General features: G+C 44.2%; 7 protein-coding genes, 2 long non-coding RNA genes and 2 pseudogenes across 47 annotated transcripts in view; 5 read left to right on the top strand and 6 right to left on the bottom strand.

Annotated features, from left to right (window-relative positions):
- The window catches only part of MYLK (myosin light chain kinase), a 260,972-nt gene extending 136,995 nt beyond the window's left edge, over positions 1-123,977 (bottom strand). For 2 of the 5 annotated variants that reach the window (XM_078066767.1, XM_078066762.1), the window contains exons 1-2: positions 37,594-37,714; positions 31,660-31,827 (exon numbers count right to left, since the gene is read on the bottom strand). In XM_078066767.1, coding sequence (XP_077922893.1) covers positions 31,660-31,827; positions 37,594-37,623 — 198 coding nt within the window. In that variant the 5' untranslated portion in view covers positions 37,624-37,714. Of the gene's footprint in view, positions 1-31,659; positions 31,828-37,593; positions 37,715-60,086; positions 60,252-123,732 lie in introns of those variants that run through there. The other 3 variants (XM_078066774.1, XM_078066769.1, XM_078066775.1) reach the window with 3 other exon arrangements.
- Positions 123,978-133,101: 9,124 nt separating this feature from the next.
- Positions 133,102-139,622, top strand: LOC144379842 (uncharacterized). The gene is made up of 2 exons (XR_013443310.1): positions 133,102-133,184; positions 139,194-139,622. It is a non-coding gene; the product is annotated as an uncharacterized LOC144379842 (long non-coding RNA).
- A 7,789-nt stretch (positions 139,623-147,411) lies between these two features.
- Positions 147,412-190,206, bottom strand: CCDC14 (coiled-coil domain containing 14). The gene is made up of 13 exons (XM_036120198.2): positions 189,991-190,206; positions 183,183-183,238; positions 182,787-182,859; positions 182,478-182,547; positions 182,267-182,386; positions 180,984-181,220; positions 180,779-180,873; positions 179,198-179,696; positions 177,093-177,234; positions 166,185-166,267; positions 155,488-155,706; positions 155,281-155,413; positions 147,412-148,497 (listed from the first exon to the last, which is right to left on the bottom strand). Exons 1-13 carry the CDS (start codon positions 190,162-190,164, stop codon positions 147,561-147,563), a joined length of 2,838 nt encoding a protein of 945 aa, XP_035976091.2. The 5' UTR covers positions 190,165-190,206; the 3' UTR covers positions 147,412-147,560.
- Positions 190,207-197,415: 7,209 nt separating this feature from the next.
- ROPN1 (rhophilin associated tail protein 1) lies at positions 197,416-227,581 on the bottom strand. The gene is made up of 6 exons (XM_036120175.2): positions 227,462-227,581; positions 212,288-212,415; positions 208,314-208,431; positions 206,862-207,023; positions 201,175-201,350; positions 197,416-200,697 (listed from the first exon to the last, which is right to left on the bottom strand). The coding sequence occupies exons 2-6, from the start codon at positions 212,401-212,403 to the stop codon at positions 200,631-200,633; spliced, it is 639 nt and encodes a 212-aa protein (XP_035976068.1). The 5' UTR covers positions 212,404-212,415; positions 227,462-227,581; the 3' UTR covers positions 197,416-200,630.
- A 36,639-nt stretch (positions 227,582-264,220) lies between these two features.
- On the top strand, positions 264,221-906,808 carry KALRN (kalirin RhoGEF kinase). Of its 29 annotated transcripts, none has more exons than XM_078066810.1 (60): positions 264,221-264,690; positions 450,191-450,265; positions 457,019-457,133; positions 483,499-483,691; positions 484,098-484,610; positions 510,448-510,570; positions 534,532-534,723; positions 538,330-538,461; positions 541,599-541,829; positions 556,307-556,429; positions 591,708-591,899; positions 601,256-601,464; positions 604,738-604,912; positions 616,295-616,490; positions 624,792-624,958; positions 632,158-632,277; positions 637,831-638,049; positions 641,767-641,916; positions 644,848-644,962; positions 648,810-648,925; positions 649,387-649,509; positions 657,545-657,727; positions 658,972-659,090; positions 661,648-661,714; positions 662,290-662,399; positions 677,155-677,224; positions 679,613-679,702; positions 684,418-684,510; positions 688,934-689,045; positions 690,484-690,674; positions 691,111-691,212; positions 693,000-693,142; positions 696,179-696,281; positions 770,021-770,267; positions 829,502-829,785; positions 831,311-831,415; positions 834,743-834,838; positions 844,325-844,455; positions 848,493-848,559; positions 849,367-849,470; positions 849,654-849,723; positions 850,016-850,102; positions 850,835-850,927; positions 851,692-851,742; positions 852,609-852,686; positions 856,242-856,427; positions 856,799-856,970; positions 860,844-861,082; positions 862,755-863,008; positions 866,583-866,706; positions 867,865-867,924; positions 881,966-881,993; positions 882,467-882,638; positions 885,116-885,237; positions 885,896-886,027; positions 887,558-887,722; positions 889,648-889,726; positions 896,045-896,245; positions 899,149-899,287; positions 899,878-906,808. In XM_078066810.1, exons 1-60 carry the CDS (start codon positions 264,618-264,620, stop codon positions 900,421-900,423), a joined length of 8,967 nt encoding a protein of 2,988 aa, XP_077922936.1. In that variant the 5' UTR covers positions 264,221-264,617; the 3' UTR covers positions 900,424-906,808. The 29 variants fall into 29 exon arrangements, with proteins under 29 accessions (XP_077922936.1, XP_077922964.1, XP_077922968.1 ...); XM_078066838.1 differs by having other exon boundaries at positions 601,256-601,425; positions 862,752-863,008; XM_078066842.1 differs by having other exon boundaries at positions 601,256-601,425; positions 637,858-638,049; positions 862,752-863,008.
- On the bottom strand, positions 270,240-270,346 carry LOC118553232 (U4 spliceosomal RNA; annotated as a pseudogene).
- Positions 365,302-366,306, top strand: LOC118522561 (drebrin-like protein; annotated as a pseudogene).
- Positions 906,809-908,697: 1,889 nt separating the features above from the next.
- On the top strand, positions 908,698-938,165 carry UMPS (uridine monophosphate synthetase). Its single transcript, XM_036071676.2, has 6 exons — positions 908,698-908,919; positions 917,376-917,529; positions 919,349-920,020; positions 921,663-921,838; positions 923,499-923,613; positions 937,790-938,165. The coding sequence occupies exons 1-6, from the start codon at positions 908,764-908,766 to the stop codon at positions 937,957-937,959; spliced, it is 1,443 nt and encodes a 480-aa protein (XP_035927569.2). The 5' UTR covers positions 908,698-908,763; the 3' UTR covers positions 937,960-938,165.
- An 11,194-nt stretch (positions 938,166-949,359) lies between these two features.
- Positions 949,360-1,062,916, bottom strand: ITGB5 (integrin subunit beta 5). Of its 3 annotated transcripts, none has more exons than XM_036071649.2 (15): positions 1,062,457-1,062,915; positions 1,050,985-1,051,070; positions 1,040,881-1,041,085; positions 1,030,612-1,030,861; positions 1,021,030-1,021,198; positions 999,885-1,000,046; positions 998,323-998,418; positions 996,428-996,517; positions 987,811-987,945; positions 979,729-980,158; positions 959,996-960,218; positions 955,817-955,920; positions 952,217-952,336; positions 950,743-950,909; positions 949,360-950,102 (listed from the first exon to the last, which is right to left on the bottom strand). In XM_036071649.2, exons 1-15 carry the CDS (start codon positions 1,062,524-1,062,526, stop codon positions 950,007-950,009), a joined length of 2,403 nt encoding a protein of 800 aa, XP_035927542.1. In that variant the 5' UTR covers positions 1,062,527-1,062,915; the 3' UTR covers positions 949,360-950,006. The 3 variants fall into 3 exon arrangements, with proteins under 3 accessions (XP_035927542.1, XP_035927543.1, XP_077923044.1); XM_036071650.2 differs by lacking the exon at positions 1,062,457-1,062,915 and adding an exon at positions 1,061,734-1,061,764; XM_078066918.1 differs by lacking the exon at positions 952,217-952,336 and having other exon boundaries at positions 1,062,457-1,062,916.
- Positions 1,062,917-1,063,089: 173 nt separating this feature from the next.
- LOC144381101 (uncharacterized) lies at positions 1,063,090-1,091,208 on the top strand. 2 transcript variants are annotated; one of them, XR_013445648.1, is made up of 2 exons: positions 1,063,090-1,063,618; positions 1,085,394-1,091,208. It is a non-coding gene; the product is annotated as an uncharacterized LOC144381101 (long non-coding RNA). The 2 variants fall into 2 exon arrangements; XR_013445646.1 differs by lacking the exon at positions 1,085,394-1,091,208 and adding an exon at positions 1,080,608-1,082,675.
- On the bottom strand, positions 1,076,842-1,105,822 carry MUC13 (mucin 13, cell surface associated). Of its 4 annotated transcripts, XM_078066932.1 has the most exons (14): positions 1,105,689-1,105,822; positions 1,099,500-1,099,714; positions 1,097,441-1,097,627; positions 1,096,683-1,097,341; positions 1,093,257-1,093,379; positions 1,092,274-1,092,380; positions 1,088,469-1,088,524; positions 1,085,310-1,085,473; positions 1,084,670-1,084,795; positions 1,084,223-1,084,355; positions 1,083,523-1,083,560; positions 1,081,945-1,082,029; positions 1,079,721-1,079,919; positions 1,076,842-1,078,102 (listed from the first exon to the last, which is right to left on the bottom strand). In XM_078066932.1, the coding sequence occupies exons 2-13, from the start codon at positions 1,099,549-1,099,551 to the stop codon at positions 1,079,721-1,079,723; spliced, it is 1,929 nt and encodes a 642-aa protein (XP_077923058.1). In that variant the 5' UTR covers positions 1,099,552-1,099,714; positions 1,105,689-1,105,822; the 3' UTR covers positions 1,076,842-1,078,102. The 4 variants fall into 4 exon arrangements, with proteins under 4 accessions (XP_077923058.1, XP_077923056.1, XP_077923051.1 ...); XM_078066930.1 differs by having other exon boundaries at positions 1,096,683-1,097,624; XM_078066925.1 differs by having other exon boundaries at positions 1,096,683-1,097,627.
- Positions 1,105,823-1,105,851: the final 29 nt, after the last annotated feature.

The following is a 1,105,851-nucleotide window of genomic DNA, read 5'->3' on the forward strand; positions in this document are numbered from 1 at the left end:
TAACTGAGAACACCTCTGCTTTAGCTGAATTGGCTCATTATTTTTACTGAAGAGGTGAACCCCGCTTGAAAAGGGATCACTGTGGGGCACCTGGGTGGCTCAGTTGGTTAAGCGACTGCCTTCGGCTCAGGTTATGATCCTGGAGTCCCAGATCGAGTCCCGCATCGGGCTCCCTCCTCGTGGGGAGGCCTGCTTCTCCCTCTCCCACTCCCCCTCTCATGCTCTCTCTCATTCTCTCTCTCAATTAAATAAAAATCTATTAAAAAAAAAGGGATCACTGTTTTAATGTAACATCACAAAGCACATTTTTAAAACAAATATGCAGTGTGTAGTTTTGACTGCACCATTCATCCCCTCCTGAAATACCATGTGCACCTTTGAGGCAGAGACGATCCCCTGATTTCTGCCTCACTGACTAATGCAGCCCTGGAATTTCAAGGGCACGGGTGAGTGTCAGAAAGGAAATAAATCTGGGGTAATACATCTGGAGTCTCTAGCCAGTCATGGTTGGACCTGGAGAGAGAGAGAGACAGACATCCTTCACCGGCAGAACGGACACAGCAGAGGACTGCTCTCCAAAGAACACGCAGACCGTCTGGCCGTGCCTCCTCACCCCTCAAACAGCAAAGCCCAGATCCCGTAAGGCTCTGAAACTGGCCACAGGTCATACCGGAAAGGTCCTGTATGACGAGGACTGAGAATCTGAGGTAGTTCTGTTTAAAAGCAGAGGTAGGCAACAACGAGCCAAGGTCCTGACAACCCAAAAACCACTCGACTTGGCCCTTTGGCTTGATTTCTGATTTTCAGTCTCTCCAAGCTGCTCCTCTGACCCAACACATGCTCCCCAAGCCCGTTACTACACAAAGCACGCATTCTGCCTGGATTCTCCCAGGTGGCAGGCTGTGGCGGGCGGGGGGGGGACACAGCAGGTGGGGTTTTGAAAGCGGGACCTTTCCTGCCGCCTGCATCAGTAGGGCCAGCAGAGTGGCTCTGGGATGCTGTCAGAACATGCCTAGCACAAAGGGCATAGAGCAGCCATATGAGTTTGCTACTTTATGGCACAATGTTGTCTCCAGGCTCCAACTGTCCCCAAGCATCCTGATCTGCAGAGAGAATCATGCCAGATAAGGAGTCAAAAAGCTGCTTCTCGTGCAATGTCTGTCTGACTGCCCGCCAGGCTGAAAAACACAATCAAACATGCTTTTTTTAAAGCTGTTTTTATTCTCACCAAGACAATACATGCACATGGTCAAAATGTCCACTGGTACTGTAAGTCATAACAAAAAAAAAAAAAAAGCAGGCCACCGCTGCTCCCCTCCCACCCCCAATTTCCAACTTCCTTGAGAGTGTCATCTTCAACTCTTGCAGCCATTTCTTCTGGTGTTTGTTTTCTCCCATGTTTCTAAACAACAGCCTTACATAACAACCACTTTATTCTTTTAAATTGTAGGCATCATTTCCTAACTTCTCTGTATGAACCTGAGCTTTTAGCTCTCAAATCCCCCTCCCTCCATAAGCCCTTCTCCAACCCCTAATCATTACACCACAATTTTTTATGTCCAGTGTATAGTGTTTTTTCATTTTAACTTTGCTCGCTGCCAAGCTGCATAGTATGTTACAATTCAATTTCTTGAACTTTTCTTTTTTTTTCTGGAATTAATAACTGCCATACTTTGGTTTTTCTTAGTTTTTTAAGAACCTCAACATCTTAGGAGAACTATAAACTTCTTCTCAGCAATGGTCAAACACATCAGATAACTAGTTTACCACTTGCTTTTATTTTTCCTCCTTTGGAGATATCCTTCCTGGAATACTCTGTTCTCCTCCTCCAGCCTATACTGGATGCTTTCTAAGCTTGATGCACGGTGGTCCTTCACCATCTCTGGGGCACTTCCTGCTCTCTATCACCATTTGGGCTGCACACAGCCTCCTCCGGTGGTTTCTTAAGAATGAATGCATAGAAGTTTACGATTTTTAAACCTGGCATTTCTGAGTGTCAATGTTCTAACTTTATACTCAACGTACAGTTCATCTAGAATGGAATTCTAAATGGAAATCCTTTTTTCCTTCAGCATTTTGGCATTTCCTTCAGCATTTCATGGCATTTGAAGACAATGCTGCTGGGATCCGGTGTTGCTCGAGAGAGATATAATGCCGTGCTGCTCGCTCATCTCTCACGTGCTGCGTGTGTGTGTGTGTGTGTGTGTGTGTGTGTGTGTGTTTTACTTTTTAAACTTTTAGAATCTTCCCTTTTTCTCTGACAGTCTAAAATGTCATGATGATTTACCTTCGTGTGGGTGCCTTCTTTGTTCACTTATCATACTGGATCTTTGGTTATAGGTCTTCTCATTATTGGTAACACGTCTTTCAATTCTTAGGGATTTGTGTGTTTTGACAATTCTCTCTCCACTGTGTGTGTTTTTTTTTTTTTTAATGTTCTTTTAATATGACTCTTGTGAGTTGGATATTAGCCCAACTAGATGACCTTTTGCATTTCTTTTCTCACTTATTTTTCTCTTCCTTATTTTTGTTCTCTCCAGGAGCTTTTCTCATTTTATCTTCCAGTTTATTGAAGCTATTACTTTGGCTATCATTAACTTCAAAGACCTCTTTCTTTTTCAGCCTTTCAAAGCTGTTTTGAATAATATCCTCTTCTTGTTTAATGGAAGCAACATCTTATCTCTAAGGTGAGATAAAATTTCTTCAAAGTTTACTGTTTACTGTGGTCTCTATTTCTTCTTGGTTCCTTTTTTGATCCTTCTTGTCTCTTATTTCATAACAGAGGCTTCTCTTGAGCATCTGATGATCCTTCACTGATTTTTCATATGTGAAGCAATAAAAAGCTCCATGCACACCGGCGGGGCCTTGTCAACTTGTGGGACCTCCCAGTAGAGTGACTGGGTAAAAAACCCTCCACTGTCAGTATCGGTGGATCTTCTCTCTTGAGATGACCCATTTCCACAAAGAAGATGCTTGCTGCTTTGGTGGTGGTGATGGGGACACAGTAATTACATCTGTCTACCAGCATTTAGGGCTCAGAGTGAGGGGAGGCCATGAGGCTCTTATTAAGGATGCCCACCCGCCCCTTAGCCCTCTCCCTCTTGATTACAGCCCCTCACCTCTGCCTTCAGTTGTGCGTTGCGTCCGAGAGTTGAGAGTCAGTGGGGTTCAGTTTCTCCACAGAGAACCCACGGTCTTTCAGGGTGTGGGGGAGGAACAGCAGCCTGGTACATGGGACATAGGAGGGGCCTGGGGCCTAACTGCTCCTTATTAGACTTTCAATCGACCTCCAGTTTTCAGCTCCACTCTACAACCCGGCCTTGAAAGTACCTGATGCCTCCCGTTCCTCTTCCTCAGCCATTTAGGAACTCTCTGGCACCAGCTGGCCTCTTTTTCTTGCTGTCCATTCCCCAGACCACAGGCACAGCACAACACAAGATGCTGAAACCCAAGCCAACCAATCACCTATTCATTTTCCATTGTCACCAACCTGTGGACATCTCTCATCTGCTGGTGTTTATGTTGTCATAATTTTATAATTTTCATTTTATTTTTATAAAAACACATTTTAAGGATGGTCATTATTAAAAAAAAAAAAAAAAAAAAAAAAAAAACAGAAAATAACAAGTGTTGGCAAGGAGAAACTGGAATTCCTGTGCACTGTTTGTGGGAATGCAAACCAGGGCAGCTACTGTGTAAAACAGTATGGAGGGTCCTCAAAAAAATTAAAAATAGAACTGCCCTATAATCCAGCAATTCCACTTCTGGATATGAACCCCAAAGAACTGAAAACAAGGACTTGAACAGGTATTTGGACACCCATGTTCATAGCAGCATTATTCACAACAGACAAAAGGGCAAGCCAAGTGTCCATTAACAGATGAACGCATAAAACAAAATGTGGTACATACATAGAATGGAACAGTATTCACCCTTAAAAAGGAAGGAAATTCTGACACATGACACAGTGAATGAGCCCTGAAGACATCATGCTGAATGAAGTAAGCCAGGCACAAAAGAACAAATACTGTTTGATTCCACTTTTTAGGAGATACCGAGAGTAGTCAAATTCATGGAGATGGAAGATAGAATGGTGGTCACTGGGGGTAGGAGGAGGGGGGGTGCAGAATTATTGTTAATGGGTAGAGTTCCAGTTTTGTAAGGTGAGAAAAGTTTGGGAAAACAGGTGGTGGTGATGGTTGCACAACGGTGTGAATGCACTTAATGCCCTTGAACTGGACACTGAAGCATGGCCAACTTTATGCTACGTATACTTTACACAACTAAAAAAAAAAAAAACAAAACGTGTTTTTTCCTGATTTATTTCTGAATTCTGTTTTGTTTCAAATATCTGTAAGTTTTTCCCTTTGCCAAACACTACATTGCCTATCACACGATGGCTTTATGTTAAGTATTAAAATCAAGAAATAAAAGTTTGAAAAAATATAATTCAGACCAAAGTCACTTCTCTATTTAAAAAATTTCCAATGGCTTTTCATTGCACTAAGAATAAAATCCAATAGCCATGGCTCACAAGGCCCTGCGAGACCTGGTCCCTGCCTGTGTCTGCCCACTGCTCTCCTGCCACATCAGCTTTCTCTCTGGGCCAGGAAATAAGATGAACACAGCAGGTTCTCCACCCAGGAGTGGCTCCCAGTCGGCTGGATGACAGGGGTATGCAACCCGCCAGAGCATGCAGTCAGTGCCCCAAAAGAGGCTTGCGTGGAGGACTGCAGGAGTGTGGTGGAGAGGGAGGAGCTGTGGCTGTGTTCCTGCCAGCTGAGCAGGAATCCCCGGCCACCTCCCAGGACAGCACTCTGCCCCAAAGGAGCTGGGCCCAGGGCTTGAGAGGGCTGGGCTCCTACGAAGCAGCCATTCAAGCTTAGAAACAAGATGGCGCCAACCTTCTGGCAGCCCCGCAGGGACCCCTACGCTGGGATGGGCTGGGAGACTCCCTAGCGGAGTAGGATCTCAGGCCAGGGCGGTGCAAAGGCAGGCTGGCAGAACCCTGGGGCCCCCTCTATTCTCTGAATCTCTCTACACAGACAGTTCCAGTTTAACCAGAGCAGCTCTCCTTAGCCACTTCTGCTTGATCTGTTCTGCAGTGACGTTCTTTCACAAGCCATTGTTCAGGGATTTTACGCAGGGCCCCAGGGGACACAGGAAAGAGAGAAGACACAATTGCCAAGACCCTCAAATGAGGGCCTCTTGTGAGCAAGCCCATGCATGTGGTGCTTCTCTGGATGTTTGTTGGTGATGTGTTGGGGGCAGGGGAATACCAAAGGGGTCTGAGTCCTGGTTCAAAATACACATTTAAAGCACATTTAGACTTTCCAGTCCAAGCCACTGAAATTTCTTTTCTGAAGAAGCATCTGGAAAAAATGGAGGGAAAAGCTGCCCAGTTATTTAGTAAAAACAAAACTCAAGCTTTCCTACCCACCCCCCCGCCCCGCCAATGTCCCTTTCAACTATGTGATCCCCAGGGATCCATGGTGACTGGGGCCCAGCTGAGCTGGCACCAAGTATATTCATTCTCAGAGAAGGCCAGCCCCACAAATGGCAGCTATAGTCAACGACTAGAAGGCTAGGGTACCTCTTACTCCCCAGAGCCTGTGAACAGGGTCAGCGGAACCTGCTTTGGCCTGACCAATCCCTGGCTGGTGGAAGGGGATTCAAAGCCAGTCTATTTGCCAGACTACTATAAGAGAAGCTCAAGGGCTTCCTGTGCTGGGAGCTCTGCAGCCCAAATAGGCCTTCTCCCCCCACCCCTGGAATGTCCCTAATTGAAGGAGGATGGTGAACAGGCCATCTACAGAAATAGCTGGGCATCTACTCTCCTTTTCTTGTCATAGAGAACTGGAAGAAATGAAAAAGGGGCCACCATTAGATAAAAGTTCTTGTTACTAAGCTGGGTCAAGGAGTCTGTAGGCAGCGCTTGCCCCCACCTCAGTGTAGGTAACTGCTCAGAGAATCCGGGTGCAGCCCGAGCAGCTGTTAAAAATGGGTGGCCGTGCGGGCAGGCACCAGCATCACCCTACATGAGGCCTTGACTGAATGAAGCATGGCAGCTATAGTCACCTCCAGGCCTGAGGGGAAGGGGTAAGAATGGGTGGTGCAGTCCTGTGGGGAGTGGTGGGAAGTGGCAAGGAGAAGCAATTTCTAGGGAAGAATGTACCGATGGGATGCTTTGGGGGGAAGCAGACTATTGAGAGCGGTCCTGGAGGCTCCTGAGAAATGGTCTGGTTCATACCTTCCGTTGTTTGTTTAAAAAGGTCATTTTCAGGTTGGGTCTGGGAAGGATCCATAAACTTGTCATGTCCCTAGAAAGTCCACTTTAGCCTAGAAAAGCTTAGCTCCTTCTACTGCCACCACTCACCTTCTCAGGGAGCCCCCCGACTCTGGGAATTCCTGCCACACGCCTAGCCCCTCCGCCGACACTGGGGCCCACCGCAGCCTGAACGAATCAGGGGTTCTTGTCCCAGAGGTGGAGGGGAGCCAGGCCAGTCTGCAGCCCAGAGGGAACGGGCATGCCTGGGGCCCAAGAGCTCCGAGCCCTCAGCAAGCTGCTGGACGCAAGCGAGAGAGCAGTGTTTATTCCAAAGCTGTTTTCTGTTTTAAGAGCCTCACAGCTGGGTCCAGGGCCAGGGTCCCATTTCCAAGGTGAGTAGTTTTTCCTTCCTCTTGCTGGACCAGGAGAAGTGGAAAAAACCAATGCTGCTTTGGCCCTCAGCTTCTTTTGAACTGATTCTGCTGCCCCTGGCAGGGTCTGCCACCAGGGCGCAAACCACAAACCAGGCCATGGCAGAGAGAATTCTCGGCTCTGACCGCCCAGCTGGGTCATCTGAGGGGAAGACCCATGGAACAAAGGGAACCCTGCCCCGCATGACTCACCAAGGCCTGCTCTAAGGCAAAGACCCCTAACAGCACTCGGGACTCAGGGCTCAGGCCACTGCTGCTCCTGACCCCTGGCCACAAGGGGGCCTACATCTCTAAACATAGCTGCAGATTGGATACCAGGGACAGAGCTCCAGGTCTAAGTAGGTAGTACTTATTTATAAAGCCCAGAAAATATCCCAAAGTCAGAGCTAAATGCCAATACTACCAATTCTCAGTTATCTCCCTGTTGCAAAAGGAGATAATTGTAGTTTTACTTCTGTTCGTCTATAGGATGTGTCATACATCAGCCTTATCCTCCTAGTTTTGTCCTTTCAAAAACGCTCACCATACACTGTTAGGTGAACAGGATAGATACCCTAGAAATGTGCACGGCTAGCGGAACCAAGCGAGGAGCAAATCCAAGATGCTCCATCCTCGCCCTCTCTGCCACTCCCCCAGGACCACTCACTCCCTATGGATAAAGCCTCTCCAACTACCCAGCCCCCTCTGAGCTCCCCCACCTCCCAATATCCTGCACTTACACTATTATCTAAAGTGACTACTTTTTTAAAACCAGCAGACACTTATCCGATCGCAATACAGACCGTTTAAAATCAGGCCTGTCTCAGAAAATCTGGGGCAACTCATCACCATTACATCACCTTTCATATTTCTTTCTGCCCTACAGCAAGCACGGTGACACTATTTTCCATAAAACCAGGACACATTATCTGACAGGAGATTTATGGGCAGCCTCCAGGTGCAAGAAGGAGCTGGTGTTCTAAAAGTTTCAACATCAAAATACTGGAACTCCAAGGATATTTGGATGACGCTACTGGAAAAAATGAGACTATTTTCAGTCAGAATGGCTCACAACAATCTGGGACGACAGCGCCTATACCACTAACACGGGTTACGCTTCTGGTCATTCCGGGCACGTTTGGCACAACTCCCTGTGACACTCGGAGTTACTCAAGAGGGGGGACTAGACATTACTCCTCTTTTGATGTTTTCTCCATGCCCAGCATGGCCACTAAATCCACTACTGCGTGGATGGTTGACCAGTATCTCTTCTCTCCCAGCCCAAGGGTCATTTCGGAGACACCTTTCTTGGTTTCCCAAATAAGGTCATGCAGTTATGCTCTCATGGCACTCTGTCTTCTTCCTCCGTGGTCTCATCAGTTTGGGATTCATCCTATGCCTGGTTGCTCTCGTCTGCCTCAGCAGCAGCCCGTATCTGCCTATGGAAAGAACTATAATGGTTTGGCTCACGAGTGAATCACCAGCTTGGCACCCTGCTTGGTACACAGTAGGTGATCAATAGGTATTTTTAAATTAATGACACAGTCTCTCTGGGAGGTCCCAGGACCCCATATATCTCCTTTGCATTGACATTCTTACTAATGACTTGAATGAAGACGACAAGTCTGCTCAAGAGAAGTGAAGTTGGCATCAATGCCGCGGCCATAACGTGTTAGCTCGCAGAATCAACATTCTAAAGGAACAAAGGCCCAAATAAAAAGACATGAAAAGAAAACAAGTCATGTGAAAGTTCTAAATCCTCAACTGGACAAAATCAGAGGTAGGGGCACCTCACGTGGAAAGGGAGCTGGGCAAGAGTCTCCTATCGAAACATTATTCCCTCTCAAGCCGAATTACCACAGCAGTGTCCAAATGAGGAGAAGGCCACCCCGTTCGGCCTGACCACCACTACACATGCTTCCAGGTACAGGTGCCACACGTTAACAGGATGTTGGCGAAGGGGCTCACGGATCTGCGAGGTGATCACTGCCCAGCCCGCCCCCTGCAGATGCTCAACAGATATTTACTGAAGGAACATAAAGATCAATTGATGGAAGTAGGTATACTTAGCCTGAAATAAAACACACCAGAAGAAGGGCATATCTGTCGTTAATACAACGAGAGCTCTTGTATAAAAGACTCTGTGCTGTGCAGCTTCAGATGTCAGAACAGAGATGTACGGGTCCAACAACCAGGGAGGCAGATTTAGGCTCATACAAGGAGAGATAACAATGCCTGCGTAAGGAAAGGGACCAAGTGTAACATGGCAGAGCCCCATCCACAGAAGCGTCCATAAGGAGCCCAGAGAACATTCTGGCTGGGATGTTTTCAAGGGGTACCTTCCAACCCAAATCCTAGTTTTCTAAGAATTTAATAGAACTGAATGCATTAAGGTGAGAGAAAACATGAAAAAATATTCCATTTACACTATAAATAACCTTTGTGCTACAAATACAGAGCTTGGAATGATGTGTTTTTTGAAGGGTTTCATAAATTTACTCACAAAACTGTCTGGATCTAGTGTGTTTTCGGGAAGTATTTTCTTCAACCTTTCTAGTTTCTTCACTAAATTTTTCACATTTTCAATTTCTTCTTTAGTCGATTTTGGCAGCTCCTATTTTCTTAGAAAAAAATCCGTTTCTTTCAAGATTTTCGAACGTATTATCAAAGTTAAACATGAAAATCTCATTTTGTCTACTCCAGATCAGTGGTTAGAGTCTCATTTCTAAATTTTATATTTTTCTTTGGTTGGCCTGGTTGAGTTTGCCTATTTCCAAGAGTAGTCCTTAAATGTATTAATTAAGATCATTTTCCTATTTCATAACGAACTTATTTCTGCTCATATAAATATCTTGCTTCTGCTTTCCTTTGGTTTGTTCTATCCTTTGATTTTGTGAACTGAAAACTTGGTTCACTAATTTCTAGTATTTTTTGTTCAATAATAAAAGCATTAAAGGCTACACATGTATCTCTGATATTGGCTTTAGCCTGTTATAAACTAACCACTCAAAAAGTAAGATTGTTTTCATATCCAGTAGCTATTACCAGTTAGAAAAAGTATATACACATACACACTTCATCCAGGAACAAACTTACAAAGTGCAAAGTTCCCATGTAATGAAAGTTTCAAAACTTTCTAAACAACATATCAAAAGTTTTGAATAAATAATGAAAACTACTCTGCCCTTGGATTAAAAGTAATCAGTGGTATTATACTATTAGATATGGAGATGTTAAAAAGCCTCAATAATTAAAACCTTTTGGTTCTGATACAAGAATATATATATTGGTTAATAAAACAGTCCAAAAAATCCTAAAATAAATTATATACATGAGATTTTAGTATATGATAAAAGTGACTGCAGATGAAAGGGGAAAATGTATTATTAAGTATGGATCATTTGGGGAAAAAATGTATTACTAAGTATGGATCATTTGGGAAAAAAAAAATCATAGTTAGGATCCCTACCTCACACTATACACAGAAACATCCATTTTGATTGAAATATTACAAGCAAAAAAAAGCTAAAAGAAAAATAGATATAATCTTAGAGATTCCAAGCTTGACACCAATGGCAGAAACTATAAATATATGTAAACTCATAAATGTAGAACTTTGTACAAAAGTAAAATTATGACCAAAATTAAAAGGTAATCAAACTAAAAATATCTAAATTATATACAGAATCTAAAGGTGGAGATTCTTAATATGTAAAATGTCTACACGACTAAATAAAAAGAACACATAAAGGAATAAGCAAAGGATATAAACAAGAAGTTCATGAGGCAGCCAAATATACAAAAAATGTTTAAAAGTGACAACCAAATGTAAAATAAAATGTGGTATCTTTCATTAAAGTATGTTAATAGTTAAAGTGATTACTAGCATTTATGAGAGTAGGGGAAAATAAAATTTTTTTTAGATTTTATTTATTTGAGAGAGAAAAACAAAAACAAAAACACAAGCAGGGAGGAGGGGCACAGGGAGGGAGAAGCAGACCTCTGCTGAACAGGGAGACTGACCACGGGGCTCAATCCCAGGACCCTGGGATCATGACCTGAGCCGAAGGCAGACACTTAACCGACTGAGCCACCCAGGCACCCAGAAAAATTAAATTCTTAAATGTTGATGTGAGGGTAACAATCTGAGCTTCATTTTTCTTACCTATAAAATTAGCATAGTAATGCTGATCTTATATGGCTATCTTAACAATTTGGAAATAGCTATCAAAAGACTTAAAAAGATTCACTAAGTCTAATATCTGCCTTAGGAATTATCAAAGATGCCCATGATGATGGATGTAAGTTTAAGTTTTTTAAAAGATTAAATATTAGAAATCCAAAGCCGAATACAGTCTCTTTAAAATACTTACAGCAATAAGATACAATACTAAACACTATTAAAAATTATAATCTTGAGGCATGTAAGAAAATGTTCATTAAATAATAAGTAAAAAGGGAGCTTATAAACCATGGTTTATAACCATATGCTTTCTTCCTGTTTTAAAAGAAAAAATTAGAAGGAAATCTACAAAAATGTAAAATCTGTTATCTCTAGTGGTGGGATTGTTTGCATTTCTGTGTTTTCTGTATTTCCAATTTTTATTTTTACAATGAATATATTTTACTTTCTTAAAAAGCACCAAGACAGTCGAAAAACTTAGCGAGGTTCAAATTATGCAAATTTGCTAGGAGCACATTTTCATGAAAGTAAATAAATAGAAGGACTCGCTGTGCCTAGAAGTCCCCTCAGAAAGGAAGACTGACAGAATGGCACGCCATACTTGGAGAAAATTTGGCTGAAATCGGCATGGCTGGTGACCAACTGGAATAAGACCAAATGGGCTGTGGCTGTAGGAGAGCAGGCGGCGTGCTCCATGGAAGGCCCTTCACAGCAGAGGGGGTGAGGCTTCCACATGGGTGCTTCATACAGTGTCCTCATTCCCTAGCTGGAGCCCAGTGGGACGGCTGAGAGGACTTCAAAGGACAACGGAGTCCATCTGCCACCCGCCCAATCGGCAGCCCACGCCTCTGCCCAGAGAACCTCGCAAGAGTTAACTCATCCTGCAAGGACTCGAGTCAGTGGTTAACTCCAAGCCCTGAAAGAAATACTGACGGGCAGTCCTGGCCAAATCCCCTCTGGTTTAACTGGTTTCAACCTTTGAGCTGGAGTCTGCAGCTGGGCAGAGCCACCGCCCATCCCCAGCTGAGGCTGCCAGGGTCCTTGGCAGAGTCCTGGGGCTGAGCTCTGTCCACAGAGCGAGACAGCTCTGGGGCATGGAAAAGCAAGGGGAGGCTGGGCGCCAACCTCCTCCCAGCTGTTTTCAATAAGGCTCCACTTCTGAGGTTGCTGGCAGACCTCTGGAAAGATCTGAACCAACCTCACATAATGTTTTCCATCAAGCCCACAATGAAGTGATACTCTCTTAACTCATGAACTGCACACGAAACCTTTTTCCTGTCACTTCTCAGCTCCTCTCCTAAGCGACCTACGAGCAGGTCAGGCTGGGGTTACAACACTTCTGCGGGGTCACCGGAGACCACAGCAGAGGCCTTCCAAGGCAGTTACCACTCTTGCTCCTGCTGCAGAGGATAAAGGGGATGGACACTTGGCCTCACTTGTGCATATCACTACTTTCACTACATTCGGTTCCCCCGTCAGCATTACTCTGCTAAGTTTACAGGTAAGAAAAGTGAAAGTCAAAGCAGGCTAATAATTTATTAGTACAAGCTCCCCAAATTCATGTTTTTTCCACTATAGCCTTTCAGGGAGTAACAGGATCACAGGCAAGAAAGTTCCAGATCTCAAAAAGCTACTCCAATACCACCTACTCTTTTGACAAGGTTTTTCACCAGTACCCCTCCCCGCCCCCACAGGGAATATTCTTAAGAGCATAATTAGGCACAACATCTTATTTCATGGTTGAATAAATTAATGACTTCTAGAACACCTTAAGATGGATACCACCTTCTCCAGGAGGTCTGGAGAATGCTTCTTGCCTATAGCTTTTGTCACATATTTTATAGTATATTATACTCTGACCCAAGAGCATAGGGTTTTGTTCACTAACTGGTGTTTGCTCATTCACTCGCTTGACAAAGGCTTATGGAGCAACCTTCCCAGGCAGTGTGCCAGACACTTGTAGGAGATACAGAGACAATGAAGGACTAGTCTCCACTCAGGGAGTACCTCCTTTTACAGGGGGAATAGAGAAGACAAAGTCAACACAGCAAGTCTTACACAGCAAATGAAAATTACGTGAAAGTTACATGTGTGCACACAGCACCACCTCAGTCAGGCTACCTCAAAGCGAAGAACAAGGACTCAGTCTTCAGTGTTTCATATCCCACAGGCCCTAGTCCATATCTGCCGCACGCCTACGTCAGAGCCAGCACAGAAGACACGGCCCCTACCTGAGGAAGCACCCTGTCTGATGTGCGGGGGGCAGTGTTCACCCCTCAGGGCTCCTTGTCTGGGACCCAGTGAAGACATAGTGACAAACATACTCTGAATAAGGAGATGATTCAAACGGAAAGATTAAAATTAATGAATATGTAGGTCGAGATGTGATGTGTGGAGAAGAAAAGAGAGAAAGAAGAACAAATTGTAATTCAAGATTTGACCCTGTGTGGTTGGAGGGAACTCTGAGCTTGAAACTACAACAGATCTATCCCATCCCTCTCTAGTCAGTGTCTGACCCCAGCACCAGGAGGTTAAGCCAGAGGACAGAGGAACACTGGGGCCCAGTGAAGGAGTCTGGCTCGGAGAGCAGTTGGGCAGATATAGGAAGAACCAGACTGTGAGCTGAGGCGGGAAGATGCTGGTGGGAGGGCATGCCATGTGGACAAATGGGGCATGCGTGTCACAGCTCAAGGAGCAGGTGGGCCATGAAAATGGGTGCTCTGACTCATCCCTCGCTGACTGCAGTGTAAGCCAAAGACTAGCCTTTTGAAAGTACTTGAACTTAAAAATGCCCAAAGCCTTTATTCCACTATTTCCCCTACTATAAACTAAGTAAACCCAAGAAAATAATATTAAATATGGAACTGAAGTCTTCATATATAAAGATGTTCATCAGAATTTAATTTATAAAAGGAAATATTAAAAATCATCTAAATCACCATCAGTGGAGGAATGACTCAGTACATGGTAGTATATCAAATTTAATGGAATATTAACCATCAAAATTATGTTAACAGTGATTTGAAAGATGATATATTGGGTTTTGAAAAAAGCAAGATACAAAACAGTATGAATGATTTTAATTATGACTACAAGTTATTAAGCACTCATTTATATGACATATGAAGCAAATATACTTTATTTAAACAATGCCACAATATGGATGGTAGTACCCCTATTTTATAGCTAGGACAGTGACTTTGAAAGTAACTAGGCAAATTACCCAAGGTCACAGCTAGTAAAGGACGGGCCTGAATTCAAGTCTGACTGCTGCCCCTATAAATCCTACAGTTATTCCCACATTGACAACAAAAGAAATCCCCAGCTTAGCAAAGAGCACAAGAACTATCAAACAAAATCATAATAGTGACTGTAGAGCAAGGTAGAACCATGTGTAGTCTTAACCTTTTTTCTACTTTTGCTTTTCTAAGTTTTCCTTAATAGCATATTGTATTTTTACTTAAAAACATTCTTAGAGCAAGACTTTCAGAGTGGTGTTATGGCAGACCAGTGATCCTGATCATACTACTAGTAGAATTCCTATCATTTTACTAGGCAACTACTATGTGCTGGCACACTTCTGCTATGGGGCTGACCCTCCCTCCCAGTCATGCTGTAAAGTAGGACTTACTTTTCCCAGCTCATCTATGAAGCTTAGAGAACTTAGTAGAAGCAATTCAGAGCCAGATCTCCTGGCTGCAAAGCCTGTGTTCTTTCTCCTCCTCCCACAGCTCCATGACACAGAGGCCTGTGCAGAGGTTCTTGGTGCTGGGCCTTGACGTCTTATGACCATTGGAGCCCTGGCAAGCTCATGTTTACAAGCACAGGGCTGACCACTGCCCCCTGAAGAAGTCAAGGTGAACGAGACCTCCCAGAGGCACCGATGCATCTTTGGCCACAGCTGGAGTCCTGTCTACTTTTCCCCGCTTCTACCCCTGAAACCTGGGACAGGTCATGCTTCTCACCTGGCTGGGGGCTCTGAGAGGTCCAGGGAACGCGAGCGAATGTAGAACAGAGAGATCTCAGGGCCACAAAGGAGATGAGGTGAAGAAAAACAGGTGAAGGCCTGAGCCAGTTTGGGAAAAGCCAGTTTGAGTTCTGGGGAGGAGAGGATCACAGGGCAGAGGACCATGACAGAGCCAAGGCCCTCTACTCTTCTGTCCCAGTAGCATCTTTCGCCACCTTCAAAATCTAGATCGCTCCCCTTATTTACACACAAATAAATGTGTACATATCCATAGGTACACACCCTCTGGAGAGTTCCTACTACTTACGTCCTGTGATGGCGTCTCCGGAGCAACTGGTTTACTTTTTAAGGACAAAATGGTCCTTGCACCTGATCACGATTTTTAGGAGGGTTGTAGTCAAATTGGTAGCCCATCTTTAGCAACTATACAAACTGTACAGCACTCATTTCTGTGTGTAATTCTTACCCCATATTTTCCCTTTGCTCTTTTCTGATCCCTCACCCGTATCCCAGTAGAGGATTTTAACCATTACAAAACTTAATCTTGTGTGGGGGTACTATCACACCAGGTGGGTGAATTTGGGGTTGGGGAGGAGGGGCAAAAATCTTTTTATGTATGAAGCATATGCTTATATGCTCTCTATCTGCTTATGTACTAAATGTGTATATATATATGTACATAAGCAAATACAGAGTAGATCTCTGAGAACCACTGATGTATATGAGTCAACCATGTGCTTGAGCAGCCCATCAATGAAGAGAACACCTTCTTGATCATCAGATACATCTTCCCAGAAGATTCTACCTCCTCTTGCACTGCTCTGGCCATTCCCACGTGCTCCCCAACGTGCAGCGAAACCTGCAGCCGTGACCTTTGCTTCCAATAGTCTCCCTTTGGTGGCTTAAAGAATAACCTGTAGAGGATGTGGATGTATTCAGATGCAGATTTCTTGGTCTTACCCCAGTGGGTTCAGAAGGACCCCTTGTAAGCAACAACCCTACACAGCATCTCCTCAAATGACTCCGGCACCTAGGTGTCCAGATTTCACCCCACACTTGAAATAGCCACACCCTGGCTGCTGAAACTGAGGGGTGGAGGTGGGCAGTGGCTCATTTGATTTTATTATAAAAGAGCTTTGCCCCAGGTGAGTCATCAGTCATGTGCCAGAGCTCCTTACACCTGTGTGGGGCTGACCGGCACGAGGTCGTTATGCTCACTACTCCCAGAAACCAGTGTCTCCGCTCTCCTTCCTGGACTTAACCTTGGCAGGTCACCCCGCCCTCTGGTATTCTGTGTGGTGGCATCTGTCCCCGAGCAGCCTGGCTGTGGGGGCTGCAGCCCAGGGAGCCAGTCCCCACGGCCTCAACTTCCCCTCGCTGCTCACAGATGAGGCAAGCCCTGCATGACAGGCTGTGGAAAGTATGTTCAGGTGCTTGGCTCCTCTCAGCCTAATGCCTTTTAAATCAGCATTCAGATTTGATTTGCTTTTCCTTGCCTTCCTGGCTCCAACCCCTCCAGCCTCATTTTTTACTCCCCTGTCAGGCATCCCAGGGTTTGGGGCTGCGTGAGCCAAGTCCTTCACACTTTGCAGGCAACCCTGCCTCCCAAGCCTGTGCCTGCCATCTCAAACACAGCATTCGATAGCCACCCCACCCTCCCCACCGCCCCATCCCCCGCTCCCACTGTCTCTGGCCTGCCCTACACCCTGCTAGAATCTTCTGAGAGGGAGGGACCTGCATCTCTCAGGAGTTGCTCAGGGACTCACTATGCCAGCAGATGAGAGAACACGAGGGGCCGGTTTCCTCCTCACCACCACTCAGACAGCTCTGTTGGGACACAGGTGTCCATTCCTTGTCACTGTGCCCCCCCCCTTTCCGTTAACAGTGCTCTTGAGCAGCAGCGGGAGACAGAGATCCAATGTGAAGGAGCCCTCAGGTGTGACATGCAACATGAGAACTCACTTCCCACCTTCCCAGACAGCAGGCCAGTGTTCAAGGGCTCGTGGGGTGGGTGTGGAGGGGTGTATTTGCAGCCTCGGCTATGTGAGAATGTGAATCCCTTGAATATAGGGATAATCTCTTGGTCCTCTCTGTCATATTTTCATCTCAGGTGTACCAGACGTCCTACCTGTAACTCACATTTGCTCAACTGAATTAACCAGCCACTGGAGTTGGCCTTCCTGAGTGTCACAGCTTCATGTAGCACCGGGCACACTCATGAAAACCCTAGGTCCCTACCTTAAAACCTCATTTAAATTTTATTTTTACAACAGGAAGAGGCATGAGAGTCATCTGGTCTAACCTGATCATTCATAGATGAGAAAACGAAAGCCCAGGGGCCAGAGAGAGTTAGAAGCAAGACCCAGCGCCTGACTGCCAGCCCCAGCCCTCCTACTGTCACACTGGTCCTAAGAGAAGTCAGCTCCCTACGACAACCAGCAAATTGCCAAATGAAGATGTTTGCAAAGGATGGCATCTGAGCATCACCAGGCTGACTGCAGTGGCCCAGTGTATTTAAATCTATCCTACAATCTATCCAGGCCTTCCTGAAAACCTACCATGGGCAGGGCACCATCCTAGGTGCTGTGGAGAATGCAAAAATGAGTAAGAAATCACCCTCAAGGGCCTCTCTCATTCTAGTGACAAGCACATAAATAACCAGCACATAAAGCCAAAGATACACAGTGTAAGAAAGCCTCAGGTGACTCAGAAGGAAGGAGACCATAAGTGGCATGGAGAAGCAGGATGGGCTCCCTGGAAGAAGTGGAGTAGAGTCGAGGCACCTGGGTGGCTCAGTCCGTTAAGTGTCTGCCTTCAGCTCAGGTCATGATCTCAGGGTCCTGGGATCAAGCCCCGAGCTGGAGTCTCTGCTCAGCGGGGAGTCTGCCTCTCCCTCTCCCACTGTTCTCTCTCTCTCTCTCTCATTCTCTCTCAAATAAATAAAATCTTTTTAAAAAATTTAAAAAAAAAAGAAATGGAGTAGAGTCTGGATAGCGCTCTTATAGATTTGGGGTCCAGACTCTAGCAGAAAGATGACAAGTCAGAGAGGCAACGCCCAGGACCTGCTCAGGAATGGTGGGGCCCAGCTCCTAGGGCAGTCAGGAAGAGCACTGGACTGATCTTGCACTGTGGAGAACAATGAATGTCAGGAAAGGAGTCCAGACTCAAAACCACAGAAGGCTTCTGGGTCAAGAAATGCTCAGAGAAGAACCTCTTAGTAGATGAAGCCTGAAAGGCACTGAGTGGGGAGCACCTGGGAGCCCTGGCGGGTTAGCCCAGCTCTGTGGGGAGGAGCTGTTCTTCAGCTCTACCACCCACTAGTGCATGGGCTGATTTAACTCAGGGGAAGTGATCAGAGACGGCCAATTCGCCAGTGTAGGTCTCCCTGAGAGCGCTATGCTCTGGGATTCTCTGGGCCTCCATTCATACATTTCATTCCATTTAATTCTGCCTACCTTCTCCCAGCTGCTTAGAAATGGGAGCTGAAGTAACTAGCACTTTCTACCCTCTAACAACCCCAGGAGGGCTTTGTGCACTATAACATGCTATACAAATGCATAGCGTATGATGAAAAATAAGAAGTCTTACTGATGGATGAATGGATAAGGAAAATGTGGTATACATATATCAGAAAATATTATTCAGCTATAAAAAAGAAGGAAATCCTGTCATTTGTGAAAACATGGATGGACCGTGAGGGCATTATGCTAAGTGGGAACAACTGTCAAGATTATTTCGTCCAGGGGCGCCTGGGTGGCTCAGTTGGTTAAGTGTCTGCCTTCGGCTCAGGTCGTGATCTCAGGGTCCTGGGATACAGCCCCACATCAGGCTCTCTGCTCAGCAGGGAGTCTGTTTCTCCCTTTCTCTCTCTGCCTGTCTCCCCAGTTAGTGCTCTCTCTCTCTCTCTCTGAATTAAATAAAAATCTATTAAAAAAAAAAAAAAAAGATTATTTGGTCCAACCCCCAACCTGATTTGTAGATCCGAAATACTACAGTCCTCACAAATAAGAATCCAGCCTCCTTGAACACTTCCTGTTCTAAACTAATACAGTCCCTGGCTCAGAGTAAAAGGCTCCATAAACATTAGTTAAATGAATCAAATTCACACACTTCAGAACATTAATGATGTAAGAGATTAAAATTGAGAAAATCTATAATCTTTCTTTCCTAGGCACCTACCAGGAGCTAGGACTTAGGTGTGTTTTTAAAAAATTGACATATGAAGTAGGGAACACACACGACAGTATATAAATCATAGAACTTCAGATTGCAAAGGGCCTTAATGGACATGTAACTTGTGATCTGATACAAAGGAATCTGAGACTCAGGGAGGTTGAGTGGTTTGTTCAAAGTTTTAAGGCAACTTCAGAGAAATGAGAACCCAAGTCCAGTGTTCTTTCCAAACATGTTATGTTAATCATCTAATTAAATTCTAAATTGTAGAGTGCAGAATATAACCCTTCTAGAACGTGGCAATGGAAAAGAACATAGTGAGTTGGAAGAGGCTTCAGAGAGGAGAAAAAGTCTAATTTTCTCTAACCAAAATTGATAATCCATTAGTTGCAAGACTGCTGATGTGGGGATCACATTTTATTTTTCTGTGTAGTCCCAGTGTCTGGGGCACAGAGAAAGTTCAACTCATTTTAGCCAATTTTTAAGAAAGCAGCATCTTACTTATTAAAGTTAGAAGGAAGCTGCATATTATAAAGAATGTGAACATCTCAGGTCCTGCAGAAACAGTGTCTCTGCCAGGCCATACTGATGTCTCCCATGACTCGGCCCTGATGAATGCCAAGTCTGGCACTTCATACCTCCTCCCTTGGGCCACCATGAACATACAGTTAGGGTAAGAAGAGCTAATTTGGTCTCTCCATCTCTCATTGCTCATTTTGCCACAGAATTTATTTCCATTTCAAGGCAGACAGTCAAGATAATCGGGAACATGTTAAAATAATAGGTGCTTAAAAGCCTCCTTAGTAAGGAGACAGATGCATCCAGATAGCACCAGCCTCTTTTTTTGCTCCCTGACAGGTAAACTGTCACTGTAAAATTTAACAAATACAGATACTTAGGGGCGCCTGGGTGGCACAGTCCATTGAGTGTCTGACTCTTGGTTGCAGCTCAGGTTGTGATCTCAGGGTTGTGAGGTCGAGCCCCCTGTTGGGTTCCGCGCTCTGCACAGAGCCTGTTTAAGATTGTGTCTCCTTCTCCCTCTGCCCCTCCTGCTCATGCTTGCTCACGTGCATGCTCTCTCTCCCTCTCTCTCAAATAAATAAATCTTTAAAAATAAGTAAATAAATACATTCTTAAAATAAAAATACACTGTATTTTTATTTTAAAATAAAAGAACTTAGAACAAAAAAAATGCCTATTTATATGGTTCCAAATACTCTTCCAGTTTTAGGTAGTGATCATGTAGATGCTTCTATGTGGTGGCATCAGACTGTGCATGGCGTCTTTGCTCTATTTCTCTTTCCACTTTGCATCATTCACACACATGCCCATTGATGGATGTAGCTCCCCAAAATGACAAATATATGATTATCAGTATCTGCCATATTGACATGTTTATTTAATCATCTCCTTTTGAGCACAAACTCGTTCTTTTTTTTGTTTAAATAGTGCTCGGAACATCTTTGAACCAATACCAACTAATTTTTCCTTCTCCATTACAGGTTAGAATACGGTGTCAAAAGCAGAATTCTTGGCAAAACGTATCAATGGTTTCATTGTCCCTGTTACATTCTGCCAGTCTGAGCCCCAGAAAGGCTGAGCCAAACGGTGCTCCCAGCAAAGGAAACCTTCATTTGTTTCCTTGTAGGCCAACAGTGAGCTCTTGGCGTCTTTTACATTGCTGGTTTTCAGGTACACATACACTTTAACTTTCATTTGTTTAATTGTTCACATTGCCATGTAATGTATTTTGACGCAGAGCTGTATCTTTTTCCACACCCAGACTTCACCTATGTTTCTTTTGAGGTGAACTGTGTATTCATCTTTGACCACTTGTTAAATGGAATCTGAACATGAACTCAGATAGATATACAAAGCCAGGGACGCCTGGGTGGTTCAGTTGGTTAAACGTCTGCCTTCGGCTTAAGTCACGATCCTGGGGTCCTGGGATGGAGTCCTGCGTTGGGCTCCCTGCTCAGCGGGGAGCCTGCTTCTCCCTCCCTCTCCCCCTTACGCCCTCCCCTACTTGTGCTCACTCTCTCTCCCTCTCTGACAAACAAATAAAATCTTAAAAAAAAAAAAAAGATAACCAAGCCAATTTTATTATGCTTTTTACAAATTGCAGAAGTAATTTCCATCTATTGTTTAAAAATTCAAGCAATAAGAATGTGTATAAAATAAAAGGTGAAAGTTGAGGGCAAAAAGTTTCTTTCCCCTTGCTCTTTCCCCTCCCTGCAACAGTATCACTCTCCAGATAGAACTGCTGAAGTCATCTTTCTAGTCTTATCATTCTTATCTGTAATTCTAGATAGAACACTGTGTCTATTTCTTGATTTAGGAATTTAGATAGCATTTAGCAGTTCCCACTATGAAGGATGAGGAATTTTGCTGACTTACACCACCTCCCCCTCGCCAGTCCTATGTGGATTGTTAAATCTTCCACTGGACATTGATGGCCAGATCACAAATTCAAATGCCTATGGAGTCTGGGCAGGACACACAAGTCCAGGAAATGGGTGGGGGCAAGAAGTGTCACCAGGCCCTCCCCGCTCAGCTTTTGCTCTCCCACTATTAATATGAACATAGCTAGGGAAAAGGCAAGGTCACAACTGGCAACAGACTCTTGGTGGTGTGTTGGGATAGGACTAGACATGGGGAGGACCATAGGAAGCTGGCAAAGGCACCCTTAGATGCAGACGGTGGCTCTCACTGCCCAAGTGCTGCCATGTGGAAGCATGGCCAAGTCTTACCTTGTGTGCAAAGCCATTCAGAAATGAATTGTGTGTGTGTAGGCTTTCCATCTGCAAATCTTTGCTCAAATTTTTTGAGAACACCGCTGGCCAAACACAAAAGGTCCGTGTGCCGAAAATGGCCGATCAGCTGACCATGTGTGACCCCTGTCATTATAGTTTTAAGTCATGTACTCAAACTTGTTATTTGACCCATCTGTTTTAGATGGTATCTCCTCACCTTGCACTCTGTAAGATGAGGACATCAGTGTCCTTAGAGTTTTCTCTTCCTCTCTTTCCCTGCCTCTACCTCACCATTCACCATTCCTTTACTTTGGGCTTCCCAGAGCTTACAGAGTTTGCTTTCTGTTCTGTGACAATAACTAACACTTTTGAGCTTTGTCTATGGATTGATTTTAAAAACAGGACAATTTTCTTGATAGCAATATTATATTGTATAGGTATTTTCTTCAAACATCTGCTGGCCATGAATTAACTGTTCACAATCTATAACTGAAGAACTCGTTTCCAAATGTAGGTAGCTGGTGTGGGTTGTCCACCCCTTGGGTGTAGTCCTGTCTCCCCGAATGAGGGACCCGACTGCAAGCTCGGCGCACCCGAGCAAGACACACCTACTGGCAGGCTTCACTTAGAACGTCTGGGCATGGAACAGCTGGACGGACAGCACAGCCAGCCTTTCAACTGCTGGCAAAGTAAAAGGACATTCTTCTGAAATACAAATATCCACACCAGGAGCTTTAGCTTTCTTCATATGGATAGTAAGTAAACATCCTTTAACCACCATGACCTCTGTCCTGCAGCCCGCTCCTCATCTCCCCATGCTTTCACCTCACGTATGAGCCTCTCACTTCTGCTGAAGCCTCACCCCTTGTATGCGACGGCAGGCAGGGTTGACACAGCCTTGCACGCAATCCTGAGAAAATCGCTCACCCATTCGCATCCCCTCCCCTGTTCTCAGTACAGCTCTGAATTAATTCTCTTTGTAACCCTATATATGCATATCAGTGGCATATTTGGAGGGAGGAGAAGTCAGCAAGTCTGTCGAGTCTGACATTCTGAGCCAGAAGTGACCACCTGCTAACAACGGTAGTAGCTTCAGCAATACTTGTCCTACCATTTCCTGTTCTGCTGCTTTTCTGGTGAGTACTACAGGAACTCTGTAACACCCACCGGGGTGTAGCCCACCACCGGCCTCCTTGCCATGAGAATTTCTGAGCCACCTGGAACAGACAGCTAGGGAAACTTTGGGAGTACATTCAAGTTGGCCTAGATACCAAGATTACCATTCTTCAATGAAAACGGAAGACAAAGATTCTTTCATCAAGAGATTACATTTTTCTTTGAATGAATCTTATGCCCTAAGTAAATGCTCAAGAATTTAATGTCTTGATGAATGGATAAAGAAGATGTGATATACATAGATACACACACACACCCACACACACACACCCACACACACACACAATGGAATACTACTCAGCCATCAAAAAAAGAAATCTTGCCATTTGCAATGACATGTATGAAACTAGAGTGTATTATGCTAAACAAAATAAGTCAGTCAGAGAAAGACAAATACCGTATGATTTCACTTGTATGTGGAATTTAAGAAACATAACAGAGGATCATAGGGGAAGGGAGGGAAAAATAAAACAAGATGAAATCAGAGAGGGAGACAAACCATAAGAGACTCTTAATCATAGGAAACAAACAGGGTTGCTGGAGGGGAGAGGGTGGAGGATGAGGTAACTGGGTGATGGACATTAAGGAGGGCACATGATGTAATGAGCATTGGGTATTATGTAAGATTGATGAATCACCGACCTCTACCTCTGAAACTAATAATACACTATATGTTAACTAATTAAATTTAAATTCAAAAAAGGAAAAGAAAAATCAGTTGGCTGGAAAAAAAGAAAAAGGGACATTGAATATATGTCTTTGTAGATAATGCAACAAAAATATCTCTGAAAAATTACATAGTAAGATGGGGTTAAATAAATTTGTAAAACTTCATTTTAATTAAAATTATTTTTATATTTAAAAAAGAATTTAATGTCTTATTTCTATTGTAAATGGAACAGTTACTTTTAATGTATCTTCTGGCTGTGGGTCTCTGGTTTATGGGAACTGAGTTAAATGGAAGAATGGTCTCGACCAGCCCTATCCAACAGCACTTTCTGCAATGACAGCAATGTTCAATAATCTGTGTGGCCCAACCTGGTAGCTATTAGCTCCATGTGGATACGGAGCACTTAAAATGGGACTGGTGAGGCTGAGGAACTGAATCTTACATTTTATTTCATTTTAATTAATCTTAACCTAAATTGAAATAGCCACATGTGGCTACTGGCCATCATACTGGATGATACAGCTCTAGAACTCGGGCAGCTCATTCTCACTGAGGAAGCAAAAGACAATCAATAACAACTGATAAAACTGTAAACTGATCAAAGTAAAACTAAGTCATACATGTAAGTATTATAGGAATCCAGAGAAGGGAGCAATGGAGGGTTAGAAAGTTCATGTTTAGATCTGTGAGGGAGATCTATGTGCCAATGTGAAAAATAAATGCCAAAAGATGTGAAGCAAAAAGACCAAGTTGCAGATCAGTATACGTACATGGGCCCATTTGTGTATATGTATACATGTATATGTGTGTGTGTGTGTGTGTGTATGCAAATGCAGATACATGTTTCTATTTGCATAGAATATTTCTGGAAGAATCCCCCAATTGTTGACAATGGTTACCTCTGGAAAGCAGAAGTACGGGTCAAGGCAAGGAACTTGTTTATGTTGTTTGAATTTTTGTTTTACAAATAGTTTAACATTTAAATCATTTTTTTCTCTATAACAAAATTATTTTAGATAATTAACAAATAATACATTTTTAAAAGGCCAAAGTAGATGACTCTTTCCTGTGGTTATTACTCCCAAGTGATCTTATGTGATTATTGGGAATACTCCACATCCTATGACCATGGCTCTTCTGTACTCTAATAAAATGCTTTAAAAAGAAAGCATCCTTGATGAGTAGCCTGAAGGAGGCAGAATTGAATTTGGACCCTATGCTGGATGAGATGGAGAGGAGAAATTCTTGATAAAGGCACAGCCTGAGGAAGGAAAGGGAGCAGGGATGCAGGGGTGTAGGTAAGCAGTGAGGGCGCTGGAAGGGCTAGACAGAGACTGGATGGGATAAGGGGCGATAAGAGCCAATAAGAAGCCAAAGATCAAGTCCGTATGAATTGACTGGCAGGAGGTCTGGAGTCTTAGACCCTACCAACTTGGTTCTTGGGAGCACCCAACATGTACTGAGCACCCATCAGGTGGCCAGCATCACGCTACTCCTGGGGCACAATGATGAATAAGAAACAGTCACTGAGTTCCAGAAACCAGATGAGACCTGTGACAGGGAAGGCATCATACAGTGTGAGAAATACAAGATTTGGACCCAAAAGTACTGCCTCCATCACTTACTGACATAACCTTAACAAGTTCTGTAATCATTCTGAGCCCCCAGTTCTTCCTCTATAAAAAAAATGGGGAGAAGTCTACCTTACCACAAAGATGAAATGACTACGATTACATGCCTGACCCCATAGGGCACCAACAAATGCTACTTCCTATCCCACTCTGCCCCCATTCCTAACACCAGATAGGAAAGATAAAATAGCTTTCTTATTTACCCTTTCTTCTCAAAAGTGAAACCAGAACAAAATTCCTGTTTTATGGACTGCGGGCTGGGTGAGCGGGGGCTAGGGCTGGCTACGTTAGGAGGAGGAAGGCAGGAGAGTGGGACAGGGCTGGACAGCTAGGAGCTGATGGCAAAGGCCTCAGAGGCAGTGCTGAAGAACTCCGTGCAAGGCTCGGGGACATTAAGAAGGGGGAGGCCCAGTCAGACCTGCAGTGCAGGAAGGACAAACTGCAAGGACAGAAGTCAGGAAGCAGGAAACAGGTTTCCAAGCCACCACAAACCCTGTCTTAATCTCCTCTAAATTCCTATAGTACAAGCAATTTGTTGAACTATTTCAAGCCTCTAATTATACACTGTCATATCCTACTGTTTTACATACACGCATTTTTCTCCAGAACTACATCAAGACTCCTGAAGACAGAAAGCACAGAAGGAAGCAGACACTTCCTCTGAATTTCTCAAAGTGGCGGAGCACTTCTGAGTTATAAGTGAACTGGGAAGAAGTCGGTGTGGGAGGGATACTACTGTTGGCTGAAGTGGAAATTGAGGAATTACTCATGCTCTCATGGGTCAGGTCTTCTCCATTCCCTTCCTCCACCCTCCACGACTTCAACAGAAACATGCCTTGAGGAGGTAGGGCTGGCCCTTCGCTGTGAAGCCCACTTCAGTGATCACTGAGCCCCTTGGGCTGGAGGGAAGCCTCATTTGGGCTGGACTTCTCAAAAGACACTAAAGCATCAGCTCATTTGATTCACAGCACAGCCAGGGCCTATCACCATGTTTGCTTTTTCTGATAAGAATGAATTCCAGGGCAGAGGGGAAGAAATCTCCAGTCATTTCAATATATTTCCCCACCATCTTGCTCCTTTCACAATTGACTCTGTGTCAGGGGAAGCAGCCTATCGGCGCTTTAGCCATCTTTATGGGCAAAAGAACAGCGGAGGAGTTTCTGTCCGCCCCAGGCACTGCTGTGGCCCCGGCTACCTACCAAAGGGGCCCCAGCACCTGGGCCCAGTGATGCTGACCCGCGGTGGCACAGTCCGGCGTACTACTCTTCTCACCCTCAAGGCATCCTGCACTGTGGGGGTCCCCCATGCCTGCGGGCAGACAACAGAGCCCTACATCTGAGTTACGTCCACTGTCTTGTTCCCCCAAGCCAACAGCTGCCCCCTGACCACCCCGTTCAGGCCTAGCAGGCTTTCTCATGGGAAGAGGCCCACACAGGCGTTAGAGTGGGTTCAGGGCCATTTGGCAGACAACTCTGGGATCCCAGGTGCTCAGAACATGGGGGATGGTGTGGCTCCAGCCGCCACAACCCTTAGGCAGACAGAGCCCCTGCTGTGAGGTGAGGGTCTAGCCAGATGAAGGAACAGAGGTTTCCAGAATGTGGGCGCAGGTTGCCTGGGTCTAGAGGTAGTACTGATGAGATACAGATCCAAAGTTTTATGAGTTCTTAAACATATAATCTCCAGTTGACAGAGCCAAGAAAATTTTTCAAAGGTAGGCAGCTTTGGCTTAATCAATAGACGCTGATTGAATAGTGGTTTTCTATAATGACTTTATAGAAAATGTCATTAACAGTTACATGATATTAACTCACCTCCTAACCCCACATGGTTGACTTCCTCTCATAGATCCTAGACCCTGTCCGTTCAGGCCAGATGGCCAGAGCTAGGGAGGAATGAATTCTAGAACGCTTTAACTGCCGGGCCACCTTCAACTCAGAGTAAGGTACTCCCATCACTATTGGTCGATTTGGTAAGGGTCTCAAAGAGGGTTTTTTCTTTTTTTTTTATTGCAATATAACTGACCTATGACATTATGTTAGGTTCAGGTATATAACAAAATGATTCTATATATGTATATATTGTGAGATGATCACCACATTAAATCTAACATCCATCACAACACAGTTATAAATTTTTTTCTTGTGATAGAACTCTTAAGATCAACTCTCTTAGCAACTTTTAAATATACAACACAGTATTAACTATAGTCCCCATGCTGTACATGACATCTCCGTGACTTATTTATTTTATAACTGGAAGTTTGTACCTTTCTGCCTTTATCCATTTTGCCCACACCCCACCCCCACCTCTGGCAATCACCAATCTGATTCTCTGTATCTATGAGTTTGGTTGTCTCTTTTTCTTTTTCTTTTTCTTTTATTAAGATTCCACATATAAGAGAGATCATATAGTATTTATCTTTCTCTGTCTGATCTGAAAGTTTTTCATTCTTCTCTGTGCTGTGTCTTCTTCCCTATTTATTCCTATCAGTCAAAGAGATAATAACTCCACAAGCATCTCATTGGGAGTTTACCAGTTAGGAATACGTTTTTGTAAAATTTCCTGTGTGAATAACCACAACCAAAGATCCTATCTAGAGAAGCGTTTACGCCCTAGGCTTTTTTGTCTCTTGGCTGCTGGTCATTATGCCCCCTCCGCTGCTGTACCCCCAGCCCACGCCCACCCAGCCAATCCTCAATGTTCTGGTCTGTTGCCTCATGGTTTTAATATGGCTACTGAGCACCAGACATCATTACCTGCATTCGAGGCAGGAAGCAGGGGAGGGGTGGAACATGAGAGCACCAGTGATTTTTTTTTTTTTTAATCAGAAAAGCAGGAGCTGTCCCAGAAATTCCATAGCCAACTTCAGCCAAAATGTGTCACTGAGCCACCTCTAGCTGGAAAGAAAGACTCTACAATGGCTTCTAGAGTAGAAAAGGTCAAGGGCAAAGGGAATTGGTAATGGGTTATGTGTTGGCTGTCCAAAGGGTCTGCCTTAAAGTGGAAAAGCCCTAATGGATGTGAGGTACTGAGATGTACAGAGCTGAACAACTCGTCGTTTGGAGCTTCTCAGAATAAGACATGAGCCACAAGGGTTATCTGTGGTCCCACCTTAATGTCACCCAATGTCATCTTTCTTCATAGAAAGAGGGGCTTTATTGGAGGAAAGGGCTCATTAAATCCTTAGCCTATAAATATAGGTATAATAGGGAAATGAGGGCAGGGCAGCAACAATTTTATCCCTTGAAGGAATAAAAACAAAAAGTCAAATTTGAACCAACTTCTAATTACCGGCTTCAGAAGGCAGCAGGAAGCAAACCTTTATAACTTTCTCACATCCTGGTAGCCACTGTTTTTCTCTGCAGTGATGGGAGGGTCCTTGTGCCCTATTCAGAAGAAGCTGGCACATCCCAGGACCCTCCACACCAGGCGTTAGGACTTGAGCTGGTGGTGGCAACTTTACAGAGGGGAGTAGATGGAGCTCCTGGGGGCTGCCACAAAGAAGAGAAGGGTTCATGCCTACTGCAATGGCCACCAGCCTGGGCCTAAGCAGTAGCTTGAAGGCTTAATTTTAAAAAGTCACTCATTCAAAAGAGATTCTGCAAGAGCCCAGTTAATGAAGAGCTGAGATCCTGATGTCACTGTGACAGACACAAGGACTGGTTTGGTGCAGAATAAGCATCTGGAACAGGATGGACCCCAGCACCTGGAGGGAGAGGTCTGCAGGGTCAAGTGGCTGCAGCAGTGAAGGGTAACATGCACTGGAGGCAGAGAACCACTGGCTACACTCAGTGGGTAACCCTGTTTGGAGCTCAGTCTTTTATAACTAGCAACTCCTGCTCAAAGCCCACATCCCTCCAGGTTGACACCACCTTACTTCTCCCTTCTCTGAGGGCATCAGGTCAGGAACACTCCCTGTTCGACTGCATCTCTGGTAGCAAAAACAACCAGCATCCTCATTCTGGAATCTTCTGAAGTGGCTCTTCCCTAATGCAAAACAGCCCTCTGTGCCCTTTGGTATGGTGACCATACACACTTGCAGCATGCTAGTTTAAGAGCATTTTTGAGGACAGCCTCTCCCTCTGCATTTCCATTTGCAAGCTCTCGGATGGAGCCAGACGCTCCATCTAAGATCTCTCTGGAACTATCTTCCACCAGCATGCTGCCAGGGTGTTGTTCTGCATTAATTCCAGGCAGGTTGGAAGGGGTAAAGTAGCTCTGCAGGCTGACTTCTAAGGAATGCATTCATTTTGACATATAAACCACATGCAATATAGAAAGTCAACTTTCATCAATATAAGCAAAATAAAATTCTCAGCGAATGCTGTACTTTAAGAACGCTGCAGTCCACATTGTGAATGCTTTCAATCCATTGAATTGTTTACTTTATGATGGTTCAATTTATGTTGTGTGAATTTTACCTCATTAAAAAACTACCGTATTTCTATACTTTTTAACTTTAGGAAGTGGTTTTACCATTTTCTTCCTCAATTCATTTTCTTTTCACATTCCTGGAGGCCAGAAATACAGAAACCGTGAGTTGTTTCTTCTCAGATAAGGAAACCCAGGTCCATAGAAGGTGTGAAGCCAACAGGACGGCCGAGCTACAAAGAGCTCAGTGTGCTGATGCCTGGGCCAGGGCTCATTCTACAAGGTTCCAAAGCAAATAACTCAAGGGCATGGTCCCTTGGTGACCTCCAAAGGCAGCAAAGGAAGCAGAAGCACCACCATGCTACAGAGGAGTCTAAGTCCTCTCTTCCTCTCCATGTCTGCCAGAATTTGAGAAGGAGTTCATCTCTCTGAAGCAGTAGGGCAGGAGTGAAGGTACTGGAGATGAGATCAGTTTTGCTAGGCCATTTTCTCAAGTTCATTTTTTATATTTTATCTTTTAAGTATAAAGTCAGTGTTTTATGACACCTTCACAGAGTGGTCCAGCCACCATCGCCATCTCATTCCAGAACATCTCCATCGTCCCCAGGAGGAACCCTCCCCCCATTAGCAGTCAGTCCATACTCTTCCTCCCCGGCCCCCGCAATCACCAATCTACGATAGCTTTGCCTACTCTGGACATCTCATACCCACGGAGGCATTCAGAGTGTGGCCTTTTGTGCCTGGCTTCTCTCCCTTAGCAGAGCCTTCTCAGTGTGCATCCACACTGCAGCATGTAACAGTAGGTCACTCCTTTCCACAGCGTAAATCCCCAGGGATTCTTCCACTGCTTCTTTCCCGCCAGCTGTGGGGATGTGGGGACCATATTCAGGGCAACAGAAAAGAGCCCTCATTCTGGCAGGGCCCAGAAAGAAGAAAACAGACCCCTCGGCAGCATCGCAACATTCCCCACGACCTTCCTCCTTACAACAAGGGCTGTTAGGTCAGATCCACCAGCCAACGGCCTTAACTACAGGACCGCGTGGAGCACGCATCACAGTGCAGCCCGCGCACTCTCCAGATGGCGAGGGCCATCCTGCACAAGGCCAAACCGGGCGCTTAAACAAAGGCAAGGCCTGGTGTCATCTGGGATGAGGGATGCGCTTGACCCCTTCCTCCTACAAGCGTGCAGGGGCCTGCTCTTAAATTGTAGATTCGTAACGCCACCTATGAATTTCTCATCTCCTCAGCTGTCTTCTGCTCAGATCAAAGCCTTCTAGCCTCTAAAGTGTTTCCTGGGGTAGATCCCCCATGATTAACCCGGGACAAATAATACTCGCAAATGTCCCTGACGTCCACGTGCATCTCCATGTCAAGCTGATGATGGGACTTCCTGATGGCCTGAACCAGCAGCTCGCTACAAGTCTCCACTTGGGCATAACCTCGGTGTTCTTACGGCTGTTCTTCAATGTCCTCGTCGTCTTCTTCTCCTTTCTAGGACAAGGTGGACAAGGGGTTACCATGCCCAATTTGCAGAAGAAGAAATGGAGGCCCAGTAAGAGCAAGAGACCAGTATTCATTAGCAAAAGGTAACTGAACTGATAAGGGGTCCCATCTCCCACTGCAGTGCTCTGGATGCACCAAGTGGATACATGAGAGGGCTGGTTAATGAAACGCTCCTTTGAGGGAGAAGGTGAAAGAAAAATTACAGTCTGTTCTCAACTGTCCAGATTTGAGGGCACATATTTCGACCCAAGCTGTATGGTTCCTGCCACCAGCCCGGGTCATCTTCCACAATTAGGTAGCACGTACCCAGAACATGGCCTATGTTAACAGCAAAATGTCTCCGTGCCCCTTCCCACCCCCGAGTTCTCCAACCCACAGACCAAAGTCAACCATAAACCAAACAACTCGGGTAAACTGATAGATATTCACTTCATGTGTGGGTCCAAAGAAAACCAGGCTTCCACGCGATCCAGCCTGCTGGGGAAAGGGCTGCCGAAGCAGTGACGACCCTGCCCCATCTCCTCTCCGGCCTCCCCTCCAGCCACGCTTCTTACCCTCCCTTCAAACTTGGCGGTGGCTCCTTCTCTGATGCAGAGGTTCCGAGGGGGCACAATGAAAGCAGGGGCCTCGGTCAGGGACATGGAACCGACTCTCGGGTGATCCACACTGACGGAGGTTTTAGAAACCTGGGTTGAGGCGGCCAGCTTCACATCCCCCATGGTCTGCAAACAGGAAGGAAGACCAGGTCAGATGAGAGAAGTGCAGCCCCTCATCCCTGTGCATGGCCAGCATTCCCCGTGTGCGGGTGGGGCCCCTGTGCTGTGGGTTCTGTCGGGAGTGGGTGCCCCGTTAGGTCAGGTCGGCCTGGAGCTCCTCTCTGAGAATGAGGGGCCCTGTGTCCTCCACAGGCAAGGCTGCCGGGGTGGGGCCCATCCCGCCCCAGACACCAGCACCAGGGCCACAGGCCCACCTCCCCCAAACCCTATGGAGAACTTCTAGGAAAGGCGCAGCTGGGGCAAGAACAGAGGGACCCGCTGATCTCAGCATTTTTACAGCTGACATCTAAAACCAGTATTTAATAGTCATTGGCTTTTCAGGATCAAAAAGTAAGTCAGGCACTCATGGTAGAAAGTAAAAGCTGCTTTTGCGTGAACCATGAGAGCTCGCGCGCTAAAGAAAAACAGGATTCATCTGCCCAGGAAGGAAAGAGTTTGGGGTTAAAACAGCAAGGATCCTGGCTGAGGTGAGGAGAGGTGAGGGTGGGCGAGTGAATGGAGGAAAGGAAGCGCGTCTAGGGAGGACATCTCATTTCTAGGGACTAGATGGTGGAAAGCCTTGCAGGTCACAGAATGTCAGAGAAGGGAGCGTTCTAAGATTATTCAGGCTATTTCCTCCATTTGCAATGGGAGCCTCGAGAGGGTAAGTCACTAGCCCAAAGAGACAAAGCAAAATGATGGCATCACTGGCAAGAATACCTCAAGCTCCTTGCTCCTGGCACAGGGCCCAGTTGGGACTAGACAGGATGTCGATGGGGGCTGGCAGGTTAGCTGGGACACAGGGACTTCCTTAGGATTGATTCCAGAAGTGGAATTAGTAACAGGGGCATATCTGAGTTCTTGGTGGTAAGCAGCAGAATAGACTCTGGCTCTCATAAACAGAGAAGGGATTTGTTGGAAAGATGGGGAAGGAGGAGCTCCTCAAATCCATAGGAAAGACTGGAGGACAAGGCTGGGAAAACAGGCAGCAGCTGAGAGAAGCCTGGTGGTCAGACCTCAAGCAGTCAGTGGACACCCACACACCAGCTGGAGTGCATCCTAAGTCTCCCTGCTGCAAGTTCCAAGTCCAGGTGGGAGCCTCAACAGGCTGGACCAGCTCAAGATCGGGGACCATGTCTTACTTGCCATGGAAGAGTGGTGTCAGCGGCATGTAATTAGTTTATTTAAATTTATAACATCTAATAAAAATAAAATAGGGATATGCCTTTTGAAGCTCACGTTAAAGTAACAAAGACCTGGGTTCCTTTATAACAGGGCACATCCCCTGCCTGACAAACCCAGCTTTCTCTTTTGCTGATAAGGTATTAGCTATGCAAACAAAATCTTTTCCAAATGATATGACTCACAGGTTCACAGCAGTAGATAACAATATAAGCAAAACTTCTGTAGCACTTACTATCCCCCAGGAACTATTCTAAGCACTTTTAAATAACAGCTCATTTGCTCCTCATGTAAACACTAGGAGACAGTTACTATCATCATCCCCATTTTATGGATTAGAAACGGAGGCACAGCAAGATTAAGAAATTTGCCCAAGGTCATGGCATTTAGTAGGGGCCAGAACTGGCACTTGGACCCAGGCGTCTGGCACCAGAGCTCCTATTCCTAACCAGTGGCCTTCTTGCCCCCTGTAAGCAGTCAGAGCTGGCTGGTGGCAAGGGGCTCTGAGGTTGGGGTAGATAGCGACAGAGCCACTAGCATATACATGTGAAATTCAGGTTTTCTGCATGTCAAAACATACCATCCATAACATAGAAAGATGGATGGGATAAAGGGTTTGCAGCAAAAACAAAGGGCTGGAATACTTTACAACTAAGAAGGAAACAGCCTCACAGATCAATGGAAAGAGGCTATGACTTGTGCAGTTCACTGAAGACAAACAAATGGCCACTAAACAAAGGGACACTGCCTGGCCTCGGTGAGAATCCAAGAGTACAAAGTAAGAACTTATCTTTTTAAAAAAACTGACCACACTGACATTTAAAAAGATAACATAAAATGCCAGTAAGACTGTGGGATGGTGGCCCACTCACCTCAGGGGGAGGGGCACATCAATTGGTGCGATCTCTCCAGAAAGCAATTTGGCAAAGAGATTCTGGAAAAAAAAAAAAGTCCATCTCTCCTCCCAGAAATCCTACATTCAGCAATGTATTTTTTTTTTTAATTTATTTGAGAGAGAGAGTGAGAATGAGCAGGGGAGGCAGCAGAAGCAGAGGGAGAAGCAGGCTCCCTGCTGAGCAAGGAGCCCTATGTGGGACTCGATCCCAGGACGCCGGGACCACGACCTGAGCCCAAGGCAGACGCTCAACTGACTGAGCCACCCAGGTGCCCCTAGCAATGTATTATTGGGAAAGAATAAGAGATGCAGCACAAAATTTATATCTAAGGATGCTAATCACATTATTTATAGCAGAAGAAATAGAAAAATAATCCTGTGAAGTAGAAACAGAAAGAAAGACCCAGTTAAGTGTCTACCCAGAGAACTGGTAGAACACAGTGGAGTATCAGGTGGCTATGCGGTGTATGTTTACAAAGAAAATCATGATAGGAATTGAATGATACAGAAATTTTAAACTCAAAGTAAGTTTTATTATGGGAAATTTCAAACATACAGAAAAGTAGAAAGAATGATAAAATGAGCACCTCAAACACCCATCGCCTAACTCCAACAATTAACATCTTGCCATATTTCGATCATTGTGTCTGCACAACCATTTTAAAGTCATCGTGATATTTTAATGGCAAAAATCAGGATATATTCATTCACTTAATTAAAATAGATTTCTTGAACATCGACCATGTGCCAAGTTAGGTGTTTGAGACAGAGCAGTGAACAATTACGTGTGTGTGGCAAGTGTGGTAACGTGGTGGTGGGGGAGGAATGGGGTTCTCAAATCCTGCAGAAGCCCCCCGGACCACACCCTAGAGGGAACACTGCTCCCTCTGCCCTCCTCCAATGGCACAGATACCCTCAGCCGGGGGGGGCTCAGGGTGGGGGCAGGAAGCATGAGGCTCAGACCCTGCCACAAACCCAGGGGCACTGCTACTTTCCAGCCATGAGCTACAAGGTACTTCAAGTCTCTTGGCCTCAGTTTCCTTTTCTGTAAAATGGGCGTGATAACATCAGCCTCAGAAGGCTGCAGGAAGGATACGAGTGAGAGCACACACAAAACACACAGCGCAGCGCGAAAGGGGTTCAATCAGTAGTAGCCGATCAATACTGTCATCATCCAGTTCCCAAAGAGAAGCCGGTCTCCCCCCGCTGCAGGACACAGGCCCTCTTCATCGAGGACAGCAAGGAGCCCAGTCCGGCCCGGTCACCTTCAGGGCAAGGGCATCTGAGCGGGATTACTGTGACCAGCGGTAGGAAGCAGATGGCAGAACTCCGTGAGGCAGGGAAGGCAGGCCTGAGGCCCACAGCAGCCTCCCTCAGCACTGTCGTGTCTGTTCCAGCAGCACGGCTGAATGGGGCAGTCCCCACAGTCCTGCCAGGCGGCTCTGACTATGCCCCTCTCACAAATGATGACACCGAAGCTCAGAAATAACCTTTGTCCAAGGTCACAGAGCTAAGAAGTAGAAACCAAAACCAAGTCTGACCTCAGTCCTACCCTGCAGGCCTCCTAGAGCACCCCATGACCCAGACAAGGCATTTCCTACTGTCCCCAGGCAAGGGAGATAAACTAGACAGAAGCCTGGGAGCTCCACAGAGGACGGGGGACAGCGAATGTGCCTCCCCTTCTGCTCTCAGGCCTGGCTTTGAAAGACACGAGACTCTTCCCCCTCTGCTTTCTGGGGAGCTGAAAACTAGGAGTGGTGACATCAGGCTCAGGACCCTCCTGCATATCGCCCTGATCCAAGATCTTCTGAGGTCTGTCTAAATCTCCGGTTTAGAAGGTCCCGGATGCTATCATCAAAGGGAAAGTGCTTGGCTTCAAGAACACAGAAAACAGAAGTCATCTATCCCTAGGGGAGGTCTGGCTTCATGGTTAGAAAAGGAACAGGCAAGTCAGTATCGCCAGGAGACATCCAGTCCCCCACAAGGTGGTTGTGGGGGGTAGTTACTTAACTATCAGGTGAGCAGGACCAGAGCCCAGTCCCAGGCTGGCCAGACACACAAATAGCTTCGCTCAGCCCACCGCCCCGCCCACTGCCATCAGCAGCATAAACAGAATCCATCCACATTGACAAGTAATGGTTACTGACATAATTGGGATGTTCTATCAAAAAATAATAATAAATCAGGGGTGCCCGGCTGGCTCAGTAAGTGCAGTGTGCGACTCTTGATCTCAGGGGGGTGAGTTCAAACCCCCACATTGGGCGTAGAGATTAAAAATAAAATCTTTCAAATAATAATAATAACAATAAAGCAAACCAAACCGTCCTTATTCCCTTCTAATCTCTAGTCCAGCCTGATGACCACATTCCAGTGGAGAACACCAGAGGGGCGGGCTAACTTCTGCCATAATCTCTCTACTGGCAAAGCAGTGCTTGCTGGCTTGAAACACACCCAGCTCGGGGTTCGTTCAATACCAGTTAAATGCAGATCAAAGGACAGAGAAGTAAGAGGAGGAAAAAAAAATGAAGGAGGGGGTCAAAGAGAGAGGGAGACAGCCCCTCACACACACAATGCTCCGGCCAAAGCTCACCTCCAAATAAGGTTTTCACAAGTAACATAATTAGTTAATCATCCAAAGCAGCTCTAAGTTAACTTGACTTTAATTTGATCAAAAACACTTGAAATTGTTTCTTGAACCCAGAAAGGAACATTTTCAACTATGGCCAAAAGAGAGTGAACTCTGAGGCAAAAAGACTCAGAAGAAATGTTAAAAATTAGGGATGAAGTTATATGGCAGAAGAAGTTTAGGGAAACCAGCTGTCCTCTTCCCTACCCAAAGTGCATACATTTATTTTTTTTTTTTTTAAGATTTTATTTATTTATTTGACAGAGACAGCGAGAGCAGGAACACAAGCAGGGGGAGTGGGAGAGGGAGAAGCAGGCTTCCCGCTGAGCAGGGAGCCCGATGTGGGGCTCGATCCCAGGACTCTGGGATTATGACCCGAGCCGAAGGCAGCGGCTTAATGACTGAGCCACCCAGGCGCCCCAAGCGCATACATTTAAAATGATCATGGTGGGATGCCTGGGTGGCTTAGTTGGTTAAGCATCTGCCTTTGGCTCACGTCATCATCCCAGGGTCCCTGCTCAGCGGGGAGCCTGCTTCTCCCTCTCCCACTTTCCCTGCTTATGTTCCCTCTCTCGCTGTGTCTCTGTCAAATAAATAAATAAAATCTTTAAAAAAAAATAAAAAATAAAAAAACAAAAACAAAATGATCGTGGTCTTTAAGCACCTAACCCGGCAGCAAGGCATCCTGGAAATACCACATCTTCCCTCTAGGGCCGGGCTCCCAGCGGGCTCTACGCTGGCAGCCTGGCAGCCAGCCATGAACCCACCCCCACCTCCCCACCCCCCCTTCCTGGCCCGCAGGGGAGACAGCAAACCACCCAGGTGCGAGGGCCCCAGGCAATGACAGCTCCACTCTCCGCGCGTTAATCTTCTCTCTGACGCGCACTCAGATCCTGACCAATTCCCTAATCGCTCCTAATACCAGAGTGAGCTGCTCCTTGGCTGCGGGCTGTGCCAGGTGGACTTTGCTGTGACCCACAAGAGCAAACCGTGGGGCAGAGCCACATACCCGAGAACCGACATGCCTTACCGTGGCCTCTTCCCCCGGCAGCTCTCCCATGAGTCGGGACGCGTGGGCAGCCACGCTTTACCACTGGACGGCAGAGAATTCTGTCCAACGTCCGTCTGAGGAAGAAGACAGTGAAGGAGAGCCAGGGACGCTGTGGAGCCCAGGGCTAGACTGAAAAGTTAAGGGGCGTCTGCCTGACTCTGCTCGCAGATGTTGCAACTTGCCTTCTGCCAGGCAGCCAACTTCACTCAGTCAGGGAGATCTGTTGTTCTAATCCGCCCAGCTGGGGTGACCTTTGAAACCCCGGGCTGCCAGCTGTAGAAGCTCTCAATGGAGTCCCGGGGAGACCAGGAGTGGAAGCTCACAGGTTTTTACTTGTTCAGAGCTGCCGATTCCAATCTCAGTGTGGAGCAAAGGGAGGACGTTGTCAAGCAGAGAGCTGAACCCTTGGAGGGACTGGGCACACCCCCAGCTCCACATCTGGCCTGGAACGTCACTTACCCCTTGGCACATCTGGCATGGGATTACCACACAGGGCTCATGGGATATGTGCCTCCTGAGACCCAGCTCTTTCCTCCTTAAGCTAAAGAAGCCCTGCTTATGATCCCTGGAGTGAGGGGAAACCCAGAGAACAGACAGATGGGGAACTCCTGTGCTGCAATTGTCTTAAGGAATCTAGGCTGAGATCTGAACCAGGCTCCAAGCGTTCATGTCGCACACAGGACCCAGCAGGGCTCCTTCTGACCCCTGGGGAGCTTCAGGAAGGGTCCTTGGTGCATACCTCTAAAACATGGTAGCAAGGTGATGCCCAGCCCAGTCCTTCCCCGGGAGAGAGAAGGATTTCCATAGTTCCAAAGGGATCTCTCATGCTATGCAACTCATGCCATGGGACAAACTGCAGATGTCTGAATCAGGAATGACATGGCTTTAAGCTTTTCCATTGGGCCCTGTCTGATCCTTGAGTAACTGGTATTCTTCTAACCCCTTCTAACACCTGGGGGACCCCTTACCCTCTAGCTCAGCAGTTCTCAAATTTTTGGTCGCAGAGCCCCTTTATGCTCCTAGAAATTAGTGAGGATTCCAAAGAGCTTTTGTTTGTGAGTTATTGCTAACAATATTTACTGTATTCAAAATTAAAACCAATAATTCATTCAAAAACATCAATAATAAGCCCATTATATGTTAACATAAATAACACTTCTAAAAGAAAAAATATATTTTCCAAAACAAAGTTTAATGAGAAGAATTGTTCATTTTTGCAAATTTCTCTAATGTCTGGCTAATAGAAGACAGCTAGATTTTCAAATCTGCTTCCACATTCAGTCTACTATGATATCACTGTATTTGCAGCTGCTGGAAAACTCCACTTGAGAGAGAAGGAGGGTGAAAAAGGCAAATGCCATCTGATTACAAAGATGATTTGGACCTCTGGGCCCCTGAAAGAGTCTCGGGGTTCCCAAGGATCCCCTGGGGGCACACTTTGAGAACTGTTGCTTTAACCCATCCCCCGTTCTCCCCAATACCATCTGCTCTCATGTCTGTCCTCCTAAAAATGCACAACTAGAAAGGGAAAAGTGGTTTTATAGGAGTAGTGGAGTGTGGCTTTGAGGAATGGGTGAGGAGGAGGGTGAATCAATATCTAATTTGGTCCCATCTTTTCTTCCAAAGAGAATGGTTGGACAAACATGCACCTGAGAGATTTGAAGCTAAAACAGACACTGATGAAGAGAACACCTTTAAGTCACTTAAGTCCTTGGCCAAGACTGAATATAAACTCCAGACCTCTGGAAGACATGGTAGATATTTGAATATTTTATGGCTAATAAAGGAAGAAAGAAATCCGAAAAACAATGCTGTTCACCACTGAGGAATGGAGGTAAATTCAGATCTAAGTCTTCTTAGATGGAGGTCTCTGGTGGTGGCAACAGGACTGGAGAGTCATTTTGAGTTGGACAGAGCTAAGGACAATGACGTGGACAAAAACATGGGAGGCATGTCTATCAAACCTGTGGGTTAGACTAAGCAAGTAGGAACAGCTAACATGCTAAACCCAGCTAGCATGTTAAATACAGCCCTGAAAGATCAGCAAAATGGACCAGAGCTTGAGAGGAAACTTAAAAGAACAATTTTTAAATTGAATACTTAGGCTCGGGAGCAAAAACAGGAGTGCCTGGGTGGCATGGCTGGTTGAGCATCTGACTCTTGGTTTTGGCTCAGGTCATGATCTGAGGAGCCCCACGTCAGGCTCTGCGCTCAGCTCGGAGTCTGCTTGAGACTCTCTCTCCCTCTGCCCCTTCCTCCCTGCACTTTCTCTCTCTCTCAAGTAAGTAAATAAATCTAAAACAACACAACACAACACAACTACCCAAGTACAAACACAACTACCGAAGTACAAAATGGCTGATTGGAAACATTGCACACAGACCTCTGGTCCCACAGAGATTAGGCTAGTCCCATGTTAGCAGCACGCATCAAATCCCTTATGTCCTCTTTGTCCCAAGGCTCAGAGTTGACAGCCACATAGTTGTGTGGTTCTATGATTAACACCTGTCTCCCCCCCACTGGAACACAAACTCCACCAGGTCACAGATCCCACGTGTTCCACTAACTACTATATCCCCAATGCCTACAATACTAATGAGCACATGACAAGTTCTCAACAAATACTTGTGGGATACATGAATGAATAGAAAGTTGGGCTAAAAAAGTATTAAAAAACAAAATCTCTTCCAAACTAGGACACCACTTAACTTTATTGTATAGGGAATCCTGAGAACATTAGAGAGAGGATGTAGGGAAAGAAGCGGGAGAACAGGTCACTCCAATAAAAAATCTACCCCTCTGGAGCCTATAGGTGTTTGGCCCAGACACACTGGTGCCAGTCTGGCTTTAAACCAGGCATGTGACCCTTTCTACTCTGCTTCTCAGTCTTCCAGTGTGTGAAATGGGCGCTATGAGCCTTGGATAGACTCTGAGTTTCCTGCTGGCATTTCCAAGCGACTTGGATCCAGGTCCCTGGTTTCCCAAGTGAAAGCACTCAAAGGCAGCCCACTCTGTCCCCCACAGCTGAGTTCTTCCCTGAGCCACCAGGCAGGTGGCTGTCCCCTGGCCTTCCTGGGCCTTTCCTCTAGAAAAGCACATTAATGGAGGGTCTGAATTTCTGCAGGCAGATGAGCTGCCCACATCAGCCCGGCCACATCAGCAGAGCAGCAAACCACGGGCAGGAGGAGGATGCGAGCTCAGCAACACTACTCCGAGTGCCCACATCTTTGGCAGAAAGTTATTTTTAAATTTTCTTAAAAGAGGACACACACACACACACAGATCAAATCAAATAAACACACCCAACCGCACACACAGTGTGAACGAGCGAGGCCTGGTCTCCTGGAGCTGCTCTCTTCCTGTTGGGATTCTTGCTTAATTTGGGATTTAATGAGAACAGGCTGAGAGAAGCTTTTTGCAATAGAAGTCACATGCAAAAAAAAAAAAAAAAAATCAAAGCCAGAACCAGAAACCCTGATTATAACTAAATTCGCAAAAGGCACACTTCTATCACAATTAGCCAACAGTCCTAATGTTCATTCATTTTGTTATCAGGTATTATTGCTACAGAAGTAAATCCGGGGTCACCAGTGTGTTGATCCAACCATCGCCTTCTCAAACACCATGCCTCCTCCCTCCATTCTGTTAAGTCATATGAACTGAGCTGAGTTTTTTAAACCCCACAAGATGAGCACTGGGATACTCATGTAGGGGTAGCCCCCACCACCCTCGGTCCATGGGGGCCCAGAAAATCACCTGGGGGAACAGGAACCGTGCTCACGGTTCCCAACCCCAGGATGCCCCATGGAGGGGAACAGACTGCTCGACAGTCAGATGTTGCATTCTCCACCGCTAAACCGGGTGGCCTGAGGCAAGTGAAAACCTCTGAAAGTCTTAGTTTACTTATCTGTCAAACGGGGCTCCTGCTACTACCCCGCTGCCTACGAGGTTGCCACGAGGGTCGGCAATGTGTATGAAAAGCAGCCCAGCCCAGTCTCTGGCAGAGAGTAAGAGCTCAATCCGAGGCAGCTGCTGTGGTTAACATCGTTGTTTTAAGCTCTCTTTCAGAAGCTCAGAGGATAGAAGCAGCCTTGGCCACGGAGGGGGCCACAGGAGAAACTGGGAGGCATCACGGCGGGTAAAATGGCATCAGAGAGACAGTCAGCAACTGGGACTCACTGTGGCTGCACCCTGACCGGCCGTGCGATCTTAAGAAAGTCACTGCCCTTCTCTCCCTATGGTCCTCTCTCTGTGTGGCCTGACGGGCCTCTCTGGACACTTCCTGCCCTAGCGCACCTGTGTCTCTAGGACTGCCGCCAGCCCTCCATGGGACACCTGGGCAGGCGGGAAAGGTTCAGCAGAGGGAGCCAAGCCCAGAGCAGGAACATGATGCAGGACACCAAGAGAGGAGGAAAGAAACTTCTGTTCCCAGCCCACCACGCAGGGCTTCACAGGCTGGGCGGCCAAATCAGGTAGACACACCTGTCACCAAGGCACACCTGCAAGACACCAGCACCTGCCATGAGGACAGAGACGGGGCCAGTGCTGAGCACGGGCACTACGCGATTATTCCAGCTTTGCAGCCTCTGGCCAGCTCCCAAGTTGAGCCTCTGATTCGATGAAGTCCGTCCAGAGAGAAACTGGGGCTGAAAACACTGAGGGGAAACCCCAGGAAAAAGAAGGAGAAAAAGAGAGAACTGGTAATAGCGGCTATTTAGTGAGCACGTGACTTACCTCACTGAATCCCTTAGAGTGGCAAATATTAACAGCAAAATTAATGGGCAGAGTGTTGGGGGAGTATCATTCACTCATAAAGTAAATGGAACATATTCCTTTTCTTTCCACTACTTTATTCTTCCCCCGCCCCCCACCCCAGCCCAGTCAACCTTTAGTTACTTAGTGACACAGGGATGAAGGAAGCTCCAGAAAGGAGAGGGAGAAGGAGTAAAGGAAAGGCCACCACTCTGTGCCATGAGTCCGCCTGCCCCTCCTCTCCTGCTCTTCAAAGAAACCCAGGAAACCTCTGGAAAAGAAGGCCCAGAAAAGAAGTGAGCCTCATGATGCTGCTGACCACCCCCTGCCCCAGAGGGGCTCTGAACAGCTTCTCTAGCTCCAGACTGGCATGTCCCATCCCTTCTTTCTGAGTCTGTCTAAAGCACACGCTATCCCCTCTGCTTTCTGCAGGGAGCTGGAGTGTGGCAATGATCTGAAGGGACAGGCCTAAGGACTAAGTTTCTAAGAACACAGATGTACACGAAGGATGAGCAGAGCTCACAGTTTCGGGGAGATGCCAGCATCCCCTGGCCCATTTCTCCTGGGAAAATAACTCTGTGGTTGGGCCGACATCAGGCTGACTGGAGGAGAGACTGATGTGAGGGGACAGAATGAGGAGGACCCCTTTGTGGGAGTCCTGCCTTTCCATGCGAGAGCCTCAGGCATTGGGCTGGAGCAGTGTCTTCCAAGGAGCCGGGCAGCAGGAAGGCCTGCCGACAGGAGGGGCTGAGGAGATAAGGAGCGCTGACAAGAACCAAGGCAGAGTGTGAAGACTCTCCAGCCACAAGCCGTCCACAGCCCCTGCTGGACCTCCCGGGGCCCGGGGCAGGGCCGTCGCCCATCTGGCTCTAGCATGTGCGTGCTTCGCTCAAGCTTCCCTTACTGAGAGGCCTGGGGACGCTTCTCTTGCAAATCCTCTCCCTTGTGACACAGCACAGGAAAATGAGGCACAGGCCAACCTGATGTGTCAGCTCCCATGGGCCCTGATTTGAAATTCAAGTTTGCAGCTGGTTTCTAATTATTTCCACCAACACAATCTGTCTCCTCTGGCTGAAGCCAAAGGCCTGGCAAACGGTTATAGATTTCTAGTGTTCCTTCCACCCTTGACTAGCACTGAGGCGAGAGGTCAGAGAGAAGCAGAATGAGGAGGGAGCGAAGGCTGGGTGTCTCCAACATGCCAGAGGAGGGAGGGTGCTAAAGCCAGCTGGGGTTTCCCCATGCAGTTCTCAGGCTGGCTGCCTCAGCTAGAGAGAAAGGACCAATTCCTCCTCTGGGGTCAAGCCCAGAGCTGTATCAAAAGCACAGCTGGAGTAACCGCCAGTCCCAGGACAAGAGATGGGCAATTTAAGAGCAAGCTAGGGGGTGACGGCCAGCCAGTGGACTTCGGTGAGGGGTCCCATCACAGTCTTTGTAGTCAGACAAAAATGGCTGGACTTGAATCTGCCTCTGCCACTTAGTAGCTGAATGACCTTGGGTGATTTACTTAATCTCTCCAAATCTCGATTTCCCTGTCTGTAAATCTGTTTTGTGGGGCTCTGTGGAGATTAGAAGCCACTTCAAGTATCTAACACAGAGTAAATACTTGGAATGCTGAACACATTGTAACTGTAACATGCAAAGTAACTTCTAACAATGCCTGGCACACAATCCCTCCCTCAAATATAAATATTTGATGATTATCAAGTAATTGATCATTATTTATCAATTGATAAAATAGTCAATTATTATGACGAAGAGGTATCACATTTCACTTAGATGTTCTAATTTATTTAAATATTGCTGCAAATATTGCCCTATTGCAAAGAGCAGATTACTAATTCACGTTCGAATGTTGACTTGTGTTTATCAGTTACTTGTCATTGGCTAGACAATATGCATTGCTCTTATCCTCCTAAATTCTGGATCGTAGAACATGAGGGCTGGAAGGGGACCTCAATCATCTAGTCCAACCCCCTTTCCTCTTATTTTACAGATGAAGAAACTGGAGACCAGAGTGAACCAATGTATCCGCACAGACGGGTGTAAGGATCTCTGAGGTTTGCATGGCACGGCCCAGGGCAGCTAAGCCCTGCAGTAAAGAGCTGAACTAGAAGTAGAGAGATGATAATGCATGTCTAAGAGCAACGAAACTCATCTGAAAAAGGGATGATTTTGAGTTTCAAAGGATGGTTTGAGTTAAGAGAAGTTTAGAGAGTTACAGTCTTTAAACTGATTGAGACTAGGTTGTGGAGGGCGTAGAGGATAGTAATGCTCTTCGCTAATGCCGCCAGAAGGGTTTTTGTTTAAAATTAACATTAAGCTACTGACAACTTACAAAATGCTTTCCCAATCCAGATCTCACATCAACTTCACCATATACTGAGGTATGTTATAACCCCATTTATTGATGGGAAATCTGAGACTCTAAGACCAAGTGATATGTCTGAGGTCATATAACTAATAAAGCAGAAGTGGAATCCAATCCTTCTTAACTCCAAATCCTAGCTCTATTTGGTAACATGCCTGGGAAGAATTCATCAATATATGTTAAATCTTATTATCATAATAAATATCATGCCCAACAGGAAATTTCCAGGGTAACAACTTTGGTGATAATCTCTTAGATTTACTGGAATGCTATCTCATGGGTACAAATTTGACTAATGTAGTCAATCCCTTGCCCAGGGAAAGCCCCTTATATTTGTCCTAAACAAATGGGTGACTTCATTTTAATCCCTCATGTCTGAGAGAGAGTCCATGTGTACGGCTAATCTCTAGCGAATCTATGTAGGGCCCAGACAAGCAACGGTAGATCTACCTCCCCGTCCCCCTGAACCCCGCCACATACACGGAGCCTCTCTCTTCCCATTCACAGGCCAGAAATCTGTGTTCTCCCCCAAAGCCTATTGCTCTTTTCCAGGCGCCCCTCCACTTTCTTCCCATTGGCTGGGCACAACCCCAGACCTTGGCCTTGGGTGCTGCATCAGAACTGCCAGGAGGATGCCTTGGCAGTGTGACAAGTCCTATGTTGCCACATGCAGTTCACCCCTTGCCCTCCCCCCGCCCTCCCATGATAGGAGGGCCCATTCCCAGGACAGCTTCCAGCTGTAGAGGAGAAACAATGGCTTAGTGTTTCCTGGAATTTACCTGGGGTGATGGAGTGCTGCCAACCCAACCCAGCCAGGTTTATCAGCCCACAGGCCAAAAGTCAGGCTCAGACACAGCCCTGCTCCTCCAGCCTTCTTTGTCCTTCATTTGCAGGGGCTGCATCTTCTCCCTCCCTTCTGCTGCTTCCACCCCTACTTAACATGACCCAGTCCCACTAGGGGCAGGGGCACAGGGGAGCCTGCCCTCTGAGGGTCCTTCAGGGTCCTTGGGTACCACTTACCCTAGGAACCTGGGATGCTGGGTCTGGGAGGGATCTTAGAAACAATGCAGTCCCACCTCCATCCCCACAGGGGCGCCTCTGTGTGCCCTTTGGGGACACTTGAGGCCATCTCATCCCAGAACATCAACTATACTCAAAGACTGGGGAGAGGGTTTTATATTAAAACCAGTGCATTCTGGGGCACCTGGGTGGCTCAGTCGGTTAAACATCTGACTCTTGGTTTTGGCTCAGGTCATGATCTCAGCATCGTGGGATCGAGCCCCACAGTCGCTCATTGGGGAGTCTGCTTGGGATTCTCTGCCCCCCCGGCCCTGTCTGCCCCTCTCTCCTCACTGCTCATGCTCTTGCTCACGTGCATGTATGCACACTCTTTCTCAAATAAACAAACAAACAAATAAATAAAATCTTAAAAAAAACTCAGTGTATTCACATTATTGTATAAAATGACAACTATAAGTAGACTTATAAATAGATGTAGGACTTCAAAGAAATGTGATGCTTTCCACAAGCTGCTTCAGGCTATGTCCCAAGCCCCTATCCCTGAGCACATGTTCTTTCTCCACTTCCCGTGGGGATAGCAAAGTAGGAGAAGCACCGGTCCAATCCAACCCTCCTGTTTTACAGAAAGGGAGCCTCAGGTCCAGACACATGAGGTGACTGTGATGCACAATATCGACTGTTATAAACAGAAATAACCCATCGATCAAATGCTTGCTGGGGGCTAGCTACTGTAGTGAGGGTTTTACCTACTTAACTTCCATTTTCAAGGCAACTCTAAAGATAGGTATTATTTTCATTTTGAAGAGAAGACTCAGAAGTTGAGCAATGCATCCAAGGTCACAGAACTAACAATAACAGCTACTTCTTATCAGCTGGCTTTAAACCCGGGTCTCTGGCTCCAAGGTTCAGACCCTTGGGAACAGTGTCATGCTGTTAGAGATGCCATAGGGAGGATCTGGGAGGAGGTTGGAGTCCAAGGTTCTGGTGTCTTGTCCTGGCTCTGCCACTAGATTACTCACAGCCACAGACACAAGGGGACATTTGCTGACCTTCTCAGTCTCTAGATAAGAAAACCAAGGCCCAGAGAGAAAGGCTGGCTTCAGGCTAGAGCCCCCAGATGTCAGGGACAGGATCTGCTAACAGTGGCCCCTGGGAAAGCGTCCTAACCTCTCAGGGGTTAGAAGACCTCTAGCATCTCTCCTAGATGTAGGTTATCTCTATATACAGATGTATGTAATTTCTAATCTGATGTGCACATCCTGTGTGCCTCTGTGAGTCCATGCACTGCAGGGCCCTCACACACTTTGGTCTGCAGACAGCAGCTCAGACAAGCCACCCTTAACCTCTCCCCTGGGGGACCTGGATGAGCGTGCTGAGGGAACTTGTGTGACAATCGCCAGTCACTTCTGGTTCTGAAGTGATCAGCCAGTCTGCTAGTAATTAGGTAAGTCTCATACACCAGGAAGCAGAACGTATACACAGTAGCCAAAAGCCATAGCCACAAGTACGCACACCCCTCTCAGCAAGGAAATTCCAGAAGTTCATTCATTCCTGTGGTTCACATCTATAAGAATCTTCTTCCAGATCCCAACCTCTCAGGCCCGGGATGTTTGCCTACAAAGCCTATTCCACGGCTGGACAAAAAGCATGCGGATGCGATGCAACTCCCTCTTGACTACTTAGAACATTTACGTTATCAGGGGCCACCTGCTGATCATCTGACCCGATCAAGCCAGGTTCATCAAGTTTGTGCTCCCAGCAGAGAAGAACCCCGGCTTAGAGTCAAAACACACAGTCTGTCCCTACCCACCACTGTGTGTTTCTGAGCACCTACGATGACCACTATGGGCATAAATAAGTGAGAGGTTAAACAGAGCGTGCCACACACTACATCCTCCCCCATCGGATGATATATAAGTGCTGCAGGAAGAGTGAGGACACACGCCTTCCTTCTGACCTCACTCTGCCAGTGGCCTCCATTTGCTCCCATGATCTCCCTCCCTCACCCCTGACTGCCTCCCCACCCCTGCCCTGCCTTTCCTTCCCCATTGAAGTGGCCACTCTCTGGGTGAAGGGTTCAATCCGCAGTCCCTGAGCACCACAGGTGGATGTGACGCCCCATCAATGGGCCACCACCAAGGATCAGCTGGGGGAGCACTGAGCTTGAGGACCAGGGACTTGGGATCCTATTGAAGAGGTCAGATTAGTGAAAAACAATAGAATCACAGGAGCCAGGAACATGGGGCTGGAAACAAAACAGCTAGTGGAGCACTGGAGCACTGGCCTGTTCACAGGCCCCAAAACCCTTCATGTTTTCCACTCCTGAACCCAACAATTCTCCACCCTGTGTGGGACACTCAGCCAACACAAAAGCAGCACTTGGTTTCCCAGCATCAGCCGAGAGGGGAACACGGCCCCAGCATCTGCTGGGTGTTAAATGTTCTCTCCCCCACAGGACTCTGATGAGAAGTATGCTGTCTGCCATCACTGCAAATGGCCATTCTAGTTGTGAGAACATTTTCTTCTAGGCAATTTAGGTCAGCTTCTATCCAGTGGGCACAGCAGCCAACCAGCTAGATATCGTTGGTTAGGCCCAAAACAGGACTCCCCAAGTGCTTATCCATACCAAATATATCTATTAACTTAACAATGCACTTCTAATTACTAGCCTCCATTTCTAACAGTTTTATAACATTTAATGAAATGCTGTCATCTGGAGATTTTATCATTAATGCAGAGAATCAGTTTTGGCTCTTAGTTTGGTGTTTTAGCATTACCCAAGATAACACTTTTCTTGGAGAAAGCAGTCCCTGGGACTTCCCAGAGCCCAGGGTCTGATTCGGGGAGATTTGGAACATTTTACTGAAGAACACTTGTAACAACTCTGCTCTGCCTCACGCCTATCAGCCAGGGCTGGGTTCCATTTCTCTAGTAGCCTTGTCCCTCTTGGTTTCTGGGCTCAAGTGAAAAACAGAACTTCACTATTCATGTCACCTGCTCCTTGTGGCATAGATAAAATGCAATGAGGGAAAGATCGGAACTGTCTTGTTTACACTGGTTTCAATTTAAGCCTTCACAATGGTACTTTCTCCCCCGGGAAAAGGCCAGATTCTCCCACCAGACCACTCTGGGAAGCTGGGATCTGCAGTGAGCACCTGCTTGCTCAGGTGTCCTCTCTCGGCTGACCTCTGAAGGTTCCTGTCAAGTACGTACAGCCTGGCCTCCAAAGCAGAGCTCTCTCTCTTAAGTGAGACCATGCTTTTCTTTTCCCTTATGTCTTACCTGAAGAGTTAAAATAGTATCCAGGTGCTAAAAGGTAACTTCTTGCTTAAGTCCAAGAAAAGTCAAAGAGAGCTTGTCCCCACATTCACCACCTGTATCCCTCCACCAAACAGCAGGACCAAAGGTTCACAGAAGGTCTAGAGACCTCTTCTAGATACCTTCATAAGGCATTTATCTGTTTGTTCATGTACAAAATGAGCTGCATCCGTCTGGCTCCTCCGTTGTCAAGAACGCCTCTGGGCTGAGACTGTCTTTAAGGAGCTGCCGCCAAAAGAAGGTCCTGGGCCTCTTCTGTCCCAGTCCCATGATGTCCATCAGGCTGGGCCTGCCTCGGCCTCAGGGAATCCTAATTCACTCACTCTTCAGTGCTCGAGGGGACCAGCTGAGCAATTATCATCAACCTAGAACGGCCTTCTCCTTCTGTTTCAACACCTAGGGTGACCCCATGACACATTATCCAAATCAGGACTCTTTTGACAACGACAAGGGATGTTATTAACACGTTGGACTGTCTAGGAGAACCAGGATGGATGGATGGCTCTCATATTTCCATGGCCTCCCTAGTCTACACATGAGACGTAACTTCACAGATGTCTTCCCTGGCCACGTTCACCCTATCTGTGCTTCATGTGCCCTCAGTCCAGGAAACGGTTATGTTATTCACACGCTGGGTCATGTTTGGACATGTTCTCGTCGGTGTCCTTCCTCCTTTCCAGACAGGGTCTTTTTTTTTTTTAAGATTTTATTTATTTATTTGACAGAGAGAGACACAGCAAGAGAGGGAACACAAGCAGGGGGAAGTGGGAGAGGGAGAAGCAGGCTTCCCGCTGAGCAGGGAGCCTGATGCGGGGCTCGATCCCAGGACCCTGGGATCATGACCTGAGCTGAAGGCAGACGCTTAACGACTGAGCCACCCAGGCGCCCCTCCAGACAGAGTCTTGATTGCTGACTCTCTGCATGAACTTTGAACTCACTCCGGGCCCCGTATTCCAGCCTCTTCTGTCATTGTTCATAAACAGAATCTGCTGAAAGTCTGGTTGTGGACAGGGTAACAGATGACTGTTTTCCTGACACAAATACCATTATTTTCTATATACATTTTTCCAATCTGTTTCTATGTAGGTACCTTCATTTTTTTTTTTAAGATTTTATTTATTTATTTGAGAGAGAGTGTGTGCGTGTGAGTGAGAGAGTGAGAGAGTGAGAGAGAGCATGAGCGGTGGGGAGGAGCAGAGTGAGAAACAGACCCCCGGCTGAGCAGGGAGCCTGACATGGGGCTCGATCCCAGGACCCTGGGATCACAACCTGAGCCGAAGGCAGACGTTTAACCAACCGAGCCACCCAGGCACCCCCTATGTAGGTGCCTGTCAAAACAAAATTGTATTTATGTGTTATCACCGCCTTCATTTTCATGCTTTTCTTCAGGCCAAGCCACAGACTTTCTCCTGGTTATGGAACACTCTTTATGAGTCTCATTTTTAATGACTGTGCAATATTCTGCCAAGTGGATGAACCGTAATTTAACTCAATCATGCCCCTGTTGTTTACCATTTAGGTTGCTTCCAATTTCACTAAAACAGATGACATCACAAGTCACAGTTTCATGAACATAACTTTTCCTTCATTCTAGATCATTTCTGCAAGATATATTTCAAGAATTTCAATTACTGAGTCAAAGTGCATGAAATTTTTATGGCTCTTGAATCTGGGTCCTCTTGATTCATGTCAGCCTGCTTCCTGGGCTGACTCACAGCCCCCCAAATATTCTTCTCTCCTTCCTCACCTCTGGTTTGAGCTTGAGTTCCTTGATCTGGTGCCAGAGCTCAGGCAGGGGCCAGGCCCAGGGATCCCTGCACAGTCTGGAGGGATGTGCACTTAGATACCCAACCAAGTTAGGCAAGGCTTGGGAAGTGAAGCAAGTGTTGAGCAAGGCAGGAGAGGATCCAACTCTAAGGAGTCACAAAGTTCAAAACTGTTGTTATCGAGCAAACCATCAAGGCCTTCTGGCCTCTCTCATATAATGTTGCCAGTGGGCCAGTCCTGGAATGCCATGGTAGTCTTTTCTATGCAACTGAGTCCTGCTCTAACCTCAGAGTCCCCACTGTGTGGAGGCCTTGCCAGCAGGGTCTAGGACACGGACTCATGAGCACCCATCCAGGACCAAGTTCTGTGACAGAATACAAAACTGAGAAGGGCGTGTGGTTTTTCATACACTCAGCGTGCGTAGTTTAACGGACCGTCCTTCAATCTCAGCTCATGCCCTTCATGCTTTGTGGTCATGAACATATTCTCTCATTTATTTGTAAAAATGTCCACGGCTTTGTTTCATTGGTAGTTTGTTCGTTCACCACATACTTTTTGAGAGCTCACTACCTGCCAGGTGTGACTACTGACCCTGGCGACAGCAGTGAACTCAATGAAGACACCCTTCATGAAAGCACTTGGACAGTCAGCTTTTCTGACTGTAATGTAGGTGCCCGACATTAAGCTTCTGATTGCTCAGGCATCCGCCTCAAAAACATCCATCTCAGACAGTCGCATGGCCGGCTACAGGACTAGATGAAGAGCCAAGCCGCCCCACCCATAAGGTTCCCTTTTTAGACAGCTGTGGTTGACTTACACGACTGGCCCTTTGACCACTTGCTTTTTCCTTCCTGCACTTTAATTCCTGCTCTTGTGTTTTAAATTCACCAATAAAGAGTGAACCTGAGAAGCCCTAAGCCCCCACCTTTGGCCCCAAGAAAAGCAGAAGCCCAGGCCAGCTCTCTCTCTCTCTCTTTCCCCATGACCTTGCTATGTGGCCCCAGAATGCTGTGTACCTTCTAGGATGTAAGTAGTAAACCTTGTTTTTTCTAAGTTCTCTGATGGTTGTTGCTGAGGTGCGTCTTGCAACCATAATAAGACCACAAGGGCTGGTCTAGACACAACATTGGCTCTGGTCAGGGAGACTCTGTGGGCGCTCACCACAAGCAAAATGGGCCCCGGTGAGTGCCCCCGGGCACCGTGGGTAAGCTGACAGAGCTCAGGCTCCGACTGTCAGGCTTTGTCTCCGCAGCCACAGTGGGGGGGGGGGGGGGCGGGGATCACAGGTTTGTATATCTCTTTATCTCCGTGGCAGAGTGTCCTTCCTGCACAGTCGGTTCTCATGAAGCATTTGCTGAGGACAGGGCTTTAGAAAGACAGGAACACTTCCTGGAGGGTTAGTGGGGATGCTGGTTGCGTGCACAGCAGAGGGCCGGCTGCCTGCCTTCCAATCCTGGCTCTGCTGCAGGACCTTCAGCAGATTCTTTCATCTCTGGGTCCTCACTTGTGAAATATAAAGGATGGTAATGGTACTTGCCTCAAGAGGCTGTGAGGACTCAAGGCCTCAGCAAGTGCTGGGCACACCAGAAGCCCTCCAGAAATGCAACCTAGTTGTAAGCGGTAGCAGTAGCATCCTTTGGGGGCTAAGTAAACCAGCTGACCGCGTTTACGTTAAGTCAGGTGCAAAGGTCACAGCCCAGAGAACCAAACTGAAATCCAAGATGCAATCTGACTGGCCAGAAAAGTTAAGGACATAACAGGGAAAGCTAAATTTGTATATGAAGGATGGGAGAAGAAAAAAAAAAACAACTAGCCAGACTTTCTCTTCCTTCTCCATGGATGTCAGTGATAGGAACTGATAAAATTTCATTTATGTCAATAATAAAAATGTGAGAAAATGCTCCTGCCAAATGCAGGTCTCTCCAATGGTGGGCGCATGCCAAAACCTAACCACAAATGGCCGAGATGAGTTGAGGGAAGCAGAACTCGGATACACTGTTCAGGGACTTTCCTAAAGTATGGACATTCCACAGACAGATAATTTCCGGTGCCACAGAAAGCTGTGGAATTTAAGAAGTCTGAGGGAGTGCGGGGATGGGTAGAAAACAGAACATTGGCCACAACCAGCAGCAAGACAAAGGCCCACGTTTGCAGAGGTTACTCTTCGTTCTGGGACTGAAATGGAATGCCGTCGAGATTTAATATCAGTGGTGCAGATAAAATAATGTCAGCAGACTGGATAATTAAAGATTTTTGGCTCACTTCTTCACCCTCTCACTTTCTGGAGGGAGGTTAAGAGAGACAGGACATGGGTCCAATAAACCAAGAATTCCTCCAATTTATGAGTATATTTTTAGTTACTCTTGACATCTGGGGTACCAGAGACATTATTTCAGGATCAGATCTGATCATGCCCTTTACACTGGGATAAACATCACTCTCTAAAATGCTTTGATGAAAATGTAATTATTTTAAAGGTACACACAAGCTAATTGAGACCATATTGAGGAAGTCTTCAGCTTCCAAAAGAAGACATTTCTGGCTGAGTGGAAGAGATGCCATTAAACCAGTTGCCACCACTCACTCCTCCCCATCTCCCCAAATTCCCCCCTGGACATGCATCTGGACTAGACCTGTTCCACTCAGGACTGGAGCTGCCCAAGATGAGGGAGTGACCACGGGGTCACTGCCAGCTCCTTACAGAGCAGCACCGGATCCAAACACTTGTTCCCACTTGCTTTTAAAGCATGGGCTATTGACAAGGAATTGGTGAATCACGGAACCACAGATGCAGTTAAGAGACCACAGAGATCTTCTAATGCAACCTCCCACCCAGTATAGGAGTCCTGTTCTGTCCCAAACTGGGCCACAGTGGGCTAGGAGGCTGGTGATTACAGGCTGGGAGAGGGATGGAACCAAACCCATCAGAGTTAGAGGCAGGACTGAGCCAAGATCCTGGTGGGTCCCTCCATGAGACAGAGTAGGCTTGCAGCTGAGCCAGACTCCTCCAGCCCCTGAGGGTGGACCAGATTCCCCAGTTAGGACACAGCCTCATCCATGCATGGATCCCCTCTGGACATGTCTGACAGTAGAGAATTCTCAGAAAGGGGACAGGAAGGGATGGCAAGGGAGGGAGTTCAGGTCACTGTGTTCAGCAGGGTCTGCTCTCTTAGGAAAGGTCTAGTGTACCTCATTAGAAACCTCCTCCTCTACCACCTAGCTCCTGTCAAGAATAGAAACAGAGGTGCCTACAAGGGGCCAGTGACAGATCCTAGCCAGGGCATCCCAAAAGGCAATCTCCCAGAAAACCCTGCGAGAAGAAATTCTCACACTCACAAGCAGCCCATTCCATCATGGGCTGAGCTGTGATATGCCTCCCCCTAACTGGACTCCATTCTGCCCTCTGAGGTCACACAGAGTAAACTCTGGTCTGCTATAAGACATGCCTACAAGTATCTGAAGACAGTCACCATTTATCCTTTATCCTTCTGCAGAAGAACACACTTGGTCCTTCCACTATTCCGACTAGGCATGGTTTCCAAACCCTTCCGCATCCTCAGGGCACACACTACTTTCACCAGGACTCCCCTGGCGTGGCCCAAGGACTGAAGAAAGCATCCCAGGATGCTTGTCACTCTCTCCTCACCCTCCACTGAGAACACTCGGTGGGCTTCTCATAGTAACCACCTCACCCCCAAAAAGGTGGGGATGCTTGGCCTGAGGGACATGGCACGGTTGAAGGTCAGCGGGATGCCAGCTGGCGTAGTTCGGAAGAGGTAAGAACCCCACTGACATCCTCCTGGGAAATCTGGCCTAGAGCTGCCATAGCTGCCACCAGACCAAACCAAGGTCTGAGCAGGCAGCTGTATGGATGGGGCAAGGAGGTGGAGATTCTGCCGTGAAGGTGCTCCAGACTCACCTCAGGCACCAAGAACAGAACGCAGTCGGGGATAATGTCATGAAATACAATTTCAACTCACCCCAGGCAGCTTAGTGGGAGGCTGGTAGGTATGGAAGCTGTCAGTGGTTCCAAAGCGTCCTCAGACACCATGAATTAATGTGATCTCTACCCCCTGCTCCCCACACCACTTGGTCAGATCAAAGATTCATGCACTTTCCAGCTTGTAGATACCCATTGGCTATTCAGCTAAGCTACCAGTGGTTTTTTTTAAAGATTTATTTATTTGAGAGTGGGGGGAGGGGGAGAGGGAGAGAGAATCTCAAGCAGACTCCGTACTGAGCATGGAGCCCAAGGTGGGGCTCAATCCCACAATCCTGAGATCATGACCTGAGCCAAAACCAGGACTTTGGTGCTTAACTTTCTGCACTGCCTAGGTGCCCAATAAGATACCGGTGATTTTTATAGGTTTCTCCCTTGGGTACTTTCTTGCATTTTGTAATTATCCTCCCTCTCCACTACAAAACTGGGTATACCTAGGTCTCAGAATCTGGTATTAAGTTACAACTTAGTATTCTTTTCAAAAATAAACCAATAAATCTCTTGAACTACAATGCTTTTTCCTTTCTTCTTCTTAATTTGGGGGGTTTTATTTTTAGATTTTACTGTCTAAAGATTTCTTACAATATTTTTAAGCATGACAGGGTGTCCCAAGATGTCAACATCTGGTGGTAAGTTAGTTGCAGAATTGTGGCATAGTTTTCTTTCTTTTGAAAAATAATTAATCTGTGATGGTTTTAATGGATATCGAATGAATAAAAAGAGCTTTTATCTTAACATAATTTTAGCAGCATGCTTGGGCTTTATCAGGCCCCATGATTAGGATCTCCTGGAAAAATTGAGTAATTAGGTTCCCAGGATAACGCCAGGGGATGGACCCTTGGCTTGCAGGCTTATTACCAGCTTAAACTCTGCAGGGCCAAGGATCTCCCCTCAACCCACAAGCAGGGTCTCCTTTATATTGTTGAGGGCTCTCAACTTCTGGTCCTGTCTCCTCAAGATGGTCTCCCATCTCTTCAAAGCTCTCACAGCGCCCCAACTACAAACTATTCCTATGCTTTCCTATGATCCTATGGGTCCTCTGGTTTTGCTATGTCCCAGGCTCCTGATGGCCAGAAAGCCCATGTGCCCAGCCCTTAGGGATCTTTGAAGCTGCTCCACCACACACTCTACCCCCAGTCAGAGATGGCCAGGCTTTCAGGCCCAGTTACCCCTCACAGATACAGACCAATGGAACCCAGTCAAGAGAAGAGGCCATGACTGCCCCAGAGTATCACCACAGAATCCCTTCCCAGACAGAGGTCCCATTGGAAGTTGTGAGGGGCTCCTTCATCCTTCTTAAGCCACAGCAAGGGTCATATATACTTTGCAGAGACAGAAGGTAAAGAATCCAACTCCTGCATCAATCCATGGCCATTCAAAGACCTCCAGACTCTTCAATACCCCCTTCCTCAGAATGGAGCTACATGCCTACATTTAAGGAGCTGATAGTTCCTGAAATCAGGAATCTAACGCTCCTGTTTCCTTCCTGCTCTTCCCATCTGTCTTCTCCTTTGTTACCCAACTGCTTCTACTCAGAGTTGGAACACCACTAGCCTCTTTGCCCAGAGTAGGACTGGTCCTGCCCCTTCCTCATCAACACTGTCCCCATGGCCCCAGTGATGGACAACTCCACAAGCACCTTCTGCAAGGAAGTGTCCCTCAGTAGATGGTTCAGCCACAGCTTTAAGTGGCTCCAAGTGTAAGCAGGAGAACATTGAAATAATCCGTGGCTTTGGTGAGTTCCCAGTCTAATGGGGGGAGGACAAGGCCTACAGTCACATAAGAACCCAGGCAGTCATCCAGAGGACACTATTCCCAGCCTGATAATGTATTTAATGCTCTCAGCTGTACTGGCAAGTCAGTCACCCCTCCATCTGGAAAGACTCTCTTCTCTCTGGATGGGGAGGCTGTACTCTCCTCTCTTTCCTCCTACCCCCTCTTCTTGGTCTCTAAGTGATGAGCCTACTTATTCCTCAGGAATCAATTCCAAGCCCATGGTTTTACAAGCACTGAGAGGCCAGAGATTCCCAAACATATCTGTCCTAATCTCTCTGCCAACCTCCAGAATTTTATATCCAAATGCCTACTCCACATCCCACTGGTTTATGAGATGTAACAAGATCTCTCAACTTTCTCCAGCCAAATGTACTAGTCCTGCAGCATGTCCCACCCAAGCAAAGGCTTCATCATCTACCTGAACACTCAGGCCCAGGAGCCATCCCCCACTCTCCCTCTCTCTCCATCCAATCCATCAGTAACTCTCACTGGTTCTACCTTCATTCTGATCACGCCGTGCCACCCCTGTGCCACCAGCCATCCAAGCCACCAGCATCACGTCCTTGGACCCCTGCAGCAGTCTAATTATGTCCCTGTTTCCACAGTTTCCCTAAAGTTGGTTCTCCATTCAGCAGCTAGATCATGACACTCCCCGACTCAGCATGCTCCAATGACCACCCATCAGCCATGGACTAAAATCCAAACTCCCTACCTCCTGCTCCAAGTCACCTGCTGTCATGCTGTGCCTCACCCCCTCCTCTCCAGAGCTGGCTGGCCTGCCTGCTGTTCCTCCAACTACAGCCAGTTCATTCCTGCCTGGAGGCCTTAACAATGGCCAGTTTCTCTGCCTGGAATAGACTTCTTCCTCCAGACCTGGAAATACACTCGCTCACTTCATTCTGTCCTCTGCTCACACCTCACTCTCACAAAGAGGCCCTCCTGACTACTTGGTGATCCTATGTGAAATAACCCTCTGCCCTAATCCCTCCATCCCCTTACCTTGCATTTCTTCTCTTCATTGCACTTTAAAATCAACACCAGACAGAGACGCCTGGGGGGATCAGTCAGTTAGGCGTCTGCCTTTGGCTCAGGTCATGGTCCCAGGGTCCTGCATCGGACTCCCAGCTCAGCGGGGAACCTGCTTCTCCCTCTCTTTCTGCACCCCCCCACCTCGTGCTCACTCGTTCTCTCAAATAAATAAATAAAATCTTAAAAAAAAAAAAGATAAAATCAATGGCAGACATTGTCTTCCTCTCTCACCAGAAGGAAAACTACCCCAGAGCAGGACTCTGCCTCCCTTATCACTCAAAGACTATATGATAAATGAACAAATGTCACGTCTGATACATTAATCACATGGATTATGTCCTTTTCTTGGGAAGGGGACCGAATTTCTCATAGAAACAATGGTTACAATATTAATCAAGTCCCTAATGCCCAACTTTTAAAGAAATATGATCAAACCCAATACTTAATTACAAGTTATCTATCAAGCAACATAAAGCTTTCTAAAATACACGTGCTTTCATTAGAAAAGAAGAGTCACAATGAAGCCTCTGTAAATGTAATTTGATGTGATATAGCATCACAGTTCATTGTTCAAAGTAATTTTCTCAAAAGCAGAAAGAGCATCTTCATCAAGGGCATAGAATTCAGAAAAGAGATTTTCCACAGGCCTCTCTGAAAAAAACGTATGGATGAAACTAACGATTAGTTGCCCTTTTGAGAATCCATCAAGCAACGTTTGTATCTTGCTAAAGGTGTCTGCATGATCTGTGAGTGGCCCAAGAGCTCAGACTTTCGGGGACTCCAGACAAGGGCACGGAGCTCCAACCTGACTCTGCACTGACCAGGTGTGTCGCTGCAGCTCTGCTCTCCAGGCCCCCTTTCCACATCAGTGCAGGGAAAGGAGTGCTGGATGGTTTCTGCAGTCCTGTGCGCTCTAGGTTTTACAATGAAACTTGGACTGTCCTCTTTCTCTCCTTGCAAATTTCTTTGTCATGAGCATAAAATTAGAAACTCCACAGAAAGGGCTCCTTGCATAGCCCACTCCTCAGCACCAGCGGCTCTGCCTTCATCCTGATTTTAGCCAAGGCAACCCTGCCTTTAAAATAAAAGGACTTGCATTAATTTTTCCATCCTTTGATCTCCCGCTTCTGCTGCTTCGCAGTGTCAGAGTGCCTTAAGGCTTTGCCTCTCAAGGGAGCCATGCTCATACATACACAGTGTTCACTTTGATCCAGCCTAATATAATGCCCCCCATCCCAGCCACACGTTCTGTATTTTCTTTCAGCAGTAGTAGGACACTGCTTTCTCCTTTTATCTGCCACTTTAGAGTCCAACCTCATAGTCACTTTTTACAAATTCCTTTAAAATTACAGGATCTATTTTTTTTTTAACAGAAGGACAGAACCCATGTACTTAGTTTTGTCTGCCAAAGTAGTCTAAGAAGGTATTCTCCCACTTCAGTGATGGTACCACACTTCAAAGCAGCCTTAAAACCATGGGGGAAATAATCCCTGTTGTAAGATCATAGGCTATGCTTCTTTTCACTAATTCCTCTTTCCCCTTCCTCCTTCTCACTTTCTTGGTTTCACTGGATTGGTTGGGGCCCCGTCAGCCTCCTTCACAGTGAGAGTGAACAGACTGCTCCCAAGCTGATGCGGGCCGAGGACCCCTGCAGGGCCGTAATCATGAGACCCTAAGGAGACGGTGGAGGGTGGCAGAAGGAAACCCATCCCGCTCACTAGCTAAAGCTACAGAAAGCAATGGACCCCCACCCCCAAATTTCACATAGGAAATCCCAAAAGATCACCCAGACTTTTGAAATATTATTGAGAAAACGGATCACTGTATAGGTGCCTTGCACCATCTTTGTGAAGCAGACTCTCTCTACGCCTCCTCTCAATGGGATTTCTCCCTGAACAGAGTGATGATGACCACGTCTGTGGGGCGCCAGTGGGGGCTCTCGGTCAGGACGTGGAATAGCTCGGTCCCACAATTAACACAGAATTCGACCCGTGCTCCCACCCCAGTGATGGCTGCTTGCAAGGAACCAGAGACTCAAAGGGAAAATCAAAACCAAATGCAGTTAACTAGAGCAGCCTCCTGGAGCAGCAGGAGGAAGAAGTTTTGGGACAGTCTGGAAGGATGGAGGACCAGTTTGGCAGTGGGAACAGTCTCTAGCAGAGGCCAGGGCACCCAGCAGATACTTCATCTTGTTTCCTGGCTGGCTCAGTGACAGTTCCCACCGACGTTACCGGTTCTAGAATTCTGACCAGCTAAGCCAAGGTCAGCAGACAATGCTAAAGCATATGACCTCACTCCCACCTGTCGGGGCACCTGGACCAGGTGTCATCTCACCTTGTGGGCACTGGTCTCTCCCGGCCGCCGGGCTCTCCTCCCTGCCATCTCCTCAGGATGGGCCGAGGAGGAACGGTCAACAGCACAGTTTTAACCCCGCCCACTCACCAACGTCTCCCTGGCTGTTTGTTGTGGCAACGGCGCTGCAAGCGCAAGGCAGGATGTCCTGGGGGTCTGCCTCCCTGTGGGCTCGGGGAGGCCCTGACCAGGGAGCTCCCGAAGTTGTTCCAGACTGCAGCAGGGACGGCCGCCCGGGAGCCACCCGGCCGGTGCCTGGTGGGAAGGAGGAAAGGAAAGCCAAGTCAGGGGCAGACACGCACAAGGGAGCGGGAGCGGCTGCGAGGAGCACATCCTCAGAGAGGCTGTGTGGAAACGTGGAAACGTCCCAAGGACAATGGGTGACTTGATTACCGCATGTGGGGGTTTCTGGGTTTAGAGTTCAGGAATAATAGTTACCAGGAGAACAAGACCTAGCTGCTTCCTTCCTCCACACAGGGCAGATGCCGAAGAACTGAGGGTGGAACTGTGGTGCGGTCACAGGGTCAGGGGAGAGGCCCTGGCAGGGGTGAGGGAGGAAGGCCACAGAGCAGGTAGTGGCTGCTGGGCCCTCTGGAGGGAGATGGCACCTGGGTCATCAGGGGCCGGCCTGCGGGGACACAGCCAGGGTAAGGAGGAGCTGACAGGACAGGGAGACAGTACCCATACCTGGGAAAGGACTGTTCTCAGAAATGAGTGACTCCCCCACACTGTCCAGGGCTCAGCCTTCTCCCTTGCTCCCCCAGAACCCACACCCAGGCGGCCCACAGGGCCCACCCGTCAGCCTGCAAAGGTTCCTAAATTTCAGCCCGTCTCCTCTTCGGAAGCTTCCCTCCAGCAGCGCATCTCAAATATTTAAAGTGGTAAATCCATTCCCTCAAACGTGCAAATTACTTGCTACCTTCCCAGGAGGCCTACTGATTTGTAAAGGATACTTTGTAAACCCAAAGGGAATCAAGCTCTCACCATGGAATGTCAACAGAGAGACTTGTAGACTGAAAAGTCCTGATACATCCCTTACTCCCACAGGAGACCTAGAGGATGGGCACCCTCGGTCCAGCGTGGTGGTCCCCAGACACTTTGAGGCATACTTTGAAGGGGAAATGGAAGTAACTGGGCCCTCAGAGGAGTGGTGGGATGGGGTGGAATCCCCGCCCTGCTACAGTCCCACACACAGATGTTCTTTTCCACCTAGACAGGGAGCTTTGGCAGAAAGCTGATCCCAGAGTGGCAGCCCCATCTGCACCCAGTTGCTCTTGGAGATGTCTGGCCACAGAACCAAGTGGGAGCCAAATCAGGATGGTGTTCTTATAAGTAATAGTTTCTGCGCCTCTCGTGAGCTAAGCCAGTCAGTCCAGGCAGAACTTCTCTTGACCTAGCAAGCTCAGTCCTGCTGCCCCTCACCTCAACGACTCTCCTATCTTGGTGAGGGCTCAGGGATACCTGTGGCTCTTTGTTCCTTGACACTTACGCCACTTCTAGCTTGAGCACACCTGGCACGTGGCACCAGTGACCTTTTCACTTGCTGCCAGCAAGAGAGGCCCCCTCTCCTGGCAGAGCTGATTGGGCCACTCTTGTCTATAATCCTTCACAACTCAACCTGTACCAAGGAAGGCTTCTAAAAGGAACTGAAGTCACTCACAAGAAAATGCAAAATTAAGCTACTGATTATTTAAAAGTTAGAACTGTATAAAAGCTGATAATATATCTGAAATGGTTTTCTACACTAATTTTGCAACCCTATCAAGCATTACATCTATCCCTGAGTTCCCTGACACTCATGACAAAAAAAAAAAAAAAAGGAAACAGAATGGGTCATATAATTCTCCTTGGCAGACGAGGATGCAAAGCCCTCCGGTGAGGGAAACAAGGGCCCACTGGTGCATTTCTCTACAGAGAGGGGACTGAACATCATGATGGGCAATTCCACCCATAGGGTTTACAGAAAGAAATATTCATAATTCAGTCACTTTTTAATAGCAACATTTAATGAAAGCAAGGAAAATATTAAACCATGACTTAGGATTTTTGCAGGGAGCTAAGGCAATGTGGCTTGGTAAGGGGTCTGATAACTTAATACAAGACACAGTGTTTTTCAGGGGAAAGCTGTGCTGCTCTCATCCCATTCTGTGGAGAAAGTGGAGAGGGGAAGGCTGCAAGAGGGGGCCCTGGGGTATGGGGTGGGACTATGGATTGCCATAACGACCCAGGATGGGGAAAGGGGGAAAGGATGCTGAATATCCCACATGAAACACAATTCTCATTATAGAGAATTGTCTCATTTAGAATACTAATAATGCCTCTGTTGAGAAGCACTGGAAGGTGAATCAGAAATTAGCATGACTCTTGTAAGACCTGTTCTTAAACACCAATTAAGTCTTCACAGGAAGCTGGCAGCAATGTCTGCAGGAATGTCTGCTCTGGCGAGTCCAGATGAAGAGGGGGTGCAGGCTTCTGATAGGTCAGTCCTGCTGGTTGTGACATGCATATTATCTTGTGAAGGGGCTACAGCCTGACAGGCACTGTTGGCTAGACAGACAGCTGGACACTGGCGAGCTAGAGGCATGCCTATGGAAAGGGACAAACCTCTCCTGTTTTTTATTTCTTCATATGTCTAAATGAGGACACAGGTGGGACACCAAAACTGGATAACACATCACAGGAGAAACTATTTTAGTCCAGAGCACTGGTTCTCAAAGTGTGGTCTCCAACTAACATCACCTGGAAACTTGCTAGAAACAGCCCAGACTTGCTGAATTGGAAACTCTGAGGGTGGGACCCAGCAAGCAGTGTTTTAATAAGCCCTCCAGGTGAATGTGATGCAGGCTCAAGTTTGAGAACCTCTGCTCTAGAAAGTTCGGGACTAAAGTGGCAATCAGTCACGAGAGAGAGTTTAGAAATGTTACCTCATCCCTGTGTAGCATTTCTATTACACTCTGAGAAGGAGGGGCATGCTGCAACATGCTTGTTGCAGGCAAATGATCAGACATGGAGGGCATGAAGAGGGAAGACCTAAGTGAGGAGAAATGAGGGAAAAGAGTAAATTATCCAAGGCCAGTCTAAGTGTCAAGTTTGATTAACCACCCTAGAAGGATTCTGTTTTTATTTTAACTTGTAGTCCTCCTTGAATAGCCAATGTAATTATATGGTTCAAAACTCAAAAGATAACAAAAAACTATGGAGTGAAAGGTCTTGTACCTGCCCCTTCTCCTAGGTACCAAGCTCAGAGTCAGCCATGCCATCGATGTCTTCTAGGAATATGTTATGAAAATACATATATTTTTTTGAGAGGGAGGGAGGGAGAAAGAGAGAGAGATAGAGAGAGAGGCAGGGGAAGGGGCAGAGGGAGGAGAGAGAGAATTTTAAGCAGGCTCCGGCGAAGGGCTGGATCTCACAACCCTGACATCATGACCTGAGCCAAAATCAAGAGTCAGATGCTCAACTACCTGAGTCACCCACGTGCCCCAATACACATACATTTTTATCCCCACTTTCTCTTAATATAAATAATAGCATATTATACACACTATTCTATACTTTACTTTTTTTACTTAGTATTTTTTGGATAAATAAGAACAACTGAGAAGACTTCTGAGCTCCTGGAAACATACAACACCCCTGGGGGCACATGTGTTCACTGCAGAGAAGGAGCATCTGCTAGGCCATTATGTGATTCTTGTAAATTTCTTGGTGAACCCCCTGTAGGGAAACTGCCCTGAAATTCTCATCTTGGAGAACTCTCCACAAGTTTTATAACAGAAGGAGGTGACGTGTAAACTCTTAGGTCACTAAAGTCCAAGAGTGACACCACCAGCTAACAGCAAACCTAGTGGGTTAGGCATCTTAGAATACATAGTGGAGGGCAGGTTGAACCCTAGAGAGAACTCAAAGTGATGAGAGGACTTGGAACATTTTTATTTGTAAGACTAATAACCATAAATCACATTTTATCTATAGGAATTAACAAAATGTATAAAAGGATAAAAACAGGAACCAGAAAGAACATTTAAAGGAGTCAGTTTTTAACACTTAGAATCAGATACAGAACACAGAATAAAATAATATAACCTCTATCCTTCTACCAGTTTGAGTTATAGTAACATTTCCTTCAGAATTACTTTTTGTTCTTTCACCATCAGTGAGATGTCTTGTCCCTCCCTGATTCCTATCAGATTTTTATCAATATAGCCTTTAAACCTAAAGCATGAAGGTTTCTTTTTAATAACAGCTTTATTGAGATATAATTCACATACCATATAATTCACCCAGTTAAAGTGTATGATTCAGGGCGCCTGGGTGGCTCTGTTAGTTAAGCATCTGCCTTCGGCTCAGGTCATGATCCCAGGGTCCTGGGATCGAGCCCAACATTAGGCTCCCTGCTCAGTGGGGAGCCTGCTTCTCCCTCTCCCTCTGCCTCTGCCTCTCCCCCTGCCCGTGCTGTCTTGCTCTCTCTTCATCAAATAAATATGTAAAATGTTTTAAAAAAAAAGTGTACGATTCAATGGCTTTTTAGTATGGTCACAGAGTTGTGCAGCCACCACCTCAATGCACTTTAGAACATTTTCATCACCCCAAAAAGAAACCCTGTACCCACTCATAGTCACTGTCCATAATCCCCCAAGCCCTAGGCAGTGACCAATCTACTTTCTGTTCCTGTGCATGGAGAACAACTCAATAGGCTCATTGGCAGACTTGACACAACTGCAGAAACAAAATCAGTGATCTTGAAGATAGGTCAACAGAAATGATCCAAAATGGAACACAAAGAACAAAAGAGTGTGTTTTGTTGGGGAGGAGGGCAGGGAAGGGAGGAGACAAAGCATCTAAGAGCTACAGAATACTATGAAATGGTCTAACATATGTGTAATTGGAATCCTAGAAAGAGAAGAAATAGACAATGGCACAGAAGAAATATTTGAAGAAATAATGATCAAGAATTGCCCAAAAATAATAAAATATACCATACCACAGATCCAATAAGCTCAGAGATTCCAAGCAGTATAAATACAAAACAACAACAACAAAAAAATCAAATACACCTAGAAACATCATGTTCAAATTGCTGAAAATCAAAGACAAAAAGAAAATCTCAAAGGCAGTCAGAGGGAGAGGGGAAACACTACATGCAGGGTAATAAAGACTAGTATTAAAGCACATTTCTCATCTGAAATGATGCAACCAGAAAATAATAAAATAGCATCTTAAAAGTACTGAAAGAAAAAAACCTGCCCACCCAGAATGTTATACCCGTGAAAATATCTCTCACGGATGAAGGAGAAATAGCAATGTTTAAAAATAAATGAGCTTGAGAGAATTCATTACCAGCAGACTTGTACTACAAAAAACGATTAAAACAAGCTCTTAAAGCAGAATGAATATACTGAACAGAATTAGGATCTAGATAAACTAAGATCTCTAGAAATGATTAAAATAAAGGTAAATATAAAAGACATTTCAAGAAACAGACTCTTAACTATAGAGAACAAACTAATGGTTACCAGAGGTGAGGTGGGGGGATGGGTGATATAGGTGATGGGGATTAAGGAGTGCGCTTGTTTGATGAGCCCTGGGTGTTGTATGAAAGTGTTGAATCACTATATTGTACATGTGAAACTAATATTACACCGTATGTTAACTAACTGGAATTTAAATAAAAACTTTTTTAAAAGTTTACCTACAAACCTATTTTATTTACATCTAATTTAATTTACTTGTTCTTAACAATTATGCTTAGACCACCCCCCCAAACTTCATGAGTTATTAGACAAAGTCAACCATTATTCTACCTTTTTTTCTGGCAAATTTTGAAACAAAAATATCATGAACTTATTTGACTTTTAGTAAGCATAAACAAAATAAATTTTTATATTAAAAAAATAAAAAATAAGGGTAAAAATAAAAGACATTTAAAATGTTTTTGAATTGCTCAAAAAGATAATATACTGTTTAAAGTAAAAATAGTGGTAAAACACTGTGGGTTTATAGTATACATAAAAGCAAAATATATAACAGTACAAAAGTTGGGAGAGATGAACTTGGAATATAATGTTCTAAGGTTTTTATAACATACATGAAGTGGTATAATATTATTTGAAGGTAGGCTGTGATTAAAAGATGTATGCTGTAAACACTAGACACAACATTAAATTTTTAAAAATAAGTATAAGTAGTAAGCAAGCCAATGACGGAGATAAAAAGAAATAAGAAAAACTCTCAATTAATACAGAGGCAGGCAGAAAAAGAGGATGAAAGGAACAAAGAAGAGATGAGACAAAATATCTATAGATGATAGATTTTAGTCCAACCACATTGATTATTACACTCTATGTAAATAATCTAAACATACCAATTAAAGATTCTGAGATTGGATAAAAAAGCAAAACCCAATTATATGTAGTCTACAAAAAGTACACTTTAAATATAGAGATTGGGGGTTGCCTGGGTGGCTCAGTCAGTTAAGCATCCGACCCTTGATCTCAGCTCAGGTCTTGATCTCAGAGTGGTAAGTTCAAATGCTGCGCTGGGCTCCATGCTGGGTGTGGAGCCTACTTAAAAAAAATAATAATAAATATAGAGATTGGTTAAAAATAAAAGAGTTTTTAAAAAGTCATAAATGTAAGTAGTAATCAAAAGAAAGCTAAAATGGTTATACTAATATCAGACAAAGTAGATTTCAGAACAGGGAATACTAGCAGGGATAGAGAGAATAATTTCATAATGATGAAAAAAATCAATTCGCTAAATATAACATTTCTAAATATGTATGCACCTAACAATAGGACTCCAAAATACTTTTTCAAAACTCTTAGAACTGAAAGAAGAACTAGGTAAAAATCCATAATTGTGGCTGAAGACTTCCTCTCTCAGTAATTGATAAAACGAGTATACAGTAATAAGTAAGGATGTAGAGGAGCTGAACACCACCATCAACTAACTTGACTGAATTGACACTATAGCCAATAAGGCTATACATTTTTTTCAAGTGCACATGAAACATTCACCAAGATAAACTATATTCTGGGCCACCACACAAACCTGTATCAATTTTTAAAAAGTGAAATCATGGAGAGATGTTCTACAATCATAATGAAACTAAACTAGAAGTTAATAACAGAAAGACATCTGAAAAATTCCTTAAATATGGGGTGCCCAGGTGGCTCAATCGGTTAAGCGTCTGCCTTTGGCTCAGGTCATGATCCCACAGTCCCAGGATGGAGCCCTGCATCCAGCTCTCTGCTCAGCAGGGAGTCTGCTTCTCCCTCTGTCCCTCCCCCTGCTTGTACTCTCTCTCTCAAATAAATAAACAAAATCTAAAAAAAAAAAAAAAAAATTCTTTAAATATTTGGAGACCAAACAACACACTTTGAAATAACCCATAGATCAAGGAGGAAGTCACAGGATATTAGAAAATATTTCACATTGAATGATATGAAAACACAATGTCCCAAATTTTGGGGATGCAGCTAAAACAGCTAAAGTGTAGAAGGAAATTTATAGCATTAAACACTTCTTTTTTTTTGAGAGAGAGAGAGCATGAGTAGGGGAGGGGGCAGATGGAGAGGAAGAAAGAGAATCTTAAGTAGGCCCCATGCTCAGCATGGAGCCTGATGTGGGGCTTGATCTCACAACGCTAAGATCATGACCTGAGCTGAAATCAAGAGTTGGATGCTCAACCAACTGAGCCACCAGGTGCTCCAGCATTAAACACTTACAGAAAAAAAGAAAAATCTCAAATCAGTGATCTAAGTTTCCCCTTTAGAAAACTAGTAAAAGAAGAGCAAATTAAATTCATATTGATCAGAAGGAAGGAAATAATAAGTATAATGGCACAAATCACTGAAATTAAAAAGAGAAAAAAGTAATAAAACTAGAAGTTTGTTTCTGGAAATATCAATAAAATTTATGAGCCTATACTGAGGATGATCAGGAAAAAAAAAGAAAGAAAATACAAATTATAATAGTCAGAAATGAAAGCAGGGATATTACTACAGATCCTACAGACATTTAAAAAATAAGTAAATATTATGAATGATTCTATGCCCATAAATTCAACAACTTAAATTAAATAGACAAATTCCTTGAAAGGCAAGATACTAAAACTCAACCAAGAAGAAATAAATAACATGAATTAATTTTATAAGGCCAACATTACTTGATATGAAAATCAGACAAAGACATAACAAGAAAAGAAAACTATAGGCCAATATTCCTCAACAAAATACTAGCAAATCAAATTCAGTAGTATGAAATAATACATCATTATAGTATGGGATTTATCCTGGAAATGTACAGCTGGTTAAACGTTTGAAGATCAATAAATGTAATTCATCACATCAACTGACTGAAGAAGAAAAACTATATAATCATTTCATTAAATGATAAAAACAAAAGCACCTGACAAAATTCAGGTTCCACTACTAGATCTGAGCAACTGCTTTATTTTTTTTAAGATTTTATTTATTTATTTGAGAGAGACAGAGAGAGATTGAGAGAACAAGTGGGAGGAGGGGCAGAGGGAGAAGCAGACTTCCTGCAAAACAAGGAGCCTGATGCAGGACTCGATCCCAGGACCCTAGGATCATGACCTGAGCTGAAGGCTGATGCTTAATGACTGAGCCACCCAGGCGCCCTGAGCAACTGCTTTACTAAGAATGCAAAAAACTGGGATGCCCTGCTTAAAAAGGTACAAGCTTCTTGAGGGATCCAGAAGTCCTCTCATGAGAAAGGTCTCAGGTGCTGTTAGAAGGTGAATGTGAGGGGACAGATATATGATAGAGTCTTCAACATGTAATGGAATTACATTCAGCTTATAGTGGTTCCAGAGAGAGCTGGTTACATTTAGGGAGATATCTACTGAATAAAGGAAGAGCTTCATTATCATCAGACTCTGGGCAAAGGCAGATGCTTCCCATCTGAGGTGGTGAAATTCTAAAACCACAATTGTTGGGGCTCCCTGCTCGGCGGGAAGCCTGCTTCTCTCTCTCCCACTCCCCCTGCTTGTGTTCCCTCTTTCGCTGTGTCTCTCTCTGTCAAATAAATAAAATCTTAAAAAATAATAATAATAAAAAAAATAAAACCACAATTGTTCCAAATGTCCTGGACAGCTATCTGTCAGGAATGTTGTAAAGTCTACCTTAGATGGTAAAATGGACTCAATGACATTGAAAGTTCTTTCTAGTACTAAGACAGAGTAGGAAAAAAAAATCCAGTTGTCTTAACTAATGTTTGTTAAGAGTCAGGTAAAGAAGTATGAGACTCATCTACATTTTAAAAATCATATTGCTTATCGGGCACCTGGGTGGCTCAGTCGTTAAGCGTCTGCCTTCCGCTCAGGTCATGATCCCAAGGTCCTGGGATGGAGCCCCGCATCGGGCTCCCTGCTCCGCGGGAAGCCTGCTTCTCCCTCTCCCATTCCCCCTGCTTGTGTTCCCTCTCTCGCTGTGTCTCTCTCTGTCAAATAAATAAATAAAATCTTTAAAAAAAAAAATCATATTGCTTATCTTTATGTATTATACACTAGTAATTTAGTAGAGATATATATTTCTAGAGTAACGATGTAAAAACATTTTTTTTCATACATTTCTCTCTGCCTGCTACTTGCTCTAAAGAAGCTAAGTGATAGATTAGCCTTGAGGCCATGACTATCTTCAACCATTCATATTCTGTCAGTTCCCTTCTCTCTGCCTCCAGACATCATTTCTTGAAAAACACCCACAATTAGACCTACTGCTTTTTCCAGCCACCACCCTATTTCTAGACTTCCTTTCCTCTTAAATGTTTTCAGTGAGTCATCAACACCTCCTGCCACAATTTCCTTTCCACCCACTCCCTCTTTAGCCCCCTGCAATCAGCCAAGTTCTTATATGTACCACATGCATGGTCAAAATGCTGGATATTAGGGGGGCTAAGAGTACCATCAGAAAGACAGCATTTTCACTCAAAGAGCTATCCAGAAAAAAATCAAAATAATTCTCCGAATATCCATTAGGCAGAGAATGGAGGAAGGAGTTGGAAAAGACAGCTGACATTTATTAGGTATCTTCAGTACACTGTGGTGTTAGATTGTGTCACATAATGGCCATCAACAATTTCTCCATTCCTGTGCACTCATTTCACTCCAACTCCAACTGTATCAGAAATAACAACAAATGTAACTGGGCCAAATTCACCAGTTAAAAGATACACCCCTGACTCACATAATAATATGCTTTTCACAAGATGAATCTAACACACAAAGAAGTTGAAAGAAATGAATGGAAAAAATAAGAAAATATGTAAGGCAAAAAGTAACCATAAGAGCTAGAAGAGCAAACCAATAGCACTGGTTTCAGGAAAAGGGTCAAGTAAATGAAATGTAAATACAACAGTCCAGAATCAGAATTCTACACAATTTAATTCAATCCCACAATTATTTGCATAAAAGCTCTCAAGTTTGTTACCACGAGGAACAAAGCTTGATCTAACAGACATATGTAGAACTTTATACCCAATAATTATAAAATATGCATTGCAAACATACCTCATTTTACTGTGCTTTGCTTTATTGCACTTCACACATACTGCATTTTTTATAATTGAAAGTTTGTAGTCATCGTGAATTGAGCAAATCTGAGGATACTGCTTTTCCAACAGCATTTTCTCACTTATATCTCTGTGTCACGTTTGGTAATTCTCACAACACTTCAAACTTATTATTATATTTGTTACAGTGATCTGTAGTCAGTGATCTTTGATGTTACTATTGTAATTGTTTAAGAGGTGGCACAAACCATACCCATATAAGATAGCAAAGTTAATTGATAAATGTTGTGCATATTCTGACTGCTCCACTGACCAGCGATTCACCTGTTTCTTTCCTATTCTTCAGGTCTCCCTATTCCCTGAGTCACAACAGTATTGAAGTGAGGTCAGTTAATAACCCTACTATGGCCTCTAAGTGTCCAAGTGGAAGGAACAGTCACAAGTCTCTCACTTTGAACCAAAAGCTAGAAATCATTAAGCTTCATGAGGAAGGCATGTCAAAAGCTAAGACAGGCCAAAACCTAGGCCTCTTGTACCAAGCAGTTAGCCAAATTATGAATGTAAAGGAAAAGTTCTTGAAGGAAATTTAAAGTGCATCTCCAGTAAACACACGAATGATCAGAAAGTAAAACAGCCTCATTGCTGATGAGAAGAAAGTCTGAGTGGTCTGGATAGAAGATCAAAACAACCACAAGATTCCCTTAAGCCAAAGCCTAATCCAGAGCAAGACCTTAACTCTCTTCAATTCTAGGAAGGCTGAGAGAGGTGAGGAAGCTGCACAAGAAAAGTTGGAAGCCAGCAGAGGTTGGTTCATGAGGTTTAAGGAAAGAAGCCGTCTCTGTAACATGAAAGTGCAAAGGGAAGCAGCAGGTGCTGATGGAGAAGCTGCAGCAAGTTCTCCAGAAGATCTAGCTCACGTAATTCATGAAGGTGGCTACACTAAACAACAGATTTTCAATATAGACAAAACAACCTTCTAGTGGAAGAAGATGCCATCTATGACTGTCATAGCTAGAAAGGAAAAGTCAATGCCTGGCTTCAAAGCCTCAAAGGACAGGCTCTCGTGTTAGAGGCTAATGCAGCTGGTGACTTGAAGTTGAAGCCAATGCTCATTGACCCTTCTAAAAATCCTAGGACCCTCAAAAATTATGCTAAATCTACTCTGCCTGTGCTCTATTAATGGAACAACAAAGCCTGGATGACAGCACATCTGCTTACTACATGGTTTACTGAATATTTTAAGCCCACTGTTGAGACCTACTGCTCGGTCTGATGGAGAGGTACAATAAGGTTAATGTTGTTTTCACGGCTGCTAACACAACATCCATTCTGAAGCCCATGGATCAAGAAGTATTTTCCAACAACCAATACCACAGAAATACAAACAATTTTAACAGAATGTTATAAAAACGTATATGCCAACAAACCACAACTTAGAAGAAATGGATAAATTTCTAGAAACATATAACCTACCAAAACTAAAGCAGGAGAAATAGAAAATTAGAACAAACCAATTACAGGCAATGAAATTGAAATCAGTAGTCAAAAAACTCCCAACAAACAAAATTCCAGGACCAGATCGTTTCACAGGCGAATTCTACCAAACATTTAAAGAAGAGTTAATACTGGGGCACCTGGGTGGCTCAGTCGTTAAGCATCTGCCTTCGGCTCAGGTCATGATCCCAGGGTCCTGGGATCGAGCCCCGCATTGGGCTCCCTGCCCCGCAGGAAGCCTGCTTCTCCCTCTCCCACTCCCCCTGCTTGGGTTCCCTCTCTCATTGTGTCTCTCTCTGTCAAATAAATAAAATCTTTTTAAAAAATAAAGAAGAGTTAATACCTATTCTTCTCAAACTATTCCAAAAAACAGAAGAGGAAGGAAAACTTCCAAATTCATTCTGTGAAGTCAGTATCACACTGATACCAAAACCAGATAAAGACAGCACAAAAAAAGAGTACTACAGGCCAATATCTTTCATGAACACAGATGCTAAAATCCTCAACAAAATACTAGCAAACAGAATTCAACAATATATTAAAAAAAAAAAATCATACCCCATGATCAAGTGGGATTTATTCCTGGGATGCAAGGGTGGTTCAATATTTACAAATCAACCAATGTGATATGTCACATCAATAAGAAAAAGGATAAAAACCATATGATCATTTCAAAAGATGCAGAAAAATCACATCCATTCATGATAAAACCCCTCAACAAAGTAGATTTAAAGGGACTATACCTCAACATAAAAAAGGCCTTTATGAGAAACCCACGGCCAACATCATACTCAATGGTAAAAAACTGAAAGCTTTTCCCCTAAGGTCAGGAACAAGACAAGGATGTCCACTCTGAACACTTTTATTCAACATAGTAGTGGAAGTCCTAGCCATAGCAATTAGACAACATGGAGAAATAAAGAGCATCCAAATTGGTAAGGAAGAAGTAAAACTCCTAGTATTTGCAGATAACATGATACTCTGTATAGAAACCCTAAAAACTCCACCAAAAAACTAATAAAAAATTGATAAGTGAATTTAGTAAAGGCACAGGATACAAAATCAATGTACAGAAATTTGTTGCACTCCTATACAAGAATAATGAAGCAGTAGAAAGTGAAATTAAGAAAACAACCCCATTTACAATTGCACCAAAACAATATCTAGGAATAAACTTAGCCAAAAAGGTGAAAGACCTGTACTCCAAAAATTATAAAACACCTGTACTCCAAAAATTATAAAACTCCAAAAATTATAAAACACTGATGAAAAAAATGCAAGATGACACAAAGAAGTGGAAAGACATTCCATGCTCATGGGTTGGAAGAACAAATATTGTTAAAATGTCTATACTAACCAAAGCAATCTATGCCTTTAATGCAATCCCTATCAAAATCTCAACAGCATTTTTCACAGAACTAGAAAAAACAATCCTAAAATTTGTATGGAACCATAAAAGACCACAAATAGCCAAAGCAATCTTGAAAAAGAAAAACAAAACTGGGGGTATCTCAATTCCAGACTTAAAGTTATATTACAAAGTGAGAGTAATTAAAACTGGTATTGGCATAAAAATACACACAGATCAATAGAATAGAATAGAAAACCCAGAAATAAACTCCCAATTATATGGTCAATTAATCTTTGACAAAGAAGGAATGAATGAATATACAGTGGGGAAAAGACAGTCTGTTCAACAAATGGTGATGGAACAACTGGACAGCTACATGCAAAAGAATGAAACTGGACCTCTTTCTTTCACCATACACAAAAATAAACTCAAAATCGATTAAAGACCTAAATGTGAGACTGAAACCATAAAAATCCTTGAAGAGAGCTCAGGCAGTAATTTCTCTGATGTTGACTATAGCAAAATTTTTCTAGATATGTCTCCTGAGGCAAGGGATATAAAAGCAAAAACAAACTATTGGGACTATATCAAAACAGTTTCTCTACAGCAAAGAAAACAAACAACAAAACTAAAAGGCAACCTATGGAATGGGAGAAGATATTTACAAATGACATATCTGATAAAGTGTTAGTATCCAAAATACATAAAGAACTTACAAATCTCAACACCTAAAAACAACCCAATTAAAAAATGGGAGAAGACATGAACAGACATTTCTCCAAAGGAGACATCTAAATGGACAACAGCCACATGAAAAGATGCTCATCATCACTTATAATCAGGGAAATGTAAATCAACACTACAATGAGATATCACCTCACACCTGTCAGAATGGCTAAAATCAAAAACATAAGAAACAACGGGTGTTGGCAAGGATGTGGAGAATAAGGAAAACTTTTGCACTGTTGGTGAGAATGCAAACTGGTATAGCCACTGTGGAAAACACTATGGAGGTTCCTCAAAAAATTAAAAATAGAACTACCCTACAATCCAGTAATGACACTACTGGGTATTTGCCACAAAAATACAAAAACACTAAACCAAATGGATAAATGCACCCCTATGTTTATTGTAGCATTATTTACAACAGACAATCTATGGAAGCAACCCAAGTGCCAATCGATAGATAAGTGGATAAAGAAGATGTGGTGTATATATATATATATATATATATATATATATACACACACAATGGAATATTATTCAGTCAAAAAAATTATTGAAATCTTGCCATTTGCAACAACATAAATAGAGCCAGAGAGTATAATGCTAAGTGAAATAAATCAGTCAGAGAAAGATAAATATCATATGATCTCACTCATATGTGGAATTTAAGAAACAAAACAAAGGAGCAAAAGGAAAAAAAAAGAGAGATAAACCAAGAAACAGACTCTTAACTACAGAAAACAAACTGATGGCTGCTAGAGGGAGGTGAGGGGAGGATGGGTGAAATAGGTGATGGGGATTAAAGAGTACACTTATCATGATGAAAAAAAAATCCACCCCCAAACTTTAGATCAAGCTATCAGGGTGTGAGTAAAAAGTATATGGAAAAAAATCAAAAATTTAAAAAATAAAAGACTGGTTGACAATCTTCAAATTTTTTAAAAAAGAAGTAATTTCAACTTTTAAGTCTTATTATTCAAGAAATACATTTCATAAGGCTATTGCTGCCATAGACAATGATTCCTCTGATGGATCTGGGCAAAGTAAATTAAAAACTTTCTGGGAAGGATTCACCATTCTAAGTGCCATTAAGAACATTTGTGATTCATAAGAAGTCAAAATAGCAACATTAACAGGAGATTGATTCCAATCCTCAGTGATGACTTTGAGGGGTTCAGGACTGCAGTGGAGGAAGTAACTGCAGATGGGGCAGGAAACAGCAAGAGAACTAGAATTAGAAGTGGAGCCTGAAGATGTGGCTGAATTGCTGCTATCTCATGATAAGACTTTAATGGATGAGGAATTGCTTCTCATGGTTGAGCAAAGAAAGTGGTTTCTTGAGATGGAATCTACTCTTGTTGAAATGACAACAAAGGATTTAGAATATTCAGTTGAAAAGCAGCAGCAGGGTTGAGAAGACCGACACCGATTTTTAAAAGAAGTTCTATAGTGGGTAAAATGCTATCAAACAGCATCAATGCTACAGGGAAATCATTTGTGAGAGGAAGAGTCAATCAAAGCAGCAAACTTCACTGTTGTCTTATTTTAAGAAATTGCCGCAGCCACCCCAATTGCAGCAACCACTACCCTGATTGCTCAGCAGCCATCACCAAGGCAAGACCCTCCACCAGCAAAAAAATTACAACTCACTGAAAGCTCAGATGATGGTTAGCATTTTTAGCAATAAAGTATTTTTTAGTTAAGGTATGTACGTTGTTTTTTTTTTTAGACATAATGCTATTGCACACTTAATAGATTATAGTATAGTGTAAACACAGCGTTTATATGCACTGGGAAAACAAAAAATTCATTTGACTTGTTTCATTGCAATGGTCTGGAACCAAACCTGAAATATCTTGGAGGTATGCCTGTATTCTTTGCAAACATATAGGAAATATTTTCACAAATTAACCTGCAAGAGACCATAAGACATGTCTCACTGAATTCCAAAGAATTATATAGTCAATATTTACAGAAAAGATCAACTTGTCTGTTGGCTTTCTCTATCAATATCTCATTCTTCTGAAATGCCCCTATTCATTGTTGTACTTCTCTCTTTTGACATTGCATGTGGAAGTTCTATGTACTCATTCATTTATTTGACACATTTTTATTAAACACTTACATACCAGTCACTGTTCTTAGCATAGGGAATACACTAATGGACAAAGCAAAACAGCCAAATATCCCTTTGAGGAGCTTATAGTCTAGAGTCACATCAATCACCAGACCACAAGTGCCTTAAGGTAGGACCATGTCTAGTACAGATTTGGCTGGCTCCCAGTGTGCTGCCAGGCCAGACACTATGTTGGTCCTGTCAGTGCAGGACGTACAGACTCTGATAACTGAAGACAAAGAGCTTGGGGTGGGGGGGCTTCACTATGGTCTTGGGCTACTGCAGTGGGAGTGGAACATGGCTCATGAGGGGGAGAGCTGGGACCAGGATGAGTGGCAGAATCTGGACACCCCTCACCACCCTTCTACTGGCAATTCTATAGCTTAAGTCTCAGTGTTCCAAGGGTCAAAGCAGGCCCAAGTCTAGGAACCAGATCATCAAAGCAGAGCTGCAGAAGGCCAGATGAATGTCAAAGTTGAGGGAAGCCATGAAGTTCAGAAGGAATATTCAGCCAGACAGATGAAACAAGAGATCAGAAAAAAAACAATCATGTCTTTTAATAAATCCTTGCAAATTGGGGTGTAGTTTAAAGAGGCCAGACAAGCCCAGTGACCAGTGGCAAGTGACCATGGCCTACAGGTTAGCCTGGCTGCAAGGTTCTGTTACCCTTCCCCTGTGAGGTAGCAAAAGCTGGACTTTCTGAGCTAGCAGGACAAAAAGGAGAGTATGTGTGGCTTACTGCAGATTGATCCATGTTCTAAGAGGCAAAGGGCAAGGTGACTGACTTTACAGAGAACTCTGTTCAGTTCCAGAATGGTAAGTTCACAGTACTCCCAAGAAGGAAAAGGGCCTGAAAGAGAGACGCCTCTAGCTGCTGCAACACCTTCTCTTCCTCCTCCTCCTTCTTAGAGTGTACAATGTGATGGTTTGATATAGGTATACACTGTGAAAGGATTGACATAATCAACACAGCTATTACTTCACAGTTCGCATACGTGTGTGTGTGTGAGAGTGTGCGTGTGTGGTGAGAACACTTCAGATGTACCCTCTTAGCAAATTTCAAGTATACAATATGGTATCTATTAGGTGGCATATTAGGTCTCCAGAACTTGTTCATCTCAAAACTCAAAGTTTGTATGCTTTGACCAACATCTCCCATTTTCCCACCTAGGACGGACCTCTAGCTGCTGGCAACCACCATTCTACTCTCTGGCTCTACGAGTTTCGTTTTTTAAGATTCCACATATAAGTGAGATCATACAGTACATGTCTTTTTCTGTCTGGCTTATTTTACCTAGAATAATAACCTCCAGTTTCACCCATGTTGTCAAATGGCAGGATTTCCTTATTTTTAATGGCTGAGTAATATTCACGGGTGTATGTATGTGTATGTGCGTCACATTTGCTTTAGCCATTCAGCCATCAGCCAACACTAGGTTGTTCCTGTATCTTAGCTGTTGTAAATGCTGTTGCAATAAACATAGAAATGTGGGTATCTCTTTCAGATACTGATTCTAGTTTCTTTGGATATATATACAGAAGTGGGATTGCTGGATCCTATGGTAGTTCTATTTTTAACTTTTTGAGGAACTGCCATACTGTTTTCCATAATGGCTGTACCAAATTACATTCCCTCCAACAGTGAAAACAGGTTCCTTTTCCTCCATATCCTCACCAGCATTTGTTACTTGTCTTTTTAATAACAGCTATCCTGATGGGTATGAGGTGATATCTCACTGCAGTTTTGACTTGCATTTCTCTGATGATTAGTGATGTCGAGCACCTTTTCATATCCCTGTTGGCCATGTGGATGTCTTCTTTGGAAAAATATCTACTCAGGTTCTTTGCTTATTTTTTAATTGGATAATTTAGAGGGGTTTTGCTAATGAGTTGTATGAGTTCCCTAATATATTTTAGATTATTAATCCCAAATTAGATATATGGTTTGCAAATATTTTCTCCCATTCCATAGGTTGCCTTTGTTGATGGCTTCCTTTACAGCACAAAACTCTTTAGTTTGATGTGGTCCCACGTATTTATTTTTACTTTTTTTCCCTGAGTTTTGGGTGTCATATCCAAAAACCATAGCCAAGACCAATGTCAAGGAGCTTTTCCCCTACGTTTTCTTCTAGGAATTTTATAGTTTCAGTATTTAATCCATTTTGATTTGATTTTTGTGGATGGTGTAAGATAAGGTCCAATTTCATTCTTTTGCATGTGGCTATCCAGTTTTCCCAACACCATTTATTGAAAAGACTCTCTTTTTCTCATTGTGTATTCTTGGACACCTTGTCAAAGATTAGTTGTCCATATATGCATGGGTTTATTTCTGGGCCCTCTATTCTATTGAACTATGTGTCTGTTTTTATGCCAGAACAACACTGTTAAGATTGTTATATCTTTGTAACATAGTTTGAGATCAGGAAATGTGATGCTTCCAGCTCTGTTTTCCTTTCTCAAGATTGCTTTGGCTAGTTGGGGTCTTTTGTGGTTTCGTACAAATTTTAGAATTGTTTTTTTCTATTTCTGTAAAAAAAAAATGTCATTGGAATTTTGATAGGGATTGCACTGAATCCCTAGGTTGCTTTGGGTAGTACTGACATTTTAACAACAGTAATTCTTCCAATCCATGAACCCAGGCTATCTCTCCATATATTTGTGTCCTCTTCCATTTCTTTCATCAATATCTTAGAGTTTTCAGTGTACAAGTCTTACCTCGTTGGTTAAATGTATTCCTAAGTATTTTATTCTTTTTGATGCTATTGTAAATGGGATTTTCTTAATTTCCTTTTTGGATAGTTCATTGTTAGTGCCTCCAGCTTCTGACATACGTTTTAATGAAGACCAGTTCCATCTGCAGGGATGCACCTCTTTCCAAAGGCCACATCAATCCAGAGAGAAAGACCAAAACAAAAGCCCCACAGCAAGAAACAGGAAGGAAGGGAAGCTATTCAAACTCCCTGCCCCTCGCCTCCATAGTACACAATAGCTGAGTCCTCTACTGGAGAATCATGGCTCCAAAGGAATCCTTATGACCTGGTGTTTTCTGGGATTTAAGCCTCTGTTTGAGCATTGTCACTATGGCGACAAGTCTGGGATGCTCTGCTCTAAGTGAGGGAGCTTATCCCTTCAAATATGCTTCTTGAGTTAGCAACAAAGGAATTCACTGAACCTCAACTAATCTCATATTCTTCTGGGAGACCTCTCTCAAGAGGCACTTTTCCTCCCTTGCCCACACAAACCTCCCAGGTTTACACTCTGTTCAGCCAACAACCACATTTATATAGTGATTTACAGTTTACTTTCACTCACATCACCTCAGTCAAGCCCTGAGGAGTCCTCTTCAGTCACACAAGCCTCTTTACATCAACCAAACTGAGACAAAGTGAGGCCTTTGGTTTTAGAGAGGCCTCCCCAGGCAGGCCAGCAGACATGGCCCCTGCAGCTGGAATGGGATGGAGGAATTAGGGGTGGGAGGAGTGAACCGACCATTGTGACTTCTTCTTTTCCAGGGGGAAGAGTTCACAGTGGCCTGCAGGTCCAGCAGGCCTGATGCTCTCCCCCTTCCCCTCCCCCCCCCCACCAACCACCCCCAAGCTCTTCTCAGCCTGTTCCAGGCTGTTGTAATGCCTTGGCTCATGTTCTACATCATTCCTAGCCCCAGCTGTTCCAAGAGCAGCAGTCAGCTCGGGGGAATTTATCCTGCCTTCAGAGGGGTCTTCCTTAATTATGAGTTCTTAGAGCCAGCCATGGCTTCCTCTAAGTATGAAGGGAGAATGCTCCTTTGTTTTTCTCTACTCTATGACAACACTGTCTCACTGCTAGTCACCAAATGTGTATAGGTTTTTCCCCCACCAAGCAATTCTCAGGTAGGTACTAGCTGGGTGTCCCACAATTTAACTCAATTCTGACACTATCTGCCTGGAGATAGCATCAGATCCCACCGACTGCCACCATCCCAGATGCCAACTGCAAGTCCAGGTTGTTGTTACCCGTACTTCTGACTGACTGGCTATAAATCAGAAGTCCCACAACTCCCTCCTTGGGTTTGATAATCTGCTAGGAAAGCTCACAGAACTCAAGAAAACAGTTTACTTACTGGATTGATGGTTTATTACAAGGGATACTAAAGACAGGAATGAACAGCCAGATGAAGAGATAAGTAGGGTGAGGTCTGGAAGGGTTCCAAGCACAGGAGCTTCTGTACCCATGAAGTTTGGGATGCATCACTCTCCTGGCATGTGGATGTTCACCATCCTGGAAGCTCCCCAAACCCCATCCTTTTGGTTTTTATGGATTTTCATAAAACCTCTTATGGGTTTTCATTACATAAGTATGATTGATTACATCATTGGCTGTTGGTGATTTAAGTCTATCTCCAGCCCTTTTCCCCTCCCCAGAGGTCAGGAGGTTGAACTGAAAGTTCTAACCCTCTAATCACCTGGTGGTTCCTCTGGCAACTAGCCCCCTTCCTATGGTTATCTAGGGGCTTTCCAAAAATCACTTCATTAACAACCTCAGGTGTGATTAAAAGGGGCTTGTTGTGAATAACAAAAACAACACCCATTTCATCTTTATGGCCTAGAGCTATTTCAGGAGCTGAGAACAAAAGACGCCCTTATAGCTCTTATCACTTAAGAAATTACAAAGATTTTAGAAGTTACTTCCAGGAACCATGGACAAATTTATTACAAAACAATATCTCAATAGGCCTACCTCTTATTAGTTTGGTGACCTTAGGAGAGTCATTTAAGTGTTCCAATCCTATACCCTTTCTAAGCCTTACCTCATCTGTAAAACGGGTTGTGATAAGGATGGAGGGACACAGGGGCACCTGGGTGGCTCAGTCAGTTAAGCGTCTGCCTTCGGCTCAGATCATGATCCCAGCCGATCCCAGGTCAAGCCCTGCATCACATCGGGCTCCCTGCTCAGGGGGAGCCCGCTTCTCCCACTCCCCCAGCTTGTGCTATCGCTCTGTCAAATAAATAAATAAAATCTTAAAAAAAAAAAAAGTATGGAGGGACACAGAGGCATTCTATAACTCTTAGTTTCCTTACCACCCCAGCCCACTCTGCTGTCAGGGACAGGCAGTCTCCAATCCAAAGAAGGTTTATAGCAAAGAGATAAAAAGATGTACCAGCCTGGCCTTGACCTCTCTGGCTTCAGTGTTTTCAGTCACTGAAACCATTTCTGGGTGATATATAACTCTTTTCCTCTGGTTTTCAAAACAAACAAATAAGGAGACTGTTCAACCTCCTTTGTCTTTATTATGAGAGGCAATGAGGTTGAAAACAAAGATCATCTTAGGAGGGAAAATCTGGGTTCCAGTCATCCCTGCTCACGGATTTCCTCAGCCTTGCTGGCCTCCAGATGTTCCTTTTGAAATAACTCCCCTGCCTTACCTCCACTCAGAAAGAAGCTGGACAGGGTGCTCTTTTAGGGCCCCTTCTGGCTATAAGATCTTTGAACCTTGGGTGACTACCAAACAACCCATTAAATGGAAATAAAGCCAACTTCACAAAGAGACTGGTCTTGCCCTCTAAGAGTATTTTTTAAAAGATTTTTATTTATATATTTGAGAGAGAGTGTGTGCACATCCACACATGCAGGCTGCGGGGCGGGGCGGGGGGGGGGGGGCTTGGGCAGAAGGAGAGAGACAAGCCGTCTCCATGCTGAGTGTGAGCCTCACATGGGGCTGGATCTCACGACCCTGAGATCATGACCCGAGCCCAAGTCAAGAGCCGGACACTCAACCAACTGAGCCACCCAGGCACCCCTAAGAGTGTTCTAAAGTAGGGCATATGGATGTGCAGAACACAAGAAGGCCAGAAGCATTAAACCCAGGCAGGAATGTCCTCAGGGACTTATCAAGAGTGAATCCACATAGAAACAGAGGTCAGGATAGACAGTGGGGAGGGCAGGAATCAGGGGAAATAGCTGTGAGGATCATTTAAAAAAAAATAAAATCCACCCCCCACTTTTAAAAACCTATTTGGTGGGGCACCTGGGTGGCTCAGTCATTAAGCTTCTGCCTTCGGCTCAGGTCATGATCCCAGGGTCCTGGGATCGAGCCCCGCATCGGGCTCCTTGCTCAGCAGGAAGCCCTCTCTCACTCCCCTTGTTTGTGTTCTTTCTCTCGCTGTGTCTCTGTCAAATAAATAAATAAAATCTTAAAAAAAAAAAACCTATTTGGAAACTAGATTTTTAGAAAAGTTGCTAAGATGATACAGAGGTTCCTTTAACTAATTTCCCCTAATGTTAACATCTTACATTACCACGGTAAATCTGTCAAAACTACAAAACCAACATTGGTACATACTATTTACTAAACTCCAGACTTTATTTGGATATCACCAGTTTTTCCACTAATGTCCTTCTTCTGTTTCAGGATCCAATCCAGGATAGCTCATTTCATTCAGGATAAAACATTGTTTAATGATGAAAGATTTCTAACATAGAAACAAACAGATCTTAAAAAAAAAAAGTGGTTTTGTTTTTTTTTTGCAAACCCTCTCTTCCCATTTTCATGCCCTTTCCTTTCTCCCCAGAGATAATCACCAATATAAACTCCCCATTTATCATTCTTAGGCATGTTTCTATAGATTCATAAAAAGACAATATAAGCATAAACACTATATATTATTGTTTTCCAGGCTTTAAAACTTACATAAATACTATTCATATCCTTCCAGTAACTTGCTTCTTTCATTCAACATTGTTTTTGAGATTAATCTGTTAAGAAATACAGCTATAGTTCTTTGTACTGCTGTACATAATATGTACGGTATTTCATTCTATGAGTACACCACTATTATCATTCTCCTACTGATGGACATTTAGTCTGTTTCCTACTTTTCTTTTGCAACAAACATTTTAATGCATATCTCCTGATGCACACAAGAAAGATTCTCCATCTAGGGTTGGAATTTTTGCGTTAAAAGGTGTAACCAAATTGTTTCCTAAAGCTGTTGTACTGATTTACACTCCTTTCGGCAGTGAATGAGTCTGCTGCTCCGTATCTTCATCCACACTTGGAAATGCATTTATGTTATAAATTAATTTGGGAAGTATTGGCATCTTTGTAACAAGTCTTTCAGGTTATGTACACAGCCATTTTCTCCATTTATTAAGGCTCTTTTTTCCTCTCAGTAATTATAATTTTCTACAAAAAAATTCTCAGACTTTTTTTTAGTTAGGAGTACTTCTAAGTATCTTGAGGCTTTCATTACTATTGAAAATGGGATCCTTTATTGATTTTTCTAACTGGTTATTACTGATGGATAAATTTTTGATATGTTGATTTTGTGTCTAGGGAAACTGGCAAGCTCTTATTGTATATTTTCTACTTAAAAACCCCAGGAAAATCATATTGTATGCAAAAAGAATATTTTGTCTTTCTTTGCAACAGTAACATAATTTTTCTTATCTCACTGCATTGGCTAGAACTTCCTGTACAATGTTGAAAATAAATGGTAAGAAAGGGCATCTTTATCTTTTTCATGACTTTACTGAAAGGGAGCCGGTAGTCTTATTATTAAGGATAGTTTTTGCTATAATATTTTGATAGTTGCTTTTTATCAAGTTAAGGAAATGCTCTTCTATTCTTAGTTTCCTGAAAAGTCTGTTTTCATCATGAATAAGCACTAAATTCTGACAACTGCTATTCTTATATTTTATAAATTATAGGTATTACTGACCTGTTAATATGTTTTATTACATTAATATATTTTCACATACTGGATCACCTTAACTCCTTGCATAAACTCTTAGTCAGAATGTAAATATTTGAAATAGATTTGCAAATATTTCTTAAGTATCTATGTTTATAAGTGAGATTGATCTACAATTTTCTTTTCTTGTATTCTTCTTGTCTGGTTTAGGTATTTAGGTTATATTATCTTTGTAAAAGTAAATAGCTTGTCTTAATTTTCTATTGTCTTAAATAGTTTGTCAATATTAGGATTATCTACTTTTATAAGTTGAATAAAGTAGAGAGATAAAACATCTAAGCCTGATATTTTGTGGAGAAGTTTTTTCATTTTCAGTTTATGTTCTTTAATGATTTTTGCTTTACTGGAGTTTTCCATATCTTTTGAAGTAGTTATGGCAAATTATATTTACCTAGAAAACTATGTCTTTTCCCATTCCAAATTTTGGCATAAAATTCTTCAGAGTATTGTCTTCTGATTTTTATGATCTATTTCTTATCTGCAGTTATATTTCCCTTTCATTCAAAATATTATTTGTGGCTTTTTGGGGGGAGGGAGTCTTACTAGGGATTTATCGATTTTATAATTTTTTTGATCCTCAAAATTGTTTTCTATTTCATTTCATTTGTCTTCCTTTGTTTCCTTCCTTATTTTGTTCCTTGTCTATCTTCTTGAGAGGGACATGTATAGACAATAATAGCTGCCTCCACATTATTTATTCTCCATTTGTTCTAACTAACGTAACTCCTATTTAGTTTAGGAAGGCAACATGCCAAGCTAAAAAACAGACAAGGTATGCTTCCCAGACTCCCCTGCAGCTAGGAACTGGTGTATGTCACAGTTCTCACCGCTGATAATCTAAGTGGAAGTCACAGGGTAGGGCTTCCAGGAAAGCTCTTTAATTAAAGACAGCAGACCCAGAGGATGTATGCCTCTCTTACAACCTGTCCTTTTTCCCATCATGCTTGGAATGTGGACACAAAGCTGGAAGTAAAGCAGCCATCTTTCAACTATGAGGCAGCAGCATGAGTATAAAAGCTAAGTTGAGGTGAATGGGAAGTTAGAAGATCTGGAGGCCCTGAAGGCATCATGGAACCCCCACATCTGCTTGGACTGTCTAACACCAAACTTCTTGTTACTTCTTGTTCTCTTTGATACACAGCCCAATACAACCTTAAATGATACAATACCTGACTGATTTGCCCTATTTCAAATTTTGAATAAATTCATTTAAGGCCATAAATTTTCATTAAAGAATAGCTTTATAGACTAAACTAAGAGATCAACTGTGCTGGCCCAGACCAGAAAGACCACCTAGCCAACCTAGTGAAGAGTGATATAAATAAAAATGGCCATGGTTTAAATCTCTAAGTTTTGGAGTAGTTTGTTATGGTTTAAGTCTCTAAGTTTTGGAGTGGCTTGTTATGCAGCAAAAGCTAACTAATACAGAAGTGAAGAGTGGGGTGCTACCATAACAAAACCTAAAAGATGTGGTGTTGGCTTTGAAACAGGGCAGTAGCTAGAAAAGCAGTAAGGAAATAGTGTGCAAAAGCTGAAAAAAAAATGGCAAGAAAAGAGAGCAGGCTTGGAAATGATGACTCATGTTATATAGGGACAGAACAACTGGTGAAACTGAAGCCTACAGTAACTTGAGAGGGGAAAAAAAAATGAACCTACTGGACTTTCAATTACAGCTAAGTATATCTCCAGATAGAATTTGGGAAGTGTTAGGTGCTCTTAACTGCATATGATAAATTATAGCAAGACAGAGATGAGCTAAAGAAGGAAATGTTCAGTTTGCAGCCAGAATTTATATGGAATACAGAAGGCCCAGGACCTGCTGTGTTGGAAAATAAAATTCTCTCCTGTCTCCAGTCTTCTCATATTTAAATAGTCTTCAAGTAAAAGGTTCTCAAAGTAAAAGGAGACCTTAGGACAAAGAGCAAATCGAGGGCATGGTCATTTGTTAAGACCTCTGATGGATTTGAGGAAATGCCTAGTATACTTTCTTAGCTAGACAAAAAAGTAATCTTTTTTTTTTTTTTTTAATTTTTTTATTGTTATGTTAATCCCCATACATTACATCATTAGTTTTAGATATAGTGTTCCATGATTCATTGTTTGTGCATAACACCCAGTGCTCCATGCAGAACGTGCCCTCCTCAATACCCATCACCAGGCTAACCCATCCTCCCAACCCCCTCCCCTCTAGAACCCTCAGTTTGGTTTTCAGAGTCCATTGTCTCTCATGGTTCTTCTCCCCCTCCGATTTCCCCCCCTTCATTCTTCCCCTCCTGCTACATTCTTCTTCTTCTTTTTTTCTTTCTTAACATATATTGCATTATTTGTTTCAGAGGTACAGATCTGAGATTCAACAGTCCTGCACAATTCACAGCGCTTACCAGAACACATACCCTCCCCAGTGTCCATCACCCAGTCACCCCATCCCTCCCACCCCACCCCCCACTCCAGCAACCCTCAGTTTGTTTCCTGAGATTAAGAATTCCTCATATCAGTGAGGTCATATGATACATGTCTTTCTCTGTTTGACTTATTTCGCTCAGCATAATACCCTCCAGTTGCATCCACGTCGTTGCAAATGGCAAGATCTTATTCCTTTTGATGGCTGCATAATATTCCATTGTATATATATACCACATCTTCTTTATCCATTCATCTGTTGATGGACATCTTGGCTCTTTCCACAGTTTGGCTATTGTGGACATTGCTGCTATAAACATCGGGGTGCACGTAGCCTTTCGGGTCCCTACTGACAAAAAAGTAATCTTAAGGGCATGACAGAAGCCTAATGCCAAATTGCAATGAATAAATCTAGAGAGAAAAACAACTGTGTGTGTGGCTTTTGTTGAAAGAGGTGGACTATAGTCTGTTACATAGAAAGCCCAAAATGTTTGAAAGAAAACTATACAAGTGAAAGAACCATCAGCTTGGACTAGAGGGACTCAGGTTGACTGAACTTCAAAGAGTTCTTGGGCTCTAAACTATCTATGGGCAAGAAGCCAAGTAAGAAAGACACTGAACTGTTAATAAGGCCATTTCTTATGGAAATAAAGGAAAGACTTCTGGGAGTGGTGGGAAAACCAAGGGGCTAGAGAATGGAGTCAAGAGCTTTGGGGAACAATGGACTGGGAGGATACTCCCAGGAAGCAGAATGGAGCCCTAAGCAAGAGTTATTCTTTGCCCTAGAGTAGGGTGACCTGGCAACATTCACCCTGGGGAATTCTAGAATAGTGATTGCTATGTGTCTTCTGTTATTCCATTTTTTGAAGGGAAGTATCTATTCAGTTAACCTGTCCCTGTCTCACCATTGCATGTTGGGTGTGTAGGGAGCAGGTGACTTATCATTTTATATTCACAGATCTCTGGATCAAGAGGAGCCTTACCCAAAGAACTATTTGTGAGGAGCCTCATTCACATCCTGATATGATAAAATCTTGAGGTCAAAGGCTTCCAGGCTGATGATATAAGTAGGGTGAGACAGAAAGCCTGGGATGAAGATTAGCAAATTTTGCATGTGAGAGAAATGTGAATAATCTGTGGCCAAGAAGCAGGCTGTGGCAGATTCAAAAAGCAGCCACAAATTCTTTCTCTTACCGAAGGGTGGAGTCTATTTCTCCACCCCTTGAATCTGGGCTTGGCCAGGTGACTCCTGTTGGTTAACAGAACATTAGCAAATTTATCACAAGCAGAAGCTTGAAAAGTGTTTGCACAGTGAGGCTTGCTTTCTGGCTACATTTGGAAATAAGACTACCGTGTGAACAGACCCAGAAGACAATAGGGAAGATGAAAGGCAATTTGAAAGAGAACTAAGACATCCAGGAGACAGCTGACTTCCAGACATAGGAGTGAAACTACCCTAGATAATCTAGCCAGCCACCTGCTGATCACAGATGTACCACAGCGTCAAGATCAGCTAGCTGAGCTGGTACAGATTTTAAAAACTATCAAGCCAACCCAAATAATCAGGAACCAAATAAGATGGTGTTTGTTTTAAGTTTTGTAGTGGCTTCTTATGTAGCAACAGTCAACTGATACAACTATATATTTTTCCTTACAAAATCCATAAATTATCATCTTCCCAACTCTGAATTTGGCTTTGATGTCCTCCTCCCCGCTTCCCGCCCACTGAATAGCCTACCCTGTATTGCTATTATTGACTAGTTTTCATTTTGTGATTTTTAAACCACACATACACACACTTAGAAATTTTTTTCATAGTTAATAGTTAAATAAATACATTTTATCAATTTCTGTGTTCACCATTGTTTCTTATATTGTGTATCTTTTCCATTGTTTAATTTTTTTCTTTCTAAAGTATATCTTTTATAAACTATTGGAACTACATCAAAATAAAAAGCTTCTGCAAAGCAAAGGAAACAATCAACAAAACTAAAAGGCAACCTACTGAATGGGAGAAGATATTTGCTAATGACATATCTGATAAAGGGTTAGTATCCAAAATATATAAGAATTTCTAAAACTCAATACCCAAAAAGTAAATAATCCAATTAAAAAATGGGCAGAAGACATGAACAGACATTTCTCCAAAGAAGACATCCAGATGGCCAACAGACACATGAAAAGATGCTCAACATCACTTGGCATCAGGGAAATGCAAATCAAAACTACAATGAGATATCACCTCACACCTTTCAGAATGGCTAAAATCAACAACACAAGAAACAAAAGGTGTTGGTGAGGATGTGGAGAGAAAGGAACACTCGTGCACAGTGGTGGGAATGCAAACTGGTGTAGCCACTGTGAAAAACAGTGGAGGTTCCTCAAAAAGCTAAAAATAGAACTACCTTACGATCCAGCAATCACACTACTGGGTATTTACCCAAAGAATACAAAAACACTAATTTAGAATAAGTGCACCCCCATGTTTATAACAGCATTATTTACAATAGCCAAGATATGGAAGCAGCCCAAGTGTCTGTTGATAGATGAATGGAAAAGAAGATAATGGAATATTATTCAGCCATTAAAAAAAAAAAAGGAATCTTGCCATTTGCAATGAGATGGATGGAGCTAGAGAGTATAATGCTAAGGGAAATAGAGAAAGACAAATACCATATGATTTCACTTATATGTGGAATTTAAGAAAAAGCAAACAAGCAAAAGGAAAAAAATAAGACAGAGAGAGAGCAAGAAACAGATTTTTAATTATAGAGAACAAACTGCTGGTTACCAGAGGGGGGCAGTGAGGGGATGGGTGAAATAGGTGATGGGAATTAAGGAGTGCACTTGTGATGAGCATCAGGTGTTGTATGGAATTGCTGAATTACTTTATTATACACCTGAAACTAATTAACAGTGTATGGTAACTGGAATTAAAAGAGAAACTTAAATTTAAAAAAATTTTTTAAATAATAAAAATAAAAATTTTTAAATAATAATTTTTAAAATAATTTTTAAAACTTTTAAAAATAATTTTTAAATAATAATAATAGTTCTTTTAGTGAGAGTCTTTGTGTTTCTACTCATGGTCTTTGATTTGCTCTCATTCTCCTAGGATAGTTTATCTAGGTATAGTATTCTAGGTTCAACATGTAAAAGTTGTTTCTACTGTCTTACCTTTCTTGCTGCTACTGAAACATGTAGCAGTGTGTCATCTATTTATACATAAGTTATATCTTTAACTCTGATTTATCATTGTTGTTATGGACTGCATGTTTGTGTCCCTCTGAAACTCATATGTTGAAGCCCAAACCGTCAAAGTGACTCTGTTTGGAGACAAGGATCTTATGGAGGTATTAAGGTAAATGAGGTCATGAGAGTAGGGCCCTGATCAGATAGGATTAGTGTCCTTAAAAGAAGAGAAGGAGAGAGTTCATTCTAGTATGAGGACACAGTGAGAAGACCACCTGGAGGAGAGCTCTCACCAGAAACCAAATCAGTTTTGAGCAAGGGCTTTCCAGCCTCCAGAAGCGTGAGAAATAAAGTGCTGTTGTTTGGGCCACCCAGTCTATGGTGTTGTGTTATGGCAGCCTGAGCACACTCATACACTCATCTTTCTCCTCCTTGATATTCTACAGTCTCACTATAATATGTCTAGTTGTGGATTCGCTTATATTTAACCTTCAGAGTTTTAGGAGGCCTCTTTGATCTAAGAACTCATTTGTTACTCAACTCTGGAAAATTATTAGCCATTTATTTAAATGTTGCTTCTCTTTCACTCCCTCTGTTCTCTATGTAACTTTTATTAAAGAATGGTAAAGCCTGTCAGTTCACCTTCCATATCTGTAAACTGCTCTTTCATATTTTTTTACATATTTGTATTTCCGTGCTGTGGCCAGGGTAAGTTTCTCTGTACCGTTTGCCAATTTGCTAATCATGCTTCGGTGGTATCTAGGTATCAGCATTGCCTATTACATCTTTATTTCAATAACTACATTTTTTTATTTTACATTTTTTTTTAAAGATTTTATTTATTTATTTGAGAGAGAGAATGAGATAGAGAGAGCATGAGAGGGGGGAAGGTCAGAGGGAGAAGCAGACTCCCTGCTGAGCAGGGAGCCCGATGAGGGACTCAATCCCGGGACTCCAGGATCATGACCTGAGCCGAAGGCAGTCGCTTAACCAACTGAGCCACCCAGGCGCCCTATTTTACATTTTAATTTTTCTTTATGTATACCCAATCTTGTGTTAATTATACTTTTTTCCATAATTTCTTATTTTTTTAATGAAAGTAATGCCCTTTTTTTTGAAGGGGTACATCCTCTACCTACTTACTATAAAGTCTTTTTCAGACTATTCTATAAAATGAATTTCATTTGGGACAATTTCCTAGTCTTACAGTTGATTCTCTTACCTGTACTGCTTGATGTCATTTGCAATTTTGGAGTTGCAAGCTCCTTTTGAGTTTGTTCTTGTCCTTTTGTTATTTTGTCCCCCTCTCTCCTCACCCATTTCTCCTTGACCCTTCAGGGGCTCCAGTGCAGCAGCAGGTTGGAGATTACATGGGAACATGGCAGCCACAGTCACAGAACCAACAAGCAGCTGGGCTCAGTTCCTAGTAACAAGGCCATGTACTTGTTCCTTGCGTTCCTCAGCCCAAAACTTCTTCTTCTTTTTCTTTCAACCAGCCCCAAACTTCTGTTGTAGTCTCAACCAGCAGGCTGACAGTCCTCCTTCCCTCCCACCCCCAGGCTTCTTTCATGACTCGGTGAGCTTTCCTTCAGCCCTTGGCTTCAAGCTTGACTCTGGTTTCTCAATGCCTGCAGAGCACTTTTGGTCCCTCTATTTCATAGTTGCCAAACTCTTAGTCACTGCCTCTCTCCAACCCAGAGCACAGCAAGCATCAGTCCCTGATCACCTTTTTTGCAATTCTCATTTTTATGATCCACAGAGATGATTAGTTCTTATCTGAGGCTGGTTAGGTCCACTTTTTTTTCCTCTTTCCTTTTGTCCATAAGGGATATGAATTTAGAGCAGAAATGGTTTTCAAAATGTAAACAAATGTAAATTACCAATCTGGTCCTCCTTCCCAAAGCTGCATGTGCCCCCAAAATGAAACTTTAAAAAGGGAGGAGGGGATCATTTGTGCATGCCAATCATTTCTCTCTGGACCTACAGAAGCATCGTTACCTCACTAAAGGCTCTTGTTCAAAAGATAAGCATGGTGCTGAAGGCAAACAGACCCAACCCTGCTCCCTGCCACCACCCACCTGGGAGATTTGGAAACTCCTCCTTTGACATCAAGCTTTTCACAGATCAAACCAACTAAAACAGAGGACTTTGGCAAGAACTTAAAAGACTAATATGATCTTTCCCATTCATTCAAGGGTAAAAATCAAATGGAAAGAGGAAACAGTAAATACCGTGATGTATCCTATCTCAAAACTACAAGTCCATCTTTTTAGGACAGAACTCGGTACATTGGGGCATGGACACCTGAGCCTCCAGTGTCTTGTGATGTTGTCCTTATACAGTTATTAGACAAATAAAGAAAGATAATTTAGTCTGGAACTCATAAATGAGGAGCCCACAACACTGAAGGAGCTTTCCTTCCCTTTGACCTAAAAAGGAACTCTTCTTTGCCTGTGAGCATGTAAGGAGAAATTTAGCTTTCATTTGGAATGTTTTCCTCTGTCATCTACGACTTCGACTCTCTCATCTGTGTATCCACTGGGATCTTCCCAGTATTGGTCTTACCAGAACATCAGGTAGGATGAGATGAGGCACTTCAATCTCAGTGCTAACCACCAGGAGTTTACTTTGTATGAGTGCTTATTTTTGTTTTTGCTTTTGTTAGTCTACCCTAACACAGTCAGTTTTCCTGGCTACATTTAGCTACACTACCCATTCAAATAGCACCTACTGATAATGATAATAACAGTTCCTATTTAATGGGGACCTTCTATATGCATGACAATACATTTTACATGGCCCATTTAATCTTCACAAAGGCTAATCATGCAAAGTAGGCAATGTTATTCTCATTTTTCAGTAACAGAAACAGGCTTAGAGAAGGTAAATGATTTCTCAAATCACACAGGCTGGAGCTTGAATTTGGATATGACTCCAAAACTCATACTGTTTTTGTTATTGCAATCTGATACCTGTTCTTTGGTATATAGAAATTATGTGTTATGGGCTATGGCCCCAAGTTTTCAATGCTGAGGCAAGGCCAGCCTAAAACAGCCTGTGCTGGGTCTGTCACTCTGGCCTGTATATATTCATGTCCCCCTCCCACCTCAATTCTGTCATTTGTCCCTCAGGGGCGTTAGCATGACAACTCTAAGCTATAGGCAGAATGCAGACAGAGGAACCAAGAACTTTTGGGTCCCTACTGGTATTGGATTCTGGGCCCCTCTCAGTCAGTGCCCTGATGCTTGGTAGTTTTATTGCTGCAGCTGGAGCTCTGGGGTTCTGTCTGCTTGTGAAGCTTATTTTTATCACTTGCAATGTTGCCCAGATCCTGTGGTATTGACCTTGGCCCTGAAGATGGCATAATAGCAAAATGCAGAGTGGAACTTGGAAGAACTAAGAGGTCTCTGGAGTAGGAGAGGCCTCAGAGTACTAAGGAAAAGAAAATTGGAGCTGGTTCCCCAGAAATGTGGATGGGCTCTAACTTTTCACTCACTCCTTCAGCCTCTTATGTAATTCCCCAGACAGCCTGAGATAGCCCTAGCCCTCATTCACCAAAATGCTTCTCCCCAGCCCATACTGAAATCTCTTTTCCAGCCAAGCTGGCTTCCAAAAGCTTCCTTTAAATCTTCTCTCAATGGCCTTATTGGATCCTAGGAGGCGGGCTGGGCAGGGGATATCAGTCCCATCCAAATAATAAGACTCAGAAAGGCTGAGATATTGGCTCATTAGCAGCAAAGTCAGAACTAAAACCCTGTCCTCTTGACCTAAATCCAGTCCTTTTGTTGCTCAAACCAGGACGTTATTTATTGTCCTTCCTCTGATCTGATCTTAGCCTCCGTAACACCTACCTCTACAACTGCTTTTGACTGGGACCTCATTTTTCAAGTGGATTACCCCAACAACCTACTTAGTCGCTCTACCTTAAACCTAGCCACCAGCATCCATCCCCAAGTCATTTTCCACTTCAACCAAGGGATCTTTGTAAAAAGCAAATCTGGTTATGGCACTTCCCCAGGTAAGATCTTTCCATGGTTCTCTACAGTTTTTCAGGATGAAGTCCAAATTCTCTAGAATGGTGTAATGTGACCTTAGCCCAACTTGGTTTCACCAAGTACCACCAACATCCTCACACATTCCCTCCCCTCTGTACCTGCTGCTCCATCAACTTGGACCAGCTTCTTCCCACTTGACCTCCAGAAACATCCTTACCTCTTGTCTGTGTAACCTGTGTTATGGTAGGTTCTCCCAGAGGGCCCTCCACCTGTCTTGTTTAGGAAACTCTCATAGAACCTTTCTTATACATCTCATCCACCTCCAGGAGTTCCTTGACGGTTGTATATTGTCTTTATCTGGGTCCCCAGAATGCAAAAGAAACTCCAGACTATACACTAGTGAGTTAATAAATGATCTCTGGCTGAGGCCTTGGCTCCTCAGCCTTTGGGTATCCTTCCTTCATATGAAGCTTTGGATTTGCCTTGCCCCAAACCTTCAGGTGTCCGATGCAGGCCTTCAGACAAACCAACACAACCTCTAATCCACCTCTTTCTGACAGGCTTGCCAACATAATTAGTAGAAACTCTGGTTGGAGAGTCCAGAATCAGATTAAATCAATATGTGATGCTCACCCACTGTGTGCCATGAACTCTTCGGTCCCCTCCAATTAAAAAGGTATCCCTTAGAAGACAATGTGTGGAAAGGTCAAAGAGCATAGCCCTTTTACCAGTCAAAACATGGGATAGGCCTGTCACAGCCCAATCCCCCGAAATCTCTATAACTAATTATTTGTGTGCCCATACAGATTTTATATCCGTCTTTCCCAGTTTTTACTATGAGGCTATTTCTATAATAGTTTAGAGGACGCCCTCTGCTTGGCTTCAAATCCTAGCTCTGCCATTTGCTAGCTATGTAACTATGTGTACATTATAAAACTTCTCTCTCCCTTGGTGGTTTTTTTTTTTTCCATCTATAAAATGGAGATAATAGTACTTGTACCTTATAGGATGCTGTAAGGATTAAATGAAATAATGCATTCAGAGCACTTAGCAAACTGGGCATAGTAGTCACTCAATAAATGTTAGCTAGAGTAGAAGCCCTTTTAAATAACTTCTGCTTACCAGAATCACCCTTATCGCCAATACTTTTCATTCCTCTCTATACGATACTGACTAATGCCACATCATGCTGCATGCTCAGGGCTAGTAGATTACTCCCTAATTCTCTAGTCTACCTGCACACTTCTGCCCTCTCCAGGTAAGCTGTTTGCAAGAGTGAGCTGGCTTGTCCCCAAAACCCTTTGTGGTGATTGTATTTATAACTAAAATGATATAACCAAATTTATATATAAAATTTACATATCATATAAAGTAATTAAAATATGAATATAAAAGATAAGTTTCTGTGAAAATTAAATGATAGAGATGAATTGCTTAAAAAACTACTATTGAGGGGTACCTGGGTGGTTCAGTTAGTTAAATGTTCGATTCTTGATTTGGGCTCAGGTCATGATCTCAGGGTCATGAGATGAGCCCCGCCTCGGGCTCCACACTGGGTGTGAAGCCTGCTTGAGATTCTCTCTCTCCCTCTTCCCCTCCCCTGTTTGCATGTGCGCTCACGCTCTCTCTCTCTCTCTCTCAAACAAAACCAAACAGAACAAAACTACTATTGAATTAGGTGTGGATGAAACAACTGTAAAAATTTGAGAGAAAAATTATAAAAAATCTAAAAAGTTCTGCATTCCGATTGCTTCAAAAGTGTCTAGGTTCCAAAAAAAAAGGGGGGGAGGGGATCTAAGTTCCATTCCACACTGAAAAAATTCCAACTGGAAAGTACAGAAAATGTGTCATAGACATGGTGTATCCAAGAAAGATAACACAGACTCCCACTGGGGGGTGCACGGCAAAGAGAAGGTACCGGGGGAAGTTTGGCAACTACATGTTTAATACCATGTTTGAAGTTAAAATGTTTAAAGCATGTATGCTCCAAGTTTTTACCAGCTGTTTCAAACAGTCCATCAATTACTCATCCTCATCATACCTCCAACACAGTCTATTCCTGATTATTTCAGACTCCAAATCCATGACAGGCTTAAATTCTTCCAAACATATGGTTACTAAAATAACATCGCTGAAGTCAATTCAGCCTGAATCAATCATGTCACGTGTCAGCCATTTCCAAAAATCTAATCCATGTTCAGAAGATCTTCATCTGTGCCCTCACACAAGACATTAAAAGGACTGTCCAAATACCACTATCATATAAAGAGCTTCTATAACTTGAGAAGAAAAAGGCAAATAGTTTGAGAGAAAAATGAGCTAAGGAAAAGAACAGACAATTCACAAGTAGCCAAAAAACACAGAAGCATGCCCAATTTCACTAGAGGTAAGTAAAAATTAAATTAACAATGAGATAGCATTTACTACTCATTAGATTGACAGAAGTTTAAATGAGGGGTACCATCGGGCTTTGCTAAGTGTAGGCATCATAATTGTTACCAGTCATTTCCTGTAGGTAAGAGAAGCAGTAAGTTCATATCCGTATATAAATTAAGTGATGGGATTTTCAATATTTTCAGATGCAGCTCAATAAAAAGCAAAACTCCCCCTCAGAAGGAAGAAGGAACTATACTAGGCCATAAATGCAATTCTAAAGCTAAATTTCCAAAGACATTTTGAACAATGGCAGCGTCCCTGGAGTAAGAGGTGGTAATACATGCTCTCCAAAGAGGACTGCTTTGAAGGACATCAGCGATTTGGACTCTGACTTCCGGCATACTGGTAAAATACCCTCTGCAGTCCCTTCTTGGAGGGCATGGCAGCACTCCTCCCCTGTGGGGCCCAGCACAGGGCTCCTGACCAGAGGCTTGCCGGAAGCCATTACCCTGAGCAACAGCACCGTTCTCTTCTCAACCTGTGGCCTTTCCCCACACCCTTGTGCACAAGGCTTGGACTACACTGGGGTGGACAGTGTGCCTCTCACATTCTTTGATCAGAGCACTGCTATGTCTCTGACTTCTCATGCTTGAAACAGACTTGCTGGTATTTGAGCCCTTAGGACACCCAGCGCCTGCAATAAAACAGAGACTTAGCTTCTCTTGGAGACCCACTGAGCCAAGGACATAGTGTTCTATCTATACAATGAAATGCAGATTTCCCAATAAAAGGCAAAATTCTTGACTTCAGGAGGTTGAATAGGATGGAAAAGAATTCCAGCTGGTTAAATTTATGGCACTGAAAAAAAGCCCTGTCTGAGAATAATTCTTGTGTCTGAGCCCAAGATGCTGTAATCTTGCCACGGATCGTTAAAATATTCACTCACAGCATGCTCTGATCCTCAAAGCTGTGCCCTGAGACAGTCTAAATCGGTCAATAAACATAGTGGTCCAGTCTTGCTGCCTCCGCTTCTGAAATTAAGAATATTTTAGCTGAACCAGTGCCAGGGCAAGATGTACAGGTGGCCATATTTAGTTAAAAACTGGTTGGACGCAATGTGATTACATGTTAAGATCGTGAAAGAAATGTCCTCCTTCTTGCTCTATGTTTGCAAGAGGAAAGCTGTAAAATACTAGCCAGCTGGGCCCTGCAGGCCTAACACGGTAGGCTCTGGAGCAAGGCGGCTGGTCCACACCCTGGCGCCATCACTTCCAGCTATGCGACCATGTGTGAGTATCCTGCTGTCTCTGTCCCTCGGTTGCCTCGTCTGATATAGGGTTACCAACAGAGCTCACCCCACAGGGTCATCATACGGGGCAAATGAGGTCATCCATTTAAAGTGCTGCCCTCCCAGCAGGCCCTCAAATTTTAGTTAGCACTACTGGAAGGAAGGAGGTGGTGGGGTTAGAAATGTGCAAAGGCCCGAGTGTCTATCGCTGTTTGACAGCCCAGGTAGGAGGCATTTATTCATTCATATACTCTGCTCAAGCTGTCTTCTGGCCATTCCAAGTGTTTGGCCATTTCCAGCTGGCATTCACCACATACCTCTTTGTGAGCCTGTCTTCTCCCTAAGCAGATCATGAGCTCCTGGAGACAGGGGCCATGTTATAACCTATACAATGAACACTTGGTGGACCCTGCTTCCTGTTCCTATGCAGAGTAGACTGGACTCAAAATATTAATCATACAAACTCCATCTAAATGGGCTTCTCTAGAAGCGCATCTAGATCTTGCAGGACATGTTCATCAAAACCAGAGAAGGATACAGGTTTCTGTGATTCACTGGGCAACAACACCATGGAAGGTTCCATCTCTCCTGCAGGCAGGGGAGCCCTCTGCTTGCCCTGAGTCAGGGCATCCCCTCTGCCTGCTCCAGAGCTCCAGGCCGGGGGGACCCCATGCAGAATCTGGGGCACCCATTGGTGTCCTTCCCAGGAAAGTCTTTAAGGTTGTGTTGGCTCAGTGTCAGCTACGTGGACACCCTCCAGTGCCACCTGGAAGATTTAGAGATCAGCTCCAGGTCACAATTCTTCCCTCTCGCTCTGACTTTCAGGCCATGTGTTCTAAAACTACCAAATTGTGCAATTTAAGTTCGAGAATTCTGTGTCTTTGGAGGTCCTCTGTTCAGTCAGCAGGCTTCCCTGAGGGCCTACTGCATTCCTGGTACTGACAGTGAGGTACAGAAATGCAGCAACTGCCTTGAGCTCACACAGTTAGGGAGCTGCAGGGCTGGCATCAGACCTGCGACCAGCTTCATCTGGCACAGCACAGACACCATAATCAAGATGCTTGCTGAGCCCTTGCCTCACTTACTCGCTTCTCCAGCTTTATGGCTCTTACACGTGTCACACTTACCACCTAGATTCAAAAGATCTAGACTAACTGGATCTTGCCTGTTTCAAACAGTCTTCTGGACCAGTGTGGATATGACAGGTAGGTACCAACCCCTGATGCCTAATAAAAACGGTGAAGTTCAGGCTGGGCTTAACCGTGTCCCTTTCAGCACAACCTGCCTCCTCCTCCCTGGCCTGGTTGCTGCCTCCCTTCTTTTCCTACCTTCTCCCCCCGTGTGCCTGGTCAGGTATTCCACGGACTCCCTAACTCAGCCCCAAACTGAGCCTCCCCTCTTCAGTTCTCTGCCTATGCTTTACAGTGAGCTGCATGAGATCAAAAGCCTCAGAGTCTTCAGCGGGGGAAGGACATAGAGTACTGTGATGAAAAATACAGGCTCTGGGTTCGAATCCTGAATCTGTCTCTACCAGCTGTAGGACCTATGAACACGTTACTTAATCTACCTTTATCTCGGTTTCTCCATGTGCAAAATGAGGATAAAAACAATACCTAACAGGGGTGCCTGGGTGGCTCAGTCAGTTAAGGGTCTGCCTTAGGCTCAGGTCATGATCCTAGGGTCCTGGGATCGAGTCCCGCATCGGGCTCCTTGCTTGGCGGGGAGTCTGCTTCTCCCTCTGTCTGCCGCTCCCCCTGCTTGTGCACGCGCATGCTCTCTCTGACAAATAAATAAAACCTTAAAAAAAAAGAAAACATAATACCTAACAAAAAGGAAAGTATTTTTCCAACAAATGGGGCAGGAAAAACTGAATATCCATAAGAGGAAAAGAATCTTGACCCCCACTCACCACCACTTCACATCTTACACAAAGATTAACTGGAGATGGATGACAGACTAAGCATTAAAAACTATAAACCATAAAGCTTGTAAAAGATGACCTTTATAATGAGGGGTTTCCACAGTTTCTGAGGACACAGAGAAAAACAGCTTTATCAAAAATAATGATAAATTAGACCTCATCAAAATTTAAACCTTCTGTTCATCAAAAGACACCATTAAAAAAATGAATAGGTGAGCCACAAGTAGGAAAAAGATTGGTTTATCATGTATCTGACAAAGAGCTGGTATTCAGAATAAATTAAGAATTCCTACAATTCAATAATAAAAAGGCAACGTGATTTTTAAGTGGGCAAAATATTTGAATAATACTCCAGAAAGAAAGATATACAGACTGTCAACGAGCACATGAAAAAGTGATTAATATGATTACTCATTAGGGAAATGTAAATTACAGCCATTTTGGGACACTGCATTCCAATAAATGGCTAAAATTAAAAAGACTGACAACACCAAATATTGATGAGGATATGGAGCAACCAGACTCTCATACGTTGTTTTTGGAAGTGTAAAAATGGTACAACCAATTTGGCAGTTTCTTACAAGACTAAACCTAGACCTATTGTATGGCCCAGGGATATTTTCCTCCTAGGTATTTACCCAAGAGAAATGAAAACATATAACCTCTAAATCCTCAGCCTGCAATAAGGCCCTGGCATTCTAGCCTCATTCTATTATGGCCCTATAGAAATACAGAAATGCTTTGCTACCATCAAACCAGACTATTGCTTAACCCCTGACACAACAGACACCTCTCATCTCCACACCCTTTCGTCCTCTCCAGGAATCTATTCCTGGGTGGCTAGAGCCCAAGCCACAGGTCTGAGCAGTTCTGCATACGACCAGAAACTGGTCAGAAAACTTTTGGCCTTAACAGACATGCTCAACGTCACTCATCATCAGGGAAATACAAATCAAAACCACAAGGAGATATTACCTCACACCTGTCAGAATGGCTAAAATTAACAATACAAGAAACAACAGGAGTTGGTGAGGATGCAGAGAAGGGGGAACCCTCTTATGCCGTTGGTGGGAATGCAAGCTGGTGCAGCCACTCTGGAAAACAGTATGGAGGTTCCTCTAAAAGTTAAAAATAGAACTACCCTACGACCCAGCAATTGTGCTACTAGGTATTTACTCAAAGAATACAAAAATACTAATTTGAAGAGATACATGCACCCTGATGTTCATAGCAGCCTTATCAACAACAGCCAAACTATGGAAAGAGCCCAAATGTCCATCGACTGATGAATGGAAAAGGAGAAGTAGTATATATATACGCAATGGAATATTACTCAACCATCAAAAAAAAAATCTTGCCATTTGCATTGAGATGGATGGAGCAAGAGAGCATTATGCTAAGCGAAATAAGTCAGAGAAAGACAAATACCATATTATTTCACTCATATGTGGAATTTAAGAAACAAAACAAATGATCATAGGGGAAAGAAAAGAGAGAGGAAAACCAAGAAACAGACTCCTAACTATAGAGAACAAACTGATGGTTACCAGAGGGGAGGCTGGGGCAGGGGAGGAGGCGGGGGAGGGGTGCTAGACAGGTGATGGGGATTAAGGAGGGCACTTGTTATGATGAGCATCAGGTGTTGTATGTGAGGGTTGAGTCATTAAATTGTACACCTGAAACTAATATTACACTGTAGGTTACCTGGAATTTAACTAAAAACTTAAAAAAAAAAACAAAAACAAGAAACTTTTGGCCTTGAAAGATCCAAGATCCCAGGCTCCTGTAGACACTCACTGGGGCTACACAGCACAAGCACCTACCCCTTCCTTCATTCATTCATTCACTCTCTAACTCACTTACTAAGTACTTATGATGTGTCAGATAATCTCCTACAGGCTGCAAGAGGTAAAATGACAGCAGCCCACCCTGAAGAAACTCAATCAGTCCAAGAGTGAGATGGCAGAAGAGTCCTAACTCACGGTAGGTCCTGGCCTGCGGGTGGCAGCACCAGAAATCTCACTGAAGGTTCCCTCCAGACTGGGGCTGGAGAGACTGTAGTACAATCCCCGTAGCAGTTCTAGAACATGGCCTCAAAATCTCTGACACTACCCCATCCAGGTGGGGAGAGCCGATGTTCCCTTCCCCTTGAATGTGGGCAGGCTCAGGACTGCTTTCACCAAGAGAGTATGGTGAAAGGGACACTCTGTGACTTCTGAGGTCAGGTAATAAAAGACCAGACAGCTTCCACCTGGCGCTCATGGAATGCTCACTTCTCCAAATCTCCTGGGAAGCCTCCCTCCGCAAACCCAGTCACTGGGCTGCGAGGAAGCCCAAGCCACAAGGAGAGGCCACATGTGGGCGCTCTGGCTACATGCATCCCCGCTGAGCACAGGCACAAGATTGTAAGTGAAGACGCCCCCAGAGGATTCCAGCTCCCACCCATTTGAGGCATGTGACCCATTCACAACTTCCCAAGCCATCCCCACCGTGTCCTGTTCAAATTCCTGACCCACAGAGCTCCGGAGCGTAATAAAACAAATGCTCTTCTATGCTGCTAAGACTGGGGGTGTTTCGTTACCGGCAATGGATAACTGGAACAACACTTTCAAAAGCAGGAGCTACTCATGGCAGGGCCCTGGGCAGTCCAGGCTGGGGGTTTAAAGTCAACAAAGAGTGACACCCCTCCAAGATTATATCCCTTTTAAAATGTTATCCCACTTACCAAGTTTACAATATCTTCACTTAGTCAACATTCAACAAATATGTACTGAATGCCCGGTATGTGACAGTCACTGTTCTAGCATTACATAAAAATCCCTGCTCTCTAGGAGCTTACCGTCTAGTAGAGAAAAGAGACAATGAGTAGGACAAATAGGTAAAATAGAAATCATGCTGGACAGGGGTTAAGTACAAGGAGAAAAATGAAAACCAGGAGAGGGGACATGAAATGTTGGGGGTGGGGTGAAATTGTAGAAAGAGTGTCCAGGAAAGGCCTCATGAAGAAGGGGACTTGAATAAAGTCCTGTTGGAGGCCTGGGCTGGGAATTACAAGGCCCCCTCCGGTTGTCCCCTTGCTGTATCAGCTGCTTACACCACGTTGCCTAGACAGACCTCACAATAATCCTTAGGGCCAAGGAGCTGGGGCTTCTCTAAAACGTCAACTCTTAAGTAAGAATGATGTGATGCCAAAGGAGAAGGGCCCTCAGAGCCACCTCATCCTTCAGTGGGAATGCTGAAGCCATGGTGTTCCAGCTGGTCTAAGACTTAACATGAGATCTGCATATCTGCCCAGTCCCACGCTCTTCTTCCTTCTCTCTACTGGCTCTTTGAATACCACTTTCTCTTGGTAACTAAGTTCTTTGTCCCTCGGCTGCATCACCCCGGCTAGATGCACCTGATCCTCCACAGCAGTCTGGAACCAATCACCAGCATCCCCACCAGTGGCACTCCCACCGCCCTAACGTGTCCAGCAGCAGCCCCTCCACAGTGCAGTCTACGATGTAGGAAATGGATATTTTCCATTTTCTCTTAACCCCTCTGGTGTGGGTTGAATTGTATCCTCCAAAAAGTCATACTGAACTCTCAACTCCACCACCAACCTGTGAAAGACCTTATTTGGAATTAGGATCTTTGCAGATGTAATCAAGTTAAGATGAGGTCATACTGGATTACAGTGGGTCCTAATCCAATGCCTGGTATCTTTCAAGGAGAGTGAAATTTGGACACAGACACAGAGAGAAGGCCATATGAAGATGATGGCAGAGATTAGATGATGCATGTAGAAGCCAAAGCATGCTTGGAAATGCCAAGGATTGCTAGCACACCATCAGAAGCCAAGAGTCAAGGAAGTGCTCTTCCCTAGAGTTTTAAGAGGGAACATGGTCCTGCTGACACATTTATTTCAGACTTCTAGCCTCCATAGCTGTAACTGAATAATTTCCTGTTGTTTTAAGCCTCCCAGTTCGTGGTGCTTTTGTTATGGCAGCACTAAGAAACTAGTACACCCTCCTATGTAAAAAGTCTGGAGCCATCCACGGACACGGTCTTTCTCCCTTCATTTCCAGGTCCACAGCTCAGAAGCAGCTCCTGCCTCCCCCACTCCTTCAGACCTACCTGCATTGCATATGCAAAGACCTCCCACAGAGCCCGGAAGAAAGCCAGTGAGAGGCCAGCCAGCCCCAGTGCTTTCAGTACAATTTGCTGACCAGCTGGTCTGTGTCTTGCAGTAGGTGCAACCTATTTTATAAGGTTTGGCTCCAACCAGTCTAGAATCTGTTTTTAATCCTCATGAAGACTGACTGATGGGCCCTCTGAAAGGTCTCAGGGAAGAACCACCTGTGGGAGATAGACCACTCTCGTGGGTCTAGGAGTGGCCTGTTAAATGGGAATCATCCCACTAAAGGGCTATTGGGCAATATGGACCAAAGGAAAAAAAAAAGAGTATGATCATACCTTTCGACCTGGTAAGGCTGTTCTTGGAATATAGTCCAAGGAAATGACACAACAGAAAAAAATAAACCATTTGCACAAAGATAATTATAGCTATGTTACTCACAATAGTGGGATAAAACTGGAAACAACTGCAGAACAGTTAAAAGAGAGTACCATAATAAGACCTAACATTTCCTAAACCCTTAGTATATGGCAGGCACTATGCCAAGCACTTCCCTTGGGTCATCTGGTATAACCCTCACAAAACCATTATGACATATCTGTATTATCCCCATTTTACAGATAAAGAAACGTGTTCAAAGGTCACACAGCTAGAAAGTGGCAAGTGACTGCTATTTTACGTCCTCTGCTTACAGTCATGACTATTGCTGGCCATGTGAAATTGGGCAAGTTCTTTTTAATTTTCCTAAATTTCAGGCCATCAGCTATAAAGTGGGAACAGGAATAACACCAAATGATTGACAAAGATTGAGTACAAAATGTGCAAAAACACTAAATAAACTTGAAAGCATTATCCAAACGAAAAGGACTTACAGCCACTCAAGGATAACTCCAAATATCTTATGTGGCAGGAGTCTACACTGTAGCCTATTTTGCATGCCAGGTTGAACAGTTTGAAATTTTATCTTTTATGTAGAAGAGAATCAACATTTTTTAAGCCAGGGGTGTTGTAAGCAGGTCTGTGTTTTAATGCTGTTTTAAGGTGCAATAATATAAAGTTATCACAGAGTGACAAAATTGGAACCTTATCTATTTCTGACCCTAAACAAGTATTATGAGTTCCCTCTAGTAAAAGCCCTGGTCTGATTCCTCCAGAGGGTGTGCAGACTGGGCCTCGAAGCAGCATTCTCCTTAATTCACTGACTTTCTGCAAGAAAGGAAGAATACAAAGATGCCAGAGCACCCAAAGAGGTGGGGGTAGGGGGAAGGTTCTGATGGCATTTAGAGAGGACTCTCCTGGCCCTTCCCTCACTGGGTGGTCGTAAGGATGGTATGAACATGTTCTGCCAGCAGTAAGGGCCTATACGTGTATACCAGAGGGTTGTCTTTGTCGCCAGGTCCCAGGGGCCCGGCAGCATCAGATCCCAGGCAATTACGCCATCGGTTCCACTGACCAGGGTCTGGCACAGTCCCACAACCCCACGGCCATCCCAGTGAGTCAGGCTGAATAAAGAAAGACAGGAGGGCCAAACAATCCAAAGCATCGCCCAGACCCGGCAGTTAGCTCCTCCTTGCTCCAGAGCAAAATCAAGAGCCTGGCTTCCTGAGTCACCCCTACTCATCCTCCAGTCCAGAAATAACTGTGGAGGGAGAAAGTGACGGACACTCCCTCTCCACACCCTAGTCTTCTAGCGGATTTTCTCATCGTGTTTGCAATTTGTTTGGCATTTCTCCATAGACTTGTCCACATTCCCTGCTTTGTATCCTTCAAAGTACCCCCTCATCTACCCCAGCCCAGGGGAGAGAGTGAGGGGCTTCATGTAAACCTCACACTGTTGGGAGGTTGTGAGCATCTCCATGTTAGAAATGAGGAGATGAAAACTTAGAGTAGCTAAATAATTTCCCAGGGTCACCTATCTAATAAGTTGTTGGGCTGGGATTCAAAACTGCATCTCTTAGTGGCAGAGCCCAGTCCCTTCCCATCCAGCATACATCCAGCTTCCCTAATCAATGAGGAAAAGCAGCCAAGATGGACTCTGCAATCCGCCTGCACGAAATCCATCCCCTGCACCCCACCACCATGGCGCTACATGGTCAACACATATCTGACCACACCCGTGAAGGTCTGAAGTGTTCATATTCAGGAGCCAGATGGGCCAGGCCCTCCTGCTCCACCTCTCACACACACAGAGACGCCCCCTCTGTAGGAGACCACGGCCCAGGAAAGGGGTCAGTCAAGCCCTTTTGGAACACCAGCACGGGGCCAGCATCTGGATGCCTAAGTTTCTGGGCCTGGCAGCCACTGTACCAACCATAACCCTCAGGAAAAGAACAGTAATTAGGAAGCAGCACCCCACACACCAAACTTAAGTCATGTTTCCAAAGTGGCCTCCAAAATGAAAGATGAGCCTGCGCCTGCGTGACAGCACTTGGGCCCAACTCCTCCATACCACCTCCATTTCCTCTGGGCCCCTGACAAAACTATAAAGGGAGTTTGGTAGAGGCACCATGAACATGCATAGCTGTTTCCATCCAGCCATAAATGTTTAGAGCCATCCATTACATGCCTGACGGGAGATGGGAGGTGGTGCTATTGAGGCCCTCTTCCTGAGAAGCTCCCAGCTCAGTGACAACACAAGCTAAGAAACAAAGACTAGACCAGGTACAGTCCAGATGCTCTAAACTAGTGGAGTTTATCTAGAGATCACAAGGCTGGTTCAACATCTGAAAAGCAATCCATGTAATTCACCATTAACTAAAGCAGGGGTAGGCAAACTATGGCCAAATCTGTCTATTGTCTATTTTTATAAACAGTTTTATTGAAACACAGCCATGCCCGTTCATTTACATATTATCTATGGCTGCTTTCCTGCTAAAATGGCATAATTGAATACTTGTGACAGAGGAGGTAGAGCCTGAAGGGTTGAAAATATTTACCATCAGTTTTTTACAGAGAGAGTTTGCCACCCTCACTCTAAGCCATTGGGAGAAAGCCCTCTCACCCATAAAACTGCAACAACTCCAACTCCCTCTACCCCTTGCTCCACAGATCAGGTTGGGAGGCAGATGAGCATTAGGATCCCAGACTATCAGAGCTGGAAGACCAGACCACTGCCTTCATGAGGGAAGTAGTCCAAGGTATGACTTCTGCTCCTCCTTCCCACTGGTCCCACCCACAAGCAGAAGCCTCAGGGCACTCTGCAAGAATCTGGCACATGCTTTTACTAAAGATCTCATAATAAATGCTTAGAGGTGGAAAAACTTGTTCTACACCTCCATGTTCACCTTCCCAACCCAATCACCCCAGAAAAGAAGAACCCTGGAGTCTTATTAGAAAGAAAGGTCTCAAATCAATGATCTAAGCGTCCACCTTAGCAAACTAGTAAATGAAGAGCAACTAAATCAAAGCAAGGAGAAAAGAAATAATAAAGATAAGGTAAGGAATCAATGAAATGGAAAACAAAATAATAGAGAAAAAAAATCAGTGAAGGGGCACCTGGGTGGCTCAGTCGTTAAGCGTCTGCCTTCAGCTCAGGTCATGATCCCGGGGTCCTGGGATCGAGCCCCACATCGGGCTCCCTGCTCAGCAGGAAGCCTGCTTCTCCCTCTCCCACTCCCCCTGCTTGTGTTCCCTCTCTCGCTGTGTCTCTCTCTGTCAAATAAATAAAATCTTTAAAAAAAAAAAAAAAATCAGTGAAACCAAAACCTGGTTCTTTGAAAAGATCAATAAAGTTGGACAAACCTCTAGACAGACTGACAGAGAGCAAAAAGATACAGACTATAAATATCCAGAATGAAAAAGGAGACATCACTACAATCTGTAAAGACATTAAAAGGATAATAATTAAATACTATGAACAATATTTGCCCATAAATTCTACATTTTAGATAAAACAAATTACCCCCAAACCAGAAACTATCAAAAATCACTCAAGAAGAAACAGATAACTTGGATAGCCCCATATTTGTTAAAGAATTTAATTTGTAGTTAAAACTCTCCCACAGGGGCACCTGGGTGGCTCAGTCGGTTTAGTGTCTGCCTTCGGCTCAGGTCATGATCCCAGGGTCCTAGGATCGAGACCCGCATCAGTCTCCCTGCTCAGCGGGGGGGCGGGGGGTGTCTGCTTCTCCCTCTCCCTCTGCCCCTCCTCCCTGCTGTGTTCCCTCTCTCTCTCCCCCGCCGTCTCTCAAATAAATAAATAAAATCTTTTAAAAAATTAAAAAAGAAACTCTCCCACAAATAAATTCCAAATTCAACTACCTTCGCTGGCAAATTCTACCAAAAGTTTAAGGAATAAGTAATAACAGTCTCATATAAACTCTTTTAGAAAATAGAAGAGGAGGGAACACCAAAAATATGAAATACAGCTATAGGGCTAGAAAAATATGTTCAATATTTGTATGTGTGAAACTATAAAACATTGATGAAGAAATTAAAGGAGACCTACGTAAAGGGAGAGATATAGCTTATTTATGTATTGAAAGACCTAATATTGTTAAGCTGTCAATTCTCCCCAAACTGATCTGTAGATTCAATACAATACCAATCAAACTGCCAGCAGGATTTTCTAAAGATGTCAGTAAGATGATTCTGAAATATATTTGAAAGACAAAGATCTAGAATAGCCAAAACAATTTTGAAAAAGAAGAACTAAGTTGAAGGACCCATACTACCTGATTTCAAATTTACAATAAAGCTACAGCAATCAAGACAGTGTGGTATTACTGAAAGGATAAACACATGAACCAATGTAACAGAATAGTCAGAAATAGACCCATATACATACATGCTCAACTGATTTTCAACAACAATACAAAGGCAATTCAAGAGGGGACAGATAGTCTTTTCACTATGGTACTAGAATAATTGGACATTTGTATGCAAAAAAGAACCTCTATCTATACCTATCCACCATGCACAAAAAATAACTCAAAATGGACCAGACCTAAATATAAAAACTAAAACTATAAAACATTGCAAAGAGAGTATTAGAAGGAGAGGTTGGAAGATGGTGACTGAGTAGGAGGACCCTAGGCTCACCTCATCCCACGAATACAACTAGGTAACTATCAAATCATCCTAAATACCCCGAGAAATTGACCTGAAGACTAGCAGAACAAACTCCACAACCAAAGGCAGAGAAGAGGCCACATCGAAAAAGGTGGGCAGTGTGGAGACATGGTGTGGGAGAGAAATGGATCATCTGCTGCAGTGAGGAGGAAGCTGTGCTCACAGAGAAGAGTGATAGGCCAGCACTCAGGGGAGTACACAGGGAAAATGAATCCCCATAGCAGTTGGCTTGGAAAGTGAGAAGGGCCAAATTTTGTGAGTTCTTGCAACCAGCAGGGCTTAAAGCTGGGAATTTAAAAGTCAGCAGGTGTGGCTGGGATAGAGCCCAGAGGGCATTGTGCTGCTTTTGGAGAAAAGGCAGGCAAACAACCTGAGGACATACAACATGGAAACAGGGATATGAAGAAGCCTTGGGCACAAAGTGGGGAAGTTATTTGCTCATCTCAGAGCACAGTCCCAAAGAGGCAGCATTCACAGAGAGACCCCTCTGGGAACAAAGGAACTAACTGGCACCATTTCCCTGCCCTGCCCCTCAGCAAACACACAGAGCCACCTGCAGGAACCAGCACAGCACTGACACTTGCTACCTAACTTGCTTACACCTAGCCCTATCTCTTTCCACTGCACTCCAAAAGAACTACCCTTTCCAGTCACTCTTGCCTTAGTACCAGCTCAGTGGGCCTTTTCCCACAAAAGACCTGCCCAAACACCTGCCACACCATGTCTTCTGACGCAGGAGTTTTATAGAGCCTTGGTTCCAGTGGCAGGGGAGACAGGTCTCCTTTCAAACACAGACAAGAGCACACCTAGTTAAAATGTGCCACATTCAGGCCAGGGACCAAAACACTGCCCACAACAGGCAAATATGGCCTCTGCAGATGACTGGCCTAAAGGATGAAGCAGCCAGGACAAAAGGGCACAGCTTATGCCACACACATTGGAGACACTCCTGAAAGTGCCAGGCCCTGGGGAACAGGGGACACCACACACAGGACATTACATGACCTCTTCTTCGTAAGGCCTTACCCTCAGGAACCGGAGACATAGCTGATTTTCCTAATTTACAGAATCAGGCACAGAGACTTCGACAAAATGAGAAGACAGAGAAATCGATCCCAAATGAAAGACTAGGACAAGGCCATAGGCAAGATCTAAGGGAAACAGATATAAATAATATGCCTAATAGAGAATTTAAAGTAATGATCGTAAAGATACTCACTGGACTTGAGAAAAGAGTAGAAGACAGGAATGAGACTCTTAACACAGAGATAAGGAATAACACAGCAGAGATAAAGGGCTTGACAAATGAAATGAGAAACACACTAGATGGAATGAACAGTGGGATGGAAAAAAGCAGAGGAACAAATTAGTGACCTAGAAGACAGAGTAATGGAAAGTAATCAAGTCAAACAAAAGCGAGAGGAAAGAATTGTGCAAAACAAGAGTAGACTTAGGGAACTCAGTTACTCCATCAAACATAGTAACATTCGTATTATAGGAGTCCCAGAAGAAGAGAGAGGAAAGGGGGCAGAAAATTTATTTGAAAAAATAATAGCTGGAAATTTCCTTAATTTCAGGAAGGAAACAGATATCCAGATCCAAGAGGCAGAGAGAACTCCCATCAAAATCAACAAACAACAAAAAGCAGGTCCACACCAAGACATATTGTAATTAAACTGATAAAATACAGTGATAAAGAAAAAGTTTTTAAGCAACAACACAAAAGACATTAACTTACAAGGGAAAACCCATAAGGCTAGCAGGAGATTTTTCAGCAGAAACTGAAGCCAGAGGGGAGTGGCATGATATATTCAATGTGATGAGTAAGAAAAATCTGCAGCCAAAAATATTCCACCCAGAAAGGCTATCATTCAGAACAGAAGGAGAGATAAAGCGTTTCCCAGACAAACAAAAACTAAAGGAGTTTATGACCACTAAACCAGGCCTGCAAGAAATATTAAAGGGGACTCCTTGAGTGGAAAGGAGAAACCAAAAGTGACAGTGTAAATGTAGGAAGCAGAAGACCAGTAAAAAATGGTTATATCTGTAAAAGTCAGTCAAGGAACTCACAAAATAAAAAGGATATAAAATATAACAACATATACCTAAAACGTGGGAAGGAAAGGAGTTAAGGATGGGTTCAAACTTAAACAACCATCAACTTAATATAGACTGCTATATGCAGAAAATGTTATATACAAACCTAATGGTAACCATATATCAAGAACCACTAATAAATATGCAAAGAATAAAGAGAAAGCAATCCAAATATATCAGTAAAGAAAATCAGCAAAACACGAAAGACAGAAAGACAAGAAAGGATCAGAGAAAATCTTCAGAAACAATCACAAAATAAATAATAACATGACTATATATATATATATATACACATATATACACATATATACATACATATACATACACATATATATATTATTATATATATATATATATATATACACACATATATACTTTGAATGTAAATGAACTAAATGCTTCAATCAAAAGACATAGGGTGACAGAATGGATTAAAAAACAAGACCCATTTATATGCTACCTACAAAAGACTCATTTCAGACCTAAAGACATCTGCAGATTGAAAGTGAGGGGATGGAGAAACATCTATCATGCAAATGGATATCAAAAGAAAGCTGAGTAGCAGGACAAAACAGACTTTAAAACAAGGACACTGTATAATCATAAAGTGAACAATCCAACAAGAAGATATACAATTGTAAATATTTATGCCCCCAACTTGGGAGCACCCAAACATATAAAACAATAACAAACATAAGGAACTCATTGATAATAACACAGTAATAGTCGGGGACTTTAACACCCCAATACATCAAAGGACAGATCACTTAAAGGGAAAATTAACAAGGAAACAATGGCATTGAATGACACACTGAAACACAAGGATTTAACAGATATATTCAGAACATTCCATCCTAAAACAGCAGAATATACGTTCTTTTCAGGTGCACAGGGGACATTCTCTAGGAGAGATCACATATTAGCCTACAAAACAAACCTCAACAAATTCAAGAAGATCGAAGTCATACCATGTATCTTTTCTGACCACAAGGCTGTGAAACTTTAAGTCAATCACAAGAAAAAATTTGGAAAGACCACAAATACATGGAAGTTAAATAACAAGCTACTAAACAATGAATGAGACAACCAGGAAATAAAAGAAGAAATTAAAAAGTACATAGAAACCATGAAAATGAAATGGTCCAAAACAATGGTCCAAAACCTTTAGGATGTAGCAAAAGCGGTTCTAAGAGAGAAGTATATAGCAATACAGGCCTTCCTCAAGAAGCAAGAAAAATCTCAAATAAACAATGTAATCTTACACCTAAAGGAGCCAGAAAAAGAATAACAAACAAAACCTAAAACCAGCAGAAGGAAATAATAAAGACTAGAGCAGAAATCAATGATATAGAAACTTCAAAAACAAGAAAACAGATCAGTGAAACCAGGAGCTGGTTCTTTGGAAAAAAACAATAAAATTGATAAACCTCTAGCCAGACTTAAGAAGAAAAAAAGAGAAAGGACTCAAATAAATAAAATAACAAATGAAAGAGGAAAAATAATAGCCAATATCACAGAAATACAAACAATTATAAGAGAATATTATGAAAAACTATATGCCAACAAATTGGACAAGCTATAAGAATTGGAAAAATTCCTAGAAACATATAAACTACCAAAACTGAAACAGGAAGAAATAGAAAATTTGAACAGACTGATAACGAGCAAAGAAATTGAATCAGTAATCAAAAAACTCCCAACAAACAAAAGTCTAGGACCAGATGGATTCATGGAGGAATTCTATCAGACATTTAAAGAAGAATAAATACTTATTCTTCTCAAACTATTACAAAAAATAGAAAAGGAAGGAAAACTTTCAAATTCATTCTATGAGGCCTGCATTAGTCTGATAACAAAACCAGATAAAGACACCACAAAAAAAGGGAACTATAGGCCAATATCGCTCATGAACATAGATGCAAAAATCCTCAACAAAATACTAGCAAATTGAATTCAACAGTACATTAAAAAAATCATTCACCCAATCAAGTGGGATTTATTCCTGGGATGCAAAGGTGATTCAATATTCAAAAATCAATCAATATGATACATCACTTCAATAAGAGAAAGATAAGAAACATACGATAATTTTAATAGACACAGAAAAAGGATTTGACAAAGTATGACATCCATTCACAGTAAAAGCCCTCAACAAGTAGACTTAGAGGGAACATACCTCAACATAATAAAGGCCATATATGAAAAATCCACAGCAAACATCATTCTTAATGGGGAAAAACTGAGAGCTTTTCCCCAAAGGTCAAGAACAGGACAAGGATGTCCACTCTCACCACTTTTATTCAACATAGTCCTGGAAGTCCTAGCCACAGCAATCAGACAACACAAAGAAATAAAAGACATCCAAATCAATAAGGAAGTAAAACTTTCACTATTTGTAGATGACATGATACTATATAAAGGAAACCCTAAAAACTCCAACAAAAAAATGTTAGAACTAATAAATGAATTCAGTAAAGTCGCAGGACACAAAATCAACGTACAGAAATCTGCTACATTTCTATACACCAATATTGAAGCAGCAGAGAGAAATTAAAAAAACAGCCCTATTTACAATTGTACCAAAAACAATAAAATATCTAAGAATAAACTTAAGCAAAGAGATGAATGACTTTTACTCTGAAAACTATAAAACACTGATAAAAAAAATTTAAGAGGACACAAAGAAATGGAAACACATTCCATGCTCATGGATTGGAAAAGCAAATATTGTTAAAATGTCTATATTACCCAAAGCAATCCACACATTTAATGCAATCCCTATACAAAATACAAATTTTAGGATTGTTTTTTCTAGTTCGGTGAAAAATGCTGTTAAACAACAGCACTGAACTAGGAAAAATAATCCTAAAATTTGTATGGAACCACAAAAGACCCTGAATAGCAAAAGCAATCTTGAAAAAGAAAAACAAAGCTGGAGGCATCACAGTTCTGGACTTCAAGTTACATTACAAAGCTGTAGTAATCAAAACAGTATGTTACTGGCACCAAAATAGACACATATATCAATGGAAGAGAACAGAAAACCCAGAAATAAACCCACAATTATATGGTCAATTAATCTTCAACAAAGCAGGAAAGAATAGCCAAAGGGAAAAAGACAGTCTCTTCAACAAATGGTATTAGGGAAACTGGACAGCAACAAGCAAAAGAGAGAAACAGCCATTTTCTTTCACCATACACAAAAATAAATTCAAAATGGATTAAAGACCTAAATGGTAGACCTGAAACCATAAAATCCTAGAACAAAACACAGGCAGTAAGTAACCTCTTTGACATCAGCCATAACAACTTCTTACTAGACATGTCTCCTGAGGCAAGGGAAACAAAGCAAAAATAAACTATTGGAACTATATTAAAATAAAAAGCTTCCACACAGCAAAGGAAACAATCAACAAAACTAAAAGGCAACCTACTGAATGGGAGAAGATATTTCCAAATGACATATCCAATAAAGGGTTAGTATGCAAAATATATAAAGAATTTATGAAACTCAACACCCAGAAAACAAATAATCTGATTAAAAATGGGCAGAAGACATGATCAGACATTTCTCCAAAGAAGACATCCAGATGGCCAACAGACACATGAAAAGATGCTCAACATCACTCCGCATCAGGGAAATGCAAATCAAAACTACAGTGAGATATCACCTCACACCTGTCAGAATGGCTAAAATCAACACAAGAAACAACAGGTGTTGGTGAGGTTGTGGAGAAAAAGGAACTCTTGTGCACAGTTGGTGGGAACACAAACTGGTGCAGTCACTGTGGAAAACAGTATGGAGGTTCCTCAAAAAGCTAAAAATAGAACTACCTTACGATCCAGCAACTGCACTACTAGGTATCTACCCAAAAAATACAAAAACACTAAGTCAAAGGGATACATGCATCCCTACGTTTATAGCAGCATTGTTTACAATAGCCAAGATATGGAAGCAGCCTAAGTGTCAATAGATTGATGAATGGATAAAGAAGATGTGGTATATAAATATAATGGAGTATTATTCGGCCAGAAAAAGGAATGAAATCTTGCCATTTGCAACAACAGATGGAGCTAGAGAGTATAATGCTAAGGGAAGTAAGTCAGAGAAAGACAAATACCGTATGATTTCACTCATATGTGGAATTTAAGAAACAAAACAAGCAAAGGGAAAGAGAGAGAGAGAGAAACCAAGAAATAGGCTCTTAAGTATAGAGAACAAACCGATGGTTACCAGAGGGGAGGTGGGGGGGAGGGATGGGTGAAATAGGTGATGGGGATGAAGGAGTGCACTTGTCATGATGAGCACCCGGTGATGCATAGCATTGTCGAATCACTATATTGTACACCTGAAACTAATATAACACTGCATGTTAACTAACTGGAATTAAAATAAAAACTTAAAATCCAATAAAGTATTGGAGAAAATCTTTTTTTTTTAAAGATTTTATTTATTTATTTGACAGAGAGAGACACAGAGAGAGAGGGAACACAAGCGGGGGAGTGGGAGAGGGAGAAGCAGGCTTTCAGCTGAGCAGGGAGCCCGATGCGGGGCTCGATCCCAGGACCCCGGGACCATGACCTGAGCCAAAGGCAGACGCTTAATGACTGAGCCACCCAGGCACCCCAGAGTATTGGAGAAAATCTTAATGACCTTGTATTAGGCAAATAGTTCTCAGATACAACACCAAAAGAATACATTTTTAAAAATTGATAAATTAGACTTCATTAAAATTAAAATCTTCTGCTCTGCAATAATAGACATTGTTGAGAGAATGAAAAGACGAGCCATAGACAGTCAGAAAATATTTGCCAGACAGGTACCTGATAAAGGACTCATGTTCAGAATATAAAAGAATTATATATATCTCAAATCTCAGCCATAAGGAAACAATCCAATAAAACCCAGGCAAAAGATTTAAACAGATACTTCACCAAAGAAGATACAGAGATAGCAAACAAGCCAAATAACAAAGATGCTCGCCATCATTAGTCATTAAGGAAATGCAAATTAAAACCCCAATGATAAAGCTATACGTATCAGAATACCTAAAAATTTTTAAATCTTACAAATACTAAGTGCTGACAAGGATGTGGAAACTATACCCTTGTATGTCACTAATGGGAATGCATAATGGTACAGCCACTTGGAATAAACGTAATCAGTTTGAAATGTTATTGTAATACACTTACCATACTACCAGTAATCTTACTCCTAGGTATTCACCCAAGGGAAAAGAAAATCTATGTTCACATAAAAACCTGTACACTAATATTTACAGTGAATTATTCATTATCACCCCAAACTGGAAACAACCCAAATGTCCTTCAGTTGTGTATAAATACCTTGTGGTAGATCCACACAATGAAATAAAACTCAGCAACAAAAAGGGGCAACCTAATGAACACCCAACCACATGGATGAATCTCAAACACCTCGTGCTAAGTAAAAGAAGACAAACTAAAAAGGCTGCATATCATAGGACTCCGTTTATATGACATCCCAAAAAAGGCAAAACCATAGGGACAGAAAACAGGTCAGCGGCTCCTAGGGTCCTCCAGGAGGGGAAGGGCTGTCTACAAAAGCACAGAAGACAATCTTCTGGGAAATGGAATCCTGCATCTTGATTGTGGTGGTGCTTACATGGCTATATATGCTGTCAAAACTCAGAACTGTACCCTAAAATGGGCGGATTTTATTGCATGTAAATTATACCTCAATTTTTTTAAAATGAGAAAGAAAAAAAATGTCTCTAGAAAGATTCCATCATGAGGCAGCACTGAAAAGTTATTGTGTATCTAAAACAACAACTGCCACTTGTCAAGCAAGGGAATCAAACAGCAGCAAGAACTGCCAAATTTACCAGAATAAAGTATAGACTTTTCAAAGCTAGGAAAATTTGGTATTACTGACTCATGTGCAACCTATGATCAGTTGGGTACTGTACAATAATTTTTTCAAAGCTCCCGGTTAACTTTCAGAAGATATTTGACTTTTAGCAACATGATTTACTTCTAGAAAAACCTGAACTATAAGTTTGACCTAAAGGAAATGTAGATAAAGCTCTGGTATAATTTAACTTTCCTCAGAATTATTCTGTTAACCCTAAAGAGGCTAAAGATGTCAAAATCATGGTCACATACAAAACTGGCCAAGGACAGCAAAGACAATAGTTAGGGTTCTCACTTATGACCATAAATGCAATAAACCCAATAAAATATTAGAAAATCAAAGCCAACAGGGTTTTTTTTTTTTAAACTACACATGTATGTCATGACCAAGCATTTAACCAAGAACTCATCCCAGGAATTCAAGGAGGAGTGAACATTCAAAACTCATGAACACAGATTATGAAAAACAGCATTTCATCTTGAAATCGTGTAACTATAGGAGACAAACACAACGCAGAAGGATCTCAGTATTTTGACTGTGATAATGATGAGGAAAGTGGCAATTTTATGAATAAAGGCATACTGTAATTCAGAAAATTTTCTAAAATTGTGTATATTAAAGGAAGTGCTTTATTCCTGAGAAACTATACAGTGATAGGAATCTCACAGCCTAAGGTAACTTGGAATCAAGAAAATATGCAGTGTCATCTCCTTTGACCACACAACAATTACCTTTCTTTTCCTCATTAGCTAGCCTGAGTTGGTTTCTGTTAATTTTAACAATCCTTCCTAATATACAAATCCTAATATACAAATCACAGAAATAATTACATAATGAAAAATCCACCAAAATTGATACCCAAATCTGGCTGACACAAGAAACACCTGGGGAGCTCTGGAAAAACAGATTCCCTGACCCCACCCAGGTAATCTGGGCTGGCTACAGGGAGGGCATGCATTATTTTGCAAACAAGGCTCCCAAGGGGACTTTGTTATCAGCTAGTTCTGGAACCAACACCATGAGAAAATAGAGGCATTAGGCACGTCCTTCCTTTGAAGTTTTTTCAATGTAGTTGTAGATCTAAAATTTTACCATTAAAAAAATGAAACAAAAGATAAAAACATTCCTGGGGCGCCTGTGTGGCTCAGTCGTTAAGTGTCTGCCTTCAGCTCAGGTCATGATCCCAGGGTCCTGGGATCGAGCCCCACATCGGGCTCCCCGCGCCTGCTTCTCCCACTCCCCCTGCTTGTGTTCCCTCTCTTGCTGTGTCTCTGTCAAATAAATAAATAAAATCTTTAAAAAAAAAAAGATAAAAACATTCCATAAGAATAAATAAATGATTTGTCCCCACCATAAGAACTGTGCAGGGACTAATTGCTACAGAAGTCTGAACAAGGACAAGAATTTGAAGCTGAAGAGGTCAGAGGCAGCCTCCGTGTTGGGGCAGCACCTGACAGGTATTGGGAGCTTAATGAATTCCCTGGACAAATATTTAAGGATAGAAGGACTTGTTAGTCAAAGAGGCAAGTGAAGAATATTCCAGGAGAGGATACAGAGAGGAAATGTGTTCATTAGGTTCAAGGACAATAAGTGAACCAATCTCTCTGGTTTGGAGGTCAGATTATGGAGGCCCTTGAGCTTCAGGTTAAGGTTGTCCTGTGAGAAGCAGGGGGTCACTGAAGGTTTCTGAAGGTGGAGTGAGGCAGTCAGGATGGGCTTTAAGATTAACAATGCTGGAGTGCCTGGATGGCTCAGTCAGTTAAGCCTCTGGTCATGATCCTGGGGTCTTCGGATTGAGCCCTGCATCAGCCTCCCTGCTCAGCAGGGAGTCTGCTTCTCCCTCTGCTTCTCCCCCTGCCCCTTCCCCTGCCCATGCTCGTGCACTCTCTCAAATAAATAAATAAAATCTTTTTTAAAAAGAGAGACATTAACAAAGCTATCAAGTGTAAAATGTATTTGTGCCACAGAGTATTGTGCCAAATACTCCAAGCCTGCGCTAGCAAAGGTCTGGTTAGGAGCAATAGCAAAACCAAAGTAAAACCAAGGGCTTCTCTAAGCTGGGATAACCAGAGGGCCCACAGGAGGAGGGGCTGAGGGCCTGTGGTCATCTACGACCAGCAGGAGGCCTAGGTGGTCGTCCAATCACAACTAAGAGCTCCCTAAAACAGTACTGGTTGAAAGGCCATGGGGTCAAGTCAGTAGCAATTGCATGAACTGCATCACGCCCCTCAGGAGGCCCTGCTGTGAAGACAAGCTTCTGGGAGCAATAAGGGGCAAGTCACAGGGTAAGGGCTGTGTTCCTCCAGGCACTCTGAAACAACCTGTTGCCTCCTCATTTACATATTCATTTCCACAAGTTCAGCAACCAAGTGGCTAAGCAAACGGTCACTCTGCTGACACTAATATGAAAGTATCAGATGGGAACTTCACATGGATAATGGGGAAGGGTAGGAATAGGTCCACTGTGGGCACGGTCTAGGACTAGGCTTAGCACTCAGCTGGAAAAATGCATAACGTTCAGGAGAGAAATTAGAATGGTTATACCTAACCACTAAGAAGACGTAACTGCAGAAGGTAGGCAGATGAGTAGAAAGTGCCTTCTTATAGAGCGGCAGATGGGAAATCCCTTAGAATCTCTTGTTGAGCATTTCAATTCACCCCATTAGCAAGTCCTAGACTAAAGGATGTAGCCTCCCAGACTCTGGGGAACCAGGTGGAGAGATGGAACCAAATTGCCTCTGACCTCTGGCCTAGGTCAGGCCCTCTCACGCCATCACCCTCCTCCATCAGAGGGGGGTGATAAAAACTCTGGCTGCTTCCGGTTCTGCCACCCAGTGGCTTGGCCTCTGAGACCAGGGTTCCCACCTGGGTATGATGCAGGTGTCAGTTGGACTGGTCTCCTGCAGCCCTAATGCCTGCCATTCCAGAACCAGGAAATAAGCTACTGTAAATGAAGCACGAGAAAAGAACACAGAGCCCTGGGAACCCAAAAGTCTTCCATGGGTCTGGGCTTTCACGCTGGCTGTAGATTCGCTTCTCATTATTTTTGATCCAGTATAAAATTAAAACAAAATTTTTTCCAAGAATATTCTGGGCAGCAGAGGGAAAAACAAGCCTGGAATGAAAACCATCCCCCAAATAAATCTCAGAACAAGCAGGCCTGCATGGTTGAGAGCTCACTGCAGGGTCAAAGGTATTGCTCCAGGTTCCAACAGAAGGGGAGCTGGAGCTTTTGGGCACTAGAGCCAAACAGTCCCACCTTCCTCTCTGCTGGTCAGTACCCAGCCTCCCTTCAGGGTCCTGCTCATGCCCACCCTCCTTCCCCCTCATCTTTGAGGCTTTTCCTGACCACCCTGGCCCTGAATGTTCGGCCACCCTTAAATTCCCCTAGCTGAGTCTATACACAGAACTTGTCTCTGTTTTCTAATTTCTTCATAAATGTTAGCTTTCCCCCCACATAGACCCAAAGTCTCTCGGGCATACCACCTTTGTTTCATAAACCTCCACAGGGCCAGAGGGAGGGCAGGTCTGTAATTAATGTTTGTTGGCTGAGGTACAGGTCATTCCATAGACAAAGAGAACACTACTTAATATGTATGGTAATAGTTATTCCTTCTTTTGTGCCTCTTATGTTTATATATTCATTTAATTTTCATAACCACCCTTGTCATCAGATGAGGAAACTGAAGTCACTCACAGAGGCTAAATACCATGCCCATTAACCAGGGCCAGTGAGTGAACAGGATGGCTCTGAACCTAAGTTTAACACCAAAGATCACATAATACCCTCATGCTGCTTCCTCCTGCCAGGAATCTGAAGGAGAGCTACTCTGTACTAGAAATCTCAGTCTCTGAAAACAAACAGCAAAAATTATAAAAAGCATCCCCAACTATGAAAACCCATAACTGTAGATGTTTAGTTCCCAAAAGATTATGAGAAATAACTCATAAGATCCTAGATTAACAAATTAGCATCAGATCTGGGGGCCCAGAGTGGAGGAGGGGGTAAAGAGGCAGATCTAAAAGAAAGGGAAATCTCTCCTCATTCCTTTTGTCTCCAGAGGGCTCTGCACTAAGGACCCAAGAGAAGAAGAAGAGAGGGGAGAAAGGGGACAGAAGTACCAACACTGGGGGAATGGGGACAATGGTGGGAAAAACCAAGAAGCTGGATCTATACAAAAATCTCCACAGCTCCCTAGTGGGGTGCCCATTGAGCATTCACCCTCAGACACCAAGGGACAGTGAGCAGGAGGACAATGAAGATACGGTAGTGTGAGCATCTGGAAATGCAGCCTTATCCCCATGAGCTGCAAAGAGGGAGCAATGCTGTGGCCCTCCTGCTGCCCCAGCCCCACTGGGCTGGCTGTTACTGCCCACTTCACAGGGGCCACAGCCCTGGCATACCAGGTACATACACAGCAGGAAGGATGCACCTGCTGGCGTGTAGTGACAAACACTGAGGTCTGCTCACCTTGAAATTCTAAGAATTGCATTTGCTCAACATTTTGGCTTAAAATGCATGGAAAAACAGGAAGCCAAAGCTCAATAAAGAGGTAGGCATTCATCTGCAGAATGGCACGGGTGGGAGAGGTGAGTGGCTGGCTCAGCAGACCCCAGCCCAGCACATTCACCTTCTGTGCCTGTGGGGCAAGAGGATGGGGAGTGAAGGGATAGGGGCAGAAGTCACATGGCAGGGGAACCATCCCAGTGACATGTGTGATGGCCTCATTCTGGATTAGTGCGGGATGGTTCCTTGATTCCGAGCCCACATGTCACCCAAGTGTCCCCTTGTACATCTCCCATGCCATTGGTCCTATCTAAGGTTCTCTGGGGGCACCTTCTGCCGGTCACAGGAAAATGACACAATAGTCAAGATAGGCAAAGACAATGTTTTCCGGGGGAGGGGGGTACTTTCTAAGGCTTGTTCTCTAAATTTTACTACATTTACAGAAAGGATAGGTGGGAAACATTTAAGAATGAACAATTTTCCAACCTGCATGTGTTGGTTTGAATTGGGGTAAGGGCAGTTAGGCTTCCAAGTGGGCTTGGTGTACATTTCTAGAATACCAGTAAGTGTTGTTCCCAGAAAGATACTAAATAAAACTCCACATGTTCATGGGTTATCTGGACCCCTATCTGCATTCTGAGCCTTTTAAAAGTCAAAGAGCCAAAAAACCAACTAGTTTTACTCCAGACTCATATTTTGGGGGGAAACAGCAGGGGTCATTCTTGTAGACACTGAGTACATGATGACCCCAGAGTGTTCACGATCTATTCCTCTGAGGCTGGTAAAGACCCCCGGGGAAGGATCAAGACTCCTCCCCCATCTTGGCACTGCAAGAGCCCCTGTCCCCTCAGCACCATCTGCCACCAGCCTTATTTTCTGACAAGCCTTCCCAGCAGACTCCCCTGCAACTGCCAGCTGGGGGCCCCTGCCTTGCAGTGAATGTACCTGTGTGTCTACTAAGCTCCAGGTAGCAGATGGACCCACTTGACCCTGACCTTACCAGTTAGACCAGGAACTTCCCAAGGGTCTAGTCTGCTCTGCACATATCCCCTGAGATCTGGCCGCTGGAAAAATAGTCTCTTGCTGAGGGGGTCAGCAAACCTCACACAAAGAAAAACTGCCACAAGGCCCCAGCCAGCCCCCTCCTCAGTTAGCCGTTATTGCACGAAACAAACAACCCCCACCACCACCACCACACACACAAAACAAACGACCAGCACAAACCCTTCACCACTGTGGGGTGGTTCTCCAGGCTCATGCCTAGTGGTGTGTGAGGACCAGCATCGTTTTGTCTCATCAGTAAATGAGGGAAAAGACATGTACACCCTAGTGAAAAGGCTCTTGTGCAAGTCCCCCAGAGTACCCAGCACCCAGTGTCCAGTCACTCCCCACCCAGAGCCAACTCCCCAGGCCCCTACCTACTCTGCCTCAAGACCCTTGGCCCACTGAGGGTGGGAGACAGAGGGGGAACTTCACTCTGGACACCAGGACGGAACATTCCATGCTGGCCTAGGGCCCTGTGGTGCCACAGCTTCACCCTCCACAGTCCCTGCAGTGTGGGGAGGGGACAAAGACAGGCTGACAGAGAAGGGAAGGAGCTCAAGAATTTAAGGGAAAAGAAAAGAGAGGGAAAGGAAGTGATAAAACAAAAATTTTATTTTACTAGAACTCAAAATGCCCTTTAGGAACCCAATAAGGTTACCAGAAGCACCTACAGTTCCCCCAGAGACTTCCATTGCGGATACCTGAGCTTTGAAGTGTCAGGGGTTCCTCTAATGGTCCTCTCAAGCCCCCCATTTGGAGATAATTTATTGACAACTTATTCACTTTGACATAAAGGATTCCACTAAGTCAGGGAAGAGCCCATAGTCCCCCTTGGAAAGGGGATTTAGCTCTAGGGCAGGCACCTAAAGGCTGGGGGGGGGGGGGCGGGCAGTGAGATGGGGACATTGCACATACTCTGCTCTTTGCACCTGGAGTGAGGAGGGATGGTGAAAAACAGTGGCCTGGGGTCTGGCACCATGCCCACTGCCCAAGTGTACCCCCCACCCCAACCCAGCTTCCTGAATTGCAATGGCTACTTTTACCCTCTCTGGGCCCCAAAGGCCTGGGTCTTTCTCCTTCAGGTAATGATATACAGGGTGCTCCCCCTAACCAAAGAAGTCCTAGAAAACCTCTACCCAACAGTCCACCTTCCCATCTGCAGTACCAGCCCTAAAAATTCAGTCCTTTGGGTCTCGAAGGGTGTTAGTAGCCACAAGTTCCAAGGAAGGGTTCTACCTCAACCACTGACAGCTAACGAGTCCTGGGAATTCGTTATCCAACTCTCTTAACTGCAATGATCTGTGAACAAGGGTCCCTCAACCACCGAACTCCAGTAGAAGCTAAGGAAGCAGAGCGATGGGAGGGGCTTGACTAAGGAGCTGGGAGTGAGAGCAAGACTGCAACGCCCGACGCCCCAGTTTTGCCTGGGACCCCACGGCCGCCTCCACTGCCTTACCTTCCCAGACTCACGTTTGGCCTGGGAGGACCTTCACGTGGCACCCTGATTCCTCCTGCAAAGGGCTAAGGAACTGGAAGATAAGCCCACCTTTCTTCCTTGAGGGCTTCCGCGATAAGCACCCCTCAAATCAAACGCACCCCCTTTCGAATAACGCCTGTCGAGACAACCGCATCACCGTTTCCCAGCACCTCACCTCCCCCCAAAAGAAAACTCCTGGCTGTCTGGAGTCGTTGGGCTCCTTCCCTTACGCTCCACACCCACCCCCCCGAAAAAAATCCTCCTTGCCGCAAGTCGGAGCCCCTCTCCAACTGGGGAGCCGGTGGCAGGCTTCCGAGCAAGGGTCCCAATCCCCGACCCCCACCCTCGGAGAATGACTCCCAGGGGCCGCGCCGGGACAAAAGCGCGCGGCGGGCTCACTCACCCGCGCGGCGAAGGCGGCCGGGTAGCCAAGGCACCGCGCTCGGCGGGGGCGTCCCTGCCGCAGGAGCGCAGCGCGGGCCCCGAGCTCGCTCCGCAGCCGGCTGCAGAGCGGGCGGCGCGGGGAGCCGGCGAGGCGCGTCCGGGGCGGGCCGGATGGGACAGGAGTGAGCGGCCGGCGACAGAGCAAGTGGGACAGCCAGGAGCGAACGCGCGCGTGTGCCAGCACTGAGAGCGCGGCGCTCAGGGTCGGACTCGGACTGCGGGCTGCGGCTCACACGCGCTGATTTGCATGTCGTTTGCATAGCGCTCCGGGAATGGACCTAAGGTCCTTCCCGCCACGCCCACCGTCGCGGCCCCTCCGAGCCGGGAGTCCCGAATTCCGAGCCAACCGAGCTCCCCACGCCGCGCCGCCCCCGCTCCTTAGGCTGCGGTCAACGCGTTTTCTCGATTTGTTTTGTATTTTCGCCTGGAAGACCACCCGATACAGGACAAAAGAGGACCACTCACTGGAAAAACGCAGCGTAGACTTCAAAATTAATTTCCTTTCTGTCTGATGTGCCGATCAAAAACAACGAATCGAGTAGATCCCTCAAAAGGATACAGTTTTGTTTTTTGGATAAAGTATGGTGAAAAAAATTCGCTCACTTTTAAAATTGAACAAGTTACGTGCAATTTTGTTCAGTAGTTGAAGAAATACAAAATTGTAGGGGCGCCTGGGTGGCTCAGTTGGTTAAGTGTCTGCCTTCCGCTGAGGTCATGATCCTAGGGTCCTGGGATCCAGCCCCGTATTGGGCTCCCTGCTCAGTGGAGAGCCTGCTTCTCCCTCTCCCTCTGCTGCTCCCCCTGTTTGTGTGCTCTCTCTCTCTCTGTCGAATAAATAGATAAAATCTTAAAAAAAAAAAAAGAAAAGAAAAGAAATACAAAATTGTATTGGATAGGCTAAACCAGTTCTTAAAAATGTAGATTCTGGAGTTGTGAACCCTACCCTTTCTAGTTGCAAAACTTTGGGCCAGGGGCGCCTGGGTGGCTCAGTTGGTTAAGCGACTGCCTTCGGCTCAGGTCATGATCCTGGAGTCCCGGGATCGAGTCCCGCATCGGGCTCCCTGTTCAGCAGGGAGTCTGCTTCTCCCTCTGACCCTCCCCCCTCTCATTCTCTCTCTCAAATAAATAAATAAAATCTTTAAAAAAAAAAAAAAAAACTTTGGGCCAGTGGGGGTTTATGATCTCTATTACTTGGTTTCCTTCTCAAATGGGGTTAATCTAAGTGCCTCATAGGAATGTGAGGCTTCAATGAGATACAGCAGGTAAAGCTCTTAGGAAAATACCTAACATACAGTTACTGTTAACTTCTTTTTTTAAGATTTTATTCATTTATTTATTTGAGAGAGTGAGAACACATGCGCAAGAAGGGGGAGAGGGAGAGAGAGATCATCTCAAGCAGGCTCCACACTCAGCAAGAAGCCCAACTTGGGGCTTGATCCCAAGACCCTGAGATCATGACTTGAGCTGAAATCAAGAGCTGAAGCCTAGGGCGCCTGGGTGGCTCAGTTGGTTAAGAGCTGAAGCCTAACCATCTGAGCCACCCAGGTGCCCCCAGTTACTGTAAACTCTTAATCATGCAAGTATGATCAGTGTCTCCTAAACCCAGAGTCAATCAGATCAAGAGGCAAGAAGGAGGGAGAAGGGGGAAGAAGCTATAGAAGGCAAAGAGAAAATGCCCTAAGATTAGAGATAGTCTCTGGAAGGTTCAGACTGGGGTTTCCCACCCAGCTCTGCTGTCAGGCTAACTAGCCCCAGCTCTGAGAAAGCGGTTCTGCATCTTCTTTCTCCCCAGAAGATCCAACTTTGAATGCATTCTTTGAAACATCCTCTTGGGAATGTTCTGGAGAAACATAAAAAGTTCAACTAACCACTTCTTTAAAAAATAGAAAAAGGGAAAGAAAATAATTAAAGTGTAAAGGAAGCAAAGTCTGTGTTGTGGTGGGAAAAGTCCCAGATGGGCAGACCTGGGTGTTAGACCTTCTTCTGGTACTATCTCTGTGGAGCTTGCAAGAGACACTCACTGTCTCTGGGCTTCAGTTTTAAAATGAGGAGGTTCCATGGGATTTTTTTTTTTTTTCTGGGCATCTTCTCTGAAACTTTAGCTCCAGGGTTCCTCTGACATCTTCCCTTTGTAGTGTTTTAATCTCTTATTAGTTTGTAGGATACCGACAGTCTTTTTTAAATTATTATTATTATTTTTTTGGCTCACCTAATACTTAGTTTGCACCTGAAATGAATTATATTGTAGAATTTCCTGATCTGTCCACTTGGATTGTGAGGTAAATATCTTTGCAGTCACCACCCAAGTCAACAGAGAGAACTCTGCCAGCCATCCTGGAAGTCTCTCCATTGCCCCAGCCCAATAAGGACCCCCAATCTCCTTCCTCCCAAAAGCAACCACTAACCTGGCTTTTATAGAATCACTTTTGCTAGTTTCTTTACACTATTATCTCCCAAGTGCATCTTGCTGCTTGTTTGTTTTTGCTTTTGCTTTTAGCTTGATGTGCCTTTTAAGTCTTTGTTACAATTATCAGTCGAAGAATTTAGGCCTTTTGACCTGTGGAGTTTCCCACTCTGGAAACTGTACTTTTATGGGGCAGTTCAGCATATTCCTGTCCTTTGCATTTCCTGGAAATTGGGAGCTGATCCAGAGGCTTCATCAGACAGGTTTGATCCCTTTTGCAAGACTATAGGTAGTGGGGTGTTCTTTGATCAAGACGCACATGATACTTGGTTTTGCTCTTTTCTAAGGTTAGCAGCTGTTAATGCTCAATTTTAACACCCATGAAATCTATGAGGGTTACAAAATGATATTTTAATTGTCATTTGGTTTTTATTAGCTGAATACATTTATAAGGAGATGTGTCCTCTTTTCTAGTATTTGGTTACCAGGAGATAAGTTCATATAGGAAAGTCTGGATACATATTTGCTTCTTTCTTTTAATTTACCTATTTTCAAGATAATCTGTCAAGATATTTTGTCATCCTCAGAAGGTAACCTTTAAGTTTCTTTCTTAATATTATTAAAAATTCATGGATTTAAAGATATTTGATAGATTTCAATCTATTGCAATTTTAATCCTTATTAAAACTCAAACTGTCCCATCTTTGGCCAGTAGATAGCTTCCTTGCTACCTGATATGACAGGATGTTCCAGGCTCATCAGATGTATTTGTTGCACCAAACATGGAATTATCCTGGGCGCCTGGGTGGCTCAGTCGTTAAGCGTCTGCCTTCGGCTCAGGTCATGATCCCAGGGTCCTGGGATCGAGCCCCGCATCGGGCTCCCTGCTCCGCGGGAAGCCTGCTTCTCCCTCTCTCACTCCTCCGCTTGTGTTCCCTCTCTTGCTGTGTCTCTTTCTGTCAAATAAATAAATAAAATCTTTAAAAAAAAACAAACACATGGAATTATCCATTTCTCTAAGAAGCTCTATTTTCTTTTCTTGACATTTTAAGATGACAGTGTGGGAACTAGGGGTGTTCATTACTACTAGATTGGTAACTCTTTCTAGGCCTCTTCAAAAGATAGAACTAGGATAGAATACTTCATGAGTTCATATTAATATTTCGAATTTCAAGACGAACTATAGGGCTTGTACTTAACCTCTTCTATATTACATTGCCCTTTCTTTCCTTTCTTTCACATGGAGAACTCTGGTTCTCAAGGATAATGGAATTAGAATATTTACTAATTTGAAATTTATTTCACATTAAACGTACAATAATCTCAAAGTAACAATACTACCACCACTGATCATGATTCTTAAAAACAGTTAATTTTTGCATATAGTATCCATTTTATTATAGTCGTACTCTTTCTAAATTACTAGCTTCTATAGCCATTGCATTCTATAGTATTTTTCATTTAACCCTCATTTGGTCTTAGTTTTATGGGTAAATATACATTTAATGCTCACCATTAGTTCCTTATTTCTCTCTAATCTAGTCATTTTGATTGCGTGAAAGCCTGTCCTCTAGTAGATTCCTTAGGAAAGAAAAGGCTTATGGAAATAGTATTCTCTGAGTTTTTGCATGTTGATACAGTTTGTCTATGCCACTTATAATTGCAGGTCAGTTTTGCTGGATAGAAATGCTTGGCTTGCATTTTCTTTCCTTGAAAATCTTATATTTTGCAACTTATTTATGGCATAAAGCATTGCTGTCAAAAAGTCTGATATAGTGTACTTTTCTTTCCCTTGTAAGTTAGATTCGTTTTGCATAGATACCCAAAGAACTTTATCTTTTTTTTAAGCCCAGTAATTTTACTAGACTATGTCTGTTGGTCATTCTTGTTTGATATTTCTCAGGTAGTCAGTGTGTTCTTTCAAAATGTAGCCTCAAATATATACATTTAATTTCAGGGAAGTTTTCTTTAATTATAGTTTTTTTTTTTTTTTTTTTTAAAGATTTTATTTATTTGGGGGCGCCTGGGTGGCTCAGTTGGTTAAGCGACTGCCTTCGGCTCAGGTCGTGATCCTGGAGTCCCGGGATCGAGTCCCACATCAGGCTCCCTGCTCAGCAGGGAGTCTGCTTCTCCCTCTGACCCTCCTCCCTCTCATGCTCTCTGTCTCTCATTCTCTCTCTTGCAAATAAATAAAATCTTAAAAAAAAAAAAAAAAAAAAAAAAAAAAAAAGATTTTATTTATTTGACAGAGAGAGACACAGCGAGAGAGGGAACACAAGCAGGGGGAGTGGGAGAGGGAGAAGTAGGCCTCCCGCTGAGCAGGGAGCCCAATGCGGGGCTCGATCCCAGGACACCAGGACCATGACCCGAGCTGAAGGCAGACGCCCAATGACTGAGCTACCCAGGCACCCCTTTAATTATAGTTTTCAATATTTGTTCTGTTCCCTTGGTTCCCTTGCTTTGGATTGCTTCCCTGGGGGCTTCTATTATCTGTATGTTGGGCCTTTTTTGCCTGTCTTCTATATTTGCACTTTCCCTCAAGTCCTTTTAATTTCTTTCTTCATTTCTTTCTTATTTTGAAAATCTCCCTCCTTTTTACTTTCTCTTTCTGTTAAGGCTTTGTGTTTAGTTGCTCTTTTGTTCCTTATAGTTTAATCTTTATTTCTCAAAAAATTTTTTTAATTCAATTCTTCTTTGAGTTCTGATCCAATTTTTAGTTTCTCTAATTCTGGTGTATGTTATTCTTATATCACTTTCTCGATGTCTTTTAGCTCTTTTAGAACATTACAGCTTTGATCTGTTTTTGAGCATATCTTTCTGGCAAGTTTTCACTGTAGGGATATTATTCTGTTTCTTACTCCCTTTTTAAAGTGACTTTTCATTAGAGTTGACCCTGATAATTTTCTGTTGCTCATTTTGACATGAATTTTTTTCCTGAACTTTTAGAAGGGGTTTGGTCCAGATACCTTTTCTAACTTCACAGAGCTCCCCATTTTGTTGTTTCTGTGTAGTGTTAAAAAAAAAAAATTTGGTGGGCACCTGGGTGGCTCAGTCAGTTAAGCAGCTGACTCTTGATTTTGGCTCGGGTCATGATCTCAGAGTTGTGGGATCCAGCCCCACATCAGACTCCACACTGGGCGTGGAGCCTGCTTAAGAGTCTCTCTCTCCTTCTCCCTCTGCCCCACCTCATGGCCACACTGGCGCACTCTCTCTCTCAAAACAAAACAAAACAAAACAAAACAATAACAAAAAACAATGGTGGCTGAATTTCTATGATGTCCTGGCTTTGTTTCTCTCACATTTATCTGGCTCTTCCTTTTCCTTCCACTTTAATTTTCTCTATTATATCAATTTTTTTCCACTTTTCTATTGTGGCAAAACATACATAACATAAAATGTACCATTTTAACCATTTTTCAGTGTACAATTTAGTAGTATTTAGTACATTCATAGTGTTGTATAACCATTGCCACTATTTCCAGACCTTTTTCATCATCCCAGATAGAAACTCTATATATGTTAAGAGGCAGCCCCCCCCATACCCCATCCCCCTCTGTCCCTGATAACCTCCATTCTACTTTCTGGTTCTATCAATTTGCATATTCTAGGTACTTCATATAGTTGGAATCATACAATATTTGTCTTTCTGTGTGTGTGTTTCATTTAACATAATATTTTCAAGGGCCATCCATGTTGTACCATGCAGTAAAACTTCATTGCTTTTAATGGCTGAATAATACTCCATTGTATGTATATACCACATACCACATTTTACCTATTCATTCATCTATTGGTGGACACTTGGGTTGATTCTACCTTTTGGCTATTGTGAACAATGCCATTATGTATATTGGCATACAAGTATCTGTTTGAGTCCCTTTTTCAACTCTATTGGGTTTATATCTAGCAATGGAATTGCTGGGTCATTTGGTAAAGTCTATTATTACCATACCATAAACTTTTGGAGGAAACACCAAACTGCTTCCATAATGTTTGCACCATTTACATTCTCACCAGCAATGCACAAGGGTTTCAACTTCTCCACATCTTCACGAATATTTTTAAGATTTCTTCTTTGACCCATGTGTTATATAGAATATGTTGTTTAATCTCCAAGTATTTTAGGATTTTCCAGTTATCTTTCTGTTATTGGTTTCTAGTTTAACTCCACTGTGGTGTGAGATCAGATGTGTGATTTCTATTCTTTTAAATTTGTTAAGGTGTGTATTATGGTCCAGAATATGGTCTTTCGGTGAATGTTCCATGTGAGCTTGAGAAGGATGTATATTCTGCTGTTGTTAAAGTAGTCTATAGATGTCAAATTAATGTCCAGTTGATTGATGGTGTTGTTGAATTCAACTGTGTCCTTGCTGAATTTCTGCCTGTTGATTTGTCCATTTCTGATAGAGCAGTGATGAAGGCTCCTACTGTAGTAGTGGATTCATCTATTTCTCCCTACAGTTCTATCAGTTTTTGCCTCATGTATTTTGTTGCTCTGTTGTTAGGAGCATACATGTTAAGGATTATTATGTCTTCTTAGAGAATTGACTCCTTCATCATTATGTAATGCTCCTTTATCCCTGATGACGTTCTTTGCTCTGAAGTCTGTTCTTTCTGAAATTAACATAACTACTGCTGCTCTTTAAATTAGTGTTAGCATAGTATACCTTTCTCCCACCATTTATTTTGAATTTCTATGTATCTTTATACTTAAAGTATGCTTGTTGTAGGCAACATAGAGTTGGGTCTTGTTTTTTTATCTACTGTGAAAATCTCTGTGTTTTAATTTGGCACATTTAGACCACTGATATTCAAAATAATTGTTGATATAGTTGAATTAATAGCTACTATATTTGCTACTGTTTTCTACTTGTTCCCCTTGTCCTTTGATCTTCACTGTGAGGATGAAGTTGAGCTACTGGAGCTCAAAAGTGTGGGCCCCTCTCTTCTCTGTGTCTGGGTTCCTCTGAAGGTTTTAACTCTCAGATTCGTCCATACTGAGCTTCCATCAATTTGTCAATTACAGTTTGGTTTGTCATATGCTGTCACTGTTAGTGCTTTTGCTTCTGGGTTTCTGCTCTGGTAAATTGTGATTCTCTGTATCCATTCGTCTATCTCCAATACTGGAAACAGCAGTTTGCCCTGTGAAATCACTTCTCTCACAGACCTAAGAAGAATTGTTGATTTTTGTTTGTTCAGCTCTTTATTTGTTATGATTTCCAAACTGCTTACATGACAGACCAGAAGCAAAAAGTTTCTCATCAGGATTATTAACTTTCTGGGTTTTTTTAATTTTATAATGACCATCTTAGTGGGTATGAAGTATATTCCATTATGGTTTTGATTTGCATTTCCCTGATGACTACTGATGTTGAGCATCTTTTCAGGTGCTTATTGATCATTTGCATATCTTCTTTGGAGAAATGTCTTTGAATTCTTTTGCCCATTTTTCATTCAGATTGTTGGGGGGGTTGTCTTTGAATTGTGGGGGTTCTTTATATATTCTGGATATTAATCCTCCATCAAATATATGATTTGCAAATATTTTCTCCCATTCTATGGGTTGCCTTTTCATTCTGATTGTATCCTTTGATCACAAGTTTTAAATTTTGATGAGGTCCACTCTGTTTTTCTTTTGTTGCCTGTGCTATTTATGTCATTGTTAAACTACTGCAAAATCCAAGGTCATAAAGATTTTCTCTTATATATTCTTCTAAAAAATTTATAGTTTTATCTCTGATATTTAGATCTTTAATCCATGCTGAGTTAATTTTTTATATTGTGTAAGGTAAGAGTCCAACTTCATTCTTTCACATAGGGATATCTAGTTTTTCCAGCACCAATTGTTGAAAGACTGTTTTTCTCATCAAATGGTCTTGGCACCCTTGTCAAAAATCAATTGACCAAATATGCAAGGGTTTATTTCTACTATCTATTCTATTCCATTGGTTTATATGTCTGTTCTTATGCCAGTATCATGCTGTTTTGATTACTGTAGCTTTGTATTAAGTTTTAAAATCATGATGTGTGAGACTTCCAAATTTGTTCATCTTTTTTTTTTTTTTTTGAGATTGTTTTGACTATTAAGGGGTTCATTGAGATTTCATGTAAATTTTAGGATTTTTTCTTTTTCTTTTCTACAAAAACCAACATTAGGATTTTGATAGGGATTACATAGATTGCTTTGGTAGTAATGTTATCTTAACAATACTGTCTTGCAACCCATGAACATGGGATGTCTTCCTATTTATTTAGGTCTTCTTTAATTTCTTTCAGCAATGTTTTGTAGTTTACAGTGTACCAGTCTCACCTTCTTGGTTAAATTTATTCCTAAGTATTTTATTCTTTTTGGTGCTATCAAAACTGGAAGTGTTTTCTTAATTTCCTTTTCAGATTATTCATTGCTAACGTATAGAAATACAGATGATTTTTGTTTGTTGATTTTGTATCCTGCCCTGTTATGTCAATTTTATTCCACTTCTAAAAAGTTCTTCTTAGAAAGAGTCCTGTCCTGAAAGGGAAACCTGGCTGGTCATTTTCAAGAGTTAATGAGAACTAAACTGCACCAGTCCTAAACTCTGGTTAGTGACAAGATAAAAAGGGTTTACTCAAAGTTCTAGGAAATATATCACTTAGTCTGAAAAATGCTGTGGCCCAAACATACAAACCTAGCATATATACCTGGTTTGTCAAGATGAAATAAATCTGCTCCAGAGAGAAACATGTTTTTAGTTCCCTTAAATGTCCTGAAATAATGCAAGTTAGTTCCATTGTCCCAAAGCAAGAAACTAGTTGTAGAATATATTCTTTTCCTTGGTGGAGCAGGGGTGTCTGTTTATCTATACTGCCTTCCCAGGAAGTTTAATCTGCAAGCCCTGGCCTCCATCTGTCTGTGCACATCCTCTGCACTTCCTTCCTATCTCTGGATCCCTTCCCTGGCCTGGCCCCCTTCTCTGCTGGGCCCTTGTTAGGAAAACCAAAGGAGAACGAAAGAGAAAGAAGAGAAGGTAAAATGTCACAATTTATTAATCTCTCACAAGTATAGAATAATAAATAACTCACTTTAGTTTCTGAATTTATTAAATTTCTGAATTTATTAAATCCACAGCATTAGTGGATTCAGGCTAAAGACTTGCTGGTTTTCAAGTTTTCAAGTCTGGCTGCATGCTGGATTCACCTGTGGAGCTTTTTAAAAGCTTTTTATGTTTAAAAAACATAAATATTAAAATATTAAAAATATTTATGTCTGGATATCCTCCTTCAGAAATTGATTCAGTTGATCTAGGGTGCAGCCTGGGGAATTTTTTTTTTCATTTCCCATAATTCTGATGTGAGACCAGAGTTGAGAACTATGTAAAGCTTAGGTAAAATCCATAACAGAAAGAACAATTTAGAAATCAACCAGCTGTGCTTCTATTTGCTTTTCAGTCCTTAAGACTAATTATTTGTTTAAAGACCAGTGCCTTCACCAGAGGAATTAACAAATGAAAATACAGAATACTGAACTCCAGAAAGTGTTTGTGGACTTGTTCCTGTAGTAAATATCTATAAATTGATTTTCTATACAGTTGACCCTTGAACAACAAGGGTTTCAACTGTGTGGGTCCACTTATATGTGGATTTTTTTACAGTGCAATATTGTAAATGCATTTTCTCTTCTTCCTTAATAACATTTTCTTTCCCCTAGCTTACTTTATTGTAATAATACAGTATATAATATATCTAACATACAAAATATGTGTTGATCAACTGTTTATGTTATTGGTAAGGCTTCCAGTCAACAGTAGGCTATTAGCAGTTAAGTTTTGGGGGAATCAAAAGTTCTATGTGGATTTTCAACTGTGTAGGGGGCTGGTGCCCCTAACAGCCCCCCACCCCCGCATTGTTCAAGGGTCAACTACACTTTATTTTTATTTGTTTTTTAAAAGTTTTTATTTATTTGTTTGTTTGTTTATTTTAGAGAGAGAGCAGGCATGCATGCAAGATGGGGGAGGGTCATGTGGGGAGGAGGAAGGAAAGGATCCCAAGCAGACTCTGCACTGAGCACATGCTCCATGCAGTGCTCAATCTCAGGACCCTGAGATCATGACCCTGAAATCATGACCTGAGCTGAAACCAAGAGTCGGAGGCTCAACTGACTTGAGCCACCCAGGTGCCTCAATGGTCAACTGTACTTTAAATCCTATTATTTCATGCATTATCATTATGTAATTTAAAAAGTCTTTGGGGGGGGATACTTGAATACAAAGCCAATAATTAAAATATAACTCCTAATTCCAGAAAAATGTTTAAACTAATTTTTTAACCATAAAAGTCACAATTCTAATTGCTAGGAAAATAAAGGAAAGAACAGTACAGTAGGTAGAAAGCAAAGGGTAGCCATCATCTTGCTCACAGCCACGCACTGCAATCCCCTGAGTATCCTCTACAGAGAATTTCTTGGGTATCTTTCAGGAAAGGGCTGTTTCATTAGATCACTTCTTATAATAATAACAACTCTAAAATTTAGTCCAAGATGTTATGGTTAGTATGTCAGAAACAAATTTAATCCAAATCAATGATTTCAAGCTGCGGAACCCCCAGAATTCCAAAAGGTGATCGGAGTGGATGGAATGGGGACTTGGGCCAGGCCCCCAAGCACCCACCCACTCCTTGTCCAGAGCAGCTCTGCTTTTCTTGATTTTATGTGCTAAGCTTTCATGTATGACTTTGTAGAACACTTAAATCCTCTGTTTTATATAGTCAGAAAGAGTAACAACAGTTTAAATAAAGACAAATATGGACTTGAGTGATCACATTCTATTATTTCACATTCTATCATTCTCCCTCATATTCTACAGCTAAACCTACAGGTTCTCTATTTTCTCCCCTTCCCCACCAAACACAATGTAAAGGTTTATCTTAGAAACCACAGAGGGAAGTGCTATAAAAACCCAGCACAGCAAAGACCACATTTAAGGACAAAATGAGCACATGAAAATCATGGCTGAGAAATCCATCTATTGTTTAAAGCTAATTTGGGGGCATTTTATATGTAAGTCCCTTGATTTATAAATTCTGTAAACTCAATTTTCTGCATTATGAGAATCTACCAGATGATATCATCTATTAAAATTTCTTTAAGGGAAATGGAGGTGAGAGGGTAAGTTGTACATTTCTACCTCAAATTCTTTGTGTGGAGGGAATATGGTATAGTAGTTAGATCTGAGTTAGCCCCTTGGTTTGCATTGAAGCTTGTCATTAACTAGTTGTGTGACCTTGGACAAGTAACTTAAATTCTTCTGGGCCTTAATTTCCTAACTGTTAAAAAAGGTAAAATAAATCCTGTCTGCTCTATAGGGTTGAATGAGAAGATACACTGCAAAGCAATACTAGCAGAGTGCTTGATACATAATAATTGTTCCACAGATGGTAACTATTGCTCTAAGGAGTATCAATTAGTTATTCAGTCCTGCCATGCCAAATTCAATACTCTGGCCTCTGGGGGGCTGGAATTTTTTCCATTATTTTTGAATATACAAAGTGAGTGAATGGGTACATTTACTGTATTACTTACCTGTGGAAAAATTTTTAAAGGTTTTCATTGCAAAAACAAATCAACCAAACTCTATCATAACAACAAAATGGTATTTCTAAGAGGGGGAAAAAAACAACAGAAGAAATCTTTTTTGGGGAAATTTTTGCTCTGGATTACCCCAGCATGTTTTATAATGGTCTCCAACAGGTCCATGTACCCACTGGAAAAACTGGTTAATTAAGTCAAGAGCCCTCACATAAATAGAAACCTGACAGTAGGTTAAGTAAAACAGCAACGTTCCAGATTCCTCTTCTTTGTTGGTCTTCCAAGGCTCATCTGGTCCCTCTCCCTACCACCAGCAAGACCATACCTAAACAGTCTTAAGGGTATATCCACTTTTCTTTCCTGATAATCTCAGAAGCAGATTTCAATTCAGTTTGGAGTTCCAGTGACTGGACATTCTGCCTGGAAAGTATTTTCTTTCTTTTTTTTTTTTTTAAGATTTTATTTATTTATTTGATAGAGACAGATAGCAAGAGCAGGAACACAAGCAGTGGGAGTGGGAGAGGGAGAGCAGGCTTCCCGCTGAGGAGGGAGCCCGATGAGGGTCCCGATCCCAGGACTCTGGGATCATGATCTGAGCCGAGGGCAGACGCTTAATGGCTGAGCCACCCAGGAGCCCGGGAAGTATTTTCTTATGTCTCTGTAATCATTAATGCTGCTAATAAAATCCACTCAAATTTTGACAGTGACAACAATTCTAAATACTTAAAAGATTTAACAAGATAGACTCAGGATCTATAATGAAGAAAATTGTGTGTGGGGGGGAACTATTAAAACACACAAAACAGGATTTGAATAAAATTAAAGTTACAGGTGTATAGTTAGGGAATAGGAAAATCATTGATATGGGAAGAGGAGGTGGAGAGGGAGGATGTTGATGAAAAAAATAGCAAGCATGATATGATCCTATATATATAAATTTACTTGTGTATGTATATTGCATGCATAAAGAATACTTGAAAGGATAAGATGTCAGTCTCAAGATGATGGGATTTTCAGTGGGATTTACTTTCTTTTTAAATTTATATAAAGATCGAATTTTTACAATAAGCATTTTTTTAAAGATTTTATTTATTTATTTGAGAGAAAGAGAGAGAGAGCATGAGTGCAGGGAGGGGCAGAGGGAGAGGGAGAAGCCGACTCCCCGTTGATTGGGGAGCACTGACATAGGGCTCAATCCCAGGACTGTGAGATCATGACCTGAGCTGAAGTCAGCTGCTTAACTGACTGAGCCATCCAGGTGCCCTTCATTTGATTTTTTGTATGATCAGAAAAAATAAAGGTATTTTCACTGTTGAAAAAAAAAGTGATTTACCATAGTAGCAAAAGCTATAAGATACCTGCGAATAAATCCCACAAAATTTTAACAAGCTCTTTATGGGACAAGTAAATGGAGCATAATACAATATTAATGGATTGAAGGTCTCGATATAATAAAGATGGCAATTCTTCAAATTAACCTATAAATTCAAAGCAATTCCCATAAAATCTCAAGAGGATTTTTCACAGAACTTGACAAACTGATCTCTGAATTGACACAGAAGAGTAAATGGCCCAGAATAGCCAAGACAATTTAGAAGATGAAAAAGGAGAAAGGATCACCCTATCAGATATCAAGATGTTGTAAATCTGCAATAATTAGAAGTGTCGTATTGCACAGAGGCAGATAATGCATAAGTGAAACAGACTTGAGAGAATAGGAAAAGACGCACAAATATTGCAGAACTTGGTGAGAGACAGGTGACATTACACATCAGTGCGAAGGACAAGAGGGCAAACAAACATAGGTTGCTGGCCTCCTTCCAGAATTCACCTTAGAAATGCTACAGAAGTGATGGTGGGTTAATGAACAAGAGAATTCAGGAAAATAGGAAGTGGTTTTGTTCCCGTATGTATTTGGGAAATGGTAGCTTAGAATAAAAGAAGGCCAGGCAGAGGACAGGTTGTGGAAGAACAATTTTATTGTATTTTCTTCCGTCCTCCACACTGTTCTGGGTGAGTCACCACTCACCTCAACACCTCTGTGTTGGGCAGAAGTAATGCCAGCACAGTGCTACTGGATATAAGAATAATATTACAGCAGAGCTGGAACCTGGCTGGTGGAGAGTGGCTAACAACAGGCGCAGGTCAATGTTTTGACTCCTGAGCCGTTCTTACTCCTATCCCAATCCTAAGGGAGGAAACTCGTGAAAAAGGGCAGAGCTGAGGGAGGAGATACAGGAAAAGCTAATTCATGTGGGTAGCTAAATAGGGAGTGATCAAATTTAGACTGAAATAACAGAAGTCATCAGTCTAAGGAATATTTCCTGTCCCTATGACCACCACACCACGACATCATACACGTTGTATAAACTCATCAAGAGAGGTCTTAGGTTAGAGTATGGATTTCAGTCTCTTTTCCCAGGTATGCATTACTAGGTAGCTAGGTCTAGGTAGCTAGGTTTCCCAGGGTAATATGAAATTATAAGGGGAAAGAATGATACAAACAAGGTACACATGCTTAATGGTCCATGCTAAAGGGAACAGAATCAATAGATCAAACAAAGATTTAAAATATACATAATATATTGAACAAGACAAGGGAGAGTATTAGAAATATGAAGCAGGAGCAAAGCAATTATAAAGAACAAACTGTTCCTCTAATATAACAACTGAAATTCAGTAAATGAATTTATCAGCAAAAAAGATATAGGTGAAAATCAAATTAGCGAGATGAAAGACCAGATCAGGAAACTGCTCATAAAAGTTAAGAATAGACAAAGAGATGGCAAAAATAAAAGTTAAGAGACGTGAAGGTTTGAAGTAAAAACTTAGTAGAGATCACAGAAAGAGAGAGGAAAACAAATTACAAGGAAATACTGGAAGAAATATTAACTGAGAATTTTCCAGGATTAGAAAAAGGTGTAAGATTATTGATTTAAAGAGCTCATAGAGGGGCGCCTGGGTGGCTCAGTCAAGCGTCTGCCTTCGGCTCAGGTCATGATCCCAGGAATGGAGCCCCACATTGGGCTCCCTGCTCAGCGGAAAGCCTGCTTCTCTCCCACTCCCCCTACTTGTGTTCCCTTTCTTGCTGTCTCTCTGTCAAATAAATAAAATCTTAAAAAAAAAAAAAAGAGCTCATAGAGCACTAACTGGAGACATTAAAAAACATACAGACATAAATACAACACTGTCATATTCATTACAGTGAAACTGAAGATCAAATTCAGAGAAAATTCTAAAGGCCTCCAGAGAGAAAAAATTATATCAACTTCAATGCAGTAAGGATCTGCTCTATGATAGGCTTCTTGATAGCCACACTGGGAGCCAGAAGACAACAGTGTAGTGTAATATGCAAAGTGCTGAAGGAAAATAAATTTGAACCTAGGATTTTATACCAAAACTATGTTTTAAATTTGTTGATTTTTCCCTTCATTTCTTTTTTTTTTTTCCCCAGGGCCCTGGGACCATGACCCGAGCTGAAGGCTGATGCTCAATGACTGAGCTACCCAGGCACCCCTTTCCCTTCATTTCTGAGATGGCTTAATTTTTGCCTTTCATTTCTTTCCTAAGCTCTACTAGCTCCTGCTTCATATCCTGTTGACTCATGTTGTCCCTGAGCTCTTGCTTCTCTGCTCAATGCTCTTGATTTGAGTAAACAGCTGTTTATAATTCAGTTTTAAAAATTCACAGCCAAGGGAGCCTGGGTGGCTCAGTCAGTTAAGTGTCTGCCTTTAGGTAAGGTCATGATTGAGCCCCATATCAGGTTTCCTGCTCAGGGGGGAGTCTGCTTCTCTGCCCCTCCCCTGGCTTGTGTGCATTCTCTTTCTCTCCCACTCACTCTCTTTCTCTCTCAAATAAACAAATAAAATCTTTTTAAAAAATTCTCATTTAGTCACAACTTTTATTTACTCTCTGGCAACATTTTTCTGATAAGTGTTTTTAATTTACTAATTAAAGTAAACTAAATTAATTTAGTTTCATTTTCCTATTTTTCATATTTTCCCCCTCAAAATATTTTAGTATAGATCCTCTGCTGGTCCTTCTTGATGACTTAGGTTTTGAAGCACATAAGGAAGTTTCCCTGGATTGGCTATCTGCAGAATGCTTGTGTGTAAGAAGGGTTGGAATTGTCCTTAATACTCAGAGTTCTGGGCAGTGATTTGTTTAGTGTTTCTTCTCCACATGGTAATAGGCATCTGTGTGTTTTCCCCCAATGTAAAGCCTATGGATCGTCTTCCCATGTCATAAACTAAGGATTTAAAACTTCTCTCATTGGGTGAGCTGTTCATCATTGAGAAGTGTGCTTTGCTAGCTCCTTCTGCATCTGGAGTCATAGCATCTACCCTGTATTCCCTCTCACCTGCACCCTGCTTGACCACTACCGCTTTGGGCAGTCCTAATCTGTGGCTTGTTTTAGAGCTGTCTCCTACTTTCCCCCACAAATGGAGTTCGTACTCCTCTTGTTCATTTTGATTTCTGCAAAAGAAGGGAAAAGGGCAACTTTACACTACTATCTTCACATTGAAATCCAATGGAAACTATTGTTGAAATGGTGAAATATTGTTTAAAAGGGTGAAATTAAAATATTCAAGGCCTCGGAAAGGCACCACACAAAGATACTCTTTGAAAGTGACATCATCCAGGAGAAAAATAAATAGGGAGGACACCTAAGATATGAGTATTAAAGGAAGAAAGAAATAACAGCAATGCAAAGCTAACATTCTGTATGACGCCAACATGGTTTGAGTGTCTATGAGCTACATGCCTAGTTCCTTTGGTATTGGAAGCCCTCTCCTTGGAAAAGAGCATTTTGAGCTGGAGAGAATTTGAGATCATATCTCCTCATTTGGCAGTTTCTGGGGCCTTAGGTCCCTCAGAGGCACACTTTGTCTTATTTACCTTTAAATGCTCAGTGTGTAGCACACAGTAGAGATATGGTAAATTATAAATGAATGAAGGTCACATAGAATATGAAGACAGTCACTTGATCATCTGTCTCATGATCCAGAGCTCTTGCTCTTCTAATGCACTGATATTAAAATAAACCTATCCACAGACTTAAATATCACTGCCTAAGTGTCTTATATTCATCAATGATCTATCATGACTTTTCTCAAACTTTGGCCAAATATATACAACTACAATTTAAATTCTCATACTCTTTCTGGGTAACTTGGGGGTTGAAGGAGTTGCTTTATGTGTTAGTCATCCATTATTACAGAAATCTGATCAGATGGATTTTTAATCCAATTGGGATGGGGGGAGGGGAGAGGTGATGACAGAGGGCTCAGTTCTCTGGTGAAAAAAATGATCATTAGCTTTGTGATGGGGGGAGAATGGAGGGGTACATATAGGTCACTGCTCTAAATAGTGAAGACCTACTTATTCAAATATTTCTTTATTGACTTGCTCTAGTTTGTGTCTCATCTTCTACCAATCTCCCTGTCCTAAGACAGCAAGTCTGATGGTATTGACCTAAAAAAAAAAAAAAAAGATTAATTTTCTCGCCATCCATTGAGGCTCTGGATTTGAAAACTTATTTTTCCTTTACTCCTTTCTTCTCGCCAAACCACAAACAAACTACTACCCTCCAAGAGGGTCTATTCTGCTTGTTTTGGAGCTGCTGACTTTGAAAATATTTGATTCTGGTATCCTACCCCATTCTGGGCCTAGAGCTCACAGCCAAGTGCAGAATAATCTGGAAATGATGGTGGGGTAAAAATATGTACCTTGGCTGTGTGCTTCCTACTGAGCAGTGGACATTTCTTGTTACAGATTTCCCTCCTGGATAGTTTGTGATACCTCCACATGTCTCCTTGAAGTGCCCATGGAGAAACGAACACTTTTACCCTCTAGGCTGAGCAGATGGTAGTGCTGGGGTCCTGGAAATGTCAGAACTCACTGTGAATGCCAGTGTCGATAGGAGAAAAACTCACGTAACTTTCTCCATCTACTTTAAACACAGCTTTTTTTTTTTTCCTAAAGATTTTATTTGAGTGACAGAAAGCATGCATGAGAGAGCAAGCGAGCTTGAGGGGGGTAAGGGAGAGCAGAGGGAGAGGGAGAAGCAAGGTCCCTGCTAAGCAGGACTTTGGGATCATGTCCTGAGCTGAAGGCAGACGCTTAACTGACTGAGCCACCCAGGCGTCCCTAAACATAAGTTTAAATAATGACTTCTGATGGAATTGGCCAAGTGACAGGTAGGAGGATTGTTTTACTAATATTATGCCACATGCTACACAGAGATTTTAAAAACACTGTGTGCCTTTCATAAAGCAAAAGTAAAACCTTAAGTATCTAGTACAGTATATATACATGTGCATGGATCAATTATATATAGTGATCATTATCATCTATTTAGTGTTATAATTCACAAGGCAGTTTTTACTTATCTTATTTAATCCTCTTAATAAATTCCAGGCGGAAATTCCTTATTAGACCATGTTAGTAGAGAAACAAAGGCATACAGCTAGATCCTGGTGGCAGATTAGGGGCCTCAGGGGCTCAAGTGGTCATGAGTTAGCGGCTATCAGGGAGACAAAATAGTGAAGAAAGTAGACTGAAAAATCAGAGTATCTTGTTCAAAGAGTTAGTTGTGTGGCTTTGAGCAAATGTCTTTAATATTTTTTTGGTTTCAATTTTCATATTTCTAGAAATGAGACTGGACTAGAGAATCATAAGATCTCTTTTACCTATAAAAGGCCTGTAAAAAATAAAGCAAAAATTATCCACAATCTTTTTTATACCAGGAGTATTTCAAACTTCTAAGTTGATGTTCAAAAATTAGTCCTGAAAAAAACACCCCCCCAAAAAAACAAAAATTAGTCCTGAGATAGAATTAATAGAGACACCAGTAATATCAGAGCTTTTTTTTGAATCATAGGTGGCAAACAATGACCTCTCTTCTATAAATCTTCTCTAGAGTTGGCAAGGCCATTCCCTTGATAGGGAAAACGACCTGTCTACTTCATATAAAGCTCTAAATACCCTGAGTAGAACCTTCACAGTTGACTAATTGAAAGATGTCTAGTCAAAATGCTAGAATACAATATTAAATAGGATGTCAAATCATGGGGTGACCAAAGAACTTTTAGTCAAATCCTCACCTTTTGTAACTGTAAAACAAGGTTCATACAGAAAAACAGTAGCAAAACCTGAACCTAGGTCTCCTGGTTTCCAGTCTGCCTCTTTTCACCATTCTTCACGGCCTCTAGCCGACCTGGCTTCACTGGTGAGTTTGTGGTAAGTGTGAACTCTCCCTCTGGGGCAGCTGAGACCACTTGTTTGGTCAGAACCTGAGCTTTGAAGAACGGCTCACTTCTGGCTGGACAGGAAGGACCTGGGCCCCCCTGAGCTGTCCTAACATGATGCCACTCAACACCAAGAATGACAATGTGAATACTATCTAGAAAGGAACTATAGCCCTAATATGATCTGTAATAGAATTCAATGGCTAAAACTTTAACAAGATCATAGTAAGTGGTGATCTAACTGCATTCTTCTTGATAACATCACATCTGGAGTTCCTCTACTCATTGCTGGATTTAAGTTTTAAGACACTGACAAACTGGAGGACATCAAGCGAGGGAAAGCAGGATGGTGAGGGCTCTTTCAGCGTTGTAAGTCACCGATTATACAGTGCCCTCGTTTTCAAAGTGCTTTGCCTACAACAATCCCTCCCACAAATTGGTAAGGTAGGCTGGTAGGATAAATTTTCCCTGCAGTGGTGACAGAGTTTAATAAATGCTTCACCCTATCTCCCCCCCTAAATATTAAAAAATCTATGACTTCTCCACAGCACAAGTAGTGTGTGGATATTTGCTAAACAAGCGGATTTTGCTTCAGAAGTTAACAATGGGAATAAAGAAGAAAAAATACAGGGAAGCTAATGCCAGCTTAGATGTGTGTAATAAAGCTACAAACTGTTGCATGAACTTACCAACACCAAGAGAAAATCAAGTGAAGCCGAGATGACCATTTGCCAGGGACTTAGCACAGTCCAACAATTGTTACTAACTGCCTACTATATGACAGGCACCAAGTGCCATGAGAGGTGTCAAGGATGAACAAATGCTGGTCCCTGCCCTTAAGAAGGATACAGGGTAGGAGAGGTTGCCATGCAAACAGACACATGCGTCAACAGAGGCATATACACGGTACAGTAGTAGTATCATGGGTCTGAAAAATGAGGAAGAATTGGTCAGGAGGAGCAAAAGGGTGGTCCAGGCAAAAGGAATACATATGGTGCACTTGGGATCCTACCAGTAGCAGGTACCACTGTAGAATGGATTCCTTCTTTGGGTATAAATGTGAGATAGATAACTTTTATTAAAGTCCCTTCAAAAACTCAACTTAAGCCCTTCGGAAGTCCCTAACATCTTACCATCTCTGGTAATTCTCAGGGAGGTCCTATTCAGGCCAACTGCTTTAAAAAAAAGTGTCCAGTTCTCTACAAGCGGTATACTAAAACTAAAATATAAGGTGAATTTAAGCAATTCTGAGCAGAAGGAAACCGAGAGTTAACAGATCTAAAACATGATTAAGGGAGAGTTAGCTCACAAATCAAATCTAGCTTTATCTGGTAGCATGCTTAAATTCTTGATTCCTAAACATAATTTTTGAGAAGGGGCTTCTTAATCTAATAATGGAAACTTAAGCCAATTCTGTCATCTTTGTCCCCTTCCCGTTTTTTCTTCACAGTACTTACCGCTCATGTTCCTTTGTTTCCCCCTTTAATGTAAGCTCGAGGGCAGAGAAGATCGTATTTATTGTTGTATTTTCAGAGCCCAGAATAGTACCTGGTAAATATTAGAGCTTTCATTTATTCATTGAACGAAGGAATCTTTAGCTGAAGAGATTGCCCCACAATGTGAGGAGTAAATACTTGGTAAGTTGTGACTAGGCCGCATGTCCTTTTATCTAACTGGGCATTGCAGTTCTGTCCTTTCCATGTGGTTGAGGCAGCCTTTATAAATTTTAAGGCACTTGACATAAATGCCATTAGTAAAAAGAAAAGATTTTCACAAGATTTACTCAGCTCCAAGGGGGAATAAAGGAAGAATGTGTACAAAGTACTTCTTGGGCTTCTTTAGCCCTTAGGATCTCCACACTTGGTCATAGAACCAGATTCTTTCATCTTCAGTGGTATTCACAAATACCAAATCCATTGTGACGTCTGCACATTACCTCCACAAATCCAAGACAGGACAGAACAGTGACAAAATGCTTGAGGACAATTCTCTCCCATTCTACACCCAGTATCTATCAAGGAGACACTGAGTTCCGCCTGTCAGAGGCTGGGGGATACTCTGCTAATCAGCTTTTCACACTCTGGGACATCTGAAAAGGCTTTGTGCGGGGGCTGGGATTTGGAGGCAGACCGACCCTTCTGAGACTATGAAGAGGCAGTTACACTGACTTCTTGTGTGAAGATCTAAAGAGGACTACTGAGAATGGGCATGCTTTCTCTCCTTTTTATCCCACTCTCCATTATCAGTACTGTTATCAAGACTTAACTTGGAACTTGACCAAGAACTTTTTCATTTGAGACACTGCTCAGTGTGACTCAAACTGACCAAATTGGAGACTTTGGAGTCATCTTTGATTTTTCTCTTTCATTTTCTATTGTCACCAAGCCTACTGAAAGTTTTTCAATTCGTCTCTCCTTTTTCACCTTTATTGCCAAAGGCTTGTCAATTTGTCTGGACTACTGCCACAGCTTTCTAGGTGGCTTCCAGCCTCCCCCCACCTCTACTTTTTTTTTTTTTTTCTAAGGTTTTATTTATTTATTTGACAGAGAGATAGAGCCAGAGAGCACGGCAGAGGGAGAGGGAGAAGCAGGCTCCCCACTTGAGCAGGGAGCCCGATGCGGGGCTCGATCCCAGGACTCTGGGATCATGACCCGAGCCGAAGGCAGACGCCCAACCATCTGAGCCACCCAGGCGCCCCTCCCCCCACCTCTACTTTTTATGTACGATCATTCTATGCAATTCTGAGAGCAGCCAGTTTTATCTGGTGGTCCTCAGTTAAAAACAAACAAACAAAAAACCCACCACCACCAAATATACCCAAACACCCAAGACTTCATGGTTAATGGTTATTCCTCAGCCTGGAGCTCAAGACATTCTGATCTGACTCTAACTCTTCTAATTGTGCTATCATCATTTGCTGTTACCTTTATCATCTACAGTTGACCCTTGAACACAGGTTTGAACTGTACAGGTCACTTTATACATGGATTTTTTTTCCCGATAAATACAGCACTGTGAATGTATTTTTCTCTTCCTTGTGATTTTCTTTGCATTTTTTCCCAGCTTATTCTAAGAATACAGTATATTAATACATATAACATACAAAATATGTTAATCAACTGTTTATGTTATCGGTAAGGCTTCTGGCTAACAGTAGGCTATTAGTAGTTAAGTTTTTGAGGAGTCAAAAGTTATATGCCGATTTTTGATTGCATAGGGGGTGTTGGTGTCCCTAAGCCTTGTGTTGTTCAAGAGTCAATGGTAGTAATCTTGATCCCTCTATGTTAGTCAGGTTGGTGTACCTATCATCCTCTTAATATACTATTCAACCCCCATGTTTTGATGATACTTTCTTTATGGGGCAAACATTATGAGGATATTCACAGGATTATTCAAATCCTACACATTGTTAAACATCAATATGAAGTTCCTTCTCTTCTAGGTCTTCCTGTACCATTTGCTGCTTCCTTTTAGTTTAAACTTCTATGAAGCTGTCTATCCTATCTTTTTTGCTAGAATCATATTCCATCTTGAAATTTAATCAAATAATTTCATGTTTCTATGCCATGTTTGTCTTATATTAAATAAATAGTAAGCTCCTGGTAAGGTTTCTCAAGGATTTTCCAGTCTCATTTGTTTTTCAATCACATTGTTAACCCTTAATTAAGTGAATCAACCCATAAGCATTTAATAATTTTCTTTGCATGAGAGAATGCTTATCCTATTTTAAGGGCAAAATACAATGCTCTTCTTGTATTATCATATAATAATCTTAAGAATTTCTGCATATGAATAACAACTGAATATTTGGGAGTAGACAGATGACACAGTTTTCATCCTTGCTGTATTTTATATTTCTGAACTGTACTTTGTAACTTATGTTATTGAAGAGTTGTGGCCTGTTACCTCCAAATACACCAATGAATTAATTTATGAATACTGGAAGAAACATTAAAAATATTAATGGACAGTTCTATGAAAAAAACCTACTAAAAATTCATTTAGTATTTTTAGACTTAAGAAATCCCTATCTATAAAATCTGGACATGTCAAAGAGATTATATCTGGGTCCTTCAGAAGTTGTAGCACCAATACTTAAAAACCAGTAGGAGGAGGTCCTGGTGCCGGCAGAACATTTTAATGCTAAGGCCTGCCCAAGCACTGTGCATAAAGACAGCGGCCGGTGACCAGGAGGTACTGTGACAGCACAACACTCAGGCTTCTAATAGCTCGAATGTGCTTACACGGACAGAGGTGATACTGAGTAGTTAAGAAGTGCTAGTACAGAGAAGCAGAGATTAACTTTGTTCACATTACTTATAAAATAGAGAACGTCCTCAGCTAAAGGGCCGAAAAGGAATTAGTGCAGAAAGGCAGAATTATAACCAGTGCAAGATTTACAAACTCCTTTATGTTCAAATATAATAAGGACAATAATAAATTTATTATTCATACACTTATCATACATAATTGGTATAAAACATCATTTCTCTAAAGAAATTTAAAATATACATTCAGTGTAGCCAAGGTCTATTCTTAAAAGAAGCACTCAGTCCCTTATTCTTCTGAGTTCATTTCTCCAGAAGACCCATCTTTAAGGACTTCTGGAGCCTGGCAATATTAGCGTCCAGTGCTGCAAGGCCGTTCCGGAAGTCCTGCTCGTCACGAGAAGTGAACGTTGAAAAAGAAGAGATGCTCCAGTCCGACGTCAAGTCAGAAGTTAAAAAGCTACCGTCGGAGACCGCGCTACTCCTCCCTCGAATGCCGCTGCCCTGGCGGGTGGCGGGGCCAGGGCCCGCAGCCGGCTCCGGCGGCTCCTCGGCCGCAGCAGGGATCTTACTGATGGCTTCCTTTATCTTCCTGAGGAGCTGCTTGTCTTCCCTATCAGCTGGTCTGGGAAGTTTCTCAGGTGCATCTTCGGCTTCCTTTTTGGAAGAGGAACAAACTCCAGGTTCACACGATTTATTTGCCTTTTCAGAGACCAGTCCGCTGTTGCCGGCCAGCTGTGGCGAAGCCGCAGTGATCTGTGGCTGGGGGGATACTCTCTTAGATAGTGGTGACTTCTTTTTAGAAGTGCTTCTAGCAAATGGAATGTAAACTGTGTTATCCAAATTACACTCATTGTCTATTAGAGTTGTAATTTCGCTCTCCTCAACAGAAACCTGTTTTGAAAGCGTAGAAATCATCCCAGGGCCTGATGCTTCCTCTGTGCTCCTTGTGTGACTATGTTGAGGGCCTCTGGAGGGCAGGACATCTTCATAAGGTCTATCTGGCTCCATGCGCTCCTCATTGTTAACTGCAGCAAGTGTCTCAGAATGTGTAAAAGTGTGATCTGTTTCTAACTTATTTAGATAGCTCATTATGGAAGTATGAGCAGGGATTGGGTCATGTTGAGGTTGTTTCTCATAAATGTTCAGAAGTGATTTGGTAAGATTATTCCCAGACTTGCAGCGAGCACTGTCCATACTAAGATCTGAGAGAAGCCTTGCCATACTGCTCTGTAAAGTTCTGTTAAGAAAGAATTTAGTACACTAATTATTCTTTTTTACCTGTTTCTTTCATTTATTTACTTATACCTCATCTTCAAAAGAAAGGATCTGAGGCAAGCACCTGGTTCATAACATGGAAAAAAGCAACTAAAAGCACAAAATCACAGAATGCGTCTGGAACGAGTAAATTACAATAACAAATGATTAAAAGATCTTGGTCTATATCAAATCTAATATAATGATATTTAAAAATACAGGCTTAGGAATTTTTTTCACTTAAGGTATGAAATGCTTTATTCTTGAGCAACATTGCAAAATGGTGTGGATGAATGAAGTTATTTCTCTCCATTCAAAATATATATGCAAAGGGCACTGGAACAATACTGGGAAAAAAGGATAGTTGGAGATAATTATCTGGGATAATTAGGTATAAGCAACAGCTAGGTACCAGAAATGTGTTATAAGAAAAACCACTTGGGGTTTAAAGTCAGACAGAAATGGAATCAAATCCTATCACTAGCTGTGATCTTGGGCAAGTCATTCAACCTTTCTGAATCTCAAGTTCCTTCATTGCAAAATGAAGACATCTACTGTGGAATTACAATGAACATTAAATAAGATAAAACAATAAAATATGAGGGTAAAGTGCTTAGCACTGCTTCAGGCTATATGGGTGTTCATTTGATGGCAGCTTTTATTAGTAGTCCTATTAAAGCCATTTTATACCAAGCTTTTGGTCTTTTTGAATTGAATCATATATAGGTAATTACATATAAATAAGAAAAGAAATACATCAATTTTTAAAAAGATGCAGAGGACATCAACAGGTAATTTTAAAAGATTACAACTAGCCTACTTTTTAAAAGTTCAACTTCTAAATGGAGAAGTTCAAATTTTTTAAATGTGATTTTTTTTTTTTTTTTTTTGCCTATCAAATTAACATGGTAAAATAAGACTGATACCCACTGTTAGAGAAGCTTGAAGAGGCAGGTACTACTAGTGGGAGTGTGCACTGGTATAACTGTTCCAGAGAGCAAACTGGCAATACGTCAGAAGTCTTAAATATTTGTATATCCCACATTTTTGGACCCACTAATTTGCACTCTAGGAATTTATCCTACATATATACATCAAGAGGCTGTATCCAAAGATATACTTACAAAGATATAATTTATAATAGAAAATAGATGGATTGAGTATCTTTATCTTCAAATACAGTAGAATGATTGAATTATGCTATAATTGCACCATAGCCATTTATAGTTGTGTTGTAAGGAATATTTATTGATGGAGAAATGTTCATTATATAAGGTTAAACTTAAAAGAGCAGTCCATAAGTAACATGGATACAATACTATTTTTGTAAAAATAGTCACACACATCCAAACAAAATACTAAAAGGAAATCTCTATACTAAACAGCAGTGATTAGATCTCTGATATAGAATGAGTGTTTTTTTTCCTACAAAAGGAAAAACAAATTTTTTTCCAACCTGGCTTACCCTGTCATCTTTTTTTTTTATTTTTTAAGATTTTATTTATTGCGAGGGAGAGAATGGAGAGAAAGAGAGAGAGAGCACATGAGAGGGGGGAGGGTCAGAGGGAGAAGCAGACTCCCCACTAAGCAGGGAGCCCGATGCGGGACTCGATCCCGGGACTCCAGGATCATGACCTGAGCTGAAGGCAGTTGCTTAACCAACTGAGCCACCCAGGCGCCCTTACCCTGTCATTTTAAACACATTCTGAGTTCTGATTGCTCTTCAAATGGCAATGGCTCCTACCACTTTTTCTCATACCTCTCTCAAGAAGCTAATGAACTATTACTAAAAGACAAAAAATATGTTATATGAACATATCTTTTAAAAATGCTGTAATGAATAATCACCCACTAATTAATTCGATCAGACTACATACTAGAATTTTAATTTTGTTTTTAGAAAAGGAATACTTATGTTGAGGTTTCTTTCCAGACTTAAATAAAAATGTTATCTTTGCTGTGAACAAAATCAGTGACAAAGAAAGAAGGGACATGACATTAATAAGTTTAATCTCTGGAAATTAATGGTAATCACTAAGCTTCTGATTTAAACAAGAAACGTGACTGACCATTGTCTCTGAAACTAAAAGAAAAATCTCTGTAAGTAAAGAAATGACAGTATGTCAAAATTTTAAAGGAAGCAATACAAACACCTGAATAGCTACAAAGTAGATATATTTCTGTTTCTATATGTGGGATACACCTAAACACACTGATTTTTAATGCTTAGAAAACTGACACATCTTTATAATAGACATTCAAGGTTCTTTCTCAGCTACTTATAAAAATATACTAATTTAAATAAGTATCAGCACTCTTAAGAGTGTTCTTAGAAGCTATGAGACTATTTACCACTTGTTCACTGAAAATATATTAATTTTCCCTCACATTTTAATGGTTTTATAACATGTGTTGTAGTAAAATTTTGAAAAAGTGATAGGATGTATTTCAAAATTATTGAAGGCTGGAGAATGGAAAGATGGTTTAGGGTATTTGTTTAGAACTGGTTTAGGGTATTTGTTTAGAACTCATACGTGTACCTTCTAGTCCCATTATCCCTCTCCAACAATCTGAGAAAGGCACTCAGAAATTTTGTGAAATCTTTAAGAGATTATTTACAACACATACAAAAACCATACATCTATCTTACCGAGGTGTATGACTATAGGGAAGAAGGATGGGCTAGTTGAACATGAAGCTTTAGCTGTACTGTCAGATATTGCTGCTTTACTCTCTGTCGAAAGTAAAATTAAAGTGGCCACAGTAGCCCAGCTATCGTATTGGAGATGTTCCTAATTAACTAAATCGCACAGGGTATCACCAAACATACTATCAATCACCAATGTGGGTGAATTTAGCTCAAATACGAACTTTTTATTTTGTTTTGACAAAAAAAAAACTGCCATCCGTGGGAATACTTAGATTTTGAAGTTGTTACTGAATCTTCAGAAAACGCAGGGGTAGCACTGAGCCCTGTAAGTCAATGCTAAGCTTGCCCACTGTGTTTCTATAATCATTTAAAGAGGCCAGTTAATCTAATGAGTGAGTTAGCAGTCATGATGCAGGATTTATCCCCAGCATAAAAAGCAAAGGTCCTTGACAACAATGGAAAACACATGATAGGAAAATCTCGAGAGTCTTAAGAAAAGGAGAGCAAAACATTTTCACCTAATATTTTAGACACAGTCTTTTCTAAAAGCAGATAATATACAAGAAGTAATGACCTTTTTCATTTCCTATGCTTCTATGTTAGGGTGAATGTTAAGAAAAGGCTCTAGTTGCAAGTGAATCCTTTTCATTCCTTTAAAAAAAACACTAGATGGATAAAGAAGATGTGGTGTATATAGATATACACACACACACACACACACACACACACACACACACACAATGGAATACTACTCAGCCATCAAAAAAATGAAATCTTGCCATTCACAACAATGTGGATAGAACTAGAGGGTATTATGCTAAGCGAAATAGGTCAATCAGAGAAAGACAATTATCATATGATCTCACTCATATGTGGAATTTAAGAAACAAAACAGAGGATCATAGGGAGTAGAAGAAAAAGTGAAACAAGACAAAATCAGAGAGGGAGACAAACCAAAAGAGACCCTTAATCATAGGAAACAAATTGAGGGTTGCTGGAGGGGAGGGGGGTGGAGGGATGGGGTAACTGGGTGATGGACATTAAGGAGGGCATGTGATATAATGAGTGCTGGGTGTTATATAAAACTGATGAATCACTGACCTCTACCTCGGAAACTAATAATACATTATATGTTAATTAATGAATTTAAATAAAAAATTTTTTAAAAAGAAACAAAAAAGCCATTAAAAAAAAACACGAGAAAAGTCAGACTGTGTTATTTTGAAAGAATGAGCAGGTACAAAGGTATCTCCTACAAAGGTAGAAGAATCTCTCCAAAAACATGTCTTCTTCTGTCAGAGAGCAGCTGTGCTTTCCAAACCAGAAAGGAAGGCTCAAGAGGAAGTCTAAAATCTTGGCTCAGGTACCAGCCTGGGCACAACGAGCTATGAAAGTCAGGCAAGTCCCTTCATTTCCGTGTGCTTCCATTTATGCTAATTTCTATAATAATTATACTATTACTTACTATGAAAATTGCCCTTACATTTTTATTAATTTTCTTCACAAATGCACCACACATGTTAAAAGAGTATTTAGTCGAGTTCATTCTTAAAAAAGGATGTATCTTCCTATATCCATCATCAAAGTGCCAGAATAAGCTTTTAACTCGATGACATGGATATTCAGCAACTAATATGATTATATATTTTTGTATTTCACACGTGTATATTTGGGACATGATATACAATAAATGTTTGTTGAATACATGAATAAGCAAATGAATCCATCCATTCATCCCTCCGTCTCTCAGATTAAAAAAAAAAAATACTAAGGTTCACTTAGACTAAATTAGACATGGAGTTGTTACCAGGAATAAACTATTTTAGCTAAGGATATGTCATGTGCAAGAGTGAGAGAAAACCTGCCTAGGGATTAAGAGACATGAGTTCCAGTCCCAGCTCTGTTATTAACTTTCTCTTAATATTTAACTTACATGGTCCTAGTCTCCCCATCTATGAAAATGCAGATATTAAAATCTTTCCATCATAGATGGGGACAAACAAAATAATAGATATGGGATGGAGAAGAGTTTGAGAAAAAAATCAAAGTACATTATAAATAAAAGATAACATTAGCTTCTGATTTCATGCTCATAAAGGAGCTAGATTTAGTAGTATGAAGTAAAGCCTGTGAAATGAAAAGCAAATTCTCAGGCAACTAGATCCTCTGCTGCATTTTCTCCCAGAGGCAGAGCACCATGCCCCTTATACACTTCCTCAAATGACACTCATCTTTAATTTCTCTCCAAGTCACCAGTGAACATGACTCTCCTTTTACTTCTGCTATATTCTCCTCAGGGCCTATACTGAGGAGATGCTCAGGGACACCTACGCAACTGCTCGTGGAATCTGACCATGCTGACTTGCTGTCCTAGTTTTCTTTTCCAAATGGACTATACACCATATGTACTTTTTAAAAAAAAGTTTATTGAGATGTAATTTATATACTATAAAATTCACCCTTTTAAAGTGTATAACTGAGTTGTTTTTAGTATATTCATAGAGTTATATAATTGTTACCTCCATCCAATTTCAGAACATTTTCATCACCCCAAAAGGAAACTCTGTACCCACTAGAACTCACTCCCCGCTTCTTCCCCTCTTTTCCCAGCCCTTGGCAACCACTAATCTATTTTTTGTTTCCATGAGTTTGCCTATTCTGAACATTTCATATTAAGTGGAATCATAGAATGTGATCTTTTGTGACTGGCTTCTTTTATCATAAATACTTGATAATAACAGAGTTTTCATCCCAAAATTACTCCTCCAAAAAGAGGAGATGTTTTTCTTTGGCAATTTTATAAAGGCTTTCATAAGGAGGGACATTCTCTCACTTTACTTTGAACAAGAGTGGTATAAGCCAACATTTTAGAAACTCTGACTAGAGCCTAATTAATTATAACACTACATAGATACACAAGTGTCTTTTGCTTGTCCCCACTGTTCAATAAAAGTTTGAATGAAATGTGAATGTGAAAAAAGCAATATTTCTATATTAACATAGCTATAATCATTTCAAATATGTTTACAAAACTAAATAAATTATCCTGTATATACATATATATATATATCACTATTTCATCTATTTCCCTAGAAGTTCATAATTCAAAACAGATCTTCTCATTTGAAATATAAAGGAGATTATTTTATATTCAAAATTGTTTTATATTTGGAACTGTGAACTTCCAGGATCATTCAAATGCATGGTCAGATCTGCTGATATTCATCAAAATCACTGACTTCTCTAGGATTTAAATAAGTAGTTGGAAATCCAATTCTTAACAAATGTCTCAAGAGAAAACTGTGGCGCAGTCCGTTAAGCGGCTGCCTTCGGCTCGGGTCATGATCCTGGGGTCTTGGGATCGAGCCCCACATCCGGCTCCCTGCTCAGCGGAGAGCCTGTTTCTCCCTCTCCATCTACCTGCCACTCTGCCTACTTGTGCTCTCTCTCTCTGTCAAATAAATAAAATCTTTAAAAAAAAAAAAAAAAGAGAAAACTGAACTTCGAAAGTACGTATCATATAAAAATTGAGTGGGGTGATTGTATTTATTTGAGAAAAGACATGTTAGGGAAGCAAGGGCTTTTAGGGGTTGCTGCCAATTCCTTCACTTTTGTGATGAAATGATTGAGGCTCAAAGAGGCTAAATGACTTTCCTGAGATCATCTGGCATGAGGGCTTCTGTGCTCAGTGCTTCATGTGAATGATTTCTTAGTGTTCCCATCAACCCTAATCATGCCCCACTTTACAGCTGAGGTTTAGAGAGGGTAAATAACTTGCTTAAAGTCACACAGCTAGTACAATGGTAGAGCTGGGATTCCACTCAGGTCTCTCTGGCTTCAGAGCCAGAGGGCTCTCCACCATTTGCTAAGTTACTCTTCAGCTTACTTATAAAAAGCTGAAGCTCCTTACAAGAGCCCTTTTCCTGGAATCACATGGTTTAAAAAAGCACTGAGCCAGGTTTGGCATTCCTAAACCCAGCTGGAGCAGAAGAAAACATCATTAGAAATTATTGACAAAATAAGAGAAAAGGGGGAAAGAGAGCAGGCCTACAACGATTTTTGAAGTCTATAAATAATCTGACAAGAGGCAAGTTAGTCAAATGAAGTCAACATTACCTGGTTAATTCTCTCAGTCGAGTCACCTCAGCATCACGCTGACGTAATGTTATTCCCAATATTTGATTTTCCTTTTCAGCAGCTTCTAACTTAAACCGGGAGCTTTTCACATTGACCAAGGCTTCCTCCAATTCTGAAACCACAAAAAAGTTTCAGTTACCTCAATCTTTGAAAAAATGTAACCATAACTACAATTCAAATACATACCAATTTTTATTCTTGTTGTCTCAATGTCAAATTGTTGTTTATTTTCAAGTAAAGTTTGATCTTTCTCTTTAAATATACCAGCAAATTTTTTGTTTTCATCTTTCTGATTTTCAATCACTTTTAAAAGTTCTTCATTTTTACTCTGCAGTAATTCCTGGCTCTTCAGTGACTCTTGTAATTGGTTTTGCAGGGACTTGTTCAATGACTGAAGGGAAAACACTGCAAGACAAAACAGATCAAATAATTGTTGCCCGAATTTAAAAAGCACAAACCTGGAAAAGATCTGTTTTTAAAAAAGAAAAGATCTGGAATTTATTGCTTTTGCTCAACAATTATATGCTTGAGTAGTTCTATATAAATACTAAATATATTTTTAAAATTTGATGCAGAAGTCATACCTTTCTTCTCCAATTGATATCTGGGGCATTAAAAAATTTTTTTTTACCTTCATTAATGAAATAATAATACATGCACAAAGTAAAAAAAATTCAAACACGATGAAATACCAATGATACCAAATGATTCTCAATGAAGAATCTTCCTCCCCACCCTACCTCTGCTCTCCTCCTAAAGGCAATCACTATTAACTTTGGTATCTTTCTGGAAAAATACCTGTGCATATAACATATATATTTAAAAAGAGATGACTCATACTGTACGCATAGTTTCTAACCATGCCTTTTTGCCCCCATAAGATCGGTATGTATCGGCACAGAGATTTATCATTCTCTTTAATGGCTATAAAAGTCTACGGCACCATCCACTTAACAAATGCAGTCTTGAGTGAAGACTTACTATGTGTGAGGCATGGTGTTAGAATCTGGACATACAGTGATGATTAGCAGACATGGTCCCTGCTCTCAAAGAGCTGATAACAAACAAGTAATTACAGATAGTGATAAATGCTCTCAAGGGAACATTAAGGTAAATGAGCAGAGACTAAAAAGAGATTAGCTATTTAGAATGGCAACCACCAATCTCCCCATTTCCCATCTTGGCCTCCTTTCCCACCCATCCCCACCCCCACTGTTTATTCATAGGGGAATCAGAGTGACTTTTTCCAGAAGTACTCTGGTGAAGATGAGCATTTTTATGAAGTGTGTGTTCTGTTGGGTGGTCATATTTTTCTTATTGCTTTGTAAGAGCTATTTATATATTAAAAAAATTAAGCCTTTGTCATATCATGTATTATGAAAACATTTTCCCCATTTTGTTGATGTGTTTTAAATGTGTTTATAATTTTGCTGCACAGAAAGTGAAAAAAAATTCTGAGGACAAATTTTATCATCTTTTCCTTTGTGGCATCGGAGTTTTGTCAGGCTTAGGAAAAGATCCCAAGAATACAAAAACAAACAAAGAAACAAACAGTTCTCATCTTTTCCTCTGGTATAGGTTTTTTTCCTTTTTTCTATTATTTTAAATGCCACGATCCATAAGCACAATTTGGCAATATCTGTCAAAATTACAACCGTATATCTCCTTTAACTCAATAATTCTATAGCTATAATCTACAAAATGCTCACACATGTGCACAAAGACATACGTATAAGACTTTTACTGCAGCACTGTTTGCACTAGGAAGATACCTAGATAACGATCATCAGAGAACTTCAAATACATTATGATGGAACCACATAAGCAGAATATCTGTACAGTTCTTAAACAGAAAGAAAAATACCCCCTAGATTTTATTGGGGGGGGAGCTAAGAGGGTGGCGTAGTAGGAGGACCCTAGGCTTGCCTCGTCCCTTGAACACAGTTAGATAACTATCAAATCATTCTGAACAGCCAAGAAATTGATCTGAGGACTGATAGAACAAACTGCACACCTAGAGGGAGAGAAGAGGCCACATGGAGGAAGAGAGGAAGTGCAGGGCTGTGGTTTGGGGGAGAAGAGGGTTGCAGGTACTGCAGAGGGGAGGGAGCCCTGGTCACAGAGAAAGCGAAGGGAGACTGGGGCACACAGGGATACCTAAAAGGAGAACACTTCCCCAAAGCCATTGGCTGGGAAAATGAGAGGGGCTGATTTTCCTGAGTGTTTGCAACCAGCAGGGCTCAAAGACTAGAGTTTTAAAGGTCCCTGGGCTTGGCTGGGATAGAGCTCTGAGGGCACTGCCCTGCTCCTGGAGAGAAGGCAGGCAAGCAACCCCAGGGCAGACAGCATGATGTGAGGATCACTTAAGGGGCCCAGGGGAAGACTGTTCCGACTTCCAGGAGCACATCTGTGAGAGGTGGTATTGCCTCTCCACAGACAAAAGAGCTAGCAGGTGCCATTTCCCTCTCCCAGCCCTCACCAAAGGTGCAGTGACACCTGCTGAGGGCAGCTAACCAGGACACTGGCTGTTTAACCAGCTTGCTCCAAATCCCACGCCCCCGTCCTCTGGCATAACTGCCCTTCTGTCCCAGTGCAGCAAGACCCTCCCCTGGAAGACCAGCGCAAGTCTCTACCACACCAGGTCCACAGAGTCTGGAGTTTTAAAAGTCAGCAGGCTTGGCTGGGATGGAGCCCAAAGTGCACTGTGCTGCTCCAGGCAGGCAAGCAACCCAGAGACGGACAGTGTAAAAACAGCAATCTGAAAAATGCACAGGACACGCAAGGGGAAATTATTCACTCTTCTGAGAGGGCCTCCCTGAGAGCAGCAAGCATTGACTCCCCTCTCTGGGAACAAAGGGGCTGGCTGGCACCATTTCCCTCCCCCACCCTCACCATAAACCAATTTGGTAAGCAGCACAGCACCAACACTGGCTGCCTACCTGCTCACACCAAGTCCCGCCCTGCGATCTACTGGTACTGCTTTTCTTGGACAAGTCTGTTTAAGGACCAGCGCAGCAGGCCCCTTCCCAGAAGACCAGCACAAACCCCTGCACGCACCACGTCTACTGACCATAGAGTTCTGCAAGGCTTCAGTTCTAGTGGAAATAGCATCAAGTCTCATTTAACAAGCAGGCCAGAGATACCTAATTAAAACTCGCCACACTCTGGCCAAGGTTCAAACACTGCCCATGGCAGGTAAGGAGAACCTCTGCAGACGAATGACCTGAGGGACAGAGCAGCCAAACACAGCAGCTGAGTGCACGCAGCACACATCAGAGATGCTCCCTGAAGCACCAGGCCCTGGACTGGACACTGTATGACCTCTTCTTCATGAAGTCATTATTCTCAGGAGCAGGAAACATCACAGGCTTTCCTAACACACAGTAGAAGACAGAGACCTAGACAAAATGCCAAGACGGAGGAATTCATCCCAAAAGAGCAAGAAAAGGTCATGGCCAGAGATCTAATCAAAACAAATAAAAAGAAAAAAAGGAACACATATAAGTAATATGCCTGAATGAAAATTTAAAACAACAATCATAAGGATACTTGCTGGACTTGAGAAAAGCATGTAAGACTTCAGAGAGGCCCTTACCACAGAGATAAAAGAGCGAAAAAACAATCAGGCAGAAATGAAAAATGTAGTATCTGAGATTTGAAACCATCTGGATGTAATGACCACAAGGATGGAAGAAGCAGAGGAACAAATAAGTGATACAGAAGATAGAGTTATGGAAAATAACAAAGCTGAACAAAACAGAGAAAGAAGAATGATGGATCACAAGAGTAGACTTAGGGAACTCAGTGACTCCATTAAATGTAATAACATCTGTATCATAGCAGTCCCAGAAGAGAGAGAAAAGGGGGCAGATGGTTTATTTGAGGAAATAAAAGCTGAAAACTTCCCTAATCTGGGGAAGGAAACAGACATCCAGGAGGCAGAGGGAGTTAAATCAACAAAAGCAGGCCAACACCACGACATATTATAGTTAAATCTGCAAAATATAGTGATGAAAAAAATTCTAAAAGCAGCAAGACAAAACAAGTCCCTAACTTACAAGGGCAGACCCATAAGGCTAGCTACAGATCTCTCCACAGAAACTTAGCAGGCCAAAAGGGAGTGGCATGATATATTTAATGTGCTGAATGGGAAAAGTCTGCAGCCAACGATACTCTGTCCAGCAAGGCTATCATTCAGAATAGAAGGAGAGATAAAGAGTTTCCCAAACAAAAACTAAAGGAGTTCATGAACGCTAAACCAGCCCTGCAAGAAATATTAATGGGGACTCTTTGAGTGGGAAGGAAAGACCAAAAGTGACAAAGACTAGCAAGGAACAGAGAAAATCTCTCGAAACAATGACAAAACAAGTAATAAAATGGCACTAAGCACATATCTATCAATAACTACTCTGAATGTAAATGGACTAAATGCTCTAATCAAAAGACATAGGGCATCAGAATGGATAAAAAAAATAAGAGACTCATTTTAGACCTAAAGACACCTGCAGATCGAAAGTGAGGGGATGGAGGGGCGCCTATGTGGCTCAGAGGGTTGAGCGTCCAACTCTTGGTCTCGACTCAGGTCATGATCTCATGGGTCATGGGGTCAGGCCCTGTGTCCAGCTCTGCACTCAGTGGGGAGTCCGCTTAAAGATTTTCTCCCTCTGCCCCTCCCCCGACCTGTATGTGCTCTCTAAGTAAATAAATAAATCTTAAAAAAAAAGAAAGAAAGAAAGAAAGTGAGGGGATGGAAAAACATCATGCAAATGGATGTCAAAAAAAAGCCAGAGTAGCAATACTTATACTGGACAAACTAGACTTTTTTTTTTTGGTTTTACTTTTTTAAAAGATCTTCTTTATTTGAGAGAGAGAGAGAGAGAGAGAGCGCAAACACACGAGTAGGGGGAGGGGCAGAGGGAGCAGACTCCCTGCTGAGCACAGAGCCCCATATGGGGCTCAATCCCAGGACCCTGAGATCGTGCCCTGAGCTGAAGTCAGACGCTTAACCAACTGAGCCACCAGGTGCCCCCAAACTAGACTTTAAACCAAAGACTATAACAAGAGATGAAGAAGGGTACTGTATCATAATAAAGGGGACTATCCAACAAGAAGGTACAACAATTGTAAATATTTATGCCCCAACTTGGGAGCATCCAAACATAGAAAATAATTAATAACAAACATAAAGGAACTCATTGATAATAATACAGTAATAGTAGGGGACTTTAACACCCTACTTATATCAATGGACAGATCATCTAAGCAGAAAACCAACAAGGAAACAATAGCTTTCAATGATACACTGGACCAGATGGACTTAACAGATATATTCAGAATATTTCATCCCAAAGCAGCAGAATACATTCTTTTCAAGTGCACATGGGACATTCTCCAGAATAGATCACATACAAGGTCACAAATCAGGCCTCAACAAGTAGAAAAAGATTGAGATCATACCATGCATATTTTCTGACCACAACAGCTATGAAATTTAAAGTCAACCACAAGAAAAATTTTGGAAAGACCACAAACACATGGAGGTTAAACAACATTATTACTAAAGAATGAATGGGTCAACTAGGAAATTAAAGAAGAAATAAAAAAATATATGGAAACAAATGAAAATGAAAACACAAGGGTCCAAAACCTTAGGGATGCAGCAAAAGCAGTCCTAAGAGGGAAGTAGATAGCAATACAGGCCTTCCTCAAGAAGCAAGAAAAATCTCAAACAACTCAATCTTACATCTAAAGGAGCTAGGAAAAGAACAACAAACAAAGCCTAAAGCCAGCAGAAGAATGGAAATAAAAACGATTAGAGTAAAAATAAATGATAGAGAAGCTAAAAACCAGTAGACTAGATCAAGGGAATCAGGAGCTGGTTCTTTGGAAAAAAATTAATAAAATTGATAAAACCCTAGCCAGACTCATCAAAAAGTAAAGAGAAGGGACCAAAATAAATAAAATCACAAAAGGGGAGAAATAACAACCAACACCAGAGAAATATAAACAATTATAAGAGAATTCTATGAAAAATTATATGCCAACAAATTAGACAATCTGAAAGAAATGGGTAAATTCCTAGAAACACATAAACTACCAAAATTGAAACAGGAAGAAATAGAAAACCTGAACAGACCAATAACCAGCAAAGAAACTGAAGCAGTAATCAAAAATCTCCCAACAAACAAAAGTCCAGAGCCAGATGGCTTCACAGGGGAATTCTACCAAACATTTAAAGAAGAGTTAATACCTATTTTTCTTAAACTATTCCAAAAAATAGAAATGGAAGGAAAACTTCCAAACTCATCCTATGGGGCCAGCATTACTCTGATTCCAAAACCACTAAAAAAGAGAACTTCAGGTCAATATCCCTGATGAACATGAATGTAAAAATTCTCAACAAAATACTAGCAAATTGTCTCCAACAGTACATTAAAAGAATTATTCACCACAATCAAGTGGGATTTATTCCTGGGCTGCAAGGGTGGTCAATATTCAGAAATCAAATCAACATGATACACCACATTAACAAAAGAAAGGCTAAGAACCATATGATCCTGTCAATAGATGCAGAAAAAGCATTTGACAAACTAAAACATCCTTTCATGATAAAAACCTTCAATAAAGTAGGTTTAGATGGAACATACCTCCATATAATAAAGGCCACATATGAAAAACCCACAGCTAATATAATCCTCAGTAGGGAAAAACTGAGACCTTTTCCTCTACGGTCAGGAACAAGGCAGGGACGTCTACTCTCACCACTGTTATTTACCATTGCATTGTCAGTCCTAACCTCAGGAATCAGACAACACAAAGAAATAAAATTCATCCAAATCGGCAAGGAAAAAGTCAAGCTCACTGTTTGCAGATGACATGATACTGTATATAGAAAACCCAAGACTTCACCAAAAAATTGCTAGAACTGATACACAAATTCAGTAAAGTCACAGGATACAAAATCAACATACAGAAATCTGTTCCATTTCTATACACCAACAATGAAGCAGCAGAAAGAGAAATCAAGGAATCAATCCCATTTACAATTGCAACAAAAACCATAAGATATCTAAGAACAAACCTAACCAAAGAGGTGAAAGATTTGTATTCTGAAAACTATACAATACTAATGAAAAAAATTCAAGATGACACAAAGAAAGAGAAAAACATTCTACGCTCATGGACTGGAAAAAGAAATATATATATATTTTTTTTAAAGATTTATTTATTTATTTATTTATTTATTTATTTGAGAGAGAGAGAGAGAGCACGAGAGGGGGCAGGGGTAGAGGGAGAAGCAGACTCCCCGCTGAGCAGGGAGCCCGATGTGGGGCTCGATCCTGGGACTCCAGGAACATGACCTGAGCCAAAGGCAGTCGCTTATCCAACTGAGCCACCCAGGCGCCCCTGGAAGAAGAAATATTGTTAAAATGTCTATACTCCAGGGTGCCTGGGTGGCTCAGTTGGTTGAGCATCTGACTTTGGCTCAGGTCGTGATCTCAGGGTCCTGGGATCGAGTCCCATGTCAGGCTCCATACTCTGTGGGGAGTCTGCTTATCTCTCTCCCTCTCCCTCTGCCCCTCGCCCTGCTCATGCTCTCTCTGTCTCTGTCTCTGTCTCTCAAATAAATAAATAAAATCTTCAAAAAAAAAAAAATGTCTATACTTCCCAAAGCAATCTACATATTTAATGCAATCCCTATCAAAATACCACCAGCATTTTTCAGAGCTTGAAAAAATCCCGAATTTTGTATGGAACCACAAAAGATCCTGAATAGCCAAAGCAATCTTGAAAAAGAAAAGCAACACTGGAAGCATCACAATTCCAGACTTCAAGTTATACTACAAAGTTGTAGTAATCAAGACAGTACGGTACTGGCACAAAAACAGACACATAGATCAATGGAACAGAACAGAACGCAGAAATGAACCTACAACTATATGGTCAACTAGTCTTCAACAAAGCAAGAAAGAATATGCAATGGAGAAAAGACAGTCTCTTCAACAAACGTGTTGGGAAAACTGGACAGCCACATGCAGAAGAATGAAACTGGACCGCCGTCTTACACCATACACAAAAATAAGCTCAAAATGCATGAAAGACCTAAATGTGAGACAGAAAACCATCAAAATCCTAGAGGAGAACACAGGCAGCAACCTCTTTGACATTGGCTGTAACAACTTTTTACTGGATAGGTCTTCTAAGGCAAGGGAAACAAAAGCAAAATAAACTATTGGGACCTCATCAAGATAAAAAGCTTCTGCACAGCAAAGGAAATCAACAAAACTAAAAGGCAACCTTCAGAATGGGAGACGATATTTGCAAATGACATATCTGATAAAGGGTTAGTATCCAAAACACATAAAAAACTTACCAAACTGAACACTCCAAAAACAAATAATCCAGTTTAAAAATGGGGAGAAGACATGAATAGACATTTTTCCAATGAAGATATACAGATGCTAACAACACATGAAAAGATGCTCATCAGTCAACATCAGGGAAATCCAAATCAAAACTACAAGATATTTCCTCATACCAGTCAGAATGGCTAAAATTAACAACACAGGAAACAACAGGTGCTAGTGAGGATGTGAAGAAGGGGGAACCCTCTCACACTGTTGGTGGGAATGCAAACTGGTGCAGCCATTCTGGAGAACAGTATGGAGGTTCCTCAAAAAGTTAAAAATAGGGGCACCTGGGTGGCTCAGTCATTAAGCGTCCGCCCTCGGCTCAGGTCATGATCCCAGAGTCCTGGGATCAAGCCCCACATCAGGCTCCCCGCTCAGCAGGAAGCCTGCTTCTCCCTCTCCCACTCCTCCTGCTTGTGCTCCTGCTCTTGCTATCTCTCTCTCTTTCAAATAAATAAATAAAATCTAAAAAAAAAAAAAAAGTTAAAAATAGAACTACCCTATTACCCAGCAATTGCACTACTGGGTATTTACCCAAAGGATACAAAAATACAGACTCGAAGGGATACATGCACCCCGATATTTATAGCAGCATTATCAATAGCCAAATTATGGAAAGAGTCAAATGTCCATCGACTGATGAATGGATAAAGAAAATGTGGTGTGTATATATATATATATATATATATATATATATATATATATATATACAATGTATATATATACATCAAAAAGAATGAAATCTTGCCATTTGCAACAACATGGATGGAGCAAGAGAGTATTATGCAAAGCAAAATAAGTCAGTCAGAGAAAGACAAATACCATATGATTTCACCCATATGTGGAATTTAAGAAACAAAACAGATGAACATGGGGAGGAAAAGAGAGGCAAACCATAAAACAGACTCTTGGGGCGCCTGGGTGGCAGCTGGTTAAGCGTCAGCCTTTGGCTCAGGTCATGGTCCCTGGGGTCCATGGTCCCCACATCAGGCTCCCTGCTCAGCAGGGAGTTTGCTTCTCCCTCTGCCTCTCCCCCTGGCTTGTGCTCTCTCTCACTCACTTTCTTTCTCTCAAATAAATAAAATTTTAAAACAAACAAATAAATAAATAAAACAGACTCTTAACTATAGAGAACAAACTGAGCATTGCTGGAGGGGAGGTGGACAGGGGGATGGGTTAAATGGGTGATAAGAATAAAGGAGGACACTTGTGATGAGCACTGGGTGTGGTATGTAATTGATGAATCACTAAATTCTATACCTGAAACTACTATTACACTGTATGTTAATTAACTAGAATTTAAATAAAAACTTGAAAAAGAAAGGAAAAAAAAGATTGTCTACTACATATTAAGTGAATAAATGCAAGCTTCAGAAGAGCATATGCAGTGTAATCTCATTGAAAAAAAACACATATAGTTCTTTTAGTGCTGGGCACATGGTAGGAACTCAGTATATGTGAAACAGATCAATTCTATATGAACAGTAGACATGTGAAAGGAAATACAGCCTTTTAAAAAAAATAGGGGTATATTGTTGGGATATAATAGCACAGATCTTTTTTTTTAGTTTTTTATTTAAATTCAGTTTAGTTAACATATAGTGTAGTATTAGTTTCAGGGGTAGAATTTAGTGATTCTTCCGTTGCATATAACACCCCATGCTCATTACATCAAGTGCCCTCCTTAATGCCCATCACCCAGTTACCCCATCCCCGCCCCAACCTCCACTCCAGCAACCCTCAGTTTGTTTCCTAGAGTTAAGAATCTCTTATGGTTTGCCTCCCTCTCTGTTTTTTTGTTTTGTTTTAAAGATTTTATTTATTTGACAGAGAGAGAGAGCACAAGAAGGGGAGCGGCAGGCAGAGGGAGAGGGAGAAGCAGGCTCCCTGCTGAGCAAGGAGCCTGATTGGGCACTCGATCCCAGGACCCTGGGATCATGACCTGAGCCGAAGGCAGATACTTAACCAACTGAGCTACCCAGGCACCCTCCCTCTCTATTTTTATCTTAATTTTTCCTTCCGTTCCCCTATGTTCATCTGTTTTGTTTCTTAAATTCCACATATGAGTGAAATCATATGGTATTTGTCTTTCTCTGACTTATTTCACTTAGCACAATACCCTCTAGGTCCATCCATGTCATTGCAAATGGCAAGATTTATTCTTTTTGATGACTGAGTAATATTCCATTATCTATCTATCTATCTATCTATCTCACATCTTCTTTATCCATTCATCAGTCGATGGACATCTGGGCTCTTTCCATATTTTGGCTATTGTGGACATTGCTAATAGCACAGATCTTTTATTTTTGTTTCTGTGCTATTTTAATTTTTAATAAGAAGTATTATTCCTATTTTTTCCAATATAAATTAAAAGTCTTCTTAAGACAAAGTAATTAGGAAAGTTCAATTCTTTATCAGTATTTCCAGAACAAAGAATTTACTATCAGTTCTTAAAGTTCTTTTACCTACATTCAAGGTTGCATTCCAGAGCACCAGATGCATTTTGAGATTTTTCTTGTTCTCTAAGTTGCCGGTTCAAAATTCTCAGTTGCCTAAAGGAAATAATAAAGAAACATGATTCCAAGAATCCCAAACTCATTTAACTGTGTACATCTAACAGCCTATTAAAAAAGACAACACCTTCTCTCTGGTAACCATCAGTTTGTTCTCTATAATTAATAGTCTTTTTCTTGGCTTGTCTTTCTTTTTTCCCTTTGCTCATCTGTTTTGTTTCTTAAATTCCACATATGAATGAGATCATATGGTATTTGACCTATTTCGCTCAGGTGAGTAGGGGGATGGGGAAAAGGGGGGATGGGCATTAAAGAGTACATGTATCATGAAGAAAAAGATTAAAAAATTAAAAATGAAAAAGACAAGATAAAAGATGGTACCAACTAGGATTGCAGAAGTCCATCTCATCCCCCAAACAAAAGATAAAAACCAAATAAATAAAACAACAAAGCCACATTGCTGCTATTATTCATAGGGCCTGAGATAATTTTTAAAAGATTGCCTGGAACAGCATAAACTCTCCCTTCACAAGAAAAAAGATGACCTCTCTTATTTTCCCTTTCCTTTTTTGTTCTCTCAATGATTTCCTTGTCTTTTTTTTTTTCAATTTCTTTCACTTCCTATCTCTTCTTGCTATTTTCTTCTTCTGTCTTCCTTCTCTGTATTTTCATTACTGTACAAACAACCTACTTTTTTAAAAGATCTGTCATAACTATGAACTAGAATACTTACAGGGACTGACTGCTATCAGACATGCATCTGCTTGGTTTGTCACATATTGAAAAAATGGGAAATGCAAACCTATGCTTCTAATAATTTCTTTATTAGATGGAAAAGTTAATGGCCCTATTTTAAAAAAGTGAATGCTAATGAGCAGCAACTTTGCCCTACAATGAACTTCACAATTTGTGGCCACTTCACAAACTGCAACATACAAAAGGAACCACAAAAATGTTTACTTCTAAGAAGTTAACGCTGAAAAAAAGTTGTCTCTATTATCTTTCCTGAATTAATTACCTGAAAATATTCTGTATTATTTATTTTTGTTACTGAATCTAAAATGATAGTGCCTTACCCCATATCATTTACATGTATTAATTCCAGATGGATTAAGGAGGTAAACATAAAATGGACAAACAAGACCAACCATAAAAGTTTTAGGTGGAAATCTTCGTAATCTTGAAGTGGGGAAGGCATTCCTAAGCAAGACTCAAAATCCACCAACCATCAAGGAAAAGAATGAAAGATTTAATGATATCAAAATTTAAAACTTGTTCTAGAATTAGCAGTCTGGAAGCAAATACATGCCACATATATGAGACAAAAAAATCATAATACTTAAAGAGCTCCTGCAAATCAGTAAGAAAGACAAAAAAATGGGCAATTCACATAAGAAATAGAAATGACCTAGGGGCGCCTGGGTGGCTCAGTCAGTTGAGCGTCTGCCTTTGGCTTAGGTCATGATCCCGGAGTCCTGGGATCAAGCCCCATGTCTGGCTCCCCCCTCCCCGCTCCGTAGAGAGCCTGCTTCTCTCTCTCCCTCTGCCCCTCCCCCTGCTCACTGCTCTCTCTCGCTCTCTCTCTCAAATAAATAAAATCTTAAAAAAAAAAATGGCCGATAAGCATACAAAAAATGCTCAGCGTTACTGATACGAAGAAATACAAAGTTAAAACAGAAGATATTTTATGGCCACAAGATTGACAAAAATAAAAGGAAATAATTTTTGGTGAGGCAAATGAATTATTTCAATTGGTGGGAGTCTACTGATATAACCATTTGAATGGCAATTTGACAGTACCCAACAAAATGTAAAATGTTCATTATCTCTGACAAAATAATTCTAAGTTATCTAGCCTCAGAAATATAATTGAGCCTCGAACAACACGGGTTTGAACTGTGAGGGTCCACTTATACAGAGATATTTTATAAATATAGTACAATACTATAAATGTATTTTTCTCTTACTTATGATTTTCTTAATGTTGTCTTTTCTCTAGCTTACTTTATTGCAAGAATACGGTACATAATACATATAACCTACAAAATATATGTTAATCAAAACATTCAATGTTATTGATAAGGATTCCAGTCAACAGTAGGTTATCAGTAGTTAAGTTGTGGGGGAGTCAAAAGTTATATACAGATTTTTGACTTCGTAGGGTGTAAGGGCCCCTAACTCTTGCATTGCTCAAGAGTCAACTATAGTTGTACATGTGCAAAAGCATCTACAACCTTTAGATATATTCAAAGATGTTCACAATAGCAATATTTAGTAGTAAGAAGTTAGAAACAACTTAAAATGGTACATAAATTATGGTATATCCATAATAAGAAATACATAAGTACTTTTTAAAAAAGAGACATCTACATGTACTGACAAGGAAATATCTTCAAGACTCATTGTGAAGTGAAAAAGAGCAAGCTACAGAAGAACAACAGTGTAATACAATCTCATGTTTGTTTCAAAACAATTCTGCTTTTCTGAAAAGTTTCCCCTTTATAACAAAGAGTGCAGATCTAGGAAAGGCAGCATAGACTGGTAATCTATAACTCTACCTAGAATGCTTCTTTTGGTATTTTCTAGGAAAACTGAGGTCCTCTTACACACCAAGTGTGTGACAGAAGCTTTGCTTGACAATTTTCTTGTACGCATGTCCCTAGTCAGATTCTTCTCTTCTCTTCCCCTATATGGCCAGCCTAAACTTTCATCCCTCACTGTAAGCCTCTCATTCCTACCCTCTCCTCTTCTCAGTAGGATACTTTCCTATTTTCACTAAAAATAACATGGCTTGGGGACAAACTGTTACCCTTCTGCCCCAGGGTGTACAAATTTATCCATATATATATATATATATATATATATATATATATATATATATATATACACACACACACACTAATCCTCACTTCTTTCTTCTAGTCTTAGAGAAAGGGAGCCTCATCAGCTTCCTGGATCCCAGCTTCTCCTCTACCCTAAAGGACTCTGCTCCAATTCCACCTCTTTTATCTTCTCCACCTGCAGCTTCTCCTTCTTTAGATGTTCATGTGCATAAGCCAAGAAGCATATTAAAAGCACTTCCATATTTAGGAAAATATTCCCTCCAACCCAACTGCACCATTAGCTACTCTCCTTCCTTCTCATTCCCAGCTTTCAGGGCCAGGCTTTTAAAACATGATTGTCCTATTAAAAATGATACATGATAAAAAAATAACAAAAGATAATCTTTTAAAAATGGATAGTTACACACGGTTTTAACAAATATTATGTATTATATTTTCACGTACTTGATTTAAACAAAGGAAAAGAACTGATGACATTTAGGCAAATATTTTTTTTCAGTTTACTCACTTTTTAAAAATATGGCTCTACTGAAATGAAACATATATAATAAACTGCACATATATATAATCAAAGTATATAATTTGGTAAGTTTTAATATATGATGTGATGAAACCATCACCACAATTAAGACATTCATCACGTCTCCAAATTTCCACATGCTCCATTTTCATAGCATCCCCTTCCCAGACAACCACTGATTTATAGATTAGTTTGCATTTTCTGGAATTTTATACTATATATTTATACATATACAATTATCTTGTAAATGGAATCATACAATATATTCTTTAGCCTGCCTGCCTTCATTCAGCATAATGATTTTGAGATTCATCCATCCATCGCATCAATAGTTCTTCCTTCCCACTGTTGAGCGGTATTCCATTGTACGGATATACCATTTGTTTATCCATTCACCTGTTAACAGACATTGGGGCTGTTTCCTATGAACATTCACAAGTAAGTTTTTGCGTGGTCATATGCTTTTACTTCTCTGAGTACATACCTAGGAGTGAAATGACTGGGTCATATGGTTTATGTTTAATTTCTAAGAAACTACCAAAGCGGTTGTACCATTTTATATTCCCACCAGTAAATTATGCAAGTACCAGTTCCTCCACATCCTCACTAACATCTGGTATAGTCTTTTGAATTTTAGTCATTCTAGTGGGTATGTAGTGTTATATCATCATGGTTTTAGTCTATGTTTTCCTAATGATTAACAATGATGAGATTTTCATATGCTTATTTAATAGCCATCTATCTTCTTTGATGTGTTGTCTATTAAAATATTTTGCCTGTTTTTTGAGTTGTAACAGTTCCTTATACATTCTATATGTACAAGTCCATCAAATATATTTATTGCAAATATTTTCTCTGTTGTTTGCCTCTTTTAGTAATAGTGTCTTTTGAGGAGCAAATTTTAAATTTTGATGAAGTCCAACTTACAAATTTTTTCTACTTAGATTTTTTGTTATATTTAAGAAATCTTTCCCAACCCAGGATCCCTAAGATTTTTTTCTTATGTTTTCTATAAGTTCTATTTAACTTATTAAGTTTAATAAATATTTAAGTTATATATTAACTTATTTAACCTATATATTAAGATTTGTGATTCATTTCAAGTTAATTTTTATATATGGTGTGAGGTAAAGGCTGAAGTGGTCCTGTCCCTCTCTCCCTCCCTTCCTTCTTTCCTTTTTCTTTTTTCCTTTTTTTGTATATGGCTCTCCAATTGTTCCAGCACTATTTATTGAAAAGACTATTCTTTCCCAATTGAATTTCCTTAGCATCTTAGTCAAAAATTGGGTTACCTTTATTTATTATTATTATTTTTTAAAGATTTTATTTGAGGGCAAGGGAGAGGGAGAAGCAGGCTCCCTGCTGAGCCGGGAGCCAGACCCAGGACCCCTGAGATTATGACCCAAGCTGAAGGCAGATGCTTAACCGATTGAGCCACCCAGGTGCCCCTAAAAAATCAGTTACCTTTATATGTGAGTTTATTTCTGGACTCTATTCTGTTTCAATTATATATCTGTCTATCTTTACACCAATGCCACACTGTCTTGATTACTGTAACTTTATGTCTTGAAATAGGATAGTACCAATTTTGTTCTCCTTTCCCAAAGTTGTTTTGGTTTGGTTATTTTAGATTCTTTGAATTTCCATACAAATTTTAGAATAATCTTTCTAAAAAAAAGATGCTGGGTTTTCCCCAGAGTTACATAGCATCTATAGATCAATTTGGGGAGAACTAATATCTTAACAACAATAAGTCTTATAATCTATGCATCCAGTTTATCTCTCACTTATACAGGTCTTCTTTAATTTCTCTCAGCAATGTTTTATAGTTTTCAGTATATAGGTCTTACACATTTTTAATCAAGTTTATCCCTAAATTGATCATATTTTTTGATGCTATTAATAGTATTGTTTTTAAATTTCACTTCAAATTGTTCATTGCCAATGTATAGAAATATAATTGCCTTTTGTAAATTGATCTCATATCCTGCAACCCTGCTAAGCTCATTTATTAATTCTAGTTGCTTTTTTGTAGATTCTGTAGGATTTTCTACAAAGACTATCATGTCATTTGTGAGTAAGACAGCCTGTACTTTAAAAGGCTTTTATTCCCTTTCCTTGCTTTATTGCACTGGTAGAACCTCTAGCACAATACTAAATAGAAATAATAATCACTACTTGCTGGATATCATTCAGACATTTTTTAAGCCTATACAGAGAGAAAAAATTAGCCAAACAGATAATATTACAAATACTATTACAAATATTACAAATACTATTTTATAATATTATAATTTTTATAAATACTATTTTTATAACATTACAAATACCATTTTAAAATATTATGTATTGAATTTAGGATTAGATGATTTTATCTGAAGGAAAAGTAACAACTGAAATCAGAACTAATGAACTTTAGGCAAATATTTCTCTACTTCATAAAATAGTATTCCTAAATAACCTTAAATAAAGGAAATAGGATATAAAAACACTGGTTTTGGAATTTTTATTGTCAAGATAACAAATTCTATTCTGTACCTTAATTTCCACAGTTGTCTTAGTTCTATGTATAGATTCGATGTTTATCTCTAATCCACCCCTTTATTTGAATTGAACTCTCGGTTAGTTAGAATTTGCCATTCAACAATTATTTTTTGTTGTTTTTAAAGGAATCCAAGGGTGCTGTATTTTCTAAGTTCTTGCACACTTGAGAGTATGCCTTTACACTAAAAGGATTGCTGGGCCACATATGAGATTCTTGGGACATACTTTCTTTCCCTTAGATCTTTGTAAATAATGTTCTATGATCTTTGGGTAATGAATATTCCTGTGAAAAGGCTGAGGTCAGCCTGATATTTTTCTCTTTACACATTATTTGCTTTTATTTTGAATGTCTAGAAAAGTTAATTTTATTTTGTCCTTAAGGTGTGGTGACTTTATTAGCTTATGTCTTGGTGTGGATCATTTTAATTTTCCTGGGATCCTGAATGCCCTACTGATCTGTTGACACAGATTTTTAGTAAATTTCCCTTTATTTACGTTATCTTTTAACATTGTCTTTAATCCACTTGTTCTGCTCTCTTTATCAGGAACAGTCATTATGCCAAATTCTGCATTCTTTGTTTGTCTTCCATATGTATCTTCTTTGCAATAATTTTTAATTATTCTCTATTTTGTTTTGTTTTATTTCTTCCACCTTATCCACCATGCCTTCAGTCATTTAACAAACATTTATCAGAGTGAGTGTTAGGCACAATTCTCAGCACTGGAAATAACAGCAACAAACAAAAGAGACAAAAATTCAGCTTTCTCAAATTCACATAGACAGAAAAGAGGACAGACGTTATCAGAAGCTAAGGGGAAGGAAGAGAGGGAATTACTGTTTAATGGGTACAGAGTTTATGCTGGGGATGAAAAAGTTTTGGGGAATAGACAGTGGTTATGGGAACACAGCATTGTAAAAGTATTTAATGCCCCTCAAATGTATACTTACAAAATGGTTAAAAAGATAAATATTATGTCATATTTATTTTATCACAAAATAAATAAATTTTTTTAAAAAAGGGTTTGGGAAGAGGAATAAGCTAAAGTTGGTAGGAGACACTGAACTATGAATTTAGTAGCAAATGAAACAGAAAGATTTGGGGGGATAAAGCAAAACCCCCCAAACAACAAAATCAGCATTTATATTGCTTAGGTTCTAATGGAATATAGTAAGTATCCTAATGGAATATAAAAAAGCTGACCTCATGTTTGTTTTCATTTTTGTAAGATGTTTTGCTTTTACTTTCCTGAGCTCATCTAATTCACTTTTCTTCTCCTTTGCTGTCTTTTCTCCTTTAAACAGCATTCTCTCTTTTCCTGCCTCTAAGAAGGATTCTATTATCTTTAATCTCCTTGGAACTATGGAATATTTTTTCAAGTTTTCTTGGGTTTTCTTTGAGCAAGTCATCTGGTGATGTTTATTCTTGACCCCCTTTTATCTCTTTTGTCAGTTTGTTTATTCTGAATGCTATGCAAAGATCTCTCCTATATATTCTTTCTTCCCATGGCTTTTGTGACATCTCTCTCTCCTGGTTTTCCTCCCACTTCCCTACGTGCTCCTTCTTGGGTTTCTCTCACAGCTTCCTGCCCCCGTGTTCTTCCCTTAAAAAGCTGCTATTCCCCAGCACTTCACCCTTGGCTGGGTTCACACTCTATACCTTCCTGGTGAATCTACCACGTACACGCTGATAGCAAATCACTTGTTTTTAATCACCATTGTCTCCAGTGCCTACAACAGTGCCAAATCTATAGTAATAGCTCAATAAAAATGTGTTCAGTGAATAACTCCCCAGTCTGCATTTCTATCCTGGATCTTGTTCTGTGCTCCACTTACACCATATATATCTCCAGATGGTCTAAATGACAAATTTGGCAGGTCTAAATCTTAACTCACTGGCTCTCCTATATCTTCTATCTCAAAAATAACATGCAATAAACAAATAAACAATATATCCTTCCTTTAGTAGCTTCCATCTGGGAGAATTATGTTACCATCTGTCAAATGATCAAGCCAAAAGACTGAATGCCACCCTGGCTCCTCCCTCTCATTCCTATTTCATTTTTTTGTTCTGTGTGAGGACATAATGGTCTCATATTTGAGTCTATAGTCAGGAAGTGGTCATGAATTCTAACTTGCCCTGTACATATTAAGGAACTCTCTAGCTCAATGGTTCTTAACTGGAAGTAGTCCCCTCTCAATGCTCATGCAGGAAATTTGGGAATGTGCCGGGGCTTTTGGTTGGTCACAATGAATGGGGCACTAGAGACATTTCATGAGTAGGGACCAGGAAGGCTAAATGTTAAGAATGTTATCAGAAGTCCCAAATAAAACCTGTGCAGCCCCAAATGCCAAAAACGCCCAAATGCCACAAAAACATTGCACCTGGCTATTTTTTTTAAGCCACAAGATGGCAATAAACTCCAAGAAAGTCCTGAAAGATCACTTTTCTGGCTAAATAGAAACACATAGTTTCTGAATGTCCAAACAGGAAAAAAAATTTTTTTGATTGAAAACGCTGAAAAAGGGGCACCTGGGTGGCTCAGTCATTTCGGCTCAGGTCACGATCCCAGGGTCCTGGAATCGAGCCCTGCATCAGCTCCCTGCTTGGCGGGAAGCCTGCTTCTCCCTCTCCCACTGCCCCTGCTTGTGTTCCCTCTCTCTCTGTCTCTCTCTCTGTCAAAAAATAAATAAAATCTTAAAAAAAAAAAAAAACCACGCTGAAAAACACTATTGAATGAACCTATGTATTCCAACTTACATTTGTAATGGAAATTCTGGATGATTCTTTCTAAATTAAGTTACCAAAGAGGCACAAAAATTCCTACCCCTCTGCTGGAAACCTCATTCTACTAAAAAGACAAATTCTTTGTTTTTCAGATATTTCATTTTTAGAAGGTCAAGTAAACAGTGGGAATAGCATGCTATATAACCTTTGTCCTCTAAGGACATAGAGCCAGAAAGATCTGGTGCCAAGTCTGAAGAATAAGGCTAAACATCAAACTAATACCTTTTTAAAAAAATAAAAACAAGCAGTGGACCAATAAAGTAAGTCTCATTTTCCTGAGTGGCTTATAAAGGCTCCCAAAACAATTCTAAAATGTTCTAAAGAAGGGAAATAAACAAGAGCCACTGATACTTCCCATGGGCACATGTTTAAAGAGATAATATTGTGAGACTAAGTTCTGGTATGTTTATTTAAAGACACCAATTAGTTGACAGTCATACCTTTAAAAAAACGCTTCTTTCAAATCGCTTACAGTATACAGTCTGCTATTCCACAAAATACACTTAAATACTGAAGTCCTGAAGTAAAAATAAGTTAGATTCTATTTCCTAGCAGAAGCAATGCAGAATGTAGAAATTAAGATAATTTGTTCTCTAAAATCAAACTACCCAGTTTGAATCTTTTTATATATGTGACTTTGGACAAGTTACATAACCTCTCTGTGCCTTGGTTTCCTCATCTGTAAATGAGAATAACATAATATCTACCTCATGGAGCCATTCTGAGAATTTAACGAGATGACATATATAAAGGCATAGGACATTAGAAACATTCAATGTTAGTAGTAGTATTAGCTATTACCATTACTATTATATATTTATACATGTTTTTTTTTTTTTTTTTTTTTAAAGATTTTTATTTATTTATTTGAGACAGAATGAGAGAGAGAGAGTACATGAGAGGGGGGAGGGTCAGAGGGAGAAGCAGGCTCCCCGCCGAGCAGGGAGCCCGATGCGGGACTCGATCCAGGGACTCCAGGATCATGACCTGAGCCGAAGGCAGTCGCCTAACCAACTGAGCCACCCAGGCGCCCCATGTTTTTTATTTTGAAAAACTAATGCTATTATAGGTCAGAACTGAAGACAGTATTATTAGAATTTAAGCCCAGCAATCCCATCCTATATCATAGTATCTTAGAGACTAATGACCTTCAGAGAAATAATCCTAAGCAAGTAAATCTCACTAGGTGTCATGCCTTTGCAGTCTCCCGATCCATAAATCTGAGCTCCTCTCCAACTAGGAATCCTATTTTACTGCTTTCTAATTTCTTGAAAATGTTTGTGACAACGTCTACAGCTCATGCAACCATAATCCCCGCTCAGGGCCCACGCACACTACAGGGCCGCAGAAGCACCGACAATGTATTCTAATTCTCTGCAAAGTACAGACCCTGCAGTAGCGGCCTTGGTGGCCATCACGGAAACATTCAAAGTTAGGATATTGCTAATAATACGTGATTTCCTACATAAGTTAAAATAGCCAAAAGAAAAAATATCTAGGAATTTAAATGAGTTTTTTCTATGTCTGAGCATGATGGGGCTACTGGTGTTCACCCCTATCAGGTTCTCCTTTCCTCCCAGAGTGTATGGGCAGTATGGGAAAATTTTATGTCCCAAATCTTTACATTAGGCAGGGCCATATGCCTCATTTTAGCCTACAAAACAGAAGCAGAAGCAAGACTGTCACTTCTGGGCTGGGGTGTGTAGAGTTGGTGCGCCAGATCCGTCCATGTTCTCTTTTCCCTGAAAAACATGTCTTATGAGACAGTGGCCTCATAAGATGGAGGGAACCTAAACCCTGAGTGATAGAATGAAAGAGGGTCTTGGCATGAAGGAGAAAGAAACTTTGGCCGTGCTATGCCACTGAGATTCTAGAGTTTGTTACTGCAGCACAGCCCAGACTAGTCTGACAAATGTCCTGAGGAACTTCATTTTTCTCTCTATACCCTACCAACCAAGTGACAGTGGAGGCAAAGGAGGTGGGAGAAAATATGTCCTAGCAAGCAGAAGTAAGAACGCTGGCAATGTTTAGAAATGGAGAAGTAAAAGTAGAAACGCAATAAACAGTAAATCTATTTTTCTTACAGAGTCCTAGATAGCTCATTTGGCACCTTTGTTCTGGCCATAGGACATCTTTGCATATGACAAAAATATTCAAAGAACGATTCGTACCTGCGTAACTGAGCATTTTCACTTCTTAGTGGTTGCATGGCCAGTGCTATTTCAACTTGAATATTTGTGTTTCCACTTACTGCTGGAAGTAGAGATATACACGCCTCCAATTCTGTAATCAACCTCTGAATTTCCGAATCCTCTATAAAAGAGAGAAGAAATAAGTAATAACAATACCATAAATTATTTTTGGATGATTATTCATGTGTATTACTAAAAAGAAAATTCTTCAGATATGTACATATTTGCTATAAACAGTTTGATTACTTATAATTGTGATGTATATAAATCCTATTTTCCTCTTTCCTGCTCCCTGTATTTGCTTATTCAAAAGAATTCTAAAAAAATTAAATTCAGTGAACTAAAGATTAATCTTCTATCATAGGATTATTAGTCATTTTTTTCAGTTAAAGAGTCCAGTAGGAAGATAGCGGACATGTCTCCTAGCTCACAATCCCAAAGGACTATTGGACTCCTATCACTGCTGAAGGGTTTCCTACAATTGATTACAGTAATAACATTTACAACACAACCTTTGATCGTGGCATAAGCAAATAATTCACTTTAGGTTATTCAGTTTGGCAACATATTGAGGGAGGATCTACTCTGATAAGGTTTTATTATTTAATTTTATAAAGTAGATTTAAAACCAGCCACACCTCATTTGGTGTCCACATCAAAAGCAGTACCATTTTTGCTATATTAATTTCAGGAAGTGGATGGTTTGAGAGATGGCAAACAGACACAGGGAGAAGGTGGATTTTAGATCTTTTGTCCTTTTATAATTGCCCCTTCATTTCCATTCAAATTTTCTGTGGACTGAAAACATTTAATAATTATAATATTTACTCTCTTATACCCAAAAGAGGTAGAAAGTATACTCTAAATTACAAAACTTTACTCAATCCCATGGGTATTTTAACACCCTGATGTAAATAAAGTACATGTACACAGTAAACATCTGTGACCAACTACTGAGAAGTTCCCTACCAATCCTTTGTAGAGTGGTTTTGCTCATAAGCATTCGAGGCAGAGACCTGGGCTCTACCATTTTCTAGCAATGGAACTTTAGTCAAATTACTTAACCTCCTGAAGCCTAGATTTCTTGATAGTTAAATAGAGATACCAATACTTCATGGGATTGTTGTGAGGATTAAATGAGATAATGCATATAAAACACTCAGCACAGTGCCAGGCACATGGTAAATACTCAATAAATGACAATACTGTTACTCTTATTATTATTCTTACTATGACTAAGTATTTGGTTAAGAGAATAGTAATAAATTGAAGGTCTGAAAACATGGAGATTTTAATATATTAAGCCTTCAGATTAATAGTGCCATGTTCTTATAACACATTTTAAGATTTGGAATCTCTTTTTGTCAATCTGCAAATATTAGGTATTCAGTCAGTGCTGCCATAATCAATTACTGTGGTTTCTATGGTTTCTAAGATGACAAATCTGTAACTCACTCCAAGTGAAAGCTATTATTTAGCATATACACATAATGAAAACAAATGAATATGACTTGGCTCAAATATCTCATAACTCCACCTAAGACATTTTTCTTGATTTAATTTATTAAAAAAACCCAAAAGTAAACTGAAAACGGCATTAAAAGGTTTGGATTACTTCTCAAAGTCAGATTTGTTAAACCTTATAACAGCTGGTTATTAAAGAAATGATGGGAAGAAAATCTCTGCATCTTTTTAAAATAGGAAAAGTTACCAGTCTATTCTAGGGAGTTAATCATCTTTAGGGCTCTTGTAACCCCTAAAAGTTTATGGCTATAAATTCTCTTCAGTTGAATCTTTTCAAGGTCTTTTTTAATCAAGTAGAATGAATACACACTTGCAAGTAAAAGACTGTTTGACACTCTCTTGTACATTTCAAATCCACAGGAAACAAGAGATCAAAACCTAAAAAGTAACAATAAAATAGGCAGAACTCACTTCCTTATTAGCTCAAGACATATTTCTGTGGAAAATACCACAAACTCCATGTCGACTATTCTAAATATAAATGATGACTAAATAATATGACACTTCTGTTTAGCATTAACACCCCACTACAGAAAATTATTTTAAAAGTGCTCATATACCTTGCTCTGCTAGCAGGGCCTTGAGCTCTCCCAACAAATACTTTATAGTTCTGGCTTTTTCGGCACTCTGGTTCACATTTTTTGCCTTCTGCACATCCTTTATTCTTGAATCTCGCATGTGTATGTTTAAATCCTTTCCTTCACTTGTGACTTCTCCAATTTGTTCTTTGGCACATTTGTCTTCATTACTGGACAGGAAAGCTGGCGGCAACAGAGTGGGGCTTCGGCGAATCTGACTGTCCGGATGAGAATGCAAGAGATTCACGTATGTTTGAATACACTTTAGTAGGTCTGGTTCCTTAGGAACTCCTTGCTGTGGCAGAATTCCATTAACAAGACCCAGCTGCTGAAATGGTGGAACAGTTGGTTTGTCCGTTTTAGGCAGGCTACATGGAACGCCAAGACCAGTACTGAAGGTATTCTGTAGAACATCAGCACAGTTCACAGAAACTGTTTTACTTTGTGATGCAAACTGGTTGTCACCATCAGTCTGAACCTCCTACAGACAGAAAAAAACAAGTTAAGCCTTCAAAAATATGAGCATTGACTTGTAGGCATTAACTATAATAAACTCAAACCAGAAATATTAGAAAATGACTTTTGCGGGATGGAGTTATAGCTTACCAGTGAGTAAGCTGGATTTCCCTTGAGCACAATATTCTAGTTTTTTAAAGCTTATTAATTAGTTCACTCTGCAATATGGGAACATTATAAAGCCATGACTAAAATAAACTGTTTGCAAATATCACACACGGTTTAAAGGCATCAAAAATCAGTCCACCTTGGGACTAAAACAAACTTCCACTTTGAGAAATTGCATTGCAAGAAAATAAGCTCAAACATACAAAAAGCTTTTGCACAAATATGTTTACAGAAATGTTATGGTAGTAAAAAACTGTTACTTAAATGTCCTATCATAGGGGAGTAGTTATGTGGACTATAGTATATCCAGTAAATAGAGTATTAACATATTAAAAATTTACAAAAGGTATACGTTGAGAAACATGTTTACAATAAAATGCTAAGTAAAAAAGGTAGCATATAAAACTGTGTAATTTAATTATGACTATATATATATATTTAAAGATTTTATTTATTTGACAGAGAGAGAGCGCATAAGCAGGGGGAGCTGCAGAGGGAGAGGGAGAAGCAGGTTCCCTACTGAGGAGGAAGCCCGACATGGGGCAAGATCCCAGGACCGTGGGATCATAACCTGAGCTGAAGGCAGGTGCTTAACCAACTGAGCCACCCCGGTGCCCTTATGACTATATTTTTAAAAGAAAGCAAACTTAAATAAAAACCAGAAAACAAAACCAGAGAATTAAATGATTGGCAAGCGCTCTATCAATATGTTAACAGCAAATGTGCTTAAGTAGTAGGTATGGGTGATTTCTTTTTTCTGATAATCTCTTTCCTCCTCCCCCCCCCTTATCATCATCCTTAATGAATGGGTAAAACTATTCTAGTAAAAAATAATTTGAAAAAATAATGCATTATCAATCAGTAAACTCAATTTTTTCTCTTAAGGTGACGATTTCTCAAAGCAAATAATTACTTGTATAATGTATAAACTGTACCCACAGAATGAACCATTGGAGGGCAGGATGGATGCTGAAGTAACTGGACTGGGGTGGAGGTAGATACGCCATAACTAGAATGTACAGTTGCCTGAGATTCTAAAAGGTAAGAGGAGAAAAAGTTATCACATCTCATACTGCTTTTACAATAAGTAGGTAACTTAATTAGAGTTTATATTCATGCTTTTTAAAATATCATTCATACTAACCAGAATCAGACATGGTCTGGCAAGGTACAGTAGGAATTCCATTAGGGTTGTTCTTTGAAGCCAAATTATTCATCAGTGACACCTGAGTCTGCACATGCTCACAGAGGGCTTGGTATATTATGGGTGAATACATTCTATAATGATCTTGCAATGACCAATTCTGTGGTATATCTGATGAGTCTCTCTCACTTCCAGCAGAAGCTTCATTAGGTATATGCTTCTTATTATCTGAAGACACTAATATGGAAGAAGGGAAAACAAATTCTTGAAATATGATTCTTCAAAAACTTTTACCATAAAATATTAGGGAAGAAAAGACTCTCAGAAATAGCTCAATTTATCATCTACTTTATAGAAGGGCTTTACCACTATCACCCCCTAAAGAAAATCACCTCAAATTCTCTTTTAAAAGTAGTTAATGAATTGTGTACATTCTCCAGTCAAAAATTATTTTTACCACATCTTTAAAATCTCTATTAAATGGTATCTGTAAACTCTCTCCTACAATTACAAGACCCCTCTTTACGGGTGTTATTTCTAAAATCTAATAAAACTCTTTCACCTTGCTCCTTGTCCAGTTCATGCTCTCAGGGGAAAATAAAATAAGAGAGACAGGAAACTCTGTAACAATTCTGATACTTGGACCATTAAAAAAAAAATCAGAGCTTTGAGAGCAAGAATAAAAGTGTACTTAATCTACACGCTGGGCCCTCAGACAAAATCCTAAACCTGGCATTTAAAGTTGAGTAATAAACCTACTTACAATGTATACACATAAAATGACTTTAAAACAATTAGTATGTATAAGTATGCACATGAAACACAACCAATTTGTGGTTATTTATGGAATTAAGTGGCAAGGAGAACAAAGATAACTCTATATATACCTCATAAATGTCATTCTGAGTTTGAACTTTTCTTCTACAAAACCCAGTCTGTCACTTTTTCTACTTTTCTTCTTGGGAAAGTTATGGTAAACAAAGTAACTACCCAGTAGTTAGAAGCAGAATAGAGAAAGAGAAGCATAAGCACACACATACACACCTGAATAACCCACATATTAAAATGAAAGACCAACTGCATACTCCCAATAATTTATCAAAACCCTCAGAATTAAAGATTATATATATATTTTAAGATTTTATTTATTTTTAAAGTAATCTCTATACCCAACATGGGCTCGAACTCACAATCCCAAGATCAAGAGTCACACACTGCACTGACTGTGTCAGCCAGAAGCCCCAAAGATCATATTTAAATAAAAAAGAGAAAAAAATACTTACAAATTTCCTTCCGGACTCCTGAAGGAACATGTTTTTCATGTCCTTTCTTTTTAGCTCCAAATCTTTTGCCTTCTAAGGATCTGGGATTATATCTATTTTCTGAATATGCTATTTCTGAACCTATTAATAATTGAAACAAAAATTCATTTGCATTAAGACAATTATTTGAGAAAAGGTGATTAGCAAAGAGGTATTTAAAAAATTAAAAAACCTGAATCTTCATTTCTCAAAATGTCCTGCAGCAAAGAAGCACAACCATCAAGCCCTTGTACAGTTTCAGTCTGTAAGGAGAAAGCCATTTAGAAATGCATAGACAAAATTTTAGTGCAGAGGAAAAAAAAAATAACAAATTACGTAGTTTTAAAATTTCTTTTTTCAGAAGCAATTTATTATTGGCAGAAATATTTTAAAGCGAAAAGCCTTCAATACTTTACCTCTGAATTTTTATTCCCAATTCTTAGTTTTTAACCTGAAAATTAATTATAATAGTGTATATTGTATCTATTCAGTTTAATCTTACCTGACTTTCTGAATCAGAATGGATAGCATAGCCAGAATCTGCATTAAAACGTGGTATCTTTCTTAAATGGGTCCTAGAAAACAAGTTCATTCATATTTTCACAAATACTACAAAATTTTTTTTCCAAAATATATTAATAAGTAGTCATTTTCTTCCCAGCAAAGGTTGGATAAGAAAGCTTGTCCATAAAATGGACTTAAATAGGATTTTATAATGATTATAAGGGCTGTTAAACACTAAAATGATCAACATGAGTAGATATGGAAGGTTCCTCCCCAGAGTCTGTGAAGGTAGAGACCCACCTAGTTTTCTGGGGTAGGCAAAATTTAGTGCAGCCCGAAGACCTGAAATGTTTCTTGAGATTTTCTGAAGTTGTAAACTTCTTTAAGTACTTACCCTTTCTTTCCATTTGTTAATTTAGCAGGTCCGGTGTGTTTTCCTGAAGATAACACCTATGATACAATGCATTATGTTATAGTAAATATAAAAATATTGTTCTATTATATTCTCAGTAGGCTGTCTTGACAAAACCTGAAATGTTGTTTCCTTTCTTTTTGTGGTAAAAACATGACATAAAATTTACCATTGTAGCCATTTTTTAGTGTACAGTTCTGTGACATTAAATAAATCCACACTGTGTAACCAACACTACCATCCATCTCCAGAATCTTCTCATCTTGCCAAACTGAAATTCCGTACCCATTAAACATTAACTTCCCACCCACTCTTGCCCCCAGCCCTGGGCAACCACCCTTCTAATTTCTGTCTCTATGAATTTCACTACTCTAGGAAGCTCATATAAGTGGAATCATACAGTATTTTTCCTTTTGTGACTAGCTTATTTCACTTCACCTAATGTCTTGTAGCAAGTGTCAAAATTTCCTTCCTTTTTAAGGCTGAATAATATTCCATTTGATGTATATAGCATGTTATTAATTTTTTATAAATGTGATATATCCTATAAATCCATAATTACAATTGAACTCTTATTAATAGTTTGTTCTACATAAAATGTCAAGCAAACAGCACATATATTTGTTCCTTCTATCTGTGTAAGCTGAAAATGAAACTGAGGTATTATTTTAACCAGAAGTATCTACTAGAGTTAAGTTTGGACTATATTCAATCTGAGCATGTCCTACATTCCCCAAGTCTTCAAAACATAAAGTTAATTCAACATACAGCATAGAGTTCATAACTCTGATTCTATTTATCCACATTATTTAGAATGCCTGACAAGACCAGCCCATGAAAACTCATTATCTACATTTCATTCTCTTACTTTCTTCTCAAACTCATATAACAATATTTTTAAAACAATTTTATTTTATTATTATTTTTAAATATTAATAACAATTTGAATTACTATTATTAAAAGTAAAATAAGTGGGCTACCTTTTGTGTACAAGAAAAAAATGCACTTGCTTTAACGTGCATCCACTATCTTGAAAGTTAGGCAAGTAAAAGTTCATTGTGTTTGCCTCTGGGGAGAGAAAATGAGAATCTGGGGGACAGAGCAAGAAGGGAGACTTTCCATGGTATACCTTCTTATATCTTAATAACAGATAACTATAATCTCTATTTAAAATATAATTTAAAAAGGATTTTATTTATTTGCCAGAGAGAGAGAGCGAGTACAAGTAGGGGGAGTGACAGGCAGAGGGAGAGCAGGTTCCCCGCTGAGCAAGAAGCCCAATGCAGGGCTCGATCCCAGGACCCTGGGATCATGACCTGAGCTGAAGGCAGACGCTTAACTGACTGAGCCACCCAGGTGTCCCTAAAATAGAATTTTTAAAGGACAAGCTAAATTCCCTACTCACTCCCTCATTTCACCCTTCAGAAGTAGTCACCACTGTTGGCAGTTACATTTATGGTTTCTCTTGACATGTTACATATTTCATCCCAAGATAGCTTTCAGCAGTAACTATTAAACTATCTGGAGTTATATGCAACTGAGAGCACATTTTAAAAACTGGGTTAATAGAGTTACACTTCTCCTTGAGATAACCCGGGATATGATGGAGTCATAAGGCCAGCAATGAGAACCAACACCGTAGGAAATAAGACCCTATGTAGTGTTGCTCTGCTGGTCCCTGCATGACATCCTTAGGGTCTTTCCCGTTGGTACATACACATATGTTGGTGTTCTGGCCAGAATCATAATAAAATTCCAAACCATGGTGCTGCTATGTTCTAGACCAAGTCTAAAAACAACTACCACAATTATTTTATTTCAAAATTTTAAAAAAAGTATACAGAGGTAAACACATGGCATAATTGTAGGATAACATGATATTTCTCTAAAAAATATACATGAGGTTATATTACAGAAAACAAGGTAATGAAAATTACCCAGGATAAAAGCAACAGTAACTATAATAATGGCACATTTCCATCAAAACTTTTTTTTGTAATTTTTATTTTGAAATAACAGTACAAAGAATTTCTGTATACCTTTACCCAGATTCCCCAACTGTTGATATTTCACTATATCTTCCATGTTCTCTCAAAATATATATATTAACACAATATATACAATACAAAAAAATATATACAAATAGTATTATTGTTTTTCTGAACCATTTCAGGGTAAGTTGCAGGTATGATATTAAATATTTATTCCTAAATATTTCCCAAGAACACGGTCACTTACATAATCACAGTATAATTATCAAAACCAGGAAATTAACACTGATACTGTATTATAAATTACATACCTTACTCACATTTTGCTGATTATTCCAATACTGTCCTTTATAAAAAATAATGCTAGTACATGTGCAATGCAGGATCATATGTTGCATTGAATTGTCACACCTCACTAGTCTCCTTTCATCTGGAATAGTTCCTCGGGTTATCACTCACTGGCTTTTATAAGCTTCACATCTTAAAAATACAAGCCAGTTATGTTGTGGAATGTCCCTCCGGACATTTAGACTTGTCTGATTTTCCCTCATGATTAGATTGAGGTTGTACATTTTTGGCAGAAATACCACAAAAGGGAAGTTTTGTCTGTCTTAATATGAGTAAGCACACGGTATCAATTTTCCCATTATAGGTGATGTAAACTTTGATTATTTAAGATGGTTTTTGCCAGGTTTCTCACTGTAAGGTTACTATTTTTACCTTTGTATTAAGCATTTAATGGGCAGATACTTTGAGATTATGCAGACTTCCTATTCATTAGACTTGCACCCAGTAGTTTTAGCACCCATTGATGATTCTTGCCTTAATCCACTTGTTTGTGGAAATGGTGACTTGTCTAACTTACATCATTCCTTCTACATTTATTAGTTGGCATTCAACTCTAGGTAAGCACTTTTCCTTGTTTGTAAGTATGGACTCATTCTTATTTTATTCAATGGGTTATGATCCATTATCATCATTATTTAAAATATTTTGATGCTCCATTGTCCCAGATTCTGTCAGTGGTAGTCTTTTCAAACTGGCTCTTGTATCATTTTAATATGTCCCCACTATTTTTTGCGTAATTCCTTACTTTCTGCAACAAGGTGCTCTGGGCTCATCCTTTGGTTTTGTTTTTTCATCGTAGTAAGAACACTTAACAGGAGTTCCACTTTCTTCACAAATTTTTAAGTGCACAATACCATATAGTTAACTACATGCATGATGTTGTACAGCAGATCTCTAGAACTTATTTATCTTGCATAACTGAAACTTTATATCCATTGAACAGCAACTCCCCAAATCCCCCCACCTCCAGCCTCTGGCATCTGCCATTCTGCTCTCTGCTTCTATGGATTATGACTATCTTAGATCCCTTATATAAATGGAATAATGCAGTATCTGTCCTTTTGACTGGCTTATTTCACTTAGTATAATATCCTTAAGGTTCATCCCTGTTGCATATGGCAGGATTTTTCTTTTTTTAAGGCTGAATAATATTCCACTGTGTGCATTCATCCATCAGTAGACATTTAGGTTCCTTCCACATCTTGGCTACCATGAATAATGCTGCAATGAACACAGAAGTGCAAATATCTCCTTAAAATTGTATTCTTTTGTATAAAAACCCCGGAGTAGAATTTCTAGATCGTATAAGAGGTCTATTTTTAACTTTTTGAGGAAACGTTATGCTATTTGTTATAGCAGCTGCACCATTTTACATTTTCACCAACAGTTTATAAGTGTTCCAATTTCTCCATATCCTTGCCAATGAGAATTGCCATCCTAAAAGGTGTGAGGTGTTATCTCATTGTGGCTTTGATTTGCATTTCCCTAATGACTAGTAATGTTGAACATCTTTTCATGTGCTTACTGGCCTTTTATACATCTTCTTTGGAGAAATGTCTATTCAAGTCCTTTGCTCATTTTTTAATCAGGTTATTTGGTTTTTTGCTATTGAGTTGTAGGAGTTCCTGATATATTTTGAATATTAACCCTTTAGTAGACAGACGGTTTACAAATCTTTTTTTCCACTCCGTAAGTTGCCTTTTCACTCTGTTGTTTCCTTTCCTCTGCAGATGCTTTTTATTTTGATGTATCCAGGCTCATCTTATAATTTCCTGCTTCAGCTGTGGAGTTGACCATTCCTCCATGAAGTCATGGTTCCTTTTAGTGGACGATGGTATTTAGAAACCAAGATCTAGGCACTAGATATTGCTACTGGGTGTTCTAATCTTTTTTCATATCAATTATTTACTTAGTCATAATGACTAGCTAGTTACAAAAAAGTAAATCTTATGGTTTTATTTTTAAATCTGTTTCCATATTAGCATACCTTCAAATTTTCTTTTAATGGTTGTACAGTATTTGAGTGGAAGTAATATAACATGTCCTAGGTTTGCTTCATATTTTTCACAATTGAAAAACAAGCCTGAAATAAACCTCCCAATATACAGAAAAAAGCCTTTTCATAGTCAGGATTAAAAGCTTATTTATTTGGTGAAAGGCCATTATTCATTTAATAGCCCTTGACACAAATTACAAAAATACTCTCCAAAAGGAGTGCCTCAAATCACAATGCAGGAGACAATCATTTTGTTTTATCTCACATTTACTTCCACTGGGTATTATCATTACACTATTTTTCTTTGCTATTTGAGAAAAATATAAGCTTTTCTTACAAGTTGTATCTCCTACCAACAAGTACAAGATAAAATTACATTTGTAGAATAGAGTATCCCAAAGTCTTTCATTTCCATTTAATCCACACCCCATGATTTATTATTTCTGTGAAGTAGAACCTAAATTTCAGAAAGGAGGCTTGTTCAACGTCATACATCTGATTAAATATAGTGTAATGTTTAAAAGAATGGACTCTGGCACCAGCTTTGTAGGTCTGAATCCTGCTGCACTGCTAATGAGTTTTGTAACGACAGGAAAATTATTTGAACTCTTCGTTCCTCACTTTCCTCATCTATAAAATGGAAATGATAATAGTATCTACCTCATAAGGCTATTATGAATATTAAATGAATTATGTGTACTATGTAAAAATACTTAAGAGTAGCATCTGTCACACAAGTGCTACCTAAATGTTAGCTATTCTTATCGTTAAGATGGTTGTAAACTGTTTTTAAGGGGACCAAATTTTGTTGCATATTTATGCCAAGAGTGAAACAGATGTTTTACCAGGTTCTCTCATTTAATCTCCCCAATTCTTTGAGGCAGAATGATACCTACTTACACCTATTTTATAGCTAAGGGAAAGGAGGCTTAGAGAAGTAAAAAGTACTTTGCTTAATATCACTACCACAGTAGTGGCAGACTGGGAATCTGAATCTGTAGGTGACCATGATTACAAAAACCATGTTTTCCCCCCCTTTCTGACTGCACATACTCTTGCGTTTACTCAATGTAAGAGAAAGATCTAAAAGGGTGAGGATGGTCAGGAAGTACTCATGAAGAAAGTCTTTTGAGGGGCACCCGGGGTGGCTCAGTCGTTAAGCGTCTGCCTTCCGCTCAGGTCATGATCCCAGGACCCTGGGATTGAGCCCCATATCGGGCTCCCCGCTGGGCGGGAGGCCTTCTTCTCCCTCTCCTACTTCCCCTGCTTGTGTTCCTGCTCTCGCTATCTCTGTCAAATAAATAAATAAAATCTTTAAAAAAAAAAGACTTGAGCCAGGTCTTGAAAAAAAGCGTAAGATTGACATTAATGCGGAAGACAGCATTATAGGTGAATTGATAAATGAAGGGAGATTAAAAAAAAAGAAAGAGAGGTGGATATATTTAAAGAGGAGTAAGCACTCTAGGAAGCGAGTCTCTGAGAAATAGTTGATTCATTACCTGAAAATCTACTATATGCCAGGTGCTGTCCAAAGCCTTGAGGATATAAAGATAAATTGTGTAATAAGGGAGGTAAACATATTGGCAACGTCTCTCGCCCGAAAAGCAGTTTGATTCTGGTTAGCCCAGAGCACAAAAGGGGCGGCAAGGAGCACCCAAACAATGGGGATGTACGAGTGCTAGGCAAGCCTTCTATACGTGGCCCTCGAGCTGAGGAGGAGATGGAGAGTGGAGGTACCAGGAATAGAAGAGCATTCTAAGCCGGACAGAAAAGAAAGTGCAAAGGCATGGAAGCATGAGGGGGCATGGGGCATCCAGGACATGCAGAACAGGTGAACAGTGCTGGATACTTCAGGAATGGAGGCGGGGTCTGGTAAGGAATGCACTTGGTGGGATCAAAAAACGGCTGTATTGACAGGCCAAAGAACTGAGACTTTTACCTTGAAACCAAAGTGTTCGTGTCAATTTTTAAGCAGAAAAGTGAACCACTTAGTTACGAGGGGCACGCATTTGAGAAAGGTAAGGCTGAAGGCGTGGGCACTAATTGGGAGACGTTTGTTTTTACTAGTGGTAAAATAACCAGCAATTGTGACGGAGGACCAGCTAATAGCGGCACTAGGTGGAAAAGCCGAGAACCTGGATTTGATGCGACAATGTACTGAGCCTTGGAGAGGTTCCTCCACCCAGGGCGGAGGCTGGACTCGAACCCGCGCCCCACACCGAAGCCAGAACTCCGGCGGACTACTACGATTAAAACAGAATATACGTCTAGGGACCGAGCGGCTGTTAGGATGTTAAGATTGGGTGTCCCCCCAACTCCCCTTTCTCAGCATTTTTAATGCCGCCGCATTGTCTTTGTTTTTACTTTTTCAGAGTTTTGCACTTCTCCCGGCACTAGAACCCCCTCAATCCCTCTCTACCCCCATGGTGGACGCCTCAGGTCCGCAGCCCTCACCTGGCCCGATCGAGATCCGGACCTGACCATCTCTCGCAGCCTCAAGGAAGCCCACACGGAGGGAAGTAAAGCCGCCCGATAAAAAGAATTAACCGCCGCTGACTCCCGGCCCCCCTTGGCCCGCCCCCCAAGCTTCCGCTTCCGGGAAGGAGCCCGCCGAATGCCGCGCCTCATAGTTTCGGGAGTACAGCCAAGGTCTCTCCAGTACTCTCAGCGCAGCGCTCTGGGCGTGCGCAGTTGACCCCTCCCAGCCGCCGGCTCGTCACACACACAGCCAGGGAGCGTGGGAGAAGCCCACAGAATGCGAGCGGGGCAGGGCGGGACGGGGCCGGGGGGAGGGGGGCGGGGCCGGCCGGGAGGGGCGGGGTCGGCCGGGAGGGGCTCGGAGTGCGCGCGGGGCTGAGAAGTCCCGCCCCTGAACGCCTGAAAGAAATGAGTTCACTGCCCTGTTGCGAGGGCTTCTGGTGCAGGACATGTGCCCTGCACGAGCCGGGGGAAGTGGCGACAGGCATTCTCCAGGGTCAGAGGAAGGGACTGAGGAAGAGGGCGGTTAGGTTTCAGAAGGAATTGGTTCGCTCTGTGTTTTGTGTGCTATTTTGAATGGCTTTGTTTTTGATAGTCAATAAAAATCAATCCTCGGTCTGGTTATCTTTGCGTAATTCTGATGGCAATTTCAAAATTATTCGCTGTCGCCCTTGATCTCAGAATGATGCTCATTAGTTGGGATTTTTGTTTTACTTCAATGCATACTTGTTTACTCTTCAATCGAGGTAATTACTGTTAATGAAGAATGACTCAGTGTTCCTATATTAGCATGCTTCACGGTTTTTAATGGGAATTAGTCTTTAGTGTTTAAGACATTGAGTTTTGGGTTAATGTTTTAAATCGAATTGGGGAGAAATTAACCCAACTGATTACATTTTTTAATAGGAAGAAGAGCTACGTTTTGAAAGTCTTAGTTAAAATTAAAATAAAAATCCAAAACCTAAAATCATACTGATTTGGGGAAACCAGGTATTTAATAAATTTAGCTTTGTATTGAATTAGACTTGAAAACCTCTCCCTTTCTTCATCCCTCTCCTATAAGTGTTTAACATAGTTACTTGAGATTACAAAGTTTTTTCTTTAAGTTGACTTGGTTTTTAGAAACTTACACTGATTTTTCTTAATACATGCTTATTTTAGAAAATAGAGATAAGAAATGAAAAATCATCCATAATCCCAGAGAGTACCACTCTTAGCAGTTTGGTGCATTCCCTTCTAGATTTCTCCCAACTGTATATATATGTATAAATATATTAAAACAATAATATGATATGATGCATATTATTGTAACATGAGAGTTTTAGTATCAACATCGATTCTCAGTAATTTACAATTACAAAATGGCTGCCTGGTGTGCCATTTTCCTACTGTTTGGAATTTTATGCTCCTCCCCTTCCTTTTTGTTTGTCTGCTTTTTCGTTTTCCCTTTTTCCCCCGTCTTTTTTAGCTTTTAAGGTAATAGCTTCCAGTGTTTTTGTCTTTATTTTCTCACCTTTTTTTTTATTGTGGTAAAATACACAAAACATAAAATACACATCCTAGCCATTTTTAAGTGCACAATTCAGTGGTACTAAATACATTCATAATGCTGTGCAACATCACCACCATCATCTCCAGAACTGTTTTCATCTTATGAAAGTCAAACTGCATACCCATTAAACAACTCCCCATTCCACCCCCCTACGCCCGGGAAGCCCCCAGCAACCACCATTCTACTTTCTGTCTCTATGATTTTGATTAAGTACCTCGTATAAACAAGATCATACAGGGGCGCCTGGGTGGCTCAGTAGGTTAAGCATCTACCTCCGGCTCAGGCCATGATCCTGGGGTCCTGGGGTGGAGTCCTAGGATGGAGCCCCAAGCCCTAGGTTTGGCTCCCTGCTCTGTGAGGAGCCCGCTTCTCCCTCTCCCTCTGCCTGCCACTCCCCCGCTTGTGCTCTCTCTCTCTGTCAAATAAATAAATAAAAATCTTTAAAAACAAAACAAAACAAGATTATAGAATATTTATCCTTTGTGACTGGCTTATTTTACTTGTCTTCAAAAGTTCATCCATCTTACACCATATGTCAAAATTCCCTTCCTTTTTAAGGCAAAATAATATTTCATTGTACGTATATACCACATTTTATTTATTTGTTTATCTGTTGATGGACATTTAAGTTGCTTCCACATTTTAGCTATCGTAAACATTGTTGCTGTGAACATGGGTATACCAATATTTCTGCCAGACGCTGCTTTCAATTTTGGGGGGTATATACCATCATATGGTAATTCTATTTTTAATTTTTTGAGGAACTACCATACTCTTTTCCACATGGCTGTACTGTTTTATATTCCCACCAACAGTGATACCATTCCATGTTCTCCACATTCTCCCCAACACTTATTTTCCATTTGTGTTGTTGTTGTTGTTTGTTTTTTATAGTAGCCATCCTAGTGGGTGTGAGGTGGTATCTCATTGTAATTTTTATTTTCATTTCCCTAATGATTAGTAATGTTGAATATCTTTTCATGAGCTTATTGGTCATTTATGTATCTTCTTTGGAGAAATGTCTATTCAAGACCTTTGCCCATTTTTAAATTTAAATTTTAGTTAACATACAGTGCAATATTGGTTTCTAGAGAATTCAGTGATTCATCATTTATATACAACACCCAGTGCTCATCACAACAAGTGCCCTCTTTAATACCCATCACCCATCTAGCCCATCCCCCACGCACTGCTCTCCATCAATCTCAGTTTGTTGTCTGTTGTTAAAAGGCTCTTATAGTTTGTTTCCTTCTCTCCTTTTTCCCCCCTTCCCATATGTTCATCTGTTTTATTTCTTAAATTCCACATATGAATGAGGTCATACGGTGTTTGTCTTTCTCTGACTGACTTATTTCACTGAGCATAAATACACTCGAGTTCCATCCACATCATTATAAATGGCAAGATTTCATTCTTTTCATGGCTGAGTCATATTCCATTGTGTATATATACCACATCTTCTTTATCCATTCATCAGTCGGTGGACATTGGGCTCTTTCCATAGTTTGGCTATTGCTGATAATACTGCTATAAACATCAGGGTGCAGGGGCACCTGGGTGGCTCAGTCAGTTAAGCGTCTGCCTTCCGCTCAGGTCATGATCCCGGGGTCCTGGGATCAAGCCCCACATCAGGCTCCCTGCTCAGTGGGGAGTCTGCTTCTCTGTCTCCCTCTGCCCCTCCCCATGCTTGTTCTATCTCTCTCTCTCAAATACATAAATAATCTTTAAAAAAAGAAACAAAAAAACCCCACATCGGGGTGCAGGTGCCCCTTCAGATCACTATGTTTATATCCTTTGGGTAAATACCTAGTAGTACAATTGCTGGGTTGTAGGGTAGTTCTATTTTTAACTTTTTGAGAACCTCCATATTATTCTCCAGAGTGGCTGCACCAGTTTGCATTCCCATCAACAGTCCTTTGCCCATTTTTTAACTGGGTTGTTTGTATTTATGTTGATGAGTTTTGGAGTTCTCTACATATTCTGGATATGAATATCTTATCAGATATGTGATTTGTAAATATTTTCTTCTATTCTGTGGGTTGCCTTTTTACTCTCTTGATATTGTATTTTGATGTACAAAACCTTATTTTCATGAAGTTTTCAGTTTGTCCATTTTCTCTTACTGCCTGTGTCTTTAGTGTCATATCTAAGAAATCAATGACAAAGCCAATGTCATGAAACTTTTGCCTTAGGCTTTCTTCCAAGATTTCTATAGTTTTAAGTCTTATATTTAGATCTTTGATCTATTTTTTAGTTAATTTTTGTGTATGGTGTCAGGTAAATATTCAACTTCATTCTTTTGCATGTAGCTATCCAATTTTCCCAGCATTATTTGTTCGGAAAACTGTCCTTTCTCCATTGAATGGTCCCTTGTCAAAAATCATTTGACAATATATATGAGGGTTTATTTCTGGACTATCAATTCCATTGGTCTGTATATTTGCCATTATCCCAGTACCACACTATTTTTATTACAGTAGCTTTGTAATAAGTTTGAAATCAGGAAGTGTGAACCATCCAGCTTTTTTGTTCTCTTTCAAGATTATATTGGTTATTCAGGGTCCCTTGAGATTCCATATGAATTTTAGGAAGAGTTTTTCTATTTCTGCAAAAACTGTCACTGGGATTATGATAGGGATTAAGCTGTAAATCTCTTTGGATAATATTGACATCTTAACAATATTAAGTATTTCAATCCATGAACATGGGGTGTGTTTGCATTTATTTATGTCTTTAATTTCTTTTATCATTGTTTTGAAGTTTTCACTGTACATCTTTCACCTCCTTGATTAAGTTAATCCTGAGTGTTTTTTTCTTTTTGAAGCCTATTGTAAATGTAATTGTTTTCTTAATTTCATTTTCAGATTGTTCCTTATTAGTTGTATAGAAATGCAACTAATTTTTCTGTGTTGACTTTGTATCCTGCTACTTTGTTGAATTCATTTATTAGTTCTAACAGTTTTTTTGGTGCAATCTTTAGGGTTTTCTACATATAAGGGCATACACTCTGTGAACAAAGATTATTTTACATCTTCCTTTCCAATTTGAATGTGTTTTATTTCTTTTTCTTGTTTTATTGCTCTGGCTTGAACTTCCAGTACTATGTTGAAGTGGTGAACATGGGCATTCTTGCATGTTCCTGATCTTAAAGGAAAAGCTTTCAGTCTTTCACCATTGAGTATGATGTTCTCTATGGGTTTTTATATATGGCTTTCATTATGTTGAAGTAGTTTCCTTCTTTTTTTTTTTTTAAGATTTTATTTATTTATTTGAGAGAGAGTGTGTGAGTGGGAAGGAGAGGGAGAGAGAATCTGAAGCAGACTCCACACCAATTGCAGAGCCCAACACAGGACTTGATGCCACGACTGCGAGATCATGACCTGAGCTGAAACCAAGAGTTGGACGCTCAACCAACTGAGCCACTCAAATGCCTCGAAGTAGTTTCCTTCTATTTCTGTTTTGTTGAGTGTATTTATCATAAAAGGATGTTGAATTTTGTCAAAAGCTTTTTCAGCATCAGTTGAGATGATCATGTGGGTTTTTTCCCTTCATTCTGTTAATGTGGTATATTATATTGACCATTTTTCATGTGTTAAGCCGTCCTTGCATCCAAGGAATAAATCCCACTTGGTCATGGTGTATAATCCTTTTAATGTGCTACTGAAATCATTTTGCTTGTATTTTGTTGAGGATTTTTGCATCAATATTCACAAGGGGTATTGATCTATAGTTTTCTTTTCTTGTAGTGTCTTTCTTTGATATCAGAATAATGCTGGTCTTATAAAATGTATTATGAAGGGTCCTCTCCTCTTCAATTTTTTGGAAAAGTTTAAGAAGAATTAATATTAGTTCTTCTTTAAATGTTTGGTAGTATTCACTAGTGAAGCCCTCAGGTCTAGTACTTATCTTTGTAAGGAGATTTTTGATTGCTGACTCAATCTCTTTATTAGATATAGGTCTATTAAGATTTTCAATTTCTTCATGATTTAATCTTGGTCTTGATTTCTGGGAATTTGTCCCATTTCATGTAGGTTATCCAATATGTTCATAATACTATCTTATATTTTATTTCTGTAGAATCAGTAGTAATGTCTCCCCTTTCATTTCTGATTTTAGTAATTTCAGTCTTTTCTTTTTTTCTTAGTTCATCTAGCTAAAGGTTTATCAATTTTGTTGATCTTTTGAAGAACCATAGATTTCCCTACTGTTTTTCTATTCTTTATTTCATTTATCTCTGCTTTAATTATTATTCTTTCCTTCTGCTAGCTTCAGCTTCAGTTTTTTCTTCTTTCTTAGTTCCTTAAATTATAAAGTTAGGTGGTTAATTTGTGATCTTTTTTTTTTTTAATTTTATTTATTTTAGAGAAAGAGAGAAAGAAGGCACACTTGAGCAGGGGGAGGGGTAGAGGGAGGAGAGAGAGAATCTCAAGCAGACTCTGCGCTGAGCATAGAGCCCATCGCGGGGCTCGATCTCACGACACTGAGATCATGACCTGAGCCAAAATCAAGAGTCGCATGCTTAACTGACTGAGCCATCGAAGCGCCCCAGAGCTTTCTTGTTTTTTTAATGTAAGCATTTGTAGCTATAAATTTTTCCCTGAGCACTACTTTCACTGTATCCCTTAAGTTTTGGTATGTTCTGTTTGTGTTTTCTAATTTCTCTTGTGATTTCTTTTTTGATCAATTGGTTAAGAGTATGTTGTACTTCCGCTCAGGAAGTACAACAAATTTTTCTACAAATTTGTGACCTTTCCAGTTTTATTTTTGATTCTGTATATGTGTTAGATTTACTTGGTTTATTGTGTTACTTAAGTCCTATATTTATCTTCTAGTTGTTGTATCCATTATTGAAAGTGGGGTATTCATGTCTCCAACTATTATTATATGGCTGTTTATTTCTCCCTTCAGTTCTGTCAGTTTTGCTTTATATATTTTGATGGTCTGTTATTAGGATTATTCAGGACTCACCCCTCTGAGCCTAATATGGAACTTTAGGTCTCTCTAGTGTCATGGTTAGTGACTCTGCCTGGTCTAGGCTATGTTTTATAATTTAGAGCATTGGGCCAATGGCTTTTCCCATTGCCTCACTTCTGAAGTGTGGAAGTCTCTGGTCATGTTAACCAAGCTCCAGTTTATAGAACCACCAAAGTTGCAAAGTATATGAAAATCTAAAAACACAGTTAAGATTTATAGCCAGGATAAAAGATGCAAAAATAAAGAAGCTGTAGACTAGATTATAAAATAAATGTTGGAAGAATGAGCTCAGTTCTGCTTAGGAAGATCCAAGGCTGCCCTGTTGCTTTTCCTCAAGCCATTCAGTGTCTTCTGGAATTATTAATAACCCAAGGGTTCCTAACCTTTTTTGATCATATATAATTTGGGAATTTGCTAAAAGCTTTCTATTTTTTCCCCAGAAAAATGCTAATGTGCACATTTCATATATATATATACACACATATATATATACACACATATATATATGTATATCTATACATATATATATATGTATATATATGTATATATAATTATCAGAAACATTCAGGAACCTCTCCAAGGATTTCAGGTTAAGAATCCTATTCATATACCTAATTCAAAACCAACTTTTCACATGTGATTGTCCAGCTCCTTCTGTTGCAGGGCCCTGTCGATCTTGGATGTTGGTTAACTAAGGATAGTTAGAGAAACTACCTGATTGAACAGTATCACGGAGAGAGAGGGCATGAAGCACAGAGAACATGGAATTGAGCCATAATCTTTGCATTTCCCACTGAAGCTTTAAATGTATATGCAGTCTTCACTTTAATCAAAATAGCCTAATTTAGGAAAGAAAGAACCCATTTCTTTTTCTTTATAAAAATCTTGATTTTATTGCTCCCTGAATGTTTTTCTTTTTAGAGGAGAAATATAAACCATATCTTACAGGGGTCTCAGGTTAACAGCTTAACTGAGATCATCCTAGGATTCAAATATTTCTGGTCATGAGAGGAAGGCCAATGGGATGGATCTGACAAGGGTCTATTAGCAGCAAGGACCAAGAAAGCCCCTTTGGAATGATCTCATCATAAGGAAGAAACTGTTGGTTTGGGACAATGTGCCAGGTTTGAGGGTCAAGTGTGATTTGAACTCACATGGTGTCGGTCACTTATTGCCCTGCAGCCCCTACTGACTTGTGCCTGACCCAAGGAAAGAAACAACTGTGATGAAAATGCTAAACTTTTGTTTTATTAAACTCTCTGTAAGGCATTGTAGCAGATGTTGGTGGTACCCCATGCAAATGCCTTCAAAGGCTGCTTCTTGTAAACACCCATGACTTTCTACCTGAGAGCATTTTTTCTGCAGCAAAAGGAGAAATCTCAGGCCTTAAGCCAGGCAAGCTGGAAATGCCAGTAAGTCAATGCCTCTGGAAACAATCCTTAGTCAATGACAGGAAATTGGTGAGGAAGGACCCATAGCTGCTGATGAAGAGCTTCCTCATCCCTCAGGTTGGGACAATTCTTAGATGTGTTCTACCCTGTCTCCTGGAGTCCTCCAGCATGACTGCGCTTTAGGGATTAGTGGCTTGATAACACATGGTCTATTGGCTTTCTTTCCATCACTATATTACTTTTTCCTACTCCCTTTCCACTCTTCCTGGGATTGCCTCCTAAATAAACTACTTGCACTTAAATCCTTATCTCAGAGGCTGTTTCTGGGAAGAAACTACTAAAAAAGGCATTGAGCAAACAAGGCAGCCCAAGCTTGGAGTCAGACAGACCTGGATTCAAACGCCTTCTCACCAGCAGCAGTGAACAACTTAATTTCTCTAAGGCTGTTTCTTCATCTATAAAATGGGTAGAATAATATTGAGTTTACAAGGTCAGGTTGTAAAGAAAATTTAGACAATGTATGTAAAACCGTGTGCATAGGGACTGCACAAAGTAAGTGCTTAATACATGTTGGTGATGATCATTTATACCGTCTTTATAAAACTGTGAATACAGCACGGTGCAGGTTGAGGCCAAAGCTGATCTTCACCTTCGGGATGACCTCTGAGGTAGGCTAATTTGGCAGATGTGCTATAGGGGCTGTCCATGAGCATCTGGGGCTAATCAGTCTCAGTGGCTTAGAGGAAGCCTTGCCACCGTGAGCCAGGGCAGGAGAGGAAAATGGTGGACATCACGTGGTGCATTAGAAGACGAACAGGTGGCACTCTTGGTTATGCTGAGTTTCATCCGGTGGCCACAGCGCCATCAGTGACTTCGTATCTGGGTCCACTATTCACTTTGATGACTGTGGTTTCATTAGCCTCACTCTTGAGGGATTACGCTCAGGGCTACTGAGGTTTGGTTTCTAGTTTCAATCTGTTTTCTCAAACATACAAAGGCCCCTTCTGCTTCTATTACATTTATGACCTTAACTTGTTGTTTTAGGACCTTTCAAATGGGGGCTGTTCCCTCTGTGCCATGGCCCTTCACTCCCCACTCCCAGGCAAGATCATATTGGAATTCTTTGATCACAGTGAGAGAGAAACCAAGAGACTGGGGCAGGTTGAAGGATTTCTCTCATTCTCTAGCCCCAGTTAATTCCAGTGCCAGGATTCGCCTGCAGGGCTGCAGCCTTTTCCAACAGCCAAAGGTGCCCGAGTGGATATAAATGATAGGCCGCATTGGCTAAGATGGCAGACAGCAGGGGGAATTGGTTGTTGCCCAACCCCTGCAGGTATAACCGGATGACTGGGGCGGGTAGAATGTGTTTCAGCTCTTTTTAGTACTTCACTCTAGGCCAAATTAAAGGACCTTTGGTGGCGTCCCTTCACAATATTCTTTTACTGAGTTAGACGCTAACAGATTAATTTCTCCCCAATTCAGAAGGAAGATATGTATAAAGGAAAAGGCACCCTAACATGATTCTTATACAAAAACAGCTTTCAAGAAAAAAGAGCATAATAGAGAGAAGGAATCCGGCAACCTTGGCACGCTTGGCCTGAAGAACAATAACGCCACAGCCTGTTCATCTCATCTGCTTCCTGGATGAAAGAAAAATCTTTCAGTGACCTTGTCAGAGGTCTTAAGCTCATGCAGGGCAATTCCCAAGAGGGTCCCATTACATCTGTATATGGTGTCAGAAAAATCTGCTGACATTGCCACTTCAATACTGATCTCTGTAACACGTTATGGGTACCTCTCAGAGAGATTCGCATTAAAATGATTTGAGTTCAGGGGCGCCTTGGTGGCTAAGTCAGTTAGGGGCAAGCTCAGGTCATGATCTCAGGGTTGAGAAGTTGAGCCCCAGGTCAGGCTCTATGCTAGACATGGAGCCTGCTTAAGATTCTCTCTCTCCCTCTCCCTCGGCCCCCGCCCCCCTGTGTGTGCTCTCTCTCAAAAAAAAGAAAAAGTGATTTGAGTTCATGTCTTGTCTTCATGTGAGACAGTGAGCTATCTCAGAGGGCAGAATTCCGATATGATTTATTAGTATATGCCCAGAAGCCGGCATAGTTCCTAGCTGGGGTTGCCAGGTTTAGCATGAAAACAAAAACAATACTGAAAAGCTATTGCTTATCCAAAATTCAAACTTAACTGGGTGTCCTGTGTTTTATCTGGCATCCCATTCCTCGTATATAGCTAAACTCAACAAATATTGAGTGAGTGCGTGAGTGAGTGACTAGCATCATACCAACAAATGGAGAACTAAACTGGTAAAAATATGGATTGACTATGTAGAAGATACTTCTCTGTGCTTCATAATCACAAAACATCAAAACTATGTCTGGTTAACATGCTACCTGTAAAAATCTGACAGCCTGGCTTTGACTTGAGACACATTTTCTATCCATGCTTGGTTAGAAGCACTGGTTTCACTCAGTGTCCATGTGGGAAGGATATGCATCTTCTGTTAATGTACTCGTTTTGTTCCAACAATTTTACACCTTAATTCCACACATTTCTGAGTTCATATGTTTGCCTAATTGTTTATTTGTGTGGACCAGTTGTATAAGAAAACTGACATTAGATGGTAAGTGGGGTTCAGTCATTCTGAAGCACAATCATCTCTGTTATCTTCCTTTAAAATGGCCAAAACTGTGTTTTTACTCCAGCCGAACCCTGGGGTTTTGGGTAAAGTCACTGACTTTGATTAAACCATCAGGACCAATTCTGTTTGGGAGAAACATATATCCGGGGTTAGTTCATTGAACAATCAATCTTTAAAAAGACAGTATATTAACTCTCTCACTCCGGATGAATTCTGTGTGGCTCCTGCCCTCATCGCCTTCTTTTTCTCTGACCTCTTGGCAGCCTGCTTCTCCTCCTCCAATCCTCCCCTACTAGGTGAACCTGAGCATGAGTCAGTCACCTGAAGAGCCTGCTAAGACGCAGATGCCTGGGTCCGGCCCCTGAGTTTGTGACTGGGTATTTTCAGGCGGCAGCCTGAGAAGTAGGGTTTCCAACTCATCACTGTCCTACACCGTTCTTCCCTGCCCTTTCCCCTTCTCTTTTGGGTCCTTAGTTCTTGTTCTTCACAACACTTTTCTGTCCCCAGAGCAGTATAATGTAGTAACCTCACTGTATCATGGCCTGCTAGGTTTGTTTTCCCCATATTTTTTCCCCTCTGATGGGTAACATTTTACTTACACTTCCTGTTCAATGTAGTTCAGCATTCGGCTGACATGAGAGGCAGAGATTTCCCCGTCCACCTCGGCAATATATGTGTAGAGAAACTGGAAGGTGCTAAATGGGATCCGGGGAGGTCCACTGTCATGGTCAGATGATAACACTTCGCACACTATCTTGAGAGTTTTGGCAATGGTCTATAAAGTCATAAGATAAAATGAGAAGGTCACTATTCCAAACTGAATTCCTAAGATCCGTTTAAAGATTTTATTTATCTATCTGAGAGAAGGAGAGAGAGCGTGTGTGCCCACACACAGGAGCAGGGGTTGGGGGGGCAGAGGGAGAGGGAGAAGCAGACTCCCTTCTGAGCAGGAAGCACAGGTGGGGCTCGATCCCAGGACCCCGAGATCATGACCTGAGCGGAAGGCAGAGGCTTAACAGACTGAGCCACCCAGGCACCCCCACTAAGATCAGTTTAGATACAAGAAAGAAAACAAAAATATTGCTCTCATAAAATGAAGTGGGAATGATGTAATATTCTGGAAAGCTTGAATTTTTTACACCCAAACGTCATTTAATTCCATCTAAAAAATATTGATGTACTGGGTGTCTTTCTTTTTTTCCTTTCCTCTCTTTGTTGGAGTGATACTCTCAAGGAATTAAGTTTATGAATTGCTGAATACTTTAAGATATTTATTACTTTCATCAGAATGACCTCGCTAAAGGAGAATTTGATTTTACATTCTAAAAAATTAAAATTATTTCTTCTTCTTATTGCTCTCCAATCTTACCTCTGAAGAGTTGAGGTAATTAGTCTAGCTCATACGCTCCGGCGGTGCTTGGAGCAATGCCACAGTAGGGGGAAGGAGGGAGGCGAAGGGTCAGGCCCTGGGAAGACAGGAATCCCAGCTACAGGAAAAGTGATGCTGAACATTAAAACCAGTTCTTCTGAAACATGTAGCTCCATCTAATCCGAACACCTAGTATTTTATATGACATAACATTCACCTGGTTGTTGCTGGGGAAGAACTAGGAGATGATGGATGCCAGAGGTTTATGGTACAGGAGCAAGTCCTCCTTACAACGAAACTTCAACATTAAAAGATCATGTTCAGAATTAGGTGTTACTCACTTGTGCCTTTCACGTAAACCTATTCTTTATATACATTTCACAAGTGAAATGACGGGGGTAAAGGAAAGAAGTGATTTGAAGACAGGATTGTTTAGTTCTGAATTAGCAAACATAGGTCAGCACGTCTACCAGGGTAGCTGACCAAAACAGATGATGTGCAGGTTATCCTTAAACACCTTCCAGGGATCAGTGAAAAATGAGTCCTGAGGACTGAGCTGGGTGTGCCTGGATGAGGGAAAAGGCAGCTGCTCTATCTGCCCGGAAGGCCGGCCAGCATTGTTCTTCCTCTGCAGTTGCTGTGGGCTCTTCTGTTCCCTTCCTCCCCCTGAACAGAGTGGGTGTCTGCAGGATGCTCCTTTAACCGGTGTGTGTTACCCAGGGCTGTAAGTGGGGATGTATCAGCAGGTATAGGAGGAGGTTGAATCAACTTGGCCATCTTCCTAGAGAGACGGTTTTACCCGATGACAAATGATTTAAACATTGTTTGCATTATTAACTTCACTTGATTTAGTATTCAAATTTTGTTTCTTTACATTGATAAACATTGCTACTTTATGAGATGGAATCCTCAGTGTACGTGAATTTTAAAATGGTGAACCACAGTATGTCAAAGAGATTTGGGGCTTGCAGCGGGCCCCTTTCATTGACCCTCGCCTGCCCTTGGGAGTCCTCATGTGTAAACTGCTGTGTAGCACTGTGCCCGTGTGCCGGGCGCTTCCAGGGAGGAGGGTGATGGAGGGGCACGAGCGTGACGTGAGGTCAGCGTGACAGGGGGTTTGGGGAGATCTGCACGCATGTGTGCAATGAACTCTGTCATCTCCACTCACAGCTCATCCTCTCCGCTCCCTTTCTTAACAAAATCCCCTACTGCCTTTGCTCTGCTGTTCTCTTCCTGCAGGCTCATCCAGATTGGGGTGCTGTTCAGGGCTGAACTGTGTTCACCCAAAATTCATATGCCGAAGCCCTAGCCCCAGTACCTCAGAATGTGATTATATTTGAAGATAGGGCCATTGAAGAGATAATTAAGTTTAAGTCATTGGAGTGGGCCCTAAACCAATAGGACTGCTGTCCTTGTAAGAAGAGGAGATTAGGATGTAGAGACACCAGATACATACATCCCCAGAGGGACAGCCATGTGAAGAAATGGGGAGGGGCGCCTGGGTGGCTCAGTCCGTTAAGTGTCTGACTCCTGGTTTCTGCTCAGGTCATGATCTCAGGGTCTTGTGCTCAAGCCTCCTGTTGAGCTCAGAGCTCAGCAAAGAGTCTGCTAAAGTTTCTCTCTCTCTCTCTCCCTCTACCCCTCCCCACACTCACTCACACTCTTTCTCAAATAAATAAATAATTCTTAAAAAAAAAAAAGACAGAAACAAGGAGACAATGGCCATTTACAAGCCAAGGGCAATGGCCTCAGACACCTTAATCTCAGACTTCCAGCCTCCAGGACTGTGAGAAAATAAATTTCTGTTGTTTAAGCCAGCCAGTCTGGGGTACTTTGTTCCGGCAGCCCTACAAGGTAATACAGGTGCTTTCTACTCTAAACAGTATCTTTTGTTAATCATTCAAACACAAACCTTTAAGTTCTATCGTCCTCATAAAATTTTAAAATATTTTAAAATATTTTATACATGGATGAATGGATAAAGAATTCTCTGGACTAGAGCTTTTTGGAAAACTTAAATAAATCTAAAGTAAACAAGGATCTGCATTTTGTTGCACAAGATTTTTTGGTCAGATGGGGATCCACTTGATAAAGAGAGCCTGTAAGCATCTTCTGAGACTCACAGACCCAGAGGTGAAAGGCTCAGAAAGTGAATTATTTGCTAAAAAACATGTCCTTCCTTCCAGTGAACACAATCTTCCTTTTCTATAATCAGTCCCAGTGGAGCAGGAGGGAATATAAGCTAGTCTAGAGGAAGGAGTGCTGAGAGGGAAGAGGAATCCAGGTCTGCATGCCACAGTCTTTTGAATCCTGGGTGTAGACTGGGAGAGCTCAAGAAAGTCCCTGCCATTTGACGAAAGGAGGGAACCGGTTTTTCTAAATGGCACGGAGATCATGGCTGGCTGGTGAATTGGCAAAGGAAGGAGAAATTCCTGGGCTTGCCTCTAAGGATATATGGGGTTTTTAAAAAGATTTTATTCATTTATTTGAGAGAGAGAGCACGAGCAAGGGGAGCAGCAGAGGGAGAGGGAGAAGCAGGCTCCCTGCTGAGCAGGGAGCCCAATGTGGGGCTCAATCCCAGGACCCTGGGACCACGACCCGAGCCAAAGACAGATGCTTAACCGACTGAGCCACCCAGGCGCTCTAAGGATATATGGTTTAACTAGACTGCAAAGCCTCCACCAGATGTTGACACCCTCATACCCCCACATTGAAGTTCCCAGCAATAGTCAACATGAAACAGATGGGTATAATGGGCGTGGTTCCTGGATTCACAGGGCATCCTTTATTTACAGACTAGCCCTTCAGGCTGACTTCACCTCTGGGTGTTCTATGGATGTTGGGATGATGAGGGGCACAGTCAGATACCTCAGGACCTCACTGTTATCCAAAGCAGACCTGAGGGTGTCTCAGTGGAAGTAGCAAAGGCAGAATAGAATCACAGAATGTTAGAGATGAAAGAACTTTATGAAACATCTAATCCAACCTCCTCGTTTTGGAAGGGAGGTAGAAAGATTCAATTCACCTCATGGTTTCCCCTCCCCAGTGGGGGAGGCAGACATACCAAAGTAAACCTAGCAGCTGCCCTGTGAGCTCAGCAGAGGGAGGAGTGGAATTTAGTATTCCGTAGTCACTTTTTGTTACTGTGAGGTATGTGGACAAGGAGAGGACTCACACATCTCACAAGGTGGTGAGGGTCTGTGCAGGAGACCACTGGAGCAAGGGAGCAGATGAGGGCAACCTGAAAGGGTTCAGGGAGGCCCTCAGAACCTGCCAGAACGGCGATGAGCTGGCAGCTGGAGGGCGGGGGGTGGGCATGGACACCGTGCTGTGAGGGAGAAGAGACCCAGGACTTAGGCTGCAAGCAGCTGGGACCACACAGACAATATTTATTCCCATGAATTTCCAAGGACCAAGAGATGTGGGAAACCCATTGCTTGATGGCTCTGCGGTCCTGGAGTCACCATTTCCCTCTTACACACTCCGCGGCCATCTTGAAGAGTAGAGTCGTGTGGAAAACTCTGAGAGACTGGGCATTTACCTCAAAGCTGTTTCTGGTACTGCATCAGACTAAAATTCCTAGATTGAATTGAATCTACTTATTTTCCTACTCAACCCTCTGTGGGTAGGGTAGATCAATCAGGAAGATCAGAATTAACTACAGATAAAGTACGTTCCCACCTCCCCACCCCAGCCATCTCTGCGTGTAGTGTGAGTAAATTTGTGACTCTAGGAGAATTTAAGAAAATGTGTCCATTTTTAATTTTTCCTCCTGGACTTCCCTCAATCTTTGGGGCTATTTCCACAGAAGTGTGGTAGTGCTGGTAGACAAAACATCTGCCCAGGGTGCATTTTCCTCTCCTCTTTGGAGGAGAGCAATTTATTCATTACATCATATTACTATACAGGACAATGAAGACAAAAAGCCATGAATGGCCTCTCCTCTCCTTGTCTCTAAAGAAATGATTATAATGAAAGTTGCAGGGGAAGCCCATAGGAAAAGTTGAACTAGGTAATATTTCTCATAACTTTTGTCAGAAACAAAAATGTCAGATATGCATCCACACGTATTCAAGAAGAAAGAATAAGATGGTGTTTAGATTTGTTGACTGATTCAAACTATCTTCGTGTACCATTTGCTTTTGGCAGAGGCAATAATTTTCTCATTAACTTTCAAACTTGCGCATATTCCGGGATTTTTAAAAAACCATGTTTCTGATTCATTTTCATTTAATCTATTATAACGGTGCTCAGTAAGAGTGAGTCCATATGTAAGATGATACCTAAAGCTTTTATATGAACTGGGTGCAGTATCTTTTTCTTTAAAACAGAAACATTCCTTTTCCAGTTGTAAATCAAGTCAAATTTAGAAAAGGCATGAATTTGTATGAGCATCCTACAGCCATGATGATGTCGTAACTGTAAGTCTGGAAATAGCCTCATTTCTCCTTTCCTGCTCTCTCATCTCTGATTTTTGTATCCAATTATGCTTATCAAATAGTAGTTTTCTGTAAGGCTGCACCTCTTTTAAAGGCTCCGTTGGTCTACCTTCTAGGTGTCTGGAACCCAAGTATAAGCAAATCTCCTGCAGCTGGCTCTTGGGTATCTTTAGGAATATGAGTGGAGTGGTGATGGAAATAAATCTGAGGGCAATGATTGAAATTCATAAATAATCCAGAAGCCACATTCTAGTAAATTCTCCCCAGGGTCTGATGACAGTTTCCCCCTCTTTCCTCCTCCCCCCTGCTTCTGGCTGAGGAGCAGAGGAATGACCTAATTCAGAGAGGAAGGGAAGTAGACAAGACGGGCATGCTCGTCCTCAGCCCAGGAGATGGACTGTGTGTACAAAGGTACTACTCTTCCAGGCCCATACAGAGCTTTTCCCGTAAGGAACAAAAAGCAGTAAACTTCACTTACAACTCCAAGAGAACTGCAAGCAAGAGCTAAAAACTTCAGCCACTCAATCTCCTCCGTGAAGCGGCCCACATTCATCACACTGTTAAACAGATCTGTTGGGAGACTCAGCACCTTCCACATCTGGGCCAGCTCATCTGCATGGATAATCAGTCTGCCAGCAACCTGCAGGCCAGGGGACAGACGACAGACAGAGAGGGAGGGACAGAATGAGAGAATGCCCCGAGAGACACTGCCCAGCAAGGCTGCGTTCACCCAGCACACAGCAAGGGGTCTGATGGAGGAGGGGGATCAGGGGAGGACTCTGGCGGTTCTCTCTGCAAGGGTAGAGAAATATTCAGTGTAGTGTTAAGCACGCTGAGGTATAATTCAATCATTTTAACTCTAGATGTCAAAATTATAGGGAAATAATATCTTTATATTACATTTTAATTTTTTTTTCTGCTGCTTTTATTGTCGCTGTTTTATCCCTAGGTTGCCCTATAAGGCAGATAGGGCAACCTGAAAATGTAACCAAGGGGCAGAGGACTTGTCTGAGACCCCTAATTAGTGGTGAAATTAGAACTAGATGTTAAGTCTCTTGCTTCTAGGTTCTATGGAGTTCTTTGCACTAAACTTCACATACACTCCTCATGCTTTTCCAAGAATAATATAGGATCTGTGGTCTGGATGCCTAATATTGCTTGGTCCCAGGTATGTCAGATCTCTGCCATGTCTGTTGCATAAGGTGCTTGGTGGTTAAGAGGAGAAAGGGAACAAATGGGCAGTTGTTGGCCAACAATGTGGTAAGGCCACAGATGGCCCCGTGAAGCATGCACCATCCCTGGCCCTCTGATTCTAGTGAAATGCCAAGCCTCTGGGAGCAAGGTAGTTGGCTATCAGTCCTCAAACACCCCAAAGGCCTCTGTCCTGGTTTTTAAAGCAGAGTATGGTGGTGCTAAACCATACTTCCTGGGAACTGGCCAAACTACAGCTTTCTCAAGTCAGACCTTCCTCATCCATTCACTGGAAAGCTCCCAGAGTGATGTGGCAGGGAAGAGAGCCAAGAGTTTCCCTAAAAGCTAGGCTATGTTTGCACCTGGTTTAACTGGGGAACTAAATTGGCAAACTGTGATTGGCATCATATTATGGTCTTGATCAACAAGGGAGACACGGTCAAGGGACTGTAGATCTGTGCTTTTCTGGGGAGAAGGGATTAGTATTGACTTGATCCCCTGGACATTCTGCCAGCTTCAGGGAAATCTGGGATGACCCCACTAATAACTCAGCTTATAGCCTATTTCAGTATCATTCCTATTGCTCCAAGAGAAGATTTGCTTTCAATGCATGGTTTAGTGGATTTTATGATACCGAGTGGCCAGCTAGCTGGCCGGGGGCTGTGGTGGGCTTTGGCTGTAGCCACCTGGCCTCGGCATTGCCCCAGCCTCCCCCTTATGCTGTGGTACAGCCCCTTACCCGAGAATGCAGGATCTTCAACAGCTCAGGTGTAAGCTCTGCCCAGTTAGACAAAGCCACTCGCTCAGACCGCTCTCTCACTGGAGGAATCTCTCCACGGGACATAGCCCCGAAATAACTACAAGAAAAAAAGTTAGGGGGTGGGGAGAACATCCTACACTCCAGTGGCCTCTGGCTGCTTTGAGGACCCCTGCCCCTTTTTCTTGAGGGAAGGGGATGGAGGAAAGAACATTTGTTAGGGGCTTCTATATGCCAGACACTTTGTTTAGTTCATTTATGTACAGGAAAAGTCTGAATGTGTTACCTGCCATTCAAAGTATAAAGAACACTTAGGGAGTAAAAAGATTTGTTTGTCTCTAAGGATGAGGAATAATCAATAAAAATTTTGGTATGGAATTCCCTGGGATTTTTTTCCCAGTCACCCCTCCCCTAAGTGTTTTATATACACACGTGTGTGTACACACACACATATACATACACATATACATATATATAATAGGATATAGAATATGTATGTATTATACATTATATAGAAGATAATATATATGACATATAATATATATGCACATAATACATATGTAATCCATAATATAGCAGTAATTTGTGTTTCTCCTATCATATCTATTATATAAAATACATATTATTATATAATATATAATGTGTACATACATATATGTAAATATACATATACATAGATTATATATTATATGTATTATATATATATATATATATATATATATATATAAAATAGGAGTTAGAAAAATATCATTGTTATTTTAAATCCCCCACTTTCCTTTATGGAAGAAGAATCCTGGTACCTAGAGGAACTATTTTTCAATCATAAAATCTTTATTTTCAGTAACATGGCTATTGACATGCTTAAAGTTGATTATTAGGTAGTGAGTAATATGTAATATGTAATCTTGGTAGTGGGTAATCTAGAAAGTGGGTAATATGTAATCTTGGTAATATGTAATATGCAATCTTGGAAAAAATTTGGAAGAGCACTAAAGTGACGTGTACAAGAAAGGGGAGGAGGGGGTTGCTCTTGGGGTGAGCTAGGAAAGGTTTCCAGCTGGAGGTCATGAGGCTTGGGCTTCAAGGGGGAAGAGAGAGAAGGTTGGCAGGGCACTGAGGGAGGCTCAGGTGAGAAGACAAGCCACGGAAGGGTTGAGACGATCTTATGTGGGGTGTATGAAGTAAAACTCTTCTCAATCTTTCCTCAAAAATTTTAATAAAATCTGCCTGCTCACTGACGCTTCGTGGAGTGGACTCTGAGTACAACGTGGAAAAAATACCGAGTCTTGTTTCAGGATTGGTATTAGATAAAAAGGGCTGGGGCACCTGGGGCTCTGCTGGTTAAGCATCCGACTCTTGGATTCGGCTCAAGTCCTGATCTCATGGCTCTTGGTATTGAGCCCTGTGTTGGGCTCCTCGGTCGGCAGGAGTCTGCTTGGATATCCTCTCCCTCTCCCTCTGCCCTTCCCCCCACCCCCTCTCAAATAAATAAATCTTTTTTAAAAAAGATAAAAAGGGCTGCCTGTAGCAGGGAATGGACATAGGAGTTGACCCATGGGTCACCAATGCTATCCGGAAGGGTCTGTCTCCATCAAAAGCCTTGTTATTAACAGTCCCTGGATCACATGCTCTGCCCCTCTCTGCTTTAGTTTTCATGAATGCGTTTTTTTCATTATTTTTCTCCAGATCCAGGTAGTATAAAAAGAATAACAGAGGGAATTTTGTAGAAGCCCATATTAGGGTCAAGCCATACAATAATGGGGATAAACCACTGCCTGTCTCTGGGCCACAGAGCAATGCAGAGCTAAAGCTACAAGGACAAAACAACGCTTTCCAGGTACCCCTTGGAGGCCAGCAGCAGGGAGGGCAGAAGAAATACAGTCTGGATACCTTTTATCATGCGCGTGAGCAATTTCCACAGATCAGGGTTGGGGTTGTGGGTGCAGGGTGACAACAGGAGTGGGCTATAGAGACTTGAGTGGCATAAATAGGAGAGACAGAAACACAGCACATCATTTGACAGAAGTGACTGCCCCAGTAGAGAGTGATACTCAGCAGCAATGTCTGTGGATTTTTCAGCCAAGTTGGTGAGAGAATGTGGAAATGAGGTCGAAGTCATGGATTTAGTCCTCTGTGCGTTATTTAGCTTCATTTGCAATGAACAATTCCACGGTTATTCACGGATGTTACAAATCCGTGTGGTCACACATACCGCAGGACAAGTTTATGTCCTGCTGATGTCTGGGAGGTGATCTCTTCCCGGACAGCACATATGCAGGGAAATTCTTGCTTGTGATGAATTAAGCACATATTTTGTCTTGGAAATACTTTGTGGAGTTTCTAAAGTGCTAATGGCTTGTGAGTCTCATAAAACTATCTGATAAATGCTTTACATGTCTGAATAGATGGAGAGTGCTCTCGGGTCATGCTCTCCTTTTACATTGTAGTTAAACTACAAACTGATTCTTCGCGGATATCTAAAAAATTTATAGCACATGATACAAAATGGGAGCAAGCAGGCTACAACAGTGGAATGTTTTCTCCCATAAATGTCAGGGACAATTGCAAGAAATGTCATTTTCCTTGTTATAAAACAGCAGCATAATAAAATGGGGGTTAAACTATTGTGTAAGTGTAAAACAAAGTCTGTCTGAGTATGCCAAAAGAAATTAGTCTTACGATGCCAAAGTGCAGTCTTGGAGAGAATATATAAAATTTAGAATGGAAAACTAAACAGTGTTCATTACTAGCAAAGCAACCCCATTATGTCCCTTTTTACGAGCACTACTGGCTTATTTTCCTTCCATCTGTAAAAGCTTCATCCTCAATACACCTCCTGCTGAAGACATTCTCCCTTCCTCCAGCCCACCAGCTAGGCTCAACTGCATTTCTGACTCCCCTTCTCCCGCTGAAAGCTACTAAGGAGGTCATCATTAAGCAGTAAAACTAGCCTGAAAATGATCCGGGAGGTATGGTTAGTTCCCAGCTGCTGCCTCAAGCCCCAGATCCCCAGTTTCAAGCGGGCATGTGTGCCTAAGAAACAATTTTCATAGCTGCGAGGCTTTCCGTGCAAAGCTGTTTCATGCCGGGCCAGCAGCGAGCCCTCGCTGGGTAAGCTCGTTCACTGAACAGCCTCTGGAGGTCGCTCCTGAAAGGGGGCACCTGAGTTTGAGCCACAGTGTTTGCAGCCCGGCCCGCGCTCCTCCTGCCCTCAGCACTCAGTGTTGCCTCCTCTCTCTGCAGAGTGCAATGTGCACTGCGTGGACGTCTACATGTTGAGGGAGCAAATGAGTTCAAAAAACACTAAATAACAATTTGCCCAAAGACAAGCTACAGTACGTCTCTGGTTGGGGCAAGAATGAGCTTGATCGGCAGTGGAGGAAGGTGTCCCAAAAAGGAGGAAGGTGTCCCAACCGCAGAGGTGAGCCCCTGGGACTGAGCGCGCACCGGCCAACCTGCGGCCTCGGCGCCTCCTCCCCGAGGCGCGCTGCTGCCCTCTAGTGGTGAGACCGGAGACCAGGCCCGGGTTCGGACCAGGGAAGGCAGGCGGGGCTGCCGAGGGGCTCCCAGCGCTTCTTTCCGCGGGGACCCGGGAGGGCGTGCAGGGACCGCACCAGGTGCGTGTGCCGCCGGGTTGTGGGACTCTAACTCCTGCTGAGCGCCCCAGGACACTCGGCCGATTGCTCTGGCGTCCTATCGCTCAGTCTGGGTCGCTTCGGGGAGGGCGACCCACCCTCACCCACTCTCACCCACCCTCACCCAGTGGGATGTATTTATGTATGGATTTTAAAGCACCAAAGCAATTCGAGAGCTGAATACAGCAAAGCTGATGCTAATCAGTCCCGACTCCCAGGCTGCAGCCATGACAACCTCCTCGGTTTTCGCGAGGACCTCCCCTCCTCCACGCCCCGCCTCCACCTCCAACGGGAACCTGGGGCTGAGGTGAGGGTACTTACTCCGCCGCCCACTGGATGAGATCCTGCGGCTGGGTCCGAATGGCGGCTTTGGTGAATTGCTTCAGCAATTCCGGCAGCTCCGGGGGGATGCATATTTGCTTATCTGTCTGAGGCATTGATTGGTCGACCTAATGGCAGGGGAAAGATGAATAAATAAATACATTGGGAATCTTTGAATCATAAAACGACAGGAATCCTCGACCCGAGGCCACCCAGCCTCTGTTTGACACTCTCCATACCGGGCAGTTCACTACCTCGCAAGGTGTACGCATTCTATTGTTAACACAATTGCAAAGTTAGAGAATGGGTTACTAATCGTTGCTTTTTGTTCTTGTAAATAATTACGCCCTTTATATAAAAACCACACAATACTTCTTCATTTAAAAAGTAGAGATCAGCAAGAAGTAAGCAAAAATATTCCCTAATGATGTCACCCCCCAAATATTGGATGTCTCCTTCCAGAATTTTTTCAATGTAAATATATATGTGCTTGTATAAATAGAAACGGGGTCATAAATATCTTCCATGTTACACACACACACACACACACACTTCTTACGGCAGAGTAAATTGTAGCAAAATTTACTCTGTGAATCCTCTATTATTTGATATTAGGTTATTTCCAAATAAAAATGATCATTAAACAGCCATTTGGTGAATATCTCTCCTTACATCTGCATGTTTTTATCTTTTTTAATTGTAAAAGAGAAAACTTGTATATTTCATTCAAAAAGTTCCAGGACAAATTGAAAGAAAACATAAAAATCCATAGATGGTATACAAACAGCAGATTAAAAGATTTTGTCTGCTGTTAGTAGAAAAAAAGAGACTAGATAATCCAAAAATCCCCCCATCTTCAAAACACCTACATGTTAGACAAATCCCAGCAAACACATCTTTTAGATTAGAATGCCTTGCCGAACTTGGAAGAAAGTGAGGGAAATCCTTAAAAATGCCAAATAAATCGAGTAAAGCAGAAACCAGACTGGTAAGCAAATGAAGAAAGTAAAGGGCAAATGTAGATGCCAGGAACTTGACCCTTTCAGACAAATGAGCAGGCAAATTGCAAACAGACCAGGTCAAAGGCCCACAAAAGGTGAACAACTAAACTGCAGGACTCTCTTACTCCCACCCCCAAATCTGAGACCCTCCAAGGTTCACACATCCTCAATATAAACAGTAAAAATATCTGCCTGTGGGCAGGGGGAAATGTGTCTACATTGTTGCTTCTTCTTGGGGGGCTAGATGGTCTCCCACGAGTCTTGCCACGACCTAGGTCTAAGTTTTAGATTTATACCACTGACCTTGTTGGGAAATCCCAAGACAAGAAACTATAGTGGCCTGAGATTGGTGGTAAAGTGGCCTCAGGCTGGTAGTACTCCATTCTCATTTACTGAATGTTCTTTTATTTGAAGGAAGAAGAGTACAAAGATGTTGGTTGATTTTAGACTTTGTAAAAATTCAAGTATGCGTAGTAAAATTTCAAAAGTAATTACTATAAAAATAATATAACCAGCAAACCAGCAGAAAGGAGAAAAGGAATTAAAAACAACAACAACAACAAAACAACCCACAAGAAGACAAGAAAGGAGTGGGGAGAGCATAGGAAAAGTGGATGAACAACATGATAGAAAGGAATCCATGTATATTAGTAATCACAATAAAAATAAATGGTCTTAACGTGGCCATTAAAATGTAGAAATTGTCAGACCAGATTTTTTAAAAATCCAACTATGGGCACATCTGAAAAGACCTAAGGACACAGAAAGACTGAAAGTGAAAGGATATATGGATAAATAGGCAAATAAAACCAAAAGAAAGTTGATGTAGACATGTTGATACCAGACAGGAGATTTCAAGCAAAATGCATTATTAGGAATAAGGAGGGTCATAACGATAAAAGCTTCAATTCATTGAGAACACAACGCAGTTCTCAGTGAGTATGCTGCAGACATCACTATGGGTGAATCTAGCAATGCTGGATGGAAAGGAAATATACTGTGTAGGGTTACATATACATGTTATTTATTTATTTAGAGAGCAAGTGTGGGGAGGGGCAGAGGGAGAGGAAGAGAGAGAATCTCAAGCAGACTCCCCTAAGGACAGAGCTTGATGCAGGGCTCAATCCCATGACCCTGAGATCGTGACCTGGGCCAAAATCAAGAGTCAGACACGTAACTGACTGAGCCACCCAGGTTCCCCTATGCATTTTATTTTCTAGGTATGAAATATTTCACAATTTAAAAGTTACCATTACAAATTGATTGTTTCTGGGAACTTTTCAATCCATTTTATCTAGCAAAGGGCTCATATTTTTGCTCATACTGTCTGGAAATATATATATATGTGTATATATATATATATATATATATAATTGTGGTTAAATACACATGACAAAATTTACCATTGTAACCACCTCTAAGTGGTATGGTTCAGAAGCATTAAATGCATTCTCATTGCTGGGCACCCATCACCACCAACCATCTCTAGGACTTTTTCATCTTCTCAAACTGAAACTCTGTACCAATTTAACAATAATTCTCCATTTCCCCCCTCCCCTGAGCTCCTGGCAACCACCATTCTGCTTTCTGTATTTATGAACTTGACTACTCTAGGTACTTCATATAAGTAGAATTACATAGTATTTGCTCTTTTGTATCTGGCTTATTTCACTTAATATAATGTCCTTAAGATTCACCCACGTTGTAGAGTGTCTGATTTTCTTCCCCTTTTAAAGCTAAATAATATTCCACTGTATATATATATACCACATTCATCTGTTGTTGAGCATTTGGGTGTTTTTTTTGTTTGTTTTGGTCTTTTGGCTATTGTGAATAATGCTGCTATGAACTGGGTATACGAATATCTTTTCAAGTCCCTGCTTTCAATTCTTTGGGGCATATACCCAGAAGTGGGATTGCTGGATCAGATGGTAATTCTATTTTTGACTTTTTGAGGCAGTGCCAGACTGTTCTTTCAAAGAAGCTGCACCTTAGACTATTTGTATATATTTTGACAGGATCTTTTAGTTGTGCAATTGTTTTATTTCTATTCTAAAGGTTAAAATGGCCTTACATAAATGAAAAGATGGCCCAACCCTAATTAACTAGGCTTCCGGGATAACAATAACAATGATAACCCTTGGTCAGTACAGAGCAGATTTAAGCAAAGCCTTTACCCCGTGCCTCTTCTAAGAACATTCTGTGATCTCTCTCCATTTTTGGCCAATCTCTTTTTCTCCATGATCAGTCCTTCTTTAACCTCTTGCAATTCTTTCTTCTCACCACCCCATTTTTCCGTTAAAAGTCATCAATTACATCTATTAACTTCTGGCCTGTGCCAGATACTATGTTAAGTATGCTGGATACATTTTCTCACTTAATTCTCAAAATATCCCTATGAGGTAGACTTTATTATCACCATTTTAGAGATGATGAAACTGAGAGAGAGAATAAAACTTTTGAAATGACACATAGCCCATAAGTGACAGAGGCAGGATTTGAACACACACACAGTCTGATGCGGAAGGTGCCCCGTTAAACATGAGTGTCCTTTCCTTCTTGAGGCTTTCTCTTCCTTTGATGGCAGATACCATTCTTCTTTTTCTATTTTCCTTCGCACTCCTCCCGTCACTGTAACTTTTTTCCTCTTTCCTCGTGTTAAACATGAGTTTGCAATCTTCCCAAAGCTCAGTCTTCAGCATTCTGAGCTTATGTCTTTCTGTCACTCTTTTTGGAGAGCTCACATCCTCTCCTAGCTTCATCCAATCCGGTGTTGATTATACTTGTTCTTCCATCCCCTGACCTCTCACCTGTGCTTTTGTTGTTCACTTCCTACTGCCTCCAAGACACATCTCCACCAAAATTTATTCTCCATCTCCCAACTAAGTCCCCTTCCCAAATTTGTCTCTGAACATCATGGCACTATTTTCTCAGTCGTTTGGCCTCAAAGCCTGGGGCCATCCATTCTCTTCAATCTCTTGAATCTCACGAAATCCCATGGATATTTCCTTTGAAATGTGTCTCCAATTCATCCCTTCCTCTCTATTTCTACTCCTTTTATTCTGGTTCAGCCCCTCATCACCTACTGTGCAGCCTCCTAACCGGTATCCCTGTCTCAGGTCATTCCCTGGTCTATTCTGAGTGTGTCCAGATCTATCTTCTATGCTGCTGTTAATAGGTCAGAGAGCCCTGCTCAAAAATGGCAATCATATCCATCCTGACTTTCAAGGTTCTCTACGATTTACACACAATTTTAAATTAGAAATTTTCTGCTAGTACTTACCAACACAAATTTCCAACACGTAGTCTACTCTGGCATCCTTCCAATCCTTCCAGATTATATATCTGAAGGTTGGCACTTGCTCATCCATTGTTAACAGAACTCTATCTTGCTTTTCTATTTCCCTCAGGATGTTGCTAATTCTGGCTGGTTTACTCGAAGTGCTCTCTTTTTTTCCATCTGTTCAAACTCTACACACCCTTAAGGTTCATCCTGAGTCCTACTATGCCATAGGCCTTCCTAGAAAACTTGAGAATCATCAGGTATTATTTGTAATACACATTTTACCATTTCATCCCATTCTGCCTTTTTTTTTTTAAAGATTTTATTTATTTATTTGACAGAGAGAGACACAGCGAGAGAGGGAACACAAGCAAGGGGAGTGGCAGAGGGAGGGGGAGAAGGAGGCTTCCCGAGGAGCAGGGAGCCCGATGCGGGGCTCGATCCCAGGACCCTGGGATCATGACCCGAGCTGAAGGCAGACGCTCAACCATCTGAGCCACCAAGGCACCCCCCCATTCTGCCTTTTACAGATCTCTACAGCTGAGCTTTCCACAAGTGGCCATGGCAGAATGGGTTACAGGTGTCTCCAGGAGAGACTGATGGCTGTAAACTTTTTATAGTGATACAAAATTTACAACCATTTTACAACCATTCGCTGATTTAGAACACCTGAAATTATATTCGGAAACAGTTGGGCTCAGTCAGTAAACTTCCAGATTTCAGTAATTATTGTTTTTGTGCTTAAGGTTTTATGCATAACACCTGCCAGAGGAGATGCTTGTATATAGGGTTTTCCCCTTTATCCATCATGTTAGAACCATCGAGAATCATCAGGTATTATTTGTAATACACATTTTACCGTGAGTCTGCTTAATTTCGCTTAATTGTAATGTGTTTATTACCAGTGATAATCATTTGTGCATATGTTTCAAATACGTAGTTCTTCATTTAATTTGCTTATTTTTTGTATTTTCTCCCAACAAAGAGGCATATGTGCTTCATCATTATCATCACCATTTGCTCTTTGTTTGAAATTGTGACTTGATTTATATAGTTAGTTATTCTTGGCTTTTGATGTAAAATATTCAAAATCTGATTCTTAATGAAATTTTGTAATGACATTACTTGTTTATAGAAATAAAAAACGTTTCTAAAAACAAATAATAATGGAAAATAATTTAATTGGTTTAGTAAAGGGGTTTGAAGCTCTTTAATATCCCATGAAAAATATTTTTCAAAATATTTTAACTCCACTTGATTATGAGTAGTTGTTTATATTCTTAGAAATCTAGCACTTTGGGGCGCCTGGGTGGCTCAGTTGGTTAAGCGTCTGCCTTCAGCTCAGGTTCTGATCTCGGGGTCCTGGGATTGAGCCCCATGTTGCCACATGTGGGGCTCCCTGCTTGGCAGGGAGCCTGCTTCTCCCTCTCCCTCTGCCCTTCCCCCTCCTTGTGCTCACGCTCTGGTTCGCGTGCGCGTGCTCTCCCTCTACCTCTCAAATAAATAAATAAAATCTTTTTTAAAAAAGAAATCTAGCACTTTGATTATAAAATAATATTTTCAGAATTCCCACCTTACTTATCAAATGCTTAATTTTTCAAAATTTTATGTGATTTATTTTAAAATATTCATAAGAAAATGGACCCCTTATTTTCTTTGCAAATTGATTTGTTATGGTCAAAAAGGCCCATAGTCTCCTTAACATTTTCAATATATTATTTACTTTCCTACCATAAAGTATAACTTAAAATTAAGTAGTAATCATTTTTATTAATATCTATTATTTTTAGGATAATTTCAAATTTAGAGTTGTTTGCTCTGATAATTTTTTCTTTGTCTGCCTCAGTATCTTATTTTCATGGAAAAGTTATCAAATGAAGAAAATGGTGCCAGGAAAAATATGCCAGGGCCTTAACAGAAAATGTCTATATTACACAGATAGTTTCTTTAGAGGATAATTCTTAAAGTTTCTGGTCTCAGGACCCCTTAAAAGTTATTGAGGATCCCAAAGAGCTTTTGTTAATATGGGTTATATCTATCAATATTTATCATTTTAGAAATTAAAGCAAAAATTTTTAAATATTAATTTTAAAATAATAAATCCTTTACATATCAACATAAGTAACATTTCAATGAAAAATAACTATAGTTTCCAGAAACAAAAAAACCCTTAATGAGAAGAGTGGCATTGTTTTACATTTTTTGCAAATCTCTTAATGTCTGGCTTAATAGAAGACGGTCAGATTCTCATATGGTTTTGCATTCAATCTGTTATAATATCACACATCATGTAGCTTCCGGAAAACTCCACTGTATACTCTTAAGGAAAAGAGCGAAGAAGGCATACCATGTCTTAATATTATTACAAAAATAGTTTTAACTTCAATGGACTCCTACTCACTAAAGTCTCAAGGCTCCTCTGAAGTCCCTTAAACCACACTTTGAAAACCACTGTTTTAGGAAACTGTTTACAACGGTATTTACAACAGTAGTTTACATCAAATCAGATTCAAGAAGCTAATTAAAAGGTCCCATAATTAGGAACTAAAGCCAAAATATCTCCCACAATTATAGGATAACTCATTTTACCAACCTGCCTGGGAAATGACCACACATTTGGGACCAAATGAAGCCAAGGAAATATATAAATGCTACTCTGGAATAATACTCTTAGAAGATGCATTGATGACATTCTGTACAAGACTAATTAATCCAAGCATTTCCTTGCGGAGTGGTGAACCTGCGGATGTTAAGTCACTGTGTTCAGTTAATAGCACTAGTTAGAATCCCTGGAGAGGAATGCTTGGAAGAATGTGGATTGTTTTGCCAAAAAGTACCCAAACAAACTACTCAGGATGATGTATGTGGAGTAGTAACTAAGTACTTTAAAACAAATCAGATGTTCTAGATTATGCAAGCACAGCAGTTCCTGCACTGGTGGGAAATCTGTGATGACAGGAAGGTGGGAAGGCTTTCCATCTTATCTGCTCTCCATCTTCTCAATGCCTGGGATGCAAGGAAGACACTGTTTTGTCCACAATGAGCTCTTGTCTGTAGTTCCCCTGTAAATGTGAATTCCACCTTAAAGGATGTTACTAATAAAATCCAAGCCGTTCTGGTTCCGTCTGTTTTCAGCTTTATGTGAAGAAACTGCTGTTTCCTACCAACGTACTTATGAAAGGAAAAGCTTTTTCTCTAGAGATTAGGAGCTAAAAGAAAAATTAAAAAAAAAAGTCAATGATCTTTATTGCAGAGTTGTTGAGGAGAGTATTGTCTTCAGAAAATTGCTTGACATTTTTGAGCACCAGAATGAATTTAATCAAAATCTCAAGGAGTGTGTGAAAATAAGTATACCAACAATGCTCATGGGTTGAAAGGAAATGTAAGGTCACATGCAGTTCAGTGGGGAGTTTAACTGATATTCTAGCTTCAGTCCTAAAGAAGACTAGCAGCAAAACATCTGTTAAGTGTCACATTATTTGGAAATACATGATATGAAAAAGTTCAAGCACATTAGAAATCTTTTCATGTAATCACGAGAATTTCAATGAAAGAAGGAAGGAACTAAATGATCCAGATTCTGGTTAATAGTGAGAAAGGAGTTTCTGTCAATTGGAGAAAAATCAGTAAATACCCTTCTACTATTTGCCAAGACCCATCTGTGAGGCAAACTTTTCCACTGATGGTAGCTGTAAGAATTTGAAGAGAACATCATTGAAAGATTTTTGTCGGGAACCTCATGTATTCATTTCAACACAAAACTTGATATAAAGCAAGCTCCTGATAGGAAAGCAAGCTTGACTTCTCTTTAAAAAGCTTTAAAATGTTTATTTGGGAGTTTCATTCAAATTAAACAGTTATATCTTTACTGTTACTCTGTATTTTACTTTTTATTACAATTATGTAATAAAAATATATTGAATTTTTGTATAAGCGCCATAAAAACCTCCCAATACCCTGCAGTTTACCCCAGTGTGTGCATTACATATATTTCTTTGTGTGCTATGACATGAAAAAGGTTGAGGAAGCTCAAGTACTTCTGTTGAAAAGCTTTTAAGTTTTCTTTCAGTGTTTAAGTTGCAGTGTTTTAAGATTCTGTGTTACAGAAGAAATTCTGGTGATTATTGAGATCAATTTCTAGTAAAAGCTGAGATTTATATAATTTAAAAAGAATGTTCATTAGAAAGTAAACTGTAAAAATACTGGTTGTTAAAGGAAAAATTAGCTTCTAGTTTATATTGCTCACCTAGAGTATTAGAAGCCAGCAAGAAAGTTTGAGACAAATTAGCAAAGTGAATAAATGTCTTGTTTTTTGCAGGGAAATAGAATTCACAGAATATCCCACAGGCCAAAGACACCTGGTACTTTCTAAAGAAAACAGGAGCCCAGGGAAAGAAGTAGGAACATCTGACTAATCACTAGCAGAAACTCCCTTACTGAGGAAGCATTCGAAGGCAGCGTAACTTTGTACTAATTTATTAATAGGAGCTGGGATTCCGTCATGAGAATTGAAATTGCTTGCTGGGTTGTTAAGGGGGGGGGTTGTCTTTAAGATTTCTGACACCTATAAAACACCAAAGCATGAGCAAATTTTAAGATCGTCATGTGATTCTAAGATTGAGATCTGCTGAGTGAATTTGAAAGAACAGAAAAATTGTAATCTATTACTAATCTATTTTTATTTTATAAAACAGTAACAGTATAATAATCTTTACAATATCATCCAGGGCAGCACAATCCAACCACGCCTCTCCCCTACTCTCAAACTCCTTCACTCCTGCTTCTCCAACGATTCTATTTCTTATTTAATTTCCACTGAATGACTTTCCGCCCAAGGCTGCATCCCTCCCAACTATTGTCCTCACTTTTAGAACACGAAGCCATTTCCTACCTGAGTGAGTCCAAGAATGTCAGAATGAATCCACACTGCAATCCTTTGCCTACCTTCATCTATCTAAACACATTTTCATGCTCCATTTGCATGCCCAGTATTAAATTTATATGTCAGACGTGTAAAAACTAAAGTGTGTTTGGGGTACCGAAAATTTCTAATCTGTCACGCCACTGCTCTTTGACTACCAAAGGCCTTGCCGGCTTCTCTTGCCCCCAGTATAGTTGCTCTGTGAGGGTCAAGCACGATCCTCAGTCCACAGCCAGAGTTGCCAAATGGCCCCAGGGGAAAAAAACGGCTTGTGATCGTCAGCTCACCTTGGAGGGGCTCCACGCCCTCCTGGAATTTTAATCCATCTAGTCCTCATTGCTTCTAAAGCTCTCCACTCTCTCTACAATGTTTTTAAAGATGTATTTTCTAGGGGTGCCTGGGTGGCTCAGTCGTGAAATGTCTGCCTTTGGCTCAGGTCATGATCCTAGGGTCCTGGGTGGGGAGCCTGTGAGCGGGGAGTGTATATATATATATATATATATATATATATATATATATATATATATTTTTTTTTTTTTTTTCCCTAGAGTTTTAAAAGTTGTTGCAGTTGGACTCCTGAGCTACTGTACGCTACTATATTCTAGCTGGAGATAAGGCCCATTTTCTTGGCTTCAACCAGAGCTCTACTCTGATGCCTCCCAAATTTCCCATGGTAGACTCTCAACGACGCTGCAGTTGTATGCACCAGCTACCTACTATAGAGTTCTCCTCTCCCATAAAAGCGCCCCAGACAGACTTTTACTCTCTCAATTGCCTTATCTGATGTATCATGGCCATTTTTGATCCATCTTTCTCTTTCATTGCCCACTTCAGTCCCTGATGAGCTTTTTTAAGAAAACTGTCAGGAAAACAAAAAAGAACACCTTTAAAAAAAAAAAAGGAGTTTGGGGGGTCTGGGTGGCTCAGACAATTAAGCATCTGCCTTTGGCTCAGGTCATGATCCCAGAGTCCTGGGATCCAGCCCTGCCTTGGGCTCCCTGCTCTGCAGGGAGCCTGCTTCTCCCTCTTCCCCTGTTCCTGCTCTCTCTTGATACCTCTCTCTCTCTCAAATAAATAAATTAAAAATATTTAAAAAAAAAAATTAAAAAAAGGAAGGAGCTTAATTCGACTTACAATGTAGTTCAAGATCTTCAGTTTACCAACAAGAGAACTGATGTACAGAGAGATGAAGTGATTGGCACAGGGTAACAGTTTATGTTGGAGCAGATGCAAGAATCTGGGTCTACACTATTGCTCTCTTCACACTATATCGTACTGCCTCCTTCTCTCTAAATAATGCACTGACACATTATGGATTTTCTCTAGGACAACCTTGTCTCAAATATTACATCCTGCTGTCCCCCTAAATCACTGAACTATCCTGGATATTCCCATTTGCATCATGAAAAGTACATTTTTAGCACGTTGAAGTGGAACAAAAATTATTTGTCAGAGTATGTCCTAATTTTTTGTCCTGGAAATATGGTAATTGTCTAACTATATTCCATACAGTTGCAGAGAATGGAAGGATGGCCAGCATAAGAAATGCCTACAAGCAGTTATTGCTCATTCATTATCTCATTTAATCTTCACAACACCCTATGGGTGGGAAGGTTCTAATATTATAATCATTTTCCCAATGCCAGGAAATTGAGGCTTAGTTTTCCCAGGTAACATGTCTTAGCCACTCACATTAACACATCACTCTCAAAAATTTTTAGTGGATCTTCATTTCTTTTCTCATCAAAATGATGTACTGCCTGACTTCCAAGTTCTCCACAATTCATCTTATTCATATTAGCTTTGCCTCTCCAACTTTATTTCACAGAAATCTGGATCATTTTCTATCCGGGGCTTAATCCACGGTCAAGCCAACCTAGCACCGGATGCCAACAGCAATATTGCTAAGAGCTGTCCTACCTGACCTTGTCCTTTTTTTTGAGCAGGAGTTTTTGGCTTTGTTATCAGCACATTTATCAAAATTGCTTATATATCATGCTAATACCACCTCTTGGAAGTTATGAGTTCCACATACTTATCATTTCACAAGTGAACGGTATCCCTTTTGATTTATCTTAACTTAGCCATGCTCATATTTTAAATCCCCCATGTTCATATCATGGTCCACAAGGCCAGTGACACCATTTACGGACTGCCATATAAACCGTGCTCTCTAAAGTTGTGCAATACGTCCCCCAATTTGGGGATCTGGTGTACAAACCTGGGGCCACCTTAACACAATCTTTCATTAGTTGATTAGTCTTCATTTCTTCAGAGTGAAATGTCAGAATACTCCCACATCATTTTCCTCCTTTTACTTGGCCTCCCTACTTCTGATTTCATTATAGCATTCCTATGATTCAGAAACTCCAATATGTGAGGGCTTGGAGGGAACGCACCATAGTTTTCAATATAAGAGAGAGCTATCAGGGCAGCTGCGTGGCTCAGTCTGTTAAGTGTCTGCCTTTGGCCCAGGTCATGATCCTGGGGTCCTGGGATCGAGCCCTGAGTCAGGCTCCCTGCTCAGTGGAGGGCTTGCTTCTCCCTCTCCCTCTGCTGCTCCCTCTATTTGTGCTCTCTCTCTCACTCTATCTCAAATAAATAAATAAAATCTTAAAAAAAAAAGGAGAGGGCTATGTTTTTTTCCTGTTTCCTTTACCATTTCTGATGATGTTCAACATTACACTTGTCTCTTCCAACAAACTGTCCTTCATAGCTAGATGAGCTATAACACCCATACTAGTGAAGAAGCACTCTTGGCTATTAGACAGGAGACCAGGATTCTGGCCCTAGGCCTATCTTTGACTAATTATGTGATCCTGAGCAAGTAATTACTCCAATAAAACCTTATGTATCAGGACTAGTGCTGAATACTGGGATACAGAAATAAATGAGCCATACACCCTGCCCTCAGAGAGCTCCTAGGCTAGAAGAAGAGACTGATAGAAAAACAAGTGATTAAAATAGGATAAGTGTTGGGCACCTGGGTGGCTCAGTTGGTTAAGTGACTGCCTTTGGTTCAGGTCATGATCCTGGAGTCCCAGGATCGAGTACCACATCAGGCTCCCCGCTCAGCGGGGAGTCTGCTTCTCCTTCTGACCCTCCCCCATCTCGTGCTCTCTCTCTCTCTCTCTCTCAAATAAATAAATAAAAATCTTTAAAAAAATGAAATAAAATAGGATAAGTGTTAAAAAGTCTGCATAGATAGAGGGAAACGGAATCTCCCAGATAAGACATCTAACACTGGCAGGTAGGAGAAAGTCATCAGAAAATACTTCCCGAAGAGTGATGATATTTGAAAAGAGACTTGGGGAAGCCTGGCTTGTTCACTGCTGTATTCTCAGGCCCCACAATAGTGTCAGGTATAGAGCAGGCACTCAGTAAGCATCTGTTTACTGATGAGAACAAGGAGGGAATTTTTTTGTGGCCACGACTCCTTAGACGAAAGTGTGGAGGCATCAGAGAATGTGGCGAATTCAGGGAACTGTGAGTAATTATGGAGGGTTAGGGTGGGCGGAGCTGGAGTAGTTGTGCCTCGGCCTGGGACTATAGCCCAAGTCCAGAATATCGAAGGCCTGGGATGCTGTGCTAGGGCTTGAGAACTTTATCTTGAAGGCAATAGGGAGTCACTGAGGATTTAAGCACAAGAGTCACAAATCAGATTTGGTGTTAGCTTGATATGCCAGTTGTCAATTTACCGCCTCTCAGCTCCAAATATACCCTGCATTGCCTCCGCGGCAAAAAAATGGAATTAGGTCCTTTAAATATTTCTCCTTTGTCAGCTGGCACGTCCAACTCTGTCGGTAGGGATACTGGAGGAGGAAAGGGTTTCTCTTGTGGGATCCACATGCTCCCCTTTTTGGGCATCAGGAGCATGTGCAGTTTCTGCAGTGCGGCAGTCCTGCAGCGCGCAGCTCCTCCAGCCTCTGGTTCCTGCAGTGTGTGAGCTCTTGCATGTCTCGCTGCTGTGGTACATGGCAGCTAGCGGTACTCAGGGGCCACCAGCTTCCGCTGGCCCCTCTCTGGGGAAGCTGTGGAGCAGAGTGCTGCCACTAAGTTTGGGCAGAGAGCAATAATCACCCATGGTCATATTCTTTTCATAAATGGCTTCTTTGGCATTCTAGACTGTGGATTTTTGCCTGCCTGACACCTCACGAACTCTGGCCACGCCCTCTTTGACAAGCTCTTGGGAAGTCAGCTCCTTCTTGGGTGATCTGTCTCCAGGGTAGTGGTTGCTCCTTATATGAGTGATTCCTGTATCCTTTAGATCTCTCTTTACATCTTACTAGCTAATCTTCCATTACTCCAATCCCATTGTAGTTAAAAATTCTTTATGTTGAACTTTCTTTGTTAAGCTTGTATCTGATTTCTCTCTCTTGGACCCTGAAACACACACTGATCCATCAACAGCTGTATAGATGGGCTGAAGGGAGTGGAGTGAAGCTTCAGGCAGGGAGCCTGGTTAAAAGAATATGGCGGCACTTTTGGCAACAACTCTTGAGAGCATCATTGCCTTTTAGGAGTTGCAATGGGGAGGGATAAGAGAGGCAGGAGCTATAGGACTTGGTAACCACTGTGGGAGAAGGAGTGTAGGGTGACTCCCCACTGTTCAAGCTTGGATGACTGGGTCGATGTGGCACTGTGGTAAATGGAAAACACCGAAGGAGGGGCAGGTCAGATTCTCCTCCCATGTTCCCTTTTACTCTCAGGAGTTCCATGTACTTTTGAGCCACAGACTTAGAATCATAGACTCGTTAGGTTGAAGAGGCACCAGAGCCCAACTTTTCTGCCTTTGAGCAATATAGATCATTTGTTCACATCAGATAAAAGAAGTGAAGAGAGGTCCATTTTATCTTAATAGTCCATGATTCTAATGTTTTATAAAGTGCTTTTCTACTCTTAAAGCTCTCAGTAGGGTAGGCCTTCCCCATTTATTTGTTCCAGGCCCCCACAACTCTTTAAAATTCAATAGATTTCCTTTTTTTTTGTGAAGCCTACATGCCTCCCAATGTGGAATGGCAGGTCAACGCATATGTGTTGGATGCTGAAGAATATAGGTCTTATCAAGTATGTGATATAGATTTGTTTCTGGAATTGCTTTTTTGGTTTTATTGGTGTAGGCTAGACAGAGCTTCAGTTATAATAACGAAAGACTGCAGTTACATGAATTAAAGGCTCCAACACCAGAATCTCAGAGGCAGTTTCTATGAACAGCTCTGGGAACCAAGGACCAGGGAATTGAATATACTTGTTTGGGCTTGGAATAGGAGATGGTGGGTTTTAGACACATGGTTACTCTTGCTTGGAATGAACCCCCCACTTTTTCGCATGTTCTTATCTCAGCTCAACTTTCCCTGACCTGTCAGTTCCATTACACTTTCCCAGAGCACCACTTACGTACCTCTCCTTGGCAGCATGTAGCTCTGCTCTAATTTCATAGTATTTGTGTAGTTCTTCGATTAACATCTGCCACCCCCAATAGACTAAACTTGAGGGTAGGGACAGTCAGTTTCTGTTCACTATGGAATCTGTAATGCCTAGCCTGGAACACAGTCAGTGATCAATAGATATTAGGAAAATGTAAGATTGATAGCAGTTTTAAAGTGTTACTCACACCCATTAATCTTCATGACAATCCCCCCATAGATATGGGGAAAAAAAAGTGGTTTGGCTAGTCTGGAGAGGGCTCTGATCCCAGATTCTGTTCTGGTTTCAAATCACTGTCCTCTGTGTAAGAAATCATAAAATAGTAGCTCTGGGAACAAAACATACATACAGTTTGGGCAGAGAGCAATAATCACCCATGATCACATTCTCTTAAAGATCACAGCCCTCTCCTCTTGCTCTGTGAACAAGGAAGGATTCAGAATCCAGATGGGCCCATGGGCAGGACTCTTCCCTCAGCCCCGCGCAGCCCTAGAGGCGCTCAGGGCACTTCCCTCCATCCACTTCCCCTCTAGGGTTGCTACCTGAGGCTCGCTCCCAAACGGGCTGTCTGATACGAGGCGACACCTCGCGTCTGGCCTCAGGCGGGAGGCGTGGGGACAGATCCAGTCCCACGCACCCTTGGCGGAGGAGAAAGCCGCAGAACCTGGGCGGGGAAAGACGGTACCGGCTTCGGCCTCGAGGGACTGGGGAGGTGGGGCGGGACCAACCAGGCTTTGTTAGCGCTTGGCCGTCGCCTGGCAACCGCGGCGGCGGGGCCCGGGCGCGACGTCACAGAGCCACCGCCCCGCCCCGCCCCGTCGCGCCCCGCCCCGCCCCGCCCCGTCGCGCCCCGCCCCGTCGCGCCCCGTCCCACCCCAGCCCTCTAGGCCTTCCGCGGAGTCTGGGTTGCGGAAGTTCGGATCCGCAGGGTTGGGAGAGCGGAGAATTGCGGGGGCTTTGCTTGTGGTGGGAGGACCGGATGGCCTGGCTGTTTAAGGTTAGGGCTGGGGGCGTTAGGAAACCTGGGGGATTTACAATGGGCTTTGGCAAAGTGGCAATTTACCGTGGGCTTTGTATATTAGAGAGCAGAAGTGGAGGAGCTTAAAATGATCTTTTGGCTTGTGGAAAGTGGGCAGGTGAGGAGGAGCCTTTGCGAATAATAGTAGCAAGCACTTGCAGTGCTTGTGTGTGTGTGTGCCAAAATGATCCCTAAGTGCATGACACATATTAATCTTTACAATCTCCCCGTGAGGGAAGTACTATTATCATCTCCGTTTTTACAGGTGAGGAAACGGCACAGAGCGGTCAAGTAACTTGCCCAAGATCACAGCAAGTGATAGAGTTAGGATTTGAACCTATGTTGCGTGGTTCCAGATTCCTCACCCTTAATCTCTATAATGCTAAGACAGGGGGACAGAGTTAGCGTGGATATGCACAGAGCTCGAGATGCCTGAGGCAACAGGGAAAGAAGGAAGATATTCACCAAGCAGACAAGAAAAGCCCCATCTTTCTCTGCTACACCTCTTGTCACTTAACACTTTTTTTTTTTTTACTTAACACTCATTTTTAAAAGTGCCCCTTGCATCATCAAGTCTTTCAGTACTTTTACACACTCGTGTGTTGCTAGTCTAAATCATTGAGTTAGTTCATCCAGGGCCTTCAAAGATTTCTCTAGTTGTGAGATGAAAGCCGTTCTCTCCTTAAAGCAATTTCAAGCATCAGTGAGTAAGCATGGGGGCTGGGTGTTTGGTTTGTGTATGCACAAGTCTTTTCAGAACCTGCTGTCATCCATTTGTAAAGGGCTCGGTCTGTTGGCATTTGTCAAAGTTTTGCAGGTCTTTGTTGTATTCCTGGACAGTCCTGGATGATCTGGGGGTGGCCGCTTGCCCATAGGTGATTTGGGGATAAAAGGAACCTAACCACTGGCCGTCAGCTGCCTTCCTGAGCCCCCTGTGGAGGGGCCACCAGGCATTGGCCCCTGCCTTAGGACCAGAGGGGGAGGCTGGACTTTGAGTGCTGCAGGTGCATCTTCCAGGTTTGAATGTTGCAGGTGTGTCTTCCAGGAGAAAAAGACCCCAGTGGGGTCTGTTCTGTGTGCTTAGGAGGGAAGAAGGTGTGCTTGTCTATTCCTGCTTTCATGTGGAGGACGTTATACAGAGAGGAATGAATAATAATGATCTTCATGTCAAAGAAGGGGTGTTTCTGGTAAAGCAGTGGCCAGCTGGAGATGGAAGATGAAAAATGGACTTTTAGTGTGGCAGGTTAAATGTAAGAGAGGAATTTTGTGATACTGACCAAAGTGGTCTGATGTCTGTCTGCAGAAGGTAGGTTGAAGGACAGAGGTAAGGTCTTCCTTGATCTATCAGTAATAAATACAACAGAATATAGTGAAGAGAATATGACTTTACAGGAAATGATAACCACAGAATTCAGGGAAGTTGCTTTCTTCTGAGAGGCAGAGGGTGGGAGAGTGAGGAGCACATAAATAGAAATGATTGGTGGTGGTCCAGCTCTTGGTGTGGTTGGTGGTTTTGTGGGTATTCATTGTGCTTCAGAATTTATATGTTCTTTCTTATATGTTTCAGCTATTATGTAAAATTTAAGTAAACTCATCAAATGGGTCACACTATTTCTATTTTCTTGTGCAATTGAAAATTGACTGTACATTTTCCCATCAATGTCCAGATACGCTCTAATTTCTTCCATCCATATTCCCCTGCAGCTTTGCCCCGCTGCTCTACTCCCCTTTACTGCAGAGCTCATTAAAAGCGTTGTCTGTACTTGCTGCTTCTAATTTCTCTTTCCAGTCTCTCTTGAATCTACCTGATTCATCACTCCACTGAGACTATTCTTGTCAAGATCCCAAAATGACATGATGTTAAATCGAAGGTTATCTCTTAGCCTCAACTCAACCTGTCAACAACATTTGACCCTGATGATCGGTCTCTGATCCTTGAAACTCTTTGCAGGACATCACACTCTCTTGGTTTTTCTCCTTCCTCACTGCTTCTTCCTTCTCATCTCTTTTGCTAGTTGCTGAGGACTCAATGTTTGTGCCCCCTCTCCCAATTGCATATGTTGAAGCCCTAAATCCCAATGTGTTGGGATCTGGCAGTAGGACTTTTGGGAGGTAATTACGTTTAGATGAGGTCATGAGAGTGGGTCCCTATGATGGGCTTAGTGTCCTTTTAAGAAGAGAGGGAGATGAGCTTGCTTTCTCTGACATGTGAGGATACAGCAAGAAGGTGGCTCTCTGCAAACCTTGATAAGGGCCCTTCCAGGAACCACTCTGCCAGCACTTTGATCTTGAACTTCCAGGCTCTAGAACTGTGAGAAATTAATGTCTGTTGTTTAAGCCCCCTAATCTGTGGTATTTTGTTACAGAAGCCTGAACTCTGACTCTGGTTCTTTCTTCTCTCTGTGATACCTTAATGTCAGAGGGCCCCAGGATTTACCCTTGGACTTCTTCTTTATCCACATGTACTCCTTTTTTATCTCATCTGGTCTTATGTTTTAGATACTAAATTGATATCTCCAGCCCCAATTCTTCCCCACACTCCACACTAGAATATCCCACTGTCTACTTGATAGCACACTGAGTGTCCAATAGGTTTCTCAAACTTAACATGTCCCAAACTATACCCTTTTTAAAAAAAGATTTTATTTATTTATTTGAGGGAGAGAGCGAGCACAGAGGGTGAGGCGAAGCAGACTCCCCACTGAGCAGGGAGCTGGATGCAGGGCTCGATCCCGAGACCCAGAGATCATGACCTGAGCCAAAGGCAGATGTTTAACCAACTGAGCCACCCAGGAGCCCCTCCAAACTATACTCCTGATATCCCTTTCCAAACCCTTCCCCTTCCAACTCCTCCTCTGCTTTATTATCACTCCATACTATATTTTTAAAATTTTGTTTTATTAATTGGTCTATATTCTCTCACTGGAGTGCATGGGTTTTTGTTTTATTCACTGTATGCTGCTGGGGCCTAGGATAAGGCTACACATGTGATGAGCACTATAAATATTTGTTTGCTGAATAAAATTCTTTTCTTCTTCTCTTTCTACCTTTCTTCCTTCTCCTTCCTGCTTCTAAGAGGCCCTCCTGAGAAGTGATACATCAGTGTCCATTCAGCTTTGCTAGCTCAGTCTCTGAGGGGCTAAAGTTATATTTGGCCAAGAAAGGGACAGATCTGGCTCCATGAGTAGGAATCCTTACCAGCCTTAGGGCCACAGCTATCTCAGCTCAGAAAGTAAGTTCTACCTATCCTGTGTGGCTTATATTGTGGTTCGCTTTTTCAGATCTTAAGTTGGCCATTTCACAGGAGGAAATGAGTTATGGCCTGCTAGGATCATGAGGAAGCTTGGTCTAGGGAACAGCAAGGGTCACACCACAGTCGGCCTGCCCAGGCCCCACATACTTGTGGGGCTCAGCTGTGTGGTGTGCTTGTCAGTCTCCTCATGGAGCCAGTCCACCCTGTGGACATAGTCTCTTGTCATACATGCATTCATTTTCTTTTGCTACATAACAAATTACCACAAACGTAGTAGCTAAAAACAACACAAATTTATGGTCTCAGTGTCCCCAGGGCAGGACCCTCTGCTAAGGGTCTCACCAGGCTAAAATACAAGGGTTGGCTGGGGCTATGAGCTTGTATGAGGCTCGGGGGTCCTTTTTCACGCTCACTGATTATAGGCAGAATTCTGTTTCGTGTTGTTATAGGACTGAAGTCCTGTTTTCTTTTTTGCTGTTGGCCAGGAATCACTTTCAGCTCCTACAACCCTCGCTCTGGTCCCAGCAATGCGGTCTTTCATGGCAGTTCACAACATGGCGGTTTGCTTTCTTTCCATCTGTTTTAAAGGCTCAGCGGATCAGGTCAGGCTCGCCCAGGACAATATCCTTTTTGAGAAACCCAAAGTCAACTAATTAGGGACCTTAATTACATCTGAAAATTTGCTTTTGCCACATAATCTTAATCATGGGAATGATAATCCCATCACATCCACAGGTCCCACCCACACTCAAAGGGATGGGATTATACAAGGCATGTACACCAGGGGGCTGGAATCTTAGGGGCCATCTCAGAATTCTGCCTACCACAAAATGCATCTTTGGGAGAAGGAAAAAACAAGAAGGTGCACCATCTTCAGAGAGAAGGACAGAGACAGATAAGCATGGCTACCCTTTGTTGATCTGGATCCTCAGGTCTTCCTGCTACCTCTGTGTGTAACCTTTCCTTCAGGACTCTAGGGGAACAACACTTCCTATAACTGCTCACTTAGGAAGAACAAACTGTTTATTCCACGTAAGTGAAAATGTCCACCTAATCAAAGTCTACTTCTTTCAGGATTTGAGTGATTTAAGAAGATAGAGGACTGTTAACTATGTCTGTGTCGGGGGGGGCTAGACAAGGCTCCTCTTTTGTCTTGAGACTTGTGGCTTCTGTGGCAGCTTTGATTCTCCTCAGGACTGTTCCCACATTAGTGGAGGGTGATCTCTTGTGGTAGACATAGCCCTGGGGTGGATGGGCTGGTGAGAGGGACCGGCACTGGGCTGCACTGCCTTCCGCCACAGAAAGCTGCCTAGTTTTCCTGTCTCTGGCGCCTGCTATTTCCATCTCACATTATTCTAAATATGCACATCACCCTGTGCCCCGCCAAAAAAAAAAAAGAGAAAACTTCAGTGGTTGGCTTCTCTACCTTCCTCCCGGAGAACTTCTATCCATAGGAGGAGAGAAGCCTGTCTCTCTGTAGATGACTCAAATTCGCACCTCTAGTCCCAGCCTCCCTCCTCAACTCAGTCCCCTGTCTAAACGCCCCAGGCTTCCTTCAAACAAGTTCCCAGAAGACATCATCCTTCCCCAAGGCCAGCCTCACACATTCCTCGCTCTGCCACAGAGGCATCATCCTCCTCGTTATCCAATCTACAAACGGAAGTCACCCGCCACCACCCCCTCTGCCCCTCCTCATGCAGCCTGCCTGCTCCCCCTACACAGCGTCTGCGGCATTGGTCCTTTCCTTGTCAGTGTCACTGAGCCACACTGAGTCTAAGCCCTTAGCGTCTCCTGTCTGCACTGTGCTTCAACAGCTGTCTCCCTTCTTGGGTCTCTTTCCTTTCCTCTCCCAGTGTCTCAACTGGGGGCAATTTTGTGCCTCCCAGAAGAATTTGTCAATGTCTGAAGATAGCTTCGGTTACCACACCTGCGAGTGGGTGCCAGCATCTAGTGGGTAGAGGCCAGAGATGCTGCTAAACATCCTACAGTGCTCACAGTGGTCCCCAAACAAAGACTCATCCAGCCCAAAATGTCAATAGTGCTGAGATTGAGAAACCCTGCTTTGTGTCTCTTCCTCCAAGTTTCCTGAATGTTATAGCCTAACTCTTCTTAAGAAAATGCACTTTGTATACATTACTTCCTGGCAGAAAAAAAGTATTTCCCATTACCTATATATATGCCTGTCTTCCTCTGCCTCAGATGCCCTCCCCCTTCGTTTCTATGCCAAGAGCTGACCCTTTCTCTTAAAGCTTGTAGCACGGTGCCCAGCCTATAGGCTGGGTTAGTCCATTTGTCCCTCTGGGTCCGCTCTCTGCTCTAATCTGTGCCCCAGGACTGTGTCTCCTAGCTCCCTTGCCCTCTAGTTCCTGGGTAGATTTGGCCTGTGGGAGGTATCAACAGGTGACCACAGGTTGGGTCTTTACGTCCCAATCTCAGCCTGAGCTTCCTGTCCCTCGATGGCCTCAGTTTGTGTAGAGCATCCCCTCTTCTACTGCACCAGGGACCCTTCAGGCCAACGGTGGCAATGACTTCCCACTGTTGCTAGTCCCTGCGTTCACCACTGTGATGAGCTGGCTTATGTGTGCCCACACCTCAGTCAGTATTTCCTTAGTTAAAGTCTCTCTAGTTAAATCCTTTGAGTGTGCCATCTGCTTCCTGCTGGATCCTCAGTGCCTCGGCAGTCACTTGAGGATTCGCCTTTCCCCCGGTGCCCACACAGAACTTACAGTCGGGACTGCTCCCATGCCACCCAGGGTGGACGCCCAATACTGCTATGATCCATTTACATCTAGAATTTCCCGCGTTTCCCAAACACATCGCAAATTCCTGTGGGTGGAGGCTATTTTAACTTATCACGCACACCCTCTTGGCATAGAGCCGTGCTTGATGAACATTTGCCAAAGAAAATCATGATAAAATGTATTGAAAGATCACCTGATTTCATAGACAAAGTGTTCTTAATTTAAATTCCTTTCTTTCATACCATAGGTATTTGGGGTGATTTGAATCAACTTTTGCACAACGTTTTTAAACCAGCGGAGGCCTGGGCTTTGAGACGCGAGATTGGCTGCCTGGCTGCATTGTGTGCTCACTTCCTGGTTCCTGGTGGCATTCTGTGTATTTGTGGCTGCTGAATAAGGGACTCGGAGTAAAACTGGGGGTTTCTGTACTGGCTTCCTCCCTTGAAACCAAGATTCTCTCCCTTCAGAACTCAGCTGTTCTATTGCTGGCCTGCAGGGACCCAATGTTCTACTTGCTGCCGGAGTCTAAGACCGGGTGCTGCGTTGTGCCCAAACCTGTGCTTCATAAATGCATTTTGTCCCATAATTCACCTCGAGTTTTTATTTAAATATTTAATGATGCACAAATTGGTGTAAGTGCCTCCTCAGGGAATCTTGGGAAAGTACAGGGATGTAATCAAATGGTTTGCAAATTGTACTTCTTTATTTATAGCTCTAATTTGAAAAGAAGGACCAGAGTTATTAAAGAGGATATTCGCATTTCACAGACACCTTATCCTAAGGAATGAGAGGTAATCATTCTCAAGAAGAGGGGGAAATGCCAGCTCATTTCTTAGAGTTATTGCTTCTTATCCTTCCTGTGTTGTAATGGTTGTTTGTGTGGGCAATTAAAAAAGCTATTTCTTCTGCTGTCTGCTAAATATGTCTTCATCTGCCTAATTCTGCTGTGGGGTCTCAGTCTGACCTAATGGTTAGTTATATTCATGCCAAAAATCCACACCCAAGTTCTTCTTCTTCTTCTTCTTTTTTTTTTTTTTTTGTACCAAAAAGATGAAGAAGATGAATAGACAGGAGTGGTAGGCATTCTGGTCCACAATCCACCTTGATTTCATGGAAGGGCTTGGGAAATATAAGGCTGATATGGGCTGCACAGGGCTACATTATGATTTTCATGGGCCTTAGGCAATTTTGCCTTCATAGGCAAAACATATGAAAGCTTATGTTTTACAACTGTGTTGATGGAATAACAAATACGTTATCTATTAAAACACTTTTGTGGACCTCTAAAAGTATTGTGGTCCCTAGGCACCATGTCTCTTAACACCTAATGAATGTTAGCTCTGTAAATGGACAATGGGAAAAGAAGGTAGCTTGACTCCCTTTTTTCAAGATCTAAAGATACCTGGATTCCGGGCACCTGGGTGGCTCAGTTGGTTAAGTGACTGCCTTCGGCTCAGGTCATGATCCTGGAGTCCCTGGATCGAGTCCCACATCGGGCTCCCTGCTCGGCAGGGAGTCTGCTTCTCCCTCTGACCCTCCCCCCTCTCATGTGCTCTCTCTCATTCTCTCTCTCTCAAATAAATAAATAAAATCTTTAAAAAAAAAAAAAAAGATACCTGGATTCCAATCTGTTCTCAACAGTGCCTAAATTGGGAGCTTTTGACCACAAATAAGGTGAATGAATGATCTTCTTTTGACAGGCGTGGAGTCTTTGGAGCAGTGCGGGGCAGTGGATCATGAAGCTCGGCCACCTCCCAGAAATGGGCTGCTTCTCTCTTCGTCTTGTCTAAGGGTGATGTCACCTTCTATATAGGTTACAGATGGTGTTATAGTCTCTACTGTGGGAGGGTCCAGAGTGGCTGTTCCATTTCACAGATGGGGAGCCTAAGGCATGATAAGATGAGCCTGGGTGTCTTCTTCACTGCAGCTGATTCAGATTCTAATGCCTTACTGCTTTCTTGGCAGCAGAAAGAGGAAACACTTAAAATAATTTTTTCTGACTATAAAAGTCATGCTGGTTTATTATGAAATTCGGAAAATAAAAGAAATTGAGAGAAGTTTAAAAAAAAAAACTCTTTTAATCCTACCTCCTAGAACCAACCACTGCCCACTGCCCCAAGAAGTTGTATAAATGGGTGAACCAAACCCCAGTGGGACAGGACTACTCAAGTTCCCAGGAGCCAACCCAGCAGTGCTGGTCACTGCTGCCAATTCTGCCTGATGTCACCCTCCACTGTAAAATGCCTAGATTTTACTGCACCCTCCACCCCCCCAAGGCTTATAAATCACAGTGTTAACTAAAGGAGGTAGATTACAAAACTTAAATACAATATGACCTCAGTGATAGAGAACCATGCATAAAAAATTGAGGCAGTCAATAGATAATTATGTCCACAGTGGTACTAGCCTACAGAAGCTCCTATATGGGTGAGGGACAGCTTTCTGGGGGGATGGTAGCTTTTCAGCACCACACAAACCCTCCCTCACAGGCAATTTCCCGTGCATGGGAAATTTCCTATGCAATTTCCAGGCAGCTGCCTACGAATAACCTGGGTGCTGTTTCTACCCCTAGAAGAGCTCACTAGGGGCGGCAAAGCCTCCATGCATAAACCCACGACCTTTGGAGGTAGCTGTCCTCCCTCATCTCCCTTTCCCTGTGCCCACCCATGAAGCAGCATTTTCGGCAGGCTCCTATTTGTATTCCAAGGCTGGCAATGGGTTTTCCTAGCTATCCTCTGGGGAACATGATTCTATTCTCTACATAAAAGCAAGGATACAATTAAAGCTACGCATCAGAGAGCAATCAAAGGAAGTAACAACTCCACATTACTATGAAGAGGACGCCACTGAATGAGGACAGTTTCTGCAGCAGCAAATGCAGGAGATGCAGCTCCTGGTGCCTCTGCAGACCCTCAGAACCAAAGCCTTCCCGGCAGGCAGGAATCCGACTCATCCCGGAGAGATGGCATCTGCAGACAAAATATTTTGTCTTCCTCAGTGGCCTGGTCCGATGTCTTATAAGGTTTCCCTTAGTTCTAACCTAAACCCTACCTGCTGAGCTTTCATCCCGTATCTGTTTTCCTTGATGAAGACAGGCAGCATGGGCCCGTGTATCCCCATCTGATAACCTTCTAAAGCTTGATGGTGGATTTCCTCTGAAGTGTCTCCATCAAGCCCAGAATATTAGAATACCATGTTAAGAAACTAAGTTGAAATGGCGTATCCAATAATTTAATTAAAATTTTTTGTTTGAGCACCTACTATGTGTCAAGCAGGAAAGAACTAAGCAGGGAGACACAGACTGAACCAGAGATCATCAGCCTGGGCTGCCTCACGTGCTGTGTTCAGAGCATCCCCTTTAGGTTCTTTTTTTTTTTAAAGATTTTTTATTTATTTATTTGACAGAGAGAGACACAGCAAGAGAGGGAACACAAGCAGGGGGAGCGGGAGAGGGAGAAGCAGGCTTCCCGCTGAGCAGAGAGCCCGATGCGGGGCTCGATCCCTGGACCCTGGGATCATGACCTGAGCCGAAGGCAGACGCTTAACGACTGAGCCACCCAGGCGCCCCCCCTTTAGGTTCTTAAAGTGAGCTTTGAAGGCAGATAGACTTGGGTAGAATCCATTTACTCTTTCTAGGGCAAGCGTGCTCACCTACCTGAGTCTCAGTTTTGTTACCTACGCATGGGGATGAAAATCCTATTTCAGAGGTTGTAGAATAAATGAAATAATCTAAGCAAAGCACAGTTCCTAATAGTGGAATGTAAATGTAAATGTTGCTCCTTCCTTCAGGTTTTATAACGATTTGGTGATGGGGACACCAGAGACATTGGGTGTAATAAGAAATTGGTTTTTGTTTTAAAAATGTGAATTTTTACATGTATTGTTGACTTTGTGGATCAGCTATAATTCTCTATTGGCTTCCCACAAATTCAGTTATGACCTGTTCTCAGTATGCCAACATTCATTCACCTAACGAATATTTTTAAGGATCTTTTATGGCATAAACAATGTATGTTAGGGGAATAACACCCACCTTTAATAGAAGCTTGGTCTAGACATAATCAGGAAGGGAAATCTGCCAGGAAGAAAATCCTATATGGAAGGAATTTCCAGGACAGCGGAAGATGGACTCAGAGAAGCATAGCTGCCCTCAGAGACATTTCTCAAGTGCTGGCAGAAAAACTCCTAATCAGTGCCTGACTGCAGAAGAATCCCGGGAGCCTGGACTTGTCTCTTATTCTTGAATTGCATTTATTCTGGGAACCAAGCAGAGTGCTGTGTCAATCTGCTACGAGGGAGGCAGAGTTATAAATAGGATATGTGCTGGAAATAGGAAATAAGAAGAAAGATGGCATTTGGGGCTTTCACGGCTCGTCCCCCCACCTTAAGCGGAGGGAGAAAAGCCATCCAGTTTGGGTGGGGGCAAGAAATTCAGGAGCCATCGTTCCAAGAAAAGGGGAAGGGAGAGAGGAAGTGGGAAGTATGACGGTGGTGAAAAACGGAGCTGTGGGAGGAACTGAGTGAGATGCCAATGGACGGGTAGGAAGGTAAGCCAGCCCCCCAGGCAGATGAGATGACATCAAAGAGGAAAAACTCAGTGTCAGGACAAAGAGTGAAGATTTTACCCAGCCAGGCAGAAACCTGAAATAGCAAGATAGTAATCATGCATGGGAGAGGGATTCGGCAGGAGAAATACTAAAAGGCTTAAGCCATGAAACTGGAATCAGGTGGCAAGGCAAATAGGACTGTAGCAAAGAAGACCAGGCCTGGTCAGTAGCATTCCCAGGTAGCTCCATTTACCCTCTTCCCCAGCACTCAAGCTAGATATCTGCAAAGGCATTAGTGAATCCATAATCAGGGTGGGGAAATCTACTAAGGGTAGCTATGGTTGAGGGAGGCTGTAGTGGAAAAAAGTCTTGAAATTGCAGATAATTCTAGTCCCAGCGTTGCTATCAACTAGACATATGACCTCAAACTATTTACCTGACCTCTGTGGGCTGGGTTTGAATATAGACTCTGTTATGAACTGTCCGTTTGAGATTGAAAGATTTTCTTCCCTTATCTAGACTTCCTTTTCTTTCTCCATACAGTGATATATGTAGACTGGGTCTAAAAAGCTGCTGCTAGGTGTAAAATTCGACACCTTAATACTTGGATGAATGCTTAGGGTGAGAGAGAATAGTAACCCCTAATTTAATCTGTTCTACAATAGGGAACAGCTCTCCTAGAGAACGTCCAGCTTAGATGCTAGATGATTGGGATTGCCTTAAGTCCTGTTCTAGCCAGAGTATGCTCCCTTTCAGTATTGCAGAGTCATGCCTTTTACCAGCTTTCTATCGCACAGGTGCCAAGTTTGGATCTGTGCTGTTTGCATCAGGGAGCTCCAGCAGTGTTAGCCCATACTGGAGAGTTTTTAGGAACTACCCAACCAAGATAAGGTAGGAAGGAGGCCTATAGATAACATGAAATGGAGGGTCCTCAAAGAGGCATTGAGGGAAACAGTATAAAATCGCTCTGCCAAAAGGATGAGATATACCTAGTTATCTTGCAAATAGAAGGTAGGAAACCATAGGTATGGTTCTGCTTCATTTCCCCAAATGATCTCTTTCTGAGACTGAAACAAGGACTGGGGAAGTCGTAAGTCAGAGTACACTCAAATACATTAATGATCAGAGGTGTACTATGAAGGAATTTTGCCTAAACTCATTAATCAAGGACAGCCATATGGTATATATAGGAACTTACCTCCTTTTACTTTACAATTACATGATCAATTCACTTCAGGCCATGATGTGTCCTCCCATTGGTCCATGCATTTTACTAAGGTTTCACCAGCCCTGTAAGATTCTCTAATTTACCTGTAGAGATTCTGTTGCTTCTACTCTGCCCTCCTGCCCATGTCACCCCTTCACTCCCCAAAGGAGCTAGTATATAAAACTGAATCCCCATTAGAGAGATAAGGTGGAATCTTATCATCAGCCTTTTTTTACCTTGTCTGGTAGGAGAATCCTCAACGAATTCAAACCTTACAAATTTTCAACAATAGGTATGAATCTGGGTACTGGGTCACTCAGTCACTGCCTGAGGGTGGGGCGTGTAAGCCTTGGATGTTGGCCCAGGAGTCCTGGCGCCTCATTATTATATTAAGGATTGTAACATGTGCCCCCCTCCCCCATCGGGATGAATGTGAGTCTTGGTCAGAAACCATCCTTGTGGGAAACTATTACCAGAAGGCAGAGTGTCCCCTCTGCTACAGGTGTTCGGTCATAGTGACAAAGTGTGGTGCTGTGGTTGACTTATTGATTACCATCACCTCTTAGGAGGCAAGCCTTCATGAGGATGCATTGGTGGCAGGGTCAGACTGAATATCACTTAAGAGTAGAGCTTTATTCGAGGTAAGGACTGTTCCTCCCCCTGCACTATCACCTGGGAGCTTGTCTGAAAAGCAGAGGCTCAGGCCCCACGCCAGGCCTACTGGATCGAAATTGCATGTGACAAGATTCCCACGTGATTTGTAGACCCATGAAAGTTTAAGAAGCCCTGGGTTAGGGTGCTCCTTTACAGAGAATATAAATGTCTCTTCTAGAGGGTTACTATAGGCCAGTTATTTAATGTAATGAGGACAGCTTAATCAGATTACTTCTCATTTATTCCTTAGCTAAAATAAGCCAGGGTGAGAATTTTGTTGGAAAGAGAAGGAAAAATTACCAAACTCCCAATCTCTGACCCATACTGTAACCTCAGCTCTCACCACAGAGATCTGGCACATAGTAGGACTCAAGAGATTCTTTGTTATTTGGCTGAATAACCAAGTCACAATAAGAAAGAATATGTGGTTTTGTGGTTTCGCTCTTTGCCCTATGTAAAGGTGTGGTAGGCAGAATAATGGATCTCAAAATGTCCATGTCCTAATCCCTGGAACCTATGAATCTATTACCTTATGTGGCAAAGGGAAATTAATCAGCTGATTTTCAGATAGGAAGATTATCCTGGATTATCCAGGTAAGCCCGATGTAATTACAGCGGTTCTGAAAAGTGGAAGAGGGAGGCAGAAGAGGAGGTCAGAATCAGGGAAGGAATGTGAGAAGAACCAGACTTGCCTTTGCTGGCTTTGAAGCCAGAGAAAGGGAGCCCTGAGTCAAGGAATGTGGGGCATCTCTAGAAGCAGGAAAAGGCAAGGAAGCAGATTCTCCCCTAGAGCCTCCAGAAAGCCCTTCCTACACTTTGCTTCTGTGCCCAGTGACATCTGTGTTGGACATCCTACCAACACAGAACTATCTGACACTGAAGTTATACTGTTTTAAGCCACTAAATTTGTGGCACTTTGTTGCAACATCAATAGGAAAGTAATATACTGCACCAGTAGTATAGTTAGTTTGTTCATTTTGAATATGGAAACAAACACAGAAACAGCATGTGTGTTTGTGTGTGCATGTATGTGTGTGTATGTACATGTGTATGTGTGTGTGCGTGTGTGTATCTGTGTGGGTGTGTGTGTACGTGTGTATGTGGGTACTGATCATCTGTTATATCTATCTTTTTTCTTTTTTATATCTTCTGGAATTCAGGTGCACATGCTTGCATTAATCCCATTCTCAGTTCACAGAATATCATCATCTATCCATGGAAGGACTCTCGTTTTTTGTTTTTTTTTTAAGGAAAATATGTTTATTTTCTTGTTTTTTCCCTTCGTCCACCATTCCCAATCCCACTGCCCTCCTCCTACAGGCATCCATTCAAATTTATTTAATATAGTCTTTCCAATCCATTTGACAGATGTTTATTTAGCTATATGAGCACCCTTACAAAAATACACAAGGCTGTTTTATGTGGGTGTGTAATATATAAATGGAATCATGTTATAAATCTCAATCTGTTTTTACTTTTTCCTCTCAACTCTGTTCTTGAGATCAATCCAGTTTGCTGTGTGGAAATCTAGTTCATTATCCTGGTGTATTCATATACCACGTTTTACTTGTACGTTCCTTAGAGATGGACACCTAGGTTACCCCCAACGGTGTGGCAGTGAACTTCCTTAAATACATCTCTTTGTGTTCCCATGAAGAACTTCCCCAAGGGTATCCCCAGGGGTCAGCTTGCTGGATTTTAAGGTCTTCGATTGCCCTTCAGAATGGCTATGCCAGAGTGAATGAGGGGCTTGTTTGCCCACCTCCTTGCCGACGGTTGGCAATATCTAACCCCCAGAGCAAATATAGCTGGGGCAACCAGCAGATGTGAAAGGAAGGATGGATGACTTAGTGGAGATCATGCTGTGGATGCACAATGGGCAGGGATAAATTAGAAAATGATTTTTTGAAGAAGAGAGTATTATAAGAAGTGACAGTTGCAGTGGGGAAAGGCAAAGCCTTTCAGGCAGGGAGGATGTGTTCAGGGCTCACAGGGGCTCCAACTGACCACCAGTGAGTGGTCCTTAAGGGCAGAGGAGAGCTCCCTTCTTCTGACTGCAGCTAGCTGACACTCAGTCCACTCTGCAGCCTCCTACCCAACCTCCCACCCAACAAAGAGGTCTTCTCTGAACATCCCTGAGGACATGAGAGCTCCCGGCTCCTAACTCCTTCTCTTCTTTAACTTTCTTTGCCACGTTGTAAATTTATACAGTTTGACAAAATGTATACAGTTGATGAGTTTTGGCAGATGCATACCCCTGGGAAATCACCAGCACAGTCAACACATAGAACATTTCCATCATCCCCCAAATCCCCATTTCCTTGTCCATGTTTGCAGTCCACCTTTCTTTCTGCCCCTAGCCCCATGGATCCACGGATCTGCTTTTGGTTACTATAGGAAAGTTGGCATTTTCCAGAATTCTGTATAAATAGGATTTTTCAAAAGATTTTATTTATTTATTTGAGAGAGAAGGAGAGGGAGAGAGAGAGCGAGAGCAAGCACGTGGGCAGGGGGAGAGGCAGGGGGAGAAGGAGAGAGGGAATCTCAAGCAGACTCCACGCTGAGCACAGATCCTTTTGCAGGGCTTGATCTCACAACCCTGAGTTCATGACCCTGAGATCATGACCTGAGCCTAAATCAGGAGTCTGACACTTATCCAACTGGGCCACCCAGATGCCCCATTTATAAATAGGATTTTACAGTATGTATTCTTCTGTGTCTGGATTTTTTTTTCACTCAATATAATTATTTTGAGATTCATTCATCTTATTGACATATCAATAATTTATTCCTTTTTATTGCTGAATAGTATTTCACTGTATGACTACATGACATTTCCGTTATTCAATTGTTGAGAAACATTTAACTTATTTTCTGTTTGGGTCTATTATGATTAAAGCTGCTGTGAAAATTCACATACAAACTTTTATGTTTGCTTTAGTTCTTTTGGATAAATAGGAGTTCAATGACCGCATCAAATGACAGGCTTACCATTTTAAAAAACTGATACACTCTTTTTCAAAGTGGTTGTACAATTTTACACTTTTTTTAAAAAAGATTTTTATTTATTCATTTGTGAGAGAGAGAGAGAGAGCAAGAGAGCACAAGCAGGGGGAGCGGGAGAGGGAGAAGCAGGCTCCCTGCTGAGCAAGGAGCCTTATGTGGGACTCCATCCCAGGAGCCTGGGATCATGACCTGAGCCGAAGGTAGACGTTTAACTGACTGAACCACCCAGGCCAATCCACATTCTTGCCCACAGTTGGTATTGTCAGATTTTTTTAAATATTTTGCCATGTGAATGGGTGTGTAATTGTATTTCATCTTGGTTTTAATTATTATAATGACTAATACGCAATACCAACTAATGATGTTGAGCTTTTCTTATTGCTTATTGGCCATTCATATATCTTCCTTGGTGAACTATTGCTTCAAATTTTTTGCCCATATTAAAATTGTTTTGTTTGTATTTATATCATTGAGTTATAAGAGTTCTTTATTTATTCTGGATATAAGTCCCTTGCCAGATTTGTGCATTGCAAATAATTTCTCCCATTCTGTGGCATAACTTTTCATTTTTTAAACAGCGTCTTTCAAAGAGCAATGTTTAAAAATTTGGGTTTATGGGGTGCCTGGGTGGCTCAGTCATTAAGCATCTGCCCCACATTGGGCTCCCTGCTCCACAGGAAGCCTGCTTCTCCCTCTCCCACTCGCCCTGCTTGTGTTCCCTCTCTTGCTGTCTCTCTCTGTGTCAAATAAATAAATAAAATCTTTTTTAAAAATAAAAATTTTGGTTTATGTCCCATTTATCAACTCTTTCTTTAAAAAAAATTGTTCATGTTTTCTGTATACTAAGAAATCTTTGTCTACCCCAACGTTGCAAAGGCCTTTTTTCCTGTTTTGTTCTAGAAATTGTATAGCTTTAGATTTTATACCACTTGCACATAATCTTAACTTCCTCCTTTGATCTTTGAGATTCTTGGATCCATGGGTTTTTCTTAGAAGGGTCAGTATCTCTTTTTACCCATAATGGGAACAAACTTTAAGACCTAGCTGGAGTCCCATGAATACATCATCAGCCATTTGGCCTCACAGGTGCACCAACATAGAGAAAAAAAATTTTTTAATCTCTCTGAGTGGTTCTCCCCTAGTAGAAGATATAGAAGATGACTAGCTGTCTGATCTGGAACCTAAAGGAGATTCGTATCTCTCCAAAGAAAAGTGGGCAGGTGTGCCAGGGGCTGATTTGCCTAAAGGAAGAGGGAACGTGTTTTGTTCAAGTTCCTGGGGAAAAAAAGGGAATCAGGAGGGGACATGGTATCTCTCCTGGGTATTTATGATGAGCCAAGTTCTAGCAACTCAACAGGATCTGAAGAATATGATCTCACAACTGATGTGAGCAGAGGAACATAAACAGAGGTGCTACTTTGGTAGCAGTGGGGGAAAGTGTTCTACACGAGTAAAGTGTCCCCACTTCACAGAGACTCAGTAAGACTTTAACCAGGGAGGACTCTGGGGAGTATAGAACCACTGATTCCTTGAGGTTTGTAGCTCTAGGAGCTCCTACAGCCACCAGCCTTGGCACAGACATCAGTGTGGTCACAGAAAAAATAAGTGGGGACAGAGATGAAAAACAAAAGAAAAGCTCTTGAGTGCATAAGAGACTTCCCTTGGGAACTTGAAAAACTGTAGGAGTAGAGGGCTATGGCCAGTAACAAGACAGATTCTCATGTACCACCTCTGGGGGAATGTGGCTTCCTCCTACCTTCGGCTTTTGAGAATCACTGCTTGTAATGAGAAATACTAGTGAGCCAGAAAAAGTCCGAGAGATGCTGCATCAAGGGAAAGAAGAGGCAGTGGTCACCTGTGTCCTTGGCTCAGTCATCTTCTTGGTCTGGGACTATGGACTCAAGTTCACATTTAGCATGGCACTGTACCTCCAAATTACCTGGAACAGTTGCTCGGGGGGTAAAGGTACACTGAACTTCCAACTTGATTTTCTGGAAATATGGAGCAAGTATAAGAGACACAGAAGCAGACCCATATCCCTCAGGCCTTAACCATTTCAGTGTGCTCCAGACATCTTCCCACTGCCAGTATCTGCATCTTGGGGCTTGAGGACTTCATCTGGAAACCTGGAAGGTCACTAGGCCTGAGGTCCATGGCAGTTCTGACGTTCTGGAAGATTAAATGTCCCCCATCCCCCAGAGCATCTTTCAACCAATAAGTGATGGGAGATGATGTATAAATATCCCAGCAACCTCATCCTTTGGGTGGGATAATTCTGAGGTGTGTGTTTTATACTGTTCCCCAGCAAGATTAAGCAATAGTTGATCACTGTGTGGTTGGCTTCATAATTCACTTTTTATTGGCTGTCTTCCCCTCCCTGACTCATTTCCTCACTCTCTTGCTGGTATTTCCTTGGATTAAATCCCAAATAAACTACTTGCTCTCAAATCCTGGTTTCAAGATCAGCTTCTAGAGGACCCCAAACTAAGACAATTCTCCAGGATAAGTTAGCATCACTACGCACACATTGCCGGAGAGCTGCTAAAGAGAACCACCCTTCCTCTTATTCCTCTGTCTTCTCATCTAAGGCAGTGGGGCCTGCACCCAGAGATCTGGGGACATGCTGTGTATACTGTCCTCTGGGCAGGCCTGGTATTGTGCAAGCATGTTCACAGGTATTGGGTAATCTCCTCATTGTGATATGATGTGAAATTTAAATGAAAGAAGGAAAGAGTTGACTGAGATGCTGTACTGATGGGGGCAGGGTGAGCCATCTTTATGGAGAGTGGCATCTCCTAAACTATATTCCATGATGTTCTGGGAGATGCTTGAGATGGAAACCCAAAACTCAAGTTCCTATGGTCGCGTTTAGGAATTGCTGGGTAAAGCAGAGACTATTTTATGGTAGGACTTCTCAGGACCTTTAATACAACAAGGTGCATTGTGATCTCTGAGAGATGGTGTTTTCCAAATCTCTTTGACCATAGACCTTTTGAGAAAACATCTATTAATACCCCACTGAAAACATTTTGGGAAATGATGGTAGAGAGACATATATTTTCCCTCTTTCAAATGCATGTCTTTCGATCATGAGTGTTTCGAAATGAGTTCTGGCTTTCATCCCAGTGGTTCAAACGTCTTCTCTCTTCTATCTTCCCTGTGAAGCTAGACTTCAGTGGGGCTGTTACTCCTTCTTGTATTTAAAGTACCATGATCATTATAAGACCCAGCAATTGCCTGGCCTTTGCAGTCTCCGGACCGTGTTCCCATACATTAATCCTCCCAACAACCCAGAAGGTAGGTCTTCTAGGTCCTTATTTAATAGGTGAGGAGACTAGAGTTCAGAGCTTTTCCCAGGATCACTGGGTAGTACATCAGTGCAGGAAAATTGGGATTTGAAGAAAGCAACACAAGTGGGGGAACTCTGATTTTCTCTACATGGTCTGAACTTTGAGTAAAGATTCAGTTAGCAGAGCAGACTTTTCTAAGACTTTGGGGTTTGAAAAGGTCACTGGACCAGGTCCAGAAAGAGATGAAAACACATCCGTTCTCAGAGTATGATATTTGGGATTCACCCAGGTGGTCTGTGGGCTGCATCCTTTACACCACAGAAGGGAGGTGGCACCGTAGATAAGATCAGGGCTTCCAAAGCAAAACCTGGGTTTGAATTTTTGCTACATCATTTACCAGCAGTGTGGCTTTGGGCAAGGTACTTAAACAATCTGAACCTCAGTCTCCTCATCTAAAGTGGAGAGAATAATATTTCTCATGGGGCTGCCGTGAGGATGAAATTAGAGAGTATACCCAGCTCTCTTCACCCAGGAGGTGCCTGGCATATAGTAGGAATGAAAAAGAAAAACTAGCAATTACTAGTAGAATCATAGCCACAATTTTTACTTTCTGGCATGAATTAATCATTTAACAAAACCCAGACATCATTTTTGTTGCTGCCTTACTAGAAATAGTGCTGTTTGCTAATGACTTCTGGCAGTAAAAATTGTTGTTGTTTGTTTTGGGTTTTATTTTGTGTAAAAATAGGACTAAGTGAGATAGGTCTTTACAACTTTTTTTTTTTCTCCAGCTACACAGCTCGTCAACACTCCCTCACACTCCACCCCACCCCCTGAAAAGAAGGAAAAAGAACAAATTGAGAACGTATGGAACCACAGCTCAGAAACCTGAGCGTTTTCCATTTCAGCTTTTCTTGGAATAATTTGATGAAAAGCCTGTGCTGTGGTTTTAAATGGCATTAGAGTGCCCATCTTCTGTCCCTACCCCTAAGCTCCTGAACATGATTTATATTTCCCTATTTTAAGCTAGTGCAGATTTATGAGACTTTAAACACCATAGTTGAAGTTACTGGAGGTTTAAAGGGATTAAGCCGGTCCAGCAATACCTGGGGCGGGGGGGGGGGGGGGAGTGGGGGGTGGGGGTGGGGTAGGGGTGGGGGGTGGTGTATAGGTTGTTTAAAAGATTTATCAGCATTTCCATGTTAAAATCCACTTTTCAAGGATTCTCATAGCCTGGGTCTGAATCTATTTTGGGCAGAGGAGTGAATTTTTAGGATTTCTCTTAGATGGAAAAAAAAATCCATCCCTCTATTGCTTCCCGCTTTGTTTTTCCAGGTTGTGCCTCCACCCTTCACCTCTTCATCTTCCATGTCTAGCTTGCTCTGTCTTCTCTGGGGTTTCCTTTCTTCTGTTCTGTCTTCTCTCAAGCGGTTAATGTCTTGGTATTCCTCTATGTTCCCGTATTCACAAGCTCAGCCTCCGACCCAGGAACCTAACAGCAGCTGGAGGGAGTCTGACACTTCCCTGGTCTTGGATTCTTGCTTCAGGGGGCCAGGGGAACCTAAGGCCTGGGGCGGTGGGCGCTGCAGTGGGCAATAGATGGTGCGCACGGAGGTGGGAATGCCTCAGGCCACAGGGGTGAGAGATCCCCGGGTTTACACCAGAGGGTGCAATGACTCCGTGGCTGAGAGGGTCTGGCTGGAGTCTGGAGTTCCCAAATAAAGTGCCCATTCAAGGCAAAGAGCACAAAATTCCTAGGCAGTTAGGTGTAGGAGAAGCTGTATTGAGTGACATTGAAAATAGGTTCAGGGCACAAAGTGGGCACACACTCTTTGTCATATTCTACCAATGCTGTGAAGAGCCAACGTTCTTCTCATTGCCAATTATATTCTCATCAGCCTCCGCTTCTTACCTCTCAGATTTCTTCCAAGTCCTAGCTCTGCCCACCTTGTCAAATCACTGTGGGTGTAGGGAACATGAACTCATTTTAATATCAGCCTGAACCAGACATCACTGGGAAGGAAATCGGAGAAGCTATTCCAAAGTCAAGTAAAAATAACTTTGGTGGGTGCATACTCTATGATTCCATTTATATGAAAACCCTAGAAGAGACAAATCTAATCTATAGTGACAGAAAGCAGATTGTTGGTTGCCTGGGGCCAAGGTAGGGCAAGATTAGCTGAGATGGGGCACAAGAGAATGTTTTGGGATGCTGGAAATGTGCTTTGTCTCAATTATGGTGATGGTTGCACAGGTATATAATACCTTACAACTCGTTAAAATGTACAGTTAGAACAGGTGTAAATTATACCTTGATTTTTAAAAACGTATCTTCTGTGCATCCACACTCCTCACCCCTCTATTATCACTGACAATGGAGAGCTGAGTACCAATCTTAGAAGGTTCCCTAATCTGTGGATGGTTGTTCAACCAGCCTATACTGTGTATCTATATAGGGCATGGAGATAATCCAGAGCAGTAGATAAACACCCAATCAGTTATAATTGACTTTGAAATGCTTTCTATGCCTTTACATTCCCTGAGTACAACCTGACTGACGGGGCAGGAGGGAGCAGGCAGCCAAGAAATGTGGTGGGGAAGCCAGATTAAACAATTACCAGGGAGAGACAACAGGGTGAATGACCACACAGATGATAACGAACTGTTGACTTTGTAATGTGAACTGTGCATTGTATAAAAGTGGAAAGGGACTGGTGAGGGGAAGCAGATGCTCATTAGAAATCAAACCAACCATACCGAATGGTCCTGGCACCTGGATAACAGGAGGTCTTCACCACTCCCATCTTTTCCTCATCTCTAATTAAATTTTTGATATTGCTTAAGTCAGGCACAGTGCCCTATTCATTTCGACATCCAAATATCCACTTTAAAGTTGGCCAGACTCACCTAGAGGATGATGTAAATAGATCAAGGATGGAGTTAAGATTTAGGACATTGGAGTTTTGTCCCTGCTGTGTGACCTTCTGAAAAATTACTTAGTTTATTTATTTGTTCATTTATTCAATAAAATTATAGAACACCTACTGTGAATCAGGTGGTTTGCAAGACACTAGGGATACATGACTCTAGGCATCACTTTCCTCATTTGTAAATGCTCTTTCTGGGATCCCTGCCCCATCCCACCACTGCATCGATGGATAGTATGGGCAGTGATGTAGTCAGGCTCTGAGCCCCTCAGGGTTGTGCCTCAATGATAAAGCTGACTGGGAGGACTCCCTCCCTTCTCTGATCTGTATCTTTCGAAAGGGTAATTCTAGGCTACTTAGAGCATCTTTGCCATAAAAAGTTCCATGGAAATGAAATTAAGCATTTTAGTTTTGTTTGTTGGGAAAAAATGTCCTTAAAAAAACCTTCTTAGGCAGTCTTTAAATTAATTCCTTATTGCTTCAAAGCACAAACTCATATATAGTTATAAACTAAGTTTACATTTGATCTAATGCAAAGCAGTAGACCAGGGCTTTTGTCCAGCCTTCCTCCCTGATTTGCAGCGTTCCCTGTCCTACTCGCCCCCTCCCCAAGCAAGATTTAGAAATCAGCAGACACAAAATTGCTTTTCTTCCTGAGGCCCTTCTCACACTTATCTTCAAGCATACAAGATCTGTTCCTTTTCAGGTCATCAAACCAACTCTCAGAAGAGCCTGACAGAGTAGGATTCAAATTCTACTCTGTCCATTTATAATATGTGACCCAGGGAAAGTTGCCTAACCTTTCTGGGCCTCATCTGGAAGTGGGAATAACAATGTCTACTTTGAGTTGCTGTGCAGTTTAAATAAGATAATGGATATAAAAGTACCTAGCATGGTGTCTAGCCAATTGTAGAAAACTAATTGGTGGTTGTTATTAAAGCCAAGCAGAAATGAAGTCTGGGGATTGAAGGGGAAAAGTCCCCCATAGAGTCAGAACTATTCCACTGATTTTTGGAATGAGGAACCAGGACTTTCAGCCTTGTTGAGTGGGTGGTGACTATGGGGGATAGGACCATCGGATTGTTAAACTCATACTCCCAATCTAGAAGAAGGGTTGACATTCTACAAGGTAAACTAAGTCATCCATAGGCCCTTGACCCAAGAGTGGAAGAGCTTTTTCTTTTTAATCCAGCATCCAGTTGTAGGAGGAATGCATATGGAACGATGATGGAAAAAAAGTCATGCCCCAGCTAGCTGTGATGGCCACATCAGCAGAAGCCATAGTCAGATTACTTCCACATTCCCCCAGAAAGGTTCAGACCTCCTGGCCCTTTTCAAAGAAGGCACTGTTCCACCCAACAGGTCAAAATTAGTGTCACAAAGAGGGTTGAGAACCCGAAGACAGAGTATGCCTGCTGATCCAAGAACAACAGACAACTGGCTCAGATTGTGATTAAAGTTGGTTGGAATTCACAGCCGGCAGAACAATGACCACATTCATGAACTGAATTTCTGCTTACTCTCCTATTCCAAAGTCCTTCATCTTCCTTCCACATGGACAGCCAGCTGTGCTGAGAGATTTGTGTGTTAGCACCTGGAAGTGTCGGATGGACTTGATTACTGTGTAATAGAATCTAACATGAATGGCTTGGAAGTATAGTTAAAGGGTGCAAATCTATTTGTAATTACTGGGACCCCTTCAACCCCCAAAGAAAAGCCCACTAGATTGTAGAGATCCCTATGGGCAGGGACCATATCTGTCTTTTTTACTGCTTTATATTCAACATCAAACACAGAGCTTTTTGGGAAACCAACCACTTTGGTTTGCCTGGGACTCTCTGGTTTTAGCACTAAAAAGTCCTGCATCTCAGGAAGCCCCTCTGTCATCGGCAAACTGGGATGATTGGTCACTCTAAGCTTTGCACATAGTAGATGCTCAAGAAATTCTTGTCAAACAACATAAATTAAATAAATTAAATAAATGGTAGTGGTAGAAGTGTATTGGAATCATAATGCAATACATTAGATTAACTTCTGTGGATAGGAATCTACCTTCAGGAGATACAGATTTGAAGTTGAGTTTGGTGAAACCAGCGTGCTATTTTGGTGGTATATATACGTCCAGTCTTGCTTTAAATATTGTCTCATTTCTGTCCCTTCTTTTGAACTTAGTTTATACGTCTGGGCTGTCAGTCAGCAATAAGCTGCACAGTTTCAAAACTGTCAAAGCATGGTGAGAATACGATGAGGATTTCTAAAGTCTTTTCCCATTTGGTAACTTTCTCACCCTATCTACATAGAAGCCAGGTGTTTTAAATTGACCCCTAATATACACTTGGGAAGGAAGGAGCATTTCTTCAATCAAAGTAAACAATCCTTTACTGAGTGACTGCTCTGGGCAATGTGCTGGGTGCTGCAGGGCATTCAAAATGAGTGAAAGAAGATCCTTGCCTTTAGCAGCTCTCAACCTAGCAGGGGTGTTTGTGAATAAGCATACATAAGTATTTATGACATGAAGCAGGCTTGATACATTCATGCTATTTTAATGATTTCAGTTGTGCCCTATGTGACTATGAGAGAGATGTCATAGAATGCCTTCCAAAAGGAGGTGGGATTTAAGGTGGGCTTTGAAGAACACATAGGACATCAAAAACTGCCTATGGGGTGAGGAGAAAGCAACTTTCCAGGTAGAAGGAAGAGCATGGGTATGACAAATAGTTACATTAAGCTACTCATCACATAAACCTGACTACAGGACTTCAACTAAATGGAGGCATATTATTCTCACAAAGCAAGAAGTCCAAGACTACACAATAACTCCAAGGTGGCATCAGTGTCCCAGGTTCCTTTTCTCCTTTCATCCTTAGCTTATGGCTTTGTTGCCTCCTGGCCTCAAGATGGCTGCTTTACCTCCTGCCTCCTGTTTGTGGACCAGGCAGGTGAAAGAAGGAAGGAGGGAAGGAAGGAAGGAAGGTGGGAAGGAAGGAAGGGAGGGAGGGAGGAAAGGAGAATAGAAAAAGGAGAAAGGCATGTGGGAGAGAAAGGGAGGGTCGTATAAGAGGGCAAACACTTTTCCCAACTCCCAAGCTGACTCTCTCTGAGTCGTGTCTCATGACAAGAATGGGTTACATGGCAACCCCTTCTACAAAGGAACTGGGGCAGGTGAACATTTTAGCTGGGCACATTGCTCTTCTGAATAATATGGCCGTTCTCTTAGTGAGGAGGCGTGGATTTGGGGTAGGTAACCAGCAGTGTCTATGCCTTTGAGCAGAAAGTTAGGGATGGGGACAGGGCAGGGATTGCTGGATAAATGAGAATGAAAAGTATAATCTTGTGTATGAGATGAAGCGTGAGTGTGTGTGTAGGCTGGACAAGATAGACTGGGATGGCTTTGGAGGGTATGGAAAGGAGTAATCTGAAGAAGATAAGATTGGAAAAATATGAGCCAAATGCAGGAGACATGGGGCTTTTATCTGGCTCTTTAATGTCTCTGCAGAAGGTCCAGAACAGCCTAGATGACCCTGTTTCACATTCCGTGAGGTGGCATTCATCCTTTACTCCCTGCCTTTGTCCTCCTCAGTCTCATGTTATCAAGCACGTTGGATAGAGATATAAAAAAACACCACTTTCAAACTTGTACCCTCATGTCATATAAGAAGATGATAATGGAAACGCTTAAACTATTTTCTTTCCCTAAATTCACCTGTTATTCGTATTTTAATTTTATATTATTATTCACATATTCTATTGATCAACTTCTTTCATTCTCTTGGGCACCATACTAATCAACCTTTCCACCACAAAACAGTTGGAAATTGTGTACTGCTAAATACTAGTCAGAAAAAAATGTCTATCAGAAATGTAAAACTTAGAAACACACACACATATTTCTGTATATAGATTTATGATTAGTATTTAGCAATGCTAAAATTGTATTTTACACATACATATTTGCCATCCATAACAGCCTTTTGAGAGTCAGATTTGTTCTTCGGCTTTGCGATTTCTTTTGTATCTTGGTGCAATTTGCTTTGGTCATTCTCTAAGATACAGCTCTGAATAATTTTCCCATCACTTGGCTCCAGCCTTCATTTTTTTCAGCATAATAGTTTTTGAAGGTAACTTTAAGCATTAAGAACAGTTGAAGAACCATGAAGAGTTTACCAGTATTAGAGGAAATCATGACATTATTTATTACTCTAAGTCAGGAGTCAGCAAAACTTTTTTTGTAAAGGACCAGATAGTAAATGTTTCCAACTTTGCAGGCCATATGGTCTCTGTCACAACTCCTCAACTCTGCTGTTATAGCACAAAAGCAGCCATAGACACTAATTAAATGAATGGGCGTGGCTGTGTTTGAATAAAACTTTATTTATGAGATCCTGCTCTAAGTGAACAGCGGGAAGAGATTCTCTCCCTTGCTCTACATCTCTCTCCACCGCTCTCGCTCTCCTATCTTGTTTTCTTCTTATCAACATCTCTCTTCCACTTTTGTTTTTATTCCTTTTTCACCCTAACCTGTTTCTCTTTCTTTTCCACATCTTGATTTCTTTCTTGTAAAAATACTTGCTATAAGACATATCCCCAAGGGATGCTTAGCAGATCCTCCTAGCCTCTGGAGATGGCATCAGAGAGGAAATTTTACTCTTCACTGAGTCTACTTAGTGACACAGAGAGGCTCCTGGGGCTGACTGGATTATGTGTCTGGTGACTACTTAAGTGCATATAACTTTTCTTGGGTAGCTTGAGATATGCTTCAGTTTATTAGGGGCAGAATTCCTTCTGGCTTCCTCAGACCTGGATCTTTGAGATGACTAAAGAGGTCTTTCTCTTACAATATCAGTGGAAATCCGGGTGCGTTTGCATGTTCTTTAATCTTTTTGAGTGCCCCCACCTTTTCAGTCTAGGCAAGGGTGGCAGGGAACGTGGGTGTGCAATCTATGAGGACAACTTCCTTAGGATCTGGAAGAAATCCATATTACTTTACCTGCTGCAGATTTCCTCATCCAGGCAGGGTTTTTTGGCCACCACAGGCTTCCCCTCGAAGACAGGATGAGAGGGAATTTGCTTCAGTTGCAGCAGGAAAGATTAAGAGTAGAGGTCAGGAAGAACTTTGGTTCTGTCACAACTGTGTATCAAGCAAGGCCAAGACCAGGGGATGTTTTGGCGTTCCCTTGGAATTGTTAAAAGAAAAGGACAGATTACTTCCTATGCTTACTCCAAACAGAAAATAGTGTGACAAAGGAAGCAGCTTTGTGTTAGAAATTTCCTGTGCCGTATGGGCTGAGGGCTGGGAATCAAGATTTGAGGCCCAAATATCTTCCACCAGCTTCCTCCATGCAGGCCAGCCCTCAGGATGCTGGCTGATCACTGCAACAGGGAAAGCCACCCGCCCTTCCAGTTTCAGAGGGACTCTGGTCGTTTTCCAGCTTCAGAATTTTCTATCTCCCTCTTTTTCTCTCAGCTGTCTTTCAAGTCTGCATAGCTAGCTTCATTCTGAAAACCGAAATGAACATTTGGAAACTTGATCATCCTGTTGAACTATACTGTCCGTCTGTCTTTCTTCACTGCCCGAACTTCACGGACAGATGATTCAGCTCTGCTGCTTCCATGGCCTCCCGTCCTGTCTGCAGCCAGGTTCCGCCCTGCACTTTGTCTTTCCAGGCTGCTTGCAGCCTGCACTGACCAAATCCTGTCTCCGTGCCCCAGTCCTCGCTGCCCCTCCCGTCTCTGTGGCATCTGACATTTTGGACCCATCTGCCTCCCAACAGTCTTGTCTCCTGTCCCCATGGCCAACGTGCTCCTGTGACTTTGTCTCTGTTTCTTTCAGGTATTGGTTTTACTTCCACACCTTGCCTGGGGAAGCCAGTTGGCAAGGTGTTGTAGAAATTCAAGATTACAAAGCCAAGGGCTGGGCTGGGATGCCATTTCAAAGGAAAACTTTGGCTTAATGACAGTGCGGATGCAGGACGTAGATGAGGCAGGGGAGCCAAGCAAGTCTCCCAGGGTTAGAGTCTGTGACACTGGGATAATGAAGTCAGGAAAGTCGGGAAGAGGTGCTGGTTCCAAGGCAAATTTGATTTGAGTAGAAAGCAGGACATACAAGTGGATAATATATCTAAAGAGGGAAAGTTAATGGAAATGGATAGAAAACCTTTTATCTCATTTGCTGTTGCTGCTTCAGCCAACTCCTGGCTCCTTAATCAATATTTCCAGCTCCCAAGCCATCTCAGGCTCTCCACTGACTGTTCTAAATGCTGGTGGGACATGACCACCTGGATGCCCATCACCCCTCAGACTCCTCAGGTAGGAGGACATGTGTTCCAGGGAAGCAGCCTGGAGAACAGGAAAACAGCCTAGCAGTCATGAGTCCTGGGGTCTGCCGTGTGACTTTGGGCAAGTCACTTTACTCTCCAGTTAAGAGTTTTCTCATCAGTGAACTGAGGGGTTAGACTAAGTAATATCTTATTTAATAACTTTCCTGTTTTTCCCCAGTTTTTTTCTCTTAGTTGTGTCACCATTCTTCCAGTGGCCTCGTGCCCAGACGTGTCCTGAACTCCTGTTTCCCACCACTCCCTCTTTCCTGCCCATATCTTCTCTAGTCCACATATAAGCCTTCAACACATGCTATTGCTCCGTCCTTCTTGTTGACTTCCACACTCTCCTGCTTCAGTGCCATAGCCAAGCCCTCCTTGATGTGCTTACCACCTGCTCCTAGACTGTTGCTATGGAGGCCACACTCCTCCCTCCAGTCTTCTGGGCACATCTCCCTTCCTAAACATTTCTTCCATCTTGTCCCATTCTGTTCCCTTCCCCCTTAAATCTTCAAAGAGGAGTGGACAGAAGGGAGGGTCTGTCAAGATAGAGTTTTTTTTTTCTAAATGCTTGCACCTGACTATGTCTCCTCCTCCCTCCACCCTGACGTTCTTGTGCTCCATGTAAGAAAGACCCCCCAGGTGACAAGTCTCTTTCTCCTCACTGTAAAGAATCATGTTTTGAAATTTTAAATATTTAAATATAATGTCTATATTTTGAGGCCATGAAAATCCCATATAATCCCCACAAGATAACTGCTATTTCCTTGTAAGCACACAGAGTTTTACCACATTCTTTTTAACAAAAATTAATATATGTATATTTTTAAAGATTTTATTTATTTATTCATGAGAGACAGACAGAGAGAGAGAAAGAGAGAGGGAGGCAGAGGGAGAAGCAGGCTCCCCCAGGGGCAGGGAGCCCGATGCGGGATTCGATCCCAGGACCCTGGGATCATGACCTGAGCCGAAGGCAGATGCTTAACCATCTGAGCCACCCAGGCGCCCCCCAAAATTAATATTTTAAAAAATAGCTTTATTGTCAAATGTTTGACATTTGATAAATTGTATGTATGTATGTATGTATGTATGTATGTATTTATTTATTTGACAGAGAGAGAGAGAGCACAAGCAGGGGGAACGACAGAGGGAGAGGGAGAAGCAGGCTCCCCACTGAGCTGGGAGCCTGACACGGGACTCGATTCCATGACCGTGGGATCATGACCTGAGCCAAAGGCAGATGCTTAACTGGCTGAACCACCCAGGCGCCCTGAAATTTGATGTATTTTAAGTGCACAATTTGATCAGTTTTGACATAAGCATACACCTATGCAACCATCTCCACAATTAAGAACATATCCATCACCTCCAAAAGTTTCATCATTCCCCTTTGTCATCCTACCCTCCTGCTCCTCCTCTCCCAGTCTGCCCCTCTGGTCATCTCCAGATAATCAATGATTTGTGTTCTGCAAGCATAGATCACTTCGCCTTTCCTAGAACTTTATATAAATGGAATAATTTAGTATGTACTTTTTTTGGTCTGATTTTTTCAGTCAGCATAATTAGTTTGAGTTTCATCCGTGTATCGTAGGTATAGAAATAATTCATTCCTTTTTATTACTGAGTAGTAGTCCCTCATGTGTATATACGGTAATTTGTTTATCCTCTCACCTGTTGATGGATTTTTGGATTGCTTCCAGTTTTTGGCTATTATAAATAAAGCTGTTATGAGCATTTGTGTACAAGTCTTTGCATGGATATATGCTTTTATTTCTCTTGGGTAAATATCAAGAATGACTGAGCCATATGGCAGGTGCATGTTTAACTAATAAACTGTCAAACTCTTTTCTGAACTGGTTGCACCATTTTATATTCCCACCAGAAGTGCAGGAGAGTTCCAGTTGTTTCACATTTTCACCAACATTTGAGATGAGCAAGTCTTTTTAATTTTAGACATTTTAATAGATTGTGACATTTATTGTGGTTTTAATTTGCATTTCCCTAATGACAAATGATGTTGAGTATTTTCTCAAGTATTTATTTGCTGTCCATAGATCTGCTAAGGTGGGTTTCTATTCAAATCTTTTGTCCAATTTTTAAAAATTGGGTTGTTTTCTTATTTTGGGAGTTTGAGAGTTCTTTATATATTTTGGATATAGTCCTTCATCAGGTGATTTTCTTTCTTTTTCTTTTTTAGATAGGTGATTTTCAAATATTTTCTCTCAGTGGCTTGTCTTTTCATTATCTTAATAATATCTTTTAAGGAGCAGAACTTCTTAATTTTGATGAAGTGAAGTTCATCATTTTTTTTCTTTTACAGATTATGTCTTAGGTGTCATATCTAAGAAATCTTTGTCTACCCAAAGGTCACCAAGATTTTCTTCAATGTCTTCCAGAAATTTTATAGTTTTGGGTTTTACATTTAGGTTTATGATGCATTTTGTGTTAATTTTTTGTATATTGTATGGGATACTGATCTAAGTTCATTTACCTTTTGCATACGGATATTATGTTGGCAGAATAATACCCTTCCCCAAAGATGTCTATGTTCTGGTCCCCAGAACCTGTAGATATGCTATGTTACATGGCAAATGGGAATTAAGGTTTCAGATAGAATTAAGGTTGCTAATCAGATGACCTTAAAATAGGGACATTATTCTAGATTTATCTGGGTGGCCCAATGTAATCTCAGGGGTCCTTAAAAGTAGGAGGGGGGACTGAAAGAGAACCAGAGAGATGGCAGTGTAGAATGGACTTGGCCTGTATTGCTGGTTTTGAAGATAATAGGAGGGAAACACAAGCCAGGAAAAGGTTCTAGAAGATGGGAAAAGCAAGGAAACAGATTCTCCCATAGAACCTCTAGGAGAATGGGAATCCCTGTTAATTACCTCGATTTTAGCCCAGTGAGACCTGTTTCAGACCTTTGACTTCCACAATTGTAAGATAATAAAATTTGTATTGTTTTAAGTCACTATGTTTGTGGTAATTTGTTATAGCAGTCACAGAAACTAATACAGGTTTTCAGTTGTCTAGGTACCGTTGTAAAGACTATCCTTATTACACCAAATTCCCTTTGATCTTTGTTGAAAATCAGTTGAACAAAAGTGTGTGGGTTTGTTTCTGGGCTCCATTCTATTCCATTCATCTATTTTTCTATCTTTATGTCAAATCACATTGTCTTGGTTACTGCAATTTTATAGTGAGTATAGAAGTTGAGTAGTGTAAGTCCTCCAACTTTCTTGTCAGTTGTTCTAGCTTTTCTAGTTTCTTTGTTTTGAATCAGCTTGTCAATATATATCAAAAACAAAAACAAAAACAAAACAAAACAAAACCAAAAAAACCACACCCCTCGCAAAACCCTTCTGGGATCTTAATTGGGATTGCAATAAATCTACAGATCAATATGGAGAAAATTGATGTCTTAGGCATTTTGAGTCTTCTGACTCATGACGCAGTATACCTCTGCATTTATTGAAATCTTCTTTAATTTCTTTCAGCAGTGTATTGTTGTTTACAATGTGTGGGTCTTGCAAATCTTCAGTCAGACTTAGCCTTCATATTTAATATTTTTCCAAGCTAATGTAAATAGTGATTTTTAAAATTTCAATTTCTAAACTTTCAATGCTAGTGTAGAGAAATACAATTTATTTTTTTAATTGGTTTTATATCCTGAAATCTTGCTAAATACATTATTAGTTCTAGAGGCATTTTGATAGATTTCATGGAATTTTCTAAATAGACAATCATGTTGTCTAGAATAAAGACAGTTCTACCTCTTACTCTCTAATTTGGGTGCCTTTAATTTCTTTTCTTGCCTTATTGTACTTGTTAGAACATCCAGTACAATGTTGAATAAGAGTCAGTGTGGACATCCTTGCTTTGTTCTGATCTTAGGGGAAAAGGAATCTTTCACCATTAGGTACAGTATTAGCTATAGGGGTTTTGTTTTGTTTTGTTTTTTTGGTAGATGCCCTTTATTAAGTTGAGGAAGTTCCTTCTTTTCCTAGTTTGCGAAGAGCTTTGATCAGATATGAATATTGTATTTTGTCAAATGCTTTTCTTGCATCTATTAAGATGATCATATGGTTTTTCTTTTTTAATATGGTATATTAATTTTCTAGAGCTGCTGTAACAAATACCACAAACTGGGTGGCTTAAAAGAATAGAATTTATTTTGTCACAGTTCTGGAGGCTAGAGGTCCAAAATCAAGGCGTCAGCAGGGGCCATCCTCCCTCTGAAATTGTGTAGAATCCTTCCTTGTTTCTTCCTAGCTTCTGGTGGTGACCATCAGTTCTTGGCGTTCCTCGGCATACACCTGTATCATTCTAACCTCTGCCTCTGTTGTCACATGGTGTTTTCCCTGTATGTCTCTGTCTTCACAAGTTTTTCTCTTATAAGGACCCTAGTCATATTGGATTAGGACCTACTGTAATGACCTCATCCATAATTGATTACATCTGTAAAGACCTTATTTCCAAAGTCGGTCATATTCACAGGTCCTGGGGATTAGGATTTCAATTTATCTTTTGGGGGGATGCAATTCAACCTACATATGGTACATTACATTGGTAAATTTTCAAATGTCTAACCAACCTTGCATCCTTGAGAAAAACCTACTTGGTTATGATGTATTATCTTTTTTATTATTTATTTATTTTTTGAGTGGGGGAGAAAGGGACAGAGGGAGAGGGAGAGAGAGAATATTAAGCAGGCTCCATGCCCAGTGTGAAACCTGATGTGGGGCTTGATCTCACAACCCTGGGATCATGAACTGAACAAAAATCAGAGTCAGATGCTTAACCAACTGAGCCTCCCAGGTGCCCCTGTATTATCATTTTTATATATTATTGGATTTAATTTGCTAAAGTTTCTTTAGGAATTTTGCATCTATATTCATGAAGGATAGTGGTCTACAGTTTTCTTTTTTTCTTTTCTCCTCTTAATTGAACTTTGTTTAGTTTTGGCATAAGAGTAATGTTGGCCTTGTAGAAATAGTTGGGAAATATTTCCTCTTCTTCACTTTTCTGGAAAAGTGAGTGTGGGATTGGTATTATTTCTTCATTAAATGTTTCATAGAATTCACCGGTGAAGCCACATGGGTCTTGAATTTTCTTTATGGGAAACTTTTAAGCTATAAATTTAATTTCTTTAATAGATATATGGCTATCTAAGTTATCTGTTTCTTCTTGAGTAAGCTTTAGTAGTTTGTGTCTTTCAAGGAATGTGTCCATTTTATGTAAGTTGTTGAATTTATTGGCATAAATTGTTCATAATAGTCCCTTTTATTCTTTTTACATCTCCATTATCTGTAGTGATGTCACCTCTCTCATTCCTGCTAATAGAAATTTGATTCTTCTCTCTTGTTTCCTTATTTCAGTCAGACTAGAGGTTTATCAATTTTATTGATCTTTTCAAAGAACCTACTTTTTGGTTTCATTGATTTTTCTCTTTTGTTTTTCAGTTATCTATTTCATTGCTTTCTGCTCTTAAAATTCTGTTCTTATGGTTTGGGTTTCATTTGCTCTTAAGGTAGAACAGGAGATCACTGGTTTGAGATCTTTCTTTTCAAAGTAGATATTTTAGTACTCTAAATTTCCCTCTAAATACTGCTTTAGCTGTTTCTCACAGGTTCTTATATGATGTGTTCATTTTTATTCACTTTAAAATTCTTTCTAATATTCCTTTGAAGTTCTTAAGTTGAACATGGGTTATTTAGAAGTATGTTAGTTTCCAAATATTTGGGGAGTATTTCCCATATATTTGTCATTGATTTCTAATTTAATTCTATTGTGCTCAGAAAACACACGTTGTGTGATTTAAAAAACCCCAAAATTGAGGTATAATTTGCATACAGCTTTGCATGGTTTTAATTCTTTTAAATTTGAGACTTGTTTTAGGGCTTAGCATATGGCTTATCTTGTTACATATTACCTGTGCACTTGAAAAAAATGTGCATATGCTGTTATTGAGTGGAGTATTCTGTAACGTCAGTTAGGTTAAATTGGTTGATTGCACCAATCACTGATGATCTGTCTCCTTATTCTATCAATTATTGAGACAGATATTAAAATGTCTGACTGTAGTTATGAATTTGTCTACTGCTCCTTATAGTCCTATCCATTTTGCTTCATATATTTTGAAACTCCCTTATTAAATGCAAAAACTCTTTGAATTGTTACATCCATCTGATGAATTGAAATGTCCCTCTTGATCTCTGGTAATACTCTTTGCTCTGAAATCTTCTTTGATAATAATATAGCTACAAACATTTAAAATTTTAATAAAAATAGCCAAATTTCCTCTCAAAAATTGGTATCACATAAGGTTTCCCCCCATTCTAGTCCACATTTATTGAGACTTTGATATGACCTTTCCTCTAAACATGTAATGTTTCTTCTGAATTTGGGATCAGCTAATATTCTTGCCAGGCTTCTGGTTCTCAATATCACAATGGTGGCTGTTGATAACAGTTCTGTCATCATGTATTTATGTGGGAGTATAGGCCAGGGTTTAGGCATGTGGTTAAGGGGAGGCAAAACTTAGAAAAGACAAATGAGAAGTACTTTCACCGTCAGAGAAGGTGGTAGACAAGGAGGTGTCAGGATGCTTTAAGGCAATTCGAGATACCAGGGCCAGATGAATTAGATCTCAGGGCAGTGATCTCAGAGTCACTATTAATAATTTTTAAGAAATGGAACCTGATAGATGTACCTAGGACTGGAGACAGGCAACTGTACTTATATTTTCAGTGGGTTTTAAAAAAAAATGTGTGACATTCAGTAAAGAAAGTGATGAGTACAGGGAGCTAGAAAGGGTTCACTAAAGACTTATGTAATTCATTCTATTTGCTGTTAGAAGTACCCTATTAGTAGATCTGGAAAGGTCCCAGGTGCTTTGATCATCCAGAGAGAGGTGGAACCAAGTAGGTTGTTAGAGATAAATAGATCCAGGAGATTCTGGCTGGTGGGTAGCAGGCCATCAACTTTAGACTAGGACCTGGTTTTCCTATTAGATGTGTTTTAACACATTAGGTCAGGCCACAGCCTCTCCATCTGCCTGGATGAGGCAGGAGCAACACCTCCCAACACACCACATTAAGCACTTAGGTCTAAAGAGCCTCTGTTTTGTAGGCTCTGCAGTCACTAGAACTATAAACAGAATACTGGCTAATTATTGTTTAATTATTGCTTAAAAACCAATTGGCACAATACAATCACTGCATTAATTACCCCATACAGCATCTGCTTTCTTTTCTGCTGTCATCCCCATTCCTCCCTAGCCCCTCTCCCCACTTTAATTGAAATTCAGCTTGCTGTAACACCTCCTTTCTCCCGGCCAACTGGATCTCTCCATTCACACGAGGGAGAGGAACAAAACAGAGAAGGCCCCTGGGGATTAGGGAGTTTTGACAGCTGTCCAAGAGGAGCTCAGAGATACGGGCCAAGTACTGAGGCAGGACAGAGACAAATGAGACACAGAAGAGGGTGACAGGGGGAGGGAGAGATGGGCAGGGAGACATCGCAAGAGGAATGAGCGGGACAAAGAGTCACAGAGACAGGCAGAGATGTTTAAAGGGGCGCTGAAAAAGGGGAAAAGGAAACGAAAGGCTAAAAAAGAGAAGAACTAAGGCGAGATGGTGAGGAAAATGCGAGAGGCTCAGGAGGGGAGGGAGACAGGCGAGAGCTTTGTCAGGAAGGAGGGGGAAAAGTCCAGCCTCTAGGGACAGGTCAGTGCAGCTCCGGGACCGGTCTGAAGAGGCGCCGGGCGGGCAGCGTGGGGTTCCCCTCACACACCTGGGTGCCGGGTGGGGCGGAGGACGGCCGCGGGGGCCGCAACACCAAGGCGCCAGCGGAGAGCCGAGTGCGCGGGGCCGTGGCGGCGGAGCCCCTGGGCGAGCCCGGCGGCCCCGCACTCGCCCGGCGGCCCCGCCCCCTCCTCGGCCGCCTCCTTCGCCGGGGCTTTTCCTGCGGGGCTCAGGAAGCTGGCCTAGCGCAGCCACGAACAATAGCTCACGGCTCAGGCTCGGCTCCGGGAGAGGCCGGCGCGCGGCCGCCGGAGAGGGAGGCGTCCGCGCCACGGGTGGCCCGGGGCGAGCGGCCGGCCCGGGCGGGAGCTTCAGTTCAGCTCCGCGCTGCCCGGGTCATTGTTGGCCGGGACTAGGGAGCGGGAGCCGGGGGAGGAACCGGGGAGGCGGAGGCGGCGGCGGCGGCGGCGGCGGCGGGAGCCAGAGGGGGAGCCAGAGAGCGTGCGAGGGAGGGAGTCAGCGAGCGAGCGAGAGAGCGAGGGAGGGAGGAGGTAGAGAGACAGGGAGGGTGGGAGGGAGGAGGAAAAATAAAGAGGAGAGCGGAGCAGGGCTGAACAATAGAGACAGGCAGACGGGCGAGGAGGAGAGCCAGCTGCCGCTGCTGGGGGACAGCGGGCGCCCAGGCAGCCCGGACCCCGGCCCCGGCCCGGCCCCGGCCAGACAGCAGGCGGCCAGCGCCCGCGGGGAAGGGGTACCATGGGGGAGCCGGCGGCAGGCGCCCCCAGCCCGCCGCGCGCCTCCGCCTGAGGGAGGCTGGGCGTCCTCTGTCCCAGCCCCGCCGCCCCAGCCGCCCGAGCCGCCCGCCCTCGAAGCCGCGAGTCCGCTCGGTCTGCGGCCGCGGCCGCTGCGCCCCGCGCCCTCCGCCCAGCGGGCGCCCAGCAGCCCTCGGCCCCGGGCTCGGCCGGCCCCGGCTGCCCGCGGACGCCTCCCTCAGTCATGAACCCCCCGGAGGGGGCAGCGGAGGAAGGAGGAGCCGCCGACTCGGACGTGGACGCCTTTTTCCGGACAGGTAAGCTGGGCAGGGCGCTGGGGGCCCGCGGGAGGGCTGCTGCCTGGGACGCGGCGTGTCGGACAAGTTTGGGGAAGGAGGGCTGTTGCTGGGGTGTGCGTGTCGGGGGGTCAGTCCCCGTCGTCGGGCTGGAGTTGCGGAGATTCTTGTTGTTATGGCAATGCTGCTTGCGTTTTGGGGAGGGGTGGGGGCTGGGAGTCAGGCACCCCTCGGCGTTCACCCCACTTGCGGGAGTCGGTGTTGGGGAGGCGGGAGGCGGTCCCCTCGGCCGCCTTCTCCCGGAGCGCGGGGATGGGGCGATGTTGGATCACTTTGCAGCGCGCGGCTCTGCTACCGGCGTCCCCGGCCCCTCCCTCGGCTCCCCCCTCCCCCAGCGCCTGTCAGCCAGCCTCCGGCCGCCCTGGGCTGGCACCCCTTCTCGGGCCAGGGGCCCGGGGCCCTGACGCGTAGAGTGGGGCAGCGGGGACCGGGAGTCGCGCACGCTGCTGACTGACAGTCCGGAGCCGGGCGGACCAAGGACGGTCATGCCTGGTGCGTGTGGGGAGCCGGCGTCTCCGACTCGAGAGGCAGACGGGGCTGGGAGGGCAGTGGGCGCCTCGGACCTCCTCCGTGTCCTCCTCTTCTCCAGTTCTGGGAACGGATGAGCTTTTCCTAAGAATCACTCATTCCTGGAAGTGTGAGTTAGCGTCCTCCTCATCACACCCACTGAATCTTTGCTTGCCTGTGGTGTATAGAGCCCCCAGATCTGTCTTTACAGCTGTTTGCGGCGCCTGCCCCCTCCCATCCCCCCAGGTCTATAGCTCTCCTTGTTCCCTGGCTTCACAGCCCCTTCCCCAGAACAGACCCCCTCATCTCCCACCACCTGTGGCCCTGTTTCTCTGCCGGCCAGGGATTCCCCAATCTCCCGTTTACCTGTGGCTTCCACCAGTTCCCCATCTCCCACGTCTGGAACCATTTTGTCTGGAATCTTTGTCCCAAGGAGTGTGATAAGTTATGGGGACGCTGCACATCTGCCCTCTCTTTCCATAAGTTGGATTAGAGGACATGAACTGGTGGGGTCAAGGATCAGGTTAGCTCTGAAGACTCTCTGCACATCCATCTGTTTCCTAATCTCATTGCCTTGCCCTAGAGGTCATCTCTAGGGAAGAGGGTGGGGTACTTTGTTGGGGAGACTTGTGGCTTTAGAAGTCAAGACTTGGTTGGCCCATATGTTCATTTTCTGGTTGGTCTGAAGAGGAAAGAACTGGAGGACAGGAGCTGATGCCAGGGCCTGGAAAAAAGCAGAGGAAGCCCCTGTTATCCTCTCCTGCTTCCCAGGGCTCAGCCTTGCTTCTCTCCTTCCTTCCTCTTCCCCAGACCTGCATTCTATATATACATTCTTATCCCCTCTCCCCCCACCCCCGTCAGTCTCTGTCTCTTGCACTCACACACTGCCCAGGACCCAAAGCATGGATTCTAAAGAGGCTCCTGACCTAAGTTTATAACCTGGCATCTAGGGGAGAGGTTCCCTGGCGTAAGTGATAACCGGAAACTCTCATCAGGAGGTCTCTCCTGACATCCTCCACCCCCCTTGCCTCCCATCTCTGGCCAAAGTCTGTCTTTTCTTAGCTCTAGGGGAAAAAAACTCTTGGAGTGTGAACCTTCCCACCTTCCCTTTCTGGACCCCACTTTCATCTTTTGGCAACCACTCCTCCTTCCCATCTAAATACTAGTTCCTGTCCATTCTCTGTCCCAGGCCCTTGGAGCTGAGTTCAGTTTCTGGAGGCTTGATAATTTCACACAGTGTTAATGGTGTTAATGGCCTATAATGGTCCAATGTGTTACTTTTCCCAGGGCCTTTCAAAACACAATGTGTGACTTACATTGTCTAGCCCTGGCTCAGATCGCAGAGTAAATAGCAGACTGGGGTCTGTCTCCTGTGGGACTCCTGTTGAGGATGTTCTCCTTCCTCCTTGGGCAGCCTTTGTGTGTGTGTGTGTGTGCACGGGGGGGGGGGGGGGGTCTGATGTGTACTTAGAATCAGAGAAAGGTTAAATTCTCAATGAATAAGGCTGGAAATAACTGATGACCTGTAACAAGTTGCAAGTCGGGGTGTATACTGCCAATGGCTGGGTCTAGGACTGCCTCCCTCCCATCCCCAAAGGGGTCCTCTGTGCTCTGCTTCCTGATCTTTCCTCCTCTAGTTTCTAGCCTGGGCTCTTGCTGAGGATTCTTAAGCCTGGAATAAGGCCATATTTTGTAACCTTCTCCCTTCTGATTCTCCGTCTTTATGGAACATAGCACTGTACTGGTAGGCCAGACAGATTATACATTTATTCAGTTGAACAACCGAGAAAACTTCAAACACATTTTCAAAGTCCCTAGCACTAAAGTTACACCTTACTTCCTGGAGGAAAATTTTACATGCATAAGGACCAGACTGGCAATTGCTTTGCCAAAGCCCTGGCATACTATGCTTCTACTAAGGCATGTTTCGAATAATTCTGTCATTTTGATCCCTTACTTGTCCTCTTCTGATTATTTTGGTATTTCAGTTCTCTTGACCAACTGAGTAAGCTGGATTCCCTAAATCTCAAGTCCCTGTACACACACACACATGCACAAACATGCACCCTAGCCCACTATTCTTATATATTGGTGGATTCCATCACAATAGTTTTATTGATCCTTTTTATGATGTAGAGGAGGCCAACTATAGGAACTGGGAATAGAAACCAGTTGGAATAGAAAACCATCAAGGACCTTTCAACTCCTACTAGGAGCCTTCTGCTGTCCAGGGTGCTGTGGAATACAAAAGAAATATTCAAAGTGGTCTTTAATCTAGAAGAACTTTTAAAAAGGAGTTTGACAATTATTGCTCACTTGGAGATTAATTAGTAAACATTATGGTTCTATAAGATAAAAAGTTGACAGAACTATAGACGAGGTAGAATCAAAGGTAGTCCTTGAAGGGGGCTAGAGAGTGGGAGGAACAGCATGGGTAAAAGGCACAGAGGAGAGGAATTTGGGACATTGACATTGAGGTTCCTGGGCACCAAATAGAGGGGGTAGGTTAGGGAGTAATAGGACATAGGGATAGGTAGGTGGGGCAGGACCAGATAGGAAGAGGCTGGGAAGCCCAAGAGAGGATTTGGGTTTGATTCAGTCAGTAGGGAGTCATTTTAGGTTCTTGAGCAAGGTACTTCTTGAACAAAGTGGCATTTGGAAAGGTTAATCTGGGGGTAATATGAGAGATGAAGCGGAGAAAAGAGAGAAAGAATCCAGAGAGATAGGACAGTGATTCAGAGCTGAGTGGGAGGGAGCTTGGTCTGGGTTGGTGGCAAAAAGGATGGGGAGTCAGGGACAGCTCTGAGAGACATTTTTCAGAGGTAGAAATGTGGAGATTTGTTGACAAACTAGCTATCAGGGGTGGGGGTGGGGGGAGAAGAAAACTAAGCCTCTGAGGAAATGGAAGTAGCTGGGTTGAGAGTGTAGAGGACTAGCAGTGTGCCAACCGACATGGTCTGACTGAGGATAGGAACCGGTTTGCGGGGCAGATGATGATGTTGGCCTTGGAGGTCGTGAACTAGAGATGACCGATGGAGCCAGGTGGAGCTTTTTTGTGGAAAAAATGGGACTCAAGACAAGAGCATAGGCAGGAGATTCTGGCTGGTGATGTGGACTTGGAAGTCTTCTGGGTCAAGGCTGGATGCAGCTGAAGCTTTGGCTGTCAGACGGAGGGAGTGGAGGGAAGAGGGGAAGGACTAAAGTTAGAATTTGGGGGAAAACCCCTTCTTTGTAACATGGCAACAAAGGAGACTTGATCCTGGAGACCCCAGGGAGTCCACGTGGGATCTGAAGTGAAGACAGGCTGCAGACAGGTTGAGTAAGAAGAGCGCTGGGTAAGTGTCACTGGGTGTGATGAACACAGGGCCACTGCGAGCTCTTGGGAGCACAGTATTAGAAGAGACAGTCAAATTAGGGATGTGGGGTGGTGGGTAGGAACCCATGACTTGCACAGTTTATCAGTGAAAGGAAAAAGAGGTTGGGCGCCAGTCAGAAGAAATGTTAGTATCAAGAAAAGGAGTTTTCCCTTTTTTGCCAGGGAGTCAGAAGAGGTTTGTAGGTGGAAGGGAGAAAGCTTATAGACAGGGAACACTGAAGATGCTAGATTAATTGTTGCGTTAGATATCTGGAGAGGTGAGACAAAAGTAGGTTCCCTAACAAATACAAGAGCTTAGTTTTGGTGAGCAGAGGAGAAAACTCTTTTTTTTTTGAGACTAAAAGGAAAAAAGAGTTAAGAGGATAAGTGAAAAGAGATTGATGTGGAAATATATTCTACCTCTACCTTTCTGTTGGGCTTCGGTCCTGTGAGTCCAGACAGTTTCAACTGGAGTCTTTGCTGCCACTTGGACTTCAGCCAGCCTCAGACTCAACTCGGTGTGCCTTTCCAACTCCCCACACTAGCTCCTTCTCTTGTGTTCCTTAATTCTGTAAGTGGCATCTCCCCTCTCCCAGTCATGATAATTAAAACCTTGGTATTGTCTGTGAGGAGTTTCTCTCCTCTAATAAACCCTATTGAATTATCTTTCATCATCAGCCCTTGTTGTTCATCTTCAGCCTCGGCCCTAGTTATGTTGCCCATGGCCTCCTTTCTTGTCCCATGGAATTTGCTCTCTCACCCCCACTCCAGGTTAGCACCTGCAGGCAGATGGCACTACTTTTATCACATTGCTGCCTGGTTTATGAACCTACAGTGACTCCCCAGTGTCTTCAGGGTCAAGTCCGTACTTCATAGCTCACCTCCAGCCAGGCTGCTCTTCTCACTTCCCAAGGGCATCATCTACCCCTGCACCCCCACTCTCCAAATCCAACTCATTCTTCAAAGACTTGAGCCACCCCTCCTTCTTCTGGGAGCCTTCACAGCTCACAGGACCAACTGTATCCTCTGAATTCCTAAAACGCTCACTTGTTTATACTCATTTTCTCACTTCATCAGTGGTATTGTATTGTTTTTAGGCCTTTCATACACATAAGGCTTATCTCCCCCACTGAAGTTACTTGTTATTTGCAGGTGAGGAAAAAGATCTTTTAAAAAAGCTTGTGATTCATCAAAAACAAAAACAAAAACAAATCACCTCCTCCTAATATAGGTAAAACAAACATGGTAAAATATAAGCAGTTGTTTGTATTCACTATATGATTCTTCAAATTTCTCTCTCAGACGATAACCTCATCCCACTTGGACAGAGGAACTGGACATCATTATGTCCAGGTCATCAAGACGATGTTATTTTGGAATAATACCCATTGTGTGCAATTCTTAGAGTAAATATCACCACTCCGCCTGTGCAATGCCAGGCACTGAAGGGGAGTGGTTTCTTTTGCAGCAAAGGAAAACGTCTCTTTTTGACACATTCTTGATGCCCCAGAATGATGCTTAATTCAATGTTTATTGTTCCTTTTTGATTCTCCTTCACTTCCATCCATCATGAGTTGAGCTTTAGGTCACATCATTTTCCAGGAGCTTCTTGGGGAGTATTGAGAGGACTTTGTTGTCCTAGAGATGGAATGTTGTTAATATTTCTAATATTGTATTTGTACAGGCTATTTCTATTAGCAATAATCGCGCCTCGGATAAACCTCATTGGCTACGATACTGCCACTGCGCAAAGCTTTGTACAGGCTCTTTCTACAGTAATATATTTTAGAACATATCAATGGCATCCATGCTTCATCCTGTGCCACCAGTCATCAATAACTTGATTATTGGCACCTTCTGTCCAATTGTGTTTGATAATCCTTTGGGGAATAGAAGAGGTGTTAGAATAAACTGAAGCTATAGAAAGTGATAAAGGTGAGAAGGTGATAAAAATCTCCCTGACTATAAATATCAGTAAAACACTAGAACAGATGACCAAGGGGTCCTTCTCAGATGGTGGAGAATTAACACTTTTACTTGACAAACTTCTTTCTGCTTCTGGAGGTAGGCAGTATGGTATGGTATGGTGGTTCTCAACTAGGGGCAATTTTGTCCCCTAGGGAACATTTGGCGATATCTGGAGACAGTTTTTTAATTGTCACAACTTGGCATCTAGTGGGTAGAGGTCTAGCGTGCTGCTCAGCATCTTATAATGCACAGGACAATAAAGAATTTTCCAGCCCCCAAATGTCAATAGTGCTGAGGTTGAGAAAGCCTGGTATAGCCAGAAGATCATGGGCTTTGGATCAGATGGGCCTGGCACTAACCAGGGGTAGAATCTTGGGTAAATTGTTTAATCTCTCTCATTTTCAGTCTTCTGCAAAATCGGACTAAGAATGCTTATTTCACAGGTTGGGAGGATTAAATACAAAAAGTGTATAAAAAGCATCTGGCCATTTCTGACACACAGTGGTAGCGCAAGACATTCTAGCTAGTTGCCCTTGTTGTTCCTGCTTTTTTAAGTGAACATGGTTATGCAGAGGCTGGGGGATCTCCAGAAGAGGTGTTGTGTGGGGCTTTTGCTAGGGGGTGGGAGAGGGTGCCAGAGAGGTGCATGATGGAGTTCAGGAATCAGGAGGCTAGGGTTTGGGCTTCCGCTGTCTTTTATTCCTTCATTCAATCATTTGTTTGACAGATATTTATGGGGTGCCTGCTGCGGCTGTGTACTGTGCTATGGGAGTGTATAAAATCATTACAAGAAAGAATATAGAGCAGGAAGGGAAGGATATAAATATGCCCCTTCAGGGAGCACCTGGATAGAAGGGGTGGGAAAGGAAGACAAGTCTGTGAAGGAGGCTGAGAAGGTCAGGCAAGAGAGCAGGAGGTGAACTCTCCCCTTTGCACTACTCTACTTCTCTGAATGACTTGGGCAAGTGACTTTAACATCTGTGTAAGATGAGGATAATAGCCCCCTCTCCGCTTTCCTGCATAGGGCTGCTGAGAGACTCAAATAAGATACTATATGTGAAGGGTCTTTATAAATTGTACGTTCTATCCAAATACATGTAGATAGTTCCTTCTAAATCGAGCATTCTAGTACTGCACATGCCCCTTCTGACAAGCATGATTTTATTTAATCCGACCTCTATGGGACCTTGCCAGTCCAGGAAGAAAGCAGTCCTTCTCAATTTGGTTTCCCAAAGAGACTGGATGGGGCACCCTTCTTACAACAGGTCAGGACACTCCTGTTCTCTCCCCCTCCGCGAAAGTATAAAAATGCCAACCCCCCGCCCTCGAGGCCCTGGCACACGGCCCTGTGCCTTCTGGAGGAGCCCAGCGAGAATGGAGTTCTTGCTTCCGCCAAGCCTCAGGTGGGTGCAGTGAATCAGTCCTTTCCTGCTCCTTCTCTGTCTGCATGCAGTTCAGACTCCTCCTGCCACTCCTTTGTGTGTGAATGACTGGCAGCAAAATAACTAGGAAATGATTGACGGCCACAGGGCTGTTGGATCAATAGACCTGCTTGAAATCGTGTCTACTGAGGAGTGAAGGAACAGAAAGAATCAGCTGGGAGGACAGAGGAATTAATTCAAGGAAGTAGAGAAGAAATTGTTGGAGAATTAGCTTTGTCTCCTCCCCTTCTGCCCAAGGCCTAATTATTAGAAGGGAACTGGACACTAGCTAGAAAACATGGATACAAGGGATAAACAGGTGGGAGAGTGAAAAGTGGCAGATGAACTGTGCTCTCAAGGAAGTGGTTACTTCTCGAGCTGAGGCTTGAGGAGGGGTAGGATTTAGATGGGGAGGACAGCAAGTGTGTTCCCAGGCTGGAATGATGTTAGAAGGAGGTATGAAGACCCATGGCGTATTTGGGCCAGTAAATGGTCTCAGAGGATGCAGGTGGAGGTTCAGTGGGAGATAAAACTTAGAAGGGGGTTTGGACCAGGTTGATTAATTACGACATTTACAAACATATACTGGGCTCCCAGATCTTAAAAGGCTTTGAATGGCAGGCCAAGGAGTTTGGTCTTTATTTGCAGTTTCCTTTCGGGAGCCACTAAAAATTTCTGGATGGGATGGAGGCATGATCAGGAAGATAAATCTGGCAGCCCTATGGAGGGTCCATTGGAATGGGAGAGGAACTGCTGGCCAGCACTGGATTAGGAGACCACTGTGATAGGGGGGGTCTGAACTTGAGATGCCACAGTGGGAATGGAGAGGAGGGGGGTGGATGTGAGGGACCTCTTGGACATAGAGTCTATGGGACTTGGCAACTTGGATGTAGAGGCATCAAAAAAGAGGCAGTAATCAAGGATTACTCCAAAGCTTAGAGCCTGGGTGACTGGGAGGATGGAGGTACCCTAAATGTAAATCAGGAGTTAGGAAGAGGAGGAGCAGCTATAGGGACGCAGGAGGAGAGGGAGGGTTTGGGAGTTTACTTTGGGACATGTTGCATTTCAGGTGTCAGTGAATAAGCTAAGGGAGGTGTTGGTTCTGTAGGCGGGTAAGGAAGGAATCTGGAGCTTTGGAGGGAGGCCAGAGCTGGAAATATAGATTTGGGAGATATCCGTAAGAAGTTGTGGCTGGAGCTATCAGAATAGATGAGATAATAAATGAAAAGCATATACAGACTTAAGGGCAGAGGGCCAAGGACAGGGCTGTAGGCGCAAGCGTAGGGCTGGAGGAGAACCAGGGGAGAATAGTGCTTGGAGAAGAATGCTGCAGAGAGGTTGAGGGAGATGGGGACTGAGCACACAGCCTTGGTTCTGGAAATTGAGGGATCATTGGTAACCTTTGAAATAACAGTTTCAATCATGTAGGAGAGGTGGAATTCAAATTGCAAGGGGAATGGGGAGTGAGTGGATGGGAGGAAGTTGTGGGAGTGCATATAGATGACTCTTTGGAAAGGTTTGGCTGTGAAGGGAAGGTTAAAAATAGTGAGGTAGTTGGAGATGGGTAACAGTTGAGGGGAGGCTTTTTTTAGGTAGGGAAGATATGTGAATACCTAGGGGTGGGGAGGAGGGAGAAGGCAGGGATGAGGAAGAGAATGAATATTTAGGAAAGAGAGAAGCAATAGTTGGAGGAAGCTCCTGGATGGGCCTGGAGGTGTGGATCTCAAGGTCAGCAGAGGGGTGAGCCTTGAGCCAGAGGAGGAGGTGGTATAGGCAGACCTGAGTGAAGTAGCTGGCTGGAAAGGCCTTTGGCTGAGGGCACAATGTGCCTGATCAACAGCCCCCGTAGAGAGAGCACCCGCTGGTTGGAGGGCCAGGGGCTGCTGGTGGTGTGCTTGGGGAGGGTTGCCGACGCTGAGGGCAACTGTGAAATGGACGAGCTGGGTTGGCATGGCCCTAGGAGGCCCTTGGGCAGAGAAGCTGGGGAGCCGGCTGGGAGATCCCAAATTAGCAATCCTTTTAGAAGTGCTGGTGGCTTTCTTTTGCAGGCGGAGGTGGGATTTGCTTCAGCCTATGGTGGGGTCTGCAGAATTATCTCCTACAGGGTCTGAGGCAGAGAGGCAAGTCTCTGCAGGGGAGGGTGAGGGAGGAGAGGAGAGAGGGAGGTAGACCCACGCAAGAAGGTGTCAGGCAGCTTTAGGCAGTATGTCTGTTGGGGATGGGACCTAATCTTGAATTTCCAGAGTTTCCTTAATGTCTCTAGAAGTCCTAGAAGAAAGAGGAAGCAGAGTAGGGCTTATGGGAGAGCCTCTTGTACATTCTTCTCCATGAGGAGGGACCCTTCACACAAGAGGGAAGATGCCAGTGAGCATGGCCCCAAAGCATTTCCTCTGACTCATTTTAGGGCAAACCCAAGAACTGTCATCAAGTGAGGGGTCTTATGTGGCCATCCAGAGGGGGGAGGAGTAGGAAACAAGGGACTGGCATTAGCATAAGGTGGGCTATGTGGAACTGGGTTTAGAGTCCCTAGACTAGGAGGAGGTGGGATTTCCTTAGGTGTGGCTCAGTCCCTGAATCTTAGTCTTAGATCAGGAATTTACCAGTGGTGTGGCCTTGTGTAAGTTACAGCCTCTCCAGGCTTCAGTGTCTTCATCTATAAAATGGGTAAAAAAAATCCTTACCTCTCAGAATTGCTTGATGTGTATAGATATAGTATATATTGTGATATTTATGTGCATATTATAAATAGTAATAGAAATGGGATTACATTATAATAATAGAATATAATTGTGTATGTATGACTATATTACACATATATTACAATCATATTACTAGTTAGATGAATGTTTTTATTTTCCAAATGATGAGATTATGATGCTTCAATAGCTTCCTTCTCCCCTCACCTCCCTTCCTCTCTTCTCTCCTTCCCCTCTTTCCCCCTTCCCTCCCTCCCTCCCTCCCTCCCTCCCTTCCTCCCTTTCCTAACAGTGTAGAGATAGATAAGGATGGAATTTTTAAGCTTGCATTTACAGTTATTCCAGGGCATGGCAGGCAGGGACTGGGAATGTAGCTAAAATCCCCGCCTTTTACACTCTTACCCCGCAGCGAAGGACAATGGGCATCTCTGGGGGGTGGGGAAAGAGTATTGAATTGGCAGCTGGACAGTGGGCCTAGGAGGAGGCCCGGGAGACTGGCAGATGGCTAATTGGATGTGACAAAAGGGGGCTGGGAGGAGGAGTCTGGGGTCTCCTGGGGGATTTGTGTCTCTGACTTCTTACTGTCCTGGAAAGGAGGTTGTGAGGAGAGGGAGGAGTGGCTCCAGAAGCAGTTGGGGAAAAAGATTGGCAGGACTCCATGTTGGGTGTATGGCCATGGAAAGACAGAGTGCCATTGGGAGTAATGTCACAGCTTTAATTTGGTGGGTGGGTGCAAGATGTTAAGTCTCTTCTCTGTACCCCAGTGCATTGACACATAACGTGCTCAGATACTCGGTTATAAAGAGAATGCTTAACCAAATATTGGAACAGTATAATTTTCTAGCCATTCTTTTTGATCCCAACCACTGAGTTTTGACAGCTAAATATCATTATGACTTTTGATGAGAACTGGACAAAGAACTGATCAATTTTAGCAGAGTATCAGATTTCAGTGAATGGATCTCTTCATTCATTCTTACACTCATTCATTTAAGTGTCAAACACTTGCTGGGCACCTACTAAGTGCCAGGCGCTGGGAGTACACAAACAAGTGAGAAATAATCTTTCCCACAGCAGGCTAACAGTCTAGTGGGATTGGCTGACACATGAACAAACGATCTCAGTGTAGCATAGTAAGCGCCCTAAAGAGGATTGCCTGTTGTATGTTGAAAGTAGAGAGGAAGGACCAACAGCCTCACCTGGATGGGTGTGGGACTCACTGAAGACGGGGGTGCTGAGGATGGAACAGATGAGGAGGTGGTGAAAATGAAGACAGACCACTTCTCCAGAAGTCTGGTAGTAAAAGTAAGGAGAAAAAGGAACTGTTAATTGAAGGGACATTTTGCAAGTACGGGTAGTGTTCGGTTTCTTGATCACAGTGTGATCTGTTTGTAAAGTTTCAGAGACCTGTAAACTTATGTGTGCAATTTTATGCATACAAATTGTACTTGAATAAGGACTTTTAAAAGGTGATCAGGTCCAGTGATTTTTTTTTTTTTTATTGTCAGAGAAAAATCTTTGAATGTTGAAAAAGTCATGGGAGGAGACAATGGTAGAGAATAAAAGGTAGTTTGTGGGTGGGTGAGATACCAGGGTGGGTACTAGCTTCCTCAAACGTCGGAAAAGCATAAGATTCCCGGTTAAGAGGTTATCTCTAGAATGGAGGGATAGTTCTTCCTCTGTGGCTATGAGGAAAGACCAGGTTGTTTATAGGTCAGATGCTAGAGCTCTTATTAAACTGACCTCCATCTTCTTCGCAAATGGGAGCCAAGGTTATCTGACCGACTGAGGGTTGCTGAGAGCCTGAGAAAAGAGGAGGTGAACTGGATCCATTCGCTGGAGAATGAGTGAGAATTGCATGAAAGAATGATCTGTCCATTTGAGTTTGGAGTGGGCTGGGTGTGCAGGCTTCTGCATCTTGCTCAGCCCTGGAGGCTCTGGAGTGGATTCAACAACAGTGGACTTTTGAGTTCTTGGGTGGTGACTTGGACAAGATGTGGTGTGCACCAGACTTGTTTGGAAACTAGCCTCTTCCCCAGACCTTACTAAACATTGACGACTCTAGGCCTTTTGGAGGCCTCACCCTAGAAAATGGTCATATCTGGTTTCCCCATATAGGCTGTGCATACCTTTTGCTTTGGACTTGTTTGTATTCTTCTCAATACCCAGATCAGTGCCTTGTGGATAATATTTGCTTGTTTAGTATTTGGTGGCTTGATTTTTTTAAAGAGCTATTTATTGGTGTGTAGGTCATTTGGGAGTTTTATAATGAAACACTATACTAAGGAAATGAATCATTTTTTTGTGGACAGGCAATTCTACTTTAAACAAAAAGACTTATGAAATCAATATTGACTGTGAAATATAGCCCATAACTCTTGTTGCTTCTGGATTAATTAGAGGGGGCCCCTTTTATTGCTTGTGATATTCATGTATTTCAGAGGCACTGGAAAACTAAAGATGCACTCTTCTTTCAGAAAAACCCAGGTAGCAAGTTCAAACGCGCAAATGGATTAATCAATATTGAGTGAGTGTCTGCCATGTGCCAAGTATCATGCTAGATTTTAAGGGTACTCCTAAAGATGGGCAGCAAATAGTCCCTCTTTTTGAAGAATTTATGGTCTTGTTGAGTTATGGGGACTGATATAGGAAAAAATGGCTAATTGGAGATCAATCAGAAAGGGAGTTTCACTCATTCATTGATTCATTTAATATGTATTTATTGTCTATAAACTAAAAGATAATTAACTTAAAAAGTGGTAAACAAGGTTTCATTTAGGGAGATTTGATTTTTGGTATAGTTTCACAGAACATTTATTTTTTATCCTGGAGTTATTTTTCTATTGTAAAAGTAATGCTGGCTCACTGTAGAGTATTTGGAAAATATGATGATGTGTAAAGGATAGAAAGGTCACTGTAAGCCCATCACCCAGAGACAACCTCTGTTTGTTAATTTGAGATATTTCCTTGTGGTCTTGTTTCCTATGTGACTTTCTCCCTTGATCTGTGGTTTGTTTTTTGATCATTAAATTAAGGTGAAAAACAAATTAGGGGGGGCGGTGGTAGACTATTTCCTAAATGCAGCCATTTTTCCCAATTAATGTAAATGTATGATATACCAGACATTCATAAGCCAATTACCCTTTATATGAGGATAACGTAGGAAGACAGAGGATCTGCTGGTTGTTTGGAGGGGTAAAGGCATTGACACTTATTGTTGTAAAAAATAGTGATGCAAAACAAAAGTACAGTATCTGTGGTCAAAAGTGAATGCTCTTTCTCCCTCTTCCTCCCTGATGTTAAGATAAATTCAACAGACATATGTGCCTGTTGCATATAAAAATACATGTTTATACAAATGCATAGCTAGCTTTCTTATTGTATTTAACAAAAAGAGAATCGTGCTATGCCTGTTATTCTCCAACTTGCTTTTATCACTTTATACTCATGGACATTTTTCCATGTCAGTACATATAACTCTACCTCGTTTGTTTTGAGAGTTGTGCTACATTCTGTTGTATGGATGTGCCATGTTTTATTTAACCATTCTCCTAATGATGGACATTTATAACCCAGCTTTTCTGTGGGCCAGTGTTTGATCTGGGACATTATTTTGTCCAAGAGTAGCAAGAAGGGTCACCCATTATTTGATCCTTTTCAAAGGTGACTGTAGGATAACTATAGGTTCAACATGTTTTTCTGCTTTTATCCTCAGAAGAGAGGGAGGACAGCCAGTCCCTGTTCTCTGAAGGATAACTTTCTATGTAATGTTTAAGGACACTTTTGTTAGTGACATTTAAATAAATGGTCCAGGGTATTAGCCTCTTTTGCTGTGTGCCTTTAAGTGACTTAGGAACCAGATTTGCAGTCACCAGTAGCCAAAAAAAAAAAAAAAAAAAAAAAAAAAAGCCACATGTATTCTGTGGGCTTGAGTGAAAGTTAATTCCAATACCACAGGTATGGAAGTGCTTTAGGTTGTGTGTGCAAAAGCCATAGTCTGTGTTTGCCTAGAAGAATCTAAGGATGTGATTTGAGAGACCTTGGTTTCCAATTCTACCCACCATTAATTAGCTCTGTGACTGGGCCAAGCCAGCTAACGTGTCCGTTTTTACAGATGGGGCCTCTCTTTCCTCATCTGAAGAAAGAGGTAAGCATACTTGTACTGCCATACCTCATAAGAATAGTATGAGGTCAAGTGGGATAATAGAAGGAGAATGCTTTGGGCAGACAAAATTGCTGACTAAATGTCAGCATTTTTGTCAATTTTGTCAGCTGCCTTTCTCTGGGCTCTCCCTTGGTTTTGAGTGTGGTTGAAAGCTGAGCCAGGGGACTTGGATGGGAGTGACAGCCCGTACTGCATTTGAGGACTGTACATTTTTTCATGTCTGGTAGGAAATTGGCAGCACCAGGGATGGAGTGAAACGTTTCATGATATGTTCCATTTGCTTTTGGAGGAGACACATGTGTATAAGAATGGAAGAGTGGCTCACCTAACTGCCCAGAATGGCTGAGGTTTTCTTTCTGATGGGTGACAGTGTGGCTCAGTTGCACACTTACTCCTTATTACCCAAATGTGTGAAGGAAATGTAGATGTTAAATTTTCTAATGTACAGCTCATCTTTCTCATGAGACCCTACCCCAACTTGACTAGTTTATAGTATATCAAGTTTTTTTTTTTCTTTCTCTTCCTGGATTAGGTTTTTTTTGATGATTGTTCTTTCAGGTAAATTGCTCAGTCACCCAGATTTCCTCCCACTCTCCCACTTCTCTTTAGAATGGGGTCTGGGTGTGTAGAGGTGTACACATGAACTTGTGGTGGTAGTGGTGGGGGCAGGGAGAGAAGGGTGCTTGGAGCCTCTGAATCATGACTGGTCTGGTCTGGTCTGATCCTTGTACTGGTACTTGCAAAGGTGTGTGGCTAGACCTGTCTTGCTTTTTGGGGTATTGTGTTGATACTCAGCACTAACATTCATATTCTGACTATCTGCCGGTGGAATCAAAGTTCTGACCCCAGGCCTTTGTCTGGTCACTGACTCTCTGAGCACCTCGGAGTACCATCATCAGAGAACAAAGTAATATGTGGTTCCCCAGCTCACTCAGTGCCAACTGTGAGAAGTCAGAAGCTCTGAACCTGGCTCACCTAAGTAGGTACCCACCTTGGCCAGTGTTGTGCCTTCGTCCCCTCACCTCCACACCATGTGGATCATGGTGTGTGACTCATTGGTAGGCATTCTCCTAGAGGCCCACATCTTCCTCAGAAGTGGTCTTAGGATGCTCCGGTGCCTTCACACTTACTGAGATATTATCTTCTAAAGCTGCCTCCCTACAATCTGATTGGGTGTTGAGGTGGGCTTATAGGAGGAGGCCAAGACCCTGGAGTCTGATTTCCTAGACTGAAATTTCCCCATGTTCCCCTGATGCTTGATCCTTCCCTCATGGCAAGAATCTCTCTTATGTCACATCCTGAGTACTCTTTACCTCTTGTTTAAAGTGACCTCAATGGTTAAGTCCACCCAGTCTGGATCTTGATATGTTAATGGGAGTCTGAGAATTCAAGCAATATACTAAAAAAATCCTATCCTGGATGTCAAGAGCTGAACATTGATGCTTTCTCTTTGTCTGCTACTATAACTAACCTAAACTTCCATGAGGTAAATAGATGCTTCTGGCAAGAGTAAAGGGAGGTTAAATATATGTTAGGACATGTGAAAGAAAAACATACATTTTAAAAAGTATTACCCAACAACTTTGGGGAGAAAAGTTTAGAAATGGGGCTTCATGAGGATTCCATCTATACACATGGGTGTGTTTGTGTGCACATAAACATTCAAGGGTGTGACGATGTTGATTCTTCCTGCAAGCATGTAGGGAGCACTTCTGACGTCCCTTGCACTGTGGTACAGAGGGGAGTATGGTACAGCCTCTGTCTTCAAGGAGCTCCCAGTCTTCGGAGGGCGAGAGGGTGGCAGTGGATCATATACAGAGCCGCACTGCCGGATCCTGCTTTCCCAGAGGGTGGTGTGTCAGTCTGGTAAACACAACTGATGTTTCAGTTAGAGGCCTTAATGGGCCTGGTGTCCCCTTACCTTGCTTGGTTCTGCTTTCTGAGTCTCTTCAGTCCCCTAAAATGGCCAGACCTAGTCAGTTTTGCTTTTTCCAAATAAAGCTAACTCCTTTAACATCAGCCTAAGTTTCCACGAACATACTCTATAGAAAGGCCATGGTAAACAAGATCAATTTAAATTGATAATAAATAAAAAGAAAATAAAGTCCAATTCAGGGCTTGTTGCTCTGCTTCTTCCATGATGGAGTTGTTTGTTGTTTTTAACTAAAATTCTTTCATCTCTTTTAGCAAGGAAAACTTCCATATTTTATATAGTGCTTCCGTTCCAAGGCTCCGGGGCTCAAATAGCCCTAGCGGCTATGAGCAGTTTCTATTTTGACCAGGGAAAATGGGAACTCTGGTCTCTGTGAAGGTGGCCGAAATTGGGAGACTGACAAGTCAGATGGGCCAGGAAAGTACAGAGCAAAAATAAAAAAGCAGGTAAATGATGACGCCAGATGATTGGGTCCAAGTAGAAAGAGTAGTAGGCTGGCTGCCAGGAGAACAGTATTATTATTGATAAGCTTGGTAAATCCCTTTCCCTTTCTGAGACTGATAAGAGTGTTGAGCTAATTGGGCTTGAGTGCATTCTGAGCCAACTGGACAACAGAAAAGCCAGCAGGGATAGAAACTAGGTGGTAAGTAGTCTCAGGACATTTATGCCCTGGTTCTGTTTCCATCCTTCTGAGGCTTTTTGTCTCTGCAGCTAGAGACTGTATTGTCAGTCCACCTGGTGTCAGAGCTCGTAAGTGACCCAGCATCCTTGCTCGGTAAGGATGAGCTCTAATTTCCTTGGGAGAGTCATCCTGGTGGTCAGTAGTGGCCTCAAACTATTTTGGCCCTTAGAATATTTTGGAAGACAGACCACGTTTCTGGGACTTCTGGGCTTGTGTTGAAAAACCTACACTTTCTCAGCCTGTTCCTTTGGATCCCAAGCCTGTAAGTAGAGATGTACCTTAACACCCTAGATAATGCCTTTCCTCAAGGTTCCATCAGAGCTGCTCTGCCAAGGCACAAGGAGGACTAACTTACTGATCTTCCTGCCAGGTCATGTCCTTGAACTTGTCTTCTTTTGAGTCAGGTAGAGAAGATGGTGAAAGCAATCCAAAAACCTACATTTCCCAGGGCATGTGCAAACCCAGCCCAGCCACATCATCTCAAAAGGAGGCACTAGGCAATTAAGCAGCTATTTTGGCTTTCTTCTACGTTTCCTTCCACCCAGAACCCCTTCTCCTTTCCTGCACATTCTTTAGACCGTCAGAGAACTCACATTTTGATAGAGGGAAACATTCCATTTTTAAGTAGTACACTAAAGCATTCCAGGTACATGATATGACTACACTAGTGGAATGCGGGGGCACAAATCGGGGAGTGGGGAAGCCTATTTAGGCAGATGTGGTGGTGATCATAGAGGAAGTTGTACTTAAATGGCAATTGGAAGATGAGCTCATTATCCAGAGTGACAGGGTGGGGAGGGGCATTCCTGGCACAGGGAGAAGGGCGGGCAAAGGCAGAGTTGTGCAAGGTCATGGAGAGTTAGACATTAGGAGATGCATGTGAGATCTTGGATTTTCATATTCCAGGATTTGGACTCTATCCTGTAAGCAGTGGGGAAGCATAAAGGATTGAAGTGATGGAATAAAAATTATGACTTAGGCCAGGACCGTATTGGAAAAAGGGGCAAAATTGGAGATAAAAATTCTAGTTAGGAAACTACTGAAAGATAATTGATGACACAGGGGATGTAATGGTGGTGGGTTGTAAGGTCGAAGGGGAGGTAGAGTCTCAGACAATCAACGGGGTTTTGGCTTGGGTTGTGGGTAAAGGGTGATAGTGCTTTCACCAAGCCTGGCACCATGGGAATCACACTGGCATCCGAGGAACATTTCACAAGCTACTAGAGCTTTCTACTGCGAGGGGGTTTAGCACTGCTTCATTCTTCTACTTCTTTAAACATTTTGAATATAAAACATAAACAAAATGACTGAAGGCTGGACAATTATATACCCAGACATCTTCTCCCATGAGGATGGTTAGTCTGCATGCCCATGTATGTGCATATATGTGCTTGTGAGCACATGTGTGTTGTTGCTTATGGTTTGGATGCAAATGTGTGTGCTGCTTCCATCATACTGGGTTCTCAACACAGTATCATTTTTCAGCATTAAAATTCCCATCACCTCCCAGAAGTGCTCCCTTTAGGATCCATTTCTGCTTGGCTCAGTGTGCACAAACATTCCAGTGGGATTGATTGCTTGTGTCAAATTAATTTTTTCCCTTCCCAGGGAGTGTCTGCCATGTGCAAAGTGGGGAAACCCCTAGGCCTCTAGCCGTGTCCAAGTTCAGATAGACATGTAAAGTCAGGCTTGGGTCAAGAATTGGCCTAGATGGCCACAGAGGCTGCACCTGGATGCTTAAGCCACTTTCCCCAGCATGCTTTGTGACTGTTCCTAGGCAACAGGAAAACTTGAAGCTGGGTAGAGATGGCTGCAGATGAGAAGCTTGCATCTTTGCAGTATTAGCTGTGGTACAGCGTCCTCCTCTATGTCCCATTTTCCTGTTACTAATTTCTATAAAGCTTGCAGAAGTCTCTGGAAGCAAATGGAGAAAATGTCCCATTTTCCCGTGACTAATTTCTATAAAGCTTGCAGAAGCCTCTGGAAGCAAATGGAGAAAATGCTGACTATCCTTCACCTGACTGCTGGGCAAACCTCAGAGAGGAGCTCTGGGGTGGTTTTCTTTTTGGCCCCAGTGCTGGTGCTTTCCTGTAGTTTTGGTGGACCCTCAGAATGGACTTTCCAGGCCTTTTCCTAGCAGGTAGCCCTGAGTTGCATGGTGTTTAGCCAGCCAGTCTTACCACATTGTGCCTGAATCCAGACACCAGATCAGCGGCCTTTCCCATAGTTGGAACCATTGGTTAACTGACCTGTGTACACCAGGGTGGTCTAGGCTATACTGTCTACTGATGAACTAATTAGTATCTCGGCAGTTGAAGCTTTGTGAGATGTGTAATAAAGTTTCCCTGAGAATGGTTATGTATTCTTTTCCTATAACCTGAAATTCTGGAAGTCATGATTAGCATTCATTAACTCTTAAGTTCAGCTTTGTAGGTTATGGTTATCAGTAGGTCCAACCAAAGTTTTCTTATGAGTTTATTGTTTCTACTCTAGTTGAATATAGCTCTTTAATGAGTGCGGTTATGGCAAATATCTTAGCTCATTCCATTAACCACTAGCCTTCATAACCTTTGGAACTTTAGGAAGTCTGGTGAATTCCTCATCCCAAAGGGTAAAATGTGAAAATATCCACATTATCTGGTATGGCAGTTACTTCTTTTGGTGCATGTATGTGGGATTTGGATTCCATTTGCCAAGAACTTTTACATAAATCAATAACAAATGATTTTTAGCATTCTCCAACAGATTCTGTAATGTATCACTTCTAGTGGAGGGTACACGTCAGACTTGGTTATACAATTTGATTCTCTATAATTCTCATAGAATCTGATTGTAATGTCTGGTTTTTGAGCCAGGACAGTTGGACTGCTGGAAGGGTACCGGGTTCACAGAAGTCTGCTAAGCTGTGGTCAGAGTGGTTCATCCTCACCGCCTCTCATGCTATCCGACGTGTCTCTTGAATCCAAAAGGAGGTCATCTAATTTCTTCTCTCTACCCAGTTCCTAAACTCTTACAGCCTTTCAATATGTTCTGTCTAGTTTGTTTTGATTTATTTATTTGATTTGTTATTCACAGAGGTGATACTCTGAGATGTTTTTCAGACCATCCTAATTATTTTATGTAGCGTTATGCTAGACATTAAATAAGCATATCTGTGACTTTCCCCTTAGCTTTTAGTTTTCCCCATGAGAAAGACAAGGCAGCTGCTCAGACAGACCCATAGCCAGTATGCGATCCTGTGCTCCCTTAGGTTTCCCAGAGGCTCTAGGACCATAGAACTCTAGATCTGGCAGGACCTGCTGCCAGAAGTGGCACCATGAACTCCAACCCTAAGTCTCTTTAATGCAGAGCAGAAGGGCAATTCCTTTAGGACTCTGTCAAGCACTCTGGTGGGTGCCATTTTTTTTTCCATGCCAAAACTTTTAAGTTCTTATGCATTTAAATAGTTCTGTATCCAGGTACACGCTTTATTCCTTCCTTCCAGGACTCTTGATATGTGCGCTCCTGAGGCTTTGTACTCTGGGACTTTTCCATTTCTGGGCTGTGGAATTCAATTTTATCTCCCCATACATCAGCTTAGATGGTGATAACCTTGCAAATTCCTGGAGAGCCTTTGTGGAGGTTAAGAACAAAGGAGGTAATTTATCTCTTCAAGTGTCAGGGCTTTTAACCCTATGTTTTTCATCCTGTCCTTTAGGGTTGTGTTAACTTTTTGCTGTCCCTCCGCTGCATGTCATGTGCATGTTGTAGTTGGGGCTGTGCTTTCCAGATACTGCTCAGGCCTTGAAAGGAAATTCATCTATGATTATTTTATTTCGGGGGAGACTCACTCCAAAACATGAACAGTGGAAGGCTGCTCTGCTTTGGATGTCAGTAGAGACCTTCTCAAGTCTGCTGGCTGGCTTGTGGCATAGACTGTGGCTGCAGTGTGGTGTGGTACAAAGGCGCATGTCTCCAGTCTGGAGTTGAGGGCCTGGTGTGCTTCTCTCAGCTCTGTGCTGGCCTTCTGTGTGCTCTCTATAAAGTGAAGGTGCTGAAATGGATGATTACTGAGGTACCTTTCTTCTCTAAGTCATTTTGAGGTCTTTTTGAGAATCTACTTAGGAGAAGGTCCTCCTTTGCTTATCTCAACTCCGAGAAAATGCTGGTCCTATAAAGATTGACGGGGGTGGGGGGTGGAGGTGGGGGTGGGTCCCTGTCTTTGCACATGACATACAACATTCAGAATAAATTGCCACCAGCTGATCTGTTCCTAGTCATTAGAAATCCACCAATAACTGAACTCCTAGCCTTGCCCATCTCTGGGTGAGCTGTACAGAATAAATTCTGAGCCAGTTATAGTATCCTTAGTTCATACTTTTATAGGATCTGCCAAGTATTTATGGGCTTCCTAAGAAAGTGCAGTCAACAATTTGGGGGTAGCTATAATCTATTTATAACAACTACTCTTAAACATGGTTTGTTTCCTCTCCTGGTCTGTAAAGAAGATTTTTAAAAGGAGAAAAATTTTGTTTGAATTTTCTCAGAGCCTCCAACTTCTTTAAATTGGATATTTGGCAAATCTTTTTCCCCAGAGATATTTGTCTTGCCTGGCCCTGCCAGATCTTTTCCCTCCCTATTAGAGGGAGTTTTACTTCCATTGATTTATACTTTACCACATTTGGCTTGATCAAGAGCTGGTGGGGAGGGCAGTTGTCAGAGGGCTCCTTCCTCTGGACATTAAGCCTCCAGGACCATATCCTGTTCTTTTTTTTTTTTAGAGCCCCCCCGCCACCCCATCTTCTGCCACTCTATCTTGAGATACAAGTATTATTCTGGAAGCTGGGCAGAGGGTGAGAAACTGGGACTGAGGAAGCAGAAGGTCAAGAAATTCTCCAAGTTCGTAGAATGATCAACAGTCAGACCAGAGAGGGTAGCCAGGTCAGCGTGCACCCCAAACTCAGATTCGGGACAGCAAGGGGCCAGGGAAGAGGAAGATAGATAAAAGCCAAGAAGGTGAAATGGTAGAAGGTCAGTCAAGGAAAGCAGTAAAAGATCCACTCAGCACCCAAGAGGTCCGCAGAAGCTGAAGGGGCAGCAGGAGAAGGAGAGATGGTTGCGAGTTCCAGCTGCAAAAGACTTACTGATTGAGGAATCTCCTCCCTGTGTCCCTGTGCCCTACATGTACAGATGCCAACTCCCAAGCAGGAGGAGCCCAGTGAGCACACCTGGCTGTCGTCAGCTGCTGTCCCCATACCTCCCTCTGGATCAAGTCATTCCATGAGGCTCTGCCATTTCTGCTTCTGGGCCTTCTGTTTTCTCCATTTAGTGAGCCTGCCTGTGTCCAGGCTATTCCCAAAGCCTGAAGTTACAATTTGCAGGTTCAAACTATCTGACTATGTTAAGAAAGTGAGACACGGGGCATCCCATTTCCCCACAGAACATTATCCTTTAGCCCTAGAGAGTCTTCATATATGTAACTTTCCCCTTCAGTTCATGATAAGAGCTACTACCTGTCTTTCTCTGTTTCTTTCGCTGATGCCACGTCTTTGTGTTGAGTCCTTGGGTGCAGTTAACTGATTGTGATGGGTGGGCCAGGTGCTCTTTCTGGCCACAGATAAAACAGAGTGTACCTTGAAGAGGCCCATTTATCTTTGTACTTTTACTCTGTAAACATGGTGGGGCCTTATTGTTTTTTGACCCAAACTCTCGTCTGGGTTATTGTTTTCTTCCCCCTTGAGCTTGCAAGTTTGGACGTTACACCGCTCAGGCTTTGTAGTCTTGACTTGCAATTGGATTTTTCTGGGATTTCCTACTAGAATTGATCCAGCCCAATGAAATCAATGAGCTCCCCTTTATTTTTTTTAAAATTTTTTATTGTTATGTTAATCACCATACATTACATCATTAGTTTTTGATGTAATGTTCCATGATTCATTGTTTGTGTATAACACCCAGTGCTCCATGCAGAACGTGCCCTCTTTAATACCCATCACCAGGCTAACCCATCCTCCCACCCCCTCCCCTCTAGAACCCTCAGTTTGTTTTTCAGAGTCCATCGTCTCTCATGGTTCGTCTCCCCCTCCGATTCCCCCCCTTCATTCTTCCTCCCCTGCTATCTTCTTCTTCTTCTTCTTCTTCTTCTTTTTTTTTTTTTTTTTTAACATATATTGTGTTATTTGTTTCAGAGGTATAGATCTGTGATTCAACAGTCTTGCACAATTCACAGCGCTCACCATAGCACATACCCTCCTCAATGTCTATCACTCAGCCACCCCATCCCTCCCACCCCCCACCACTCCAGCAACCCTCAGTTTGTTTCCTGAGATTAAGAATTCCTCGTATCAGTGAGGTCATATGATACATGTCTTTCTCTGATTGACTTATTTCACAATAAGCTTCCCTTTAATATTTGTTTTTGCATCCTTTACTTATGGATTTAACATCTCCTTCAGCCTTTTCTATTGGATCATCATCCTCCAGGTGTAGAGTTACAATGTTTTTTATTTTGTTTTTTTAAGCATCTAGGTCAAAGTTTGAATTTTGGAAGTAGCTTTTTAAAATGTAATGTGAGAAACGTCACTTTGTGTCAGTTGTGTTTTTGTTTTGTTTTTGAGAGAGAGCGTGGGAACCAGGCACAGAGGGAGAGAGAGAAAGAATCTTAACTTAAGCAGGCTCCATGCCCAGCGTGGAGCCTGACATGGGGCTCGATCTCACCACCCTGAGATCATGACCTGAACCGAAATCAAGAGTTGGACACTTAACTAACTGAGCTACCCAGGTACATCCCCTGCCCTCTTTTTTCTTTTTTTGAGAGAGAGAGTGTGTGTGTCAATTGTTGGTGAATACCTGGTTGACTCCAGCTCTGGTTCCATTGGGTATATGCTCCTCATAATCCTCCCCTTGCAGGGACTTCCATTATATAAAAAGCAGAGATTGTGTAGGGCAGAGGTTCCCAAACTTTCTCAGCACATGGTACCTTTATGTCTCACTGATTTTCCCATGGCACCCTTAGGCCAAACAAGACACGTAACAGATCTGTTCATGAAGTAGTTAGGTCCAAAAACCTTAATAAGCACTTAACAATGTAGTAGCCATTTGAAAAAGTAATACATATAAATTCAGAGAAAAGTATTTTTATTTCATTCTTTAATAACCACAGTTACTTACTGCTGAGAAATATGTGCTGGTTGGGCACTGCACAACTTCTCAGGTCTTAGAATCAGATTAGATATTACTCCCGTCATTTCCTGCTCTGTATCGATTGTTGTGTGTTTGCTTTTTATCATAGCAACTGCCCCAAATCCAGTTTTGCAGAGATCTGATGTCATTTAAAGGAATGAAGTATAATTTAATGTCAAACTGAGAACGATCTTTTGCTAGTAGCTAGCCATGTGGTGTCTGACAGATGTCAGACACGGATATATTTCCCTCAAAAATTTAAACATCTCATGGGAGCCAGTATGAATTTGCTGTGGTGCCTGGGTGCCTTGGTGCATAGTTTGGGAACCACGGGGATAGTGGCCCAAGTGCCGGGGAGTCTTTTCTGGAGGTGATTTTAGTTACTTTTTTTTTTTTTTTAAGATTTTATTTATTTGACAGAGAGAGACACAGCGAGAGAGGGAACACAAGCAGGGGGAGTGGGAGAGGGAGAAGCAGGCTTCCCGCTGGGCAGGGAGCCTGATGCGGGGCTCCATCCCAGGACCCTGGGATCATGACCTGAGCCGAAGGCAGACACTTAATGACTGAGCCACCCAGGCGCCCCGATCTTAGTTACTTTTTATCGCCTCAGCCTAGTTGCCATTCTCTAGGTTGCCAGACATCTCTTGAGTATCCCTTCGCTTGCAGGTGGCCGTGATTCTCCAGGAACGCTTTCTCTCCACTCTCCGTCTGCTTTACTGACTGTTCTTGAGGCCGATTTCCACTTATGAGAGCCTGTGTCAGAGAGCCCTTTCATGAGAAAGGGCTATATCTTGCCCCCGCAAAAGAGAGGAGGGGAGGGGAGTTGGGGTGGGGCTGGAGGCTCATAGTCAAGACCAGCAATGGAATTTACAGGGCCTGGTACAAAATGAAAATGTGAAGCCTCTTGTTCAAAAACAGGAAAAAATGCCATTAAAGGTGTTAAAATATAAAGCCTTTCCTTTCTCCCATGGTCTCTCTCTTGACCTGTCATGGTGTTTTTTAATGTTGTGCTCCTTTAGCCACGTGCAGACTCTCACAGGTGCCCGGCCCCTCCCACTTGTCATTTGGGCCGCTGGGTCCTGCCAGCTTTGGGACTGATCCCCTGGCCAGGGCCAGAGCGGTTGATTCAAGCCTTTCCCTTTTCCCGTGGGCCCATGCTTCAACCTAGAGTGGATGGACTACCCCCAAGGATATTGCCAGCCCAGGGACATGCTAGCCACCTGGATTGCGGGTGAGTGTTGCCCACTGAGCATGCTGTGGTATGGCTAGCCTGGAGGAGCGATGGCTGCCACCATGCCCTGTTTTGTCATTGTGGGTGTGGGTGTGTGATGTTGATTCCCTCTCCCCCATGTTTGTGCTCAGGCCCCTGCTAGGGCCTGGGGATGGAGAGGCCAGGCAAGGCCCAGGGCCCCTCGGCATGTAGGGAAATGGGTAGCTGAGAACCTGTCCCTGGAAGGTAGCCTGTGTATAAGCCTAGGCCCCAGTCCTCTAGCACAGGCTCCATTTCCCATCAGATTTCACTTACAAACACAGATTCAAAGATTAAATTTTTAAGAATTTTGAGAGTTCACCACAGAGTATTAAATCCCAAGCATGGGGCTTTCCGAGTGCAGGGTCCTATATGACTACACACCCATGAAGCCAATAATGAGGGTTGCTAAGGAGGGTAGCAAGTACCCAGACATGGCCAACTGAGCACCCATGTCCCTGTCATAGGCCACACTGCCTATAGTTGCCCCAAGATAAATAGAAAAGACTGAGTCAGTAACCTTTCTGTGTGTCTCTTCTTCCAACAGAAGCCTGTAATTCTTGGAGAGGCTTATGCTGCCTTGTGACTGAGCAAGTTGAGCTCCCAGTGGTTGAGGAATTCACTAAACTGTGGTTCATTAGCTGCGTTCACATCTCTGGAAATATAGCCAGTTTGTATTGAATGTCACCATGTGTCAGGCATCACATAAGTGCTTTACCTACAGCAACTCATTTAATTCTTGTAATAAACCCATTTTACAGATGAGAACACTGAGGTTAAATGACTCGCTCCAAATCCCACAGTACATAAGTGACAGAGCCAAGTTTTGAAGTCAGATAGCATGGTAGCAGAGCCCACCTCGGAGCCAGCACGCCCTTCTCTTCTGGGGGTAATCCAAGTGTCGTTCACAATAATGGTGCTACATTCATCTCTATTTCCTAATCCCCAACAAAATACATAAGTGCTGTATTTCCAAAGACATTATTTTTAATTTGAAAGTTTTTTCAAAATGAAATAATCTTTTAATTTACTAAATGTGGTTTTAAGGAAAGTATGTGTCTGCATCTTTTTAAATCCCCAGTTTCCATCATCCCATCACACTCCCAGCCAGGGCCTAGGCTTGAGATGTGTTAGCCCCGTTTTGTTCTGGGCTCCAGCCCTGCAGACCGTCAGTAGGCGTGTGGTGGCCTGCATCTGGAGGCAGCGACGCAGCCAGTCCGCTCACTTCATACTGCGCGGCCCGGGAAACCAGGCTATGCTGCTTTCTGCGGCACAAGTGCTCATCGTAAAGAAATAGACTGTTGATTTAGAACAGCACAAGAGCGGTTACTGTACTTTCTAAGATCTTGCTACTCGAAGGTGGATCGCAAATCAGCAGCCTCAGCATCACCTGGGAGCTTGTTAGAAATGCAGGATCTCAGGCCCTCCCAGGCTTGCTGAATCAGATTCTGCATACTAAAAAGAGCTTCATGTGATTCATTTGCACATTAAAATTTGAGAAGTACTGTTTAAGCCTCTGTGTGTGTGTGTGTGTGTGTGTGTCTATTTTTTTTACTTCTATGGAGAAAAAGACATTCTTCGTCATTTATGTTAAACGCTATGCCAGACTCGTGTGGCTTTGGGTAGGTAGCTAGCCTCCTCTGAGACTCAGTTTTTCTTTGTGAAATGAGGAAGTGAGACCAGATAATTTCTGTGGTCTTATCCTCATTCTATGGTTTTACTAGAAATCCCTATGCAACAGAATTTTGTAACAGTTTATTGCTTCTATTTAAAGCCACCTTTGGGCATTTATGCATTTTTAGCCTTGTCTGTTTTATCTTGTACACAACTGCTAAAACCCAATCTTTCCAGAATATGACTATTTGTATCAGAATCACTTGGGGGACATTGTTAAAATGCAGATTTCTGGGCCCTAGCCAAGACTTCCTGAATTGGAATCTCTGGGGGTGGGACCTAGAAATCCACATCTTTAAACTTTGTGTTCCAGTGTGAGTGTTAACACTTTCCTGTTACTTTCCAAGTACAAAAATCTCTACTGGTTGTCTTCTATGATTATTTTCTCTTGCCTTTTAACATCTCACACTTCCTTGGTGCCTTAGAAAAATGGGGCACCATGGAAGAAAGGAGGACATTGGGAAAGGGAGCTAATTTGGAGAGAGTTGACGTTGAGTGTGTGGTGATAGCAGGTGACTCAAATACAGTTGTCTAGAAAACACTTGAGGCTGTGGGACTTAAGAATGCAGAAAAGAAGAGGGTTGAACTCTGGGTTTGGCAGTGTGTGAGCTAGGCTTGGGAAGCAGTCAGGGCATCGAGGGACATAAAGGAAGAAGAGTGTAGTTGGCGTAGATGTAAGAGGATGTTTCTGCACAAGGTAGCAGAGCCTTCCCTGGAGGGGGGGGTGCATGGGCAGTGTGAGGAGAGAGGTTGCAGATGGCTCCCTGGTTCAACTTTGAGGATGGCTCAGAGTTAGAGATTGGGGGTAGAGAGGAGTCCCATGAACATCCAACCAGCACTGGAGAGGCCAAAGGAGAGCCAGGACAGCTCAAGGTGAGGACACCAGGAGAGAAGAGTGTGGAGTGGTCAACAGTCAAACAATGGAGGCCATTCTATCTCATGCATTTGGAACTGAGGATTTAATAGTGTCACGGTGGTGATTTAAGAGGGCCGTGAGAAGTGAAGCTGAGGAGGGAAAGGCCACAGGGCCTGAGACTGGGGTGATGGCACCGCTGTCACTTTTGCAGGGTAGGGGAGCCCCTGGGACACTCTGATGGTAGGCTCGTCCAGGGTGCAGAGGCATTGGCCTGGCCTCCTCAGTGGGGTTGGGTATTTGCCCTCGGTGCCCACTTAGTGCTTACCCGGTAATGCCTGAGAAGTTGCCAGCTTGGGAAGGAAGTGATGTGGGTGTGATGGGGGAAGATGGCTGGGAAAGACACAAATATTCTTGGCCAGTTGGCAAACATTGGGAGCGGCAAGCTGGAGGCAAACAGATGTCAGTATTTAGAACAAGATGTTTGGACATTTTGGAAGCAAGAGAACCCTACTCTTCACCCACTTCCAGGAGGGATTAGTAATTTTCTTCCTCCCTTGAACTTTGTCGGCTACTTAACATAATTCAAACACACTGTAGCTTTATTTGGCAGGTAGTCAACTTCTCTGGGGCTCGGATCACGGACACCATCAGGTCAATTCTACAAGGGTTTCTTGAGGGTGTGCCAAACGTAAAGCACTGACTTTGGTGTAGTGAGGATCCAAAAAGTCTGGGCCAACTCTTGAGGAGTCTTGATAAAAAGGGATTGACATCCAAAACTCTGATAAGAGGCAGACTTACATTCTCTGTATTACAGATACAAGTTTTGTAGATGTGTGCTGTTTTCCAGTTACTTTGATTATTCAGTAAGCTACTGAGGAGCAATTTGGGACTTTTTTTTTTTTAAGTAGAGAGAAAGAAAAAGAAAGAAACACTCTGGTGTCGTTAGCGAGACACAGAAGCTGGTTTTGGGAGAAGTGCTGGAATCCAGTTCATTTTACCAACCAAACGACTGACAGGCCCCGTGTTAAGGATTGAGGGTACAGAGATAAATAAGACACAGTTTTGGCTGGAGGAGCTCAGAGTCTAGCAGGGAGACAACCAAGGAAACAGATAATTACAGCTCATCCTGACACATCCTGCAGCGGGGTCATCACTGGATGCTAAGCAAGCAGAGATGAGGGCACCGAACTCAGGAGGTGATTTTGATTAAGCCTTAAAGAACAAGGAGGGGTATAAAGGGTTGAGAGATGGTAAGAAACTTTTTTTTTTTAAATCAGTGAATTAAATGATGTGATTCCTCTGGCAGTCCTCTAGAGGCAGGACATACGTTTAGGTATTTGGAGCTTTGTTAGGGACTTCTAGCTCCTGATTGTAGGGCAAGGGGGACTCAGATGATGCTCTCACCTCTGTACTCTTCTCCCTCCATTTCTCCCTTCATCGTCTTCCTCCTTCCTCAGAGAGGTCTGAAGCAGCAGTAATGATGACCCCTTTTCCTTGTCAGTATGCACAGAGTCCATCTGGGCATGGGGAGCAAGTCTAAAGGTTTTTGAGAGGGTGCCCAAAGATGACATCTGATCAGTGTATGAGCTGCTTAGCTGGGCACTAAGGAAAAGAACTTGGCGTGTACATTAGGGCTGCTTTGGGCTTGGGTCTAGAATCTCAAAGGCACATCTCTGTACCTGTGAAGGATCCAGTGTCTCCTTTCTACCCGACACACACGTTGTTTTCAGAACAGGGGTGCCCACGGCAAAGACATGAAGCAAATTTTGACAATTTCCCCCCCTCTAGGTGAGACTACTTACCGCAGAGAGACCCCCATCCTTCTCTTCAGGAGCCTCCCCACCTTTCCTGCCTTTCTTGAGTCACTCCCCGTGGACATAAGCAGTGCCGGGTCTGGTGCATGTTGTTTCCGTGTGTCTCTTCTGTGGTTTTGTCTGCAGCTGGGCAGGAGCTACATTGGGGAGGTTGGTCTTTTCCACTCGGGAAAGACTGCTTTGCATTAGATTTATGCAAGAACTATATGGAAGGAGAACTGGAGTAAAAGAGAAGGTTTTTCATTTTAAAAGACTATTGAAGAAGAAGAAAGCACAGCAAGGAGCAGATAGCACAGTGGTGATGAGGGTAGGTGCAGCATGTGAACTAAAATTGGAACAATTCAGACAAGGTCAGCCCGGTCCATGCAAACTCATAAAGAGTCCCATGTGTTGTGGGGACATTTGGGGAAATATAGTAGACTTTAGATTGGTCATTAGATGATATGAAGGGATTATTATTATTGTTTGGTAGGTGTGACAATGGTATTGTGGGTAAGAAAATGCCCTCATGTTTAAGAGATGCATATTGTACTATTTATTGGTAAAATGTCATGCTGTCTGTAATTTACTTCAAAATACTATAAAAATGATGAGGCAAATATGACAATGAGTTAATAATTGTTAAATTTAGGTTATGAGTATATGGGAACTAGTTATACTATTCTTTCTACTTTTCTATATGATTAAAACATTTCATAATAAAACACTAAAAAAAAAAAAAAAAAAAAGAATAAAGCCTCTGGAGCCAGACTTCATGGCCTGAATCCTGGCCTGTGGTTTGACCTCTTTGTGCCATTTGCTCTTCTTTAAGATGGGGTGGGATGATAAAGGGTTGTGTGCAGATTGAATTATATAGTACATCAAATGCTTAGATCAGTGCCTGGTAAATAACTAATACCTTTTATTATTATTACTACTATTATTGAAAGGAAGCGATCTCAAGAAGTTGAGAAGTGAAGCTTAGACTGAGACTGGGAGAGAAGGTCATTTATCCAGAGGCTGCAGGGAATCCTGCCATTTGCGACATGGATGGACCTAGAGGGCATTACACTAAGTGAAATAAGCCAGACGGAGAAAGAACAAATCCTGCATGGTATCACTTATCTGTGGAATCTAAAAAAAAAAAAAAAGTGTCAAACTCATAGAAACAGAGAGTGGAAAAGTGGTTGCCAGGGGCTGGGGAAATAGGGAGCGGCTGGTAAAAGGGTGCAGAATTTCAGCTGGAAGATGAATGAGGTCTGAGGAGCTAAGGTACAGCATGGTGACAGCAGGTGACAACACTGTATCATATAATTGAAATTTGCTAAGGGAGTAGAACTTAGGTGTTCTCACCAAAAAAAAGATAACTATGTGAGATGATAGGTGTGTTAACTAACTAGATGGGGTGAATCATTTCACAACATATATGTGTATCAAATCACATTGAAGTACACTTTAAATATCTTACAGTTTTATATGTCAATTATACCTCAGGAAAGCTGAAATTAAAACAAATTTTTTTCTCTAGAGGCCAGACAAAAGCATCCAACATGGGTTCCCTTTAAGTTTGTGTTGAGTCTAGTGGGGCAGAGGTGAATCTCTGCTTGATGGGGTCCAGGATCCCTGCTGACACCCTTTCCACTGGAAGGTGTGCTGGGTGTTGTCAGGGTAAGGCTTGTGAGAAGGAAGACGTTGCTGGGAGGGGTGACAAGGCCACCTCCAAGGAGAGCTGTTGAGTCACCAGGTGGGTGGGAGAGCATAGTAGGCAATGACGTGAATGCCGTGCTGCTCATCCATGCACAGAACTGAGGTTTTTAAGTCATTGTGATGCTTTTTCTTTTCTAGCGGAACAGGAAATTTTTCAGGTGGGCATGAAGAGGGCTACAGAGAAAAGGGACAATTCAGCTTCTGTCTGGGAATTCAGCTGCACCAGAGAAAGTCTGGAATGTGAGTTGCATAGTGCATAGATTTTCAGAGTAAATCAATCATTCAAAGATGGGACGAGAGAGGAAATGGGCTCATTAGGTGTGCCAGTCAGGACCCTAGCAGGAAACAGGTGCTCCAGCCATGTTGGGCAATCTGGGGAAGATTATAAAGGGGCTCTTTGCATAGGTGTGGGCAGGGACTAGTAATAGGGGCAGGGGTTAGTTCCCCTAGACCTAAGGGAATGAGGGAAGGAGTGGTTACTAGAACCTGGGGACAGGGAGTCTGTGTGAGAGGACTACCTCAAAGGAGCTGTGACTTTAGGTGTAGGGACACAATCAGAGCCTCAGGACCCCATAGGGAGCTTGTGGAGAGGTAAGGATTATCCCAGCCTCATTCTCCTTACTTCTCTCCTGATCTCTCGCTAAGGGCTTTCCAATGGTTGAACTCAGCAGAGTACCAGAGGGCAAGGAAGCCTTGATGCACTCCAGACAGGTCAGCCCCCAGGGTACAGAGCACGCTGGAGAAGGGTGGAGGATGTACCTAGCACTTGGTGGAAAGTGATGGAGGCTGGATGTGGAGGGGCAAACAGGAGACATCTAGTCTACTAGGAAAATATGAAAAAAAAAACATTTTTTTTCCTAACCTCACTCTTAGTTACTTCCCCATTGCTAATATGGGAGCCAGGAGGTCTCTGTATCTACATAAGCACCAGCAACTTTATGCAAACACCATTTCTAAGGATACAGTGTTATCCATGGAGTGCAAGCTGGAAGCAGAGTTTATATGCCCAAATGGGAGATCCAGAAGGGATGTTAGAGATAATTTGGCCTGTCTCATTTCTACAGATAAGAAAACTGAGTTCCCGAGAGGTAAAGTGATTTGTCCACAGCTTCTTAGTGGCAGAGCTGGAAAGAGGACACTCATATCCTGGCTCTCAGTGAAATGATCTTTCCTTGAGGCTCTAATTCTACTCTGACTTCACACGTGAAATTGACACCTTTTCTCCCTTTCTATGTTGCCTGACCTTGACTCTTCAAGGTCATTCTAACCACTTCTGTTATGATAGGAAATTGCTTTGATTCAATAGTGGCCTCTAAGTGGGTTTTACACAGAGTAGGCATCCTCTCCACGGGTCATGGAACAGAAAGCTCACAGCCAAAGTCATGGAATAGGTTTATGCACTTAGGATAGGTTACAAGTGGGTGGAAGGACCACATCCCCGACTTCTGTATTCTACTGGGTCATAGGTCCTGTTTGTCTCTCTGCCATATCAGCCTTCCTGCTAATGATGTGGTTATGGAAACCAGAATTGAGAGATGAACAAGAGGGCACAGAAGGCAAAAGGTGCCTGTGGCCAGTACATACTTGCTTTTTTAGAGACACACTGGGGAAGTAAGCCTGGCCAGAGCAGTCCTGATGAATAGCTGTGTCATGGCTTGGGCAGAGGACCCATGAGGCCTGAATGAGTGTCACCAATGAGTGGTTGATGTCTGGTATGAATGTTAGGTGTCTACTTGGTCCTTCCTTCCCTTTCTAGCTTCTCTTCAACACATGCATGCTCTGCTTCTTTTTTTCTGTGTCTAACATGCTTTGTGAGCTACTAGCCTACTTATTGCCTGTGCTTAGTTTTATCTATCTTCGTTTTGTTTGTTTTTCTTGTTTTCTATAGAGATGAGTTGAACATTCTTACATAACAGAGCAAATACACATTACACTCTCTGACTATTTAGGCTGAATGTTTACATTTTGTACCTTTGTTTCGAGGCTTTGGAGATTAAAGAAAAAATCTGAGGTCGTTGTTTTAACTTCCAAAGATAAAAAGAGCTAAAGGGCCCTCAAATGACTTTTCTTCACTAAAATTACCCTGATCTGTCCGTCTTCATAGGTCTCGGAATTGGATCATTAGATTCTCTCCAACTATGAGAGGTGAACACACAGTCAAGAGGCTCTTCACATAGTCTGCTGACTGCCCACCTGCCCCTTGATGTCTTGTATGTATCTGTGTTCTTGGCTCAGTTGCTTGGCAGTGGCGACCAGGAGGCCAGACGCCAGGTCTGATCCCTGTAGGGCCCAACTAGTGTTACACGGAGGAACACATGACTTCGCCTCCACAGGTGGTGCCTCCTTTAACTCGGGGCAGCTATTCTGACAGTCCCTTCATGAAGGGGGCAGGATGACAAAGTCTGGATAACTTTATTCAACCAGATCTCAGTTCTAGGATCAACTGGAAGTTGAGGAAGGGGCATGGTCTTCCTTCATCTCCATCCATGGAACTCAAGGCCCTTGTCAGCCTCCACTCAGTGTAACACATTGCTTTTCCATACGTGGCCCCTCAGGGCCGTCCTGCCGGGTTGTGACACTGAAGAGTCCAGATTACCTTGTGAAATTGGGACTAAAACCAAAAAGGTTAGTTGGCCCAGTGACACTGATGATAGCCCCAAACTACACTTACATTCTGAGTCCCTGGGAGGTTCTTTTGCTGAGTGTGCTATGGAGTGAGATTTAGCCTTTAGAGTTCATCTAGTACTAACCATCCCCCCACGTTTTCCACTCAACACACTCAATACTTTTGTTTAGCCCAGAGACACAAATATGAGGCAGTTGGAACAGAACCCCCTTTCCCTGCCTGCCTGCATCACAAAAGAACAGTTCATTTTTCATTTGGACATCAAGACCTCCTGCCCCCTTCCACATGTGGAAATGATAGAGAAGATGGTGGAGTTTAGGTATTTATTGATTTAGATCCTTTCCCCCAACAGTTGAATAATGCTTATTGACAGAAGCATTTGGAACGTATCATTTTTACAAAAGGAAAAAAAATCACAGAGCTTGGAGGATTGGGAGGAGTGAAGAGGAGCCCCCACGGACTGATGGTCTGAGGAAGGACTAGTGTGGCATTTTCCACTTGATGTATGAGGAAGCAATGTGACAGTGATTTGGAAAGGCCCTCCAGGCCCTGAGCAGTGCCTGTGTTGAGACTAGAGACCAAGGCCGTGATGTGGGAATCTGACTTTCTGCTTTTGTCTTTTAGGACCTGGAAGCGTGAATAATAACAAGGTCACTAGTCATCAGTCATCATACCTAGTATTTATTGGGCACCTACAGTATTTGGGATAAGGCTGGGCATTTTCACCAGTATCTCATTTAATCTTTAAAATAACATTAGTGGTCTCTATTTTAAAAAAGTAAAGAAACAGAGAGGCCAGGAACTTGCCTAAAATCACCCATCTATTAAATGGCAGAGCTAGGATTTGAACCAAGAAATGTCTACATGTCTACTTCCATGGTCCATGTTCTTTCTGTTGCACTGCCCTAGGGGGAAATAAATTCATGGAGAAGGAAGAAATACTGAGGGAACAATTAAAATGTCTGAGAGACAGGGGGTCTCCCAGAGCTGTGTCTACGTGTGTGTCCCTCTAGCTAGTGCATAGCTCAGGGACAGTGCTGGAGAGAAGCACAACAATCTGCTGCTCCCCTTTTACTTGTAGCAGAGAACAGGGCATGCTTGAGGAAAAGCAGGCAGTTTGGATGAGCAGGTGTGTAGGATGAAAATAGGAAATCAAACTAGAGGTAAACTGATGGTAAAGTGAGAGATTCCTTCACGGTGCAGTGGGAGAGCCACTGAGTGTTTTTGAGTGAGGGAATGACATGATAGAGCTACTTTGCTGTAACAAAATTATTAGCGGATTGCAGTGCAGAATAGGGTAAATGCTATAAGGGGGTAGATACCACATGCAGTTGAAGCTCATGGCGGGTAGAGGGGAGCTTTACCTGGGGAAGTTAGGGAATAGTCTGTAGGAAAGGTGACATTTGACTTAGGCCTGACGTGATGGGTGTGTGTGTGTGTGTGTGTGTGTATGTGTGTGTGTGTGTGCGTGTGTGTACTATCCCTGGAGGAGACACTAGAGAAACTCTCTTGCCTGGCTGCTGTGCAAATGGGCTAGACTAGCAGGCCTGCATTTAGAGACCACCTTGCTTGAGAAAGGAGTTGCAGCAGCTTCTATAAAATAGGCACTACAACAAGATAAAGTGAGGTGGTGAAACTGGGGCAGGGGCAAAGGAAGGTAGGAAAAGTGAAAGGAAGGTAGCAGAGGAGGTTAGCGAAGTTAGCCGGATTTGATCCCTATTTTCTGGGGATGTTCTCTCCAAGGCTTATGGACAGACTGCTATAAAAGTGTGTGTGTGCAGCAAAGATGGAAACAGTAGCACCAAGAACAGCTGGACAGGTCTTTGTGGAGAGCAGGGATGAAGGCTGATTCAGCGATGGAGTGGTCAGAGCCTGGTGGAGCCCAGATGAGAATTCCCCGGGGGTCAGGGAGCATGTAGGAGGAGAGGAATCTGAGCAGCCGTGCTGTGTGTGTGTGTGCATCAGTGCCACTCTGATTGCTGAGAAAGTTGGAATCTTCAAAGTCTCTTTTCGGAACACCAAGCTCCATGCTCTATGGTAAGCGGGCCAGGAAACAGCCAAGTGTGTAGTTTCCTTAGAGAACCTGCCAGAGGTCTCTCTTTACTGGCTTGAAAACATACCACACTGAGGCTAGACTCTAAGACTTTGCTCCTGCTGGAAACTTTGCTTGAATATCCCTTCCATCCTAGCCATGCCGTGGTCTAGTCACAGTCTCTATTTTGTGAGGTGGCAGCATTGTCCCACTCCAGGTGGGAAAAAAGTCTTCTGTGATGCCCCTCAGTTCCCATCTCTGACCTCCTTGAATGCACCCCAGGACTTGTCATCACAAACCTTCTTTCATTATTGTTATTTCCTATGCCAGGTGTTATCTTCCCAGCTAGACAGATGTTAAACTCCTGGAGGACAGCTGGGAATGTTTTTTTAAGTCTTAGTGCTCTTATGCTGCTGTTGTTTATACAGTAGAAGCTAAATAAAGCTTGCCAGTCCCTTTCTCTACTGTCTTGCCTCATGTGTCAGCTTCAGCTGTTCTTTGCAGTGCAGGATTATGAAGAAAGTTCTCTGCCCAGTCAGGAGTTCTTGGTTTTAGGATCAGTCTATCATTGACTTGGATCTGTCCCTTCTCCTTTCTAGGTCTCAGTTTTCCCACCTGGAAAATGAGAGGGTTGCACTGAATGATTGCTAGAGTCCCTTCTACAATATAACTGTATGATTGAAATTGCCTTATTTAAGTAGTGTTAGTTTCTACATTGTCTTTCTCCCCCTTCCTCCCTACTACCCCCTCCCCCAAGTGCTAATGTCTGTCCTTGAAGGGTTTCTATTTGCATTTAAAACTCTGGACTCAGGAATTATCATTTCCGTGTGAAGGATGACCAGGAAGGGGAGGGAAGCAGCCTGGTGTCTGGTTGAACAGCATGGTGGCATGGTATTCCTGTCTGTTTAGGTGTGCTGGGATGCTTGGTGTTCTGAGCCCCGTCAGGTCAGGTGTTACCTGGTGGTGACTTCTCTAATGGTAGTGTCCTTTATAAGTGTCAAGTTAGCTGAAAGTCCCTGGTAATAAGAGCAGCCATTGATTAAGCCCTTTCCAGATGTCATTACAAGTCCTCTCCAAATGCTGAAAGGTAGTGGTTATTCCCACTTGTAGCTAAGAGAATGGGTTCAGAGAGGTTAAGTGATTTGCCAGAAATTGTCAAAACCAGAATCTTACCTAAGGCTGTCTGGCTCTAAGCATGAGCTCTTTTCATCAATATTGCCTTGCAGCTCAATTAAACCCAGATGAAGGGAGCAGAAGACATTCATGCCACAACCACATAGGAAGGTGAGAATCCCCCAACTGGCAGGGCGTCTCCTCTGTTAGAATTTCCTCCAGACGCATTAGTCCTTGAGCCAGAGGGATTCCTGAAAGACCTCTTGAAGATCTTCTCTAGCCTAAGGAGTCTGTGATCTGTGGAATAAGACGTATTTCTACTGCAGGCTCCAAATTTCTAAGAACTAAAGCTGAATGTTCTTCTATGGGCTCTTAAGACACCAGGGAAGGAAAAGAAGATACTGACCAGGATAAATGTATTGGAGGAGGAGCTGTTTCTTTTCAAGTAGTGGATATCAATTTTCTAAATACAACCCAGGGACATGGCACATTTCCTTCTTCAATCCTTCAAGTCTTTGTAAAGGAAGCAAAGACAGCCACTCAGTGCACCCTTCTTCCCGCTCTCATTCTCTTCTGATCTGTTCCTTGAGTCCCCGCCCCCCGACCATGCTTGAAAGTAGTCTTTTCCTGTTAATGAAAGCGAATGTCTGCATCTTCACTAACCAAGTCAATCAATGGCATTGATGAGGTGTCTGCTGCTAATGAATTCCTCTTCTTCTCACTGAAGAACCATGAAATAAAATAGAAGATGAGGATCCTGGCCTGGGGGAGTTTTGTCCATAGAGGTTTCATGGAGGTAATAGTGAAATCTCCTAGGAATATGGAAATAACAGAAACAAAGCTGCTTCTGAGGCTTAAATTAGGTCCATCCGTGCATCCTGCTTAGGTGGATGTGATGTACCATCTACAGCTTTGGTCTGGGAGATGTGCAAATGAGTAAAGGAAGAGAAAAGACACCATCATTGTGACCTGGGAATAACCAAAGGGTTGCTGGGCTGAAATGTAACTGTGAGAAACGTGACTGTATTTTAGTAACCCCAAACCTAATTAATTGCACTGAGTGCAGTCTGGGGAAAGACTGTTTGTAGAAGGTGCTGGTCAGCTGAAGTGCTTCTGAAAGGCATGTTAAAGAGGCAGAAGCTGGTAGTACCCATTCAGACTCTGACCACAGACAGGGGAACTTTGGTTCTCTGGCAGGTCTGTTTCTAATCTTGGGGTAGATACATCAGCCCATTGTGGTCTGCTGCCACTGGGCCATGAATTATTCTGTAGACTCCTGTAGCCTTGCTTACATGCTCATTAAGCAACTTTTGGATGATGGTTTGCTTTTCCTAGTCCATCAGCTTACACTGACCATGCTGACTTGAGCACTCCAGGTCCTGTGACAGTTGTATTTTGTTGTTTTTGGGCATCCAATAAATGGAGCTTCTGGCTTATATATCAGCTTTGTGAGCTTGGTTGATGAGTGTTCACCAACAAGGGATCTGCTCTCAAAGTGCTGACAAAAAGTCTAGTTTCAGAGTGCACCCCCTTTACCTCAAAAACTTCATCAAGTACAATGTCATATGTGGACTCTTAGAAGCAGTTAGTGGCCCACTACTGGTAGAAAATGGGCTTGCTGCCTGTTTCCATGCAAAGTTTACCCAAGAACAGACAGCAATGACATTGGCCCATGGAAGGGACTTCCCAGTTTACAAAGCAACATACAAACAGGTCTATGCAGATATTGAACAATAAGATAATAAAGAGACAACTGGGAACTGAGGGGTTGTAGAACAGAGGCAGCTAGGATTAGTTGCCTTTTGAAAAGGAGCCTTTTGAAAGTTACATTTAGATTGAGGAGAAAACTGAGAAAATCAAGAAAGGAATAAATAGATCTCCTTGGGAAGACATTGTTAGTCCTAACTAATATTTATTGAGTACTTACTTTGTACCAGCTACTGTGTCAAGTTCTTTATAATCATGACCTCAATTGATCCCCAGAATTGCCCCTTGAAGTCGGTAAACATTATTATACCCATTTGACAAATCAGGACATTGAGTGCTGAGTTCACTCAACCAGTAATTAGTAGGACCAAGATTTGAACATATGCATATAGCCCCTATGTTATATTAGAACAAACTTTTGCAGGTGCCACATAGAACTCTTTTGTTTCCGCCTTCTCCAACAAGGCACTGACCTCAAGCACAAAATGATAGAGGAAGTTTCCAGGTCCGTGATGTTAGGGATGCCTGTGCAGAGAAGTTATTTGGGCCCTAGTTCTGACAGGATGAGTGGACCTGGATAAGTGGAGATGGATGCTGAGAAGGTGTCACACGGCCTCTTACCATGTGGCAGTTACTTATGGTAGAGGCAGTAGGAAAGGCATTAATAGGCAGGTGGGATGGGTCACGGGGAACAGTGGACCCAGAAAGGGATGCTGAGCTTTCTTAGGTTGGCATTTCTGTGGTCATCTCCCTGCTACATGCCCAAGACGGAAATGCAAGAACAAAAATCAATTCAAAGAAATAGGTAAATCTAACCATACTCTCTTGTTTTAGAATTCTTGGTTCAGAGCATCTGATTGGCTTGTCTATGGATGTCTGCCTTGGGTTTATAAACCTGAAGTTCTTTCTTTTTTCTTCTTTTTTAAAGGATCTTATTTATTTATTTTAGAGAGAGAGAGAGAGCGAGAGCATGAGAGAGCGGGGAGGGGCAGAGGGAGAAGGAGAGAGAGAATCTGGAGCAGACTCCACACTGAGTGTGGAGCCTGATGCAGGGCTCGACCCACAAACCTGAGATCGTGACCTGAGCCAGAATCAAGAGTGCTCAACAACTGAGCCACCTGGGCACTCCTGAATTTCTTTCTTTCAGTGTATGGCAGGTGAGGGAAGGAATGCTGATCCATGGTTGGCCTGACTGGTCAGGGTTTAACCAAATTCAGCAGACAATCGCTCTCTTAGTCTACCCAGAAGCATCTTCTTTGAATGAAATCTGAATTTGTTCCTATTTTCCAGGCATATGTAGGTTCTGGAGCTCACAATCATAAGGTCTGGGGAATGGAGCCCAGAATTCATCTTATCTGGAGAAAGGAGAAAGGAGACTAAGGAAATGTCATGACATCAGCTCTGAGAACCTGAAAAGACCTTGCTATCATTCCTCTGGATCAGCAGTTCTTTTTCTTTCGTGGAAGAGTGTAGACCTGTAGAGTAGCTCACCACCAACGCCCTCTAACGGATTATTTATGAGAATGTTATATAAGACTAGTTCTAGTGTTGATACCATAAAAACCTCAGTTTTTTAATTTCTTAATTTGAAGAAGTGTCAGTTTATTCTTATGTTTCTGGTCTCCAAGTCACTTCCCTGAAAAAGTGTTTTTCTTATTGTATCCTTATTCAATCAAAAAAAGTTTTTCCTTTTGAAAAGGTACAGCATAGGGAGTATAGTCAATGGTGTTGTAACATTGTATGGTGATGGTAGCTACACTTGTGAGCACAGCATAAGTATAGACTTGTGGGATAACTATGTTGTACACCTGAAACTAATATAAAATTGTGTGTCAACTATACTTCAATTAAAAATTCTTTTTACTATAATACCTTGCTAATAGTTTCTTGGAAATTTATGTAAATTATACCCATAGCGTCTCTCTTTTTCTCTTTTTTTAAAATTTAAATTCAAGTTAGTTAACATATAGTATAGTATTGGTTTCAGTAGAATTTAGTGATTCATCACTTACATGTAGCACCTAGTGCTCATCCCAGCAAGTGACCTCCTTAATACCCATCACCCATTTAGCCCATCCCCCCACCCACCTCCCCTCCAGCAACCCTCAGTTTGTTCTCTATAGTTAAGAGTCTCTTAAGGTTTGCCTCCCTCTCTGTTTTTATCTTATTTTATTTTTCCTTCCCTTCCTCTATGTTCATCTGTTTTGTTTCTTAAATCCCACATATGAGTGAAATAATATGGTATTTGTCTTTTTCTGCTGACTTATTTCATTTAGCATAATACCCTGTAGTTCCATTCATGTCATTGCAAATGGCAAGATTTCATTCTTTCTGATTGCTAAGTAATATTCCATTGTGTATATGTACCACACCTTCTTTATTCATCAGTTGATGGACATTTGGGCTCTTCCCGTAATTTGGCTGTTGTTGATAATGCTGCTATAAACATTGGGGTGCATATGCCCCTTGGAATCAGCATTTTTGTATCCTTTGGATAAATACCTAGTAGTGCAATTACTGTGTGATATGGTAGTGCTATTTTTAACTTTTTGAGGGACCTCCATACTGTTCTCCAGAGTGGCTGCACCAGTTTGCATTCCCACTGATAGTGCAAAAGGGCTCCCCTTTCTCTGCATCTTTGTCAATAACTGTTGTTTTTTGACTTGTTAATTTTAGCTATTTTGACAGGTGTGAGGTGGTATCTCATTGTGGTTTTGATTTGTATTTCTCTGATAATGAGTGATGTTGAGTATCTTTTCATGTGTCTGTTAGCCATCTGGATGTCTTTTTTGGAAAAGTGTCTATTCATGTCCTCTGCCCATTTCTTGACTGGATTATTTATTTTTTGGGTGCTGAGTTTAATAAGTTCTGTTAAAGCAGCCTACATATTCAAGGCAACCCCTATCAAAAAAACACCAGCACTTTTCACGGAGCTAGAACAAACAATTCTAAAATTTGTATGGAATCAGAAAAGACCTCAAATAGCCAAAGTAAAGTTGAAAAAGCAAAGCAAAGTGGGAGGCATCGCAATTCCAGACTTTAAGCTGTATTACAAAGCTATAATCATCAAGACAGTATGGTACTGGTACAAAAACAGACACATAGATCAATGGAACAGAATAGAGAACCCAGAAATGGACCCACAACTGTATGCTCAACTAATCTTTGATAAAACAGGAAGGAATATCCGATGGAAAAAAGATCTCTTCAACAAATGGTGTTGGGAAACCTGGATAGCGACATGCAGAAAATGAAACTGGACTTTCTTATAACAAACACAAAAATAAATTCAAAATGGATGAAAAACCTAAATATGAGACAGGAATCCATCAAAATCCTAGAGGAGAACATAGGCAGCAACCTCTTTGACCTCTGTTGCAGCAACATCTCCCTAGACAAGTCTCCAGAGGCAAGGGAAACAAAAGCGAAAATGAACTATTGGGACTTCATCAATATAAAAAGCTTCTGCACAGCAAGGGAAACAATCAACAAAACTAAAAGGCAGCCTACAGAATGGGAGAAGATACTTGCAAGTGACATATGGGATAAAGGGTTAGTATCCAAAATTTATAAAGAACTTATCAAATATACCCATAGATTCTCTTTAATTCACATTCATATCTACTCTTTCAAAAATTCTTATATACATGCTCTGCTCTTTTAAGAGCCATCCTGTCTTTTCCTCTGACAGGTCGTGTTTACATGCTCAGTCGTCCTGTTCTTCATATATATTCTGCTGACTTCCCTGGTGTGAAAATGAGAATGCTTCCTGGATCCTTTCTTGTGAATGGAGGCTACATGAGTAATCTGGCAGTTCTAGGGCACAAGTGGCTTTGTAATAAGAGGTTACACATTTTGGCTAGCAGCTCCACACTTTCACCCTTGAATTCCTTTAGGACTCCCAGGTGGTTACCATATGGTCCTGGTGATTTATTTACACCTCATTTGTCAGTCAGGTTCCTGAACATTTACTGCAGTGTCAACCCTGACCTCACTCCTGTCCACTGAGGAGGGCAAGCTGGGAAGGACTTCCATTTTTGAGGATACGTCCTATATCAGGAGTGTTATCAGCTGGTTCCCCTAATTCTCCACTTCACTGTCTCCCTTTGGTGGAACAAAATAGCCTCCGTGATTGACCTTGGCACTGGCATCCTTCAGTTTTATTTTTGGCTTAAGTTCCTGGGATATTGTTCCATGTTTATGTGCCATTTCTTTCTCCCCAGCCTCTTTGAAATTTCTACCTAGTCATGCAGGGATGCTTTCTTCTTTGAGGGTCTGCTATTTTTGGCTCTGGCCTCCCTGCATCTATCCTGGAATTCTAATACTGTTTTTTATTTTATTTATTTATTTTCCCTGCTGTATAGTTTATTTTTTTTAATTTTAATTTTTTAAATTTAAATTCAATTAACCAACATAGAGTACATCATTAGTTTCTGATGTAGTGTTCAATGATTTATCAGTTGCATATAACACCCAGTGCTCATCACATCACATGCCCTCCTTAATGCCCGTTACCCCTTCCCCCCACCCAGCTCCCCTTCAGCAACCCTCAGTTTGTTTCCCAGAGTCAAGAGTCTCTCATGGTTTGTCTCCCTTTCTGATTTCTTCCCATTCAGTTTTCCCTTCCTTCCCCTATGATCCTCTGCACTATTTCTTATATTCCACATATGAGTGAAACCATATGATAATTGTCTGTCTTTGATTGACTTATTTCACTTAGCATAATACCCTCCAGTTCCATCCATGTCAATGTAAAAGGTAGGTATTCATCTTTTCTGGTGGCTGAGTAATATTCCATTGTATATATGGACATCTCAGCTCCTTCCACAGTTTGGCTATTGTGGACATTGCTGCTATGAACATTGGGGTGCAGTTGCCCCTTCTTTTCACTACATCTGTATCTTTGGGGTAAATACCCAGTAGTGCAATTGCTGGGTCATAGGGTAGCTCTATTTTTAACTTCTTGAGGAAACTCCATACTGGCTGTTCCAGCTTGCATTGCCACCAACAGTGTGAGAGGGTTCCCTTTTCTCTACATCCTCGCTAACATTTGTTGTTTCCTATCTTGTTAATTTTAGCCATTTTAATTGGTGTAAGGTGCTATCTCATGTGATTTTGATTTGTCTAATACTATATTTCAAAATAACCTAGAAGTTGGGGCACCTGGGTGGCTCAGTCAGTTAAGCATCTGCCTTTGACTCAGCTCATGATCCTGGGGTCCTGGGATTGAGCCCCACATTGGGCTCCTTGCTCAGTGGGGAGCCTGCTTCTCCCTCTCCCTCTGCCGCTCTGTCTGCTTGTTCTCTCTCTCTCTCTGGCAAATAAATAAATAAATAAATAAATTCTTTAAAATAAATAAACAAAAAATTACCTCCAAGTTTCTGTGGACTTGTGGCTTTATGGACTCTTCTTTTTAGTCTTCCCATACCAGCATGTGTGTCTCTCTCTAAAATTTGGCATTTGGAGTTTAGGGTGCAGCTTGAGAAAGGACTTGGAGGTAGGAGCAGGGCAAGCTGGGTGAGGGAAGTATTGTGCATTCTACTGAGAGGCCCTCTGACAAGGCAGATGGGAAGCTGAGCACGCTGTCCAGGTCAGGGCAAGCCAGCTCCCTAGACTTGTTCTCGGAGTCCGGATCTGTGCCCAGAATGTCCCAAACCTGCCAGCTTTGTGAATTTACCCTCCTCCCAGCAGTGCGGCCTCTGTGCAGGCTTCCTTTCCATGCCCCAACTCCCAAGGGGCCAGAGAAGTGATTGACTTGAGCACACTGGCCTGGTTTGTTTCCTGTGATGGGACCAGAATTTCTGCAGGACAGACTGAGAGAACGGGATGAAGTTGTAGCAGGAGAAACTGATGTTTGGACACAGGGGGAGTTTCCAAGGAGTCCAACTGGGACGCTCAAAGAGAAGGTGGAAGCTCTTTGGAGATATTTAGAATATCTGTGTGTTGAGTGGCAGATGCAGACCCAGCTGAAGCGAGGGCAGTGGGGGAGCGGGCTTCCTGAAGCTTCTAGGCTGAAACTGCTGCTGATCCGGATCACTTCTCTGCTCCAGCAGCAAGTGCCTGCCCAGGGTTGTTAAGCTAATTGTTAAATTAGAGTGGCTGGGGAAGCAAATTGCTTCATGATGGGGTTTCTCTGACTGTGTCCAAGGCTGATGTCATCCGCCTTGTTCCTCCTTGGTGGGGTGGGGCTGGGGGGATGGTGGGCAGGCCTGACACACGTGTTAATGAACCTTCATCAGCTTTAGCAAGGCCCTGCTCCTCTGAGAAGCCTGCACCTGCCATTGTGAGGAGTTGACTGCCAACTTCTCCGTGCTCCTGTTTACTGCCCCCAGTTCCTGAGCTCCTAGAGGAGCCAGACCATTAGTATGAAGGATCGAAGTGGGCCAAGCATAAATGATGAGTGGAGGCTAGCAGGGAGCAGTAGGGGGTGGTGGGGACTGCGGCAAACTAGAGAGTGGTGCCTCATCTGAGGGTGGCAACAGCTACTCAGCTCCAGCTGATGGGTGCCATGCGGCAATGTCAGCTCCTTGTTGCCAGATCTTATTTCAGAGAGGATTCAAATATGCATTTTCTTTGTGAAATAGCTTGATTTTTAAACATTGAAATTCCATTAAAAGACATTGTATTGGTCAAAGTCCATTTGCAGAATGAGTTTGGCCTGCTGGCCTTCAGTTTGCAACTTCTGATTCTGGTCCAAACGGCTTGTCTTCCAGTTGAGGAAACTGAGATCCAGAGAAGTTAAGCTTCTGGCTCAAGGTTATGGGGAATCAGAATTCCTGCCTGGGGCCCATAGCTCCTATCTGGCACTCTTCTTTTCCTTGGTGCTGGCTTGAGCCCAGGCATTCTCTGTTCTAGGGCAGGCTGGCTAGAGGAGAGTATGCCTGGGTGGACATGGCTGTGTGAGGTTCCAGGTCCTGTTAGTACTCCTGTGCTTTTGTCAGCTGCTGGGGGCTCAGAGGCAGCAGGGGGTGGGGGGGAGGTAAGGTGGCTAAGGGAATTCCAGGAGTTTTTGCTAGTAGCAGCAATGCCTAGGGAGGGTGGGGAGTGGGGAGGTTTTGGGCCACTTCCTTCTGGAATTTCTGAGGACTTAAAGCTGCCGTATTCCCACCCCTCAGCCTGTAGTCCTTCCACGGACTGTGCACACACATGCACACACGCAGAGGCCCTGGAGCAGCATGCACATGACACTTCCAGATCCCTATCCTCTTGGTTACTCAGGTGTGTACCTTGGGATCACCCTTGACTGTGTCTGCTCTTCCTCTGGAATTCCTCGGCTCTGAATCTCCTCTCCAGTCTTGCTGCTGTTCTCCCAGGTCAGGAATTTCATGATACAACATTGGCCCGTTGGCGGCTGGCTTCAAACCTAACTGCCCAGTCCATTCTCTCCATTATTTTCTGATAAAGCTTCCCAAGCACAAGCTTTGACCTTAGCATGTTCCTGCTCAGAGTGGCTCCCCATTGTCCACTGGATAAAGTCACAACTCCTTAACTTGGCAACTCAGGTTCCAAAGCCACCATAGTCATCCGGCTGGCTTGGGCTGGCTTACATATTCCAGCTCTGCTGCTTACTGGCTCTTCCACCTTGGGCAATTTTCTTGACTTCTCGGAGCTTATTTCCTTCTCTGTGATAGGAGTGCCTTATGTAGCATCGTTTAAAAGAAATAAATGAAATCATGAATCTAAAGCCCTTAGCCAGGCACATACTATTTATAAAGGTATTATTGAAGAACCTTCAGCCTCTGGCTCCAGTATTACCTCTCCCTTAGCTTTAGTTCCAGCTACTTGGAACTTCTTGGTGATCCCCGTGCTTTGGCCACTGTTTCCCCAGTCCCTTAATATCCATCCTTTCTGGTGTTGCTGTGCCCACTTTGCACAGTAGGTATTTATGTATTTGTCTTGGCTTCCTTTCTCCACTGCATGTTCTCTAAGGGCTGGGCCTGGGTTTGACTCATCCTGTACCATACCGGCACAAGGGACACTCAGGAAATGTTTGTAGAATGGATGAATATTATCCTCAGTGCAACAGCTGCCTGGACTTGGGCTTCACATTAATTAGTTAATTGATAACGTGTATGTTTATAATAGTCTCATGAATATTTATTGAGTCCTACTGTGGGGGATTCAGTTGTAAAAGAAACAGATATAGTCTAGGTCTTCATGGATCCTCAGTGTAACGAGGAAATGGGCTGGTACAGAGGCCACTGAAGTGCATGTGGTAAGGGTTGGGCAGGTGGAAGGCTGTGATGGGGTAGGTTCAGGGCTGTGGTAGGTTAGGAACAGGGAGGGCTATGATGGGGGCAGGTATAGGGCTGTGACAGGGCAGATGCCAGGTGCTATTAGGGCATATATCAGGAGCAACAACATAGTCTTAGGCTCCTGAAGGCTTCCTGGAAGAAGAGGGGTTTCACCTGAGACTAGAAAGATGAGTAGGACCTTGACTCAAGCATATGGTTTATTGTGATGAACCTGCTTTAAATCTAAGTTTTAAAAAATCTTGTATCATTTGCATTCAGCCACAAGCTCTTACCAAAATACTCTCTGAAAACCAGGGTTTCTGAAGGGTTCTGTAACCAAGGCAGTGTTAACAGAGTTTTGAGTTGCTAGGGCTTAGGACAAGGGTTGTTAATTGTATTCAGATTTTAAGCAACACCCCAAGTCTACAGCTGTGGCTACAGAAGGAGAGTTTCTCTTTTCTTTAAGAGCTGGGTGGGAGATTATGCTCTTCTAATTGGGAAAAGATAATCATATACTTTCATGCTGTCAGGGTGGAGATTCAGCTACTCGGCCTAGAATGTTTTTGTTTGTTGCTTGCTTGTTTTGTGGCTTCAGCTGTGTGGATACAGGGGCAGAAAAGCTAGAAGCAGGAAATGGCTGGGGTGTTTCTCTGATCCTCCTGTCGGTCCTTCTCCTAGGTCGGGAAGATAGACGGTAGTAGCAGACATGGTCTGCAGCTGCAGAGGAAGCAGAGGGGATTTTTGCATTAAGAGGAGACACAGGGATCTGGAACTGTGTACAAGTCAGGAAACTTGACACCAGAGAGAGGAGGCCCGGAAGATAAGGGTCTCTTTGTAGACCCCGTACAAAAGAAGTGCACAAGAGGAAAGCAAGTGATTAAGAATCGTTGTGATGGAATCATCAGAAAAATTATGAATTATACTTACATGTTGCTTTGCGAGGGGCTACTTATGGGCTGAATGCTTGCATCTGTTCTTTTATTATTTTTTTTTTAATTTAAAAAATACTGGAAAACTGAACTTTTTTTCCACCACATCTAATGTGTAGGACCCAGAGTCCAAGGCATCTACTGCCACCTGGTGGCGGAGTACACCACCTGTGGGATTCGGAGTTGATGGGGGTACATATTGATTGAAAATTGATTCTGCAGCCAAAATATGGAATCATAGAATATTGGAGTTGCTAGAGATCTTAAAGTTTACATAGTTTTGCTTCTAATGTAATCCAATATCTTTTTCTATAGAATCTCTTGCTTGAATCCTTCCAGTGACAGGGAGCTCATGATCATGCCTGATAGACTATTCTGTTGTCATTCATTCTTATCAGGTAGAATGTTTCTTTTTAAAATTTATTTTTTAATAGGAAGAATCACTTGCATTTATTTGTCCTAGTATTTACCCGTGGAAAATACCCAAATAAGTGTTTACTGCATCACCTGCATAATAACTCTCCATGTATTTGAAGGACACTGTCTATCTCCCCATCATCTTGTCTTGAGGTTGAACAGTTATGGTTTCTTCAATCATTATTCTTAAGTCCTGCCTTTTTAGACTGCATAGGCATTTTTTTTCCTCTGGTTGCATTTGACTTTGCCAGTGTCATTGCCTAATTGTGTTGTCAGGATTGAATCCAACCCAGTGCTGCAGACATGGCCAGCTTAGTGATCCCTGGTACTTGCAGGCTGTCTGCACACCAAACTTTAAATGCACTGCTAACCCCTTTTAGGTTATAATAGAAAGCCCAAGAATTTGTGCTCTTCCTCATATTTTTGAACTTTTTTAAAAAAAAGCTAAAAGCAAGACTTTACCTTAAAAAGAAAGCTAAATTACACAGTTTAATGCAATACATTCTGAATTTCAGATGTTGCAGGTAACCTTTTTGACTCCATAACAACTTAGTTTCTCCCTGCAGGTAGATCCTGGTATCAGTTTTTAGGGACCCTTCTAGACCTTTCTATGCATTTGCATATATATGCAAATATATGTGTAAATTTATAAATTGTGTGTGTGTGTTTATGTCTGGGGTTAGCATATTATTCTTTTCATATCATTCTGCAACTTTTTCTTGCAATGGCATGTCTTGAACGTCTTCTGCATAGTATTTCTCATGTGAATATTCCATAATTGACTTAGCAATTCTTCTATTGTTTCTGTTTTTTACTTTTATGTATTTTTTTGCATTATAAACAGTGCAGCAGTGAACTTCATGAGCAAGCACGCACATATACGTGTGTTTCTCTAGGGTAGATACAAAGGACTGGAATTGTTAGATGAGGGGTATGTACATTTCTATTTTGAAATGTTTGAAATGTTGTTCTCAGAGGTAAAATTTGCCTTTGTTAATATTGACCTAGTATTCAAATCTGCTGAAATAAATTTACACTTTGATTTTGGTCATCTATTATAGTATTAAGCCCGCCATACCAGTTTTGTATCATCTGCCCATACTGTATCTTTTGTCTTTTCATCTTGGGAAATAATTTTTTTTTTTAAAGTTAAATACAGTAGTCAAAGGAAGAGCTTTTTGGCCATCACCAGAGACCAGCATCCTGCCTAAAGCTCACTGTATTCTAATAAACACTCTTGGGCCTTGTAGTATATCTGCAGCAATCCCCCTAACAATACTCTTATCCTGTTCATTTTTCATTATCTTATCTACAAGAATATTGTGGAGGACATTTGTCAAAGGCTTAGCAGATATCCAGACATACACTCTGCGACATTCTCTTGACCACTCATTCTTGTGGGCTTGTCATGGAGGAAAGAGAAGATGGCACACAGGGCTCCAAGGCAAGTGTCACTTAGAATAGGTCTCAGTAACACTTTAATGAGCAGTGTTTTTATGCATTTCCATGCAGAGGTGCACTCAATCTCAGATTGCCCTTCTTACCTATATGTTTCCAAACCAGGTGGTCTCCTAGGGAGACTGTATCTGATGGCAGAGACACAGCTGCCTTCGTGACAAGCTCAGTGCCTAGGGTTGTATTCCCAATGTTATTCAGGCTAATTTGTCTGCCCTGACACAGTATATGGAAGTATATTCACTTGGGTGCACCCACAGGCCAGTGTGAATGTGTATGTGCATAGATTGACACAAAGCCAACCGTGCATGTTTTCTCTCTCTGGTACTCATGGTCAAAGGACATTCTCTGAGTCACAGGCCTTACCAGCTTACTCTGCATTATCCATAAGGAGGATGGAAACGATGGGGCAGACAATTTCCAGTTCACTTTCACCTGGCTTTGAAATTCATGATATGACATGCCACAGATAACCCTCAAAATGGTAGTGATGGTGGGACCAGAGTCCTGGCATGGATGATGGATGACGGAGGTAGCGCGGGTCTCCAGAAGCCATCCAGAAGAGGGGTGCAGTCACACTACTGTGGCTGCAGTGGGTGGCCAGTGCTCTGCAGTCCCCTGCTCCTGGGGCTGGGGTTTGGGAGCACCAGTGTCCTTCCAGAGGTAGGCAGCCTTGGACTTTTCACTGACGGAAAGATCACATGTTGCCTCATTTTTAGGGCAACCAGGATGGAAACATAGCCTCAGGTATCTATGATATAATTTCAAAGGGAAAAGTTGCTTCAGCTTTTTCTTACTATAAGTAGAAATTCCATTTCCTTTTTTCCTTTAGTGAGCTTGAGCTATCAAAGGCTTCTGGCAAAGTCATAGCCAAGTAGATCTCCAGCATCCCAGAGCAGCCTTTATTTTGTGGGTAGGGTGGTGGTGGTGCCCATTCTGCTTCACTAGAGAAAAGTAGAAGGAACAACAAATACTCCTTTAACTCCTGATGTTTTTTCTTTTCCCTTGAGCTGATAAACAAAACAAAACAAAACTCTAAAAAAAAAAAATACTGAGAAATGCACAATGATAGAAATGATACCAAATGAGTGACTTGTTCCCCTTGTATCCTGCAATGTTCCTTTACCCTGGGCAAGGCACCATGCTTGGTGCTTGGTGCCCAGGGCAGACAGGAGTGGGATGGGATATAAAAATACACTATGATAAAATAAACTATGATCTCTGTTTGTAGGAGTTTACAGCCTAGTGAAGATAGTCTGCAGGCAGCATGGGTGTAATGACTGACCAGTGTTTCTCTTGAAAGAGGCAGATGGATACTTGGATAAATAAACCATCCTTACAAAGAAGGGTCCGCCTTTTGTTTTTCTTAGATCATGCAAAGCTACATTTATTCTTCACATGCAGGGATGATAAACAGAATCTTAGGTTCAGGGCTTTTGTTGCTTGGTTCAAGTTAAACACACCTACTCTAGGCAAACCTGTGTTCCCCTCCAAGAGCCACCCTTTCCTTCTTGGGCTGGGCTACACCCACCTCATTTTTTTTTTCTTGAGTTACTGGTAAAAGGCAGAAACTGCACCTCTGACCACGAGTTTCTAGAGAGCAGCCTGGGAGTTCTGTCCTTCATGTATTTGCAAGCATGGTCCAGGCTATGACACAGAGTAGGCACGTAGTAAATACTTGAATGCATGACAGTTGCTCTTCACCTATGCCTCATTCATTCATCCTTTCATTGAACACATAGTTTACTGAGTGTCTTCTCTGTGCCAGGCACTAGGAATGAAGGACCTGGTCGAGGAGATAGACGTGGAGTTGACTGGAATAGAATATGATACCAGGGATGTACAGGGTGTGATGGGTGCATATGCAGGGACATGCAGCCCATCTAAAGGAAGACTTCCTAGAGACTTGGAGAATTAGCACAGAGAGCTACATGAAGATAGGGTGGGAAACAATGTTCCAAAGCATGAAAGAGCATATGCAGTGGTCCAAAGGGAAGAGATAGGTTAGCGTGGAGAGTGAAGGATCATCATAATAATGCATATATAGTACTTACTGTGTGCCAGGTACTTTCCTAAGCCCTTTACATTTCTTAACTTACTTAAAAACTTTCTTCTTCAGATAGCAGAAGGGGAAGAATGAAGGGGGGGAAATCGGAGGGGGAGACGAACCATGAGAGACGATGGACTCTGAAAAACAAACTGAGGGTTTTAGAGGGAGGGGGGTGAGAGGTTGGGTTACCCTGGTGATGGGTATTAAAAAGGGCATGTTCTGCATGGAGCACTGGGTGTTGTGCACAAACAATGAATCATGGAACACTACATCAAAAACTAATGATGTAATGTATGGTGATTAACATAACAATAAAAATTTAAAAAACTTTCTTCTTCCTCCTCCTCCTTCTCCTCCTCTTTTCCTTCTTCTTCTTCTTCTTCTTCTTCTTCTTCTTCTTCTTCTTTTTGAGAGAGGGGAAGAGTGGTGGGGAGGGGCAGAGGGGGAGGGAGAGAGAAAATCTTAAGCAGGCTCCACACCCAGTGCAGAGCCCAAGGCGGGGCTCAATCTCACAACCCTGACATCATGACCTGAGCCAAAATCAAGAGTTGGATACTTAACTGACTGAGCCACCCAGGTGCCCCTAAAAACTCTTATTTTCATCCTCATTTAGATTAAGTAACTTGATCAGTTTTATACAACTAGTAAGTGGTAGAGTTGGTGTATGATGTCTTGGTGGTGATAAACCATTTAAGTCTGGGGGTGGGCATTGATTTCCAGTGGGAATCCTGGCATGCTGTTGTGTACGCATAGGTCCTGGTGGCAGTAATCTGCTTGGAGAATGTCTGGTTAAGACTGACAGGGCTTCTGGTGTGTCCTAATTGTTGAGTCTGCTCTCATCAGGCAGATGATGAGGCTTTCCTGTGCTTCGGTGGATGGTTTTATTGTGTCCTGTCCTTTGTGCACAGACTGCAGAGGAGAACATCGTCAACTTCCTAGAGAGGATGGGCTTGGGGCAACAAAGAACAGTTTAAGCATGGATGAGCAAATTGCATTCTCCACTTTCATCCATAAATGGGCAGGAGAAGAAGGGGAAGTGGTTTAAAGACCTCTACCTGGAAAGTAGACAACCTGTCCTAAGGCTAGGCCAGCGTGTGATTGGCAGGGTTATAAGTTGTGAGGGATGGGCGAGGAAGAAGGCTATTTTGGTTAATTACCAGCTCAGCCTCTAGAGAATGGTCCTGAAAGGGGGTGGAGGTATTGGTTCTGCTTCTTCTCTTCCCTTGGGGTGGGGGTAATCTACCCCAAGTCATCAGCACCACAGGCCTTGTGCAGCCCCTCCCTGGGGCAGGTCATGGTGCCTGGGCCCCTGCTTCTCGAACTCACATCCTTCCCCCAAGGCTTCACCATGACCACTTCCTCTGAACCCCCACAGGTAGACCCTGCATGGAGGGGTGTCCTTAGCAGCCTCCTCATTGCCTGCTGCCACTCATGCAGGAAAAGCACACGGACTGCACATTGGTGTTTGGAAAAATTAATGCTTTCAAGATGAGCTCCACACAGTCTTAGCACGTCTGTCTGTCTGTCTGTCTGTCTGTCTGTCTCTTACCAGCTGAAAGAAAAGAAGCATTCTTAGACGATTACTCCCTAAGGGAGCCCAAGGACTGGCTTCATTTATTGAGTGTTTTTAGTTACAACACGTGAAGTTCTGAGATTTTTTTGGTTTGAGTTTCCCGCCCCCCGCCCCCCGTTTTTGTTTGCAGGGATAGGAAAGATGAGTGAATTCCCAATTAATAGGGCACTTGGACATTTCAAATTTGTGAGAGGCCAGTTCTTAGGTTTGAGTCCTTAGGTTTGCTGAGTCCTCAGGATAAGGAACTCCGTAAGACCTGACAGATGGAACCCAGCCTCTGGGCTTACTTCAGGCCTGCATTGTACCCAGATGTTCAGAGCCTTCCATCTGCAGCTGTTTGAGGCCACATCTCCACCTGTGGTGGGAGTCTCCTTCTCCCTCCTCAGACTCACCACGCCTTCACCTGGTCTTCTGATAGACACGGCACTTAATGACACCGTCACTCTCTGCTGTCCCCCTCCTTTACCCCCAGCCACCCCACCACCATCAGCTCCCCACAACCCAAGTCTAACATCTGCACAGAGGGGACAGTTCTGCCAGTGTCTGAGCTAGTGAGTCACAGCCCAGTGTACAAGGGCAGGGGTGGCAGGCGGGAGAGCTCGCGTGCTCATGACTCTTCCTGCCTCATCCTGGCAGTCATCACTAATTGACGGCACCACTCTTTCCACATCCGTCCTGTGCATGGTCCCAGAATTTTTCTTTTCTTCTTTGTCTCAAAGATATTTATTAATACAAAGGGAAAAATAGTAACTTTATTTACCAGGAAGCTCTGGACAATCCCTGCCCCTTGGTTCCAGCGGGAACTTGACACAAAACATAGTTGCCGTCTCTGACCAAAGTCCCACAAGGTGTCTAAGTGGCCATGAGGGGAATAGGCTGAGGAGAGTTGGGGTCTTACTGCATGCTGGGTAAAGTCACGGAGCGGCCATCCAGACTCTGGGGGTAAGCCCCGGGTGTGGAGTGAAGTGGGGGACACACTGCATCTGCCAGCCAGTGGACAGGTACATGAGTCCTGGGAGCTGGTTATGATGGCCTGTGGGTTCTCTGGAGACCATCTCACGTTCTGGATCCTCTGAATGGGAAGTGAAGAAGGAGCTTGCTGTCCTGGCCCTGAGGAACACCCATTTTTCAGAAAACGTCTGAGCTGCTACTTCAGTCAGCCTGCATAATTCAATGCCTTGAAAATTACCAAAGGTACAAATAAATGCTTACGGTAAAAAATTATAGCAACATAAAATTTTATAAAATACAATTCTCTAACCACCTCTCCCATTCCCCGGGATAACCACTGTTAACAGTTTGGTTATATCCTACCAGAACTCCTCTGCGTGTTGAAATACATACTCATAGTGTGTCTATGTGTATTTATATACCCATAATCTATGTTCACACAAGAATAGGATAATACGAATTATTTAAAATTATTTTATAAATTGTATTCTCCTACCCATTGATATATCATGGACATTCTTTCATGTCACTACAAATAAAACTGCCTGTCCTTTTTAATGGTTTCAAAGTATAGCCTAGATTATATTGTAACTGTATTACAATTTATCTTACTAGTCCCTATTGTTGGACATTTAGATTACCTTTTTAAAATTTTTAAAAAAGATTTTTATTTATTTGAGAGAGAGAGAGAGAGCAGGAACAGGAGGAGGGGCAGAGGGAGAGGGACAAGCACACTCCCCGCCAAGCAAGGAGCCTGACAAGGGGGTCAGTTTCAGGACCCCAAGATCATGACCTGAGCCAAAGTCAGGCGCTTTACTGACTGAGCCACCCAGGTGCCCTACCTCCTTTTTTTGGCTACTACAGAACACACTGCATTGTGTAAGTGCAGTAGGTGAGAGTCTTAGAAATAGGATTGCTGGCTTGGAGGCTGTATACTTTAGAAACGTTGATGGGTACTGTCAGACTGAGTTCTGAAACATTGTATCAATTTGTCCTTTTATCATGTTTTACATAGATAGGTCCAGTGGGATAGATCAAATGTGGCATGCTGTTATTGCTTTAACTTGCATTTCCCCAATCATTAGTAAAGGTTAGCATCTTTTTACTTTTTATCAGTCATTTGTTTTTCCTCCTCTGTGAATTACCTGTTTATATTCTTGACCCATTTTTATACTGAGTTGTTTAACTTTTTCTTAATTTTTTTAGGAGCTCTTTATATGTTAGAGATACTAATCCTTTGTATGATGTATTGTTGTAGTGTAGTGAATATTTGTCTCCTAGATTATCTGTTAACATTATTCCTGTGTTTGCAATTTTACCTCTTCCTTTTTTGTCCTGTGAAGACTTAAAAAAAATCCCACAATTTACACTATTCAAAAATTAATACAATTTGAAAAGATTTTTATATGACCATTATACTTGTCTACCCAGCCCCCTCCCACCATGGGTAACTGTCAGCGTTAGTTTCTTGCTAAACCTTCCAATGTTTCTTTTTGCGAATCTGAATCCATACTTATTTTATCCTTTATCAAAAGGAAGTGAATACTAATTATATTGTTCAAATGCTTTGCATTTTGAACCCCAAAATATGTCTGGAAGATCTTTTCATATCAATTTCCAGAAAGCCTCATCATTCTTTTTTTTTTTTTTTAAAGATTTTATTTATTTATTTGAGAGAGAAAGAATGAGACAGAGAGAGAGCATGAGAGGGGGAGGGTCAGAGGGAGAAGCAGACTCCCTGCTGAGCAGGGAGCCTGATGTGGGACTCGATCCCGGGACTCCAGGATCATGACCTAAGCTGAAGACAGTCACTTAACCAACTGAGCCACCCAGGCACCCTCATCATTCTTTTTTTTAACAGCTGCATAGTATTCCCTTGTGGGGGTATACCACACATAATTCAGTGGGATTTTTAGACTTTTTTGCTTATGTCTGCCCTAGAAGAATATTGAAAACTATATACCACCCCACACACATTTAAGATGACAGTAAACATTTTTTAACCACGTTTAAATGCTTGCAAATCATATATTTTCTAGCATATTGTATACTTTATATAGCCTTTAAATATATTTTTTTCAAGCTTTTGGAGCTGCAAATTTAATAATCGGAAAAGGCAGCTCTTCTTGTCAAAGCAAGCAACCAAATCAGACATATTTACTTCCTGTCAGAGAGAATCTGACTTCTTTTTAAAATGCAAGCAAGCATGTTAATTAGACACCCCCTGTGACAATCCTGTCTTCAGAATTCCAATTTCAAGATAGGTAGATAGGTAGATAAAACGATATAGTCCTGAGACTAGTCATGCTTTTGTCTTCTAGATGAAATAAGGCACAATCCTTTTTAATACTTCATTGGTGATCTCCTCCAGTCCTGTGGCTTTAACTGTTCTCCATTCACCAATGACTCCATGTTTCAATTATCTGTTATACTGTGACAGGCCACCCCAATCTTAGTGGCTTAGAACAGCAATTTGTTGTTTCTCATGATGGTGAGGGTTGACCAGGCAGTTCTGTTTTATGTAGTGTCAGCCTGGGTGCTGGGATGGCTGGAAGCTCCAAAGTGGCCTTACTCACATGGCAGACAGTTGGTGTGGATTGGGACTCACTGGGCTTCTCATCCTGGTCTTTGGTTCTCCTTTGTGTGGCCTTTACATGGGGCTTGGGCTTCTCACCATGTGGCAGCTAGACTCCAAGAACAGTTTTATTTATTCTTAACTCCATCATCTTAAGCGGTCTTTTAAAAAGTTAGGTAATACAGTCCAAAGGTCAAAATTCAAACGGTGTAAAAAGATATACAGTGAAAAGTATTCCTTTCACTGCTGTCATCCAGCCCTTATTCTCCTTAAGTGGTTGGTATATACTTACAGAGATTAAAAAAATGCCTATACAAGTCAATATATTGTGCTTTGTGTCTGTCTTAATGCTTAGGAGAAACTTCCCACCCTAAAACTATAAAAACTTTTCTTCTTGAAGTTGTATAGTTTGTTCTTCTTCCATGGCTATCTTTAAGTAGGCTTTCCTGTGTAAGTGCTACAAGGCCAGCCTGATGGGTTTTTAGGGAAGCCCTATCATTGGAGGACACAGAAACTCCAGCAGGGAGCTCCAGAGAGTTTCCCACCTCCGTGCTAAGGGTCATCCACATGGGTTCGTATGGGCAGAGTCAAAGGATTTCCCACAACTGAATCTTTCTTAGAAATTTCCAACCTTAGAGCAGAGGGAAGAAGCCAGATAGATTGGGGCAGCTGGACAAGTAAGATCGAGGAATCTGCCCCTGCCTGAAGGACGGGTAGGGAAGCTGGGGGATTTGGCGTGGTGACTTGTCCCTGACTCAGGACTTAGGGAAGGGCCATTTGGCTTAGAGTTGTCCTCAGTGGCAAAACTGACACTTTTTTTTTTTTTTAACTGGTTTATCTGTCTACTTAGGCTGTATGCATTGAGAATTTCAACGTGATATGAGCTTGTTTTCTATTGTAGGAAAATGCACTAACTTTATTAAGCACCTAGTATATATTAGGTATAGTGCTTCATATCTTATATATGTTAATTTGTTTTTTTCCTCCTGAAGGTCATTCAGATTTTATAAAATCAATCTTATCTTTATCCAAAAGATGAAGAAAGTTAGATGTACAGAAGTTAAGTGATTTGTCTCGAATTACTCAGCTAGGAAAAGGGATTTGAAATTTGGGATTTGAACCCAGTTGGTCTGATTCCAAAGCTCAGGCCCTTTCCAAACACCTAGAAGGCTTCAAATTAGCAGTATAAACAGATTAGAAAGATTATTTATAGATTTATGGGATTTAGTTATTTTTAAGAACCATAAGCAGAATTCATTTGCTGAAAAGTAAAGTGAGCATGGCAACTGATTCTTTCCTTTTTGAAAAATAGGAGCCAAGGAAGAGAGAATTCAAATTGGCTAGTGTGCAGGTACTCTGGTTATCCATCTCTGGGGTGGGGGAGCAGGACTGAGGGCATTCAGGTGAGTCAAATATTCTGATGTGATAGTGGGTTGCCCTTTGACACTCACAGATTATACATCTTCCACAAAAGGGGGAAAAAAACCCATTAGAATATAGAAAAAAGTGTTTAGTTCTAGATATATGCTAACCAAAATTTAGTATTTCTTTGATGGGACAATGGGCTCTTTTTGATCCTGTTTAACTTCACATTCATTATTATCAACCTCAGTCATTATAGTCTGTTGCCTGATTTTATTGGGGGGACTGTGGGAAGGGGGGCTACTTGGAAAAGTTCTTGGAGGAGATGGAGAAGGCATGGGATGAAGAGAGGAGAAGGAGCGAGTTCTCCACAGGAAGGCCCCTGAGGGCTGCGTGAGGTGTGAGGTTGAAGGAGCGAGTTCTCCACAAGAAGGCCCCTGAGGGCTGGGTGAGGTGTGAGGTTGAAGGAGCGAGTTCTCCACAGGAAGGCCCCCTGAGGGCTGGGTGAGGTGTGAGGTTGAAGGAGCGAGTTCTCCACAGGAAGGCCCCCTGAGGGCTGCGTGAGGTGTGAGGTTCCAGTTGTAGTGACTGACAACATAGGTTTTCCTGATTCCGTGTTAGTGAACTGTGAGAATTAAGAGATGAGGGGAACAGTTCAGGGAAACCTCTCCAGGGTGAACGGACCCCAATGCTGAGGTGCCCTTCGGTCTTTTGAGTCATACCACCTCTTTCGATGGGTGAAGAAACTGTTCTTAGTGGAGGTAAGATGGAGGCAGCGCCCTTACTGGCTGTGAGAGAAACACAGGAGATGATAAAGAACCCTCGGGGTTGATTACCTAGGTCTCTTGGGTCAGCGTCTGAGGTGTCCTTTCCAACTATATAGTAGCTTTTTTTTTTTTTTTCCAAGAAGAACTACTTTATAATTTAGGTGCTTTAGAGAAGGTACCTATCAGCTAATCATGTTCTGAGTAGGAAATGGGAGGTCAGGGGAATGAGTTAGGGAGAACAGTGGAGGAACCAGCTCCTGTTGCCTTCATCAGGGTAGCCTAAAAGGCAAGTGCCTATGACACTTAAGGAAGAGAGTCATGGATCCTCCTCCTTGGCCCCAGTACCCACAACCACCACACTGCTTATCTAAGGCCCAGACTTCTGCACCATGCCTTTTTTTTAAACAATTGAATAAATTTACTTGTCATTCCGAATCATAATTTGCACAAATTAAGCTCTCTAACATCAGAACATGTACATATACAAAAATCCTCAAAATAAAATGTTAATTTACTAACAAAATAAGATGTTACTTTAGCATCACTGGTGATGGTAGAAATACACTGTATTATTTTTTTCCATTTCCTTTTTTTTTTTTTTTAAGATTTTATTTATTTATCTGACACAGAGAGAGAGTGAGAGCACAAGCCAGGAGACAGAGGGAGAGGGAAAAGCAGGCTCCCTGCTGAGCAGGGATCCTGATGCGGGGCTTGATCCCAGGACCCCAGGATCATGACCTGAGCTGAAGGCCGCCAATTAACTGACTGAGCCACCCAGGTGCCCCCATTTCCTTTTTTTTTTTTTATTGAGGTATAATTGACATATTAGTTTTAAGTATACAACATAGTGATTTGATATTTGTATATATTGCAAAATGAACACCACAATAAGTCTAGTTAATGTCCACCACCATAACATAGTTAGTTATTTTTTCTTGTTATGAGAACTTTTAAGATCCACTCTTACACAATTCACAGTGCTCACCATAGCACATACCCTCCCCAATGTCTAGCACCCAGCCACCCCATCCCTCCCACCCCCCACCACTCCAGCAACCCTCAGTTTGTTTCCTGAGATTAAGAATTCCTAATATCAGTGAGATCATATGATACATGTCTTTCTCTGACTGACTGATTTGGCTTAACAGTAAGACTGATGAATCACAGACCTGTACCTCTGAAACAAATAATACATTATATGTTAAAAAAAAAAAAAAAAGATAGTAGGAAGGGAAAAATGAAGGGGGGGAATCGGAGGGGGAGACGAACCACGAGAGACTATGGACTCTGAAAAACAAACTGAGGGTTCTAGAGGGGAGGGGGGTGGGAGGATGGGTTAGCCTGGTGATGGGTATTAAAGAGGGCACGTTCTGCATGGAGCACTGGGTGTTATACGCAAACAGTGAATCATGGAAAACTACATCAAAAAAAAAAATAAGTTAATTAAAAAAAAAAGATCCACTTTTGGCAACTTACAAATATGCAATATGGTATTATTAACTATAGTCAGTGCTGTACATTACATCTCCATGACTTACTTATTTATTTATTTATTAAAGATTTTATTTATTTATTTGACAGAGCACAAGCAGGGGAGTGGCAGGCAGAGGGAGAGGGAGAAGCAGACTCCCCACTGCAGGGAGCCCAATGTGGGGCTCGATCCCAGGACTCTGAGATCATGACCTGAGCTGTAGGCAAATGCTTAACCGACTGAGCCACCCAGGTGCCCTGACTTACTTATTTTATAACTGGAAATTTGTAGCTTTTTACCACTTTTACCCATTTGCCCTCCCCCTGCCCTCTGGTAAACACCAGTCTGTCCTCTGTATTTATGAGCTTGTTTTTTTTTTTTTTTTTTATTCCTTCCTTAGAAGCAATATCTTTTGCCAAAATGTAAATACTCCCCAAGGGCCTAAATGTAAGGATCTCATCACGAAAACTATAGAGGGGATGAGATTATCATGATACTTTTCACAGACCCAGGAGGGAAGAGGCAGAGAAAGAGGGGATGTGTCTGGCTCTTGGGGCGTGGGTGGGAGTTTTGGGGTGGCGTGCTTGGTTGGGTATTCAGGGCAACATGGGGTTCTATTGACTGGCAGGGGTGGGGGGAACTGTAAATACTCAGAGCAGAGGTAAGGGAGGGATTGCGTTTACTCCATTAAACAGTTTGCTTTAGGGCCCCGGCGCCATGAAAGGTTGTGTGCAGTCTTCATGAGCTGGGACTCCCAGCCAAAGGGGAGTTAAAGATCTCAGCGGAGGCTGGAGGTGAGCAAGGATGAAAGTGGCACAAAAGCCAGGGCAAGGCAGGCTAATTGGCTTCGGCCCTCCCCTCCTGCCGCCTGGCCTGATATTTGAGGTGACGTCTAAAGTTACTGTACAGATGTGCAGTAGAGCCACGGCAGAATGAATGCTCTCTGGAGCCTGTTAGGTGAGGCTGATTTCTCCGTCTCCTGGCTGGCACCTCCTCAAGACCCCCACTTAGGGCCCGCTAGTGGGCCTTGGGAGGTGGGACCTCCCCTTACCTTCCAGGGGACTCGAGTTGACTTCAAGACTCAGAACCTCCCTCCCTACTGGACTCTTGGGGCGTGGGGGGAGATGGGTACACACTAGAATTCAGCCAGAAGAGTTAAATGAAGTCAGTGCCACGTGTAAGAGAGGAGAGCTGGGGACAGAATTGTCTGGGGATCTCATTAAATATGCAGGCCTCTGGGAGTGAGGCCTAGTCATCTGCATGGATAACAAACCCTTTAAGGTGATTCTGCTGCCCATTAAACTTAGAGAGCCTCTGAGGTAGAGAATGAATGAGGTTAGCTGGAAAAGGCCTCTTGGGAGAGGTGGACTTGAATTTCAGTGTGATAGGTGATACTCGTCATAGGTGCTGTCCTCAGGTGTGGACCTAAGGAGCCTGTTCACCTGGGGACATGAGGCTTTCCTAGGAGAGGATTGGGAGGGGTCCTTCCCATCTCATGGATGGTGTCCTGGAGAACGTGCTGCCATGGGCTTCACTTCACCACTAGGGTGCTCATCGCCAAGGGGACAGAAGTGGTGTGGGAGGTGGCTGAGGATGGTTTCTGCTGGAGTGTTTGATTCATGTTGCAACTGAAGCACAGCTTGCAGGGCAAAATGGCAGCCTGATGGAGCTCACTTCCTGGGGCGGGGCGGGGGAAGAACGCCACGTTGGCCGATGGTCTTCACTCTGGTATGCAACCATCCTGCCTCCGTGTGGCCTTCCCTTGTCTGATCGCCCCATGTGTCTGAGGAGCTAGCTGGCCAGTGCTGCTGTGGGAATGGTGGTCATCGTCCCAGGAGATGAGTGGGAACGATTTGTGACACGGTTGGTTCTCTCCTCCCTCTGTGCTGTTTGCCTTCTGCTCCATACACTGTGCCTGCTTTATCTGATTGGGAACACAGTGTTTTCATGTTGGGGCGGGTGGAGAGAGGGAGAAAGAACAGTGCCAAGTTAAGAAGAAGGAACACTGAAGGGGCGCCTGAGTGGCTCAGTCGGTTAAGCGGCTGCCTTCGGCTCAGGTCATGATCCCAGGGTCCTGGGATCGAGCCCCGCATCGGGCTCCCTGCTCAGCGGGAAGCCTGCTTCTCCCTCTCCCACTCCCCCTGCTTGTGTTCCCTCTCTCTCTCTGTCAAATAAATAAATAAAATCTTTAAAAAAAAAAAAAAAAAAAGAAGGAACACTGAAGAGAAGGCAACATATCTATGATGTGACATCGAGTAACCAGTGATCCTCCAGATGGGCATCGACCCTCTGGAATGGACAGGCTGTTGCTGGCCTGGAGATGCTATTTGTCCCTGGAGAATATGTCCCTGTAGCCAGCTTGGTAGGCTGGAGGGACCACACCGATGGGAATGGTCATGCTTGCTTTGACCATGATGAAAGAAGCAGCCATGGAGAAAGCATTGTTTAAGACAAAATAACAACAAAAAAACTTAATAAAGCTCTGTCCTAGCCAATCCTTCATCCTTTCTAATTGCACTGCAGCTAAATGGCAACTCTCAGAGTTTCTTGGAACATTTTATTCAACTACTGGAGGGGCTGCATTTACACTAAGGCTTAGGAGGCTCTGTGGGGGTTGGAGAAATGAGCAGTTGTGGGCCGGGGAGCTCTAAGGAGCCCAGCTTGGTCGATTGGAGCTGGTTTTAGTGAAATTCCCAGCTGAATGGGTTCATCCTGGGCCTAACCCAACAGGTAATGCTTATGTTCCTAGGTTCACAGTTTGTGGGGAAGGTTCTTACACCCATACTGTTCTTTAACACATTTATTTCCTTTTTCTTTTCGAAAACAAAGCTGTGTGGAATTGCCCTTGGTTACCAGAGGGAGGGGAACAGGGCCAGCTGCTTTCTCCAAGCCCAAGAGTGGGACATGGAATAGAATACTCTGGTCTACCCAGTGTCCACACAGTCACTGGAACTGTCTTCCCTCAGCCCATCTCTGTCTGGGTCTCCTGCATGGTGGGAGAGCCATGTGTGCCTTCCTCGGCCCCCCATTTCAGGTTTCTCCCAAGTTTGTGTTATAGAAGGCCTCCTTGGCATTCTTATGTAGAGATGCTCTCCCTTGGCAGCCACAGCCAGGAGCTAAAGAAACGGGTGAAAGGCCATTAGTGAGGCCTGCTTGCCCGTGGCATGGCAGAGTGTCCTGGAGGAGCCTCCTGTTGGGAAGCAGCGCTGTTCCCCAGGTCCTGCCCTACTCTGAGGGTTTCCAATGCTCTGGGAAACATGTCACAGTTCCTCAGGGAACATTCCAGAGCCCCAGAAACTCTGTTTGGGAGGACACAGATAGTACGTATTCTCTTTCTCAGCTCAGTTACCTACTAGGCACTTGACTGTAAGCAAGTTGTTAAACTCTTGGAATGCGGGTTTTCTCTGCTGTAGACTGGGGAAAGTGACCCAGAGGAGATGATGGATGTGAACGTACTTTGTGAGCTACAAAGTACTGGTTACACCTGAATGATGGATTTTGTTGTTCAGGAAGGAAGGGGGAGGCTCCTGGGTCAGTGCACTTCTGTCTGGAGAGAGGAGGGGCTTGCATTCTTGTGTTAACTACAGGCTGGAGTTTGTCCATTTAAGGTAATAACAAAATAATACGAACAGATTCTGAGAGGTGGCTTTCAGGCCGTGTGTCTGCTTAGTCCCACTGCTTCCCTTTCAGAAGGAACCATGAGGCAATGGTGGTGCTGGTGCGGGTTCAGGGGCAGGGGGTCGGGGGGAGATTGTGTCTGTGCTCACTTTCTCCTCTCCCTCCCTCCTAGCTCTTAACCCACCCCCAGCCCCACCCCAGCCTCCTCCTCAGTCTGAGTTCTGTCCAAATCTGCGGCCTGTCTCATCTGAGAGGCCTAAGCTCCCAGGAAGGGCAAATGCTGAGGGAGGACTGCTCCCACCAGCTGCCCAGTGGAGACCAGGAGTCCAGGGAAGCTAACATTTCTATTAGGACAGTGAGACAGCATTGCTGGTATGGGCTGGGCTGAAACAAAAGCTGTAACGCGGGTGCCCATGCTGCTGGGTAGTTTTTAGGCTCAGAGAACAAAGTTGTCCCAGACCTAGCATCCCCTTGGGTTTTACTTTTGTGAGCAGGACTCCCAGTCACCAGGGGTGCAGCCTCACCATGTGGGTGGCCAGTCCACTGTAAAATGGGCTCCTAGCAGGGCAAGCACGGAAGAGCCCTGTCATCTTCCTACAGGCCTTAGGAAGTGCCCAGGGACTGAGGCGCCACAATGCATTCCTCTCCTTGCTATTAGAATGAAATTGTGTGTAAGGAGGGCACGTGATGTGATGAGCACTGGGTGTTATACGCAACTGATGAATTATTGAACTCTACATCTGAAACTAATGATGTTCTATATGTTGGCTAATTGAATTTAAATAAAAAACAAAACAAAAGAATGAAATTGTGTGGCATTCCCAGACTCACTTGCCTGTTCATTCGTTCTCGAGCACTTGCAAAGTTTAAGGCACTATACGAAGTACATTGGGGAATACAACGCCTGTTACAAAGCACTTCCTATCTTCATGGATTTTATGATCGAATACGGGAGCAGAGTCTTATACAAGGAGAAACTGAAATGGAACATAAAGGGGAAGACCAGGGACAGCAGCGCGATTTGTGGCATCGAACTAGACATTGGGAAAATCAGAGGAAGCCATGCTATTGGCAGGAAGAGCAGGAGTAAGGGCAGGGAGGTGGGAAACCATGGGATGTATGGACATGTGGAAACAGAGAAGCCAAGAGAAGGAGGGGGGTTGGCAGGGAAGGGGGACAAACACTTGAGCACCGCTCTCCACTGAGTGCTCTACCAGAAATGGTGCATTCTTCCTTTCCTGAGAACTTCACAGTACCTCTGTGGGGCAGATGCTCTTCTCTCTGGTTTACAAGGAGGAAGCTGGGGCTTCGGGAGTTGAAGAAACTTGGTTGAGGCCAGGCAACTGTTAAGTGGTAGCAGGATTTGAACCCATGACTGTGTGACTCCAGAGCCTGTGCTATCTCCCCTGTAACAAAGGATCCACGAGTGGACGTAGGGAGAAAGGATTTGTGGCCTTTTTCTGCTCCTGTGGGCCTAGCATTCTTGGCCAGGAGTGTCTGTGGTCCCTGTGGAGCGAGGCAGTGAGGCTCTGGGTTTTCTGGGCTGGTCTTAGAGTCCTGGATGGCTGAGCTCCTGACTTCCTACCTGAGTCCCATTAGGGGAGCCCCTGGCCTCTGGTATGGGAGGCAGGGGAAGCCAGGATGGTGGGAGATTCTGGAATGAAATTCAAGACATGGCCCAGAGTGTGGATTTTCATTCCCAAGTCCACCTCTAACCTTGCCTCTTTGTGACCGCCCTCCCCGGCTCCCCTCCCCCTGCATCTCTGACCTCTCCTTGGGCCCCTGCAGGCTAGGTCTGCACAAGGCGGCGGTGTTCCGCACTTGTTCCTTTGTTGCTGTGAAACAGCTCCGGCACAGTCAGCCTCTGTGTGGGAGGACTGGTGGCTGTCTTCGCAGGCAGGCATTTGCTCAGAGCAGGCTGCGCGTGAGCCCAGCGTCAAGTAACTCCGGCCTCCTCGACTCGGAGGTGGTGGGATGAGGCTCTGCTGAGGGACTGGCTGTGAAGGATGACTTCAGGGTGGGATGACGGACCGCTTCTGGGACCAGTGGTATCTCTGGTATCTCCGCTTGCTCCGGCTGTTGGATCGAGGTATTCCTGAGTGAGTGTGTGTGTGTGTGTGTGCGTGCGCGCGTGCGTGTGAAAGAGAGCGAGAGACAGGCAGAAACACGCACATGGAAAGACATAGAGCGCAGGCAGTGGGGAGCAAGAAGAGAAAGAACAGGGAATGAAACAGGCGAGTAGCCAGCCTGTGGAAAGTAAAGAAAGGCTGTTTTTCTTGCGACATTTGTGACCCAGCTGGGAATTGGGAGCACAGGGCCATTTGGGGAGCATCTGTATATCAGGATCTCATTTCTTGCTGTTTTTTTTTTTTTTTCTTTTAATCAAGATTTCTGTACTGTAGTCAAAGATGAGTTAAGCCCTGTGTTGCGGGGCTTTTGATAGAACACTCTGAGAAGCAGTGTAGTGAGGAGAATGGTCCCTGCAGCAAGAAGCTGGGGGCAAGCAGATGTAGGACCCAAATCTCAGCTCTGCCACTTACCAGCTCCGTGGCCTTAGGCTGATTTATGTGACTTTTCTGAGCTTGTTTCCCCATCTGTAAAATGGGCTTGGTAAGACCTATTTAATTTATACCTGTAAAGCACATAATGTCTGGTACATAATATGTGCTTTGTAAGTGTTCATTTCCTCTTTACACACCTCTCAGCATCATGGAGCTATATAGCACCTGTGCTGACGACAGCTCCCTTTGTGGATTATCTGTAGATACAGCTGGTTCAGAATTTGTAGTTTGTAGAAAGAAAAGGGAAAGTCAGTTTTATTCCTCAGGTTAATCTGACCTTAATACATTTCACCCTCACATATTCATGTGATTTAAATCTCCTGATAATGTGATGCAAATCCAGATAGTCTGTTTTAAGGAAAAGCCACTGTTAACTTGGTTGAGTAATTGATTTTTAAAAATGTGGAGTGCTATTTTTAAAAGCTTTGGCTCCTTTAAGAGGTTTTGGCAAGAATGAGATCAAACCCCTGACGGAAAAGATGGTCCTGGGGACACCCTGCTATATACCCCAAGGTGGATTCCTCTCCAGTGGGAACATTCTTAGATATGCCGAGAGGTCAGTACCAGGTAGAAGCAGAAAGCTGCACAGAGCAGGTGAACCAGGGCTCTTATCGGGGAGAAATCAAAGATGGAGGAAACCAAACCAGCACATTCGAAAAGCAGTCTCTCACTGGCACTGAAAAACAGGCCAGTGGGGACCCAGACTGGAGATGGAGATGAGAGTGTGAAGAGAGCCAGAACTTCTTACAGGTGGAGATCACAGACTGGACGATGGGGAAGGAGCTCACAAGTGTGAATCCCCCTTATCTGTGTGAACTCAGGGAAGTTACTTAAACTCTCTGTGTCTCCTTTCCTTCACTGTAAAAAAGGATGCTGGTGGTAGCACTGACTCAGAGGGTTTCTGTAGGGGCTGAGTGAGAAACTACAAGTGAAGTACTTTATCCCAGTGCTTGGCATGAAGAATGTGACCCTTCAATGTTAGTTCTTATTACCAGGATGGCTAACTCTCACTCTCCTGCAGACATCCTGAGAAAGACAAGAACAGGTGGCATGTAATAACCAGAAGCTGAGAAGAGTCTAATTAAGAATTATTAGAGGCTTAGAGACAATTTATACTTACATGAATTAAAACAAAATTCAAACTAACATATGCTAATTATAAGAAGAAATTAGATGTTAGTGTATAAGCTGTGATAATAATAGTTTATTTTTACTTTTTAGAAAATGCTTGAATCCATGAATTGCAAACTTAGATTCGAGTTCTGGCTCCATTACTTTCTAAGTGCCCTTGAATAAATGGTTTACTCTCAAATGGAACCTCAGTTTGTTAATTTGAAAAATGGGAATATTAATACCAATACCTGTATTATAGAAATTTATTGTGTTAATGCATGTAAAAGTGTCAAGCATTCTTAGAAATGTCAGGTTAATAAATGGATGGATTAACCTGTGTCCCTGGATAGCAAAAGTTGGTTGCCAGAATCGTGTCTTTTTCCACAAAAGTTTTGTCATCATGTATGGCTGCAATTGAAACTTTATGGTCTTTCATAAACAGCATCTCTGGGAGTTTCTTTATTATGGGGCTTTAGACTGGCACCTTCTGACTGTGTAGGATATCTTATCTCTAGGCTTTCAGGGGCTGCCCAGTTCTGGTTAGTGGGCATCCTAGTATTGCACATACATACGGGTGCTTACCCACATCTGTATTCAAGCAGAATTTTTGGCTGTCGAACACCCCTCTAGAAGCTAACGTTACCTAGCACTATATAGACAGTAGCATGCTAGGTGAGCTAACTCATGGGAGATGTTCAAGAAGTATTTGCTGAATGGATGGACAGATGCATGATGAACCCATCCTTCTGGGCAGGGAACAAAGTTCTCTTAGGTCTCTCTTTAGCTCCCTTCATCTGTTTTAGGATTTCATGTCATTTCACCCTCACCGTTGTCATGTCTCATGTCACCTCGAACGTAACAGGCCTCAAGAAAGTGAGGAGAGGCTAAGAAACGAGAAGAAGTGGGAAATGATGAGTTTAGCCCAGGAAATTGAAATAATCGACAAGCTGTGTGCCGCCTGAGTCATTCTCTTGGCTGTGACTGAGGGATAAATGAATCTGTGATTTGACACATCTAGGAAAAGGGAGGAAACAGAACACATCAGGGAGCGGAAATAAGCTTTACTGAGAAATGACGGTGCGTGCTTGGTGATTGCAGACAGACCTTTTGTCTCCCCCATCATTGTTCAGTTAAGGGCAGGGATCTTAAAAAATAAAAGGGATTGTTTTCTAGGGCTGGAGTTCGCTATGTGTAAAGATATGTAAGATAAGGAACTATCAGCTTGCTCAGACATGATTATTTTGATGAGTTATTTTGTTAATAGGCTCTGCTGTTTTTACGGTGTTTCTTACTGGACGTTTGTCACTTTGGCTGTTTGTGCTCTGTGCTTCCAGACAGGGACTGAAGACATGGTTTCTGTGGCGGGGACTGTCCATGGAAAGAAAGGAGCTCATACGGATAAGAAACAAGAGGAATATAGATGAGAAGTAACATCGATTTTTGTGGTTGTTGAGTTTTGGCATATCCTTGGGGACCCAACACGTGAGGAGGGGGCTTACATTTCTTTGTTTTCAAGGCAGTCATTTTGGAGTGAAGGAGGAAGAGTGAAAAGACTGGTGGCTCCTTCTTCACAGGGCATTGGGCAGTGTTTACCACTGTACAGAACGTCTGCTGGTTGTCCATGAGATGATTTTAGGTGACTTACATATGTCGCTGGAGGGTCTCTTGCTGCCTGGCACTGTCCAGCAGACAGTCTGTTCTGCCCAGTGTCTGCTTCCATTGTGCTGTCCCCCCCGCCCCCACCTCATGTGACACAGGCCCTCCTTAGCCCCACTTATCTTTCAGAGAGCCCCTCACTTACGCCAGCCCTGCTTGGGTCTCATGCTCTGCCCTGCCTTCATCTCTGGCCCCAGGTGCCTGTCCCACCCAGCCTCCCTGCTTCCTCAGCCCCTCTCCCTCCCTAGGGCTCCTTTAAGGGCACGGCCTCATACCACTTGCTGCCTGTGACCCCGTTCTCTGGCATTCTTCTGCTAGCCTCCAACCCATCACCAGTCTTCCTGCTCTCCTCTCCCCATGCCTGTGCCGACTTTGCCCCGTATCCTGGGTCTTTTCTGCCTCTCCCTGCCACCTGCCTTGAGTGCTTTTCCCTCTCAGGAGCCCCCGTCTTGTCTTCTTTTGCCCTTGCCTTTTTATGTCAGCTTTCCTTTACCCTCAGTCCACTGGTTTCTTTTAAAAATAAATGTAAGTAAAATGGAGTTGATTTAAAATACTCTCGAGGAAATAACTGTAGGAGATATATGGATATGGCGAAATGGTGTCAGAAGTACATAAATGACTGATGTGTGGAAAACTTAAGAAGTGATATGTAGACTTTACAATATAGGCTTTAGATGGCTAATTTCTTCTCAGTGCTTTGTCCATATTCCTGTACCTACCACACAGAGCTTTGGATTCTGGGCCAGAAACCGACCGGTTCTTACTGCTGCATGTACATTAGAATCACCCGGGCGCTCTTAGAAAGTTCAGTGTCCAGTTCCTCCCTTCCCACCTCCCACCCCCCAAGCCAATTAAGTTAGAATTGCTGGAAAGGGGGCTGCATATTGGCATTTTTAAGGGCTCTGCAGGTGATTCTGATGGAGCCGGGCTTGAGGACTGCTCATTGCCGTCCTGTAATACGGATGCCAGAGAGTAAAGGCAAAAATGACTCTTTAGCAAAATAACAAAATAAATGAGAAAATCAGTCACTATATGAGAATAATAAACATAAGAGTAAACATAGGAATGCACTAAGGGGTAAAATTTAAAAGAACACAATCTTTTGGGTATAATTCATGCAACTTTCTTTAGAGACTTCACTGCAACCATTTTCTATCACTACCTAGCTAAACCTTGACTTTCCTTCATATTTCTAGGAACAAACTTCACCTGTGTACAAGGATGTTGTCTGGCCCCAGCTTGTTTGGGGCTTTGGCGCTCTGTTCTGACTGCCTAGGGCTTGGGAGATTGGGATGACGGTTTGTCACTGCAGATGTCAAGCACCTTTCATTGCTTCTTAGTATAGCTCCCAACAGCTGAGCATTGCCTGTATTCAGCTAGAATTCAAGAAGGAAATTCCCTTTCTCCTTCCGGATAGATGGGCAGTGAGGAGAGTAACTTTTCTGAAGCCTTCAGTGTTCAGCCAGGAATCTACTTCTGTTTCTTACCAAAGTCCCCCTCTCCCTGTGCAGCTGTTCTCTCTTGCCTCAACCTTCACAGCTTCTAAATGTCCTAATCCAGGGATTGACTCTGCCAGGTGCAGTGCAGGGTCAAGAGGCACCTGGCCCTCATGGCTGTGGCTCTCAGGCATCCTGACCTTTGATCTCGTCCTTCCCATGCCTATAGCTCTCTTCCTGGCCCTTGGTCTCCCATCACTGATAGATGCCCTGTCTGTGGTCTGCTTGCTGCTCAGTAATCTGCCCAGCTCTGGTCCCTGACTGTGTCAGACTTGGTGACTCTATTTAGTCCATTTGCTTGTGGCCAGTCCCAACTGTCATGGACTCTGGGACACCCACTTTGCTTTGGCTTGTCCTGCTCTTGTTAACTATTGCCTATGTGTGCCCGGCTTGACGTGTGGCTGCTTTGTGCCAACCTTTATGAGTTATCCCTTCCCTCCTATGATCTGTGGGAAAAAGAAAAGCACACAGCATGTGTATGAAAAGTGTTGGATGGCTCTCCTGCACTGGGGATTTTCTAATTAGAGGAGTTTAGGTTGTAATCACCTTCCCGTTTGAGCGGAATATTCATATAATATGTAAAGAAGTTACTTTAACTTAGCTTTTTTTTTTTTTTAAGATTGTAGTTATTTATTTGAGAGAGAGAGAGCACAGAGGGAGAATGAGAGGGAGAAGCAGACTCCCCACTGAGCAAGGAGCCTGATGCAGGACTCAATCCCAGGACCCCAAGATCATGACCTGAGCCGAAGGCAGACACTTAACCAACGGAGCCACACAGGCACCCCTTAACTTAGCTTTTTAAGTTGCAAATAGATATCTCTAATAGTTATTTGATTGACTTTCGGCACAAGGCTACTTTTTCAAAGGGACCAAGTCTCTTGTCCAGTAAAGAGTTTGAACACAGCACCTCTTGAAACACCATCCCAGACAAATCCCTGTTGCTCCAGAATCCACAAGAAATGCCCCAAGTCTCTTCTTCTTATAGTTAATCCACACCCTTCCCCTTCTAAACCTTGCAACCCCTATGTCCTCCAGAAGGAGCTCCCCAAATTTGTCATGCCTGGTTCTGTTTGGAGGCAGGTGGGCACTATTCCATGACTCACAGTGTGCTTCTATGGGTAGTAACAAGACACGTCTCATGTGGTGGTTGCGAGCGCCGAAGGAGTTAGTATGTGAGGCATTGCCTGGCTGGAAGAAGTGCTTGGCAGGTACATGTTTTCCTCCCAGATTTCTGCTGCCTTTAGGAGTTTAGTTACTTCTGGGGGGGGGGGGTCCTTTCCCTCCACTGAGAGTGGAGCTTCTCTGAGTTTAGGTCCTTGTCCCACCACCCCGTTATATTCTCACCCAGACACCTAGTTCAAGATGGTTTCCAATAAATCACTTTGGCTAACAGAGTATCTGAACTCTCCAGAGAACAAAGGAAAGGTCCTGATTATCATGTCATTGTTAAGGAGGAAAAAAGAGAACTGTAATGATTTGACAATAATATCTTATCCCTGTTGGTCCTCATGATGTTTCTTTGAGGTAGATTACTTCAGTCCCCGTTTCAAAGATGGTGAACAAACTTATAGAGGTTAGTACTTGGCTAAAGTCTCAGAGCTGTTAAGGGAAGAACAAGATCCTTGTTCCCAAGGACACCTGACTCCCATCTGGATTGAGTTCTTTCTATACCTGTTATGGTACAGGTAGGGAGATACCCCCTTTTCTCTTTCTCCAGCACACGTGTTAAACTGGGGTTTCTGTCCACCTCCCGTCAGCACAGACTGAGCATACTGCTGGGACGTCTTGTCTGTGATGCGAGATCACTAGACAAGATATATCTAGGCCACGTCCTGGGGGAAGGACACCGATAGCTGTTCTGTGACGTCCAGGTGTGGTGTTTCCATCCAGTGGGGTGGAGGTTACCGTGATGTGAGAACAGTAAAGCAGCACTTTTCTGGGTGTGGTGTGGCTTCCCAGGGCCCGTTCTACTCTTGTGGCATATTCAGCGATTGCTGAGAGCCAAGGGCTAATGGGGCAGCTGTGTCCCTGGATGGTCATCGAGCCAACTGGTCTCTCAGTGTAAGTGATGAATTCCCCTTCACCTTGCAGATGGAGGCGGCTTGTTATTAAAGAATCGGTCAAAGCAGTAAATGTTGTTGGTATCACTACTGGCAGCACTGATCATATCTAATAAGGGCCTAGGCGTAGCGGGGAATATTTGGGGGTAGGAAGTAGGCTTCCCGCCCTTAGAGAGCTTGCAATTCAAACTCCTGAAAGACCGAGATCTATCAGTAGCCTCTGTGAGTCTCTGTTGGCCCCTCTGTGAAATGATGGATTACTTATAAGGTGGATTCCTTCTAGCCGTAAGGTTCCATGGTTCTATGTGGACAATACTTGCAATACCTGTAAAATAATATACCTGTAATACCTATAATATAGCTACATGGTGCTGCAAGGTATTATTTCATGTTGAATTGCTAAAAGAGTGCTATACATTCGTAAGAGGGAGACATAATTAGTCTGAATGAAAGAAGAAATGTTTGCTCATTCAACAAGCATCTTCTGCGGGCTTACTATATGCTATGCCCTGTTAAGGCTCTGGGAATACAATGCTGAAGAAGATGGTATTCTTGTGTTCATGAAACTTCATAGTCTAGTGGGGGAAACAGACAATAACAAATAACACAACAGATACCACAATGGCAGGTAGGATGAGAAGGAAAGAACTGAGTTAAGCTTCAGTTGTCCTTAGTTATGAGGCTGGAAGTCAGAGTATAGACTTTCTGGGGTGTTCATGTGGTAGGAGTTAAGAGTGGAGAGATAGGTTGGGGCTACCTTGTGAAGATTCTTGCTTGCATGTCAAGTTAAAGGCAAATGATGGCAGGGTAGCAGCATTTAATTTAAAAATGTATTGACTGATTTCCACATACCAGGCAGGAGGGAATATAGGTACTGGGAATATAGCACCAGCACCAGATACTAAAAATATGAAGAAGGGTAACATGGTATAACCTAATGCTAGTTCCTTCATGCAACTGAAATATGGCTATGTTTCTAGAGAGCAGTTAGGGTGGCAGATGCATGGTTTTGAGTTATCGGCCTAAAAGTGATAGTGAATTGATAGTAGCTCAGGGAAGACAGTATGGGGGGGGGGGAGTGTGAGTAGTGTAGACTGATCTTGGAAAGTGTAGACATGGGGAGACAGGATCAAAGCCATGAGAGTATTCCTGAGGATAGGAGGAGAGCCAGGATACAATAAATTCATGAGAGTAGAGGAGAAGGGACAGTTAGGGATCCAGGTGGGGCAACATTGAAGGCTTTGGTGACAGAAGGCTTTGGTGACTACTCACAGCTTTGTTTCAGCAGCCTTGGTGAGGAGAAAACCAGATTGCAGTGGGAGGAGATGGTAAAGATGAGGCAGCAGCCAGCACATATTGTTTGTTTGAGAAATATGTCAGAAAATGCAAAGTAAAAATAGAATAGCGGTTGGTGGGACATTAGGGTCAAATGATGGTTTTGTTAAGGAAGGGAGGCCTAAATGTATTTGAGGATGGGATGGGGCCAATGACAGGGAGAAGTTTGAAAGTGATGTAAAGAAATGGATTTATTAATCCATTCAATAAATATTCATTGAGTGCCGACAGTGTTCCGGGTCCTGTGCTATTTGCTGGGGATACAGCATGAATAAGGCATGAAGTCTTCATGAAGTTTACATTCTAGTGGGTGAGGCAGATAATACACAAGTCCAGCAACAGTTGAATTTATAATAAGAGCTTGTGATAAGTGCTGTAAAGTGCAGCAGTGACCTGGGGGAGGTAGGGATGGGTTGAAGGAAGAGTACAGATGGAAGTGGTAGACCGGAGGAGGGGAATGCTTCCTCTGTTGGAAGGAAGGTGGAAGGAGGTGCTTAGAAAGCTATTTTTAAGTAGAAAGAAGAAGAAGACCAAAAAAAAAAAAAAAAAAAAAAAAAAGGAAATGCACTTCAGGTGGCCTTGATATTCTTAGCAGAAGAGTAGGCTGGGACTGGAGAAGTGGGCTGGTTCAAGACCTCGGATAGGTCCTCACCTGCTTCATTCAAGTCTCCAACAACCCTGTGATGCAGGTGGTGTTATTTTCATGTATAGATGAGATAACTGAGGGGACAGAGAGAGCCTGTAACTAGAAAGTACAGGGGTCGGTGGCAGGGAAGTCGATCAGCTGTATACTCTGCCATTGAACGGCTCAGAGGGGATGGTAAATGAGTGGAGAACCATAAGCCTGCCAGTGAAATCGAGAGACCAGTCCCTCCTCCCTCCTCTTACACAAAACCTTATGCTGGGCCCTGTGGGAAACTCTTGGAGAGGAGATGACACCTGTGCATGGAATGCATTAAGGACATAAATCAAGCCATCAGCACGTACTTTCTATTAAGCACACTGTCCTTGTGAGTATTTGGATTTTTAAGGATTTGGGTAGAGCAAGGGAAAAGGGCATTCCGGGTGAGAGAAAATGCAGTGCAAACACTCTGGTGATTCAGAGGAAAGGTGTAATCAGAGAAGGCTGGAGCTTTATCAGATAAAAAGTGAATTTACTGGTTCAAGAGATGGTATTGGGCCAAACAAGATCAGTGGTAAGTAAGAAGAGGTTTTTGTTTCTCATTCTCTTTACCGCCATAACTGTACCCTCAGCAAAAGAAGAGACAGAGTTGGAAGAGACCTCTCATTTAAGAGATGAGGAAACTGAGCCCAAAGAGAGGATTTCAGTTCCTGGGGCCATGCACTTAGTTATGGTTGAGCCTGCCCATGAAACCAGGAAACAGAAACTCCTAGTCAAGGCCTCTTTCCATTCTATTTCCCTGTGGTTTCAACCCAGCCCCACCCCCTTTCACAAGCTCAGTGTCCCTGACAGAGTCGTTGTATGTGAAAGAATGGGCAGGCTGGAGAATTCATGGATTTGAGGGATGTCTAGATTGGATCCAGCTTCTTAAGACTCCAGGCAAAATTTCTAAGAAGCCCCCCAAACAGGCTCTATTTCTTTCTCCATCCTCCCTTGTTATTATCATGAAAAATAGGCTGAGTGGAGTTGAAAGTGGCACCTCCTGGCTCCCCTGGTCTATTGCAGAATTGAGTTCTAAAGAAACCAGTCCAGAGCAAAGGCAGAGGAGTGTCTTCCTTATAAACCCAGGCTAGGAGGAAGAATTGGCATGGGGCTTTTAATCTACATTCATGCCAAATGAAATCTGTTAGATGGGATAATGAGCTCCATATTTTATAGACTATTTTAAGCCTGTCTCAAAATAAAGTACAGGACTAGGGGTGGAGGAAGGACGTAAGGCTTGGAGACAAAATGCCATGGCTTACTCATCAGTGTTTTCATTTTAATGATCCCAACCCCAGTACAAGTCCCTCAGTGACACTGTAATGGAAACCACATTTTTTTTTTCTGCTGGAAGTTTCAGGATGAACACAGCCAAATGCTTTGAGGCATAATTAAGGTTATAAACTCTCATCCCCGGTAAAACACAGACCTTTTACCCCAGGGGGCTCAGTTAGAGACAGTGTGGTTGGAAAGCAGTTCAAATTATAGAGACATTTCTTTTGCCAATCTCTAGCCCACCACAGCTTCTTTTCTGGGCCTTCCCTCCCTGTTCCTCTATCCCTCCTCTTCCCCTTAACCACTGCCTCATCCCTGGGAAGGAATAAACGAACACATAAATAAATAAGGACCCTGGTATTCACTCCTTTCCTGCCACGGGGAGAGACTCTCAGACAGATGCTGCTGTGTCTGCAGGAGGCTAGACAGGGCTGGCAGAGGCAGCACATGTGTAGCAGGAAGGCAGCCCAGGGAGCCTGCCAATAGATGTGGGGTACTGGGAGGGGGAAGGTGCATGTGTCATCAGTAGGAATGGGAGGAGGTGGGGAATGTTCTACACATTACAGGCTGGAAAATCCACCTCATAGGAAGGTCTTGAGGACCTAAGAGAACAAGGTGGTCCCTCCTCTTGTGTTTAGACATGATGGGTTAAGAGCTCTCTCAACTTACATCTCCTTTGCCTTCACCAACTTTCTGAATCTGCAGAGAGCAAAGTTAAGAAACATGGCCTGGCCAACTCGATTACATGGGCTTATTTTCCTCCTTTCTTAACCACATCTTGAACACCTGGAATATATAAGATAGTGGGAACCCTTAGTGCATGTATATAAACTTTTTCTCTGGCCAATTGCAGTCCAATTTTATTCACATTGCGAAGGATCTAGTTAGCATAAGGAACAAGTGAAGGACTAGAATATTCCCCACTCCCACCCCCAGCTGCCTTGATCCCATAATCTGCCCCTGAGGTTAGTGATTCTATGATAGACCATGATGAGACCCAGCTAGGCACTCTGGCTCCTTAGAGATCATATCACTGCTTCATTTTTCTTCTCACTAACCCCGTCACCAAAGGGCAAATAGTCATGTCCATAATATCACCTTCAGGAAGATGCTATTAATGAGTGCATTGTCAATTCATGTCTAACAAGTATAAATACCTCTTTCAGCCTTACCTTCCTCATCTGAAGAATTAAGGTAATATATGTCTGTGGTAGTCATAACTATTCACTAGTATTTCCAGTTCTCCACCTTATGAGCACACAGTAAGATTGTACTTCCCCACACTTTTGGCCATGTGTTTCACTTCCAAATGGAAGTTTTAAAAGCCATAATACTATTTACTTCATTTGCCCACTGTTTCACTGACTATAGAAGCTATTTTGGAATAAAGTCTCTATCAGCCTGGGACCCTGAATGACTGGGAGCATAGCCCTCTGTTGAAACATGTTGAACATGTAGTGTAAACAAGAAATAATCATCTTTCTGTTAAACTACTGAGATTTTGAGGTGGTTTGTGTCCATAGTCTACCATGCTTGTATTGACTGATATATACTACCTTGTAAGACTTTGTGAGGAATTACACAGAACAGAAATCTATATGCAATGCATGCCACATAGTTGGCATTCAATATATGGTGGATAAATGGTGGATACTTTATTATCACTATGAATATCATTTAAGATGCTTTTGGCTTCAGGTAGCTGAACTGAAATTCAAAATAGCTTAAACAGTAAATACTTCACCTGCTTCTCTCTTCCTACTTCTTTTCCTGCTTCTCTTAACAAGAAGTTCAGAAGGTGGGCTGTTAAATCAGAGGCTCAATATCATCACCAGATTCTTATTTAGCCATCTTGGGTTCATTAGATTTCTTACAACTATAGATTGTTGCATTTCATCACTTTTGGGAAAATTCTCAGTCATTATCTCTGTTCTTTTTCTTTTCTCCTTTTGGGATACCAATTGATGGAAATTTCTTGAATTTGAATCAATTTTGAAATTGATTGAAGTTGAAATTTCTCACCGTATCTTCTATATTTCTTATTGTTACTTCTATATTTTTCATATTTAGCTCACCTTGGTGCATCCTAGTCTCCTCTGATTTATCTTCCAATTTATTAATTCTCTAACCAGCTAAGTCTAATCTGCAATTAAATTTGTTCATTGACTTCTTAATTTCAAGTATTGTATTTTTCAGTGCTAGAATCCCTATTCTTTTTCAAATCACTTTTTTTTCAAGTTTTCTTTAAAATTTAAAATTTGTCTTTTGTTTCTCTGAACATTGTAAGTATATTTGCTTTATAGTCTCTAGTTGGATAATTCCAGTATCTGGAGTCTTTGTGGGTCTTTTTCTGTAGTCTGCTGTTTCTGATGGTTCTTGCTCATGGTGTCTTTTTTCCTTGTGCTTTGATTGTTCCCTGGTCATTATTTTTGAAAAATATTTTATGATAATAATTTGAAGCCTAGAATGGTAACTTTCTCCTACAATGATCATTTTTCTTTTGCCAGACACCTAGAGATACAACCAGTCCAATTCTACCTTAGTCCAATGCTTGAATGCTTGGGGATCCTCAGATTATATGTAGCTGTGTTTCAAGTTTCCATGAGAGCTGGTTTATTTCTTCATTGCCTTTACCTTAAGGATGAAGCCCTCTCTCTGGGAGGAAGCCCAGCTTAGAGTGGAATATTTTTTATCAGAGTCCCTTCCTTGAGAAAGCCCAGAATTTTGATTTTTCTCCCCTTTCCCATCCTGGCTGTCAAAAGCATAGCTAGTTTTACAACAATTTCTTGCAGATTGGCTGATGTTCTGAGGGCAAATGCTGCTTTGTGTTTTGGATCTACCTCTTTGGATTCTCCTCTTCTCCTAGGTTTTGGCCTAGTAATTCTTTGGTTATTTTCTTAGCTCTTTAATGCTTTTAGGAAGATTGAGAAAAAAAAAAAAAACGACGATTGTTTTTAGTGGGAGGGTTGGTCCTAATTTCTCAGCCTGCCATTACAAGAATGGAGATCCCAGGACCCCAATTCTTTGCATTCTTTCATTCCTTATAGTCCCAAGATGGCTGCCATAGTGCCACATGTCACATGGAGAAATGACAACTGAAAAAGCCTGGTTTTAATGCATGTATTCACGTAGGTCTTTTTTTTTTTTTTTTTTAAGATTTTATTTATTCACTTGAGAGAGAGGGAGAGCACAGAGGGAGAGTGAGAGGGAGAAGCAGACTCCCTTTTGAACAGAGAGCCCGACATGGGGCTCGATCCCAGGACCCTGAGATCACGACCTGAGCCGAAGGCATATGCCCCCGACTGAACCACCCAGGCACCCATCACATAGGTCTTTTTAAGAGCAAGAAAACCTATCCCAGATGTCCCTTGGGAGACTTTTTCTCATATGTCAAAGGACATAATTATACCACCAATTCCTAAACAAGTCACTAGAAAGGGGATATAATTTTCATGATTGGTATAACATAATAACATTTACCCTGTGGGGCTGGGAGGGTCTCTACTTCTCCTAAGGAACATGGTTGCTGATTCCTAAACAAAATCTAGGTTCTATAAGCAAGGAAGAAAGGGGTAAATTGCTCCTGGGCAGGCAATCAGCTGTATCAGTCACACTCTGCTAGAGTTAAGGATTAAGACATGTAGACATATTTCTTGCCCTAGTTAGGGGACCTACGTGCTCTGAATGAGGCAGAAAAACATAGAGCCAAACCCTAATGGAAAGGATTCTGAAGTACTTAGGGCATGTCCCTTGAAAACACATTTTGTAACTTAAAAAAAAAAAATTGAGATGGCCTGTGATCAAAATGTTAAAAACTTATTTAATCAAAAATATTAAAAAACAAAATTCTATTGTAGAACAAAGGGCCTTACTGGAAATTTATTCATAATATTTAATCACACTATAAATTACTTCTATAAGTGTATATTGCATAAAAACTAATATATCTGATGGAGTCATATAGCTCCCCTGGGTGAGCTGGGTTCTTGCAAGTATTCCTGGCAGAAGAAGGATCATATTAAGGTTTAAGGATTCTCACAGACCTTGGGAACACAGGATCACTTCCCCAGCAGGGCTGGAAGGCTGTCCTTGCTCTAATATACCTGTCCTTGTTACCTAGGAGCAGGGTTGGAGGCACAGAGGTGAGGTATGAGGGGACCAAAGAGAGCCTTTCCTGAGGGCTGGCTTACTCTCTGTCTTGGAAAACCAGGTGGCCTCCACATCCTCTCTTTGGTAAAAAAGGCCCCAGAGGGAGGGATATTTATCCCCCTCCATAGTTTTCACCTGAGAAGAAGAGGTCCAGTTCCTGAACCAATACCTTCTACAGGTTCAGGATCTATCTCCCCTTCCTCTCTTTTCCATATCCCAAGTCTATGGCTTGACCTCATCTTAGGAGTTCCCCTCATCAATCCATCATTTGCCACAGGTTGCTAGCTCTTGGAAGTCCCTCAAAGAAGATACCCAAAGAAAGTGTGCCAAGCAGGTTGAAAGTGTGCATGGAGTGATATTTTTGGTCATGGGCAGATGAGTACAGCTGGGTTTTGGGAGGTGGTTTCATGTGGGGTGAAAATGAGTTAAAAGTACACTCACATGTAGCTTCTGTCCCCTTTTATCACCTCCACACTATCCTTAAACTCTATCAGTTAAAGCTATTGATTTGCATGACCAGGCTCCTTTAAAAACCAAAGAAAAACCTAAAACTTTAAAGTTGGGAAATATTGAGCACAGTGGTAGGCTTATTTTGCCGATTGACTTACTTTTTAGGCAGTGTGAAGAATGGTTCAGTGTGATGAAGCTTTGAGATCAAAATGGCTTGGTTTAGCTCACAATTCCACCACTCACTGCTGTGTAATGTTGGGTACCTCTCTAGGCCTCAGTTTCCCCATTTATAAGATGCTGACAATATCAGTATTTATCTCATAGTGTTATTGTATGAAGTGATGTCACACATGTAAAAAGCCCAGTAAATGTTAGCTATTAATTCTTAACCCTTACTGCCTAAAATCTAACTTTTGGATGAGAAGGGGATGGGGGATCAGGAGGGGATCTAAGACCTGGAGGCCTAGGGGGGCAGGTCTCAAAGGGGTGGGGGAGACAGAAAGGGTCAGGAGTGCTGAGTACTGGTACTTTGAGAGGAGGCACCTGAGAGTTGGAGGTGAGGGAGGGAACCAAAGACCAACATTCACTTGCCTTGAAGTTTAGCCCAAGGCCTATGGGGGAAACTTCAGCCTCAGGCTGCCCTCTGTACCTTGTGAGTGGGATGTGTTTCCTGCAGGAGCAGAGTCATCCATCAGTAGCTCCTTTTAAGGCCCTGCCTCGTCACCTTGAGGCTCCCTGCCAGGCAGCTGAGCTGGGCTACCTCTGAGGGGGCAGTCACCCTGCTGCCTCCTGCTGGCTCCGTCCACCAGCTCAAGGTGCTTCCCGCCTCTCTGGAGTTCCTTCTCCATTAAGTAGATTAAGGGCTCGGCTGACCTAGCCCAGAATAATGGACACACTAATTGGCAGTCATTAGAGGGCCTCAGCATTGATAAATCTTCAGGCCCTGGGCAGTATCTGCTGAAATCCATTCTTATCGACCAGTTCAGGAGAGAAGGATCCAAGAGCCAAGGTGAAAGCCTGGTCTTGCTGCCGAGGGGGAGGGGCTGAGGCAGCCGGTCCTCAGTGGTGCCAGAAGGGTAGGGTAGGCCCTGGGCAGAAGCAGTGAAAGAAGAGGAAGGCAGAGGAAGGGCTTTACTTTTTAAATAGGAAAGATGGTAGGTAGTAGTAGTCTGGGCAGCAGATTGGGCAAGAGATTATGTCAGAGGCAAAGGAACGTAGCTTTGTCTACACTGTGGCCACCGTGGCCGCTGGACCTGTCCTGGCCATTTCATCAGAGTCAAGCAGCCTGTTGGTCCTGTTGATATGATGGCTTTGAATGGGCATGCTCTCTTTCCCAGATGTTCATCTCCAGCCACCCCTGAGCCCATGGCATGGCATCTGAGCCCTCAGGAGAGGAGCGCTGTGCAGAAGTTGAAGGAGCTGTTCTCCTGAGGACTCTGCGTGACATACGGGTACAGAGGATGCCACCTTGCGAACACAGAGTGGGGAAGAAGGGCTTCGCTTCCATCAGGGCTTGACCCCGGGGCTGTGGGGACTCTGGGGAACTCAGGCGGTCTGGCACTCGGAGTGCTGAGGGTCTGAGGGCTCTGGAGCAGCACTCTGGGTCAGATGCTGGTACCCTCAGAGAGGGCACCTTGCGCATCTGCCGGCAGCAGTGGGCAGCCAGAGCAGGAGAAGGACGTGGCAGGTGTGGCCAGCGGAGTGCTCGGTGAGCACAGGGAGATGTGAGCAGGGCTCCTGAACATCATGGGATCAGACTTTCCAGGGGCTGGGATACTACATGAGAAAGGAAATCAGGCCAACAACAGGGTTGCCTCTACTAAGGGGGACTTCTTGTCTGGTGAGGACTAGAAAACTCAAGTTGTAGAAGAAACATCTTGGCATTGAGGTACTCCTTAAATTGGCAAATATTTATTGAATACCTATTCTACAAAGGTACTATTATGATAGTGAACAAGACAGGCAGTCTTTGTCTTCATGGAAATTACAGCAAAGGGAAAGGATTATTTAGTTGGAAAGTGCCGTGGAGCAGAGAAGAGAATTCCAGTTGTAGATCTTAACTTGAAAGACCTTGAAGGATGGGTAGAAGCTGCACTTGTGGAGATGGAGGAGAGCCACAGAGGAAAGGTACAGAGTAGGAGGGTTTGGTGAGTTTGGGAAATGGTCTTTATGTGGAGGTTGTATGTGTATGCTCATTTTGAGCATGTGTGCAGGGTATTTGGGACAATAAGAGAGAAAGCTGGAAAGGTCGGCTGAGTGGGCTTTATGTTCCACACTAGAGTTTTAGGATTTTATTTAGTAGTTTATGGGCAGCTATTGGGAGATTTTTGAGCAAGGAAATTAACTTGATCAATCCTTTCCTGTCCCCGGCTGAGGTCACTTAGTAGCATTGGTGTTGGGCAGGGCTTCAGGCCATGATTGTTTCAATATGTTCTCTTCCTGGCTTTCTCACGGGAGCAGTCGTAATTTTATTTTTACCCACATCTCTGTTTTGGGTGTGCTTCAGATTAGCAGCTCTATGCTTCCAGTTGGAAGAGAGCTTCTGTTCAAAGTGCTGTGTGGGTGGAGTCCTTCCGCCACTGTCCAAGGCCTGCTGCCCCTCCTGGGTGTTGACCTTGGCTGTAGAGGGTGTGTCCCTTGATTTAATGGTGTTTGCTTCCCCTACTTTTTCAGCTCCTTCCCCATGCTTCTGAATGACCCAGGGTTCCTGCAGGGAGGTTGAGCAAGGGGCAGCTTGTTGTTTGGGTGTTAGCTAGGGGCAACAACTAATAAATGAATGGTCAGTTATTTCTGGAATGTAGGTCTTTGCTTTAGCCAGATTTACTTCCATTTTATCATAAATACAAGCAGCTTCATAAATTTAAATTGGTTTCCAGAAACAGATGCTGGTTCCAGGAATATTTCTCGGTATGGAAGACAGGATTGTCAACAAAGATGGGGATGCATTTTTAAAGATAAGATCTATTTGCCAGGAGATGGTCTACGGAGAAACAAATTTGGTGGTTTAAAACTCTGTGTATCCAGATGAAGGGTATGATGCAGATTTAACTTTCAGTGACTGTGATGTTTTAAAAATATCCCTGTGGTGCTGTTAGCTTAGTTGGCCTGGACACTGTATTCATGAGGGGAAGGCTGTGGCTCAGCTCTCATCCCTCTGTTGGACAGATAACTTCTCTCTGGCCATGGTTAGAGACTGCATCTTCCATTCCAGCTGGTAGTCTCTCTGTAGCTTTTGATTAGTCATGCAAGGGCCAGCAAAAATAGTATAGACAGACAACAAAAATCTAGTCTTTCTACTGGAAAAATAATTCAGAGAAAGTGGCCTGTTGATAATGGTTGTGTTGCAGTTTAGTTTTTGTACTTTGATTATGTACTTCTTATGTGCCAGGAACTGTCCTAGGTGCTTATCTCAAATGTCACAATAGTACTGTCCCTATATTACAGATGAGAAAACTGAGACTCAAAGAAGTTATGTGACTTTCCCAAGTCAATGAGCATGTATAATGGATTCTAACCTAGGTTTTCTTATTCTAAACCTCGTGTTCTTTCCTGTCCTCCATCTGGACACTGGGATGAGAATACCCATACCCTAGATGCCTAGAGGAAGGATCAGATGTTGGACCATTCAGTGATATCTTGGGATCTCCTCTGGCCATGAAAGTATATTTGGCTATGACCATAGGCCTCTTCTTGCTTTGAAGCAGAGTTACCTCTATCCCATTTGACGTCCAAGTTAACATCTGCTCATTGCCAACTGGACCCCTGGAGACTTCTCTCTATCTTCCAGCCCCCAACCCCCTGCTGAATTGAGGAAGTGACAGATGGAAGATCAAGTGGCAGATGGAAGATCAGATTTCAGACATTGCAGGCTTCATTCTGACCTACAATAGCTCGGAGAGAGAGGAGGGGGTACTGGCCAGTGCGTGGACAAGTTGAGCTGCTGCCCTGAGCTGGGGGTCTATACTGGGAATTTCTTTTATGAAAAAGGAAAACAGTGGTGTTTTTTCCTTGAGCATGTGGTAGAGAAAGAATCAGCAAATTATTTGATTACTTAAATAACTAAAACATTAAGAATCATCTCTGGAGAAGGCAGAATTGGTGTAATTTGAAAGGTACTAGGAAAGTGCTTTCTGCCCAAAACTTCTCTTACCCTGGCAGTGCCTTGGCACCCAGAATAGTTCATTCATTCTTTTGGGCTAATAAACCACAGCTAATCCTTTAATGAGTGTGAAAATAATGCACCCTGGTGTTAATTTAAGATTCCTTGGCTCCGGAAGAAGTAGAGGAACAGAGGCTTTGTGTGTGGGGGGGTGCGAGTGTGGAGTGGGGTGGGTGGTGTCTAGAGTGAATGGATGACTCAGACGTGGTGGGAGTGTTCTGGGACGCCTTCCTGGAGGAGAGAAACACTTAACATGGTGTGATGGTAGAGGATTGTTCCTTCAGGAGCTGTGGATTGGGGCATTCACCAAGTTACTGAACATCAGTTTTTAGTTTCTCAGATAATGGAATTAGCTCTAGTAGTCAAGGTACAAAGCCATTATTAACTTATAAGCTTTTATAATTGCTTTTTGGAAGCCCTTTCTGCTTTGGCATAGTAAATCTCCTTCACAGTGCCAGGGATTTAAAATTTTTAGAAATGACATTTAATTAATGTAAAAGGTAAAATCTCTTTGGATTTCAAGCTGCCTTGGGAACCTTCTCGCCTCCTCCCAGGTGTCATCCAGGAAGCCTCCCTGAGGGAGCCGTGGAGGGAGGCAGAGAAGAGTGCCTTCCCTAGGAGTGACTGCTGCACTTTCTGGACCCAAGCAACATTCCGTGGGGCTGCAAGAGACACTTCCATCTGTGGCAGGAGCCAGATTTCTGGGAGGCTGAGTGGTGAGCTCTCAGCTGGGGTCAGGCCAGAGAGACCACATATGGCAGACGGCTCGGCTCTGGCTGCCACTTGATGGGGGCTGCTCTTGGGGCCAAGGGAGTGGGAGTGGCAGAGACTTCTCCCTGTGAAGGACACAGGGGAAGTTCCTCTTCAGATCTAGGGAAGTTTTAGCAAGTGAATGGGGATTATGCCATCTCTGCGGGAGAGTTTTCTGAGGAGACTGTGAAGATGTGCATAAATATGAACAGTTTAAAGGTGCAACACACACACACACACACACACACACACACACAGAGAGAAACTCTCTGCCGCTGACACAGGTTCTGGATATTACTAAGAGTTCTGTACATCTCTATATAAGATTAATAGAAACACTCACTTAGGCCACATGTAAACAGGTTAGGCAATGAGGCCTATTTAGTTATGGAACTCTAATAAAAGTAAACAAATTCCATTTCTTTTATTTTTATAACTATGTCTTATTTTTTTTAAAGATTTTATTTATTTATTTGAGAGAGAGAGACAGATAGTGACAGAGATAGCGAGAAAGAGTACAAGCAGGGAGGAGAAGGAGAAGCAGGCTCCCACTGAGCAGGGAGCCTGACGTGGGGCTCGATCCCAGGACCCTGGGATCATGACCTGAGCTGAAGGCAGACACTTAACCAACTGAGCCACCCAGGTGCCCCTATAACTATGTCTTATTTGAGCATGTATTATATACCAGGTTAGTCCTAAATACCAGAACTGTATCTTCTCATTTGTCACAACACCACTGGGAGGTAGCTGTAATTAATTGTTTCCAGTTTATAAAGCACCTCTGTCATCTCATTTGATTCTTCCGACGGACAGTATATTTCCACGTTGTACGAGTGGGAAATGGCCAGAGGTGGTGATATTGGAGTTGGAACTCACAGCTCCTTACTGCGACTCCTGTCTCCTTTTGACTGTACCACAGTGCCCTCACTCTTCCTCACCCCCGCCTTGTTCTACAGAAAGTTTCTTGGGATTTTGTGTCTGAGAGAGGTATCTGAGCAGGATGAGCTTTGAGGATGTCGATGGGGTTGAGAACAAAGTGACAGGGAGCAGGGAATGGAGACTGACCGGCAGGGCCCTGGGGGATGCGTCAGGGGCAGCGCAGGCATGGCTTAGGCTCCGGGTGCAGAGGGAGCTGGAAAGGAAAAACTGCCACTTTGGGGAAGAACGAGGCTATTCCCAACATCTCCATATCTATGAGGGGACTGACAATACAAAGACTCACTGATGAATGGGCAGAAGTTTTCAGGCCCAAGAAGATATTAAAATAAATATTTAATTGGAACAAATTATGCTGTGAATCATTAAGACAAACATAAATCTCATGAATAAGGTTTCTCTTATTTCTCTGAATCTCAATGAAATATTTATTGAGGAAAATGAAGTCAGCTCACTGCTTTGCATGACTAAATGTCATTGCTGACTTCCAAGAGCAGCTTCCTCAGGATCCTTTGGGATCCTGAGGGTGGGTAAGGAGGCAGGAATACTTCTAGGCTGACCCAACATGGGCAAGAATCAGACTGCTCAGATCTGGAAAGACTGAAGCAAAGTCTAGCGTTGTGTCTGGGATAGAAAAGGGAATTTGATTTTTGGTCATTTAGTTTTGATTTTGAAGGTCCTGAGGTACTTTCTAATTTGGGGAAGGGGGAGGATGGGCTTTAGGGTAAATGCCTTAAATTTTCAGTTGTTAAATCCTGAGACATCCTATGAGTATGTCTAGAACTGAGAACTCTCTGATTTTGGTTAATGCCCTTGTAGGTGACACACAGATATCCTGATGCCACCCCTGGTCTGCTGGCTGAGCGTGCCCTGCCAGTGCTAATCATGTGCTCGTTGGTGGGATAGGTGGTAGGACTCACAGCTGCCTGTGGGGATTAGGAGAGCGTCATCACCTCCCCTGATCTCACCTAGGCGAGTAAAGGATATTGGTCCATCTCCCCGCAGAGGTCAGCTCCAGCCACTGACTTCCTTAACTGTGACATCCCCTAAGGGTGATCAGAGCAGAGCTGGCTATTCTAGGAGACGGATTTCGAGAGACTAAGCCAAAAGATAGCAAGTATGGGTCCATGGGGCTATGAGGATACCCTGGGTCTCTTGCCTCTCTGGACAGGCTCTGGCTACAGCTGTGCCCCTGACAGGGTGGGTGGCCCTGACTCCTGGGTTCATGATCTTTTGGCAGGTAGATCCTGTGTGGGTCACATGATGGATGTTTCCATGGGTGGTCTTGCTGTCCAAAGTCAGGCTTGCTGCTCCAATTTCGTTATGGTTTTCTTCTTGGAATGCACAGGTGGCTTATGTCAGTCCTCCTGGATGAAAGATAACTTTATTCCTTCCTCACAAACACAGTGCTCTAGTCTGAGAGAAAGCTTAGCCAGCACCTTGGGGGAATGTAGGTAACTAGAGCTGACTATATTGTTTTCCTTGGCCTTGGCCTTCCCATTTTCTAAATCTAGGGTATGATTAACAGGATTGGCATGGAAGGGGAACCCCCCACTGCTAGCAGAATTACTGAATTCAACTAAATATGTACTGAGAATGAGCCATGTCCCAGCGCTGGGTTGGATGCTCTAGAAGATACAGAAATGTTAACAGAGAGATTCTTGTCTTTGAAGAAATTTACAAGCTAGATGGGGAAATGAAACATATATATGTATATATCACATAACTAGATAAGTGTTCATTCAGTGTTTATTTACCCAGCATTTTCTCTTAGCAGACCATGAAGAAATCAGAAATGCTTTTACCCTCAAGCTGCTTAAAAAGACATGTTCATAATTATATTGTAAAGCAAAGAATAAGAGGAGTTCCAGGAAAATGCTCTTTGTGAAAGACTGTATTTAATGCCAGGAGATAAACATTACTTCTATTAGTAGATCAGAGGATGGAGCCACCAGACAGAGATTTTGACTCTTTAGATTGCTCTATCCCCAGAAGCTAGCACACTGCCTGGTACATATAATGCTTAAATAAATAAATAAATAAATGTTGAATGAATGAATGAATTTTGCTAGGCTGGAGTGATCAGAGACAGCCTTAAGGAAGAAGTCCAGCTTGAGTGAGATATTTAAAACATAATAGAATTTGGGTAGGACTGGGGAGGGCATTTCAGGTTTTTCAGGGGAAATCACTGCTACCTCCATAGCACTCTGATATTGATTTCTCTTTCATGTTTATAAAATACTGTATAAGTCACTCATGAGCATTCAGCCATTTCTTACCTTCTTTATCATACCATTAGGGAAAGGTTGACTCTGGGGCCCCTGAACCTGATTGTATGAGAAAGTGCAAGAAATAGCGATTTATTTTTACTTGCAGCATTTCTATAGTTTGGGGATGCCTTTGAAGCCCTGTTGAATGAGACTGTGGATTGAAATTCTCCAAAAGGCCATTAATTATTGAATTTGCTTTGTTGTAAAACAAAGGAGATGCTTACAGGTGTCAGCTGTTGAAGATGTAGAGTGAGTTAGTATCAGAGATGGGCAATGGAAGTCTGTCTGTGGTCTTAGGACATCACCTGGCCACTCCTTTCCTTTGTGTGATTTACCGCCCTGCTTTACACTCAAGATGGTGGACAGCAATGACATCTAGTCATTGTGCTCCTAATCACAGGCAGACCTGCTCGCAGACACTGAGGGAAGAAGACAGGACACTGTCAGCACACTGCTGCAGGGAAGATGGGCAAGGTGGCTTCAGATGTCACATAGCATCCTTCTCTCTTTGGTCTCCCAGGGGCTTTCTGTGCGGCAATCAGAGATTTTAGTTATGACTCTAAAAACAAGTCCCCATGAGAGAATTATGGGCTGTTAATCTTGTCAAATGGTGAGGTGAATGGTGTCAGGGAGTTCGGCTGCAGTGGCTGTAATGGAAGTTTCGCAGGTGGTGGTGCTAAGGAGAAGGAGAAAAAATTCCTGGCGTCATGGGGATGACTTACCTTCTGGGAAGTGGGACTAGATGTCTCAGTGTGGTCTGTGTTGCTGGAGGAGGCTTGCCATCACTCTGCTGCTGCTGTTGTAACCTCGAGCAGGTTCTGGGGGCTGGATCTGCCATCCTCATGTCTGGGAGTGCATAAAGCCAGCCTGTAGGATCCTTCTCAATGGGCCTCTCTCTAATGATGTGCATGGAAACTTGACTTCTGAGCATACATGGTAAAGCTGTGGCGAGAGTCTGTATTTAGCACTGTAGGGACAAGGAAGACGTTCAGAGGCATTTAAGCCAAATCTGTGCTGAGCCTGCAGAAGAGGCACAACCCTATTTCAGATGCTGGAAGTATAAGAAAGACATACGGTCTTTGCACGACCACCAACAAAAGCAGCCTCTTCACAATGTATAAAAAGCTTTCATATGTGTTATCTCATTTGAAATCCACAATAGCCTTCTGAGATAGGTAGGGCAATGATTATCATCACCCTTTTCCAGATGAGGAAACTGAAGCTCAAACAAGTTAAGAGATTTTGCCTAAGGTGGCCCAGCTAGCAAGCAGAAGCCAAGCCTTGAATTCAGGGCCTCTTGCTTTTTTCTCTTATTTCATGTTGTCAGTTCTTAATCATGAGAATAGACAAATATGCATGGCATGACTCAAAGATGCTAATATTGTGAAGAGGGAGGCACAAGGTCAGAGCCAGTGTGGTGAGTAAGCAAGAGTTCTAGGAGCAGGTGACCTTGAGCTATCATGCGAAGGAGAAGAAGCCATGAATGTGGTGGGTAGAGGGCTGCATGTTGTGTTCCTGGCAATGCTGGCAGACGTCGGTATTCAAGCCCTCTCTTCTTTATTCCTGGGCATGCAAGGGAGGCTGGGGGAGTCAAGGGCACTGAGGGTCTGAATAATTGAAATCAGAGGAAACACAAACATCTCTTTTTAACTTACAACATAATCCCCTTTTCCTAGAAATGCTTTCAACATACTGCTCACAAACAGCAAAATGCCTTGGAATGGATTCCTTCCACTCCTTGTCTTTGATTCCCCTGCGAGCAGGGAAATACTTAGGAGGAGAGAAAAGATGTCAAGAATCTGGATGATCCGCAATTAGGCCATTAGCCCTTCTGGTTGATTAGGACCAGGCTGTGCTGATCAGGTATTTCTACTTGAAGCCATGGTGGCTCCACGAGTTGGTGGCCCCATCTTGGTTTGGGCCCTGTCTATGTAAGGTAGGTGTGGAGAAAAAGGATATAATCCACCAGCTTGCACCAAGAAACCCAACATCTCATCTACCAATGCTCCCTATTGGCTCTAGGGTACCCTTTAGTGACATCGCTTCTGCCTTCCTGGCTTACCTTGATGTTCATTATAGAAAGGTTGAATAAAAGAGGATCATAGTTTGGGGAATTCCTGGCTGAGAGTTAAGAGAGACTTCCTTACTTTTGCCAGGCCTCAAGTGAACGATTCTCTTCTCTCTTTTTTAATAAATCGTAAGTGAAAATTTCTGCACTTGAAAAGACAGACATCAGAAGGATTTTTCAGTAAGTGCCCTTTTTTTTAATTGAAAATTATGTTTGAAAATAATCCAGTATTACCCAAACTGTTTTCCCAGCCACTGTTGTGAGGTTTCTCTCATTCAACCATTGGACTGTTTCAAATGTATGAGCAAATGTTTGAGAGCCCTTCTTGCTTCCTACCACTGCTTCATCTTAGGAGAGATGGGCAATGGAAGTCTGTCTGTGGTCTTAGGACATCACCTGGCCACTCTTTTCCTTTGTGTGATTTACCGCCCTGCTTTACACTCAAGATGGTGGACAGCAATGACATCTAGTCCCAACTTTCCCTTTTACTTTGAGGGCACAAAGCCAGATTCACCTAACAGAGATAACACAAAGTTAAATACTTGCAAGAATTTCTCATGATATAACAGAATATAAAGGCTATTTCTTTGCTATAACTTAGGTAAAGTTTCTCATGGAAATGGAATGGCCCAAGCCCTGTTGTACCATGCTCTCCAAGTGACAGTTTCATCAAGTCCATATGTTCACAGATGAAGGGAGTGTTGTCACATGGCAAATGGCCAAGAAAGCCCCTGACCCACTTCCACAGAATTGTCCAAGAGTACCTGGCACATTCCGCCCCTCCATTATTCCCATCGATTGTGAACAGACAGGCACAATACTCTTTAAGTCATAGTAAAGTGACTTGTATTTGGCCATTATCCAAGCAAAATGAAAGAAGGTGCTGTTGTCTGTCTGGCTCAGCTACAATATAGGATTCACAAAACAACGACCCCTGGTTCAATAATGACCAAATCCAAGGCTGCCAGGATGGGTGCTTTAATGGCAGCAGCTCAGAGACCATCATTCACAAATTTCAAATTAGTTACAGATTTGTGGGTTAGACTTGCCTTGTTGTTGGCTTCCTTTAATTTCAGACTCTATGGCCTCTCCACGTTGCGTCAACTTGTTAAATATCTGGTAAGCTTTTTACTTTTCAGGTTGATCCTTGTTAGGATTATCTGCCAATTTAGGAAGATCTCAATTTACTCTAAACAGATGGTTCTGAGAATAATATGCATGGACCCTAAAGTGTACCTGACACAATTATTCTGGGTGATTTTTCTAATCCTCTTTCCCTTAGTGAGGTTTTTAGGTCCCACACTCCAGTATTCATTGTAGTAACTAGACTAACTTGCCATTCTATGTCACCTCCTTCCCAGTCTGACTCCAAACTTTCCTCTTCCAGAAAGTTTGCTTTGATTGACTCTATTCCCTTGTGACCACAAGTTCTAAACTAGTAGAATATTAGTTATGGATGAGGTCTTAGGGTCCTTCGAGTCTAACTTCCACTTGAGGCAGAAATTGCTTCTGGACGACCTCTGACTGGTGATAATCCCTATCTTCCATGACAAGGTGCTCATGACTCCACAAGACAACTCATTTTATTACTGGACAGATCTAATTGTTAGTAAATGATTTTATGTAATGGAAACCTGACTTTGTCTAATTTAGGCATGTTGATCTTAGGTCAGCCCTCTTGAGTAATACAGAGCTATATAATTTCATTTGTGCTTGAAGTCATTCAGGTAATTGAGGACAGCGGTTTTTATTACCATACAGTCTATTTGGCAATGCTTTAGACTTTTTGATTGATCCTTGTGTCCTTAATTTTGTTTTCTTTCTCTTATGCTTCATTTATTACTCCTATCCCACAGTTTTATAAGTACAACCTGTCTGTTATTTTGTGTCCCTTAAGAATTTATGCCTTTGGGAGAGGATGTGGAGAAAGAGGAACCCTCATGCACTGTTTATGGGAATGCAAATTGGTGCAGCCACTCTGGAGAACAGTATGGAGGTTCCACAAAAAAGTTAAAAATAGAACTACCCTATGAGCCAGCAATTGCACTACTAAGTATTTACCCAAAGAATAAAAAAATACAGATTCAAAGGGATACATGCACCCTGATGTTTACAGCAGCATTATCAACAATAGCCAAATTATGGAAACAGTCCAAATGTTCATCCACTGATGAATGGATAAAGAAGATGTGGTGTGTGTGTGTGTGTGTGTGTGTGTGTGTGTGTGTGTGTGTAATGGAATATTACTCAACCATCAAAAAGAATGAAACCTTGACATTTGCCATGACATGGATGGATCTAGAGTATATTATGCTAAGTGAAATAAGTCAGAGAAAGACAAATACCATATGATTTCACTCATATGTGCAATTTAAGATACAAAACAAACAAGCAAAGGGAAAAGAGAGAGAAAGAGAGAGAGAGAGACAAATCAAGAAACAGACTCTTAACTATAGAGAACAAACTGATGGTTACCAGAGGGGAGGTGGGTGGGGGGATGGGTGAAATAGGTGATGGGCATTAAGGAGTACACTTGCTGTAATGAGCACTGGGTGATGTATGGAAGTGTTGAATCACTATATTGTATACCTGAAACTAATATTACACTGTATATTAACTGGAATTTAAATAAAAACTTAAAGAATTTTTGCCTTTGATGTATACAATGTTTTAAATTACTCAATTATTTTCTTCTTTCATGTATTCCCTCCATTAATACTTAGTAAGTCTTTTTGTGTGTGTCCTGGTCTATGGTAAGTGCTAGGAAGACAGCAATGAATAAGGCCAACTTCCTGCCCTCAAGAAGCACTTACTGATGTGTCTCACTCTGACTTTTCTCAAGTTGTTCATTATACCTGTAGTCAAACTTATCAGTAGGATAAGATCAGTTAATGAACAGAGAAAACCAGAAGACTGGAATGTTGAGAAATACATACTTTCAACTAACGTTATGTTTGTTTAACTGATGGCTGCTCCTTGCCCCTCTTTCTACCAGTTACTTTTTGTATCTTAAAAGATGTTTGTCTCTGAAAAAGATGTGTTTCCTACAAAGGTTATTTAGTTACCAAACATTTATGAGGACAGAAGCCTGAGGTGAGAATGGAAGTCTCACCCAATCCTGTTTAACCCATTTAATAGTGGTAGTTTTACTTTTGGTCCAGCCAGAAGAAAGGTATTCATTATGAATTGATAGTATAAGGAAAACCAAATGAAAATTTAAACCAAGTGACAAGAAGTCAGTGGTCCCTCAGGATGGAATAAGACTTTAGATTCCTGAGAAATATTGATTTCGGCCCCAAAAAGATACCTGGAGAAAAAGTAAGCTTGACAGAGGGGAGCATTGTGATCTAAGAACTGTGTCTTCATGTGAGTGGCTCTGGTGTAGTGCCCCTACTCAGATGCTGTCTCTGCCTTCTTCAACTGGTCCCAAAGGGTTCTGGGTCTAGAGTCACCTCATGGGTCTGACTCTCCTATGCCTGTTCCTTGTCCCATCCCCGACTCCCCAATGCTAGCTGCCCTGTGAACATGGTTACCCTGCCACATGGGGGAAAGAATCAGCTTTTCAATCCAGAGAAGCCAGGGAGTTTTTCTCAGTCACTTGCACTTGACTTCTAGAGAGCCAATCCAGAAACTATGAAATGAGAAATTGAGGGCTATAGAATGCCAATGAGCAAAATTGTGCATAGTCTCATCTGTCTGCTTACGTGAGAGTGTTTCTGAGCAAGTCCCTAAAATTCTCAGTCACTGTGCTCAGACAGCTTTTGTGTTAATGAGAGAGTCAGGCCATACTTGGGAGTGGTAGCTGAATCATGTCCCAGCAACATAGTGGTGTGGAAAGCCACTTAGATAGGCTTGTCCTGTTTACAGACTCTAAAGGTCCCATGTTTATTCTTACTCTTGTCCCTTGCTCTACTAGAGGGCAAAGCACTCTCCACCAGTGCTCCACTGTTCTGCCTTAACTCTTACCTGCTTTAAGGAGCAGTTTGAGACTCATCCACTCTTTGCCAGCATGTGCCAGTCCACAGCGACTCCTTCTTACATTTAGTGATCACCATAGATATGTTCTTTAAGTTTGGTATATTTTGTAAGGTTGGGGAATGTGTCTTGTCTTGGGCACTGCACTTGGTGGTAAAGTGTGGACTGGATAGCATGTTTCTCTTCAGTCATTTGGGTAATGGCATTAAGAGGAAGTAGCTGGAGAGAAGGAAGGTGGTAGTGGGCAGAGCTCAGGGAAGGAAGGGATAAGGTAGAGATTGACCTAGTCCCAAGAGAAAACTAGACATTATCGTCATCACCTTCAGTCACCCATTTACTCTATCACCATGGCCCTATATGCAGGACTATTTCCCTCTTCCATTTTCATTCCCTTAAGACTTGCTTTCCCCAAAAGCAAGGGCCAAGGCCATGACTGGTGTTTGTTTTAACCTCATTTTAACTGTGAAAGAGGTTGGCTGGGTAAAGTGAGAGGAAGAAGGCAGGTGACAACATTCCATGTGATTTACCCTAGGGCCCTGCCCCCTTAAAGAAAGCCTGGTGGTTTTGTGTGTGTGTGTTTTGTGACTTCCAGACGTCTAGCTCAGTAACCTAAAATATGTGCTTTATAAGTGTGTGTTGATTGTTTGAGTAACATTTGCCAAGCTACATAAAAACAAATGAAATGAGTAGTAACTCATTTATTTATGGGGCAACCTTCATCATTCAGAAGATAGAAACAGTCTTATAGCAGCAAAGAAGCCCATGCACATTGAGACCAGAATTTACTGACTGACGATTGTGTGTAAATTAAAGTTCCTGATTGGGCCATCTTGATTATTTCCTAGAACAGAGATTAAAGGGAAGTGCTATGGCTTGCTGATACATTAGTGATATCTACCCAGGAAGGAGGAGACAGTGAAATCCCTAGATAGTTAATATAGGGGCAGGTATCTCTCTGTACATCTCAGTATGGTCTGGCGAAGGTTAGGTGGTTTCCTCTGTTCAAGAAGTAAAATAAAAAAAAAATAAAAAAAAAAGTAAAATTGTTAGAATTTTTTTTAAAGCTACTTGAAGACTAACGTCAGTTGTCTGAAAATCTACCTGAGGTACCTTGTTTCCCAGTGAGACTTTAAAGAAGAGTCTTTACCAATAATACCAAGTGTTGGTGAGGACGTGGAGCTCCTGGAACTCTCTTTGCTGGTGGAGTGTATATTGGTGCAAACACTATGAAAAAATTTAGGTGGTACCTATTATGTATACCCCCATGACCCTATAATTCTTCACCTGGATATACTCAACAGATATGAGGGTTTATCTTCATTAAAATATGTACAAGAACATTCCTATCAGCTTTGTTCATAACAACCTCAAACTGGAAACAACCAGAATGTTTCTGTAAGCAGTAGAATGGATAACTACATTGTTGTGTATTGTTGCAACAGAGTGTTATACAACAACTAGAAAGAATATACAATATATTGGCATACTAACAGAATGGGGGAATCTTACAAACAGAATGTGGAGCAAACAAGCCAAATATAAAAGTATATATACTACACTCATTCATTTATATGAAGTTCAGGAACAAGCGAAACCTGGTGTGTGGGGTAGAGGTCAGATAAAGATTATTCTTGATTGGAAGGGGGCATGAGGGAAACTTCGGGTAGTTGTAAATGCTCTAAATCACCATCTGGATGGTGGTTACATCAATGCATACATATGCAAAGATTTACCCAGCTTTTCCCTTATGATTTATACACTTTACTGTGTTCAAGTTATACTTTAATAGAAAAGAAAGAAAAAGGAGGTATTGCTGAAGTATGACACTGAGTAGTTTGCCCCAGACCCCTGTATCTTCTATTTGTCTGCAGGTTATCAGTGTCATTATGGCACTTGACTCTGAAGCTTCTTGTGAATTTTATTTTATTTTAAATTTTTATTTATTTATTTATTTGAGAGCAAGTACACTGCAAATGGGTGGGGGGAGGGGTGGAGAGGGAGAGAGAGAATCTTAAGCAGTCTCCACGCCCAGTGCGGAGCCCAATGTGGAGGTGGATCTCACAACCCTGAGATCATGACCTGAGCTGAAGTCAAGAGTCGGGGACGTAACCCACTGAGCCACCCAGCCACCCAGCCACCCCCACTTCTTGTGAATTTTAGCTTCTTACTCCTGCTCTCACTTGCTCAGGAAAGAGCTCGGGTCTGGAAGTCAGGAGGTTTCTGTTGTAATCTCTCTACCCCTCTTGCCAGCTGATTACTTATGGGTAAGTTCAACAGGGAAGTCTATGAAATAGGTATTTCAATCCCTCCTTCACCTTTAACCCCCAGGGTCTGGTGGGCATCATGTTAGGCACAACGTCAAAGAGTTTTAGGAAAAATCAAAAGGGACCCAAATACCAAGATAATTATTAGACTTGAACTTGAGGGAATTGATACCAGCTACTGATTTGAATCATAGGAAGAGCTGCTGTCAAAGACCGTGTTGTGACTTCAGACGGTTGGGCAGTGATTCATGAATCATTTTGGTACTCAGCCTAGGGTAGTCAGGAGCACATAAGGGTGACTTGTGTGTAGGGAAATATGGTGATTACAGAAATAGCCAGTGCCAAGAGGTCTGAGGGTCTAGGAGACACACTGGTCAGCATCAGGGGTTTAGGATGATGGTTCTTCTCAAGGGCATGCCTTTGGACCAATGTGCCTAAGTGAACAGTGCTCTGCTTCGACCATCCAGGTCTAATTCCAGCTCTTCTACCAAATGGCTATGTGATATGAGATACCACCTCACTGCTCTGGGCCTTAGTTTTCTCATCTGTAAAATGGGGCACTAGATGTCTTAGGTTCTTCTCAGCTTTAACTTCCTACGTTTCTTCCTCATACAGCTAACTCTCATTTATTTCTGTGTATGTATTATGTGTCAGTTTTAAATCCTGAACGGACTTTCTTTTTTCATGTGGCCGTTTTCTAGCATTCCTCGTTTTTGTGTTCAGGAAAGGCAGATTCATTTTTGAACAAATAGATCCTTCATAACTCTGCTATGAAAAATCATGTTGTCTCCTAACAATAAGGTTCATTATTCTGGGTTATTGATTATCCATCATTTTGATTACCCAGTATCTCTTTCCACCATTAGTGCAGATGACTAAGTGCTGCTGAATGATACAACTGTTTCCCCATCCCGCCTGCCTCCCTCTGCTCCACTGGAGTCCCAGCCTGGCATGCACTGATGAGCAAAGCTGAACGTTTCGGCCATGCTTCCCTAAGGGTTGTGAGGGCAGCTCCATCAGCGCTTCCGGGGTCCAGGGTCTGGCACCCGGGCCAGTGACGTTACTGGTGTGAGGAGGAGAAAGCCAGAGGGGAAGAGAGCTGCCAGCACTGGGGAGGTGAGCACTGAGGTGTAGCACGACACACTTGTGGGCTTCTTGCCCGGCCTGAGCTTTTTAAGGCTGAATGAAAATGCAGAGCCAAGGAGAAAATATGTCATTCTCCTCAGGCCAGCCTGGGCAGAGGTCTTATTTTGCACGTGGCAGGACTTGGGGAAGGAAGAGGAGGGGGGATGGAGCTAGGGGAGGGTGACTTGGCAGTGTCTGGGAGGGAATCAGGCCCTAGTATTCCTGCTTGGGGAACGGGAGAAAAGCTGCGTGGCACCTTTATTTTTCCTGTTCCTTCATGACCTTTTCTGCAGGGATTTCTTCCTGTCTCATGTTCTAGATTCTTCTCTGGGGGGTTCTGTGGGTCGGGCAGGAAACTAGACCAGGCCTTGGCCTCTGAAGACACTGTTTCTCCCCTGGCAGCCCACCACCTCTTTGGAGAATAGTCCTGGTTCCTGCTTTTGGGGTGTCTAAACCCTTTTCTCTGAAGTCTTGTCCCTTCTTCCCTCTGTGTCCCCTCTGCCACTCCCTTATTTGGTGTGGGAGTTTGCTTTCTTTCTTTTTTTTTTTTTTAAGATTTTATTTATTCATTTGACAGAGAGCGTACAAACGGGGAGCGGCAGAGGGAGAGGGAGAAGCAGGCTCCCCACTGAGCAGGGAGCCCGATGAAGGACTCAATCCCAGGACCCTGGGATGATGACCTGGGCCGAAGGCAGATGCTTAACTGACTGAGCCACCCAGGTGCCCCTGGAGTTTGCTTTCTGAAGCCTCTCATAGATGATGGCATACTGACTGCTTCCCTGCCCACTCCCACCTGAAGTGGCCCCTCCCTTCAAAGCAGGCCCCCTGAGGGGGACTGAGGCCAGGCATGCCACCTGTGATCAAACCCTGTGGGCTCTGCATTCTGGGAACTGTTTTCCAGTGTGGTGCTGCAGATTTGTTTTTTTCTGAACTATCCTTAATGGTGACAAAACCTTGTTCTTTGAATGTTAATTGATTTTTGGAAACAGCCCAGCTTCATTTGGGCAAATCTAGGGAAAGAGGGAATCAAATCTAGGCAAGCTGAGTGATAGTGGTTTTAGTATTTAAAAAACCCCAAAAAACAAAAAAACCAAGGTTTGCCTACAAAGTAATGACACAATTTGCTTATTGTTTATTTTAAAATGACAGTGAAGGTTGTTCTCAAGAGGAGACCAAAAATGTTTTCAGCATCTGCTGGGATAAGCATAGAGCCCAAGGAAGCAGCTACAAGGAAGTCCCCCATTTCTCTGTTCAGTTTGGGAGGGTTGTGGGTTGCTTGTGTGTCTGCAGCATCATAGGAGACCCAGGGCACTCTCTGTGACTGCACACCCACTCCTGTTCCTTGTGGGAAAGGAGGGGGGGCTAATTTGGGGCTATTGCCAAGTCCCCTGCTAGCCTGAATTCAGATGTTGCTGGGGAGGGAGATCAAATAATGAGAGGATCTGCATTAGGAAGGACCGCCTGATGTGGAGAGAGCTCACCCTGAGCCAGTGGACCTGCCTGAAACCACAGGCAAAAAGAGCTTGGGAAGAGTGGGAATAGGACAATGTGTTCCTTGTGTAATTCAAATGGCCTTTGTAAAGTTGTTTTAAAGAGCTGTTCTTTGAAAGAGTTGAGGATGTTAGAGCTGGGGTCTGGGTTATGAGCGGCCCTCTGGGGACAGTCTGGCTCCCAAGGACTCAGGCTCTTTTTCGGAACAGGGACTGAAGACACTGGGGACATCGAGATGGCTGCTGGAGAGAGCTCTTGCCCAAAGCTGTGAACAGCCAGCAGGTTTTTCCTTTGTGGCTGGGGTCCTCGATGATGAACTGATACAGTGGACATTCTAAATACATCTGTCTAATTGCTGAGCTCAGAGTCAGCAAGGGGCCTCATCTGGGGAAGGGAGAGAACTGATGCAGACTGAGCATCTACTGTATACCAGGCATTTATATACATCATCTCATGTAAGATGGACATTATGATCCCCATTTTACAGATGAGAAAACAGAGGCACATATAATGAAGCCACTTCCTCTGATCTCCTCATTGCCTTCTCTCTCCTCATTGCACACTTGTTCAATCTTTGCACTCTGCACATTGCATTATGATTATTTGCCCACTCCTAGAGATTCTAAGGGAATTGCAGGGTGAAGAATCCCAAGTCTGGCCTGCCCAAGTTCGTCCTCATCAACTGGACAGGTGAGGGTGTAAATGATGTGGGGAAGTGAGGGTGCACCAACCATGTCAGTGTTATGGCTAGCTTTCTGAAGGGGGCCTGTGTGACTGTCAGTGCAAGGACCAAGGAGCACATGGAGCCTGAGCGCATCATGCAAAAGGTGGCCAGGGCCTCAGGTGCCAACTGTGCCTTCCACAGAGAGAGCAGCCATTTCCAGGACGTGGAAACGGGTCATTTCCAGGCCCCAGTGGGCTCTGTGTACCAGAAGACCAATGCCATATCTGAAATCAGAAGGGTTGGCAGACACAGCTCCTGGGCCATAGCAGAGAAGGAGGTGGAGAATCGCAGGCTGGAGGGGAAGCAGTGGGCAGAGGAGAGTGGCAGCGCTAGAGCAGGGGCACGGGGGCGGGGGCGGGGGCGGGCAGGAGCTGTGAGAGGTCTCCTGCCTGGAGTAGTGTGATCGGGAGGGGCGGGGTGGTGAGGCTGGACCCCAGAGGAAGTGTGAGCAGCCCGAAGCGGTTTCAAGGAACACAGAGGAGTGGGAGCCTGTCTGTCAGCAGCCAATACATGCACGGGAGATTTTCAAGCAGAAGGAGGGGGCCATGTCCACCACATCTGTCTCTAGCCCCAGCCAGGCACACCGAGGGGTCCCTTCCTGCAGAAGCAGCCCACCCAGCCAGAGACCCGCCTCCGCAGAGTGCCGCCCCAAGCGTCCTCAAGGCCCAGGGCAGCTCTCCGTTAGGAGCCAGCGCCCAGCACTCTGCTATGTGTGGCACAGATGCAAGAGGAGGCCCCCAGAGCAGGAGACTCTCTGAGGAGGCCCTGATACTGCAGCAGTGAGCTGCTGGTGGTGACCTGTGGCCCACTACCCGCAGCCGAGTGGGAAAAGGCTCCATGCCTGGGCTCTATACCACTACCAGGCAGTCGAGGGTACCGAGATCTCCTTCCAGCCCAAGAACCTCGTCACTGGCCCTGAGGTCATCGATGAGGGCTGGTGGCATGGCTAGGGGCCCAATAGCCACTTTGGCATGTTTCCTGCCGACTCTGTGGAGCTCACCGAGTGAGGACTCTCCACTGCTGCCTGCACTGAGGCCATCCCTCCCTTCCCTCCCCAGACGTGCTTTCCTTACTGCCGGGAGAGGTGGTGTGCATGGCGTGAGAGCCATATGGCACTCCTCCAGGAATGGGACCACCCCCAGAGAAGACAAGCCCTTGAGCTCCCTCAGCCCTGGGTGGCTCAGCCTCTGTCACCGTAAATGCAGGGATACCCTGGTGATTCCTAAACATGCTTCTGGCAGCTCTCAGGCCTTCCCAACTAGCCTGGCCTTTGACCCCAGCAGAGGACACTGAGCCAAGCCCTGCCCATGGCCAGCCCCTCAGTGACCTCTGCCTCAGGAGAATGGTACTGCCAAGCTGGGTGGTCTGAGCAGGGCCATTTGCCTTTTCTTTCTTTTCCTCTTGGCTCTAAAGGGTGTTGGCTATGGCTATTAGTGACCCTTGGGAACAGTGAACTTAGCCAAGTTTATGACCGAAGTCAGAGTGGGTCGCGATGGTTTGGGCAGCACTAGATCATCTTTCTGGATCCTGTTCTGTGCTTCCGGTTCTCTGTCCCTCTGCCTGGGATGTGGACTACGGGCACTGGGAACAGGGATGACCAAGCCCCCATCTGAGTATATGAAGGAAGGCATAAAAACATCAGCAAACAGTTGTCCTTCCATGTGGCGAGCCCTCCTCTGCTGGCCCTGGTGTGGGCTCTCAGCTGATTCTGGTTCAGGAAAAGTAACCAGAGCAGTCTACGCCTGCTGTCCTGCACTATTTCTATCCCAACCCACCTGTGTCTGCTTTCCGAGTGAGACGTGCCCTACACGGGCCCTACTTGTGACCTGCCCTGTCATGCCTGAATGCCCCCAGGTGGAAACAAACCCCTTTCCTGGGTGTCTCCAGGGAGTGTATGCATGCATGCACCCTCAGACCTTGGGCCAACCATTAGCCACCTGGAAGAGGCATAAGCGTTAAGATGTGGAAGAAAAGAAGGAAGGAAAAAAAGAAAGAAAGAAAAGAAGGGAGGTCAGAGCAGCCCTAGCCAGAGTGTAAGTTCCCAGGCATCTCTTAGTGGCCCCAGCAGGCTGGCATCTTAGGGTTCACAGGGCCTGTCCTTCCAGAAGTCCCCTCCCATAGTTCAGGCTGCTTGTACCCTTCTAGTCTTCTCTCTGCCTCCCTGCCCATCTCTGGGACCAGTGGGAGCTGAGCATTCAATCAGAACTGCAAAGTCCTCTCTCCCTGCTGGATTGTCCCTTAGACAGTGACTTAGCTGGTCAGGAGGGACCCCCTCACTCCGCCTGCCCTGTCAAAGCCAGTCATGGCTCCCTTAACTTTGAAGTCTGCCAGATCTGACTAAAAGAGGAGGGGGAAGTGTCTGTGCTCTACTCCTCAGGGGTATCACCCAAGAGTATTTATACCAAAGGGGAGTGTTCCGTTGCCTTGGCAACTTTCTTGCATGGGTTCTGGTGCTCAGAATATCTGACGAGTCTCAGAGTTTCACGCTCAATGGGCAGAGGTGGAGGAGCAGATGAAAGGGTATATCTCAATGATCTGGGCCAGGGCCAAAGAGGAAAAGGGTGGCTAAGACAGCTTATATAAGAAACTGTGGAGGTCACAGAGAATTCCTGCAGTTCTTCCCTGTCCGCCCTCTTTCCTTCCACCTTTCCCCATGTAGTCACATCTTCCCTTCTGTGATGCTTCTGGGGCCTCATGGTTCTATGTATCACTCAGTCACCAGCATGAACGGGGGTGGGGAGGGGTCCGCATGGGCAGAGTGAACACTGGGGGTTCCCTGCTGGGTGCTGAAAGAAGTGGTGGATACAGAGGGAGGAAGAGTCAGGGACTGATGTGTGGCTCTTCATCATGGCCTCTCTCCCTAGAGAGCTCCCCATTTGTTGGGGGAGAGCATGGCATCCCTGCCATGGCACCTCTGCTGGAAGGAAAGGGAAGATGATGGGGTGAGGGGGCCCAAAGGTTAGGAGGGCGGTGTTCTCTGGTTTTGTTCATCTATGTCTGTATCATGGTACCTACAATACAGACGTAGGATGGCAGAACGAGTTCGTTGCAAAGATAGTTGGTGCATCTCGGGCCAGGGCAGGGTCAGGGAAGATGCTAGAGGGCCTGCAGCAGGAGGGGCTGGAGAAGCTGGGCCGGAGGAGGAGAGTCCCTGGGTGGCAGAGAAGCCCTCTCCTCTTGGCTTCCATCCATGGGACCTTCTCCTGTGGTGATGCAGTCCTCTTTGAAAATTCCTCCTTGGTTACAGGAGGACCAGGGTAATGAGGAGGCAGAGGGCCCTGAGGTTTGCAGCACTCCTTTTCAGTTGGTCTCTGGAGAAAATATGCTGAATGGCTGTTTTGTGTGTCAAAGTCCAGGTGTTGGTGTTGAGTAAGTGGGTCTTCCTCAGAAACCCAACCGAGTGCTGGGCCTTCTCTGTCTTCCTATGGCATAATCCTCTTGAGCCATACTTTGGCCAGCATTTTAATGCATTAACTGCCTCTATTACATCTAACTTATTATGTACTGGCCATGTGCTAGGCATTGTGTGGAAGAGACTCTTTAGAACTAGTCCTTCCTACCTTGCTGAGAACTGCTGGACAGTGGTCCCTCTGCCTTGTTAGGGACAAGGGGGTAAGTACACAGAGGAGCAAGGCAGAGTTTGGGTTGCAGTTAGAAGGAAAATGAGAATGGTTACACCAGGGCGCCTGGGCTTCCCTCCACAGGGGTTTCAAGGAAGGTGTGGGCATTGGCCTTTAATCTGCTGAGGATGGAGGTAGAACCCTGGGGTCTGGATATTAGGAGATCATGGGTCATCTTTGAAGGAACAGTTTCAGGAGATGGGGGTGGCGAGGAAAGCAGAGCTGAGAATTTCTGTATTATCTGGAAGCGCTTCGTGGCTCCCACCTAAGTCTCTCCTGGTGCACTTTGATCCCTTTTATTTTGGTTCTATGGGCAGTGGAGATGGCTTTTTCCATGGTGTTTTGCAATGCCCTTCTGGTACTGGGAGGTGGAGGGAGGTACTGCCTTGCTGACTCTCATATTACACTCCAGGGTCCCACATTGTCACCTGGTAAGTCCAGCCAGCAGGTTGTCTGTTTTAGGACCCCTCTCATTCAGATCCCCGGTGAAGCTATGACCTTGCTCTTTCAGGCCCCTTTGCCCTCTGGTGTCTGACTCACTTCAACGTCTCCAAATAGGATCCATGATCTCAGCTCCAAAATGACCCCCTCCTCCGCTCCAAAGCATCAAAACTCTTGCCCAGGCAGCTGATAAGTTGATGTACATTTTATAACTTATGATTGACTGGTAACAGCTCCATGGGCTTTCCTCAGGGGAGAGTTTGATATTTAAGAGAAGCATGTTAAACTAAAGAAGTAGACCTCTAATGGTAGAATTTCAACTGTCATTGACAATCAGGCAGAGTTGATATTTTGGGAGCCCTGGGCTGCATTTACAGAAGAGCAGTTATAGCTCCCCCCACTCCCAGCTGTATGTCTGTCAGACTTTATCATGAGGATGCAATTCAGTTTGTGGTGCCCCAAACCCAGCTTCGGGGGAAACATGATCAACATTTGGCTAGTAGAAGGGGAAACTGACATTTTTTGTGCTGCAGAGCATATAACTAGGCCTTCTGAGTAGATATCTATGGAACAACTGTATCATTGAGAACTGATGGGAATGCAAAGGCCTGCTCTCAGGTGGGGGTGAAGGGAACTAACATTTAACTGATGCCGTCTGTATGCCCTACACTGTGCCAGGTACCTGACACTAAGACGCTTGTCTTACTTTTCCGACAGGTTGGGCAACCTGCCCATGCACGCTCAGGTGCAACAACTGTCATTCATGCCCAGATCTTTCTGACTTCAAAGTCCTATCCCGTGTTTCTCTACCAAGATGCTGGGCAAGGTCCTCTGTGATCTTCTGTCCCTGGCAAGGCTGGTGATCCCTCACTAGAGACAAAAAGAATTCCTGCTTAGAGAGGGAAGTACACTAGATTCTTCTGGGCCTGACCCTGTTTGAGAGCTTCTCTTGCTCTATTGATGGGAATAATTAAGTGTTGGCTCAGGGTTTCTGTTTCCATTCTCCTTGTGACTTCTCTTACCAGGACATACAGTTCCTAACTCACAGAGCAGCTGACTTGCCTTCCCTGGGGGCTTAAGGACCAGTGGAGGGCGGTCTCACCCTGGGTGATGGGTGACGCCTCTGGCCCTCCCCCAGCCTCAGGTTTCCTTTTCCTGAGTTTGTGATTCATGATTTTTTCACTTGAATATCCTAGAGACAGCTTAGACAGAATGTCTAATAGGAAGCTGATCAACCTCATCATCACCCTCCCCCCAAATTTTATTTTTTGCTGGCCTTCTCTAGTTCTGAACATGGGACTCTCACTCTCTTGGCTTGAAGTTAAGTTAATTTTGATTCCCCCTTCTCCTGTTCCCCAATCACTAGGACTTTTCTGTTCATCCTTGAAATATCCAGGAGACTAGTCCTTCCTTGCCATCCTCAGTGACACTGCCTAGTTGGGACCCTTGTCATCCCATGCCTATTAGTCCCTTCCCTGGTTCTCTGAGCACTGCTGTCTTCCTTTCATTAAACTCCCTGTTGACCATTTCTTTCCCCTGCCCAAGCATGGCCAGTGGTTTCTCATAGCCTTCTGGTGAAGGATTGGACCCTTCACTCCCTCAGTGGAGGCCCTATTGTCTCACCCAACCCAGCTGGTCTAATGTTTCCCACCAGCTCCTTCTTCTAAGTGAAGTGGTCTTCCACAGAGCATGTTTCCTGCTTTTTCTCCTATGGATGAGATTTTCCTGTCCCATAGGTCCTCACCTGTCTCCCCTCTCCCCGCCCACCCTCCCCCTGAATCCTTCAAAGCCTACCTCCAGTCCCCTTCCTGCACAGAATCCCCAGCGCCCACCCAGATCTTCCCCCATTTAAACTGTGCTATATGCCTACTTTGGCAATTTTTGTAACATTTCACTAATTGTTAATTTTCGCATTTTATCGCCCTGGTTGCAAATTAATTCAGGGCAAGGACTGTTTAATATACTGTTTTCTTTTCCATAGCATTTAGCACAATGCAGGGTGTTGCTAAATGCAGGGGCTGCCGGGTTCTCCTTTCTACTCATCGAATCTTCCTCATACTCACCGCCCCTGTCCTCATCCCTAGGAACCGCCCCTTGTTAATCCTGGCCGTTTTTCAGCCTGCCAGTGTCTTTGCCCCTATTGCTTCCTGCAGTCCTTCTCCTGCCCCATTCTGATGCCAGCCTTACCATCTTGGAGAAGCAGTGCGATCCAGGCAAAGTGCACAGGCCACGGAGCCAGGTGGGTCTGGGTTTGAATCTTGCATCTGCTATTCCTAGCTGTGTGGGCTGACTAAGTTGCTTAACCTCCTTGTGGGGTGACTAAGTTACTTAAGCCTCCTTGAGGTTTCTTCAACTCTGAATACGGGGAAACGATTCTTTATGGTCAGGTAAGCGTGCACAATAGGCCCTCAATAAAAATTAGACTCCCTCCCCCACTGCATCCTCAATTCCTCCCTCTTCCATATGGCGCTTCCTGAGTATTCCATTTGATACTCAATTCTGCTTTCTCTGCAGTCCTTTTGCATTTATAGTATCAGGGACTCAGCCATATCTGAACTGTTCATTTTAGAGATCCAGAGACTGAGGCCCAAAGAGCCTTGCTGCGGGCTGCGCAGAGCCCATGGACAGCCAAGCCAGGTCTAACACTCGGGCCTGAGTCCCCGCAGGTGTCTGTCAGCACCATGCTATCCTCTGCATGCCCTGACCCAACAATGTGAGCCCTCCGTCAGCCCCACAACATCCTGCACCTTGCAGAAGGAACAGGGAGGAGGTGTTTAATAAATACTTGTTGATGCTCTGTTTATGCATGTGCGTCTTACTCCCCTGGTGGACGTGTGTTCTCCCAGGCGGAAAGCACGCCGGGCTTTGTGCTGTTCTTTGTATTCGGTACAGACCTGGATTTAATAACGGTAGGTTAACTTCAGGCCCAAGAACAAGGGTTTTTGCAGCTGGGCAGGAGGCCTCTCTCTGTGGTTCCTGGGGCTGTCCCCACAATATTCTGGCTGCCTCTGGTGAGCATGATTCTGTGCAGTGTCCAATTGTGAGCTGCTCCAGGGGAGAAGCCTGTGTGTGCAGGGTGGTGCTCACTGTGCACCACTTTGCCTCCCATTTGGTACTCCTGGGCCGCCTCCTCCCCCCACCCACTCCCTCCCTGCACCACGCTGCTTCTGCGCCTGCTCTGGCTAGGAATACATCCTCCTGGTTGCATAGCAACGTGTTTGGTTTCCTTTACTTCTCCTTCTCCTCCTCCCACAAAACTGCCTGAGCTCTAAATTTAAGGTAGTGTGTCAGGAGATGCCACTACCCCCCAAATGCCTCTGAACCCCAGCATTGTTCCCCCTATAGCTACCAGCTTTGTGAGGGCAGAACACTTTGTTCACTATCCCCAACACCTAGTATACTTCTTGGCATATAGTAGGTGTTCAGTAAATATCTGTTGGATGATGAGTGAATGAATCATTTTCTCAGAATCCCTACAGTTGAGAGGTGCTTCTTGGATTGGGAAATGTTATTACTGACTCTGGGATGGTCTATAATTGACCACTCCTGGCTGGATGCCTTCCTCTTTTTCTCCAGCCACCTAAGAAATGGGTGGAGGAAAAGAAGGCACATATTTCTTCATATTCCATTGGCATGTGGATGGTGACTATGTTTTCCTCTTTCTTTTCTGGAAGCTGGTGGTTCAGTCGATCCACATGATTTATGGAGCCCAGTGAGATACCAGTGTAATGGGGCTTTATGATTCCTGCCTTGGGGAAGCTTATGGTCTGAGGGGCTGGGGATAGATTGACTCTTTCTGGTGACAGGAGTGTGAGGCTTGCTTTCAGAGGTAAGCTTTGAAGTCACAAAGTACTAGGTTTGAATCCCAGCTCTGCTAATTGCAACTTGTGTGACCGTGGGTGGGTCGCTTAACTTAGCTCATGGATTGTAAGAGTTATATGAGAAAAACCATGAATAGAATCTAACAGAGTGTCAGGAAACAGGGGTGCCTATATTAGTGCAAATTTTCTTTTCCCCTTTTAGTGAGAAGACAGAAATAACCCAGAAAATGCCTGTCAGTGCTAGTGATGGGATGCCATCAATATGCAGGCCTACAGAGAAGGGGGAACCCGGGAAGTATCTGCTTTTTGGGGCTAGAGGGAGGGCTCTCCCTGGAGCTGATGTATTTCCTTTTTATTTTTCCCTAGTTTAAAAAATAAGGGATTTCACAACTGACTTCCCAGCTACCCTATATTCGTCTCCTTCCAAACATCCTCACGTACATCCCGAATTGACTCAGTGTAAGCCTCAGGGGGGTGGGGTGAGAGATTTAGGGTCCAGAGGGAGGATGAAAGTTCAGTGACTCCTCTGGGGTCATGGAAATAAGCTGGAGAAGAGGAGGCTGGGGAGAGGCCGCTGTTCAGCTAAAAATAGCATCAGCAGTGGCCGCAGCTCAGGAAGCAGCCAGGGGTCAGAAGTTGGGGCCGCCCCAGCACACATTCCCAGCAGAGGACTTGGAGTTTGGCTAGCTGTTCCCTGCCCCTTGGGATGGGGTGGTGGACAGTGCCTCATCACGTGGGTCGCCTGTGCCTGCCCACAGTGGGCAGCCAGCATCTCGTGTCCCCTTCCAAGCCTGCACATCACATTGCTTCCTCGTCTTCCTGTTCACTTCACACACTGCCCCCACTCCCTTCCATCCTCCCCTTCTAGGGCAGTGCAACAGCAACATCCATTTACTAGACTTTTTACAAACCAGCCACTTTGTACTAAGTGTTCTTGGGCTTCTGTGCTCTGGAAGTCTGTTGTCTGAGATAGCATCCTGGACCCATGGACCGCCAGAAGAACAATCGAAGAACAACCATTAAATAAACACAAAATAGATGAGATAACACGTTCCCATCCTGTATGAGTTGAGGCCAGTGGTATTTGTGGGGGTCTTCTGGGTGTGTATTTGAGAAAGCTCGAGAGTTTCCTGCTTGAAAAAGGTGAGGATGAGCTAAGTTCGTGCTGTCCTAGTGCCAGTGATCCGGAAACAAACCCCCCTCCCACCCGCAAGAGGATGGAAGAGGAGTGCTTTCTGGCTGGAGTTTAAGACCGGACCTTGGGAGGAGGTGCATGCTGGAGGGGAGGAGTTTAAGGAGAAGGAGTCAAAACTGTCTCCACGTTTGCTGCAGACTCATTCTGATAACTGGATAGATCACTGGATTTGAATCCAATTGGATCAAATTAGATTGATCAATGGATCGATGCATTGATTGAGCCATTCACCCACTCAACAAACATTTAAGGAACATCTGCTAAGTACCAGCATGGATGTGAGGGCATTCCAAGCCAGTGGTTTCTTATCCTAGCTGCACACTGGAATTACCTATGGAATCTGAAAAATGCTGATGCTCAGGTTTCACCCCAGAACAATTACATTAAAAAAAAAAATCTCTGGGTCTGGGAGGCAAGGCCTGGGTAGTTAAGTTCCCCAGGTGATTCCACTGTGCAGCCAGGATAGAAAGCCACTGTTCTAAGTGAGCCCAAGGCTCCTTCCTATAACACTGCCACTCATTGCCCCTTTCTGCTGAGTTCCCTTTCCGTCGTTGCCTGCCGAGTGATGCGATTGAAAATGTGACCTGGAGAGGCTGAGACATAGCCAGCACTCTATGGCCAGCTCACACAAATGTTTATTGAGCAGCTATCATGGGCCCAGCATTCAAAAGACACAAAGGTGAGAATAACAGGGTCCCCTGGAAGTAAATTAATATAAGCACTCCACTTCCTCGACTGTTTATTTGGTAAGCCACCCCAGCTTTTCTGATGAATGGGATTTTCTGTGATTTATTCTCTCTTGTCCCTCAGTGGAAGAGAAACAGTGACTATATCTGGTGCATTTCAGTTAAAGCAGGTGGTAAAAAAGACCCCCACAGAGATAGACGGAGGGCAGGCAAGAAGGGAGGGATGCTAAAGGGACAAAATGTGTTCGTTGGTTAGGTTTTCAAATGTGCTCTCAAGTTGTCTAAATCATGAAACAGTAGGAGTAACTAATATGGCTGTTTAATATTTGGATTATCAGCAAGGGTTTGAGCCCCTATGAATCATCTGTCCGACCACCTAGGCATAGTGGAGTGACCCTGGCACTCAGAGAACATGCAGTCTAGCTGGGGAATTTACACTGATATGAAAAACAGAGATTGTAAGTACTTAGTTGTGTTTTATGACTAATGTTATCAGGAGCTTGGAGAAAGGAGGTACCGGAGACACTACCTGAGGTGCAGTCCGTGGCCCAGCTCTGCCCACTGTTTGTTATCAGCCGGGAATGAGAAGTAGAGAAACTGAAAGGAAGCACTGATAAACTTTTACAGCAATTTTTCAGAGTAATTTTGTCTGAACCTAAAAATTTTTAAAAGGGGGGGCTTATATTTTGTTTTTAAAATTGCATTTATCTAGTAATTCATTTTTTATTGTATTTTATGAAAGTACCAGTCTATGACAGATTGGAATCAAAAAATGAAAGAAAAAACAAAAACCAAACTAGTCCTTTACTGCAGATGGTTGAAAGAGTATTGGATGGAGTAGCTGGAAATTTGAGATATCATGGCAAACTGGAGAGGTACCAGCAAGCGAGAGAACAGTGGGACTTCTATTTGATATTACAAAGGGAATAAGAGTGTGTCCTAAAAACCTAGACCTTCCTCATCCAGGAGGCTCTCAGACCGTGAATGTGTTTTCGGGTTTTGGTGGATGCTGGAGCTTTATATGTGCTTCGTATGAATTATTTCATTGCCTCCTCTCACAGCCCTATGTGATAATAGTGCTTGTCTCCATCTCTGTTTTGTGGAGGGCTAATATGCACAGCTCACTAAGGCTGGTGGTGAGTAGTAGACCTGCATTTTGAAGACAGGTGTGTTGGACTCTGGAGCCTGGTGGTTCATGAACACCCACCGCCACTCCACGTAGCCCCTCCAGGTGACAAGGAGCATGGACCACAGACTGTGCCCATCCAGACAATCCAGAATAAGAATGAGAAGAAGGCCCTGCAGATACAGATCACAGAGCTCAGGGCTATCCTTCCAGAAAGATACCCTATATCCTAGGAAGGACAAGGTGTGAACCTTTATCTGGAAGTCTTCTCTCTTCTCCTTGATGCTCATTTCCAGAAGTATTTTAATAGATGAATCCGATCTGGTTTGGGCCTTTTATTAGACTTTGAATTATCCCATCAGCAGCCTTTGCCAGTGGCAGCTCATCCATCTACTTACTTTTAAACTTTTAATTTTGAAATAAAGATTCATAGGAAGTTGCAAAGAAACATACAGGGAGCTCCTGTGCACCCTTCTTCCAGCATCTCCCACTGTTAGTACAATATCAGGAATTGACATTGGTATAATCCACAGACTCCCCCATCCACTTTTTTCTATTAATTTCTTTGAAAGATTATTTTTTTAGAGCAGTTTTAGGTTGACTGAAAAATGGAGGGAAAGATAGATTTCCCTTTTACCCCATGCCCCCCGCTTGTCCACATTCACAGCCTCCCTGATTGTCAGCATCCCCCACCAGAGTGGTGCATTTGTGACAGTTGATGAACCTACACTGACACATCATAATCACTCGAAGTCCATCATTTACATTAGGGTTCACTGTTGTTGTACATTCCATAGGTTTGGACAAAAATATGATAGGTATTCACCATTATGGTATTATACACAGTAGTTTCACTGCTGTAAAGATCCCCTGTGTTCTGCCTACTTGTCCTTCTCTCCTCCTAAACCCCTGGTAACCAGTGATCTTTTTCTGTCTCCATAGTTTTGCCTTTTCCAGAATGTCACATAGTGGAATCATACAGTATGTGATGTTTTCAGGTTGGCTTCTTTCACCTAGCAATATGCATTTAAGATTTCTCCATGTCTTTTTGTGGCTTAACAGCTCATTTCTTTTTAGCACTGAATAATATTCTATTATCTGGATGTACCATGGTTTATCTGCTCCCCAACTAAAAGATTATCTTGGTTGCTTCCAAGTTTTGGCAATTTTGGATAAAGCTATAAACATCCATGTGCAAGTATTTGTGTAGACATAGGTTTTAGCTCCTTTGGGTAAATACCTAGGAGTACAATATACCCTTCTGTTTTTTTTCTCCCACACTATGGGTACCATGCTTGAAGAGAAGCATCAACAAGCCATTGTGTATCCGGAGGAGGGAGAGGGTGAGTAGTCTGGAAGCCAGGTCACACCCAGATTGTTCTTGGTGACTAGTGTGACCATCTTGTGTGTAGATGCCATATGTTATTTAGTTCTCCTGTCTTAGCACCTAAAGCAGTGTGAGGCACATAACTGACCCTCAACAGATGTTTTTTGAACTGAATGTTTGATTCAGAGCAGAAAACATGCATAGAAACATAATGGCTGTCTTCCATATTGCTGGGTCTCCAGTGTGGAAGAATGATGAGATTGATCTGTGTCCCCTTCACCCCCCCTATTGCTCTTGAGGACAGACCTGGGATTAGTGAATGGGGAGGGGCGGGGAAGACATAAGGGGAAACATCCCAGATGGATTTATGGAAGAACTTGACCAAGAATGGGAATAATGCAGCAAGGAAGTAGTCAGCTTCTCTACACTGGAAGACAATCAGGGATGTATTGGAAATGGTTCCTGTATTTTTTTTGACAGTGGGCCAAATATCTTTAATAGAAGTTCTTCCAGTTTCTTATTTCTGAGAGTCTAAGAACATGAAGGCATGGATAGAAATAGGACGGTTGGGAGGAGGGATCAGTTTATGGGTAGAGGGTATTCAGGAGTTTGAGGTGACAGCAAAAGGTTTTCATGGAAGAACACCTGTAGATTTTGAAAAGTTTGTATTTGCTTTTTAAAAGGAAAGTCATGGGTAGCCAGATATATAAGACACTTTCAGCTTCTCTGGGTAACCTATGGAATTTGTCCAGAGCAACATTTGGACTTAACCTGGCAATCAGACACTCATCTTTTCTTTCAGGCAGAATTTGGCAACATCAGTCCTAGAGAAAATCATGGGAGCTGGATTCTGACCACAGCTGACATGTTTTTGTCATGTTAATCACTTAGATTGACATTTAGGAGAAGATTATTGCAATTTCTATTCCAGAAAATGAAACAGGAATGAAGCAGGCACTGAGTTAATCAGATTACTTCCAGGTGAAAAAGAAAAAAAAAATAGGTCAAGGTTCCTAAATTGGGCCATCTTAGAAGGTTATTATATACTCATATATGATTACCCTGTAAGGTAGGACTTTAGATGATTTATGTTTTTATTTCATTCTAGCTGCCAAGGAAGATACAAATTGATTTTTTTTTAAGGTAGGGAGTAGGGAAAGGAAGTAATACTTCTTTATTGCTTACTACATGCCAGGAACTTTACATTTATTATTTCATCAATTTTCACAATGATTCTGATATGTAGGTATTATCATTGCTATTTTATGGTCAAGGCAACTGAAGCTCATCAGAGCAAAGTAACTTGTTCTGGGACACGTATCTAGTGAAAAATAGAGATGGGATTCAAAGCCAAATCTACTGGACTCTAAAGCCACTGCTCTTTATCCTGTTTGGTATTCACAACATACTGTCTCTAGCAGAACCCAAACCTATCATATTCATGGATAGATTTCAGAGCTATATCTCATATATTTCAAACCCATAGGTGTCAGTTCCCTATCTGCAGAAAAGCCTGCCCAGATGGCACATGTTTCTACCATTGCTGATGACCTCTTTCTGTAGTAGAGTCAGACTAAAGCATTCTAACCATTGTCACGCTCAACTGCTAATTGCCCCTAGTCCTGGCTCCCACCCAGCCCACTTTGTTTTCTCAGTGCCTCCAAATGCATGATCCTGAAGGTGTGAACACTGTCTGTGGGCTTGGTGCTAGCTTCCAGCTTGCCTGCTGCCCAATGTCTATTAATCCTAGCCTAACTATTTTCAAGTCTTGAGATTGTGTTCTCATTGTCATAAGCAGGCTTGGAGGAGAGCCAGGAGACCTCCTGGTACAGGAGACAGAGCACTGTGCCTGAATGTGCTTTTGCTGTCCTTGCTGTGTAACTTACCATTGCTGGGGCTGTAAGGAGTCCCTTCACTGTCTGAGTCTTAGTTCTTCATGAGCAAAAAGGGGATAGTAATAACTCCCCTCTTTTTTTTTAGGATGAGCAAGAGACTCATATGATATTAGTATCCCGGAAACTTTATAAACCATGGGCATTGTACAAATTTAAGTTCGGTGGGTGAAAGAGAATGATCCCATCTCCTGGAAAAGCTTTCCTTCAAAAGGGGTGGAAGCCAGCACACATGTTCTAAGTAGGAAACCATGAGCTCCCTCTGGCCTGCCAGGTTCTGTTTCACTTGAGCAGGCTTGGTCTCTGTCCCACACGCACCCCCCCGCCCCCTGAATAGCATGGCTGTGTTTCTTGGCTTGGATTACTGAGATAATTGCTCCCAATCTTCCGTTTCCAGTGAGCATGAGCCTGTTAGACCTGAATGATAGCCACTGGCTGAAGCCTTCTGAAGGCTCTGATTGGGTAGACTGTGTTTGGCTCAGCTGAATTTGCTTGCTGGCTATGTAAATATTAGGGTTGTTAATCTTTATTAGAGGGTGTTAGCCAAGAAAAATTACATTTTTAAAAACCCATATATTAACATGGGAAAAAAATAAAAGTAAATCAAGCAAAATTTAACAATTTTGATGTCCTAAAAGCTTCCAATGAAGACTAAAAAGGCCTCAAGTGTGTATTTGTTCAATAAATAAGACTGTGGCTTCCAATCCTTTTTGAAAGTGGGGCATAGATCTTAAATAAAAAAGCCAATTTTCATTTTAGAATAGAAAAATCTGAACAATAAGAAGGTATCAATTTCACTGTCATTTAATAGGTTTGCATTTGCAAGTCAGTTTTTGTGGATTCTTTTCCCCACATAGACTTTCTGTCTTTAATTTGCATTTATATTTTCATATTGTAAACTTTTTACTGAAGTATAACGTACATCCAGAAAAGTACACAAATCCTAAGCTCAGTGATTTTTTACCTAGTGAACACACTTGAGTAACTAGCATATAGATCAAGAAACAGAACATTACTCCAGAACACTGGCCCCCCAGTGTCCCCTTCCATTTATCAGTCCCTCCCTTTGAGGCCAATCTCCAGGGTGACTTCCAGCACCTTAAGATTAGTTTGCCTGTTTTGAAACTTTATATAAATGGAATCTTCAAGTATATACTATTTTGCGTCTCTCTTCTTTTGTCCAACATTACACGTGTGGGATTAATCCGTGCTGAGTGTAGCAATTACATGTCACGTTCATTACTATGTAATAGTCTACTGTATATATATGCTGCAATTTATCCATTTTACTGTATAAGGTACTTGAGTATTTGAGTTGTTTCCACCTTGGGGCTATTATGAATAAAGCTGCTGTGAACACTTTTGTGTAGGTCTATGGATGAATACATGTACTCAGTATTGTGGAGTATGTATCTAAGAGAGTAATGACCAGGCTATAGGGTATGAGTATTAGCTTTAGTTAAATCCTGCCAAATAGTTTTCCAAAGTAGTTGTAAAAATTTACATCTCCACTAGCAGGAAGGATACTTCCAGTTGCTCCACATCTTTGCTAACAGTTGGTATTATTTGTCTTTTCTATTTTAGCTCTTCTGGTAGGTATGTGGTAGTGCCACATTATGGATGGCTTTTGTTTTGTTTTGTATTTGTATTTCCTGGATGGTGAATGAAGTCAAGAACATTTTCATGTGTTTATTGACCATTTGGATGCTGTCTTTTGAAAAGTGAATCTTTGGTTGTTTTGCCTTATCTTTGCTATTGCATTATCTGCATTTTTCTTATTGAGTTGTAGGAGTTCTTTATATATTCTGGATATGAGCCCTTTGATAAGTGTATTGTGAATATCTCCTTCTAGTCTGTGGCTTGCCTCTTCACACTCTTCATGGTGTATTTTGATGAATATACATTAATAATTTTAATGTAGTCTAGTCTTTAAAATATTTTCTTTTTTGAAAAAAGATTTTATTTATTTATCTGACAAAGAGAGACACAGTGAGAGAGGGAACACAAGCAGGGGGAGTGGGAGAGGGAGAAGCAGGCTTCCCGTGGAGCAGGGAGCCCGATGCAGGGCTCGATCCCTGGACCCTGGGACCATGACCTGAGCTGAGGGCAGACGCTTAACAACTGAGCCACCCAGGCGCCCCCAAAATATTTTCTTTTATTGTTAGTGGTTGTTGTGTCCTGTTTAAGAAATCTTTGTCTACTCTAAATTTTGTGCTGAAAAAACTTTACTGTTTTACTTTTTACATTTAGATCAGTACTGTATTTGAACGTGCTTTTCTTGTGTGGTGAGGGAAAGATTCTTTTATTTTTTTCTTCCTGTTTTGGTACCAGTTGGCTTAGAGTAACTTGTTGAAAACACCATTCTTTCCCCACAGCACTGTAGTGTCACCTTTGTCATAAACCAAGTGACCATATATGTGTGGGTCTGTTTCCATGTATTAAAATTTGGAGGTGCCGCCAAGTGATTGGTACTATATTGAGTTTGATTGTATTGAATAAGTGGCTAGCGAAATCCTTGACATAGGCATGGATGACTAAGAGAAGCGAGGGCAGAACAGAGGTCCAGAAATTTTCCAGATATAAACCACCCCCTGACTCGGACTGTATTTAGATATGCTTCTCCAAATAAAGTATCCCTAACAGAATCTAGGATGTGTTGGTTAACTGTCATCTCTGTTGGAAGATGGATATGTCACAAGAAATGGAATTTAAAGGAATGCAATACCTAGTTTGAAATTAAATATAATTTCTCAAAAGATTCCACTGAAAACGATCATTACTTTATCTAATGCTAGTTCTCCTCATAACAAGGAAATGCTTTCTCTGAAAACAGGCTTAGCTGGTCCTTATTCTTGGGGTTCATCACATCTGCCCGATCTAAGTGCTCAGGAATTAGACACCCAGAGCCTTTAACTGCTCACTCATTTTAATGACTCTGTGGAGGGCCTTTTGTGTCCAACTACTTCCAGCAACCTGAAATCTTTTAGTTTTTCTAAGACTCTAAGACAGCTGGGTAGGGGGTGCTGCTAAAGAGTATTTATTCAAATAGATGAGTACCCCTTTTCCAAGAGTCCCACCCAACTTAGACTATGGAGGACATTGACTCTCTGGTAGTTCCCCAACCCGTCTAGATAATACAGCTCCTTTCCATCAGTGGTACCCAGGGTGGTTGATGAAGTGGGATCCTTTTTCTGGGGGATATGAACCTGGTCCAGGTACCTTTAAGCTTAGAAAGTTACCCCTTATTCCCATTTCCCTCTCTTGCAGCTGACCTGGCAGTCTGAGCTGCCATGAATGGGAAATATTGTTCAGTGAGCAATGGAGCAGTAGTTTCTTTGTAAATTTCCATGTGGTCAACACGTACAGTTGAGCATCTTCTGCATACCAGCACTCAAAATCTATTCCCAGCCCTTGAGGGCTTGGTTTACCTCTGGTTGTGTTAAGTGACAGTCTCTGCTTAAACTTGGGGCCTGACAAAACCTTTCTGATGCTTGATCACCTGACCTAACCTCTCACCATCTCTCTTCCCTGCCATGGCCAGATTCACTGGAGTATTTGGTGATGAATCTTACCTGTCTGTCCCTATATTGTACTCCCTTTGTACCTCCATTGTTACCTGAACTAATCTCTAGTGACTTCAACTTGGATAGCCGTATTTGCATAGTAACATCCAAACTGGGCACCTGCTGAAGCCCTTGGTTGCCCCACCCAAGTTCTTAAGTATCTTGAGATGCTGTTCTGATGCTCCAGGGTCCGCCACTTCGCTGTGCCTTTGTCAAGAGAGAATGGATTTTTTTTTCATATAATGTCATCAATTTATTGGGATCTTGGGCTCCTTCTATGGCCAAAGGTCTAGCAGTAACATGGAGTTAGGACTGCGGTATAGAGTCTCATAGCTGTCGTGTGTCTTGTTTCAATCAGTAAACAGTCCCAGTTACCACAAGTTTTTGCCACCCCAGATGTTGTATAGCTTTGATCTCATCCACCCACTTTCTCTGTGTGTGAACACAGAATGGCTGGAGATTTTATTTTAGGTTCTTTAACTTCGGTTCTTTTAAAATGGGCATTAAAAACGGAGTCTTCTGTTTTGTTTGTTTAAAAATTTTTTTTTACTTATCTTCGCACATTAAAAAACCATTGTATATAACAGAATAACAGACTTTAGAACCCAGAGATATTAGATATCATTAGTTCAATCTTCTCATGACTAAATAATATTGTGAGATTTCTTTCCCTGGAGATATTTTTAAATGTCTTTTACAATCACAGGAAGTCAGAGTTGGAAGAGAACTGAGAACCGTGTGAGGCCAGCAATCTCATTCTACAGATGAGGAGCCTGAGACCCTGAGGACTCAAATGGCTGGATCACAGTGCTGTGATAAGATTCTGGGTCTCTAGACTTCGCAATCTGGGGGTCTTTGCTTGTGTAGCCAAGGCTGCTTCTTACTTTGAATTTTGCTTCATTATTGTTATCCAGGGACAGCCAGGAATTTCTCATAGAGTCTGTGAATGTGCTTGTCATGAGACATTAATCTGTGCCAGAATTTAAGGTAACATAGAAATAGCCAAAATGTACTTTGGGCAAGAGCCATGAATCCCGATGGGAGTGGGCTGGGATAAGTAGTTCTGTTAATAAAACCTTTCCACATCAAAAGTGTGAGTCAGATTCGGTATATGAATACCATCAAGAAGCTACACACAGAGGGAGTTTAATTTTAGTACAAATAATCACCTGTTTGCATCTCTCTTCAGAAATAAAGGGGGTGGAAGTTGTTATGTCTTTCAAATTAGATTGATTACTAAAAAAAGGAAAACAATCTGGAGGATGGTTATTTTCCTTGTGGAGTCCTGTCCTGTGTACCATCTATTTCTAGTGAAGCTTGAACTTCCAGTTTAAAAGCAGGTGGAAGTGGAGAGGGTGTCTTTACTCCCCTTTGCCTTAGCTGCGTTCAGGAAATCCCTTGCCTGCCCCTTTCCCCTGCAGGTACCTGCCACAGCTCTTTCCTGAGGCCTGTTGCTCTGGGCTGGTCTACAGTCGGGCAAAGATGGCAGTGGATGTAAGCCAGAGGAAGCCTCCTATGACGGTGTACAAAGCTTTTCTTAAGAAGAAGGGAAGCCAAAGGAGTCAGCTGTCCTCCTGATAATTGGAGCTCCCCTCTTCTGCTCATATTTCTCTAGGAAGGCCTAAGGCAAGAAAAGAGGCTCAGAGATGTACCTTATGGAGTTCAGTAATTATTCTGTCCACCATATTCTGGTTTGCTCCTGCCCCTTCAGTATCACCTCCACCTCTCCCTCTGATCCTTAAGGTCCCAAGCAGAGGAGTTTGTGGGTGAATGAAGAGGATGGAGAAGGTGGGTGTGTGTTACAACCTCCCCTGGGCTTTGTGTCTAGTGACAGTAAGGACCCTGATAGAGGGAGCCTTATGGGGAAGACAGTCCACCCTTCTTGGGAAGCTGCCAGTCTAATCAGAGACAATGATCACTTATATGGTGCCCTCTGCTGCAAAATAGTACCTGAGCTGGGGTCACTTTGTTACCTCTTGGATGCTAGCACCAGTCCTAGGGAAGTACAACAGTGGGAAGAAACAGGATCTGAGCCGACATGGTGATTCTGACCTCTCTGGACAGGCCATTGTCCATAAAGGTGTTCATGTGTTGATTTGCAAAGCACTCCTGAGCTTCTCTTCAGGGATTTGTGTCTGAAGGGGATCTCCATTCCTGGAATTCACTGAAAGCTCTGCCTGACATGCCCTCTGCAACTCATCATGTTAATGGGAAGGGAGGGCTGGAAGCCAGCCAGGTGCCCTACCCCGAGCCATGTCAGGATGGCTGTATTGATTGAGAGTCTGACGGAAGGTTACTGCAATGGACAGGGATTCACTGACAGTGGAGGAATAAAGCTCTGGCCCCGAAGCCTATCTTCTTAACTGGGCTCTCAGCCAGGGCTTCCTTGCCAACTCTGTACTCCTCCCAGTCCATCTTGCACACCCAACTAGATCTGGCTTCCCTGAACACCACTTAGTCAAACTCCCCAATTGCTTAAAAACCCTTAATGGGTCCTCTTGGCCTGGACTCAAGGCCCTGTAGAATCAGGTGCACATCCACAAACAGTAGCCTTTCCAACCTCATCACTGATTCAGCCCACCCTCTGCAGCAAAGCCCCTTGTGTTGTCAGATGTGTTCTGTTCACAGTCCCCAGAAAACACCAGGCTTATTTGTACCTTTGTGCTTTTCCCAGGTTGTCCCATGTTGTTTGCTGTTCCACCTGTGCACATCTACTCCATCCTTCAGTATTTGACTCTTTTATCTTCCCTGCTCATTAGCTATGCAGTAGCTCACTTCTCTTGTGTGCACTAAGCCCCTTGAGTGGAGGAACCCCTGTAGCCCCCAACACAATGCTGAATGTGAGATGGGCACACATTGCTTCTTGGGTGAATGTGGAGAGATGGATACTTGAAATAATGAACCCTCTCTAGGCAACTTACTATTATTTCCTTCTTGACCTAGTGTCCATGCACCCATTTTAGTTTTTTATTTTTACCTATTTTTTTAATTTAAGTTCAATTAGCCAACATATAGTACATCATTAGTTTCAGATGTAGTGTTCAATAATTCATCAGTTGTGTAGAACACCCAGCCATGCACCCATTTTAAAGTGATGTTTGGAGATGTTTAATGGGATAAAGGGAATAGAGGCAGATGCCTCAGAAAGGTTTCCAACAAAGTGGTCAAGAACAGGATTGAAATGGAGCAGGTGCTAAAGGCAAAAGCAAAAACAAAAACTCCAAAGAAAACAAGAAATTGGATTTAACACATCTTAAAGATGTAAGATAGGTGTATAGGGTTGAATAAGTGTCCTCTGAAGTTCATGTCTACCTGAAACCTCAAAATATGACCTTATTTGGAAATCCGGTCTTTGCAGATGTCATTAGTTAAGGTAAGGTAGGGTCATACTGGATTAGGGTGGGCTCTAAATCCAATGGACGACATTCTTATAAGAGCAGAGGACACAGAAGAAGGCCATGCAAAGGTGGAGGCAGGGATGAGTGAGATAGCTACAAGCCCGGGAATGCCAGGGATTGTCAGGAGCTACAGAAATTAAGAAGAGACAAGCTAGGATTCTTCCCTAGAGCCTTAGGTGGGAGCATGGCACTGCTGACACCTTGATTTTGGACTTCTGGCCTGAACTGTGAGAGAATACATTTCTGGTTTTTTGTCTTTTTTTTTTTTTTTTGGTTTTGTTTGTTTTCTTTGTTTTTCTTTTCTCTTTTGTTTTAAGCCATCTAGTTTGTGATATTTTGTTTTGGTAGCCCTAGGAAATCAATACAGTGGAGTCCAGTCATGGGCAGAGCCATCCCTATGAGGTATAGGAAGGAGAAATCACACCTGCAGGTCTATTGGTTGCTTCCAATTTTATGCAGGAGAAATTTGGTTAAAATGATCATCGGGAATAAAGGAGGTGTTTGCTAGGAAGAGGGCATGGGGAGGGTTTTATTATGGTAACCTTGTGAAAAAGTGGATGGGGTGTGGGTTTGTTTTGATGCAAGGGAAGAAGGAGAGGAGAGAAAGTGCTAAACTACCCAAGTTGGCTTTCATAAGGAGTGCCGTGTATGAGACTGCCTTCTCTTTCTGGGACCCTAGGCAGCTCTGGCTCTCTGTCCTCAAAGCAGTGAGAACCCCATAAAGTAGAGGGTGGGACAAGAAACAGCTCTGCCCTTAGAGGATGTCTGTAGGTGCTACTTCCGTGGACTCTTCTCTTCCTCCTCAGTGTTAGAGGTGATGAGGTGCAATGGGATGTGCATGGGATGCCTAGCCCATTTCCATCTATTGTCACTGTTCTATTTGAGCAAGTCCGTCCCCCTCTCAGAAACTTGCTCTTCTCCCTTTTGCAGAAGGCGTATAAGTTGATGTTGATTGAAGAAGAACACTTTGTAAACCTTAAAATGCTATATAATAGTCTCCCCAGGACTGAACAGGAAGACAGGCAGATTCCTTGTGCTTTGGGGTCTGGGGTGGCTCACACCCTGTGTGAAAAATAATGCAGTTTTCAGTATGGGATGATACCAGAAGGTTCTGGATATGGATGATGGTGATGGTTGTACAACAACGTAAATGTACTTAATGCCGCTGAACTGTATGTACACTTAAAAGTAGTTAAAATGCTAAATTTTGTGTTGTGTATATTTTACCAAACACACAGAAAAATCACAAGCACCTCCCCACAAAAAATAGCGATGCAAATACTGGACAAAGCTGACATTCAAGTAAATCTGACACTCTGGGTGTTATAGGGCAATTATTGCACTTTGTGGTGAATGCTCATATTTACAGTCATTATGAGGAATTAGCCCTGTTTACCAGGACTCAACACAATGGATTATGGTTATTACTTTTGGATGGCTCTAGAAATTCCCATGGGAGTGGGTAAATTAGATCGCAACAATTGGAATTGGGATGAACTGTAAACTGTACTTAATAACATGGGATCTGGCTCTACCTCTGCCCCAAGTATATGCCCCCACCTCAGCACTATTCTTTCCTCTTTCTTCTTCCCTTTGGTACCCAATTTACTCTTTATCCCAGGAGGTCAGGGTGCAAGTGGGTTTACAGCTGCAGCACCGAAACATGGGAGTCCCATGTGGCTTCAGGCACTTGACCAAAAATATCCCATGCCATCACACACCCTGGTCCTCTGGCCCAGACTTTGCTCCCAGAAGCCAGAACTATTTGCACACCTCCCAGAACATTTCATTCTGCAGGCCTGTAGGCTTCCACATCAAAGCCTTCTAGGATTACCTCCCAATTTTCTCCTCTTCCTAGCTCTGAGCTGCTTCCGAAGATCAAAACCACAGGCATAAATACTGCCCGATGGCCTCTCAGTTTCTGAGGAGTCCCCCATAGGCTGACGGCCCAGAGAATAATTCAGAAAGTGGCTGAAAGATGGACATCTTCTGGATTGAGAAGTTGTTTCATTTTAGCACAAAATAAAATGCTTACATTTTCATGTTCAAATATGGAAACCTGTATTGCGCCTGCTCCAAGTTCTCTCCGAAAGTGATGCAGAACACTGTATAATGTAGACGTGTCCATGGTGCTTGATGATTCTGAGGCATGCACAGAGCCAGGCAGGGCTCTCAGATGGAACGGCTGCACGTACTTCTGCCTTCAAGGCAGGCGGCCGCTGTCCTGAGAGGGGGCTGGGGATAGGGAAAATCCGTGCCTTCCTTGTGGGCTTCTTCTTGTTGAATTTTGCTCCACAGGTTGGAGGACAAGTGCCAGTCCTCCTAACTAGGCCTTAAAAGTCTGGGTGGAGTGGACTCTCGCTGGAGCCTGTGGAGATTATAAAACAAGAAGCTCACTGCCTTGCGTGGCAGGAGTAGGAGCCAGTGTGAAGGTGTAGGAGTTGGAAGGAAGTTGGAAATCAGCCCCCTGTGGCCCTTCACTTTGAGATTCACAAAGAAAAAAGAGATGTCTCCCCTCTGAAAGGTAAGAGTTTCAATTCATCTGAACTCTGATTATTATAGTCTGTTTTAGCTCCAGTGGCATATTTCCATAATGTATGTAAATTATATTTGAATTCTTGTAAACCCATGCTCTAAGGCAAAATCAAACACCCAATCTTACTCCTGAGGTGGGGCCTTCAGAGCTGGAATACTGCCTAGTGCCCTCTGAAGGGGCTATTATTAGAGTGATAGAGGATGGAGAAGATTGCCTGGAAACTAGAGAAGCACCAACTACAGTTTTGTCTTTTTCTCCTTAGCAAAATGGAACCTCCTTCCTGCACCTGAAGACCTCCCTCACTGCAGGTTATTCCAAAGAAGAAGCAGCTTGACTTCCAAATACCTTTACTGGACATAAGGGTGTCTAAAGGAGATGAGAATGGCTGAGGGCATCTCTTGTGCGGGATGCGTCTGCTGCATGAAACAGTTCTTCATGAGTGAGAAGGGGGTTCAGGATGGAGATGACACCAGTACCCCCTTCTACCACTCCAAATCTCTACTTCCTGTTGCTGCTCTGTCCGAAACTACAGCATCCTCACCAGGACCACACAGGGAACAAATGCAAGCCACCCACAGTCCCCTTAGCTCTAGTTAAAACATGGCACAGATAAGATGACATTTGAAGATGAGAAGGACAGAAAAATAAATGCATAAAAATAAAAAAAAAAGCTCTTGTGTTTTCCTGGCACATTGGTATGAGTGCCTGAGAGTGGATGTAGGCCAGAAGGTTACATGGGCACTCCAGCGCCGGCCCCAGAAGACATTCCTGGCAAACCTCTTCAGAGGGAGGACGTGAGCAGGCGATGGAAGCATCCAGGAGGAGTAAGCAGCTGCTGCAGCACTTGCTGATCAATGGGTGCTTGATCACTCACACGGAGGGAAAGAACCAGGAATTCCCTGATAGTGACACTTGAATCATCTTTTGTGTTTCCAGATGCATTAAAAATAGAGACGAACCGCCAAGCATGGAATATATGAAGTCTTACAGAGAAGAGTGGTAAAGTATTTGTTTTGACAAATCACCTTGCAAGTGATATAAAAGCAGTATGGAGAAAAATGTCCTCACCTAATGCTGCATTAGAACGTGCGTCCTATAGCCTAAATCTGTTCATGACATTAAAATATATTTTTTATTGGTGTTTTTATAGGTGTTTATAAGCTGAATGCACTCCAGAAAATAGGAGCGAAAAATAGTTTCTAAGACGCATAAAAGGCTCTAGAATTGGAGTTGCATAAGAAGTAAAAAGAAACAATATAAAAGTAGAAGAAGAAAGGTATAAATATTACAACAGGACATAGAACTATCTTAGGACCTTTACTGAGGGATTAAAAACATCGGATAAGTCTATAAAAGCCTCTGAGAGGCTGTAGAAAAAGCTAGATCATGTAGAGTATTGATGTCCTTTTGGGAGTTTAAAACAAAACACCTGAGTTATTCATGAAAGTAATATCTAAAGATCTTAAAGGACTATAAAGTGTAGTTTCACAGTTCAGAAAGATAGACCGAGTTCTGGGCACCCTTCCCTCTATTCTGGACAGTGGTAGAATTCTGGGTATATCCTGAGAAGATGCGGAGACAATTTCAGAGGATTTCTGGCTGAAGAAAGCATACTGTTGGCTGTCTTGAGCTCGGTCCCTTTAAAGTCAGAAGTGACCACCCTTGGGCTGGGTAGCCCTTACCGTGGACCTCACATAGTTCACCCACAGGCTTGCTCCCAGCCAACTTCCAAGCTCTGTGCTCCTCCTCCTGAGCTCATCTGTATGTAGTCTTGCTCCTGGGCTACTTGACTGATTTTTACTAAGGATTTGCTTCCATCTTTGCATGACCAAGCCTTGGCTAAGCCACTATTTCTGTTGACTCAATTGCGATGTCTACCTCTGCTGGGGATGGTTGTAGCTTTCATAGCTGACACACAGCCCAGCTTGAACCCGATCTCTTCTTTGGTCGTTGTGAGTAGCAAGAAGCACTATCTTTTGGAATCACTGCAGGACTCACACACTTAAATGCACAAAGTCAGTTTCTATGGCTATCGCTGCATCCAGATTGGACAGTGCCCTTGGCTGAGACATCCTTTACCTCTGTTTCAGATAAACTCAGCTGGCATTTAAAATCTCAGTGCACTTCCTCCACCTTGTCCAGAGGAAAGTAAAATGAAAGACTTCATCAAGAAATGGAGAAGAACCACGTGGTTGGTCACTGCTGCTGCGTGAATCTTGGGTCTGGAGCTTGAAGGTGGCGGTATAAATGTAGCTAGCGCTGCTACTGCATTTGCTTGACGCACCTTTAAAATGTACAGTATAGTTCACCTTTCAGGGCTGGAACGGTATTTCAAAAATAGATTCAAATGATGCTCAAGTGTTTGGTTCTAACAGAGCCAGGGATTCTGTCCTGAAATGCATCCTGCCGCATGGGGAAAGGACCCAGTCTTCTATGTCTCTTGCTCCAAACCCTTCTCTCTTCCAGAGGCTGGAGAAAAATGTGGGTCTACGTCTTGAAATAATGTGCCTTGAACAAGAATCATTAACCTGTAGAAAACCTGTATTACTTTGGAACAAATTCTCAGTTTACGGAAGCCTATGGAAATAGCAAAAACAAGCATGAAAAGAAGCAGTAACTTTAGCAGTCATAAACTAAGCGGATAACCTGAAAAATAAAGTTGTGTGTGCCCAAAACTATATTTAATTAGTTTGGCCTTTTTTTTCCCCCCCCCATCCTTTTCCTCTTTTACATTTCTTTTCTAAAATTAAGTGCTCTTTCATGATCCACTTAATGTTGTCAAAGATGTCAAGTCCAGAAATTAGGATGGCTTTTCTTGAGTAATAAACAGGCGGCAGCATGGCGAGGTAGAAACAGCTTGGGTTCTAGTTCTGTCCTTGCTGCTAACCCTGGGTACCTCTCTGGGCCTCTCTTTTTATATCTATAAAGTAAAGGGGCTCTTGGGAGTGCCCTTCTGGCTCTAAAATCCACCAGCTCTGTACTGTGCATGGTTTCCTCTGTCTGGAAGTTTCTATGTTTCTCATAAACTGTCATAAGAGCCAGAGTTCAGGAGGAAGGGAAACCTGGTGACTCCATTTGTGACAATGTTCAGCACTTTTAAATGCAAATGTAGGTAATTAATTTGTCATCATTGCTTGAATATATTATACTTTAAAAACACCGTATTCTAAAATATAATCTTTAGAAAAACAAATTTGTAATGGAAAATAAATAATTGTTACCGCTTGTCTCAAACCCTGCAGGGCCCCTCAATCATCACCTACAGCGTGGTTCTCAACCCTGGCTATGCATTAACATCACCCAGAGAGCTTTTAAATATACCGGCGCCTGCCCTCCCCCCTCAGAATTTCTGATCTAACTGGTCTGGTGTGAGGCCCGATACCAGTATTTTAAGAGTCAAGTTAAGAACCAGTGGCCTGCAAAATAATTTCAATTTCTGGGGCTGGTGTCTAAGATCTCCCAGGGGTGACTCACACCTATTGGCCTCCATGCTGACCACCTGTGGTCCCCTCCAGCATGCCATCATGTTCACAGTGTTGTTTCACATTTCCGTACCTTTGCACCTGCTCTGGTGGCCTGGAATGCCATCACTCCATGAGGCCTGCCTATTCTTTCCTGCAGGTTTCTTTGTTAACATAGTTCCTATAATACTTTTGTAATGGCCTGCTTTGTAGTCATCTTCCTATATTGTAAATATTTTATCCATAATTGTATGCATTTGTATTCATAAATCTGACCATCTCTCTCTCATGTTTAAAACTCCCGAGTGGCTTCTCATTGTTCTAGGAATAGCATCCACACCTTTTACCTTACCTATAAGGCTCTATGTAATCTGAAACTTCCTCTTTCTCAGACCTCTTCTCTGAAACACTTCCCACTTGTTCACTTCACTCCAGCCTTACCAGTGTTCTGTTCCTAAAACATGTCGAGCTTGTTCTCATCCCAGGGCTTTTGCAATGTTGTTCCTTCGACCTGGGACCTCTCTCATCCTTTCATTTGACTCCTTCCCAATATTCAGACTTTAGCTCAAATGTCACTTCCTTACAGTGGCCTTTCCTGACCACCATAGCTCAAGTAACACACCCCATCCCACTCTTCACTATCCTACCGTTTTTATGGCCTTTTAGGACTTATACTATCTGAAATGATAATTTTATTTTGTACACATGAGTACTGAAAACCTCCTATTACTGGAACATAAGTTCTATGAAGATAGGAACTTTCTCTGTCTAGTAGGGACTCAATAAATATTGAATGGATGAATGCTATTTGTCTCTTCTATAAGATAATGCTATGCTATTTGTCTCTTCTATAAGATAATGCTATGCCTGTGACTAGAAAGAAGGTGTCAATAAGTGTTTGATGAATAAATGTTTACATGTCATAGACGTTTCTCCTTAACAGTATGACCAAACATCTCTAAATAACACTAGTAAAAATTAGTCTGACATGCATCTGCGTTCTTATTAACATCCAGTTAAAAAAAAAAAAACAAAACAGAAAAGGGTATATTTTTCTTTTTATAAGAAAATTAGATTCTGTCCATTACTTCATAATCTTCATTTCTAGTACCCACACCAATGGGGGCTCCCCCTCTCTAGCAAATAACAAAGCAAATAACAAAGGAAAGAGATTGCTCTGGGAGCCAATTTTGCCTAGAAGCCCCAAATTTAAACTGAAACCACTGCTCTGAGCCAAGATGAGAGGAAAACAGTTTTTTTCTGAACATTCAAATCAGGGGCTTTCCAAATAGGTGATTGGACAAGTGAAGGTGGAGAATGGGCAGTAATGAGAGAGGAACCACTGGGCTCTGCATCCAGAGTCTGGGCCCAGAGCCCCCCTTAGCCCTTTACCTGCCGTTTAACCCTGACTTCTAGGTCCCTTATGAAATCATTGAGGAGGAGGTCCTGGTCGCTGATGGTGATGGTGGTAATTGTAATCTCTTCTCTCCAGTTTGGCTCTTACCCTGGCATACCTAACCTGGCATACAGAATACCTGGGCAGGTTGTCAGAATCTTTAGGAGCAAGTGTGGAGCCACACAGGACTCTCTAGAAAACAGGAGTCAAGTATAGTCTGAGAAGAAAGGTATAGCAGGTCTGTTTTCCCATGGATAAAATGAGGGGTTGAGCTAGATAGTCTTTAGTGTTTCCTCTGTTTCTAACCTGCTCAGTCTGTAAGAATATGTAAGCATTTTGTTACTGAAGTGATAAATATCCAAACTATAGGTAAAGGGTAATCCAGTTAGTCTTTTCATCTGGTGGTTCTTTCAGCACACATGGCTGTTATCCTCTGTGTAAAATTCCATGATGCTTTTTGGTCTGCAGAATACCATGTGGCAAATTGAGGTCATAAATTACCATTGCAGTGAGGTCTGGTTGGGATGCTGCAGAGCCGCATTGTCCCATACAGTAGCCACTACCTACATGTGGATATTAAAGTTAAAATTTGTTAAAATTAAAATAAAATTAAAAATTCAGCTTCTCCATTGCATTAGTTTCATTTCAAGTGATCAGTAGCCACATGTGACTAGCGAGTGAGGTCTGTATTGGACAGAACAAATCTGTTCATTTCCATCATCATAGAAAGTTCTCTTGTACAGTGCTGGTTTACAGGGAACCCCTGCTAAGGATGAGAGAAGTCTAGTTAGAGAGCTGCTAAGACCCTATCCATTTGCAAGGCTGAGTGATTCTGTGGCTTTGTATTGGGAAGTTCATATTTCTGCTCTTCCTCTGCTGAAAGTCTTTTGGTCTGCAAAGGTGCTGAGGCTGGTGGAGAGGGACAAAACAACTGCGGAGTTCCTGTCTGCCAGATTAAGAGATGATGAGATGCTACCGGAAAGCCTTTTAAAAAGCTGAAGACTTACATGAGTATAAGGCATGACGATTGTGAAGTGAACGTATTAGACACAAAGGCAGCTTGGTCCTGGCTCCTCCTTGACTTCCATCCCTCCAGCCCAATCAGAGTGAAGTTGGATTTGAAGCAGTAGGTTTTGGTTGCCATTGGCAACTGAATCTCCACCTGGTCCAAGCTCTGGGAACCTCAGTTAGACAATGTGGGAGAGTTCAGGAAAGAGCATGGAGAGCTGATTTCTGCTAGGGAGAGTTGTGTTTGTGTTGGCTTTAAGGGAGCCCCCAGGTGGTGGTGACCTCCCTTTATGAGAGGTCATGAGGTGGGCCTGAATGAGGGGCTCAGCCAGGTTCAAAAACTAGGGGAAGCTCCCTATCTAGGGAGAGGATTAGTGGTGCTACCTTCTTCCCCAGGTGAAGAGGGAGCTCACAGAAAAGGTGACTCTTTGTCTACCCTCTCTCATGTCTCCTGGTTGGGCTTTCCCTCTCCTTCTTCTCATGTCTTTTCATCTTGGTTTTAACTCATTACATCCTGTCATGACAACATAGTATGTTAACTGTTGTATAAAAGGCATTACTTTTGATGAATGTGGTGACTACATTCACATGCCCTCTGTTTAGGTTAGGTTTCATGGGCCTCTGATGGAAGAGGACTCTGGGAAGGATTTGGAAGGTAACTTCATCTGTTGCCATTGTGAACACTACCTCCAAGCACATGACACTGTGCTGGAGCTGTAGGAAACCAGTGATAAAGGCACAAACTCCCAAACAAAGGCCGGTGTATTTAGAATACATACTAAGAGAGTACAACTCTACATGTTGACTCTTGGGTGTAAAGTCATAGGCTATGAGCTACATGGGCCTTGATTCAGATTTTATTTATTGACTGTTATTATCTTTGGGCTCCATTAGCCTCAGTCTACTCATATGTAGAATGGAAATAATAATGCCTCACTCACAGAGATCTTGTAGGAATGAGTGATGTATAAAGGACCGAGCAGAAGGCTTGACACATTGAGTCACTTAACAAATTATTTCCACTCTCTTTATGAGGGGTCAGAACTATGATTTGGATGGGAGTGATGGAACAACTATGGGAATTGGGAATCACTACACTTTACAATCGATAAGGTAGGGATAGGGGTGGGTTTGGCTTACTGGTCCTCCCTATAGGAGGAGTTATGAAGGAGCCTATATCTCTTTAATCCTGAGTCGGTGGTTGATGTTTTAGCAGCCATAGCTTCTCTCCAGCTGTGGGCTATAGTTAGACAGGGGCTGATACTTGTAGACAATCTACAACTACTCCTGCAGTGAAATTCCAGAGACTGACAGAGGGGCAGCATGTGTACTTTTGGGGGGAGGGGAGGAGGATCTCCATGGCTCCCTGGTGCCTCACATTCAGTGAAATCCTGCTCTAGTCAATGGTATTGATTGATCTCTGATGGAAATTTAGTTCTGTTCGGTTTCTCGTTTTACTATAGAATATGAATGTATATTTGTAGAAAGACAGGGGAGGAGTTATCATCAACAGTGTGCTGCCTTTCCTGTCAAGAGGGGAGCAGGTAGGGGAAGAGGTGGGAGGTAATTATCTCTGGGACTCTCAGTTGGCCTGGATGTGGGAGTGGTGTCTTGCTGGAGTGGCACTAGGGAAATGAAGGTTAGAGAGCTCTTTCCACTGAAGAAATGGGAGAAGGAGGTAAGAACAGTCCCAATGTGGGATCAGTGTTCTGAGTACAAGAGGCAAATGCCCATTGTTGGGTATGAAGTGTGGGGTCAGGAGTAGGATTGGCTTGGGTAAAACTCAACCATGAGCATATCTAAGTTCCCTTCTCAGAAAATACCTTGGCGAAGCCTTAGTTAGATACCTGATTGCTGTGAAGATGTACTTGGGATATGCAGTAAGAACAAACAAACAAATGACACAGAGACCTAGTCCATCACTCTGGTCCCTTTTCACCATATCTAACTTCAAGATGCCTTTATACCAAGGAAACTTTACCTCCTCCCTGGTACCTCACAAACTTTTCTGAAGAGATCTGTCTTCTCTGAGTGTGATGGAGGGTGTTGAACCACTGGGAAGGAACTTTACAGTTAGTCAACATCCACTGTGTATCAGGGACAATACTGGGGACTTTATTATGTCTTTTTACTTCTCATAACATCCCTCTGACCTATGCATGTAAAATCCCAGTTTTACAGATTAAGAACAGACTCAGAGATGTGGAGTATCCTTCCCAGGGTGAATAAATGGCAGTGCCAGGATTAGAATTCCAGATTTTTAGCCCCAGATCATGGAGAGCCCCTAAATATCATCTTAAGGAATTTGGAATTCTTTTAGAAGGCAACAGGGATTTGTTGACTGTGACCAACAGCTTGATGTATGAGAGAAGACATTTTCCTCTTGAGTACACACAAAGAAATTGTACATCAGTAAAAGAAGTCTCTAAACCTTTCACATTTTTATGAGCCCTTGTGAAACTCTTGGGCTTGGTTCCTCTTTATGCAGTCAAAACTGTATATGCTATCTGGCTCCAGTCTTGGGGTTTCTTGAAGCCTGCAGGGTCTCAGGCCATGAGCCACATCAGTTGCCTTGTCTGAAATATACTTGACAATCTTTCTCAGGTCCCACATTCTTTATGCCACCCCTGCTCTCAGAGGTGATGGATTTGTGCAATGGAGTAATCCTCTGTAGGGTGATTTGGGAGATTGGACCCCAAACCACTTTTTTGCATGTTGCCCATTTATTCACACTTCTGTCCACCATGGACACATGCTGTGGTGCCCAGCTCAACTGTACACTTCACGTTTTGTTTTGTGTTGCTACTGTTTGGGGGCTTGGGGTATTGATATCTGTAATGAGTTCACTGAGGGAAGAGTCCTCAATTTATACATCCTTGAATACCCTATGCCTGCCAGCACAGGGCTGGACTTGTAGGATATACTGCATAAATATATACAGAATGAAGGTGATTATCAGGAAGAAACTTCTGAGAGCAGTCCCATGCAGGGGTTGCTTAGAACCAAAGAAGATTTCTCACTAGTTATTGGCTGGTTATTGCTGAAAGGGCAGGTGAGGGACGTGTTCCCAGAGGCAAAGGGAAGATGTATCAGTTATCTTTTGCTGTGTAACAGAATACCCAGGCCTTTGGGCTTAAAACAACTGTTTATTTTCTTACAATTCTATGCATCAGTCATTTGGGTTGCGATCAGCTGGGTGGTTCTTCCACTGGTCTTAACTGGGATCACTCATGTGGCTATAGTCATTTGACAGCTTGGTTGGGGCTGGATAGTTAAGATGGCTTCACTAGCATGTCTGGCAGTGGGTGCTAGTTATCAGCCAGGTACTTCTCTCTGTTCATCTTGTGGCATCTCATCCACCAGAAGACCAGACTAAGTTTCCTCACATGATGGTAGATATGTTCTAGGAGAATAGAAGCAGAAGCTGTAAGACCTTTTGAAGATGAGGCCTGGAAGTCCCATAGCAACTCTTCTGCTATATTCTTTTAGTTTAGGAAAGTCTCATACTAGCACAGATTCAGGGGGCAGGAAGATTAACTCCACCACTTGATGGAAGGAGAGACAGAATTGCATCACATAAATGAAGGGGGGATTGATGGGGCCAGCATTGGTAAACAGTCTATCATAGGAGGACTTCTGTTTTTCTGACCTTCTCTTAAGTTTGAACTGCATATTTCCTGAGGAATTCCTGCCTGTGAAGAACAAATTAAAATTTGGATTCTCAGGCAGATGGTTTAATAACTGCAAGCAGCATCAGGGTTCCTGAATAAAATGATCTTTCTGGGGTATCTGAGGAAAGTTCTGATGGATGTCCTAAGCATCCTCCCCACAAAACCTTGAATTATTTCCATACATTTTTAGACATTTAGTAAGGAAGGCAGCTTGGTGGAGTGGAAGAGCATGGGTTTGGGAGTTGGGCAGACCTGGGTTCAGCTAGTCCAGCTTTAGTACTAAGTGACTGGCTATATGGCTTTGAGTAGGTTACTTAACTTCTCTGAAACTTATTTTCCTCATCCATAATTTGAGTATGTCTATTTTGTATGATCGATGTGACGTATCATTCATTCAACAATGGGTGATGATGTTCCGGGAATAATTAGAATCTATTACAAGGAAAGAATGAGCTCAGGTTCCTCATTCAGAGCTCCTGAATCAAGCCAGTCTCACCCCCAACCCCCTCCTTACCTTGGCATGCTGGCCAAAAGGTTTCACATTTCCCTGAGTCTTCTATTTTATTCTGTCATGAGTGTTGTGAGCAGAGAAGGTCAGAATGGGTCCACTTAGCTAATACTAGTCCCTTGCGGAACGGCCAGAGAAGGAAGTTTAAGAAAAATAGCCAGAAAGTCTACCTTATGCAACAAGAAATTCTGCTTGAGTACTGAATGGATAAGCCAGAAATGATGCGCCAAGAATCACATCACTGCTTAGGGCAATAGTGTGGGATTTGGGTACAGAAGACCGGAACCCTGGGCCTTCTAGATCTGAGGTCTTGAGCAAGCCTTTTACCCTAGTTATCTGTAGGGTGGGGATCAGAAGTTTGTTTTGCAAGTTTGTTTAGAACAGGAGGAAAAAATTGCCAAGAGACTAGCAGAGTTCCTAGAATATAGCAGGTTCACAGTAAGTGATAGCTTTGTGATAATTCTCAACCCTGTCAACACTGTGTATTGCTGCTCCTGAGTGGTGGGCTCATGCTGTCCACAGGAAGTGACGGAGTAAGACCATTCCATGCTTTGAATGACCTGCCTCCTGGGATGTGACAGCTGTGTTTCAGAAAAGTTGTGTATCATGTGAATTTTAGAAGTTGAATCCTATTTCCTTCTTGACTGACCTGATCATTGATCTCAGTGAAAGTTTATTGTATGAGCAGAGCTGCCACAATCAGCTTCTACTGCTGCCGTCATTCTAGCCAGGAAATTTGGCTTCAGGAGATTAAGTAAATAACTCGTCCAAGGTCATACAACTAGTAAGTGACATACTTGGGGAATAAGGCTGTCTGATCCAAATGGGGGGGAAAAAAGGGAAAAATGCATAGCAACTTGACTGGAAGGAAATGCATAAAAATATTATTTATACTGTTAATTTATGAGGAATGAGATTGAGACATTAGGTCATTTTATTTCCTATGTCTACTGTATTTTTCAAAATTTTTATGATGAACATGCATTGCTTTTATAATGACCAAAATACATTTGATAAAGAAGAAAAAGTAAATTTAGAAGAATAAAATTTGGGAGAACAGAGCTTAAGCGGTGGCCTATGTTTAGATTGCAGACATGGGTGTGTCAGACTGAAAAGAATGTATTAGACAAAGAGCACACGGAATCAGTAGACGCTCACTTTCTCTTAGGCTTTGAGGATGGAACTACTTTGTGGAGGTGGCACTTAGGATGATTTGAAGTTTTGGGGGATGAGGGACATGTAGGAGTTAATGAACCATTGCACCAAAGCTTCCTCTACTTCATTTGACTTTGCCTTGGCCTCCTGGCCTAGTGATTGGGGGAATGGGGCAGTAGGAAAGAAGGCGCCAAGGTTCCCTATTGTTTTAAGTGGCCACATCTCAGTGCCAACTAGAGAGACCAGGGCAAGGCCTTAGAAAGCCCCAGCCAGGCAGAGATAAAAGTTCTCTAGAAACTTCGGAAGAATATATACATAAAGCTTATTTATTATTGATTCTGTGAAGTACAAAATGCCCCACCATTCATTATTGCCAAGGGTTTCCCAATGTTCCAGCAGACTTACTATAGCAGTCAGGTGGGACTTTTAAAGAGTACAATATTTTTCTGTTTTAGGATAAGACTTACTTGCTTGTCAGTTGCTGCCAGTCTCCGCTTAGGTTTGGGTTGTCTCTCCTGGACCCCTCTACCAGAAACTTCCACATCACTTGGAGCCAGCTGGGCCCCTCCTAAACCCTCAGGGTGTCAGGCCATTGGGCAAAATGTGCAGAAGTCTGGAATCACAGCTGTCTCTCTGGAGAAGGGAGCACGCAGAGGATCCCTCTAAGGTCCTCATGCGTATGGCTTGGTACCGGGTCTCTACCATTTCCCCTCCCCCTGCAGAATAGGCCTGACCTGACCAGACCCCCAATCAATGGAGTATATCCAGAAGAGAGCTTTCCCACAAAAGAGAGGAAGGGGGTAACCTGTAGGCATGCTGGAGGTTTCCAGTGGGTGTGCACTGGGTATAGAGTCCTGGGTGTGAATGTAGGATGTTGTTGCTGAGGTCTGTTCCAGAGCTCAGGTTCTTGGCTTTGCTCCCTTATCACATAAAGAAGGGGTAGAGTGAACCACACTGGGAACCCTATCTCACCTGATAATGGGGAGCTTTGTGGTACCCTCTGGAGAATGGAGGCCTGTATGTTTCTTAGGGATTCTCTGCCTCTAGTCATCCTTGCTTGGCTCCTGTCTCAGACAAAAAGGGAAGAGATAGACCTTACCTTAAATATGTTCCTAAGTGACAATAATTGTAGAAATTGGATACACCTGTTTGAGGACTATATCGGCCTCTAGCTGTCATCTTGTCTGTTTAGGCCTTACCAGGTGCCTTGAAAGAGAGGTGCAACCCCTGCTATTCTCACTGCAGGGGTAGGTAAAGAAAGACATATAGTGGGATTTTGCATCACAGTCTGGGGAGGGATAGGAAGGCTACATGGTTGGAAACAAGAGTTGGACATTGGCCCAGGAGGAACCTGTGTGTTTGGCCTCAGTTGAAGGTAGAAGGGTTTGTGGCCAAGGACTCACCCACAAGGCCTGGAGTTTCCCTTGTTGGTCAGAGCAATTCTTCCTTTCTTGATTTAAACTCTTATTATCCTTGGCAGGAGAGATGTTTGGAGGATGGCTCAGGTCCTGTGAGCTAGTCACCATCTTCAGAATTGAGAAAACAGTGTCAGGATTTAATTCACAGAAAGGCCTCTTTTTTGGCCTGGTCAGTCTCTGTGGACACCTGGTATTGTCCTCCCAAAAGAAGAGGGCAGCTGGTAAGACCAATGCCCCATGGCCCTGGGCCACTTTAACTTCTGTTGTCTTGAAAAATAATGTGGCAGGTGAGACAGTTTGTGGGCTCTGCCTCTGACAGGCACAGCCCAGCTCGTGTTTGTAGCCAGAGGAAGCTTAGTTCTGTGCTTCTATGTGCCCTGTGCTGTGTATGGTAATGTCCATGGAATAACGACATACCAAGTTCTCTGCCCTCAAGATGCTTACAGAATATTAGGAAGGTAAGACACACATGCCTGGAGTCATGGAGCACCCGGCACAGTGTGCATTGCTGAGTGTCCAGGACTACCATGGATGTGGCCACCCTGCTCACATCTTTAGAATTCAGGCTCTCGTCTCTAGCTCTCTGCTCTCTGACCCTATGAATATCCTGTTTAACATGTCTCAAATTAAACTCGGCCTCTTCTCCCAAGGTACATTGCCTCTCTTCCTCAAGACTTAGCATCTTGAGTTTCTTCATGATTTTCTCTCTCCCATGGCTGCCTCATCTTAGTCTTCAGATCAAGTAGCCTTTTATAACCTCTTGCCTACATCCCTTCCTTTTTCCTCTTCCCCACTGTTTACCTTATGCCTCGGTGCTTCAGAAGCCTTCTGGCTGGCATTTCTGGTCCTGCCTTGCTCCTGTCTAGCTTGCCCGGATCCATCTCCCAAAACAGACAGTATCTGCAGTTGCTCTCCATCTCCAAGAGTCGTGACAACCCAGGGTTATATCAGGATTGCCTGGGAGAAGATCAAGTGGGATAATTGGGGCTACAAGGGAATCCATCCTAGGGAGCCCCCTAAAAATACTTGATGAAGTGATCATTTTTATTAGCTGGGATTCTATACATAGATTACCCACATTGTGATACATTTATGGCAACTTGTAAAACCTGGGGCTGGTTTCTCTCTGCCACTCAGCAGGTGGTCATGTCACCTGTCCTAACCATCCTGGTGTGTGCTAGGATATTGACTCTTTGGGGTATTAGCTGGAACCAAATACCCCCAAGAGGGTAAAGTAGCTGCTGATGTCAAAAGTCAGGGCATTCGCTGTCAAGCCAAGGGTGGTGGAACTAAATGGTGGAAAGAGACAAGCATGAGAAGCCAGGAGTCTCGGTTTCAAGCCAGTTCAACCATCAGCTGTGTCACCTTGTGTGTAAGTTACTTTCCCAGTCTGGCCTCAGTTTTCTCAGATGCAAAACAAAGTCCAATTCTGGATTAACCATACTACAGTTCTCCTCTATTTTCAAGGGAATTTGGAAGGTAACTGTATTTTCTGACCTTATGTCAATCTCTCCTTGCCTTATGCCAAAAAGGCACCCTCAGGCCTTGGCTGAAAGGAATTATAAGGTGTTGGTATTAGGAGGGACTTTGCAGATCATCTGATTCAGACTCCTACCTGATGGGCATCCATAATATCCAGAAAGCAAAGGAGACAACAGATTGATTTTCTGTCAGACTCCTGGGGCAGAGAGGCCCACTGGGTCTCACGGGCTCAGAGCACTTAGTGAATATCACTTGACCATCCCTGAGAAGAGATGGAGGTGATTTCTCTTGTTAGAGTCGGAGAGAATGCCCAGGTGGGCAACATTGCAGGGGCAGATGTGCTAGCTGGCTTTCTTTGTTCTCTCTTCTTTCCTTTCCATGGGACTTGGGAGTCTGGGCCTCTGTTCTGTGCAGATGGAGACCTCCCCAGGGGAAAGCTAGTCATCTCTTATGCACTCAGGGCAAGGCTATTGCTTGGCAAGCGTGGACTCAGGCAGAGCCCTCTGTTGTCTCCCTGTAGCATTTTAAACACATTTTAAACATATCCTGGTAACCTTGACTACAACCTGTAGTCTAGTAAAAATATCAGGAGAGGTAGTTAGTTGGGGGCAAAATTAGGGAGGTGAGGGTCCCCAATGAGTCAGAAGCTTGGGAGGGGTCATAAGGAATCAGAAGATGATTATGAAGTGCTGGTAAGGAGTGGGTTTGAGGTATGTTGGAGGTAATTTATTTTAGTGGCCAGGAGCCCAGAAGTTTCTTCTTATCCTCTGCAGTTTTCCCACAGTTTTCTAAACCTCATGTCTTGGAGAGCTGTCCCAGTCTGTTCAGTGCATTGCTATGTGATAGGTGCACTTTCCCATAGCTACTCATCCAAGCCATGATTTCCTGAAGCGTAGTGTGGACATTTGCATCAGCATCACTGGGGGTGAGGGGCTCTACCAAAAGATCTGGGCTCCACCCAAATGTGCAGGTCCAAGTAGTGGCATCCCAGTGTTTGCCTGAGATAAAAGAATAGCACAGTTTTTATATCTCTCTTGGGTCCACAGTATTCCTCTTTATTAAAAGGGTGATGTTTAAACAACACTAAGCAAGCAGGGAAAGGAAGATAATTCTTTCAGAGCAAACATTTTAAAGAAACAAATACCGAGGATGCACAGCTGTGTCTTCCTCATTAAGCCTAGCTTCCCCTTCCTCTGTTTTCCCCTAACCCTAATCATACACCCCAGCGTTGATCTAAACGATGCTAAGTTTGAGCCTGGGGTGACTGGTGCGGGGGGGCGGGGGGAGGGTGTTTGGCCTTATTTGGTTTCATAGTTGTGCCTTCTCAGCTGCTGATCTTACCTTTGCCCTTCTCTGCCAGGGCTGCTCTGTTTCTCACCAGCGAGGGAAGCTGTATAGTGGCTTTTAGAAAGAGTGTCCTGGTGTTCCCTTTCTAGTGCCCCTGATTGGTTCCAGACCCAGCCTTTCCTGCCCTCCAGCTCCTACCCTGAAGACCACACAGTTTTCCACGATTTGGGGAAATACAAACTTTCTGGTTCCCCAGACTTTCTCTGCCAGTTTAGTTTTGTGCTTTAGTTTGTCCTTCCCCCAACTTTCATCAGCAAAAGTGGAACAATCCACCCTCTCCTTTTCTTAACCTAGGAAAAGAAGGGAGTGGATGCATAGGGAAATGGCAAGGAGGTCCTTGTTGGCTCTTCAAAAAGACCCAAGTTGGAATCTTGGTCCCACAACTTATGAGCTGTGTGACCTTCAGCAGGTCATATAAACTCTCTAAGAATCAGTCTCCTCATCTGAAAAGTGGCAGGAGAAGATGACCTACCTCCCAGCACTGATGTGAAGATTCAGTAGAGTAACAGGAGAAAGCTCTAGGTCAGGGCCCCTCACATATCAGTTACTCACTGAATATCATCATCCTTCCACTCTTCTCCCGCCAGCTTCACTCTCTGTTCTTCCTCTCAGCTCCACTTGGCCCCTTGACCGTGTTTACACATGCCCCATCCCTCATCCCGCTTCCTACAATGAACAACACTGTCCCCCTCTACATGTATCATGCCCCCCAGCTTATAAGTAGGTTATTTCTAAAAATTCATTAGTAAGTCAGGTGCCAGAACTTGTCTTGTGCTTCTCCAAAAAAACCCCACATTTATGCATAATGGTTAAACATTCCCAGGCTAGACCAAAATAACTCACCACATATCATACATTTGCAATGAAAAAAAAAAAAAAGTAGAGAGCAACATTGTTTTAATAGTAAGCACAGCAAAAACCTGAGCAAAGAGAAGTCCTATTTCATTTTTTCTGGAAAGCTGCTTATGATCAAAAGCAGGTTAAATTAAATTAGATGATGAGGAGGTGGGTGGTTGCAGCTTTTGTAGCAGCTCTGACGTTGATTTCTGGGTACTTTCAAGGGCTTTAGAGTTTTGGCTTTGGTTCTTTATTAGCTTTAATTTACTTCAAAATGCATGGCTCTGCCTTTTTGCTGATGCAGGTGTAAATCCCTGGCATGGAGCCTGCACTTATCAGCCATGATTAGGATTATTTTTGGCCCCAAAATGGAACAAAGCAGGGAGGAGAAAGTAGAGGACAGGGAGAAAGAAATCTTTTCCAGGGGTAGTTTGAAAAGAATTGGAAACAAAGAAGAGAGACAGATAGACCTGGATATGTATGTGCTGTGAAAATATAGTTTGTGGTGGAGCGTGATTCCTCTGAGAGATGCAGGAGCGTAACATCTTCCCTCTGATGGGGAAGAAAGGAGGAAGTAGAAAAGAAAAACCAGATCAAGTGGGAGGGTGAGTGCCAAGTGTTTTAGGAACAGAGTATAGTGACCCTATGGCAGACTGGGGATGAGAATCTGGTTGCTAGCCTAAGTTGGGATGTTTCCACATTAGCTGTTAGTATCCCAAGAGTAGCTTTATAGTGACTGCATCCTTTTGTAGTAGGAAAAGTCAATCTGATGAAAATCATATATAAGATAATATTATCCTAAGGGAATTAAATACAAATGTAGATACTGGAAGGTATTAATTAGTCAGAAGTCAAAACAATAGGGTGGCAAATACTGGGGTCTAGAGAGAGGACTTAGGGCAATGTATTAGTTATCTATTGCTGAGTAACAAGTTACTCCAAAACTTAATGGCTTAAAATAACACACATTTATTCCCTTACAGTTTTTGTGGATCAGGAGTTCAGAAATGGCTTACTGGGTCCTCATAGTCTCTCATAAGGCTGCAGTCAAGGTAGCATCCAGGGCTGGGGTCTCATGTGAAGACTTGACTGGAAAACAATTCACTTTCAAATTCAATTAATGGTTGTTGGCAGTTCCAGAAGGGTTGCTTGACTGATGACGTTCGTTTCTAGTTGGCTGTCGGCTGTCGGCTGATCTCAGTTACTTGCCATATGGGTCTGCCCAACATGACAACTTGTTTCATCAAAGCCAAGAAAAAAGAGTGTTCCAGGAGATGGAAGTCATAATTGTATGTAACCTAATCACGGAAGTGACATCTTGTCAGCTCTGCCAATATTCTGTTGGTTAAGGAGCAAGTCACTTAGGTCAGTGTATACTCAAGGAGAGGGAAATTCATGAGGGTATGGAAACTAGGAGGATGGACAGGCGCAGTCTTAGAGTCTGCTTGCCACAGGTAGGGAGCATTAACCAAGACAAGGACTCAGGAGATTGAAGGATCTGGTGGCCCTATCCCATGCGGTTCCATCTAGTGGCTCTTTAGCCATCTCACTATTGGTCTCCAGTCCTGAGAGATATGCTTTCTGCCTGGGTTCCTTGTGCTGTTCTACCAATTTGACCAAAACAGCATCTTCACAGATGTTCTTCCTTATTAGAGATTTTCATACTGAATATAGAACTCATAAAAAGAAACATAAAGTGATAGGGGAGAGGGGCAGAAATGTTCAAAATATTGAATATATATTTATATGTACAGGATGTTATGGACTGAATTGTGTCCCTCCCATTCATACGTTGAAGCCCTAACCCCCAATACCTCAGAATGTGACTGTAAAGAACTGATTAAATTAAATTAAATTAAATTAAATGAAGCCATCAGGGTGGGCCCTAATCTAGTAGGACTGTGTCTTTGTAAGAAGAGGAGATAAGGACACACAGAGAGACACCAGGAGTGAGTGTGTGCACAGGGGCAACCATGTGAAGAGGCAGGAGGAGGAAGGCCATCTATAAGCAGAGAGAAGCCTTGGGGGAAATCAACCCTGCCAGCACTTTGTCTCATGCCTGAGGCCAAAGCTTGTCCTAGGGACACCTGCTTACTCTAGGCTCCTTGAATTTCTCTCCTTTCTTCATCAGAAGAGACTCACGTGGGCTTCATTTCTTCCCTGTCACTTCTGCATTTCTCTCAAAGCTCTAATTCAAGCTCCTAATTGTGGGGCTTCTGCACTGGGTCCTGTGCACTATGATCCTCCTAGGATCCTAGGCTGAGGGTCTGCCCTTCTTGGAAGGTCTGTCTGGCTCTGGCTCTTGTGTGGCTGGTAGTTGCTCCAGTGTTTGTTCCTTCCTGTTCTCTCATTAGGGTCTCAACCATAGGTTGCCCCGGCCCAGGCAAACCTGGCACACAGTGCCAACTACGCTCTGTCATGCACTAGGGAAGAGCTGCCTCATAAACCCACAAGGCAGCCAGGAAAGGGGGAGAAAAGGATCAGAGGAAGACCCAAGGCAACCCAAGGGTCATGTGTCAACCCAGAACACTCCATCTCAACTCTAAGTGAGATGGAGGTAGTATCCATCCCCTGCTGTCAGCCGCCTCTCTGCCTTGCATTTTCAAGGCCACTGGGTATTCATTTTGACCTGGTTTGTAAGCATGTTCGGCAGTGAGTTGACCAAGGGAACTGCCTTCTGAGCCAGGTTAGGAAGGCCAAGACAAAGTCTCACATAGTCTCACTTTGGCGGTGACCCATAATGGAGTTACCCGGCTTGAGAGCACAGCTTATTGGCATTGGTTGCCTCATGAGAGGAAAAAGATGTGTTCAGTGGAGGGTATTCACAAGACCCTGTGGGGCAGTTCCTAAAGAGAAGATATAGGACATCTTTGAGCAGCAACAATATTCTAGAATAACCATGGCGTTGCCCTCGAGGAGTACACCATTCACGGATATTTGGTGCCACTGGTCTCTTGAAGACATTCACCATATTGGTTAGGTACTTGGATTCTGGAGCTAGACCTCCTGGGTTTAAGTCCTGATTCTACTTTCTTCTTTATTCCCCAGTGTTCCTCGTTAAATGGGGGTAATAGCTGCAGCAAACTCCATAGGATTTAAGTAAGGATTAAATGAGTTAATATTTTAAAGGTGATTAGAAGCATGTCTTGCAAATAAGTAATAGAGATTACTTTAAAAGTCTTTTTTTCCAAATTTTTATTGTGATAAAATATATATAAAATTTAGCACCTTAACTGTTTTTTTAAGCGTACAGTTCAGTGGTATTAAATACATTCATAATATGCATCCTTCCTCACCATCCATCTCTGTAACTCTTTTCTTGCAAAAACTGAAACTCTGTACCCATTAAACATTAACTCCCCATTCCCCTGCCCCCAGCCCCTGGCAACCACCACTCTACTTCTGTCTATGATTTTGACTACTCTACATATAAGAGGAGCCATGCAGTATCTTTTTGTGACTAGTTTATTTTACTTAGCCTAGTGTTCTCCAAGTTTATTTGTCTTGTGGCATATATCAAAATTTCCTCCCCTTTTGGGGCCAATAATATTCCAGTGTGTATGTACCACATTTTGCTTATCCATTCATCTGTCAATGGACACTTGTGTTGCTTCTGCATTTTAGCTATTGTGAATAATGCTGCTATTAACATGGGTATACCATTATCTCTTCAAAACACTGCTTTCAGTTCTTTTGGGTATATACCCAGAAGTGGAATTGCTGGATCATGTGGCACTTCTATTTTTAATTTTTTGAGGAACTGCCATATAATTTTCCACAGCAGACCTACAATTTTACATTCCCACAACAGTGCAAATCCTTACCAACATTTGTTAATTTCTGGTTTGGTTTTTTTTTTTTTTTAATATAATCATCCTAATGAGTGTGAGGGGATACCTCATTGTAGTTTTGATTAGCAGTTCCCTAAGGATTAGTGATGTTGAGCACCCTTTCATGTGCTTGTTGGCCATTTGTATATCTTCTAAAAGTTTTCTTTTTTTATGACCCAGTAAATTTTATTTTTTATTTCTAATTCCAGTTAGTCAATATACAGTGTTATATTAGTTTCAGGTGTATAATATAGTGATTCAACAGTTCCATAGGACACCCAGTGCTCATCACCACAAGTACACCCCTTAATCCCTATCCTCTATTTCTCCCATCCCCCCACCCCCTCACCTCTGGTAACCATAGTTTGGTCTCTATAATTAAGAGTCTGCTTCTTGATTTCTCTCTTTCTTTTTTTCCCTTTGCTCATTTGTTTCTTAAATTCCACATATGAATGAAATCATGGTATTTGTCTTTCTGGCTGACTTATTTTGTTTTGCATTATACTCTCTAGCTCCATCTATGTTGCTACAAATGGCAAGATTTCATTTTTTATGGCTGAAGAATATTCCATTGTATATGTATACCATATTTTCTTTATCCATTCCTCAGTTGATGGAAACTTGGGCTGCTTCCATATCTTGGCTATTGTATATAATGCTGCTATAAATATGGGGGTGCTTGTGTCCCTCCAAATTAGTGTTTTTGTGTTCTTTGGGTAAATACCTGGTAGTACGGTGTGATTGCTAGAACATAGGTAGTTCTATTTTTAACTTTTAAAAAAATTTTCCTGGGGCGCCTGAGTGGCTCAGTCATTAAGTGTCTGCCTTCGGTTCAGGTCATGGTCCCAGGGTCCTGGGATCAAGCCCCGCATTGGGCTCCCTGCTCAGCGGGAAGCCTGCTTCTCCATCTCCCACTCCCCTTGCTTGTGCTCTCTCTCTTGCTGTGTCTCTCTCTGTCAAATAAATAAATAAAATCTTAAAAAATTTTTTTTTCTTGAGGGGGGATGGGGAGGGGTAGAAGGAGAGGGAGAGAGAGAATCTTAAGCAGGCTTCCATGGTCAGTGTGGAGCCTGATATTGGACTCAATCTCACGACCCTGAGATCATGACTTGAGCTGAAATCAAGAGTTGGATGCTTAACTGACTGAGCCACCCAGGCAGCCCTCTATTTTTAACTTTTTGAGGAACCTCTGTACTATTTTCCACAATGGCTATACCAGTTTACATTCTCATCAACAGTGCAGGAGGGTTCCTTTCTATCCACATCCTTGCCAATACCTGTTGTTTCTTGTGTTGTTGACTTTAGCCATTCTGACTGGTACAAGATGACATCTCATTGTAGTTTTGATTTGCATTTCCCTGATGGTAAGTGATGATGAACTTCTTTTCATGTGTCTGTTGGCCATCAGGATGTCTTCTTTGGAGAAATGTCTGTTCATGTCTTCTGCCCATTTTTAAATTGGATTATTTGAGTACTGAGTTCTATAAGTTCTTTATATATTTTGGATACTAACCCTTTATCAGATATGTCATTTGCAAGTATCTCCCATTCAGTAGGTTGTCTTTTAGTTTTGTTGATTGTTCCCTTCTCTGTGCAGAAGCTTTTTATTTTGATGTACTCCCAATATTTTATTTATCTTTTAAAAGTCTTTTTAATGTGTGATTGCTTTTGTGGTAGGCACTGAAGGGAGAGACCTTGTCTTAAACATCACTGAATCCACACAGTGCCCAACCAGAGCCTATTGGAAGTAGGTGCAAATATTTCCTGAACAAAATGCTAAGAGCTCTGATAATTTCCTGGGTGTTAGGGGCTAAGGCTAATAAACTTGTTCTTTTTTCCTTGGGAATAAAAACTCTCTTATTGGTTGTTCCCTTAGAGAATCTCTCCAGCCAGTTTAACACACCCGAATTTCAGCCATTAATGTAACATTCCGTTGACATGTTTCCCTCAGAATGCCTGAGTGGTGTTTCAAGACTGAGTGCTAGCAGATCCCTTCTCAGTGATGGCTTTGACAAAGGTGACTGGAGAGAGTGTGGGGACAGTTATTTTTCTGGGAAGGCATGGCAGAAGAGGGGAATATTGCTGGAAGAAATGGCTAGTGGTTTATTATATAAATAGACCTTGATGACTTGGCAGCACTGCCCAGAGCTCACCTTGGTGGTATCTTTCTGAAAGGTACAGCAATTAAAACATGGTGCATGTCTTTAAAGACAAATTCCTACTTCTGGGATATGGAATAGAGGCTTTGTATCACTCTCCTTTCTCCATCCCATAAAGAATTAAATGTCTTACATTTAGAGGTACCCAGGAGCCCTTTATTAAGTGGTACCCTCAAGAGCAGAGTGAGAGGGAGGCAGGCCTTCCATATCAGACCTGCTGAATTTAATGTCTAAATAGAGGCTTCTATGGAACCGTGGCCACTCATCCAGACACAGGGGATGTGTGGAAAAGGAGGGAAGGATCTTCTGCAGCTGTTCAGACTCTACTTCATTAGTAAAAGTTCCGAAGCTTCTGGTAAGAAAGGCTATCTTCAATCCAGCTTCTGTCCCCTTGAAGATCTGGGTGCTGAGGGATGGGGCAGAGAGGAGGGAAGCATGAAGAACTGACCATGAATGGCAGGGTAATAAGCCAGGTTTCTGTTTCTGTAGATATCTTAGCAAGATGCATAGGGATTGTTGGATAGATGAAGTATAGATGGTTAATTGGAGTGTCAAGATGGAGTAAAAGAAAGGGAATGGGCTAATTAAATCTATATCGTGGTGGGGGTAGATTTCTGATGTAGGTGATTATTAGAAAACTACAAAGTGGGGGTAGTTTTTAAGGTGTATATTTGAAGGGGGAAGAACTAAATGAATTTGTTGAAAGGTGATTAGGATATTGGAATGGAGGAATATTGTGGAAAAGTCCCCAGTATATGCATTTTAACCTGATTCCTGTTCCTAATAGGGTAGATAGATTGGAGGTTCTCAACCCTGACTACAAATGGAATCTCCTATGAAAGCATAAAAAAAAATCTCATGCCTAGACCCACTCCAGAAAAATTAATGAGAATCTATGGGCTGAAGTCCAGATATTGTGCAGCCAGGATTGAGCCCGTGGTGTTTATTTTTTTTATTAATTTTATTATGTTATGTTAGTCACCATACAATACATCATTAGTTTTTGATGTAGTGATCCACGATCCACTGTTTTCGTATAACACCCAGTGCTCCATGCAATACATGCCCTCCTTAATACCCATCACTGGGCTAACCCATCCCCCCACCCCCCTCCCCTCTAAAACCCTGTTTGTTTCTCAGAGTCCATAGTCTCTCATGGTTCATCTCTCCCTCCGATTTCCCTCCCTTCATTTTTCCCTTCCTTCTCCTAATGTCCTCCATGCTATTCTTTATGTTCCACAAATAAGTGAAACCATATGATAATTGACTTTCTCTGCTTGACTTATTTCACTTAGCATAATCTCCAGTCCCATCCATGTTGATGTAAAAGTTGGGTATTCATCCTTTCTGATGGCTGAGTAATATTCCATTGTATATATGGACCACATCTTCTTTATCCATTCGTCTGTTGAAGGGCATCTCGGCTCTTTCCACAGTTTGGCTATTGCAGACATTGCTGCTATATGCATATGGCCCTTCTTTTCACTACATCTGTGTCTTTGGGGTAAATACCCAGGAGTGCAATTGCTGGGTCATAGGGTAGCTCTATTTTTAATTTTTTGAGGAACCTCCACACTGTTTTCCAGAGTGGCTATACCAACTTGCATTCCCACCAACAGTGTAAGAGGGTTCCCCTTTCTCCACAACCTCTTGAACATTTGTTGTTTCTTTCCCTGTCCATTTTTGCCATTCTAACTGGTGTAAGGTGGTATCTCAATGTGGTTTTGATTTGAATTTCCCTGATGGCTAATGATGATGAACATTTTTTCATGTGTCTGTTAGCCATTTGTATGTCTTCTTCAGAGAAGTGTCTTTTCATATCTTCTGCCCATTTTTTGACTTGATTATTTGTTTTTTGGGTGTTGAGTTTGAGAAGTTCTTTATAGATCTTGGATACCAGCCCTTTATCTGTAGTGTCATTTGCAAATATCTTCTCCCATTCTGTGGGTTGCTTCTCTGTTTTGTTGACTGTTTCCTTTGCTGTGCAGAAGCTTTTTATCTTGATGAAGTCCCAAAAGTTCATTTTTGCTTTTGTTTCACTAGCTTTTGGAGATGTATCTTGAAAGGATTTGCTGTGGCCGATGTCAAAGAGGTTACTGCCTATGTTCTCCTCTAGGACTTTGATGGATTCCTGTCTCACACTGAGGTCTTTCATCCATTTTGAGTTTATCTTTGTGTATGGTGTTAGAGAATGGTCGAGTTTCATTCTTCTGCATGTGGCTGTCCCATTTTCCCAGCACCAGCATGCAGTGTTTAGAACAAATTTTATCATACTTAGGAATGACTTGTTTCAAATGCAGATGTCAGGGCCCCACCTCCAGAGACTGATTCAGTAGGTCTGGGGTGGAACAGAAATCTGCATGTTTTACAATGTCCTTAAGTAACTCCAATTCTGAAGTATAGATACAGGATTGGAGGATGTGAACATTTAAGACACTAAGAAAACAGTTATGAGGGGTCAGGAGAAAAGCTCTGTAGGGAAAAAGACATTTCTGAAAAGGTTTCCCTTCAGAGCAAAAGCTGTTTTAGTTACTATCATTATCCCCTCAGTGTGGCTGCTTTTGACAGAAATTGGTGTCCAGCACTTGAATTAGTCACTTAATTACATTTGCCTTCAGCTTCTCTTGTCTCATGCCGGCACAGACAGTGGGCTTTGTAGTCAAGGGTAGGGCAGAAGGAAGTACTTTGGACAGGCAGAGCGAGAGAGCTGGAGCAGTTGTTTTGGAGGGGAGGTGTGTGTACTCTGCTACCTCGTTTCAAGAACTGTGAAGGGCCTGAGATGTTACCTACTTGCCAGCTAACAAGTGAGCCTACCATAGTGTCTTGGATGCTGGAAGAAGACATGAGACTCCTGGGTCAGAGACAAAGGACTTTATTATTCATGGCAAACAGGCATTCATTAAAACAGGCAGCACACCCGGGCGCCTGGGTGGCTCAGTTGGTTAAGCGACTGCCTTCGGCTCAGGTCATGATCCTGGAGTCCCTGGATCGAGTCCCGCATCGGGCTCCCTGCTCAGCTGGGAGTCTGCTTCTCCCTCTGACCCTCTCCCTTCTCATGTACTCGCTCTCTCTCATTCTCTCTCTCTCAAATAAATAAATAAAATCTTTAAAAAAAAAATAAAATAAAATAAAACAGGCAGCACAGCTTTAGCATATTTGTGTTGGCACCCATTACCCCAACATCCCACAGGGGCCCCAGTGGATGCTGCTCATGCAGTGGGTTTGCATCATAGATGAGGAACTCTGACCTTTGGTAACATCAGGCTTTAAAGGAGCTGCAAGCAAATTTGCCCAACTTTTATCCTAGAGGGAGACATCTTTATTATACTGGTCAGCAAACAAATCTGCTGTCTGCCTCTCTGTCTTCCAAGGCTGTACACTGTATGAGCATCCTCAAAAAGGAAGTCTGGAACAAAAGCTATCAGAGCCTCTACTCGTAAGATATGCAGAAATGTGAGAGGCCGGGGAGTCTTGTTTCCCAACACCGAACACCGAAGGTCTCCCAGTGAGTAGGTGTTGCAATGATACTATCTTGATCTTCTCACTATATATTACATGCTCTAGGGAAGGCTGAGCACACAGGTTTGCCTTGGTATGGAGTGGAGAGTGTTTTGAAACACTAACCCAAGTACCCAGAAGTGTTCAAGTCTGAAAGTGTTGATATCGTATGTGATGTCAGCTCATACCCTCAGAGTAGGCAAAGAATTCTAGGAGTTTTGAAAGACGCACAAGAGGCAGGAGGTAGAAGTGCTTCTCTCTCTAAGATTATAGGTTATATGTAGGTTACGTAGACAAAGAGTTCATGTGAAGGCCCAGAAGCTAAAACAAACAGGAATCTTGGGGTGGTTGGCACTCCTCTTCTGAACCCTTCCAAGGCCTTTGACTCTCTCCCCAGTGGAGTTATGTGCATGAGCACTGTCATTTCTCTTCAAGATGCTACTTCTCCCCCTTCCCTTTATCACTAACCCTGATATTCATCGGTGGGCAAGTTTACTTGGAGCACAGTCCTACTTGAGGAATGCCAGGGGTGTACCAGGTCACCTCTGAAGACTGCCAAATCCGGCCAGGTGTTCCATTTATCTCTTGCTGACCCCAACACCTGATGATATGAAACAACAACTGATTTATTATGCTCATGATTTTGTGGGCCAAGAATTCAGGCAGAGCACAGTGGGGGTAGCTTATCTCCACTCCACAATGCTTGGGGCCTCAAGGGTGGCTCCAATAGTTAGAGACAGCTGGGACCAGTGCACTAGGGCCATATGTTTGGGGCTTCAATTTTGCCTATAGCTGGATTTCTCCCCCCAACCCCGCTTCATACACCCATTGTGTCTGGGGGCTAGAATGTCTGATGGTTTCTTTATACCATGTCTGATGCCTGGGGGAACAGTTAGCCTGGCCAGCCACTTTTTCTGTCTTTATGTGGTCTCTTCACATAGTTAACTTGGGCTTCTTCACAGCACGGTGGTCTCAGGATAGTCACATTTCCTATGTGGCAGTTGATTTTCTTAATTTGGATGTTTGAAGGGCCCTGGGTAGAAGGTACAAGGCCTCAAAAGTCCCAGAATGACCCTTCCACTGCATTGTATTGGTCAAGTAAGTCAGCAAGCCCAACCCAGTTTCAAAGGGAGGGGAATTAGACTCTGTCTCTAATTGGGAGGACAGCAAATAATTTACCACCATCTTTTAACTACCACACTAGGCCTGGGCAGATCAAATCTATCTCTCCAGGAGAGGGGCGTGGGAATCTGTGTGTGTGTGTGTTCAACAGGTGACCGAAAGGGACTGTTTTCATCAGGAAATTTGGGAAACATTGTTATTTAGTGTTGGCTATTAAACGAGAAGTTGTGTTTGCCTTGATTTAATGATAAGTGTATAAAATTTATGTTCTCCAGAAAATTGTCAACATGTGTACTTTTATTCTTTATTGACCTGACCTAAGACCTATTTGATATGTGATCTAATTTTTACCCCTTTCGTGCTGGTCCTGGGACAGTTTGCCTTCAGACCTCCTCTACCCCCCAAATTCTTCTGCCCTCCCCTGTTTTGCAGATGACAGCCTCTGCTGTCTGCCTTTCCCAGGCTCCATGAGCACAGGGTCATGGCTGAATTTGCTCAGTAGAAGGCACTGACGAGAGGTTGAAAACCAGGGGAAAAGGGGAAGTGGGAGTATCTTGATTCCCACATTCTCTGGGTGAGAGAAATAGGCTCAGTTCTCCTGGTTCCAGTTTCCATGGGTGACCCTGGCTCCTGGTAGTCTCTGGGATTCCCCTGCATCCTGTTTGGCTTCCTTGCTCTTCTATCACTTGGGTAACCAATTTCTTGTGTTGAATTCCCTCTGTTTTTAATTCTTGGAGTGATTTTTGTTTACCTGGTTGGACCCTCAATGATATATTCTTTTAATATTTTTTCCGAATTTAACTAACTGTGTACACCTCTCCACTCCCAATCTCACTCCCATTAACTCCTCTACAAATAGCATCCAATTTAACATGCACTCTGGAATTTCCTTAAAGTAATTTCTGGCATTTCCAAAAGAAAGACAGAAAACTAAATGGAAAAATAACTCTTTCAGAGTCCCCCTCTTTAACCCTTGGTGTATTTCCTTCCAGTCTTTATTTTTCCTTTTTCTTTAATATATTTTTCTCCAATATTTTTATGCATTTTTTTATGTACTTGAGTTCACACAGTGTATCTGTTTTTGCATCCTATCTCTTTTAGCTTGACATTTTATCATAAGCACTTTCCTGTTTCTTTAGTAGAACTCTTCATAGACACCCCTTTTAGCTTGTGAAAGGGACCAAAAAGGTAGAATTAGGGAGAATTCTGACTTTTGAACTTCTGCACTCTAAGAAGAGAGTTAGTTCTAACTAGAGTTTGCATCTGTGTCTCTCAAACTCGTTGTTCCACAGACGTTCACTGAGTGCTTGCAGTGCCTGTGGCAGAGTGGGAGAAGCGAGAGAAGAAATGATCTGGAGCCCGGACTGGTTAGGAAGTCAAGAGGATACATGTGAAGCAGTTAGAGAGAGTAGAAGGTTAAAAAAAAGTCAACTGCTAGGTGGAGTACTTGAGATTATAAGTGTAATAAAAGAGCAGAGGAGGGAGAGATCAATATGAACTGGACTGGTCTCCAAAAGTCTATCTCTGTGATGCCATCTGAATAGTGAGTCAACTATGGGAGATTTAGGTAAGTCTGGAGGACAGGAAAGGAGCTGGAGGGGAAGGTAGGTAGAGATTGAGGCTCTGGAGTCAGGCAGACCTGGGTCTAATCCTGGATTTATCATTTCTACTAGCTTGTATGATGATAGATAAGTTAGGAACCTCCTGGGGCACCTGGGTGGCTCATTCGGTTGGGTGTCTATCTTCGGCTTGGGTTTTGATCTCCAGGTCCTGGGATCGAGCCCTGCATTGGGCTTCCTGCTTGGCAAGGGTCTGCTTCTCTCTCTCTCTCCTTCTGCCCCTCCTTACCACTTGTTCTCTCTCAAATAAATAAAATCTTAAAAAAAGTTAGGAGGGCACCTGGGTGGCTCAGTTGGTTAAGCCACTGCCTTCAGCTCAGGTCATGATCCTGGAGTCCCTGGATCGAGTCCTGCATCGGGCTCCCTGCTCGGCAGGGAGTCTGCTTCGCCCTCTGACCCTCCCCCCGCTCATGTGCTCTCTCTCTCTCTCTCATTATCTCTCTCTCAAATAAATAAATAAAATCTTTAAAAAAAAAAAGTTAGGAGCCTCCCTAGGCCCCAGTTTCATGGTGGTAATGATAGTACTATCTGCTTCCTGAAGTGAAATGCAGTATTTGAAAGATTTACACCCTTATTTCTTCCCACCAGGATTAAAACTTTCTTCTAGGTGATCATGGAAATGAATAATCTTCATGTAAGCCCTTGACGTGGGTTGTCACTTGTGGTTAAATCTCTGTGTCCATATTACTGAATCTGTAGATCGCCTGCCCTACAAGAACAGAAGTTAGTGTCTGAGTTGAGTTTGGAGGTGTATCTCCTGGTGTAGCTGAACCCAAGGAATACTGAGCCTTCCCCCAGGACCCCTTATATGCCAGGTACTATCAGAGCCTGTAGGTCAGTGTGGCTTCTCAGATTTCAGCCTGGTCCTATTCCCTTCCTGGGTGGGCCCTTATCTGCAGCTCCATGGGAAGAGGGTTGGGTGTTGAAAGTATGTTTGCTAAGGCTATATATTTGAGGACCCTAAGCTGATAGACCTGAATGTCAGGGAGAAAAGGTAGTCATGGTTGGGGTCAGAGGTTTGGGGGGGTGGGGTTGTGACAAGTATGAGAACGTGTGTATGTGGTTGTTGCACATACTGCAGACTGAGGCAAATGTCTGTGGGCCCAAAATACCTTTAAGAATTTGTTTGCAAAGATGGCGTGTTACTGCTACTGATGGAGACCTGGGGAGAAGAATTAGTGAGGAGGCTAATACTGAGGGAGAAACCATAGACGCTCAGAAGGTGTGACAGGACTTCTACTGTAGCTCTACCTTAATCACCTTCTCTCTTGGAGATTAGCTCAGCAGATAAGGCGCAGCAGGCTTCACTGGGCCTCATTCCTCCTCCCACACTGCCACTCTCCTTTCTCCAGACCTCCTGTGGGACATGCTCCTTAGAACGCTGCCTGCTGTAAGCCAGTAGGCTGCCCAGTTCCCCTGCTGTAAGGATCAAGCTGCTGGTGCATGTAGAAGTGCTTCGTCAGTGGGGGGGGGGGGGGGGGGGGGCGCTCCCGGGGCGCAGGCCCTGACTTTCTAAGGGCTGTCATAGAGCATGTCGACATTTCCAGTACCTCCTCCTGAGGCTCCCCTATGTGGGCAGGGTGGGAGGACGGAAGAAATCTTTTCCTCCTTCTCCCCAAGGGCCTTAGAGAGCTACCATCTTGTCCAACCTGCCGTGAAAGGGGAAGTTCTTAAAATACAGAGCGCCAGTGAATCATGGCCCCTGGATGAGCATTTCTAGGCTTGGAATCAGCTGCATAAGAGCCCCTGTCTTTCCTCCACTGCATCTACCTCTTCACTCTATTGTTTGGGTAACAATGAGGAGCCAAGTTTAGCAGCGAGCATGGGGTGCTTTGTCCATGCTTCTGCACGAAAGGACAGCTGCTGAAGCTTGTGAAGGCCTGCTGACCTGCCAGAAACCTAATTTCAGACACTTGCATCAAACCCACCTGCACTCTAGTGCACTCCTGTAATTGTTTCGATTCTTGTCAAAAGTGCTCTTTTGCTTTGGGAGGAGGCAGAGCTCCACAGAACCAAGTGGGGGGAACCAGGGACCCTTCTTTCATGGCTAGCTTTGTCCTTAAAGCCGGGAACTCTTTCCCCCAACTGTCCACTCTGAATAATGGGAATGAATGGGAAAGAGTTCTAGTGTTTTCCATGATTGCAGTGGCCTTAACCGAGAACCCCTAGAATTGCCCCTCGATGATGTCTGCACAGTGTATGTGGTCCTCTCCTGATCTGTGTGACTCTAGTGAGCGCCCTCGATTTACTCATTCAATTCCTGGCTCATAGGAGGTTTTGCATCTCAGACTGAGACAAGCTGCATGTGGGGTCCTTCTCAGAGGCATTGCTACTGTTATTATTGATAATACCAATAATAATGGAACTGCTGCTGACTGGCTCAGAGATTGGAGAGGCCCAAATCCCTGTTCACGGACTGAAGATGAGAGAGAAGGGCAGGGTGGGAGAAGGGGCGGCAGGGACAGCCAGGAATTCTCTCTAAGCTCACATCAAAGAAATTCCTCAGGAGCATATTCCCTTAGAGCTTTTTTTGGTCGTATTGAAGTTGGTCTTTTCTTCATTTCTGAGGGCAAAAGTAATTTCCTGTTCTTCTTGGCTATTTATTTCTGAATCCTCATCTCATTTTCTTAATCATCTAAATATATCCATATATTTATATGTATACACACACGTTACAGATATATATAAACATAAATATGTAAATATATGAACAACAAAAACAAAGAATACATAGTTCATAATCTGCTTTCTAAAACCTAAAACACATTGTTTGTAAACATGTTTTAATATTGTATTTCTACATAGTATTTTTAATGGCTCAATAGTATTCTATCTTATGAATGCATCTCGCGAGTGACAGCAGTACTACTAGCTAATGTTTGTTGAGTGATTTCTTGCCATACAGTTACCTAAGAAGATATCAAGCAGTGTGCTAAGTAACAATACAAGGAGGCAGGTACGGTACTTATGCCCATTTACAGGCGAGGAAATGGAAGCATAAGGAATTTAAGTAATTTTCACGATGTCACACAGTCCTTGTGTTGCAAAGCCAGGATTTAATCTAAGCAGTCTGATTTCAGACCCTAAACACCAAACAATTACACAATGCAGCCACGATGTATTTAACTACTCTCTTATTGTTGGACATTTAGGCTTTTTAATTAAAAAATTATAAATCCTTATTTAATCTTTGTATCCATAATGATATCATTAACTAGATTTGCCTTATCTCATTCTATTTTTGAAAAACATGGTATCCTGCAAACTCATAACATGTTAAGCTTCTTATGTACATTCTATGTTATACATTGTTTTGTTTGGTTTCCTGAACATCCATGATGCTAGGAGGAGGCCCCCACCTTCTCTGGGTGCTTCAGTGAAGCCCAGCCCTCTGGTTTATCAAGCTCTTGCATCTGGGCTTTAAAAGCAATCTGGGTGCTGGTTGTAAACAGACATCCAGGGCGCAGGCTTCATCTCTCCTCTCCTTTGCTACCAGCCTGCTTTCATTCCGTCTTGCCAGCTGGATTCCAGACTCTGCCAAACCATTCCTCTGCTTTGTCCCCACCCCTGGCCCTCCTCGCCATGCACTCTAATAGCTGTTGGCGGCATCTTTTCTGGATGTTCTCTGCCTGGCTCACCCTCCATCCTGGCCTCGGCATCTCTCGTGGCCACTGTGTGAAGGCAATTCATTCTAAATGCCATTTTCAACCCCCACCCTGCTCCAGCCCATCAGCAGCTACCTGAGAGGCAAGGCTTCTCCTCTGTCCTGACCCTGGGCCCCTGCAGTGTTGTGCACAGTTCTTATCTTTTTTTCTTGCTACACAGTTTATTTAGGAAGGGCCCTTCCATCTGCCAGCTAATTTTCCTCATTATATCTTCAGAGATGATCCCCTGCATGTTCTTCTCCCCCCAGCTTCAACTGTCTCCACTGTTTCCTACTGGAGGGTTACCTTCACCTCGCTTCTGGTTCACACTCACTGATTCAGGTGACAGTTCCATGCACTGTCCACAAAACAATGCCCTGTTTGTATAGAACCAGAGAAATGGACACATAACCACGAGGTGTCACTTCTTTAGCCAGATTTCTAACTGTGGAATCAAAGACTATGAGCAATATGGAAGGAGGGGGAGTTGGTTCTGGACATCCAGGGGATCCTTCCTTTGCCTGCTCTTGAAGGTAAACTAGCCTGGGGACATCTCCAGAGTGTGGTGCTAACAAGAGCAGAAATGGACCCGGACAGGCCTGGGTCTGATTCTGCACTACATAACTCACTGTGTGACCACAGTCAGTTCCTTAACTACTGTAAGCCTGATTTCCTCTTCTGAAATGAGATAATACCTACTTCACAAGTTCATTGTAAAGATTAGATTTCCAGAAAATGTATGTCAAGTCCTTTGGCTTCCCACTGATTGCCACACAGTTAAGGACTCAGTGGGTTTGTTTGTTTGCTTTGTTTTTTCATCAACAACTTGTGAGGTGGGAAGGATCAAAAAGACAATTTGTGTTCTCACGGTTCCAATGCTTCCCTGTGGGGAAGACAAGCTGAGAGGGGCCTGACTGAGCTCCTGGGATTCTCCCAGGGAGGGAACAGCCCTGAAACAAGAGTGGTGCATGACCTCCTCTGGACCAGGAGTTCTTATTCTAGGTCTGTGAGTGGGCTTTTCGGGAGATCTATCCAGCTCCTGTAATTGTACAGAAGCTTTGTGGTGGTATGTTTCTGTGTAATTGACTAGGACAAAAGTCTGTGGCTTTCCCCAGATTCTCAAAGGGGTCATTGACTTTAGAGAGACTCGGAACTGCTGCTGGCTCCTTTGGCTTCTGCATCCTCTTCCTCTATCAACAGTGGCTGTGGGCTGCAGTGGGAAGGACCTAGGAATGCACTGTGGGAAGTATGATGGATCGGTGCAAGGAAAGAGGGGCCAGGGTGGGACAGGTGCCAGCAGCTAAGGCAAGGCTGTGGGGCACACTTAAGGAAGCTAAGGAAAGGCTAGAGACAGGGGAACTCTGAAACCGAGTGCAGGCTGCCTGTGTGACCACGGCACTGGAAACATGCATGGGGGGCCCAGGTGGAGTGTGGACACCAGCGCATGCCTGGCATTCACTCTTGTAGCTCCTAGGCTTGGCTTCTTCACATTTCCCTCTCCTCTGCTTTCCTTGTACCAAGAAACTTGCCTGCTAGAAGTTCAGAGCCCATTTTCCTCTCCTCACACACCCTACCCACCCTAGAAATGCAGCAGGATCACCTCCAGTGCTGTAGACCTCAGCCTTCTTGGGCTCTTATAGCATAAAAGGTTTCTGGATTTGTCCCGAGTGGCCCAAATTATACCCTCCCTGGGATCTGTGGAGTTCTGATTGGGTGACACATGCAGGAAAGACCCGCTGTTTTCTTTTCCCACTCTAGAGAGAGCAAAATGAAATGTACAGAGACTATAATAGGAAGGATTGGTGTTTTACATTCATTTATTTGAATATTTTTTATTAAGAACTTACCATGTGCCAGGCACTGTGTAGATGCTGGGGAAACAATATTAAATTAGACACCATCCTTTTTCCTTAACGAATGAAGGGTCTTGTGTGGAAGTCAGAACAGTGGCCAGGAGATTACCGTGCTGTGATAAAAGTGCTCTGCTGGAGGAGTATGCAGCCAGCCTGAGTGATGATGAGCCTGCCCAGCAACATGCAGCAGGGAGGTAGTCATAGACATGCCAAAGAACTTCAAAATCCGTTCTGGTTGTTTGAGGATGGTGGAGTGAGGGAGATGGAGAGGATGATCCTTGGAAGACATCTTCTATTCTTGAATTTGGTTTTTTAGAACCTCTTTTTTTTTTAAGATTTTATTTATTTATTTGAGAGAGAGAGAGAGAGACAGAGAAACAGCATGAGAGAGGAGATGGTCAGAGGGAGAAGCAGACTCCCTACTGAGCGGGGAGCCCAATGTGGGACTCGATCCCGGGACTCCAGGATCATGACCTGAGCTGAAGGCAGTCGCTTAACCAACTAAGCCACCCAGGCGCCCATTTTAGCAGCTCTTTTTGATGACCTCTGGGAGAGCATCCTACCGAGACGCACGTTCTATTGGTGAGAGTGAGAGTTTCCTGATCTTTTGCAGCCTTTTATGGTATTTGCCAGATTCACCATGACCTATCTGCTCTGTCTGCATTCATCTAAATCTTGAAATGGACAAGGTCATCATAAGCAGGAAAGGGGGCTGCAGCAGTAACAGCAACAGTCAGGCATGCAGCGTGTTGAGAATGACCTGTGTGGTAATGAAAAAAGCACTGGGTTCAGAACCTGTTTCTACCACCTATAAGCCCTGGGACATTTGGCAAGTAACTTAACGTCTCTGAGCCTCTTCCTCTTTATCTATAAAAGTGGGATGGCGTACCCATGCCTAGTGTGGTAAAGAATACATGAGGGGTAACTCTTTATGTTCAATGGGAGGGGACACATTTGGGAGCCTAAGAGGCTTTTCTGAGTGTGGAGTATGTGGGGTATATTTTTTCACAGCCCTTCACATTTGAGAGAGCAGAGAATCGAGAGGCATCCCACACCATCCTTCTTGGGAGGGTCGGAGTGTCCTTTTGATTTGTGAATCTGTGTGTGTGGCACTGATACTGCAGATTGGTGTCCTGAACATCCATTCCAATGACCTTATCCCTTTGCTTTCTTTTATTATAAAGGGTGGAAGGTGACATACTGAAATTTCTAGCTTCCCTTGCCATGAGGGAAGACGATGTGACACAATTCTGACTGTTGATGATATGTAGGCACAAGTCAATGGGAAGGTCTTCTCTTCTTAAGTAAAGATAAAGCCATCCAAAGAGAAAGCTGTTGGCTCTTCACCCTTCTTCCTCCCTGGAATGAGGACATGATGCCGGGTGGTGTTACAGCCATCTTGTGACCAAGAGACAAAAGCCATGTGCAAAGATAGTAGATCAAGTAGATAATCACCACTGAGGCAGCCCTGTTAGCTCCAGACTTCTTGTTGCTTGAGATAAATAAGCACCTTATTTATTTAAGCCTTTAGAGTAGGGCTTTCTGTTACTCTTAGCTAAACGCAATTGTAACCACTGCAGGATTGTGAGGTCTGGGAAGTCCCAGTTGAACTTAGGCTCAGAGGGTGGTGGAGACATTGTGTGGTGGAGGCCATCCTTCATAGCAGGAAGAACAATGGCTTTCCTTGACTCCGGCTGACTGGGCTCTTGGTCACTCCAGCGTCTTGGCACTCCCCACGGAAGATTGGAGCCTTGTGTATGTTTTCTTTTTTAACAGATATTGTTAGTTTTCGGAACTTTTCTCTTCCTGGAGAAGAATCCTTGGGGAAAACAGGGATTTAAAATGCCATTCCCATCAAAAAGCCTTTACAAAGGCCTGGTGTATGGAGGCTCTGCTGGGGTCTTACAGGTTGTGTGTGTGATTTCCGTCCCCCCAAAGCTCCTGATGGGAAGGGAGAAGTGTGGAGCTGCCCTTGGGAGCTCTGGATCTGATGGGAGACACTGAACCTAAACAAGTGGTGGACTGGGGAATGTTTACTTTTTGAGAATGTATAACTTTTAAGGACATGTTAATTAATTTGGTATGAATTAAATCCATAAATGCAACCAAGGCAGTTGCTCCAAGGATGTGGCTCCCATCTTGGGAAGAAGTGGCATCTACCTGGGCTGTATACTTAGACTCGGGCCTTGGAGCTGTGATCTGGAGCTGCAGGCAGTGAGCCTCATCTGATCAGCAGGCTAGGGCCAGGTGAGCCCTTCTTGCCACATCCCACCCTTCTCACCTGCTGCCATCTCCCACCCACCTTTACTCGCAGGGGAAAACAAAGGCTTCAGAGCTGGCTCAGGTTGGAAGTGTGGAACCTCATGTGCTTGGCGGACTTCATTTACATGGAAGTGATTTAGAAAATCTAAATTAGAAAAAAGTCAGCCTAAAGGTCTAGAATTTTCTCTCTTTGCGTGAAGTGGCAACTGCTCTAGCCTACTCCTTTAATGAGAGTTTGAACTAATTTTCTTTGAACCCTCCCTCCTCCTCTTGATCTTTCTTTTCCTTTACCTGTGTTTCAGGCTACATTTTTATGGACCCGTCTACCCTCCCCTCTTCACCAGCCTGCCTCCTCCTCTTGGGGCATTTGTTTGCCTCTCTTGTGATTATCTCTTGGAACAAATGCAACTGGAGTCCTTCCTCAGTAACTTTGCTCTGTCACCTTTTCTTCAAAACACACCTCCTTTCCTCGCTGGTAGAGAACAGAGTGCTGTTCCCTTAATCCCTGAGAATCTTCCAGAGTCTCCCCAGCTCTGGAGCTCTCGGTGCTGCTGTGGTCTTCCACGGCTTGTCTGGCTGGCCACGTCTCATTTCCAGTGTGTTGTGCCAGCCGGCAGACTGGGCCAGCAGCACTCTCCACTCTTGCTTAGCCTTGCTTGTTTCCTTTACTCCCTGACATGTTCTGGTGGTAGCTTGAGTTTCATTAATGTTTTATATGCTGCCCCCAGGAACCTTGGTTGAATTACTCCAGGGAAGTTCCCCATCCTCCCTCCTCACTGCAGAGTTCTGGGGCTGGAGAGATCATTTTGTTTCCCAGAAACTTGGTGTCATTTGTCATCAAGCTGAATTAGCTGAAGCTCAGTGCAGCAATTTGGGAGTGCCAACAATCTTCCTGACTGGGGAGGGAAAGCTCCTGGGGAGAGTGACAGGCTGGCTCGTTATCCCTGAGCTGTGTGAGCCTTCACATTAACCCATTCTCCTGGGCTCTTCATTAGAGCTTCTGGCTGAGACAGAGTCTATTTGATTGTGGCCCATTTGTCAGGGCTAGAAATTAAGACCAAGGGAAACAGGAGGCTTGTTCAAGGTCATGTAGCAAGTTGAGGGCAGAGCCAAGTGAAAGCTACTCTCTTGCTTTCTGACCTCGGGTGTAGTGCTTAGCCTCCTCTGCCATCCACTGAAGACTGCTGTGAATCCTGTCCGCTGCAGGAGGAGGGAGGTTGGAGGGACCTAGGCAGCAGCTTTGGTAGCTTTCTATGCTTTAGCATGGGGTTATGTTCCCAAAAGGTGCAAAAGGGAAAAGAGTAATGGGGTAGCAGCTGACAGTGACCTCCTCTGTGCCAGGGACTGTCACAGGGGCTTCCCATTCTCCAACAGCCTAGCAATGTAGCTGTGAGTCTCCCCATTTTATAGATGAGGATTCTGAAGCTTAGAGGTGTTGTTACTTGCCCTCCAAACATAGTTAACAAGTGGCAATTAGTCTTCCTTCCTTACACTCAGGGTCCTGTTGGGTCCTAGTGTAACCTCTCCAAAACCTGGAACGCCCTTCAGACCCTCTGTCTGAACTGCTTTTCCTTCCCTGGCTGTTCTTCGGTCTGTTGGCCAACCTCACTTATGTTTCTTCGTAGGATCCTTTAACCATCATAATTATTGTTTTGCTGTTATGCCTTTATGAGTCTTTTCAGTTCAGGTCTGGCAAACATACAGTTTCTTAGACTCACTGAGTCTAAATTTAAATATAGATGCCAGAGTCTGTATTTTAAAAAAAATTTTCTCAACAAAATCTGATGATTAGCCATGTTTAGAACAACTGCTCTAGGCCCCAAAGAAAAACACACTTTCTTTATTTTTTAGATGGAGATTATTTCCCACATGTGGCATGTTTACTCAAAAAGAAAAAAGCGAATGCAGGATGACTGCCCCTGAACACTCCATAAGCTTCTATGCTCCTTTCCCCAAATACTGGGTAGCTAATTAAGATGCACTTTGATTGCAGAGGGTATGTCGTGTGCGGTTGATCAAAGATGATATTCCAGTCATTTACCTTTAGCTTTGGAATGTATCATGCAGTTTTATTTTCTGCCGTGGATTATCTGTGCTATTGCATCAATGTGCTAATTTCATGTTCATTAAGAAAAAGTCACTGTTTCAGAATCTACCTCAAGAGGCTTGTGATGCCTCCCTCATTCCTTAGTTTAAAACTAAACCTCTACAATCTTTCTTTTCACAGTGGTTCTCCACAAAGCCCCAGAATCTAACTGCCTCCCCACCTACAACTAGAGTCATTCTTCCTAATTGTTCCTTACCAGCTTCTTAGGAGAGCTCTTTATGGAACTGTCAGAAGCTTGAGCCATGTTAAGGGACACTTATTTCTGCCTCATTCTTTATGTCTTTGTAACATTTGCCTTTACTTCTGTAAATTTTTGTTTGTCAAGTCTACAATCTGGGCCTATTTCTTTCTACTTCTTATTCCTGAAATCTCAACAAAGCAACAGTATTGCCTTGCCATATTGCTCCAAATAGAAAGGTGTAGTTTGGGGCACCTGGGTGACTCGGTCAGTTAAGCGGCCGGCTCTTGACTTCATCTCAGGTCATGATCTCAGGGTTGTGAGATCAAGCCTGGTGTTGGGCTCTGTGCTGGGCATGAAGCCTGCTTAAGGTTCTCTCTCTCTCTCTCTCTCTCCTCCTCCCTCCCTAAAAACAAAATAGAAAAGTGTGATGTGCTGGGAAATGTTTCCAAGGGGGAATGAAAGCTCTGATTGTAGCATTTGCAGCCATTTGCTGATTTCTATTGTGCAAATACTCCTAACTGTGGCAGATTTTTCAAGCTACCAACCTATTTAACAACCAGTTGGCAAAAATCCTGAAAATTACAATTGGCCCTTGGGAGCCAGAACAGCAGGCCCCAGCACACCTCCAGGTGTAAACAGCTGTTGAAGGGAGCTTTCTCATCGGTTATTGTGTTTCCATAGATGAAAATCATCCTGATAGTCCTAGTTACCAGGTGTGTGACCTTGGGCAAGTCATTTGACTTCTATGAGTCTCAGTTTCCACATTTGTGGAAATAATGTCTCTCTCTATCTTCCTCTATCTGCATCTCTCTCTCTCTCTCTCTATATATATATATAGATATATCTCCTATATATGGAGATACATCCTGGAGGTGTGCTGGAGCCTGCCATATATAGAGAGAGATAGAGATAGAGATAAATAGGTATAGAGATAGATACAGAAATGATATCTATGTCAAGAAAGAATATGAGAGGATTTAGTGAGGTAATTACTATAATTATAATATACATATATAATAGTATATAATTACAGTTGTTATATATGGGTCTGGCATATGTTAGGTGTGAAGAAAATGATTATTCCCCTCTCCAGCATGATGGAGACATAAAGTTGAGAACTTGGAAGTTTTGGGAGTTTGGTTGCCATCTAAGTGCAAACACCTGTTGGTGGCTGGTGATGCAATTGGAGCTAGGCTGGGTGAGAGACAAGGCCAAGGATTTAGATATGGAAGCAGAACGATAGTAGTAACTTGTGTTCATCCTGCTCTCTAAAGTTCACCTGGTACTTTCACATGTGTTTGTCAGAGGTATGGGTGGGTTCTTTTAGAGAGAAGAGTGGAGAGCTGGCTGATTACTGGTCGTTTATAGCTAAGTCCTCCCAACTTTCCCTTTTCCAGTGTTTATTGTTCTCCTCTTTATTTTTTTTTTAAGATTTTATTTATTTATTTGGGAGAGAGAGTGAACAAGTGAGAGAGAGAGCACACAAGCAGGGAGAGGGTCAGAGGGAGAAGCAGGCTCCCCACTGAGCAGGGAGCCCGATGCGGGGCTCGATCCCAGGATCTGGAGATCATGACCTGAGCCGAAGGGAGATGCTTACTGACTGAGCCACCCAAGTGCCCTTATTGCTCTCCTCTTTAAAGTTCTCCTGCAGTTTTTCTACCCAGATCACTAACATATTCTTTTTTTTTTTTAAGATTTTATTCATTTTTTTTGACAGAGCGGGAGAGCACAGGCAGGAGGAGCAGCAGAGGGAGAGGGAGAAGCAGGCGACGTGGGGCTCGGTCCCAGGACCCTGAGATCATGACCCAAGCCGAAGGCAGTTGCTTAACCAACTGAGCCACCCAGGCGCCCATATTCTTGTTTCTTTAAAAAGAGACCATATCCACCCTTTACAGAACATAGTAACATTGGACAGAAGACTTTGGAATGGGGATAGAAAGTGATTTCTTCAGTCTCCACAGTTTACCACACTGGTATTTTTCCAAAATTATGTCAACCATGTCAGTGTTCTCTGCTAATTGGTCTGCATAGGTTGACTACTGTAATAACCCACAGTTATCAGGGGTAACGTAATAGAAGCTATTTCTTGGTCACATTGCAGTCCACGACAGATGTTCCCAGTTGGATAAAAACCCAGGACCCATGCTCCTTCCATTGAGTGACTCTGCCATCCCCTGGAGTCCTTTCCTGGGACCTCTGCATCCAGCCTTTACAGGATGGGAGAGAGTATAGGATGATTTCATGGGTCAGTCCTGGGAATGGTAGATAACACTTCTGCCTATCCTCCATTGGCTGGAGCTCAGTCACATGGCTGCTCCTAACTGTAAGGGAGGCTAGGAAATGTCAGAGTTGTGTCCTTCAAAAGAAGGAATGGGCTTGGTGAGCACCTGGCCAGTCTCCAACCCATCCTTACATGGCTTGGTAGAAACAATTGCCACCATGTATCTAGGCCAATCTGGGTCACCACAGAAGACTTCTTGTGCTTAGTCCCTAGGGTGTTTTAGGTAGTGTGACAATTTGAGAAGTGCAACTGCATTTCCATAGTCAGAGATTTCATCTAGGTTAGATTTGCAGTTGTTGGATTTACTGTGTTACATGAGCTCTCCAAACTTTCCAGGACTGGCGTGTTTTGCTGACTTTACTAGCTGGTTTCAAGTTAACACTTGAAGTTGGTAATAATATTTGCTGCCGTGTTTATAATTACCACGTCATTAACAGTCAGTGGGGTGGGGAGTTTCATGGGTCTTTTCATTTTAATTTAGCCAATTGTAGTTGTTGTCTGAAATGCTTCAGACAGTCTTTTTATGGGTTGTTTTAGTCACTTGCTTATACGAAGAAAACTGAGTTTGTACCTTAAAACAAGATTGGCATTGGCACTTTTGAAAGGGTTGGCAGAATGTCTGGCTGAGAATTCAGGGACTGCTGGGCTGGCCTGGAAGAGGCATATAGTCAGCAGTGAAATACTTAGGATCCAATGGAGCATCACAAAAGCAAGTTTCCTTCAGGCCAGCACCACCATCCAAGGTGGGGGAGGGAGAATCGGGCAGTCCTGGGGGGGAGGTGTCCCAGAGTTCACAAGTGGTAGGAGACATGCAGGGTCAGGTGAGTCTGTGGTCCTATACTATGAGGCCATCCATCCATTCCTGGAAGGCCCCCAGACAGTGACTTAGGGGTACAGGAATTCAGACCTACTTCCCTCCCCCAGGGAGTGCCAGGAGAGGGGCACGGCAAGGGATGAGTAAGGCCCTAACTGGTCAGGTGGGGTTTCAGAGAACAATCCTAGCAGCAAGGTACTAATAGTAGTGCTCAGCCGGAAACTGAGGCACTCAGCAAGTCTGGCTACCCTGTGACTCCATAGAAACTTAGGGGCTGGAGGCTCCTCCCAGACATACCAAATTCTGTGTCTGGGGCTGTACCAAACATGGCTAGATCCCAGTCCTATAGGGATTGAAGCTCTGGATGTGCCTTGACTCAGGAACTAGATGAGACAGATCCACATGGTTTTGTGCACAGGCTTTGGAATGAGACAGATGGACCTGAGGTCATATTCTGTCTTCATCCTTTCCTAGCTCTGCAACTTTGGGTAAATTACTTGATTTCTCTCATCCTTAGTTTTCACCCATAAAATGTGGAAACTAATATATACCCCATTGGGTAGTTGTGAGAATTAATCAACATAAGATATGTTAAGACACCTAGGAAGTCTATACCTAGGTAGTAACCTTTAATCATGGCAGCAAACATCTACCTTAAAGTTCCATAAAAGCAGCAAGAACAAAACAACAGCCAGGCAGGGTAGGAGCTGAAATCTGGGCTCTTGTGATGCGTGATTTACAAAGCCTGTGTTTTGTGAAGTAAGCTATCACCAGGGGGGTGGTCGTGCATTGGTCATGCCTGCTGCTTATAGCAGCTGGGCTTTTTTGGGTGGTTAACTCTGGGGCTGGGCACATGCCTTCCCCCCATTTAGGTATCTTTAAAATGGAAAGTAGGTCTATTAAGTCAGCCCACATCCTGGCTACTCAGCTTCTTTGGCATTTTCCACTTCCCAGCTTGAGGGCCCATCCTTTCTCCAGGCAGCCTGCAACATAATTATCACACATTGTCTTCTAGCATGTATGTAACTAGAAGCATAAAGATCCCTATAAAGGTAGGAAGGAGCTTTTTTCTATACTGGTAGTCAACCTGCAATGGTTGGAAGATTGAACATAAATTGACTTGACCTTGAGCTTCAAGTGCTGTGAAATTTTGAGGGCTGCCCACACTTTGGAGAGGGGTCGGCCTTCACTTTAAGGCAAATAGGATGAATCATAAAAGGAAAGGGACTTCTTCAAGAAGCTTGATTTGTAAAGGCCTTATACAAAAATTTAAAGGAAGGTCAGGGAACTGGATTAAAGCCACAGGAGGCAAACTTGTGAATAGTAATGGTAGAGGAGGGTTTTGCCCTTCTGCTGGGAGAAGCTGTTCTATTGTAAAGGGAGATGAAGACAAACATACAGGCACGTTGTCCAGTTGCTGCTGTTTCCAGCTAAGGGAACATGCTTCAAATCAGAAAATGCAAAACAGATTATCATACATGAACTGATGGTCAACAAAGCACCAAGCTACTTCGACCATCACAGCCATAATAACCGCCATGGATTGTCTACCTGCTATGTGCTGCCAAGACTTTATATACATTGTCGCTGTGTGAGGTTGGTGGTATTAGGCTCATGTTACATATGAATTCACAAGGCACTGAGAAATTAAGCATTCTGGGATCCTAGAACTAGGAGGGTTAGAACCCAGCCCAGCTGTTCTGTCTACATCCCCATACTGCTTTGGGAATGGCTTTGTAGCTCAGGCCAGAGGGAACTGCATTCTGGAACACTGAAGGAACTTGCCTATGTGATCACAGGGAAATCACTAAGAAATCATTGGCTGGAAATGGGAAAATGCCCAGAAGTTGAAAAGATAGGAATGGGCAGATTCAGGAAACTATAGACTTGTGAGCTTGATCTTATTACTGGGCAAATTCTAGAATCCTAGCTTTTGCACAACTGGGTGTGTAACATTGGGCAAATGACATAACACCTCTGGGCTTTTTAGTTTCTTTGCCTGTAGAGTATGTGCTTATATTATATTATCTCTAAGGTTCCTTCCAGTCCTAAGTATTTTATCCTAGTAAGTTCCATTAATGGATGTTGACAGTTTTAGGCCTATCTCTATCAGACAACTCATTTTCACTTTGTGTGAAATGCTCCAGCCTTTCTTCAAAGGGTAAAGGGTTAAGAAGACAGAGTTTGGAGTGAAATCATTGTAGGTTCAAATCTCACCTCTTCTATAGACTAGTTAGATGACCTTAAGCAAATTTTGTAAACCCTTCGGACCTCACTTTTTTCCTTTGTAAAATGCTGATCTTTCACACATTTCTATGTCACAGGGTTGTTTTAGAGTTAAATGAAATAATATGTATAAAACACTTAGCTCCATGCCTAGAATGTAACAAGTGCCCAGTTAGTTCTTATATTCCATTGATTCTAAAATGCCATTTTCCTCCCCACATCTCTGAAATCAGGCTGCATCTTCTAGTTTATGGTGTATAGTAGTTTAATTGCAACAGTTTTTTTCTTTCTCAATGGTACATAAACTAATGATGCATTTTACATTAATTAAATATGGTATCTCCCCAGCGTGATTCTCACCCCTGAGGTTCTCAATTTCTTTCTGAGTTGCCCCCTTCTCTAACTTCTTGCAGTAGAATTAGGGAATGGAACAGCCAGGGAGGGCACAGACTCAATCATCATCTTGTCTGACTCGTTCATTTTACTGGTATTGAAAATGAAGGCCAGAACGTGGAAGAGACTTTGAAAAAGTACAAGGAGAGAGCTCAGGTCTTTAGATTCCTAGTATAGTATTCTTTCCCAGGTCAGGAACAGTATTAGCCTTGAACAATACCAGAACTATGACTCTGTCACTCTTTACACACCTGGGCCCCTGTTGGATGGTGAATACTTCCAAGTCTACATATGGATTTTGATATAAGGATTTTAGGCATGGAGCCCCAAAGCTGGAATGATTAGATTGTTGACTACTCTTGCCATTTGCACAAACACAGAATCAGATACTTTTAGGGTTGGAGGGAAGATTATTTTCCATGAGAACTATAATGTTCTTACCTTTGTAGTAGTCTGAATTTGCAAGGCATGCTCTCTGGAGGTAGCTTATTTCCTCCTTTATTGTGTCTACAATTTCAGAAGCTGACGGCATGAGGATGGTAGTGTCTTGAATTGTGAATGGTTTCTGCTTCCAGGATTGTACAGCTGAGTCCAGTGACAAGTCAATCACATAGTCCAGGCACTTCATTAATTCACTCATTCACTCAATCACCTAGCACTTACTGGATACCTGCCATCTGCTAGTCAAAAGGTATGGACATAATCTCAGTTCATTCTCACAATAACCTTATGAGATTGGTGCTACTTACATTCTACAAATGGGAAAACTGAGGAACAGTGACATTTTTTTGCGTGTGTTGGACATTGACAAAACCTCCACATAGAAAATGGGGCTAGGGCATTCCAGAGCAAGAAAGAACTTTATTGTTATGAGAAAAATGTCTCAAAATTGAAATAGCAACATGAGTTATTTTACACTGCAAGATTGAACAAATACAAAAATAAACCTATAGCCTATAGAAAAGAAATCAAATGTTCATTGAGTATTTTATTAGCTCTAAGCATTAATTGTATCAATCACTCTTAACTGAGTCAATGGAACCCACTGTAGTTCTTTTCTTTGTCTTGTATATAGTTAGGACTTCAGGTGTTGAAAATATCCAGAGGGCCTGGTCAGTTAGTAATTGAAAGCTTTGATTCCTATTGGAAAATTAGATCAAGTTTCAAAAGTTAACAATCATACTTTTTGAAAATCAGAGGCGGAGAGGAAGTCACTTGTTTTTTCCCTAGGCTTATGTGCTTAAACCAAGGATGACCATCTCTTTGGCTCTCCTGGATGGCAGATCTATGTTTATGGACCCTGGGTCCTTGCTGGCTGAGCCCCTCATTGGCTGTATCATGGGCTCTTTTTTACTCATTCAGTCATTGGTTATAGGGTATGGAGAACATTCCTAGTACATGCCAAGAGAGCTCTTGACACAGACCCTGTACCCAGGGAACTTAACCATTTGTAGGATATCTAGCCATCTAAATGCCTGGCACTGTCAATAGAATTTTTCTGCAATGATGGAAGTGTTCTCTATCTGCATTCTCTAATGTGAAAGCCGTTAACTACTTTAAGTATGACCAATGTGACTGAGGAACTGAATTTTAAATTTTATTTAATTAAAATTTAAATAGCCTCATGATCTAAACTGTCCTCTACCCATCCTTGCATTTTAATATGAATGCATCTATAGTGGGAGTACTCTTCAGGCCATATGGTATGAAGCAGAAAATGCTTGACTAAAAATAATATAAAATTTAAGACATATAGAATATGCAAATAAATCAAAGGAGAGACAAAGATGAAGAGCATGGAGATAAAAAAGATCAAAGAGGCAGAGGACTGCAAACTCTAGGCAAGAGAAAGCAGAGAGGTGATTTAATATAGATTTGAGTTTGGGGTGTTCTTTATGTGATCTTCATGTAATTATACAACTTTAACTTTTTAATACATATTCATTGTAGAAAGTTTAAAAACTATAGAAAAGTATAAAGAGGAAAATGAAATATCCCCATAATCCCCAAACCCAGAAATACATTATATCCATATTTGGGATCATACCAAATTGCTATTTCTGAAGGTTAAAAAACAGTTATGTCTTAAATTTCATATGATTCAACCTAGCATATATAGTACATGTATCATTAGTATCCTAATTTTTACTTTACAGATTTTGAGCATTCTTCTGTGAAATTATAAATTACTCAAACTATTTATAGCTATTTCAAGATTGTTTAACATCCCTTTCTGTTGGACATTTAGGTTGTTTGCAGTTTGGGACCGCAATAAAAAGTGCTTGAAACTCCTCATCCTCAAATATTTGTCCTCAGTTTTCCTCAGTTCCTCAGGATAGACATCCAGAAGGGGAATTACTAGGTCATTGGTTATTATTCATGATTCATATTGCCAAATTGCTTTCTGGAAAGGTTGCACTAGCAGAACTATGGGCAGGGAGGGCTAACACTGGGCTCTTGCCAGCATTGAGGATTATTGCCTTTTCAAAATCTTTGCAGATTTAATGGATTTTAAAACATCTCATTGTTTAGTTTGCATTTCCTTGATTACTAATTAGGCTGACTGCTTTTTCTTATGTTTATTAGCCATTTCTCCTTCTTTTTTGAAATGTCTATTTATATTCTTTGCCTGTTTTTCAAATGGGGAATAGTATTAATCCTTTCTCTGTTAGATTTATTGTAAATTTGTTCCCCAGCTTGTCATTTACATTCTAAATCTTGTTTATACTCTGATGTATAGTGTAAAATTTTCCATAGACAAAATCATCAATATTTTCCTTTCTGATTTCTTTGAATGCTTTTATGCCCAGAGAACTCTTTTCTCATTCAGGGATCAGTCAAATTTACTCACCCATGTTTCCTCTTAAAGTATTTTTTATATGTCATTTTTAAGATTTGTGCTTCTAATCTGTCTAAAATTTATTTTGGTGTCTGGTATGAAGTTGTGAGGATTAACCTGACTATTTTCCCCCAAATAGTCCACTTTTCCAGGGCCATTTTTGAATAATTTGTCTTTTTCTCATCACTTTAGTTTCTTTCCTTATCATATATTAAGTTCTTAAATATGCCAGATCTGTATTAGGTCTATGAATCAGGCTCCATTCATTTGTATGTTAATTCTTATGTCTGTCCCACCTTTTAATAATGTAGTTTTAAAAAGTATATTTTAATATATAGGAGGGCAAGCCAAACCCATTATTCATCTTTTTTTCTCAAAAAATGTTTAATTACTTTCATCCATTTATTCCTCCAAATGGAAGTCTAGTTGAAAACCCCTTTGGCACATAATAGGTACTTAGAGATTCATTCAACAGATATCTGCTATAATATTTAGCTTTTTAAATCCAAAAACATTTTGATTTTATTTGAATTTAATTTCACTTGAATCTTCTTTAATGTCTTGCATTCCTGAGATAAACTCTATGTGCATGCATGGCAAATCTTTAAATGACATTTAACGAAAAATTAATTTTCTTTTTACGGCTTATTTGGACTTTGTTCTTTTAGTCGTAAGACAGCTTTATCTGTGATGAATGGAGGCCATTTTTTTATTTGTCATGGAATCACATCATAGAGTGAACAGCTGTAGAACATGGTTACCCTAAACTTTAAATAAGTTCAATTTTAAAATGCTGTTTGCAGATGGTATCATGACTGCAACCTAATTATTAAACTTTCTAAGTGCATGAATATTATACAAAGATCCTATATATGAAAGATTAATACACAAAGGAGGGAATTTGCTCTTCTTGAATTATTTCAAAAATAAATAAAATTGGGCAGCAAAAAACATTAAAGAAGCATTAAAATTAACAATATCAGCCATAATCCCATTTTCCAGAGATAATCACTCTGTACATGTATGTATGTAGTTTTTATGCATAGACATACACCAGTATATTACAACTGGGATAAGTTTGTATATGCTGTTTTATAATCCATTTTTCCTACTTAACAATAGACTGAAATTTCCCATGGCTTTAATACTCTTGTATAGTGACATATTTAATGGCTCTATATAGTGGATATTCCATTGGTTACTTTACCAATCCTGTGTGATTGAACATTTAGCTTTTGTGGTTTTTTTCAATAGTATAAAGTCGTAATAAGCATCTATACACCCCACCTTAACATTCTTCCAGTCTTTAGCACGTAATTTGTGGACATGTGCATATTCATCCTTGGACAAGACAAACTCATGGCTCCCTGGTCATGGCAAGGGCTCCCCTTCTAAAAGGAGCTGGAAAAGAACAACGGGGACCAGGTTTCCCAGCCTCCTAGAGGTATTCTGCTCAGATTACTGGAAAAAATTCAAAGTGTTAGAGAATTGATGAAGAAAATAGTTCCAGAGAACATGGAATAGAGACTTTTAGCATCTTGGATCATTTATTCTACTTAGCAGGTGGATTTGAAGATCTGGCTCATCTGGGTTTGTATTTACCACTTCCCTGTACCTCCACACCCAGCTCTGCAACCTCTAGCTTTTCTTCCTCTGTGAACTCCCCATTCACAATGGCCTGACAGCTCAAGGCCAACCAATCATGGATTCTCTTTGGGCCTCTTACTCTTTTTCCCTGCAGGCAGCTGGGATTCCTTATGCGGCTCTGAAGATTTCACCTGTGGGTAGATATTAGGCCTGCTTCGTCTTAGACACTGGCCCTGCCATTGGCATGCATTTGTGGTAGAGGTACTTCTCAGAAATGCTACCTGGACCCATATACTTTTGTCTGGAGCCCAGCCTCATAAAGACAGTGGGGGAGAGGTGCTGGGGGAGAAAGAATAAGGCTGGCCAGCTACAGGCTCCAACACATAGAAATCAGAGTGGGATGCCCATGACCATAGCCCTCTGGACATAAGTGAAAGGGGTAAGTACTCGCTGAACTCAATCAGCAGCTGGTCTTCTTTTGAGCACAGGAGAGTTTCCTTTGTATCTGAGGAAACTGGCTAGGGGAGCAGGAGTCGTTGGAGTGCTTGCCAAACAGCTCAGATTGGGTAGGGGTGAGAAAAAATAAAAATTCAGAGGAAGCACACAGATGAGTGTGACCATCATGGCTCACAGATATGTAGCGGGAAGGTGAGGAGGCATTTTTAGCTGCCATTTTCTGAATTTACTTTATTCAACTTGTGCACTCACCATTTGTTTATTGACATAATCAACACTTATAAATACACTTCTGCTATGTACTAAGCCACATGTTAAGTCTTCCAACATGAACAGGGAAGAAGGAAGGAGTGTTATGTTTACTTAGCCATCAGTTATGTGTCTGGTCCCTTCATAAAGATTTTGTCTTTTATTTATCACCACAGCCTGTGAAGTAGGTTTTTTTCCTCCCGTTTTTTTTCCCCCTTATCTCTGATGAGGAAACAGAGACCCAGGAAGGTTAAGTAAGTTATCCAAGGGCACATAGCTAATAAGACCTGGTATTGGGAGTCAGACTTAGTTCTTTTCTGAATGCAGAGCCTGGGCTTTACTCAGGGCTGTGAGCTGCCTCTCGGGATGTGCCTGCCATTGGAGAGCTTACCCTCTCATGCAAAAAACAGCTTGTTGAGCAAATAGTGGCCAGGTATCTCTGCTGGGGCTCCCTACCTCGGAACACTTGAGAACCCCCTTCTTCTCCCACCATGATCTCGCCTCCAAGAGATCTTGTTAAGCAAGTTTGTAGTCCCCCTCTGGTGGCTCTAACTTTTACCAGCACCCCTCATGGATCCAGGAAGGGAGACTTGGGTCAAGTTGTTATCCCTCTACTAGCAGGGGTTAGAGGCCAGGGAATCTTCTATTAGGAAGGCTTCCAGTAAAGACACTGCCTAGGCATCTGTAAAACTCCTTTCATATTTAATTTCACTTCTTCTGGCTCTCAGTAACCATAGTGAGAGTACCACCTCTGACTGAACTTATCCTTAGAGCATAGGGTCCTGCACATAGGCTTCATCTCCTACCATTTGCCTCAGCTTCCTTATATTCAAGCTAAGGAATCTAAATCATGTCTTTTCAGTTAATTTTTCTGCCAGCCCAAGTACAGGGTTCCATCTAATCCATGAGCCTTAGAAAGTGGACCATGAGTAAGGCAGATGCTGGATGATAGGATGCAGTGGTTAGAATTCAAGAGATTGTAAGGTCTCTTTTTGACCTTGCTTTAGAAAAATGGTTCTCAGCCATTTAGGGAGCCATTGACCCCTTTTGAAAATCTGGTGAAAACTGGAATTACACAGATTCTTTTCTTGGAAAAATGGGTACTCATGGACATATATGCGATAATTTGCATGCAGTTTCATGAGGTTTATGGCCCTCCCCAACCACACACATTTTTGAGGCAGGGTTAGGAAGGTTGCTTTGGTTTACTAGGTGCTGCTGGAATGTGTAGCTTAGTATGTCCTCTGGTAAGCAGAGTTGAGAGTTACCTAGGCAACTCTTTGCAGGCAGTATCTCCTCTCCCCCCGCCCCCCGCCAGCTTCTTGTTTTTTTCTATAATTCTGGAGAAGGATTCTAGCTTTGTGAGATATTTGGATTACTCTGGTTTCCTATTTAGCACTTGATATTGTTATGCTTCTTTCTAAAGAAATAGCAGGCATCACAAGCCAGACTCTCTTGAAACTGGCCCTTTCCTAGCTTATGCTGGCTCCTGGTTATGCTAGGTTTACAGGGAGCGCTTTGTTGCTTATCTCTGGCAAACATTAACTCATATTTCTGTTATTCTGGAGAGGGTCTGGGTCATGGGAGAAAAAACACATGCCTTAGCTACTCTTCTCCCTGTTCCCCTAAACCCGCCAGAGAGACCTTGGTTCTCACCACTATCCTGTCTGGTCTAGAACCTTGCTAAGGATCCTATAACCCTTTGCCTCTTCTCTAGATACTGCTTTTTCAGTTTTTAGACAATGTCTTAGAGCTTGAGTTTTATTATCCCTTTGGTATTTTCTGAATATTTGTCTCTTGCATGTACCTCTATCATTGCATTTCTTATATGATATTAAAATTACATGTTGATGTGCCTGATTCACACCCTAGACTAAAAGTCCCTTAGAGTCAGGAACTCTATATTTTTTATCATTGTACCCATAGTGACTGGAACTCTGCCTGAACATATATGTGCTCAATAAATATTTGTCGAACTGAATTGAGCAGTGTTTAGATACTCAAGGTAATAATCTAAGGAAAGATTTAAAATTTGCTTAAAACTCTAGGAATTTTTCCATGGCCAATCCATCTACCTCAGATATGACTAACCAGAAAAACGTAGTATTGGGATCCATAAGGAGTTTATGCTGCCTCGTTTCCATAGGATGTGTGTGTGTGTGTGTGTGTGTGTGTGTGTGTGTGTGTATGATGTGCTCAGACCTTTCTTGGCTACTGCAATTATTTAAAAACAATACCAAAACAAGTCTTTTTTTTCTCTCCAATAATCTCTCCATGTTTATGTCCCTTCAACACTTCTTCATATTTATTTATTTCCCTGATATATCTTAATGTCTCTTTCATCTCTGCCTCTTTCCCATTAGGTTCATATATCTTAGGACAGGCTGCATAGCAGTCACTCTGAGCAGCAACTATACAACTAGCTCAGGACCAAGGACAGCAGCATACCTGGCCTTGAAGTGGGAGGAGGTGCTTTAGTTTGCTGAAGTTTATTCAATAATATGACCTCCGGGTGTGGTTTTCTCACCTGTCAGGCTGCACTTGCAATTCTGTAATCCTGGTTATTATTTGGCCCTAGGTGTTCCATGCAGTGGACCTGTGTCCAGTCTGTGTCCACTCTGTCCCTGTGGTATTGCTTCCACTGATGGGTAATAAGACTAGGGCAAGAATGGCACAGCTAAGGAGTCAGAAAGTGTGGAGGTAGGAGTGGAGAGAAGCTCTGGGCTGGGTGAGAAGGACTGCTTTAGGAGCTGCCAATGAGGGGCTCCTGCTCTGAGCTTTGCAGTCAGTTTTGCTGCTTTACTGCTACCTGCACCTGCATTTCCAGCTGTGGGGAGCAGGGCAGAGTGGGGGGTTAGTGGGGAGGTACAGCAACATTTCATGTTTGCATACCTGCTATTCCACAGTGACAGAGGCCAAAGCTGGATTTTCAAATCAACAATTTCATCTTTAACCTAAAGTCATGTCCTGATTAAATTAAAATTAATTAAAATTCAAATATGTACACTGGGGAAGAGGGAGGGGGACCGAGAGTGAGGGTCCCAAGGACTGAGCCTTTTATATATCTGAACCACAGTGCACACCTTCTGCCTCCACCTCTGAGTATCTCTGCAATGCTCTCTAAATATATAAGCAAATATACTGCTAATGTTCAACAGTTGATTCATATTCATCACTGACTAATTCATCACTGGCTAATGTTCTGTGTTACTTTGAGGACCCATGCAAGAGTAATACTCAGTGTAACAAAAAGACAATAAATCTGCCATCACCACCATCCATGAGGTATGAGCGCTTTAAATAACCTAGTCAGCAAAGAATCAGTTTTTAAAAAGTGATGGGCAGATATAATCACTTCTGAAGTGGCCATTTTCTTATGTTTAGAGAGCACTGAATGTTGTCAAGTTTTCTGGGGAAGGAGGGAGTGAGGGAGGGTGAGTGAGTGAGCCTGTGTGTGTTGCAGCTGAGGTCTCAACTCAGCTAGTATTAAATCTTGTGAAGAATAAACAGAAACGGTTTGCTCATTAGCTGGGCTTAGAGAGGTGTTACCCACATGTTTAAAGTGCTAATTATTAGTGATCTTTAATGCAGCTAATTTAGCAATGGTGTTACAGATTTCTGCTCTTTAAAAGTAGCCCATTAGCCAGCACTTCATAGCTAATATTGACTTTAGAAAGTTAATATTGAAATTGGCCACAGTTAGAGTTCATGTGGAAGCCTGAGAGAGAGAAAGATGAAGATGGGGGTAGAAATAGGCAGGGAGAAGGATGGGGGGAGGGAGAGACACAGCAGCCAGTGGGCACTGTTGGTGTGGAGGGCACTGTAGCACTGTGGGTGAATAAGAATCTGTCTTGGGTTGCTCCTCAGCTGTGTGCTGGGCACTGGAGGGACAGAGAGAAACATCTAGCCCCACCCTCCAGAGCTTAGGGTCTCCAAAGGGATCCGGATGGAGGAGCTGAGATGGCACAAGAGTGAGGAGCCTGCCAAGTGACCTACAGAGAAGGAGGAACCAGCCCAGCCTGGGCAGGGGAGGAGGCAGTGGGGAAGACACCCTGGATAAGATACATGGCTCACTAGAGTGCAGGGCAGGAAATGGACATTGTGGGGAGTGATGGACATGTGTGTGTCAGACTTCAGAGAAAGGTAGGCATTGCTTCTACCTGGTGGAATGACTGCCTAGTCTGGCCTCTGTCGTCTCAAGTCCCTGACTGCTACATCATGTTGCATGAGACCTAGTCAGTTGGCTTGGAAAAGCTTAGTATTTAGCATTTGCCCAAAGAGGAGCCCACATTTTTGTTTTACCCCCCTCTCCCTTTTTGCGTTGAAATCGGGTTAGCTGAGGCTTGTGAATGTCCTTCTCTTAGAAGTGCCAGGGAGGAGCTGAGCTCTGCTACACTGTCCCTCCTCCCCTAGGAAAGAGGGAGGATGCTGCTGATGCTGCTGGGGCTGGTTTGACACTTGCAGGTGTCAGTGGTGAGGGACGGTGGCTTCCAGCAGCCAGCCTCACTGTGGGCGGATGGATCCCCAGGTGGGGGAGAGGCAGGCGGATCTCCGCACCGTGCTGTGTGTTCTGTTGCTGACACAAAGCTGCCCAGTCTCCTTCTCTGCCAGATTTATTCCTTCCTGTCAGCGCACACTTCCTGCCTCAGTGGCAGTTGTTTTAACTAGAGCTCCAAGGAACATATTTATAGTCGCTGGAGGAGTTTTCCAACAGCCAGTTTCCTCAATAGCTCATGAGCATCTGTAAAGAGGAGACAAGACATTCACCTCCATCTGCGTGCATGCGTGCGTGCATGCGTGTGTGTGTGTGTCTTTCTCAACAGCTCTTTCTCTCTTGCTCTTACCCATTTTCTCTCATTCTTGCCACCTCTCTCCTTGTCTTGTGTTATTATAGGAAAGAGGTGAAGGAGAGAAAAGACAGTGAAGGGAATGAAGATCATCGCCTCTACCCACCAATGACTTCCTTCCCAACCCCAGCTGTACTGACAGTGTCTTCCCCCAGGGCTTTGCCCATCTAGTCCCTACACAGAAGGGACCATGTCCTTAAGTCTCTTTCCTCTATGATTCAGTTCCATATTGCATCTTCATGGGGTCTTACTCAAACTCCCAGCCTCCTACTGGCCTGGCAGCTCCCAGCAGATACCTCACAGACAAGCATTCTTCCTGCTTCTCTTGGAACTTCAGGAGAAGATAAAAAGAGACAAAGTTCCAGTGCCTCCTGTCCTCATATTGTAGCTCCCACCTCAGCAAGGGTGATGTGTCCCATCCTCCCCCAGCGCCTTACCCAGTAGAATGTGACATGGAGTTTGCAGTCGGAGCCTGCTGGTTCCAGCTCTCTTCTGGAACCACAGCCTTCCTTTTGGACCAGCCAGGTTCCACCCAGCTCTGGCCTGTACTGCAGCACAGTCCCAGCTCTCTGTGCTTCTGAAGGCACTTGCAGCCACATCTCTGCTGATGCCTTCCCAGGAGCCTGCCCTATTGAGATATCAGGTTCAAAGTACAATCACAGAGTCCAGCACCACCTCCATGCCCTCCTTTCCATCACTCCCTAACCCTGCTTTACTGTTTAGCCAGTATGCTCTCTCCATCTCTGGCATGTGCCCTGCTTGCCCCTTCTTCTTTGCCTTGGCTCGTGCCTCTTGCCACCAGGACACCATTCTGTGGCCCTACCCTTACTCGAATTCTGGTTCAAAGACCACCTCCTTGGGGGAGCTGTCCCAATAAATTGCTTCTTACTCACCACTCTTACTCTGTCTTCTTAGGATCTGTGCCTGCTCAGTTTCAGTCCAGTATTTCTGGACTCTCTTTTGCATGATAGGCACTGTGCTAAGTGCTGGGGTAGGGCAAAGAGTAAGACATGGTCCTTACCCTCAGGGCATCGGAATCCGTTAATGGTAAGTAGAATGAAAACACAGACATGACTTTCAGGAGAGAGAGAGTACAAGGCACAGTCAGGGATGGCTCCGCTGGATGGGAAGGTCGGGGAAACTGCACAGAAGAAATGATGGATTTGAGAGAGATTAAAGAAATGGAATCAGCAGAACCAAGCAACTGAACTGATATTTGGGGTGTAAGAGTGGGAGGAGTCTAGGAGGCCTCCCCTGTTTCTCTTTAGGTAAGTCAGTAGGTGACGGCACCAATAATCAGGATACGGGGATATAGGACAGCCGGGCTGGGGGAGGGCGGGAGGGTCTTCATCAGGACCTCAGAATTGGAAGTTGTTTTTCGTACAGAGTCTGGTAGCTTCCTGGTGTCAGGGGAAACGGGCACTAGGTATTTTATTGGGCTGAAAACTCTCAGAGGGCAGAAACTGTGTCTCCCCTCCAAGGGAGATTATTGCCTGGGATAAGCACTGTATTCTCATTAGATGTGGAGCTCCCTAGGGTGGGGGCACCTCTCCTTCTTCTGTTTCTCATCCAGTATTGCCCAGTGTTTGGGGCTTTGTACCCATGGGTGGGAGTGCAGGTGCGATGAAGAGGCATAACCGACTGGCTCCTTGTCTTCCAGGGCCATCTCAGAGATGGTGTCTTGGTCTGTAAATGTATATATGATACTGAGAACAGTTAGAGAGGGCAGGGCTCTGAGGGCTGAAGTAGCGGGGAAGATTTGTTGTGAAATTAAAATACCTGATACACGAGAGAGTGTTTTAAGCTACCAAAATTCTGAGCAGTTTGGACAGGTGTTATTCATAACCACTCCTACTCCCAAAAAACAAGACATGGTCCAGTCTCAGTGCCCTGGAGGGGAAACTCATCTATCTCTCCGATAGCCTTTTTACTCCAGAGCTGAATCTGGGTGATGGGTTCCAGGGTAGTGGCTGACTCTTTGGAATTGTTGGGTGGTGGTGAGGCGTCTTCCCATGGTGGAGGTGGGAGGGGTGATGAACAGCACTAGATCAGATGTGAGAGGTTCTATTTAGACTAGGCTAAAGGATGCTTTTATCTATCTCTGTCTCTAGGCAGCTCTGGAATAGAAAGACATACGTTGGTGTATAGATCTTCCGCAAATGCACCGTGCATAGGAATCACTGGGATTTCTTGTTAAAATGCAGGTTCTGATTCTGTAGGTCTAGGGTGGGGCCTAGATTTTGCATCTCTAGCAAGGTTCTAGCTGGTAGGTGAGGCTTGTTACTCTGAGTAGCCAGGCTTTAGGATTCACCTTTCCTTTGAGGTCCCTTGCATTCTGTACAGGTGATGTCCTGTCTCTGATAACAGCTCACTGTCCTATCTGCATACTTGTCTATCGCTGCCTGCAGGCCCCCTGGAGAGTGGGGTCCCTTGCTTATTTGTCTAAGTACCATCACACTTAACATAAGGCCTAGCACATAATAGGTGCTCAGTGAAGAATTGGTGGAAGAATGACTCTGGGAATAGGAAACAGTCGCTCTTATACCCAAACTATAGCTCGACCTCATGAGCTCTTGGAACTCTCAACTGTAAACCAGATGTCTCCTTTGCAGCAGATCCGCCAGTGATTCGGGGCCACTTTGATCAAGGCTTCCATGCTGGACACACAGGGATGGAGTGGAAAGAGGAGGCAGAGACCTACCTGAGCAGTGGTCACACAGGGTCAGGCCCACTCGAGGCAATGAGATAATATTAAAATACTTACACAGTAACTTCTCAGTAAGTGCACGTTAAGGGGGTGTGGCTGAGAACCAAAAGGAAATAAAGAGCAATCCATGGGCACCCTGGCAGCTTGCACCTCCAAATGCTCAACACTTAGCTGCTTGTGTCTTCGCTTGTTGAAATCTGCGCTGCTTTCTGGAGGAGGCTAGCATGGAGCACAAGACACACAACTGCCCTGGGATACTCACCGCCATCCTGGAGCCAGGAAATAAGAGACAGAGGGCCTCTGATACCAGGGCCAGCCCCGCTGTTGCCATGGGGCCGGGGGGGGGGGGGGGGGGGGAGGGATGCGTTGCAGGGGCTGGGAGCCAGGGTGAGGGAGCTGGGCACTTTCCCACATGGGGAAGGCTGGCTGGGAAAAGGTGAAGGGGAACGGGCAGCAGCAATGTAAGCATAACACATTTGGAGTGAGGAGGTGGCAAAAGTGGGGCTTAGAGAAGTTCCATGCTGGAGATCCTGGGGAGGTGGCGGTGGTAATTTTTACTTCCCTAATAGATGCGGAGCATTTCAACTTCGCTAATTAACCGAACAGCAGGCTTGTAATTCTGACAGCAGCAGGACACAAATGGGGTGGGATTAGTGCTGAATGCCAGCAAAGCATGCCTTTGTCCTTAAGAGAAAGCAGGAAACTCACGTTGGGTCAGGTCCCTGAGGGTGCCCTCTGGTTCTTTTTTTTTTTTCCTATAGTAACTCCAAAGGGCACAGGGGCTTTTATTTCTTCTCAGGCTTTCTTTAGAGCTAGCAAGGGATCTACTGTTTCACCTGTTTCTTTTAAAGGGGGAAGCTGATCTACGGTTGGTCTAGAGTTTATAGTGTAATAGTGCTATTATCAAATATACCTTGTTCAGAGATAGCAGTTGCAGGTCAGGTCTGCCTGCCTCTTCCAAGGTATGTGTGCCTCACAGAAGTTCTTCCATCACTAGCCTTCCATTTCGGTAACTTGGGCTGTCCACAAAATGGGGTGATGTGTCTTGGGCATCCTGATCCCTAAGCTGATTCCTGGAAAAGAATACACTGGGAGGCCAGGGAAGAGTTGTTTTATCTTCCCAAAGCACACTGAACCTTGTTAGGGAGTTTGTTTCCAGTACTTTCTCTCAAAGCATATTGATCTGATAATCTAAGGATCTTAAAGGCCAATAAATATGAAGAAAAGGTTTAAAAAGTCTCAGACTATCAGAGCTGAGTGGGACCCTGGCGATCATCTACGCAGATCACCAGCCCTTGGTGTGACAGATGAGGCCACTGACCTTGCGCATGTCACTTGAGAAAGGGTTACCATTTCATTCATTTCTTTATCCTTTCATCAAATATTTATTGAACATTTTCTATGAGGCTGCCCAGACACGTACCTGATAGTGAAAACATGTTGCTATTTCATTGGTCCTGTTTGAGTTAGTGTTCAATGGACTTCTCCTTTATTATAGATCCCGACAGCTGGCTTCACAAGGGCCTGTGAGAATTGATACATAGAACCCTCAGCCAGTGCAAATAGGTTTTCTACTCAAGGTCGCTGACTTCTGAGCTGCTGGGCTAATTAGTTTAGCTCTACTTGGCTTTACATAATGCATATATTGTTGAAAAGTTGTTTGTAATTCAATTTTTGGCAAATGAAAAACTAATTCAAACCATTAAGGCAACCTTTATTTAAAGAGACCCTGGAGCAAATCCTTTTATAATGTGAAAAATCTTGTTGTTGTTGGAAACAATTATCCCCTAGTTAAGGATTTTGTAAATCTAGACACTTTAGGTTTTCTTATGGTAGGCTCGCAACCTGGGAGGTAGTTCAGCTGTGGTCTAAACCAGATGGGAGAAGACTCTGGCCTGAGAAGAGGAAGCCCTAGGAATCTTAGACCGGCCCAACCCAAGATACTGACATTTACTCCGGCCAATGGCCAATGGTTGCAAGCTGCAGGGACAAGCCACTGCCTCTCTCTCAGGCCCTGGAGTCTGGAGGGGAGAAGGAAGAGGTGGGGCATGATGAGTGGGGTGTGAAGGATGGAATTCAGAGCTCCTTCTTGCTCTCCCTCCACAGGTAGGAGCAATGAGGGGGTAGGATAGGGAACCTTTTGCTTCCATTATAACAAATTCCAAGCTCTTCCTTAATGTCTGGGGACTTCTTGGAATTAGAGCCATCTTGTATACTTTAAGGGAGGTGGGGGGAGAGGAAGAGCAGTGGAAAAAATAGGACAGGTGTTTTGGAGAAAAGAGGGTTATGTGATTCTTGTCAAATCTCTGTTTGGGCCTTGCTCCTTTTGAACTTGTAAATAATCTGGAAGCAGACAGGACTAAAGTTTAACTTTTCTTATTAAAATTTTTTCCTATAGAAATTAAGGTGTATGTAGCAATATAGAGGAGAGTGTTTTAAAACTGATGTATACAGAGATGTATTTCACATGTGAAAACAGGCACTTTTAATGCAGAGGCATCATTTTATACAAACAACTCATGCATCAGCTAAAGATGATCCTTGTCTAGTTGGTGAAGCTGAGTAGGACCCTTCCGTGCCAAGGAAGCCAAAACATCTTACTGCATGAATTTGAAAAAAAAAAACCCAACCCTATGTATCTATTTGTAAATTCTATAATAATTTATATGGATCCTAAGTGGTTTCTAGTAGTGAGATTTAATAGTTTTTCTGTGTTGGGTTATAAGGTCAGAGTGTAACAATCTATACAGACAATGCTTATAGTTAGAGGTTTTTTTTTTGTTTTTTTTTTTTGTCGTGTTATGTTTTTCTTCTTCTATTGCCCATGTTCTTCTCAAAGTGAGCCTTGTAGTGGGTTATTCTGGCATTAGGTACTGTGGGCCAGCTTGTAAAGAGAAACAACTGATGAATAAAAAGGCTCACTGTTTTCATGTAGTGAAAAATGAAGAAGAAATAGGTGAAACGATCAGAGACACTTTGGGAATTTGTTTGGGGTTAGGATATAACCCCTGACCATGGCAAACTGGCATTCTGGAGACACATCTCTCCTCCTCTTTGGTTGAGTGTGCAACTGGCTCATTTCCCTTCCCTATAGGCCAGTGATCTTAACCCTGGGCTCTTGCCGGAATTCCCAGGAGAGTCTCTTGAAGCAGTCAGGGTTTAGAGGTTGAGACAGCCCTGAGCGGGGACCATCATCCCAGTACATTTCTCTGCACATTGTCAGATTGGGACCACAAGGGAGTAAGCCAAGTGGAAAAAGGCACTAGAGTGGTTGCCTGTGGTCTCCGGTTCTGTTTCACTGAGCTGACACAGAAGCTCCTCTCTCCAGGCATCCGTGTGTGTGATGTCCCTAGTGGTGATCCACAGCAGAGATTCCAGTTACGGCTCACAGGGCGTGGGCTGGCTCTCCCTGAGAGTCTTTGTGGGGTGCTTGGGCTAAATGGAAGGGCTCAGTGGGCTGGCCTGCTGTTTTGTGTGTGCATGCGGAGGCTTCTCTTCCCACGTGCCTTGTACTCACACCGGGCTGGGTTGTCCTTTGAGGCTATTGTTTCTCCAGGCACATCATTATTTTCCATTCTATGTCAGCCCCAGGCTTCTGCCTTCAACCCCCTAACAGGAAGTCAGCTGGACCCCAGAAGGGACTTTGCAGCTGAGAAGCGAAATTTAGGCAGAGAATGAGTTGCTGAAGAAGGGAGTGCATTTCCTTCCCAGGAGATTGGTGTCTCCCCACCTGCTGTCTGTTGTGGACTGGTGAGGGTGACATTGAGGGGGAGGAGGAAGAAGGGTTATTGCATTCAATTTTGCTTCCCACTTGGGGATATTGTGGTTTACTTTTACAGTTTGTACAATGAAAACTAAGAGTCACTGTGCCAGGTAGAGGAAAGGCAAAAACAATTATTTAGGGCATTGTGGTCCATCCTGATATTAATTAACCTGTTCCATTGATGTTTCCTGAGTGCTTACTGTGTACCAGACACCATGCTAGGCAAAGAGGTACAAAAGTGGCCTTTAAAAAGCCCCATCGTCAAGTTGCCCACAGCAGCAGGCCCGTGGCTGTTGCCCGCAAGGCGCGGAGCTGTGCATGTGTGGTGGGGGCAACTTGGATTGTCCTGTCCCTGGAAGGGACGCCCCTGTGGCCTGGCATCATGTGGCAGTGTCCTTTATGTTGCGGACCTTCTCCCGTTCCATCGGCTCCATTGGGCTGGGCTGCAGCACCTGGACAAGGCACAGCTTTCTGGCGCATGATGGGGTTGGGCTGCTGAGGGATGTACCCAGGGATTCAGCCATCTGACCTCTTTCATCCCGATTCCTTCTGTTTTGTCGTCCCACAGGGTCTTTTCGGAATGATGGTTTGAAAGCTTCTGATGTCCTTCCCATCCTAAAGGAAAAAGTGGCCTTCGTGTCTGGTGAGTGTCTGTGAAACTTTGCTCTGTAGGGGACCTGGAAGAGTGTGTGCACACATGCATGTAGGCAATCGCTTCTTGGTGTGTGAGAGGGAAGTGGGGGTGGGGCGGCACTCAGCACAGCTGGCTGCATCCTTGCTCCAGAGGCAGGCAGACAGAGGAGAGAGAGCCCTGATCCCAGCTGGGTGCTCTGAAGGACACTCACAACTACGGGTGGGTGCCCCTCACCTCACAGCCCCCACACATACACCTGACCTCACCACCCCCTCCCCGGCCAGTCAGGTCCCTCATGGGCCACTGAGGTCCCTATGGCAGCTGCTCCAGTTGGAGGAGTCTGTTTACCTCACACATTCCCAGAGGTTTTATTTGGGTTCATCTCTGAGCGGATCATGGATAGGAGATGAAAATTTTTTCTGGCTCCTCTTTATCGCTCCTTCCTGGCAAAGGGAACTCAATTGAGTGTTTATATCTTATTTATTTATTTTTCTGAGTAATGAATTCCAAATATGTATTTCTGGCTTTTCTCTCCAACCCATCTTGTGCACCTGCATCTTTTAATGTCTGATTCAGGGGCCAGCAAACTATAGCCCGTGAACCGGCCACCTGTTTTCCTAAGTAAAATTTGATTGGAACACAGCCATGTGCATTTGTAGTATTCATGTCCTATTGCCGCTATAAAAGTTACCACAGATTTGGTAGCGTACAGCAGCAGAAATGTATTCACTCATGGTTCTGGGGGCCAGAAATCCAAAAGCAGTTTACTGGTCTGAAACCGCGGTGTCAGCAGGGCTGTGCTATTTCCAGAGGCTCTTAGGGGAGAACTCGCCTCTTGCCTCTTACAACTTCCGGTGGCTGCCGGCATTCCTTGGTTTGTGGCCACGTCACTCCCATTTCTGCCACTGCGGTCCCACTGCCTTTCCCTCTCCTGTCTGCGTCAGATCCCTCTCTGCCCCCCTCTAACGAGGATACCTGTAACTGCTCATATAACCCAGGATATCTTCCCATCTCAGAATCCTTGAATAGTCACATCTGTAGACTCTTTTTTTTCCAAATAAGCTAACATTTACGGGTTCCAGGGATTAGGACCTGATATTTTGGGGGGCCGCTATTCAGCCTGCTGCAGCAGAGTTGAGTGGTTTCCTCAGAGCCCAGATGGCCGTAAGTTTAAGATAGTTACTCTCTGGACCTTTAAGAAGAGTTTGGTGGCCTGTGATGTAATTGAAGGCAAGCTGCAAGGGCACCAGCATCGCTGTGGCTGCCAGTTCCTGGGCTCCGTCGTAGGCCTCCATTATAGAATCGCCAGCAAGGGCCAGGGTGAGGGCAATGCCCCACCAAGGATCACATTTAAAGAAACACACCCAAGTGCTTGTGCCTTGTGGACTGAGCATTTGTTTCTGGATGATCCTGATGGTCTACAAGGGATGGTGGTAGGATCACAGGGGAAGAGCGAATACCATCCCACAGTATATGGTTTCACTCCGGAGCTGCCGCTGGCCTGGCTGATGGGCAACAGACCAAATGGAGAGAAGGGAGAGAGAGGAGGGGGTTGGGGAGGAGAAACCAAGCAGCAGGTGTCTCCTGCCTATTGAGAGGGAAGGTGAGAGACTGATGATTCAGAGTGTAGAGGTAGGAGGTGAGGGCAGAGTATGGGATGGGAGTATGTGAGGTTCTAAATGCACTCCTCATTATTATTATTAGTATTAGTGGTAGTAGTAGTAGTGATACTAGGGTTTTGTTGTTGTTGCTGTGAGATGACATTGACTGAGAAGCTGCCTTTCCCCATTAGTGTTAGGTGCTTACGTATCTTATCAGGTAGTAAACCCCTGTCACTGAAGATGCTGAAGCCCAGGCTGAACAGCCCCTTGGCAGGATCACGTGGCAGTGATTTTGGTATGGGGAGAGGTATAGGTAAGACAACCTCCAAAGCCTTCGTACACTTGGATCGGAGTGCTTGCTAAACATGTGGAAGGACCCTGTGTGGAGGTCCTGAAGGCCACTAGGCAGCGCTAGGCCCCCGACTTCTGCTGCTGCCCATAGCCTGGCTCCAGGATGTGGCCCACAGCCCTCTATTGTGTACTCTCTACTCCAGTAGAGCCCAATCCAATCTTTTCTTCTTCTTCTTTATGGCCCTGAGCCTCATTTAACCTGATGTCCTTCCTGTCCCCTGGGTATCCTGCTAATCCTCCCATGTCTCTCATGCCCGAACTTCCTCTACTAGCTGTGCTTTACTCACATTTTTTGCCAGCTTGAGCCTCTCTTCTTCTTCCCAAGTCAGTTCCCACTTTGCCTCCTCTAGGAAGCCTTTCTGGCTTTAATGCAGAGCCTCCGAACACCATCCTGTTCTGCATCAGTTCAGGACATATGAGTGCACATGGGAACCCTTGTTTGATTGTTCAGTTGGAGCCCTGAGGCCAGGCCCAGCCAGCCCTAGAAGAGACCTTCCCAACTATAGGGAATTGTCCTAAGGGAGCATACAGAATCAATATGCCAGGAAGACGGGCCAGCATGAGGCAGGTCGAAGTTTCCCAGAGCAGGCGCAAGGGGGCTGGGGGGCGTGCAGTTCACTCCCTTATACTGATGTAGGCTGAGCACCCTCGGGTACGTCTTATTTATCTGTGCACGGTGCCAGGAACTTTTGGGCTTAGGGAACATTGTCCTTCCGTGCCTGGGAAGGATGCTTAGGATGCTAGGGAGACGGCTGGCTGCATCTAAAAAAAACAGAAACAAGAAACAAACCAATAAAGCCTCTTATATCCTGAGCTTTTAAAAGAAAAAACACAAGAATAAAACAAAACAAAGAAACCCAGAATTAAAGAATGCAGTGTTGCAGTAGCATTTCTTTCTGTGAAGGAAGGTGGGGAGCAGAGAAACAAACTGTTGGTTGTGCCTGCCCCCCTCTGTTAGTCCCCCCAGTTGTGGCCAGGGCAAAGGAAAGCGTGCTGCCATGGGAACGCACATTTGGAAGAATCCAGCGAGTGCAGCCCACCAGCTTCTTGTGTGTGGGCATGTGCACGTGTTTGTGTGATGGGCTCTGTGGCTGTGCCTCAGGGAGCCTCTGTCGTTCCAGCCTGGCCATCCTGCTCTGCATTCACAGCCTGTGCGCCCCCCACTCCCTCCCTTGCCCTCTCTGGCTCCCTTTGACTGCCTACACCTCCCACTCTCAGCACCCATTTGTGCCCCTTATGCAGTATGCTTGTACAGGGCTCATTTCACCTCTCTTACCTTTATGTGCACTCACACCCTCCTTTCAGCCACGCCTGATGTCCCTCTCTGCCTCCTTATCTCCCATCAACAGCATTCTCTAGACAGCTGCTGTGGCACAATCTCAGATCCTGGACCCATGTCTCTCAAAGCATATTCCATAGAACAGCAGTCCTTCCAGATGAGCCTCAAAAAAGAAAAAGGGGTTCTACAATCCTAAGTTTGGGAAATGCATATTATAGCTGCCTCATGAAGATGTGCCATGTTCATTAAAGCACATGTCCATTAAACACGTGAAACTGTCTCCCAAACTACAGAGTAACCTCATTACCTTGAAAAAAATCATGTGTATCCATTAACATCTCTCAGAACTATTTGGTATAACTTTTGGTATAATTCCATCAATGTATTTTTCTTGTTCCCACCCCCCCCCCAACTCTCTACCTTTCCCAGTTGCCCTAACTGGAGCCCCTTGAAAATTTTGAGCACCATTCCCCTTTTGGCTCAATCAGGGAAGCCTTAACTGCCCCTGCTTTTGGTTTTGCCTCTTCCCCAACCCTGCCCTGCCCTGCCTCTATGCCTTCTAGAACATCAGACCATCCCCTCCTCCTTCCTTTTTATCTCTGTCCTGTAGCTCCTGCCACCAAAGCCTTGCACACGTGGGCCCACAGCAGGAACGTAATGCGTAAAGGAATGACTCTTGAGGACCCTGCCAGCATCTGTATCGCCTTTTCAAAACTTGGCTACTTTTGTCTCGAACCCTCTCAGATCCACCTCTGTAATACACACTGACTTCAGCAGGGGGTTCTCATTCTTCATCTCTGCTTATCACCCTCCGTAATTTCAGCACCCATGTCAATTATCCATCAAATCTTACACCTTCATGGCTGCTCAGCCTTCTTGGTACCAAAGTTTTCTACCTCCTTACCTTGGCCATGCATATCCAAGACCTTAACTTTGATATGTGTGTCTGTGGCCTCAGTCTCTTACCTTTGACCCTTTCTGATGTTCCCGTATAAATTGGGAAAGGATGGCTATCAGATGAGCAAAACATCTGCTGTCCCCTCTTGCCTGGGGACTCATGATCCAGCCGGACATTTCCTACCTTCAGTGGGCCCTCCCCACTTATGCATGCACTAGCTTTATTCTGCCTCCACTCAAGTTAGAACCTAACATGGACACCATGGCTAGACCTTCCAACAGAACTCTCACCATGCCCCAGTTCCCTGCTTCATCTCTTTTAGCCCACAACATACACAGTCCTGCTGTTCATTCTCTAGGGATCCTGGCCAGTGATAGTCTGCTCCCCTTTCTCCCAGTACCTCAAGCCTATCCTGACTTGTTAGGTGGGCTAGTCTGCAATTTCACTTAAAGAACAAGGTCCCCCAGGCAGGCTGAATTCCTCCCTCTCCTTGATTTATCTGTTTCCTCCTCCCTCTTTGAGTTCTGTCAGCCTGCTTCAGAGAAGGGGGCAGGACCCCTCCCCTTGCACCCGCTCTGAGGCCTCTTTCTACCTATTGTCCCACTCTTTCCAGCACAATGACTCTCTTTCTCTATGCTCCTTCCTGCTCTGCTTCCTACATTCTTACATTCCTACAAGGTCATCTCCTTTCTGAAAAACACCTGGCTGATCCTACTGCCCCCTCTCAAATCTTTATCCTTGCTTCCTGAAAGGGGGGGGTGCTGCACTGCCCCAGGCTTTCTCCCCTTCTTCCTCCTCCTCTGCCATCTGGAACCTTCCCCAGCATATTTATGAAACTCTTCTTTCCAAGGGCAGAACTGGCTCTAGCTCAGGAAGTACAGTGCCAACAGCCCTCCAGACTCCTTAGTGAGCCTTTGCCAATCAGACCAGCCTTGGCTCCCCATGTTCTCATGGCTCTACTGTGTCCATGGACGGTCAGGAATAAAGGCAGCAACTGCAGTTAAAACCATCCAAGAGTGAAAATCCTTAGGGTGGGTCAAGGCTAGAGAGGAAGGTTGAGGGTATGGGAGACGCTCCCAGCCTTTGGGAAACCTTCCATCTAATCCTTCTTCTTCCTTTTCCTCATGTGGAAGGCAGTTGGGAAATGGGGATCATTTCCAAAGCAGACAAGTTAGGGGTGGCTATTCATACAAAGAGCCAGGCCTGTGGTATGGAAGATCTGGAGCTGGGGGCTTGGGTCCAACTCTGTGGTATATCTACACAAATCTGCTCCGGTGTAGGGCTGGGGGTGGTGGTGGTGCTGCTGAAACATCTTTTTTAGTCAGGGCAGATCTCTCAGTGGCCCTGATCTTGTTTGATCCTTTTCTCTATGCAGTCTTCTTATTTCCTCCTCAGGAGTATCCTGGAATGGTTTGGATTTTGTCTGTCGAGCCTCCCTTCTGTCTGTATGGCTTCTGGACCCCACAGTCAGAGGGAAACATTATTCATGAGCTCAGACTTGGGTGGGGACCCTGGGAGGCTCTGTGTGTCCTTGCGAGAGCTCCTTCTTCAGAGCGCTGAGCCTTAAGCTTCTTTTCCAGTATTGGCGATGGCCATGCCAATGCTTCCTCCTTCTTGTACTGTGGTCCCCACCCTGGAGGATGTTGGGCAGCTGCCTGGGATGTGTGCAGGGGTCTGTGATCATGACATAGAGGTTTTCTTTTTGCAATAACCAGTGCCTGTAAGGACATACCTTAGCTTTGTCCCCTGTGACCCTCCTGGGAAACTTGGTCCTGCTTCCTAATAGTGCCCATTAAAGGATAAATTTTTAAATGATAGAATAAATAGTGAATGGAAAGTTTAGGAAAAAAGAGGAAAGAAAAAGCAACCATGTCAAATCCCAGCCTTCTAATAGCAACAATGTTCATCATTTCACTGTACTCCTTCCTGCTTTTTTTAATGTGATATTTAGAAAACATTTATAATCATAGTGCGTACATATGCATTTGCAGTGATTCAGACCTTGAGCATCCTTGTTCCTGATAAAGATTCCTGTGCTCCTCCAGCAGGAGTGACAGGTGGCATCTCAGGCAGGCAGACAGGCAGGGGTGGATCTTCGGCTGTGCAGAGAACACTTAACATCTTTTCTATGAATCTAAACACCTTCCAGCAGTGATGTCCTGGATGGATGCTTTAAGGGTTTCTCTGCACGGTAGTCAGTTAATCCTGAGCCCTTCTACCTCACAGAGGTCTGCAAAGAGAAGTCAATTGAAGGTTAAATTTCCAAAGACCATAGCCCGTTCAATAGCTTGTGTTCTCAAAAAGAGAACATCACCTTCATTATCATCTCGCATTTGTAGAAAGCTTTACTTTTCAAAGTGCTTCCCCATTTGCCAGCTCCTCAGTCCTGGCGGCCACCCAGTAAAATGCTCATCAGTATTTTCATCTGCACTTGGCAGTGAGATATTAGAGAAGTCAAAAGACTTGCCTAAGGTCACACATGTGAACCACATCCAAACCCCATGCCCTTCACCTAACCAGTGACGGCATTTCTCTGGGCGCCATATTTCTGCCTGTTTTCTCCAGCACTCAGATGGACTTTCAGCACACTTTCTGGCTGGTTTTCTTAACAGCCCTCCTTTTCCTCCCTGCAGGGGGCCGTGATAAGCGAGGCGGACCCATCCTGACTTTTCCAGCTCGGAGCAATCATGACAGAATAAGACAGGAAGACCTGCGGAAACTCGTGACCTATTTGGCCAGTGTGCCAAGGTAAGGTAGAGGGGAATGTCCTGCAGGGGAGGGAGTGAGGAGCTGGGCTGAGGCAAGTGAGTTGGAATGAGGCTCCATCCTGCCAGGGGCCCAGTTGTTTCTGCCCTTGAAGTGGATTCTAATTATTCCTGGAACATCACCCACAGTTCACCTTGTTCTCATCATTCCCATTGTTACTGCTGGGACTCACATGAATGGAGTGGGAGCCCTGGGTGGAGGTGAGAACAAGGACAGGGGCTGGAGCAGGAGAAACTATGGCCTGGGGAGGAGGGTGGGAAGTTGCTGTTTTCCTTAGGGAAGTGGAAAGTCTGGCTGATTCTACTCTGGCTTGTGCAATGGATTATTTTCACAACCTCTGGCTTGTGAATGTGTTTATGGCTTTTGGGGTTTGGGGCGAATAACTGCACTTGTATCACACAGCTAGATGCAGCCCTCAGCTCAGTCGCCGTCACACATTTTCAGCAGGGTTAATATTGCCTCCAAGGGGGTTGAAAATTGGTTGGGGGGGGGCTAATGAAAAGCTTGCTTTTTTTATGTATTAAGCACAGATATACATACTGCACCTAAAAAGGTGTGCAGTATATTCATGGTATTAAAATTTCGTCAGTTGGGGGGTGCCTGTGTGGCTCAGTCAGTTGAGCATCTGACTCAGTTTCGGCTCAGGTGACGATCTCAGGGTCCTGGAATCGAGCCCCGCATTGGGCCCGTGCTCAGTGGGGAGTTGGCGTCGGATTCTTTCTCTCTCTCCCCGCCCTCTGCCCCTCTCCCTGCTCACATGCTCTCTCTCTAAAATAAATAAATAAAAATATTTTTAAAAAATTTCATTGGGTGGGGCAATTAAAGAAAAAAAGCATTAAAAAGCTCATTTAGGGCAGGGAATGATGATAATTTTAACAGGTTGAGAAACATTGGTTTCTGAGCGTTTCCAGGTAGTGCTGGTCATGTTGGTGGTGGAGAGAGACATGTCAAGGCCATGGCCTGTATCTTCTAAGAAGGGAGAGGAGAGGCCTTTGTAGACTCAGAGATCCCAGCATGTGAGAGCTGAGAGAGCCCTGAAAAGCAGTCTCGGCAGCTACATGTTGTGTTCTGCTTAGGAATCAGGGTCAGTGGGGATGAGAGCTGCTCACAGGACAGTGAGCAGGCAGTGGCTGGCCTACAACTCTGCCCTCCTGACTCCTGCCCCAGGACTCTCCCATCCTTGCCCTTGGCCAGAGAGATTTCTGTTCTCTGCCACTTAGTGGAGCTGGAGCCTGGCAAGTGTTTGTCGTGGCAAATAAGAAGTGGTGCCTTGGGCTTTCGGAATCTTCTTCTTGTCTCTGTGCATTTTATAGGAGAATTAGTAATTACAGAGAGGAGCTCCATATACAGCCCCGCCTCTGCTGGGAGACCTTGGATAATTGTTGAAAGTGCTGATTACGGATGCCTGGGTGGCTCAGTTAGTTAAGCGTCTGCCTTCGGCTCAGGTCATGATCTCAGGGTCCTGGGATTGAGCCCCGCATCAGGCTCCCTGCTCAGCAGGGAGTCTGCTTTTCCATCTGCCTTCCCCCGCTCCCCGCTTGTGTTCTCTCTCACTTGCTCTCTCTCTCTCAAATAAATAAATCTTTAAAAAAAGAAAGTGCTGATTAGGTTCTTGAAGCAGGTGTCCAATGAGGCAAGCACTACATTTAAAAGTGCTACGAGGCAGACAAATGTAAAGGGATTGGTAGACAGTGATGGGCAGGTGGTACAGGGGATTTAAGACAGTCATCTGGGGCTTGGGAGGATATTGACTAGAATGGGGAGCCTTGAAGACCCCCCGCAGAAGGCTGTGCACAAACAGATGTCAAATAGTGTCTCTCTTTTTATTCTTTATGATATCTGCTGGGGGTCAGAAAAGAGATAAAAGGTCTTAAGTTCCAATGAAAGGGATTCAGGTTATATCCAAATAAGAACTTCTAAACTTTGAGAGCAGGAGTCTTTGGATGAAGAATAGAAGAGAATACTTTTTTTTTCCTGGAGGTCTTTGTACAGAAGAAATGTTCCCTTCTGTCTCAGAGGCAAGGAGATGGACTAAATCACCCATGATTGATGTAGGTAATTTAGCAATTTAGTTATCTAGGGGCTAAGCAGTTTTAAAAGTACCTTTCCCAAGTATACTACTAACAAGCATAAAACCAGGCATTTTCTAAAGCAATTTACAAGAGAAGTTTTCATGGGGACCCATGATGAACTCTCAGTTCCTTTAGAGTCAGAAGAAATTGGGGTCCCAGGAGACATGAAGGGTACATTTTTTTTTCTTTCTGGTATGTTTATCACATCCCTGCAGCTAATGCACACTTACCTTCTAAAGAATAGAAGGTAAAAGAATTAGAAGAACACTTTCCTTCATTCTGATTTGTTAAGCGAAGATGGAACAAAATAGATTGGCAGCAATTAAAAAGGAGGGGGTGAAGGGGAATGAAACCCACAAGGGCCTGAGAGAAAGGTCACAGAAAAGAAGAAATAATACATTATCATTGAAGGAATGTACTGGATGCAAGCTCTCTGCTTCTTAGAGGGTGGTCCCAGGCATTGCATCCTGTGCCCCTGAGAGCAAAAAAAAAAAAGGTTCTTCACAGGTTCTGGCCAGTGGGAGGCAAGTATCCTGTTGCCACCTTAAGTGGGAAGAATTATTCTTGGCGACCTGCTGCCTCTGTCTCGAGGGTCTTTGTTTACCAGGAGTGTGAGCACTTGGCAGGTTGCAGATTTTACCAACTAATCATGCCCACCCATTACTTCTTAATTCTGTTCGCCTCAAGTTCACACAAGCCTACTATTGGAAACAAAATCTGGAACAGAATTGTTCCAAAGACAGTGAAGTCTGGAGAGAGAAACCGAAGAACTTTGCAGGTCAGATGGTATTTGCCACTCTTCTGCTTAGCCATGGCTTTGGGAAAGAAGGGAAACTATGAAAATGAATAGCTAGATTAGGTCGATGATACTGATGAGAAGAAATGATCTATTCTGGGTCCTGGCTTCAGGAGGCTAAAAGACAGGCTCCTGTCGGGGTGGAGTGTTCCCTATAGACTGGTATAATCATCTGTAGGTGATATTTGGCATTCATATATTCATGCATTTATTCATTCTTTCTTTATTTAACAAATATTTAGAGCCTCTACATGCCAGGTAGACTGAGCATTCCTGGTGAGCAGGAACAGACATTTTGATAAAGTTAGGTAAAACTTGGGTATTTCCCTACCCAGTGCAAACCAGTAGCCATAAAAGGCAGTACACTGTATGACTGTGCTGATAGCAGAAGAGATGAGCTGGCCAGCAGAAGACAGGCCAGTAAGGACCAGTAAGTGATGAAAGAAGATCCCAGAATCTAAGGAACCAGTCATCTTGAGGCCAATTCTGGCACCATTCTAGAATAGATGATCAAACAGATGGTTGTGAAAATTTAGAAATGAATGGGAAGAAATGGTCCCACTATCCTCTGTGAAAGCCAGGCCACTTCTGGACCACTGCATTCAACTCTGCAACACTGAATTCTGCCAGTCCATTTTAAGAACGACATCAAGCCCTTAGAATAATGTCAGGGGAGCAGCACATTGGGGGATCTACAAACGGTGTCTCTGCAGTTGAAGGATTGAAGGATGTTTTCTGGCAGGAATGAAAATGGAAGAAAAGTGGTTCCTGACTTCCGGTGTCAGGACAGCTGCCCTAAAGGAGAGGGAGCAGGCATGGTTAGAGATTAGGACTTGAATCTGCCCACGTGGGAGCTGTCCAGCAGTCTTGCTGCTGCCTTTGGAGAAAGTGGGCTCCCTTTCAGTGGAGACGGGGTGACCTTCTGTTAGGGAGGCTGTAGGAAGAATTCTCCCATTGAACTGGAGGCTGGATTGGATAATTTCTAAGAGGCTTTCTCATCCTGAATTCTGTGTTTCTATGATAGTGGGGAAAAAACACGTCATAAAATCTAGGACCTCAAAACAGTATTATCACTCCCACCAACATACACTTCCTTTCTCAGGCTCCAAATAAGTTAGGGCCTGGAATTTCACTTCAGATGGTGTCTACATCTGAAATCTTAAGAGAACTGCTTTCCAGTCCCTTTGGACTCTGGGTGGGAATTTAGGGGCATCATCTGGGACCAAGGATCATCCTGGACTGTGACAGTTTGGAACAGTCCTAGTAACTCTTTTGGGATCCATCTTGACTTGAAGTAAGCCCTTTCCAACTTTTCTTTTGTGTTCCTGATGGGTCTGAGCACCCATCTCCAGGCTCTTCTCCACACTTCCTGTCATCTTCTTCTGAGGAATCATGGACTATCAGAGTGGGAAGAGGCCTGAAAAGTCTTCCAATTCAACTTGCTAATAACTCCATTTACTGAATTCAACAAATGTTTGCTGAGTGCCTACTATGAGCCGGGGCCCGGATAGGCATCTTGGTGGGCTCTCGTGTTATCTTTTCTGACTGTCATCCGTGCTATGCTCAGCTCACTTTTTTTATCCTTCTTGTCTGCTATCTGCTTGCAGCTACTGGTACATGAAAGGAACAGAAAGGAAATAATCAGATACGATCAGCTGATGAATGTTCCTGGAAATTGAGAGGCAGGATAGAACATTTAGCCTGAGAGTAAATAATTGCCCAGGCAGAGCTCACAGTGTAGATAATCTACCCACTGTGATTATTGAGAGTTGACCAAATGCTTGAAAAAGGAATTCCTAAGTAGCTAGTTAAAAAAAAAAATCCTGGATTACTTTTGTTGCATTGAATTTCTCCTCTTCATTGTCTTTATCATCCTGCTTTGTCATGACCATCTTTCCGCGGCTTCTAAGGGCACCAGTTGTTAGCCCCTTGATGTGTCTGCCACTTAATTCTGCTCTTAGCAGTGCAGCTGAGATGCTAAGTGGTCTGGCAAGAAAGGCAGATATCATACTGGTGAGGAAAGATGACAAGAAATTAAGATGGGATAGTCTGTAATGCCAATCAAACCAAGGTGCCAATATTCACAGCTTATTATTTGATAACACTTGCTCTTGTTCTACTGATTTCAGCAAGAGATAAATTGGGCTTCTAGCCAGCTCTGTCTTTGTGCAACATCACCAGAAAATAGAAATACGCAGAAAGAGCCAGAAAGACAGTTAAAAAATGAGGAGGTAAAAACTGCAAGGGTTTCCTCCCACTATACTCAGCCTTCGCGAGCCCAAGCTATCCAAACTGTCATCACTGAGTGTGTTTTATTGCAAGGGCCTGTTGAGATGTGTTGTTGGCATCCTGTGCTTTGTTCTGGGATCGTCAATTAAAGGAGGATATGGGGAGTACTGATAGAAGGTCCAGAAAATAGGACCAATGAGAACATTGGCCTACAACTTACACCTTTTCACATTCATTTTAAATTTATTTTGTTGCTTATGTATAGAGGACTTATAATTTCTATTACAGTTCCCAGGTTCTATAGAAATTTGAGCAATAGCAGTTGAGTGTCCCTGTTGTTAAGCTGTGTATAACACAAGTCCTGAAGAGCAATAGTGTTCTACTCTGCTGCTAAGGAATGTAAAATCACACCAGTAACTACCCTCATTAGTGATCACTTTCCTCGGAGCTGCGCACACCTTCACAGTAAAGGGAAGAGAGGCATCCTAGGATAGACAGAAGATGCTGAGGTTCAGATCCCAGCTCTACCACTTCTCAGTAAGGAAGCACATGGCCAGTCAACCTGGGTGATCTGAGAAGAGTTTAATGAAGGCACAGTTTACAATCATGCAGGCAGGAAACAGGGAAACCAGCAAGATTTGGATTCCCAAGTTATCCCGGGGCTAGAAACTGCAGGGAGGGGAGATGTTACTACTTCTAGGCCTGAAGGAGCAAGGTGAGGAGCATTCCCAGAATGTGGAGAGAGACGGCTGTGTGAGAGGGCTGCCTGCCAGGAGCTGTGGCCTTGGGTGATACCATGATGGCGGGGGGGGGGGGGGGGGGGAGGTGAAGCTATACTCTTACTTCACTGCCCTCCCATTCTCTTACCTCCTGTCAGTGTTTGTCATTGACTGAAGGCAGCCAGAGCCAGTGACAGGGAGCCCATTGATGCAATCCGTGTGGGTCAGTCTCCCAGGGTGTCAGGTTGAGGGGAGAGGATGGAGAATGGATTTGGAGGGGCAAATGGAAGATATTTGGCATGGGATGAAACCTTGGGCATGTTACTCAACATTTCTGGTCCAATATTCTGATTTTTAATCTAGGAAAAGAATGCCCATCTCACGAGAGTGTTGTAAAGAAATTATCTAGCAATCTCTCTGTAGCACCCAGGTGATCAGTACTTCTTGGTCTGTCTCCTAAAGGAGAATAATAATAATAATAATAATAATAATAATAATAATAATTGTATATACACACATACATATCTAGTAATATTTGCTACATATTAAGGAATAGATATAATGTATATGTAAGTTATGAAGCATAATAATGAAATGAATACCCGAGAGCCCACCCCCCAACTTCAGAAGCAGAATATCACGTTTGCTTTTAAAGCTGCCTATGGCCCCTCCTCACTCTGATCCCCCTTATATCCCCCAGAAACAACCACTCTTCTGAGTTTTGTGTTTATCCTTCTCTTGCTTTTTTGGTGTAGTTTACCACAAGTTTCATAAATAGTATATCGTTTAATTTTGCTTGTTTTTTAGTTTTATAAAAATGGTATCATACCGTATGTAGTTTTCTTTGACTAGCTTTTTTGAATTACTGTGATATTCAGCAGGATGGATGAATTCTCAAGTGTGATTTTGAGTAGGGAAAAAACACTTAATGCATCCAACCTCTGGAACTGATCTATTAAGTAATAAATAAATGCTAACCATTATTATTATCTTTAACCTGCATTATTGAACTGTCAAGTATTTTGCATGCAAAACTTAATTCTCACAGCATGTTGAGGTGGGCATGATTATTCCTCTTTTACATATGAGGGGACTGAAGCCTAAAGCTCTGAGACGTTAGGTAACTTGCCTATGGACACACAGCCATTATAACTTAGAGCTAGATGCTCTAGTACCAGAGCTTGAAATGTTATCCGCTGAAAAGATGAGGAGCCAGAGTGAAGGAAGCCATGGTGATGGAGTGCAGGGGACAGATCTGGGGGTAGTAGGAAGGTCAATGCTGCAGGATAGGCCAAGGTTTGGGTTGGAACAGGACAATGGAAGAGAGTGGTAAGGAGATGAGGGGGCAGACAGGTGTAATGATGTTGGGCAGCCATGATCTGTGCATCAAACCTGCTTTCTCTAAGCTTCTCTTTGGGTTCTAAGTGTGAGGGTGCAGGTGGAGGAATGCAGATGGCAGTTGCCTAACGCCTGGGTTTCTGCTGGTTAAGGCAGCCATGGTGAGCGTGGATATGCAGGACAATGGAGGTGACTGTGGAGGGTGCCTCAGACTTTCTCCCCCAGGTGTTTTTCTTCAGTTATAGACATGTGAATGCTCCTCATTTATGCTTATCTGTGGATGATAGTCAACTAGGCTGTAGTAACCAAATAACACCAAGAGATATAGTGAAAAAACAGAAGCACTTAAGACCATAGAAACTATTTAAAGAGATGAGTAAAAAATTGTCAGTGGGTCGGGGCGCCTGGGTGGCTCAGTTGGTTAAGCAACTGCCTTCAGCTCCGGTCATGATCCTGGAGTCCCGGGATCGAGTCCCACATCGGGCTCCCTGCTCGGCGGGGAGTCTGCTTCTCCCTCTGATCCTCCCCCTCTCATGCTCTCTGTCTCCCATTCTCTCTCTCAGATAAATAAATAAAATCTTTAAAAAAAAAAAAAAATTGTCAGTGGCAGGGACCGTGCACATGAAGCCTGGTCTCTGTTGTACTCTAGAGATGGTAGTCCCGTTCAGTTTCCTTGGGCCTTTCTTTCACTCAGCCACCTTTCCAGTTCATCTTGTGTGCTACTCTGGTGGCAGAAGCACCATCCTGGCATTAGCGTTCTGCTGATATGCATTTTGAAGCTGGTCCACTTCCCTGACCATGCCAGCGCTGGACTTGGCGGGTCTGGCCAGCACAGCCCTGTTGGGGCTACAGGGCCAGAGGGGCTCATGGAAACCCTGTGAAAAGCAACTGTGTGTGTGGTGGAGGCAGAGCTAACCATGATACTTTGTGTACACGTTTGTGTCTACATTTGTGATGTAGCATTTGTGATTCCCTGGAGAACAATAACCTGGATGATGAGAGGCGGAAACCATGTGGTCATGAAATAGCTATGGGAAGCAGGCCTGGTTATTCCAGGAACCAGTGAATGCCTTTAGATGATAAATCAAGGACCCAGCATTGGACAAAGCATTCCTGATGGAGAGAGGAATGTTGTTTGTCTTGCTCAGGCATCTTCAGTGTAACCCTTGGAAGGGACGTGGAGTTGGTGGGAGTGGAGTTAACAGTAGTGGACTAGCAGAGAAGACAAGTGAGCTCGAGGGAAAGGACTGATCCTGGAAATGAGGCAGGGAGTTCCAGCCCAAGAAGAATGAACCCAGAAACTTCTTTTTTTTTTTTTTTTTTAAAGATTTTATTCATTTGACAGAGAGAGAGACAGCGAGAGAGGGAAAACTAGCAGGGGGGAGTGGGAGAGGGAGAAGCAGGCTTCCCACGGAGCAGGGAGCCCAATGCGGGGCTCGATCCCAGGACCCTGGAACCATGACCTGAGCCGAAGGCAGACGCTTAACGACTGAGCCAGCCAGGCGCCCCTGAACCTAGAAACTTCTGTTCTAGGAGAAGAAATGTGCATGGCTGCTGACAAATGTCCTCACCTGTAAACTAGGCGTAAAAGGATTACTGAGCACAACAGTGGTGAGGATTACACAAGAACCCATGGACAGAGCCCAGCTCAGGACTTGGCACTCAGAAGGAGCCGAGTAAAGAGCAGATCTTTCCCTTCCCTTGCTGGAAAGCAGAGGCCTTGTTTTGCCACTTGTCCTTCCTTGCCCCTAGTACTGCTTTGTCAAAGTCAGGCTCAGGGAGATGGCTAAGGTTGGGATAGAGCTAGCAGGAGTATCAGTGACAGCAGTGAGGTCAGAAACACCGAGCACACTTGCAAGAAATATGGAATGAGTTAACATGTATGCCTAGTAGTGTGATAAAGTCTTGACCTCTTTTATTAATTAGAAAACCATTTCTTTATTATAGAAAATAAGTGCAGAAAAATCTAAAGAATTACATACTTATAACTCTACCATGTAGAGAGAACAATATATTGACATATTTCCTTCCTGTCTTTTATTCAGAACTTATAAAAAATAGAATTGAATTATGTTGCTTATTTAATTTTGCCTCTTGTTTTATTCCACTTTGCATTATACCATGAGGATATTTTCTTAACATTAAACACTTTTATGCATAATAGTATGTCTTGGGATGTACCATATTTTAATTAATGCTGTCATTAAACATCTAAGTCATTTTCAAAATTTCATCACTGTATGTAACTCCCAATAAACACCTTTGTGTATAAACCTTTGTCTACTTTTTTAGATGGTTTCTTTGGGATAGATATGTGGCAATCATAGACATTTTTTTTTAAGGCTGGTGATTCACATTGCCAAATTGCTTTCCAAATTTCCTAATTTATATTTCCAATATGCCTTGCCTTAGACTTCCAAGTCTTGACATTTCTCCAAATTTGTTTATTTGCTCATCAATAACCAGGCCCCAAAGTGCAACCATTGTTATTACCATCATCAAGAAACCGTAATGTAGTACCATGTGTTACCCCCCTAAGCCTGATCCTGGATTCGAAAAGAGTAAAGGAGTTCTTCACAGGGCCTGCCCTGTGGGGGTCTCTCAGGTCAGGATTCTTTTTACTTTCCTGAACTAATAGGCCTCTTACTGGGAACCATACATTAAAGTTTGGATCTGACATGAAATCTAGAAGGACTTCATTGCTTTTTGCCCACAGCGAGTATTTAGTTTTGCCTTTGGATGTGTTTCAGCTCGTTGGCTGGTTGTGCCGTCAGTTCTTGGCTTGGCTCAGAGTGGTTGTTAACCTCCTCTGTGCTCCTCTCCACTGAGGTCCTTAGCTGCCTTCCAAGTTAGGTCTCCTTGGAGTTTGTCTCTGGGTAGCAATGTTGAATGAGCCTCTAAAGCTTAGGTGTGGCCCTGCGTTTTCTGCCTTACGGGGCTGCAGCTTACGGCTCACCAACAGCAGGCTGGTTGGGAAGCTGACATTTCTGGGGCCGCCTTGATTAGGTACATTTCAACATGTGGGGTGAAATAAGTCCCAGGACATTCAGGTTTTTTCTGGAATTCATGCTAGAGGATCAGGATGATTTAAATTTAGTTCTGATTTATTTGTCAATGTTGGAAATAAGGGAGTTCCCTGAATATAGATGCTGGAGAGACAGGCTAGAGCTGGGGAAGAAGGATGTATTTTTCACTTATCGGGTTCCAGATTTGGGGCGGTTTTTCCCTTCTCTACAATATGATTGTTTTTGACAAGTTTTATATTTCTTGCTTCACCTGTCATTGGTGGGTCTTATTGTATGCCCTTCACTGGTATTTGAGGTTGTGTACAGTTTTAGGCATATGTTGGATACTGACATTTTATGTTATAAAACTAGTTTTGTAGAGAGATTGCCTTTATTATATACATGCCACCAGGTGGTGGAGTACCTCTGCTCAGCTACCCAAGGACACAGATGGGTTTTGTTAGAGGCTCTCAATGGTAATATTCTGCTTTCTCTTCATTAGACCTTGGATTTTCTAGGGTTTACATTTTTTTTCAGGCTTTACATTTTCAAAATTTTATTTAAACACAGAAAATTAAGTAAGCACTAAGTAACAAAATTATTTTTCCAACTACTAAAATGGATTTAATATAATCTTTCTCAGAGAACTATTAATAAATATTTAATAAAACAACATTTGTGGAAATATTTAACTTGGGTATATAGAAACTGGGAATTTTATGGGGTTTTTTTGGGGGGGAATGCCTAAATAATGTGGTATATCTATACCAATTCTTAATTTTCTTTTATGAAGTCAATTTTTTTTTTTTCAAATTAAAAAAATCCTTCTTATTGGTCTGTTTTTGAGTCTTAGGTAGATTGAAGTCACTGTGCACCAAGCATAGTTATCTCTTGCAACTTCTACTGTCCCCTTTGCTATTTTCATCAGTCCAAACATTAAAGATAAAAGTCTTCATTTGTCTTTTCAAACCTTCCCTTTTAGACAGTTTCCTGTCTCTGAACATAGAAGATGAGAACAAGACAAACACCACTACCTAGGCCTTTTTGTGGCTGAGAGTATAACCCCAGTGAATATGTTCACTGGTTGCAAAAAATTTCTGTACCGGCTTGCCACTGTCACTTTCAGTAAAGGAAGAACGTCCCCCCTCTTGCCTGTTCCATTCCATCTCATCTCTTCTTGGATTGCTTTAGATTAAAAAAAAAAAAACAACTTCTTAAGTATTTCTTTCTTGAAAGTTCAGCATCCATCACTTAAGCAGAACACATAATTTGAACAAACCTTGAAAACGACTTTGGAATCTGGAAAACTCATCAGAAAGTGATGATGGGCCCTGTCTCTTCTCTGAGTTCTGCCTGTCCACAACAAGCCTTTCTCCTTGATGGGTAGTTGGCCTCTCGAGGGCAGAGATGGCGGGTCTTGTTTGGTGGGTGAGTTTGCAGAGCTGTGCCTCACAACTTGGCTGGATTCCATTACACTGGGAGCTCACCAAGGGGACAGGGTAGGGTCTCATGCCCAGAACCCTCGGGGCCAGTGCCAGGTTCTGTCTTCCAGACATGGAGTCAGTGAGGGTAGATGCAGGTTTCCTTCAGGATGTCCTCTTTCCTGTGTCAGGGGCTGGACCCACAGGCAGTACCCACCAGGCAGGCGCACTGGCTCCGTGGCAGAGAGAAGGCAGAGCCCTTGGCCAGAAGACAGAGCATGCCAGGGAACCAGAAGTGGACTCTGTCTCACCAAGGAGTATGCCTGTTTCCAAACTGAGCAAGTGTGACAGCCAGCCCTGCTTCTCCCGGAACCCAGACAGGAGCACTTTGTCAGAGCTGTGGTGACTCAGCTAGGACAAATGTTTTCTGGATGATTTACTGACATAGCCGCATGTGTGTTCCTATCAGAGCCTCCCCCTCTCCCCACCCCATCTCATTCTAGGTCAGGCAAGGACCAGCCTTGGTTTTGAGAGCTACTCAAAACCCCCAAACCCATGTTGTTCTCCATCTCGTCTTAGACTGTTCCATGCCATTTTAAGCTGGAATTTCATCTGCTTGCAATGCTAGTAATTCATGTGCCAGGTTTTGCACAGAAACTCCTCTTGGCCTGGTGCCTGAGGCAACGTCTCAGCCTAGTGCTGTGACGTGCCCCTCTGCCCCAGCTCTGTTCCCAGGAAGGGAATGTGCACTCATCTCCCCAGGGTAGGCTGTTTTCCTCTGTACGAAACTTGGGCCTCCAACCCATTTGCTGAAGGGAAACTCCCTGTTTTGGACGTGGAGGAAGGCCAGAACCGCTCTTGCCCTTCACCCAGCCCTCACGATGGTGGGTGTTCCACTATGATGCCTGCAAATTGGTCTAGAGTTCATTCTGTGCATACACAGGATTGTTTAGCTCTTACCTATGCACCAACTGAGAGAAGGATCCGATAATCCTCTACCTTTTTCATGCTGCCCCTGAATACGTAGGCTAATGAGGGGGAACCCAGTTCTTGCCCTTGGGAAGGCTTGCAGTCTGTTTGAGTTTCCAGGATCTACTGGAGAAGACAAAATTGAAGGTTTTCAAGGCAGTGGTTCAACAGGCATACCAGGTAAATGGGCTTAACCAGAGAAAACTGATTGGACATAAAATCTGACCTGGATTTTTAAAGAAGCAGGTGGATTAGAATCCTGGAGCTAGAGGCAGGAGGGGCTGTAGCAATCAGCCAAGCCAACCCCTTCACTTTGAAAGGGCGAAGGGCTGTCCAGAGAGTGCTAGGACGTGCCCAAGGCTGCCCAGCTGGCCAGTGCTGTTGCTGGGACCAGTTGCTGCAAACCAGCGCTGCCCCCTGACATGGATAGAGCCTGTGGGACAGCAGGTAGCCCCCAGAGCGGCATGCGCTGGAGGTCAGGAACTCCCCATGGTCATAAACAGAGGATTATTCCACGCACACATGAGCTTCCCGAGCCTCTGAGCTGGCTGCAGGTGGGAACAAAGACCCACTGGAGCCCTGCCTGTTTAATTCCCAATTGTAAACATGTCCCCCTCCCTCAGGTTACCTCTGTCTGGCTGGCTGTGGCCTCTTGTGCTGCTCTCAGCCTCCCCACTTGTGCCTGAGCCGTCACAGGGTTTTTCCTCCACATACGTCATGGGGACCTCGGCAGTGCCCTTGGCCAGGGCAACTCTGGCCCAGTGCCTGAGGGAAGGAGGGCTGGCTGCAGGATGACGGCCTCCTGCCCCCTGGGAAGGAGAGCTCCTGTGTTGGTAAAGCCCAGTGGACATGCAGGGGTGACTGTGTGAGGGGTAGCTGAGGGGGTCTGTGTTGGTGGGTATATTTGGGCATGTGTCTGCCTGTGCTGTAGGCAAATAGTGCTGGGCTTTCAAGAAAGTACCATTACCTGAGCAGGAGGAGGGGGAGGAGTAAAGGTGGGCACAGGTGCAATTTGACCCAAGACTGTTCCCTAGAGGAAACATGTGGTTTATTAATGAGGATTCCACCTGCTCTGCCAGGGAACCAGAGCCCAAGGGGAGAGTGGGGGATCCCGTGCGAAGGTGGGGAGAAGTGGGAGGAGGAGAAGGAGTGGTAAGAGCAACAGGGACTGGGGTGAGCAGGGAAGAATCACTGCTCTGTCTCCTGGTAGGCGGGAGCAGCCCTGGCCCCACCTTCGCAGCCTCGCTTGGGCCCCCTCTTCTCTCTTCTCTTTCTCCCTGTTTGGGAAAAGTTCCTTATGTCTTTTGTTGGGGTGACTGAGGTGCTTTGGTTAGAAGGAAGGTGGACTTGATCTTTGGTTTACTCCTCATAGATGTATGAGCAGTGACTATAATGACTTTTTCTTCCCCCTAGTTAAAAGATAACTGTTTTGCAACCAGCCTATGGGGGAAAGAAGGGGCCCTGGGGAAGGCCTGAGGAGCACAGCCCTGGAGTTTGTCCGGGGAGGACAGGGACAGGGGAGGGCTGTGTGGAAAGGTTGTGGTTTCAGTTTCCAGTTTGCTCTTTCTTTCCCTCTGCTGCTTTGGTTTCTGTTTTGTTTCTGCCTCGTGTTCTGAATGCCCCAGAAGGAAGGGATGGACAGCTCTGTGGGGGCAGGGTGGGAAATGGGGCAGGAGGCTGCTGTTGGGAAAGTGACATGTCAGTTTCCATCCCAGCCTCCCTGAACGTGCCCCTCTGCCGCCTTCCCTCTCTGGCCAGCCAGCCCCAGACTTCTAGGAGCAATTGTTCTGTCCTGCTCTAGGAGTTTCTAAGCTGTTCTCCCCCCAGCCAAGAGTAGCTCCTTCCAAGTGCCCTGCCCCCAAGCCAGTCTGATTTAGAAAACAGGGACTCTTCCTTTGGTGAATGGAAGTTACGTTTCAGAGCCTGTGAGATGGCCAGGTGACCTGCTGATTAGCAAGGACACCAGGGTTTGTGCTGCGAACCCTGGCTGGCCCTGCTGAGGCAGCCATCCTTTGGAAGGCTGTGTACTATCACTTTGGTCCTGCTGTCACCCATGCCATTTCTGGAACTCTCTTTGGGAGCTCCTTTAGCTTATGGCATGCTCTTTTGACTTTCTGAGCAGGTTTGACTTTTTAGGAAGTGTTTTAAAGGTGGCATCTAGGACACGTCAATATGTAGGTACAGAGGTCCTGGTGTGTTTCTTAGGCCACTAGACCTATGGTTTTATGGCCACACCTGGGGGTGCTTGGAGTAATCACGTAGCCTGAGTCTGTGCTATTCAGTACTTTACTAAGCCCTGGGGGTGGGGGTGGGGGTGGGGTGGCAGAGAGGGGAAGACAGAATCAGCGATTTCCTTGCTCTGGGCACATTTGCAGTCAGCATTGTTTGTTTGTTTAAACAGCTTCATTTGAGTGGAATTAAGCAACAGGCTTTAAAGAGGTGGAAAATGGCAACCTTCTTCATTTGGTCTCCATTGTGAGGCTTTGACTTGGGTTTGCTTCTGGGAGAACTGAGCCTGGGGGAATGGCCAGGGGGAGCCCCTAGACCTGGAAACGGGCAGGCACATCTGCAGAATCTTCGCTGTAGTAGTGGCTTTACTGCGGATGTGCATTCGAACCACCGGAGAACTTTTATACACAACTGAGTCCAACCCCAGACCGGTCAGTCTCCTTGCTTTCCAGGGGAAGAATTTAGGCTTTGATTTAAGACAAGCATCACCTTTGACCTTTGCCCCCCGGCCCTGGCATCACAGGTCCGAGGCGCGGGTGTAAAAGATGTGTTGTTAAATGGGTAGAAAAGGCACAAATTCTGTGGAATAATCCTAACCTGGGAAAGTGGACAGAGTGTCTTCCAGTAAAACAGACAAAAACCAAAAACCAAGAAACAAACAAAAAATAAACTAAAACAAAAACCTCTGGATGGATTGACGTGGATTCTGAGAACTTGACAGAAAGCCAGCTGGTAGTGGATAGTCAACCTGTAAGCCAGCCAAGAGAGGTCCACAACAGGCCAGGGGGCCCTGCCACCTCTCGGATCTCCTCTCTCCCACCTGTCCACCACCCAGCCATCCAGGAGCCCTGCCCGCTGTGAAGGGTGAGTTAGAGAACCGTCTGTGCCAGCAAACACTCCTTCACCGCACAGCGTTCCCTCGAGAGTGGCTCATTTCTCAGTAAGTCACTGTCTCCTCCAATGTTCTTTTTACTGCTTCTGATTATACCAATTAGAAACTTCAAAGCAGGTGCTAATGTGTCTTTAGCACTTTTCTTTAACACCTGCTGATTTCTGGTTGTTTAAGAAAGTGGGTGTGGTGTGCTTTGGGGCAATCTGCAGAGGGCTGCTATCAGAAGAACAGTGAGGAGTAGAAAACGGTTAACCCGGATCAGAGTGATGGACGAAGAATTGAAAGGAAATCTAGATCCTCTAGCCAGAGACTCTACAGCCTAAGGATGGCATGAGAACTCTGACACAGATGGGTCAGGGGGATCTTTCCCTTCTCAGAGCTCCAGAGACCTTTCTTTCTGCTCAAATTCAGAATGGAGAACTCAGCCCATGAAATGATTTTTAGGGAGACATAGGCACAGCAGAGTTCAAGGGAAAAGGCTGCAGTAGATGACTCGTTGGGGCTGCTCTTTCTTCCTCCCTTTGCTGGTTTCTTTCTGTTCACGGAGAACTGTCTCCAGGTATTAAAGGCTGTCCATGCAGTGTGGGAAAGACCTCCCCAGTCATCCTTCCAAATCATCCTGCGATGCTGGTCGGCCTCCACGTGCAGGGACAGAGCTATGTGTGGCAGGGCCCATGTTGCTGTCATTACACAGGCAGTCCTTCACTTAAACCTTGTCCTTCCTTTTTGTCATCCGCTGCTCAGTGACCAGTCTAGCTCCCTACCACAGTGTTAACTTCTCACATTCCCTGGATAACTTAGTGAGTAGGTCTGATTTGAAAATTGCTTCTGCTTCATCATAGCTCAAGCACTGGGCCCTCCTGGGTCCCAAAACTAGGATTCTGACACCCTATACCGGTGACACCCTGTACCCCACAACTTGCACCAACTGAGCAGCCCCCAGCGGTACTTGCTAAGCACAAACCCTTGTTGCCCCTTTGCCAGGTCTGTTGGTGTGGTGCTCGTTGTGGATCTCTGCTCCTCCACCTGCCATCAGGATGGTTTGATGTTATATTTTTTCCAGGAGCTGTTTCAAGTGAGAAACTCCTGGACATTGATAGATACAGGATAAATCTCGTGTGGCATGCCAGGAGCTGGGACACATGAGGTTAGGCCATCCCCCTGCTGTTAGAGCACGGTGGAAGGCAGCCTCAGGCTGGCCCTCACTCCTGGGAAGGGGCTTTAGTACTCAACACAGGGTACCCTGGACCTCCAACTCAGATTATCTGATGTGGGGGAGAATTTTTCTTCCTCTCATTTCCAGAGTTCTTGTGGCTTACTAGAAGACCAGAAGCAGGGAGACTGACAGCTGGATGTCTTGTGCAGATGGCCAAAACATCCACCCAAACTGTGTGACCCTGAGCAAATCACTTTCTTGCTTGGGAACGTGCTGCCCTCAACTCTAAAAAGAGAGAGACAAAGACAACTTGAGCTTGAAGCAACTTTGATGCATACTCCTGCGAATCCTTCACTTTAGAGCGGAAGGCAACAAGTGGAGGATTCCCAGGAGTAAGCATTAAAGTTCCTTCAAGCTCAAGTTGTCTTTGTCTCTCTGAGTCAAGGTAGCATGGCAGATACAGGAATCAAACAGCAGATTCAGATACTGATTTTGGCTCTTCCTGGTGACTTTAAGCAACTCATTCAACTTCTTTGAGCCTCAGCTTCCTTAACCGTAGGGTGGGAAAACAATAGCAGCTACTTGTGAGGTTCATGTGAGGAATAAATAAGATGATACATACATAATGCTTGGCACACAGACATTCTCGTGTGCTCAGTAAAATTAGCTGTTATCATTAATAGGTATATGTCCCATTTTTATCAAAAACAGCTGCTCTGTTTCATAAGTTTGGCTCCCATTTTATATTTCTCTCCAGCTTGAGTTTTTGAGCTCCCCAGATTTAGAGCTCCAACCTAGATCTGGCTGCTGGTCTCCTGCTTCCTTACTAAACTTCGCTACCTCTGCTTCCTCCCTGTAATGGAGGAGCAGCCAGCACACAGGCTCTTTTCCACCTCAGGACCTTTGCACAGGCTGTTGCCGCTGCCTGCATTATTCTTTCTACGGCATTTCCTTAACTAGCTCCTTCTCATAGTTTTGTTCTCTGCCTAAATGTCAGCTCCTCATAGTGGCCTGTCTGGACCACCTGATAATTTCTTAAGATTTCTCACAACTTGTATTTATTCTCCTTATCTAGCTGCTGTCTTGTGTCCATCTCTTCCGATAGAATGTAACCTTCATGTTTCTGTCTTGTCCACACCTATATTGCTAGTGCCTGGCACTAGGCCAGCTACAGAGTAAGGGCTCAGTAAATATTTGTTGGATGAATAAATTAATGGACCAATGGGTAATACAATATATTTACATGACACCATATTATTTATGAAGCACCTTCATAACTAGGCTCTCATTTTGAAGCCACATAAATGCCTGTGAGGGATAAAGAAATTGATCCAACCCCACATACGACAGCTGCCATGCAGGGAGGGTTATGGCAATGTGTGAGAAGAACCTTTATCCCAGTGAGGATGGAGTGGGATGGGAGGAAATGTATCAGGAAGGGAAGACTTCTTAGAGAAGGAGGCATGTGAGCTGAGCTTTGAAATTAGAGTAGAAGTTATCTAGGCAAAGATGGGGTTGGTGTGGGCAAGCATGAAGGCATAGAGGTATGAGAGGCCAAAATCTAATACAAGATTGAAACTAATAGGGCGGTTGAGAGAGGCATGGATAACATGTGGTCTGGTTTAGCGAGGGGGACATCCCTCGGACAGAAGAGATCAGGGAAAACCCGAGGGGGAAGGTGGCATTTGAATCTGACCCCATAGCCAGATGAGAATGGGTAGTATCCAGGGTGGTTCACTGATGTGGCCCGGATGGAATGAGGAGGGCTGGTCTGGGCTTCACTCAGCCAGGGACGAGGAGTTGAGCGAGCAGTGATTGGGAGGAAGTGGTACTTCCTGAGGCCAGGGCTGTAACCCAGGGTGAAACCCTGGCCTGAACAGTACTCTGCCCTGCTGTTCAGGCCCCAAAGCAACCCTTAGCTTGAGGCACCCATATCTTAATCCCTGCCCCCCAAGCTAAAGGCATTGAGTCTTCAAATGTGTGAATAAGGGCTGGGATAATAAGAGCAGCTAAGATAGAGGAAGCAGATCCAAAGGCCAACAAGCAGACAGATCATGTGAGTGTGTGAATGAGCTGGAAGTGGTTTAAAGAATGGCGAGTTTAAGCCTCCTCCAAAGACACTTGAATGCGGTACAAGCAACAATAACAGTCGTGCCTAATAAAACCATTTTGGGGGACTGGGTTCAACAGTGTGCTGCTAAATTGTGATTTCTGTTTGCCATGGGGGGCCACCAGGAGTGCAAAGGGTCAGTGGTAAAACGCCTATTCATCGGTTCCTCACCGCCCACCACTGAGACCCTCCATGCCCATACCAGTCAGACCTGGGACAGCCCTTACAGCGTTCACAGCCTCGTGGATCAAGAGACAACTCTGGGGGCATCAGATGTGGGCAGGGCCTGGGGGACCCAGAGGTAACCCAAGACTTGCCCAGATATTTTAGATAAGCCTGCCGGGTCAGGTGTATGATAAGAAGCAGAAACTCCATAATGATTTAACAGCAATTTAGAAGAAGAGAGGGAAGCCTGGGGAGGCACATCTCCAGCAGGTGTCTGGTTGAGCACAGACTGCTATGTTGGGGAAGGCAGCCACCAGGCCTTTCAGGGAAAACCTCTCTAGGCCAAGAGAGGAGGAGCTGAGTTTTTGCAAAAAGAACCAGAGAAGTGGACTGCGAGGACAGGAATCCTCCCAAGCCTGTGCTTCCAATAAATTACTCCATTTGAGAGAACGTGATGATATGTATAGAGAAACCTGCCAGCATGTTTGACCAGCTCCTACAGAGCTTGGCTGCTGGTGTGCCTCACAGACATTGCCCTGTTTGGCTGTGTGCTACCTACTATTTATTAATGCCCATCCTAATCTGATTTAGACAAAATGAATTATTATTAAACTCCCACAAGTCACACCTAACAGAGTCTAGGTATTGTCTTTGGAGCACCTGGGGAGCCTCCTAGGTCTCATCCCAGACTGACTTGCATCATAATACCTGCAAGGGGTTCCCGAAATCAGCATTTTTAAACAAGTGTCCTAGGTAATAATGAAAGTCACTAAAGTTTGAGAAGCATTGGCATAAAGTACTGCAAATGCTTTTATGAGATAGCACAACTTTGCTGAGTGAAAACAGCTCCAGTGACATGTAATGAACAAAAGAGTAAATGGTCTAGAACTGAGTACAAGAAATATCCGATCAATCATAAAGTATACGTTTATGTCCTGGGCCTGAGGGCTCCGGAGAATTCATGAAACAGTTTACTGTGCAGTTTGAAGGGGCTGTAATTTATCACAAAGGGTGAGAAGCTGGCCGAGGGGGTCCAGGTCTCAAGTCCCAGATGGGAAACAAGTGGGGCAGGAGGAAGTAGGCAGTGGATGTGTTCTCTCTCTAAAGAAGGGGGTGTGGGAGATGGGGAGGGCCACTCTCTCTCCTTTCCCTTCCTTAGTGGATTTAAAGGCCTGTTGCTCCAAACTTCATCTTTCTCTGCTTCCATCCTCCCCATATACAATGCAGTAGTACTCTGCCCCTGAACATTTAATTTGGGCTAATAAATATCATTTAAAAGGTAAATAACTCCAGGGAAAAGGAAGGCTACCTGTTATATTTCAGGGTAAATTGGTTTACTCAAACTGCTCTCCATGGAGCACAATGAGAGGAAAAGAGGTCTGGGGGCATGGAGGCTTGGGAAAGAGGCAGGCTAGGGAGCCACCTGGGGCTTGGGCAGCCAAAGAGCTGTGTGCAGACCCTGGCTGTTTCCAGAGTTGGGAAGATGGGGCCAGGGCTGGGAGCATACCAAAAGCAACCTCTGTTGACTTACTTTGACATTTCCTGTAATCATCTCAGAGATCAAGTAGGAAGACTCCTTCTCCTCTCCACCCAGTCTCTGCGCTAATATGCTGAAACAGCCCTGACCAATGGGACCAAGGCCTCTTCGTTGCTAAACTCAACAGTTCTGATCTCAGTTAATGACCTACCTCTTTGCAGTGTTTGGCCCTGCAATTCCTCCTTGAAACCCCCTCTTCCCTGATTTCTTTGACTTCACTCCTCTCTTGGTTTTCCCTAACCTCTCTGCACTTTTTCCTCAGGCTCATCTACTTTCTTCTCCCATCTCTTAAACACTGAAATTCCCGTAAATCCTATCTTTGACTCCAGAAATTTCTTTTCACCTTACTCATTTTCACTGGGTGCTCACTCACTTCTGTGCGTATCTATCACAGTTCATGAATGTATTCATTCAGCAAATATTATTGAATGCCTACTTCGTGCTGGGCGCTGTATGATTCCTGAGTCAAAATTGGCAGCCCGGGTTTCTTTTAATTTCCAGACCACATATCAAATTGCCTTCAGAATTTCATGTATGTAGGACATTCATAGATGTATATTTGAGGCTGTGTTTCTTGAGATGGAGATTCAGGTGTAAATGATTTATTAAGGGCATTCTCTTCAGAAAAACTTCTAGGGGAGTTGGAGAAACCGAGGAGGGAAGAGGAAAGACCCAGCAAGGATGTGGTCTCAGATAAAGTCTAGCCAGAGACTGACTGGGAGAATGAGAAGCCTCTGGAGTGTGAGTCACACTTCATAGCTACTCTACCTTGAAGTAGAGGGGCTGAGCTTTGGCACCTTGTAATAGAAAGGCACTGTCCTCCCACCCCCCTGACCTGGTGTGGGGTTGTCACTGCCCAGGTGTCTCTTGGAGAAGTGTCACCCGTCAGTTGAAGGAAAGTCTCCAGAGATGGGCTCAGGTGTGAGCTGCTAGCTGCAACACTTTTAGAGCTGGAGGCTGGGTGTGGTGGTCAATAAAGGAGCCCTGGTGGGACACCCACAGCATCTCTTCTAGCAGCTGAGCCTTACAAAGTACAGATTATGTGTCCAGCACCATCATAAATGCTTCATGTGCATGAACAAACGTAACCTTTAAGTAACCCTGTAATGTAGTTATTCGTATTCATGTTTATCCATGTTTTACAGTAAAGGGGCTGAGACATAGAGGTTACACATAACTTGCCCGAGGTTCCTCAATAAGTGAGTGATGGAGCCAGGATTCAGACCAAGGAAGGTTGGTTCTAGATTCCATGCCCTTAAGTGCTACCTCAGTCTATTGAGTCTTAACATGCACCAGGCACTGTACTAGGCATTGGGGATCCAGCAGTGAAATCAATACAGAAATCCCTGCCCTCCCTGATGTTACTTTCCAGTGAGGGAAGATGGACTAGGAGTGAATAAGTAAACTTTATGATCCAGATGGTAATAAGTGCCAAGGAGAAAAGTAAGTAAGGGAAGGGTGGTACGGAGTTCTAGTGGCAGCCGTAGCTTTGAAGAGGGTGGCCCAAGGGGGCCCTCGTGTAGAAGCCATTTTAGCAAAGATCCAAAGGAGGTGACTTCTCTGCTTCCACTCTGACCAATCCCTCTGGCTGACCCTGATTTACTTTCCCTCTGCACAGCTGCAGGGAGATTCTTGCGAATCATCTGTTCATGTTCCTTCCCTGAGTGACACCCTTCAGTGGTTCCTCACTGCCCTTAGGATAAATCCAGCGCTCCCGCCATGGTATGAGATGCATCCTGATTTGAGGTCTGCTTCCATTCCTGCCTCTTCTCGGAAGGCCTGCTTCTAATGTTGTGATGCCCGGGGCAAGAGTACAAACAGAAACCCACATATCCTATGTGTAAATATTGAAAAGTAATATAGCAAGCTGACAAACTGCTAAATAAAACATCTACCCTTTACTTTGACAAATCTATCTTCATAGCGAATTAGGAAGCCAACTTCACATTTAGATTTGTTAGACTGCTCTGAGTTCCATGCTGGAACTTGGCAATCCAGGGAGACTGGCCCCTAGCCCATGGTTGCCTCCCTTCTCTGCCCACTGCCCAGCTCTGTCTTCCTGCAAGCATGTGGACTCCCCAGCTCACATATCCATGTTCTAGCCACATCTCTGTGCTCATACTGGTGGTGTTACTTGTCCTTGGGGGATTGGACCCAGAAAAGAGGTACATGTGGGCCCAGGAAGTAGGTTAAGGGTCTTTTGGGTGGAGAATTTTAGGGTTTTAGGTAGTAGGAGCTTAGTCTAGAAGGTGGGTGGACTCTAGGTGGCAAGTTGCTTTGTTCCCTGGTGAGGGGAGGGTGTGCAAGAGGAGGGTCAGAACCCAGAACAGGGCTCTCTAAAGCACTTAGAGCAGCACCCTCTCATCACTCTCTGCCTCTTATCCATGTGCCTAAACAAAGTGAACTGCTGGAACTTTTCAACATGCCATGCCCTCTTGCTTCTGTGATTTTGTGATTTCGCACAGACTGCAGAATAGAGGACATACAATTGGAGGCCTTGTCCTACTTGCCCTCAACTCCTGTGAGCATCCTAACCTAATCCCTTATCATGGACTCTTAACCACCACCCTCAATTACAAAAACACATGTAGTGGCAAATGGTAGGGTATAATACGATATAGTGACCTGAGCATGGGCTTTAAAGTCTTGGTTTTGTCTCTGTTTATCCACTTAGTAGTCATGTGACTTTAGGCAAAATCTGTGCCTCAGTTATTTCTTGCATGGAGATAACCAGACCAAGTATATAAGTTATTGTAAGGATAAAATGGAATAATGGGTATCAAGTGCCCGACCCCAGGCCCTGGCATAGAATAAGCATTGGTAAAAAGTTCTTTTCCCTCCCCCAACCATGCTCTTTCCTTGAAACCAAACATACAGAGCGCCTTGGGAGATTAGGCTGCTTTCATAGAAAGATGCCAATTAGATTAGCTCTCAGCACTCAGCCCCTGGGCGCCTGTCCCCATCTCCTGAGCTAGGGAGAATTTCCTAGAGAATATTAGTGCCGGATTTCTACTTCTGGTTGTCAGGGATTATTAGTTAATAGTGTGTAGGCTGCTACTGATCACCACGTTTAGATACTGGGATAGTCACACTCCAGCTCATGATGGCAACACTGACTATTTGTCGTTAGGGATGAAGATTTCTCCTGTCAGCATAATTACAGTAACAACAGTGGACCCCGGGGAGCAGGTGAACAAGGAGGCTGGTCATCTCTAAGGAAGGGCAAGACCGCGGTTACCTTGCAGTGCCTGACATAGTGGGCATGCAGTGACTGTGAGTCGAGCCAAATAAAGCTAAGAACAATGAGAGAAGCCAGTAAACTCCAATAGAAAAGTGGATAAAAGAACTAATTGGGTAAGTCACAGAGAAATACTTATGGGCCAATAAGCTATAGCTAGTAATCAAAGAAATGCAAATTTAAATGTAATGCAATATTTTTCCTAGAAAATGGGCAGAGATTTAAAAAATTCATTGGCCAGTGCTGATGAGGATACAGTAAGGGGGGCGACTCTCACACATGGTTAGTGGACATAGAAGTTGATATGCCTTTCTGTAAAGAACTAGTGAGAATGAGGGATGCCTGGGTGGCTCAGTTGGTTAAGCGACTGCCTTCGGCTCAGGTCATGATCCTGGAGTCCCAGGATCAAGTCCCGCATCGGGCTCCTTGCTCAGCAGGGAGTCTGCTTCTCCCTCTGACCCTCCCCCCTCTCATGTGTGCACTCTCTCTCTCTCATTCTCTCTCTGTCAAATAAATAAATAAATAAAATCTTTAAAAAAAAAAAAGAACTAATGAGAACGATTATGTTACGGTATAGGTATAAGATGGACTATGCGTCATTAAATGTAATAGTTTTGAAGACATTTTAGGTATGAGAAAAAATTCTGTGTTGCAGTAAAAAGCAGAACACTATGCAGTATGAAAATTACATGCACAAAAAAGACAGGAAGGAAATAGACCAGAGTATTATAGCTTCTTACCATTAGCATCTCTTACGTAGATCTTTGAATATTTTAACTTTTCTATAATTAGCAGGTATTTCTTTTATAATGGGAAGGAAATTCCATAAATTAAGAAAGAGTCATTTTGCTTTCAGATGATAGGGTGGAGAAAATTATTTATGGAAGACTCTGGCCATTTGTCGTCTCAGTAAGAGTCAAAGAAGGAGAAGAGGCAACTCCTTTTCTTTGGGGTGCAGGATTTGAGGAGGAACAAAAGACTCAGGCTTCCTCTCATGTTGAGTCTAGTCTTTTGTATCAACAACAAGAAATGGAAAGAGTCTCCTTGCCCAGGGAGTTTTGGGAAGCCTAAGTAAGCTGCTGTATGCTTGAGACATTCACACAATCACAGGGGCTGTGGTCTCTTCACTGTCTGTGACATTCTCATCATTGGTTGAGATTTGAGAATGAAGCCTGAAAAGGGGCTTTGTTTCCTTTTGTGGCTCAAATCATCCAATTGTGGCCTTACCTCCAGTAGCTCTAAATGACTGATGGGTGGTGGGACACATCTGTGGGTTATGCAGCATGCACAGTGGTTAAAGCAAGTGCTATCTGGGAAATAGGAAATTAAACAAAACACCCTAAGGTAATACTACACCAGGATTTATATAAAAATGTGAATTAACCAAAATCTGTTTTGAGTTATAAAATAGATACATAGATTAAATAAACTAAGAAGGATGGAAGGAAATACCCCTAACTATCAAAACATAGAATTTCTTCCACACTGACATGTTATAACTATTTTGACCTGCATTTTTTTTCCCTTCCATTTCTTAGGAGTTATAAAGTCCAAGTGCTTAGAGACAGGTTGCTACTTAATAAGTTGTATGGCAACATCTTGATTCACTTAGCCTGATTACTTTTTGGTTTTCAAGATGGTCACTGTAACATCATCTGGCCTTGATTTCAAGAGTAGTTTCCCCTCTCTTAGCTTCCTGAAACACACCTTTTTACACCCGGGCTGGTGTAATGGAAGTACATGAGAAAACTGGACTACATCCACATCCCAGCCAGTCCCGCCCTTGGCCATCTAAGAGCAATCAGCACGACTCAGCAACCTGATTTAAAAAAAAAAAAAATTGATATACATTTGAACTACAAGTTACACATTTTAAATACAATGGTGGCAAATATATGTTATCAGTGCTTCGTGTACCATTTGCTAATCAATGGATAGAATCAGCCTAGAGCCCTTTATGGAAAAAGATTTTTTGGCCCAGTTTGGGTTCAGTGGTAAAGCATACCAGTGTCTGTCATTGATGTGGGCACAGGGAAGGACAGACGCATACCAAAGACTTTCCATCTCAGATTTAAGGGCAATAGGGTCCTTGTCTTTAGAGAGCTTGCATTCAAATAGGGAAAGCATGATTCATGCCAGGAGCAAGAAAAGGAGACAAAAAAGTAAAACACAATTATGAACGCTGGAATAGTAAACATCCAAACAAGTACAACTGACTGTAGGGAAGGCTGAGTTACTTGCTAAGTGCTGGGAGAAGCCAGAATGCCCTTGGTCAGATGGGGTTAATCTGGAAAGGTTTTCTGAGGCAGTGCATTTTGAGTTGGATTGGAAGGCAGCCAGGAGACATGGTGTGAAGTTGGAGGGGTGGTCCAGATTAAAAGGAATGCAGGTTTCTGGGATGCTTTTTGACTGTGTTCGCCAAAGTCTCATCCACCCAGAGTGACCATGCCTGACCTCTGACCTCCCCACAGTGAGGACGTGTGCAAACGTGGCTTCACCGTCATCATCGACATGCGGGGCTCCAAGTGGGACCTCATCAAGCCCCTCCTCAAGACGCTGCAGGAAGCCTTTCCAGCCGAGATCCATGTGGCCCTCATCATCAAACCTGACAACTTCTGGCAGAAGCAGAAGACCAACTTTGGCAGCTCCAAATTCATCTTCGAGGTGAGCCAGACCTCTCTCTTTGCACCCCCTTTCCTTTCCCCTTCTGCTACCCACACATTTCTCACTTCTGCTTCTTCACCTATCCTATGATATGCAGGATGGCAGGGGCTGATATTTCAGAATTCCTTGGGTACTGTGGTCTTACCAGTGAGTCTTGGAAGGAATAAGAGGCTCGAGAGATTGTCCTGAACTCTTAGCCAGTCTGTTGAAATGCTGACCCTGGCTGGTTTGCGGCTCCTGCCCTCCCCGGGCTGCGTGCTCTCCCACTCACCCTTTCTGAGGCAGGCTGTGGTCATTAATGTGTGGCTTTATCTCAGCCTTTCCCCTTGACTTCCTGCCTTCTGCCTACCACTGCCCTGCCCGCCCCACATCACTGAGTCCCCCTCTCTGTGTCTGCCCCTCCCAGACAAGCATGGTGTCCGTGGAGGGCCTCACGAAGCTGGTGGACCCCTCCCAGCTGACCGAGGAGTTCGATGGCTCCCTGGACTACAACCACGAGGAGTGGATCGAGCTGCGGCTCTCCCTGGAGGAGTTCTTCAACAGTGCTGTGCACCTGCTGTCCCGCCTCGAGGACCTGCAGGAGATGCTGGCCCGGAAGGAGTTCCCTGTGGACGTGGAAGGCTCCCGGCGGCTCATCGACGAGCACACACAGCTCAAGAAGAAGGTGCTGAAGGCCCCCGTGGAGGAGCTGGACCGGGAGGGGCAGCGGCTGCTGCAGTGTATCCGCTGCAGCGACGGGTTCTCGGGGCGCAACTGCATCCCGGGCAGCGCCGACTTCCAGAGCCTGGTGCCCAAGATCACCAGCCTCCTGGACAAGCTGCACTCCACCCGGCAGCACCTGCACCAGATGTGGCACGTGCGCAAGCTCAAGCTGGACCAGTGCTTCCAGCTGCGGCTTTTCGAGCAGGATGCCGAGAAGGTAGGAGGGGAGCCGCCAAACCCAAGTGGGGCTTGGGGAGAGGGGGCCCATAGCTTTTTAGGGGAGCTTATGGAGGCTGCTAGTACAACTTCCTGAGGAATAATACTTCCTTGGAAAGCTTTAAAAAATGCACCTACTGGGGGCAGCTGGGTAGCTCAGTCGGCTGAGCGGCTTACTCTTGATTTCAGCTCAGGTGGTGATCTCAGGGTTGTGGGATCAAGCCCCCTGTGGGGCTCCATGCTGAATGTGGAGCCTGCTTGAGATTCTCCCTCTCCCTCTGCCCCTCCCCTCCCCCCCCCCCACGCTTATGTGTGTTCTCTCTCTCTCTCTCAAAAAAAAAAATGTGCTTACTGGTTTTGGCTGATTTATTTCAATCATATATTTGGTCATTAATCACTGACTTTTTAAAGCTCCCCTTATATAGTGTTTATTATGTGCCAGGTACTGTCGTAAGCACCACGTGTAAATTAACTTATTTTAAACATCTCAACAATCTTAAGAGGTAGGTGTATTATCATGATCCCGTTTTACAGATGAAGAAACCAGGAAGGTAAATAACAGCCAACCTGAGCCGTGCGAGGTGGCTCCAGAGTCCACACTTGTACACCGGGGCACTCTGCCCCTGTCAGGACATGCAGCGAGTGGGGCAAGTCGGCTGAGCAACAGCAATAATAATACTGTTACGACTTAGTGATTACTGTCCTGCAGTGTCCTTTACCATTGACCAAGCGCTTTCACAGGCGGCCTCTTATTTAATCTGTGCAGCCCTTTGATCCTTTGAGGTGGGTGGTGGTGCCTCAGCTGACATGCAGGGAAACGGGTGCTCTTTGATCTTGGGGCTTTAATGGCAGACTTGACATATGAATCCCGCTTTCTTCCCTTTGAAGTTCAGGGCTCTTCCTTCCATACCACTTCTTTCTGGAGGTTTTTCCTCAGCTGCTGAGTACTTTCTCAAGCGAGACCCCATTTTTCCAGCAGTGACTTTTCAAAGCTTTCCCCTTATCAGGGGACATATGAGAAAGTGAAAAAGAAAGATGGATCGTGCCTATTTGCCAAAGACACAAAAGTATCTTCTCTAGATTCTCTCCAAGCTAAAGAAGGGAGTTTACTTCATACATAATATGCACTTTAAGAAGAGTGAAATGGGTTTTCCTCCTATCAGTTTTCTGGGGGGAACTTATATTTAAATGCATAATACTAGTCTTAGCGATACCAGGACATCTCAGGCACCTGTGAGTTTTACTGACAGGGTCTGACATAATGGTTTTGTGTCTTTTAAGAGCCTGTATTGAAAATGTCTCTAGGTATTTGTAAGTAATGAAATCAGGCTACAAAACTGTATATGATTATGATCCCAATTTATGTGAGAGTGCTAACATAGGTATAAATGGGAAAAAACTCACCACAGTGCTAATAGTTTTGATTTCAAGGGGCCAGGCTTATGGTTGATTTTAATTTCTCCTTATATTTTCTAATCTTTTATAAAATCAGATGAAAACCAACATATGTGATTTTTAAAGGCTGCATAGCCGCTTTCCACAAAATTTAAGCCAGTTTTTGGAAGGGACATGTAGAGGGGTTTCTGGCACAACCTTAGGAGTTTCGAGGTCTCCCCCGGCCTTCCTGACGCCTCCTTGCGCAGGGGCCTGGCAGCCGAGGTCCAACCCTGGCCCTGCCCCACCCTGGGAGGGGCCCCTGGGACTACAGAAGCCCTGTCACTGCTCACCAAATGAGGAGAGACACCAGGTCAGAAGCAGCTGCTCTCTGAAGCCAGCGGCAGGTACTTTGGCTCCTGTGGCCAGTATTGGAAAGGTCTGGACGTCTCCTTGCTTGCGGTCTCTTCTGCTCTGGGGCAGGGAATCTGCTTTGCAGTCTGGCCCGGGTGCCTGTTTCAGTGAGCCACGGTCAGAAGGGGAGGCCAGGGGACTCAGGTCTGCCTAGAAGTGTTTTGTTGGAGGCATTTCACCGCATCCCTGGAGCTCAAGGTTATGGGAAGCCTTCATGGGGCACAGATGGTGCCTGCCTCAAAAACAAAACAAAACAAACAAAACAGAACACCTGAGCCTCAGAAATCCCCAGGTAGGGAAGCAAGGCTGACCTTCTAGAGTCGGCCAAGCACTGGTCAACTAAGCAGTCATTTCTGCCACACATTATATCTTCTCAATTCACGCTCACAAGATTCTTATGGTATAGTATTGTCCCTATTTCACAGTCCAGGAACGCTCAGAATGGATGCTGACAGGCACTGGAAGCTCAGACAGATGAAGTGGCTTGCCCAAGATCACACTGTGGGTCAGGCAGAGCCAGTACTGGGTCTATGTCCGAAGCCCCCCAAAGTCTGACCCAGCAGCCGTGACAGCTGTCTGCTCCCAGGAGCTGCCTCATGCTATTGCTGAGCACTGCCTGTCAAGCCCTGAGCCCGCTGGCCCATGCCCCGGGGACTCTGGGGACAATCTCAAATCCCACCTTTGAATGTCCACTGGACAGCAGGGGCTCTTAACCTTCTGTGCTATGGACCCTTCTCAGAATAACATTTGTAAAGGTACAAAATAATATATAGGCTTGGAAAATAATTATTGAAGTGCAGTTATTGCATTTTTAAAAACAACAGTAACTTTTATACTTGCTTAGGAACACGTTAAATAACAAGCTCTAGTTGAAGTCCTATAACTACCATAATTTTGAAGTAGTGATGAGCATATATGACATTTCAGGGCAACATATGTGTGTTTCTATTGATGTCAGAGGCATGACTATTGCTAACGTTAATGTAGTTTGCTGCCTACATTCATAATCGAAGGGAATGCTATATTTCAGTTAAAGGTTAGTGAAAATCAAGGCGTATTTTTTTCCCTATCCAAGTACACAATCCCTCAGTTCTATGCAGGACTCTAAGTTTAGGATCCATGTCCCAGGTGTGTTCATACCATAAAAAGGTGTGTGTGTGTGTGTGTGTGTGTGTGTGTGTGTAATGTGTGTGTAGAGGCGGGGGGGAGAATATCAAAAATGAAACAGGGGCAGTGAAGGGAGGATGGGAAGAAGACAGCCCAGGAATATTTTGATATTGAGTCAGTGATGAAAATGTGGCTCAGGCTTGACCTAGCTGCCACAGAAAATGTGCTGGGTGTGGGGCAGGAGAGAAAAACAGTCCTTTTAAGTTGCTTCAAGATTAATTTAAAATATCTGTGCAGAACCGAGTGTCTCAGCCCTTGACTTATTTGGTGTTTTTGAAAGAGGGTGAGGAGGGTGGCGGTTTGGGGTAAGGGTTGTGTGCGTGGATCCACATCTAAACAAGAGTGTGAGGAAATAGTTACTGCATGAGCCACATCTTAGTCTCCTTTCTGGTGGGAGGCCTGTTGGAGGCCTGCAATTCTGGATCTGGGAAACTCGATTGGTGCTCGCCCAGCTACTATTTTTGTGAATGGGTGAGTGCAGTCCCCCTGCTGGCCCTGTGGGTGACAGCTTGTTTCCCAGGGCTTGAATAATAGGTGTTGCTCCCCATTTACCAGCCGGCCTTGGGGAGTGAAGCCATCTCTCCCCACTTCCCCCTGACCTCTGAAATGACCCTTCTTCACCTTGGGAGTGGGGTGGGGAGGGAGCCATTTTCTCTGCAATCAAACATTTCGGGAGGGGGGACACTTCCACAGATAATTCATAAGGCGGGCCACCCATTCATTTCATAAACCTCCATTGAGCAGCTGCCATGAGCCCAAAATGAGGCACTTGGATAAAGACGAGTAGGCTAGAATTTCTGTCCTGGAACAGCAAGCTGTCACAAACTCCTAGTTATTATTATTTACATCTGCGGTGTGCACCCCCTGTCCTAGGCACAGCCTCCACGACTGGGGAGTTTTTAGAGAAGAGGGAATGTTGCAGCTCAGGAATGATAGGGAAGCCTTAATGGCAACCTGTGGGAGGACTGGACATCTCAGAGGTGATTCAAGTAGTACACAGTGCATCTTGTTGGGTGCCCTGTGCCTTGGTCCTGTGCTCTCCAGTCTGTGACTAATGGGCCTGTCCTCCACTGTGCTCACAGACCACAGGCGGGTCACTCCTCATTAGCAGATGCAGATTAGGGCTCTCTTTGCAGACCTGTCTCACAGCTGATTGTGCCCACAGCTGCCCGGGACCCTGTGTGATGGAGGCGTCTGCCCTGCAGTCACATCCCGCTACCGGAGAGAAGGGAGGCCTCTTCCCCAGTAGCGGGCAGTTTGTGGTATTAAGAGCATTAAGTAGACTTCTTCCTCGTCCTCTTGCTGCCCAGTGGAGGATCCTCCCTAGCTGCCCCCACCCCTCACCCCACCGCACCTTTCCTGGGTGCCTAGGGCACATCTTAGAATGGCAGAGCTGGAAAAGACCTTGAGATCAGAAAGTCTACCTCCCACACACTGTGAGGAACCCAGCCTTGTCATCCTGGTGACAGCCATTGTGACTTCATGATGCCCAGCAATGTGCCAATGCCAATGACGTGTATCAGAAAATATGGAAGCTGCCTCACCATCCACCTTGCGGTGTGCGGAAGGCCCACAGTCTTCTAGTCTTTGCAGGAAAGAAGTGCCTCAAAAGCCTCCAGTGTGTGACTGACTTAACTGGTACAGAAACCTTCACCTACTCTGATTCTAAATAAATCCTGATGTCTACCCAGGAGGCCCATGTTCTAGTCTTGCCCAAAGCCATTCCAGAAAGAAGTATATTCCCACCCCCTTGTGGGAGAATTCCCTAAACAGTGCACAAGGCTACCCTGCAGGGCTTCCAGTGTTGGAATCATGCTCATTATTGGTTTATGCAGCACAGGGTTGTTTCCTGTGTAAAGCTGTGCTTGGAACATGCTCCAGACTAGACCTTTAGCACCACAGTCATGAGGGTATTTAGGTGCCCACCTCCTCTGCAACCAAGGCATGTGCTCACAGGAGACCGTCGCAGTTGCTTCAAGGAGACTGGCCTCACTACGCTGCCTGTGGGAAAGCTCCCTTTGGAGAACCGAATTCTAAATGCCTTCCTGCATGTTCATTCTTGCATGCTGAAATTCTGTTCACACCTAAGGGTGCCATGTCTGGGCTGCAAGAGAGCTGACTGGGATTCAGATTTATGCTGAGGTGCCACTCCACCAGTTGGGAGACCCTAGGCACATCTTTAATCTCTGACTTCCAATAGGCACATCTTTAATCTCTGACCTCCAATTATGTTCCCCAAAAAATGAAGATGGAGAATTTAGATTAGCTCAGTGGCTTACAACTTTTCTTCTGCTTCTACACCACACTGTCCTCATGAACAACACTTTCTCTCTGTGAAAATGTCTTTCAAAAGAAGAAGTCGTGTGTCAGAGCATGTGTGTGGTCATGGTAGAGGCTAGGGTGGCGATGGTGGTAGAGATCAGGCTTGTCAGGGGATACATCAGAATCTCCAGATTGAGGGACGCCTGGAGGGCTTAGTCTGTTAAGCATCTGCCTTCGGCTCAGGTCACGATCTTGGGGTCCAGGGATGGAGCCCCACATCAGGCTTCCTGCTCAGTAGGGAGTTTCTCCTTCTGCCCCTCCCCCACCCACTCATGCTCTTTCTCAGTCTCTCTCTCAAATGAATAAATAAAATGTTAAAAAAAAAAAAATCTCCAGATTGGTGAAGTTTGATAAAGAGCCCACCCACCCTGGCCAAACATGCCTGTCATTCCTCCTTCTTTCAGGCTTGCCCTACAAATGATATCTAAGCCTCCTTATAGCTCAGCAATTCTATAATAATTTTTGCCTTTTTGCTATTCATTCTCCCCAAAAATCTACAGTAGGCTCTTCTGTCTTCAAGGTTGTCACCTTGTTTAGTGACGGAATATAAGTTTTTCTCAGCAAATAGAACGATCATCTGTTGAGTTCTAGTCTTGCTTTAAAAAAAGCAGCCTGAGCTGCTGCCCCGGCTTACTATGAGAATCGAATGGGGTGGTGTGTGGAGGCGCCAGCACTGGGCTTCCCTTCTATTCCCCTGTGGCTGGGTCAGTCATGCCTTCCTCTTCAATCACTGGCGGCCTGCCAAGACCACGCAGAGCGTCGTTGATGCTGTCTTCCAAATGGACTTGCTCTAGATAATTTTCAGTGATCCCTAAATGAAACAAAATCAAGAATTGAGTTTTGAGAGAAGTCAGCAATTAGGATGTACATTCACAGGGGCCCCCAAAGATCACTAGGTTGTGTGATGCCCTTGGCTGAGGTACAGAGAAGAGCACCTAAGTCAAATGGGGGTCCTATCTGCTGGGTCTGCCCTAGGAAAGGTCTCTGGGAAAACAGTCCCTTAGGAAAGTGATTCCCCCAGGGGGATGGGATTACCCCCTCCCCATACACCTTCTATATCTGAGACATTTGTCACCTTCTGCTTTGCATTATAGCTAAGAGTGTATTTGTCTTATTCTCCTGCAAACTTGAGCCCAGAAACACTCCCAACAGTCCATCCAAGAAACACATCTATGCATTTTGATTTTCTTGGGGTTCTGTACAAACAAAATAATGTTACTTTCATGTTACCATGAGAAAATATTAGTGGGGCCCACTGGGTGAAAGGCATCGTGGCAGGCAGCAGGGCACTGTGCTAAGGGTTACGTGCTTATTGTGTTTTGCTCTTTGTATGTCCTGTTAACCGCATTAGTAATTCAGGACATCCCCAGGATGCCCTGTCCCTGGGCAAAGTATCCACTGCTGTTTCCTGCCCTCTCCCTTCAAGGTATAAACAGTTTTGATCATACCCCAGGGCCCAAAGCAAGACCCAAAGTTTCATCCCGCCTGGAGTGATGAGAACCAGTAGGACCACTTGTGGAGAAATTCCTCTGCCTCTCCTTCCTGCCAGACACTGGCCCACTGCTGCTTCTCTTCGCCATACTTCCAACCCCCATGCCCCCAAGCCAGCAGTGAGCATGACTCCACACTCATTTGTTAAATTGAAGTGCCATTGTAGCAATTATAATACAGAATATTGTTTTTGAATGTTGGTTTTTCAAGTGCTCTCACACCCCTGACCTTAGAGGTTTTGTGGTCCAGCCCTTCCTTTTATACAGCAAACTTTGACCCAGAGTGGGGACCCACCCAGAGTCATCCAGTTGGTGGTACATCATTTGGTCTCCCATCTACTTTGTGTGTCAGGGCCAGGCAGGTGCGAATATGGGCATCATTTCATAGATGGGAGAGTTGAGACTTGGTGAGGCTGGGCAGTGTGCCTGGGAGAGAGTTCAGGTGGGCAGCGTAGGGAGGTTGAGCCCTCTGTCTGTGGTTCAGTCCCCTGAGCCCTTCTTGTTGGGAGGGGGGCTTCAAAGAGCTGCAACCTTGGGGCAGCCAGAGGGCAAGGTCTTTACTGGGCTGTTTGTAATTTCCTGCTTTTTTTAGAAAAAGGCTTCGGTGCCCTCTTGTTCCTGCCCTCCCTCCTCCTCCTGGGGCCTAAACCACCGCCCCCTGCACCCCCCGCTGACTGGGCTCAGGGTGAGGAAGTGTGTCTGCATCCCACCCCTACACAGGACACAGTGTCCTGTATTATTTCCAGCCTGCTGGTCCTGGGAATCTCTACTTACTTTTTCTTATTTCCTCCCCTTGAACATTAGAAACATTAGATTCCAAAAATAATCCAAGTCACAGTGTTCTGCAGGCTGCATGTGTGAGTGTTCTCTCCCAAAGCTGTTTTTCTCCTCCTCCCATCCTTTCTCCCTCTCCTGCGTTTTCAGCCCCACTGTATGTGGAGGTCACAGGCCTGCATGAGGCCTGTGGGTGTGGAGAGCAGATCAGAGGCAGGACTGGGAGGAACTCTAGGCAGGGGGTGGGGGTGGGGGACTTAGATCCCTCCCAGGTCTCCCACGTGGGCTGCAAAGGGCGAGACCAGACAGCCATATGTGAATAGCGTACATATGTGGCCTCTACTTGTGAATGGACCCTACAGAACTGTGGGTCCCATAGTGACCCCTTAGAACTGAGAACATGGACACTATGTTAACAATGTTTCCAGAATCCAGGTTGTCACTCTGATTCTGTCTGTACCAATTTAGGTGAGCTAGAAAGAGAAGGTCCTGATCGGAGACAGAAGTTGTGTGAGGTACAGGGAAATAACTGAGAATCATTGATTCACTCATCGGTCAGCAGACATTGAGTGTCTCCCACGTGCCAGGTCCTCTGCTAGGTGCTGGGGACCCTGTCTCCCACCCAAGCCCTGGATAGGAGAAATCATGTAGGGAAGCTTAGGGAAAATCAGACTCAGCACTGATGTGATTCCTGATACCTTTTAAGAAAAGGATGACACAGAAATAGTGCCCACTCTAGTGGTTAGAGCCTGGTTAGATATCTAGGTCTCTGTTGCTTACTGGGCAGGAGTTAGGGTTTGGGGCGGGGGGCTAGTGTGTAGTGGGGAGACAGTGGGGGTGGCCCAAGAAGAAAGGTAACATGTCAGCTCTGCCCCAGTAGGGGAAGTGGAGGGAATGTCTTAAGTACCATTTTTTGAAGAACAAAAAGACATTCAGGTACAAGTTATTAAGTGGAAAAACAAATTGAATCTCTACAGTAGAGACCTTTATCAAGGCATTTTACTTTGCAGAATGCACCTTCTTTCCTTCCTTCATCTTCTATTTTACTCCCCTGAACCCCTCTCCTTCCTTTCCCATTTGTGACCTTTCTCCTCCATGTGCTTTCACCCCCTCCAGCCTACACTCACCCCACTCTTTTTTGCTTCATTCTCTCTGAACCTGTTGTTTCTCTTCCCTCTTGTGGTCCTGCTTCCTTCTTTGGGTGGAGCTAAGGGAGGGCTCCAGGTGACTCAGGCCTCCTCGGGAGGGGAGAAAGAGAAAAGGCCAGAAGACCCAGCAACTGCTTCTAGAAAAAGCACTGACTGTGCAATCAGAGACCAGGATTTGAATCCCCACCTAGCCCCTGGTGAGCTGAATGGCTCTAAGTGTCCAATTTACCCTCTGTGAGCAGCTTCTTTATCAATAAAATGTAGATTTTAATAAATGCCTTAGGATTGGTATGGATTAAAGAAAATATGTATATAGCATCTAACATGCCCAGAGTCTAGTAGGTGCCCAACAGATGGTGGGTTTGTGGAGGTAGACTCAAGGTGGGCCACGTACATAGATGGGATCTGAAGTGGAAGAGAGGCATGGGGAGGCCTGTTGGGGCGGGGGAGGGAGGGCAGAGAGCACATCATCATCCACAGCAAGGGTGCTGGAGCAGACAGTGGGCAGCATGCGGCAGCAAAGTGTGTAGGGGAGGTAGGTACCTGGTGCCTGGAGAAACCAGGAAGGGGTCTTGAGAAGGAACTAGTCAGTGAATAGTAGATACCAGATCTACTGCCAATAGAAGGAAGGGGAGATGGAAGCATGTGACCCAGATGGCAAGATCTTAGACACTGTTGCTGAAGATAAGCCAATTAAACAAGTGCCAATTATTGTGCTGGGGCAGGCAACTGGCAGATGAGCTCCAGTCAGGCCTGACCACGTTGGAGCAGGGGGCACTGGCCGCATAGAGCCAGTCCATCCAGGTACCTGTCACGGCTAGGTAGACAACATAGATGGAAATATGCAGCCGAAGTTGGGGTGCAGGAAGAGGACAGGGCATGAGCAAAGGCATAGCAGCCTCAAAGTACAGGGTGGGTTCTGGGAACAGCCACTTTCCACAGAGGCTGGAGCTCAGGTTCCCTGGGGAAGAGTGCAGGAGGGTGATGTCCATGCCATGTGCATTACCAGGAGTTACAACAGGGGGTTGGAAATCTAGTCACACCACTTCTTGAGTAACCAGGGGACACGAGGAAAGCTGGAATCTGGTGAACAGTTCAGGCCCTGCCGGGAGCATCTTAAAGTGCTAGAATCTTTGAGTCAGAGGGTCCAATCCCTTCCTCAGAGCTTCCCTAGCTGACAAGGAAGCCACAGCTCTGGGAAGCAGCCTATTTCACCATTACACAGCACCATTTGTTAGAAAGGCCTCCTGCCACCAGGCAGAATCTGTCTTCCTGGAGCTTCTACCATGTGGTCCCAGGTCTGCCCGAGGGTCCCCCAGAACTAGTTTCTTCCTTCTCCTGGAGGGCAGCCCTCTCATGACTTGGAGACAGTCCTCATGGACCTTCCCAGTCTTTTCTGCTTCAGATGAACTTCCATCACTACTCCTGGCCTATTTTTACTTGATGTGGGCTCTAAACTCTTCAACCTGGCATTCCTGGGACCAGTTTTTCAAATATGAAAAGGGATAGGGAGGGGTCTGCAGCTTGATCCCTTGATCCCACTTGATCCCTCTTGATCCCACTTGGCACAAGTGAGAAAAAGATTTCGTGTGTGTAGGTGGACTTGCTTCTTGTAGTTCAAGTTAGCCAGTCTGAAACTCCAAGGGATTTGCCCATCCAGAGAATTATGTTCTCTTATTCAAATGGAGTAAGGCTCTGTCTCATATGTGATTAGAAGAGGATGTCTTTTCACACGTATGCATAGAGAGACTTTTCTAGTATGGAAGTGCTGAGTTGACAGGTTTCTGGTATCCAGAGTTTTGTGTGCCCAGGTCAGGGATATTCATGGGCAAAGCCCCATCCCTGTGTCCCATGGCTTTCCCTGAGATCATTCCCAAGCAGAGCCAAAGCTTTGTGGTTTTATCTTAGAGAGTCAGAAAACTCATGCAAAGGAACATTAATTCCCTTGGAGGAAACCTGTCTTTATTGGAATCCCAGAAAGGCTCTTCCCCACCCATGTTCCCCAGTCCATGTTCACTAAGAAACCCCACTCTCTTACTCTTCAGCTCACCTCCAGCCTTTCTCAGAGAGCCTTTTCAGGACAAGAAAGGCCCTGCTATGGGGATGGTTACTGATGTGGTGAGAGAAGATATGCCCTTTCTTGGTACCGAGAAAAAAAGGAATGTTTGGTTTCGTCCATGCAGATTCAGCAGACTGACTGGTCCCACCTTAGAGTGGTACTTGTCTTGCCTTAGGGAGGTTTCCCCAGGGAGCTCACCCTTGTCATGAGGTGTCAGGAAGAGGTGCAAACTAGAAGGGCCTGGAATGGGGAGTGAGAATGGACTTGGGCATTCAGGCCCCATCTTCAGGACATCCTCCTCTATGCTTTGCACAGTCCCACCTTCTCACGCCTTTGTTTATATCAACCTCCCTCCCACTCTGCCGACTGAAACCTTACCTAAGCAGAAGGTCTACTCAAATACTACTTCACTCACTCTTCCCTCTTGGAAGTGGTCTTTCTCTCCTCTGGGCATCTTCCTATAGCCCTTATCTATCCCCTCTCAAACTGGACTATTCCAACTCATCTTGTATTGTAGATTTACACTCAGAGGTCTCTTTCCCCAAATGTATTGCAAATTCCTGGAGGTCAGGCCCGGTGTCTTAGATACCTTAGTGTTCCCCAGAGGCACACAGTCAGTGCCAAATAAGAAGTGGACTGTGCAACAGTCCGTACTCACTAGGCTGCCTGATGGAGCAGAACCCTGAGTGCTCTGAGCTGACACAAGAGCACCACCTACTGCTGAGTGGCTTCAAGGGACACCACTCCAGGGCTCTCCCTTAAAAACTGGGGTTTTAGCAACTTTCATCTAGCAATGCGCAAAGAGATTGGGAAGCAGGGCCCCCAGTTCTGGTCCTTTTAGACGAATCCAAGTATGAGCAGATGAGGTGGCAGTGGAGTGGAAAGGAAAAAGGCAAACTCTGGAGAAAGTGGGACCAGGTGCCCGATTAGATGTTGGAGAGGAAAGGGAGCTAAGGGAACCACGAGGCCTTCACATCAAGACAGTAGGATTGGGGGAGGGTGGAAAGAAATCCCAAAAACATTTTGGGAGAAGGATGGGTGACTAAATTAAATGTAAGTGTAAATTTCTTTGAAGGCACAGGAGCGTGAGAGGAGTGGTGATCAAGGCTACTAAAAGCATTAGACGATGAGTGGTCTCTATTGCATTTCTGCCCTGCTCGTAGGGACAACTGGCACTATCTGAACACTGGAATTCTCCACAGTCCTCTGAATGAGATTGTTAAAGAAATAGAGGGTTTTGAGGAGTGACTGGGCTCTTCATTCTCTGAGTTCTTCCTGAGCACCTGCAGGGTGTGCTCTGCCAGGTGGGGTCTGGGAGCAGGAAGCGTGACCAAGCCTCTCTTCCTGGATGTGCCTGAGCCTGGCTCCTGTGCCACCCCTCGCCTTCCCCGGGCCCCACTGCTGAAGCTGCTGGAAGAGGGTGGAAGGGAAAAGGGGGGGTGTGTGCCAGCTTTCTTCCTCAGCTGGAGCTCAAGCCCACCTAGCACACATGGCTTCAGCATGGCAGCCGCCCCCTTCTGCCAGATAGGGACCCCTGAAGGGAGGGCTACCTCCTCCTTAGCCCGTGTGGAATTTTTTCCCCAGATGTGCAAGTGATTGGCACAGCCGATTTTAGGATGCGTGGGAGGACTGGATGAGAACATCCAGCAGACGCTCCATTTTTGCAGTAACAATAATAGTTACCATTTACTGAGTGCATCCTGTATGCCAGGAACAAGCATTAGCTCATCTAAATTAACTTGCCAAGGGCCACATCTCAGTTTATGCCTAAATTTAGCTTTGGGATAAAGTTGGGCACTATTTTCTCAGCTTGGATTAAGTAGAGTTTGACCTCTTCAATTCTACATTTTGGGAAGTAAGTGAAGCACATTTTCTCACTCCATTGCTGAGAATATTTTATCAGCATCTGTGGTTCAGATGGAAGGAATTTGGCCACTCGGAGTCAATATCCCAGGGCTGCCTGGGCTGACTCCTGGCTTGGTTGGTTCTGTTTCTCATCTGCTTGACTTGCTGGCTCCTGGATGACCGTTTCTTCCCCACAGGGAGGGTACTATGCATATTGCCAGTGCTGCAGGGAATTTGGTTCATCCAGGCAAACAGACTAGAAATGAAACATACAGAAAACCCCTTATTTAAAGTCTGAAAACATTTATGTTAATAGTGGACTTGGTGAGACTTTTCATTCCCTCACTTAGCATGAGGAAGGCAAGCGTGAGGACAGTGGCCTTTTAAAGCCTAACAGGAGTCTGATTCTCCAGGCAGAGCTGAGCTATGGCTCATTCTCAAGGGCAGTGTGTGATTTGAGCATGAAGTTTTGCAGCCTGGGTTTCTCTAATCAGAAAGCCACTACTTTTTGTGACTGCCAGCTTATCCTGTCTAAACCCAGGGGAAGTAGAAAGGGATTAGCATGCATTCAGCATCTATTATGTGTTTGCACTGTGCTGGGCACTTTTCATATGTTCTTTATTTCCTCCTTCATATTTATCTTCTTTGACCCAGACATTGAAGGGTTTATAAGAACAAGGAGTGTAGGGGGGAAAGAAGGAGGGGGTGGGCACAGAGAACCCACAGTTGGTGAGAAATCTGTAATGTGCTGGTTGATTTTGTTCTGTGAGATCAGGGCTGGCTCAGAGTCCTCTTTGCAATGAGGTAAATCACTGTCTATCTGGGGACCTCAGTGTAGACACCTAGTCAGGGCTAAAAACAAATCTGACCTTATTACTGCCCTTTAGTGGTTCTCCACTGCAAACTAAACAAAGAGCAGTTCCTCTGCCTTTCAACCGTTGTCCCTTTGTGACCGGGCCCCTCCCTTCTCCTTTATCATCCTTTCTCAGTACCTCTCACTTCTCACTTCCTGCCCTAGAGCTTGCTGTACCTCCTCTCTAATCCATGTTTGAAGACTCCAGGCCTTTGCTCAAGTTATGTCCTCTCATTAAGATGCTCTTCCCATCTACATCTTCACCTGACCAAATCCTATTGTCTTTCAAGTGTCGTTCAGCTGTTGCCACCTCCTGGAAGCCATTCATGCTTTTCCTACCTCTACCTCTGCCAAGTGGGATCAAGTGCTCCTCTGTGGTCAGCCCACGGTAGACACTTTTCATAGTGCTTTTCACACTTAAAATTGACAGAACATTGATTACATTTGTCTTCCTCACTAGACTCTGACTTGATCTTTTATCATTAGTCTCTCATCCAATGTCTGGAATACAGTGGGTACTCACCAAGTGAATAAAATATTGTACTAAGCATCATGAGCATATGACTATATCCTGATGGCTACAAGAAACAGAAAACTGGACTCCGTTTCAGTGTTCCATCTTTTAATTCATTTTGTCCCTTTCCCTCCTATTCTCTTTAAGATGTTAATCATGGGCACCTGGGTGGCTCAGTCGGTTAAGCGACTGCCTTCGGCTCAGGTCATGATCCTGGAGTCCCGGGATCGAGTCCCACATCAGGCTCCCTGCTTGGCAGGGAGTCTGCTTCTCCCTCTGACCCTCCTCCCTCTCATGCTCTCTGTCTCTCATTCTCTCTCTCTCTCAAATAAATAAATAAAATCTTAAAAAAAAAAAAAAAGATTTAAGATGTTAATCATGATTATCTAGAAAGTGATACCTGCTAATTCATAGCCTGGTCAGCTCTGGGTCTGTTTATATTGACTTTAATTTTTGGTTACCAATCACTTTTCTCTGCATCTTTATATGGCTGGTAATTTGTATACTGGAAATTGCAGATGATGCATTGTAGAGACTCCAGATTAGGTTACCTTCTTCTAAACTTTGAGTTTTGTTCTGGAATGCAGTTAAATTACTAGCAGATCTTGATCCTATTGAGCCCTGATTTAGGTTTTGCTATGACAGATCTACTTCCATCTTTTAATTAATCCTAGGATATAGCCCTTACTCTTAGGATGTGGTTCTTACTCCTATATCCTGGTCTTTCTGGGGACCCAACTCAGTGCCCAGAGTGTTCACCAAAGTCTCTTTGAACTGTTTGTATTAGAGCTCCCAACATTTCCCCAGCACTGTGTAACCTAAAATTTCTGTTCAGCTCTCAGTATCCTCTGCTTTCCATAACCATTCTCTGCTAGACTTTCTGCAGTCTTGCCTTGCATGTGCACAGCTTAGGATTTTGCCAAAGACCTGAAGGAAATTTTAATGAAGAATTTTAGGGCTCCTTCTCTTAGCTCCCTCTTCCCTAATTTCCTATCACTGAAATTCCAACCACCTTCCCAGCCCTGAACTCTAAACTCTGTTGTTGTTTTTTTTTTTTATACCCATCAAGACTGCTGCTCCCTGCTCAGCTCCAATTCCTCTGCTCCACAGGGGGCTTACATTGTGTGCTTCTCTTCCTTCACGGACGATTGGTCTATGTTGGTTATTGACCTGTGCTTTCAAATAGTTTATAGATGGTAGGGTTAAGTCTGATACCAGCTATCCTACTGTGGATAGGCCATAGGTCTTCACATGAACCATTTAAATAAAAATGCAGGTGCATCAGAATCACCTAGAGAGCTCCCACTAAATCAGAATCTTAAGAGTAAAGTGTGTGAAGCTATATTTTTTACAAAAACATTTCCGATAGTTCTGAAATAAGGCTAGGTTTGTGAACTCCCGTGGTAGGCACTGGAGCAGTGAGTTTGGAGAAAAAAGAAATCAGTATGGGCTCAGTTGGTCCAAGAAGGCATTGTGAGGAGATGACACTTTAATTGCATTTCAAAAGGTGGGAATAATTTGCATATTTGGGTGTGGAGCATATCATAGGGGGAAAGATGTGAGCACAAATATGGGGGTGGCAATGAGCACAGGATGATGTATTTGCATGGCAGTGAATAGCATATGGCTGGAAAGCATGCTTGGTGTAGGACTGTGGTATGAAATAATAGGGAAAGGCAGATTTGGACCAGTCGAGGAAGGAGGGAGTGCCTTGAATGCCAGAACAAGAAGACTGGATTTTGTTTGCATTGTAGATGACAGCAGCAAAAAGTGTGTGTGTGTGCATGCGCATGCGTGTTTTGACTGGGGGAATGACATGGTGAAAGCAGTATATTAATTAAAGCAGTGAACCCAGTGAGGGCAGATAGCTTGGTATGAGGGAGAAACTGGAGTCCGGGGAGACCAGTATGGAAGTGATTGCAGTAATATAGACAGGAGGGGCTGGGGGGTGCGTAGCAGCAGGAATGGAAAATAAAGGCATATTTCAGAGTTATTTGAGGGAAGAAAGAATGAATGGGATCTGGGGAATGGGGTAAAGATGTGGGAAGTCAGAAGAAAGTAAAAGTTTCCAAAGAAAAAGCACAGTAGTGGGAGATGCTGTAGAAAGAACATCAAGGGGATATTCAGATTGAGTTGAGTCACTAGGAATAGTCCAAAATTTAAGTGTGTATTTGGGAGATGATTTGATAGTGGTTTAAAAGCATGCACTGTGGAGTCATGCAGACCTAGATTTGAGTCTTCAGTATGCCATTTGAGTTTTCATTATGTGATGCTGGCCAAGTCATTTATCTGTTTCCATAACTACAAAAAGATGGTGATGATGGCATCCACTAACCCCCAGGGCTGAGGACTGAGACGATGCTATCAAGCTCATTGTGCAGAGCACCACACACACTTAGTATTGTCAGTTATCTGGGAAGTCATGCTTACAGGGAACGCTGGAGCAGAGGCCCAAATTGTATGGGAATTAGGTTCACATGGACACTGGATTCTAAATTCATCCCCACCACTTATAAGCTGTGGGATCTTTGGCAATTTGCTTCAACTCTTCATACTGACTTTTCAGCATGTTTAAGGTGGATTGAACAATACTTTCTTTGTAGCGTTATTATAAGGACTACATGAGGTCACCCACTCAAGGACTTGGTGCAGTACCTGCAGTACGGCTTGGCATGTGAAATGGGGAACACTACCCGTGTTATTGAAGTTGTGAACGTGGATGGATTTTCAGGTAGGCAGAGCCTGTTGAATAAAAGGCCGAGGGCTGAGGGTCACGTTGTGAGACTGTCGCAGTAAGGGTGTGAGGCACATGAAAGGAGGTCTTGAAGGGGCAGCGAGAGGAGTGGGAGGTAAGTTTGGATAGATCAGCATAGGATTGGACAACTGGTCAACTTTCAAAGCAAGAGTGTTTCTATTGCTTTTGTTGTGCGGAGATGAGGTGTCGAGGAGGAGTGCAAGTGTGGACATGCTGGCACTCCAGGGAGAATTCTGTGGGGGGTGGAGGTCTGTGAAAGCAGGAAGGGGAAGCTTTGTGGTGTGTCTGCAGCCCCGTGGCCTGCCCCTGAAAATGACCTGGTGCAGGGGCCAGAGGAAGGGAGTTTCAGAAAGGTTCACGTCAGATTGTGATGAGAGACCAAAGGGAAGGCGTGGCAGAATGAAGAACTCAGAAAGGCAGAGATGGTTGGTTTTCCCTGTGGGTGCAGACTTAAGGAAGTAGTAAAGGTAGTGCCTATTACAAGGAGTTAGGGAGGAAGTGGGTGGAGGGAAAACAAAGGCAGCAGGAGCAGAACATACTTCTAGAAATCTAATGGTGACAGGAAAGATAGCTGGAGTGAAGCTCTGAGCACACTGGAAGGTGGAGCAACAGGGTTAAGAGCTTCAGCACTGGAACTCAGCCTCCTGGGTTTGAATCGCAGCTCTGCCACTCATTAACTGTGTGGCTTTGGCAAAACTAATTAACCTCTCTGTGCCCAGCCTGTAAAATGGAAATGATAATATTGGGGGTTAATATCTGGGAGATAATTATGATTTTAAGAGGATTGAATGTGTTAGCATAGTGCTTCACACATAGTGAGCATTCAGCAAATGTTAGTGGCTATTACTGTTGTTACCACTGTCACTGCTCTGTCATTGAGAGAAGTTGAGAACGAGAGCAGAAGATGGAGAAAGGCAAGACAAGAAGAGGTGCAAATACTGTTGTTCATATAGTCTGGCTCTGAAATACAGAGGCAACACCTAGAGGAAGTCTCCTTAGACTCGACCACACACTCTGACTGCAGGACCACCGCTGTGGGCAACATTTCGCACTCATCTACTCAGGACGATACCATATGGGAGCCATGGCTTACCAACAGGACTGTCTTGGCAGTAGTTGGGCTCAGGTGTCAGGAGACAAGAGCCTCAGTGGGCAGCTGCAGAAGCTGATCTGCCTTATAAACTCCATGCCCCACGGGAGCCAATATCTCTTGTAACAACTTCATTGGCACAGTTTCCAGGGCCCCTGCAATGGACGTGCCAGTTACAGGAGTCATCAAACTCAGGGAAGCCCAAGGGATGGGGTCCCCATCAGGCATTCATAGTTCATCCATCCTCCTTCTAGGCCAGATAGTTTACCAGTCACGGTGGGTGTTCTTACCATAGGCAACATGATTTAGTAACATGTTGTCATACACAGTCTTTCCCTGTTTCCAGGGAAACAGAATGGAGATATTAAATGAAGGTCAGATTATCATGCAGAAGGGGAAGGAGTTTTTGTTCACTCCTTGCTCACAGTGGGATATGTGTCTGTTTTATAGAGAAACTGGGACTCTTCTAGATGTGAGCAACATGTTAGAATGCTAGATCTGAAATTTGGGAATTAGGGAATTTAGGGTATGAAAAGTTTAAGCAATGTGCTAGGGGACTGATAGCATGTCTACAGGTTAGAGACGGAGCCTGGTCAGTGAAATCGTTTGGCATCCTGGCTGATTCAGTGATAAGGTCTCCCAGGTACCCAGGCTGAGCCAACTTCCCTAGAGCAGCTAGATTTATGGTGAAAGATAAAAATTGCTTGTCTTCTATACAACATATAAAAGTATACCAGTCCACATGCTGGAAACCTACAGGAAAACAGCAGAGCCCAGAGCACCGCCTCTCCCTTAGTAGGTATTTATTGACACCTACAGTCTATTGGGCACAAGTCCTAACCGCCTGCCCTTTACCGGCATAAAGGTGATTTCTCAGAACCCAGAATGCCCGTGACCTGCAAGCCTTGCAGATACAGATGAGGCAAGGTGTCAAACTCTCTCCAGGGAGGAATTCTAGGAACCTAGAAACTAGGTCCACACTTGGGGTCCTTTATTTTTTCTCCTTTTGCTCCTTTTTTCCTTTAGCAGGAGAGCTTGCAATCCTAGGAGAGCAGATCATTGCAAACCAGGGTTGAACGGTCTTATGGGTCCTGGGGTCTGTATGTTGCCCTGTTCTCATGAGAATTTATGCCCCAGCATCAGTTAGAGTTCATGTGATTGCAGAACCGTAAGGTGAAGAAATTAGTCTTCGGTTCCCTCGCACTTCTCATTCCCTCTCCCTTTGTACCTCTCCTGACCTGGACTCCTCTGCCACCTCAGTTTGGATCTCACCCCTGGGTCATGCTCACAAAGGGCCTTGCTTTCTCACTGAGCTGTTTCTGTATCCACAATAAACTAATTCCAGGGGGTGCTGCAGGAATAATGCATTTTAATAGGAGTCTCTCCTGAGTGAAAAACCTTGAAGAGCCAAAGAGACTGAGTCTAATAGTGAAAGAGTTGGGGAAGGGAGAGAGGATGGGGAAGGGAGGGTCTGGAAGCAAGGCAGGAGAGAGTGAGTTCCTGGTCGGGCCACACTGGTAGGTCAGGAGGGCACTGGTGCCCTCAAGCATAACTCTGAAAGGGTGTCCTGTGTGGGCAAGGGCACCCCCAGCGCCCATCTGTGTATGTGAAGGTGGAGGAGGTGGGAGGATGCACAGGTGTCTGGGCCGTGTCTGTGCAGCGCCTTGTGGCCGCTGTGGGGATGCATCTTGGGGAGGGGGTACTGAGGATGTGTTTGTATTTGAGGTGCAGGTGTGATTCCTATTAGCCCGCAGTGATTTTGCAGTAAGGTGAACTTACTGCAATTTTAAATCCACTAAATGAAAACATTAGGGAAATATATATATTAGAATATGTTCACTATATGGATTTTGAAATCTATCAGGTGAGTAACAAAGCATAAAACCGTTATTTTATTTGAATAGCACTATTACCCTATGGTCCAAATAGTGTAAATTGTTATCCTATTTTGCAGATAAGGAAATGGAAGCTCAACCCAGTCACCTACCTTGTCAAAATTTATACAGCTGAGTCTGTACTAGAACCTAAGATTTGGAGGCTCTGTTCTTTGTACTCGAACACACATAAAAGCTTGTTGTTGAATTGACCACATACCACATGTCCCAGAGGTAGCAAGGTTCACCAGCAAGGCGTTGTTAGCACTGTTTACAGCATAAGCTTTTATGGCTGGGTCGCTCCTGTGTACAAGCAGGGTCAAGGAGACACAGGTGACATTGGAATGTGCATATTTAGGCAAAGAAAATCCATTGGTTGCCTTCTATCCTCTTAATCAATCTATCAGAGCTGAGTATGAGCAACTTTAAAACCAATATAATCTATCATTGCAGACAGTGTAAAATACTAACAGTAGGTGGTAAGGTGGTTTGAAAGTTAAACTCTAAGTCAGATACCATTGCTAAATTTGGCAAATGAAGGAAAATAAGCCCAAGATCCTTATTTAATTTCTTTGCTCTATGAAATAGTTTATGCTTCATTAAAAACAGAATAGAACAATAATAACCCTTTAGCCATCCCTATCTTTGTAAGAAAAGGGGAAAAAGGTTTCTGTTTATTTTCCTAATTTGCATTTAAATAGATTCTTTTTATCATTTATTATATATTAAGAACCAGATCTTTATATTTTCACTGAGTTTTAGCCAGCATTAAAAAAAATTACTTAGTTTAGTTAAAAGCAAAACATGAAAAAGAAAAAAAAATAAAAACCCAAGTAGCTTACATGTAATATCTATCTTCTTAATGAGACAAAACTATGTTAGTTTCTGAACAAAGAGATAAAATTTCATTATTTAGACATGAACTTTCCTCTTGGAGGAATTTTGTTGTTCTATTACATTTTGTTGAACCTACCATTTGTAGCCTCTCAAAAAAGAAAAAAAAAAAAAAGATGGATGAAAATGTTTGAAACTACTGTGGAGATATTTTCTTTAGTTTTATTGTGTTTTTCTTTAGATCTTTGGGTCAATCTAGTTCAAGTGTCTTCCAGAGAGCCCAATTCAAATAGATCAAATCATAAAATGACCTGGCTGGAAGGGAGCTTAGAAAGGACCAGCTGGTCTAGGGATTAGCAACCCCAGAGCCTGTGGCCAACTCACTCATGCATTCATTTCACTGAGAAGTATTTATCGAGAGTAGTGCAACTGTTTGAATCAGGTGTCCCCAGGCCCTGGTGGGCAGGGGTGAGGGGAGAGGAGCAGGCTGGGTATTGGAGAATGAATGGCCCTATGTGAAGGATAGCACATTACCTCATCTGGAGCCTCATAGGCCCTGATGGCTGCCTTTTAGGGGGTAACTGCCCTGGGGAGCCCAGGCGCAAGAGGTCCTATAGCTGTGTGCAGGAAGCAGAGCAGTGTCCCAAGAGCCTGGCTCAACGGGCACTCAGTGAATGTGCATTGGGTGGAGTGAATGAATTCTAGACTCTGGGCTTCACTTCTTTGAGCCTGTTTCCCATCTATAAAATAGTCCTGATGGATGCAATGAAGTGTTTGAATGGACATATTAGGTAGAAGCTACATATGAGCTATGGAAGGACCGCCCCGAGGAACCATCATCCCTTGACCTGAAAGATTTCAGAGTCCTTAAGGGGGAGTAATAGAGTAGATAATTAGTTAGACCTGAGCTGGAGGCAAGGACAATGATAATAAATAGGTTGCACATTAGAAGCCTGGGGGCACAACATCCTGACCTTGTGGCTTCCAAGACCTTGGGACTGACAGATGAAGAGCCCCGAGTGTAGAACATGCTCTCCTCTTCCACCTCTGCCCCAGGGTAACCTCAGCCCCGCCCCATGGAGAAAGGCTGCCATGAAGGTTCTGGTACCAAACTTATCAGGGTCAAAAACTCCACCCCCCAGCCTGTGAGAGAAGTCCCCCAAATAATTGGAAATAGCCTCCATTAGAGATCACCCCACTGTACATCACCACTCCTCCCAGCCCAGAAAGACCCACTAAATATCCAATCCCAACACAACCTAGGGGCCAGTTCCCCCTCACAGAACCTTGCCTGCTCTCCCCTAGAGAGTGTACTGTTGCTTTAATAAAACAGTTTTCTGCTTTCACTTTGGGCACCAATCTCTAATTCTCTATTGCATTAGTGCCAAGAGCCGAGACACAATGCTTTTTGCACTGACAGACATTTTGAACTCTAACACACCAGACAAATGTCAGGGCTGAGACTAAGAAATGCCTCTCTCTGGCTATCAAATAATGCCAGTTTTCTCACTGTCATTCTTTTCTTCAAAGGTTAGAAATGTAAGTTGCAGCAATGAATATACATACCTTCTGGTGCAGGAGACTCATTAAAACTATTTATTCTGAATGAAAAAGAATATATATTTCATATGTTTCCAAATTGTGCTTGAATCTAAAGCAGGAGCTTACCTCCTTTCTGGGAACCACTTATCCCTTGCAAATGAGGAGGAACCCAGAACTGAGACTTGCCCATAGTCTCATAGGGAATTAGTGACAGAACCAAGCCTGGAACCAGCCTAGACCTCATCCTGCTCGGTGCACACATGCCCCTGAGTGCACACACACATGCACGTGTGCATATATGCACACGCATTCTCTTCACTGCCAGAGGCACTGAATGCAACAGAAATGACCGTGACTGTTGCAGAAGGCCAGGCTCGCAAGGGTGCGAGTCGTATACCATTAGGCAGTAGACTCAGGCCCAGAGAAGACTTGAGACTGTCTCTTGGAGAGACTGCCTTGGAGAGACTCTAGATTCTGATATCACATGGGACCATCTGATCCCCAGACTAGGTCTTTTTCTTTCTTCCTGAGATATGTGTCACCTCTTTGGAGCACTGCCTCCAGCACAGTTGATCTTGCCAGAATCCCCGGCCCCTGGAGAGCTGCTGGGATGCTCCAAGGTGGAGGCAGAATCCGGCTGAATGGCCTGGGCGCTGACGTTGCACGAGAAGCTCATTCAGAAAGGTGCACAGTTCCTCCGGTGCTCCCTCCTCTTGCCTGTCCTTTAGCTCCCTTCTCTCACTTTCCACCCTAACTGGCCCCCGTCCAGCAATCCCTGCTCTGTAGCCCGGACCAGGCACCAGGCAATCTCATCATTCTGGGGCTAGCACGTAACTCCACTGCTAATTTGCATATCTAGATAGTCATCGAATAGAAAATACAGGGAAGGTCACTTCTTGGCCACTGGGATATCCAAGAAAGTATATGGAGTGAGTGCTTTTCATCACAAGTTCCATGGACTTCAGGCGTTTCGGATTTTCATTAACTTTATTGATTCTTTTGTCAATAAAGAAAAGAGATGAGAAATTATTTTAAAATGGGGTTGAGAGGCAGAATTTTAAAGATCAAAAATTACAGAATAAGATTCCTCTACACTCCTCTACACTTCCTTTGTCCTTAATAATAATTGGGTGGGGGGAGTCCCCATGGGACTGACTGCAGCTGGCTGATCCAGGATAGTGCACACAGCAGATGTTGACCCAGCCTCTACAGGAGCCCCCAGCCGGAAACATCCTCGGATACTCGAAAGTGAAAAGTGATACTTTCATCCTTTCTTTATTATCCAGATAGGTAGCTGGGTGTGATGCGGGTAATGCAAAAGGGAGAATCACCTCCAAATCATGCATGTTTGCCTTCAGAAAGTGATGGGTTTATACTTACGTTTAAGTTGTCACAGCCTTGATGTCTCTCACCTGACCTCCGGGCACGTAGTCTCACTGCCCACAGCGCACTTCTGCTTGAAACTCTTGTAAGCCTCTCAAACTTGGCACATCTAAAACAGAACTCGCTATCTCCCGACTCCCATCCCAGCTTCTTATCCTCCTCTTTAGGTAGCAGCTGCAGTGGCAACTTTCCTACAAGGACCCACGGTGCCATGCCAGACACTTGGCTGTTCCTTAGCTCTTCCTCACCCTCCCTCCCCCAAACAACTGTGAGTCTTCATCCCTTTCCTAGGAGCTCTCAAGCCTGCCTGCTTTGCAGACTCCCCTGCCACGCCTCTAAGTCAGGCTTCCAGGTTCCCACCGCACCCTTCACCAGGATTACTGCGACAGCCTCCTAACCCTTCTCTCTGCCCCTCCCGTCCACATCCCACACTGCGATCAAAGCTCACATCACACTTCACTGCTTGGCTTAAAACCTTCCACGCCGCTTGCTGCCCACAGAATATGGTCCAGGTTTCCTAAAGCCTATCTCCAGGGCTCTCCGTGGTCAGCTGTCCCGGCTACCTCTCCAGCCCTATCTTCTCCTCACGTCAGACCTCAGAGGCACAGCTGGGATGCTTTCAGAGCCCTCCACACACTGGGCTGCCCCACGTTCTGCTTCTTTGGTCTCCCCATTGCCTGGAGCTCACATCCCTCTCATTTCCTCTACCTAGCTAATTACTACTTCAGCTGGGCTCAACTCAGGTGACACCGCCTCTGGGAAGCCTTCTCTGCTCTTCCTTGTCCCCACTCCATTAAGGGTGGGTGCTAGCTTGGTAGAACATATGGGACTTTATCTTGATAGATTTTTTTTTTCAAGCCGTGATTTTTTTCAAGTCCTATGCCATATTGTACTAACATTATATCTGAACCCTTGTCTGCTTTCCACATTGGTCTTTAAACCACTTAAGCTCAAGAACCATTTAGTCACTTTTGCTTTTCCATCGCCTTGGACAGTGCCTGACACACAGCAAGTGTCCTGCAAGTGTTGGTTGACCATAACTGAAAAAGTAAAGTCACTTTGCTGTTTGAAGGGAAATAATAAATGAGTCTGGGGTTCTGCCTCCAGGAAGGCTGGAGCTTCTCAGCCTGCACCTGTGCTTCGCTCCTCCATGCTCTACTCTGCAGCTGAGCCCGTCCCCAGTGCAAGTAGAGCAGTCCTCTTTTCCAAAGGCTTCACACCTTTCCTGGCTATATCACTTAACTGCACTTGAATGATAAAGAGGATTTCTTGGCTCAGATACTAAGGAAGTCCAGAGACAAGGCAGAGATCAGGCAAAACTCAATCAGGGATCTGCCTGTTTCCTGCCATTCTTTTGGCTACACCCTTTCTCTGCTCATGGCTTCACCCTTAAGCTGCCAGCAGAATGGCTGCAACAATTTGAGGCTCAGGGTCACAATGAGAGTATCAGAGGGAGAGAAATTATATCTAAAGAAGTAGGGTTCTGTTTTCCCAGAAGCTTCCAGGCAGGCATCCTCCCATGTTTTATTGTACTGAATCAGATAGCATTCCTATTTCTGAGACAATTCCATTGGCTGGGAAATGTCCTACACTGATTAGCTTAGATCTGGTGTCCTGAGGATGGATAACCCTTAGAGTGACCCCTCCCTTGGAATTGGGGTTCTGGTGAGCTCCCCTTAACGTGTGTGGGCTGCCTGGGAGAGAGGTAGAAGCCTAAACAAACAAACAAAAACAAAAAAACAAGGTACAGAGCTAAGGGGAGGAAAATAGCTCAGTGCCCACTGTGCCAGTCAGAACTCAGCCTAACCTTAAAATCCTCCTCTTCTGGTTCCTGACAGATTATAGCAGAAACCCTGGAATTGGGAGACTACAGAGTTACAAGAAAAGGTGGCTTATTCTAGAGTCGATTCAACAATGTGTGTGGCTGGGCGATGTGATATGGGACAGGGCATGTTAGGGTGCCCTGTTGCTTCCAACAAGGATTTCTCTCTTCTTCTAGTGCAGTAGGGAATGGATTCAGCCTCCAGGTTGTGTCCTCAGCACTTGTCCCTAAAGCAAACATGGGGCCCTTTTGAGGCTTTCTAAATGTTTTTACAAAGGGGAGGTAGATAGGGATAATACAAACAGCTGCTTCTGCCATCTCAGTGATTCTCTTACTCATTTTCTCTTTCTCCCTTAGGCTCTATAGGGTAACACAGAGGCTGATGATACATCCTTATGCTAAAAGTGAGGGCTTTCCTGGGACACCAGGCTGTGGGCCACCCCCACTCTGAGAATGATGACTGGTTCTCACTGAGCACCAGTAGGAGCACTCTTTTTTTCCTTCCAGTAGCTCTGAAAGTTTTGTACTGTTGGACCCATGGCCCTTCTGACTACTGTGTACCTTCTCATCCCCTCTAGATGTTTGACTGGATAAGCCACAACAAGGAGTTATTCCTCCAGAGCCACACGGAGATCGGCGTGAGCTACCAGCATGCCCTAGACCTCCAGACGCAGCACAATCACTTCGCCATGAACTCCATGGTGAGTGGGGGCCTGTTCTCAGCACTGCCTCTGGAGGCAGGACAGTGGGCGTGGGGGAGCGGGGGTGGGGTAGAAGGAGGAGGGAGGGGTAGAAGCAGACTTGAAACCTGAGTAAGAGGGAGGGACTCTGAGCAGGAGGACTCTTTAGCACCCCATGGGGATGTGTGCAGGACATGGGGCCAGCCAGCTGTGCCTATAGCAGATCGTGGCCCATTTCTGCCTCCGGACTCTGCTTTACTTGGTGAAAGGAAGGTGCTGGGGTTGTAGGAAGCATTTGCTCAGCACAGGACGATAAGGGATAGTTGCCGGTTCCACTCTGCTGATTTAACCAACATCTTTTGGTCCCTAGCACATGTGAGTCACTGAGCTGGGATGGAGAAGGACCTCAGGCTCACTGGAAATGTTTCATTGGAAATAGTTGAGTGAATCAGGGCTGTTTATACTGGAGAAGGGGAGCCTTAAGGGACATGCAGTCGCTGCCTTTAGATATTGGAAGGGCTGCCTTTGGAGAGAGAAGGCTAGAATTGCTTTGTGTCGGTCTAGGAGGGACCGTCTAGGGGAGTGCACTTGGAGGGGGAGGCAAGATGGCTCAGGGAGATGGGATGCATTGGGGGTTAGTGAAGTCCCCAGGTTCGAGAGTGTTCAAGTGGACACTGAATTCACAGGAATATTTGCTAGCTGTGTGGTCATAGGGAATTTACTTCTCTGGCCTTCAGTTTCTTCACTCATAAAATGGAAATAATAGCTACCTTCTAAGGTTGTTGTGAGGATCCCATGAGTCAATTATAAGTCAGTTGGAGTTGTGCCTGGTACATAGTAGATTATCAGTTAATATTGGTGTGATAATGGTAGTGATGATGGTGATATAGAAGTCTAGTCCAGATAAAACCTGTGACCCCTTGTAAACCTAACACTTTGGGATACTGTTTTTCCATATGGTTGCCCCAAGACTTTTTTTCAAAATCTTCTCTGCCCTTAGAACCTGCTGTATTGAGATGCCTGTAGCCTAATTATGCCTCAACTTACCTCCCTCTGTTTTTCTGCCTACTCGTTTTACTTGTGCTCCTTGTCCAAAAGAATAGTTCCACCATCCCCCATATATCTGAACACCAAAGACACCTTCTTATTTGAACCAGTGGTGCTGAGAGGGGGACAAGTGTTAGAAAAATGTAAACATGGAGAATCACAGAGGCCAAAAAGCAAGAGAATTTCATTTTCTACCAGGTTGTTTTAAATACAGTATGTACTAGACTTCATGTACTGAAGAAGAAACAAATTTGGCCTTAAGTTGTTCGGTATCTAGTTGGGGCAATAACCCAATCGTGGTGCAGCTTGATACGTGCAGTGATAGAGAAACGCTGAGTTAACTGAGAACCCTAATATCTCAGTGGTTTAAAGCAGCAGGGATTTATTTCTTGGGCCTATCACGTGCCCGTCACTGGCTGGTAGAAGTTCTGCTCATCACTGGCACCCAGGACTCAGGCTGACCAAGCAGCTGCTGCTTCAGATGCTGCTGGTTGCCCCATACAGGCTGGCTCTGAAGCCTCCACTTAGAGGAGTGACACATGCCACATTCACTCACACCTCATTAGCTGACGCCAGGCATACGGCCACATCGAACTTGCTGGGTGGAGATATATGGTCCTACCATGTGCTGGGGAGGAGAACGTAGGGCATCTGTGAATAGCCCTGATGACTAGGCCAGGGAACCGTAGCAGGGTGGAAGGTAGAGACGAGCATCACGAAATTAGCAGAGAAAGCTAACTGTGGCCGCAGAATAGAAGGTTGTGGGACCAGGCAGGGAAAAGATCAACATGATTTTGTTATCAGTTTTTGCCTACAACAGACTTGTGTCTTCATCTAAATGTAAAGACTCATTTCCTTCCACCCAGTCTCCTATAATTATGTCTCATCCCTGGCTCACTTTAGTCGCAGAGAAGCAAAGCAATTGATCACAGGTGATTAAGAATGTGAACTCAAATCTAGTCAAGTTTGATTATCTGGGTACCTTGTGGACTTTCCCTGGTGCATTTGACAAATTCTGTGTCAGATTCTTCATGTCACCCAACTGCTTGGCCCTAAGGCAGACAGACTCATTTTAATAAGAAGCGAAGACAAACATAATTAGGGAGGTAAGTCTGCCACGAAGCCCCTCAAAACAATGAACTACAAAGCTAAATAGAGCCGTTGGCTTTGAATTATCCACACCGCTGCTCCTCTCTGTTAATATGGATCGCTGAGAGTTAATGGCACAACAAAAACCTTCCTCCTGACAAATTTACTTTTGAAGTTTTCATTTTCAGGACAAAAAACAAGGGAGGAACTTTACTGAAGGGAAACATCTTGTGGAGCTGGGAGAGAGAGAAGAGGAGATTTAATATACAATATACAATAGCCAGTTAGCTTGTTCAGCGCATCTCGTAGTCTCCCATGGCCAACTGTGAAGGCATGTCGCTCGCAGAGGCCTCCTTGCACTGATTAGGCTGGCTCTCCTCTCTGGCTGGAGGGCGAGGCAAGGGAAACCCCAGGGTTGTTTGATCAAATTGCCTGGGCTCTGTGTCTTTGTTAACCAGTAGGTTTACAGGTTTGTTATTAAAAGCAACTCCCACAAAGAGGGATGTCAGCATCCCAAACAGGTGAAAGGAGGGAATTACAGACTCCTTTTCTCTGGCCTGAGTGATGGATGTTGCTGCCAAGAAACAGATGAATGCAAGCAGCTACTGCTGGAGCCCAGTGACTATAGAATGATCCGCTACTCAGGGCAAGTGGGGATGTGGATTGTTCTGTAAATTCACTGAGGCATTTCTGTTTCTGTTCTTGGAAATTATATACCCACCTATACATACACCCACAAATCTGTCCATGTAAATGTACCTGTAGCGTGCTTTGTTTCAGGTTATAGGTAAGTTCTTTTGGTATTCATTGCTGAAATAGGCCAGTGATTCCATTCCATACCTTTTGGGGAGGTCACAGACCCCTTGAAATCTAATGAAGCTTGTGAGTCCTCTCCTCAGAGTAATATGTAAATGAACACATTTTTTTTTTTTAAGATAATTTCAGGGGATTCAAGAGTATCCTAAAGCCTATCAATCAACCGCCCCAGTTTAAGATCTTAAGAACTTCATGATTTCTTCATGTATTCATTCCACAAATAATTAAGGATCAGATATTGTGCTGGATGTTGGGCATATGTTGGTGAATAAAAGAGAGATGGTCTGCTCCATGGAGAGTCCAGTGGAGAGACAGATGTTTAATAAATAATCTCACAAATAAATATATAATTATAAACCAATAAGTGTTATGTTGGAAGAGTAAGGTATGCTATGATAGAGTATAATAAAAGGAACTCAATTTAAATGGGGAGTCAGGTACATTTTTAATTGATAGTCAACCCTGACTTAAAGCTCATTGTTCTTTTATTGATAGTAATTAACGGTCTGTGAATTAACTCTATGATGGATCAAAGAACTTATAATTAAAGAATTCCTAGGTATATTGTTTTATAAATAAAATTAATCAACTTGTAATTTATCTGGTTTTTAAGTTTTGTTTTCATGTGTCTAATTTTATATGCTGGTTAAAGACCCAACTCCAGCTGAGGTGACCACTACTGAGAAATAATTGCATATCATTAAATCATGGAAGAAAAGCCAGAAATTTCCTAAGTTCTATCAATGAATTGGTACCAATAAAGGCCATCAATTATTAGCACAACAAGAGTGTGGGAGTGATACCCTACAGAGTAAAAGTATATGAGCAACTCTGAAAGAAAAAGGTTAAAATTGGTTGATCTTTGGATTTTTGCCATAGCATGTTTTTTTTTTTTTTTTTTTTTTTTTTACAATTCCCACTGGGAAATTCTAGTTTTTTGATCTTCAAAATAACAACAGCAATGATAATGATAATAATAATACTAATAATAATATCATCCTACCTACTAAACCTAGTAGGAAAATATTCTCAGGCTTCTTACAGTGCCACAGAAAGCCAGGTTTCTTGAGCTCTCGGAGGCCCTTCTCTTGCTTAATTGTGCCTGTTGTTGTGGAATCTCTTCTCACAAATTCTCTTTCCTCTGAGTGTGCTCTTCTCTGATGGGAGTGTGGACAGATGGAAGTAGGGTTGAGCTGTAATATGCAATGTAACAATCATGTAGCCATCCATGTTCTATTTCTTCATGAAAAAGACACAGGAGTAAATCCAAATGTAATGCAGTCTTATTTACAATTCTAATTAGATGGTTCTTTGGGAAAAAAATTAATTGCTAATGGCTTCTTTCTAGAGTTCTAAAATATGAAATGGTGTTCATTTTCTATTATTATGACTGTGAGGATTCACATTAGTGATAACCATGTGCAGCTGGGTGGTAGGAATCCTTTCTGCTATAGCATGTTTGATAGCTGCTTTAATCCTATTAATTTGTTCACCAGAGGCACATATTGCCATTTGTGTGTAAATCAGACCAATTGCAGCAAAGACTGTGGTGTCCTTTCTCTTTGTTTTGAGGGAAAATTACAAATGGTAGCACCAAGGAAAAGTCAAATCTGGTACAAGAGAAATAAAGATCCTGAGGCAGATCTCCTGACCCCAATTTGAGAAGCCTTGCTCTGGGGTCATCTGTCATCTTTGATGCTTGGCATTCCCAAACCATGATTCTGTAGCACTTTCCCAGCCCCAAACACAGAGCACTTTTTATAATAACAATGTTTCTAGATTTCAGTGTAAACACACATACACACACACTATTGTGGTGTTTAAATAGCCAGTATTTGATCCTGCCATAGCTGCAAAGCACCTTAGTAAACATAGAACCTGTTTAAAGAAGAAAAAGATGAAGAAGAAGAAGAAGAGGAGGAGGAGGAGGAGAAGGAGAAGGAAGAAAAAGAAATCTATCTTATCTGGTGTGCATTTGTCTTTATAGTACAATTTTTTTCAAAGAATCACATAGTGAGGGGTGCCTGGGTGGCTCAGTTGGCTGGGCATCCAACTCTTAATTTTGGCTCAGGTCATGATCTCAGGGTCCTGGGATTGAGCCCCACATGGGGCTTTGTGCTCAGTGGGGAGTTTGCTTGAGGATATTCTCTCTCCCTCTGCCCCTCCCACAACTTGCACAAGCTCTCTCTCTCTCAAATAAATTAATATTAAAAAAGAATCATGTAGTGAGCTTGCTAAAAATGCATATTTCTTTTGGCTCCCACCCTAGTCATAGACAATCATAATCTCTGGAGGATGGGGCCCTAGGAACTTGCATTTTTAACAAGTTCCCCCAGGTGATTTATATGCACATTGAAGTTAGAGGACTGTTGTTCTGTGGAATCTATAAGTATGAAACAGTCACTCCCTAAAATAAAACATCAAAGGTCTGAAAGACAGTCCACTTACAGCATGATAACATGAGAAGCTCCACAGACCCACTCTCCTGGGAAACTGGTAAAAATTATTTAATTTAATTTAATTATTTTGGGGGGGAAATTATTTTACAACACTATTTAAAGTCTCTGGAAATGGTCCTAAGTGCATTCAGCAAATGAAGAAATGTTTATTCAAGAAAATCTACTAAAACTCAATAAGAACATTGAGTCTGTGGTATTTGAACCAAGACCCACTCTCTCCCTTTCCCTTCCCAGTTCAGTAAGATGAAATTGCCCTCCAAACTGGTGCAACCAAGAACACAGGGCCCCCAACTCCCAGTTGAAGGACTGTCATCACTGGACATTTCTTATCCTGTCCCAAGCTACCTGTTGCTGAAGCTAAGTTCTGGGTGAGTGTGGCCAAGCAGGGGGAATGCCTTCTTCTGCCTAGCTCCTACTCATGGAACAGAGGCTCTACCATAGGTGCAACACTGCTGAGAGTCCTAGGGCCCCAATCTCCCTTTCCACAGCTTGTAAGGCAGAGGTTCCATGCTGGGAGAGGCAAACTGAAACCTGAGGCTACTCATCCTATTCACTGACTTCTCAGCTGCTAAAGTTGGGGGGTGGGGTGTCACTCAGGAAGTACACCATTGTCCCTAACTCCAGCCCCAGAGCCATGGCTCAGAGATTTTCCCTGTGGGTGGAAGCATTAGAACTAAAACAGAGAGCTCCAAGTCTTTTCCCAAGGGAACTGACCTCATTTGCAACAGAGAGTGGAGAAGTTTAAGCCAACAGCAGTCTCAAACATACCCTTAAGGAGATTCTGGTGAAAAGCAATTGGGAGAAGATTGGTAGAGTCATTGGAGATACAGGATAAATAGTAGGCAGGCTAGTGTGCTAGAGAGAACTGGGGAAAGAGACCTTTTGGATACAGAACAAATCTCAAACACAGACCTCACAGATTCTCCCTTCAGAGGAGACTAAATTTGGTTGGATAGGTCTGTGGAGCATTTTTATGCCCCAGGACATTGTCAAAAATAATAGAATAATCACCTGGCAATTAGTGGAATTCAATAGCTACAAGTGGTCAGAGAAAATTAAAGAGAGCACTACCAAGACCACTGTCATCCCAGGGTGACCATGGGAATACCCAAGGCAGTACCACCTGGGGAACAACATCTGAGGTCACCCACTGTGGGAGCTGAAGTGGAAATAGTCTTCACTAAAATAGTCCAGCCAGTCACAAAACAAATAAACAAATAACAATAACAAGCCCCAGAAGTAGGAGATTAGGACCCAGAGTGCTATAATGTATTATCTAAAATGTCCAGTTTCCCCCCCAAAATTATAAGACATGCAAAGGAACAAAAAAATATAACCAGGAAAAAAAGAAAAAAAAAAAAAAAACACACACACACAGATAAAAAGCATACACTGGAAAGAGCAAGCAACAGAAATTGCTGGTGAGAGTGACCAGATGTCAGATTTAACAAAAATTTCAAAGTATCCATTATAAATGTTTTTTTAATGAAACTGATAAATTATTGAACACTACATCTGAAACTAATGATGTACTATAAGTTGGCTAATTGATCTTACATAAAAAAATGAAGCTAAAGGAAACAATGATTGAAGAAGTAAAGGAAGGTTTGAGGATAATGTCTCCTTAAACAGAGTGAAGAGTTGGAAATTATAAAAGTGAACCAAAAGGAAATTCTGGAGTTGAAAAATACAATTACTGAAATGAAAAATTCACTAGAAAAGCTCACCAGTAGATTTGAACTGTCAGAAGAAAGAATTAGCAACCTTGAAAATAGATCAATATAAATTATATAATCTGAAGAATAGAGAGAAAAGGAATGAAAAAAACCAGGACCTCAGAAAAATACGGTATAACAGTAAGTATACCAACATATGCATAATGGGAGTACTAGAAGGAGAGGAGAGAGAGAATAGAATAAAAAATATTAAAGAAATAATGGCTGAAATCTTCCGAAATTCATTAACAAACATTACACAGCCAGGAAGCTTAGGAAGCTCTAAGTCAGATAACTGCAAAGAGACCTACAAACAGACACATCATAGTAAAAATACTGAAAGCAGGAGCACCTGGATGGCTCAGTTGGTTAAGCATCCAACTCTTGATTTCAGCTCACGTCATGGTCTCAGTGTCCTGAGATCAAGCCCCATGTGGGTCTCCACACTGGGCGTGGAGCTTAAGATTCTCTCTCTCTCCCTCTCTCTCTCTCTCTCTCTCTCCTCCCTCTCCTTCTGCCCCTCCCCCCTCTAAAAAATACTGAAAGCAAAGACAAAGAGAAAATCTTGAAAGCAGCATAAGAAAACGGACTTGTCACAAGGGAATTCCAATAAGTTTAATAGCTGATTTCTTATCAGAAACAATGGAGGCCAGAAGAAGTGAGATAATATATTCAAAGTGCTCAAAGGAAAATACTGTCAACCAAGAATCCTACATCCAGCAAAGCTAGCCTTCATAATGAAGGTGAAATAAAGATATCCTCAGCTAAACAAGTACTGAGAAAAGTTGTTGCCAGCAGACACACTTTATGAGAAATTATAAAAGAAGACCCTAAACAGTAATTTGAATCCACACAAAAAGACAAAGAGTACCAGTAAGGGTAATTATGTAACTATAAAAGACAATATAATGCATATTTCTTTTTCTCTTAGTTGATTTAAAAATTAATTGTATAAAATGTGTATAATGTGCTGTTGGGCCTGTAACATACAGAAATATATGTGCCAGTAAAGCACAAGCGGTGAGTGGAAACAAAGCTGTATTGGAATAAGGAAATTACTTCATATGGTAACTTGAATCCACAAGAGCAAATGAAAAGATCCAAAAATGATAAATAAGGACGTTAATATAACAAAAACTATAAATATATACTTATTCTTTTTTCTTGTTCCTGCTTCTTTAAAAGACATGTGTAAAATAGATAATATAACAATCTAACTTTAAGTTTGTAGCATTTATAGGTGTAATGTATATAATAATAATATCACAGAAAGGAAGGAAGGGAATAAAGCAGTATAGGAGTAACATTTTTACTCACTGGAATTAATTACATCTGAAGCTGATTCTGATAAGGGAAGATGTGTATGGTAAGCTCTAGAGCAGTGGTTAAGAAAATAACTCAGAAAATATAGTGAAAAAAATCAGTAAAGATGTTAAAATGCTACATTATAAAATATTCACCTAATGCAAAAGAAAGCAGTAGAGGAAGAATAAAGGTATAAAAAATGTGATGTAGATTAATAGTAAAATGGCAGACATAAATCCAACTATATCAATAATGACATTAAATGTGAAAGGCTTAAACACTTTAATCAAAGGTAGAGATTGTCAGCCTGAATTTAAGAAAAAGAAACAACAACAAGATCCAACTGTAGATTGTCTATAGGAGACATACTTCAGATTCAAAGATTATAATACATTGGAAGTAAATGGTTGGAAAAAGATGTATTATGCAAACAGCAACCACAAGAAAGCCAGAGTGGCTGCATTAATAACAGACTTTTAAGTAGACTTTAGAACAAAAAATGTTACTAATTTTGTAATGATAAAATTATGGGTCATTCCTTTAGGAAGGTATAACAATTATCTAAACATATATTTACCTAACAACAGAGCACCAAAATACTAGAAATGAAACCAACAGAAATGAAGGGAGAATACAATCCTACAATAATAGAGACTTTGACACTCTCACTTTTAATAATGGACAGAACAACTAAGCAGAAGATCAGCAAGAAAATAGAAAACTTGAAGCAAGGAAATAGAGACTATAAACCAAATTAACCTAACAGACATCATGGAATACTCCATCCAACAACAGCAGACCATACATGTTTCCCAAGGGTATATGAAAATTGTCCGGGATAGATCATGTGCTAGGTCATAAAACAAACCTCAATAAATAGAAAGGATAAAAATAATATAATTCTGACCACAATGGAATAAAATTAGAAATCAACAACAGAAAGAAATTTGGGAAATTTGCAAATATGTGGAAATTAAATAACACACTCCTAAGTACACAATGAGTCAAAGAAGAAATAAAAAAGAAATTGGAGTGGCTATTGGGTGGCTCAGTCAGTTAAGTGTCCAACTCTCGATTTCAGCTTAGGTCATGAACTCGGGTTTGTGAGATCGAGCCCCATATTGGGCTCCGCACTGGGTGTGGGCCCTGCTTGGGATTCTCTCTCTCCCTCTGCCTCTCCCCACTGCTCACACACTCTCTTTGTCCCTCTAAAAAAAGAAATACCATGAAACCAAAACCAGACAAAAACATCACTCAAGAAAAGAAAGGTACAGACCCATATTGCTTATGAGTATGGATGCAAAAATTTCCAATGAAATACCAGCAAACTAAATACAGCAACATATAGAAAGAATTGTATACCATGACCAATGGGAATTATTCCAGGATTGTGAGGTTGGTTTAACATCAGTAGAGTAAAAAACAAAAACCACATGATAATCTCAGTAGACTTAGAAAAAGGATTTAACAAAATCCAACACCTTTTCATAATAAAAGCAACTAAATTGGAATAGAAGAGAACTTTCTCAACCTGTTAAAGGACTGCTCTCTGTGAAAAACCAACAGCTAATATCATACTTAATGATTAAAGACTGGATACGTTCCACCTAAGATTGGGAACAAGACAAAGATGTTTGCTCTTGTCACTTTCTATTCAATATTGGAGGTTCTAGCCAGGGCAATTATTCAGGAAAAAGAAAAAGCATCCAAACTAGAAAGGAAGAAGTAAAACTATCTCTATTCTTAGATAGCATGACCTTGCATAAGGAAAATCCTAAGCCATCCACTAAAAAACTATTAGAAGTAGTAAATGAGTTCAGTAAGGTTGCAGGATACAGAATCAATATACAAAAATCAATTGTATTCCTACATACTTAAAATGAACAATCTGAAAATGAAATTAAGAAAACCATTTCATTTACAATAGCTTCAAGAAGAATAAAATACTTGGGAAACTTTTAACAAAAGAGGTGTACTACTTGTACTCTGAAAACCACAAAAACATTGTTGAAAGAAATTAAAGAGCTAAATAAAGGGAAAACATCTCATATTCATGGATTGAAAGACTTTATTGTTAAAATGGCAATCAGTCTACAGATTCAGCACATTTCTATCAGAATCCCAGCTGGCCTGTAGAAGCTGATTCTCAAATTCACATGGAATTACAAGAGACCCAGAATAGCCAAAACAGTCTTGAAAAAGTGGGAGGACTCCTATTTCCTGACTTCAGAACTTTCCACAAAGCAATAGTAATCAAGACAGTATGGTACCAGCATGGGATAGACATATAGATCAATGGAACAGAATTGAGAGTCTATAAATAAACCCGTATGTCTGTGGTCAGCTGAGTTTTGACAAAGGTACCAAGACCATTCAATTTGGAAAGAATAGTTTTTTCAACAAATGGTGCTGGGACAACTGGATAGCCCCATGCAAAAGAATGAAGTTGGACCCTTTCCTCACATTAAATTAAAAACAAATAAATTGGACTTCATCAAAATTAAAAAAATTTGTGCTTCAAAAGATATAATCCAGAAAGTGAAAAGATAACCCACAGAATGGAGAAAGTGTTTGCAAACCATTTATCTGATAAGGGACTTGTATATAGAATATATAAGGAATTCTTACAACTCAATAAGAAAAGACAACCTAGTTAAAAAATGAACAAAGGAGTGGTACCTGGCTGGCTCAGTCAGTAGAGTATACAACTCTTGATCTTGGAGTCATAAGTTCAAGCCTCATGCTGGGCGTAGAGCTTCCTTAAAAAAAAAAAAAAAATGGACAAAGGATCAGTTTAGACATGTCTTCAAAGAAGATACACAGATGGTCAATAAGTACATGAAAAGATGCTTGACATTGATAGTCATCTGGGAAATGCAAATCAAAACCACAGTGAGATATCATTTTACACCCGTTAGAATGCTTATAATCAAAAAGTCAGATAACAACAAATGTTGGCAAGGACATTGAGAAATCCAAACCCTCTTACACTCCTTCATACACTGAAGGAGTGTAACATGGTGTGACCACTTTGGAATATAGTTTGGCAGTTCCTCAAACAGTTAAACATAGAGTCACCATATGTCCCAGTGATTCAATTCCTATGTATATACCCAAGAGAAATGAAAACATATGTTCACACAGAATGTCCATACATTGTACACAAGTGTTTATAGAAACATTATTCATAATAACCAAAAGGTGGAAATAACCCAAATTGTCCATCAACTGATGAATGGATAAGCAAAATATGGTATATGCATATAACGGAATATTATTTGCCCATAAAAAGGAATGAAGTGCTGATACATACTTGTTGGATAAATAAGGATATTAAGCATGCCACAGCATCTGTTGCCAACCTGGAACAGTTTGGGTAGCAAGGATGCAGAACTGGTAAGGCAGGGCCTTCACTTCTGCAGGAGCCCTATAGGACATGACTCTAGCAGAAGCTGAACAACCCTTGGAAGGGAGGGGGTGAAAGCAATGGGTTCCATCACGAGTGGGCCTGGGAGCCAGGCTGCTTACAAGGTCCTCAGGTGATGCATACTAAATTCCAGAAACGAGTGGACTGGATGATCTTTCACATTCCACCTGACCTTGAGCATCTTTTTTTCTGAGGTTCTAATCCTAAAGGTGGAGGTAAAGCAACTAAAATGTGTCCCTCCCTGACGAGAATGAATGTGATCCTATGTTTGCTGTCAACACTGGGATTCCTAAGGCAGGGCTTCTGAGGAAACCTATACTTGTAAAATATTGCACATATCACCAGCCAGACCTATTCTTACAAATCAAGTTGAACAGGATGCAGTGTTTGTATCTCCACAAACATCCATGTGGGTGGAATTTTGCTTTTCTTCCAACTCAGTAGGAGGACTAGATTTTATTTTCTGATCTGCTCCGTATCCATTTATGAATCCTTGCTCTTGGCACCATTGTCAGCGTTAAACTTGTCCTAAGGAAAGAGGAGGATGCTTTGGAAGGGGGCGGTGGGGCAACTGGTGCACGTGGCTAAAGCAGCAGTCCTCACCCTGGCTGCCCACTGTAGTCCCCTGGGGAAGTTTGGAAAAAAACCCATCTGGACCCCACTGTCCTAGACTCTGATTTAACTGTGCTGGAGTAGAGCCCAGGAAATAGGTACAAGGTTGAGAACCAGATTGAGAATCACTGGCTCTAGGTGAAGAGATAAAGCAACTGACAATAGCCAAGGGTCAAACTCAAAAACTACTGGATAATGAGCCTGTGGAACTGGAGGTGAAGACTTCTCTTCAATGTCAGAAGGATCCAGAGAGGAGTATCTGTCTTTACTCCCTGCTCCTAGCTCCCCACCCCAACCTTTCTAGGTGCCCTATTCGCCTTTGCCCACTGGTCTCGAATCAGCTATGTTTGGGGGATTGGCTTCAATTCAACAGAAAAACCTAGGGAAGCTCCTTGGCTGCCTGCAACTGAGGCTTTCTCGGCCTTGTCCTGATGCACAATGCTGGCTCTTCTCACCAGTAGCCCATCAACTGGGTCCCTTCTAAAAACCTGCTCTGAGCTGATCCACAGGGCCTGGCTGACCACTCAGATTTCTGACTTGTGGCTGGCACTGGCCTGGTTCAACCTTCTCTCTTAACCATAAACCCCCTGGGCCCCAGACTTCCCTCTTCTTCCTCACTCCTGATTCTCTTCCCACAGCCCTGGTACCTCTTTTCTGGCTTCAATCCACTGCTCTCTAAGGCCTTCTGTTATCATGTTCCTTGCCCTCAGGTTATTTGCTGGGCCCTCTTGGTGTGTACCCCTTGAGCCTTGTGGCTCAGTTTACCCACACACTCTTACATATTCACATGCAGCCACTGCCTGCTCTCTGACAGGTCTGCAGCTGCCAAAGAGTTAATTTGTCTGAAATTCAGCCAAAGCTGACTCATGCCTCTTCTTTGAGGTCTCCTGGGGCCAAATGAAAAGCATGAAATGGTCTATGAAACCTAGCACATCAGATGAGATAATATACACAGAAGGGCTTAAACTGTAAAGCATGACACAAATATAAAATATTGATAATAATATGCAGCAGTAACGTTGCATATGCCATTCTGGGGCATGAGTGGTAGCCAGCCAGGAGTACCAGATAAGGGACAGAGACTGATCAAGGACATACAGACAAGTTTGAGAACTGAGAGGTCAGGACCGGGTAGGCATATGGGAAGGGAACATTACAAAAAGCAGAGGTCGGAGTGCCTGACACAGCCAGAGGCCCACAAATGAGCAAGAGCTAAAAGATTTCCATCTGTAAGTCCTTTTGGCTCTACCCTCAACATATATCCAGAATCTGGCCACTTGTTACCACCTCCACGGCCACCACCCTGGTCCAAGCTGCCATCAGTCCTGCCTGGACTATTATTGTAGCTCCTACCTGGTCTCCCTGCTCCTACCTTTGTTCCCTTATGGTCCATTCTCAACACAATGCCCCTGAATGTTCTTGCCAAGAGTAGGACATATCATATTGTGTCACTCCTTTACTCAAAAATGCTTTAATGTCTTCCTATCCTTCTCAGGATACAAGCTGACGTCCCCTACCGTGGCTTACAAGGCTCTACATGGTCTGGACCCCAGTTACCTCTCAGATCTCGGCCTCTACCACCTACTCATCTGCTCCAGTCACCCTGGGCTTCTTGCTGTTTCTTGAACCCGTCAAGGGCATTCTTGCCTTGTGGTCTTTGCCCCTGCTGTCCCCTCTACCTTGGAGCTTCTTCCTGCCTGCAGCCACATGTTTACTCCCTCACTTCATTCAGGGATAAGCTCAGGTCTCATTCCTGACTTCAGGGGTCAGCCTGCCATGACTTCTCTATTTTAAGTAGTGTTTCCCAGGCCCATCACATACTACGCTTTTCTCAGCTATATTTTATACAGAACTGAAATAAGAAAGATATAATAAATAGTTATTAATTTATTGTCTGACTCTTCTACGAAAATGTAAGCTCCATGTGCATAGGAATTTTGTCTGTCTTATTCCCTGTTTACACAGTGTCTTGCATTGTTGAATGAATAGTTGAATAAGACAGCAGATGTAAACTCCAGCAATAAGGCAAGACATCGATAAAAGGAGCAAAGAGTTGCCTTAATCTTGAGCTTTCCAGAGGTTCTGCTGAGACAGGGACCTGTTCCTCAGGGTGACTGGCCTTGGGTTTTCAAGTGAAGATTATTGCTCCAAGGAGGGAGAGGACAAGAGACTCCTGCCCATTCTAGAGTTGGGCTATTCTGGGACGTTCAAGGACAAGTCAAGGGCCCCAAAGGGGAGACTTCAGAGATGTAGAAATTTTTATTGAATTCTCTCTCCAGGAGCCCTACTTCTCTGAGATGGGAGTCTTTGAATCTTTGGGAGAAACTTCTCTTCATCATCTCCCCTCTCCCTTTAGGGACATCCTTGGCCAGCCCAACTGCTTTCACATCTATGGCAAAGTAAAACAGCGTGGTGGAAAGAGCTTGGGCACTAGGTGCTAACTGTTGCTTTGTGTTTCCTGCCTGGTTGTATGATCATAGGCAAGTTGTTTCAATTTCTTAGAGCCTTACCACTGCGTCTGCAAATGGCGGGGCGGGGCGGGGGGATAATGATAGTACCTTTGCCAGGGGTGTTGTAAGGATGAGATGTGATCATCCATTTTAAGCACAACATTTGGCACAATGTAGTGCTTGGCAAATGTTCAGGTACTATTGTCAGGGTCAGGAGTGCTAGAAGAAACAGTTCTCCTTGTTCTCAGAGTTCCCGTCTACAGAGCTTCTCAAACTTTAATGTGCATGCATATCACTGGGGACAATCTTGTTAAAATGCAGATTCTAATCAGAAAGTTGGGAAGGAGCTTGAGATTCTGCATTTCTAACCAGCTCCCAGGCTGTGCCAATGCACAGATCGAGCTCTGAATATCCAGGCCTACACAAGAAAGGGCTGGGGGAGAAAATACTGGTGAGTATATTTCCATGAAGTGTTATAGCCTCTGCCTGAAATTACTATATTCTATCCCAGAAGAGCCACATTGATCCCAACCACTTTCCCCGCTGGTGTTCCAGATCTGATTCCAGCTATACCCATTCTTCCCTAACATGTGAATCCTGTAACGCCTCCTACAAAGACACTCACCCCTCCAAGGAAGTTTCACTCTGGGCTGAGAAAGGAGAGAGAGACCAGTTTCTCTTTGACTGAAATCTGCTCCTGGGTTTCCTTGGCCCTCGGACATATGGCCAGGCACCTGTTTTCATGGCTGCTTAATGGTTTGTGAAACAAGTGCTGGAGGAAATGTTGCTACAGCAAGCCAGGCGAGGGGGACAGAGGGATTCATGGACCAATGTTATCTTTGCTAAGTACCGGGGCTGCTCCAACTTCTTTCCTCTCTCCACCCCACAGTGACAGATGGCTTCCACATGGTTTGACCTACTGTCTGGCCAGACCTGAGGAGATAGTCATCCATCAACTGCCCTATTTGGCCCCCTCGAGGGCACCCTGTGGTTTGTGGGAGGCAGAAGTTGGAGGTTTCATTTAGAGCTCATCACATCTCATAGCCATTGCAGAGTTTCAAGCATGGACAGTTCTTATTCCAGATGTTACTATCCCAGTGGCCATATGTTTTGAGGTGGGATCAGCAGGTTTACATGGTAGTGTTAAACTAATTAATCATAAACTGATGCTTTAACAGCATCGGGACCCAAAGTGGGTTTGATACTAGCAAAGATGTAAGCAATACATATGGTATCATTAAGCTGGAAAGAGGAGGTGAGGCTCAGCTTTTTCCATTGCTCTGGCACGATCTATCTTCTTACTGATACTGAACGCTACTCATGAAGCCTCTGAAAGCTGTGTGGGAAAATCTCCAAGTATTTTTCCTTATGGCTCTCTCTGACTGTGACAAAACAAAAACTTAAATTAATATAAGCTGCAGGGCATGAGAAAAAGATAGCTATAAACAGAGGGGTCATACAGACTAGGAATCAGGAGGCCGGGGTCTACTCCCAGTCAGCCTCTCTTTCGGTGACTTGGAACATACCACCTAATCGACTAACAAAGTTTTAAACACCTCCTGGGTGGATTCAAGAAACATCTGGGTTTTATTGTTTTTTATCCTAACTATAAAATGAGACTGTTATATGAACTTGGCTTCTAAAAAACTTTAAATGAAGTATGTTTATATTCTTTTCCTTATTAAAGCAGTGTTTGCTCATTAAAACTTACCTATTTCATTGGTAGTAAGTTGTGCCTTACTTTTTAAAAGAAAGCTTTATTGGGGCGCCTGGGTGGCTCAGTGGTTAAGCGTCTGCCTTCGGCTCAGGTCATGATCCCAGGGTCCTGGGATCGAGTCCCGCATCGGGCTCCCTGCTCGGTAGGGAGTCTGCTTCTCCCTCTCCTTCTGCCTCTGCTTGTGTGCTCTCTCTCTCCTTCTCTGTCAAATAAATAAATAAAATCTTAAAAAAAATAAAAAATAAAATAAAAAAAAAATAAAAGAAAGCTTTATTAAAGTAAAAAGAGATGGAGGAGTTTTAGTAATTACAGCTTTCATGGAATACAACCTGACCAGATTCATTAAAGATACATTAAAATAATTTGTGAAACTAAAAAATATTTAAAATACCAAATCTATTAAACCTAAAAATACTTCACAACCCCTAGCATTATTTGTAGAGGAAAAAAGCCCCAAACTAGAAACAACCTTTGTGTCTCAATAGAAAGAATGAGTTCAATAAAAATAAATTCCCTTTCGTTCTAACACCCATAGATAGCTGAGGCTTTGATGTATTAACATCAGTGCTGCGAGCAAGAGCTGGGGGATAAGACACTATATATTTCCTCTGTATAGTTTTAGAACATTTTCCCCCAATTACTAAAAATATGTATATCCCAAAATTATTTTTTTAAATGCTTCTCCATACATAAAAGGACTGAGATGACAAAAAGAGACTAGAGGAAGTTCCTACCACCATGCATATCTGTGCAAAGTAAGCATTCGATAACTAATAACATTCGGGTGCGCTTCCCCGGTATACATAATGTTAGTAATATGTACATTCTCAGCTGAGGCCCTACTGTTTATATATTTTGTACTTAGCATTTTGATTTAAGATCCGATTTGCATTTGACCCAAGTGATTTTGCTGAGTACCTTGACCCTCGGCCGGGTGTTTGCCTGGCTTCCCTCCCTTGACTTTTAGATTTGGAGAGTCAAGGTCTCCGGGGCTTGTCCGGACTGAGCCCCTTTCAGGAAGGTGGCCCCTATGTGCCCGTTGTACCTCACCCCCTGTGGTGATCTTATGGGATCACAACTTCCATTTTCATAATAATAACTTAAGAGCTGCAGTCCATTAACTGGAATGGAATTGAGAACCCTATGTGCAGAACTCACTCTTCCCAGAGATGAGACAGCTCTTCCGTGGTTCCCCTCTGCCTCTGAACACGAGAAGCATCACCCCTGGATGACTAAGTGAAGGACCGCAGGCCTGGCCTGGGGAGGAGGCTTCTGCCACCTTTGGCAGTAGGGTCAGTGATGAGGCAAAGGATCTGTCCCCTTGTGTGAGGACAAGACTTGCCCACTTCTGGGCACTCTGGGTATGCCAGAGTTGTGGAGATGCCCTAAGAAGGCTATCCCAAGAGACAAAGACCTCTGCTTTTCCAGCTTAAGGTATGAAAGGACACTGTGTGTGTTGCAAGGGCATGGCTCACAGAGTGAGTCACTTGCTGATTCTGAATCTCTGATCTCTCTGGGTCAAGGAAAGACCTGTGGGCAATTCAGGGCCCCGGACCCTTGAATCCTAGAAAAAGGGTCTCTGCCACAGAGGAGGTGTGGCATGCAGGGCAGTGTCCTGGCAAGTGATGAGAGCAGCTTCACCTGCTATAGGGTTGGGCATCCATGGCAGGCTTCTGTGGAAAGAGACTCCTCCCCAGGGACAGGAGGGGACATTGTGGCATGTTCTCTGTGAAATACAATGGGACTTTGGGTTGTTGAAATATCTGCCTCTTGTTGGAATAGTTGATAGATTTTTCTGTTTGTTATGCTTTTTACTAATACTTTGATTTGGTTTGCACTTAATTTGGTGAGTTAATACCAGTCTCCAGAAACTGGATGAGGGAAATGTCATTCATCAAGTTATCAGTTATATGTCAGACAACAGACTAGATGCTTTATGTTATCTCATGTAACCCACAGGAGAGAGTTTCTGATTCAGCGTGGGGACATATGGCCAAGGTGTAAAATTCACCCTTGCTTTTAGGAGTGAAGTGAATGGGATTCAAATAATATAGTCAACAATGATCTGCTCTTGCCATCAACCCCTGGCCCAGAGCTTAAGGTTACCAAAATGATAGCTTCTATCAAATATTATTTCTAGAAGAACCAGTATCTCTTTCAGAGTGTACTGCGTAAGAAACTTGGTTTAGGGAGAAAATTCTAGGTTTTTAAATGGAAAGTTATGATTATCTTGCAAGCAACTTTGCCTGGTTTTGTAGCCAGTGAGGGCAGCCAGGAACCAGGTTCAAAGTGAGACATTTGGGCAGGACTGAAAACTTTCATCAGGGTTCTGCCAACTAGTTCTTCCAGGAGGGTGACCGCTTGCCTCACTGATTTCAGTTATTCACAGCAGGGGGCAAGGTCTTGGGAGAAGGGCCATCCATCCTGTGATGTCCAATTAATGACTGCAGGAATGAAACAGGAAAACAGAATTTAGGCAACAAAAGCAGAGGGAGGGTGTTAAGTATAGAGGGCTTTTGAGTTAGTGAGATTTTTGCTGCGATTTAATTGTATTTTCTATTTGTGACCAAAGTGATGGTGGGAGGGAGAGGCCCTGGCAGGGTGGCAGGTTGGACGGGGTGGGTCATGCCTCACTCTGTGCTGCAGGTGCATTGCATTTTGCAGAGTAGATCCTGTTTACATTTTGGACTATGCGATACTGTGAATAATGATAATGTTAATTGCACTGCATATATATGGGGGATTTAAATTAATAAAGCAGTTTTGAGGTAAGGACTTAAGAAAATACTCATGAAACTGGAATTACTAGTCACATTACTAACTTCTGGCCAGGGAAACTGGTTAGTCTAGGCAGCTCAGCTCAAGGGAAGGGTCTGATGAGGAGAGGGGGAGGGAAGCATCTGGTCCTTGGTCACTTGGAGGCTGAAGAACTCAGGGGACCCAGCTGCAGCCATGGCCCACACATGACAGGCTAGAGAGCAGAACCATGATGAAGGGCAGAGACATGTGGACAGCCGAGGCTGGGCTATGTCCACTCCAGGGTAGGCAGCACTATTCTCCCTGTCTCACCCCGTGCAGAATTCTCCTTGCTGACCCTTGAGCGCAGAGTAGTCTTTTAAAATGCATAAATCAGATCATGTTGGATTTTTGTTGAAAACATTCCTGTTGCACATGGACACTTGAAATCTTTGAGTTACCCTTGTTTCTTCAGTTTATGCCTTTCCTCATAGAAGAGGGTTTGGGGAGGGGAATAGATTTAGTCAGTATTCCCCTAGTCAGTGCTGAAGATAAGACAGAAGAGGGGTGCCTGGGTGGCTCAGCCGGTTGGGCCTCAAACTCTTCGTTTCAGTTCAGGTCGTGATCTCAGGGTTGTGGGATTGAGCCCCATGTCGGGTTCCATGTCGACATGATCGAGCTCCATGTTGGATAGACATGGAGCCTGGTTGGGATTCTCTCTCCCTCCCTCTTCCCCTCCCCTGCTTGCTCTTTTTCTTTCTCTAAAATAAATAAATAAATAAATAAATAAATAAATAGGACAGAAGAACACTGTGGCCTCCTATGTTCTTTCTACATTCAATCTGGAGCTGACCCTGCTTACTCAAATAGAATGTCTGAGATTATTTAGTTCAACACCCTCCTTTTAAGGATAAAGAACCTGCGGCACGGGAGGCAAGTGACATCTCAGGGGAGTGTTAGAGCTAGACCAGAACTCTTGTCTCCTGACTCCTGGCCAAGTGAATTTGATGCCCTTGACTGATGGACAGCTCTAGCTCTGCAGATGAAAGGGCATTTTAGGCTGGCAAGGAAGAATAGCAGGGCCAGATTGGAGGGAGTGGAGGACACCCACAGTAGGGAATGGAAAGGCCGTAAAGAATGAAAATATCTATTCCTGTTGGCCACGTCCCCAAGACAAACCTGACTCCCAAATGCTCCTTAATGGAGACATAAGCAGTGACACAGAAGAACCATAGGGATGGATTGACCAAAGGCCATGACATGTCATTTATGCATAACGACTAAGCACCCCTATTTATTCACTCTTAACCCAGCTCTCTAACCTTGCTCTTTCTTTTCAAGTCATTAGAGACCTTCTCTACCATTCCTCTCTTTTCATTTGGTTTTTGGCTACTGTTTAGAATCTAGCTGCGCATTTGTCTCAGGTTCTAGGCTGAAGGAAGATGAAGAAGGTGATGATGATGAACCGGGGCCACGTGACTTGCCTGCAGTGTTTAGCTATTTTGAAAGGGGGCTGTAGAGAAGAATAATGAGCAAATTCATGAGTCAACATTATATTTATCCCTCTATTGTTAGGAATACTCCCTCTGCTTCTTTTGTGAAGCATAATCATCTGTTAGTTTTAGTAAGACATTTCTCTGCCCACTGATAAGGAAACAAAAAGGCATTTACTGTGCTGGTCTCCAGAATGTGAAATGTAAGCTGTGGTCTTTTGTTTGTTTGTTTGTTTTTAGCTTTCATTTGTGATAACAGGCTTCAGGGTTGAAGGGGACCTTGGAGGACCACCAACCTCACCACCCCCTTCTGTGCAGGAAGCCCCTTCCCAGCATCGACGCCAGTGGTTCTGATCCCTTTCCTCTGCATCCCCACAGCGAGTTGCCTCCGCCTCTGCAGAAACACTTACTTCATTTTGCTCTAAATTGCAGTTATATGAGGACTTTTCTTGTCTCAGCTGTGAGCCCCTGAGGGCAGGAATCCTGTCTCATTCCTCTTTGATCTCCCACAGCCCCCAACACAGAGCCTGGCCAACTCTCCATAAATATTTGAATGAGTGACAAAGTGTTAACACCCTCCAGAGGCAGCCACAGTTAGACATCTCTAATAGTTAGAAAGTTCTTCCTAAAGTGAGAAGTGTGCCTCCCTATGTTCTCTGTGGGGAGCGAATGTAAACAGGCAGTGATGACAAAGGGCCAGGTATCCATAAGATGACCATGAGGGATGCTGGGGAGAGGCTGGTGCCCAGTTCTTACTGCTTTTCTTGCTTCCCATCTGGCCAAAGCACACAAAGACTTTCCCAGGACAGGAAAACCCAATAACACTAGATAAATCTGGATAAATGTGGGATGGGGAAGAAGGTTTTCCGGATTTGAATCCAGTTTGGAAGGACAGCTCTATCGCACACTGTCAGTGTCACACGTGCATCCCCTCAGCCGGCCCTAAAGGTCAAATGCAGGTGGCTCCCATATAAACTGATCGCTTCCTGCGTTTCTCTGGCCATGGTCACTCTCTGACCTGGGAGGTGTGCTTGGCCTCTGTGTAGGTCAGGCTGGAAATGGAATTACTCCAAAGGAGCCCTCAACCATGAGCAATCGGACTTGGTGCATAAATGCCCCAGATACCTCACCTCCCAGTGAGACAGCCCAGGAGTTGTTCTACACAGTTGCTTAAAAGGCTTCAGGAGGGATGAGCTTGTAGCACTAGCCCATTAATAAACACATCCTTTATTCATTTTCTTTCCTTTTTTCTTTGACTTGCTCACTCCCTCACCTTGCTTTCTGCAGTCACTTCCAAATAAGTCATCCAACCCAAATCCTTGTCTCAAGGTCTGCTTTGGAGGCAACCCAAACTAAGGCGATGACACAAGCAGGAAATCTGGGGGAATCCAAATGTCATTCCTTTAGAAGACAGAACTGTTAAAATCAGTGCATGCCTTTTTCTCTCTCTCTCTTTTCTTTCCAAGTACAGAGTTGGTTTTTCTATCAGTTCTATAAATAGAGCTTAATTTTAAGGAGAATCTGTGTCCTAACTCAGAAAACAAGGCTGGTAATGATTCCTAAATCTTTGAAGGATAGTTATTTCAAATAACAAGAGTCAGTAATATTCTAGCTCTATTAAGGAAACGTACTGTGTCAGAAAGGTCTTAGGCCAGACTAAAGAAAGAGATTACACATGGAGGTCATTAGACATCAGGATGGATTTGTGTTTGAGCACTACATTTAACCGTTTAAACTTCTACAGAGGCCTTTTAAAAGAAGAGAGACCTTATCAACCTGGCTCAGGTTTGGGATGGAGGACTTGAGGTCAGGGACAGTTAAGATGAATAGGGACCATGAAGGAGGAGGGGAAGGAAAATAAAGAACCTTCATTTACCCAGTATTAATAAACTATTCCTGAGCTCATAATAGAGCCAGGAGAAAATGCCGTTGCTGGAGAATATTTCTTGTCATTCGAGAAGATTTGTAACAAAGAACAAAGGTGCGCAAGCAACTTGCTGCCCTAGTCCTTCTTCAGGCAGACATTGTGTGATTCAGAAAAGCTCCCTGTGGATGCCACAATATTACTCGATTGTTTTGACACCTCAGACAATCAATAAGAGGTAGCAGTTAAAAATAATCATGCTCGCTACTGTCTTAGGTTTGTGGGGTTTTTCTTTTGTCTTGTTCCTTCCTGGAGGGTTTTCTGTTGGCCTGGTAGGAAACAACACACTTGGTCATGAATTTTTAATTGGCAATCAAAGATGGGAATGATTGTAAACAAAGCACATGATGAGCGAAGTCAGCAGGGCCAGGAGAGCCCTACAGATGCTTTTATGGGATAACCCACAGATGCCTTTTTGGGGTTAAGTAGGGAAATATCCCTAAGTCTAGTAAGGATAAGAAAGGGTTCCACTGTTTGTTCGTTTGTTTAATTTAAATTCAATTAGCCAACATATAGTACATCATTGGTTTCAGATGTAGATTTTTAGCATGGAAGAATATTGTTGCTTCCAGTGCTCTCTTTATTTAAATCTTGACTGATGGCTAGCGTCCCAGCTTTTTTGGTAGGGAGAGGAGCAGGGCTTCAGCAAATTCTTCTCTTGGCAATAGGGAGATGTGTAGACGTCACGGGACATGTGTTCTTTGCTCTTTTTGATGAACACCACTGCCCGTTGTAGGTAGCCATAATGCCCTGAGTCTAACTCTCTCCTGAGCAAGAGAGGTGCCTTCGCCCTTGTTCGAGCCTCTGCTTCCAGAGAGTGCTTCTCAGAAGCACCATGCTTCCAAGATGCTCCACAGAAGCACCATGCTCCTGTGACATGACCTCGTTGAGTGTGGGGGTTACTAAGGCCGTCCAAGTAAAGCAACCACATAGTTGACATAAAAATTATGTTGGTCCCCAGAAGGAAGGATCTCAGTTACTGTACCTCCTATCAGTTGAAATTTTATGTTGCAGGAAGTCTTTCTCCTTCCCTAGTGTATCCCAAAATGGGTACACTAATGTGGCCTAGACTAGCCTCTCTCAGACGTTTTGTTTTGAGTAGGCTCCTTCCCCAAATACCCACCCCCAAAAGTGCTCAGTGGGTGTTGTTCTAGCTTGCCCCACTAAGCGCTCCCTCTCCTCTGCTTCCCAGAATGCCTATGTCAACATCAACCGCATCATGTCCGTGGCTTCCCGCCTCTCCGAGGCCGGTCATTATGCCTCGCAGCAAATCAAGCAGATTTCCACACAGCTGGACCAGGAGTGGAAGAGCTTCGCGGCTGCCCTGGATGAACGCAGCACCATCCTGGCCATGTCTGCGGTGTTCCACCAGAAGGCTGAGCAGGTGAAGCCAAGGGAGCTGCTGTGGTGGCTGTTGGTCAGAAGGGTGGGAGTACATACGCTGTCTGTGTAGAGAGCCTCTCCTCTCTTCCGGAAACACACAAGACCCCGCTGAGTCATTGCAGTGGTAACCCGTGTTCTATGGCTTTCCTGGCACCTATGTACGCAAGGACACATTGGTCACTCTGGGTAGCTTTGCTTAACATCCAAACAAGAAGGAACCTAGAGCTGTTTACATTCTGTTTGGTAGTTTATGGTTTTGTGTGTGTGTGTGTGCGTGTGTGTTGACCGCATTCCCAGAGCATAGATAGAAGGGGTGAAACGAAATACTGATCATTGAGTGCTGAGAGCAGGGGGAAATTAATCTTACATAAGCATTTGCTATGGATAGTAATAAAGTAATAATTACACAATAGATAGAAATAATAATTATTTGTTGCTATTTACTTATTGGCATTGGTCAGTGACATTACTCACCCATTGCAAGGAGGAGCACTAAAGCTCAGAGACATTATGTGACCTACCTAGGAACCAGTGGTGTGTTGGAGCTGGTTCTAAGCAGCCTATGGGGAGCCAAATGTCAAATGTTCAGGAAATTTGTGAGCTGGTTATTAAATATAGCCATTACTTAAAACTAAATTATATAGATTTACGGTAAATATATTAAAAACAAAGGTAATAGAGACTCAAAACTCATCACTCGTATTTTACTACAATTATTACTTATGTTCTGGAAATTATGTGTATTTGTCTCTGTGAAAACACTATACAGTTGTGCGGATAGCTCCTGATTAACTCTTCCCACCTTCACATTCTGTAATGGCACTTAGACCAAGGTAGAAGTTTTACACCATGGGAGTCATCAGATGCTACAAACTAGGGCTTGATTTATTTTTTTATCAATTGGAGTCTTAAGAAAACGAGGAAAAACATATTTTGAAATGCAGATTAACTTTAAAAATGTAGCCTGTCTGTCGCTGTTACATTGTGAATAATAGCACACCAAATTGAGGAAATATTCTTCTGATATTCAAAATGTTCTTCTAAATATTCTATTATTCCATTTAGCACAGAAGTCACTCACATCGATGATGAATGAGTAATGCCTGACATAAGTCTGGAGGTATTTTCCACTTTTGTATTACACCTTAACATAAGTGAAAATATCAGCTAGCTTTCATATAAGTTTGTTTGCAAACAAAAGCATCCTGTGAGAATCAGTTGGCTATATAGAATTTACAATAAGGAGCACTGTGTATGTTATTATTCTTTGTAAATTATGTGCTATACATCCTTTATATCAGTGAAGTTTATAATACACTTGTGTATATATACAGTATACACACACACACACACACACACATATGCTGGTGCTTAAACATTTACTAACACACCACTGCAAAAATCACACAATCTATGAACAGCTGGGATTTCAACTGAGATGTGTCTAACATTAAAGCTTGTGGTTTTAACCTCTAAATTCCTTTCTTTGTATGACATTTGGGTAGCTTACAGATGGTGGAGAGTCCTAGATGAGGTCATACCTTAAATCTCTCCCCCCGTTTGACCCACCTAACACGGAAGGCGGCATGGTATAATTGGAAGAGTCTAGGCTTTGCGGCCAGGCACATGTAGGTTCTAATCGTTAACTCTTAGGCAAGTCACCTCACCATTTTTGGCTTGTTTCCTCATCTCTAATACAAGATAATCATAAACCTCACAGCACTATTATAAGAATTAGAGATGGAACATGTAAGGTGCCTTTTGTGCTTTTTAAATGCTAGACATTACTACTGGTTTGTGCAACATATTATCCTGGTATGTTTATATTTCCCTCACCTGTGTCTGTTTCCACCTGAGACCTTCCCAAAGACTGAAATACTTGTGTCGTAAGTCAGGGGCAGCTCCACACATTGAAAAAAATCTAGACTCTTTTTTTTTTTTTTTTTTTTTTAGGGATCATGGTGATAATGACTGATAATGACTAATGAACTCATGTGTAGGCCCAGGAGAATACTCATGTTGAATCTCCCATTCTCTCTTCAACCCTACCACTTGCACATTTTGTTCAAAGTTTATCCAGATTGGCAAGGGAGGCTCAGTACTTCCCTTTCTGTATCTCTGCCTTTCTCTCCTTGAGCTGACCATTTTGTGGGGTCTGCTGTAGGACTCTTGTTAAAGTATTACAGAGAAATCCCAAGGGCCTTGGAGAGGTGCTTCCCCCATGGTTGACAGATGAATGTCAAGTTGCTTTCAGGTTCCTCTGTAAAATGGTTATTGGAAGAGTGAAGAAACTTCCGAGATGTTAGCAAGTGTATGCAATCTGATGCTGGATGGCACCCAGCACGCTTCCAGAATTGTTAAGGGATGGCCTAATGGGATAAAAACATATAGAATGAAAAACCAAGCACGACAGCCAGCAGGCCAGGGACTACGAGCTGACAGGCACTGGGACTGGAACTCCAGCGGTTACAGAAAGTGCAAGGCCAGAACCAAGAGTAACTGGTAGAGTCAGCTTCTAGCTGATGTTTCCTGACTCGGACTGCTTTGGATCAGAAGTAATTTTATTTGTATCTATTTTTTAAGGCAATTTCCTCGGGTATTACCAGTCCTTCAGGGAAACTCATAAACCATGCTTCTTTTTAGCTGGGGGAGAAAAAAACAAACACACACCAAACAACAGATTCAAGGCTATTTTTTCAAGGCTATTATGTGTTTATTTAGGCAGCTCTTTTATTGTCCTCATATGGGCAATGAGATAAAAAGGTATTTAGGCAATTAATTTAAATGGAGCTGTGCACCCAGGCGAGAGGAATCACAGACAGAACCATTCCAGACGGTTGGGTGAAGAATTATTTGCATTTTAGAGGTGTATTTTTTCACCCAATAAATCAGTGATTTCAGTTAGCTCACCTTTTATGCATGGAGACCCATAGTCTTCCACAGTTGTTAATTTTAATTTTTAAATAATTTGCTGTCTGTCGAGATCTATATCTATATATCCCATCCCAGGAGCCAGCGCTGCCATAGGCATGGTGCAGTCTGTCCCCCTAAGCTGCCCCTCCCCTCTCCCACCCCTAAAGATACTGACCCAACAGTGGGGATCTCGTGGAGCTTTCACCTCCAACCCCTGTGGGAATGGCCCCTGCAAGTTCCCTGGGGTACCTGATAGCCTTGTATGAGCTGTTCTTTGTTCCTCCTCACAACCCACTATGCCTGTGTGGAAACCTCCCGTTACATTGCATGCAGCCTCTCCCGTGTGCCTGTGAGTGTGCATAGGACAAGGAGTTCTAAGGTATACATGTTCCCACACCTTGTAGCCAGTGTGTGGGTATAGCCTGTTGAACACGTAGACGGCTCCTACCCCAGCGGTTTCACAACAGTCATCTCTGTCTGTGGAAACCACACTTCCTACAAAGGAGCTGTGTCTGACTTCTTTCGTGGGGTTGGTGTTTGTAGAATTAAAGAGAAAGGCTCTACCCTCTGCAGTGGTCTCTGAGGCTCCCAGAGGCCCTAATGCTTCTTCCCAAGGTATCTGACCAGATCTACAAAATCTGCCCATTGCCCAGCCCAGCGCTCCCGCACTGACCCAGCTGCTGTCTCCTTCCAGTTCCTGTCGGGAGTGGATGCCTGGTGCAAGATGTGCAGCGAGGGGGGCCTGCCCTCCGAGATGCAGGACCTGGAGCTGGCCATCCACCACCACCAGTCCTTGTATGAGCAGGTGACGCAGGCCTACACAGAGGTGAGGACCATGCAGGACACGCAGGGCTCGTGGGTGTGTGTGGATGTGGGGGAATGGCAAGAGCACTGGCCTGTACGTTGTGTAATAGCCTGGGTTGGACTAAGAAGAAGAGAGAGGCCATTTTTCTCCCTTTAGAGACATCTTTAAGATCTTTGATCTATGAACAATGAGGTCTCCAGCCAGGAAGCAGAGACAATGCGGCCATCAGCAGGCACCACCTTGTCACACGTGTGCCTATGTGTGCATGCACACGCACACACACACGCACACACACACACCTCCCTCACCCTATGTGTGAAGATCAGACTCTCTGCCCTGGAAGACGAATATGAGCAAGCAAGGCTGTGCTCCTCAGTGTGCTTTCTGGCTGGCGGGCCAGCCCTGCCACCCCTTTAATGAAGCAGCTCATCAACAAATACCCATTTTCTCCCTAGAAAGTCCAGAGGAGAACTCACCGTGGGGTGGAGATAAGTGTTTGCAGGAGTGAGAAGCTGCCATGGAAGTGAAAGACAAATTAAAAGACTCTTTCACTGAAAAATCAAAGGCCGGGTGCATGGTTCAAGTTAAGAAGGGCAGGGGGGTCTTCTTGAAATTGCTTTCCAAGGAAAAGGAAGGGGGCATATGTGTGGACTTACACAAGTGAGTGAGTTGACTAACCGGTGTGAATTCTGAGGGAAGAGGCTGAGGGACATAAAGAGATGGGCTAATTAAGGAAGCTGGATGAGGAGGGGAAAGTGAATTCACATCTGTCCCATGGGCAAGGAGAGTTGGAGCTGTGTTTCTCCAAGTGGGTTCTGGGACCACTTGCCTCAGACTTGTTCCTGGGATCCACCTCAGACTGCATCAGAACGTCAAGAAGTAGGGCCTGGAACCTATATTTTAGTCAATATTACACCGGGTAAATTTGACGCATGCTGAAGTCAAAGAACCAAGGGCTTCTACGTGAGAGTAAAGGTTTTGCCACAGTCAAAGCTGAGTTTGACTCTCAGCCCCCTCCTTATCCGTGTGACTTCAGGCAAGTTACCTAAGTACTCTAAGCCTCACTTTCTTCCTTAATGAAGGTGATAACACTTGCCTGTAGTTTGAAGGGTTACAAAGATAGTGCCCATGTAATGCACGTGGCCCAGTGCCTGATAGTAATAAGTGCTTAAAAAAGTGGTAACAGGTTTTGTTATTATAGGAGGCAGAGAGAAGGACTTGTGAGCCAAATCTGATCTCATCAGCTTTGGTCCAAATGGCCCAAGGCTTTCTCTTAGAACAGAACTGTGGGTCAGGAATGGCCATGGGTCAAGAATCTCTAAATTTACTCCTTGTAAGATATAAACATAGAGCGTACAAATGACATTCATATCATACTTACACGTTTCACACTTGTGGGGTGTTTGTGTCATTACAGAGAGAGACACGATATTTCTCCCAGTGTTTTCTCAGGCCCTATCCCTGGGGGACACAGACACGACTCCAAGCCCACTTCAGAGGTCAGTGGGCCGTCCCTGCCTCCTGCAGATGTGGACTGAGGCAGAGGGCTGGAGCTCTGTTGACTTGGATTTTAGGACTTGGCCTTCCATCTCTAACCACCCTGCCCTGGACATAGCATGGTGCCAAAGACAGCATCTGCTCGGAGTTCCCTGAGGAGAGCTCTCCTGGGTTTGGCCACAGGATATTTGTCTTATTCACATCTCTGGAGGGTGTTACCTTTGTGTCACCGATGAGATGCTTCCTCTTCGCCTCCCCTGGCAATGCATTACGGGAGGCAGGCATGGTGGGATGGGGTGGGTAGAGGTAGTCATCTAGATCGGCTGTCTTCCTCCAGTCAGGCTTCCTCTCCTGTCTCAGCTGCAGTACTCTCGGCCTAGTATTCCTCTTAGTCACCGCCGGCCAGCCCCATACCGTTTCTGGTGCCCCATGAATAGGAGGTAACAGAGGCCTTTGTGTTGCCGAGCCCTCAGCAAGCTATTATCAGGACATGAGGGTGGGGTAAGGGGAGGCCGGAGCCCAGCAAACAGCTCCTCATTCATCATCCTAAGGCCGGAGGTAGGAGCACACTGGCTTCCCCACCTTGCTAGAAGGGAAAGACCATTTCAACTCCAAACCAACTTTGAGTTAATCATTAACCAAATTAACTTAGGGCCTTAAAATCCCCTAACTCCCTGGTCACCACTGGTTTAAATTGGAAAGATACATGCTCTGCTGGGTCCTTGACCAGCACTGGTGAGCCACAGGTGTCGATCAGATGATGCCACTTTGCAGAAAGAGGGGTGCCTGTAATTGTACCAAGATTCCAATAAGGAATGACAGGGAACGTCACCCCCGCGGGTCTCAGCACTGAGGGTGAATGTTGGGGAACGCAAGAGCATAGCTATTGTGTCTACAGTCGAAGGGTCCCTCCCTTACTCTGCATGTTCTGGAAAGATAGGGATATTACCATTCTCAGGAGAAAACAAGGAAGTTATATAGAAAGAGAGCAAAAGAAGGATAAATATAAAGGAAAGAACATGAGGAGGAAATAAGGAAGACAGGAGAGAGAAATGATGATAAAGATGCTGATGGTGAAACTAGAATTAGGAGCCAGTCCTCCCTGCCGGGGCCCTGTCCTAAGCGCTCCACATGTTAACTCACTCAGTCCTCACCACAACTCTCTGAGGTTGTCCCATTCCTGTCCCTATTTAACAGACAAGGAAACTGAGGCCCAAAGAGGTTAAGTAACTTGCCTCTGGTCACATATCTGGAAGTTGAGAGCTAGGAAGAGGAAGTGAAGAAGAAAGAGGGAGAGAGGTTTATGGTATCAATTTATATTTTGGTTCATTTCTGAAATGCAGTTCTGCCGCTTGACCTACTCAGTGAATCAGTCAGAATATGTGTCAGGTATGATGGACCAGGCACTGTTCTGAGCACTGGGGACAGATGAACAAGGCAGAGTCCCTGCCCAGTTCAAGGGGGAGAGAGACACTGCCCGCGCAGCTCCCCTCCCCCAGGCCAGGGGCTGCACGCCGGGGCCGCTCTGGCTGGTGCGTGCCTTGAGTGTCAGAGGATTCCTGGTCCTAACGAGGGATCCCCCACCCCGGGGCCGACTCTGCTTGCTGCCCCGTACCCCGCCCGCCCCTCGGTTCCCGTGAGCTGACCTCTCCCTCTTGCAGGTCAGCCAGGATGGCAAAGCACTGCTGGATGTGCTGCAGCGGCCCCTGAGCCCTGGGAGCGCGGAGTCCCTCACGGCCACGGCCAACTACTCCAAGGCGGTGCACCAGGTGCTGGACGTGGTGCACGAGGTGCTGCACCACCAGCGGCGGCTCGAGAGCATCTGGCAGCACCGCAAGGTGCGGCTCCACCAGCGGCTGCAGCTCTGTGTCTTCCAGCAGGACGTGCAGCAGGTACCGGGCCGCTGCCCCCTCCTCGCACCCATCCCAGGCAGCCAGACGCCCCCGAGGCCCTGAGGCAGGCGATCAGGCCCGGGAACCCCCGACACGCAGAGGGAAGAGGGCCACTCGGCCCCAGCTGCGCCCCGCCCCTGGACTTCCTGCCTAAGCAGCCTCAGATGGTCCTGCTCACGCTGGTGCGGGGCAGGAGGCTCCGTCAGGGGAGCATGGCATGGTTGTCTTTGGGCAAGAGCTTGACCCTCCCTCGGGCAGGAGCTTTCTAGATGGCTCCAGGGCCGGGGGCGGGGCTTATTTGAGCACTTTCAGTGTTGGACCACGCACCGTGAGCTCACTTCTCAATCGGGGAGGCAGGGGGTCTGCTGAAGTTGGGGGGTGGCTGGGGTACAGGGCCTTTGGAAGATTCTTCGGCAAGGTTTTACTTGGCAAATGAGATTTAAAACATGGGCTATTAATGATTAGAGGTTATTTCTGGCTTAGTCTGTCTTTTTGCATTATTATACCAGTCATAGCTTTTCCCTTTACCATAAATGATAAAGAAATGGTTATATTTTGACCATGAAAGGACAGCCTTTTGAATGAAATAGCCCATTCTTTTTCCTCATACTTTCTCTGTCTGTCTCCTTGGGGATCCCTGGGAGCTTTGCTCTGGTGTGGATATTCTGGGGGATGGGGAGCTGGTTGGGAGCTGGAGACTGAAGTTGGAGCTTAGCATCACCTCCTCACTGATTTCACTGTGAGAGGCAACGGTGGGGGCACTCATGCTATCAGACTTTTCTGTGGCCAGCACATAATTTCAAGTTTGTACCTATAAAATAACATTTCACACTCCTCTGTACCCTCTGTGATTACCTCTGTGGTATACCCTCTGTGGAATCGGCCAGCTGTAATCAAAAAGTGTATCAAAATATACATGGAACATGAGAGCCAGCTGGACAGGCCTTCGCAGCTGCTGTTGGGAGGGGCCCCAGTGCTCGGTGCCCTGACACCGAGGGAGCGTGGAGGGAGAGCAGGGCATCCTGTCACTGGCTGTGACACCCTCTGGGAGGGGGTTCGCCATGTCACCAGTCCTGGGAGTAGACAGGCCTTCAGGACTGTTTCCAAGTCTTGGGCTGCCCTAACTTTGTTGCAGGCACCCCCTCCCCGCCGCCCCAGGCTGGGGCAAGTGATTGAGTCATCAGAGGTGACACCTCAGCCTCAGCAGAGATGGGCATTTATGTGCTGGCCCCGGCTCCGAAACCCTTGTGGGGCCTGCCAGGAATGGAGAAGCAAATGAATCAGTTGCCTACTCCTACCATCTGGAACTGTCCAGATAAATACATCATCCCAGAGCACAGGAGAGCACGGAGTCCATCTGTGATTGAGACAGAGGGAGGTGCCAGCCTCCAGAGGCACACACGGGCTTGTTACTCTTCCAGTGAATGTGGAGTGACTCATGGAGGTAACCAGGCTGCGGGTTGTGCCACGTCCTTGGTGTGCTCTTTGCCCTCCTGCTGTTTCCGCGGCTGTTGTGCCAGGATGGGCACTGGAGAGGTGTAGAGGGGCTGCGAGAGGGGCAGGCAAAAGCCTCCCCAGCGGGAAGGTGGCATCCAGACTTCTCTGTGGCCACCATGACATCCACACGGAAGCTAGGAAGAAAGTATAGTAAAACTACACCTGGGGCCATTCTATATCATGCTCTTAAAAATGAGAGTATTTCTGGAATTGAGATGCTATCAGTTCATCTCTACCATACCGATCACATGGTCGGCACTGAGCAAAAAAGCAAGTAGAATGTTATGAGGTGGATGTGATGGGTTCAGATTTTCCATGAGGACTGAATCCCCCAGGATGGTAATTCCATTGTTCTTTTCAGGCTGTGTGACTCTCACTTCTGGAACATAACTTCATTCCCCCGGTGTCCCACACAGGCTCTCCCTCCCCGTGCCAGTGACACTGGCACGGGGGGCACAGGCAAGTGTGGAGAAGCAGGGGCTGCTGACTCTGCTGGTGGGTCTCCAGGGCGTACCGTAAACCCAGGCAGTCATCAGTGCCCAGCAGGTGTCTGAGCTGGTGCTTCAGAAGGCTTCTGGACATAAGGCGCTCAACAGTTAGGGTGAAAGACTTGGACTTTGGTCTCCTGACTCCCAGAAGCTTTATAGGTTTATCATCTTTATTTTGCATGTTTCATCTCATCTATTCCGTATCTCCTGGAGAGTAGAAACCACGGCTACTACTTCTCTGTGCACCTCACAACTCTTGGCTATATCTGACGTGAGGCTGGGGTTCTCTTTATATTTGCTGCCTTGAGCTGAAATTGTCGTCAGAGGACCCCCAGTTTCTGTTTCTGTGAGGTGAACACCGTTTAAGCCTCCCCCTCAGCCCATGCAGTAGTTGCTCGTGAGTAGCTGGAGTCTGCCTGCAGGAATAGTGATGTGAAAGTCTTGAGGGTCCCAGGTATTTACAGACAAGGTAGAGGATGCAGCCTCAGGGCTCACAAAGTATGCTGGTGCTCATCTGTTATTCAGAAAGCTCTGTCTTCTGCAGTGGGCCTGGAACTGCACTGCATTACGTTCTGGCAAGATGCCTGGTTCGTTAGAATGGCTCAAGACATACCCATTTGAAAATATAAAGAACAGTTCGACCAGAATATGCCATTCAGTATGCAGGGCAGTAGAGTATTGATGGAACAGTTATATGCAGAAGCATGAGAAGTCAGAGTTGGTGTCTTGAGGGAGGAGAGAATTGACTGAACCATATAGTCTGGATCCAAGATTCTTGAGCACCTTGGGGGGTCCAGAGATGTTTACTCAGCAGCCTCAGTGGAGAGCTCGTGAGCGAGCATCAGTGGCTGGAAGAATACAGAATTGTGTAGGAACACCGGCTCTGCAGTCAGACACCCTGAGTGTAACCTGTTCTTCAAGTCTTGGCGTGTGACTGGGCAAGGCATTTCACCTCTGGTGCTTCTGCTTAGTGACCTCCAAAACAGGAATGATCATAGTACCTATCTCAGTGGACTGAATGAGAGACAAGTACAAGGCTGAGCACCCTGGCTGCCTAGCAGGTAGTAAAGCCTCCATCAGCGTTGTCTAGTTCCTTAGTCACATCCTCTGGGTGGGACTCGAGCGCCCCCTGGTGCTCGTGCTGTTGGGACCCCAGCATGATTCTCCTGTTTGGACAACAGCGATTGCTTGGGGCGGGGCGGGGGCGGGGGGGGGGGGCTGGGGGGGGCGGTGGTGGGGAGGCTGCCGAGTTCTGTTTGATTCAGTGAGAAAATCTCAGAGCCGTCAAAGACCTGAAAGACCATCTAATCTAACCTATGATATGATGAAGGAACTTTAAGTCCAGAGATGTGAAATAATGTGGCTATGACCACACAGATCCTTAATGTAGTGCCAGGACCAGAAACTGAGTCTTCTGGCTCCCAATCCAGGGATCCTATAGAAAAGCCACACAAGAGAGGAGCCAGGTAGACAGAGAAGGAGAACAGGGAGAGAGACAGGAAGCACACATGCATGCTTCCATAGAGAGGGGAAAGACAGATGGACACATGCACATAGCCCAAAACAGGGAGAGGAAGGAGACAGAGACAGCCAAGGGGGGCAGAGGAAGAAAGGGAGAGAGATTTGAAGACAGAGAGCAGAGAAACTGACATGCTTGGGATGGAAGGAGAAAGAGAAAGAGGAAGGCAAGGGAGGGACAGAAGACAAAGAGACAGGGACTCCAGCTGGTGGAGGTAGAGGGCAGGAGAGTGAGCCAGCCTCTACCTGCCTGCCTGTCTGCCTGCTTGCCCCATTGCCAGTTCCAGGCATGGTCTTTGCCCAAGTGGGAATATTTTGCCCGTTAAGGGCCCAAAGCAGAGTAAAGCATAAAGATGAAAACCAAGGATAGACACCAGTGACAAAGAGATACCACTGAAGCCTCTGCAGTCAGAATTGGCCTGGCACATCACCCTTGTTGCTCTCCCTCGAGTCCCAACATATGTGCTCAGGTTTCTCTCCCTGCTGGGCTTGAAGGCAATGGAAGTAAGTCTCTAAGGATCAAACTGGAACTGGGCTTCATGGAGCGGCAGAAAGGTGTGGATGGGGCACACCTGCTTTAGTATCACTAGCGGAATAATTTTCAGTACTATTGTTTTTCCTGTTTAGAATGGGATCGCGCTGAGCATGAGCCAAAAAGAGCACGCCATGACAACATCAGCCTATCTCCACTTCTATCTCTTATTTTCCCCTAACTCCTGTGTGTTCCCAGGGATATAAGGGACTGCTTCCCAGCCCAGATAAACCTGACTTTGTGCCGAGAAGAACAAGGAGTAGCTAGATTCTTGATCTTTCTGATAGGTGCAAATTCCATTCCATTTTTCCCTAGCCAGAACAACTGTTTTGAATACTCTCCGCAGGCCATCTTGCTTGCCTCCCTCTCTTTTTCTTCTCCCTCTGTTTTTTGCAAGAATGAACTGATGAAATGTTTTAGTACGCCTCCTGTATGCAAGGCCCTGTGCTGGGAGTTAGGTCCCTCGCTTGAGAGAAGACATATGCACCAAAGGATGTATGAATGGCACACGGCTGTCCGGCTTCAGGGCCAAAGAAGCAAAATAACAATGGGCTAGTGGAGTCAGAGCAGGGAATGTTCCCTGTGGCTGGAGTGGGATGGCAGTGGTTCTTGGAGCTCAGGCAGAGGAGATGGAGATGGTGTTCCGGGGGAAGGCCAGGAAGCAGAGAGCTAAGTGACAGGCAGGGGACAGGGAAGAGGGAGTCTAACGGGGTGCCCACTCTTGGCAGAGCAGGTGGCAGGTAAGGCAGAAAGGGTGAGGAGTGGTCTCGCTGGTGTGGGTGGGACAGTGATGTTTGAGGCTCCAAGGCCCTCCCTTAAAAACAATGCCTTATAAGCAGTCCAGTCAGGTGAGCGAGTGAGGGGCAGTGATGGCAGAATTTATCAGGCTCAGTGACTTTCCCTTCTGAATGACTGTGTTAATATTCAAGTCCATAGTTCCTGTACTACAAATGAATCTCACCTGTTTCTATCAGTTTTTCTGGAGCCTCACATGGAGAATTACAGGTTTTACTATGTCAGCTCCTGCCTGCCAAAGAATATGTAAAAAGGATTTGAGAGTAATTTTATTAAACTGCAGATATTTGAGAGTAATTTTATTAAACTGCAGATATTCAATCTTTTACTAGCTATAGTGACTGTGCCCCCTTAATCTAAACCAGTTTGGACATTGTATGATCCAGTTGACAGCTTTGCATAATAAAAGATGAGCACTTTGGGTTGCACACAGAATGATTGGTGACCAGAATGATGATGGGTCTAGAAATGAACTCTTCTTCTAAGAAAGAATTAAAGCATCTAAGAAGGAAAGCACTCAGGATGTAGTCCCAGAGAGATCAGGGAACACACACAGAAGGGAGAACCACCTGCAAAATTTGAAATGCCAACTGCTTACTTACTGGGTATGTGGCGGAGAGGGTTCAAACATCAGAGAGAGGGTTGGATTCCAACCCTGAGATTTTGTTACTGGAATTAAATGTGCCTATAAAAGTTGTGTGGTTTAAAGCTCAGGATTCATCATCTGAGTACACATGATTGAGCATCTAATCTCTTCATTTGCCTTTTCTTATTTAATCTTCCCTCTGAGGCAGGTGATAGTTTGGTTCCCATCTTATTGGTGAGAAGATTGAGGGCTGGGAGGCTAGTGGGGCCTGGGAGGCAAAGAGAGGAAATCCCTTCCTAGAATTGCTGTCTCCTAGCTGAACTAAGAATCAAATTGATATGAGACAGATCAATAGGAGAAAATTAAATTTAATAGGCGTACGTATGGGGAATCCACAGAAACATAGAAATTCCAAAGACAGGCAAAATGAGGTATATATATCCTTCTGAACTATGGAGAAGGGGGTAGGGGCCTGGGATTCCAGAGGAAAGGAATGCACTTCACCTGGGCCATAAGAAGAGCAGATGTTTGGTAATTAGATGTTTGCCCTGCCATACAGATGGGTCACTCAGATAAAATTTATCTTTGCTAATAACCCTTATTCTGGGAAAGACCTGCAATTTAGATTCTTCTGTGTAGTTAAGGGGGGATACAAAGTTTCTCTTGAGGCCACAGGGTCTCAAGTGCCTTCAGCTCAAAATAATCCACATGCCAAAGTGGCACATTCCGTCGGGGGGGAGTGTGTCCTGAACCTCCTCACCTATGTTTTAAAAAGAACCCCAGGTGATTCATAAGCACTTTGAAGTTCCAGAACCTCTGATTTAAGAGATCCAAGCCTTGGTGATGAGAAGTATGGTGACAGCATAAATAGGCATCCAGGCACCAGGGCGAGGAGTTTCTTTCAGGGAGGGGTCAAGGACAAAGCCAAGTTGCAGTCACCCCAGCCCCGGCTCTGTTGGGAAGGCACAGGTGTGGGCTGGCTGGGAGTGGAGGGCTGCAGGGTGGAGGCAGCTGAAACTTTAGGGCTTCGGGTGTCCTGGCCAGCTTCTATCCAGCATTGGTCTGTCAGGTGAAGGGACCCCAATTCTCGGGGGAAGGAGAATAGACACTGCTAATGAGTTTCAGCTGATGCTTCTCAGAAAAATGATGGCTTCTCCTGCCATAGCAAGACATTTCTTTTGATCATGATTGTTCCAAAGAAGGGACAGCAAATGACTTGCTGGTAATTGGGCATTTCGAGTGGCGCCTCCGTGCTATCGGGGCTCAGGCGATGGGAGCGGGTGGTGCTGGCCTTGTGAGGGCCGCTAGCATTCACTGTGCTGTGCCAGGAGGAAGAGGTCATGCTGTGATGCACTGTCCTGCGTACTCTCGCACACTGTGTGTACCCGAGCCTTTAGCAGAACAAAATGCGTTGTAGGTGGCTGATTGTGTGTGCGCTCTTTTTCACTGGTCTCTGAATAATGGCTTTCTGAGGAGCAAGGACGCTGCGGGCTGGGGGGGGAGTTGCTGAGAGGGAGGAGTTCTTCAGTTTACTTAAAACAACAAAAACTCCCTGCTTGTTTTACTGTGGATCAAACCGGGAGGCAAGCCTAGTGACCTGTGTTGAATAAGATGATTGATCGGGGGAGCCAGATGTGGGAATCAGAGAGTTGGGATTCTGATTCCACATGTGTTCATAAATCGTCTCCATTTCCTTTAATCACAGAGGAAGTTCTCAAATCAGATGGGATGAGTTCATTCCCTCATTTATGCAGCGAATGCTCTCTGAAAGCCCAGCTGTGAACCAAACAAAGCCCCTGTCCACGTGGAGCTTACATTCAGGAGGTAGAGAGAAAACACCACCACAAACACATGAATGTGTCATATGTCCTATAGTGATAGCCAGTGATGTATGAGCAGAAAGCTGAATGAATAAGCTGGGGGGGTGTGTTTAAGAAGAGGTTCCAGACGTGTGAAATGCGATCTACGAAGTCCTTGACACAAGAATGAGCTGGGGGCATTCCCGAAAATGGGTGAATGGCCAAAGTGGCCACTGAATAGAGAGGACAAAAGGGTAAGAAGTTTGAAGAAAAGGGCCCAGATCAAAGCAGACCTTATAAGCTATGAAGAGCATTTAGATTTTCTAAGTGTGGTAGGAAACAATGGTAGAGTTTTTAGTAAAGGGAATGTCGTGAATTGATTTATGTTTAAAGAAATAGGTCTGGCTGGGGCATCTGAGTGGCTCAGTCAGTTAAGCGTCTGCCTTCGGCTCAGATCATGATCCCAGGGTCCTAGGATCCAGCCCTGCTTTGGGCTCTGCACTCAGCGGGGAGTCTGCTTCTCCTCCACCCTCTGCCCCTCCCCCTGCTCATGTTCGCTCTCTCTCTAATAAATAAATAAATAAATAAATCTTTTTAAAAAATAAAAAAAAGAACTATTCCGGCTAATGAGTGGATGGGAGTGTCACGAGTCTAAGGAAGAAGACCACTTAGAGGGCTGCAGGGCGAAGGAGGAAAGATGGTGGCTTGTGGTTGTGGTGGAAACAGTGTACAAGAAAGGGCTAATAAGAAAGACTCTCAGGCTTGCAGCTAAGCAGTGGGGTGAGATAAAACAGATGAGGTGATGAGCCAATTGCCCTGGCGTAGTGCTTAACAAAGAGCAAACCCTCCACAGACAATAATCTCTTCATCTGAGGAGGGGAGCTGCTATACCCTCCATATAAAAAAAATAATGAAATATTTCAGTTGAGGAAGACTTAGGGAGATGGTCTGATCTGGTGTTTTCATTTGAGGCAGTGAGGTCCAGAGAGGAGAAGGTGCACACCCAGCTGGGTCACAGCTGGTTAAGGGCAGACCTGGGACCAGAACCCAGGTTCCTCTTGATCCCAAGGATGGTGTCTATAAGTTACGCTGATCATGATGGTGCCACATTTTATGGATGCTTTTGGAGCCCAAAATACTTTTATATGTAGGTAGAGCTTAGATATGAACTTAAAACTTCAAAGGTGGATATCTCTAAGTGCAGGGGCCTCATGTATTGGTCTGAATGACCCTGTGGGTTTCCTCTAACACTAAGGTTCTGTCACATTAGAAGAGCCCAAAAAATCAAGAGCTCTGGGAGAGCAAGCCGCTAGGCCCTCGATTTTCTCCCGTTAACTCAGTTGCATTCATGGCCACTGTTCAGAAAAAATATCAATAGTTCTCTTCAAAAGGACTTTTTCTCTTCCCCCTAGCAGCTAGAAAGGACTGTCTCCTACCCTGAAAAGCACCCTGCCTTGGCTGTGTGCTCGTTGGAATAAACACAATTAGATGAGGAAGAAAGGGGGTGATTAGGGAATTATGTAAAATGGCTGTTAGATTGGCTCCTGCGTCCCGTTCAGGATGTGAGCTTCTCTCTTGGAAAAGACTGTTCTGGAAAAGGACTAATTTCTGGTTGAACAGTTGGGGCATGAGAAAGGAGGAAGAGCTTTACAAGTTGTTTTTAAAACTGCCTGCCTGCTGTAGTGGCCAGAAGTCCTGGGTTTTTGTTCCCAAAGACAGGGCACAGATCTGGTCTCTTCCTGAATGAGGTGGCCCAGCTTCTCTCAAGATGGTGGGACAGGCGCCTCAGCCAAATTTGCACTCGACGGCTCATGGGTATAAGCATTCGCTGGGTATCTCTTGCATGTGCAATGCTAGCAGGGATGCTGGGGGTGGGAGGATGGTGGAAGGATAGGGTACAGCGGTGAAAATCCCACACTCCTTGAGCTCGGGAGCTAACCACCTGCCCGGTGGGGCAGTGGAGAGGGTGGAGACACACATACAAGGGGAAACCTCTGGGTGCAGACGCCAGAGTGAAGAAGGAGAGCATGGAGCATTCACCCCAAAGCTGTGTGGTGGGGATGAGCGGGAGTTGAGAGCCATTCAACATGTTGCAACAAACCACGCTGTGCTGTGAGTCTGGGAATCACAAGGAGGTCAGGGTCTTGTGGGAGAGACAGGCCTGGAGGCAGTAATTGTGGTTTGAACAGAATCAGGGAAGAGTGACACCACCCCCATCCTGGGTGGGTTATTAAAGAGAAGTCTTTCCAGAACTAGTGATTTTGAGGTGGTGCTTAAAGGATGAGTAGGAAGGAGGCTGGGAGGCGGAGACAGGGAGAAGGAAGGGTATGGACATTTCAGTTGAAGTTAAAAGTAGTGAGAGCAGAACTCACGAAACAAAAACAGTTTTGGGGGGGATTCAAGGGTGAGGCAGGGACTCACTGGAGATGGGGTTGAGAGGGGGTGGGGTGGCCACAGAGGACTTTGCATGTCCGGTTAAGGGGCCCCTCAAAAACTATGTCCCGGTGAAATGCCCCTTCAAGAATGCACAGGTTGGTGATTAACATAACATGATAAATAAATACATACATACATACATACATACATACATACATACTGAAAGATGTTTTAAAAAAAAAGAATGCACAGGTTAATTCCATTTAAGCCAAAGTTTGTGTTTTTCAAACGGATTGGTGTCCCTAATTTGTTAATTTTAGGATCCAACTATATTAACCACTTATAACTTATTTTTAAACCTGAGGATATAAAATTGCTCCTTTGAAACTAAGGGCACATCTTGCCCGAATCAGATTGACCACTATCATTGGGTGCTCCTTCCCACTCAAGTTCACAGGCATACCTGTCATTTATCAGAACCAGAGCATGACTATGAAAATGGAAAGAAAGCAAGAAAAATCTGTTATCTCTGTGCTGTCCCTCATAACTCATTTGCTTCTGCACCAGTGACCAGATCCTCCTTCCACATGGTTATTCAAGCCATGCCCCAGGGGGTCAGCCCTCTACCTGCACCTCTGTTGCCCCCATACCTAACCACCAAATCCTGGCCATTCTCTCCCCCTAATATTACTCACACCTGTCTCTCCACGGCCACTGCCATTGGGCTCCTCTGAGCCACCATCACCTCTTGTCAGGATTTCTGCAATAACGTCCTGTTACCCCACCTCTACTCTTACCTTCCTCTGATTCTCCACCAAGCAAAAGTAGTAACTTTCAAATGCAGGTCAGCCCTTCGGTGGCTCTTAGGACAAGCCCTGGAATCTGACTGGGCACACCAGGGCTCAGCATGTCTGCTTCCTGCCTCTCTGGACTCATTACCTGCTTACCCCTACTCAGGCCATGTTGATGTTTTTCCTTCCTAGCTTGGTTAAGTCCTACTCTCCCTCAGCACTCAGCTGTAACTCACTTCTTCAGAGAGGCCTTCCCTAACTGTTGGCACTCCCACCATTGCAATTAATGTGTGATCACAAATAATTATGTGATCTCCTGTCCAATGCCTGTTCCCGATATAGACTGAGTTCCCAGAGTCAGGGCCCTGCCTGCCTTGTTTAATACTGCATCCTGGGCTGTTCTAGTGCCCAGCACTAGGGCACAATAGGACTAGTAAGTATCTGTTTGAATCCAGCGATATTCACATCCCACATGTGCTTCATTGCTCCCTGAAGAACCCACAGGCAAAAACTAAAAAATAAAACCTTCTATGTTGGAAACAGTCAAAAACCAATTCAAAGCCATTAATAGGTATTATTAACTATCATCCTGTACTATCTTGACTAAAATTAATAATTGATTATTTTAAATAAAATTTTGTAGCTGAGAGAAGTTAAACAAAGATAGCTAATGAGGGGCACCTTGATGGGTGCAGATGCTTCAGTAGGGTTCCAGGGATTTGGCTAGAAATGCAGTTTATTCTTCAACCAGTCATGTCCCAAGTCTGGGATGCACCAGAAACTGTGGGATATCCAGCCTTCTGATGCTGCACATTAATTTACGGGGTGTCATGTAATTATCAGGCACTGCTGGTGTCTGCTCAGAAAGCACAATTCTCTGCTGTGCAATCTACGGGAGAAGCTAGATTGTTCTCCCAGAACTGGGGGACATGGAATCAGAGTCAGGAGAGCATGGGGTCTAAATGTGTGTCAAACAAGGTTGGCTCTAAATGAACTGTCTGAAACAAAATGGTCAGAAATCAGCATTTTAAACAATACCTCATGTTGTGATTATGTTTCTCTATCCTCAGGTACTTTTTCAGTCTCTATGATTATTAAAGTAATTTTGTTCACATCCTAAATCATTTGCCTTCTTATTTGTTAAATTGATTTCCACGCAGTCTCTGCATCTTCACTGAGGTTGCTCATGGGTTCCCCACAGCTTCGGTTCTGATGACAGAAGCTGGACTAAATGGAGACAATATAACATCACAGAGCAATCAAAGTTATGTTTAAACTAATAAAAACCTAGTGAATATGAATAATAGATTTTTAAGAGGTTAAGGTAGAACTAATTAAGTCAACTTAAGGGTCATTAACTGACAATGAATTGACATTTTAAAGAAAGCAAAAGAACTTAAATAGAACACAAATTGCTTTTTAAGAGAAGTTCACAATTTGTGAAATTACCCCCAGGGAGTATGAAAGCTAACCATTTGCGAACTAGTAGATGGAAAGCTTTCCTCTTAAACCAATTTGTTTTAGCATAACAAATTTTATTAAAGCTAGAGATACAAAATGAAATGAAATAAAATAAACTCGTTAAAACATTACCAGGCAAGCAGGTCACACTTAACTGCTCACAACTAAATAAAAAAATAATTGGAATCTGAAAATCTGTCATAAATACCGAAGCAGTCTTGAAAAGCCACAAGACAGCTCTTTTGTATATAAAAATTATCAAAATTATCCATAAGCTTCACTTCATGGTATTAATATAAGTTTAACTATGCATAAAAATGGCAAAGCTGCATCATCCATGGTACACAATACATGGAAAACTTTGTGACTAGAAATATTTATCTTTGACCTTGCATGCTGATGCTCATCATCCTCTTTACAATAGAAAATTGTGGGATCACATTGTGTCAGGTCAAGTAAAAATGCACTCTCCTGATTTTTGTTGTTGTTGTTGAAATTTCCCCATACATAATTCTAGAGAGTTGTGGGCTCTTATTTCTTCTAAGAAAGGAACATTTAGAGTTCCTTTCAGTGCTGCTTTTCAGTGTTTGCAAAAGGTAAAAATCCAGTTCATTTACTACTGCAATTTCTTTTCATAGACATGCCTCCGGAATATTAAAAACATATATTGCCAGAACTTGTCATATAAAATAGTTAAATCTCTACACCCAATGTTTATATAGTCATTTTCTAAGAAGCCTTTATTTTCTCCTTTTTAATGGGCAATTATCTTACATTCCAATTTTGTTAAGTGGATGTTTGTTAAATCTCATTTTTATATTCGTATGTACATTTCTCTGACCCAATACCAATTTTGTTGTGAGCTTTGTGATAGTGTCACTGAAGACTTGGAAGTCTTCTATACTTTGCACAATTGCAGGTGTAATTTATTTCAAATGTTAAAGGCAGTGAAGCCAAAGGCTAGATTCTTTGGAGCCAGAACTCCCATGCCTGTAGTCAATGGAATGATTTGGTCTGTCTGCTTGCCACAGGGCAGTCCGTAGAAGTAACAGAGGAATGGACTAAAGCATTCTTTTATTTATTTATTTTTAAGAATTTATTTATTTATTTGAGAGAGAGAACATGCACATGCAAGAGCGGAGGGAGGGGCAGAGGGAGAGGAGAAGCAGACTCCCACGACCCCAAGATCATGACCTGAGCCGAAGGCAGGTGCTTAACTGACTGAGCCACCCAGGGACCCCTAAAACATCCTTTTAAACAGGCCCGGGGAGCCTGGGTGGCTCAGATGGTTAAGCGTCTGCCTTCGGCTCATGTCATGATCCCAGGGTCTGGGGATTGAGCCCCACATCAGGCTCCTGGCTCAACAGGGGGCCTTCTTCTCCTTCTCCCTCTGCCTCTCCCCGTGTTCCCGCTCTCTCTCTCTCTCTGTATCTCTGTCTCAAATGAATAAATAAAATCTTAAAAATAAATAAATAAACAGGCCCAGTTCATCTAAATCATTTTTCCAGAAAGTCCTCTAGAATCTGAGAAGGCTTGTACATCATTAACCAGATGTTCAGGTTAAGTCCAGAATAGCCAGAACAGAGTGAGCTCAGTTGTCTTGGCAAGATCTCGAACAGGTGTGTGGCTGTACACTCTGATTTAATTGTGGCCACCTGCTTTATTGAGCGCCAACTCTTCAGAGACCAGGAGGTGAACTGCTTCCCTTCTCCCTGGGAGGCACCCCATGTGTTTGTTAGGCCATCAGCGTGAATGCAAAATAGATGTTAAAGGCTTTAGTCCTCCCTCCACTTCACGGCTTCCCCTGTCCAGTGCCCCTCCTATTTTCTCACCTTCTTAGCATCCCCTCTTCATCCCTCTATGGCTGTTCCATCTTCTCTAAATACCAAGGAAAATGTCCCAAGGCCAAATCACTAGGTCTTAAGCCTAGAAAAACATGGGGTCTCCACTTCTTCCCCAAAGAGAATCATAGATACTAAAGGCCTTAGGATGTAAAGACCTTGATTTATTTGGTTGGGAGGTTGGTGCTGATCGGAGGAGAGGGGTGGAAGGAAGGAAGCCACAAAGGACAGTTGTCCTGGTGATCACTCTCTGGGGCAGCCAGGTGGGGACTAACCAGTGCCGACTTTCCTCTCAAGATCAGGAAGGGAATCCCAGGAGCGCAAGGAGGCAGGGGCCCCATGATTAGTTGCCTCTGCTGTGAGCATTTTTATGGGGCAGTGAGGGATGAGTAGGCCGTGAGGGCCAAGGAATCGCCCTGACCTGATGCTGCCTAATTTTCCGCCAGTGTGCCTGACTTTATGTGGGTGGAGTAAAGGTAGTGAGGGGCTTAAACTGTGCCTGATGGTCTGTGTAGCTTGTTTAAAATAATGGACTCATTAAGGCTGGGAAAGCTGAAATGTAACGAGGGGCTATCCTGGAGATCAAAGATGAGCTGACTTTAGTTCAGGGTGGACTGTTACGTGACCAGTGACAGTAGTGAAATCCCTGGATCGATGGTGGGCTGAACATGTCCAGCTGGACTGTTGCTTTCTGATGGGGATGGGAACTCTAGGATGCTGGCGGTCGCTCATGTTGTCACATGGCTTTCCTTCTGCCAGGGAGTCATTGTTTCTGTCCTCCTTCCCTGACCAGGTGTTGGACTGGATTGAAAACCACGGTGAGGCCTTTCTCAGCAAACACACCGGGGTTGGGAAGTCGCTGCATCGAGCCCGGGCCCTGCAGAAGAGGCATGATGACTTTGAAGAGGTGGCTCAGGTGAGACGCTCTGTGTGGTTGTGTGTGTGTGGAACTGGGTGAGGGAAGCCAGGGCCATGGCTTTGGTATTTGGGTTGATAGCCCAGTGGTTTCTGGGTTGCCTTCCTGCCTGATGCAAGGAGACCCTTGTCTGCTCTTGGATCACTAGGTGAGTGATAAATAGACCTTTAGTTTATGGTCTTCAGAAAAAATCTTCCTGCCAGCATGATCAGTAAATGCCTTGTCCACAAGGTGGTAATAGCAGAAGGAATGGATGTTAGAAACATCAACAGCCCAGAACTACTGCTTATAGTTATCACCAGGGGCAAGTGGGAGCTGAAAATCAGCATTAGCTCTGCTTGCAGAGCTGTGTGTCTTCCAGGACCTGGAGGAGGAGACGGGACCTGTTCACCACATCATGTATCCATAAGGCTGACTGTGCCCAGAGAATATGGCGTAATGTTTGGTCGTTTAGCTGAGCTCTATACCTGATCCCAAAAGGGCATTTTTATCTAATTACACAAAGATGCCGTGAGAGGCCTTGACCATTTGACTTCATGGTGGAGGGATATAAGAGGGTTTTTTGTTCTGAGCCTGCAACCCCCCAATATTATCCAAACTCTCTTATATTTCTCTTTTGGGGAGTTCTCTAATGGATCCTGAACATCTTCATCTTCAAGATGAAATACTACTCTGTCCATTTATATTGTCAGACATGATCAGTTGCAGTGGAAACTAAGACCAAGGAATGAAGCAGGGTAGGGGCATCTGCGGGGGGACCAGTATGGGGCAGGAGGCAGGATGACAAAGCTAGTGTTTGCCGCAGCTGTTAACCAGGCCTGGCTCCCATCCCACCATGTGGGCAGTCCTCAGGGTGGGTGTCACCCTGGGCATCATGCAGAGTGCTACCAGTCCCAGAGAGAACTGTGGGTGAGCTGTGGATGTCAAAGGTGAGCCCCTGTCAAAAACCAAAGGAATCTGCTAGAGGACAAGAAAGTGGTGGGAGCAAACTACATCTCTAAGGAAGCTGCAAGTAGGTGCTGGAAAGTGAGAGGCCTGGCAGGTGCCAGAAAGACTGAGTCACTAGTGACCTCAAGCTGGGAATACAGATGGATTAGACCCAACCTATGCAATAAAGAAAGCCTCATATAGAATCTTTGTGCACAGTTGGTGGGAATGTAAAGTGATGGAGTCACTGTATGGCAATTCCTCAAAAAATTAAACATAGAATTACCATATGATTCAGCAATCCTACTTCTACATATATACTCAAAAGAATTAAAAGCTGGGATGTGAAAAGATTCTTCTATACTCATGTTCATAGCAGCATTATTCACAATAGCCAAAAGATGGGAGCAACACAAGTGTCCAGATAAAAGGATAAAGAAAATGGGGTCTATACAAACAATGGAATATTATTTGACCTCAAAAAGGAAGGAAATCTGATAACATACTACAATATGGATGAATCTTGAAGACATTATGCTATGTGAAATAAGTCAGTTTTGAAAGGACAAATAGGAGTCCACTTATATGAAGTACCAAGAGTAGCCATATTCATAGAGACAGAAAGTCGAATGATGGTTGCCAGGGGCTGGGGCAAGGGAGGGAATAGGGAGTTATTATTTAATGGGTACAGAGTTTCACTTTACAAGATAAAGAGTTCTGGAGATGGACGGTGGTGGTGGTTGCACAACAATGTGAATTTATTTAATGCCACTGAACTTAAAAAGTTTTACGTTATGTATATTTTACTACCATCACAAGAACAAAAAAGCAAGCCTCATCCATACAAAGACCTTCTACAGAATGGGCTGGATCATGCCGATGTAATATAGACATGGGCCAAATGGGCCTCTGGATGTAGCACAGACCCAAAATATCTGAGTGTCCAGACATCCTGGGCGCTTTTGCTATCTGTCAGGGGACAAAGGATTGGAGAGGGCCACATGGACTCCCTGTCTGCTGAGAGGGGGCGTTGTGGGATCTGGGGCGGTCTATTGGAATGGAGCCATCCCATAGCTGTGGTGTTCTTGCCCTTTGGCTATCCTGTGGCTCAGCCCTTCCTCACTCAGAAAGGACATCCCCAGAGCCACCCACAGCCCTGAGTCAGCCAGCCCCCCTCTCCCCCTTCCTGCTGCAACCTCAGAGGCAATGTCAGCCTTGGTTATAGGCCCTTGAGGGAGCTATTGTTTTGTGTGTTGTTTCAACCGAGTAAGCCTGGCTGCCACCTGAACTCTAACCCCACTTCTCCCAATTGCTCCCCTACCTTCTTGCTGATGCCTGATAAGCCTTTCACATGGGACAGTGCCTTTCAATCAGTAGCAGAGACACATTCACTTAAATTCATACTAAAGAAAGAATGGACACGTTCTGAGAGCCTGTGGTTCCATTATGTGTTTTATCTCCCACCAATCCTGGATGGTGGATAGTATTAGCCTTGTTTTATAGAAGATGATGCTAAAGCTCAGAAAATTCTTCAGTGTGCCCAAATCGTCTGGCTTGTCAGCAGCGCTGCTAGGATTCAAACTCAGTCTGTCTGACCTCAGAGTCATGTTTTTACCCTAACTTCATGCTGCCCTTCCTTATTGAAGTATAGGACCTGAGTGTAAAATTCATTTCCAAGTGCCAGTTTCCTCATGAAAAGTGCAGAACAAAGAGCAAGAGTGGGGGAGGTGGGGTGGAGAGGAGATGCTGTTGTGGCCATTCCATTTGGCATACATTACAACTCTTCCCAATCTCTTGCTATAATCCACTTCTCCCTGTCCCTGCTTTCAGATAAGACAGTGTCTTTCTTAGGAGAGAGAGTTCTGCCTTCTAAAAGGCTCATGCTTTTTGAAGTATTCCCCTTGGAAAGGGGACAGATGTGGACAACAAAGGGCACACATAAGCATGGGCCATGAAGTTGCCATATTGCCCCGCAAATCGGTCTTTAGAGATGAATCTCATAGTCTGGTAATAAATCCTGTTTTGTTTTCTCATCCCTACTCTGGGGAAGGGTATGGGCAGCGGAGCTCCCTAGCATCCTGGAATTGGTAGTCCACATTGGAAAATCAACTTGACTGTGGCAAAGGCAGATGAACTGGCAGCAGCCTCAGATCTGCTTTCTTCTGTGCAATGTGATCATCACGCTCAGGTGGTGGGAAAGGAGATGATCCAGGCAGGAAAGGGCGTGCTCTCTCTCTCGCTTCTGTTCTCAATTAGGTGAGGGCCACTGGGAGGGGAGGAGTGGATTTAATCAGGATTGGACAATTCTTGAGTCAGAGATCAATGCTACAGAGCCAAAGCATGGAAATTTTTGTTGCTTGTTGTTTGGGGTTGCTGGTTAAGAGATCTAGTCAGAAAGGACATCACAAATGATGAGAAGTAGGAGGTTGGGGGGGAGGGGTCACTTGTTACCAGTACTACAGAGGGTCATGATTCAGTGAAAGAATCTCTTTTAATGTCATGATTTTATGGTTCTTTGACCTGAGGCTGATAGGAGAAGGAAATTCTGAGCACCTGTTCTCTATATTCAAGTTAAAAAATTGTCTTGAATCAAAGCAGGAAGAGAGCTGTTGCACCTGTTGCATCCCTGGGATGCTGCCCTTCTACAGGAAAGAGCAAGCCCTCCAGCAGAGAAAAGGGCTACGCACAGGGAGAGGCCCAAGGGCAGTGTGAACTCATGGAACAAATACACCTCTACTCTGGAGATCGTGTAAAGACACTGAAGACAATAGTAGAAATATCAAATATATCTGGGAAGAATTAATGTAGCAAACCATGACCTTACATTTTATGTTTATTAGCTCTTGAACACATTTTAAACAAATTCAACGGTCATTTGAAGGAAGTGAATGAAGTATTTATGGTCCTCAGTTCATCCTGCAGATGGCACTCTTCGAATAGTCTACCTGGAAGCTAAGCTGAATGGGAAGGGAGCCACTTCCCGCTTGGCAGGGGAGGCTCCTGACAGGCAGGTGGGGATAGTCTGGGGCCACGTATGCAGCAGGGGGTCTGTCTCTATAAATGTTTCTAGTCCAAGTTACTGAGATTCTCTGTGCTCAAATAGAAGACCTGGGGACTAGCGGGAACCCTTCTGGTCCTGGTAGATACTTTACTCAAGTTGCCTATAAACTCATCACATGACTCAGGCTATAGAGTAAATCAGATTTTAAAAGACACTTATTATATCTTTATATATATTTTTGTGGCATGGCAGTTGTTATCAGGAGTATAAACACGCATAAGATAGAGTTGCTGCCCATTACATCATATCTGTCAGGGGATACATGTGTCCACATCTTGCCCAGGAGTTAGTATGGGCCATGGTACTCTTATTTTGTCCTGAGATATTTGCTATTACTCAGAAGGAAAGTACTCAAGTGCCTGTGTTTTAGAGAGCAGCTGTGCCTGCTCTGTGAGTGGTCTGCTTTATGACCTCATTATCTGGAATGCCAGACTTTCTGTAAGCTAGCTTAGTAAAAAAATTAGCAATCATTTACACTCAAATATACATTATCTAAAATCTCAAAGCACCAAATCACATTTAAACAGCTAAGCATATTAAATAGCATTTGTGTAACATTTTTGAAAGAACAGACCATTTAAAGAAAGATTTAAAGAAATATAAAAACATAGGCACAATTAAGCACTTCATTCAATAATCTCTGGTTGGTTGTTTATCTGACTCTTGCTGTTTTCCCAAACTTGAATAGAAAACACTTTAAAAAATTCAATATGAGTCTTGGGGTCAAAATAGGCAAAAGTGGGGGCGCCTGGGTGGCTCAGTTGTTGAGCATCTGCCTTCAGCTCAGGTCATGATCCCAGGGTCCTGGGATTGAGCCCCGCGTCGGGCTCCCTGCTCAGTGGGAAACCTGCTTCTCCCTCTCCCACTCCCCCCTGCTTGTGTTCCCTCTCTTGCTGGGTCTCTCTCTGTCAAATAAATAAATAAAATCTTTTTTAAAAATAGGCAAAAATGGAAGGGAAACATTTTAGTGGACCTATCAGTGACCTTACCCATCAAAGATCTTCAAAGTGTAATCAGCGAACTTACTAGAGCTCCAAGGGCAGGTAGAATAGGGAATCCATAGGGGTAGAAAGTCCCTGCCCTCGGAGTCAGACAGTAGTACTCATCAGTTCCCAAGCCCATCTAGTCTGTGTCAGGCACCTTGAGAAATTAAAGAAATATAACAGTTTCTGTTTTGAGGAAATCATGATCCAAAGAGAAACATGCATTAAACATATTGTAACCCTCTAAGAAGTCCCATAGTTTGAAAGGAAGCCTAATCTTTTTTCTTTCAGGGTTTTCAAGGAGCATTTCCAGTGAAACCAAGATAAACCATTAGTTCATTTGGTGATCCAATAAATATACCTGTCTAGGGGATGGTGTAGTGATCTTTGGAGTAAGTTCCTTCTTTTCATGCCTGAGATGGTGACCAATTATAGCAACTGCAAATGCAAGCAGAAGGAAAAGGTGGGAAAGCTTCAATAGATGCTTTTTCACACTCCAGCTTCTTAGAGAGGATAAAACTTTCTTCAGCAGGATGAAAAAAATAGTGAGGAAGAAAGCCAGGAAAATGCAGAGAAATTAATGTCAAGAAGTGGGCAAGTGGAAGAATGTGAAATAGCAGAGAAATGAAGGACAGTCTTACCCTTTGGATCTTGCATGACATTCGTCCCATTTGAGTGGATTCAGGACATTCCCTCCATGGAGCACCAGGGAAAAGTTGCATGAGCTGAGGGGAGGGCTCTTGGGACCACTCTCAAGAAGAAGAAAGGTTATATTGTGGATAACTCCCAACCATGGGTTTTGAAGGTCACTTTATATACACTTGTGGAAATTGAGAGGGAGCCAATATCCAAGATATTATAGAAAGCCTACCAAGAACCTCTTATCAAGACCATGAATTGTCCCCCACTTCTGCTTCCTATGTGGAACAAATGGCACATTCCGAAGAAATTGAGACTGCATTCCTAATGACTTTAGGTTCTGGAGAGCAAACTGAAAGACTCAGAAGCACAGGTGGCGTTCTTATCTCTTGTTCCATGTGACGGCAGGGACTATGGAAAAGAGGGAAGGCATTGAAAAACAAATGGCTGCCTATGTAGATGGTGTTTTCAAAAGTGTTCTGGAGTATACCCTACAAAGCCAGGAGTTTTCAAAAGTGTTCTGGAGTATACCCTACAAAGCCAGGATGATGGACTTCTGGTAAGGGGAGAGTGCATCTCATAAAGATTGGGGAAGATTTGGCAGAAAGAAAATCTAGAAAGATTGAAGTGAACTTTGAAGTGGAAGGAGAAAATTATCCTAATAAAGCCAAAACCAGATATGTGGGGTGCCATAGAGGTGGCATAGAAAGAAGCACCTTGTGGAGCGCCTGGGTGGCTCAGTTGTTAAGCGTCTGCCTTCGGCTCAGGTCATGATCCCAGGGTCCTGGGATCGAGCCCCGCATCAGGCTCCCTGCTCAGTGGGAAGCCTGCTTCTCCCTCTCCCACTCCCTCTGCTTGTGTTCCCTCTCTCGCTGTCTCTCTCTCTGTCAAATAAATAAAACCTTTAAAAAAAAAAAAAAGAAAGAAAGAAAGAAGCACCTTGTGAAGGAGATGCCCTTAGGTCACCTTAGGTAGGAAAATACAAATACAATTGCCTGCAATATACACACACACACACACATATACATATATATTATATTGTAATATGTATATGCAATATATATATGTACTTATTATATGTACTTAAATTTTAATACCAGAATACAAATACAAATACAAAACATTCCTGAGACTTTAGGGTATTGAGCTCATAACTAGAAAATGGTGAGAGAAGAGGACTTTTTGTTTAAGGACTCATTCTAATAGGAGGGATGAAGGATATCAGAAAGGATCACTTCGATATGAGACTACAAACCTGAGGGTATTAGACAATATGGAGAAGTACTAGAGCGGTAAGAAGAAGAAAGAAACTGACTGCTGGAGAGGACCATGGTCTGCTCCATCACATGGAGGATATGGGAAATGCTGTTCTGATACGATTTCACTTCCGGTTCAGGGGAAGCTGTGGTGGTGATGACAGTCCTCAAATTTCCTGACATCTCCTGTAAATTTCGTGACACTGTAAATAAAACATCTATATGTTGTTGGGAGTGGAGGATTCTACATGAGAGAGAGCGAATCATCGTAGAAAAGCTCAAAGGAGCATAGGTTGTGTCTAGACTCTCAGGAACATTGACCTTTAGATGAAAGGGTTTAGACTTTGCTCTTAATGCGGAAATAGTAAAGGCTTTTGAGTAATGATATAAATTTAAATACAGTTGACCCTTGAATAACACAGGGGTTTAGGCACCAACCCTCGTGTAGTCAAAAATCTACATGTAACTTCTGACTCCTCAAAAACTGCCTATAGCCTGCTGTTGACCAGAAGACTTACTGATAATATAAACAGTCAATTAACACATATTTTTATATGTATTATGTGCTATGTTCTTTTTTTTTTTTAAGATTTTATTTATTTGACAGAGAGAGACACAGCGAGAGAGGGAACACAAGCAGGGGGAGTGGGAGAGGGAGAAGCAGGCTTCCCGCGGAGCAGGGAGCCCGATGCGGGGCTCGATCCCAGGACCTGGGATCATGACCTGAGCCAAAGGCAGACACTTAATGACTGAGCCACCCAGGGGCCCCTATGTGCTATGTTCTTACAATAAAGTAGGCTAGAGAAAAGAAAATGTTAGGAAAACCCTAAGGAAGAGAGAATACATTTACAGGACTCTACTGTATTTATCCAAAAAAAAGAAAAAACAAAAAAACCCACACATAAATAGACCCGCACAGTTCAAGCTCATTGTCAATCAATGGTCAAGTGTATAATCTCTAAACCAGAGAAGTAAGGATTTCTCTATCCACTGGCTATTTAAATCACATATGTAGTATTGTGCCTAATTTGAGAAAATATGTATTCAAAAGGATATTGGCATACTTGATTGTCAGAAGACTGCTAGGATAGTGAAATCCAAGTAACTGGATATATTCTGTTCTGAGTAAATAATGTTTTATGGAAGGCAGGGGGATAGGCTTGATAACTGAAGGCTTCCGATAGAAGAAGTAAGGGTGGAAGGGCTAGTGAAGCCAATTTTAGTTTAATTCAGGTGTAACTTCTAACCCATGGTTGATTTTTTTTATGAGCTGTCCAAAATCAGAATGAAATACCTTGTGATGTCTTGTGCTTATCACTGGAGGTTTTCTGGTAGAGGTAACACTTTATTCCCTTAGGATATAAACATCCTCAAGTCTTTCCTATCTTAAAAATGAACAAATAAAAAATGAATAAAAAGAAACTTAGACTACCTTTTCTGGTAGTTTAGACTACTTCCTCGGTGTTTCTCCTTTCCTTCATAGCCCAGGTGTTTGAGAGAAGAGTCTTTATTTGCCATCTCTACTTCCTCATCTCCTAGATGCCCTTTGACCCCTGCCATTGGACTTCTGTTCCCTCTGGGCAACTGAGGTTAATCTTACCTAAGTCTTCAACTGGGCTTTTTTCTTGCTAAATCCAAAGGAAACTTTTCAGATATTAATTGGTTTCGGGAAGCATTTGATCCTCTCACGATTTCCTCCTTTTTAAATTCTCTTCTCCCAGCCTTCCATGACACCATGCTCTCTTGGTTTCCTTATGTCTTTTTGGCTGGTCCTTTTTAGACTCTTCTCCCTTTTCCCAAGGATTTCCTCAGACTGTCTCTTCTCACTGTACACTCCAGACATGATTTTATACTCTTTCCTAGTCTCAACTGCCACCGTTAGTCTGATGGCTCTGAAATCCATGTCTTATCTCTGATCTCACCCCTGAGCAACCTATTCATAAACCCATTGACTCTCTGGATACCTCCACTTCGATTTCTCAGAGGATTCTCAAAACCAGTATATCCAAAATTTATTTTATCGTTTTCCACCCCTTCCAGGTGTGGTCTTCCTCCTGTATCCCCCACGCCAGTGAAGGACACCATCCACCCAGTTGCTCGAGCCAGACACTTGGGAATCATTCTTGACTTCTGCTTTGTTCTCACCCCTCATGTGTCCTTTGCAAAGTCCTACTAATGCTACTACCTCTTTATGTGTCCCTTTCCTTTCATCTCCATTGCCACTGCCTGAGATCAGAGTCTCATTATCTCTTCTTTGGTTTGTCACACTATCCTCCTGTTTTTCCTAACTCGTCATAGTCTTCTTAAATCCTTCCCCACACTGCCGTAAGAGTGGTTTTCCTGAAATGCACATCTCATCATGCTATTCCATCAGTTATGGAACCCATAGATGGCTTCCCATTAGGATAAAGTTCAAACTATTGATATCATAAACCTTTTATCACCTGGCTACTGCCTCTCTGGCTTTCTCTCTTATCGATAATGTGCTCCCCCTACGCCCCATCCCCTATACTCCTGCAGTCCCAGTTTGTACCTGAACATGCCATGCTCTCAAGTGCAGTGCTGTCTGTTCTTTCATCATTCCCATTTATTTAAGTCTGACCACCCCTGGCCAGCTTCTGTTCATCTTGAAACACTCATCTCAAGTATCATCTCTTCTTGGAAGAAGTGGTCTCCATGGTTTGGTTGAATGCCCCTTTTCTAGGCATCCACTTATTTTGGCCACATCCCTGTCATGGTAGTTATCATGCAGTGTCATCATTAATTTTATGCCAGCCTCACTCCCCAGCTGGACTGTGACTTCCTTAGAGCATGAATTTTGTCTCATTAGTCTTTTTATCTCAATGCCTAGCACAGTGAGCCTAACAAGCAATTGGCACTTGAAAAAGTAAATGAATGGTACAGAGAGGATTTCTTTGTGGGATGGATATCAGGTCAGATTATCTCTGAGATCCCTTCCAATTCTAAGAATGAGAAATGGAAGAGAAGTAGATTAGATGAATATTCATAAGAACGCAGGCCCCAGAACCATATAGCCTGGGACCTAAGTGAGAGCCACCCTGTTAGAATTAGTGAGACTGCACTGAGCTGAGATCAACCTGGACAGCCATGCCCAGGATCTGACACTTGGGAAGAAGCATTTTTTGAGTCATATTTTGAGTGAGGTTTTTGGACTCTTCCATGTTTTTTTTTTAATTGAAAAAATACTAAAAAATAATTTCAGTTGAAGTCCTAGGAAACCAATCTTGACAAGAGGAAATGGTAATCCTTACTATGTGCATTTCCCCAGCCCCGCTAAGTTTCCATGATTTTTCCAGCTGGGATAGCTACCATCATGTACCGTTAACCCTCTTTTTCTGCTAGCTTATATGTAGTGAAGTTATTTTTCTCTTACAAAAATCCTCTTTTTTTGAGAGATGAATAATATTGGCCTTTTCCAAAAGGATTTTAAAGGCAAAAATAAAAACCCAAAAAGTAAATTAGACAAAAGAATTATACTGTGTACCGATTTTATGTTCAGTATATTGATTCTAAGTCCAAGATAGCTCATCTAGTCATACTTCTTTTGATTCAGTGTATCATGTTCATTGATAGACATTTTTTGCTTCTCCCTATTGAAGAGACCCTAATACCAACAACAATAATGACAGTAGCATGACACTTACTGAGTACTTTGTGTGTGCTGGACACTGTTCTATTTTTCCTATATTAACTCACTTAATCCTCATAACATCAATGAGTTAGGTATTTCTTTTTTCAATATTTTTTATTCAAGTATGATTAACATACAATATTAAATTAGTTTCAGGTGTACAATATAATAATTCAGCCATTCTATACATTTCTCAGTGCTCATCAATATAAGTGTTCTATTAATCCCTTTATCTATTTCACCCATCCCCCCCACTCACCTCCCCTCTAGCAACCTCCTGTTTATTCTCTGTATTTAAGAGTTCATTTTTTTGTCTCTTTTTTTCTTTGTTCATTTATTTTATTTCTTAAATTCTACATATGAGTGAAATCATATGATATTTGTCTATCCCTGACTGACTTCTCTCACTTAAGCATTATAACTTCTAGGTTCATCCATGTTGTTGCAAATGGCAAGATTTCATTCTTTTTTTATGGCTGAGTAATATTCCATTATATGTATATTATATATAATATTATGTATTAATATTCCACTAAGAACCTTTAATATATATTTTAAATATATATTAATATTCCTTTATACATAAACACACACGCGTGTGCACACACACACACACACACATACACACACCACATCATCTTTATCCACTCCTCTATTGATGGACACTTGGGTTTTGGTTGCTTCCATATCTTGGCTATTATAAATAATGCTCCAATAAACATAGGGGTACAAATACCTTTTTGAATTAGTGTTTTCGTATTCTTTGGGTAAATACCCAGTAGTAGAATTACTGGATCATATGGTAGTTCTACTTTTAATTTTTTAAGGAGTCTCCACACTATTTTTCCATAGTGGCTACAGCACTATGGTAGAAATGGTTGCATTCCTACCAACAGTACACGAGGGTTCCTTTTTCTTCATATCCTTGCCAACATTTCTCATGTTTTTTATTTTAACCATTCTGATAGTTATAAAGTGATATCTCATTGTGGTTTTAATTTGCATTTCCTTGATGACTAGTGATATTGGGTATCTTTTCATAAGTCTGTTGGTCATTTGTATATCTTCTTTGGGAAAATGTCTGTTTAGGTCCTCTGCTCATTTTTTAATTGGATTATTTGGTTTATTGGTGTTGAGTTGTATAAGTTCTTTATATATTTTGGATATTTAACTCCTCATTGGTTATATAATTTGCAAATATCTTCTGCCATTCAGTAGGTTGCTTTTTTGTTTTGTTGATGGTTTCTTTTGCTGTGCAAAGCTTTTTATTTTGGTGTAGTACCAATGGTTTAATTTTGCTTTTGTTTCCCTTACCTGAGGAAACATGTCTAGAAAAATGTTTCTATGGCCAGTGTCAAAGAAATTACTGCCTATGATTTCTTCTAAGAGTTTTATGGTTTCAGGTCTCACATATAGGTTTTTAAACCATTTTGAGTTTATTTTTGTATATAGTATAAGGAAGTGGTCCAGTTTCTTTCTTTTGCATGTAGCTGTCCAGTGTTCCCAGCACCATTTGTTGAAGACTGTCTTTTCCCTATTGTATATTCTTTCCTCTTTTATCATAGATTAATTGACTGTATAAGTGTGGGGTTTTTTATGGACTTTCTCTTCTGTTCCATGCATCTATGTGTCTGTTTTTATGCCAATACCATACTGTTTTGATTGCTACAGCTTTGTAATATATCTTGAAATCTGGGGTTGTGTTACCTCCAGCTTTGTACATGAGTTAGGGATTTCTACATTTACAAATAAGAAATCTGAGGCAAAGAGGTTAAATGATTAGCACAAGTTGGCAGAGCTAGGAAATGGTGGAGCTGGGATTCAAGCCCTGGTAGTCTAGCTCCAGAGCCCAGGCTCTCAACCACCTTGCCGTAGACTCTCTCAATTCACAAGAACTTTAGATGTCTCTGGGATGAGGCCTGGCAGGGTCCACCCTAGAACCAGTTCCTAGTCCTCTCTCGATGTGTGTATCTGGGTAATCCCTCAGATAGCTACATGTTGGTAGTATGGCCACAAGACTGCTGAGTGACACTTTTTCCCTCCTTTTGTCTAAGATTTCCCTTGGATTCTAGGACCACCTTCATGATCCTCTATGACATCTTTTTAGTCCAAAGGGTCTGTGTGACCCTAGACCTTTGGAAACCCTATGACTGCCTTTTGCCTTTCTCTGCCTGTTCTCTGGCTTTTCTGGAACACATGTGCCAATGGTTGGTGCCTATTTAACAATGAACTTGGCCAGGATCTGGCCTGAGTCTTCATTTCCATTTTCCAGCACAACCTGGTGGACGACACTTGACCAGCATAGGAGATTATTTTGTTTCTCTCCTTTTCACCTTTTGCTAGCAGCAGGCTATCACTAACTAAACTTACTAGTTTCCCAAATCTATTCCCCTTGATAGCTCCCTAAGCCCGTTTGAGAGTTCCCTCTCAGCTGTGATTTCCTATCTGTTGGGACATAGGGTATAGGAAGAAAAGCACAGCATTTGGAATCAACCTGTTCTTTCATTTTATTGGTCTTGGGCCAGTCACTTTATTTCCCCAAGCCTCAGTGTCCTTCTCTAAACTGGAGATAGGGACACCTACCCTGAAGAGTGATGTGACAGTTAGAAATAACATATGGAAAGTGCCTAATAGAGAATTTGGTTCATAGGAGGTGCTTGATGAATAGTGGCCTCTGTGACAGCAGTGGTGGCCATGGTGGAGGTGATATAATACATCTAAGCCTCACTCTCTTCCAGGCTAAGTTATCAAATACCCTGCTGTCATCTCTCAACACTCAGCTTGGTGTGGGCTGCTTAACTATGTTGGAAAGAGTAGGTCTGTTCCCTTTTGTATATTCTTGTCTCCTTTATCATAGGCTAGTTGACCCTATAAGTGTGGATTTATTTCTGGACTCTCTATTTTGTTTCTTGCATCTATGTGTCTGTTTTTTAGGCCACTTCCATACTGTGCCATACAGTATGCCATACAGGTGCCAAGGGGACAGATCAGCTATAGGTACTGAGAAGCCTGACCCTCAGGTTAAACACTATGGAAGAAATGGCCATCTAATTTGACCAGTTGGAAGCAAATAGAATAATGGTGCATTCTGCCTGGGGGCGGTAGATACCGGGTACCCAGCACTGGGCATCCAGGAGCGAATGTGTTCAGAGATCCAAGGAGAAGAATGGGCAATTTGCATGTGGGAAGGCTCTTAACGGATAGCAAGGCTCCAGTCACTGGGCTGCAAGTCAGAGGCTGGGTTCCTGGGACATCAGGTAAGGAAGGACTGATTCTTAGGGACAGGATCAAAACTGGGCAGCAGGGCAGGGCTGGATGGTTGCCAAGGGGACCTGACGTGGAGGTCTATTGGTGAGATGTGTGTTTCCATTTGATTTCTGAAACTGGGCTGGAGCTGAGCCTGCCACAGGGCCCCAGAAAAGGGAGAAGGAAGAAAAGAGAGTCTGGGCACCAAGTGAGAGCACTCTCCACTCTAGAGAATTCTCAGACTCAGTGCCCTCCTTAGAAGGGTATCAAGAGTGTAACCACTAGAGTTTCACGATGTGACAACATATTTACCATGCACAGCGAGAATAACATACGGATGGGAAGAATAAAGCTACTGTCTCTCAGAAAGCATTGACACGTTTTAGAAAGGAAACAGGGAAGGCTGTTCCAGAGGAAAGCTCTCCTGTCTGCCCAGTATTGATTCTGAAAGCAAACCATTTATTACCATGTCTTCCAATAATTAATTTCAGCACAGGTCAACCTGCCCAGGTGAAGAGAAACCAAATCGATTTCCTTTCTCTTCCCTCTTCTTTCCATTTCTGTGACACACTGAGTAGCATGGGCTTCAGGAGTGTGCTTGTCCCCCTAGAAGCCAGTGCTGGCTGGGCTGAAAGCTAGAGGGAGTGCTAATGGATTTGCATACAGGGGGATAAAAATATTTTGAAAACTATTTGCAAGGTTTTAAACCTGTGCTATAAAGTCAAGCATACAAGAACGAGTAATAATAAGAAATGCCATTTATTTAACACATACTTTATAAGGAATATCTCATTTAGTCTTTTTTTAAAAAAAGATTTCATTTATTTATTTGTCAGAGAGAGAGAGCACACACAAGCAGGGGTAGCAGCAGAGGGAGAGGGAGAAGCAGGCTCCCCTCTGAGCAAGGAGCCCGATGTGGGACTCGATTCCAGGACCCTGGGATCATGACCTGAGCTGAAGGCAGACGCTTAACCGACTGAGCCACCCAGACGTCCCACTCTCATTTAATCTTTGTAGGTGTTAATTTATCCTCATTTTCCAGGTGAAGAATCAGACCCAGAGAGAATCGTTCAAGTGAGTGAAGCAAGATTTGAGCCCAGGCGGGCTGACTTCTAGCACACATGCATTCAGAGTAATGGGGAAAAACTGAGCTTATTCAACAATCCTTTTGGGAGCTTTTTCCAAACAAAGTTTCTATTTTATTTTTATTTATATTCATTATTTTTAATTACAAAATTACACATATTCAATATAGAAAAGCAGACAAGCAAATAAGAACAAAAATAATCCACCCACTCAGTTGTCTAACAGTTGCTAATACATTGGTGTTTATTCTCCCAGGTATTTTTCTCTATATGTACATGGGTATATTGATTACCGGCTTTTCTCACCTAAGGATATATCCATGGTAATAGATACAGTGTTATCTATTGCTATGGTGTTGCAGATTACCATGGTAATCTATAATGTTATTTTTTTGTGTGCGTCAAGTCTCTAATATGAAGACTTCTTACTCTTTCCCAGAGTCTGGTAATTTATAATTATAGGCTATTAAAACCAGGTACAATTATAAATATGTAAAGAGAAGCAAAATAAGCATTGAAAATGGAGGACTGGGTTTAAGCCAAGGATTCAGAATCTTTTCCCAAGAGAAAGATTCAGAAAATGGCAGTTTATAAATGCCCTCCAAGCCTTTCCTGTTCCCCACAGTAGGTGCACGGATACTGCAATGCTGTGGGGACTCTCTGGGTCCCAGCTGGAGTGGAGCTGAGTGACTCTGGTGATGGCAGGAGCAGTGGTAGTGGGGAGTGCTTCAAGACAATAGCCTTTGCAGGCTCTTTCCTCCTTCTCCTCCTCTTTCTTTCTCCTTCTTTCTCCTTCTTTCTCCCCTTCTCCTCCTCCTCTACTTTTTTCCCTTCATGTCTGTCCCATCTTCTCTCGGGACGTCCTTTTCTGGAATAGGGACTCAGTCAGGGTCCAGGATAGAGCGCTCAGCTCTGGTCCAAGTGTATTTCAGGTGAGCAGTGTTTTCCCGAGCCCCTGAGAGCTCCATGGTGTGAATGCTCCCCTGCTGTGGCATTTGGGGTTTTGGAGCAGATCAGCAGTGTCTGGGCTGAAGGGTAAGGACTTTGGAGAACTTGCTGGTAGATGAAGCAGCTGGTACAGATGACGAGTGCCAGGAGCCAGCACCTAAGCGCCCCCGAAGGGCTTCAGGCTGTATCTGACACAAACCAGAAAATAAAACACATATCACCAATGAGAACAACCCACCAAGCAGATATGTCTTTTTTTTTTTTTCCTCTGCCAGTGAGCAACTGGAGGCATCTTCATGAACTAATTTTGTTTGGAATACATTTTTAACAGGAGAAAAGCCCACTGCCAAGTTCTGGCAGGAACAAAGCATTACATCTGAGTTATTCCACCTGGAAAGGAAGCCAGGTTTGGGACAGAGGGAGCTGAGCTCTCGCGGCATCCTGTAACAGCAGGGACATCCAAGCCTCATTGGGACCGGTGCCTTTATTTGTCTTGGGATACACAGGCAAATGCCAGCCAGCCCCAGGCACTGCCTTTGAGTTTCAGAGACTAGAGCAGCTGTCCCGCTACATTCTAGGAGCTGATGGCGCTGAATACTGGCAGCCTGCGCTGTAATTACGTATCTCCATGGTGTTTCACACTGTGGGCTATTTTGTATAATGTATCTGAGCTTTAGCAATGCCAAGTATGGCTTGAAATAGCTCTGGTGGACTTTAGTCCATCATATGCTTAGAATTTGAAAATAACATCGAGGGAAGGGGGGCAGTGAGTGAGGCTTAAAAGAGAACTCCAAATCCATGTGATAGACATGTTTCAGTTTTTCTTCTTCATGTGGTTTGGACTCTACTAAAATTATGGACTCTTTAGTGTCTTGGGAATTCACAAGGTCAGTCTCATTTGCTTTAAAAAATACCGCTGGGGCGCCTGGGTGCCTCAGTTGGTAGAGTGTCCGATTCTGGATTTTGGCTCAGGTCATGATCTCAGGGTTATGAGATTGAGCCCCACGTTGGGCTCCATACTCTGCACGGAATCTGCTTGCGATTCTCTCCCTCTGCCCCTCCCTGTGCTTGCACTCTCTCCTTTCTCTCTCTCTCCAAAATAAATAAGTAAAATCTTTTATAAAATAAAAAACCATACGAAAACAATGAATCGTGGATCACCACATCAAAAACTAATGATGTATTGTATGGTGACTAACATAACATAATAAAATAAAATTTAAAAAAAAAAGAAGATGTGGTCCATATATACGATGGAATATTACTCAGCCATCAGAAAGGATGAATACCCAACTTTTACATCAACATGGATGGGACTGGAGGATATTATGCTAAGTGAAATAAGTCAAGCAGAGAAAGTCAATTATCATATGGTTTCATTTATTTGTGGAACATAAGGAATAGCATGGAGGACATTAGGAGAAGGAAGGGGAAAATGAAGGGGGGGAAATCAGAGGGGGAGATGAACCATGAGAGACTATAGACTCTGAGAAACAAACTGAGGGTTCTAGAGGGGAGGGAGGAGGGGGGAGGGGTTAGCCCAGTGATGGGTATTAAGGAGGGCACGTACTGCGTGGAGCACTGGGTGTTATACGAAAACAATGAATCGTGGAGCACTACATCAAAAACTAATGATGTATTGTATGGTGACTAACATAACATAGTAAAATAAAATTTAAAAAAAAAAGGTGGAAAAAATAAAAATAAAAAACTAAAAAATACAGCTAAAGAAGAGAGCATTATTTAGATGCAAACCTTGGGTCTGACCTATCCACCATAGCTATCATTCTGATGACAGTTTTACACGTTTATAAAGTTAGAAAGGTTTGAGGTTGAGATTTATTCCAAGAAATTACATCCTGTCATGGCTTCAGGTGGCCAGATCATTTGGCTCGGGATGACCTTGACACAGGGTAATTTCCTAGATTCTCTGTCCTTACCCGATGCATTACATGAAGGCCACTTAATAGTGAGTACCATCATCTCCTCATCAATAAAATGGGAGTTACAGATTCTTTTTTTTTTTTAAGGTTTTATTTATCTATTTGACACAGAGAGAGAGACAGCTAGAGAGGGAACACAAGCAGGGGGAGTGGGAAAGGGAGAAGCAGGCTTCCCGCTGAGGAGGGGGCCCGATGCGGGACTCGATCCCACAACCCCGGGATCATGACCTGAGCCGAAGGCAGACGCTTAATGACTGAGCCACTCAGACGCCCCGGAGTTACAGATTGTTCCTCCCATCTTCCTTGTGGGAGGCAAAAGATCCAGTGAGAAGAATTCAGGGATGGGAACGCCTGAGTCAGAAGACCCAGAGCTACTCCAGCTGCACGTGCAGATCACTTAACTAACCAAACCTCATTTCTACATCCATAAAATGGGAACAATATTTATCCCACCATAGTCAAAGTAGACATTAAATGAGAAAACATATACGTAAAAGCACTTTAAGTCTAGAGCACAGAGCAGATGTAAATTATCATCATTATTTTTCAGGGGATATAGTGGCAGTGGATGAGATCATGTCTGGAACTCGCTCAGAAAAGAGGAACTAAAGATATAGAAAAGATTGATGATATTGCCCCATACTGGGTGTCTCCCAAGATAGAGAATGTGCTGACCAGTCTTGGAGTTTAACTGAACTCTTCATGCCCCAGGCTTTGTACACGGTTTGAGGGCCAGGTTCCCATGCGGAGCAGGATTAGCCAGGGAAACTTTCCACATTCTAAAGCTAAAGCTGTCGATTTAATGAGCCTTATTCTGATGTTTATATAAGTGTAGATCAGTGAGACTTTGGGGTCACAAGTGGATTTTGGAAATGAAAATGGAAACAGCATGATGCTTTGTATGTAGCGCACTCTGGCCACTCATCTTATGTGCCCTTCTAACCAGAGAGAACAGGGAAGGCCTGCTCCCAGTGACCTGCTCAGCAGCAAGCGGTGCTGCCCCCAGCGCCTGCCCGGCCCTTCCAGAAAGCCCTGCTGCTCTACTGTGGCTCTCGCGTCTACCTTTCCGGGATTCAGGGAGATGATTCATTCCCACTAGACCCCGTCTTGGAGCCAGCTTGCTGCTATACATTGTGTCATCATTCACATAAGCCCATTGGTTAACTTGCCCTTTTATAACACTCAGGGTGAGTTTGCATGGAATTTCTTGCTGAGGCTTTCCTAACTATGAGGATTACAGGAACGGTCTGTGGTCATGGAAGATAGCTCGAGAACACTCAAGAGCTCCAGATAATGGGGTGAACGATGGGATGTGAGCCTGACCCTCGTGACCCTTCCCTGTCTCACGGTACCATCAGCAGCTATTCAGATTCTGCCCCTTTCCCTTGACCGCCCTATCTGGGGAGACCTTGATCTCCTGCAGCCTCTCTCATCCAACTGAGGGAATGCTCCCGTGGGTGAGTCTCTTCACTCAAACTCCTAAGACTAGGAAATGGGAAGAACATGTTGTTTTCTCTTGGAGAGTGGGGATCCTGAGGTCTCAGAGGGCCCACAGATTGTGATGGATAGTCCTTGGTGGATAGATGGTGTCTCTTCTGACCTCAAGCAAATCTCTGAATCCAGCCCTGTTTGAGAAGTGGTCCCATTCCTCGTGTAGGTCTCCTTCCTCTGGCCCTCCCGCCTCCCTTACACCCCTCCCCGCCACCCTCCCACACTATGAGGCGACGATCTGAGGTTTGTCCCACCGCGAGACCAGGGAGCTGAGCTCTCTGACTCCTGAACTGTGCTTCTCTAAGGACAGGTGACCTTTCTTCCTGGAGAGCCCTTAGCCACTCCGCTGTATACCCCCAGGAAGCTTTTCATCTCCACCCCTGGCTCAAAGGACAAACCCTCAGGACTGTACCTCTCTGAGCTCCTTGTCAAAGCCCCTCCTGGGGGTCATCCTGACCTCCCAATCTGGACCTTTGCCCAAGCTGTTCCCGTGCCTGGCAGATCCCCCCTCCTTTGCCTTCACATTTTAGACTAAAGTTGTCTCAAAAATGCACTTCCTTCTGAAAACTTCTCCCGGCTTCTCCATCTTACCCAATTACTCTGCTACCCAGTGTGCCCTCAGCATTAGATCACCACTTTGTACTACTGTCACACCTCATTTCTTTTGTGTCCTTGGAGAATGAACTCTTCTACATAATTTAATTTCCTAGAGATCCAAGGCTCAACCCTAATCACTTCTTGCTGCAACTTCAAATTTCACATTTGTTGACGGTAAATTTTCTGAAATACAGTTTAAACTCCCCATGCCTTGTATACAGAGCATTCTGAATATAACTCGCCCTTTTTTTTGGATGCCTCAGGGCACATGGCAATGTTCACTGATTCCAGTCATGAGTAGAGACACGCCCAGGACCCCCACAGAGGCTAAGGTTTTCCCTTACCCTCACTGAGAGTCTCTCCCAGCACTGCAGTGGCCTTCTAGGGCTGGCCTGCATTCAGGGGAGCCTGACCAGGGAATACGGCCCCTCATGCAATGTGTGTCACTCCCTGTGGGCCCGGGAGCAGCCCTGTGGCTAACAGCTGTATTTCTCCTGGATGATGGTGATGATGGTGGTGGTGGTGGTGGTGGTGGTGATTCTAACAGCACACCTGGGGAAGGTGAGATGCAAGCAACCTAGCCTTTCTAACCCACTGAAATCCCAGTCCTAGAATGGATGAGTCAGACTGGAAGAGGGAGGATGATTCTAGAACCGGATCTCTCCTGTTAATTCCTTTCACGTTTGCATCACGCTATCTTTATTTTGATGGTTTTCAGTTAAAGAGCCCCAAGCATTTCAATCGACACCAGCTTGTCAGTATCATACATGGAGGCCTCCAAAGACCCGGCTCCTGCCTGTCAGTGTGCTGCTGTCAGCTCCACGCCATGGGCGTTAGGGCTCTGATAGTCATAGGATAGTGATAAGGAAGGCTTGCAACCGAAGCATACAGTCCCATTCCAGACAGAAGCTCTTGGGGGTATTGTTCAAGAGCTTGTCTCACTTTGAAGTCTTCAAATTTGACATGTCTCTTACCTCTGACTGCAGAGGAAAACAGTTCAGGGTCATGGGTAGTTAATGCTGGCACTGTGCCCAGGGAGAATGATTTCTAAGGACTTCACAGGGTAGTAGTTTGAAGTGGGTCTTTTTTTGCATATATATGTCATACCAAAATCATGTTTCTTTTAAGTTTTGATGAGCAATGTCATAAAGTCCAAACTGACAAAGATGACAACTCTGACAAGGGCTGCAGAGAGATCTTACATTTTTTTGTAATTATATATTTCACTGTGGTTGGTCAAACATTAGTGCCTTCAGGATCCCAGAGCTAGGAAATGCACCCAGGCCTAAGCTAAATACATTTGTAATGAAATCTATTTGTATTTCTAAATGTACTTGGTTGACAAAAATATATTGGATTCTTATCTTTTCCTTTAAAATTTCTTTTGTTTGATATTTTTCGTATTTTGAAAGAGATTCCTGTTTGTTGTAATAACAAGTGAAATGTTGCAAAGATATATAAATAGAAATGCTAATTATCCCTCTACTCCTACTTCTCTCCCTCCCAAGGTAATCACAGTTATCTTGCACATCTTTCTTCTTACACATACAAAAATAAGCAAACATATGTAGATATAAAAATTTCTGTTTATTTTTTGGAATAATTTCTGAAGAATGTGTCTATGCGGTTTATACTTTAAGTGACTTTTCCATGTTTTCTGCTTATAAAATTAATACATGTTCACCATAGAACATGTAGAAAACAAGAAAATAGTGGAAAAGAAAAATCTTTCCTAATATCACTCAGAGATAATTCTATATAAACTCTTAATATTTATCGGCAAATTTCTATTTAGCACAGCAGAATGCAAAGAGTATTTTGCTTGGTGTGAAACAAATGTGAATTCCAGACCAGCATCCACCATTCACCAGCTCTGTGAGCTTACTCGAGTTTTTTAGTCTTTCCAAACCTCACTTTTCTTATCTGTAATTTGAGATAATGACATAATCTACCACATGTAATAATGTTTGTAAGTGGATCGAAAACTGGCAGCTGTCATGATCAGTAGTAGTTTTATTGATAGGTAGGTAGGTAGGTAGATAGATAGATAGATAGATAGATAGATAAAACCATACTTTGGTTTACCTACCTTCTTCATTTAATCTTACATCAGGAACACTTCCTCAGAGCACTAAATAGTCTTCAAAACATTATTACAATGACTGCATCATGTGACAGTACCACAATGTAGTGAACCAATCCCCTATTGTTGAATATTTTGGTTATTTCCAGTTTTTGCTTTTATAAACCACAGTTATTATTATTTAAACTTCTAAGCAAAGTATTAAATCCATTATAGTCTTTAGTTCTAAATTTTTCTGGTCTTCAGAAGCATCACTATTCATTCAAAGACTATAGTCATTTTATTTTAAGGCAAAAGACTAGATTTCTCTCACCTCAGAATTTCAGCCCAGGCTTTGAGCCCTGCCTTTAGATGAGTGGTTTTAACTTTAGATAGTGACTGCAGTGATAGCTTTTAAAAAATATGCTGCCATACACCCCCGCCGGCCATTCTGATTGGAGTAATTTGAGGTAGGGCCTGGATACTACTTTTCTCCCCCAAGCTCCTTTATCTACCCCCTCATCCTATCCTATAAGAACCACAGTACTACACGTTCTGCATGGAGCACTGGGTGTTATGCGCAAACAATGAATCATGGAACACTACATCAAAAACTAATGATGTAATGTATGGTGACTAACATAACATAAAAAAAAAAAAAAAAAAAGAACCACAGTACTAGATGATTGCTCAAGGCTTCTGCCACCTAAAGATTATCAGAAAAGCACTGTAAGCTGAGGAAGTTGTATGGTCTCCCTTGATAGGGCTTCCTCTAAGGTCTCATGATCTAAAACAGTGGTTCTCAACTAGAAGACGATTTTGTCCCCCAGGGGACATTTGCCATGTCTGGGGACACTTTTGGTTATTACATCTGGGGAAGAGACTGCTATTGGTATCCTGTGGGTATGGGCCGGGGATGCTGCTAAACATTGGACAGTACAAAGAACAGCCCCTGTATTCGTTTCCTAGGGCTATTGTAACAAAGTAGCATAAGCTGGGGGTTGCTTAAAACAACAGAAATGAATGATCTCAGTCCTGGAAGCTGGAGGTCTGAGATCAAGGTGTCAGCAGGATTGATCCCTTCTGAGCGCTGGGAGGGAGAATCTGCTCCAGGCCTCCCTCCTAGAGTTTGATAGCTTGCTGGCAATCTTTTGGTGTTCCTTGGCTTGTAGCTGTATCATTCCATTCTTGGCCTTCATGTCACATGGTGCTCTCTCTGTGTTTGTATCTTCACATGGCCATCTTTTTATTTTTTTTTTTATGGTGAAAAAATTTATATTTAGAATTAGCCAGCTGGACTCCATTTAGATGATCCTGATTTTGTCGGCAACATCCAAAGCATCATAGTCAGGAGCCAGTCGAACATACGCCTTCTTGTCTCTATCGGGCCTGATCAGGGTGTTGACCGTGGCCACCTCAGTGTCATAGAGCTTCCTCATAGCCTGTTTGATCTGGTGCTTGTTGGCCTTGATATCCACAATGAACACAAGTGTGTTGTTGTCTTCTATTTTCTTTATGGCTGACTCAGTAGTCGGGGGAACTTAGTGGTCAAGACTGTTTCTCCTGGGGGTGCTCTTTTGAGGGTACTTGGGCTGCCCTCAGAGATGCAGTGTCCTGGGCCATCAGAAGTAGGTGACATGCGAATCTCTTTTTTGTATGTGACTGTGAACACCTTTCAGCTCCGCTTTCTTGGCCTTCAGAGCCTTTGCTCTAGCCCCTGCTTTGGGAGGGGCAGCACTTCCTTCTTCATTTTTGGTGCCATCTTCATACAAAGTGTTTCTGAGGCTACATGACCGTCTTTTTATAAGGGTACTAGTTATATTGGATTAAAGCCCACCCAGTTCCGATATGACCTCATCTTAACAAAGTATGTCTGCAATGACACTATTTTCAAAAATGGTCACATTCTCAGGTGCTGCAGATTAAGGCTTCAACATAATCTTTTTGGAGGAACAGAATTCAACCTGTAACAGCCTCCCAAACAAAGAATTATCTGGCCCAAAATATTAATAGTGCTACTGTTGAGAAACACTTTCCATGTAATCTGTGGTTCGAACCCAGGGAGATTAGCCAAGGCAAGAATAGGGCAGTAGAAGGAGTCCAGGGTCTGCAAAGGTGGAAAGTGAGCAAGAACACCACCAGTCAAGAGGGTCAGTGACCTCTGCTCTTAGGTCAGAGGCTGTGGGCTTATTGCAGATTTGTACAGACATGGGCAGCCCTCAATCCACAGGGCTGCATCTGACCAAGAAGGAGGGAGGACTTGAAGGGACACTATGCTAACTGGGCCAAAGCATAGTGTGGGTGGGCCAGAGCCTCTGCTTTGTTAACCCATTATCTGACTTCCATTTCCCTGGGTCAGGCCCAGCCATTCCCTGTCTGTCCCCTTTAGGACTGGGAGAGAAGAGAAAAGTAAATCCCCAAGCCTGCAGGTTTTCAGCAGTATTTTCAAGCCAACTGTCTTGTCTCCCTGGAGCCCTGACTTCCCCCTCTCACGCCCACTGCCTCCCACTGGCAGCCAGACATAGAACATGGAAAACAGGAAAAACAGCAACACTGCAAAGTTATATCTTTTGAAAGAGAACATTACTTTGGGTACATTTCCCCCCCCAAGTATGTCTTGAGTTGCCAAACCCTGCAGCAGGTGGCCCTATTCATCTTTGTTCTGTAGGGATGCTCTCTCTCCACCTGCTTGTTTCCGTGGCTTGCAGACATCCACGTGAGAATGAACTTCTACAGGGCCACGGCAACTGGGCAATCCACGTATCCATGTCCGAACACTTAGGTCTACCTTGTTCACTTTTCAAATATGTTTGTCCACATTCTTCTGTTGTGCTTACATGTTCCCCTTCATTATTTTGCCAATTCGAGTAGAGTCGGGGAAGGAGGGAGGGAGAAGGGTGGCCAGGGTGGAAACCTGTTATCAATTCCTGGGAGTGCTGGGTTGCTTACCAGCAATTTGGATGTCAGCTGCTTACATCTGGGGCCCGTTCAGCAGAAAGAGGATGAAATGCTTCCCTCCTTAGTCTTCAGAGCTTTGTGTCTGCATGGCATTCTCCTGGTTTTGATCTCCTGATTGCTCAGCTCTCTAAGACCCTCTCCTTTGTCCCAGCCTGGAGCTCTGGGCCAGTCTCTGGCCTCTAGTCCCCCTTCCTGTTTGCACCATCTTCTTTGTGTTCCATCTAAGCACCAGTCTTGGCTCTCCCAGGCCCATCCTACAGCCCTGTGTCTACCTTCTACAGTTCTCCAGGTCCTGGAAGCATAGGTGGGGAGGGTCAGGGACAAAGTCCTTTCTTGCTTTCTGTCTCAGCCCCCTAGGCATGGCCACATTTTTTGGAATCTGACCAGTCCTTTCTTACAAGCTAGACTTGATGTATTCTGTCAAATCATACCTTATAACCTGTGTTGGCAATCTCTAGGATCCCCCTGCCTTTTGGTCCAACAATAAGTTGTTTCTGTGTTGTTGTTGTTGTTGTTATATTAAATAGATAATATGCTAATAGTTTTCATTATTGTTTTGGTCTCTTGCCGGTGAGTAACTAGATATTCAGCTTCTAGCCTGCAGCTGAGAGGAAATACACTGAGGTTCCTTTAAAGGATAGCATGTAAATGAAGAGGGCTGGTGTGGATTTGAAGGAAAGAAAAGGAATCAGTAAAAGAGAGAACACACTAGTGAAAAACAACTGCTATTCTTTTCTCAGAATTCCTAGACCTAGGTACATTCTTAAACACATAAAAATTAGGCAGTAGGAAAATAAAACCTTACTTTAAAAAAAAAAAAAAGCTTTACTTTAAAAAAAAGTGGAGTTCTGGGGCGCCTGGGTGGCTCAGATGGTTAAGCGTCTGCCTTCGGCTCAGGTCATGATCCCAGGGTCCGGGGATCGAGCCCCACATCGGGCTCCTGGCTCAGCGGGGAGCCTGCTTCTCCCTCTCCCTCTGCCTCTCTCCCTGCTCATGCTCTCTCTCTCTCTCTGTATCTCTGTGTCTCAAATGAATAAATAAAATTTAAAAAAATAATAAATAAAAAAAAAATTTAAAAAGTGGAGTTCTGGAAATACACTGTTTATCTGAATGCTACAGCATTTCAGATAGAAGAAAATGCTCCTAGCAAGTAGCATTGCGTATGAGAATGGGACAGGGTGGTGACTGTGTATGTATATGTGATACAGCCAGCATTAAGGTTTCCAGAGATAATCTCAATGCCCAAGCCACTTGTGTTGGGAGCTTTTGACATCTGTAGTAGTTATTTTTGGTATCAGTCCCAATTAATAGATTGAATATTTGTACAGTCTCCAATTTAAGGAGCATCTGATTAGGACTACTCATTAGACACTCCTTGTTTGGACATACAAATTGCCCTAATGAAGGCAACTATCATTTGTTCCTTTATTCAGAACACCTTAGGAAGATGTCCTTCTAGCAAGTGTAATGTGGTGGGCTAACCCATCACTTGTACCAGGAAGTAGTTTCCTCCTTTTTTCCTACTGCTTCCTTACCAAAGACCACCTTGCCATTGCCAGAGTCCATCGCCTTCCTCCCCTGCGAGAGCCAGCAAGTGGAGAAGAAATGTGTGCCTGGTGTTTGTTGATGAAAACTGAAAGGCATTTTCCTACATCACCCTAGTTATAAATGTTGGTTGATTGTACATGATGTACTATGTTAGTACCAAATTTTAAACATATTATGTGTTCAACTGAATTTCTTTATTTTGTCCTGGGAATCGAACTCCCATTTACATGGAAAATACACTCTCAGTGTTAAATAAGAGGCTTACAAAGGGGGGCCACCTGGTTGGCTCAGTCCATTAAGCATCTGCCTTCGGCTCAGGGCATGATCTCGAGGTCCCGGGATTGAGCCCCGCATCAGGCACCCTGCTCAGCAGGGAGTCTGCTTCTCCCTCTCCCTCGGACCCTCCTCCCTGCTCGTGCTCTCTCTCTCCTCTCTCTCAAATGAATAAATAAAAAATCTTAAAAAAAAAAAAAGAGGCTTACAAAGGAATTTTTAGGTCGCTACTCATTCTTAAACCAGGGACCTACATTAGGAGGTAAGGTAAATATCCACTCACTGCTGACAAATCCTGGGCTGCACGGCTTTGGGGTTCAGTGCATATTGAAAGGAGAGCACTGTGCCTACTAGGTACATTGATGAATAGTTGAGATAGAAAAGATGAGTAAGATAGGACTCTTTCCTTCAAGGAGAATGCAGTTCTCTCTGGAAGTCACCATATGCACTTTGAAGTGTGTTACAAAACAAAACAAAAAATAGCAGTTGCAAAAGAATTACAATATCATAATTTAAAAATCAAAGGCATAAGAACAAATATAATGCAAAGTATCAGAGAAGCAGAGAAGGTAGAGATTTTACATTCAGTCTTAGAGAGATACATGGTTTAATGAACAGTACCTGGCGGTGATAGCCACAGAAACAGGGCCTGCCATTTTCTAGCTATGGAACATTCTTCAAACATGTTACTTTATCTCTCTGAGCCTCAGTTTCCTCATTTGAAAAATGAAATTAATAATGCCCATCTTAAAATTGATCCTAAAGTTTAGAGGTAACGTATATAAGGAGCCTAATACGATGCCTAGCACACCTGTAGACACCTGATGAACTTACACTGTGTTCTCCGACCCGTAGGTTATTTAAAAGTTTATTCTTTAGTTTCCAACTCTTTGGGGATTTTCCAGCAATCTTTCTGTTATTGATTTATAATTTAATTACATTATGATCAGAGAAAATATTTTAGGTGTGTTGAGATTTGTTTTATGGCCCAGAATATGGTTTATCTTGGTAAATGTTCTGTAAACACTGGAAAAGAATGTGCATTTTGCTATTGTTGGGTGGAGTATTAATAAATGTCAGTCAGATCAGTTAGATCAAGTCTTCAAATCTCCTATATCCTTACTAATTTCCTGTCTACTTTTTCTATTTAATTATTGGGAGGGGGCAATAAATCTCTGATTGTGATTTTTCTTTCTGTTTTGGGTTAATTGAATATTTTTTTCCTTAAAAAACAGCTTTGTTGAGATATATTCACATAACATACAGTTCACCTTTTTAAAGTATACAACTCCATGGTTGCAAGTATATTCACAGAGTTGTGCAAATATCACCAGTTAATTCTGGAACAATTTTATCACAAGAAACTCTGTAGCCATTAGCGATCACTTCAATCCCAATATTCCCTGGAAAGCATTAATGTGCTTTTGGTCTAGAGCTAGAGAATATAATACTAAGCAAAATAAGCCAGTCAGAGAAAGACAAATACCATATGATTTTATACATATGTGGAATTTAAGAAACAAAACAAAGAAGCAAAGGGAAAAAAAGAGGGAGAGAGAGAAACCGAGAAACAGTCTCTTAACTATAGAAAACAAACTAATGGTTACCAAAGGGGAGGTGGGTTGCGGGGAGGGGGAAATAAACGATGGGAATTAAAGAATATACTTATTATGATGAGAACTGAATATTTTTTATGATCCCATTTTATCTCCTTTGTTGGCTTATTAACTATAACTATTTTGTTACTTCAGTGGTTGCTTTAGGGTTGTTTATGGTATGTGACTTTAATTTATTACAGTTCACCTACAAATGATGTTATGCCACTTTACATATGGTATAAGAACCCTATAATAGCACACTTTCATTTATCCCTTTCTGACCTTTGTGTTATTTTGTCATATGTTTTACTTATACATGTGCTATAAACTCCATGCTACACTGTTATTATTTTTATATTATTATATTTTAAAGAGATTTAAATAATAAGAAAAAAAATCTTATATTTTTTCCCCATGTAATTAACATTTCTAGAGTTCTTCATTCCTGTGTGTGAATCTTTCCTTCTTCCTGAAGGACTTCCTTTAACATTTCTTGTCATGCAAGTCTGCTAGTGAAGAATTCTTTCAGATTTGTATGCCTCAGTATGATTTCACCTTTGTTTTTGGAAAATTATAGGGGTGGGCATAGAATTCTAGGTTGACAGGATTTTTCCTTCGTTCAGTAAAGATGTTGTTCCACTATTTTCTTGCTTGCATTGTTTCTGGTGGGGCATCTATCTATCTATATATATGTGTGTGTATATATATATATATATACACACACATATATATATATTTCTACATATATATGTATATATTATATATAAAGCTATATATAAAAATATATATATAAATGTGTGTGTGTGTGGCTTATTTTTTTTCCTCTGGCCGCTTTTAAGATTTCTTTTCCTTTTTTTCCCACTTGGTTTGACTCAATTTTTATGTGCCTTGGTATAATTTTCCTTGGGTTTCTTATGTTAAGTTTTAGTTTCTTGTATCTGTGGATTTATAGTTTTTAATAAGTTTGGAATTTGGGGGAGTCATTATTTCTTTAAATATCTTTTCTACTTCCTGCACTCTCTTTTTGGGGTTTCAATTACATGAGTGTTAGCTTTATTAAAGTTGTCCCACAGCTCACTGATACTTCATTTTAAAAAATTCTTTTTCTCTCAGCATTTCATTTTGAATAGTTTCTATTGCTGTGTTTTTGAGTTCAGTAATCTTTTCTTCTGCAATGTTTAAGCTACTATTGATACCATCCAGTATATTTTTCATCTCTTAAAGTGCAAGGTCTTTTTTTTTATGTCTTCTGTTTTTCTCTTTAACTTTTGAACATATGGAATATAATTACAGTAGCCATTTAAAAACCCTCATCTGCTAATTTTAACATCTGTGTCAGTTCTGGGTCAGTTTTGATTGATTTTTCTCCTCATCATAGGTTATATTTTCCTGTTCCCTTGTATGTCTAGTAGCTTTTTATTAGATACCAGACATTGTGAATTTTACCTTGTTGGTTGCTGAATATTTCTGTATTCCTATAAATATTCTTAAGCTTTGTTCTGGGAAACAGTTAAGTTACTTGAAAGAAGTTTGATCTTTTCAGGTCTTTCTTATAAAATTTTTAAGCAGAAGCAGAGCAGTGCTAGGTCTAAGGCTAATTATTTACCCCTGCTGAGGCAAGACTCTTCTGAGTACTCTACCTAATATTCTGTGATTCATGAGGTTTTCCAGTGTGACTGGTGGAAACAGGTACCATTCCCAGCCGTGTGGATAGTGAGTGCCATTACCTTTAATTCCTTCAGGTGGTTCTTTCCCCAGCCTTGGCTCATTGCCTCACACACAGATGCATTCTCTGCATATCTGCCCCAGATTGGGTAAAGAAAGAAGGTGAAAGAAATGTATTTGCCAACTATAAAGTACTCTTTGAATGTAGAGTTTGGGGTATCACCTTGATTTGTCTGCCATTCACTAATGTCAAAATCCAGAGATAAGTCTGTACCTTCCGCAATGCCTGTACTTCCACGTCTCTCTTTCCTTCAATGCTTACATACATTTTCTCCTTTCCTCTCATTGCCCATTGGTTCTAGCCATGCGAGCCTGGAAAAATAATCAAAGAAAGAATTTTTCTTCTGGTCCTCTGGTAGTCACATTCTCTAGTCCACACTGCCTCTTTTGAATAATAAAAGTGCCTCCTGGGCGTCGACCTTCCTCATCCCCAGAGCATAGAGCCAAAAGTGCTAACTCCATGTTACCGAGGAAGCCAACGCTTGATGCTGCTATAGGTGTTTATACTCACTGTCTCTTCTACTCCTTGCCTTCAAAAAGCTCGCTTGCCCTGCCCCTCTGCTGTAGCCCAGGGAGTCTGCAACCATGCCTGTGTTTTGGGGATGCCTCTTATTTTCAGAGACAAGTTATCCTAGTTCTGTTTCTTCCATGAGAAGAAAGCAAAAAAATAATGGGCCAGGGCTGCAGCAGGGTGAATGGAAGGGAGACTGAAGGCCTGAATTATCTAGGGCATTTTACGTGGTTGACATAGGGACTGGGGAAAGAAGAACAGAAATTGCAGCTATCTGTGTGTCCCAATTGTCTGACTCAGAACGACCACAGGCCCTGCTTGAAAGCGCCAGTGGCTGAAGGATCAATAACCCACTGCTTATACCCATTTTTGGCATATCAATTGGGTAATGTTGATAAGGGGTCAAGTAAAAGACAGGGACTATGAGGCTTGGAAACCAAAGAATGCCTAGGAACTGTATTCAGGGTGAAGCCCAACTCTGGCCCTGGGGCAGAAACTGCTGTTTATTTGGTCAGAGATGAGCAGAAACCTGTCATGATCTGTGCCCCAATTTGGGGTGATGACAGGCATCCTCGCAGTGCTTTGGTAATGCTGTAGTTGATATTCTCTACGCACATTCCTATTTCAAGACTGTGCCAGGAGGTAGGATAAACCAAGTGGGATTGAACACTGAATATGAATTCCAGCATGTAAGGTCTTGTACCAAGTAGTTGATGAGAGCCAAGGATTGAATATTAGGATTGATGGGAAGTGATGTATTCTTTAATTTATTAATTCATTCACTAAATATTTATGGAGCATTTACTTGGGGCCAGGCACTAAGGGAAAGAGATGAAAGACATTATCTGCCTCTAAGCAGATGAGAAAGGCAAACATTTGCATTAGAATATGGCAGGTACCAAGGAGGGGTTTGGCACAGATCACTCTGGGAGCTCAGAGGAGCACATCTAAGCCAACCTTGGGTAAGAAGTGGATATGATGGTGGACTTCCTGGAGAAAGTGATGCCTAGGCTGGGTCGTAAAGGGTAAGAATTGGTCATGTACAAAAAGTGGAGGAAGGGCATCCCAAGCAGAAAAATAGGGGCAGGATTCAGGGCAATGAGTTTCTGGAAGTATAAGCCGTTTATTTCATAGGCTGTAGGATTTAAATGTGAGTTGAAGCTGTTGAGAAAAAGCAAGTGTCAAATGAAGATGGGCCTTGCATGCCATGCTAAGGTATTTTACCCCAAAGGCAGTGGGAAGCCCCTGAACAGTTTTAAGTAGAAGAGAGGTGTGACTGGATGTGAGTTTTAGAATCTCCTTCTGGGAGTGATAGGTATGAGGGCTGGGCAGCAGGTAAAGCAGGGAGCCCAGCATTTAGCATTGACCCCCTTGCCCTCCTACTTGTCTTTCTTATCCCTTTCTCTCAATAAAATCTATTCTCTAACTCTTTTCTGCCTTATCCAGTATGATTTCCTACCACTGTCTAATTTATTCAGGTTGACTCAACTTATCCAAACATACGCTCATTCCCATCTCTGTGACTTGTTCGTTCAGTAAACATTTAATAAGTGCTTATTATATACCAGCCATGGTTCCTGGCATGAAGAACCAAAGATGAATGAAACATGGAACCTACATTTAAGGAGCTCACAGACCAGTAGGGAGATACCCATGGAAGCACATTGTTCATATAGTATGGGATGATAATGGCCGTGGAATGGATAAACATAGAGTACCATGGGCATAAAGAAAAGCGAGTCATGTCAGTGAGAAGCCCTCTTCTTTCTCTGCTAAATCCTGCCCATCCTTAGGCTTCTGCCTTCATTCTGTATAGAGGCAGGGCAATGTCTCTATACACTATACACCCATCACATCTGTCTTCTAGTTAGAACTGTTCAGCTGCTTCCCACTGCGTTTGGGGTGAAACACCTCAGCATGGCATGCCAAGGCCCTTCTTTATCTGACAGGATAGTGTAATCGTTTGGAGCTTGGCCTCTGAAACCAGAAAAGATTTTAATCCTGGATCTGTCACTTATGAGACATGTGACCTTGGCCAGAAATTATTCATGCCTCAGTTTCTTCATCTGTAAAATGGGGCTGATGGCTGTATCGACTTCATAGTGTTATTTTGAAGATTAAGAAGTTAATATACATATAATTCTTAGATTGTCCTTGGCATGTGAAAATTATTCAATAATTATTGACTATTTTTATTCTCAGTTTTTATCCATTTTCTCAGCATCGATATCATGTCAAGAAACTTTAATTATTATTGTGTTACTTGCCCAGCTTTATGTGTTGCCATATAATTTCCTTCAAGAATGATTATACAATAATCTTTGAAGGCAGCATACATTGTATATGTATCTGTACTCCTGAGAGACTCACAACTTTAGGTATGTCTTAGGGTGATCGGCCATCCCAACTTGCTCAGAATGTATGGGACTTCTAGTGTTAAAATCAGGGAAGTCCCAGACAAACTGGGACAAGTTGTCCATTCATATGCAGTGGGTCCTTCGGTTTTGCCTTCAGTTTTGCTTTTTTTTTTTTTTTTTAATCTCTTATTGGTCCCAAACTTAACTTTCAAATAAGCTTGCTTTGGCTTTGCCACAAATATTTATTTATTGTCTAGAAAACGTAAGGTCAAAACCTCTGGGTTTCTTTGGGGTTGCCTGAAATTCCCTAGGGTTTAAGGTAGAAAATATGAGGGATTTCTGAAAAAAACTCTCCCATCTACTCTGGGTATATTTACTAGAAATTGTGGACAACCCCATAAGAGCCTTCCTCAACCTGGCCTACAGCCAGGAGGTCTTTCCTGCCCATCCTTTCCCGTCTCTCTTGTCATTTCCATCACGATTCTGAGTACTTTCTTCATTTGCTTTTCAGAATCAACGTACCCTTGGTTGAGTCAGTGGCAAAGCCTCTTTCCTCACACAAGGATCATGTGTTTCCATGAATTCCCTAAGTGGGGCCAAGGGATTTTTCCTCCTTTTCAAGTCCGACCACCACCCTACTCACCTGCACTGAGACAGCATTTGCCCTAGGCCATTGTTTTTCAGACAGCATTCCTTAAGGACCCACTGGGGCCTCTAAGGATTTCTGAAAACCATGACACGTGTTTACTGAAGGCTTGCCCGTCTTCCTCAGCACAACCGAGAGTCTGTGTCAACAGCCTCTGAAAGTTTCTACCCCAGTGCATTAGTTCCCTGGGGCTGCTGTAACAAAGCAGCACAAATTGGGTAGCTTAAACCACAGAAATTTATTGTCTCTCAGTTCTGGAGGCTAGAAGTCCAAGATCGAAGTGTCAACAGGATTGGTTCTTTCTGAGGGATATGTGGGAGAATCTGTTCCATGCCTCTCTTAGCTCTAGTGGTTTGCTGGCAATGTTTATCATTCCTTGGCTGGTAGATACATCCCCTGATCTCTGCTTCATCTTCACATGGCATTCTTTTTGTAAGGACACCAGTCGTGTTAGATTAGGAGCCCACTCTACTCCAGTAGGACTTCATCTGAACTAATTATATCTGCAATGACTTGGTTTCCCAATAAGGTCACATTCTGAGGTTCTGGGGGTTAGGACTACAACATGGGAGTTTTCAGGGTTGGGGGCAGGGAGTACAATTCAATCTTTAATGCCCAGATCTTCGGGTGAGTCCAAAAAAAAAAAAAAAAACACCCAGAAAACAAAACAAAACAAAAAATGAAAACTCCATGGACACTAAAGGCCACATCTCCACGGGCAAAGTCATTGCTCATAAATCCATTTCAGTTCTCTCTCACTTTGCATTTGATACTTTCCTGCTGCCAGATTTGCATCCTCACCAGTAACCACTTGTTTACCACTCTATAGGGCATTGTATGACTGTAGGGATATTAAGAAATATGATAGACACTTGAGTCACCAGTTCTAAATCAGGGAATAGCAAATCTTTTTTAGGGAAGCCTGCTGAGGAAAAGTTGAATCCATGGCATAACTCTTACAAAGGCAGTGACTCCCATCCTGCTGAATAATAATTACAAGCTGGTTGCCTTTTTAAATGCTCTAGAGAATACCATGGTGTGTACAGACAGCAGTTGGAGGAGTGTGTGTGTGTGTGTGTGTGTACCAATGTGCATGTGCAGGCAGGAACAGGATAAAATCACCAGGCTCCTCCCCAGCCTTCCTGCAAACATTAAGCCTTCACTGGGTGCGCAGAGAATAGCCTGCCTCTCCTCTCTCTGACTGTGGCTGCTTCCTTCTGTCAGCTCCCTGGACTTGCTGACCCCTTCCCCTGCAAAGAGATAGCTCTGTTCCAAAAGATAACCACCAGTAGTTACAGGGAACTTGGGGGGGGGAGTCGAACAAGTCTCCCAGTTATTGTTTCCCGGGTGTTCGCACATAGAAACACAGACGATCTTTGTGGATGAGGTATTTCTGACTCTGGCAGTTACAGCCTGAGATGTGAAGGCAGTGATGGATCATCGCAAGGGTGGGGAGTCTCAGCGCACGGGGACGGGGGTTCTCGCATGCCTCCTCGCTTCTTTCCAGGGACACCCCACCTCTGAGAAATCCCAGGGACGGAGGAGGCACCTAGCTAGTGCCCACTTACGCCAAGCTGCCAGGCAGGCTGCTAGCTTGCTGAGAAGCGGCAGGCGAGCCTGGCACTCAGCTCCTCTGTGCCGGATCAGGGAGCTGTGGGCTCAGCGCCTACGCCCTGCGCTCCAGCTCTGGGCAGCCCCGGGTGGGCTGGGGGAAGGCGCGAAGCTCGGTCAGTGCCTGCAAGTTGACTTTCCCTCACTGTTGCTGCTGGCAGAATACCTACACCAATGCGGACAAGCTCCTAGAAGCCGCAGAGCAGCTGGCTCAGACCGGGGAATGTGACCCCGAGGAGATCTACAAGGCAGCACGACACCTGGAGGTACGCATCCAGGACTTTGTGCGCAGGGTGGAACAGCGGAAGCTTCTCCTGGACATGTCTGTCTCCTTCCACACACACACCAAAGAGGTAAGGCGAGCTGTGGGAAGGGAGCATTGGCTGGTATGCACAGAGGCCTGGGTGGTCTTGGGGATACTAGCCTCCTGACAGTGATGATGCTAACGATTTGCTCCTGATGACCTGTAGTTAGGTCTCAACCAGAATGGAACAAACTTTTTCCCTTCTCATCTCTAGTGAGGAGGGGGCCACAGAGGCAGGTCGCTGAGGGAGTCTGCTAGAGCATTCAGTCCGCAGCTGGAGAAATCTGGGGATCCCTGGTGTAGAAATAGTCGTGACAAGAGGAAATGTAAAATCACAGACTCCCTTCCCATCCTGGACCCACTTTCCCTTGGTTGCTGTTTCCTGGCAGAACTCAGTCCTGCAGAACTTTGATCATCTTTGCTACCAGCAAGAAGCATACAGAGTTTACAAATGTGTTCTGTGTTTTTATCTTTTTAAAAAAACAGAGGATTAAATTCTTCTTAATGGGGTCTGCCAGAGGGTGGTGATGTTAAAGTGAGTTGGTTCTCAACTTGCCTGATGGTGGAGTGGCGGCCAGTGAAGGAAGGGGGACTGAGGTACCCTTCATGCAGGAGGAAGCCAGCTGGGCTTAAATCTGGGCCCGAATCATTCACAGAGTGGAGACGGGAGGATGGATTGGGTTACACTGTTGGCAGGGCAGAGGGGCTCATAGAGAGGAGGAGGGTTGCAAACCTGCAATTGCTTTTCATTTCTGATTAACATGGGGCACTCTGAAATTGAGTAAGTAGCCAGCAAGGAGGCATATTTAGCGTCTTCTATAATAACACCCTTGGCAGATGAACTCATTAGGTGTATGCATGCTTGTGTTCCCCCAGGAATTCATTTTAATGGAGTATTAATTAAAGTTTGATTGCTTCTCAGGAAAAAAAAAATTAACCCTACTTAATTAAGTTGATTTTTGATATTTGAATTGCATTAAGAAGCCTGGTTGTTACTACTTCACAGGCTTTTCTGACACTTGGTGGGAATGAATGCAAATCATTGCAGTGCCTATCAGAGAAAAACATGAAAAGATAATGTTTTCTAAACTGAGATTCCCCAGGCAGATGAAGGGCTGGCGAGCTCCCTGAAGATGGCTCTGCTTCCTCTCTGTGGGACCCACAGCCACTCTCTGATGAGTGTCTGTAAAGTAAGGGGATTAGCTTTAATCCAGGTTTTCCTGCCTGGTTGTCTGCTTGCGTGTGGCTCACCCAATTCTTAATAATGGTTTCAGAAACCAAAGGCTTGTGTATTCTCTTTTAATTATGAGCCTGTGGGTGATGGAATGGAGCATGAATGAACAGGAGTCATGTTCCCCGTGAGGGCTGCGGGGGTGCTCGCTGCCCAGGGAGGTGATGGATGAGGTTAGTTTAGCTATATCTCCCACGTACCGTGCATGGAGCCAGAAGGCTGAGATTCTAGTCCAGATTCTGCTGCTATAGAACCATGTCAGCTTGTGCACATCACTGTGTCCCTGGTCCTGGGTTGCCTCATCTATAAAATTGTGCAGGTGGATTCAGTGGCCCTGAGACCCCTTATAGTTCTTATGTTCAAGATTCTTTTTCTTCTTCTCTCTTCTTTATTTGATGGTGATAATAACAATAATAAATAAGAGTAATTAAGTCTGAAGTAATACAGGTGACTTACCTGACCTAAGATGTGGTTCATTGTAAGCACTCAATGTATAGTAGATAGTTTTTTTTTTTTTTAAATTGGGTACCTACTCCTTGCCAGACACATGGAATTGTCATGATAATCTTATGATCTAGATTTTCTTAAACATATTTTCAAATGGGGAAACTCAGGGTCACAAAAGAGTCTGTCTATGTGATGGAGCTTCTCACCCAGCAGAGACTTTACCTGTCTTCCTGAAGACTGCTCGTGCTTGCCTCTGCTGTTCCACACTCTCTCTTCCTATTTTCCTCTGGCATCTCCTCCCCTCCTCTGCTCTTCTTCCTTCTCCTTTCTCTTCTTTTTCCTCTGTACATTTTCAACCCTCAGAGCAGGGCCTTGATGGGGAGGGTAGATCTTAGCTGAGAAATGCAAAGTGTTGCCAGGTTGGGGGTGTGGGCTCAGATGCTGATAAATACTGTCATAGATCCTTCCTGCCTAGTTATGGCTAATTTCTTCCTCCTTCCTTTTTTTTTGTTTTAAGTAGGCTCCATGCCAGTGTAGAGCCCGTCGTGGGGCTTGAACTCACAGCCCTGAGACCAAGACCTGAGCTGAGATCAAGAGTCACTTAACCGACTGAGCCACACAGGCGCCCCTTCTCCTTCCTTTTCTTTCTTCCTTTCTATGTGCATACAGTCGTTTGCTGCAGAGTTTCTGCATTAATGCCACTGTGTAATAGAATGTTGTTGTGAGATACAATTTTGAAGGAATTAGATAGAGCCGCCCGTACAGGACATTTCTGAGCAGGAACTGAACATCCGTCTTCATAAATGATTTAACCTAGGCTTCCCGTGACTCCCCAGGCTGAAGTTCATAATTTTACTTTTTCCCACTTCCTGCATCAAAAGATTTCCTCTAATTAGGATCAGAGAGGAAACAGGAGGAAGATAGGAGAAAGACACCCTCCAGGCCCATTTCGTCTACAGATTGAAGAGTCTGTTTAATCCTTTTGGCCCTGCCTCATGACTTCTTGGTGACCATGGGAGTCTGGAAGGTTAAACCCTTCTAACCATTTTATTGCAGTGTTCTTCATAATTTGAATAATTAGAAACTATCTAAATAGTCCATGTTGAGTGATTCATTAAACTAATCACAGTGCATCTAGTTAGCGAAATATTATACAGTCATAAAAATCACATTGTCAAAGATCGTGAATAGCATGAGAAAGGGCTTGTAGTATAATACATAAAACACTGTATGTCCAGCATGACCACAATTTTGATACACACATAGAATAAAGACTAGAAAGAAGTATACAAAGAAGTTAAATGTATGGGTGATTTAATTTTCTTTTGCATTCTTTTGTTTTATAATTTTCCTTCAATGATATGTTTGATTCAAAATCCATAACAATCCCAATAATGTTATTTTACAAAAATAAAATTTCTCATCCCAGTTGGAGAGAAGAGCTACACTATAAAGAGAGATGACAAACCTGTGTCGGGACCTGCTTATGTTTGCAGAGCCTCAGCTATTCGTATATATTGTGCTGAACTTTCAAATAGCTTCTTTTTGCCTGGGGACAGGAAGGCAGCTGACATTTTGCTGGTCTCGAGAGCTAGGGAGGATGTAGGGAGAAGGATTTACCCAAGTCCTCATTTTCTTTGTCCAGGGAGAAGGCATTTGTAGCAAGTGTCATCTGCTCCGCAGAGATTGTCCAAACAGAATTCTCTTTCCTTGCTGTGTTTCCATGGAAATGCTGCAATTGCTGGGTTTTCAAAATATCCATTTTTAGATATTTTTGTAGTAATAATATGAGAGTCAAATTAACTAAAGAATGTGGCCAAGATAATCAACCTCGACTCTTTATTACACAGCTTAATTAAATGCCCATTTCTCTTTGTTTCTGAACTTGTGAAATCATTCTTCCGTGCTATTTGCTGCTCAAATAGGCACACGCGTGGGCGTGCGCGCACACACACACACACACACATCCCACGAACACCTCAGACACTCACGTGTACACATGTTCCTCTCCTCACCCATGGTAGAACCAAAACTAAGTCAGTCTTCCAAAGGGATGATGCTCTCAAGAAACAAGACTGCTTCAGCCTCTATTTCAATTGCCAAACTGTCACGGTGTTTGTTTAAGAAATAAAAGCTGGTAGTCGATGCCAAAGAAAAACTATCTCTTCAAAACGAGGGAAGCGTGGTTCACCCTGTGGAGCTGGACATCTGAGGGCAGTGGATTCTATCAGCACAGTGCTCCACAGCTGTGCAGGCGGAACAGCCAATCAGCAGGGGAGAGCGGTAGACTACCTCTTTCCGTAACCGCTCATCCATAAGCCTCATTAGCTCTACAGACCTCCTAGTGTCTCCCTTCCTTGTCCCTCCCTGCCTGCCTTTTTCCATTACCTCTTTCTCTGCAGGCAAGATGGGCTCCATGGGCTGGCCCCTCCTGAACTCACTGGTTCACTCTTAGGACCAATTTTATGTAGTGCATTCAAAGCCTCCTTCAACTTTACCTCTGCTAAGGTTCTAGAACTTCTCAAATTAGGTCCATTGTTTGGATTCAAGTATTCAGGGCCACAACCACATGTGTTCTCTGAGAGGAAGAACACATAAAGCCATCTAAGTGTATCTGTCCACATTGACCAAGTAATTATTGCCAACCAAAGAGCAGAGCCCTGAAGGAATGGGTCACGGTACAGGTGTGTTTGACCAAGAAGAGCATCTGGAAATGGCTGAAACATGAGAGTCATTCTGGAAGCAGTGGATTGAAGGGAAAGATGCAGTGCTAATGTATTAGACTCTCCATAAGCAGAGGGTAAGAAGGTTTACCCTAGGGGAGAGAAACCAAAATGGAGAACAATAGGAAAAAAAAAACACGTGGTTGCTGCTACCAATTACCTCACACACTCCATGATTTTATCTAGTTTTGGCAGTCATTGCTTGTGGTAGCTTGAAGGGAGAGACCATTCTGACGGGGTCTCACTGGCTGCCTGATAATTCGTAAATTAGTAATAGGAGTGGCTCTCCGATGTGGATTCTTTTCAAAGCAATCTAGGCATGCTCTTCAGGGGTCAGTCAGATGGACACATACACAGAAGGAAACCCATAGGACATTCAGATAGGAAAATTGCAGCCTAAGAAATGGAATATTGATCTTTACTCATAGTTTAGGGACACTAATGTTCCTTTCTGTCCACTTTATGTATGCCTCAGAGGTGCTGGTTCAAAAAAGTGCATTATGGGCCCACAATTTAAATGGGCTGCTCCTCAGAGGTGACTGTGTGCATGTGGCCCCATGGGATTGCAAGTGGCTCACAACTCAAGCTTTCTAGGTTGCAAATAGTGTCTTAACTTGGTGTCACAGTTATCCTCAAACTGTGCTAAAGTTTCTGGGCTTTGGATATCTCAGTGTCTAAGCTGTGACTGCAGTGTTTCAGTTTAGAGAGCCATTTCTTTGCTACCCTCTTCTTGGCATCAGCCTTTGAAGAGAAACCATAGCAAGTTAGAGCTGGAAGGGATTTTAGAGACAAGCTGGAGAGCCCACACATACACATGCATACGCACACATACACTCACCAGTTTAATTATGAAGTAGTTGAAGTAAAGTAGTTTTTCCATGCTCAAGGAGTAGCCAGACAGGGGCAGAATCAAGAATTATCATCAGTAAATATCAATTCCATTCAAGAGCTCTTCTCCTTCTGTTTGTTTTTGTAACAGAAGGAAAAATAGAGAAAGATGTCACTAACCCTTTGTCTTTGGTGCTGTAGTCCCCTTCCCTATCTCCAAGCCAAATTCTCTTTAATCACTAGCAATTTTATTTGACATTTTATCCTCTTGAAGGTAGACCAGCACTTCCTTTTCTTATCAGCCTGCTAACCACTGGGCTGAGCTGCATTGAGTATTGTCCTTCATCATTTATCCCTTAGCTGATTTTCCTTAGCAGTAAGTAGGTTTGATTCTGCCTTAGACAAGAGTTTGTTTATAATATAGTAGAATATGTGAACAGAAATGTGAGAGATCAGTTTCAATTCACTAGTCAAAGACTGTTTTGGGGGAGGACACATTTTTCTAAAGATATTGACTTCAGAGGTCAGAGTGTATCCTCAGATATCCCTAGTCTTTCCCTAGTCCCTTTGTTTATAACACTGATAACCTCATTTTTATCTGGTAATTTCTGTGGTCAATTTCTTTGCCCCTGCTATTTAGCTGCATGACCATCAGGAGGAGGGAGAGCCGTGAGGCACGGTGGATTTCCTCAGAAAAAAAATGATGCTTTCTTCCCTAGACCGACACCAGAGGTGTTCAAGTTTTATTAAGAATAAGGGAATGGGGTGCCTGGGTGGCTCATTCAGTTAAGTGTCCGACTCTTGATCTCAGCTCAGGTCTTGATCTCAGGGTCATGAGTTCAAGCCCCACACTGGGCTCCATTGGGAGCTGCTGGGTGTGGAGCAAAAAAAAAAAAAAGGACCTCTAAACTATGAAGCCATTAAAATAGCTTAAGGATGGTACTGAGAAGAAAATTATCTTAAATCAAATAAAATTCTCAAGATCCCTGTAAGCCTCTTTTCTGTCTCTTATTCCTGTAACAGGAGGTGCCGGCCTTACCCTGATCAGTCTTCCATCTCAATGCCTGTCCTCCTTTAAGACATCAAGTTTCTTTTCTTTCTCTTACATGACTTGCTTGGTGTCCACAGTTTTTTTTTTTTTTTTGGCTGAGTCATTTTTTTTTGAATTTTTTATTTTATTATGTTATGTTAATCACCATACATTACATCATTAGTTTTTGATGTAGTGTTCCATGATTCATTGTTTGCGTATAACACCCAGTGTTCCATGCAGTACGTGCCCTCCTTAATACCCATCACCAGGCTAACCCATCCCCCCACCCCCTCCCCTCTAGAACCCTCAGTTTGTTTCTCAGAGTCCATCGTCTCTCATGGCTCATCTCCCCCTCCAATTTCCCCCCCTTCATTTTTCCCTTCCTACTATCTTCTTTTTTTTTTTTTTAACATATAATGTATTATTTGTTTCATAGGCACAGGTCTGTGATTCAACAGTCTTACACAATTCACAACGCTCACCATAACACATAGCCTCCCCAGTGTCTATCACCCAGCCACCCCATCCCTCCCACCCCCTACCACTCCAGCAACCCTCAGTTTGTTTCCTGAGATTAAGAATTTTTATCTCTTTTCACATTCTCTTTTCCTTTCCTTTCCTTTCCTTTCTTTCTCTTTTTTCTTTCTTCTTTCTTTTTCTTTCTCTTTCTTTCTTTCTTTCTTTCTTTCTTTCTTTCTTTCTTTTTCTTTCTTTCTTCTTTCCTTCCTTCCTTCCTTCCTTTAGAAATATCTAGACTTTTCAGTCTCTAGGCTTTCCTTAGACATCCCAGGACAAAGCAGCAAAAACAGCAAAGAGAGGCCCAGCTCAACCTAGCATACTGAAGGACCAAATCCAGTGTTGATCTTTTACCAATTCCAAAACGAAGGAGTACTTCAGACTTTCCCGCTGCCTTCTAGCGGGAACTGGAGGCGCTTGCATCAAAAGTATCTTTTAAATATAATATCTATCACTTCCCACATGCTAGGCACTGTTTCTAAATGATATATATAGATACAGATATCTATATTGATAGATATAGATATAACTTGCTTATTTGTGTATATGTACACACAGACATACACACACGTGTCAACTTATTAATAATATTTACAACTCTGAGGGGGTAAACAGTATTATTATCCCCACTCTACTGATAAGGAAAACTGAGGTGCAGAGAGGGTAGGTTATCTGCCCAAGGCTGTCTAGCTGATATGTGGTAGAACTTGGGGCTTAAAACTCTTAACCATTATGCTCTATTGCCTCTCTATAAAATAATTTATAAAATAATAAATAATTTTTCAGAGAACCCATTATCTTTTACCCAGGGACTTCAGCACCTGTAGAAAATGCTTTCCTCTCTAGGCAAAATGAAATAACATGAAGCAACAGCAACCAATATCCTGAACTTCCTGGTTTCAAACTGATTTGAAATAAATACGTTCATACATGTAGGAATATGTATCCCAGCTTCTATGGTCTGGAAAACTTGTTTTGTGTTTTTACAACAAAAAAAAGGTTTTTTGTAAAGGAAATAAACTGAATTACAACTAGATTGTAAGCTGCTAAATGACAGGGACACTGAATAATAATAATTTGTATTCCTTATAGCAATCATCACAATGCCAAGGGTTTATTAATAATTCTATATGTTTACTTAAAGCATTAATAATAAGTAAGTAATTTAATTCCCATAATCTTTGATGAGCAGAGCAGATCTTATACCCATTTTGTAAGTTATAAAACTGAGGCTCAGAGAGTTTCTCACCTGTCCAAGAAGGTCATTGTTTATACCCCACCCCCTTACATGCTGTCTCTAAGGCTTGTTAATCTTGTTAACTCAACGTCTTCTGCCATATCTGGAGCCTTTCCCACCTAAAGAACAAAGAATAACTTGTCTGAAATCTGGAGACTATTTTTGTCACTATTATTTCTTTTCTTATCCCTAATTACAAAGGCCATACCTTGATTTATTTACCATACTGAGAACTAACTAGATGAAATAATATTCTTGAGGTGGATATTTATCCATGTTTTTAACATAGAAGACTTACAGAAATGTTAGAACCAGAAGGTAATTAACCTTTATTTTATTTAATGCTTTCCTCAGCCTATTTTACACATGAAGTCAGAGAGCCAAGGGTGGAGTGATTTACTCAAAGCCACGACGAGTTAAAAGAATAGGGGCCAAAATCCACATCTGATTCTGTCTATCCATTTTCTCTCTGTACTGTTTTGGTTTTTTTTTCCTGGTAGAGCGCTGAGCTTATCTTTCTGGCTAGCCAGGTGAAGATTCCTTATTTCTAAGCAAGCATCAAACTCATCTTTCCCTTCATCATTTTATGAGCATGCTCAGTAGGAGTATTAGGAGTAGAACCCTGTGGCAGACCACTGGAGACCTAGTTTCAGTATGAGGAAGAGCTATCATTTCATGGGTTTTCAGTAATTCAGTCCAGCTCCTCATCATTTCCAGTGCTTATTCTGTTCAAAACATTATACTTAGCACTTTTAAAGTTGCCTGACCAATAACATCACCCTGGCTGCATTTCAGTGCTTGACTATCATGGGGGAAATGGCTCATACTTACATTGAAATTAAGATAAGCTACGTTTTTAGCATTCAACCTTCTAACCAACCTAGCAGCCCTGAAAAGAACAAAATAATTTAGCATAACACATATTTTTAAAATTAATCTTCATTTGGTTCTTATTAAGCATCCCATTCCTTTTTTGCATGTTTCCAAAATCATGATACATTTCTAGGAATCAGCATCTAGCAGCCTGGAGTGTGCAGAGCCCTCCTTTCTGCAAGATGAAATAATATATGTCCCTCACCAGTCCTCTGTTCTTCCTAGCCTCTCCAAGATGAGTGATCCCCCCTGCTCTTTGATTGCAAGTTTCCCTGAACCACAGGGAAGTTAAGCCAGAGGTGGTTCCCATCCTTAGGGAACGGAAACATTAATGGAGTGAACTTAGCAGAGATGAGCAATGAATATAAACATAGGTGTGCTGGTGAGAAGGACAGTCTAACATGTCACTGACTGGTGGAGGGTAGGTTGGATGACCCCTATCTGACTTTCTTGCCCTGGCCCCTGCCCTGACCTCTCCTGTCTTCCCTGAGTGGGGTCTCTGCTCTCTCCCCCACAGTTGTGGACATGGATGGAAGACCTTCAGAAGGAGATGCTGGAGGATGTTTGTGCGGACTCAGTGGATGCGGTCCAGGAACTGATCAAGCAGTTCCAGCAGCAGCAGACCGCCACTCTGGATGCCACGCTCAACGTCATCAAGGAAGGCGAAGACCTTATCCAGCAGCTCAGGTCAGCGCCTCCCTCCCTGGGGGAGCCCAGCGAGGCCAGGTCAGCATGGGCAGTGCTTTCCAGTGGGAAATGCCCTCGACTAGATGTGAGATAAGTCGTGTCCCGGTCTTGGTTCAGCCACAGCCGGCTTTGTGGTCCTGTGTGAGCTTCAGTCTCTCCCTCTGTCAGATATGAAAAAGCCTGGGCCATACCCAACTTGAGTTTAGGATGAAATAGTAAATGGGAAAGCTCTGGTGTTTCAAAGAATTACGTATGATTCATGATGTTGTTCAGCAATCAGTAAGTGACATAGACACAAAAATTAACAACATTAAACCGAAAATAAGTAACGTCTTCATGAAGAATTATGGAATTTTTGGTTATGTGGAGAAATAGCCAGTATGGAATATAGTGTTCTTTGGCTTCTGATCTTGGGCTGAACCCTGAATGCTAGTGCCCGAGTTGGCAAAAATGGTTGGCTTTGGCCCCGTGGGGATCTAGAGAATGTGTGTCATTCTCTCACTCTGCTCTCCATTACCCACATATGACCTTTCCACCATTCCTTGCTGCCCAGAAAATACAACTCCCTCTGTATCAACCTAAACAAACATAACTAAGAAGGAAAATCCTGTCGAAAACCTTACATTCATTTAGAATCATCCACACCATTGCCTCCTTTCTGTTGGCATCAATATCTAGCTTCCTGTCCCTGTCAAGGGCACGGGCTCCTCAGATAAAGTGTCATGGGGCCTTGAGGAAGCCCTCAGCGCCACCCCTGTGCCCAGGTGCTGTATAAATAGGACTTGATGATGCTAATGATGTCTGCCCACGGGGACTTGTTCTATCCTAAAATCACCGAGTGCTGGGACCTCTGCCCGCTCTGGACAGAAATAATCTCATCAGCAAGTCCCAGGCCAGCCCTGGGGCCTGAGGGAATTACTTGAATTGGAGAGGGTTTTTCACCACCCCCGTACCAGTTGTCCAGTTAAACAAACAATGAGAACTTACCTTGAGATAGCCCTGGCACGTTTTTCTGTTGGAAATTAATCATGTCGATTCCAAGCATGCACATGAGATGTTTTGGGTCCTCCTGTTGCATACTAACAAGACAGCCTCTTTCCCTTCTTCCCCCAGTTCATCTTTACTAATATATAATCCATGAATTTTGTCTGCCTATCTAGGAAACCCTACTGAAAAAAAATTCCAAATAGCAGGCAGTCTCTTAATCTCTCTGGCCCTCAGCTGCTTTGTCTGTGTAATTAAGGAGGTCACTCCAAGAGCTCTGTCAGCTCTAGAATTTTGTGATGGTTTTGTGTTTTCTCTCCAAATACTGTTCACAAACTTGGTGGGTTTCATTCTGTGTGGGCTGGGTCTATGGGGATGACCCTTGCTCTCACCTGCCAACCTTGCATGATGCCTAAGGGCTGAAGGTTACTCTGTGATGGCGAAGGCCTCTTTCTACAACTTAAACGCCATGGATTTCAGAGAGGATCCTAGCTAGCTGTGTGACCAAGAACCACTGGTGACCACGTATGCCCCCACTAGCCTGACTCTAGCCCAGGCTCCCGTCCCTGATTTCAAGACCCGCCAAACAGGAAAAGAGTGGAGAGGGGCACGAAGCCTCCCGCCCAGCAGAGCACACATCTTCTCTCAATCTCCCTGACTCTTCTGGCACTCCTCACTGAAGCACCTCAGGTGGTTTTGGCATCACCTCTGTGATTCCTAGTGAGTGTGATGCTGACTAGGTGCCGTGCAAAACGGTCAGAAATCATTCTCTTCCTTTTGGAAGCTGCGTGATGGAAAACAGCCCGAGAGGAGCAGTCAGAAAGAACAAGCATATCCTTCCAACAGCAAAGTGCTCAACAAATGCATAATGCAGAGGATCAAGTACATGCCTTATATTCTGTTCATGATTGGGTATCTGTGCGGTGGTGGGGTTTTGTGCCCAAATAGGCCAGAGGAGAGGGAGCTCTCAGAATGACACAAGGAGGGGCTCCTGACCACGGGCCTTATGCCCCCTTCAGAAACAGTGTGGGATCAGACACAGCTGCTTCTGAGACAAACACAGGCTGACAGGACTGGTGGTCAGAAAGCCTGCTGATGATTTTGCTCTTGTCCTCCTACTTTGTACATTGTATAAGAAACCAAGAGGCCACAAGATAATGAATGTGCCCATTTATTGTAAGCTTGAGGGCCCTATAGAATCTAAACGTCTGAACACCTGTAATTGTCCTATTATAATGATCTCTTTGAAGGTCTCACCACCCCTTACTTCTCTGAGCAGCTCAACATGTTTCCTTTTGGTTCCCGTCTATGACATGTCACCTCCCCCCTGCCACTTTCGTAGACTCTACTGCTCAAAGAGTGCAGGCCTCCCACTTGCTTGGCTGGGTTCCTCCTTTTCTTATAACGCCCAAATCAGAACTCATCTTCTTTGCCACCTTGCTGTTGCCCCAGCCTCTTGTGCCCCTAACCCCTACTCTCCACAGCTAGGCCTGGGCCCCAGTCAGTGCTTGGCACTGCTCCTGTGTCCTTTCAGGATCCACGGCCATTCACACAGCATGTTTCTGGTCACAGAGCACATTCACATGCATGGTCTTACTTGACAGCAAACCACGAAGTGAGCAGGGCGGGGGGGATTATTAAGTCCACTTGACAGGAGGCAGCTGGGGCTCCAGGAGGTGATTTCCCAAGGCCACAGGCCCGTGTGTGTCAGAGTGGGGACTTAATCTGGGCTTGTGGCTTCTAGATCCCGTGCTTTCCTCACAACAGCCTGGAGCCTGGGTAACAGCACAAGCCCATAACTTTGGCATGGCATTATCAAGTGGATGAATAATTTTGGTAGCTGTGATCTCATTTTATTTAACAAGAATCCTGTGAGGTAAAACTAGGAAGGGTGATTTTTTTCATATGCCTTTAATTTGTCGACTCTTACGCCTTGTGATCAATGTGTCTGCTCTCATGCATGTGTACGTGTGTGTATTAAACCTGTGCATCATAGGCTGCATGTATGTGTGGAACCGGTCCAGCTCCCTAATATATTCTGCTTTGGAGAGCCCTTTCCGTACATTCCTTTGTCTGATCCATTTCACAGTTCTGAGGACTAGGAGAGCAGCTAGTCTCAGAGCTACAGTGCTGTGAACCTCAAAGATGATACACGTATCGTTGGTTCACCTGCTAAAGACAGTCCCAGGGTCACAAGAGGAGTTTGATAAATGTCGTGAATGACCCAGTCGATTCACATCCACCTTGCTCAGATGAGGAAGGCCCCCTGCCCCTATATCACTTTTAACATGGCAAGGCCTCTCCCTTTTCCTCCCTACTCGGCCACAGGGACTCGGCTGTGTCCAACAACAAGACACCCCACAGCAGCTCCATCAGCCACATCGAGTCAGTCCTGCAGCAGCTGGACGATGCCCAGGTGCAGATGGAGGAGCTGTTCCACGAGCGGAAGATCAAGCTGGACATCTTCCTGCAGCTGCGCATCTTCGAGCAGTATACCATTGAGGTAGAGGTGGGGAAGGCGGGCACTGGGAAAGGAGAGGAAGGGCAGTCATGGAGAGTTCTGGGGCCGCTGCATACTGCCTGCTTCCTGGTCAAGGGCACTGCATCAGGGGCTGGGAAGGGAGCATTGGGCAGTACCCTATGGGAATTGGAGGGGATGGTGCATCAAGGATACATTTTTAGACTCAGCAAATTCCCAATTCACATTCTACCTTGTTCTGTTCCTCTGTCCTTCTCACCTGCTCTGCCAAGCAGAGCCTCTCTGTTTCACTTCCTGTGTGGGAATTACTTTACTGAGAAGGTTTTTGATGGGATTATTTGGACCCTTGGTACTTTGCTTCCTGAAAGACCGTGGCATTGGCTATTTGAGTTGGTGATTGGATGCTTTAGCTTCAGGAGTAGGTAGGTGTTAAAATTTGGAGGCCTCCTCAGCTGATGACTAGAGGTCAGGAGCTAGATGAAATCACAGAGCAGTCAGGAAGTCAGGAGCCATGGGGAGAAAGACCTTTTCTTCAGTTTGCTTTGTGCTTACCAAGAAAGTAAGTCTATGCTAAGGCCATCTTGGTTCAACTCATGGACTCCTCAGTTCTTTCTGGAAAAGTCAGAATCAGATGTTCTAATATATTTATATCCCCTTTGTGATGCCTATTAATAATGTCTGTTCCACATAATATCCACCTTTTATTATTTTCTACTTTGAAACAGTAACTAAAGCCAGGCCAGTAGGGTTCCTGGGGTGTGAAGAGTATCCAACACCCAAGGCACTTTGTCCTTTTCAGGGGTGGGAAAGGGTTAAATTAAAGAGGCACTATCTTCTCTTTGCTCCCTGCTGGTGTGGTCTGAGGGAAAGCGCTCTCCACCCATCATTTTTTTAAAATTCTGTTTTGCATTCCAACCGGCTCCTCACAGTTGGGGCTTCTGGGTGTCTGGGAATGAGCTTCCCAACAATATCTGTGGAAACTTCATGAAACTGGTTTGGATGGAAATGACTTTTTTTTTTTTTTTTAATGTTGCAATTCCCATATCCTAATCCTAGTCCCAGCCAGGACCAGAGAACTGTCCTGGCAAAAGATACTCTTCTTCAATTCTGTGAGCAACAGGGTTTATATTGAGAATCACAAATATTAAAAGGAAAGCAGTCCTGAAACAATCCTTCCTATCCCTGTCTTACAGTCTTTTTCTTCTTATAACCACACATCTACTTTTGCCTCCCTGGAAGCCACTGCAATTTCTTGCTGAAGACTACCTGTTCAAAAAGGGGCATTCTGGACAGTTTCCAGAACAAAGGAAAAGATAAGTCTTTAAATCTAGATCTTGATTATCCTTCCAGCTTATTCTATAACTTTAGGTGTATTTATGTGTACTTTTTACTTAATTTATTTTGAATCTACGCTCAAAAGGATTTCAGGTAGGAAGTAGTATTAAAACATAAGTTGTGGGGTGCCTGGCCGACTCCGTTGGAGGTGTGCGTGACTCTTGATCTCAGGGTCGTGAGTTCAAGCCCCACGTTGGGTGTAGAGATTGCTTAAAATAAATAAACCTTAAGAAAAATAAATGTATACTTAAAAATATATGTCGAAAGAACAATGAAAATACTAGTGGAAAATTAGAGATTTTGGCAGGCAGCAGAGAGAATGTGGTGAACTTCATAAAGCTGGGGTGATGAAGGTAACAAAGAAAGGAAAAAGGGGGTGTGAGTTGTTAATCTTTGGTACTTGGGAGTGAAGCTCACTGAAATAAACAGAGTTACATATGATTGCAGTGGCGCCAGCCCCAGGCACTCCCACCATCCCTCCCCAGCTCCACTGTGCCTGCCAAAGGTGAATGTATCCGTTGGGAAATTATGTTAGCAGGTGTGGTGATTCTGCTCTTGTAGTCTCTATTTACTCTCCTCTCATTCCCGGTCCACATAAAAAACTGCTTAAGAGGAAGGAAATCATCTGAGGGTTTGGATGTTTAGGTTTTATTTCATTAGATGGCATGGTTTTGAGGTCAGGGTTGCTGGCTTAGTCGCAGAATGGGTCAGATAGCTTCACTTTGCCATGAACTGCACCCCTGACATTAGCCGGAGGAGGTAGGGGGCATCAATAGGGTGTGTTTGCCTAAAGTGATTCTGGAAAATCCATTCCCACTCTTGAGAAACAATCCAGAGTATATGTCAAAATTATCCTTTAAAACAAAAAAGCAAACTATAAATCCAATACTTTAAGATTGGATCCTATTTAAATGTTGCACCAGAGGAGCTTGTTATTTCAATTATAGGATTTGAATTCTTCAGCCTTTGTATTGTATAAAAATTCTCTCCCCCCGCCCCGCCCCAGCAACCCCCATACAGCACAAAAACTTGAATAGTTGATAATGTAGTAGGGCAAAAGTGAGGACACAGTATGAGGGTCTAATAAAATGAGGGAGATAAAAATAGTGATTTGGTTCAGCACCCTCTAGTTTAGGCAGTGACGTCCAGGTTTTAGAAGGGGTCTTGTGCCCCATCTGGGGTGTGGCCCAAAGCTTGGGAAACGGCTGCATTTCATCTCAGATTGATATGGAAATCCTGCCAACCCTATGAAAAAGTTCTGCTTCAACTCAGATTGTCAGAAGTTATTTTTGAGGGTGATGAGATTATTTCAAATACCAGCTAGTGTTTCACTGTGGGGGATGACGAGCAAACATCTAGGGAAGGGTCAGAGTGTGAAACCGAGGGCGGCTTGTGTAGTGAGGGACATGTCGGAGCTGACATTAGCCAGGACAGGGGCTGTCACTGCAGAACCTTCAGCTATGGGGTCCTTCCCTCGAGGAAGGCATTTGATGGACATACTCGAAATTCCTGGGGATTACTGAAAACCAGAGCAGGCCTGCACCCCTGACATCTGGGAATCTAAGCATGACTCCTTAACCATGTCACCGATGGCTGAGATGGGCTAATTAATTTAAAAATTAAGATAGTACAGGAGTTGCTGTGCCAGACTCCTTTTCCTCAGTGAGAATGGTGTGTATGACGCCCATAGGATAACCTGGGCTGAGGTCATAGGACACCCCCACCAAGAATGAAACTTATCCCAAATGTATAGGCAACTGCTCAAAAGCCAGGACTGCAGCTGCATTCCTGACATAACTGCTTAGCCTCCATGGAGACCAGACAGTGTGACCCATGGTGGAACATGATGTTCTGTAAAGTGTTTCCTGTGGGTTCAGCTTCCCCCTACGAAAGACATTTTATATGAAATGGTTGTGATAGCAGAGACATTTCACCAAATGTGAATAATGTTTATGTTGTGGTGGTAAGAATATGGGTGATATTTTCTCAAAGCTTCCATGCATTTCAAAGTTTTCTACAACTGACCAGGATGATCAGAAAGAAAGAAAAAAAAATGTTTTTAGAAGCAAGAACGGGCCAGCAGTCTCCAAATTCTTTTGATCGTGCACTCTCTTAATAAAATATTTTTGAACTTGCAACTCACTATCTTTGCATATATTAGTTTATAAATGGTACACATGTTCAATCACTGGCTAATAATCTCAGAACTCAGGGTGCCCGTAGGGTGAAATTCAGCTTTTTTCATTAGAAGTTGTGGTTCCATATTTCAGATCGCTTTCTTGATCATTTCTAATTATTTTTTTGGCCTGGCTTCTTGACAGATCTGATTAGATTATCATTGTTTCTTTACCCCACAAGGTGGCCAACAGAGAGTTCAAAGTTCTCTTGTGCTTTCATGCGTATTATTGTCCTCAAACTGCAGTTTCTTTGCAGGAAACTTGATAAGCCATGTGTCTTTCTGTGAAGCTTAGTTAAAAGTAGATAATAGATAAATCTGTTTAACTGGGTGCATGTAAAGAGCAGTAACTTGAACTATGCTGAAAGCAAAGGGACAAAAGAGCCACAGTCGGCCCCTCTACACTGCAGGATCCCACCCTCATGGAGGAGCCCTCTCCCACCCCATGGTCTGCCAGTTCTTGCAGCGAGATTCCAGTGTCAGTCTATTAGTGAAAGTCTAGGGAAACATTGCATCTTTTTTATTGGTTTAATCAAATATGTGTGCATATGATATATATGCACATACAGATGCATATTTATACAGTGGGAATTTTTGTGTTTTCAGTGGATAATCTGGGGCATCCCCTGGGGTGGATTACTCACATTATAGAGTACTAGAAATGACACCAAGAAAGATACTTTACATAAGGGACTTTATGAAACGTGGGCCACAGTTATGGTCTTTCTTTTAAATCTTCGACTCTATAATCACAATCAGAGTTTGTTCAGTGTACCTGCAAATTAATCTGTGTGATTAACCTGAGTATGGAATGGAACAGCCAACTATAGATCTATGGAGTTTGCATTAGGACAAATTGTAGCTAGGCTGAGGCTGGGGAAAAAATAGCCTTCAAGGAGGAAAATTCTGCCTTGAGGAGAGACAGCTGATTACAATTTACTGGTGGTCTCAACTTTTCAACTGGTTGTACGTAGAGGCCTTTAGTGTCTCATATTTGAAAGAGATTGCTCAGTCAGCCTTTTGCCTGATAGAAATCCAACTCAGCCAACATTTAGTGAGCACCTAATATGAATCAAAAACTATGTGGGGGATACCAACAGTCCTTGCCATTAGGCGGGTAGCTAAGGAGAAACAGAGAAACAGGATCATCATACAATGTGATAACTCTGTGACAGAGAGAGACTCACGGTTGGATGAAAACACTGAGACAGGAATATTTAGTTTAGTGAGGCTGCCCATGGAAAGTTTCTTGATGAGATTATACCTGGAAGACAGGTAAAAGTTGGTGGCCAGGATTTGGCATCCCCAGGGGATGCCACCTAGCCTCTACTGGGATATCTCCAAAGTCTAGAAGTGGGGTTTGGGGGGATAGGGTAGACAAGGGAGCTCAGGATTTTATCAGTGTGTTGAACCAGAATTTCCACCCTTCTGTTCTTTGGTTCTAGTTCTGCTCTCTGGAAAAACAGAAAAAATCTGTTCCCTCTTTTATTTGGCAGTCTTAAAAATATTTGAAAATGGTCATCATAGGCTTCTTTTCCTTTATCTGAAAAATGTTGAGATTATGTAGTTATTTCTACAGTCCCCTTGACCCTAAAAATTTGATGACTATTTCTCTTCATCGTCAGCCCTTCTCTGTGGCACATATCCCCGATTTATTCATGTCTTTTTGGATATGACGTGGTCTCCAGACACCTAACTCCTGGTTGCCCTCTGCTGAAGGTGAGTTAGCCACACACCTGGGTAGGACACTATCAGGGCACTAGCACGGACAGGAGCCCTTTCTGTGGCGTTATCACCTGCCTTGTCTAGGCTTGTGCTGCCTTAAAAGCCCCGGGTTGTTTTTACAAAGTGCTTCTGATATACTTACTTTAAAAAAAAAAACTTAAATAGAAGCTTTTATATATTTTCCCTCTCAAATTGTACTGTTTTTCCTTGGCCCAGTTCTTCAGCCTATCAAGGTAAATTTATTATTGCTTTAACATTGTAGCTATTTGAAATATTGGCCAGGTCAGGCAGGGCCCTGTGGTGCTCCACTGGAAGTTTTCCTCTGGTGACGCAGGGCCATCAGCCTGCACGGTCATTGTGTTGGCTGGGGATCATCTAAGGACCCCATCATCTAGTCCACTTTTATAACCTCTTCTTCTATAGATTCTGTGCCAGGCTCTGCAAAGCCATGCTGTGCTCAACGTTTGCAATATACGTCAAATCCACCAACATAGAAACTATAACAAGAAAGAAAATGAGATCTATCTGAGACCCCTGTTGGTGGATTGCTCCTAGGGATCACTGTAGCATTCTCTAAATATGCCCCAGTTCCTTTGAGAAGGAAATGCAAAATAAATTCCATAAAGTAAATCAAAGCCTACACAGAATATTAATTTGATAGTCTCTTCCAGACTTTTGTCAAATTGATTTCAGCATCATTGTGTGTGTGGGGGTGGGCGGGGTGTTCTGCTACCATCTTCCTTCTTAAAAAAAAAACAAAAAAACAGGGGCGCCTGGGTGGCTCAGTTGGTTAAGCGACTGCCTTCGGCTCAGGTCATGATCCTGGAGTCCCGGGATCGAGTCCCACATCGGGCTCCCTGCTCGGCGGGGAGTCTGCTTCTCCCTCTAACCCTACCCCCTCTTGCGCTCTCTCTCTCACTCTCTCTCTCTCTCAAATAAATAAAATAAAATCTTTAAAAAAAAAACAAAAAACAAAAAACAAAAATGATTATTCACACAGCTTTCATATTCTGGCAAGTCACCTGTTTGGGGTAGATTATCAAAGATGCCTGATGGAAACTTTCAGATCACTCTGTAATGATTGTGAGCCTAAAGTCAGGTTATATTCTCAAGGTACAAATGCTGTATGCTTCTTATTTCTGGTGAGGATACTGGGGATTCAGGAGAAGGAAGCAGATTTAAGCTCCAGGACTAGGTATTTAGCTTACACAGGAGGAAAAACACTGGCATTCAAGCATTGATAAGTACTAGAATGAATGGACAATATATGTTGTAGGAGCTCTTCAACAAAGGGGAGATCTTTTGAAAACAGATTAGATTCCCACAGGTCTCAAACTCATTAAGAGGCAAAGATATGGGCAAAATAACTACTGAGGATCCAATCAAGACCCCTTCAAGATCATCATGATTGTATCAAAGGTCTCTGTTTTAGCATGATGTTAATGAAGAAAAGAACATGAAATTGTTCATAAAAATTATTCAATTATACAGATTATCTACTGGAATAGAAATTAGGTAACTGAACATTGGAACTCATCAATTATAGCATGTTGCAATATGCTCTCACATTATTTTGCCAAAAATTAGAAACAATTGAGTAGATTTCTTTATTGCCAACTCCTTCTGCTTTTCCCGAAAGTTCTTGCGATATCCCCAAAGATCTTTATATAGCTACATAAATAAATATTTTAACTCTTTAGAGAAGTTATATATATATTTCTAAAGCAGAAAGAAATGTTACGATATACCTTTAAAATAACCTATATTAGAATTCACTATCAACATTTTATAAATTGATTTTAGAAACAAAAAGAACTCACAGAAAATACTAGACAAGAAGAATAAATGACTCTGATAATTTGGTGAATTTTAGTTTCACAGTGGTAACCTATATCAGTATACAAACCCATTATAGATAAAAGAGCTCTTCCCATGCAACAAGACTGTCTCTTTAGCTGCAATATGTCTTTCCCTGTCATCCAACACTTGTAGGTCAGTGGAGAATATTTAGCTTTCACTTTTTCTCATCTTAATAAAAATAGTGACATCATAAAACAGAAAGATGCTCATTTTGCAATTGACAGCCCATGTATTTCAGAGCATCTCACCACAGTGAAATGCCTTGGATCCTTCCTTCCCACTATTAGTTGGAATAGGGTTGGACCTTAATGTACACAGTGTGTGTGCAAATGATTTCTCTGCAGTATGTGATGCTGTTTGATAGCATTTTACCCACAGTAGAACTTCCTACAAAGTTGGAGTCAGTCCTCTCAAACTCTGCCACTGCTTTATCGTGTTAGTTTATGTCATACTCTAAATCCTTTGTTGTCATTTCAACAGCCTTCACAGCATCTTCCCCAGGAGTAGTTTCCATCTCAAGAAACCACTTTCTTTACTCATCCATAAGAAGCAACTCCCCATCCATTCAAGTTTTATCATGAGATGGCAGCAATTCAGTCACATCTCAGGCTTTACTTCTAATTCTAGTTCTCTTGCTGTTTCCCCCACATCTGCACCTACTTCCTCCCCTGGAGTCTTGGACCCCTCAAAGTCATCCATGAGGGTTGGAATCAACTTTTATCCAAACTCCTGTTGATGCTATTATTTTGACCTCTTCCCATGAATCATGAATGTTATTAATGGCACCTAGAATGGTGAACCCTTTCCAGAAAGTTCTCAATGGGTTTTGTCCAGATCCATCAGAGGAATCACTATCTGTGGCAGCTATAGCCCTACAAAATGTATTTGTTAAATAATAAGACTTGAAAGTTGAAAGTACTTCTTGATCCATGGGCTGCACAATGGATGTTGTGTTAGTAGGCATGAAAACAATATTAATCTCATCATATGTCTCCATCAGAGCTCTTAGATGAGTAGGTGCATTGTCAGTGAGCAGTGATACTTTGAAAGAAATATTTTTTCTGAGCAGTAGGTCTCAACAGGAAGCTTAGAATATTTTGTAAACCATGTTGTAAACAGATGTGCTGTCATCCAGCCTTTGTTGTTCCATTTATGGAGCACAGGCAGAGTAGGTTTAGCATAATTCTTAAAGGCCCTGGGATTTTCAGAATGGTAAATGAGCACTGGCTTCAACTTCAAGTCACCAGCTGCATTAGCCCCTAAAAAGAAAGTCAGCCTGTCCTTTGAGAATTTGAAGCCAGGCATTGACTTCTTTTTGGCTGTGAAAATCCAGGATGCTATCTTCTTCCAATAGAAGGCTATTTTGTCTATATTGAAAATCTGTTGTTTAGTGTAGCCACCTTCATGAATTATGTGAGCTAGGTCTTCTGGAGAACTTGCTGCAGCTTCTACATCAGCACCTGCTGCTTCACCTTATGCTTTTACATTATGGAGATGGCTTCTTTCCTTAAACCTCATGAACCAACCTCTGCTAGCTTCCAACTTTTCTTCTGCAGCTTCCTCACTTCTCTTGGGTTTCATAGAATTGAAGAGTTAGGGCCTTGCTCTGGATTAGGCTTTGGCTTAAGGGAATATTGTTGCTGGTTTGATCTTCTATCCAGACCACTCAGACTTTCTCCAAATCAGCAATAAGGCTGTTTTGCTTTCTTATCATTTGAGTTTTCACGGGAGTAGCACTTTTAATTTCCTTCAAGAACCTGTGCTTTGCATTCACAACTTGGCCAACTGTTTGGTGCAAGAGACCTAGCTTTTGGCCTATCTCAGCTTTTGACATTTCTTCCTCTTGAAGCTTAATCATTTCTAGCTTTTGATTTAAAGTGAGAGACATACAGACTCTTCCTTCCACTTGAACACTAGAGGTCATTGCAGGGTTATTAACTGGCCTGATTTCAATGTTGTGTCTCAGGGAATAGGGAGCCCCGAGGAGAGGGAGAGAGATGGGGCAATGGCTGGTTGGTGGAGCAGTCAGAACACACATATTAAGTTCTTCATCTTACATGGGTGTGGTTCGTGGTACTCCAAAACGCTGACAGTAGTAACATCAGAGATCATGGACCACAGATCACCACAACAAATACGATAATCATGAAAAAGTCTGTAATATTGTGAGAATTTCTAAAATGCAGCACAAACATGGAATGAGCAAATGCTGTGGGAAAAATGGCACCAGTAGACTTGCTCAACACAGGGTTGTCACAAGCTCTCAATCTATAAAAAACACAACATCTGGGAAGTACAATAAAGTGAAGTGCAATAAAATGAAGTATGCCTGTACAAGGTAAATACCTTCTTCAACCCATGATCATCATCTTCATCATGATTACCAGCATCTTCAAATGATTTAGAGAAAAAGACTGCACAGTGAGATTTCCAACTTCGCAGGTGATAATAAAGAACTAAATAGATGGGAATAGACCATAGGAAAAGGGAAGAAAAGTGACAGGTGAGTTTTCATTCAGGCAAGTACAGAATAAAACATTGGGCGGGGAGGGGGAAGACTGAGAAAGCAGGAGGAGCCAGTGGAGAGGGCGCCCTGAGAACAGAGCCCAAGGCAGCTGCTAAGCCAAGTCCCTCGGGTCAGTCTGTGCCAGGAGAATGCTGGATTCAGTGAATGTCATCTGGCAGGAAAGTCTTGGGCTTCATTTTGAAGTGAGCCTTCCCACTTCCCACTGCCTCTTACCCTTTCTTTCTGTTTCGCTCCTTCTCTGATTTCCCTTATGGCTATGGCTCTAGAGTAAACAATTGTTAGAATAGAAATATTGCCAGTGTATCTCTCAAAGAGGTCATTGTATCCTAACACTCCAATTAATTCACGACAGCGAGGGAGATAGGAGCCGCTGGAGCCAAGAGGGGAACTGAGTGGGCTGGAGCTGAGATGGACCTAATTGAGTGGAAGGAGAAAGCAAAATAGGGTGATTGAAAGCTGAATGCCCTGTGGGCAACTTGTGTTCTATCTTTCATTCATTTGGTTCAGGCCCTACTTTTTGCCCTGAACAAATTCTTTCAGGTTTCTTTTCCAAATGGAGTTAAATAGCCAAATTAATTCCCCAGTGCAGGATTTTCTTTTCACGGTCTCTGTATGAGCCAACAAGTCCACATCTGATAGTTTGAGATAAGCCAGGGAAAAACTTTTGGGTCTGGGGGTGGTCATGAAGCTCTTCACATCAGAGGATGTACTTTGAAGGGTGGTGAGGATTTGAGCAGACTGGTAGAAAAAAAACAAGGGTGTTTCAGGGCTATCCAACCAAGGAAGGAGGCTAGAGAGGGCAGGAGCCAACTCTCAGGGTCGGCGAGTAACCGGCTGACTGGTTTCTGAAACAGAACATGAGATGAGGCTGGAAAGTTAGGTTTGTTCATGAACAGTAGGTAAGCTTCAGGTTTGAAAACAAAGCTTTTTCTTAAAAAAAAAAAAAAAAAAGTGCCCTTGCTGTGTGCCAGCCTTGTACCCAGAAAGAAGGTAGAGAGGAAGAAGGCAATGAAAGAACATTTTTTGATGAAACAGAAAATAGGAAAGAAAATAAACTCCAGCAAATACTAGAAACACACAAATCAGACTATTTCAAGGATCTGCACATCGCTTCTTGGGGGTAATGGGAAGAACGAGTCAAACAGAGAGAAAAGAGAGTAGACCCCAGGAAGACGGCCTTAGGAGTCAGGCTGGGCTGCTGAGTAGCCCCTCGAAAGTCTCATTCTTTGGGCTTCATAACAGACAAGGGCCCTCAGCCTAATGATGTCAAGGTGGTGAGGGTGGAGGAGGGTAGGGAAGGGGAGAGGAAAGAATACAGAAACACCAGATTCAGAATGCTAGACATATTTCACATTTGGTAGATTCAGATTCCCAAGATACCGGATCTCTGAGGCTCACTCTCCCAATTGAAGCAGCTCAACTTTGCTCTGCTTCTCCTCACCAGGACTCTCAACACTATCCACTCCATAGACTCCTGCCTTCGGACCCCTGGCAATCTCCACCCTTCCTGCCTCTCTAGATCATTGGGGGGTGGGGAGGTGTGGAACAGGATGGAATATGCAAAAACTTCATGAACTGTAACTTGCACAGCATTTGTTGCTGCTGTAGACATAGAAACACCTGGAGAATGCTGTGACCGACGTGCACTGGGGCTTAACTGTAGTTTAGGAGTCCAACCACTGCAAAGCGGAGACGGATCCAAGGATGGGGTTAGTTAGTAAGGCTTCATTCTCTCACTCTCTCATGGACCTGCGAGCCGGTACCGACCGTCGTTCCCTTACAGGTGACGGCAGAGCTGGACGCCTGGAATGAGGACTTGCTCCGGCAGATGAATGACTTCAACACGGAGGATCTGACCCTGGCCGAGCAGCGGCTGCAGCGCCACACGGAGCGGAAGCTAGCCATGAACAACATGACGTTCGAGGTCATCCAGCAGGGCCAGGATCTGCACCAGTACATCATGGAGGTCCAGGCCTCAGGTGGGTGAGCTCTCCCATCCTCCTCCTTCTGGCAGGGAGATGATGAAAACAAGCAGGCCAGCCTGACTCCAGCCAGCGCGTGCACTCTGCTCATCCACTTCATTCCCACAGATACGGGAACAGAGGTTTTTGCCATTTTAAAGAAAACTGATGCATGAGAGCCGAAATAACTTGTCCGAGATTGCCCAGTTAGGTTCTGGTAAAGAGGAGGATAGGGCCAGGATCTCCTGGCTCCTGGTGCTATGCAGAGAATGGGGAAAACAAAAAATGGAAATTTGCACAGATTCAGAAAAAACAGGGGCCTGCAGAAACAAACCAGGTGGGCTCCAAAAGCAGCCAGCCAGCCATGTGAATTGTATTCTAATGTGTAGATGTTTGCTGTTCACCCCCCAGGCCCCCTCTCCTGGTCTCTGGCTCAGGCCTCTCAGAGAGCCTAGTTGTTGTTTTTTTTAATCACTGGTCTGTGTGTGAGTGTTAGAAGTGCTGATAAAAATTTATGGCAAGGTCATATAATTTTATAACTTCTCAAGAAACCGTGGCTGAGTTACCCAGATTTCACTTCTTTTTGTGTTCGAGCTTTATTCAGTGTCTATCCAGCAAATGCATGAACCCTTCCTGTGACACCCACCGCTCTCCCAAACGGCCTTTGGTGTTGGAACCAGAGGGAGCCACGGCATTCCCACGGTCCACTAGTCCAGTGGACAAGAAGTCACTCACAGAGGCACACGCAAGTAGAGCGCTGGAACACAGTCTCTGCACCGAGCCCCACCGCTCGCCTCCCCTCCCCCCGGGTCCTCCTGGGCTCCGGTTCCTCACCCTCCAGGAGGAGGCAGACGGGGGTTCAGGCCATTAACTCCTGAAGACACAGTAGGTCCATGTCCCTGTTGACCAAGAGGGATGTTTAGAATCATGAGATTGTCAGGCAGACGTTAGCCCTCAAACTTGACTGTAGGGAACTGTGTTTGTTTTAAGGGCCTGAAAGAATAAATAACAGCATTCAAAGAGACTTCACTTCTAACCAGAGGAAAGACAGTCTGGTAAATTCTGTTCGCTCGTGAATTTTCGTTTGTGTTGTGAACAGCTGCAGCTGCCCAGGCTTGTTTACACAGTGCAGACCGTGCCCCACATCACCCCAGGAAGGGCCATTCACATTGCAGTCTCTCGGGGGCGAGGGTGGGGGGTTCTTTTAAAAAATGGCAGTGCCAGGCCCTAAGCCTGGAGATCCTGATTTAACTACCTCTGAATGGGACTTGGGCATCAGCAAAAAAACCTTCTCAGGTGATCCACTGTGCAGCCAGGGCTGAGAAGCACAGGAAGGTTTAAGGGCCCATTGAACCTGCCACCTCAGAATCTCTTGGGGTGGGGCCCAACAATGGGTGTCTCACCAAGCCCTCCAGGGGTGCTGATGCACCATGAATCTAGGACCTACTCAAAGTGTGGGCCCTGGACCAGCAGCACCAGCGTCACTTAAGAGCTGATTAGAAACATAGACTCCCAGCCCTTATCCCAGACTTAGAAATCTGAATCTGTATGTTAACAAAATCTCCAGGGAAATCATGTGCCTGTTGAGATACACGCTTGGCAATGGCTTGTGCATCTTCAAGGTGTTATTAGGGAAGGAGGGGGGAAAATGTACCTTTCTCTGCAGTTGAGAACTTTACCTGGACTCAGGGTTTCATGTTAGAGCTTCCCCTCATGGTGCTCACAATAGCTGGCAATCCAGCTAAGGCTGGGAACCATGAGAGGATGCGTAGGACCTAAGAGAGAGGCTGGGACCGAGAGGCCTTGCAGGGCTGTCACCCTTCGTCCCTCAGTATTGATGCATCTGGCAGGAGGGAAGCTGGTCTGCCTCGAAACCGCGGTACTTTGTACTGGGGTGCTGGCGTGACCTGGGCAAGTCCCTCTCTGTCCCAAGAGCCAGGTATCCATGGTAACAGAAAGCCGACCAGGAGTTGGCAGCCCCTGCAGATGGCCTGTGACCGCGGGTTAGCTGTGCTTGGCAGCCTCCTGAACCTTGAGGGCTGAGTGGGTGAAAACACCCAGGGCAGATGGGCTGCCCACACCCACAGTATCCTGATCTAGAAATGAGCTTTGTGAAAAGAGGCTTGATTGGCCTCTTCAGCCCTGTCTGCTGGGACTGGCTGTTCCCCTGCTCCTACCACAGCTAGCTGTTCAGTCTGGCATAGTCCAGGAGGCTTCAAAGGCTTCCAAGGGAATGAATCCAGGGATTTCAGGGAAGCTCACTTCCTGTCTGCTGCTGAATGCCGGGTCCTGCAGAGGATGCATCTACCTCGTCTCTGGCTCAGAGAAAGGGAGAGCAGGGTTGTGCTGGAGCTGGGGGGTTGGGGTGGAGGTTGGGGTGGACCCAGGGTGGGTCTTGCCCCCAAGTGGTTGAGAAATGCAGGACTTCAGAGACCCCGGACTGAGGCAGTAAATGTCTTCATCATTGGTGATGTGTGTCTAATAAACTATATTTGAACTCAAGGTAAAATAAACTCTTGTCTTAGAAAAAAGACAATTAACAAAATTAAGCTTTTGGTTGGTGTTTAGCCCTCCATGCTAACTTAATGAAGGGCTTATGCTTTGATTTCATAGGACTAAATGGAAGTAGGGAATTTCTGTACACTTATTTTCAGGTGTGCAGTTGTCATGGTGAGCCAGGTTCCACTAAGTCCCTCTGGTGTTGCCAATGGCTCTAACCAAAGCAAAGCCTTTGCTTAAATCAGCATTAGCTTTAGGAATAGAAGGGGAGACAGGAACGCTTTCTCCCCTTGCTCATCGTTCTCTCCTCGCTATAGCATTTTCTATTTTGGCCTCAAGTTGGGAGGTGCCAGGTTTTGCTGGAAAGAGTCAAGCTGGAGAAAGCATGCCGGCTGAAGTCAATGTCCAGTTCCACTGTCAGCTAGCAGTCTGCCTTTGGAAAGTTCCTGTTCTTTCTCTTTAGACCTTTCTTCTTCTGTCTAGTGTGGGAGGTGGGCCTGGATTCCTGCAGTCCCCTCCAGTTCATACTTGCCATGATGAGTCAGCCTAACCACCCCCAGTGGCTATGCTGCAGGTCTCTCCACGGAAATCTGACCACGTGACTATTCCATGTGGCCTTAGGAGTAAGAAGAGCTGCTTGTCTTGTGGACATGTTGCTTACTTGGTCTAATCAAAGCATCAAGTTTTCTTTATGCGAGGCTTTTAAGTGAAAAATCTTTGGGATCTGTGGCAATGATACTTAAAAGTTACTGTGCTTGGAAAGAACCCAGCCCTAGCATTTGAAAATAAATAAAAAATAAATTAAGTGTGGTGGGGATCCTTCTTCTCCTTGAGCGTAGAGCTCAGAGCACGGATGGGAGGGAAGAGTGCCTGGGTTGGCACACGGCCACACCCTCCCTACCCGGCTGTGCCCCAACATGCTACCCAATCTCTCCAAGCCTCACTCTCCTCCGGAAAACAGCAGTCATAAGAATACGCAGCACACAGGGTCATCGTGAGGATGCAGTGCAATAACGCGCAAGCATGGTAAGGCCTCGAAGAAGTTTGGTAACTGTGACATGTTATGCTTGTATTCTAGCAGGTATTGCATTCTCTTGCAGCCATGTGTTCCTGTAGCTTCTCCAGCAGCGTGAGGGCAGGACTCTTTCTTCCTTCTCTTTCCATTCCTGGCATCTGGCAGAGTGCTGATGTCTTGCACATAGCACATTCTCAATAAGAGGATTTGATTAGTTAATGGAGTGAACATCAATGTGGGTGAGACAGATGTAGGAAAAAATAAGGGGCCACAAATAATTTCACTTGCATCATAAAAGGAGAGAAAAGACCTGTGTTTTTCCAAAATGGAAGCTACTCTGGGGTTCATGGGAAAATGGATCAGATGGGGGCTGAGTGGAGGAGAAGAGAATGTAGATGTAAAACAATAGTTCTCGGCCTGGCTGCAGATTTAGAACCACCTGCAGAACTTACAAGTACCAAGGTCTGGGCCCCACCCCTCAGGGAGTCTTGCTTAATTGGTCTGGAGTGGGCCCAGATTTTTTTTTTTTTTTAACTTCCCAGGTGATTCTCTTGTATGGCCAGGGTTGAGAATGCTGATCTAAAAACCCGATTAAAGGACTTTATCATTTCTGAACGGGGTGTTACATTGAGGGAGGGGCACAGAGGGAGGAGTGAGGAGGGAAGGGCTAGTCTCTCACTGAGGCAGGCTGATGTTAATGCACAAAGAACGCCTCTGGGTAGCATAGCCAGGAATACCTATATCTTACTCTAGACCCCAGCCACCTCTCTCCTTGAGGGAACTAAAGTGGTACCCTCCACCTGGCAGCAAAGGAAAAGTACAGTGACATTATTAGCTGTGGCCTCGGGCCCTAAACAAACACAGTGCCAACCATTCTGCTGACCGAGTATAGCATAAAGAATATCTCTGTCCCCGGGTTGCTGGCCATGGTACCATCTTATCCAGTGGTTTCCCATCTTGGTTGCATGTTGAATCACCATGGGAGCTTTAAAACTTCCTGATGCCTGGGTACCACCCACAGACAGTCTCCTGTTACTGCTCTGGGTGTGGCCAATGACCAACAGTGATTTTTAAAGTTCTCCAGATCTAATGTGAGCCAAAATTAAGAGCCCTGGTCTAAGACCATCCAGACCATCACAGTTTCTAATCATGTACACTGAGCAAGTTCATAAATACCTCACAGTAAGATTTTATATTTACATTTTTACAAGCCATTCAACAGTTCCATTAATAATCAATAATGAATATGTTGTAAAAAAGTAGGAACATGCATATTTTGAGCCTACTAAATGCCAGGCACTGTATGTACCTAATCTCGCTAAGTCCTGTGACATCCCAGAAGTCATTGTTGGGATTGTTTTTACCCAAGCTCAGAAAAGATGTGGAGCCCAGAGATTCACTGTTCATAGGGGGCAGAGCATGAATTCAAACCTAAGTCTGTCCTTTCCCAGAGCTCGCAGGTGCTTTTCACCACAGCACGTGACCTGAGCCCTTCCCTGCAGAGGCCATGTGTTCACGGAAGAGCTTATTTATTGGGTGTTATGAGTCAAGCCCTGTACTGGTGCTGAGGATGCAGAGACACATAAGACATGTGGCCCTGGCACCAGGGAGCCTGCATTCCTGCGAAAACAGGGACAAGTTAAGGAACCACCCCCAACGGGAATGTTCTAAGGGAAGGATAGGTACAGAACCTTGTGGAACACATCAATACAGCTTGCCCTAAAGAGACTGACAAACTGTCTCCCTACTTGATGGAAAGAACACACGTCTTGCTGCATTTCTGAGAGCCCCTAGGAAAACAGACTGAGAAGAGTAACGCGAACACAAGCAAACTATTTGCTGTTGATTGATGGGTATTTACCGGTTGATGGGGTTTGACTGGGACTCGTATTGATGTGTGTGGGGGCAGTGGGAGGAAGGAGTGAGTTTCTCTCCTCCTAGGTGCCATTTCATGTTCCTCCCATTCACTCCATCCACAGCACGATGTGCGGTTGAGTGGACTAGGCATTGTCTTCCCCCATTTTATTTCCTGTGTTCATCTCCCATAAAACAGTACCGAGAGAGGTAGATGCACGTGAAGGGCTGGAGTCTCGGGGCAGGCTGGGAGCCGGTTGGGGATGGTGTCCTCAGCAGGTACCAGCCCCTTTGACGAGTTACCAGCTTAGAGGGCCCATTTACGTGCCAGGTGGCCGAGGTGAGCCACGGGCTTCCCAGAGAAAGACACTTTCCCAAGCCCAGCATACTAAACACCAGAGGTGCATGCGGCAAGAAAAGGAGCTAGAGAAAACCTGCATTGTGGCTGGAAGCAGGGAAGAGCTTCTGCTCCCGCAGACGGATCTTAAATTACATTTCCAGAAAGTAAACATGGGAGTCAAGGGTCATCTCACTGTGCCAAGTGCTGCAGAGATAGAAATTTTTGTATTTCTTCTTATTTTTTATTTCAGTCAAGGAGATGCTCTACCTTATCCCCTTGGTAATTGAAAATAGGAACTGAAGGGAGCTGACTGCCAAAAGAACAAGCTGTTCTTCTCTGTCTCCCACAGATATTTCAGGAGATGGGATTTGGAATTATGAAACTGGTAGAAAAAAATAAACATGAAAAGATACTGAAATTATTACCATGTAACACCAGAAGTTTTTGCCACTCTTCCATATTGTCCTTATATAAAACACTATTTTTGCCTCTAGAAATGAATTTCCCTTTGCATGCGTACACTCTCCTTACACCCCCCCCCCCCCCGCCACTGTATCCGGAAGGTGTGTTGGTGGTGGCGGTGATGAGTTTCTGATGATGTGAGTCAGAATGCTGGGGAAGTCTCCCAGAGGGGACTTATTTTTAGGTGACTATGCATTGAGATTGGCAGGCTCCTTGGGGTGTGATCCCCATGGAAGTACATTAGGCTTTGGGAATTTTAGTCCCACCCCCACTGATGGTTGGGTCCCTATTTGTCAGCGTCAGGAGCACAGCTGCATTGGGTCATAGACGACAGGATGGAGAGCCAGGGAAAGGATCTGGACTGAACTGAGAAGCTGCAGAGTCAGGTGGAGTCACAGATCAGAAGGAGGCAAGCAATCCAGACTTAGGATTTTTATAAAGCTATGGGTCTGAGCAAGGTTGAATCAGTCAGAACCAAGAAACAATACAGGTTACAATTTGCATCAGGTTGGAGGCAGATAGCAACCAAGAGGGCACGAACGCAAGAAGGTAGGGAGTTGAGAGCTTAAGAGTCTGGAATCAGGACAGCCATGGGTGTATTATGTGTGTATTATGTTACACGACAGAGACTCCACATACATTATCTCATTTAATCCTCCCAATGAGGTCCTGAACAGGCAGCTCACGAGGTAGGTAGGTAGGTAGGTATATAAAACCGTATTTCACATATGAGGAAATCGAAGCTTCTGACGGCTTAGATAACTTTCCCATGTCCAGGATTCTGACTCAGGGCTAGCTCCAAAGCTAGCACACTCTTCATGTAGCCTTCAAGAGCTAAGGTAGGAATCGAATTCAAGCCACTAGCAGACAAGAAGGCCTTTGATAACTAAGGCAGTCCCCTCACTCTGTGCCAGGGTTTAATGACCCTTCCTGAAACACAGATCTGTTTGAGGAAGGCTATTCTAGTCCTGCTGGTGATGATGTATAAATAGGATCACCAGCTTGCTGGAGAGAAGAGTGTGTGTGTCCACGCTTGTGTGTTGGGAGAGGTATATAGGAAAAGTAAGGAAGGGGCGCCTGGGTGGCACAGTTGGTTAAGCATCTGACTCTTGGTTTCATTTCAGGTCGTGATCTCAGGGTTGTGAGATTGAGCCCCACGTCGGGCTCCATGTTTAGCACGGAGTCTGCTTGAGATTCTCCCTCTCCCTCAGTCCTTCCCCCTGCTCTTTCTCTCTCTAAAATAAATAAGTCAATCTTTAAAAAAAGAAAAAGTAAGGCAGGTGGAGTGGGATGTGGACAAGGAATGGAGCCACAGCTTCTGCCTGGTGGGTATTGACTCGAGGTCCCATCACAGATCAGACAGTTGGCAGTTTATTAATGCTGGGTGACGTATCCATAAACATCGGGAACTCTTGTTAGCTGGCTGACTGGGCTTATTCTTTGCTTTAAAAAAGCGGAAGGACAGTGAGCACACTCTTCTTGTGTGGGTGCAACTTTAACATGGTTTTTGTAAATGGAGAAGCACTCGGTACCCCTGTGCTATTGCTGGGGTGTGTTTATCGGGTGCGTTTGCCTGTGTTGGAGAAACAATATATGACAGCTAGCATGTATTTCTAAGAGTTGCTTTTTTTTAGGGCGCCCAAGTAGTTGGCTAATAAAATCACCCCTGCCCAGAGACTCTCATTAGAACAAACTTGCCATCTAAGTAGAAATTGCATCTGACCAGCTAAAAGAGTGTGCCTTTGGCAGAAGTTACTGAGACAGGTTATTTTCGGTTTTGTTTTGTTTCCCAGTATGATCCAGAGCCTTGCTTGTTAGTATTGTAGGTGTTAGCAAAACCCCCAGGAGGGACTGCCGAGCACTTTCTTCTCTGGGGATGGACTCCCAGAGAACCACCTCTCTCTGTAACTCCAGCTGATAATAAGGAGCTGATCATCTGTTGAAATTCCCAGGAAAAGGATCAGATAATCCAAAAGCGGAGGCATGGTTTGGACACCCCAAACAGAAGCTTCAGAGAGGGATGTGTAAAGGCCGGGAGGGCGCTGCTCCTGGCTGTTGCTGAATTCCTGCTTTCTTGTGCATATTCAAAGAAGTATGGTCTTTGTAGCACTACCTCATTTTTCCTTGTTTACTTTTTTTTTTTGATCAGGAATTGAGTTAATCTGTGAGAAAGACATTGATCTGGCAGCCCAGGTACAAGAGCTACTGGAGTTTCTCCATGAGAAGCAACACGAATTGGAGCTCAACGCAGAGCAGACCCATAAGCGGCTGGAGCAGTGCCTCCAACTGCGGCACCTGCAGGCCGAGGTCAAACAGGTGAGCCCGGCCCCTCCACCGTCCGCCCTCATTCTGCGCTCCCCCCCAGGCCCCGGGCCTGCTCCTGGTGTGGGGAAGGTGTACAGAGCCACCCTCGTCACCAGACCTTGGAAAACGGGTAAGTGAAGGAGTGGTTGTTGGGTTTCTGAAAGGGAGGTTGCTATCTGTTGCATCTAACAACTGGATCTGATGGTACAAGGCGCAAACTACAAATGCATTAGTTTTCTCTCCTAACAATCTAAGGAGAGCATTCCAGAGCTTTCCCAAGTTGTCCTGGGAGTCGCTGAGCCTCTCTTCCTTTCTGTCCTCCCTCGTGACACACAGTTCATGTGATATGCAAATCTTTCATAGATAAACATGGTCGGGCTTTGGAGCCCAGTTGGTTAATGTGGGGCACCTGACCTAGTGCAGTGCCCGACACGTAGCTGATAGTAAATGGTAGCAGTTGCCCTCGTTCTTTTCAGTATGCATGTGCAGCTTATAAGAAAATTGTCTTGCCCTATTAAAGTCAATTAAAAAAAAGATTTCTTATCAGTATGAGATGTTATACTAGCCATTTTACCAAAGGACATAGCCAGGCCTCTAGGAACCTCTAGGAAAACACAGGAACCAATGACACATTTTAAAATATTATATATTTATATTATGAACAGACTCAGTTTTAATTATCAGCATAATGAATGGAGATTTTTTTTTATTTAGACAAAGTGGGGTTGAAGAAATACAAATATATAATAATTTATTGAGTGCTGGGTACCTTTTACACTCATCTCTCCATCAATCCTCACAACCATTCTCTGAAGCAGATCTTATTCCCGATTTGCAGATGAGGCCACTGAAGCTTAGAGAGGTCACCAGACAATGGTCACATGGAGCAAAGAGCATGTCACCGTGCTCCACTGGTCTAGGAGGGCTTCCCTGCAAGGGGTGGGGGGGATGGGGGGGGGCCTCCGGGCAATTCCGTGATAGTTCCTTCTGCTCCACATTCTTTCAAGCAATCCTGACCCCTGCTCCCTGAAGGCAGAGCCCCACCCGAAATAACCTAAGCAGAGAAACTTCTTCCTGTTAAGCATTTTTTCTTATGCACCATGGCTATTACACTGTCTTATTTAACTCTATTAATTTAGTACAGGGGACAAAAACACCAAATTTTATTTAATCATTGCTGTTCTCTTATATTCAGAGTATTTCTTGTTAATGCCTGGGTCTTAGTTATTATATTGTTATTTATTATCATGGGCAAAATGGTCTTCTCTGCTCTGCTTCTCCCGAGCAGTGCTCATCCAGAGCCCTTACACACTGTGCTGAAGATCTGTCCTCAGCGCAGGTGAAATCACTGAGCACCAAGGCAGGCTGGATCACAGGGCTGCCATCCAGATTGTTTTCTGTGTAATTACACTGGGATCACACCTGAGTCTCTGGGGAGACATGATGGAAATCCTAGCAGACCCAGAGCAGTGAGGATTACACAAATTCTGAGACTCTTGGTAATAATGATAGTACTTACTTTTCAGAGGAGAGGTTCTTTCTCATTTATAATCTCATTTTAAGAGAAGAGACCCATGGGGGAAAGGGGTGCATGTTTATTTTTTACAAGTGGGGGAAACTGAGGTAGCATAGGATTAGTGCTCCCAGGGCCTGTTGACTAGTTAGCTGAAACTTGAGCCCATGCTTCCTTTATCAACAGTCCCACGGTTTGCCTCTCCTGGGCCCCAGTCCTGCCCTAGGGCTCCAGGAAAAATAGAAAGAAGCCCTCTAGCAGAACGCAGTCTGGGATTTTCCCGGTCTTCACAGCACCACATCTGAGAAGACAGGCCCACAGGGCCTGCATCTGACACAGAGGGGGGCACCTACCCGACCGGTCAGCAGGCTCCAACAGGTCGTGGGAACCCTCCACTCTTCATATACTGTTACTTCCGCCAGCCAGAGGTGGCAGGAGAGATCATCTGAACAAAACAGATAACAGGAAAATCATTCCTATTTGTCTGTGAAATGAAATAGGTATTTTTGCTCCTGGTTTTTAATTGTATTTATTTTTTGTTCCAACATTAATAGTAGGGTCAACTCCCTAATTATGTTTTTCTTAACTGGTATGAAAATGGAAATGATTTTTTTAATCCTTTGAGTATGCATTCTGTATAGGATGGGGACTTGACATGATGAGAGGTAGTTTGTCAAATGGGGACATAGGTTGTCTCTATATGAATAATCCAGGCTAGATGGATCTCTGGATACATTCCCATTCAGTATTTCTTGAGTTGGAGGACAAAACACTTTTCTGCAGGAGAAAGTTGCTTCTCCCCACCATGGTGAGGATGACACACGTGCGACTGTAGTTCAAAAGCATACTGGATTGCTCAAGTCAGACTGCAGGAAACCCACGAAGGCCTTTGTGAAGGACAGTGGCCTTGGGAGGTGCCAAGGGATTGCTGCTTAGTTAAGCCACCATGCCTCATTAGGCGGACTTGTTTTCCTTGTCAGTGTAGGGCTCTTTCTTTTGGGAGTCGTCTGATCCAGTTTCAGAGAAGGCATTTGTGTTTGATGGAAGTTGGTGGAGCAGGAAATATTGATTTGGAAGCTGTTGACACTTGGAAAGAGGGAGTTAATTTAGATGTCGGTATTGATCAGTGGAGCTAAATTTAGACACAAGCTTGAGAGTTTCTCTTTTGAATATACTCAAAAGAAAAAGAAGAAGAAAAGGAAAGAGAAAGGACACCTTAATTGAAATGCCATTAATGGGGATGGAAAGGGAGAGAACAATGCACTGCTACACAGTTGGGCATTAGAGCCCGTAGATGAGAGGTTTAGATTTGGCCATCATAACCATAGTGCAGTTACCTGACCATTATATTAAACTGAAGCTTTGAGGAGAGATGATGCCACAGATGTCAGACTGAAAATTATTGTCAGGGCTTGAGAACAAATGAAATTATTTAATGTGACTGCTGTTCTTTTGGGGTTACATGGGGCTCTGTATCTTAGATTGATGGCCCAGACACCTCTGGAGAAATGTTGACTCTTTAAGGGAATTCCCTCCCCTGACTACAGCCCATGGTCTGGGGCCCTAGACCATTCAGATGCCCCCTTTCTTCTAGAAAAAGAGTTCAGATTACTCCCCAGCCCCACAGAATGTTCTGACTGCTTTCCAGGAAAATTACTACTCTGGCAAAGATGACCTCACATTTATTAAATAATCCAAGAAGATTTGAAAAACCTACTTAATTGGCAAAAAACTAAGTGAATTTCCATATGTGTTCCTGCAGAACAGGGCCTTTAGCAGAAAATAAGCCAAAATGGATTTGTAAGCTCTCAGGGCTCTAAGTATGGGAAAAGAAATCATACTTATCTACTAAAGACATTGACTTAAATTACCCCTATGGACCAGATACTGGCCAAAATTTGCTTTTTATTAAAGTGAACAGTGAAAACAAAGGAGGAAATATTACCCTATCAAGAATACTGCTGTGTTCAGTTCTGTGCACTGTACGTAAAGGTAGAAAGGAATTGGGGTAGATCCAAGAGAGAGGAGACCAAAGGGATGAGCATTTGTTTCAAAATGGAGAAAATTAAGAAGACCCATGGTCACAGTCTATAAAACCAGGAAGCATGATCACATATGATCTCATACACTGTGAACCTTTAGAGCTAAGAAATGCCGGAAATATGACAGGCTCCGAGCTACCATCTGAGGGGCCGGCCCTTTGTCAAGTGGCCAGACTTTCAGAAATGACTGTGCCTTGTGCTAAGTCATCAGCAACAGCAGGTCTTAGAGTCAGAGGCCTTGAGGGCATCCTCAGAGCTTTATTGTCAGTGTGACCTAGAGAACACAGCCCTATACAAGCAGCTTCCCAGCCTACCGGTTACAGGGGACAGCTTACCTTGCTTAGACGGCATCATCATTTACGGACATCCACGTCCAGTTAACCAAATCCAGTCTTCTCACTGGGGTTTGCCTGCACTTCCTTGGCCTGAGGAGGCGGTAGATCCCCATTTTCAGTTCACCCTCTCAGCTCAGACTGAGCTGAATTCTTGGCCAGCTCCTGAGTCCCCTGAGCAGCAATCAGTAATACTCCTTGGGTCCCTCATTTTTATAGACCTGACTTTCTCTGGTTTCCTATGGTTGTAGGGCGAGTCTCTGAATTTTGAAAGAAGTGTGGAATGTGAGGATTCAAAGTGACCCTCAAAGGTCATCTCACCTATAGGTAAATTGTTGCCTAAGATAATTGATCAACATAAAATGCTCATATTATGCATTACATTTTATGGTTTGCAGAATACTTTTACATGATGTTTCTGAGACCACACAGGATTAGTAAAAACAACATTTTATCATTTTTATTACAATATTTCTTCTACTCCCTTGCATTCATTTGGATGCTCATAGAATAAATAACAAGTTTTATGAATCAGGGAAATAAAGGACGACAAAAATAGAAAATTATACCAACAAAGGTTGTCACTGATCAGACAAGAGAGAATGGTGCTAACAAAACAGCTCGGGTTCCCACATCGCATCAGAATATGCCAGTAAGCTCTACAGATACTGGAACAAAAATCAATAGCCTTTTTCCCTTCTCATTGTGAGAGGTATAAATGAAGAATCATAGCATTACCTAGCTTTGCTCCAAAACTAAAAATCACCACCTCCACTATCACCAGGCTTTACATCTTACGCATGTTGCATCCACCCTGCTGTAGGAAGGGAAGACACTATTATGCTAACTTTGCAGATGAGAAAACCGAGGCTCAGAGGGTTGAGTGGTTTTGCCAGGTGTTCTAACCTCAGATTTTGTATTTTTTTTCCTTCACTATCCCAGTCCGGCTTCTGGGACAGACTCAGTTATAGGAATCAGTCCCACCCCTGAACCTAAGCCACGGATATAAACGGGCATTTTTATCTTTCTAAAATCAAAACTCCCGCTTTAGAGACCTGGGATGCCTTTATAAACAGCATTTGGGAAATAAAAATGAACAAGGATATCAAGGATATGGCATGACTTAATGAAAGACGTAGAGACTGAAGCCTATGATATCTAAATGGGAAGCTAGTAAATGGAGATCCCCACCACCAGAGCTCTAACTGGTGTTTCCAGTTGGCTGAAACTAGAGAGGAACAGATGCTAGCAAGACTTAGGAAGCCCAGAGGGAGTCAAATTGCCCCTCAAACGTTGATTTGTGATGCACACGAAGTAAATGTTTCTCTGACACCCTCAAATGAATCTTGAACCAAGCAAAATGCAGTGAATCATGGCAGAAGGACTTGCATAGTTCAAAGTATACATTGTGAGCTCCATTTTCCAAAGAGCTGAAGCATTTGGGCATGCAATCCATGTATGCATATACCCAAACTTACAGGCAGCTTTTGGAAATCATTAGCACCTCTATCCAGCCAGCCCCAGCACACCACTAGCATCAGAGATTTCACACATACACTCTGAGACGTTATATCTGCAACTAATTGCTTTACAGATTTGGCATCTCATCCACAATCTGCCAGACTGGCCATGAATTAACATCTCAATCCGAATAGCCCAGCTTCAGCAGGATTTTTGCCCCAGTGTTATCCATGTACAATATGTCATCAGTGATATTCTGCCCAAGGAGGAAATTTGAGAAACGCCTATGAGGATTATGGGATAGGAGAGACCAGGCTTAGTGTTTTTCTAATTGTTTAGCATGAAGAAGTTGAGAGGAGAAAAAAAATCTGCAAAAATCTGAAACAGATTGTGGTATCTTCTCCTTTGCCTTGAAGTAACAGATGGATGATATTTACTAATCTTGAAATTTCAGAAGAATTTTTATTTCCTCTCCAAGCAAACTCTTAGACTCCCTAATAAAGAAAATATTTAGCAATTTTCTGGTGACCAGACACAAGGTATATTTTCTTTTTTTTTTTTTTTTTTTAAAGATTTTATTTATTTATTTGGCAGAAAGAGACACAGCGAGAGAGGGAACACAAGCAGGGGGAGTGGGAGAGGGAGAAACAGGTTTCCCGCAGAGCAGGGAGCCAGATGTGGGGCTCGATCCCAGGACCCTGGGATCATGACCTGAGCTGAAGGCAGACGCTTAACGACTGAGCCACCCAGGCGCCCCCAAGGTATATTTTCAAGGCCTGATTCTTCCAGTGTGATTATTTGCACTTGACTTGAGATCTTAGCTAGAGAATTGCCACATGCCCATTTCACCTAGGACTGTCTAGACAGTGTTAGCTGTTTCTCCTTCTATTCTAATATTCCCTAGCTGAACTTTCTTCCCCCAGTACTAATTAAGGTCACCTAGAAATTTTACTTAGCCTAGCCATTGCCTCTAGATAATTTAAATCAATTATAACTTATTCTCCCATTTTCTAATGATCCAGTGTATGGATTACTTATGCTGTTTTACTTGTTTTCTTTCGCCTTCCTCCTCCCTTTGGGTTGTTTATCTGTCAGAGCTCAAACCTGTCTATTCTTAACTATTTTTGCAAGGCATAGGAGGTTGGACCCACTGTTCAGGTGCAATTTGGGTATTGTCTACAGATAATCGTTCCCTTTTTCAAAAACATTACTGCATACTCACCATTTGTAAGGCACCATGCTAAGCACTGTGTGAGACTAAAGCGTGACTCATCTACTGCCCTAGTCTTCCAGAAGTTTACATTTGGGGGGATGGGGTATGGTAGGATGTTGAAATGTAGGTTAAAACAACTGAACAAGGCAGTCTGTGGTGAGTGCCACAAAGGTGGTATGGTGTGGTTGTACTAGATGAGGATCTGTTTTTAACAGGAGTAATTGGGTTTGGAAGATTTCAAGTTGTTGGTATCTGAACTGGGCTTTTAAAGAAAGAAAAGAATGCCAGTATATGGAATTTATTTACTTACACCATTCTACATTCTAGAGAGAACTTCAGAGATGTACATACAATACAATCCTATAATGTTTAAATTAAATGGGTAAGGAAATTGGGACAGAGGGGTAATAAGGGTAGAAAAGAATATATGTATCTAAGAATGAGGTTGATACTTACAATAAACACCGTGTGGCACAAGGTGACAGGTAAGATGGCAGAGATGAACAATTTAATTATCCAGAGCCTTCCTGTCCTCTCTCTAAGTGAGGTCAGAAGATAGCAAGGTCTGACCTAAGGACCCATCGGAGAAAGCAACAGCTCTGGGGAGGGTGCGAAGGCCGTTCATCTGTGTTCTTGTCCTGACTCCCCAGGTCCTGGGATGGATCCGCAATGGGGAGTCAATGCTCAACGCCAGCCTGGTCAATGCCAGCTCTTTGTCTGAAGCAGAACAGCTGCAGCGGGAACACGAGCAGTTCCAACTGGCAATCGAGGTAACACCCAAATCTGACTCCTCTGTCTTCCCTCCCCATTTCTGCTCTGCTCCTCAGACAGGTTGATTCCTCAAGATGTGAACATTCCTTTAGGTAGTGAAACCCTTATTCTTTCTAGTTAAATGGTCCAGGTAGCCTCCCTATTACCGAGGAATTGATGGGGAAGCAAATGCAGGGGTTCATCACCTAGTATGGAAGACAAGTGTTCACACGACAAATGTGCATCTTGGTCACTTATTGGTCCCTTTACCCGTAAGGCCTCTGGTACACTGAGTTTTTGTACATTATGGACTATACACCATGTGAGACATGTGAAGCCAAAAGGTTAGAAGTCACTTCCAGTTGAGGAGCCCTCAGAATTGAGGATAAACAAGTACAGAAGTCATTAGTACATTAGTATTCCATTTTAAAACATTTGATTTCTATGTAATATTTAGATTTCATTGTCAGATTCTGCCTTCTAACAAGAACAATGAGCATAGGAGTAGTTGCACTAGATAGTTTGCTTCGCTGAAAGTAGTTGTTTAGTACCACCACCGAAAGAAGCCATATTTCAAGAGTAAACGGAAACCAGAAGTTCACCAACTGACACTTGTTCTAAAGGCTATTTTAAAACAAAATTCCTCTTACAATAATCTAAGTTTTGTCATCTTGCTTTAAATAATACCTTTAATTATCCTTTCTACTAGAACATTCTCCTTCCCAAAGAGACTTGAGCTGATTGCTTTAGAGTGGTATGGGGAAAAGAGCAGGAAATGGGACATGGGAACTATATTAAAAATAAAGTAAGATCAGTACCAATGGGAACAGAGAGAAACCTTCAAAGACATTCATTACTTGTGGTTCCGTTTAAAACTCAACCCACTTTTGAATGTGTAAGAAATGCAAAGGTGTTATCTTCTACTAAAAGAATGATTGTTAAGGAGATTTTTCCACAACAATGATAAAGTTTTAACTGTTCGTGCCTATAAGTATATCTTTAATACAGTAATCAACTGATTACTAGCCATTTTTAAACTAGTACTGATTGATTTCAACCATTTAATTTTCTAGAAACCATCTTGTATGTGTAAACATAGCATTAACATAAATGACATGTTTCTATAAGATGCCTGCTGTCTTCTTAGGAAGCATTACTAATAGTAGTTTACTGTCTGGGATTTGAGATTTTAAAATAGACTATATATTGCCCATACAGTGTGGGCAATCATTTTCTAAGGAGGAACTCAGCAGAGGAGAGAGTCTTTATTATCATCAGCTGCCTCTGTCTCAGTTTACTGGCATACACAAATATCAAAGTGTTAAGATCTATTCACCATCAAGGAAATATCAAGATTGGGGTCACAATGGAGAATCAGATACAGAGCGGTGAAAGCCCCATAGAGAGGCAGCATAGAGAGCCAGCATGAACAGAGGTTGGGCAGACAGACTAGGAGTGAGGCATGAAGCTGTGAGGGTGAGAGGCAGAGAGAAGACCACTGTTGGCCACACCTCCTCCTTGTTTATCTCAAATGTGAAGATTAACCTGCCCTATCAGGTAATTAACTTTCCTGTCCCATAAGCAAATGTTGAGCCAATAAAACCAGGTATCATGACATGCTAGAGCATTTCAACGAGCTAGTGGAAAACAGTGGGTGAATGCATTAGCAGTGCTAGTGCAATGACCAGATTCCACCACTTGCATAAACAGTATATTAATTTGTAATAGTGCTGTTGCACCTGTACAGAATAGAAGCTTACTAAGCATGTATGTCTCTTAATTACATGGGTGCAACTTGATCAAATATTCTTGGAATTGATATTGAGATCCCATGAGGCCCCTGTGGAGTATATGTCTATGGTCTGAAGAGGAGATGGCAGAGCAGATAGGATTTCTGGAAGATCATGGGAATGGAGGGTAGGCAGGGTCTGCAGCGTAGCTAAAGTAATGAATTTCAAATATGCTCCTTCTCCAGGTAGCCTTGTGCTTCTTCCTAAAAGCATTGGTTTAGACCAGGTTCTGCATCAAGGGGAAGATATGCCAGGGAAGATTTATGCAATTTGAAAGGGGATCTAACTAGTCTAGTTTGACTTGGCCCATTTTGATGGTAATTACTTACTGGATTCCAGTGATTGCTGATAGAGAACATAATTTGTCTTCTTGGACCCTAAGAAAGAATCCTGGGTTCCATAAGGGAAAACAAAATAGCTATGGGTAGGGTGACTAGATAATTTATTGTTAAAACTGAGATACTTCTAAGAGGGAAGAAGGGAACTATTAATAACTCAGCTAGAAAAATAGGCATATACTAGAACTATCATGGGCAGACTAGGATGTCTGCTCACCCTAGCTTGGGTGGCCTTATTGGTTTAAAGATTTTAGTCTCCCCAAAGAAGGTCAGAATTTTTACCTAAAGTACTCTGAGTTTTAGCAAAACAGAACCATTCAAAACAGAGAACAGCACCCAGAAGCATAGCTTTATCAACAAACCCAAATTATTGTTTGTTAGTATGCAAAATGGTCTGGCTGATGTGTTTTCAAGAACGGTGACTATCATAGAGACAAGCTCAGTTTTGAAATCAATTTTATTTGAAATCCTCTTATGTAATTTAAGCATAAGCATTATGGCAGAATAAGTAGTTAAAACTGGATAATAAATTCAATTGATTTGGTTCAATTTTCTTCCATGTACTCCTATGTTAAAATCATATAGTAACATCCTTGGTAATCCATGTCTTAAAGATATAACACTCAATAGGATTAGATAATAGTAGAAATAAATGCGTAAGAATGACTCAAGCTTATCAAAGCAAAGATTATGTCATGTGCATAAGAGTTTGTCATTTGGAAATTAAAGGGGATGGAGTTCCAAGGACCATCAGATGATAATGAGTTTCAGAATAAGGAAGAGGATTTATTACATAGCCTAAATTATAGGACAATTAGAATTATTCCTTCACTCTCAGAGAAAAAGACATAATAATGGGGTTTTGATGACAATTATATGCTGGTTTCATATATTGAGGAGAAGCCAGTTAATTATCATAATCACTAATGTTCATTTGGTGAACCCTTCCTCTGCATGAAGCACTGTAGATACCATTCTAACTCTAGAGATAAAATAATGTGGTGTGATATGGTGGGAGTGAACATAGGAATAGTCAAACCTGAATCTTATTCCTAGTTTCATCACCTCGTTGGTTGTATGTTTTTGGGCAAGTCACTCAACCAGCCTGAGCCTCAGGTTTTTAATTTGTGAAGTGGGAATAATAATATCCACCTTGTCGTGATGTCATAAGAACTAGAAAAAATATGCCTAAGCACAGTGCCTAGCACAGAGTATGCCCTTGGATAAATGACAGTTATTAAAGTGATTTCTAAAACAGTGCTTGCCTTGAGAGTTTCACAGTCTAAGTATGGAGAAGCAGCCAAATATATTAGATGAGTGATATAGGAGTTCAAAAAAGTAGTTTTTAGTGAGTCTCCGGCTGTCCAAAAAGATTTTTTTTTTTTTTTTGTTCACTAAAAGGTAGGAAGAATGAAGGTAGCAAAAATAAGAAAGCACAGAGTGTGTTTTCAGAGGGTTTTTGTAAGGAAGTAGTAGATGATAGATAATGTTATGGAAGTAGTTCAAGACTACATTGGGAGGAGCTTTTAAGGACATCCTTCAAAGTTGGGACTTAATTTCATAGCAGTGGGAGAACCACTGAAGGCTTTTGCATTGAGAGAGGGGAATGATAATTATAGCATAAAATTAGAGTTTTAGAGCCAGAAGAACATTAGGAGTCACTTCATCTAAGCACTTGCTATTACAGAGAACCAAATTGATCTATTGGAAATGTAAGGGATGGGTTTGATGGATTAGAACTGGAAGGCAAGGAGGCTAACTATAGGACCACCGCGGCGGTCTAGGCATGCAGTGGGTTGGACTGGGACTTGGGGTGAGGAACAGCAGTCAGGAATGATGTCAAGATTATAAACCCAGGTGACAACAAGGAGGACACCATCAACACAAATGGTAGACTGCCGTGGGAAGATACTTCCAGAGGGAGGGATTTTGTTTTAGATGTGGAACGTGAGGAAATGTCCGGGAGGAAGCTGGAGGCTCTAATAGGGCAGTCAAGCCATTTGCATCCACTGACGAGCATTCCTCCTCTCCCCAGGAAGACGTTTCACTTCTTTTGCTAAGAATGCATCATTGTAAGTGGCTAACATGGGGCAGGCAGCTAGAGCAACCGAATCAGTGCTGCTGACCTCGAGTGGGAAGTATGGCAGGCAGCTCACCCTCACACCCAAAGACAATTAAAGATGAGGGTCCGCGATGTAGCATGAGAGACGAATCCTGGGCATCATCTACAAAAGGGAAGTAATAGCAGCCACGGGAATAGATAAGAGTTCTGCAGAAGTGAACACACACCAACGGTGCACCTTGGGGTACCCCTCTATTTAGGATACAGGAAAAGAAAATGGTGCCAATAAGTAAAACAGAGAAAGAAATCAGGGATTTGTAGAGGATCATTTCTGACCCTTAGTTTACTTTTTCTTGCCATGTTCAACATTTAGGAACTCAAATTCTGATACGGTCATCACGATTGAGGGCTAACTTAGTGGCCAAGCAAGGGAATAAAGGAGTCTAGGTTGCTAGAGGCTGTCATGCTAACAACGAACACTGAGTACAGATTCCAGAGACGGGGAAGGGAAGCCAGGAGATGGGTGATAGATGGGGGGAAATAAATAGGACTGTGCAGACTGTAGTCTGGGATGGGATGAAGGGGGCCAGGTGGTGTAGGGGTGAAAAGGAGGGAGGTTGTACTCACACAGGGAGTGCAGAATGGGTCAGCTCTTGGGAACTGTCCCGGCACCATATATATTTATATATATATATATATATATACATATGTATATAGTCCTAAAGGCAAACATAAGTAATGTAATAATGTAGGGATTACATGTTGAGCTGAATTATCTACTATACTGCTTTGTTCCCTTCGTGGGGTAGCTAAGGGATGGTGAGATGCTACTCTTAGGCTTCATTAATCTGCCAAATTTATTCCTTCTACTGGAATCCTTTTCAACTAATGTTTAAAATGATTGTGTTGTTGGCTGAGCCTTGTATTATGTGGAGATTTTTTTCTTATGTACTGTGTTTATTTAACCTGTCAAGTGGGACTCAGCAGTAACCTCCTTGAAAACTCACCACAGTGAACAATTTTATGATTAGATTTGAAAAGAAAAATTCGCTAACGTCTGAACCAGTCAGGGAGCAGATGTATACAGAAATGCGGTTTCTCTGCCACAGAAACTGAGATGTCTGTAGAACCAGGGATGCGAGTAGGGGAGTGGGGGCCGGAGTTAGGGTCCCGAGCATTCGGTTAATGAAAATGCATGACGTTCTTTTTTTTTAAATGTGCTTTAAGATCAATGATGTTTTAATCATCATGACAAAATGTTTGAATCCACCATTTAAAGCTCTTTAACTTTTCTGCATCTTTCCACTCACGCCTCACTCCACCCCCTCCCGTACCACGCCTGGGTCGTTCCCACGGACCTCTCTCTCCTCCCCTTGTGCCCAGTCCCTCTTTCATGCCACTTCCTTGCAGAAGACGCACCAGAGTGCCCTGCAGGTACAGCAGAAAGCTGAGGCACTGCTCCAGGCCGGCCACTATGACGCCGACGCCATCCGGGAATGTGCCGAGAAGGTGGCCCTCCACTGGCAGCAGCTCATGCTGAAGATGGAAGACCGGCTAAAACTAGTCAATGCCTCTGTGGCATTTTATAAAACTTCTGAACAGGTGAGGGAAGGGCTGTGGGATATGGGGGACTAATGTCAATGCAGGGTTGTTTTTTCCCTTCATCCTGCAAATCTGTAGTATCTCCCTCAAGGAGAAGCGAGTCCTCCCAATACTAGCCTTTGAAAGTAGAGTAATGATGTGGAAATAACTACAGTTAGCCTCCTTATAATATTTTCCATTAAAGAAGTGAACCATGTGATTTGTTTCTTGTAAAATCTCAAACTCATCAGATCTAGGTGTTGAAGGAGAAATTAGGTGTGTGCTGAATACTAGATTTGAGGGCTGTATCAGTCAGTTACTACCACAATAATGCTGTATAACAAACTACCCCACAACTCAGTGGCATAAAACAATAAGCATTTTGTTTTTAAGTATTCGAGTTCAGCTGATCTTGGCTGAGTTTGGTAGAACTGGGCTCCAAGCTGGAGATCTGGTCTAGATCTGCTTTCATGTCTCTCAGTCTCCTGGATCAGCAGCTACTTGAGGCAAATTTATGGTGAAAAGCAGGAGTGCAAGAGCCCAAAATCTACTGTGCCCCAAATCTCAAGTCTCTGCTTATGTCACATGCTCTAACATCCTTTTGGCCAAAACAAGTCACACGGCCAAGCCAACATCAGTGAGGTAGGGAAGTATATGCCTCCAGTGAAGGTCAGGAGAGTAGGGTGACAATCTGCTGGACATAATCTAATGTGCCACAGTTAGGCACTAGGCTTGGAAAACACGCAGCTCTTTTACTCATGGGGCTCTCCGTCTGGTGGAGGAAACACAGCTGTCTGTCCCTAGTAGACTAGGAGCCTAGCTGGTAGGATGGTGCAGCTGTGGGAGAAAAGGCAGGAGACACGTACAGCAGGATGACAAGGATTTAGACCCCTTACTTTCCCATCTGTACAGCAATATGCACAGGGGCTAAGAGGATTTCTAACTGATTTGGGTGCTTTCAGGGAATTCTTTCATGAAATAGAGGTTTAAGACAGAAGTAATTTTACTCAATGTAAAATACTTTCCTCCTTGGAATTGCTCCCTGGTAGAAATAGATCAGAGAAACATTCTCCTCTGGGTGACTTACAGGGGCCATGGGAAAGTCTATCTGAAAGTAAATAAAACATGCCTGTCAGAGGGCCCTGTGGCCTCCACACCTTCTCTCCGTTCTCCTTTCTGTTGTTTCAGAGTGATGGTGCCTTTGAGGGCCCCAGAGTTGGGAGCAGCAGACTAAGATGATTTATAGATTCAACGCAATCCCAGTCAAAACCCAGCAAACTTTTTTGTAAAAATTGATATGCTGATTGTAAGATATATATGGAAATACAAAGAATCAAGAATAGCCAAACAATCTTGAGAAGAAAAAACAAAGTTGGAGGAGTTACACTACCTGATTTTAAGACTTACTCTAAAGCTACAGTGATCAAGACAGAATGGTGTTGGTGTAAGAATAGACACAAGGAAAAAATAGAGATTCTAGAAGTAGACCCACAAATATGCAGTTGATTTTTTATTTATTTTTTTATTGTTATGTTAATCCCCATACATTACATCATTAGTTTTAGATATAGTGTTCCATGATTCATTGTTTGTGCATAACACCCAGTGCTCCATGCAGAACGTGCCCTCCTCAATACCCATCACCAGGCTAACCCATCTTCCCACCCCCCCTCCCCTCTAGAACCCTCAGTTTGTTTTTCAGAGTCCATCGTCTCTCATGGTTCTTCTCCCCCTCCGATTTCCCCCCCTTCATTCTTCCCCTCCAATATGCAGTTGATTTTTGACAAAACAATTCAAAAGTGAAGTCTTCAACAAATGATGCCAGACGACTAAATATAGGCTTCCCCTGCTATCTGAAAGTAGAGTGTTCCTATGAAAACTTTTGTAAGCTGAGATCAGATGTAAAGAAGCAATGACCACTGACTTATATGGAAAAAATTTTTGAATATTCCCAGATCCAAAAAGTAACCTCTTTCAGGCCTTTCTGAAATCTTAGGGACACATCTTGCTAACGGATGCACAGAATAAGTCGAGATAAAGCACGGATGGTCATAGACACAGTTCAGAGCTGAGGCAGCTGGATGCTGAGATGCTGGGTTTAGTTCCCGGGGACGGAGCTTGGGGGTCACTCTCACTGCTTAGGGTGCACGCTGCCTCTGGGACAGCTCCGCAGCTCACTGCAGAACAAACGCTAAACACTCTTTTCACTTTTTACCTTTTTTCATAAAGGTGAAAACCCTCCTCATATCTCTTTCAGTTAGCAAAAAACAGGTATTAATGTAGGTCTTTCAAAAAAGTGAGGTGCTTGTGAAAAGCAGGGAATACCTGTATCCAGATTTTTTTTTTAATGAGGTTTAATCCTTGTGTAGTATCATACACAAATTTTAGTTTTTGATGGGTCTAGAAGGGGACAAAGCACTACATTAAAGAATCAGGAAATTTGACCCCAAACTGACCTTACCAAAGGTCACCTCTCTGGATTTGTTTCTTTACCTGCTAAATTAAAGGATTTATGCTTGATAATCTTTTCATTTCTTCTAGTTCCCAAGTTGATTTTAGTCCAGCATTATCATGGGATATAATTATGTCTTTTCTTAAAGTTTTTGCTTGTCTATAATCCATTTTCTCTCAAGATGTGGGCCCTCCTACACATGTTCATGCCTTGCAGGAGGAGAGGTGTGTGGTGCTAGAGGAGTCAGAATTCAGGGACAGGCCTTCTCATGACATGGGGAGCATGTTGGCTGCAAGGGTATGCTGCTTGGGACATCTTTCAGCTCAGTTCATCACTCAGTAAACATCCTATCCAACACCACACTCTTCAGCAAAAGGGATGACTTTCTCAGGCAAAGGGGACCCAGGATATTGTAGCTGTCCCCCTCCCAACTGCCCCCCCCCACGGCTGCCATATCCAAGCATTCAAAGCCTATTGAAGGAAGGTATAGGGATATGAGTTTCTATTTTCTGCACCCTTCCCTAGGCCTTGACACAAGACTGCCCTGCGTCCCCTTCTGTTACACCCAACCTAACTTCCATCCAAGTCCCATTCAAAATGCTTTTGCTTTTAAAGCATGGCTTCTTAGCACTTGGAGAGCAACTATTTTTTAAGTTAACCCAAATTTATTATCCTCCGAAGAAAATGTCTGTTTTGTAATAGAAGGCCTGAAGATATCATTGCCTTATAACAATAGTTCTAGACAATCTTTGCTGGGATATTTTTGCCAAGGGAGGGGAAAGAAAACATGCACTGATGGCCCATGAGTCCCACAACGCAAGCCGCTTCCTCCTTCACTTCTGTTGAGGGCTACTTCCTATAGGGCAAGTGACGATGGTTGGGCAAGCCTAGTATCTTCTCTAAACTTCATTTTCCTGCTCTGCCACATTCACAGCATTATCATAAGGTTCCAGCGATAGAATATATAAAAATCACTTTGAAACCCCTGAAATTACTGGTCTTTCTTCCTTTCTTACTCTATATACTATCCCTAAGTGATGTCAGCCTTCAGCCAAGGACTGTCAGAAGATGATTCCAAAATCCATCTCTCAGTCCTAATCTGTCTCCCGAGCTCCACTGCATCGTGGACTTCCCTTCCATGTCCCAGGGGCACTGCATGTTCTAAATCTACAGACTGAGCTTCAAATGAAACGTGTCACCTGCGCAGGGTTCTGTCAGCTGAAGGTGCTCAGAAAACACTTCCCTGATCTATTAATTTACTGAGCCTTTCCTCTGTGGTTCATTAGGTCTGTAGTGTCCTGGAGAGTTTAGAGCAAGAATACCGGAGAGACGAGGACTGGTGTGGCGGACGAGATAAACTGGGGCCAGCAGCCGAGATCGACCATGTCATCCCACTCATCAGCAAACATTTGGAACAAAAGGAGGCCTTTCTTAAGGTCAGAGCACACTGTCAATCCAAGGTCACACACACACACACACACACACACACACACGCTTCATCATATGGGCTTTCCATCCGCCTGTTTTTCCTCATTTCTTATCTAAAGGGAGGCATTTATAGAGAAGATATTGGCTAGTTAATTTGAAAGGTTGAAAAGTTATGCTTCCAACATTATTTATTTCTCTCAGCACTTTCTATATAATTAAATAGTTATATACCATTACTGCAGGGGCCATGTTCAAATATCTTAATATCCCATTGATGTTGGTAATTGAGAAAAACACATAGTTTCACCCAGTTATATTTGGTTTATGAAAATATTTTCAATTGAAATATATAAGCCTTGGGGGCGCCTGGCTGGGTCAGTCAGTAGAGCATGCAAACTCTTGATCTCAGGGTCATGAATTCGAGCCCCCACGTTGGGTGTAGGGATAACTTAAAAGAAATAAATTATATATATATATATATATATAAGTCTAGATATAAAGCAGTATTAAAATAAATATTTTATAAATGGATGATGCAAAATTTAGGGCAAAAATTAAATAAATTTAGACACCTTATTTATTTGCCAATCTAACAATTATCAATAACCAATAGCTATAACACCATTTATTCTGTTGCATGAAGAGAAAAATACCTCATTTTGTTTCTTTTGTTCTTAATAGAGCCCCGGCTTCTCAGGGAGGAAGCACAGTCCTGCTCTGAGCAGGCTTTCAGCTAGTGTGGAAAGTCCTAGTAAGCCTCTTTCTGCCAGGCTTTGATCATCTCTCTGACAGATTCGTCTGTGTTAAAACTTATCTAAAGGCTCTGTTTACTCTCAAATTTCTTGCTTTCATGTTCTGCTTCCTTTCAGGTTTCTGAGAGTACAAAGAGAATTTTTATACCCTGACATGTTGCCACTGCTTTTCTATAACTCTGTAATTAACTGACTTTCTTTTATTAGGGATTTTCTCTACTTGACCACCCCTCTGAGTTTCACTTTTTTTCCCTCTCACCCTCTCTTTTTGAGATGGTTTCTCCCTACCCTCCTCCTATCTATCAGGTGTCTGCACCTGCACTCAATCAAAACCCTTAGTAATCAGCTCTTACCAATAAGATTAAATAAAAAGGCTTTATACCGGGCTTAAGAGATTTTAAAAGTCTTCAGTACCATAAAACAAAGTTTAAAACAGTGACTGAAAGAGAGCATATGAAAGACTTTTAAAAGACGTATAAAGATACTACTTCATAAACTTACATGTTTCTTTTGAAGAATGAAAGAAGAAAATGTTCTGGTCTAATGTTTTCTCTACATGCCTAAAATCATAGGTGAGAAACTCTCTGTTGCTGTGGGAATTAAATGCCCGAGGGATGGAACATTGAGTTCTCCATTTAAATGTATTAGTTGATCTATGTTGGATACCTTAGCTTTGGAGCACCATCCACGTGCTTGCTTCGGCAGCACATATACTAAAATTGGACCACCATCCAGCTGTTAAGTTCATTGATCTCATAATAGATGGACCCACCCAACAGTCTTTTACAAGAGCTCCCAGAAACCCCTATTGTTAATGCAAAATTTAAAATAATTTTTTACTATATAATTTATAGAATCAGTTGTTAAACATAAAAAGGTGTTAAAGTTTGACAGTTTGGTCTAGATAATATTGGAAACTGTAGATTAAAAATTATTGGACTAGGGTAAATAGCAGTCCCCCTTATCGATGAGGAATATGTTCCAAGACCCCCAGCGGATGCCTGAATCTGCGAATAGTGTTGAACTCTATATATACCATGCTTTTCCCTACTCATATACACCTATGATAAAGTTTAGTTTATAAATAAGTCGCAGTAAGAGATGAACAACTGATAATAGATAACTGATAAATAAAGAGAACAACTATGACAATATACTGTAATAACAGTTATGTGAGTATGGTCTGTCCCTCAAAATAACCTCACTGGACTGTCCTCATCCTTCCTGTGATGGTGTCAGATGATAAAATGCCTGCGTGGCGAGATGAAGTGAGGGGAATGGCGTAGGCACTGTGATGTAGCAATAAGCTACTTACTGGCCTGACAATACATCAGGAGGACCACCTGCTTCGGGACTGCAGTGGATTGTGGGTAACGGACGCTGCAGAGATGAAAACTGTGGATAAGGGGAGACTTATACTGTCTCCAGACTCATACAACAGAAAAAATTCTGCTCTTTAAAGAAATTCAGAAATTCTGTGGTCTTGAGAGAAACTAGAAATACTCTGTCCATAGTCCTAGATTCCAGCCCAGGTGTGCTTCATGATTGCTGCCCTTTCTGGGCCTGGGTCTCCTCCATGGGCACAAGGAGAGTGTGACCTGTCCTCTCTGCCACCCACAGCTAATGGGAGGCATAAAGAGGGTAGTGTAATGGCTCTTATTCCTGTGTGTGGATCCAATATTTCCCAGCAACAGGATATTAGTGTTATTGAGGTGGGGGTGAATTTTAAGGACAGATAAGTTTTTTAAATGTGGGTGACTTCCATTTAGATAGGGAATGTATGGTTAATAGGCTTGTTTACCAAATTTGCTTTCTCGAGTCTAAATTAAACAAATGTGAAAGTGGCTTACTCCTGTGGTCCTCTAAGAGGCATTCTGGTGACAGAGGAAAGCCAGCCTGAGACGTTAGTACCTATGACATTAGTCATACTGAATCAGCAGAGAGGTAGTCAAGGGATGGCTGAATTCTGATTTTTCTCTGGGATGGGAAGGGGAGAGGCCCAAGGAGTAATTCTTTAAGCCACAAAAGGGTGAGCCTCCCGCACTGAAATGGGAGTGTCTGTGAACCAGAAGTGGCCTCCGGGGCTCTGCTCACCCAGAGCTCCAGAAATTTCTCCACCAACACCCCTTCCACAGGGTCTCAGAGCCCACGGCCCTGCTGGGGTCCTCACACCTCGGTCTCTTTCAGGCCTGTACCCTGGCACGGCGGAACGCGGAGGTGTTCCTCAAGTACATCCACAGGAACAACGTTAGCATGCCCAGTGCCGCCGGCCACACCCGGGGACCTGAGCAGCAGGTGAAAGGTCAGTGCGGGCGTCCGGCCGCGAGCCGCGTCAGCAGCACAGACCCGATGCTGCACGCCTGGTCGCTATGCGCTCCCGCATCCCCTGCTTCTCCTCCAATAAGAAGACATTCGATGTGGGGTGGCATGGGCGGTGGGGATTCATGGGCAATGTTTAAACGTGCATCGGGATTGGGAAAAGGAAAATGAAGATAAAATTTCCCCAGCACTTTTTCGTTCATCTTGATCTTAGAGCAGCACTTAACAGGATTTTCTGGAGGAACAGACATGGTCTTATATCTACACGGTGCATATAGAAACCACTAGTCAAGTGGGCGCAGAGCACTTGACTCATGTGGCTAATGCAACTGAAGAACTGAATTTTTCCTTCTATTGGATATTAATTAGTTTAAATGTAAGTAGCCAGATGTGCTAACATATTAAGAAGCACAGACTAGGCTATCTTAGAGCCTGGAAACGAGACACAGACTGAGAATCATAAAACCAAGTTCTATTACATTTTTACTTACTGTGTGAGCTTTTAAAACTTCAGTTCTCTTACTTTAAAATGAAGGGCGTCTGAACTCTTGCTCATGAAAATGTGGCCCCCGGACTAGCAGCCCTGGCATCACCTGGGAGTGTGTACGAAACAGGACCTCAGGCCCTGCCTTAGACCTACTGAATTAGACTGCGTTTTGGCAAGAGCTCCTGCCAGCCCCAACCAGATGATTTGTGTGCACATAAAATTTAGCTAAGTACTGGTCTAGAAGTCTTTAATCTCTCTCTCAATTCTATAAAGTGTACAATTACATGAAAAAATCAGTAGCCTTTAATAATTGCTTATTAGATGACCACATTAAGCTTAAATTATCGGTGGTATCACTTATGCTGGACCATGCAGAAATTAGCCTTTGAGTGGGTGAAGAATTTAACAGATGTCATCTCGACACAGCAGAGGGCTCCCAGCCTGGAGACCGAGGCCAGGGAGGGAGCTGAAACTGACTTGGAGTGAGGGGTGGGGCAGGCCGAGGGCTGCAGAGCCGGTAGTGGGAGGCGCTGCTCAGGGAGCTCGGGAGGTGGCAAGATCAGAGGCCACTGGGAAGAATTAAATTTAGGAATAAAATTCTCTACAGAGAAGAGGGAGGCAGGGTTCCTCTCCCAGATGTGCTCCCCGTTTGAGGTCCAGGGACCCTGTGGCTGGCTGGCCCATCCTGCATGCTGCAACACTTGTGTTCTGACTTAGTGATGCAGGCAGCCGTGTGGGGGAGGCCAGCAGCCTGCTGAGCGAGCACATGCCCCCCCATACCTCAGCATGCCGCAAGCGTCAGGCTCCCAGAAAGAGCAGGATATGCTGCACCTTCATGGGGGTGAGGGCACGTTGTTGTCCTTGGGAAAGCTTTCCAGAAGGGGAGAAATGAAATCTGAAACTCGTCAGGATTTTTGCCTGATCAGGGTTGATTCTCTTAACCACCCTGTAAGATTCTGCAGTGAGCAAAGCTCTGATTAGGAGACAAAAAGATTAAACACTGGTTCTCACTTGTCTTTGCCCAATTGAGGCTTCCATCTGAGCAGGGACCTACAATCTCTCCTATACCCATTTTTTTTCTACCCGCTGCCTGGACCTAAGGCCAGTGCCACTTATTTTAAGTTTTTGTTAAAGGTGCAATTATTACGGCATAACAACCAAAAACACAGTGACACACGACTGTCAGCATTTATTGTGCATTGGCTGGGGATCAGCTGTCTTGGCCGGGCTCAGCAATGCGGTTCTGCAAGCCTGGCTGGCTTAGGGCCTCACTACAGGGTGGAGTCTTGTCTGCTCCACATGTATTAATTCTGGGACCTCAACTGAAGAAGTGGTTACCCAGGAAAACTCTTACAGTGATGAGGGCAAGGTCAAGTGCACAAGCACACTAAATTCCTGCTTGTATAATATCTGTTAACAACCCCTGTACCAGAGCAAGTCACGTGGCTGAGCCCTAGGGCGGGGGTGAGGAGACTCAATTTGTCTCTTTGGGGAGGATCTAAAAAGTTACATAATAAAGGCATGGATATAGGGATTGGTGGATAATTGAGACCTGTGAAAGTTCTCAGCCTAAGGGAAGAGAGACAGATTTTGTCCTTAGAGAATCAAACTTCCAAAAGGATGCATGAAAAGTTCTAAGTACAAGCACTGCAAATTGGTTGTACCCTTTCTTAAAAAAATTTTTTATTGAAATGCAATTTAGTTAACATATAGTGTATTACTAGTTTCAGGGGTAGAATCTAGTGATTCATCAGTGGCGTATAACACCCAGTGCTCATCACATTAGGTGCCCTCCTTAATGCCCATCACCTGGTTACCCCATCCCCCTACCCCCTTCCCCTCCAGCAACCCTCAATTTGTTCCCTTATAGTCAAGAGTCTCTTATGGTTTGTCTCTCTCTGTTTTTATCTTATTTTATTTTTTCCTTCTCTTCCCCTATTTATCTGTTTTATTTCTTAAATTCCACATATGAGTGAAATCATATGGTATTTGTCTTTCTCTGACTGACTGATTTCACTTAGCATAATACTCTCTAGTTCCATCCACATCATTGCAAATGGCAAGATTTCATTGTTTTTGATGGCTGAGTAAGATTCCATTGTAGATATATACCACATCTTCTTTATCCATCTGGGCTCTTTCCATAGTTTGGCTATTGTGGACATTGCTGCTATAAACATTGGGGTGCAGGTGCCCCTTTCTATAAAGCACAGTAGTCTGTGCTTCACAGCCCCTATAGCCCAGAGGACCAAGGCGGCTAAGGACTCAGGCTCTGAAGTCAAACATTCCTATCTGAATGACCCTGGGCAAGGTACCTATCCTCTCTGAACCTCACTTTCTTCATCTGTAAATGGAGGTAATAATGGCACGTGCATCACAGGGGAGTTGACGTGAGAATATGTGCCTGCCACAGAGTGAGTGCTTAATAAATACTGATTTTTCATACCATCGTTATCGTGTACTAGTATCTAACAGAGTTAGCAGGAAGCCGGAGGCAGACATAATACAGACTAAATGTGAGTGCTTCCAGCCTAGAGCACACTGTTAAAACACATAGGGAATCTGGGCACGTGGCCAGCTGCTGCTGCAGTGACAGGAGGAGGGAGAGACTGGACACGGATGGACACCTGCCGTGGCCCACCATCGGGCTACATGCCTTGTGCATGCCCTCTCACCTGATATCACTGGAGGTAACACGAGGAAAGCTCTCACCTTTTCTTATGATCAGATCGCAACAACACAGAAATTTGGACCTAGAGACATGATTCTAGGTGGACGCAATTCCAACACAGCTCCCCTTCGCTCGTGACTTAGGGGTCGTGCTCTTCCGGTGCCGTGTGCACCGCCTCCCGTACAGGGCACAGAGTGCGGCTCGTGAGCCGGGTTGCCCGTGCAGTTACGCTGGTCCTCACGCTCTCGTTCCTCTCCCACCCTCTCCCAGAACCCAAGAGGGGCTGGGATTCTTATCAAGTCCCCTTGCTGTCCATAGGCTCCAGGGGCCAAGTGAGTTAGTTGTTATTTTAAGAGCAGACACTTCCCAAGGTCTCTTACCATCAGGGATTGGTTTTGGGGTGAAGGGAATCAGGGTCACCTTTAAGTTCCCCGGGGGCATGCTCTTCCTCCCTTCACTGATAGAACCTCTTCAACAGGCTCCCGCCTCAGTCCCTCTGATGTTGCTCCCCTCTGGGAAATGCTTTCGGGTCCTCACTTTGGGTACCTGGATTAGTCCCCTGGGGAGGCAGGACAGTCACAGGCGTCTGGCAGCTGGGGTGTGCGGTGCAAGCAGCCAGCCAGACTTGTCTGGGGCCTTCCCGAGCCAGTGCTCCTCTCCTCTGCCTCACAGCCATCCTGAGCGAGCTCTTACAGAGGGAGAACCGTGTCCTGCACTTCTGGACCTTGAAGAAGCGGCGGTTAGACCAGTGCCAGCAATATGTGGTGTTTGAGCGCAGCGCGAAGCAGGTATGTCCACGGCTCTCCTGGCTGTGCCTCCGTTCGGGGCACTGTGCGGACACCCAGATGGCCACAGCATGGGACAGTCCGGAAGAGGGTCATGGAGGCAGGCAGAGTAGACACGGGAGGCGGTGCTGATGAAAGGAAGGAGAACGGACTGTCACTTACCTGTCAGTCAGCCTTTACCAAGCACGTTGTACCAGGAGTTGGGAGGAGATGCTGGGCTTAGATGGCCCCTAACCCGTGGACGATGCTGGGCCTGGACTAGAAGATGAGGGCTAGTGGATGAGATGCTGTCTTTACTGGTAGGCTATTCCGAGTCTAACGGGAGAGGGCTCAGTCAGCTATCTACTGAGCGAATGTGCCAGTATTTCCCGGGTCTGTCACACTGTCCCAAACAGTGTGGCAGTGCATGTTTTCCTAAGGATAACTGACTTTCGGGGGACTGGGTGGGCTGTCTCCTCCCACAGGCGCTGGACTGGATCCAAGAAACAGGTGAATATTACCTGTCAACACATACCTCCACTGGAGAGACCACAGAGGAGACTCAGGAACTGCTGAAGGAATATGGGGAATTCAGGGTGCCTGCCAAGGTAGGAAGCATTCGGGAGCCCACCCCGCATCCACCCAGCACTCCCCAGTCTGGCCAGGTTCATATTATGGAAGGGAGAGCAGCCTCTTCACACCGGAATGCTGACCACAGGACGGGTGGGGACGCACGGGTAGGGTGATCTCCTTTGAAACCTGAATACCCAGAGAATTGCAGCTGTTGGTTGGAGCATCTGTATGAGGGAAGTCAGCTCCTCTACACTGTGCTTCCAAATACTCATCTTCGTGCTCCAGGTCTAGACTCGGCTGTATTCTTTCAGAGCCAGTAAGGCAGAGGGATGTATTCATGTGAAATGCACACTGCATGTGTGAACATCTGCACCTATCTGCATATTCTTGATGTTTGAATGGTTTGGGAAGTCTGCCTTCTAGGCCGACGACTATGGATGGGTTCACAAAGCAGGTGAGTGTCTTACTTCCTGAGCTGACTACTTCCATCTGGCCTCAGACCTGCAAACGAGCCAGGCTGGGGTCTCTGGGGAGCAAAATGTGCACTGGCACACACACCCGCACCCTTACACCCCCACTCACACTGAGGCAGGAAATGCTAGGGTAGGAGGAAATGTGTTTTCACAGCCAGGATTTGATCTGAGGACCCTTGGGTTGGAATGAGAATCTGATCTGTCTCCGTGGGCTCTTTGTAGCGTCTTCGTCCCTCACACTGGGCTCCCTGCCATGGACGAGCCTGTCTTGGCCTCACTTCCTCACACGGCAGATGCTCTCCCCGGATGAGAGCTGCTTTTGTGGGGCATCACGGCACGGGCGGGGGGAATGTATTAGTGCCCATCCTCCCCCAGAGATCCCTCCAACACTAAAGGCAAGTTTCCTCTAGTTTGCTGTGACAAAATTAGGCCCTCAGCCTCATTCCTGAACGTATCCTTCAGAAGGGGATATTCACTTTATGACTCCTACACTATGAACTTTTGATAGTGGGAAACCTTCCCCGCATCCCTGTGAGCTTTGGGGCCTTTTCATCTGATGTGGAAGGCTGTCACTTTAGATAAGAGACTCATTTCAGTACCAGCTAGAACAGACAGCACTAGGAAGGTGACAGATACACGGAACTCTTTTCAAATCTAAATGAAAATAGCTTTTGAATTACCTACTTTGTGTCTATCTGCCCCTCTCCAAATAGTGTCAGTAATGAATCGTTAACAAGCTGAATAGTATCAGATCCACTGGTGTTCCTACCCACATAGGATGGATTGTAGTAGAACTTCTTAGGATCAGAATCTGTTCATAACCTAAGTGGAAATGTAGAGAATTATTTAGTCCATTTAAAAATCTTCCTTCCGTCTTTCTTCTCTTTTCCATTTGTGCTGTAACCACTGTAATAGGGTTCCATGCTTGTGGCCTTTCCTTCCTTCCCATCCATCCACCCTGCTCATCATTGCTGTTCATCTTTAAGACACTGGGTGGGTCATATTACCACCCAGTCCAAGAACTTCAGTGATTCGCCAGCGCCTTCAGGTGAACAACCTCCGCAACGGCATGACCTTACCTCCCCAGCTTTATCTTCATTATTCTTTCGTGTAAATGTTATGCTCCAGCTGAATGGATGTATTTTCCTACCCTCTGAGAGATACATCATATACTTTCTTGCTTCTGTACCTCCTCTATATGATTTTTCTGCCTAGAATATCATTTTCTTCCTTCTAGTTTATACTTTTTAAAAAGAGCGCACCTTTCTCCTGGACTGCCTCCTCCTTTGTTGATCCTGCTGACATGCCAGGATGTGATCTGGCCCATCCCTGCACTCTAGCCCTTGTTGTCTGTCTGGCCCTTAAGGGACCCGCCATGAACTGTCCGGTTCTCCAGTAATCTGTGTGAAGTGTTATCTCTGATATGAGCCAGCAAGATCCCAAAGGATAAGAACCACACTTTATTCACTTACGTGACTGAATCATGCATTGAAGAGAGGCTGCAAATATTTGTGAACCTGGGGAAAAAAGAAGTTTGAGTAGATTTCAACAACTTCCTTCCCCAAATCTATATTTAATATGATTCTATTACTTTGGCTCTCTCTGTTCTCTATGCCTCCTAACTTAACTCCGCAGTAGGGTTTCATTTTCCCCTCTAGCATGTTCCAGGCCTTGGGGCTATTTGTTATTACGATATCTACAGGGTAACAAATCCAGCTGAAGAGCTTCTGATAAAAGGTCAATAGCCTCCTGTTCCACTCCAGTCCCACTTCCCAGAGGCAAGCCTCCTTTAACCAGCCATCTTTAATTGTAATCCTTGTAACCAGTAAAGTGAATTTGAAATGGAAGCCAAATTGACCTTAAACCACAAGAGGATAAATATGGTGGCCTTCACAACTAAACAGGGCAATAGAGCATACTGAGTGTATTGAATTATTATACTCTGCTCCAAAGAAGCAGATTCAAGTAGAAGAAACACTGAATATAAAAAGGTACTTTCTGGGCGCCTGGGTGGCTCAGTCGTTAAGCGTCTGCCTTCGGCTCAGGTCATGATCCCAGGGTCCTGGGATCGAGTCCCACATCGGGCTCCCTGTTCTGCGGGAAGCCTGCTTCTCCCTCTCCCACTCCCCCGCTTGTGTTCCTGCTCTCGCTATCTCTCTCTCTGTCAAATAAATAAATAAAAAATCTTTAAAAAAAATAAAATAAAATAAAATAAAAATAAAAAGGTACTTTCTACATAGCAATCCACAAGTATAAGAATAAAAATAAGATAAAGAGAATTTGGGTGGGGATAAGAGGATAACAAAATTTTTCTTATTGTGGTAGGCTGTAGAAAATCCAGTTAGAAGAATACACAAGATATTTTCCTATTGTGGGTTTCAAAAATTTTATAAGGGGTCAAGGCACATGATGATAGGAAAGCTTAATCATCTTGACAGCTGGAAGAAATCTATTTCTTTCTAATAGCAAAACTTTTTTTTTTTTTTAGGTTCTTTGGTTTTTTGATTTTTTACAATTCAGTGGTTTTGGTGTATTCACAAGGTTGTGCAACCATTGCCACTAACTAGTTCTAGAGCATATTCATCACCCCCAAAACAAACCCCTCACTCCCCATTCCTTCCTCTCCTCAGGCCTGGAACTACTAGTCTATTTTCTGTCTTTTGTGAATTTGCCTATTCTGGAGATTTCATATAAACAGAATCATGGAATCATATAATATGTGGTCTTTTGTGTCTGGCTTTTTTCCCTTATCATAATGTTGTCAAGGTTCATCCATGGTGTTAGCATGTGTCAGTACTCCATTCCTTTGTATGACTGAATAATATTGCATTATAAAGATAGGCCACATGTTGTTTATCCATTCATCAGTTGATGGACATTTGGGTTGTTTTCAGTTTTTGGCTACCATGAACAATGTTGCTATGAATATTTGTAGACAAGCCTTTGTGTAAACATATTTTTTTCAGTTCTCTTAGCTATCTACCTAGGAGTGAAATGGCTGAGCCATATGGTGACTCTTTGTTTAACTTTTTGAGGAGCTGCTGACCTGTTTTCCAAAATGGCTATGCCATTTTCCATCCCCACTGGTGGTGTGTAAGAGTTCCAACTTCTCCACGTCCTCTCCAACACTTGTTATCATTCGTCTTTTTAATATAGCCATCCTGGAGGGTGTGAAGTGGTATCTCATCAGGGTTTTAACTTACATCTCATAATGAGGAATGATGTTGAGAAAAACACTTTTCTAAACTGGTCATTTTATCTCTGAAAGTGAAAGAAGCTTTGAGACAAATTGGACTTAATTCTTTTTTTCTATTTTATTTTATTATGTTATGTTAATCACCACACATTATTCTTCTTAACAAGAGAGAATTAAATGATAACAAAAGTGACTGGAGCCTGAGCTGAACTAAATTAGCTAATTCAGGACTTCAGGCCATGAGGAAAGGGGACACTGGGCTTGTCAGACAGGTGCGTTAGACTGAGAAAAGGAGAATAGAAACAGTTCAGGTAAAAGGTGGGCATTCTGTTTCTGAGACTCAAGAGGAATATAGCTCACATGTGATAGACATTTTTGAAAGATTTAGTTTCTCATATATAATGACAAACTCTCCCCTCTGGAATGAATATGAAGATATATCTCAAGAGAACTGTTTATCCACATCAGGAAGCTCAATAAGTTCCTAGCTACAAAGAATGTATCAGTAAATACAAGGAATATCAGCAATGAAAGGCAAATTGGAAGATGATAATGAGATTACAAGAATAACATCAAGAAGGCTAAATCTTAAAGACTTGTGAGATGTGCAAAAGACACCAAAAGGACTTTTTATAAACTGTATTCAGAGTAGGGTTCACTGATTAGGGAAAGATGGTATGATATTAACTGATCAAAGGAAGGAAGGAAGAGAAAGGGGGGGAAAAAGATGAAAAATAGAACTACTGACCCCTTCTTTTTCACCTCTGAGTTTTCTATCAGATTACATAGAATTCAAAACAGAAAGAGCAAAACATACATTATAGGGGACCCATGAAGCCCAAGATAAGTGGAGATGTCTGTTCTAGATTTCCAGGTCCAAATGAATTATATTCCCTAAAGACTCCCTTTTGTCCACTAGATCAGTCCCATACTTCTGACCCTACCATTCAGAGGCCTCTGCAATCTGACCCCCATTTTATCAGTCTAGATAAGTTACTCTGTTTTGGTGGCAAGATTTGAGTTTCAAACTGGTTTGAGTTATGAAAGGGAAAAGATATTGTGTGGCTATATGTGGACAAAGAGAGAAGCCATGGCTGGACCTCCCAGGAGTCCAAGAAAATCCGAGTGACTTTGGCCTCATGGGCAGAACAAGAAATGTGACATAGTCTCACCTCTGGACGTGAAAGCTACACCAAGGGCAGTTCCAGCAACCCCCCTGCCTGATCATGTCATGACAGGGGATCAGGAATACGTGATCACTGTTACTATGATTCAGCTTGCCCTTCTTGTCTCGTTTCTGCTGCCTGTGTTTTCACTTCTACCCTGCAGCCACCTACCGACTTCCCTATGCAGTTCAAATCCCCAGAAAAACAACCTTAACTGACCCAGCACATTGCCCTTGTCCCTGTTTAGATGGAGATTTTAGGCCAGGAAGCCACAGAAGTCAGTGGCTGCATCTTGACGGACTGCCCAAGTGAGACAGGCTTTTACCTCTGATCACATCAGCTGTGGCCAAGCATGTGGCAGCTCATGTGGTGCCCCCATGGTCACTCGTTTGTAAGAAATCACTTCAGACTACTCTCAGTAGGTGCTGTGGGCATGGTTGGGGTCCAGTGTATGGGTCGGATTTTTTCATCTCATTCTTCCCAGTATAAACCCTCAATTCTTGCTGGTCCAGCTTTACTTACCTCCAAACACAGTATTTACTCACTAATTCACTTACTCAGCATTTATAGTACACCTACTATTTTCTAGACTTTGGAGATACAAATGAATAAGATGTAACACTTCTAGAAGTGCATGGTCTGACGGAGACACATAAGTAACTCACGGTGTAGCAGTGTGGGGACACTGGAAAGGGCATTCCCCACTCAGCTTGTGCGGAGGAGAGGAGATGAAAGAGGGCCATTGGATAGAAAGTGAGGATGAGTAGGAACCACCCCTCACAGCGGGAAGAGCACATGAGGTTTGGCATGGCTGGTGTTTAGGGGCCATGGAGAGCATGGCAGCTAAGGTATGCCAAAGGTAGGTGAGGCCACATAGGGAGGGCTTGTCTACACTGCCCAATTTACTGTCCGTTTGCTCCCCCAGGTTCCACACATAGCTGCAATACACTTGATCACAAGGCATTCTCCTTGTTGCATCTGAATTACAGTTTCCATGTTTCAGGATATGATTTCTGGTGATGGAGCTGCCGGGAGGGCTGGGCTGCCACCAGCTGGATGTAAAACCCCTATTTCATGCCCAAGTCTCCTTACTGAGAGCAGAAAATACCTGTTTTCAAGAGTTTTATGTAAAGATTTCTTGATTATGGCTGCAAAAAAATTAATCTCTGCTTTAAATAAATAGCAAACCTTATAACAGTTTTTTTCAGAGGGAAAAAAAAAAACCCACCTAAATGCAGTAAGCTCTACAAGTCCTTAGGCTACCAGGGGTCTTTTCTTAACCAATTTCCAGTGCTGTTTTTCTTTGCCTTATCATGGTTGAGGAGCTACTTCTGCTATCCTCAGACCCACCTTCTTCCCTTCACGACAAAGCTCTTCCGGGCCCTTGTCTCCCAGCCTGGGGACCAGCCCGCTGTCCTGAGATAGGAGAGGCTCGAACGTGGGAGCTGCTGGAGAGCTGGAGCCCACACCTCCCGGGCCTTGCTTACATTTCCGGTCAGAAGCTGTCCCTCCCTGGCATTTCTTGAAGGTGCGGGGGAGGGGTCATTCTCTTGTGGGAGGTCTGTAGATGAGCCTAGAAAGAGAGGGAGGAGGGTAGAGTAAAGAAAGGCTCTTCTGTCTGTTCTACTGTTACTCCAGAGATTTTTCTGCCTCAGTTTCCCTCAGCTCTCTAGATTCTAGCATGATCCAAAACCTGAATCTCCGGGACACCTGGGTGGCTCAGTCGGTTAAGCGTCTCTCTGCCTTCAGCTCAGGTCATGATCCCAGGGTCCTGGGATGGAGTCCCGCATCAGGCTCCTTGCTCGGTGGGGAGTCTGCTTCTCCCTCTGCCCCTCCCCCCCCAGCTCATGCTCGTACTCTTTCTCTCTCTTTCAAATAAATAAGTAAAATCTTAAAAAACAAAAACAAAACAAAACAAAAAAACCTTGAATCTCCTCTCCTCCAATCCAAAAGGTAATAATTTTATTTCTCAGAATATCATTTAAATATTCTTTCCTTTTTCTTAAAATTAATCAAGCTTCCCTGATCTTGGAGTTTCAAAACGCAATCTTAGGATAAAAGATGAGCAAGTGTTTACTTCTTTGAACATCTCCTTTGTTTCCATATCTTACCCAACGTAAGTCCCTCCTCCCCACAGGACCTTTCCTGCCCATGACAACCCACCTTCCTTTTTTTCCTGTTTTAAAATTCCTGCAGTGTTAACTCCACATACTTCTCATGTTGACATTCAATTTCATAATGCCCTGAGTTATTTAACCACTCTGCATGACAATCTTGTCCCCTCTAGAGATATAGACTGTTTGGGGAAAATGAGTATCTTTTTCTCTTCTTTTATTTACCCCCCAAGCCTGTCCCCACAGCCCTCTGCACAATGGTGTAGACAGAGTAAGTGTTGAACAAACTCTTGCTGGAAATGAAATTAATCCAATACACATCAAAACTACACCTTACTCAGCCACATAATAGATACTAGCTTCATTAACTCCTCTCTCTCTTCTTATCTCTCTCTCTCTCTCTAATGGAAACTAAAGACAAGATCCTAGTGGTGAAAGGGACAGACTTTACTCTTAATCTGCTAATTGGATTTCTTTAGATCCTGGCATGTGCCACCTTAGCTGTTGACAAAGCCTACCTTCAGGCCAGTGCAGTGAAGGGAGAGAACGAGGTGCTGTGGTCCAGAAGCCAACAGGCTCTATCATTCACTTACAGGTGGTATGAACTTGGACAAGCCCTAAGCCTCTCTAAGCCTCAGCTTTTTTCATCTGTGGTTCAAAGAGATCCACACCACCTCCTTCCACCCACATTTTAGAGATGCTTTAAGACTCAAATAAGTCTCAGATGTTATGTTAACATATTCTGTGACCTGATAAAGGGCCGTATTAATGCACGAGATGCTTAACAGTAATCATGTTGGCTAACATATATTGCTTCCTGAGCTCTTAATGTGAGCACCACGTCCCGGGCACTGTTCTGAGCATTCTACATTGTCAACTCATGAGATGCTCACAACAACCCTATGATGGAGGATTATTATGATCCCTATTTTGCAGATAAAGGAACTGAGGCACAGAGGATTTAAGTAGTTTGTTCAGGACCTCCCAGCTAGTGACAGAGCTGGGCTATAAACCCAGGCAGGCAGTGAGGTATCTGTGGCTGCTGTGAAGAAAAGGGGATGGGAGTGAAAGGCCATGAGAGTAAATGGAATCTAGTAACATGAGACCATCTTTTGGGACAGCAAACAAAGGAGAAGGTGAAGCTTCTGATTCAACTGGCCGATAGCTTTGTGGAAAAAGGCCACATTCATGCCACGGAGATCAGAAAATGGGTGACCACGGTGGACAAGCATTACAGAGACTTCTCCTTGAGGATGGGAAAGTACCGGTACTCCCTGGAGAAAGCGCTAGGCGTCAACACAGAGGTAGGCATGGGCGCTGCCCACCTGGGACACCCTTCCTTCTCGTCTCTCTTGGCACTGCTGCTCTCATTACCATGGAAGAAAGTGGGCTCTCCAGAGCAGTCTTTCTGAGCTCTTGACCCCTAGAATGCTTGCCTTGTGTGATTTTTCTAGTGGAGGGGATGGATCTTGATGAGCCATTGGCCTCCAGCCCCTCATGATTAATGCTAGATAGCAAAACTGGCTGGCCGGGGATGGGGCCCATGGCTACAGAACAGAGTTTTTCTATGTGTAGAGTTAACTGTTGACTTTGAGGACTAAACCCTTTACCTTGGCTTCATCAGTACCATCTTCCACCCAATTATGTTAATCAGCAAATGTTAGGGTCCCCAGTATGTATTACAGTATTCTTTCAAGAGTAAGGGATGCAGTTGTGCAAAGGCTATTTGACATTTCAACTGAAAAGAGGTACTATTTGCCAAGAATCAAGGGAGACTGACTTTTAATCTCTTCTTTGTAATAGAGGTTAGTAACCTCTGAATTAAGAGCTAAATATAGGCTGGCAATTTAATCCTAGGATTTCTAATTCTTAAATCTTTAAATAGGCTGATGCTCTGAAGCAGAACAGACTAGAGAGTGAACTGCTTAAACCACTAAAATTGGGGGAAATAATAACACCTCCCCAAGGCTTTAAACCGTGAGATTTTTTTCTAAAGGTTTCCATCCTATATAAATACAAAACAGTGGTTAAAATAAGCAGAGATGGGCAAATTTAATAATTGTTCTATCATTTAGCTTTCTCTTTCCAAGGGAAGTTCTTGTTTAAATAAAAATATTGGCTTTTATTATTTTCCCTTGACAAATGAAAGTTTTCTTATGTCTATATGTGTTTCTGTTTCACATCTGTTTTAATGGTTAATAACCAATTTTAGACTAATTTTTGTATGTGTGTGTACATTTAGATTTAATCAGGACCAAAGTCCTTGGGGAAATATGACACTAATTATTAAATGTGTTTATTGTTTTTCCTTGCCATGGATTTTAGCCCTGACCATTTGACCTGAACATTTTATATCTTTCTTATTTGAAAAAAAAAAAAATTCCATGAAGAGGAGGACATGTAGGTGGCTGTTTGTGGGATTCCCTGTCTTTACAACCTGCTCCATTGTATCTTCCTCTCTTTTTGCCTTCTACCGCCTCCCCTGACTCTGATAAGTTCCTCTCCCAAGGCATCTCCAAGGTGACCTCTGCAATCTCTCTGTGTGTAGGACAATAAGGACCTGGAGCTGGACATCATCCCAGCAAGCCTTTCAGATCGTGAGGTCAAGCTACGGGACGCCAACCACGAAGTCAATGAAGAGAAGCGGAAGTCAGCCCGGAAGAAAGAGTATGTTCTGGGGAGTTCTACCCAATTAGCAAGCTCCTCATGACTATGCTTGGTTTTCACTGCTACATGCCCCTTTGGACAGCTTCATGTGTCCTCATGACCACCCACAGAGGTTGGAATGGACAGACATGATGCTTCCACCCACATTTCACACTAATCAAGAATTATAGAGCGTTGGATAGTGGAAACAATGAACCATGTCCACCTAACAAACCATTTCGTGATCGCTTTGCTTTCTTTGTATTGGTGTTAGAAAGTTACACATACCCAGAGATCTTTGCAAGGGCTTTATGAAGAATATTTTGACAGATTCCTTTTGGGTAGTACTGGAAAAAATAGTATGTTCTAAAATTAAGAAACCCAATGTAGTTGATCTTATCAAAATAAAGGAGGACCCCAGGATCCCTTGGAGCAGAAGAAACTGAAGCTGTTCTGCAAAGCCTGGAGCTTGTGTTTTATCTAAGGAGTGTATTAGTTTGTTTGGGCTGCTGTAACAAAGTATCACAAATTGGATGGTTTAAACAACAGAAATATAGTGTTTCACAGCTCTGGAGACTGGAAGTCTGAGATCAGAGTGTTGGCAGGGCTGGTTCCTTCTGAGGGCTGGGAGGGAAGGATGTGTTCCAGGCCTTTCTCCTTACCTTCTAGATGGCTGGCTACAGGTGCACATGGCATTCTCCCTGAATATGTACCTATATCCAGATTTCTCCTTTTAATGACACCAGTCACTTTGGAATAGGGGCCTACCCTTTTCCGGTATAACCCAATCTTAACTGTTTACATTTGCAATTGACTAAATAAGGTTACATTCTCAGGTACTAGGAGTTGGGACTTTAACATATGAATTGGGGGGGGGGCACGGGGCAACACAATTAGGCCTATAACAGGGAGGGAAATAAAGAGACCATACTTGGCCAAATCTTCCTGCTGCACTCTCTCTGGGACACCAAATAGCCAGAGGATGGAAAAGGACAGGTGGAAAAGAAAACAAAATGGGGTAGAGGGTAATGGAGCTGAATTATGAAGAAGGCAGGTTAAACTGCAGGAAGCAGATGGAGAAAAAAGGACAGGGTAGAAGAATACCAGAAACCCAAGGCAAGGAAGCCAAAGACAACTTTTCAAAGCACGTCAGATTATGTCCCTTCCAATCTTCCTTCTTTTCTTGTCTACCAAGCACCTGCAATGTGTCAGAAACTTTGCTTATGTGATCTTATTTAATCCTTGCAGCAACCCGTGTGGTCAGCTGTTTCATAAGTAAGGAGTCTGAGGTTTGGAAAAGCCAGTCATACTTCCAGTAAATGACAAAATAATAATTCAGCTCCTATTTGACTTCAAGGCTCACACCCTTTCCACTCTTCCAATAGAGTAAGAATAGTAAAAGAGTGGCTAATGAACTCCTGCAAAGGGGAATTTTTTTGAATCAGTACTTTAATATTAATGGAAAGGCCATTGCTAGAACAATGGATTGCTTTAAGGAAAATTCTACAAAGACAAAGGCCTGGGAAAAGATGCTGCCCATTTTCATATTTCTTGTGAAATTTCCAACAGAGGACGCTTTGGGGCTAATCATTCTCAAAATTTTCATGTGAAGTTGAAGACACCTGCAAGTAGGGGTTTTCATTATGAGCTGCCATGAAAAACTGACATAGCCTAAGATAAATGTATAAATCTATATGTTGGGTCAATTAGATATTACTGCATCACATGCCAGCTAAGAAGCACCATTTCTAAGAAAAATCTGTGAAAGAAAGCAAATGCAGTTGGTATGCCACAGTGAAGCCATGCATCATCAGTGTAATAACTGCCCGAGAACATCGTGTTGTTCAGGGGCCCAAGAGGAAGGGAGCCCTCTCCTTGCAGCCCTTTCCGTTAGGAGAGACTGAAGAGTAGTCACAGCATCGTTAACTTGTGCTCTGCTTGTGATCGCACGCTCCGCTTCCCGGGCACCGGTTTGGATTGTAAGCGAGCCTGGGTGGAAATAGTGCCAAAGCGCACAGGTGGTCTAGGCCAGGGGTCAGCAAACTATAGCCCACAGGCCAAATTGGACCCCCCTACCTGTTTCATAGAGTCTGTAAGGGAAAAATTATTTTTTATATTTTTCAATTTTTTTTCAATGGTTGAAAAAATACCAGAAGAAAAATATTTTGCGATGTAAAAATGAGATGAAACTCTTTTGTGTCCATAAATAAAGTTTTATTGGAACACAGCCACACTTTTTTTTTTTTTTTTACATATTGTCCATGGCTCCTTTCACATTACAACAGCAAAGTGGAGTGGTTGTGACAGAGACTTAATGGTCCACGAGTATTTACTGTCTAGCTCTTTACAGACAAAGTTTGCTACCCACCAGTCTCCGCAGTGGTGTCTTGAGTATCTGTGCCTAGCTTTTAAACCTGGCTTAACTGATGGTTCTGCAAAGCATTTTGGCAAAAGTCAGCAGTTCTGTTGAATAGAAATCATCATTCTGGGAGCTGCAAGAGAAAAGCAGGAAGCTGAGAGTCAAGCTATAAGGTATTATATCTCGAACCAACTAAAAGTCTGTTTGTTTTCTTCCTAGATTCATTATGGCTGAATTGCTGCAGACGGAGAAGGCTTATGTAAGGGACTTACATGAGTGCTTAGAGGTAAGTCTTGCAGTAATCAGTGCACAGCTGTATTAGAAAAATGACAGCCTTGCCAGCGTCAGTCCTTGAGAGAAGCTCAGTGCTCTTTGTCTTCTCCCAGAGCTTCACAAATAAAAGCCAACAGAGGAAATCTTTCTCCCAGAGTCAGTAGTAATTGCATGGGAGTTTAAAATGCTTTTGAAAAGAAACTTTTCTCAGACTGGAGCTGGACCCAGCAAAAATGTACAGAAGACTTGAATTCAAAATAAAAACCATGACATAGTCAATGAACTTAAGTTGAGTGTGCAAATCTACCCCCCTCCCCCACCTGACGCACTCAAACACACATATTTAATAAATAAGAGGAATGTGGAGTTTGTGCTTTGCTGAAGTTCAGGACGTGAGTTTCTCTGGCAACAGTTGAAGATAATGGAACATTTGGGTTTTCTTTCTTCCTGTTCTGTGTATTTACCATCTCATTTTTTACACTCCACATGCAAGCCCAGTCTGAGGCTTACCCCTCCAGCATGAAGACCTATTTATTTTGTCTGCATTTTGTAGTTCTTGCCCATGATGAAGCTGTTGCTGTCTTACAGACATACCTGTGGGAAATGACCAGCGGCGTGGAGGAGATCCCCCCTGGGATCCTTAATAAAGAGCACATCATCTTTGGCAACATCCAGGAGATCTACGATTTTCATAACAAGTAGGTTGGTGGAGGATTTCTCCAGAACATACTTAGGGCCATGAATACCCATCATCAGGGCTTCCCAACAAGTGGATCAAAGCTGATTGGTAAATCTACCTGGTAAATTTTCTAAGTCAGTTGCTCAGATTTTTTTCTCACTCATCCCTCTTTCTCCACAATTGTCCAAAGTCACTCATAGAGAGTGAGGTTGAGTATTCAGCAGTGTCTGTCCTCAGTTCTCCTTAGGGACCTAACTGGCAACACCTTCATATCCAATCAGAATGATAACCAAGCTCTGAGGAACTAAGAGTCTCTTCAGTAAAACTGTAGGAAATTCTGACACTAGAATTCATCTAAGGCTAATCATTCTGCCCTATGGGCCTTGGGTTTCAAATTCTATTGTTTTTGTTTTTGTTTGCAACCTAAATACTTCCCCTATTCCCCAGCTACTTCATCATCCCCACCCTCAACCAAAACAAAAACATATGTAAATATGTAGCTAGGTAATCAAAATACCTAATGGAACACATTTCTTGACAGCTTATAGAAAAAGAGAACATCAATCGGCCCTCTATGTTTTGTTGAGATGAGTAGAACCATAGAGCCCTAAAGCCTCACAATTCATTTTGTCCAGCTCCCAATTTAAGGATCTTTTCGACAGCATACTAAACATGTCCATTGTTAACAGAGTCAGCAAGAACACTGGTTGGTTAGTTACACAGCCAATTAATGGAAATAACTCAGTTTTCAAAATACAAAGAGAGGGAATCTGAAGACCCAGGAGTAGTGTTGATATAAAGTCCTAGAGTTCTCTCGGGACCCTGTCGCAGAAAGGGGCCAAGAGGTAGAGATTCAGTGTTGTAGGATACAGTTCAGGGGAAGTCCTACAGTCGGACCCATCGAGGCATTTACTGAGATAAAACTGCCAGCCCCAAGGGTTCCTGGTGAGACCCTGTGTATGGGGGAGGCAGAACTCTTAGAACAGCGCTCTCCGATAAGCTCTCTGCACTGATGGAAATGTTCCATGTCTGTGCTGCTCAGTCCAGGAGCCACAGGACATGCATGGCCATTCAACACTTGAAATGGGACCTGTGCTGCTAAGAACCGAATTTTTAATTTTATTCAATTTAATAAATTTAGATGGCAAGTGGCTACGAGAGTGGACAGCCCAGCTGTAGAAAATAAGACCTCAGTATGGCCCTTGGCTAGGAATGACTGAGAGCAAGCCAGAGTTTGGTGTAAAATGATCCTGGGCTCTAAAAGGTCTAAATAAGACGTGGAGACCCACTCTTCTCTTACCGACTCCTGATGATTAATACCCTCTTGTGTCATCAAATGGCATCAGTTTTAAAAGAACATAAAATGTGACAGCTTCCCTGACATCTTAACCTTGTCAGACGATGAAACCAGTAATTTCTAGGGGAGAAAAAAACCTTCTGATTTTCTGGAGTACTTAATAAAAGTTTCCAGTCCTTTTTTTTTTTTTTTTTTTTAATCACAGATTTTAGCACTCTCCATTTGGTTTGTCTGGAAATCTCCAGACATAGAAATAGTCTCTCCTCATGACTCTTTAATAAGATCCCAGTAAAGCCATTCTTCACCACTGATCCCCAGTTCTGTCCTCTGAGTCCCACTCAGCATCATCCCATCTCCCCCAGGGTATCTGAGAAGACATTGGATTGGTAAGCAGTAAGGCAGGGTGCTTTACTTTTTTGATTTATGATCTCTGGGATTTAGTCAACAAGTCTCACTTTCCCCGTATTCTTACCAAAATGAGTAAGTGTAGAAGTCTAGAGATCACAGCATGTACTTCCTGGGAGCCCTACTTTTGCCAAATCAATGTATAAGGGAAAAGAATATTTATTTCAAAATGGACCAATTGTAACAAAATATCTACCTCTTACACTCATTTCATGATATCACTCTAATAAGCCACAGTAAGCAGTTTGGTAGTTTTTAAACAGCTGAAATAGCTACCAGTTGCAAAGTATAGTTCTAAGAAGCCCTTACAAAAAAAAAAAAAAAGTCAAGTTAAACCATATGGAAGGCTACATTCTGTAGAGGAATAATTTAATTATCAAGAACACAGCTACCCAGCAAGTGTTACCTATTTATAACATTATAGAGAAACAAGAAGAAAATAAAAACCAGCCTCTGAACAGCCAAAAGAGATATCACAAAGATAAAGTTCTTATCTTTTCACAGAAGGACCTTTCTATCCTTCCTAACAGCTACCTTACCTCTAGTTAAATTGTTTAACAATCTTGTTAGATGATAAGATCATTTCTAAGACCATAGCAACTTAGATGCAGTAAATCAATGTCACGAACTTGAGCAAGTAGTTTGATATTACCAGCATAAAGTAAAAGAAGACAGATAAACTGAAAAAAAAAAAAAAAGGCAAAAGAACACCCGAAATCCCAGTGGTCAAGGGCTACTCAGTATCGATGCCAATGATCCTTTATCCCAAAATAGAGGCCCAACACAGCCACTGTTTTATGATATAGCATAATAACTGATATTAGTAATAACCTGAATAATTAGTATATTCTACATTAAAAAGAAAGGAGTTCTGCAATGCATACAGAAAGCTCTCCACCAAAAAAATTAATGTTTTAAATTATTCACAACCTTAGGGAACATCCAAGAAAATGAAGCTGTGTATTAATAATCTACAGGATCTAGAAGCTAAGACTTTTCTCATAGTATGTGCTTTCTCCTTATGCCGTTACAAATTTCGATTAATTGAAAAAAGCATAACACCTCTAAAATCTCTAATAAATAGGAGAGGAAAAGGCAATGAAGGCAACTCTGAAAATACAGCATATGGGAACTCCATGAAAGACTCATGTCTTTTACTGCATAACTCTGGCACCCAGTGCACTTCAAGTCAATATTTGTTGGGTGGATATTTGATGGATGGATGGACGAATGGACACACAGACTAAAAACAGAATTACAGTTTGCAGACTTAGGGGCTAGTGCCATTGAAGTCATAATTGAGTCTTCTGTTTGTGAAAGTCTCAAGATAGGGAAAACCATTAGGTATGATTTTTTTCCCCATCACTACCAGAACCTTAACAATTATAATTATAACCTTAATTGCAAAATAATATCTGAATGAAGGAGTTTCCTTGGGGCTTTTATATGAATTTTAGGTTTTTTTTTTTATTTGTGTGTAGTTGGCACATCGTGTTACATTAGTTTCAGGTGTGCAAATGCTGACTTGACGGGTTTATGTATTATGCTACGCTGACCACAAGCCTAGCTCCCATCTGTCACCACGCAACACAATTACAATGTCATTGACCCTATCTCTTATGCTGTGCCTTTCATGCCTATGATTTACGCATTCCACAACGGGAAGCCTATAGCTCCCCCTTCTCTTCACCCATTTTGCCCATGTCCCCATACCCCTCCATCTGGCAACCATCAGTTTGTTCTCTGTATTTACAGTTCTGATTCTGGTTTTTGTTGTTTATTCATTTTTTTTTCAGATTCCACATATGAGTAAAATCATATGGTATTTGTCTTTCTCCATCTAACTTATTTCATTTAGCATAATATCCTCTAGGTCTATCCATGTTGCCACAAAACAGTCTCATCCTTTTTTTTTACAGCTGTGTAATATTTCTCTGTGTGTGTGTGTGTGTGTGTGTGTTTGTGTGTGTGTATACACCACATCTTCCTTATCCATTCATCTACTGATAGACTCTTAGGTCACTTCCTGATCTTGGCTATTGTAAATAATGCTGTAATAAGCATAGGGGTGCATATATATTTTCCAACTAGTGTTTTCATTTTCTTTGGGTAAAGACTCAGTGGTGGAATTATTAGGTCATATGGTATTTCTATTTTTAATTTTTTGAGGAACCTCCATATGATTTTCCATATCGGCTGCACCAATTTATATTCCCACCAATAGTGCACAAGGGTTCCTTTTTCTCCAAATCCTCACCAACAATTGTTATTTCTCCTCTTTTTAAAAAAAAAAAATTTATTTATTTATTTGAGATAGAGAGTGAGAGAGAGAGCGTGAGCGGAGGGCAGAGGGAAAGGGAGAAGCAGGCTCCCCATTGAGCAGGGAGCTCGATGTGGGGCTTGATCCCAGGACCCTGGGACTGTGACCTGAGTTGAAGGCAAACGCTTAACCGACTGAGCCACCCAGGTGCCCCTCCTCTTTTTTTATCTTAGCCATTCTGACAGGTGTAAGGTGATATCTCATTGTGGTTTTGATTTGTATTTCCCTGATGATCAGTGATATTGAACACCTTATCATGTTGTCTGTTGGCCATCTCTATGTCTTCTTCAGAAAATATCTATTCAGGTCATCTGCCTATTTTTTTTATTGGATTGTTGGGGGGGTGTTGAGTTGTATAAATTCTTTATATGTTTTGGATACAAACTTCCTGGGAGCTTCTTAATGGGAGGACCATAAAAAGAGTCTAAACATCTGTTTGCTTTTCAGGAATACTTATGAAATAGTCACTTTTTAACCTGAAAATATCCAAAGGTTCTTTTTAACCCCAATTATTTGCATCTTTACAAAGTTACTGTTAAGTGCTACCTAACAGCAAACACACTTCTCTCATTTCTAGTGCACAGCTCGGTTTATCTGCTTATACTCCAGAGAGTGAGAGAAGGAGGAAGGGAGGGAGGGAAGAAGATTGTAAGGCTGAGAGATTGAGATTGACACTACCTGGATGACACAATTAGCTGAGTCACTAGGAAATTATTACCTAGACCGAGGGGGTTATGGTGAATATATTACATTTCTCAGCTAGTTAGCATTGATCTTTTAAATGGTGTCACTTTGAAAATTGACAACCAGGATTAGTTGTGTGTGTGTGTGAGAGAGAGAGAGAGAGAGATCTTTCTCAAGGACCCCTGTCTATACAGATATTGAACGGAGAAATTCTCAAGCACCAAAATTTCTATAAAGAAGAGCAATTCAACATGTAGAACTTACTACCTACAAGTGGTGGTTTTAACTGAAGTTGGAGGTTTGAGTGGAATGATACTCAGTTTTTACCCTCCGCTCTTCCCATTTTCATACTACGTCTCCTCTTTATAGAATCATAAAGATAATGAAACTTAGATACACAAGATCTAAATCCATTTCTGTTGTATTTTGCTAAGCATTCCAGGAGCACTCTGATAAGATGCATATTCCATAAATAGATCCCCCAAACAGTAATGGGTTTTTTTTAAATAGTCTCCCCACTTGGACCAATCTACAACTTGTGATTGAAAAAAAAATTTATTCACTTTCAGTTTGCCTTGATGATTAGATTTGCAGGTTCGGTAAGAACAGCTGTTTAAAATGCTTATCACCTTTTGTTAAATCTGAACTTTACTTTTTGCTTTTCAGTTATTTTTATATTATTTGTATGTGAGTCTGAGCAATAACATTTTTATAAAATCTCTGCTGTCAGGGCTCAGAGGGTCTCCCTCACCACCAAGTACAGCCATCTCCATTTACAGATAAGGACGTTGAGGCCCAGAGAGGAGCCAGTGACTTACCCAGGGGTGGGACACCCTCTCCCCCATTAAAGATTAGGCATAGATTCTGGCGGTTTTTGCTCTCTCCCCTTCCCCCACTCCATAGACCACCAACCGGGCCTGCCAATGCTGGTTGGTTTAATTCATATCTAACCAGTTTCTCTGTGGATCCCCAAGTTTGAGGCACACTTCAACCCATTTCTTCCACAGGTATGTCATCTAGGTCCCACACCCTTACAATAATTGCCTGAAATAGGTCATTTTTCAGCAGGGGTTGGAAAGGCAAGTCAAGGACCAAACACCAGAACCAGCTATCCCTCCTATACACTTCTTCCCTGCAGGCTTGGCCAGAAGCTTAGATTTGGCCTTGGCCACCCCACACTGCACTCCCAGCCTAGTGTTCCTGGGCTCGAAGCTGAGGGAGAAGGGCCAGAGCTGTGTGGGGCTAAGCTGGGCGCACCAACCAGACCAGGGTCAGCCTACCAGGATACGAGGTAGCCAGGGTCAGCCTACCAGGATACGAGGTAGCCAGGGTCAGCCTACCAGGATACGAGGTAGCCAGGGTCAGCCTACCAGGATACGAGGTAGCCAGGGTCAGCCTACCAGGATACGAGGTAGCCAGGGTCAGCCTACCAGGATACGAGGTAGCCAGGGTCAGCCTACCAGGATACGAGGTAGCCAGGGTCAGCCTACCAGGATACGAGGTAGCCAGGGTCAGCCTACCAGGATACGAGGTAGCCAGGGTCAGCCTACCAGGATACGAGGTAGCCAGGGTCAGCCTACCAGGATACGAGGTAGCCAGGGTCAGCCTACCAGGATACGAGGTAGCCAGGCTCAGCCTACCAGGATACGAGGTAGCCAGGCTCAGCCTACCAGGATACGAGGTAGCCAGGGTCAGCCTACCAGGATACGAGGTAGCCAGGGTCAGCCTACCAGGATACGAGGTAGCCAGGGTCAGCCTACCAGGATACGAGGTAGCCAGGGTCAGCCTACCAGGATACGAGGTAGCCAGGCTCAGCCTACCAGGATACGAGGTAGCCAGGGTCAGCCTACCAGGATACGAGGTAGCCAGGGTCAGCCTACCAGGATACGAGGTAGCCAGGGTCAGCCTACCAGGATACGAGGTAGCCAGGGTCAGCCTACCAGGATACGAGGTAGCCAGGGTCAGCCTACCAGGATACGAGGTAGCCAGGGTCAGCCTACCAGGATACGAGGTAGCCAGGCTCAGCCTACCAGGATACGAGGTAGCCAGGCTCAGCCTACCAGGATACGAGGTAGCCAGGGTCAGCCTACCAGGATATGAGGTAGCCAGGGTCAGCCTACCAGGATACGAGGTAGCCAGGGTCAGCCAGCAGCAGAGGGTGTGTGCAGCAGGGCAGGTAAGAGCTGGGGGAAGTGATGGGAAATGCCTGGGAACCACTGGACCAGGCCCACATTGCCAGCATCTTCCCAGAGTTCCTTCTTGGGCCAGCCCTGTGCTAGTGTGGAGGTGGGGCTGGTATCCAGTGATGAATCAAACCCAGGCTCTCTGCCCCCTGAGTCCTGGGGATTATCATTATAGGTACTTGTGTTCAGGGGGTGGAAAGCACAAATGCAGTTAAAAGCAGCAAAGAAAATGGCCTCAGTTGGAAAAATAGGGAAGGCTTCACAGAAGGGAGGGCATTTGAGATGGGATTTAAATAACTGGTAGGATTTCTATAGCCAGTGATGGCTCCCTTAATGATGGAGGGAAGTTTGAACAAAGGCCTTTCTGGGGAGGAGAGTGGCCAGGCCTAGCAAGGAGGCTGGGAGAGGCCACAGGGAGGAGTTTGTGAGTCAGTCTCAACCCTGGGTCAGGGGTGGGGCGAGGTCCGGCCATCACACCCCCCAGTTCAACGGTGTCTTGTCACCTGTGAGACTGATGCGGAGGAAGGGAGAGATGAAGGGTGGAGGTAGTTGGGGTCAGAAATGGTGGTGGGGGGAGGCACAGCAGAAGGGAGGGGAGAGAGTGAGGGGGGAGAGAAGGATCAAATACCTAGCTAGAGGAGAAGTGCGAGAGAACAGTGATGTAGGTGGATAACAAGGGGAAGAAGAGGGAGAGGGCAGAAGTAGTCAGGGAGGCTGGAGAGGAGGAGACAGAAGGGAAGTTAGGGGGCGGGGGCAGAGATGGATAGAGACCCAGACCTCTCTAGGGCTACCATCCTATTTTGTTTTGGGGTTTTTTTTAAGATTTTAATTTATTTGTCAGAGAGAGAGAGAGCACAAGCAGGGGGAGCATCAGGCAGAGGGAGAAGCAGGCTCCCTGCTGAGCAAGGAGCTTGATGTGGGGCTCAATCCCAGGACCCTGGGATCATCACCTGAGCCGAAGGTAGTTGCTTAACCGACTGCGCTACCCAGGCATCCCTACCATCCTATTTTGGATGGGAAAATCAGCAAGATGTTTGTTAAACATTTTTTTTATCATGAGCCAAAGAAAAAGATTATACAGTATGTTCTGAGATGCACATGCTAATATATAATCCTCACTATGTGTGATACATTCTGATGTTTTGGGTTAGGTTCTGTTTCTCTTTCTCCTTCGCCTTTTTTAAGGCTGGTTTCCACCCCCTAAATTAATACAAGCCCTAGAAACAGTTGGGTCGAGCTGCAGCTACAAGGAGAGGAGCTGGCACCACCCAGTGGTGAGAGAAGGGATTGCAGCCTACAGCTGGGTCTGCGGGACACACAGCCAGGCCACACTGCTTTCTCCTTTGCCTCTCCTCTCGCTTCCCAACACACACCCTTGCTTAAAATATGCCTGTCCTCTTCTCCCCTCCAAGTGCCCTTGGTATTAGTTTTATCCCATTTACAGAAATCACAGAATTACAAAATATAAAAGCCTGGAAAAAACCTTTAAAGATAATCTAGTTCTGTTCTCCTCCCTCGTATCATAGGCCCTGGAGCTTACAAAGGTTTGTGACCTGCCCAAGCCTGTTGGGAGCACAGCCAAAGATTGCAGGTCTTCATAACTCCCTATTACATCACACGGTCATTTTCTTAATATTCAAACGTCAGGGTAAGAGGAAGGGAAAGACCTGCTGTGGTTTTTCTTGGGCCCTAAACCCATACCTTCAGGGACAACTGCAGGTCTGAGCCAACCCATCGGAAGGGCCCTATAAAAATTGACCTGTGGCTTTGTTGGTGGTGGTGGTTTTTTCAGGAAGCTGCCAACACTGGTGCTGGTTACAGGTAGTGGAGTATACCCAAGACAAGACAAAGTCTAAATATTTATTTGGATGTAGCAAAGTCATGTTAATTTTGGCTGTACACACTAATGGCTTAGCATCCATGCCTAGTTGCTGAACAGCGCATTAATGGAAATGAATAACATTAAATGTGAGGCTAATTTCTTTATATTTTAACATTAAACCGGTTACATATCTATGCAGGTACTTTTTGGTTCATCAGATCACACAAGTTAAACACAATTAGGACGTATTAGCAAAACATATTCAACAGGTAGCAGTCCTGCAAGGTAAACTGCTTCTTGAGGCTGGGGCCTGAGGGTGGGAAATAGGCTGAGTAGGTGTCCGGCCCTGTACACATCTCCCCTCCACCTCTAATCTAGGCTGAAGTTCCTGGTGTGGATGAAGGGACAGAGAAATACGACTCTCAGGGCTCAGCCTAGGTGATCAAACTTGACTGCAACCCTTCCATGAACAATCCCACACCTTACCTGGAGTGCACATGACTCTCCTGGGTTTCATAGCTGTCCCAGCCCTTGCACTCTAGAGCCTCTTACGTGCTAGACTCTGAATCTGTCTGGTCACAAGTGGATTCTTTAGAAATGATGTTTAGCTCCACTTGTACGAAAACAGTAACCCAGCCCTGCTTTGATAAGGAGACAATGCCCTGGACTTACCTGCAAAGCAGTGAGCCCGAGAGCTCTCTCCTCACCCTACCTTCAGCTTTATTTACTCATGTATCCTCCTCATTGTGCTTTTCCTCCTCCTTGCCACAGCCCCTAACTTCATTTCCCTTCTCACCACCTCTGTCGTTCTAACAAATGCACACGCATGAGAGTCATGAATATGCACACACACACACACACACACACACACACAAGATCATCAAATACATTTCACTTTAAATACAGACCGCACCCTGATGTAAAGGGCCATCTGCTGGACCACATTGTGAGACCTTCCGTGAAGGATATGCTTCTCCAGAAGCAGTGAGACCATAGACCAAATTCACCTTTGTAGAAAATAACAAAATCAGAATGACTCAAGGTACATCTGGAATGGTGCTGTTTCCATAGTACTTAATCACAAACCTCAGAAAGCTTTTCTATCAGTGAATGCTAGAGGTTTCATTTCCCAAGATTCTGTACAAAGCCAGAGGGAGGCATTTTCCTCAGAAAGTAACCGCACAAAAATTGCATCATGGTAATTTAATAGAGTAATGACTTTGCTTAGATTTTGACATTTCTTTAAAAGTTTTATTCACTTCAAAAAGAACCCCAGACATTCACATAAACACTTAAACTACTTGCTCTGCTGCTTCTCTCATGATTCATTACATATAATTATTGAAATGGTGAGGACCAAGATGTTGCTATAGAAGAGCCGACGTGGAATATTCCATCATCTGTGGAGAGTGTTGTGACCTCTCGTGCTTTAATTTAAACTCATCATGTCTATTTGAAGTAGATGGAACGATATGGATCAGAGTTGCATAATCTGTCATCTTCATAAGCTTTAAATTAAAAAGCAAAATAGAGTTTAATATTGCCACTTGCCTTCAACAATCACATTGAGATGGTGCTGAATGTCTTACTCAAAGTCAGGAATTGATATGCCCAGCACAAGATAGTTTTTCTAAGTTTTAGATTTTTTTATTAAAAAATTAAATCATACAGAGCCATTATAGGATCTGCCAACTAGAAGCACAGTGGAATCTGAGGCACTTGCCTTCAAATGCTGGTCTATGGACCGGATGCAGTAGACTTACCCAGGGAGATTTTCTGATCAATGCAGAGACTCAGATCCAAACCTCAGAGGACAGTGCACAGCCAGGTGTGGGGACCACCCGCTAGGGTTTTCCAGGAGTGTTCCTTGAGACAAAGTCTGATACTGCCCCCCAAAACTTACAAAGAAGTTTGGGAAGCATTGCACACTGTATCTACTTCGGAGACTTATCATGCCCCTCATCATTTTATAGGATTTTAGGAGCCCTGCAGTAAAGAGACCAGCTCAGTCCAGCATTTCCCAAACTTAAAGTTTTGTAACTTTTCCAGGATATGTTCTAGGGGAAGGTAATCTACTATAGATTTTCCAACAGGGGCTCCCCTAGCGGAGAGTTCCCTAGGAATGAGTCTCCAGGAATGGAGGAAAGTGTGCAATATGTATGTTTATCAGAGTATGAGTTTATTAAGATTGGGAAGTATGGGTCCTAAAGAACTAATGTTTATTTAGAGTCTACTGTGTGCTAGGCACTGGGGTGGGCTCTTTACCCACATGGATTAATTAAATCCTCACAACCCCACGAGGTTGTTATTCAAAGGTGAGGAAAATGTGGCTTTGGAAGAGCCCCCTCACAACTGTAAGAGGGAACTCTGGTTCTTCAACTTCTGCTTGGCTGTGGGAGGAAAGGAAAGTGAGACACAGGATCAGTAGAAGGGTGAGCTAGTGGTTGTTGCTGCTAAAACCTTCATTTTCCAGAAAAGCATTCATTACAGAAATAATATTCTATCCATTTAATTCATTTTATGGTGCTTTTATTTCTTGAGAAACTGAGCATCCTCCCATAGGTTTTTTGATAGCTACTATCACAGAAAGTAATGGTATTGCTTTATTTAGATAGTCAAGATTTTAAAGAAAATTCCTAGCACTGTCTCTCATCATCTAGATCAATTATCAGTTCTATTGGGATAATTACCACTGTTTGTTTAAAGTTAACCTTAAACACTGACCATGGGTCCTAAGTCAAGGAAAGAGGGAAATGCTCCCTGAATTGTCTCCTCCTGTATGGAATGTCATGATCTGACTGTTTTATTGTTGATTTGATCACCCTAAAGTAGAAGGGCATAAATACCACAGGAGTCTGAGCTGAGCTGAGCTGGAGTGAGATCCTGAGATGGGGAAGCAGAGGTCTTCCACAAGCTGAGACGGTTTATCCCAACTGCCAGGGGCTTTTAGATTCTCCCATTTCTCCCCTCTGGCTCTGCTCTCTCCTAGGTCCTTCCTTCTTTAAAGCCTCTCATTTTCTTTCACCAATCCTTGTCCTAGAATAGCCCATCAGATTTTCTCCCCTGTCACCACGCTATTCCAGTCCCCACCCCAGGCCCTGTTCAGTCCATCATGGCATTCATTGTCTTCACTGAGATTTATATTGAGTGACCACATAAACACCTTCTGGAAAACTACTTCTGAAGATGTTGTATATTATATTATTTAGTGTTTCTCATGAAGAAGGACCACATAATGAATGTCTTTTAGAATTCAGTGATGAGGTGATATGGTGGAGAACCAGATTGCTTCTCTCTCTTTTTTTTTTTTTTTTAAGATTTTATTTATTTATTTGAGCAAGAGAGAGCATAAGCAGGGAGGGAGAGCCCGATGGAGAGGGAGAAGCAGACTCCCTGCTGAGCAGGGGGCCCAATATGGGGCTCAATCGCAAGACCCTGGGATCATGATCCAAGCCAAAGGCAGACACCTAACTGACTGGGCCACCCAGGGGCCCCCAGACTGCTTCTCTTGCAGCAAAAACAGGATGTTTCCTTTTGGGCCTGGGAAAAAGTTTGATCCTCAATCACAGCATTATATAATATTTTCTCCTATTTTATTTCTGTTTTAGAAGTCATATTAAATACATGTATGTCACCTGCAGTTCTTCTAAAAGTAGTAGGAAATAGGACACCTTATTGATTTTCGAGCACTGCATATTTGTATTTCGAAAGCCCAAATTGCATTATAATTACTTCCGTTCCATGATTTAAATCAGGATGCTCTAAAATTCACATGTTAGCGAAAGGATGATTATCATTAAATGGGTACTGCTATAAGAGTCCCCCAAAATTTTTAAGTGACTTTTTCTTTTTTTTTTTTTTTTTTTTTAAGATTTTATTTATTTGCGAGAGAGACAATGAGAGACAGAGAGCATGAGAGGGAGGAGGGTCAGAGGGAGAAGCAGACTCCCTGCTGAGCAGGGAGCCTGATGTGGGACTCGATCCCCGGACTCCAGGATCATGACCTGAGCCGAAGGCAGTCGCTTAACCAACTGAGCCACCCAGGCGCCCCAAGTGACTTTTTCTTATTACAACAGCAATGCTCATTTATTACAGAAAAATTTGCATTACAGGTGGACAAAAAATTATATCACTGTGATCCCACCAATCATTCGCATTATAGCCTTCCAAATATGACTAAAACTAAAAACAACATCTTCCTATGTCATTGATGGGGGGAACACAAGTAACACCTATGCAGAACCCATAACTAACTGTAATTATAAGATACTGCCAGAATGCTTAGACAATAGGAGCCCGGCAGAGTAGGTCAAATCAATAAAATTTATTTTTTTCAAAGATAGAAGTAAGTAATGCAGTGATTCAGAACTGCTTTGTATCTTTTAATTTAATTTTTGAATTAATTTTAAAAATCAAACTTAAATTTAAAAATATAGATTGAGAAGTCCAACCCACCACTATCTTTATCCACCCTATTCCTTTACTTGGTTTCCTATGGTAATGACCTTTTTTTTTAAAACCACCATATCAAAGTATGATTGGCATGTAAGAAGCTGTACGTATTAAATATATTAAAACTTGATGAGTTTAGGGATGAATGTATAACCATGAAGCTATCACCTTCATCAAGGCCATGGACATATCCATCACCTCCCAAAGTTTCCTCCCATTATTATTATTATTATTATTATTATTATTATTTAAGAACATCTAACGTAACATCTCGCCTCTAAGCAGACTTTAAGTGTACAACACAATATTGTTAGCTGTAGGTACTATGATGCTGTATAGTGGATCTCACAACTTACCTTTTATAACTGACATTGTACCCTTTGACCATTAGTTTCTTGGGGTGGAAATAAGAATACATATTCCGTACTTAGATAAAAGGCGGCATATTATATACATTCTTCCACACCTTGCGTTTTTTCACTTAACAGCCTGCCCTGGAGATCCTTCATATGAAAACACAGAAAGCCTTGTCATTTTTTTTTTATAGCTGTGTAATATCCAGTTCTGTGGATGTACCAGTTACTTTGTCACCTACAGACCACCATTTACTATTATGAACAGTACCACCATGAATGCACGTGTTTACATCATCTTATACATATGTAAATTAAAATATATAGGAAATTTTCCAGGATTAAAGTTGCAGAAACACAAGATAAGTACATTTTTAAAATTTTGGTAGATGTTGTCACATTGCACTTTGTAAAGATTACATCTTCCATTTCCATCAGTATGTTTCCCCGTAGCGTTGTAATTATTTTTTATTTTAAAACCTCTGCACGATTGTTAAAAAGCAAATTCCATTCCAGTGATGCTGGCTTTTTAGAGCTTGTATTCTCTGAGCTCAAACCAATTGCTTAACATATTAATTTGAAGTTGGTTTAGTCAACCCTTCATTATTTCTTCACACAGATAGGAGCCAAGGGCATGGATATCCACAATGGCAGATGATTCTGTAGTAATTCAATTCAGCTTTCAACTATATTGTGATGTTTTCCCCATTGAGTTTTCTTTCCTAATGATGTCTGCATTCAGAAACAGTTACTCAGAGTTTTTAGCACAGAGTAACTACTGGGAGAAGAAGGAGGCCAAGAATTGGAAAGAAGTGTTTGCAGGATTCAAAACATTTCCACTTCATCTCTGGGATCATAAATGATATTTGTTTCATTCTTTTTGATATCTATTCTATACATTTTTTAACTGTTACAATGTGTTCAGATTACTTGTATAAAAAATAGATTCATAGTTGCAGTTACAGTGAAAGCCCCAACACAAGTATAATATTTAATTGCTTTTCAGCCTGAGAAATATAAATTCCCTAAGGGAAACAATACAATTTTAAGTAGCACTAATTAATCAGTTAATATAAATTGTAATGAAATAAGTTCTAATATATTTAAAACCACTCCTCACCATGTATCACTTAGAGAGTGGAGAAGCCGTGTGTAAATAATGGAGAGTGTATGGGGTTGTGTTGGCCTCGGTATAATCTGGGTGGGGAGGGAGGCAGTATGCAGAGATGTCTGATCCAGCTTTTCTCTTCCCTTGCAGCATCTTCCTCAAAGAGTTGGAGAAGTATGAGCAGCTGCCTGAGGATGTGGGACACTGCTTTGTTACCTGGGTAACTGACCTGAAATCCCTCTTCTCCCACTGTGCCATGCTTTCCAGGAGTGCAGATGGTATCAGATGGCATCACTGTTCGGTGCCTGAGCTGAGGAATGGTGTCACTGACATTCTAACACAGGACCAGGGATTCTCGGGAGGCAGCAGAAGTAGATCTGAGAGAAGCAGTCCATCCCCAAGGAGCAGAGTCCTCCTTGGGAAAAGTCCTTAGACATTGTGTCCAAACTCCACGTTAAGTTCTCGGAGAACTTTCTAAAATTGAGACATCAGGAGAGTAGAATAATGCCACCACCCTTGATAGAGGTACTACTCCAGTTCTATGCACTGGTTTTGTTCTGGTTGTTTTTACAGGATAAGGATTGGGGAATTAGACCTTTAGGAATCTGCCAAATAATTGGTCACATTTTCTTCCTTAATAGAGAAGAACAGATTCCATAGGTATCCATCCCAGTTCTGACCTACAAAATTCGTGTCTAATCATTTTCTTTCCTGGTGCTGTTGTCATGGGCCAAGTAAATGGGCTGAATGTACCAGGTTCTGATTATATAAATGGAAACCTTAGTCTTTATTAGCATCTCCACGCCATGTTATTTTGAGCTCAGATTTGTGGTAGTACAAACATCTCCAGGGAGGTCCACCTGTGATACTAAATGCATCTAAACGTAGAACTCCTTCTAGGAGTTCTTTTTAATAATTATCATAATTTCCACTCAAAATGGGCTACTTTTCAAAATGTGTTCATGATTCAGAGAGTTTATGCTCTCAACAGCCTATGGACTAGGTAGGGCTATGGTTATGCTGTATATTTTATAGGGGAAAACAATTCAGCTGACCTAGAAGGTTGACTAGTCCACTGACATGTAGTAAATATCACAGCCAGTCCCACAACTTATGACCTAAGTTGTTTGTTTTTTTTACATGAAACCTTAACATTTTCTTCCTGGCATATTCTCATTTCTTAAGGAGTCTTAGATTGCCATCTTATTTGTGTTAATACATTTTTCTACCTCTAAATACATGAGCCCATGCACAGTTCATATTAATGCTGATAAACAATTTATGATACCTTGCATAGCCAATGTAGAGAAAAAACAAGTGAAGGGTTTTTTTTTGTTTCTTTTTTTTTACATCTTGTTTCATACAATTTGTGGATCTGCCTAACAATCAACTGTAAGTATGATTTATCAGCATGTCTTAGGGATGATAAATGCCTCCCACGTAGTATATGAACCCTAAAATTGGTTTCAGAAAACCTTCAATGATTGCATAAACTATGCACATTTTGCCAAGAATTATCCCAAGGTGACTTTCTTAAATCTCATAATCTTCACATAGGAGGGTAGAAGGAGTTGTTTTAGTGTATTGAAAGGCAATGGTTATGACCAGGAAGCCTGAAGTCAGCTGGCCTGGGCTCTGCCACTTTCTAGCCGTGGGAATTTAAGGTTACTTAACCGGCCTATGCCACAGTTTTCACATCTGTAAAATGGGGATGATAATAATAGAGCTCACTACATAGGGTTCTCAGGAGAACCAGGTGAGTTAATATATATGAAAAGCGGTTGGAAAAGTGCTGGCATGGATGAGACCTATGAGAATTAACACATATCTGGGCTGCTTCCTCAGAAGAGGACATCCCAAGTGTTCTGTGGGCACCAACACTGACAGCATTTCACAAATGGGAAAGGTACTTGGTGGCCAGAATATACACACCTTTCCCGGGAGTAAGGACACATAGCACTAACCCAGGGGGTCCCAAGAGAGACAAGAAATGAATTTTCACCAAGCTCAAGGTTCTTGGCTTGAAGTAACAATCTGCTTAGGACTCATCGTTCAGGCCCTTCCCCAGAGGGTCACCTTACTTTTCTTTCCCCGCATCGTTGCTTCTGGGAAGTTGGAGATGACAGCATCATCACTTGGCATGTCCTACAAACTACCCCCACGGAGACCTTTGGAATACAAGCAGATCTACCTCGGAGGGCACACTTCATTTTCATTCTCTGGGTTTTGTTTTTAGTGCAAATGCTGTCATTTCTCAAGAGGGGAAGCACAATTGTAGGTCATCCAAAAAAGGGGTAATGTCTAAATAAATTCCAGCCAGCTTCAAAACACATTATGCAAATTGGTTTTTCTAATTCTTTCTAACGCAGACTGGTATCAATAAGCTCACTTTCAGCAAGCTTTCTCCACCTGCACGTAGGAGAAAAGCATCCCAAAGTTTGGGAGGGGAACATGGGCCAGATAAGCCCAGAACATTTGCCACAGATAATCCTGGGCCGCAGGATATCTGAGAGCTTAACCGCACAGCCCTTGCTGGGCCTTTCATGCCCAGTCAACAGAAGGGAGCAGCGGATGGATGCTTACCTATGATTGCCTTTGTTCTTTTTAGGCAGACAAATTTCAGATGTACGTCACCTACTGTAAAAACAAGCCTGATTCCAATCAGCTGATCCTGGAGCACGCAGGCACCTTCTTTGATGTAAGCCATAGTTTTCCATTCTTGAGCCATGGATGAGCAGCTGGAAATGTTTCTCTACTTTGGGGAAAATGAGTTTTTATCCTTTATTGCTCACTGTTCTTTGGCCACCCAAACGTCTTTCTCATGGATAAAGCACGGAGCCAAACAAAAGCAGTGTTTGTCTTTTGGTTTTCCCCACCCCATCTCAAGTGCTGGGGTCTTAGACAAGGCACATTTGCCTTCCACGCCTCAACACCAAACTGAGCTAGCCATAAATCCCATGTGTAGAGGAGATCAGTGATAACACAGGGGTTAAGATGCTGCATTTCTGCTTCATGCACAGCTCCCTTGAACACAGGGGTTCTCAAAGTGTGGTCCCCAGACCAGCCACATCAACGTCACCTGAGAACTGGGTAGAAATTTGGACCCTCCCCACACCCAGGTCCTATTGAATCAGAATCTCCAGGGCTAAAGCCCAGCAATCTGAGTGTTAAGAAGCCTCCAGTGACTGGTGCCCACTCTGGTCTGAGAAGCACTACTCGACCGCAGTTGTCTCAACCTTGACTATACATTCGAATTCCCTGGGAAGCTTTGAAAAATGCTGACTCCTGGGTACTGCCCCTGTGATTCTGGTATGATTAGCTTGGGTTTGGCCTGGACTTTGAGAGTTTTAAAAGTTTCCAGGTGAGAGTAAGCACAGCCAGGGCTGAGCACTTTGTGCTGTAATGGAAGCCAAGCGAAGTGGGCACTGATGGGCCTTGCCATCTCCAGAGTGAACAGAATCAAGCGGGTCAATGCAGGATACAAGGGAAGAAAAAGGAGAAGAAACGAGGGGGGACAAGGAAGTTCAGGGAGAGAGAGACTGTAGCAGTGATGGTCACTATGCTAGTCCTATCAGAAACGACAACAGCATGAAATTCAGAACTTTTTCATGTTTATCGGTCCGTCTTTCTGCCTACCTGCTTTCATCTCTCCCATAAATATTTGAGTATTTCCTGTAGGGAAGATGGTGTACTGGGCACCTTGGGGAATGCAGACATTTAAATGTTATTCCCATATTCAAGTCTACAAAATAAACCTCTGAGCATCTTTCTAGCCTGGCACTGCCATAGCAGAAATGATTCCACGAGAGTCTTGTTGCTCCATGAAGGAATGACCCTTGAATGGGAGGGAGCCAGACAAGAAAAAACCTACATGACTTTTTAAAATGAAGCGTTAATAGAGAAATGGTCCTGAGTGTCCCAAATTGGAATTTTTTTGAGGTTAGATTTGACAGAAAATTCAAGAAAAGCACTTCTTTAACTTGGTATCAGAATTTATTGGATATCATATTGGATGTTCTATTACCACTGTTACCTTTGTTAATAATGTATTTTGCTTAAGATGTTATTCATCAACAGTAGCCAAAAAGGTCTTTGTGAAGTCTTAAATGCACTGCATCCTGTCTTCCACTTAGCATTTTTCTGAACATATTCGCCTTGTGCTCTGAGCATGCCTCAGACTCTTCCACTTCCTCACCTTTGTTCCCAGTGTTCTCTGTCTTACCCCTCTGTGTGTGTCCTCTGGGTATGTGTACACACACACACACACACACACACACACACACACACACACACAGAGCCAGTCTTCAGAATTCTTTCTATCCTTTAAAGGTCAAATATTTCCTGCATGAATCCTTCCCTCTCTCTAGGCATTGTTATACTTTGTATCTGTCTTATAGTATTTGTAACAATTTGCCTTTTGGCAGGTTAACAATGTACCCTTCTATTTCGCACACCTCCTCCCACCTATGGTCCCCTTGAGGTTGGCTGATGATTTGCCTGGCTCATTTTGTACACATCATAATGTACAGTCCTATATTCATTGTATCCCTGTTTCTAGCCAATTTCTAGACTTTGACTAGTTAGATATCCCCCAAATTTTGCACCCTATCCCACCCCACACACACACTTCCAATGTAGTGACGGATGAGCTGCTGGAAACCAGAGAAAACAGTCCACTAGGTAGGAGTCCCTAGAGCTCAGCATAGAGAGGTGGGAAGGGAGAGCAGTAAACCCTCCTGATTGTTCCCAGAGCTTTCCAGAACGCATAATGTTTGTACCTTTTCCCATTCCATCAGGAAGTGTTCCCTAAGTTCTACGTATAGAAAATATCTGCTCTAGGCCCTCGTTCTATGAAAGAGACAAGCCCTTCATTAGGCTGTCTTTTAGTATCCATTACTGTGAACAGTACACAGAAAGTGAAGCTCCAGAAAGGGGCGCACATTCCCATGATCCAGAATTTTCTAGCTCCGATGCGAGAGCTGTGAGGCATGGTGCTGGTTGCTCTGGTGACTAGTGAGCATGGGTCGGCTGCCCTAGCTGCCGGAGGCAGGGCCTTCCTCGCTGCCCCGCATGCAGCCTCTTCCCATGGCTGGCGGAGAGGGAGGGTCATCAGGTGTGTTACCGCCGGGGCTGTCTTGCCAGAGCCCCCAGGGAAACTCACCATGTTCTTTGCCCAGAGAGTCACGCTGCCCGCCGTATTGCCCGTCATCTGTGGACAAGTCCTGCTGTAACTGCACACCTCTAGCGAAGAGGCAGATGACGGAGAAAGTTGCTACTTTCTGGGATAGTTGGCAGGAATTCGATCATTGTTTTAATTCCTCTTCACCCTCCTCCATGGCCGCATAGCAAGTCCTATCTTGGGTGACTTTATGGGTGTATTCCTCCAGTGCTTTGTCCTCACTGACCCTAGCTCAGGGCAAGCCCGTGTTACACACCTAGAGATAGAGATAGATACAGCTATAGCTATTGATTATACGTGTATTTAAAGTAAACAAGCTCAGGGTTTTCATATATTCACAGATAGGCGCAACCATCTCCACAGTCAATTGTAGGACTTTTTCGTCACCTCAGAAAGCAACCCCACACCCTTTAGCTCTCACCCCCACCTCATCCTCCCATCTATTCCTTAGCCCGAAGCAACCAATGATCTATTTTCTATCTCTATAGATTTACCTATTTCAGATATGTCACAGAAATGGAATCATGTAATATGTGTTCTTTTGTGACTTTTTCACTCAGCATAATGCTCTCAGGCCCCATGGATGTTATAGCATGTATCAGCACTACACTCCTTTTTATGGCCCGATAATATTCCATCATGTAGGTGTACCACATCGTATATTTCCATTCATCAATTGGTGGACATTGGGTTGTATCCACTTTTTCATCATTATTAATAATACTGCTATAAACATTGTATCTAAGTTTTTGTAAGGTCATATGTTTTCATTTCTCTTGGGCATATACCTAGGAGTAGAATTGCTAGATCACATGGCAACTCTGTGTTTGCACCCTTGGGATTTTTCAATAACCTCCTAACGGGTGTCTCTGCCTCTATTTCCCAACCTCCACCCTTGCTATGAGGCTTATATGACTCTCTGAAAGAGTGCTTTCACCATGTTTTTCTTCTATTTAAGATCTACAATACTTTACCATTAAGAAGCTCACCACCAAAATCCTGATTTTTTTCATCTAGCTCAACCCCATCCATGACCTAAATACACTTTGCTTATCTAACTGTATTTTTCATTTTTTCTGGATTCTAGGTGTGCATCCTCTGTACCATTCTGCATGGTCCCCGTTATCATCTAAATCCACAAAGATTATTTCCTGTGGACTTTTTAAATATGTTTTCCATTTATAGAATGCCATTCAACCAGCTTTGATCTTCTCCACTTCCCCTCCTTCCCCACCTATCTTCTAAACCTCAGTGGAAGATTTTATCTCTCCTAAACCCTCCGCCACTCCTGGCCCAGCCATTTCTCTCTGTTCTCGCCGGGAATACCTTCCATCTCCTTTGTTGCTACTTTATGTGTGTGAGTGTTCTCAGCGGCCTGGGGTGGAAGGTTCTTGAGGCAGGGAACCACATGGACCCTTCACGACCCTTTCACAGCACCTACACCTTGGGGAGTGGAAGATCATTTTGGAGGTAGGATAGAGAATGGACTACAAAGAGGCCAGAGGCACAAACAGCAGCTGGAGGTCACGGCTGTAGTCTGAGTGTGAACAGACCTGTGGCCAGGGATAACACAAGTTAAACAACTAACAGTGACCCCATGGTTGCCAGCTCAAGAGACCTGAAGAACGAGGGACGTGCCATGGATCACCAGGAATAAGTTGTAGCGAATGCAGAGGTGATTCCATGTTGGGGTGGGTTTAAGTTGGAGAGAAGGGGGTGGAAAGGAGATACCCCTTGTGCTGTTGTAAGGGGATAAAGACTCAGGAGCCATCAGCGTAGACCTCCCAGCCCTGCTCTCTGCCTCCCCTTGTTCTCATCGTCCTGCTATCCCCCTGTGATTGCTTCTGCTCTGGGTTTATTCGCTCTTACTTGTGCTCCACCACCTCTCCTTTACCCTTCTGTCTGTTACTTAACTCCTCACTTCCTTTTCCCACTTTTATCCTTCCCCGGTTCTTCTCCATTTCCATTTCTGTCACACAAATCTACTTTCTCTCCCCTTTTGCCATCTCTTCTTTTCTCTATTTATACATCCATCTTGGTCTCTCTTGTTTCCCTCTCCAGCAAAGAACAGTTCCTCATAACTGTCTACCCTTTTTCTTCTTCTTTCTTCTCACCTTGCCTACTTCCTCCCCAAACACACGCACGCGCACGCACGCACGCACGCACACGCACGCACGCACGCACGCACGCCCGTGCCCCTCCGTGCGTAATGGCGCCTGTTGTCACCCCTGCAGGAGATACAGCAGCGGCACGGTCTGGCCAACTCCATCTCTTCCTACCTAATCAAACCCGTCCAGAGGATCACCAAGTACCAACTGCTCCTGAAGGTACCTCCCCTCCCCACGGTGTCACCCCCTCCCACACTACCGACCGGGTCCAGGGAGTCCCAGCTTTGCCCAAGGAGGGGACAGCTTCTACCTCGAGACCTCGCCTCCACCTGCAGCAAAGCTTCAGAGACGAACCCACACTGGCTTTGCGGGCTCCCAGACTGCATGACCTATCCGTGGAATTCGGGGTGCTTATTTGTTGTGGGGACAGAGGAGAATGAGAGCAGGAACTAGTTGTGACTGTCTCCACACCTGCCCACCGCTGCACAACTTGGAGCAGTTGCCACCCCAGGCCCTGGCTGACACGCGGGGCCTCACTTGCCCTTCCCCCCGCCCCCCCGGGGCAGGTTCCTCCCGGTGGCCCCTGCTTCAGATAGGGTCAGGGGTCAAGGTATTCAGGGCAAGGCCAGTCTACATAGGCAACAGAGGCCCAGGGTGGCACCTACCATTGCCTTAATCTCTGTTTGTCAAGACTATGAAGTTTCTGAGAGTGCAGATTAAAACAAAATGGCACTCTTGTGTCTGGAGGATCCCATCCATATGTTAGGTAGGGGTTCTTTTGGAGCCAAGCAAAAGATTTGGATTTTCTCCAAAATATTTTCTTTAAATTTCAAATAATCAAACTATATGAAATACTAAGTAACTTGGGCTGATTCTTCTTAAGAAAGGAGACACTGACCATCTGAAAATATGACATTTCCCCCACAGAAAGCCTGGAAAACAGATCCTATAAGCAGTTATGGAATCCCTATGCATATCAGTTCTCAAGGTATAAGGGTGAAGTTTTCCCTAAGTTTGAATACTTTGCTTGGTGGCTCCTCAAATGCAAAGGACATAGGGATAGTGGGAGGCGTGTTCTAAGTAGTATATTTCCAGAGAAAATCTGCTGAAATTCAACTCATGTGTAGAGATGCTTGCAGAATCTCACATATTCTAACTTCGCTAAACCTGAAAACCAGTCTAGTTTCAAACCTAGGTTTCTACTCACACTGGAGTGCCCCCCCCCCATCAAGCCCCTGGGGTCTCCCTGCATAGCAGCATGGTTCCATGATGAGAAGAGCGGGGCACCAGCCAGCCGGTGCCCTGGACCTCTTCCCCATTCTGGGTCAGAGCAAGGACGAGTTCACCCCATCCTCTGGCTCCACCTTCAAACATCTTCTTTCCTTGTCTCCAAGAAGAGACTTTTTGGGCTTCTGCTTCCAGGCACTCAAGTCATCCAGCCCTGGAAGGATGCCTTAGAGAATTACCACACGGCATCATGCCCTAGGCCTTTACTGAGGCCTTGTGTGAGAAGTAACAATGTGCAGAGCATCTTGGCTATTTTAGCAGAATTGCTTTTGAAGATGTCCTCTTTGTTTTTTGAAGTTCCTTGTATAAAGACTCACAGAAACTCTCATAAGATCTCAGAGTGGGGTATGGGTGTTCTCTCCGAAATCATTGGTGTGCCCTCTACCTGTAAATCACAAGAGCTCTAGCTCCTTCTTTGCCTTTGACTATCAGATAATTAGCATTGAGTCCTGTTACGACTACTACTGTATTGTTACTAGTTTCTCCTTGGCCCATTTTTCTGTGTATAATTATCCCCTCCTTCCCTAGCCCATTTAATGCTTGACCCATTACATGATTTTTCTTATACCAGAAGATTTTTTTTTTTTTAAGATTTTATTTATTTATTTATTTGAGAGAGAGAGCGAGAAACAGCATGAGAGGGGATAGGGTCAGAGGGAGAAGCAGGCTCCCCGCTGAGCCGGGAGCCCGATGCGGGACTCGATCCCAGGACTCCGGGATCATGACCTGAGCCGAAGGCAGTTGCTTAACCAACTGAGCCACCCAGGCGCCCTACCAGAAGATATTTTAAAATTCATTTTTGTGGTCATTACATTTAAGTTTCCCAGTGCCTTTTCAGGAATTAATGGGGTTGTAAATTAAAAAGCAAAACAAAATAGAAACTCGCCCATCCACACTGCCAGTACCTTAACCCAAGTAAGATCCAATTCCACTATAGCTTTTCACCTCTCCCTTTGAATCCCAGGGGGCTGAGGTTCCCAGGATAATTTTGTGACACGGATAGGGGAAGGACATGGAGGATGGAGAGGCTGCCCTGTGTTTTGGTTTAGGTGATGGAGGGGTGGGCGCTAGGCCTTCATTCTGTAATTGGGTGTCTTAGGAAGAGACGACTGTGCAGTTAACTGAGAAGGAAAAAAATGAAGTAGTGGGAATTGGATTGTGGCAAAGTTGTAAAATTTTTATTGGGGAAAAAAGACTTACTAAGGTGATTTGGAACTCATAAGGGCACTGGTAGCAGAGTACCTGCTGAGTAAAAGAAAAATAGTTTGCTGAGCTTTTACTATAAATAAATGATGTGGGATTTATTTTCTCATTAAAGACAGTTTTATTCCAAATATATTGATATTTAATTATTAGTATCCTCTGGGGTTCCTCACTTTGGGTGTTGCATGAAAATAAAAACTATATATGTCAGTTGGTGTTCAATATTCTCCATGTAAATCTGCTACAGCTGTCCTTTTGGAGTCTAAATTAAATGTGGAGCCTTCTCCTTAATATCAACTATAACAAGGGCCCAAAGAGAACTTACTGGCTTTGCTGGCTGATTGGTGGACTTGCCACACTGCTTTGGGGGGTCGAACCAATTGGTATTTTCTGTTGCACACTGAATCATATTTCATATTTGTCTCTTATGCTTCTGCCTAGCGATTCCTTTGAGGATATATGAGAACTAGGTCGGGAGGGTTAAAATTAGGAAAGGGATGGGAAGAATCAGAGAACTTCAGGTTGGTAGAAATAAATGCAACTTTCTGAACAATGACGCCGTTACACTGGCTGGAGCCAAGGACAGAGCTGAGAACTGATCACTTCTGCCTCCCAAACATGCTCAAGGTAGTTCACCTCTCCTTTGGACACTCAAAGCTCCCTTCTTCATATGGGAATGTATCTGAGATGACACAAAGGATTGGATGTTCATGTCAGATACTCACTAATCAGATATCTTACCAAGTATAAAGCTTTACTATTAATGTCAAGGATACAAATAATCCCAAGGCAGAGATAAAGCACAGAGAAGTCCAGGACTACCAACAGCTCCAAGTCCTTTCTTGGAGCCTCAGGATGTGCTGTGGCCCAGACTAACATACAGACCTTCTACATGGCATATGTTGTATCAGATCATTTACCCTAAAGAGAACCATTTTGGTATGAAATATACTAACTTTTTACTCAGATAGTGGCATAGCATCTGTGATATTTTACAGGGAACCATACCCCTAAAGCCATAGATTCAGGTTTTTGTTACCACAAGAAGTCTTAGGCCAGATATATCCTACTAGAAGCATTCCATAGATGAAGACTCTCCTGCTAGCTAGTACCATTAGTTTATTTGCCAGGAGGTCTGACATTAACATGTTTACAAGATTTGATCTGGTCAACTTCTTTCTTTCCTGGAAGTGCATCTTACCCATCACCCATCCCCTGCCTCCCCCTACCCCCTAGAAGGAGAGAGTATGGACTGCAGATCTGTTGCTTAACTGTTTCCTTCTCAGTATCAAAATGAGCAAAATTTACAATAACCTTCATAGGAAAAATGAAAGCCAACATTCCTCTGGCTTGGGGAAAATCATTTCAAATGGTCCTTATAATTTTTAAGATAGTTGAAAATTATCTTTTCTCCATCAAGCAGATACTGTATGTCTTTTATGGAGATAATAATGACCTAGTCTTCAACGAGGAAATAAGAGAAGGCATGCTCTGGGAAGTCTTAGTGTGGTGGAGGTCATGGGGGACATGGGTGGCATGGCAGATGGAGTACTGGACTTGGAGTCTAGATTTAAGATTCAAAAAGGACTAGTCCAGAATCCCATCTACTGGTCCCAGGCTAGGAACTCCTGATTTATACGATCTAAAAATATTTTATAACTCTGAGATGCTGTAAACCTATAATGTCTATAACCCCAGGTTGCTCCCAGTATGGTGGAAGGCAGGATTTAGGCAGCAGAGGTATGTAAATAAACATGGTGCCAGCAATAGGCGTGCAGGGATATATGAGTGCTACGCATTCTTTGCACACCTTCTCTTTGTGATTCCACAGTACTGACCTTCTGTTTGTGTGCTTTGCCAGGGGTACTTCCTTCTCCAGGAGAGTAATCAAGTGACAGAGAATGCCCTAGGTTACTGACTTACAGTGCCAGGCATTTGAGAGTTGGGTTGAATTGAGTTAGCTTAGGTTAGATTGAGCTGAGGAAGCTCAGTCTGGGAAAAAATTGTGGTTGAATTCTTTGGAGATAACATCCTACCCCACTTTCCTTATAGCTTAGAGGGAACCATTATAGAGAATGAAGCTGGTCTGTAATCACCTTGATGGGAAGCTGGGACAAATGGTTCTAATTGTGTCTGGACTTTTTCCCCCCAGGAACTTTTAACTTGCTGTGAAGAAGGGAAGGGGGAGCTCAAGGATGGCCTGGAGGTGATGCTCAGTGTCCCAAAGAAAGCCAATGATGCCATGCATGTCAGCATGCTGGAAGGTAGCTGTCTGTCCTCCCAGCCTCCCCGGGGGAGCCTCCTCCTTTTCTAAGACGAGGGAGCTTGTATCGTGGTCTAGAACTTGTATGAAGTCAGGCAAGGGGCAAGGCTGGAAGAGAGGAGAAGTGGCAAGTTGAGGATATAGGTCCTTAGGACATTGGTCCTTAGGAGGTATGAGAGGAGCTCCACAGGGGCCAGCTCAACCAATACCTGCCTCCAGGTAGGACCAGGTAGGACCAGGTCCAAGTTGGACTTTGCCCAAGCACATGTAGTCCACTGGAACCATGTTATTGGGGCCCAGAGACCCGGTAGAGTGAGACTCCAATAAAGTGCTCTTACCACTGCAGAACAGATGTGCAGTTCAGCCATGCCGGGGCAGGACTGTTAGAGGAGCTCAGACGCAGCATCCCAGTCTGGGCTGACAAACAGGTGTTGTGGGACAGAAATGTACTCTGTTGCAACTGTGCAAACCTGTGGGCTGTGTTTTCTCCTCCGGGCTCCATCCCCCGTCATCACCTCCCCTCCCCCGCTCCCCACCCTCCGTCTAGAAGACTTGGTCTGGTCTCACCACTTCCTGGGTCACCCTGAGCAGAGGAAGCCATAGTTCTCCATGCAATGGAGCCCTGGTGACCTTCTCCAGACTGAGCGCTGGCCGTCTGAACCTATTCCTCTTGCCACGGTTTCTCCACCCTTTTCTGTTTGCACCTGATCCTCATCCCCAGCCCTGGGTATTCTCCCCTGCAAGCAAACCTTCTCCTCCAGCTTGTCCCTGCCCTGTATTCTGAAGCCAGTTACTCCGAGTACAGTCTGCGGACCAGCAACAGCAACACCTGAGAGCTTGTCCCGAGAGCAGACTCCTGGGCTCCACCCCACAGCTACCGAATCCCAGTCTCTTGAGGGGCAGGGGTCGGTAGGAATCTGTGTGATTCTTACACATACTAAGTTTCAGAACCTCTGTTAAAATTTAAAGTGGAATAAATGTAACTGTTGAAGGTGTGTGCACCACACTGTACAGGAGCCGTCAAAGGGAAGAGTCCTAGGAATGGAATCTAAGAAATAAAGCAAGGACAAATAAAGTGGAGTCAAGGGCACTCCTCCATCCAGCAGTGCTTGTCCTCAGCCCCACTCAGCGCTCTGAGTTGGTGGGGAACTGTAGGAAGAAGGTGACATAGGGTTTGCCCTCGCAGGAGGTCCCAGGCCCTGGGGAGATGCCACTAATCCTGGTTATGCGTAGGAGACCTGGTGTGGGAAGGGGGATCTGCTTACTGTTCCCTAGAACTGTCTCCTCAAGTATTGAGGAGTCTCGGGAATCAGCCCAGAGAGCCAACGTTGTGGGAATGGGGGGCTCATGGTCAGGGAAGCCTTTCCAAGCGGGGAGTGGAATGTGGCACCCACGTGGCACCAGAGAAACTCCATGGGGTGGGAACGGGTGTCTTTCAGGGTTTGACGAGAACCTGGATGTGCAGGGAGAGCTGATTCTCCAGGATGCCTTCCAAGTGTGGGACCCAAAGTCGCTGATCCGGAAGGGGCGGGAGCGGCACCTGTTCCTCTTTGAAATCTCCTTGGTTTTTAGCAAGGAGATCAAAGACTCTTCAGGACACACGAAATATGTTTACAAGAACAAGCTACTGGTAGGTGGGGCAGGTGGGGTAAGACAAGTCCCCCTGTTGTCATAGAGCCCTCGGGCAGAAAGGGCTCTTGAACACTCAGCTCATCTCTCCCCTGGCACCACACCAAAACCGTCCTGGACAAATGAAAATGCCTCCTATTTGGAAAGCTGCCCCCCCTCGACTCCCACTTCTGCATCTTAGAGTTCACCGGTCTTCTTGCTGTCTGCTTTTAGTGCCTCCCTCTTCACCCTCCCTCCCTGCCACCTGCTAATCTGGCAGGCACCTGCAGGTCCTTTCATCCGGGTAGCTGAACAAGCATCCAGTCTATTGAAGTTTGATTGACAGAAGCCCCTCCCTCGGTCCTCTCCTCTTTGTTGCCTTTCCCTTTCCCACCCCAGCCCTAAGTTCCCCACTGCCCTCCCCTTCCCCGCCTCTCACAGGCATTTCCTGTCTACAGACCTCAGAGCTGGGTGTGACCGAGCACGTAGAAGGTGATCCCTGCAAATTCGCCTTGTGGTCTGGGCGCACCCCCTCCTCAGACAATAAAACAGTGCTGAAAGTAAGTACTGCTCTCCGCTGGGCACTTGCCCAGGGTTGCGGGTAGCAGGAGGAGGGCAGAGGGCTGCAGCATGTTCTTCCTGAAAGCTGGGGCCTGGAGACTCCATGGGGAGGGCAGTATCCCATGGGTATTAAAAAGCAAGTTCTTTCATGGAAGTAGACTTGAAATCTCAAAGACCAGGGGCGCCTGGGTGGCTCAGTCGGTTAAGCGTCTGCCTTCTGCTCAGGTCACGATCCCAGCGTCCTGGGATCGAGTCCCACATCCGGCTCCCTGCTCAGTGGGGAGCCCCCTTTTCCCTCTTCCTCTGCTTGCTTCTCCCTCTGCTTGTGCTCTCTCTGACAAATAAATAAATTAAATGTTAAAAAAAAAAAAAGAAATCTCAAAGACCAGTGGTCTCCTAAGTCCCTCCCCTCATGTGTACCTAGAGGGAGGGAGGCAGGGAGTAGCCTGCTGGGCTGTCTCAGCAGGGCCCACTTAAATATGTTCTGTCCATATGTCCTCTTCAAGGGCAAGGACAACTGACCTTTTGGCAAAAGCTACCTTGATTTGCTCCACATTCATTCAATACTTTTTCTTGAGCACCTTCTGCACAGAAGGTATTCTGCTCAGTGCTGCTTCTAGCTATGCATGAGAGATGGACCTCATCCTCCAGAAACTTACATTCTAGAGCTCTAGTAAATCACACTAACGTGGTGACTATGTTGATTGAACGGAGTGCTAAGAAAGGGCCTTTCACTAGATGACAGCCTTAAGGAGTCATTCCAGCTCTCCAGAGCACATGCAGCCTGGGGTTTGGGGCTTGTGGTAACATGCATCTAACCGGGAAGGGGTCCTGCAGATGGGGCTCCCACCAATCATTTGCTTATTGGGGTGGCTGCCACCAAGGAAGAGATGGTCCGACCCTGACAAATGCTTCACACTTGTTCCCTCTGAATTGCCAGCCTAGCTTTACCTGCCATGAGACAGAATTACCTGAAAACAATTCCACAAAGACAAACGGGATGTTCATGAAGTGGCAGAAGTGCCTTCAATGAACGTGTTTACAAGGCTAAAAACCCAGCCCTGACTTTGAGGCAGCACAAACCTATGTATGTAGCCATACCAGGAGTTGAACGTGCTGACATGGATCTGTACCACTTGGTAAATAGCCACTGCCTTCAGATATCCCTTGCTACCCCTCCCAGTACTCCCCAGACCTCCCCAGCATCTAGCAATTGATGTGTTCATCCCTGACCCAGCAGGGGACCTCGACATATGCTCCAGCCCCAAGGCAGATGGCAATATTTTTTTAAAGATATTTATTTACTTACTTACTTACTTACTTATTTACTTATTTATTTGAGAGAGAGAGAGCATAAGCAGCGGGGAGGGGCAGAAGGAGAGAGAGAAGCAGACTCCCGCTGAGCAGGGATCCTGACACGGGGCTTGATCCCAGGACCCCGGAATCATGACCCGAGCCAAAGGCAGACAGACACTCAACCAACTAAGCCACCCAGGTGCCCCAGGGCAGATGTCAGTATTGGTCAGTGCCACACAGAGTATTAAATACTTTGAAAATCACTTCTGTACAAGTCTACATTGAGTATTGAGGTCTTAGCCCCATTCTAGGAGTTGAAGGAGTGTGTCCCTGGGATCGAAGAGTCATGCGTGTAAAATGAGAAATGAGCTCCTCAAACATTTGGTGTCCTTGAAAATAATGGGTTAAGCCTGCAGGAGGAGGATTGAGAACTGTTTTGGCAGGGCAAAGGGAGATGGGGTGTTTACTCTTTCTTTCTGTGGCACCCCAGGCCTCCAACATAGAAACCAAGCAAGAGTGGATCAAGAACATTCGAGAGGTGATTCAAGAAAGGATCATTCACCTGAAAGGAGCTTTAAAGGAGCCAATTCAGCTCCCCAAAACACCAGCCAAACAGAGGAACAATAGTAAGAGGTAACCAGCATCTCTCCCCCCCAAGCACTGCCTCATGTGCTCCAGGAGCGGGAGTGGGGTCGCCCTCTGCTCCCACAGGAGCGGTGCACTCGGCAGTTGGCACCCCTCTCTATGAAGCCCTGTCTAAGATGAGGAATCTCCTCTCTGAGCATCTCACCATTCCTGCTAGTTACATTCAGCAGGGCTCCATCGAGCTCCTCTTATTTCACAGACGCTGCTAGGTGCTCTGAGAAGGGGAAGTGCACGATGAGCCCCTGCCCTCTAGAACCATCTAACAGTTGTATCTCACACTTGGAACAGTTAGACTAGAAGAACCAGTGCCACCCATGGGGACAGTAAATGCTGTAAAAATTCATTGAGAGGGGACTTTAGATGAGCACTAGAGAGGAATGTCCAGGGAAGGCTTTGAGAGGGAGGTAGGCCATGAGTGGACTGATGAGACAGTAAAGGAGTTTTGTATATGGTAATGGCAGGGGGATGGGGTGGTGGGGTTATCACTGCAGCTCTTCTGTAACCCCCGAGTCCTCACCTTCAGTTATCTGAGATAAGCAAGGTGATTGGGCAGAAGGGGACTGATTTTTTGTATCTTCACCTCTCTGGGCCCTTCCGAATCCCAGTTGCCCTACACCGATGGAAGGCTTCCTAACTGTTTCTCAAATCTCCATGTGACAGTCACCTACAATGACTCTCTTAGAGGGCACTTCAAATGAAAGCATATAAAAAACATCATGTTAACCTTGGGAAAAAAACAAAGTTCTGGGGGTGATGGTCGCTGGTGGTAATAGGCTCGCCTTTCCTCCACTATTCATGAATGGACTAAATCCCAAAGATCTAGTTGACCTTCTGGTGCCAACCAGGATACATGGACCTGAGGACCTGCAGAGTAGCAGCATTAGTACAAAGGGAGGTGATAGCCAGAAGAAGAGTGTGACTAAGGTAGGGAGAGATACCTCCACAGGCCAGAAGCCCCAAGACCTGCGTGGCCAGGATAAGGTCACCTCTCAGTGCTGGAAGGACAAATTAGAGCTGTATTGGAGGAGGGGTTATTTTGATTTCAGTTACCCATGTCCAGAGTCCAGGGAAGGGGCAGGCTTAGTTTAGCACCAGGGACCCACCCTGCTGCAGGAAGCCCCTACTCTAATAAAGGAGATAGAGTGGAAATGTTCTAAGAACTCAATGTCCAACAGCATGCAGGAAAGAATGGATATTCAGGTGAGGTTGGCTCAAGTGTCTCTGTGATAGAGCCCCTTTTTCCCTCAGTAGTAGAGTCTGGACATCTATAGAACATGAGATGGACCTTTCTTGGACATGCCTCCCACCGTTTTTCTGTCATTGTCCTGAAATAAGAGAGTGAAAACCCTGGGCAGAGTCTGCAGAGAATAGTAAGGCTGTCTGTCATTTCATTAGCTCGGCTCCCAGGAGGCGGGGACAGAGTTTACAGAGGAGTGAATTGGCTTGGAGAGCACCCCCGCTCCTGGATGGGCTCCCCACATTCCCCAGACCTGGCTTTATCTGCAGTGGGCCAGAAGGGCCCGCAATGGGCCAGAAGGGTGGGAAGCACAAAGTACAGCCAACCCTCAACTGTAGGCAAATGGTGGGGAGCAGCGGCCCAGATATCTAAAACAGCAGATGATCTAAGAGTCCTTTATTCTTGGTTTTGAAATGCATCACATAATTTCGTTTTACAGCAGATCTTCCTGCCTACGAATGTGTGGCTTATATTATTAAAATAAGTTGGCATTTCCCACCCCCGCAAGTGGTGGTAAGAAGGCAGTTGACCTAGAAGCATTCTAGGTAGGAGAAGACCCTCTGTAAGACTAGGAGATACTGTGTATATACCTGTGTATCACATGCATGCCCACCTGCACACACATGTCCACGTACACCAGACTGTAATTGTTGAGACTCTGTGAGGTGACTTTGTACATGGGGCATTTTGCCCACGTGGTGTCATCCTCGGGCAGCAAGTTCCCAATGCCATTACCTCTCCAGAAACAGCATCAGGGTGAGACTTTCATAAGCCTCCATGGGAAGAGCTGACACTCTTGGTGCTCATTTATCCAAGTCCTGGCCCACATCTCCTTCAGTTTTTCCTGACATGGACCATTCAGCCTTCACCAGTTCCCAGGCACCTAATCTCCCTTGGCCCTGGCTATGGGTTCAGTGCAGGATTGAGACCTAATTCTCACACTAGAGAATTGAAGGGACATGTGAGTGGGACAGCTATATGGTCCAGCGACCCAGGAAGGGCTCCAGATGTCAGGAGCGCACTCAGGAGATTACTTCACCAGATGCTCAGGAGCACAGATGACTCAGAAAGCTGCTGTGCAATCTGGGGTCTTTGAGATGGGGCCTTGGCCTTCTGTGTTGATATGAAGTCATCATAAACAGGCACGAGATCCACAAGACCCACCAAAATGAAGGAAATGCTCTCTTCCTCCATACCCAGACGTTGAGCATCCAACATCAGCAACTTCCCAAAGATAATCTCACCTGGAGGAAATATCTCACGTTATTTTCTTGAACAGAAGAAATACAAGTCAAAAAAAAAATATTCTTCTCAGTCCTGTTTTCTTTATAGGCCAGCTATAAACTAACCCCCATCCTCCCTCAGCATGCAGAAAAACTATTCGAATACCTTGAACTCTGGGATTGTTGGGGATCACCCAGTCAGCTGGGTAGACGCCTAGGTTCTAAGTAGGGTGGACCTCTTCTAACTGCCTATTGTAGACCCATTCCCAGTAAATAAATAAATAAATCATCACCTCCTCTGCACCGTGGGCCAGAGGAGTTATGGAGGGGCCATTTCATGCTCAGTTATCAGCATAGGGATTGTGTGCTTTTTAAGTACAAGAGGTGACATCTTTGAAAATCACATAGGGCTGCTCTCTTTAGTGGGATAATTTTAGACAAATCCCTGCTAGAAAGTACTGAGGCTCTGCTCTGCCAGACCAGCTGGAAATCCTTGTGTGCTCTAAACCCACAGTGGTTCCCCCCACCCCCACCCCTGTTTTTTTTTTTCTCTTCTGCCTGCAGGGATGGAGTGGAGGATGTTGACAGCCAGGGGGATGGGAGCAGCCAGCCAGACACCATCTCCATCGCCTCCAGGACCTCTCAGAATACAGTGGACAGTGACAAGGTAGGACAGTGTCCCAACCTTCCTTCCCCTAAGACTTCTTGTTGGCTTCACCACCCCTGGAGAATTAGCCCCAGAGGAATTTCTCCCACTATGGAACCCAACCTCAGGAGTCAGTTGTCTCTTTGTGCCAGCCAAAGTGGAAAGAGCAGGGCTGGAGGAGGTGTGTCACAGTGCGGAGATGTTGTCTGGGTGGATAGAAGACCAGGTGACCAGCCAGACCTCTCCTGTCGTGGGAGTTTAGCAGAAGTGATGAGGGTGTGGCAAGGGTGAAGGATGAGAGGGTCTGGGTCTCCTGTCCTCCGGAGATACCCCGCCTGGGCTGCTTGGGTGGCTCTGCCTCCTGGGAAGCTGGACCTCAGGGGCTGAGGCTGGGATGGTTTCCTGAGACCTTAGTGGCTGTGACTGGCTCATATTTATAATGATTGAATAGGCTCATCTAAAGTTAGACCAAGACCAATGATTTGGCAAATGGCCACAGAGATGCTGGTTGGTAGGGGCCTCTTCTCTGAAGGGGCTCCAGTGGAAAGGATGCCTTCCTCTGGCCAGAGTATCGGGGTTCAGTTCCTGAGGGGCAGAGGACCAAGAAGTGGTGTGGGAAGCAGCTTGGAGGGATGTAGTAGTCTTTTCGAGAAAGCCTGGTCACTTGGTCTATTATATTTTGGAGCAAGTAAGCAGAAGGTAGGAGTTCTGAAGGAGAGTACAAGAAAGGAGTAGCGAAGACCCAGTGTATTTGTTCAAGCCAGGGGAAGAATTCAGCTGTCTAAATTTGGCAGGAATGGGAAGATTTTTGTCTCCAGCTCTACTCTCATTTGCTTACCTCAGGGTCAACGAGTATGAGATGATCTTTTGCTGCATGTTAGTGATTTTATGAATGAAGGGATGGAATTCCAAAGATGATTTGGCCCTAGTCTATCAAGACCTAGTTGGTGTTGGTCTAGTCCTTCAGCCTTAGGCAACAGACTGTGTCCTTGCTTCATTTTTGTTTTCTATGTTATGGGGTTTTTTTGAAGATGATCTGAATTCATTAGGATTTTTCCTAATTTTTTTTTTCTTACTGGGATAAAAAAAAAAAAAAGACTGTGCCCCAGACCTTCCAAGATCACGGTGCTAAGTCACGCTCTAGACTAGTATTCAAGAACACTCAAGGTAATTCTGTCTGACATCCTGCCTTCAAGTTTCTAAGCCATTTTTGACTATCAGAGTGGATGGAAAATTGTTTTTTTCCACTTGTAAAAACATACAAAGAAAACTATTCCTGTACTTTCCTTTCTCCTCTGATCTGTTGTTTAGAAATGTAACCTAGAATATCCTATGAATGAGTGTTTCTTTTTAAACAGTCAGTGGGTGGGAAGCACAATGCAACATTTCCCACGTTCAGAGAGAGGCTCTTAGTTTCACGGTCCAGGGGACCCATCCCTTCCAGCTGCTACTGCATCTTCCCACAGCCCTGACTTAACACAGCCCCCGGTGCCAGAGCCATTTGTCTTGTCTTCGGCTCCAGCCGTTCCTTGTCTTCTGGCAAGGTAAGTGAGGCCAAATTAGAACACTTCCGATGGCAGGCATGTCACAATTCATGAAGAATCCTGGTGACTTACATATTATTCCATAAATAAGGAAACTGAGGCCTAGAAAGATTGAGTAACTCACCCAGGAAAATTCTAGTAGTTCGTGGAAAAGCAGGAACTAGCACCCAGATCATTCTGCTTCACTGTCATGTTTTTTCTCTCACTCCAAAGGTCAAGGCGTTGTACTCCCAATGCTAGGATGAACTCAGCTGGTCAGTCTTTCTGCACATTCCACAAAAACATTAATCACATATTCTTGAAAAAGCACCCACCACGTGCCAAGCTCTGTGCTGGATACTGTAGAGAGATGTGGGTTATTTGTTGAATGTGAATCCTTATTTGTGTAATTCTCGTTCGATGTGTGTCTCTCTAGCCAGGCTGTTAAGCCTTGATGAGGGCAAGGTTGTCTGTCTGCTTCACTGCTGTCCCTGGCCCGCAGCACACACAGATGCTCAGGAAAGGCTTGTGGGATCAATGAACAGAGGGAACACAGTCCCTGATCTCAGGAAATTCCAGTATCAGGAGGCAGCTAAAACAGCTGGTTGGAAAGCAGCCAGATACACAAACATTGTATTTTTAAATATGCTCAAGAAGCCTCGAAGTTTCCTTACCTCCAAGCAGAAAGCAATAGTCAGCTGGAGAACCTGGCTTGTTTGGGAACACGAACCCCCAACTCCCTTCTCAGGCCCTGGGAAACATGGGTAGTGGGTCTGGGGATGATGGGAGATTCTGTGTTCTATACAGGAACCCTGAAGAATCACCTAGAAGTAGTCACACTTTCAGAATAAAACAGAGGGCCTATCTGTGACCACGTACTATAATTTAGAATGTTCTTACTCTTCTGACACAGAACAGTAATAACAGGACAGCCATGTGCCCTCCTTCACCTACACTCCCCTTCCTCAGGCAAACCAGTAAGTGGTATCTTTGAGTTCAGAGATGTATCAACAGTGTTAAATTTTCCCCTAACTGTACCAGAAAACCAGGAGACTGGTCTCTGTTGCTTTCCAAGTGGTCAGGTGAACAGACTCTGAAGAAGAGCAAGATAACAAAAATGGACTGATTCAGGGAAACCGAACCACATTCAAGAGAAGGGCAAAGAGGGGCAGCTGTGGGGAGGGAATAGGGCAGAGTCCCTCCGCAGGGATCAGGGTCATCTTCACAATGGGTTCTAGAAAAGACCCCAGTCTTCGTCTTCTAATCCAGAAGAAGAGAACAGTGGCAGGGCTATGCTGGGTAGATGAGGAAAATGTAAGCATTAAAGAATCACAGCTTCGGGGCCCTCGGGTACCTCTCCAATCACCTTGTGTGTATTTTGTGTGCTGTGGTGGGGTGGAAGGAGTTTGGGCACACTCAGGTTCAAATCCCAGCTCTGGTGGTTACCCTCTGTGTCCTGTTGTGTGAGTTACTGCGCCTTAATTTCCCTATCTGTAAGACAAGCACATTTACTTGCCACCTGTTAGACATTCAGTAAGGGTTAATTTCCCACGACTATTGGAGGGAAAACGAAAGTTTAGACGCTCTGAATAAGAGTACACAATTATTTCACAACCTGTGAGGATCTACTTCTTGAGTAGAGTTCTGCCGTCTTCCTTCAGTGGCTAACTGACAGCAGATTCTTGTCCATACTACACCTAAAGGCAGGTAGCTTCAACTTACCTGTCTATAAACAGAGCAACTCTACTCCTCTTTCCATTTGCTAGCCCTTAGGATCTAAGGCTTAGATATTTATTGTTAGCATTGGCTCATGGGTTATTTTACTAGTTAATGGATTATAATCCATTACTGTCAGGTATTCATTTTAATCCTCAAGTTGTACCATCTTGGGCTAGTGGCAACTCCTGGGCTTGAGATATTTGAAGATGGTTGTCTTGTCTTCTCTCCTAATCTTCTGTCTAGAAGTCCTCAGTTTCTCCAGCTGTTCCTTATATTAATGTATTTTCATGCCCTACCGTATCCTGGCTGCCTTCCTCTGGATTTCCTTCAGTGTGGAATGATCGAAATAAAGTGGGGCCTCCAGAATGGTACCTGATCCTACAGATGTGATTAACTAATACACATTCAGCTTCTTGTTCCAGGGCTACTCTGCCTAGTTTCCTCCCTGGTACATGTGTCTAGTAGTGGTATTCAGTGTTGGCTCATAAGCTCTCCATGCCTGCTTTCACTGGCTGCCCTGGTTGCACAGCTCGTTTAATAACCTGAGTGTTGGCGTACTTTGTATCTATTAGATTTTCTCCTGTTTAGTTCCATCCCAGCATTCTAGCATATTTTGAATATAAATTATTTTTTTGTCCAGTATGTCAGCTGCATCTCCCAGCATTATCAGATAAACATACCTTCTATGGCTTCATCCAAATTCTTGCTAAAAGGACAGGATTGAGGGCAGAAGACCAATGCCCGGCCCCTTTTCTCTACAGCAGAGGATCTGGGGTTGCTTCCTTGCATTGTAAATCCTCCTATGATGAGGAATCAGTCTAATATTGCTAGTTCTTCACTAAATGCTGACAAAACCAGCAAGGGTGCTTCAGGAAATAGCATTAATCACTTTCTCCCAAATTGCTTTGGTTTAACCCTCAATGGTTCTGCATAGTTAAGTTCTAACTGTACCTGTCCCATGCAAAAATCTTATTGCTGTGAAGGCAGATGGTTGTGCTTGCTTTGTTTGATTGCGCTCTGAGCCCCTTTCTCTTCTTGTCCAAAAATATGCTCCTGCCCTTCTGGGCACTGTAGAGAGTGTTTTGCCTGTATGTGTATTATGAAGCGGTGGGACTTTGTAACCATACTTCAAAGAAATACAGAGTTACAGAATTCCAGTGAAGTGAGCCTGAGTAATGAGGTGGCAGTGAAGAAGTATCTTGTTTAACATGATGGATGTCTGCCGAATAATTTCCAGCTAATGGTACAGAAGCGGCCGCCTGCACTGTGCTGGTCCCTGTGCGTCTATTTACTGTTTAGGGTAGGCGTGCTGGGCCGCTCAATAAATGCTTATTGAATTGAATACTACAAACCCATCCTTGTAGATACTCTCCATCAAAACATCACTATGAATTTCTAGACATGTCCAGGCTGGAGACAGGGAAGTCGAAGTGAAATTGAGTTGCGAGATGCTCTTCTACGTAAAAATTCTAAAGGCAGAAAATGCTGCTGGAACATCCCAGGGCTGACTGTTTTAAATGAAGAATTTTAGTAACAAGCTAATGTGATCTAAGATACAAGGTGGGCTGGTAATGGCAATGTGCCAAATGGGGACAGGGAAATGTGTGAAGAAGCCTGGAGATTTCAGGATCTAACTTAATAGTTTTTCAGCCATATAGTCAAATCAGTGGGTCATGGCCAAAATTTTGTTTCACTGATTGATAAGGAAGGGTCAGCTTAGAGACAGTGAGGGCCCAACTAAGGGGAAAGTCAAAGGATGCCTACAGATGATACCTATAACAAGTGTGGGGCAGCCTGGCTGCAGGAGCCTTCTGAGAATAGACTTCCCTAGAGCCTCATCTGGTTTATCAGAATTTGGTAATCCTGACGCCTACATCTTGAGAGCACTTAGCAAGCTACTAGGTGTAAGGGCTGTAGTCAGAGAAGGTTCGGCACTTGAAGGTGCATTGGTGAGGGCCCAGCCCCTACCACTGGTGCATTGGTGAGGGCTCAGCCCCTGCCGTGATGCAATGATTCTGCATGAAAGAGTGTCTGGAGCAGAGGAGACATGTGATGGGTCCCCGTCTGGGTTACTGCCTGGCACTCCCATGCAAGAAAATGGACAACATGCTTCCTAGAGTGTTAAGGACCCACAGATCACTGGGTTTGGCACTGAAGAGATAACCAGACATCTGGAAATGTGGAGACTCAGCAGTGTCAGGACTAATAAACATCCTATCAGTTCCCACAAGGAACTGATTCTTTGCTTGACAAATTGTTAAAAACCATCAAGATGGTCCACCCAAGGCTGAGTGTCCAGAATGCAGTTGTGACAGCTCGTTAGATTTAGCTGTGGCGCCAGAGCTGATGAACCACCTGCTGGAGATCCAGCCCATTAAATGCATTCTACTAAAAGCAACAGAAAATGTGATGGGGAGATCCCTCAGCACTTCTGCTACTCTCCCCTTTGTCTCAGTGGGGCTAAGGGCCCTAAAATGGTTCTTTATAGGGAGAGATTCATGTTACATCCTATCTAGTAACAAAACACTTTCTAACCCCTGAACAAATGAGAAGAGTACATAATGGTACTTCCAGTTACCAGGGCTTGGAGAGGATGTATCAGAAATCTAAACTTGACTTTATCAGCGAAGCGGTCCTGAGACTCAGTCACACCCCACCTCAACAGTGCAGTGGGTCAGAATTGCCATGTGAATCCTAGGTAGAGGCATCCTGATTCTTCTCAAGGACTCGCTGGTCACTCCAATATGGGAAAAATGCCATCTCCACTTTCAAATTTTAAGTGCAAATTGTGGTTTCCCCCCGAGTGTTCAGAATAACCCAAGCCCAGGACTAGGTCTGAAAATAGCTTTTGTTCCTAGTTCAGTTCCTGTGGTGGGCAGAGGGGGGGACCTAGGGTGGGGGGGAGACAGGCACCGGTGGGCAAGGTCCAGCAGGGGATTTTCCTGCTTCCCCCCAGAAACACTGCTCCGTCCTCTTCTGAGCGGCGTTCAACACAGTACCAACGTGCTGGCTTTTCGGAACAAACTGATAAAGTGCGAGGAGTTGAGGTTGCAGGTTTTCCTCTAAATGAGAAGTTCCTCAAATGAGTGACTGGCTTCCAGCTATTGCCTATGACCAAAGGCTGTGAAATCCACTTTGCTGGAAAACTCAACCTGGGTTCACGGGGCAAAATCACGATGGCAGTATTTTACCTAATATTTTGAATTGATACTCCATAGCTTAAAAACCTCCCTTGAGAGACCCTCTTTTTAAAGTTGCCGATCATCTGGAAAAGCAAATGCATTTCATAAGCGACAGCAGCCCACGAGTCTCGTGCTGCACACGGGCCGATTGCAGAGAGGCCCAGAAGTGCTCTGAGGATGCTGGGAGCATGGCAGCCGCAAGGCATCTCCTCAGTTCTAGAGGCGCAGGGCCCAGGGATCGGTCACAGAAATCGGGAAACTGCAAACGGTGATTTGCCGGTAGATTAGATCTGTGTGTGGTAGCTGGTAGATTTGCCGGTAGATTAGATCTGTGTGTGGTAGCTGGTAGATTTGCCGGTAGATTAGATCTGTGTGTGGTAGCTGGTAGATTTGCCGGTAGATTAGATCTGTGTGTGGTAGCTGCGGGGGTGGCCACAGGCCAGAGCTGAGTAGGGGTGAGTTTGGACCTTGGAAACAGAAGCTCGGGGAAGAAAGGAACTGTACAGGTCATCTATCCCTCTGCCTTCATGGACACGTTTAAAAGAAACAAAGTGACTTGCTCAGAGTCACAAAGCCCGTTAGTTAATGGCAGACCCGGGCCTGAACCCCAGCTTAATCTCCTGCCTGTTAAATTGGGTTAAAAACATAGTACTTTTGTAGCAACCCTGATCGTGTAACTTTTAGAACCTTGGAAGCAAAACGAAACACTACTGTTACCCCCTTCTCAGACAGCCTCTGCACCCCCCTGCCCTGGCCCGTGCCAATCTGTGATGACCCAAGGAAATTACACGGTGGCTCCAGAGCCCAGTCGAGCACCTCTGGGCTGGCATGCAGCAGAGCAGGGAAAGATAACTTCCCAAGCACGAATGCCTGTCAGACTCTTTGATACCAAGAACTTGTGACTCATAGAGTGGCCTTGGTGGGAGAGGGATTCTGCCCTAGACAGAGTCTTCAGGCCTCTCAAGGCAACTTCTTGGTTGGGCTCTGCGAGTTTGGCAGCGAGCACTGAGTTGTGACAAGGCTGATCCCTGCCTCCAAGCTGCCTGGGAGCAGTGAGTCCTGCCGCAGCCCAGCATAAATATGAACTCTGTTTTTTAAAAAATCTCGGTGGAAGGAAAAAGCAAATTTGAGAGCAAGCCAAGATGTTAAAGTGGATTAGCTGGCGACAGTCCAAGGCAAACAAGACCCAAGTGAGTATGCCTCCCGCCGGACACATCCTGCTCGGGAGGAGGGGCATGAGTGGGGAGATGGCACAGGTTGGGGGGCCAAGGGCAGAGAGAGAAGTGGCGGCTCTCAGAGCAAGGATTTTACTGGCGTATTCTGCACAGACCTCTTGGCATACCACTTACCTTTTTTTCTCCTGTGTCAGTTAAAAGGTTCTTTTAGTGCAGAACAAAATGACTGTGAATGCCTTATTAAAGCTAATGGTAGGGGCGCCTGGGTGGCTCAGTTGTTTTAGTGTCTGCCTTCAGCTCAGGTTGTGATCTCGGGGTCCTGGGATCAAGCCCCAGGTTGGGCTCTCTGCTCAAGCGGGGAGCTTGCTTCTCCCTCTCTTTCTGCCCCTCCTCCCCCACTCGTGTGCTCTCTCTCTTGCTCTGCTCTCTCTCTCAAATAAATAAATAAAATCTTTAAGAAAATAAATAAAGCTAATGGTAGGGGAAACAGGCTATGAGAAATATTGCTCTTAGCAAGTTGAGCTCGTGGGCGACTAGAAGTGACACCAGGAGTATGGTGTCTGGTGGTGAGCCGTCCTGGCCGGTACGAAAATTAACTCTTTCAGAAAATCCAAGCAGAAATGTTGCTGGAAATGAATATTTGGAGCCACAGCAGTGAGACTAGAATGGATGGAGCAGAGGAAAGGGGCTTCGAAGTGGTGGTTGTGCTTAAAGCTGGAGCTACCTGGAGCCATGAAAACATGACATAGGTTCTCTGTGCCCACAGCCTGGGATTCTTGGGAAAGGTCTGTTGGGTAGCAAGTGGGTAACTATTACCCTGTTTCTTGATCTTGAGCTTAGATTGGAAATGCTTGCTTTGGGTTTACCCACCTGGCAGCTTAGTGTCACGTCCTCACAGCTGATGGCTACTGCCCACCCGTCTGCCACGACCAGTGTAATGTAGTAGATAGAGAACGGGCGCGTGTGGGTCTCAGGATTTGTGGCACTGGAGTGAGGTGATGTGATCCTTATGCTAGAAAACAGGGCCTTGTCAAGAGAAGCCAGTGTGAACGTCCTCCATGGTGGCCCTCTATAAGGAGCCACAGTGAGGACGGGACTTGGGCTCCACGTGTGTCCCCCGGCCAGTAGGTAGGAGATGCCTTCTGAGGGGCAGCAGCCTGATTCTGCCCTGATAGCTCTTCCTGTTGAGAGAAAACTGCTAGAAGAAGATGCAGAAGAACTATGCACAGGAGACCTGTGAGAGGTGTCCTTTCCCTAGCTTCAGGCAGACCCTCAGCCCTACCAGTCCCTCTTTGCATTCTTACCCGCCATGGGCCACGCAGACGTGGCCCTGGCCATGCCGTGTATCAGAGCCGGGGGGGCAGGGTTCAACCTCCCCAGATGTAAGGACAGCAAGAGGAGTCTTCCCTGTTCAGAATGTTCATCTCCTGTACTTTTCTTAACGCTCTATTTGGCTCCATTTGAAATTGGTAATTGCAGGGAGATGTATACACTGACTCCAAGCTCAGGCAAGCTGTTCCTCTAATCTGCGTGGCCTCTGCTGATGTTGGCCGTGGAATGCTTAGTGAGTGCTCCCTGAACACTGCTCTCAGCCTGTACCAATGGCAAGGGCTTCTCTCCTCTCGGAACTTGATGATGTCCTCAAAGGGAAAAAAACCTCTAGCTTTTACTATGTCTGTCTCCTGTCTCCTGCTAGCTCCTCTTTCAGCTACAGGAATGGGGTTTAAAAAGTTGCATTTACTATTTGTTGTCCCTGACTTACATATACATATGACTTACATACACATGATTTAGTGAGCACCAGAGGAGATGTAAAAGGCATTGTCTTTTCTTTTCCTCGGGATTTTGATGGATGCCACCTTTTTATCTCACAAATTCATCAGCCATTTATTGAGCTCAGCTATGCAGCAGGCGCTGGTCTGGACACACAGGTCGTGGCAGTGACCAAAACAGAACACCTTGCTTTCCTGCTGGTGTGAGCCTAAACGTGCTCCATTTTAAGGCATTTGGAATCACTGGAACTGACTTTTGTCTCTGTGACTGATACCATTGCGGCTTTTATCTAAAAAGAAGTCAGCATTTCTTTTAAAAAGATCATTTGGGAACACTTGAAGGTAGTCCTGCAATTTTTAATTCCCTGATTCATAACCATTTCAAATTAGAATGCCAGATTTCTCTCCCTCTCTCTCTGTCTTTCTCTCTCTCTCTCTCTCTCACACACACACACACACACACACACACACACACACACACTATATTTTGGCTCTGGTTGCAGTCAGCACACTCCTGATTAGAGAAGGTTTATGTTCATGGCAGGTGGACAGACATTCTAGACAAAGACAAAAGAGCAGGAAGTATTCAACATAACCCCCAAATGCTTTTAAATTTCATCTATCTCATAAAAGAGTTAGGAATATCAGAAGGAAGTTGTTTTAAAAAAAAAAAAACCTATTCTAATTTTTAAAAAAAGATGTGAAGGGATGAGGAGTAGGGGGGAATGGTTTGTTTAAAGGAGGTGCTTCAAATTGCGGAATCTGAAATCTGTAATGCAGAGTCCAGCTCTCCTCCCCACCCCCACTGCACCCACAACCCCCCAAAACAAGAGCAGTCACAATTTTTATGCCTTCTTCCATGGGGTATTAAGAACATTTATTGCATTCATGAAAAAATTTTTGAAAAATCCCCAAAGAGAAAGATTTCTAGGATATGTTCTCTAACATTTAAACTCAAGACAGTACTTCTAACAGGGGAACGTGAAGTCCAAACTACTAGGTTGGTTGTGTTATTTAAGGAGCAAACTAGTTGGCACAACCACTATCACATGACCAAGTAAAAAAGATCTGTGAGCAGAGAAGAATGCAATTAGAGGTAAAATAGAAAATTATTTCAAATGATTTCATTCTTTTACTCAGTGGAATTTTATTGAGTGTCCACCGATGGCAAGATACCTTGGAGATTCAGAATATGTAAGAGCAACCTCTGTCCTTGCACATCCCAAGTGTCTTATATGCGGCTGTGGACGCATTTCACGTATTTGTGAAAGGGGACAGTTGTACTTAGCACTTCCTTTATGCTAGCTGCTTTGCTAGGAACCCGAGAAATTACAAAGAGAAAGTGTCAGATGAGAGACATGCTGACCACACTGTCTGCTAGGTTTTGTAAAAGAAGCATACCCACTTTGTGCAACAAATTCAGCCTGGCAAATTGGATGGCGTCTACACCAAAAGTGAGATTTGAGCTTGGCCTTAAAGTCCATCTTCCTTTCTGTTTCCCCTCCTTTGTATCAGTTTTGATCCCAAAATAGTTACTCTGTCATGGACAATATGTAAAGGAGAAGTCCTACTGATACATCTGTATCAAAAGAATTGTTTTGTTTTGATGTAGAATTTGACTTTTTTTTTTTTTAAATGGGCTCTTTGCTCTGATGGGAACTGTTCAGAAAAATCATTAGACTCTTTACCCAAATCTTCTTTTACTTCCTCATAATAATTTAATTAAACCTGTTTTTCCTTAAGCATATGCATTCAAGATTCTTGAAATGAACTTTCAAAGTAGTGATATATGCATGGGTTTCAAAATGTAGGTATTCTTCCTGAGAGATTCTTTAAAAACATGAAAGCTCATATTTATTTATTCTTCTTAAAAATGTTTAAACAAGTAGAGCATACAGTAAGTACTGTTTTACACTTTTTCCGTGTAACAAATTTGGGTAATCATACAGTAGGTCATGTAGTGCTGCTTCATTCCTTTTGATGGCTACATGGCATTCCATTACCATAATTTATTTAACTCATTCTCGCTTGATGGGTGTATGGCATGTTTCCAATCTTTTGCCATTACAAACAAGGCTGTAATTAATAGCTTTGTACAGATATAGTTTCTCATACTTGTGAATCGTGAGTATATTAACAGAGTAACTTCCTGGAAGTACAACTGCCCCTTTTCAATTTTGATAGACAATGTCACATCACCCTGTGTGGGTGTTGTCCCAGTCTATACTCCCTCCAGTTGTGTGTAAGAGTGCCAGTTTCCCCACAGTCTTGCAACATAGGGTAGCATCGATATTTTTATCTTTTCCAATCTGATATCAGATACTCTAAAAATTAGCCTTATTCATTATTGCTCTGGTATGTTTTGTTTAACTGATAATATTGCCACTATATTATTTTCTTTTATTTTTATTGAAATGTACTTATTTTTATTGAAATGTACTTAAATACTTTAAATAGTATTTAATCTATACTATTACCCAAATGTGACTTGTGGGCTTGTCTGATTAATGTTAATTATACTTTTGTTTCTATGGATAGAGTACATTCCTAATTATAAACATCTGATATACGTTAAACTTTTTAGATTTTTTTAAAAAGTGAAATATGTATGCTGAAAATGCATACAAACTCCTAAACAATTGAATGGACAATTATAAAGTGAATATACAGGAAATAACCGCGCAGGTCACGGCTTTCCAGAAGCCCCCTGTGTGCCCCTCCCTGATCACAACCCTGTTCTTCTCCCCTAGAGGTAATCATTCTCTTAGCATTTGTAATAATACTGACCTTACTTTCCTTTATATTTTTACCCCTTTTGAATGTGTCTCCAAGCAATGTAGTTTCAATGTGGCTGTTCTTCAACTTTATATGACTAGAATTATACTGTGTGTGTGTGTGTGTCCTGCTCAACCCTTATTTTTATGGAATTCATCCATGCTGATGTGTATAGGTCATTAATTTTCATTGTTGTATAGTATTCCATTGCATGACTATACCAGAGTTTATCCATTCTCTACATGGGATGTTTGGGGCTATGGGAGCAATACTGCTGTAAATATTTTTGTATACGTATCCTTGTGTGCATGTGCTTGAGTTTCTCTAGGGTGTAAAGCAAGGAGTGGAATTTCTAGAGGAACAAAAAAAGAATTGCCAAGTAATAGGGTATATCTGTATCTATATCTTCAACTTTACTAGTTGGTGTAAACTATTTTTTGATATGCTGGTACCAAATTTCCACTCCTACCAGTATATCTGAGATTTTCTGTTGCTCTCCATCCTCGCCTATACTCGATACTGTCAGACTTCAAAATTTTTGCAGGTCTAGTGGGGATGTGGTAGTATCTGCTAATGGTTTTAATTTGCATTTTCCAAATCACGAATGAGGTTGAACATTTTGTCATGTCCTTATTGGGCCTTTGGACTTTCTTTTATGATGCCCCATTCAAGCCTTTTGCCCATGTATCTACTGAGTTAGCTAGGGGTTTCTTGTATGCATTTTTAAGAGTTCTTCATATTCTAGATACTAATATTCTAGACATTAGTCCTTTATTGGCTATACGTTTTGTAAATATCTGTTCTCACTTTGGGGCTCGTCTTTTTACTCTCTTTATTCTGTCTTGATAAACATAAATTTGACATTTTGAAATCAATATATTTGTAAGTTAGAGATTCATATGATGTCATGTATGAGACATTTCCTACATTTAGTATTTTAAAATATAATTCACCATTTATACCTCCTCAGAATAGTATAGCAACATGGAAACTTCATATATAATGCAGGTTTCTGGCAATCCCTAAACTTTCCTCCTCTGTTGTAATGAAAGAATAAGAACTACTTGACTTTTTGAAATGTATTTGTCTATTGTCATACATTATATAACAGGTTATACAGCTAAAGCAATGCAATGTGTTAGGAAAAAGGTGATAAATATATTGGATTTGGAACTCAGCTGTCCAACAAATAAATCCGAGACATAGGGAGGAAGTCTTCACATAGCAAAACTAAACATCTATGCTCACAGGAAAGCCTCTTGAATCTGATTTTATATGTAATTCTTACCTTCATGGCCATCTAGTTACTTAGCCCATAAGAAAATTAGAAGGGGAGACAGTTACTTCTGTCTAGACCCACTAATAGCCACAAAGGCTGAGCTACTGTCAGCAAGAGAGGAAGCAGAAAAGCCCTGAGAGCAAAAACTGATGGATGAATTAAAACTCTTAACAGTTTGGTTCTATTTAGTGAGGGTACCAAGAGAGCATCATGACTGGGCCTGTCTGAGGACTCCCTTGCATCCTGCACTACACCATAATTATTACTCATGTTGGTATTTGTAACTGTTAACAGAAGGGGAAATCATGTTCAATGTATTCTGCTTAAGAAGTCAGAGATTAAAAGGTACTTATAAAAATGGTTAAACTAGGGGCGCCTGGGTGGCTCAGTCGTTAAGCGTCTGCCTTCGGCTCAGGTCATGATCCCAGGGTCCTGGGATCGAGCCCCGCATCGGGCTCCCTGCTCGGCAGGAAACCTGCTTCTCCCTCTCCCACTCCCCCTGCTTGTGTTCCCTCTCTCGCTATGTATCTATCTGTCAAATAAATAAATAAAATCTTTAAAAAAAAAAAATGGTTAAACTGGGGAGATAAAGTGTTGGTGTTTACCTTTAGTTATCCAGAAAACTTGATGATCCTGACACGCACATTTCCCAAGGGGTTCTCAAGAACTGAGGTTATGTTGACTGGGGTTTACCTTACTGGAATGATCTGTAAAGATGAAACTCAACTTTTCTCTGTCCTAGTGATTGACTCCAAAAAGACCGATGACTACCTTGGCATTTACTGAGCATCTGTACAATCCACTCTAGTGCAAGCCACTGTCCTCTCACACATGGCTTATGAACCAAGCCTCCTAACTGGTCCCCGGATATTCACTTTTACCTCCCTCCACTCTCTTCTCCATTCTGCAGCCAGCGTGATCTTTTTAAAATGCAAGCTGTCCACATCACTTTGCGGCTTCCAGTCCTTCACTAGCGTCCCTTGTTTTTAGGATAAAGATCAAAATCTTCAACATGACTGATGCGACGGCATGATCTGGGCCTCAGCCCACTTCTCTGGCCTCATGGGGGCCATTTTTCTTCCTGTGTCCTGCCTTGCAGGCTGCCTGGCCTTCCTTGAATGTGCCAGGGTTCTTCCCAGCCCAGGGCCTGTGTTTTCTCTGCCTGGAAGCTTCTCTCTCTTCCCATGCCTAAGTCCACCCCTTTGACCCTCTCTTCTTTCCGATTTTAGTCTGTCCTGACCCACTGCCGAAGTCCCTTCCCCAAGTCACATCTCTCACGACACTGTGTACTGTTATTTCTCCGTTCCTGTCACCATGACCATAAGCATTTGTGTGGTTATATGATTGCCTCCCCCGCCAGACTGAGGACAGCAGGATGTCTGTTTTATGTCCCCACTGCATCACCGAATCTAGCAAAGTACTGACTCATAGAAGGTGCTCAGTAAATATTTGTGAAAGGAATAACTGCAGAACAAATAAACACATGGTAACATGTTTGGCAGTGTGGGTAAGAGAGAGATCTAGAAACTGGGACCAAATGTAATTAAGAAAATCAAAATCCTAGTTTGGGAGGATCAGAGAAGTTTCAGCATTAGACTCTACAAAGTGGGTAGAATTTATCCAGGCAGCATTGGGGAGGGAGGGCAGAGGAAGGTCATTCTACATGGATGAAACGGTAAGAGCCAGTAAGGGAGAAAGGGAAAAATAGGTTGAGTTTGGGTTGTGCAGAGTAGATGTGCCTGGTTGAAATTCTGGGTTTGTGAGGTGAGCTATGAAAAATAAGACCAGAAGATTTGCTTGGGTCAGATTACGGCAGATCCTGCACACCATTCAAAGGAATTTAGACTTTATTGATTAACATCCAAGAAACACTGAGGGTTTGGGTTTTTTTTTTAATTTTTTGCATGATAGTCACTTTTATCTTCACCTAGATGTACCACGGTCATCTTACTCTCTCATCTTTTCTCAAGACTCAGAAAGAATCTAATGTTAACCCATCCACAACCCTCTGAATCTCATCCTTTGTCCCCACTTGGGTATATCACTCCAACACCTCTTTTCCTGCATGTTGTCAACTAGCTCCCGTCCATCTGCCATCCAATACATGTTGTTAGCTCATGCTCCGGTGAGGGCTGCACGTGAACTTCTACTCCTGATTCTTCTTTCTCTACATCCTCCCCACCTCCAACCATAGTTTTTGTTGCTTCAGTTCTGATGTCCATGACAAAGATGCCAAGATTATAGCTCTGAAGTGACTTGACTCCTCATGGCAGTTTTCATATGAGTTTATTCACTCACCCCCCATGTGCCAGGCTCTGTGCCAGGATGGAGAGGTAGCAGTGAAACAAAACAGGCCAGTCCCCACCTGTATGAAGGCTAAGTTCTACTGAGGAACCAGAAAACCAACAAGCAAATTCAAGACCAAGTGGCCACATAGTGAGCAGGGTTGGTGCTGGGCGCAGTTCTTACAGCTGCTTGCCTCAGTGTTTCCAGTTGGATGTCTGACTTTTCCTCAGTCTCAGCCTCAAAAAGAGATTTCCTTCTTCTCTCAAACTAGTAACCCGGTTGACTTCCCTACTTGGAGCAGAATTCTCTCATAGCCAGTCTGTTGCCAAGTCCTGAGAATGAGTCCCTCAAAATCTCTGTCACACCACCCTGTCAGTTCTTGGTTACCCTGCACACCAAAGTAATTCAAATACCCTTTGCTGAAATTCTTTCAGTAACCTCTTAAATGGCCTCCCTGCTTTCTAGGATCTTGCTCCTGCGTCTTACCTTCTCTCCTAAAACACCAGATTCATCCTCCTAAGGCTTTTCTTAGGATGTCTCACTTGTCAGTTAAAAGCTGTCAGTAGCACATTCACTAGGGATAAAGTACAGGCCCAACTCCAAAATGTTTATATAGTTTTCCCTCTGACACCTGATCCTTTAGAGACCTTTATCTGTTCTACATACTATAATGCACCTACTTTCAATTGAATCAGATGAAACTGCCATTTTTGTGTGTCTAAAAAATGGGTGAATATTGGCAGTTTATATGTTTCAACCTAATTTCACTTATCAAATAAATGGTTGCCTGCGTATCTTTCTCCCACGTTACATTGTGAGTTCCTTGACGATCGTATCTTGATCTTCATGATGCTCATAGCTCTCCTGTCTACTACAGCATCTAGCACGTAGTAAATAATGGTAACTGAATGCCCCCAGTCACAGCATGCTTCGCTCCTGCTTATGCCCATCTCCTGTGATGCTTACTGACTTGTAGAATCACATCTGGCCCGCCCTTCACTGCCAGCCGGACTCATGCCTCCTTCATGCAAATGCTCACTACTTCTCCCACCACACCTCTCAGCCACTAGTTGTGCCCCCTCCTCTGCCTGCACACATACAAGCAAGTCAAATATCATTCTTTAACATTCAGGGCATACGTTGTGTGTTTTACTCGGCATCTGCCACATTGTGGAGCATAACGGCACACTCTCAACAACGAGTTGAGAAATCTCTGTTTCTGGCCCTTCTCCCTCACGCTGGGACCCAGCCCCCCGTCTCCATTGTCTGTGGCATTACTGCGCTCAGATGGCTCGCCTTGCGCTCCTCAGCAGACCTGAAACTGGACTCCTCACCTACCATCTCCCAGATATCTTTTCTTAACCCCCATCCACTGCTTTACCTCTCAGCCACCTTGGCTCTCCATTCTTGAGCCTTTTCCTGAAATCGTGTTGCAGTGGATCATCATCACAGTGATTGCATATTCTTCATCCTGGCTCTGGATTTTCATGGGACGTGTAAAGTCCCTTCCTGGGAGCTTCAAGAGGAGAAACATGGCTCCCAAATCACAGTAGCATTCTCTAGGACCTATAGGCTCCTGGTACACAGGCCCCTTCCCCCTGGTCCTGCCCCTCTTCTGGCTCCCTTGCTGTCTGCAGACCTTTCCTCTAATGTTTTCTGGTAGATTATCTGTGTGATTATCTTCATTAAATATGATGATCTTTTAAATAAGAATTGCCTTTGTCTACCAGCCTATCACAGACATCACCGTGTCTCCCAAATTATTTCTCTGTACTGACAGATATGTTTCTGACCTCAGGAAGAGTGTTGTTGAAACAAGCTTTCTTTGTTATTAGAATGATTTCTGGAGTCCCTTCCCTCAGCACCTTGTGAGATAGCATCTTCTTCCAGTTCGCTGGTGTTTCCTGTGGGTTAGCTTTTATCTCAGCAGCTGAGTCCCAGGATCCGTGAAGACAAGGCTCACATATGATAGCTTGTTATCTGCAGTGCATTGACATACAGTTAGACATTCACAGACATGCTCAGAAAAGACTTGTTCAAATAATATGTTTTATGTGTATAACTTCCGTTTTTGTATATTTATGGGTTGTGTGTCTCTGAATGTGTCTCCCATACACTCTCTGAGAAATATTCATCTACGTGGTTTGGGAGGCAGGGATCTCTTGGACATATCCCCTGGCCATCAGGCCATCAGGCCCATGACATTAAAGCTATTATTAAGTCATGGGCTCCAAAAGCTCCTGGCTGTGGCTGGCCAGGTGAAGGGCCTACCTACAGTGTACAGTTCCTTTTCTTCCCACCTGCTTGGGAGGCTTCCTTTTCCTTCTAAATAGGAAAGACTAATTTTTCTGTTTTAAACATAAAAAAGCAATGTGTATGTGTATATATGTTTGGGTATTTGTGCTTATGTATGCATATGTACATATATATATGTGTATACATATATGTGTGCATATATGTATATATATATGAAGGAAATACACCAAAATGTAAATAGTGGTTATTTCTGGATGGTGGCTTTTTCCAAATTCTCTATGACAAGAAAATCACTTTTATTAACAAAGAAAACCCTAATTGATGTCATTTTTAAAAGACAGGAAGGAACACAATTATTAGATGGTTGCTGAGGTCCACCCTCAGCATGAATCAAGGACAAGGGGACAAGCAGGTACCTCGTAGGAAACAGGGGGATTGACTTCTCAGTATGTCAAGAGGAGGGAAAGTGACCAGAGAGTGAATTTGGACTGATGTGTAGGATGGGCCAAGGTTGTGAGCTGAGGAACTGAAAACTGTGTTTGGTTGTATAGGTCAGGAGCCTTGGACAGTGAAAGGAAAGAGAAGGAAAATTCAGGGTGTGGCCGGTTGGGGGTGACAAGGAGATGAGGAGTTCCATCAGGGTTTTCCCCCAAATGTAGCTATTTAGCAAAAGTATGGAAAGGGTGAGGAAAAGCTGAAAATAAGTTCATGAAGAGATTCCATGGAGAGATATGCAGAGGGAGAGACAGAAAGCAGACATATTTCAAGTTCGGTTTTAAGCCCCTGTGATTCCGAGGGGGAGGTTTCCAGAGTGACTCAGCATGGGGATGCTGGGACCCAGGTGAGGAGGACACAGAGAGCCTCCGTGAGGAAATGGGTTACCCTGCATGGGCAGCAGGTTTCGAATAGGAGGTTCATCATCAGGTCAACACCCAGCTCTCCCCCAGCCCCTCACCTCCCTCTCTCCCTTCAGCTCCCACAGTCTGAGGGCAGAGGGAATGTTTTCTGATAAGAATTCTTGGTAAAGAGGCAATTTTTAACCTTTCTGAATTTGAAACAAAACAAAAAAATTACATGAAACCAATATTTTCAAGGTTGTTTCTCCCACACTGCCTAGTTCTGTGGTTCTCTCAGAGGATTCCCTGAGCAGAGGGAGAAACAGAAAGAGGAAAAACAGGGAGATGGACTCTTTCCTGCTGTAGCTGATTGCTTTTCGCTGGGGTGGTCCTCCAGAGGTGGGGGGTGCCTGGCCTGTCACTTGGGAGGGAGCGCACTCCGCACCACCTGCCAGGCCTTCCTGCTCATCACTAAGCTGCTAGGCTGCCTGGTCTTCCTCAGTAAGCTCCTGACAGCATTCTGGATGAGGAAGCCTGGGGTCAGCATGAGCAACAAGCAGACATCTAAAAACCAAAAGGAGACCCTTCAGGCAGAGTAGAAAGCAAGAAAGAACACATAAGAAGGTCACCAGATCAGTCCTTAAAAAAGAACTAAACTAAAGATACACTTCACGGTGCTTATGTCTTTCCTGTGTTCACGATTCAGTATTTTTACTACTCTGTATCTCCGTGTTTAATTCTGATGGCTACATCAGGGAAAATTTCCAGTCCAGGCTCTAGTCTGACATTTGGGGTGGAGAAAAGCTCTTTTAAACCAGTTAATATAGTATTTGCAGAGTTCCCTGTATATCATGGAAACAAACAGAGCACTTAAAGTCCCCATCAAGGGTAATACCCCACGCCTCCTACCGCCCCATCTAATAGGAAAGGCCTAGTCCTTCTCTTAGAAAGCCCTGCTATAATTGGGCAGACCAAGGAAAGCACAAAGGCTGCCTGCAAGGAAGCCATCCAGAGCATGAACAGCTGACAGTAACAACCACCTCTCTTGCTGAACTCCTTATAGGAGCCTGGCAGCTTATGTATATACTCTTTCATTCTGTCCTCACAACAGTTCTTCAAGGTAAGTACCATTATCCTCATTTTGCAGATGAGGAAAATGGCACTCAGAGAGGTTCAATAACTTGCCCAAGGTCACACAACCAGAAAGCGGCAGAACCATGATGTGAACCCAGGGCTCTCTGATGTCCACTATGCACACTGCCTTCCCCTGGACAAGCTCACTAAAGAAAACAATTGGATAATTCAGGCCAAAACACACAAAGTAACATTATGGCCCAAATGGTCTAAGTCCTATCATTACTGCCCCCCATCATTTGAATGAAACACACCTGAATTAAAATACCAAGAGCATTCCATGCTCCATGGATCCCATGGGTCAGTCGCTCACTGACTTGTGTGCCTAGCAGAGCAAGGCACGAATCAGGAGCGTAGAGGAAGCTGTTTATTATGTCTTAACCACGGGAGTGGTAATTTGGGCACACTCCTGCCTCACTGGTTTCCCGCTCCATCAAAAACATCCAGAACATATAGTCAACTGAAGATGCATTTAAAAATATAATGGAAAATAATTGCCTCAAATTCTTTATGGATCGAGAAAGGGTACACATCTATAACATATAAATATGTTCCCCATTTGTGGCTATTTTTATACCACTGGATGTCCAATACTGTCTCTTGTGCACCCAGGGTCTGCAGAACATGTCTCTATTGCTCAGAAAGCTTACATTCTGGGTGTCTAGTATTAGAATGGAGCCTACATTATATTATATAAAGTATTGATATAAAGGGATCTGTACCTGAATAGTGGGAGGTGGAGGAAATCTCAGCACAGGCCCCTCCCCACCTAAAATAAAAGAATACAGGGGAGGTCTGGTTAATAAAAGCCACCGTCCTACGAAGTGGATCTCACTGATTCTCGCCCCTCATGGAAAATGCCCAAGAGAAGTACTTTTGGACAGTGTGTGCTGACAGATGTGAAAATGCAGTTGAAATACTGCAAAACTCAGGTTTTCCAGCGATGGAGTGATTGGGACATAGAGAAGGTCTCTGTGCTAAGGATTCCAAACCAGGCAACCCACAGAGTTATGAGGGAAGTATTTCTAAAAGCCAACTTCAAGCCCTACCCTGGCCTACTGAATCAAAATGCCAAAGGTATATGGTGACTAGACATGGAACATATATGAATTCCACACTGGGAGTTATTTTCTAAATAACAGAAATCATTCACATCTCAAAAAAAAAAATGTGATGGCCTTCTCTCTCTCTCTCTCTCTCTCTCTCTCTCTCACACACACACACACACACACACACACTTCCACTTCCACTTCCACTTAAACTTTTCCCACTAATCCTTTCTTTAGGCCAGATTTTTAGAAAATCATCTCAATGAGATTATGAATGGCTGTCATTTTTAAAGTTAAGAGCTATGCATTGGCATTCACTACTCTTTCATGTTACCAACTGGACTATATAAAATAATGGCTTCCTATATTAATGTGTCTATATTTTCTCAGGGTTTTAGAGAAGAGCATTCAGTTTGCCTACGTGTCTCACATATCAAACCATCAGACAGATTTGCAGGTGCACAGAGACCATCACAACTTAGGTTTAAAAGGGGATAAACATTTTTCTGCACAACCTAATGAGTATGTAGAACGAAGTGACCCAAACCACTTCTACTTAGGTCCTTGAGGATAAGATGGATCCTCAAAATATATGAGATGCTTTCCCAGACCTTTGAAATCCACAAACATACAAATGTACAAATATCACTTAGGAGGTAGATTCTGCTTTACAAGAGGCAACATAGCACAGTGGTTAAGGATAGCCTCAGAATCAAACCAACCACAGTGCAGATCTCACTTCCTTCACTTGCCAGTTGTTTGATCCTGGGCAGGGCCTCTCAGGGCTCCAGTCTGCAAAATGGAGGTAATGGTATTACCCACCCCATAACGTTGTAGTGCAAATTACGAGAAATGATGCATGCCGGACACTCAACCTTTGGCTTGGCGCATGCTAAAGACTCAACAAATATTAGTTGTTAATAATAGTGATAATAAAAATGATGAAGAACATTAGCTATTTTAATAAATGACAATAAAATATTTTTTAAAACTGTCTCCCCCTTCAGAATTTTAAGAACCGTGTAAAGAACAAAATGTCAAATTCAGCATTTATAAAACTGTTAAATTCTACCACTGCAGTAAATTCTACAAATCTTATAGCACATCTATAAACTAAACTGGTAATGACGGTGAATTATGGTGTGAGCTAAGCAGGACAGTGGACACCACCCCTCCACCACCCCCCTCACCCCACCTCCCCATTAATGTAATGCGATATAAAATTCCTAAGGCCCTTTTGCCCTGGCCAAGGTGAGCTCAGTGGTCAGCAGGACCTTCCATGAGTTACTTCACAGATGTATGTGTATAGCTCCTGGCTTTCTTCAGAATCTCCTCTCCCTTCTGAATTCTAAGTATCCCCAATCTTCCTCACAGCTCAGGGTAACTACCATTTTAACTTGATGCTGAAGTGTTTTCTCTCCCTTAATGAACAGTTTTTGCCTGGCTGGAGTTCTTACTAAGGGAGTTTGTAAGACTGCTGAATCACAGACCTGTACCATTTTTCTCATTTCTGTGTGGCAGATATGATGAGCTGAGCCACAGTCAGATAAGAGATCATACTCTTTAACTTATCTTGAATTTTTCTCTTGGTTGAGCCATTGCTCTTTAGAATACTTCAGGCCTCCAATAGCACTAGAAGTTGACTTTCTTTGAGGGGCCATTGTTAAGGACACATTCCATTGTTCCGGTGGCCAAGTAGAGTCAGCGTGGCCACACTGGAATATGGAAGCCGGGTCTCTGGCAGGCTCCCTCACTCACTCAGTAATCCACTCCCTCCGCCAGCCCTGCGGCCTCACAAACCAACCACATGCCTCGGAAAAATTGCAGATTACCACATGTCATAGGCCCTGGAAACACTTGAAATCAGGAATTTTAAGTCACTCACTGCCAAAGATCTGCTACATAAATGGGTAAACTTTTCTCAGTTTCTTTCCCCCAAATGAATGTCATAGTGAGACTTGCTGGCAGGCACAGGGATCCTAAAAGAGTTGAAACAAACAAAACAAAAAGGATATGAAATAAACACTGAGGATCACTCATAGGACCTCATATTGAATGCAGCCCTCTTTATATTCTTCCTGGCTCTCCTCCTGCTTTTATGTGTGGGGGAAACCACCGCAGGACCGCTGAACCAGGAGCTATTGCAGAGAAAAATATATGCATTGGAACCCTGAAAAAGTCAGTGAAAGTGGCCAGTCAGCGATCCTCATCTGGATCCTGGACTTGGTTGGCTTCTTCTGAACCTTCAGACCAAGGAATGTCCCACACAGCACTCTGCTCACTCCATTTCCTCTTCTCAGAAAATGATTGTGTATTTGCCAGGTTGCACTCTGTGCCTTGGGTTGCTAGAAATACAGTAGGTTGCACTGATGATTTAACTCTGTTTTCTATAAAGGGCTACGGGATCTCATGCAGATTTTTGCAAAGTCATATGCAAATCACAGAGCCCCGGCCCTTTTCTTAACAGGATGGCAACCTTGCTCCTCGGTGGCACCTGGGACCTGGAGATCCTTTCTCCACTTACGTTTAGCGCGCAGCCTGGGACTTGTCCCTGCAGCTCACCGGGTTAGCCGTGCCGCCGTTGGGACCTCCCACCTGGACTCCCATCACCCACCTCTCTTGAGACTGCTCTGGCAGGGCTGGTGTGGGGTACAGCCTTTGCTCAGAGAGCAACATGTTCCAAGCAAAATCTGCCCACCTGGGCCATGGGCTTGCCCCTCGGGCTCCCTGCTTCTCTACTGGGTGCGATTCGAGGTTGCTGAGCTTCCCTCCAAAGTTGAAAATGGTGGGACAGTAGGGACCTGTGAGAGGCCCCATGACCCAAGCTACTTCCCGTGGCTCCCAATCCAAACACCAGGCACCCCAGGCCCTCACTGCCCTTGGGGTCTGCAGTGTGAGTGGGCACGTTCGTCAGAGGGACATACTTATCTCTGGAGTTTTTCTCCAGATTGAATATCTCTGTTGTCAGTGGCCCCCAATCTAGAAAACCCATCACTCTAATCTAGCCTACCTCCCCCACATCCTGAGAAAGAGGGAGGAGGAACAAGGGATAGTTTCTGGTAGAGAAGAGGATGGTTAACTCTAGCTGTTCCCAAACATTGGCCCAACCACATCCCCAACAAATGTTCTATCTGCGTCAGCCTGCCCAGGTTTTGTCAGAATTTTCCGGCTCCTCTAACCTCACTCACCCCTGAGGTCTCTGGTTCAAAGACCACCCTCCTAGCCTTCGTGTGCTTCGAGATTACCCTGCTGGTGGTGGGTGGGAAGTGGGAAAAGAAATAAAGGAAACAAACTGGCTCCATGTTGGTTAACTGTTGAGACTAGAAGGTCGGGGACGTGGCCATTCATTATACCATTCTCTCCACTTTTGTATGTGTTTGCAATTTTTCATAATAAAAAGTTAAAAGTTTAAAAAGTCCTCCAGCTTCCAAGACACTCAAGAGAGCCCCAACCCCTAACAGAGTTTCTGGAAACCCCACACCAAGTCAAGAGGCAAAGATGATTCCATTACATATATATATATATGTATATATATACACTCATTTTCTAATTTTTTAAGGCCCACTGCTTTATTTTCAGTAGACTAAACCTTATTTCTAAAAGGTCCCGACGTTGGGCTCACTTCCCCCAGCTGGGTTATGGGGGAGGACTGGGTAAAGGGGTCCTTAAGATCCTGAAAGTTTACACTTCCATGTACCTCACAGTCTTGTGAGGATGGGACTTGTTCAGTGTTCTGAACTTTGTGGAGGAAACACGCTCTCAATTCACAGTGTCATTCCCTGGAATTGCACCTGGCTCAGGAAAGGACTGTCTTTGTACTTGAATTTAAATCCAATGGAGAACCTTAACATGGGCATTTGCATGACTGAGAATTGCTGCTGTCTTTTTTCCGTATGTCACTTTCTTGAATGTGTTCTAATAAAATGATTCTAAAGCAGGCTGTGATATACAGTGATTTATAAATACTTTCTGTTGAGCACTGAGGCCCTTAATTTCCTACCAAGAATCCACCCCATTCCACTTTCTGGAAAGATCTGTCTAGCTGGGGACAGACGCAGGAGCGTACGTATGGCATGCCGTGATGGCAGCACGTCTGCAATTGCGGTCATTAATAAGAATCATGTCAACCACAGGAATTTTGTGTTCTGGTTGCCTAGCAGCAGAATTTGTTTTCCAGAATAAAGATGGCCATATGTAGTGGCGGAGTGCAGGGGTGAAGGGGGGGCGGCGAGTGGAGGAGGCAGGGCAGGAGCAGGAGTATAATTCACTCTACCAGGGAGGGAACAAGGTGGAAGGAGAGACAAAGGCAGCTGAAAAGAGAGACAAGCAAGGTTCAGTCGTGTTCTGTTCAGTGATAACTCTCAGCACATTCAAAAGATAATGAGTTGTTAAATTTTATTTACAAAATTGCACCTTTTGCTCTCATGACGTAGAAAGTTAGAAATCTCAAAATCTCATTAAGCAAACTGGAAGGAAAAGAGGAAAATACAGATCTCCAAAGGTAGATACTTTGAGAAACACTTTTTATCTCAATCTTTACCCCCCTCAGCCAGACAGGCCAGGGCACTGCCATGAGCTGGTAACCAACTGAGGCTGGTTCTCTATTGAAGGAAGCATTGTTAGAAACCTCCTAACGGGCCAGGAGGGCAGAACCAGACAAGGAGGCTTCTGTTTGCTGAGCACCTTTCTCATACAGGTGATGGGAAGGCTCCTGATATACATCATCCCCTCTAATCTTCACAGCCATCCTGAGAGGCAGGCAGTTCTGTTTTCATTTTTCAGATAAAGAGGCTAAAGCTATGGGAAGTAAATAACTTGTACAAAGTCATAAAGCTGAAAGATAGCAGATCTGTGATTCAGATTTAGGTCTGTGATCTCCAGGTCCATGCTTTTGCAAACCACAGGGCTGATGCTCCAGTGCCCAGCTTGGGCTCTCTCCTCTGCACTGCTGTGGTCTTCATCTTAATGAACTGGGCACCTTCTGTATGCCCTGGGAGTGGGGGGGTGGGCACAGCCAGTGTCCTGCTCTTCCTTGTGTGATTGGAGGTCTCTTCCCAGTCCAGGTCTTTGTAGCCCACATCCATGTCCCTGTGACATACTTGTGCAGAGCACAGGCTGATGAGGCTGAGATCACCATCTGGCTTTCATAGGGATTGGCTCACTTAGCAAATACCTGGTGCCTACAAGTGCTGGGCATATGAACTAGGTGGGCAAATATAGACTCACCCTGTTCTCATGGAGTTTGCCAGTAGAGGATACCTACATTAATCAAGTAACACATGAATAGATTTATAATAACAACTGCTGAAAGGGGCCTTGAAGATCACTGAGATCAACAAATGAAATGAGACCCAGAAATGCTAAGCAGTTTGCCCAAGACCACACAGCAAGTTAGGGGCAGAGGACTAGAACTCCTGGTTTTCATTCTTAGACTGCTATTTTCCCTGCCATGTCACCCTCTAGTCTGTCACACACCCATAGACTGCCCCTAGCCCCAAACAGCCAGATAAACATGTTGATCAATCAGTACACTTGCCCCATGCCTAGGAAAAACCAGATAGCACATTTTGTAATGATAAACAGTATCGTGAACCAAATCCCCAAGGATGACATATACCCAAGCCTTGTTCGTAGACTTTTTTTCAGAGCCCAAAGCAGGAACAGAGAGGCAAGGCTCACATGCCATAACAACTGCCTAATAAGGATGTTTGCAGGTGTTTCAGTGTTTTGGTCTGACCCCGATATTTTCACATCTCCCAGGTTCAGCAGCTATTCATTCACCCATTAATTCAACGAATATTTACTGAGTGCCCTCTAGTACTGCTAGGCATAGTTCTCAGAGCTGGGGACACAACACTGAACAAAATGGACTGTCCTTATAGGGCCTATATTCTAGCCCAGGGAGACAGTCAATAAACAAAATAGAAAGCAAGTAATACAGCATATTAGAAGGTGATAAGTGCTACAAAGAAAAGTAAATCAGGAAAGGGGGTAGGGAGTCTCCAAGGTGGGGATGAATTGTTAGGGTGGTGGGGAAAGGGACCTACCTGAAAAAATGATGTTCCAGATCATCATTTTACACACATACACACACACTCACACACACATACACACACACTCACACACACACACACAGCTATGCAGTGTGATGTGAAGAGTCCCGTAAGCCTTCCCCTGCCTCCCTCAGAAAAGTAAAAGTTTGTCATTGGCATGTCCCAGAGCACAATTCCTAGCTTGCTTTTTTTCTCCTTTGGCCAAACTAGGGATTCTTAAATCTGAGTGTTTATCAGACTCATCTAGAGGACTTTTTAAAACAGATTGCTGGGCCCCACTCCCAGAGTTTGTGAATCAGTACATGGGGGTAGATCCAAGAATTTGCATTTCTAACAAACTCCCAAGAAGTGCTGATGCTACGCACCCAGGGACCACACTTTGAGAGCCACCAGGTTAATCTATTATAGCTGCAAGGTCCCTGTTAAAATGAAACTATTACCCAAAAAAGGATGCGTCCATTCACTAGGGTGCATGGATGTTATCAAAGTAGCTATCCTTGAAGAGCAGGGCCCTCAAGAAAGGGGACTACTTTTAATTGGGGAAAGTTTCAGAAACCACAGCCCAAGACCCTAAGCATTGAGGAGTTAGGGCAAGGGACAGTTCCTTAAAAAGTGGCAACAACAATATTTCATTGCCTATCAGTGCTTTGCATTTTCTTAGCATTTAATACATTTACAAGTCCTTTAGCCCACTGTTCTCTTCTGGCACAGTTAGCTTGTTAGGTCATTATTACATTTATGGATAAGAAAATTGAGACACAAAGAGATTATATGGCCTCCCTTGGGCATCAAGGAACCCCAGTGGCCTTATGCCTCATCCAGTGTTCTTTCTCCTTTAACACTCTTCATAACGCTAGCTACGGCTTTCTCCTGGGGCCTCCACCTCTGGGTCATTGAAATCCAGGACATAGAGTCACTCTTTGCCTTTTGCTCTGTTTAAAATCCCACTTGCTGCAAGTAGATTATCCACATGGGCGATTAACTGTGGCAAATACTAAACCCTGCGAGAGTTTCCTCTGCCATAAACACATCTCTTCTCTTCTACTACCAGATATTATACAGAGAAAATGCTAACTCATTTAATATTAGCCTAAGCTAGAACTAATCATTATGAAAGCAAACCTGCTGGGGGAAAAGCACACATCATACTTCCAAAGGCAAATAGAAATGGCATTTTGATTATATGTACCATTGCTTCCATTCCATTAGCAGAGATAATTGAAAGTTTTCTGTATCACTAAAGCACACAGCAGAATGAGAGTGGGTTTTGTTAAATCTGATGGCTGGTGAATCACATTCTTAGGTATTTAAATATAAAAAAAATCATGGGCATGGGGCATGAAAGATAAAAATTCTCCCTTCCAGTACATGTTCTTCTGGTTATTTTCTCCAGTCCTGCACTGATTCCTCACAGTGAGAGAGTGACCTGTCCCACTGAATCTCACAGACAGTGCTCCATGGGTTACAAGGAGGTGTCTCTCTTCAGCTTCCATACTGTTTCTGACCATGCAGGAGCCCAAGGTTTAAAAAATTTTATTTCTAAAACTGCCCTCATCTGTCTCTCAACCCATTGATATTCTGACATCTTCCTTCAGTTACTGCCATTGGAATTGGGACCACTCATTTATTCTATAAGCATTTATTAAGCACTTACTATGTACCAGACTCTGTAAGCGCCACTGAACAGGCTACAAAACTGAGTTAGAAATAATCCTATCCTCAAAGAACATGGCATATAATAGAATCACTCTGTAAATTATATAAAATAATTAACATTCGAGTATATTCTAGATGCAGATTATAAACCATGTGAACTTCTCCCATTTCATTCTCTACTCACTGTATACTCAGTTAAAGCTAACTGATGAGTTATTTTAGCTTCAACATAAAATAGGCATCATTGGCAAAGAAGATGTACCTGGAAAGGAGAAGAGTGGGGTATGGAATGAGCACTGCTCCCTCTTCTGAGCACACGTGGAGATATGCATAAGCAGCCCAAGAATATGGTAATGGGGGGCAGTATAGGATCTAAACTCTGCTGTCGATTTCCACTAGTGGACTGTCACAAATTGAATATATGAGGGTCATAAAGCTTGCATGATTAGGAATTCCATATCGATGCAAGATCCAGTGTGGAGGTGTTTTTTCTGAGTTTTAGACTCCAAAGTATGCTATAAAAATGACTATTCCTTAAAAAAAAAGTTCATGCCCACTGTGACACATGGACTGAGCATGTAAGAAAATAGGTGGGTTTGGGGGAGATAGGGTGGGAGGCAGAGGATTCAATTAGTTGAGTCAGAGAGAATCTGTGAGACAAAGAGATGCAGACCATAATCAGACAATGTATGTGTATGCGCATGTGTGTGTGCATATGTATGCACAAATATATATGCATAGAAAGGTGTTGGAAGCCAGTAAAGAGGATTTTGTGAGGATGTGAGCCCTTTAAATAAATTCTAAATTCATAATCCAAAAAGGAAGACAAGTTTAGAAAACCAGAAGTACAGCGGAAAGAGGATAAGATTGTAATTCTGCTGACCAAGTAACTCCAGGAATACCACTAACACACCTTCCCCCTATATATTGGGCCACTTGAATGTGCTGCACCTTTCACTCCCTCAGCACCTTCAAGTAGCTGCTCAGGCTCTGCTCCCATTCTGCTTTAGGTTGGGCTTTGTGAATAGTAGAATCCCAAGAGAGAGGGGGTTCAGGGCAGATAGGCAGCTGGATCTCAGATCTGTCTTATGAACTTCTGCCAGCTCTGCAAGCATCTCCTGGCCCTAGAGGGCATTTTCACACCCCAGGTGCTATATCCAGTCTTAACAGCGACCATCCAGGGTGCTAGTGGCCTGATAATGGAGCCAGGCCGACTGTGGGTGGGTATGGTCATGGATAGTGATAGCCACAGGGAGAATTTAGAGGATTCAGAAATAGGAGTGATGGGGGGAAGGGGGTGTCTGTATGTATCTGCCTTTGAGTTTCTGGGATGGTGGAATAAGGAGTGTCATTCAATTTGTAAGGATGTCCAGGGATTCTGTTGCCTTCAGTGGTGACCTTTTAACCGGCCTTACACCCAAGCATAGCCTGGAGTTTTTAGATTTGGCCGTGCCAAGTTTTACTGAGTTGTTGTTATGGCACCCATCAGGGTAAAAGGAAGTACCAGGGTGGGAGCGGGGACTGAAATACAGGTGATGTAAAAGCAGGATTTAGATTTCATTGGTGTGGCACTCTTACTCAGAGAGTGACCCAGAACTGTGGCACTCCAAGTATTGCTCTGGTGTTGCATGGATTCATGAGGACCTTGCATGGGTATCTTGGCCCTGGGAAGAGCAAGTCACTAATAAAACTGATTTACACGGTTCAGTTCCTCCAAGGCCAGCTGGAAGCTAGTGATGGAAATAGGAGGCTTTGTACTTTCCAGACTCTTCCTACATTCTCATTTGATGTTGAAGATTCTACATGTTGCTTTATTTTTTGGTGTTTCTGGGACTGTCCAGCCAACAAATTTGTTGGAGAGCCATAGATGTAGACCTCCAAGCCAAGTCACCATAAATAATGTAAGTACTCTCTGTCCACTCTGCAAGGCCACACGGGCAGGCTTAGAGATGGAATAGGTCATTAAAGAGGGAGGCCCTTTGCAGGGCACAACTGATTGGTTAGCGTTGCAGAATATAAGTGGTGACATTCCAGCTTCATGGCACAGTGCAAGATTGCTGATAGGGCCAGACAGGTGCATGGCCTTCTACGAGAGGCCATGAACCAGCATTCCTAGCTTCTAAGGAATGAATGATTCAGAAATTAAAGTGAGAAGGTAATTAACCCAGTGAGTCTGATGGTGTTACAAAGATGATTGCTTAGACCATCCCACAGGCCTATTTCCTGTTATTATGGCCTCAAAATTGGCTATAGTACTCAGAAATCTGGCTGTCTTCTCCTGGATTAAATGTCTTATAAAAGAATGAATATGTGAGCAGAGGTGGAGGACGTAGAGGATTGAGTTGGGATAGTATCAATAGTTACATTGGACATACTGGTTGCTTTGGCAAATGTTTGACATGGAGGAGGGGTGTCAAGGATTATGCCTAAAGTGATGATTCTGGAGGGTCCCCTTAACTATCAGAGACTATGGAAAAGGCTAATACATCCAAGGGTCAATGAGGGGGTCATTCATCAAAAAAACAAGAAAATGGATATTGTCAATAATTAGTGACTCTCAATAAATACTTAGATATCCATCACATCATTTATTCATTCAACAAATATTTACTGAATACCTACTATGCCAAGCACTATTTTAGACAAGGACAACAACAAAACAGAGAAGAATTCCTACCATCATGGAACTGACATTCTGGTGGGAATACAGACAAATAAATAAGTAAAATATATAAAGTGCCAGGTGATGATACATGTCATACAGAAAAATACAGCTTCAGAGGGATGTAAGAAGTGCAGGGCATGAGGGAAGAAGTGAGGGGAGGATCTGAGTTCTGGTGATTGACATAAACAGGGATATAAAGTATAATGAAATTAGTCCAGATGCTCCCAAGTCACATAGTGGTGACGAGGCTGTGAGTGTTGGAGCAGGCGGTGGTGTTGAGGGTTCTAGTAGGAATATACACGAGGTTTTAGAAATCTCTCTCCATTACTTCCCAGTCAAACATGACATGGTGAGGAGTGGTCTTACCTAGGAACAGATAGCCGCTCTCAGGTAAGGTGGCCTCTTCCCAGCCTTCATGCCTCCATTGGAGCCAAGAGGATGTCCAAGAGTGTGCCCTAGAAGTCAAGTGGGACCCCAGACTACTCCCCCAGTCTCCACCAGTCCAGGGGAGCCTTTCTGATGTGGTATTGGGCTTGGTTAGGGAACCTGGATTCCATTCAGACCGTTAAGGACCTCACCTGTAGTGTGACCAAACATCCTTCCAAGTTCATATAGTGAGATCCTTGAAAATAAATCCATGTGTGGTCTAAATATAAAATGCATCTAGGAACCAAGATTTCATGGAAAACAGTACACATAAGTATCTGGAAACTCAAAGGGGCATTGCAGATTCTGAGATGTGTGGTACAGTATTTTTGTCCTTAACAGATTTAAAATATGAATTCCCTTTTGTTACCTCCCCCAATTCCCAGTAGACCACAGGGCCCCACAAGTCTAGCTTGATAAAGGTTTAGCAGCAGCAGGAAGAATAGTTTCTAACCATGCCTGTTTAGGGACAAACCCCAGTCACCAGTACAAAGACAGAGAGAGTCCTGGCTCTCTCTATCACAAACAGCACGGGGCCGCAGGAGATCCAGTGAAGAGGCCTGGGAATTCATGCTAGAGTCTTGGGATAGGAATCTGTTTCTTGGGCTCAAGGAATGGATATGTTCAACCTCGATATGAGTCTCTGACAGCAGGAAGATGGCCTAGTTCCAGTTGTGGTATAAATGTAGCTTCTCCATTTCCTCTCCCCAAACCCCACTGAGGACTCATTAAACATAGGCAGCAGACTTGGGGGTTAAGGAGAAGCTGGTTCTTTCCTCCCAGCTATGAGTTTGCCCTCAAGAGACAAGCTTTTGAAGTTGAAGCCAAATAAGAGGGGAGCTCAGAGTACTAGCATGAATATGCGAACATGCACACACGTTCATCATGTGATAGCTCCTATCGAATGCAAAGCCTTATCTAGAGAGATACACTGTATGACCAAGTCCAGAGAGTTGTCTGCCAGAGCTATTTATAAAATTAGTCTCAAATGGCATTGGTTAGGCCCTCTGGAAAAGGGCTGTATGGAACAAGTTCACTGTAGCTCAGCTCTTGGTCCAGGAGCCAACTGGTGGCAAATAAAATGGCAAACAAAATCACATTCTCCATGTGGCTATGAGAAATCAAATGTGGCATTTGGTTATTTTCCACTTTCCTGGAGCAACATGTGTTGCATGTGTTGCGGGGGGCTTCTAACCATACCTGGTATGGATCAACTGCTTTTTGGCCTATTTTGATGAAAATGTAGTTGTGAACTAAAATTAAAAGTAAAAAAAGATGCAAAGACGTTTGAACTTCCATGTAGATGTAGGTCATTAGCTGAACAAAGAATCAGTGTAGTTCGATAGGTTCCATGTCGAATCATACTGGTAATTGGATTTCTCATGGCTACAGGGTAAGTTCTGTGAGGGCAAGTACTCTTACATGCTTTCTCACTGTTGTATCTCTACTGCCTATATGAGTGCCAGACACAGAGTAAGCACTGCAAGTACAATTGCATAATGGAGAGCATTAGTGTGCAGAAATACAGAGAGAAATATTCTACATCTGTAATCCACCCAGACTGGTAGGCAAATACTTGCATTGCACCACCAGGGAGTAGGAAGGAGTTCTACAGTATAATGTCATACTTGGCACAAACAAGGAGCATGCTGCTTGAGTTGCATCCAGATAATGCAAGAGTAGAAGGTTTGGTGCATGATCGTATAGACAAAGTTAAAATCTAGGTTTGAAGGCCAGGATTGATAGAGAAAGCAATAGAAAATTTAGCAAAGAAACTGCAAGGTCATAATCAAAGGAACAAAGGGAAACCCAGGTGCACAGCCAGGTGTGGGAAACTTCCATGAGGTTGGTCACTGACAATTCATAGGATTCTGATAAATGCCAACTCCTTTCTCAACAGTTTTTATTGCATTACCCACCCATGAGTTTTTAAATGTATCACTTGACTTTTGGAGCTCTATAGAGCATTTTTAGTTAAGAATGGCAAATGGGACGATTAAAAAAGGAAAAACACCAAGAGCCACGAGCAATAGAGGAGACTAAACCCAACAGAACACATGTCCAAGAAAAATGAAACAGTTGCTCTGAGAAGTCAATTTGGAAAATGTCAGTAAAAATGGCAGTAGAGATACAACAGTGAGAAAGCAGGTAAGAGTACTTGCCCTCACAGAACTTACCCTGTAGCAATGACAAATCCAATTACCAGTATGATTCGACATGGAACCTATCGAACTACACTGATTCTTTGTTCAGCTAATGACCCACATCTACATGGAAGTTCAGTTCTTCACTGAGTTGGTCGCCAATGAGGACTAAAGTTCTAAATATAGGGCTGTAAGGTTCTTGATAAAGTTCTAAAAATAGGGTTCTCCTCTCTGCTCTGCCCCACCCCCCATGCCCATGACTCTTATTAAGCATTCCTAAAACTCCAGGAAATGAAAATGTGAGAATTGATGCATCTGTTGTGAGTCAGCCCAAGAGATGGTCAACAGTGGGATGTGATGCCAATTCCCTCATCAAGTGAAGGCGGCCTTCAGCTTGATTTTATTGATTTTTAAGACTGTTTCAAAAGTACACACAAGGAATATAAAATGTGGTCCTTAACTAGAATAATTATATAGTCCAATTGTGTCAGAAAATATAAATACTCAACAAAATTCACACTGTGTATGATGAATACTTATTGCATTAGCCTGAGGGATCCAAAAACTAGAAGGATCTGTCCTCCCTCTATATCCTTATTCAACACCAAGAATGAGTCATAGCATGTAATGGCAGTAATCTTCAGGTTGTTTTAAAAAGCTAATAATAGAACTAATGATAATCATCATGGTAGTAGTAGTAACAACAATAATAAAAGCCAGTAGGTCTGCACAAATTGCATTCAATTTGTACATGTCCATATTTGTCTCAGAATGGCCCCATTGCAACTCTCTCTGTTCCTTAACTTTATCTTTCCTACCATTCTCTCAGTGTTCCTGGAGTCCTACCAATATCCATCGCTAAGACAGTACCATTTCTTGCTAACACTGTATGTTCAGAATGGGGTGGCAAGGGGGTCTGTCATCATAGAGGAATTGGGCTCTGGCTGATAGGCCAGCTTCTAAAGTTGCCAATTACCATCCCAGACAGAAAGAGAATTCTTAAGGATCTTAACCCACAACTAAATGATCCAGGGTGGAAATGACTCAGCATCAATGGCCAGAATTAGTCATGTGGCCCTGCAAAACCATCAGGAGCCAGGAAAAACAGCTGAGCTATATGTCCAGAAGGCAGAGGGCTAAAAATATTTGGAGAACATCAGAATGACTACATTATCAGTTAACATCAAGTCATATTTGCAAATAATTTACATTTTGGCTCTTAACTCAATATTTAGATTTTGGCTCTAACTCAGAGTCTCAAATTTTGGGTCTGCTCAGCAGATGGGTGTGTGTATGAGAGTGAGAGAGAGAGAGAGTTTCAAATGTATGCAGCCCTACCTTGAAGATACTGCAGGTTTTCCAGACCACTGCAAAATAAAGCAAATATGGCAAGAAAGCGAGTCAGATGAACTTTTTTGTTTCCCAGTGCATATAAAAGTTGCGTTTACACTATCCTGTAGTCTGTTAAGTGTGCGATAGCATTATTCCTTAAAAACATTGTATATATCTTAGTTTAAAAATACTTTATTGTTAAAAAATGGTACCCATAATCAGAACTTTCAGCAAGCTGTAATCTTTTTGCTGGTGAAGGGTCTTGCCTCGATGTTGATCAGGGTGGTGGTTGCTGAAGGTCGGGAGGCTGTGGCAATTCTTAAAACAACAGTGAGGTATGTGCATTGATGAAGTCTTCCGTTCACAAACAATTTCTCTGTAGCATGCGACGTTGTTTGATAGCATTTTATCCACAGTAGAGCTTCTTTCAAAATGGGAGTCAATCCTCTCAAACCCTGCCACTGCTTTATCAGCTAAGCCTAGGTACTATTCTGAATCCTTTGCTGTCATTTCAACAATCTTCACAACATCTTGAAGTAGTTTCCACCTCAAGAAACCGGTTTCTTTGCTCATCCATAAAAGCAACTCTTCATCTCTTAAAATTTTATCATGAGATTGCAGCAGTTCAGTCCCATCATCAGGCTGTACTTCTAATTCTAGTTCTCCTGTTATTTCCACCACATCTGCAGTTACTTCCTCCCCTGGAGTCTTGCACTTCACAAGTGCAAGAACCAACTTCTTCCAAACTCCTGTTAATGTTGCTATTTTGACCTCTTTCCATGAGTCACAAATGTTCTTAATGGCAGCTAGAATGGTGAATCCTTTCCAGAAGGTTTTCAGTGTACTTTGCCCAGATCCATCAGAGGAATCACTATCTATGGCAGTTAGAGTCTTACAAAATGTATTTCTTAAATAATAAGACTTGAAAGCTGAAATTACTTCTTGATCCATGGGCTGCAGAATGGATGTTGTGTTAGCAGGTATGAAAACAACATTAATCTTGTCCATCTCCATCAGAGCTCTTGGGTGACCAGGTGCATTGTCAATGAGCAGTAATATTTGGAAAGGAATCTTTTTTTCTGAGTGTATGTCTCAACAGGGGGATTAAAATTTTTGGTAAATCATGTTGTAAACAGATGTGCTGTCATCCAGGCTTTGTTGTTCCATTCATAGAGCACAGGCAGAGTAGATTTAGCATAATTCTTAAGGGCCCTGGGATTTTCAGAATGGTAAATGAGCACTGACTTCAACTTCAAGTTACCAGCTGCATTAGCCCCTAACAGGAGAGGCGGCCTGTCCTTTGAAGCTTTCAAGCCAGGCACTGACTTCTCCTCTCTAGCTATGGCATCTCTTCCAACAGAAGGTGGTTTTGTCTATACTGAAAGCCTATTGTCTAATGTAATCACCATCATGAATTACATAAGCTAGATTCTTGCTGCAGCTTCTCTATCAGCACCTGCTGCTTCCCCTTGCCCTTTCATGTTAGAGACAGTTTCTTTCCTTAAACCTCATGAACCAACCTCTGCTAGCTTTCAGCTTTTCTTCTGCAATTGCCTCACCTCTCTCAGCCTTCCTAGAATTGAAGAGAGTTAGGGTCCTACTCCGGATTAGGCTTTGGCTTAAGGGAATGTTGTGTCTGGTTTGATCTTCTATCCAGACCACTGAAACTTTCTCCAAATCAGCAATAAGGCTGTTTCACTTTCTTACCATTTTTGTGTTCACCAGAATAGCACTTTTAATTTCCTTCAAGAACTCTTCTTTTGCATTCACAACTTGGCTAACTGTTTGGTGCAAGAGTCCTAGTTTTGGCCTATCTTGGTTTTTCAACATGCCTTCTTCACGAAGCTTAATTATTTCTAGCTTTTGATTTAAAGTAAGAGGCACACAGACTCTTTCTTTCACTTGAACACTTAGAGGCCTTTGTAGGGTTATTAGTTGGCCCGATTTCAATATTGCTGTGTCTCAGGGAATAGGGAGGCCCAAGGAGAAGGGGAGATATGGGGGGATAGCCCATCAATGGAGCAGTCAGAACACACCACATTTATTGATTAAGTTTGCTTAATTTTACATGGATGCAGTTCATGGCAAACAATTACCATAGTAACATCAAAGATTGCTGATTACAGATCACCATAACAAATATAATAATAATGAAAAAGTTTGAAATACTGTGAGAATTACCAAAATGTGACATAGAAACACAAAGTAAGCAAATGCTGTTGGAAAATGGTACCAGTAGACTTGCTCAGTGTAGGGTTTCCACAAACTTTCAATTTATAAAAGCACAGTCCATGCAAAGCAGAATAAAGCAAAGCATAGTAAAACAAGGTATGCTTGTACATTGAAATAATGTTATTCATGTAAACTAATTGTTTGTTGTCTGTTACTCCCACTGCCTAACTTCCACTAGGCTTTGTCCATGACTATCAGCCCCTATATGTATTAATGTTAATGTATAGTCAGAGTATAGAGATGAGAAGTCTTCTTGTTCTTCTTGAAACTTTTTCCAGACTTAGGGAACAAATTTTTGAGGGTACAATGTCCTGATCAGTCTAGAGGGCCATGAGCCCTTCTATATCTTAGGGCTTAATTTATTATATTATATATTAGCCTGTAGAGTTCTCTATTGGCATCTGGCTTTGGATTCTACACAGTAGGGTGTTACAAAGGAGGAATGTGAATTTATTGAATCCCCTATGGAAGAGTCACTAACTAATGTTTGAAAGGATGTTCTACCCAAGTGTAAGGACATGACATATGTGCCACAGTGCTCCTATTATAAGTTGTGTTATAAGATTGCATGACTTTATTCTAGAAATCTTGTGGTCACCCCAACATTAAGTAGTTTATGGTATCACTGGTAAGCCAGGACAAGCTCTACTATAAACCACATCCAAATTGTCTGCAAACATGGAGTATTGGATACAAGCAGACCTGAGCAAGAAAATACAGTGCTGCTGTGAGATGGAAAGAACCCTAGGTTGGAGTCAAGAAGTTTGGTTTGGGTCCTAATTTTGCTGTTAAGCAGCTATATGAGCTTTGAAAAACATTTTAGCCAAATCATCTATCTTCTGAAAACTTCAGTTTTGTCATTTGTAAAACTGGAAAATAATAGGAAGTTACCTCTAAATTTCATTCATGCTTAAACATTATGTTTTTCTATTACTGACTTAATTATTAACCAGAAGTCCATGACTTTTAGTTAGAAAAATCAACAAGCAAACATCCTAAGTAATGTAGACTTGGGTAAATGACAGTTATATATAAAGGACAACCTAATTTTATATATAGTTGTCATCTGCACTGATAAAAGAGATATAGTACTATAAAGCAATAATGTTTAAAAAAATGTTTAGTTTTGAAATATAGGCAAAGAGGTTGTCAGAAATTAACATATATGCTCTGTTTTCTCATTTATTTATCAATTCATTTCAAAATATATTGATTTTCTACCTTGTAAACAGCTGAGCTAAATGAGCAGAGAGGGGCGAGGAAATTGAGGACATTGGTAAGAGCATTCCTGAAATAATGGATCATGAAAACCAAGCTGCATGAGAAGGAAAGTGATGAAGGAAGAGTATTAGTGGATTGGGAGAAAGTAGAGGGCTCCATGAACTAGAGGTCCCAATAGGGTTAAAGAAAAATCATAGTAAGAGTAATTAAATAAGCATGTTGGAAGGAGAATAAGTTGCATTCAGGAAGGAAGATGTGAGACTCCTGCTTCTGACCAAGATAGAGAAGCAAGGACTAGATATACACTCTCTGCCCAAAACAACCAGAAAACCAGGTAAAATATAAGAAACAACAATTTTCAAGACACTGGACGTCAGACAACAAAGAACAGACTAATCACTGAGAGATAGGAAACAAACAGAGTGAGCCCTATGAATACCCTAGCTTGCTGCCCTGAGTTTCCAGGTTTAGTGCAGGGTGTCTCTTGAGTTAAAAGACAGAGCTGAAAGTCCAGTGAGACCAAGGCAGCCAGACTTCATGGAACAGAAGAATGGAGAGAAGAAAGCTGCACAGAAAGAGAACTCTGGAGATCTTCAGAGGGCCCCTCGAGTATTCATCAAAGTATTGATCAGCATATGAGGGCCCCTCGAGTATTCATCAAAGTATTGATCAGCATATGAGGAAACTTGCCCAGGATGGGGAAGAATTAACCTGAAATAGAGTAAAGGGTACCCAATGCCCACAAAGGGCCTGGAATAGTGCCTGTTCCCACCAGCCAGACTAGAACATCTGAAATTCACAGGGCATCAGGTAGAGTACTGAGAAGGGTCTTACCTTCATACTGAGGAATAGTAAGCCCTCAACAAACTAGGCTCTGGTTCAGCCTAACAAGTCTTAAAAGGATCAGTCTGTCAAAGTAACTTACCAGCATGTCAAGACAAAGCTTATGAATAGGTAGGGATATAAAATAGTAGGAATACAAAAATATTGAGCATCCAATAAGGTAAAATCCACAATGTCTGGCATCTAATCCAAAATTACCAGGCATGCAAAGAAACAGGAAAATATGACCCATAATGGGGGGAAGGGGGATTAATTGAAACTTAGCCAGAATTGACACAGATGTTCAAATTAGCAGAGATAGACCTAAAAACAGTTATTATTTAAAGTATTCCATACATTCAAATTAAGTAGAGACATGGAAAACATAAAGAAAAATCCATGTTTGAACTTCTAGGTGAAAACTACAGTGGCTGAGGTGAAAAATAGCAGGATGGGATTAACAGTAGATTAGACACTGCAGGAGAGAACTTAAGTGTACTTGAAAGCACAATAATAGAAACTATCCAAAATGAGACACATGGAAAAAAATAATTTTTTAAAAAGAGCAAAGTGTCTGGTGGCTCAGTTGGTTAAACGTCTGCCTTCAGCTCAGGTCCTGATCTCAGGGTCCTGGGATTGAGCTCCACGTTGGGCTCCCTGCTCAGTGGGGAGCCTGTTTCTCCCTCTCATCCCTGGCTTATGCTCTCTGTCACTATCTCTGTCGCTTAAATAAATAAATAAAATCATTTTTTAAAAAGCAGCAAAGTGTAAGTGAACTGTGGAACAACTAAGCCACCTAATATTCATATAATTGGAGTTTCCCATAGGGGAAGAGGGACAGAAAAATATTTAACATAATAATGGCTGAAAATTTTTCAAATTTGATAAAGTCTATAAACCATAGATCCAGGAATCCCTATAAACCTCAGGCACAAGAACTATGAAGAAAACTATACCAAGATCTATCATAATCAAATTGCTCAAAACCAGTGATAAAAGAGAAAATCCTGAAAGCAACCAGAGAAAAACAAATATGCTATATACAGAGGCACAAGTATGTGGATGAGGCGTATTTCTCATTGAAAACAAGGCAAGCAAGAAGACAGTGGAGCCCCTGAATGGAGTACTGAAAGTAAAAAGAAAACTGTCAGTCTAGAATTCTATACCCAGTGAAAATACCTCTCAAAAATGAAGACAAAAATGAAGATTTTTTTTCTGACATACAAAAGCTGAGGAAAAAATTCTTTGCCAGCAGATCCACACTACAGAAAATGTTAAGGGGAGACCCTTACATAGAAGGAAATGATACCAAAAGGGAAATATGGATCCACACAAAGAAATGAAAAGCACTAAAAATAGCAAATGCCGTGGTAAAGAAACAAGATTTATACATAAAGTGCAGTATGAAAGAGACAAAGTGGTAAAAGAAGAATACTATATATAAAACAGAAACAAGTGACTTTAAGACAAGAATTCACACAGACGAAGAGAGAATTACCAATTTGGAAAACAGAAGTGAAGAAATCTCTTAGAGCACAGCCAGATAAAAGAGATGGGATGAAAAATAATTTCAATAAGAATTCTGGGATAAAGTGAGGAGGACAGCAAGAAAACATTTTTCAAATAGAAAATGACCAAGAATTTTCCAGAAATTAGGAAATATAGAAACACTGTAGGGAAACTAGGGAAAATCAAGAATAATAACAAATCTTAACAGCAAGAGAGAGAAAGAACCAGTTACCCAAAGGAACAACAATCAGTTTGATAGCAGGCTTCTCATCCACTACAACAGAGACTAAGAAGACACTGTAAGAGCATCAATGTTCCAATAGAAAATCCTATGACCTAGAATTCTATGCCCAGCAAAATTACAATTTAAGAAGGTGAAGGTGAGATAAGGATATTTATTTTCAGATGTACAAGAACTCAGAGATTTTTACTGCTCACAAAGTTCTTGCTTTTTTGCAAAAAGAAAAATGAACCCAGAAGGGAGGGATTAAATGCAAAAAAATATTGTAAGTTAAAGAAACATTACAACATTGTGGTAAATATAATTTAATGTTGAGTGCCAATAGTAAGAATAAAAAGAATACTAACCTCTTGAAACAAAATGGAGTGATCTGAGGGAGGGTTAAACAAGCTCAGATCCTTGTCTGACTTCAAAGCAGGATAAAAGTAGGAATTAACTTAGAGTTTGTTAGAAAAATACACATTTGTAAGGATAATGTAAGGATTGCCACCAAAAGAATAGAAATAGACTATACACTTTCAATAGTGGTAGAGGAAAGTAAGGAGAATACATTGATCTTTATCAGTCTGAGAGAAAAGAAAATAAAAGATGCAAAGAGAATTCATGGTGAATAGAAAATACAAACAAAAAAAGTCAGAAAGAAGCCCAAGTATATTGTTAAAACAATAAATGCAAATGGATTTAATATATTGATTAAAATACAAATACTTTCCAATTTAATCTTTAAAACAAAATTCAGGTATACACTGTGTAAAACATAAAAATCTAAAACAGTGATATAGAAAATAAAGTGATGGAAAAAGATACACCAGACAAATATTCACCAATAGAAAGCTGGCATAGAGATTTTAAAGTCAGATAACTTAAGCTTTCTTGTCCTTTAAATTTTTATGATGCATGGTATGTTTATTATTCCAGCAAAGCTAATACAGAAATTACTGCCTAGCAACTGGGATGCTGCGACACCAAAATTTTTTAAAAGAAAAAGAAGAACAACAACAAAAAACAAAATATGTGGTATTGGCTTTGGAAATGGGCTAAAGATGGAGTAAAGTATTATTGGAGGCCAGAAAAATGGACACCTACATTGTGCAGTGTTGAAACATTTGGAAAACTGTCATTTGCTGTCATTTGGAGTACAGCTAATATATATCTAATGAATTTGAAAATTAAAATGAAGAGTCTGGGAAGTTTTGTTTAAAGGAAATAATTGAATATTTGAACAAAAGCAATAACAATGAAATGTGTGGCTTGTAACATATGTAAAGTAAACTGTACATCAATAATAGCATAAACATCAGGAAGGGAAAAATGGAAGTGTAGTATTATAAGATACTTACACTATCATGAAGTAGTATAATATCCCTTGAAGATAACTGTGATAAGTTAAAAATGGATCACCACATCAAAAACTAATGATGTATTGTATGGTGACTAACATAACATAAAAAAAAAACTCTCAAAAAAAATGTATAGTATAAATCCTAACACAATCACTAAAATAACAAAACAAAGAGTTATAACCAGTAAGCTGTCTTAGTCTGCTTGGGCTACCATAACAAAATAGCACAGTCCGGGTGGCTTAAACAACACATTTATTTTCTCACCGTTCTGGAGGCTAGAAGTCCATGATCAAGTTGCTGGCAAATTTCATTTCTGATAAGGTCTCTCTTCCTGACTTGTAGATGTCTTCACATGGCCATTTCTTCTGTGTTTACACGGAGAGAGCTCTCATGTCCTTTCCACTTCTTATGAGGATATGTTCTACTAGATTAGGGACCCACCGTTAGGACCTCATCTAACCCTAATTACCTCCATAAAGGTCTTATCTCCAAATACAGTCACATTGGGATTTGGGGTTTCAACATACGAATTTGGGAGGGATAGAATTCAGCCCATAACATGAGCCAACAAAGGACATAAAATGGAATCATAAAACATTCTCAGGTAATCCAAAAGAAAGCAGAAAAGAAAGGAAAAGGGAACAAAACAGAAAAGAAAAATAGAAAACAAATAACAAGAAAATAGACTCAAACCTTATCATATTCATAATCATAGTAAATTTAAATTGCCTAAACATCCCAATTAAAAGACAAAGCTTGTCATAGTGGATTAAAAACAACAAACAGGGCGCCTGGGTGGCTCAGTTGGTTAAGCGACTGCCTTCGGCTCAGGTCATGATCCTGGAGTCCCGGGATCGAGTCCCACATCGGGCTCCCTGCTCAGCGGGGGGTCTGCTTCTCCCTCTGACCCTCGTCCCTCTCGTGCTCTCTGTCTCTCATTCTCTCTCTCAAATAAATAAATAAAATCTTAAAAAAATAAATAAATAAATAAATAAATAAAAACAACAAACAAACAAAGAAGACTCAACTATATGCTGCCAACAAGAAATGCACTTTAAATATGAATATACAAATAGGACTTTTAAAAAAATATAACATTCTAACACTATTCCAAAAGAAATCTTGAATGGCTACATTAATATCAGCCAAAGTATATTTCACAGCAAAAAATACTACCAAGGATAAAGATGGATATTTCACAATGATTGTCAGAAAGACCTAAAAACTCTAAACTGTAACGCATTTAATAACAAAACCTCAAAATACATGAAGCAAAAACTGATAGAACTGCAAGGAGAAATAGACAAATCAACAATTACAGTTGCGGATTTTATTTCTTTTCTTTATTTATTTGAGAGAGAGAGCAAGCATGAGTGGGGAGGAGGGGCTGAGGGAGAGGAAGAAGCAGACTCCCTGCTGAGCAGGGAGCCCGACACGGGGCTCGATCCCAGGACCCTGAGATCCTGACCTGAGCCAAAGGCAGACGCTTAACTACCTGAGCCACCCAAGTGCCCTACAGTTGGGGATTTTCATATCCCTCTTTCAAAATTGCTAGGATAAATAGAAAATCAGTAAGTATATGGAAGACTTGAACACAATCTACCATCTTGACCTCATTAACATTTATAGAACACTCTACCCAACAATAGCAGAATACACATCCTTTTCAAATGCTCACAAAATATTTACCGAAAGGGACCATTTTGTGGGCCATAAAATAAGTTCCAATACATTTAAAAGGATTCACGTTGTGCAAAGTATGTTTTCTGCCACAGTAGAATTAGAAATAACTAGCAGAAAGATCTCTGGAAATTTTCCAAGTATTTGGGAACTGAATAATACACTTCTAAATAACCCATGGGTCAAAGTAGAAACCAAAAGGGAAATTAGTTGAATTGAATAAAAATAAAAATATAACCTATCAAAATGTGTAGAATGCTGCTGAAGACAGGAAGATGTCTAATGTAGTGTTGTGGAAGTCAGACAGTCAAAAATGGTGACCGTGAGATCCAAGATGTGAACATGGGAAGGGGCTGCCGAAGTGGAGTGAAGGAGGGCTCAGTGGAGAAGGTCAACCAAGAGGCCAAGGGGCTGGAGGGACTTCCCACAGAGAGATGATGTCATTCAAGATGCTGGCAGAACTTGGGATGGATGAAGTCACTCAAGATGCTGGCAGAACTTGGGGTGCAGAGGGGAACTATCAGCCTGGAATCAAAGTCACCAGTAACAAACGGAAGGGTTTCTGGTCCTGCATCGGGCTCCTTGCTTGGCTGGGAGCCCGCTCCTCCCTCCGCCTGCCGCTCCCCCTGCTTGTGCTCGCACTGTCTCTCTCTTTCTGACAAATAAATAAATCTTAAAAAAAAAAAAAAAAAGAAGGGGGCGCCTGGGTGGCTCAGTCATTAAGCGTCCGCCTTCGGCTCAGGTCATGATCCCAGGTCCTGGGATCGAGCCCCGCATCGGGCTCCTTGCTCCTCGGGAAGCCTGCTTCCCCCTCTCCCACTTCCCCTGATGTGTTCCCTCTCTCACTGTGTCTCTCTCTGTCAAATAAATAAAAAAAAAAAAAGAAGAAGAAGAAAGCTATCTTAACAAAAGAGGAAAGAAAGAAAATGAAATATAGCTTCTCCTCATGGAAGGGTTTGATCTAATATAGCAATTTCCCCAGGAGGAGACAGGGAGAGAACTCATTGTTCCTTGCCATGTGTCTTCGGAGGACCTGCAGTAATTAGGAAGTCCACAGGACACACTCCTCCTCTATTCCCTATCTCTGAAATTTGCAGATTTGTTCAATCATTTAAGTATATTTAGCTTTCTTTCCATATTGTATCAAAACTGTTGGCCATGTGCTAAACACAATAAAAAAAAATAATAAGTTATAAGAACTGCCACCTGCCCTTGGAGTGAGGAGTGGAGGTGTTTCAGGTTGGATGACAGTGCCAGGTGATTGAAGTAGTCCCAATAGGGAATTAACTCACAGATCAAGAATAGCAGAATCTTAGATCTAGAAGACTCCTTCATGATTTTCATTTTGTAGATTAAGAATCTAAAGCTCATAAAAGCGAAAAAACTAGGCTTGAATTCATATAACCAGGAGAAGCAGGACTAGTTTTAGGTCTCCTGACTTGCAGTCCACTCAGGCATAAAGGAAATACAGGGTCTATGAGACTGTGGAATAATGTTAATTTAATAAAGCCATGCACTTAGAAGGACACATCTCACTTATGCGGGTGCCAAGTACATTGATGATGTAGTGAGGAGGTGGTTAAATTGCATCTTGGAAACAGTTTTTAGTTAGCTAGGAAAAACTTCATACGAGAGAATGGATGATGAGGGAGAAAGAAAGCTGATGTGAGGAATAGACAGACTCTCTGCATGTGATGAAACTTTCGAGAAAGGATGCACAAACAGTTGTGCTTGGGGCAAGATTCTCTTAGCTGGAAAAGCCATGTTAATTACAAAAGAAAACGTATATTCTTCCATTAAATGACACAAATTTTAAGGAAATGACTGGTTGAAAACTGGATGAGTGTGTGGAAACCTAGTTCCTAATTGTTCAGGAAGATTCCCTGGAGGAGATAAACCTGTGAGGTTAGCATGGGAGAGGGTTGGTTGGCAGAGCAAATGAATAGAAAGTATTTTTCGTGCATCCAGCATGGCCTGAACAAAGATTTCAGAAGCAGGAACAGAAGAGTTTAAACCAATAAAGCACAAAAAGGCTCTCGTGGTTGGAACTCGGAAGACTGGGCACTAAGGTCAGACAAATGCAGGCTGGGAAAGGTGTAGGGAGTTAATACTTACCATGCAGGGGAGTCTCTGAGGCCTGACGTCTGCAGAGGGCTACATTCACATGGGCAGGCGGGGATTACAGGTGGCAGGACTAAAGTTCATCATGGGGAAACACAGAGCAACCAAAGAAGAGACTGATGGAGATACCAGACTGCCATGTTGGGGTTAAAGCGAAGTTGGTTGCTATTCATCACTACCAAACAGGTTTAAAAAATCAAGACTAATCCTCGAGAAGCTAATTATCCCATCACCCACACATGTCCTACAATTTTTGTAGCTCCTACCAGGAAACTATGTGGGTCTTTTAACAAGTAGGAAAGCATCCGAAAGAGTCTCCCTAGTAAATTAAAAAAACAAAACAAAACAGCACATGATTGTACAGTCAATTAGGCAGGTAGGGGGAATCTTTCTTTTTTTTTTAAATTTTTTATTGTTGTGTTAATCACCATACATGACATCATTAGTTTTTGATGTAGTGTTCCATGATTCATTGTTTGTGCATAACACCCAGTGCTCCATGCAGAACGTGCCCTCTTTAATACCCATCACCAGGCTAACCCATCCTCCCACCCCCCTCCCCTTTAGAACCCTCAGTTTGTTTTTCAGAGTCCATAGTCTCTCATGGTCCATCTCCCCCTCCAATTTCCCCCCTTCATTCTTCCCCTCCTGCTATCTTCTTTTTTTTTTTTTTCCTTAACATATATTGCATTATTTGTTTCAGAGGTACAGATCTGTGATTCAACAGTCTTGCACAATTCACAGCACTCACCATAGCACATACCCTCCCCAATGTCTATCACCCAGCCACCCCATCCCTCCCACCCCCCCCACTCCAGCAACCCTCAGTTTGTTTCCTGAGATGAAGAATTCCTCATATCAGTGAGGTCATATGATACATGTCTTTCTCTGATTGACTTATTTCGCTCAGCATAACACCCTCCAGTTCCATCCACATCGTTGCAAATGGCAAGATCTCATTCCTTTTGATGGCTGCATAATATTCCATTGTATATATATACCACATCTTCTTTATCCATTCATCTGTCAATGGACATCTTGGCTCTTTCCACAGTTTGGCTATTGTGGACATTGCTGCTATAAACATCGGGGTACACGTACCCCTTCGGATCCCTACATTTGTATCTTTGGGGTAAATACCCAGTAGTGCAATTGCTGGATTGTATGGTAGCTCTATTTTCAACTTTTTGAGGAACCTCCATACTGTTTTCCAGAGTGGTTGCACCAGCTTGCATTCCCACCAACAGTGTAGGAGGGTTCAGGTAGGGGGATCTTTCATGTAAATATGTTTTTAAGACTGTAAACTTGGAAACACTCTTGTAAGTATTAAGTTTGTGAACATTAAAATACATAAAATGAAACAAATTTGAGAAGAATGTATATTTATACAGATATTCTCATAAAACCTCAGTCATCATTGACCACTCTAGGTTGTCCCATATTTACTTCTTATGCTGACTTACAGCTTGTTTCTTATCTTCTCTGTTAGATGAGACTTTCTGGGCTCTGCTTATGCCAGCAGTCCTGGAGTTTTCTAAGAATGCTACAGCCTGACCTCTGAAAACTTGCCCCTTCCATCTGTTCCAATCTATTCTGGTCATTTGGCTTTTGGAGCAGCCATGTTGCAGGCATCAGGCCTCAGAGCTCAGCTCTCAGAATTGGTTCTGGGGCGTCCCCTCACTCCCTGTCTTCTTTTGTCAAAGATATGTGGTCCTTGGATCCAAGCTGCTTTTGAATTTACTTTCCTTTCTGATCAGAATAGAAAATCATGGAGATTAAAAACATTTCCAAAACTCCCCTTGCTACCTTCATAAAATCCTCTCATCTGTATCAGTTAGGATTAGAAGACTCAGCTACATACAAAAGCTCCAAATGGCACTGGCTTAAATAAGATAGAAGTTTGGGGTTTCTTCTCTCACATAGCAGACACCTGAGGATAAGTAGTCTAGGACTGGTGGAAAAGACCCACAGCATCATCCATACTCGGGCTCCTTCTAGCTCATTCCTCCACTCTTCATAGGGTGTGCTCTAACTCATAGTCCAAGATGGCAGGTGTTGCAGGGGGTGGGCTGGGCAACAGGGAAGAAGAGCCATCCCCCACACCCCCACACACCTAGGAGACTAGTTGGAAGCTGGCACTCGGGCTTTCATCCCACTGGCCAAAGTCTGATAACATGGCTACTTTAGCTGCAAGGAGACCTGGGGAAAATACTCCTTTACTAGGTGGCAATGTACAGCCCCTCAAAAAAAATGAGTCTTCATTACTAAGAAATCAGGGCAGAATGGACTTGGGAGGCACCTAGAATTCTTTGCCATACTATCTCGTATTATCAGAAAAATAGTTAGTGGCAATCCATCGTATATCTCTCTAATTCCCTCCTCCACAACTTGTGCTTATTTTGTACAGAAGAGTATTAATGTATAGCAAAAGTCTCTTTAAGACCCATTAACTCCTCTCTCCCTATATTGTAAAGGAGCATTGCTTTTTTCCCTCTTGATATATAAAATATATTTTAAACAGATTAATGTTTAAAGAATTATGAGGAATTTCCTCAAAATTAATGATGACCCAATGAAAAGTCCAAAATTATAAACCAATAAAAAGCATTTAAAATATCCACTCCACCTATTTCCCAGAAGTACTTGAGAATTTAACTAAAACTCTAAGAAAGATGAAGAATTTCAAAAATAAACATAAGAGAGTCCATATGGAGGAAACAGGGGATGTAGAAGTTTCAAAAATGTGAGGAATCAGAGTGTAGCACTATCTATTTCAGCAAATTTAAATCAACAATAATTGAAAATCCTCTCTATATAAAAAATTTTAAAAACAACCCAGGCTGTACTTTTAAGGCACTTTGAACCCTATGGAAGATGCAGGAACATAGATGAATATCCAAAGCAAAAACGTGCTGTAGTGTGTACAAATCACACTCCGCTAGAAAGGGAGGGAGGGAATTATTTGGAACTGCTTGTGAATGGGTTCATCTGAGCTGGGCATGAATGTGGGGAAGGATTTCCAGAAGGTGAGAGGGGTGTGGCTTGGGAGAGAGAGGTAGAACCTCTTCTGGACAGAAAACACTATACATATGAGTCAGGGAGTTGGGAACATGTTGGGTATGTTTGGGAATCAGCAAGTGTCGCTGTGACTTGGAGCAGACGGTCAGTCTGGTAGCAGATGAGTTGGAGAGATTGAGGAATTGGATCTGAGAGGCCCTAAATTAGATGCTCAGTGTCTTGAACCTGGTTCCCTAGGCAATGGAGGAATAGGGAGAGAACGAAGCAGAGCATGCTCACATTTTATGACCTCTCTTTCCTCAGAAAGTCATGAGCAGGGCTCCTTACTGTTGAGAAGTTTGTTCGCTTATAAAGAATGTAAAAGGTTTAGAAGAAGATCATACGATGAGGACTCAGAAAAGGAATGAGCAAGGGGTTGTGAGCCATCTGAGTCCCCACTACCATGTTGGAAGTGAATTCGTCTTCAGGTTTGCTGACAGCAAGAACAACATGGCAAACGCGTTAGGTTAAATGACATTTGGGGTTTTGACAAGTACAAGTACAGTATAGTGTGTTTTTCTTAAACTGCATGGATTGACATTGCAAGATGTGCCTTCTCTCACTTGCCTTCTTTCAGACAGTAGGATGATTTTGAGTGACCTTGCTATAGGAACCAGGGAATGGCATTGAACAGTGTGAGATAGGGACAGAGAGAAGAGTAGCATTTATTACTCTTAGTTAAGTAGTCAAGGAGCAGTGGTCACTGGGTAGTAGCTTGTGGTCAAGGAGTTAAGGTACGAGTGTACACTGTGGATAAGCTGGCTGACATTTAGAATAAGTTCTTAAAGCAGTGCTGGCTATTCTGGGATGCGGGGCACTAAAAGAAGAGAATAGAATTTTCCATCAAGGAACTTATAGCAAGAGACATTTTTAAATGGGAACTAAGATACTGTGTCTGGAGCAGGAAGGAGACAGACTTTTCCCTCATTTCTTTCCAAAGGGTATTGTAATCTCAGAATGGCAAGGATAAATGGGGACATTTAAGCAGAATGTCTTTCCGAGTGGCCACCCATAGCAGAGCACACGGTGGGGCCCCCAAAGGCCCCAGCGCTCGGTGGCTGCGGCTGATCACCAACCACACTTGGGCTCAGTCCTCGGCCTTGGCCGCCACGGGACTCAGTGAAGGACAAGCTGTGAATCAGAGCACGAAGGCAGAGCTCAAGGGGGCCTTTATTTGTATTTTTTTCACGTACTGGCTTGCTCAAGATCACCAGCCACGTAGGGGAAGAACCAGTGGCCGCCCAGACTCTTGACTCTTGGCCTAGGGCTCCACCACCATCTCTACTGGGCTGTCTCATGGTGTCCTGAGGGTTAATGGAGTCCACCATGCGAGTGCCACACTGTGCCAGTCCCAGTGGCTGAGCATGTCACTCCCAGAGAAGGGGGGTGGCAGGGAGGGGTCTGTAGCCTGCGGATGAAGAGGTGCCGAGGGGAGCAGTCAGATGGGGATTTCAGGATATCCTAAAATGGCTTTAGAGGGTTTTAGGGGGAAAAAAATCTACTTACCACCATGTTTCAGGGATATTAAAATGCAGGACAAACCACCCTCCTGCATTTAGGCTCTCTGGGCCTTCTGGGGGGACTGATAGATTTTCTTTCTAAAGTGCATCGATCCTCTGAGGGGAAGAGCCCACAGTCAGAGTTCCAAATCCTTTCCCAACGGAGGGACAAGAGGCTGGAAGCTTTAAAACCCTGAACACTGTCCCATTAGAAAGGATGAGCATGACAATAGTTATATGAATAACTCGTACACCAGCTCATCATGTGTCACTGAGGCCGGGGACCGGATGCGCCCTGCACACCTCCCGCAGGCAGATGCTGCGGGGCTTAGGGCAAAGCAAAGTTGGAGGGGACTGTAAATAATTGGCCTAGAGGTTTATTTTTTTCTTTTTTTTTTTTATTATGGTTATGTTAATCACCATACATTACATCATTAGTTTTTGATGTAGTGTTCCATGATTCATTGTTTGCCTAGAGGTTTAATGAGGTGCTGAATAAAGAGCAGGGTGTGGCCACCAGTGTTTTTATAAGAAAGCCTGAAAGAAAGAAGCCAGAGGAGGCTTACGTTTTCCAGATTCTTTTAGAAAAAAAGGAAGAGACAAAAAAGGGGCAAGACGTCAAAGTTGTCTATATTTCTATACTTTTGACCTTGAATTATCTTAAATGTAAACGAGATAAGAGGGCTGCCTGGCTGGCTCGGTCAGTGGAGCATGCGACTCTTGATCTCTGGGTCATGAGTTCAAGCCCCACGTTGGGTGTGGAGCCTACTTTAAAAAAAATGAGATAAGAGGGGCGCCTGGGTGGCTCAGTCATTAAGCGTCTGCCTTCGGCTCAGGTCATGATCCCAGGGTCCTGGGATCGAGCCCCGCATCGGGCTCCCTGCTCGGCCAGGAGCCTGCTTCTCCCTCTCCCACTCCGCCTGCTTGTGTTCCCTCTCTAGCTGTCTGTCTCTCTCTCTCTCTCTGTCAAATAAATAAAATAAAATCTTTAAAAAAAATAAATAAATAAATAAATAAATGAGATAAGAAATGAGTCATGCAAAAGAGTTCCTTTTATTTTTAGTCACCCATTCAGGCCCTTCTAGAAGAAGAATAGGCCTAGGGAAGCCATGTGTCCAGGTATAGGCATTAAGCAGTTTATGGAACTATTGTGATTTTAAAGAATTTGCCCTGTGGCCAGACTGTGTGTTCTGGGTTTTTGTTTGTTTGGAGTTTTCTAGACATACTGTGGTAATATGGTCCTCATCCGGGTATGGTGAGTGACTACTTAAGCTGCTAGCTGGGCAGAGTAGTTGAGAATCTTTGAATCACGCACACTTTCAGAGCGGGAATGGGCCTTGGTGATCTTCTAGTCCATGCTTTTTGTTGGAGAGATGGAGGAAGTTGCAGTTGCTTATCCAGGCCACACAGCTACTAAGTGAGAGAGCTGGGAGCCGTATCCAGCACCCTTCACTGTTAGTCAGGAACTCCACACTCTGTCTGTCCCAGAGCTGCCAAGGGCCATTTTTTGGCAGGTCAAGGCTACTCAGAGGGCACCATTTAACAAAATGCAGTCTTTTCTGAGGCACTCACTAGTTTATGCCCATCACAAGTGACATTCAGAAGCTCACAAGCCTGTTCTCTAATCGTATGCCAGTCAAACCCCACATATGTCATAGTTGGTCTTTGTATTTCTATGAGCTGATTATACCTCTTCTGCAAGGTTTGGAGCAATTTCTTAAAAACTGGGAAGTGGTTGGTTCGTTCCTAGCCACAGTTCACCCTGTGAGGGAGTAGGGCTCCCGTCCTGTGTCCCGGTGCCACGAAACACAGCTTTTGGTGCCGCCGGTGTTTTATGTTGTTCAGTGGTCGGAATCCACGAAGGCCTTTGTGTGTGTGTTTTGTCTGAAAAAAACAAAAACAAAAAACCCTTATGACTCTTGGAATTTTATAATCACACAGTTTTGGTTTTTTATATTTTGTATCAGTGTGTCATCTCTAGTTAAATTCCCTTAGTTGCACGGTAAGAGCACTCTTCAGGTAGCTCAAGGAGGAGAACTGATGAGGTAGACTCTCATGGCAAGCAAATCCTAGCGGCCACAGTCGATCTGGGCCCTGTGGAGCCAGGGCGTGTAGGACGGTCCTGGATCCGGGCGGTTGGAGGGACCTCGCTTCTGGCTCCGGTGCAGGTCCCTCTCTCCAGGTCCCACACCATGTATGCCTTTTCTTCACCTTATCACCGCCACTTGCTCTGAGCTGCTGTGCCCTCATCATCTTGGCTTTGCCTGTGGCCCGTTAGGGCCGGTCTGATCTCTCTCCCCTCTTAAAAACCTTTACTGCCCTAGGGTAAGTGTATTGTTCTCTTACTCCTTCCAAGTAAACATTCTTGAAAGATGGAATCTAATTGGCCACACTCATCTTTTTGCCCCAGGCCATGTCATTTGCCACCCTTAGGGCGGCTTCCCGAGGGCAGACCCCCCATCTGGTGCAACCACCTGCAGGCGCGGGGCGGAATGGACTCTTGTGATAGGAAATGTAGCTCTGTCAGCCGACTGGAGGAGCACAGCTTCTTACAGAAGGAGCCGTGGCCCTGCCAGGCCATGTCCTCAGTCTGCCCAGTGTAGCCCTCGGGCCAGTCCTCAGAGAGGCAGCTGACAGTAACGGAAGGTAGAACGTAGCAACTGAGAGTTCGTGGCTCAGTTCTCAGCTCTGGAACTTAAGAACTGTGTGGCTTTGAGCAAATTACCAAAACTCTCTGAAGCCTCAACCTCCCAGCTGTAGAATGGAGATTCGTGAGCTTTTAGTGAAATACTACTCATGGAAACACACTGTGGGCTATGAAGATCACACCCATGGAAAGCATATTACCTCCTCGAGGCCCCTCCTGAGCACAAAACTGTGCGTGCGACTCTCTTGTCTCCCCTTCTAAGTTGAATATCACCTCCCAGGACCCGGCTTGCATCTGTGGGTTCAGGTAATGACCGCCTTGCTATCTGAATCGGCAGAAATACCCCCAGAGAGATCGAGACTGTTACATTTTACACACAGCTGGCCCAAACTACACTATTCTTAGAGTGTTTTTGTTTTGTTCGGGGAGCACAGGGTGTGAGAGCTGGTGCCGCTTCGAGTCCTCTGACCCAAACCCACTTTACTAACAGCTGAGAAACTAAGGCTGAGCGAGGTTAACTGACTTGCTGAAGGTCAGTCATAGAACCAGAACAGAACTCAATTATCTATCGCTGCAGAACAGAGTACCTCAAAGCTTAGCGACTTCGCACAACAAACACTTGTTATCCAGTAGTTTCCTTGGGTCAGGAATCCAAGAGTGGCTTAGTTGGGTGTCCCAGGAGGTTGCAGTCAGGGTACCAGCCACACCTGCAGTCTCTGAAGGTCTGACAGGCGTGGGGTGGGGGGTGAGGGGTGCTGGCAGACCTGCTTCCAAGACCTGGCTGCTTAAGTGTCCTCACGACATGGTGGCTGGCCTCCCCCACAGCAAGTGATCCCACAGAGAGCAAGGAGGAAGCTGCAATGCTTTTTATATCCCAGCTTCAGAAGGCACACATCATCATGTCTTCCAGCATATTCCACTCATTAGAAGTGAGCCGCTAAGTCCAGCCCATGCTCAAGTGGAGGAAACCAAAGGGTGAAGTATCAAAGGATTTGTGGACCTGTTTTTGAAACCCCACAGAAGGTTTCTTTGAATAAATTATTTTTTCTGCAATGAGTTGCCCTAAGAGATCATGTTTTTCCCCCAGTTATTTGATGAGAGGTGGTTCTCATTCAGAAGTCATTAGTGGGAGGGAAATTAATTTATGAGGATATTTTCTCAGGAGAGTATTAAGAAAACCCCAGATGCAAACAGGAAAGTAAAACAAGGAGGGAAAGCTGCAGGAAAAAGAGCACCAAGGGGGAAAAACAGAAGTAGGGCGCATTAGATTCTGACTTCTGTGGACACAGTTCTCTCCCAATTCAGGAAACACCGTGTGAACAGATGCTGACTAAAGTGTATCTAGGGGCTGGAGTTTGAAGATACAGAGCCTCCAGGGGCTCCAATTCTAGTCGCAGAGCCCCACCCATACATATATAAATAGCTCCTATGTAAATACGAAGAAGCTAATGCTGCTGCTGTAATAGAGGGATCTATACTGTACATCGGGAATGTGTAGGGAAGGAGCACTTCTGGGGTAGTAGGGTTTGGAAATCCTTGCAGAACCACTAGATCCCCCCACCCACCCCACCACTACCCACACACCAGACCCCCTCTATCCTTTCCATGCTCTGTTTTTCTCTTTCACGCTTACCACTATCTTTCCAAGGTTCTGCTTACTTTGCCTGTTTCTCTTGTTTACCGCCTGCCTCCCCTACAAGAATGCAGGCTCCATGAGGGTAGAAGTGTTTTTCTGGGCTAGTGCTGAACCCCAGCAGTTAACGGAGTACTTGGCACATAGTACTCAACAACTATTTGCTGAATGATTAAGTCAGGTAACTAATCAGTACATAAGGAAATTGAGCTGGACCATAAAGGAGCAGGGGAATATGGCAGGCGGGACCTGGAGGGAGGCTGTTCATTCCAGGCAGACGGGACAGCTGACCAAAGGCGCTTGGATGTGCAGAGCTGTCTGTGGCTATGGCCATGGGCTGTAGGTTGCTGGGGCAGAAGGAAGGACTGAGAGGCAGGTGTGGCAGAGGATGCTTGTAAAAAGGTTAAGATTTTATTGTGTACCAAAGGGATGCACTTAAGTTTGAAGGCCAGAGGTGATGTCCGTGCTGTTTCCTTATGGCCTGGCCGTATTTAAGAGCACACACGCTAGGAGGGGCCCTACAGTTCCTATACTAACTACTGATTTGTTGCACATTGGCCAAAAACTCTGACTCTTTTACTGTAGCAAACAGCATCTCAGTCTTCATTTTCTCTTTCTGGCATAGGAAGAGCACAACTCCCTAAATGTTGGGGTCTTTCATGTTCTCCCTCCTTCGCCAGTGAGCCTGAGGTCAACATTCAGCCCTTGGAGATTCGGTGGCATTCGGGGTACATGCGGCTTTATGCCTCGGGAATGAATCGTGTATTTCTTGCTATAATTTCCAATTTCGCTGATGTATAGGGTGTCTTAGTTTTCTCAAACTTCACTTGCTGAGATTAAAAAAAAAAAAAAAATCTACATTGCAGCTGCTAGCAGCACCTGTGTTGAAGTGTGAGCACCTCACATAGAGACGCAGGGCTGTTCTGGAAGCCCAGCAGGTGAGGGACCGCTGCTTCCTGCCCTTTGCTGGAAGAGAAGCAGCCCCAGGACTGAGTTCCCAGTGCCTTCTGCTCAGAGGCAGGTTATCTGGGGATTGCAGTCTATCCTGGCTGTGAATCCAAAGGCGGAGGTACTCAGTACGTATTTGTTGAATGAATGAATGAGTAACTTGAGGTCAGCCTTAAAAGAAAAGAATTTCTATGTCTGCCTTAGATAACCTAGGCGGTCTCTCACCTTCAGAAACCAGGTTGGTTTGAAGTTGACCAGACCTTCCAGAAGGGGTGGTGTAAACACCGGAAGAGGAGTGCAGCTTGGTGCCTGGGCTGAGAGCTGACCGTCTCTCATTCGGAACTCAATGTGTTACCAGTAGCCTCAGAGCCAGGAAGGTGGGGAGGAGGGTAAATGGATGTCCAAGGTAGGCTCCCCTATCGTGGTGCTGAGGGGGATGTGATTTCCCACTTGTATACCAACGTTTTCAGCTCAAGCAGGAGACTCCCCTTTTTTTTTGTCTGAAATACACCAAATACATCCCAAGGTTGGCACTACTAACCATCTCTATAATTAAGAGCTCATTCTTGTCCTTATGAGCTAAAATGTAGGGCCTAGGAGCCTTTCCATGGGTGCAGTCCCCAAGTTTTCTGTTACTTGCGCAAGTGCCACCCAAATTTCTGTCTTTTCCCAACGATGTAAAGACATCTGCTGTCCACCTACGTACTGCCACCAGGAGCTCCTAGCCAGGATGGTGTGTGCTCCCAGGGCCGTCAGCTTTCTTTGCCAAGTCCTCTGTCCACTCCCTTTTTATTCCATCTAGTCAAGTGGGCCCTTCCTAGGTGCTAGACTCCTAATCACAGGCAAAGGCGCACAAAGAAAGAATTGTAACATTTTAAAGATATCTATATAGACGTTTCCTTTCTTTTGCTGAAACGGTATGAATGGCTGCGCATGACCCACATTTGGCATAGTTGATTTATATTTAAAGGAAAATAAAATTCTCATCTCTCCCTAGTCCATGGAGGGTCTGTGAGCTTGACTTTGCATTCTGCGCTAGCTGTTAAATCTTATTCTAGCCCAGACATCCCAGTTGGACCTACAGTTTAATACTCTTCCATAATATTTAGCCCCGGTTCCTGCAGCTATTAGAGAAAGCCAAAATTGTCTAATTCTGCTGAAACTCCACTGCTCAGAGCCACTGAGCACAGCAGGACAGGGGGACAAGGGGGTACAGAAGGGCGTGTCCCCAGTCCTAGAGACCTGCTGTATGGCATTGCACCCAGAGTCCACAGTGCCAGGTTGTGCACTTAAACGTTTGCTGAGAGGACAGATCTCATGCTAAGTGTTTTCACTGTAGTAAAAAAAAACTGTGGGGCACCTGGGTAGCTCAGTCAGTTAAGCGGGTGAGTCTTGATTTCGGCTCAGGTCCTGATCTCAGGGTTGTGAGATCGAGCCCCGTGTCAGGCTCTGCTCTCAGTGCAGAGTCTGCTTGAGATTCTCTCTCCTTCCCCTCTGCCCCTCCCCCTCTAGCACATGCTCTGTCTCTCTCTCTCAAATAAATAAATAAATCTTTTTTATAAAATGCTATGGATAATGGGTTGTGATGGGATAGTGCCTGGAAGGGAGTGTGCGTGAGGTTCATGTTCTCTTCCATGATCCAGGTGCCCATTAGACAGATGTGCTCAGTTTGAGAAAATTTGTCGAGCTGATGGATGCACTTCTCTGTATGTATGTTATAAAAAGTTTAAAAATAAAATGAGTAATTTCTCTCTCTAAAGAAAAGACACTATGTCATGTACACTTAGTGACTCAATCAGTCACACCAAATAATAATGAAAGCTGGGGTACCTGGGTGGCTAGTCAGTTAAGTGTCCAACTCTTGATTTTGGCTCAGGTCATGATCTCAGGGTTGTGAGATCAAGCACCAGTCGGACATTGCGCTCAGCGTGGAGCCTGCTTAGGATTCTTTCCCTCTTCTTCTGCTCTGCCTCCCTCCCCCACTTGCACGCGCTCACACTCTCTCTCAAAAAAAAAAAAAAAAAAAAAATGAAAACAAGAACAATAGCCATTAACTGGACAGCATGTGCTTCGAATGCGATACAATCTTTAATCAAAACAACAACTCTGTTATCACAGTACTTCAGTGTTTTTGGTGGGGAACTGAAGCATAGACAGACCTTGTATTTTTAACATTTCCAAGGTAACATAGCTAGTCAGTGGTGGAACTTGGATTTGGTCTGGGATGCTGAGTTCAAAATCCGGCCTATAAACCACCATGCTGCCGTGCAGTGAACTCTTAGCCTTACCAGTTGCCCCCTACACCATTGCCACGAAGACTAACTGAGACACAGGTTCTGAGTTAGAAATACTGGCATATTTTTGGTAGAAAAAAATTCAAGAAACTATAAATTATGAAGAAAAATGCTACGATGTCCCACACACAATAATTTTGTCTGGTACCAAACACAGAGCTCTGGGATGTCCCATTGTTGATACAATGCCATAGAATAGGAGAAAATTGATAAAATGAAGAGGGCAATTTAAACATGATTATTCAGTCGCCAAGCCAAATAGCCAGGAAATATAACGTTTTGCAATATATACCTATACACAAACCACCCAAAGTGAGGGATCTGTCTTTCTGACTGTCCTATAAACACACAGGACAGACAAGATTAGTCCCAGAAAGAGGAAAGCCCTTTGTGGAGACCACTGCCAAAGAACGTGTGAGATATTGGGGAATCCAGAGCCGTATATGACCTTTGACACTGGGGAAGATGGGGTCTGGAGAAGAAAAGGGAATCTTTCCGTTGGAATGTTACCCATCAACAGAAGTTCAGAGGCAGGGATGCCTGGGTGGCTCATTTGGTCACGCATCTGCCTTTGGCTCAGGTCGTGATCCCAGGGTCCTGGGATCGAGTCCTGCATCGGGCTCCTTGCTCATCAGGGAGCCTGCTTCTCCCACTCCCCCTGCTTGTGCGCTTGCTTTCTCTCTCTGACAAATAAATAAAATCTTTATCCAGAGGCAGAAATAACCAGGACATATTCAGGGCACCATCCAAACACCAAACAGCAAATCTATTGGCGAGTAGTTGAACAGGTGGCTGGGGAGGATTATGAAGAGCTATGAATGCCTGGAGGAGGCTGGGAGAATTTGAAGGGGCAGACAGGGCAAAGTCTAGGTAAATTATGAAATAATAGAGGACATGAGGGTGGAACATGGGGGGAGAGGAGACCATGAGGAGACAGGGAGGTGGCTGATGAGAGCCTGGAATAGCAAGGGAGCTGTCCAGAAAACAAGAGAAAGATTTTTATTAACTTGGCAGGACTCAGTGACAAATTAGGTGTAAGGGACGGAGAAAACAGTCTCTAACTACTGCTTATCCAGAAGTGTTTCAAAAATGAACTTGGATAGGGAGGCGGTTTACCTGGGTTGAACCACAGAGGGGGAGCAGAGAAGGGGGACGAGGAGGAGGAGGGCTGATGTACTATGTGATGGAATGGCACGCCGGCCTGAGAACGGGAAAGACGGGGCCCTGACACCAACTAATTTTGGGATCACATCACCTGCTTTCTCATTTCTAAAACTAGGAATTTCATCCAGAAAACAGTTATTGAGCACTTACCCTGTGCCAGGCACTAAGCAATTGTCCGTCTGTTTCCCATGTGGGTGGGCCAGTGGTGTGCCCTATCCAGGGTAGGGTCCAGCCTTGGTTCTAGCAACCCAAGTATGGCCAGTTCCTTTAGTAAATCCTAGCTTTTGCTTCCCTCTAGTGGCCACCTCGCACCACTAAGAACTGTGCTTTTGCCCTTTGGTTCCTAGAGAGGAACCTGAGTGGAAAGTTAAGGGGTCTTTAAGACGGAGCTGAGTCAGAGATCATGCACACGGTCAAGGGAACAGGTAGCAAGCAGAGTCCAAAGGGCACATTCTGATAGTTGGTAACCACACGGGAAGGTGGTGGTAAGAAAGACCCAGTGTCGTGAACCAGACATGAGACGGGCGTGCCCGTCAGTCCCAGAGAAAATGAGCCAAGGGCAGCAGACAGCAGAAAATCCTGTTAGGACTCACTCAATAAATGGGTGAGCCTGGACAAGGAAGAAGTGCGGGTCGCAGATAAAGGCCCTTCTTCACACTGACGCGGCAAGGATAGGATCGGGGATAAGGGAAAGTCTGTAATTCACTGGGGACAAAAGCTTGACGACTTTCAAGGAAGACACTGTGAAGACTCTGGGAACCCCTGCATTTGCGTCTGCTCCTCTTCTCCTTGCTGGGCACGTGTTCTGGATCATTCACCTGGAGAGCTGCCGTCTCCTCCAGTCCCCACTGCCAGGGTGGAACCCCACGGTTGGGGATGGCCAGGACGTGGTGAAGCCGAGCAGGCTGGCATAGGACAGGGCGGACGCTCCGGGCTCTCGCCGGCTGGTGGGTGAGCAGGGGAGTAGTTCTCACCGAGTCTCACAGCCCTGGGCGGGTGACAGAGCTCGTAACATAAACAGCTCCGAGGCCAGACAGCCACGGCAGTACCCAGTGGAGCAGTCCGGTGAGTCGGCAATGGGAAGAGCAGATCACTTTCTGAGGGACCCCCGCCTCATCCCCGGGGCCAGCACCCCACGCTTCCCCTGTTGTCACGCTTGGGGTGTTTGTATGATGTTCCCCAACAGGACAGTAAGCTTGGTGAGGGCAGGGCCGTCACCACTGTCTGCTTCAGCCCTCTCTGCCCTGTGCACAGCTCAGGGGCTGGCTGGTGAGTAAGCAAGTAAGTACATGGGTGACATAACTGGGTTATTAAGACTTGGGGTCCTGCCTTTGTGATTTGCTGCTGTGTGTTCCTGAGCAAGATAGTTCACCTCTCTGAGCCTTGCTTTCCTCTTCTGTAAAATCAGATTATAAAATGGGGTCTGTGAGGATCAGGCTGATGTCTGTGAGTCTTGTAAAGGGTCATACAAGTGTGCATCGTTATCTTATTCTGCTTGAAAATGGGAAATTAACCAGATGTCCACTGGCATCTCTTTGGGCCTGGGAGACCGTGACTATGGGTGTTCGCTTTCTGAGTCAAAGCATTTAGAATGGGCTGCTCCCGTATGTGCAGTTGAATTCACCCCCCAGCTGCCAGCAGCCAGCTGGCCCCTTTTCTGAGACAGGTTCCCCTCCCGGGCACTCAGCAGCACACCCCTGAACCTCACCTATGCCCTCTTCCCAATTCTGGTCCTGGCCGACTTGCGGCCTGTGCTCAGATGACAGAACAATAATCAGGCTGACTGGTATTCTCTGGTCAACCAGGGCGAGGTATGGCCTCCCTCCAGGGATGGTTTTGCCAATTTTCTATATGCGAGTGGATATCTCAAACCCCGCCCCACCCCCATCACCTCAGTATAAACCTGTTATGCACCTGGTCTGGCAAATAGTTCCAAGAAATCCTTCCCAGCCTGATGTGGTCTCTTGTTTCTCTGGGAGCCCTAGTGTGGGAAAGAAGGGACGTTCATATCCATGGCCCTACAAAGGGAAATTATAGCCTAAATTGTACCCTAAACCTTTTAACCCTGGGCTTGGTCCTATATGGTTGCTTTTATTTATTTTTTCCAGTCTGCCAGTTTCTCCCAATATGTGTCCCTAAGGCTAGCTTAGGAATGGATTTCTGTACCCTAGGCACACAGTATTGGCGCAGGAAACACGCCCTGGGTATGTGCCAAGTTAGGATGACTGGATAAACAATAGATGACATTTATTGAGCTTGTGATGCATGTCAGGGTTTACCTGTGTGAACTCACGGAATCCTTGCGATGATTCATGTTTTCTCTATCTTATAGATAAGGAAGATTAGCCAAAGGGAGGCTAACTAACTTGCTTGAGCTTACACAGACAGAAACAATGGAGACAGATTCAAACCTAGCAGTCTGACTCCAGACCCCATGACCCACAGAATGGAAAATGGTGACCCACATCTGAATACCTGAGGTTGGATGACATGGTACACTTCTTTGAAGTCCTGTCTGGTCTTTGGCCAGATGGCCCCTGGAGCTCAACTTCTCAGTGTTGCCCAACTGCACAGAGGACAATTGTGAGAACGCCTGAGGGCAGCCCACAGCCCCTCCCCTCTCCATAGCTGCGGAGAAGCTCTCTGTAGTCCAGGCTTCTCCCAGCCACCTCTCTCCACTCTGCTGTACGTCACTGTGGGTTGTCAGCACCAGTCCCGCGGGCTCTTTCCTCCTTCCCAAGCTCTGGCGTGTGTTGCAGGAAAGTGCCCAGGTACCTACAAGCAGGACATCAGTAAAGGCAGCCTCAGGGAAGCACAGAGGAGCCGGGAGACACACCCCCACCCCGCCTTGTCAGAACCCTTATCTCCATACAAGGGGTCAAGGTTGCAGAGGCCTCCGCTTATTGGCCAGCTGTGCATCCTCCCAGCCGTGTCTGCTGATCGCTTGTGCCTGGCCTCGATGCTCTCGGAAGCCTGGACAGGGAGTACAGAGAGAAGGAGCAGACAGAATTCGCAATCAGTTTTCATTTCCTCCCTCCCTCGCTGGGGAGCTCGAACCCTCCAACCAGCATTCAATAAATTCTTGTTGGATGAACAAGTAAATAAACATTAAGTTAAGCCAGATCTGAGACCCTGTAACTTCCACTCCTGGTGTTCATTATGCCCCGAGCAAATCCAGTTCCTCCTCTGGGTGGATGGCGCCTGTCTGCTAGGAGCCTAGGCATAGTATCCGTGAGCTCTGTCCTTGTTCCTACCAAACTGTGCTCTGTGTTTGTCTCTCACTTGGATGAACACATTGAAGCATAAATTTCAGGTTTGCAGATGCCACAAAACTGGAAGGAATCACTAATCTGATAGATGAGAGAGTCAAGAACACTACGCTTTAGCTAGAAATTTGAAGTTAACACAGATAAATAGAAAATTCTCTGAGTTAAAGCCTCAAGTAGAGAAAGGGAAGAAGTTCACTTGAGAAGACGCTGTGAGTCAGACTGGGGTCTTTAGGAGGCTGCATGCTCAATAGAAGCCAGCCAATAAAAGACTCTCAGACCACATTGATGGAAGTACAATGTCTAGGCCTAGAAGTGAGTGCTTCGCTTAGTCTGTGCTGGACACACTAGGTCTAACGGATTGGATTCAGGTCTAGGTGTCCCTATCAAGAGGGACAGTGACATACTAAGTTCATCCAGAAGAATATGATGAAAATAGTGGAAACTACACACTTGAGAGCCATTTGAAGGAACGTGTGGAGAAGAGAAGACTTAAGGAATTATCCATCTAGTCTTTACATATGTAGAGCTCCATGGAAGAAAGGAAGATTTCTTCTGTATTACCGTAGAGGGCAACTAAGAACCGTGGATGGAAATTACAAAAACAAAGAAAATGTTCTGAATACCTCAGCTCTCCATCAGGAGAGAAGAGTGTCATAACACAGAGAGCTAGATGTCATGGAAAGGGTCCTGCCTTGAGTGGGAGATTAGAGTAGAAGCTCACAAAGGTCCTGGGTGTCTATGATCTGTAATCTTAGCTGCCTCTCCCAGCTTCGTGTTCTCTGCAGCTTTGTCAAGCTTTGGATTTGAAAATCCTCTTCCCACACTGACCCCAATCCGTAATCCGTGTATCAATACATTAGGTGCAAGTGTGGACCTAGAGCCTTATGACATTAAGGGGGACAGTGATCATTAATTTAGCAAAGTCTACCGAGAAGTGTTCTGACCCCAGAATTTGGAAACCCAAGTCTGGTCTTGGCTCTGCTATATTGGGGTCCTCGGTTTTTCTACTTATGAGTTAAGAGCATTGGATAATCCCTGGCTTAACTCATTTACTTACCCACTAACACATTCATTCATTCGACAAATGTTTATTGTCTACCATCTTTCAGACACTATCTTCCTTAGGTAAGTCCTTCCTCTTTGGGGGATTAATTTCCCTCTTCTGTCAAATCAGGGGATTGGGTTAGATTGGGTTAGATGAACCCCAAAGTCCCTTGCACCTCAGCTAGGCCGCAAACCCACCACCAGTACCATCACCTCACCACACATTTCATAGCTTTGACTAGAACATTTTCACCTAAGGCCTGGGCGAATGCTTTGCTAAATAAAAAAAACCATCTTGTGGTTCAGGCACTCCTCAAACCTGTCTACCTATTAACTCCTTTTTTTAAAAAGGGAATGAAGGGATTAATTTTAATTTGTATCTACTAAAGGTATATCACATTAAGAGAAACAAAAAAAGAAAGAAAGGGGATAAAAGAGAAAAATCTGGAAGCCAACATGCTAATCCTAATGGTTGCCACTCAGTGAATGCTTACTGAGGCAAATCTCTGAGACTTGAACGTCTGAAAAAGGCCTTTCGTGTACTCTCATCTTGACTGACACTTTGTTTGGACACAGAATTCTAGGTTGGTAATGATTCCCACTCAGAATTTTGAAGGAATTGCTCCATTTTCTTTAACGTTCCAAGGCTATTGTTGAAAACTGCTGTCATCGTGATTCTTGATTTTGTTGGATTTTATCTGACTTTTTTTTCCTCCTCTCTCTCTGAAAACTTTTAGAATGCCCTCTTCACTGCCGATATGTCCTGACCCCATGCTTTAGAGTGGGTCTTTTTAAAGTTCATCACAGCGGACACTTGGAACAATACGTCAGCGTGGCAGTTTGTGCCTTTCAGTCCTGGGAACTTTTCTTGACGATTTATTCCCTTTCATTCTGTCTGTCTCATACTTGTTGGATCAATTCTTTAATTTTCTTACATTTTCGCTCTTATTTTCCTCTCTCACTGCTCTTGTCCTACTCTCTGGAAGATGTCTCTGACTCTGTCTTCTGACCCATGTATGTATGAGATGTTTCATTCCCACCATAGTTGTGATTTCTGAGAGCTCTTCCTCATTCTGAAATGTCCCCCGTCTCTGTAGCAGCTTGTCTGTTTTCCTGGATATAAAACCTTTCTTGCGTCTCTGAGGATATTAAAGTGTTGCTGAAGTGTGGTTGTCCTGCCTGCCTGTTTCCTCGGAGTGCCTGATCCTTCTTCTTTGTTTAGTTTGGTCTCTGTCAGAGGGGCTTTTCTGCAAAGTCTGGGGATCTTTGGCCGGATCAGATTCATATTTATGAACGAGGCACTAAAAAAGCCGAGCGGATACTCTGTGTAATGGAAGGAGTGTATTTACTGGAAGGTTCCACTCTGCAGTGAAGGGAGGGATCTCCAAATGTCAGAATTTGAGTATCTGTACATCTTTTTGGTTTCCCTAATGAAAGATCCTCAGGTCTACGTAAAATGTTTATATTTGGCTGCCAGTATTCTGGGAGACAGCAAGATCAAGGATGGTGGCCATCTCCCTCTTCTGTATGTGGACCTTCAGTGAATTTCAATTTTCAGGAAAGTGTACATCGCCTAGAAGAGGGACCGAGGGGTGTACTCCCTTTACAACCCCTCTTCCCCTTTTAGCCCCACCTGTACTCTGACCCTCAGTGCAGCCTGGTGCTTCCACTTCCTGAGCCTTTCCAGGGGTCGTGCAGGGCTAATGGCAGGAACTCGCATCTCATCTCCATTCTGCCGGGTCAGAACCCACTTTTGCAGGGACTTTCTGTTATTCGAAAAAAATGTTGACTTCTCTTGTCTATTCTTACCTCTCATTCTCTTTATTCTTGGGGGTTTGTATCTCCCCCGACCCCGTGTCATTTTTATCACACTTAGGAATTAATGAAGATATAGCCAAATGATCGGAGGGTGAGATAATTTCTCAAAAAGGGGTTCTGAACAAATAAACTGTGGGGTCAGGAAGACACGGACAAGAAGAGGCGAGCAGCCAGTGCGAGAGCCCTCAGCCACTGCAGCTCCACCTCACAGCTCCGCACCAGGCAATAGCTTGAGGGCTTCATTCTCAGGCACTCAATGAGTATTTGCTGATCACCTGCTCTGGGCCAGCTGTCACTCTAGACTCTGGAGATGTGACTGTGAGCAAGACAGAGAAGGCTTCTGCTCTCCTGGACCTTATATTTTGACGTGTGATATGGCAACAAATAAATAAACAACCCGTTAGTGATAAGTGCTTGAAAAAATTAAACAGAGTTGTGTGTTAATGAGTGAACATAGGAACTACTTCACCCGTAGAATATTAACACTGGAAGGGCCCCTGAAATCCAATTTCCTCATCGTAAGAATGAGGAAGTTCAGGTACAGAGAGGGGAAGGGATTTTTCCCAATGCCCCTACACCAGGGCCTCCCGATTCCCGCTCCTGCATTTTTCCCGCTATTAATTTCTACCCAATTCATGAGACTTCTACTGACCGCAGACCACACTCTGTGCCTCTCTGGGGCTCCGCCTTCCATCTCAACCCCATGGGAACCCACTAAACCAAAAAGCTCCATCAGTTGCAGTCAGAGCAGCCCCAGCTCCAGGGAACAAAAATGAAGCCAGTCATCAGCTTTAGACTCTTAACCGGACTTAGCAGCAACCCAAGCTAGCTACCACCTACCAGCGACTGAAGCCATCCCAGAGCTCCACAACAGTGTCCCTCAATGTCCAGACATTGCGATACACCTGTTTCAGATCCTGATCAGGGTGGAAACAGAGCACTAAACTCCTGTAAGGAGACCTCCTTTCTGAAGAGCTCACCTGGATTGCACAGGAGTGCAGGGACAGAGGTTTCTAGTGATGGATTTTAAAGCCTCTACACAGAGGCATCATTAGCAACTCGGGCCTTTCCTGAGGCTCACACAGTGGTCCTGGAGCAGAACTGGGAACTATCCCTCTGTCCACTGCCCCTTTTTCCCCTCAAAGTATTATGCCTCCTGGGAATATTGCATTTTCCCCCCATTCCATTGTTGACTTTCATACAAGTTGTTATTGTTACTTTCCTTATAAATAACTCTTAGGTCAGAAATATCAGGCAATACTGGAAATTAGAAAGGAGGGGTGAAATCACCCAGTTTTCCACCCAGTAAAGCCAGTCTTAACATTTTGATGAATTTCCTTCCTGTTAATTTTTGATGAATAGGGTTGTTGTTAGTGATGTTCTTCACCTAGTTATATTTGCAACTTTATATCCTGTCCTTTTTATTTTTTTACATTATATGAGGTAAGCAATTTGTAACTGTTAGAGCTTTATTAATATATAAAGACTGCATAATTAAACAGTTACTTAGTATATATATTAGTGTATATATCATAATTACTTAACCATTCCCTTCCTGTTAGATTTTTGTGTTTTATTTTTTGGGGTTTTTTTTTTTATGTTATAGTTTTCTCATTTAAAAGAATGCTCTTATGAACGTATTCATGCTTAAAGCTACATGAGTACAATTGCATGTCACCTATGTGCTGCTTCTCATCTTTTTGTAATTGGAAGGGAATCGTACACAGACTGTGTTCTGAGACATTTCATGGTGAGAACGTTTGCATCTCCGACTGTGGGATTGGAGGCGTTGGCAGCAGGGGCAGGAGCCATTGGGGGAGAGGACTGTTTCGAACAGGAGTTGGCAGGTCCTCTCGGTGCCCTAAAACCACACCAAGTAGATACCCTCCAACTTCACCTTTTTCTAAGGCCAGCTGTGGCCTCCCACGTTGTCATTCATAGGCAGACGTTAATGCAGAGAACTCTGTGCCTCGCCCTGGCTGAGCACCATGGAGGAATTAGAGTGAATCAGAGGGCAGGCAGCCACGGGAGGAGGAGGAAGTCTGACTTACCTGACGGGGAAGCAGTGTCAGGAGCTGATGCTTACAGGATCAGCCCGCTCCGGCAGCAGGTGTTGTGAGCAGTTCTCAGGCTCTTGGGCGGGGGTGCTCTTCAGATGGATGGTGCATGGAAAGCAGTGTAGAATGAATCCTCATTTCCATAAAGGGATCCAAGAGCCCACCATCCCCTTGTCCTTTGGCAGAAGAAGCTTGTGCTGAGTTGGGGGACCCTTAAAGGCATCTGAGTCACCTTCCCTAGAAGCCTTCAGGCCATTCTTCTAATTGGCCTGGGTTAGGGCAAGACTCCATTAAGATTATAAAAAGGGGAAAAGATTTGATTTACTCTCATAATAATTTGCATGCCTATTTACAGCTGGTATAGTCTATTTCCAGACAATTGATTCCTTTTTACCATTTCTTCTCTACTCCTTTCCCTCAAATTTAAATAATAATGATAATTAATACCTCTAGAATTTATTTATAAACAAGCATTTAGAGAACTTAGTCTGTAGATGGCACCGTCCTAAGTGCTGTAAAAATATCTCGGGGCGCCTGGGTGGCTCAGTGGGTTGAGCGTCTGACTCTTGATTTTGCCTCAGGTCATGATCTCAGGGTCCTGAGATGGAGCCCCTCATTGGGCTCCATGCTCAATGGGGAGTCTGCTTGAGATTCTCTCCTTGTCCCTCTCCCCCTGCCCCTCCCCCTGCTCACACTTGCTTTCTCGCTCTAAATAAATAAAATTTTTTTTAAAAAATTATCTCATTGGGAGTGCCTGGCTGGCTCAGTCAGTAGCATGTGTCTCTCAGTCTCAGGGTTGTGAGTTCAAGCCCTGCATTGGGCATAGAGCCAACTTAAAAAAAAAAATTATCCCGTTTAATGTTCATAGCAACCTATGAAGCAGATACTCTTATATCCCCAATCCACAGATGAAGAAACTGAGACCAAGAGGTTAAGTGACTTGCTCCTGGTCACACAGCCAGTGAGGGGCTCCAGAGTCCATAGCCCTCAGGAGAGTCTGGTAGAGACAAAGAGGCAGGCAGAAGCTTGGGGACCTGAAATGACAACAGTAGAATGCTGGGCGGGTCGTGTTCTACCTCTGAATATCCCCCCCACTGGAAACCCCACAGGGAGTAATCAGATCTTTTTCCATAACACAAGGAAGTTCTTAGGGCTAATCTAGCTCATGCTGTTTATACACGGAAGGAGGAGTTCAGGTAATCTCCAAATAATAACCAAGCAAAAATGGACCTAAATGAAAGCAATCGTTTCTGGTGAATGTGAGTGAGAATGAGGGTGGTTATGGAGTGTCCTGTGTGTGTTTCCTCTGTGCTGGAGAGAGGGCTACCCGGGAGCACCTCGGAGCGGGGAGGACAAAGTCCACCCAGGGAGTGGGTATCACGGGAACGGGTTCCACAGGAAATGGTCAGGACCCAGGAAGGAGAGAGGCTGGGAAAGTCAGGGGAAGAGAATCAGATGATGGCTCAGCAGTGAGGGCGGGGGCTTGCAGAAATCTAAGCAGTGATTAGCATCAGAAAGGTTTAGCAGGCCCTGGGCAAGGTCCTAGGGAGCTAGGCAAATGTGTGTTGTGTTGTGGTGAGTGCTGTGTATTGTGTAAGACTGATGAATCACAGACCTGTACCCCTGAAACAAATAATACATTATATGTTAATAATAACAGTAATAATAATAATAAACATTAAAGAATCTAACACTAAAAAGAAAAAAAGAAAGAAAGAAAAAGAAAATGCCTGAGAAGCTCCCAGGAAGGGGCCAAGTCAGAGACTTCTGGGGCGGGGGGGAGGTGCACAGTGAAGGGAATAAGGGGGGAAAAGATTATAGAAACTGGAGTGCACAGTAAGAGAAGACTCAGAAACACCTGACTTCACGCTGAGAGTCTGTGCTACCAACTCAAGGCTCCCAACGTTTCCCTCCTGGGAATGAGTTTGGTCGTAGAATCTAGAGTGGGATCAAATTGGTAGATTGGAAGTTAAGCATCCATAGCCAATAGTTTGAAAATAACCAGTACAAATATGATGCAGCCTTGGAGTTTTGAGCAGGGTGTGATAGCCCTTCCTGACACCTGTTGAATCACCTGGGTGGGCACCCTCCCTCCACACCCCCTGGTCTCAGCCTGTCAAATAGGAACAAATGGTTCACTGAGAGAACATTTTAAAGATTTGCGGGGGACATTGAAACAGTTCTTAAAGGCTGTGGGCAAGAGAAGAATGAGGTGAAGACAAAGGTGTTTTTTGCAACATTCTCTGAAGACCTATTTAATCTTCTGGGACAGAGATTTAGCTCTGGGAGAGAAATGGGGACTTTCTGAATGTGCCACTGTAATGGAGTGCAGCACTGCAAAGGGGAAGGGACAGGGAGAGTGGGGACCGGTCACTGGTCCTTGCCAGATGGGAAGAGAAAGAAGAGAAAGTAATGACCCCGGGGCTCTGCGAGACAGACCTGCTGACGCACAGCAGAACTGCTCAGAAAGAAAACTGCACATGTACTTTTCTAAGAAACTGATCATTTAGTATTTGTGAAGGAATTTGGTTTTTATTGGTTAATGAGGGGCACACTCTGTAATTAATGTTCAGTAGGTGGTGTGACTCATCTCAGTCCAGGAGAAAACTTAAAGCGTGAGGCATGAATGAATGATTTTGAGGATTTCAAGTACAAATGTTTCAAGTGTGCTGAGATTCCTCAAAGGTCTTTTGGCCCCTCTGCCCCTGCCCCTCCTTGCAAGGGCTCTTCGAACTTTCCAGTTCTGATTCCAGTCCTGGGTTCTCTGAAGCAGGGTTTCTCAGGTGTGAACCCAGAGTCCCCTGGGGAGCCTGAAGCTTCCCTGTTGCTCTGGGGAGAAGTTGAGGGGGGATTTCAGAGGCAGCTCTGCCCGATCACGGACTCATCCACTGCTCCTAAGCCCCTCGCCGCCACTGTTTGGAAATCCCTTATTGCTGTGGAGTGGGGACCGAGTGTGGTAAATCTCTTTGACCACGCCACTGAGGTGAGGCAAACCAGGACATTCATCCTATATTTGAGCCGTAATGGGTTTTGGCTGGGTCTGTGAGCCCATTGATCATCTTTCTTCCACTTTCTCCTCTGTCTGTCTGGCCTGCGCAGCCCACAGGAAGCAGAAACCACCATCTGCTGGTGTTTTCCAGGTTTCTCTTGATCTTTGAATTATAGAGGCACGCAGCCTGGCTCTTTATCCTCTCCTCCCCCCGCCCCCACCACAGCCCCCACCTGCCTGTGGGTGGGTCTGGCTGTAACTTCTCCACGGGGGGGCAGTGGGTCTTGTGTCTGGGGTCATGCTGGGCTGTTTGTAACCAGAGCCTCAGGCTCCCTCTGCTTCGCTGCAACAGTCTGCAAAAGGGCCATTTCCCTCCCTGAAAGGGCTGCAAGTTGCATCTCAGGTCATGTGCACACTTGACCTTGGGAAAGAATCCTAAGGTTGGCACAGAGGAGTGACCCCACTTTGAAGCTTAAGAGTTCGTTGATAGAAATTCTCAGACTTAGCAGGAAATTTTGTGATCATCTAGTCTAACATCCTACAAATGGAATTGGCAAATTCTACAAATTTCCATTAGTGGAAAGTGGAGTCAACTTAGTGGGATGCCACGAGCAACTGAGAAAAAAAAACTGAAATAGAATATCAGTGAACTTAACTCCGGGAAACTTGTGTTTCCGTGATGTAGCCGTTCCTAGTGTAGTCTGGTCAAGATAGAAACTGCAGTCCAAAAAGTGTAAGCAACCTGATGCCAGCCAAGCCAACCCCGAGAAGACCAGTAGCTCAGGCCAGTGATGCCTTCTCTCCACCTGCCGCCCACCCCCTCTAACCACAAACATACCTAAAACTTGTACATAATTTGCTCTGGTATGTGGTGTAAAGAACATGGGATTTGTGGTCCAGGGCCGGCTTCAAGTCCAGTTGGGTGACCATGGGAAACCATCTAGCCAGTGTTTCTCAGGCAGTATCTCAGGGAACCCCTTTTCAGAATCATAAATTGGGGGAGTCTTGTTAAAAATAGGCATTCCTAGGTCTCCTGAATCATAACCTGTGACTGGGGGCTAGGGCAAGCGAGGAACCAGCAAAGCCATCTGCATGTCTAATAAACTCCTTAGAAAATTTTTATGCACACTCATTGTGTCAACAATGATCTTGACATTTCTGAGCTTGAAGTTCTTTGGCTGGATGAGTGGAGACGGTAACAGCACCTGGTCGTGGTGGAGAGTTAATGTGAAGGTACTTTGCACAGTGTAAAAGCACTCTGCAGACTTGAGGGATCACCATCCCACAACATTCTTCTCAAAATGATGCTTTAGGGAAGAGAGCACCAGACGGGAACAGGGTAGAGTCTGTGCATTTAATGCGACCAAGAAAGTTAAATGGAAAAATGAGCCAACAAGCGTGTTTTCTTCTTCTGTCGCTTTCCCTCTTCCAGCTTCTGTCCTACAAATTTCTCTTCCTGATCAAATCTCAATGGCAGTACCATGCTCCTCCACGGACTTGTGTTTTGAGCAGGCTCCCTGCTCGGTGGTTGGTGGCAATACATACCGCAACTGTCAGTCTGATGCATCGTGCGGCCTTCTCAAGCCCACTGTGACGTTCAAGTTCCTTTAATAGGAAATTCTCACAGTCCGGAATGCTGAGCTCTGGGGCCTGGTGGAACTGTTGATTCTCTACTTACTGGGATGCTTGCTGTGTTTTCCATTCAGCAGAAGCCTCCCAGGCTGTAGGTGAAATAGCTACACCATGTATTTGGACTAGTGCCTTAGTACGGCTGCTGGTGCAGACAACGCAGGCCCTGGAGGCTTCCATTAGAGATGCACAGACTGAGGCCAAGTTCCCTGGAGGCGGTAGGGGGACTGTCCCACTGAGCCACTGTCTGGGCTGAACCCTGGGGAGAACAGGCTGCCCAGCTGGGCCTCTGGGTCTCCCATTTCTTCCCTTCTCTTCCCCTCATTCTGCCCCTAAGTGCAGGTGCTATTTTAAGAGACAGGCTCTGTACTTAGCTCTGTGAGACAAACTATTAACTAGTGGTTTCTCGTGGTGAGAAGAGAGGATCTCGGCTTTCAGCTAGAAGAGGTAGTTCTTACCCTGGGGTGTCTCCCCGCAGTTTTATTGGTTCTGCCCCAGAACCAGTACAATGGGGAAGGGCCAGGCCCAGGGGGAGGGCATGATGGGGCACTGAGGATGGTTCCTAAGTACGATGTGACCTCTCTTCTTCCCTTCCCATTCTTTCCCCTGGCCCCCAGTGGCTGGGCTAAGGTAAGCCAACTCTGTTCCCCTTCTGTTCTGCTTCTCCTTGGACTTGATGCCTCCTTCTTTTTTGTGTCACTGGCAGCCTCTGTTTTCATCTGAGGGTCCAGCTAGGGATGGGGAGGGGGAAGATTGCAAAGGTTAGGAGGAAGGAGGTCGTCTCTTCCGTTATTCCCAAATTTCAACTAGAAGCACGTAAGAGTGAGTGAGTTAGAAATGGTGCCCAGGAAGTGTCGGAGGGTGGACACAGGGGCAGGGATGGGGTAAAGGTAGTGCCCTGGGAAGAAGTAAAGAGACATACTGGGGGAGGGGGTGGAGGGCACAGTTAAATGGAAGCTTGGCAAAAGAAAATAAGAATTACTCCAGGCGAACAAGAGGGAATTAAAATCAAGCTCGGTCCTGGGCAGGCTCCAGGCTGTGGCCTGAGCTAGAGCGGTGGGATGATTGAATGGCATTGTGTCAATTACTTTATTTTCTTGTTTTCTTTCCTGTTCCCAACTCCCTTTTCCATCTTCTGCCTTCTTTCCACTCCGGACCCCATCTTTCCCCTTTATCTTCCTCTCCTCCTCTTCTCCTCTGCACGCATCCTTTCTCCCTTCCCCTCTGGCCCACCATCTCCTCCCTCCACCCCTCACGTTTCACTCCACACCCTACCCCAAGCTCTCTGGCGGATGTGAGTTGACCGTGGTCCTCCAGGACTTCAATGCAGGCCACAGCAGCGAGCTGACCATCCAGGTGGGGCAGACAGTGGAGCTCCTGGAGCGGCCCAGCGAGCGGCCGGGCTGGTGTCTGGTCCGCACCACAGAGCGGAGCCCCCCCCAGGAGGGCCTGGTTCCCAGCAGCGCCCTGTGCATCTCCCATTCCCGAAGCAGCGTGGAGATGGACTGCTTCTTCCCCTTGGTGAAAGGTAGGGGGAACTGAGGGGGCGGGCACGTGCCAAGGGCCGCTGGGGCGCTGGCCCACCCTAACCCCAGAACATCGCGGAACTAACCGGTCTTGTGAACCTGTTGGACCGTGTGGGATTCCTCTGGGACCTGCTTGTGAAGGGAGCGGGTTGGGAACTTGAAGAAAAAGAGCTACCGAGTGGCCATGTGACTTTGGAAAAGTCATGTAACCTTTGTGAGTCCATTTCGTCTTAAAATGAAAGCTGGATTAGATGGCCTCTAAGACCTCTTCCAGCTCTCCCACAACATTCAGAAAAGTCTTCTTGTACCTGTGGCCAGCGTCTAGCCTTCTCCCTTCTGCACTGACCCATACCCTCCTGCTCCAGAGCTACTCTGGGCTCCCCGGCAGGTTTGACCCTCCCCTCGGCCCTGCCAGGCCACGAGACACTTATTTATGGGGCTCTAATAGATACGTTATTTGAACCCTGGCTTCTATTTTATATAAGCTCTGTTATTTATTTTATATAAATTCTTTGCTTGCTTATTCACTTTTTCCCTCACACCAAGGAGACTGAACTACTTAGAACAGTGATTCTCCAAGGTGAGGGGTGTCTCTGGATTGGCAGCATCAGCATCCCTCGGGAACCTTTAGAAATGCAAATTCTCAGACTCCAATCCAGACCTACTGGGTCAGAAATGCTGGGGGCAGGGGCCAATGGTCAGTGTTTTAACAAGCTCTCTGGGGACTTTGATGCTCACTCTAGTATGAGAACCACTAACTTAAAAAGACAAGCCTGGCAGGGGCTTTGAAGTCTTTCATTGAGTCATTACATTAAGTAAACTGAGGCTCAGAGGGTGACACCAAGTTCTCCTGGTTCTGAGCTTATTTTCTTAACTGCTCAGATGATCTACGTCAGGGGCGCCTTCTCTGAAGACCCGTGCTGGGTATTTATGAAATGGAAAGAGGGCGGGGACCTGTTTGGAGGCAGGGACACCAGGGTCACCACGGAGACCCGCTACAGACTTCCTGGTACATACTGAGGCTAATTAAATTACTGAAATGATCCTGATTTTCGAGTTCCATCTGGTCCACCTTCACAGCCTGACTTCCTCCTTTTGTCCACCAGATGGCAGTAGCAGGTTGCATTATTCGTGCTGCCCGACTCCTCCAAGGGTGTCCCTGGGGGTTTACTGGAAACTAAAACCTGATTCTACACACACACACACACACACACACACACACACACACACACACACACCTGTGTCCCTTTCCCCCAGTTCAGCCATCACCTGCTTCTCCCCCCTTTTCTCTGAAGACTGAGCGGGGACAGTGTCAGGAAATTGGAGTTTGAATTGCGGGTACAGCTCCTGGGTCCTTTGAAGTAGCCACTGGAGAAACTCATCGTACCAAGGAAGAGAAGATCTGTGAAACTCAGGAATGTGGCTCTGTTTGAAGTCTGACCAAGGGGAAACTGGGGCACAAAGGGGCCAGAATTGTGAGGGTGGATGATATGAAATACACACAGCACTTGGAACAGTGCCCAGCACGCACGCAGTACGTGGTATAGTTATTACATCATTTGTCATCGGTTAGTCAGCAAAATAGCTACAAACTCCCACACATCCCATCTAGCGACCCCCATCTTTGGAGACAAAACCAAGGACAGCGCATCCTGTGCTGGGAAGGTCTGCAGGTGTGGGTGGTTCCATCAGGAAGGACTCTACTTCCAGAGAAGAGCTGAGACTTCCGGACGTAGGCCAGGCCTCCCCGGCCTGTGGCTGGGTAGACCCTGCGTCCCCTCCTTGCTGCCCACCAGGTGGGCCCCTACCGCTTGTGGGGCCTGGCAGGAGTAAACCAGCCATGCAGAAGCAGAGAGCCAGAGAGCCGTCAGAGGGGGTCTGTGATCCAGGGCGAGAACTCTAGAGGGAGAGGGGTTGGTGAAGAGGTAACAGACAAGGGGCACTAAGGAGGAGGGATGTTAAAGAGAGGGCAAGAGAGAAAGTAGGGAGGGAAGCAGACATGGAACTTTCCGGCTCTCTCCACCAGCCAGCATGGCTTCTTAAAGGCCGTCCCCTACCGGTGCCTACCACCCATTTCCTTGGCTCTGTTTGTTTGCAGGCTGTTCCTCTCTCTCCAAGCGTAGGCCAATGAGCGGGGCCTTCGGACGGCAGCCTGTGAGCTCGCACCGCCCTCTCCCCCGCGTGGGCTCAGTACACATAGGTGTCCAGTTCCTGGCAGTCGGGGCGCCATGGAGTAGCCCTCATGGCCCTAACGTGGCCTCATCTGAAAGTATGTGCACTCGTGCACACGCCCCAGTTTGGAAAGCCTCCTCCCCCTTCAGGGCCTGCCGGGAGTATTGGCTTCTTAGCCGAAACTCAGTAAACTGTTCCTTCCCCCATTCCGACTGGCTGCCTGCCGGCCACCTGGCCTTTTCTCCTCCCAGCTGATCTGTCTCCAGCAGGCGCTCCAACTCACAATGCACAGCTGGACTGAGAATAAAACATTCTTCTGGGGGTTGTGGCCTCATCCCATGTCGCTAGAGGTCGGAATCTGTTTCTTTTTCAGTTCTTAGAAGGGAACTGGTCCTCTTAACCTTTGCAGAGAGCATCAGGTCAGTGTTCCTCTGGGCTGTGAGAAGCAGGGCAGTATCTGTAGGATGTGCAAAGTGCCACATGAGTGCTCAGGCCATGACTGTCGCCCCCGGAAATGGAGGCAGAAGAACCTCGGAATGGTAACACTGAGGAGGGTACTTGGGAGAACTGCTAGACCACGGCTCTCAACCCTGGCCACATAGAATCACCTGGAAGCTTTACCAAATGACAACACCCAGTCGCCACCTAAAACAACTGGATTCAGAATTTCTGGAGTGGGACCTGAGGGTCAGTGTTTTCTAAATGCTCCTTAGGTGAATCCAAGGTCTAGCCAGGGTTGAGAAGCAGAGCACTACCCAGTTTCCTTTCTTCTAGGGGCACTCTTGGGCACAGGAGAGCGAGGTGACTCCTCAGAAGCCACAGAGAAAGTTGATGGCAAAGCTGGAGTAGAACCAAGGCTCCCACCTCACGGCCCAGAGCTCTCCACCACATACTCTGCCCACCAGGCTTGCAGGCAGCTCGAGGCTTCTCTCTTGTCTCTCGTTCCCGTGTCTTCTCCGGAGACAGTGGATGGTTGTTTCCTCCTGATATATCTGCGGCAGGACTGATGATAGGGCTGTGTGACCAAGTGGGGGCCCTGCTTTTCCTATGACTTTGCTGCCCCCCTCACTGGGCTTGGGCACTGTGGGACCTCGTCATTCCTCTTCCTAATCTATCCCCTCTCGCTTTCTGAGCAGTGAGGGGGGGGAGGGCAGTGCCTCCCACGGGTTTCAACTCTGGATACATCTGAGAACCACTCGGAGGAGACTTTTTAAAACTCTTCTGATGCCTCACACCCCCACCCCAGACCAGTTAATTCAGCACCACCAAGGTCCTGGGGCATCAGTATTTCTTTGGTTCCTTCGTAATTCTGATGTTCCATGAATGTTGAGAGTCCCTGCTTTAGGGGGTTGGCCGCCTTTACCAGGAGATAGTAAAGATGAATTGGAAGGGATTAATCTGCAAGTTATATAAAGAACCCCTACAACACAACAACAAACAAACAATTTGATTTAAAAATGGGCAAAGGACTCGATAGACATTTCTCCAGAGAAGATATACAAAAGGCCAATAAGCACATGAAAACATGGGCAGCATCACTAACAATTAGGAAACTGCAAATCAATACTACAATGAGGTACCATTTTATATCCATTAGGATGGCTATTTAAAAAAAAAAAAATCCCAGCGAATTGGGGCGCCTGAGCGGCGTATCAGTTGAGCCACCCACTCTTGGTTTTGGTTCAGGTCATGATCTCGCAGTCCTGGGATCAAGCTCCACGTCGGGCTCAGCCTTCAGCTCAGAGTCTGCTTCAGATTCTCTCCCTCCATCTGCCCCTCCCCCTGCTCTCTCTCTCTCCAATAAATAAACAAATCTTCAAAAACTTTTTAAAAATTGAAGACCACAGAAAAATAGCAGGCATTGGTGAAGACATGGAGGAATTGGAACCCCTGTGCCCTGCTGTGGGAAAGTAAAATGGGGCAGCTGCTGTGGAAAACTGTGAGGTTCCTAAAAAACTGAATATAGAATTACGGCGCAATCCAGAATTCCACTTCTGACTATACACCTGAAAGAATTGAAAGCAGGGACTCAGAGAGATTATTGCACACCTGTGTTCACAGCAGCGCCATTCACAACAGTGAAAGGGTAGAAGCAGCCCTGGTGTCCATCAGCGGCTACAGGGATAAGTAAAATGTGCTACATGCATGAGCATGGAATATTATCCAGCCTTAAAAAGGAAGGAAAATCTGACACCTGCTACAACATGGATACGCTTTGGAGACATTATACTAAGTGAAATAAGCCAATCACCAAAGAACAAACACTGTATGGTCCCGCTTACCTGAGGTACCTAGAGTCGTCAAATTCATAGAAACAAAAAGTGGAGTGATGGTTATGAGCGGCTGAAAGGAGAGGGGGAATGGGAGTTAGTGTTTAATGGGGACAGAGTTTCAGTTTTGCAAGGTGAAATAAGTTCTGGAGATGGATGGTGATGGTGGTCGCACAACAATGGGCGTGTTGTGACTTAAAGCCACTGAACTGTATACTTAAAAATGGTTTAAATGGAAAAAAAAAAAAAAAAAAAAAAGCATAGGTCCTGGGTGCCTCTGCCCCAGGCTCCAAAAACCAGTCTAGATGTTTCTCTGTGGAGTTACATAAGACATCTGTGTTCCTTTTCCTTTCCTGCATGGTTTCTTCGCTGGCTTCAGCTGCACGGCTGGAGAAGCTATAAGGAGAGGGCTCTTTGCTTAGCAAAACCTAGGCCAGGGAGGTGAGCCCTACGAGCCGATGTCCTGGAGGAAAGGGGCAGTGGCCCAGGGTGGCGCTGGCCTCTTCACAGGGAGTGCTGTCCCATGGGGTGTCCCGATGATTTCTCTGTCATCCCCCAGCTGGCCTCAGGACCAGCTTGCCCAGGCTGTGGAGGGTGTGAAGGGACAGAACGGTGCCAAACACCGGGGCTCTGGAGGACCGACAGCCTGAAGATGCTGAGCGAGTCCGGGGTGCTATATATGTTAAGTTTGCAGCCAACTCATAAAAACGCCTGACGTTTATTGAGTCTTCCTGTGGGCCAGGTTTCTGGGTTAGTGCCTTAATACGAGTAACAACACTATTTTCTCATTTTATAGACAAGGAAAGTGAGTCTTGGAAAGATTAGGTAACTTGCCCCAAGTCACGAGCTTACGTGACTTACGAGGTGGACCTCGATTTGCAGCCGGGTCCATCCATTTCCCAAGGTCTCCCTCTTCACCAGGGTGCTCTGTGGCTTCCCAATTCTGAAGACACTTGAGACAGGCACTCAGGTTCACTGTGCCTCCCTCTGACGAGGCTGCCCTTTATTCAACCAGTCGAGCTGGATGAGCATTTAGAGAGAGGTGGCCAGACGCACTGCTCTCTCTCACTCTCCCTCCCACCCCGGGCCTCGTGTGCTCCCTCCCTAGAGGGATTTTAACCTGTGGGTGCCTTGCCAGCCAGAAAGGTCCTGGTGTGCCCGGCTGGAGCAGAAAAACTCTGATCGGCCCTCCGGACAGTAGGCCGAGCCAGGGCCACTTCTGATAGGGGCCGGCCTAACCCTGGAGCTGGTCCAGCCTGTCCAGCAGATTTGCTGCAGGATGGGAACTTCCTGTACTTTCTGCTGCCAGGAACCAAAATGGGCCTTTCCTACCCCCTCTGCTGTCAGATCCAGAGACTAAAAGGTTCCTCCTGCCTGCTGACTCTGGAGAGTACGCCAAAAGTCCCCCTCTTAGCTTTCAGTGCGATTCTGCATTAGGAGCAGCCACGCTCAGATTTTAGTTGACGCCATATGCCTACCCACAGGGATTCACCACGGCAAGCGGGAAAAATAACTGGAGGATGAATAGACCCCAGACGTTTCCTTTCAGGTACGAAGTGACATGTTGAAACTATAGCCGCTGGTCTGCGCCCCTACTCCGCTTGTGCGTCCGTAACCGAGCAGCTGTGGGGGAACCCCTTTGGAAACCAGAACTCGCTTTCTCCAACAAAATTGTACACGTGAGAGTGGCATGGGAATGGGTTTCCAGGCTAGCCCATAAAATCCTGTTTAAGAATAACATAGCTGAATACAGTATGTTTGCAGTGAAAAATGGCCATGAAGTTGTCCTTAAAAAACACAACACTGCTGGATAAGAACAACTGAAACCAAAAATTAGTGCATTTGCGTGAGAAATGTAACGAACTTGCATGCTGATACTTCTCAAAGAAAAGTGTGTTTTAAGATAGATGGAGAGGCATTGGTAGAGATTCTAAAAGGAGTTCCTAGTCATTTTTCAGAATTATTAAAAGTTAGAATTAAAATTTCTCTTTTTATAATTGAATAAAAGTGGTCCTTGATCAGATTTCATTTCAGTTCAGAACATTGGCTTTTATGGACTCTTGGAATCTTAGAATTGGAAAGCACACTAAAGGTCCTCTGGTTCACTCTCTCCCTAATATAGGGAGCCCCTTCTGAATGTCTCTGACAGTCCAGCCAAGCATTACTTGAGCACTCCCAGGGACTGGGAGCTCATTACTTCTAGAAGAAGCCTGCTGCATTTTAGTGTAATTCTAATGGTAAGGAATTCCTCTTTGTGCTGAAATCCAGATGCTTTCTGCTCACCCCTCCTCCTGTTCTCCTTTCTCCAGTCCCCCCTAATACTCGTGCTGCATCTCCTGATTTTTATCTAGAACAAAATAATTTGCATATAAAATGTTAGACACTTCTTTCCTAAGGTACAGTTTTTCTGTACCTTTTCTATGTACATCTTTTATTAATGCCTTAGGGCAGGACAAAACATTTTGGATTAAATTCAACAATCCTAACTTGTTTAAAGTGATTATGTGTGTGTGGTTTTAGAAGTCCTCTTAGCCATCCTTGGATTTAGGAACTTGCAGCTGTCCAGCTTCACCCTGCACGTTCAGTGCCCCCCAGTCTCTCACGTGCACCTCTGATCTGGTCTCCTTCTCTCTGGGCACAGCTTGGAGGCGACCGAATTCTACTTGGAGGCTCTCTATGGACTCGTCTTTCTTCCTGATTATTCCCTACAGTCACTCATATTGCTGCTTATTCTAAAAGAGCATTTGTGTTACCCTTCATCCCTATCTTCCTGAGTTACCTGTAGGGTCCCCTCCAGTCCTAAAGATGTCTGCTTTTTTTCTGTCCATATCAGGTGAGCATACTTGGTAACCTAAAGCGAGGAACCTAGGTGTCCTATGCTTCATCTGTCTCCGCTTGGCATCAATATCTTCATTTTAAGGTCTAATTTATTAGGTTGAACCACAGGAAATTGGCATTTTTGTTAGTCAAAAATGGTTGAATATCAGTAATGTGAGATGGTTCAATCTAATGTCTTACAATCATCCATCTTTTTCTTAGAAGTGTCCTTACACATCCTTGAGGAAACAGGTGAGGGTCTAGTTCTCAGGGAGCCAGATGGGCTAGGAAGAGGACGGGGGGGGGGGGGGGAATGAGTGCAAAGTCACTTTATCTTAGTTTCCACACCTGTGCAAAGGGAAGCTGATAAAGATGCCTAGATCTCAGAGTTGCCGGAAGGCTCATGGGGGCAGTGTTAAGTAAAAATGCTTTTTTGTTTTTTTAGTTGTTTTTTTTTTTTAAGCAATCTCTACACCCAACATGGGGCTTGAACCTACAACTCTGAGATCAAGAGTCACGTGCTCTACCGACTGAGCCAGCCAGGTGCCCCAGTGAAAATGCATTTAAACTTAAAGTTAGTCATGTTGTCGTGTACACAGGCTGTTTAGAATGAAACAAAAGGCCTGGCTACCACAAGGCTTTGCCGCGGATCCTAGCAGCAGGCCATGAGATGAGCAATGACAGATGTGGAGGGACCACAGGTCCTGACGTGGAAGACCGGGGTCTGAATCCAGCTCGTATCCGTGGGCAAGATCCTCAAAGTCTATAAAAAGGGGCAACAGTACTTACTTCCCTTGTGTTAGACTTCCCAGCCTAGGACCTCACCAGAGGTCAGTTAACGTTAGTCTCCCTACCTGCCCTTTGTCCCAGTCCTGATAGCTCCATAAAGGTGAGTTTAGGGTATTTCCAGCCTGAATCCTTTCCAGGGTTGTTCACAGAGTCAAGGTTCAGTTTCTAGTTTCATGCATAGGTTCTTTTTAAGATTGTATTTATTTATTTGAGAGAAAGAGAGTGAGCGAGAGAGAGAGAGAACAAGCCAATGGGGGCTGGGCGGGGGGAGAAGCAGAGGGAAAAGCAGACTCCCAGCTGAGCAGGGAGCCCTACGTGGGGCTCAATTCCAAGACCCTGGGACCATGACCTAAGCTGAAGGCAGACGCTTAACTGACCGAGTCACCCAGGCGTGCCGCCCCCCCCCCCCCCCCCCCCCCGCCGTGCATAGGTTCTGCAAAGGCCCCAGTATTGTCTCTAGTCTGCACCACGCTTCCCTCAGTTTCTATTCCTGGCTTATCCTGGGCCCTTCCCCCAGGCTACTAACAGCAGGTCTGTCTGGCTCTATGATTCCTGCCCCCTCACAAATGGTTTACTCCTCTCTTCTAACTTTCTTTTACCTTCTACCCAGAGGGTTGAGATCCTATCTGATATATTTGAACTGAAAATTCAAAGTTATTCCCTGGTTTGCTCCTCTCAGTGATCTGTTCTCTTTCAGTGATGAACTGTGGTCATTGAAGGAAGCATTCAGGTCACACCGTTAAGATGGGCTGACCTGTGTGATGGAGGGCGGTTTGAGATGTCAAGGGTTGGGGTGGGTGTGGGGATATCATGCCTCAATGGGCTGGGCCAGAAATGGTTCAGTAGTTATTGACCAACAGTCTGGGAGCCCTCACAGGATGGAGTTTCAGGAAGAGGGAGATGTAGGGGTCATCCAGTCCACGCTCCCTACCCCCCACTTTTTTTTAAAGAATAGAAGAGAGCAAGGATAGTTGGCACGTGAGCCCCAGGCCTACTTTGTTCTGGGCTGAGGACCCTCCTCAGTGTAAAACAGTCCCCTGGCTCCTGTCTCACTTCGACTAAACAGCAAGTCGTTCCTGTGGCTGCAAGGTGGCTCCAACTCATCCTGACCCAGAGCTGCTCCCTGACATCGTCTGCTAGGTCTTCCTTTACCGCTGTGGCAAATCACCTCGGACCTAGTGGCTGCACACAACACACACTTATTCTCTTACAGTCCCACGCAGGTGTCACTGGGCTAAAATCAAGGTGTCAGCTGGGCTGCACTTCTTCTGGAGGCTCTAGGTGAGAAGCTGTCTCCTCAACTTTCCACCTTCTAGAACCTGCCTGCATTCCTTGGCTTGTGGTCCTTACTCCATCTTCAAAGCCCACAGTGTCGCATGTCAGATTCTTCTTCCACAGTCTGGTCTCCCTCGGACCATAGCAGGAAAGGGGCTCTGCTTTTAAGGACTCATGTGGTCATGTTCACTGGAATATTCCAGGACAACCCCCAATCTCAGGGTCCTTAACTGAATCACATCTGCAGAGTGTCTGCTACTGTAAGGTAACATTTCCAGGTTCCCAGGATTAGGATGTGGACAGGTTTGGCGGGGCCATACTCTTCCTAACACATCCTCCCACTCTCCTGATCAGCCTGCCTGACGGAGCTACTCCTGGGTCAAGCCACTCACTCACATGTTCCCCGGCACCCGCACCTTTGGTTCCTGCTGCCTGGGACCCTCCGGACCCTGCAGGCCCTCAGATACCTGGACAGCTGGCTGCCACGCATCCTGCGCATCTCCACTGAGATGTCACCTGGTTAATTCCCACCCTGTCCCATCGCACCGTGTACCCCTTCCCCTGTTGTACTCTCCTCAGTGCATTTATCACCACACAGCAACATTTGTTAACATTTATTGTCTGTTCCTCCCACTGCCCCAGCCCGTCGGTTCCCCCTACAAGTGCTGGGGTGTTGTCTATTTTGTTCACTACTCTATCCCCAGCATCTAGAACAGTAGCTGGGATATAAGAAGTTCTCAGTAAATATTTATAGGAAGGAAGGGAGGAAGGAAGGAAGGAAGGAAGGAAGGAAGGAAGGAAGGAAGGAAGGAAGGAAGGAAAGGTGGGAGGGAGACCATGCATCAAAGACTTCTAAGGAGTTTGTGTGTGAAGCACCAGGTTCACTTTGTTCTCCATCCCCTAAAAACTGTAGTGGAAGCTGACTTAAGCTTTAGCAGGAGCTTGAGGATGGGCACAGGGAATAGTGTTCTGATGTCAGGAGTTTTGCCTGAGGAAATCTTTGCATTTCTGTTTCCCAGGAAGTCTTTTCTGGGGACACATGGACTAAGTACCTCACATTTATTTGGGATGGGCAGTGTCTTCCACATTCCTCTTGTTACTGAAATCTTCAATAAACTGACCTGAATTACGTCAAGGCAAAATCCACTTTGCACTTGGTGTATGGGAAACGTCTGCCTGGCCTGGGGCCCCATGAGTCTATGAGCTGCTGCAGCTGCCCTTCCCACACGGGAGAGCGGGAGGGAAGGTGGCGCTGAGGGTCGGACTCCAAGTGCCATCCCTTGTGGTGGCCGCTTAGCGACGGTAAGCCTCCCTGAATTGGAACTCAAAGCGATAGACTGGCACTTGCTACTGCCCTACTTTAGGAACACTTTGACCTACTTAGAAGTAAGCATTTCTGGAAGTAGATAAAACCTGGAAGGGTTTGTTTTTAGCAACTCCACAGCATCAGTCATCTTTACTTTGATAAATAGCCTGTCTCTCCTCCCGAGCTCAGGCGGCTGCTCAGCACAGATCTCCAGGAACCTGTCCTGGCTGCCTGCAGCTCTACCTCTCTGTCCCCAGGGGACAGGAATGTTGGCTGTTCTGGGTCCTCAGTGGAATCCCACTGATTTCCTCCGTATGACCTAGACCTCCCTCTCCCTACCTGGGCCTGGTTCAGACCAGAGAGTGATCAGTGAGACTTGCTTCCTGAAAGCAAAGAGGAAGATTGAGAGGATACGCTGGGGCTTCCTGTTCTTGAGTGTGAGTCAGAGACAGGTGTCAGGTGGGCAAGCACGGAGGAACCCTAAGTTTACACATACAGGATGAGCTTAGGGATGCTTTCGTCATTGAAGTCTGTGGCCCCCACAGGGCCAGCAATGGTGCAGTGGTGAGACCACACTAAACAGAGAAGATTCCTGTGCATAATGCTGGCAGTCATGCCTTTTTCTATAGACATTACTATTAAAATGGCACACACTGCCTGGGAATAGTTACCCATGCGGACATTATATAGTTCTGTAAGACCTATTTGGAGTTCAGATTAAATAGAGAAGTAATGCACACTTTGCACCTCCAATCTCTAATCTGAAGAGTTTCAGGTTACTGGTGATGATTATCTCAATTCCTCTTTCTCACATAAAGACAAAACCTCTACCTGTGCCCAGTCATGGTCTGCCTCCAGTTCCCTTTCTCTGCCACCAAAAAAAAAAAAAAAAAAAAATGAACCAACTGTTTCTCCCAGAACTCACCCAGTTCTTCTTTGTCTTTGCTCAGGGTACATATCTTATCCAATTTCTATTTCTCATATAAATTTCCCAAATCCCCGTATACAGTTGAGCTAAGTGACTTGGATAGTAGATGTTCAAAAACCAACCATTTGTTGAATAAACAATCAGTAACCATCTTAGAGTTTTAAGCCACAGTCATAAATGGAAATCAGGATGGGGTAACTGGGGAAAAATTATGAACCACCCTGGCATCCACAATCAGGCAGTTCAGAGATCAGAAGTCCACACCGGGAAGATGAGGATTAAGGGACCTGCAATCAGCCCCTGGAGAGAATAACAGGCAGCGGAAGAATGAATGAAGGGGCTAGTTGTCAGAGCTTGAGGAAGTCAAAACGTCCCAGTGCGGGTGTCTCTAAACTCTGCATCAACCATGCAGGAAGTAATCCCAGGGTGTAGGTGGCCGTGAGCCCCAAGGTCGGTGGTTCTTAGCCCTGACTTGATGCTGAAATCTCCTGTAGAGCTTTAAAAAAAACTGTAGATCTGAATCTGGATCAGAATCTGGGAGTGGGTGTTAGAAGTGAGAGTCCGTGCTGGAGGAGGAAAAGGCAGGCACAGGACTGGCCAGGGGGCATGAGGGAAGCGGGGCCCGTCTCCACATTCACCAGGGGCCATGTCTGCAGCCCAGACGGAGCCTATATAGGCATGGTCTGTAGAAGGTGTGCGCTCTACTTGGTGGGACACCGTCTCCAGGCTGAGCTCACACTAAAGTGAGGTGATTTTGAAAAACTCTGTGCCTGTAAATCTGAAGAGAAGAAGCCTAAAGGACAAAATTGGACATACGTCTGTGGGTGGAAAGGGCAGATGCCTGAGGTCACCGTCCAGTGTTACTGAAGCCTGTGGCTGATATGGAGGAGAGGGCAGTCCCTTTAGTCCCTGGTCCCAGGCCCCGCATTACGGTGTACCAGGCCCAGTAGGTCTGCAGGCTGAGACCAGTGGGAATTCTTTGGGGTTCACTGTGGTGCGGAATGCAGATGAGACATAAAGTGGACACACAAGTGGATAGAAAGCCTAATTTGTGCAAAATGGACTTTGGAGGAGGCCTCACTAAGACAAACTGCCAAATAAGAATGAGGCTCAGCCATCTGTTTGGAAACTAAGAACACTCTAAAGATATATGCTATAGGTCAGGGGTTCTTAGCCTGAACTTTGGGAATGGATGGGTAGGTGTTCGAAACCCTGAAATTAGACATTCAGTTGCCTTATGCAAAAAGGAGTTTATCTGGGTGTGTGTAGTCCAGAGCGCAATAAGCCTTTGGGGAAAAAAAGTGTATCTAGTTATTCAGATAATATCATCAGGACCTCTCCCCCAACTTGTCTGTTTTTCTGTCACTCTTTGTCTCTCATCTCTGTCTCTGTCTCTGGCTCTCTTATCTCTTTCCTCCATGTTGACTTTATTCTCAGGCAGCTTCTTCCTATGTGCTTATGGCCAGATGGTCTCCAGCTGCTTCAGGCTCACTTAGAAATTCCACCAACATAGAAATCTTGTGGGAAGAGATTGCTGCCATCCCAGGACTTCTTGCTAAGCTCTCATGGTTTATGCTCCTTGGCTAAAATTGGGTCATGTGTGAAATTTGAATCAGTCCCTGTGACTGACTGGCTGACTGGCTGAGCCCAGGTCAGGGACCAATCCTTAGAGTGGAGGGTGGACAGGGAAGGATGTCAGGTATACCCAAAAACATGGTCTGAGAATGGAGGAGGGCTGCTTCCTCAAAGAAAAACCAAGATGCTATTACAAAAAGAAGGGGCATAGACTGCAAACACATGGGGAAAATTCTCTACATTAGTGGTTCTCAAAGTGTGGCCCCTGTACCAACATCAGCATTCCCAGGTAACTGGTAGCCTATAGGAATGCAGATCCTCAGGCCCCACCCCAGTCCTACTGAATCAGAAACTCTGGGAGTAGAGCCCAGTAATCTGTGTTTTAATTCACCCTCCAGGTAATTCTGATACACACTCAAGTCTGCAAACCACGACATTACACTACTGGTTCCCAAATTATGCTACATGTTACAAACACCTGGGGAACTTTTAAAACTACTGAAGTCGAGATTCACCCAGAGTGAATTAATCTGAATCTCCAGGGGATTGGGGGAGGAAGACCTAGGCATCAATTCTTAAACTTAGTTCCACTCTGGAATCACCTGTGGAGCCTTAAGAACAACAACAACAGCAACAAATCTAATGCCTAGAATTATTTTATCTTAATTCCAGTAAAATTAACATGGTGTTATATTAGTTTCAGGTGTACAGTATAGCCGTTCAACAATTCTGTGCATTACTTAGTGTGCATCATGAGCGTACTCTCTAATCCCCATCACCTATTTCACCCATCCCCCCCATCTCCCCTCTGGTAGAGTGCAATCATATGATACTTGTTTTTCTCTGAATGATTTATTTCACTTAACATTATACTAATCATCTAGGTCAGTCCAGGTTGTTGCAAATGGCATAATATCATTCCTTTTATGGCTGGGTAATATTCCGTTGTCTATATATATATATATATATATATATATATATATATATATATGCCACATCTTTATCCATTCACCTATTGATGGACACTTGGGCTGCTTCCATAATTTGGCCATTGGAAATAACGCTGCAGTAAACTTAGGGATGCATATATCTTCTTGAATTAGTGTTTTTGTATTCTTTGGGTAGTTACCCATTAGTGGAATTACTGGCTCATATCGTAATTCTATTTCTAATTTTTTGAGGAAACTCCGTATGGTTTTCCACAGTGGCTGCACCAGTTTGTATTTCCACCAACAGTGCACAAGAGTTCCTTTTTCCCCACATCCTTGCCAACACCTGTTGTTTCTTGTGTTTTTTATTCTAGCCATTCTGACAAGTGTGAGGTGATATCTCATTGTAGTTTCGATTTGCATTTCCCTGATAATGAGTGATGTTGAGCATCTTTTCACATGTCTGCTGGCCATCTGTATGTCTTCTTTGGAGAAATGTCTGTTCATGTCTTCTGCCCATTTTTTAATTGGATTATTTGTGGGGTTTTTTTGGTGTCCCCTTAATCCTCAAGAACATAAGTTCTTTATGTATTTTGGATACTGACCCCTTATCAGCTATATCATTTGCAAATATCTTCTCCCATTTAGTAGGTTGTCTTTGTTTTATTGACTGTTTCCTTTGCTGTGCAGAAGCTTTTTATTTTGATGTATTCCCAATATATATTTGCTTTGATTTCCTTTGTCCCAGGAGACATATATAGAAAAATATAGCTACAGCCAATGTCAAAGAAATTACTGCCTGTGTTCTCTTCTAGGATTTGCTTGGTTTCAAGTCTTACATTTAGGTCTTTGAGTTTATTTTTGTGTATGGTATAAAACAAGTGGTTCAGTTTTATTCTTTTGCATGTAGCTGTCCAATTTTCCCAGCATCATTTGTTGAAGAGACTTTTTCCCATTGCATATTCTTGCCTATTTTGTTGAAGATTAATTGACCATATAATCATGGGTTTATTTCTGGGCTTCTGTTCTGTTCCATTGATCTATGTATCTATATTTGTGCCAGTACCATATTGTTTTGATTACTACAGCTGTGTAGTATATCTTGAAATCTGGGATTATGATACCTCCAGCTTTGTTCTTCTTTTTCAAGGTTGCTTTGGCTATTCATGGTCTTTTGTGGTTCCATACAAATTTTAGGATTATTCGTTCTAGTTCTGTGGAAAATGCTGCTGGTATTTTGACAGGGATTACATTAAATCTGTGGGTTGCTTTGGATAGTATGGACATTTTAACAATATTTGTTCTCCCAATCCATGAGCATGGAATATCTTTCCATTTGTTTGTGTCATCTTCAGTTTCTTTTATCAGTGTTTTATAGTTTTCAGAGTACAGATCTTTCACCTCGTTGGCTAAGTTTATTCCTTGATATTTTATTATTTTTGGAACGATTGTTAATGGGACTGTTTTCTTAATTCTCTTTCAGCTACTTCATTATTAGTGTATAGAAATGCAACAGATTTCTGTATATTGATTTTGTATCCTGAAACCTTATGAAATTTCATTTATCAGTTCTAATAGTTTCTTGGTGGAGTCTTTAGGGTTTTCTACATATAGTATCGTGTCATCCGCAAATAGTGAAAGTTCTTCTTCTTCTTTACCAATTTGGATGCCTTTTATTTCTTTTTCTTGTCTGATTGCTATGGCCAGGACTTCCAGTACTATGTTGAATAAAAGTGATGAGAGTGGACATCCATGTCTTGTTCCTGATCTTAGGGGGAAAGCTCTCAGTTTTTCTACCACTGAATATGATACTAGCTGTGAGTTTTTCATACATGAATGCCTAGATTTTTTTAAAGCTTCTCTTATGATTCTATAAGCACCAGTGTTCAATAACCATTGCCCTACCCTCCCCTTTAAATTGTCCTGAGGACATTACCATAAAACACCTGGATACAGGTTAGAAGAATCAGGCATCTATTTTCTTAAATCCCTCAACTCAAAACCTGGTCACATATCTGATGTTGATTCCCTTTTCTTTCACATTCAAGGTGAGTCTGTCTTAGCAGCTAGCTCCACAAGGGCTGGGATTGTTTTTGTTTACCAATGTAGACCTAGTACCTAGAACAGAACCTGGCACATAGTAGGCATTCAATAAGTATTTGCTGAATATTGAATAAGTCTGCAATCGGTCAATGTCCCAGTGGTGTTCAAGACTTCCTTGTTGGATTGTAGACGTCACTGGTCTCATTCTGGAAGGCACATGAGGATGGCAATGGGACTCTGAGTTATTGGTGCCCAACCCCTTTAGTGAATCTCCAGGATGGCCAAAATGTATTGACCCTCTCAACTTAAGATAGGTAGGTGGTCCTAATGGTTTTATGCCTTTGAGAGTAGGATGGATTCTCAAGTTATAAGGACCTGTGGACACATGCCTGATGGATTCTTTTCATAGAGACTAAGACTACTTTAGGGTCTACTTATACCCTGATTTCTGAAGTAAGGGCTGGGTCTTCCACAAACATCTAACTCAAGCTAGTTTCTGCAAGATGATGTCATCAGCCTCTTGCAAAGGATTATGACAGAAAAGTGATCAGTGTTACCTGAACACAAAGGCCCAGAAGGAAGACTTAAGTGAAAAAGTAAGTGGTTACCAAGCAATTTTGAAACATCTTTCAACTTCTGTCGGAATGACCCTAAAGTATCCAGAGTGATGGATTAGGTGGCTAGACTAAATATAGACTCCTGTATCACAGCCCCCATGCAGGGGATCGCAAGCAAATAAAGCTCACTTTTAGAAGGGCTGAGGTCCTAGCCAATTTCTGCTCTGGGATGGCAAGGACAACAAAATGGCTTTTGTCTTTGGTGATATGGAAGAGAGAACTAGACAACAGTATGTATAGGTTGCCACAGGTCAGAACTGGAACCCAGGATAACTATGATCCTGAATTCATTCAGGCTGTCAGGATGAGACTGACCATAGTCAGGATGATCAGCAAATCAGTAATCTGGAGTGTGGGCTGCATGAGCAATCTGAACTTTTATTTCTTTATTTTGTGTGTGGAGCACCAGGGGCACATTTCCTACTCAACAATGAGATTCTCATATAATCCTCGCCAGGAGAGGCTATCAGGGAGATGGCAGTGGCAGAACTAGAAGTGGGATTTTGATTCTGGGTTCTACTGTTCCTATGGGGGGGAAGCTTTTTATTTAGACTTAAACCATCAAAGCCTCATCATGATTCATTCATTCAGTTTCCTCAGTTATAAAAGAGGACCCTACCTTTTAAGGGTTGTGTGTGTGTGTGTGTGTGTGCATAAATGAGTCAATGTATAGAAAGCAATTAGGAAACTGCTTGGCACAAATAAATGCTCAATACATGTTAGCTATTGTTATTCATTAAGTTGTGCTGCTGTTATCTCCTGAGCATCTACTGTGTTGCAACCATGTGGCAGATGCTGCAACACCTACATCTAAACATGGTTCAAATTGAGAAAGAAAGCCCCAAAGCATGGTAACTCCTAAAAGGCTTGGCCCCTGGTTGTCTTTATTGTAGGTGGGAATTGGTTATCTGAGTGATCAACTTCTGTTTTTTTTTTTATTCCTCTCACAAACTTCCCTTTTTTCTGATCAATGGGCCTTCTCTACTTTATGTATGTGGTATGGTTCCAGAAACCCTTTTTTTCCCAAATCGGGACACAAAAAAAAATGGGAGAGATGACCTGTGAGTGATAAACACAGTGGTTCATAGGAAGGTCCAGTGGATGTGATGCAGGTGGGCTTCATGGTGTGAGTGAGGGATGTGAGTGTGTCCTTGAAATATGAAAAATATTTTTAAAAGAAAAGCTTAGGGATATAAGGAAAGGAATGATAGACCCACGGGGTGTGGTTGGGGAGATGGTAAATGGAAGTCTTCCTCCACCATAAGCAAGATGTTTGGAGTTTCTCTGTAGGCATTCACCCAACTGGAACTATTAAATGTCTCTCTAACAGGTACTTACATGCATATGTCTTTTAAACTTCTATTAGCAATCCTGTTAACATAACAATCCTTTCTCCTTTCATTTATTTACTTTTTCAATGAGGAATTTGACGATCAAAAAAGTGAAGTGACTTGCCTGAGGTCAGTTAGTAGGCAGCAAAACAGCTTTGAATTTGGGGCTTATGATTTCAAATCCAGAGTGCTTTTGCACACCATCATTATAGGCCAGGAGCCTATAAAAAACTCAGGCACTATTATCATTATTAGCATTAAGTAGTAAAAGGAGGGAAAGAAAAGAGTTAAGTGAAGGTGTTTTCAATGCAGAGGAAGGTGTTTTCAATGTCTTCCCCTCCAAGACTGGGGGGAAAGAGGGGGTGCATCTGTTAGAGAGAAAAAGCATTATTGAGTCTTGAACCTTCTAAATCTGCTCCTCTCCCACCTCTTTGGCCTCCTCTGGCTGCGTATGCTAAGCCAGCGCTGAGGAGGGGAAGCTGCACACAAGGACAAGCACCTGTTGTGTGCGGGAGGCTGTGCGTACCCCAGACCCGGCCCCCGGCGCTCCCCCTGCGTCCACAGCCCGGCCGCTGGCGGGGACTCCGGCCCACAGCTGGACTTTGGAACTCCGCCCCACAGCTGGACTTTGGAACTCCGCCCCCCTGAGGCCCTCCCTCCCCGCCGGCACCCCGCCCCTCCTCCCCAAAGTGGCTCTGGCTCCCAGAAAGAGCGGCGGCCGCGCGGTGGGGACTGGACGGCGGGCCGGCGGGGAGGAGGGAGGGGACTGGCTCGCGGCCGCGGCGCTGAAGTTTCCTGCCCGCCGCGCTCCCACCCGCTGCTGGCGGCCCGGGCCATGCCGGAGCGCTGGGGCCAGGCGGCAGCATGAAGGGCGGCGACCGGGCTTACACCCGAGGTCCCTCTTTGGGGTGGCTCTTCGCGAAGTGCTGCTGTTGCCTCCCGTGCAGAGGTGAGTGGCTGTGCGCGTTCGCGACTTCTTCTAGCAACGCCCGGGCCGGCGGGGTACGAGGGAGGGGTGGGGGCGGATGGGGGATGGGGTGGGAGGGAGGCCGAGGGGGTTCGCTGGGCCCCGCGTTCGCGTCAGTGTCCCTAGCAGAAAGCGGGCTCGCTCGCGGGGAGCTTCTGACTTGGATGCAGAGCTGCAGTTTGGCATCTCAGTTACTTACTTGGCAGCGACTTTGGATGTCAGGACGCCAGCCTGCGGGGGGGGGGGGAGGGTTGTGCAGGGGAGCCGCGCCCCCCCCCCCCCCGCAGCTGTGTGTCCCTGTAGTGGCCGACTCGCACCACCCTGCTCTCATTTACGTATGGATCTCAGCTGAGGGATTAAGGAGTGACTCTTAGCTATAGGAATGTGTTTGACACTTGTCTCTACACTAGGAACTATTTTTGCCAAGTGACAATTTTCTTCGGGGACTGGAGCGGACTTTTCTCTGCCTGGGCTTTTCATAGACTAGCTGGGTTTGCAGCTCTGGGGGGGAGCTTGGCTCATTAATTAACCAAGAATTCTCTATGTACCCAATTAGGGCTGTATTTAATTATTCTCCTAATTTTAATGTTGTTGAGGAGATTGCAGGAAGCAACTAATTTCTCCAAAATCAGCCTGCAAAACAAGATGGTGAGAACGGTCACAGAGAGAAGGTTATCAATTGTGGAGCCTCTCCTGAAAAAGAAATGGGGCCCTTCCTAGGCAGAGTGCCCATATGTTCCTAAAGCTGTTCCTGCCACTTTAACATTTCAGCTTGGAGGGTGGGGGAAGAGAGGTTTTGTTTCTGTGTGGTTAGAAGTGAGAATATAGCCTCTCACTTGACATTCACCCTTTTGAAATTTAACCTATTGGACCTCTCCCCTCCACGCCCTTTTACAATGCCCCAGTCTCCACCCTCATCCTCATCTAACAAAGTCCCGATGGAACTTTCTCTCTGAGTTACTGATAAATAACCTTATCCAAGTACCCTTCATCATCATCATCTACGCCACACACAGAGCAGAGCCCTGACAAATTCTTCATCCTGAGCTGATAGAAGGCTACAACAACTAATTAATTAAACCTGAAGGACCTTTTCTCAAGTCATTACGGTTCATGAATGCCAGCGTTAGTCTTTCGATCTCTGCATTTAATTAGAACAGCCTGCAACTTTGTGGTAGCCGGCTCTAAAAGCCAGAATTCGGATGGAGAAGGAATCATAGAGGGCCAGGGACCCTCACCAGAATTAAGCCTAGTTCAGAAACATTCAAAACCAAGGCTGGGAATTGAAGGAAGGGGACATAAAAGGGAGAGGAAGCAGGAAATGGCCAAAGGGAATCTGAGTGGGTGGGATTACTTTGAGGGCTGAAGGGTTTCCAAGCACGATTTCTTGGGAGCCCATTTCCTGTCAAAAGGCAGAATTCGGGGACTTGGGCAGAGCTTTTTCTAAAGCCCCTGCAGTGGCCTGCTTGAATCCAGATGTGTGGCAGCCCCAATTTGCCTGCAGAGGAATTCTCCTGGGGTCTCTCAGCCCTTGGCTTTATGTACGGCCCCAGCTGCCCCTCCCGCTCCGGGGGCCCAGGAGGTGGGGGGGGAGGGGGAGCCGCCTCCAGCCTGCAGGACTGGGAAAGTGGTGGCTGCAGGCTCTGTGGCTTGCAGAGGGCTTGTGGGAGGAAAGGGGGTGTTGCAGAAGCTGGGGCCAGAGCAGGAGACCACTGACCCTCAGCTGAAGATTGAGGGAAGCAGAAGACCCAAGCAATGAAAGCTACTTTAAAAGGGGAAGGAGAGTAACAGAGCTGGGTGCCTAGTCACCTTCTCCGGCTTTCCTCCGTGCTCTTTCCCAGATGTGAGATGTGAAGATGGCAACCTGGGGCTCAAGTCTGAGGAAGATGGGGGGCGGTGAGTTAGCCACCCTTTAAAGAACTCTCGGCCTCAGCTGGGCAGGGCGATCACGATCCTGTATGAGGTATGGGGCACTACCCCGAGGCTCTCTAGGTCTGCTCTAACAGAAAAGAGAGATCCAAGTCTCCACCCAGACTGGAGGCATCTATTCTGTTCGGAAGCAGATTGCCAAGATAAGGTCTTGTACTGAGTTTGAGCACCTTGCCCAGAGCCCCGGAAACTTGCCTAGTTGCCACACGGAGAAGGGCTCCGGAAGTCTGAGAGGCTGGCTGGCGTGGAGGGCAGCACCGCCTGGGACTGCCGGCCTCTTTTCAGTTGAACCAGTTCCTCTGGTTGTACAGACCTAATACAATTGAAAGGCAGCTGGCTCTTTGGCCTCTCTCTCTCTCCTCCTGAGAGAACTTGGCTCTCCTACTGCTCCAGGAGCTGCACTCTGAAACTAGTGGGTCAGAACCCACTACTGTGGTTCCCAAGTCAAGGGAACCTTTCCCAACTGGCTTCTGGTCACTCAGAATTCAAAGGACAGAGGAAAATCTAAGAAAAGTCCTTCTGAAGTCTGAGGAAAAGAGGACGTGGAATGTTCTGGCTATTTTTGACCAACCCAAAGCTAAGTGAGGCATCCTGGACTTTCTTTGGTGAATACTAAGTGGTTGTAATTGTTAGCACGAGGTTAAGAGTCAAGGTTTTAGTGATGTACCTGCGTGGTCTTTAAATATCATATTTGAGAAAGATGTGGGTGAAATTAGTTGAGCCTGTCTTTTGATTTGGAAAAGTGAGGAAAGCAACTATCTTATTGTCTCTTGGTTTTTGGTTCTATTGAGTATGAGGATGGTCAAGGGGTTTGGTGCAAGGTGATCTTTCTTCCCTCCCCTGAAATTGGTGTTGAAGGGCAGGAAAAGTGAAAACCAGGGGTAGGATGGAAATAGAGATGAGGTGAAAAGGAAGAAAGACAGCAAATACATTTATAACTGCCTTTTTGGAAGTGAAAAAGGGCCAAACGTGAGCTAATAGCATGTGTGCGGCTGGAGGCTGATTAATCATTGATGTCACACTTCGTGGGAAGTTTCAGGATTGCTCTGGCTACTTAGACTTTCCTTTAAGCCTGAAGAAGTGGGTCAGCTCTGGATTCTTCTTCAGTTATCTTAAATTTTTAAAAAGCACCTTGTTTCAGAGACAAAAAGGAATTGAAATCACCAGGAGGTTGCTAAGTTACGTGTTACAGACTGGAATTTGTGACTTCTAAGATCATGGAGCCCAGACATTTTTCTGACCTTGCTAGGTGGAAGCCAGTGTTAGAGCTTTTAATTTTCTAGTCCCCTTGTAATTAACTCCGGGTATGTGGACCAAAGTCCCTTCTTGGAAACCCTTCCTGATCACTGTCCTCCTCTGCTTCTCCACAGTGTGCACAGGGTTTATTTATATTCGTTTATTACTGTATCACTGTCCCTGCATCTCAAGCCTATGTGCCCTTGTGTGTCCCCATTTGCACTGCAAGTGCCCGGTTCAGGCATCTGAGTCTCTCAGAGGTAAAGAGAGGAAGGAGTGGTGACTTAACCGGACTGAATCAGTGGAGAGGGGAGGTGCTTTGTCACCACAAGGGCAGTTGGGTTCCAGCCTGACTCTGACATCCTGGGGCCTGGGTAAGGGACATGCGGCTTCACAGGGTGTCCCAAGTCATCCTCATTCTGCAAGCTCTCTTTCCCCCCTTACCTTATCCCAGAATCACTATGCAGGAACCTCATGACTTGATGTGAATGTCTCTTATTTGGCCTATAAATGAATACAGCTTATTTTATAAACTGAATTTAATGTGTGAAAGCATGACATCAAGTTCCTTTAGAAAGGTGCTGGTAACCTCACAGAGAAGCCCTTGTGACAGTTACGATTAGTGACTTAATTCACCACTCAAGGCACAAAATCCTTGGGACCTTAATGCACATACTCTTTTATTTCTTCATCTTCCGGGACCTGCCTATATCAGAAGGAAAATGGAATCAACCATTTAGCATGTATGTTTTTCCATGTATCTCTTGGTTTTTCTGACTCCTGGGGAGATACCCTAACATGGGGAGAATTACCACACACACTGACCGTCCCCAACCCAAATCCTGTTTCCTTTCCCCTATCTGATTCTCTGACTAGGGAGTAGCAAGAAGGATATCAGTTATTACCTGGATAACAGTACTGACTGCCAGTTGTATGTCCCTTGTAGAAATAGGAGTGTATGGGTTTGGTGGGATGAGGTGGAAATTGGAAACGGAAGCTGAATATCCCTCCTCTGGTACGGCTGTCGGTCCCACAATCACCAATAGTGCTGTAGGCATCACCCCCGTGGTTCCACGTGCTACAGGTTGGTAAGTCCTAACGTGGGATGAAAAGGTAAAATTCAGACTCCGTATTTTTATGCAAAATGATTTTAAGTTAAAAAATAAAAGTGAACATTGGGGATTCACTTCCGAGCCCCCTATTATAGTCATACCTTACACTGGAGAGGTGTTATTGATATTCTCCTTCTTCGTGATAGTTCCCCCTGAGAATCTTGATGCTGGTCTCTTCTGCCCTGAAGATATTCCTCATCCTTCAAAGTGCTGCTCCTCTTTCAGTGAGGGAGTGGCCACATGGCCTGCCCTCTCCTTCGGACCAAACCCAGACTTTTCCTGAAGGAGGGCCCTAGAAAAAGCATGGATCTGAAACCCAAGAGAGGGCTTCTTGAACAGAAGGGGCTAAATCATGGAAAGTTAGAGATCATTTAACAGATCTTCTTCTGTAGAGGAGGAAACTGAGATAGAGCCACTTAGTAGCAGGTCAGAACTAGAGCCCTTTTCCTGTGCTCTTTTCTCAATGCCATTATTGTCTTCATGAGCATGTGGCTTCTCCTACTATGGGCACAGATGAGGTCGATCCAACTGAGAAGGGTAGAGGCGATCCCCAGACTGGAATTTAGGTGTTTGACTGTGGATTATCTGTAGCTTGTGCGGGGGGGTAGGGGGAGACTGCATTGCCTGGAGCCATTTGGAACTGGACCTACCTGGTCTGCTTTGAAGTGCTCTTCGGTCCCAAGACGTTGGAAGGCGAAGACGATCACATCTCTGTCTGAGCCGCTTGTGCGCATGTTCTTACTAAATGTCTGTTCACATTTTCCCCTCTGGCTCAAGTGAACTCAGAAGGTCCCTCCCCCCCACCCTTTCTTTCTTTCTTATCCCTTTTCTTGAAATGTACCCTTTCAGGTGGAAATGAACTAATGAAATGCATTCCTATCATTTTATCTTTGAACGTGGTCGCTGGCTTTTACGTAACACAGTGTTTTAATTCATTTGACAAATGTTTCTGTGCTGACTGCCTGCCAGCCCCGCACTAGGTACTGGGGGATGGGAATTGTAACGGTGCTGCCCCCGCTTGGCTGTTGTGAAGATTAGTTAAGATGATGTATGTAAAGGGCTTAGCATAGCACCAGGCATATAAGGTCCTTTAAAAAAAAGGTAGCTACCAATGGTAATAGTAACTGTAATAATACTAGATAGAGACCCTCTCCTCAGGGAACTCCCACCTAAATATTTGTGGGTCCTCTGGGGGGTAATACTGTAAATCTACATTCCTACGCAATTTAATGGTCTTCGTTCAAACCATTGTCAACTGCGCCTCAATTCTGTGGCATCGTCACTGGGAGGGGGAAGAAAGTTTGTGATCTAGAAGTATGATAGGGATTTCCTTCTTCTCTTTATTAAACCAATTTTAAAAAGAAACACGTAACACTCCTAGTATTACAATCTGTGTGTGTTACATGAAAGGGCATTCCAAAAAAGATACTGGCAAGAATCCTAAGCCTCCCTGAGTTATTCTTCTCTGGGGGAAAACACAAGGTACAAGAATTGAAGCATAACTACACCAGTATTAAGGTTCAGATCCTGAGAACCTACCTTATATAAAAACACACCAGTTCTTCTTGGCTGCCCTTTGATTTTGGCTAACGATCTAATGATACACATTTTTCTATTCACTTCAGGCCAGCATTTATTGCATATTCATCATATACAAAGCTTTGCTGGTCTTCTTTAGGCTGTTTTTGTCTAGATAAAAATCACCACCTGCTGCCCACAGCAGCATCCAAGGTTCTGAGGTTTAGCCAGTATCTTGGTATTCCTTGTAGATAGGGAACATGGGCAGCTTGGCTCCCCACCAGGTGTGTTCAATGACTAATGGAGGATATCTTTCCTGGTTGACCAGCCAGGAACACAGCTTCTGTGTTAAAGCTCCTGGAAGGAGGGGAGCCCTGGTCACACCTGGGAGATAGCAAGAAGGCTGCCAGGTTGGCTTCAGCTAGGCAAAAGAGCAAAGATCAGAGTTACAGAACAGGTTGTTCCACATTTTTCTCCATTTCCTGGTGACCACAGTGAGGGAACTGTCATGTTGAAAGGAAGGGAAACCCCTTCTACTGCTAGATTTGAAACAGTACCTCATAAAACATTTCTGTTGCCAGGTATCTGCTTTCCTTGGGAGCAGGATTAGTTGTAAGCGTGTGTGTGTGTGTGTGTGTGTGTTCTCTTGCAGCACCTGGGTGTAACAGGCTCTCAGGACATTCCCAATTTCTGCCCTCCCACTGTTAGAACCACCATATTGCTCCCATGGAGAAAGGGATAATTTCGCTCCCTTTTCAAAGGGAACCAAGCCTCACTGTTAAAAAGAATTGCAGGGGCGCCTGGGTGGCTCAGTCAATCAAGCATTCGACTTGATTTCGGCTCAGTCATGATCTCAGGGTGGTGAGATTGAGCCCCGTGTGGAGCTTAGTGTGGAGCATCCATGCTCAGTGGGAGGTCTGCTTGAGATTCTCTCCCTGTGCCCCTACCGTGCCCCCACCTCCCCATGCACGTGCATGCTCACGTTCTCTCTCTCTCTAAATAAATCTTTAAAAAAATAAAAAGAATTGCAAACACTCCAATTCTGCACAAATTCTGGATCTCAGTCTCACACCTGTGCAGTGCCTCTTTCTCTTCTCTCTCTGCTTAGAGCAGAAATTCTTGAAGGTTGGTCACTGGGGAACATGCTAGAAATGCAGATTCTTGGCCCCATTGACTCAGAGCCAGCAGTCTGTTTTAACAAGCCCTCCAGGTGGCTTGGTTTCTTTGTTTGCTCCTTTTCTTTCCTCTCTCCAACTTTCCCTGACCTACCTACCCGCCCTTTCCCCCAGCTCCAGCCAAAGCTTTCTATAACAGAAGACATCCTGCTTCCCTGGGGATTCTTGCTTTGAGAAGTGGGGAGACCCCTGCATGACTCGCTTTCACTTGTCAGACAGGGGTAGGAGTTAGGAATCCCCTACATTTTCCATGAGCTTTACAGCCCCCAGGGTCCAGTCAGGGAAGTTGTGGCATCCTTCTTCCTGTTTAAGACTCCTTTGCTTTTATTTTTGTTTTCCTCATTACTCTTAAAGGTAACTGTGCTCACTACAGAAGAAAATCAAAAGTTAGGCAAACAAAAAGACCGTAAAAGTGTAACTTTTATAGCATAATTCTAACCACCTCGAAACAACTACTTAACTACTTAATATGTCCTTTTCTATATGTTTACCCCCTTAATAAATGGGCTCATATTTTACATATTGCTTTATAACCTGATTTCACTTATTCTTTTGAACATCCTCCCAGGTAGAGGCATTTCCAGAGTGTGTGTGTATGTTTTAGATTTTTTATTTAATGACTTATTTTGGGGGGGGGCAGGAGGGGAGGGAGAGGGGCAGTCAGACTCCATGCTCAGTGCAAAACCTGACTCAGAACTCCATCTCAGGACCTTGAGATCATGACCTAAGTCAAAACCAAGAGTCAGAAGCTCAACCACCCAGGCGCCCCTCCAGTATATTTTTAATGGCTGCAAAGTGTTTCACTGGAGACAAGACTTGAACTTGACAATTATTAGTACTGATTTAATATAATGGTTTAAAGTTTAGTGAAAAGGCATGAGGACGAGCCTTGGGTGAAGAAATAGATCTTTCTGGAACCAGATTCTACAGCAGACTGATCTTTGTCCTGGGGCTTACATATTTCCACTCCCTACATCCCCCTTTCCTTTCCTCAGGATGTATGATTTACCCCACCAGAGAGGTGTGATTTATTCCTCAGGAGATCAGTATGCACTGTGGCGAGGGCATATTTTTTCCCACTCACCCTTCTCTTCTTATGTGGTGTTAGGAATCTTTTCATTCCTCGACTTTTGACTGACCATGCAGTTGCTTTCACTGAGCAGACCTAGGGATTTTTCTTTTATTTATTTATTTGAGACATACCTTTGAAAATAGGGTATTTAAAAATTATTGTAACTGGGAAAGAGGGCCTTGATTATTTTTTTCCCTAGAAAAATCATATATAAATGTTGGGAAAGCATTTAGAAATACAAATAAATGAAAATAAGATTTCATTACCTAGAGATAGCCATAGTGACATTTTGAATAATCCTCTTAACCTTTTTTCCCCATGTATGTATTTTTTTGTTCAGAAATATGACATAATAGTGTTATAAACTTTCTTCATATTATGTATTGAACAACTTCTGTGACGTTTTTCTGTATGCCTTCAGTGAAATGCTGGAGCCAGCTCTGCTCAGGTTGGGATTATTAAATATTCAGGGTTTTGAGAGTGGATTGTTAAACCATTGGTAGCTTGAGATCAGCCAGATACCACAAATCAAGGTTTTTTGTTTTATTCAAAGAGCTGGTTTATCAGCATACCACCAGATGCACAATTTTACCATGCATAAATATGTTTTTTTTTCAATTTTCAATCTATTTTTGGTTGCTTCTAATTTTGGCTATTATAAGCAATACTTATAATATTGCTTATAGTCTTAGAGTTAAGTCTTGGCACGCCCATCGTTACTTCCTTAGGATAAATCCCTAGAAATGGAGTTCCTGAATCAAAGAATATCCAGAATTTCACAACTTACTTGTTGCCACTTAAACCCCCTGCTTCACACCCTTTGAAAGGAAGAGTGTACTGTTCTTTGTTTTAAGAGGATTTATGAGAAACATTCTCTGAGACCAAGGAATTTCATGTCTCTCCTGTTGTTTGCTTCTGTTTACATTTTCTGGATTAATTTAATTCTTTTTATATAAGGAAACACCCTGGCTGAGAGCCTTTGATTCATAGGCTACATACTGATATGCAAGTTGTAACAAATATATTTTGTGTTTGTGCTGGATTGAGAGGCCATATATCATAATGATTAAGAGCTTGGACTCTGGAGCCAAAATGAGTTTGAATCCTAGCCCTGCTACTTTATCTGTGTGATCTTGTACAAGTCATGTAAACTCTGGTTCATTTTCCTCATCTGGAAAATGGAGATGATCAAGGAATCTAGTCTTGGGATTTCTACAAGGCTTAGATGGGTTGACATATGTAAACCACTTAGAACTGGCACATGGTAAGTTCTAGGTAACTGTTAGATTATTGTTAGCATTAGCAAGTATATAGTCTCCATGGAACTGTGCCAACTGTCACATTCAAATGATTTCATTAGCTCCTTCATCATATGGGAAACTGAGCTGAGCATTTCTTGTATCAACCTCCAAATACTTGAATACCATGTGTGGCAGGTATTGGACTAGCAACAGTAGAGAATTTAAAATGTTTTCACCCCCTTGAAGATCTTGCCATCCAACTTGGGAGCTGCTCCATAAATATGAAACAGTAAATAATAACCAAAAAAAAAAAAAAAAAAACAATGGGAGGGAGGAATAGTTGCTGAAGACAATAAGAGGAAAGATACTCCAAGGTCCTACCTGACTGCTGTCTAAAATAATTATGCAAAATCTGATGGGAGCACAGTGGCCTGGTGTGGTCTGAGAGGACTTCTCAGGAGATAGAAGGTTCTCTCTGGGCCCTAAAAGGTAAGAAGGGGTTTTTAAAGGACTGAGTATATAGTGAGAGCAAAGCAGCATGGATGGGCAGGGTACCACAGAGGAAAACAGGTCAGACCTGCCTTCTAGAACTGTGCTGTCCAATTCAGTAGCCATTAGCCATATGTGGCTATTAAGGACTTGACATGAGGCTAGTCCAAGTTGAGATATACCGTAGGTACGAATTACATACCAGATTTCAAAGATTTAGTACAAAAAAACATTGTATGGGAATCTCAATAATTTAGATATTAAAATTAATTGCACCTGTTTATTTTTAATTTTCAACATAACAACTAGAAAATTATAAATTATATAAGTTATATAAAATTATTTTATATTATATAAAAAATAAAATATATGTGGCTCACATTTATGGTTTGAACTATATCTCTATTTGGATGGAGCTGTCTGAGAGCTTATAGTCCATGATACATTGATGTGCCAGAGTAGAAAGTTTCCATCCCATTCCAGGGCCAATCCGAGGCTCTCCTCCCTGCCGTCTCCATAATTCCAGGAGGATGCAGTCCCTCTGATGCCGAAAGAAGCCCCCGGGCCTTCCCAACTGAAATTTTCAAGGGAGGCAGTTACATATTTTCATTTCTGAGCAACATAGTTTGTGAGGAAACAGACAGGGTTTATTTTATTTTATTTTTTTTAAAGATTTTATTTATTTATTTGAGAGAGAGAGAATGAGAGAGAGCACATGAGAGGGGGGAGGGTCAGAGGGAGAAGCAGACTCCCTGCCGAGCAGGGAGCCCGATGCGGGACTCGATCCAGGGACTCCAGGATCATGACCTGAGCCGAAGGCAGTCGCTCAACCAACTGAGCCACCCAGGCGCCCCCAGACAGGGTTTAAATTGCAAGTTCTCCCCCAGAGCTCAGACACGCCAGCTTTTAGGGAAGATCCTGAATGTGGGAAGATCCTGAAAACAGTACTGAACAGGAAGAGTGACATCGTGCTCCCATCTCCCAACCCCCTAACCCCTCCACCAACTGACTTCCAGTCAGTCCTGCTCCTTTATGTGACACAAAGAGCGTTGCTGGCCGGCAGGTCCCCAGAGTCTGAGGGGAAGATGGGTCATGTGGCTGGCCAGGGCGGGACGGAGTTGCGGGGATGTGACTAGGTGGGTGCGTGGATCCCCAGGCTGAACTCATTTGTCCTTTAACTGAATGATGTGTGAGTGTTCGATTGTATCATTCTGAACAGCATCTGTGATCCTAATTTTTGTCCTCATGGGGCATCACAGGTGCCTGGCTGAGCACAGTGCTATCCATCATTTCCCTCTTTGTCTAGAGACAGCCGTATACATAGCTTGTCTTGATTATATATCATAGAACACTAGAATTTTACAGCATCTCAGATCAAAAAGATCTCAGTTTTAGCCACAAGAAGAGCACTTTGGGAAAGAGAAGCAACTTACCTCAGGTGTCAACTGGAAATTTATTAAATGATACCATTGTGCCTAGAGCATACTGCTTGTATTTTTGTAGAAGAGATGGCAAAATGTAGAATAGCCCTGCCCTTTAGTTTGGCAGGATGCAGAGGGTAGAAGCACTAGATCAAGTCTGAGAGGAGACCCAGCTCTTTGGAAGGAATCTAAGGGTTGAGGAACCCAGTGAATCAGAAATCACTCTTAGGTTCCTGGAACTGTGTCCTAGCCACCTGCTCTAGATTTGCTCCTGTAGAAATCTGCCCCACAGTGTCTGCTTACATCTGGTGTTTCTAAATGGAGGGATTCTGGGGGAACTTTACTGCTCTGAAATCGCAGCTGGATATCCAGAACCTAGAACTGAGGGCTGGGTCCTGCTGGCTCTAATGAAATCAGGGTCTTCCCCATTGACTTGAAGTCTCTGAACAGGACTAGCCAATACAGGGGACCTTCTTGAGACATCTCAAGGGGCCTTCCTGTGACCTTCCAAGCAAAATGGAAGGTCAGGTTGATCTGAAGCCAGGCCTGGATAGCCAGTGTGCTAGAACCCCAGCTCCAGAAGCTCTGTAATGTGGTTCTTCCAATCAGGTTCCCATGGAGAACCCAGGATGTCTGTGGCCGCCCCAGTATTCCAGGGGCGTTAGCCAAGGTCTCCTGGACTGGTCATTTCTGACTCCTCCAGGACTGGGGAATAGTCAGAAATCATAGCCAGTGAACACAGTGGGCATGGCCCTGCCCTCGTGAACTACAGTGTAGAGGGGGCAAGAGATACCTTGTTCCAAGTGTGCTCCGAGCATGTATGAGAATATCTCTTGGTGGGAGTGGAATTTAGATTGGGGCAATAGGAACCCTGTCTGAGAAACTAACATAGGTGCCAAAAGTCTTGTTACTACCATGCTTCTGGTCCCCAAATGGGTATTATTTGCATTCTGGACTAAGTTTAAAGAGTCTTTTCCAAAAAGTTTTGCTAAATATTATGGGAGAACACAAGGGAAGCAGAATAAAAGAAACATAAAGCCAGACAATTTTCTAGAGTTCATGTTTTTGGTACCTTGTGTGAAGCTGGCTTGCTTCAAGGGCTCATGTGCCATTCTTTGGTCCCCAGGCACCAGAGGAACCTGTACTGTGTCCATAAGGGATCTTTGCTGAGGCCCTCCCTTCCTAATTCATGACCTGGGGAGCTGTCATCTTGTGACCGGAGCCCCCCTTCCTACATATTTTGACCCTGGAATCCAGGGAAGGGGCCAGATTCCCGTTCACCATTTAGCACCTTGGGCTTTCCCACCTGGCTTAGTTTCTGTCGGAGGCATTGTCATCCCCCACGGCTGCCTCCTGCCGGATTACACGACTGCTCACGCATGCTGGCAGGTCTCCACTGAGGCACAGTGACCCTCTCTTGGCAATGTTGGAGACTCTACAACATGTAGGACGCTGTACTCAGGGGACTCTGAGATCTTTTCCAATTCCCATTTCACAAAGGGATTTAAAAAATATCTGTTTACTTGGACTCTGTATGAAAGCAAGGGGAAGACCTCAATAACCTTTCAAGGTTTTTTTCAGCCTTTCTAGTTTTTAGGTCCCTTTCTTTGTGTGTGTGCTATGGTCAGGAAATTCTACCCCCTTCCCAATTTACCTTACATCCTAACCACCAAATCGTGCTTCCATTTTAGAGTGGCAACAGCCGACTCTACCAGAGTGTCTACGGATCTCTTCAAACAGCCAGTTTCCCAGCCCATTCCCAGTGAGGTGGTCAGGTCTAAATATAACCATGACCTTCTGCCAGCATACACAAGCTAGGGCTGCAAGAGCAAAATCAGAGCTGGACTGTTCTCTTTCTCTCTCTCTCTGTCTCTCTCTCTCTCTCTGTGTGTGTGTGTAGGAGTTAAAAGAGAAGGTAAACAGAGCTTCCCAAAAGGCCAGGTCAGCCCTGGGGGAAGAGAAGATGTTCAGAACAGGGAGATGTATAGGCATCCCAGGTGACTATTAGAGTTTATGCTAGCTTGGCCGGGTCCCTTGGAGAAGGTCAGCCAAATTCTCCACCCTCTCGGTTTCCTCCCACTATAAAGTATCTGTGACGTAACTCACCTGGATTTGTAATTACCGTGGCTTCCTGTCAAGCATTCTACCACAATTATGTGCTCACTCTTGTCTCTTCTTCCACAGTTACTGATCCCAGCTTCATGAGATATGATCTGCACATTGTGTTGTATAGATTTCAGTTCTTGTTTACTTGTCTGGCTTGCATCTTTTTCTGTATCAGTGGGTACATACCTCAAACACAGGACAGGGGCAGTGTCTGTAATTCTGGTGGTGGAATGGCTTTGTACATTTTTTATGCCAAAAATGTGCAAGTGCAAAGCAAAATTTAGCTCATTATAGCTTAGTTACACCTCTAATTTGTATTTATAGTCATGATTAGCATCCTATACCATAAAATTCATACACATATATGTGACATCCTATATATATATATATCATTTTTAAAGATTTTATTTGAGAGAGAGCAAGGGTGAGAGAGCACAAGCAGGGGGGAGTAGCAGAGGGAGAGGGAGAAGCAGGCTTCCTGCTGAGCAGGGAGCCCAATGCCAGGGCCCCACCCCAGGGCCCTGAGATCATGACCTGAGCCAAAGGCAGTCACTTAACCGACTGAGCCACCCAGGCGCCCCTGAATGGCATTTTTAGAATGGCATCAGCTTAGGACTCAAATAGGACAATCTTTTCTTTTTTTTTAAGTAGTCTCCACACCCAATGTTGGGCTTGAACCCGTGACCCTGAGATCAAGAGTCACTTGCTCTACTGACTGAACCAGGCAGGAACCCCTTAAATAGGATAATTTTTATTGTTCTGTTTGATCTCTGACAACCGTTTGGAAATAATGGAGAGGCAGGTTTGGAGAGGCTGCCTTGAATGTATGTCTTTCCAGAATGCCTTGGCTTGCAGCTGAGAGAAGAACCAAATTACAGAGCTTCTGGAGCTGGGGTTCTAGCAATCTTCGAGCATGCCCATCACAATAGGGACTTACCTATGGAGGGATCATGGGCCAGTTGGTGCTCTTGTGCTCATCTGTCATTTTCTGTGAGTAAACTAGAGGAGTTGTGCAGGCAATTCGCTCTTTAGCTCTGGTCTCCAAGGGAAGGGCACACGGATTAGGGAGGGTCAGACTGGTTCTATCCCAGCATTAGCACTTACTAAGCGAGTTGCATTAGTCTAGTTACTGAACTTTTTTATGCCAGTTTGTTCATCTGCATCCTTGGGAAAGTACAGGTATCTGTCCCTAGGGTATTTGTGAGGATTCACATAAAAAAAGTGTGGATTGTGTGTGTGACACTTAGTATAGTTCCTGGCTTCCTGGCACATAGAATGCTCTCCATAAATGTTAGTTTATGGACAATAATATTCTTTCTCATTATCAGATATTTCTCTGACTTACAGGGCAGTATTTTCGGTGAGCCATTAAATGGGATGGGGGATTAGTGAATATTTTTCAAAACTCTCTGGGAAAACAGACTTGTAACTTAGACTTGTAATACTGGCCTTTTGCTCAATTTTTGATCACTAGGAGTGTCCCTGTTTCAAACAAGTTGCTGATCTGCTGGGTCCTAGGGCTGATTCAGGGTGAGTTTTTATTAAGAAAGAGATAAAAGGTCTTCTCCCTACACCTGGAGGCCAGTGTGTTGGGTTCTTAAGCAATTCTTCAGCAGGTCACTACTAAAGATCTTTATATTTAGTTAGTAGTTTAATGTATGCCATTATCCTGTATTCATGTCCAAAGCTGATCATCTTAGATGTGTTTCTTTAATTATTACAGTTATCAGCTGTGTTTGGGTAAATATCTAGTCTGCCGTTTATGGGTCAGAAATGTCTATTCTTTCTTCAGCAGCCAATCAGAACTTCTTGTATTCAGTCACCTCATTTATCACTTTTAGACAAAAAAAGAAACTTGATGTTTTGGTTAAATGTGTTACTAACTGGATTTAGACTATTTTTTGCTATAGTGAAATTCACTTATAGATCTTCAGATTCGCTAGGAAGAAAGAAGTCAAAAGTCCCCCAAATTGACTGCGTTTAGGCCTGTCTGTGCTGAGTGGGGTCATGTCTCCATCCTTAAATTGGTCCCCGTGACCATTAAAATAAAATACTAAGGTGATTTTTGGCCCTGCCTATGGGGTTGGGGCTGGAGGTGGAGACTGAGGAGGAACAGGATTTCTACTCACAAAGCTGGGCAATCTGGGATGCTCCTCTGAAGGAGAAAGAGAAGTGGGTACTGGGGAGGCAGCCAGCATGTGTCCTCTGTGTTGACCTGTGGGCCCCTTAGTCTAATGAGAAACCTCGGTGAGGTACAGCACAGCTGCTCGTGTTGTATGTGCCCAGAGGACAGCATGATCCGCCCCTCTGGAGGAGTGAGGAGGTTGTGTGTGGGCCTTGTGAAGAAGTAACACAGGAACTGGGTCTTGAAGGGGCGGGGCATGGGGGATATTCTCCATCTAAGAAGTTAGGCAACGGAAATAGCACAAGGAAGGACATAAAGTCCTGGGTACGAGTAGAGTGTTCTGGAAACAAGGAGCACCTAGCCATCCACTATGTGTGACTCTGGTATCTCCTTTGGTCTCCAGCTTCTGGGGGTCAGCCTACACATCTCACAGATGAGAAGATTGAGGCTCAGAGAGATTCAACTATTCTCCCAAGAGCATGTGTGTAATAAGTTGAATCCTGGTTTCCTCTCCATGTTCTGCTCTTTCTCCCACTTACCCTGCTGCCCAACTCGATTCTGATCCTTGTATCAAGTTCCATTTTTTTTAAATTACCAAATAGAATCTGGTACAGTTCCATATTCTGTCCCTGAAACTATGGGATGGGTTAGCGGTTCCAGAAGCAGCCTTTTCTTGCCGGGTATTACTTTTATTTGCACATATAAACCCTGTGCCGCCAAAGGTCTTAACATAAGCACTGCCTGGCATACACACATACACGTTTATACCCTAAATAGCAGAGGCCTAGAAATGTTTGTCTACTTTTGCCAACATCTGACTGTGATTATCTTTAACCACAGTCACACTGTTTGTCTCTTAAAATAGCACTGACTCTCCCGAGGAGGCTGTTTGTGGTTGTCACGCCCCTCCTGGAGCTCTGGTCCACCTGCCTTCTCCTGGTAGCCTTGGCAGCCCATGATTTACTGGGATTAATTTCACTCTTCCCTTATGTTGACCCTCCTGAATTCTTCCTTAGGATTCACAGACGTCTCCTGGTGGTCCCAGAACCCACCTGTTGACTTGGGTAACTGACAGTTTAGCTCTCCCTGCAATGTCCATCTGCCTTTTTTCCTTCTACTCCTGGATCTGCCCTCAGGCCATGTCAAAATGCAGGGGTTGACTTCCCCAGAGGAGAGCAGGCTAAAGGCCAAGCGGTGTCTGACCTGTGGGATGGATCTGGCCAATTTTTGAAAAGGAGTATCCCTTCCCCCTGCCCTGAAGCATGGGTATTAAACATGTATGTCCTTGCTTTGGGTTCTGCCTCACAGAAACTCAGCATTCCCCTCTGCTAGTCCCAGGTTCCTTTGCTTTAAAAAGTTGTCTGATTTTGATTTTGACCATGATGAGAGTAAAAGGAGGGAGTGAAGAAGGTGTCTTTACCTCACAGTTTCTGACTCTGCATCTCCCTGTCCCACCCTCCTCCACCTCTTAGAATAATACATCATACCAAGCTAGGGAGAACCACTACCAGATAGAGTGTAGTGGTCTTATTTGAGAATGTCTTTCTCAGAACCATCACTAGGATCAAGGGAATGAACATCAACTTATACATGTGATTGTGGGTTGTGTGCTCTGGACTTGGGTCCTATCACTAAGAGATCCTTTTTCTGAAACAATTGGGGTGAGGTGGGTGGTAAACACAAAAGCCAACAGAGTAAGAACTCTGAAAAAAATAGATCATCTGGATTGCTTTCCCATTTTTCAGGCTCACTGTATGATTTGCACAGTGTGTTCTCCAGCATGGGGGCATGGAGGTCGTCCGTTGAGCTCTGGCAAGAGCTTCTCCCGGTGCCACCGTGGGGCTACATTGCTCGTCCTGAACCACAAAGGTTCTTTCTGCCTAACCTTGTAAAAGTAGAATTGAAAGTTGAGATGCCAAATTGTGAAAAATAGGTTTGGGAGATGAAGGTTACAGATGAGCTCATGAAAGCCCTATAAGTATTTTTATGATCCTTAAAATAAATTATCCCACTAAATAAGGAGAATGAGTACCATGTAAGTTCCATTCTGTTGGGCTAGAAATGTTTCAAATCTAACCTGAAATTTGGACTAGATATTTTCCAGTTTGTTTCTGTGTGTAGATAATGGGTACATGAAGACACGTTCACCCCCACCCGCACTGAGGTCTTTCATCCAGATGGTGCTCAAAACTTTGTAAGAGTAAAGACTTTAGAGTCCAGCAGACCTCCCTGAATACTGGTTCTGTCATTTACCAGCTCTGTAACCTGCTATAGGGACTTAACTTCTCTATGCCACATTCTCATTATCAGCAAAATGGGCATAATAGCACCTATGTGCATGGAGTGTGCAAATGTTATTGATGATAACATTGAGATGCTTAGCATTTCTGTCATGCTGTAAGTTCTCATAAAGAATAGCATATAAAATGTAGGGGTGCCTGGGTGGCTCAGTCGGTTAAGCGTCTTCCTTCGGCTCAGGTCATGGTCTTGGGGTCCTGGGATCAAGCCCCGAATTGGGTTCCCTGCTCAGTGGGGAGTCTGCTTCTCCCTGTGCCTCTCCCCTCCCCCACCCCCACTTGTGCTCTCTCTCTCTCTCATTCTTTCTAAATAAAATCTTTAAAAAATTTCTTTAAAAAGAATAGAATATAAAATGTAAATATACACAATGGTGATTGCAATTGTTGTACATGTACAAGTGGTTAAAATGGTAACTTTTGTGTTATATATGTTTTATCACATTAAAAAGAATTTTAAAATTATACCCTCCAAAAGGCTAAATATACATGTGAAAGAGAGCAATTTATTAATTTATAAGAAACTGGAAGGATGTTTACCAAAGCATGTTCTATGGAAGGATTCTGAAACTTTAAACTTTGATTTTTCCAAATCCCTACAATAACATGATTTCCTTCTGCAACTGGAAAATACTGAGTTACAATGAAAGTCTAAATGGACAAAAGCATCACTTAGTACAACCATGCCAGGCCACCCACACTGTCAAGCAGGTCCCAGGACTCTCTGTTCTCCACCTGCCCCATCGTCCTCAGGCTGGATGGGGGCAGGGTCACAAGGGCAGCCTCTCCCTGTCCCGGGCCCCCACTGACCTCTGCCCCAGCCAGCTGTCTATCCCTGGCCACCGTCCCTGGAGGGATGGGGTGGGACAGTGCAGGTGGCTCCTTGGGGCCCACCGCTCTGAGCTGTACTTGACTGCGGGAGCCACAACCATCTGGACTCCCGATTACCGAGTTTCAGTACCTTAGGGTTTCTGGCATCTCGTATTTCATAAAGATGCATGTGCGCCCAGAGGTGTCTCTCAGCCCCTGTGCTTCACCCGTGGCATCGTGATGTATCAGAACACCCAAGAGCAGAGCGGCAGTTTGCCCTGCCTCCGTCACCCCCCCTCCATTACACGTGACTGACATTCCCTCCCTCCAAACACACATACTAGAATGGTATTCTTGACATAGCTTCTAATCTCTCCTGAGACTTTGACTTAACACAACTATGCATTCATTCAGCAAATATTTAATGAGCCTGAATATACTGAAACTTAAAACACACAGAGCAATAAAATCACATTTATTGAAATTTTTGCAGGAGGGGAATTATGCTTTGGAGTAATTACCATGTTGTCCTCAGATGGGACATCTTAGGTCCTTAAACTTAGGTCTTCAGTGATATCCTCTCTTGGATGGGGGCCTGCAATGGTGACGTGTGGCCCAGAGGAGCACAGGAACTGCCCCAAGAACCAGAGCCTGAGATCTGCTTCTTACATGTCTGGCAAGCACAGTGCTCCCACAGCACAGTGCATCATTCATACCTGGGCTGTGATATGTATGTCAAGACTTCTTCTTCATCCTTTCTCATGGTCCTGTCTCCTTAAAAATGCCATAATTCTGATTTATAAAATATGGGAAGTTTATAAGACCAATATAAAACAGGTTCTTTGAAGTTTCTACTTTTTAAAAAAAGATTTATGTATTTATTTTAGAGAGAGAGAGTGGGGAGGGGCAGAGAAAGTCTTAAGCAGACTCTGCCCTGGCGTGGAGCCCGACGTGGGGCTTAATCTCACAATCCTGAGATCACGACCTGAGCCAAAACCAAGAGTCGGAGGCTTAACTGACTGCACCACCCAGGTGCCCCTGAAGTTTCTACTTTAAAGTAGACGTTAAAGTAAGGTAAATTACGTTCCTGAATAAATTATACATAAAAATAAATTATAGGTAGATTTCAGGCAAATGTAATAGGCACTATATAGGCAGTTAAGACAAATAATAGACTGGAGGAAAATACTTGCAACCCATGTAACAGACAAAAGATTAATACTCAGAATACATAAAGAGTTTTTATAAATCAATAAGAAAAAAACCAACAACCCAATAGGAAGAGTTAGAGAAACAAGCAGGACTTAAAAAAGCAATAAACTTTTGAAAAGATAATATCAGTATTAATTGGAGAAATACAAATAAAAATAGGATTATTTTTACCCTTCAGATTAGCAAAATTATAGATAAGGGGGTAGAGAAGTAAACAGTTGTGTACTGGTGAGAATATAAACTGATACAGTCTTTCTGGACGGCCATGTGACAGATTCTATACAACTGAAAATATATTGCATCTTTGACCTCCTTCTACGAGTATACCCTTAAAGAAGTTTCCATTTGTCCCAGGATGTTCAGATGGTAATTTTTGTAATAGCTAGCAAGAAGATGGACAGCATCATTATTTCCAATAGGGGAATGGTACAGTTTTACTGTGAAACACTATGCAGCCATCTAAAACAGACAAACAAAATACAGACAGGAAAGTCTTAGACTTGTTAAATGAAAAAATGTATAGAGGGGGCGCCTGGGTGGCTCAGTCATTAAGCATCTGCCTTCGGCTCAGGTCATGATCCCGGGGTCCTGGGATCGAGCCCCGCATCGGGCTCCCTGCTCAGCAGGAAGCCTGCTTCTCCCTCTCCCACTCCCCCTGCTTGTGTTCCCTCTCTCGCTGTTTCTCTCTCTGTCAAATAAATAAATAAATCTTTAAAAAAAAAAAGAAAAAATGTATAGAAACTTTCAACTATATAGCATGAACTGCTTTGTGCAAGAACTCTGCACATGTGTGCATGCGTGCGTGAGTGTGTGTGTGTGTGTGTGTGTGTGAATGCATGGAAAATGGTCTGAAAGTCCTACATCAGCATGGTTACCTCTAGATAGCAGAGGGGGATTGAGGTATGGGGAATAGCTGGGAAGAGACTGGAGAGAGATGGAGGACTTTTTACCCTATAGTTTTCTAAGGTATTGTTTGAAATTTCATGAACATATATTTACAGATGGTGTACTTTTTAAAGTAATATGTATTTATAACAACTTAATTTGGAAAACAGAGATAATATATCACCTATAATTCTAGACAGCTTGGCTTTAGTTACTTATCTCTCAGTGTTTTCTATATGCATAGGGTGTGTGTGTGTGTGTGTGTGTGTGTGTGTGTGTGTGTGTGTGTGTGTTTGGTTCAGTTTTATACTCAACATTGTATCCTGCTTCTTTCACTTAATGTTGCCTAAGCATTTCCCCACAGTTTTACAAATTCAGTCTCTGGTGCTACCTTTGAATGTTTATTATAAATTCACACCCTTCAAGGTTTAGAAAAATGGCCATGAGGAACAGGTACCTGGAGACTGAATGCTCACCCTGTCTGCCCAGGAGGGGTGGTCAGTGGAGGGCAGCTAGGTCAGGCATGAGGATGACCTGCTGGAAATCTGAGGAAACCATATAGCATCTCCTCGCCCCTTTCACCTTCTCCGGTTATCAATGGACCTTCTGTTTTACTTTCTCCCCGGCTCAGGTTCTGACTCTGACTCCTGGGAGCTGCTTTCTCTGCTACGGGCCTACCTAAGAATTGGGGCCAATGGGCAGGTTTGAGTGTCATCCCTCCCCTCAAGTAATGGCATCTGAAAATCAGCTTAGGATGGAGGTTTCTGTCTCTTTCTCTGAATTTTAAAGGTGAAAGAAAAAGACTGGTGCAGATAATCTAGATTTGTTCTTCCATTTGGTCAGTTGGTAAACTGAAACCCAGCAAGATTGTGATTTGCCTAAAACTATGCAGCAAGTTAGCAGTAAGGCTAGAATCTTCCCCTGGGATTCTTCGTGTGGCCCAGTGCTCTTTTTACTCTACAATGAAAGGTACCTGAGCAGCATTCAGGCTGCCTGGAGCCCTGAGACTTAGCCAAAGGTGCTGTGGGCTGAGAAGGGGTCACTTGGGCTTAAGTTTTAGTTCATTCATTCCACAAATCTCCTGCTCTACACACTCACACAGAAATGGGGTACATGTTCCAAAGTGGTATAGATGTAGTTATCACATGGTGGTAGGATTACTGAACCCTTGTTTTCTTCTATTTTTTCCTATAATGGCTATGTATTACATTTGAAACACAGAACCATTAAAAGCTTGAAAGGTTGACTATTTTTAAAGTCCTCCAGTTCATTTAAGTATTTTTAATTTTCAGTCATAAAGTACTTCCTAACGTTAGAGTAAGAAATGGGTGGGAAATTTTGTGAACCAGATACATCCTCTCTTCTCATGTGAGTCCGATAGTTCTAGGGTCTTGGACCTGAGTTCATGAACGCCCTGTGTGTCATGCCACAAACCTGTTCACACTTGTCATGCACATCTGTGAGCATGTGTGTGTGTGTGCCCTTGCTGGGATCTGCTTCTGCATCTGTGACTGATGGGGAGTAGCAGGTTGTGGAGGGGAGTCAGGAGTAAGTGCGTTCTCCCTTTGCTGCTGTCTGGTGAAGGAGCGTGAGAGACTCAAGAGGAGGGGACTCAAAGCACTGCAGTCTGATGGCTCGGGAAAGGGCTGGCCATCTCCCAGGCCCCACAGGCATGACTGCATTTCAGCACAAGGTTGCTTGTTGTCATTCAACGTCCTTACTGTCATCTCTGTTTATTGTCAGGTAGTGACCTTTCACTGTTACTCTAAGCACGCATCCTTATCTGACAGGTAGGTGTTGCTTATCCCTGGTCCATGGATGAGGAAGCCCAGGTTCAGAAGGGCCAGGAGGCGGAGCTGGAACTCACATCCCGGGGTCACCTCCCTCTACCCCTTGCCTCCTGTAGTTATGCACTCACACGCAAGCCGGCACCTTGGCTTCCTTTTTATTCATTTAACATTGAGAACATATTTACTGAGCATCTTCTGTGACATCTTTTTCCAACAAATGTTTATTGACTGTTTTAGTGCTCATGTCAGCCACTCTTGTAGGTGCTAGAAACACAATAGTGAACAAAAGCTGACAAAAATCCCCTGCCCTCAGGGAGCTGATATTCTAGCGAGGAAAATAGGAGAGACAAATAATAAAAGTAAATTCTATAGTAGGTATTTTTAAAAGTAGTGTGTTAACAGAAAAATGTGCAGTTCAACAAGGCTGACAGGTGGGGAGATGCTTGCTGCTGAAAAGACAGCCCGCTGTTCACTTTGTCACCATGCAGGGCTGCAGAGGAAAACATCGAGCTTGCTGGAAGGCAGAGAGGAAAGGAAAAGGAACCGCGGGGCCGAGGCCTTTATGAGGCTAGCCAGGCAAATCAGGCTCAGGATTGGCTAGTTTGAATCATTTCAGTAGGTTCTGGAGTGCAGGGGCTCTCCCTAGCTGTCTGGTTCCTGGCCCTGGGGCTCTTAGGGCGGGTGGATAGTGCCCCAAAACACAGAGCCCAATGAAGAAGATGGTTGGGGGTGTGGGCTCTGGATTGGTAGGTTTGCGTATGAAAGGCACCGTCCCAGTTGAGTTGTTTGCTAGCTCTAGGAATTAGGTAGCCCTAGGAAGAAGGGCTGTCCCTCCTAGGTTAGCAAGGCTCCAGAGAGCAAAGCATCAGAATACAGAAAATAAAAAGACATGGTTGAGGGGCGCCTGGGTGGCTCAGTCAGTTAAGCGTCTGCCTTCGGCTCAGGTCGTGATCCCAGGGTCCTGGGATCGAGTCCTGCATCAGGTTTTCCTTGCTCACTAGGGAGCCGCTTCTCCCTCTGCCCTGCCACTCCCCCTTTTTGTGCTCTCTCTCTCTCTCTGACAAATAAATAAATAAAATCTTTAAAAAAAAAAGACATGGTTAATACAGCAGGCTAAATGACAGTAAATATTACAGGGAAAATGAAAGGGGAAAGGAATAGGGACTGTCAGCATGGTGGAGTGGGATGTTGCAGTTTTAAATAGAGTAGTCAGGGGAGACTGTACTGGGAAGGTAGCATTTCAGTGAAGACCTGAAGGCAGAGAAGAAAAGAGCCATATAGAATCTGGGGGAAGAACTTTCTAGGCAGGGAGATTAGCAAGATCAGAGGTGGGAGCATATCTCATTGATAATGCCACCTAAAGCTTGGCATGTTAGACCATAGCAGGAGGAATATAGTTGAGAGTTCAGGTGACACATAGGGATTGGAAACACAAGCTAATAGTAGGAAGGAATGAGGTGGCCTTATGTGTGTGTGAGCTGTGTATGGAGTATTTTGTCCAGAGACCAATCTGAATATCCTGATATTTCCCATTCATCCATATTTGATAAGATGTTTCTCCCCAGATCCTTAAAGAAGAAGAGGTGATTTTTTTTTTTTAAGATTTTATTTATTTGAGAGAGAGAGGTAGAGAGAGAGAGCATGAGCAGGAGGAGGGGCAGAGAGAAAAGCAGACTCTCCACTGGGCAGGGAGCCTGACGTGGGGCTCGATCCCAGGACCCTGAGATCATGACCTGAGCCGAAGGCAGACGCTTAACCGACTGAGCCACCCAGGTGCCCCAAAGAAAAGGTGATTCTTGTTGGAAAAGTGAATCCAGTTCAGGACAAATTTATCTGTTTGCACAGCATGGACCAATCAGGTCATGTTGACCAATTTGTCAATTAAAGTAAAATCATCCCTCACCCCAGCCTCTTTGAAAACCCTCCAATGGTTTCCCATTGCATTCAGGATGAGGTTCCAACTTGCTGTCATGGCCTACAGGGCTCTGGGTCCAGCTGCCACCTGCCTTCCCAACTTCATTTCCTGTCCCACTACCCCTGACCTGTGCCCCAGCCACAAGAACTCTCCTCAGGTACTTTGGACATCCCCAACTTATTTCTGCCTTAGGATATCTGCCCAGACTGTACTCTTGGCAGAAGGCTTTAGCCCCATCTTTACATGGCTGGTTCCTTCTTATCATTCAGATCTCAACTTACTCTCAGACGGTCACCGGCTGCTCACTCTGAAGACAGAATCCAGGCCCTCTACAACTCATTAGCCAGTTTAATTCTCTAAATACTGTTCAGCAGTACTGGAAATTTTATAAAAACTCATGTGTTAGTTTATTATCTGACCCCACTCCCACCCCAACTAGAACATCAACTTGGCTTTGTCTCCTTCACTGCTATAGCCCTGCATTGGGAGTGGTACCTGGCACAGAGAGAGCACTCAGGAAGCATCTGCTGAATAACACAATATCTTCAAGTATAAATGCTGTGTGAATTGAGCCAACAGGACCTAGCAGTTAAGTAATAAAAGAGTCATCATAATGGGGCCAGGTCTAGGCAGTCTTCTAGGAAAGAGGCACTCTTATGGAAATAGTCTAATTGTGTATCTTTCCTGCAAAGGATGTCTCCATGGGTATCTGTGGTGCTGGGTGATACCCCAGCGCAATTATCGCTGATCGTGAAGCTGGGGGTTCCAGCTCTAGAAAAGAGGAGATGGTCTTGTCACCCCTGAGCAGGCATGGCCAAGTAGCAGCCCTTGGGCCTTTGGTCCCAATGTGTAGTATTTGGCAGCAGAGTGTTTGGATTCTTTTTAAAAATATGAACATGAATGTCTTTAGCTGACTTACACTCTCCATTTTGCCATGCATGCCTCTTCTGACTATCCATGTCCGAAGCCTTCTCATGCTGACCTTACCTTGAAGACATCAGAGCTTTGGCCCCTGCCCTAGGTGAATAAGTACCCTGTTCCCTACAGGTCCATTGAGTACTCTGGATGTTTTTCCTGATTGAAGGGAAGTTAAAATACTGCTGGTAAATCTCAGTAACTAGCTCATGTCTAGAGGACACGGTGTCAGCTTGTCTTACCTGCACCAAAGGCAGAGTGCTGGCTAAAGGGGATTTCTGATCCCAATTATGCAAATGAGATACGTGGTGTAATTAGGAAGTGACCTTTCTAGGGTCCCATAGTATCATCCGGACTTATCCTCTCTAACCTGCTCATCATGCGCCCAAGGTTTATTATTTGCTACAACAGTTGAGTAGCCCAGTTCAGTGTCTTCTAGAGTAGAGGCCAGCATTGGAGCTTCTAAGGTTCTCCCTGATCTACTCTCTTAACACCTACTTGTCATTTCTCCCATCTTTAACACTCTCAAACTTGACTCGAGAGATAGGAAATGCCTTGCCATCTACCAGGATCTTGGAATCATGCCTCCGTTCTTCAACCTCTGGCTGTTTTAGCTGGTCATTCCCCATATTCAAGATGCTGTAGCATCCAGCAGTGTCTTGATGATCTCTCTGTATTTACTAGCAAAATATTGTAGGTAATTAACATAGCTGACCAGCATTTCATGGCTCCCCCAAACCCACAACACCATTTTCAGTGACAATTTCAAGATCTATAGAAGGGACTCATAGGTCGAGTACAAACCTGACCCCGGATTAGCTTCCAGAGTCCCCATTTAGGAGTATAAATTTCATGTGGAAACTTAAGGTTTACTGATAATTGTATGCCCACAAGGCCAAAGTCAACTTTAAATAGCAAGTCAAAGCACAACTTGTACAGTTTTAACAATCTAGTTCTAGCCTTTTGCGTGGCCACCATTTTCATTATACATTGTTAAATCTGTTTTCAGTGGAATAGAAAATTATTCTCCTCTCATACTCGTGACCAGGAGATTATTTCATGAATGGAATTGGGTATTGTATGTAGGGATGTGTTCAAATATCACATAGAGTTGGGTATCGTATGCAGGAATTGTGTTCAAACATCACTTACAGTTGATTTGTATCAGAATTTTAAAAACATCAGCACTGAGCAAATATGCAATTTAACTTGATGGATTAGAAAATTGTGCGAGGGACAGACACCTCCTTAACCGAGGGATCAAACTTAACATCACTAGAATTGGATCAAATCAATAGTATGTGTCTCCTCACATGGTACATAATTTTTGGGGCATTCCTGCCAAAAACACACACTAAATCTAATCATAAGGCAACATCCAGCAAACCCAGACTGAGGGATGTTTTACAAAATAACTAGCTTACGCTCATAAAGATACCCAAGTCATGAAAGACATGACCTTTTTCTATAAAGGACATCACTTGAACAATTGGCAATATTTGAAGAGAGTAGCAATGTTAAATTCCTGAATTTGCTCATTGTACTGTGGTTATGTAAGAGAACACCCATGTTTTTAGGAAACATACACTGAAGTATTTGGGAATCAAGAAGAATCTTCTTTGTAACTTATTCTCAGAAGGCTCAGAAAAGGGGAGAGCAAGTGAGAGAAAGAGAAGAAAAAGCAAGCGGTAAACTGTTAGCATTTGGGAAATCTGGGTAAAGGGTGTATAGGAATTCTTTGTACTAATCTTGCAACTTTCCTCTAAACGCGAAATTATGTCAAAGTAAAAAGTTTGAAAGAGATGAAGCCATGGGCTCATACCTGTGAATCTCATCCCCAGGTAGGCCAGGCAGTGGCTTTTCCTGGCCACATGCACCCTGAGCATGGAGTCTGTACTCTGGGTCTGAGAAGGCAGGCCCAGGAAGCAGGGCATGAGGGCTTTGCTACACGAACACAGGGCAGAGCAATGTAGAATAAGACGTTACTCTTGGTTGGGCAGCTTAGACCTAATTCAGCTTGTTTGTTGCTTTTTTCCAAGCCAAGTAGCAAGGACCCGGAGGAAGACTCACTTGGCACGGGTGCTTGGGAGAAACAGGGCTGGGTTAAGCCTGCGGGGTCTCAAACTACGTTAAGTCCAGGATACTCTGTACCTTAATACTTACTTTCCCCCACCCCTCCCCATCCCTGTCAAACACACACAATGTAGTTTTCCCAAAAAAGGACACTGAAAACACAGTCTTGACCACCAGCCACTTGTTTCTTCCTCCAGGTATGCAGTTCCCCTCTTCTTCCCTCAGGTTCCCTAGGAGAGTTTCCATTGCAACATTTTTAGTTAAGTAGCGCTTAATTACAGTCTTAACCTTTCCAGAGTCACCCCACTTAACTCTTTCTCTCCGCCTCTATAATTAAGCCTGGCATGGGTTCCTTCAGTTTCAGTTACTATTGAAGGGCATTGTAAGTTGAATCCAGGACAGGCTTCCCCCCCTGACTCCTGGGGAAACTCTGAGGTGATAGCACCTAACTTGAAAATACCTGGACTGTAACTTACCTCCTCCTTTGGTGTTCATAAGAGGTTTTGAGTTTGACTGGGATCCTATCCTCAAGAGCGTGATTCACCTTTTGTATTCTAGACTGAGGTAGAATAATCGCCAAGATCGATGCTGACCACGCTGCTTTCTACAACACATTAATAGACTTCTGTAAATGGTCTGTGTCTCCCCTGGGAGAGTCATCATTTGCATGACAGGTTAATTAGCATAATAAGTCTTGCAGTAAAGAAACAGTTAACTTTGTTTAACCCATCTGAATTGCCTGAACAACACAGAACATCTTATGGAACAGAGAAGCACCAGCCTATGTTGGTAGTCTCCTTGCTAAGTTAAAGAGACCAGCACCTCACCAACATTGGCTTTTTTTTGGAGGTCTCTGGGCCTAATGATACTCAGGCTCCAGTGATTTATCTTTCTTTGTCCTTAGCTGTTCATCACTGGCCATTGAATGGGCTCCTCTTTACCCAAAGAGTTGGTGCTGGGGATGCAAAGGTGGAGGACATCTCTGTCCTCAAGGACGTTCCTTAGAGTTAGGGAGGGCAGGGCACGTAAACAAGCATTGTCAGTGCCAAATGAGTGGTACAAGAGGTACTCTCCCAGAAAAAAGGAGAACATGCTGGGCTTAGTCATCCAAGAAGTGCTAGGTAGGCTTTAGACAAGCAGAGAGGCTGCAGGGTGATATGAGCAATGAGGAACGCTTGTGCAGCAAACTGACTAAATGAACAATTAGACTGAAGTGGGGGCGGGGTAGCGGTTCATATAAAATAGTCATCCTCAAACATGAGCATACATCGAAATTACTTGGAGGGCTTGTTAAAACACAGAGTGCTGGGCCACCCCCATGGTTTCTGATTCAGTAGCTCCAGAATGGGACCCAGGAATTTGCATTTCTAAACAAGTTCCCAGATGATGCTTCCATTGTTGGTCTGGGGACCACAGTGTGGGGAACTCAGATTATCAAAGAATAGAAGCTCATAGAGCTGGAAAGGTGAGCAGGCCTACCCATGGAGTAGTTTAAATAGCAGGCTGAGAAATTAGATTTTATTGATCCAGTGACTTATACAGACCACTGTAATTGTTCTGATAGCAGAGAGATGTCACACTGATATGAGAAAGAGATTAGATGCAGAGAATCAGTTGGAGGCTGTTACATAGTTAGAGCAAGTGGTTTTAAAAGATCTGATTTAAGGCATGACAATAGGAATAGAAAGAAAAATATCCGTACAGAAGTCTTTGTGAATGAAGAATCTGCTTGCAGGAGATTAAATCTGAAAGACAGCCTTGGTCATCCTCTGAGAGAATCTTCAGTTACATTCGGTAATTTGTATCATGTTAGTTTGAGCTTTGGGAGTATTACTAGGGTTGAACTTGTTTATATTCTCACAATCTGAAAAGTGCAAAATGTTACTGTTTTAACATTAGTAACATTTTAAGTGAACAGGTTAGACTGTTTTATGGAGCTCATTTAACCTGCTTAGGAGGGCTGAAAAGGAGGCGGTAAGGAGATGGCTACCCCAGGCTTGGGACTGGGCGGATGCCCTGGGTCATGATTTGATGACCTCCTTGTGCTCATGATATCTTTATAGATGAATGCCGATCTTAGATGACCTCAGTTCCTGCTGATCTGCTGATTCTTGTTGCCCTAACATAAGTAGAAACCACTTCTCAAAAGTCTGTGTTTAGGTTTTATATGAACATGGCAATATCCTTTTTTCAGTCTGGATTTGTCCATTTTCACCATGCTCTCTTGTTGGTTGTTTTGAGCAGTTCAGGAGCCCTTTAGGAGAATTTTCTACACTACACTGTAGAAGAAATGTGCATTCCCTCTCCAGAGCTGTGGACAAGTCTGGGAGAATGAAAAGGGTATATAAATGGAAATAATGTCTAGAATGTTTACTCTTGGAAGAGCAGCAGATATTTTTCCACTGACTTTTGGCGATCTGATATGTCAAGTTTCAGAATCCACCCCTGAAATATAGAAAGAATTTTTAGCCCTTGGCTTCCAAAGGCCACCAAAAGGGTAGTGAATCGAGTGAGTCAATGTGGCAACATGTCACAGCAATGGCCATGCCTATCTGGGATGGGAGGAAGGCACTGACTCATCGCCCTTCGAGGGCTCTCCTCCCTCTGTCTCTGGCTCAGAGAGAATATTACCCAGGGAAAAGTAAGGCGAAGGAGACTATGAAGACAAGCAGTTGGAAACAGTCATTTTACCCTCTGTTTCCAAAGGTGTCCTGATGGGACTCGAAGGGGAGGCACTGAAGGAGCCTGCAGTAGTTGAGTGAGATCTGGACTGAATTAGAATAGAATTCGAAAGAGTTTATCTAGATTGAAGCCTGAGGTACTGGCTTTCCCCGCCCCCCCATGGAGATTGTTTAGTCTGTTGGAGAAGACCCTGATATTAAGAGCTGGTGTCCCCATGAGCCCTGAAGATGAAACGAATTCCTGCCCTATGTGGATGCCACTGGATTTGGAATCCCCGTGGCTCAGATCTCTGTACAGTCTACCAGGTAGGATCAGCATTCTAGGGAAGAGAAGGGGACAAGGGAGTAGAAATGAACTGTCATCTGTCTACTGAACTCAATACAATGTGCTGTTGAGGCTCAGGATGATCCTTCATTTTGTACTCTTTGTTTAATGGGGAAAAGCAGACACAAAAGTTCCAAATCCATAGGGATTTAGATGTAAAAAAAAAAAATTACAGGGCGCCTGGGTGGCTCAGTTGATTAAGCGACTGCCTTCGGCTCAGGTCATGATCCTGGAGTCCTGGGATCGAGTCCCACATCGGACTCCCTGCTCAGCAGGGAGTCTGCTTCTCCCTCTGATCCTCCCCCGTCTCGTGCTCTCTCTCTGTCTCATTCTCTCTCTCAAATAAATAAATAAAATTAAAAAAAAAAAAATTACAAAACCACATGAAGGTCTGAGTAAAGTGGTGAGATAAAGAATGGTGGGTTGGCAAAGGACTCATCGGAGAAGACATTCCTGAACTAAGTATAAAAGCAGTATAGCGAGCAGGAGGCAGGGGTGTGGACTATGCATTTGAGACTTGAGTGTTGTCCCAGAGATGGGAGAAGGACTATCCTGAGCCAAGTGGTGTTTGCCAAGTTTAGTCTAAAGTTGTAGTAGGGGCAAATTGCAAGGGCAACAAGTTTTGTAGTGTTCAGAAACAATGTTTCTGGAACACGCTGCTTCTCCCCCTTTCCCCTGTCCTATTGCTGTCGCTGTAGCAGCTTTCTTCCTCCTCTGGCACCAGGTGGTCTAGATACCAGAATGGCCAACCGAATGGTTTGGTGGGAAGCCAGCCATTCCAGGAACTGGTGATGCACAGCCTTAGAACCTCAGCTAAACATGCAACCAAGAGATTGGCTTTCATCAGCATTCCACTAAAAGACCTGTCAGAGTCATTATCTTATGCCATGAGAGATATATTAATGCTTACTGTAGGTTTTGTGCTGTCCCTGCTTACAAACAATTGGATTTATGTATTTATTACACAAAGAATTTGTATCCTTGACCTTCCCATCATCCCCTTCTCTAGATGTGAGAAAATGTGTATATGATACTTCAGTTTCCAGTGTGAGAAAAATGTATATATGATACTTCTATAATGTTTATATTAAGTAAATTATTTATAGAAAGCTGAAGAAAACAGGAGTATTTGGCTTTCTAATCTCTGCAGACAGATGTATTGAAATGCATTTGCCTTATATAGCTCAGGCCACGGAAGGCAATAAGGATGAGTTTATAATTATTCCAGTATCATTGGAACTAAAGCCAGACAAAAAAACAGGAGGTTAAGGGACTCTTCTGTAAATATCTAGTGGGTTTTAGGAGTCTTTGTGTGATTTCAGCCATTGGAGTCAAAGCTTCCAATAGAGTGTTATAAATACCAGGGGGACATTTATAGACCCATCTAGATAAAACAGGTATGCTTAATATAGAGCAACTAGACTCTGTATCTTTTAGCAGTTACATAAATTACAATATGTAAAAGACAGCCTTTGGGATGTGATTGAATACCACCACTGAACTCCAGAAGAATGGACTGAAAATGGAGTTTTTTGTTCTTGAGTTTTGTCCCTCAAGCCAGTATAGAAAATGGTGGGCCAGCTTAGTGAGTTATGCATTGAGGGTACTCACAGTCCACTGAAAGCTTGGGTGACCTTACACATGCATATGCTCTCTGTGGCCCCAGCCTCGCCCTTTCAGGGACATTGCTCCTAGTCTTTGGGGATGGTAACCCCTCAAAACTAATAGAACTCTCTTCTCTTTTTGTCTAAGAGGTATAATCCTTTATTTTCAGCTTACTTTGAGGTCAGTGTGAAGAAGGCTGATGAATCAGTATTTTGTGATTAGAGAAATAGCGGATGGCCGTACTGTGGAAGCAGCCAAAGGCATTTGGCATTTCCTACGTATGCATTCTGTGACGACTTGTGCAAAAATGCATTCTGCTTTCGGAATAGTTTTGCAAATTTTACACCAGACTGCAAAGGGTAAAAGCTCTTTTTTTTTTTTTTTAGGTGTAACATAAAAGTGAAATAAATATGAGTTGAAACTTTTTAAAAAGGAAATTGAATTTATAAATATGGCAGATTTCTAGTATATTCAGTTACTACCCATTTGTATACAATTATCTTCTATTTTGGTAGCTAATGAAGGTCTGTCCAAGTAAAGAAGGACAGTGTTTGACCTAGACAATGGACTTCTTGGGACTGTGCAGTGCGCATACTCTCATGGGCTTTGTTCCACTTTTCCTCTTCACATCAAGCAGACAGCTCTCATCTCCTATACTGCTTGGAAACATGCTACTGTGATGAAAATACCTGAAATTATGGAGCCCTTGCCCCAAGGCTGAAACTGATAACAGTGACATGTTTATTCTAACCCCGTGACGGTATTTGAGACCCTAATCTCAACAGTTGTTCAGTTGCCTGGTCATAAAATCCATCTGAAGCTCCCATTCTGAGAGACACCCTATAGATAAGGAGGCATGTGTCATTTCCAGGGAATAGCCTGCGCTGCTTAAACTTCCAAATAGCGGGAAAAGGAGACAACCATGGCCAAGTAACCCAAGGATATGGCCACCTTATTCTCGGACAAGATTTCAGGCACTGGTCATAAGAGTGGTTCCCTGAAATTAGAAGGGAAAATGACCCAGAATGGCAGCTGGTAGCATTAAGTGTTTCTTTGCTTTTAGGAGGGCATGAACCTTTGAAGCTAAAAATGGCCTTAAATCATTTAGTCTAGGCTTTAGAAGAACATAAGATAGAATGAAGGAACAGAGTTTATACAGAATAAACTCAAAGCCACAGAATTAAGGGAGGTTTTTCTGGATTTATTGATTTTTATTTAACTCACATCTTGTTTCTGTGGGTTTATAAGTGTTCTAAGCACTTTAAAAATATTAACTCCTTAATCCTAATAGCAATCCTATTGGGTAGACACTAATATTATCTTCAGTTACTGATGAGGAAACTGAGATATAGAGAGGTTAAGTAAATGGACCAGAGTCACACAGCTGGCCAGAGGTGGAGCCAGGCTTTGAGTGTATCCTGTCTCATCCATCTGAGCACTGCCCAGCTTGTTGGTGGCATAGCAGGGCCAGAAGCCAGCTCACCTCTTTGTTACAATCCACTGACTAGGCACCAGTGGGTTGTTCTGAGGTCATTTAAGCAAGGCAGGCAGATTAGGCCAGGAGGGTTTCTCTTTTAATCAACTGCAACAAAGTATCATGAAGAGATGAGTGTTGAGGTCAAGAATTCTCTAGTCATTGACTAAGCCTTGGAATGTGCTGTGTGACCAAGCAGCGTGTCTTCGCCGGTATTAGAGGGGAAATCAGGTAGGTTAGAGAGGTGGCTTGGGAATTGAAGCAAGTAGGGATAAAAAATAGTGTGTGAGTCTGCTGATGGATAAGTATTAGTTATCTGTTGGTTTATTTATTTACATTTTCTTGATTTCATTAGTATCTTTTTACTCCCATGACCCATCAGGTAAGCTGTGCCACTCAGAGCCCGTGAAGTTGGACCTTCAACCTCAGAGATTCCCCTGACAAATTTCCTATTTTCCCAGTTTGTGGCTGAGATATCAATTATAGGATGCATTTCCTACTGATCTAAAGGCACTGGTTTTTACCTTTTTGTTTTTTCTTCTTGAGACATTCTGCTTTAATCTCAATTTATTTCCTTAACGTATGTGCTTTGGTTAGGAAGGAGATGTTTACTTTTTCCAGGGGAAAATTATATGCTAATGTACATAATCATCAAGGAGAATGCAGGAAGATAGGAACTTTTTTCTTTTTTTTTTTTAAATCAAGATGTAATTGACATAACATTATATTAGTTTCAGGTATACAACATAATGATTCAGTATTTGTATGTATTGTGAAATGATCACCACATAAGTCTGCTTGGCATCCATCACCACACATAGTTAAAAGTTTTTCTTTTCTGTGATAAGAACTTTTAAGATTTACTCTCTTAGCAACTTTCAAATATATAATACAGCATTATTCACAGTAGTCACCACACGGTACTTTACATCCCCATGACTTATTTATTTTATAACTGAAAGTTTGTATCTTTGGACTTCCTTCACCCATTTTGCCCACCCTCCTCCCCCAGCTCTGGCAACCACCAGTCTGTTCTCTGTATCTGTGAGTTTGTTTTTTCTCCCTTAGATTCCACATATAAGTGAGATCATACAGTCTTTATCTTTCTCTGTCTGACTTATTTCATTTAGCATAATGCCCTCAAGGTCCATCCACGTTGTCACAAATAGCAGGATTACCTTCTTTTTTGTGGCTAAATAATATTCCAATGTACACATGTACCACATTTCCATATACATTTATCGAGTCACCTCTGTCTTGGGCATTATAAATAATGCTGCAATTAATACAGGGATCCATATATCTTTTCAAGTGTTTTCATTTTTTTTTTAAGATTTTATTTATTTATTTGACAGAGAGGGAGAGCATGCGCATGCACACAAGCAGGGGGAACAGCAGAGAGAGAGGGGAAGCAGGCTCCCCGCTGAACAGGGAGCCCGATGCAGGACTTGATCCCAGGACACTGGGATCATGACCTGAGCCGAAGGCAGACGCTTAACTGACTGAGCCACCCAGGCACCCCGTCAAGTGTTTTCATTTCTTTCAGATGAATACCCAGAAGTGAAATTGCTAAATCATAGGGTGGTTCTGTTTTTAATTTTTTGAGGAACTTCCATCCTGTTTTCCATAGTAGCTGCACCAGTTTGCATTCCCACCAACCCAGGTGCACAAGGGTTTCTTTTCTCCACATCCTCGCCAACACTTGTTATCTCTTATCTTTTTGAGAATAGCCATTGTAACAGATGTGAGATGATATCTCATTGTGGTTTTAATCTGCATTTCCCTGATGATTCGTGATGTTGAGCATCTTTTCATGTACCTGTACCAATCTGTCTGTATGTCCTCTTTGGAAAAAGGTCTGTTCAGATCCTCTGCCCATTTATTTCATCAGGTTGTTTGTCTGCTATTGAGTTGCATGAGTTCTTTATATATGTTGGATATTAACCCCTCATCCGATACATGATTTGCAAATTTTCTCCCATTTGGTAAATTGCATTTTCATTTCGTTGATGATTACAAAAGACAAGAAGTTGTGTACACAGTTGGTGGGAGTAAATCAGAGTGCAATCTGGCAGTAACTAGTGAAGGTGGCGAGGTGTGTTCAGTAAAGCGCAGCAGGTCTGCCTGGAGATACATGCTCTGGATGCTTTAAGAGTTTAGAGCAGTGTGTGTTCTCGGTGTGTGATCTGCACGTTGTAAAGATTTGTCAGCGGTTTGTTTCCAGTTCACAGGGAGATATAAGTACAGAAAGTGAGAATAAGCATTTAGAAGCTTTTATAGCAATTTGACACTTCCACCACATCTAAGAGTGTGACTTTGTATTTTATAAAAGTATTGATCTGAAACAGATTAGAAATAAGAAAAACGGGTCTTTGACTCCCTGACCACAGGTAGTTTGGGAAACACTGCCCTAGAGGAATTCTCACAAATAAACAGAGACCTGTACAGGACTGCTTCAAGTAAGTGTGTGTGTGTGTGTGTGTGTGTGTGTGTGTAACAACCTAAATATCCATCCTTAGGAAAATGTGCTACAAACACCATGATATGTCCTATGAAAGAATATTATTCAACAATTAAAATGAATGAACTAGATCTACGTGACTGAACACGGATAAATCTCAGATAATTTTGAATTAATGAGCACATTGCAAAATGATACCTATATTATGATAATTATATAAAATTTTAAAAACACAAAATAATACTAAATTTCCATACAAAGTAAGTGGCTAACAACATGGATGGGAAAGATGCACACCAGCTTCAGAAGAGAATTTAACTCTGGGAAGGGAAAATGGTGGATAGGATTGTGAATGGGTGAAAAAAAAAATTAAAGCTTCAACTGTATATATAATCTTTTATATTTTTTTAAAAGCTGAAGCAAATATGGCAAAAAAAAGTTTACATTTATCATATCTAGAGTGGTGGGTTTATTACATTTTTCTACGTTTTTCTACGTTTTTCTCTATCTTAAAAGTATCTCCTAGTAAAACCAGCCTCAGAATATGATTTTTTTCTGATCCAGAAAGCAAGCTGAACATACTGGAACATCTGGGGAGCTTGATTACCTACAATGCCCAGGACACATTTGTCTTCCCAGTGACTTAAAACCAGATATTAGCCGTATGTGCAGCTTCTGTGCCTCAGGACTATAGAGGAAACGTTAGTTCAGAGCCCTGGGGCAGATGGAGAGATGCCTGGATTCTGGTCCTAGCTTTGTGACTAACTCATTTGTAACAATGGATTTCTCATATTTAAACCTTCATTGCCTTGTCCTTAAAATTAGACTGAGACTGTTTTCAACACTGAAATTTTATAACTTACATAAATTTTATATAAACATATATTTGAAATGTTAAATAGACTAGCAGTTTGATGCTCCTTTTACAATAATCATAGAGGCTAAAGCAATACGTGGAATAAATGCAGATGTAGGAATAAGATTAATATATGTGCAGTGGATGGGGCACCTGGGTGGCTCAGTCAGTTAAGCATCTGCCTTCGGCCCAAGTAGTGATCTCAGGGTCCTGGGATCGATCCCTACGTCATGCTCCCTGGTCAGCAGGGAGTCTGCTTCTCCCTCTCCCTTTGCCCCTGCCCTTCCCCACACCCATTTATGCTCTCTCTCTCTCTCTGCTCTCTGTCTCTAAAATAAAAATTTTAAGAGTAAGGAGTAAGATCTGAGTTTAATTCTTGCCTCCCTGCTATTCACCAACTATGATCCTTGGTTTCCTGAAATACTGATCTTCTATTTCCTATGACAAGAATCATAATAAATAGCGTCTACCTCAGCTTGGAAAGGTTTGAGAGCAGTCTTATTGTTGCCGTTGTTACAAATCAGTCACTTAACTTTTATGCCTGGAAAGGTACTATAATAAAATCTCAAACAGCTAATTGCAGTCATCTTCCAGAAATGGGATGAGCATAGCATGCCAATTATTCTTTAAAGCAGTAATAAACTATAAATTTTCTAAACTAAATGGTGCCACATTCTCTAAAAGCATGCATTCAAAGTAATTTAGTAAATTTCTCATCTCAAGAATAAAGATTGTAACTATGTGAGGTAATCAGTGTTAACTAAACTTATTGCAGTGATCATTTCACAATATATACAAATATCAAATCATTATGTTGTACACCTTGAACTAATACAATGTTATATGTCAATTATATCAAAAACCGGAAAATAAAAACAAAAACAGACAAATAAAAAACAACAAAGTGAGGGGCACCTGGGTGGCTCAGTCGTTAAGCGTCTGCCTTCGGCTCAGGTCATGATCCCAGGGTCCTGGGATCGAGCCCCGCATCGGGCTCCCTGCTCGGCGGGAAGCCTGCTTCTCCCTCTCCCACTCCCCCTGCTTGTGTTCCCTCTCTCTCTGTCAAATAAATAAATAAAATCTTTAAAAAAAAAAAAAAAAACAACAAAGTGATTTAGAAATGGTTCTGTCTGAATTTGGGACCCTAATTAGATGAATTATAGATTGCTTCCAACACTTGAATTCTCTTTTATGTGGGCTGCGATTGAATGGCCCTAATTGTTTACACGGAATAAACTTGACACAACAAAAGTGAGAACATGCTTGATTTTTAATTTGTACTTTGTAATTTGTACTCTTGCCATTCATTTATACAGAATGCCCCAAAGCAGAACCATATGACAACAGGGAAGGACGGTCAAGATTTGCATTTGTGAATCTCAAAATCAGGCTATGTTTTGTGATGGAACAGAGTATTTGGGCCAGGGCACAGTGAATGTGGTTGGGCCTCTAGTTCTGCTGACACAGTATGTGCTGATTAAGTTTTGAAGGCTTGGTTTTATAGAGCCATGTGGTATCCCAGGGGTCTGGTGAATGAAAAGCTTTTGCAGCTTATCAGCAGAAAGATAAGAGAAAAGCCCTGGTTCTACTACCAGTGTGGGGAGATGTTGATCACCCAGGCTTCTGAGAACAGGAGTTTGACCCACACCAAACATGCCCAGCACCACAGCCAGCAAGGAATTCCCTGAGATAAGATTACAGTGTTGTCCTTAAAGGGACGCCAACCAAGTCAGTGGATCCCCAAATATTCCCTGAGCTTAGCAACCCTGTAAATTATCCTTTTTACCAGGGGACTTCAGGACCTCAGTGTTTGGGCTTCTAGATGCAAACATTGAGGTGTTGTTTTCCAAGGTACACACAAAACTCTAGCAGCGTCAAAGTCAGACCCCACAGGGTCAAGAGCCTGAGCTTGGGGCCCTCAAGATCTGCCAAATTGTAGAAGCTGGAGACAGCTCTTTGTTGACAAAAGTGTTCATTCACCTTCCTTTGGGATTTTGTTTTTTCTCTACTGGCTATGTCTAGGCCAGAGGGCCTCTAAATCCAGGTTTGTCCTCAAGGCCAGGCCTAGGATGAAGTCATTATAGGAAAAGGTGATTCAGTCTTTGAGAGGAATAGGTATGAAAAACCACTTCAGTAATTTATTTCAGTACCTAGTCATGTGTTTGGTTTAAATATCAGTACGTAAACTGGCACAGGGGCAGTGGACCCACGGGGGGTCAAGGAATTCTCCCAAGACCATTTTGGTAATGAGAAGCCGCAGACACAGAGAGGTAACTCACCTTTGATTTGTCATCCAGACACTTCTTGCTTGGAACGCCTCACATTCGTTCCTCTGTACCCCGGTGTGCCACCCTAGTGTGGCCTTCTGGTTCTGACCCCTCCTTCCCAGGGCTATGCTGTATATAGTGACCAGATTAATTAACAACAACAACAACAAAAACCCTTTTTATTGTGTCATTTCCCAGGATAGTCTCACAATAAAGGTCAGACACTTCTAGTTTATTATTAAATATCCTCACTAATCTTTCTATCCAGTTTCTCTTTCTCCATCAAAACTTTACTTCATGCAGGGGATCTCCTTATGGGCTGTGTTAACTTATTTTTCAATATTCCTGCTTTGGTTCCTGCTGTCTCTCCTTTTGGAGTTCCTTCTCCCCTTCTCTTCTACTCAGACACATCTCTTCCATTAAACTCTTTCAGACCAATCCCGCCTACACTGATCTGACCTTCCTCTGAACTCTGCTAGCTTATCACCTAGAGTCCATACCAGCCCTGTGGCAGTTAATCACATTCTCTGTGAATTTGGCTTTGTTTTGCATGCTCTGTCTTGCTCTTTCTCTCTTCTCTCTCTTTCTTTGTGTCTGTGTGTGTTTGTATGTGTTTATGTAGCTAGATAAGGGGTCTTTGAAAATAAAACCTAGGTCTTTTTTTTTTTTAATATATATTTTTTTAAGATTTTATTTATTTATTTATTTGACAGAGAGACACAGCGAGAGAGGGAACACAAGCAGGGGGAGTGGGAGAGGGAGAAGCAGGCTCCCCGCTGAGCAGGGAGCCCGATGCGGGACTCGATCCCAGGGCCCTGGGATCATGACCTGAGCTGAAGGCAGACACTTAACGACTGAGCCACCCAGGCGCCCCAAAACCTAGGTCTTAAATGTCTTTAAAATATACTACCTAATAGATGCTCCGTGACATTGTTACTGGTTGGTAATTCTTGCTTCGTATCTTGATTTTTTTCCACAAAGGTAGGAGTCTCTGTCTTCTGTTCACTCCGATATCCGTGGCTCCCAGAGTAGTGCCTTGCACATTAAAAATTGAGTGAGGGTCAGCTGTTAACCTCTACAGAGGGTTGCCTTGACCAGGGTTTGCAGCTGGCCTTGACATTCTGCCTTGTGTCCCAGCTTCTTGAGGATGGAACTGTCTTACTCCCAGCCACACTGTCCCCCCTTAACTGCCTCTGACATTGGCTGTGTCGGTCTGTTCTTTCTCCTCAGATGCGTACTCTCATTCCTCAAGTGAAAACGGAGGCAAGTCTGAGTCAGTGGCCAACCTGCAGTCTCAGCCCTCCCTGAACTCCATCCACAGCTCCCCCGGGCCCAAGCGTTCCACCAACACCCTCAAGAAGTGGCTGACCAGCCCGGTGCGCCGGCTCAACAGTGGAAAAGCAGATGGAAACATCAAGAAGCAGAAGAAAGTACGAGATGGCCGGAAGAGCTTCGACCTGGGATCTCCCAAGCCTGGGGATGAGACAACCCCTCAGGGAGACAGTGCCGATGAGGTACTTACATGTGGCCCTGGAGCCTCCATCAGGAGGGGGCTTCTGACCTACATCCTTCCTGGAGTTTTGTGAGGCCTCTTTCCCTGGGTTCTGTAAACCCACCAGTCTGTAGTCCCCAGTAGATTGTGTTCTTGAGCCCAAGTGATCTGAGTTTTTGTACTAACAAGACCTTACCAGTCTGATGTGTGATCAATTCGGAGACTGACTAGCACCTAGAATTTCCAGCAGATGGACAACATTTTGCCAGATTTGGAGACAGGGGCCCGGGCCTGAGGGCAGCCATTTGGTCACCTAATCCCCTGCTTCTACTAAGGACTACATCAAAACCTGCTAGTTGAGAATAAGAATAAAAGAAGGTAGACCATTTCCCTTGGAAGGAGAAGCCCATGCTGGGAGACTACAGCTGTTTTCAAGTATCTAGACCAGTGCCACATACAGATGGGGAGTAGACAACTCCAGGTCGCTCCAGAGGGGAGAATTATGACTAACAGGTGAAGGTTTACAGAAGGCGAGGTTGCAGCTCAAAGAGGAACTTTAATGGAGGTCAGCTAGTGATGAGTGAGCTGCCATGAAAGCGAATAGACACCCGTGCTGGAAGGGGCCGGGACGCCATATGACCTCACACAGCAGTTGGAGAGATCCCTGTATTAGCCGAGAGGTCAGACGGGGTGACCTCTGAAGTCCCTTTCAAAGCTGAGATTCTGTAATCAAAATACAGTGGGTGTGTTTTAGTTGGGGGAATGAGAGCTGTCTTTTTCTGGCCAACTAACCTGCTCTATTCGCTGATGTGGCTAAGCGGTTCTTCCTGCTATGTAACCAGACTCTGTTTGTAATTTTATGCTATCTGCCATTTCTCCCTCTGAGAATGACAGTAGAGCCTGGTGATACTCAGACTGTGGCTTAATAGTCCTTCAAAAGCTTAAAAAGTTAGGTTTTCTCGGGCGCCTGGGTGGCTCAGATGGTTAAGCATCTGCTTTCGGCTCAGGTCATGATCCCGGGGTCCTGGGATCGAGTCCTGCATCGGGCTCCCTGCTCGGCGGGGAGCCTGCTTCTCTCTGCCTCTGCCTCTCTCTCTCTCTCCCTGTCTCTCATGAATAAATAAATAAAATCTTTAAAAAAAAAAAAAAAGAATTTCATGGACACAGCAGCTTATCCATGAAAGTAAAACTGAAGGCATGTAATAAATAAAGAACCATTTAAAAAAAAAAAAGTTAGGTTTTCTCTGACCACTCTCAGCTTTTTCTTTTCCTGACTGATTAACAAGGTAAATGTTTCTCTTGTGTGTGTGTGTGTGTGTGTGTGTGTGTGTGTGTGTTTTCCCCCATTTGAACCTCACTGTCCTTTGAGATTAAAAGGTGCACCCATTCCACAGAGGAGGACGGTGAGGCTGAAAAAATAAGGATGTGTTGAGGAAGGAGGGTATCTTATATGTTGCTTTTTTAAAAAATTCTAAGTCCTGAACCATTGGTATCTTTAACTATATGAAACATAGGACTGAATGACTAATGCTGCTCATTTGTTCTAGAAGAACAAGAAAGGTTGGGGCGAAGATGAGCCAGATGAAGAGTCACACACCCCCCTCCCTCCTCCTATGAAGATCTTTGACAATGACCCTACACAGGACGAGATGGTAGGACTTCTTTACTTTCTCACTTGAAAGAACAATGTATAACACATGTGATTTTGTCTTGTGTGTGTGGTGAGGGTAGTAATACCGTCTCTCCCTTGTTATCTCCCTGAATCCATAGTGATGCAGATTCTATCTATATTTGGTCGGTGTTCCCTCCCCCCGCCCTGGAGGTCTGACTTCATTCTGGGCAGTGAAGGGGCGCGTGCAGAAGTCCCAGAGCGGGAATCTGTCTGGTGTCTTGTCCCGTTGGTGAAGGATAATGACTCTGTCTTTGGAAGCTGCAGATCCTAAAAGGAACTATTTGTCTCTAAAGGAGTCTGAGGCCGTTCCAGGCTGAGATCACTTTGTTGTACCTGACTTCTGAACTGTGTTTTAGCTGATCGTTTTCCCTATACTGAACTCTAAAATCCAAGTAACAGTAGCTTCCGCTTAAGCCCAAATTCTGCAATCACCACAGGAGGGATGGAGACGCTGCTAAGGGGGAGTTGCTGACAAAGGTGGGAAGACCTAAGTGCAGGTTGCCATGTGCTTGGTCTTGCAAAAATCCCTGCCTCGTGAGCACGCAGAGGCTCACCGGGGCCTGAAGCGTAGATGTCTACGTGGCCTCGAATCGCTGAGCGATCACCCTGTTTGCTCTAGAGGTCAGCTTGGATGTGTGGCCTGGTACCGGCCGAGGCTCAGGGCTGCTTGAACCGCACGCTCTGTCACTCATTTTCCTAGCAAACCCTGCTTTCACCTCGGTGTGTTTTTCCTGCCTTCTCTTCGTGCCGCTGTCCCCTTGGACTCCGCAGGTTTTAACTGTCCTTTACATTTTCTTTTCAGAGTGGTTGGTGGTGGTGGTGGTGGCTTAGCCGTCCCTCCGGGGTCTCCCTGTGTTCCGTGCTGCGCCGCCTTGCCGTGGCACGGCCCGCTCTGAGGCGGTGGGGCCAGCAGACGCGGGGAACACATCTTCATACAACCCCCCAGGGATACAGTTCACAAAGGCCTGCTTGCAGATGCGTCAGCATGTCCGGTGACAGCCCTGTCCTTGTGTTCATTCCCTCTGCTTTGTATTTGGATCACGAACCCACAGATATTAGTTGGGGTCTCCCAGGGTGCCACGCGAGAGGGAGAGACTCTAGGGACAGGATGATGATGAAGATGCCCCCTCTGTGACGGTGATGGTGGTGGCCCTGACTCTTAACTGTTGGAAGGCAAGTAGCAGGAAGCACGGCACGATGTCCATCCTGGGTTCCCAGGAGCAGAAGTGCCGCGCTCCACACTGAGGTCAGCACGGGAGCCAGTCTGCTGTGTTCCCAGAGGCCTAGCCTTGTAAAATGTTCTATGAACAGTGACGGCATGTGTGGGGCGGAGGATGCTCCTGTCACAGTATCGGCCCTCCCACGCGGCCCTCCGCATGGAGGTGCCAGCCGGCATCCGAAAAGTAAAGGTCACGAACCCTCCCCCTCGAATTCCCTCAAACACAGCTTGTTTTGGGGAAGAGGATGTTATGCTGTTTCTGGGTAATCTTTAACTGAAAAGGCGGACTCACCCCAGACATTTGTGTGGCTTTTTGTTAGCCAGAAAGAGGACTGATGGCAACGGTCCCTCTTTAGACACATTCACCCTCCTCAGCCCTGCCTGTTTGATTTCTGTGCATTTGTTTTTCTGAAATATTTGGGGAGCCTCAGAACTTCTAGCAATTGGAGTTGAACTTATGAAAATAAGTTTTTACAACAGTCTATAAGGACGTTTTTAGTCTACCTATTGTAATGTTATACAACCGCCTTGATTCTCCATGTTCCCTTCTACTATTTGTTCATATGTGTATATGTTTTATTTTTATAGTTGTAATATGCACTTGATATGCTCAATGTTTTATTTAATTTTTTTTTAAATCTTATTAATTTTATTTTCATAACTACAATTTTAATAGCTGGGGAGTATTTCCCTTATTTGATGTGTCGTAATTTGCTTGACCAGTCTGTTTTGGGATATCCTGGGTTGTTTCCAGTTTTTGCTACCCTAGATAACACTGCTACAGATCACTTTGTACATACAGCAATTGTTCTTTGGACTTCTGTCCTTGGGATAAGTTCCCAGGGGTGGGATTACTAAATCAAAAAGTTGATAGCTTGGATTTCCAAACAGACTTAAGCTCCTTTCCTGCATTCCCCAGAAGAGAAAAAAGAGTGTTGTTAGATCTCTCTTAATTATTATTTGACTTTGTTTTACCCCATCTCAGAAGCAAAGACCTAAAGTAACTCTTAAATTAGAAAAGTAGCTTCCTTTTTGAAACTCTTCCCCCTAACGTAAGGGACAAACTTGAAGCCAGAGCATGGCCAGGAGGTTCAGCTTTTTATCCCTGCGGTGATCAGTGTCAAAGACCAAAAGAGCATGTGTCCTGGGCCCTGGGAGCACAGTTGCCCTCTGCTTGGCTGTGCCAGGGGGGAAAGCTCATACGTGTGCATGCAGTGAACCATTTCTCTCCCAATTTCTTCTCAAGTAGGAGAAGGAAGATAAAAACCACCATCCCTCCATGAGGAGGATTCCCCAAACTGTTGACCAAACAGCCACATGAACCAGTCAGTCCTTCTTGCTGGTACAAGTGGATGGGGGGCAGGCCCTTGGCTTGAGCCTCCTTTCACCGTGAATAGGATAGTCCCTGGTGACTCCAACATGAAATACACAACTCCTTGCTAAAACCATTTATTACATCCAGGTGTTTCAGTTCGGGGGCCTTAGCACAAACAGCTATGTTTGTGGAGGTGTGTGTGGTGTGTGTGTGTGCACGCACATGTACGCACATGTGAGTGGGCAGGGTTTCTAGCTTCCCAGTCTTTAAGTGCTCTGCCCTAGAATTTTTGCTTGATACACACTGAAGACCTATATTTAAAATCTGTATTTAAGTAAAGCGAAGACAATTTCTCTCCTTTGGACACATTTGAGGCTAGGTTTATGGATTCCTTTCATACCCTGGAACAGCAATGGGCAGCCCTGTCGTGGCCAGAGTTCTGTCTGTCCCTCTCCCCTGTTGCTGACAGTGGGTGCAGCCCTTACCTATTGGCCTCCCAGGAACTCAGCAAACCCTGCCCTCAGCTCCTCCGGAGGCCTGCCTTAGGAGAGCCTAGTCCCATCCCTGCTTTGCTGCTGGCCAGAATTCCTGACAAGGGGTCAGGCAGGCCTGTCCCACACCCCCTCCTATCTCCCTCTGTGATCTCTTGCCTCTAGACATAAAGCTTTGCTTCCCTTGCCTGTCTTGAGCTGTGGACTTGCTGTTTTGCTTCCTAACTGCTATTCCTCATTCCTTGCTAATCTGCTTTTCCTTTGCTGCTCAATGTCTTGCAGTCCTCCTCTTTGCTAGCAGCCCGGCAGGCTTCCACTGAAGTACCTTCTGCTGCAGACCTTGTCAGTGCAATAGAACAATTGGTCAAAAGCAAGCTGGTAAGTGGGGGTCCTGGAGGCAGTTCTGTGTGTGTCTCACCTCCATGTGGCTCCCGGGGCCTGGCGTCTGTCTGCCATGGCCTCCTTTGCCCCTGTCCTCATTCCTCCTATAGGATTGTTTCTAGCTAAAGATGGTTTCCAAAAAACCTTGTGCTCCAAAGTCTTTTTAGCTTTTTTTTTTTTTGGAATGGGCATAGGCAATTAGTAGGCCCTTTTGGGATTGTGGCATTGATGAAAGGAAAAAAGTATCCAAGACAAAATAGCCTCCCTGTGAGCCCGGTCCGCTGACCCACAGGGATGCGGCATTTGGACAGTGACTGGTGTGTGTCTGGTTAGCCCTGAAGCTAACTTGGCTGCTGAGACACAGAACACGGATTGGGTCTTTGAAAGCATCAGGTAATTTTATTTGGGTGCCCTCAACAATTTTCTAGCTTGCAGAGTCTTGTAAAAGTCGATTGCTGATTATAACGGGGAGTGGGCAAAAGTGTGTAGATACCTCCCACTAGAGATTAGAGGAGCTGAGACATACCCCCATCATGGGGGAAAACTGAACTTACGCCCCTGAAAACTGGCCTAGCTTGTCACTGTCTCAGGGGCCGATCAGATCACTGCAGAGAAGGGTTATGCTCTGGCTGCTTTAGGGTTTGGGCACCATGCTGCTGAAAGAGCTCATTTTTGAATAATGCTATTCCTCTGCCCCATGTTTTTACACTGATGCGTATCTCTACAGGACGGCAGTTTGAAGCATTCTCCTTGCCCTTCACCCTCATCCGTGTCACTTGTTTGGTTTTTCCTGCAACTCTCATTAGCATAACTGTCTATGCTTCTGCCAGACCTCTCTTGGGCAGTTCTGCTTATCAGCACCATTTAAACCCTCCTCCCCTTGGCCCAGGAATTAGAGGAAAATGCTGGATGCCGTGCAGGGAACACTGCCCGATCATAATTCTGATTACAGTAACTCCGTCTTCAAATCTCCCAGCTTGGAGAATACTGATGAAATTTAACACATGATTTTATTCTTCTCCTTCTAAGTTTTCCTTCCTAAGTTAGAGAGAATATTTCGGCTGATGTTTTTAGTAACTGCGTCTAAAGGTTGTCCGTTTTCCTGCCACCCTCCCTGTCTTGTTGGCGGGAGTCAAGCGCTCTCATGGGCACTCCACTGGCTTTTCAAAGCTTGCCTCTCCGACCACTCCTCACTTGCTCTCCTTTCCTCTCCACACTGACCCCCACACCCTCCTCGTTCTCCAAATACTAACAGTGTTTTTCCTTAAAAGTCACCCTTTGTTTTTTTTCTTTACATTTTCCCTTTCACCACCTGAGCCTGAGCCCTGACCTCATGCCTGGACTATTGCAGTAGTTCCTCTGCCCAATCAGCCTCCCTCCCGGGCCTCGGTCTCCTGGCGGGTCTTCCACGACACTGCTATTGCCTCTCTCCTCAGTGAAGGCTCACTGCCTCCCTCCTGCCTCCATGGTCGTCTCTAGGGTGGGGGTGCCTTCAGATACCCAAGACACTTTACTGAGGTGCAGGAAGACGATTTTAGAATCTCTTCATCTCATCATTTAAAAATGATTTGGGGCATATTTTGTTACGTACATAATGATAATACAGTAGCATGGAAATACAAGTTATAAATAAGTTACATGTTTTGGCAATGTATGACCAAAATTATGTTTACTGATCGAGGAATATGATCAAAGTTTGGAAATGACTGGATAAAATATTCCATGGATAAAATCCACACTTATCCAATATTCTAATGCTTTGTAGCCAGCCTATGACCACTTATTTATTCCGGCTGATGAACTCTGCTCCAACCAAATTGTTTTCCTCGTGCACTTGGCTTTCCTCCCTCTGAGTTTCTGTTCATACCACCCTACTTCTCTTGAACATTCCCCCTCTTATTTTTGCTTATCTAAAGCATAGGTCCTTCAGGGCCCCACTGAAATCTCATCTGCCCAGAAGGGCTTCCCTGACTCACCCAGGCCAGATTTCCTGTGCAGTCCCGTGGCAATTACTGTGTGAGCCACACACTGGGGGCAGCTCTTAGATAGTTCTGTTGGGTTATTTGTTAAAGTATCTTAATCTTTTCATTATCTTAATCTGTGCAGCTTCCCTACCCAGCAAGATGATTGGTCATTTAGGACATGGATTTCCCCTCCTCCATTAGTACACAGGAGGCTTTTACACTCATACATCAGTAGACACTTATTTCCAAAAGGCTGTATTTTTCTGTATTTTGGATTACCTTTATCCTGCTATTACTGCTCACCTGAGCACTGCTGGGAGTCCCCACAGCCCTCTAGTTGTGTGATCGGCGTGTCTGGTGTTAAACAGGTAAGGGCAGATATTGAGAAGTCCCCTGAGAGCAAGTTTCCCAGAAGAGAGGAAGTGGAGGGTGTTGGTGGAGCAGATCAGCCCTGTAACAGGCCCTCAACAAACCTCTATCAGATGAGTGGTTGCTCTGTGGTATGTTCCCACAATAAGAACTTTAACTTCTTCTTCCACCAATAACTACTTCTTGAGGACCTGCACTGAACCCAGAATTATAGAGATTTCTTTGGCCAAACAAGTAAAACCAAGCCCATGTCACGGAGAGGAAGGAGGGAGCAGCAGTTTGGTTTCTCAGAATCTTTTCACCAAAATTTGATCCTTTGTCCTTCCCTCTGCTTTCTCTTTCCTCCCATCCCAGTACATACCCACTGTGGGAGAGCAATGAAGCAACAGTAGGTGGTTGTTTCCCCCAGGCATGTTTGAGAACCCCGAGTTGCATTTTTACCTCTGAGGCTTGTATTCCTATTCCTTATTAGCTCTTTAGCTGAGAAGAGGGTAAGACCTAGTACCTATGAAAGTTCCAGAGTTTTTATTTGACTGTAAGTACAACAGTGTGACAGCTGCCAAAATAGCCAGTGTGTATTCATAGGCTAGGTTAGTGAAAGTACAGTGTACAATCAAGGAAAGTAACAGCCCCATTGTCCTCAAAGTTCTTCAGCCCGTACCTGCCATGAGTAGTGTGAGTCATGTATCAGGTCCCGAACGCAGCATTCTCAAGTGTTCTTGAACTCAGTGGAAAGGCCCCAGGAGGTAAACCGTACCATGTGGCCCATATCATTTGAAGGAAAGTTGAAGGTACTGGGTTAAATAGGGGGAGAAGTTAGGAGAGAGAAGTCTCGTAAGAGCTGTCCTGAATTCATTGAGGACTGCCGTGGGAAAGAAGGGTTGGTCTCACTCTTTGTTGCTCTGGAGGGTGGAACCTAGACCTGTGGGTGGAAGTTATCTCAGTTCAGTATGAGATGAGGTAATAAGTTCCTTTCCAATTGACAGAGTCTGGAAATTTTACAGGAGCATCTAGCATACTTGGACTTTTATATCTAGGGCTTGGATTCTTTCTACTTTCCTTTTTGGTTGTTCCAGAGATAGCACCAAATTCTGCTCCACCCAAAAGCCTAGAGATCCCTGTGTCTCGGAGTCCCAGATCTGCCCTTGGTGCATTATGGTCACGTGGTTGTGACGGCACCAAGGCTTCTGCCCCAGAGTTGCTGGTAGGAAACAAGGGTAGGTGTTCTCCAGCTCACATACAATACAGACAAAAACCCTTGAAGCTCCCCTAGAACTCCTTTGACAAGTCCCTCTGGACATTAGTAGACACTTGAGTTCTCATCTGCCAGCCTTGGTCTTGAATCACTGCTTTTATTTACCAAGAGAAGATACCCACCCACCTCGCCCCAAATAGATCTCACACATTTTTTCCACATTTCGTATTAAGATACTGTCTCTAACTCCAAGCCAGGAATAAGGACTCTCCCTGCTTTCCCTGTGTGATTTTACTTTTTATTTTTTTCAGTAAACTCTAGCCCCCAACGTGGGGCTCAAACTAACAACCCCAAGATCAAGAGTCACATGCTTTACCGACCGAGCCAGCCAGGTGCCCCTCCCTGTGTGATTTTTAATAAAGCTTTTCCTAGACATGAGGATGGGTGGTAGCAGTAGTGGATATGTAGGGAATCAGAGACCTGGGTTGTAGTCCTGCCTTGGCTACTTATTGTGTAGCCGTGGGCACCTTACTTAGTCTACTTGTAGACTAAGTAGTCATAGACAAGTACTTAGTCTACTTGTACACTAAAGGAGAGCTTTTGTCTCCTTTATCAGCAGTGACGATTCTGTCCACCTGAATCTTATCTCAAAAGAGATACCATGATGATTGAGTAGGTGTGAATGTGCTTTGTAAAATGATAAGCAAGCGTCCTACAAATGTTAGCTCTTAGCCACCTCATCTGTGATCTGTGTTGTGAATGTCAGGGGAAGGGAACAGTGTCATCCCTTTCTTCCATAAACACGTCCTGGGCCATGGGGACACAGTATTTGTCAGCCAATAGACTAGTGGTTGAGTGAACAGGGCAGGGTGATAGCTTAACAATCTATGTGATTTGGTTTTATTCCTCAAGTTTGAGGAACAAGAGCTTCCTGGCCATGTGAAAAATCTCACATGTCTCTCAACAGCCACAGGATTTCACAGCCTGCCTGAGATGAAAGATCAAGTGTCTAGAAAGAACGCCTCCTGTCTGAGCCCTTGTCCTCAGGTGGCATGTCACAGTGGTTCACTGGGCTTGGGATGGTACCAATGGCCCCTTGACTGATAATCCTCTGCCTTTGGGGTAGGGGCTGGCCGGGATTGAGCTCTTGTTCAGTCGACCTGGTGGCCTGGCATCCTAGAATGTGTCTACCTGCTTCAGCAAGACATCCTTCCCTCTGGTTCTCCTGCTTTGATAGCATTCACCTCTCTAGTCCAGCCCTGTGAGCCATGGAACACGACTAGGCGAGGCTGCATCTGTGTGTATGTATGCTTTGCTCTCCTCTAGATGAATTAGCCTGCTTCGTCAGTGGCAAGGTAGAGTTAGCCGAAGTTAAGAGCCCAGAGGAGAGGAAATAATGGCCACATCACACCCATGGTGGAAGTGTATGTTTTGAGGCACTGGGTGCCTCTGGCCTCCCTCTATGGAAAAGGTTCCTGAGCTTGTTGAAATAGAAAAGTTTCGATTTCCACCAAAAAATTTTTAACACCAAGTCACAAACCTGAAATGTCATTTGCCTAAACATGACATTTTCTACTACTCAGTTATCTTCTTCCCCATCTCCACCCTTAATGTGCCTGGAAATGATTCTTATCTAGTACTTTTTGTCCAGAGAATATTATATAAATTTTTAGAACAGGGTGGGGAAGCTAAGAGGTTGGTGTGGTGCCTGGTGCTGGACCAGCACCCTTATCTGTTGTTTTTTCAGATGACCTTTGACCTCTCCCCCAAGAGAGGGTAAATTCTTAGAGTCCTACTATGTGCCAGCTCTGAGATCAAGCACAGAACCTTCCTTAATGGAGCTCACACCCTAGGGTTAGTGCTCAAAATGCTCTCCTGCCTGGACTGTTGCAACATTTCCTCCCTGACTGCAGTCTGACATCTCTCTATATGACTATCAGATGGATTTTCTTTTCTTTTCTTTCTTCTTTTTAAAAAACTTTTTAATAGTTCTTTTTTTTTTTTTTTTTTACTAATAAAAGCAATATATGCTCATTCAGGAAAAACTGGAATAAGGACAAGGGTATAAACACAAATTATATCACTGATAATATCATCATCTAGACATATTCCATGCTGAAATATTGATATATTTTCTCCTAGGCCCTTTTAAAAATAATGTAGTTAATTTGAGTGTATAGAAAAGTGAAGTCCTTTTTTCCTTTACTGTCATATCGGAGACATTTTCCCAAGTCATGAAAAGCCCTTAGGAACATTAAGACTGATCTTCCTAAAACTTAAATCCAATCATGTTAATTCCCTGCTTCAAACCCTTTCATCAATGGTTTTAGAAAGTGAAGTCTCTACTTCTTAATGCGGCACACAAAGCTCCCTATGATGTGTCCCTGCATACTTCTCCAGGGTTGTCTGTCTCACTCCTCCCCTCTTCCCTCCCAAGTGCTCACTCACCCTAAGTCACACAATATATAGTCACTTGCCACCACCCCCCACCCCTCGCCCCTTTCACACCCTATGTTCTACCTGTGTGGGCTGCTTTCAGCTTCCCAGGCTGCCCTGGGTAGGTACAAGCCTTGATCCTTTGCTCAGAGTGCTGCTCCTGCCTGGAATGCTCTCCCATCAGGGGACCCAGTGAAATCTCTATTTCTCAATACTCAGTTCAAGCATTGCCTCTTCCTTTCCCTCCCCTCTCCACCCCCTCTTCCCCCAGAGAGCAGCCTACTCCTTTTTTCATCCCCTTTGGTGCCTCTTCCATCTAGAACAGCATCCATGATAGCTTAGATTATGGCGGGGGACGGGGGGGTGCAGGTAGGAAGCCAAATAGTATTCATCTTCATTTCTGCAGTGCTTGGCAAGTATTTAGCATGTAGTAGATGCTCAATGAATATTCGCTTGAGTACAAACAGATGATCAGTCGCAGTACTGTAATGACTGGTGTGCAGGGGTGTGTAAAGGGTGCTTATAGGAGTCCTGAGGAGGGGCATTTTATGGGTGTGTGATCCACAATCCAGCAGATAGGAAATGTGTTCATTTTTAATGTGGGGACAGCCTTCCTCTATACTTAGTCTACTGCTTTGAATCCTATTTGCATTTCTGTTCGTTGGCCTTGGACCAACAGGAGGAACTTTTGTGGCCCTCTCCTTGTGCACCTTCTCCTTTGCCTGCTGAGACTATTGTGGCCTGAGCCCCGGGCAAGGCAGAAGTCCTCCCACTACCCATCAACCCAGCCACCGCTGCCTGCCTCCCATCAGGAGCAGCACAGACAGTGGCAGGTCGCCCCTAGTTGCCCGTGGCTGGGACCCAGGATCCCCACTCCAGCCCTGGTAGCCAGGTCCTCAGAGGGAACGGCATTTGAGTTAATAAGCATTGATAGCCAACACCATTATGAGGCAGATTTCCCAGACTACAGCTTAGCCAGACCCTTTCTCTCTTCTTCCTCTCTCACTGCCTCTGCCCTGCTCACCCCCTTGCAGAGAATCATTCCCCAGAGATAATTTGGGCTGCTTTGCTCATAGGCAGGAAGATATGGAACATATTTCCCTGTGTGGCACTTCGGACTCCTCAGATGTCCTTCATTCTAGAGGGTTGGAAGTGGACATGCCAAGCTGGATGTTGCACAGGAGAGCCTTGTAGGCAGAGATGTAAGCCTTTTTGCCTGGGCCTTGCAGTCAGCATCCTACCAGCCAATAGGCTGCAGAACAAAGGCTGTAATAGGACAATGGGACAAGGAGGAGGGGAAGTAAAAAGCATGTAATCAGATCAGTCACCAGCTGGGTCCATCTGCCTGGGAGCCTGTCTCTGGCGATGGCACCAGGGAACAGGTCACATGTCTTGAAAAGCCTGCCTGTCCACTGGCTTGTCAGACCCCAGCACCAGGCACTCTCATTTCCTTAATAACTGGTTACAGATCCTGAATCTATAAATTTAGCTAAACTCTCCTTGACCTTTCTGTATTTTTAGCCTATGCTGCTTCTCAGGATAACAACTTCCACGGTTGATCACTTGTCCTGTAAAATAACTTCATGACAAGTTAAAAGAAATTCTCTCTCTCGAACTTGAAAGCACTATCTTCTTAATTGGTTTCTGCTGTTGGTAACAAATTCATGCTTGGCCCTTGGTACATTTTGTTGATTTGGGGTAGAGTAGGGGAAAGAAGGTTGACATCTCTTCTCAGCTTTACATTTTTCAGCTTTAAGTCTTTTTTTTTTAAGATTTATTCATTTATTTTATTTATTTATTTAAAGATTTATTTATTTATTTGAGAGAGAGAGAGAGCACAAGCAGGGGGAGCAGCAGAGGGAGAGGAAGAAGCAGGCTCCCCGCTGAGCAGGGAGCCGTGGTGGGACTCGATCCCAGGACCCTGGGATCATGATCTGAGCCGAAGGCAGACGCTTAACCGACTGAGCCACCCAGGCACCCCTTATTCATTTATTTTTGAGAGAGAATGGGGGAGGGACAGAGAGAGAGGGGGAGAGAGAAATCTCAAGCAGACTCCCTGCTGAGCATGGAGCCCAACGTGGGGCATGATCCCACAACCCCGAGATCGTGACCTGAGCCAAAACCAAGAGTCGGACGCTTAACCTACTGAGACACCCAGGTGCCCCTCAGGTTTACATCTTAATTATCTACCACCTGTTCTCATATAATGAATGACCAGACACCTCATTTACTTTTTGTTTCATTCCCCTGGACTTTTCCTTTTATTTGTCCTATCTTGAAGTACAGCAGCTACGAGAATTTAGACAGATACTCCGACTGCAGGCTGTTTAACACTATGCTGAAGCCTTTTGTTTCTCCCACCCTTTTGGATACTTTTTGATCTTTGTGACTTTGACCTTAAGGCTGATGTTTTCAAAGACTTCCATAGTGAAGCCTTTCCTTTGAGCCGCTGTTGTAAATAGGCCTCTGTGTGGGTAGTTTGGATTAGACTCCCATATTTGTTTTAGAGTCGCTCACCTTGACCTTGATCTCCAGGCTTACGGTTTATCCACATTGCTTCTGCCATGTTCCATAATGAAATGCTAAGTGTCGCTATGTGATCTTTCTTTGAGGACATCTGTAAAAATGCTAAGATTTTTTTTTTTTTACATTTTTACATATCCTTCTTGTTAACAGCTTCAAGGGGGGGAGAGCTCATCATTGTAGAATATTTTTAATTTTTCAAGGGATTATACAACTATTGTCTCGGTATATTCTTTAGAAATCTGTAGAAAGGAGAGATCTGATTTGAAAATTGAAAAAAACTGAAGCATGCATGGAATAATTGCAGCTGTCTCACTTAAGATCATCCAGTGATAGCAGATTTGGGGTTAGAATCCTTTGCCTTTAACTCTTTCTAGAGTACTGTATTAATACCTTTACCTTGTTTCTCAATCCTGCAGCACCTTAACTAAAAGAAATTAAAGGGATTCATAAATGAAAGAAAACCCTTGGTAAATAACCTTAGCAAAGATATTTTTAGGAAAGGCTAAATCTATTGACCTCTTCCTGTCTGCATCTCATTGGCCTCTTGGGGAAAAAAAGTATAGCTGATTTAACAAACAGGAGTTTACCCAACTAGCTCTCCTGTCGCTACCCTTCCCTTATCAATTGGCATTTGATGGTCCCACAACTGATTTTCTTTTCTAACTGCTTCATTAGCGTAGAATTGCAATGATTAGCTTTACCTCTGTAGCTCTTACCCAGATACAAGTCACTTTGACAATTTTCATTATGTCGGGCAATTGGCAGCACATGACGGCAAGTTCATCCTGATTGCCTGAGAAGGCGGCAGCTCTGGGCAGTCTGCTGCAGGGAGAGGAGAGTACCTGGCTTTCTGGCACTTGATTGATGTTCGGTGAGAACTGCCTTGGCTACTGGTCTACCAAGTTGGCTGCTGCTAGGCTGGAGGGGACACAAGGGCCTCCAGATGACTTTTCAATGTACACTTCCCTAAGGCTGTTTTTCTTCTCTTTTCAGAGTCTAGAAGGAGGCTCATACCGGGGAAGCTTGAAAGACCCTGTAGGCTGCCTGAATGAGGGGATGACCCCACCCACACCTCCTAGAAACCTGGAAGAAGAACAGAAAGCCAAGGCCCTGAGAGGCCGGATGTAAGTGATTTCTCCAGATTCTACCCTAGTGCACAGGTGTACAATGGGTTAAGGTTGGAGGAAGTTTGGGGAGGATTACAGAGGGGTTCCCCACACTGTATTTCCACTGATATCATTCATTCTAAGTAAAGGTGACCTAGATCTGTACAGTGTACATTGATAAACAAGGCACTGCAATGGCACTGACTTTAAGAATTTTAGGCTGAAGTATTCTCTTGGGAGATAGCAGCTATTACTGACAAAGTGTGGTTATAACCAAAGTCTGCTAGAAATTTAAAACATGTTGGGGCACCTGGGTGGCTCAGTCGTTAAGCGTCTGCCTTCAGCTCAGGTCATGATCCCAGGGTCCTGAGATCGAGCCCCGCATCAGCCTCCCTGCTTAGCAGGGAAGCCTGCTTCTCCCTTTCGCACTGCCTCTGCATTCTCTCTCTCTCTCTCTCTCTCTCTCTCTCTCTCAAATAAATAAATAAATAAATCTCTTAAAAAAGAAATAACACATGCTGATAAAAGGAAAACAACAAAGTGCAGGAACTATGGGACTATTATTGTGGTCCCATATTAGAGAATCCATGATAGAAGGTCTGGTAGAGTTTCACCCGAGGAAACATTTCTCAGAATGTAGGGAAGTCACATGTAGGAGAGGCATCTGTTGTACCAGCTGGCAGAGCCTAGCTCCACTCCTTTTCTAATCGTTTAATTTTGCATCTGTTTGTGGACTTAGCTCCAAGAGAATGTCTTCAATTTTTTTTAATAGTTGGGGGTAAGTAAAATTCACATTGCAGCCCATTTCACAAAAATCCATATTTTATGCAAGGTTTGAGTTATCCACCCTGATGTCAAGTCCGTCTTCTGTCATTTGAGATGATCAAGAAGATATCAGATACCATTAATGCAAAACCACAATTCCTCCAAAAGTTTAATTTTCCTGTTTTGGGTTTGACTCCATGTTGGAAGGAGAGCTTGATGAGCCTTGGACGTGGCCTGGTGTGTGAGAGATTGTAAAGCCCAGAGAACTGGTCCCTTTGCTAATGAGTCTGTCCTTCTCCCTCAGACTCGTCGTTCCTTTAGCCTGGTCACAGATATGAGGATTAGCAAAAATCAGTGAGGCCAGGCCCTTCTGTTGCCTGGAAACAGGCAAAGTGAACATTTATGAGTTTCTCTCCCAGGAAACAAAAGTAGAAACGTCATAGCCAGGGCCTGGCCTCAGAGCAGGGCTGTCACCTCATAGTGGAGCTGGGCAAGTGTCTCTTCAGTTCCAAACTTACCCCTCAACTTTATGGGTACTCAGGGGAACCCCAAGAATGGAATAGAGGTAGAAAAATACCATCCCTAAATGGACATTTTCTAGGACTTGTACTAAGCTGCTTCTCTTTAGCTTCTCAGGGTTGTTTTTACATAGAAGAGGCAGCATTGGAGCCGATGTTCTTTGTCAAGCCAAGCAAAACTCAGATCAGGGAGGAGACCTTTGGGGTAGCAGGTGGTCCTTGGCCAAGCCTGTCACTGCTCTTGTCACTTTGGTTGAACAGGCCCATGAGCAGTCATGTAAGCTATTGTCCTGCTTCCAGATATGCTGTTGTCTGATTTTGCTCCAACAGACAAAAGTTTATTGCCTCTTTTGCTCTCTTTACCCATTTATTCTCCTCCTTCTTACTCTTTTGCATGACCCCACAGCTCTCTGCATCCTGAGCTATCCTGAAAATCCAGCTGTTACCAATGTCTCATTGCTCTTGCTGTAACTTATGGCCATGATGAAAGAGAGGATATATATACATGTCTAATTGTGAACTCTGTGTGAGGCGAGAGGCCAGGGAGTTGGGGGGCGTGGGGGAGGTGAGGTACAGAGAATGGAGACTCAGTCCAGACATCAAAGGGTTAAATGAGAGCTCCCTGAAGAAAAGATGAAAACAAAGTTATTTGTCCAGGACAAGAAAAAAGCTGAGAGTGGGCTTGATTGTTTTCCAGTTTTAGCGCCTCATTGATTGAACAATAGGTGTTGAACACCTATTCTGCACCAAGGTATGGGATATATCAGTGAGTAAAACAAGCAATGACAACAAAAGATAAGTCCTTGCTCTCATGGCAAGTGTACACTGTAAAGGGAGAAATTATACAGTAAACAAAATAAAAATAAATTAGTAAATATGTTAGAAGCTGGAAAAAGAAAAAATAGTAAGGGAGATTTGGAGTATAGTTGAGCCTGTGTTGCAGTTTTAAATGGTTCTGACATTTGCACAAAGACTAGAAGCAGGTAAGGAATAAGCCATTAGCCACGGCCATTAGCCATGGAGGGAAAGGGTTCTTGGCTGAGGGAACAGCCAATACAAAGCTTCTAAGAGATTTCCTGTGCAAGACCAGCCATTCCCCACCATTGTGAAACACAGAAGTTAGAAATAGGTCTGACCCATAGCTGGAAGAAGTTTAATTGGACCAAAGAATAACATTTACCTTGTAAATAACCTTTACTAATAAGAACCGAACATTTGTTAAAATGCTTTATTATCAGTTCAATTTATTTGGCAATTAATCATGTACTGTCTTGTGCTGCATGTAACTTAAATCTTTTATGGACGTTTTCAGAATGTCTATTAATGTGCCATGATCTCCCCAAGTATTTCATCAGGCCTTCAAGGGAAATGATGCCAGGCCCACTAGCAGCACCTTGTCTAATCAGTCCCCTTCCCTAGAGGCTGGAAAGCCCAGGACAGCCCTCAATCTGTCAGCAGATACCATAGGATAAAAATATCGCCTAGAGACAGGGAGCTGGACTTCATCTCCAAAGGGCCCTCCCAGCCCCCAATTCCCACTCCCACTTTCCTGTGGGTTTCTGCCACTTTCCTCCAAGTAGTAACGTGGGCCATGCTAAAGATATATTTAAATGCTTTTATTTGGCCTTGCCAGTTCCTTCCTGTGGCCTATAACACATGATTGTGGATTGTGTATATTGGAGAGAGGAAACTGGTTGGAAGTACTGGACATGCTGATAAAGAAGCATGTGTTCCTTTTTGCTTTCTCCCCATCACCCTGAGGCCCAGATCCGGGGATTTGTTGGCTTCTCGTGCCGTATAGATCAAGAATTTCAGATGAATTGCTTCCTGGGTTCAGAACAGTTACAGCCCTTATGCTGGGGTCCGCTTTGGACATCCCAGAACTCTATCCCTTCTGCCACTTGGGCCAAAAATGCAGTTGTGTGGTTCCAGGCAAAAAAGCTAGTAGGAGTCAGACTCCAGTAAGCCGCACGGCACCTAGCCTGCTCCCGTGCACAGCCCTGAGTGTTTTATGTCCAGCTCTTTACTCTCTGGACAGAAAGAAAGAGAAATGCTTGGTTTTGAGGTCTCAGGGACCCCAGTGAGCCAGTCTGAGTAGTTTGCCAGGCAGCAGGCAACAGTGAAAGAGCAGAGTCTTTGGACTCTGGTACAATAGGTTCAGATCCCAACTCTGCTACGGACTTTGTCATCATGGGCAACACAACCTCAGTATCTTCCTCTATAGAAAACAGGGCTTACACTGCCTCCCTTGATATAAGCATGAGAAATTCCAGATGAAGCGCTGGCACAAAGCAAATGCTCCGAGAGGAGGAAATCATTAACAAGAAAGAAACTAAGAAAGCAAGGGTTCTTGTACACCCCACATCTGTGGGGGAGAGGGGAGGCTGCTGCATTGAAAGTTGTGATTATGGGGTGTCTGCAGTCAACCTTTCTGGCTCTGACTGGGGCTTTTGCAGGCCGGTTACCAGGGACACCTATCGGAATAATTGTAGCTTCTGTATCTCAAAGGCCTCACTTGATGTTGGTGTCTCTGAGGCCTCAAAGGTTGGTTATCAAGCAAATGTCTTTCTCCTCTTGGTAATCACAGAATGGAGTTGGAAATGGAGGAAGAAAATCTCATGGTGAGCCCTTGGCCTCAAAGCTTTCATAACTCAGTTTTGCCAAAATGTCTTGTCATAAAAGTGCCAAAGTAACTTTCCTGTCAACTTAAGTGTGAAGATTTCTTGCTTTACAATGAAGAGGAACCCTCATTGTTCTTAATCTCCTGCTCAGGTTTGTCCTGAATGAGCTGGTACAGACAGAAAAGGACTATGTCAAGGATCTGGGGATTGTGGTGGAGGTGAGTATGTAGCTCAAGGTGGGTCTGCAGTCACCTAACCAGAGGCATGTTGGACCCTATCTGGGCCCAGGTGTTTTTAACTTGTGGGTTATGTGCAAATACTTCTGTGTATTTGCAGAAATGAAACTAAAAATGACAATAGATCAAATGAAATATGTAGGTTTTTTTTTCTTTTCTCCTTGAAATATCATGAGAGATTCAGAGGGAGATGGGGTCCCAAATGTTGCAGCATCTGGGGGAGCCTCTTGGTTAAAGCTGAGTCCTTTCACCTTGTTTTAGGTGACCAGTTACTCTCTCAAGAGCTCTTCCTTGGCGTTTAACCATATGGACATATATTCTTCAGAGCTATGAGTCACCATGGGCACAAGCAGGGCACTCCTAGTGAAACCTTGGGGCTTAGAGTCTCCTTAGATTTTAAGAAGAATGTTATGGCTACCAAGAGGACAGACAAAGAAAAATCCACCCATAAGACAAGACTGACAAGTCCACAGTTAAGAGTCAACTTGGTGGTAAATAAAACAGCGCTCTTCTTAGGGATTTACTTTAGGGGCATTTAGATTCTTGGATGAAAAAGACTTTCTCTTAAGGGGGCTGGAGACAAAGAAAGGGACCTAGAACTTCATCAGAGTTGTGTCTGTCACTCTGCATGGGGTGAAGTCCTGGCTGGACACCGAGAAACCACAGAAGAGCTTGCCCTCAGACTCCTGCAGAGAGGGGGCATTTACACGGGGGGGCTGCGGTACATGGGGCTTGGCAAGAAAGCTTTCTCCTGAAAATGCCCCGCTGACCCCTGCCTCTGCTCTACAGGGCTTCATGAAGAGAATAGAAGAAAAGGGTGTCCCTGAGGACATGCGAGGGAAGGATAAAATCGTGTTTGGAAATATTCACCAGATTTACGACTGGCATAAGGAGTAAGTGCCACGTTGTCCTGAGGACAGGGCATCCTGCGAATCCAAGACCCTCCTATCCTCCCCCTGCAGCTGACCTTAGGGGTAGGGTTGGGGGAGAGTCTGGTGTCATTTATCTCCTCACAGAGAAATAATACTGTTCTGAAGGAGGTGGCTTCCTTCCCTTATCCCCCTCCCTCCTTTTAGTTTTTTCCTGGCTGAACTGGAAAAATGTATCCAGGAGCAAGACAGACTGGCCCAGCTCTTTATTAAACACGTGAGTGCTTCCCTGCAGCCTCTGCACCGCGCCCCTCCCCGCATGCCTTCGAAAATTCCTCCTCTCTCCCGCTCTTCTCGCCACTTGCCTGCCTTCTCGCCCCTCTCTGAGGGCTTTTTTTTTTTTTTTTTTTTTTTGGTGAGATGGGCTGTTGCCTACTGCGTGTCCTCTTGCGTCGGTGGTATTTAACTGCCGGTGTCCCCAGAGCGCGGGGCGTGGGGGCCGTGGTGCTCTGAGGCGGGGCCCGCGGGCGGGGGGCGGCCGCCTGAGCGCCCGCCGTCTGCCTCTGCAGGAGCGGAAGCTGCACATCTACGTGTGGTACTGCCAGAACAAGCCGCGCTCCGAGTACATCGTCGCCGAGTACGACGCTTACTTCGAAGTAAGCTGCTCGGGCTTCGCTGAGACGGGGGCGGGGAAGCAACTCGGGCCGAGGCAGCCGCAGTCCGAAAGGCCAGCCATCGTCCAGCCACAGCTCCCCCCCCACCCCCCACCCCCCCAGCGCTGGGACCCCTTCCGGGGAGCCACTGGCTTGGCTCAGTTCCCATGGCTGGAGCCGAGGCGGCCCGGCGGCCCGTGTGTGGAATGACGGGGACACGCTTCAGGAGCTCGGTGCCCCCTTTCCGGGACCGTCCCCCGCGCAGGCCCGCCCCCCGCTCCTCAGTCAGGCTGTCTGCTCCCGCTGCCGAGGTTCCGTCAAGCACCTGCGAGTGTTTGTTGTGCCCCAGGCCGGAAGCGCTGCTGGGGGGGAGGAGAGAGAGGCAAGGCTGCGCCTCGGGAAGAGCCCTCAGCCGACTGCTCGCAGATCTAGGAGAAGCCCTGCTGACGTGACCCTGGAGCAGCAGAGGGAACGGAATACCCGCTCCGGCGGGTCTCCCAGGGCCGGAGTGAGAGGACGCTGGGTGGGAAAGTGCCCGACCTGCAGAAGGGGGCCCTTACGTGTTGTTCCTAACACGTTAGCAGCTGCGTGGGCAACTCTCCCTCTCCCCGGCCTGAGGGTTCTAAAGCTTCAGTAGCAAACGTGAGGGCCTGTCCTTCTCACCTTGCCCCCTAATCCCCAGGACCCCAGTCCTTTGGCTCCTTTTTCTTCTAACGTAGCTCCCTCGTGTTCCAGGAGGTGAAACAGGAGATAAATCAAAGGCTGACGCTTAGCGACTTCCTTATCAAGCCCATTCAGAGAATCACAAAATATCAGTTGCTCCTCAAGGTAAGAGAGCTGTGAGCCTGAGTCAGGGCCGGAGAAGGGTCTTCTCAGGCTGCGAGTTGGGGAGCAGGTCAGCGTGAGGCTCTGTCTCCACCACACCTTTCCCGTGAACCAGGGGGGCGTCTGTGGGCTGTTACCTTGCCTGTCTGTTACTTGTGTCAGCTCTGCCCCCAAATAAATCGCACGCATGTCATTCCTGCCTTTAAGTTTGGAGGTTAGTTCATTTTCTTTCAATGCACTCTCTTTGTCACCGACTCGGGACCTTTACAAAATAAAAAATAGTAACATAAAATCAGAGTGACCACGAGGAGGAAGAAAAGCCAAGGCAAGGCCCTGGAAAGCTTAGATGAGTAATACCTAAAATTGGATCATATTTTACTTTTTAAAAATGGTTTAATTTGGTTTGTCTTACAGAATTTGAGGTAAATGGAAGAGAGAGATTGAGCTTTCCTTTCTCCCAGCCTTTCTGGACATAACCCCCCCTCTCTTCATGCTTACAGTCTCCCTCTCACTTCTTCCCTCCCTCCCCCCCCCCTTGCTTTTCCCACAGCTTTTAATCTTTGAGTATTTGGGGGTTTTTCTCCAGTTGTTTCCAATATGACTCATAAGTTCATATCTCAGCTTCTACAACGCACTGCCGTGTCTGTTGGGGAGGAAAGTTGTCTGGGTGTCATCGTAGGTTTTATGATGCTGGATTTTTAATAGTGCTCTGTTTTCCTAACTGATGTCACCATCCTGCACCCTCCCCCGCTCCCCCCACTTGCTAGGACTTCCTGAGATACAGTGAGAAGGCTGGTTTGGAGTGTTCCGATATCGAGGTGAGTCTTCTGCTTGCAACACTGGCTGTTCTCGGCGACAGCGTTAGATGTGTGTCTCTAAGGGAGAAGAACTGGCTCTCGAGGACCAAGGGTCCAGGCAGAGTCCTCTCAGTGAGAGCCCCTTGCAAGCAGCTGCTCGACAGGATGGGGAATGGCAAATAGTAATGAACACTGAGTGTTTTTCTATAACCCGAGAATTCTGTCCTGGGACAGACCAGAGTTTCGCCCCACTCGTGTTCTCCATGTGGCTCCAGTGACATGGTGGGAAGGGGGGGCGGGTATTTGAGTCCTCTAACATCCTTCAGAGATTCAGTGTTTCAGTGTGCAGTTTCATCCATGAATCCAGGTACCATTTGAGTTCAACACATAAAATACCCTGTTTTCACTCCCTCCCCTACCCCTGAGGATTACTCCCTAAGTGAAGTCCTTTGAGACAATGTCACCATGGGGATTATTATAAGCCGGAGAGGTTACAGACCATTCTGGCAGGTTATTTTAGGTTAAAACGTATAGTGTTTCACAAGCCAGGCTAAGCTGTTGCTTAGGCAGCCAAGAAGCAACAGAGAGAAGAAAGAAAATACGAGAAGGAAAGAGAATTGCTAAATAAAAGTGGGAAGGAGGAAAAGGCTGGCTGGGTAGCCTCCCCACATGTGGTCACTGATTCACATGGGGCCCTGCACTGAGGACCAACACCCCAACAGAAAATCCCATACTGCTCTAGGAGTGAGCTCCATACTGCTCTACCAGTGTCCTTTCCTAGAATCAGGGAACCCCTAGGAGGTCCCTGTCTTCCAGCACAGAATTGCCCTAAGCTTCCTGCCCGAGTGCTCATCCTGCTCCTGAGCTGCTATTGTTCTCTCCCGCAGAAAGCCGTGGAGTTAATGTGCCTTGTTCCAAAACGCTGCAATGACATGATGAATCTGGGACGCCTGCAGGGCTTTGAGGTGAGCCCTTAAGGAATGCTTCCAAGCCCTCTCTCTTCTGGACAGCAGGAGCTGGGGCAATGAGGCAGCTTCCCTTTGAAGCCCTGTGCCCACCTCCTCTGCCGCCTCCACTCACCATCTGTGCCTTCATGCCAGGCCCCTCTGGCTCGTGGGCCCAGAAGATGTATCTATTTAGGATGTCCAGTAATAGGGCAGTCAGAGGAAGCTACAGAGCAGTCCACCAAACTGGAGTCACAATTCCAAGGGGGTTGGAAAGACCCAAAATTCCTTATAACTGTGGACCTGGCAGTGACCTCTTTGCTTTGCTTTCTTGCTTGGGACGTGAGTGCGGGGAATGTGAGGGAGAGTGGGACTAGGGGATGGAAGTAGCACCAGAGGGAAAATGGAACACTTTTTCTTTTTCTTTTTCTTTTTCTTTTTTTTTTTTTTGAGAGAGTGGTTCTAGGTCTACATAATGGCTGGCTTTTTAGTTAAATGAACATTTAAAGCTTTAAAACGTGTGCATATTTCTATTCTTTGAAAAAGAGAATCAAGTCTTAGGAGAAACAGCTAGATGTCCCCAGAATTTTGGCTTCATTGAATAACTAGTTTGCTAGGGCTGCCATAACAAGTCCCACAGACTGGGTGGCTTAAACAACAGAATTTATCATCTCACTTTTCCAGAGGCTAGGAGTCCGAGATCAAGGTATAGGCAGTGATGGTTTCTCCTGAGGGCTGTGAGGGACAGATCTGTTCAATCCTGTCTCCTTGGCCTGTAAATGGCCGTCGTCATGTTCACATGGCATTCTTCCTGTGTCTTCACACTGTCTTCCCTCTGTACATTTTTCTATGTCCAAATTTCCCCTTTTTATGAGGACACCAGTCATGTTCAAGTAGAGCTCACCCTAATGACCTCACTTTAACTTGATTCTCTCTGTAAAGATCATGTCTTCCAATATGGTCACATTCTGAGATACCTGGGGTCAGGACTTCAACATATGAAGGGGGTGGAGGTGGAGCAATTCAACTCATAACAGTGAACCTTTGAAGAAAAAATGGACTTTCCTACCATAATCTTGATAAGTGGCTGCCATTAGTTCATATCCAAACCTCATATGCTAAGTACATATAATCTGTTTTGGATATTAATATGATAAAATTGGAACTGACACAATTATTGACTGGCATTTAATAATTGTTGAACCCCTTAGAGAAAGATGTGGATCTTCTCATCCTGTTTCCTGGTAATTCTGCAACCTAAGATTTTATTATTTCTTTCTAGAGAAAAGGGGTTCCTAGAAGTTGAGATAATAAAGAAATAATAGTGTTCCCCCCCACCCCCCCCGGCTAAATTAGGATAGAATAGAATAGAATAGAATAGAATAGAATAGAATAGAAAGAATAGAATAGAAATAAGGCAGAGTGGTCTATAAGTAAATTTAGGAGATGCTACATTCAGGTTTGGGTTACTGAGTTGGATTCATAATGTTCTTGAGCCCAATTCTCTTGTCCTCCTTGCCCTCCCAGCCCTTCCTGGTGTCCCTGTCTGCCACTGCTTTGTTCCTGTGACCAGGAACTATGTGGAGGTTTTTCTTTACTGTTTATTTTTCATAGATTCCCGGTTCTCTGTGGTAGACCTGAGGCATTAGAGCAAGCAGGGGTTTGCAGCAGAAATATACCCTGAGTTCCTTTTTTTTAAAGATTTTATTTATTTATTTGACAGAGAGAGAGACAGCGAGAGAGGGCACACAAGCAGGGGGAGTGGGAGAATGAGAAGCAGCCTTCCAGCTGAGCAGGGAGCCCGATGTGGGGCTCGATCCCAGGACCCTGGGATCATGACCTGAGCTGAAGGCAGATGCTTAACGACTGAGCCACCCAGGTGCCCCTATACTCAGTTCTTACAGCTTTTCACTAGTCATACTGGATGAAGTTTTACACTTTTTCCCTTGGGGCTATGTTAGGTCTGAAGCTATTCTGAACAAACCAAGTAATTCCTTTTGCTCTTAAGCCTTGATGTCCACAAGTTTCTGAGGAGGAGTCTGGCTTGACTTTCTCTGGGTCTTTGGAGGCACTGGCCCCTGACAGGAAATCAGCATCTGACTGTGCTAACGCGTGTTAGACTCCGCAGGAACTGCGTTGTGCATGCACACGTGTGTACACAGAAGGCCAGACACAGACTGCAAAATTATCTTCTCTTTTCAATCAAGCACCACCATCTCCTTTTTCTATCAAGTCTCAGAGAATCTGCTTTGCATTCCTTCAGCTAATTAAGAAGGACCATGAACATCCTCTGTCCCTTCTGAAGTCCAGGGCTTTGGGCCTGGGAGAAGTTTGCCTCCTCACTTAGATTCTCTCTCTTATAAATCCTCTAGCCTTCCCTTCAGCATTGGCAGGGTTATAATTCATGGGTCAGGCTCTTACGTAATGTTAATAGAGCTTTTAGAGCTTTCCTGGCTAGCTGGTCACTGGCTTAATATTAACTTTGGACCAGGGTAAAGATAAGCCTGTTTGGCTGGTGACCTTGACAGTAAGGAGCCATGATCCAAGCAGAGGGCAGGTGTTTCTCGGGAATAGAAAAGAAAAATGACCCCTGTGCTGGGTACTGTTTGGAATAAGGCATCATGTGCAGAGAATGGCCCACATTTTTACTAAAGGGCAAAAGTCATCACCTGAGAGAGTATGGTTCAGAGGAGGCCCTCTAGCTATCAGATATCAGGTGTCAGCGTGTTCTTGCTGCAGAACAGTAGGGAAAGCAAGGCTCTCCGATCGCATCTGTGAAGACCTGCTGGGTTGGACCTCATTCCCTTTGAAGATGTGAAGATGTCTCTGAAAATCAAACCAAATAGGCTCCCCCTATGTAGGCTGGCAAGTGGCCTGCTAGCTCAAAGCATTTTAAGAAGGATCTCAAGACCCAGAAAAATATCTACCAGCTTGTAAAACATGGACACCTGTATATGGTACTCCAGCTGTACCTGTTGATCGGTCGCAGGAGACTAAGACTTCAGAATTAGACTAATTCTAACTAAGACTCCATCCTCAAATAATAGAAGGAGATGAGAGGAGCCCAACTCATTAGATTACTTGCATTCCTGCCTACATCACTTCCCTTGGCCACAGGTTGGTTCTAGGTTCATGACCATAAGAGTACCCGAGGTCCTTGGCCCATGCTGCAAGGGAGCCAAGCAGACAACATTTCTCAGAGCTTTGAGGACAGAAAGGCTACAGGTGTCACCCACTTTCTGTTGTCCTTTTAATAAAAAATAAGAAGAGCCAGGATAATTCCTGAACATCTTTCTAGCTAATGATTTTATCTTCCTCCCTTCTGGCATTTTCTTAGAGCTGCTTCTTTCCTAGTGGTTTCCTAGCCTTCTTTCCCTCCCCCTCCCCCCCCCCCAGGGCTCTGTGTCTGCCCCATCTGAATGGATGGGTCCTAATTCAGTCTCTTACTAGTGTCCTGAGGCTTTTAGTGTCAGGTCTGCTATCTGTGTCCTCAGGGGGGCCAGTCTTGTAGGCCCAGAGGGCTGTGGCCCCCTCCCCGTTTTTCACTTCCTTCACCCCAGCACTTGCTTCCATCAGGGCACCCTGACCGCGCAGGGGAAGCTGCTGCAGCAGGACACGTTCTATGTGATTGAGCTGGACGCAGGCATGCAGTCCCGGACCAAGGAGAGGCGCGTGTTCCTCTTTGAGCAAATCGTCATCTTCAGCGAACTGCTAAGGAAGGGATCACTCACCCCGGGCTACATGTTCAAAAGAAGCATCAAGGTAAGGCTCCCAGTGGGGATGACCGAGGGCAGGGAAGAGCCAGTCCTGGGAGCTGCTTCCCAAAGACAGAGACCTGGAGTGAGTATGGATTCAGAACGTTGACAGTCTTTCAGCCAAAGAAGCTGTGGGTGTGAAGATTAAATATTTTGAGAGAAAGAGACAGGCTGAGAGCAGGTCCTACAGATCCGGCAGGTTCTCCAGGATCATGTCATTCACTCAGAGTCAGAAACCAAAGGATTTAGCTATTAGACCCAGGACAAAATTTTGGGAATATCTCCTGAAATAAAAACTTGGAGGAACTGTAGTATGTTGTTGATTTTTTTTTTTTTAAACCACTTAAATATGAAAAGATTCAACTTGGTTTCTTCCAGATGAATTACTTGGTCCTGGAGGAGAACGTGGACAATGACCCCTGTAAGTTTGCGCTCATGAATAGAGAGACTTCTGAGAGGGTCATTCTGCAAGCCGCCAATGCGGACATCCAGCAGGCCTGGGTGCAGGACATCAATCAAGTCTTAGAAACACAGCGAGACTTCTTAAATGGTAGGTACTGGGCCTGGCTTCTAACAGGGCCATTTTCAGGGAACCCCACACCTCTGAGTTTCCTTGGGTCTGGGCTTAACGGTGACTTCATGAGCCCGGATGACATTTTATAAGGATGATAAATTTGTAGTTTTCAGAAACACTTGGTTGAGAATTTTTCTGAACCTGGGTATGTCAGTGGAACAGATGGAACATGATAAAGAAGCCCCATCTTTCCAAAAGAAGAGCTATTCTCTTAGAGCCTAGCCATGGGGTCTATGCCTTGTGGCCACCCGTGCCAGCTCGTAATGATTGTGGCAGAAGTCTGAGTTGGGCACATCCTCCTTGTCTCAGGGGCTGACTATCAGAGTACTATGTTTTCCCATTTGGTGGCTAATGGCTAGTGTTTTCACAGATTCTCTGGTGTTACTTAGTGTTCACTGGGAGTTTGACAGATCAGTGAGAGAGCCTACAGAGGTCCTCTTGCTAGCCAACTTGAGCCCTTTCAAAGGAGAGGTGATCCCTAAACTCTAAATTTCAGTAATATCTTGAAACTTCCCACAACTCATGATTACAGAGAGTGTAGCTCTCTATGGACCCTGCAGGAGTCCCCTCACTGGTGGTGGGAACCGAAGTGAAATGGCGCTGCTACCTTGTTTAAGTTTCTTTATTTCTTTTCGCTGCTGGGGTTGTCTCCACGTTGAGCTTAGCATGTGACAGGAAGTGTACAGTTTTAAACCGGTGCTCATCTTTCAAGTTGATGCACTCAGAAGTCTCTCTGAGCAGAAACAGAGCTGGAAGTTGAAAGCAGAATGTCACCAGAAATGAAGTTACCCCAGACACTCAGCAAGCACATATGCCTGTACGTACACACACATACATGCACACACAGACTCAGAAAGCACATATGCCCATACGTACACATACACACACACACAGACTCAGAAAGCACATATGCTTGTATGTACACACACGTGCATGCACACACAGACTCAGAAAGCACTTATGCCCATACGTACACATACACACACACACAGACTCAGAAAGCACATATGCTTGTATGTACACACACGTGCATGCACACACAGACTCAGAAAGCACATATGCCCATACGTACACATACACACACACACAGACTCACCAAGCACATATGCTTGTATGTACACACACGTGCATGCATGCACACAGGTCCACTGTCAGATGTGTCACCTCTTGCCAGTACTGGAATCTGGACTCTTTCAAATGGTGCAAACAGCCCTTGTTGGGTGTCCAGCGTTGACCTGAATGCTGTGGGGAAAAATTAAAGGTAACATACCAGTTGAGGCCGTGGGCAAGTCATGATGTTTCTGTGGGCCTCTGTTGGCTCATTTTGTGAAAAGGAGAGACAGTCTACTCTGCCCACATTGGCACGTGCTCTGGTGTGCCAGTCAGCAGTACGGGAAGCAGGAAAACATGGCACAGCTCCCTACAATCTCAGTCTAACTGCATGTAAGGGATTTAACACATTGTATTTATTTTAAAACATATAAAAGGAAATTATACAGCAAGATAAACATGAAACTTCAAAGCAATTTCACACTGTAAGTGTGAGAGTATTTTGGGGTCATGCCCCTAGGCCCCCCAACTGTAGAACAGTTTGATGAAAAAAACTTTGTCATCTCTAGGGCTCTAAAAAGTCTAAAATTAAACACCAACCCAGCCCTGAGGGATAGCAGCAGAAGTTGTATATAGTTTACAGTTTCTGAATGTAGAACTTTGAATTAACACCTATGTTGATACAATAATTTTACGTAAAAGGTGCACATATATAAAATACATGTATAAATTGTATTCCAGTAGTTAAGAATTTCTGATAGATTCTAAGCTGAAATGAGATTTTTAAGTTTATCAATTCAGTACAAAAGACAAATAAGAAAAAAAATGAAACCAGCAATAATTGAAGTAACAACAATGGCTCGTACCATTGAGTCCTTTCTCTGAGACAGGCACAATGCTAAGCATGTATTCACATGTATTATCACATTTCATCCTCATGTCAACATGGAAAGGTGAGTCCTATCATCCTGTATTTTTCAGGTGAGGGAAAGGAGTCAGAGAGGTTAATAAGCTTGTCCAAGGTCACAAAAACAGTAGGTAATAGAACAAGGACTTGAACCCAGAACCCTATAACTTAAAATTAGGCTTTTAACCATAAACTACAGTATAGTCGCTGGTGGTAGGGCACACATTTATCTATGAGCTCCCTAGCAAACAAAGCAAAGAAAGAAACAGGATCAGGCATAAGATGCTATATATCAGGCAGAAACAAACCCTCCCAGGAGATGCATAGCTTCCCTGATCCTAAGACCTGAGTAATGCAGACTGAGACTGGTGGAAGAACAAAGGCTGTCTGTGTAGCTCATTTAAAAAGCCATATTATTTTGAAACACTTCAGCACAGTTATTACATATATAATCAGGTAATACCCCAATTCCATGTGATGGATACTGATTCATACAGTCAGGTTGATAAGGCCTGCTTCAAAATTCTCTGCCATCTACTTAAAACTTGGAACTACATTTCTTTGGGTGTAGTCCATGATCCAGACTTTTATATGGTTCCAAGAGACCTTTTTCTTAATTATAGTGAGTTATGGAGCTATTACTGAACTACATTATCAATTCTTAAATATTTAATGCCTACAGAATACTGTCCAGGGAGAAAAGCTGAGCTCTGGCAGGAGCCCGATACTTTGACACACTCAAGGGATAAGGCTGTGATGATAGAGCAGGGCCAGCCTTTTGCTTACAGAGACATGTGCAGGCATCGCAGGGCCTCCTGAGACCTCAAAGATGAAGAATGGTGGCCCTATGTTGAGTCCTACCAAAGTACATGCTTATCACTATAGAAATATCCCTATAATTGAAAGGCCCCAGCTGTTAACCCACTTAAATATTTGTTACAGAGAATCCTGATAAAAATGACAAAAGTGGGCCAGCCCTTGAAGTCATTATGACAGAGTTTGACCTGCATGGCTTTTGCCTGGCTATCCCTCTTTAGTACTCAGGCCTTGGAACTTTCTTATCTGAAACTCTGTAAAACAAAGCTCACATGTTTCCTCTGTCTCCTGAGTTCCACTGACTACCATTCTGCCAGTCTCCAAATTGGAGTGACCCTCAGCCCTTGTCTCCTCCTTGCATCAAGGCTGTGGCAGAATCTAATCTCCCTCCAGAACACATGTCACCTCATAGCCATTCTACATTCTCACCAGCTCTACTCTGCTTGGGTCTCTTGCTGGTCACTATCTCATGGTTTCTGAATCAGCCTCTCCAATACCTCCTCCCAACTGCCACAAGGTTAATGTTCTCCAGGTGTGGCTCTGGTGAGAGAATTTAAAATGTTCAAGTTCATTTAATCCAATCACTTTTCATGATCTTCAGAATTACACCGAGGCTCATTAGCCTGGCTTTGTAGATCTTTCAGCCATGGCACCCATAACCTCCCTTACCTGTCTCATCTCTTCCTCCACGGAGACGCCTGGCCTTCTGCTGCAGGTCATCTGACTCCATCCCGTTCTCCAGACACACTTCACACTTGCCTACATCCTGCAGAGTCTGAAGCGTATCACCACCCAATCCCCATAGGCCCATACACCCATGCGCACACACACAAAGCCTTCTCTCCCTGCTTTTGCACAACACTCTGCACTCACATAGGGCATCACTTCATGTTTGCATTTTCCTCATTAAGGTAGCTTTCTTAAATCTCACAGGAGATTATAAATTCCTTTAAAACAAGGGTAGTGTCTTCCTCATGTAACACCTCAATGCCTGGCACAAAGCCTCTGTGTAATAAGCTTCCAAATCCTTGTGGGATTCCTGGAGCTCAGAGTAACCATCCACTCTTACCCTACAGCCCTACAGTCGCCCATTGAGTATCAACGGAAAGAACGGAGCACGGCCGTGATGAGGTCCCAGCCATCCAGGGTTCCCCAAGCCAGCCCCAGGCCCTACTCCTCTGTCCCCACGGGCTCTGAGAAGCCCCCAAAGGGCTCCAGCTATAACCCACCTCTGCCACCCCTGAAGATATCTACCTCCAATGGCAGTCCAGGGTTTGACTACCACCAACCTGGGGACAAGTTTGAGGCCAGCAAGGTAAGTGACAGCACCTTATCCCCACCCTCAACACCCTGAGGGCGCAGCCTCTGGGCTCACTTGAGGAAGTAGCTTCTTTTTATGCCTCTCATTTGACCAGAAGCAACCCACTAAATACAGCCGAGTCTCAATTATTTCTCTTTCTTCCCCTGCAAATTGAGTGAGTTAGACCAGTTCCCTCTGCGCAGACACTCTGTGTCAAAGGGCTGTTGTCATCTGCAGAAACTCTGCAAATATAAGGAAATATTGTAGTGGCAACTATGACCTATACCAAATAGAGTAGTTGTAGTTTGGATCACTAAAAGTCACAACTCTACTGTTTGACATCTTAAAGAGGTCACCCTTTCTAATGATGAGCTGCTGAAGTGAGCTCTGAGTCCTTCGCCATCCACTGGCTGATACAGCAAGGGGAAATTGCTCATTGTGAGTGTGAATGGGAGTAGCAACCTTGGATGAGACATTTTTCACAGATAATCCACAATTCAAACAGCACCATGAGAGCAGCGTAGAATTAACTGTATATCCAGTCTACACAGCTGTTTTGACCCTACCAAGTGGTAGGTGTGAGAATAAATGGGAAAAGTGCTAGATTAGGAATTCAGGCAATCTGGTTCCCATTCCAAATTCTGCAACCCACTTGTTCTAGAACCTTAGCAAGTTCATTAATCTCATTAGGCCCCAGTTGCCTCTAGAACTTAATGGATCTTTGAATAGATTTTTTTTTTACTTACATTTTTCCTTACATGTTCTGATTTTGTAGTTTTATCCAAATTATTAGATGATATTAATTTTTTAATGATCTATTAATAAAAACTAAGATAAGTTTTTTAAAAATCAACTGTTAATGTCTAAGTTCAATTCTGTATTAGAATAACTATACTGACCTATTTCATCACATTACCTAAAAATGATTTTCTACATTAAAAATTACCCTTGTGAGTTAGTTGAAGTCATATTGGCCTTTTGTCAAACTTACTGAAGAATTTCTGGCTCTGATCATGGTGTATGAGGTAGCCAGGCCTCACTAGGAGATACAGGCCTAGAAGCAGCTTTCCTGGTGTAGTCATATGAAAAGGCCCCAGAGGCCGGACCTCTTGTATTAATGAATATGGGCGGGACCAGAGAAGTTTTGTTCCCACTGGAGTTGGGTCAGGGTAGGTCATGGTCTTGCCAATTGAATTGGGCAAATGTCTCATTGTTACTCCTGCTTCAAAGAAGATCAGAATGTAGCATAAGACCAACGCTTTTACAGAAGGAAGAAAAAAATGTTTCGAAGTGTCTGCTTTCCGCTAGGGGGTTGTGACCCTGACCTGACCTTTGCCCCGACGTCACTCTGCCCAGGGGCTTATGTCTCTGTGTGCCTTTGCCACCCTCTTCTATACATTAGAGGATGCTGGTGGGAAGGTTGCATGATGGGAGGCTTCCAGGTGGAAAGTGTTTATGTTCCCTAGTCTAGACAGTTCTCTACCTATTCACCCTTGATTATAATATTATACGCAACATCATTATAAAAAGTAGATTTTCAAAGCATGTTTATAGATATCATTTTATTGCTCAAGATAATGTTCTGCCTGCTGTTTACCCTGCTAGTAGAGCGTTGGCCTTTAACCACGCAGGGGGATGTGAACGGCCTCCTTGTGTCCGTGTCCCTCTTGCCCTTGTCTCTTAGCAGGGCGACCTGGGAGGCTGCAATGGGACCTCATCCATGGCCGTGATCAAAGATTACTATGCACTGAAGGAGAACGAAATCTGTGTGAGCCAAGGTGAGGTGGTCCAGGTCCTCGCCGTCAACCAGCAGAACATGTGCCTGGTGTACCAGCCTGCCAGCGACCGCTCCCCGGCGGCCGAGGGCTGGGTCCCAGGCAGCGTCCTGGCGCCCCTCCCCAAAGCCACGGCGGCCGCAGAAAATAGTGACGGAAGCATCAAGTAAGTGCCTCGTTGGCTTCCCCGGGAGAGGAGTGTGTGGATTAAAAAATCAAAACCAAACAAAGAACACAAAAAATGCAAACACACGCTAGGGAATTCCTGCTGCTTATTCTCGACAGTGCCACCGGAACCAATGTTCGAGCGCTGGAGCCACACGCAGCATGGGGCAGCCAGGCTGGATTGTTCCAGGCTTTTGTTGTTGTTGTTGACAGTAGTGGCTGTGGGTTTTTGGTTTTTGTTTTTTGGGTTTTTTTTCCCGTTTCGTTTATAATTTTCTGTTCGTTTTTTTTTTCCTCCCCTCCCCCATTAAGAAAAGAACCCTACTGAAACCCTAGATGACAAAGGCATGCCTTCCGTTGCTCCATTTGACCCACCACAGGATTCACTGGACTGGACTTTATTTATATTGTATTAAGTTACTGATATATATATATTTTTTTTTTTTCTTTTTGATTGACACCAAAAAATTACCTTAGCACGAATGCCAGACCTATATAGGTCAGAGGCCTGCTGCTTCTCCCAGGAGAGAGGGAACTTTTTGGTTGTCTGTGGCAATTCCTCTGTACAGATTGTAACATTTTTTTTTTTTAATTTCTCCCCTCCCCTGTCACTTTAATATATGTTCATGGTAATTTGTAAGATATTTCTTTTCCTTATTTTGGTTGCGAAGACCCTTCCGAACACATTCCTGTATAAAGTATTTTGCACTATTTAAAGAACCCCATATGGATGAAGTCAGGTTGTGCAATATAAATGGAGAGTCACAATGTTCATCATTGTACCTGTAATGTAACTAATAATTTTAAATGTACTATTTTAAATATGTAAAATAAATTTTCACCATGAGCATGTTTTAATGAGGCTAAAGACTAGTTGACCCTTTTTCCCCTATTTCACTATTCTGGGAGTTTTAAATGTGCAAACTATTCTTCTTCTTCTTCTTTTTTTTTTTTTTCTTTATTTTAGGAATTGGTTGAATGCATTGGCAGTGTTTTCCTACACAAAAAGTGCTTTAGTCACTAAAGCTCCAATACTAGCCTTCCCTTCAGCAGCCCCTATAATATCTCTGTCTCTAACCCCTGAGATGTGGAATGGTACAGATTGGATGCTGTCCAGCTGGGTGCCCTTGAGGTGCTGTCGTAAAGTAATGACTGATGTACGAGGCAATGTTTGGCTTGCACCCCCCGTTTTCCATGCTGTGCGGCCATCCATGGCAGAGGTGGAAGGAACTCCCCACTAGATAGCTGAACAGGGGCACCAACAGAACAGCGCTTCTTTGGCCCTTTCTCTAACTCAGGGGATAGAGGGGACTGACCTCACCCTGGCCTTTCTAGGTAACCACAGGCCCAGCTGGAAATCAGTGGTGGCCTCTAAGGCACAATAGGCCCAAGTCATTTTATTCTAAAGACATTTGTTTTTGGTACCTTTTAAGAAGCTTTGGAAATAAAGGCCCTCAAAGCATTGAAGTTCTTATTAGTCAGTTAACTTACAGAGCTAACTTGTCATGATTTGTGACCTAATTATCCAGGCACTCAGGACTTCTTCCTCACTTTTGCGTCTTTTGATCACTTTTTCATACCTTCCATGGGAGGGAAGGTAGGAGGGATGTCAGGCTGGGCAAAAGAGAAGAGATCCAAATACGAATGGGTCATTCTGGTTCCTTGTCAGCCCCTCATGCACAAGGGTTGGCAGGTGTGGAGCAGAGGCATGGACTTGAAATGGTTGTCAGTATTTATCAGTGAAGGACACTTACCACACCCTCCCCAGGGCCTACTATGACTACAGGAGTCAGAGTTGGTTGGGATGCCTCCAGCATAAATGTCACTGAAACCCTGTCTCCACATCAGTTCCCGGGCCTGTGGCCAAGAGATGGAAACTCCCCAAACCATGATGACAACTTCTTCTGGGAAGAAGAATGTGAAATTGAGCCTGTCCTGCCGCTGATACTACTCTGAGTCTTCCTTCTGAACATTATTTGTAACATTTCTAGTTTCTCACCAGGCATACTGAATGACCCCCAGAGGGTTGTAATAAACGTAGGAACACACCCCACACTCACACACATGCTCACTCTGCTGTCCACCCTAGGAGTCTTTGTAGCATGGATTTCCCTGACTCAAGGTGTTCTCAGACTGAGTCAGGGATGTGGATTCTGGGGGTAAAGATACGAGGTGAATGTCTGAAGTTAACAGTGATACTGTCTAAAGTTAGTTTCCACGACTGGTTCTCACACAGGTACAACCGAAGGAAGTTGCTGGTATGCTAGGGAGCCTCCCTGTTCAGGAGGTACAAGAGAAGGTCTGGCCAAGAGATTCTGGCTTTCTGATGGAGCCCACTTCCCCCTGAAATCTGAGAACATGACTATTATTGCTCTTTCCTACTCAGAAGGGTAACCATTGAACATGTGTATTAGTGATAAATATTTTGGAAACACCTTCAAGACATCCTAAAACTCCTGACATATTAGAACATTCTCCTTCCTCCTAAATCTTATGTCTCTCTTTCTCTCTCTCTCTCTCTCCCTCTCCTCTTTCCCTTAATGAAGGCTCTTTTCATCAAGCTCTGTCTGCAAAGGCCTAAATTTGACAAGGAGACACTGAAGGGAGGCCAACCTCACCTATTCCAGACAATGATAGAACTTCATCCAAATTCTGTGACCACACCTGAAACTGATGATGCCTGCCCAGGGTCACTAATGCTGTTTGTGACTTGGCTTTTGGTGTCTTTGTTTTTGAGTCCTGACATGTGGAACTCAAGAGCTCTGCTCTGAGCTTGTCTTTACAGGTCTGTGAAGTAGCTTCCGACCCCCTTGTGGAAAGGAAGGAGTTAGGATATTGCTGCCCCCACCACCCTGAGAGCATGTAATGGGTCTTCTCCCGACAGGAAAACTCTAGGACCTCTTAGTGCTCGACAGAGCTCTTTATTCACAAACACTGAGTGATGTGGAGGACATAGAACAAGAAACCTTCATCCTAAAATAACGATAAATGAGTGGTGTTCAACTGTGCATTAAGTCAAATGCCCTAGAAAAAAGTCCTATCGGTACTACAGTGTTTGGGAGTCGCCACAGCCCAAATGTAAATAATGAGATGAAAACCTCAAAATCATCCTTTTGGGTCTTTATGTCTGGTCCTGGGAAAATACCAGTAGCTTATGCATTATAAAATCTACTTCTCTTATCTTTTCTGTTTTACCCACCCCCTCCACACCTCATTCTTCCACCATCCACCATACTGCTCAGAAGGGAATTCCTCAGTCCTCTAAGGCTTCATCAGTATGATATAAAAACTTTCCTTGGTAGAGTTTAATAACCCAGTACTCCTATTTTCCTCAAGTGCTGCAGCCAACTTGCACATCTCTCAGGAGGGGTCAAAGCACATCCTCACTCACTCCCTATTGGAGGCGAGATCGGCCACCAGCCACCACAGGAGCTGGCGTGCAGGTTTGGGGCCTCTGAAGCTGGGGCTTGACTGGAGCACCTCACCTACTGACTCACCCAAGGGTGGCGGGCCCACCCACTGCCTCACTCTGCCCTGACCTGCCATTTTGATTGGTGCATTTTTTGGTACAACAGGAAGTCATGTTCATGGCATACTCTACGAATGAGAAAGCGGGCGGAAGTGGAGAACACGGGTAAAAATGAAGCCACAGGGCCTCGTAAACCCAAGGATATTCTGGGCAACAAAGTCTCTGTTAAAGTGAGTAAGGTCTTCCAGAGCTGTGTCCCACCTCTCATCTACTCCCACCCTGCAGCATCTCACGAGTCAATTTGGGTGGATGGGGATTTTTTTTTCCCAGTGTGGGGACCAGAGGGGAAGTAGTCTAGCAGGATTTTGCATGCAAGATCAATTTATTTTTTATTTTTTATTTCTCCTGGCAACTTCGATTCAAATAAGTAAGTATCTTTTTTTTCTTTTATACCTTTCTCTTTATACTGTGCACATGTTTTATAACAAAATTATCTGTAGCATTATTCTCGTAAAAATGCAAGATGCTTGATTCATACTGAAGTTCTCAAAGCTGCCCATTCAGTATCCTAGGTTTGAAAATACATGCAGGGTAAGGAGATTAGGAGTGCTTGCCAAACCTCCAACCCTGTGAAGTCCGAGGTTTGGAATTTAAGGGCCACTATGGCCTTGCTAAAGTTTCATTTCTTTTCCCCAGAATTCAGACGACATCATTTTCAGGCCTACACATGGGCAGGGAAGGGGAGGCACATTGGCAAGCCCAAGTTACTGTTTTGTAATAATCCACCTCTTACTATGAACCCATTGATTCTAAGCTTCGGCAGACCCATATTGCCCCCCCCCCCCCATCTTGAAACGCTGTGATCTGTTTTCTTTACATTGGGCCCTCTGAAAAGGATCTGACTCTGGACAATGAGAATAAGACTTCTGATGCTGAACATCGTTATAATGTGTGATTATCCACCTGGCACTTTTTCCCCTTCCTGAGCAAAATAAGAACAACTGAAACCCATGCTAACGTCCTTCTTGGGGAAAAGAAATTGTATTCCCTTCTTCACTTTCCTCAGGGAAGTCCCAGCCTCACAGAAGACAAGAATTTAAATTCTACAGCACTTACGCTTCATGTGGTTGCTTCTTCCACTGCTGTTTCCCATGAGATGTGTGGCAGCACACGATCCCAGCTACCCACCCCCACCCCCATCCCGGCCCGAAAAGAGCATGCTGCCACCCTGGGTGATCAGCACCCCCACCTTAGAAGCACTTGGTTTTTTTTCTCTGCCCAATTTCCCATTGCTCATGCCTTTCTGAAGTTCTCCTCCCTCTCCAGCAAAAGCTACCTGTGTTCTAACTGTGTTCTCTTTCTTCCCCCTCCTCATGCTGCCCTTCAAGGAGACGAACAGTTCCGAGGAGTCAGAGTGTGATGATCTTGACCCTAATACTAGCATGGAGGTAGAAGCAGCTATTGTTGTCCTATTTGCTATAATGATTGTCTTTTTAAATGTGTTCTATAACAGTGACCTTGCTAAAGTGACTGGTCAGTCAAGGATAAATGGTGATGTGAGAGCATCTCTGGGTGTCCCCTCCCAACTTAAAGACAAAAAGAACATTCAGCTCAATTTTTATAGAAAACTTGACCTAGATATTTTAAAAAAAATAACAACTTTTTTTTCCTCATGGAGAATGGCGTTATGAAGAGTGGCCGATTCCTAGCTGAAAGACAAGAACCCTTTTAGTTTTAGTTTCTCCCTCTTTTGTTTCTCCTTCCTCCCTCTTCCCTCTTTTTCTTTTCCCTTTATTCTCTTCACCTGGTTCTTCTGCTAGAACCTATTCCTCCCTTGAGGCTTCAGCAAAATCATGGACTAGGTGTGGTCTGGTGGGTGACCTGCTCCCCAGTCACTGTATATGGCTGGCTTAGAGCAAATGAGTGATGGTAACAACTCCAGGACCCACCTCTGCCTGGCCCCATCCGGAAGTAAAAGCAGCCCTGTAACCTTAGCAGCAGTCTCTCTAGAGACAGGGAGACTAAAACATTGTCAGGGGCCTTTCTTCCACTGTAGGGCTCCAGAGGTATGGGAGTAGAACCAACACCTCCACCCAGAACATTGAATCAACTTCCAACCCCTTCTTGGCTAGAAACTATCTTGGGTTAGAGAAATAGGACCTCCAGCATGGCTTGCCACGGAGTGACAACCCTCATAAAGTTATAAGCCCTAGACAATTAGAGCACATGTAGGCTGGCTTTCCCTGCCATTTTGTCTTTCAGAGTAAATGGAAATGTTTTTCTCCAAATCTGTGTTCCCATTACCAGTAATGGATAAAAGTTTAGAGATTTCCCCTAAGTACAAAATAAAGAGTATTTTTTAAAAATCTTTTCCTTTTTATAGACCTAAACTTTCCACTTAACTAGATGGACTTTTATTATTATTATTCTAATTTGACCTAATCCCAAAGAAACCCACCACCATATTAAGTCAATGACCAGAAAACCCAAGAAAGACCATTCTGCCCAAGAAGGAGTAAGTCAGCTGGGGAAGATGCCAGTTGCGTTGAATCAGGTCAGAAACAGTGGTTGAAAGTAGGAGTTCTGCCAGGATGCCACGGTTGCCTGTGGGCGTGGGTATTGCCACAGAGCTAAATCCAGCAGGTGTGGGTCAATGCAGTGCTGCAGCGTGGGAGGAAGTGGGTATGGCACTCGTAGCCTAAATGTATCTTAGAGAATGAGGAAGCCAGGGGAAATTTCTGGCTCTGCTTTCCCTGTGTTTCATAGGATAGGCGCTAGCTCCCGTGGAGCCCACACCTATCAGCTTGTAGACTCGTGCTGACACCTGTATGTCCAGGTCTAAGTTTTGCTGGCCCGTATCAGAGATACCATCTGCAAGTAGAGGAAGTCTAGGCAGAGGGAGGGACAAGCCAGGTATTTGTGATCTAGAAAGCAACTTGGGATCTTTTTCAGCTCAGGTGGAATGGGGAGAGAAAAGTGGCTTTCCCACCCTGCTCATTAATGCAAGAAGTGGGCACAGAGCCATGTGGGGCCAAATGAGCAACGCAAACAGAGAAAGTTAACTGATGTAATCAGATGCTCCATTCTATGGTTAGATAAGCAAAAGGACATAAACACACACACACGTACACACGCGTTAGCCCTGCTTTGTGAATTGAACACATTTCTAAGGTTCTTATTCATCCAAGGCTTACAGCCCTTCACATAGACTGAATGAGATGGGTCCCAGGGAGGTGATTTGGGATACATAAGCAAAAGCGTTAGGATGTTCATGCTGAATGGAGGAAAGCCATGAATTGTGTTGATGCATGTCTGGAAAGTTTTCAAACACAATACTTGAGGCAGTCATTTCAGTTAACTGGCACTGTTGAGGGGGCATGTGGTTAGAAGCCAGCCAAATATTCTGGTTAGTCCAAGGTTTCTGTAGGAGGTGTGCATGCAGCCCTGGAATATTCCATATGGATCCTCTTAGGTGCCAGTGAGCTCTTGGGCAGTGGCTGTGTTAAAGTTAACTCAACACATAAGCAGGTGCTGAGGGAACACAGGCGTCTTGGCGCTGCTAGCTTAGAATTTTCAGACACAAATAACAAATGAGACATAGAGAGTCAACCTGTTCAACATGAGTTGAGAATTTTCCCACAGGATAGGTAAGCAGAACTTCACTGCAGTGTTCATTGCAGAGGAGGAAAATGGCCAGGGGTGCATGGTAAAGACAGCGACTCCTTGAAGACCCAGCTTGAGAAGCAGGTGGCCTCCTGAAGGCCTCTGGCTGCTCGTTGGTCATTTGGGGCACCATTACCAGGCCCAGCCTGGCCCCCAGCCTCACTCTTATCTTCTTTTTTTTATATTTTATTTTTTTATTTTTATTTATTTGACAGAGAGAGAGAGAGACAGCGAGAGAGGGAACACAAGCAGGCGGAGTGGGAGAGGGAGAAGCAGGCTCCTGGCTGAGCAGGGAGCCCGATGCGGGGCTCGATCCCAGGACCCTGGGATCATGACCTGAGCTGAAGGCAGACGCTTAACGACTGAGCCACCCAGGCGCCCTCACTCTTATCTTCTGAACCTGAGCACTGTGATGTGCGTTGTCTGGTTGTTGACAGCGTGTCCCTGTGCCCTGGTGAGCTGTGCTGCCACCCCCGTGGCTTGTGCCATGAACCCCTGTGCTCGACCCCAGCCGCCACGCCGGCCCGCACACCCAGTGCACTCACTGTTCCATGCCAGGTCTCTGGATGCTAAGTCCGGCCCTCTCCAGTGTCAGTCCTTGACCTGCTGCCCGCGTGTTGATTCCCATCCCAGCTGTATTTAGGCTTTCTCCTGCCTCCACACGTCCATCACTGCCAAATTCGCTACTTTTCTTTACTTTTTCTCAATTGGTGGAGTGAAGGGTCCCTTTAAGGAGCAGTTTCCTTGCATCTTTGCTTACCGTCAGGGCTGGCGTACGTCCCACCATACCGTTTCATGGAGGTTTATAGACACCTCCTTGAAAGCTAATTAAGAGGAAAATGAAGCACCCTGAATCCGAGGAATCTGATTTCCAAAGCTTTCCAAGAACACCCAGCTATGTAGAAGGAGGCAATTCTGCTCTAATGTATCCACCCTTTGTCTTCCCCTATGGAGAAACGCTTGTGAAGAGCCTCAGGTACAGCCCCCACGCCCCAGTCCCGGCACACAAGCTGCTGCAAGGTTGGCTCCGTCTACAGATCCTCTCATGGTCTGGCTCCCCCTTGCTCCTACTGATCTGTGACCACACCTCAGAGAGAACTATTCTAGAAATGGCAAAGGTCTGTCCATAGTTCACCTTACTTTCTCTTGCGCTGATTACACGTTGGAGGCTGGTGGAGAAGAGGATATAGTATATAAGAGAAACGTTTCTACATGGAAGAAGAATCCAATCAGGCTGAAAATCAAACTCTAGGCTGTTTGGGGAACCAGTTAATGCATTTTTTCCAGTACAGCTTAGACTGCTGAGTGCCTTTCCTTGTTGAGGACTGCAGGTGAGATGGTCTGCTGAGCATCACACGCCCACCTGCTAGCTTCCCACGTCCAGCCCCTGCTTCTGTGTCTGTGCGGACACCCAGGCCGTGGCCAGGGCTCAAGGGTTCAGGCTCGCCGTCCACCCTCTGAGCCAGTGCCCACCTCTGAGAAGTCTGGATCCTCCCTGAGCTATCCTGGATTTCTCGTAGGACCCAGCTAGGCAGGTTCCCACACCCCTGCCATCTCAGAAAGTTGTCTGAGGACTGTGTTGAGACTCGGGGTTTTGCACCTGCCCTCTAGCCCCAGAACTGCTGCGTGCCAACACCATGTGCTGGAGGAGGAAGGCCTCAACCAGCCTCCCAGACTTGGGCCTTCATCTTCGGGGATAAGGTTTCTCAGTCCAGCTTTTATGTCAAGCCCAATTAAATAAATGCATCGTAATTTTAAAACAAAGCCCAATGCCACTTTTAGCAGAGAACATCAATCCATCAAAGCAAGAAATTGTCACAATTCCAAAAAGGCTCCATCTCTGCCCCATTTAACAAGGAGCCAGCCTCATCCACGACGGAGACTAAATGCAGACCTTACCCTCGGTCATTATGCCAGCTGAGAGACAGCTCAAGTGGTTCCTTTCTGCCTAAGAACAGGGTTGGGGTCTTGTGGGAGAGCGTTCTGAGAGATGAGGGAGAGAAAGCACTTGGAAAGGCAAAGCTACATCATAAGGAAATTTCCAGTCAGGGTAAGAATCCTAGACTTTCAGAGTTGACAGAAACTTAGAAACCTTCAGTTAACTCCATCCCCTTCATTTATTTACTTTTTATTGTGGTAAAACCTACATAACATAAAATTTACTGTTTTAACCATCTTTAAGTGGCATTAAATACCTTCCCAATTTGTGCAGCTGTGACTGCTATTCATTTCCAGAACTTTCTCTTCATCCCGAATTGAAACTGTACCCACTGAACAATAACTCCGCATTCCTGTCCATCACCCCAGCCCCTTCAAAGACTTTTAGAGGAGGAAACTGAGGCAGAAAAGTTGTATCTTTTAGTTTGAAAATGAGAAGATGCCCTGAAGGCAGAATGTGTCTTTCCCTGGCCATCGCTACCCCACCTCCACCAACCTGCTCCCCTCATGGGCGGGGGGCTGCTCCCTCATCTCCAGGTTGTTTTTAATCTAAAACACAGATCCTGGAAGACGAGAAGACCTGCCTCCCAGTGCCAATTTTTCTGTGTGGATTTGTTGTTCAACTTTCCAGCTCAACAAAGAGGAATATCATATCTGCCCATCCCAGCTTTCCAGGGCTAAAGTATGACTTAAATAAAAATGACACAAAGATAGGGCACCTGGCTGACTCAGTCGGTAGAGCATCTGACTCCTGATGTTGGGGTCGTGAGTTCAAGCCCCATGTTGGGGGTAGAGATTATTTTTCTAAAACTCACACAAAGGCACATGGAAAGTACCCCATGGAAAGGACGCTGGAACGGGAGTCAGAACACCTGAGTTACAGTCTGGGTACTGTCAACTGTGCGGCCTCGGGCCACTTAGCCTTGCCGAGCCTTGGGTTTCTCTGAGAGGTCACACAGCTCAAGGGTACGGGTGTTTATGTATGTAGCGTGGAATCCTTTGAGCACCACACAGATCCAAGGTGTGATGTCAGTGGACTTTGAGACCCTTTGCTCTCCTGAACTTCTAACTGAAAACGCTGAGACCCTCCAACAGAAGAAGTCAGAGATTCTGTGGCTTGACCCTGAAATTTGCTTCGAAGGAGGTGTGCCAGGAATGGCCCGGGTACATTTACTCCTGAGATCAGACTGGAATGTCCACTCCTGGCCCTGGAAGGGTTTGAGTGGCCAGAGCTGACCCTTCTTTCCTTCCCCATACCCACAGTTGCCCAGCCCCAGCTTCTGCATCTTGAAAGAGCTAGCCTGCTGCTCGCACCTCAGCTGCTTTGGCTCCCTGTCCCAGATTCAGAGCTTCAAAATAACCTGGCCAGACAGACTGAAGGAAACTTCTTACACCCCTAGTCAGGTGACTGACCTCCTGGCATCGCCAGTGTATTTCCACTGATGCCTGTTACTGCATTATATAAAAAGAAATTTTTTTTTTTATGAAAAGAGCTCTTTGGAGAAAAGAAAGTGAAGCATCACATTCCTGTCTTTTTATTTTTACAAAATATTTTCTTTGTAATATATCTGATGGGTTTGGCCTGGAGACTCACTCTTGTTGCCTGGCTTTGTTCTGACTCAACATGCAGATTGCTTTACATACTGCCACTAAGGGAAGGGCACTTAGCTTGCCAGAGCTGGCATCTCTCTCTCCTGGGGGAATTGCAAGAAAATCTTCCACTGCATATTCACATCTGTTAGGTTTTCTATTCCTTCCAGCAACCCTGTGAAGATGGGGTTTTCTTACGCTCCCAGAGGAAACAGGGTCAGAGAGGTCACGGTCACACAACCAACAAAAAGAGCAGGTCTGGGGCACCTGGCTGGCTCAGTCCGTAGAGCATGCAACTCTTGATCTCAGGCTCATGAGTTCAAGCCCCGCGTTGGATGTAGAGATTACTTTAAAAAGGGAGAGAGAGAGCCGGTCTTGATTGTGGTGCTTTGAGAGGCCAAACTTGGCATGTGATGTGGAGGAGGTCTGCTCAGTGAGGCTCAGGTACTTTTTAAAGAAGGTTCAGGCCCTCCCTTTGTTGCACATCTGCTTATCGGAGGAGAATTTCTTCCTCGACAACTTTTTAAATCCCTTGACAGTGGGGGTGATGACTTGGCCTCACCCACACCCTTCCCCAGTGACTCAGGAGTCCAGCCACGGAAGCCAAGAAAGGAGATCCGATCACATGGGAGAAATGTCTGAATCGATTTCTCAGGCCAATACAGTCACTTAGCACCCCTCCCCCCAGTCATGTGTGTCCTGTGGCACTCTCACCCTAGTCTGGAGGCCTCGCCCATCTCATTTATGTTGTCCATGAATGAGATTATGAGGTGCCATTGACCCAGGAGAAGTTGCTCTAAGAGCAGCTATTAGAGAAGCAAAGACCACCACCTCCCTCCTCAACCCTGTGCTGTCAAGATTCACCTATAAGCTCACTCAACATGATATCCTAGTCAATTCAATTTATCGAAAGTGAATAACACAAAGCATTGCAGTGAGTACAATGGAGGGCCAACATATCACATAAGATCAGGTACCATGCTTAAGAAGCATGCAGTCATGTAGGGAGAGGCAGGTTTGATTAAATGTTCATATCACACAGCAAACTTTACAGTGTGCTCTATTAAAAGGCACAGGGCCATGCATTTATTCATTCAGTGAGTATTTACACACCTACTCAGGCACTGGGCTAATAAGAGCAGCTACTACTTATCAGTCTTCTTTATGTACCTGGCTCTGCTAAGTCCTTTCCTCCCAACAGTGTCAATACATAGGTACTCTTATCATTATTCCTGTTTTACAGATGAGAAAACTAGAGCTCAGAGAGAGAGGTTAAGTAACTTTCCCAAGGTTGTGTATTCTCACAGCCTGTGTCTCCTAGGAAGTATGATCATTGGCTTCACGTGATGGCAGTGTATGGGTTGGGTGGACTACTAAACAGTCTTGCAGAAGGGTAAAGGGGAAGAGAGCATGAGCAAGGGGCCTGAGGTATGAAAGTGCCTGGCACATCCTGAGAAGAGTATATGGTCTGGATAGCTGGGGTTTAGGTATGTGAGAAGAGCTGTCGGAGACAAAGCCTAGCAGATGACTTGGGACCAAACAATGAGGGCCTCGAGAAACTTGCTAGGAAGCCTCGACTTGACCCAGTGGACAACGAGAGCAAAAGTAGGTTTTTAAGCAGAGTCCATGTGTTTCATTAGGGAGAAAGAGAATCTTAAGCAGGGTCCATGCCCAGCGGGGAGCCCGATGCCGCGCTCTATCTCACAACCCTGAGATCATGACCTGAGCCTAAACCAAGACAAGGATACTTAACCGACTGAGCCACCCAGGTGCCCCTCATTCTGCACTTTAGGAAGATAGCTGGCACCTGAGTAAGCAACAGTGGGTCAGGCAGATCTATTGGAGGGCTGCTGCAGTAGACCTAGAGGTGGGTGAACAAGAGTAAAAAAGTAAAAAAGTTTTGGGGGTAGGAATATGAGGAGGGTCGAATCATTAAGGGATGAGACCTCAAAGCATTCATCCATAAAGCCTTTATCCAAGGTCAAGATCTTGACTTCCACGTTGGACATGTGATGTATAAAAAGGAAGTCATAACAGCACCCCTCACCCCAGTCCCTTCTGAACAGAACTCCAGGCTGCTGGGAGCACAGGAGACCCATGCATGCACAATAATAAACCACCTTCTGCTTTGACTATTTTGTGGGATGAGTGGTGGATTTTTTTTCATTATTATGTTAAAAGTCATATTTTTATCCTTTTTATTTTCAAGGACACACCAAATGGTCTCTAACCAAAATACTGAGGAGGGGTGGGAAGAGGAGTCGGACTAGAAATCCCCAGAAAACAGCTAATGTGTTTGACACATCAACATTCAGAGATCTGTACCCAACAGCCAGCGCTTAAACATTCTTCTCAAGAACACACACAACTTTTTACAAAAATGGACCATGTGCTAATAACGCAAGTCTCATCAAAAAATCAAGGAATGAGTATCCTATAGATCAAGGTCTCCAACCACCATGCAATTGAGTTAGAAACCAGTAACAAAAATAGTTTTTAAAACGTATACATTAGGAAATCTAAAAATATTTCTATCACAACCAGGTCAAAGGGGGAAAAAAAGGCAAAGTTGAAGAAAAAAGACTTAGAACTAGACAGTCATGAAAATACTCTGGAAAGTAAGGAGCTACTTCAAAGACAATCCCATTGTTGTTTGGGATTGTGTTGCATTCACATACTTTGTGTCTTGCAGCTTGCTTTATGTCCATTTAGAGATAAGCAGAGGTAGGGATATTCTCTAAACATTTAGAAAATCGTGTCTTGTTTGGCCAGATTAAAAACAGGAAGGATTAAACCTCCAAACCAGAAATCATACCTAAATTTTAGAAATTGGTTTTCTTATATCTGTTCATTTTATTGCCAAATTTCCTCACCTAAAATCATCTAAAATCCCTTCCCTTTCTCTTCTGAACAGAGATTCCCATTAAAAGAACACAAAGGCAATAAAAAAAACAAGGCCAACTATACAAATTCTGGGTTTGTTCAGGCTAGTTCTGAGATGAGTTTAGAACATTCGGTTTGAGTTTCTTTTGGCCATTTTGATTCCTTCAGCATTCTAGATCTGTAGTTTTGAACTGTGTTTTGTGACCGGTAATGAGGGATTGGGAAAAAAATGGGGTGGGGTGTTTTCCTTCTGGAGTCAGTTGACACCTGGTTTTCTAGACAAGGATTTTGCCATCACTCTCAGGACATGGGGCCAGAATCTTGGACATTGACTGGCAAGAAAAACAGACTCAAGATTTCTTCAAAGCTCAGCTTGTTATTAAGTGCTGGTTGATTTTACCTCTAACTCTTTCCCGTTACCTCACTGCCCTCCCATTTTGAAGAAAACAATTGGAATTCTCTCCAGAAGGAAGAAACTAAGTAGCTGGTGGACCACGTTGTGGTGGTTCCTTTCTCTCTCTCAAGGAGGAAACGTGACCACCTGCCGCCCTCTGCTGTTCAAATAAAAGCAGATTCCCAAGCCCTGCTCTACCAGCCTCGCCCGCTTGGGTTTGCGTCTCCCAGGGAGAGAACATGAGCATTTTATACAACAGTGTCATTTTGCCTCCATCACCACATCCATTTCGATTCCAGTTCCCTCCTCTTTCCCATCTACCGCTCTCCACGGACTCTCAAACTGTTTCTAAGGAAGGAAAACATTAGGTTTCAAGAAATGTGTGTAGCTTATGATTACCCCTCCCAGCCCCGGGCTGATATCTCAGGTCTCGGCACACACCAACAATGATCATTAGACAAGGTGGTCAGGAGGCCTAGATTCTAGTCTACTAATTGGGTGAGTTAATTTGATTCAACAAATACGTGGGCTTCTGCTATGTGCAAAGATGCTATGGTAGGCAGCATGACTTAATGGTGCATAAAACATGTTAAAGGGTTACTACCTTCAAAGGATTCATGAGTCTGGTAGGGTAATAGCATGCAGGGAAGATGATGTAATAGAAGCACGAGCAGAGCCATAGATACCAACCTCCGGAAGAGCAGGGAGGAGGAAAAGATCACTGTCAGCTAACTCTTAGTTATGGACTGACTGATGAGATTCCAGAGCAAGTCACATTCCAATTGATGGAAATAGGAAAATACTCCAAGTTCATGGCAAGACATTTTCTCAACTCGCACCAAATTAGGATCCCACCCCTTGACTGACTGACTGACTGACGGATGGATGGATGGATGGATGGATTTGGCAAATACCCGTGGAGCCCTTATGTGCCAGGTATTGTGTTAGGCTCCGAGGCAAGAACAGTGAACAAGGTTCTTGCCCACATGGGCCTTGTAGTCCACAGGGAGCCATAGACAAATACCTAGGCTGTTCCACTGCAGTGTGAGGAGGCTGTCGTGACCCTCCTCCAGTCCATATTCCAACTTGCTTCAAAGTAGAAAGAGTAAAATGAGGGAGGACTCTTCCATGGGCATAATCCAGAGTCAAAGTTAGAAAAGCATTAGCATGAATTTCAGCCAGGCTCTTGGTCCTTGCCAGAGTAGTTTAAAGGGGAGGACTAGGTAGAAAGGGGATGGAGATCAAGGTTAGGGAGCAAAGGTAGACAGGTAGGCTTTCGACAGCAAGGACAACGTGTCACAACGATTTTTCCAAGACCTTGCCTGTGCACGGAATGCTATGGTGGAAGGAGCACATGTGACCTCACATGGACTTCCCTGTCTCATCTGGAAATAGGAACAATAGCATCTGCCTGGCACACCCTCCCAGAGTTTGGGATGAGCAAATGAAGGAGTTTGTGAGTGGTCTATGCCAACTACATGATGTGACACAAATCACTGGTGTTATTACCATTATCGGCAACGCTTGGGTAGGCCAGGAGGCAGAGGAATGAAGACTGATGCCTTCCACAAGCCCCTTCCAGATAGAGAACCTGCAAGTAAGCCTTGTTGGCAACCTTTCTCTCCAACTTCCCGCTAAGTCTACCTCCAAATTAGGAAGGTTTGCTTTTTAAACTATGTGTTTAATAAGAACCATGGAAAGTAAGGAGCTACTTTCTTGCCTTATTCCTCACGCAGTTGGGAGTGATGGGAAAGAGGAAGAAGGCAAGAAATTCCCTACACAGCAGTTTGGGGTGCTGTTTTATAGAAGTACTACCGCAGTGCAGAGTTATGAAACCCCACTTAAAATGTTATAATGGAGAAACGGGCCATTTGTCTCCTCCCTGTCACTCCTGGCATGTGATCACTATCTTACTCCCTTGTGGATTCCCATCAGGATGGGAAATACAGGCCACCGGACAGAGCTGGCAGGATTCCCAAATCGTTTCTACCCTAAAGTCCTGACGGGGGAGGTGGGGCGAGGGAGAAGACAGTGCTCCGTGTCTGTTTCAGGCTGGTTGTTACCATCAGCCAGGCACCATCCTGGCCGCTGTGCAGAGGTCACTGAATTCCGTCTTCCCCACCAGACTTTTGGCCCAAGAGCATGTCTGCCTTGCTCGCTGCAGGCCACAACCAAGGGGCAGCTCGATACATCTTTATCGGAACAAATGAGCCCTTGCATCAAACAAGCTTTCCGGTGGGCACCATTATCCCCAATTTACAGCTACAACTGAGGCCTAAGCTGCTTAAGAATGTCCAAGGCAAGAAAGTGTGTCTGGCTTGGGGTCTGGATACGATATGCTTTGTCCGCTCCTGGAGTTTATATTCCCTCGCAAGTGGAACGCCACTGAGAACCTCCTCTCTCAGAGGCAATGGACTTTATTGTTTTTTTCATCATTTTCCCAAAAGTTCGCTTTCCATCTGTGTTTGAAAACAGGCTCTGATCAAATATTATTAGTAATACACCCTGAAATAATTATTTTATAGATCGTATGGACCTAGTTCCAGGTTCTATTTATGAGCCATCCCCAATTCTTAGAAGAACTGGAATGAGGACGAAGGTCAAATATTCATTCAACCAACATGTATTAAATGCCCATTTTGCAGCAGAAGCCAGGCTAGGGGCCTGAGATACAAGAAAAATAACATGCTCCAGTCCTTGAGGAACCTACAGTCTAGTAGTTCTGACTGTGCCCTCTTTTCCTTTGAAAAAGATTATAAAAGTGAAACATAAGGACTACAGGATATTTGAAAAGCCCAGGTAAGAAGAGAAAGAAAAAAATCACCCGAAATTCAGACATTTTATAAATCCTGAGGGTAGAGCCTCCATCCTAACGTCTCTAAATCCATAAAAGCTTGCACCAGCCTGGAGGAGACAATGTTTTTTGAATGGGGGAAAAGCCACCCTTGATCTCTCCACTCTGTGATAAGCCCTGATAACGTTTAGAAAATATTCTTCATCTCCTTTCCTTGGACTGTGAAATGACTGGTACCGATGTCATTCTCTCTGCCTTGGCTAAGCCAGGGGGAACTTTGTGGCCTCCTCAACATCACTACAAGTGATGGGGTGCTGCCCACCGTGTTCCCGGGCTGTCCCCCTGCCACAGCCCCATGTCTCCTCACGAAGAGGCGGTCTCTTAGGTGTGGGAAAGGCAGCTTCTACCAAATACCCCCACATCTCCCCGCCCCACCCCAGAAAAGCCTCAGGGGCAGGGAGTTGGTTTACCTGAGACCAGTTCCCTTGGATAGAGGGGGCTTTCAGCGGCTTTCCTCAAACCAGGGTGCACGTTGATTCCCCTGAGGCAGCTTTCAAAAATCCCGATGTCTGGCCCCACTTCACACCAACTAAAAGAATCTCTAGGCCTGAGGTCCAGGCATTGGTCTTTTCGTGTTTTTAAAGCTGCCAGGGTTAAGGACTGAGAACCACTGATTTAAAGGAAGGCCGGGCAGCGGTGTATGTGGCCTTTGAGACTAGCAGAGGGCACTGCTGAGGTCAGTCTCAAGACTTGACAGCCCCAGGACTTGGCATTGCAAGGGTTTTCCACAGCTCACTTTATGAAAAAGCTGGGTGCTGTATGTGGGCAATTGGTTTGCAAAGGGGAATCCAAAGGGGGAAAATAGCATCTTTGTTCCAAAGGGCTCGCATGGATCCTGATTAAGGGAAGAACAGACAGAAACCGGGTTCACATACGACAGGAGTAAGTATGGGGAGATAAGTATGAAGGCCCCAGTGGGCCATTTGTGAGGCACGTGAGCTGTCTGGCTTCATTCACGAAGGAGAGAAGAATTTTACAACATAAACTCTTAGAGAAAAGGCACTGTAACAATAGGCTGCTTAGCAGAAGGAAGATGACTAGAATTAGATCATCCTTCTTTACTTAAGTAGTCATTGAATACTTATTTGTCAAGCATTGTGTCAAGCACTTGATATATATTACTCATTTGATCTTTGCGATAACATTTCGCAATAGGTATTAGTTATCCCCATTTTATAGGGAAGGAAATTGATGTAATAAATCTTAAGTGATTATCACACAAAACAAAGGAGGTGAGCCCCAGCCCTTCTGACTCCAAAACCCATGTTTCATTCACCCCGCCAAGCTTTATAACCTGCACTCCGTGATGAGAGGTAAAACAAAAGATGAGAGAAAAATCAAGAAGGGGTGACTTTTCAGCATGGCTAGTCGGCCAGAAGTCCATCTTCTGTGAAGATCCGTGGGGTCACGAGGCAGCCTTTACGATGTGTGTCAAGAGCCCCCACAGCGTCTCTGCCAACCAGCCATGCAAATGTCAGGTCACTTTGTTGGCCTAAGTCCGTGTGTTCACCTAGGCAGCACGAAGAGCTAGAACCCCTAGGTCAGTGCTTTTCAAGTTGCTCTGTGCTGGGGACAGGATGGACGGGTATGACCTTCCCTTTCCCCTGCAACCACACAAGCTCTGCATGTAGCTGCTTGAAGAGAACGTTCCCCCGTTTGGTGGGGGAGGGCTACATCTGGAAGGAAACCATTGGGTTAATGGTTAGTGCTTAATGTCAATGACCATTGCAGTTTGATCCAGGTCAGGTGCTCTGTTTTTGAAAATCCGTGACGCCGGGGAGACCCGGTGCCAACACATTGCTCGAGCGCAGATTGAAGCGGGGCAGGGAGCAGGGCTTTTATGCATTTGACAGGGAGGAAGAGCCACCGAGGAAGTGAAACGCAGGAGAGAAAGGCCAGCTGCAGCCAGCAGAGCTCGCAGTCATGATACACCTGCCTGGGATCCTGGGCCACCCCGAGGAGCGTGAAGAACCAGAGTAGAGAGGGAAGCACAGCAGGTGCTCGGAGTTGTTACTGAGATGCTGACACGGTCGCAAGCAAGAGAGCCTGGCCTCCAGGCTTCGTCTCCTGAAACTGTACTTCCTTTTTACTCAAGAGGGTAGAAGTCTCCTGTTGTTTCTCAGTAATTTAGAATTTAAGCAATTTTCTGTTTCTTTGTGTTTTTCAGATCTTAAATCCAAATTTCATCCAAGAAGGTGAGTTAAAAAGTAGAATCAAGAACGTGGGGATTGGCTAAATAAATTGTGGCAAACCCAGCAGTGAGGAAGAGGCTGTAAATAATGGTGATGTGGTTCCGAGCTATGGACAAGGAAGGGCGTTCATGATAAACTGCTGGGGTGGGAAAGACCACAACTTGCAATAGGTGTAATTGTGTAAGAAGAAGGGTGTTGATGGAAGCCCAAAGGACATAGACCAAAATGTTCGCAGTACTCACCTCTGTATCAGGACATCACGGAGCCTTTTCTTCTTTTTACTTCTCTGTGTTTCCTGATTTTCTGAAGTAAACATTTATTATTTTTAAAATACTTCTTGGGACATGGATGACTCAACAGTATTAAGCTGAAGGTTATTTGAATCATTACACGTGGGGGGCAGGAGAGGGTGGTGTTGGGAAATGGCTGTTTATTCTGTTTGTTCTAAATGATGATTTATGTCAATCTGACCACAGTGGCCCCAGAATTCCTTGTGCCCTTAGTGGATGTGACCTGCTTGCTTGGGGACACGGTGACACTGCAGTGCAAAGTCTGTGGGCGGCCGAAGCCCACCATCACCTGGAAGGGGCCAGACCAGAACGTCCTTGACACGGACAACAGCTCAGCCACATCCACCGTCTCCTCCTGGTAAGCTGAGCGCCCCACATGGACACCGCCCGCACCCTGGTGCAGCCTCCGTGCCGGGCGCTTAGCCTCTCCGGGGGGACAGCTGCCCTGGGGCCTATTCTAGCGCAAATACTTGGCCTTGATGAGGAGAGAAATGGAGTCAACCGCTGCGGGCGGCTCGGGAAAGCGTGCTCTCGTGCCAGTGCTCTCACATGGCCCCGCCGCTCACTGCGCCCTGCCACCGAGCCTGCCAGGCTGCGTGAGGGCCCCCGCATGCTCACGTGCTGCTTGGCATCACAGAGACGTACCTGAACCTACAAGGACAGTTGGCAAGACTGCATTCTGCACCCACACTCGATAAATAAAAGTATAAACCTCTAGGGGCGCCTGGGTAGCTCAGTCATTAAGCGTCTGCCTTCGGCTCAGGTCATGATCCCAGGGTCCTGGGATCAAGGCCCGCATCGGGCTCCCTGCTCGGCGGGAAGCCTTCTTCTCCCTCTCCCACTTCCCTGCTTGTTTTCCCTCTCTTGCTGTCTCTCTCTCTCTCTGTCAAACAAATAAAATCTTTGGAGAAAAAAAAAACATAAACCTCTATATCTCTGGTCAAGCATGAACCATGCTTTTGAAGAGCTTTGACAGTCACTGACGTACATCCACCCGATTGGCTGATCTTTCCCGAAGGCTCCCCAAGGGAATCTCTATGTCAGTAGTAGTGGCAAAGGCTCCAGACCTGTGGGAGGAATGTGGGTCTCACATCCCAACATCATGGGGTTTCTTTGTGCCTGTCAGGATCCTGTGAAACAGTGATCTATTGAATTCTTCCATTAACCTAAGAACAATTTTCCTAGAAGAAAAGAAAAAGACTCGCTCCAAAATACGCAGTGTTAAACAGAAAATCCAGCCATACACATGCTTCCATAAAGAAAGGGTATTTAAAAAAAAGACTTGGTTGACTGCCTCCCAATCATTCTGTTAGTATTCATTGTGTACTAACTACTGTTTATTTTTTTTAAGATTTTATTTATTTATTTGACAAAGAGAGACACAGCGAGAGAGGGAACACAAGCAGGGGGAGTGGGAGAGGGAGAAGCAGGCTTCCCGCCGAGCAGGGAGCCCAACGCAGGGCTCCATCCCAGGACCCTGAGATCATGACCCGAGCCAAAGGCAGACGCTTAACGACTGAGCTACCCAGGCGCCCCCTAACTACTGTTTATAGTGGACAAGCAGTAACGAGCCCTAAGTGCTTAAGCATTTATCAAAGAATCACCTAGAATCAAACTCCCATCCATTAACTTAATTTTTATGCATATGAAATGGTATTCCCAGCAAAGATGGCCGGGAGTAGCCAGGTCCTAAGATCAGTGGGCGCATGGAACTCAGCGTGAGAGCCAGTGCTTGGTGAGGGTCCCGAAGGGCCATGGGCTGTATATGTCTCCACACCGGGGAGGGAGTGGGGTTGACGGTGACTGCTGCATTTCACCCTTTCTGAGCAGTGCTTCCCTTGTGACATCCTGGCCCCCAGACTAGGACTATTAGGGAAGTTAGCATTTAGTGGTGGAATTTGCCCTTTACTTAATTCACTTAATTGTTCTGAGGGTCCCCTAGTAGAATTTGAAATACTTAAACATTTTCATTCTCAGTTGTTCCATTTTCTTTTGTTTTTTATTAAATCTTTTTAAAAATATTTATTTCCTTGAGAGAGAGAGAAAGCAAGTGAGAGAGAGAGAGAGCGCAGGAGTGGGGGGGAGGGGCAGAGGGAGAGGGAGAAGCAGGCTCCCCTCGGAGCAGCGAGGCTCTATCTCAGGGCCCTGGGATCACAACCTGAGCCAAAGAGAAGGCAGACGCTTAACTGACTGAGCCACCCAGGTGCCCCTTCTTTTTTTTTTTTTTTTTTTTAAGATTTATTCACCTATTAGAGAGAGAGCGAGCAAGCGTGTGCGAGGGTTGGGGGGGGAGAGCAGAGGGAGAGAGAGAGAGAGAATCCCAAGGAGACTCCATGCAGAGCATGAAGTCCCACATGGGGCTCAGTCGCAGGATCCCAAGATCACTACCTGAGCTGAAACCAAGAGTCAGACGCTTAACCGACTGTGCCACCCAGTTGCCCCTCCAATTTCTTGTACCATTTGTTATTGTTCTATGAGACTGAAAATATTTTAGGACAAAGTTGCTAGTGGTAATAATACCAGTAATATTGCATAGGGCTTTATATATTTCAAACCATGTTCTAATTCTTATCTCGTTTTACTCCTTTTCTATCCCTATACCCTATATACAACAAACATGCGACATAGGAGAGGCAAGAATTTCCCCCATAAAGAAATGGGAATATAGAAAGACAAGGTGATCACCCAAGGTGTACAGGAAAGTCCCAGAGCTAGGACGAGACCTTGGGCCTGAGGATTCAGCTCAGCACACCATGTGCCCACCCTGTGGGATTTTACCCATCAGTCAATTGTGTCATTACTAGAGTCTGAGGAGCATCCTTTTGGTGTTTCTAGTGATTCGGGGGAAATCACCCTGAAGATTTGCAACCTGATGCCCCAGGACAGTGGGATCTATACCTGCATAGCAACAAATGACCACGGCACCGCGTCTACGTCTGCTACAGTTAAAGTGCAAGGTACGGGCTCTTTGTTCGTCAAGCACCTTTTATAATTTTAAAATATTTTTTATCATGGTAAAATATACGTAACATAAAATTGAACATCTTAACCAATGTTAAGTGTACATTCTGTAGTGTTGAGTACATTCATACTATTGTGCAACCAATGTCCAGAACTCTTTTCATCTTTCAAAACTAAATCCTATATCCATTAAACAACAGCTCCCCATCCCCCCTCCCCACTGCCCCTGGCAGCCACCATTCTACCTCCTATCTCTATGAATTTATGTTCATCAAATATTTTAAGTAGACATTACAAGGATTCCCTGAGACCTGGGGAAGAAAATGTCCATTGTGAAATCCCAAAGTCCAGCAAAGGGGAGAGAAGGAGTCTTCACTAAGAGCACTCCGTGGCCCGCCATAACTTATCTGCATAGTTTCCGGGTCAAGCTTTATCTCCAGCGTGCAGTCTTTAGCCCAAGGAAGAACTTCTAACCCCACAGTGTATCTGCCAGGCCTCTCCAGAGCCTGGAGAAAGGTGTGCCACTTGGTGGAAAGGGCCGTAGGAAAAATGTGAGACATGGGGAAGGTCATGTTTCCTAGGAAACGTTCAACGTTGGTGCAAAATGCCAAGTTCTGCAGAAATAGCGCTTGACCATAACTTCTGTCTGCGAAGGTGTTCCAGCGGCCCCTAACCGCCCCATCGCCCAGGAGAGAAGCTGCACCTCCGTGATCCTCCGCTGGCTGCCTCCCTCCAGCACGGGAAACTGTACAATTTCTGGTTACACCGTGGAATACAGAGAAGAAGGTGCGCCGGCTCCCCCTACTACCCCCTCCTTTTCGGTTTCTTTCTTCCCTTCCTCAAAAGGGGAGGTCCTTCAGAGTCATAAACTACCTGCATGCCTTTCATCAGCTGTTCCTTCTTGTGTCTTCCAACTCAGCATAAAGACCTCAGTGCCGGACTACAGCCGCCTTCTGATCTCTAACTTCAAGCAGTGGTTTTCCCCAAACTGATGACTCCTGGCAGATTTCAAAGTGCCTTTGTGTGCGCTTCTGCCCTTAATAAGCCCTATTCCCCAGATCAGGCCCATTTTACAGATGAGGAGGCTAAGGCCTAAAGAAAGTTAAGGAACACGAGGCGGGCGTTAGTAAGAATCATGGCTGGCATTAAACCCAGGTGTCAAGTTTGTGAATTCGTGATCTTTCTCCCAGAGTGATAACGAGGGTAACAGGAGCAGAGCTTTACCCCCACCCCCAGAAAAAAGTTAGAGATCACATATATAAATAGAGATTGCATATATATTTTGTGTGACCTCTCAATTTTACATACATACATGTGTATAATGATTTTAAAAAGCTGTTCATTGTTTAAATTTGTTACGTTTACATGCTGAGAGAACATACATAGTTCAGCAGTCAGAAACACCTGAACCTGTCGCCTATTATCAAGAAGAACTAGTTACATATGAAGCTGCCAGCTAGCTCTAGTTGTTAATAACACATCTCTGAACTGCGTAATGAATTACACAGCTGAATTTCCAGCCACTGTTCGTGCCCAGAACCAAAATCATTTGTTGTACTCGCCGTTGCTCATAGCATCTCAGCTCTTCTTTCTTCTGCTGAGCAGGCCCTGTGCAGTTACAAAGCTGTTTACTTCTGCGTCTTTGTGAAGCTGTTCGCTCTTGGGCGTCCCGTCCCCGCTCAGCACACAGGTGTCCGAGCTGAGCCGGGGGATGCGTCTCTCAAAGCTAGTGCTTTCCTCCGCACTGTGCAGTTCTTAGCTCATGTTCACACAGTTCTCACGAGAAAATCGTTTCATCTTTCTGAGCTTCGGTTCCTCCTGTTCCCAACCCCGCAGGGTTTCTGGGGATTTCAGTGTGGAAGTGAAATGGGAGAATCACGTGGACGCCTGCACAGCACTTCACGTGCGTGGAGTGCTCAGTGCTTGTTCACTTCTAGTTTGTTTCCACTTCCAAATGCATATAGTCTCGCATCTTGTGATTTCTGGTATATTTTTGTGCCTTGTTAACGAGTGGCCGCACGTTCCTCTGTAAATTCTGCACGAGCTCCGCCTTCTCACCCTCACACATGCCCGTCTGGGAATGAGCGGCGTCCCTGGGTCAGCTGCTGTCCCGCCCCTCATGATCCATTCAGTCATTTAGGAAATGGAGCCCAAGCCTGCCACAGTTGGCCCACGGCCTTGCCGAGCCCAATCAGCAACCACAACGGTTCCTTGAATGGAAATGTGTCAACTTCCTTTTCTTTGTTTGCTGAAGGTCTTTGAAACAATGTCCCTCTGGCTTTTTCTCTTTCCCTGTCCTCGGAAATCGTGCGCTAGGTTCCCAGACCTGGCAGCAGTCGGTGGCTTCGACCCTGGACACTTACCTTGTCGTCGAGGACCTCAGTCCTGGGAGTCCTTATCAGTTCCGAGTCAGCGCCAGTAACCCCTGGGGGATCAGCCTTCCCAGCGAGCCCTCGGAGTTTGTGCGACTCCCCGAGTACGGTGAGTCCCGGCCATGCCCAGCACCCCAGGTGGGGCGGCAAGGCGCCCGGGCAGCTCACAGCCCCGCCGGCGCATGGCAGGCCACCACGCAGGAGGGAACCTGCATTTGCCAGTGGCTTCCGTCAAGTAACATTTCAGAGACCTGATGAAAAGTGTGATTTCAACCGTCTTGGAGCAAAAGTGAGGTCTGCCACCCATGTCTACCCCGGGCCTGCCAGGGTCCCTGGGCACCCGCGTGGGTCCCCGGGAACAGAGAGGGGCGGGCAGGAGTCGTGAGTCACCTGGATGCCGTCTGCCCCTTTTCCTAGATGGGGGCACCTAACCTCCTCTCCCCTGGGACCCCCTGCAAGGCGTAAGTGTACCTCACAGCATTAGAGACAGCCCCGTTTACCAGTTTAAGCTGGGGAGAGGAAAGCAAGCTGCTTGAAGGATTTGCATCAAAATGAGTATTTGATAGTTTCGCCACCCCCAGCCTTCCCAGAATGTCTTTTTTTAAGGTAGATACATTTTTTTTTAAGATTTTTATTTATATACTTGTGAGAGAGAGCGTGCACATGAATGGGAAGAGGGGCAGAGGGATAAGGAGAAGCAGACTCCCAGCTGAGCAGGGAGCCCAATCCCAGGACCCTGAGATCATGACCTGAGCCAAAGGCAGGCCCTTAACCGACTGAGCCACCCAGGCGCCCCTCAAGGTGGATACATTTTTATGTGGATGTGTTGGATAATTAAGATACACCTATAACTGGCTACACGTGAGTATTTTACAAATACCACCTATTCGCTGTCTCACCCCCTTGGTCCCAAGAACATTTTGGAAGAGGACACTTGTTAGCCTGAAGAAATCTCCAAGTCATGAGGTATTCCGTGGTACAAGGAGTGGGTTGTGTGTGTTGGGGTGGAGGAGGAGGTCACTGCCCTAGAAAGACAACAGACCTGTATGTCTCTGGGTTAAGGGGATCCCAGAGTCTCCAGAGGGGCTTCAGAAGCCTTCTAGGGCCTTCAGCTACAGCCCAGCCCCCCCAACCCCCACTGACTCTGGAAGTGCTCCCCAGCCCGTCCCCAGGGGCTCAGCTCCCTCCCAGTGGCCTTGCTCCCTTGGACCCATGACTCACCAGGAAGCCTTGGCCCTGGGTCTCCGTTTCGTCAGAATTCCATATAGATAAGGCACCTGAGCCTCAGCCCAGCTGTGCTCTGGGTGGCCTGAGGTGGCCCGGGTCAGAAGAGCCTCGCTGTCAGCTCAGTACTCTCCTCCCAAGCCACTAACTAAATTCTGCCTCATGTCTCCCTTCTCGTGAGCCTTGGTCCCAAGAGGCAGCACAAATATGTATTGGTGTGCATGCTTGCACACGTGTGTGTGTGTGTGTGTGTATAAATCATTGCCAGGGAATTAACACATCATATAACGTAATGCTGCCAAAGAGTATACCAGCTAAGCTCATCGCTGTCTGAGGCAGCGGGCTGACAGAGCAGTGCTTAGGATGTTTGGAGCATATTCCTCTCCTTTCCTTCTCTGGGCCCTTGTAACTCTTCCCCTAACCTCCACTGCATCCCCCCTCAGCTCTGATTCTCACTGGCTTTCTTAGGCCTTCCATGTGTTTTTCTCCTTTCTAATTTTTTTCTACCAAATTTCTATTTTAAAATACCCAGAGGTTACATCTCTGACTGTCCCAAGTTTTCTCGTGTTTATGTACATGGCACAGTGGGGGCGGGGAGGGGGGGGGGTCCGACTCTTTCATGTCAGCTTGCCCTTGGATGATATTTTTAAAAATAACATTTCAGAGAATCCTGGCATTTTCCCACTGAGTTAGACTCCATATTTGGTCACAAGAATTGCTTTGGGGCAATGAAGGAGATTTTCTGTTAATCTTTTCTTTATTCTTACATGACTTCCTCAGTATCATAAATGGGTTCTCTCTCTTCCAAAGACGCTGCTGCTGACGGTGCTACCATTTCTTGGAAGGACAATTTTGATTCAGCTTATACTGAGCTGAATGAAATTGGAAGGTAATGACCCCGTTTGTCTATTCCTTCATTTATAGGCACTTAACATCGTCACATCAGAATAACGACTTGCTTTTAGTGTTGTTTGTTTCTCCTAAGTGTATTCTCTCTATAGTAAGAAAAAAACTAGAATATTTATGTGTATTTTTATCGCTCTTTTTTTTTAACTTTTTAAGTTGGAGGGGAGGCTTCACTTGTCAACTGTCCGCCTTTCTTTTGTTCTGATATAAGAATTTAAGACTCAGCCTTTTCTTCAAAATACAATTTTAGCTACATCTCCTGAGTTCTGATATGTGGCACTTTCATTATCATTCAGTTCAACTATGATTCTTTTCTTTGACCTAATTGTAATAGAAATACTTTAAAATTTCCAGCTGTATGAGATTTTTACAAATTATCTTCTTGTTACTGATGTCTAACTTAATTACATTGTAGTTGAAGAACTTGATCTATGTGATACTGACTCTGACTTTTGTTGGGACTGGCTTTATTTGCAGTACAGGGTCAATTTTTGTTAGAAGTTCCATGTGTTCCTGAGAAAAAGGTATAATCACTAATTTTTGGTTCAGGTCTCTATATATGTCCATATGTCAAGCCCAATCACATTGTTTTATGGATATTTCCAGTCCAGTCCCCCCCTACACACACACACAATCTCTCTGTCTCTCTGTCTCTACTTTAGTTAGAAAAGCGTGTCCTCAAAAATAAAACGATAAAAATATGACTTTTAACAAAACAATGAAAAAAAATCTATCACCTGTCCCAGAAAATAGTTGATGGAAAGAAACAAAATGGAGGATCATCTCTATGTGGGCATTGGTTTGCATGTGGTCTAGGTGAGAGGGTGGGGAGCTTTTACAAGTCCTCCACCCCCACCTGGATGTGTAAATAAAAGAGCATCCACTAACGGTGGGCCATTACCATCATCTCTATCTCTGATTGACGTCTCTCAATGAAGCATAACATTTCCTGAGTGGGGTCGTTGTGACAGAGGTTGTGGAAAGAGCCCAAATGTTTGCTATTCCCATTTCTTAGGCAGGAGTCACAATGTAATTCACAACCTTTCATCATAATACCTTTCATCAAAAACCAACTTTCGCTCTCCTTTCACTCTTCTTTGTGTGGCCGGAGGGGGCAAAAAAGGCCAATGGAAATTTACATGGTGTTGATGATGATGCTTATTGAGTATCTATAGTGTTGCAGATATTATACGAGAGATATTTAACGTAATCCTTACCACATCGTGAGGTGGTGTTTGAGTAGATTTCCAGGAAAGGAACCCAGGCTTGGGGAGTTAAGTAACTTTTTCGAGGTCTTGAAACTAGCAAATGTAGAGCCAGGATTCTAACCCTGACCTACCCAATTCTTAAGCCTGTGTTTGTTTTAGTAAAACAAACATATGTGGTTTCTCACTGTAGCAATTTTTGTCAAAAATAAGCTCTAGCCATTGAAATCTAGTTTGCCCCATTATACTGAGGTTTTGTGAGAAGCTAGGTACAGCTCCTGTAATGAATCGAATCCCCACCTGGTTCTAAATGAAACTGGTTGTATCGCCTAGATGCACCCAGGATTTCTTTCCCAAGACAAGCATTTGCTGTTGAGCGCCATAGGCGAAGGTGTGTTTTACCTAGAAGAGATGACGTTTTAGTATTTCCCAAAGGGGAGATCAAGTTTCTGATCTGTTCAAGGCAATTGATGTTTTTTTAAAAAAAATCTCATCCCCAACCATCTGAAGCTTTTCCTCTCCTCCAAGTACAGTCCTCCTATTTTCAGGAGATCCTTTAAAAATGCTGTATGTGAACAGAAGGGAAACAAAACATGTAGATACTGATGTGAGACACACGAAAGGTGTCTGTGGGCCATAGACGTGAGTCAACTTTCTCCATTGCACTGAAACCTAGAATTCTAGGCCTATATGACCATCTTGTTAAAAATAGCTCTCTGGTAATTAAATAGTATAAAAACCATGGTGCCAAAAGAAATATCTTTGCTCCTAAAGTCCACCTACCGAAGGAAAGAGCACTTGAGCATGGCACGGTCAGCTGGAAATAAACTAGATGGGCACCACGGCAATGTAAAGAAGCCAGAGAGTTGTCCCCTGGGAATGCTGACTGGTGACCTGTACGGGATCCAAAAATGTAGCAGGGCCAGGCCTCTAGGCAAGGATGGCAGGTTGAACCCAGCCACCTGTTTTCACTCCTTCCTGAGACTTCACTGAACCTCCACTAAAGGAATTTTTCTAATCAGGCACATAAGGATGAGGACACAGGAAGAAGAGACAACTAGTAATATATTCGAAGCAGAAAACAAGTGAAAGCGTGACAGATGACCTAGGAGACCTTAGGCACTCAGTCCAAGTCAGCCGTGGGGTCAAGTGAGAGCCTGTGCAACTTTTGCAGCAGAATTTCCCCAAAGGCCGGGGTACTGACCACATCAAGTACCTCTGCAAACCGGTGACAAGAGGCTGCTGAAGTGGGGAGGAGTGGCTGAAACTCTGTGCGAGAGGGTATGGCTCTGGGCCTCGTCCCGGCCGCAGGCAGCGGTCCGATCGTCCTTCCCCATGCACGAACCGGGGGCAGGTGCATTCTCTAGACAGGTGCCTCTGTTCTCAGAGACACTAGCACAGTTGGGGGCAGCAGAACCTTCCGGCAAACAGGCCCCTTAGGAGACTATATCCATGCTGGATACTCAGGATCCCAGCTCTCTCAACCACCCGGCCTCCAAAAGTGGACAACCGCAGCTTCACGGTCTAGGCAGGAAGTAGGAGGATCTTTCTCTGGGAAATCTGACCAGCCCAAGAAGAAAGTCTTAAAGATACTGACTTTAGGGGCGCCTGGGTGGCTCAGTTGGTTAAGCGACTGCCTTCGGCTCAGGTCATGATCCTGGAGTCCCGGGATCGAGTCCCGCATCGGGCTCCCTGCTCGGCAGGGAGTCTGCTTCTCCCTCTGGCCCTCCTCCCTCTCATGCTCTCTCTCATTCTCTCTCTCTCAAATAAATAAATAAAATCTTTAAAAAAAAAAAAAAAAAAAGATACTGACTTTAGAGCTTTCCCCACTAAACTGTTCACTCAGATCACCCTACAGTGAAGGTCGAATTGATAGGCTCTCCGCCCCTTCCCCCCCACTCAGAGCTTCCAAACACTGTTTAGTCCCCAAGTTTTAGAATGAGCCAACTTCCAGTGCCCACCAAGACAGAGTAAGCCCACTGTGGCCTATCTCTCCCACTGATGAGAACCAGAATCCCTGGACAAAATACCAAAAAGCAACTACCTCAGGATTCTGAGAAGTAAAGAACTGGAGAATGGGGAGCCCAGTTAAAACTTGAAAGTCAAGGACAGCAGCAGTGAGGTCTCTGGTTTGTTTGTTGGGCTTTAACCCAAGGGCCGGCCAAACCAGGGAACTGGGCAGCATGCACAGGGGGCAACTCCAAAGGAAACCCATCTTTCTGGCCAAAAGACAGGAAAGGGGGTCCCTTTGAGCTGAAGAGAGCAGGAAAAGGCCTTTCCCTCTCTCCCTTCTTTCTCTCATTGCTTTAACCCAAGCAAGAAGCTAAAACTCTGAAGGATTCCCATCTATAAAAACGGACCCATGGGAGCCAAAAAATGTGTGGGAAATCTCAGTGAGAAGAGAGCTAAAGAAGGAGATCCCCTAATTCTGTGCCTGGAACAACACAAATCCTGGGCTACTTTCAAGCTGTGCACAGATAGAACACACCCACAGAAGCATAGCAAGGCTTTGAGAGCGGAACTATGCTATAAACCACTCAGTCACCCTGCAGTGACTTATTAGTCCCAGACTAATCTTTGAGTGGTTCTCATAAGGGGCAGTCTTTGTTAGAAATGAGGCCGAATTCTATCACAAAAAGGAAAATATTCATAGTTTACTGGAGCTGCAACTGTGAGTACCCCTGACCTAGTTGCAATAATGGAAACACTGAATATTGATTAAAATATCATTCTGCTGGGAGGACAGGGGATGGGGAAAATGGTCATGTGGTGGCGACAGGGAGGGGAGAGAGACTAACATCTCCCCTTTCTGGAGTGGGTGTCAACAGATTATAATGAAAACTGAAACATCAAGAAGTAGCCACACAAACATAGACTTACCCCCATACTAAGCTAAAATATAATTACCTGATATGTTAAACTTCCTCTCAGGTAAGGAAAATGGGGTTGGGAGTGAGAGGATGGGATACTCTTAGTTTTAATAAGAAACCTTAAAGCTAGTTGACTTTTTAAATCATGGGGATGCATAACTTGGATACGCACAATTAAAAAAAAATTAAGGAACAGAGGCGCCTGGGTGGCTCAGTGGGTAAAGTGTCCGTCTTGGGCTCAGGTCATGATCCCAGGGTCCTGGGATGGAGCCCCACGTCAGGCTCCCTGCTCAGCGGGGAGTCTGCTTCTCCCTCTGCCCCTCCCCACCCCCACCTCATGGCCTGTCTCTCTCTCTCAAATAAATAAATAAAAATTTTAAAACAAAAAGTAAGGTATAGCAGCACCTCAACATGGCCACTTAGTTCAGGCGAGCTCTCCCTAGCATTCAATTGTTTTCATGCATCCAAAGTCCTCTGGAAGGGGTGACCTCTAATAATCAAACAAGAGAGTGCTGTTAAAAACCAGAATGGGGGCACCTGGGTGGCTCAGGTGGTTGAGCCCCAGACTCTTGTCTTCAGCTCAGGTCATGATCTAAGGGTAGTGAGATGGAGCCCTGCCTCAGGCTCTATGCTCAGCATGGAGTCTGTTTGTCCCTCTCCCTCTGTTCCTCCCCCGACTTGTGCTCTCTCCTCCTCTCTCTTTCAAACAAATAAAATCTGTTAAAGAAAGAAAAACATAATGAAGGGGTGTCTGGCTAGCTCGGTCGGTGGAGCACGCAACTCTTGATCCCAGGATTGTGAGCTTGAGCCCCACATTAGGCATAGAGATTACTAAAAAAAAAAAAAAAAAAAAAAAAAATGGTAATTTATTAATTTATGATATAGAATAGAACTATCAGTTCTACCAAATATTTGCTTACTATGCAAAAAGAATGTCTGCTACATAATAGACATTCAATTAGTATTTGTCAAATAGTTGTTTATTGATCAGCATATTCTCTTCTTAAAGATTTTTTATTATTATTATTTTATTTGGCACACAGAGAGAGAGAGAGAGAGAGAGCATGAGCAGGGGGAGGGGCAGAAGGAGAGGGAGAAGCAGACTCCCCGCTGAGCAGGGCTTGATCCCAGGACTCCAGGATCATGACCTGAGCCAAAGGCAGAGGCTTAACTGACTGAGCCACCCAGGCATCCCAACATATTCTCTTCTTTTGTCAAAAATCTATAGTGGAGAAACACTATCTGACTATTATTGTCTGAAAGTAGCTTGGTGAGCACAGAGCCAGGTCAAGGAGTCAGTTGGACAATCTTTGTGGTGCCAATGGTGTTGGATGCCTCCATTTCCGCTGGAGGAATGGACTGCTTTTTGGATGGTTGAGTCCTCTACTCATAGGTTAGAGCGCCTCAGGGACGGGCCTGGGATGGCATTGCTTGTCACCTCTTTGACTCCCTTTCTCTGCTCCCATTGCTGACCAGTTCCCCCTTCTACTTCACTTTCTTTCTACCTCCTACAGGGCTACAGCTGAGTCTGGGAACCATTCTATTTTAGGTGTGGCTAATATTGTCAGATGTGAAGATGGCATGGTGGTTATACATTTTTAAATGTCCTTGTCAATTAGAAATGACTGAAGTATTTATGAGTGAAATAATATGATATCTGGATTTTGCTAAAAATACTACAGAAAAAAAAGCAAGAGGTAGGAAAGGAATAGATGGAATAAGGTTGGCAAAATGCTGATAATTATTGAAGCGGGCTGCTGGGTGCAGAGATCTATTATACTATTCTCTCTACTTTTGTGTATATTAGAGAGTTTCCGTAATACCAAGATAATAAATATAAAATAAAGGAAAAAATTGCCTCTTAGAAAAATGTTTTTGAAATTATCATCGATTACAGTTCTTCCTTCATGAACATTATTATTATTGTTGTATTTTACAAAAAGATACTCCGCTTAGAAAACTGAACCTGTGCTGTTCAAAGTGACAGAGAAATCTATTGACTAAAAATGATACTCGTTTTTCGCATCTCAGAGAACCCTGAAATGCTAAGGAAGGAAACATGGCTTTTCCGAATGATGACATTATAATTTAAAAATAGGAAAGTAGGTTTCCTAATAAGTGTTACTGTCTAACCACTTCAGATAAAACTTTACACATCCTTGAATAAAATAATACCTCGTTGATGGAGGAAGCTTAGCAAAATGCTTTCTCCCTTTCTCCTTCCAGAGGCCGTTTCTCCATAGTGAAGAAATGCATTCACAAAGCCACCCGCAAGGATGTTGCCGTGAAATTTGTTAGCAAAAAAATGAAGAAAAAAGAGCAGGCTGCCCATGAGGCTGCCCTGCTTCAGCACCTGCAACACCCCCAGTACGTCACTCTCCATGACACCTATGAGTCCCCCACGTCCTACATCCTGATTCTGGAACTGTAAGTACAGGCGTCTCGGGGGGGCTCCAGCCGTTTGGGCTGCTTATTGTCCCCCGGCAATGGCAGTTACAGTTTATACAATGTCTTAGGGTGTACGAAGTGTTGTACATCACGTGCGTCCTCCCGTCCGTTTTATAAAAATGTGGTTCCCATTTATAGAGTAGAAAAATCAAGGATAAGGAAGGTCCTTACCACTAAGAAATGGAGAAGCTGGGACTCGAACCCATATTTCTCTCCCTCGGATTCTCATGTTCTTTCTCTTACGGACTCTTGGGCTGGACAGGGGTGTAGGAAGAGCTTATTGACCATAGGCTTGTTGACAGGGGTGGACCTGACATGCAAGAGGGGTTTGAGCATCAATCCGCTGCCATGGCCTCCATGGTCTCCCACCCAGGAAATTCCTTTTAAAGTGGAACCTTGACCTTCAAAATATTCCACTCATTCCAGATTTTCTAGGAACTCAGGCAACCATATACTTGGCCCCAGAACACATCAAGTAAAGCACATTCTCCCCCCACCTCCCCCAGGCTAAGAACAGAGATCGTGTCCTGTGGTTCACAGAGATCTAACAGAGGCTAAAGAGAACAAAGTCCTCTCAGGAGTATTGAGCCCTCATAGAGATGTCATCCAATGCGTGCTGATGACCCCGCGCCCAAGACCGGTGCTCTGTACGTCTCCACAGGAGCCTCTGTTCACAAGAGAGGCGCCTCCACGTACAGCTTTTCAGCTGTCATTTTACTGTGGCTCTTGGGTGCTTGTTTGTCTAGGTGTTTGTGGATGAGGGCCTTTGAGGCAGTCACCTATACATTTATTTATGTTGAAAAAAAGACAGCCAAAGGGCAAACATCTTTGGCTACATTTTTGACTTGGTTGAAAAGAAACAAGAGAAGACAGAACCAACTCTATTAATATTTATAATTCTTTTGTGATCTCTTATATAGCTGTGTAGTAGTAGGTCGATTGTCACTTGGGATTTAACAAATACACTTACAAACAGCCTTCCAGGACCTAATACCAGGTGATTATACAAGTATTATCACTTGTATATCAAGGTAATATGGCGGACCCAGAACCTTGGCCCCTTCGGATTTGCCAGCTTGCCTCATTCCAGGGGAAGGTGCTGATTACCAGACTGCCACAGTGCAAGGGAAGGAAACCATTCTTGGAATGAAGAGCCTGGGCTCTCATCCCAGCTCTGGGATTTGGGGCAGGGTCTTTAGATTCCTGGGCCTCGGGTCCTCATCTGTGAAGTCTGAAGAATTATTTCCACTTCTCAGAGATGTTCCAGGGATTAAATGAGATGAACAGTGGATTGAGCTAGTTCAGCAAACATTTACTGAGCACTCCCTGCCAGCCGCTGTGTGGACCTGGGCCAGGCTGGAAGGAACAAAGATGAGAAGGGGTGCTTCTTGCCCTTGAGGAGTTTAAAGTCTGATGAGGAGGACCGATCGCTAAGTGAATGATTTCAGTTGAACATGGTAAATGCTGAGAAGGAAACACGTGTTTTGGAGAGGGTTGCTGTGAGAACATAGGAAGGTGTTTGTTGGACTCGAGATTCAGGAAAGGTGAGTGGATAGGCAGTGCCCGAGGTAAACCCTGTGCTAAATCTTGGTTATGCTGTGACCAGAGGTACCCCTTTTGGTGGCCACCCAAATCACTGGTAGAGCTTTTCTCTGCCAGGCAGCTGAGGTTCTGATTGCCTAGGCTAGGATGGGGCCTAGGCATCTGCATTCCCCAAAAGCTCTGAGGGTGAACTTGGTGCGAAGGCTTGCAGGTCTTGGAGCAGCGCTGCAAGAAGTGTAGGGGGGTGCATCTCACAAACCCAGTCCCCCTCCACTCCACGCTCATCACTCCCACCCCACCCCTGGCCGGGTCCTAGGCTTCGGAGAAGAGACCAGGGGGAAGGAACACGCTAGAGAAGAGAATGGAAACTTGGCTGGGATGGGGGGAGTTCAGCTGTGCTCAAAGATGGTTTCTGCCTCTGGTTCAAGCTGCTCTGCCTGAGCATTTCCCGGGGATGTGCCTTTGACAGCTCAGTGCAGGTTGGAATAGCAGGCTGACATCTGGGCACTCCAGATGCTAGAGAGGGCACGGGGGGCCTGAAAAGCCTTACTACTTACTGAGCACTTATGACTGCTACCAGTTATGCTTAAATACCTCATTGTCTCACCTGATTCTTGCACAGCCCTCATAATGAAGTAGGTGGTATTGCTGTTGCTGTTACTCCCAGTTTAAAGATGAAGAACCCAACACAGGGCTTAAGTGACTTGTCCCAAACCCCCAGCCTGTAGGTGGCAGAATCAGGACTCAAATCTGGATCTGGCTGGCTCCCCCTACCATGTTCTCAGTCACGGTTTTTAAGATTGGAAAATTGCTCAAAAGGCAAAGGATCCCAAAAAGGGTCAAGACTGCCAAGGACAAACTTTGCCCACTTTCCATTTTCCCCAATTAAAAACTGACAAATAAAAGCAATTTGCAAAACATATTTGCAGTGGCTTGCAGCCACCGGGTTCCAGTTCATCAGAATATTGAGAGAGAGCATTCTCTCTCTCTCTTTCTCTCTCTCCTAAGACTTTCTTTCTTTTGCAGTCTAACCTCTTAAGGGGGGGGGTCAGACTTTTTTCCTCATGAGCAGTTTTTAACTTTAACAACATAGAATGTGTCTTAAGTTTACACAGGTTTCTTCCGTGGAGCACATCACACATGTAACTTTTAAATTAGTTAATTAATTTTAGTTCTGAACGTTGATTTTGGGCTCTAACTAATACACATGTGTGGCAGCATCGATCTTCCTTTATAAGGGGGAGCAGGAGAGATTTTAGAGCTCGGACCGATGTGTATGTGTTTTATTTTTCCATTTCTTTACAAATGTATTTCCTTGGCCCTTTCCTCCCTGCTTTCAGGATGGATGACGGCCGGCTCTTAGACTACCTTATGAATCACGATGAGCTGATGGAGGAGAAAGTTGCTTTCTACATCCGAGACATCATGGAGGCGCTGCAGTACCTTCACAACTGTAGGGTGGCCCATTTGGACATAAAGGTAATAAGAAAGAGCTGCCCTTGCAGGGAAATGGCCGCGTCCAACCTGTCAGTCATTACCCTTGAGGGAGGTCCATTCTGATTCATTTTATTGACTTAGGTTAGAATCCTGACAAATATTAAACAGGAACTAGGTCGTCACATAATTCGAGTGTGTTATTTGTGAATTAACGAGAACACACCAAGAGTCACCGCGACATCTGGGGCGAGGGAAGGTAGGGAAGCTTTTCCCGCCTCGTCTAACATTTTAGAAGGAAGCCAATAAATGTCAGTTTTTTATGGTGTTCTCAAAGAAGCCCCTGTTTTCCAAAATGAATAATCCATTCTTTTTTTTTTGAGTCTGTGCAGAAGCAAGGGGTAGTTGAGAAGACATGATTTTCAATGTCAAACAGCTTCTCTGAAACACTACCCCACCTCAGAATCTGGTCTAGTTTGAAGGCCCCCGGGCCACTTTGCATAGGCAATTTCTCATGCTCCATAGGCTTTTTCAAAGGCTAGCACAACCATGTCTGAACCACCAGAGTCCTACTGGTAGTCAAGACAGACAGCTGAACTTGCCTTCTCTTCTCCTTCACGCCTGGGTCTCCTCAGCCCGAAAACCTGCTCATTGACCTACGCATCCCAGTGCCTCGGGTGAAGCTCATCGACCTGGAGGATGCCGTCCAGATCTCGGGTCACTTCCACATCCACCACCTGCTGGGCAACCCCGAGTTCGCTGCCCCAGAAGTGATCCAAGGAATCCCCGTCTCCCTGGGCACAGACATCTGGAGCATCGGGGTTCTGACATACGTCATGCTGAGTGGGGTGTCCCCCTTCTTGGACGAGAGTAAGGAGGAGACCTGTATCAATGTGTGCAGGGTGGACTTCAGCTTCCCGCACGAATACTTCTGTGGCGTGAGCAATGCCGCCAGAGACTTCATCAATGTGATCCTACAGGAAGACTTCCGCAGGAGGCCCACGGCAGCCACGTGCCTGCAGCATCCCTGGCTACAGCCCCATAACGGCAGCTACTCCAAGATCCCCCTGGACACCTCCCGCCTGGCGTGCTTCATAGAGCGCCGCAAGCACCAGAACGACGTGCGGCCTGTCCCCAATGTCAAGAGCTACATTGTCAACCGGGTAAACCAAGGGACGTAGCCGTCTCCTCGCCCTTGGGGTTCCACATGGAAGTGCAGTGTGAACCAAAGCAAGACTGAATGTCTGTAAATAATTCTGTTCATTCGCTCCACGCAGTTCTCTGGCTTGAGAGACGGACCTCTTAAACCACGTCCATGGCTATTCAGGGTCTGGGCAGCAGTGAAATTACCCTCAACCCAGGGGCTTTCCAGAAGGTCATAGAAGAGAGAAAGATGCAAAGAGTCACCCAGAGCATTAAAGAGAGGGGGCAAGGATACCAAGAATACGAGCCGTTATAAAATTTTAACAGTGTGTTCCAAAACGAGTGGTGAAATGGGCAAAGCTAAAGCTCACGGTAGTGAGTGTAAAAGGTTTCTAACCCTGCTGAAATTTTAAACAGAAAAGTTCTATTTAACAGAGATGTCACGTATGTCAACTATTCTGGTTTAGATTACTTAGATATAGTTTCTTAATAGGATACGTATACACATACAGTAAAGTATATCCCATTCAGGTTTCAGAGTTTTATAATATAGAGGTATATATGAAATCAATCATAAGTAATTTTGAGTGCTCCAGTTAAGACAGTAATTTATTTACCGAAGCATTACATTGTTTTGACTAAGCACAATTAGATGACAAGTTTTTTAGAGCATTTTATAAGTCTTGTATAGAAATCTTTTACCAGAACCCGTGCATTAAGAGAAAGCAATGTGACCCTTTTGCAATCTGTGAATGAGAAGATTTTTCTCTCAGTCACGAGTATTTGATTAGCATAGGTTCTATATATGAAACACTACCCCCAAATTCACTGGCAGCTCAGAGTTAATCCGGCAGGAAAGCCTGCCAGGAAATAAGTCCAAATATGGTTAAGAGTTGTGGGGCTATTTTTATGTCTACACTCGGTTTGAACTAGGTAATGAATATAACAGGTTCACACAAAAGGGCAAATAGAAACCTTTCCTACGGTTCCTATGAACAACGTTAACAACACTTTCTGACTTCTACAGACGTAGAATGTAGTCCTCAGAAAGTCGGCTTGCTTTATTTCTAACCCCTTCTGGAAGCTAAGGGGTGCTTACCAAAAGGAGGCAGCCATATAGGCCTTTAAAGGCTTGGTCCCAAGTCCTTTTTGAAGCCATGGAATAAAATCTGATACGTCACTCTGACAGAGCATTGAGTTTTAACTGTGATTGCCGTACCTATCTCCACTTAGCCGCTGATATTTCCCTGGACCAAAAGGACTAATTGCACTTTGAGGCCAACACTGCTTTTTGGCGCGTATTCTCCACACAAGGTGATTATGAACTGCCCTTTCCCCCCACCCCCCAGTGGAAAAAAAAAATTCAGTCTGGACATTTCATGGTTGTTTTTCTTTCTTTGTTTTTGGGGAAGATTTTTTGTTTTGTGTGTGTGTGTGTGTGTGTGTTGGTACATGATCCACCCTTTGTTTTCTAGGATGGGTTTTGAAAATTGCTATTATGCAAATATTATTTTAAAAATATAACTCAAGTGTTTGTCCTCAAATTAGGTTTAATGGCATTGCTTCTCTCCTATAATAGGATTGAGAAAATTAAAAGCGTGCGGCACAGAAGTGCAAGCAGAGGGTTTATGAGGAATCAATAGAATTACAAATCGATCTAAATGAAAAAGGATGGTGGACACTAAGCCTGAACTTTAATATATAAAAACACTTATTCCCACAGTGGAAATGTAAAATTAAAAATACTCATCTTTCATTTCCATTGCTTTCAGAGTCACCTTCCTCATGCACCCTCCACCTCATCCCATCCAAGATTATAGATTAATCAATTAGTAGGAAGTACAAGCAATAAGACTAGATAGCACTTCGTATTTTTAGGATTAACCAAATACATGGAAACTGATTCCACCTATATTTGGTTCCTAGTTTCAGATGGCCCTGGGTCACCAAGGCGCCCTCCCTCAGAGCCCACCCCTGACTAACCCCTCTAGTCTCCATTTAAATCTACATGTATATACAAATAACTATCTGATATGATATTTTAAAATTTAAAACATATTTACTAAAAAAAAAAACCTTTTAGTAAACATGTCTTCATTGTGAGATCGAGCCTAAAAGAAGAAGGCCTGGTCCCTAGGGCTCGTCACAGGACGGAGGGCAGGTGCTGAGGATTCCAAATAGCCATCAAGCGTGGCTTGGCAAGGTCTGTTTTGTCCACTGTGTGCAATGACTGAAGAACTCCCTGCTGAGTCCTTTTGAGTTTTTATGACCATGGAAGAGATGGGCTGAGTTTCTGCTGGAGAAGATTAGGGCCTTGGACGGTGGTGCACGGAGGGCACAGGAGAGCGTTCAGGACATCGTGTTGTGGGAGGGCAGCTGACAGAATGTTAGAGCCAAAGCTTTTATATACAGCGTTGCCATCAGACTAGGGACGGCCCAGGTGTGGGGTTGTGCGGAATCTCCCCTCCCCCCCAGGTACACTTGTTGGGGAAGTGAGGAGACAGGAGAGGCGGGACATAGAAATGCAAAGTGGTATGATTCTGTTAACTAGAGCCAAAGAACAATCATTAGAGTAGGATTAATTTAATAGAGGCTCCAGGAGAAAGGGTGTGTATTTTATATAGCTTGGTCACTGAAGAGAACTAACAGAGAGGTGTCCTGTCTGCAAAGCCCCTGCTCCCTCCCAACAGGAGTAAGATAGCAGTCCTGCTTGGAGAATTCTCTTTAGCCAGCCGGAAATAACAAGGAATCCCCGGAGGTGGGGCTGGGAAATGTACATGAGGTTGCTCTGTGGGCAACCCTGGTGAGGGAAGAAGGATTAGAAACCAGTTTCTTGTACCTGTTTTGGCAGATATTTACTACTTTGTGGTAGAGAGAGGGGGAGAAGAGAAAATGTTCCACTTCCACCATAACCGTCATAGTTCTTGAAATCAAAACTTAGCTAGGAATTAGTGAGAGTGAACTTCCAGTTGAAATGGGAAAAAATAATGTTGGTTAAACTCGTAAGTTTCTTGCTTGGCTTATATCCATTGCATAGTGTTTTGGGGTTTGCTTTGTTTTGTAAGGGTGGGATGCAGAAAGAAGGAAAAGATCAGGGACAACTCATACTAATTTTTTAAAGGTATAATGATTTACTGCATCTTTTACATTTGTTTCAAATTAAATAGATTTATATGCACTTACAGCTGAATGTTGGGAAAATTTTTAGGAAAAAAATTGTAATGTTGGAGGTGTCCTTCAGGACTCTCACAGCCATAAACACCCTTGGGGGAGTAGAGGAAGCAGAGGAAAAGCTGGCTTCACCGCTTTGTCGTTCACAAAGCCTTTATAAATAGTAGTGCCTTTCAGAGGGGAGGATGGGAGATAAAGAAGTTCGTTGTATTTAGATTGACTGATCCTGCAGCATTTTTTTTCTTTACATTAAAATGTCTTTTAAATGAAAACATCTGAATATAGGGTGAGGCCAGGAATTCTTGAGTTTCAACCTCAGTTATTCCTGATTCGTCCTTTCTTACAGAAAGTCTTTGTTTTTTTTCTGTCCCAAACGTCCCCATTGTTAAAATGGGAATGGGGGGGGAGGAGGAGGGACTTTAATCTCATAGGAATGTTGCAAAAATAGCATAGTTGGGATGTCTAAAGGATACTTTGATTTTCTTAAAGTGCTACACCCTGCCAGTGCTAAGAATTTTACTGAGAGTAACTTTGAACATTCCGCGTTTTGAATACTCATATTTTAGGATACCATTTGCAAACTCATGAGATTAAGTTCTGTAAATTGATTTTAATTGGAAGTACCAGGTGCTCTTTGTCTAAATGTTATTTGGTCTTAGCCTGTAATTTCAATCATTTAAAAGCTTGTCTACAGAAAAAGGTTAGGAGAGCTGATGGTCTTATGTGAATACACTGTTTTCTCCGGTATTTCTGATGGCAGAGCCAGAGTAGGATGCCCTCCAGGGCAATGCTGCTCTCTCTTCTCAAGTTTTATGCTCTGGAAAAATTGACAGAGAAGAACTCAAACAACCACTTTCCTCACTGAAAGGGCAGAAGTGAGAATAAAGTATTGTTTGATATCTCAACTCACTTCTTCAGAATCTCACCGGCATCCATTATAAGAGGCAAATTGCATGCACAGGTGTAGAAATGAATTGAACTGTTGGATTTTGGAGGGAAAACCTTGGATTTTTTTTCTTCTTTTTAAGATAATTAGGTGTTTCAGGAGTAGCATATTTGCTTTCCCGTACTCTCCATGATTTAATGCCCAAGAGTTAGTCATTCCTTGTTTGCTTGCCTATGTGAAAGAGCGTGGGAATTTAGATTTGTGAGAACATGAGGGAACAAAGGTATTATAAACTAGATGGTGGTTATATCTGTGTATTAACTAAAATGTTGTCCCACAAATTTGATAGAGGAGGAAATTACAAATATTAGGGGTCTCTGTAGTAAGGCAAAGTGCAAACTCACCACTCCCTTCTTCAGTTTTGAGGAATGTGGGCTTTATTCCTTTTTCTCCTGTGTAGCATCTCTGTGGAGTCTGGGTTAGGCTAATATAGTATGTGGGCTTCCAATGGATTTATTTACATTATGGCTTTTCTATTTACTATTTAAAGTCTAGGGATCATTTGGAAATTAATAATTAAATCTGGGGTGGGTTTAGAAAAGACAAGGTTTATATATACTCCACTAAGAAAAGGGAAGCTACTCTGTTAATGTTTATTTTCTAAAAACTATAAGGATTTCAGTTGTTTCATTAATTCTAAAGGGTTAAAAAGAGCTGAAATTTGTCCATAGCACTAGACATTTTTAATAGGTAATATTATTCATGTGAGAAATCTATATAGAAATAGGACACAGAAATATCATAGGCCATATTGTCAATGAAAGGCATTTCTGCATTTTTCCATATGTGTCCATATGTAGAAGTTAGAGGAGAAGAAAAAGCAACTACTCTAAGACAAATTTTCATCTTTAAGGGACATTTATGGAAAGCTTGAAATTAATACTCGTGAAAGCCTGAAATACTCATAGGCTATTGTGTTTTCTTGTCAGCCTGTTTGCTGGGAGATTCTAAAATATGGTCAGATTTAGTTTTATTCAAACGGTCAGGATCAACTGTTTCTTCAGATTGCTGAGGATAGTTGAAAAAAGGGAGAGTGGTGGGGAAAAAGTGCAAATAAAATTCCTGGCGTCCCAACTTAAGCAAGCCAATTTGCTAGCCCAGGAGAGCTAGCATTAAGAGTTGCATCAATGCCTGACTTCTATCAAGAAATGAATCCACATCCTGGAGTATTACGGGGACAGTTGTTACCATGATCTCAGAGACTGTGGTTATGAATTTGAAGTTAACAAAACATACATCTTCTCTTACTAACTTAAGCCGTATCTGTCATCTCTGTGTCTGATTTTTTTGACCCTGGTGCTTTTACTTCTGTTTCTGCCTAACTCCAGCCTGCTCTATGGGGAAGGTGAGTAACACCAGTAGTTAGGACAAATGTGAAGACTGTGAAAAACTAAACATACCCGTCAGAATGAGAGCCTAGTCAGAGAACGGTAGTGATCAGAGTGCAGACTGTTGGAGAGTATGGATATATGTACATCTGTACATGTCCATAGTGTATAATATGTATGTATATGTTATTGCTCATGTGCAGAAATCTATCCAGCTGAAGACAGCCCAGGTCGGTCAGTTTTTCTACTGGAAAACCATTTAGGGCCATTCAAAACCATTAGGGCTGCTGGGTGGAGTTCGAGTCTACTCATTTGGGAATTGTTTGCTGTCCTTTGAAGTCCACAAAGCCAAATGAACAAAGCCTGAAACACAATAAGGCCATAGCTGAGGCTGTTTACCTAGGGTCAGGAGTATCTTTATGTTTGAATTATTAATAGTTGGTTTGCAAGCTGCACTGGCACCTCTTGGTGTTGAGTGACCCCCTCCCCACCAAGTTGGAGTGGGCTTCTCTGGCCATTCAGATAAAGGGCCTTATCCATAAGTGGATAGGTTTCCCCATAGGGACCATTACACATATACATATAAGTACATACTTCCATCGGGCTTGTAACAATTGATTTAAAATCACTCCACAGTATTGATAAATAGCTCTATATTTTCAAGGTGCAGAAGAATTCCACAGCCTTAATTATTTCAGTGTCTTGCTGGTCTGCCTTAAGTGTATCTTCTGGGTTTTTGGTTGTCTTATTATTTTTAAATTTTTCTGCAGTTCATTTTGTATGCACACAATGTCGTTTTGTAAAGGTAGTTTGTAAATATTTTATCTGTAAGTCAAAATCACTCATGTGTGATGTTGTAAAGTGATGACCTGCTGTCTTGTTATTATTACTACAGTAAATGTTGTAAGTTATGGATGAAACTTCAAAATGTACATCTCACAAGTTATGCATTCCTATAAATATACAATACTAAAGATATTCTTTCTGGTTGTCTTTCTTTTCTTTCTAATTAAAACCATTGTTCAAAGGAAAGAGTAATTTTTTTCTCTTCCCTAAATATACGAAGGCCTTTGACAAGTTGAAAATGGCACGTTATTATTACAACACTTTTTGGCCTGCATTTTGGAAAGAAAGCAACAATTTTATAGCCTGGAGAAGTAGCCTAAGGCATTTCTCTATCCAAAAAGAAAAAAAAGTCAAGTAAGTCTCAGGTGTGTGTTGTTAACTTCATTCTGGTGTTCCAGGTGCCAGCTTTGTTGGAAAATTGTCAGGCCATTTGAGCTGGATCTCACAAATTTATGCATCGTGGTGTGGACTCTTCCGTCTGAATTAGCCTATGCACACATGATAAGGTCTGCGGGTGCCCCTCAAGTGTAAATGAGACTAATTCAGAGTACAATGTAGATTAGCTAGAGTGTTAGAGATTGAAGTGTTTTGACTAGCTTACTTTGCCAATAAGAACAAAAATGGTTTTTTTTTTTTTTTAAAGATTTTATTTATTTATTTGACAGAGAGAGACACAGCGAGAGAGGGAATACAAGCAGGGGGAGCGGGAGAGGGAGAAGCAGGCTTCCCGCGGAGCAGGGAGCCCGATGCGGGGCTCGATCCCAGGACCCTGGGATCATGACCTGAGCCGAGGGCAGACGCTTAACGACTGAGCCACCCAGGCGCCCCAAGAACAAAAATGTTTTAACATTTGGCTTCTATTTCATCAAAATTTTACTGCATTTATTTGAAATAAGAAACAAGTCTCAAAAACATGGGTTCTTCACACTGGCTGGTCAGCACAATCTCATCAAAGAAAATACAGACATTAAAAATATAGAAATACAGGGGCGCCTGCGTGGCTCAGTCGTTAAGCGTCCTCCTTCAGCTCAGGTCATGATCCCAGGGTCCTGGGATAGAGCCTGGCATTGCATCGGGCTCCCTGCTCAGCGGGGAGTCTGCTTCTCCCCCTCCCTCTGCTTCTCTCCCTGCTCATGCTCTCTCTCTCTCTCTCTGTGTCTCGAATGAATAAGTAAAAAAAAAAAAAAAAAAAAAAAAATCTTAAAAAAAATATAGAAATACAGAAATCAGAATCGGTTTAATGAGTAACCATCACAAGCCCTAAGGTTTTAAGGGTTATTTCCCTTAAAGTATTGCCTTCTACACATAATGGGGATTTCCCCCACTTTAAGGGATTTATTTGTAAAGACCAAATACGCTTGGATTTTCAGATTGGCTGGCAAAATTATCCTTCTGGATAACCTTGATACGGAGCAATTCATCCTCCTCTACTCTCCTCCCTCCCTTCCTCATCTGCTGTACACTTAACTACTACCTACCAAGCAGCTGAGCTAACGGGAATAAACACACGTCCTCCTCCAGGACAGACAGTTCCGACAGAAGAGGTAATGAACAATTACCTGCTAAGCGCTTTATGGTCCCCTGTGCAAGTTGCTCTGACATTGTCATGTGCTAGATGCCATGAAGCTAGTTAAGAATTGAGTAAAGATCCCCGTCTTCGAGACCTGTCTATATGGTGAAACCAGGGTCGGGGGAGGAAGGGGTATGAGAGAGGAGGAGTCGTGGCTAATACTGGCAAATAACTACAGGCGATAATTACGGGGACACTGAGCTATAAAACGGGCAGGATTTAAACAATCTCTCTAGAGATGCTCGGCTTTATGACTCGGAGGTCAGTCTAGGTATTCGGAGCTTTGAACTCCTGCGACCCGATCTACAGGCAGCAGGCTGAAACATAAAACGCTGCGCCCGGAGCGCTTCCGCTACCAGACACTCCCCGCTACTTGAAGCACCAGAGTGGTGCCCTGCGAGCCCCGAGGCCGCCGGAAGAGACGGCGGAAGAGGCGGGGCTTCCTCGGGTGACGACATCGGGGCGCCGCCGGCCTGGCGCTTTTTGGAGTTTAGAACGGGACCGGGAGCGCGTGGAGATGGCAGCCGCAGAAGCAGCTTTGGGGTCATTGGTAACGGGTCTGTACGACGTGCAGGCGTTCAAGTTTGGGAACTTCGTACTGAAGAGCGGGCTCTCTTCCCCTGTTTATATCGATCTGCGTGGCATCGTGTCTCGACCGCGTCTGCTAAGTCAGGTGCCAGCCCGGGAAAGGGAAGGACGGGGCTGGGTGGCCGGAATGGGGACCAGGAGGTTGAGAAGGTGAAGGAGTTGGGCTGTGGGTGAGAGCAAAAGAGCCAAGCAGGCAGCCGTACTAACAAGCTGTAGTCCTAGGGAGTCGATGTAAGAAGCCCAGAGGCCAGGAACTGTTAGGCTCTTGAGGACCGTTCATGTGAAATGAACAGACCTTTCTTAAAATTAAAAAAAAAAAAAAAAAAAAAAGGAAAAGAGTTTTATTCGGGCCCGAGTTAGGACAGCTGCTCGGGACACATAATCTTCACAGAGAGCGCTCTAGGGAAGGAACATTTGGTGCAGGGTTATATACGGTATTTTTACGTAGAGTTAGAAATCACCATGATGAAAGGCATTTTAGAAAGTTACACATTTTATCTTATGTTTTTAGTATGTAGAAGGCTGTATGACTTTAATCTTAATGGGAACCAGGGATGTTTTTAAATTTTTATGTTTGGAATGTCCTTTTTTTTCTTTTTTTTAATGAATCAGATGTACAGTGTGTGCTTTGGGCAGAAACCAAGCTTTGAGGGTTTGCTTCCCTGGGAGATCAGGAGCAGGGCCCACAAACATGAAAAGTTGAGTTTCCTTTATTTTATCAGGACCTAGAGAGCAGCCTGCTCATTGACTTGAGACTTTGACATGTGCTTTGCAAGAGTCAGGACGCCCAGTTTGGAGCACAGTTGACAGCACAGAAATAGTCCAATGAGTTCTGTGTATTTAACTCTGAGAAAATAAGATGTGGGGGACAAAGGAAAAGGTGGATGGGGGAAGAATTTAGTAGCTGCTTAAATGTTTGGGAGGGCTATTGCTTAGAAAGGGGGATTTGATATTGCACTCTGTGGCCAGGAGCAAGAATGAAGGCCAGAGGACAAACATTTCATGGAGGCACTTTTTTGGTCAAAATAAGGAAAAAACTTTGTACAAATTAGAGGTTTCTAGTACGTGTGTTTCAATCTGAGTAAATATGAATCACCTGCTAATTTTGTTAAACTGCGTAACTGATTCAGTAGATCCAAGGCAGGGCCTGAGGTTATGCCTTTCTAACAAGCTGCCAGCCGGAGCTGCTGACCGTGCTGAATAGAAGGGTCTGAATGTGCCGTCCAATAGAGTTGCTACTAGCCGCATATGAATACTGAGCATTATGAATTTTAAAATTGAAATAATCCGGGCACCTGGGTGGCTCAGTTGGTTAGGCTTCTGCCTTCGGCCTTTGGGGTCCTGGGATCGAGCACTGTCATGCTCCCTGTTCAGCTGGGAGTCTGCTTCTCCCTCTCCCTCTGCCCCCCCCATCGCTCATGTTCTCTCTCTCTCTCTCTCAAATAAATAAAATCTTTTTACAAAGTAAATAAAACTGAAATAATCACATGTGGCTGGTGGGACATTGGACAGTGCAGATAGAGAACATTTCCGTCCTCAGAGGAAGATTTATCAAGAAGACATATGAATTTCCTCCACCACCTAAGGGTTTATTCTCACCCTTTGGGAACCTTACTTTGTGAGGTTATTATAAAAACGATTGAAGTACTACTTGAAGTGGGTTGGACTGTTCTCACCATCCAGGATCATGCTATGGTGCATCTCTTCAGTAGTGAGAAGGTGAATGACTATGGAGAGAAAAATAGGCCTTTTTTTTTTTTTTTGACGAGTCAGTTGATAGATGACTAAAAATTGCTTTTTGATACTAGGTCTTGGTGTGTGTATGATTTTTGGTAGTTAAGAGTTGAAAACATGGGGCGCCTGGGTGGCTCAGTCATTAAGCGTCTGCCTTCGGCTCAGGTCATGATCCCAGGGTCCTGGGATCGAGCCCCGTATCGGGCTCCCTGCTCAGTGGGAAGCCTGCTTCTCCCTCTCCCACTCCCCCTGCTTGTGTTCCTGCTCTCGCTGTGTCTCTCTCTGTCAAATAAATAAAATATTAAAAAAAAAAAGAAAGAGTTGAAAACATCGAGAGACCTAGCTGAACGGAACTCCTTTTGTATCTGCTTATTTATGCAAACAGGATTTCTCAGTATTTGCACCCCAAAAAAACCCAGTAGAATTTACACTAAACTCTAACTTCCTAGTTGTAAGGAATACTCAGTTTAAGTAGACACATAAACAAATGAGGGGAACTATTCATCTCACTAAGAAAAGTATTTTCCAAAATAATCCATTCTTATACTTCTATCAAACTTTGCAAATTGTTTTATTTATTTTTTATTTATTTTAAGATTTTATTTATTTATTTGACAGAGACGCAGCGAGAGAGGCAACACAAGCAGGGGGAGTGGGAGAAGGAGAAGCAGGCTTCCCGCCGAGCAGGGAGCCCGATGCGGGGCTCGATCCCAGGACCCTGGGACCATGACCTGAGCCGAAGGCAGATGCCTAACTGACTGAGCCACCCAGCCACCCCTCTGTTAAATAAAATCTTAAAAAAAATAAATAAAATGGAGGGGGTCAGTATCAAATCACTGTAGCACTTGAATCCCATCGTATTTACTCAAAACAGTGACAATAGTTCTAGGAAAATATAATTTTTTAGTACTCTAGAAATTACATCTTTTGCAACTTAAAAATATTTACAGAATTTTCAAGTCTTTAGACGTATAGGTGCAAAAAATTTTGAAGATCTGATCTGGTTCACTAAGCAATTCTTTTTTTTTTTTTTTTTTTAAGATTTTTAAAATTATTTGAGAGAGAGCAAGTGCACACAAGTGGAGGTGGGGGTGGGAGGGCGGCCAGAGGGAGAGGGAGAAGCAAATTCCCCACTGAGCAGAGAGCCCACTGCAGGGCTTGATCCCAGGACCCTGTGATCATGACCTGAGCCGAAGGCAGATGCTTAACTGACTGAGCCACCCAAGCACCCAAGCACCCAAGCACCCCTTCACTAAGCAATTCTTAAGTAAGTTTGCCTTTTTTTTTTTTTTTTTAAGTCAGGTGGTGTTGGATAAGAGTATGCATTCTAGCATTAAAATGTGATGGTGTATATGGAAAAGGATATTATAAAATAGTTCTTCACATAATAGGCTCTGTACTTATGAAACTTTTTTTTTTAAACATTTTGGTATGCTTCCATTGATTTTTTTTTTAATTAATATTATTGACTATACTCCCTATGCTGTATATTACATCTCCATGACTTCTTTATAACTGGAAGTTTGTATCACTTAATCCCCTTCATATATTTCACCCATCCCCCCAACCCCTCCCTGCTCATAACCAGTAATTTGTTTCCTGTGTCAATGAGTGTTTCTGTTTTGTTTGTTCATTTTGTTTTTTACATTCCACATGTAGGTGAAATCATGTGGTATTTTTCTTTCTCTGACATTTCAGTTAGCATAATAAATACCCTCTAGGTCCTTCCATATTGTCGCAATTGGCAAGATTTCATTCTTTTTTTTATGGCTGAGTAATATCGATTGTGTATATGTACCACATCTTTATGCATCTGTCCATAGGTTGCTTCCATATCTTGTCTATTGTAAATAATGTTGGGGTACATTTTCTTTTCAAATTGGTGTTTTCATTTTCTTCAGGTAAATACCCAGAAGTGGAGTTACTGGATTGTATAGCATTTCTATTTTTAATTTTTTGAGGAACTTCCATACTGTTTTCCAAAGTGGCTGCCCCAATTCACGTTCTTACCAACATTGCACAGGGGCTCCCTTTTTAAACTGTACATCTATCTCTTTCTTTTCTTTCTTTTTTTCAGATTTTATTTATTTATTTGACAGAGAGAGAGAACACAAGCGGGGGGAGCTGCAGGCAGAGAGAGAGGGAGAAGGAGACTCCCCCCCCCGAGCAGGGAGCCCGATGCGGGGCTCGATCCCAGGACCCTGAGATCATGACCTGAGCTGAAGGCAGACGCTTAACGACTGAGCCACCCAGGCTCCCCTTCAACATCTATTTCTTATCTCTTTGATCGTAGCCATTCTGACAGGTGTGAGGTGATAACTCATTGTGATTTGATTTGCATTTCCCTGATGATTAGTGATGTTGAGCATCTTTTCATGTGCCTCTGGGCTGCCTGTATGATCAGTATGTCTTCCTTTGGAAAATGTGTATTTGGGTCCTTTGCCCATTTTTTAATTGGATTGTTTGTTTTGTCAGTATTGTACAAGTTCTTTATATATTTTCAATTTAACCCTTTATTGGATATATCATTTGCAGATATCTTCTTCCATCCATTTTTGTTTTGTTGATTGTTTTATTCCCTATGCAAAAGCTTTTTATTTTGATGTATTGTTTTTCTTCTGTTGCTCTCGCCAGAAGAGAGAGAGCAAAGAAACATTGCTAAAACCCCTGTCCAAGAGTTTACTGCCAATGTTTTCTTTTAGGAGTTTTATGGTTTCAGTTCTTAGGTTGAGGTCTTTAATCCATTTTGAGTTTATGGTGTAAAAAAGCGGCCTAGTTTAGTTCTTTTGCCTGTAGCTGTCCAATTTTCCCAGCACCATATATTGAAGAGACTGTCTTTCCCCATTGTATATTCTTGCCTCCTTTGTTGTAGATTAATTGATCATATACGAGTGGGTTTATTTCCAGGCTCTCAGTTCCATTGATCTGTGTGTCTGTTTTTGTGCCGGTACTATACTGTTTTGGTTACTTTAGCTCTGTATAATAGTTTGAAGTCTGGGATTGTGATTATTTCTAGCTTTGTTTTTCTTAAGATTTCTCTGGCTATTTGGGGTCTTTTGTGGTTCCATACAAATTTTAGATTATTTGGTCTAGTGCTGTGAAAAATGCTATTGGGATTTTGATAAGGATTGTATTGGATCTGTAGTTCCCTTTGAGGAATATGGACATTTTAGCAAGAATTAATATTGCTAATCCATGAGCATAATATATCTTTTCATTTACTTGGGTCATCTTCAGTGTCTTTCATCAGTCTTACAGTTTGCAGTACACAGATGTTTTACCTTCTTGGTTAAATTTATTCCTAGCTATTTAATTCCTTTTGATGCCCTTGTAAATGGGATTGTTTTTTTGATTTCTCTTTCTGCTACTTTATCTATGTATAGGAACACCACAGGGGCACCTGGGTGGCTCAGTCAGTTAAGCATCTGCCTTTGGTGGCTCAGGTCATGATCCCAGGACCCTCATCAGGCTCCCTGTTCAGCAGGGGAATCTGCTTCTCCCTCTCCCTCTGCTCGTGCACTCTCTCTCTCTCTCTCTCAAATAAATAAAATCTTAAAAAACAACAACAACAACAAAAAAACACCGCAGATACCTGTATACTGATTTTGTATCCTTCAGCTTTACTGAATTCACTTATTAGTTCTAATAGTTTTTTGGTGGAGTTCTTAGGGTTTTTTCCTTTTTAAAAAATGTTTAATTGAAATATAATTGACATATATTAGTTCCACGTGTACAACATAGTGATTTGACAATTATATGCATTTTGAAAGGCTCACCACAGTAAGTGTAGTTACCATCTGTCACCATACAAAGTTATTACAGTGTTATTGACTATATTCTCTATGCTGTACTTTTCTTCCCAGTGACATTTATTTTAAACCCTCAATCCCCTTCAGCTATTTCTCCTATTCCCCCACCCCACTCTGCTCTGGTAACCATCAGTTCTCTATATTTATGAGTCTGTTTTCTTTCTTTCTTTTTTTTTTTTTGGTGGTTTGTTTTTAAATTGAAGTATAGTTGGCACATAGTGTTATATTAGTTTCAGTTTCAAGTGTATAACATAGTGATTGAACAACTCTACTTCCTGCTATGCTCATCACAGGTGTAGCTACCACCTGTCACTATTCCCTTTCAGTACCTTTAATTCCCATGACTTATTCATTCCATAACTGGAAACCTGTACCTCCCACCCCCCTTCATCCATTTTGCCCATCTCCTTGCCTCCTCCCCTCTGGCAACCACCAGGTCATTCTCTGTATTTGTGGGTCTATTTCTGCTTTTTTTGTTTGTTCTTTTGTTTTTTTTAGATTCCACATACAAGTGAAATCATATAGTATTTGTCTTTCTCTCTCTTATTTCACTTGGTACCCTTAGGGTCCATCCATATTGTCACAAACGGTAAGATCTCATTTTTTATGGCTGTGTAATAGTCCATTGTGTATATATACTACATCCTCTTTATCCATTCATCTGTTGATGGATACATAGCTTGCTTCCATATCTTGGCTATTATAAATAATGGTGTAAACATAGGGGTGCACATATCTTTTCAAATTAGTGTTTTTGGTTTTTTGGATAAATACCCAGAAATGAAATTGCCAGATCATATGGTAGTTCTATTTTTAATTTTTTGAGGAACATCCATACTGTTTTTCATAGTTGCTACACCAATTAACATTCTTACCACCAGGACACAAGGGTTTCCTTTTCTCCACATTCTTGTTGACACTTGTTATACTTGTCTTTTTTTTTTTTTTTTTTTTTAAGATTTTATTATTTATTTGAGAGAGAGAGTGAGAGGGACAGCACAAGTTGGGGGAGAGGCAGAGGGAGAAGCAGACTCCCCACTGAGCAGGGAGCCCACTGCGGGGCTCCATCCCAGGATCCTGGGATCGTGACCTGAGCCGAAGGCAGACTCTTAGCTGACTGAGCCACCCATGTGCCCCTGTTCTTGTCTTTTTGATGATAGCCATTCTAACAAGGGTGAAATGATACCTCACTGTGGTTTTGATTTGCATTTCCCTGATGATTAGTGATGCTGAGCACCTTTTCATATAGGTGTTGGCAATTTGTCTTCTCTGGGAAAATGTCTATTTGGGTCCTCTGCCCATGTTTTCATTGGGTTGATTGTTTTTTGTTACTGAGGTATATGAGTTCTTTATATATTAGCCCCATATCAGATATATGATCTGCAAATATTTTCTCTGTTCATTCATTTTGTTGATGGTTTCTTTTACTGTGCAGAAGCTTTTTAGTTTGATGTAGTCCCACTTATTTATTTTTTTTGTTGCCTTTGGGTTTGGTGTCAAATCCAAAAAATCACTGCCAAGACGTATGTCAAGGAGCTTACCACCTGTGTTTTCTTCTAGGAGTTTTATGGTTTCAGGTCTTACATTCAAGTCTAATCTATTTTGTGTTAATTTTTGTGTATGGTATAAGATAGCAGTCCAGTTTCATTCTTTTGCATGAGACTGTCCAGTTTTCCCAGCGCCGTTTATTGAAGAGATTGTCCTTTTCCCATTCATTGTATGTTCTTGGCTCCTTTGCCATAAATTAATTGACCACATAGGTTTATTTCTGGGCTCTGTTCTCTTCCTTTGATCTATGTATCTGTTTTTATGCCAATTCCATACTCTTCTGATTACTCTAGCTTTGTAGTAGTCTGAAATCAGGGAGTATGATGCCTTAAGCCTTATCATTAGGGTTGCTTCGGCTGTTCGGGGTCTTTTGGGGTTCCATACAAATTTTAGGATTGTTCTGTTTCTGTAAAAAAAAAAAAATGCCATTGGAATTTTAATAGGGATTGCGTTGTATCTGCTTTGGGTAGTATGGACATTTATAATTCGTAAGCAAGGAATAGTAGTGCATTTATTTCTGTCTTCACTTTCTTTCACCAGTGTCTTAAAAGTTTCAGTGTACAGGCCTTTCACTTTGGTAAAATTTATTCCTAGGTATTTTATTCTTTTTGATGCAGATTAAGTAGTATTCTCAATTTCTCTTATGAAACTTTTTAAAAAATACTTTATTTGAGAGAGAGACAGAGCATGAGCAGGGGGAGGAAGGAGAAGCAGACTCCCCACTGAGCAGGGAGCCTGACCCAGGGCTCCATCCCAGGACCCTGAGATCATGACCTGAGCCCAAGGCAGACTCTTAGCTGACTGAGCTACCCAGGTGCCCCGAAACTTTTCAATAAAGACTTCTTTCAGTCAAAATATAGCTAGCAGGTATAAAGAAAGGTTTAAGATAGTCAAATCATAATGGATTACTAAGGGAAGCTGGGAGGACTGGGAGCCATTCTTAGTCTTTGGAGTCAACATCAGAGCCTTCCCCGGCACATCCTGTGTTTGCCCTCAGAGCAGACCCTGAGTCATCTAGACAAGTGGGGTCATTCTTAACGTTTTTATATTTGTAAACTGGGATTTATAGAGAGGATCATTTTAACAAAAAAAGGCATACATATTTTCTTTTTTTTTTTTTTTTTTTTTTAAAGATTTTGTTTATTTATTTGACAGAGACAGAGTGAGAGAGGGAACACAAGCAGGGGGAGGGGAGAGGGAGAAGCAGGCTTCCCGCCGAGCAGGGAGCCCGATGCGGGGCTCGATCCCAGGACCCTGGGATCATGACCTGAGCCGAAGGCAGACGCTTAATGACTGAGCCACCCAGGCACCCCAAAAGGCATACATATTTTCTGATCAAGTTTGAGGCTACCTCCTGTTCGGTTATTACTGTCTTTAATGTTATGTTAACATGATTTATACACACCACTTAAGAGAATAATATATAGTTTATGTGTTCATTTTCTTACAGGTTGCAGATATTTTATTCCAAACTGCCCAAAATGCAGGAATCCATTTTGACAGTGTGTGTGGAGTACCTTATACAGCTTTACCGTTGGCTACAGTTATCTGTTCAACCAACCAAATTCCAATGCTTATTAGAAGGAAAGAAACAAAGGATTATGGTAAAATAAAAGTATTATAAGCTTTAAGTTGATACATAACCTGATAATGTTAGAATTTTTTCTTCTAGGCACTGATGTTTGTCAAAGTCACCTTGGATATTCTTCATAGGTCCTTTAGAATTGGTTAACTGTTACTGTAAATCACCTTCCTTTCCTTTAGATTCTAGGGGTACAATGTTTTGTATTGACTAAACAATGTAAAGAAGTGCACTTTTTTTGGTATTATATCTGTGAAACCGAACATTTTTAACCAGTCCTTCTCTCAGCAGCAGAATGTTCTAAGAGCACATACTTGCCTGGTATGTTTATAATTTAAACTGCATAAAGAGAAATGCCACATAAAATTCTCTAAATGAAGATATATTTTCATGGGTCCTTCGCAGTAAGTTATAAGGGTGTGTTTTATACATGTGAGCTTGCTTTAAAAACAAATCAGTCTCAGGGCGCCTGACTGGCTTAGTCAGAGGAGCATGGGACTCTTGACCTTGGGGTCATGAGTTCGAGCCCCATCTTAGGTGTAGAGATTACTAAAAAAAAAAATAATAAACTTAAAAAAAAAATCAATCTAAAAATATTGGAACGGACTTCATATTTGATGACATTAAGGAATTAATGGGGTTTTTTGTTTTATGTTGGTGTGATAATATTTGTTAATTTTTTTAATAGAGTCCTTACCTTTTACAAGATGCGTTCTAAAAATTTTTTATGATGAAAATCATGACATCTGGAGTTTGCTTCTAAAAATTATGGAGGGAGGGAAGAGGTGGGGATGTAGCTGAAACAAGATTGACCATGAGTTAAGTGGTGAGGTATTTAGGGGGTTTGTTATACTTCTTTGCCTAGTTTTGTTTGAAATTCTACATTTAAAACAAAATATTTTTGCTGCTTGATGGCACAGTGTTTATCGGTATGGACCCTACCCATAAGGAAACTATTGTTTCTATTATGTTTGTAAAAATATTTCTTAGAATAAGATCAGTAATTGTAAATATATATATAAGTATCATAGTCTTGTGTTCTAGTCTAAGCTGGTTCAGTTCAATTTGCCAGTTCAAGGGGGATGAAAAGAATGGGGAAGGGCAGGAATGGTACCTGTGGTAAAGCTCAAACAGTGGGCAAATTGCTCACCAATTCTTAGGTTTCAACATAAGATAAATTTGATAGTGGAAACTAGAAAACGAATCTCTAGAAAATGAGTCTATAAAGTCTATAGCCTTACTTATTTACGTTTTGTAGATTATCTGCAAGTAGTCTATGGTGGGGGTTGGAGTGGGGAAGTACATTTACTCATTGCATTATATAATTCATAAAGTTGTAGTGATAGATCTAAATGGTTGTTGAATATTTTTTCTCCTGAATTTATTTCTTCAAAAGGCCAGTTGTTTGGTCGATCTTGAGTAATGAACTTGTTTGTTGATGGAAAAAAGAATGATTTCATTGATGGTACTGGGTTATTGTTTCATAACTTTCCTTGATCTAGGTTATCTTGCTTTAAGAAACTCCATATTTGAAATTATGATCATGAACACATTAAGTGGTGCTTATTTACACTATAAAGTAATTTGCTAGTTTTGCTGTAAATATTTTATATATGTAACTTTGACAATTTTCAGTAGGGGAACACTGAACAAAATGGTAATCATGGCTCATTGAAGATTTATCAGGAGTAAAGATAAAGTAGCTCTAAAGTAGATTATCAGAAAATAAGATTCAATCATCCACCTCTTCATAAATACATGCCAAATTTATAATGCCAGATACATCTTGAGTTGGCTGAAATAATATACTTTTAAATTGAAATCAACATAATGTTTTCTAGGTACTAAGCGTCTTGTAGAAGGAGCTATTAATCCGGGAGAAACCTGTTTGATCATTGAAGATGTTGTTACCAGTGGGTCTAGTGTTTTGGAAACTGTTGAGGTTCTGCGGAAGGAGGGATTGAAGGTCACTGATGCCATAGTGCTGCTGGACAGAGAGCAAGGAGGCAAAGACAAGTTGCAGGCCCATGGGATCCATCTTCACTCAGTGTGTACATTGTCCAAAATGCTGGAGATTCTTGAGCAGCAGAAAAAAATTGATGCTGAGATGGTTGAGAGAGTGAAGAGATTTGTTCAGGAGAATGTTTTTGTGGCAGCTAATCATAACGATTTACTCCTTCCTATAAACAAAGCTCCTGGAGAACTCAGCTTTGGTGCACGTGCAGAGCTGCCCAGGATCCACCCAGTTGCATCGAAGCTTCTCAGGCTTATGCAGAAGAAAGAGACCAATCTTTGTCTGTCTGCTGATATTTCAGAGTCCAGAGAGCTGTTGCAGCTAGCAGATGCTTTAGGACCCCTCATCTGCATCCTTAAGACTCATGTAGATATTTTGAATGATTTTACTCTGGATGTGATGAAGGAGTTAACAGCTCTGGCAAAACGCCACGAGTTCTTAATATTTGAAGACCGGAAATTTGCAGATATAGGAAACACAGTAAAAAAACAGTATGAAGGTAAGCACTATTTAGGAATCTGCAAAAATAGAAATTTAGCTTAAACTGCCTGAAGAACAAAAGGAAATGTTTTGACTCCCATCACTGAAAGTCCAGCCATAGAAGAATCTGTCAAGCATGGTTGGATCTAGGAGCTCAAGCACAAGTCTTTTGGACTTGCCTTCTTGTCATCTGTCAGCTCTGCTTTCTTCTCTCTTGACTTCTTTCTCAGGTAGGCACACTCCTCATGCCTACCCCAAACTAGTCACTCAGGCTTGGGTTATAGAACAGCTTTATTAGCTTAGTAATATATGCCCTGCCTCTGGTGATGTGAGGTTAACTGTAAATTTTTTGAACTGAGCTGTGGTCGAAGGTAGTTTCCCCAAAGAAAATGGGTGTGCTGATGCCAGAAGAAAGGGATGCACGTGCTAGGCAGACAAAAATGACAGGCGTTGGCCTTGGCAGAACACAATGAGTTCTGAATATTTGAAAAATGAAAGTTGCAGATATAGGAAACAATGAAATAGAAGTGTAAAGTTGTAACATTTGTTTTTGGCAAAAAAAGATCTATTGGTATACTTTTTTTGTTGTTAAATAGGAACTTAAAATAGAGCATATATTGATTTAAAGAAAAACTACTTAATTTTCTACCCATTCTATGGAAGTTTCTGTCATATTTTATAGGGCAGCTTTTTTTGCTTAAATAACAGGATAAAACGTTTATTGAAAGGTTAACTCTTAGGGGCGCCTGGGTGGCTCAGTCGTTAAGCGTCTGCCTTCGGCTCAGGTCATGATCCCAGGGTCCTGGGATCGAGCCCCGCATCAGACTCCCTGCTCAATGGGGAGCCTGCTTCTCCCTCTCCCACTTCCCCTGCTTGTGTTCTCTCTCGCTGTGTCTCTGTCAAATAAATAAATAAAATCTTTAAAAAAAAAAAAAAAAAAAAAAGAAAGGTTAACTCTTAAAGACATCTTATAGATAGCAATTTTTCTTAAATACATGCTTATGCTTAAGCTATTTCTTTAGGATAGATTTGCCTCTGACTTTCTTCCTGTGCTTAAGATGTTCTGCCATCATCACATTGCTTACTTTAGTTTATCAACTGATGTAAGAGTTACACAAACTCTACAGGTTTGTATATAGTTTTCTCAGAAATTGATTAAGGGTATTGCTGTCAGCTTTTAAAGTGAATATAGTTGCCTGTTGAAATTAAGAGACCTCAGGAGCAAGTAGAACCTTTGAGAGATGGTAAAGTTGCTGAGAGATTCCTGCAGAAGGAACATTGGTCATCTTCAGAGGAATTTCAGAATGCTGGTATCTTCGGCCTCAAATGCCCTTCTTCACTGGAATCCCATTTCTCTTTGCATGTTTTATTGGTGTCAGAACCTTCAGCCTGCAAGGAAAACCAGTCTTCTCAGTGTTGCTGATAACTAAGTGCAGAAATTGTAAGACTTTTTGCTCATTGTGCTCTTTCAGCTGGCCACCAGGTGAACAGATAGTTTTTCGCAGATGGACCCGTAGGTCCCCTGGTAATCACTGCAGGTCTCAGAGTGCCTCACTGTTTCATTAGCATGGTACTCTGAGATTACTTCAGACTGTAGTCGGTTGGGCAAAAAGTTAGTGGTTTTTGTTTGAAAACGGACTGTCTTCTTTTCAACTTCCTAGGTGGTGTCTTTAAAATAGCTTCTTGGGCAGATCTGGTCAATGCTCACGTGGTGCCGGGCTCGGGCGTCGTGCGGGGCCTGAGCGAAGTCGGCCTGCCTTTGCAGCGCGGGTGCCTGCTCGTCGCGGACATGAGTTCTGCCGGCTCCTTGGCTACAGGCAGCTACACTGACGCGGCGGTAGGTGACGGAGGGGCTGGCGTGACAGAAGTTACAGGGCAAGGAAACCATCTTAAATTTGAGATTTATGGAACCCCTCCCCCCAAAAAATCAGCTGTTAGGGTGATAGTAATGCTAGGGGGCTAGAGTTTCCGGATAATAGCATTTTTATATCTTGTAGTGGGCACTTAAGAGATACAAACATTTTTTTTAATTTTTTTTTAAAGATTTTTATTTATTTATTTATTAGAGAGAGAGAGAGAGAGCCCAAGAGGGGGTAGGGTCAGAGGGAGAAGCAGACTCCCTGCTGAGCAGGGAGCCCGACGTGGGACTCGATCCCAGGACTCCGGGATCATGACCTGAGCCGAAGGCAGTCGCTTAACCAACTGAGCCACCCAGGCACCCAAGAGATAGAAACATTGAGATACAGGTATTTGGTCAAATATCTGCCTAGCCTTACCTGGTCTTTAGATAGCTGGGGGTTTTTTGGGTTTGTTTTGTTTTGTTTTCATTTTGCCATGTATTGAAATTGAAGAGCCTCTTCCCAGACGTGCAGTTTCTCAGAATCTCCCAAGTCTCCCAGAGATGCACATTCTTATCACAGCAGCCCAGATGAAGTTTTATCTTCTTCAGTCTCTGCTATTGATTGTAACTGTGTGGGAAAGCTCTAGAGTTCTGACTTAGGGTTTTCTCCATTAACCCTCCGTTATTGAAAGTTCTTATAACACCATATTGTTAGTACCCAACACCCACCCCTGCACACCAGAATAAAATGAGATGGGTAATTATCTAGTTAAAAAGTTCCTTTACGGATATTTTAAAGACTTACTTTTAAAAGTAATAGAAATTTTAATAAAATGTTATTTTTTACATGGGAATTCATTTTTATATAACTTCAAATACTGTCTGGAGCTGTGAAGAAATCATATGGCCCTGGGGCCAGGTTTTAAGCCCACCTCTGAATTGACCATAAATGTGATTTCCCAGATCTCCTAGCAGAGAGTCCATGAGTCAGTGCTAATATTTGGCATTCTGGGAGTCTGGGTCTGGCTCGGCTCAAGGACAAGACATGGCTTGTTGGTAGATGGTAATATTTGGTGACACAAATAGACAGTAGGAGCCTCGTGGAAGAGCCAGATTAGAAAGACCATCTAGAGAAACTTCTATAAATGTGAGGAAATGGTGGAGATCAGTTATTGGTAGATGTTAAAGGAATGCAGTAAAAGGTGAGATTTCTTTAGCCCTTGACAACATAGCTGTTTTATATGGTGGGTGTCTGGATATAGAGCAGTACCCTGTGTAGGTAGGCAGGAAGTAGTCAGTTTGGTTTCCTACCATTATTAATGTATTCTAGGGTACTCTCCACATACCCTCTTTTGAAGTAGGTGGGTTCCCAAGCAATTATTATTTAGCGTCTCAATTTTAGATGCACATAGTATAGGATTCTTTCATGTTTTTAAGGTATGATTAATTGGGAGAAGGGGTTATCTCAGGGTCTTCATGGATCAAGTATGTAGATTCATATCTAAGATCACCTGTTTTAGATGCGTTTCATATCAAATAACAGAAGGCATTTATAAAATAGCAAAAGTTTTTAATAGAGTTGATTTTTTTTTTACTTGTAGAACTGTTATTCTGTTTAATTACTTTCTTGTAATCTGTCCTTTTACATTCCTTTTAGGTTAGAATGGCGGAAGAGCATCCTGAATTTGTGCTTGGTTTTATTTCTGGCTCCCGAGTAAGCATGAATCCAGAATTTCTTCACTTGACTCCAGGAGTTCACTTAGAAGCAGGAGGTAAATCTATTTATTGGTGATGGTTTTTCCAAAATGCTTCTTTACCCACAATAAAATTTTGTGTTATTACGAAGTTGCTAAAGAGAAAAACTGTAATGAATGAGCCCTTTGGCCTGCTGATACTGACCTAGATAGGCAAAATAGCTTGCAGTCTAATTTGGGTGAAAATTTTAAAAGCTGCTTTTTGTTGAAATATGCCTAGAAACTGATTATTTTAGTTTAGTCTTTCCCAACTAATATTCCAAATATGCTGCCATAAAAGGTATTCTGTGATTAAGGAAGAATGCTCTAGGCTAAACAAAATCCAACATTTGTTTCTTTGTTAGAGGATGCTGCAGAACTGTTGATGTGCTAATGTCTGTTGTAGCTCTTGAGTGTGGGGATATATGGTTCTTTCATGTCTCAAACTTAACACTTTCACCAGTCTGATAAAAGTAGTTAGAGTGGCTAAAAAACAGGACAAATACAGTCTGTAGTAAAGGGAGTAAACTGGGTTATAAAAATAAGCATTTTTATATGTCCTATGGGACTCAGTAAAGTGGAAGAAACCATGACTTAGAAACATTTTTCCTGGATTGGTTGCTTATCACACTTATGGTAGTTTATTCTGTCCCATTTTCCATCTAAGAAGTTGGAAATTGGAACTTTGAACAGTAGGGTTCTCAGCAAAACTTTAAAAGGAAAACAACTAGCTTGTCACCCCTCAGTGGAATTTGTCAGGTGTTCAGAAGTTACCTGTAAAAATATTGAGAAAAGTAGATTTTATACTAGTCATTCTTATATAAGTCATATCCATCTCTCCATTGCACCATTCATTCCCCAGTCTAGCTTTCCCCTCCAGAGATAATCACATAATTGGTGTGTTATGTATCCTTCCAGACCTTTGGCTTTGCATATACTCACAAATGCCCATAGAGTGGGAGCCACATCCAGAGTTACCTTTTTTTTTAAAAGATTTTATTTATTTATTAGAGAGAGAGAATGAGAGAGAGCACATGAGAAGGGTTAGGGTCAGAGGGAGAAGCAGACTCCCTGCTGAGCAGGGAGCCCGATGTGGGACTCCAGGATCATGATCTGAGCCAAAGGCAATCACTTAAACAACTGAACCACCTAGGTGCCCCAGAGTTACCTTTTAACAACTACATAGTGTTTCCTAGTTATAATTGGGCTGTAATATGTTTAACCATTTCCCCTGTTGATACATTTGGATGGTTTTATAAGCAGTGAACATCCTTGTATACATTTTTGCACATGTAGAGTATTTCTGGAATATTCTTCTAGGCTAAAAACTCGTTGAGAATGAGAGCTTTCTGAAGAATGCATATCCTCCAGTACAGTGTTCCTGTGCTTCATAAATGGCCTATAAATACTCATACAAATGTTGGAGGAATGAAAAATATGCTGTATAAGAACAGTTGAAAGGGTTGGTGTTCTGACTGGGACAGTAATACTGAGAACATAATGATTGAAGGTATGAGTTTGGTAAACTTGGTTTTCTTTTTATACCCTGGAATACTAGAACTAGCAGATTCCCATTAGCTCCTTCAAAGTTAATTATTGTATATAAACAATATAACCACATTTGGGAAGGTACCGCCTTTTTGGGATTTGGTGGTTTAACTGTATAGTTTAAGCAGAAAACATTACAGGAAGTTAATCAGGAAAGGGGCGCCCGGGTGGCTCAGTCGGTTAAGCATCTGACTCTTGATTTCAACTCAGGCTGTGATCTTGAGGTCATGGGATCAAGCCCTGTGTTGCGCTCAGTGGGAGTCTGCTTGGGATTCTCTCTCTCTGCCCCTCCCCCTGCTCGCTCTCTAAAAATAAAAATATTTTTTATTTATTTTAGAGAGAGCAATGGGCAGAGGGAGAGGGACAAGCAGACTTTGTGCTGAGCACAGAGCCTGACCCAGGGCTCGATCCTATGAAGCCGAGATCATGACCTGAGCCAAAATCAAGAGTCACATGCTTAACTGAGTCACGCAGGTGTCCCAATAAATAAAATCTTCAAAAAAACAAAGGTAATCAGGAAGAAAACTAATAGGATAATGAAAATTCAGATAATGAATGGTGGCTGAACCCCCAGGTTAAAGAGTATTGGGGGTTTTGACATTTTAATTTGCACTAAATGTTTTGAGTCAGGTTTGGATCCCTGGCCCTTCCTTCCATTTAGTAACCATGTATCTTTGGACAGGTCATTTATTTTGGTGTCATTTTCAAGTATAAAATGGGGATGTTAACAGTGTTGACCTCATAGGGTTGTTGAGAAGCTTTGTGAGGTGTGTAATGCACTTCCCCCAATGTCTTGACACAGAGTAAGCACTCTGCTTATCAACTGCTAATGTTCATTATAAGACCCCATAATTTGACTAGATAGGATCTAGGCTTTTAGGAATATTTAAAGCATCATAAGCTATTTAGCAGAAGGATTCAAGAGCAATAGAATTTTAAAAAGGGAAATGTGGGACTCTGGTGTAAGAAGGAAGATCCTGAACTCTCCTCCTGAGTCTGCAGCTATGTATGGGATATTTTTTCTGAAAAAACCTGAAGTCTGGCTGAACAAGGACTTTATGTTCGGCAAATGAGAAGAAAACCACATCAGAGTGGGTAGGAGAGGCTGGGACACAGTCTCACCATAAAGCTGGCTTAGAAGGGAAGTCAAAACTTGGAGCATCTCCCTAAGGAGTGAAGGGATTGAGCTGCACATCAGGTACTCTCAACTTCTGAAAACCAACAGGGCTTGTATCCACAAGACTAGTGATGTGAGAAATGGCTCTTAAGGGCTCTCCCACATGGACTCACCAAGTCCCAGCTCAGAGGTAGCTGATATTGCCCAGACTTTTTAAGTAAATACAGTGCTGGCCTAGGGGGCAGGCACCTAATTTCACACACACATTTAAGAGCCTACTGCAGCATTCTTCAGGGACAGAGACTGGTGGGCGCCATCTTTGTGCTCTACCCCTGCCATAGCACAGTCCCAGTATCTCCAAAAGGGAGTTTTTACACATAGCTGGTGTCCCGATTTTTGCAGCTGCTGCCCAGGGGACATCCCTTATTCACTTGGCTTTGGAGGCCAGAGTAGCTTTGTTAACAGTTCCATGAGACCTGGAACATATCAGAGAGATCTTGGCAGGCTACCACCACCAGTCTTTCTATGATTTGCTTGCTTTGGAGCTTCAGACTGAAGGGCAGGCTTCAGGTTTGGCACATACCTGGGACCTGCAGAGCCGTTTTCAGGGAACAAAGCTGGTAGACACCATCTTTACACTCTCCCTCATTACGGCTTGCCAGTATCTCCCAGAGAAGAGGGTAGATGCTTATCTGGAGCCCTGATTTTTTGCTATTGCCGCCAGGGAGACACCTCCAAATAACCTGGCTCTGGTGGCCAGTGGGGCTTATAATTGCAGTCTCACAAAACGATCTGTATTTGATGTTAAAAGCTGTTGTCTGAGGGCCTAGCTTCCAATCAGCCTGAATCTAGGTGCTAAGGTCCTTCCCTTTGGGATGCTGACAAGTCTTGGCATACTTCCAACTGCTAGGAGCCGTTGAAAATATAATAGACTTCTTGATCAATCAATCACAGTGGTTTGTGAGATGACTAAGAGGGCAGGTGTGAATGACCAAGCTTATCTGCTATGCACAGCCATTTTTTCAAGACTGGGAGAGGGGGTTGTTTCATCTAATGCATAGAAACCAACAGAGTTGGCAAGCAAAATGAACAAAGGGTTTTATGTTCCAAATTTAAGACACACACAACCTCAGAAAAACTAATGAAATACCTGATAAAGAGTTCAAAGTAATAGTCATGAAGATGCTCACCACACTCAGAAGAAAAATGGATGAATACAGTGAGAATTTCAACAAAAAGAAAATATAAGAAAATACTAAATAGAAGTCGCAGAGCTAAGGAATACAATAACTAAACTGAAAAATACACAGGCAGGGTTCACTAGCAAACTAGATGAAACAGAAGGATCAATGAACTTGATGACAAGGTAGGAGAACTCACCCAATCAGAGCAGCAAAATGAAAAAAAGTAAAAAAAAAAAAAAAAAAAATGAAGATAGCTTATGGGACATTAAGTGGACTGACATTCGCATTATAGGGGTCCCAAAATGAGGAAAGAGAAAGGGACAGAAAACTTCCCTAACCTGGAGAAGGAAACACATCCAGATCCAGGCAGCCCAGAAAGTTCCAAATAAGATGAATCCAAAGAGTCCACAGCAAGATACAAAATGTCAATTGTACTGTATGTTAGCTAGCTGAAATTTAAAAATTTGGAGGAAAAAAATTAAAATGTCAGAAGTTAAAGACAAGGAGAGACTCTTAAAAGCAGCAAGAGCGAAACAACTCTCTTGTATGTATACAAGGGAACTCCCATAAGACTATCAGATTTTTGCAGCAGACACTGCATGCCAGAAGGGAGTGGTGAGATACATTCAGAGTGCTCAAAGAAAAGTCTTCCAACAAAGAACTCTACTCAGCGGAGTTTAGAATTGAAAGATGAAAGAGTTTTCTGCAACAGCAACGCCTAAGGAGGAGTTCATCATCACTAAACCAGCCTTACAAGAAATATTAAAGGGACTTCTTTAAGCTGAAACAAAAGGATGCTAATTAGTAACAAGAAAACGTATAAAAGAATAAATCTCACTGGAAAAGTAAATATATAGTAAAGGTAGTAGATTAGTTCTAAGTTAAAAGACAAAAGTAATAATAATTGTAAGTACAGTAATTAAAGGATATGTAGGATAGAAAGGTATAAAGTGTGATATTGAAAATGTAAAAGATGGAAAGGGAGAAAAAATGTAGAACTTTAGAATGTTGTCAAACATAATGTGTTATCAACTTTAGACGTAAGTTGTTAAATATAAGCCTTACATAAACAATAAAGCAAAATCCTTTAGTAGATGCACAAGATAAAGAAATCCAAGCATACCACTTAAAGTCATCAAATCACAAAGAGAGCAAGAGCAGAACAGAGCAACCAGAAAACAGCCAGAAAACAATTTAACAAAATGGCAGTAAGTACATACCTAACAATAATTACTTTAAATGGACTAAATTCTCCAGTCAAAAGAGTGGCTGAATGGATTTTAAAAACCAGACCTATCCATATGCTGCCTATAAGAGACTCACTTCAGATGTAAGCAAAGTATACTTCATACATAGACTAAAAGTGAAGAGATGGGAAAGATATTCCATGAAAATGGAAATCAGAAGAAATAGACTTATCAGACCAAATAGACTTTCAAACAAAGACAAGGGCATCATTACATAATGATGAAGGAGTCAGTCCAACAAGAGAATAACATTTATAAATCTTTTGGCACCCAGCATAAGAGCACCTAAATGTATAAAGCAAATATCAACAGTCCTAAAGGGAGAACTACACAGCAATACAAGAATAGTGTAGGGGATTGTAATATCTCACTTACATCAATAGATATCCAAACAGAAAACCAGTAAATGAACATCAGCCTTAACCCATTAGACCAGATGGACTTAACAGATATATACAGAACATTCCATCCAAAAGCAATAGAATACTCTTTCTTCTCAAGTGCACATGGAACATTCTTCAGGGTAGATAGTATGTTAGGCCCCAAAATAAGTCTGATGCTAAAACCAGACAAGAATGCCACAAGAATAGAAAATTACATATATTTTTGATGAACATAGATGTAAAAATCCTCAACAAAATAGCAAACTGAATTTAATGATACCTTAAAAGGATCATGCACCAGGGCACCTGGGTGGCTTAGTCACAGTTGGGCGTCCAACTCTTGGTTTCAGCTCAGGTTGTGATCTTATGGTTCTTGGATCGAGCCCTGCGTGAGCCTCTGTGCTCAGCAGGAAGTCTGCTTGAGGATTCTCTCCCTCTGCCCCACAAGTGCATGCTCTCTTTCTCTCTAAAATAAATAAAATCTTAAACAAAACAAAACAAGGAGATTCAACACCATGATCAGCTGGGATTAATTCCAGGGATGCAGGGGTGGTTCAATGTGATATACCACATTAACAAAATGAAGGATAAAAATTATATGATCATCTCAACACATGCAGAAAGAGCATTTGACAAAATTCAGTATCCATTTATGATAAAGACTTAAAGTGGATATAGAGAGAACATACTCAATATAATAAAGGCCATGTATGAAAAGCCCACAGTTAACCTAATACTCAGCAGTGAAAAGATAAAAGCTTTTCCTCTGAGATCAGGAACAAGACCAGGATGCCCACTCTCACCACTTTTATTTCATAGTACTGGTAATCCTAGCCACAGAAATTAGTCAAAAAAAAGAAACAAAAGTCATCCAGATTGGAAATGAAGACATAAAACTGTCACTATTTGCAGATTATATATTATATAGCAAACCCTAAAGACTCCACCAAAAAACTGTTAGAACTAACACACGAATTCAGTCAAGTTGCAGGATATAAAAATCTGTTGCATTTCTGTACACTTAATATCATAGTATCTGAAAGAGAAATTTAGACAGTCACATTTACAATGGCATTAAAAAGAATAAATTACGTAGGAATAAATTTAACCAAAAAGGTTAAAGACTGAAAACTGGAAGACATTGATGAAAGAATTGAAGATGACACAAATAAATGGGAATATACTCATGCTCACGGACTGAAAGACTTAATATTGTTAAAATGCCCATACTACTCAAAATAATCAATAGATTTGATGCATTCCCTATAAAAATTCCAGTGGGAATTTTCACTGAAACAGAACTATACTAATATTTGTATGAAACCAAAAAAGACCCCAAATAGCTAAAGCAGTCTTGAGAAAGAACAAAATTAGAGGCATCACACTCCCCGATTTCAAGCTGTAATTACAAAGCTATAGTAGGTAAAACAATATTGATATAAAAACAGACACATAGATCAGTGGAATACAGTAGAGAGCCCAGAAATAAACCCATGCATATATGGTCAATTTATGACAAAGGAGCTAAGAATATACAATGGCGAAAGGACATTTCTCTTCAATAAAATGGTGTAAAGACTTGAAGTAAGGCTTGAAATCATAAAACTTCTAGAAGAAAACATAGGTGGCAAGCTCCTTAACATCAGTTTTGGCAGTGATTTTTTTTTTAATCTGACCAAAACTAAAAGAAACAAAAGAAAAATAAGTAAGTGGAATTATATCAAACTAAAAAGATTCTGCACAGCAAAGGAAACCATCTAAATGGGAGGAAATATTTGCTAATCATGTATTTGATAAGGGGTTAATACCCAGAGTTTATACTAAACTCGTATTCCTCTGTAGCCAGAAAAAAAGAGTAACAATCCAATTAAATAGGCAGAAGATCTGGAAAGACATTTTACAAAGAAGACATACAGATGGCCAACAGGCACATGAAGATGCTAACCATTACTAATCATCAGGGAAATGCAAATCAAAACCATAGTGAGATAACACCTCACACCTGTCAGATTGGCTATTATCCAAAAGTCAAGAAGTGTTGGCAAGACTGTGGAGAAAAGGGAACCCTTGTGCTCTGTTGCTGGGAATGTAAATTGGTACAGCTAACATGGAAAACAGTGTGGAGGTTCCTCCAAAAATTAAAATTGTATGACCCAGTAATTTCACTTCTGAGTATTAATCCAAGGAAAACAAAAACACTAACTCAAAATGATACATGCACCCCCGTATTCATTGCAGAAGTATTTATAATAGCCAAGATATGGAAACAACCTCAGTGTCCATCAGTGGATGTTTGCAATAGAATATATACACACACAATGGAATATAATGACCTAAAAATAATGGAATCTTGCCATTTGCGACAATATAGATGGACTTTGAGGGCATTATGCTGAGTGAAATAAACCAGAGAATGACGAATACCATATAATCTCACTTGTATGTGGAATCTAAAACAAAACAAGTTCATAGATCTAGAGAACAGATCAGTGGTTGCTAGAGGCTGAGGGTGGGGAGTGGGCCAAAGTAAAGGGTGTCAAAAAGTACATACTTCATTATAAAATAAGAGGGATGTAATGTACAGCATGGTGACTGTAATTAATAACACTGTATTGCATTTTGGAAAGTTGCTAAGAGGGTAAGTCTTAAAAGTTCTCACACAAAGATTTTTTGTAATTACTCAAGGTCATAATTGTCAACAAGACTTACTGTGATGAGTTGGCAATGTATACAAATTTCAAATCATTATGGTTGTACACCTGAAACTAATGTTATATCTCAACTGTACCTCAATAAAGAAATATTCATCACAGCATTGGAAGTCCAACCGACAGCATTCAGGCAAGAAAAATAAAAAGCATCCAAATTAGAAAGGAGAAAGTAAAACTCCATAGTTGCAGATGCCATCATACTATGCAGCCTCGGTACGATGCGGCAGCCTCGGTACCAGACCACTGTAGTAAATACTGCAGTAAAGCAAGTCAGGGAAACCTCTCGCTTTCACAGTGCGTATAATGGAAATGCAGATGGTGTAATGGGATTACTGGTGTAATACTCTACTACTCTGGAGCATTAAGTGTTCAGTAGCTTTATGTCTAAAACAACAAAGTACATACCTTAATTAAAAAATACTTTATTGCTAAAAAATGCTAACCGTCATCTGAGCTTTCAGCAAGTTGTAATCTTTTTGCTGGTGGAAGGTCTTGCCTTGATTTTGATGGCTGCTGACTGATCGTGGTGGTGATTGCTGAAGGTTGGGGCAACTCTGGCAATTTTTTAAAATAAGACAACGAAGGGCGCCTGGGTGGCTCAGTCGGTTAAACGACTGCCTTCGGCTCAGGTCATGATCCCAGGGTCCCTGGGATCGAGTCCCACATCGGGCTCCCCGCTCTGCGGGGAGCCTGCTCTCCCACTCCCCCTGCTTGTGTTCCCTCTCTCGCTGTGTCTCTCTCTGTCAAATAAATAAAATAAAATCTTTAAAAAAATAAATAAATAAATAAAATAAAATAAGACAACGAAGTGTGTAGTAGTATTGATGGACTCTTTCAGGAAGGGTTTCTCTATAGCATGCAGTGCTGTTTGAAAGCTTTTTTTTTTTTTTTTTTTTAAGTAGGCCCCGCGTCCAGTGTGGAGCCCAGTGCAGGGCTTGACCTCACGACCCTGAGATCAAGACCTGAGCTGAGATTAAGAGTCAGATATTCAACCGACTGAGCCACCCAGGCACCCCTGTTTGATAGCATTTTTAACCATAGTAGAATGTCTTTCAGAAGTGGAGTCAGTCCTTTCAAATCCTGCCACTGCTTTATCAACTAAGTTTAGGTAGTATTCTGAATCATTTGTCGTCCTTTCAATAGTCTTAACGGCATTTTGACCAGGAGAAGATTCCATCTCAAGAAACCATTTTCTTGGGTCTTTGCTCATCCGTAAGAAGCAACTCCTCATCTGTTCAAGTTTTTTCATGAGATGGCAGCAATTCAGTCACATCTCCAGGCCTCATTTCTAATTCTAGTTCTCTTGCGGTTTCCCCCACATCTGCAGTTACTTCTTCCACTAAAGTCTTGAACCCCGCAAAGTCATCCATGAGGGCTAGAAGCAACTTCCAAACTCTTCCTGTTAATGCTGTTATTTTGACCTCTTCCCATGAATCACATATGTTCTTAATGGCAGCTAGAATGGTGAATCCTTTCCAGAAGGTTTTCACTTTACTTTGCTCAGATCCATCAGAGGAATCACAGTCTATGGCAGCTATAGCTTTACGAGATGTTTTTTTTTTTTTTTTTCTTTTTAAAGATTTATGTATTGGGGCGCCTGGGTGGCTCAGTCATTAAGCGTCTGCCTTTGGCTCAGGTCATGATCCCAGGGTCCTGGGATCGAGCCCCGCATCGGGCTCCCTGCTCAGTGGGAAGCCTGCTTCTCTCTCTCCCACTCCCCCTGCTTGTGTTTCCTCTCTTGCTGTGTCTCTGTCAAATAAATAAATCTTAAAAAAAAAAAAAAGATTTATGTATTTATTTTAGAGAGAGAGAGCATGTGCATACCTGAGAGAGAGTGAGTGGGGGGAGCAACAGAGGGAGAGAATCTTCAAGCAGACTCCCTTCTGAGCGTGGAGCCTGGTGTGGGACCCAATCTTAGGAGTCATGAGACCATGACCTGAGCTGACACCAAGAGTTGATGCTTAACTGACTGAGCCACCCAGGCACCCCATGAGATGTATTTCTTAATAAGGCTTGAAACTCGAAATTACCCCTTGATCTGTGGGCTGCAGAATGGATGTTGTATTAGCAGGCATGACAACATTAATCTCATTGTACATCTCCAACAAAACTCTTAGGAAGCAAGTACACTCTCAGGAAGCAGTAATATTTGGAAAGGAATCTTTCTTTCTGACCAGTAGGTCTCCACAGTGGACTTAAAATATTCAGTGAACCATGTTGTAAACAAATATGCTGTCATCTAGGCTTTGTTGTTCCGTTTATGGAGCATAGGCAGAGTAGATTTAGCATAATTCTTAAGGACCCTAGAATTTTTGGAACGGTAAGTATTGGCTTCAGCTTAAAGTCACAAACTGCATCAGCACCCAACAAAAGAGGGTCAGTCTGTCCTTTGAAACTTTGAAGCCAGGTATTGACTTCTCCTCTCTAGCTATGAAAGTCCTAGATGGCATCTTCTTTTAATAGAAGTCTGTTTAACCTACATGGAAAATCTGTTTAGTGTAGCCACTTCCATTAATTATCTGAGCTAAATCTTCCAGACAGGGAGGGAGGGAGAGAGGGAGAGAGAGAGAGAGAGAGAGAGAGAGAGCAAGCTTGGGGGAGGGGCTGAGGGAGAGGGAAAGAGAAACTCTAGCAGACTCCTCACTGAGTTCAGAGCTGGAGCGGGGCTTGATGTCAAGACCCTGAGATCATGACCTGAGCTGAAACCAAGAGTTGGGACATTCAACCAACTGTGCCACCCAGGCGCCCCTACCTTACACTTTTATGTTATAGAGAGGGTTTCTTTCCTTAAACCTCATGAGCCAACCTCTGCTGGCTTCCAGCTTTTCTTGTGCAGCTTTCTCACCTCTATCAGCCTTCATAGAGTTAAAGAGAGTTAGGGCCTCGCTCTGGATTAGGCTTTGGGTTAAGGGAGTGTTGTGCCTAATTTGCTCTTCTATCCAGACCACTGAAACTTTCTCCATATCAGCAATAAGATGGTGTTGCTTATCATTCATGTGTTCAGTAGAGTAGCACTTTTAATTTCCTTCAAGAACTTTTTCTTTGTATTCACAGCTTTGCTGTTTGGGGCAAGAAGACTAGTTTTCAGCCCATCTTGGCTTTCAACATGCCTTTCTCACTAAGCTTAATCATTGCTAGCTTTCGATTCAAAGTGAGAGACACGTGACTCTTCCTTTCCCTCGAACACTTAGAGCATTGTACGGTTAAGTGGCCTAATTTCAATATTGCTGTGTCTCAGGGAATAGGGAGGGACAAGAAGAGGGAGAGAGATGGCTGGTGGTGGAGCAGTCAGAACACATACATTTATCAAGTTCACCATCTTATATGGGCACGGTTTGTTGTGCCCCCAAACAATTACATTAGTAATATCAAAGATCTATGATTGCAGATGACTGTAAAAAATATAACAATAACGAAAAAGTTTGAAATATCGTGAAAAGTACCAACATGTGATAGAGATACAAGGTGAGCAAAGGCTGTTGGAGAAATGGGGACAAGAGACTTACTGAATACAAGGTTGCCACAAACCTTCACTTTGTAAAAAATGCAGTATCTGGAAAGTAAAGTGAAGTGCAGTAAAATGAGGTATGTCTACAGAAAACCCTAAAGAGTCCACCAAAAAACTTAAGTGAATTCAGTAGAGTTCTCAGGTTACAAAATTAACATACAGAAATTAGTTGTTTCTGTGCACTAATAATAAGCTATCACGGAGAGAAGAAAACCCATTTACGATTGCATCCAGAGGAATAAAATACCTAGGAATAAATGTAACCAAGGAAGTGAAAGACCTGTACTCTGAAAACTGTTAAGACCTTGATGAAAGAAATTGAAGATTATACAAATATATAGAAAAGTATTCTGTGCTCATGGATTGAAAGAATTACAAAATGTCCATACTGCCCAAAGCAGTCTACAGATTCAGTACAATCTCCATTAAAATAACATTGACATTTTTTACAGAACTAAAACAATCCCAAAATTTGTATAGAACCACAAAAGACCTCAAATAGTCAAAGCAGTCTTGAGAAAGAGGAACAAAGCTGGAAGTATCGTGCTCCCTGATTTCAGACTATAATTACAAAGCTATAGTAACTGAAGTAATATGGTATTGGCATGGAAACGGACACATAGATCAATGGAATGGAGAGACCAAAGATAAACACTCTTATATGGTCAGTTAATCTATGACAAAGGAGATAAGAATGTACAATGGAGAAAAGACAGTCTCTTTAATAAATGATATTGGGCAAACTGGACAGCTACACACAGAAGAATTAAACTGGACCACTTCTTATATCGTATGCAAAAATAAATTCAAAATGTATTCAAACTTGAATGTGAGACCTGAAGTTGTAAACTCCTAGAAGAAAACCTAGGCAGCAAGCTCTTTTATATTAGTTTTAGCAATATTTTTTTTGGATCAGTCTTCATAGGCAAGGGCAACAAAAACTGAAATACTGGGATTGCATCCAACTAAAAAGTTTTTGCACAGCAAAGGAAACCATCAAATAAAGGAAAAGGCTCCCATAAAATGGGAGAAGGAATTTGCAAATAATACATCAAATAAGGATAAAAGGGTAATATCCAAAATATATAAAGAACTTATACATTTTATTTAAAAAAAAAAACCCTTGATTTAAAAATGAGCAGAGGACTTGAATAGACATATTTCCAAAGGAGACGTGCAGATGGTCAACAGGTACATGAGAAGACACTCAACATCACTAATCATCAGAGAACAGGGATGTGAAGAAGAGGGAACCCTAGTCTACTAGTGTTGGGTAGGAAAGTAAATTGGTGCAGCCACTGTGGAAAACAGTACTGGTCTCTCAAAAAAAACTGTCATACCATCAGCAATTCCAGTTCTGGGTATTTTATCAGAAGAAAACAAAACCATCAATTTGAAGAGGATATGCACCCATATGTTCATTGCAGCATTATATACAATATCCAGGATATGGAAGCAGCCCAAGTGTCCATTAATAGAAGAATGGAGAGAGATGCAGTATAGGTTACACAATGGCATGTTACTCAGCCATTTAAAAAAAAGGTGAAATCTTGTCATTTGTGACAACATGGATGAACTAGAGGGTATTATGCCAAGTAAAACAAGTCAAAGACCAATACCTTATGATTTCACTTATACTGGAATCTAAAAAAACCAAACCAAACAAAGCAGAAACAGACTCATAGGTACAGGAAACAAAAGTGTTGGTTACTAGTTGGGGGAGCAGTTGGGGAATGGGTGAAACAGGTGAAGGGGATTAAGAGATACAGACTTCTAGTTATAGAGTAAATAAGCCATGGGGGATGTAATGTACAGCATAGGGAATATAGTGAATATGGTAATAACTTTGTGTGCTGACAGCAATGAATTCTCTTAGAGATCAGTTCCTAATGTATAAAAATACCAAATCATTATGACATACACCTGAATAATAGGATATTGTATGTCAATTATACTTTGATTAAAAAACACAAATTATTTAAGTTAAAACAAATGTGATAGAGTAAAGGAAGTAAAAAGTCAAAATTAAGGATTAGAGTTTGTATATAGTCTGAGCACTGGATAGGGTTGTGACAGAAGACTCATTTTGGTGTGGTCAGGTTAGAGGTTTGTGAGGAATTTTCCAACAGTGTCACAGTGATTCTGAGATGTATAATATAATCGTCTTTGATTGTGAGGCCAATTTTTATTGGTTTTTGGTTTTTTGTTTTTTGGTAATGAATCGTTCTTGGCAACATAGGAGATTTACTGGTTTTTGATACTGTTAGTGATAAATGCTCTAAAATTCAACACTGAAGAGCTGGTTAGCATCTTTTTCTGCCATGGGATCTCTGGCCTAAAGGAGTCCCTTCACCTGCTTTTAATCACTTGCTGTCCAGGAGGGGCATGGAGAACACATATGATACATATTTATTTAAAGCTGGTTAGATTCTTATTCAGAAAACTCATTTGATTGGTTTCTTGATTTTTATTTTATTTTTTGTATTGTGTTAAACAGTGACTTTTCTGTTTTTGCAGGGGATAATCTTGGCCAACAGTACAATAGCCCACAAGAAGTTATTGGCAAACGAGGGTCTGATATCATCATTGTAGGCCGGGGCATAACATCATCATCTAATCGTCTGGAAGCAGCGGAGTTGTACCGAAAAGCTGCTTGGGAAGCTTATTTGAGTAGACTTGGTATTTGAGTGTCTCGATACATTTTTGTGAAGACCTTGAAAATACATGGTCTCCTGAGATGCAGTGGCTTGAAATAACAAGCAACACTTAATGGGTTGGATTCTTTCATGGGTTCTGTGTTGGAATGACTTCTGGGTTTCTCACCGTCTTTAGGAAATACTGAATAATGAATAATCACTGCATTGTTACTATAATAAATTCATGTTCAAGCTTTTTTTTTCATCAGACTGATATTGATTAGGCAATCACAGTTCTGCGTGTGTTGGGGTCTTTCATATTTAAGCATTTCCCCCATCCCTAGATCAGACTTTTTTGATTTTGATTAATTGCTGTAACACAAAAATTTTAAGACCTCAAAAGGCTCAAACCAGGACAGTATTTCATGTGTCCTTTATTCTGTGTCTTATGTGATGCCCAAATAATATTTAAATATTAGCTATTCTCCTTTCCTACTTAAAAGTGATAGTACAGGATCCAGAGGGAGGAGGAGGGGAAGAGGATAGTAGCTGTAAGCCTGGAGCCAGTGTCTGGTTTTCATCTCACCCAAGCGTGAGGCGCCCTCACTCACTTCCCCACCGAGGCAGCACCTGTGGACCTGGGCTGCACCCGTCACGCCTTCCTCTTGCCCGCCTCGGATTACAAGTAGACAGGCTGCTCTTTCATTTCCTTAAAAAGACAGCAGTTTCAAGCCCTCTAAGGTTCCATTTGAAGGTTTGCCCAGGATCCTGCCTAATTATCCCAACGGTCATGGACAGGGAAGTCTGCCTTCACTAGAAAGACAAAAGAAAGCCCAGCCACAGAGTTGACATTGTTATCAGCAGGTCTGGGTTTCTGCTGAGGGGAGGGCAGGGACATCCACCTTCCCAGGCCCCACCTTCATGCACGTACCCTAACCAGCGGAGCGGGCCTTCTCCTCTGCTCCCAAATACACGATTTCTCCCACCAGTTGTTCTGAGTTTCTGGATGATCCCTCTTCTCCAGTACTGATAGAGATTTTCCCCAATTCTATATATTTCTTTTGTCTTTTCAGGAAGCATCTTGGAGGGAGGGGAATGGGGTGTGAGCTTAGGTGAGCATTTTGAAATGGCCCCTCCTCTGCCTGTTGACGATCTTGTTTGAGCAGGGCCATGTGGCAGTGGCAGTTGGAGGCTCTCCATCACGGCAGCCTGTGGCTAACAGGAGTCCCGGTCCCAATTCAACCTTAATCATGTTGATGGGAGTCATCCCTAGGAAAAGCCCCCAGGGACTGTCTGAATGTCTGAAAAAAGGCACTGGAGGGTGAAGATGGCAGCCTGGAGTCACCTTTTTTATTTTTTTTATTTTTTTTAAAGATTTTATTTATGTGACAGAGAGGGAACACAAGCAGGGGGAGAGGGAGAGGGAGAAGCAGGCCTCCTGCCAAGCAGGGAGCCCGATGTGGGGCTCGATCCCAGGATCCTGGGATCATGACCTGAGCCGAAGGCAGACGCTTAACAACTGAGCCACCCAGGTGCCCCCTGAAGTCACCTTTAATGTTATTTCCTCTCAGCTCCCATTCCTTCATCTCTACTGCACAAAATGGCTGGTGGGTTTGTTCAGGTAAAACCTGGAACACGACCACAGGCTCTGCCGGGATCTCTGAAGAAGAGGACAGGTGCCGGATATTGTCTCCATTAAGGTAGGTAGGAAGACGGAACAATAGTGAGGAGGCTCAGGACTTGTGGAGAAGTGGTGTGTGTGTCTATGTGCATGTGTGCGCATACACCAGAGGGTCAACTGGATTTTCCTTGCTTGGGAGGAACTGAGGTTTCTGACAGAGACTGTCCTAGTTACTGTAATGCTGGCCCTTAGAAGTTTTAGGCCTCCTACCAACCATAGGTTTGCTGCTCTAGGAGGGTCTGCCCCACCTCTCGAGGTGTACAGAGCCAAGGGTAGACAAAAGAAAGTGCCTGAGGAAATCCAGCAACCAGGGGAGGAAAGCAAAGAAAAGCACCCGTAACAGGTGCGAGCTCCAAGAGAGCAGGGATTCACTCTTCCGTTCACTGCATAATTTTCTGTACCTGGAATGGGGCCCAGCAAAATGTTTCTGAGTCTTCGTGAGCACAGGGCTTCTGGTAAGAAATAGTTGCCACAGGAAACATCACACTTCAGAGACCAAAATAACAAAAACAAGACCCAAGTTTTGGGAGAACTTAAATAATTTTAGTTTTGAATTTGAAAGTGCGATGGGAAGTTTAAAGATGGTATATAATACTGAGAACTACATTCATGGGCTGGAAGATCAAGTGGAAGAAATCATAAAAATTCAGAACAGACACAAAGAAATGGAAATAGTAAGGGAGTAGATGAGAGCCATAGAGGACAGATGCATGAATAAAAGAAGACATTCTGGGAGGAGAGGAAATCATTTTAGGAATAACTGACAATTTCTAGTTTGAAAAAAATACTTGAGTTTACAGATTAAAAGAGCCCACTAAATTCTAGGCAGGAGCTAGGGACAAAGGCATAGGCTTAGGCATATCCTATAAAAATTATTGAACTTCAAGGATAAAGATTTAACCAAAAAAATGAATCAGACTAGTAGCAGACTGTCATCTGTAACACCAGAAGTCTGGACACAGGTAGTGACACACACCGCCCCTGAGAGGAGAGGGCAGTCATAACCATTAATCCTGAGAATGAGACAAAATGGTAAGAGACGGGAATATGTCCCAAATGAAAGAACAAGACAAAAATCATAGTAAAAGAGCTAAATGAAATGGAGATAAACAATATGCCTGATAAAGTAATGGTCCTAAAGATACTCACTGGACTTGAGAAGAGTATATGAACTCAGTACTTCAACAAAGAAATAGAACATATAAAAAAAGCTGAAGAATTCAATAACTGAAACTAAAAATACCCTAAAGTGAATCAACAGCAGATTAGAAGACGCAGAAAAATAGGTCAGGGATCTGGAAAACAGGAAAGCAACTAAGCTGAATAGCAAAAATAAAAAGGTAATAAAAAAATGAGAATAGGTTAAGGGAACTCAGTGACACCATCAAGTGTAATAACATTCACATTATAGGGATCCTAGAAGGAGAAGAGAGAGACAAGAGGGCAGAAAATTTGAAGAAATAATAACTGAAAACTTGTCTAATCTGGGAAAGGAAACAGACATCTAGATCAAGGAAGCACAGAAATTAACCCAAGGAGGTCCACCCCAAGACACATAATAATTAAAATGGCAAAAAATAGTGATAGAGATTTTTTAAAGCAACAAGATAAAATGGTTACATACAAGGGAAACCCCATAAGGCCATCAGTTGATTTTTTAACAGAAACTTTGCAGGCCAGAAGGAAGTGGGATGATACATTCAAAGTATTGAAAGGAAAAAACCCAATAACCAATACTCTACACCCAGGAGAGGTAAAGATTTTCCCAAACTAACAAAAGCTAAAGGCATTCATCACCACTAAGCCAGTCTTAAAAGAAACATTAAAGGAGATTCTTTAAGTGGAAAGAAAAGGCCGTAACTAGAGGAAAATCATGAAAGAAAAAATTTCACAGGTAAAAGCAAGCTTATAGTAAAGGTAGATTAATCACTTATAAAGCCAGTGTGGAGGTTAAAACATCAAAGTAGTAAAATCATTTATACCCACAAAAACTAGTCAAGAGATACACAAAATAAAATGTAAAAGGTGACATACATAGAACATGGAGGGGGGAGTAGAAGTTTGGTGCTTTTTGAATGTGTTAGAACTTAAGTGACCATCAACTTAACACAGACTGCTATTTGCATAAGATGTTGTATGTGAACCCAATGGAAACCACAAATCAAAAACCTGTAATTGGGTGCGTGGGTGGCTCACTTGGTTAAGCGTCCAACTCTTGGTCTTAGCCCAGGTCTTGATTTTGGGGTCGTGAGTTCAAGCCCCACATTGGGCTCCACACTGAGTGTGGAGCCTACTTAAACAAAACACCCTGTAATAGACACACTAAAAATAAAGAGAAAGCAAAACACTAACATAAGCCATCAACCTCAAGGGAAGAGAGCAGAGATAAAGAAAGGAACAGAGAAGAGCTACAAAAACAACCTGAAGAGAACACAATTAACAAAACAGCAAAAAGTACATACCTATCAATAATTACTTTAAATGTAAATGGACTAAATGCTCCAGTCAAAAGACAAAGAATGACTGAATGGATTAAAAAATAATAGTAAGACAATAAGACCCATCTACATGCTGCCTACAAGAGACTTACTTCAGACCTAAAGACACATACAGACCGAAAGTGAAGAGATGGAAAAAACATAAGCAGAGAGCCAGGGTAGCAGTACTTAGATCAGACAAAATAGACTTTAAAACAGACTGTAATAAGAGACAAAGAAGGGCATTATATAATGATAAAGGGATCAATCTAACAAGAGGACATAACAATTATAAATATCTATGCATCCAACCTAGAAGCACCTAAATACTTGAAGCAAACAATGAACAAACATAAGGTAGAAACTGATAATAGTATAGTAATAATAGGGGACTTTAACACCCCACTTACATCATGGATACATCATCCAGACAGAAAATCAGCAAGGCAACAACGTCTTTGAACAACCCATTAGACTAGATGGACCTAAATATATAAAGAACATTCTATCCAAAAAAAGCAGAGTATGCATTCTTTTCAAGTGTACATGGGACATTCTCCAGGATAGATCACATGTTAGGCCATAAAACAAGTCTCAATAAATTTAAGGTTTAGGTCATACCAAGCATCTTCTCTAACCACAACAGTATGAAACTAGAAATCAATTACAAGAAAAATCTGGAAAAAACACATGGAGGGTAAACAACATGCTACTAAACAATGCATATGTCAAAGAAGAAATCAAAAAGGATATAAAAAATACATGGAGACAAAACACAGTAATCCAAAATCTTTGGGACACAGCAAAAGCAGTTCTAAGAGGAGTTTATAGTGATATAGGCCTATCTCAAGAAACAAGAAAAATCTCAAACAACCTAACCTTATACGTAAAAGAACAAGAAAAATAATAACAAAGCCCACAGCTAGTAGAAAAGGAAGGAAACAATAAAGATTAGAGCAAAAATAAATAGAGACCAAACAAAACAAAATAATGAAATCAAGGGCTGATTCTTCGAAAAGATAAGCAAAAATCAATAAACCTTCATCCAGACTCATCAAGGAAAAACAAGAGAGGACTCAATATCAGAAATGAAAGAGAAGAAATAACTGTGACACCACAGAAATACAAAGGACTATAAGAGACTACAACAAAAAAATTATATGCCACAAATTGGACCACCTAGAAGAAATGGATAAAGTTCCTAGAAACATACAGCCTTCCAAAACTGAATCAGGAAGAAATAAATTTATTTTTTAAAAAAGATTTTATTTATTTATTTGAGAGAGAGCGAGTGCGAGCAAGCATAGGCAGGGGGAGCAGCAGGAGAAGCAGACTCCCCACTGAACAGGGAACCCTGAGAGGGGCTCAATCCCAGGACCCTGAGATCATGACCTGAGCCACCCAGGTGCTCCTAAAAAATTTAAATAGACTTATTACTAGTAATGAAATTGAATCTGTAATCAAAAAAGTTCCAACAAACAAAAGCTCAGGACCAGATGGTTTCACAGGTGAATTCTACCAAACATTTAAGGAAGAGTTAATACCTATTCTTCTCAATGTATTTCAAAAAACAGGAGAAGGAAAAATTCCATATTCATTCTGTGAGGTCAGCATTACCCACTGCCAAAAACAACAACAAAACCAAAAACCAATGAAAAAAGATACAAAATTCTCAACAAAATATCAGCAAAATGAATTCAACAATACTTTAAAATATCATTCACCATGATCAAGTAGGATTTACCCAATGCAGGAGTGGTTCAATATTCACAAATCAATCAACATGATATATCACATTAGCAAGAGGAAGGATAAAAAAACATGATCATCTCAGTAGATGCAGGAAAAGCATTTGACAAAATACATTCATGATAAAATTCTCAACAAAATGGGTTTAGTGGAAACATACTTCAATAAAACAAAGGCTATATATGGAAAACATACAGCTAACATCATACTCAATGTTGAAAAATGGAAAGCTTTTCCTCTAAGATCAGGAATAAGACAAGGATGTCCACTTTCATCACTTTTATTCAACATAGTACTGGAAGTCCTAGCTGCAGCAATCAGACAAGAAATAAAAGGCATCCAAAATGGTAAGGAAGAAATAAAATTATTGTCACTCTCTGTAGATGATGACACCATATGTGTAGAAAACCTAAAAACTCCACCAGAAAAACTATTAGAATCTATAAATGAATTCAGTAAGGTTGAAGGATACAAAATTAATATACAGAAATCTGTTGCATTTCTATACACTAATAATGAAGTAGTACAATGAGAAATTAAGAAAACAATCCCAATTGCGCCCCCCCAAAAATTAAATACCTAGGAATAAATTTAACCAAAGAAGTGAAAGACCTATACTCTGAAAACTAGGACACTGGTGAAAGAAGTTAAAGATAACACCAACAAATGAAAAGATATTACATGCTCATGGTTTGGAAGAATTAATATCATTATAAAGTTCCTACCACCCAAAGCAATCTACGGATTCAAAGCAATCCCTATCAAAATACCAAAATTTTATCAAAATCCTAAACTTTGTGTGAAATCACAGAAGACCCTGAATAGCCAAAGCAATCCTGAGAAAGAACAAAGCTAGAGGTATCACAATCCCAGATTTCAAGATATACTACAAAGCTGTAGTAATCAAAACAGTATGGTTCTGCCACAAAAACGGACACAGATCAATGCAACAGGATAGAGAGCCCAGAAATAAACTCATGCCTATATTATCAATTAATCTACAACAAAGGAGGCAAGAATATATGATAGAGAGAAGAGTCTTTTCAATAGGTGGTGTTGGGAAAACTGGACCACGTTCTTCTACCATATACAAAAATAAACTCAAAATGGATTAAAAACCCAAATGTGAGGTCTGAAACCATAAAACTCATAAAAGAAAACATAGGCAGTAAAAATCTCTTGGACATTGTCCTTAGCGACCTATTTATGGATGTCTCCTTGGGCAAGGGAAATAAAAGCAAATGTGAACTATAGAGACTACACCAAAATAAAAAGCTTTTGCACAGCAAAGGAAACCATCAACAAAATGAAAAGGCAACCTATAGAATGAGAAGATATTTGCAAATGATATATCCGATAAGGGGTTAATATCCAAAACTCATGCAGCTCAAAACCAAGAAAAACAAACCATCCTGATTAAAAAGTGGGCAGAAGCCCTGAATAGACATTTTTCCGAAGACCTACAGATGGCCAACAGACACATGAGAAGATGCTCAACATCACTAACCATCAGGGAAATGCAAATCAAAACCACAGTGAGATACTACCTCACACCTATGAGACTGACTAGTATCAAAAAGACAAGAAATAACAAGTGTTGGTGATTATGTGAAGAAAAGTGAACCCTACCTACAGTGGTAGGAATATAAATTGGTACAGCCACTGTGAAAAATAGTATGGCGTTTCCTCAAAAAACAAAACAAAACAAAACAAAACCTAAAAGTAGAAATATATGATCCAGTCATTCCACTTCTGGGTATCTATCTGAAGAAATGACAACACTAATTTTTTTTTTTTTTTTTAAAAGATTTTATTTATTTGACAGAGAGAGACACAATGAGAGAGGAACACAAGCAGGGGGAGTGGGAGAGGGAGAAGCAGGCTTCCCGCTGGGCAGGGAGCCCAATGTGGGGCTCAATCCCAGGACCCTGGGACCATGACCTGAGCCGAAGGCAGACGCTTAACGACTGAGCCACCCAGGCGCCCGACAACACTAATTTAAAAACTAATTTAAAAAGATCCATGCACCCCTATGTTTACTGCAGCATTATTTACAATAGCCAAGTTATGGAAGCAACCCAAGGGCCCAGTGATAGATGAACGGAGAAAGAAGACATGGCGTGCATGCGTACACGCACACACATATACAATATTACGCAGCCATAAGAAAGAATGAGCTCTTGCCATTTATGACAACATGGATGGACCTAGAGGGTATTGTGCTAAGTGAAATAAGTCAGACAAAGACAGACAAGTACCACATGATTTCACTTACATGTGAGCTCTAGGATAAGAAGTCAGTCACACGTTTTCCAGAAGGTGCTGTGTGGAGGAAAGAGCATCAAAATAGAGAAGGGGTCCCTGAGCTGGGGTCTCCCTTGCCAACCCTCTCACCCTGGGGGTGACTGACCTCAATTTCATCCTTTGTAAAACGCAGAACTGCCTTCCCTGTGGGCCTACTGTGAGGGCCAAGTGAGGAGGAGAGGCTGCTTTTAGTCTCAGGGGTTTGCTGTTCTAAGCAGGTTAAGACCAACAAAGCTTTAATTGGTGAGCCTTCTAGGGTTTTTCTGGAGTAAAACTAAGATGGTAAATGGTAACCAGTTGCTCTGATAAGTAGGTCAGGCTTTTTGGTATGTTACCTATTTACACATTGACATGCATTATTCTGACAAGGAGTCGGTAGCATTTGCCAGAACGCTGAAAGGGTCCACGACACAAAAAGGTTAAGTATCCTCCTACCCTAGAAGGTTGGGGCTTATGGTTACTTACGGTTTAGATCTTGCCTTTATGCAACAAGAACTGGAGGCCCTTAAGATGAAGGAATGATACAGCAGGACATGGTCAGAAGGATCTAAAAGCATGTGTGGAGAGGGGGAACGGCGTGAGGGCTGAGCAGGGGGTGGTGGAGGGGACAGTTCAGGGGAGAGATCAAGATCTCAGTAAGAATTAAAGGTAAGTTATATTTTGTTGCATTTAGTTCCCAGCTTCCTGACAATCAAGATACCAAACAGGCCCGACCCTGCAGGTCCCATCATATGACAAAAGGAAGCATTAGAACTTCCTGGCATTGAACTCTTAAGAGAAAGAAACCGGATACGAAGAGTACGTATACGAGTACGTATACCTATACGTATACGTATAGATATTGTATACGTACTTAAATTTGGAACTCTGTCCAAGAGTTCCTCCCAAAGCTGCGAGCTCAGCTGGAGGGGTGCTGGTAGCTGAGAAGGAGGGTTTTTTTTTTTTTTTTAAAGATTTTATTTATTTATTTGAGAGAGAGAGAGAATGAGAGAGAGCACATGAGAGAGGTTAGGGTCAGAGGGAGAAGCAGACTCCCCGCCGAGCAGGGAGCCCGATGTGGGACTCGATCCAGGGACTCCAGGATCATGACCTGAGCCGAAGGCAGTAGCTTAACTAACTGAGCCACCCAGGCGCCCGGGTTCTTTTTTTTTTTTGACAGAGACACAGCGAGGGAGGGAACACAAGCAGGGGGAGTGGGAGAGGGAGAAGCAGGCGTCCCGCTGAGCAGGGAGCCCGACGCGGGGCTTGATCCCAGGACCCTGGGATCATGACCTGCGCCGAAGGCAGACGTTTAACGACTGAGCCACCCAGGCGCCCCTAGAAGGAGGGTTCTACAAACAGGGCTCTCTCCAACCTCAAGCTATGATCCCAATTAAACAAAGTTAAAAAACACATCTTTTCCCCCACAAAGAGGTGGCTGTTACTTTAGTTTGACTAAGAACTAGTCAACCAAGTGGAATGAGGGTCCCTGGTCCTTTTAAAGAGAGCGATAGTCACATCCTAATTTGGTTAAAATTATATATATATGCATAGAAAAAACAGAAGTCACACACAAAAAGCTGGAGTAGTTACCCTGCTTGCTATGATTATAAAAGATTCTCTCTTTATGATATCTTTATTTTCCACTTTTCCCATATATTACTTTTGCAATTTGAAAAAGTTGTTCAAAATCAGTTAATCAAAACAAGTACCATTTGGAAACCGGTGTATTAAATCACTATAGATGAATTACAAGGCAAATAGCCCCACCCCTCCCTCTTTCCAACAAGTGCATCCCTGACCATCCTTCCAGATACAAGGAAAGGCTTTTCCAGAGACTGCCAGGTGCCCCTTGCTAGTCCCTCTGCCATTATTAGAACTCGCATCGCGTGCTTCCAAAGCGGCAGGAAGGGCAGTGTCAGTCTGCCCACGGTTTGAGAGCCCCTGCTCCATTATTTGTGTCCATGGAGGAGTGCTGGTGGTGATGGGGCGGTGGTGAAAGGAGTAAGAGAATCACACGTTGGGGCAGAATCTCAGGGGGCGGGTCTCCCAACTGCTAGTCCCAGGAGCCCCCAGCAGAGGGCAGCAGGGCACTGTGAGCAGTTGGCGCCGGGCGGGAGGGTGGGGGGTCACAGATGAAATCTAACTTGTCAGGTGGACGCCAGGAGCAGAGAGTCCTTTAGAGTCTGTGGCTCAGGAACTGCGTGCCCTTACAGAGCTGCCTGATATAAAACAAGCCTTTGAACAAGTTAACGATTTGTCTCCAGGTAAACCCACAATTAAACAGAAGAGAAACCCAGTTTCTTCCCAAACTGTATTTTTCTTAATTTAGTCTCAAAGCCACTATTTTATTTATCTCTTTTATATATTTACTTACATTTGCTTTATTACAATATAGGTTTTAAGGCAGCTTCACCAAGTCACGAGGTCTGTTTCACCCTAATTACACAGAACAAAGAAAACTCAGAATCCGTTCGTATTTGCCCCAGGTAAGAGGCCTTGTTTACCGACAGGCACTTGTCTCCCTCCGTGTTTGCCAAAATGAAGGCAGGGAAATCGGTCCAAGGCTGAGGACAGATAAATTTGGAATGAAAGCCTAACAGCCTTGACGTGATGCCAAGAGCAGAAAAACTGATTAGTGAAAGAGATTTTCCAAGAGCGAGCAGGTACGGGAAGGCCATTAGCTAATGTCCTGACCCCGGACAGGTGACTGCCCGTCTCACCCTTTCCTCTCACGTGGACAGGGGACAGGATCAGAGAATTTGTCGGGTCCCTTCCATCTCAGACAGGGGAACCTAAGGGCACTTCAGGGACCTACCTGCAGGAAAACACACTGAAATGGGTTTTGTGCTCTGGGCCTGGTTGGGAGATGGGAGTTGATTGGGGAAGGCACTAGAAGGGAACTATTCTCCATGTGGAAAGAGACTGTGGGTGGAAGTCACATCTGGACCTTTCTTCATGTGCACAATCCATTTCCAGCCTTGGAACAGGGCAGGCAGGCCGGTAGGCTGGTTTTCACAGTTTCTAGCATGAAGCTCTTTCTTTACACCAAAACTGGGAGGGTCCAAAGGCACAGGCTTAGCTCTCCCTCGAGCATCCCAACGGAGCCCTGTTTGAAGAGCCCTGGTCTGGAATAGTGGATTGGCTTGTGCTGGGTCCCCCGAGGAAGGACACAGCCTTTTCAACCCCCACTAGGGCACCACTTAAGACTACTTCGGATAGGAATACGCGTGTCACAGAGAATGTCAGGCAAACACAAAATCTTTTGGTTTAGTCTTTACTTTCAATCCCAAACTTTTCCCCTTTCGTTACAAAAGTACTAAACGAACACGGACAGAATTGGAAAACTGACATTTGCAACTATGCGCCTTCAGCAGGCATCTCAACAATCCCACCACCGACACACCCCTGTGCAAGGATAGATATCAGGCAGACAGTTCGCAGTAATCAGAACTATACCATAAATGCACGATCTTTTTATTTCATATAAAAATGATCAACACGACAGAAGCCAGAGCGTGTGTTGGTTTTGCACACTCTGATGCTCCCAAGAGCCTTCTCCTCTGGCCAGGCTGGAGGCTCAGCCCTCCTGGAAGGGAGAGGCGGCCTAGGCCCCCAGCCGTGCCCAGAGACGTCGAGCTGGATGTGGTGCGGAAAGCTGAGAGCGCCAAGGTCCCGGGCCTTTTCCTGGGCTTGGAGGGGTGGCTGTCTGGCGTGGATGTGGCCGGGCAGCCAGGTGACACACTGGCCACCTTCCGGTGCAGGGAGTGGGCTCCTGGCCCAGGCTCACGGGAAGCTGTCTGTGCTTGTCCCTCTAGGGGGCCGTGATCCAGCTGAGCGGCTGTCCAAGGCATATCAGTCTCTGACTTCTCGTCAGCCCCCTCTGGTCCTCCAAGGAAAAGGAGCTGTCAGTCCACTGTGCCATTGTAGGATTTGTTGAACTTGTTGAAGGTGAAATCCACGGTGTGTGTGGAGATGGGCTTTCTGTACAGAGGGTTGGAAGCCTACAGAACACAAAAGGCAAGAGAACGTGTGTGTCCGTTCACTTGAACACACATACTCAGGGTTCGAGGCCCTTCCTCGGTCCGTCAGCCCGGAAGGCAGCCGCCTGAGCACGCAGCCGGTGTCACGCCTGGGAAAGACCCTCCCGGTCACGGAGCTTCTACTCTTTATCTCTGAAACGAGGGGCTGGACCAGACGATCTCTGAAGTCCCTTCCAACTTTAACAGAAACTAACTGGGGATTCAGGGTTGCTCACTGTGCTCAGTCCTTTGGGCAAGTGCAGTTTGCCAGGGGAGACAAGACTCTCACAAATAGATGCTGTAACGGACGCTAACAACTTGAGGTCCTTTACCGAGTCTGCAGTCTCTCTAGGACTGTCCAGATTCTTCCTGCCGAGGCTGCGCCACGCGCCTCTGCCCTATGAGGGTCCTGAGCTGGGCCTGCTGTGGGGCTCTGCATGGGGCCCCCCGTGCTCCTGGGCCGTGCGTTCTCCCCACCCAGAATTGGCCACACACACCGCCTCTCAGGTTTTGTTTCCTTGATTTGAATGCCAAAGATGTTAGCGGGCCTTAAAGCTTGTGGGACCTCAACCAGACCTCTAAGCTTGACTTTTTCTCTACTTCTAGCATCCCCTTGGCTTACCATCTCATAGCGGGCCCTGGACCGCTCGCTCTGGAACTTTGCGAACTCTCTCCGGTCATGGATGGTGACAAGCAGCTTCCAAATGGCCAGGAGCGCAATCCCAATCAGGAGGATACTGCCCACCACGGCCAGGAGGATGGTTGTGGCGTCCGGGGCAGTTCCACACTCTGGAGGAGACCAGGAGGCAGGGTGAGCGGAACCACCAGGAGAGCATGGCCGTGCACACCGCCCCATCCCCACCCCCACCTCAGGTCTATCTGGAGCGACACGTGTGCCTCTCTAAAAATGCCTTCCCTCTCTTCTCTTAGGTCCCACAGTGCTTCTGGGTGACCTGGGGGGGCGGAGGGGGGGGCGGAAGTTTTCTCCAATGCACATAAAGGGGAAGAGTCCAAGAGGGATGGCTCCTGTTCCAAACCACAGCAAGTCTACCTGTGGCAACACGTAGACGAGAGCCCTGGCGGCCGCCCCCCTCACTCCCACACGCCGGGTGCATTGTGTGCTCAGCAGCCTCTCCCCTCGTGTGAGTGCCCAGGCCCCAGCCTGGTCCAGTCTCCATTCTCCAGATTGGACCTGCCTCGGCCTTCATGTAAATGGTTTCAGGAGCAGACCGGGCAGGGAGGAGGTTTCAGGAAGCCCACGAGGGCTGGGCTGGGGGCCAGCCAACATCTGTAAGCCTGTAGTGTGGCCCTTTGCAGCACATGTGCTTATTTTCAAAGAATTGCAAAGACAGCACCTGGAAACAAAGCCTCATTCTTGCAGGCCTGCCTCCTGGGCTGGTACCACAGCACTTCCTCTGCTGCTGGCCCCGAGAAGGCACATTATGTGGTCTGGCTCAATTTGGAAAAACAGTTTGCAATGCTGTAAATTGAAGGGAGCAACCCTTTTTCTCCTCACCCCTGCCCCCCTTCCAGAGAAGAAGAAAAAGGGTCATGCTGGAAACCCTGAATACTCCAAAGCAAAAGGCCATTGGGCCCTGGGTCCAAAGCAGGAGGCAGAATTAGGGATATCCGCACGAAGGCTTGACCCCCGCAGGGGTCCAGGAGCTGAGCGCGGCCGTGTAACCCAGAGCTGCACCGGCCCTTCCCGGCGGGGGCAGTGCGGCAGCCGCTCCCCGAGGCAAGCGCTGACCCGCCCGGCCGCCCTCTGCGGAAGCTGCAGCTGCTCACCGCCGTCAGCGACGCAGGTGAAGTGTGTGCTGTGGCCTCTCGTCCCCCCGAGCTCCGGCTGCTCCGAGACGAGACCCTCTGGCTCCCAAGCCTCCAGGCCGTGACCTCCAGAGCCCCACCCATAGCGGGTCCTCAGGCGTACGCCCACCTTTCTGCCAAACTCCAGGAGCTGGGCAGGGGCGGCCTTAGACCCTCCTCACTCTGCGGCTTGGAAAGGCAGTGAGGACACAGGGCCACAAGCCCAGAGCAGGGGAAGGTGTCAGAAGCTGAGTTCCCCGGGGCAGCAGACAGAGCTGGCCCCGACCCACCTGGCTCCCTGAGGACCGTCAGGTTGGACTTCCCGCTGGGGAGCTCCGCGTAGGTGAACATCATGACACAGTCCTTGGCGGTTTTGTAGAAACAAAGCACAGCCTCTTGGTCATCTTTCACTGGAAGAAAACCAAGCAGAAATGTCTGCTCCGAGCAACCCAGTGCGCTGATGGGACAGCGGGGAGCCGAGCACCTCAGTTAAGAAAGGGGGTGCAGAGAGGCATAAGGGGGAGGCTGGGCCCTTACAAGTGAGCTTGGGTTTCTCACATCAAGGATGGAGCCCCAGCTACATGAATCCCCTGAGGTACGAGCAATCCCTGGGGAATGCAAGAGAGAAGCTCTTCACACCTCCCAAGTGTTGGCTGGGAGTGATGGGAAGCGGAAGGAGGCCCCGGCATTATGCTTGAGGCTGAGGCTGGTACGTGGAATTGCCCTGGACGTCAAAGGGACACAGAAAGGAAAGAGCCATCCCGATGCCCTGGGGGGCCCGGGCAAGAGCTCACGGTCGAGTCCACTTGGCTGAGAGCCCGCCGCGGTGGCCAAGCGTCAGCCGCCATGTGCTAGGATGTAAAACCACAACGACCAAGGGTGACGAGGACGTTCGGACAAGGGTGCCGAGGGCCAGCGCCGGAGGCCAGGGCGGGGCGTGGCCACCACCTGCCGCAGCCCCGCTCCTCCGCAGCCAGCAGCCCCCGCCTGGCCCCACGCTGCTGTTCCACCAGCCCCCGTCCAGGCATCACCTGCACTCCAAGGCTTCTTTGGGAAAGGGTTAGACTGATTTCTAGGAGGGAAAGGGAGTAAGGAAGGGGAAGGGGACATTCGGCAGCAATGGCCAGTTGGTCCCGAGCAACTGCGGCGGGCTGAGGTTACGGCGTGAAATGCCTTTCAGCTCTCGCCTTTGCAACCCTACTGCTCAAAGGAGTCTTTACCTGGAACCAGGCCAATTAGTGTGGTCATCAAATGTGAAGGCCTGGACTGTCTCTCTCAGCCCCCACCCGTAAGCCTGGTCTGGGTGAGTGTAAGTGTATGTGTGCCTGAAAAAAGCCAGGAGAGGGAAAAGGATAAACAGTGAATCTGAGCAGACACCTTCTCATGAAGGATTTTACGAGAAGCAGCTACACATGACGGCTGAAACTGCTCCAGGGCAGGTGCGTCAGTTGGGGGCCCCAGGAAGGCAGCATCTTGTCCCTTCTGTGTGTTGCCTAGGTGGGGGCCACTGCCCCAGGTCAGCGGGCAGATCTACTGTGAGCCAGGCCTCACGTAGCAAGCAGAAGCAGCGGCAGGAAAATGGTGTGAGCCTAGACTCCGTGGGCTTCCCGCTGGGCCCCCTGGTCTAGCACAAGCCCCAGCATACCGTAGGTGCTCAATGAGCAAGGGCTGTCTGAGTGCATGACTCAACGTACTCAGGAGCCAGGATGTGGCCACAGTGGTCAGTCAAAACCAGGGGGGCGGGAGCAAGGAAGGCTACAGAGGAGGCAAGTCAGGGCCAAGACGGGAGGCTGGGGCCAAGAGCCCGCCGCAGCCAAGGTCAAGGTCGAGGGCAAGGCTACCAGCAAGGGAGCCTCAGAGGCAGAACCCCTTTCATGGTACATAGTCTTGTCCCCTTGCCCCGTCGTTTTAGATACAATGCGGTTGTTTTAGTATGTTTACAATGTTGTGTAACTATTCTCACCATCTAATTCCAGAACATTTCTATCACCCCCAAAAGAAACCCTTCCTGTTAGCAGTCAGTCTCAATCCCCTGGCGACCACCAATCTACTTTCTGTCTCTGTGTTTTTGCCTGTTTTGGACATTTCATGTAAATGGAATCATACGATGTATGTCCTTTTCTGTCTGGCTTCTCACACATAGCATAATACTTGGAAGATTCGTCCCTTTTGTAGCACGTATCAGGACACCATGTCTTGTACCACATTTTAGTTTTCCATCATTTCATGGACATTTGGGTTGTTTCGAATTTTTTACTATTATGAATAATGCTGCTATGAACATTCACGCAAAAGTTTTGGTTAACGTGTTTTCAGTTCTCTTGTGTATATACTCAGGAGTGATATTACTGAACTATGTGGTAACTCTGTTTAATCTGGGGGAGCTGCCAGACCATCCTCCAAAGTCGTGCACCATTGTGCATTGCTGCCAGAACGTGTGAGGGTTCCAACACAGGGCCACTTTGATTTGGTGTCATTACAGTGCTCCAGACCAGGTCCAAAGCCAGCCATGTGCACACAGGCTAAGGTACGTGATGTGCATCTCTTACCCTTAGAAACTCCTCAGCCGGGACAGCAATGGCTGTGCTGGAAAAGGGATGGAGGCAGCTCAGAGACAGTGGAGAGCAGAGGTCTGTGCACCTCCGTCTGAGCCTCCTTGTGGGCTCCCACCCAGAAAGGGACTCGTAGCCATTTGTCCAGAGGCAAAGGCACAGGGATGGATGGATGGAGTCAAATTGGAGTGGTTCGAATGAGAAGAAGCCTCAGATGCAAGCTGCTGCACCAGAGAACAGAACAAAGTGCGGGTGAGAGCTGCAGGGACAGATGTCTGCAGCGGGGACAAGAGCCAGGGCGGCACGCGAGCCCAGGCGCGATCCGGGCCAAACGAGAGCTCGGCCCCTTCTGCTGCCTTGCGGCATCGTGAGAGCTGCACCAGGCCGAGGCCAAACGTGGCAGAGACCCAGCAGTCGTTCATCAAACATGGTTTCCCTGCCTCCTGGGCACAGAGCTTGACTACATTTCCCAGTGACCCTTGCAGCTCAATGAGGCCAGACAGCTGAGTTCTGGCCAGTGAAACGCAGGTGGAACTCAGAGGCACCACTTCCAGGCCTGGCCCACAGAAGCGTCTCACGCGATCCCTCACTCTGTCTTCCCCCACGTGCTGATGAGTGGAGAGGATTCTAAGGACCGTGAGGAGAGTGCAACCTTCATATAGAGAGGGTCTACATTCCGGAACGACCTCACGGAAGGTCCTGCCAACCAGGAATGTCTTCAGTGGTCTTGCAGTGAATGACTTACATTCTGTTAAGTCACTGAGGTCTGGGGTTTGTTTGTTACAGCAGCTAACATGACTTGTCCTAATATACCCGCATTCAGACAGCCTGAGAGATGTGGCTAAGAAGGGGCCGGACTCGGGGCGCCTGGGTGGCTCAGTCGTTAAGTGTCTGCCTTTGGCTCAGGTCATGATCCCAGGGTCCTGGGATCGAGCCCCGCATCGGGCTCCCTGCTCCGCAGGAAGCCTGCTTCTCTCTCTCCCACTCCCCCTGCTTGTGTTCCCTCTCTTGCTGTGTCTCTCTCTGTCAAATAAGTAAAATCTTTAAAAAAAAAAAAAAGAAGGGGCCGGACTCCAGGGATGGCACAGAGAGTTATGAACAAGGTTGTACATGCAGAGGGCCTGGAACTTATGCCGTAGCACAGGCACCCCAAGTCCTCTTGGGGAGCCCCCCGTAGTGCCCAGGACCCTGACGCTGTGGTTTCTAACGCAAGGCTAGAACTGCCCTGCTCCCCGCCAGGCAGCCCTGCCGATGAATCGTCCCCCTGGGGAGGAAGCCTTGAGGTGTCTGCCAAGATACAGAAGGGGCTGGCTGCCAGGGCCGCTGGGGCACACTCACCGATGGTGTCCACCCACGTGACCACCTCATCCTTGCACAGGCTGTGGCAGGTCTGGTTCTCCACCGGGCCCCCCGAGTGAAGCAGCAAGCACTCAACGCAGTCTCTTTGGAGAAGAGGGGATAAATGCGGGTGTTAGAGGTTGTGCGGGAGCTCCCCCCCAGCAGCTGAGCTCCCAGGGGTGCATGGCCCGCCCTCCCGCCAGGCCTGGGCCCCTGAAGGCTCTAACTTCGTCCTGTCGTCACATTTTCAGCCTCAGTCAGTGTTTCTGCTGGCCTCTGACTGCTGTTATACGGGAAGCCGGAGGGTCCTCGGAGGAATGTATGTGAGTTTAAAGGCATGTCTGGTCTCCATGTCAAGTTGCAGGTTGGAGACCTTTCAATTTCAGACACCAGGAGCCAAACCCGTCTGCACTCTGTTGCATCCGATGCCGGAGAGGAGTCTGCCCCAAGCAGGAACTTCAGAGTGATTAAGAAATGGTGTTTTGGGCCTTGCGGAGGGGTCCTCACACCCCCTCGGCCAGTGCCTGATGCCCCCATGTTACCCCAATTCCCTGGATGCCACTGGGAGATTCCTGCCAGGGCAGGGCCCTCAACTCTCCTACATATTAGACTCTCCAGGGGCCTTTCCAGAAAACACTGCTTCTAGGGCTTGACTACCCCCATGAGATCCACATCTCCGGGGCACAGCCTGGGCTCTGGGTTTGGCTTCACAGTGAGCACAGTAAACCACTGTCCAGGAGACCCTCAGGCACTAGCCCCTTCTCCCTCCCAGAGGAGCCTGCCTGTGAGTTGGGCTACCCCCCGTGACTTGGTCTGCACTAGACTCTGGTAGAGGATATAGGGTGATAGCCTCCTCCCAGGAAACCTACATTTCAACGGGTGCCTTCTGGAGAAATCGGGTTAGGGGCCAAAGAGAGACACTTTGAGCCCCGCTCCTCCCACCTCAGGTGCACAGTTTAAGTCAGATATTGTCATTGTGTGAAAATGCTTAACAAAGATGCTCAATTAAGGATCAGTACTTATACTTTCCAGAGTCAAACCCAGCTCCAGATATTCCCCATCTATCTTCGGTTTACATCAGGGAGAAGATGACTCCTGAGGAGGTGGGGCCAGAGTAGTGAAGCTTTGACGAAGGGTCTGTAAAGCTTGCTGTGGTGGAGAAGGGCCCCGACCCCCCTGGGGGATGGTGGAATGGGGGGAGCACAAACAGAACCCCAGGGAGGAGTGGGTTGGGGCAAAACAAACAGCTGTCGGTGAATTCTCAGGGACTTAGTGGGGAACCCATGGTTCCCGGTGGCCTGCAGGGGAGGTGAGCACCCCAGAAACAGGGGCTTCCTCAGGAGCCTGAGTGAGGGCCCAAGAGCCTAGTGTGCAGAGCGCAGGCGGTGACCCCACAGAGCCACAGCGACCTGGGGGACATGCTGCCTTGCTCACCCCACAGGCCCGTGGGGACCAACGAGGCTGTGTGTCTGGAAAGCTCTCTGGCAAAAATATAGAGGGATGTACGACCACAATGCACGGCCTTCATTATCATCATCCATTTTTTTAATTCCTTGAGACTGAGGCCGGTTACTACATTTCCAGGAGAGAAACTGTGGAGGGAGCACGGGAAGGGAGTCAGAGAGTACTTCACGAGGACCCCCTTTGTGTATGGGGAGGCGATGGGGCCTGGGAGAAGTGGTGGCAGAGGGTCCAGCACCCAGGCGCCCAGCCTCTCAGGAAGCCCCTCCCAAGTCCTCACTCCCCCTTCTGAACGCTAAGGAAGAAAGCGGGTAAGACTTAAGAATTCAGCTACCCCAGAACTGGCCATAAAATCCCACTTTCCTGGGAAGGACTTCATGGAAACAGTGTGGAGTTACAAACAAGTTGGTAATGTTTGCCCTTCCCCTGAGGCTGGAGTCCCAGAGGGCAGGCCACTGAGACTGGGCTAGGGGCCAGGAAGGGGCGGTTTAGCTCAGGCCCTTCCTCGGGCCTCCTGGATGAACACACTGCAAGTGGCCCCCCAGCCGACCTTCCGTCTCAGGGAGGGTTCCCCGAGCCTTCCAGCTGCAACCCCGCTTGTCATTAAACCACATTAAACCACAGGACCATGTCCAGGAAACATTCCCTAATTATCCATGTGGACATATCAGTCTAACTTGTATGCTCCACGCACTGGGTTGAAACTTGTGATATACTGTAGTCATGTGTTAAAATAAGTCTGGCCTTTTAAACAAACAAGTTGCTGAGAGAGACTTTACTCAGAGAGCCTGTTAATTGAAATCAGCTGAGGCTGAGTGTGACCTCACCCTAGGTGAAGGGTATGTTTGGTTAGTGCTAGAAAGTAGAGATTGGCTGTTCTGAAACTCCAGGAAAAAAAAAAAAGACATAAGGCATTCAAAACCTGGTGGTTCTTGGCAAAACAGTGTAGAAAAACAGCCTGCTATCAGTCACTATCAAAGGGAATTTGTTTAAAACAACAATTGCAACTGGGCAGAGAAAGAGACAGAGGGTCATTGTGGCCCAGAGATAAAGAAAAAGGAAGAGTGGTTTCCTTATGGCATCTCCTTGCTCTCCTTGTTTCTTTGGTATTGCTTAATGGATAAGAAGTGCTATGTTTTCTAGGTCTTAAATATTTACAGCTAGGGTTGTGCCATTTTGACTAAAGCAAAGGTTGTTGGGTCTTTTAACTGACCTATGCCAAACCTACACTGCCTTGTGGCTCCAGAGGAAAGGAAGAAAACGGGCTTTATCTACTTTTATTGATACCATGTGTGTTGTCCTCGTTTGCCCCCTCCCCCCCTTCACCTCATGTGCCCCAAGGACAAGGAGCAGACACCTTCAGGCAGCCGGGGGAGGGCCCTTGCCGCTGCCATCAAATGTGGATAATGCTGTGACTCCATGCTCAGATGGCCACAGCTATTTGGGCTCCAGATCCAGGATCCTACCCTCCTTCCCTGGGATGTTTCTATTTGGATTTCTGTTATTTCTCCACTCTTAGCAGGTCTAAAGTGGATCTGTTTTTCTTCTCCCTTACTCTCCCCTGCTCTTCTCCAATTACACAAAATAAAATCTGGCCCTGTCTATCTTGTCTCTCGATCTACAGCCAGCTTTCAATTACCCACGCCTGGATTATTTGAGGCAAACGTCCAAGCAGGGGTTCTGCCACCCAGAACATTTCTGAGCAAGGACTGACCAGCAGCCACGGCGGGCTCACAGAGCATGAACTCCTTCCATTATCAGCCTGAGCCAGACATTTAGAGGGGAAATCTGCCAAAAGAAAATTGCACAGTTGCATTCCCCAGCCAGAGAGACGTCTGTATTATTATTTGTTTCTGATTATCTGTGCCCGTTTCCCTCACTTAGGCCCCTTAGCATGGATGATGCTGACACAGCAGTTTCTCTAGCAAAAGTCCAGAGAAACGGTCACTCTTGCCTTCCTGCTGGCACAGCTCCTTGAAGCCCTTTAATTCCCGCGCACGCGCACTCTGGCAGAGGGCGAAGGGCAGGGCCGCCGGGAGGCCAGCCTGGGGAACGTGACCCTGTGGCTGAGGCAGTGGAGGCCCGGTGCCCGCCGTCCGGTATCTGCGTTCAGCCGCAGCACACAGCCAATGCTCCGTGAGCTCTCTAAGTGGAGCAGAAAATTCACAAGCCTCTGTGGTTTGTGTCTGGCAGGCCTTATCTAGGTCGGATGCCCTCCCATCCAATCAACCTTCTGATTCTGGGTTGTTCAAAGCCGCATGTGCCCTGCGGGCGTCCTGTAAACCGTTATTTGGGAAACGTTAATGTTGGGGAGGAGCTCCAACTCATTGGAAAAAACAGATGCATGCTAAATCCCCTTTTGAAAAACTCAATAGCACTCGAAAGGCTCTGAAAAGCCACTATTTTGGTACCAAAACCAGTTTAATTTAACTCCGTAATCTGGTAACTTCTAAATTTGGGAACAGAATAGCAGTCTTGTTTTTTTGGTTCTGTTTTTATTTTTTTACAAAATCCCCATGGAACCAGCGTTTCAAAAACACTATTTTAATATGTCGTGTAGTTAACACGGAGTTACGGTTAGCAAGAGTCTCGCTCCCCAGCAAGACCAGGCAGCGGAGGACGCGGGCGCTGGGAGAAAGAGGCCGGCCAGCCCCAGGGCCCGATGGGCCAGAACACAGGCCTGGTCCGGGTGAGAAGCGGGAGTGAGGGCGCCGTTACCTCTTGGTGCTGCAAGCGTCCGGGCAGGTCGGGCACCTCTCACACGTCTCTCCAAAGGCTCCCGGCTCCGTGCACCGGCACTGCCCACACACGCAGTGCCCACGGTCGCTGCAGATCTGGCCGTCTTTGGCCAGGCATGTGCTGAGGTCTGTAGAGCAGTTACAGTTGTCCCCAATGTAACCTGCGTGGCACTTGCATTCTCCACAGTGGCACTCGCCATGGCCTAAAGGGACACGCGTAGCACATGAGCGCCTGCCCGCACAAACACATAACCCACCCCCCCGGCCCTGCCATGGGCCAGGCACTGGGGAGCCCACAGGACAGGACACAGACGGTGCCCTGCGGCGCTGTGTGGGCAGACAGGGCCTGGCCCACAGGCCTGTGCGGCCCAGCTAGATCTGGGGCAGTGCTCCACGTTGGTTCAGAATTTGCCCAAGGGACACCACAGGACCAGGACCCCAGAGAGCTTCTTCCTGTCTCAGTTGTCATGTGAAGAATGGCCACCAAATACATCCACATCCTAATCCCCAGAACCTGTGATTGTCACCTCCTACGGCAAAAGAGACTGCAGAGGTGACTCCGTGTAGGACTCTGGGATGAAAGCGTCTCCTGGACTCTCCAGGTGGCCCCGATGCCATCACCAGGGTCCACAGAAGACAAAGACAAAGGGAGATCTGACCACAGCAGCCAGTGGTAATGGGACAACAGAAGCAAGATGCTAGCTGCTGCCTTTGAAGATGGAGGAAGAGGCCAGAGAGCCAAGGAATGCGAGGAATGCAGCTCGAGAAGCTGGAGAAGGCAAGGAAATGGATCCTCCCCAGAGCCCGGGAGGGAGTATGGCCCTGCCAACACCATGACCTTAGCCCTGTGGAAGCTATTTCAGACTCCGACCTCCAGAATTCAAGAGACTAAATGTGTTGTTGTTGTTGTTGTTGTTGAAATCTGTGTTGTTAAAGGCCCCTCGCTCCATGGTAATTTGTTACAGCCACAGTGTGCAGTGCTGCTAAATTCTCGCTCTGGCCCCAGACCTGGAGCCCAGAGCGGGAGGATGCGGGAGCCGGGGCTGAGGGTGGCGCACGCTCACTGAACAGCACTCGCTACACATCCACCAGGCTTCACGGCACGAACGGGAGCGGTTCCGACGACCGTGCCACGCGCAGGGACCTTTAGCACCCTCGCTCCACAGCTGATGTAGCCGAGACACAGAGATGACGTCCTGCGGAAGGCCATGAGGCAGCGGCCGTGGGGCCAGGACTCCCACCAGGGAGTCTGACCTCCAGCACCCACTGCCTCTCGGGAGGAAAGAGAGCAGAGCAGGCCCGAGCCGAGAGAACAACCAGCCGAGGGGCACCCTGCTCTCCTTTCCAGGAGGGACCCTTTCCCCAGCCTGCAAGGGGGGAGGGGCTGTGCCTCCCCTGAGGTTCTGCAGGAGCCAAGGGCAGAGGCTCACTCCGCTCAGAGGACAAGCGTGTTTGAGTGTGAGCGAGTGAACGTGTGGCTTGGTGAAAAGCACGGAGCGCGCCAACTTTCAAGGGGACCGAGGGCCTGACCGCAGATTCTCGATCCTCTGCACTAACAGAGGCAGAAAGCAGTGCTATACGTGACACTTCACTTTACACAATCTCCCTTATGCTATTATTGCAGCATGTTTTCCTTCCTGATGCTGTTCTGCTAAGGCTAAGATTAAAAGGAGCACTAATTTGCATGACTGAGCCCCCACTTACATACCAGCAGGAGACTGGAGCGGCAGGCGATGGGTATCACACAGGTGGAGGCCTTGCATTACTCCCACACCTGAACCAGTTATCCCAGTAGTTGGATCCCAGCACCTTCTGTGAGACCACCAATGAGTGTGACCCACAATTTAGGTCAGGGCCTAATTCTAAAGAGCTTCTTCACCTGCCACTTGCTTCCCACCCCTTCTGCTCTGTCAGCTCCGTAGAGCCTAGAATCTGCAGGTGGGAGGGAGGCCATCTGGAGAGACCGAGTCTCCCAACCCTCCCGCGCCAGACAGCCTCTGCTTGCACCGGGGCTCAGAGCCACAGCCGATCCTGAGCACTGCCATTTCCCAGGCAGTGCCGAGGCACACGGCAGCCCTCTGGGACAGGTGAGAAAAGCCAGGCCCAGGTCAGCAGGAGGCTGTGAGTGCAGCTGAACCCCTAGAAGCTGGCATGTGGAGGTGAGGCCCAGGGGGGTTACACCAGGCGGGGGCGGGGGGCCGGCGGGGGCTGGCTGCGGGGTGCACAGCTCATGCATGGGGAGGCTGCACACCTCTCCTGTCACCCAGCTGATGAACAGCACGGGTTCCGAGCCTCGGCAGGCAGGAAGCCACCCCCCACGGGAAGTCTTCCCGAATGAAATGGATCCAATCTGCACAACCCCTTCACTCTCCAGCCTCAGGGGTCACCCTGGTCAAGGGCCTGTTTTCAATTAAAAATGGGTCACTCTTGGGGGTAATTCCCCCCCCCACAATTTTATTACGAAAATTTCCAAACCTGCAGCCGAGCTGAGAGGATTGTACGGTGAAGGTCCATATACTTGCCACCTACATTCCACCGTTAACACGTCACCTGCACGTTACCTGCTGCTTTACCACATATCCACCCCTCCCTCTGTCTACCCATCAGTACAGTTTCCAAAATGCATTTCAAAGTGAGCTGCAGAGATGAGCGTGCTTCTGGGCTAAGTTTCTAATATAGCTCTGGCACTCTCCAGCAGCTTGTACATCACACCTTCCCATAAAGCAAACACACAAAGAGTGAAAGGCACAGTCAGTGCTGTATTTACAAGCAGCAAAACGGTACCCAGGCCTGAGGGGCTGCTTTGCTTCAGAAAGTAAGGGCTGTTTCCCTCCCTGCTCCAATGGTGTGCGGCAGCAATACAACATTAGCCAAACACAACCTGACATCGTCTTCCAAAGGGCCAACATTTTAGAGAAGAGGTCGGCTACTATCCTGTTGAAGAGCTGGGTTTCAGGTGAAGCGTGTGTGTGCTGAAGGGGGAACTTGCTCCCCACGGCGACTAGGCACGGAAGTGATAGGATCTGCTTGCTGAGAAGGTCGGCAACGGTGCCTGCTGCGCTGTACTCTCCACCAGACCAGCCATAAGCCTGGCTGCGTTGGGCACGTCCGATACCATGCAGGCCCAGCCAGAGGTCAGTGATTTTAGGGCTAGGGTCAGACCTAGGGTTCAAGCAGGGCGAGTTAGGGGTCAAGGGCAAGAGAGGGACAGGACTCACCACCAGAGACATGAGCCCCTCCCGAAAGCCTCCCACAACATCTGAGCAGCAAGGACATGACAAGAAACGGTGTGCAAGACTGCTATAAAGTGGACAAAGCACAAATAGCCCCAGCCCCCTCCAGTGTGATGAGCAAGCACCTGGGGAGCTACTGAGGGGCTGTGGGACAACAGAAACTCCTTATCTATGTGGCTCCTGGTCTCAAATGTTTGACAACTCCAAAGCCAAGTCCCAACAAGCCAAACTAGGGAAGCAGCTGCCGGCTCCTGGCCTGGTGTCATGGCTGAAATCTCGTGAATGCTTGTCGTCAGTAGCTCACTGGCTCCCCTGATCACCCCAATTCAGTTTGTGAAGCAGTTCTTCGATTCATGAAGACAGCTCGAAGCAGCCAGAGCAAAGATGTGGCACGTACTGCCATGTCCTCCTTCCCACCTGTGGCAGACCACTCCGTCTGACCAACACAGTACTCCAGGCAGGTTCCACCACCGTGGGGAGCCAGCACACAACATACAACCACTGGCCATCATGGTTTAAAGCTTCCAAGTCTCCTTTAAAAAGTGTGACCCATATAGGTCTTCAAAAACTAGGTCCACCTGGTTACACTTTATCCTAATCCAAATGTCTTAGATCCTGCAGTTGGGCCTCAACCCACCTTTCCCTCAACCTGCATGCATGGAGATTCCCCACATCATCTGGTCAGCCCTTAGACTCTCCTAATGCCCTAGGAGGAAAGGAACGCGTTATTAAAATAACAAGGGTCATCTGGCCCCATCCCAAGGATCGATAACCTACCGATCACCAGTAAAACTAAATGGGGGACTGGGGACTTGATCTTGGCTAACAACACCCGGAGGGCCTAAGCAAGAACTCTTCAGCAAAACACAGCTCATTTATAATCCTAACCCCCAACGCCTTGGCAGAGTGAGCTGAATTTAATGATGCCTGTTTAATACTGTGCAGACATAAAAATATTTCCACTGCACATAGGTAGGGATATTGAAGGGCATGTGAAAGCACTTTGTAAGCTGTGGCTCGCTCCACGTGCGAGTTATTATTAGTACTACCTTTGTTACAATGATTGATAGCTAAATGGACAGGAAGTTGTAAATGTGTCTATTCATACAGAATTTCAGCTCTACAGAATTCAACAGCTTTCCATCAGCACAACGGTGCTTGTGTGGGCTGTGGGCCAAGACGTGGCCCCTTCCCTCCCTTTATAAAATAGAATCCGGACTACTTAGAGGAAGGGGCACCCTTGAAGCAGGCTGTGGAGGAGCTGCTAGAGAGGAGAGAGGAGCACCAGTGGCCTGGAAGCCAAAAGGGACATGAGGGGAAGGCCCGGCAAGGGCAAGAAGAGATCAAGAAGGGCAAATCCTAGGTGGCTGCCGGGTTTCGGCACAGTCTGGAGGGCTGAGGGCAGAATCCAGCCAGTAGAGAGGCGACTGCAAGCAGGCAGCTCCACACGTGATCTGGTTGTGTAGGGTAAGGAAGAGATGGGGAGGAAGGCAGACAGGATATTCTGAAGATGGAATCTATTTGTGCACTCTTCTAACTGAAGACAAAGATTCAGAAGAGAGAAGGTTTTGGGGGAAACAGAGGGATCGAGGGAATGGTAAGCTCTTAAGAGAAGAGGTCACAGCAGAGAAAGATGCAGGGAGAAAGGGAGGCGAGCTGAGTGGGGAGGGCTGTGGCCAGAGCGGGATGCTCAAGCTTCCAGCTGTGTTGAGAGAGGCTGAGGGGCTGCATGGAGCCAAGTTCAAGTCTGTCCTCCACCATTCACTACGTCACCTTGGCCAAGTCCCTAAACCCATCTGAAGATCCATTTCCTCATCTGTCAATGAGGACAATGCCTTCCTCATGGAAATGTTGCCAAGAAATATGGTGCTATTGCAGGTAATGCCCTAACTCAGTATCTGGCACATAGGGGTGCCCAGGAAATGGGCTAGAATTGCTGTGAACTGCCACTGGATCTGAGCAAGCAAGGCACATGGACATCAAAGCGTTGGACAACGTCACAGGGAGATCAGGGATGGTGGGGCTTGGGGAGAGGGGCAAGCGCGAGGCAGTACCCAGGGTCTTTGGGGAATGTAGGAACGGTCAGGATATCAGTAAGTGACAGGGAAGGGGAAAAGTTGAGGCTGGTATAATTGGGATGGCACAACTTCAAAGGAGGGGAGGGAGTTGGAGGTGGAAAGCAAATATCTAAAGGGGACCCTGAGGGGCTGGGAGAGTGCCGACCAGGAGGGGCCAGCTCCTCAGTCCCTGCCAACTGTTCTCAAAGCCCACCAGTCTCAGGAAAGAGGGGGGAGTAGGGATTTCTGCAGAGGCTCAGGATGAAGAGGAGCCTGTTTCCCATGGAACATGGGTGGTGGAGAATGGGGACACAAGGAAACATTGGGAAAATGGGGCAGGGAAGTGTGGTGAACACGTGGCTTCCAGAATCAGAACACCTGAGCTGGCCTCCTGAATCTGGCATTTACCAGCAGTTGCTGATGTTTAACCCCTCCGTATCTTGGTTTCTTCATTTTAAAGCGGGGCTCATAAAAATGCCTCCCTCACTGGGTTGTTGTATGCGTTAAATCGCTTACCCTATATAAAGCCTTCAGTCAGTGTTTGGCACATAGTAAGTGCTCACTAAACGCCAGCTAGCTTCCTCATCATCGATGCTATGATGGGAGTACAGGAGGAGGGGAAGCTCAGAGTAGATCTCAGAGGATAGCGGCGGAAGTACTCTCTGGGAGGTTGGGTCCAAAACCACCCAGGGTTAAAAGCTCCCCTGAGGTTACCTATCCACGTCCAACCCAAAGCGAGAACACCCTGGACCTGGTGCAGCTGCTCTGCAGCCTCCAGAGCCTTGGTGGGGGGCCCGATCATAAAGGGGCCTGAGGCCCTGCTGAGGGAGCTCCCGGAGGTATGTCTGAGGCAGCACGGAAGTGGCCCAGGAGGGAAGCCACCGCTCCCCCTCACCCCCAAGCTGGACTTGGACTCCCATCTGCAGAGGACCCAGGCGGCCATGGGGTGACCTCAGAGGAGATGCCTGAGGGCTGGGGGGCCTGAGAAAGGAGGGAGCCAGCCTGAGACGGGCAGAACCAAGAAGTAATTCTCTTCTCCCCATTCTCACCCAGCACAGGAGCAAGGGGTCACAACCAGGCAGACAGCAGACGTCAGACCCTCAGGGCACAAACCGTCTCTCTCCACAGCTGGTCCCAAAATAGTTTCCATCCGGCTCTGGAACACACTGTGGCTTCCCTCTGCAGCAGCTCCAGTCCCCTCCGGGAGTCCATTCTGGCTCTCAGAAGGCTGGGGAGGGGAGGGAGGACTAAGCCCAGTTCCCTTTCTCTTTCTCCTGATCCTGCCTCCCTCCCTCCCTCCCTCTCACCAGTGTCCCCCCCAACACACAGGCAGACTGCTCGCTCACTTCCTCTCTCTTTCCTTGCTTCCTCTCCTCACAGACCCAGTAGCCCCTCTCTCAGAGCTGTTTGCCCCCCAGTCTCCCGTCCTCTCAGAAGAGGCAGCCTGTAAACAGGAAGTGGGGAGAGGAAAGAAAAAGGGGTGTGTTCTGAAAATTTTCTGCGCATTTGGGTGGTTTCTGTCACCAAAGTCGGGTCTTAAAATCTCCAAGAATTGGCTTAAAAAGAGCAGGAAACCAACTGCGAGCTTTATGTGCTTCCAGTCACCCGTGTCTGTGAGGCACAGGGCCCTGAGAGCTGCCAAGCCGGGGCGCCACGGCAACGAGGAGTAGGGCCCACCGTCCTGCCTCCTATAACCTCGGGGGGGTGTCCGGGGTCCCCGCTCTGCGACTGTAGACACACAGCAGAGAGGGCCCTCGTTGTAACAGACATCCTGGCACAAGCACAAATCGTGGAGAACCAATGCCAGACGTGGGCTGACCTCTCTGTGGCCAAACACATAGACAGACTTCCAAAGGGCACGGCCTCTCTGGCCAGGTCTTTTTCGAACAGGAAGGGGAAATCCCTCCTAGGAAGTACGCTTCCTGTTCCCTGTTGACAAGCAGGTTAGTGTTACATAACAGGCCCTCTCACGTCCCTGCTCTGCCCGTGCTGCCAGCTAGTCTCAGGGTGTCTCGGAGTCTGGTCCCAAGGGAATGTGCCCCTCCCACTACTTTAACTTTCCCTTCCGTACACTGACTTTGGTTCCAGAAAAAGTAAAGAATAGAGAGTTTTGAAATGCACAGGGCATGTTCTCCGTTCCCTCCAAAAAGGACCTTAGCCTGGCTGGCGCACCTCAGCAACAACTGAATAAACCTCCAGGGGCAAGGGAGATGTCACTTTCGACAAGTGTACGCTTCGCGCCACGGGCTTTCTGAGTCCGTCAACACGGCACTCTCCTGCCAAGGGCAGTCACCGACTGGAGAACGTGCCCTGGAAGGGCTGCTCCCCGACAAAGACAGCACGGCGCCTCCTCCCTCCTCACCAAGCCTGGAGCTCAGCTCTCTCCGTCCGTCTCCTCTAACCAGCTCGGTCCTATCCTTGTCACTCTACTTGAAATGCCTTGGAACTGCTCGGTTTGGGGACGTCTTTTCTCATCAATGCTGCCGTGCGTGCAGTCTCAGCTACCTACCTGCTGTCTCTGGGCGATGGTCCAGTTTCCTCATCAATGAAAGAGGGATCGCACCTTGTCTACGGTATGGGATTAGGGAGATTCTTTGTAATGTGCAATACAGAATGTGTGGTTTACTGCCTTCAAGAGATTTTTCATTTCACTGAGACATCAAGCCATGTTTAAAATCTCCTAACCTAGAGAAACTTCATGGAATATTCACAAGAGGCCAGGCATTATTTGAAGCACGTTACATGGATTATCTCATTAGCCCTCGCAATAACCCTGTGCCACGGTACGGTACCACCCTAATTTTCAGAGATGGGAAATGAGGCAGAGAGAGGCCACATGAGGCCAAGTAACTTATCGAAAGCTACACGGCAAGTAGGTGTGAGGGCAGGGATCTAACCCACATTTGTTTGACTCTGGAGCCCACATTCCTAACCACTACATATGCTGCTTCTGTAGCATAATCCAGTCATGAGTAAGTGAGAAAAGTTAAAACAGTACACAGAATAAATGTTCAAGGGGCCCAGGATGTGCTATAGTTAAAAATGTGCAACAGACCCATCCACAGGACTGGCTCTTTTATTTTTATTTTTTTTTAAGATTTATTTATGTATTTTAGAAAGAGAGAGAAAGCACACGCAGGAGGTGCAGAGGGAGAGGGAGACAGAATCTTGAGCAGACTGCGCTGAGGACGGAGCCTGGCACGGGGCCCGATCTCATGACCCTGAGATCATGACCTGAGCTGAAACCAAGAGTCGGACTTTCAACAGACTGTGCCGCCCGGGCGCCCCAAGAATGGCTATTTTAATCACTGATCATTAAATCACTTGGCCTCTTGTGTAAAGTAAAGGCAGTAGACTAGGCAGGCTCTACAGTTTCTCCACCACCGTCATAATACTGCTTAAGGTCAGAGCAGGGAGAAATCCGAGAGGTTGTCATAGGCTCCAGGTTCAGCAATAGGTTCTGGAATAGTAGAAGAGAGAAGGCATTTTGGGTGTAAAAAACCAAAGTTGCATGAGTTCATTTGTGAAGATGAATACAGGGAGCAGCCAGGAAGGGAAATATCTGAAAAGGAGAAATATACTAGAATGGGAAGCAAGGGTGGAGAAATAGATACAGGCCTATTGAATGTGTGTATATACGGATGGATGGACAAATAGATAGGAGGGAGGGGAGGGTGTCTGAGGATGGAGGACGGAGGAGGATGGAGGAAGGAGGCCTGAGTGTTAGACTAAGGAGTTTAAGTTTATCCTTTAGCCCCCAGATGTCCCGACAATAAACTCCTATGGCTTGAGGTAAGCAGAGAACCTCGCCTGGAGGCAGCCTCCACCTGGCTGCCTTCTCAAGATGCATCCGCCCCTCCCCCCAAGTCAGGTTCCATGTGGCCGCCACAGCGTTTTTCTAAAATGCAAACTGTGATGACACTCTTGCGTAGAGCCCTTCCCTGGCTCCTCATCACCTACAGCACAGCTTCTGCATTTCTATTTTGTGGTCCAACATCTAGGCTACCCCTTGAGTCACCCTAGCTTCTGGCCATTGCAAAACACGTAAGAGGTGCTGAACACTGGCATGTTTTGGTTTTGCAGCAATCACCTTGCAGACAGACCACGGGGGTGGTCAAGGAGATGGAAAGAAGATGAATTACGAAGAAATATAAGCAGTCAGTGGACAACTTGGCAGCAGATGGAATGTGGGAGGTAGGAGAAGGTAGGCAGCAGAGGATTCCTGGGTTTCTGGCTTACACAAACCAATCAAAAGGGAGATAAGGAGAATCAGAAGAGAACCATGTGCCGGTTCTCTTCAGAACCAGCCAGATGAGGGCTGAAAAAGTCTATGAGCTGTAGTAGCACAAGGCCATTAGCGATCTGGGAAGACTGAGGTGAGGGCTGACTGGGCAGGGACAAATGTTTTCAGAAATATAGCTGTGAATATGGAGGAAAGAAGGGCAAGTGAGGAGTGGGAGGTTGAAGGTTTCTCTTTCTCTCTTTTTTTTTTTTTAGAATGAACAGACCTGAGCATGTTCAAAGGCTGATGGGAGACTTCATTAAGAGGAAAGTGCAGATATAAAATCACTTATTACATGGATATATTTATTTATTCATTTGCCTCAACCTATTAGTCTGCAAACCCATACTAATCAAAGATGGCGTTTTATTTTTGTTTGCCCAATGCCTAGAACTGTCAGGCATACAGTAGATGCTCAGAACATGCTGCTAGAGGCGGGGAACATCATTAGGATGAGCCTGAAGCCCTGAGGGAAGACATCCAAAGCTGTAAATTAGAAAGGGAACAGAGAAGTATTATTGAGGCTTATGAATTTAAATGTGATTTCTTAACACATGTCCAAAGAAATCCAAAGATTTAGAATACCATGAGGAAAAAATGGTTAAGAATTCTCTTTCCTTTGGCAGGTCATGGTCATGGTCAAGCAGAAGTCACAAGCTTTACACCCCACTCTTGCTCTTGCATATTGTTCAGATTTCTCCAGCAAAAGGCTCTTCAGACATGTGAACAATGATGCATCCTCGGTTTCAGGGCCAGCTGCTCCTCCGTCCTTGGCTTAGTGTCAACGAACGGGCCGTTGTAACAAGGTCAATTGATGGCGTTTCCCAAGGGGCAATGTCCCGACAAGCCCCTCACCCTTTGCCTTCATCTGCTGGACCATATGTTGCATTCATGTTGTATCTGAGCAGCAAAATATGACCACCACTAAACAAATAAGGTGATGTTGCTTTTAAGCGAATCTTCTCCAAACCTCAACATTACTTTCTGAGATGACAGCATTGGCTGGAAAGCTAAGACTCCATTGTCAAAGGCAACAGCCCTCCCAAAGGGTACCTTTGCCCTTCCTGTCTTAGCACCTGATTTCTCAATGCTGACGCCTGGCTGCCAAGTCCCTCGAATTACTACTGCATTTCTTATGAGGGTGGCAAGGAAAGGACTTGGTCTCTGGCCCAACTCTATCGATCAGGAGATTAAAGCGATGGATGGAAGATGGAAAAATCTGTGTTCTTTAATGAACTCATCTTTCCAGTTTCAAAGAAGTCTGTAAACAGCTGAGTGAGATGAACCATAGTCCTCATAGGACCATAAGGAATGCTGACTCAGAAAGAAAAACAGAGGGCCTGTGGCCAAAAGAAACAGAGGTTTCTCAGATCAACATCTTGAATTTGGCTTAACTTGCCCAATCCACCTGGCAGGCACTTCTGGGGGAATGCCAACCACATCTGGAGAGACATGAATTCGCTACCCTCTTGATCACTGCAACAGGATGAGAGGGTTACTATTTTCAATCTGGAAATCTGTTGTGTTGTGGTTGGTTAACAGTTGCCATGTTCCACCCTCAGCTGGCCACTGTTCAGAGCCGGGTGCAGCACTCTTAATGGTCAGAGCTAGTTTGGAATGTCACATGAGTGGGCCACGCTGAAGCTCGGCTGCTAGGAGCCCAGCCAAGCCACAAGATGGCAGGAAGCAGCTGCCCACGAATACCCCCTGAGAGTTAGGGGAGGTGGGCTTTTACTGGGTCAAGGCTTTGGGCCAACCACTGGTGGGGAGTGTGGCCAACAGGCCATTCTTCTCAGCCACAGCCTCCTCCACTTGGGTTGGATCAGTAACAGCCACATCAATCGCCTGGTAGAGTAACAACAACTAAGTGACATCATTCATGTCAAAAGTGGTTTATAAATTAGAACAGGCTAACAAAGGTTCATTTCAGGAAAGTGGGTTCAGCATAATCAATAACAACAGATAGACACCCACTGAATACAAAGAGGAACACTCTGCCTTCCATCAAATAGTAATCATAAAAGGACAGGTACCTCAGCCAGTCCCTCGGTTCACGTGTGACCTTCAGCCTGGTCTGCTGTGTCTGATGCATCCTTATGTAACCCAGACAAACACTCACTTAGGAAAACAGACACTAAATGTTTCCTAAAATTTTGACTGAAATAAAGAGCACTTATTAGGTAAGACTTGGAAAATGTGGGCTCAATGCTTGGGTGGTGACAGCGGAGAAGGCTGGATTGGTAATTCAGAGATTTGAGAAGGGCCTCAAGTTAATCAAAATAAGTAAAATTAGGTAGAAATGAGGTAACTATTTATTTACAAGGTTCTCCTGGTCTGAATCTATAATCAAGAATCATATGGGGCACCTGAGTGGCACAACTGGTCAAGCGTGCAACTCTTGATCTCAGCTCAGGTCTTGATCTCAGGGTCGTGAGTTCAAGCCCCACGATGGATTCCACGCTGGGAATAGAGCCTACTTAAAAGAATCACAGTGAGCTTTAGTCCAAGTTCTGGGTCTCAGTTTCCCTAAGTGTAAACCGTTAAACAGGTAAAACAATGTTGGCCCACTGTGTGTAACTAGGGGTGCTATTAGGAAAGGCACAAGACACAAATAATCCCACTATTTCGTGCTTGCTCATGATGAGAGCAAAATGCTAAAATAACATACTAACTTGGGAAGTATATTCCTTTAGCTTAGGGATGGTGGGGTCACCTGATCAAAACTTTTAAGAGTGGTGGTTGTGAGCTGGGGTGATTGGAGTGACCCCATTCTCTGGGTCAGAGGGCAACAGGCAGGGTTTAGGAAGGTCCCAGACAGAGAAAGCCCAAATTGCAGCAGGTCAAACTCACTCAGAGCAACTTCCAGACACCAGGGAGCATTTGCATCTGGGTGGGTTCTTAGGTCAGTGTTCTTAGAGTCATGAACACTCCCCCTAAGAAAAACAGGGTTCCTCCATCCAATTCTGCCCCACCCCACCAGAGGCACTGAGCAACAGAGGCCTATAACCAATTATGTCACAGTTTCCAAATCAAGACCAAACTCAAAGTTATGGCTCAACGACCAAGAAATGAAACCAGTACTTTAAGTGCTCAATTTAACTCAGAATGGAAAATTGTCTGATGTGTTATTCTATAACATCAAAAAACTAATACCACCCAAACCTATACATGACCAAGATCTTATTTTTGGCATTCTCATGGTCTTCCTAGGATTTTCCTTTGCTTTTTAAGTTTCATTATTTCTTTCACAAGCCAAGTGTCATGCCCTTAAGGATCAGTTCTGACGTTCAAAAGCACGTACAGGGTCCTCATCACAAGGCTGCTCTTGCACATTTCCCTTCTAAGTAGAGAGAGAAAGGCAATGAGGTGAGATCCAATGCTTAGGATAGTCCATTTTTCAGAATCACTGGTGAATTGTTGCTGAAGACCTTTGCAGAAACAAGATCTGGGCAGTGAGCAAGGGCAGTAAGAAAACTCCATTCCCAGAGCTAAGTTCAGAGCATGGAACAAGGCAGGTTCTCAACATGGTTTCCCAATATTCTCTCCCTTGTCTTTCAAGATCTCATAGAAGTCTGGATGGTAAAGGTAGAAACATGAGTGATTCATATCCTCATTCCTCAATCCCAGCAAGTTTCTGAGAAGCGGAAAATTCTAGGGGTGACAAACATTTAGAAATTAATTCAAGCAACTCTAGCTCTGTAATCCTGGCACCCAGCACAACACCTGGCATGTGAACAATGCTCAGTGAGCTCTTACTGAATGAGAGGAAATCAGCAACCTACCTAAAACAAAATGACCTGCAATCAGGGATCACGGTTTCCGTATCTGTAGCCGCACTAACATCGGATACTTGCTACGCTCTGGTTTTCCCAAAGAACTTTCTCTAATCGCAAGCTGCAAGAAGCTGGCTGACCCCAGAGATAAGCAGTCCAGCGTACCTGGTTCATGTGGCTAGTCTGAAAGATGCATTGTTTCATTGCAGGGCTGGGCCCTAAATGTTGGTACCCTTTTGTCTCTCAAATGAACTTGAGCAATGTCTGGATACAGGTGGAATTCTTAGGGAATTCTTGATCATGGGGTGCCTGTTGAGAACTTCTGAAACCAACCTGTTTTGGTGCCATGAATGTCTCTGATACTTATCTCTGTGGAAGAAAATGTTTCTCCAAGAAGGGGTGGGATGGGGAGACCAGGTCATGACACTTACTCAACATCCCTGATGGAGTGGCAGCTGTGCAAGGAGCTTTTTGGACATTGTTCTTTTTCTTTCTTTCTCAAATATTTTATTTATTTATTTATTTGAGAGAGAGAGAGAGAGTGAAGGGGAAGGGCGGAGGGAGAGAGAGAAAATCTCAAGTAGACTGCGCTGAGCACGGAGCCCAACACAGGGCTTGATCCCATGTCCCCGAGACCATGACCCGAGCCAAAACCAAGAGTCGAACACTCAACTGACTGAGCCACCCAGGCACCGCCAGACATTGTTCTATTTGATGCTCACAACAACTCTCTGGCGTATTTGACAGAGAAAAAGATCTGCCAGAAATTGAGGGTTACCAGAAAGGAGGTGGGTGGGGGATGGGTGAAATAGGTGATGGGTATTAAGGAGGGCACTTGTCATGAGCACTGGGTGTTGTATGGAACTGCTGAATTACTACACTGTACACCTGAAACGAATATTACACTCTATGTTAACTAACTGGAATTTAAATCAAAACTTAAAAGAATATATGTCAGGGAGGTAGTAGGTCGAGTCCAAGGTCACAGAGGTAGAAAGGGGCAGCGCCAGGTTTAGAATCCAGATTTGAACATGCACTGCTAAATGGTCTCTGTGGAAGTGTTTTTAGTAATTAGGGCTATAGCATTTCTTACAATCATAATTACTGAAGAATCCTGTAATAAATTCTGTTCTTAGAGCCTCCATATCCTGAGCACTCCACAATGGAACATGACTCTCTCGACTTTTGCTGTCAACTGCATAATTCGGATTTATATAATAGCAGATAAGGGGAACTGCAATGTGGATATTCCTTTGGGGAAAAGAGGCCCTTTCTCTAGAAAATACATATATTTTGTATTTTTATATTTGCCATTAGCACTTGGGTAACCATCAATAAACTGAGCAGAGATTGATATACATGCAAAAACTTGAAGAATTTTCTAGGCTCTCCCACCTGAGGCACACAGTAGTAGCAATCCTGCCAAGAGGCCCCTTTATTAGAACATTAAATATGTCAAATCTTGGTTCATTCAAAAGGTACTTTTAGAGGCCTTTGTTGTGGAGTTGCATTCAAGATGATCCTCTAACAACCCATTTATGAAATATGCAAATTTCGATGCAGTGGCAGAAGGTACAACTGTGACCACAGACCCGGGAACAGCCACTGGGATACTGACCCTGAGTGTGAAAATTACATTTCTGAAGAAAAACAGGATAAATATGGTGAGAAGAACTTTTATAAACATCGCTGGATAACTACAGCCAAAGGAGGTGTTTCATTTGGCAAGAATCAAGAAGTCTAAAACCAGGCCTTAATGTCAGAGGCGCTTGTAACTGGAGAGGTGTCACAGAGCCTCGTGAAGCCTTCTGGAAGCCATCAGCCCAGACCCAGAGCATATGCTCAGAGGCTGGCTCTGGCCTCTGCCAATGAGGCCATTACTGTCGCTCCCCATTTTTTTATGTTTGGGAGGGAACTCCAGATGCCCCTTCACCTCTGCCTGCCTACCACATATTAAAGGATTTATGTATCTATACAAAAATCTATATTAAAAAGAAAAAATATATATATAAAGTAAAAACTGGCCAAAGAGCCTATTAGAGGAAGTAAAATATTTGAGACCTTACTTAGATGTACTTTTGGGATCTTGCAGTCACAAGACTCTGTTCAAAAGGGCTGTTCAAAAGTCAAAAGTTCAAAATTCCATATCCTATTTAAGTTTTCCCAATATATGAAACCCAAGAAGTAGGCCGACCATTAGCAAGTTATTCCCTGTACCCCAGTGCAGTCATTGGAAGTACAGAGAGTGCTGAAAACTTCAGGGCTGAGACAGATTTCAACAGTTTACCACAATGGAGTAACTCAAATCCCAGGAAATGCACTATTTGGATATGGTAACCAACAAAGAACAAAGTTTGAGCAATAATCTTTTATTATATTAAGAACAACTAAACAGACCATGTCCTACTTCCCATGTTTCAGTGATAGGGGGACTCTGAAGGGTCAATACTTCATGAGACTCAGAAGAACAGAAACCCTCACAATGGCTCCCAAAAGCTCCCTTTGCACACATAGGGACAGTCTGTGGACAGAACCATTGTCTAGGTTCTGTTGCCTCTAGAAACCAGAGGGAAACACAATAGCCCTGAAACATTCCCATGACAATGTGCCCCAAAAGTAGTAACAAAAGCTGTTCAACAGCTTCTGGACCTTAGTCTGATTGCTCCACTACTAACTTTTATGCCACATGACATGTTACAAACCTGGACTCTCTCGCATTCCCCCTCAGTCCTCTCTGGGGGTGGGGGAGGGCAATGGGACAAGGGACTATAAGCGTCTGATAGACAGAGACCAGAGAGAAGTGGAAGGAGCTTTTCCAGGACGTCCCCACCACCAAACCTAGCTCTGGCTCTGCCAGAGCCCCCGCCTGAAGACAGACCACAGCACATGGCCCTTTGTGGGCCAGGTTGCAAGGAGAGGGGCAGGAAGGACCGTGAGAGAGTGCTGAGGTCAGCTGCTCCTGAGGCTCTGAGTCAGCACCTTCCAGACCAGAGTGGCTGTCGGGAAACAGACTTCTCTCCCACAAAACCCCAAATATAACAGCAATCCAAGAGCTTGAAACCCATGGGCACGGTTCCGGAGCGGGAGCCCCAAGCTGACCACGCGTGCCAAGGAACTGGGCGCTGGAACCCATCACCCACCCAGTCACTGCTGCCCCCTGAGCTGGCTGTAGTGGAGAGACAAGGAAGGAGGAGCGAGGTGCTACATCGATATGCAGGAACAAGTCCTCCCTGGAGCCAGGCTCAGTTTAAAGTCCTTACTAAATAAGCAAACACAACAATGACCTCATTCCAGAAATTGTTTTCCCCACGAAGACTTGGATAGCTTCACGTTTCAACTAGCTGTTGCTTTCAAGTGAAGGGGTGGGGAGGGTAATCGGGGATGCAATGGAAAGAGTAAAAATGTTCCAATCAATGAGGTATTAAAGTCATTCAACTTTAAGGGCTGCTTAGGATATAATATTACCTGATAAAACCAAGACACAAAATTGTACACAGACACACACACACACACACACACACACACACTAACTTAGAAAAAGAAAAGTTTGGAAGGAAAGATACTAACCTCTTAAAGTATGACTGACGGAATTATAAACAATTAAACAATTTATTTCATTTCGTTCTACTATTCTTCTAAAACAGAATAATTCTCCAGCTATCTGACCGAGCACAGTTTTGGAAGGGAGACATGTGAACCAGTGTGGGAGGAAGGAGTTCCTCCAGATGGACCAGATGGTCCAAATTAATCCTGGTCACCAAGAAGGAGGCAGACAGCAAGGACTGACCACATATCTATCAATGGAATAATTTTTCAAATTTTCTTTAATGAATGTGTATGGCTTTTCAAATGGGGAAAAAAAAAGACATCCCACCCAGGCCATCCTGAGATGTTAGTGACTTCAAGTACCGTGTATGTGGAAGTCTCCAGGGCTTCTGTAATCTTCCCTCTCTCTACCCAGGGACATGTGAGAGTCTCTCAATACTGCAGGATTGTATGGAGTGAAGGGAGAGAAACAGCACCCAGGCAGAATTCTGAAATGCAAGATTAACTCAAAACTGTGAGTTCTGGTGGCTGAACAAAAAAGCTATGTATTCTCTCAATTACAGAATATTCCTGCCTCCAAAATGACAAGTTTTCCCTACTGAGACCACTCACACCTCATCTACCACCTGCCCTGCACCCCCAGGCTCTTTGCTGTATTCAGAGAAACCTAACATCTGAGGGAGGGAGAGGAAGCATCTACCACGCGCTGGGCCCTATCTCCTACCAAGCACGACGCCAGGTCCTTCGTCTATGTCTTCTTCGATTTTCAAAATAATGCAGAAACGAAGGGTGGCGAGCCATTTTGAGACAGGAAAACCAAACGTACGAGAGAGAACCCAGGCAGTAGGCTGATGAATTATGGGGATGGAATCTGCACACGTCAGCGGACTTAGAAGCCCCTGCTCCCAGGCAATATGGACACAATATGGCACAAGCAGTCTTCTGGATGAAGATGTATCAGAGGATTGTTTCTGGCTCCTGAGGGGAAGGGAGGAACAGTTTCATGACACTATCTGCTAATATGTTTGGAAGAAGAAAAAAACACTGCTAAAAGCCAGTTACAGACACTGCCAGCCTCCTTGGAGCTTTTATAGTGCTGGTGAAGGGACTGGGAAGTCCACCCCCCACCCCCTGCTGGAACTCCTGAGGCACAGCCTGGTGGTTTACAGTGGCAGCCCCTCCTGCACTGACCAGAGGTGGTGGCATTGACTCAGAAAGGACCCAGTGCTTGGCGAGTCCTCCTTCTGTGCCAGGCTGTGCCCTAGGTACTGTATACACATGCTCTATTTTTCACAAGAGCTCTAAGCCCAAAGTGACACAAGCATCGGGTGGTGTTACTGGATTTAGACCCAGGAGTGCCTAATCCTAAGTACTTTTTCTGCTAACTCAGATAGAACCATCCAGTGAGTCCCAGTCTATCATCTCTTTGCCAGAGGAAGAGCAGATCCCCTGTTGCATGGTCAGCATATCAAATCCTAATTCTGCACTCCGTGACATTCCTCTATGACATTCACGTGCCCTGTACCTTCTGGGGCAGTTCCAGTTGTGAACATGCTGGTCCCACTGCTCCCGTGGGTGCACTCATACTTGTCTCACTGTGCGGTCTGCCCCAGGAAGCCTCACCCACAATGGGGCCACCCTCAGCACTTGCTCCTTCCAAAGAGGGACAGTCATTCCTCCCACAGTGACAGGTCATTTATATGCTCTGATTTGCCTCCCATGTTTCTGCTTTATCTTCCCTATAATACTCAAAGTTCCTTTCAAATCCATACTTCCCAACTGGAAGACCACTCTCAAGGGAGGAATCCCAGCAACAGCAGAATAGGCAGCAGCAGAAACTACAGTCCTACCTAAAACGGTTCCACTTACTGTATTTGCAGGCAGCATGGTGTCAGACGGAATGCCCCCTCTGAGACATGATTTTACAGTATCTCATCGGAATGCAACTCCCAGAATTGGAAGTGCCCAACTGTAATTTAACTGGAATCCATGGAAAGTCTTACGCATAGATTAGAAAACTTAAGTGCTCAAACAGGACACAACAAAAGCTTGGCTTGACTAGAGTTAACTTGAAAAATTAAGACACTTCAGCTTTTGGTAGTGAAGTTCCAGAACGACTCAACAGTATAATGTGATCATTTAACAGAAAAGAAAAGAGAAAGCGGGTATCTTGTTAGGATGTGCTAATGGAAGCAGAACGTCCAGATCACAGAAATGTTCAGCTGAACTCTGGGCTGGGCCCTCGCTCTCCAGAATGACAAATAACACGCTCAGTGCTGAGAAGCACACTTAACAAACTGATGGAGTCCTCAGAGGAGGAGGAGACGTGGTGGCTAGTGTAGAAAGAAAAGAGAACAGAGAAACATAAAGAAATTTTCAGATGTTTGACAGGCTGTCACATGGAAGAGGGTGTCTAGAATATGAATCAGTGGGTGGCAATTACTGAGAAACAATTTTCTGTTCAATCAAAAGAAACTTCCAAACCATGTCTGTGGGAGGCAGAATGACGGCCCCCAAAGATGACCACAGGAGGCAATCAAGAAGAGACTAAACATCTACCTGAATGGAATGCTGTGCGAGTAAGTCCTGGATGACCCCCACACATCCCTGTGACTCTGGGAGTCCACAGGCCCACGGCAGGTCCTTCTGCCGTTGTATTCGACACGCTGGTCCCCACCCCCAGGCCCGGTGGTCCGCAAGGGCTTGCCCTCGCCTTCTCCCCGGAGGACAGCGGTTAGTCAGTACAAGGCACCCTTTGGGTGGCGGATGCCCTAGTGGTGCCTGGGCCTGGCTCAGCACTAACGTGCTTGCGGGGTGCCTACCTGAGCAGAGGACTCCTTTGTTCCTGGCACAGGAGAAGTTGTCACACTGGCAGAAAGCGCCGTAGATCTTCCCGAACTCACTCTCGAAGCAGGAGCACTGGTTGCAGCTGCACTCCCCGCGCCCGCTGCACAGGGGCTTGCCCTCGGCTTCCCGGCACAGGTTCTGGTACCCGCTCTGGCTCTCCCCTTCCTGGCACTCACACCTGGTGCCCAGGTGGCCGGGGTTGCACTCGCACAGGCCGCACACGTAAGTCCCGTTCCCGCTGCACCTGGCGCTGTCGGGCTCCAGCCCGGCGCTGCAGCCGCACTGGCAGCTGTAGGTGACCCCCACCTCCAGGCTGTCCCGGAAGCCCACGGGCCGCAGCGTGAACGTGTGCTCCGCGGGCCTGCCCGGGCAGCTCCGGGCCTCCGCCGACACTTCGAAGGACGCCTGGGCGGGAAGAAGAGAGGGGCCGTTGCGGCGTGGCGGGCCAGGGCCTCCCGACCACCCCGGGGCCCGGCCCGGGGAACCGCCCCCCACCGCACGCCCCGCCCCCCAGGCCCTGGACCGAGAGCTGCGGCTGAAGGCGGGAGGAGGAAGGGGCCCAGACGCGCGAGCGCGCTCTCGGCGGAGGCCCGCAGCACTCAGGCGCGCTGACACTCCACAGGCACGTGACCTTTTCCTCCTCACCGCCCCGAGGGAACGAGGAAACGGGCTTCTGCAGAAAGGCAGCTGGACGCGCTCAAGGGCACGCGGTGCTAGCTCCCCTGCGGTTCACTTTTATCCGACCCGCTCCCCTCTCCATTTTCAAAGTCACTCATTCCGCGAATACTTACTGGGCACCTCCTCTGAGCCGGGCACCGAGCTAGACGTGCCCCCAACGTCACGGGGCACGGGGGTCCACACACCCTGGCAACTGCCTGCCCCTCTGCAGAAGGGCTTCCTCTCCTGCTGGACAGGGGACGAGGGGCCCCGGGTCCCTTCCGGAGTGTCTGTCTCCCCAGAGACACGCCTGAAGCCTCGCTCTGCCCCCGTGTCTCCCCGGACTGGTCATCCTCCCCAGTCACGGCCCGTGGTCGTAAACGAGCGTCATCACAGACCAAACGCGCCCCGCACACGGACAGACTTTTTCAACAAAGCCCGTGAAGAAGTGTCGCTAACTCCTGAGCTTCTCACGGGTCGCCCGCTGGCAGACGGCAGTGCGGGAGAGAGCGCGGCAGCCGCCCGCACGGTTGCGAGGTGAGCGGAGCCCGAAGCGGAGCGCCGTCCCGCCACCTCCCGGCCTCCCACGGGACAGGAGCCGAGCGTGGCCGCTCAGCCAGGCTGCGCCCGGGGCCCGGCGCGTGGAGCTCCACAGCCAGGTAGCCGCCCGCCCTGACCAAAGGCCACCCTGAGACGCGTCTCCCCCGAACGCGGGGCGCTCCCGACGCGGTCCCGGGCCTGGGCCCATTCCTCCAACTGACTCACGGCGGCTGGCCGAATGGCTTTATTTTTCAAGAGACTCCTCAGGTCGTTCTGAGGCTCAGCATGGGTTAGAAACCACCTGCCTTGGGCTAGAGATGACCGAAGCCTACGGACAGGAAGGGGGTGGGGTGCCTGACCGAAGCCACCCATGGGGTTGTCAAGAATGCAGAGGTGAACATCCCTCCCTTTGGAGAGAAGCCATGACTTGCTCAAGGCCACCACTTCCCGGGGTTACAATGGTGTAGGACTTGTTAAATGAAAAGTCCTTGCCTCCCAAAGGCATCTGGGGCTCAGAAACGGAGTGAGTGGCAAAGAAATAGCCAAGAGCCCAAGGGATTTAGTTACTGAAAGACTGAGGAGTGTCCATCTGGGAGCATAACCTGCCCCCAGGGAAACTTGCCCGCATCAAGGGACAAAGTAACAAGAGAAGTCAATCTCCCGAGTCTTCCCAATGTGTCTGTGTTTGCTGGGGAGTAAGTGGAGAAGCCAGGGGAGCCCCCGGATCAGTGGGAGCAGCCAGTGACCCAGGATTTAGAAAGGCTCATACACTGGCTGGCTGGCCGGGGGAATGAGGAAGACTGGCCTTTAGGCAGTCCTGGTGGCTTTCCTCAGCCAAAGCTTTGGCCTAACCCAGGTCCTAGCTGTCAGGCCCATGCAGCCTGGCGTGTGGCCAGCCATCTGATAAGCAGAGAGCAGCTCTAACTCAGCCACTGGTCTCGCAGGTCCTGCTGGGCACAGGAATGCTATAAAAAGCACTTCAGGAACAACAAGTAAATCTGTTCTGCTACCTTCCTTTCAGAGTCCATTTCCCTGGGGGATCAGAAAAGAATCCAGAGTCTGTCAGGCCCCTGGAATGAGACTTTTTCCTGATTACTGTGGACTTCAACTGATACTCAAGGCTCCCCAGTTCCTGGAAACTTTCCATCTCCCACTCTGAGATTCCAGAGGAAGGTCATGGACATAGCAGCCCTCCCTCCCATCCAGTCTTGTTATTTGAGCCTCACTGGGATGCTCCTGGTTTCCCCGCAGGGCTGTTGGCCTGATCCATGCTTTCAAAAGGGCTGCCCAGCCCCCACCCCAAACCCACCAAACCCGGGGCTGTACAGATGCCAAGTCCACCAGGAGCTCATTGAAACAAAGTGCTGGGCATGGGCACAGGCTACAGGGCCCCAAAGCAGGGGACAAGAGAGGGGGACGCTGTGGGAAGCCCATGATGGGACTCACTAAGTCCTTTGTACTGGGCGTTAGTGCTTGCTGCACGGCTGGCCACTTGCATACTGATTTGTCAAAGTCAGTTCATGAGAAAACCAAAGCCCAGTGGCCGGGCCCACTCAGTCAGCACTGGCTGGTGTTGGGACCAGAGGAGGAAAATTAGGGAAACATTGAAATCACTGGAGAAGAGAATCTCATTGGATTTGACACTTAGAAGGTTTTATTCAAGGAGTATTTCTTTTGTCCTTCACCCCCTGCCACCTCTCCTGCTTCCTGCCTGGAGAGATCTCTTAACCCAGAGAACACAGAAGAGTCACAAAACCATGGCCTCTGGTTGGAAGGGACCATAAAGCCTCTGCCTACCCCCCCTCTCCCCCTACTGCTCCTGCAGGAAGCTTTAGTTCCAAGGGGGTGAGACTCACCTGGCTGCCACTTGAACCCAGCTGTCCCAAGGCTGCACCCACCTACCCCCACCCCCGCCATGGGCCATGTCCTCATCTACAGGCCAGACCCAGAGATACCCGATGACAGTTACACCCTGACTGCTTTTCCTAATCCCTCTTCCCTAGGTAAGTCCCTGAGCCCTTCTGCCTACCTCCTGCCATTCCCTGAATTGTCCACAGACATCCCAAGTCATGGCACTGAAGAAGAACACCCACCTGCCAAATAACAGCCAGATACCTTAGCTTGGCACCTATGTCCTACCCATATGGCCCATGCCTGCCTCAGGCCCCAACCCACTCTCCTCAGCTGCTTCCCACCTGCAAAAGGGCAAAGCTTGTTCACACGTTCAGACTCACCTACTGCTCTGCACATGCTATGCCCACTGATGGGACCTCCCCATCCTCCCTCTCCATGCCTGGAAAACCTCTACTCATGCTCCTCAGCTCAAACAGCACCCCTCTGTGATGCAGGTCCTTTGTCCTTGGGGCTGCTGGGACACCATGCCCAACTTTTATAGCTGCACCCCTCACCCTCTATGGGGCTGACTCATCGCATGTGTATTTCCTCTGCCAGATTTGTCCTTGAGACCAATGTTAGGGGGGAAGAGGAGCAGGCCTGGCTGCTGAAGCCCAACTGTGAGCCCTCTAGAGAAAGCTCAGTCTGGGACAAGGGACAGAAGTTTGCCTTCCTGGCCCAGGGTTAAAAGAATCAGACTGGCCCCAGCTGGGAAAGCAGAAGTGCATCTCCCCTTCAGCAAAAGGGGGGCTGAGGGAGAGCCCCCCTCATTCCCCTGCCAGGGCTGGCTCCATGGGCCTGGGCCTTTGTAGTCCCAGGGCCCCACACTCAGAAGGGCCCCGTGCTCAGTTTAATCCTCTGCTGTTGTCATCTTCAAATTCTGTATTTTTGAACAAGGACCCCAGGGATATTTTGATTTTCCACTGGGTCCTGCAAATTATGCAGCTGATTCTGCCCCCATGCTTCCAGGGCCCTCCAAGAGCTTGCCTCTCGTGGCTGGCATGGCCCTGGCGGGCAGCAGCTTGTCCACTGTGACAAGAGGTTGCTGCCCTGTGCCAGTCTACTTCCATCCAAGAAAACGAGAACTCCACCCCCTGTGCAGTAGAGCCAGGGGCCATGGGACAGCAAGACAACAGTGGAACAACGAGCCACCACGGGAGGCTTCCCTCTGAGCTGAAGGGAGGCTGCTGGCCCACCCGTAGAGAAGAGCTGTCCAGGGCGATCAGCGTGGACGAAGCACCTTTCTTCTGTTTCTATTTCAGCTTCTCTATTAAATCATCCCAATACATCAGAGATTTTTTGTTTTTGTGAAAAAATGCCATTTAAAATCTTTCGGGGGGGGGTGCACCTGGGTGGCTCAGTCAGTTAAGCATCTGCCTTCGGCTTAGGTCATGATCTCGGAGTCCTGGGATCGAGCCCCATGTCAGGCTCCCTGCTCCGCAGCGAGTCTGCTTCTCCCTTTCCTTCTGTGATCTCTCTCACTCCCTCTCAAATAAATAAATAAAATCTTTAAAAAAAATTTTTTTTTTTTAAATAATAAAATCTTTTTTTGTCTTCTGGACAATGTCCCTACTTTCCTGAGCTATTCTAGCAAAAACAAAAATCTGTACACAGGGGTGTCTGTACATAGGTGATAATGATGCCACCTGGGCTTCCTAGAAAGCTTTACTTCCCAAGTGCATGAGGTAGAACAGACTCTGGCATCAGTAGTTTCAGACTGGACTCCAGGTGCTTGCGGCTCAACAGCAGCAGGACTTCCAGCAAGTTTCTCAGGTCCCCCTGGGACCCCAGTCTTTCTCACCTCAAGTGGGGAAGTAACATCTACCTTACAGGTGCTGCAGGAAGCAGAGGGAAGCAGAGGAAGTCCCTCCTGCATGCAGTATAGCCCATCATAAATCCCCATGAAATGGTACACGGGTTATTCCCTCCATGGTAAGGACGACTAGTCAAGTGACCGAGGTCTGAGTTGCAAGTCCACCACTTAGTTGGGGATCTTGGGCAGGTTGTGACACTCCCAAATCTCAGGATGCCCAGCAGCAATAAGTGCAGCACCCCGTTCTCCACCTGAGCCACGGGGTGTGCACACTGAATGAAGTAAGGCGCATAAAGGCACTCAATAAACTACGTTCCCTGTGGGGGGGGCCCCCCCTTCTTTGATACCATACTTTGCTCCGAAATGAACCCTGTGAAACAGACATGAGAGAACAGAATCATAGGCAGCAAGAGGCCAGGGAAAGGTGGTCTAGGGTACCAGCAACACAGCCAGAAAGCCCTGGCTCCACTTTTCTCACCTGTCAACATGAATAACACTACCTTGCTCGTAGGGAAGTGGTGAGGAACACAGAGCTAACTCACTATCTTTCCTAAGGCTAACTGCACCTGCCTCTTGGGTCTATGAGGAACCCCAATATTCTTAAAAGGACTTTCTCGATTTTGCTTAAGGCAGCATCAATTGCCTGAGTTTCTTGCATCCAAAAAGAAATCCAACTTTATGTCATTATTATCAACAAACACCAGTTCCTTTGACCTTCCTGGTTTCCAGACAATTCATCATGATACTTGCTTGTCACTTGTGCTTTGGAAAAAAAAAAAAAAATAGGAGAGAGAACTGAACGCAGAACTCCAGATGCAGTGTGACCCACACAAAGAAGAGTGGGACCATTCTCTCTGGGGTTTCAAAACACTTCTGTTAATGCAACCTCAGTTAGCTTCTTTTCTTTTTTTAAGCAACACTGTTTATTCACATTAAGCCTTTGAGAGTCAGAATCTGCCAGATCCTTTTCTTAAAAACCACTATCAAACCAAATTTCCTCCACCCTGTAAATATTCTGAGCTAAATGCGGGATATCAGTCCTGTGATTTCAACCCAGCTGAATTTTGAAAGTTATTTTAAATCTTGGTTTTCCTGTATTATGAGATAAACTGTGTTCTCCAGTTCTGTGACCTTCTCACATTTGATAAGCAGGTCTTCTGTGAGTTCAACTGCAGCCAGTAGTGAACATGGACAGATGAGAGACATTTGGAACCTCACTCAAGTCTTCCTCCAGCTGACATTAACACTTTTAAGAAGCAAGTTTACTTAGCTACGAATCAGCCTAACTGTGCTATCATCGACTCCCACTATTTATCTTACTCATGAGGATGCCATTAGACATTGTCAAGAACCTTCCTGAAACCCAGGCATCTCGTGTACGCTGGATCCTCTTTGTCACCTCTGTCCCACTGCACCTATTTCTTCAGGTAAAGAGCTCCTCTTTTGGGTGTTTTATGCTTTTCGCTTTCCTGACACACTGCACCAGACATTCCACCCACAGATCTATGGAATTCACTTGTGTGTCCCTTTCTCTGCCTCCTTCCATTTTTTCATAACTGTCTCTTTCAACCCTGTGACCACTGGGCTTTTGTGGTTTTCAAAAAATCATCTGGACTGATGAATCATTACAACAGATCAAGATAACATAAACATATTGCAAAATCTGACAAGTATTAAATATAAAATTTTATCAGAAGTGCCTCTTTAAGGAGATGAAGCTTTCTCCACCCAAAGAGTTCATGTATACATAAAATATTACTTATTGCTAAATAAGACAGGGATTGGTTCTATTCCTATTTTGTATTTGTCTAGATTAAAGCACACCCTCCAAAAAACCTGATTCATATAATTAGGAAGATGGGAATAGAAGGATTTTTGTTACAGCAACGTCACCTTACCCTAGGGGCGCCTTCTGAGTTAAATGCCACAAATAATCATTTTTCACTTTTAATGATGTATCATCTGACAACTTGATTAGGCCCTCTTTCCCTTTTTTTAAACAAAAGCAACTTGGAAGAAACAGGTCTTAGATAAAGATTTATTACTTAGTCATTAGAGTCCCTCACTTTCTCAACATTGATACCATATTTCGAATTGTCCCTTTGTCAGGGCAAGGCGCCACTGTAAGATTTAAAACGGGGCGGCGGGGGGGGGGGGTTTACGCCTGTGTGTCGCAAATGGGTGAAGGGCAGCCGTGACAGGGAAGGAGGGAGAGGATCGAGCATGGCATGTGGGAAAGCCCCAAAAGGCCATGCTGAGGGACAACCCGCCATGCAGCTCTACCTACGTCTCTCTGAGCTGTTTCCCTAGAGTCCAGGGTGTAAGTCTGCTGATACCCACCTTGGCCATCATTAGTGTCTAATGCCCCAAAGATATGGTCATCTATTTTCAAGGTCCCTATAAATTTTTTGGCTTCAGTCAGATTCTTTCATGTGTGGAAGGGAACTTTCTCTCACTGCCTTTCTATATTCTGAGCAGTGGAACAGTCAACGCAACAGGGAAAGGATCCGTGGCCTGCGTCTAGCAGCAGGAAGCTCTGGAAGACGTGTGCACAGCTCTCCATCACCGCTCTGCCTGCCTCTGTGCCCGTGTGTCTTCTGTTTCCACCACCCATGTAAGTCCCTGGTTTGGCACACCAGTACACACCTTTACATACAGTGTTTCTTCCCCATCGTTATTTATAGCCACTTAATCCACACAAAGCTTCAGTGCCCCCCACTGCTGTGGAGTTACCCACCCCATCAGATCAAATCAGAAGAAGTGGATGGCTTTCTTCATATTTTGCAGAAGGGAAAAGCGAGGGTCAGATTATCCAAGGCACAGAGCAAGCTGTCGAAGACTAGGAATGAAGGCCAGTTTTCTTAGATTCCTACCATACTCTCCCACCTAATTTCATGCCTGTCAAATGAAGAAAATAATGTTTTAAAATGCCAAGGGCACAATGTCAACTTGAGGAAGCCTCATGCGGCAATGCACTGAGTGCTGTCTCCTGACTGAAGCTTTCTACCAAGTCCATCTGGCACCCCAAAGACACAGCACAGAGCAGGCGTCCCCTCATGATGCGGAGCTGGAGGACAGAATATAAACCCCTAAAACCCAGAAGCCAAAGAATGATGACCAACGCTAACAGGTATAATTGGGGGTGAGAACTTACCGTGTCCCCAATCTTCAGGCCTTCACACTTCCTCTGGCCAGGGTAGGACACACCATCCTGGCAGGTAGCAGTGAAGAAGAGATTAAGATCCTCAGGCTGATCCCAGACGGACACCTCCACTTTAGACCGGATGCTCTGAACAGAGAGAGAAGACGAAGCCAGAACCGTTTAGTACAGGTTGCAGTGGAGATGTTCACCATCAGTGAGGTTGACAAGGGTCCACCTGCCATATGGTAACTATCTGCTTCCAGGGGGTGATGCTCTGTCCCTGCTCGCCATTCCAGTGTCACCTCTCACCCCACTCAGCTTTGGACATGCAGCTCCTCAAATCTTGCCACGTGCCCCCTTACATGGGCCCGGGACAGTGTTCCCTTAGTCAATGGCTCTTCTCTCGTCTCTTCCCCTGGCTAGCATCTTGTCAACCTTCAAAACCAGTTCAGCAAAACCATTTCTCCTGGAATGCACCCTGCCAATCCTCACACTCACACCCACCCTCCATCAGATGAGGACCACATTCGCTGAGTTTTGAACCACATTCTGAAAGAATAATATCTTACATGGGAATTATGTTCTTAAGATGGTGAATGAAATAAAAATCAAGCCAAAGTTACCCATCAGAATAGAAAAAATAAAAGACCAAAAATATCAAGTGTTGGGAAGGATGGGTGGAGCAACTGGGGCCCTCATCCTGCTGTGTGAATTGGTACAAGCTTTGACAAAACCATTAGGCAACATCTACTAATGCTTGGACCAACCTTGGACCTAGTAATTCACTGTAGGATTATACCCAACAGAGATGCATACTGACCAGAGACATGTATGAGAACGTTTACAGCAACACTGTCCATAGTAGCTAGAAACCAAAACCACCCAAATGCCTGTCAACGGTAGAACAGACTTTTAACAAAACAATTATGGTGTGTTCACATAGAATACCATACAGTAACAATTAATGAAGTATGACATTCCATGACATAGATGAATCTTATAACACTGCCTGAAAGAAGCCAGACACAAATAGCATACATACTGTATGATTCTATTCATATGAAATTTAAAAGGAGGCAAAATTAATGGTTACCCTTGGAGGGATAAACAATGGAAGAGGGCACAATAGGTGGTTCTGGGTGTTAGTAATATTGTTTTTGGATCTGGGTGCTGGATACTATTTAGTTTGTGAGGAGTTTGTGCAAATTTCGCAGAAGCACGCCTGTTAAGTTGAAAAACTTGCCACTAAAAATCTCTAAGGAGGACGTACTTTGGGACTCGGGCCCAATGAACTGGCTTGTGTCTAGGGGCCACATCTTACAAAAAATAAATGTTTATACACTAAGTACATTCAGTATGGCAGGATGCACACACTCTAAGAGACACACGGATACATGGACCCCAAGATCAACGGATGACCCTTGAGGCCCGCACCCTCCTTTCTCAGGTGTACTTCAGGGAACATGAACAGATGGCTGGCAGGACTGCCTCTTGCTCTTCTGGGGTTCTTTTCTTTGTTTTTGTTTTGTTTTATTTTTTCCCTTTTTTGCTGAGCCTGTAGTGCTAAACTTGAATAAGTTAAATATGCAGTTTTCCTAACAAATTAATAGCTTGTTGAAAATACTCCCTGCAAAAAATAGTCTCCCCCTTTGCAACAAATTGTCCAAGTGCTTCTGCAACTCTAAAAATACGCTCTCTCTTAAATCCACTTCCTCTTGTGTCAGCCTCAACTGGCAGAGAGTTGTGTGAGCATCTTTCAACATACACAGCACTCTCCTGCTGAACACAGTTCTTTACCGAGCTCCTTTCCCCACTGAGCTGTGAGTTCCCAGAGCCCTATCATATTTCTCCCTAGGATTGAACACAAGCTTCTGTTGAATGAATGGATGGATGTTTTAATGGCAGCTATGCTCAGGGGTTCAGACCTAGTGGAAAAAACTTAAAATTATTTTTGAAAGGTCATAATTTTTTTTTATTCCTTATATTGTGCCTTTTATTCCTGTAACTTATTCATTCCATAACTAAAAGCTGTATCTCTCTCTCCCTTTCACCCTTTTTGCCCAATCCCCCCTGCTCCTCCCCCCTGGCAACCATCAGTTTGTTCTCTTTATTTATAGGTCTGATTCGCTTTTTGTTTCTTTCTTTCTTTTTTTTTTTTTTAAGATACCACTTATGAGTAGAATCATATGGTATTTGTGTTTCTCAGTCTAACTTATTTGACTTAGCACAATACCCTCTAGGTCCATCCACGTTGTCACAAACGGCACAATATCTTTTTTATGACTGCGTAATAGTCCATCGTGTATACACACCACATCTACCTTATCCACTGTCTACTTAGGCTGCTTCCATATCTTGGCTTTTGTACATAATGCTGCAATAAACATAGGGGTGCCTGTATCTTTCTGAATTAGTGTTTTCATTTTCTTTGGGTAAATACCCAATAGTGGAATACTTGGATCATATGGTATTTCTATTTTTAATTTTTTTGAGGAACTTCCGTACTGTGTTCCACAGTGGCTGCACCAGCTTGCATTCCCACCAGCAGTGCATGAGGGTTCCCCTTTCTCCACAACCTCACCAACACTTGCTATTCCTTGTCACTTTGATTTTAGCCATTCTGACAGGTGTGAGGTGATATCTCATTGTGGCTTTGATTTGTATTTCCCTGAAGATTAGTTATGTCGGGCATCTTTTCATATGTCTATTGGCTATTTGTATGTCTTCTTCATAAAAATGTCTATTGGGGCGCCTGGGTGGCTCAGACGGTTAAGCGTCTGCCTTCGGCTCGGGTCATGATCCCAGGATCCTGGGATCGAGCTCCCTGCTCATCAGGGAGCCTGCTTCTCCCTCTCCCTCTGCCTGCCACTCCCCCTGCCTGTACTCTCTCTCTCTTTCAAAATAAATAAAATCTTTAAAAAAAATGTCTATTTAAAGTCCTCTGCCCATTTTTTGATCAGATTGTTTTTTGGTATTGAGTTATATAAATTTTTTTTTTTTAAGATTTTCTTTTTAAGTAATCTCTACACCTACAGGGCTCAAACTCATGACCCTAAGATTAAGAGTCACATGCTCCACCAACTGAACCAGCCAGGCACCCTGAGTTATATAAATTCTTTCTATATTTTGAATATTAACCCTGTATTTGGATACATACATTTGCAAATATCTTCTCCCATTCAGTGGGTTGTCTTTTTGTTTTGTTGATGGTTTCCTTTGTTGTGCAGAAGCTTTTTATTTTGATATAGCCCCAATAGTTTATGTTTGCTTTTCTTTCCCTTGCTTTAGGAGACACATCTAGAAAAATGTTGCTAGGGCTGATGTCAGAGAATTTATCGCCTGTGCTCTCTTCTAGAATTTGTATGGTTTCAGGTCTCACGTTCAGGTCTTTAATCCATTTTGAGTTTATTTATTTTTGTGCATATGTTAGAAAGTGTTCCAACTTCATTCTTTTGCACGTGGCAATCCAGTCTCCCCAGCACCGTTTATTGAAGACAGACTTTATTTTCTCCATTGTATGTTCTTGCCTACTTTATCATAGATAATTGACCATATAATTGTGGCTTTATTTCTGGAGTCCCTTTTCTGTTCCACTGATCTATGTGTCTATTTTTGTGCCAGTACCATACTATTTTGATTACTACCAATTTATACTCTAAGACAAAGTCAATTTAAAATATACATATTTTCTAATTGTGAATAACTATGAGAATGAGGTAAATCAGTATATCAAAAAAGGGCTAGGTAGATTGGAGCTATGTAAAAAATTACTTAGGATCAGTCACATAAAACATGAGGTCCTGTGGCTTGCCAACAAGACATTGGGAGGAAACACTAGTGCTCCCTCCCCATGAAGATCTGCTGGAGCTGCCACCTGGAAGCATTAATGGGGGAGAAAGAGCACTGGGGACTGGGACTCCTATTGAATGAACTGGTAACTGTAATGGGTGGAAATCAAATCTGTGCTTCATTCTGGCCGTAAGACCCCAAAGCCTTGTGTTGTGATCTGAAGTTTGTGTTATTCCTACTCCCCATAGGAATCAGAAACTCTTAAGATGTTGGGGGCAGGGGATAGGAATTGTGGAGATTATTCAGTTCAAACCTGTCAGTTTATGGAAGTGGGAACTGAGGCCAAAGAAAAGGTATCATCCAGGGTCATTCAGCTGCTAAAAGCAGGCAGGACAGAACCAGGCCTTCTCCCTGCAGTGTTCCGACCTTAGAACGTACCAATGGTCAGGTTGCATTCTGGTCATAAGGGTCTATCACCTGTAAAAGACTACGGGATCCCAGAGGGCAGGACTGTGTTCTGTTTACTGTTTTTCTTTTTTTCCCCCAAGATATAGATGATGTCTGCCACACATTAGGCCATTGGTATATATTTGCTGAACAAATGAATGAATACATGGAATGGAACATAAAATATAGTAGAGGATCAAAGCTACAGGCAATGCAGTTCTTATGCATGAAGACTTACATATGACTCCTGAAATTCACTTAACTCCTACCAGATCTGCCCCTGAAGATGTTTCCTTACTCCTCATCCTAGGACAAGGAGACAATGTCAAGGATGTCAGAAGTTTAAAGGCTCTTAACATCCTCAAGCAGGCTAGGTCACATCTGCAGTTGCTTTAAGTCAGGCCAGCTGTGGAGTGGCTGGGCGCAGACTGGACGGCAACAACGAAAAGAGGAACACGTGCTCCGCTAGGAGACACATCTACCAAAGCCTCTCCTACTACCCTCCACATGCCAGGCTAGCGGTTTCCAGCTCCTTCGGTTCTTCCCCAATTTGAAAAGAGCGCCCCCGTGATTGTGAGCCCTACTCCCCTTTCTCAGTGTGACGTAATGCTGGTGCTGTGTGTGTGCACCCAGAGCCTCCCTGTGGGCTCTGGAAGAGAACCTCTCCCCAGCACAGCCAGCTCCACATTGCTCAACCCTCTTGGGAGGACTTGGTGAGCTCTCACAACGAAGAATTTGGCACAGCAAGCCAAAATACATAAATCAAAGCCCAGAGTTGAAGATTTCACACTCTGAAAGCTGTCTACAACAGACTCGAGTCTGCAAGACATGGATTTAAACATACCCTTCCCATCTTGCTCCCTCCTCAGCCTGGCTAAATCCCACAGCTGTTTCATCTGTTACATGCGCTTCAACCAAAATCTCCTCAGAATGTCCCCACAGATGGTTGGCCAGCTCTCTAGGGGAGGTCACAGTCAACACCCAAACTTAGTCATCTGCTGCATGACTCATATGGAATCCACCACAAAACACCGAGACGGTAAGGTAACACAGAGGAAAGCAAACAGTCCGGTCACAGCTGGGCTCACACCCAGGCCAGGGAGAGGAGCAGGTGAAAGGAAAACCAGAGCTAAGTGCGCTAAGTGCATGTGCACACACACACGCCCTCGCGGCCCAGCCCCGGCCTTGGAGTCTGTCAGAAATGACCGCGACCTATGAAACAGGAACTAGTCAATGCTGAGCACCAACAGGCACCAACACGGCTTCCACCAACTCGACTTGTCTCCAGACACCCAGCTGTCTCACATTTGTGTAGTTAGTAGCTTTAAAATCCCCACTGAAGGGAGGGGGCGGGAGTAGCGAACTCCCAACGATCCCAACTCTTTGAGCTGATACACATGTTCAATATCTTGGTGGTGGTGATGGTTTCAAAAATGTGTACCTGTGTCGAAACTTGTCAGATTTTACACTTTAAATCTGTACAGTTTATTTTGTTCACGATCTCAATAATACTCCTTTAAAATACTTCCACTGAATTTGAATAGTCACTGTGGATAGCATTCCAGAATCAGCCATGTTAAGAGTTGAGTTTCAAATGTTCATTCATAAGTCGTATGTCTCACTTCCTAACACGTTCTTTCATAGGAGCCAGCTGAGCTCAGAGTTAAGCTATGGTCCTGGACTCTTAGAGTTCATCACAGGTGAAATGCAGCTCCTGCCTGGAAAAGATCATTTTCTCTACTCATCCAGACCCCAACTCCTCAGCAGCAGACAGGGCTCTCCGTTCCTCTCCTAACCTCCACCGTCCACACAGAGCATGTTCCCCAGGTCCCTGGATTTTCATTAAGAAAATGAATTTAGATGTAATAAACCTGCTCAGGGCCACTGCAACATATCTCAGAGAAAGGCATTTACGAGCTCTCACACAGGGAACCAACAATAATGCCTTGTGCTCCCTGGTTTTCAGCCGTCCCACACATAAATGTCAGAGTGTAGAACCACTCAGCCCCACAAAGCACCATTTTCCCACCCAGCCGGTCATTATGCCCTCCTTGATTAAAGCCATGGGAGCAGAGAGCCTAGGCCTTCAGCAGGAAGTGCTCTCGGGGGAGCCCCCAAGGTAGGTCAGCCAGCCTCCCAACAGGATCTGAACTCAGGAGCTACTTAAGGATGGAAATGCTGGGGAAGGGGCTCCTCCCCAGAAACCTAGGAGAGATCCTCACCCCACCCTAGAGCCCAAGATGGGCTTATTCTTCAGCCATTTCTTTTCCAAAGGCCCTGGCTTGGCAAAAGGCAAACTACAGTCACACACACACACACACACACACACACACATGCACGCACACACACCCCACAGTGACAAAAGGTCCAACAGCAGCCCCTCTCCTTTCCTTACCCAGGGGTCTCTCAGCCCCTGCACCCCCAGAGGGATGGGGAGAGCAGCACCAGGGGGTTCTCTTACTCTGACCCCTCTAGTCCAGTGTCCAGAGCTTGAGGCCAAAGAGGTTCACAGTAAGGAGTGGCCCTCAGAAAGGGGGCGACATTAGCAGGCCTGGGCCCCCTCCCTCACACACACACTCTTCTAAGACACTCTCTTGGTAGGTTATGTTTCCACCCAACGTGGAAATGTGAAAACCACCAAAGATAAGGTGAACCCGGAAACCCTGGCCTGCTGGGTCTGGTGAAGACTTAAAAATCAGAGAACAGAAAAGAGGATGTCAGTATGTGGGGAATGGGGTAAGAGATGGGGAAGGAAGTCTTTGGTTTCTCTCAATAGGAAGTTCCAGGAATGAGGAAGGATTGGAGCATTCGTGAGAAGAAGAGGACCTTTAACTGCACTAGAAGGTGGGGGCGGTTAGAGGACAGAAAACTATCCACAAATCCTCACTGCCTGGACGCTCAACCTTCAGGAGACCAAGTGAGGGCTCTGGGGTCCCCCAGTGGCAAGGACAGTACCTCTGGTTCCTGGTCAGCTGAGCAGTATTTTATAACTCAAAACAGGACTGCACCAGTAGGTTGACAAAGTCAACACTGGAGAGGCAGAGCTCCAAATACTCATTTGTGTATCAGTCACGGTTGGGAAAGTAAGATGGTTTTTCTACCACACGTGTGGTGCCAATAGTGGATAATGAGGTTCCCAGAGGTTAGCCCACAAATGTCTATTCTACATAAGTTTAGGACTAATAGTGCTACTTAAAGTATATTTACTTTATGCATAACTTTGTTTTAACAGGAAGATGCACTCTGAATTCCAATTTGGGAATTCCCTGGCCCCACGAGGGGCTGGGTGGACACTGAAGGCTGCAGCCCTAGTGGGGCTTAGCAGGGAGGGGGGGCTGAGGGTACGGACTTGCCAGCACAAGAAACTGGGCTTGCCATTCTCCTGAGAAAAGTAGGTCTGAATCAAGTACTTCACGGGTCCACAGAACTGAGGGAAAGGAGGATAGGAAGGAGAGAGGTTTGGGAATCATGGAGCTGGGCTCGGCCTGAGGAAAGGACAGCTAAAGCACGTCTGGGAGTGCCCCACTTACTACTCACAGAGAGCCCAGTCAGTGTGACAAGTTACAGAGCAGAGAACTCACCAGGCCCTCACAGCCTCCCTCTGAAAGGCCCTGATTACAATCAGACCTAAGTGGGCAGGCAAAAGACCTTTTGCTTCTTCTCGGATCCTTATATTCCATTTTAGTCCGCAGCTTGATGCGGAGCTTTAAGGCCTGGGGAATGTTGACTGTCCTGCCCACTGGGAGGCGAGGTCAGCGTGCATGCTTCTCACTTCCTGCCAACACACAGGCAGGATCACCTCGGCAACAGGGCAGGTGCAGAGAACCCGTGCCCACCCAAGCACGGTGCTCCAATGGGCCCAGGCTATCACGAAGTCAGAACCCAAGCATGTCCAGGGGCCACTGGCCTGAGTCTGACTGAGCCATTTGCTGATCACTGGGTTCAACTTTTGATGAGAGTCAAGGGGGCAGAGGCAAGGGGAGAGGATGCATCAAGTCGGCTGGCCTTCTCCACCCCAAACCTGAGTGAAGGAGGAAGGCATCAAACTCAAGAGACAGGCAGCAAAGGGGCGCCTGGGTGGCTCAGTTGATTAAGTGTCTGCCTTTGGCTCAGGTCATGATCCCAGGGTCCTGGGATCCAGCCCTGCATCGGGCTCCCCGCTCAGTAGGGAGTCTGCTTCTCCCTCTGCCCCTCCCCCAGCTCCTGCTCTCTCTCTCTCTCTCTCTCTCAAATAAATAAGATCTTTAAAAAAAGAGAGAGAGAGAGACAGGCAAAGAAAGCAGAGCCACACACACCAGCATAATTCACTGCCACCTGCACGCACATCAGCTCCTGGGGCCTTGGCGGGAGAGGGTGGGGCGGAGGGGGCAGTGGGAAGAAACTGCTGACTTACATTGTACGCATTGATAATCAGCTGAATGATATTTTTGGAGTCTCCGTGTAAAATCTCCACTGTTGTTCCAGGTATCAGGGCTGTGAAATTCTTGAAAAGAAAAAGAAAGGAAGAAGAAATGTAAGCCAGTTTTGCCCTCCTATACTGACTGCTCTCCTGAGCTAGACCAGTAAGGACCCCGCAGCACCACACTCTCTCACACCATAAACTGGAGGAGACACCACCAGGTGAAGCGAGAAGAACCGGCTCTGGGGAACGGAGCTGCCACAGCACGCTGGGACATAGCGACCTCTGAAGGTCTGAGTGCACAGGGCCTGGCAAGATCTGCTCCTGAAGTAGAATGTCCTGCTCCTTCCAGGAGACTCCTCCCCTCTGACATGCAACAGACAACTCTCTGAAATTCCATCCTCCTCTACGGGCAACATAGTCTCGATATTCTTGCCATCTTTTCTCAAGTCTACATAGATCTGTATTCCCAAGTTCAGCTCAAGGACGCCCTCAATATCTTCAGCAGGAGCAAAAGGGGAAGCTTTTCCAAGAGTCTCAACTATGGCCTCTTCCCTGAATAGGGAACTGAGATGTGAATGGTGGTTTCCCAGGGACAGCTGGGTATCTCGGGGTGAAATCCCGTGGCACAGCAGGCAGCCTTGAAGTGGTTGCCTTTCCTCTTTCATTTGTCCTAACGCCTGAGTAGGTCACGTATTAAAGTGCCAGAGACCTCTAGAAACTCCCACTGCCCTCAGCCTGTCCTGGACCGCATGGGCCGACTCCCTGAGCAAGGTGTCCTTGGTTCTCAGCAAGAACGGCTTAGGCCACAGTGGATCGCTTCTGTCTTGAAGTGTCTGGAAGCATACCCAGTCTAGTCTGTGCAATCGATCCTTCTAGAAATGTTCCTTGTAAACAGACAGGTTTTGTCCTGCTATCTTCCACTGCACAAAACAAGAAAAACAATCCTCTTCCCTTGTTTTCATCTTCTAAAATTGATTCGGACTAGAAGAAGAGAAAGAGCTCAAGTAGATGTAAGTGGCATTTTATCAGTGATAATCTCAGGCAGAAGCAAGAGAAAACCACAGTCAGAGGTTCTTCTGTGGATATTTAAGAACAGTCTGGAGACGGGACAGGGGCTGGCAGTCCGAGGGGCGGGCAGGGCTGGGGAGGTATTGCTGATTCAGTTCTCATAACTTCTCAAGGCAAAGGAAGTCAGAGGGGAGCTGGGTTTTACATCTAGCTTACATGAACACTCCCTGAGCAACTAGGAGACTTCTGGTTCAAAATGTGACTTGCCTGTGGTTGTGAGAAAGAACACATTCACGAGGGGAGCTTATAATGACGGTCCAGAGGCTGACCCGGGAAAAGTCTCTTAGACAGAATAGATTCATACACAGACTGCTCTATTCATTCAAGACATCTGTTGCTTTCTTTGGGAATTCCTGTCTCAGACTAAGCCCCTGGTCTGCTCTACTCTTTGAGGAAGGCATAAAACTCCGAATACTGGAGTGAGTAATGTAGCCTGCTTCGATGCCTGAATTTTCTTCCTGTATGCTTTTATTTTATATTGTTCTTCCCTATTACATTGGATATCCATTTCATCACCTTAAAAATGGGACCTCATAGTATTTCCAAAGTTTTTCTCAGGATCAGACTAGACACCATATGTTTACATTGCTTATAAAGGCATGCACTGCTGGGTGAATGCTAATAGCTTCTTCAATACTATTATTTCCCACTAGATCAAGACAGGGCTATATTCCACCCCTCTGGATCTCCTCCCACATAGAGCAAGGCTGTTAACATTCCTCACCCCACCTCCCCACATTCTAATCTCCTATTCACCTTGGGGTCATCATGGGCCCCAGAATCAGGCCACCAGCCTCCCTCATTCCCTCCAGGCATACCTTGTAGAGCATATAATGGCTTTTTGTCACTGCAAAGATGAGATTGATGTTGTTCTCTGCCAATTTCTCTCCAAGCAAGGCAAGGGATGGATAGTCCTAGGGCCAAGGCAAAAAAAGGTCAAGGCTGTAACATTTCTAATAGGCTGAGATAGCAGCCCCCAGCTCCAACATGCACTCAGGAACTCATCACTTGCTGGGAAAAACATCTTCCCCTGGCCACCCTTAATAACCAAGCCCCATCTGCAGCTTCAACTTGGGGAAATATGCAGAGATCTCCAGGAAAGGACCCTTTGGCACCTCCCAAACTAGATGCATTCCCTCCACCCCCTCCCAAGCCAGAATGGAGATATGATGAGTAGGAGATTCCCACACCTGATCTGTGCCTCCTCTATCCTTCCAGCAGGGATGGGGCAGAGAGGAGAGGCCCCCCAGAGTCCAGCCACCATACCCTACCATCTACAATCAGCACCTGTTCGTTATCTTTCCTCTCTTCCCTAAGACCTCTCCTCCCTATCTCCTTGCCCTATTTACCTGCTCCCAAGCCCAACAACTGGGCCTGTCGATGTCCCTCACAGGTCTTGCTCACAACTCAGAATGGGCAGGAAGAGGCTGCTGACCTCTGGATTAAAAGCTGGGATGTAGTGGGGGAGGGGGGCCAAGCAGGAGGGGAGGGTGGAGGCTGAGAGGCAGTCTAATAATGTCCTGAAGGATTTTTAGGGCTAATGATGGGTACAGAGGTCCTCATCAGCTCTACAGTTATCAAGTTTCATAGTTATGAGTCCATTTTCCAGACTCCATTATTCTTGGATAGTATGTAAGGCTTGAAACTGGAGAAAATGGGCTTGCCCAGCAAAAAAAAAAAAAAAAAAAAAAAATTATAAAATACTACTCTCTAGCCAGACACCAGAATGGATTTGGGAAGGAAAAGTTTTTGTTTTTTTTTTTTTTATTGCACAGTAAGTGTGACAAGATCTTGATAATTGTTGCATCTAGGCGATAGATATATAGGAGTTCATTTCACTGGTCTATTATTATACATGTTTGAAATTTTACATAAATTGTTTTAAATGACATGGTCATGGTCATAGACTATTGACAGTGGAAGGTCCTTGGGGCCTCTCATTCTGGGCAGGACACCTGCAGCCATAATCCTGACACCAACAGAACTCAGTGCCTCTGGGAGCTCATTTCTAGAAGTCACAAAGTTTTATCTTCACTTGTTTTTCCCTATATAACTTCTGTCCCAGTTTGATCTCTGCAGGAGCACAGTCCCTGCCCTCCTGTAAGATCACCTCCCCCTCTGAGATGTATCCTGTCTGCCCTGGTCACCTCCTTCCTTAACTAGCTTGCATTTAAGTGCACAATGGCAGAAAGATGAACCAGCTACAGAAATTTGTGAGAAATGTTCTAAGTTAATAAGGAGTTCTGGAAGCCCAGCTTGGGGAGATGGAATAGAAACCTGATTCCCAGAACAGATTGGAAAGCCCATGAGTAGAGAGCCAGGTGAACACTTGGACCACAGGCAGGATCATGGGAGCTGGGCGGGGGTCCTAGGCTCTCACCATCTGATTGGACACAGTGTACTCATTGGCCTCGTTCAGGTGGCATTGGCCATCATGTGGCTGTACCAGGCCCCCCAGTTTTCCATCCAGCGCGATGTGGGGCACGTCGTCCGTAGTGAACACTAGCAAATGCAGTGCATCCTTTCGCCAGCCGATCTTCTCCTGAGGACAGAAGTTTGATGGGTGCCAAGCATTTCTGACTGCTGCCCAAGCCTGCCCCAGGACATTGGACAGGGAACTGGCCCATCTCCCCGGGTCACGGTCTGAATCAGAGGCATTCCCCTACGTGCATAGCTGGGGAGCACTCGTAGAAACCACTCAGGAAGGATTCCACAGAGCTCAGAAGAGACACAGCCTGGACTGAGGAAGCCTAAGTGCACAGAGACAAATCTCCACAGCTAGGCCTATACTGACCCAAGTGGCTGGAACCTCCCTCCTGACCGTCATATGCTTCCCTGCTTTCAGTTATACCTGAGGGCTACCCCTTCTAGCTGCATGTATTATTCCTTCACCACAAAAGCCTTTAACCCACCTCAACCCAACCCCCCACAATGTACTCGGGCTGGCTGGCCTTATCTAAGATGACCAGTAAGGGAATACTTCAGTCCCCCAGTGAGACACAAATTGCTCAGAATGGAGTGTTCCAGTGATTAATGGATCTGTCTTTGGAGGATCTGGTAAAAATCTGCCATCTAGTCCGGTAGGTATAAACCACTTCAGCCATTAACTGAGCTACTTTAGTGTTTAAGGTCGATCAGATTGCTCTGTTCTCCCTTCCCAGCTTCATACACCCACTCCAGTCAGAGGCACAGCTAAACATGGTCTCTACTGCGAGGGAAAGACTCTGTTTCTCATATTGAGCCACTGTGGCCCCGATGCTACACAAAAACACTCCCAGTCGTTATTATTAGCAGCTGGACCCTGATCCAGAGCAACAGAAACTGAGACATGGCCACTTTCTTACACATAGTGAAAGGGCGTCCCAGAATATGTTGGTAGCACAGTGAATACATGAAGTATTAAACACGTCGAGAGTTATCTACACATGCATATTTGACGTGAAAGCTGGAGACTGGATTCACAGACTTTACAAGAGTTGTCGTTCTTCAGACAGATGAGGGGTTGAAGGCATCAGTGTCTTTCTTATCACCATACTGATGAATTTAACAGCCTTAAAGAACTGTAATATTTTCTCACTTGCTCCAAAAGCAGCATGGAAATAAAAAAATAAATCACAAAAATGCAGACTAATGAGAGGGAGAAAAAGGGTTTGAAGAGAAGCCAATGAGGACTGAGGGCAGGATGCCTCCTGTGAGAAGGAACTTAACCTTTTGGGGAATCAGTCTCCTCGATACTCAACATTCATCCAACATACAATTGCTGATCTCTACTGTGTGCCAGGCCCTATGGAAGGCACTGGGTCCACAAAACAGCTTATTCCAGATCCTAAAGAGCTTACAGGCAAATGGAAACACAACTCCAACACCTCATGATGAGGGTGCTAATGAAGGTACATACAATGTCAATGGAAACGGGAGGGGAAAAGAAGGGAAAGCCCTCCCAGAGTATGTGAAACTTAAGCTGAGCTGGAAAGATAGGGAGGACTCTTCAAGGAAGCTGGAAGAAGAAATGAAGGAGAAGGCAAAAGAGTGGGGTGGGTGTTCTTGGCACTAGCAAAGGCACAAAGAGGAGGCCAAGCACATTTTGGGGACCTAGAATAAGAAACCTAGAAGGTCTCTGACAGCAATGAAATCTAAGCCATGACAGAACTAATTTGTGGTGTTAGAAGTCAAGACAATAGTTCCCCTTAGAGGCACAACTAGAGGGAGTTAATAACTGACAAAGGTCACAAGGAGGCTTCTGGGTTGCTGGTGATGTTCTGTTTATTGACCTGGTATTTCCACCTTGTGAAAATTTACGGAGATGCACTCTTATGTTGTTTTCTGCACATACACTAGACTTCGATAAAGAGTTTAAAACTGTGCAGGGCGTATGGGTGGTTCAGTTGGTTAAGCATCTGCTTTCAGCTCAGGTCATGATCCCAGGGTCCTGGGACTGAGCCCCATGTCGGGCTCCCTGCTCAGCGGGGAGCCTGTTTCTCCCTCTCCCTCTGTCCCCTCCCCGGCTTGTGCTCTCTCTCTCTCAAATAAATAAATAAAATCTTTTTTAAAAAAAGTTTAAAACTGTGAAATAAATAAAGCAGTACATTATAAGCCATGGAGTGTGGGAGGGCAGGATGCTTAGGAGACAGAGCATAATCAAGAGAATGTAGGGGTGCCTGAGTGGCTCAGTCAGTTAAACATCTGACTCTTGGTTTGAGCTCAGGTCATGATCTCAGGGTTGTGAGATAGAGCCCTGTGTTGGGCTTTGTGCTGGGCGTGGAGCCTGCTTAAGATTCTCACTCTCCCTCTGCCCCCCTCCTCCCTCTCTAAAAAAAAAAACAAATTGGGGGGGGAGGAATGTAAACCAACAGCACTTTTTGCAGGAAAAATGTGGATCTGCTATCCACGAGGACACAACAATGTGCTAAACACCCTGACAGGAAAGTAGAACAACCTTTAATTTGACAATGTGTATTAAGAAACTTAAAGAAAATCAGAGACCTAAAAAAATGTACAGAGAGTTAGTTTTCATGGGTGAGAAGTATTAATGTTACTCAGATGTCATTTCTTCCCAGATAGATCTATAAACTTGACACAATCCCAATCAAAAGCCAAGAAGGGCTTTTTGAAAAAATAGTAAGTTTAATCTAAAATTCATATGGAAAGGCAAATAATGGAGATTAGTCAAATAATTTTCTAAAAACAACGAAGTTGAGGGACTTGTTATCTAAGGTCAAGGCTTATTATAAAGCAACAGTAATGGAGACAACCAATAAACATAGATGGTGGAGCATGACAGAGATAAATAGACCCACACATACATGGTCAATTCAATAGAAGGTACTGGAACAATTAGACATCCATATGGAAAAAATGAAGCTCAACCCATACCTCTTACTAAAGAGATTAAAAAATTAACTAGACCTAAGACTAATAAAGCTTCTGAAGGAACAGGAGAAAACCTTTGTGACCTTCATATAGGCAGAGATTTCTTAGATGATTCACAGATGAATTGGACTTCATCAAAATTAAAAACATCTGCTCTTTGAAAGACAACATTAAGAAAATGAAATGACAAGGCATGGACTGGGAGAAAACATTTGCAAAGAAATAAAAACTGATAAAGAACTTGTATGCAGAACACATAAAGCACTCTCATAGGTCAGTAAGAAAACAGACAAATGAATTTAAAAAGATAGAGACTTGGACAGACATTTCACCAAAGAAGAGATAGGGATGAAAATAAGCACAAGAAAGGGTCCTCAACATCATTAGAACTGCACATTAAAACCACAATAAGAATGCCATTAGATGGCTATTCCAATCACAAACACACTACCCCTGATAATACCAAGTGCTGGCAAGGATGTGGTGTAATTGGAACTCTCATAATTGTTAGTGAAAATACAAATGTTCCAGCAACTTTGGAAACAGCTTGGCAGATTCTTACAAAGTTATACATACACTTACCATCAACCCAGCAATCCCCCTCTTTGGTATTCACACAAAGGATATGAAAACTTATGCTCACATGAAGATTTCTATGTAGATATATATTTTTTGAGATTTTATTTTTAAGGAATCTCTACATCCAACATGGGGCTTGAACTCACAACCCCAAGATCAAGAGTTGGAAAGAGCCAGCCAGGTGCCCATCTACGTAAATATTTATAGCAGCTATTCATAATCATCAAAAAGTAGAAACAATGTGCATCAAGTGGTGAACAGAGACACAATGTTGTACATCTATACAATGGAATACTGTTCTGCACAAAAAGGGACCAACTACTAACACACATGTAACTTGGACCAATCTCCAAAGCATTACGTTAAGGGAAAAACGCCTGACTCGAAAGGCAATGTACAGTCTAACTCCATTCATATGATACTCGGGAAAAGACAAAAACATAGGGACAGAAACAAATGGGTCGTTGACAAAGGCTGAGAGTGAAGGGAGGGGCCATTTCTGGGGGAGGGAAATAATCTCTATCTTCACTGTGGGCGTGGCTGGAAGACGTTAGCCTAAAAGGGTGACTTTTGCTCTGCGTAACTTATCCCCCAATAATGTGACTTAAAACAAAACAAAACAAAAAACCCTTCAAGAAGTATGCATCTTTTGACTCAATGATTTGACTTCAAGGGACTCTATCTGCAAGAAGTTTTCTGAAGTATGCACACAGTATTTTCACCAGCAGTGACACACACGGGAAGACGTGAATACCCTGATTCAGGAATGGTTAAGTAAACGGAGAAAGCTCCTCTCTGGCCATTAGAAATGATGTTCATTAAAAGTACGAAATTATGTGTAAATGTGTGTAATATTAAGTGGAAAACAAAGTATACAATACTATAATGGCGGTGTGATTACAAACCACGTGAGAAACGAGCATGACTTCTGAGGAAAAACAGAGCAATTCCAACAACGTACACCATAATGTGGTTGGGGGCGAGATGACAGGCAATATCTTTTTCTTTTTTCCATTGTGCCCCCAACTGTCTTTCAGAAGCAAGTACTACTTTCACAAGACTGGCTTTTGAACGCGGGTCTGTTGTTCAACTGTTTCCGTCTTCTCTTCCACGCCAGCTTCCCGGGGGGCTTGTAGGAACCTAAAGGAGGCTGGCAACAAGGACACAGGACAATGTGGAACCTGGGTGCCCCCAGATAGGCATTTCCATTTTGTTGCCACCCCTAATTACCCATGCAGCTTTGACCAAATTATTTAACGCCTCAAAAGCTTTTTTCTTGTTAGTAAAAACAGGAATAATACTACTTAACATTTACTGATCACCTCTACTATTCCATTTAATCTTTTTTTTTTTTTTTAGATTTTTTATTTCTTTATTTGAGAGAGAGAGAATGAGAGAGAAAGCACATGAGAGGGGGGAGGGTCAGAGGGAGAAGCAGACTCCCCGCCGAGGAGGGAGCCTGATGCGGGACTCGATCCAGGGACTCCAGGATCGTGACCTGAGCCGAAGGCAGTCGCTTAACGAACTGAGCCACCCAGGCGCCCCTATTCCATTTAATCTTTACCACAACCCTTGTAATGTGGGGAATATACCACCATCATGTAGATGGGGACACTGGTGTTCAGAGACATTAAGTAAGTAGCCCAAGGTCACTGAAAGAGTAAGACCAGGAAAGCCAGAAAAGGACCAGGAAAGCCAGAGTCAGGTGATCTGTTTCTTACTCACAAAGCTGAACTAGCCAATCATCTAGGGAGAGAGGATGACATAAGGGTGTGTGGGGGGTATGTGTGTGTGTGTGTGTGTGAGAGAGAGAGAGAGAGAGAGAGGGAAATGAAAGAATTCATTAAAATACTTAGTAGTCGAGGCGCCTGGGTGGCTCAGTCGGTTGAGCAGCTGCCTTCGGCTCAGGTCATGATCCCAGGGTGCTGGGATCGAGCCCCGCATCGGGCTCCCTGCTCAGCAGGAACCCTGCTTCTCCCTCTCCCACTCCCCCTGCCTGTGTTCCCTCTCTCGCTGTCTCTCTCTCTCTGTCAAATAAATAAATAAAAATCTTAAAAAAAAAAAAAATACTTAGTAGTCTCTCAACTAATGACTGCTGGGTCCAAGATAAATGTTTGTTAAATTGAAAGGTTGCATCTGAAACAGAAATAGCTCTACAAACGAAGAATGGCGCAGCATAATAATAATAATTCTGTTTTCTCTGAATTGGACTCTTGTTATGTAAGTGATGTTAACAAACTTGGCCCAGAGGTTGGGCTGCAGAGAATGAGTCAGGACATGCTTATTCATTCACCCAGGCTTTTGGGCTCAGATTTCATAAGCAGTGACTCCACAGAGGATTTACATTAGAAATAATTTTCCTACTGTCCGCCTGGATTATTTTGAAGGCTTAAGTTCTGTATGCCATGTTTGGTGCAGAGAGCAATAGTGGGAAAGCGGACTGCTTTTTTAAAGAAAGAAGAGCTACAAGATGGAGTATGGTGTGGGAGCCAGAGTACGTAAGCTTTTGAACAGATGAGGCTGAGTTCAAATCTGCTTTGCTCTGAGACACCTCTCTCAGTCTTTGTTTCTTCATCAGTAAAATGGAGGAAATCCTATTTTGCAGGGTTGATGCTAGGTGTAGATGTAATGTATTAAAAAGCCCTTAGCGGGGAGCCTGGATGGCTCAGTTGTTAAGCGTCTGCCTTCGGCTCAGGTCATGATCCCAAGGTCCTGGGATCGAGCCCCGCATCGGGCTCCCTGCTCAGCAGGAACCCTGCTTCTCCCTCTCCCACTCCCCCTTGTGTTCCCTCTCTCGCTGTGTCTCTTTCTGTCAAATAAATAAATAAAGTCTTTAGGGGGAAAAAAAGCCCTTAGCACATAAAAGAGGGGCTACAAAAAGGGTCTATCATTATTACTCTGAGACTGGTACTAATTTCTCCATTTCTTCCCTTGGCCTTCACTGCTTGATGTGGGAGCCTCTGCCATCGTCACAGGGCCTATGAAGTACTGCATACTGAAAAGTTTAAAAAGGCCTTGAATTAAAACCACAATGAGATTCTACCACACACCTAACCGAATAGCTGAAACGAAAAAGACCGACCACATCAAATGCTGATGGAGATGCGGAGTCACACGCTGCCGCGAGCAATGTAAAATGATGCATGTACTTTGGAAAACAGTCTGGCAGTTTCTTAAAAAGTTAAACACCCACCAGATGACCCAGCAAATCCACTCCCAGCTACAGAAATAAAAGAAATAAAGGCAAACATCCATACAAACACTTGAACACAAACATTTATAGCAGCTCTATTTGTAACAGGCCAAAACGACCAGATATCCAAAACAACCCAAATATCCATCCACAGGTAGACGGATAAACAAGCTGTGGTCCATCCATGCAATGGAATTCTACTCAGTAACAAAAGGAAAGGATGGAGACCCTCGACAGCACAGATAAGTCTCAAAATCATTGTGCCCAGTGAAATAAACCAGGCTAAAAAAGTATATATACTGAATATATACAATTTTAGCAAATGCAAGCTCATGTATAGTGACAGAAAGCTAATTAGGGGCTACCTGGGGTGAGAAGCAGGAGACACAGGAGGGAGAAATGACAAAGGAGCATAAATACTCCCTGGGGAGAGAAGGATGTGTTCATTATCTTGATCGTGTATGTGTGTGTGTGTGTGTGTGTGTGTGTGCGTGCGCGTGCGTGCGCGTCTCCCAGGTGGTGTGTAAACATGTCAAAATTTCTTAAATTGTACACTTTCAATATGTATGGTTTATTATACATCAGTTATACCTCAATAAAGCTGTTTCATTTAAGGAAGACTTGGTTTGCTCATAAAGTCTCTTAATTACAAGAAATGACACGAATAGACGAACGTCAGTAACGTGCAGGGGAATACTGCTGGGACGCATTCTCTTGTTCCATGGCAGCGTCGCATAGCAGTGAGGGGCTCGTCTGGCCGGTCCTAGGTCAGCCCCACACCTGCCTCAACCTGTCTTTCTGACCTCGGGCAAGTTACTCAAACCTTCCCCGCTGCTTCTCTTCTATAAAAAGGAGATAACAGAATACTGATAAAAAGGGCTGTTGAGAGGATGACACAGAGGAGGGACACCCAGCTCCGTACGTGTATGTAGTAAACAGTTAAAATCTGACAATGACTGTCATCGGTATTTCCACGGAGTTGCAAATCTGCGACCTAAGTATGTAATTCAGAAGCACACAATCTTATCTTCGCACTGTAGGGTCACGGGTGATGTTTATTCTCCTTCCTGCTTATCTGCATTTTCTATACTTTTAGATTGAATATATTCTCTTTTCAGAAAAAAAAAATTTTAAGAGAAAAAAAAACCTAGACCTATTTATTTAGCTACATTTTTCTCCATGTCTCAGAGTAAAACCAAAATATTTAAAAGCCAGTTTCATTAAATGCCATAGAGGTCAGCTGCGAGATGAAAATGTCAGCGGCTGGGCGGGACGGAAATGTACCCGACTCAGAAGCAAGAAATCTGGCATTCGGCCAAGGTCGCAATTCACTTAACTTCTCTTGGTTAGTGGCTCAGATCTGCATCAAATTCACCACGTCTGTTTCAGCCTTCAACCCCCCATTCCCGCACTCGCTCAGGAGATGACCTCAGCTTTTTCATCACCGAGAGAGACAGATACCGGGACTCGCCGCCCCGCCGACTCCTAGCAGCTCGCAGTGCCTTTCAGTCCCAGGGGCAGCCTCCTGGCCTCTCTGATCTCTCTGTCCCCAAAGAAGAAGTATTCCTCCTGCCCGAAGGAAGCGCAGCCCCTGCATCCTGCCCTCTTTGGAGAGTTTATTCCATCGGTCATTCTCTTTTCTGGTTCCTTTCCATGTGCCTAAAAACATGCTCATGACCCACTTTGCATAACTCTTCTTGTGACCCTGCTATGCTGCCAATCTCACTTGTTTCTGCCTCTTTTCTAAGACTGGCAGATTTATGGCCTCTATTTCCTCTCCTCAATTCCTTATCATCAGATGTCTCCACATGACCCCCAGACAGCAATTTTCACATCGTGTCTCCCTCCCTCGTGCGCACGTGTTCTCTGCCCTGGCTGCACTTTAGGGTCCTCGAGGGAGCTTCACCAATACGAATGCCCAGGGCTCCTGATCTAACTGGGCTGATCTGCCGCCCAGCCATCAGGGTTTCTAAAGCTCCCGGGCTGAGCCTTATGTGCAGCCAAGGATAAGAACCAATCCCATGGCCACCGTAGGCCTCGCTCTTGGGGCCTCTGTGCCAACCCAGAGCTCCTTTGAGCCCCCCTGCACGATCTGGCACACTGCACCATCCTACCTCTGCCCCTCTTGCTGCTCTCCCAGCAGGTGGATGAGGTCAAAGACAACACTGTGGAGATTTACTTGGCTGACTGGCGATCACACCCTGCGCTTGCCCTCTCTCCTGAGCTTTCCTCCCAGGTCTGAGCCAAAACCCAAAAGTGTCTGCCATCACCCGGAATTCAGCTCATCTGAAGATGCAGCACCATCTTTACGCCCAGATGAACCGCCCCTCCAGGCTTCCTCATTTCTGACAATGGGATTATCACATGCCTTCTCCCGAAACCTTGGAATTACCTTTTTCATCTTCTCTGGTCCCCCAACAGCACCGGCCAGTCCCAAACTCCCAATTCTCTCATTCCCGTGTGGAGCCAGAGCCCTTGGGCAATGCTACACACGATTTCCCAAGTTTTCCCTTCACTTCCTAAACACTGCAGGTGAGCAGGCAGAGCCCGAGGCTCACCTTCCTCCTGGCCACCTACCTGCACTCGGCCGGGGAGGTGTGACCATGACTCAGTGTATTCCAGCTCTTCCAGGCTGGCAACCCACACGGGCAGGCGGCCACACTATGTGGAAAGCAGCCCTCCGTGGACTACGGATGTGAGTGGCTAGGGGGACCGTCACCAAGCCCGAATCTCTGATTCTATCCAGGTCCCTGGAGGCAAACCCTTTATCTAGTTCTGTGGGGACCAACCCGTCGAACCAGGGCTGGGGCCAGAGAGGATTTTCCCAGGGTGGAAAACTCAGTAGGGAATTTGTCCTCAGCAGCGAGGATCTGGAGCTGCAGGAAGAGAGAAAGGGGTGCAGGGCCCACGCCCCAGAAAAGCAAGAGCACTGGAGGCGGCACATGCTCAGCACTCAGTGAAGGACAAGCAGGTGAACACACACACAATCAGAGCTGGGCACCACAACCCGACCCGGCGGGGTTAGAAGTCCTCCATCACAACACTCGCAATTCCAACAGCTATCTAGTACGCTTTCCATCCTCACAAACATCTCAGCTGAAACACCTAAATACGGGAAGCACTAAGGGCTACGGACTGGCTTGTCGTCCGCATCAAGCTGCGGGAGCGGGAACGGGGAGAGGCCAGGCACACAGCGGGGATGGTTACTGGGAGGACCCGCGCGGCCAGGCCTGCGAGTCAGTCTGGGGGACCTGGGGCTCTGTGAGACGGTGAAGAGGAGGCAGTAGTCCACGAAATGGGGAAGCGGGAACAGAGATGGTAGACCAGGGCTTCCTGACTTGGAGAAAATAAACAAAAACTGGCTCCTCTCAAGAGTGAAGACAAACTTGCTGCTTTGTTTACTTCTAACATCTGGCCCAGGACAGCATGGGGACCAGGCAGCAGAGGATGTGGTTTCTCTGTCACAATCAGGGACTGCAAAGTGTGACAAAGGAGGAATGTCACTGAAGAGATCAAGAATAGGCGGCCAGGGGCACCTGGGTGGCACAGTCGGTTAGGCCTCCGACTCTGGTTTCGACTCAGGTTGCGATCTCAGGGTTGTGAGATCGAGCCCTGTGTTGGGCTCTGAACTCCTCTCTCTCTCTCTCAAATAAGTAAATAAATCTTTAAAAAAAGAAAAAGAACAGGCTTCCATCTCCCCTGCTGACCTCCGGTCTGTCCCTGGGTCCCCCCCCAACATCTCTCGCACTGTATCCAGAGTTTTACACCATGGTAAGGTGGCTCCATGGAAAAGCCGTTGGGAGCAGGGAAAGCTTTTCTAGGCACCAGCTCAAAGGAAGCTGTGCTTGGCACATGAATGAGTGTGCACGGTGGAGTTCATGGTCATGGTAGCCAGATACAAATGCAGCCTAGAGGTGTTCGTGCTGGGAACGAGAGAAGACAGGCTAGAACGGGCTACTCCAAGAACAAACGCACCAGTGCTTACTGGGCCCAAAAACTGACTCAGAGGAAATATGTAGCACCTGAAATTTGGAAGGAATCCCAGAGGTGGTCTTGTCCTCGCTCCCGCCCAGCGCAGGGAGCTTTCCTCTGGTGTCCCCACCACGTGTGCAGGCAACCCCCACACACATTCACTGTCCCATCTGGCAGCCTATTCCGGTGCTGAGCAGAGATCTTTGTTAGAAAATTCTTCCTTACCTTGAACTCAAACCTGCTTCCTAGCACACCCCCACCCCCCACCCCCCCCTCCCTGGAGCAGCCAGAGGAGTCTACTCCCACCTCTGTAGTGATGTCTGACGTCAGGCATGCTTTTTCCCTGGTGTCTCTCCTCCTGGTTGACCTTTAACCGACTCCTCCTAAGATGTGGTTTCCAAGCCCAGCACCATCCACTTACCGTCCTCTATTCTCTCACCGTGTGTCTTAAACACAGCCCCCGGGGCATATGCAATTCTGGGGATGTGGTCTGACCTCACAGAGGAAAGCAGGGCTGGGACTGGCCTCTTACATGCCTGCCAGTCCCCAGATCCATTCCATAGTGACTTGCTTATACACAGGGACCACAGCTGGGCATGACCAGCGAGAAGGGTAGCCTCAAGAATGCCCCAATAGGGAGTGCCTGGTGGCTCAGTCGGTTAAGTGTCTGCCTTTGGCTTGGGTCATGATCCTGGGGTCCTGGGATCGAGTCCTGCTTGGCAGGGAGCCTGCTTCTCCCTCCCCCCCCCCACCCCCGCTCATGCTCTCTCTCTCTCAAGTAAATAAATAAAATCTTTAAAAAAAAAAAAAAAAAGGATATCCCAATGGGACTGTGCTGGGAGGGCCTGAAATGCTGGTTTCTGGGAACCTGAGAAAAGCTGATGTCCCACTCAGCTGCCTAGGGAAACAGGGATGGAAGCCTGCCCGAATGTGGGCTGGCCTGCTTGTCGGAATGACCCACAACACCCTCCAGTACGCGGTGTTCACACACAAGGGCAGGTTGGAATCAATATGCCATCCCAGGGGCATTTTCCGTGAGGATGGAAACACTAGCTTTAAATGAGTGGGTTTTTGGACCTCAAGGTCAATCTAATTAAAGTGAATGCTCATGCAACATGAAGGTATTAATACAGCCCATGGGCCTCCATCTCCAGCCACCCACTCCCTTGTTGCTGGAAAAGACCCACCGTCTGAAAATATGTCTCACCACAGCGCTGCCTGTGAGCAGAACCACCGGATTATGAATGAGAAGGCAGATAGCAGAGTTCCCATTTTACAGATAGTGAAGCCAAGGACAAAGATTAGCACGCTCGCTCAAAGGGCTGGGCTCCATCGGCACTCTGACCGTGGGACGGCACTAGAGGTCTCCCTGAGAAGTCCTGAGGGCTGACAGAACCACGTTATAACTGCTTCCTGATAAACAAGAAACTCTTAGTTCCAGAGAAACAGCAGTCCTCCTCGTGTGGGAAATTGCAATGGTTCCTTAGATGAGGACTTGCTGTCTTTGGAAGCACACGCCTCCCACCCCTGTGCCCTTGTGGGACACCACAGTCAGCAGGCACTCTAATGTCAAGGTGAAGAACTCCAGCCTTGGAGCCAGGTGAGTGGGTACAGTCCCATCTCTGGCTCTGTCATCTCCAGCTGGAAGAACCTTGTGAAACTGCTCAACCTTTCTAGGCTTGTTTCTTCGTCAAAAGGGGACAGTAAAACCACATTCAAAGGATGAAGTAAAATAAGCCCTTTGAAGTACTTGGCATGAAGCCTGGCTCTCACAGAGCAGGGAACCAATGGTAATCAATAACATCATCAGCAGGGGAGACCAAGAGGCAGAGAGAACAAGGGGACACCCTGAAGGAGAAGAATGCTGTGACTCAGTCAGTAGGTCCTACGGGGCCGGCTCTGGGCGCACTGCTGTGTGCTCTGCTGGTCCCGCAGGTTGTCGGACAAGCACCTGTCTTCCAGCCCTATGAGTGATGCTCATAGGGACAGGTGCTGTGGCTCATTCATCTGGGCATCCTCGTAGCACCTAACACGGTGTCCTGCACACAGTAAGTACTCCACAAGTTTTCAGAAGTAATAATAAAACACTGTACACTACCCTTTCGGGTACCCTACCCTAGGAGAGAGAACAAGTTTGAGGAAGGAAATAAGGATGGAAAGGGGGCTGACCTGACCAGCCAGCAGGCAGAACCCACAGCGGATCTGAGCTTGGGGACCACAGAGTCTGAATACAAACACAACACATCAGGAAAACGGAGGTTAGTTCTGTGATTGGCTTCCCCAACCACGCTGACATTCAAGTCTATTTCTGTCACTTTATGACAATAATCATGTTCCCATTAGTTGTTTCTCCTGCTTCCACCCATACTTTGCAATGAACATTTTTTTTTTAAATCTGTTCTGTGGGGGCGCCTGGGTGGCTCAGTCATTAAGCGTCTGCCTTCGGCTCAGGTCATGATCCCAGGGTCCTGGGATCGAGCCCCACATCGGGCTCCCTGCTCCGCGGGAAGCCTGCTTCTCCCTTTCCCACCCCCCCACTTGTGTTCCCTCTCTTGCTGTCTCTCTCTCTCTCTCTCTGTCAAAATAAATAAATAAAATCTTTAAAAAATAAAAAATAGGGCGCCTGGGTGGCTCAGTTGGTTAAGCGACTGCCTTCGGCTCAGGTCATGATCCTGGAGCCCGGGATCAAGTCCCACATCGGGCTCCCTGCTCGGTGGGGAGTCTGCTTCTCCCTCTAACCCTACCCCCTCTTGCGCTCTCTCTCTCTCACTCTCAAATAAATAAATAAAATCTTTAAAAAAAATAAAATAAAATAAATCTGTTCTGTGGCTAAACCTAAGGAGGGCAAAAGTGTATTTCTTTCCTTGGGGAAAAGAAATCTTGGCCTGTGAGTCAGGATTCAGACATTCCCTTCGAGCCCAAGCCCAACAACATGCAACAGATCTTGTCTGATGTGGACTCTATGGAGAGTCCAATCCAAATGGAAGAAGAGAAACATTTGGAATGTATGAGGCTGAACCACATGAAGTTCCTATTTTTTTAGCAGAAACTATCAGTAGTCAAGTATTAGATATCGTTGATCGTCAAATATCAGTAACTTCATATGGTTCCTGCTAATGTTTACAAATAGGTTATTTCTTACCTTCTGGTGGATCTGCAAGCTCAGATCAAACCCCCGAGGATAGGGACTTTTTCCCCATCTTTCTTTAGTTTTTCCCACCACACCTGCCACTGAACTCTTGCTGAGTTGGAAAGTACTGCCAACTAACGATACTTCAGGTTTTCTTTAATGACGCATATGAAGCACTGTAAATGACACAGGCAGCCTGGTCCGACAGGAGGGCGGAGGGGCTTGGAGCCAGGTGGACCTGCAGGTTCCTGAACTTAGAAGCATAAAGGAATCTGTGAGAACAAAGCATCTGTTTGCTCACCAAACGTTTAAGGAGGGCTTGTTATGTGCCAGGCAATGCGCAGGGTGCTAGGGAAATGTGGTAGTGGGAAAAGAGATGGGGTCCCTGCCTTCAGGAGGCTTCCTGGCTCACAGGGGAGGCAGACATCATTCAGGGAGTGGCCCAAATACAAATAAAATGGTAACTAAAGTAGATGTGACCAAGGGCCTGGTGCTCTGACCTCATCAGGACACTCCATCAGGCTTCCCGGATACACAGACAAGTGGAGGTCCGAAACATCAGTAGGCAGAGATTAGACATTCAAAGAAAAGCAGGTTTGGGGGGAAGAAGAGAGGGATGAAGAAGAGGTGAAGCAAAGACTTTCAGGGCAGTGAAGCAGTTCTGTGTGATAAAACAATGGTAGATACATGTCATTATACATTTGTCCAAACCCATAGAACGTACAATACCAAGAGTGAACCCAGAAGTCAACTATGGACTTCGGTTGATAATGATGTGTCAATGCTGGTTCATGGATTGTAACAAATATACCACTCTGGTGACGGATGTTGATTGGGGGGGGGGTGTGGCACGAGAACGGGTAGGGGGGGCAGGAGAAACAGGAAGTATATGGAAACTCTGCCTTTTCTGCTCTATTTTACTATGAACCTAAATCTGCTCTTAAATAAAACAAAGTTTATTAATAAAAAAGTTAAAGAAAGAAAGAAAAGCAGGAATACAGGGGAAGAGTATTGCAAACAGAGGAAACAGCGTGTGCAAAGGGCCCTATGTAAATCAGAGTAACAGAGTCATGGTCACTGTCAAGGTCATTGTGGCTGGAATGCAGAGGGCAGGGATGGAGGTTTAGGGAGAAAGTGGGGCCAGAAGAGCCCAAGAATCAATCCTTGTCTCTTTTCCTCTTTGCCAATGGACATTTACAGCACAGAGGAGCCCATAACTTAAAAAGAAAAAGTGACATCCTAACCAGGTAGGGAAATACAGCCTCAGTCATGGAGTGGGCCTCCTACCCTCTCCCCAGGACGATTCTTCCCTGCCGTCATTAGCCGAGCAAGCTCAGGGGTGCAAACAAGCTCAAAACAGGCACTACAGGCTTCTGCTGGAGGACCGAAAGAGACCAAAGCTCTCATCCCGCCCTGGTGACAGTTCTGAGTTGTAACTCAGTCCATTCCCACCCCCTGTGTCAATAAGCAGCTGTTGGCAGGGCAGCCGATACCCAAAGCACAGTTCACAGGCACCGGGCAGAACGAGGAAACATCGTCTCAGGGACTAAAACAGTCCTGTGATTCAAAACTGCACATGAGACTACAAGGATCTGCAAAATAGAAAGCCAAGGAGAATCTTCACCACTTCAGGCAAAAAAGCTGCACGGGCTCGGGCAGAGGGCCTACACACCTTCACATGTGGCCCCTAACACTTCCCCGGGCCATGGCGAGGTTCCAACTTTCATGGCGTTTCAGTAAGACACTGACCCAGAGAAAGAGCACGCACGCTGGGGTTGGAACAAGCCCCCCAAACTGTGGTACAATCTGCTAGCAGAAGCAGCTCATGTGTGCTGATGGATAACCCAGACCGTGAGAAAATGGAACAGGACAGGGAGTTCCTTCAGGTGAGAGTAAGTGTCGGGGATGGCTACCTTCAGTGTGTCCCTGGCTGGAGGCTCAAGACTGAACAGGGAGCAACACAAAAGCAAAATTGAAGGCTCTGAGCAAAGGGGGAGGGGCCACAACGAGTCCCTTATGAAAAGTAGCACCAACCAGCACAACTGGAGGACATCCTAGAGACCCTCCCTCCAATCCCAACTCCCTGCATTTTCTGGAGATTCTCCCTCCAATCCCACCTCCCTGCATTTTCCCAAAAAACGCGCTGAGGCCCAGAGAGGTCAGCTGGCCTCCACGGAACCAGTTAGCAGCAGAAGAGGCTTAGCTTGAATAGGACAACAACTCAAAGTTGAGTCCTCCCTGCTCTGCACGGCACTGTCACTATTTCCCAAAGCACCAGGCACCAGCTAACAGTTAGGGCATGGGCTTTGGAATCAACCAGATCTGGTTCAAAGTCTGGCTCTACCCCTTACTAACAGTAAGTTTCACGAATCCTTGTGTTACTCAGTTTCCTCCTCCGTAAGCTGGGGACAGCCACCACCACAAATAACCTGCCGGACTGCTGTGAGCATCAGAGAGAACATATGCAAAACGCCTGGAGCGTGGATGAGGGCTGAGCAAGGGCAGCAATGATTCTGTTTCTAGAGGTCCCCAGAATTTGCATTCCTGCAGAAAGTCTTGCCAGAGTGAAGCTGCCCCCCGCCCCCAGCAATTCTGGGGCTGTGGTCTCCATTTTTGATTAGAATGTTCTCACCAGCAAAGGCATAAAGGGACCCAACCCATGCCACAGACTTTTTACTCAGCATGTAAACTTACTTTGTTTGCTTTGAGACTGACTCATCCACCTATTTCTGGGAGGACATAAAATGCTTTAAAAATTTAACACACAGTGCAGAATTAGAGAATCAATATTCAAACAAAGTCTGCCTGAAGGCTGTGGAGAATAAATGCTAAGAGGGATGGCTAGAAGCTGAAGACAAAAGGAGAATGTGCTGGGTCACACACATCTTACTTTCTGTCTGACTGGAGAAAGCAGCCCCTAGGAACCCCTGCGGCCAGGATGCACCTGGCCAAGCTGAAATTCTCAGGTCACTTCTTTAACCATGAACAACCACAAAGTGGTGACTGGCAACTTGGAAGGCAGAGCCCCTGGGCCACCCCTCCCCTGTCTCCCCAGGCCAAGGGCAGGCCTAGCTCAGGGAGAAGAGGAAAGCAGCCCTAGTTCCAGTATGAACCACTCATCACACTTCCATCTACACAGTTTCAGAACAAACAACCTAGAGTCAACTTCTAGAAAGTCCTGGGCAAGCAATAAAAGTGGTAATGGGGAAATTACTATTCTGATCAAGAAAGGTTCGAGCATAGATTTCTAGGTAAAGATAAGAAATTAAAGGCAGTAGCATTATTCCCTTATCCAACCTAGCCAGATAGAAGGCATTGGAAAAAATGCCTGCATTAATGACAGAGGCGTCCCTTGGCTGTGGATGCCTTTTAAATGGCCTCTCACAGCAATGTGACTTGCTGGGGGAAAAAACTTGTACTCGTAGAATCAGGGTCCTTATCCTAAATGGAATACTAAACAGAAACAGTTTCCTTCTTTTTGCAAAGAACAGCTTTCCAAGAAATATAAAGTGGGCCACAGAGGTGGGATTTAAGGTCAGGCATGTGAACATTCCATAGCCCTAAATCCCACAAGTTGATAACAGTCTATCCCAGGAAAACCAGAACGAGAATGAAACCAGAACAAAGAGCCCCCTGTGAGCTGCTTAAGCCTGCTATCAGCTCATCTCCAAGGGCTCAGGGTCACTCTCTGCTGGGGGGTGGGGTGGGGGCATGGCATGCTGCCCAGCCAGCTCCAGCCTCCATGACCCTGCTCTCCAGGGACAGCTCAAGGGCCTGCAGCTTCTCTCACGCTCAGTTTGCAGGATTAAGTGGAAGGGCCTTTAATCTGCGCCAATCAGGAGGCAGCAGAAAACTCGGCAAACAAAGTCAGAAATGCTTAGCTCTTAAAAAAAACCTCTCAAAATCTAATTATCTTTAAAAATCTAGACATCATTGGAACAAATGATATCTGGGCTTCGCTTCAAATAATGGGAGAGAGAATGGTGAGGAACACAATGAAACAAGATTGGCTAGTAGTTGGTCACTGTCAAAGATGGACAACAGGTACATGGGTTTCATTTCACTGTTCTCTCTACTTTTGTATGTTTGAGATGTTTTATTCTAAGTAAAAAAAAAAAAATCATACAAAAGCAATGTGAAAATGTAGTTAAATATAAAATTCAAAAACAGCGAAGAAAACAAAAACTACATATAGTCCTATAACCAGAGACAACTACTGTTAACTCTTCTTTCTATTTGCTTCCAATCTTTTCCATATTCTTCTTTCTTTTGTTTGCAAAATAACGTCATATGTCTATACTGTTTTGTCACTTGCTCTCCATTCTTCTCTTACTTTATCTTGAGAATTATTCAAGTCTTTAAATGTCTTTTAAGGGTATGATTGTTACATAGTCTTTCATCAAAAGGTAAGTCAAAATCTATTTCCAATATTTGGCTTCTGTAAGTAAGGGTGTGGTGAACCAGGAAGGATGACATTTCTTATATAGGTGATTCCAAGTAAGAAAGAAATTTCTGGATATGTCCCCAAACATAAACGAACACACAAAAAAAAGGAGGAATAGTAAGGGAGAAGCTGCTGGCTCCCAGACTAGATCATTCCAAGCACTTACTAACTTTCCAGGCACTTGCTATTGCAAAGGCCATGGTGGGAGGAAATGTCAACAGACATAAAACTGAAACATACTCAGAAAGTGCCTCTTAGGCAACAATAATTCACACACCAGATCCAAGCAATGAGTTCAAGAAATCTGCTAGCATCTCTGAAATGCTCGAGTCTTGAAATACTAAGTTTCCAAAGGCAAGAAGAGTTGCATGGGCCTGGGGTGGTATAGGAAGGCTCTGTAGGCACAAGAGTGGACCCAACGGCTTCTCAGAGACCCCCGTGCCTCTAGCGTTCAGTCACGCCATGCCAATTACGTGAACAGAATTAATAGAACTGGACATTGCTTATCTTATCACTGAGTTCTTTGCCCCAAGCCTTAAAGATGATTTTCTCCCCGCAAAAAAGAAAATCCACAAAATTCTCAAGATAGGGAGATGAGAGGGATCTTGTTTTCCCTGCACTATTTAACCCTGCCAAGAACTAGATTTGGCAGAATATCTGTGAAGACAATGTCTCATACGATCGATGTCTGAATGCCAGCCAACAATGTAATTTTTCTTTCCGACTCAAATCCGTAAGTGGCCCATTTTGTGACACACTGTAACGACTGAGAGCTGAACACATTCTAGCTACGTTCCATCTGGCCTTCCTGGACTCCTACAAAGCCCAGGGAACCTCTGAATCAGACTATGTGGCTCTGGCCAGCAGCTGGGAAGGGTCACGCTGCAGCCATCCTGGATAGGGAGCCACTGTGAGACCTTCCTTAGGGGTGGCCCCAAGGACAGAGCGAATGACAACATAGCTGCAGTGGGACCAAGAAGAGGATCGCAGGAGACTGCGCTTTCTTCCTATGTTTCCTTCCCTTTATCCCTCCCTCTCTACCATTTCAGTTTTTTATTTCAGAAAGGACAACTGTGGCTCTCTTATCCCTCACTCAAGGATTGAGTAGAGAAAAAGTCAGTCTGTCACACACTGAACACATGCTGAGGTCAGAAACTATGTAAGTGGACAACTAAGTGCTTACCACTTAGTACATGAACAGCAGCCTCTTCAAACTGAGTTCCAGTCCCCTTTCCCAGCCCTCCCCCAAACATGGGAGCCCCAACGATTGCCCTATTGCTGAGCCACCAAAATTCTCAAGAGAGCGTTATTACCATTTACACATGCTCTATGATGACCACTATGGAAAAATTATAAAAGTATGTGCTGGGATAGCAAATTCACGAGTGATTCTTAAAAAAATCTTTGGTTATTGTTACTGAGTTACTTTGACAGTAGACAATTAGTTTAAGTTATTACCTAACAAGGCTTGAGAAGGATATGGAGAAAAAGGAACTCTCACACACTGTTGGTGGGAATAGAAATTGGTGCAGTCACTGGAAAATCATAGGGAGGTTCTTCAAAAAACTAAAAACATAAATACCATACAATCCAGTAATTCCACTCCTGGGTATTTACCCAAAGAAAATGAAAACACTTGAAAATATCTATGTACCCCTATGTTTACTGCAGCATTATTTACAATAGCCAAGATAACGGCAACTCAAGTGTCCATCCACAGATGAATGGATATAGATACACACACACACACACACACACACACACACAATGGAGTATTCCTCAGCTATTAGAATGAGCTCTTGCCATCTGTGACAACATGGATGGACCTAGAGGGTATTATGCCAAGTGAAATATGTCAGACAGAGAAAGACAGATACCATATGATTTCACTTATATAGAACCTAAAAAAACAAAACAAATGAACACTCAAACAAACAAAAAGCAGAAACAGACCCATAAATACAGAGAACAAACTAATGATTGCCAGAGGGGAGGGTAGTGGGGGGGGAGGGAGGGCATTGGGGGGTGTGGGCAAAATGGGTGCAGGGGAGAGGGAGATACAGGCTTCCAGTTCTGGAAAGAATAACTTCCAGGGATAAAAGGTCCGGCGTAGGGAATATTGTCAATGGTATTATAAAAGTGTTGTACGGTGGTGGAGGGAAGCTGCGCTTGTGATGGGCACAGCGTAATACATACACTTAACGAATCACTATGTTATATACCTGAAACTAATGTAACATCATGTGTCAACTCTACTTCAATTAAAAAAAAAAAGTCATTACCAACATTCCATTTATATATTTCACTGAGATTGGAACCTCTCAAAGCATGAGTTCATGTCTGACCTAAGTCTATGTCCTCCCTCTGGATTCATATATCACAGAAAAAGCTGGAGAAAAACAAACAAATAGAAATGCAACCTAAGATGACATGCAATTCTCTTCTTCAGCTGGATTCCCTAATACAGCAATCTTTAAGATTTACCAAAACTGGGCCAGAAAGCTCAACAAGTTTCTATGCACAGGGCTTGAACTTTACCTTTTTCCCCTGAAAAGAAGCAAAACAGCCTAAAGTATAAACATAGAACAGCTGTCTTCTGGCAAAGACAGTATCCCATTGCACACAGCCACACCCTGACACAGAGACATGCACCAACCCCGACCCATCACTGAGCCCCAGCTGACTGGACTGCTGCAGATCTCCCCACGCGTCCCCGAGCTCACCCTCTGATGTAAGAATGGACAGGAACCACAGGCTGGATGGCTCAAAATCTGCCATCTCCTACAGGTAGTGCCAACGCCCACCCACACGTAGAGATAACCAGAAAGAAAAGTTACCTTGCAGACAGCCGCCTGGAGAACTGCGTCAAAGCCCCCCTCGGGTGCATCACGGTTCCGGGACACTCTCTGTTTGCGAACCTCCTCATTGAAGCTGTCAACTCTGTCTGTAAGAGGCAGAAGATGGCGGAACCCAAAGGATGGAACGCAGTTTGGGAATAACTTGTAACTGGAAAGAAAGAAGAGAAGAGTCACTTTCCAGCACTGTAGGTAAATCTTAAACAACCAAGTACTCAGTGTGTTCACGGAGGGTGTTCACAGAGTGCCTCGAGCAACATTTACCCAGCACCTACTGTGTGCCCCGGGGACAGGCAGAGTGGAACACACAAAGAGAAACAACACGGTTCTTACTCTACAAACACCAAGGCCTAAGCTACAGGCAAGTCAGCATATCCAGGTTGTTCAGTGAACGTAATGGACAAATGGTTCGAAAAAGTAGAGATAAGAGTGGGCTTCTGTGGTCAGAGGAAGACGTCACGGAGGAGCCCTGCCGTGGGCCTTGAAAGATGCGGGGGACCAGTGACATGGGCACCGTGGCCTAGGCAGCACAGCAGGGAAGGCTCTTATGGGCTGAGGAAGGTGCGCCATGTCGAGCGAGAGCAGCCTGAACAGAGGTGCTCGTTGAAACCAGCTTCCCACATCACCTCTGCTGCCGCCATGTGCCAAAAGATCACATAACCCCTTTGTGCCAACCCCCTCAGAGACACCCACGACATCCTGGCGCATGAGCAAATGTTAACGGAATAGGAACAAAAACATTCTTTCTGCTACTTCGTTCATTTGTAAACATTGCAGTGATAAATGATCAGCTCTCCTAAATGCAACAGAAATCATTCAGAAACTAACCATCTTCAAATAGAAAATTAGATCTGGCAATTTGGGAGGAGGCAAGTATGGCATCTCATTAGCAGGTGAATGCTGCATCTTTCTCCTACAATACTGGACCATCTCATCTGCAGTCTGTAGTAGAGATCCCAATGTTAGGAGTTAGTTGGACAGTTAAGTGGTCAGGGCCAGGGTCCCCAACAAGAAAATATGGAGTTAGGACAGCTACAATAAAACAGCACTGACATCCTGTTTTGCAGCTTAGACATGACTGCACTGACATTCTGCTTTGCAGCCTTTGCAGAAATGACTTCTGCAAAACATCCTAAAATAAGACAATTAACCACAAAAGCATTTGTCAATATCACAGGCAAGGGGCAGTTAAGACAAAGCCCCCAGATGTCAGCAAAAAAAAAGACCATCAGCACATGGACATTAACCTAATGGGTAGACAGAAACGTGACCAAAGCCCTAATTGGCATGACTCAGCACACTCTGATTGCTTAAGAAAGTTCCGCAAAAGACCTCATAAAAACCCTCAAACTTAGAAACTCTGAGGGCAACCCACTCGGGTCCCCCCTCCCTCTCTGGGAGCTTTGTACTTTTGCTCAATAAACTCTGCTTTGCTGCCCACCACTCTTCGTCTGGTCTACCTTGCCATTCTTCGAAGCGGCATGACCAAGAATCGTGAGCACTGAGGGGACACAAAATCCTGTAACACCAAGTGGCTCCACACCTGGAGGAAGTTATATCCCAATTATGGATCTAGGAGTCTCAACTTCACATACAGCCACTGACATAGGAAGAAAGGCCTTACGCTGTTTCACAAGTGGATTCTCTAGGGTAAAGGGGAGCGGGTCCTTTCCACAGAGCAGCACCCATGCAAGAGCCCTGTGGCAGGAGAGAACACGGGGAGCCCGAGCACAGGAAGGCCAGTGACGCTGCAGGGCGGGGAGCGAGGGTGAGGCTGGGCCAAGGGGAGGCTGGGAAGGCAGACAGAAAGAGACCACGCAGGTTTGTGGCCATGTTAAGGAAGCCTCTCTTTCAGAATAAAAGATGGAAAAAAAAAACCCCACTCATGGAGAGGCATGGGGGGAGGCTTTATAATCCAATTTAAGCCATGTGCATGGGAAGGGAAACAGGCTTAGGAACTACTAGGGGATCCTGCCTAACTTGCCAAGCAGCAGCCAGGGCAGGTATGGACAGGCTCCTTTCCTCCGCTACACGCTCCCCTCCATCTGCCTTCCCTTTGTTTCACTCCCTCTTTCTTCCCCAAATCTTCCCCTGCACCTTGTGCTTTCTAGAACCCAGGCCACCCAAACATTTTATTCCCATCTCATTCTGCCATGAAGAAAAGGCCATGGAAACTGTTCCTGGCTGGAAGAAGGAGCTGAGGTCCCATCAGTAGTTACTATAACTGGACAAACGGACAGATGCAGTAGGGAGTTAATATACACCAACTCCCTTCCTCCAAGCCGCTACCCCTTTCTGTGTGGCTCTGGTCCACAGTTTAGGACTTCAGGCGTTGATCATGTGGGTCAAGGAAAGGGAGGAGAGGAGCAGAACAGTAACTGTCGTTCAGTGAGAAAGCCAGAGAAGCTGTGAAAAGCTCACCAACATGAGCGTGGCATTTTTTCCCTTTTCCCTTTCATTCCTGCTAGCAACATTAAGTAGATATGTTTTTACCTGGAGAATTACTATTAAATCATCGGGAACTAGATAATGTGTTTGCCAGAGAGAAGTCTTCATGGCAGGGAAATTACTATAATCAAATCAGTCACCTCTTAGTGAGAGGAGAATGGCTTTGTAACACACATGCCGTTGAATGTCTCACAGTCACTAAAATACGATGTCCTCTACAACTAGTTATTTAATTTAACCCCTGGAAGACCTCAGTGAACTTAAGGTCTGGGTGTTTGGTGGTCTAATGCCAGGAAACGCTCCAACCCCCACCCTGCGTCTGCCCAGAGAGCCCTGTTTAGGGCCATGTATAGGGAGTTACTAAATTATGAATTATGAACCAAGAAGTATATAGGCTTAAGTTGCCTGGGGGGAGCATGTACATATGAAAAGTGATCGCAATTTGAAGACACTAGATCCAGGCAAATCCAGAAACAATCCAAGGCTTCACGACAATATTATGGGATGAGCTGACATGGAAAGGGCTCCCCTCCTACTCTAAGTATTTAGAGCTGCTAGATAACATAAAATGTTTCAAAATGTTAATAGGTAAATGTTAATATGGAAGTTTAGCAGGGAAATCTCAGGTGCCAGAAATGAAGGACAAAAATCGTTCAGCAAATGAGCGCACTTAGGAGACAAGGTAGGCCTGGAGCGAGAGTTCAGGCCGAAGAGCTCCCGGAGGCGCCACGACCAGGTGGAGGTCCTAAAGGCTGGGGGTGGGAGTTGAACAGGGACGGATGAAGCCCTGGAACGGGGCTCTCTGCAAAAAGCTGAGCACTACAAAGAGCTGCCCTGTCACCAACATCAAAGATAAAAACTCCAACCATTAGCCTGGGAAAGAAGCAAGGAAGATCCACTCCGGGCCAAGGGCAAGATGAATCACCCATAAAAATTGTTAACTCCAGGCCCGAGCAAGTCAGAACTCAGTATATTTTTTATGCTGAAGGAAGCCCCAACTGAGAGATGAACAGGAAAACTAGTCCCATCGAGACCCAGAGGGTCCTGGTGGCAGCAAGCATACACCCACCCTGCAAGGATGCAGACAGGCCAGCTCGCCTGGGGCTGAGATGCTCACGCGGAAAACCACCGTGGGAGAAGAAGAGCTAATGACAAAGTTCTGGACCCCACAAGAAACAAGCCACCATGCAGGAATGTCCACAAATGCAACAAACGGGATGATCTGCAGTTCAAGAAACAGGTAACAGAATGGTCCGAAGTACTATAAGACTAGGATATTTAAGACATTAAAGAAGAGGAAAGAATAGATACTAAAAGCCAGAACAGGATATTATTAGAAGGAAAAAAAGTCAGAAGGCTCTGGAAAAAAAAAAAAACAACAGAATCAAAAACAGAAGTTTGGAAAAGAACCAAATAAAAAATATAATCAGTGAAATTCAAAAATGAAACATCAGTGTATGGATGAAGCAACTAAAGAACAAAATGGTAAACTAGAAGAAATTTCCTGTTATGGAAATTAGCGTTAGAAAATAAAGAGGAGAGAGGGATCAAAGAGAAAATGAGAATATTCAAGAATAAAAAGATATATTCTCAGGCTAAACAAGCAGACCAGATTCTAAGCAATGTAAATAAAAGTAAATTCAATCTAGACACATTGAAATGCATATCATTATAGAATATGAAAAGCACAGGAAAATATTAAAAGCCACCAGAGAGAAGGCAAACCATGAGACGGAGAGCAGACTTCTCGTCAGCCACAAGATATGCCAGAAGACAACGAAATCATACCATCAAGGTGGAGAAGAAATAATATGACCCCTTGGAAGAAATACAGGAAAGGTAAGAAAAAACACAAACGATGAAGGATGAAATGTGTTATCTCACTTGTGCAGATTTTCACATGTATATTTCCATTTGTGTGTGTGTGGCAAGAACATTTAAGATCTACTCTCTTAACAACTTCCAAGTATACAAGTATATGCTCCAAGTATAGTAGTGTTAACGACCATCACCATGCTGTACATTACATCCCCAGAACATCTTCATCTTGTACCTGGAAGTTTGTACCTTTTGACCAATGTCTCCCTGTTTCCCCCCACCTCCCAGCCCCCAGCAGCCTCCAGTCTACTCCGTTTCTATGAATTTGACTTTTTTAGATTCCACATATAAATGTGACATGACGTGTACTTCTTTTCTTTTTTTAAAGATTTATTTTTAGAGAAAGAGAGAGAGAGAGCATGCAAACAAGTGCGGGGTGGCGGGGAGAGGGAAGGAGGGAGAGAGTCTTAAGCAGACTACACACGGAGCCCAACGCAGGACTCGATCCCACAACCCCAAAATCACTACCTGAGCCAAAAGCAAGAATCAGACACTCAACCCACTGCACCACCCAGGTGCCCCGAGATATGACATGTATTCAACAACAGCCTGATACCTCTAGCAAAAGAAAATGCGTTCAAGACCAGAGATAACATGCTGCATTAGTCTTTCAAATCCTGTATGTGAACACCACATGATTTTTCCCAGTGACACTCTTCCTGTTAATCAGAATAGCAATTAAACAGTTCCTTAATGTGATGATTAAATTATACTATGTCTTTTTTCTTATTATGGCAGACCCGGTACTATTTACTTCAGTTCTGGCATTTCTAGCACATTCTAAGGAAGGGATGAGTCTAGGACTTTGATCCTTCAGCAGGAATGTCTGGAGCAAGAGGAGGGACAAACCTCAGGGAAGCCCCCATGAAAAACTGGCTCTCTTTTCTCTGAGGTGTCCTGCATAGGTGGTTAAGTCCCTCCCGCCTGACTATCTTACCCTTCCTGGGGGCTTCTGCTGTTTCCACTCCCACAGGGGAGAAAAACCCAACTGAAGATGCCATTGGAGCTCGAGAAGAACCCTGTGACCTTGCCCTGCACACCAGCTGAAGGAAAAGAATAGGCAAGGATCACAGACAATGTGCACTGAGCCAGGGATGAAAGGCAAACAAGTGAGGCAGATCAGCTGTGACACGAGAGAGTGGTAGGGACAGCAGTGGCCAAGCATGTGGTTCAAGCCCAGTGCTACCAGACCATTAAAACTTAGAAAGGCAAACAAAGCACACACAGGCTGGACCAGACACAGACACAGCCACCTCGCGATGTTCTCCCCCCGAGCAGCGGGGATCTCTGAGACCTGGGGCACCGCACACGTTCCAGTCCCTGACTGTGGGGAGATCAATCTCAGCCTGTCTCATCGACCCAAAGAGCGACTCCCTGATGTGGTGCCCAGCTTGGAGAAGAGAGATTTGCCTAACTTATCCCTGATATTTCCTTCAAAACTCCCATTCTTCTTAGATGCGCCTGTGCTCACTGTGAAGACTTTCACTGTCTACAGTTGGTTCTGCCTTCTAGGGCTTAGAGAAGGACTCTGGAAAAGCGGTGTGTAATAACCTTGAATACTCGAATGCTGAGTTCCCAGAGCCGGTCCTTCATCCTCTCTGGGCTTCCAATCTAGCATATCTCACAGTGAATGGAGGGTCCTTGGAAAATGACTGTGGAGACACACCCTTCCATCAGCAGACAGGGCCCAATCAGAGGGCAGAGGTGAAAAAGCAGACAGAATCACTACTCTTGATGAATTAAAAAAAGATTTGGGTTTTTTTGTTTGTTTTTAAAGATTTTATTTATTTATTTGTCAGAGAGAGAGCACAAGCAGGGGGCGCGGCAGGCAGAGGGAGAGGGAGAAACAGGCTCCCCGCTGAGCAAAAGGCCCCACGCGGGGCTCGATCCCAGGACCCTGGGATCATGACCTGAGCCGAAGGCAGACGCTTAACCGACTCAGCCACCCAGGTGCCCCCCAAAAAGTTTTGGTTAAGATGCTGCTGCACCGGGCACCTGGGTGGCTCAGATGGTTAAGCGTCTGCCTTCGGCTCAGGTCATGATCCCAGGGTCCTGGGATCGAGTCCCGCATCAGGCTCTCTGCTCCTTGGGAGCCTGCTTCTCCCTCTGCCTCTCTCTCTCTCTCTGTCTCTCATGAATAAATAAATAAAATCTTTAAAAAAAAAAGATGCTGCTGCACCTGCTCAGAAGTAAAACTCCAGCAAGAGGACATTTGGCACTGAGCCTCGGCTGAAGGCGCCTTGGAGACGGGACCAGACTAATAACGCCAGCAGCCACCTGTGGCTGGGAGGAAGCTAAATCCAGCAAATGATGACACCTAGGCCTCTTCGAAGTTAAGAAACTTAGACTTGCTTTTGTATTTAAACCTTTTTCTTATTTATTGATTTTTCCCACCACTGTGTCAGTTCCTAAGCCCTAAGGGAAGATCTAAGGGAGCTTCAAGGAGAGTGCACAGAGGGTCCAGAAAGATTAAAGAGAACATACATTACCAGCATAAACACAACTGCATCCCGACCACCAAGCCCCATGCAGGGCTGGGAGCTGTTGAGGCTGCTGAAGATGAGCCGGGGTGTTGGGCAGGTTCGGGGCTTAGGAACAGCTCTCTTCCTCCGTACGGCAGCCAAGTAACCCAAGGATCAAAAATGCCACCATAAGGTAGAAGAGCCTGGATCTGAGTCACCACTTGAAGGAGAGCTGCCACGGAAAACAGCTCAACCCTCATCAGATTTTATACAAGCAAGAAATAAACCGGATGGTGCTGAGCCACTGAGATTTGGGGACTGTTAGAGTAGCATCACCTAACACTGCCCTCAGGCAAGCACCTTGAGGGTCGGGTATTAATTAGCCTACTGACCCAGGTAAGGCATCCGTGTTGTTGTGTGACTTGGATGGGGAAAAGTAAGCACTGTATTACTGGGAATGCAGACTCTGAAAGCAGTTTATCTTCACTTTTGCCCCAAGTTCATCCCTTACTAGTTGTGTAATCTCGGCTTCGCTGTTTATTCAAAGTGTTGGTTTCCTCATCTGCGGAGTACGGCTCACATCTACTGTAGGGACCTCAAAAGACTGTCCTGAGATTTAAATGAGATAATCCATATGGTACAAGGCATTTCGTGTGGTGCCTGACACTTGGTAAGAACCTAAGTCTTAGCTGTTTCTTGTCTAGTAACTACTCTGGGGCCTTATGTCCCAAAGCCTGACTAAAGTTGGATGTAGGGATGAGAAAAAAGAGTTGGAAGTTACCACTCACTGTCAGACCACATCCTCCTGACATTTATGGGAACATCTGCAAGACTAGAAACAAACCAACCTTACAAGGGTTGCCTTAGGGAGTTGGCAGCCGTGACCCTCCACCCCCCACACAAGTACACGATGGCAGAGTCCTGTTCACCAACCCTGCTTCCTCTTCTTCCTGGGCACAGCTAACCTAGTTTCCAGCCTCCTTGTTAGAACTCCATTCTATCTGATAAAACACAGGAGCAGAAGTGGCAAAAGCCACTCAGCCCTGGCCCATAAGCTCTACCTAGGAGCAATCGTCCAGACACAATGACTTTAAAAATCACGTGGGGAAGATGAAGAAGTACAGGGTGGACAGAGCCCGGGTCCCTGAGTCCCTGCTTGGAAGAGAGGTGTCCACTGATCAGGAGACCCATCTGGATTTAGGTGAGCAGGAAATAAACTTTTTTTTTTTTTAAGATTTTATTTATTTCACAGAGAGAGAGAGAGAGAGAGAGAGTGCACGCGTGCACACAATCAGGGGGAGCTGCAGAAGGAGAAGGAGAAGCAGGCTCCCCACTGAGCAGGGAGCCCGATGTGGGGCTCATCCTGAGATCTTGACCTGAGCCAAAGGCAGACACTTAACCGACTGAGCCAGCCAGGTGCCCCAGGAAATAAACTTCTATCATGACATACTTTTGGATTTGTTTGTTGTGGCAGTTAGAAATTCCTGCTGATAATCTGTCAAATATTTTCTAGTTCAAGTACTTGACTTACGTTGGGAAAAAAGTCATACCTTTAAAACACACGATTTCCATTTCATTTTGTCAAGGTAAGTTATATTTACATAAACAACAAATAATTCCCTTATCCTCAAGCACCTCAGTCACCCCAAGCAAGAGGAAAGTCTCCATTGTTCTGCCCGTTCCTTCCCTGAACGCCTGGGTATTCACTTCCTGAGAGCATTGTCTTAATCTAGAAAACAGTGCTATGCTACTGGGTATTTACCCCAAAGATAAAAACGCAGGGATCCGAAGGGGTACGTGCACCCCGATGTTTATAGCAGCAACGTCCACAATAGCCAAACTACAGAAAGAGCCAAGATGTCCATCGACAGATGAATGGATAAAGAAGATGTGGTACAATGGAATATTATGCAGCCATCAAAAGGAAAGAAATCTTCCCATTTGCAACAACGTGGATGGAACTGGGGGGTATTATGCTGAGCGAAATAAGTCAATCAGAGAAAGACATGTATCATATGACCTCACTGATATGAGGAATTCTTAATCTCAGGAAACAAACTGAGGGTTGCTGGAGTGGTGGGGGGTGGGAGGGATGGGGTGGCTGGGTGCTAGACATTGGGGAGGGTATATGCTATGGTGAGCGCTGTGAATTGTGCAAGACTGTTGAATCACAGACCTGTACCTCTGAAACAAATAATACATTATATGTTAAAAAAAAAAAAAAAAGAAGAAGAAGAAGATAGCAGGAGGGGAAGAATGAAGGGGGAAAATCGGAGGGGGAGACGAACCATGAGAGACTATGGACTCTGAAAAACAAACTGAGGGTTCTAGAGGGGAGGGGGTGGGAGGATGGGTTAGCCTGGTGATGGGTATTAAAGAGTGCACGTCATGGAGCACTGGGTGTTATACGCAAACAATGAATCATGGAACACTACATCGAAAACTAACGATGTAATGTATGGTGATTAACATAACATAATAAAAAAAAAAAGAATGCGTTAAGATTAAAAAAAAAAAGAAAACAGTGCTATGTCAGACAGGCAGGAAAACAAATGAGCTATGATCATTATACCTTCCTACAGCCTTGCAACAGTTCATGTCTCCACACATAGTGGGAGGGACAGAACTGGGTCATGGTTGATGAGTTTAAACGCTTAAGTCTGCTCTCCCACTGGCCCCAAATACGCCTTCCCTAGTCCTTTCTTTGGGCTAAGTGTTCCTGCTACTCCCTTCTCCCACCCTTAAATACCCAACAGAAGGATGACCGGTCACTCACCCAATGCATGGATTGGTCTGGTACCTCGGCGCTGTGTAGGAGAAAGGGGAGATATTCTTGTCTACAAAAGACCCGAACCCCAACCGGAAGTTGCTGGTGAGCTTCCTCATCTCCTCGGCGAGCTTGGTGCCCAGGTTCCGGATGCTGTCCAAGTCATCCTTCATGGACAGGGAGAGGTCCATCAGGTAGTACAGGTCCACAGGATAATCCTCCACCTGTCGAACCTGCAGCTGGAAAGTAGTCTTGTCACCTGTGCCAACAGAGAGGCCATGCACATTGGAGGTCATCCAACTTGCTGGGGGCTGAAGGGATGGATTTCGCTTTCAAAGCTGGTCCCCCTCTTACTTTTCTTTAGTGACTGCATACCTCTCAGAAGAAATATTTTTCTTGGAAGTGGAGTAACTGAAGGGAACACGGTGCTGAGGGGGAAGGTCTAGGTTCTTCTTCCAAATACTTGGCTCAGGATTTTTAAGGAAACTCTTTAACAACTAGTCTCCTCAGTGGTGTTCTGTTTTGTCAGCAAAAAGGGCAGTTGGTGGACAATGAACCAGACAATTCAATGGACATAGATTAGGTGACAGTCGCCCACCAACCACACACCAACTTCAGAGAAAGGAGTGGCCAAGTTGGGAACGTGGCCAGGAGGAGACTGTAAAGGTGTGAATGAAACAGAAAAGAGGGAATAAACCAAAGGAGGTACGCACATGAGTGATTAAGAACTAAGGCGGGAAGAGAGAGGTACAAGGCAAGGGGGAGTGGGAACACACGGTTACTTAACATACCCCCAAAGGGCAAAAATATTTATGCTTCTGCCACATGTCACTTTTTTCTATTTCCCTAGCCACTTATAGACAATAGTATTTAGTTCTTGGGCATATTTGACATTTTGGGATATCACAGACACAAATCATTATCATCGGAAATTGTATGTATAAATACAGGAAGACAGATTCCAAATTTTAGCACCAATCAAAATGAAGGGGGAAAAGAGAGAGAAAAAGAAAAAAAAAAAAAACACTACTAGATTTGTCTACCAGCTCTAAGAAAGAGAAAATAATTTTTAGTTCCATAGTAAGAGTCAGAGACAGAGGAGAAGGAGGAATTAATTCAGAGGGGAAAAAACGAAGAGAAAAACCAGTGTCACCTACCAGGGCTTACAGAAAGGCCCAAGTCAGCGTCACAACCGGAGGACTCATGCCAGGATAATGATCCTAAATCATTTCATAGGCTCTAAAAACACATCATTTAGAGCCAACTTTAAGAAGCAATCATACCAGGTAATTCTATTTGCCCTTGAGCTTATTCGTTTTTCAGAAGCACCAAGATGTCCTTGAACTCTCTGGGTAGAAGAGCTGTACGCACATTTGAAATCTGGACAGACGCGCTCTGTGTTTAGATGTGCAACAGCGAAGCCGGCCTCTTCTACCCAGAGGGTCCACGCCTGGTCTGCTGGCAGTCACCTCCCAGGGAAGCTCATCTCTCACCTCAAGCTGACCAGCAGCAAGCAGAAGCCTTCTAGAACTTGCAGGATAAGGACCGAATCCCGTGTGCCCCCTCTCCTCCTCCCACCCCAGACAAGGCCATGTTGCATTATCTAGACCATGGAGATTCAAATGGCCAAAAGATTTCAGTCCAAGTTCCAGCTCTGTCCCTTGGCCGGGGTGCAACCTGAGCGGCAGTGCCCTCGGTGATACGATGGAAAAACTGATTAAGGCTATGAAGCACTCCTGTGGAGAGCCGTGTTTTGCCAGCAGCAAAGGCCTGCATAAATGAAGTATAATTATTATAATTACTATCTGTTGCCTGAGTGACAGCACCGAGCCCGCTTCCCTGGACTAGTCTTTGCGTGTATTGCTCCAGCTTCCTCGAGACTGGCGTAGTTTGGTTGCCTGTTGATACGAGCCTATTTTTAAAAACCATCAGAATTGACTCAAGCAGAGGAATGCTGGAAATTTTTTCCAGAATGAATTCTGAATGGCTGCAAAGTCGGCCTCTGGTTCCCATCGGGCAGACAGAGCAGGTCCCAGCACTGAGCCCCTCCCAGCCCTGGATGACACATCACGGTGGGGAAGGGGCAGGAGGGAGGAGAACCTGGGGTAGGGGAGTGCCTCCTTGGTCTTTGTGTGGACAGACCACAGACCCCCAATGGGCAGAGCCTGTGATCATGTCTGCTCTGTCCGACCCCATCACCTCTTCAAAGAGGCTTCTGCATTTTCTCTCGCCTGTGCCCTTCCCCCAAAGTTCCCAACTACATCTTCTTTTAACCAGAATCCACTTTTGTGGACTATGAGTAATGCACTAATGAGCACTTTAGGACCAGGAAGTCGGGAACAGCTTGGACTTGAGGAGGTACCTGTGGGAGGGAAGAGGGTACTGGGCTTGGAGAACGAGAGCTGGGTTGGAATCCAGACCTTGTCACCAAGAACTCAGGAGACTTCAGGCTCCTCTAAATTTGCTGCTCAATTTCTAGATCCATAAAATGGGAGGATGTTAATTACTGTGGGGATCAAAGGAAACAATGTATCCTAACACCACACAAATGCCTCTACAGGAGGAAAACTTCCACCTGGGGTGCCCCCAGAAGTCAGTTATTAAAGCAATTTCCTGTAGGGATCAAAAGGGAGACAGAAAATTCTGCCAGAAACTTGTGTGTGAATGGCTATAGCCATGGGCATTAAATTTAACTCCACATTTTCCAGAAAGGGAAACAACGTGTGACACACAAGTCTGTGTGTGCTAAGCAGGTATCTACTCTGAAGTGAGAAAGCTCTTAGCATCAAATTCTAAGAGAAACTGATTCCTGAGTAAGTACACATACCCCTCCCCATTTAGGGGTTGCAAATGTTAAACAGAAGTATTTCTCCCAGTTTTCCAAAAAGGGAAGGGCGTAAGAAAGAGGGTAATATCATCAGCGTTCAGAATGAGGGTTTACTGCTGCCTCAGCTACACCTGAGTTTAAATGCCACAAACTCCTCAGGGGGCCCTGGCAATAACGGGATGTTGTGTCAGCAGATATTGGAAGGACCGACATTCCTGGACCAATTCTCAGTGTGAGTGCTAAGTGTGGGAGTTAAGCAGCGGTGTACCAGCCCCTCTATGAGCAAGGTCAGCAGACTGAAGAGGCCATCGCTGCGTGCAGGCACAAGGTCTGGGGCCCACTTTCCACCTTTGGACACACTTCCAGAACCACGCACACTTAGACACACTCCGGCATTACATCCAGCTATGTATGCAGTTCTGCACCCGCCACTCGAGACATGTCACCTCCATGTGTCCAGCAAAGAGCAGAGCCCTTCTCACCTTCACCGTCAGGGCTCGGTCAGCACCTGCTTCCAGTGATGCCATCCCAGCTCACAGTCCTCCCTCCTCCCTCTCCACATCAGACCATGGTGGGCTCGTCCTCCCCTGCAGCTGCGCCCTCCTCTCTGGGGCCATTCCACATACCCACCACTTGGGACCAGTGGCAGGATCAAACACAGGAGACAAAGCACACACCCCAAAAAAGCTGACCGCCTCGCACCTGTGAGGATGCGGCAAGCAGTCCCTCTCGTGTCCTGGTTTTTCCCACTTCCAAAGCCCCCAGCTCCAACAGTGCTTTGTGCAGAATTCCTACCGCTTGCTCAGTTCCTAAGTGTAGGTTCTCCTACTGTAATCAGATATCAACCAACCACTTGAAATGTACTTTTAAAGTTTGTTTTCTCTCTGCCCTCCCTTCCATCAAAAATGAAGAGTGAGAGAGTCAGGGTGCCTGGATAGCTCAGTGGGTTGGGCGGCCCACTCTTGATTTTGGCTGGGGTCATGATCTCAGGGTCGTGACATCAAGCCCCACGTGGAGCTCTGCACTCAGTGGAAGAGTCCACTTGAGGATTCTCTCCTTCTCCCTCTGCCTCTCCCCCCTCAAATAAACAAATAAATACATCTTAAAAAAAAAAAAGTGAAGAGAGAGTGAAGGAGCGAATTCCACCATGAACTTCTGGTATTTGTAAGACTGATTTTTGTTCAAATGTTCAGACAAAGTAGTATTCCAACCAATAAAGACTCTTGCCATCCCCAAATAAATAGAAGTAGTTTTTGATTCCTCAGAATTACCCTTCTGTGCCAAAAATTGAAAGAAAGAAGGGACACATTAAAATCAGCTATATTACAAACAGGACCTCAGCTGAACAGGGAATTAGGGCCCAGGTGCACACCTTAGGACGATCATCTAGCTCTTCTGTTTACTGGAGCAGAAGGTAATTACTATCCCAGAATTAAATCCAGACCTAGAACCAAAGAATTACCTCCCTGGTCTAGGACAAGGCTGGTGTGCCATACTGCACCCCACTCCTCACTGCAGAATTCTGACTCTTGACAGATGGAACCAAGGAAGGAACCATGTGAAGACATGATTGGCCTCTACCAGTGTCTGCCCCAAGTATTAGAGCCTGGCATTCCTAGTTTCCTTGAAAATAACCCAGTCTTAGTCCATTTGGGCTACTCTAACAAGTACCCATAGACTGGGGGCTTATAAGCAACAGAAATTTCTCTCTCGTGGTCCTGAAGCCTCTAAGTAAGTCCAAAATCAGGGGGCAAGCATGGTTGGGTTCTGGTAAGAACCTTCTTCTGGGTCGTAGACTGCTGACTTCTTGCTGTGACCTCACATGGCAGAAGGGAGGAGAGAGCCCTCTGGGGTCTTTTTAAATTCATAGCACTAATCCCATTCATGAGGGCTCCACCCTCATGACCTAAGCACCTCCCAAAGACCCTACACCGCCTGATACCGTCACACTGGGGGTTAGGATTTCAATCTATAAATGTTGGGGGGAAGGCACAAACATTCTATATTAGCCAACCTCTTATCCATCCACCATCAAGTCTTTCTTAGACTTTTTAATAAAGTATGTACTCTGTCAGTCTGGGTGGCAGAAGCAATACCGAAGTCAGGTAACTGGCACCTCCGAAGTAGAACCCGGGAGGAGAGGGGAAAAAAGCAGCACAGACAAGGGCTGGCAGGAAACCCATCTCAAAAGCAACCAATCCCCTAGATTAGTTACCAGTGCTGTACCAATGTCCGTTTCCTGGTTTTAGTAATGCACTTTGGTTATGTGACATCACCAGGGAAAGCTGGGAAGGGTATATGAGAGCACTATTACTTTTGCAACTTCTTGTGAGCCTACAGTTATTTCAAAATAAAACACTTAATATGAAAAAACAAAACTACTAGTCAATGAGCTAAAGGATAGAGGAAAATTAATGACTTAAGTAAACCCTTTCTAACTGCCCCAGTACTTCAAAATCACCACTAGCCTTTTATTTATCATTTCAATAAGCTTTATTCTAAAGTTTATATCCTTTGTTAAAAGAATTTTTTAAGATTGTCTTCCTGACATACGGTTTCCAGGACTGGAAACAAAATGGAAAACATGATCCTGTGTTTATACAAAATCCTGCTTAAAGTTTGGCAGTTCCTCAAAAAGTTAAACATAGAATTACCATATGACCCAGCAATTCTACTCCTAGTTATATACTCAAGATTATTGAAAACACATGTCCACACAAAAACTTGTGCGTGAATGTTCACAATAGCATTAGTCATGATTGCCCCAAAGTGAAAACAGTAGCAATATTCATCAGCAAAAATGTGGCATATCTATACATACACAAAGGAATATTATTTGGCCATAAAAAGGAATGAAGTCTTGATAAATGCTACAACATCAATGAATCCTGAAGACATTCTGCATAGTGAAAGAAGCCAGACATAAAAAGCCATACATCATATGATTTATATAAAACGTTGGGAATAAGCACAACCATAGAAATAGAAAGTAGATTAGTGGTTGCCTAGGGCTGACTGTGGCCGGGAGGGAAAGACAAGGAGTGACTGTTAATGTATACAGGGTTTCTTTTTGAGGTGAGGAAAATGTTCTGGAATAAGACAATGGTGATGGTTGTACAATGTTGCAAATATACTACAAACCACTGAATTATATAACTTTAAAACGGTGACTTGGGGCGTCTGGCTGGCTCAGTCAAAAGAGCATGTAACTCTTGAATTCGGGGTCATGAGTTTGAGCCCCACATTTGGACCAGAGATCACTAAATAAATAAACTTTAAAAAATTTAAAAAATAAAATTATTTTTAAAAATAAAAAAATAAAAATAAAATGGTGACTTTTATGGTATGTGACTCACATCTTAATTTAAAAGAAAGAAAGAAAGAAAGAAAGAAAGAAAGAAAGAAAGAAAGAAAGAAAGAAAGAAAAGAAAGAAAACCAAAACAGAAAGTTGCACATAGAGGAAATTTTTTCTTTTTTTCCCCCTAGGCTTATCCTAGAACAATAACTTTGCTTTCCTGAAGCATCACTCATATTATTCTGAGGCTTGTCTTTGACTAGTCTAGTATAAGGTTGGCAAAGTGTTAACATTTCACTCAACAAATATCTATTATGAGGTATGGGGGAGCAGGGCAAGGGAGGAGACAAAAAAGGATTTCTAAAATTAAATAATGGAAAAACCAACCACTAGATCTGAAAGCCTTCAGCAGAGTCAGGGGATGACTACCTTGAGGTTAACTATGCACTTGGTAAACTGAATGTTGCTAACTGCAACATAACATTCTCTTCTTCCCCCAAATAAATATCTGAGATTTGTCTCTTTAAAAATATTAAAATTTTCAAGATTTTAAGAGGCTTCATTGGCTTCCGGTGTTTCTATATTTGACAAACAGATTCACAAGATTCTAGACCTTTAGGAATTCCTGTTTTCATCGGATCTCCTCCAAGTGTTCAGCTCTATAAACAACCTCACAGTTTGGGTGTATTTTAACTGGGCAGCCAACCCCTCCATTACCTTGACCTCCACACAACCGGAGAGCTCACACACAGCACCCATGTCATGATTTTGTATAAAAACAGAATCATGCTTTCTATTTTATTTCCAATACCAGAAACTGTATCATAATGCTTAGCAGGAGATGTGACTATACCATGACGTATAAAATTAGCAACTTCAGCTAATCCCCACACTAATCCCTGACAATCCAGTAATTTGAGCCTCTCTGTCCAGCAGAGCCACTTACACCCTTTTGTTTCTTATTTCCAAGACAATTCAATAGGCAAAAGAAAACATTTCTTATATATATATGACTCGGAGCTCTTTCTAACAACAACCACACGCATATCAAAATAAGACTGATTTCCTTCTTCCTTAAGTGAACATACATTGAGCTTTATGCATAAATCAGTATTGTGCATACATGTGATGCCAAGAGGACTCTGCCCAAGAAGGCTGCCTTCACTCCAATCACTTCTTTAACTGCTCGTTGGGGGCTGTTTAAAAAACTGGTTGGTAAACCAAATCAAACAACAGTCTCTCCGCCTCAGAGTCACACCTTCATTCTGATTTTAAGTAGGATTGAAACTGTGGCATCTCTGACTTTGTGTCCCTCCAGCTCCTTCCTAAACTAAATCTACCCTAAAGAATAAGGATTTGCCACCATGAAGGAATATATTTCTTAGAAAACCAGGGGCTCTGAGAGCAATTCTAAATGAGGAGTTCCAAAAATATAAGTTAAGAACCTCCCCTGATGATGACCTGAAACTATAAACTTTGTTGGCGATGTGAATTTTGGTCTTTGTTAATTATTAAGTTAATTATTATATTCACTTATAAGTGAATATAAGTAAAATGTATAAATACATTTTAAGTGTTATGAAAATTATGAACATGTGAATAGAGACAGGGTCCAGCAAAAATGAAAAACAACATCGCATGAAAGTGGATGATTTCTCAAGAATTTCCTTTAAGTTACTGCTATACTGTAATTAAATACAAAAGAAGATACATCATTCACCTTAATTGATAGCTACTTTTATTCCACACGATGTTCCAGGATCTTAATTGTCTGCCACAACCCCCACATCCCCTCTAGTCACAGCCCCTGACCCTGAGCCTGTCTTCATGTATGGAGATGAGTTATCTTAACCCAGAGGACATCGCCAAATAGCTGCCCACATAAAGGCTCAGCTGACTCCTCTCTTCTCTACCCAGTCACACAGCTTTGCCAGGGCTCCCTTCCTTCTCTCTCTCAGCGTGGTAGCTCACCAAACAAAAAGGCTAAGTGTCACTTCCAGTGGATGACTTGTAAAAATAGCAGCCTCAACTAATCCCCTCACTAATCCCTGGCCATCTACTAGCTTGTGCCTCTCTATCTAGCAGGGCCACGTACACCTTTTGTTTCTTATTTCCAAGACAATTCAATAGGCAGAATAAAACATTTTTAAATATATGATGACAGCAACAACAAGCATGTCTAAGCACTTACGATGGCAGTGCTGGGCTAAATCCATCTCTGAGACACTGAGAATCGCTATTCAAACCTAGACCTCGCTGACTCCAGAAGCTGCATCTTTGGCCACTACTCTCTGAAAATAATGGTAATTTTAACTTTTTAAAGTGTATGTATGCAAAAAGTCTCATTTAAGCCTCTGAACGTGGCTGTGAGGAATGAAGGTGATAAAGACCTTGAGATGTGAAGGGGTGGGGTAACCTGACCAGGACCTCCAAGCTAGGGACATAGCCAGCGCTAGAACCCAGGATGGCCAATCACATCCACGATCTTGCCACCAGCTCCAAGCGGCCCTGAAGTCTAAATCAATCATCTGGAAGTAGTTATTGCCAATGGTTTCTTAGGCAATGAGATAGAAGAAAAGGCTAAAAATCAAAGGAATTTGGAAATAAGCTACCTTCTCTCAAAATGTGACACTTTCTAATTTAAACACATGCATATCCACTTTTTGACATCACAATTCTAATGTGTAGAATATTATATTTAAAAAGTGGTAAACTAGGGCGCCTGGGTGGCTCAGATGGTTGAGCATCTGCCTTCGGCTCAGGTCATGATCTCAGGGTCCTGGGATCGAGTCCCGCATCGGGTTCCCTGCTCAGTGCAGAGCCTGCTTCTCCCTCTCCCTCTGCCACTCCCTCTGCTTGTGCTCTTCTGTCTATCTCTCTGTCAAATAAATAAATAAAAAATCTTTAAAAAAAAAAAAAAAAGTGGTAAACTAAAAAAAGCCAGGAGTTTTGTAGTCGCAAGACCTGGGATGGAATCAGAGTCACCATTTCTAACTGGCAGACCTTGAGTAGGTCGCTCTTCATGTGTAAAATGGTCTTAGCTACCTTAGAATAGGCTAGGTATTTAGCACATAGTAGGTACATAAAATCCGTTAGTTTCCTCATATCACAGTCAATTCTAGGGCTTGCAGGAGCTCTAAGGTTATAAAATAACACTATAAGTTTGTCCCTTCAGAATGCCATGGACTCAAATGGAATTTGCTGACAAGAAAAAATACATTTTCCTGGAAGCAGCACTTTCCTGAGACTTGCATTAACTAGGGAGTAAACCTAGCAGTAACCTCCCATAAATTGCAATAACATTATTCATAATAGCCAAAAACTGGCAGCAACTCAAGTGTCCACTGATGGATGAATGGACCAACAAAATGCAGTATACACATACAATGGAGTTTTATTCAGCCTTAAAAAGGAAGCAAATTCAGACACACACTACAACACGGATGAACCTTGGAAACATGTTCTGAGTAAAATAAGCCTGACATAAAAGTAAAAGCATTGTATGAGTCCACTCATATGGGGCACCTCAAGTAGTCAAACTCATCAAAACAGAAAGTAAAATGGTGGCTGCCAAGAGTGAAGGTGGGGGTAGAATCAAGAACTAGTGTTAAGGGACACCTGGCTGGCTCAGTCCATTAAGCCTACACCTCTTGATTTCCTTGACTTTGGCCCAGGTCATGATCTCAGGGTCAAGGGGCTCCTGCTCAGCAGGGAGTCTGCTTCTCTCCCTCTCCCTCTGCCCTTCCCCATGCTCTAAAGAACACATGTGCGCGCTCTCTCACGCACACTCTCTCTCTCTCTCTCTCTCTAAAATAAATAAATAAATCTTTAAAAAAAAGAACGAGTGTTTAATGGGCAGAGTTTCAGGTTGGGATAATGAAAAAGTTTTGGAGATGGATGGTGGTGATAGTTAGACATGGTGAATATATTTAATGCCATTGAACTATATACCTTAAAATGGTTAAAATGCTCAATTTTATGTTACATATATTTTACCTCAGTAAACAAATAGCAAAGATGCCGATCTGTCCACAGGGGCCTTATACTCTGCTTCCTGGGGCCTGGGAACCAAGCCTTTCTGTCTGCTGGCTCTGCTCTCAGCCTGCCCCAGCTCACCTTCCCATTACTAACCCATTCCCTCCCCAGGGCACTCACCTGGCCGCAGGTTCAGGGCAATCTTCTGCGGTGTCATCTGAATGACATCTGCGCTGGCGGGACTGGAGCCCTTGCTGCTGAGAGGCAGGCTCCGCAGAACCTGGGTGCTGCTGGCTGGGCTCTCAAACTCACCCCCGCAGCCGTTTCTGGCCAGGTTTGCCTTCAAGTCACACCGGGAGGTGATGGAGCGCAGGCTCCCGAAGTCCTAAGTGCAGCAACAAAGGAAGAGGGCAGAGAGTGGTCAGGCTGTCTTTCCAGAGCACCTCGGGGTGTGGACCCATCAGCATCTGGTGCATGCACCTGAAACGCTCCGCACTCCATTTTCATTGTCCGAAAGGGGTGAAAATGGTAACACGTACCCCAAATGCCTGAGGATTACGAGGGTCAATGAAGGTGCTGGATACAAAAGCACTTTGTAAACTGTAAATGCGTAATAAAAATGTTCGGTTTCGTTGTTACTTTAATGATCAAAATTCTCGTAAAAAAAAAAATGGGTCTGTCTGCATAATTAGCTGGAGGAAAGTAACTGAAATGGTCTGTTGCACAACTTAATATGTTTTAAAGATACTATATAAGTAGACAAGTAGTCATCATTCAGCAATCAAGAGTTAACTTGCAGGGGGCGCCTGGGTGGCTCAGTCGTTGGGCGTCTGCCTTTGGCTCAGGTCATGATCCCAGGGTCCTGGGATCGAGCCCCGCATCGGGCTCCCTGCTCCGCGGGAAGCCTGCTTCTCCCTCTCCCATTCCCCCTGCTTGTGTTCCCTCTCTTGCTGTCTCTCTCTCTCTGTCAAATAAATAAATAAAATCTTAAAAAAAAAGAGTTAACTTGCAGGCACTGCACATTACACAACCATTCTGCAAGACAACATGGCGATAAACATTGTACCCTTTGACCCAGTGGCCCAGTCCCAGGAATTTATCACAAGAAGTCAATCAAAAGAAAGTGGAAACTCTGTAAGATACATACTGCAGTGTCATTTAGAATAGCATGATCTTAGAAACCTAAATCCCTCAACCATAAGAAAAACATGGTATACCACCCCCATAGATGACATAGTCATTCAAAATGATGAAGACTGAAGAGAAAGTTCAAAACATACTAAGAAAAAAAATCAGAAAATAAAATTGTATCTGCATTAGGATTCAAAAGGAAAACTTTAAAAATAAAGATAATTGAGGCATTAGTGTAGAGGGACTAAAATTACATTTTTTCTTTTATCATCTTTACTGTTGTTTGAACAATAAAGCCACATTGATAGGACAAATCTTTCTTTTCTTAAGCTGGATTTAGAAGAAGGCTAGATATCAGGATGACCCAACTTTATCTGGGGCACCAGGAGTTTAGGCCATTCGCTTTAAAATGAAATAACATACTCTATTATAAAATATGGTACTTCGGAAGTATTGATCGTTTTCCAGCAAGGGAATTTTTAACAGCAAAGCAAACCCAGGATGCTCTCTGCACACCCTCTCACTGATGCATGTAGAAAATAAGATCGCCTCCACCAGCTGGCTGGATGCCAGTGCTGGCCCAGATCATCCTCCTGATCGCTGGAGGAGTTACGATGCTGACCTCTTCCTTGCCCCTCTGTAACACTTTGCCAGAAAGCCTCAGCTGAGTCAAGTGTCCTGTGTTAGGAGCCAGACTGCTAGCAGAAGCACAGAGACTTGGAGAACTCGCCATGGTCTAGGATGCCCCAGGGCTAGCCAATGCCCGTTCGAGCCTTCACAAGATTCAACACTAAGAAGTCAAGAAGAATTTGCAGTGTTTTTATGTAAGTGAAACCAGATGTGTTGTTCTGGGCCTCTGTGATTGTTGTTGTTGTTTATTTTATAATTGAATTTTTTTTTTCCACCCCTGGAGATCTTGCCCATTCACCTCAGGGACGGTGCCATAAGTCTAAGTGGCTCCAGACACTCGTGGAACAGGTGAGAAAATAAATATTCTAGCTTAACATAAGTATCCTTGAAATGATACAAGATTTCAAAGCTAGGCTTTCCAAACTGGGTTCCAAGTGGCCGAGCTTGGCTCTGATGTAGAAATTCTAATAAAGCAGTGACAAAGCCCAGGGATGGGGGAAAGGAGAGGTAACCTCCTGAGGGCCCTGCAGTAGTGGTCTGCTGTCTGGAGCTGTCTGCAGCGGAAGTCTAACTGGCTGTCCAGAGCTGGTAGGGCTCAGGGGCTCACCCGCTCAGAGCCTCCTCGGTGAAAATTTCTGAGCTTCCTGCTGGCACCTGGCGTCCTGGGCCTTGCTGCCAGCTACTCTAGTTCTGACGAGCTGCTTGTGCTCGGCCCAGTTCTGACTCTCAAGGTACACTGTCTTGAGCAGCCCAGGGCAAAACTCTGCCACCAGGTTGGCAATGAAAGCATCTTTGGTCGCTCCGGAGTGATGGCAACCCCCGACACCCCGCCCTATTGGTCTGAAGCAGCTTGCATTCTGGAATAGACTAGGTCACAGAGCCAACCTGCTTCACTCTAAGCAGGAGGTAGTTGCAGGATTCCTAATCCACAGCCTTGGCAATTCATTTCAGCTTGGTCATTGAGATCATGCCCTACTGCCCAGACACCTGCACCAGCAGTGAACTTCACCCAAGCTTCCCAGTCATCCTACTCAAAGGGATTTTTGACAGACCCTACCAGTCCTTGATGGAGAACTTGTACAGGGCCACCTGCTGGCCAGGGAAGATGTACCTGCTAAGATCTTCAGGAGACTTAAGGTCCGGGTCATCCTTCCCTGACCTGAAGAACTCAGAGACAGCCACACCCATGCCAATTACAACTGGATCTGTGTGTCTGGCTTTCCCAACTCTACTCTAGAGGCTCTGAGGCTTCTTTAATCTCTAGGATATTAGGAATAAGGCTCTCCTCATTCCCCTCATTGGTGACAGCTTATCTCTCCTTAACAATATCCTCTGAGGTCGTGGCACACCCCCACTCCAACGCGCACGGCTTCCTGGAGGTTCGCTGCACAGGCACGGCAGGGCCGTCAACCTTTGTATTGTCACTGGTTGCCAGTATGAGAACTACCAACGACCACATGAAAACTGCAACTTGCGGGGCGGCTGGCTGGCTGAGTCGGTAGAGCATGAGACTCTTGATCTAGGGGTGGTGAGTTCAAGCCCCGTGTTGGGCATAGAGACTACTATTAAACAAACAAACTGCAACTCATAAGGTGCCTTCAGAAGTGCCAGTCAAGTCAGCAACGGGACAACACAGGGAGCCCTTCTCGGCAGCTGCAGCGGCACACACAGCAAGGGACACCCTACTGTGGCACTTGTACCAAATTCAGATTTAGTCTCGTGCCACCCATCTCTACCATCAGTTTGTCAACCTTCTCCTCTTTCACAAAGTCGAGTGTCCTGTTACCTGGGGCAGGCCCAATGACTTCAGTGATGTGTGCAACAGCCTCTGAGCCACCTTTACCTGTATATTGAATCTTGTCATTGTCGCAGGGCTCTGAGGCCTCAGAGACACCCCCTGAGGCACCTCTGGGCGTGGCAGGTGTGAAGCACATTTTGAGAGTAAGGCAGCTGCCTCAGCAGTGGGATTCCCACAGAGCTGAGGGTCCATCTGGCACAGAATCTGAAAAGAGCCACAACTAATTGCTTGCTGCCCAAGAAAAGGACAGAGAGTGCTGCAGGCCCAGCTGGGAATGCTGACCCCACAAGCCCAAGTGTTTCTCCTCCTCCTCTACTCCTGAGCGCTTCTCTAGATCGTCCTTCAGATGCCAGAGACCTGACACTTGGGCCCTCGTCCAGGTGCCAGAAGACGGCAAGTTCCAAGAGGAAGGGACTTTGAATGCATCGCCTGGTGCCAGCCCTGCTCTCTATGGGTGAGGAACCAGAGGCCCACATGCCAAAGCTCATGCCTCAGTTCATCCAAGAAACTCAAGTTCATTGGGCTTCAGCTGCCTGGACCCCAGTGCTCTTTGCATTGCCTCCCTTCCATCTCAACAAAGGCCACGGCTGAATGCTGCAGTAGGAAACTCTGGCCCCACAAATCCCATCCCTCTGATTTTAGTATTTCCTTGCTGCCCCCAAGGCAGAGATCTTCCTGCCATCTATCAGACTTGGAGGATAAATATTCTCTCTTATTCAGAAAAACAGGTATGGAAGGAGAGGGGGGACTTCATCTCAACATGGAAAAATGGAAACTAGTTTCAGGAAGGGCTTCTACTGGGGCAGAGCGCAACTGCGTGCAGATGCTCCTGATGCTCTGAGCTGGAAGGAGTTTCAGCTCATGGAGGAAGCATCTGTCCGTGGTCTCCAGAAATGCATCCATCAACCCTCCAAGGACTCATAAAAGGAAACGGCATTACAGGCAAACTTCCAAGAGAAGCAACAGAATGGGAACAGGAACTTGAAACATCTTTTATGGCTTTCAGTCACTCTGTGGTAACATAAAAAAGACAAGGGAAGTGTTCCAAGTGTCGATCCCTTTTTATTTGTTACAACATTGGCCTTTGCAAGTTGTCGTAACTTCCTCCCCTCTCCTTGCTCCGATGCGGCCTATGAGGTGGAGGATAGGATGAGCTCCACCATTGGCTGTAACACTGTAACACCTAACTCCCTGGACATTTTGTTCACCAAAATCTGTCTCCCTGCAGTGAAAGCCAGCGCCCGCATCCTGGCCAGTGTGGTGGGGTTCATTCAGGTTTGTCTGAGTGGGCCACACTATCGTGAGGGTATCCGCACACCACCCTGCCTACTTTTGCTGAAGGCTGGAACTCTAAAAAGATGTGGGTGTTGGTTTGGGGGGGGAAAGGACGGATTCTTGTTTGTTTCTGAAACAGCAGGGGTGGGAGAAGAGGAACCCCAGCAGGAAAGGAGGCAGACAGGCCCAATTTCTGGGATGAAAATGGAAGAAACAAACTGGTGAACAGGCAGGGAGCCTGGCAGGGAGGTGAGCACAGGCGGGGGGCTTTCCCCTGGGATACGGCAGGGCCACACCAGCTCCACAGAGCCCTCGTTGATGGGGGCGGGGGGGGGGGGTGCTGGGCAGAAGGTAAGCCTCGCAAACCGAAATCTGCGCATGAGCAACACACTACCCTCCGCCTGGGGGATGGAGAAATCCCTCTGTCAGCTTTCAGTCAGCTCATTTAATTCACTGAACAAATATTTATGAAGCATCTACAATAGGCCACGATTATTCCTTTCATGACCACAAAGAGATTTTCTCTCAAAGAATCTATATTTTATTGTGAGCTGGAGCGAATGCTCATTTTTTTCTTCATTTCCTCCCAGCTCGAAGGAGCATACAGGCAATGTCTCCTCGATACCCTGGACACCATAATTTCCCCCGAAAGTCCACTCAGCCCATTACAGGATGCTACTGTGGTCTTGTCTAAGCTGTAAAATAGGATGCTAGTGTGGTTTCGTCTTCGCTGCTCCGGCTTTTTTGTTTTCTTGTCAGGGACCCTGGTCCTGACTACCTAAGTGTCCACTTAACTTCTAACACTGTCCTGCTTCCCTGCCTCCAAATGGTCTCCCTTCCTCCTGCCTCCAGCCCTACTGGCCCCTTCATTTCTGCTTCTCCATGTCTACTTCCAAGGCAAAGACCCTTCACCCCAGCCTACATTTCCCCAGTCTTCTTCCATTCCAACCCCATTTCCATCTATACGCCGCAGGCCAGTGGCCTTGCCTCCCTGGTCCTTCTCCCTCTGGTTTCTCAGCAGCATGTGCTGATCGTGGCCACATCACCTCAAGGTGTCCTCTCTGTCATGCCCAACAGCCTCCCCACTTCCCCAGCCCTGCGTGCAATCTCCTAGCCTGTCTTTGTCTCCTCTCCCACTCCCACCAACTCTGCTTTCTATCCTCACAGGGAGTCTGGGTCCTTCAGCCCTGCCCACTTCTCCTAAACCACCGTCCTCTTGCAAGCCACACTGGCCTCCCTGCTTCCAGCACGAACCCTATGCTCCCTGTCTTCCTGGGCACACAGCTACGTCCGGTCTCCTGGTTCTCCTTGCAAGTAGGAATAGTGACGTGACTGGGTGGTCGGCAAGAAAGTGTGAGTGGAAACAAGGTGGGCTGCCCCGGGCCTTGCGGGAAAGCATACACACACTCTGCCCTGCAAATTCCTCTCACAGCTAGCTGCGCTGTGAGGCTTACAATCTTAGATGAGGCGCAGATTTCCACTTGAAAAAAAATGACAGACAAAATGGATAATACGCTGCCAGATTTGTTGTGTGTTTTATCCTGTGCAGTACAAACAGCACCCACAATGCTCACGCTGGCTGAGAAGCAGGGGCCAAAGGAGTGTCACGAAGAATGAATTAGGGACAGGGGCTGAGGTGTGCAGTGGGAGCAGGCGAGGACAGGCAAGGACAGGCAGCCTCCCCCACTCCTGGTCTCAGAGTACCAGAGAGTCTGGCAACTCTAAAATCTTTTTATTTTTATTTTTTTATTTTTTTATTTTTAAAGATTATTTATTTATTTATTTATTTGAGAGAGAGAGAATGAGAGAGAGCAAGCACATGAGAGGGGGGAGGGTCAGAGGGAGAAGCAGACTCCCTGCCGAGCAGGGAGCCCGATGCGGGACTCGATCCAGGGACTCCAGGATCATGACCTGAGCCGAAGGCAGTCGCTTAACCAACTGAGCCACCCAGGTGCCCTAAAATCTTTTTATTTTTTAAATTTTTTTTAAAGATTTATTTATTTATTAGAGAGAGAGACAGCAAGCAAGCACAGGGTGAGAGGCGGAGGGAGAGGGAGAGAGAAACCAAGCAGGCTCTGTGCTGAGTGTGCAGCCCAACGCAGGGCTCAATCCCACGACCCTGAGGTCATGACCCAAAATGAAATCAAGAGTAGGATGCTAAGGTCACCTGGGTGGCTCAGTCGGTTAAGCGGCTGCCTTCGGCTCAGGTCATGATCTCAGGGTCCTGAGATTAAGCCCCGCATCGGGCTCCTTGCTCAGCAGGGAGTCTGCTTCTCCCTCTTCCTCTGCTGCTCCCCCTACTTGTGCTCTCACTCGTGCTCTCTCTCTCAAATAAATAAATATCTTAAAAAAAAAAAAAGAGTTGGATGCTCAACCGACTGCACCACCCAGGTGCCCCAAAAATAAAATCTTTAAACAAACAAACAAACAAAGGCCATGCTGCAGAATGGAGTAGAAAACCAGCAAGAAGTGCTGAGTGGGAGCTGGACATGGGCAGAATCAAATTCAGTACCTGTGGGAGAACACAAGAATGGGAGGGCAGACTGGGTAGAGGAGGTGGAATGAGGTTACAAGGAATGTTAAATGCAGAGTAAGGATCCCCACCCCACCTCAAGTAAAATAAGAAAGCACTGCGAGATCAAGAGCAGGGGAGTCCCAATGGAATATGTTCTGTGATTACTGCGTGTTGGTGTCCGGTAACAACAGGTGGGCGGGCCCGAATCCACACGAACACACTGGTTAGGAACCTGGCCCTCCTTGACCGTCCACGAGGCACCAGCCCTCAGTGTAAACATATACCCTTGGCAGATACCTGACCTCTCTGATGCCATCCTAGGATGCATGGTTGGGAAGGCACTCAGCCACACTTACTCTGTCTTGCTAAAGGGCAGAGGTTGATCAAAAACCATTCCCAAACTATCCAAACCCAGCTCCCTGAAACACACTCAGGCCCCAGGGGGTAGTTCACCCCCAGAGAAAATGGGAAGCTGCATTCCCGTGCAGGCGTCCCAGGAAGTTCTGCAGCCAAGACTGAGGCTCCGTGTAAGCCCAGGGAACCCGCTGGGCTGGGGCAATGCAAGGCTCCTCGAGATAATGTCACTCACTGTCAATATTAGCACATCAGACTCTTGGAAGCACTAGCACGAGAGAGGAAGAAACCTAAAGTAGACAACTGACCCTGGCTTCCAGACCCCACTGCTTCCATTTACTAGAAGATATCATGGATGACAGCAGCAGTGTGCTGGATAACACTCATTCTGTTCACTAGCAGTCCCAGCCCAAAGCCCTCTCACGCACTCATCTCGTTTCATACTCCCAGGAACACTGGAGGGTGGCAATTGTCACCATCATTTGACACATCAAGAAACTGGGAGTAAAGCATGGCAAAACTGAGATTTAAACTTTGGTTTTCCAGGGGCGCTGGATGGCTCAGTCAGTTAAGCATCTGACTTCAGCTCAGGTTGTGATTTCAGGGTCCTGGGATCAAGTCCCATATCGGGCTCCCTGCTCAGTGGGGAGTCTGCTTGTCCCTCTCCCTCTGCCTCTCACCCCCTGCTCATGCTCACTCTCTCTCAAATAAATATTTTTAAAAATTAAAATTAAAAATAAACTTTGGTTTTCTAACTACATGTTTTTAAGCCCATCGCTTTTATCAACTATGAATTTCTGCCAGATTCTTGGCTGGATCTGAGGAGTCCAAGATGAATAAAACATAGTTCAGGTTTCCAAGAAGATGATGATTTAGTCAGTCACAGGCAATGAAAACAACTCAACACAATACGAGACTATAAGTGCTATCAAAGAAGGAGGGAATACGGGGAGATAAGGAGGGGATCATGGCCTGCACAGGCAGACATGCAATAAATAGCAATCCGTGAAATCCTTCAGTCAATATTTATTGGGCAACTACTGTGTGCCAGACAACACTCTGGGTACTGGGGATATAGCAATGAAGAAAACAGATAAAACCCCTGCCCTCACATTCTGGAAGAGAGAGAGAACATTCTCCTATCAAAGGGTCTGGGTGGACTGATGGATAAAGAGGTGGATGGGTGTGTCTGGGAAAAACCATGGAAGTCTTCATATAGTAGATGAGTCCTGAGCTGATTCTTGAAAACACAATGACAGAACGTTGGTCAGGGAAAGGAGGGGAAGCCAGGAAGGCCTTCCAGAGAAGGAGCAGCATAGGGAAAACCATGAGGGTGTCCATCAGGCAGGGCTCTCTGGGGATCTTCAGGTAGTTCCCTCTGACTAAAGTGCTGTGGGCAGGCAAGGGACAATGGTGGGGAGGCAGGAAGGGGCCATGGAACTTGGGCACAGGATGCCAGTGAAAGGTTTTAAAGAAAGTTCACAACAAACACACCACAATTAAGCACAAATACAATGAAGTTCCTATCTTGGGAAGATTTATTGGAATAAACTTACTGGGTTGAACCCATCCCCAGACCTCTGAGGCTGCATCGTGACAAAGACGCTCAGCTTCCCAGGAGCCATCTCTTATCCTGATAGGTACTGTGCGCTGAACTGCAGAGACTGAGCCAGTCCAAGATGACAAGTCTTAGCTTCTCTAAAAAATAACCTTAACAGGGGCACCTGGGTGGCTCGGTGGGTTAAGTGTCCGACTCTTAATTTCAGCTCAGGTCATGATCCCAGGTCGTGGGATTGAGCCCCATGTTGGGCTCTGCCCTCAGCACAGAGTCCGCTTGTCCTTCTCCCTCTGCTCCTCCCCCCACTTGCATGCGCTATCTCTAAAATAAATAAATAAAACTTAAAAAGAAAAAATAACAACCTTAACAGTACATTTGTGCAAAGAGGGTTTGTGCCCTACGGTTCTAACAACAATTTCAAAAAGTGACCCAGAACTTTCCTTCAAGACAGGAATTTTAGAAATTGATCATTTGCTGATGAGCCCACCAAGTTCTGATATTTGTCCTGCTTTATGACAGCAATATTCCTAACATCTCCCTGAACTTGTAACCCTTCTTACAGGGCTTGAAGAAACAGCAACCATTATTTTTAATTATACCATAAAGGCCGATTCATAATACTCATATCCTCAGATAAGCCGCATGAAGACGCCTGGCCTCCATCCACATGCCACCCACTCACGCGTGTTTTGAACTATTATACAACAAACTCACTTCACATGCTCAGATCTTTTACCAAATAGCAGGAAACTATACAAGAGTCATACTGGCTCCCCCACAAAAGGGAAGGAAGGTCTTGTTTTCCTAAAATAGGATTAAAACACTCAACACTATCTAAAGCCCCGACTGAAGTTATCACGTTATAAAAATGTAGCTTTGTCATCGCCCTGGGAAAAAGAAGAGGCAGCCTGCAGAATCCTTGCCCCCTTTCTCTGTATAGTCAACTTGGGTGCCGGGTGTAACCCGCCCCCTCCCCTCCACTCCCCCCCCCCCCCCGCCCCCAACACACACACCACCACATACCTCTTTGAAGCACCAGGCACATTTTGGATGAATTAATAGACATTCTTCACATGAGGTGGCACTTCCACTAGTGCATATGTTGAGACCTTCAAAGAAAGATAAAGATGCACCAATTAGTTCCTGGCCATAAACCTTATTGATGAGGCCTTTGAATGGGGTGGGAGGATGAGTCACTTCCTTTTTTAGCAGGGAGTCTGGGTAAGGCTGAAGGGTACAGGACCCTGGGCTGATTGCAGGGTAAGGCACGTGGGCTGAGGCTTAGCACTGGCAGCGTGTGAAGCACCCACCAAGCATGCACACTTGGCTTAGCAACTCCCATTTCTTTTCCTGGACCCACTTGGATTTCCACCCCCATAACACAGTAGGTCCTCCCTCACTGAAGGCCTCATTACACTTAGTCCACCCAAAATGACAAAAAGAAATAGTACCAAAAAAAAGAAAAGAAAGAGGGGCGTCTCGGTGGCTCAGTCAGTTAAGGGTCTGCCTTCAGCTCAGGTCATGATCTTAGGGTTCTGGGATCAAGCCCCGCGTCGGGCTCTCTGCTCCTCAGGGAGTCTGCTTCTCCCTCTCACTCTCCCTCTGTGCACTCTCTCTCAAATAAATAAAATTAAAAAAAAAAAAAGGAAGGGAGGGATAGAGCGAGAGAGAGAGAGAGAGAAAGAAAGAGAAAGAAAGAGAAAGAGAGAGAGAAAAATGAAGAACAGATTGATCTCCTTCTGGCATAAGAAAATCCTAAATCAAGTACTATCACACCAAATCCAAGTGCACCAAAGGAAGCCAGCAGAACCCTTAAAGAAGAATGTGCCCAAGAAATACAATGCTGGGTTAAGATAAAGAAAATTCCTTAATTCAGTATACCTACTAGTAGGTCAAATAAGAAAAACCAAATCATCACCTCACTGGATAATGAAAAGGCACTTGATCAAATTCAAAACCCATCCCTAATAAAACATCAGAAACTAAGATTAGAAGGAAACTTCTTTATCACTGTAAAAGCTACTTATTTCAACCAAGGCCAATCCCCTCCGGTGGTGAAGTTAAACCCACTGCCCCCTCAACTCCCCACCCCACACCCAGTCCCCACCCTTTCTCGACCTTGCCAGCAGCACAGGTATCCTTGGTGAAACTTAACCCTTTTTCCCCTTCCTCTCAGAAACATCAAGGATACATTTCTTTTGACAAAGAGCAGAACATGAATGAAAATGGCTCTATTCAGCCCTCATAGCGCTACTAGACCCACTGGTCTCTCCTAGTCATTGCCTTGAATGTCAAAAGGAGAGAGGCCCATTGAATTGTTGGAAAAAAGAAATCCAGGGCCACCAGCCCTTGTTACAAAGAAGGGCCCAAAGTATAACAGGAAAAACAGAGCCAAAAAGGGAGAGTGGAGGAGAAAATATAGTGAACGCCACAAAGCACCATAAAAGCAATTATTGTACCCAAAAAACAAATAATCCAGTCAAGAAATGGGCAGAAGACATAAACAGTCACTTCTCCAAAGAAGATATAGAAATGGCCACCAGAAACATGAAAAAATGCTCCACATCACTTGTCATCAAGGAAATACAAATCAAAACCACAATGAGATACCATCTCACACCAGTCAGACTGGCTAAAATTAACAAGTCAGGAAATGACAGATGTTGGCAAGGATGCGGAGAAAGGGGAACCCTCCTACACTGTTGGTAGGAATGCAAGATGGTATAGCCACTCTGGAAAACAGTATGGAGGTTCCTCAAGAAGTTAAAAACAGAGCTCCCCTACGACCCAGCAATTGCACTACTGGGTATTTACCCCAAAGATACAGATGTAGTGAAAAGATGGGGCACCTGCACCCCAATGTTCATAGCAGCAATGTCCACAATAGCCAAACTGTGGAAGGAGCCAAGATGCCCTTCAACAGATGAATGGATAAAGAAGATGTGGTTCATATAGACAATGGAGTATTATTCAGCCATCAGAAGGGATGAATACCCACCATTTGCATCGACATGGATGGAACTGGAGGGTATTATGCTAAGTGAAATAAGTCAAGCAGAGAAAGACAATTATCATATGGTTTCACTCATATGTGGAATATAAGAAACAGTGCAGAGGATCATAAGGGAAGGGAGGGAAAACTGAATGGGAAGAAACCAGAGAGGGAAACAAACCATAAGAGACTCTTCATCATAGGAAACAACAACTGAGGGTTGTGGAAGGGAGGGGAGGTGGAGGGATGGGGTATCTGGGTGATGGGCGGGCATTAAGGAGGGCACGTGATGTGATGAGCACTGGGTGTTACACAGAACTGATGAATCACTGACCTCTACATCCGAAACTAATGATGTACTATATGCTGGCTAACTGAATTTAAATTAAAAAAATAAACATTAAAAAAATTTAAAAGATCCCGGGGTGGGGGGAGAACAGTTATTGTAAGACATCTTGAAACTGCAGCATTTCCCCAATTTGCTAATTTTAACTCCCTGCTTCTTCCCTGCCACTAGCAGTAAAAAACAGAAACCGAGTGACAGGGAGTGTCATTCCCGAGGAACACTAGAGGGAACAAATACTGTTTGGGGTAAGAATGGCTACCGGGATAGAAAGAAGGAGAAACTGGCAGGACCAGAGATGCTGGGAAGAAAGGAGGGGTGGCTTTGGAGGCTCAGAGAGGGTAAAGTCAGATGCTTTCCTCCAGGCAGAGACCCCAACCCTGAACTCTGGACCCCTGGTCCCCATCAGCTACCACAACCCCAGAGCTGGGGGACCCCAATCTCACTGCCAGGACCCCCTAGGTGCAAGCCCTGGCCTTGGAACACATTTCTTTGGAGAAACAAGCTGGGACCAACCACCATGCATAACCTCATTTCAGCAAGAAGAGCCCTTCCCAGGTCCAAACACTAACCAAGAAGGTCTCTGAATCCAACCCACTGGGAATTTGGGCTGGCCTGCCTCCTGCTTGCATTGACAAATTCCTTTCTCATTTTATTTTATTTTTTTAAGATTTTATTTTTTTGACAGAGAGAGAGAGCACAAGTAGGCAGAGAGGCAGGCAGAGGGAGAGGGAGAAGCAGGCTCCCCGCTGAGCAGGGAGCCCGAGGTGGGGCTCAATCCCAGGACCCGGGGATCATGACCTGAGCCAAAGGCAGACGCTTAACCAACTGAGCCACCCAGGTGCCCCTCCTTCCTCATTTTAAAGTGAATCCACTCACTTGATGACTTTTAAATAGGCACTTATGCTTAAAAAAAAAAAAAAAAGTGTGCAGAAAGAGTTTCAAAATAACAGTTCTACTTTGTGGTCAAATCCCCTTATGTGTCAGAAACCCAAATGTGGGGTGAGGGGGGATCAAATTGTAAATGAAAGTGACTTTCGGGGCACCTGGGTGGCTCAGTCGGTTGGGCGGCTGCCTTCGGCTCAGGTCATGATCCCAGGGTCCTGGGATGGAGCCCCACATCGGGTTCCCTGCTCAGTGGGGAGCCTGCTTCTCCCTCTCCCACTCCCCCTGCTTGTGTTCCCTCTCTCACTGTGTCTCCTCTCTGTCAAATAAATAAAAAATCTTAAAAAAAAAAAAAAGAAAGTGACTTTCCCCCTGCTCTCCTTACCAAATACAAACTCGGGCCCTTGTGGCATATCATTTTCCTTGATGCATAAAATCATTTCCATAAAATCATGGAATTGCAGACCCTCAGAGCTAGAAATGTCTTAAAATGAGCTAGTCAAGTCAGCTCATCCTCGAGATGAAAACATGCAAAAACAAGAGTAAGTGACTTGAAACAAGGAGCTCAGTCTCCAAAAAGGGGTCAGAAGGGGTGCTGCCTAGCAAGTGCCCATATGGGGGATGCCTGGCAATCCCTAAGCCATCCCAGGCTCAGGGACACATGACCAGTGAGCTCTGGGGTCCTCTCAAGGAGATCTATAACAGGCCCTCAATCAGAGAGGAATTTGAGGTCAGACGTCTCATTTATGTCTCTGCTTCAACCCACATAAATTCACAAAGACCACTTTCTAATGACCAGGGCCTCATCAGTGAGCTTTAGGAATTTGGATCATGGGTCTTGAGCTCAGGGCAATAAGGGCTCCTCAGTTCTGACCCAGGCAGACTGGGCTCTGGTCTTCTGCTTTGCCAGCCTAAAAGATCTTGGACGTAAAACTGATGTGGCTCAAAGGATATGACAGACATCTGGTATGAAAACATACTGAACAATCATAAAATATTTATTGTTCTGCTTCACTAATTGTTTCTATTACTATCGCATATTCACATGCAATAGTAAAGTCGTTTTATTGCACTCAAAAGGATTCCTCTAAAATGAGGTTGCTATTGGGACACATTCAAATTCAAGAAAGCCTGCACTAAGCACGTACTAAACGCTAAGCTCTGGACTAGGGGATGCTAGAAATACAGAGATGAATGAGCCAGGCCTTGCTCCTGGGGAGCTCCAGGTGCCAGGCAGCAGGTAGCAGACGGGCACTCCCGGAACCCAGAGCCTAGGCTGGTGCTGACACATGCCACAGTGCCAGGGCTCGTCCCTTTGGCATCTCTCCTCTCTCCACCTATTAATATTTCAGTTTGGATTTGGCTGGATGAGTCACTCACTCGGCACCAACAGCATTTTGAAAGGACGGAAGCAATGAATAAAAAGTCAAACAGCTAGAGTTCACAAATGTCAAAGTGTTGTGTCTAGGTCATGGAACTAGGTGCTAGTGGCCCAGACGATGGCCACAGCTTTTCTTGGTTTGCACTGTGACTATTTCCAGCTCAACTGCAACTGCCTGCAGCCCTTAATATCTCTGCAGCCAGGGTTTACTGCAAACCATAATCTAAAAATATGCTTTCCTTCCGAAACTCATTGACTTACTCCTCTCTTTCATCAGTCATATCCAGGCAGCCACCATGTCCGGTCGATCATTCCTTCAAGATGTATGAAATGTTTCTCCTAATCCAACCCTTCCTGCCTGCCCCCTCCTGCTCCACAGTGCCCGAGCCAGCCCTCTGCACTCAGTCTAGATTCCTGCAAGGGCCTCCTGCCACATCCCTCCCTGCAGCTTCTCCCCATTTCTGTCCACCCCACATGTCCAAGGTCACACAACACCTACTAAAGCACACATCCAGCAGGTGGAATTTCCTGATCCGAGACATTCAGCGGGATAACAGAAACCAGTACCAAGCTGGAATGACCCAATACTGGCAGGGGGAGAGGGGACATGACGCTATTCAGCAGGGACAGTGGGAAAAGCATCATGAGGATATAGGGTGTATACTCACCCTAGAAGACACATGAACAATAACAGACCATGATATTCGGAACAGTTTGTATGTGTGTCACCTTCATGATTCAACTGAGAAGTGGGCTTCTCATGGTCCTAAATTACATTTAGTCACTGTTGTCAAGACAACAGAAAATAAAAACATTTCATTATTTTTTTTTTTTTTAAAAGTGACAAGCCACTGGAAAGCCTCTCCCCAGACCCTGAATCACGTCCCCCACATTTCTTACACAGTAAACAAAATGTTTCTGGTTCAGAATCTAGCAACTAAGTAGTCATTGATCCAAAGATGTTACCATAAACTGTAAATATGCCCTGGGAAGGCTTGATCTTGGTCAGTTCCCATCTTAGACTGCTTTTCTGAACATCACACATCTGCAGAACATCCAGCTTGACAGATAGCACTTGTATTTTTAAAACACCAATTTAGGGAAACCTGGGTGGCTCAGTCATTAAGCATCTGCCTTTGGTTGGGGCATGATCCCAGGGTTCTGGGATCAAGCCCCACGTTGGGCTCCCTGCTCGGTGGGAAGCCTACTTCTCCCTCTCCCACTCCCCCTGCTTGTGTTCCTGCTCTTGCTATTTCTCTCTCTGTCAAATAAATAAATAAAATAAAACACCAATTTATATGATTGCTTATAATATGCAGCTTTAAAGAAGAATGTGCATGCTCCCTATATACTGATAGGAAGCTAACCTTGATATATCACTAAGTTAGAAATAAAAGGCAAGACATACAACAGTGTGGATAGTGCTGTCTTTCAATAAACATAAGGGGAGGGATATTTGTAACATACGCATAGAAAACACTCTGGATACATTAAGAAACCTAACAGGGATAGTCTGTGCCAGGAAGGGGTCAGGGCAATATGTTAGACTGATGGGCAAGAAGAATGGAAAACAGATTTCTCACTGTACAACTGTTACACCATAAAAATATCATGTGACTATATTACCTATTCAAAAAATAATTTTTAAAATGGCAATCAATTACCTCTATGGCCTCCTCCAAAAACCCATAATTCCAGTCTAATCATGAGGAAAAACATCAGACAAATCCCAATAGAGGGACAATCGACAAAATATGTCCTCAAAACTATCAAGGTCATCAAAAACAAGAAAACACTGAGAAACAGTTAGAGCCAAGATGAGCCTAAGGAAACATGGTAACTCAATTTAGGTAGCATCCTGAATGGATCCTAGAACAGAAAAGGGACATTGGGTAAAAACTAAAGAAATCTGACTAAAGTATGACCTTTAGGGGCACCCGACAGGCTCAGTCAGTAGAGTATGGGACTCAAGATCTCAGGGTCATGAGTTCATTAATTGTAAAAAAATGTACCATACTAAGGTAAGGTGTTAATAATGGGCAAAACTGGGTGTGGGGTATATAGGAACTCTCTGTACTATCCTCTCAATTTCTCTGTAAATCTAAAACTGCTTTACATTTTTAGAAAGTTGAGGGGTTTTCTAAAGACACTGAAACCATGAGGTAGTGGGATGGGGGCAGGGGGATCCATTGTGGTTGTTATCAGGAACCTAAAGGTAAATGAGACCTGGGCAATTTGCCACGCAGCACGTGAGGGAGACCCCCCCCCCCCAGCCCCTAGTCCCTCTAACAGAATGTCCTATGGGAGCAAGGGAAGCAGAGGCCAATTCCACCTACCCAAAGGATGCAGAGAAGACTTCACAGAGGAGGGGACATTTGGGCTGCAATTAGGGGACGAGGAGAGGCTATCCTAGGCGGGAGAGATCCAAGCACTGGTTCTGCGCTTCCTGGCTCCATGACCTTTGGTAAGTCACTACCCTTTCCAGGCCTCAGTATCCTCATGCAAGCAATTCAGGGCGTGCAATACATGGCCTCTATCATCTATTCCCGCTCAAAAAACCTTGACACATTCAAATGGGGTCTCTCTCCCCCAAAATGTTTCCCACTAGTAAGCTACGTGCACAGTCCCTGACCTCAAAACCAGTTACAGAAGGCAGCAAGGAGCAGAGGATTGAACAAGCCCCACCCGCCCTGCATGCACGCACCTCCCCAAGACTCAAGCTCATCCATCCATTGAACCAGTATGCTTTGGGCACTATCCTAGGCATGGAGGACACAGTGATAAAGAAAATCGACGGAACTCCCGGCCCTCACAGTGCTTATGTTCTGGTTGGAGGAGAATCCTCTTGGGGGGTACTGACAGTAAACAAGATCAGAGAGCACATGAGATGATGAGGGCTGTGGAGAAAAATCAAGGAAAGAAAAGTGACAGGAGGAATATGGGGCAGGAGGTTTAGTTGACAGTGGCCAGGGACAACTTGGCTGAGCAGGAGACCACCAAGAAAAGGCTGCAGGATGGAGGCAGCTGGCTCTGCAGCTATCTGGGGGAGCGTATCCCAGGCCCCGGGGAGGGCCCTGCTGTGCGGCAAGAACGGAGAGTGAAGGGCACCAGCGGCAGTGGCCAGAAACATAAAGTCAGGGAAGTCAGAGTGCATGGAGAGGCCGGGCGGGACACTGTCAGGACTCCTGGAAGCCACTGGAGGGTTTTAAGCAGAGTGGCATGATCTGACTTGAGTTTTAACAGAATCACTCTGAGTGAGAGCTACAAACAGGTAAAAGGGACAAGGGCAGGAGCAGCCCCCATCTGCGGGGGAGGGGAGAAAATCCTAGGTGGTGTTAGAGGAGGAGGGTGGGGGGGAGGGAATCTAGTAAGGAAAGCAGGCCACACCACCTCCCCCTCCAAGCATCCAGCATAGGGGACGTGTCAAGGCCTGCCTGGGAGCACACTTTTCACCAGGTGGCCCAGGAATCAAACCCTGCCTTCAACAGAAGCAAGAAGAAGCCTCACAAACAGTGGGTGCCTATACATGAAGTGTTCCTTTATATTTACGAAGCCCATTAATCCCATGCAACTGGAAAGAAAGCAAACAAACTATAGCAGTGGGCTTTCTGAAGCCTTCCCCCCACCCCAGCCAAGAAAAAATACCTGTGAAAAGAGACTCCCCCCACTCCAACCCAGCTGCACACTGCCACATGCAGAGGACGCTATTATTTAAGCAGCGCGTAACTGTTCCACATTACTGATATCCTCGAAACTTTTCAGAATAGTTTCAGGCGCTGGCTAAAGAAGCGGAGCTAGTAACCAGGGCAGGCAGGCACAAAAAGCCTTTTGCCAACTACTTAGATATTTTAATTCTCCGTTGCCTCAGTAGCTAAATACGCGCGGAGAACAAGCAGGAGGAGAATACTAATTAGAGCTAATTAGACCCTGCCCTCTTCTGCCTCAATCCCCTTTATAAAAAGCCCCCCTCATTCAAGGATGGTGGGGCTAAAATGTAAATACCTGGGCTAAAGAGCAGTCTCCAAACCAAGCCCACTGTTTGCATCCTGCTGCCCTGTTCTTTCTAAACCTAGGCCTGGTTACCTGAAGAGAGCTGCAAAGCCAAGGCCGAATTCCAGCAGCCCCCTCACAGCCCATGGAACCTGTGGTGCAGGGCAGAGTGCTGCCAACAGGAGCCCACAAAACGGAATAAAGGGCTCTCTTAGGATTCAGAGCATTCTAATTTGCAGGGCATTTCCTGAAAGAACATTTGATTTTTTTTTTTTTTTAATGAACGATGATAGCAAACATGACTCCAGTCCTGCAGCAAGATCAATACCACGCTCCTCCCCTTCCTTGTGGGGGAGCAAAGACCTCACCCCACAGAAACCCTTCGCTGGTTCTGTGGGAAGACCATGTCCAAAAGTCCTGTCTGGAAGCTCTTGGCCATGGGATGAGGAGAGCAGGAGATAACTCTGGGACCGGGGGGGCGGGGGGGGGGGGTTGTCAGCCTGCCAGAGACTTGTTCGAAATGAGCCCTCTTAAATTAAAAGTCTGTTTCCTGGTTTAGGCACAGAGATGGAAGTGTAGAGAAAGCAACAGATGGGCAACTTGGCCCCTGGTCTCGGGACACCCAGGCAGGCATGGCCCTGCAGGTCACCTCTTTATTTCACTGGGCAATGAAGGTTTTTCTTTCCAATCATGTTCCTAGCAGCAAGACAGGAAACATGCTCTGGGAAAAGTACCTGCGCTGCTTCAAAAGAGAAGAAAAGGGAAGGAAGAGAAAAGAAAAACTGTTTCGAACTCTGTTTGAGGCTGGCTCAGCAACACTGGGGCACTAGGAGAAATCACAGATATGAGTCAGCCCCTTCTAACCTTGAGAAGCTCCAGGGCTAAGAGGGAGATGACAGGTCTGGAAGCCAGCGATGGGCTTGCCGTACCTTGGCTCTGCTGACCCACAGCGGGCTGGCTGAGCTCTCACAGGGCAACAGTGCAAGAAAAGGGAGCTCTGAAGGAGCTGGAGAGAAACCACCATGGCCCGATGCTTTTCTCCCTACCTAAGCTGCATCATGGGGGACAAAGGGCCCTGGACTGAGAAGCTCTGAGATCAGCAGACAAGGAGAGTGGGCAAGTCACTTCGCCCTTTTGGGCCCAAGTGAATAAATGGAGATCATTGTGAAGATACACGTGAACTGTGAAAAACAGAAATCACAACGCAAATGGAAAACAATATATGAAAAGAATTCTTCACAACTAGAAACAAAATTTGAGTTTTTATCAGAATAGGAGAATGTCAAGCTGTAGGGGTACTTAGAAATCCTCTCCTTTAGCAGTTCCAAACTTTGGGATTTCACAGAACATGAAGAACAGAACAGAACAAAGAGAAAAAGAGGAGGGGAAGTTTATACAGGATTGCCAGATTTTTTATTTTGCCTCTATCATCACTATAAATTATGAAAAGTTTTCCCACCAAAAATAAAAAAGACGTAATTTCAAATTAAAGGACAGTCCTTGTGAGGCCGGGGACCACTGGCAAAGACAAACTCCTGTGTGTGACACAAGCTTCATCTTTCTCTTTGCATTTCCCCGAGGACGCAGGAAAACATCAATAGGTGCTGGCTGCCAGATGGGTGTTTGGAAACCACGGATCTGCTCCAAGCTCTAGAGTGACTATTTTCCCGTTAAAGAAATCTTGCTACAGTATTAAGTCTGAATTCGGGCCTAAAGGAAGTTTTCGTTTGCCTAGAACCCTCCTCCTCTCAGGGGTAAACCTTCATCTGGCTTCCCAAATGAGGCGCCACAGGGGAATAGTCCCCTCTCGCTTGGCAGCCAGACGCAAGAGCAATCAAGTATCTTGGGCTTGCAAGCCAGTGGAGCAATGAAGCACCCCAGCACACAATTATTTCCCCCGGGAAAGGAGAAAGACTGGAGCTTCCTGCTTTTTTTGGAGGGCTTGGGGGTGGCTTATCCGCCTGGCAGCCAGGCGCAAAACAGAGCATCCTCCCTCTAGGGCCTCCTAACTGCCACATCCAGCCATCTCCCAACTCCGAAAACTTACAGCAGGTAACTGAGGGCTCCTCACACAGCCGCCGGCCCTTGGCAGGGTCGCGCCAAAGCAATCGCACACGCCCTGCCCTCTGCCCCAGAACCCTCCAGAGTTAGGGGAATGTTCGGGGGCGAGTGTTTGTAAACCTCGGGATAAAGCCATGCAGAAGGAATCAGGTCGGAAGTCCAGGTGGGGCTGTGGCTTGGGGCGCCCGTCTCCCTCGGGTTTTGCGGTGGCTTGGGGGAGGAAGCGAGGGGATTACAACTTTAAAGGAAGGCGGTTGGCCTGGGTGCAGTGAAACCCTAGGATACGCTAAGGGGCCCCAAGCACCCGCAGTTCCAAGAGACGAGCCCTCTCCCGAGAAGCCGTGGCTCCAGCAAGGACTCCGGGTCTCTCCCCCGCCCCGCTTGCTGCCCTTCGCCTGAGGACCGGGGCACCGGTGGCATCCGTCGGCGCCTCCCCGCAGCCCGCCCGCCCCCGGCCGGCCACAAGGGCCGCTTTGTGCCGGGGAGTGCGGCGCCCCGGCCCCCTCGCAGGGCTGGCGGCGGCCCTCCCCGGGCACTGGGCGCGGGCGCACGCGGGCCGTCAGCAGCCCGGCAAGGCTGTTTACACAGGAAGGGAAGGCTCCTCCTCGGCCCGGGACTGACCGACGGCCGACGACAGCGCGCCGGGGCGGCCGCGGGCTGCGCGCGGGGTGGCGCACGCACCTCGCGAGCCCCCCACCCGGCCGTACCCCGCGACTCGCCCACCTGGGGGGCCCAGAAGAAGCTCTCCCCTTCAGCCGGCGCCCCCCGCCCGGCCCTCCACGCCGCCTGCGGGCGGCTCGTCGCCCGACAAAGTTTCTGGGCGCCGCGGGCGGCCCGGCTTACCTGGGAGGCTAGGCACGAGCGCGCAGAGCCCGAGCAGGCAGGCGTACAGGGGCGCCGGGGCCCGCGGCATGGTGGGGGCGCCCGGCCTCAGCGGCGGCGGGCTCCGCAGGGGCCCAGGGCCGGGGCCGGAGCGCGGGGGCCGAGGGCCGGGGGCCGCAGCCGCATGCCCGGCTCACAGCGCCCGCGGCCGGGCGGGAGACGCTGGCGGCTGCGCTGGCCCGCGCCCCGCCGCCACCATCCCTCCCGCAGCGCTCGCAGCCGAGTCCCGGGGCTGCCCGGGGGGCGGGGGGGCGGGGGAGGGGGAGTCGCGGCTCGGGACGGCCCCGGCGGGCGACTCTGGGCCCGGGAGGGGTTGGACTCCGCGCTGGGGCCGCGACTTGGGCTCCGGGACGCGCCGCCACACTCTGCCCTCCGCCTCCGCCCCTTCCCTTCCTCCCTCCGGCCCGCCAGGCTCCACTTTCCTCCCTCCCTCTCTCCTCCCCTTCTCCCCCTTTCCAAGCCCCCGCCCGGCTGCCACACGGTCAGTTTACGGCGGGGCGGGGCGGGGCGGGGCGGGGCGAGCTCCGGGCAGGGCCAGCTCCGCCCCGCGCGGGGACCCGCCCGGGACTCGGAGCCCCGGACTCCCAGGTGGAAGTCCCTTCTGGAGCCCTTGCTGGCGGGGAGGGGGGGGGTTCGCGAGGGAGGGTCTCGCGGTGCTTTCGTAGCAGCCGGGCGCCACGGGGAGGGGGCGGGCCACGCCCCCCCATTACTTTGGGTTGACATCGGGAGGGAGAGCAGGTCCGTGAGATCCCGCCGCGGCCGTCTGGTTGTCTCGAAGTCGCACGGCCGGCCGCGCGCTCGCCCGAGGAGCTACGGAAGCGCCTGCCGGTGTACTACGGGGAGAGGCGCTTAATCGGGAAGGGAGGGCATGTGGGGCTTGGAGACACGGGTAAAGTCCACTTTTCCCTCATTAACGCTTTGCCCTTTCCGAGGATTCGAGACGGGACGATATGCCGCTATCCATCCTTTTCCTTATCTCGACACACTGGCGATTTTCGTGGAGCTAAACTCATAAACAGATGTTCGGGCTTTCAGCTTATCCTGTACGTCTGAGCTGGTTCTGAAATGGCCACCAAGAGCTGAGAGTGAGGAGTTTCCCCTGACAGCGCGCGCGAAGGGACAGGTAGGCTTGGGCTGGGCCACGATGAGTGGATTAAGACTGGAATGGTTCATAGGCAGGAGGGAAGAGGTGGCCTTCGTGTGGAAGGCAATAGTAACGGGACGCCTAGCACGGACAGAAAACACTCTGCTAGCCAGGCACTGCGCTAAATTACCACCTTAACTCACTTAATCCTCCCCACAACCCTGCTGTTATCCAGATGAGAAAAGTGAGACACAGAGGTGTTAGTTTTCTGGAGGAAGTGACAGAGCTGGGATACCTGTCCAAAGGTTCAGAATGCCTTTACTAAAAACAGAAACAGTTAAGGAGTAAAGAGCAAAGTGATAGCTCCCAAGGGCCAGGCCGGAGATAGTTCTGACTGCCCTGATTAAGGAGTTTGGAATTTAATCTTCATTTGTGCCCCTTTCCACTCCCAAACTCTGCCAAGGTGGTGCCCTGATGCCTAAGGAAGTAAACTTATTCTTGTAGTATATTGTGCCTAAGGGCAAAGCTCCAAATTTCACTGAGGACCAGCATTTCGTCGGTAAACTGCATGCAAACATTGTACTCTGTAACATCCCCATGTTTGTTCTGATGTAACAGTCACACTCATCCCCAAATACTTTCCAGTAGAATTGGTGCTGCAGAGGCTGCCCTGGGTCTATCTTAGGTCTTTCTGCCTTTCAAGAGAGTGGCCTTGGGAGGCAATGATCATAAATAATGGGAAGCTAGAGAGAGAGTTTGAACTGGGAGCTGACGTGGGCCAAGTGGTGATTTTAGAAGATTTGTCTGGCAGAGATGGAAAGAAAGTTAAGTCTCAAAAACTGAGTAAATGTTGCATTGATAAGCGTACTAATTGGCATTTATCTAGCATCCTCTAAATTTAAGCCTTTTGATGTCTGATCTGTGCCTCCCCTTCCCGCCCACAACACAGTGTTTCACAGTTCAGACCCTTATTTGCTTAAGTGCAATAAACGAGACACAAAAAGACAAATATTGTATGATTCTACCTATATGACATACCTAAAATAGGCAAATTCATAGAGTCAGAAAATATAATAGAGGTTACCAGGGGCTGGAGAGACAGGGGAATGGGGAGTTATAGACCCATATTTACCTAGACTGCACCTGGAAAGTGCTGCAATCAAATCTGCCCCCATCCTGCCACCTGGTGGTTCCCAACCTGCCCAGACCTGCCCTAAGCCACTGAATCCCAAATGATGGCAACATTCTTCCATGCTCCATTATCTTAGAACTACTTTGAAAATGCCTCTTCTAATCCCTCTGAAGTTTTTGGCTTCTGGCTTGTGGCTTTTATCTTGTTCTAGAACTCTTCATTCTTTTTATTAAGCTGGAGGGTAGAAATGCCCTTCAAATACTTTGACTTCCTCTAATCAGCAAAGTCAGGGTGCACTGATGCACCCCCTCAGGAAGGGGAGACAGTCAGCATTTCTCACAGTTCCTGGAACAGCTTCCCTTGTAGCTGCCCCGGGCGCATACCACTGCTGATCATTGCTGAGTTTCTGGGCTTGAAGGAGACTGCTGGTTGGATTGGGTTTGATTCTCAAAGTTTGAGCAAGGATAACCCAGAGAAATTTTATGTTTCTTATTAGTTTTATTTTATTTATTTCTTTTAAAGATTTATTTATTTATTTATTTGAGAGAGAGTATGTGTGCACGCACGAGCATGAGGGGATGTGGGGAGCAAGGGGCAGAGGGAGAAGGAGAGAGAGAATCCTCAAGCAGACTTCCCGCTAAGTAAGGAAGCCCAGAGCCCAGGAGCCCAGAGCCTAAGGAGGGGTGTGACCCCAGGACCCTGAGATCATGACCTGAGCCAAAATCAAGAAAGAGTGAGCCCCTTAACAGACTGAGCCACCCACACACCACTGTTTCTTATTAGTTTTAAAACGGGGGGGGGGGGCGCCTGAGTGGCTCAGTAGGTAAAGCCTCCAACTAGTGATCTCTGACCAAGTTATGATCTCATGGGTTGGGGGATGGGCTCCACACTCAGCCAGGAGTCCGCTTAAGGATTCTCTCTCCCTCTGCCCCTCCCCCATTCATGCTTGTGCGTGTGCACTCTCCCTCTCTAAAATAAATAACAATCTTTTTTTTTTTTTTTAAAGATTTTATTTATTTATTTGATAGAGACACAGCGAGAGAGGGAACACAATCAGGGGGAGTGGGAGAGAGAGAAGCAGGCTTCCCGCTGAGCGGGGAGCCCGATGTGGGGCTCGATCCCAGGACCCTGGGACCATGACCTGAGCCGAAGGCAGACGCTTAACGACTGAGCCACCCAGGCGCCCCTAAAATAAATAACAATCTTTAAAAAAAATAAAAATTAAACAAGGTCAGTTCCTCAAAAAGTTAAACATAGAATTACCATATGATCCAGCAACTCCTGTTCTGGGGATATACCCAAAATAATTAAAAAAAAAAAAAGGACTCAAATAGCTAGCTGTACGCACCCTTGTTCAAAGCAGCATTATTTACAATAGCCAAAAAGTAGAAACAACTCAGATGTCCATCAACAGATGAATGGATAAACAAAATGTAGTATCTACATACAATGGACCATTATTTAGCCTTAGAAAGGAATGAAATTCTGACACATGCTACAACACAAATGAACCCTGAAAACGTGCTGAGTGAAATAAACAAGACACAAAGGACAAATATTGTACTTATTCTACTTATTTAAGGTCTCTAGAATAGACCAATTCATAGAGTCAGACAGTGTAATAGAGGTTACCAGGGCCTGGAGAGAGGGGGGGAATGGGGAGTCATTAATTAATGGGTACAGAATTTCCAGTTTGGGGTAATGCAAAAGTTCTGGAAATGAATGGATTGTAGTGATTGTGGCCAATATTGTGAGTGCACTTAATGCCAGTGAACTGTACACTTTAAAATGGCTAAGATGGTAAATTTTATGTAATGAGCATACTTAATACTTAAATACTTAATACTTAAAAATATATACTTAAATACTTAAAAATCAGATTAATTAAAACAAAATACTTAAATACTTAATACTTAAAAATCAGATTAATTAAAACTTCTCTATTTCACAATTCAGATTTACATGCTAACTGACTCCCAGAGTGAGTTGTCATATTCTGAAATTCAATTTACAATCCAGATCAAAAATCTTTTACCAATACATAGTCATAATTTAATATGTAGGGAAAAAAGTTCAAGGTGGGAGTGGAAGACAACCCTACCGTATTCACCTTAGTTTACGTAATATGCTTCATTTACTCTGCTTTAATAGTCATGCCTAGGATTTGTCACAGTGCAAGAAATGAATGACCCTGGTGACAGGATACTACAAAATTCTTTTGCAGCAATTAATAGGGCTATGAAACATATTAAATTTTCTTTAATGTTAATATTAACTTTTTATTTTAAAAATACCAAATTCTATTTCTTTTTATAGGAAAATGTTCCTTTTTTTAAAAAGGCTTTATTTATTTATTTGACAGAGAGAGAGAGCGCACACAAGCAGGGGGAGTGGCAGGCAGAGGGAGAAGCAGACTCCTGACTGAGCAAGGAGCCTCTTGTGGGACTCTGTCCCAGGACCCTGGGATCGTGACCTGTTCCTTATAGGTTTTTCTCCTCCTGTATAACATGGTCCTGGTTAGGGAAAAATAATCCCTATGCTGACTCTCAAAGTTTACAGCCACTAAAGGACTGACAAGGACAGACCTAAAGGCAAACTCCAGCTTGGATAAACACGGGAGGTGAGCAAATGATGAGTCATGGTGAGCACACCAGGTCCCATTTTGGTGAAAATAGCCTACAATGTTAACTGGCCTTTAGTAGGTTCTTTAGAGATTTTTGTTTGTTTTGGGGTTAAGCATGCACACTGGGGTTATGCCAAGCCTGAGGTGGGTAGAATTTCACACTGAGAAATGGAATACAAAACAGGTCTTGACAGAGATTTTCAACAATAAGGAAAGGGGTTTATGTTTGTTGTTGTTGCTCTTAATGTACAAATGTATTTCTCTGAAGCTAAGAAACATATGTGAGCATTAAACTTATTTATGAAGTATCCAGCACAGCCTTAGTAAATAAGTTGTGTGTTTTCACCCTCTCTGTTCATACAATTATCAATTCTGAAAACACTCATTACTATATCTTTCTGAGAGCAATTTTTCAAAGGCTTGTTTTGAAAATACTTTTAAGAGTATATATTCCAGAGGGAATGTATGTTTTCTGGCTTTCATGAACTAAAACATTGAAAAATAATATCCATAAATAAAATTACAGTAAAAGTTGTTATGTTTTTCAACTAATTTTGGCATGAGTGGTTTTTTTTTTAGGAAACTTTTCTTTAAAATTGTCCATAGGGCAATTTTACGCAGAGGAGACCACTGGTGTCCTTCCCTAAATGCCCCTTTTCCACTCTAACAGAGCCATTGAAATTTGTTTCTTTCTTTCTAGAAACTACCTCACACCACCTAAAGGCATAGATTCTTTTCCAGTTATTTCAATTAAAAGTAAAATGAATGAATACAAGCATACACACACCCCTTTTAAATTAATTATGTCTAGAGACTTCAAGAGTAAATGGCAGGAACAAAGGAGTGAGTAGGGCATGGGGAAGGGACACAGCGCAGGTATGGTCCATGCAGATATGGCCTGGGGAAAAGCCATAGAGTAGGAGGACGGGACAGAGAGCAGTGAACACCAGGGACACAGGCAAGGACAGAGACATCTGCAGACCAGAGGAAGAAGCCAGTAACTCGGGCATCCTCCCGGAAGCTGAGCCAGCATTTTGCCCTGGCCACTTGAGTACCACTTCTTTTTGTCCTCCTTTTCGCCTACACTCCATTCCCTTACCTGCCACTTCTGACTTCTTTCCTGCCTCTCTCTTCTGCCTTGCCTTAGCTCCAAGGAGTTCTGCAGCTTTTCAAAAGGTAGGACAAGCTTCTGATGCCCTACCTCTTTTGGGGGGCCTAGTTTGGGGGTGGAGACTGAGTAGGTGGTCCAGGACTGGGTCTGCAAAAAGCCAAGGGCCAACAGCCCTGCAAAGTAACATCAAGCCACCAGCCTGGGACCCAACTTTGGCCTGTGTGCAGGGGCTGCTGCCCTTTTGTAGAATATAGCTCTTCGTATTTAATTGCTAGTAGAGGAAAACTAGAGATCTGGGCTCCAAATCGGAAGGATTGAGTTCCAGTCTCAACGCCATAACCTAGCTGAACAACCATGTAACTGCCTGCCCCTCCTTGGACCTCAATTTGCTCATGTGGAAAGAGAAGACTCTAGTCCATGCCAGACCTGGCTTTATAATTACTACTTGTGAAGTCAGATGTGTTTGGCACTTGGCAGCAGGCTCTGGTTTACATAACCTGTTGTACCAACTAAAAATTGTCCTTCAAAAAACCACTGCCCTTTAACAGAGGATGCAAGGCCCATGGGAAGACTGTGAGGACCTGTCTTGACAGTTGACTCTGCAAATGGTCGCCCCAGCTCTTTAAATGAGGTCTCAGGAGCCTCCATCAGCTCCCTCGCTAAGTTACTCTGACTGTAAGCTCTTTGATAGTTTCCTCTTCCCCGGCTTCAGTAGAGATAGGTCCCCCTCTGCTCTAACATTTCAGAGATCATCAAACATGATGCCTGCTCTGCCTACTGCAGGTTCCTCCTAGGTTCAACTAAACATTTAGACCACAAACCTTGCAGAGGCCATACTTGACTTTACTCAAAAAATGTGGCTGGGAGGGGGGTTGCCTGGGTGGCTCAATCAGTTAGGCATCCAACTCTTGGTTTCAGCTCAAGTCATGATCTCAGGGTCATGAGATCAAGCCCCACATAGGCTCTGTGCTCAGTGGGGAGTCTGCTTGAGAGTCTCTCCTTCTACCTCTCCCCCCAATAAATAAATAAATCTTGGGGCATCTGGGTGACTCAGTTGGTTAAACATCTGACTCGATTTCAGCTCAGGACATGATCTCAGGATCATGGGATTGAGCCCTGCTTTGGGCTCCACTCTCCCTCTCCCTCCCCCCTCTGCCCCTCCTGCTACCCACATGTGCATGCATGCACTCCTTCTCTCTCTCTCTCCATATATGTGTGTGTGTGTGTGTGTGTGTGTGTGTGTGTGTGTAAATATATAGAATATAAAATAAATAAATCTTTTCAAAAATGTGGCTAAGAATCATAGCTGACCAGCGTGGCAGCATCAGCAGTTCATCACGCAGAGCTCCGGGGTCAGCTGAGCCTAGCAGTCAGCTCAGGTGCAAGGAGGTAGGAGCCCTGCTGGCACAGGTGTAGGAGACTCCCTGGCCTGCAAGCCATTCTGTTTTCAAATAGTTCCATGGGTTTCCAGCTTCCTCACAAAAACAAACACAATTCTAAGGGTCTCCACACTCAGAGAGGCCCAAAGGATGGTGCTCAGCCAGGTATGTATCGTTCATACAAATAACCACTGTAAAAATACCTTATTCTCCCTCACTTGGACACTGGGGCTTTCGAGAAGTGATAGGTGATAGAGCTGAGATCTCCTGACTCCAGGGACCACTCTTCTTTCTAGGGTATCACAGCTGCCTCATTTGGAATTTTTTTTTTTTTAAGATTTTTATTTATTTATTTGCCAGAGAGAGAGAAAAAAGAGAACAAGCAGGGCGAGCAGCAGGCAGAGGCAGAAGCAGGCTCCCCAACGAGCAAGAAGCCTGATGTGGTACTCGATCCCAGGACCCTGGGATCATGACCTGAGCCGAAGGCAGACGCTTAACCAACTGAGCCACCCAGACGTCCCTCATTTGGAATTTCCGATCTTCAGTGTGACTACCTGGTCTTAATATAATTTGAGTGTATTTTAATTTTTTTTTTTAAAGATTTTATTTATTTATTTATTTGAGAGAGAGAATGAGATAGAGAGCATGGTGGGGGAGGGTCAGAGGGAGAAGCAGACTCCCCGCTGAGCAGGGAGCCCAATGCGGGAACCGATCCCGGGACTCCAGGGTCATGACCTGAGCCGAAGGCAGTCGCTTAACCAACTGAGCCACCCAGGCGCCCCTAATTTGAGTGTATTTTAAAGAAATATACAGTAATATCTTAATATTTTCTAAAGTGCAATGTCATCAAATAGGTGGTCTTGTGATTATTTTAGAAAATATTTTGTGCAGGTTAGTAAATGCATCTAAAAATTCCTGGTACACTGGAGCACCTGGGTGGCTTGGTCGGTTAAGCATCTGCCTTTGGCTCAGTTCATGATCCCAGGGTCTTGGGATTGAGTCTCGAGTTGTTGGCTCTCTGCTCAGTGGGGAGCCTACTTCTCCCCCTGCCTCTGCCCCTCCCCCCTGCTTGTGCGCTCTCTCTCTCTTTTAAATAAATAAATAAAATCTTAAAAAAATAAAATTAAAATTCCTGGTACATAGTAGGCATTCAATAATTATTGAGTCTGCCTTGCATTTCCTAAATTTGGGAGGCAGACCTAAATGACTTCTAAGGGCATAAGCTCTGACCTACTAGTCGTCGAAGTCATGTTCAACAGGTGGCCCTTCCAGGGTTACAGTAGGCCTTTCATTACACGGAGAGCCGTGCTTTATAGCTGCCCTTCCAGCATTTGTCCCCAGCCACAATTAAATCTTCACTGACAGCAAACACAGGGCCTTTCACCCTCAGATCAATAGGCCAAAATGTAATTAGCTGTGGGGGTTTGTGGCTCTTCGTCGAGGTCACCCAAATCACTGTTTTCCGAGTGGTGTGCACGCCAGAGCCAAGCCAGACCCTAGGCGGAAGGCGCACAAGCCGTAACTTGAGCAAGCTGGTCTCCCTCCTTCCAAAGAGATCACTGAGGGCTTGCAAGTTACTCTACATCAGAAGACAGGTCTTGAGTAAATGCCTCATTAATTATAGTTGTTTAGCCTGCTCTTCAGAAAAAGAAGGCAGGGTACATACTCGGTGTAACTGGAAGACCAGGAATCTGTTGGTGATACAACACGCAAGGCCCTTTGCACCAGACCCGGCATTTCAGCCTCATAAACACATTCTCACCTTTGCACATTGGTGTTTCCTCTTCACAGAAGGCTTTATCCCTGATCTTTTCCAACGAGTAAACTGACTCATCCTTCGATACCTAGTCCAAACCTTTCAGAACTGACTTTTGCAGAATGTTTTCCTCATCTCACCTGGTAGCAGACGAAAATTCTCCTATTGGACCATAGGTCATGACTGTGGGCTCAGAAAATCAGGCTTGCAGGAATTAAGACTTTGATGATTTTGTCCCAAGCTTCTTTGAATAAAAGAACCCATATTTCATAGCCTGGAGGTTGAGGGGAAGATCCCCATATTGTGCCCCAGGCCTCTCCCCAACCTCATTCTCTAAAAAACCCAGCCAGAAAATTAATAAGTCAGGAAATGACAGATGTTGGTGAGGATGCAGAGAAAAGGGAACCCTCCTACACTGTTGGTGGGAATGCAAGCTGGTGCAGCCACTATGGAAAACAGTATGGAGGTTCCTCAAAAAGTTGAAAATAGAGCTACCCTATGACCCAGCAATTGTACTACTGGGTATTTACCCCAAAGATACAAATGTAGTGATCCGAAGGGGCACCTGCACCCCAATGTTTATAGCAGCAATGTCCACAATAGCCAAACTATGGAAAGAGCCCAGATGTCCATCAACAGATGAATGGATAAAGAAGATGTGGTATATATACACAATGGAATATTACTCAGCCATCAAAAAATGAAATCTTGCCATTTGCAGTAATGTGGATGGAACTAGAGGGTATTATGCTAAGTGAAATAAGTTAATCTGAGAAGGACAATTATCATATGATCTCACGGATATGTGGAATTAAAGAAACAAAACAGAAGATCATAGGGGCAGAGAGGAAAAAATAAGACAAAACCAGAGAGGGAGAAAAACAAGATCTCTTAATCACTGGAAACAAACTGAGGGTTGCGTGGGGGTGGGGTAGGAGGATGGGGTAACCAGGTGATGGACATTAAGGAGGGCACATGATGTAATGAGCACTGGGTTGTTCTATAAGACTGATGAATCACTGACCTCTACCTCTGAAACCAATAATACATTATATGTTAACTAATTGAATTTAAATTTTAAAAATGGAAAAAATAAAAAATGAAAATAAAAAATAAAAAACCCAGCCAGACCTGCTCACCTCATGAAAGCTGATGAAAGAGACCTTCCACTGGTGGCATTTTGTTTTTTATCTTAACTAAAGAATTTTTCAATGAAAATGGATTCCTTTTTTTATTTTGGAAAATCACCATGAAGTAAAACATTGATGGGGCACCTGAGTGGCTCAGTCAGTTAAGTGTTCAACTCTTTGATTTCGGCCCAGGTCATGATCTCAGTGTTCTGAGACAGAGCCCAGCGTCAGGCTCAGAGAAGGGCCCGGAGCCTGCTTAAGATTCTCTTTCTCCCTCTCCCTGTACCCCGCCTCAAAAAAAAAAAAAAAAAAAAAAAACATTGATTATCTGAATAGTTGTATCAAATTTTATGTACCATAATATGATATTAACGCTACTTCAATACTCAGGTATTTTAGAGCCAATAAAGGGAAGCATGTATGATTTCTAATGACCCAGTAAAAATGGAGCAAATATTACAAGAGTGAGCTAACATTCATGTTCCCCTGGCACAAGAGCAAGCACTGAAGAGACCAGGAAAAAGTCAAGGGGAAATTATTCAGAATTAGTGCATTCAAAATTAACGATGTCAAAGGAGCCTTTTGAAAGAGCTGCCCCACCCGATGTTGGGTTTTCTGCAAGTCAAAGGACACAGTGCCACCTACTGGCCATGGAATTTGCCCAGCCGCTAGGAAGGGCTGGGGGGACTTTGGTTCGGGGGCAAAACTGGCCCAGAGATTTGAGTCTCAAACTGTTTTGGTGTCTGTCCTCCTTCTCCAGAGGAGCCTCAGAACCCACTAAAGCTTCTTGTGCACAACAGACTCCTGGTTTCTAGACTCTCAGGGGAAGGAGTGGGAAGTGATGTGATCTGGGTGTTGGCTGTGAGGAGCCAAACCACTCACTGATCTAAAACAGTGATTCTCAAAATCTGCTGCACATTCTAGTCACCCCGGGGGCTTAAGCAATCCCGATGCTCAGGCTGCCCTAGACCGATGGAGTGCTCTGAGATCCAGGCATCTGCGAGTTTTAAATCTTCTCAGGTGACTTCAACATACAGCTGAGAAGATTTAAAACTTCTCAGCAGGGCAGCGTCCCGTCTCCAGCTCATTTCCCCCGGTGCTGACCTTAGAGGACCTTCAGTCCAATGTAGAGACCAGCAGAATAACACGTACATGTTCCTGTCCTGTCCTAGGGCTATGATCAGAGGATGCCTCCGTCAAGGTCGGAGAGGCCCCTGTGTAAGAGTCCACCCCCCACTTACAAAAATAGCTTTGTTGAGGTATAACTGACATACAATAAGATGTGTACATATGTACAGACGTATATGAAGTGTACAACGGGACAAGTTTTGAGTTACCTGTGAAACCATCACCACAATGAACCATCACCATGTAATGAACACACTCTTCAAGCCCGAGCTGGGAGAGCCCACTTTACATTGCTGTTTCACAATCATTTAATATTCCATGCCAGGCATTGTGCGGGGCAGAAGGAAACCCAGACTCACCATGCACCCCCTCTTTCCTGGGGGAAGTGGCTTCAGGACGCTGTTGGGATGCGAAGGAGGCATACCTCTACTTGAGAGGACTATGGGGGGAGGGAGAGGACTGGAAAAAGCTGGTCAGAGGGGATGATGGTTTAGCTGATCAAGACAGATGGAGGTGATTATTGAAGGAAAGGGCTTTTTTAAAAAAGATTTTATTTATTTATTTGAGAGAGAGGAAGAGGCAGAGCACAAGCAGGGGGAGCGGCAGGCAGAGGGAGAAGCAGGCTCCCTGCTGAGCAGGGAGCCCGATGCGGGACGCGATCCCAGCACCCTGAGATGATGACCTGAGTTGAAGGCAGATGCTGAACTGACTGAGTCACCCAGGCCCCCCCCCCCCCAGTTTTTTAAAGTAAGATTTTAAGAAAAGGGCTTCCCCAGTGCAGGGAACAGCATGAGTGGAGAAATGGAGGTATGAAGAGGTTGTTTGTGGAGCAGCAGGTTCAGGTGGGGTGGGGGCATCAGGCAAAGCTGGAGTGGTTGGTGGTACCTGCCCGGTGACCAGTGATGAGCCAGGGGAGTCAGCCTCAGTTCTGTGAGCTTTCGCCTCTCAGTGGAGAACCCCTGAAAGCCTTAAGCAAGGGAGCATCGTGACCAGATTCGCATCTTAGAAAGTTCATTCTTTTTTATTTTTTATTTTAAAAGATTTTATTTATTTATTTGACAGAGAGAGACACAGCAAGAGAGGGAACAGAAGCAGGGGGAGTGGGAGAGAGAAGCAGGCTTCCCGCAGAGCAGAAAGCCCGATGCGGGGCTCAATCCCAGGACCCTGGGATCATGACCTGAGCCAAAGGCAGACGCCTAACGACTGAGCCACCCAGGCGCCCCTAGAAAGTTCATTCTGACAGCCCTCCAAGGCTGTGGGACAATCAGTTTGGAAAACCTTTGCAAAGTTCCCAGTGAGCAGAAACAAATGAATTGTAGGCCATATTATGTAAGAATCAAAAGCAACTTTGAATGTGAAAGTCCTTTTCATAAACATTACACATATGCATATTTAGAGCATTCCTTTTATTTAAACAATAGCAATGAAAGCCTGTGAAAAATGGATGATACTCTGGTCATGAAGCCCAGAGTTTGTATGGCCCAGGACATTCGAGAAGTGATGGAAACTGGCATGCTGAGGTGCAGTGGGCCACAAGGAAGGTGGGACTCTTTAGAAAAGAGGTTCCAACAGCCTGCTTCTAACACTGAATCCAGAATCATCTTCAAATGTAGGGGTGCGTGGGTAGCTCAGATCATAATCCCGGGGTCCTGGGATCAAGCCCCATGTCAGGCTCCCTGCTGCGTGTCAGGCTCCCTGCTCAGCAGGGAGCCTGCTTCTCCCTCTCCTCCCAGCTCCTGCTTTCTCTCTCTCACATAAAAAAAAAATATTTAAAAAGCCAACCAATTTTTTTTTTTTAAGATTTTATTTATTTATTTGAAAGAGTTAGAGAGAGAGAGCACAAGTAGGCAGAGAGGCAGGCGGAGGGAGAGGGAGAAGCAGGTTCTCCGCCGAGCAGGGAGCCCGATGCGGGACTCGATCCCAGGACCCTGGGATCATGACCTGAGCTGAAGGCAGACGTTTAACCAACTGAGCCACCCAGGCACCCAAAAGCCAACCAATTTTAAGTTACATCTACATTACTTCTGCTGCTGTGAACTGATTAATGGCTAATGTCTTTACAGGTATTAATAGCTCCTAAGAGTGTTTCTTTTATCCCATTTACCACCTAGCCTTGTGAACACAAGAGTAAACATGAGTGGTGTCAGTGAGAATGCTTTCAGCTCCAAAAATAGAACTACTCACAGTGGACCAACAGTAAAGTCCAGATGCTTCAGGCATGGTCTGATCAGAGATCCCGCTCCATTTTTCCGTGGTTCTGTGTGTCAGCTCAGCAAAACTGAAGCAGTCTGAGGCCTCACATCTTTAAGCCCACTTTGTTAAGAGAACAGTTTCTTTCTCCAAGCCTCCTACTAAAATTAAGGCTTTATTCTAATTGTATCCACTTACGCCGTGTGCTCACTAAACCTATCACTGGCAGGGGGAATGGGGTTCCACTGATTGGCTTGGGCCAACCAAGACCCGCCGTTGGAGCTGGGGGTCAGATTGGTCCCACCCAAAATGCTTGGCTGCTTCATAATGGGAGAGAAGTAGGATGTGCATGGGGAAGCAGCCAGAAACATCTACTACATGATTAAACAATTACCCTGGGTGATCTAACAGCCCCTAATGAGGACTGCAGATATCAATCTAGTTTGCCATGTGTCATGTTTGCTATTGAAAGTGAGACTAGGGGCGCCTGGGTGGCTCATTTGGTTAAGTGTCAGACTCTTGATTTCAGCTCAGGTCATGACCTCAGGGTGATGAGATCAAGCCCCGTGTCGGCTCCATGCTGAGCGGGGAGTCTGCTTGAGATTCTCTCTCCCTCTCCCTCTGCACCTCCCCACTGCTTTAAAAATAAATGAATAAATCTTTTTTTTAAGTTAAAGAAAGAAAGAAGAAAAGAAAGAAAAGAAAAAAAGAAAGAAAGAAAAAGAAAAAGAAAAAAGAAAAGAAAGAGAAAGGGAGAGAGACTCGCTGCTATGTGCATCACCGAAGGGCCCAAACACAAGGAAGGACGCCACCTACCAAAGACACTTTATTTGTTACCTCTTACAGTTAATGGTCAAGAACAAGTAACAGTAACAACAAATAAAAATAACTTGCAAGGAGACCAGAATTAGGCATAAACAAGGACATTATTAACATTAAAGACCGTGCGTGCTGGGTGTGTCTGCGTGCGCGCGGGCGGCCACAGGGAAGGCCGGGGCCTCCACGAAGGACCTCTGCAATCTGCGTCCTGAGCCCGGACATCCGGAGCCGAGGAGCCAGAGCACGAGCTCCCTCTTTCACCATCAGCCAAACAGAATCTGCAGTTTCTCAAAGTGACCTCCAGCTCTTGCCCCTGGGGTGTTGTCTTCACACTTCCTTAGGCTCCAAGTCGTGGCTAGGACATGAACTGGAGGAAATGTCCATCTGCTCATTGAGGAGGAGGATCTGAGGATGAAGGCGGATCCAGCGAGCGTTCTCCCACACTCATCCTCCCAGCCCAGCTCCCTTCTGCCTCTGTTCCTCTCGCTCCTGGTTATGGTTTTGGGGTTTTTTTTTCCTCCCCGCCTCTACCACCTACTGGCATTTCAAAAACTCTAGGATGCACTCCATGTGGGCAGTTCTAGTCTGGGCCTTCTAATTAACATCAAAAAGATCCTGCATTCCCAGTCACTTCTCCCCCAAAAGCTGAGAGGCAGGTCTTTTTTCTGTCTCCTTGGGTGTGAGGCCAGGTCACAAGCTCCTGGCAGGGCAAGGGTGATGAAATGCCTACACTGGAGGGACCGAAGTAGCATCCTATTTTAACTTATTAGAGAATGAGCCCGAGAACCTTAGAAGATGGTATTTCTTCCCATGCCCTGGAACCACCATAGCTGGTGCGTAAGAGTCTCTCGGAATTAGGTCACAGGTCTGTAGGCTATCAACTCAAAGCAACATTCTCCCAGGAGTCAACAATCCTGGGGGGCTTTCCTCTAGATTGGAAATGGTTATTGTTGCCCCACCAGGAAAAAAAAAACAAAACCAAAAACCTAACCACTGTACTGAGTGGACAAAATCAACTATCTTAGCAGTGCTAATAGCATCTATATGCATTTAATTTCCTAGGTACTTAGCAAACAGGCAGCATTCATTGAAAGCAGTCACAACTTTATCCAGAGAGGCTGGGTCCTGGGTGGCAGAGGAATTCCAAAGGCCAGATCCTCCTGGCTGCTCACTTCTCCATTGGTCTTTTAAACACTCAAAAGAAAAGCTCCTACATTGGGCCAAGGGCCATGGATGGTCCCCAATTTTTACCATTCTACACAAAAAAGAGAGAAGGGGGGGAAGAAACTCTTAGAAGTATTGCAACCGAAACCTATGAGAAAAATTAGATTAACAAATTATTAACATTACTTCAATTAACAGTATTTGAATACTATTTTTCAAATTAGAACAGTCACTGTTCTAGGTTCCCTGTCCATATTAGCTTATTTGATTTTTATCCTATGAGAGAAAAATCCGTATGTCCATTTCACAGATGAGAAAACAAACCCAGAGAAGTCAAATAACTTGTCAAAGATCACACAGCTGATACGAGTAACAGAAGGGCAAGGCTTCAAACCCGGGCTCTAAATCCCATGCTTATTCTACCTCTAAGGGGTTGGTTCTCTTTAGAGATTATGCTTGATGTAAAGCTCTCCCCATAAGGAGGAAAAGAGGTTTGTAATGTCTGCTGGTTAAGGTTCACCTTGGGTGGGGCCAGCAGGCACTCCCATAGGACGCCCATTCTTGGCTGCTGCTCACTAGACCACGTGTCTGACCCAACATGGTGCTCCCGGTGCGAGTCAACCCCTTGTACACACACGAAACATTACTTAGACTTCCACGACTAAAGAAAACTTTATGTGCAAAATAAATCATGGGATTTCAAAATAGAAATAAGCCACGTTTTCCCAGAATGGTCATAGTGTGTTAAGATCCTCAGCGGGCAATGTGCTTGCCGGGGAAGTCTGCAGAAGTGAAATGGGCACAGAGAACGCTGAGTCTCTGCCCCTATCCTCAGCCCTCTCTGCCGCCCTCCTGCATCCTTTGCCTTCTTCATCCTCTTTATTTTTCCACTCTTCTGGTTACGCTTCCCCCCACCTCTCCCCCTTTCCCTTCCTCCCATTCTCACTTCCTTAGGAAGTCATTTCTCTCCTTGCTGCTCTTTTAACCTCTCTCTTCTCTGGCCCCCTTTTCTCTTCCCTCATCACCTTCCTTCCTTCTAGCTCAGTCCCCTTGGCGCCCTTCCCCTCAAAATTGCTTCTTAAAGATACATTCAAGACCACACTAAGCAATGCTGGCATGATTATCCAATACAAATCTAATGAATAGTCCTCCCAAGGGAAATAAAATAGCACCAGCCTCACTTGCCTTATCTCTGTAGAAAACTGATTGGGTTATGCCTTGAGGCCTGGGGGGAGGAAAGGAGAGATTTGCCTTGATATGGGCAGGCTAGAAGGATCGGACAGAACCATGTTTACATCCAACAGTTCTCCCCAGGCCTGACCTGGGTCCTAGATCCTCAAACAGCCTGGGAATTGTCATTACAACGACTGGAGTCATATCCGTGGAAGTTTATAATGTAAAGGGACCTTAAGGGCATCTAAATTGTTTTTCTTTTTTATAGCTGAGGAAATAGAAGGCCAGGGAAATTAAGTGATGTGTCTAAAGTCACATAGATGGTCAGTGTTAGGGACCCAAGTGGTGGCCATTTAACAATAGGAGGGAGCAAAAAAACAAAAAAACAATAGGAGGGGCATCCTCTAATCTTTCTCTTTTGATTGGAAAACAAAAACAAAGAAGCCTGCAGCCAGGACTTGAAGATCCAATGGCCGGGTCCCTGCTCTGCCCTGGGCATTCCACTCCCTCCCAAGTCAGTGAGCCCACTGACTCACCTAGTAGTCAGGGCGGGGCATGCTTCTCTGGTGCGCATAGGGATTCGGTGGCTGACCGGAGACATTTGCCCTGACTTTAGGGAAGATGCTCCCATCTGCTCCGAGATTGCTGAAGCCTGTCGTCTGCTGCAGTCTCAGGTTTTGAAAGTCATTCTCAATCAAGTTCTGTTCTTCAATATTCTTGTTTTTGTTCCTTGGGCTATAAATGGTAACAAGAATTAGGATCTGACAATGGCAGAAAGTTCCTTGACGCAAATGTTAGTTCTTTTAAAAAAATGTTTTCAAATTCTGAAATAATTTCAAATTTACATATAAGGTACAAACCAAAAAATTACACAGAGCTTCCACGCGTCCCTCACCGAGATGCCCCAACTGTTAACATTTCTGCACCATTAAGAGTAAGTGCTTAGCCCTGATGCCCCACTACCCATAATACTTCACTACTCCGTTCAGTGTACATTCCCTAAGTTTTAGGACAGTCTCCTCATAAGCTCTCTGTAACCATCAACACCAGAACATAAACACTGATCCAACACTGCCATCCAGTTCTGTTGGTCTCATGCAAATTTTGCTAATAATGTTACTATTCTTAAGGGTGCTTTTGAGTTATATATGAAAATAATCATAGAAGTCAAAGAGAAAAGACGATCTGTGATATAATTTTTCATTCAAGCAAAGTCAATGTCTACAGAAGTACCTCAGTCAATAAAACAAGTTCAAGGTATAAAGATCTTACAAGGAGAAAAAGGCATTTCCCAGGGTCTGCTGTAGCCCCTCAAGGACCTCAAGTGTAAGTATTCAAGGCCCAGTAGAAGCACTTGGAGGTGAGGGAGGTACCCACCTCCGATGAATCCTGACAGTGACCCTTCCTGCCTTCTGGCCCACAGACCTGCCCCTGCAGTGCCCTGGACCGCTGGAGTGCAGACTGGACCGGCTGCATCTGTGATGTCCACAGTGCTCTCCCAGGATGACCGTCGCCCACCGGAAATGTCGTAAGGGAAGACCCACTCACCCTGTGACCCCAGTAGCCAGCCTAGCCTACAACAGAGTTCTCGCCCTTTGGGAGCACTCCTGTCTAAGGAGAGGAGGAGAGGAGAAGAGGAGAAGCTTCATTCCCTTTGAAATGGTCAAGAAATTGTAATTCTTGATGTGTTCCCAAGAATCAGAATCTGAGGCTGAACTAGGAGCAAACCCAGCTCTGCAGCAGGAAGCAGGAGCTGAGAAACATAGCTGTCATGAGGTCACAAGGTTCCACACGCAGCCACTGAGGATGCTGGAGACCCAAGACAGTTAGGCAATCCTCCTAAGGAAGGAGGAGACAGCCTTGCTCCAGAACAGAATGTTCTGGCCATCTTCCTAGAAAAGGGAAGGTCATACTTCTGGTTCTCAGCTTTGCATCCTTATAATAAAGGCTTTGGGGAAGAGTTAATATCAAACTGGAATAATAAAAAAAAAAGAAGAAACAAAATCTATTTATCCTCTCACATTATAGTGCGAAAATACCTATTCTGCCAAAATATAAGATATGAGTGAAATGTTACAAACAAGCAGCTTGTTTTTACCAAAGTGCATCCCCACTTGGCACATTTCGAATGGAATAGAGGTAACAGTGTTCTCTCTCCCTGTTAATGGCGGGAACTTTATCATAAACCTTAACAATGTATATATTTTTTAACACAAAGGGCACCTGAGTGGCTTAGTTGGTTAAGTGTCTGACTCTTGGTTTCAGCTTAGGTCATGAGCTCAGGGTCGTGAGATCGAGCCCCGAGTCGGACTCCATGCTCTTGGGATTCTTCCCTCTGTCTCCCCTCCCACCCCCCGCACATGCTCTCTCTAAAACAAGCAAAAACCAAAAACAACAACAACAACAACAACAACAACAAAACAACAAACTCACACAAAGGACACAAAATTATGTCTATACCATCATTTAAAAAGAAAAAAATCTGGAAAGATATATGCCAAAATGCTAGTTGCCACAGGGTGGTAAGTTCTGTGAGTGGTTTTTTACTTGTGCTCCTTTACACATTTTTCTGTTTTCTTTATAATCACGAATGGCTTATATAAGCCAAAGCAAATTAAGGTAAGAGAAAAAGCCAACAGTATTAGAGAGGTCTCGCCTCATCTCCCTTCTCTTGCCCCAGCAAGGCTAGGTATGTTTTGAACCTGGAGCGTGACGCCGGTGGTGCGAAGCCCTAGGGAAAGGGATACGTCCACTCCATACCTTGCTAAGAAGATCAATGCAATCACCAGGCAAAGAATGAGGGCACCGCCAATGCTGCCCACGACAGTGAGGATCAGCTGAAAATCTGGAAAGGAAAAGCAGAGAGTAGGCACAGCCTCCCACAAGCAGCCCCCATTGCCTACTGCACAGGTACATGTGTTCCCAGAGGTTCCTGGCTGTGAAGACAATCAGGCTGTGGTCCCCGCCCCCACCAGGGCCAGCTTGGGTGCCAGGCTGGGGGGGTACTGTGTCTTCAGAACCCAACCGGAGGAGGCTGCCTTGCCAGATAAAAGACCATAAACAACAGAGGCGGCCGTGATGGGGGGGGGGGTGGGCAGGGCCTTCCTGGGCTCTGCGGACGATGAGACATTAACGGAGGGGAGCATCCCATCCTAACCTCTGCTGCCTCTGCCTGCCCACCACGTCTGACCTTGCAGATAAGCAGGGGGAACGAGGCTGGAGTTAAATTTGTCACTAACAGAGGCTTCATAGAATCAGTGAGGGGAGAGCTCGTGGCGACCATTCTCTTCCCCTAGTCTGCTCTGGCTGGCGCCACCGAGCCTGGCCAATGTGGCTACGAGCTGGCCTGTGCGGACGGCACCCACGGCAGATTTCAAACACGCAGTATGAAAAAAAACAAACCTAAAATTTCTCATGGAAAAACACTTACTGATGACATGTTGAAAAATATTTTTGATATCTGAAGTGAAATAAAATGTTATTAAAATCAAGTTCACTTATTTCTCTTTAATACATGTAGTTAGGATTTTTAAAATTTGAAATTAAATATGAAGCTCCATTACATTTCTATTGGACAGTGCTGTTCTAGAACCCTCTGTCTCAGATTTCTGCTTCATGACTGCCATAGAGGCCACCTCCAACCTGGATTCATAGGGGTGTAGACCATGTCTGCAAAGGGATTTGGTCCAAACCTCTCACTCTGTAAGTGTGCATGCTGAAAGCCCAGAAGGAAGGAAAGACTTAGCAAATCCAGCCTTGCAACAAAATACAACAGAAAGTGAGAGCACTTTTCATCACTAACTTTGTGGCTGGCTGAGAGGCCAACAGTAATGTTTCCTTCATCTCGGATCATCAGTCTTTAGTTCATTATGTAAAATTGTAAATGTAATATAATTAAAAATATAAAGTTAGTATTGTCCCAATCTGGTGGGGGTGGGGTGTGGGAGAGAACGAAAGCAACTGAACTTGCAACAACACGTCACAAGCTAGTAAATGGCTCGGGGACCAAAAGACTTGAATATTTAAACGGTTTTTAGTTCTGCTCTCCCATGACCACAGACATTTTTGGAATATACTGGTCTTTTATCCTTGCTGGTGATAGAAAATGAACAGAATGTTAGGACGCCCAGAGCCCACCTCTTGGGCTGGGTTCTGTTATTTTCTATAACGGGGTGCTGCTGCCCAGGATCTGAAGGCAGGCATGGGACGGCATGACCCATAAAGAGATTGTCTCGCTCTTTATGAAGGGAGTCAGAGACTTTGGAGTCCTGGGCAGAATTTTGAATGTGTTCCCTATTTCTCAGAAGCTTAATAACAAAGCAGAACTTTTATACTCACTGTCTTCACAGTTGACTCCGCTGTAGCCAAATGCACACCTAAAATACAATAATGGAAACCATGGTACAGTCTCTGCGGGGAATATGTCAGAGTTCCCACCCAACCGCCATGTCTTCCTTTCCATCTGCCTTTCATTCTACCTGCCCCCCCTTCTCCTTCTCCTCTTTCTCTTTTCTTCCTTATGCTCCTATTCTTCCAGGTGAGCAACTTCCATGGAGCTCTGGAAGGCTGAAGAGGGGACACAATTCCAATTGGTCCCATTTCCTACTGACTGAACCCTCCATCCTCTGAGCTTCAGGAAGATTCAGCAATTCAAACTCAGCTGAAGCCCAGAGGCATGGAGCATTGCGGTGTGGGGGAGGGGGCCCTCGGCTGCAAGGCCCCACGGCTCTGCCACCTAACTGCTGCCCTGTAAGCTGGGGCTTGTTATTTACATTCTCTGAGCTTCACATTGCTCCCTGGCAAATGGGGAACTAATTCGTTCCTGACAGTGTTGCTGTGCGACACGTATTACCTAGCACGGTTCCTAGCACACAGAGAATGTTCAAGAACCATCAATGCTGATGACGATGGTGCTCTTATACCTACCAACGTATGGCAGCATTCCAACATCCTGACCCTAAACCCATGCATGTATCTATACGTTCTATCCTTTGGCTAGCTCCCGTTGTGGTAAGATGAAAAAGGAGCGACTTCTTACTCTTGACAGACCCCACGATCATCTTTCTTGTAGCCCGGCAGGCACACACATTCAGGGTTCCCGCCGCTCTTATTCACTAAGCACTGCTCATTGTTGTCTGCGTTGCAGGTGTCAGGACACTTTACAGCAGGAACTTCAAAAGAAAATTTCTGAGTTATTTTCAAAAACAACCCCTTCAACCCCAAAGTGATATGTCACAGAACACAATTTTTTAATATTGCTTTCTCTGGGTAAAGTGGGGGGCTGCCTGGCTGCGCGCACGGCACGCTTTCTGTGAAGATGCACACGGGCTGCCTCGCCACGTTCGTGTGTCTAAAGCCCAAATCCACACCCCTCAGACTCTGGAATGCACACGGAAACGTGAGCAGTAAAGCTTGTATTTTGCAAATGAAAAAGGAGAGAAGGTAGGCATTGTGAAGAACACTTAACAAGCAAGTGAACACTCACCAACACACACAGGGACCTGGGGGTTAGGTCTTTCCATCCCCTGCTTGCATTTACACAGCAAACCATTGCTACAGTCGTCGTGCTCATTTTCTTTTTCACAACCATAATAATCACACAGAGTTTGAGCTGAGAGGCACAGACAATTCAGAAATATGGTCAGTGAGACAATAGGGAGAGGAATTAGGTCAGTGCGATAAATAAATGGTTGTTGTTTTAGGCCACTAAGCTTGGGGGTGGTTTGTAACACAGCAAAAGTGAATCGTTCCAGCTGTGCCAGGGGGCTGGTGGGTCAGCCTAAAGGGGAAACAGGGCAAGGAAGGCTTTCTGGGATCATCTGGAAGCTACAGCTTGGTATAAAGCCTTCTTGTTTCTCCTTTCTTCCTACCTTCCCACCTTCCAAAGAGAGGAGCAAACTGGTCAGTGTGATGACATGGGCGGGGGGGGGGGGGGGGGGGATGGCTGGAAAGGAGTAGAACCAAGCAAGGGAGGAGAGGGAGGAAGAATGCCTGGTTCACTGGAACTGGGCCCATCTGTGGATTCAAGTCTCCTGCTTTTCTTGCCCCCTTCTCACAGAGAATGGAAATGTTTACAAAAAGGTAGGTCTTCAAGGGAACTTCGAAGAAAAGTATTGAATGCTTACGATTATATCCTGCAATGTCACCACTGCTGTTTTGAATTGCTTTTCTAATTGATTGAGACACAGTCTTCTCACTTTCTTTCGTAGTTTCTGTGAAGATGTTTAGGACCTCTACCACAGCAGTCTTGTCACCAGCACGCACTGCTGATCTCGCCGAAGGAGAGGTGCTGAAAATGAAACGGATCCATCGCTTGACGAACTGAACCGAAGGATCCACAGACCCACACTCCTGTCTCCTCTAGTCCTGACCCACTGTCCTATATCCACAACTGGGGCCCAAATACGGGGGGCCTGGAGGTGCAGTAAGATGGCGGTTTATAGGCCCAGAGATCTAGCTCTCTTCAGTGTGTGCTCAGAGGTCATCTCTAGCTAAACAATGCCCTGTTGGAGGATATTTTTTTTTTAAGATTTTATTTATTTATTTAATTGACAGAGAGAGAGAGACAGCGAGAGAGGGAATACAAGCAGGGGGAGTGGGAGAGGGAGAAGCAGGCTTCCCGCCGAGCAGAGAGCCCGATGCGGGGCTTGATCCCAGGACCCTGGGATCATGACCTGAGCCGAAGCTCAATCAACTGAGCCACCCAGGCGCCCCCCTGTTGGAGAATATTGAGAAAAGTTGTGGACAATCCTTTTTAGGAGCTAGAAGCCTGGAGCTAACCAGAAGTAGAACAGGTAACATCTGAAACTAACTTGTCCCTTTCTGTAGAAAATCAAGAGTAGGTCTCTTGCTGAGCTCGTACACGTGATACACTGAAATAAGGAGAGTGGGGTGTAGGGAGCATGAGCGAAGACCACTACATCAGAGCCCCAGATACTGAGTGCCTGCGCCCCAAGAACCGCTGTGCCAAGTTCTAATTCTTCCACTGTCCAAGAGGAATCAAGTGATACAACCACTGAAAAGAGACGGGGGGGAAAAAGGACTTTCAAATACTCCTTCCCTCTCCAACCTATGGCTGTGTGTTTTCAAGACTCATGACTTTTGAGGAAACATCAGAAGCTTGGAAACATAGCCCAACCCGCTTAGGAAATGTTTACAGCCATGTTAGTTCTTCAGAACTATCGAGAAAATCCAAAATCCAAAATCAGAACCAAATTCTGTTTTTTAGGAACGGTCACCACAAAAGGAGTGCAAAAAACAAAATGGGCTTCAGATTCTAGCTGAAAATGACTCATTCACGATAGGATTTAGAGGTGGCCATAGAATGTACAGGGCAGTGAGCAAAGGATATTTGATACAAGTCATTTGATAAAGAGATCAGTTGAAAAATGACCAGAAATCTCTGGTATCATTTTGCAGCAGGGCCTAGGAAAGAAAAGCCATCCACAATTCATTCATTCAAAGAACCTACTAGCGCACACTCTAATTTAGGGGGCAAGATATTACAGTGAAAGGAACAATGGAACCACTGCATATTTAATAACAGAACGGCATAGCATAAATGGTCAGAGCAGTAACCTTGGTGCTAAGAGGCCTGAAATCTAGACCCAAGATGGCCACCACCTTTTGTGGACCAAGACTAGTCACAGCTTCCCTGAGCCTGAGTCTCCTCCTCTTTCCGAAGAGAGAATTGCAAGAGAAATTCTGAAGATCCTTCCAATTCCAACGTGGATGCTATAGAGAAAGAGCTCAGGGAGCAGAGAAGAGAGCACTGGACTGGAGCCGAAGAAATGGCTTTCTAGGTGAGAGAGGGCCCTGCACACCCCTGAGGTGCCCGAGCTGGTTCGTCTCTAACACTGAGCTCACAAGTAGAAGTTTGCCTCCGAACGCTCCTGGCTCCCTTTCAGTAAGTCCTTAAAAAGCAAACATATGCCACAGTATCGGGGAACACCCCCCCCTCCCCGGGACCAGCTCTCCATCACACTTGCAGGGTTCCCTGTTCGGGAAGGGACACAGACAGGAACTGCCACGTGTTGAAATCGACTATGTGCCAGTCACTCTGTGTGGGTCATCCTTCACATGGTATCCCACTTACTCCTCCCGCGGTTCCAGGAAGTCGATCAGATCATCCCAGCAATGCAGACGACATAACAAAACTTTAGAGAGGTTGAAACACCTGCCCAGTCACACAGCAGGAAAAGTGCCAAGGCCAGGAATGAAGTACAGATGTGGCCGACGCCACCACAGCCCACGGATCCTGTCTTTATCCAGTCATCCCTGATGCACGAACTCCCTGCTGTCCGCTAAACCAAACCTAAAACATGCCCTGAAACAATGCAGAGCACTTAGCAGCAGTCTGCTGTGTACCTACGTCCAGCTTCAGGGCCTCTGCCTGCTGCTTGCCCTCGCCATGTGAGCCCCATGCGTCCCATTAGGCTGCCTGCTGGCCTCCTGGCTACCAACCACAGAGGCCCCTTGTTCACTGCCAAGTTCAAAACTCACCACTTTTATAGGAGGTCTCCTCTGAATTTGTATGTATCAAATATGTATACTGTGTCTTATTTCACAAAGGATTTGACAAAGCTCATAAAGACAGATGCAACAGTAAAACCATAAAACATAACTACATTAGGGCTGCTTTCTCTGTACAACTCCATTCATCTTAGAACATTCTTTCCCTGGCCTGCAGCGCATGTGTATTAATATGCTTCAGAGAAGGCCACCATGGAATCAGTAACTTCTTGAGACTCCTCTGCCTCTTTGGGTCCCCAAATAAGCATCCAACACCAGTCACTGCATATTGATACATTCAATAACTGCTTGTTCTTCCTGCAGGAAAGAGCTCACTGCTGGCCCTTCAGTAGCCAGGTATGTGATTGGGATATTCCTGTCTCCCTCACTCCCTCCCCCACCTTGAGAAAAGAGATGACCGTGAGCCATTCATTCTCTCCCTGCCCTCTGGAATGCACATTCTAGGGGTTGACCAGGTGTGGTTTTAGCCAAGGAATGAAACCGAACAAACTGGTCAGGGCGATACCCTGGGCCACGTGTACAAGTTGCTGAGGAGCCAATCACAGACAGCATCTTGCTGCCCCAAGCGCCCACCTGCCCATCCAGGCCAGGGTCAGTGTGACATGGAAAGCAGAGCCCTCTGCAGCACTCAGACTGACCACCTCTTCTTGTGACTTGCCACTGGAGGGCCTTAGATAACTCAAGAGAAGACCAGAAGTTAGGCAAACAGACACCTGCCTCCGAAGTATCCCATCGGTCCATAGCAAACTTACCTTACTTTATCAATTACAGTCTGTCCGTAATCAGAATTGTCAAATGCGTTCTTAAACTGTGGAGGAGGAGAACAGATTTAATAACTACCACAAAGAGGGGGAAAATGTGATACTGTATCTGAGTTTTCACACAAACACATTTCTAACTTCATTTGTATAAATACACGTGGCTCATCACAGCAATTTGTCCCCATTTGATTTTTGTTCTAAAATAATACGATTCTGCTATGTCAGAGTTATCCAGGAAAAATACCTAAGGCACCCAGCCAAATTAACAATCATACTTTTAAAAATAAGGTGACTAACTTACTCAGTTTGTGTTTTCAAAGTCCCCGTGAAGTTTTGCATATTTGGTTTGCACGTTTGTTAGACTTCTCTATAAGCATGCTTCGTGCACTCATCAATTCTCCCAGGGAACACTTACTTACTTGCCCACCTTGACAAGCATCATGCCAGAAACAAACGGCGGAGACAGGCGGGTCCTGCCCTGTGATGAGTCAGGGGACTACACCGTGAAGTGGGGAGAGGTGAGCGCCATAGGGCAACACAATCTACCACAGAAATTCAAAGACACTCTCTTCCAGTTGCCGAGAACCAGGGAGGGCTTCATAAAGGAGACCACCCTTAAAGCATTTTCGGAATCGGTGCCAGGATGGGGAGAGGAGGAAGGAGCCTATACACAAATGTTCAGAAGCAGCGTGCCTCAGAAGGGAGCAGGCTGAACTGGGAAGAATACCTGAAGTCAAATTTCTCCGTGTCAGCTTTTGCATAGTGGTTTGAACTTCACCTTTCTCCTCGGAAACCTGGAGAAAGCAGTAAATTCCTACCGCATAGGGCTATAATGTTGTCAAACGAGATGGAATATATGACACATGGCTTTGGGAGCTGGACGGGGCTCCAAGCACGGGTACATCTTACTAGGCAGAATTGTGTTGAGAGCAGACAACTCTAGATACTCGCAGAGAAGGGGCCAGAGATAAAGCTGGAACCTCTGGCAGGGGTGAGGTGGAGGTGGGGTGAGGGTCCCAATGAGGATGTAAGTTCACTGATGCCAAGAATGGGGGTTTGTTTTCTCTTTCTGATGACATAACATCCCCCCACCCCCACCCCACAGTACTCAGTACAGGGCAATCCCCAGGAAATGTTCTACAAACACTGGCTGACTGATGACTGAACGAATTAAATGTGAAAGACATGACCTTGGACATGTCTTCCCCTCTGTGGGCCCCAACTTCCGTATTTTATTATATGAGCATTGAACTGAGTTGGTGCAACCTTTTCATAATCCATGACTTTTTATTATTTTTCTCCTCATGGCGATCCAATGCTCTAAAGATCATGGCAACCAATGTCATTTTAGAAAAGATGTTATTTCTCTTTTATCCTAGTCAAATTCAAATAAATTTGATGCTCTAATTCATCTGGGTAGCCTTATATCCAGAATACATCTACATGCCTTTTAATTCTTTTAAATACTAGGAATAGCTGGTATTTCTGTAAACCATCGGAGGCCTGGCAGTTTACTTAGGACAAGTTCACTGGATGACCTCCAAGGTCCCTCTCATTTACCTACTGACCATTGCCCATTTAATTTTCTTATTCCCAAAGAAGAGAGATTACAAAATTGGCATCTGGCATAGGAGATTTTTTTTTTTTTTAATCTTCCAGGTCACCCTTTGAGGATGTTGGGCTATACACGTCTCAAACTGAAGGGCTGTTAAGTCCAGACAAGAAGGCAGGAGCCATCCAAACAGGCCTGCCGGGCCTCTATGCACAACAGAGCCAGCAGGTGAGGAGGCGTTTGAGAAGCAGCCTTGTGGTCAGGCAGGTCTGAGTTCAAATCCCCACCTCCTCACTCATCAGCTGGGTGACCTGCGGTCAGTTACTTAACCTTCCTGATCCTTGGTAGCCTCATCAGCAAAACAGCACCGTAGTACCATCTTCCCCACTGGGCTGTTTTCAGAACTTGAATTATTACACATAAAATGCCAGGCACATACGCAACAGGGAAACTCCAAATCCCTCTGCAGACTGTCCATTTGGATCCAGCTGGGTAGAAAATGGACCCTGCGAGACGTCGCAGGGCCTGAGCTAGAACTGTCCCGGCTACAAAGTCTGCTAAGGGGATCTTGAAGAAAGTCAATTGTCTTTTTTTTTTTTTTTTTGTCTCTGGGGAGTCGCAAAAGAGTTCTGGCGTATCCCCTTCAGAAGAAAAGCTTCCCGGAAATTAGAAGAATGCTCTATCCCCTCCCTGGTCCCTCTGAAATTATCAAGACCTAACTGAGATCAAGTCTTAAAATTGGTATCTGAAGGGCATAGGCGTGTAGCAGGAGGGGTCTTTTGGACACCCATACCCAAAGCAAGCTTGGGGGATGTAGTGGTCACTGCTCAGGAAAGCCACAAGACAACGGAGGGGTTCCCTGGAAATAGGAACACATTGATGTTGCTATCCTCAACGTACTGAATATCATCCAAGTGGGCCAATTGGAATGTAGGTCCAGGATAAGAGGTAAGTCATGGCCAGCTGGTCCATCATGCTTAGGTGTTATGACAAGGGGCCAAGGCCAAGGCTGGGCTACTAAAGCCACGGTTTTTATCCGAGCAGCACCAGGCACGGGCTGTTTGGTCATGAGCACCAGCGCTCTCTGTGCTATCTGTAAATCATTCAGACAATGATGTTTTATGTTCTACTAATTCTGCTAGCAAAACTCTTTTGTAATAAAATAATTCTGAATTGAAAGATACAGTCTTCAATGTCTTCTTTAGTTCTTAAAAGTGTTTCTACACTTATGGTTCTAAGACATATTTACAGTCTACTGTTTTTTCCCTTTAAAATTAAACTTTCAGAAACATTGGCTCTATGTCCTCTATACGCTCTTTCAGATCTAACATCTGTGGTTCCAGAATGGAGATTTCCATCCCTTTTCATGTTGACACATTCACTCACAATAATCAGAATGAAATGAAGCTATTGTTCATTTTGACATTTTTAATAGTGGAGAAAAGTAACAGATATTAAAAAAAAAAAAAAAAAAGCCAGACTGGTATAGAAATGTATGCAAATTTGATCGTAAAAAGGAAAAAAAATCTTTTCAATTCTATGAAAATAATTTTATTTTAAAACATCATGTATTTATGTGTCCATTTAAAAATATTGTAGGGACACCTGGGTGGTTCAGTCGGTTAAACCTCCGACTCTTGATTTCAGCTCAGGTCTTGACCTCAGGGTCATGAGTTCAAGCCCCACGTTGGGCTCCACACTAGGCATGGCTACTTAAAAAAAAAATTCTGGGGCGCCTGGGTGGCTCAGTTGGTTGAGCGACTGCCTTCGGCTCAGGTCATGATCCTGGAGTCCTGGGATCGAGTCCCGCATCGGGCTCCCTGCTCGGTGGGGAGTCTGCTTCTCCCTCTGCCCCTCCCCCCTCTCATGTTCTCTCTCTCATTCTCTCTCTCTCAAATAAATAAATAAAATCTTTAAAAAAAAAAAAAATTCTAATAGCTTCTGTATCAGTGGGTATGGCATGGCTGGAGCAAGCTTCTAAAGGCCCTCTGCCATGCTGGGTGTTACCCATCTAGGTGCAGGATCATGGGGAGGCCCAAGGGTCCCAGAGGAGGGGCCTGGGCAACCAAGCACCAGGGGGGTTAGGACAGCTGCAATTTACCAACCAGTAAGGATGCCTTTCACTATTTTAGCAACTGGAATAGCTGAACCAGTGTGTACTACCTGAGCACCAGTCCTCCATGCTGCAAGAAAGTGTTAGAATGAAGAACACTTATATAGGAAGAAAGGTTGGAAAATACTTACAAAATTAGTAATTTGAATATGTAATCTTTGGTAGGCCACAGAATTTTCATCTCCCAAACCAGATACTTCTGATACTTTTACTCTAATACTTCCAGGGAATAACTTTCCTGAAATTCAAGCAGAATCTTTTTATAATATTTAATGTGAAGAGGGTTAATTTCCATTTTGTTTAAAATATAGATTATTCTTAAAAATTCTAAACATTATGATATTATAGGAAGTCTGGAAAGATGAAAAATGTGACCCAAAATTCCATCCAACCCAACACAACCATTTTTGTTTTGGTGTATTTCTCCTAGTTCTTTTCTTCCATGCATAGTTTACATTGTCATAATGCCATGAGTCTTCTTTATCTTTGTTACATAATAAGCATTTTTCCAAGTAATTACCTAGTCTTCATATCTATCTATCTATCTATCTATCTATCTATCTGAGTAGGCTCTACGCCCAATGTGGGGCTTGAATTCATGACCCTGAGATCAAGAATTGCATCTCTACCAACTGAGCCAGCCGGGTGTCCTCCCCATAACTATTATTTTTTCTTTAAATAACTATTACTTTTAGAGGCTGCATAATACTCTATGAAAAATGTGTTATCTTCATTGATAGTCATTTTTTGGTTTTCATGCTCTTGATTATTTAAAAGTAAAAAAGTTTGCAGCAAACATCTTTATGCACAAACCTTTCTATTATTTGGGGTCATTTACTTAGATCCCCAGAAATGAGATTATTAGTGCTGAAATATGAACACCTGTTTGGCTTTTGGAATATCCCTGTGGTCCCTCTAGTTTCCACTGAGATAAAGCAGGAGCGTTTGTTGCCTATAAATTATCTTCTACCTCTACTAAACCAACGGAGTCACCAGGTGCCCCAAATCCTCTACCTCTACCATTCTGGAGGCTCTTTTTTGACATTACTTTGCATTTTCTGTTCTACTTTAGGTCTGAAATGCAGCTCTGCAGGGTTCATCCCTTGTAACTCACCTTTTTTGCATGTGGAAGAGTTATAGTAATATCCTAATGTACACAGGCAAATATGGGTATCATTCAGGGTAACACATGAAGAACCACCTTTACAGGGAGCTCCTTGGCAAGGATTTATGGGAACTGAGAGAGAGGAAAAAGAGATTAAAAATCCACAGAATGACAACAGATGACACCGAGAAACATACTTTAAAATCTTCATGCCTCCCTCCTGGGCACGTTCTAGTCTTTGGTTGAAGAGCATATGCCTCTACGGAGTCTGTTGTGGAAATTCTGGAGCCAGGTGCTTATCAACAGTAAAGGCAGAGGTTGGTGGGTAGAGTCTGCTCAGAGAGACAACCGTCTCCTAGTTCCATCTTCAGCATCTTTGGATCACAAGGATCCTTGAGAACCTTGATATCTGGTCCTCTAATACCAGGTAGGGCTTCCTAGTACCATTTGAAAGAGAGCGTCCTATTTTCTAGGGAATTATGAGTAACTGTCTTATAGGGACAGGCAGGAAGCCCCCAACAGAAAGGAGGTATTTTTGGGGGGTTAGCATACAAGGCATACAGATACAAGAAGGAAAGGGATGGTAAGGGGACCCTGCAGATAGAAAGTTCGCAGAGGAAGTGATGAGGGCACACTCCACCCCCTGGCTTTCTGAATGGATGACTTGAATGGATGGTGAGAATTATATTGCAATGGTTTCTCCATCACTGGTTGGTGCTCTCTGACCAGGCATCTTTCCTCTCTCTGGAGAAGTGGTAGGACTGGGGAGTGGAGTTAGGTCAAAGGAAAATAGTTGTCTTGGCTGGCCATTTTCTCCATCTCTGTCAGATGAAATGATTCTGGGCTTTGATTTCAGAAAAGATGGAGTGACTGATCAAGAGGTGTTAATGTTCTTATGAACCTATAGGTAGGAATTGTTGATTTTTTTAAAAGCTAGATATAAGGTACAATGTGTCAAGCATCTTCCCTTTTGTGATAAAATGAGGAGAATATGCACAAACATACAAATATGTATGCTTGTATTTGCACACATTCCTCTAGAGATAGATATGAGAAACTGGCTATAGAAGTTGCCTCTGGGGAAGGGAACAGGAGTCTGGGTCCTAGGGGTGTAGGATAGGAGGGAGATTTAGTGCTTACTGCATATACTTTTGCCCTGTTTAAGCTTCTTTCCTTCCATAACTGTGGGTCTAATGTACTTTTATTTAAAAAAAAAAATCAAAAATAAAATAGGGCTGATGAGGATACGGAGTAACAGGAATGCTCATACTGGTGGGAAAACCAAATGGTACAGCCACCTTGGAAGACAGTCTGGCAGTTTCTTACAAAACCACACATACTCTTACCATAGGATCCAGCAAGCGCACTCCTTGCTATTTACCCAAAGGAGTTGAAAACATGCGCTTTCAAAACCTGCTCAGGAATATTTATGGCAGCTTTATTCATAATTGCCAAAACTTAGAAGCAACCAAGATGTTCTTCAGTAGGTGATATGGATAAAACCATGGTACATTCAGACAGCGGATTATTATTCAGAGTTAAAAAGAAATGAGCCATCAAGCCATGAAAAGATATGGAGGAATCTTAAACATATATACTGAGTGAAAGGAGCCAACCTGGAAAGACTAACATGAGTCCAACTACATGACATTCTGGAAAGACAAAACCATGGCAATAGTGAAAAATCACTGGTTGCCAGGAGTGGGGGGTGGGTAGGGGATGAATAAGCAGAGCACAGTCAATTGGTAGAGCAGTGCAAGTATTCTATGATACCGTATAATGGATGCATGTCATTATACATTTGTCCAAACCCACAGAATGTGCAGCAGCAACGGGGAGGCTTAGCGTAGCCTGTGGACCTTGGGTGATGATGCTGTGTCAGTGAAGGTTCATCAGTTGTCACAATGTACCCTCTGGTGAGGGATGTTGATAATGCGGGAGGCTAGCCTCAGCTGTAAGTAAGCAAGGATGGTTTGGAAGATCCCAGGGAAGACATTGAGTCAACTCTACTCAGGATACACCAGACAAGTAACTCCCGGTAGGCTTTCTCTCCCGCAGTGAAGGACAGACCTGCCCGCTGGTTCTGTGTGCCAGGAATAAAGGCACAAGATAGTACAGCTGGAAGGGATTTTGGTGCCTATTTAGTTCAGTCACGTTATTATGGCCGGGGAAGTTGAAGCCAAGAGAGAAGTGACTTGCCCCTCCCCACAGTGAGCTAGTGGTCGGGCCAGAACACAAGGCAGCTGCCTGCCTTCCTCTGGGAGAATGTCTGGGGGAGCAGGAATGGCTTAGAAAAGCTCTCTTTCCTGACTCCGGCAGAGCTGGCTGTGCAGCTGCGCCCCAGGGGTTCTGTACAGGCTCTGGCCCCACCTGCTTAATCATCCGTCTCTTAGATCTGTCGAAGAACATGGGGGGAAACCAGAAGAAGTCAGTGTGGGGGACATCAGCTTGCTCTGTGACCTTGGGCAAGTTGCTACCCTTGCTGCGCCTCAGTTTCCCTGAAAATGACAGGGTTTATGTAGACCCTTCAAGCCTAGATCTGAGGATTATTTTAGACCAGGGGTTGGGAAACTATGACTCAAATCTGGCTAGTCTTCAGTTTTTGTAAATAGCGTTTTACTGGTATACCGCCAGGCTCATTCCTGTGTATATTGACCATGACTGCTTTCATGTTAAAATGGCAGAGGGGAGTAGTCACAACAGAACCCCTATTGTGGCCCACAAAACCTAAAATATTTATTAGTTTGCCTTTACCGATAAAGTTGGCTGACCCCTATTCTAGACCAAACTTTGGGAAATGAGGCAAGTGCTTTCAATAATTTTGGCTTGAGGTCAATTGCCATCTCTTAGTATTCCTGAAACATCTGTCCTTTGGACAATGGCCCCCATCCATGTCTAGGACTGTTTGAGTACTGCTGTTGTTTGGCTCTTTATCCCTCAGGCTCAAATTCCATGAATTAACTCAAACTCCAAACTGTGATCGGCCACCATCGTAATGTTCATTTTTCACTAACATTGTTAAGGAGTCAGGGCAGAACTGACTCCTTCCTTAGGTAGATCAGTGAGCTAGACCAGTGGGGCTGGCGAGACAGCGCTTGTTTGGACCTCAGAGAAGCTGAAACGATTTCTAAAAATCCCCTGGAGAGGTAGCTTGCATGATGTCCACATTCATAAAAGCATTCCACATCTAGCTTGAAGTGGCACAGGTGGGAAGGAAAGGAGAACAGAATGAAACCATGGGTTATCTTTTAGGGTCTCTGCCATCACTACTAGCCTTTGTGACTCAGTTTTTTAATTCCAGGGGTTCATAGTCAAAGAAACCTTGGGTGTTTTGATACCCACTTCCCTCCGCCAGCAGAACACACTTACCCACCATCCTCCACAACGCCCTGACTCCACAAGTAAGCAGTCTTTGAGGGAAGGAATCGCTCTTACCTGTGGGACGGGAGTTTGTGGTGCTGATCTTGGACGAAGTGACGTTGCCAGAAGTCACTGGAGTAACAGCCTCTGAGGAATTATTTTGCGTGATTGGGGTGACGGTCGATCCATTATTGCTCATTTGTGTTGTTGGAGAAGGAGCAATTGAGCTTGAGTTACCACTTACAGGTGAGGTGGTCTTAGTGGTGGTGTTACCTATAGGTGATGTTTTTGCAACTGTGCTTGATTTACTTTCTGTAGACGTGACAGTGGAGACTGGAACTGTACTTGATACAGAAACTGAAGTAGATGGAGTTGGTGTGGCGGTAGAAGTAGATGAAGCTAGTGTGGTGGGAGTAGTAGATGGTGTGGTGGTAGTAGAATTAGATGAAGCTAGTGTGGTGGGAGTAGTAGACGGTGTGGTGGTAGTAGAATTAGATGAAGCTAGTGTGGTGGGAGTAGTAGATGGTGTGGTGGTAGTAGAAGTTGTGGTGGTAGCAGTTGTGGAATGAGTACTGTCATTCGTGATTGAACTGAGGGCAGGTATGCTTGACTGGGCTGCTGGGGGAACAGAGATAGTAGAATTAGATGAAGCTAGTGTGGTGGGAGTAGTAGACGGTGTGGTGGTAGTAGAATTAGATGAAGCTAGTGTGGTGGGAGTAGTAGATGGTGTGGTGGTAGTAGAAGTTGTGGTGGTAGCAGTTGTGGAATGAGTACTGTCATTCGTGATTGAACTGAGGGCAGGTATGCTTGACTGGGCTGCTGGGGGAACAGAGGTAGTAGAATTAGATGAAGCTAGTGTGGTGGGAGTAGTAGACGGTGTGGTGGTAGTAGAATTAGATGAAGCTAGTGTGGTGGGAGTAGTAGATGGTGTGGTGGTAGTAGAAGTTGTGGTGGTAGCAGTTGTGGAATGAGTACTGTCATTCGTGATTGAACTGAGGGCAGGTATGCTTGACTGGGCTGCTGGGGGAACAGAGATACCAAGTTTCAGAAGACAGAACATTCAATACATAATGGCAATTGCTATTATTTAAAACTAGTTAGGACCCAATCATTCTTTTCTGAAAAACAAATACAGTTGACTACATTAAAAATGAAAGTACATGGGGCACCTGGGTGGCTCAGTCGGTTAAGCATCTGCCTTCAGCTCAGGTCATGATCCCAGGGTCCTGGGACTGAGCCCCGCATCCGGCTCCCTGCTCAGTGGGGAGTCTGCTTCTCCCTCAGCCTGCCCCTCCCCCTGCTTGTACTCTCTCTCTGACAAATAAATAAAATTAAAAATTAAACAGACAAAACCGGAAAAGTGTTACCGAAATCTGTTACAAAAAGTTAATATGTATGAAAATGAGTACCAAGAAGTAACATTGCTTCTGCCTGCAGTTGCAGAACTTTATGAATCTGGGTTTAACACTCCTGAGTAGTCCTCTGTGAGGACAACTGAAAGCGCCAGCAGGGGGCGCTGTTATGACCTGAAAGTGGCCTCCTTTTGTCTTTACAGTTTAAGGCAATTGTCCTCATTTCCCATTTATACGGCATTTTAGGGAGGGTTGGGAAAGGGGTGTGTTTAAAAGAATGATGAAATAAAAATACTTAGGTAAGTGTGTATTAAACTTCCTCCCCCAGTTTTTTTTCTAGTGTTATTTACCCATTAGTAATTTTAGACATATTATTTTTTTAAAGAGTAAAATGAAGAGAGATGATCTTTGCCCTAAGGGCTACGGTGATCATCAGAGTTGCCTTTTTTCAACTCTTAGGAACCCTTGGACACATGGCGTAGTAAACACTTAGTGGTCCAGTGATTAGTCTTCTAGAACCCTTCATTGTCTCAAAGAACTCTGACACTGACAACCAGTTTAAAAAAATATTAAATGCTTTAGTGAGGGAAAAAAAAAGTTTTAGTGAGGAAGCAATTCCTAAACCCTCAGATATTTAAAAAACAAAACAAACAAACAAACAAAAACCTGCTGATGGCCCCTGGGTCTGTGAGCCCCAGGCTGGCAGAATCTGGCTCTTCACCTTCAACAGGGCCTGGCTCAAATAATCATTAAAGGTTGAAGAGATAAACAATCGCTCTTCCAGGAGCAAGAAAACAGTTCACCAGGGCATCATCTTGACCTAGTTCCGCTTCTCTTTCATCTAACAAGGGCTTACCCTGTGCCAGATAGTAACTGTGAAATTGATATGAGCATCCACATTTGACAGAAGAGCCCACCAATACCCAGAGGGGTTTAGGGATTTGCCCAGAAGTAAGCCTTAATTCCCATGTGGAAGGGGACAAAAGACTCTGGATGCTAGAACCAGAGATTAAACCAGGCCCTTTGGGGGCCAAAGGAAAGGCTACTGGGCACCAGGCCCTTGACACCTACTGATCTGTTCTTGTATGGCCTGAGGAACTCTGGAGGACAAATCTCTGACTTGCTGAACCCCACACCCCATAGTCCAGAGGCCCCTTGACTTCTGCTCTGTCTTCCTTCACCACAGACTGAAATGCCATACGTCTTTGAACAGAGTCAGAAAATAGCCTGCTGGGCCATGGAATTGGTACCTTAAGCCTGCTGGTTCTATCTCCAAGACAGCAAACGTGATTAAAAGAATTAAAAATTGTAAAATGTTGGGCACCTGGGTGGCTCAGTTAAGTGTCTGCCTTTGGCTCAGGTCATGATCCCAGGGTCCAGCATCGGGCTCTCTGCTCAGCAGGGAGTCGGCTTCTCCCTCTCCCTCTGCCCCTCCCCCCTTGTTGTGCCTGCACACGCTCTCTCTCTCAAATAAAATCTTAAATAAAATAAAATGTAAAAATAGCAATCATTTAAGAAAAATTGTAAAATGTTTTCTTACCTGAGGTTACAAAAAGGAGGCTGAGAAGAGTGAGGTGAGCAAGGGCTTTCATTTTAGATGTTCTTACTGGGCAATCCAAGGAGGAAATGACTTCCCGTCAACCGTCTTTAGTTTTAACTCGCTTTTGGGTACAAATTCCAGTCATTAACTGACGTCAGCCAGCCAGAGGCAATTATTTGTTAGGGTTTGGTCCTATAACATGGTTATCTTCTGAGCTTTTGAGATAAAAGAAGTGGGCCTGGCCTTAGAGAGTATTTTTCTGTTCGAAATATTCTATACAAATTATTACCGTCCAAAATAGCTCAAAACAGCCTAAACATCCTTGGGAGGTTGTGTGGGGTGGGGGGGGGGGTGGGGGAGTAGTTAATCTCTTTATATCCCAAATGTCCCTGGGCGACCATCTGTTAGGAGGTCACCATTCCTTTGAACACCCAATGAGAGCTCTGTGCTCTACTCCCGGCCATTTGAGTGTGGAGATGCCGTTTCCTCCTGCTATAGCTGCAAGAATCCCAGGGGAACTCTACTGTGGTTCCCCACACTGTGGCCTAGCTTTTGGGCAGCCTCCCTGATGGTCACTTCGAGCAACTTTGTAATGCTGTCTCCAGGCTTCCATGGCTCTCCACACAGCACTTCACCTGGACGCGGCCCCCCCCTCAAACATAGTCAATCTCCAACTGTAGCATTTAGCCTAACTTTACCGAAGGCTAGTGGTTAACAGCTCAGGGAGTGGGAAATGCAGTGCAGAAAAAGGAAAAACTTAAAAACAGTTGACTATTTGTCTTCACTCCTGGTTGTTCGCTGGCCTGGCTGCCTGCTCCCCACTCCTCTACTCACCTCTTGTCCCCAAACCCCTGAGAACCCCTGACTTCTCACCACATTTCAGGAACCAGCCCCGTCACTCTTTTTTTTCTTTTAAAGATTTTATTAACTTGACAGAGAGAGACACAGCGAGAGAGGGAACACAAGCAGAAGCAGAAGCAGGCTTCTACGGAGCAGGGAGCCCGATGCGGGGCTCGATTCGAGGACCCTGGGATCATGACCTGAGCCGAAGGCAGACGCTTAATGACTGAGCCACCCCAGGGCCCCTGAAGTGGGGGCTTCTTAACCCAGTCCTCCCTCCCTACAACTGAGAACACCAGCTCCCCCAGGGTCTGGCCCCAGCCAGAGGGATGAGTCCAGTCACTCCTCGTGAATATTAGCCAGAGTTTTACCTCTGACCTCAGTGAAGACAAATTTTTTATGTTATTACACAGGTTACTTCTTTGCTGTCCCAAAAGTCTCCACTCAGGAATAGGATTTCGGGTTTGCTCTTATATAGCCAAGAGGCCCATTTAAATATTTTTCCCAAACAAAGAAGGCCCGTGCTGTTACTCTCAGCTTGAAGGATTCCTGGCACCAGAAGTTAAATCAAAGCCTCTTTTACATCTTTTCTTTTTTCTTTTTAAATTTGCTTTATTGAGTTAGGTCTAATTTACATCAATAAACGAATCCATTTAAAGTGTAAAATTGAGTTTTGATAGACGTATATACATGTGAAACCACCATTATAATCACCATACAGAACATTTCTATCACACCCCAAAATTTCCTCTTGCCCCTTTGCAGCCCATTCCTCCCTCCACCCCCAACCCCAGGCAACGACGGACCTGCTTTTTGTCACTAGAGATTAGTTTGCTTTTTCTAGAACTGTATATAAATGGAGTCATAGGATATGTACTATTCTATGTCTGAATCTCCCCCTTAGTACAATGATTTCAAAATTCATCCATACTGCTGTGTATATCAGTCCTTTCTTTTACAACTTTCTTGAGGTATAATTTATGTAAAGTAAACCACACATATTTCAAGTCATGATATGGGCATACACCTATGAAATGATGATCATAATCAAGATATCAAACATTCTCATAATCCCCAAAAGTTTTGTGCCCATCCATCCACACACCCCCAGTCTGAGGTAACCACACATCTGCTTTCTCTCACTATAGATTAGTTTGCATTTTCTAGAATTTTATATAAATGGGATCATACAGATGTAGTGGGTTTGGGAATTTTTATTTTTTGGTCTAGCTTCTTTCACTCAGCATAATTATTTTGAGATTCATCCATGTTGTTGTTTCAATAGTTTATACATATAATTCTTCATTCATTTGAAAGTATTTCCTTAGGATAAAGTCCCAGAAGTAAATTTCTCAGGCAGAGGGTCATTTTTTATGTTATTTCTCAGTGAAAAAACCCATTTTAAAAGATTTTATTTATTTATTTGAGAAAGAGTGAAGGAGAGAGAGAGAAAGTATGGGGGGGGAGGGTCAGAGGGAGAAGCAGGCTCCCCACTGAGCAGGGAGCCCGATGCGGGACTCCATCCCAGGACTCTGGGATCATGACCTGAGCCGAAGGCAGACACTTAACCGACTGAGCCACCCAGGCGCCCCCCAAAAACCATTTTTTATAGCTCTTAATATCTGTTGCTGAATTTCCGTTTGAAGGGAATATAGCCTTTGTAAGTTTATGAAATTATCTGCACCCTCACCAGAACTGGATATTATCCATGCAAGCATTTTTAAAGATGTAGAGTGTTATTTCATTTTGTTTTCCTAGTAGCATGTCTTTGAAATGAGTGAAGAGTATTTTCCCCACATTGCTTTATGAATTTTATTTTCTCTTTTATAAATCCATTCGATTATGACAACCAACTTTTGGAAAATAAGTTATCCAAACACACTGTGAATCTGAAGACCCAGGACTATACCTCATTTACTTTGCATTCCCTGGCCCCTGCACCTCGAGCAAACTGAATGGCATTTGCCCATTCTTTCCTTTATTCCATAAATGTTTACCAAGCACCTGCCAGGTACCAGCCGCTCTGCTGGGCACAGAGGAGTGAACAAAGCAAGAAAGCTCTCGTGGACGGTGGGCAACAGGCAACCAAACCAACATTGTGAGGAAGGTCCTGGAGGAAATGAACAGGAGGCCTGTGGTCAGGTGGGGAGAGCAGCTCCTTTAGCGGAGACCACCAAGAACCCTCCCCCGACTTCTGCTGTTGCGCTTGGAATAAAATCCACATTCCCTGGGGGATCAGGCCCCGGTCTGCCTCTCTGACATCACCACTCCATTATCTATCTTCTGGAATTAAGCTCTTGGAGGAGCTAGATGGAGGGGCTTTCCCCAGGAAGTAGCTTGACCTCTCACCTGCTGGCGGAAAGGTGCAACGGCGAGGTTCCAGGCAGGTGCGGACACTCCCTCTCCGCCCAAAGACACTGTAATCCAGCTGTCCTCAGAGAGGAGTGAGCGCTTCTGGAGATTATAACACTGCTCTTAGGGGTGCTAGCGCCGGGCCCCGGCTTGTTGCTCTTCCAGGGAAAACCCGCCATCAACAGAAGGAAGTATGTGAGCACCTGTGTGGGGGTTGCAGTGGTTTCTGGTTTGTACCTGTCAGCTTCCCCAGCCCATTGACTCCTAAGATGAGAGACGACTCGATGAGAGCAGGGCCCCCCGAAGTGTTCCCCGGACCATGACTTGGGAACTTGTTAGAAATGGACATTTCTAGGGGCACCTGGGTGGCTCAGATGGTTAAGCGTCTGCCTTCGGCTCAGGTCATGATCCTAGGGTCCTGGGATCGAGCCCCGCATCGGGCTCCTGGCTCAGTGGGGAGCCCGCTTCTCCCTCTCCCTCTGCCTCTCTCCCTGCTCATGCTCTCTCTCTCTCTGTATCTCTGTGTCTCAAATGAATAAATAAAATCTTAAAAAAAAAAAAAAAAAAACCTTGGAGTCAATTTAAAAAAAAAAAAAAAAGAAATGGACATTTCTAGCTGCAGCCCAGACTTACTGCATCGGCCGTCTGTGTTTTAACAAGACTCCAGGTAACTCTGATGTGTGTGCGCTCAGGTGTGACGGCCAGTCTGCCCGTGGCACACAAGATGATTTTAAGTGCTCTGTGGGCACCATTAGAAACCACTGATTCCCTTGGAGGGGGAAAGTACTTGCCTTTTCAAATGTGGTTCGGTCATTGTGATTACACCAGGAGAAGATCACATTTACTGCCACTGTATCTAACTGTGCTCTGATGCTTGCGTATTTCCCTTTACAAGGAAGACAGAGCAACCCCAGGCGCTGAGCCTTTGGCAGAGAGAGCCACCCAGAACCCACTAACACAAAAAACAATTGTATTTATTTTATGGTGACTTAATATTTATGGTAAAGGAAACCAGTTTTTTATTTGAGGTGATGATGTAAAGTTTAAAAGTAAATTCATTTGGGTGCCTGGGTGGGTCAGTCGGTTAAGCATCTGCCTTCGGCTCAGGTCATGATCCCGGGGTCCTGGGGTCAAGTCCCACATCAGGCTCCCCGCTCAGGAGGGAGTCTGCTTCTCCCTTTCCCTCTGCCCCTCCCTCCTGCTCATGTGCGCTCTCTCTCTCAAATAAATAAATAAAATCTTAAAAAAAATAAAAGTAAACTCATTTAGGTACATGGGGTGCCTGAGTAGCTCAGTCAGTTGAGCGTCTGACTTCAGGCTAGGTCGTGATCCCGGGGTCCAACTCTGGGATCGAACCCTGCATCAGTCCCCTGCTCAGCAGGGCGTCTGCTTGTCCCTCTCCCTCTGCACACCAGCCCCCATGCTCTCTCTCTCTCAAATAAATAAATAAAACCTTAAAAATAATAATCAGCAAATTCATTTAGGTCTTAAATAAGCCGATTTCAAGAACAATATTCTAGAAGAAGGAGTAAAGACAGTATGTAGTTTGCCAAGAATCTTGAAGGTGGTACAAAATTGTCTGACATTCAGAAGGCACCAAGCTAGGACACATCCTTGGGTGAGTTGAAGAAAAGGTCCTTCAGACTTATGGGGGTGGGGAAGCAAACAAGTAAGTTAACTAAAAAAGAAATACAAAATATCAACACCATGAAAAATGTCACATTACACTAGGCAAAGAGAAAACTAAACCAAGCCTCAATGGAGCTGAACTCTGTTGTTTTCTAATGGAATTTAATCAGGTAAATGCCTATTCTTGGGAATTTGGCTCCTACACCCCCCAGCTGTCAGTCATGGGGGAGGTCAATGACGTTTAACTTGACATTCAAGGCTTAAACTCAACTGGCAACTATCCCATTAATCTTTAACCAGACATTCTTTTTGTTGGTCAAGTTACATATGAAATGTCTCTTCTGGGGTGCCTGCGTGGCTCAGTTGGTTAAGCTGGTCAAGCATCTGCCTTTGGCTCAGGTCATGATCCTGGGGTCCTGGGATTGAACCCCATGTTGGGCTCAGCCCTCAATGGGGAGTCTGTTTCTCTGTCTCCCTCTGCCCCTCCCCCCCTTCTGTGCTTGCTCTCTTTCTCTAATAAATGAATAAAATCTTAAAAAAAAAAATGTCTCTTCTAAGAAGGAATTTTTGACTTGGCTTTCTAAGGAATGGTTTTCTCTATGACAAATTTGAAATAAAACCTCAGCATGTACTCACAAGCAATTCCCTGAGAGGCTGCTCAGCACTAGGAACCAATTAGATCCTACGACCATAGGCCTGTTTTAGGGCAAAGATTTAAAGAATAATAAAAATTGCTGTTGGCAATGGTGTGCAACAAATAGACCTTATACACAGCCTTTGAGGGAAGAGAAAGTTGGCAGTACGTTTTACAGACCTTTAAAAATGGACATACCCCAACTTCTGGAAAAGATGGCAGAGTAGGAGGATCCTGAGCCCATCTCGTCCCATAGACACGCTGAGATTACAGCCAGATTAGCACAACTAACTCTGAAAACAACCCGAAGACCGGCAGGACAGACTTTCCGCAGTGAACTGTAGAGAGGCCACAGCAAGAAGGGTAGGAGGGGCAGAGACAGGTCGGGAACCAAACCCCAGCAGGACTAACCACAAGCTGGAGGGATACAAGCACGGCAACGTGAGATGATCGGACACCACCCCGGGCATGGGAGACCTGCACTGGGAAGATGGGTCCCCATAACATTTGACTTTAAAACCAGTGGGGCTTAACTTTTCAAGTATTATAATAATCAGGGCTTAACTCTGGGTACTTTAAAACTCAGTGGGCTTAGCTCTGGGAGAGCTGAGGGCGAGAGGAAACGGGAGTCCCTGCCCTTTAAGAGCCAGCATAACAACCCCACGGAGATAGAGCAGAGAAGCAGCAGTCTGAACAGTGCCCAGGGTATATGTGAAGGAGATTTATTTACTAACCTCAGAACGGGTGCTGGAGGGGCAGGGTTCTTAAGGAGCTTTCTCCAAGAACTAAACAGCTGAAGGCACCTTTCCCCTCTCCACCCTCCAGCCTGGACAGCAGGACACTTGCCGAACCAGCAGGAACACTCTCCACCACCTGGCTAGCACCGTGCGCCCCACC

This window comes from Halichoerus grypus, chromosome 1, assembly GCF_964656455.1.
Source record: "Halichoerus grypus chromosome 1, mHalGry1.hap1.1, whole genome shotgun sequence".
NCBI lineage: Eukaryota > Metazoa > Chordata > Mammalia > Carnivora > Phocidae > Halichoerus > Halichoerus grypus.

Coding starts and splice junctions, on each gene's coding strand:
- ROPN1 (XM_036120175.2), bottom strand. CDS start 212,403: ATGCCTCAGACAGATAAGCAAATATGCATCCCCCCGGAGCTGCCGGAA. Junction 201,351..206,861: donor CTTGCAGTTCTCTTGGAGTT/GTAAGTGAAGTT, acceptor ATGACTTTATAG/ACCATTGCCAAAACTCTCAA. Junction 200,698..201,174: donor AACTACATTGAACAGGAAGT/GTAAGTAAAATG, acceptor TCTCCCAAACAG/AATTGGTCCTGATGGTTTAA.
- ITGB5 (XM_036071649.2), bottom strand. CDS start 1,062,526: ATGCCGCGGGCCCCGGCGCCCCTGTACGCCTGCCTGCTCGGGCTCTGC. Junction 998,419..999,884: donor ACACTGTGTCCAATCAGATG/GTGAGAGCCTAG, acceptor CCTTGGCCCTAG/GACTATCCATCCCTTGCCTT. Junction 950,103..950,742: donor CCAGGGCCCGCTATGAGATG/GTAAGCCAAGGG, acceptor TGTGTTCTGTAG/GCTTCCAACCCTCTGTACAG.
- UMPS (XM_036071676.2), top strand. CDS start 908,764: ATGGCAGCCGCAGAAGCAGCTTTGGGGTCATTGGTAACGGGTCTGTAC. Junction 921,839..923,498: donor GCAGCTACACTGACGCGGCG/GTAGGTGACGGA, acceptor CATTCCTTTTAG/GTTAGAATGGCGGAAGAGCA. Junction 923,614..937,789: donor AGTTCACTTAGAAGCAGGAG/GTAAATCTATTT, acceptor CTGTTTTTGCAG/GGGATAATCTTGGCCAACAG.
- MUC13 (XM_078066925.1), bottom strand. CDS start 1,099,551: ATGAAAGCCCTTGCTCACCTCACTCTTCTCAGCCTCCTTTTTGTAACC. Junction 1,093,380..1,096,682: donor CACAAACTCCCGTCCCACAG/GTAAGAGCGATT, acceptor CCTCTCTCTCAG/TTCCCATAAATCCTTGCCAA. Junction 1,083,561..1,084,222: donor GATCGTGGGGTCTGTCAAGA/GTAAGAAGTCGC, acceptor ATTGTATTTTAG/GTGTGCATTTGGCTACAGCG.
- KALRN (XM_078066805.1), top strand. CDS start 264,618: ATGAACCCCCCGGAGGGGGCAGCGGAGGAAGGAGGAGCCGCCGACTCG. Junction 457,134..483,498: donor TATTTGGCCAGTGTGCCAAG/GTAAGGTAGAGG, acceptor ACCTCCCCACAG/TGAGGACGTGTGCAAACGTG. Junction 856,971..860,843: donor ACAGCGAGACTTCTTAAATG/GTAGGTACTGGG, acceptor CTTACCCTACAG/CCCTACAGTCGCCCATTGAG.
- CCDC14 (XM_036120198.2), bottom strand. CDS start 190,164: ATGAGGCGCGGCATTCGGCGGGCTCCTTCCCGGAAGCGGAAGCTTGGG. Junction 182,387..182,477: donor TTTGAGAAATGAAGATTCAG/GTTTTTTAATTT, acceptor AATTATTAATAG/GTTCAGAAATAGCATATTCA. Junction 177,235..179,197: donor GGCCCTGCTAGCAGAGCAAG/GTATATGAGCAC, acceptor TCTCTTTTATAG/AGGATTCGGAAATTCAGAGG.